We start from the raw sequence: 1,153,433 nt of genomic DNA, 5'->3' as shown, positions 1-1,153,433 counted from the left end.
TAAAATGGCTGGCCATCATTAAGTAGGACCAATTATACAGACTAGGGTATTTAGGAAGTACTGGGGCATGATTATGTTATGCCCCTTTTGAAAAAACAGAGGGGAAACGGCGTCGTAGGGGTGGTAGCCCAGGCAGCTACAGGTCTGCAATACCAGTCTAAAATCTTCACTATTCACTATATCTAACACTCTGATCTGACTTGGTGTTCCATTTTGTAATTCTATGATATAAAATATGCAACAAAACTAGCACATGTGAATGACACAGTATATATAAGTTGACATTTGAAATACTTATCAATCATAAGCACTTGCACTTTATATACGATTATAGTAAACTATGTTTGATCCCTGGTATCAGCACTGTGCACTTTAACATTCTATTTATATATTATTTTGGTGCTCCTAAATTACTGAACTCTTATCAAGAAACTACAGGGAGCTATACTTATAAATCTATCAGACCTGTACCACTACCTGTTTGCTTTAAAAAAAAGATACCTTATGCTTTTGTATTTTAATGAAGTTTTTATACTTATTATATTACTAAAAATTCTATATTTTAGCAACTTTATTTCCTTGCCTTCTTATACAGGATTGTATGATTCTCTGTTAGTGTTGTTTTAGAGATTATTAAATGTAGAAAAGGACAAACAAAATCATTTTTCATATATTTCTTACAGATTCGTAACTTGACATCAAAGGGAGTCAAAGGGTCAACGGGTGATCAAAGGAGATTATTATGGAAATAATGGCTGGTAATATGAACACTTAAATTATGTATCTGATAACAAATTTGTTGATTGTTACAATTATAAGAAATAGAACTTTGACCTAAGGCCAAATTAGACAGGCAAATAATCAGGACTAAGGATTCCATGAAATGCTAGTCTCCTGATTATTGGTCCATCTAAACAGCCTGGCGATCACCTGTTGAATAAGAAAAATTCGTAATAAAATTTGTTCTGTTTGCATACAAGTGTAGAAGGCCTATTTTGGATGTAGCTACCCAACAGCTGGGCACTGCATTCACTTCATGCAGTTTTTTGAGGCAAAGCCAGGAGTTTATACAAAGGCCACATTCACACGTTCAGTATTTGGTCAGTATTTTACATCAGTATGTTTAAGGCAAAATCAGCAGAGGAACAATCAGAGGAAAAGTATAATAGAAACACGTCACCACATCGGCATTTTTAACCCACTTCTGGTTTGACTTACAAATACCGAGGTAAAAAACTCTCCAAAAGGAAAGAAACTGACAAATGAAACATTGATACTAGAGATGACTGACTATATTCGAGTGGAATTGAACTCTACTCCAATATTATTAAAAAATCCACATTCACCAAAATGGAAGTCAGCAAAATAGTCGCCACTGACTGTCATTTTTCTGAACCGTAATGGGCCATCAAAGGTTAGAAAATAAAAAAAAATGACATTTACCCTACTGGCCACCTCTCCACTCCTCACCGTCACCCGTCCAGTCCTCGTTCCACCTTTTTATCATCACCACGAACGCTGTTCTACGCATACGCTTGAAGGGTCACGGCGCACGTCATGATGGCATGACATCAAGATTTTATGCGCACTTGCACAGGTCCCTCCCAGGCCTCATTCTAGCAGAACATCCTGCCCTAATGTGAAGGGGTCTGGGAATTCAATACTCGCTGCGATGATTAGAAGGTGCAGCAAGTACCAGACAGGTGACGGTAAGGAGCTGAGGGGCTGGGGAGGTGAGTGGTGTCTATAAGTATTTTTTTTTTATTCTTTACATCTTATATTTATTATGCTCTGGTGTCTGAAGAGACCCCAGAACATAATAAGGGACATTAAATTCATGGAGAATAATTTATCTGACAAAACAAATTTCCTGGGAAAAATACATGTGAACAGGTGAATTTTGCCTGAATCGCTCATCTTAGTACTTCTCTTATCCTTTCCTTAAATCCACTCATGGTTTTGAATAAAGAAAACTGCATCAAAACTAAATGTGTGACGCCACCCTAAAATACAGAAAAAATGTGTCTCACTTTGCCATATTCTACTGAAAAATGGCCAAAGTAGTGTTTCAGATGGAGCAATATAGTGGCTTACATATAAACTGGTGAAAGGGTAGAACTAATAGGAAATATGTTAGAACTTAGAACTTGTGTAAAACTATTGGATATGCCATAATATTTTTCCGCAACTTCTAGTTATGCAAATTTTTGCTACTTTTGGTATTTGTAAGCTAGCCCTGGACAGTTCCAGCCTCTTTTTTAAAAGCCAATGGAGCATCGCTGTAAGGTGTCATGGGTGGCGTACCGTCAATGGCGGCAGGCCACGCGACTGCTATGGAGCCTATGAGCCAGGGGGGCATGGTGTCAGTGCCCACATTGGGCGCCCTCCCCCCGTATCTGGTCCCCCCCTGCACCGCCAGTGCAGCCACCCCGACCCGCAATCAACTGTATCGGCAGCTGTCGATACAGTTGAAAGCAATGATGGAGGAGGGAGCGTCATGTGACACTCCCTCTCCCATCATTCTCCCTCTGCGTCTGTCGCAGCAGCGCTGATGACGTCACTTCATCGCACCAAGCTGGGTCAGGCAGTGGAGCTGATGAGATACGCTGCAGAGACCGAAGCAGTAGGGGAACGTGGAGCAGGCAAAATTCAGCCACAGTCCTCCATATTACTGGAGGACTGTGGCTGCATTTTGCGCTATGGGGGCCGCACTGTGCTCTATGGGGACTGCACTATGCCCTATGGGGGCTGCACTATGTCCTATGGAGGATGCATTATACTCGCATGGAGGATTATGGGGGCTGCATTATATTGTGTGGAGAACCATGGGGGTGCATTATATGGCATGGAGGACCATGGGGTTGAATTATATTGCGTGGAGGACCATGCGAGGTGCATTATATTGCATGGAGGACCATGGAGGTGCATTATATTGCGTGGAGGACCATGGGAGCTGCATTTTATTGCATGGAGGACCAGGCGTGGTGCATTATATTGCATAGAGGACCATGGGGGTGCATTATATTGCATGGAGGACCATGGGGGTGCATTATATTGCTTAGAGGATGATGGGGGTGCATTATATTGCATAGAGGACCATGGCGGTGCATTATAGTGTGTGGAGGACCATGGGGGTGCATTGTATTGTATGGAGGACCATGGGGGTGCATTGTATTGTATGGAGGACCATGGGGGTGCATTATATTGTGTGGAGGACCATGGGGGTGCATTATATTGTATGGGAGACCATGGGGGTGCGTTATATTGCATGGAGACCCATGTGGGTGCATTATATTGTATGGAAGACCATGGGGTGCATTATATTGCATGGAGGACAATGGGGGTGCATTATATTGCATGGAGGACAATGGGGGTGCATTATATTGTATGGAAGACCATGGGGGGCGCATTACACTATATGGAAGGCTATGTGGGGCCATAATAATATTTGGAGGGTTATGTGGGGCCATTATAATATTTGGAGGGTTATGTGGGGTCATTATATTGTGTGCAAGCAATTATACAGTGTGAAGGTTTGTGTGGGGTCCATCTTACTGTTTGGAGGGCTAGTGTGGGCTATTATACTGTATGTAGGCCCATTATACTGCATGGAGGGCTGTGTGGGGGTCACAGTTGGGGGATTATACTGGGTTGGGGTCACAATACTTGCATCGGGAGTTGACGTGGGGTACAGTAGGATCATTGTACTGCGCATGTGGAGGCTAATGGGGAGGAATTCACCATGGGGGTATCATACTGTGTTTGGGGGCATTTTTGTTGGCATCATTCTTTATGGGGGCAATGAAAGAGGAATTTTAGGACTTCAGCAGGAGGAAAACTACTATGCAAAGGCTGGAAAGTTGTGAGATATGCTCTTCTGTGACCCCAACCATTATTTAATTTTTGTTTTTCTTTTTTTTTTGGTGGGGGGGGAGCCCAATTAGAACTTATGCTATGGGGTCCCATGATTTCTATGTATGCCCCTGGTCATGGCAGAGCACAGTTGATAAATACATCATAATTTACACCACGAAGGTGGCATACATTACGATAAAATGTACTTCAGTTTCTGGCTTAAATATATTTCTTGCGGTGGAGCACAAAAGAGAAAAGTAGCACCAAAATTCATAAGGAACTGCTCCATGCCTCTTAATAAATTTGGTGCTTTTTACTCCCAACGTACCCTTCATCCCGACTGTGGTGCAAAGCTACACACGGGGTGACTACAATACTATTCTGTAAACTTATTCTAAAGTAAAAATATATTTTTGGTGCCCTTGTACAATTCATTATTTATTTTTTAGTTTAAAAATAAAAGCTCAAATCATGCAGGGTTAAAAGCAGCTTTTGAAGCCTTAAGCAGTTGGAAGTTGTTCTAAAGATAAAACATATGTACAGCAAGTGGTTTTGACATTGCTGTGCATATGTTCATTGATTGAGCGCTTTTTCATGCGGGTTCTAGGCAAAATCCTCCTGAAAAAGACGTTGTGTGCACATATCCTAAAATTGCAGAGTAAGGGGTCTTTTATAAAGATGGCCTTATTAAAAGACTAGTACACAAAATGCTTAAGGGTTATATTATTGACCTCCTTAGTGCATCCTTACTGTTAAGTGATGACCAATACAATTTGGCATTTTTTACTGTCATTACAAATCATTTAGTTGAACCAGTCAAACTACTCCGCATCAGTTAATATCTTTAGATCTCACTAGTGTTTCTTTCCCTAGGCAATATTTTGTCATCTTCAGTCAGACTTGGGATTGTACCAATACATGTGTTCCATGTTAATAATGTAGCGCCCCGAGGGTTCGGCCGCTACAGGGGTATTGCACCTCTACCAGAGGTGTGATATTCCACTCCCAGGTAAGGATGGAGTATGGACCAGGGCTCAGTTAGCTGCATACAGCACACACACCCCATTTCCAAGGGACAGCTCAACGGTGCTCCCACTAGACAGAAGTGCAGGCACGACCGACTATGTCCCTGCCTGGAGTGGGGAGGGGGGTGGAACACCCAGTGCTGTAGGGGCAGATAGGGGTTGGTTCCTGAGCGTAGCAAGGAGCTCATTAGTTGCTGGTCACCTGGGCTCATGGTCAGAGGGAGGTATAAAAGGTGGGCACCATCTTAGCTCTAGGAGAAGTTCAGTCTGTCCAGAGAGGAGAAGACAGGGAGTAGAGGCTCTGTAGGAGCTCTACTCCAGGAGGGCCTAGTGAGAGGCCGAGGAGGAGGTGAAGGGGAGCTGAGATTTTGGCTCATCTCAGCTCCAAGAGAACGGAACAGAAAGGAACAGGAAGGGACGGAAAGGGAGCAGAAGAGACAGAGAAACAGAAGGGCTCAGGAACAAGAAGGTGGAAGGGACCCTAAGAACCCACGAGAATCCAGGGTGAAGGGTCAGGCAGATTAAGGGTACCGGATCCCAAGTTGGTGGAGGAGAAACTACCCTCAGCCAAAGACCGGTCGTCGTGATCATTTATTGGTGCGACACCTCATCAAACCTACTAGGAAGGCACCATATAGGACAGCGGAGGACGGGGCCCACGTTTAACCGCACAAGTCCGCGGCAGCTGGACAAAAGTGTGTCACTGGTGAGGCAGGCCAGAGAAAGGACAAAAGGGGGTCCTGAGCCATACTCCTGAACTGCCTGGGAGTTGACCGAGCCCCACACCTGGTGGACGCAGCACGGCTCGGGCAGTCACTACCTGTACAGAAGTGACCTGGAGTACCTGAACTGTGAGTAAAAGACGTTGGACTGCAGTATGTTGTCTTTGTGCTTTTTCGCTCCTCCGGCACTACCGGTACTGGGACTCTCACCACCATCACTCCCAACATCTACTACACTGCCCTGGGGCCGCACTCTTCCCGTGGGGAGTCACACTACCCCAGCTGCACACCTCATCAGCCCCAGCGGTCTGCATGCAGCGGCGGTTCCTAATAACCGCAATCCACGGGTGGCGTAGTCGGACATTATCATCAATAGAGCATAGCAGACTACCATTGGTCTGACCACCCTGAGCCGCGGGACCGGGCCGCCACTACTACTCCCAGCATCTCCCTATCGCCCGGTTCCGCGTGCCCCACAGCCTAGGGGGCGAGTCAATAACATTGAACACTTTGAGCCATACTGAACAAGTTGTAATGTGCAATAAGGGAACAATAAGAAGTAATAAAGGAGGACATTTAGAAAGGTTACAATGGAAGTTATTTTTCTATATACGGTAGCTTTAATTGAGTAATTGAACTAAGACTATAAAAATCAAATAAACATCTTTATCCCAACATTTACTTGCATGATAGGTGTGTGTATATGGTTTTACATCAGTTTTTTCCTTGTATGCTACCTCTGATTTATAACATTGTGGCTCATAACTTCATTCCAAGAGTCGGAGCCCAGCCCTCTTTTCCACAGACCAGGGCGACACCTGCTGCTCGTCAATCACCGAAGATCCATGAGGAGACTTTGCCAGGAAGAGGACGCTTGCAGTGGCAGAAGGAAGACACGAGTGAGCTGGGCCGTCACTTCCAGCACTGACGTACGGTACAGGGGTCGGAATGGGCTAAGACAGCAGATAGGGTGGGGTTTGTTGGAGCGAAGGAAGCTCAACGTGCTTTGGTATACTTTTTCAAGAGGACTTTTGGCCTAGCGGGAAGACCCAGTGACCCCCGCTAGGGCCATTGCTTCAGGAGGAGCCAACGAAGTAGCTCCCACAGGACCGGGTATATCACCCTTGTCAGAGGGACACAAGTGTAATCCCTAAGAGACTTCTCTGTTGTTTAAACTGAACTCTAAGGTTCATTATATGTTCCGTATTGTATAATTTACTGGTGATTATTCAGTTTGATACTGTTTAACTGTTTGCAATAATATACTTTTTATTAAGGGCTTTTTTACAAAACAAGGGAAGAGGGAAATAAAATATGATAAAGATAGTATAGTAGTATTACAACAGTTATATCATCCTAACAAGAAAACTTTCAACTTGGAAGAAGAACCTGGGAAAGGATGCAGGAGAGAAAGGAAGGAAAGTAAGGAATGAAAGGGAGAAATTAATGCAATGGGAAAAAGGAAAACAAAAGGGAAGGATAAATGAGGAAAATAGGTAGGGGAAGGTGAAAACACAATAGATCATCTACAGTATAATCATTGTTATGGCCTCAAAGGATTTCAGTTTAATTATATTAAAATAATAAATGATCTATATACTTTATGGCTATGTTTTCAAACTATTGTAAGTTCCTGCCATATCGGAGGATATAAATAGTTCATTGACTGTTCCCGCCTTGTGTCCATCTGTGTGTTGCTTCTGGGAACCTGCTTTACATAAACATAACCTGGTCATTGACTGGCACCAATGTGATATTGTGTGCTGCAGCCCTGAACGTCAGAAGAGCAAAGTAAGAAAAATCTGAGGTCACTAATTATTAAATCTGGATCAACCAAATGCATACTTAAATGCCAACCATGCTAGAAAAAAAAGAAGTATGCAGAAATACTGGGATCACCAAATAAAAAGAAAATCTTTATTATAGTACACTTCTTGTCCTAACTTACAGGTTCCCATGTTCTCCCTTGTATGTACTTATTATTATTATTATTACTATTTAATATTATAGCGCCATTAATTCCATGGCGCTTTACATGTTTAAAAGGGGTATACATAGCAAACAACAAGTACAATAATTTGAACAAAAACAAGTCAGAAACTGGTACAGGAGGAGAGAAGACCGTGCCCACGAGGGCTCACAATCTACAAGGGATGGGTGAGGATACAATTGGTGAGGGTAGAGATGGTCGTGCAGTGGTATGGTGGAGCGAGGGTTACTGCAGATTGTACAACCCCTGGCAAAAATTATGGAATCACCGGGCTCGGAGGATGTTCATTCAGTTGTTTAATGTTGTTGAAAAAAAGCAGATCACTGACATGGCACAAAACTAAAGTCATTTCAAATGGCAATTTTAGGGCTTTAAGAAACACTAAAAGAAATCAAGATAAAAAATGTGGTACTCAGTAAGGGTAATTTTTTTCAGACCAAGCAGAGGGAAAAAGTTATGGAATCACTCAATTCTGAGGAGAAAAATATGGAATCATGTAAAACAAACACACAAAAGAACACTCCAATACATCACTAGTTTTTGTTGCACCACCTCTGGCTTTAATAACAGCTTGCAGTCTCTGAGGCATGGACTTAATCAGTGACAAACACTACTCTTCATAAATCTGGCTCCAACTTTCTCTGATTGCTGTTGCCAGATCAGCTTTGCAGATTGGAGCTGTAACGGGTCTGGGAGGCGGAACCTCTGAGCTACTATACAAGGGGGCGGTCCTTGTAAGGGAGCGGGTGGCGACCAGGGAAGACGGGCAGGCAGTCACAGCAGGTGACCGGGACAGTCTCTGGGTGAACGGACAGGAGGTCACGGCAAGTGACCGGGGCAGTCTCTGGATGAACGGGCAGAAGGTCACGGCAAGTGACCGGGGCAGTCTCTGGATGAACGGGCAGGAGGTCACGGCAAGTGACCGGGGCAGTCTCTGGGTAAATGGTTGGTACTACCTGTGACGGCTGAGCCTCCAGGTAGGCTAGCAGGCAGATGGTAGACGTGAGCTCCCAGGTGAGCAGGCGAGAGTCTCTGGATAAGCGGGTGGTCACAGCATGTGACGGCGGAGCCTCCAGGTAGACCAACAGACAAGCAGCAGATGAGCGCTCCCAGGTGAGCGGGCAGGAGTCTCTGGACAGGCGGGTGGTCACAGCACGTGACGGCGGAGGCTCCAGGTAGGCTAGCAGACAGGCAGCAGATGAGCGCTCCCAGGTGAGCGGCAGGAGTCTCTGGACAGGCGGGTGGTCACAGCACGTGACGGCGGAGCCTCCAGGTAGGCTAGCAGGCAGGTAGCAGATGTGCACTCCCAGGTGAGCGGGCAAGCTGGTCCATAGACAGACTGACAGGAGTTGGTAGGCAGACCGTCGGACCTCAGGCTAGCAGGGAGGTAAGCGGAATATCAGGCAGGAATCAGACAGCAAACTGGCAGGAATCTGGCAGGTAACTGGCAACGGGACCTGAGGGCTGAAGCAGAGTAGTGAACAGTGCAACAACATTGCTCGGGCACCTCCATTTTGGAGGCGGTGCCTTATATATGGTGAAGTCCTCCGGCCATTGGCCGGGGACTCCTTAGGACGACGCGCGCGGCCCCTTTAAGAGGGAGGGAGCGCGCGCGCGCCCTAAGCACAGTGGCCGGGAAGGAGCGCGCGCTGCCAGCAGAGCGGAAGGAGGACGCCGGACTCAGAGCAGATGGGTGAGGGGAACAGCGTCCCTGCCTAGCAGAGGGCAGGGACGCCGGCGCTACAGTACCCCCCCCTTTAGGCCCCCCCTTTTTTAGGCCAGAGAGAAATTTAGCTAGGATGAGAGGGGCATGGATGTTCTCCCGGGGCTCCCACGTTCTCTCTTCAGGACCAAACCCCTTCCAATCTACTAGAAAAAAGGTCTTCCCTCTTACCCTTTTGGTGGCCAGAATGTTCTCTACCTCAAATTCGTTTACAGCGGAAACCGGAGCAGGAGGCGTACCTGTAGACTTGGAGAAAGAGTTAAGTACCACAGGTTTGAGGAGAGATACATGGAAGGAGTTAGGGATCCGCAAGTTGGCCGGGAGTTTCAATTTATAGGCCACCGGGTTGATCTGACTGATGACCTCCAGAGGACCGATGAACCGAGGCCCTAACTTATAGGAAGGAATCTTGAGCCGGACATACTTGGACGAGAGCCAGACCTTATCCCCTGGACGGAATAGAGGAGGATCCAGACGTTTTTTGTCAGCATGTCTTTTCATACGCTCGGATGACAGAAGGAGTGCGGACCGGGTACTCTCCCATATGGAGGAAAATTTGTTAACAAGAGATTCCGCAGCCGGATTGTCCACCGAGGTGGAGACGGGAAATAGGATCCGAGGATGCTGACCGAAGACTACAAAAAACGGGGATTTGGAGGAAGATTCGCTCTCGTGATTGTTGTAAGAAAATTCGGCCCATGGCAGGAGATCCACCCAGTCAGAATGGTGGGCATTAACGAAGTGCCGGAGGTAACTGGTCAGGATCTGATTGATCCGCTCCACTTGACCATTGGACTGTGGGTGGTAAGCGGAGGAGAAGTCCAGGGTGACGTCTAGCAATTTACAAGTGGCTCTCCAGAAACGTGAGGTGAACTGTACCCCACGATCCGACACGATGTGACGGGGCAGGCCATGAAGATGGAAGATGTGGCGGATAAAGTCTTTAGCCAGCTCGGGTGCAGACGGGAAGCCTGGCAGGGGAATAAAGTGAGCCATCTTGGAAAAGCGGTCAGCGACCACCCAAATGACCGTACAACCGGCAGAGACGGGGAGATCAGTTATGAAGTCCATAGCTATATGCTGCCAGGGGGCAGCGGGTACAGGAAGCGGAAGGAGGCGACCGGCAGGCAGGTGTCTTGGAACTTTGTTGCGGGCACAGGAGACACAGGCAGAAACAAAGTCTATTACGTCCTTGTGCAGGGTAGGCCACCAGTAGTGCCGGGTAATAAGCTGGAGGGTCTTTTTCTGACCGGCGTGGCCAGCCAGTTTAGACGAATGACCCCAGTGTAGGATCCTCTCTCGATCAGGTACCGATACGAACGTCTTAACGGGAGGAAGACGATTTAGGCTCACGGGAGCCACCTGCATTACTCTGGCGGGATCGATGATATGTTTAGGTTCCTCCTCGAGATCGGACACCAGAAAGGATCGGGACAAGGCGTCCACTTTGATGTTCTTGTCAGCCGGGCGAAAATGTAGAACAAAATCAAAACGAGCAAAAAACAAGGACCACCGGGCTTGGCGCGGGTTAAGTCTCTGGGCATGCTGGAGGTAAGCCAAGTTCTTGTGGTCAGTGTAAATTATTACCGGATGAAGAGCCCCCTCGAGTAGGTAACGCCACTCCTCCAATGCCAGCTTGATGGCCAATAACTCTCGGTCTCCTATGGAATAATTGCGCTCAGAAGAGGAGAAGAGTTTGGAGAAGAAGCCGCAAGTTACCATCCTCCCGGAAGATGATTTTTGAGTAAGTACCGCTCCGGCTCCAGAGGAGGAGGCGTCAACCTCCAGGAAGAACTGCTTGTTGCCGTCGGGGCGATGCAGCACCGGGGCGGAAGAGAAAGCCTGTTTTAAGGAAAGAAAGGCCTCCTCTGCTTCGGGCGGCCACTCTTTGGGATTAGTGCCCTTACGGGTGAGCGCGGAAATTGGGGCAGTCTGGGAAGAGAAGTTCGGTATGAAGAGACGGTAGTAGTTGGCAAAGCCCAGGAACCGCTGAATGGCCTTCAACCCCTCCGGTCGGGGCCATTTCTCGATGGCAGACAGTTTCTCTGGATCCATTCGTAGGCCGGTCTGAGAAATAATGTAGCCCAAAAACGGAAGCGAGGTCTGCTCAAAGAGGCACTTCTCATATTTAGCGAAGAGGTGATTCTGCCTGAGCCTGAGCAGGACCTGACAAACGTCCCTCCGGTGAGTCTGGAGATCCGGAGAGAAGACCAAGATGTCGTCCAGGTACACCACTACGCAGGAGTAGAGAAGGTCCCGGAAGATGTCATTGACCAACTCTTGAAAGACGGCAGGAGCGTTACAGAGACCAAAGGGCATTACCAGACATTCATAGTGGCCGTCCCGGGTGTTGAATGCAGTCTTCCATTCATCCCCTTGACGGATACGGACCAGGTTGTACGCCCCACGGAGGTCCAGTTTGGTGAAGATTCTAGCCCCCCGCAGACGATCAAATAATTCTGGAATGAGCGGAAGGGGGTACTTATTCTTCACCGTGATCTGGTTAAGGCCTCTATAGTCTATACAGGGACGGAGAGAGCCGTCCTTCTTTTTTACGAAAAAGAAGCCTGCTCCCACCGGGGAGGTAGATTTCCGGATGAATCCCCTGGCCAAATTCTCCTCAATATATTCGGACATCGACCGGGTCTCAGCAGCGGACAATGGGTAAATACGCCCACGGGGAGGCGTAGTACCGGGTAACAGGTCGATAGGACAGTCGTAATGTCTATGAGGGGGTAATGTCTCTGCCTCCTTTTTATTAAAGACATCAGCAAATGACCAATAGGGAATCGGAAGTCCAGGTAGATTAGTTGGGGTAGGAGAAGGACGGACGGGATGAACAGGAACCAAACAAGTCTTATGACAGTCCTGTCCCCAGCGAAGGACCTCTCCGGTCTGCCAGTCAAGCACGGGTGCATGTCTCTGGAGCCAAGGTAGACCTAGTAAGAGGGCGTGAGAGAGTCCAGGCAGAACATGAAAAGAGATGCTCTCAGAATGCAGCATTCCCACCTGCAGAGTTATGGATTCAGTGATGAGTTGGATGGGACGTGGTAAGAGGCCCCCATCCACGGCAGTGACAGATAATGGTACAGCCAGAGGTTTGGTGGGGATGCGGTATTTTTCTACCAGGGACTGTGAAATAAGATTCCCGGCCGCTCCAGAGTCAAGTTGGGCAAGTTCGAAATAACGATTCTCCCCGCAGATAATTGAGACTGACAGCAGCAGAGATGGAGAGGATTTATTCTTGTCTAGGTCGACCTCTCTGAGCGAACCTAGACACAGGCGTTTCCCGACCTCTCCGGGCAGGTACGGATCCGGTGCTCCTTACTGCCACAGTAGAAGCAGCTCCCCTCGGCACGGCGTAAGTCCTGACGGGTTTTGACCAACTTGGTCTGGTCGACCTGCATAGGCTCAGGAGAGTGTACCTGGGGAGAAACGGAGGGAGTGACGGGTTTCTGAAAAGTAGGAGCTAGACGTGGAAACCTCCTCTCACGGGTGACCTCTTTGGCACGCTCCTGGAACCGTAGATCAATCCGGGTGGCAAGAGTTATTAGGTCATCGAGAGTGGAAGGAATGTCCCGACCGGCAAGTTCATCTTTAATACGGCCGGACAGACCCTCCCAGAAGACAGATACCAGGGCGTCGTTATCCCAGGCCAGCTCCGAGGCAAGGGTACGGAACCGTATGGCATATTGGCCCACGGTGAGACTTCCCTGATGGAGGCGTAGCAGAGATGGTGCGGATGAGGTCTTCCGTCCGGGTTCGTCGAAGACTTTCCGGAAAGCCATGAGAAAGGCAGGCAAGTCGGACACCAGGGGGTCTCCTCTCTCCCATAGAGGATTTAGCCAGGCCAGGGCCTCCCCGGTGAGATGGGACATGATGAAGGCAATTTTGGCCCGGTCGGAGTTAAACTGGTGGGACAGGAGTTCAAAGTGCAGGGTGCACTGATTTATGAAGCCCCGAGCCTGAGCGGAGTCGCCTCCGAAGCGAGGAGGTGCAGAAAACCGGGGTCCGGGGTAGGATACCATGGTATTGGTGGGCAGTGGAGCTGCCGGACTGCGAGTCATGGCACTGGCGGTGGTTGCTGGTGGAGCAGTCAGAGTGTCCAGGCGAGAATTGACATTCCGCAGGTGACCCAGGATGGACTCCTGTTGGGACCTCTGACGGGACAGTTCATGACACAGGTCCGAGAGCGAGGGAGCTTGGGTGCCACCGGGTTCCATGGCCCGAGCAAACTGTAACGGGTCTGGGAGGTGGAACCTCTGAGCTACTATACAAGGGGGCGGTCCTTGTAAGGGAGCGGGTGGCGACCAGGGAAGACGGGCAGGCAGTCACAGCAGGTGACCGGGACAGTCTCTGGGTGAACGGACAGGAGGTCACGGCAAGTGACCGGGGCAGTCTCTGGATGAACGGGCAGAAGGTCACGGCAAGTGACCGGGGCAGTCTCTGGATGAATGGGCAGGAGGTCACGGCAAGTGACCGGGGCAGTCTCTGGGTAAAGGGTTGGTACGACCTGTGACGGCTGAGCCTCCAGGTAGGCTAGCAGGCAGATGGTAGACGTGAGCTCCCAGGTGAGCAGGCGAGAGTCTCTGGATAAGCGGGTGGTCACAGCATGTGACGGCGGAGCCTCCAGGTAGACCAACAGACAAGCAGCAGATGAGCGCTCCCAGGTGAGCGGGCAGGAGTCTCTGGACAGGCGGGTGGTCACAGCACGTGACGGCGGAGCCTCCAGGTAGGCTAGCAGACAGGCAGCAGATGAGCGCTCCCAGGTGAGCGGGCAGGAGTCTCTGGACAGGCGGGTGGTCACAGCATGTGACGGCGGAGCCTCCAGGTAGGCTAGCAGGCAGGTAGCAGATGTGCGCTCCCAGGTGAGCGGGCAAGCTGGTCCATAGACAGACTGACAGGAGTTGGTAGGCAGACCGTCGGACCTCAGGCTAGCAGGCAGGTAAGCGGAATATCAGGCAGGAATCAGACAGCAAACTGGCAGGAATCTGGCAGGTAACTGGCAACGGGACCTGAGGGCTGAAGCAGAGTAGTGAACAGTGCAACAACATTGCTCGGGCACCTCCATTTTGGAGGAGGTGCCTTATATATGGTGAAGTCCTCCGGCCATTGGCCGGGGACTCCTTAGGACGACGCGCGCGGCCCCTTTAAGAGGAAGGGAGCGCGCGCGCGCGCGCCCTAACCACGGTGGCCGGGAAGGAGCGCGAGCTGCCAGCAGAGCGGGAGGAGGACGCCGGACTCAGAGCAGATGGGTGAGGGGAACAGCGTCCCTGCCTAGCAGAGGGCAGGGACGCCGGCACTACAGGAGCCTTGTCATGGACCATTTTCTTCAACTTCCACCAAAGATTTTCAATTGGATTGAGATCCGGACTATTTGCAGGCCATGACATTGACCTTATGTGTCTTCTTTTAAGGAATGTTTTCACAGTTTTTGCTCTATGGCAGGATGCATTATCATCTTGAAAAATGATGTCATCATCCCCAAACATCCTTTCAATTGATGGGATAAGAAAACTGTCCAAAATATCAATGTAAACTTGGGCATTTATTGAAGATGTAATGACAGCCATCTCCCCAGTGTCTTTACCTGACATGCAGCCCCATATCATCAATGACTGTGGAAATGTTCTCTTCATGCAGTCATCTTTATAAATCTCATTGGAACGGCACCAAACAAAAGTTCCAGCATCATCGCCTTGCCCAATGCAGATTTGCGATTCATCACTGAATATGACTTTCATCCAGTCATCCACAGTCCACGATTGCTTTTCCTTAGCCCATTGTAACCTTGTTTTTTTCTGTTTAGGTGTTAATGATGGCTTATGTTTAGCTTTTCTGTATGTAAATCCCATTTCCTTTAGGCGGTTTCTTACAGTTCGGTCACAGACATTGACTCCAGTTTCCTCCCATTCGTTCCTCATTTGTTTTGTTGTGCATTTCCTGTTTTGGAGACACATTGCTTTAAGTTTCCGGTCTTGACGCTTTGATGTCTTCCTTGGTCTACCAGTATGTTTGCCTTTAACAACCTTTAACAAATGTTGTTTGTATTTGGTCTAGATTTTAGACACAGCTGACTGTGAACAACCAACATTTTTTGCAACATTGCGTGATGATTTACCTTCTTTTAAGAGTTTGATAATCCTATCATTTGTTTCAATTGACATCTCTCGTGTTGGAGCAATGATTCATGTCAGTCCACTTTGTGCAACAGCTCTCCAAGGTGTGATCACTCCTTTTTAGATGCAGACTAACGAGCAGATCTAATTTGGTGCAGGTGTTAGTTTTGGAAATGAAAATTTACAGGGTGATTCCATAATTTTTTCCTCAGAATTGAGTGATTCCATAATTTTTTCCCTCTGCTTAGTCTGAAAAAAATTACCCTTACTGAGTACCACATTTTTAATCTTGATTTCTTTTAGCGTTTCTTAAAGCCCTAAAGTTGCCATTTGAAATGACTTTAGTTTTGTGCCATGTCTGTGATCTGCTTTTTTTCAACAACATTAAACAACTGAATGAACATCATCTGAGCCCGGTGATTCCATAATTTTTGCCAGGGGTTGTAGGCTTGTCAGAAGAGGTGGGTCTTCAGGTTCCTTTTGAAGGTTTCCACAATAGGCGAGAGTCTGATATGTTGGGGTAGAGAGTTGCAGAGTAGGGGGGATGCACGGGAGAAATCTTGTATGCGATTGTGGGAAGAGGAGATAAGAGGGGAGTAGAGAAGTAGATCTTGTGAGGATCGGAGGTTGCGTGCAGGTAAGTACCAGGAGACTAGGTCACAGATGTTTGGAGGAGACAGGTTGTGGATGGCTTTATATGCCATGGTTAGGGTTTTGAACTGGAGTCTCTGGGCAATGGGGAGCCAGTGAAGGGATTGACAGAGAGGAGAGGCCAGGGAATAGTGGGAGGACAGGTGGATTAGTCGGGCAGCAGAGTTTAGGATAGATTGGACGGGTGCGAGAGTGTTAGAAGGGAAGCCACAGAGCAGGAGGTTGCAGTAGTCAAGGCAAGAGATGATGAGGGCATGCACTAGGGTTTTTGCAGTTTGATGGTTGAGTAATGTGCGGATCCGGGAAATATTTTTGAGTTGGAGTCGGCAGGAAGTGGAAAGTGCTTGGATATGAGGTTTGAAGGAGAAATCAGAGTCAAGGGTTACTCCGAGGCAGCGAGCTTTACTTCTACTTTTTACTTCTGCCTTTTTGCTTTTAGTTACATGGCTATAAGGTAATATGTGACGTTTTATTTTGAGGTTTTGGTTCTGAACATGTGGATTTATATAGGTTTAGCTTAGGTTCTTATTGGTTGTCAGTTTTTGACTCATTATATAATTTATGGATCGACTCTCGCAAGCTATTTATTGATTTACGGATTTCCTGTATTATTTGCTGTGCATATATTAATCCACATACCGGTACTTATGTATAGTAATCAGTATAGACTCACATTAGTCTACTGTTATGTATTCTCTATTTTTTTTTATCTATTTTTAAGGATTTATTACAATCTCTATGTCACTACCATTAATATTAATTGTAGCATATTTTTATGTCAGGTGCACTATCAATTGTCACCATTTGGGCATATAAGGAGAGGTGTCATATTATGGGCACACCCAGTTTATTATTGTGAAGCCTTTTTGGCTTTTTAAATGTTTTTAACTTTGTGCTTTGATTTGTCCTTGTACTATAATAAAGATTATTTTTCATTTGGTGATCCCATTATTTCTGCATACGTCTTTCTTTTTTTTAGAATGGAGTCCTGAATGTCAGAACAAATGTATGCTTTTATCTGTGAATTTCTCTAAAGTCATACCCCTCATGAATTCAGAAATTTTACTGATGTATTTTCTGCGTCCGAATCTGAAAGATTACCACCACACAAAGATTATTATTGTCCCATTGATCTGGTACCTAACTCCCGTCTCCCCTAGAGAAAAATTCATAATCTATCTGGTTCAGAAAGGCAGACCATAAAAGATTATATAGCAGACAGTCTGCAAAAAGGGTTCATCAGACTATCCACGTCACCAGTAGGGGAAGGTTTATTTTTTGTTGATAAAAAAGATGGTGGTCTCAGACCATGTATTGACTATCGGGAACTTAACAAAATAACTGTGAAGAATCAGCATCCTCTGCCACTCTTTCTTGATTCTATAACCAGCTGTTGGGAGCCCATTGGTTCACCAAACTTGATCTCAGGGGTGCGTATAACCTGATCTGTCTTTTTCAACTATTGAAAAAAGCCTGGAATGGGCTGAAACGTCTAATTGGATTTTGCGTTGAACTGCATTAAACAGCCATAATTCAACAAGTGAGTGCCGGGATCCTTCTTGTCCTGATTTGTATTTCCTCCCCAAGCACCATGACGCAATACGGAGTGCCGACTATTTTACCTTTCTTTATAACCATTGTTAAAGACTGTAGGGAATACGTGCTTGCTTGTGAAACTTGTTCCCGAGCCAAGACGCCCCAAACCCGTCCTGCTAGTTTTCTCTAGCCCCTACCTGTTCCTAAGAGTCCTTGGATTCAGAAGGGAAGATTGTTATCTGTGTGGTGATTGACAGGTTCAGTAAACAGTGTAATTTATGTCTCTCTGTCTGGGTTGCCTAACTCTGAAACTTTAAAGGGGTTGTCAGGTAAAAGTCAATAAGTCTGCAGTCACACTGTGTGACTGCAGACTTATGAATCCCCCTTGTACACGTGACTCGCCCCCTGGGCCGTGGGGTACCCGGAACCGGGCCTTCCGGTGTACGGTGCTGATGGGGGTAGTAGTGGCAACCCGATCCCGTGGCTCAGGGTGGTCAGACCAAATTGTGGCAGTCTATTTATCAGTGTTTTGAATGTCCAACTACGCCACCCGTGGATTGCGGTCAGAGATAACCGCCGCTGCTAGGCAGACCACTGAGGCTGGTGTTGGTGTGCAGCACAGGGGTAGAACAACTCCCCACGGGAAGAGTGTAGCCTCAGGGCAGTGTAGGTGAATGCTGGGGGTGATAGTGCAGGCCGCAATAGTAAGAGTTCAGAGTCCGCTTCAAACAGTCGAAGGTCTTTATTGCAGATGTTATTACTGACCCCACAGGAGTACCGGTTAGGAATGGGCCTGGGTATCTGAGAGCATTCGGGTGAGCCCCACTGGTCAGGGTGAGTGTGTAGGCCTACCGTTCTCTCTCTATGCTCTTGCTGACTATCCCCCTTTTCGTGGTGTAATAGCCCACGTCCCTGAGCTGGCCGTGTACTTTGCCTATATGGCTTGCGACTCGGGCCTTGGGTATCTTTTGCTTCTCCTTGCTGTACTGGTCCCTCTGTGTGGCGGAGCCTCCAGGCTTCTTAGGCCAAGGGACCTGAAATCCCTTGCGGGTTGGTTCTCTGCTGCTGGGCTTGCAACCCTGACAGCCTCGGACCCCAATGTCCGGTAGATTGGTTCTCTCAGCCAGGACCGGCTCTCGTCGCCTCTGTCCCTGGCTTGCAGTCTCTCCTCTGCCTCACAGACTCCTCAGCTGCTGCTGACCTGTCCCTCTTCTCTGAGAACCCTTCTGGACACTTCAGAAGTGGGTTCTGGTCTCCCTAACCCTGCCCCAGTTCCAGCTTTTATAGGGGCAGCCTGCTCCCCCTACTGGCCTGGGACAGGAGGTGCTGCATGCTAATGGTCCCTGACTAGGGAACCTCCCTCCTGCTCTCAGACACAGCCTTTAATATTTGTGGCATCCAGGCCTGGGGTGACATACACGCACTGTGCACTGGTTTCTGAGCTGGGACTGAAGTGTATGTATGAGTTATACATACTCCCGGCCAGAGCCCATCCAGTGGGCACAGCCTCGCTGCATATACTTGTATTGAGCAAGGCTGCTCCCCGACTAGGGATGCGGCTGTCCAGTTGGCGTGGCCGACTAGAGGGAGCGGCCTCGCTCCATACAAGTGGATGGGCTCTGGCAGGGAGTATGTATAACGCATATATACCCTCCGGTCCCGGCTCAGAAACTGGCGAATCTCCACAGTGCACAGTGTGTAATCTGAGGGAATCACTCTGCCTTCCCGATGCCTGCGCACAAAGTTCCTGCTCCCCAAGGATACACAGACGGCACAAAGAAGAGCGCCTTCAATACAGTGTAAAATGTGCAGGCGCGGGATACGGCCAGGAACTGCACGTCACAGGGTCCAGTGCAGGGGAGGGGGGGAATATGGAAATGAAGCTAATAGGCGGGGATTTCTTTGCGTCCCCGGGACGCGAAGCTTGCCAACACTAATTTAATTAAAAGCTATTACAAAGCAACCAGACCTCTAATATGGGACATACAGGTAAGTATAGATTCACATTTCTATCACCTGTATGCCCATAGTAGAGGTCTGATAGGTCCCAGGGGGTGACAGATTCCCTTTAAAGAGGATCTATAAAAATCGAAAAAAAAAGGAAAGAAAATGTCATTATAAGTAAATTTCTGAATACCTTTACGTAGCAAATTACACTTGTTTTGTATAGGGATGTAATCACATAAACATAATTGGAATCACTGTTAAGAAAGATGAGACTACTATCTGCAGATTTTTATTCTTGCTTATATACGGTAATAGATTTTTACTAATATACCATGCCATAGGCCATGAAGCAATGGTCGCTGTCTTGTCACACTGACTGAAAGCTATCCTAAAGTAATAAGACCGGTGCCTCTAAGAATGTGCGTACTGAAGTAAGGACAAGTTGCTCACACTACAGTCCACCCTGTCTATCTGATCTATTACTGAAGATACCAAGGGTGGTTAAAATAAGAAGAAGCTGCTCACACTGCTGTCCACCTTATCTATCTGATCTGATACTGGAGATACCAGGGATGTTGAGGGAAGAAGAGGCCACTCACACTGCTGTCTACCCTGTCTATCTGATCTAATACTGAATATATCAGGGGTGCTGAAGTAAGAAGAGGCCACTCACACTGCTGTCTACCCTGTCTATCTGATCTAATACTGAATATATCAGGGGTGCTGAAGTAAGAAGAGGCCACTCACACTGCTGTCTACCCTGTCTATCTGATCTAATACTGAATATATCAGGGGTGCTGAAGTAAGAAGAGGCCACTCACACTGCTGTCTACCCTGTCTATCTGATCTAATACTGAATATATCAGGGGTGCTGAAGTAAGAAGAGGCCACTCACACTGCTGTCCACACTTTTTCTGATCTAGTACTGGAGATACCAAGAGTGCTGAGATAAGAAGATACATCTCACACTGCTGTCCATCCTGTCTTTCTGATCCTATACTGAAGATAACAGGAGTGGTGATCTAAGAGGACACTGACACTGTTGCCTATCCTGTTTTTCATCTTTCTTTCATCTTTCTGATGTAATAATGGAGATACCAGGGACAGAAGAATATAGGAGGTTCCTACTGCATATGTTCACAAGCATCTGTTCTATCAGTCAAGGACAGGTTTTTGTCAGTGTAACATGACGGCGGCCATGTACTATAGTGAAATAGTGTTATAGTACTTTGTGCTTTGCAAATTAGGGAATTTAGGAATATAATAACATTTTCTTTCTTTATTTCTTTTTTATTTTGCAAGAGGTCCTTTTAATTTATAGCAGGGGTGTTCTGGTTTCATGCAAATAACTATTCATCAGCCAGTCTATGGGTATGCTGAAGTGGATGGCATGAGACTTGTAATTCTTGTATTAGACTGAATAAAAGCTGTTGCATTGGCAGTATTTGATATACTCTCTGTCTTTAATGCTAAACTTTGTTAAAAAAAGAAAGGTACCTCTTTTACATCTTGGGTACTGCCTCTAGCAAAAGCATTCTTCACTTCTGTGGAAACTCAATGCCAGTATTTTCATACTCATTTCTTCAAAGGTTGGGTATCTCTTTTATAGGTTCTGCAACTACACTGCAAAAAGCACAAAGTAACTAATTATTTTTAACATGAGAGTCATTTATTTAAACTCTTTCATTACTAATTCGTCATTCCATATGAAACAGGTTAGTATTATTCTGAACTTTAGCACAAACAACTATTTCTTAATTGTCCTCAATTATACTCTTTGTAAAGGGGGTAGCAATTAGACTGGGGTTGGAGAAGAATTCATTCTAGTTCTTGTTTATTTTGTTTGTTGATGTCCGTTGTCATCTCTAACCCCTTAGTGATAGGACCAATTTTGGCCTTCTTAACCATGGCCCATTTTTCAACTCTGACATGTCATTTTATGTGCTAGTATCTTTAACCCCTTCACTTCCAGCCTGTTTTCACCTTCCTCACCAGGCCAATTTTTTCAATTCTGACAGTGTCACTTTATGAGGTTATAGCTTTGTAAAACTTCAATGTATCCCAGTGATTCTGAGCAGGGCCGCCATCAGGGCATTACTGCCCTTACTGGCGTATGGGGACCGGTGAGGAGGGGGACCGGTAGGAGGGGGCCCCTTCTCACCGGGCCCCAGCCAATAAAAAACATCGTCCATCATTTTTTAAAATGTTCTCACAGTTTGTGCTGTGCATGGGCTAAAGAAGCTGCCATGCGCAGTACAAACATCAGATACTAGACTGTATGGGCTCCTGGTAGGTGAGACCTCACTTCCGATCCAGTGTGCAGTGCACCATTCATCTGACTGATCGACTCGGGAGAGATGTGAGTCTGTCACTGAGGCGCGCACTCCAGCGATTGCACCATTTTTCTCCTGCAGCTTCTCCTTGAGGCAGTGAACAACGAGGGCTAACAGTGGTGGGATTTGGGGGCTCTGTAATGCTGGGAGTGATGCTTGTGGTGGGATTTAGGGGATGTACAATGCTTAGTATTGCTTGGGGGGGATATTGAGGGGTGTACAATCCTGGGCGGATGCATGAGGGGGACTTAGGAAGGGGTACAATGCTGGGGGTATTTGGAGTGTGTACAATGCTGGGGGATGATGCCTGTGGGGGGATTTGGGAGGTGTACAATGTTGGGGGGGATGTATGAAGGGTGATTGGGGGGTGTACAAAGCTGGGGGGATTGGAGGGGGTGTACAATGCTGGGGGATGCCTGTTGGGGGATTTGGGGGCGTGTTCAATGCTGGGTGGATGCATGAGGGGGGATTTTGGTGTGTGTGCAATGCTTAGGGATGTCTGTGGCGGGATTTGGGATGTGTGCAATGCTGGGGGCACCCCTGTGGTGTCAGATTTTGGGGTGTGTGTGTGATGCTGGTGGCACCCCTGTGATGAGGTTTAGGGGGTGCAATGCTGGGGTGATGCCTGTAGTGGCATTTTAGGGTGGGGGGCACGATGCTGGGGCTATGTATGCATCTTGAGATTTGAGGGATGTACAATTCTGGGGGATGCCTGTGGTGGGATTTGGGGGGAACTGTAATGCTGGGGGATGCTTGTGCTGGAATTTGCTGAGTGTTTAGATTTGAGTTCTTTGTAAATGTTTAGGAAGGGTTTGGGGAGTGTATAAAGAGGGCTTTCTTCTGAAGGTTTTCTGTAGTAAGAAGGGACTGTGATAAGGTAGACCTCTGTTCTGTTATGGGGTCCTGAATAATGCATGTCTAAAGTTCTGTATTTATGAGTTTTGTCCCTGTGGTCCATTAAGGTGGGCTTTGAAATCTTTATTATTTAGCGGGTTCGTTCTCTAATTTACTAAGGCAAGGCAATGAGGACATGGACGCCGAGTCTCGCCGGTGATGTCACGTGTCATTTCCACGATCAGGAATAGCAGCACATCGAAAGCAGCGTATTTTCGATGTGTTCAAAATGCTGAGCTCTAATTGCCGCACTTGTTTGTCAGTACATGTGGATCCACCGCATGTAATGACATTCAATTGGTCAAAATCTGCAGCGGAGACCAACGTCTCAGCTACAGAAATTGACATGCTGCGGCTCATAAACCCGTACCGCAGGTGAGATTACGCAGCTTTAAACAGAAACACAGTGGGCATGGGATTTGTATAAATCCCATCCACTGTGCTTGTAATGTAGAATGAAAATACGCTGTTTCCAAAACCCTGCTCTTCCTGATCATGAGTACATAGCCTTAGGCTTCTTCGCTATTGTTCTTGGGATGGTTCCGCTTCTGGTTTGTATTTTACTCTATACTTGCCCTAAGAATTAAAGTGAACCTGTCTTGTAAAAAAAATGCTATTAACCTGGACATAGGCGATTAATCTGCAAGTTAATAGCATTCTGAAGCTGACTGGCCCCTATACTGAATGCCTGGCTCAGGGAGGAAATTAACTTTATTAATAGAGATGCGGCTGGTATGGCTTCAGTCACTGCTCAGTGCATAGAGAACTGTCAGTGCCGGGGTGCAATTGAATCCACCGCTTACAATGTACTGAGCGGTGCTCTAGATAACTCTGTTATTTCCTGCAGAGACGAGTCCTAGCTTGAAGAAGTGATGGCTTCAAGAGATGTCATTGGTGAGACAGTGTGTTACTTGTACACTTACACTAGTATATACGGAGCTCCTGTGTATAATGTCACTTGTGATCCCTGCATTACCTGTACACTGACACTATATACAGAGCTTCTGTGTATAATATGGTGATCCCTGTATTACCTTTATACTGACACTATACACTGTATACTATATAGAGAGCTCTTGAGTATTATGACACTTATGGTAATATTAGTATTGTGTTTTTTTAATAATGATCAGTGTAGCGTCGGCGTCCCTGCCTCCTGCTAGGCAGGGACGCCGTTCCCCTCACCTCTCCGCTCCGTGCCCGGCGTCTTCCTCCCGCTCTGCTGGCAGCGCGCGCTGCTTCCCGGCCACTGTGCTTAGGGCGCGCGCGCTCCCCCTCTCTTAAAGGGGCTGCGCGCGCCGTCCTAAGGAGTCCCCGGCCAATGGCCGGAGGATCTCACCATATATAAGGCACCTCCTCCAAAATGGAGGTGCCCGAGCAATGTTGTTGCAAAGCCTATCAACTCTGCTTCAGCCCTCAGGTCCCGTTACCAGATACCTGCCAGTTACCTGCCAGATTCCTGCTTGATACCTGCTTGATACCTGTCTATCTGCTTGCATTCCTGCGGTCCGACAGTCTGCCTACCAGCACCTGCCAGTCTGTCTATGGATCAGTCTGCCCGCTCACCTGGGAGCGCCCACCTGCTACCTGCCTGCTAGCCTACCTGGAGGCTCTGCCGTCACTTGCTGTGACCACCTGCCAGCCAGCCTTGAGACTCTTACCCGCTCACCTGGGAGCGCTCACCTGCTACCCGCCTGCTTGCCTACCTGGAGGCTTAGCCGTCATTTGCTGTGACCACCTGCCTGTCCAGAGACTCTTGCCCGCTCACCTGGGAGCGCTCACCTGCTACCCATATGTTAGCCTACATGGAGGCTTAGCCGTCACTTGCTGTGACCACCTGCCTGTGCAGAGACTCTTGCCCGCTCACCTGGGAGCGCCCACCTGCTACCTGCCTGCTAGCCTACCTGGAGGCTCTGCCGTCACTTGCTGTGACCACCTGCCTGTCCAGAGACTCTTGCCCGCTCACCTGGGAGCGCTCACCTGTTACCTGCCTGCTAGCCTACCTGGAGGCTCTGCTGTCACTTGCCGTGACCACCCGCCTGTCAAGAGACTGTTCCCGTCACTTGCCGTGTCCGTTCTGTCTTTCTACCCTGAGACTGTTCTTGTCACCTGCCGTGTCTACCTTCCCTGGGAGCCACCTGCCTCCTTACAAAGACTGCCCCTTTGTATAATAGCTCAGAGGTTCCACCTCCCAGACTCGTTACAGTTTGCTCGGGCCATGGAACCCGGTGGCACCCAAGCTCCCTCGCTCTCGGACCTATGTCATGAACTCTCCCGTCAGAGGTCCCAACAGGAGTCTATCCTGAGTCACCTGCGTAGTGTTAACTCCCGCCTGGACACATTGACTGCCTCATCGGGAGCTGCCTCCACTCGCACACTTACTACCCCGGCACAGCCGCTGCCCATCAATACCATGGCATCTCTTCCCGGTCCCCGCCTCGCCTCGTTTTGGCGGAGATCCCGGCCAGGCACGGGGCTTCATTAACCAGTGCACTCTGCACTTCGAACTGTTGGCACACCAGTTTTCCACCGACCGAGCCAAAGTAGCCTTCATCATGTCCCATCTCACGGGGGAGGCGCTGACTTGGCTAAATCCTCTATGGGAGAGAGGAGACCCCCTGGTGTCCAACCTGCCAGCCTTTCTCACGGCTTTCTGGAAAGTCTTCGACGAACCAGGACGGAGGACCTCATCCGCCTCATCTCTGCAACGCCTCCGCCAAGGAAGTCTCACCGTGGGCCAATATGCCATACGGTTCCGTACCCTTGCTTCGGAGCTTGCCTGGGATAACGACACCCTGGTGTCCGTCTTCTGGGAAGGTCTGTCCGGCCGTATTAAAGATGAACTCGCCGGTAGGGACATTCCTACCACTCTCGACGACTTAATAACACTTGCCACCCCGATTGACATCCGGTTCCAGGAGCGCACCAAAGAGGTCGCCCGTGAGAGGAGGTTTCCACGCCTTGCCCCTACCTTCCAGAGACCCGTCACTTCCTCCATTATTCCCCAGGCGCACTCACCCGAGCCTATGCAGGTCGACCAGACCAAGATGGTCAAAACCCGTCAAGAATTACGCCGTGCCGAAGGGAGCTGCTTCTACTGTGGCAGTAAGGAGCACCGGATCCGTTCCTGCCCGGAGAGGTCGGGAAACGCCTGTGTATAGGATCGCTCAGAGAGGTCGCCCTAGACAAAAGTAAACCCTCTCCATCTCTGATGCTGTCGGTCTCTATCATCTGCGGGGAGAACCGTTATTTTGAACTGGCTCAACTTGACTCTGGAGCTGCCGGAAATCTCATTTCTCAGTCCCTAGTAGAGAAATACCGCATTCCCACCAAACCTCTGGCTGTACCCTTATCTGTCGCCGCCGTGGATGGGGGTCTCTTACCACATCCCATCCAACTCATCACTGAATCCATAACTCTGCAGGTGGGAATGCTGCACTCTGAGAGCATCTTCTTCCATGTTCTGCCTGGACTCTCTCACGCCCTCTTGCTAGGCCTACCTTGGCTCCAGAGACATGCACCCGTGCTTGATTGGCAGACCGGAGAAGTCCTTCGCTGGGGACAGGACTGCCATAAGACTTGTTTAGTTCCCGTTCATCCTGCTCGTCCTTCTCCTACCCCAGCCAATCTACCCGGCCTACCGGTTCCCTATTGGTCTTATGCGGACGTCTTTAATAAAAGAGAAGCAGAGACATTACCCCCTCATAGACCATACGACTGCCCAATCGACCTGATGCCCGGCGCTACTCCTCCCCGTGGGCGTATTTACCCTTTGTCCGCTGCTGAGACCCGGTCCATGTCTGAATATATTGAGGAGAATTTGGCCCGGGGATTTATCCGGAAATCTACCTCCCCGGCGGGAGCAGGCTTCTTCTTCGTCAAAAAGAAGGATGGCTCACTCCGTCCCTGTATAGACTATAGAGGCCTTAACCAGACCACGGTGAAGAACAAATACCCCCTTCCGCTCATTCCAGAATTATTTGACCGTCTGAGGGGGGCTAGAATCTTCACCAAGCTGGACTTCCGTGGGGCGTATAACCTGGTCCGTATCCGTCAGGGGGATGAATGGAAGACGGCATTCAACACCCGGGACGGCCACTATGAATACCTTGTAATGCCCTTCGGTCTCTGTAACGCTCCCGCCGTCTTTCAAGAGTTGGTCAATGACATCTTCCGTGACCTTCTCTACTCCTGCGTGGTGGTGTACCTGGACGACATCTTGGTCTTCTCTCCGGATCTTCTCACTCACCGGAGGGACGTTCGTCAGGTCCTGCTCAGGCTCAGGCAGAATCACCTCTACGCTAAATATGAGAAGTGCCTCTTTGAGCAGACCTCGCTTCCGTTTCTGGGCTACATAATCTCTCAGACCGGCCTACGAATGGATCCTGAGAAACTGTCTGCCATCCAGAAGTGGCCCCGACCAGAGGGGTTGAAGGCTATTCAGCGGTTCCTGGGCTTCGCCAACTACTACCGCCTCTTCATTCCGCACATCTCTTCCCGGACTGCCCCTATCTCTGCGCTCACCCGTAAGGGCGCTAATCCCAGAGAATGGCCGCCCGAAGCAGAGGAGGCCTTCCTTTCCTTAAAACAAGCTTTCTCCTCCGCTTCTGTGCTGCATCGTCCGGACGGCAACAAACAATTCTTCCTAGAGGTTGACGCTTCCTCCTCCGGAGCGGTACTTACCCAAAAGTCGTCTTCCGGAAGAATGGTAACCTGCGGCTTCTTCTCCAAACTCTTCTCCTCTTCTGAGCGCAATTATTCTATAGGAGACCGAGAATTATTGGCCATTAAGTTGGCACTGGAGGAGTGGCGTTACCTGCTCGAGGGGGCTCTTCACCCGGTAATAATTTACACAGACCACAAGAACTTGGCTTACCTCCAGAGCACCCAGAGACTTAACTCGCGCCAAGCCCGGTGGTCCTTGTTCTTCGCCCGCTTTGATTTCATTCTTCATTTTCGCCCGGCAGACAAAAACATCAAAGCTGATGCCTTGTCCCGATCCTTTTTGGTCTCTGATCTTGAGGAGGAGCCTAAGCACATCATCGACCCCGCCAGAGTAATGCAGGTGGCCCCCGTGAATCTAAATCATCTTTCACCCAGAAAGACGTTCGTAACAGTACCTGATCGGGAGAAGGTCCTACACTGGAGACACTCGACTAAGCTAGCTGGCCACGCTGGTCAGAAGAAGACCCTCCAGCTTATTACCCGGCATTACTGGTGGCCTACCCTGCACAAGGACGTAATAGATTTTGTTTCAGCCTGTGTGTCCTGCGCCCGCAACAAGGTTCTGAGACACCTGCCAGCCGGCCGCCTCCTTCCTCTTCCTGTATCTGCTGCCCCGTGGCAGCATATAGCTATGGACTTTATAACGGACCTCCCTGTCTCTGCCGGTTGTACGGTCATTTGGGTGGTCGCTGACCGCTTTTCCAAGATGGCTCACTTCATTCCCCTGCCGGGTCTCCCGTCTGCATCTGAGTTAGCTAAAGACTTTATCCATCATGTTTTCCGTCTTCAAGGTCTTCCTCTCCACATTGTATCTGACCGAGGGGTTCAGTTCACCTCTCGCTTTTGGCGAGCTATGTGTAAATTGCTCGGGGTCACCTTGGACTTTTCTTCTGCTTATCACCCACAGTCCAATGGCCAAGTAGAGCGGATCAACCAAATTTTAACCAGTTTCCTCCGGCACTTTGTTAATGCTCACCATTCCGATTGGGTGGATCTTTTACCGTGGGCCGAATTTTCCTACAATAATCACGAGAGCGAATCTTCCACCAAATCCCCGTTTTTTGTAGTCTTCGGTCAGCATCCTCGGATCCCGTTTCCCGTCTCCACCTCGGTGGACAATCCGGCTGCGGAATCTCTCGTTAGTGAATTTTCCTCCATTTGGGAGAGTACCCGATCCGCACTTCTTCGGTCATCCGAGCGGATGAAAAAACAGGCTGACAAAAGACATCTGGATCCACCACAATTCCGTCCTGGAGATAAAGTCTGGCTCTCGTCCAAATATGTCCGGCTCAAGATTCCTTCCTACAAGTTAGGGCCTCGGTTCATCGGCCCACTGGAAGTTATCAAACAAATCAACCCGGTGGCCTATAAATTGAAACTCCCGGCCAACTTGTGGATTCCTAACTCCTTCCATGTATCTCTACTCAAACCCGTGGTACTTAACTCTTTTTCCAAGTCTACAGGTACGCCTCCTGCTCTGGTTTCCGCTGAAAATGAGTTTGAGGTAGAGAACATTCTGGCCACCAAAAGGGTAAGAGGAAAGTCCTTTTTTCTAGTGGATTGGAAGGGGTTTGGTCCCGAGGAGAGAACGTGGGAGCCCCGGGAGAACATCCATGCCCCTCTCATCCTTGATAAATTTCTCTCTGGCCTAAAAAAGGGGGGGCCTAAAGGGGGGGGTACTGTAGCGTCGGCGTCCCTGCCTCCTGCTAGGCAGGGACGCCGTTCCCCTCACCTCTCCGCTCTGTGCCCGGCGTCTTCCTCCCGCTCTGCTGGCAGCGCGCGCTGCTTCCCGGCCACTGCGCTTAGGGTGCGCGCGCTCCCCCTCTCTTGAAGGGGCTGCGCGCGCCGTCCTAAGGAGTCCCCGGCCAGTGGCCGGAGGATCTCACCATATATAAGGCACCTCCTCCAAAATGGAGGTGCCCGAGCAATGTTGTTGCAAAGCCTATTAACTCTGCTTCAGCCCTCAGGTCCCGTTACCAGATACCTGCCAGTTACCTGCCAGATTCCTGCTTGATACCTGCCTGATACCTGTCTATCTGCTTGCATTCCTGCGGTCCGACAGTCTGCCTACCAGCACCTGCCAGTCTGTCTATGGATCAGTCTGCCCGCTCACCTGGGAGCGCCCACCTGCTACCTGCCTGCTAGCCTACCTGGAGGCTCTGCCATCACTTGCTGTGACCACCTGCCAGCCAGCCATGAGACTCTTACCCGCTCACCTGGGAGCGCTCACCTGCTACCCGCCTGCTAGCCTACCTGGAGGCTTAGCCGCCATTTGCTGTGACCACCTGCCTGTCCAGAGACTCTTGCCCGCTCACCTGGGAGCACTCACCTGCTACCCGCCTGCTAGCCTACCTGGAGGCTTAGCCGTCACTTGCTGTGACCACCTGCCTGTCCAGAGACTCTTGCCCGCTCACCTGGGAGCGCCCACCTGCAACCTGCCTGCTAGCCTACCTGGAGGCTCTGCTGTCACTTGCCGTGACCACCCGCCTGTCAAGAGACTGTTCCCGTCACTTGCCGTGTCCGTTCTGTCCTTCTACCCTGAGACTGTTCTTGTCACCTGCCGTGTCTACCTTCCCGCCTTCCCTGGGAGCCACCTGCCTCCTTACAAAGACTGCCCCTTTGTATAATAGCTCAGAGGTTCCACCTCCCAGACCCGTTACAATCAGTATTGTAGTATTCAGTCACTATGTGGTGGTAATATATGATCTGGTCATGGTGTGACAGTATTTGTCCCTGTATGTGGTATTATTCGGTCACTATGTGGTCTGGTTGTGATGCGACAGTATTTCTTCCTTGTACATGGTATTATTCAGTCACTATGAATCCCTATGCTATACAAGCAATCAACATGTAAAAAATGAAAGTCCCATAGTGGGACAAATTGTAAAAGTGGCAGAAAGTGAAAAAAAAAAATTGTAAAAATATTGAAAAAAAATGAAAAAATAATCCTAAAAAATAAAAATATACTGTTCTTTGTAAGGCAGCGCTAGTCATCATGTTGTCAGACACTCGCTGCACCGGGTCAATTAAAGCACACCAGCCACATTTTCCAGTATTTCACAATCCAGCAGTTTATTACACTTCATAACCACTTATAACCGAGTCCAACTCAGTGGCTCGCCGACATATTACACATATAATGTCCAAGAGCCTTTCCAGTGACAGATATGTCCACTTGGCTCCAGATACAGCCTTCAGCAAGGTAACAATATAATGTCTACATCAATCAGTGTTTTTACCTTTGCCGGGTTTTAGCTGCTTCAGGTTTGTTCTGCCACAGCTGTGGCTTTACGGCTTCCCAGATGGGGTTCTCCAGCCCTCGTACCTTCAAAGGCTACTGGTATGTTTACACACCTAACATCGAGCCTCTGCCTTCCAGGACTCTTGTCTTCCAAGCCTCTTGCCTTCCAAGGCTACTGGCATCGCTTACACATAAGGATCCAGCCTCTGCCTTTCAGGCTTCACCAGGCTTCACCAGGCCTCTCTAGGCCTTACTAAGCCTCTCCAGGCTAACGGTGTCCCACACACGGGAACAGGCCTCACGCCTTTCACACCTGTTTCAAAACTACCAGGGTTTATATATCTTCCAGTGCACACAGGACCTGTGCTGATGTCACAGTCATGTGATCAGACCTTCTGTGTGCACAGGACCTGTGCTGATGTCACAGTCATGTGATCAGTCACCTGAGGGGGAGGTACATGGTCAGCCAAAACACACATTGGACCATTACAGTAATGCCGCAAGCCGCTGCATTACATCTTATAAATATGATTATGAAGAAAAAAAATAAACAATAAAAGTACACATATTTGGTATCGCCGCGTCTAGAGCGACGTGACCTACAAAACTGTCCTACTAGTTAACCTCTTTAGTGAACACGGTAAAAAAATAAATAAAAAAACAAGCAAAAAACGATGCTTTATCATCATACCGTCGAACAAAAAATAAAACGTGATCAAAAAGACAAATGTAAAAAAAAACGCTGAAAACACCATCTTCTCCAACAAAAAACAAGTCGCCATATGGCTCCATCAGTCGAAAAATTAAATAATTTATAGCTCTCAGAATAAAGCGATGCAAAAAATATTTTTTCTATAAAATAGTTTTTATTGTGTAAAAGGGCGAAAACATAAAAAAATTATATAAATGTAGTATCGCTGTAAACGTACTGACCCAAATAATAAAGCTGCCTTATCAATTTTACCACATGCAGAACGGCATAAAAAAAAATCCTGAATTGTTTTTTGTTTATTCTGGCTCCCAAAAATCGGAATACAAAGCGATCAAAAAATGTCACGTGCCTGATAATCATACCAATAAAAAAGTCAACTTGTCCCTCAAAAACAAGCCCTTACATGACTCAGTCAGCGAAATATGGAAAAATTATTGCAAAAACTATACTTTGCAAAAAAAAAAAGCATATTTTAGTGTGTGACAGCTGCCAAACATAAAAACCCAACATAAATCTGGTATCTCTGTAATCGCACCGACCCAAAAAATAAAGTCGTCTAATCACTTATACTGCATGAGGAACGGCGTAAAAAATAAACTCTAGGATTAGAGTTACGGTTAGGATTAGGGCTGTGTTAGGGTTAGGGTTGTGTTAGGGTTAGGGTTGTGTCAGGGTTAGGGTTGTGTAAGGGTTATGGTTGTGTTAGGGTTGTGTTAGGGTTTGGGTTGTGTTAGGGTTGTGTTACGGTTATGGTTGTGTTAGGGTTGTGTTAGGGTTATGGTTGTGTTAGGGTTAGAATTAGGGTTACGGTTAGGATTAGGGTTAATGTTAGGGTTGTATTAGGGTTGGGGTTTGGGTTTTGTTAGGGTAGTATTAGGGTTGGGGTTAGGGTTGTGTTAGTGTTGTTTTGGGGTTGGGACTAGTGTTGAGCGCAGTGCTCGTTACTTGAGTTTGCATCGGGTGCTCGGGTATGCACTGGATATCGCGGGTGCTCGAGTGACATGCTCGAGTCTCCACCCCACATGTTTCGCGGCTGTTATACAGCCAAAAAAACATGCGGGGATTGCCTGTCATGCACGGGCAATCCCTGCATGTTTTTTTGGGGGTGTTTAACAACCGTGAAACATGCGGGGCGGGGACTCATGCATGGATGCTAAATTTGATTTAGGTACACTGTGAGGCACAGGACAGAAGGTGGCCATTTGGATTTGGGAGCGCAGAATTTGCTGCATTTCTTTTGGGATGGCGAGGAGCCAAAGCACCTTTCCAGAGTCTTTGTGCTATCAGTAACATGGAAGCCACCTATATTTCCATTGAAAGATGATGGTCCTGAGTGAGGGCTTTTTTTGTGGATTGATATGAAAATTTTATTGGGAACATTTTACATATAGATTGGGGTTTCCATCTAAATCACCGAATGACGTGATTCAGATGAAACCCCCGAGGAATCTATTCACTATAATGAGGCAGTACAGTTACTCTGGACTCCGTCTGGCCTCTGTTCAGCGGTGTCCTTTTTTTCAGACGTACACAAAACTGTGGCCAGCCTGCACTTTTGTGCATGCTTAAAAAGACGTACACAGCCGGATCACAGGTCAGATGGCATCCACAGTGCCTCCATCTGCCTCATTGTAGGGAATGTTCTGCTGGAGGTTCTGTCTGAATCACGTATTTCAGAGATTTACACGGAAACTGCGGAGTAAACGTTCGTGCAGAGCGCAGGATAAATGTGAGCCAGGGTTTACTGCGATTTTTGGAAGGCAGAATAAACAAATCAACAGCAGGTCAAGAATTGGTTTAATTTACAGTACAGACCAAAAGTTTGGACACACCTTCTTATTTAAAGATTTTTCTGTATTTTCATGACTATGAAAATTGTACATTCACACTGAAGGCATCAAAACTATGAATTAACACATGTGGAATTACATACTTAACAAAAAAGTGTGAAACAACTGAAAATATGTCTTATATTCTAGGTTCTTCAAAGTAGCCACCTTTTGCCTTGATGACTACTTTGAACACTCTTGGCATTCTCTTGATGAGCTTCAAGAGGTAGTCACCGGAAATGGTCTTCCAACAATCTTGAAGGAGTTCCCAGAGATGCTTAGCACTAGTTGGCCCTTTTGCCTTCACTCTGCGGTCCAGCTCACCCCAAACCATCTCGATTGGGTTCAGGTCTGGTGACTGTGGAGGCCAGGTCATCTGGCGTAGCACCCCATCACTCTCCCTCTTGGTCAAATAGCCCTTACACAGCCTGGAGGTGTGTTTGGGGTCATTGTCCTGTTGAAAAATAAATGATGGTCCAACTAACCGGATAGAATAGCATGCCGCTGCAAGATGCTGTGGTAGCCATGCTGGTTCAGTATGCCTTCAATTTTGAATAAATCCCCAACAGTGTCACCAGCAAAGCACCCCCACACCATCACACCTCCTCCTCCATGCTTCACGGTGGGAACCAGGCATGTAGAGTCCATCCGTTCACCTTTTCTGTGTCGCACAAAGACACGGTGGTTGGAACCAAAGATCTCAAATTTGGACTCATCAGACCAAAGCACAGATTTCCACTGGTCTAATGTCCATTCCTTGTGTTCTTTAGCCCAAACAAGTCTCTTCTGCTTGTTGCCTGTCCTTAGCAGTGGTTTACTAGCAGCTATTTTACCATGAAGGCCTGCTGCACAAAGTCTCCTCTTAACAGTTGTTGAAGAGATGTGTCTGCTGCTAGAACTCTGTGTGGCATTGACCTGGTCTCTAATCTGAGCTGCTGTTAACCTGCGATTTCTGAGGCTGGTGACTCGGATAAACTTATCCTCAGAAGCAGAGGTGACTCTTGGTCTTCCTTTCCTGGGGCGGTCCTCATGTGAGCCAGTTTCTTTGTAGCGCTTGATGGTTTTTGCAACTGCACTTGGAGACACTTTCAAAGTTTTCCCAATTTTTCGCACTGACTGACCTTCATTTCTTAAAGTAATGATGGCCACTCGTTTTTCTTTACTTTGCTGCTTTTTTCTTGCCATAATACAAATTCTAACAGTCTATTCAGTAGGACTATCAGCTGTGTATCCACCAGACTTCTGCACAACACAACTGATGGTCCCAACCCAATTTATAAGGCAAGAAATCCCACTTATTAAACCTGACAGGGCACACCTGTGAAGTGAAAACCATTTCCGGTGACTATCTCTTGAAGCTCATCAAGAGAATGCCAAGAGTGTGCAAAGCAGTCATCAAAGCAAAAGGCGGCTACTTTGAAGAACCTAGAATATAAGACATATTTTCAGTTGTTTCACACTTTTTTGTTAAGTATATAATTCCACATGTGTTAATTCATTGTTTTGATGCCTTCAGTGTGAATGTACAATTTTCATAGTCATGAAAATACAGAAAAATCTTTAAATGAGAAGGTGTGTCCAAACTTTTGGTCTGTACTGTATATATATATATATATATATATATATATATATATATATATATATCCATCTGAGCTAACTGTCCTTCTGAGGACTAATCCAGCTGCATATATTCAGTGGTGATAGCAGGAGTTAGGCAGGCAGGCAGGGTATGTGGCAAACTGCAGTGCATGATACAGCACAAGAGGGTCCATTGAACGTCCTGTTAGTATAGGTATTCCACAACATAAATAAATATATATATATATATATACAGTACAGACCAAAAGTTTGGACACACCTTCTCATTTAAAGATTTTTCTGTATTTTCATGACTATGAAAATTGTACATTCACACTGAAGACATCAAAACTATGAATTAACACATGTGGAATTATATACTTAAAAAAAAGTGTGAAACTACTGAAAATATGTCTTATATTCTAGGATCTTCAAAGTAGCGACCTTTTGCTTTGATGACTGCTTTCCACACTCTTGGCATTCTCTTGATGAGCTTCAAGTGGTAGTCACCGGAAATGGTTTTCACTTCAAAGGTGTGCCCTGTCAGGTTTAATAAGTGGGATTTCTTGCCTTATAAATGGGGTTGGGAACATTAGTTGAGTTGTACAGAAGTCAGGTGGATACACAGCTGATAGTCCTACTGAATAGACTGTTAGAATTTGTATTATGGCAAGAAAAAAGCAGCAAAGTAAAGAAAAACGAGTGGCCATCATTACTTTAAGAAATGAAGGTCAGTCAGTGTGAAAAATTGGGAAAACTTTGAAAGTGTCCCCAAGTGCAGTTGCAAAAACCATCAATCGCTACAAAGAAACTGGCTCACATGAGGACCACCCCAGGAAAGGAAGACCAAGAGTCACCTCTGCTTCTGAGGATAAGTTTATCCGAGTCACCAGCCTCAGAAATCGCAGGTTAACAGCAGCTCAGATTAGAGACCAGGTCAATGTCACACAGAGTTCTAGCAGCAGACACATCTCTATAACAACTGTTAAGAGGAGACTTTGTGCAGCAGGCCTTCATGGTAAAATAGCTGCTAGGAAACCACTGCTAAGGACAGGCAACAAGCAGAAGAGACTTGTTTGGGCTAAAGAACACAAGGAATGGACATTAGACCAGTGGAAATCTGTGCTTTGGTCTGATGAGTCCAAATTTGAGATCTTTGGTTCCAACCATTGTGTCTTTGTGCGACGCAGAAAAGGTGAACAGATGGACTCTACATGCCTGGTTCCCACCGTGAAGCATGGAGGAGGAGGTGTGATGGTGTGGGGGTGCTTTGCTGGTGACACTGTTGGGGATTTATTCAAAACTGAAGGCATACTGAACCAGCATGGCTACCACAGCATCTTGCAGCGGCATGCTATTCCATCCGGTTTGCGTTTAGTTGGACCATCATTTATTTTTCAACAGGACAATGACCCCAAACACACCTCCAGGCTGTGTAAAGGCTATTTGACCAAGAGGGAGAGTGATGGGGTGCTACGCCAGATGACCTGGCCTCCACAGTCACCAGACCTGAACCCAATCGAGATGGTTTGGGGTGAGCTGGACCGCAGAGTGAAGGCAAAAGGGCCAACAAGCGCTAAGCATCTCTGGGAACTCCTTCAAGATTATTGGAAGACCATTTCCGGTGACTACCTCTTGAAGCTCATCAAGAGAATGCCAAGAGTGTGCAAAGCAGTCATCAAAGCAAAAGGTGGCTACTTTGAAGATCCTAGAATATAAGACATATTTTCAGTAGTTTCACACTTTTTTGTTAAGTATATAATTCCACATGTGTTAATTCATAGTTTTGATGCCTTCAGTGTGAATGTACAATTTTCATAGTCATGAAAATACAGAAAAATCTTTAAATGAGAAGGTGTGTCCAAACTTTTCGTCTGTACTGTATATATATATATATATATATATATATATATATATATATATATCTCCATCTGAACTAACAGTCCTTCTGAGGACTAAACCAGCTGCATATAATCAGTGCTAGGCAGGCAGGCATTGTATGTGGCAGACTGCAGTGTATGATACAGAACAAGAGGGTCCATTGAACGTCCTGTCTGCTGCTGCTGTAATAATTGCAGATATTTGTAGACATAACCCCAGATATCAGGGGCAAGGGAAAATTTTTTTTTATCTTAATCCTGGTTATTTGTTTAAAAAGCAATCCAGAGTACACCAATTTTCTGCTCCATTTGCTTGTTCTCACTGCAGAATAAAGCCAGATCTGTTCCATATTTCAGAGATAAAAATCCAGAAATTTAAACTGAACGTGGAAAATATTGGCCTCCTTTTCCATTCTGTTGCAGTGTGTCGGTCAAGCTATTCACACTATGTGTCTGTAAAGAATAGTATTAGTAAATTACAGGCCTGCTATTTAAAACCATGGTTCTCTGTCAGACATAACACCTATAAGACTGTTCCAAAATCAGACATTTTTTCCATTTTCATTTCATTGCAGTGTGTCGGTCAAGCTATTCACTCTAGGTGTCTGTGAAGAATAGTATTAGTAAATTACAGGCCTGCTATTTAAAACCATGGTTCTCTGTCAGACATAACACCTATAAGAGTGCAACAAAATGAAAATGGAAGAAATTACTGATTTTGGAACAGTGTATCGGTCAAGCTCCCTAACACATTTAGCTACTCTATTACAAATTTACTTAAACAATCTCAGAACTGGTTAATTAATAATTTAAATAATAGTTGGGTGGGTATTGAAACCTCTCTTAATAATAACACATCTCTTAAATTATTATTGATAAAATACATAAAAAATCCTTGTTTGAAAATCCCAGTATACCCAACTATTAAATCAACTCTGATGGCATGGACAAATTTAGCTAATTTACATAAGAAACTGAAACCAAACAAATATGACCTTTTGAAAAACACTAACCTTTCTATTTTAGAACTTTTTAATAACTTTTCCATTCCCCACATTTGGAACGATCCCACATAATAGTATAGACTTCATCCCTTTCCAACAAATGAAAACTAAATTTAATCTTTCCAAAGAAAAACATTCCATGCTATTACATATAAGAAAAGGGATTGTGGACATGTGCAACACTGAAAACATAATCACAGAGGCAATTTGTATTTTACTCACCAACTTAAACAACAAAGGGATTTGGTCAACACAACATTTATGAGCTCTTTAATGAGGATATAGTTATGGTCAAAACAAACAACATAAATAACTTACAACTACGATTGAACAATGGAAATAAAGTCTTAGTCTTACCTATTCATTTAATCTTTGTTCAAACTTACATGAATGCCATTTTAAAATCATTACAAGATGGTGTCTAACTCTCAATAAATTATCCAAAGCCTATAAAGATCAATCCCCTATGTGTTGGCGCGGTTGCGGGCTTAAAGGGGATGTGTTTCACATTTTTTGGAACTGTCCAATTCTAGATAATATGTGGAAAGATATCTCCTTATTGATTTATAGAGTCACTCACCAAAAAATGATAATCACCCCAAAATTCGCACTTCTATCTTTAGGCACAGAGTTCATTCTTAAAAATTGGAGACATCTAATCATACACATTTTCTTAGTTGTCAAAAATTTAATCGCATCTAATTGGAAAACTTCGATCTCCGAAATTATAGATAAAGTATCCCTACACAATTTATACGAATATATTAATACCAAAATAAACAACTCTTTACACAAATATTATTTTAAATGGAACTTTTGGAATGAACAATTTCCCCTCCAATAGGAATTCTGACAGAACTGTTATATATATATTGTTTGAATATATTAACTTTGTTAATTATACTACTAGAAAGTGTTAATTTATTTTTTTCTCTCTATATTTTGAATAAACAATTATCTTAATATGTTACTTTAATTGTTTTTTACTCAGCTTTCTTTTAAAGTTAGTACTGTCAGACAATGTTAAGTAATTAAACTAATGTACTGGATTACTTTGTTTTAAATGCATAAGCTAGATTTCCTCCTTTCCCATGTTCCTTTCTTTTCTGTATCACTGTAGTAAATAGTAGTTATGTTTATGTTTTGTTCACTTTGAAAAATTCAATAAAGATATTAATAAAAAAAACAAAACAGCCAATTCTTCCACTTTCATTTCATTGCAGTGTGTCGGTGAAGATATTCACACTAGGTGTATGTGAAGAATAATATTAGTAAATTACAGGCCTGCTATTTAAAATTGTGGTTCTCTGTCAGACTTATCACATATAACTGCGTTCCAAAATCAGCCATTTCTCGTGAACGTGGAAAATATTGTCCTCCATTAAAAATGGGCAAGGTGCGTGACAAGGGACGGGGAAGTGGACGTGATGGTGCATGAAGAGGCTGAGGACGTGGCCGTGGGCAAGCTGAAACTGTGCCACAAAAAACACCCACATCTTGTCACTCGACCTTCCTGTCCCAATTACTGGGGGATCGCAGAACACCACTATTGAACACAGGGCAGTGTCAAAAGGTTGTTGGTTGGATAGAAGATAATGCTTCCAGTCACTTTGCCACCACCACCACCACCCTGTCTTCTACACGGTCAAGTCTCAGTAGTATTGAGTCTGGACCGCATATTCCTCACCCTGATCCTCCTTCCTCCCACCATGCCGAGTGCCCGGAGCCAACTGATCCCACACTTGCACACTCAGAAGAGCTGTTCACTTTTCCATTTGTAGATTCGGACCTCTCGCCCGGCCAGCTTCAAGCGAGTCAAGAGGAGAACGCGTGCAGCGATGCTCAAATATTGGAGCAACCACGGTCACATGAAGGCGACAGTGGGAAAGTGCAATTACTGTCGCAAGAGGTGGATGAGGATGATGAGGCACAATTGCCAGAAAGTCAGGAGGAGGATAAGGGTGGGGAAGTGGAAGACGAGGTGGTGGATGATATAGTAACTGACCCAACCTGGCAGGGGGACATACAGAGTGAGGACAGCAGCACACAGGGGGATGGAGGTGTAGCACCACAACAGGCAGGAAGAAGCAGTGTGGTGGCCGCAGACACAAGGCGGGAAAGCGTTCCTCGTAAAGTCAACACGACGGCAGTTGCCAGTCTCAGTATTCCCGAGTCTGGATATTTTTTAAAGACTCTGCAGATAACCCCAAAAAGGCCATTTGCACCACCTGCCAGGCCAGCATCAGCAGGAGTAGCAAAACTAGCAGCCTGACTACCACCAGCATGATCAGGCACATGGCAGCAAAGCACCCGACTAAGTGGGCCGAACCCCAGGGTCTAGCAACAGTGTCTGCGGATGACACCACTGCTTGTTCCGCTGTTGTGCATGCATGCCAATCCCCTGTCCATGGCACATGCCAAGATGCCTCCCGCCCTGCACCTGTCATTGAACACTCTCAACTAGCACCATCAGCAAGCACGTCCACGTCCTTGTCCCAGAGAAGCGTTCAGTTGTCCCTACCCCAGTCCTTGGAATGCAAGCACAAATATGCAGCCAACGCCCCACAGGCCACACTACTAAATTCACACATTTCACGAAGGCTTGCGCTCGAAATGTTGCCTTTTAGACTTGTGGAGACGGAAGCTTTCTGCAACCTGATGGCAGCGGCTGTCCCTCAGTACTCAGTAATGAGTTCAAGAGAGGCCTGGACGCCTTTCTTGAGAACAATAAAATTACGTCTTATGCTTAGTTAATTAATCCAGGGATTTAATCTGACTGCCAGATTGGTGTTGGGAAGTGAATTTTTCCTCAATGATGTAAATTGGCCTATACCGCATGGTTTTTTGTTGCCTTCCCCTGGATCAACGCTGCGTAATAGCTGCAGTGCACAAGAAATAGGCTGAACTGGATGGACGCTTGTCTTTTTTCGGCCTTATAAACTATGTAACTATGTAACTATGTAACTACTCGGTCCCCAGCCGCCACTATTTCTTCCGGTGTGCTATCCCCGCATTACACGAGCACGTGTCCCACAACATTAGACGTGACCTCAACAACGCAGTTACTAGGAAAGTCCACCTAACCACGGACACGTGGACAAGTGCTTGTGGGCAGGGACGGTACATCTCGCTGACGGCACACTGGGTTAATATAGTGGAAGCCCTGACCCAGTCGGACCTTGGGACGGAAAACGTCCTCCTGACGCCGAGGATTGCGGGCCCTGGGTCAATCAGGGTTGCCCCCACATTCTACAGCTCCTTCACCTCCACTTCCTCTTCAGCCTCCATCTCCGAAATAACCTGTCGCAAGCTGGAAGCACTGCCTCGGCCAAGAGGTAACAGGCTGTGCTGAAGCTAATATGCTTAGGTGACAAACCGCACAATGCTGAAGAGTTGTGGACAGCTCTGAAAGAGCAGGCTGATCTGTGGCTGACACCGCTGACACTACAGCCAGGCATGGTCGTGTGTGACAATGGCCGGAACCTGGTGGCAGCTCCAAGGCGAGCTCACACACGTACTATGCATGGCCCATGTGCTTAACCTCGTGGTTCAGTGGTTTCTCAAACCCTACCCGGATCTCCAAGATCTGCTTGTCAAAGTACGCCGCCTGTGTGCCCATTTTAGAAAGCCAGCTACAGCTTCCGCTGCCCTTGCCGTGCTTCAGCAGCGTTTGCAGCTTCCAGCTCACCGACTGATCTGCGATGTCGGCACGTGTTGGAATTCTACATTGCAGATGTTGGGAAGGATTTGCGAGCAGTAGAGGGCAGTTGTTGACTACCAGCATCAACAAGGCCATCGGAATTGAGGTCAGATGCCACACATAAAACCTCAGGAGTGGACATGGATGTCAGACACATGTACCATCCTTCAAAACTTTGAGGAAGCCACTAAGATGATGAGCGGAGATGACGCCATAATTAGCATCACAATCCCGCTTCTCTGTCTTCTGAAATGCTCACTGCTCGCAATTAAAGAGGATGCATTGCAGGCAGAGCATGATGAGATAGAGCAAGGAACCATACAGGGTGATTCCACACAGCCCAGCCTCATCTCATCCCAATGTGGATTGGGTGACAATGAGGAAGAGGAGGAGGAGGAACAGGAGCTAATTTCCTGCACTATAGATGGTACTACCTGCACAAATGTCATACCGTTTGTTCAGCGCGGATGGCCTGAGGACAGGAAGGAGGAGGAGGATGAGAGCATGGTCAGTCGTCCTCTTGGTGAGGACATGGAAATCTTGCCTCTTTGCAGTCTGGCACACATGGCTGAGTTTATGTTACGCTGCCTATCCCGTGACCCTCGCATTGTCCAAATTTTGGGTGACAGTCATTATTGGTTGGTGACACTTCTAGACCCACGTGACAAGGAGAACTTTCTGTCTCTTATTCCCGTGCAGGACAGGCCTAATAAAATAGGGCAGTACAAGAAGGCCCTTGTTGCGGAATTTTTTTAAAAAAATTCCCATCTAAAAATGCAGGCGGCAGAGGTCACAGTTCGTTGGACAACCATGCTGAGGGAGTACCTTGCCGACCGTGCCAACATCCTCCGTGATTCCTCTGTGCCTTATAATTATTTGGTATCCAAGCTGGACACGTGGCATGAACTGGCTCTCTACCCCTTGGAGGTTCTTGCCTGCCGCTAGCGTTTTGTCAGAGCGGGTTTTTAGTGCCGCTGGTGGAATTATAACCGATAGGCGCATCCACTTGTCAACTGAAAATGCTGACAGGCTGACTCTTAGAAAAATGAACAAGGGCTGGATTGGGCCAGACTTCTCAACACCACCGAATGATAGCAGTGTAACATAAACTCAAATACAGTGTCTTTTTTTGGGGAGGTCTAACTCTATTCCCATGCACCTCTGTCTTCACACCCAGACATGGGTATACGCTTCCTGATTTTGTCTATTTGCTCTTGTTCTCCTCCTTCTCCGCATCTTCCACCACCATATCACCACCATATGTACCATATCAACATAGCCACGTCTCTTGTAAGGGACATTGGAGTTCCTCCAAATTTTTGGCAGCCGTTGCTTCATTGCATAAGCAAACAGTATGGGAGACTCACTTCCTAATAATAGAAACATTGTTTTCAGAAGGCCCTCCGACCTCTACGTCTTTTGCAAGGGGCACTGGAGTTCCCCCAAAATTTTGGCAGCCGTTGCTTCACTGCATAGGCAAACAGTATGGGAAACCCACTTCCTAATTATGGGAACATTGTTTTCAGGAGTCCCTTCGACCTCTATGTCTCTTGTAAGGGGCATTGGAGTTTATCCAAATTTTTGGCAGCCGTTGCTTCACTGCATAGGCAAACAGTATGGGAGACCCACTTCCTAATAATGGGAACATTGTTTTCAGGAGGCCCTCTGACCTCTACGTCTCTTGCAAGGGGCATTAGAGTGCCTCCAAATTTTTGACAGCCATTGCAGTCACTGCATAGGCAAACAGTATGGGAGACCCTCTCCTTTCTAATGGGAATATGTCGTTACTGAGGCCCACCTCCATGTGTCTTTAAATTGTTAGTGGGGGTTTTTCCTAAATTTTGGCAGCCGTTGGACTCACTACATACCCTATAACTGAATAGCAGACCCTCTCCTTTCTTATGGGAACATGTCGTACTCATTACTGTGGCCCAGCTCTATGTGTCTTTAAATTGTTAGTGGGGTTTTTCCTAAATTTTGGCAGCCGTTGGACCCACTGCATACCCTATAACTGAATAGCAGACCCTCTCCTTTCTAATGGGAACATGTCGTTACTGTGGCCAAGCTCTATGTGTCTTTAAATTGTTAGTAGGGTTTTTCCTAAATTTTGGCAGCCTTTGCACTCACTGCATACCCTATAACTGAATAGCAGACCCTCTCCTTTCTAATGGGAACATGTCGTTACTGTGGCCCAGCTCTATGTGTCTTTAAATTGTTAGTGGGGTTTTTCCTAAATTTTGGCAGCCCTTGAAGTCACAGCATGGGCATTACCACTATAGGAGACCCGCTCCTTTTTAATGGGAACATTGTTTTACTGAGACCCTCCTCTATGTCTCTTCAAAGGGGTATTGGGTTGCGCCCAAATTTTTGGCAGCCCTTGCAGTCACTGCATACGCAATAACAGTATAGGAGACCCACTCGTTAATAATGGGAACAACAAAGCATAGCCGGCTGATGACTCTCTAACAATAGCGAGAGCCGACTGCTGGCCCTTTAAGAATAGTAAGGGCTGCCTGATCGCCCTATAAAAATAGGCTTTGTGACTTTGAGTCCCTCCATCGTAAATGAAACAGGATGTGTCTGATGATGTGTCACACACCACATGGCCAGATATGGTTGTAAAATGTTAAAAAGACATTTCCTGGTGAATGCATTTGTCTTGGTTGAAAGCAATGCAAAAGTGCAAAAACGCATCAAAAACGCTACGTGTGAACATAGCCCAAGGTGTGGAGGCGCATTTTTGTTTTTGTATATTTATTTTGCCTTATATACAAGTCATTACCGTGGAAAGGATTTTCCTTAACATATTTCCCAGGAAAATCCATTTTGGTTTCGTTTTTGTATATTTTATTGTAAGTCCGTAAAAGTGGCGTAATACCTCTGACAACGTTGTTGACAGCACTGATCTGGGAATCAGAAATGCTTCCAGGGGTCTTCCCCTTGCTGTTCCCATGTCATTTGAGCACTGTTCCCATCAATTTGGGCAATTTTTAGGCCCTCTGCAGAACCGAGCACTCGAGCATTCCAATTTGCTCGACTCGAACAACGATTACCTGAGCATTTTAGTGCTCGCTCATCACTAGTTTTAACCTAAAAACATACAGTACATAAAAAAAAAATTAAGGCAAAATTCGACTGCCCATAACAAAATATGCCAAATATTTGGCTCAGCAGATGTTGAAAATTAACACATAAAAGGATATGGCATCTTATCAAAAGTAAGGTTAATGTCATCTGGACTATCTATGATATTCCCACACTGTGTATATGTATTTATGTACAAACTTACTCCCTGGTTGTTTAATCATGTTTTTTATCTCATCTTTCCCTTCTACCCTGTGAAAACCCGGGGTCTTCCATGGGCGTGACACTACTCAGACAACACAGGGTGGTGGTGAAACAGCGTGGCTGGCAGACTGACAAGTGGACACGGCTGGTAGACAGACTGGCGGGCACGGCTGATGGACAGGCTGGTGGGCACGGCTAATAGACAGGCTGGCGGGCACAGCCGATAGACAGGCTGGTGGGCAGCACTGGAACCTGAGGGCTGGAGAAGTGTTAGAACACAAAACTACAACTTTGCACAGGCACCTCCTCTTAAAGGGGCCGCGTGCGCTGTCCTAAAAAGTCCCCAGCCAATGGCCGGAGGACTGCCCCTATATAAGGCACCTCCTCCAAAATGGAGGTGCCTGTGCAAAGTTGTAGTTTTGTGTTCTAACACTTCTCCAACCCTCAGGTTCCAGTGCTGCCTACCATCCTGTCTATCAGCCGTGCCCGGCAGCCTGTCTATCAGCCGTGCCCTCCAGCCTGTCCATCAGCCGTGCCCGCCAGTCTGTCTACCAGCCGTGTCCACTTGTCAGTCTGCCAGCCAAGCCTGCCTGCCTACCTGCATCACCTGTCTGACTACCTGCCGTGCTCATCTGCCGTGCCTGTCAGTTTCGGCCATCAGTCCCGAGGGAGTCGCCTGCTCCAGGTTCCACCACCGGGACCCGCAACAGTTAGCACAGGCCATGGAATCCGGTGGCTCTCAGGCTCCTTCGCTCTCAGACCTGTACCAAGAGGTTTCCCACCAGAGATCTCAACAGGATACGATCCTGTCCTATGTGTGGACTGACAACTCCCGCTTGGACGCGCTGTCCACCCCGACTGTGTCCGCCTCTAACCAAGCGGCATCCGCTTCGGTGGCGCCTCAACCCAGTAGCACTGTGACACCCAGCTTAGGACCCCGGCTATCTGCTCCACCACGTTTTGGCAGTGATCCCGCTCTATGTCGGTGCTTCCTCAACCAGTGCGCGCTGCACTTCGAGCTCTTGGCTCATCATTTCGCTTCTGACCGGGCTAAAGTGGCATTTATCATGTCTCATCTCACCGGAGAGGCGTTGGCATGGCTCAACCAACTATGGGAGAGAGGGGATCCCCTGGTGTCGAATCTTCAGGCTTTCCTTGCGGCCTTCCGCAGGATTTTTGATGAACCCGGCCGCACATCCTCGACTACCTCCTCTCTTCTTCGTCTACGTCAAGGGAGCCTCAGTGTGGGCCAGTACGCAGTGCGGTTTCAGACCCTAATGTCTGAACTAGTCTGGAATAACAAGGCCCTGGTGTCTACCTTTTGGGAGGGCCTTTCCGGACAGATCAAAGACGAACTAGCCGGTCGTGACATACCCTCTTCCCTGGACGACCTGGTGTCTTTGGCCACACAGATCGACATCCAGTTCCAGGAGCGTTCTAAGGAGGTGACCCGCGAGAAGAAATCTCCGCGCCTTGCACCAATCTTCCAAAGGCCAGTCTCCCTACAGGCCTCTATCTCGGTATCTACTCTTGAAGCTATGCAGGTAGACCAGGTTAAGACGGGCAAGTCTCGCCAGGAGGTCCGCCGCACTGAGGGCAGATGTTTCTACTGTGGCAGTTCAGAACACCTAATCCGCTCTTGTCCAGAGAGACCGGGAAACTCGAGTGCCTAGGATTGCTTGGAGAGGTCGTCCTGGGCAAAAATTCTTCCTCTCCATCCCTGACTTCTTCGAGACTGCCTATCTGGATTTTGGGGTCGCTGGGAATCTCATCCAACAAGCCCTTGTGGAACGGTTTCAGATCCCTACTCAACTTCTTTCAGATCCGTTAGCAGTTTCCTCCGTGAATGGGAAGCTTCTTTCAGAGTCCATCTTGTTCATCACCGAGCCTGTAGATCTTTGGGTGGGAATGCTTCACTTTGAGAAAATCTCCTTCTACATGCTGTCTGGCCTCTCTCATCCTTTGCTGCTAGGACTGCCTTGGCTACAGAGACATGAGCCAGTCTTGAATTGGAGCTCGGGTGAGGTGCTCCCCTGGAGACAGGAGTGTCATAAAACCTGCTTGGTTCCTATCCGTCCTGCTCGACCTCCGTCCACTCCAGCTAACCTACCTGGCTTGCTGACACCTTACTGGTCATATGTGGATGTTTGTGACAAGAAGGAGGCTGAGACACTACTTCCTCATAGGCCGTATGACTGTCCCATCGACTTCATCCCTGGTGCTTCACCTCCTCATGGTCGAATCTACCGTCTGTCACTGGCTGAGACCCGTGCCATGTCTGAGTACATTGAAGAGAATCTTGCTAGGGAATTTATCCAGAAATCCACCTCTCTGGCTGGAGCAGGATTTTTCTTCGTCAAGAAGAAGGACGGCTCTCTTGTATCGACTATAGGGGTCTAAATCAGATTACGATCAAAAATAAGTATCCATTGCCTCTCATATAGGAGTTGGTTGACTGCCTAAAAGGAGTGAAGATCTTCACTAAACTCGATCTTCTGATCCGGATTCGCCAGGGAGACGAGAGGAAGACGGCATTCAACACTTGAGATGGCCACTACGAGTACCGCGTGATGCCTTTCGGACTCTGCAATGCGCCAGCTGTCTTCCAGGAGCTGGTGAACAACATCTTCCAAGATCTCCTATACTCATGCGTGGTAGTGTATCTGGACGATATCCTGGTGTTCTCCCCTGATTTGCCTTCTCATCGGAGAGACGTTTGACAGGTATTGCAGAGGCTCAGGAAGAATCGTCTGTATGCCAAGTTCGAGAAATGCGTCTTTGAACAGACTTCTCTTCCATTTCTGGGATACATAATCTCGGAGACCGGATTTAGGATGGATCCTGAAAAAGTGTCTGCTGTTTTAAAATGGCCCCGGCCTCAGGGGCTGAAGGCTATTCAGCGGCTTCTGGGATTCGCTAATTATTACTGCCTCTTCATTCCTCTTTTCTCCTCCCGGACTTCTCTCATCTCTGCCCTGACCCGCAAAGGGGCCAATCCCAAGGAATGGACTCCCGAGGCGGAAAGTGCCTTTGTGTCCTTAAAGCAAGCTTTCTCTTCTGCTCCGGTGCTACATCGTCCTGACTGTATCAAACTGTTTTTCCTGGAGGTTGATGTCTCTTCCTCAGGGGCCGGAGCAGTACTCACTCAGAAATCCTCATCCGGGCAAATGGTGACCTGCTGCTTCTTTCCTAAGCTCTTCTCCCTTCCGAGAGCAATTACTCCATTGGAGATAGGGAACTGCTTGCCATCAAATTAGAACTGGAGGAGTGGCGGTTCTTACTAGAAGGGGCTTTGCATTCAGTGGTCATTTACATGGACCATAAAAATCTCGCCTACTTGCAGTCTGCTCAAAGACTAAATCCTCGTCATGCCAGATGGTCTCTGTAACGGGTCTGGGAAGCGGAACCTCTGAGCAACTATACAAGGGGGCAGTCCTTGTAAGGAAGCGGGTGGCTCCCAGGGAAGACGGGCAGGTACTCACGGCAAGTGACAGGGACAGTCTCTGGGTAAAAGGGCAGGTAGTCACGGCAAGTGACAGGGACAGTCTCTGGGTAGAAGGGCAGGTAGTCACGGCAAGTGACAGGGACAGTCTCTGGGTAGAAGGACAGCAGGCAGGTGACTGGTGAGCGCTCCCAGGTGAGCGGGCGAGAGTCTCTGGACAGGCAGGTGATCACGGCAGGTGACGGCAGAGCCTCCAGGTAGGCTAGCAGGCAGGTAGCAGGTGAGCGCTCCCAGGTGAGCAGGCAAGAGTCTCTGGACAGGCAGGTGGTCACGGCAAGTGACGGCGGAGCCTCCAGGCAGGCTAGCAGGCAGGTAGCAGATGAGCGCTCCCAGGTGAGCGGGTAAAAGTCTCTGGACAGGCAGGTGGTCACGGCAAGTGACGGCGGAGCCTCCAGGCAGGCTAGCAGGCAGGTAGCAGATGAGCGCTCCCAGGTGAGCGGGCAGGCTGGTCCATAGACAGACTGACAGGTGTCGGAAGGCAGACCGTCGGACCGCAGGCTTGCAAGCAGGTAAACGGATATCAGGCAGGTATCAAGCTGGAATCTGACAGGTGACTGGCAGGTAACTGGTAACGGGACCTGAGGGCTGAAGCAGAGTGAAGGCTTTGCAACAACATTGCTCGGGCACCTCCATTTTGGAGGAGGTGCCTTAAATATGGTGAGGTCCTCCGGCCATTGGCGGGGGACTCCTTAGGACGGCGTGCGCGGCCCCTTTAAGAGAGGGGGAGCGTGCGCGCCCTAAGCACAGTGGCCAGGAAGCAGCGCGCGCTGCCAGCAGAGCGGGAGGAGGACGCCGGGCACGGAGTGGAGAGGTGAGGGGAACAGCGTTCCTGCCTAGCAGGAGGCAGGGACGCCGACGCTACAGTACCCCCCCCTTTAGGCCCCCCTTTTTTTAGGCCAGACAGAAATTTATCAAGGATGAGAGGGGCATGGATGTTCTCCCGGGGCTCCCACGTTCTCTCCTCAGGACCAAACCCCTTCCAATTTACCAGAAAAAAGGTTTTTCCTCTTACCCTTTTGGTGGCCAGAATGTTCTCTACCTCAAACTCGTTTTCAGCGGAAACCGGAGCAGGAGGCGTACCTGTAGACTTGGAAAAAGAGTTAAGTACCACGGGTTTGAGGAGAGATACATGGAAGGAGTTAGGGATCCGCAAGTTGGCCGGGAGTTTCAATTTATAGGCCACTGGGTTGATTTGTTTGATAACTTCTAGTGGGCCGATGAACCGAGGCACTAACTTGTAGGAAGGAATCTTGAGCCGGACATACTTGGACGAGAGCCAGACTTTATCTCCAGGACGGAATTGTGGAGGATCCAGGCGTTTTTTGTCAGCGTGTTTCTTCATCCGCTCGGACGACTGAAGGAGTGCAGATCGGGTACTCTCCCAAATGGAGGAAAATTTGCTAACGAGAGATTCCGCAGCCGGATTGTCCACCGAGGTGGAGACGGGAAATGGGATCCGAGGATGCTGACCGAAGACTACAAAAAACGGGGATCTGGACGAAGATTCGCTCTCGTGATTATTGTAAGAGAATTCGGCCCATGGCAGGAGATCCACCCAGTCTGAATGGTGGGCATTAACGAAGTGCCGGAGGAAACTGGTCAGGATCTGATTGATCCGCTCCACCTGACCATTGGACTGTGGGTGGTATGCGGAGGAGAAGTCCAGGGTGACGTCTAGCAGCTTACATGTGGCTCTCCAGAAGCGTGAGGTGAACTGAACCCCACGATCCGACATGATGTGGAGGGGCAGGCCATGGAGACGGAAGATGTGGCGGATAAAGTCTTTAGCCAGCTCGGGTGCAGACGGGAGGCCTGGCAGGGGAATGAAATAAGCCATTTTGGAAAAGCGGTCAGCGACCACCCAAATGACCGTACAACCGGCAGAGACAGGGAGATCTGTTAAGAAGTCCATAGCTATATGCTGCCAGGGGGCAGCAGGTACTGGAAGAGGAAGGAGGCGACCGGCTGGCAGGTGTCTCGGAACCTTGTTGCGGGCGCAGGACACACAGGCAGAAACAAAGTCTATTACGTCCTTGTGCAGGGTAGGCCACCAGTAGTGCCGGGTGATAAGCTGGAGGGTCTTTTCCTGACCGGCATGGCCAGCAAGCTTAGACGAGAGACCCCAGTGTAGGATCTTCTCCCGATCAGGTACCGTTACGAACGTCTTACCGGGAGGGAGACGATGTAGACTCACGGGGGCCACCTGCATTACTCTGGCAGGATCGATGATGTGTTTAGGTTCCTCCTCAAGATCAGACACCAGGAAGGATCGGGACAAGGCGTCAGCTTTGATGTTTTTGTCAGCCGGGCGAAAATGAAGAACAAAATCAAAGCGAGCAAAAAACAAGGACCACCGGGCTTGGCGCGGGTTAAGTCTCTGGGCACTCTGGAGGTAAGCCAAGTTCTTGTGGTCCGTGTAAATTATTACCGGGTGAAGAGCCCCCTCGAGCAGGTAACGCCACTCCTCCAATGCCAGCTTAATGGCCAATAATTCTCGGTCTCCTATAGAATAGTTGCGCTCGGAAGAGGAGAAGAGTTTGGAGAAGAAGCCGCAAGTTACCATTCTCCCGGAAGACGAATTTTGGGTAAGTACCGCTCCGGCTCCAGAGGAGGAGGCGTCAACTTCCAGGAAGAATTGCTTGTTGCCGTCCGGGCGATGCAGCACCGGGGCGGAAGAGAAAGCCTGTTTTAAGGAAAGAAAGGCTTCCTCAGCTTCAGGCGGCCATTCTCTGGGATTAGTGCCCTTACGGGTGAGCGCCGAGATTGGGGCAGTCCGGGAAGAGAAGTGCGGTATGAAGAGGCGGTAGTAGTTGGCGAAGCCCAGGAACCGCTGAATAGCCTTCAACCCCTCTGGTCGAGGCCACTTCTCGATGGCAGACAGTTTCTCAGGATCCATTCGTAGGCCGGTCTGAGAAATGATGTAGCCCAAAAACGGAAGCGAGGTCTGCTCAAAGAGGCACTTCTCATATTTAGCATAGAGGTGGTTCTGCCTGAGCCTGAGCAGAACCTGACGAACATCCCTCCGGTGTGTGGGGAGATCCGGAGAGAAGACCAAGATGTCGTCCAGGTACACCACTACGCAGGAGTAGAGAAGGTCCCGGAAGATGTCATTGACCAACTCTTGAAAGACGGCGGGAGCGTTACAGAGACCGAAGGGCATTACCTGGTATTCATAGTGGCCGTCCCGGGTGTTGAATGCCGTCTTCCATTCATCCCCCTGACGGATACGAACCAGGTTATACGCCCCACGGAGGTCCAGCTTGGTGAAGATTCTAGCCCCCCTCAGACGGTCAAATAATTCCGGAATGAGCGGAAGGGGATATTTATTCTTCACCGTGATCTGGTTAAGGCCTCTATAGTCTATACAGGGACGGAGTGAGCCATCCTTCTTTTTGACGAAGAAGAAGCCTGCTCCCGCCGGGGAAGTAGATTTCCGGATGAATCCCCGGGCCAGATTCTCCTCAATATATTCTGACATGGATCGGGTCTCAGCAGCGGACAAAGGGTAAATGCGCCCACGGGGAGGAGTAGCGCCGGGCATCAGGTCGATTGGGCAGTCGTATGGTCTATGAGGGGGTAATGTCTCTGCCTCCTTTTTATTAAAGACGTCCGCATACGACCAATAAGGAGCCGGAAGACCATGTAGATTGGCTGGAGTAGGAGAAGGACGGACAGGATGGACGGGAACTAAACAAGTCTTATGGCAGTCCTGTCCCCAGCGAAGGACTTCTCCGGTCTGCCAATCAAGCACAGGTGCATGTTTCTGAAGTCAAGGTAGGCCTAGCAATAGAGCGTGAGAGAGTCTAGGCAGAACATGGAAGAAGATGCTCTCAGAGTGCAGCATTCCCACCTGCAGGGTTATGGATTTGGTGATGAGTTGGATGGGATGTGGTAAGAGGCCCCCATCCACGGCAGCGACAGATAAGGGTACGGCCAGAGGTTTGGTGGGAATGCAGTATTTCTCTACCAGAGACTGAGAAATGAGATTTCCGGCAGCTCCAGAGTCAAGTTGGGCTAGTTCAAAATAACGGTTCTCCCCGCAGATGATAGAGACCGACAGCAACAAGGATGGAGAGGGTTTACTCTTGTCTAGGACGACCTCTCTGAGCGATCCTAGACACAGGCGTTTCCCGACCTCTCTGGGCAGGAACGGATCCGGTGCTCCTTACTGCCACAGTAGAAGCAGCTCCCCTCGGCACGGCGTAACTCTTGACGGGTTTTGACCATCTTGGTCTGGTCGACCTGCATAGGCTCGGGTGAGTGCGCCTGTGGAGTAGCAGGAGAAGGGACAGGTTTCTGAAAGGTAGGGGCTAGACGTGGAAACCTCCTCTCACGGGTGACCTCTTTGGCGCGCTCCTGGAACCGGATGTCAATCCGGGTGGCAAGAGTTATTAAGTCGTCGAGAGTGGTAGGTATGTCCCGACCGGCGAGTTCATCTTTAATACGGCCGGACAGACCCTCCCAAAAGACAGACACCAGGGCGTCGTTATCCCAGGCCAGCTCCGAAGCAAGGGTATGGAACCGTATGGCATATTGGCCCACGGTGAGATTTCCTTGATGGAGACGTAGCAGAGATGATGCGGATGAGGTCTTCCGTCCGGGTTCGTCGAAGACTTTCCGGAAAGCCGTGAGAAAGGCTGGCAGGTTGGACACCAGGGGGTCTCCTCTCTCCCATAGAGGATTTAGCCAAGCCAGTGCCTCCCCCGTGAGATGGGACATGATGAAGGCTACTTTGGCCCGGTCGGAGATAAACTGGTGGGACAGGAGTTCAAAATCCAGGGTGCATTGGTTTATGAAGCCCCGAGCTTGAGCGGGGTCGCCTCCGAAGCGAGGAGGTGCAGAAAGCCGGGGTCCGGGGCAGGATGCCATGGTATTGGTGGGCAGCGGCGCTGCCGGGCTGCGAGTCATGACACTAGCGGTGGTTGCTGGTGGAGCAGTCAGAGTGTCCAGGCGAGAGTTGACATTCCGCAGATGACTCAGGATGGACTCCTGTTGGGACCTCTGACGGGACAGTTAATGACATAGGTCCGAGAGCGAGGGAGCTTGGGTGCCACCGGGTTCCATGGCCCGAGCAAACTGTAACGGGTCTGGGAGGCGGAACCTCTGAGCAACTATACAAGGGGGCGGTCATTGTAAGGAAGCGGGTGGCTCCCAGGGAAGACGGGCAGGTAGTCACGGCAATTTACAGGGACAGTCTCTGGGTAAAATGGCAGCTAGTCACGGCAAGTGACAGGGACAGTCTCTGGGTAGAAGGGCAGGTAGTCACGGCAAGTGACAGGGACAGTCTCTGGGTAGAAGGACGGGTACTCACGGCAAGTGACAGGGAGGAGGACGCCGGGCACGGAGTGGAGAGGTGAGGGGAACAGCGTCTCTGCCTAGCAGGAGGCAGGGACGCCGACGCTACAGTCTCTATTCTTTGCTCACTTCAACTTCACTCTCCATTATCGCCCAGCAGAGAAGAATATTAAGGCTGACGCGCTCTCCCGCTCATTCCTGTCTGCCGATCAAGAGGTGGAGCCTCTACACATCATTGACCCCTCCAGAATAATGACTGTTGCCCCGTTGGACCTGTCTCATCTTCCTCCTGGTGGTGGCTCCGGATAGGAGGAGGGTCTTACTCTGGGGTCATTCGCCCAAGCTGGCTGGACATGCCGGTCAAAGTAAGGCGCTACTGTTAATTTTTCCCGACATTATTGGTGGCCGACTCTGCGCAAGAATGTTGCGGATTTTGTCTCCGCTTGCTCTTCCTGTGCCCATAATAAGAAATCTAGGCAACTTCTGACTGGTCTACTTCTTCCTCTACCCGTGCCTTCTGCTCCCTGGCAACAAATCGCTATGGATTTAATCACGGATCTTCCTGTATCGGTCGGCTGTACTGTCATATGGGTGGTCGCTGACCGCTTCTCCAAGATGGCTCACTTCATTTCCCTGCTAGGTCTTCCCTCTGCGCCTGCGCTGGCTAAAAACTTCATCCGTCACATCTTCCGTCTCCACGGCCTACCTATTCATATTGTCTCGGGTAGAGGAGCTCAGTTTATTTCACGCTTTTGGAGAGCCACGTGCAAGCTGCTAGATGTCGCATTGGATTTCTCTTCAGCCTATCATCCTCTGTCCAATGGCGAGGTGAAACGTATAAATCAGATCCTCACTAGTTTCCTTCAGCACTTTGTCAACGCTCATCATAGCGATTGGGTAGAACTTCTGCCTAGGGCCGAGTTTTCTTACAACAACCATGTGAGTGAGTCTTCAGCCAAGTCTCCGTTCTTTGTGGTGAACGGTCAGCAACCCAATATTCAGTTTCCTGTTTCTACTTCTGTGGACAATCTGGCTGCGGAGTCTCTCGTCAGAGACTAAATCTGTACTGCTACAGTCCTCAGAGCGGGTGAAGAAACATGCTGATAAGAGACGTCTGGATCCGCCTCTATTTCGTCCGGGAGACAAGGTCTGGCTTTCCTCCAAATATGTCCATCTCAAGATACCATCATACAAGTTGGGCCCGCGGTTCATCGGTCCTTTCGAGATTCTGAGCCAAATAAATCCAGTGGCGTACAAGCTGAAACTCCCTGCCTCCTTAAGGATCCCCATGTGTCTCTCCTCAAGCCTGTTGTCCTTAATCCTTTCTCTGACGAACCAGGTATCACTCCAGCTCCAGTCTCCGCTTAGGACGTCTTTGAGGTAGAGAACATTTTGGCCATCAAGAGGGTAAGAGGAAAGACTTTCTTTCTTGTGGATTGGAAGGGTTTTGCTCCTGAGGAGAGGTCAAGGGAGTCCAGGGAGAACATTAATGCTCCTCTTCTTCTGGAAAAATTTCTTGTGGGCTTGAAGAAGAGGGGGCGTAAAGGAGGGGTACTGTAGCATTGGCATCTCTGCCTCCTGCCCGGCAGAGACGCCAATCCCCTCCCCGCCGGGGTCCCGGTCCAGCATCCTCCGGCTCCCTCACTGCATCTGCCCGGGCGCGCAGATCCCCGGGCACTGTACTTAGGGCGCACGCGCTCCCTCCCTCTTGAAGGGGCTGCGCGGCCGTCCTAAAAAGTCCCCGGCAAATGGCTGGAGGACTGCCCCTATATAAGGTACCTCCTCCAAAATGGAGGTGCCTGTGCAAAGTTGTAGTTTTGTGTTCTAACACTTCTCCAACTCTCAGGTTCCAGTGCTGCCCGCCAGCCTGTCTATTAGCCATGCCCGCCAGCCTGTCCATCAGCCGTACCCGCCAGCCTGTCCATCAGCCGTGCCCGCCAGTCTGTCTACCAGCCGTGCCCGCCAGTCTGTCTACCAGCCGTATCCACTTATCAGTCTGCCAGCCAAGCCTGCCTGCCTACCTGCATCACCTGTCTGCCTACCTGCCGTGCTCATCTGCCGTGCCTGTCGGTTTCGGCCATCAGTCCCATGGAAGTCGCCTGCTCTCACATGAGGTAGGTCCCAGAGTGGCCTCTGGTCCACCTTCCCGGTCCCTCCTTGGTTCGCAGAGTCGATTAAGCCGCCTTGTAGCCAGGGTCGGTCCGGGTAGGCACTTAGTTACTCCCTTCTGGTTCCTCCTTGTATCACAGCACAGAGGTTCCACCACCCCGACCCTTAGACCCTTAACATAAAGTCTTTCTGATGCTCCTTGATTCTCTGTCCCAAGTCTGATTGCTACAAAAACACATGTCCCTTCTGCTTCTCTGGGCTCAGCTTCCTGAATGGCAGAACGGCTCTCACCCTCCTCCCCCAAAAGCTAAGAGTGCATTAGCGGAGGTATCTTTCTCAGGTCAACCACATCACCTAGGTCTACATGTGAGACTCCCTGTGGTGAAGGCTCTGCTGGATCTTCTTTCAACACTTACACAATTGGCCAAGATGATTTTTGAACAATGGTTAGAGGCTCCTGAGATACTAATGAGATTAGTGGAATGCTGGACACTTTAAAAGTTAAATTAGTGTACATAAACTGACGAGCAAGCAGAACATTAATAAAACACAGCCAGCAATCTCTAATAAAACACAATAGTGTATTTCTCTTGGACTAACAAATCGTCTACCTAATCAAGATTTTATAGTAGAGTTAATACATCGCACTCTCGTATAGATGCAAAGTGTGGTTTATTAAAACAGCATAATTAGAAATACTTAAACCAGACCAGTGGTAGAAGGCGACAATACAAAGAATATAGCGAACAGTGAAGACGTTTCGGCCCACTCAGCCTTATTCAATTCAGTCGCTACTAAAAGACAAAAAAGGGTGCATCAATATAGGTTGGTATATAGAAGTATATTCATGGAATGGTGCATACAGAATATATACGGAAATTATATACAAATATACAAAGAAAAAATTCCATATTAAAAGGGGGGGAAGGAGAGCAATGAATTCCAGGAACAAGAAGAAGGAAAGAAGGGTAGGGGATGGTATGGGGGAGAAGGGAAGAGGAGAGGTTTAAGGAAGGTGGGAGACATAGGTTGGTAATCATCAATTCACAATATAGACTTGGTATAAGTCACATTTCTGGTAGCAATGAGGAGACAGAAAAAAGCAGAGACTTACTTTCTACTGGTTAGTATATGTATAGAATTTATAGCTGTGTATTCAGGTAGGTAAGGTTCTTTAGAAGCTAGACTGTGGAGTAGAGATATTGTAATAATCAGTAGTCTGTTATTCAATATATGCAGGGGAAAGAGAGAGAGGGAAGGTCCAGGTACCTCTTAGTCCAGGTAATAATCAAGATTTTAGGCTGTATCGTTACATCCCCCTCTTCCCTCCCCCCTTTTTCCCCCTTTTCCCTAATTTTTCCTATTTTGGTCTTTTTCTACTAGCCTACCCTATATGGAAATATATGTACTCCTGTATTTTATTGTGTTATATTCTGATATTCTCTTTTTACAGTAGCGACCTAATGAATAAGGCCTATGTTGTGGCCGAAACGTCTACTGTCGCCTTCACGTATTGTCGCCTTCACGCCTATGGTTTGGTTTAAATTTTGCCTGTTAATAAATATACACTGCAACTATTCCATGAGCGTGCGATGAATTAATCTTCTGCCCTCATTGATAGGGATGTCAATAGTCTGTTACATCAACGGCGCCTAGGCTTCTTCCCTACCCACCAAAACCTTACTAGTGAAGAGAAACGGGCCCTCAAAAGCTTACAAAACAACAAACAGATAGTGATTAAACCAGCTGACAAAGGGGGTGCTACGGTTGTCATGGACCAGACATTCTACATTGAAGAAATTCACTGCCAACTAGCAGACTCAGATACATGTAGGCAATAACTATGATCCCATCAGCACGATCTGTTCCAAAATCCAATCGGTCCTTTACAGATACCTTAACCTCAAGATTATTGATTCCAAAACAGCTACATTCCTGACAAACCCCGATCCAATAACTCCCGCTTTCTACATTCTACCTAAGATTCACAAATCGTTTACCTGGAGAAAATACTAACACCGCTGGTTAAAAAAACACGCACCTTTCTTCTCGATACAAGCACCTTCCTGGAAATTATTAAAAACATCCCCAATATTCCATCTGAGAGCCTATTGGTTACTATGGATTTCAACAGCCTTTACACGTCCATAACTCATAAAAAGGATCCAGAGGCCACCGCACATCTTCTTTCACAATCCGATCTATCACCCCCATCTATCCAATTCTGACTGGAACTACTCTCCTTTGTTCTACATGAAAAATGTTTTCTGTTTAGGGACGAGTTCTTCATGCAAGAACGTGGGACAGCAATGGGCTCTAACGTAGCGCCTGCGTATGCTAATGCCTATATGCATAAGTTTGAGGAGGAGTTTGTCTACACAGATAATCTCTTTAGGTCACATTGCACTACCTACCATCGATACATCGATGATATCTTCTTCATTTGGCAGGGACCAATTGGGACACTCACCACCTTCTTCACTCACCTAAACTCTATCAGACCTGAACTTCAATTCACCCTCAGTTATGACACAAAACAGATTCCCTTTTTGGATACCATGGTAATTCATGACGACAACGGCAACCTCACAACGGATCTATTCACCAAATCTACAGACTGTAACAGTCTGTTACACTACTCCAGTTGCCATGCTAAGGCTACCAAAAATAGTCTCCCCCGCTCCCAGTTCCATAGGGTCACCTGGATCACCTCTAATCCCAATGTCCTTCCCCAACGCCTTCAAGACATGTCACAAAAATTTTGAGAACGCCACTACCCTATCCAACTTCTTGAACAAGAAAGAACCAGAACACTGGACCCTAAACCACCACTTCTTCCTACCATTAAAAACGAACGTATATCTTTCGTCCACACCTATCACCCCCTGGTGCATAAAATTCATGCCACCATCATGAAACATTGGCCCCTTCTGTCCAAAGCATACCCTGAGATCCTGGCTTTTACAACCCCTGCCCTAATGTGCACAAGGAGAGCACCTAATATTAAAGACAAAACTGTGCGAGCAGACTTAGGGAGCTCATGCACAACCCCCGTACAGCGTCTACTTGGTACCCATCGCCACGGGACCTTCCCATGTCTGAACTGCGCAGCTTGCACAAATATCATTAAGTCAGACACTCTCACACACCCCAGGACATGAAAAAGCTACCCCATCAAGGCATTTTTTAAATGCGACTCCAACTTTGTGGTTTACGTGAAGTGTCCTTGTGGCCTCCTCTATGTAGGGGAGACCACGCAGCACATACGTGATTGTATCGCAAGTCCTATATCAACTATCCGCTGCAGCAAAAATTGGCTTCCATTGCCTAATCACTTCTCCCAAGCGAGACACACAGTGGCCCAACTCCGCTTTCAAATCATTGAACATGTAGCAAGACCCAGGTGGGGGGGGCCATATCAAATTACTGAAACAGCGTGAGTCCTATTGGATGTATACTCTCCAGACTTTGTCCCCTAAAGGACTTAATAGGGAAATAGACTGGATCTATTAACTGCTTTCTTCTCTTTACAGACCCATTGACCCCTTGGGTGAGTGACAACTACCCTATCCCCTGCGTGTTCTGGTTCCACTACATTGCAACTGCCACTATCCCCATAATTTGGGTCCCTCTGTGGGCTTCACCCTTATGTGCCCATACACAGATAAATTATTAGACTAATATCTACAATACTATCACCTCTACATCACTGTACTGTAGCCTCCCTTAATATATGTATATACCAAAACATAAGGGCCCTTCTCCTTCTATATATACCTAACCCCTAAAGTGCACCATTGTCCCTCCATGTAACTAGCTCTGTACACATGCACAGCTTCATACTCATTCCCCCATCAGCCATCCATATCTGCTGCCTGCGCATATGCCAATGTTTGACTGCGCTTTGTTTACCACATCACCCTGGCAACCCAAGGTCGTATTGTAACGTGTCCCCGGCGCATGCGCAATGCTTGTACCGCACTTTGCTTACTACACTCCTTTGGCAACCCATGACCGCATCCCCTACTCTGGCGCGTCACTTCCAGTGCCACGCCCCTCACCCATGACACACTTCCGGCCTGGCGCACGGTGCCAGATGTTAAATAGTGCTCCAACAGCGCTTAGCCACACCTCCTGGCAGCAGCAAGGCGTGGCAACGCCACTCCATCACACCAGCACATGGGCCTCTATTCCAGCCCTGTAACACTAGCACATGGACTGTTTTCATTGAATTGCAGGTACTTACCTTCTGACCATGTTCCCTACGTCCTCATACCACTACATGTTCCTCTAATCTTTGCCACATATGTTCTAGATCCCCTCAGGCTGACAAACTACGGAACCATAGTTAAAAGGTACCATTCACCTGTATGATTTTTTCCCTCTCTCTTATTACAGCTTTCCTACTGGATTTTTTCCCATACCTTGGCACCTACCTAAATCCATGGCATAAGTCCATATCTTATCAAAAGTAAGGTTAATACCATCTGAACTATCTATGATACTCGCAAACTGTATATATGTATTTATGTACAAACTTACTCCCTGGTTGTTATCTCCTCTTTCCCCTTCTCCCCCCTCTTCCCTCCCCTTTTTTTTCTCCTTTTCCCTATTTTTTCCTATTTTGGTCTTTTTTTTACTACCCTACCCTATTTGGAAATACATGTACTCCTGTATTTTATTGTGTTATATTCTGACATCTTGTCTCTTTTTACAGTAGCGACTGTAACGGGTCTGGGAGGCGGAACCTCTGAGCAACTATACAAGGGGGCGGTCCTTGTAAGGAAGCGGGTGGCTCTCGGGGAAGACGGGCAGATAGTCACGGCAAGTGACAGGGACAGTCTCTGGGTAGAAGGGCAAGTAGTCACGGCAAGTGACAGGGACAGTCTCTGGGTAGAAGGGCAGGTAGTCACGGCAAGTGACAGGGACAGTCTCTGAGTAGAAGGACGGGTACTCACGGCAAGTGACAGGGACAGTCTCTGGGTAGAAGGACAGCAGGCAGGTGGCTGGTGAGCGCTCCCAGGTGAGCGGGCGAGAGTCTTTGGACAGGCAGGTGGTCACGGCAAGTGACAGCAGAGCCTCCAGGTAGGCTAGCAGACAGGTAGCAGGTGAGCGCTCCCAGGTGAGCAGGCAAGAGTCTCTGGACAGGCAGGTGGTCACGGCAAGTGACAGCGGGGCCTCCAGGTAGGCTAGCAGACAGGTAGCAGGTGAGCGCTCCCAGGTGAGCAGGCAAGAGTCTCTGGACAGGCAGGTGGTCACGGCAAGTGACAGCGGAGCCTCCAGGTAGGCTAGCAGGCAGGTAGCAGGTGAGCGCTCCCAGGTGAGCGGGCAGGCTGGTCCATAGACAGACTGACAGGTGTCGGAAGGTAGACCGTCGGACCGCAGGCTTGCTAGCAGGTAAACGGATATCAGGCAGGTATCAAGCAGGAATCTGGCAGGTGACTGGCAGGTAACTGGTAACGGGACCTGAGGGCTGAAGCAGAGTGAAGGCTTTGCAACAACATTGCTCGGGCACCTCCATTTTGGAGGAGGTGCCTTATATATGGTGAGGTCCTCCGGCCATAGGCCGGGGACTCCTTAGGACGGCGCGCGCGGCCCCTGCTGCCAGCAGAGCGGGAGGAGGACGCCGGGCACGGAGTGGAGAGGTGAGGGGAACAGCGTCCCTGCCTAGCAGGAGGCAGGGACGTCGACGCTACAGTACACCCCCCTTTAGGCCCCCCCTTTTTTAGGCCAGACAGAAATTTATCATGGATGAGAGGGGCATGGATGTTCTCCCGGGGCTCCCACGTTCTCTCCTCAGGACCAAACCCCTTCCAATCTACCAGAAAAAAGGTTTTTCCTCTTACCCTTTTGGTGGCCAGAATGTTCTCTACCTCAAACTCGTTTTCATCGGAAACCGGAGCAGGAGGCGTACCTGTAGACTTGGAAAAAGAGTTAAGTACCACGGGTTTGAGGAGAGATACATGGAAGGAGTTAGGGATCCGCAAGTTGGCCGGGAGTTTCAATTTATAGGCCACTGGGTTGATTTGTTTGATAACTTCTAGTGGGCCGATGAACCGAGGCCCTAACTTGTAGGAAGGAATCTTGAGCCGGACATACTTGGACGAGAGCCAGACTTTATCTCCAGGACGGAATTGTGGAGGATCCAGGCGTTTTTTGTCATCGTGTTTTTTCATCCGCTCGGACGACTGAAGGAGTGCGGATCTTGTACTCTCCCAAATGGAGGAAAATTTGCTAACGAGAGATTCCGCAGCCGGATTGTCCACCGAGGTGGAGACGGGAAATGGGATCCAAGGATGCTGACCGAAGACTACAAAAAACGGGGATCTGGAGGAAGATTCGCTCTCGTGATTATTGTAAGAGAATTCGGCCCATGGCAGGAGATCCACCCAGTCTGAATGGTGGGCATTAACGAAGTGCCAGAGGTAACTGGTCAGGATCTGATTGATCCGCTCCACTTGACCATTGGACTGTGGGTGGTATGCGGAGGAGAAGTCCAGAGTGACGTCTAGCAGCTTAGATGTGGCTCTCCAGAAGCGTGAGGTGAACTGAACCCCACGATCCGACACGATGTGGAGGGGCAGGCCATGGAGACGGAAGATGTGGCGGATAAAGTCTTTAGCCAGCTCGGGTGCAGACGGGAGGCCTGGCAGGGGAATGAAATGAGCCATTTTGGAAAAGCGGTCAGCGACCACCCAAATGACCGTACAACCGGCAGAGACAGGGAGATCTGTTACGAAGTCCATAGCTATATGCTGCCAGGGGGCAGCAGGTACTGGAAGAGGAAGGAGGCGACCGGCTGGCAGGTGTCTCGGAACCTTGTTGCGGGCACAGGACACACAGGCAGAAACAAAGTCTATTACGTCCTTGTGCAGGGTAGGCCACCAGTAGTGCCGGGTGATAAGCTGGAGGGTCTTTTTCTGACCGGCATGGCCAGCAAGCTTAGACGAGTGACCCCAGTGTAGGATCTTCTCCCGATCAGGTACCGTTACGAACGTCTTACCGGGAGGAAGACGATTTAGACTCACGGGGGCCACCTGCATTACTCTGGCGGGATCGATGATGTGTTTAGGTTCCTCCTCAAGATCAGGCACCAGGAAGGATCGGGACAAGGCGTCAGCTTTGATGTTTTTATCAGCCGGGCGAAAATGAAGAACAAAATCAAAGCGAGCAAAAAACAAGGACCACCGGGCTTGGCGCGGGTTAAGTCTCTGGGCACTCTGGAGGTAAGCCAAGTTCTTGTGGTCCGTGTAAATTATTACCGGGTGAAGAGCCCCCTCGAGCAGGTAACGCCACTCCTCCAATGCCAGCTTAATGGCCAATAATTCTCGGTCTCCTATAGAATAGTTGCGCTCGGAAGAGGAGAAGAGTTTGGAGAAGAAGCCGCAAGTTACCATTCTCCCGGAAGACGATTTTTGGGTAAGTACCGCTCCGGCTCCAGAGGAGGAGGCGTCAACTTCCAGGAAGAATTGCTTGTTGCCGTCCGGGCGATGCAGCACCGGGGCGGAAGAGAAAGCCTGTTTTAAGGAAAGAAAGGCTTCCTCAGCTTCGGGCGGCCATTCTCTGGGATTAGTGCCCTTACAGGTGAGCGCAGAGATTGGGGCAGTCCGGGAAGAGAAGTGCGGTATGAAGAGGCGGCAGTAGTTGGCGAAACCCAGGAACCGCTGAATAGCCTTCAACCCCTCTGGTCGAGGCCACTTCTCGATGGCAGACAGTTTCTCAGGATCCATTCGTAGGCCGGTCTGAGAAATTATGTAGCCCAAAAACGGAAGCGAGGTCTGCTCAAAGAGGCACTTCTCATATTTAGCGTAGAGGTGGTTCTGCCTGAGCCTGAGCAGGACCTGACGAACATCCCTCCGGTGTGTGGGGAGATCCGGAGAGAAGACCAAGATGTCGTCTAGGTACACCACTACGAAGGAGTAGAGAAGGTCCCGGAAGATGTCATTGACCAACTCTTGAAAGACGGCGGGAGCGTTACAGAGACCGAAGGACATTACCAGGTATTCATAGTGGCCGTCCCGGGTGTTGAATGCCGTCTTCCATTCATCCCCCTGACGGATACGGACCAGGTTATACGCCCCACGGAGGTCCAGCTTGGTGAAGATTCTAGCCCCCCTCAGACGGTCAAATAATTCCGGAATGAGCGGAAGGGGGTATTTATTCTTCGCCGTGATCTGGTTAAGGCCTCTATAGTCTATACAGGGACGGAGTGAGCCATCCTTCTTTTTGACGAAGAAGAAGCCTGCTCCCGCCGGGGAAGTAGATTTCCGGATGAATCCCCGGGCCAGATTCTCCTCAATATATTCTGACATGGATCGGGTCTCAGCAGCGGACAAAGGGTAAATGCGCCCACGGGGAGGAGTAGCGCCGGGCATCAGGTTGATTGGGCAGTCGTATGGTCTATGAGGGGGTAATGTCTCTGCCTCCTTTTTATTAAAGACGTCCGCATACGACCAATAAGGAGCCGGAAGACCAGGTAGATTGGCTGGAGTAGGAGAAGGACGGACAGGATGGACGGGAACTAAACAAGTCTTATGGCAGTCCTGTCCCCAGCGAAGGACTTCTCCGGTCTGCCAATCAAGCACGGGTGCATGTTTCTGAAGCCAAGGTAGGCCTAGCAATATAGCGTGAGAGAGTCCAGGCAGAACATGAAAGAAGATGCTCTCAGAGTGCAGCATTCCCACCTGCAGGGTTATGGATTCCGTGATGAGTTGGATGGGATGTGGTAAGAGGCCCCCATCCACGGCAGCGACAGATAAGGGTACAGCTAGAGGTTTGGTGGGAATGCGGTATTTCTCTACCAGAGACTGAGAAATGAGATTTCCGGCAGCTCCAGAGTCAAGTTGGGCAAGTTCAAAATAACGGTTCTCCCCGCAGATGATAGAGACCGACAGCAACAGAGATGGAGAGGGTTTACTCTTGTCTAGGACGACCTCTCTGAGCGATCCTAGACACAGGCGTTTCCCGACCTCTCCGGGCAGGAACGGATCCGGTGCTCCTTACTGCCACAGTAGAAGCAGCTCCCCTCGGCACGGCGTAACTCTAGACGGGTTTTGACCATCTTGGTCTGGTCGACCTGCATAGGCTCGGGTGAGTGCGCCTGGGGAGTAGCAGGAGAAGGGACAGGTTTCTGAAAGGTAGGGGCTAGACGTGGAAACCTCCTCTCACGGGTGACCTCTTTGGCGCGGTCCTGGAACCGGATGTCAATCCGGGTGGCAAGAGTTATTAAGTCATCGAGAGTGGTAGGTATGTCCCGACCGGCGAGTTCATCTTTAATACGGCCGGACAGACCCTCCCAAAAGACAGACACCAGGGCGTCGTTATCCCAGGCCAGCTCCGAAGCAAGGGTACGGAACCGTATGGCATATTGGCCCATGGTGAGATTTCCTTGATGGAGACATAGCAGAGATGATGCGGATGAGGTCTTCCGTCCGGGTTCGTCGAAGACTTTCCGGAAAGCCGTGAGAAAGGCTGGCAGGTTGGACACCAGGGGGTCTCCTCTCTCCCATAGAGGATTTAGCCAAGCCAGTGCCTCCCCCGTGAGATGGGACATGATGAAAGCTACTTTGGCCCGGTCGGAGATAAACTGGTGGGACAGGAGTTCAAAATGCAGGGTGCACTGGTTTATGAAGCCCCGAGCTTGAGCGGGGTCGCCTCCGAAGCGAGGAGGTGCAGAAAGCCGGGGTTCGGGGCAGGATGCCATGGTATTGGTGGGCAGCGGTGCTGCCGGGCTGCGAGTCATGACACTAGCGGTGGTTGCTGGTGGAGCAGTCAGAGTGTCCAGGCGAGAGTTGACATTCCGCAGATGACTCAGGATGGAGTCCTGTTGGGACCTCTGACGGGACAATTCATGACATAGGTAAGAGAGCGAGGGAGCTTGGGTGCCACCGGGTTCCATGGCCCGAGCAAACTGTAACGGGTCTGGGAGGCGGAACCTCTGAGCAACTATACAAGGGGGCGGTCCTTGTAAGGAAGCGGGTGGCTCCCGGGGAAGACGGGCAGATAGTCACGGCAAGTGACAGGGACAGTCTCTGGGTAGAAGGGCAGGTAGTCACGGTAAGTGACAGGGACAGTCTCTGGGTAGAAGGGCAGGTAGTCACGGCAAGTGACAGGGACAGTCTCTGAGTAGAAGGACGGGTACTCACGGCAAGTGACAGGGACAGTCTCTGGGTAGAAGGACAGCAGGCAGGTGGCTGGTGAGCGCTCCCAGGTGAGCGGGCGAGAGTCTTTGGACAGGCAGGTGGTCACGGCAAGTGACGGCAGAGCCTCCAGGTAGGCTAGCAGACAGGTAGCAGGTGAGCGCTCCCAGGTGAGCAGGCAAGAGTCTCTGGACAGGCAGGTGGTCACGGCAAGTGACAGCAGAGCCTCCATGTAGGCTAGCAGACAGGTAGCAGGTGAGCGCTCCCAGGTGAGCAGGCAAGAGTCTCTGGACAGGCAGGTGGTCACGGCAAGTGACAGCGGGGCCTCCAGGTAGGCTAGCAGACAGGTAGCAGGTGAGCGCTCCCAGGTGAGCAGGCAAGAGTCTCTGGACAGGCAGGTGGTCACGGCAAGTGACAGCGGAGCCTCCAGGTAGGCTAGCAGGCAGGTAGCAGGTGAGCGCTCCCAGGTGAGCGGGCAGGCTGGTCCATAGACAGATTGACAGGTGTCGGAAGGCAGACCGTCGGACCGCAGGCTTGCTAGCAGGTAAACGGATATCAGGCAGGTATCAAGCAGGAATCTGGCAGGTGACTGGCAGGTAACTGGTAACGGGACCTGAGGGCTGAAGCAGAGTGAAGGCTTTGCAACAACATTGCTCGGGCACCTCCATTTTGGAGGAGGTGCCTTATATATGGTGAGGTCCTCCGGCCATTGGCCGGGGACTCCTTAGGACGGCGCGCGCGGCCCCTTTAAGAGAGGGGGAGCGCGCGCGCGCCCTAAGCACAGTGGCCTGGAAGCAGCGCGCGCTGCCAGCAGAGCGGGAGGAGGACGCCGGGCACGGAGTGGAGAGGTGAGGGGAACAGCGTCCCTGCCTAGCAGGAGGCAGGGACGCCGACGCTACAGCGACCTAATGAATAAGGGCAATGTTGTGGCCGAAACGTCTACTGTCGCCTTCACGCCTATGGTTTGGTTTAATTTTGCCTGTTAATAAATATACACTACAACTATTCCATGAGTGTGCGATGAATTAATCTTCTACATAAAGGGATAATACAATGTCAAACACAATTTTCGTCCTTATAGCTGACAACCATTTGCTTCCGATTTACTAAAATCACCAGAAAAATGGCATCACAGCAACCAGACAGAACACTTTTAAAGAAAATGCAAAACTTTTGGTCACTACTGTATGCAATTCTATGTAAAAACTATTTGCTGTTTATATGTTCAGACCTTTGACCATCTTCTATCTGCTTCAGGTTTCTAAAACCACCAAGTGGTTAAAAGAAGTGATAACTTCATTCCTCTATAAAAAAAACATAATGAGCTGGCAGTGTATGTATGTATTATATACTGCCAGCTCATTATATTTTTTTAATTCATTATTTGTTTTTAGATTATATTTAAAAAAAAAAAATGTATACATAAAGCTATTATGATAACACTATTTATAAATCTGTCTCCAAAAATAATACAATTAGCATGTCTAACACAATAAATATAAAAAAGGCTGAATATGCATTTTTCTGAAACATTGCATTTTTTACATAATTTCTAACTTGGTTTAGGCTAGCCAGGGGCATCCTTTACGTCTAGCGGAAAGAAGGTTTAATCATAATTACAGATGCAGATTCTTTACTGTAAGAGCATTGAGACTATGGAACTCTCCGCAACATGATGTTGTAATGAGTGATTCACCACTAGACTTCAAGAAGGGTTTGGATGTCTTTCTAGATAAATGTAATGGGCATTAGATTCTGTGAAGAAGCGTTGATCCAGAGAACTAGTCTGAATGATGTGTGTGGAGCCAGGAAGGAATTTTTCCCTTAATATGGAGCTATTAGTGTTTGCCCCATGGGGTTTTTGCCTTCCTCTGGATCAATATGTTAGGCTATAGGTTGAACTTGATGGACTTAAGTCTATCTTCAATTTTAAAACTATGAAACTATGAATTCCTGTTGCTATTTCATTTTGTTATTTTTTGCTGCCACCTCGTGGTAGAGCTTTATATTACAGGTGAAGTGCAAAAACTGTTCAAAAGAAATATTCAAATTAGAGTCAGTAAAACTAAATATGTATTACTGTATAGAACAATTACATTTTTTAGCATTGAATTCAAATGTTGCTTACAAACCCTTCTTATCAATGGATAGGTGAAAATAATTTCATTGATAAATCTAAAATAAGAGGGGCTAATTGTGTTAGGCACTATTGGGCATAGAGGAAACTGAACATAAGAAATCAAAATCAAATATATATTTCTTATGACCACCCTTTGCCTTCAAAACAGCATCAATTCTTTTAGGTACACTTTCACAAAGGCAGATATTTGTAGGATTATATTCAGGTGTATAAGTAACCAATGGCACTAAACAGGTGATAATAATCATTGTTTTTATATGCAGCTTGAAATACATCAACTGAAACAAAAATAGATGTGAAAGAGGGCTTAAAACTGGTTGAGGAACAGTCAAACTCTGCTCTAAAGGTGAGGTGGTGAGGTTGTGGAAAGCAGTTTCATATCACAGGTCATACACCGTGGCAAGACTGAGCACAGCAACAAAACACAAGGTAGTTCAATTGCATTAGCGAGTCTCTGCCAGGCAAAAATTCAAAGCAAACTGACATTTCAAGATGAGCTGTTCAAGTTCTTTTAAAAAAAGCGCCAAAAAGTGGGCAACATTGAGGACCGTAGACACAATGTTGGCCATGGAAAGTGCCGAAGCTAAAGTACGTATCATACTTACTAACCTCAAAATTAGACAATGTCCAGCAGTGTTATCAGCACAGACCTGGCAGCAACCAGTGGAACCCAGCTAAACCTATCAACTTTTTGTAGAAGTCTGGCTAGAAATGGTCTTCATGTAAGGATTGAGGCCAAAACACCATACCTTTGGCAAGGCCAATAGCAGTGTTCTCAGAGACACATGTCCTTTTTACTGTTCTTTTATAAGTCTGTGCCTTAGTTTTCTAGAAATCCATTGGCAAATGTTTAATGCAAATAAGCTTGCAAGTGCAGAGTTCTATTCATGCACAGATGGTGATTCTTGTGCTGCATGCATGTACTGATGATGGTTCTGGTGCTGTATTCATGTACTGATTGCTCTGGTGTTTTTCATACTGATGGTGGTTCAGGTGCTGTGTTTATGAATGGTGGTTCTGTATTCATGTACTCATGATGGTCACACTGGTGCTCTATACAGGTACTGATCATGGTTCTGATGCTTTATTCATGTAGTAATGATGGGTTTGGTGTTGTATTCCTGTGCTGATGGTGGTTCTGGTGCTGTATTCCTTTATTGATGGTGGTTCTCATGTTTTCATGTAATGATGATTCCGGTGCTTTATCCGGGCACTGAAGGTGGTTTTGGTTGTTCAATTATGGATGGTGGTTCTGGTGATGTATGCATGTACTGATGATGGATCTGTTGCTGTATTCCTGTACTAATGATGGTCCTGGTGATGTTGTATTCATATACGGAAGGTGGTTCTGATGATGCATTCATGTAGCGCTACTGGTGCTTGATTCCTGAAAATGTTGATAGTTCTGGTGATGAAATCATGTACAACCCCTGGCAAAAATTATGGAATCACCGGGCTCGGAGGATGTTCATTCAGTTGTTTAATGTTGTTGAAAAAAAGCAGATCACAGACATGGCACAAAACTAAAGTCATTTCAAATGGCAACTTTAGGGCTTTAAGAAACACTAAAAAAAAATCAAGATTAAAAATGTGGTACTCATTAAGGGTAATTTCTGTCACGCTGTCTCAGCGAACAGGAGGTCAGGGGCCTGAGCTGTCCCTAAACGGGGTCCCTGACTAATCCCTCAACCTGGAGGTACTGTTAATGGTACAGAGGTCCAGGCCGCCAGCGTAACCCTAAACTCCTGAATATCCCTGTACCACAGTAATCTAGTCCTGAGAAGGACCCCGATCACAACAATGGGGAACAGGATAGAAAATGCCCAAAACACAGTACTAGACAAACGAGACAGTACAAGGGGAAAACCAAAAACCACCTTGCATACAAAAACTCACACCACAATTACAGAGGGAACAACAACAGGTTAGGAGATAAATGATAAAGGGAGGAAGGGAAGAAACCACACCGTATACTCTTGGCTCCGAACTCCACCAAACAATGATCCGCTCTGAAGGTCTGCAAGAAATGCTTTCACCGACAACTTCCCTATCAGACCAGCAGGTATTTGAAGGAATCCCAATACTGCAGCATTAACTGCAGCTGGGCGGGGCTGAGCCTCGTCAAGCACAGAGAGAGAGAATTAACTCCCACACAACTAAAAAACACAAAGCACCAAAAACTCAGCTGCGAGAAGTCAGGCTGTGTAGTCGCGACGATCTTCGTGGCGACACACCCATGACAGTACCCCCCCTTCTACGAGGGGCCTCCGGACCCTCAGGGCCAGGTTTATCCGGGTGAGTCGTGTGGAAGGCCCGAATTAACCGGTCTGCGTTAATATCTGACGCAGGAACCCACATTCTCTCCTCAGGACCATACCCTTTCCAATGAACCAGGTACTGAAGGGACCGGCGACTAAAATGTGAATCGATGACTTTCGATACCTGAAACTCCAAATTTCCATTGACCACCACTGGAGGAGGAGGTAAAGGTGACGGTATCATTGGCGCCACATACCTCTTAAGCAAAGATCTGTGGAACACGTTATGAATTTTAAACGTAGGGGGGAGGTCAAGACGGAATGCCACCGGATTAATTATAGAACTGATCCTGTACGGCCCGATGAACCTGGGACCCAGTTTCCAGGAGGGAACCTTGAGTTTTATATTCTTGGTAGACAACCATACCCGATCGTTCACACTTAGGTCCGGACCAGACACTCTCCTCCTATCAGCCATACGTTTGTATCGGTTCCCCATAGTACTCAGATTATTCAGTACCCCTCTCCATACTGAAGCGAGTGATGACGAAAATCGTTCCTCCTCAGGAACCCCCGAAGAGCCCCCTCTACTGAAAGTACAAAACTGGGGGTGAAAACCATATGCCCCAAAAAACGGGGACTTACCAGTGGATTCGCTCCGCCTATTATTAAGAGCAAACTCCGCCAGAGGTAAGAAAGAAGCCCAGTCCTCCTGGTTCTCTGACACAAAACACCGGAGATATGTCTCCAAACTCTGGTTCAGACGTTCCGTCTGACCATTGGTCTGAGGATGAAAAGCCGATGAGAACGATAAATGCATCCCCCACCGAGTACAAAAAGCCTTCCAGAATTTGGACACAAACTGAGACCCCCGATCTGACACCACATCGGAGGGTACCCCGTGAAGCCTCACAATCTCTCCAATGAACACCTGCGCAAGAGTTTTAGCATTAGGAAGAGCAGGAAGAGCGATAAAATGTGCCATTTTGCTGAACCTGTCTACTACAACGAGTATGACCGTTTTACCCGAGGACGGCGGGAGGTCCGCAATAAAGTCCATAGACAGATGAGTCCAAGGACGCTCCGGGATCTTCAAAGGTAAGAGGGCCCCAGACGGACGGGTATGTGGGGTCTTAGAGCGCGCACAAACCCCACAGGACGCAACAAAAGTTACCACCTCCTTATGTAAGTTAGGCCACCAAAACCGACGCGAGAGGAGATCCACAGTTGCTTTACTCCCTGGGTGTCCTGCCAAAGCTAAGTTATGGTGTGCCTCGATCACCTTTTGTCGTAGCTGATCTGGAACAAACAGTCTCCAACAGGGGCGTCCCCCTGAGCCTCCAATACCTCCTCCTCAAGCTCAGAGCATACTGCCGACACCACCACCCCCTCTTGAAGGATAGGAACCGGATCATCCGTATTCCCGGCCCCAGGGAAACTACGAGATAAGGCATCCGCCTTCACATTTTTTGACCCAGGACGATATGTAACGACAAAATTAAACCTGGTAAAAAACAACGACCACCTGGCTTGTCTGGGATTCAGACGTTTTGCGGACTCCAGATAAAGCAGGTTCTTGTGATCAGTGATGACGGTGACCGGATGGACTGCCCCCTCCAAAAAATGGCGCCACTCCTCAAAAGCTAACTTAATAGCCAAGAGTTCCCTATTGCCGACATCGTAATTCCTCTCAGCGGACGACAATTTTTTTTGAGAAAAAAGCGCACGGACGCCACTTACCAGGGGACGAACCTTGTGACAAAACTGCTCCTACCCCTACCTCAGAAGCGTCTACCTCTACAATGAATGGCTGTGACGCATCAGGTTGAATGAGTATGGGTGCTGAGGCAAAACATTTTTTCAAGGAGGAGAATGCTTGACAAGCCTTGTCAGACCACCTAGAAAAATCCGTCCCCTTTTTTGTCATGTCTGTGAGAGGTTTAACCATGGATGAGAAATTACGAATGAATTTCCGGTAATAATTAGCAAACCCCAGGAAACGTTGTAGTGCCTTAAGATTCTCTGGCAGATCCCACTAAAGAACTGCCCGCACTTTCCCTGAGTCCATACGAAAACCGGACGCTGACACCAGGAAACCTAAAAACTGGAGTTCCTGTACGGCGAACACACACTTCTCCCATTTGGCGTACAGTTTATTATCCCGCAAGATCTGTAACACCTGCCTAACATGCTCCTGATGAGACACAAGATCAGGCGAGTAAATTAAGATGTCATCCAGATATATGACCACAAACTGACCCACTAGGCGGCGAAAAATGTCATTAACAAAGTGTTGGAACACCGCCGGGGCATTAGTCAGACCGAATGGCATGACAAGGTTCTCATAATGCCCCTCCGAACTGTTAAACGCCGTCTTCCACTCATCCCCCTCCTTTATCCTAATCAGATTGTACGCCCCCCTGAGATCCAACTTAGAGAACCATTTGGCGCCCACGATCTGATTAAAGAGATCGGGGATAAGTGGGAGTGGATACGGATCTCGGACCGTAATCCGATTAAGTTCACGGAAATCCAGGCAAGGGCGTAGGCCTCCATCTTTCTTCTTCACAAAGAAGAACCCCGCGGCCACTGGGGAAGATGAAGGTCTAATATGCCCCTTAGCCAGACTCTCAGAAATATAATCCTTCATGGCCTGCCTCTCCGGACCAGATAGGTTATACAACCTAGATTTAGGTAACTTGGCCCCAGGGAGCAATTTTACAGAACAGTCATACACGCGATGAGGAGGTAGTTCCTGACACCCTTTCTCCGAGAATACATCCTCAAAGTCCGCCAGAAATGGAGGTAAGACCCTAGGAGTGACAGCACCGATGACCGTATTCATGCAGTTTTTATTACAGAATTCACTCCATTGGCTTATCTCCCTGGATTGCCAATTAATAACCGGATTATGCTTAGTTAACCAAGGAAGGCCCAACACAATAGGAGTGGGAAGACCCTCCAACACGTAACAAGACAACAGTTCTTTATGTATCGCCCCCACTTGAAGATTTACGTTATGCACCACTTGCAAAAAACTTCCCTGACCGAGAGGCCTGGCGTCGATCGAAAATAAGGGGATGGGTTTAGCCAACATATTCAATAGCATATCTTGAACCCGGGCAAACCGAGCGTCCACCAGATTAGCCCCGGCCCCACTATCTAGAAGAACAGATATCCTCTCAGGTCTCGTACCCACCACCACCTCCGCCGGTACGAGAAACTGAGACGAACCTAGGGACGAAATACCTACTCCCAGATTGCCGTCCACCACACAACCTGGGATCAATAGTTTTCCGACGACTCTTTACTCTGCAAAGGACGGGATGGACACCCCCCAATAAAATGTCCCTTTCTCCCGCAGAAGAAGCACCTTCCAGTCTTGTGGTGCACCACCGGTCCCCTCCCCCGGAAAGATGTCCCTCCTAACTGCATAGGCTCCTCTGGACTGACCAGGGGAACCTCCATATGAGGGGACCTTGTAGGAGGTGGAGTCATCCCAGGGGGCGGAGTTATCCTGCACCTCTCCCGAAGCCGTCTGTCAGTGCGAATAGCAAGGGCCATAGCGGCTTCCAGTGAGGCGGGAGGGTCATACTGTGCCAACACATCCTTTAATTTGTCAGATAACCCTTGACAAAACTGGCTCCTAAGAGCCGGGTTATTCCACTGGGTGTCCGTGGCCCACCTACGGAACTCCGAACAGAATTCCTCCGCCGGACGATCTCCCTGGTGGATCCTACGTAACTTAGATTCAGCAAGGGAGATCCGATCTGGGTCATCATATACGAGTCCCAGAGCAGCGAAAAACCTATCCACTGACTGGAGAGCCGGGGAGCCCGGGGGAAGAGAGAACGCCCAAGATTGTGGGTCCCCTTGTAGGAGCGAGATGACAATTCCCACCCTTTGCTCCTCACTCCCCGATGACCGAGGCCTCAGCTGAAAGTACAACTTGCATGCCTCCCGGAAAACAAAAAACTTGTCCCGCCCCCCAGTGAACCTGTCAGGGAGAGCTACTTTAGGTTCTGGTCCGGCTTGCTCCAGAGGACACAAAACCTTGGACTTAACGTCCGCCAACTCCATGGACAAACTCTGCAACTGCCGAGCTAGACTGGCTACTGGATCCATGGTGGTTGGCAAAAATTTTTTTTATTTTTTTTATTTGTTTTTGTCGGTCGGTGAAAATGTCACGCTGTCTCAGCGAACAGGAGGTCAGGGGCCTGAGCTGTCCCTAAACGGGGGCCCTGACTAATCCCTCAACCTGGAGGTACTGTTAATGGTACAGAGGTCCAGGCTGCCAGCGTAACCCTAAACTCCTGAATATCCCTGTACCACAGTAATCTAGTCCTGAGAAGGACCCCGATCACAACAATGGGGAACAGGATAGAAAATGCCCAAAACACAGTACTAGACAAACGAGACAGTACAAGGGGAAAACCAAAAACCACCTTGCATACAAAAACTCACACCACAATTACAGAGGGAACAACAACAGGTTAGGAGATAAATGATAAAGGGAGGAAGGGAAGAAACCACACCGTATACTCTTTGCTCCGAACTCCACCAAACAACGATCCGCTCTGAAGGTCTGCAAGAAATGCTTTCACCGACAACTTTCCTATCAGACCAGCAGGTATTTGAAGGAATCCTAATACTGAAGCATTAACTGCAGCTGGGCGAGGCTGAGCCTCGTCAAGCACAGAGAGAGAGAATTAACTCCCACACAACCAAAAAACACAAAGCACCAAAAACTCAGCTGCGAGAAGTCAGGCTGTGTAGTCGCGACGATCTTCGTGGCGACACACCCATGACAATTTCTTTCAGACCAAGCAGAAGGAAAAAATTATGGAATCACTCAATTCTGAGGAAAAAATTATGGAATCATGAAAAACAAACACACAAAAGAACACTCCAATACATCACTAGTATTTTGTTGCACCACCTCTGACTTTAATAACAGCTTGCAGTCTCTGAGGCATGAACTTAATGAGTGACAAACAGTACTCTTCATCAATCTGGCTCCAACTTTCTCTGATTGCTGTTGCCAGATCAGCTTTGCAGGTTGGAGCCTTGCCATGGACCATTTTCTTCAACTTCCACCAAAGATTTTCAATTGGATTGAAATCTGGACTTTTTGCAGGCCATGACATTGACCTTATGTGTCTTCTTTCAAGGAATGTTTTCACAGTTTTTGCTCTATGGCAGGATGCATTATCATCTTGAAAAATGATGTCATCATCCCCAAACATCCTTTCAATTGATGGGATAAGAAAACTGTCCAAAATATCAATGTAAACTTGGGCATTTACTGAAGATGTAATGACAGCCATCTCCCCAGTGCCTTTACCTGACATGCAGCCCCATATCATCAATGACTGTGGAAATTTGCATGTTCTCTTCATGCAGTCATCTTTATAAATCTCATTGGAACGGCACCAAACAAAAGTTCCAGCATCATCACCTTGCCCAATGCAAATTCGCGATTCATCACTGAATATGACTTTCATCTAGTCATCCACAGTCCACGATTGCTTTTCCTTAGCCCATTGTAACCTTGTTTTTTTCTGCTTAGGTGTTAATGATGGCTTATGTTTAGCTTTTCTGTATGTAAATCCCATTTCCTTTAGGCGGTTTCTTATACTTCGATCACAGACATTGACTCCAGTTTCCTCCCATTCGTTCATTTGTTTTGTTGTGCATTTCTTGTTTTGGAGAAATATTGCTTTAAGTTTCCGGTCTTGACTCTTTGATGTCTTCCTTGGTCTACCAGTATGTTTGCCTTTAACAACCTTCGAAGTAAAACCAGAAAAATATTCACCAAACTAAATTGGTAATAGGGTATATATATTTACCAGAGAACCATAGACAGAAAAAATACCCAATAAAAATTAACTTTTAATAATTATCCTTAAAAGTGTACTCTATAGTACAAGTGAGAAAAAACTACACATATATCTCAAAAACAGGATACCATGTAAGGAGAATATAATATGAAATTAGCAATTAATTCAGACAAACTTACCCTGGATAGCACCTAATAAGATTGCTCTCCCTACCTAACAGCGGAGTGTTTTTCACCCTAAGGTTCAGATGGTGTCCCCGCTCCTCGGAGGCTGTCTCTCTCCTTTCCCTAGGTATCCCCACACAGTCAAAAGATGCCACACACATACATATAAATGGACCAATTGTAGACTATTCATGTCATAATTGACATGCTCAATATAAAAAATTACAACAATACCATATCAGTGGGGAGTGGGCAAAAATAGATATAGTTGCACAAATAGAAGGTTTTTGATTTACAGTAGCCCACTAATATAAATAGATAGAAATGTGTACCAGTCAGAGCGTGTCCGAAAAAAATATTAAGAATATTTTCATCCCCAATCAAACTAAGATTCAAGCGATGCCATAAATGATATCAATTAGTTGGCCTTTAGTACAATAACTAAATGTAGTCAATCCACAATACAAAATTTCCCAAAGCTGTAATAGCAATATTCCAGACATCAATATTATAAGATTCCTCAGACTGGTGTAAAGTCATCCGCAAATAAGGTTATAATTAATCCCTTCGTCCCAACCCACTGGAATAGGTAGAAATGTGTACTAGTCAGACCAAATAAGAAATAGTAATAAACTTATTTTAATCTCTAGTCCATCTGAGATTCACACAGTGCCTTGAGTGGTGTCCGTTTGATGTCCTTTTTGTACATAACTGAATATAGTCAATCCACAATTCAGAACTCCCCAAAATAGTAACAGCACTCCAGGCATCAATTTTCAAGGTCCCTCAGACTGGTGTAAAATCATCAGCAGTAAAGTTATTCCTTAGGATTAGTCCCTTCGTCCCTATGCGTTTCACCCCCTCCTCAATGTGGGGCTCATCAGGGGACAAGAAATATTAGAGGAGATGAGCCATAATAGATGCCCGCATAATAGCTCCTTGTATACCGGAGTCCAACCGCATGTTCAATGGTGGGATTCATCCCTATATATCTGTGGAATGCCATGTGCCACGAGATTAATTTCACCTGTGATCAGGGTAACGCCGGGATTGATCACAGGTGAAATTAATCTCGTGGCACATGGCATTCCACAGATATATAGGGATGAATCCCACCATTGAACATGCGGTTGGACTCCGGTATACAAGGAGCTATTATGCGGGCATCTATTATGGCTCATCTCCTCTAATATTTCTTGTGCCCTGATGAGCCCCACATTGAGGAGGGGGTGAAACGCGTAGGGACGAAGGGACTAATCCTAAGGAATAACTTTACTGCTGATGATTTTACACCAGTCTGAGGGACCTTGAAAATTGATGCCTGGAGTGCTGTTACTATTTTGGGGAGTTCTGAATTGTGGATTGACTATATTCAGTTATGTACAAAAAGGACATCAAATGGACACCACTCAAGGCACTGTGTGAATCTCAGATGGACTAGAGATTAAGATAAGTTTATTACTATTTCTTATTTGGTCTGACTAGTACACATTTCTACCTATTCCAGTGGGCTGGGACAAAGGGATTAATTATAACCTTATTTGCGGATGACTTTACACCAGTCTGAGGAATCTTATAATATTTATGTCTGGAATATTGCTATTACAGCTTTGGGAAATTTTGTATTGTGGATTGACTACATTTAGTTATTGTACTAAAGGCCAACTAATTGATATCATTTATGGCATCGCTTGAATCTTAGTTTGATTGGGGATGAAAATATTCTTAATATTTTTTTCGGACTCGCTCTGACTGGTACACATTTCTATCTATTTATATTAGTGGGCTACTGTAAATCAAAAACCTTCTATTTGTGCAACTATATCTATTTTTGCCCACTCCCCACTGATATGGTATTGTTGTAATTTTTTATATTGAGCATGTCAATTATGACATGAATAGTCTACAATTGGTCCATTTATATGTATGTGTGTGGCATCTTTTGACTGTGTAGGGATACCTAGGGAAAGGAGAGGGACAGCCTCCGAGGAGTGGGGACACCATCTGAACCTTAGGGTGAAAAACGCTCCGCTGTTAGGTAGGGAGAGCAATCTTATTAGGTGCTATCCAGGGTAAGTTTGTCTGAATTAATTGCTAATTTCATATTATATTCTCCTTACATGGTATCCTGTTTTTGAGATATATGTGTAGTTTTTTCTCACTTGTACTATAGAGTACACTTTTAAGGATAATTATTAAAAGTTAATTTTTATTGGGTATTTTTTCTGTCTATGGTTCTCCTTTAACAACCTTCCCATGTTGTTTGTATTTGGTCCAGATTGTAGACATAGCTGACTGTGAAAAACCAACATCTTTTGCAACATTGTGTGATGATTTACCTTCTTTTAAGAGTTTGATAATCCTCTCCTTTGTTTTAATTGACATCTCTCGTGTTGGAGCCATGATTCATGTCAGTCCACTTGGTGCAACAACTCTCCAAGGTGTGATCACTCTTTTTTAGATGCAGACTAACGAGCAGATCTAATTTGATGCAGGTGCTAGTTTTGAAAATGAAAATTTACAGGGCGATTCCATAATTTTTTCCTCAGAATTGAGTGATTCCATAATTTTTCCCTCTGCTTGATCTGAAAATTACCCTTACAGAGTACCACATTTTTAATCTTGATTTCTTTTAGTGTTTCTTAAAGCCCTAAAGTTGCCATTTGAATTGACTTTAGTTTTGTGCCACGTCTGTGATCTGCTTTTTTCAATAACATTAAACAACTGAATGAACATCCTCCGAGCCCGGTGATTTCATAATTTTTGCCAGGGGTTGTATAAATGGTGGTTCTAGTGCTGTATTTCTGTGCTGATGGTGGTTCTGATGTTATTCTGATTGCTGTACTACTGGTATCATGCAAGGTGAGGGATAGACTAAGTCCACAATGACGGTAAGAGGGGAAGGGAGCCCAACAACTAGGGAAAGGGGGAGTGGAGACCCCTAGACAGATGTAATCTCACCCTGTCTACCCTATCATCCCTATATAGGTTTCACACCTATCACCGAGCAGGAACCTAATCCCTGAATGTCCCTAGAGCTAGGCCCTAGATAGGGAGGGGATGGGGTGAGCACTAGTCAAACCCCACTACAAACTAAAGACAATAGGGTAAACAAACAAAGGGGGATACACTTAGCCTGAGCAGACCCCAGAGATAACGTCAACTGTCCTCCAAGGGCACCAAAGAAGAAATTAGCCAACTGCTAGTGCTCCAAGCCTGCACAGAGGTACATAGAACTATCACCGGCGACTCTATGGAGAAACTGAAAAATTTTAACTACCAAGCAAGGGTGTGTCAATCAGAAGCAGAAGGTGGAGGTTGCTGCTGGGTCCTAAAGGAAGATAGATATAACTACATGACAGAGATGAGAGGATCAAGAAGACGTCTGCAATGTCAAGTGCAGTGACCTTTTACAGCCGGATCCAGAGCGACTGTCACACCTGACACACCCGTGACAGGTAGTTTTGGTGCTGTATTCATGTGATGCTGGTGGTTCAGGTAATGTATTCATGTAAATAGATAGAGTGCTGCTGGATTTAATTATAAAAATATAAATCCCTTATTTAATCTTCATTAAAATTCCATGTGCATGTAAGGGAAAAGCGATAAAAAATGATGCGTTTCGACAGTTAAATGGTTGTATTCACATCATAAACAATACAAACAGGAAATCCTTTTAAAAGCAAAGACCATATTCCCCCCACATTGTGTGATGTCACACAAATATTTACATATGAATAAACAAAGTAAAATTTCATATAACATTGAATGATTATGGATCAAATATATGGGAAAGGCTGTGCTACACCTAATTAATAAATATATGATAAGTAATTGAGAAATTTATGCCATTAGGAGAGCGAGTATTGAGCTGCAATATCCAAAAAGCCTCCCTACAAAGAAGGATTTTACGCCAGTCACCACACCGTTTGGGTTCATTAACCTTTTCAATCCCCCCCCCCAAAAAAAAAATTGTAAGCTGCCATTCTGTTTGTCCAAAAAATGCTTAGTAGCACCTAATATATTTAATTTTTTTTAATTTATATCAGGTATATGTTCACAATTCTTGATTTAAATGTCATATTGTGCAACCAATATATTTAAAGCTGCAACAGGTTCAATCCACAATGTAAGCTGCATGTGTGGTGTCACAGTTTATTAAGGGTCGAATTTTATTTGTGACTCTTTGTGGAAAAGGTGTTTGTTTTGTTTGCAAATTGACAAATTGGCAAACTTAATGCTCTTATACAATTAAAAAATAACAAAGAGATCACAGTTCGGGTTTCCAATGAAGGGGGCTCAATTGATGTATTGCATGCTGACTTATACAAAAAATGATGTTGGATGTATTAGATGATAATAGTGTATGTTGTAACCTTACTTCAGATGCCACTGTACCATTTAAATTGGGATTCGAAAAATGACTCAATGAAGCTTTAGGTATGGATGTTATTTTTACCAAACAATTTAATTTTTTATTAACCAAATATCCCATCACAGCCATTTTTTATCCCAGTAGTATCGTCACAATTCTACCATTCACTGTGTCACAGGGACGCAGTGAGAGACAGCTCAGCCGCCCTATAGAATCAGTAGCGTGCCGGACTGTCAGTATTGTGAGTGACAACCCAGCCACCTAATCTGGCTGGGCTTGCTGGGTTTTCTCTAGGTGTCAAAGTTGTAGCTTTGCTTGGTGGTGTGTGGGACTTGTGCTCTGTGTTCAGCTATATAGATCTTTGTTGCCTGACCTCTGTGTAACATCCCTGGTGGCGTGCTTGCATAGTGCACCACCTCCCACTATGCAAGACCGCAATCTTACCTGTCAGTCCAGCCTACAAACCTTGCTCCAGTTCATGCTGTCTCTTGACTAACTGCTTAGGGCGGCGGCCCGGTTACTTCCTGATTCTTATAGCAGCTGTAGGCGCACCCCTAATGTGTCTCCAGCCTATTGCTGTGAGTCACTGGATATTTAAACCTCCTCCACCCAGAAGGAGGTGAGGTGTCTGAGCAACACCTTCACTCAGTTAGTCTTTGCTACTGAATTGCCAGGTCCTGTCCTGTTTCTAGTCTGTTTCCGCCACTCTGGGGGCTGCATACCCAGACCTGTTATCTCTGACTTCTAGTCTGTTTCCGCCACTCTGGGGGCTGTATACCCAGGCTCGTTCTTGTATCTCGTTGCAGTAGCAGTTCCTGTCTGAACTGTATCCTAGCCTGTTACCTGTTTGTCTATATGGCCGTACCTTCCCTATTCCTGCAGTGTCTGAACCTGCACCTAACTCCAACTCGTTGTCCCTGTACTTCTGTTTGTGAGTTTTGTGTCCACTCGCTACTTCATAGTAAGTACCTTGTGTGTATCTGGTTCTGCTTGTCCCTTTTCCCTTCCTCCGAGTCTACCTCCTGTGTTCTAGCCATCTTCCTGCATTTTCCAGTCTGTTCCATGTGAACAGAGCCCTGTCCTCTCTGCCTGCACCTTCAGCCCTGCTCTGCCTTGTCCACCGTACCTGCGGTTTCGCTCCGCTCTGCTTGCTCACCGCGTCAGCGGTTTCCCTCTGCTCTGTCTTGCCCACCACTCGGGTGGTTCCTCTCTGCTCTGCCTTGTCCACCGCACCTGCGGTTTCGCTCCGCTCTGCTTGCTCACCGCGTCAGCGGTTTCCCTCTGCCCTGTCTTGCCCACCGCTCCGACGGTTCCTCTCTGCTCTGCCTTGTCCACCGCACCTGCGGTTTCGCTCCGCTCTGCTTGCTCACCACGTCAGCGGTTTCCCTCTGCTCTGTCTTGCCCACCGCTCCAGCGGTTCCTCTCTGCTCTGCCTTGTCCACCGCACCTGCGGTTTCGCTCCCCTCTGCTTGCTCACCACGTCAGCGGTTTCCCTCTGCTCTGTCTTGCTCACCACACCAGTGGTTCCTCTCGGCTCCGCCTTGTTCACCGCTCCGGCGGTTTCGCTCTGCTCTGCCTTGTCCACCGCACCTGCGGTTTCGCTCTGCTCTGCTTGCTCACTGCACCGGCGGTTCCTCTCTGCTCTGCCTTGTCCACCGCTCCGGCGGTTCTGCTCTGCTCTGCCTTGTCCTCCGCTCCGGAGGTTTCACTTTACTCTGCTTGTCTACCGCATCTGCGACTCTGTTCCTGTCTCCCAGTCTGTACTGGACCCTATCCAGCCTACGCTCCAACCTGCTAGTACCTCCCTGTCTGCTCCCCAGATGTGCTTGCCAGTTTCTCCCTGTCTGCATACCAGCCGTGCTTGTCAGTGCCCACCTGTCTGCATACCAGCCGTGCTTGTCAGTGCCCACCTGTCTGCATACCAGCCGTGCTTACCAGTATCCACCTGTCTGCATACCAGCCGTGCCTGCCAATACCCACCTGTCTGTATGCCAGTCTAATCTGCCTGTTCCTGCATTCCCCGGTGTGGCTCAACAGCTGTGACCGGGGTCTGACCTTGAGTAGCACCTGGTCCCTCTGCTCGGTTCCTCCATGGTTCACGGAGTCGACTGAGCCGCCGTGCGACCTTGGTCAGATCGGGTTGATACTTAGTTACGCCCCTCCAGGCACTCCTCGGTGCATGGTACAGTGGGATCACTAATCACGCTAACGCCAGTCAGTCCGGGCGTGAGCGTAACACTCTGACTTGCCTTGTGACCATTCTTTTGCCGTACCCTTTTGTCTTTGGTGTGCTTTCCTGGTATCTGACCCCTGACTCCTTGACTTCCTTGTCTCACAGCTAGCTTGTCCATGAGAAGTGACTCAACGTCACATTATGACTGGCTGTATACAATTCTTTTTTTGCCAGTATGAATCCTGTTCATATGCTTTTTGGTCTGGTGGCGAATTTGAACTAAATGATTCAGGATCTGGCTAAAGAGGCAATCATTATCAGCAATAGACAAATGGATATTCCCTTAGGTGTAGATACTGCTCAAAGCGGGGAATAATTAAAACCTAACTTTTAATAAATATATTACAAATATTAAATGACATAAAGTGCTCAGTGCTCATGTGACCAAAGTAAACACACAAAAAGATATATACTGGGAGATGCCTATTCATAGATGAACGCACAACCATATAACGATGTGATATTTCAGTTTTTCTTTTTTAATAAATTTGCAAAAATTTCTACATTTCTGTTTTTTTCAGTCAGAGTGTACTTTAATGGGAAAATTTAACTTTATAGAATTTACCAAATGGCTGCAATGAAAAAAAGAGTGAAAAATTTTAAAAGGGGTCGGAATACTTTCCGTATCCACTGTAAAAGAGAATTGTAGAGGTAGGCCTCATAAACATCCTGTAGAAATTATGAATGATAGCACCATACACACCGTGGAAAAATTAAAAGTGAGGATTGCATGATGACCCTCTAAAATTATGAGTGAGGGCTGCCTGTTTACCCTCTAAAAAATTTGAGTCAGGGCTGCCTGATAATTCTCTAAAAATTTTGAGGGATAGCTGCCTAATGACTCTCTAAAAATTTTGAGGACAGCCTGATGACCCTTTAAAAATTATGAGTGAGGGCTGCCTAATGATCCTCTAAAAATTGAGTGAGGGCCCCCTGATGACCCTCCAAAAATTATGAAGTAGGGCCGCCTGATGACCCTCTAAAAATTGAGGGAGAGCCGCCTGACCCAACCTGGGAAGGTGCCATGCAGAGCAAGGACAGCAGCACAGAAGAGGAGGGATCCGCAGTACCGAAATAGGTAAGAAGAGACAGTAAGGTGGCCAGAGGGAGAAGGCGGGCAACTGTTACCCAGAGCACCCGCACGCGGCAAGTTCCTAGGCCAAGGGTTAGGTGTTCCCCAGTCTGGCGCTTTTTTAAAGAACATTCGGACGATAAAAGAACAGTAATTTGCAGCCTGTGCTATACCAAGATCATCAGGGGCCTGACCACTCTCAGCCTGACCACTACCAGCATGCTCAGGTACATGTCATCAAAGCACCCGACTAGGTGCGCCGAACACCTGGGTTCACAATCAGTGTCTGCGGGTGACACCACTGCCTCTTCCCCTGTGCTACATGCTTGCCAATTCCCTGTCCAGGACGCAGGCGCAGATGCCTCCCGCCCTGCACCTGTCGTTGCACATTCGCAAGGACCATCAGCAACCACATCCAATTCTTTGTCCCATCACAGCTTTCAGCTGTCACTACCCCAGGCCTTGGAATGCAAACGTAAATACTCAGCCACCCACTCACAGACCTAAACACTAAATGTGCACATTTCCAGACTGCTTGCTGTGGAAATGGCAGCAGTCATTCGTCAGTACTTGGTACCCAGCCGCCACTATTTTTCCCAGTGTGCCGACCCTGCCCTACATCAGCACGTGTCCCATAACATCACTCGTGCCCTGACCAATGCAGTTACTGGGAAGGTGTCAAACAGAACACCACTGTAGGGTTGTGGAAAGGTATAACCGACCAGACAGATCTGTGGCTCTCAATGCTGAACTTACAACCAGACATGGTCATGTGTAATAATGGCCACAACATGTTGGCGACTCTGAAGCTTGGCAAGCTCACACATGTACCATGCCTTGCCCACATGCTCAACTTAATGGTTCAGCAGTTTCTACCCAGATTTGCCTGGGCTACTTGTGGAGGTACCCTGCATGTGCGCTCATTTCTGCAAGTCGGCTACAGCTGCCGCCAGTCTTGGAGTGCGGCAACAGTGCTTGCAAGTGCTAGCTCACCAACTGGTGTGCGACATGATCACGCGCTGAAACTCCACATTACATTTGTTGGCAAGGCTTTGTGAGCAGCAGAGGGCAGTAATTGAATACCAGCTTTAATATGCCCATTGGTATTCCGGTCAGCCTCCGCACATAATAACCAACGAGTGTGCATGGATGTCTGACATCTGTCAGGTTCTACTAAACTTTGAGGAATCAACCAAGATGGTGAGCAGCGATGACGCATAATCATCGTAACCATCCCGCTTCTGTGTCTACTTATCTTTGGTCTTTGTGCTACCTCTGTGATTAATTCCCTCCTTGCCCAGAAGTTTTAGTGGGCGGCCCTCTCTTGGCAGGTTTGTTGTGGTATCATGTTCTTTCCATTTGATGATAATGGATTTGATGGTGCTCTGGGGGATCATTAGAGATTGGGAATATTTTTTTTTTAAACCCAAGTCTGACTAGTACTTCTCAACAACTTTGTCCCTGACTTGTTTGGAGATCTCCTTGGTCTTCATGGTGTTGTTTGGTTACTGGTGCCTCTTGCTTAATGGTGTTGCAGCCTCTGTGGCCTTTCAGAAAAGGTGTGTATATACTGACAGACCATGTGACACTTAGATTTCACACAGGTGGACTTTCTTTCACTAAGTATGTGACCTATGGAAGTAATTGTTTGCACCAGAATTTTGGGGGGGGGCTTCATAGCAAAAGGGATGAATACATATGCACATGCCAATTTTAGTTATTTGATCCCATAAATGTAATTTATGCTTAAATTTTTCTCCCTTCACTTCACCAACTTAAGACTATTTAGTGCTGATGCATCACATACCAATCAGATTACAAAAATATTTAAACACAGGTTGTAATGTAACACAATAGGTAAAAAAGAAAGTGGGGTGAATTCTTTCACAATCCACTGTATGTCAAAACAGCAAGTGAGAATGACAGAAAAGAAAGAAGTGTCTTCTAAAAACTGGCAGTAGGTTTGGGAGATGAATTTAAGTCCACCTTCAACTTGAAAAAGTCCAACTAGCTTATCTTTAATAATACCAACCCAAAGCAGCAGTTCCCAACCTTGAATTATTGGAGTCTGAATCGAAGTGGATGCCTGTGCCCGTTACTTATCCAGCCAGTCACTGTACTGTTTCCCCAAAGATAATTACTATTCAGCTGTTTGGTTTGCAATTCTTAGGAAAATAAGGTCTGCATTTGTTTGTTACCTGCTAAATGTATCATCTTGCTATGTCGCCATCTGCTGGCCAGTGTTTGTTTACTGCTCGCTCTTGTTCTTTCCAGTTAAGTTGGTTCAAACTGGGCATGGCTTCGCATGGCAGTTGGTTGGTCAGTTGCTGCCATTTTATAGCCAGAGTTGCTGTGAGACAGGAACTACTTGTGCTGGGCTTGTTATCAATTTCTGGCCAGCAGCAACCGACATCAGCAGCTTCAGAAAAAGTTACAGTATTGTACCGAATTATTACTTCTGTATCGGGGTTTAACTAAACCAAGTCTTGAATTGTACCCATGCTGTGGTTCTACATTTGAGTCTACGTACGCTCTGAAATTGTCCAGTTATCGTGTCTGCCTTATGCCTGCACACCAGCACAGCTGCATCTTAGACAGGAATCTCCCTAGCAACAGGTAAGTCAGAGAGAGGCGCAGAGCGTTAGCAATAATCTACACTTACCTAGAAGTCTTCTACAAACTTGAGCAAGCCGTTTTTACATTTAAATCAACCCTTTGCCTGCACAATTAAAGAACAATTTATGTATGTGAAGTTTCTCCTCTGACCACACTTTCTAAAAAAGAGACTTTCTGCGTATTTTACTGTACCTCAGATTGTTATAACAATTTTCCATGTAGAAATGGTCACCCAGACTGGAAATCCCGCAATTCACTCAAAATATTTTGGAAATCTTATTAGAGTGATCCATAGGAGATGTGCAGTAATTTTTGGCACCCAAAATAAAATGGCCGAAAAATGTCCCGAGCAATCTCCTGGTGCTAAAAAACAGCAAGTGCAGTCTGATCCTGAATACTATGAAGAACAGGAAGCAGAGCCCACACTTGCAGCAGACAAAATCGCATGACCAATACGCTGTCTCAAACCGACGCTAAAAGTAATTAAAAACTACCATACTACAAAAGATGGGCTCTGAGATAACCTGCAATGTCTATGGGAACGAGTCACTTCCCTCATGTCGGGTTTTCAACACTACAAAAGTGATGCAGTGAGTTTACTAGACGCTCTTAGATGGCTGAACACAGCTCACGAAAGATACAAGAGACTGTCTGCAAGGTATGTGACCTTTCTAAAAGACTCAATATCAATGAAGACTTTTTGAAGCTAAGCAATGTAACATCAATAGAAAGAGAAAGAGACGCCGTGCAGGGTTTTAAGGATAAAGCAGAACTCAATATCACTCATTTGCAAGAAACCAGATCACATATATCAAATTCATCTAAACATTCTGCTCAGTCATACAGCTTGTCTTGCTGAAGAAGTTCAGTCCTGAGTGACAGAATACTAGAGGCCCATATAAGCGCAGAGTAAGACAATCCTTCACAAAAAAGAAAACAGACGCAGAAGCTCAAGCCAAGAAAGCAGAGGCTCAGGCAAAAAGAGAGAGAGCAGAAGCAGAGGCTCGGACAAAGATTCTTCAAACAGAGATGGAAGAAGTAATCGCACTAGCCAAGGTAAAAGTTCTTGAACAAGCATTGAGGCAAAGTCTTAATCCAGTTTGCCTACCACCACAGGAAGAAGATGACTCCGTTGATCGTACCAGTGACTATATGCTGAAACAGTCATCTGCAGCACCCCCTTATTTTCAGCACTGTTCAAGCTGACAACGCTAAAACTTCCAAGTCAGCTCTACATGCGGTGCCGGTGTCCCGTACAGTACCCACACAAACCCAAAACAAACACCCCGATGTGTCCTCTCAAGTAAAGTTAATATAGCAAGATGATCACAATGTGCTTTCTGGCCTATTTCCACAGCTCAATCAGCAGTCATCAGAACCTCCAGAGGCTAAATCACAGTTCAACCCTGCAGCAACATCATTCTACCGGGGAACATCTCACCCCTTCACGCCAGACTGTTTATATGCCCAAGGGGTACCACAAGTTGACACGGCAACAAGTAGTGAAAATTCAGACATGTCTGAGTTTGCCAAGTTCATGGTGAGCAGAGAGCTAATTGACACCAGTCTCTCGAAATTTGACAACCGTGCTGAGAACTACAGAGCCTGGAAAGCAACCTTCAAGGCTGCCATTGCTGACCTCAACTCATCTGTGGAGCTGGAACTCGATCTCATGATCAAATGGTTGGGTCCAGGCTCTACAAATCATATCAAGAGCCTTAGGACTGTCTATGTGAGATAACCAACAGCAGGTCTCGCTGCTGCCTGGCAGAGACTTGAACGAACCTTTGGCAGTGCTGAAGCCATTGAAAGGGCCCTATTCAAGAGACTGCAGAACAACCCAAGAATCAATCTTAAGGAAGTCCACAAGCTTCTGGACTTAAGTGATTTGCTCATGGAATTGGAACTTGCAAAAAGAGACCCTCGTTTGTAGCGACTGTGCTATCTGGACACTGCCCATGGAGTGAACCCAATTGTCAAAAAACTGCCACACAGTTTGCAAGAAAAGTGGGCAGTGTGGGTCTCAAGATAGAAAAGAGCACACAATGTCACTTTTCCCCCATTTATTCATTTCTGCAGGTTCATCGATAAACAGGCCCAGATGAGGAATGACCCTAGACTTGATTTCCTGGAGTTTAACACTGCAGCTCCAGCAGCAGCATCAACAAGGCATGAAAGCGTCACACATGAACACAGAGACTTTAAGAACAGTGTGAGGGTTAGAAAGACTAACCTGCCACCACCTGCAGCAACTACTGGTAAACATTATGTAGCGTCGGCGTCCCTGCCCTCTGCTAGGCAGGGACGCTGTTCCCCTCACCTCTCTGCTCTGAGCCCGGCGTCCCTCTCCCGCTCTGCTGGCAGCGCGCGCTTCTTCCCGGCCACTGTGCTTGGGGCGCGCGCGCGCGCGCTCCCTCCCTCTTAGGGGGGCCGCGCGCGCCGTCCTGGGGAGTCCCCGGCCAATGGCCGGAGGACTTCACCATGTATGGGGCACCTCCTCCGGAATGGAGGTGCCCGAGCAATGTTGTTGCACTGTTCACTACTCTGCTTCAGCCCTCAGGTCCCGTTGCCAGTTACCTGCCTGATTCCTGCCAGAGTCCTGCCAGTTTGCTGTCTGTTTCCTGCCTGATATTCCTGCTACCTGCTTGCTAGCCTGAGGTCCGACGGTCTGCCTTCCTACTCCTGTCAGTCTGTCTATGGACCAGCTTGCCCGCTCACCTGGGAGCGCTCCTCTGCTACTTGCCTGCTAGCCTGCCTGGAGGCTCCGCCGTCACGTGCTGTGACCACCTGCTATTCCAGAGACTCTTGCCCGCTCACCTGGGAGCGCTCCTCCGCTACCTGCCTGCTTGCCTACCTGGAGGCTCCGCCGTCACATGCTGTGACCACCTGCTATTCCAGAGACTCTCGCCCGCTCACCTGGGAGCGCTCATCTGCTACCTGCCTGCTAGCCTGCCTGGAGGCTCCGCCGTCACGTGCTGTGACCACCTGCTATTCCAGAGACTCTTGCCCGCTCACCTGGGAGCGCTCCCCCGCTACCTGCCTGCCTGCCTACCTGGAGGCTCTGCCGTCACGTGCTGTGACCACCTGCTCTTCCAGAGACTCTCGCCTGCTCACCTGGGAGCACTCATCTGTCATCCGCCTGCTAGCCTACCTGGAGGCTCAGCCGTCACAGGTCGTACCTACCCTATACTCAGAGACTGTCCCGGTCACTTGCTGTGACCTCCTGCCCGTTTACCCAGAGACTGCCCCAGTCACTTGCTGTGACCTCCTGCCCGTTTACCCAGAGACTGTCCCGGTCACTTGCCGTGACCTCCTGCCCGTTCACCCAGAGACTGTCCCGGTCACCTGCTGTGACTGCCTACCCGTCTTCCCTGGTCGCCACCCGCTCCCTTACAAGGACCGCCCCCTTGTATAGTAGCTCAGAGGTTCCGCCTACCAGACCCGTTACAGTTTACTCGGGCCATGGAACCCGGTGGCACCCAAGCTCCCTCGCTCTCGGACCTCTGTCATGAACTGTCCCATCAGAGGTCCCAACAGGAGTCCATCCTGGGTCACCTGCGGAATGTCAATTCTCGCCTGGACACTCTGACTGCTCCACCAGCAACCACCGCCAGTGCCATGACTCGCAACCCGGCAGCTCCGCTGCCCACCAATACCATAGTATCCTACCCCGGACCCCGGCTTTCTGCACCTCCTCGCTTCGGAGGCGACTCCGCCCTGGCTCGGGGCTTCATAAATCAGTGCACCCTGCACTTTGAACTCCTGTCCCACCAGTTTAACTCCGACCGGGCCAAAATTGCCTTCATCATGTCCCATCTCACCGGGGAGGCCCTGGCCTGGCTAAATCCTCTATGGGAGAGAGGAGACCCCCTGGTGTCCGACTTGCCTGCCTTTCTCATGGCTTTCCGGAAAGTCTTCGACGAACCCGGACGGAAGACCTCATCCGCATCATCTCTGCTACGCCTCCGTCAGGGAAGTCTCACCGTGGGCCAATATGCCATACGGTTCCGTACCCTTGCCTCGGAGCTGGCCTGGGATAACGACGCTCTGGTATCCGTCTTCTGGGAGGGTCTGTCCGGCCGTATTAAAGATGAACTTGCCGGTCGGGACATTCCTACCACTCTCGATGACCTAATAACTCTTGCCACCCGGATTGACCTACGGTTCCAGGAGCGTGCCAAAGAGGTCACCCGTGAGAGAAGGTTTCCACGTCTAGCTCCTACTTTTCAGAGATCCGTCTCTCCCCAGGTACACTCTCCTGAGCCTGTGCAGGTCGACCAGACCAAGATGGTCAAAACCCGTCAGGACTTACGCCGTGCCGAAGGGAGCTGCTTCTACTGTGGCAGTAAGGAGCACCAGATCCGTACCTGCCCAGAGAGGTCGGGAAACGCCTGTGTCTAGGTTCGCTCAGAGAGGTCAACCTAGACAAGAATAAATCCTCTCCATCTCTGCTACTGTCAGTCTCTATTATCTGCGGGGAGAATCGTTATTTCGAACTAGCCCAACTTGACTCTGGAGCGGCCGGGAATCTTATCTCACAGTCCCTGGTAGAAAAATACCGCATTCTGACCAAACCTCTGGCTGTACCATTATCTGTCGCTGCTGTGGATGGGGGCCTCTTACCACGTCCCATCCAACTCATCACCGAACCCGTAACTCTGCAGGTGGGAATGCTGCATTCTGAGAGCATCTCTTTTCATGTTCTGCCTGGACTCTCTCACGCCCTCTTATTAGGTCTACCTTGGCTCCAGAGACATGCACCCGTGCTTGACTGGCAGACCGGAGAAGTCCTTCGCTGGGGACAGGACTGTCATAAGACTTGTTTGGTTCCTGTTCATCCCGTCCGTCCTTCTCCTACCCCAACTAATCTACCTGGACTTCCGATTCCCTATTGGTCATTTGCTGATGTCTTTAATAAAAGGGAGGCAGAGACATTACCCCCTCATAGACCATACGACTGTCCTATCGACCTGTTACCCGGTACTACTCCTCCCCGTGGGCGTATTTACCCGTTGTCCGCTGCTGAGACCCGGTCGATGTCCGAATATATTGAGGAGAATTTGGCCAGGGGATTCATCCGGAAATCTACCTCCCCGGCGGGAGCAGGCTTCTTCTTCGTAAAAAAGAAGGACGGCTCTCTCCGTCCCTGTATAGACTATAGAGGCCTTAACCAGATCACGGTGAAGAATAAGTACCCCCTTCCGCTCATTCCAGAATTATTTGATCGCCTGAGGGGGGCTAGAGTCTTCACCAAACTGGACCTCCGTGGGGCGTACAACCTGGTCCGTATCCGTCAAGGGGATGAATGGAAGACTGAATTCAACACCCGGGACGGCCACTATGAATATCTGGTAATGCGCTTTGGTCTCTGTAACGCTCCTGCCGTCTTTCAAGAGTTGGTCAATGACATCTTACGGGACCTTCTCTACTCCTGCGTTGTGGTGTACCTGGACGACATCTTGGTCTTCTCTCCGGATCTCCAGACTCACCGGAGGGACGTTCGTCAGGTCCTGCTCAGGCTCAAGCAGAACCACCTCTTCGCTAAATATGAGAAGTGCCTCTTTGAGCAGACCTCGCTTCCGTTTTTGGGCTACATTATTTCTCAGACCGGCCTACGAATCGATCCAGAGAAACTGTCTGCCATCGAGAAATGGCCCCGACCGGAGGGGTTGAAGGCCATTCAGCGATTCCTGGGCTTCGCCAACTACTACCGCCTCTTCATACCGCACTTCTCTTCCCGGACTGCCCCAATTTCCGCGCTCACCCGTAAGGGTACTAATCCCAAAGAGTGGCCGCCCGAAGCAGAGGAGGCTTTTCTTTCCTTAAAACAGGCCTTCTCTTCCGCCCCGGTGCTGCATCGTCCGGACGGCAACAAGCAGTTCTTTCTGGAGGTTGACGCCTCCTCCTCTGGAGCCGGAGCTGTACTTACTCAAAAATCTTCTTCCGGGAGGATGGTAACTTGCGGCTTCTTCTCCAAACTCTTCTCCTCTTCTGAACGCAATTACTCCATAGGAGACCGAGAGTTATTGGCCATCAAGCTGGCATTGGAGGAGTGGCGTTACCTACTCGAGGGGGCTCTTCATCCGGTAATAATTTACACTGACCACAAGAACTTGGCTTATCTCCAGCATGCCCAGAGACTTAATCCGCGCCAAGCCCGGTGGTCCTTGTTTTTTGCTCGCTTTGATTTTGTTCTACATTTTCGCCCGGCTGACAAGAACATCAAAGCAGACGCCTTGTCCCGATCCTTTCTGGTATCTGATCTCGAGGAAGAACCTAAACATATCATCGATCCCGCCAGAGTAATGCAGGTGGCTCCCGTGAGTCTAAATCGTCTCCCTCCCGGTAAGACGTTCGTATCGGTACCTGATCGGGAGAAGATCCTACACTGGGGTCATTCGTCTAAACTAGCTGGCCACGCCGGTCAGAAAAAGACCCTCCAGCTTATTTCCCGGCACTACTGGTGGCCTAACCTGCGCAAGGATGTAATAGACTTTGTTTCTGCCTGTGTGTCCTGTGCCCGCAACAAAGTTCCGAGACACCTGCCAGCCGGTCGCCTCCTTCCTCTGCCAGTACCTGCTGCCCCCTGGCAGCATATAGCGATGGACTTCATAACTGATCTTCCCGTCTCTGCCGGTTGTACGGTCATTTGGTTGGTCGCTGACCGCTTTTCCAAGATGGCTCACTTCATTCCCCTGCCAGGCCTCCCGTCTGCACCCGAGCTGGCTAAAGACTTTATCCGCCACATCTTCCGTCTTCATGGCCTGCCCCGTCACATCGTGTCGGATCGTGGAGTACAGTTCACTTCTCGTTTCTGGAGAGCCACTTGTAAATTGCTAGACGTCACCCTGGACTTCTCCTCCGCTTACCACCCACAGTCTAATGGTCAAGTGGAGCGGATCAATCAGATCCTGACCAGTTACCTCCGGCACTTCGTTAATGCCCACCATTCTGACTGGGTGGATCTCCTGCCATGGGCCGAATTCTCGTACAACAATCACGAGAGCGAATCTTCCTCCAAATCCCCGTTTTTTTGTAGTCTTCGGTCAGCATCCTCGGATCCCGTTTCCCGTCTCCACCTCGGTGGACAATCCGGCTGCGGAATCTCTTGTTAACAAATTTTCCTCCACATGGGAGAGTACCCGGTCCGCACTCCTGCTGTCATCCGAGCGGATGAAAAGACATGCTGACAAAAAACGTCTGGATCCTCCTCAATTCCGTCCAGGGGATAAGGTCTGGCTCTCGTCCAAGTATGTCCGGCTCAAGATTCCTTCCTATAAGTTAGGGCCTCGGTTCATCGGTCCTCTGGAAGTCATCAGTCAGATCAACCCGGTGGCCTATAAATTGAAACTCCCGGCCAACTTGCGGATCCCTAACTCCTTCCATGTATCTCTCCTCAAACCCGTGGTACTTAACTCTTTTTCCAAGTCTACAGGTACGCCTCCTGCTCCGGTTTCCGCTGAAAACGAGTTTGAGGTAGAGAACATTCTGGCCACCAAAAGGGTAAGAGGAAAAACCTTTTTTCTGGTAGATTGGAAGGGGTTTGGTCCTGAGGAGAGAACGTGGGAGCCCCGGGAGAACATCCATGCCCCTCTCATCCTTGCTAAATTTCTGTCTGGCCTAAAAAAGGGGGGGCCTAAAGGGGGGGGTACTGTAGCATCGGCGTCCCTGCCCTCTGCTAGGCAGGGACGCTGTTCCCCTCACCTCTCTGCTCCGAGCCCGGCGTCCCTCTCCCGCTCTGCTGGCAGCGCGCGCTCCTTCCCGGCCACCGTGCTCGGGGCGCGCGCGCGCTCCCTCCCTCCCTCTTAGGGGGGCCGCGCGCGCCGTCCTGGGGAGTCCCCGGCCAATGGCCGGAGGACTTCACCATGTATGGGGCACCTCCTCCGGAATGGAGGTGCCCGAGCAATGTTGTTGCACTGTTCACTACTCTGCTTCAGCCCTCAGGTCCCGTTGCCAGTTACCTGCCAGTTACCTGCCTGATTCCTGCCAGAGTCCTGCCAGTTTGCTGTCTGTTTCCTGCCTGATATTCCTGCTACCTGCTTGCTAGCCTGAGGTCCGACGGTCTGCCTTCCTACTCCTGTCAGTCTGTCTATGGACCAGCTTGCCCGCTCACCTGGGAGCGCTCCTCTGCTACTTGCCTGCTAGCCTGCCTGGAGGCTCCGCCGTCACGTGCTGTGACCACCTGCTATTCCAGAGACTCTTGCCCGCTCACCTGGGAGCGCTCCTCCGCTACCTGCCTGCTTGCCTACCTGGAGGCTCCGCCGTCACATGCTGTGACCACCTGCTATTCCAGAGACTCTCGCCCGCTCACCTGGGAGCGCTCATCTGCTACCTGCCTGCTAGCCTGCCTGGAGGCTCCGCCGTCACGTGCTGTGACCACCTGCTATTCCAGAGACTCTTGCCCGCTCACCTGGGAGCGCTCCTCCGCTACCTGCCTGCCTGCTTACCTGGAGGCTCTGCCGTCACGTGCTGTGACCACCTGCTCTTCCAGAGACTCTCGCCTGCTCACCTGGGAGCACTCATCTGTCATCTGCCTGCTAGCCTACCTGGAGGCTCAGCCGTCACAGATCGTACCTACCCTATACTCAGAGACTGTCCCGGTCACTTGCTGTGACCTCCTGCCCGTTTACCCAGAGACTGCCCAAGTCACTTGCTGTGACCTCCTGCCCGTTTACCCAGAGACTGTCCCGGTCACTTGCCGTGACCTCCTGCCCGTTCACCCAGAGACTGTCCCGGTCACCTGCTGTGACTGCCTACCCGTCTTCCCTGGTCGCCACCCGCTCCCTTACAAGGACCGCCCCCTTGTATAGTAGCTCAGAGGTTCCGCCTACCAGACCCGTTACACATTACACTACGTTGTTAGGAGACAAGTCTTTCAATCATGAATGTCCCATTCATAAAAAAACACACTCACTGAACAAGTGCAGAGGATTTAGGTCCAAGACCATACAGGAACGCAAGAAGATCCTCAGTGAACTTGGTTTATGTTTCAGATGCTGCGCCTCATAGGAACATATGGCCAAGGACTGTAAATCTGCCATTAAGTGTGAGGAGTGTGATAGCAACAGACAAGCCTCAGCTATACATCCAACGCCACTTACCAGCAATTCACAGGCCACAGTCACCACTAGTCCTGTTCCAAGCCATGACGGGGAGCCACAGAATCACACAAACTCTACCACAGCTGTTTCCTGCTCACGCTTGGAGGTATGTGGGGAGGGTCAGAGTGTCACATGCTGCACCAAAATATGACTAATCAGGGTTTACCTAGAAGGACAACCAGAAAAGGCAACAAAATGCATGTTCTCATTGATGATCAGAGCAACCGATCCCTAGCTGGACTTAAGTTCTTTGAAGCCTTTGAAATCAAGGGACCAGCAAAACCCTAAACTCTGAACACTTGCTCGGGTAGCATAGAGAATTGTGGCAGAAGGATTCATTGCTTCTCCTATCAATGGAGCCAAGGAAATACCCTTACCAATGCTGATAGAATGTGATCAAATACCTGACCATAGGGATGAGATCCCTACCCCGGAAGCTGCATTTCACCAACCACACTTAAGGCATCAATTGTCACAAATAATTTGGGGATTTGTGGCAGCTCTGGTTATGCTGCAATTTAAATGTAGTTTTTTTCCTTTTGGTCTAGCAAGGGGTAATCTTAGTCTCTTGCTGGCAGCCTTTTGTGGATGGTCAGTTGATGTTGGTTGGTGCCACTCCCACCTCCCTTTAAATAGCCACATGATCCATCAGCTGACCACTGGTTATAGTTCATTCTATGCTGACTAGAGATGAGCGGTGTTCGACTCGAACTGTTCGCCAATCTCAAATTCCAGCTGTTTTGGGCGGTGTTCGAGCCGTTCGGCGAACCCGAACGATTTTAAAAAAATTTGGCTGTTCGAGGTTATGTTCGATTACTGTTCGTGCACCAAAATCATAACTGGATTTTTTCTCAGTAATGCTGAAAATTAATGTTAATACGCAGTTTGAGTGCACAGCGGGGCGGAGGGAGGGGCAGGGGATGGATCTCTGCAGAAATAATGAAGATCTCCATTTTTTTTTCTCTTTCCCGCATTTACAGTGGGGAGGTGCAATCTGTCAGCCTATCAGCAGCGCACACACGGAGCGAACTGCTTTTTTTCACACAAGCAAGGGCATGTGTCATTGCCAGTGTATGTCACATGTCCTTGCCCTATAAGACCCAGCCATTTTCCCCGTCGCCACCATTTTCTCACTGCTGCAGCTGCGTGTTAGATGGCACCGCTGTTGCTGTGCGCGCTATACTTTGTTAATTTGAAGCCAATTTTCGCACAAATCTACAGATAGCTTGGGAGTAGGGAATAGTTGTGATTGCAGTCCTTTTAAGGACTAGGTTACATCATTTCCTACGACTTTTATCAGGCAGGTCTGTGCTCTTAAATAGATAGGTTGGGAGTAAAGACTAATTGTAATTGCAGTCCTTTTCAGGGCTAGGCTACATCAGTTCCTATCACTTTTATCAGGCAGGTCTGTGCTCTTAAATAGATAGGTTGGGAGTAAAGACTAATTGTAATTGCAGTCCTTTTCAGGGCTAGGTTACATCAGTTCCTATCACTTTTTGCCAGGCAGGTCTGTGCCAGTGCTGTGCACGTTTTTTTCACAGCATTTGGCTAAATCTAGCAAAACAAATCCTTTTTGTCCTCTTGCAGTGTGTGTTAGTCAGTGGAGAAGCCTATCTGTGTTGCAAGCTACACCACCTGTGTATAGAATACAAATTTTTTTACTGCACCTAGTGAAGTAAAACCTTTTGGGCATAGCATCATTCTATTAGTCCATCTATACTAACCTCCACCAGGTTGCAAATTCAAAATAATTTTTATCTGCATCTAGCTCTGAAAAAATATTTGGGCTTTGGCTTGTAGCAGTGTGTGGGACTTGTTCTATTAGTCCATCTATACTAACCTCCAGCAGGTTGCAAATTCAATATAATTTTTTTCTGCATCTAGCTCTAAAAAAATATTTCGGCTTGTAGCAGTGTGTGGGACTTGTTCTATTAGTCCATCTATACTAACCTCCAGCAGGTTGCAAATTCAAAATAATTTTTATCTGCATCTAGCTCTGAAAAAATATTTGGGCTTCGACTTGTAGCAGTGTGTGGGACTTGTCCTATTAGTCCATCTATACTAACCTCCAGCAGGTTGCAAATTCAAAATAATTTTTATCTGCATCTAGCTCTGAAAAAATATTTGGGCTTCGGCTTGTAGCAGTGTGTGGGACTTGTTCTATTAGTCCATCTATACTAACCTCCAGCAGGTTGCAAATTCAATATAATTTTTTTCTGCATCTAGCTCTGAAAAAATATTTCGGCATGTAGCAGTGTGTGGGACTTGTTCTATTAGTCCATCTATACTAACCTCCAGCAGGTTGCAAATTCAAAATAATTTTGATCTGCATCTAGCTCTGAAAAAATATTTCGGCTTCGGCTTGTAGCAGTGTGTGGGACTTGTTCTATTAGTCCATCTATACTAACCTCCAGCAGGTTGCAAATTCAATATAATTTTTTTCTGCATCTAGCTCTGAAAAATTTTTCGGCTTGTAGCAGTGTGTGGGACTTGTTCTATTAGTCCATCTATACTAACCTCCAGCAGGTTGCAAATTCAAAATAATTTTTATCTGCATCTAGCTCTGAAAAAATATTTGGGCTTCGGCTTGTAGCAGTGTGTGGGACTTGTTCTATTAGTCCATCTATACTAACCTCCAGCAGGTTGCAAATTCAAAATAATTTTTATCTACATCTAGCTCTGAAAAAATATTTGGGCTTCGGCTTGTAGCAGTGTGTGGGACTTGTTCTATTAGTCCATCTATACTAACATCCAGCAGGTTGCAAATTCAAAATAATTTTTATCTGCATCTAGCTCTGAAAAAATATTTGGGCTTCGGCTTGTAGCAGTGTGTGGGACTTGTTCTATTAGTCTATCTATACTAACCTCCAGCAGGTTGCAAATTCAATATAATTTTTTTCTGCATCTAGCTCTGAAAAAATATTTCGGCTTGTAGCAGTGTGTGGGACTTGTTCTATTAGTCCATCTATACTAACCTCCAGCAGGTTGCAAATTCAAAATAATTTTGATCTGCATCTAGCTCTGAAAAAATATTTGGGCTTCGGCTTGTAGCAGTGTGTGGGACTTGTTCTATTAGTCCATCTATACTAACCTCCAGCAGGTTGCAAATTCAAAATAATTTTTATCTGCATCTAGCTCTGAAAAAATATTTGGGCTTCGGCTTGTAGCAGTGTGTGGGACTTGTTCTATTAGTCAATCTATACTAACCTCCAGCAGGTTGCAAATTCAAAATAATTTTTATCTGCATCTAACGCTGAAAAAATATTTGGGCTTCGGCTTGTAGCAGTGTGTGGGACTTGTTCTATTAGTCCATCTATACTAACCTCCAGCAGGTTGCAAATTCAATATAATTTTTTTCTGCATTTAGCTCTGAAAAAATATTTCGGCTTGTAGCAGTGTGTGGGACTTGTTCTATTAGTCCATCTGTACTAACCTCCAGCAGGTTGCAAATTCAAAATAATTTTTATCTGCATCTAGCTCTGAAAAAATATTTGGGCTTCGGCTTGTAGCAGTGTGTGGGACTTGTTCTATTAGTCCATCTACGTATACTAACCTCCAGCAGGTTGCAAATTCAATATAATTTTTTTGTGCATCTAGCTCTGAAAAAATATTTCGGCTTGTAGCAGTGTGTGATACTCATTGTATTAGGCCATCTATACCAAGCTCCACCAGCTTTGAAATTAATAATAATTTTTAGCTGCATCTAGCTCTGAAAATAATTTTTCTTCCCAATAGTGGTAGCAATAGAAATATGGGGCGCGCGCCTGGCTAACAAAAATATACGCTTCATAACAAAAAACACCAGCCTAGCGCACTGCATTAATAAGATGGCATCATCGTCTCTCCCAGTGCTAGGCCTACTACGCCGGCTAGCATTCCTGTGCCTAAAACACAATGTATGGGTCCGCGCTAGCCACGATGCTGAGGGGTCTAAAGCTGCTGCTAACGCTTTATCACAATTCAATTGGCAGATTTTCACAGAGCTCTTCCGCAACGCCCACCCATCGGGCAACAGTTGCCCCCCCTCCCTATGGGATCTAGTGGCGAATAGTTGATGCCATTACTCAGAGCATCAGTTGCCCCGTCAATGTGGCAAGCATACGGTAAGGCATGGGAAGAGTGGACTCGACTAGTAGCACGCAGACGGGTTGACCAATGTGAACAAGCCAGATCACAGGTCACCATAGAATTTCTCCACCAGCTAATGATGAGGGGCATATCAGGGGCATCAGCGCAGCGGTGTCTTACCAGAGTAGCATTTCACTTCCAACTACTGAATTGGGGAGATGTGACAAAGATTCATCATCAGACAATCCATAAAAGGGTGGAAAAGGGGTCAGCCAAGTCAGGAGTGTAGACGTCCCGTCCCGTGTCACTAAAACTGATTTCTCACATCATATCCCTAACACCATTAGCATGACACTCACAATTTGAAGCAACACTACTGTCTACTGCATTTGCGATCGCCTTCTTCGGGGCGCTATGCATAAGCGAATTAGTCCCTCAATCCAAAATTACCACCAGTGGAGGCTTATTACACCAGGACGTAGTCATAGCCAATAATGCAATACGTCTACGCATACGCCAATCGAAAACGGTTCCAGCGGGCAGGGGCACTTGGGTACTTCTACAACCCACAAACGGTACACTGAGTCGGGTAACAATAGTAAAAACATATATAACCATCAGATCACAAAGTAATTTCTTCCTATCACACATTGATGGAACGCCATTATCAAGATACCAGTTCCAAGCTATATTTAATAAATGCATAACATCGGCAGGGAACCGCCCCAAAGATTACGGGACACACTCATTCCGCATAGGTGCGTCCACGGAAGCAGCAAGAGCAGGAAGGTCAGAAACGGAAGTTCAGAGGATAGGGAGATGGCGATCCACGTGTTTGGCGAGATACATAAGACCGGACTTGTTATCCTAACGTGGTTTGTTTCTTTTACAGGTGACGCTAAGCCAACAGTGTGGGTGATAGACCACTCGTATATATATTGAGCAGAAAAAAGGGCGAAAGTCCGCCCAGGCGGGGGGAAATTAGAGTTTCATAACACATATTTCAACTGGAGAGGTATTAGAGGCCTGCTATGGCCACAGGTACTAATGGAGGTAATCAAGGTAGGGAGAGAGGCAAGAGGTCTGGTCATCTTAGTTATACAGGCCGGGGGAAACAAACTAGGTCATCACAAGAGCCCATAACTAATGGCAATAATGAAACTAGACACTGAGCGCTTCAGAGAATTTTTCACAAAACTAACTATAGTATGGTCAGAGATTGTGCCGATAGCGGTATGGCAAGGTGCGCGAGACATCACGGCCATCGAACGGACAAGGCGGGTAATAAATATTCGGATGGCAAAATTTAGAAGAGACAGAGGCGGTGTAGGGATACGACACCGACAACTGGAAGGAGATAAAGCAGGCCTCATACGGCCCGACGGTGTTCACTTAATGGATATTGGACTGGACATATTCCTGTCAGGACTCCAGGACGGAGTGGAACAAGCGTTAAGAGTGATGGGTGGGAGTCAGAGTCCTGCATACCAGTACGCTGGATCCTCCGTGGCCTGGAAATAGAAAGGACATGTTGGAGAGTTACACTTGTTGGCCAACTTGCCGGAGTGGAGACCCAGGGCATGCTGCAACAAGCTGAATTATTTTAGAAATAAAATGCCTTTCTAATGGAATGAGTATAAAGAGTTAATAAAGCTGTGACCGAGTAAGAGTTACATTATTGTATTGTCAAGGAAAGGGGGGCAGTAGGGGGGCTGAGCGTCTGGGTTTGGTTGCAGATCCCCACAGTCTGCCTAGGCTAGATGCATTTAAAAATTCTTATTAGATACACAAGCAGTGCAGCTTGCTTCGCAGCAGGGCTACTACGCCCAAAGTATTGCCTAGGCTAGATGCAGTTAAAAATTCTACGCTGACTAGCAGACACTGAAGCTTTGGAGCAGACCTCTGAGTAAACAGCTCTTCAGACTCAACCATCTGTGTTACCCAAAGCCATAGTGTATGTAGTTTCTTACAGTTAAAAAGGGGGGGAGCGACCCAACCCACCTGAAATTGACGATGCCAACGTCACGTAAGACACAGCAAGGGGACTCCAAAAAGAGTCTCCATTTTTTCCCAAAATTGTGGCACAGACACCACTTGACCCTAGAACGCATACCTGGGGCCTCGCAGGGCCGCCCTGTTAATTGTTTTCTATTTTCTGCAAGATTACTTTAGTTAGAATTTTGAAACTCTAGGTATTCTTCATGTATATAGTTGTTTGTCACTTGAGTTTGAGTTATTCCATGTTATTTGCACACGGGCCTAAAAGGCCCCAGGTATTTGAAAGTGTAGATTTTTATGGTCATGCATTCTAGGGTTAAGTGGCATCAATTGCCCCACAGCTGCTTAAAATGGTTGGTGAGGTGACTTTACCAAATCCTCAAGCTTTTAGTCTCCCCAGGATGACACAGGGGTAGAAAAGTCCTTGCGAATCCATGATTTGTTCATCTTTATGAACGTGAGTCTGTCTATATTCTCAGTGGAGAGCCGCGTGCGCTTATCTGTCAGCACACCACCAGCAGCGCTGAACACACGTTCAGAGAGAACGCTGGCTGCAGGGCATGACAAGATCTCCAAGGTGTGAGTGGCGACCTCCGGCCATTTTTCCAGATTGGAATCCCAAATTGAGCAAGGGTCCAGTGACACAGTCATGGCTTCGATGTTCACTTGGAGATACTCCTGTACCATCCTCTCTAGGCGTTGACTATGTGTCAGACTTCTTGTCTCCTGTGGCCTTGCAAAGGATGGTCTAAAAAAGTGGTGAAACGATTCCACAAAATTGCTGTTACCAGCAGATACTGTGTTACTGTTAAGGTTTGAGTGATGAAGACTCGACAGTCACACGGTTTGCAAGTTAGAACTGTGAGATTCACTACGTGCACCACTGGTGTTTTGTGGAAAAGCACATGTAAGATTCTGCAACAGCGTCTGCAGATACTCCTGCATGCGTGAATCCCTTTCTATGGCAGGAATTATTTCGGCAAATTTACTTTTGCACCGGGGATCTAAGAGTGTGGCAACCCAGTAGTCGGGATTACTTCGAATTCTGACAATCCGAGGGTCATGTTGCAGGTAGTGCAGCAAGAAGGCACTCATGTGTCTTGCGCATCCAGGAGGACCAAGTCCTTGTTGTGTTGGTAGCGAGGTAAGAATCATGCTTCCTTTCTCTGTCCTCTCCCCCAACCTCACACAACAGAAATGTGATCAAGGTCTCCCTCATCTGATGAGTCTTACATGCCCATCGCCAGTTCGTCCTCCACTTCTTCCTCGGCTCTTGCACCTTCCTCAACAGTTTGACTGCTACCATGCGCCCTGGTTAATCCCTCTCCCCCACCCTCCCATGCCTGCCGCCTTGGTGCTGCCGACCGTCTGGACCTTGGAGATGTTATCCCTTCCGCATACGACTCCTCCTCTACTTCCTCCACCTCCTCTTGTCCCACCACCTGACTCTGAATTCTGTTTAATGTGTGCTCCAGCATGTAAATCACCGGAATAGTCATGCTGATAATGGCATCGTCGTCAGCACTAAACATCTTCGTCTCCATTTCAAAACTGTGCAGAAGGGTGTGTGGCGCCCCTGAGGGTTCAGTCGCCACAGAGTTACTGCATCTCACCCAGAGGTGTGGTATCTCACCCTCAGGTAAGGAAGGAGTATGGCTCGGGACCCTAACACCTGCATCCAACACATACCCGCAATGGGGGTAGGGCGAGATTGCTCCTAAGGGAGAACACAGTCCCAGGTCCCTAGTTGGTGGGAGGGTCCTATGTAGTGGGTGCTTAGGGGAGCAGCTTAGGGGAGCACATGACAGGGAGAGTATAAATAGGAAGCCATCTTAGAAAGAGCAAGCCAGTCAGAGGAGGAGAAGTGACAGGAGCAGAGGCTCTGCATGAGCTCTGCTCCGGAGGCGGGCCTAGCCTGGGAGGCCCAGGACTGAAGGAGAGAAGAGAGGAGTGGGAGCAGGAAGGCTCCAGGAACCAAAGGGACCCTAGGGGTACGGGCCGTGCAGAAGGCCACCCGTACGCCCGCTGCTACCAGGAGGTAGAGGGGTCAGGCCAGATAAGGGGAACCAGTCCCTCAACTAGCGGAGAAACAGCAAGGCTCAACTAGAAACCGGAGGTTGCAGCATTTCATGTACTGCAGGCCAAAGTCCACACCAGTCTCACTAAGAAGGTAGCCACATAGGACCCAGGGGACGGAACACACGTCGCCCGCCAAGGCCCGAGGATACCGGATAGAAGTGTCACTGGGTGTGAGGTGCAGGGAGAAGGCCAGAGAAAGGACACACAGAAGGGGGTCCTGCTAAGTACTCCGGAGCTATCTGGGGGAGGACTGAGCCCCTCACTGAGTACGCACAGCACGACGGGGGAGATTGCTCTGGTACCTGTAATCTGGACTGCAACAACTGTGAGTAAAGATCTTGGGACTGCATCACACGGACTCTGTGTTCATTACTGACTCCCTGCACTACAACCACCATCATCCACCCACACTGCCCTGAAGCTACACTCTTCCTGTGGGGAGTAATAATACCATTGCTGCAAAACCACCAGCTTCAGAGGACTGTTCCGCAGCGGCGGCCCCTTTGGCCGCACTCCACAGGTGGCGTAGTCGGACATTATAAAACCCATATATACAAATTACCCTTGGATTGACCGCCCTGGGTCACGGACCGGGTCACCGCCACAGTGACTACAACCCCCAGCGTCTACCGGCCCGGCTCCGGGTACCCCATGGCCCAGGGGGCGCGTCAACTTCATAGGTCCCTGATCTGAGACCACTCCTGCAGCGTGATTTGCCCCACCTCTGGATCTCGTTGGCCCAGGCTATACGTCAGAACGTATTGCACCAGGGCTTGTCGGTGCTGCCACAGTCGCTGCAACATGTGCAGAGTTGAATTCCACCGTGTCGGCACATCGCATTTCAGCCGGTGAACTGGCAGGCCCAACGACTTCTGTAGAGATGTAAGTCATTAAGCTGCGGGATGCGAACGGCGGAAGTGAGCACACAGCGACCGTGCCCTCTGCAGAAGGCCATCTAGTCCGGGATAGTGGGCTAAAAATTGCTGGACGACCAGGTTCAACACGTGAGCCATACAAGGCACGTGTGTGACATTGCCCCGGCGAAGGGCCGCACCCAGGTTTGCAGCATTGTCGCACACGGCCTTCCCTGGTTGCAGGTCCAGTGGAGACAACCATTCATGAAACTGGGTCTCCAGAGCTGACCACAACTCCTCAGCTGTGTGACTCACATTTCCCAGACATTTCAAAGTAAACACTGATGCCGTTGAGCCCTGCTGCCAGCATAGTAAGGAGGTGTGCAGGATTCCTTCTGTGCAGTTAGAAAGCAGGTGGCATTACCAGACAGGCTTTGGGTGCAGGTGGAGGACCGAGAGGAGGTTGAGGAGGCAGAAGCAGTGGAGGAACTTCGAGATAAAGAGGATTGACGCACAACTCGTGGGGACGGTAAGACTTGGACAGCAGCCCCTTGTCCTGCTGTCACCATAGTTACCCAGTGCCCAGTCAGCGACATGTAACGCCCCTGTCCATACCTACTCGTCCAAGTGTCTGTGGTGAAATGCACCCTGTCACACACAGAGTTTCTCAAAGAAGCGGTGATGTTGTGTGCGACATGCTGGTGGAGCGCAGGCACACCTTTCTTTGAGAAGTAGTGCCGAATGGGCATCTGGTACTGGGGCACTGCGACGGACATAAGGTCTCGAAAATCCTCTGTGTCCACCAGGCGGAAAGGCAGCATTTCTGTAGCCAACAGCCTGCAGATGGTGAAATTCAACCTCTTAGCTTTGTCATGGCTAGGAGGAAATGGTCTTTTACTTGTCCACATCTGAGGGACCGAGGGCTGGCTGTTGTGCTTAGACGGGGTTGAGTAGGGTGTCCCCAGCAAACTGCCGGTCTGTGAGGAAGATGCAGGTGGACATGTTACGTTGCCTTGATCCAAAGGTGGTGCTCTCGATGTCAGAGAGCGCTCAACACCAGCAGGTGTTTCCACTTCCAAATGAACTGACGACCTGCCAATCAAACTGGCTGTTGCGGGTAAAGAGGTGGCAGGTCTGCGTCCAAAAACATGTCACAGAGGATGAAGAGGCCGAGGATGCACAAGATGGGGCAGATGGTGGTTGGCCCGGCCCGCTAGGCCGCATTGTAGCACAGTGAGCTTCCCACTGCAACTTATGCTTCATATTCATGTGACGGTTCATGCATGAAGTACTCAAACTATGCATTTTTTGGCCTCTACTTAGCTTTTGGTGACAAATAGTACAGATAACACGAGTTGGGTCATCCTTATCGATCTGAAAAAATGCCCAGGCTATGCAAGGCTTAGAGCCCATGCGACCTGAAGAGCCACTACGACTTGTGGTCAGAGGCAGAGTTGTGGTTGAGGATGCAGATGTTGACGTGCTTCCAGTACTCCGTCTCTGTCCAGGAAGGTTCAACCTAACCTCGTCGTCAATAGCATCTGTGATGTCCCGCTGCGCTTGGTATCACAGATCCTAGAAGAGTGCATTGATGGAATCCTCCACAAGAGGCCCCCATAAACATTCACACATCTCCACCTTCCACCTCAGACCAGCAGAGGGAGCCCGTTAGGGATATAAATAGGGAAGGTGGAGCTAGGCAGTTCAGTTCCTCTGAAGAGTTCCTGCAGTAGAGAAGCCAAAGAGAGGTCAGTCTGCAGTGGAGCTCAGTCTAGTCTAGAGAACTCAGTTAATAGTTCAGCAGTGGAGCACGAGGCTCCTGCTAGCTAGATTCAGGGAGCCCAGTTAGAGCTTAAGGTGTGCCGGCGCCATAAGATCGGTGAAGCACGGCAAGCTGCCGTTAGTGTGTATAGCCTAGTGAGGGCCCGAGTAGGCTGAAGGCGAGTGGCGAGTTAGTACATAAGGGGCAGAGGAGCTTAACCAGCTCACCCCGAAGCATTTACCGGACACCGGATCCGAGCTTACCGGGATCTCTATGACCCAGTAAGGCATAACCGGAATCCCTGGAGAACTACAAGTCCCAGGATCGCTAAGGTGCTGATACGTAACAGAGCCAGGAGACGCTTAGGCCCCGCATACTGGGAGCGTGAACTCCAAGACAAGGCCCTACCATAAGGTCAGCCAGCGCAGGACAGAGACAAAGTTAGGCCTAGCTCCAGGCAGGTCAGAAACTTACTACGCAGAGGCAAGAAACAGGAGGTCCTACACCCGCTCATTGGGGAGGATCCTGATATGCAATCTTCACCCTACAGTGCTCCGGGATGTGCCTGTCACGCTGTCTCTGTATACTGGAGGTAGGGGGCCTAAGCTGACCCTAAGCTGGGGCCCTGACTAATCCCTCAACCTGGAGGTACTGTTAAAGGTACAGAGGTCCAGGCCGCCAGCGTAACCCCTACCTCCTGAGGATCCCTGCACCTAAGTAATCTAGTCCTGAGAAGGACCCCGATCACAACAAAAGAGGACAAGTAATAATATGCCCACACACAGTACTTAGACGAACGAGACAGTACAAGGGAAAAACCAAAACCACCTTGCATACAAAAACTACACAACTACAACAGAGGGAACACTAACGGGAAAGGAGATAAATGATAAAGCGAGGAAGGGAAAAAACACTCCAAAAACACTTATCTCAGAAACTCCAAATACCACGATCCGCTCTGTAAGTCTGTATGAAATGCTTTCACCGACACTTCCCAAACAGACCAGCAGGCATTTGAAGGAGACTCACTACAGCAGCATTGATTGCAGCTGGGCGAGGCTGGACCTCGTCTAGCACAGAGAGAGAGAGAATTAACTCCCTCACTGCCGAAAACACAAAGCACCAAAAAGTCAGCTGCGAGAAGTCAGGCTGTGTAATCGTGACGATCTTCGTGGCGACACACCCGTGACAGTACCCCCCCTTCTACGAGGGGCCTCCGGACCCTCAGGGCCAGGTTTATCCGGGTGAGTCGTGTGGAAGGCCCGAACTAATCGGTCTGCGTTAATATCCGACGCAGGAACCCACATCCTCTCCTCAGGACCATACCCTTTCCAATGAACCAGGTACTGAAGGGACCGGCGATTAAAACGTGAATCGATGACCCTTGATACCTGGAACTCCAAGTTACCATTGACCACCACTGGAGGGGGAGGTAAAGGTGACGGTACCACCGGCGCCACATACCTCTTAAGCAACGATCTGTGGAACACGTTGTGAATTTTAAACGTAGGGGGAGGTCAAGACGGAATGCCACCGGATTAATAATAGAACTGATTCTGTACGGCCCGATGAACCTGGGACCCAGTTTCCAGGAGGGAACCTTAAGTTTAATATTCCTGGTAGACAACCATACCCGATCGTTCACACTTAGGTCCGGACCAGACACTCTCCTCCTATCAGCCATACGTTTGTATCGGTTCCCCATAGTATTCAGATTCTTCAGCACCCCTCTCCATACTGAAGCGAGTGATGAGGAAAATCGTTCCTCCTCAGGAACCCCCGAAGAGCCCCCCCTACTGAAAGTACAAAACTGGGGGTGAAAACCATATGCCCCAAAAAACGGGGACTTACCAGTGGACTCGCTCCGCCTATTATTAAGAGCAAACTCTGCCAGAGGTAAGAAAGAAGCCCAGTCCTCCTGGTTCTCTGACACAAAACACCGGAGATATGTCTACAAGCTCTGGTTCATACGTTCCGTCTGACCATTGGTCTGAGGGTGAAAAGCCGATGAGAATGACAAATGCATCCCCCGCCGTGCACAAAACGCCTTCCAGAACTTGGACACAAACTGAGACCCCCGATCAGACACTACATCGGAGGGTACCCCGTGAAGCCTCACAATCTCCCCAATGAACACCTGCGCAAGAGTTTTAGCATTAGGGAGAGCCGGAAGAGCGATAAAATGTGCCATCTTGCTGAACCTGTCCACTACAACGAGTATGACCGTTTTACCCGAAGACGGAGGGAGGTCCGTAATAAAGTCCATAGACAGATGAGTCCAAGGACGCTCCGGGATCTTCAAAGGTAAGAGGGCCCCAGACGGACGGGTATGTGAGGTCTTAGAGCGCGCACAAACCCCACAGGACGCGACAAAAGTTACCACCTCCTTATGTAAGTTAGGCCACCAAAACCGACGCGAGAGGAGATCCACAGTTGCTTTACTCCCCGGGTGTCCTGCCAAAACTGAGTTATGGTGTGCCTCGATCACCTTTTGTCGCAACTGATCTGGAACAAACAGTCTCCCCGGAGGTCCAACAGGGGCGTCCCCCTGAGCCTCCAATACCTCCTCCTCCAGCTCAGAGCATACTGCCGAAACCACCACCCCCTCCTGAAGGATAGGAATCGGGTCGTCCGTATTCCCGGCCCCAGGGAAACTGCGAGATAAGGCATCCGCCTTTACATTTTTTGACCCAGGACGATATGTAACGACAAAATTAAACCTGGTAAAAAACAATGACCACCTAGCTTGTCTGGGATTCAGACGTTTCGCGGACTCCAGATATAGCAGGTTCTTGTGATCGGTGATGACGGTGACCGGATGGACTGCCCCCTCCAAAAAATGGCGCCACTCCTCAAAAGCTAACTTAATGGCCAAGAGTTCCCTATTGCCGACATCGTAATTCCTCTCAGCGGACGACAATTTTTTAGAGAAAAAGGCGCACGGATGCCACTTACCAGGGGACGAACCTTGTGACAATACTGCTCCCACCCCTACCTCGGAAGCGTCTACCTCTACAATGAATGGCTGTGACGCATCAGGTTGAATGAGTATGGGTGCCGAGAAAAAACATTTTTTCAAGCAGGAGAATGCTTGACAAGCCTTGTCAGACCACCTAGAAAAATCCGTCCCCTTTTTAGTCATGTCTGTGAGAGGCTTAACCATGGACGAGAAATTACGAATGAACTTCCGGTAATAATTAGCAAACCCCAGGAAACGTTGTAGTGCCTTAAGATTCTCTGGCCGATCCCACTCAAGAACTGCCCGCACTTTCCCAGGATCCATACGAAAACCGGACGCTGAAACCAGGAAGCCTAAAAACTGGAGTTCCTGTACGGCGAACACACACTTTTCCCATTTGGCATACAGTTTATTATCCCGCAAGATCTGTAACACCTGCCTAACGTGCTCCTGATGAGACACCAGATCCGGCGAGTAAATTAAGATATCATCCAGATATATGACAACAAACTGTCCCACCAGGCGGCGAAAAATGTCATTAACAAAGTGTTGGAACACCGCCGGGGCATTAGTCAGACCGAATGGCATGACAAGGTTCTCATAATGCCCCTCCGGAGTGTTAAACGCCGTCTTCCACTCATCCCCCTCCTTCATCCTAATCAGATTGTACGCCCCCCTGAGATCCAACTTAGAAAACCATTTGGCGCCCACGATCTGATTAAAGAGATCGGGAATAAGGGGGAGTGGATACGGATCTCGGACCGTAATCCGATTAAGTTCACGGAAATCCAGGCAAGGGCGTAGGCCTCCATCTTTCTTCTTAACAAAGAAGAACCCCGCAGCCACCGGTGAAGATGAAGGTCTAATATGCCCCTTAGCCAGACTTTCTGAAATATAATCCTTCATGGCCTGCCTCTCAGGACCAGAAAGGTTATACAACCTAGCTTTAGGTAACTTGGCCTCAGGGAGCAGTTTTACAGAACAATCATACTCGCGATGAGGAGGTAGTTCCTGACACCCTTTCTCCGAGAATACATCCTCAAAGTCCGCCAGAAATGGAGGTAAGACCCAAGGAGTAACCGCACCGATGACCGTGTTCATGCAGTTTTTATTACAGAATTTACTCCATTGGCTTATCTCTCTGGTTTGCCAATTAATAACCGGGTTATGCTTAGTTAACCAAGGAAGGCCCAACACTATAGGAGTGGGAAGACCCTCCAACACGTAGCAAGACAACAGTTCTTTATGTATCGCCCCCACTTGAAGTTTTACGTCATGCACAGCTTGCAAAAAACTTCCCTGACCGAGAGGCCTGGCATCGATCGAGAATATGGGGATGGGTTTAGCCAACTCACTCAATCGCATACCTTGAACCCGGGCAAACCGAGCATCAACCAGATTAGCCCCGGCCCCACTATCCAGAAGAACAGATATCCTCTCAGTTCTCGTACCCACCACCACCTCCGCCGGTACGAGAAACTGAGACGAACCTAGGGACGAAATACCTACTCCCAGATTGCCGTCCACCACACAACCTGGGATCAACAGTTTTCCGATGACTCTTCACTCTGCAAGGGACGGGATGGACACCCCCCAATAAAATGTCCCTTTCTCCCGCAGAAGAAACACCTTCCTGTCTTATGGCGCACCACCGGTCCCCTCCCCCGAAATGATGTCCCTCCTAATTGCATAGGCTCCTCTGGACTGACCAGGGGAACCACCATATGAGGGGACCTTGTAGGAGGTGGAGTCATCACAGGGGGTCGAGTTATCCCGCACCTCTCCCGAAGCCGTCTGTCAACGCGAATAGCCAGGGCCATAGCGGCTTCCAGTGACGCGGGAGAGTCATACTGTGCCAACACATCCTGTAATTTGTCGGATAAACCTTGACAAAACTGGCTCCTAAGAGCCGGGTCATTCCACTGGGTGTCCGTGGCCCACCTACGGAACTCCGAACAGAATTCCTCCGCCGGACGATCTCCCTGCTGGATCCTACGTAACTTAGACTCAGCAAGGGAGATCCGATCTGGGTCATCATATACGAGTCCCAGAGCAGCGAAAAACCTATCCACTGACTGGAGAGCCGGGGAGCCCGGGGGAAGAGAGAACGCCCAAGATTGTGGGTCCCCTTGTAGGAGCGAGATGACAATTCCCACCCTTTGTTCTTCACTCCCCGATGACCGAGGCCGCAGCCTAAAGTACAATTTGCATGCCTCCCGGAAAACAAAAAACTTGTCCCGCCCCCCAGTGAACCTGTCAGGGAGAGCTACTTTAGGTTCTGGTCCGGCTTGCTCCTGAGGATGCAAAACCTTGGACCTAACGTCCGCCAGCTCCATGGACAAACTCTGCAACTGCCGAGCTAGACCGGCTACTGGATCCATGGTAGCTGGAGAAAAACTAAGTGGGTCGGTGAAAATGTCACGCTGTCTCTGTATACTGGAGGTAGGGGGCCTAAGCTGACCCTAAGCTGGGGCCCTGACTAATCCCTCAACCTGGAGGTACTGTTAAAGGTACAGAGGTCCAGGCCGCCAGCGTAACCCCTACCTCCTGAGGATCCCTGCACCTAAGTAATCTAGTCCTGAGAAGGACCCCGATCACAACAAAAGAGGACAAGTAATAATATGCCCACACACAGTACTTAGACGAACGAGACAGTACAAGGGAAAAACCAAAACCACCTTGCATACAAAAACTACACAACTACAACAGAGGGAACACTAACGGGAAAGGAGATAAATGATAAAGCGAGGAAGGGAAAAAACACTCCAAAAACACTTATCTCAGAAACTCCAAATACCACGATCCGCTCTGTAAGTCTGTATGAAATGCTTTCACCGACACTTCCCAAACAGACCAGCAGGCATTTGAAGGAGACTCACTACAGCAGCATTGATTGCAGCTGGGCGAGGCTGGACCTCGTCTAGCACAGAGAGAGAGAGAATTAACTCCCTCACTGCCGAAAACACAAAGCACCAAAAAGTCAGCTGCGAGAAGTCAGGCTGTGTAATCGTGACGATCTTCGTGGCGAAACACCCGTGACAGTGCCTGAATTTCCACCAGTAAAAGGTACTGAAGTGACTACCGTGTCCGTTCCCGTTCTTGCTCTGACCCAGCTGGGTCTCGCCTGTCCTGCATTCCCCCTGCATACGCTTTTCTGAGGCCTAGCTCCACTTGTGGGGAGCTATACCATCGAGCTGCCTTAACACCGGCCTCAGTGGACTGCTGCAGCGCTGGTGCTTCTCACCAGATACCACAGGTGGCGTCACGAACTCTTATAAAATTAACAATTATCCACCCTTTTAAAGAGTGACCCCAGGGTACGGGCCCAGGAGCCGACCACCGCGACATCCCCAAGGCCAGGCAAAGGCCCGGGTACCGAGTCATCCCCATCCCCTGGGCTAGTCACATCCTCCTCCACCTCCTCTTCTGACCTCATCGACTGGCTGACTGTGGGTTGACAGTAAGTGGGATCTCCAACCTCGTCATCATCACCCTGTGTGTTCTCACACCCGTCGTCCTCAGAGCCAACCTCTTCCTGCCCTGACCGAAAGGTCAAGTTGTCGCTCCAATCAGGTATTTGAGTCTCATCATCGTCTTCATCATTGTCTCCACCAACAGGAGTTACAGTTTGGGAATGAGGGTCTACATTATGCTCAGAACATTCTTCATCTGGTCCTGGATCCGACTTATAAAGATTCTGGGCATCAGTGCAGATCATTTCCTCGTCTGGATTAACAGAAGCTCTGGAGCAGACCTCCGTTTCCCAGGCTATAGTATGAGTAAACAGCTGTGCAGACTCAACCATCTGTGTTACCCCATACTCAGATGGGCAGCTGGAGACTTGGGAGCTGTGAGGAAGCAAGTGCGATTGGGGTGACACCTCTGAGGACTGGAGTATTTGTGATGTTGAAGTTGAGGTGGAGGAGAGCCCACTTGAAGGAGCACTTTATATCCGTTGAAGTACCTGCTGTTTTTGTGCCTCATCTGGAATTTGTAGCGATGGGCATGTCCGTAAGAAAGGGATCGTATCACATTGTCCACGAAAAGAAGTAGACATCTTAGTTTGGCTGGAAGATGGTCTTTCTTCTGCAGATGTTACTCCCCCCCCACCGCGGGGGGGCTCGACCCACTAGCGGACAGGCACCAGTATTGGGAGAGGGGGGCTGGCCGTCAGGGTCCACCGCGGCTCTGGCACAAACCCGGCGACACGGAGGTGGCACGGGCAGGAACGGACTGGCCGTGTCGGCTTCGCACTTTTTTGGTTTTAGAAGGGCATGACATGCCTATATCTGTGTCTCCCCCTCCTTTTACTCCTCCACCTCTTTTCTTTTCGCATGACTATATGTACTTGTCACTTTTCCATGTGTTAGTTGTGTCTTCTGAGCAGTTTGTCAGCTTTTGGACACCTTTGAAGGTGTTTTCTATGTGCTTCTATGTGTTTTTGTTTGCCTGCCATTGGTTTTAATGGTGTTCGAAGGTGTTTGACGAACAGTTCGGCGAACATACGGGTGTTCGACGAACCGAACCGAACTCGAACACTACGGGGGTGGCTCAACACTAATGCTGACCTCTTTGAAGGAGTCTGTCTCTGAACAAGCTGTGGTGTTCATTGCAGTTGCAGCGGTGAAGTTTCCTGTTGGAAAGCTAAGTGTATTTTGTGTTGTTAGCTTCCCATTTTTTGTCTTACCTTCCTCGTGTTGTCCTATTGTAGTGGTGAGACTACTGTCTTGCTGGCCTGCTCACTAGCCAGGTTAAGTTCAGGGCCAGCAAGGACGTAGGCACTTGATGGCGCACGGGGGAAAGGACCCGTCTGGGTATGATAGGGGAGCTTAGGAACAGACACAGGCTGGTGTCAGGAGGTGTCCCTTCCCTCGTTACCTACTGCTAGGGCACTTCTTCCCTCTATATCTTCCCGTTGCATCCATGTGTTGTGCTCCTTGTTGTTCCATGACAATATAACCAGCTGTGAAGGTATTGAAGGTAATCCCCTGTCAACCACTGGGCACTACGTTAAGGTGATTACAGAGATCTCCATGTACAATGTAATTCGACACTGCAGCTTGCAAAGGAGGGGGCAGATAAGTGTGAGTGCCAAACCCTCAGCAGCTGCAAGCAGCTGCACAGGGTTTGTCCCTTCCCATCCCCCACGCCATATGCTTCTATTGTTCAAGAAACTATAATTCAACATTGAATTATGGGAACACAATGCATCCGAGGGATACACAAAATAGATTTTCGGAAACCTAAAAGAATAGAGAATCTTACCACTCCTTTCTTCACCGCCCAGCAAGCAAGGATAGGGAGATATGCAGCACAGCCTTTCAGAAGCCCCTAGGTCCACTGTTTGGTCTCCACGCGTAGCAGGGGCCCGGCTGGGTATGTTGACACCAGAACTGGCTCCCTGGGACCATCCAGTAAGGAGGTATAGCCCATTTTAGTTTTGGGAGTCTCTTAACCCCTTTCCGACCTGGTCAGTAATAGTACGCACCAGGTCGGGAAGGCCGGTTCAGCGGGGGCTCCGGCGGTGAGCCCGCACTGAACCGAGCACATGTCAGCTGATTATTACAGCTGACATGTGGCCGCAACAGCCGCGGGTGGAATCGCGATCCACCCGCGGCTGTTAACATGTTAAATGCTGCTGTCAATCTCTGACAGCAGCATTTAATTCGCGCTTCCGGGAAGCGCGTCCTAAGCCCCGCCCATCGGTGACCCTGTCACGTGATCGCGGGTCACCAATGGGTGGGCATGACAACCCAGGGTCTGCAGCAGACGCCTGTGGTTGTCATGTCTCAATTGCTATGAGCGCCACCTAGTGGTCAGTGCTCATAGCAAGTGAGCATTTCTCCTGCATACAAGCGATCTGCTTATCGCTTGTATGCAGTAGAAGCAATCAGACAACTGCTGCTTCTAGTCTCCTATGGAGACTATAGAAGCAAGCAGAAAGTGTAAAAAAAAAAAAACCTTTTAAAAATATTAAAAAAATAAAAAAATATAAAAGTTTAAATCACCCCCCTTTTGCCCAATTCAAAATAAAATATATATATATTAAAAAAAAAAAAAACACATACACATATTTGGTATCGCCGCGTTCAGAATCGCCCGATCTATCAATATAAAAAAAGAATTAATCCGATCAGTAAACGGCGTAACGAGAAAAAAATTCTAAACGCCAGAATTACGTTTTTTTGGTCGCTGCAACATTGCAATAAAATGCAATAACGGGCGATCACAACATCGGATCTACCCCAAAATGGTATCAATAAAAACGTCAGCCCAGTGCGCAAAATATAAGCCCTCACCCAGCCACAGATCCCAAAAAATGGAGACGCTACGGGTCTCGGAAAATGGTGTAATATGGCCATATTGAACGAAAATTAAAAAAGTTCTGGCTCTGGGAAGAAGGGGAGCAAAAAATGAAAACACAAACAGAAAGACCCAAGGTCGTTAAGGGGTTAACTAAGAGAGACCAGGGATGGAGATTTGGGTGTAGCCATGAGGCCGGATTGGGAGTGATCCAGAGGGTTTAAGTACTCCAGGAACCCTGACATCATCGTCTTTTTCCTGGGAGGTCGTGACATAAAGACGTGTGGGAAAAGTCCATCCACCAAGTGAGGGCCAACAGCCTCCCATGTGGCAGCCCTCCCCCACAAGCCAGGCCTTTCCATCCAAACTGGTAAGTGACACTTAAGTTCTGCTTATACTTGTTGTACCATACTTTTGTATTTGTAACTCTGACCATTGCGTATGTATAACCTTTATGTATATAGTATATTGTTTAGTGTGCACTTACGGCGATTAAATATATAATTTAACCTTGGGCTGTTCTTTTATCTCGATCCACGAACCTTATGTCTGTTGTTTGGTCCAACTAACAGGCTACCGGGCTGGTTTCTAGCCCGATATAAGTCTTTTGTATCAAATAGAAACTGGTGGCAGCTCTATCAGGCCAACAAGGCTCTGCTTCACTGGAGCCAGTGAAGGGAGCCTCTCAGCCTGTCAGGGAGTGTGAGCGAGTGTGGTGCTACGTCAGTGACTGAGTGGACCACCTTTGCTCACTCCCTGGTGCCTCTCTGTACCCATGTGGACATGGGGTGACTGTGTAGAACTGTACCTATCTGACCTTACGCGTCCTTGAGGGGTTTGCGGAACGTCATGTTGGTGCAAAGAGTAGATCCGTATCACGTGCTCCTTCTGGCATAGTGTGACGTCAGGCGGGTGGCGGGGTGTGGATCCATCGCAAGAGGCGGCAACAGCAAGATTCTGCGAGGTCTCCCTGCTGCCGTCTCTTCACACCAGCCATCACCGTTTTTTTTCCCTAGTTCAGGCTTTTGCACAGCACAGCTGCTTCAGACCCAGATGAGGTCACTCAGTTGTGGTCACAGGTGGTGCAGCAGTTTCAGCAATTGTCTGGGTATTGGGTCTCAGCTCATGCCCAGCCTGAACCCAAAATATCTCTCCCTGACAAGTTCCGTAGAGGGAGAGATGCATTTATTGTTTTTAGGGAAGCATGCAAACTATATTTCAGGCCCCGCCCTCGTTCTTCAGGGAGTGAGAAACAACGTGTGGGGATTGTGGTCTCCCTTCTTGTGGGTGATCCCAGTCCTGGGCCTTTTCCCTACCGACTGACCCTCAATCTTTGCGGTCGGTGGACAATATTTTTGCGGCTTTGGCCCTAGTATATGGTGATCTTGATGGCGTCTCCCTGGCTGAGTCTAAACTCCGTAGGATCAAGCAAGGGGCCTGGCCGGCTGAGGAGTACTGCTCGGAGGTCCGGAGGTGGGCCACTGACAGTGAAATGATCTGGCCCTTAGAAGTCATTTTTGTGAGGGTCTGTCAGTTAGGCTGCAGGATTCTCTGGCCCAATACACTACTCAAAGGTCATTGGAGGCCCCCATGGCCCTTGTTATCAGAGTGGATAGACGCCTCAGGGAGCGATCTACACCAATTCTGCCCCCTGTTGTGTTCCTAGGGAGGAGGCCATGCAGGTACTGTCGGAGGAACCCATGCAGTTGGGGGGTACATCCGTTCACACTGGGTTGCCTGCGGTTCACTGTGGGAAGGGGGCATGTTTTTACTGTGGTCTTATGGATCACTACATCAAGGTCTGTCTATCTCGTGCCAAACTTGCTGTTCCATCACATAAGCAGCGTCCCCCTGGTCATGTGGAGGGAGACGACCAGGGTGTGTACATTCCCTCCATTAATATGTCTTTGTTTTCCATTTCCCCTAACATAGTAGGGGGGGAACTGAGACTATTCCGGTTTTGGTGGATAGTGGAGCTGGAGTCAGTTTGGTGGATGCTCGCTTTGCTCAGTCCTATGGTCTTATTTGTAGGGCTCGAGCGAGATCTATTCCTATTTTTGCCATTAATTCCGCTCCCTTTGGCCAGAGGAATATGACCCAAGTCTTACATAATCTGAACTTGCACATAGTGACTCTAGTGAGTTCCTGTGGTGCTGCGTCTTGGAGGGTCTGCATACACCCATTGTCTTAGGCCTTCCCTGGCTGAAGAAACACAATCCAGTCTTAGATTGGCAGTCCAGAAAAGTAATCAGTTGTGACAAATTTTGTGAGAACAGTTGCTTGGATGCAGTCTTGGTGAAACCTACCCCTCCTTCTCTGGTGGAGGTAGCTAAGGTGCTACCAGGGATTAGGGGTGAGACTCTATCCATACCTCAGGTTAACTCTAGACCTCAGTGTCCTCCCAGGAGGATTGGTCGGGGGGAGGTGCTTGTCACCACTGAATCTTCTAAGGATAGGAGTTTTGTGACACGGGGGAACACCTCCGTTGTCGGTCCTGCAAGGAGAATACCATCTGGTTCCAAACGTACGTGTGGTAATAAATGTTCAGGTCCGGACCTGTGTGTGAATGAGTACGTGTGGGTGTCCACTAATAACATCAGGTGGAAGTACGCTTTGGGGACTCTGGGTTCTAGGATGATCGGTCCATATAGGGTTAAGGCCATCTCTAGCCCTATGTCCTTCCAGTTGAAGTTACTCCCAGTGATGCGTTTCCTTAACGTATTCCACAGGTCGTCGCTTAGGAGATTTGTCGTGCCTACATCATTACCATCACCGTCGGTCTGCATTGGCCGAAACCTTGAGGACCATGGGTCTACGAAGGTGAATACTGGTGTTTTGTGGTGTTCCTGCCGTGTAATTTCCAGACAAGTCTGGTCTTAAGGGCCCGGAGGCCTCTCGCATAAAGGGGGGTACTGTCATAAATTATTTGGGGATTCGTGGCAGCTCTGGGTATGCTGTAATTTAAATGTAGTTTTTGTTTCCTTTTGGTCCAGCAAGGGTTAATCTTAAGTCTCTTGCTGAGAGTCTTTTCAGGACAGTGTTCTGTGGTGTTGTTGCAGTAGCAGTAGTGAAGCTTCCTGTTGGAAAGCTAAGTGTATTTTGTGTTATCTTCCCATTGTTTGTCGTAACCTTTCTCGCGTTGTCCTATTGTAGTGGTGAGACTAGTGTCTTGCTGGCCTCCTCACTAGCCAGGTTAAGTCCAGGGCCAGCGAGGGCTTAGGCACGTGATCACGCATGGGGGGAAGGACCCATCTAGGGACGATAGGGGAGCTTAGAGACAGACACAGGTCGGTGTCAGGAGGTGTTTCTTCCCTCGTTTCCTACAGCTAGGGCCCTCTTTCCTCCTTTATCTTCCCTTTGCTTCCATGTGTTGTGCAGTCCGCTGAACATATCCTTGTCGTTCCGTTACACCTAGTGTTATCCCACCTATGTATATGGACGTCGAGATTCTTCTCCTGCTTGCCAGAGACAATTTAAGGGTACACAAGGTATGTCAACAGTGTAATGGTCCTCACTACACCCCATACGCTCAGACTGGACTTGGGGTGGATAGTCATTGAAAATGTATGCTTGGATCGACCAGGAGTTGACTCCTTTAAGATTTACGTTTGAGGGGACAAACGCACAACCTCTTGCATGCCATGTGTCAGGGATTCCAGACAGTGACGACACCAGGGGGATCACGCAATATCTCACCATGCCGTCACACTGTCAGTATTTCGTCCGGAATCGTGAGCACGTGATCCAGACTACTCGCTACGTGGATATCGGCAAGCGACCAGTGAGAGTATGGCGTCACACCTCTGGGTTCCAAAGCCTGGAATTCATGTTTACGCCCTCCGTACCGTCACTGTCAGCTTCACGATAGCCCAATTATTATTATTACTCACTGTCACCACCTGCCGAGTTTGAAATATAATACAAACCTGGCCGGACGCCTGCGTTTTGGTAGCGTATATGGCTTCGGGGAAGGGAACGATTACAGGACAAAAGAAACAGAACTATTACACTTTATATTTAATCCAAAAGGGAGGCAGTGTTTAGGAAAAATATATACAAGGATGTTACAAATGAGACATTAAAAATACATAAGCAGTTACATAAAATAAACAGGATAAAAGAAGACAACTTACACTATATAGTTCGCAGGGACGAATCATCATAGGTGAAGGAGGGGCTCTCCAGTTGATTTGAGCGTTATCAAACTCGACCCATTGCTTATAATCCTTATACCCCCTGGCAACGAGTGAGTCTGTAATGTCCATGGGTTCTCTTATACCTAAGGGGAGATTTACCCACATGCCCCTTGTGGTGACATCATGTGGGCTGGTCTCCAGCCTGTACATTTTTATTAAAAACGCTAACTTCTGCGATAACTCATCGCTCGATGATCGCAGAAGCTTGCAAACTACAACATTTTTTCCCTTATGATTTTATCTTCAGTTAGAGACCACATATCGCATAGCTACAGTCTGCTATTCTGGTGTTTTTGCGCTACAGCTCTCTGATTTGGCTTGCAACAATGAAAAACGATGTATGCATTCCTCGGCTGTTTCTGTCACTAGAAATATGGGTCCCATTATTGTCAGACACATGGAACTTACAATATTTCATATTTTGTTTCGTAGTTGGATTGTCTGGAGATTTCTTTGTTAAGCTCGGGAAAGCAACTTTCCCAGTTACAAGCAAATTAGTGCAATCCTGCCAGTAATTACCCCCCTGTGTGTGCCAGGGACAAAAGGCTCGCATTTGTTTGTGTAAGGCCTTTTGGCTGTGGGTGATAACTTGCAGGAAGATACTGTATATTTTCATGGAGACAGCTCTCAAAAGATGGATAAGGGAGGGGGTGAAGAAAAGGCCTGAGAGAAATGGCCAATATCTATGTCAGACTTTCAATATTCCTCAATATCTCCCTGACTCCCCCCCCCTTTGAGGTGGCATAATGGGTGATTTACCGATCACCCCTTTAAGCCCACCTCCTGATCCCCGTGCTTCTCATGATCCCTGGGCAGCTACCATTAACCATGCCACTATCTGGCGTGACACTGGTCATCTGCACAGGAGACCTGCTTCCTGGTGCCCGTGCCTGCTCCCCTTGCCCCTAGCACTTACGCTGGCTCGCTTTAGGGGATTCTCAGCAGCATCACCCCTTTACCACAACACACTTTTATTATTCATCACATAGACATTTTTGACAGCGGCATTACATGACATACCAGATCTGGGAGGGTTGTCAGGAATGTATAGGGCAACCAACCGTCCCAGAACAGTTCCCAAGCACATTAACGAGGAGATTCTCCGAGACCCCCACTTCCCTTAACCCACACCCCAGTCCAGGAAAACTCAGGCCATCGGTGTGGGACCGCGAACACCCCCAAACCACGGGGACAGTCAGGGTCTTCCCAGGAATGAGTTCCCCTGGCAACACAAACTCAGGGCGGATCAGGGTGCGTTCTGCGCCAGTGTCCTTAAGGCAGACAGTGACAGTGTTGCCCACGGTAACGGGTTGTAAGTTCTCCGGGGCCCGGGCCAACCACCCCATCCACAAAAAGAATGGCTGCAGTAGGCCCTGGGGCCTCAGGTGTGGTGTTCATCTTCTGCCTCTCCGGGCAGACAAGGCTGATGTGACCCGTTTGGTCACAAGTATAGCACTTACGGGAGTCAAATGCAGTCCAGGTGCTGGAAGAAAGGGCAGAACCCGCTGAGGGTTGGCTGGCTGGAACACTGGGGATAGTTGTAGACTTACCCCACTTCCAGCTGCTGGTGGCTGACCTCCGCACCTCTAGTGTGCGGTTGGCCTCATAGGCATCTGCGATCTGGGCTGCTTTGGCAGCTTCCTTTGGCTCCCGGTCCAGCACAAACTGTCGCACTTCCACTGGGCAAAGATGAAGAAACTGGTCCTTCACCATCAGATCCTTCAGGTCCTCAAAGGTGGTAACTGACAGTCCTTGGACCCACTGCTCAAAGTTGGTTCTGAGCCCATCCACCAAATCACTGTAGCTGTCATGTGGTCCACGTTGGAGGGCTCTGAACTTTTTCCGGTAAACCTCCGGAGTCAACTGGTACTCTCTTATCAGGGCCTGCTTGACGGCCTCATAGTCTTCATCTTGTTCTCGAGGGAGGGAGGCAAACACCTCCAGAGTTTTTTCTCGGAGCCCTGGAGTTAAGTACCTTGCCCACTGGTCCGTGGGCAGCTGATACTGCCTGCAGGCCTTTTCAAAGCCTCGCAGAAATGTGTCCAAGTCCCCATCCTTTTCCATCACAGGGAAATGCTCAGGACGGGGTTTAAAGCAGTTGGCACTGTTGGACTCACGGGTCTGCATGGTGGAGGTCTGCAGCTGGATCCGGGCTAACTCCAGCTGGTGCCGCTGCTCATCTTGCCACTTTCGCTCAGCAGCCTCTCGGTCAGCTTGGGCCTGGCGCTCAGCAGCCCCTTGGTCAGCTTTGGCTTGTCGCTCTGCTTACTCCTGAAATTTTAGGATCAGCTGCAGTCGTGACGATACAGCAGAGAAGTGGTAAAAAAAAGTTAAAATATAACCTTTATTATTTCAGCTAAAATAACTCAGACATAATAAAAAGGTCACAAGGACCATGAGTGCAAGAAATAATTACCAACCTGTTATGGGACGTACACCTCCCTAAGTGTTGGGAGTGTTAAGTGACACAGGTGAATACTAAATGTGCAACTCACCCACCAAATTAGCTGATAGATGGGTGGTCAAAATTATATTAATATATTGGTTAATTTAGAGAGTCACTATAGTAATGGAACAGTCTCACCACTTTGATGTCAATAATCTCCAGTGTTCTCATCAGCTCACAGACCAGGGCTCCTTAAAAACTCAGCCTCCAGCCGTGCAATAGACACACTCCCGACGCGTTTCCTCACATTGGTGGATCATAAGGGGAGTTACTGTAAGTGTTGGTGTGTCAAGGTCTGTCGCAGATTCTGGTGTCCATCACGATCATCTGCGGCAAGCAGCTCCAAGGCCATCTACAGGTGGGGGTCCACACTACCCTAGCTACGGGTATGGCTGGCAATCACAGGTGGGATCCCTGCAGCAGTACCGTCCGGGCCTTGGCTGGCCGCCCCATCATCAGGGCTCTGCTGTCGGACAGGCTCTGCAGCACCTTGCAATGGTTCAGAAATCATTTGGGCCTTGGTTTTGCCTGTGGGGTTAATCTGTCTCAGCTCAGAGAGGGCAGTGATAGTGGTCTTCGCCTGCTGGTGATACGATTCAATATAGGTGGAGGAAGGGGCTCCCCAGTTTGATTATGCTGTTATCGAACAGGACCCATTGCTTATAATCCTTATACCCCCCTGTCAATGAGTGAGTCTGTAATGTCCATGGGTTCTCTTATACCTAAGGGGAGATTTACTCACATGCCCCTTGTGGTGACATCATGTGGGCTGGTCTCCAGCCTGAACATTTTTATTAAAAACGTTAACTTCTGCGATAACTCATCGCTTGTTGATCGCAGAAGCTTGCAAACGATGACTTTTTTTCCTTATGATTTTATCTTCAGTTAAAGACCACATATCGCATAGCTACAGTCTGCTATTCTGGTGTTTCTGCGCTACAGCTCTCTGATTTGACTTGCAACAATGAAAAACTATGTATGCATTCCTTGGCTGTTTCCGTCACTAGAAATATGGGTCCCATTATTGTCAGACACATGGAACTTACAATATTTCATATTTTGTTTCGTAGTGGGATTGTCTGGAGATTTCTTTGTTAAGCTCGGGAAAGCAACTTTCCCAGTTACAAGCAAATTAGTGCAATCCTGCCAGTAATTACCCCCCTGTGTGTGCCAGGGACAAGAGGCTCGCATTTGTTTGTGTAAGGCCTTTTGGCTGTGGGTGATAACTTGCAGGAAGATACTGTATATTTTCATGGAGACAGCTCTCAAAAGATGGATAAGGGAGGGGGAGAAGAAAAGGCCTGAGAGAAATGGCCAATATCTATGTCAGACTTTCAATATTCCTCAGTATCTCCCTGAAACCGTGCCCTTATCGCTATGTGGTGAAAGAGAAGTCTCCAAACCTCATACCGCTACTTGACACCATTTCTTGTCGACTTGGAAAGATTGGTGTTTCACACATCTACGGATGACAATAAAGTAGCCTTGTCAGTAGAAGACAGAGAAGTTGTCAAGCTAATGGACAGTAAGGTCTTTGGTTTCATTTTTAATCACTGGGTTTCTCTCTTAACCTTCTGAGCTATCAGGGTAAGGCTCTTACACAATCGAGAACAAACTTTGTTCAGATTCAACTCTTTCCAGTGTACGCTAAGCAGCAAGCGCTGTAAGTGGAGCCGGCCAAGCGCAGACATGCCAGAGAGCTTTGTTGGGCCAATCATCTCTGGATCTGTTGGTTCCCATCGATCGAAGGCCTGAAAATACTGCACCAAGGCACTGAGCTCAGAGATAAAAGAGAGTCTGTTTGGAGGGAAGCAACAAGTAAGAAATTAGGCTGATTGCAAAAAAAGGCGACACCGGATGTCGTAAATCAGCGCCATCACGGGGTCACAAGCCTGAGACCATCCAGGTAATCCCCAGGAGCTGATCTGGGACCTTATCGTGCCCTCCGAGGTCCCCTCCGGCCTGTCCCTGATCATGACCAACTAGGACTTCCGTCATATTTAGGACTGGGCGCAAGTCCTGACCAAGGCGGAGGAGAAGGCAATGCAGGCTGTGAAAGAAGAAAATGAGACAGCCATTGATGCCGCTAATGAGCAGAGGAACTTCATGAAACAGGAGATGCTCCGCAAGAAGAACGAGAAGCGGAATAGGAAAAAAATGGAAAATAAGATCTGTTTAAGTGTTTATTGTTGCATGCTAACATGGCTTTATCGTTATAGGTTTTTAGACTATATTCAAAGGACATTAGTTGAATAGTGAAATCCCTAATGGAATTTCAGACTGGGAGTGTGCTGTTCCCCCAGAGATAATTATTATTCAGCTGTTTGGTTTGCATATCTTAGGAAACTAGGTTCTGCATTTGTTAGTTACCTGCTAAATGTATTATCTTGCTACGTCACCATCTGCTGGCCAGTATTTGTTTACCACTTGCTCTTGTTCGTTCCAATTAAGTTGGTTCAAACTGAGCTAGGTTTCACATGGCAGTTGGTGGGTCACTTACGCTAGGCATCCATTTTATAGCCAGAGTTGCTCTGAGACAGGGACCACTTGCTGAGCTTGTGAAGTTATCAACTTCTGACCAGCAGCAACCGAAGTCAGCGGCTTCAGAGAAAGTTACAGTATTGTACCAACAATTAGGCTATGTGTCCACAATGCAGAAATGCTCCGGATTTTTCCTGAGCGTTTCTGCATCTCCCCTGGCAGAAAAAACGCATGCGGATTGTACATGCGTTTATCCTGCCAGGGACAAGCGGATGTGAAACGTTCTTCACATGCATTTCAGCATGCGGGTTGACAAGCGCATTCCAAGCGATTTTAGCATCACTTGGAAAGTGCTTGTCAACTTGGTCACACTATATAAATCCATGCAAAAGGCATGGATTTATATAGTGTGACCCCAAAGAATGGTTAAAAATAAAAAAATAAATCTATACTTACCTTCCAATGGCCCCCGCAGTCTTGCTTCACTCTGTCCTGGCTGCCGGCAGATCGCGGTACACTGAAGGACCTGCCGACGTCAGCATCGCGTGACCCGTCACATGACTATGACGTCAGCGCTGGTCCTTCAGTCCATCGCGATTTGCCGGCATGGGAGGACGAGCACAGCGGGGGCCGCCAGAAGGTAAATATAACATATATTTTTTATTTTATTCTTTTTTTTACAGGTTCTATGGTACCTGGGTCTGGGTGAGAGTCTCCTCTCCTCCACACCCGGGTACCATCCGCACATTGAAACGCATGGAATGAGCATTTACATATACAGTGATGCGGAATCCATGCGTTCCAATGCAAGTCAATGGCGGCGAAAACGCAGCGCTTCCGCAAAATAATTGGTAGTGCTGCGTTTTTTTCCGCAATGATAATCCGCAGCGGAAATTTCCGCAGCATGTGCACAACACATGCGGATTATCATTGGGGAACATGGCAGGCCTTCTACCATGCGTTTTTTAAGCGTTTCTGCCGCGTTCTTGCTGCTGCGGAAACGCTTAAAAAACGCATCATGGGGACACAGCCTTATTATTTCTGTATCCGGGTTTAAATAAACCAAGTCTTGAATTGTACCCTCGCTGTGGTTCTCCATTCAAGTCTTTGGATGCTGAGTCTGTGCTGGTCGTGTCTGCTCCTCATCTTGGATACAGAGGTAGGGAAAAAAATCTCACAGCAGCTTATCAATCAGCTACACCTCCATTGACCTTATGTAGAGACAGAACAGTCACTCTCATCTGATCAGTCCATAAAACCTTTGAAAAATCTGTCTTTAAATATTTTAATTTATGTTTCTTGTTCAGTGGTGGTAGGTTTTCAGCCTCCCTACCTCGGCCATGTCTCTGAGCACTGAACACCTTTTACTACTGGGCACTCCAGGGAAGTTGTAGCTCTGGAATATGACAGCACTGGAGGATAAAGGGTTCCTGGTCACTATACATTTGATTCTTCTTGATGGGCAGCATGGTGGCTCAGTGGTTAGCACTGCAGCCTTGAAGCGCTGGGGTCCTGGATTCAAATCCCATCAGGACAACATCTGCAAGGAGTTTGTATGCTCTCCTGCGTTTGTGTGGGTTTCCTCTAGGTTCTCTAGTTTCCTCCCACACTCCAAAGACATACTGAAAGGGAATATAGATTGTGAGCCCTAATGGGGACAGTGATGATAATGTCTGTAAAGTGCTGTGGAAATAATGGTGCTATATAAGTGAGTAAAATAAATAAATAAAAAATCTTTTAATGTGCGTCTTTTTTTCTTAACACATTTTTTGTGTTCCTGTTGACTATTTGCAACAAAATTTTTGATGATTCTGTGATCGCCCCAATGAACGCAGGTAATTCACTTGCAACAGGCTTCAGTTACAGATTTGTCTGCAACTTGGCTATTTTATATACAGCAAAATCACTGCTGTAAAACAATCACACGACAGCGAGCTGCACAGATGTTTTGTCATGGGACTTCTCTGAAAACTGTTGCAATATTTATTTTACTCCCTTACATAGCACCATTAATTCCACAGCGCTTTACAGATATTATCAGCACTGTCCCCATTGGGGCTCACAATCCACATTCCCTATCAGTATGTCTGTAGTGTGGGAGGAAACCAGAGAACCTGGGGGAAACCCACACAAACACGGGAAGAACATACAAACTCCTTGCAGATGTTGTCCTTGGTGGGATTTGAACCCAGGACCCCAGCGCTGCAAGGCTGCATTGCTAACCACTGAGCCACCGTGCCATAGCCCAACGATGTGTTTGACTATGGATGAACACTAGTGATGAGCGAGCATGCTCGCCACTGCTCGGTACTCGCCCGAGCATCTCAGTACTCGAGATACTTGGAGCTCGCCGAGTACTTGCGCGATGCTCGGGCGGGAGCTCGGGTCCCCATCCTGCATGTTTGGCGCTATTTAAAGCACCAATCATGCAGGGATTGTCTGCCACTCACTGTAATGTCACAGCCATGGTGGTTGTGGCATTACAGTGATTGCCCAAATCGATGGGAACAGTGCTCACAGTGAAACATGAAAATCCGGCAATTCATCAGCAGCATACACTGGTACCCGACAATTTAGAACAGAAAGAATAGAGCATCACACATAGATTAGATAGATAGAAACATGTCAGTCACATATATAATAAGTACAATGACAGTGTTGGTTACTGTACTTGTTATTTAGTGTTAAAATAAAGGATTTATTAAAAAATAAATAATAGTGTTTTTGTCTCTTTAAAAAAGCCGGCTGGCAATTCATCAGCGGCATACACCGGTACCAGACAATTTAGAACAGAAAGAATAGAGCATCACACATAGATTAGATAGATAGAAACATGTCAGTCACATATATAATAAGTACAGTGATAGTGTTGATTACTGTACTTGTCATTAAGTGTTAAAATAAAGGATTTATTAAAAAAAAATTGGCGTGGGGTCAGGGCTGTGGAGTCGGAGTCAGAGTTAGTTTTGGTTGGAGTCGGAGTCGGTAGAAATTTACCGACTCCAGCTTTAAAAAAATTTATTAATATTTATATAATTGAACTTTCATATGAATTTTATAAATGTTACTCAAATATATATGTTCTATCAAACTATGAACAACAGTGATAAGCAGTTCTGCTGGAGATAGAGACATTTCTTACTTCTTGTGTGTCACTGTTCTCCACTCACTGCCCTTATCTAATCTTATACTTGGTTAACCTCATGCTGCCCCAACCCCCCTACTTACAATGTATGAAACTGAAAGTGAAAATGTGTTGCAAATTCTTAGTAGTAAAGCTCCTCCTCTAGACTAGATGTTTACTAGGTGTGCGTCTTCCAAGCATCTCACAGCTGCTACTCAGAAGAGGAAGACTGTAAGAAGTATTATCCTTTCAACAAAATTTGCATCAGTTAACTGTGAGTACATGAGGAATAACAGTTTTACTGACCACTATATCAGTTGCACGACCTGGCAATAATTTGGTACAATTGTTTTTAGGAAAAACAATTGTCATTTGGATTGTGAATGCAGAATTAAAAACCTGAGAATGTCAAAGAAGCGTCACATTAAATCAGCTGTATTTGAACATTTCACCATCACTCAAGATAGAAAACATTATGTCTGTCAGTGTATGACAAATGATCCAGACGAAAACAAATGCTGTGAAGCCAAGATCAGTGCATATTCAGGCAAAGATAAAAATGCTCCTACCAGAGCTTCTAATCTAAAGAGACATTTACAGCGATTTCATCCAGAAGTACTGAAAGCAGTGGATGAGAAAGACTGCATCCAAACCAATGAACCAGTGCCCAGCTCTTCCAGCCAAACAAAGGAGCAGAGAACTTTGCAGCCATCAGTTGCAAGATATTTTGTCAGTGACAAAGTTACTGTGACAATGACAGTAGATACATTTAAAAAACAGATCATAGAGCTTGTTGTAAAGGATAGTGTGCCTATTTCATTATTTTCACGACCAGCTTTTATGTGTCTGAATGGGGAAATGGCCCGCAAGCTTGGTGTTTCTCTGGAGAGAGAGAGTATTAGAAAATTAGTAATCGAAGAAGCTTTTAAACAAAAGGAAGAACTTAAAAAAACTCTCAAGGGACGCTTTCTGTTTCTTAAAATGGATGCCTGCACACGTCACAGAGTGAACTATTTTGCCATCAATGTCCGATTTGTTTGTGACAAAAATGAAATAGTTACCAAGACATTGGCAGTAAAAGACACCAAAGCTCATCACACCAGTGAGTTTCTCCAGGTCTTGGTGGAAAAGGTTCTGCAAGACTATGAACTTAAAAAAGAGCAAGTTCTTTCTGTCGTAACTGACAATGCTTCAAATATGATAAGTACTATTAAGCTAATGAATGAGAGTAATGATGGTCACCAGCAGCTAGAATAACATTCTGGGTCCACAGACACAGAAATGTTTGAAATAGAGGAACACAGTATTGTAACTGAGGAGCAAACTGAAGTTGCTTCAGATGAACAACAACATGATAGTCTAGATAATCTTGTTGAAACTGTGTCAATACGTTCTTTCATTCATCACATGCGCTGTGTTGTGCATACGCTACAGCTGGCTATAAGAGACAGTCTGCAAGAAGGACATGCTGCTGCACTGATTGGCAAGGTGAGAAAATTGGCTACTGTTGCCAGAACCCCTAAAGTTGACTCAATTTTGAAGAGACGTGCTGGAAAAGGGGCAATTATTGATCAAGCCACACGATGGGGCAGTACTTACTTAATGATTCAGCGCTTGGTTGAACTGAAAACCTTTCTTGTAGACATGGCTAACCCTCAACTGACGCTAAATGAAAGTCAGTGGAATCAGTGACTAAAAAATGACAAGCAGAGGACTTAACTCCAGGTATTTTCTTAAAGGAGTGGAAGAACCTGATGTTTCGCCTGTCCCAAAGAGGAGGGTTAATTGCAAGTGGCATTGCTACATCAATGAAAGGAGAGAGGAGCTACTATTACAAAATAACATTCTTTGGCAGCTGTTTATGTAGACCCAATGCATCGGATTCTTCTAGATGATCAACAGCTAACTAAAGGAAAAGAAGCTCTGTTTGAAATAGCAGTAAGGATGAAAGGGTTGCAGAACAGCCAGGAGGAACAAGAAGAATTTGGTCGTCCTGCCATTTGACCGTTCATCAAAAATAACAGTGCAACAAGCGATTCCTCTGTATCCTGACATTGTCAGAGATGTTGCCCGAGTGGTTACTGCTTTGCCACCAACCCAAGTTAGTGTAGAGAGGTTGTTCTCTGCTCTCAAAATAATTAGATCAGATTTGAGGGCATCCATGAAGGAGGATCTGACAGAGGCAATACTTTTTCTGAGGACAAATTTATAGATTTCTTCTTATTAACTGCATAACAGTGTTTATTGCATATTTACTTACAAGAGTTTAGAAAAGTTTATAAAAGTTATTTGCTATATTCTAATTGTATTCTAATAAATATAGTTTTTGCTCTAAGTGGTCTGATTACTTATATGATGGTGAGAAACTGAATAAGCACAATGTTAATATTTTACAACAGTAAATTTATTGTTACGAATTGGCCATTTATGAAGGAGTCGGAGTCAGAAGCTGATAAAATCCAGGAGTCGGAGTCGCAACTGTGGCTTACCGACTCCACAGCCCTGCGTGGGGTTCCCCGTAATTTTATACTAGCTATTAAAATGGGGGACCCCCAAAATAATGACGTGGGGTCCCCCCTATTTTAATAGCTAGCAAAGGCTAGGCAGACAGCTGGGGGCTGATATTAATAGCCCAGGAAGGGTGCCATGAATATTGGCCCCCTCCCAGGCTAGAAACACCAGCCGTCAGCCGCCCCAGAAATGGCGCATCCATAGGATGTGCCAATTCTGGCACTTAGCCTCACTCTTCCCACTGCCCTGTAGCGGTGGCAGTGGGGTAATAGGGTTGGGGTTGATGTCAGCTTATAATGCCAGCTGACATCAAGCCCAGGTTAGTAATGGAGAGGCGTCTATAAGACACCCCCATTACTAATCCCATAGTCAAAGTTAAAAAAAAACACAAACACCCAGAATAAAGTCCTTTAATTGAAATAAACACACAATTCTTTAATGTTCTAAATTAAACCATACTTACCATCACGCCCATTCCAGCTGAAGCCAACGATCTCTTGCAATAAAAATAAAATAATAAACCAACCTCATCCTTACCTTTCCATGGTTCCCAGGACGGCTCCAGCTCTGCTACATTCACATGACAGGCTGGATCGCAGCCGAAAGCTGCCATGCCGCAGACACTGAGAAGCGCAGGCATGCTTGCGCTCCTCAGTGTCTCGCTGTGACGGCATCCAGATGAGCCGAGTTCATGTCCAATGAACTCAGCTCACCTCATGCACGTCACTGACAGCGTGGGAGAAATCTCCTGCGCTCAGCGCTTCAGCAGGAGAATTCTCCCACGCTGGGATGGCATTGAGATGACAGGCTGGATCGCAGCTGAGCGCTGCCATCCAGCTTGTCATCCTTCAGAGACACTGCAGAGCGCAAGCATGCCTGCGCTTCTCAGTGTCTGCGGCATAGCAAGCTGGATGGCAGCGTTCTGCTGCGATCCAGCCTGTCATGTGAATATAGCAGAGCTGGAGCCGTCCTGGGAACCATGGAAAGGTAAGGATGAGGTTGCTTTATTATTTTATTTTTATTGCAGGAGATCGTTGGCTTCAGCTGGAATGGGCGTGATGGTAAGTATAGTTTAATTTAGAACATTAAAGAATTGTGTGTTTATTTCAATTAAAGGACTTTATTCTGGGTGTTTGTGTTTTTTTTTAACTTTGACTATGGGGTTAGTAATGGGGGTGTCTTATAGACTGTTACGGATCCGGGTGGTGGAACCTCTGTGCCGTGGTGCAAGGAGGGACCCAGAGGGGCGTAACTAAGTATCAACTCAGACCGACCCTGGTCGTACGGCGGCTAACGACTCCGTGACCAGGGAGGGACCGAGCAGAGGGACCAGGTGCTACTCTGGGGACGACCTTGTAAGACAGCAGGTGGCTCCCACGGGTCAGATGACTGGGACTGACCGGTATAGCGGATGGGCACAGCAAGCAGGCAGAAGTCTCTGGGTTAGCTGACCGGTGGTCACAGCACGTGACGGCAGAGCAGGCTGAAGTCTCTAGGTTAGCAGACAGGTGGTCACGGCAAGTGACGGCAGGAGCCTCCAGGTAGGCTATCAGGTGGTCACGGCAAGTGACGACAGGAGCCTCCAGGTAGGCTATCAGGTGGTCACGGCAAGTGACGGCCAAGCAGGCTGAAGTCTCTTGGTTAGCAGGCAGGTGATCACGTCAAGTGACGGCAGAGCCTCCAGGTAGGCTAGCAGGTAACAGGCGAGTGCTCCCAGGTGAGCAGACTAGCAGGCACGGCAGGTAGCAGGCAGGTAACTGGCAGGTGCTTCCTGGTAAGCAGGCGGGCTTGCCCATAGACAGACTGGCGGGTTGAACGGAAGACAGACTGTCGGGCTGGAGAGTAGTCAGGCTGGCAACTGGACCTGAGGGCTGAAGCAGAGGTAAGAATACTTGTGCAACAACTATTGCTCGGGCACCTCCATTTTGGAGGTGCCTTATATATGGGAGGTCCTCCGGCTATTGGCCGGGGACTCCTTAGGACGGCGCGTGCGGCCCCTTTAAGAGAGAGGGAGAGCGCGCGCGCCCTAAGCACAGTGCCTGGGAAGGTGCGCGCGCCGGCAGCAGCAGGAAGAGGAGCGCGGGAGGACGCCACGCGGGGAGGTGAGAGGGACGGCGTCTCTGCTTGGCAGGGGGCAGAGACGCCGATGCTACATAGACGCCTCTCCATTACTAACCTGGGCTTGATGTCAGCTGGAATTATAAGCTGACATCAACCCCAACCCTATTACCCCACTGCCACCGCTACAGGGCAGTGGGAAGAGAGAGGCTAAGTGCCAGAATTTCTGGGGCGGCTGACGGCTGGTGTTTCTAGCCTGAGAGGGGGCCAATATTCATGGCACCCTTCCTGGGCTATTAATATCAGGACCAGCTGTCTGCCTAGCCTTTGCTAGCTATTAAAATAGGGGGGACCCCACATTTTAATAGCTAGTAAAGGCTAGGCATTCAGCTGGGGGCTGATATTAGTAGCCTGGGGAGCTCCGTGGGTATTACCCCCTTCCCAGGCTTCAAACATCTGCCCCAGCCGTCTGCTTAACCTCCGCTAGAGACTAAAATTACGGGGAACCCCACGCCAATTTTTTTTTATAATAAATCCTTTATTTTAACACTAAATGACAAGTACAGTAATCAACACTATCACTGTACTTATATATGTGACTGACATGTTTCTATCTATTTAATCTATGTGTGATGCTCTATTCTTTCTGTTCTAAACTGTCGGGTACCGGTGTATGCCACTGATGAATTGCCGGCCGGCTTTTTTAAAGAGACAAAAACACTATTTTTTTTTTAATAAATCCATTATTTTAACACTAAATAACAAGTACAGTAACCAACACTGTCACTGTACGTATTATATATGTGACTGACATGTTTCTATCTATCTAATCTATGTGTGATGCTCTATTCTTTCTGTTCTAAACTGTCGGGTACCGGTGTATGCCGCAGATGAATTAAGAGACGGGTGCATGAAAGTCGGAGGGCACTAGTGTGTTCCAAGTGCCCTGCTATGTTTTTCATGCACCCTCCTATATACCCTGCCTGCCTGTCTGCCTATATATTCTGCCTGCCTGACGTTTAGTTGAGCACTGTTCCCATCGATTTGGGCAATTTTTGACCTTCTGCAGACCGCCGGGGGGGGTAACCGCCAGAAAAATGCTTGAGTTTCCCATAGACTTACATTGGTCTCGTTGCTCGGGTCGAGCACCCGAGTATTCCAATGTGCTCGACCCGAGCTTCGAGCACCCGAGCATTTTAGTGCTCGTCCATCACTAATGAACACACATTTAATAGAGTTCCGTTTAAGATCAAAAAGAGCCGGTTCTGCTTGATGAGCAAATAATCCAGATCACCAATAATTAGGACTGCCCTTCACTACTCCAAACTCCTGCAGGGTGCAGAACCTTTGGTCACATGACTATGATGTCATCAAAGGTCCCTCTATAGATGTAAGCTTAGAACCTGCACTGACACTACAGGCGGTGTACTAGCAGTGCAGTATCTGTGTGGGCTCAGGGCCCTGGGTAATTCCCATGCTTCTCACCACACATACCCTCTGCCCCAGACACATCACGTCAAAAGGCTGCAAAAAATGTAACGTAAGTAAAATTCCAAAAAATAAAACCTTAATAAACTCCCTAAAGAGGGCGGTAGTCAGAGACGGCTCCTGGTGGAATGCCCGGGCCAGGCTTATCACACCATGAGGGCGCTGTACGACCATTGGGCCGGAGGCACGTGACCCCGTCCGCCCGAGCTCCGGCCCTAACTGATCCCAGCAACCGGAAGTTTCGAAAACGTTCTACTGGAACACGACCGGTGACGTCACCGCGACCCAGAATGCAGCCGCGGAGAGATGACCACGTGAGTAGAGGCTAGTAAGTCACCAGTCACGGTGAGAGCAGCAGAGCTGGGTCTGTGACGGGAAGGCTCCGCCCCCGTAGTGCTGACGTCTGATCTGCGGATCACTGCACTAGAAGTGACGCGGGGGGAGTCAGGACTCTGCTGACAGCGTCTTCGCCTCCTTCAGGACGTCTTCTGTGTGTGAACACCCCCGTCCTGGGCTAAGCCTTGAGATGTCCCAGCCCCTTGCGTGTAGCAGCCGGCTCGGCTCCGGCACTAGCTCTTCTGCAGATGCTGCCGCCGCCGCCTTAGCGCTTCCGTTACCTTCTCCGGACGGTCTCCGCGTGTTATCCGCTCACCCTGCAGAGCCGCCGCTAAGCACGGGGAGGAAGAGAGCGGCCAGGGGCTGTGTCATGAGCCAGCTGCCCTACTACTGCTGCGGGGAGGTGGTCAGAGGCTTAGGCAGGGGATCCAAGGAGCTGGGGATCCCGACAGGTGAGCGACCGCTGTGGGACCACAAGGCTCAGCATACACAGCCTCCCTCCGGCGTCAGTGTGCGTGACCTGATGACAAAGGCACACACCGGCTGTGCGCTAATACTACACATAAGATCAGGGCTGGGGGTGACCTGTGCCCTGACCTTTCTCCTCTCACCCTACATAGAGCAGCCTAGCCTGTGTACCGCACTACGGTGGGTGTCAGTGTCATACTGGGATGTGTGATCACTGGTGTAGGGGTGACCTGTGCCCTGACCTTTCTCCTCTCACCCTACATAGAGCAGCCTAGCCTGTGTACCGCACTACGGTGGGTGTCAGTGTCATACTGGGATGTGTGATCACTGGTGTAGGGGTGACCTGTGCCCTGACCTTTCTCCTCTCACCCTACATATAGCAGCCTAGCCTGTGTACCGCACTACGGTGGGTGTCAGTGTCATACTGGGATGTGTGATCACTAATGTACAGCTTTCCAATATGCCTGGGGTGTAATTCTCCATCTTCTAAGATCACTGCTTGTGTCAGAAAGGAAACAGTCAGTTTTACATGGGTGTGTTGGGGGTCGGATGGGTAATTCCAGCTCCCCCTTGTCTGATCAGAACAGGTCTCCAGTAAGTTGGTGCCAATTGATTTGCAAGACCTGATCCAGTGGCCATGTCAGTAATCTGAAGTCACTGGACTAGAGGCTGGAGATCCTACTCTTACTTGATGGCATCCGCGGCTCTGCTTTTGATTAGCTGACCTGACACGACCTCATGTTATGGCGCCTATCCACATTAGATGGCTGAACACCTTGGCCGGCACTCACATACAAACACTTGTTTGGCCTGAGTGCCTGTGTTCTCTGAGAAAGCCGCCGGCTGACCCGTCGTATCTCCAGGAGATCAGTGTGCTCAGCTGTTGGAAATCGGACATGCTTGATTGACATCTCCCCGACCGTCAGTCTGCTGGCGCTCCATACAAATCAAATTGTCTGCAGAACCTGTCAATGTTGTGGGGGGTGTTCTGCTGATAATAGTCTTGTGTGGTGGCCTTGGGTCGCGTCAGGCTGGCTAATCAAGAGAAGAACCACAAGTCTCGTGAGGTATGGGGCAGTACTTCCTCTCCCATCTACTGCAGATTACTACCGAGTCCTGAGGATCAATTCACACCAGTTCGAGTCTTCGCCCTTCTATTGCCCGTGGTTACTCACTGACAGCAACAAGAGGTTCTGAAGATTCCCCCTCTGGTGTGCAGTGCTATGCTAGGCCTGGGTGTCCTCTTCACCAGCTTTGCTCCTTTCTTGCAGCTAATTTCCCAGAACATGTTGTGGACAGCCTTCCAGGTGACCTCACCACTGGCATCTACTACGGCTGGGGCTGTGTCGGCACTGGGGACATTTACAAAATGGTTATGAGTATTGGCTGGAATCCCTTCTACAAGAACACCAAGAAATCTGTGGTAAGCCACGTATTGTTGTGATCCTCACCTCTACCACAACATGCAGGACACATGGGGGACTCTCTAGCCTAAATCTGATATGTATGACCCCACAGGGATCGGCTCTGCGGCCGTTGTGCCCTGGGCGCTAACCTGTCAGAGCCATGCAATGTGCCATCATCAGTGGGTCTGCTTGGAGCAAGCACTTATCCATTGTCTTAAACTTTAAAAGGGGTTTTCCAGTGTCAGAAATTCCCCGTTCCCAGGTTTAGTTTGATTTAAACAAAATCAAATTGCTCTACTCACCCTGCTCAGGTCCAGCACTGAGTCTCAGCTGCTGTCCCTGGTGCTTGGTATTGCCTGCATCATTCACGTCGCCAGCGCTGCAGCCAGTCAGTAAGCTCAGCCAATCTGCCAGTTTAGAAGGCACGAGCCCTTCAGAAGCACTGAGCTCAGATGTACACCAGCGGCAGAGACCGGAGGTTTTTTTTTTTTTTTTTTTCTTTTTAAAGCAAAGTGCTCCTGGAGATGGGAGTTTCTGCTGAAACTGGAAAACCCCTTTAAAGGTATGTGCACACAATGTCTTTCACCAGAAAAAGCACTGCCAAAAATGAATATAATTGAAAGTGAAAATGGCATTGCTGTGACCATGCTCAGTTTTGTGTTACCTCTTTCAACGGCTTCCAAATATCGAAGCAGTAAAGTGGCAAGCTCATTGTTCAGCAGGCTTTGTTTGGAAGCCGCTCACCTTTTGTGGTTGAAACAAAAGGAAAAAGATGCCGTTGGCCATGTCACCCCAAAAAGAGATGACAAGACTGCCTGCTTGTTCTTCGATCTGCTTTGCCTATGAAAACCTCCGCTATTGTCTTAAAGACACGGTATGCTCATACCTTTTAAGATGCATGGAAATATTAACCTATGTCAGTTGTGCTCAAAAGTTTACATACCCCGGCAGAATTTTTCCTTTCTTGGCCTTGTTTCAGAGAATATGAATGATAACAAAAAAAAAACAAAACTTTTTCTCCACTCATGGTTATTGGTTGGGTGAAGCCATTTATTGTCAAACTACTGTGTTTTCTCTTTTTAAATCTTAATGACAGCCAAAAACATCCAAATGACCCTGATCAAAAGTTCACATACCCCAGTTCTTAGTACCGTGTATTGCCCCCTCTAACATCAATGACAGCTTGAAGTCTTTTGTGGTAGTTGTGGATGAGGTTCTTTATTTTCTCAGATGGTAAAGCTGCCCATTCTTCTTGGCACAAAGCCTCCAGTTCCTGTAAATTCTTGGGCTGTCTAGCATGAACTGCGCGCTTGAGATCTCCCCAGAGTGGCTCAATGATATTAAGGTCAGGAGACTGAGATGGCCACTCCAAAACCTTCACTTTGTCCTGCTGTAGCCAATGACAGGTCGACTTGGCCTTGTGTTTTGGATCTTTGTCATGTCGGAATGTCCAAGTACATCCCATGCGCAGCTTCTGGTCTGATGAGTGCAAATTTGCCTCCAGTTCAACTTTTACCAAGTTTCCTGTGCGTTTTGTAGCTCACACATTCCCAAAACATCAGTGATCCACCTCCGTGCTTTACTGTAGGAATGGTGTTCCTTTCATCATAGGCCTTGTTGACCTCTCTCCAAGTGTAATGTTTATGGTTGTGGCCAAAAAGTTACATTTTTGGTCTCATCATTCCAAATTACCTTGTTCCAGAAGTTTTGAGGCTTCTCTCTGTGCTGTTTGGCGTATTGTAGGCGAGATACTTTGCGCAGTAATGGCTTTCTTCTGGCGACTCGACCATGCAGCCCATTTTTCTTCAAGTGCCTCCTTATTGTGCATTTTGAAACAACCACACCGCTAGTTTTCAGAGAGTCCTGAATTTCAGCTGATGTTGTTTGTGGGTTTTTCTTTGCATCCCAAATAATTTTCCTGGCAGTTGTGGCTGAAATTTTTGTTCTACCTGACCGTGGTTTTTTTTTTTTTTAGAGCCCCTGATTTTCCATGTGTTAATCACAGTTTGAACGCTGCTGACTGGCATTATCAATTCCTTGGATATCTTTTTGTATCCCTTTCCTGTGTTAGGCTGAGTTCACACGATGCGTTTTTAATGCGTTTCCGCGGCGTTTTTGCAGCTGCGTAAACGCCGCAGAAACGCATTAAAAACGCATGGAAGAAGGGCAGCAATGTTCCCCCAATTGAAATCCGCATGTGCTGTGCCCATGATGCGGATTTTTCCGCAGCGTAAACTGCCCCCGGTCTCCTTCCCTCTGCTCGCGTGCAAGACTGAAGGACCTTCGGTGACGTCGCAGTCATGTGACCGCAGGCCCTTCAGCGCAGTGTCTCGCTATATCCCGGCAGCCAGGAACAAGCCAGGAACGAATGCGGCAGCACACACCGGGGCATCGGAGGGTAAGTATAGATTTATTTTTTTATTTTTAAACATACTTATACGGTCACACTATATAAATCTATGCCGGTTGCATGGATTTATAAAATCACCAGGGTATGTGAACTTTTGATCAGGGTCATCTGGATGTTTTTGGTTGTCATTAAGATTTGAAAAGAGAAAACACAGTAGTTTGACAATAAATGGCTTCACCCGACCAATAACCATGAGTGCAGAAAAAGTTTTTTTGTTGTTGTTCATATTCTCTGAAACAAGTCCAAGAAAGGAAAAATTCTGCCAGGGTATGTAAACTTTTGAGCACAACTGTATATTAAGGTGCTTTTACTCATTAGATAACTGACCTCTGAACCCTCCAATTTCTGTGGGCCTGGCTGGATTGGGCATGTTGGATTTTAACATGCCCAATCCTCTGTTCTCATGGAAGGTGACATGTCATAGTGGTGCTGGGCAGGTTCTGGGAACCGAGCATGTACGTCTAGGACTATCTTCATGTAAAATGTCTGGCCTCCCTCAAGATGCCATTGATATCAGACTCGCTGTCCTGTCCTTGTTCACTCAGTATGACTTGCCTGCACGTTATTATTTGTTCAGTCCCGTATGGTATATTTAATGGTCTATAGCAATAAACACTTGACTTTTTGCACACACTTCTTTTATCACCTTTTTTTTTTTTCCATCAGGAAACCCATATTATTCATCAATTTACAGACGACTTCTATGGAGAAATGCTGAGGATTGTTATAGTGGGCTATATTAGACCAGAAAAATGCTTTGACTCTTTGGGTAAGTGTTTGGCAATTATCTGGCTTAGTTTGTGATTGGCCACACAGATTTGTGGGTGAGATAGTGGTTTCCTTGCATGATTACTACTGATGAGCACATGTCACCCGAGCAACGAGTACATGTTGGAGTCCCCGCGGCAGTATGTCTCGCAGCTGTTAGACGTTCACAAAACATGCGGGGAGTGCCTGACAAACATGGGCAATCCCTGCAATGTTTTGTGACTAACAGCGGCCGTGGGGACTGTATTGTCACATGAGTCTTTTGCACTCATCACTAAGTAATGGTTTAAGGAGCAATCAAAATACATCGGCGGCTTGGTTCTGCTGCGCTTTTTGTGCATGTCCCAACTGCAGAGTGTGAACACAGACCTAACACCCTTTTCGCCGCACCTCTATATATTCCTTATTTGGCACCTACTTCTGGGGGAAGTTAATGCTGGTAGCGGAGACAGGATGGCGTCATTTCTCCGCCACTGCAAGTAGTCTGGGTAAAGGCGTTGCTGGGTGGAATTAATCATTAATGATCAGATGGCATCACATGGTGGAGGTCACAAGGTGGGACATGGTCTGCTGTCTCAGTGTCTTGAATTGTCAGTCTTCACATTATTTCCTGGAGTAGCCACATGACCTATGGTAGGGAGTGATAGACTGACAGCATCTCACAGGTAGTGCGTCTTTTAGCCAAACATTAAGTGTCAAACACACTTTGCGGCCCTTTTAGTGTTTGCTGTGGGCAGCCATGTGCCCCAAGACCTCACACATCGAAGTGCTCCAAAAAATATCTCAGTAATGGTCTAATCTTGTTTGATCTTAGTTGGCCTTATATTGCAAATAAAACGAAGAAATATGTAATAAATCTGTGTCTCAGAAGCTCAGCCATGTTCCACCACCACCCACCTCCTCTCAGATTTTCTGCATGCAATTGTCATTCCTGTGAGTAATCATAGGATGTTAAGAGTTGGAGGGACCTCCAGGGTCATCGTGTCCAACCCCCTGCTCTGTGCAGGAGTCACTAAACCATCTCAGACAGATGTCTGTCCAGCCTCTGTTTGAAGACTTCCCTTGAAGGAGAACTCGCCACCTCTCATGGCTGCCTGCTCCACTCATTAATCATCCTCACTGTCAAAAAGTTTCTAATCGGTATCTTCTCCCTTTCAGTTTCATCCCATTGCTTCTAGTCTTTCTTTGTGCAAATGAGAATAAAGCTGATCCCTCTACAGTGTGACAGCCCTTGAGATATTTGTAGACAGCTATTAAGTCTCCTCTCAGTCTTCTCTTTTGCAAACATTCCCAAATCCTCAAACCGTTCCTTATAGGACATTGTTTGCAGACCGGTCACCATTCTGGTCACTCTTCTCTTAACTTGCTCCAGTTTCAACTTTTTTTTAAGTTGCTAACCAACCCGTCCTTTTCTGCCCACAGATGCCCTGATTGCTGAAATTCACAGTGACATCGAGGAAGCAAAGAAGCAGCTGGACCTACCAGAGCGAAAGAAGCTCAAGGAGCGCTACTTCAGCAATTCCCATAAAATTCTGAACGGTCATTGACTTCTGCCCCCTAATGGAATGCTTTCACATTGCACTGGCCTCTTAATGTCAGGCCATCGTTCAAGAAAAAAGAAAATTAAAAAAACTCTTATGTGAATTCGGGACTCGGGAAATGGGGCCTTAAACCTCAGTGGACATCAGACCATCTCATATTTAATATTTAAAATGTTCATGGCCTGGATGTGACTGGTCATCAGTGCTAATGCTTTCCACACAAATGTTTTAGGTTTCGCACATATACAGATTGGGTTACAGCTGAGCTGCTACATTGTCCTATTTGACAGGGTGCCGTATAGCTTACAGACGTTACATGACATAAAACCGCAGTGACGTTCCACTAATATCTTCTGCATGTAATTCTGTCATTCCCATGGCTTTACTATAGCTGTACCATGTGTATCTTCTGATCTGTAGCATCTTCCAGCAACTTTACAGGGGATTTCTGGCTCAGAAAACTTCTGTCCCCCATGCCAGTTTATTTTAAAAACAAGCTGTCCTTTCCTCACCCTCCCCTGGTCCAGTGTGGTGACTTCCACTGCTCCTGGTGTTTATTGGCTGCAGCACTGATGTCATGTCAACAATGCTGCAGCCAATCGCGCAGCTCTGCACAAGCTGCTGAGATTACTGATCGGCTGCAGTGCTTTCAGCATGTCAGTGCTGCTGACAGTATCAGACACCAGGAACAACAGTGGTGACTCAACACTAGACTTGGGGAGGGTATGTAAAGCACAGCTTTGTTTAAGAAAATTCCCTGGGGCAAAGGTTTTTTTAAGCAAATAAAAAAAATAAAAAATAATCTTCCCATGGCCACCAGTACAGCTAAAATAAGTAAAACTACTTGTCCATTTATTGCCTGTGGGCTCAGTACTGTGCCCCCTATCTTCGTGGCTGGTCCTCTGTGTAGTTTGGCACCAGTGGTCGCTTCCCATATACCCTTCGTGACTGCTGCAACTAATCGCTGGTCATTGCGCTCCCAAGCCGTATACCCTTGAGGACGATGATTGGGCTATACGGGAGGTCAGTGCTGCAGCCACAAGGTAATCAGAAGAGCAGCGGAGGATCGGGGCACTGCTCTGGAATTGTGGGTTTTGGCCTTGGTTTATCTATATTGGTGGCTATGGGCAGCTTTTTGAACATCTCGTGTAGAACTCCTTTAAACCAATAAGTTTTGGCGTGATGCTGCCAAGAATTTCTAAATCTTGTCTAGTTGCCTGTTCTAGAAAAGTTTATATTTATTATATTTTTCTGAATGCATTATTGGCCTATCTATGTTTTGTTATTTTATGAGGGTACACGTCCATTCCTGTGGATAATGGAAGAACACTTAGTTTTCTGTTATTGTCTGCTGCAGTTTCTTCACGTTTATGTCACGGTTATATACAAAGAGTGACTGATTCATCCTTGGCTTTGTGTCTGACTCCTTATGCTACAGAAATAAGTGCCTGTTATGGCTAAAATGTTCTAAAACGGTCCATCGTGTGCCAAACTCTTATCCCATGTACGTCTGTGTCCGACTGCTTGATGCTCTGCAATCATTCTGCCTCTGTGTCACAGTTTACGTGTCTTTAACCCTTTAAATTGTAGAAGGCCGTTTTAATATTAAAGGTCTTTTATTTGGCTTTACAACAGCGTTTATTTTTCTTCCTCTCGCCAAAGATGGCTTTTTAGTTACCATGAATTACTTTATTCTGTAAATCTGTGGGTCAGGTGCCTCTTGTGCTGAGCATGGAAAGGAAGTGTCTGTATATGAAGCACGTGCCACATGATGCAGGTTATGTGCCCACTAGATTGGTGGTACTGGCATATTCAGCATTGTTACTTGGGGGGGGGGGGGGTTGAAAGGCAAGAACTTGAGATGGATGCCTGCTATGTTGGGGGGATGGTATTGCTCAGTTTTCATAGGAAAACTTGTGATCACATATACAGCTTTTTCCATAAAGTATGAACAGGATCATGTTTTTCTAAGGCAGTCGGAACTTAACCAAATCTTATGGTTTAAGCAGTATATCATATTTTAAAAGATTTCTCCAGCTTTTGTAAATCATTGTCCTCCAGCAGGTGGTTATACTACTAAAGGACTTCATATCCAGGAGTACACCGCTGTAAAGCCTCCTGATTGCCGTGGGTAATGAGGGACGGCACGGCTGATTGCTGGTGACAATTAGAGGGTGGCATGGTTGTTTGCTAGGGTAACTGCAGGGTGTGGGTGATGGTGAGGGGTTAGAGACTCCTGATTGTGGTTAATGGGGTGGGTGGATGGCACGCTTGATTGCTGGGGGTAATGGGGGCACGGCGTGTGTGTGGGGTGGGGGGGTGACACGCCTGATTGACAATTTGGGTCAGCAACCTGGTTGCGCTGCTAGCCCGGAATGTGCACTCCCAAGGCTACTATATGAAGCCACTTACACCGCAGCAGTCAGATTGAAGCTGGTTGGGATCAATGGTGAACGGTGCCCTCCAGTGAATCTATCCAGCTTTAGCAGCAGTGCTTACAAGCTCAATATAAAAGAGCATGTAAGCACTGGTCATGTTAAGACACTGCTGCTAGACAGTATTTGTGCCTGGCCCCCTTGGCAAGAAGCTGTAGAAACAAAAAAAAATCATCTTATCAAAACACAAAGGATTTTTTAAAGATTAATTATAAAGTTGGTTGTTTCTATGAAGATGGGACTAATACTTTAAATAAATGTTTGTCTTGTTAAAGTGAACCTGGGCAGCATGTATCAGACTCCAGCTGTATGTTTGATTCTGAAAAGCAGCAACATTTGAGAGAGAAATCTACTTTAAAAGCCTCTGGAGGCCAAGACCGTGCTGAAGACTAGTCAGGTGGGTTCCTGACTGCTTCTTCCCGCCCACTGTCCTAGATTGACAGGTCTCTCCCTATACGCACACAGCTTTTGAAGTGTGGTATTCTCTGAAATGCTGCAGTGACCTGGCTGAGATCATACAGCCAGTGTTTGATATATACTTCCCAATCAGTGTACAGTATATATCAGCTGACAGGTCCACTTTAGATATCGTTCCAACTGTATGCACTTCTCAGACAATGCTGTGTCATTGGTTTGCTGAAACAGTCATTTTCTCTAAACCAGTGTTCGCCAGGTGAGATGTTTGAAATCATCAATTTTAATCAACATTTGTCTGTCTATTGGCACATTTTTAGACATGCTCTGTAACCTGGACAGTGAAGAAGAGATGATCAGGCCCAATAATCAATTGGAAGTGGAAAAACCTTGTATCCATCTCCAAATATAGTATAGGTGTTACCCTTCATTGTAATCCTGCCTGTGATGATGGTGAGAAAATAACTTTATTTCTACAAAATAGAAGTGTCAGCCTATTATGAGGCTCAGTGGTTGGTGTGAAAAATGCCAAGATTTCAGGATTTATTTATGTAGCTAGTGATGTTAATCAACCTCTAAAAGAGCCAAAACCTTTTTGTGCTAAGTGTAAAACAACCAGATCATTAAGGTGTGGTCACTTGTGTCCAAGTAGGTAATTTTCATATATGTGGCCACATGCCAACTAGATGGGTGCAGCCTCACTTAATGCTGGTGTATTGAGTGAGTCCTGATAGTCTAGTTGGAATGTGGCCAGATGTATGCAGATCACATACTTGCAGTCACATGACCACCCTCTCTCAGCACCAGAAAATCCTCACTGTTAACCAGATTTCTAGTTTACCAGACAAAACCCAAGATACAAACAAAATGAGCATTTACCCTTTGGTAAGTAAATAGTAACAGTCCATGTAAATAACATAGGGTACTTGGTTAACATTATTTTGATCAAAAAAGCGTAAAAGCCATCCCACCGACCCTGTGTACCCAATCGGGACAGTACCACACTAGTATTAAAACCTCAATTTGTGTCAGCCGACCACCAATATAGATGGGGCAGAGCAGGTCGGCTGACACAAGGTGAGGTTTTACTACTAGAAGATAGGACTGTCCCAATTGGGTACACCTTCATAGAATCATAGAATGGTAGAGTTGGAAGGGACCTCCTGGGTCATCTGGTCCAACCCCCTGCTCAAAGCAGGATTCACTAGATCATCTCCGACAGATGTCTGTCCAGCCTCTGTTTGAAGACGTCCATTGAAGGGGAACTCACCACCTCTCGTGGCAGTCTGTTCCACTCATTAATCACCCTAACTGTCAAAAAGTTTTTTCTAATATCTAATCTGTGTCTCCTCCCATTTAGTTTCATCCCATTGCTTCTAGTCTTTCCTTGTGCAAATGAGAATAAAGATGATCCTTCTACAATGTGACAGCCCTTGACATATTTGTAGACAGCTATTAAGTCTCCTCTCAGTCTTCTTTTTTGCAAGCTAAACATTCCCAAATCCTGCAACCGTTCCTCATAGGACATGGTTTGCAGACCAGTCACCATTCTGGTCGCTCTTCTCTGAACTTGCTCCAGTTTGTCTATGTCTTTTTTAAAATGTGGTGCCCAAAACTGTACACAGTATTCCAGATGAGGTCTGACCAAAGAGGAGTAAAGACCGATAATGACTTCACGTGATCTAGACTGTATGCTTCTGTTAATACATCCCAGAATTGTATTTGCCTTTTTTGCTGCTGCATCACACTGTTGACTCATGTTCAGTCTATTATCTATTAGTATACCTAAGTCTTTTTCACATGTACTGTTGCTTAGCTCTATTCCTCCCATTCTGTATATGCTTTTTTCATTTTTATTGCCCAGATGTAGTACTTTGCATTTTTCCCTGTTAAAAACCATTCTGTTGGTTGCTGCCCACTGCTCCAGTTTATTTAGGTCTTTTTGAATCCTCTCTCTCTTCTCTAGTATTAGCTATCCCTCCTAGCTTTGTGTCATCAGCAAATTTAATCAGTTTACCCTCAATTCCTTCATCTAAATCATTGATAAAGATGTTGAACAATACAGGTCCCAGGACGGAGCCCTGTGGTACCCCACTTGAGACATTCATCCAGCTGGATGTGAAGCCATTTACAACCACCCTTTGAGTCCGATCACTAAGCCAGTTATGAATCCACCTAACAGTTGCCTGGTCCATTGCATACTTGGTCATTTTTTCAATAAGGATGGTGTGAGATACTTTGTCAAATGCTTTGCTGAAGTCAAGATATACTATATCTACAGCATTTCCCTGATCCACCCATTCAGTGATTCTGTCATAGAAGGAAATTAAGTTAGTCTGACATGACTTTGACTTTGGTTAATCACTTCATTCTTATCCAGGTACTTACATACATGTTGTTTAATAATTTGTTCAAAGATCTTTCCTGGTATAGAAGTCAGACTCACCGGCCTATAGTTCCCTGGGTCCACCTTCTTCCCCTTTTTGAAGATAGGAACAACATTTGCTCTTCTCCAGTCTTCTGGGACTTCTCCTGTTCTCCAAGAATTTTCAAAGATTATGGAGAGTGGTTCTAAAATTTCTTCTACGATCTCCTTCAGTACTCTGGGGTGTAATTCATCTGGACCTGGAGACTTGAACTCATTTATGTTAGCTAAATATTCCCTCACAATCTTTCTGTTTACAGATAACTTGGATTCCTCTATTCCTTTAAAAGGACAGTGAAGATCAGTTGATGTTACATTTTCTTTCTGAGAGAAAACAGATGCAAAATAGGAATTAAAAAGTTCGGCCTTCTCAACATCCTCTCTTACCATTTCTCCATTTTCATCCTGTAAAAATCCTATAGCATCTTTGACTTTTCTTTTACTTTTGACATACCCCCAAAATCCTTTTTTATTGCTTTTGACATCTCTTGCAAGCCTTAATTCATTGTCAGCTTTAGCTAACCTGATATGTGCCCTACAGGATCTGCAGACTGCATTATAATCTTCTTTAGATATGCCTCCCTCTTTCCATTTAATAAACATTTCTTTCTTTCTTTTTAGCATGTGTTTAAGTTCTGTGTTCATCCATTCTGGTTTCCTTAAATGCTTCCCATTCTTCCTACTTTTCGGGATTGTTAACGATTGTGCTTTGAGAATCTCATTTTTAAAAATTTCCCATCCTTCCTGGACATTTTTGTCCTTAAGGACATCCAGCCATTGGATCCCTCCTATTCTGTTTCTGAGTCTCTTAAAATCTGCCTTTCTAAAATCTAACCTTGAAGTTTGAGTCTTCACATGTCTTCCTCCTCTAGTTATCCAAAATTCTATAATAGCATGATCGCTGCCTCCTAGGGTCCCAGCCACCTTTACCTCCTCAACCATTTCCTCCCTGTTTATAAGGATTAGATCCAAAGTAGCAGATCCCCTTGTTTTCTCCCCTACCTTTTGGAAGATAAAGTTGTCAGCAAGAGAGGATAAGAATTTGCTTGACCGGTTAGTTTTACTTGAGAGAGATTCCCAACAAATGTCTGGATAGTTGAAATCTCCTATGACCACTACGTCATATTTTTTGGAGAACTTGGTCATTTGATACATAAAGAGTTCATCCATATCTTCAGCTTGCCCAGGTGGCCTGTAGTAAATGCCTACAATGGTGTCCTTTCCGTTGTTCTCTCCTTGTATTCTTACCCAAACAGTTTCCACAGAACTCCCAGTCTCTGAAGCTTCAATCACTGTGCAGATATACGCTTTTCTAACATACAATGCAACACCTCCTCCTCGTTTATCAAGTCTGTTTCTTGCAAATAAGTTGTATCCTTTTAGCCTTTTATTCCAATCATGTGTATCGTCCCACCAAGTTTCAGTGATTCCAATGACATCATATTCCTTTTCCGGCATTAGTAGTTCCAATTCTCCTTGTTTGTTGCCCATGCTTTGTGCATTTGTATAAAAACATTTTAGTTTGTGATTGGTTTCTCTTCCTCCCATATTTTTATTATTTAAATTGTTTTGTCTTTGTTCTTCCTTTCCACTTCCAGTAGCAGAGATCTCAATAGTATTTGTCAGCTGTATGGCTTTTTCTGGCCTTTTGCTTCCCTTCCCACATTGTTCTAGTTTAAAGCTCTTCTGATGAGTGTAGCAAGGCGACTTCCAAATACATGTTTTCCAGTCTTCGTAAGGTGCACCCCATCTCTAGCAAGTAGTCCATCGTATAGGTAATTCATTCCGTGATCCAGAAATCCAAATCCTTGTTGACGGCACCATCGACGTAGCCAGTTGTTCACCTGTAGAATCTTATTCCACCTCATTGTTCCATGGCCATCCACTGGGAGGATGGATGAGAAGACCACCTGCGCTCCCAATTCTTTTACTTTCTTGCCTAAGTCTTCAAAGTCACTGCAGATGGTTTCCAGGTCCTTTCTTGCGGTGTCATTTGTCCCCACATGTATTAGCAGGAATGGATAGTGATCTGTAGGTCTGAAGAGTCTTGATATCCTGTCAGACACATCTTTAATTTTTGCTCCTGGAAGACAGCACATTTCTCTTGAGGTTATGTCTGGTCTGCAGATAGCGGCCTCTGTTCCTCTTAACAGGGAATCCCCCATGACCACCACTCTCTGTTTGTTCTTCACAACATTCTTCTTTCTCCATCCAGGAGGATTCTGAGGGCTTACAAGGTTATTCATTGCTGGCAAAGTCTTATTTTGCTGTATTTCTTCATGGTTCTCCTGCGTGAGAGCCTGGTACTGGTTCCTGAGCAGTATGGGTGCTGACTGCCTCTCGATCCTCCTGCTTCTGTGGGTCACATGCTTCCATTCCTCTGTTTCGTCAGGTGCAGTTCGAATTTCTTCTCTTTCTGAATCATGAAGAGATAATTCTGCTCTGTCTAAGAACTCTTCACCTTCCTTAATGATTTTCAAGGTAGTTAACCTCTCTTCTAGATTTTGCAACTTTTCCTCCAACAGGGACACAAGCTTGCATTTCTGGCATGTGAAGTTTGGCTTTTCCACTGGCAAGTCTGTGAACATGTAGCAGGATATGCAGCTCACCAAATGGCTCCTGGACTCTTCCATGTTCTTATTGTTAATGTTCTGAAAACAGTGAAAAAAGCTTAAAAAAAAAGCTTCAAAATGGTTTACCGATGTCCTTTTTTTTAGCTCCAACAGCCAAAATCCAGTGTTCTTTGAGCTCGCGGAGACTCTTCACTTACCCCAAAATGCAGTGGGAATATGCAAATTATCTCCTCAGGACTCCTCCCCTTGTCGTGGTGGGATTGCTTTTACACTTTTTTGATCAAAATAATGTTAACTATTACTATTTTCTTATTTACTCACCACAAGGTATATGCTCATTTTTTGTTTTTATCTTGGGTTTTCTCTGTTAAATGGCCACAGTGTGAACTTGCTCCTACACATTGCATGTACAGTATACCAACTTCTGTTCCGGCTCATTTCTTTGGATTTCTTTTAGCTTTACCAGGCCTTAGACGACGTGCATCATAACGTACAGGGAAGTCAGGCCTAGTGATGCCTGAAGTCCTGGAGTGAAGAGGCCAAAGAGAATCCATGCAATGGGGGAATTGGTAAAGAGGTGTGGAGGATCAGATGGCGGTAGTGTGGCGTCCCTTGTCTGTATGCTCTTTAGCACTGCTTTGGTACGTTATGCTTGCAGCAACTCAATATATGGATTGAATTTACCTTTTCCCCTCACCCATGACAGCACAACTGGAGAGAGATCCGCCCCACCAAGGACAGGAAACCGTCTGAAATAAAAGGGCGGTACCTCTCCCTCGCTTCAGTTGGTTTCCTGTCCTTGATGGGGAACCTGTCTGGAAGAAAGAAGACTTACCTGGGGCTGTCCCGGTGTGGAAGAGCGGGCACTGGCCTGTGCACCGAGTTCAGTATCCCAGAAGAGCCGGCCGCAGCTTCCCCTGGGGTTTCTGCGCCGAGCGGGCGCACGCGGTGAGGCAGGCTCCGTCCTCCCGTAGACCGCTGCGCCGCCCTCCCCCTGCCGCTTCTGCTGGCCACACAGTGACTTCCGGGTAGGACGCGTCTGACGTCACAGCGCGGGGCACTCTGGGGAGGTGTGTCAGGAGGCGGCACCCGATCCAAGATGGCGGCGCTCTGTGAAGCGTTCCAGGCCGTTTTTTTCGATGGAGCTCCGGCCTGGGAAGGGGGGAGGGCCCCATGAACCGGAGGAGGTGCTGGATGGCCCTATTTTAGGAGGAGGGGGTTATCCTGAAAGCGTGGTACGCTTCTGAAGCATGACTGACCAGGATAGCCAAGAGCAGCAGCTAACCCCCCCCCCCACACCCCCTCCCTCAGCAACGGAAGAAGCAGAGGGATGCCTCACACCGACAGCCGCTCGAGCAATCGCAGTGGCAGCCGCAGGAGCAAGGTGTCAAGCGCCTCTGGTCCATCCAGAAAGGAATCATCGGTTCCGCTACAGCCTCCGAATCCGATACCCGTTTGTGACTTCCAGGGGTGAGTGATCTTCGTGAATGTCACCTTTTAGTAATAGGAAGTCTCATGTGCTTCCTTTTATAGGAGCCTAAGAAGAGTAGCGCCAAGCAAAAGCACAGAATGTGTGCCCTATGCCAAACTTCCCTCACCATAGATTGGCAAAAGCCTCTTTGCCTGAATTTGCTAAAACTATAGCGGAAAATTCCCTGGATTTCGCATCTAATTTAAAGTCTATAGTCCACGCAGAGGTTCAGGGGTCCCTGAAGGGGTTTCTTAGAGGGAAGAAAAGATCCCATAGAGATGTCTCCTCCAACTCTTGATTCCTCCCAGTCCGAGGATCTGTGGCTGAGTGATTCATCATCCTCTTCCTCATCGGATAACGGTAGACCCTGTTTTCCAAATGAGAGTACGAACAGACTGGTTAGAGCAGTCAGATCAACCATGGGTCTGGGGGAGGAGAAAGCATCCAAATCCCGGGAAGACATTATGTTTGCGGGCCTGGGAGAAAGAAAGAGGCGCTCCTTTCCGGTAAACACTAAAATTCAGGGCCTCATTGACAGAGCGTGGAAGAGACCAGAAAGATCAGGGACCTTACCCTCCTTCTCTAAAAGAAGGTACCCCTTCGAAGAGAAGGACTCTGAGCCTTGGGATAAGATCCCCAAAGTTGACGGGACTGTAGCCAGGTCGTCCAAAAAATCTTCCCTGCCCTTGGAGAACTCAGACGTCCTAAAAGATGCCCTTGATAAAAAGGCTGACTCCTTTCTCCGTCATACTTGGGGAGCTGCAGCAGGAGGCCTGAAGCCAGCTGTAGCAGGCACCTGTGTGGCAAGATCCCTAATGGTGTGGCTCCAACAGTTGGAGGACCAGCTTAAGGATAAAAAGGTCTCTAGGGATAGAATCCTTTCAAATCTACCCCTAATGCAGGCTGCATCGGCCTTCCTGGCGGACTCTTCAGCAGATTCTGTCAGGCTTTCGGCTAGAGCAGCAGGTCTATCTAATGCTGCCAGACGGGCCTTGTGGCTCAAAGGTTGCCCAGGCGACCTACAGTCGAAGCATAAATTGTGTTCCCTCCCGTGTGATGGTAGACTCCAGTTTGGCCAAAAGTTGGAAGACCTTTTAGCAAAGGCGGGCGATAAAAACAAAGGGTTACCAGGATTTTCAGGGGACTCAAAAAGGTTTGGTTTTCGGAGGAGGAAATTTAATCGGGGTCGCCCTCCAGGAGACAGGAGAAGATGGGAGACCAAGTCCAAAAAGGAGTCGGGCTATATGTTTGGGGGACCGTCCTCAAATACAAAGAGATCCTCCCAATGACGCCATGCCGACGGTTGGGGGGAGGCTTTTCCACTTTTTTCCAGCTTGGAAAGCAATTACAGCAAACCCCTGCATTTTGAACATTGTAAGTGGTGGCCTGAAGATACGGTTCAGCCAGATCCCTTGTCGGACCTTTGTGGTTACCCCCAAAAGGAAGATCCAGGAAGAACAGATAACACTGGAAGCAGAGATATTAGAGCTAGTAGGGCGAGTCCTTCTCGAAGGGCCGATACCACAAAGAGGGAAGGGATTCTATTCCCCTCTGTTCATGATAAAAAAAAAAAAAAAACAACGGGTCCCTAAGGACCATCATCAACCTCAGGAGTCTGAACCAGTTAATAGAAAATCAGACCTTCAAGATGGAATCAGTGGGCTCGGCAGTGAAGCTCTTACACCACAATTTGCTTTAAGGCAGTAATAGACTTGAAGGACACATATTATCACGTCCCAATTCATCCAGACTACCAGAAGTATCTGAGAGTAGCCCTGTTCATTCAGGAAGAGCTGAGGCATTTTCAGTTTGCTGCCCTACCCATTCGGCCTCTCCATAGCCCCAAGAATATTTACAAAATTAATATCGGAAGTAACAGCCTTTCTACGAATCAAGAACGTAGTAATCGTGCCCTATTTAGACGATTTCTTAATAGTAGGGAAATCAGAAGCCCACTGCTCCAGTCAACTTCTAGAAGTCGCGACAGTGTTGCATCAGCTAGGGTGGTTGGTAAATTCCCAAAAGTCAAAACTAACCCCCTCAAGGACTCAGACCTTCCTAGGTCTAATCCTAGACTCTCCTCTCCAAGCCTGCTTCCTCCCAGAAGACCAGGTCTGCAATTTGCTCTTTTTAGTCTTGAAAGCCATGCGATCTCCAGTGATGTCTCTAAGAGAGGCAATGCCCCTCCTGGGCTCTATGACGGCCTGTCTCCCAGCAGTCAAATGGGCTCAGGGGCATATGAGACTTCTTCAGTGGGAGGTCCTGTCAGCGCAGAGGACCTTCAATGGGCATTTAGAAAGCAAGTTCTCTCTCTCCCCAGAAGCTGTAGATTCCCTTTCGTGGTGGACAGACAGGGGAAATCTGACCTCAGGCGTACAGTGGTCCAGGCCAGTCGATCGGGTGATTACGACCGATGCGAGCAGTTCCGGATGGGGGAGGGGGGTCATCTGGCAGAGCTCTCAATACAGGGTCACTGGACATACCACGAGATGGGGGCATCCTCAAACATAAAGGAGCTTTGGGCAGTAGAGAGATCCCTCATAGGCAGGTCCGACAACCGAACATCAGTAGCCTATGTGAATCATCAGGGGGGAACAAGATCACGCTCTCTGATGGCTGTGGCAGACAGAATCCTTCATCTGGCAGAGCGACACCTCCCATCCCTCAGTGCCCTTCACATAAAGGGGGTAGAAAACGTAAAAGCAGACTTTCAGGGGGAATGGAGTTTGAACCCGGAGGTCTTCCAACAGATTGTCCAGTTATGGGGGCAGCCAGACATAGACCTGTTCGCCACAGGAGCAAACGGGAAGGTAGACAGATTCTGTTCCTTAAATCCAGCAGAAAGTCCCCATGCCGTGGATGCCCTACAGATCCCTTGGAAGTTCAGGAAGGCCTATGCCTTTCCTCCGTTAGTAATGGTTCCAGTAGTGGTGAGGAAGATTCGGGAGGAAGGTGCAAGGGTAATTCTTATAGCCCCTTTTTGGCCCAAGAGGCCTTGGTTCTCCCTGCTCCGACTAATGTCGGTTTCAGATCCCTGGGTTCTACCAGAGAGGCCGGACCTTTTCATTCAGGGACCAGTATTCCACGCCCAAGCCTGAGGTTTCCATCTTGCGGCGTGGAATTTGAGAGGTCACTACTAAGTAGCAAGGGGTTTTCACCAGGGTTAGTCTCTACCTTGCTGGGTAATAGGAAACCAATGACGACAAAAACTTATAAGAGTCTGGAGTAAATTCCTAGAATTTATAGATACCCCATTATCAGACAAGCCTCCAATCAGGGGAATCCTGGAGTTTCTGCAAAACGGGCGCGACCTAGGTCTAGCCATAGGGACTCTTAAAGTTCAGGTGTCGGCATTGGGGGCACTCTATAATTGTAACTTGGCGGGGAACAGATGGGTCTCGAGGTTTATCAACTCCTGTGCCAGAGCCAGACCGGTTCGGTCCCTAAGAGCTCCTTCCTGGGACCTGAATTTGGTCTTGAATGCACTTACCAGTGATCCGTTCGAACCCCTACAGGATGTCTCTCCTAAGATCCTCACCCTTAAAACCATCCTCTTAGTGGCCTTAACGTCTGCTCGTAGGGTGGGTGACCTGCAGGCCCTTTCGGTTAATCCTCCCCACACACAAATTTATGATGATAGTCACCTTGCGTCCAGATCCAGCATACCTTCCCAAAGTGGTATCTAGAGTTCACTGTAACCAGGAGATTGTGCTTCTCTTGTTTTGCAGCAATCCTAAAAACCCAGGGGAAGTTAGATTCCATAACCTAGATGTTAGAAGATCACTACTACAGTACATTAACATGACTAGTGTATGGGGGAAGGACCATTCCTTGTCCCTGGCCTTTCAGGGGAATAGGAAGGGTCACGGGGTGTCCAAGGGTACCATTTCTAGGTGGCTTAGGGAGGCCATTTGTCTAGCATATACGTCCACAGGAGTTCCGGCCCCAGACAATGTCAGGGCTCATTCCACCAGAGCCGTCGCAACCTCCTGGGCGGAAAGGGCAGACGTCTCAATCGATCAGATATGTAGAGCTGCTACTTGGTCTACACCATCCACCTTCTTTAAACACTATCTGTTGGATCTGTCCTCCTCTGACCTTACCTTTGGGAGAAGGGTACTTCAGGCGGTGGTCCCTCCCTAGGGTGCTCATAATTCTCCAAAATTCTCTCCAGGTGTGCTGTCATGGGTGAGGGGAAAACACCACGGTTACTTACCGGTAGCCGGTTTTTCCTGAGCCCATGACAGCACCCGTAGTTTTCCCTCGCTATTTTTTTCTGTTTCTCACACCCTGGTGTGCACTGTTTTGGGTGTTATATATATGTATATATATTGTAGGTGTTGGTTATATGCCTAACCTCTTTGGGAGGTCCTCTCAATGCTCTGTAAATGGTTTCCTGTCCTTGGTGGGGCGGATCTCTCTCCAGGTGTGCTGTCATGGGCTCAGGAAAAACCGGCTACCGGTAAGTAACCGTGGTGTTTTTATCTTATTTGCACTTGTGCTTTTATGAACCACAGGCATTTTTAAGTACGTTTTATATGTTTGATTATTTCTACAATGTGACCACAGATTGCTGCATGGCTAGTTAGTAACCTTCTAAATTTATTTTTTATTTTAATGAATGTTTGAATATTAAAACCTTATTTTCTTTAATTATGAGTGGAATCCAAATCCATGATTCCTTACAGGTAGTATATTAGATAGAGGTATTGAAAATGAAAAAAATAAATAAATTTTTTATATTATACTTCAAAATGTGATTTCTAACTAGGTTTTTTTTCTCCCCTAGTGTCCATTATATGGGACTTTTTGCTCTGCTTTTGAATGCAATTTTTGTCACAATTTAAATATCTTTTGGGCTGACCATGTAATGGGATTATTGGCAGGAATTGTAGTAAAGGTCTGATCGCATTAACATATGTTTTCAGCACTGAAGATCATAATCTTATGTGATTATTGATACGTTTTTTTTTCTTATAACTTTGTAAGTGACTTTTGGCTTTTTTTTTTTTTTTGTTAAAACACCTCATAAGCTACATGCTGTAGGTTTAGCTGCCTTGTTAGTGAAACCAATTTGAAGAAACTTTGTTCATAGTTTTAAACTTCTTAATAGTTTAAATTTAAACTTTAATTATTTCTTTGTGCTATCCCTAATCTACAAACTGTAAACCAGTACACAATGATTATATAACGAGTCAGAGAGAAGGTAAGAAAACACCCAGCGTTACTTGGCAGCATGCCATCATCCTCTTCCTCTTGAGGACTGCAGATTTATTTCAGGGAAAGGAAATTCCCCGTCCAGAATGCAGGAAAATGCAGCTAAAAGTCATCTCAATTTCTTACATAGATTTATGAACTTTTTGGGATCAAGTGACCATCTTTGGTGTAAATAGATTTTTTTTTAATTGCATATATAACATGCCAGAAGAGTGGTCAGGTACGGTAACTTTTTTTTAGTTGCTTCATGACTTTTGAAACTGTTAAAAGAAGTTACAAAAGACAGAAAATATGCACAGCAAATCGCTTTGACATTGCTGTGCATTATGTTCATTCTTTGTGATGTTTTCCTTAGTGCTGTTCAAGGCAGATTACACTTGAAAAAGACATTTGGCCCCGATTCATCAAAGCAATTTTTCAAGATTTCTGGCGTAAATTGTTCTGAAAAGTCGCAAAATTTGAGATTTTTGCCATTTTCGTGCCAGTTTGTCCCATTTGCCAAAATAGATGGAGTTGAGGTGGGAAGAGGGCGTGACGCCACGCTAAGGGTATGTGCACACTATCAGTAAACGCTGTGGATTGGGTGCAGTGCACTTGCACTGCGTGTAAACCGCAGCGTTCTACATTACACGCAAAGTGGATGGGTTTTCAAGAAATGCCATAGCCACTATGTGTCTCCGTGCACCTGCGGATCACCCATGGACATGCAGCGTGTCTTTCCAGACCGCAGCATGTCAATTTCTCTTGCGGAGTCGCTCGTCTCCGCAAGAGAAATTGTATCACTACAATGTATTGAATGCGGTGAATCCGCATGGTTCAATGAACACATGCGGCTTCACCTGCGTGCAGTGCTTTGGACACAGCATAAAGTATACTGCTTTCAAAGCGCTGACAGTACGGATCGTGTGCACATATCCTAATTCATGACAAGCTTTGGCGATCCCTATGCCAGAAATCTGGAGCTGGTGTGGCATATGGAGGTGTAAGCCACCCAGCAGAAGCTTTTAATTCATTAAGAGGTGTGCCCCCCTTAAAGGGGTCGTCTGGTCTTGAACTATAAGTCTGCAGTCACTCTTATGTGACGGCAAGGTTGTGAATCCTCACCTCTCGCACTCTTTGAGGTTTCTCTGGCATCGGGAGCAGGCAGTCATGTGACTGCAAGTAGACGATAGTCATACTCCTGGCCACATTTCGACTAGATTGGCGCGGCCTTGCTCAGTGCAATGTGTTTCTTACAGCCGTCACTTTTAGTGCTGTGAGCGGTGACTGTAATAGCTCTAGGCACGTCCACGTAACTGAAAGCCGACGGCTCTTGGGGAAAAAATTACATATTTCTCCTGGGTGCCGCACTGTTAGTAATGCAGCCAGGCACCTTTTATAATGCTACTAACCTGCAGGTTAATAGTGTTAACGGGTTCCCTTTAATATACAATAAGTCTATTCCCTCTGACAGGTCGCTCTTGTGATGCATGTGATAACCTCTTTTTATTCATAGTAGATTGACCGTCTGCAGGATATTCCGTCATGTAGGACCATATTTTAGCTATCGATTTTCTGTCCTGTTAGAAACCATGTATGATTAAATGGTGGTTTCCATGTTTCTACAATATGAATTCCCAAGGGAAGAAGTTGTATCCATTTAAAGAAGCACTCTCATCAGTTTTTATCCTCTTAATACATTACATAGTTTATAAGGCCGAAAAAAGACAAGCGTCCATCCAGTTCAACCTATTTCTTGTGCACTGCAGCTATTCCGCAGCGTTGATCCAGGGGAAGGCAAAAAAAAAAAACATGCGGTATAGGCCAATTTACATCATTGAGGAAAAATTCACTTCCCGACACCAATCTGGCAGTCAGATTAAATCCCTGGATTAATTAACTAAGCATAAGATGTAATTTTATTGTTCTCAAGAAAGGCGTCCAGGCCTCTCTTGAACTCATTAAGTGAGTTGGACATCACCACTTCCTCTCCCAGAGAGTTCCAGAGTCTCACGGCTCTGACCGTAAAGAATCCCCTTCTATGCTGGTGCAGGAACCTCCTTTCCTCCAGACGAATAGTGTGCCCCCTCGTCTTTGTCACCATCCTTGGTATAAACAGGTCATGGGAGAGATCTCTGTACTGCCCCCTGATGTATTTATACATGTTTATGACGTCTCCCCTAAGCCTTCTCTTTTCCAACGTAAATAGGCCTAATTTTGACAACTTCTCTGGGTATTCTAGTCCCTCCATTCCCTTTATTACCTTAGTCACCCTCCTTTGTACCCTCTCTAGCTCCAATATGTCTTTCCTGAGCACCGGAGCCCAGAACTGTGCACAATATTCTAAGTGCGGCCTTACCAGCGCTTTATACAGAGGAAGAACAATGTTCTCATCATATGCCCCTATTCCTCTTCTGATGCATGCCATGACTCTATTTGCCTTCGCAGCTGCTGCCTGACACTGGGCACTCCAATTTAATTTGCTATTAACTAAGACGCCCAGGTCCTTCTCCATGTCAGATTTCCCCAACGGTTTCCCATTTAATATGTATGGGTGACTGCTGTTTTTCTTTCCCATGTGCATGACCTTACATTTATTGGCATTGAACCCCATTTGCCATTTTTTGGCCCAACTCCCCAATTTATCTAAATCCTCCTGTAGCTGTGCCCTATCCTCATCTGTATTAACTACTTTACAAAGTTTAGTATCGTCTGCAAATATTGCTATTTTACTATGCAACCCTTCCACTAGATCATTAATAAATATATTAAATAATATAGGGCCCAAGACAGACCCTTGACCCTTCATTGCAGTGATCATATTACATAGCACTATGTACTTACAATTGCTCATTTTGCCCTTCTATCCAGCTAATTCTTCTCTTTTCTCTATGTAGAAACAGGAAGTTTCACTGCATTTATCATTCCTCTCTTTAACTCCTAACCCAGTTGCTCTCCCCCCCCCCCACTGTCGGTGACTTTTGCAGTGACTGATGACTCATACAGGGAACAATAACCTCCTGTTTCTACATAGAGCTTAGAAGAATTCAGCTAGTCAGTTTTTCATCACGTGATTTCATAGACCTAATGGAAAAAGAAGAATTAGCTGGCTAGAACGGCAAGATGAGCAATTGTAAGTACATAGTGCTATGATATGATTGCAATATACAGGGTGGTCCAAAAGTAGGTGGCCAGAAAATAACATTTATTTTGATTTATATATCAAATTATATTTACTAACACAGGCATAACATTGACAATTAAATTTTATTCTGAACAATAATACAAAAGCCCTTAAATTTTATCAACGCAGGTGCTCAAACTGTTTTCCATTACAATTTGCACAGCTTTGAAGTCGCCTCTTACGCTTCGACAAACTTTTTTGCACAAGTCTCTTTGGGTATTAATTTCTTGAAATGCATCTCTTATGTAATTTTTCAAATCACTGACACTTTGGTTTTCGACTATAAACTTTTGTCCTTGAGTACTCCCCAAAAGAAAAAATCCATTGGGGTCAAGTGTGGTGAACGCGCCGGCCAATCAAGTGGGCCTCTTCGGCCAATCCATTTATTAGGAAATGTTTCATCAAGTAGTCCGCGAGTATCTCTTGAATAATGTGGAGGGGCCCCATCTTGTTGGAAATAAATAAAGGTCATTTGAATTAGGCTGTTGCTGTAACTGGGGAACAACTTGATTCATTAGAATTTCGAGATACTTATCTCCGGTGACTGTTTCATCAAAAAATATTGGTCCTAAAACACCAAAACTTGAAATAGCACCCCAAACATTGACACCAGGCTCATTTAGTTGCTGCTCTAATGTTAAATACTTGGATAATGAGAACATGCAAATACAATTATGTCTGTTAATATGGCTGGAGAATTTGAAAGAAGCTTCATCACTCCACATAATGTTATCTAAAATTACTGGATTTTCTTCAATTTCTTTAAGCATAATCTCACTAAATTGCAGCCACCTGTCTGGATCATCCTCCAATAAACCATGAATTAGACGTGGATGATAAGCTTTCCACCCAATAGATTTCAGGATTCGCATGATAGAAGCTCATGAAATTCCCAATTCCAAAGAGGCTCTTCTGGTGGACTTGTGAGGAATGAAAAGTGGAATCTGATTGGTTGCTAAGGGCAACTGAGCCAGTTTCATTTTACGCCATGTTTGATAAATCTCCCCTTTCATAACCTTATTACACTTTCTGTCCACCTACTTTTGGACCACCCTGTATTTACAGGATAAAACAATTTTGATGGGAGTGCTCCTTTAACCATTCTTCTCTGGGATCTGTACATAGTCACTTGGAGAACACAGGGTTTGAATTCAGCGTTATTATATTAGGAGCTTAAACCCACCAATGTGTTGTTGAATGTGAATAGGTATTTAAATTGTTTAAAAATAATTTTTCAAAAATTTTCATTTTAATTACATCTGAGGTGTGTTTTTGTTTTAAAGATGTTTTTCAAGATATTAATAATTTTATTCTTAAAGGGGTATTCCCATCTCCAAGATCCTATCCTAATATTGTAGTAGGAATAATAATAATAATAATAAATTACCTCCAATTAGCGAATCAGGAAAACTATACTACATTTCTATGTCTCTTTCCTCATGTGTAGGGCATTCCAGGGCCTTAGGTATCCATGGTTACGTCCACTGATATAGTGACAGTTAGTTATCTAGCTGCCAGTGGTTGTAACCATGGATACCTAAGGTCCTGCAATGCCTGCACATGAGGAAAGAGAAATAGCGAATCAAAAATACTATACTACATTTCTAATTGGAGGCATTTGCTATTATTATTATTATTAATAATTATTATTTCTTCAATATTAGATCAATGGTGGTCTGACACTTGGCACTCCCTCTAATCAGCTGCTACTAGATCTAGCAAAGGTCATTTATAATCAGTGTATGTTGTGGGACACCACTGCGCTGTCAGTTTAGTGGCCGCCTCATTTTTCACTTTTTTTTTTTATTTTTTTATTTAAACGGCATACCTCCTTCAATTGCTGCTGTTTTCTGACTCTGAAACAGTTTTTCATTTTGTTTTTTTGTGCCCCTCTATTCCAAAGTTCCATCCCCCAGTATTAAAGAAGCTAATTTTTTCTTCAACCAGCTGGGTGTGTACCACAGAACTTCTCTGTGGGTGTGGCTGTGTTTTGATTGGCCAGCATCAGGGGAGGTAAAGCAAATGTCCACAGAGTTCAGTGGTACACGCCCAGTTGTTAAAGGGAAAATTTATAAAGGTACAAACAGGAGGCATAACTTTAGAACAGAATGGAACCGAAAAAAAAAAAAAAATTATTCCAGAATTGTCAGGTTTCTTTAAATGTTTGCTGAGAGTTAAATATTAAAGTCCTATCTGAGATTCCACCACAGATCGGTGAATATGCCAAGCTACAGTACCAGGTACTATTGGCCCACACTGAATGACATGGTGATAGTAATTGTAACCATGCTACATTAAAGCAGGGATGTCAAACTCCTACACAGAGGGTCAAAATTAAAAACTTGGACAAAGTCGCGGGCCAACTTTGATATTTATTAAAAACCTGTCTACAATTGAGGACATTTTTCCTTATCATTCCTTACAGAATAATGGGTCATACATCGTCCTTCATATAGAATAATGTATCCTACATAGTGCTCCAATCAACTTTTTTTTGTATAAAAAATAATTAAAGTTGATATTTTCCACTTTTAAACACTAGGGGGAGCAGCTGCTGAAATTTGCCATGAAAACCTAATTTACTGCAAGCTTGCATCACGACTGCTGTAAATATGGGCGGGATCTGCCCACGTTTCTGCTGTCACTGGCTCTCCCTTTGTGGGATAAATTAGGATTACAAGGAGAAGACATTTAGCTGGTGACTACAAAGTGATACTGAGATGTGGACAATGTCACCGATTCTGTTATTGGATGCTCTCTATCCCTATCTGGTCCCCATCCTGGTTTGCATGGCATCCCCATCACGCTCCACACGTAATAAAATAAAGGATTCTACTCACTTCTCCTCTGCTCCAGCACTGCATCCTGTTCTGATGCCAGCAGCTGATCTCAGTGTGTGAGCAGCGCATGACATCACTGCCATGCGCCCTCAGACGCCATGATCAGCTGCTGGAATATTCACTACTCCCCACGCCTGGACTATGGGCTGGGGGAGTTGTGAATATTCATTCTCCTTATTAGCGCGCAGTGGCAGCCGCAGCCGCCGGCTCCTGCTAGACGATCACGGGTGCCCGATTTATTAAAGGGCATGAATATTCACTGCTCTCCACTCTCATAGTCTGGTCATAGGGAGCAGTGAATATTCATTTTCTTTAATAGTGAGCACACATGATCGACCAGATGCTGCGGCTGACATTGCTCTCTATTAAGGAAATTTAATACAGTGGGTACGGAAAGTATTCAGACCCCTTTTAAATTTTTCACTCTGGTTCATTGCAGCCATTTGGTAAATTCTGAAAAGTTCATTTGTTTTTTTTCAGTCAAGATGGGGTACATAGTGTACTTTAATGAGAAAAAAAATGAACTTTTTAGAATATACCAAATGACTGCAATGAAACAAAGCGTGAAAAATTTAAACGGGTCTGAATACTTTCCATACCCACTGTATTCACTGCTCACCATGCCTATGGGCATGGGGAGCAGTGAATATTAATTTTCCTTAACAGCAAGCACGGTGGGTGGCGTGTCTAGGCACTGAAGGAGCAAGACACACATCTGTGAGCTCTCTGCCTTGCTGCTTAAAATCCCTCCAAATCACGGGTTTTACTCACCATCCATCATCCTATATCCTTTTAAAAGGATCTTCTAGACTGTATGAACCTGAGACTTTCTCCCCTGGAGCCAATTTTTTCTAATCTGAGCTCAAGGCCTAATTGGGGCTTACATGTAGGCCCGAAGCCTCTGCGTAGTTTTTTTCGCCACCGCACACCCGGCCCTTCCCGTTGCAGGGATCCTGCCACGGAGACCACCCGGGCCCTGAGAACGTACCCGGAGCAGCTCGGTCTTGAAAATCCTGCAGATCGGAACACCGGACCCACGCCACACAGCGCTTACCTGATCTGGAGCCTGGACCTCAAGACCCGCCCGCCGGAGCAGCTGAATCGCTTGTCCCGGCTCACCGGAGAGGAGAAAACAGCGAGGTGAGGTCCGGTTCCTGCTGTCTGCTCCCTCACGCGCCGGCTGGTGCTGGTGTTCTGGAGACGGCGAGAGAAAGGTGAGTCCAGAGCCTGTCCTGCCCTGGAGACGTGGTGTGACCGCAGACCCTCAGGGACCACGGTAAGTGGCGGTGGACCCTGGCGCTGCAAGGCAGGGGGATTGGGTCTGTGGACGCTTCGGCCATTTTTTGGATGCTCCCGGGGCCCTCCACGCGTGGTTGCGGAGCTGGGACTGGGGTGTGACGGCGGGACACCCGAAGAGACCTGGTGTGTACCCCGACCCCATTCCATCATAGTGAAAGACTTGCTCCTCACTCCAGTTCCTTACAGCTACAACCTTCCCCCACCCCCCTACAAACCCTCCTATTCTTTGTAAAGAGAATCCATAGAGACATTTAAGCCACCCAGACCCTTGAGACTGTGGGATGAGGAGGGTGCTCAACATTTGATACCAGTATCACTTTATTTTTGATACAATTCTCAAAGCAAGGTGATAACTAACATCAGCACCTAACCCCCACACCCCTCATCCCAATAGCGTTGATACCAGTGTAAAACTAGACACTGATCACTACTACAAGTTAAAGTAAAAAAGCAAACAGAGCTAAATCTCATAACTAGGCTGTGGCTGCCATCTAGTGGATAAAGGAAAGAACTGTATTTCATGACCACTCAATAGTTTCTTCATACTAACAATTTTCTCCTGATGTAATTGAGTGGCAATACAAATCTTGAACATGTATTAATCCTCTACCACCTCTAGCATGTTTTGGGGAATGTGACAGGTGCTACTTCAATATACTCTAGGCAATTCTAATTTTTTTTCTTCACAATGGTCAAAATCGTCAACAAAGAATCGGGGGGCCACTTCTAAATCGTCTACATCTCTCACACAAATAGACATGGGCAAATTTCTTAAAAAACTGAATAAAACCTCTACATCAAAGTCTTCACCCACAGACCACTTCTCAACACATGACTCAGACTCTGAAGTGGAAAGTGATTTAGAAGACTGTCTCTCATCAAATGAACATCCAGTATCCCGCTCCTTCATTAAAAGGATTTTAGCCAAATCACTAGAACCTGTTGTAAAGGATCTTTCTGATATTAAACAAGAAATATCACAAATAGGACAAAGAGTTGACTCTCTAGAATCCACACAGTCCTCTATGATCCAACAGATCCAACAAACTAATGCCATGGTAACCTGTGCTCAGTCTCAAGAAAGCCAAATCAACCAAATATATTCCATCCTGGAGGACCATGAAAACCGAGAAAGACAGAACAATCTGCGCATAAAGGGCCTCCCGGAGAGTGTAGCATCAGAAATAATCACTCCAACTTTCTCCAAAATCCAGAATTCAGAAGCTGCCCCACAAATTGAAATAGTGAGAGCCCATAGAGCACTAAGACCCAGACCTAAAACGAATGACCCCCCCCACCACGTGATGTCATTTGCCGTTTCTTGGATTTTCGCACCAAAGACTTAATTTTAAAAAGAGCAAGAGAAGCAACTGATATATCTTTCGAAGACTCATCAATTTCGATTTTTCAGGACTTGGCCTCCTCAACTTTAAATAAGAGGCGATTGTTGAAACTCTTCACTGAAGCCCTACGCCAAAACCAATACGAATACCGCTGGTTGTATCCTTTTGGCATAGCAATTACCACTAAAGACAAACGTATCCAAGCCAAATCTTCAACAGAAATCAAGGAAGCCTGCAACGAACTGGGAATCACTCTGGAAAAATATCCAGATTTAGAAGCATCCCAATATACAGCTCCTCTAAAGCACATTTCCCCTCCTCCACCAAGGAGTGCCGTTCCAACTTCTAAATCACAGCGCCAGAGGTGCAAATCAGCTACACATCTGTCTGCTCCTAAAGATGGTGAATATGGCTGATCCAAGGTTTTCAAGATCTGGTCTTTTCCTATCATTTAAAATACCTTTAGTATTACAACCTTTTTTCAATAAATTGTTGGTATTAACCTAAAAATTTGTTGTCTGTTCTTTTTCTCTTATGCATTCAAACAGAAAGGGTTTCTGAGACTGTACTTTGATACAAATATTGAATTATAATTTATTGAATTATTTGTAATATTGTAACGGGTCTGGGAGGCGGAACCTCTGAGCTACTATACAAGGGGGCAGCCCTTGTAAGGTAGCGGGCGGCAGTCTCTGGATGAACGGACAGGGAGATACGGCAAGTGATCAGGGCAGTCTCTGGGTAAAGGGTAGGTACGACCTGTGATGGCAGAGCCTCCGGGTAGGCTAGCAGGCAGATGGTAGATGTGTGCTCCCAGGTGAGCAAGCGAGAGTCTCTGGAATAACAGGTGGTCACAGCACGTGACGGCGGAACCTCCGGGCTGGCAAGCAGGCAGGTAACGGAGAAGCGCTCCCAGGTGAGCGGGCAAGAGTCTCTGAAGTAGCTGATGGTCACAGCACGTGACAACGGAGCCTCCGGGCTGGCAAGCAGGCAGGTAACGGAGAAGCGCTCCCAGGTGAGCGGACAAGAGTCTGAAGTAGCTGATGGTCACAGCACGTGACAACGGAGCCTCCGGGCTGGCAAGCAGGCAGGTAACGGAGAAGCGCTCCCAGGTGAGCGGACAAGAGTCTGAAGTAGCTGATGGTCACAGCACGTGACAACGGAGCCTCCGGGCTGGCAAGCAGGCAGGTAACGGAGAAGCGCTCCCAGGTGAGCGGGCAAGCTGGTCCATAGACAGACTGACCGGAGTTGTAAGGCAGACCGTCGGACCTCAGGAAAGTAGGCAGGTAGCTGATGTGCGCTCCCAGGTGAGCGGGCAGGCTGGTCCTTTAGACAGACTGACAGGAGTAGTAAGGCAGACCGTCGGACCTCAGACTGGCAGACAGGTAACAAGTATTCAGGCAGGAATCAGGCAGGTAACTGGCAGGAAACTGGCAGGTAACTGGCAGGAAACTGGCAACGGGACCTGAGGGCTGAAGCACAGGTGAGACACAGGTGCAAACAACATTGCTCGGGCACCTCCATTTTGGAGGAGGTGCCTTATATATGATGAAGTCCTCCGGCCATTGGCCGGGGACTCCTTAGGACGGCGCGCGCGGCCCCTTTAAGAGGAGGGGAGCGCGCGCGCGCGCGCCCTAAGCACAGGGGCCGGGAAGGAGCGCGCGCTGAGAGCAGAGCGGGAGGAGGACGCCGGGAAGGAGCGCGCGCTGACAGCAGAGCGGGGAGAGGACGCCGGGCACGGAGCAGAGCGGTGAGGGGAGCAGCGTCCCTGCCTAGCAGAGGGCAGGGACGCCAGCGCTACAGTACCCCCCCCTTTAGGCCCCCCCTTTTTTAGGCCAGACAGAAATTTAGCTAGGATGAGAGGGGCATGGATGTTCTCCCGGGGCTCCCACGTTCTCTCCTCAGGACCAAACCCCTTCCAATCTACCAGAAAAAAGGTCTTTCCTCTTACCCTTTTGGTAGCAAGAATGTTCTCTACCTCAAACTCGTCCTCAGCAGAAACCGGAGCAGGAGGCGTACCTGTAGACTTGGAAAAAGAGTTAAGTACCACAGGTTTGAGGAGAGATACATGGAAGGAGTTAGGGATCCGTAAGTTGACCGGGAGTTTCAATTTATAGGCCACCGGGTTGATCTGACTGATGACCTCCAGTGGGCCGATGAACCGAGGCCCTAACTTATAGGAAGGGATCTTGAGCCGGACATATTTGGACGAGAGCCAGACTTTATCCCCAGGACGGAATTGAGGAGGGTCCAGACGTTTTTTGTCAGCGTGTCTTTTCATACGCTCGGAAGACTGAAGGAGTGCGGATCGGGTATTCTCCCAAATGGAGGAAAATTTGCTAACGAGAGATTCCGCAGCCGGGTTGTCCACCGAGGTGGAGACAGGAAAAGGAATCCGAGGATGCTGACCAAAGACTACAAAAAACGGGGATTTGGAGGAGGATTCGCTCTCGTGATTATTGTAAGAGAACTCGGCCCATGGTAGGAGATCCACCCAGTCAGAATGGTGGGCATTAACGAAGTGCCGGAGGTAACTGGTCAGGTTCTGATTGATCCGCTCCACTTGACCATTGGACTGTGGGTGGTAAGCGGAAGAGAAGTCCAGGGAGACGTCTAGTAGTTTACAAGTGGCTCTCCAGAAGCGTGAGGTGAACTGTACCCCACGATCCGACACGATGTGGAGGGGCAGGCCATGAAAACGGAAGATGTGACGAATAAAGTCTCTAGCTAGCTCGGGTGCAGACGGGAGGCCTGGCAGGGGAATGAAATGAGCCATCTTGGAGAAGCGGTCAGCGACCACCCAAATGACCGTACAACCGGCAGAGAGTGGGAGGTCAGTTATGAAGTCCATTGCAATATGCTGCCAGGGGGCAGCAGGTACTGGGAGCGGAAGGAGGCGACCGGCTGGCAGATGTCTCGGAACCTTGTTGCGGGCGCAGGACACACAGGCAGAAACAAAGTCTATTACATCCTTGTGCAGGGTAGGCCACCAGTAGTGCCGGGAAATAAGCTGGAGGGTCTTCTTCTGACCAGCGTGGCCAGCCAGTTTAGACGAGTGACCCCAGTGAAGGATCTTCTCCCGATCAGGTACTGATACGAACGTCTTTCCGGTAGGAAGACTATTTAGACTCACGGGAGCCACCTGCATTACTCTGGCGGGATCGATGATGTGTTTCGGATCTTCCTCGAGGTCAGATACCAGAAAGGATCGAGACAAGGCGTCCGCCTTGACGTTTTTGTCAGCCGGGCGAAAATGAAGGACAAAATCAAAACGAGCAAAAAACAAGGACCACCGGGCTTGGCGCGGGTTAAGTCTCTGGGCATGCTGGAGATAAGCCAAGTTCTTGTGGTCAGTGTAAATTATTACCGGGTGAAGAGCCCCCTCAAGCAGGTAACGCCACTCCTCCAATGCCAGTTTGATGGCCAATAACTCTCGATCTCCTATGGAATAATTGCGCTCTGAGGAGGAGAAGAGTTTAGAGAAGAAGCCGCAAGTTACCATCCTCCCGGAAGAAGATTTTTGAGTAAGTACCGCTCCAGCTCCAGAGGAGGAGGCGTCCACTTCCAGGAAGAACTGCTTGTTGCCGTCCGGGCGATGCAGCACCGGGGCGGAAGAGAAGGCCTGTTTTAAGGAAAGAAAGGCTTCTTCTGCTTCGGGCGGCCACTCTTTGGGATTAGTACCCTTACGGGTGAGCGCGGAAATTGGGGCAGTCCGGGAAGAGAAGTGTGGTATGAAGAGGCGGTAGTAGTTGGCGAAGCCCAGGAACCGCTGAATGGCCTTCAGCCCCTCCGGTCGAGGCCATTTCTCGATGGCAGACAGTTTCTCTGGATCCATTCGTAGGCCGGTCTGAGAAATAATGTAGCCCAAAAACGGAAGCGAGGTCTGCTCAAAGAGGCACTTCTCGTATTTAGCGAAGAGGTGATTCTGCCTGAGCCTGAGCAGGACCTGACGAACGTCCCTCCGGTGAGTCTGGAGATCCGGAGAGAAGACCAAGATGTCGTCCAGGTACACCACTACGCAGGAGTAGAGAAGGTCCCGGAAGATGTCATTGACCAACTCTTGAAAGACGGCAGGAGCGTTACAGAGACCAAAGGGCATTACCAGGTATTCATAGTGGCCGTCCCGGGTGTTGAATGCCGTCTTCCATTCATCCCCTTGACGGATACGAACCAGGTTGTACGCCCCACGGAGGTCTAGTTTGGTGAAGATTCTAGCCCCCCTCAGACGATCAAATAATTCTGGAATGAGCGGAAGGGGGTACTTATTCTTCACCGTGATCTGGTTTAGGCCTCTATAGTCTATACAGGGACGGAGAGAGCCGTCCTTCTTTTTAACGAAAAAGAAGCCTGCTCCCGCCGGGGAGGTAGATTTCCGGATGAATCCCCTGGCCAGATTCTCCTCAATATATTCGGACATCAACCGGGTCTCAGCAGCGGATAAAGGATAAATACGCCCACGGGGAGGAGTAGTACCGGGTAACAGGTCGATGGGACAGTCATATGGTCTATGAGGGGGTAATGTCTCTGCCTCCTTTTTATTAAAGACATCAGCATAAGACCAATAAGGAATTGGAAGTCCAGGTAGATTAGCTGGGGTAGGAGAGGGACGGACGGGATGGACGGGAACCAGGCAGGTCTTATGACAGTCTTGACCCCAGCGAAGGACCTCTCCGGTTTGCCAGTCAAGCACGGGTGCATGTCTCTGGAGCCAAGGCAGACCTAGCAAGAGGGCGTGAGAGAGTCCAGGCAGAACATGAAAGGAGATACTCTCAGAATGCAGCATTCCCACCTGCAGAGTAATGGATTCGGTGATGAGTTGGATGGGGCGTGGTAAGAGCCCCCCATCCACGGCAGCCACAGACAAGGGTACAGCCAGAGGTTTGGTGGGGATGCGGTATTTCTCTACCAGGGACTGTGAAATAAGATTCCCGGCTGCTCCAGAGTCCAGTTGGGCTAGTTCGAAATAACGGTTCTCCCCGTAGACGATTGAAACTGACAACAGCAGGGATGGAGAGGATTTATTCTTGTCTAGGTGGACCTCTCTGAGCGAACCTAGACACAGGCGTTTCCCGACCTTTCCGGGCAGGCACGGATCTGGTGCTCCTTACTGCCACAGTAGAAGCAGGTCCCCTCGAACCGGCGTAAGTCCTGACGGGTCTTGACCATCTTGGTCTGGTCGACCTGCATAGGCTCAGGAGGGTGTACCTGGTTAGAGACAGAAGGAGTGACGGGTTTCTGAAAAGTAGGAGCTAGACGTGGTAACCTCCTCTCACGGGTGACCTCTCTGGCACGCTCCTGGAACCGTAGGTCAATCCGGGTGGCAAGAGTTATTAAGTCATCGAGAGTGGTAGGAGTGTCCCGACCGGCAAGTTCATCTTTAATACGGCCGGACAGACCCTCCCAGAAGACGGAAACCAGAGCGTCGTTATCCCAGGTCAGCTCCGAGGCAAGGGTATGGAACCGTATGGCATATTGGCCCACGGTGAGACTCCCCTGACGGAGGCGTAGCAACGATGATGCAGATGAGGTCTTCCGTCCGGGTTCGTCGAAGACTTTCCGGAAAGCCGTGAGAAAAGCAGGCAAGTTGGACACCAGGGGGTCTCCTCTCTCCCATAGAGGATTTAGCCAGGCCAGGGCCTCCCCGGTGAGATGGGACATGATGAAGGCAATTTTGGCCCGGTCGGAGTTAAACTGGTAGGACAAAAGTTCAAAATGCAGGGTGCACTGATTTAAGAAGCCCCGAGCCTGGACGGAGTCGCCTCCGAAGCGAGGAGGTGCAGAAAGCCGGGGTCCGGGGTAGGATACCATGGTATTAGTGGGCAGCGGAGCTGCCGGATTGCAAGATATGGCACTGGCGGAGGTTGTTGGTGGATCAGACAGAGTGTTCAGGCGAGTATTAACATTCCGCAGGTGACCCAGGATGGACTCCTGTTGGGACCTCTGACGGGACAGTTCAAGACAGAGGTCCGAGAGCGAGGGAGCTTGGGTGCCACCGGGTTCCATGGCCCGAGCAAACTGTAACGGGTCTGCGAGGCGGAACCTCTGAGCTACTATACAAGGGGGCAGCCCTTGTAAGGTAGCGGGCGGCAGTCTCTGGATGAACGGACAGGGAGATACGGCAAGTGATCAGGGCAGTCTCTGGGTAAAGGGTAGGTACGACCTGTGATGGCAGAGCCTCCGGGTAGGCTAGCAGGCAGATGGTAGATGTGTGCTCCCAGGTGAGCAAGCGAGAGTCTCTGGAATAACAGGTGGTCACGGCACGTGACGGCGGAACCTCCGGGCTGGCAAGCAGGCAGGTAACGGAGAAGCGCTCCCAGGTGAGCGGGCAAGAGTCTCTGAAGTAGCTGATGGTCACAGCACGTGACAACGGAGCCTCCGGGCTGGCAAGCAGGCAGGTAACGGAGAAGCGCTCCCAGGTGAGCGGACAAGAGTCTGAAGTAGCTGATGGTCACAGCACGTGACAACGGAGCCTCCGGGCTGGCAAGCAGGCAGGTAACGGAGAAGCGCTCTCAGGTGAGCGGACAAGAGTCTGAAGTAGCTGATGGTCACAGCACGTGACAACGGAGCCTCCGGGCTGGCAAGCAGGCAGGTAACGGAGAAGCGCTCCCAGGTGAGCGGGCAAGCTGGTCCATAGACAGACTGACCGGAGTTGTAAGGCAGACCGTCGGACCTCAGGAAAGTAGGCAGGTAGCTGATGTGCGCTCCCAGGTGAGCGGGCAGGCTGGTCCTTTAGACAGACTGACAGGAGTAGTAAGGCAGACCGTTGGACCTCAGACTGGCAGACAGGTAACAAGTATTCAGGCAGGAATCAGGCAGGTAACTGGCAGGAAACTGGCAGGTAACTGGCAGGAAACTGGCAACGGGACCTGAGGGCTGAAGCACAGGTGAGACACAGGTGCAAACAACATTGCTCGGGCACCTCCATTTTGGAGGAGGTGCCTTATATATGATGAAGTCCTCCGGCCATTGGCCGAGGACTCCTTAGGACGGCGCGCGCGGCCCCTTTAAGAGGAGGGGAGCGCGCGCGCGCCCTAAGCACAGGGGCCGGGAAGGAGCGCGCGCTGAGAGCAGAGCGGGAGGAGGACGCCGGGAAGGAGCGCGCGCTGACAGCAGAGCGGGGAGAGGACGCCGGGCACGGAGCAGAGCGGTGAGGGGAGCAGCGTCCCTGCCTAGCAGAGGGCAGGGACGCCAGCGCTACAAAAATGCCTAGTTTGATTCCTAATTCTGTATTTCAGCATACTAATTAGACCTCTCTCACCTGTGGGACTCTTTTTGTTACCACCCTCGTTACCTTCACATTGAAGAGATGTGGTGCGGTTAGTCCCATAGGAGACTCGGATTTTTCCTAAGATCTACAGAGCATACCTCTGTGGTACCATCATGTTCCTGTTTATGCTTAAAACCTCCTTTTTCTCCCTCTAGCTTTACTGGTTAACGCTGCTGTTATGCGTAACTACAGCTGTTTTTTGTTCTATCACTAATTCCATTTTTCTAATGACTGTCTTTTTTCCCCTCTTTTTTTTTCCCAATGACTCAACCCACTCCTTGGTTCAACTCAACTGACAATAAGTATATTTGTTCTCCACCATATCCCCTTTAATCCCAAACATTAGCTAGGTTCAGAAAAGAAAATTTTGACATACTTCTTCTTCAAGAAACCCATTTCCAAACAGGGAAACTACACTCCTTTGAAAAAGCTCATTTCAACCAATGGCACCATGCTACTTCACCCCAGAAAGGTTCTAGAGGTGTTTCGATAGCTTTTGCTAAAGATACGCCTTTTCTACTAAGCGAATCTTTAACTGACCCTGAGGGACGCTTTATATTTGTGAAGGGCCTCTTAGCAGGATCCTTAGTTACAATTGGTAATTTATACGCCCCTAACAAGAAGCAGATCAGATGGATATTAAACAAATTTCGGGCCATCATTGAAGGCACTCCAATTATTAGAGGGGACCTTAACACTCCTCTGTAGCCTTCTCTGGACTTTTCAAAAAAAAAGTCATATCTCCCTCAGGGACCTAGCTAAGATAAAAAAATCACTACATACAGTCTCACTCATTGACATGGAGATTTTGTCATCCCACTGAGCTAGACTATACTTTTTTTCCTCTCACGCGCATAATTCCTATCATAGGATAGACTATGTTTTCCTACCCAAGTCTCTCCTTTCACCAACCGTTAAATCAGAAATGCTTCCTTCGGTTCATTCTGACCATTCAGTAGTCTCTGTTTGCTTCTCTCTCTCTAAACCCCATTCTATCCACCGCACATGGAGACTGAACGAATCAATCTTAATGTCTGACGTCAATAAAAAGCGCATCCTAACCACCCTAACCAATTTCTTCGAAATCAACGCAACACCAAATTCTCAACCCTATGGGAAGCTCACAAATCAGTGATCAGAGGAAAACTGATTTCCATTGCGTCCTACATAAACAAACAATGCAAAAAACATACACAAAACCTTTACAAGGAAATAGCAGATCTAGAAACACAACACAAAAGAACTCTGCTACATCAAACTTTGGAAGCACTTACAGCTAAACGCCAACAGCTAAAACACTTATTAAATAAGCAATCTGCTAATCAATACCTTAATTGGAAAAATCGCATGTTTGTACATGGTGATAAGGCTTCCAAATTGATGATGTCCTTAATTAAAATTAGGCAAGCCCAAACCTATATTCATACTCTGAAAACCTCCAGCGGCCACCGTACAACAGATCACAACATTATTACATCAGAATTCTTAAAATATTATTCAAATCTATATAACCTTTTTCCTGACGAATCTGGTCAAGAAAAAACTAGGAAACGTTTAGACATACAATCCTTCTTAACAAAACTTAGACTACCAAAACTTACTAAGGACTAACAAGCAGCACTTTCTAGGCCATTTGATATAAAGGAGGTTAGGTCTATCCTGTCAAATAGCCCCAAAGGGAAGGCATCGGGCCCTGATGGTCTCCCTATTACATATTATAACACCTTCTCCTCGATACTTGAACCCCACCTTCTCAATATGTGCAATGGAGTACTCCAGGGTGAATCCTTTCCTCCCCAAACGCTTGAAGCCCACATCTCTCTCATACATAAAGAAGGTAAAGATCCGGAATGTTGTAGTAACTTCAGACCGATTTCTTTATTAAACGTAGATCTCAAAACTTATGCTAGCATGCTGGCAAAACGTATAGTGGAATTTTTGCCAAAATTGATATCACCAGATCAAACTGGTTTTATAAGGGAAGGGAGGGTAAGGACAATGCCTGGCGAGTTCTCCACTTTCTGCAGTACTCTATCCACCATAAACTTCCACTGGTGCTCTTAGGCACCGATGCGGAGAAAGATTTTGACAGGGTAGACTGGACATTCTTACAAGAGACACTTAATAGCTTTAATTTTCCTCCTGTTGTGACATCGGCAATACTCCAGATGTACTTATTTTACTTATTATGGTGATGGAACCCTTGATTAAATCCATTAATTTATGTGAGGACATAGTGGGGGTCAATATCAATGACATCCACCATAAAACCATGGCCTTCGCTGATGACCTTCTCATCTCAATGACACAACCCCACAAAGGGATCCCGGCCCTTATGCAGATTCTAGACAAATATGGTTCCTTGTCCAACTTCAAAATAAATCTTTCCAAATCTGAAGCACTGGGAAAGAAACATACCAATACACACCACAAACCGCTTTAAAATCCAATTCCCGTTCAGATGGCCAGAAAGTCACATCACTTATTTGGGCATCAAGATTAGTGCATCTTATAAAGACTAATTTAAACGTAACTATAAACCTCTTCTTGTTACAGACCTAGACTACATCAAGAAATGGAGGGCTCCTTATCTCTCTTGGTTTGGTAGAAAAAACCTAATTAAAAGCGTTCTTTTACCCAAATTCATGCACCTTTTTCAAATGCTTCCCATTTCTCTGTCTAAAACATACTTATCGAAAACTAACTCATTTTTTTTAATTACATTTGGAACAAACACCGACCAAGATTGAACTCTCTAACTTTATCGCTCCCCAAGAGATCGGGCGGTATGGGAGTACCCAATATCCATAAATACTACCAAGCCGCCATACTCTCCAGAACTACGGATTGGATCAGAAAACCGGGGGAGAAGCTATGGCTCTCCATAGAAGAACATATGTCACCTATACCACTGTGTTCAATAATACTGTCTAACCTCATTTTAACACATAAAATTACATTTCACAACCAACTAACCCACATGACGGTCAAATGTTGGTTAACATTAGCTCCCCTCCTATCTCCATTATCTCGAGCATTGGACTTCCTCACCCCAAGCTTAGGAAAACCCAAATCACTTAATGCAGAAAGACATATAGAAACCTCCCCCTTAATAGATCAATTACTGAAGGATGGCTCCTTCATCACCTTCCAAGAAATGAAAACCTTGCCTACAATGTCCAACTTTAATTTTCTCCATTACGAATCCTTAAAAAAGGCAATTCATCAAGCCTTGATAAAGGATCCCTCTAGACCACTCACTGCTTATGAATCTCTATGCGCACAAACAAACCTAATAAACCCGCCAAAGAAAATCCTCTATTCTCTCTATAACATCTTACTCTTGAAGGATATTTCTCTGAAGAGAGCATTCTTGTTAAAATGGGAAAAAGAGTTAGGTATTAGTGTTGAGCGAGTATGTTCTGTCCGAGTATGCTCGGGCCGAGCTCCGAGTAGTTACTGCTGCTCAGTGATAAGGTTGAATCGCTCCCGTGTGCATGATTTGAAACTGTTTGACAGTTTTATTACATGTGAGGAATGTGTAAGAAATAAACATTCCTCCCATGTAATAAAACTGTCAAACAGTCGCAAATCATGCACACGGGAGCGATTCAACCATATCACCGAGCAGCTATAAATACTCGGAGCTCGGCCCGAGCATACTCGGCGAAAGGGTTAATAGAACATACTCAACACTATTAGGTATCTCTTTTACTGATTCCCAAATCAAACAAATATACAATTTCTCACATGGTCCTTCACAATGTGTCAGGGTTCAAGAGAATTCCGATAAAATAATCTCTCAATGGTACACAACACCCATCCAGACTCATAAATGGTTTTCTACTACCCCAGACCTTTGTTGGAGGTGTGAAAAAGATAAAGGATCAAACTTACACATATGGTGGAATTGCCCGGTTATTCAAAGATTCTGGAAAAGGATACTCAAACCCTATTTGAATTACTACACATACGCCTGATCTTAACCCCTGAACACATATTCTTAAACCTCCCAATTAAATCGGACAAAAAGTTTCCATCTAAATTAGTCTCTTTTGTTCTATCGGCGGGTAAGCTGCTCATACCACCTCTTTGGCGTACACCAGATTTACCAAGCAAGAAGCAATTGCTTCTAAAAATCGACCAATTATTCCAAACTGAACAACTGGCAGCCTTGTCAATGCAAATCTCACCTCCTTTCATCGGGTTTGGACTCCTTGGCAGAAATTTAGAAACTCCGCCTCCTACCTATCCTCTATCACATAAACCGTCTCAACATTTTAATATATGCTATTTTTATTTTTAACCTCTTCATACAGTGACTAGACCTTCCCCTCCACCCCTCCCCCCTCTTCACTTTCCCCTCTCATTCTCTTCCTCTTACCTTGTCTGTCCCCCCTTTTATATCCAAGTTTTCTCTCTCCTCATTACCCAGTTGATTTTTTTTTATTCTTATTTATTTTTTACGTATTCTTATCCTTGTTTCTTATTTTGTCATTACTTATATATAGAGACAATTACGTCTCTTTTATGTTATACATTGATCATATATTCAAATTGCATCATCTGTATTACTATGTTTTGCTGCAATCTTCATGACAAATCCGTGTACATACATTTCAAATATTTAAAATTTGTTGTACACTTTTCTTTGTATGATTTAATTCTGATTGAAAAATGTGTGTATGTTATTTATCTGTTATGTCTATTTCTTCAATAAATAAAACATTGAAAACAAAACAGCAGGCACCATGTTAGGTTTTGCAGGTGGCTACTGCTTCTGTGACCTGCTACTGCTTCTGTGACCCGCTCCCCCCACACCTCCCACCATCCACAGCTGAACCGTACATCCTGACTATAACACCACCCCCTCCTTTTTCCCAAAAAATTTTGGAGGAAAAAAGTGCGTCTTATAGTCTGAAAAATACTGTAGATACATGGCTTTGTGGGCTGTATCACACATGATAGGATTAGATGCATGGCTTTGTAGGCTTTATCACAGATTAAGGGGATTAGCTATGTGGCTCTATGGGCTTTATCACACATGACCATATTATATATTTGGCTCTGGGGCTGTATCACACATGATAGGATTAGATACTCTGCGTGTTGTTTCACATGATGGAGATTAGATACGCGTCTCTGCCAGCTGTATTACATATGATAGGTTTAGATACATGGCTTTGTGGGCTGTATCACACATGATGGGGATTAGCTATGCAGCTCTGTGGGCCATATCACATATGATGGGATTAGATACGTGGCTCTGCAGGCTGTATCACTCAAAATGGGATTAGATATGTGGCTCTGTGATCGTTTGTTTCTATCTCACTTTTGGGCCATAAGAATCTAAATCTAGGCATCTTACCTAAAAATTATTAAGTATAGAAATAATGTTTTCCCAAAAATAAGAAGTACATGGAAAATAAGCCCTTGCATGATTTTACAAGATTTTTGGAGTATGCTTGAAATATAAACCCTATTCCAAAAATAAGCCTAAGTTACAGTCAGGGTCAGAGTTAGGTGGGGTCAAACTGGGCAGTTGCCCAGGGTCCCCACTCTCTTAGGGGCTTCCAGTGTTTCTATTCTGAGGTTAAGAATGCTTAAGGACCTTTGGTAATAATCATGGTCATGTGACCATGATGTCACGAAAAGTCTCTTAACTGCAGGAGTCTAGAGCTGAAGAGACAGGCTGGTATGTAACATTTTCTGCCCACCCCCCTGCCTGTCCGCCCCTCTGATGATGAGGATAGGCTTTGCCCCCGGTAGTCACCAGGTGCCATTCCAGAGCAGTCCTTGGGTCAGCAGCAGCTGACCGGAAGGTTAGAGGCGCGGGTACGAGGTACAGAGGTGTGAGAAAGAGGTATAGTCAGACGGTCCGAGGTTGGGGCAGGCAGCCCAGGATCAGTAAACATAACCGAAGTCAGGAGCAGAGAGGTCAGACAGGACGGGTAAACAAGCCGGGTCGTTGACAGAAAATACATAAACAGGTGCTATCACCATAGGAACCAACTTTCGAGCGAGAAGTGGTAGGAGGAGTTGCCTAATAAAGGCCTTCTAGCATGGGATAGGCCAAGGTACCTAATCTCTGCAGGACACAGCAGGGTTAAATTTCTGCAGAGACAAGCCACGCCCCCTAAGGCTAAATCAATGCCATATGCAGAAGCAGCAGTGATGCAAGAATCCGACTCAGCGGAACGGCCAACGCGGGGAAAAACTGCACAGTGTGTAGAGGAGCGCTAAGGAGGCATGCAAGTTACCGCCGTGACAGTGTGTATATGTACATTTATGCCAGAGGCGCACAGCAATTGTCAGATTCCTAATTTATTTCGTGATGTGCTCCTTTTCATGAATTTGGTGCATCTTACTCCAGCAGTCCCATTTATTAAGACTGGCCTGCACAATGCCAGTCTTAATGAATCAGGGCCATTGTTCTCATTAGCATATCGCCCCGTGTTAGCTATTTTTTCTATGTGAGATTCCCTGACATGACATAAATTTTTTTTTAACTGCGTGGATTTATTTCAATAAATTTTGCTATTTTTGGAAGCTGTTTTTTCTTCTCTTCTCTTTTCCTTTCAAGAGTTATGTTGATGTTCCAGAATGTGCTGATGTGTAACTCCTAGTCACCGCTTACAGACAACCCATGAGGCAGGGTAGTCAAAAGTCAGATATCAAGAGAGCTCATACTAAACAAAAGGGAAAAGACAAAGGCAACGTCAGATCACGGTCCGAGGTCAGAATACCAGGAAAATAGTGGATCAGAGCAAAGTGGTTGAGCAATCGGATGTTCAGAATGAGGTCCAAAGTCAAGCAGCAATAAATCAATAAACACAGAATTACCAGGCAAACAGCACCATCAAGCGGATGCCACAATTAGCAGAGATCTGGGGCTGAGATCTCAGCTAAGAAATGGAGAACCTGCAAGAGGCTCAGCACCTCCCAGTCTCAGATTGGACGTCTGCGCTGTCAATCAAAGTACAGCTCAGCATGCCCTTGCATTGGATTGGACATCTGAGCTGTCAATCAACACACTGACAGCTCAGCATACCCCTGCCCCCGATTGAGTGACTGAGCTGTCACTCACTGCACCCGTGATACACTGAGGGGAGGAATCATGACAACATGATTATATTTGAATAAATTTTGATTTATTTTTTTTTTAGTTCAAGAATAAATGTGAGTTGTTTATCATGGGGGGGGAATAAGACATCCCCTGAAAATAAGCCCTAACTCATCTTTTCTGGAGCAAAAAAACAATATAATTACCTGCTTTATTTTCGGAGCAACACAGTATTTGCTATAATATTTGCAGTACGTTGATGGTTGCAAAATCCAAAATATATTTACTTGAACTCTTTACAGTGGACCATGTTATTCCATTTATAGTGTAAAGTTGTCCAAAATGTTCCAATGAACTTTGTGTATTAGTTGACTATGGATTGGGGGATTAAAAATGGGGGATAGGTGATAAAAATGTGTCCTGGGCATACAGGTGCAAAACTTCAGGTTACTGTACGGTAACAAGGAAACGTCTTTGTATCAAGCCCATGACAGGAACTGATATCAGTTTTTTTTCAATGACAGCAGGCATAGATCTCGCAATCTCTTAGAAATGGATTTAGAAAAGATATAGGTGAATTTTAGAACTTGTTATACAAAGCAAAAGTAATTTGCTTAGATTGGAATACTCCTTTAAAGTAGAATCCCTAGCCTCCAAGCAAGTTTACATTAAGTATTGTAGTAGGACTTGAAAAACAAGTTGGCGTATTATATTTCCCTCATTAGAATCTTTAACTTGAAAATGTGAACCTGTATACATGAGGAACAGCAATTCTTGCCAGTGCTAGAAGAAGCCCCTGTGCGGCTGGATTTTGGTCTGGGGAAAACAGGCATGAATTGGAAAGGCTGGCACTAGTCTAGTCTCACTGTGTCTCCTAACAATGGTGCTGTTCCGGTGAGTATATGGTTTTGCTTTCTTTATTTTTTAATGTCCACCATACGGTTCCAGAGATATCAGCCTTTTTATTTAGAGCTAATTTTTATGTTCGTTTACCAATTGGGTAATAATGCAGAGCAGCCTTAAGACACAACCCCAGAGAATCCTGTACGTCCCACACAATTGATAAAAACCATAAAAATTGCAAAAAGGTCCACATTTCTGCAACCATATAGCGGATTTAAAAAAAACAAAAAAAAAAACGAATAGTCGGGAGCAGCAAGAGTAAAATAAGAGCAAAAACTGTCTACTTTGACCTAATGACAGGTCCTCTTATGGGGTTTGTCAGTGTTGTGTGACCTTTTTTGTGGACGTTAAAAAGACCAATGTTTTATACTACCATACACTCTAACGTGGAAATGTGTTATATGCAATTAACTAGTTCAACAAAACCAACAGTTACTTTTTTTCTTTTTTTTAGAGATGATTTTTTTCCCATAATATATAAGGATTGTTCAAAGAAAATACCACGTTTGAAGTAAGGGGGTTACAGAACTTGTTCCATTCTAATAAACGTGTTACCATAGTTGCATATAAAGTAGCTGTATTTTGCAGAATTCTCCAGTCTGAAGAATAAATCTCATTACACAAAGGATTTTACTGACAAAAAAACCAAAACCTAGGACATTTCACATGAGCATACCACAGGGCCAACCATGGGTCTGATGACTCCAACTACCCATATCATGGGGATCTATAATGGTGTTAGTTTAGGACATAGGACCTATGGCCAGGAATGTGCAGCCATTAGTTTAAGACATAGGACCTTTGGCCAGGAATGTGCAGCCATTACTTTAGGACATAGGACTTATGGCTAGGAATCTGCAGCCATATTAGCTTGGCCTATACGATCCATGGTCAGACCAGGATTTGTGGTTGTACCACGATCACACAAAATGTGCTTGTGCTGCGCTCCTGTGAAAGCAGCAGTACTTTAAGGCTATGTGCCCACGTTGCAGAAATGAAGCAGCGTTTATCGCGCGTTTTCGACATGCGGAATTGCCTTGCGTTTTTTCATGCATTGTATAAGGCAATTCCGCTTGCGGAAGCGCAAAATTAATGAACATGCTGCGGATTTTTGAACGCAGCATAAACGCTGGGGAAAAATCCGCAGCATGGGCATAGGACTTGCGGATTCTCATTGGGGACCATGGGGTGCGGATTACCAAGCGTTTTACAAGCGTTTCCGCTGCGGAAATTCCACATCAAAAACGCTTGTAATCCGCAACGTGGGCACGCAGCCTTAGGGTATGTTTACACAGAGTTTTTTTGGTGGGGGCAAAATCCTCTGTGGTTTTCAGGAGAAATCCAACTCAATGCAATTTTTTTTTACACTCTTATAAGCTTTTAAATTTTTTGCAAGAATTTTTTTTTACACTTTTTATTGTCGTCTTTTGACTTCAATGTCAAGTTTGGTGTAGATTCCATGAGTAATCCAAATCAATGAAGTGACATGTCTCCTTTTTTTTTTTTTCCTGTTGCGAAGTTTCAAAACCTCATTGGAAAAAAACTTGCTGTTTGAACAGCAAGATGAATTTCCCATTGTAAGGGGAAATATATTCAAAGAGAATTTAAAGGAGTTTATAATGTGGATTTTGAAGTAGATCCTCTTTAAAATTGGCATAAAAAAACCTCTGTGTGAACATGTCTTAAGGGAGAAACAAATATGAATATAGTTTAATTTGTAGTCCAAAGGTATTTTATATACCACAATGGAAAATGACTATAATCCCAATTAGTCTTTAGCCCTTACCATTATTTCAATGCTGATATATTCATTAATTATCTAAAAGAATAACTTTCATCATCATATTCTAAATCCTCCTCATCATCATCCTCTAGTAGTCCGTATTTAAATTTCCTGTACACTGTCCCATCCTGACCCATGTAAACAATATCCTCATCATCATCTTCATCTTCTTCCTCTTCACGATCATGATATTCAACCACGTGGTCATGCTGGAAGCTGGAGGTGCTTTCTCTAGTACTCTTGAAAGACTGGAAGGATTTTGTTTGGTCTGGCAGCTTTTCATACCCGCCTTTATTGACAGGCGAAGCTTTTGCACGGGCCCGTCTCCAAAGGAAAATGACTGCTACGGTAGTAAGCACCAGCAGAATAGATATCGCCACAGCCAATGCTGCCTTTTTATGTCCAGGTTTTTCTTCCAAAAGCCCTGTTATCAGGATACATTCTTCTACAATATGAACAAATGAGAGCAGAATCAAATGACATGAGTATTAGGATACGGCTTCTGTTATGTAAATTATTGTACAATTAATGTTCTTTATTTTTTGCATTTTCTGTATTTACAGCTCACATTGTTCCTGAAATACAACATGTATCATATTCCTAAACTGCATTCACAAATCTGGAAGCTTCAGAGCTGAAATCTCCTAGGATTACTTGTCTTCTCAATGCTGTAAAGTGATTACTCTTGCAACATGTATTTTGAAAAGTGTAACATTTACAACAGGCACAGTAAAGTAACTTGTTGGGATGAGCTAGCACCATCCTAGTGGGTTTTTACTATGGGTATGTACTGCTAAAGGGATTGTACACTACATGGACAACCCCCTCTGAATGCCACCATCTTTTCTTGTGGGACTCATGATTGTTATTATTTTTCAGGATTTTGTATGACTTAGTAAATATGAATATAGTCTTTATTATCCCAATTCAGACTGAATTCTAGCATGTATACCATGTGTTGCATTTATTAAATATTTCAGACAGGTTTAGGATGGCCGTATTGAGCCAAAACTAGCCAACCAAGAATTGGTATAAGGTTGGAATTTACATATTATAGCGCAGGGTTTGAATGGATTGTGTCTTTATTAAATATTTGTGTCACAGATGTCAGTTTTTCTGATTTGATATGTTTAGTTTTTTTATATTTTTGGACTATTTCTTTTCAATACATACAGAAAAAATAGCTATGGATAAAAAATGTATCGTAAAGGGGATTTTCAAAGAATTTTAATGTGTTGAAAATACCAAACTCGGCTACTCAATACCAAACTATCTCTCTGCTACATTACCGCTGATCCCAGTGATTGGCAGCAGCATTCACGCACACTATGCTTGTGATGTCATCCATGCAGCCTGTCAACAAAGAGTGTAGCAGCAGCCGAGAGGCTGGACTGGAGTAGGGGAAGTGGAGTTTGTAATTTTCAAACCAAAATATGTATTCAGAGGAAAGCCCTTTAAATAAGCAAACAAGAATGTATGTAGATTTCATTTTTATTTTGAGGAGTTCTCACCCAGCATTTCAGTGCAGTCACAGCATTCCCCTGCACCCTCTGGTTTGGCACTGCAGCAATGCACACACCTTCCTTCATCTACATAAAGTGAGAAGCTTGCTTGACACACAGTACAATTGTGAGGTCCGGGCCCCTTACATTCTATACAGCTTTCATGGCATTTCTCACATTGTGCATCGGGATCCTTCAAGAGACCAAGCAGAATAAAAATGCATACATTTAATTAATGGGAAATGTAATGGGACATAATATGACATATTTCCTAAAACAAGTGTACTAATAGTTGAGTTGTATGCTAGTATGTATCTTTAGGCCTCATTCAGACATTTTTTTCACGTACAGTTTTTCTCGCTGTTTTTCATGGATAAAGCATGTACCCAACATCTGTTTCTTTTTGCAGTGTTTGCAGAAAAAATTCAACCAACTGAGACATGTTCGTTTTTGATTCCTATCATAGATCAAACTTGCCAACCGTTTGTGAAAATTTCGGACAGGACTCTGATTGCATCCCAGTTGCATTCTAGTGCTGTCTGTTTTTTAACAATTGCTTGAGAAACTTAGTTTATTCTTAAAAAGGCACTCCCGTCAACGATTTTATCCTCTTAGGCTGTGTGCCCACGAAGCATTTTCCAAGCGTTTATGCTGCAGAATTTCCGCAGCATAAACGCTTGGGAAGCGCTTGGTCATCCGTCCCCCATGGTCCCCAATGACAAGCCGCAATGTCAATGCCCATGCTGCGGATTTTTCCGCAGCGTTTATGCTGCGCTCAAAAATCCGCAGCATGTCCATTAATTTTGCGGACACGCAGCGTGATCGCCGCCATTGACTTGCATTGGACCGCGTGACATCCACATCACTACATGTGGATAAGCGGATATCACACGGTTCAATGTGCGGATGGTACTCAGGCCTGGAGGAGAGGAGACTCGCATCCAGACCCAGGTACCATAGAAACTGTAAAAAAAAAAAGAATTTCAAATAAAAAATAAAGATTATACTCACCTTCCAATGTCCTCCCGGTGTTTTGTCCGCTCCGTCCGGTCTCTTGCATTGCTCGCGCTGTTGTGAAGGACCTGCCATGACGTCAATGAGTCATGTGACCAGACACATGACTGAATGACGTCACAGCAGGTCCTTCACACCACCGCGAGCAGTGCAAGTCACCGGACGCGGCGGAGAAAGCACCGGGAGGACATTGGAAGGTGAGTATAATCTTTATTTTTTATTTTTTACCATTTTTATTCTTTTTTTTTTTAACTAACTTGGTCACACTACTATAAATCCATGTCGGTTGCATGGATTTATATAGTGTGAACAAGTTGTCAAGCACTTTTCCAAGTGATGCTAAAATCGCATGGAAAAGCGCTTGATAACCCGCATGCAGAAATGCATTCAAAAACGCTTGACAAACGCCTCTACCTGGTGGGAAAAACGCATGTAAAAACCACATGCGTTTTTCCTGCCAGGGAGAAGCGTAAAAAATATGCAGCATTTCTGCATCGTGGGCACATAGCCTTAATATATTGCAGTCATCATATTACATTGCATTGTGTACTTACAATTGCTCATTTTGCTCTTCTACCCAGCTAATTCTTCTGTTTTTCCATTAGGTCTATGATATCACTTGATTAAAAACTAACTAGCTGATCCTTCTAAGCTTTATGTAGAAACAGGAGGTACATTTTCCCTGTAGTCACTGCAAAAGTCAATGGCAGCGGGACGAGCAGAGCAGCTGTGTCAGGAGTTGAAGAGAGGGATGATAAATGCAGGGACAAGAGACTTCCTGTTTCTTCATAGAGAAAAAGAGAATAATTAGCTGGATAGAGGGGCAAAATGAGCAATTGGAAGTACACAGTGTTATATAATATGATGACTACAATATATTAACAGGATAAAAGCTTTAATGGGAGTGCTTCTTTAATATGAGAAAAACTGATGAAACTGATGGTAAAAACAGACTGATGAAAATCTGATTCAGTAGACTGATGGATAGCTGTCTGTTTTTTCTACACATATGAGAAAAATCACTTATTGGGTTTTAGTGTAGTGTTTGCCTAATTCTGTAATACATCACTTGCTGTCCTATGAACATGTCTCTGTAATAGAGTTTGGTTAATCGATTCGCAGAATTCTAGTCCATCTACCAGGTCACTCGTTTCTGGCTGCTGGATAGGAGGCTCATGATTCTCTTACTTACCGGGATCCTCAGCCCGGCTTTCGATTAACTGGGCTGGGGAGAAATTATCATTGCAGTGTTGCACACATATATTGCTGTGCCAGTCCGGCTAAACAAAAGCCACGCAAGGGATCCTGAAATGTAAGAGAGTCGGAGACCTCCCATCTAGCGGTCACATAGAACTGATATAGACAATAGACTGGAGTCCCGTGAATCGACCCACCCAACTCTACTCAGCAACTTTGCGAAGGAGTGGATGTTTTCTCAAAAATGTGTCAGAAAATTTTGGTGAAAATCCTAGACACCATTCTTTATCCATCACATCATGTATCAAAATACATCACACCTGAAATGAAATATTCTAAACAATTTTTAATAATTAAAGAGGTTGTCCACTACTTTTGCATTGATAGCCTTAGGATAGGTCATCAATGTCTGTATAACCAGGGTCTGACACCTGGCACCCCCACCGATCAGCTGTTGTCGGTGGTGGCGGCAGTACTTACTTGCTGAGCTGGCCGCGGCTTGTTACTGCACATCCGCCTCCTATTGATTTGAATAGGAGGCGAATGTGCAGTACCCTGCGGCGGCCACTACAAGTAGATGGCCAGCTCCGCAAGTAAGTACTTCCGGCCTCCGCCACCGATATTAGCTGATCGGCGGGAGTGCCGGGGGTCGGACCCCAGCCGATCAGACATTGATGACCTATCCTAAGGATAGGCCATCAGTGTAAAAGTAATGGACAACCTCTTTAATAACAGCAGCCCCTGGAGTCTGTAGTAAGAGGGAATGGTCCACTGTGTCGAAGGTAGATGACAGGTCCAGGAGTAGGAGGACGGAGTAGTGTCGCTTGGATTTGGCGGTCAGTAGGTCGTTGGTGACTTTAGTCAGGGCAATTTCAGTGGAGTGAAGCCAGATTGTAAGCGGTCAAAGAGGGAGCATGAGGAGAGATGGGAGGACAGTTCAAGGTGGACATGTTGTTTCAGTAGTTTTGAGGCATAGGGGAGAAGTGATATGGGGCGATAGCTAGTCAGAGAGGATGGGTCAAGGGAGGGCTTTTTGAGGATGGGTGTAATTGAGACATGTTTGAAACATGAAGGGAAGACGCTGGTTGTTAGTGACAGGTTGAAGAGGTGGGTTAGGGTTGGGATAAAGACTGTGGTAAGGTTAGAGATGAGATGAGATGGGACGGGATTGGGTCAAGTTCGCAGGTGGTGAGATGTGATTTGGAGAGTAAAGAGGAAACTTGATCTTCTGTAATGGTGGAGAATTTATTTTTGGAGGAGGAAGGTTGAGTAGATATGAGGAGAGGCTTTGGGGACTTTAGGCAAAAGCCTTGTCTGATGGTGTCTATCTTCTGCTTGAAGAAGGAGGCAAACTCTTCAGCTGAGAGGAGAGGGAGGAGGCGCTGGGGGATGGAGGAGAGAATTGAAAGTGTTGAATAGCTGTTTTGGGTTGTGAGACAGAGAGGATATGAGAGATGAGAAGTATGTTCTTGCTGTGAGTGTGGACTTGAAAATAGTGAGGGATTGTGTGAATGCGATGAAGTGCTTGTTGGAGTGGGATCTTTTCCATCTCACCCTGGAGACCCTTCGCAGTTCTTTAGTCAGGTTGGTGTGCCAGGATTGCCTATTGAGTGTGCGAGCTTTGGTATGTGTCAGAGGGGAGACCGAATCGAGAGCTGCAGCTGTTGTGGTGTTATATAATGCAGCAGCAAAATCTGTAAGGAATTTATGCCTGTAAGAGGGAGAAGGGATTCAGAGAGTGAGTGTGAGTCAAAGTGTTTGAGATTTCTGCGAGGGTGTGTAAGTTTTTGAAGTGGGGATTGTGGACCTGGAGAGGAGAAGGCAGAGAATGAAAGTAGATTGTGGTCAGAAAGAGGGAGAGGTGAGTTAGAGAGGTTAGATAGGGAACAGGCGGGTGAAGATGAGGTCTAGTATGTGGCCATCTTTGTGAGTAGCTGCCGCAGACCATTGAGCAAGGCCGAAGGAGGAAGTGAGGGATAGGAGCTTAGAGACAGATGAGTGGGAAGTGTCAATGGGGATGTTGAAGTCACCCATGATGATAGTGGGGATGTCAGTGGAGAGGAAGTGAAGCAGCCAGATGGTGAAGTGGTCAAAGAAAGTGGTGGCTGGCCCTCGGGGGCGGTAAATGATAGCCAGCTGGAGGTTGGAGGGGGAGTAGATGCGCACACAGTGCACCTCAAAAAAAGTAACGGAGGGCGGTAGTGGGATTTGGGTGAAGGCGCAGGTGTCTGACAGGAGAAAACCTATGCCTCCACCATGTTTACAGGGGTGTGGGAAAGGTGGAATCTGCCATACGAAAGTGCGGCTAGAGAGGCCATGTCAGAGGGGGTGAGCCTGGTTTCGGTGATGGCAAGGAAGGAAAGTTTGTCAGTAATGAAAGATCATGAATGTAGGAAAGTTTGTTGCAGACGGAGAGAGCACTCCATAGAGCACCTGTTACTGCAACTGGGAAAGCGGGGACTGGGTAGATGGGTATGAGGTTAGAAAGGTTGCGAGAGTTTGTAGTAGATCGTGGATAGGAGGTAGAAGTGACTGTGGTGAGGAGGACCAGGATTTGGAGAGATGTCACTGGCAGTGAGGAGGAGCAGGTGGGAGCAGGAGAGGGCATAGGGTGGTTGTCTGTGTTTGGAGACACAGGATTGAATGTTGAGGAATAGTTCCGAGGAGGAGGTGAGATGGATGGGGAGGATGGAGGGAGAGATGAAGAGTTCATTACTAGGTGTGCGGATTAAGGGGGTTAGTAGAAAGTGGAGGAATATAGGGGAAAAAGTAAAAACTAACAAAAACATAGTTAAAAGAGAGTAAGCAGTCAAAGTGTGGGTCACCTGACTCCTGCCCTGACATAACTGCCACTTAGCTCCGAAGACACTTTGCACAAGAAGACGCATGCAACCACCCCACATGCGTGCACCCCTCAGGCTGCGTGCCCACTATGCGCTTTTCAAGCATTTTTGATGTGGAATTTCTGCAGCGGAAATGCTTTAAAAATGCTTGGTAATACGTGCCCCATGGTCTCCAATGAAAATCCGCATGTTCTGTGCACATGCTGCGGAATTTTCCGCAGCGGATTTTCCTTGCGGAAAAATCTGCAACATGTCCATTATTTGTGCGTTTCCGCATGCGGATTTGAGGTCACAAAAGATATTACATTTATTGATGCCAACGCCGTGTTCCAAATTATGCAAATTGTATTTAAGTGTCATGAAGATGTAACTTTTTGTTTTTCAAATAAACTCATGGATAGTATTGTGTCTTGGGGCTCTTTGGATGTCTGAAATCAATCTTAAACGCCTGTGTTTGCCAGGTGAGCTCAGTTAAAAGAAAGTTACTTACATTTTTTTTTGTTTCTTGAAGTGGTTTTGAAGAGATTTTTTTTTTCCTCTGGGCTCTAAGGGGTATCATTTCTCCTTGTGGAGAAAGACAAGCCATGCCTGGCATGGCAATGTAAGGAGGTTTAAACGTCATGTTAAAGGGGCAATATTGACTTTTACAATTGCTACTTCCAATAGGTGGCATTAGAGTTCTAGTCCTCTTCCTCTCTGAAGAGGCAATTTTTAATTTCCCAGAGGAGCATGCAAGGTGTTTAAGTCTCCTCACACTGACATGCCGGGGCTGGCTTGTCACTCTCCACAAGGAGAAACATTACCCCTTAGATCCCAGAGGAAAAAAAAATCTCTTCAAATCCACTTCAGGAAACAATCATTCAAAAACTCCCCAAATAAAGGATTATTTTCTGACATTGCTTCAGCTAGACAATTCGTTGTTTTTGTCTGCCTAAAAAAAAGTGTGCGCATACCTTAAGGCAGGGATGTCAAACTCAAAAAACTTGGACAAAGTTGCGGGCCAACCTTGATACCTATTAACAGCCCTCCATACAGTATAATGGGCAACACATAGTGCTCCCTACAGTATAATGGGCCCTGCATAGTCCTCCACACAGTATAATGGGCCCTGTATAGGCCTCCATACAGTATGATATGGGGGCGGTGTCGACATCGCGGGCCAAATATAATCACCCTGCGGGCCAGATTTGGCCCATGGGCCAGAGGTAGACATGTGTGCCTTTAGGGTATGTGCACATGGTCTCTTTTAGACTACGGCGTACTCTGAGCTTTTCCATCAATTCTAGCCCTCTTCCTCTGTGAAGAGGCAATTTACATAATTTTTTTTTCTCTGAAACATTTTTGCAATCTTTTGAATGGACAGTGTCTAGTTTAGAGCTGTTTCCATCAGGCTCCTGCTGCAAGTGCTAAGACCGGACATATTGCTGATCTCAGCACTTTAACTCCTCATATTGCTGTTGAAAGTACTGACAGCGGCATGTGAGGAATCTGATATAAGGAGATCACTCCCTTTGTCAGCCCACTGGCACCCTACAACACGATTGCAAGGTGCCAATGGTTGATATGGCAACAGTGGGGTCTGACAAAGGCTTGCTTCCCTGTCTGCCATATCTTTCAGCTAATCAGATCCTGCTGGGAGCGGGACTGTCAATCAAAGACTGACAGGGAAGATAATGTTTTGTAGTACAATGTAGTGTATCAATTCGATCAAAGGATCGCAGGTCACAGTCCTCTTATGGGACTCGCAAGTATTGTAAAAAGAAAAAAAAATGTTTTTAAGTGCTGTTCCAAAAAATATAAAAAAAAATAAAATCACAGTTTTAATAATAAATATAGCATATCTGTAAAACAAAACTCAACTCTCCAACCAGCCCACAGATAAATATCATATATTTGGTGTCACAAATTTCGTAAAAACTGTACTAAAAAACTGTATCAATGAAATACAATATACAGTACAGTAACAATATAATAACTAAAAAAGCCTTTTTTTTGTGAAAAAGTAGTAAAACATAAAAAAAATTACAAATTGGATATCAACACAATCATATTGACCAGCAGAATATCATTAGTATGTCAGTCAAATATTAAAAACAAATCCAGATTTTATGTTTTTTTGTAATGCCTACGACAAAAAAAAAGATAAACAGTGATTAAAAAGTAATATGTACAAAAAAATGGTATCAGTACAAACTACAGCTTGTCCCGCAAAAGAACAAGCCCTCATACAGCCCCATCTATAGAAAAATAAGAAAGTTATGGGTATCAGCATATAGTGACCAGAAAAAAATATTTGTTATTAAGTAATTTCGCATGCAAGAGTAGCAAAGCATAAAAAAAATCCTATATAAAATTTGTTATTTCCGTGATCGTATCAAACTGCAGAATAAAGATAACATGACAATTATACCAATGGTGTTTAAAAAACTAAAATCTAAAATAGCAATTTTTTTGTTCTTTTTGCTTGCCAAAGAGTTAATAAAAAGTGATCAAAAAGTCACATGTACCTCAAAATTCCACCAACGAAAACTACATATCCCGTAAAAAATAAGACTTCATATATTTCTGCTGATGGAAAATTGTGAAACTTGTGGTTCTCAGAATATGGCAACCCGAAAACAAATTATTTTTTTCAAACAGTATATTCATACATATTCATACTGACCAACAGAATAAAGATAATACTTTATTTATTGCAATCTAGTTTAGAGCAGATTCCATCAGGCTCCTGCTGCAAGTGCTAAGACCAGACATACTGCTGATCTCAGCGCTTTAACTCCTCATATTGCTGCTGTAAGTAGTGACAGTGGCATGTGAGGAATCCCCGATAAAAGGAGATCGCGAGATCAGCCCGTTGGCACCCCACAACACGATAGATAACACAACCGAAGCCCATGTATCGAGCAGCAATAGTCCTTAAGAAAGTTAATCAAATCCAGATATGGCAACAGGGGGACCTGACAAAGGCCAATTCATGCATACCCTGCAGCCAACTGTAATATCTGCTGGTTGACCACAATCAAACGGAACCAAGATGCCTTAGGAATGTTGAAGGGGGAACAGATTTGAACATGAGACTCAGTCAGGTGATGTCCAGTGAGGAGTTTTTAAATATAACGGTCGAGCGCACCAAACCTGAGGTGATTTCGGCGCCAAGCTGCAGAGAGAAGGAGATGCGCGCTGGATGCGCTAAGGCAACCAGCCTGACAGGTCGGAGTCATAGACCTACGAGAAAGGACAGGCGGACGCCGGTGAACAAATGCTGGATTCACCGCAGAGGTCCCCCAAGTGCCGCGACAGCTGAGGAGAGCCGGGTTCTGCTTGTGGTACTGAGTGACTTCACAGTACCCAACATTGCCAGTCAACCGACAAGGTCTGGACCCCGCTATCCAAGGCGTGAGAGACCCCCTCCAACGGCCGAGCAAAGAGGAGCTAAGAGAAAACTGCATCAGAGGAGTCACGCCAGCAGAAACAGAGGGACCGCATCGCTGAATAGGGCCGTCACTTCAAACGATCATTCACTATATCGGGGACAGTGAGGTTTAGGATGTCAGGTTGGGAGGGGGACGGGCGAAGTGGAAAAAGCCAAACTGGATTTAATTGACTTTGTTAGAAAAAGACTTGCGGCCTAGCAGGAACAACCGATGACCCCTGATACGGCCATTCACAGAGTTAAAGAACTGCTGTGGTGACTCCCACGCCAGGGCGCATCACATTATTTTGGGAGATTGTTCGTTGCTATTGTAAATTACCTGTTCATTCTTGTTACTAATCCCTTGTTTAAATCCTGGTTATACAGGGTGGTCCAAAAGTACATGGACAGAAAGTGTAATAAGGTTATGAAGGGGGAGATTTATCAAACAAAACCCAGTAATTTTAGATAACATTATGTGGAGTGATGAAGCTTCTTTCAAATTATCCGGCCATATTAACAGACATAATTGTATTTACTGGGATAATGAGAACATGCATTTAACATTAGAGCAACAACTAAATGAGCCTGGTGTCAATGTTTGGGGTGGTATTTCAAGTTTTGGTGTTTTAGGACCAATATTTTTTGATGGAACAGTTACAGGTAGTGTTGAGCATTCCGATACTGAAATATCGGGTATCGGCCGATATTCGCGGTATCGGAATTCCGATACTTAATTCCGATACTTTTAGAATATCGAATACCGGAATCGGAAGTTCCCATAATGCCTGCGCTCTGCAGTGTCTCTGAAGGATGACAAGCTGGATGGCAGCGCTCAGCTGCGATCCAGCCTGTCATCAGAATGCCATCCCAGCGTGAGAGAATTCTCCTGATTGCTTAAAAGCCGGCGGGCGGTAAAAAGCCGACGGCTTTTAAACAATCACACAGCCCCATACTGCTTCCCCGCAGCCTCCCACCCCGATCCTCCGCTCCCCCCATCCTGATCGTAAGTTAGGACCGGGCGGGGAGCGCAGCACCAAGGAGCGGGGAGCGAAGGACCCGGGCGGGGAAGCCGGCGGTGAAAAGACTTCACCGCCGGCTTTCCCGTTCTGTGCTGCGCTTTCCCGCCGGTTATTTCAAATGAACGGCTGAGGTATCAGGTGATGCCGATCAGCTGTTCATTTGAAGTAGCCGCGGTGCCCTCAGAGGGTTCATGTGAGTTCATGCTTGACTGCATGAACTCACATGAACTTTCCCACGGCCACACAGGTCAGCCTCACCTCCCAGACCCGTCATGATTAGTGTGTGCGCGGTGTCTGTGCGATGTCTGCGAGTGTGTGCGGGGTGTCTGTGCGATGTCTGCGGGTGTGTGCGGTGTCTGTGCGATGTCTGCGGGTGTGCGCGGTATCTGTGCGGTGTCTGTGCGATGTCTGCGGGTGTGCGCGGTGTCTGTGCGATGTCTGCGGGTGTGCGCGGTGTCTGTGGGATGTCTGCGGGTGTGTGCGTGCAGGCAGACATAGGCCGATGTGACACTACTACTCCCATCGGCCTATGTCTGTCCCCCGTCCACTCGTGTCAGCAGGATCAGCTTGATGGGAGCAGTATTTCCTATCAGCCTGATCCTGCTATTTAAACTGCCCCATATGTTATTTTTGCCCCTATACATCTTTTATTCTTTTAGGCCCCCATATATATTTGTTTTTGGTCCCCAATAAATTTTAAATACATTTCATTGGTGGCTAGTGGTTACCTAAAATAAATTAGTTTATACATTACCTGTCCCCGCCGATCGCCACCTAAAATAAAGTAAAAAATAAAAAACTACACCTATACTCACCTAGACACCTAATTCCCTGAAGCCATCGATCTCCTGTAATAAAATATAAAATAATAAACCACAACCTTATCCTTACCCCTCCGTAGTAGTCCACGAGTGTCCCACGATGTGACCGCTCTGAACCGCTGCCGACGCTAGAATGCCGGGGCCGTAAAGCAGCCCCGTCATTGCATAAGCGGGTTCGCCGGAGTTCAGGCAGCGCTGCTCCGGTTAGCTCCTTTACGGCCCTGCTGTACCGTGAGAAATTCCCACGGTACAGCAGTGCCGTAAAGGAGGTCTCCGGAGCTGCGCTGACTGAATGCACTCCGGTGACCTCAGTCTGGGGCTCACGCTGCCGGGAGCGGACGTGTTCCCGGCAGTGTGAGCTTACAGCAGCCATGCACAGCTGTCACCATCTCCAGATGTGACAGCTGTGCATGGGAGATCAGCGCAGGAACGTGGACAGGTAACTATTTTTTTTTTAGTAAACTAAGAATTAAATAAAATGGTGTGTTTTATTTAAAATAAATTATTTTTTTCTGGGAGTAGTGTGTGTTTTTTCTTTTTAACACTTTGTAGGTTAGTAATGGGGGTGTCTTATAGATGCCCATCATTACTAACCTGGGATTCATGGCAGCTGGCGCTGACATGAACCCCACCACTATTACCCCCTGCCACCGCACCAGGGCAGCGTGGAAGAGCGAGGCTAAGTGCCAGAATTGGCGCATCCTATGGATGCACCATTTCTGGGGCGGCTGACGGCTGGTGTTTCTAGCCTGAGAGGGGGCCAATATTCATGGCACCCTTCCTGGGCTATTAATATCACCCCCCAGCTGTCTGCCTAGCCTTTGCTAGCTATTAAAATAGGGGGGACCCCCACGTCATTTTTTTGGGGGGTCTCCCATTTTAATAGCTAGCAAAGGCTAGGTATTCAGCTGGGGGCTGATATTAGTAGCCTGGGAAGCTCTGTGGGTATTACCCCCTTCCCAGGCTTCAAACATCTGCCCCAGCCATCTGCTTAACCTCCGCTAGAGACTAAAATTATGGGGGATCCCACGCCAATTTTTTTTTTAATAAATCCTTTATTTTAACACTAAATGACACTTGAGGGGTTAATAAAGATGCAGTCACTAAATTATTATTTATTTTTTAATTAATTTTTCCCCAAAATTTTGACGTGGGCTTTGCCATATTTTTGTATGCCAGCCAGGTACAGCATCCAGGAACGGGCTGCCCCCAACTCCCAGCTGCCTATTTGTACCTGGCCGGACACATGAATATAGGGAAGCCCTTTTTTTTATTATTATTTCATGAATTTCATGAAATAAGTAAAAAAAAAAAATACATGGGTCTTCGCCCTATTTTTGTGTCCAGCCAGGTACAACTGAGCAGCTGGGGGCTGGAATCCACAGCGCAGGGTGGCCCAAGCTTTGTGGGCCCCCCCCGCTGCGAACTGCAGTCCGCAGCCACCCCGGAAAATGGCGCGTTCATAGAAGCGCCATCTGCTGGCACTGTATCCAGCTCATCCAGGGCCCTGGTGCGGTGGCTCACTGGGTAATAAAGGGGTTAGGGCCAGCTTTGTATTATCAGCCATGAATTTCTAGTAAAGTATTTAAAAAAAACACAACACCCAGACTAAAGTCCTTTAATTGAAATAAACACACAATTCTTTATTGTTCTAAATTAAACCATACTTACCATCACGCCCATTCCAGCTGAAGCCAACGATCTCCTGCAATAAAAGTAAAATAATAAAGCAACATCATCCTTACCTTTCCATGGTTCCCAGGACAGCTCCAGCTCTGCTACATCGAGATGACAGGCTGGATCGCAGCAGAAAGCTGCCATCCAGCCTGTCATCCCGCAGACACTGAGAAGCGCAGGCATGCTTGCGCTCCTCAGTGTCTGGCTGTGACAGCATCCAGGAACGGGCTGCCCCCAACCACCAGCTGCCTATTTGTACCTGGTTGGACACAACAATATAGGGAAGCTCTTTTTTTCTTAATTATTTCATGAATTTCATGAAATAATTAAAAAAAAAAAATACGTGGGGCTTCGCCCTATTTTTGTGTCCAGCCAGGTACAACTAGGCAGCTGGGGGCTGGAATCTGCAGCGTAGGGAGGCCCAAGCTTTCTGGGCCCCACCCGCTGCAAATTGAAGTCTGCAGCAACCCCGGAAAATGGCGCGTTCATAGAAGCGCCATCTTCTGGCGCTGTACCCAACTCATCCAGTGCCCTGGTGTGGTGGCTCACTGGGTAATAAAGGGGTTAGGGCCAGCTTGGCATTATCAGCTGGCCCTAAGCCCGAAATTCATGGGGTCACGCCAATATTAGACATGACCGCCATGAATTTCTAGTAAAGTATTTAAAAAAAACACAACACGCAGAATAAAGTCCTTTAATTGAAATAAACACACAATTCTTTAATGTTCTAAATTAAACCATACTTACCGTCACGCCCATTCCAGCTGAAGCCAACGATCTCCTGCAATAAAAGTAAAATAATAAAGCAACATCATCCTTACCTTTCCATGGTTCCCAGGACAGCTTCAACTCTGCTACATCGAGATGACAGGCTGGATCGCAGCAGAAAGCTGCCATCCAGCCTGTCATCCCGCAGACACTGAGAAGCGCAGGCATGCTTGCGCTCCACAGTGTCAGGCCCGATCCAATCCGATCCGATATTTCCTGATATCGGAAGGTATCGCTCAACACTAGTCACAGGAGATAAGTATCTCAAAATTCTAATGAATCAAGTTGTTCCCCAGTTACAGCAACAGCCAAATTCAAATTACCTTTATTTCCAACAAGATGGGGCTCCTCCACATTATTCAAGAGTAGTCCGCAAGTATCTTGATGAAACATTTCCTAATAAATGGATTGGCCGAAGAGGCCCACTTGATTGGCCGGCACGTTCACCAGACTTGACCCCAATGGGTTTTTTCTTTTGGGGAGTACTCAAGGACAAAGTTTATAGTCGAAAACCAAAAAGTGTCAGTGATTTGAAAAATTACATAAGAGATGCATTTCAAGAAAGTAATACCCAAAGAGACTTGTGCAAAAAAGTTTGTCGAAGCGTAAGAGGCAGACTTCAAAGCTGTGCAAATTGTAATGGAAAACAGTTTGAGCACCTGCATTGATAAAATTTAAGGGCTTTTGTATTATTGTTCAGAATAAAATTTAATTGTCAATGTAATGCTTGTGTTAGTAAATATAATTTTATATATAAATCAAAATAAATGTTATTATTTTCTGTCCACCTACTTTTGGACCACCCTGTATATATATATATATATACACTGCTCAAAAAAATAAAGGTAACACTCAAATAACACATCCTAGATCTGAATAAATGAAATATTCTCATTGAATACTTTGTTCTGTACAAAGTTGAATGTGCTGACAAAATCACACAAAAATCTTCAATGGAAATCAAATTTATTAACCAATGGAGGCCTGGATTTGGAGTCACCCCCAAAATTAAAGTGGAAAAACACACTACAGGCTGATCCAACTTTGATGTAATGTTCTTAAAACAAGCCAAAATGAGGCTCAGTATTGTGTGTGGCCTCCACATGCCTGTATGACCTCCCTACTACGCCTGGGCATGCTTGTGATGATGTTGCGGATGGTCTCCTGTGGGATCTCCTCCCAGACCTGGACTAAAGAATCCGCCAATTCCTGGACGGTCTGTGGTGCAACGTGACGTTGGTGGATGGAGCGAGACATGATGTCCCAGATGTGCTCAATCGGATTCAGGTCTGGGGAACGGGCGGGCGAGTCCATAGCTTCAATTCCACTGCTGACACACTCCAGCCACATGAGGTCTGGCATTGTCCTGCATTAGGAGGAACTTAGGGCCAACCGCACCAGCATATGGTCTCACAAAGGGTCTGAGGATCTCATCTCAGTACCTAATGACAGTCAGGCTACCTCTGGCGAGCACATGGAGGGCTGTGCGGCCCTCCAAAGAAATGCCACCCCACACCATTACTGATCCACTGCCAAACCGGTCATGCTGAAGGATGTTGCAGGCAGCAGATCGCTCTCCACGGCGTCTCCAGACTCTGTCACGTCTGTCACATGTGCTCAGTGTGAACCTGCTTTCATCTGTGAAGAGCACAGGGCGCCAGTGGCGACTTTGCCAATCCTGGTGTTCTGTGGCAAATGCCAAGCGTCCTGCATGGTGTTGGGCTGTGAGCACAACCCCCATCTGTGGACGTTGGGCCCTCATACCACCCTCATGGAGTCGGTTTCTAACCGTTTGTGCAGACACATGCACATTTGTGGCCTGCTGGAGGTCATTTTGCAGGGCTCTGGCAGTGCTCCTCCTGTTCCTCCTTGCACAAAGGCAGAGGTAGCGGTCCTGCTGCTGGGTTGTTGCCCTCCTATGGCCCCCTCCACGTCTCCTGGTGTACTGGCCTGTCTCCTGGTAGCGCTTCCAGCCTCTGGACACTACGCTAACAGACACAGCAAACCTTCTTGCCACAGCTCACATTGATGTGCCATCCTGGATGAGCTGCACTACCTGAGCAACTTCTGTGGGTTGTACAGTCCGTCTCATGCTACCACGAATGTGAAAGCACAACCAACATTCAAAAGTGACCAAAACATCAGCCAGAAAGCATTGGTACTGAGATGTGGTCTGTGGTCCCCACCTGCAGAACCACTCCTTTATTGAGTGTGTCTTGATAATTGCCAATAATTTCCATCTATTGTCTATTCCATTTGCACAACAGCATGTGAAATTGATTAGTTACATAGTTACATAGTTTATAAGGCCGAAAAAAGACAAGCGTCCATCCAGTTCAGCCTATTTCTTGTGCACTGCAGCTATTCCGCAGCGTTGATCCAGGGGAAGGCAAAAAAAAAAACATACGGTATAGGCCAATTTACATCATTGAGGGAAAATTCACTTCCCGACTCCAATCTGGCAGTCAGATTAAATCCCTGGATTAATTAACTATCACTAAGCATAAGATGTAATTTTATTGTTCTCAAGAAAGGCGTCCAGGCCTCTCTTGAACTCATTAAGTGAGTTGGACATCACCACTTCCTCTCCCAGAGAGTTCCAGAGTCTCATGGCTCTGACCGTAAAGAATCCCCTTCTATGCTGGTGCAGGAACCTCCTTTCCTCCAGACGCATAGTGTGCCCCCTCGTCTTTGTCACCATCCTTGGTATAAACAGGTCATGGGAGAGATCTCTGTACTGCCCCCTGATGTATTTATACATGTTTATGAGGTCTCCCCTAAGCCTTCTCTTTTCCAACGTAAATAAGCCTAATTTTGACAACCTCTCTGGGTATTCTAGTCCCTCCATTCCCTTTATTACCTTAGTCGCCCTTCTTTATACCCTCTCTAGCTCCAATATGTCTTTCCTGAGCACCGGAGCCCAGAACTGTGCACAATATTCTAAGTGCGGCCTTACCAGCACTTTATACAGAGGAAGAACAATGTTCTCATCATATGCCCCTATTCCTCTTCTGATGCATGCCATGACTCTATTTGCCTTCGCAGCTGCTGCCTGACACTGGGCACTCCAATTTAATTTGCTGTTAACCAAGACGCCCAGGTCCTTCTCCATGTCAGATTTCCCCAACGGTTTCCCATTTAATATGTATGGGTGACTGCTGTTTTTCTTTCCCATGTGCATGACCTTACATTTATCGGCATTGAACCCCATTTGCCATTTTTTGGCCCAACTCCCCAATTTATCTAAATCCTCCTGTAGCTGTGCCCTATCCTCATCTGTATTAACTACTTTACAAAGTTTAGTATCATCTGCAAATATTGCTATTTTACTATGCAACCCTTCCACTAGATCATTAATAAATATATTAAATAATATAGGGCCCAAGACAGACCCTTGAGGCACCCCGCTAGTAACCCTGACACACCCTGAGCTTACTCCATTGTCAATCAGTGTTGCTTCCTAAGTGGACAGTTTGATTTCACAGAAGTTTGATTTACTTGGAGTTATATTCTGTTATTTAAGTGTTCCCTTTATTTTTTTGAGCAGTGTATATAAATTGTTTTTACACATCTCTGACTGCCCTCATTTCCTGTCTCTGTGCGTTGCATTTCTGACATCTGCATTACATTTGGCGTAGTCGGCAGGATGCAACATTCAGACGCCGAGATGGGGGATCAGTCTATGACCGGGTCTGTCAGTGGACATACTGTATACCCTTGGGGGCTATGCTCAGCCACCTTCCCAAGTTCACGGGGGATGGCACATCACTGTGGGACTGGGTAGAAAGACTGAGAAGTATGTTACGCATGTATCCCCTCAATCCCCTAGCTCAGGCTGAGTTGGCTCTCCTAACCCTTGATGGAGAAGCCTGGCAAACTGTAATGTATTGTCCACCTGGGGACCGTGACACCGTGGACAAAGTAATAAAAATTCTGGAGGACATGCACGGTGATATCACGGATCTGGGGCATTTACGCCTGTGGTTATTTCAGAGGGTTCAAGGTGAAAATGAAACCATAAATCAATACATTAATGAATTATAGGAAGTGATGGTCCATATCATCAAGAAGGCTCAAGATGGGAACCAAGGACTGGGATCACGGGATGAAGTGTTGCATGACCAATTGATTGCTGGCTTGAAGGACCCCTCCCTGAGGCAGATCTTAAAGGAGCGGCTGCATTTGAGGCCTGGTCTGGGTTTCCCGGAGGTTGGGGCTGAAGCTAGATTTTAGAGGAGGAAGTTCCTGTTCTCAAAGCCTGGCTCCTCAGGGTTTAAATGGTGAACTGTTATTTACAGACTTCTATAAACAGCTATGAGATGGGTCTATTTACATCTTCTTTACTCTGTCCTTGTTTCTTTGCCTCCTCTCTCAAGGTATGTCTGTTGAGAAGCACGGGTTGATGCCAAGAAGATCAAAAACCACATCTACCTCATAGTACCTATGTGCTTCACAAGAACATACTATTAAATGAATTGGAAGAGGTTGATCAATTTAGGGCATATGGCCTTGGTATGGCCTAAGAAAAGGGGTGGAGAAAAGTGCCCAAGAGAGAACGGTATCATGGACTAAGTCTGAAATAATGAACTAAAGATTGCTGACACCCCATGAATTGTGTCCTGGATCTGAGACATAATGGAAGATAGACAATAAAGAGGAACAATATGATGGACTTTAGGACCACATAGAAAATCATTTATGGGATTACCCATTTTTGTTCTAGCTCCTCTTTTTTTATCAATTAGGAAATCCAGTACGGATCTTGTATCTTGATGAAACATTTCCTAATAAATGGATTGGCCGAAGAGGCCCACTTGATTGGCCGGCACGTTCACCAGACTTGACCCCAATGGATTTTTTCTTTTGGGGAGTACTCAAGGACAAAGTTTATAGTCGAAAACCAAAAAGTGTCAGTGATTTGAAAAATTACATAAGAGATGCATTTCAAGAAAGTAATACCCAAAGAGACTTGTGCAAAAAAGTTTGTCGAAGCGTAAGAGGCAGACTTCAAAGCTGTGCAAATTGTAATGGAAAACAGTTTGAGCACCTGCATTGATAAAATTTAAGGGCTTTTGTATTATTGTTCAGAATAAAATTTAATTGTCAATGTAATGCTTGTGTTAGTAAATATAATTTTATATATAAATCAAAATAAATGTTATTATTTTCTGTCCACCTACTTTTGGACCACCCTGTATATATATATATATATACACTGCTCAAAAAAATAAAGGTAACACTCAAATAACACATCCTAGATCTGAATAAATGAAATATTCTCATTGAATACTTTGTTCTGTACAAAGTTGAATGTGCTGACAAAATCACACAAAAATCTTCAATGGAAATCAAATTTATTAACCAATGGAGGCCTGGATTTGGAGTCACCCCCAAAATTAAAGTGGAAAAACACACTACAGGCTGATCCAACTTTGATGTAATGTTCTTAAAACAAGCCAAAATGAGGCTCAGTATTGTGTGTGGCCTCCACATGCCTGTATGACCTCCCTACTACGCCTGGGCATGCTTGTGATGATGTTGCGGATGGTCTCCTGTGGGATAACCTCCCAGACCTGGACTAAAGAATCCGCCAATTCCTGGACGGTCTGTGGTGCAACGTGACGTTGGTGGATGGAGCGAGACATGATGTCCCAGATGTGCTCAATCGGATTCAGGTCTGGGGAACGGGCGGGCGAGTCCATAGCTTCAATTCCACTGCTGACACACTCCAGCCACATGAGGTCTGGCATTGTCCTGCATTAGGAGGAACTTAGGGCCAACCGCACCAGCATATGGTCTCACAAAGGGTCTGAGGATCTCATCTCAGTACCTAATGACAGTCAGGCTACCTCTGGCGAGCACATGGAGGGCTGTGCGGCCCTCCAAAGAAATGCCACCCCACACCATTACTGATCCACTGCCAAACCGGTCATGCTGAAGGATGTTGCAGGCAGCAGATCGCTCTCCACGGCGTCTCCAGACTCTGTCACGTCTGTCACATGTGCTCAGTGTGAACCTGCTTTCATCTGTGAAGAGCACAGGGCGCCAGTGGCGACTTTGCCAATCCTGGTGTTCTGTGGCAAATGCCAAGCGTCCTGCATGGTGTTGGGCTGTGAGCACAACCCCCATCTGTGGACGTTGGGCCCTCATACCACCCTCATGGAGTCGGTTTCTAACCGTTTGTGCAGACACATGCACATTTGTGGCCTGCTGGAGGTCATTTTGCAGGGCTCTGGCAGTGCTCCTCCTGTTCCTCCTTGCACAAAGGCAGAGGTAGCGGTCCTGCTGCTGGGTTGTTGCCCTCCTATGGCCCCCTCCACGTCTCCTGGTGTACTGGCCTGTCTCCTGGTAGCGCTTCCAGCCTCTGGACACTACGCTAACAGACACAGCAAACCTTCTTGCCACAGCTCACATTGATGTGCCATCCTGGATGAGCTGCACTACCTGAGCAACTTCTGTGGGTTGTACAGTCCGTCTCATGCTACCACGAATGTGAAAGCACAACCAACATTCAAAAGTGACCAAAACATCAGCCAGAAAGCATTGGTACTGAGATGTGGTCTGTGGTCCCCACCTGCAGAACCACTCCTTTATTGAGTGTGTCTTGATAATTGCCAATAATTTCCATCTATTGTCTATTCCATTTGCACAACAGCATGTGAAATTGATTAGTTACATAGTTACATAGTTTATAAGGCCGAAAAAAGACAAGCGTCCATCCAGTTCAGCCTATTTCTTGTGCACTGCAGCTATTCCGCAGCATTGATCCAGGGGAAGGCAAAAAAAAAAACATACGGTATAGGCCAATTTACATCATTGAGGGAAAATTCACTTCCCGACTCCAATCTGGCAGTCAGATTAAATCCCTGGATTAATTAACTATCACTAAGCATAAGATGTAATTTTATTGTTCTCAAGAAAGGCGTCCAGGCCTCTCTTGAACTCATTAAGTGAGTTGGACATCACCACTTCCTCTCCCAGAGAGTTCCAGAGTCTCATGGCTCTGACCGTAAAGAATCCCCTTCTATGCTGGTGCAGGAACCTCCTTTCCTCCAGACGCATAGTGTGCCCCCTCGTCTTTGTCACCATCCTTGGTATAAACAGGTCATGGGAGAGATCTCTGTACTGCCCCCTGATGTATTTATACATGTTTATGAGGTCTCCCCTAAGCCTTCTCTTTTCCAACGTAAATAAGCCTAATTTTGACAACCTCTCTGGGTATTCTAGTCCCTCCATTCCCTTTATTACCTTAGTCGCCCTTCTTTATACCCTCTCTAGCTCCAATATGTCTTTCCTGAGCACCGGAGCCCAGAACTGTGCACAATATTCTAAGTGCGGCCTTACCAGCACTTTATACAGAGGAAGAACAATGTTCTCATCATATGCCCCTATTCCTCTTCTGATGCATGCCATGACTCTATTTGCCTTCGCAGCTGCTGCCTGACACTGGGCACTCCAATTTAATTTGCTGTTAACCAAGACGCCCAGGTCCTTCTCCATGTCAGATTTCCCCAACGGTTTCCCATTTAATATGTATGGGTGACTGCTGTTTTTCTTTCCCATGTGCATGACCTTACATTTATCGGCATTGAACCCCATTTGCCATTTTTTGGCCCAACTCCCCAATTTATCTAAATCCTCCTGTAGCTGTGCCCTATCCTCATCTGTATTAACTACTTTACAAAGTTTAGTATCATCTGCAAATATTGCTATTTTACTATGCAACCCTTCCACTAGATCATTAATAAATATATTAAATAATATAGGGCCCAAGACAGACCCTTGAGGCACCCCACTAGTAACCCTGACACACCCTGAGCTTACTACATTGTCAATCAGTGTTGCTTCCTAAGTGGACAGTTTGATTTCACAGAAGTTTGATTTACTTGGAGTTATATTCTGTTATTTAAGTGTTCCCTTTATTTTTTTGAGCAGTGTATATAAATTGTTTTTACACATCTCTGACTGCCCTCATTTCCTGTCTCTGTGCGTTGCATTTCTGACATCTGCATTACATTTGGCGTAGTCGGCAGGATGCAACATTCAGACGCCGAGATGGGGGATCAGTCTATGACCGGGTCTGTCAGTGGACATACTGTATACCCTTGGGGGCTATGCTCAGCCACCTTCCCAAGTTCACGGGGGATGGCACATCACTGTGGGACTGGGTAGAAAGACTGAGAAGTATGTTACGCATGTATCCCCTCAATCCCCTAGCTCAGGCTGAGTTGGCTCTCCTAACCCTTGATGGAGAAGCCTGGCAAACTGTAATGTATTGTCCACCTGGGGACCGTGACACCGTGGACAAAGTAATAAAAATTCTGGAGGACATGCACGGTGATATCACGGATCTGGGGCATTTACGCCTGTGGTTATTTCAGAGGGTTCAAGGTGAAAATGAAACCATAAATCAATACATTAATGAATTATAGGAAGTGATGGTCCATATCATCAAGAAGGCTCAAGATGGGAACCAAGGACTGGGATCACGGGATGAAGTGTTGCATGACCAATTGATTGCTGGCTTGAAGGACCCCTCCCTGAGGCAGATCTTAAAGGAGCGGCTGCATTTGAGGCCTGGTCTGGGTTTCCCGGAGGTTGGGGCTGAAGCTAGATTTTAGAGGAGGAAGTTCCTGTTCTCAAAGCCTGGCTCCTCAGGGTTTAAATGGTGAACTGTTATTTACAGACTTCTATAAACAGCTATGAGATGGGTCTATTTACATCTTCTTTACTCTGTCCTTGTTTCTTTGCCTCCTCTCTCAAGGTATGTCTGTTGAGAAGCACGGGTTGATGCCAAGAAGATCAAAAACCACATCTACCTCATAGTACCTATGTGCTTCACAAGAACATACTATTAAATGAATTGGAAGAGGTTGATCAATTTAGGGCATATGGCCTTGGTATAGCCTAAGAAAAGGGGTGGAGAAAAGTGCCCAAGAGAGAACGGTATCATGGACTAAGTCTGAAATAATGAACTAAAGATTGCTGACACCCCATGAATTGTGTCCTGGATCTGAGACATAATGGAAGATAGACAATAAAGAGGAACAATATGATGGACTTTAGGACCACATAGAAAATCATTTATGGGATTACCCATTTTTGTTCTAGCTCCTCTTTTTTTATCAATTAGGAAATCCAGTGCGGGTTATGTCCTTAGGTCTCTGGATATGTCTGTGGAGCCAATATACGGTGAGATGGTCTAGCACAACCATGTCACTTAACAACATCTGTTATTCTCCGCCACATAGGTTTCATTGGTGCTTACCCTGCCACCTTCTGTGTATGCTGGTGCACTGTAATGATGTTCAATAAAGTTATTGTGTTTATTTACAGCCATTATATGCCTAGGAAATGCACCTCATGGGGGGGCTTGTTGAGGTGGGGGGAGTTATGAGCCCAACTTATCCCTCATAGAGGGTTTATGGTGTCATCTGAGGGATACATAGACATAATTTCCTGCCCCAGAGTTCTGATGAAGGACTTGGGTGCTTGATAACTGCACTTGATTAAATCTTGTATACTATATGTACATCTTGTGTTTGTAGGCCACGGGATCGTTCAATATCCCTTTGGTAGCCCAGGATCCACATTTTTTAGGACATGGGGGTTATATATGTGTATATGTAATCCTGTGAGCAATAAGCACCCTGGACCATATTACAGCATAGTATATCATACTCTATTATATCTTGTTATATGGGGATACTATAGTGTTCAGTTGACCTATTACCTATATATACTGACCACTAATCAGAGTGGGTCTACTTATGTGTATGCTTGTGGTGCTCAACCTGTCCCTCATGAAGGGTGCACGGTACCAACTGAGGGATATACAGACACAATTCCCTGCCCTAGAGTTCTGGTGCAGGACTTGGGTGCTTTATAATTGCATTTGATAAAATCGTATATACTGTATGTATATCTTGTGTATGTAAGCCATGGGATTGCACAGTGTCCCTTAGGTGGCCTGGGGTGCACATCTTTTCAGGACATGTGGGTGTTGTATATGTATATGTCATTCTGGACCACATTATAACATAGTATTGTGCATTCTATTATACCTTAATATGGCACATACATGTTGGGTTGCGCACTCCCATAAGTTTACCCTCCATTAGAGTCTTGGGAATACGGAGCTCCTGTAGGAGTTTTGAATTCTCCGCCTGATAGGTACAGCTCTACAGGCACGGAATAACTGGTGGGGATATTGACACTAACCGCGCATGCGTCGGCACATGTGGGTAAGGTTGACTTGAGGGCATTGGTTTCCATAGCCACGAGAGCCGCTCACGTGGTGCAGGGGGCACGTTGTGCGCCTGCTCCGCTGTGACGACTTCCGGCTCTGTGGACCGCGCTTCCGCCTTTGCACGCACGCAGCTCCGGCGTCTCCCGGAACACAGCTGATTGTCCGGTAATTCTCATTCTTGGCTATATATATAGCGACACAGGGACATGTACCCTTGAGGCCCCTGATGAAGCCACCGTGTGTGGCGACACACGTTGGGCATTAAGGTCCCATCTACACCTTTCTATTAACAGGCTGCGTTTATTTATTATTTGCTGGTCAGAGTGCAAGTTTGGTCTGTATTCTGTTGGGGGAGTATTGTCTGCCCAAACTGGATGAATCTAGTGGGGTCATTATCCTTTGGCTGGGGTGAAAGGGTTTACTTTAAACTGCTAAGGACATATGAAGTGGCGATTCCATACTGTTCAGTCGACCCATCACCTTGTATATTGACCACGAGTGGGTTTATTTATGTGTATGCTTATATGGTTATTTAATTCTATTGAGCTGTCATCTTTGGCTCTAGGTGATAGGGTTCATCCTGAATCATCAAGGACATATGAGCTGGAGATATCATTCTGATTTAGCTGTACTATACACATTTTTTTGCCTCCACTGATATATGAACATCCTGGGTTTGTGCAATATTGACCACCATAGACATTCCATATAGCTTGTATAGACTTATTGTGCAATATTGACCACCATAGACATTCTATATAGCCTGTATAGATTTATTTATTCATGTATCTATAACTATGACAATCATGAAAGGATTCTAAAGTAGGGGGATCCTTAAGGAGTGGATGGTTCCACTTGATTTTTAATGGTGTTTTAACAATTTTTTTTGGTATGTCCATTATTTTGTATATGTGTCTAGAGATATTGTAATAAATTGTTGTACTTTGAATTATCATCTTATGTATTTCTGGTTATTGGTTCAGGTGATCACTACTCAGATGCATGTCTTCTCTTCTCTTTAAATTGCACTCGTTCTCAAAGCCACCGTCAGAAGTCATGAAGCAACGACTCCTTCTCCACTCGCTTCCCAGCATGCCGTTTTTCGCCAACTGCCCGACTGGGCACCAGAGATACGTCAGGAAATTCTTGATCTTCGAGATGAGCTGAGCACTATTAGGGAGACCCCTGCGGCCCCCTTGCTAATGGACCGCTCCGCCCCACGTGGACGGAGACCGGAGCGAGAAAGACGTTCCTATCGGGCTCCAACGAGTCATGCACTCAGCCCATCGGTGGAGCGAGGACCAGAGTGTTTGATCTGCGGCGGTAGGGGGCATATCTCTAAAGACTGTCTAAATCGAGAAAAGAGAAAGCGGGGGCAGCCGTTAAACTAAGACGCCCAACGGTTGTGGAGCATACCGTGGGGTTTCAAACTTCAGGGCGTGGAAGAAGGAGCTCTGAAGACATTGTCTCCGAGAGGCCTATTATTTGGGCTGAATTTAATGGACAGCGGATTCATTGTTTAATGGACACTGGGTCTCAGGTGACTACTATGCCTGAGGTGTATTTTCAAAGTTACTTTCCAGAAGTTGCTCGTTCATGGAAGGAACCTGCTGTCAAGTTGGTAGCGGCTAATCAATTACCTATCCCAGTAGTGGGAGTGGTATGGATGTCGGTTCAGGCATGCGGAAAGAACCTTGGTCGAAAAGGGATAGTACTGACCACAGGACCTGGAGGCGATGGGCCCATTGTAATCCTGGGCATGAATGTGCTTAAAGAGGTTGGACAGTTCCTGGCTGAGGGTTCTGACAGAAACAACTGGACTCACGCCATTCGTGACCCAGCCAGCAAGAGGGTGTTTCAGCACCTCATGCGAGTCAGTCAAATTCAAAAATTCCCTGCTACCTCTCAGTATCTGGGTAAAGTGTCAATGCCCCTTGAAGCTACAGTGACCCTGCCAGTGGGACAGACTGTACTCACTTTGCCAGTACCGGCACATGTGTCCTTAGAGGGTATGGACATTCAGATTAAACCAATAGAGGGAGAGGAAGCGCCCTCTGGGCTTCTGGTGGCACGCACACTGGCCACCGTGTGACAGGGTAGGGTACCCGTGCATTGCATTAATCTAAGTGGTGCAAGTTTGCAGTTATTGCCCCGCCAAGAGATGGCGCGAGTTTGCGTAATGCCAGAGGATCTCACCAGAGCTGATGGTAAAGGGTTGGCACCCGTAGAAGGGGAACCATGGACCCTGGAAGTGTCCCTCAAGAGACAAGAAACGGAAAGAGAACTCTTAACTGGGCGTCACCTCTTAGAGAAAATGGAGACTAATCTTACTGAGTTCTCTGCTGGGCAAGTTAGACAGATTGAACAGCTTCTACAGCGTTATCAAAGGGTGTTTGCACAACATGAAGAAGATTTCGGCTTCACTCGGGACATTCAACATGAAATACCCACAGGAAATATGGCTCCCATTCGAGAGAAGTATCGCCAGATTCCACCTCAAATGTACCAGGAGGTGAAAGAACTCTTGGCTCATATGTTGCGGAACGGCGTGATCCGCGAAAGTCAGAGTCCCTGGGCAGCTCCTATTGTACTGGTTTGAAAAAAAGATGGTACCCTGAGATTCTGTGTAGACTATCGGAAGTTGAATGCATGTACAGTACGGGACTCTTATCCATTACCCCGAATTGAAGAGTCTCTATCTGCGTTAGGAAGTGCTAAATTCTTCTCTTCTCTTGACCTGGCCAGTGGCTACTGGCCAGTGGCTGAGAAGGATTGTCCAAAAACTGCCTTTGTTATTCCTATGGGTTTGCTTGAGTTTAACCGGATGCCTCTTGGACTGACAAATGCACCAGGGACCTTTCAAAGATTGATGGAGAGATGCTTGGGGGACCTCAACTCCGAGGCTACTTTAATATATCTAGACGACATAATCATCTATTCTGCCACATTTGAAGATCATCTCCGCTGAGTGGAACAAGTGTTGGAATGACTTCAGAGGCATGGATTGAAAATCAAGCCCCGCAAATGTCATCTCTTCAAGCGAGAGATTGAATATTTGGGGCACACTGTGTCTAGTGCGGGAGTGTACCCCACCGCGGAGAAAGTAGCGGCAGTGCAGAAGTGGCTCACACCAGTCAACCTAAGGGAGCTGAGGGCGTTTCTAGGACTCTCTGGATATTATCGCAGATTCATAAAAGAATTTGCTAAGATTGCAGTCCCGCTTAATGAATTGCTGAGAGGAACGGCTAAGGAAGCCGTGGGGTCCACAGGAAGAAGCATTTCGAGCATTGAAAATGGTGCTAACGAATGCCCCAATTCTGGCCTACACTGATTTTTCACAGCCTTTTGTGTTGTACACTGATGGAAGCTTACATGGACTGGGAGCAGTGTTGGTTCAAGTGCAGGAAGGAAAAGAGCGGGTGATTGCGTATGCCAGTCGGTCGCTCCGGGATACTGAGAAGAATCCAGACAACTACAGTTCGTTCAAGTTGGAGTTACTGGCACTGGTGTGGGCCATGACTGAGAAGTTTACAGAGTACCTGTCAGGTTCAGAAGTACAAGTGCGGACAGCAATAACCCTTTGGCTCATTTGGAGAAAGCAAAGCTGGGCGCATTGGAGCAACGGTGGGTCGCAAGGATGTCCAAATATCAGTACAAAATCGCTTATCGGTCCAAGGCCCTGAACACTCAGGCAGATGCCCTGTCCTGGGTCACTCAGATGGGGTCAAAGAGAGATATAGATGAATAACTGGAAGGTGACGAGATTACGGATTTTCATCAATTCGCTGCAGCTGTAGTCGATGCTCAGGAGTCCAAAGAAAACGCAAGGCCCACTCAAATCCTGGGCCGCTGAAGAGACGAGTGGATGGAGTTGCAACAGTCCGACCCAGAGTTGGCAAAGCTTAGGGAATGGGTCGCTCTAGGTCAGAGACCCGACCAGGAGGCCAGAGCTGCTTCACTCCCAACTACCTTACAAATCTTAGACCAGTGGGAAAAGCTCTTCTTGAAGGATGGCTTGCTATGCCGGAAAGTCTTTGACGTGACCTGGCAGGTATTAGTCCCAGGAACATTAGCAACACAGGAGATCGTGTGTTAGTGAGGGCGAAACCGGTTGGGAGTAAGCTAGACCATCGTTGGGAGGCGGTACCATATCAAGTGGTGAAGTAGATCCACCCAAAGAATTCAGTCTATGAGGTTAGGCCTGAAGGGGGTGATGCCACAACATCTAGGGTGTTGCACCGTAAAATGCTACGGCCTTGTTCGTCCGAAGTAGAGGACTGTAACAGAGTTGAGCCTGCGGAAAAATTAACTGAAGTGCCACACATAGTGACTCTGGAAGACGAAGAAGGATGGGCTACAATGCAATTGAGCCTTTCAGTCCCGAGTGGGATACAAAATGGATCAGGAGACGATTTACAATCTCAACTGGTTGATTCATCAGATACCCCAGAATCACCTTCGTGGGAGGAACCCCGCAGAACTGAATAGGCTAATGCCGGAATCCCTCCTAACTGGTATGCTCAAGAGGAGTTTATCCAGTCTCAGATTCAACAGAAAACAGAGGAGTGTGCTCAACTCTTGTCTGAACTTACGCTGCCTCGAAGGAGGCATCAATCTCGCAAAGAATCCACTTGCCCGAGGACTGGCGAGCAAAAAGAAGGGAGGAATGTAATAGAAGTCAAAAAGCCTTATTGTCATCTGCTGGTTGACCACAATCAAACGGAACCAAGATGCCTTAGGAATGTTAAAGGGGGAACAGATTTGAACGTGAGACTCGGTCAGGTGATGTCCAGTGAGGAGTTTTTAAATATAACGGTCGAGCGCGCCAAACCTGGGGTGATTTCGGCGCCAAACTGCAGAGAGAAGGAGACGCTCGCTGGATGCACTGAGGAAACCAGCCTGACAGGTCGGAGTCAGAGACCTAAGAGGCAGGACAGGTGGACGCCGGTGAACAAATGCCGCATTCACCGCTGAGTGCCGCGGCCGCTGAGGAGAGCCGGGATCTGCTTGTGGTACTGAGTGACTTCACAGTACCGAACATTGCCCGTCGACTGACAAGGTCTGGACCCCGCTATCCAAGGCACGAGAGACCGCCTCCAATGGCCGAGCAAAGAGGAGATAAGAGATAACTGTGTCAGAGGAGTCATGCCAGCAGAAACAGAGGAACTGCATCGCTGAATAGGGCCATCACTTCAAATGATGATCCACGGTACCGGGGACAGTGAGTTTTAGGATGTCAGGTTGGGAGGGGGATAGGCGAAGTGGAAAAAGGCAAACTGGATTTAATTGACTTTGTTAGAAAAATACTTGCGGCCTAGAGGGAATAACCGTTGACCCCTGCTAGGGCCATTCACAGAGTTAAAGAACTGCCATGGTGACTCCCACGCCACGGCGCATCACATTATTTTGGGAGATTGTTCATTGTTATTGTAAATTACCTGTTCATTCTTGTTACTAACCCCTTGTTTAAAGCCTGGTTATACAGAGTGGTCCAAAAGTAGGTGGCCAGAAAATAATAACATTTATTTTGATTTATATATAAAATTATATTTACTAACACAAGCATAACATTGACAATTACATTTTTTTCTGAACAATAATACAAAAGCCCTTAAATTTTATCAACGCAGGTGCTCAAACTGTTTTCCATTACAATTTGCACAGCTTTGAAGTCTGCCTCTTACGCTTCAACAAACATTTTTGCACAAGTCTCTTTGGGTATTAATTTCTTGAAATGCATCTCTTATGTAATTTTTCAAATCACTGACACTTTTTGGTTTTCGACTATAAACTTTGTCCTTGAGTACTCCCCAAAAGAAAAAATCCATTGGGATCAAGTCTGGTGAACGTGCTGGCCAATCAAGTGGGCCTCTTCGGCCAATCCATTTATTAGGAAATGTTTCATCAAGATACTCGCGGACTACTCTTGAATAATGTGGAGGGGCCCCATCTTGTTGGAAATAAAGGTCATTTGAATTAGGCTGTTGCTGTAACTGGGGAACAACTTGATTCATTAGAATTTCGAGATACTTATCTCCTGTGACTGTTTCATCAAAAAATATTGGTCCTAAAACACCAAAACTTGAAATACCACCCCAAACATTGACCCCAGGCTCATTTAGTTGTTGCTATAATGTTAAATGCATGTTCTCATTATCCCAGTAAATACAATTATGTCTGTTAATATGGCCAAATAATTTGAAAGAAGCTTCATCACTCTACTTAATGTTATCTAAAATTACTGTATTTTCTTCAATTTCGTTAAGCATAATCTCGCTAAATTGCAGCCACCTGTCTGGATCATCCTCCAATAAACCATGAATTAGACGTGGATGATAAGCTTTCCACCCAATAGATTTCGGGATTCGCATGATAGAAGCTCATGAAATTCCCAATTCCAAAGAGACTCTTCTGGTGAACTTTTTTGGACTCTAAACAAATATTTCAGCAACAAGTTGTTTATTATCTTTTGTACAGACTGTTTTGGGTCGAGCAGTGTTTGGAGCATTAAGGATTGAGCCAGTGGCATTGAATTTGTCACGAATGCGGTAAATGCTTTGTCTCTTTGGGGCTTGAGTACCAAATGTTTCAATCCAATTTGCTCTAACGGTTTCAGCATTTTGAGATTTCCAATACTCTGTTAAAATCCATTTTCTTTGATCTGTATTTAAATTATTTGCCATTATGTGTTATCTGAATTATCTGAAAAGAAAACAGATTTGGGGGAGATCTATGTGTGAAAACTAGATCTGTGAAACTGGCTCGGTTGCCCTTAGCAACCAATCAGATTCTACCTTTAATTTTCCAAAGAGTCTGTGAGGAATGAAAAGTGGAATCTGATTGGTTGCTAAGGGCTACTGAGCCAGTTTCATTTTACACCATGTTTGATAAATCTCCCCTTCATAACCTTATTACACTTTCTGTCCACCTACTTTTGGACCTATTTATATATAAATTGTTTTTACACATCTCTGACTGCCCTCATTTCGTGTCTCTGCGCGTTGCATTTCAGACACCTGCATTACACAACGACAAGGTGTCCTCCTGATGCAAAGGACCTATCCTAACGTGAATCCTCTCCTAGGCTGAAACATATATTTATATAGGTAGAAAGGACCCTGCTGCAATTAAAACTGCCATGGGCTGATGGGTGGAGTGCTCAGTCAGAGAGCCTATGTATAAATAACAAAAGACTGACTGCCCAAATTATGTGCTAAGTGTCTCCATTTTTTCCTTTTATCTACAGCAGTAATGCAATTCATATTTCATATATTTCATGTTCACACATTATAGCACTACAGAATGCAACTTTATTTGTTACTTATTGTGAAGATCTGAGGTTGTAGGTTGTAATAATCACCTAGGGAGGTTCACGATGCAACAATATTTTATTCCTTACATCCATGGTTCCACAACAATTCCAGGTAAAATGGCTGAAATACAATGCTCTCAGTCCACAAGTTCCCAACCTGGGATCGGTAGTTCCACTGCCTCTGCACCAAGCGATACTCACTGTCTCCCAATTTTTGGTTGGCCCACAGATTTTGTAGGTCCCACCTGTATAGTCTGTAGCCACAGTCCATGCTCCTCTAAACGATAGATAACACGACCGAAGCCCATGTATCGAGCAGCAATAGTCCTTAAGAAAGTTCATCAAATCTAGACGACGATAACACGACCGAAGCCCATGTATCGAGCAGCAATAGTTCTTAAGAAAGTTCATCAAATCCAGACGACAGATCCCACAATTGTAGCACATGTGTCTAGCCCAGCCGGCAACTGATCTCCAAATTCAATAAGCCATTCATCCATGGCTCCAGGACCTCAGCGTAGATCCTCCCCCTTTCGACGTCACTCTCTCAACTCTAGGACTAAAACATGTGGCTTCTTCCTCCCTCCCTGGGATTAGCCCCCTGAATGGTCAGAAGTGTTCACACCCTCCGTCTTAAACATTTGCTTTTAGCTCAAAGAATGAAGAATATTCCAGAAGCCTATCACTTGCGATTGCATGTGAGACTCCCTGTGGTGAAGGCTATCCTGGGTCTACTATCCCCATCTACACAATGGGCCTAGTGGCTGGGACAACAATATCTTGAGGCCCCTGAGATACTGATGAGATTAATGAAATGATTGCTTTACATTTACCTTTATTAATCTGTACAGTGGGTGCGAAAAGTATTCAGACCCCTTTAATTTTTTCACTCTTTGTTTCATTGCAGCCATTTGGTAAATTCTAAAAAGGTTAATTTTTTCTCATTAAAGTACACTCTGCACCCCATCTTGACTGAAAAAAAACAGAAATGTAGAAATTTTTGCAAATTTATTAAAAAAGAAAAGCTGAAATATCACATGGTCATAAGAATTCAGACCCTTTGCTCAGTATTGAGTAGAAGCACCCTTTTGAGCTAGTACAACCATGAGTCTTCTTGGGAATGGTGCAACAAGTTTTTCACACCTGGATTTGGGGATTCCCTGCCATTCTTCCTTGCAGATCCTCTCCAGTTCCATCAGGTTGGATGGTGAACGTTGGTGGACAGCCATTTTCAGGTCTCTCCAGAGATGCTCAATTGGGTTTAGGTCAGGGCTTTGGCTGGGCCAGTCAAGAATGGTCACAGAGTTGTTCTGAAGCCACTCCTTTGTTATTTTAACTGTGTGCTTAGGGTCATTGTCCTGGTGGAAGGTGAACCTTCGGCCAAGTCTGGGGTCCAGAGCACTCTGGAAGAGGTTTTCATCCAGGATATCTCTGTACTTGGCCGCATTCATGTCTCCTTCAATTGCAACCAGTCGTCCTGTCCCTGCAGCTGAAAAACACCCCCACAGCATGATGCTGCCACCACCATGTTTCACTCTTGGGATTGTATTGGGCAGGTGATGAGCAGTGCCTGGTTTTCTCCACACATACCACTTAGAATTATCACCAAAAAGTTCTATCTTCATCTCATCAGACCAGATCTTAAAAAAAAGAATCTTATTTCTCATAGTCTGGGAGTCCTTCATGTGTTTTTGAACCAACTCTATGCAGGCTTTCATATGTCTTGCACTGAGGAGAGGCTTCCTTTGGGCCACTCTGCCATAAACAATATAAATGGAAGAAAAAATCGGCTTCCGGGAAATAGAAGTTTCCAAAATGATTATTTATTCATAGAAAAATGGTTCAAAAACAGTACAGGAAATGAAATAAGATTCGATGGGAAAATCACATCATAAGAACCAGCTACGCGTTTCGAGCATGTTGCTATGCTCTTTGTCAAACCAGCTTTTACAAAGAGCATAGCAACATGCTCAAAACGCGTAGCTGGTTCTTATGATGTGATTTTCCCATCAAATCTTATTTCATTGCCTGTACTGTTTTTGAACCATTTTTCTATGAATAAATAATCATTTTGGAAACTTCTATTTCCCGGAAGCCGATTTTTTCTTCCATTTATATTGTTGCTTTTATGTGAGACCACACGTTATCGGGCTTCCCTGCACCAGGAGCATGTGAAAACCAGGTGAGCTGAATTATTTTTACTTTTTACTCTGCCATAAAGGCCCGACTGGTGGAGGGCTGCAGTGATAGTTGACTTTGTGGAACTTTCTCCCATCTCCCTACTGCATCTCTGGAGCTCAGCCACAGTGATCTTGGGGTTCTTCTTTACCTCTCTTACCAAGGCTCTTCTCCCATGATTGCTCAGTTTGGCTAAACGGCCAGGTCTAGGAAGACTTCTGGTGTTCTCAAACTTCTTCCATTTAAGGATTATGGAGGCCACTGTGCTCTTAGGAACCTTGAGTAAAGCAGAAATTCTTTTGTAACCTAGGCCAGATCTGTGCTTTGCCACAATTCTGTCTCTGAGCTCCTTGGGCAGTTCCTTTGAGCTCATGATTCTCATTTAGTCTGACATGCACTGTGAGCTGTGAGGTCTTATATAGACAGGTGTGTGCCTTTCCAAATCAAGTGCTATCAGTTTAATTAAACACATATGGTCTCCAATGAAGGAGTAGAACCATCTCAAGGAGGATCACAAGGAAATGAACAGCATATGACTTAAATATGAGTGTCTGAGCAAAGGGTCTGAATACTTATGACCATGTGATGTTTCAGTTTTTCTTTTTTAATAAATTTGCAAAAATTTCTACATTTCTGTTTTTTTCAGTCAAGATGGGGTGCAGAGTGTACTTTAATGAGAAAAAAAATAAACTTTTTAGAATTTACCAAATGGCTGCAAGATCCAGCCTGCATGTCTTCCTCTGCTTACTGTCACTGAATGGAAACATTGATTCCTGAGGCTAAACTGACAATCAAGTGAATGTCTAATACAAGAGCAATATGATTGACGTAAACGGTGTATTCCGTGCTGGAAAAAGTCTGCATCCCTTAGAGCCATGGATTCCGCTCTACGTTCATTGGTCCAATAGTCTTTCGAACAAGGCGAGCTCCTCACAATTATGTATAGAGATGGTTAGTCTTAGTTTGCACCTGTACACACCAGTTTTCTGTTTGGAAGTGGCAGTCAGTCTTTTGTTAGTTATTTATATGTAGGTGTGGACTACTCGAGTCTAAGGAGCTAGACAATCTGTGCCTACAGTTACGATGTTTTTTTTCGCAACTGTTTCGGAACAAAGAGGGATGGGAGCTGGCACCCTAGGGAAATTTGCAGTTTCTGAATAGCTCTGAGGGTAAAATGATGGCATTCGGCTGCCGATATGACTGTATTAGACAGCAGTGAATTTACCTTAAATATGTGATCACTTGCGTGTTAACACTTATTTAATAGGGATCTGTTTGGTGTGCAGAGCCAAATGATTCAGGTCACCCAAAATAGCCGGACTGCCCATCACTAACCAACAACCTTCTGAAATGTGAAATCAGCACCGACAGCATTAATAGAAATTTCTTATCATCTTACCTGTGTGCGTTTGAACTCTCCAGCAAAACACTCTGAGTGACAGATGCTCCCTGAGAGCTGGTAACTGGCTACACAGGATGTGCAGAAGAGAGCTCCCGAACCTTAATGCAAGTATCAAATATATAGATTTAAAATTTCTGACAAACAAATACCGATATTGCTTTGACTGTATCATTATTTTCTATAAGAATAATAGAAATAAGAAAATATACAGGCATTAAACATATGTATGAAAGATTAACTAAACTTTCTTCCTGCTTTTTCATATTTAATGTCACTTGAACTGCTTGAGGTCTCGATCCTCAGACCTCCACCAATCATGCAATAGACTCCCAAGAAGCGAGCAGCTCAGCAGACAGGAGCTCCTGCACTGCTCCTGTCCGAGCACACATACAGACCAGAGTATGTTTTCAATAAAAAACTTAGTCTAAAAGGAAGGTGCATTCTATTGAATCTCTAATAAGATCTGTGTGCTCGCTCTGACAGGAGCTGTGCTTTTCTGTCTGCAGAGCTGTGTCCTTCTCGGGTATCTATGGCGCGATTGGTGGGGGTCTGGGTGCTGAGATCTCCAGGCAATTCAAGTACCTGCTAAATAGGAAAAATCATGAAGACACTTTCATACTTTTTAAGCATTTTTATGATTTATTTTTCAATGGTTATAAAGAAGTAAAACATGTGATACATAAATTTAAAGGGGTTGTTCAGCCTTAGGGTACAAGTCTACACTCTATGTGACTGCAGACTTGTGAATCCTCACAGCGCGCACACTGCTCGCTGTGAGGATTCTCCCTGCACCGGGAACGTGACCGCAAGTATGTGGTTTGCATACATGCGGTCATGTGCCAACTTGATGTGCGCAGCCTTGCTCAATGCAAGTATATTGAATGTGGCCGACACATCTAGTTGGAATGTGGCCGGAAGTATGCAAACTGCATGCTTCTGGCGCAGGAGAATTCTCACAGTGCATAGTGAGTGCGCTGTGAGGATCCACAAGTCTACAGGCACATAGAGTGACTGCAGACTTGTACTGACTGCAGACTTGTATCCTAAGGCTGGATAACCCCATTAAGCAAAAAGATTCATGCTGCTCTGGCCCAGCATTCAGTCTGGATCAATGATGAGGGTGGTCATGGGGGAACGGAATGGGTGCCAGACCAGTACAGATTACATTTTTTAACTTAACCCTAGTAATAAACAGCACATGGAAAATGTTAAAGGAGTTTGTCCTGTGCTAAACAATTGATGACCTAACCATAGCATTGCTAACATGTGCAGTTTTATTATGCGCCAGATTTATTATGCAGATCTGCATTTTTTTCTTCTCATACAGATTCAGCATGAAAAAACAATTCCAGCATTCTGCAAATGGCTCCGCAAATTGGACCTCGCGAACCCATACAAGTCTATGGCTGCGTCTAAAACATTGGACTGCACTCAGATGTCATCTGAGTGCAGTCTGATTTATGCGGACACAGACAATGGTGAAGATGTAGACATTAAATGAAATCTGTCATCAGGTTTTTGCTACCTCATCTGAGAGCAGCATGATGTAGGCAAAGAGACCCTGAATCCAACAATGTATCAGTTAGTTTACTGAGGGCAGCAGTTCTGACAGAATCAAAGTTTTTAGATTAGCATGAAGCACAGCTGAGGAAGCTAACCCCACCCACACCAGGCTCTGTATGTACAATGTCCATAGACATTGAGCTGCCTATCACAGGATGGGGCAGAGTTGGACCAGGTGGCAAGTAAGTCTTCTGTGTCCCAGCAATGATAAGCTACTGGTGCTAAAACAATCATTGCAAGTAACAACACTATGGAGCTTGATAAGAGAGGCATAGCGGAAATCTGTGTTTTAACCCCTTGTGGCAAGACGACTCGCTCGACTACTTTCAGAAATTGACTCAGGAAACGGTTTTCTCTGCAGGTTTATTGTAACAGCATAAAGCACTGCAGGTTCAGCAAAATAAACATGGCCTTTCTGGCATAACGACAAAACAAAATATAAACGATAGCACAGTCCATATGTGTGTGTGGGGTTCGCCTATATGTGTTATATCACACCCCTCAACTCCTCCTGAGCTGAAGCTTTCCAGTCTGGAGACTTGCCTCTCCAGACACAAAACCACAGAAAAGAAAATAGTGACTGAGCAGTTAACCTTGCTCAGCCACACCCTGAGGTGGAGTTAGGGTGAATGACTTCCCTCCCATCTCTATGTCATTCTCACAAAAACACTCCCTTTAGATTATTTAACCCCCCCAACATATAACATGCTGAAGAAAAGTTGTAGGTTCAGTTTGCTAAGGCGAGCATCCGTAGCGAAAACATACCTCCCCTCACATATAACACCAGTGACTGTGTCACACCCTACAGCATGCTGTCTTCAGATTACATAGCAAAAACCTGCTGACAGATTCCCTTTAAGTTCTCTATCTTCTCCGCACTTGTGATACAATTCTTCATGCAAGAAAATCGGATCACAGTAAACTGAGTTGAGAGAATCAACACTTGTGTGACCCTGGCCTTTGTGGAAGAGTGGTGAAGCAGTAAATGAGCTCCACCATTGATAGCTTCAGGCGGCTTACTGTACAGGAGCCTGCCTCTTGTATTCTCAGCTGCTGGGCAATACATTTTCCAATTTCCATTTTCCCATGCCATATCTGTGAATGGGTTTATTGTTATTACGTACGACTGCAGGTTCTGCAGGTTGGATGACATCTTTCGCATTCTCTTTGTGCATGGTCCTCATAGTAGAATTCGGGACAGGAGCTGTAACACTGTTTTTTAGATCTCATGAGGAAAAAGTTGTTGTGGCAGGAGAGACAATCAGACAAGTCTGGACCTTCGCATTCCCTGCACGTCTTGTGACATTTCTGACATGATGCAGTGGAGTTATCAGCAAAATATCTGGAAGCCAAACAAGAAATAGAAAAAGTTATTCCAAGTGGCCACAGAAATTAGGTATACGATGGCAAAGCTATTCAATTATGTTGAGATCTGCTACAAATGTAGATAGATGGTGTATAGTGTATGTGTGATTGGTCTTACATCACATTGGGTGGACAACAACCACAACTGTCCATCAAAGCTTAACAATCAGACTCAAAATATGACATATACAGAAAAAAAACTTAAATATTAGTAAATGATTTGCCATAATTGGCCAAACGCTACAATACTGTACAGCAGCAAACCCAACTAGAAAGAAGAAAAATATTAACCCCCTAAGTGACCACCACCATACATGTCACTATGTGGAGCAGGATTAGAACCTGAAGCCGTTACATGCAGCATAACTAGCAATTTTGTTACATAGCCAACACCTGACAGTAAGTGATGCAATTGGAGCTAGCCACTTAAATGCCACTGTTAAATGTGACAGTGGCATTTAAAGTCTTCAACATAGCAGAATGCATTTCTGAGAGTTATCAGCTAGTTATATTGCCATGGTATTACTACTAGAAAGCCTTGCCTGTGGCTGGGATATGAGCACCATATCTCCAGCACAGCAGTGCATATCTTCAGCGCCGTTCTAGGCTTTTTAAGAAGGTTCCCCTGTTTTGATGAACGCCATATTATTGGCCGAAACGTCAAATATTGCTTATACAGTGGATCAATCTGTATTAATAAAATACACATTATGTTCTTTGCATCAATCTTGGAGTGCCGAATCAATGTTTACATTATTCGTAGAGTGGAATGCTATATGTGCACCCTCTTATAGAGGATTCCCGCGCAGCCTGTTTTCATCACATAGTATAAACTGAGACTCTGGTGTATAAATCACACAGAATAAACTGAAACTGCTATATACATCACACAGGATATACTGAAACTCTGCTATATACATCACATGAAATACAGTGAGACTCTACTGTATACATCACATAGGACACACTGAGACTCTGTTGTATGCATGACAGAGGATACAGTGAGACTGCTGCATACATCATATAGGATACAATGAGCTGCTGTATATATCACACAGAATATATTGAGACTCTACTGTGTAAATCACACAGGATACACTGAGACTCTGCTGTATACATCACGCGATGCAATGAGGCTGTGCTATATAACTCATATGAAATATACTGAAACTCTGCTGTATGTGCTGCATGCATCCTGTGGGATATACTGGGTTACTGCTATATACATCACATAGGATACACTGAGACTCTGCTGTATGTGCTGCATGCATCCTGTGGGATATACTGGGTCACTGCTGTACTGTATATATCACATAGGATACACTGAGACTCTGCTGTATGCACCCTGTGGGATATACTGAGTCACTGCTGTATACATCACATAGGATACACTGAGACTCTGCTGTATGTGCTGCATGCATCATGTAGGATATACTGGGTCACTGCTGTATACATCACATAGGATACACTGAGACTCTGCTGTATGTGCTGCATGCATCCTGTGGGATATACTGGGTCACTGCTGTACTGTATATATCACATAGGATACACTGAGACTCTGCTGTATGTGCTGTATGCATCCTGTGGGATATACTGGGTCACTGCTGTATATATCACATAGGATACATTGAGACTCTGCTGTATGTGCTGTATGCATCCTGTGGGATATACTGGGTCACTGCTGTATATATCACATAGGATACATTGAGACTCTGCTGTATGTGCTGTATGCACCCTGTGGGATATACAGGGTCACTGCTGTATACATCACATAGGATACACTGAGACTCTGCTGTATGTGCTGCATGCATCCTGTGGGATATACTGGGTCACTGCTGTATACATCACATAGGATACACTGAGACTCTGTTGTATGTGCTGTATGCATCCTGTGGGATATACTGGGTTACTGCTATATACATCACATAGGATACACTGAGACTCTGCTGTATGCACCCTGTGGGATATATTGGGTCACTGCTGGATACATCACATAGAATACATATAGATTCTTCTCTATACATCATTTAGGATACACTGAGACCCAGGTTAGGTCATCAATATCAGATTGGTATGGGTCTGACATCCAGCAGCTCCACCAGCCAGCTGTTATAAGCTTCAGTGGAGGCTTGATGTGAATATGACGCACCCCTGGGCCTGTGTCGCGCAGCGTTGCGCACGCGGGAGCTTACCCGGAGCCGGATCTGTTGAGGGTTGTAGTCTCGTGGCGGTGACCCGGTCCGTGCCCAGGGAGTCAGACTAAGTGGCGCTGTATTAGTGGTAGATGTTGTACGACTACGCCACCCGTTGAATGCAGCGAAGGAGCTGCCGCTGCAGGGCAGACCGCTGAGGCCGGTGGTAGGATTGTGCAGCGTGATAGTATCACCCCCAACGGGAAGGGTATGGCCTCAGGGCAGCCGACGTGGATGATGGGGGTAGCAGGAACCACTCGGAGACGGTACGGTGTAGTTCAGGGTCTTTACTGGTGACAAAGATAGACCCTCCCGGAGTACTGGCTAGCGATTGGGGCCTGGTCAGTCCTTGAGCAGATGGGATCTCCCCTAGCCAGGCGGAGTTGTAGGCCTCCCAAACTAACTGTACTCTTCTGGCTACCTTGCTAGAGGCGGGTATAAGTAGCCCACGTCCCTGAGTGTACCGTGTGGTGCTCACCCGTATGGCCGGTGACTCGGGGCCTTCTAGTAGCTTCCGCTCCACGACGGCGGTGCTGGTCCCACGCGTGCAACCGTGCCTTCGGGTTTCTTGGCCAGAGGACCTGAAATCCCCTGCCGGTCGGTTTCTGCTGCTGGATAGGAGTTAGTCCCCACAGCCTCGGACTCCGGGTCCGGTGATAGCTTCTCAGTCAGGGCGAGCTCTGCAGCTGCCAGCCCCTGACTCTTTGTAGTACTGCTCCCACAGAGCTCCTGTTGTTTCTTTCTATGCTGCTTCTCTTCTCTGTCTCTACTTCTTCTCTACTCCTGGCATGGCCCAGGAGCTGGGCCCAGCCGGAGCCACAGCTTCCTGTCAGCCCTCCTGGCTGAACTCTCCCTCTGAACTCTCTAACCCTGCCTCAGCCCCAGGTTTATATAGGGGAAGTCCTTCCCCTCCCAGGACTGGGCAGGAGGTGTGGCATGCATAGGATTCCTGACCAAGAGACCTCCCACCTGCTCTCAGACATAACATTGCATTACTGTGGAAACCAGACCCCTGGGGTGCCACATTCCCCCCTAGTGAAATTTAGTACTCCGGGACTAAACATATTTTTAGAAAAACATAACAAGGTATAAACAATAATAATACAATAAGAAAAACACATAAAGATGGTTACGGCGTGTCCGCAACCGGGTGCAGTCTTTGAAGAAAAGCAAGGTGTCCATTTCACCAAAACAGGGAGACGTAACCAGGTAGGGGTCTGTCCTGCCCCGAGTCCTTAACAGTCTTTTAGTCCATCCTGGGTTACGCTCCACTAACTGTACAAAGGATTCCCGGTAAATCCACCAAGGACTCCTATAAATTACTAGAAACACATAATTATTTACAGGATATGGCCGCTCTCAGTCCTCGGCCAGTGGGGATAAGGATTGGCTGCTCACAGTCCTCAGCCTGGTAAGGGATAGGGGATGGCTGCTCACAGTCCTCAGCCTGGTAAGGGATAGGGACACACGGGGAACAATTCACTAATCCCAACGGGGACCATATTTTAATTAGCAGCAGTCCTTGTACCCTAACGGGTAACTATGTACAGCTCTTTATTCACGCTACTTCCCTTCAGTAGCTATGTCCTCTTTGTGCTCCCTCCTGAGGGTAGTCCTCAGACCCGTCCGGGTCCTCTTGGCTTTCCTCGTATTGGTAGTACTGCAGCTCCTCCTCGGTTAGCTGGGTTAGTATCTCTGCGACAGTCCTCCTCCCAGGTGGCCAGAACTTTACCTCCCTTTGGGCTGCCCCGGTTAATTGGGCCACCAGGATGCTCACTTTTTGCTCCTCTGTGAGGGGGTACACCTGGAAGAGGCTATCCAGCTTTTCTCTAAAGTCATGCAGGGTATGTGACTCCCCTGAGTACTGGGGTAGCCAGGCTGCCCCCGGGATATAGGGCATGGTGAAAGGCATGACCGCAACAGCGGTGGCGCTGGCGGGGGTTGAAGCGGTGAAGCTCTCCTCCGTATCCGGCATCCTTCTCCCCCCTAGTGGACCGTGGCCTACCTTGCGATGATCCTCTTCCGTAGGCCGCGGCTCCGCAGTGGATCGTCAGGGTTGAGGACCTTCCATCGCGCTCCTGTGACGTCGGCGTCTGCTGGGCTCCTTCCAGGACCTTACGCAACGTCCGGACGTGAGGCGGGGCTTCAGTTCTCGCGTGCTTTCGGAGTCCACGCCCCTCTTCTTCCCGCGCGGCGTCCTCAAGATGGCGTCCAATGGCGGGAAAACTCCACGTGTTGCGGGAAGAAGGCTGAAGATGGCGCCGGATGGCGGGAAAACTCCACCGATGGCGGGAAGGAAGCGGAAGATGGCGCCGGATGGCGGGAATCTTCACCACAGGTAAGTTTGAACAGTCTTTTTCAGGCACGCAGTACCCGGTGGTTGTGGGCACGAGATCCTGCCGACTACGCCAAAAGTTGATGCACCCCTGGGCCTGTGTCGCGCAGCGTTGCGCACGCGGGAGCTTACCCGGAGCCGGATCTGTTGAGGGTTGTAGTCTCGTGGCGGTGACCCGGTCCGTGCCCAGGGAGTCAGACTAAGTGGCGCTGTATTAGTGGTAGATGTTGTACGACTACGCCACCCGTTGAATGCAGCGAAGGAGCTGCCGCTGCAGGGCAGACCGCTGAGGCCGGTGGTAGGATTGTGCAGCGTGATAGTATCACCCCCAACGGGAAGGGTATGGCCTCAGGGCAGCCGACGTGGATGATGGGGGTAGCAGGAACCACTCGGAGACGGTACGGTGTAGTTCAGGGTCTTTACTGGTGACAAAGATAGACCCTCCCGGAGTACTGGCTAGCGATTGGGGCCTGGTCAGTCCTTGAGCAGATGGGATCTCCCCTAGCCAGGCGGAGTTGTAGGCCTCCCAAACTAACTGTACTCTTCTGGCTACCTTGCTAGAGGCGGGTATAAGTAGCCCACGTCCCTGAGTGTACCATGTGGTGCTCACCCATATGGCCGGGGACTCGGGGCCTTCTAGTAGCTTCCGCTCCACGACGGCGGTGCTGGTCCCACGCGTGCAACCGTGCCTTCGGGTTTCTTGGCCAGAGGACCTGAAATCCCCTGCCGGTCGGTTTCTGCTGCTGGATAGGAGTTAGTCCCCACAGCCTCGGACTCCGGGTCCGGTGATAGCTTCTCAGTCAGGGCGAGCTCTGCAGCTGCCAGCCCCTGACTCTTTGTAGTACTGCTCCCACAGAGCTCCTGTTGTTTCTTCCTATGCTGCTTCTCTTCTCTGTCTCTACTTCTTCTCTACTCCTGGCATGGCCCAGGAGCTGGGCCCAGCCGGAGCCACAGCTCCCTGTCAGCCCTCCTGGCTGAACTCTCCCTCTGAACTCTCTAACCCTGCCTCAGCCCCAGGTTTATATAGGGGAAGTCCTTCCCCTCCCAGGACTGGGCAGGAGGTGTGGCATGCATAGGATTCCTGACCAAGAGACCTCCCACCTGCTCTCAGACATAACATTGCATTACTGTGGAAACCAGACCCCTGGGGTGCCACAAATACACGTAGAACACAATTGCAGTGCACAGCTTCATTCATTGTGTACTGAAGAACAGTTCCTATTCAATAGAAAAGGAGTTGTTTTGAAGCAAACGCTACTTACTGAATGGAGTTATGAAGTTCTACTCTGTTCAATTTGTCTGCATCTGGCTGCTGCCGGATCTTATAACAGCTGATTGGTGGGGCGGCCGGATGTCAGACCCCCATAGAATTGATATTAATAACTTATTTTCTTGTGGCTGGACAACCCTTTTAAATAAGGCCTTTCACCAGTTTTAGTATGTTAAACTGGCCATATCATGGAATAGTGGCTTTGGATCTGAATAAAACATTGTTTTTGTTTATTTCCCATCTCTTCTGTGGAGATATTAGCTCATAAAGTTGAGATTTTAATTTCCCCTTAAACCAAGGGGGCATTAGCAGAGATTTATCCCTGGTGGTGTTGATTATTTCCAATGCATGACATTGAACAATCATAAAGAGGAGGCATCATGCAGGGGGGAAAATGACACGCTCCCAGAGAAGCTTTAGGCTATGTGCCCACGATGCAGAATTGCTCTGGATTTTTTTCCTGAGTGTTTCTGCATCTCCCTGGCAGAAAAAACGCATGCGGATTGTACATGCGGATTGTACATGCGGATTGTACATGCGTTTCTTTTGCCAGGTAGAAGCGTTTGTGACGCGTTTTGAACATACGATTTTGCATGCGGGTTATCAAGCGCTTTTCCAAGCGATTTTAGCATCACTTGGAAAAGTGCTTGACAACTTGGTCACACTATATAAATCCATGCAACCGGCATGGAATTATGTTGTTAGACCAAGTTACGGATTTGCAGCATCAATAATAAAAAAAAAGAATACAAATGTTGAAAAATAAAATAAAACATTATACTCACCTTCCGATGGCCCCCGGTCTCCTTCTCCGGTGCGTCCGGTGTCTTCGGCTGCTCGTGGTGCTCTAAAAAGGACCTTCCATGACGTCATTTAGTCATGCGACGCTGACGTCGGCGGTCACGTGACCTGTCACAAGGCTAAATTACATCATGGAAGGTCCTTTTACCACCGCAAGCAGCCGAAGAGCCAGCAGCACCGCCGGGAGCAGACATGGAGCCATCAGAAGGTAAGTATATGGTTTTTTTATTTTAATTCTTTTTTAACTACAGGTACTATGGTACCCGGGTCTGGAGGAGAGTCTCCTCTTCTCCAGACCCGGGTACCATCCGCGCATTGAAACACATAATATTCGCATGTGTACTTGTAGTCATGCGGATGTTATGCGGTCCAATGTAAGTCAATGGCGGCGATTTTGCCGCGATTCCACAAAATTAATGGCCGTGCTGCGGATTTTTCTGCAATGATAATCTGCAGTGGAAATTTCCGCAGCATGTGCACAGCACATTCGGATTATCATTGGGAAACATGGCAGACAACTTAACATGCGTTTTTAATGCGTTTTCGCGGCGGAAATGCAGCCGTGGAAACGCATTAAATCCACATCGTGGGCACGCAGCCTTAAATTGTCTTTCTCTGTGTGAGACGTAATGATAAATATCCCTGCTCTTCTCACTGATCTCATTGCCTGCATCTACTGTGATTACAAGGGGGAATGGGAGTAGAGCTGTGTTCTCTGTTATTATAACACCTTCTGCATCTGCAGCTCTCATCCCACAACACTGTTAGCACTACTCTACTGCTAATACCTCCACACTGGCAATGCCATGCGATAAGTGCTGCAGATGCAGAAAGTGTATGTAATGACGCACAGTTCAGCTCCACTCCCCTACCCTGCTTGAAATCACAGTAAATTACAGCTGTGAGATCAGCGTGGAGAGCAAGGCTGAGTGTCAAGGCACAGTCGGATGGTCGTATAACATGGAAAATGAATGCACCTCAATGCACGGACTGGCTGGCAGCTCTCTGACCTGAGCGTGAAAGCTGCAGAAATACATATTAAAAAAACTTGGCACTCATATGACTCAATAAATTCTTTTTCAAATTTTAATAGGGGGAGATGAAGTACAAAAAACATACGTTTCGGTCACAATTGACCTTCATCACTGTACAGTAATATGCAACAAGTTAGCTTGTAATGGACAGGTGCAAATAAGTGAGGTCACTGGAGCTCTCAGCTGATTATCTGCTGATTGAACTCCAGTGATCTCCGTCCCGGCAGCTCAACGATATACAATACCGAGAGTGATCGCGCTCACTTTAGTGTATAGAGTGCTGCTGGGTGATCGGATCGCCGTGGGACACTCGTGGTGACTGCAGTAGGTGAGTATGAAGTGTTTTTTATTTTAATAGAAAATTATTTTAACTTTTTTTTTTTTTTACATGGAGCACAGGCGCTGGCTGAGGAGACTACTTCTCCCCTCAACGACACCTGCTCCCGCTGTTATCAGCGGGAGCAGCCGTAGGACGATGGGAGGAGTAGTCTCCTGCGGACAATTCTTTGTGCGTTTTTTGACTCATTGACTTGAATTGAGTCAGTCAAATATACAGCAAAAATCCACAGCAAATCCGCAAATATTTTTAGAGTTTTTTCTGCGGATTTGACTGACTCAATTAAAGTCAATGGGTGAAAAACGCTGTAAAAACCCCAAAAATTTAACATGCTGCAGATTTAAATGCAATGACAATCCTGGCAGGAAAATAATAATTAGCTAGCATAAGGATTCCCTAGCGTTTTTTGCACATTTCCACGTGCAAAAACACGTCGCGAAAACACACCAAAAACGCACAGTGTGCACATAGCCTTACAGGAGAAAGCCAGGTCTGATATTCTCTGGGGGCATGTTCTTTTTTTTTTCACTGCATGATGCCTCCTGCTTATGATTCGTCAACATCATGAAGGGGAAAAAGTAACCGCCCATAGACACAAATCTCTGATAGCGCCCCCTTAGTTAAAAGGTAAATTAGAGTCTAAACTTTACAAGCTAATATCTCTGCAACGGAGAAGAGAAATAAAAAATAAAAATGTTTACATTTTATTCAACTCTGAAGCCAATATTCCATAATGTGGCCAGATTAACATGCTAAAATTGATGAAAGCTCATCTTTAAGTTTAAGTGGTGAAGAACTGTTCTTTAATTGCTTTGATAAAGGTCTTCTACCTAAAATGCATAGCTGCCAAGGCTATGGACTCTGCGTATGAGCTTTTTAACATATCGTGAATTAGTTTGGATTATTTTATGGACTCTGGGGTTCTGAATATTTCTCTTTTTTTAGCTCTGTATTGCAAGTATTGGCAGTGTACATACTTTGCATAAAAAAGATTTGGATCGTCAGGAGGAAATACCAGAGAGAGGTAGTGTAGCACCCTGAGGATTCGGCTGCTACAGGGGTATTGCACCTCAACCCAGAGGTGTGATATTCCACTCCCGGGTAAGGAAGGAGTGTGGAACTGAGCTCGGTAGGCTGCATGCACTACACACATCCCATTTCCGGGGAACAGGCCGACGGTACTCCCACTTAGAAATGTGCAGGTACGACCGAGTCTGTTCCTGGCTGGAGTGGGAGGGGGGTGGTACATCCCAAGTAGTGTAGGGGCAGATAGGGGGAGCAGCCTGGGTAAAGATAGGAGCTCATTGGGTGCTGGTCACCTGAGCTCACACATAGAGGGTGTATATAAGGTGGGCACCATCAAAGAACAGGGTCAGATGCAGAGAACAAGTCAGCAAGCAGAGGAAGAGGAGAAGAGAGAGACCCAGAGTGAGAGAGGAGAAGAGAGAGAGAGACCCAGAGGGGGAAACAGCAGAAAAGGACTCCAAGATCCCAACTTAAATCCCCGGGTGAAGAGTCGGCACAGGGTACCGGATCCCAAACTGGCGGGGGCAGAAAACACACCCTAGCCAGAGACCGGAGGCCGTGGGCAGCATCTGCCACGGCCACCCATCACATCCACCCCGAAGGCACACCACATGAAGGGTCAGGGAACCCAAGGCCAAGGGTGTCCCAACAGAAGGCCCGAGGGAGCTGGACCTAGGTGGATCACTGGTGGGGACGGCCAGAGAACGGGACAGAAGGAGAGCTCAGGGCCACGCTCCGGACTTGTTTGGGGGTTGGCTGGATCCAGGACCTGGTGGACGCAGCACGGCTCGGGTGGTCACTCGAAGCTGGAGTGACCAGTACAACATCTGCAGTAAGTAAACACCCTTAACTGCACAACCCGACTCTGTCTTCATTGCCGTCTGCACTGCACCACCACAACCCCCATCCTCTGCACCTGTCCCCCCTGAGGCTATACCCCTCCCGTTGGGGGTTATCCCACCAAGCTGCGCACCCACCATCAGCCTCAGCGGACCCTGCTGCAGCGGCGGCCACAGTGACCGCATCTCAACGGGTGGCGTAGTCGACACAAAAGAACTCTTAATAACATCTGTAGGACTGCCACATAACACTGAGCTTGACGCCCTGGGCACGGGCCGGGTCACAGCCGCTCGGAGACTACAACCCCCCATCTGATCCGGTGCCGGGTATTCCCCTCAAAAAGGAATATGTCCCAGGGGGCGCGTCAACTTTGGCGTAGTCGGCAGGATTACGTGCCCACAACAACCGGGTACTGCGTGCCTGAAGAAAAGTGCAAGTTTACCTCAGAAAGAAGTCTCCCGCCGGTTCCGGAGGGTCCACGCCATCGGACCCCATCACAGGTCGTTTCCCGCCGATTGTCCGCCATTTCCAGCTTGTTCCCGCCATCTGCAGAGTTTCCCGCCACTGGGCGACGCTTCCCGCCAAATCCGAAGATTTCCCGCCTTGGAAGAGCAGCGGACGCCATTATGGGCGTGCCAAAGGAGGGCAAGAGGCCGCCTCCCATCGTGGGCCAGGAAAGAAAATGGCGCCAAAAGTGGAAACCGCCCCACCAACAGAGACTGTGATGCTGGAGGTGTCTGTCAGCGTGAAAGAACTACCCCTGGAGCTGACGGTCACCGAGTTGCCCCGGGACCGCCCTCGAAGTGGGAGGAGACGAAAGAAAAGAACGAAGATGGGTGCCGCCTGGAGCAGTCTAGAGCGAGCGCACCCGGAGGCAAGAAGTCTAACGAGGAGTAGCGGAGGAGCTTACCCGGATATGGAGAGAAAGCAGAACAGCACCGGCCCGCTGGCCAGGAGTCTGCTAGAGACCGAGGAAGGAGAGCAGAGCAGCACCGGCCCGCTGGCCAGGAGCCTGCTGGAAGAAGAGCAGAGCAGCACCGACCCGTTGGTCAGGAGCCTGCTAGACACCACGACCCCACTAGGCCTAGTGGAGGTCCTAGCACAGCTCCCCCGAGACCGGGAGTGTGCACAGACCGCTCTGGAGGGCCTCGCACGGAGGATGGCCCGGGTACAGCGAGAGACATTGGCGGAGTGGAGCCGAGAGATGGCCCAGCAAACCAAGACCCGGAGCACGCCAGCCAAGATGAGGAGACAGACCGCCTCTGAGGATGGCGCGGGAGGACCAAAGGCCGGAGACGGCGCCGAGAAGAGAGCCGGACGCAAGGAGGCAGGTAAAGGGGACGCCTATACCCCAAGCCGGGAAACCGCCCACCTGCCCCAGCTCCCCGTCGCAGAGCCCGAAAGTCCCCCTGCTGTGCCCGTAGCCGCCATGTCACCGCTATGGACTAAGCCCCGACCGGAAGCCGCCGCAGTGACCCCTGTGACGTCACGCGCCTCGACCCGGAGCGTGACAAAGCAGGAAATACCACCAGCCTGGTCGCAAGGCCTAGTACCCCCGGGCGCCGCATCACCAACAGCGCCCCCTACCTCCGCGGAGCCTCCGGCCTGGCCGCAAGGCCAGGTAGCCCAGGGCGCCGCCGTCCTAACGGTGCCCTTCACCTTCCAGGTGCCCCAGGCCTGGCCGCAAGGCCTGGGCAACCCGGGCGCCACCACCACCGCGCCCGCGCCCGTAAAACCAAGGGTGCCACACCTGGGGGAGGACTTGTTCAGCCAGCTCACATGGCCGGACGGGCGGCCCTTCATCTGGCCCGAAGAATTCCATGAGCTGGAACGGCAGCAGAGACTAGGGCCCTTGTGTGAGCCCCTGATTCCGGCTCCGACGCCCGTGGCACGGATCTCGCCCCCGCTTGAAGAGGCCCAATTTGAGTGGGACCCCACCGGAGAAGACCTAATGGGGTTCACTCAGGAAACCAGGGCAGCTGCAGCGGAGCGTGCTGAGTGTTGCCGACAGCAGCTCGAAGAGTTTGCGAGGGAGCGGAGAGAGAGGCGGGTCCGGGAACAGCAGGCCCAAGTACGGAGTGCCGAGCAGAAGAGCCGGACCAGGAGGGACCCCCGTGCAGCGCATTGTCCCCGCACCATCGGGACAGTGATCAAGTTCAACCAGCAGCATGGGTGGGGCTTCATCCGAGACAACAACACCCCCGGCGACGTCTTTGTCACGCGCAGAGACGTGGAGTCCCATCTGCCGGAGGGGCACAGAGGTCGTGACCTCTACATCGGAGACGAGGTCACCTTTACCCGGCACAAGTGTGCCAAAGGACCTTACGCCCTCCACGTACACCGCCTGACGGAGGAGGAGTTGCGGTGCGAGGAGGAGGAGCAAGAGGACCCGGACGGGTCTGAAGTTACAACCAGCTACAAGCAAAGAGCAGGAGGAAGACGCCGTTGAGTGCGGCAGAGCAGTAGATGTAAATAGTTACCCGACCGGGTACCAAAGAAACTGTTGCTACATATATATAGTCCCCGTTGGGACCAGCATGAGTGAACTGTTTACCCGTTATTCCGTATCCATACCAGGCTGAGGACTGTGAGCAGCCATTCCCTTCCCTTTACCTGGCCGAGGACTGAGAGCGGCCAACTTCCCCTGTATATAGTTGCGCTTCCTAAAGCGCCTCCTACCGGTTTTATAGGAAAAAACAGTTTTCCAGAGAGACTGTCGCACTTTACCCGGTCACACGTTGCACAGTGACCGGAGGAGGAGCCAGAGGCGACGAGAATGTTTTATTTGCTAATATATGTTGTTTTATATGTTTATGAAAAAAAAAAAAAAAATGTATGTTTTGGTGTTGTTTATGTCTTACAGCCCGAGGACGTGCTGTGATTTACCAGGGGGGAATGTAGCACCCTGAGGATTCGGCTGCTACAGGGGTATTGCACCTCAACCCAGAGGTGTGATATTCCACTCCCGGGTAAGGAAGGAGTGTGGAACTGAGCTCGGTAGGCTGCATGCACTACACACATCCCATTTCCGGGGAACAGGCCGACGGTACTCCCACTTAGAAATGTGCAGGTACGACCGAGTCTGTTCCTGGCTGGAGTGGGAGGGGGGTGGTACATCCCAAGTAGTGTAGGGGCAGATAGGGGGAGCAGCCTGGGTAAAGATAGGAGCTCATTGGGTGCTGGTCACCTGAGCTCACACATAGAGGGTGTATATAAGGTGGGCACCATCAAAGAACAGGGTCAGATGCAGAGAACAAGTCAGCAAGCAGAGGAAGAGGAGAAGAGAGAGACCCAGAGTGAGAGAGGAGAAGAGAGAGAGAGACCCAGAGGGGGAAACAGCAGAAAAGGACTCCAAGATCCCAACTTAAATCCCCGGGTGAAGAGTCGGCACAGGGTACCGGATCCCAAACTGGCGGGGGCAGAAAACACACCCTAGCCAGAGACCGGAGGCCGTGGGCAGCATCTGCCACGGCCACCCATCACATCCACCCCGAAGGCACACCACATGAAGGGTCAGGGAACCCAAGGCCAAGGGTGTCCCAACAGAAGGCCCGAGGGAGCTGGACCTAGGTGGATCACTGGTGGGGACGGCCAGAGAACGGGACAGAAGGAGAGCTCAGGGCCACGCTCCGGACTTGTTTGGGGGTTGGCTGGATCCAGGACCTGGTGGACGCAGCACGGCTCGGGTGGTCACTCGAAGCTGGAGTGACCAGTACAACATCTGCAGTAAGTAAACACCCTTAACTGCACAACCCGACTCTGTCTTCATTGCCGTCTGCACTGCACCACCACAACCCCCATCCTCTGCACCTGTCCCCCCTGAGGCTATACCCCTCCCGTTGGGGGTTATCCCACCAAGCTGCGCACCCACCATCAGCCTCAGCGGACCCTGCTGCAGCGGCGGCCACAGTGACCGCATCTCAACGGGTGGCGTAGTCGACACAAAAGAACTCTTAATAACATCTGTAGGACTGCCACATAACACTGAGCTTGACGCCCTGGGCACGGGCCGGGTCACAGCCGCTCGGAGACTACAACCCCCCATCTGATCCGGTGCCGGGTATTCCCCTCAAAAAGGAATATGTCCCAGGGGGCGCGTCAGGTAGTTGCACAATGACTCTTGAAAGTGCCAAGGCAATTAAAATCTTACTCCAGTGCTTTGAAAAATTCTTCATACCCCGTGAACTTTTCCACATTTTTCACGTTACACCCACAAACTTAAATGTTTTTTATTGGAATTGTATGTGATATTCCAAAGCAAAGTAGCAAGTATTTGTGAAGCGTAAAGGAAATGATACATGTTTTTTAATGATACACGGTTTCCTAACTATTTAAAAAATATAAATCTCAAAATTGTGATGAGCATTTGTATTCAGCCCTCTGTAGTGTCATACACCTACATAAAATCTTGAATGACCAATTGCCCGTAGAAGTAACTGAATTATTAAATTGAGTCCACCTGCGTGTAATTTATTCTCAGTATAACTACAGCTGTTCTGTGAAGGACACAGAGGTCTGTTTTAGAACATTAGGGATCAAACAGTATCATGAATACCAAGAAAAACATCAAACAGGGCAGAGATAAAGTTGTGGAAAAGAGTAAAGCAGGGTTAGATTATAAAAAATAGCCCAGGCTCTGAACATCTCATAGAGCACTGTTCAGTCCGTCATCCAAAAATGGAAGGATTATGGCACAACTGCAAATCTAGTAAGACATGGCCGTCCACCTAAACTGACATCTCAAGCAAGAAGAGCACTAATTAGAGAAGCATCCAAGAGGCCAATGGTCACACTGAGGAGCTGCAGAGATCTACAGTTCAGGTGGGAGAATCTGTCCAACTATAGTCGTATACTCCACAAATCTGGCCTTTATGGAAGAGTGGCAAAAAGAAAGACATTGTTGAAAACAAGCCATAAGAAATCCTGTCTGCAGTTTTCATAAAGCCATGTAGGGGACAAAGCTAGAATATAGAAGAAGGTGCTCTGGTCAGATGAAACCTAAGTACAACATTTTGGGCTAAATGCAAAACAATATGTCTGGCAGAATACTAATGACGCGCCCCTGGGCCTATGTCGCGCTGCGTTGCGCACGCGGGAGCCTACCCGGAGCCGGATCAGTGGAGGGTTGTAGTCTCGTGGCGGTGACCCGGTCCGTGCCCAGGGAGTCAAACTAGACGGCAGTCTATTAGTAGTAAATAGTTGAGGACTACGCCACCCGTTGAGTGCAGCCAGGGAGCTGCTGCTGCAGGGCAGACCGCTGAGGCCGGTGGTAGGATTGTGCAGCGTGATAGTATAACCCCCAACGGGAGGGGTATGGCCTCAGGGCAGCCGACGTGGATGATGGGGGTAGCAGGAACCACTCAGAGACGGTACGGTGTAGTTCAAGGTCTTTACTGGTAACAACGACAGACCCTCCCGGAGTACTTGCTAGCAAACGGGGCCTGGTCAGTCTTTGAGCAGATGGGATCTCCCCTGGCCAGGCGTAGTTGTAGGCCTCCCAAACTGACTGTACTCTTCTGGCTACCTTGCTAGAAGCTGATGTAAGTAGCCCACGTCCCTGAGTGTACCGTGTGGTGCTCACCCGTATGGCCGGTGACTCGGGGCCTTCTAATGGCTTCCGCTCCACAATGGCGGTGCTGGTCCCACGCGTGTGACCGTGCCTTCGGGCTTCTGGGCCAGAGGACCTGAAATCCCCTGCCTGACGGATTCTGCTGCTGGGTAGGAGTTAGTCCCCACAGCCTCGGACTCCGGGTCCGGTAAAGAATCTTCTTAGTCAGGGCGAACTCTGCAGCTGCCAGCCCCTGACTCCTTGTAACTCTGCTGTTTCCTATGCTGCTTCTTGTCTCCACTCTCCTTGTCTGACTCACCCTGCCTCAGCCCCGGGTTTATACAGGGGAAGTTCTTCCCCTCCCAAGACTGGGCAGGAGGTGTGGCATGCACAGGATCCCTGACCAAAGGACCTCCCACCTGCTCTCAGACATAACATTACATTACTGTGGAAAACCAGACCCCTGGGGTGCCACATTCCCCCCTAGTGAAATTTAGTACTCCGGGACTAAACACATTTAGAAAAACATAACAAGGCAAAAAACATTAATAATACAATAAGAAAACATATAAAGATGGTTACGGCGTGTCCGCAACCGGGTGCAGTCTCTGAAAGAAGCAAGGTGTCCATTTCACCAACACAGGGAGACGTAACCAGGTAGGGGTCTGTCCTACCCCGAGTCCTTAATAGTCTCTAGTCCATCCTGGGTTACGCTCCAACTATGTACAAGGATTCCCGGTAAATCCACCAAGGTTTCCTAAAAACAACTGGAAACACAAAATTATACACAAGCAACAATACACAGATAAACATAAATAAAACTATTTTTACACTTCAAATTCTCCAGCGTGCGGGTAACTGGCCTCTAGTGGCCCTAGTGGACCTACGGAGCTGACTGTCTGGCCCTGAACTACAGGGTGTAGGAGCTGTCAAGGGTAAACTGGGCAGCTGTCTACCGGCTCTTTGTCTCACTAGGGGTACGGCAGGCTCACTATAAGCAGAGGGTTGATTCTCCTGTTCTACTCGTGTGGAGTCTTCTGCCTCCTGGACCGGCTGTTCTTCCAGCTCTACCCGTTGCTCCGTTGGTTCTTGGGATGATGGTTGGAGGAAGGTGAGTACGGGTACCACAACTGCACCATTGACTTGAGTCCAAGACCGAGGGAAGTCCCCGAGCACGGTACTAACCATATCTTCCCTTTCTCCCACGGGTCGATGGTCTTCTTGTTCCTCTTCAGGGTTCCTCAGTTGTTCGGGACACTTCTTCAGGTGGTCCCGGGACACAATGGCTGTGGTTTCCCCTCCGTCTTTACTGATGGTACAGACCTTCGGGTTCTCGTGGCTTGAGGGCAGTACGGTGTACGGGTCCTTCTCCCACTGGTCATCCAACTTGTGGAGCCGTCTTTTCCTCTTCAAGACCTGCTCTCCGGGTACCAGGGGAACAGCGGGAGCATACTGGTTGTAAGTCTTCTCTTGTCTTTCCCTAGCCTGACAGAGACTTCGCTCCACGCTCTCTTGTACTCTCCGGTACTGCTGCTGCCTCTCTGTGTCCCAGTCTGTTTCTGGTGAAGTGTCCTCAGGTGTCAGGACTCCCATTTCCAGGTCAACAGGTAACTTACCAGGTCTCGCCCTCATTAGGTAAGCCGGGGTACAGTTTTACATGATCCAAGGCTACCAGTTCCAACGGTTGCCGGGTGACGATGGACTGCAGGGGAGTCTTCTGGCTGGCCCGGTCCTTCCTTCTCAGATTGCACGGGCCACAGTCTCTGCACCACTTCTCGATGGTTCCCCTCATGCCTACCCAGTGGAACCGCTCGCGCAGCAGGAACTCCAGCTTTTTCCACCCGAAGTGTCCAGCTCCGTCGTGGTATGCCTCCATCACCATGGCTGCGTCTCTTCGTGGCACCACTACTTGCCAGAGTAGTTCATGCGTCCGGGAGTTGACCATTCTGCGGCACAACTTCCCCTTGTAAAGGAATAGTCGACTCTTCTCCGCCCATAGTTGTTTGGCTTCCTCCGGAGCGTCTGGTTCAAGGCGAGCCTCCGGCCGAGTCAGCATCTCCTTCACTAGTCGGACGGCAGGGTCGCTGTCTTGCGTTTCCGCCCAGTTGTAGTGGGGTAAGGGATTCAACGTAGCAGCCTGCTTACCCCTTACCCGGTGGGAATACTGGATAGTCCCATGACGGTGGAACGCAGGGAGTTCAACTTCTTCCAGTCCCTCCGGATCTTCTCCTTCGTCCGGCAGGTTGGGCATCCTGGACAGGGCATCCGCGTTAGTATTGGAGCGTCCTGCCCGGTATTTGATTGTGAACTCGTAGTTGGACAGACGGGCCATCCACCTCTGCTCCAGGGCACCGAGTCTTGCCGTGTCCAGGTGTATCAACGGGTTGTTATCCGTGTATACGATGAACCGGGAAGAAGCGAGGTAATGCCTAAAGCGCTCGGTGACTGCCCATACCACGGCCAGGAACTCTAACTTAAATGAGCTGTAATTCTCGGGGTTCCTTTCGGTGGGTCGCAGTTTTCGGCTGGCATAGGAGATTACTCGTTCTCTCCCCTGCTGAATCTGGGACAGTACGGCTCCTAGCCCGATGTTACTGGCGTCGGTGTAGAGGATGAAGGGCTGGCTATAGTCCGGGTACGCCAAGATTTCATCCCCCGTGAGGGCCATCTTCAGCTGGCGGAAGGACTCCTCTTCTAGCTCCTCCCATTTGAAGGGCGGCTTCTGGTTCTTGGCCTTCCGGGACTGGCCTATCAGGAGGTCCTGCAAAGGCGCTGCCTTTTTGGTGAAACCGGGAATAAACCTTCGGTAGTAGCCTACCAACCCTAGGAACTGCCGCACTTCTTTTACGCTGGAGGGGCTTGGCCATCCCTTAATTGCGGTGATCTTATCGGGGTCGGGAGCCACTCCGTCAGCGCTCACCACGTGTCCCAGGTATTGCACCTTTGGTTTCAGGAGGTGACACTTGGAGGGTTTCACCTTTAGGCCGTAACTCGCCAGAGCTTCGAACACCTCCGCCAGGTGTTTCAGGTGGTCCTCATAAGTTTTGGAGTATACGATGACATCGTCCAGGTACAACAGGACCGTCTCAAAGTTTCTGTGGCCCAGACAGCACTCCATTAATCGTTGGAAGGTTCCTGGGGCGTTGCAGAGTCCGAACGGCATGCAGGTGAACTCGCTAAGTCCCATCGGGGTGGTGAATGCGGTCTTCTCCCGGTCCGCCTCTGCTACAGGAACCTGCCAGTACCCGCTAGTGAGATCCAAGGTAGAGAAGAAGTTAGCAGATCTTAAAGCAGCCAATGACTCCTCTATCCTTGGTAAGGGGTACGCATCCTTGTGTGTGATACGGTTGATTTTCCGGTAATCTACACACATCCTCATGGTGTTGTCTTTCTTTTTGACTAAAACTAGTGGGGCTGCCCAGGGGCTACAGCTATCCCGGATTACCCCAGCCTCCTTCATGTCTCGAAGCATCCCCTTGGCGTGTTGGTAGTGTGCAGGGGGTACGGGCCGATACCTCTCTTTTATGGGAGGATGATCTCCCGTGGGGATGCGGTGTTCTACCCCCTTGACCCGCCCAAAGTCTAACGGGTGTTTACTAAACACTCTCTCATACTCTTGAACCACCCGATAGACTCCTTGTTTCTGATGTGAGGGAGTGGAGTCAGTACCCAAATGTAGTTGCTGACACCAGTCCTCCATGTCTTTCTTAGAGCCGTTACCTTCCTCCGGGTGAGATGGAGGCAAGGGTTCCACAGATTGTATAGAATTTTGATTAGTGGTATATAATTTGGCTAGCGTGGCATACCGGGGCAGGTACACTTCCCTCTCCCCGATATTTATTATGCGAATGGACACCCTCCCATGGCGTACATTGACCACCCCCCGTGCTGTCAAAATGGTGGGCCTACTGTCTGAGTAAACTGGTTCCACCATTGCCTGGTAATCTCTTCCTCTCAGACCAATAGCTGCCCGGCACCAAATCATCATTTCACTTTTTGGGGGCATGGCAATAGGAAAAGGGTCACACATTCTTACGCTACCAATCTCACCGCCGGAGAGTTCCACTTGTTGCCGTTGCATCAGTGCCCGGATCTCTTTCTGGAGCACCCGCTGCTCGCCGGAGCTGGCGTTCTTGGCAACCTGCTGTAAAAGGAAAATCACCTCTGCAAGACAATTTTCAATTACGTTAGTTCCCAGAGTTATTTTTGGGTGACTCTCATGTTTATCAATATCTACAATGATCAGTCCCTGTGCGGCCAGTTCGACTCTACCGATTTTGAGGGCCACCTCTTTAAATCCGATCTGTGGCACGGGCTGGCCATTGCTGGCGATGATACTCAAGTCGTCGTCAGGGTAGTGGGTAATATCCGAGTCATTCCAGTACTGCTTGAAGAGCACGTACGGGATGGTGGTGACCTGTGACCCGGTATCCAGTAGGGCACTCATGGGAATGCCATCCAGTACCACAGGCAAGACTGGACGTCCTCCCACATATCTGTCGCGCCAGTTCGATGGGCCTGGTGATCTTTTTCCTGGGGGTTGGCCCTCTACCCCAGGTTGTGCCCGTTTAAAGAACAGTACCTTTCCATATGTCCGGATTGATTGCAGCGGCGGCAGATGGGTCGTCCGTCCTCGCTGTATCGGTCACTGGGTCTTCCTCTGGCCGGTGGGGTCCTCCTTGGTCGACGCCACGGGATGTCCTCCGGTCCGGATGCCAGCTGGATCTTCCCTGGGGTGGAAACCTGTAAAGACTGCACAGTTCGGGTTAGCGCAGCAACGCTCTTAGCTAGCTCTTGGACCTGATGGTGTAGGTCTGGAGCCGGGTCATTGTCCAAAGCCTGCGCATCAGCTCCCACAGGCCCTGCTGACAAGGGCGCCGCCTCCTGGTAGTAAGTGGTAGTGGGGCGTCTGTGGGTCACAACGCCACCTGGTGCCGGTTCTCGGAGCACCCGGATGGCTCTGTCCTTGAACTGTGCAAAGTCCAGATGGGGATCCTGTAAGGCCATTGCCCGCAACTGGGTTCGGTGGGCATTGCAATATAAACCCTCTATAAATTGTTCAGTCAACAGCCTGTCCTCGTTTCCCACCCCATCAGGGTCGGTCTGCTTTATGGCCCTCAGGGCCTCTTGTAGGTTTAGTGCATAGTCCCTTATACTCTCATGCGCTCGCTGCTTGCACCCGTAGAATCTAAGCTTAATCTCGGCTGAGGTGCGGGTATCAAAGGTGTCCTTCAGCCGGGTTAGTATCCCTGCGACAGTCTTCCTCCCAGGTGGCCAGGATTTTACTTCCCTTTTGGCTGCCCCGGTTAGTTGGGCCACCAGGATGCTCACTTTTTGCTCTTCTGTGAGGGGGTACACCTGGAAGAGGCTATCCAGCTTTTCTCTAAAGTCATGCAGGGTATGTGACTCCCCTGAGTACTGGGGTAGCCAGGCTGCTCCCGGGATATAGGGCATGGTGAAGGGCATAACTGCAGCAGCGGTAGCGCTGGCGGGGGTTGGGGCAGTGAAGCTCTCCTCCGTATCCGACATCTTCCTCCCCCCTAGTGGACCGTGGCCTACCTTGCGATGATCCTCTTCCGTAGGCCGCGGCTCCGCAGTGGATCGTCAGGGTTGAGGACCTTCCGTCGCGCTCCTGTGACGTCGGCGTCTGCTGGGCTCCTTCCAGGACCTTACGCAACGTCCGGACGTGAGGCGGGGCTTCAGTTCTCGCGCGCTTTCAGAGTCCACGCCCCTCTTCTTCCCGCGCGGCGTCCCCAAGATGGCGTCCAACGGCGGGAAAACTCCACGGATGGCGGGAAGAAGGCCGAAGATGGCGCCGGATGGCGGGAAACTTCACCGATGGCGGGAAGAAGGTAGAAGATGGCGCCGGATGGCGGGAAACCTCCACGGATAGCGGGAATCTTCACCACTGGTAAGTTTGAACAGTCTTTGCTTTTCAGGCACGCAGTACCCGGTGGTTGCGGGCACGAGATCCTGCCGACTACGCCAAAGTTGACGCGCCCCTGGGCCTATGTCGCGCTGCGTTGCGCACGCGGGAGCCTACCCGGAGCCGGATCAGTGGAGGGATGTAGTCTCGTGGCGGTGACCCGGTCCGTGCCCAGGGAGTCAAACTAGACGGCAGTCTATTAGTAGTAAATAGTTGAGGACTACGCCACCCGTTGAGTGCAGCCAGGGAGCTGCTGCTGCAGGGCAGACCGCTGAGGCCGGTGGTAGGATTGTGCAGCGTGATAGTATAACCCCCAACGGGAGGGGTATGGCCTCAGGGCAGCCGACGTGGATGATGGGGGTAGCAGGAACCACTCAGAGACGGTACGGTGTAGTTCAGGGTCTTTACTGGTAACAACGACAGACCCTCCCGGAGTACTTGCTAGCAAACGGGGCCTGGTCAGTCTTTGAGCAGATGGGATCTCCCCTGGCCAGGCGTAGTTGTAGGCCTCCCAAACTGACTGTACTCTTCTGGCTACCTTGCTAGAAGCTGATGTAAGTAGCCCACGTCCCTGAGTGTACCGTGTGGTGCTCACCCGTATGGCTGGTGACTCGGGGCCTTCTAATGGCTTCCGCTCCACGATGGCGGTGCTGGTCCCACGCGTGTGACCGTGCCTTCGGGCTTCTGGGCCAGAGGACCTGAAATCCCCTGCCTGACGGATTCTGCTGCTGGGTAGGAGTTAGTCCCCACAGCCTCGGACTCCGGGTCCGGTAAAGAATCTTCTTAGTCAGGGCGAACTCTGCAGCTGCCAGCCCCTGACTCCTTGTAACTCTGCTGTTTCCTATGCTGCTTCTTGTCTCCACTCTCCTTGTCTGACTCACCCTGCCTCAGCCCCGGGTTTATACAGGGGAAGTTCTTCCCCTCCCAAGACTGGGCAGGAGGTGTGGCATGCACAGGATCCCTGACCAAAGGACCTCCCACCTGCTCTCAGACATAACATTACATTACTGTGGAAAACCAGACCCCTGGGGTGCCACACTAATACGGCACATCACCCTGAAAACACCATCCCCACTATCAAACATGGTGGTGGCAGAATCATGATGTGGGGATGCTTTTTTCAAGCAAGGACAGGGAAATTGGTCAGAGTTGAAGGGAAGATGGATGGTGCTAAACACAGGGCAATCCTGGAAGAAAACCTGTTAGAGGCTGAAAAAGATTTTAGACTGGGGTGTAGGTTCACCTTCCAGCACTACAATGACCCTAAACATACTGCCAGAGCTGCAATGGAATGGTTTAGATCAGAGAATATTCATGAGTTTGAATGGCCCCATCACAGCCCAGGCCTAAATTCCATTGAGAATCTGTGGCAAGACTTGGAAATTGCTGTTCACAGACGCCTCCATCCAACCTCACTGAGCTAGAGCTAATTTGCAAAGAAGAATGGGCAAAAATTTCAGCCTCTAGGTGTGCAAAGCTGATAAAGAAATACCTTAACAGACTTGCAGCATTAATTGCAGCAAAAGGTGGTCCTACAAAGTATTGACTCAGTGGGGCTGAATACAAATGCACGCCACAATTTTCAGTCTTATATTATTTAAATATTTAGAAAACCATTTCTTTTACAATTCACAAATACTTGCTACTTTGTGTTGGTACTAGTGATGATCGACCATGTATTGTTAACTCGAGCGTGCTCGCCGAAAGAGTTAACAATACACGCTCAATCATCACTAGTTGGTACATCACATAAAATTCAAATAAAAAACATTTAAGTTTGTCGGTGTAACGTGGTAAAATTCATGGGGTATGAAAACTTTTTCAAGGCATTGTATATTGTTCAATTACGAAATACAGTCCCACCATTTCAATTCCCTATTAATATACTAACTGTCAGGCTGTAGTGCTAAATGCAACAGAATCCGCCAGTTACAATTAGTGTTGAGCCACCCCCGTAGTGTTCGGGTTCGGTTCGGTTCGTCGAACACCGGGATGTTCGAGGAACTGTTCGTCGAACTGTTCGTCGAACACCTTAGAACACCGTCGAACACCGTTAAAACCAATGGCAGGCAAACAAAAACACATAGAAACACATAGAAAACACCTGCAAAGGTGTCCAAAAGCTGACAAACTGCTCAGAAGACACTCTCTTTAAAAAAGCCGGCCGGCAAATTCAGCAGCGGCATACACCGGTACCCGACAATTTAGACAAGAAGGAATAGAGCATCACACATAGATTAGATAGATAGAAACATGTCAGTCACACATATAAGAAGCACAGTGACAGTGTTGGTTACTGCACTTGTCATTTAGTGTAAAGGATTTATTAAAAAAAATATTAGTGTTTTCATGCACCGTCTCTTTAAAAAAGCCGGCCGGCAATTCAGCATCTGTACCCGACAATTTAGAACAGAAAGAATAGAGCTTCACACATAGATTAGATAGATAGAAACATGTCAGTCACATATATAATAAGTACAGTGATAGTGTTGCTTACTGTACTTGTCATTTAGTGTAAAGGATTTATTTAAAAAAATAATAGTGTTTTCATGCACTGTCTCTTTAAAAAAGCCGGCCGGCAATTCAGCAGCGGTACCCGACAATTTAGAACAGAAAGATAGAGCATCACACATAGATTAGATAGATAGAAACATGTCAGTCACATATATATGAAGTACAGTGATAGTGTTGGTTACTGTACTTGTCATTTAGTATTAAAATAAAGGATTTATTATTAAAAAAATTGGCGTGGAGTTCCCCTTAATTTTAGGCTCTAGCGGAGGTTAAGCAGACGGCTGGGGCAGATGTTTGAAGCCTGGGAAGGGGGTAATACCCACGGAGCTTCCCAGGCTGCTAATATCAGCCCCCAGCTGAATACATAGCCTTTACTAGCTATTAAAATGGGGGACCCCCCAAAAAAAATGACGTGGGGTCCCCCCTAATTTAATAGCTAGCAAAGGCTAGGCAGACAGCTGGGGGCTGATATTAATAGCCCAGGAAGGGAGCCATGAATATTGGCCCCCTCCCAGGCTAGAAACACCAGCCGTCAGCCGCCCCAGAAATGGCGCATTCATAGGATGCACCAATTCTTGCACTTAGCCTCGCTCTTCCACGCTGCCCTGGTGCGGTGGCAGGGGGTAATAGGGTTGGGGTTGATGTCAGCTTATAATGCCAGCTGACATCAAGCCCAGGTTAGTAATGGAGAGGCGTCTATAAGACACCCCCATTACTAACCCCATAGTCAAAGTTAAAAAAAACACAAACACCCAGAATAAAGTCCTTTAATTGAAATAAAGACACAATCCTTTATTGTTCTAAATTAAACCATACTTACCATCACGCCCATTCCAGCTGAAGCCAACGATCTCCTGCAATAAAAGAAAAATAATAAAGCAACCTCATCCTTACCTTTCCATGGTTCCCACGACAGCTTCAGCTCTGCTACATCGAGATGACAGGCTGGACCGCAGCAGAACGCTGCCATCCAGCCTGTCATCCCGCAGACACTGAGAAGCGCAGGCTTGCTTGCGCTGCTCAGCGTCTCTCTGTGACGACATACAGATGAGCCGAGTTCATGTCCAATGAACTCGGCTCACCTCATGCACGTCACTGACAGCGTGAGAAAATTCTCACGCTGAAGCGCTGATTGCAGGAGAATTTTCCCACGCTGTCAGTGACGTGCAGGAGGTGAGCTGAGTTCATTGGACATGAGCTCACCTCATGCACATCACTGACAGCGTGGGAGAATTCTCCTGCACTCAGCACTTCAGCGTGAGAATTTTCCCACGCTGTCAGTGACGTGCATGAGGTGAGCCGAGTTCATTGGACATGACCTCGGCTCATCTGGATGCCGTCACAGCGAGACAGTGAGGAGCGCAAGCCTGCCTGCTCTTCTCAGTGTCTGCGGCATGACAGGCTGGATGGCAGCGTTCTGCTGCGGTCCAGCCAGTCATCTCGATGTAGCAGAGCTGAAGCTGTCGTGGGAACCATGGAAAGGTAAGGATGAGGTTGGTTTATTATTTTTCTTTTATTGCAGGAGATCGTTGGCTTCAGCTGGAATGGGTGTGATGGTAAGTATGGTTTAATTTAGAACAATAAAGAATTGTGTCTTTATTTCAATTAAAGGACTTTATTCTGGGTGTTGTGTTTTTTTTAAATACTTTACTAGAAATTCATGGCGGTCATGTCTAATACTGGCGTGACCCCATGAATTTTGGGCTTGGGGCCAGCTGATAATACCAAGCTGGCCCTAACCCCTTTATTACCCAGTGAGCCACCGCACCAGGGCCCTGGATGAGTTGGGTACAGCGCCAGAAGATGGCGCTTCTATGAACGCGCCATTTTCCGGGGTGGCTGCGGACTGCAATTTGTAGCGGGGGGGGGCCCAGAAAGCTTGGGCCTCCCTGCGCTGCAGATTCCAGCCCCCAGCTGCCTAGTTGTACCTGGCTGGACACAAAAATAGGGCGAAGCCCCACGTACTTTTTTTTTAATTATTTCATGAAATTCATGAAATAATTAAGAAAAAAAGGCCTTCCCTATATTGTTGTGTCCGGCCAGGTACAAATAGGCAGCTGGTGGTTGGGGGCAGCCCGTTCCTGCCTGCTGTACCTGGCTGGACACAAATATAGTGCGAAGCCCCACTTTAATTTTTTTTAATTATTTCATGAAATTCATGAAATAATTAAGAAAAAAAGGGCTTCCCTATATTGTTGTGTCCGGCCAGGTACAAATAGGCAGCTGGTGGATGGGGGCAGCCCGTTCCTGCCTGCTGTACCTGGCTGGACACAAATATAGTGCGAAGCCCCACTTCAATTTTTTTAAATTATATCAGGAAATTCATGAAATAATTTAAAAAAAATTGACGTGGGGCTTCGCACTATATTTGTGTCCAGCCAGGTACAGCAGGCAGGAACGGGCTGCCCCCAACCACCAGCTGCCTATTTGTACCTGGCCGGACACAACAATATAGGGAAGCCCTTTTTTTCTTAATTATTTCATGAAATAATTTAAAGAAAATTGACGTGGGGCTTCGCCCTGTTTTTGTGTCCAGCCAGGTACAACTAGGCAGCTGGGGGCTGGAATCCGCAGCGCAGGGAGGCCCAAGCTTTCTGGGCCACCCCCGCTGCAAATTGCAGTCCGCAGCCACCCCGGAAAATGGCGCGTTCATAGAAGCGCCATCTTCTGGCGCTGTACCCAACTCATCCAGGGCCCTGATGCGGTGGCTCACTGGGTAATAAAGGGGTTAGGGCCAGCTTGGCATTATCAGCTGGCCCTAAGCCCGAAATTCATGGGGTCACGCCAATATTAGACATGACCACCATGAATTTCTAGTAAAGTATTTAAAAAAAACACAACACCCAGAAAAAAGTCCTTTAATTGAAATAAACACACAATTCTTTATTGTTCTAAATTAAACCATACTTACCATCACGCCCATTCCAGCTGAAGCCAACGATCTCCTGAAATAAAAGAAAAATAATAAAGCAACATCATCCTTACCTTTCCATGGTTCCCATGACAGCTTCAGCTCTGCTACATCGAGATGACAGGCTGGACCGCAGCAGAACGCTGCCATCCAGCCTGTCATCCCGCAGACACTGAGAAGCGCAGGCTTGCTTGCGCTCCACAGTGTCTCTCTGTGAGGGCATCCAGATGAGCCGAGTTAATGTCCAATGAACTCGGCTCACCTCATGCACGTCACTGACAGCGTGGGAAAATTCTCCTGCACTCAGCGCTTCAGCGTGGGAGAATTCTCACACTGAAGCGCTGAGTGCAGGAGAATTCTCCCACGCTGTCAGTGACGTGCAGGAGGTGAGCTGAGTTCATTGGACATGAGCTCACCTTATGCACGTCACTGACAGCGTGGGAGAATTCTCCTGCACTCACCGCTTCAGCGTGAGAATTTTCCCACGCTGTCAGTGACGTGCATGAGGTGAGCCGAGTTCATTGGACATGAACTCGGCTCATCTGGATGTCGTCACAGAGAGACGCTGAGCAGCGCAAGCAAGCCTGCGCTTCTCAGTGTCTGCGGGATGAGAGGCTGGATGGCAGCGTTCTGCTGCGGTCCAGCCTGTCATCTCGATGTAGCAGAGCTGAAGCTGTCGTGGGAACCATGGAAAGGTAAGGATGAGGTTGCTTTATTATTTTTCTTTTATTGCAGGAGATCGTTGGCTTCAGCTGGAATGGGCGTGACGGTAAGTATGGTTTAATTTAGAACAATAAAGGATTGTGTCTTTATTTCAATTAAAGGACTTTATTCTGGGTGTTTGTGTTTTTTTTAACTTTGACTATGGGGTTAGTAATGGGGGTGTCTTATAGACGCCTCTCCATTACTAACCTGGGCTTGATGTCAGCTGGCATTATAAGCTGACATCAACCCCAACCCTATTACCCCCTGCCACCGCACCAGGGCAGCGTGGAAGAGCGAGGCTAAGTGCCAGAATTGGCGCATCCTATGAATGCGCCATTTCTGGGGCGGCTGACGGCTGGTGTTTCTAGCCTGGGAGGGGGCCAATATTCATGGCTCCCTTCCTGGGCTATTAATATCAGCCCCCAGCTGTCTGCCTAGCCTTTGCTAGCTATTAAATTAGGGGGGACCCCACGTCATTTTTTTTGGGGGGTCCCCCATTTTAATAGCTAGTAAAGGCTATGTATTCAGCTGGGGGCTGATATTAGTAGCCTGGGAAGCTCCGTGGGTATTACCCCCTTCCCAGGCTTCAAACATCTGCCCCAGCCGTCTGCTTAACCTCCGCTAGAGCCTAAAATTAAGGGGAACCCCACGCCAATTTTTTTAATAATAAATCCTTTATTTTAATACTAAATGACAAGTACAGTAACCAACACTATCACTGTACTTCATATATATGTGACTGACATGTTTCTATCTATCTAATCTATGTGTGAAGCTCTATTCTGTCTGTTATAAATTGTCGGGTACCGCTGCTGAATTGCCGGCCGGCTTTTTTAAAGAGACGGTGCATGAAAACACTATTATTTTTTTTGATAAATCCTTTACGCTAAATGACAAGTACAGTAAGCAGCACTTTCACTGTACTTCGTATATATGTGGCTGACATGTTTATATCTATCTAATCTATGTGTGAAGCTCTATTCTTTCGGTTCTAAATTGTCGGGTACCGATGTATGCCGCTGCTGAATTGCCGGCTTTTCATGTTTCACTGTTGGCACTGTTCCCATCGATTTGGGCAATCACTGTAATGCCACAACCACCATGGCTGTGGCATTACAGTGAGTGGCAGACAATCCCTGCATGATTGGTGCTCTAAATAGCGCCAGACATGCAGGACACGCTTTTGGTGCACGAACAGTTATCGAACATAACCTCGAACAGCCGAATTTTTTGCAAATCGTTCGGGTTCGTCGAACAACTCGAACACCGCCCAAAACAGCTCGAATTTGAGATTGGCGAACAGTTCTAGTCAAACACCGCTCATCTCTAGTTACAATACTAATCTATGCATGCTAAATATTACATAAGAAAAATGTAATATAATTGTGTTCACTTAAAGGCAGTTGTCCAGTACTTTATATTGCAGGCCTATCATTAGGAAAGGTCATCAATATCAGTGAGAAATCCAGTATTGCCATCAACTACAGTAGCTGTACTTGATGCAAGCGGCAAATGAGTGCTCTGTTGCGGAGTGGAACTACACTGTATAGTGGCTGCAGCAGGGAACTGTAGATCCATGTCCATTTATTTGAATAGTCCTGGATTTGCAGTACCCCGCCATGGTCATTATACAGTTAACAGAGTTATGTAGTTCTGCATCACAACTGAGCACATCCGTGTCGCCGCCAGCACCAAGAACAGCTGATCAGTGGGGTGCCAGGTTAAGCACCATGACCAATCTGATATCAATGGCATATTCTAAAGATAGGTCATCAATATAAAGTATAGGACAATTCCTTTAATTAATTCTATTGATGTGTTTTCCTTAATACATCTTGCTGACAAAGATGTTTAGCCAAGATACAACATATAAATGAAAATACATCTTGACCCACGCGACGATCAACCTTACTGGATCTTATGGGACTGGTGTTGCATACTGTACACATGGATACTTTTGTATGTCTGGTGGCACTGTTTGCCTGTTTACAATTTTTTATATTATTGATTATTCCATGTTGTGCATTGCTATATTGTAACTAAGAAGTACTGTGTCTCCTATATTCTGCTCTGATCCTCGTTTATCTCCCGTGGGTTGACTGCTTTTCGTCAGTGGCTATTCTTTGTTTTGGTGATCGGTTCGCGGTGCGCATGCGCTGGAGGTGCGCTGTTCTCGGCCCGGGCACGGCCGTCTCTCTCCTAGCCGCACACTTCCGGGGCACACATCACGTGCTTCCGCTATGTGCGTTGCCGGGTGACGGACGCTGCCCGTACCGACAGTATTCGGCGTCCAGCGCATGCGCCGCTTTGCACTGATCACTTCTCTATTTCCGATCACGTGACCTATGGTGCGGTCATGTGACCATGAATAAGACTTTAAAAAGGTCCTGGTCTCTTACATACTCATGCCTCTTGAGAAAGCCCTCAGTTAAGGGGCGAAACGCACGTCGAGGCTCTATTTGGGCCACCTGGTACCTTTAGTTCTCCTGTTCCTTGGTCTGTCTATTATCTTCATTTATATTTGTGACTGGTAAGCAATATCTGTGTCTGTATTGACATTTTATACACACCTGCACACTTGTGCGGACTTGTGCATATGTATGGTATATGTCATTTGCACTTTTCGTGCTTACCTCTCCTCCCTCTTCCTCTTTGGGGAAAATTTTTTTTCTGTTATATATACTCTGTATACACATTACTATGTGCTGCACTTTGTAACCTGTTATCTATTCTATGTCGCCATTTGTTGTGGCTGTTTTTATATTTGGTATCTAATAAAGCTATATTGATTTTATGCCTATATGTACTCTGCTTCTCCTGTTATATTTATATCTAATGTTGAGTAGGCTTGTGGTAACTATAAGCCATGCACTTTTTAGTTGGCTTTTTGCCACGATTATATATAAAAAATGAAGGCCCTTCTGTGTATATTATCTTGCTGACAAAGTTCAATGTATAATAGGGCAGGTTGACCAGTAAAATACACAATACTCAACTTCCATCTAATAATGGAGTATGGTTTTATGTTGGGATGACATGTCTGCTATAAGCACTCTTCAGTGAAATAGTATGTGCTGTTCTAGAATAATTGAACACACAAGACATATAGACATATATGAACCATAAAGTTTTGGAAGACATTCCAGACACATCTTAAAGATGTTTTGTAACACTTTCAATAATATTTTCTCCCTTAGAACAGGGTGACCTTGTGCAAAAGCAGCAGGAATAATTAGAATTTCCCGTCTGTTGTAGCAATCTCATTACAAAATAAGTGAACTGCTCTTCAAGACATCTGTTTTGCAAGGAAAGAGACTTGTTATGTGAGAGACAAATGAAATCCCCATATACAGATACCACGTTACGTTGCTATTGTCTGACAACCCGGAACCAGGCGCTCCTACCCTGTCCCTAACACTAGGGGTGCCCTATCTATCCCTGTTCCCCAGGTTACTTCAGATTGCAAAGATGTAGTGGCCACGTACCTTGCTGTTCTCCTGAATCAGCCCTTATCTGTCCCCTCCCCCACTCAGGGAAGTGGGGAGGAATAGTGTATATAAATGTACCGACCAGACAAATAAGGAAGGACAAACAGAGACAAATGAAAATACCAAACACACAAAATATGCACTCACAGACAACAGCGGGAAAGGGATTAGGAAGGTAAAAAAAATAGAAGTGGATGGGACTATGCACACATCCAAAACTCCAAGCAACAGTCACAGAACTACTCTTCTTAAACGTCTCAACCAAACACGAAATCCTCCACTCCTCACCAGGCAGTTCAAGACTTAACACTGGCAATCCAGATTGCCAGAGCAGAGACTATATAGGAGAGGGGAGTGGCTGATACTGCACAACTGAGAACCTCCAAGAAGGAAGCTATAGAGACACAAAGCTGAGCAGTTTAACTAATGCACTGCTGAAAGAAACTAGCACCATTTAATAAGAAGGAGAAGTGCTTCTACTCAATGCAGTAGTACGTGAACTCAGAGTCTTCTGACTCCTCTCTGTCTCGGTAAACCCGTGACACCAATCTTGGAGACATTAATCTGACACCTAATGTAAGATGCAAATCTAAATGACATGGGCGTGGACAAGGGTGAATATGCATTCTCTTTAATATCAGCCATGGAGGATAACTGAGCCGCAGCTCGAGCTGCGGCGCTGCTGACACTGTGTGCACGCTATTAAACAACAGGGATATTCACTCCTCTCCACTACCATAGTCCCGGCGTGGAGAGGAGTGACTATCCCAGCAGCTCACCTCGGCGTCTGAGGGCACATGGCAGTGATCTCATGCACTGTTCAGATGAGGAGGTGAGCTGCTGGCAGAACAGGAGCAGCGCTGGAGTAGAGGGAAGGAAGGTGAGTAGAAGTGTTTATTTTTTTAACGTGTGCAGTGATGGGGGGCCATGCATACCAGGATTTTGATGAGGGGTGCCATGCATACCAGGATTGGGATGAAGGGTGCCATGCATACCAGGATTGGGGATGATGGGTGCCATGCATACCAGGATTGGGGACGATAGGGTCATGTATACCAGGATTGGGGATGAGGTGGCCATGTGTACCTGGATTGCGGATGAGGTGGCCATGCATACCAGGATTGGGATGAGGGGTGCCATGCATACCAGGATTGGGGATGAGGGGTGCCATGCATACTACGATTGGGGATGAGGGGGCCATGCATACCAGGATTGGGGATGAGGGGGCCATGCATACCAGGATTGGTGATGAGTGGGCAATACTTACCAGGATGGGGAAATTTACCAGTAGCTACTGCATTTCCCACCCTACGATTATACTCGAGTCAATAAGTTTTCCCAGTTTTTTGTGATAAAATTAGGTGCCTCGGCTTATATTCAGGTCGGCTTATACTCAAGTATATACGGTATATTATTCTGGCTGTAAAATGAGGGGTGCAACACTCACTTGAATTAGAGCACAAGGACACCATACAGATTAAACTTTGTCTATATGTTTTGCAAATGAGCATTTATTGTAGCATGCACTAGTCTTGTCTGTTTTATGGCCCTGGTTCTACAACATGGTAGCTTTCACTTATAGCTGATAAACCACTTCACTACGCTCCACAGTCAACATAATACTTTGTCAGCATGCATGGAGGTGATTTATTGGATTGCAGAGTGGAATGAATCAAATTGCTGATTATCCGAAAACTATAGTTACTGGATAACCATATAATTGAAACGCTAAAGAGTGACTAGTAGAGTACTCAAACCAAGCATTGATTTACATTTTCCTCTTTAACCTTATGAACTAGGGACTACATTCTCTGGAGAAAGGTGGGGGACAAAATTTAGCCTAGATATGGCTTTGGTTTAGGGATACAAATGCCTATTTGTTAATGCATTCATAAAAATATAGGAGGGGTGACAAAAAAATGGAACACAGAATTATTATTTTATTGGGAATATATTTATTTACTAAAATTGACATGTCAAGAGTGCTAATAGGTCCATCTATCATAACTATCAAATTTGAAAGTTGTGCCAAGTCCTCTATATGTGGCCACACAGAAATATTGCTCCTAGAGTCTCACTCACACAGAATGATACCCGCAATGTAGATTCACCCCCGCACAGTATAATGCCCCCACAATACATTTCCCCAATGCAGTATAAAGCCCTCCAGGACATCCGCACAGTATGCCCCCACAGCACCCTTAGCCCCCAACACAGAATGATGTCCCCAGAGCTCCCACACAGCATGATGCTCACATAGCCCCCTGCTTTCAAAATGATGACTCCACAGCCTCCAACACAATTGGGGCTGTGGCCACTTCCCTAACCTCATTAATTTCTTTACATGTGCCTACAAAGAAATATTGCTCCTACTATAGCCCATTAGAGTTCCCACACAGTACAATACCCTATCCATGGCCCCCACAGTGTACAACACAGAGATTATGATGCCCGACAGTGCCCCCTCGCACAGTATAATGCCCCAACAGTGCACACCCCACACTCTTTGATGCCCCCACAGTGCCCATCAAATAAAATATGATGTCTGCTCAGTCACCCCCACACAGCATGTTGTCCCCAGAGATCTGCACACAGTATGATGCCCCTGCAGCCCCTTAAGTACAGTATACTCCCCTCACAGCATCCCTACACAGTATGATGTCCCCTGCAGACCGATCCCATGCAGTATGATACCAAAACAGTTTTCCCCACACAGTATAATGCCCCCACAGCCTCCTGAACCCTCACACTATGATGCTTCCTGAGCCCCCAATACAGTATGATACCCTCACAGCCATCCACACTATGATTCCTCCACAGCTCCCCATACAGTATGATGCCCCACTGTTCCCCTACATACAGCATAGTGTCTGCAAAGCCTCGCACATAATCTGATGCCACCCACAGCTTCCCACACACAGTATGATGCACCTACAGCCCCCACACAGTTTGATTTTGCCCACAGCTTTCTACACACAGTATGGTGCCCCATAACACACTCACACCATTTAGTGACCCTGGTGTCCCCCATACACAATATAATTCCTTCACACATTATGATGCCCCCAAACACAGTATGATGCCTCTACGGTCTTAATAGTGACCCTCACACAAGCATCACACTTGCCTACATACCTGCTCTTCAGCGACAGAGCTGCTCTTTGCTGACCAGTCGTCTTACCTGAGACTGCTACCTGATGTGAAGGTCCTTCAGTCTCTACATGGATGAAATGGTGTAGCAGGAATCTGACGGCTCTCTGATCAACACCTGTGTTCAACTGTGTCTGTACATTTGAAATAGAGACATATCCCTTACCTACCAGAGCAGTTTTCCAAATTTGGGACTGTCTGGCTGAATCTGAGATGGTTGGTAGGTATGGTAGGTATAATATATGCTTCTTGGCTTTCTACCCCCTCTCTCTCTTCATTTGAGATAGACTTGAATATATATTTCTTAGCCTCCTCTATCTGGATTATGATGAAAGGGGAATTACTCCAAATACTGATAACAAAAGTCCCATGTTGGGCAGCACAATGGCTCAATGGTTAACACTCTAGCCCTGCAGCACTGGGGTCCTGGGTTCAAATCCCACCAAGGACAACATCTACAAGGAGTTTGTATGTTCTCAGTGTGTTTGTGTGGGTTTCCTCTGGGTACTCTGGTTTCCTCCCACACTCCAAAGACATACTGATGGGGAATCTACATTGTGAGCCCCAATGGGGACAGTGATGTGAATATATGTAAAGCGCTGTGGAATTAATGGCGCTATAAAGTGAGAAAAATAAACAAATAACAGACCAGACATTCTGGCAGCTAAGAATGCTGATTTATGGCAACTCATGTAATAATCTGGTAATTCCTTTTAAAAAATATAGCAGTTTAATAGTGGCTCCTGAATCCGATTGAGATTTTTTTTTTTTTACAAATTATTTGAAATCATTTATTTTATTCTAGGGCTAAGAATAGTTCTTAGACAAGTTGCCTGACTAAAAACCTTTGTATGACTTCTCTGTAACTTGCTGCATGTCAATGTGTTAGACTTTAGATCTGGCTGTAAAAATCAGTCAAAATCAAGCAGTGTTGGATTTTTCAAAATGGTAGTGTTAGGTTTAGGATTGCAACACAACTCCATCAACAATCATTAAATGTGATGTAACATTGTGTAACCAACATCTTTATGTTGCGAAGTGGTGGTCCTCGCTTAATTCTTGATTTCTTACCCAGTCATGCAATGTTCTACACAGCTGTGATGCTGCACATATGATCCCTCTTTACAAGTCAGGCAGTCCATGCTATGCCTCCCTGTGCAAGTCATACAGCTTCTATGGCAGAGTTCACAACGCCTTTCATCTTCTTCTGCATAGTATCCATCAGGACAGGTGTTCACACATGTGGTATCTGAGGAAATTTAAAAAAATCTAGACATCAGAACTGGTTTCCAGCATATGCTATCCTATCTAGCTTTAAGCCAGAGGCCATCAAAATAAACCATTATCAATCTTTTATATACTTTTGAAAATATTTTCATTGAGATAGAGATTTTTCACGTGATTTTGTGATCATCGTTACATCACTTGTTATATAATTCATATACAGTTAGGTCCATATATATTTGGACAGAGACAACATTTTTCTAATTTTGGTTCTAGACATTACCACAGTGAATTTTAAACAAAACAATTCAGATGCAGTTGAAGTTCAGACTTTCAGCTTTCATTTGAGGGTATCCACATTAAAATTGGATGAAGGGTTTAGGAGTTTCAGCTCCTTAACTTGTGCCACCCTGTTTTTAAGGACCAAAAGTAATTGGACAATTGACTCCAAGGCTATTTCATGGACAGGGCAATCCCTTTCGTATGTCATTCTCAATTAAGCAGATAAAGGCCCTGGAGTTGATTTGAGGTGTGGTGCTTGCATTTGGAAGGTTTTGCTGTGAAGTAAACATGCGGTCAAAGGAGCTCTCCATGCAGGTGAAACAAGCCATCCTTAAGCTGCAAAAACAAAAAAAAAACATCCGAAAAATTGCTACAATATTAGGAGTGGCAAAATCTACAGTTTGGTACATCCTGAGAAAGAAAGAAAGCACTGGTGAACTCATCAATGCAAAAAGACCTGGGCGCCCACGGAAGACAACAGTGGTGGATGATCGCAGAATTATCTCCATGGTGAAGAGAAACCCCTTCACAACAGCCAACCAAGTGAACAACACTCTCCAGGAGGTAAGCGTGTCAATATCCAAATCTACCATAAAGAGAAAACTGCATGAAAGTAAATACAGAGGGTTCATTGCACGGTGCAAGTCACTCATAAGCATCAAGAATAAAAAGGCTAGACTGGACTTTGCTAAAAAACATCTAAAAAAGCCAGCACAGTTCTGGAAGAACATTCTTTGGACAGATGAAACCAAGATCAACCTCTACCAGAATGATGGAAAGAGAAAAGTATTGTGAAGGCGTGGTACAGCTCATGAGCCAAAGCATACCACATCATCTGTAAAACACGGTGGAGGCAGTGTGATGGCTTGGGCATGCATGGCTGCCAGTGGCACTGGGCCACTAGTATTTATTGATGATGTGACACAGGACAGAAGCAGCCGAATGAATTCTGATGTATTCAGAGCCATACTGTGTGCTCAGATCCAGCCAAATGCAGCCAAACTGATTGGTCGTCGTTTCATACTACAGATGGACAATGACCCAAAACATAAAGCCAAAGTAACCTAGGAGTTTATTAAAGCAAAGAAGTGGAATATTCTTAAATAGCCAAGTCAGTCACCTGATCTCAACCCAATTGAGCATGCATTTCACTTGTTAAAGACTAAACTTCAGACAGAAAGGCCCACAAACAAACAGCAACTGAAAACCACCGCAGTGAAGGCCTGGCAGAGCATCAAAAAGGAAGAAACACAGCGTCTGGTGATGTCCATGAGTTCAAGACTTCAGGCAGTCATTGCCAACAAAGGGTTTTCAACCAAATACTAGAAATGAACATTTTATTTACAATTATTTAATCTGTCCAATTACTTTTGGTCCCTTTTAAAACAGGGTGGCACATGTTAAGTGTTACATACCTGGTGGCGTCCTTGCATAGTGGTCCATCTCCCACTGTGCAAGAGCGCGCACTTGATCTCCAGTCCAGACTACCACTTTGGCTTCTTTCAATGTTGTCTGCTCTGTCTGTTTAGGGCGACGCCCGCCGAACTTCCTGCTTCTTGTAGCTGCTGCAGACACATCCCTGATGCGTCTTCAGCCTATTGCTGTCTGTCACCTGGTATTTAACCCAGCTCTTCCCTGGAATTCTTGCCTGAGCATTGTGTTCTGTCAGTTGGCTTCTGTCGCTGACGTGCCAGGTCCTGTCTATGTTTCCTGCCTTGCGGTATCAGTTCCCGTGTCTGAACTGAGTCCTGTCTGTGTTCTCTTGCCAGCTGCCTTTCCTGGAGGCTGTATTTCCAGGCCCGTGTGAACACGCTCCTTGCCTGTTCATCTCGCCCTCTGGGGGCCGCATACCCAGACTCGCTCCTGTATCTCGCTTCAGTAACAGTTCCTGTCTGAACTGTCTCCTAACCTGCTTCCTGTTTTTCTCTGTGTCCGTACCTTCCCTTTCTTCTGCTTTGTCTGAACCAGCACTTGGCTTTACCTTGGCTCGTTCCTGTATTTGTCGCAGCAACAGTTCCTGTCTGAACTGTCTCCTAACCTGTCTCCTGTTTTTCTCTATGTCCGTACCTTCCCTTTTTCTGCAGAGTCTGAACCTGCACCTAACTCCTTCTCGTTGTCGCTGTACTTCTGTTTGTGAGTTTAGAGTTCACTCGCTACTTCATTGCAAGTATCGATTGTGTATCTGGTTCTGCCTTTCCCTTCCTGTCTGTTCCGTCTGAACAGAGCCCTGTCCCTTCTGCTGTACCTTGCTCACTGCTCCGGCGGTTCTAGCCTGCTCTGCCTTGCTCACCGCTCCGGCGGTTCTAGCCTGCTCTGCCTTGCTCACCGCTCCGGCGGTTCTAGCCTGCTCTGCCTTGTTCACCGCTCCAGCGGTTCTAGCCTGCTCTGCCTTGTTCACCGCTCCGGCGGTTCTAGCCTGCTCTGCCTTGCTCACCGCTCCGGCGGTTCTAGCCTGCTCTGCCTTGCTCACCGCTCCGGCGGTTCTAGCCTGTGCTGCTTTGCTCACCGCTCTTGCGGTTTCCGCTCTGCTCTGCCTTGCTCACCGCTCTTGCGGTTTCCTCTCTGCTCTGCCTTGCTCACCGCTCTTGCGGTTTCCGCTCTGCTCTGCCTTGCTCACCGCTCTTGCGGTTTCCGCTCTGCTCTGCCTTGCTCACCGCTCTTGCGGTTTCTGCTCTGCTCTGCCTTGCTCACCGCTCTTGCGGTTTCCGCTCTGCTCTGCCTTGCTCACCGCTCTTGCGGTTTCCGCTCTGCTCTGCCTTACTCACCGCTCTTGCGGTTTCCGCTCTGCTCCGCCTTGCTCACCGCTCCTGCGGTTTCCGCTCTGCTCCTCCTTGCTCACCGCTCCTGCGGTTTCCGCTCTGCTCCGCCTTGCTCACCGCTCCTGCGGTTTCCGCTCTGCTCCTCCTTGCTCACCGCTCCTGCGGTTTCCGCTCTGCTCCGCCTTGCTCACCGCTCCGGCAGTCTCGCTCTGCTCTGACCCTTTGCTCGCTGCTCCGGCAGTCTCGCTCTGCTCTGACCCTTTGCTCGCTGCTCCGGCAGTCTCGCTCTGTTCTGACCCTTTGCTCGCTGCTCCGGCAGTCTCGCTCTGCTCTGACCCTTTGCTCGCTGCTCCGGCAGCCTCGCTCTGCTCTGACCCTTTGCACGCTGCTCCGGCAGTCTTGCTCTGCTCTTGCCCGCCGCTCCGGGCGGTCTCACCCTTCCGTGTTTGTCCACCGCATCTGCGGTTCTGTTCTGGAAGTCCCAGTCTGTACTGGGTCCTATTCCACTCTGTGCTCCAACCTGTCGTGTCTGCCTATACCCCCAGTCTGTGTGCCAGCCTAACCTTCCAGTTCCTGTATTCCCCAGTTCTGGGCCAACAGCCGTGTCTGGAGTCTGACCTGGAGTAGACCCTGGTCCCTCTGCTCGGTTCCTCCCTGGTGCACTGGCGTTGTATGCCGTCGTGCGACCTTGGTCGGATCGGGCAGATACTTAATTACGCCCCTCCAGGCACTCTCCGGTTCATGGCCCAGTGGAACTACTAAACACGCACACGCCAGTCAGTCCGGGCGTGTGCATTACATTAAGGAGCTGAAACTCCTAAACCCTTCATCCAATTTTAATGTGGATAACCTCAAATGAAAGCTGAAAGTCTGAACTTCAACTGCATCTGAATTGTTTTGTTTAAAATACATTGTGGCAATGTCTAGAACCAAAATTAGAAAAATGTAGTCTCTGTCCAAATATATATGGACCAAACTGTAAATGTTCACAGTGCTGTATCATTCATAAAAAGCTGACATGTAATTGTTAAGGGGCCCCCAGTAAGGGTTTCTTCACACATTCAGTATTTGGTCAGTATTTTGCATCAGTATTTGGAAGCCAAAATCAGGAGGGGAACAATGAGAGGAAATCTATAATTGAAAGATTGACTCCTGTTCTATGTTTTGAACACTCCTGGTTTTGGCAAACAAATACTGATTATATACTGGTGAAAAATACTAATGTGAGAATAAAATCTAAGGCCTCTTTCACACGTCCTGATATTTCCGGTACTGGAAAAAACAGTACTGGAGATATGTGTCCATGTGTCCGTGTGGCAACCGTGTGAGGCATCAGTCTCACACGTACCGGCGCCTGGGAAACAGCGGTACAGTTTGCTCTGTTCCCAGGCATTGGGTGCAGGAGGCAAGTCTCATCATTGTCCCCTGCTCACTCTGAGATCAGTGCAAGCAGGGGACAATGTTGAGGGTTGTAAGCAGGGGACAATGTTGAGGGTTGTATTCAGCTCCCGTGTCTCCAAGTGTAAAAATAAGAATAAAATAAAAACAATAATATCCCTCACCTGTCAGAAGCTGAAAGAATACATAGTGTCCATCTGAGTAACATTTGCTCATCACCTTGAGCAGTGGCTTAAAGCGACCGCTCATGTTGAAGAGCAAAGGAGAATGACTCGATGCAGCGAGAGTGGGTCCCTGAATTGCTATGACTTCAGTGAGTTCAGTGCAGTTCAAGGGCCCGCTCACTGCAGTGAGTCATTTTCCTTTGCTCTTCAACATGAATGGTCACCTCAAGCCACCGCTCATGGTGATGAGCAAATGTTACACAGATGGATTATGGCGTGGGACACTATGGATTCTTTCAACTTCTGACTGGTGAGGGATATTATTGTTTTTATTTTATTCTTATTTTAACACTTGAAGACAGAGGGGCTGAATACAAATCTCAACATTGTCCCCTTCTTGCACTGATCTCAGCACGAGCAGGGGACAATGATGAGACTTACCTCCAGCACCTGGCATCGGGGAACAGCGTAAACTGTGCTGCTGTTTCCCAGGTGCCAGTATGTGTCACACTGATGACATACGGATGTCATACATGTGTCATCAGTGTGCACATGTGTGAGACGTTTTGCGGCCCGTGAGGCATGCAAAAAACAGACATGTCAGCGTGTTTTGACCATGGACACATGGACTTGGAAGCAAGACTGATTTGAATGGGTCTATGTGTGTAAGTGTCTCCAGTATGTGTGAAAACGGACACCACACATGCTGGAGACACTGACATGTGAAAGAGGCCTAAGACAGAGACCCTGCATTAAACTGTCCTGCAGTGCCGTAACTATAAACTTCGGGGCCCCGGGGCAAAACTTCATAGTGGGGCCCCTCAACATTTCAATCACTAGAGGTTGTGCGGAACGTGGTGAAGCCTGCTATGCATTGTTGTATACAACACACAGGCTTCACCACGTTCCGCAAGACCTTTAATAGATTTTGTTGTTTATGATGCAAGTTTTAGAAGTTAAATATTCAGTGAATATGTTTGGAAAATTAATAAGGTGAATAATTCCAAATATTGCACAATTTTCAAATAACTGTATATGTTTATTAAATAGCAGGGCTTCTCACAGTTTGTCACAGAGATATTTGTGTCTGCTGAGACTGTCTCCTCTCAATGATGCTGAGAGTTTGTTACAGTCAGTGTGCACTGTGCCTGCCTTGCCAACTCTCTGTGATCTCCAGACTAACATATTGTTACAAATCTTGTGCTATGAGACTCTCCAGGCCAGTGCAGGTTTCCATTCATTGACAGCTGGCAGAGCTCCTGGAAATTATTGAAATGATAGTCTCTCCTGTCCTCCGGGTGACATTTGGCCTGACAGGAATATAGGAGCTGGGTATTTTATGAGAAATTAAAGTATTAAAATACAATTTTTTACCATCAGTTTGGGGCCCCTTGGGTGGTTGGGGCACCGGGGCAGTGCCCTGGTTGTAGTTACGGCCCTGCTGTCCTGCATTTCTCTACACCCATTACTAGTGGGAAATCAGTAGTAGCTTATTACATTCATATATAGTGGTGAGTTTTTTAGTAAATACTTATATTCCTCATAAAATAACGATTCTGTAGCACATTTTTAGAATTGTGAAAAGTGTTCCTCTGTTATTCCTCCTAAAAATGTATTCATTACATAAATTGGAATTGACCATGGAAGTTTATACCTATAGAGTTATAAAAGTGCAATCAGTGTGGCCAGTGCCTGTGTAGGAGGTCTGTGTAGAGACACACACTTTGGGTAAAGCCACGTTCACACAGTATTTTGTCAGTATTTTATATCAGTATTTGTAAGCCAAAATCCTGAATTTTTTGGGAGTGTGCCAAATATTATACTCCATTTAAAGTCTGGCAGGTGTGTGTTGTTCAAAACTATTCACACTTGGTCGCTGACCAATAGCATATCTGTGAACAATGTTGTCAGAATACTTTGTCACTTTTACAGACTGACAATAAAACATACAAAAACGAAGCTAAATGGATTTTCCTGGAAGAAATGTTAAGAAACATTCTTTGCAAGGTCACGACTTGTATATATGGCCAAATAAATAACAAAAATAAAAAAAAGCTTCTCCACACCTTGGGCTATATTCACATGTAGTGTTTTTGATGCGTTTTTGCACTTTCGCATTGCTTTCTACGGTGCAAAATACATTCACCAGTAAATGTAATTTTAACATTTAACTATCTTATCTGACCATGTGGTGTGTGAGACATGATCAAACACATCCTGCTTCATTTATGAAGGAGGGATTCTGAAAGTCACAAAGCCTATTTTTACAGGGCCATCAGGCGATCCTTACTATTGTTAAAGGGCCAACAGTCGGCCCTTAATATTGTTAGAGAGTCATCAACCAGCTATGCTTTTCATAGCCGCACAGTGCTACTGCAATATAACGTATCCATGTGAGATGGTCATATTTTCTTTTTCGTGTATATTCTGCCAAGTTTTAAATTTTGATATCAATCAGGCAGCCCTCACAATTTATGGATGTTCAGCAGGCCTCCCTCACAATCTATAGAGTGCCAGCAGGCGGTCACCACTATTTTTAGAGGGCCAGCAGGCAATTTGGGGACAGATGAGACCAAGATAGGGCTTTTTGGTATGAGACCTACAAATAAAAGAACACAGTACTTACAGCCAAATATGGTGGAGATTCAAAGATATTTAGGGGTTGTTTTGCTGCCTCTGGCACAGGGTACCTTGACTATGTGCAAGGCATCATGAAATGTGAAGATTCCCAATGGATTTTGGGTCGCAATGTAGTGCCCAATATCATAAAGCTGAGTTTGCACCCTAGGTCATGTGTCTTCCAGCAGGACAATGACCCCAAACATACTTCAAGAAGCACCCAGAAATGGATGGAAACAAAGAACTGGAGAGTTCTGAAGTAGTAATTCCAGCTCCAGTAGCATCAAGTCTGCCACCACTACCTCTTACATTTAGAAGCTGTAGAGAAACTGACAATGACACATAAAGTCATTCAATTTTGTTAACTTTGATTAATTTCTGTCAAATATGAAAAATGTCGGCCAACTTCAATTAATTTCTGTCAACTATGATAAATTTCTGTCAACCTTGATTAATTTCTGAGTACAGATCACTGTAAAAATTATGAATCGGTCAATGAGTGCATGGAAAAAAAAAAGTTATGGATTGTGGAAGAGATTTATGTAAACAGAATGAACACTCATCTCGAGTTGATATACCACCTAGCAGCACCTGTCCCTATTGTAAATGCATCTAACAGCGATATCAATAGGGAATAGAATAGATTTGTATTTTTTTCTGCAGCACCAGCAGCACGCAGTATAAGGCAATCATACCTGGCTGTATCGGTGTAATATGCTATCCATACTGCGTTAGCTCACCCGTAAACAATTGTCAGATAAGACAAGTAATATTGTAGAATATAGAATCTATTTGAATTGTCCTTCCCATTATTAAGGAGTGGGTCTCCTATACTGTTATTGCGTATATAGCAAGTTCAAGGGCTGCCAAAAATTAGGATGCACTCCAATACACATTTGAAGAGACGTAGTGGAGGAACACATTTAAAATTAATTTTCTATAATTAAGGAGTGGGTCTCCCTAGACTGGTAATGGCCAAGAACTAAGTGCATGGGCTGAAAAACATTGACACCTGGGGGGTATACATATATGTTATATATGAAGTTAGAGGTAGGCCTCTAAAAATAGTTCCTACGTACGTCATAAACACTCTTAAAAAAATTATGTGGGCATTGTATGATGGTCTCCCTGGTGATATAGTGGTGGAAGATGAGGAGAAGGAAGAGGGTGACATAAAATAGAAGAAATCCTAAGGCGTATAACCAGGGCCGGCTCCAGGTTTTTGTGGGCCCTGGGCGAAAGAGTCTCAGTGGGCCCTTTTAACACATACACGATTCATGATGCACAGATACCGCAGAGAAATATATATATAGTACACAGGGCCCAGCCTGCGACCTCATCCTTCACATATGCAGACATGCGCAGGCACACACGGTACGCAGACATGCGCATGCACACACGGTACGCAGACACGCGCACGCACACACGGTACGCAGACACGCGCACGCACACACGGTACGCAGACATGCGCACGCACACACGGTACGCAGACATGCGCACGCACACACGGTACGCAGACATATGCACGCACACACGGTATGCAGACATATGCACGCACACACGGTATGCAGACACACGCACGCACACATGGTACACAGATATGTACACATACAGACATACACACATTTTTACACAAATTCTTAAAAACATATATAAAACAGACAAATATATATACACACTCATACACACTGACATTCACATACATGCACTCACACAGACTCATTACAAATATTTTTAATGGGGATTGGGGAAGCCTCACTCACCTGTCCCTGGTCCAGTGTCCTGTCCAGCAGCTCCTCAGGTATGGGGCAGTGCAGGGCCCCTGGTGTGTCACAGACATCATGGCCCTGGACCATCAGAGGGGCCCACTTGCGGTCGGGTCCGGGCCGCTCCCCCCCATCTGTGCAGGACCTCCGACAATGTTTGATTGCCGGCACTCCCCCAGACAAGGCCGCGTGCTGTGCGGCTGTGTCTGCTAGTAATGACGCGGCAAGGGCGACACACAAGCACAATTAATGGTGCAGTGCCGTCGACCCTGCCGTGTCATTACTAGCAGACACAGCCGCACAGCGCGCGGCCATGTCTGGGGGAGTGCCGGCAATCAAGCAGCGCCTGCGTCACTGAACAGGTGCCGAGGAAGCGGCCAGGGCCCCGACAGTGAGTGGGTGGTGGGCCCCTCTGATTTTCCAGGGCCCCGACACTTGCCCGGGTACGCCGGGTGCTGACGCCGGCCCTGCGTATAACCATGTCTGGGTGTGAAGGGGTGCATGGGAATACACTCCCAAAAACATAAACACTAGATTTGAGTTTATGTTCCGCTGCTATCAACTGGTAGTGTTGAGAAGTCTGGCTCAATCTAGCCCTTGTTCATTTTGATAAGAGTCAGCCTGTCAGCATTTTCAGTTGACAGGCAGATACGGCTATGAGTTATATCAGTTATAATGCCCCCGGAGGCACTAAAAAACATCTATGACAAAACATTAGCAGCGAGGACCTCTAAGGAGAGACAGTTCATGCCACGCGTACCCCATGTATCAGGGGCTGGGCGCTGGGAGGGTCTGAGAAAACTGTCCCAGACCTTTGACAGTGTTCCCCTGCCTCTGCCACATCTGGTTTGTGTCTCCCTCGCCTGGTTGTCCAATGAATTGTGACCTCTTCCGCCAGCTTTGTCAGATGGGAATTTTTTTAATAATTCTTCAACAAGGGCCTGAAACAGAATCTCTCCAAAGCTGAATTCCTTGTGTTTCCTCCCTCTACTAACCTACCTATACCCGACTTTGCAATTTCCTTAGGTGGTGCCACCATAACTCCCAAGCAGCACGCCTGCTGTCTTGGAGTCATAGTTGACACACAACTTTCCTTTATTCCCCATGTACAATCACTCACTTGCTCATGTCACCTGCACCTTAAAAACATCTCTAGACTCCGACCTTTTCTCACCTTTGATACTGCAAAAACTCTTACTGTCGCTCTTATTCACTACTGCAGCTCTCTTCTAATCGATCTCCCTCTAAACAAACTCTCTCCTCTCCAATCCATTCTGAATGCAGCAGCCAGGGTCATATTTCTATTAAGCCGCTTCACCGACGCCTCTACCCTGTGCCATTCATTGCACTGGTTACCCATTCACTACAGAATACAATACAAACTCATCTCTCTCACCCACAAAGCTCTCTACAGTTCTGCACCACCCTTTATCTCATACCTCATTTCTGTCTATCATGCCTCTCGTGCACTCCGTTCTGCAACTGATCTAAGAATAACATCCTCCTTATCCGTACCTCACACCTTCACCTTCAAGACTTCTCTTGTGCCCCACCAGTTTTTTGGAATGCATTACCCCAAATGATGCGACTTATATCTATCCCTTATGTTTCAACAAGGAAACATGAAACACAAGATTAATCTTCCAGGAAGTAGGAACATCCAACCTAACCGCAGACGGGTTAACAATGTGAAGCACTTTAAATGGACCCACAAACTTAGGACCCAGTTTTTTAGAGGGAATCCTCAACCGCACGTTCTTTGAGAACAACCAAACCATGTCACCCACAGTAAACAAAACCTCCTTACGTTTCCTGTCAAAATACTTCTTGGACTTCTTGTTAGCCTCTTGAAGGTTGCAACGTACATTAGTCCAAACTCTCTCCAAATCACCGGAAAAATTCTCCTCCTCCGGCACCACCGACCCCAATTTGGAGAACGAACCAAAAGACGGATGTCTCCCAGTACAACAAAGAAAAGGAGAACACCTAGCAGAGGAGGATGTATGATTGTTAAGAGCAAATTCTGCAAGAGGCAGAAACTCAGACCACACCTCTTGATTGTCCGCCACAAAGCAACGCAAAAACTGTTCAACATCCTGTTTCTTTCTTTCAGTCTGTCCATTAGACTCAGGATGATACCCAGACGAAAATCACAAATGGACTCCCAACCTGTCACAAAAAGCACACCAAAAGCGAGCCACAAACTGATGTCTTCTATCAGAAACAATATCTGTGGGAACGCCATGAAGCTTGACAATCTCCTTAACAAACGCCTTAGCGTTGCCTTAGGGCAACTTAATGAATGGAACCAAATCCAAATGACACATCTGACTAAAACGGTCCACGACCACCCAGATGACAGTAAAACCTTCAGACACAGAAAGATCAGTAATAAAATCTATTTTGAGATGCGTCCTAGGCGCACTAGGAACCTCCAGAGGGCAAAGCAACCCCGCAGCAGAAGTATGTGAAGCCTTTGACCTAGCACACACCGTACATTGACGCACCCACTTGATGACTTCCTTCTGCCATCCAGGCCACCAAAAACTGCGACTGATAAGTATCTTAGTCTCCGAAATTCCTGGATGACCTGCCAACCGAGACTCATGACACTCCACAAACAAATCTCTCCTAAAGGTTCTAGGCACGAACAACCTCCCATGGGGAGTGTTAGATGGAGCCTCATCTTGAGATTTCAGAATCCCATTCTCCAAAACGGAGTCCAATGACGCCACCACAACTCCTTTCTGTAAAATGCTCTCCTCCTCCTCCTCGGCACCGACCGTAGGAGAGAAGCTGCGAGATGAAGCATCGGCTTTAACATTCTTAGTACCAGAGATATAGGTAACAGAAAAATGAAACCGAGAAAAAAAAAGTGCCCACCTAGCTTGACGGGCATTCAAACGCATGGCAGCATCCAGATAGATCAAATTCTTATGATCTGTGAACACCGGAATAGGAAATCTAGCGCCTTCCAAAAATGACGCCAATGTTCAAACGCGAGTTTAATAGCCAGCAACTCCCGATTTCCAACATCATAATTTAGTTCGGTTTCCGAAAATTTTTTCGAAAAGAAGGCACAAAGATGTACTCCATCCCTGTTCTCCTGAGACAAAACTGCTCCGACCCCCACCAATGAAGCATCGACCTCGACCAAAAATGGCTTGGTCTCATCAGGCTGCATAAGCATAGGGGCTGAAGTGAACCTCTCTTTGAGATACTTAAACGCCTCAATGGCCTCAGTAGTCCATTGGACCGTATTCGCACCTTTCCTTTTGAGATCGGTTAGAGGCTTAACAATTACAGAAAAATTCTTAATGAATTTCCTGTAATAATTGGCAAAACCTAAAAATCTCTGTATAGATTTCAAACCAATAGGCCTAGGACATTCCTGCACAGCCTGAACCTTCACTGGGTCCATCTCAAATCCCTCGCTGGAGACAATGTAGCCCAAAAAACTGATTTTCTGCACAGCGAACTCACATTTCTCCAGCTTAGCAAAGAGTGAATTATCACTCAATAACTGCAAAACTTCACGTACACTCTGCCAATGGGACTCTAGATCTGGTGAATAAATCAAAATGTCATCCAAATACACAACCACATTCTTACCAATCAAAGGTCTCAGGATGTCATTAATAAGGTTCTGAAAAAATGGAGGTGCATTGGTAAGACCAAAAGGCATCACCAGATTCTCAAAATGACCTACCGGAGTGTTAAAAGCAGTTTTCCATTCATCACCCTCCTTCACTCGTAACAAATTGTATGCCCCCGGGAGATCAATTTTAGAGAACCACTTGGCCCCCACCAACTGGTTAAACAAGTCAGGAATTAAGGGCAATGGGTAGGAATTGCGTACGGTAATCTTATTAATTTCACGAAAATCCAGACATGGATGTAAGCCCCCGTCCTTATTTTAAACAAAGAAAAATCCAACTACCACAGGCGACTTAGAAGGTCTAATGTGACCAGCAGACAGGATAGTCTGTATGTACTCCTCCAAGGCCTGTCTTTCAGGGATAGTCAGATTAAACATGCAACTCTTGGGAAGAGTAGCTCCCGGAACAAACTCAATGGCACAATCATAATCCCTATGAGAAGGCAAAACTTGCGACTCCTCCTCTGAAAAAACCCTCCAAAAATCTTGAATAGGTGCCGGTAATTCCCCTTTTTCCACAGCTGTAATGCGACTATTACAACATTTATCATAGCACTTCGGACTCCAAGACTTAATCACATTAGTAGACCAGTCCAGTAAAGGATTGTGCAGTTTTAACCAAGGCAAACCTAGAACGACTGGAGAGGATAAATTATCTAATACAACCAAGTCCAAAATTTCTTGGTGAACTCCATTGATAGTGAGGGGAAATGCAGCAACCTTGTGAGTAATACATTTCAAGGGAGTGTTATCAATTGCAATCACAGAAATAGGTGATGACAAAAGTTTGGATCTCAATTTAAGTTTTTCCAAAAACCCTTTATCAACCACAATCCACAAATACCTGAAATTCAATCAAATTTTCCTGCAAAGTAGTACTCCCTGAAAGAAATACTCCTGCAGAGCGTAAACAAGCTATACAGGCGTACCTGACCTCTTTTTTTTCTTTACTTAAACGAAGCTCACAATTCTTAATCAAATGTTCAGCTTTACCACAATAAAGACACAATCCTTCGGCGAACCTCCGGTCTCTTTCCTGACAGGGGAGCGACTTCACCCCAACCTGCATCGGTTCTCCGCCATCAGAGCAGATTTTCTGGAGACAAGGACCTGGCATTACACGAGTCTTTACCTCATTCTGTCTAAATCTCAGCCTCCTGTCCACAAGAACAGCTAATTGCATGGCATCCTGCAGAGTCTCAGGTGCGGGGAATGCAATTAGCAAATCCTTAACCCTTTCACTCAGACCAGCAAGAAATAGACATTTCAGAGCAGGATCATTCCATTTGACTTCTGAAGCCCATCTTCTAAAGTGTGTGCAATAATTTTCAACATCACCTGACCCCTGATTCAAACGCCTGAGTTCTGCCTCAGCAGATGAGATTCGATCAGGACGATCAGGATCGGCATATAATAGACCCATAGCCGAAAAAAATTCTTCTACAGACCTTAAGCATGGATCATTAGGTTAGAGAGAAAAGGCCCACCCCAGTAGTTCTTTGCGCAAAAGTGACATAATAAAACCAATGCGCTGTGATTCATTCCCAGAGGACCTTGGTCTCAAACAAAAATGTAGCAAACAAGCATTTTTAAAGGAAAAAAAATCTTGCTGTTTACCATAAAAACATCAGACAAAATGCGCTCCGGAACAGCTACTCACGTGTTGCTGGAGCTTGGACACCTCCAGAGACAATCCCTGCAAGCGTTGAGCCAAATCCTGGATGGAAACCAAACAGATCCCCAAATTTCTTTCCTTTTAGCATATTTGGCTGGACTTACTGTTATGATCTGCAACATGTACTAAGGAACGATCGGGGAAAACTGTCCCTACAGTAAGACTAAGCTGAATCCCTACGATGTAGAGGGCTGCCTGTTCCTAGCGAACAGACCCGCCTTAGTCCTCGGCTATTCTGAACGAAGACCTATAGAATAAGGGAAGGGGTCCCTAAAAAAACTAAGGACTGGAGCAAAAAAGGGACACCTCCTAAACAGAGAAGTTGTTGCAGAACACAAAAAGACAAACAGACAAAAAGATACTAGAGGTCCCAGAAGGACCAAGCAAACTGACAGAGATAGGCACCGAAGCACCTGGCTAGAAAAACAGTCAATCACTGAAGTCCAGCACAGCCAGAAGGGCGGAGCTGGAATATAAAAGCAGGTGGTCACGTGACCGCAAAACACAAGATGGGAAAAACAAACAGGAGGGTTCTAACAGTAGCATCACCCTGTATAGTTTGCCTCCCTCCCCCTCTGCGCTGCAGTCCTCACTATGCATGTCACCTTACCAGGTTGGGTCAGTGACTTCATCGTCCATCACCTTGTCTTATACTTCCACACCCTGGTCCTCCTCCTGACTTTCTGTCCATTGTGTTTTCTCATCATCTACCTCTTGCGACAGTAATTGCACTTTCCTACCGTCACCTTTGTGTGACTATGGCTGCTCAAATATTTGGGTATCGCTACATGCGATCTCTTGTTGCCCCGGTTGAAGCGGACCGAGCGAGACGCCAGAATCTATAAATGGAAAGATGAACAAAACAGCTCTTCGGATTGTCCAAGTGTGGGATCAGTTGTCTCCGCCAGGCACTCGGCATGGTGGGAGGAAGGAGGATCAGGGTGAGGAATATGCTGACTCCAAGTAAAAAAAATATCCTGGATCCCCACATTCCTCAAACAAGAATCTTTATAAACAATTGTGCATGCCCTCACCATCTCCCACCTCGACTACTGCAACCTCTTGCTCTGTGGCCTCTCTTCTAACACTCTCGCACCCCTCTAATCTATCCTAAACTCTGCTGCCCGACTAATCCACCTGTCCCCACACTATTCCCCGGCCTCTCCTCTCTGTCAATCCCTTCACAGGCTCCCCATTGCCCAGAGACTCCAGTTCAAAACCCTAACCTTGGCATTCAAAGCCATCCACAACCTGTCTCCTCTATACATCTGTGACATAGTCTCCCGGTACTTACCTCTGATCCTCACAAGATCTCCTTCTCTACTCCCCTCTTATCTCCTCTTCCCACAATTGCATACACGATATCTCGCATGCATCCCTCCTACTCTGGAACTCTGTACCCCAACATATCAGACTGCCACCTACTGTTGAAACCTTCAAAAGGAACAAGAAGACCCACCTCTTCTGACAAGCGTACAACCTGCAGTAACCCTCGCTGCATGACCAGCTCTACCCTCACCTACTGTATCCTCACCCAATCCTTGTAGACTGTGAGCTCTTGCAAGCAGGGTCCTCTGTCCTCCTGTACCAGTCACCGTCATGTTTTTGTTCAAGATTATTGTAATTGTTTTTGCCATGCATACCCCTTTTTCACATGTAAAGCGCCATGGAATAAATGGCGCTATAATAATAATAATAATAATAATGTGGTCCAGACTCACGGCTACTGAGACTGGACCATGTGGAAGGCAGAGTGGTGGTGGTGGTTGCAAACTAATTGGAAGCATTATCTATTTATCTGCTATCCAACCAGCAACCTTTTCACACTGGTCTGTCTTCAAGAGTGGTATTCCGCGGCCCCCTAGAAAGTGGGACAGGAAGCTAGGTCGACATGTTGTGGGTGCTTGTTGTGCTCCCTCAGCAGGCACAGCTTCATCTTACCCACAGCCTCGGTCTTTGCGTGCACCATCACCATCACCATTACGTCCACTTCCCTGTCCCTTGCCACGCGCCTTGCCCATTTTAAATGGAATTTAATATTTGTCACGTTGCCAAAAATGTCTGTATTATTACCTCAGTAATATAGGATCACGTCTGATGACCACGGTTTTAGGCAGTGACCTGGGATGCAGAGATGCTTCCAGGGGTCTTTCCCATGCTGTTTCCATATCATTTCAGCACTGTATAGATTTGTCTGATCATGTCTCATATACCACATAGCAAGATAAGGTAGTAAAATGTTAAAATTACTTTTACTGGTGAACGTGTTTTTCACTGTTGAAAGCAATGCGAAAGTGCAAAAACGCATTAAAAACACTATGTGTGAACATAGCCCAAGGTATGGAGGAGCATTTTTGTTTTTCGTTATTTATTTTGCCTTATATACAAGTCATTATCCTGGAAAGGATGTTCCTTAACATATTTCCCAGGAAAATCCATTTTGGTTTCGTTTTTGTATGTTTTATTGTGAATCTGTAAAAGTGGTGTAATACCAGGGGTCTTCTGCATGCTCTTCCCATGTCATTTGAGCACTGTTTCCATCGATTTGGCCAATTTTTAGGCCCCCTCCAGACCTCCGGAGTGGGTCACCGGAAAAATGCTCAAGTTTCCCATTGACTTACATTGGGCTCGTTGCTCGGGTCAAGAACCCAAGCATTACGTTTTGCTCGACCCGAGCAACGAGCATCCAAGGATTTTAGTGCTCGCTCATCACTAATCTTTACTAAAACACACATGTCAAGAGGTTTGAGAAAAATGTTCAATTCTATTCTATTAAAAATGTTAAATGTTATCCCCGTTCGTGACAGAAATTGTAAAATAAAAAGAATGCAAGAAACTGGGCAGGACCCATCCCCCACCACTGATTCATGACACTTTTCTTACTGTCTTCTGACTTACTCAGAAGGAAGGAGTTCTCTTTGCAGCTCAGACAGTGATGCTCTGTGGCCCCCGTGCACCCCGAGCACTTCTTATGACATGGTACACAGTCCCCGTATTCATCAGGATATTCATGAAGAGTGCACACCAGATATGGAACACAGTTGCCTTGTCTGTTTTTAGAAAAACCTTCTTTACATTCATCGCAAATGTCCGAGGAATGACAAGTCTTACAATAGTTGTCACAGTCTGAAAATATTAAAAGGAGGAAAGGATAAGAAATCAATAACCTAAAAACACGCTAAAGTTAAACACTTGAGATAGAATACATCTTCTGTACCTTGACAATGTCCTTCCCCTGTTGCACTGAAGGTTCCTTGTGGGCATCTACCCAGACATTCACCTTTATAAAGGAAAAACTTAGGACTGGCACATTTCTCACAGTCATCTCTATCAGGTCCGCTGCATTTTGCACACATGGAATGACAGGACACACAGCTGTCATCTTCCTCATAATATCCATCAGGACATGAGCTCAGACATTTGTCTTCATGGAGGAAATAATAAGGCAAGCATGCTGATAAGAGACATAAGCCATGTGTATTGTTAATAATTAGTGTTCTCTTGCCATGTTAAAATTTATATTATTATTTTACTCTTTACAGTCATGAAAACAATTATAACTATATATGTTTAGGTGTAAGGGACATCAATTAAAATCAATTGGAGCTGTATACAAATGTATACAGAAAAGCCCCCTAGTGGTGGTAACATTCAGTTGAGATTTTTACAGATCGGTGTGTGGGGAATAGAAGAACAATATAATGTACTGAAATAAGAAGAGCTCAGTGATTGCACTGGTTAATTAGAGCTATATACAGACTCCTCCATTAGATTGCAAGCTTGCTTTGTCAGGGTGCTGTTACCAGTAAATTCAGGTATTAGCAGAAAGGAAGTAATGCGGTAATCTAATACAGTTTCCCCTTACAATTGAGGAAGGGTCCCTGGGCAATAAATAGTGTTTCCCTAAGTGTATCCCCAGCGTTCAGCTTTAATCTGCGGGAAAGACTGCCTGGGAGTCCTTCTACTCTGCTTTTCGCTTGGAGATTTTACAGCAGCAGACCTCTTAGCTGTGGTTACAAGGGGCAGTGTATTGTACTTGTACTGCACTCCCAAAGCTGCAAATACAAGTTTATATAGCTGCATATGGATTGTGCCCCTATCTCATGATGCAAGAGGACGTACACCGTTTAGGTATCTTCGTAAGCCGAGGAACAAGAACAAAAGCGAAAAAAGACAGCAGAGAATAAAATCCTCCTAGTAGAAAGAACAAAGGGAAACAAGACTGGAGAGAATGAAATCCTCCTAGTAGCAAAAACAAAGCAAAAAAAGACAACAGAGGATAAAATCCTCCTAGTAGAAAGAACAAAGCAAAAAAAAAAAGACATTAGAGAATAAAATCCTCCTAGTAGGAAGAACAAAGTGAAAAAAGACAGGAGAGAATAAAATCCTCCTAGTAGGAAGAACAAAGCAAAAAAAAAGACACGAGAGAATAAAATCCTCCTAGTAGGAAGAACAAAGTGAAAAAAGACAGCAGAGAATAAAATCCTCCTAGTAGGAAGAACAAAGTGAAACAAGACTGGAGAGAATGAAATCCTCCTAGTAGCAAAAACAAAGCGAAAAAAGACAACAGAGGATAAAATCCTCCTAGTAGAAAGAACAAAGCAAAAAAAAAAGACATTAGAGAATAAAATCCTCCTAGTTTGAAGAACAAAGCAAAAAAAAAGACACGAGAGAATAAAATCCTCCTAGTAGGAAGAACAAAGTGAAAAAAGACAGCAGAGAATAAAATCCTCCTAGTAGGAAGAACAAAGTGAAACAAGACTGGAGAGAATGAAATCCTCCTAGTAGCAAAAACAAAGCGAAAAAAGACAACAGAGGATAAAATCCTCCTAGTAGAAAGAACAAAGCAAAAAAAAAAGACATTAGAGAATAAAATCCTCCTAGTTTGAAGAACAAAGCAAAAAAAAAAGACAGGAGAGAATAAAATCCTCCTAGTAGGAAGAACAAAGTGAAAAAAGACAGGAGAGAATAAAATCCTACTTGTAGGAAGATCAAAGCAAAAAAAAAAAAGAAGAATTGGCTGGGTCGAAAGGCAAAACGAGCAATTGTAAGTACACAATGTTATATAATACTAGATGGTGGCCCGATTCTAATGCATCGGGTATTCTAGAATAAACATGCGGCTGACCGGGCGCCACTAAGCAGCGAAGCAGTGTTTAAATGGGTTGTGCACTACTTTTAATTAACTTCACAATGTATCCCCTCGGTGCCCCTAATGAATTTAGTCATTATGTTATGTTGTCAATCTTGCTTGTGACAACATCGCTGACGACGCACAGCCAGCACGTAATTCCCCCGGCTGCAGCCAGCTGTTGCTTCTGCTTACATCACGACTATTTGTGGCTGCAGCCAGGAGTCTGCTGTTCCGCGCACCACAGTGAATGACGGGCTGTGGCCGGGGTTATCCCCCATCGTGTCACATCCAGCATCCACAGTGCGGTCTGTCAATGTGGTTTGTATAGCTGCGTCATTCATCTAATCCTGGTTTGTATGGCTGACTTATTTTGGATTGTACGCCTTCCTCATCTTAGCTTGTATGGCCTGCTTATCCTGGTTTTGTATGACCTACTCATTCCCCCATCTCCACAGCACATTTCAAAAACTAAACCCTAATCCTCACCTTGTTTCCTTTTCTCTGCTCCAGCGCTGTCTGTCCTGTTTTCAGCAGCTCCTCGCAGGATCGGAGGCGCAGCACGCGCTCTCAGATACTGCTGTGATTAGCTGCTGTCTGTAGATTCGCTGCTTTCCACGCCGGGACTAAGTGCATGGAGAGGCACAAATCTGCATTCACTTTAGTAGCAGATGCTGCAGATGCGGCTATGAAGATTTAACAATAATACAATGAATACAGAAAATAATACTTTATTAACTATTATTGGTTATAGAACTTAATACAACTGAACAAAATTATTAAACAGATAATCAAAATATATAAACTATTCCATGAATATGTAGAATGGGAGGAAGAAGGCGCTATTAGGCCGCTCACTATGGTGGCTGCAAATTTGTAGACAGGGAACCGATACCTGTCCGTATGGATGTATATAATATAGATATAAAGTTTAAAATTGCGCCAGCGATAGTGGAATAGATTGGGGAGACAGGCTAATTAGTTAAAATTCCTTTATTGGGTTACAATTTGTTATAAAAATGTGTAAAATTGGAATAGAGTAGGATGAAAGGTAGTCCGTAAAAAGTACACTGGGTCCGGGTGTGTACGGTAAATATTCAATAGATAAAATAAAGAAAATAGAGTGCATAAAATTCAATACATGAGTATCAATCAATAGGCCAGCAGGTAGTTCAATTGGACTGGGTCAGTGCTGGCATATGGTTCCGGTTTTCCTTGATGGAGGTATTGGTGCGGAGACCTGGTCAGATGTGGTGATTGTTCCTCAGCGTGGAGGGGTAAGTTGCTCCTTTTGGATTAAGCTAGCGAGGAGGAGGAGGGAAAGAAAATTTTAGTATAGAGTTGTGTATGCAGTTGGGTGATCAGGAATGTGATCACGTACCTTCTGCTGGATGTGATTGGCCCACTTTTATCGTTGATCCTGTCTGTGGGATCTGTAGGGCCTGTAGACTTCACAGTGTATTAGTCATATTCAATCGCTGGATCAGATTCAAACATGGTCAATGTCCTGAGGAGGAAGAAGCGGGGTAAGTAGGATCCTGCCTGGGGACCCTGTTTAAGTGGGGTCTGACCTAGGTGGGGTACCCGTCCTTTTGGACGTGCTTTAGTGTGCAAGTTCACTGACCTGTGATGGGTCCAGTGGGTGGGTGTCCTTACTGGAAGTCACCTGGGTTTGAGCGTGGTGGGTGCAGCAGGAGGCTCTGGCTGAGCTGTCCGTGGCGGCTGCGATGGAGGTTAGCGTCCTGAGGGGCTGAGCAAAAGTGAGCAATGAGGGTGGTCCCAGAGTGATGCAAAGCAAACACAGAGGGGTTTCTGTAGTGCAAGGAGTACTTACACCGAGTGGTTGTGCCTTTTGTAAGCCAAGGGGCTTAGTGGTGGTCCAGAGAGGTGGTAGTAGAATATTATGGAGAAGCGCTCGGTGTCATACAGTCAGGTACGGCAGAAGATGCACTGGGTTTCCCAGGGTCACATGTAGCAGGAGGCTCTGGCTGCCCTATAGGGGAACAATGGTAGGCAGTCAGCAGGAGCCTCCTGCTGCATCTGACCGCACGAGACCAGGTGGCTTTCCTAACCGTATGAGACCCAGTGTCCTTGCACTGAACTCTGACACTCCTCTGGACCACCAATACGCCTTGCAGCTCATATAAGGTACTTCCTGCACTATATTAACCACTCCACATAAGCCTACATCACCCTGTGGCAACCTCCTGACTGCCTACCATTGTTCCCCTATAGGGCAGCCAGAGCCTCCTGCTACATGTGACCCTGGGAAACCCAGTGCATCTTCTGCCGTACCTGACTGTATGACACCGAGCGCTTCTCCATAATATTCTACTACCACCTCTCTGGACCACCACTAAGCCCCTTGGCTTACAAAAGGCACAACCACTCGGTGTAAGTACTCCTTGCACTACAGAAACCCCTCTGTGTTTGCTTTGCATCACTCTGGGACCACCCTCATTGCTCACTTTTGCTCAGCCCCTCAGGACGCTAACCTCCATTGCAGCCGCCACGGACAGCTCAGCCAGAGCCTCCTGCTGCACCCACCACGCTCAAACCCAGGTGACTTCCAGTAAGGACACCCACCCACTGGACCCATCACAGGTCAGTGAACTTGCACACTAAAGCACGTCCAAAAGGACGGGTACCCCACCTAGGTCAGACCCCACTTAAACAGGGTCCCCAGGCAGGATCCTACTTACCCCGCTTCTTCCTCCTCAGGACATTGACCATGTTTGAATCTGATCCAGCGATTGAATATGACTAATACACTGTGAAGTGTACAGGCCCTACAGATCCCACAGACAGGATCAACGATAAAAGTGGGCCAATCACATCCAGCAGAAGGTACGTGATCACATTCCTGATCACCCAACTGCATACACAACTCTATACTAAAATTTCTTTCCCTCCTCCTCCTTGCTAGCTTAATCCAAAAGGAGCAACTAACCCCTCCACACTGAGGAACAATCACCACGTCTGACCAGGTCTCCGCACCAATACCTCCATCAAGGAAAACCGGAACCATATGCCAGCACTGACCCAGTCCAATTGAACTACCTGCTGGCCTATTGATTGATACTCATGTATTGAATTTTATGCACTCTATTTACTTTATTTTATCTATTGAATATTTACCGTACACACCCGGACCCAGTGTACTTTTTACGGACTACCTTTTATCCTACTCTATTCCAATTTTACACATTTTTATAACAAATTGTAACCCAATAAAGGAATTTTAACTAATTAGCCTGTCTCCCCAATCTATTCCACTATCGCTGGCGCAATTTTAAACTTTATATCTATTCCATGAATATGTAACAATATTTTACAATAAATCATTGGACAAAAGAAGTACGACTTTAGAATATATTTCTTAACAATATCAACCTAAAATATTTTTGTACACGACATTTTTGGTGAATACTTTTGGACTATCTGTAAGCAACTTTCCTTGTAAATGGGTATCCAAAACTTGCACCTTGACATTGGATCTCATTTTAACTCTTGAAAATGCAACATACAGTTGTCCATGTCCAAAAACGGGCTCTGGTAAATATATGCCAACACGGTGTAGAGTTTGACCTTGTGACTTGTTTATTGTCATGGCAAATGCTGGTTTTACTGGAAACTGTCGACGTCTAAGCCTAAATGGAAGACCGGTGTCTGAAGGACATAAATCAATGCATGGAATGAACACTTTGTCTCCTTTTTCAGATCCAGTGATCACTGTTGCTTGAATTATGTGGGAATGGAGTCCAGTAACAATAAGGCGAGTTCCATTACATAGACCATTTCTTGTAATTAGATTCCGCAGCAACATGACGATTGCTCCAACTTTAAGTTGTAGTCTGTGGGATGGCATTCCTGATGGCATAACACTATTTAAAAATTCAACTGGATAATGCTCTCGTTCATCTTCATTGTCGACATCCACCGAATTATCACTTTTGTATAATTTATACTCTCCAGGCATTCTATCCATCACACGGGAATTTAGCAGAGCTACGTCATCGTTCTTGGGACAGAGAATAGCATAGGAAGAGGCTCTCTCAACACTGCTTTGGTCGTTCACATCTATTTCAACGCGTTGTCCAAAAACATCACTTACGATGCAGTCAGTGCACAACATGTCTTCTGGTATTTCAATAATGTCTTCTCCAAGGTTATATAAATTGCTAAGTTCACCATTCCCAAGTTTAAAAAGCCAGTTGCTGTACTCTGGGTCAGAAGATCGCATGTTGTTAATTAGTTGTAGTTTATTAAACTCTTTCCAAAGGTCTGACATTTTTAGGGTTGACTCGATAATATTTGTTTTTGTTCCATTCGGTACAACTGGAAGGCATTGCCTAAAATCTCCGCCAAGGACAAAAACTTTACCTCCAAAAGGAATTTCATTTTTTTCAGCAATATTTGTAGTCATAACTTCACGCAGAAGTCTGTCAATTAAGCTCAAAGCATATTTAGGCGCCATGGTGCACTCATCAAGTATCAAAAGATTTGCACTGTTCAACTGTTTTCCTGCAAATGTGTCTTGTTTGATTCTGGAAACGGAGATTTCATTGACCGGAACCGGTATCCCAAAGAGTGAATGCATAGTGCGATCTCCTCTTAAAAGGTTTGCTGCAATACCTGTTGTAGCCGATGGCAATACGACTTTTCCTAACCCTCTAACGTGATGCAAAGAGGTATGTTTTACCGCTGCCTCCAGGACCGTCAATAAAGAAACATTTTGGCGTTGGATCGGCTTGGTTTTCTACAGCGCTCACAATAGTGTCATATGCAATTCGTTGTTCTTGATTTAAGGAGTTTTTCTTCTCTGTTGCCAACAATAATTCATAAGCTTCGTCATACTCTTGAATTTGTGCAACTTGACTTGTAAGCTGTGGCAAATTAAAGTCTGAAAATGTTTTTCCATGCAGTAGTAGGATATTTTGGATATCTTGCATGGCATAAGATTCGCAGTTGTGACAATTTCCACTTTTGTTGTGAAGACGTAAGCAGTAATCTTCAATTCTATGTTCTTTGAAATTTGTCCAAAGTTGATCCGGATTTGTAGGCGGTCCAAAGACACAAATGTAGGCAAACAATTCACGAAGTTTCTTAGGCATATGTAGGGTAACTGCGTCTTCTAAAGTAAGTGTCCACATAGTATCATCCAATAGAAGTCCTAAAGCCAAAGTTGAAGCTTTAAATGTATCGTGCACTACTCCATTAACTGTTTTCAAATCTTCGTAACTTCTAGCTCCTTTGACATGCAGTAGTAACAGCCGAAGGCAATATCTTTCTTGATCCTTGACACTAACAGTATACATGCGTCCAATTATTCTGCTACGTCCTCGTTGTCTTGGCTTCCAAGTTTTATTCCAAACGTAATGCTCTGGAATCTCTCGATACAAATACTGCCTTGCGTTTTCGTGACGTTGGTTCAGCAAAGACCATTCCATTAATGTTGACGTTGTGCTTAAATTTTTGGAGACATCTTCGACTTGAGCATTTTCAAAGAAATAAAGCTGTTGTTGATTTGGTAAATGAATAGCTAAACGTATAATGGCATGGGACTGTGAATGCATTGGAAATGCAAATATTCTCCAAGCAGCTTCTGGAGCACTGACATATCTTGAGTCAACAAACCGTGATGATTCATCGTGATTGACTGTTTTTTGTTGGATTTCGACGTTAGCTTTGTCATGTCCCTTGTAGATATACTTGAAAAGATATTTAACACTTTTTATTGAAGCACAGATTTCAACGTTGATGTGACAGTTGTAGCTTTTTAATAAGTACGGGTTGTATGGAACTATCCATGAGTTATTTATAATCTTTTTGTTGTGTACAATGTTATCAATAGTGTTGAGCCACCCCCGTAGTGTTCGAGTTCGGTTCGGTTCGTCGAACACCCGTGTGTTCGCCGAACTGTTCGTCGAACTGTTCGTCGAACACCTTCGAACACCGTTAAAACCAATGGCAGGCAAACAAAAACACATAGAAACACATAGAAAACACCTTCAAAGGTGTCCAAAAGCTGACAAACTGCTCAGAAGACATAACTAACACATGGAAAAGTGACAAGTGCATATAGTCATGCGAAAATAAAAGAGGTGGAGGAGTAAAAGGAGGGGGAGACACAGATATAGGCATGTCATGCCCTTCTAAAATCCAAAAAGTGAGAAGCCGACACGGCCAGTCCGCTCCTGCCTGTGCCACCTCCGTGTCGCCGGGTTTGTGCCAGAGCCGCGGTGAACCCTGACGGCCAGCCCCCCTCTCCCAATACTGGTGCCTGTCCGCTGGTGGGTCGAGCGAGCCCCCCTGTGGTGGAGGCAGCTCTAAGCTTTTTAATTTAAATTGTCTCTCTAATTTGAATGAATACACTTTAAATCCATTTACAAGGATCTATTGGAGGGCAAGTCTCATGCCAGCAGCCGCGGTAATTCCAGCTCCAGTAGCGTCCACTAAAGCTGCTGCAGTTAAAAAGCTTTTATAAGGATCGAGCTCGGCTGTCCACCGCAAGGCATCCTACTGCCAGTCCCAGCCCCTATGCCTTGGGGTGCCTCCTGATGCTCTTCACTAAGTATCCCATGGTCCCGAAGCATTTCCTTTGAAAAAATTAAGTGTCTAAACTACAGGTGGTGCAGCTTGCTTAACAGCCGGGATAATCCGCTTACTAGCAGACACTGCTACTAGGCACAAAGTATTTCCTGGGCTAGATGCAGTTAAAAATTTGTAATTAGATACTCTCGTTGGATGCTGAGAAAGCATTCCATAGAGTCTCCTGGCACGCCATATATGATTCTCTTAAAAAGCTTGGGGTAGGGGTCTAGGGGACCCTTTTATAGCCAAAATCACGGCCCTGTATCGCAATACGTCACCTAGGCTGAAGATAAATGGAACTGTAGCACCCTGAGGGCTCGGTTGCTAAAGACGTATTGCACCTCACCCAGAGGTGTGATATCTCACTCTCAGGTAAGGATGGAGTGTGGATCAGGACCCGACACCTGCATGCATTACACCACATTGCCGTGGGGCAGGGCGACCAATATGCCCCTGAGATGGGCACGACAGTCCCTGTCCCTGGCTGGAGTGGGGGGAGGGAACACTGAGGAAGGGGAACCCTGTAGTGCAGGAGCAGGGAGGAAGCAGTTCCTGGGTGCATTGAGAAGGGAGTATAAAAGGTGGGCACCATCTTAGTTCAGTGCAGAGAAGTCTGAGCAGAAGTGGCAGGGAGCAGGGGCTCTGCATGAGCTCTGCTCCGGAGGCGGGCCTAGTAACAGAGGCCCAGGCCTGGAAGAGGGAGAAGGAAGGAAGAGGAGTGGAGAAGGCTCCAGGAACGAGGAATGAAGGGATCCCAGGGGTGCGGACGGGCGAGTCGCCACCGCACGCCCGAATCCACCTGCGTGGAGGGGTCAGGCCAAAGGGGGAGACCGGTCCCCGAACTAGTGGAGGCAGGAAACGACCCTCAGCTAGAAACCGGAGGCTCTGACATTTTATGTGGCGCAGCCCCTCGCTACACCCGCTAGGAAGGCACCACATAGGGTCAGGGAAACTGGCGCCAAGTTTACCAAGAGGAGGCCCAAGGCAGCCGGACAGAAGTGTTGGTAAGAAAGGCCAGACAAAGGACACACAAAGGGGGTCCTGTGAAGTGCTCCAAAGTTATCTGGGAGTTGTCTGAGCCCCTCACCTGGTAATAAGAACTGTGAGTAAAGGCCCTGAACTGCATCACTGACTCCGTGTCGTTACTGCTGCTGCCCTGCACCATCACCCCCATCCTCCGCATACACTGCCCTGAGGCTATACTCCTCCCGTGGGGAGTTATGCTACGCTCTGCTGCACCCACAACACCAGCCTCAGTGGTCTGCCCTGTAGCGGCGGTTCACTCTGACCGCAATCCACGGGTGGCGTAGTCGGACATTTAAACATGAAAACCACATAAATAGTTCCGCCACTGGTTTGACCGCCCTGAGCCACGGAACTGGGTCGCCGCCACGAAGACTACAACCACCAGCATCCACCAAAAAGGGTCCGGCTCCGGGTGTCCCAAGGCCCAGGGGGTGCGTCAGAACATTTTCATCACCTTTCACAATCACCAATGGGACAAGGCAGTGATGTCCTCTGTCCCCTCTCTTATACATCCTAGTGACGGAGCACCTGCTCTCATCAATTCGCCATAACCCCAATATTAGGTGGATTGAGGTGGGAGGCACCGAGTACAAGTGCTCTCTATTTGCTGATGATGTCCTAGTATATATCACTCAATCACATATATCCATCCATGCTGTTATGGCTGAAATAGATCACTTTGTTACATGGTAAAATTTTAAAATCAATGCAGCGAAGTCTGAGGCCCTCGATGTCTCCCTCCCCAAATCCATATAGGATTCCATCCAGTCCAACTTTCCCTTTGCCTGGCCCTCACAGGGTATCAAATACTTAGGAATTCCTATTCATAGAGACCTCTCCCATCTATGTTATCTTAATTTTGGGCCCTTTATTGAACAACTCCATACAGACCACGGTTGGCAAGTTAGAACTGTAAGATTCACTACGTGAACCACTGGTGTTTTGTGGAAAAGCACATGTACACTGCGTTCCAAATTATTATACAAAAAGTGTTTAGGAGTGATAAGGGAAGAATTTGTTTGTTTGTCAGTTAAACTCATTGATGGTGATGTGTGTCAGGGCTCTTTATATCACTGTAAGCAATTGCAGACACCTGTGCTAATTAGTTTGGCAGGTGTGTCCAATGAAAGGCAAGACTACTTAAGAAGGCTCTCTCACATTATTAAGCAGCCTACATTTTCTGCCAAAATGGGAAAGAAAAAGGATGTGTCGGCTGCTGAGAAGCAACAAATTGTGGAGTGTTTAGGTCAAGGCATGACTACAATCAACATTGTGCGATGATCAGGATGAAGTGTCCTGGCAATCAAGAAGTATGTAGCTGATTCACAGTACACACGTGTGCGTGCTGATAAGGGCAAATTGAGGACTCTTTCCTACAGGCAATTACGTCAGGTTGAAAGAGCAGCGGCAAAAAAGCCTTGTCATAGCAGCAGACAAGTTTTTGAAGCTGCTTGTGCCTCCAACGTCCCCCGAACAACAAGATGCAGGGTCCTTCAGAGGTTTGCAGCTGTGCATGCGCCATCCTGTCGACCTCCTCTATCCACTTCACACAAGCAGAAACGGCTCCAGTGGGCCAAACATTACATGAAGACTGATTTCAAAACTGTTTTGTTCACGGATGAGTGCCGTGCAGCGCTCGATGGTCCAGATGGATGGAGTGGAGGATGGCTGGTTGATGGACACCCCACGCAAACACGGCTACAGCGCCAACAAGGAGGAGGTGGAGTAATGTTTTGGGCTGGAATCATGGGGAGAGAGATTGTCGGCCCCTTTAGGATCCCTGAAGGCGCTAAAGATGAACTCCATAATGTATGTGGATTTTCTCAAACAGCACTTCCTGCCATGGTTCAAGAAGAAGAACCGTGTATTTCACAGCAAGATCATTTTTCTGCATGATAATGCACCATCTCATGCTGCACATAAAACATCTGCATCTCTGGCTGATATGGGCATAAAAGGGGACAAACTTATGGTGTGACCCCCATGCTCCCCTGACCTCTACCCCATTCAAAACCTTTGGAGCATCATTAAAAGGAGTGTCTATGATGGCGGGAGGCAGTTCACATCTAAGCAACAGCTCTGGGAGGGTATTCTGTCCTCATGCAAAACAATTGAAGCAGAAACCATCCAAAACCTGACAAATTCAATGGACGAGAGAGTTCAGAAGCTCCTTTCGAACAAGGGGTCCTATGTGAAAATGTAACATCACCTAGAATAAAGTTTTGAGTTGAAAACTGTTTGATTTCAGTTTCTAACAACCTGCTAATGCTTATAATTTCAAAAATGACCATTTTTTTGGTCTTTATTAAAATGAAAAGGTTGATCGAAAAGTTTGGGGGATCTAAGAGTGTGGCAACCCAGTAGTCATGATTACTTCGAATTCTGACAATATGAGGGTCATGCTGCAGGTAGTGCAGCAAGAAGGCACTTATGTGCCTTGCGCATCTCGGAGCCCCAAAATTATTTTCCGGGCTAGATGCAGCTAAAAATTATTTTTAATTTTAAATCTGGTGAAGCTTTAGTATAGATGGCCTAATAGGATCAGTGCTGCACACTGCTACAAAGCCCAAATTATTTTCCAGTCAAGATACAGATAAACATGATTAGTAATTTGAAAGCTTAAAACGGTTGGTAGGGTGATTTTAACCAATCATCAAGCTTTTACTCTCCCCAGGATGACACAGGGGTAGAAAAGTCGTTTCGGATCCATGATTTGTTCATCTTTATGAACGTGAGTCTGTCTACATTATCAGTGGAGAGCCGCGTGCGCTTATCTGTCAGCACACCACCAGCAGCGCTGAACACACGTTCAGACAGAACGCTGGCTGCGGGGCATGACAAGATCTCCAAGGCGTAAGTGGCTAGCTCCGGCCATTTATCCAGATTGGAAGCCCAAAAAGAGCAAGGGTCCAGTGACACAGTCGTGGCTTCAATGTTTACTTGGAGATACTCCTGTACCATCGTCTCTAGGCGTTGACTATGTGTCAGACTTCTTGTCTCCTGTGGCCTTGCAAAGGATGGGCTAAAAAAGTGGTGAAATGATTCCGCAAAATTGATGTTACCAGCAGATACTGTGGTTCTGTTACGGTTTGAGTGCTGAACACTTGACGGTCCCACGGTTGGCAAGTTGGAACTGTGAGATTCACTACGTGCACCACTGGTATTTTGTGGAAAAGCACATGTAAGATTCTGCAACAGTCTCTGCTGATACTCCTGCATGCGTGCATCCCTTTCTATGGCAGGAATAATTTCTGCAAATTTACTTTTGTACCGGGGATCTAACAGTGTGGCAACCCAGTAGTCAGGATTATTTCTAATTCTCACAATTCGAGGGTCATGTTGCAGGTAGTGCAGCAAGAAGGCACTCATGTGTGTTGCGCATCCAGGAGCACCAAGTCCCTGTTGTGTTGGTGGCGAGGTAACAATCATGCTTCCTTCCTCTGTCCTCTCCCCCCAACCTCGCACAACAGAAATGTGATCAAGGTCTCCCTCATCTGATGAGTCTTCCATCAGTTCGTCCTCCACTTCTTCCTGGGCTCCTGCACCTTCCTCACTAGTTTGGCTGCTACCATGCGCCCTGGTAAAACCATCTCCCCCACCCTCACATGCCTGCCGCCTTGGTGCTGCCGACCGTCTGGACCTTGCAGATGTTAGCCCTTCCGCATACAACTCCTCCTCCTCTACTTCCTCCACCTCCTCTTGTGCCACCACCTGACTCCGAATTCTGTTTAGCATGTGCTCCAGCATGTAAATCACCGGAATAGTCATGCTGATAATGGCATCGTCAGCACTAAACATCTTCGTCGCCATTTCAAAACTGTGCAGAAGGGTGCATAGGTCCCTGATCTGAGACCACTCCTCCAGCGTGATTTGCCCCACCTCTGAATCTCGTTGGCCCAGGCTATACGTCAGAACGTATTGCACCAGGGCTTGTCGGTGCTGCCACAGTCGCTGCAACATGTGCAGAGTTGAATTGCACCGGGTAGGCACATCGCATTTTAGCCGGTGAAGTGGCAGGCCCAACGACTTCTGTAGAGATGTAAGTCGCTGAGCTGCGGGATGCGAACGGCGGAAGTGAGCACACAGCGACCGTGCCCTCTGCAGAAGGCCATCTAGTCTGGGATAGTGGGCTAAAAATTGCTGGACAACCAGGTTCAACACGTGAGCCATACAAGGCACGTGTGTGACATTGCCCCGGCGAAGGGCCGCACCCAGGTTTGCAGCATTGTCGCACACGGCCTTCCCTGGTTTCAGGTCCAGTGGAGACAACCATTCATGAAATTGGTTCTCCAGAGCTGACCACAACTCCTCAGCTGTGTGACTCACATTTCCCAGACATTTCAATGTAAAAACCGCCTGATGACGTTGAGCCCTACTGCCAGCATAGTAAGGAGGTGTGCAGGATCCCTTCTGCGCAGTTAGAAAGCTTGTGGCATGACCAGACAGGCTTTGGGTGCAGGTGGAAGACCGAGAGGAGGTTGAGGAGGCAGAAGCAGTGGAGGAACTTTGACATAAAGAGGATTGACGCACAACTCGTGGGGACGGCAAGACTTGGACAGCAGCCCCTTGTCCTGCTGTCACCATAGTTACCCAGTGCCCAGTCAGCGACATGTAACGCCCCTGTCCATGCCTACTCGTCCAAGTGTCTGTGGTGAAATGCACCCTGTCACACACAGAGTTTCTCAAAGAAGCGGTGATGTTGTGTGCGACATGCTGGTGGAGCGCAGGCACACCTTTCTTTGAGAAGTAGTGCCGACTGGGCATCTGGTACTGGGGCACTGCGACGGACATAAGGTCTCGAAAATCCTCTGTGTCCACCAGGCGGAAAGGCAGCATTTCTGTAGCCAAGAGCTTGCAGATGGTGAAATTCAACCTCTTAGCTTTCTCATGGCTAGGAGGAAATGGTCTTTTACTTGTCCACATCTGAGGGACCGAGGGCTGGCTATTGTGCTTAGACGGGGTTGATAAGGGTGTCCCCGGCAAACTGCCGGTCTGTGAGGAAGATGCAGGAGGACATGTTAGGTTGCCTTGATCCAAAGGTGGTGCTATCGATGTCGGACAGCGCTCAACACCAGCTGGTGTTACCACCTCCAAAGAAAATGATGACCTGCCAATCACGCTGGCTGTTGCGGGTAAAGAGGTGGCAGGTCTGCGCCCCAAAACAGGTGTGACTGCTGTCCCCCCAGTCACAGAGGATGAAGAGGCCGCGGATGCACAAGATATGGCAGACGGTGATTGGCCCGGCTGGCTAGGCCGCATTGTAGCACACTGAGCTTCCCACTGCAACTTATGCTTCATGTCCATGTGCCGATTCATGCATGAAGTACTCAAACTATGTATTTTTTGGCCTCTACTTAGCTTTTGCTGACAAATGTTACAGATAACACGAGTTGGGTCATCTTTATCGATCTAAAAAAATGCCCAGGCTATGCAAGGCTTAGCACCCATGCGACCTGAAGAGCCACCACGACTTGTGGTGAGAGGCAGAGTTGTGTTTGAGGATGCAGTTGTTGACGTGCTTCCAGTACTACGTCTCTGTCCAGGAAGGCGCAACCTGACCTCGTCGTCACTAGCATCTTCCTCCACCTCCTCTGCTGACCTCATCTCTTGGCTGACTGTGGGTTGACAGTAAGTGGGATCTCCGACCTCATCATCATCACCCTGTGCGTTATCACACCCGTCGTCCTCAGAGCCAACCTGTTCCTGCCCTGACAAAAAACTAAAGTTGTCGCTCCAATCAGGTATTTGAGTCTTATCATCGTCTTCCTCATTGTCTCCACCAACAGGAGTTACAGTTTGGGAATGAGGGTCTACATTATGGTCAGAACCTTCTGCGTCTGGTCCTGGATCCGACTCATAAAGATTCTGGGCATCAGTGCAGATCATTTCCTCGTCTGGATTCACAGAAGCGCTGGAGTCGACCTCTGATTCCCAGGCTATAGTATGAGTAAACAGCTCTGCAGACTCAACCATCTGTTCTACCTCACACTCAGACGGGCAGCTGGAGATTTGGGAGCTGTGAGGAAGCAAGTGCGATTTGGGTGACACCTTTGAGGACTGGAGTATTTGTGATGTTGAAGTTGATGTGGAGGAGAGCCCACTTAAAGGAGCACTTGATATCCGTTGAAGCACCTGCTGTTTTTGTGCCTCATCTGGAATTTGTAGCGATTGGCGTGGCCGTAAGAAAGGGATCTTATCACATTGTCCGCTAAAAGAAGTAGACATTTTAGTTTGGCTGGAAGATGGTCTTTCTTCTGCACCTACCCCACGGACACAACCTTTTTTCCCCTTCCCAACACGCCTATTCCCCTTTCCACCAGCAGCAGGCCTTTTTCCACTCATTTTGGTGGTTAACTAATTCACAACTCTGGAGTTGTTTGCACAAAAATACAATGGATGGTAACCGAGCAGAGCTGAGTGGCCAAACTGTGGTATTAGGCCAAAACTATTGGCTGGGTTAGATGCAGAAAAAAATTATTTTGAATTTGCAACCTGATGGAGGTCAGTATAGATGGACTAATAGACCAAGTCCCACACACCGCTAGAAGCCCAAATATTTTTTCAGAGCTAGATGCAGAAAATTTTTTTATTCAATTTGCAACCTGATGGAGGTCAGTATAGATGGACTAATAGACCAAGTCCCACACACTGCTAGAAGCCCAAATATTTTTTCAGAGCTAGATGCAGAAAAAAATTATTTTTAATTTGCAACCTGATGGAGGTCAGTATAGATGGACTAATAGACCAAGTCCCACACACTGCTAGAAGCCCAAATATTTTTTCAGAGCTAGATGCAGAAAAAAATTATTTTTAATTTGCAACCTGATGGAGGTCAGTATAGATGGACTAATAGACCAAGTCCCACACACCGCTAGAAGCCCAAATATTTTTTCAGAGCTAGATGCAGAAAAAAATTATTTTTAATTTGCAACCTGATGTAGGTCAGTATAGATGGACTAATAGACCAAGTCCCACACACTGCTAGAAGCCCAAATATTTTTTCAGAGCTAGATGCAGAAAAAAATTATTTTTAATTTGCAACCTGATGGAGGTCAGTATAGATGGACTAATAGACCAAGTCCCACACACCGCTAGAAGCCCAAATATTTTTTCAGAGCTAGATGCAGAAAAAAATTATTTTTAATTTGCAACCTGATGTAGGTCAGTATAGATGGACTAATAGACCAAGTCCCACACACTGCTAGAAGCCCAAATATTTTTTCAGAGCTAGATGCAGAAAAAGATTATTTTTAATTTGCAACCTGATGGAGGTCAGTATAGATGGACTAATAGACCAAGTCCCACACACCGCTAGAAGCCCAAATATTTTTTCAGAGCTAGATGCAGAAAAAAATTATTTTTAATTTGCAACCTGATGTAGGTCAGTATAGATGGACTAATAGACCAAGTCCCACACACTGCTAGAAGCCCAAATATTTTTTCAGAGCTAGATGCAGAAAAAAATTATTTTTAATTTGCAACCTGATGGAGGTCAGTATAGATGGACTAATAGACCAAGTCCCACACACCGCTAGAAGCCCAAATATTTTTTCAGAGCTAGATGCAGAAAAAAATTATTTTTAATTTGCAACCTGATATAGGTCAGTATAGATGGACTAATAGACCAAGTCCCACACACTGCTAGAAGCCCAAATATTTTTTCAGAGCTAGATGCAGAAAAAAATTATTTTTAATTTGCAACCTGATGGAGGTCAGTATAGATGGACTAATAGACCAAGTCCCACACACCGCTAGAAGCCCAAATATTTTTTCAGAGCTAGATGCAGAAAAAAATTATTTTTAATTTGCAACCTGATGGAGGTCAGTATAGATGGACTAATAGACCAAGTCCCACACACTGCTAGAAGCCCAAATATTTTTTCAGAGCTAGATGCAGAAAAAAATTATTTTTAATTTGCAACCTGATGGAGGTCAGTATAGATGGACTAATAGACCAAGTCCCACACACCGCTAGAAGCCCAAATATTTTTTCAGAGCTAGATGCAGAAAAAAATTATTTTTAATTTGCAACCTGATGTAGGTCAGTATAGATGGACTAATAGACCAAGTCCCACACACTGCTAGAAGCCCAAATATTTTTTCAGAGCTAGATGCAGAAAAAAATTATTTTTAATTTGCAACCTGATGGAGGTCAGTATAGATGGACTAATAGACCAAGTCCCACACACCGCTAGAAGCCCAAATATTTTTTCAGAGCTAGATGCAGAAAAAAATTATTTTTAATTTGCAACCTGATGTAGGTCAGTATAGATGGACTAATAGACCAAGTCCCACACACTGCTAGAAGCCCAAATATTTTTTCAGAGCTAGATGCAGAAAAAAATTATTTTTAATTTGCAACCTGATGGAGGTCAGTATAGATGGACTAATAGACCAAGTCCCACACACCGCTAGAAGCCCAAATATTTTTTCAGAGCTAGATGCAGAAAAAAATTATTTTTAATTTGCAACCTGATGTAGGTCAGTATAGATGGACTAATAGACCAAGTCCCACACACTGCTAGAAGCCCAAATATTTTTTCAGAGCTAGATGCAGAAAAAAATTATTTTTAATTTGCAACCTGATGGAGGTCAGTATAGATGGACTAATAGACCAAGTCCCACACACCGCTAGAAGCCCAAATATTTTTTCAGAGCTAGATGCAGAAAAAAATTATTTTTAATTTGCAACCTGATGGAGGTCAGTATAGATGGACTAATAGACCAAGTCCCACACACTGCTAGAAGCCCAAATATTTTTTCAGAGCTAGATGCAGAAAAAAATTATTTTTAATTTGCAACCTGATGGAGGTCAGTATAGATGGACTAATAGACCAAGTCCCACACACTGCTAGAAGCCCAAATATTTTTTCAGAGCTAGATGCAGAAAAAAATTATTTTTAATTTGCAACCTGATGGAGGTCAGTATAGATGGACTAATAGACCAAGTCCCACACACCGCTAGAAGCCCAAATATTTTTTCAGAGCTAGATGCAGAAAAAAATTATTTTTAATTTGCAACCTGATGGAGGTCAGTATAGATGGACTAATAGACCAAGTCCCACACACCGCTAGAAGCCCAAATATTTTTTCAGAGCTAGATGCAGAAAAAAATTATTTTTAATTTGCAACCTGATGTAGGTCAGTATAGATGGACTAATAGACCAAGTCCCACACACTGCTAGAAGCCCAAATATTTTTTCAGAGGTAGATGCAGAAAAAAATTATTTTTAATTTGCAACCTGATGGAGGTCAGTATAGATGGACTAATAGACCAAGTCCCACACACCGCTAGAAGCCCAAATATTTTTTCAGAGCTAGATGCAGAAAAAAATTATATTCAGTTTGCAACCTGATGGAGGTCAGTATAGATGGACTAATAGAATGATGCTATGCCCAAAAGATTTTACTTCACTAGGTGCAGTAAAAAAATTGGTATTCTATACACAGGTGTTATATCTTGCAACACAGATAGGCTACTCCACTGACTAACACACTCTGCAATAGGCCAAAAAGGATTAGCTTTGCTAGATTCAGCCAAATGCTGTGAAAAAAACTTGCACAGCACTGGCACAGACCTGCCTGGCAAAAACTGATAGGAACTCATGTAACCTAGTCCTGAAAAGGACTCCAATTACAATTAGTCTTTACTCCCACAACCTATCTATTTAAGAGCACAGACCTCCCTGATAAAAGTCGTAGGAAATGCTGTAACCTAGTCCTTAAAAGGACTGCAATCACAACTATTCCCTACTCCCAAGCTATCTGTATATTTGTGCGAAAATTGGCTTGAAATTAACAAGGTATAGCACACACAGCAACAGCGGTGCCGTCTAACACGCAGCTGCAGCAGTGAGAAAATGGTGGCGACGGGGAAAATGGCTTGGTCTTATAGGGCAAGGACATGTGACATACACTGCCAATCACACATGCCCTTGCTTGTGTGAAAAAAAGCACTTCGCTCCGTGTGTGCGCTGCTGATAGGCTGACAGATTGCACCTCCCCACTGCAAATGCGGGAAAGAGAAAAAAAAATGGAGATCTTCATTGTTCCTGCAGAGATCCATTCCCTGCCCCTCCCCCCGCCCCGCTGTACACTCAAACTGCGTATTAACATTAATTTTCATCATTACTGAGAAAAAATCCAGTTATGATTTTGGTGCACGAACAGTTATCGAACATAACCTCGAACAGCCGAATTTTTCTCAAATTGTTCGTGTTCGCCGACCAGCTCGAACACCGCCCAAAACAGCTCGAATTTGAGATTGGCGAACAGTTCGAGTAGAACAACGCTCATCTCTAGTTATCAATCAGTTGTCTCCGGTAGGATGGGTAGCCGTCCAAATCTTTAACAGTGTGCTGTCTCAACTGCTTTGGAAACCCTTTTGTACACTTTCCGTTTTCCATGCATGGACTTTTTGGATTTGCTACACCGCAAGGGCCATGAACCATATTACAGATTACAATATTATACAATTCAGGATACTTTTCTTGGTTAGGAATTTCAGCCCACACTATGTTGTCAATTTCGTCCTCCGTGCGAAACTTGGAATCCGCGTCTAAAATAATTAGTATATGCGCATGTGGGAGACCTCGTTTCTGAAACTCTATGACGTGTACCATTGCTACGACTGTTCAAAAAAGGCCTTTTTTGATGTCTTCTAAAAGGCTGCTGAGTTTTAGTCGAAATACGCGTGCAACTAAGTCCGGCCTGTGTTCAACTTGCTGCCAGGGTTGTAGATATTCTGTGATTTCCGGCCATTTAGGATTACAGGTCATTGTTAAAAAAATGTCAGGTCTTCCATACTTTGTTACTATTGCCATTGCATCTTGATAACGCTGTTGCATGTTGCGGGGGCTACCTTCAAAGGACGACGGGAGAATTACTGTTTTTCCTATTGGAATTCCTTTTTGAATGGATTGTTTTTGCAAATGTTCTTGAAGAACACAGTAGTCTTCAACTTTAAGTTGTTTTTGGTTCCTTCGTATGAAATTGAGCCGATTTGCTTCAATTTTTACGTATGCGTCTACTAAGTACTGTTGTGTCAGTTTCCCACCGTTTAAAATAGGATTGAACTAATTTCGCACAGACAGAAGAAAACTGTAGTACTGTAGTTGTGTAATTCTTCTTGAAGTTCCTTGCTGGTGTAGGTTTTCATGCCAGCCTTGATCACCGCTTGGAAAGAATAGCGGATACAGAAGAGCATCAAGGTTGCTGTGCAAAATGCTAATCCGTTGTGTTTTAGGAACGAAAGGGTTGTTTTTGTCTGGCTTAAGATGGACTAATATATCTCTTTGAAAAGGAGGCTCTCCATCATCGTTTTGAAAAACAACTGCGACCTCACTTACACGTGGTTTGTTGTAACATCGGGGATCTTGTTGACGTTCTTGTTTAATGGCCATGATAATAGAAGGCATTTCCGTCCCATTTTGTATAGCTCTCTGTTCCTCTTCAGCTTCAACGTCTTTTAGCATGCGATAGGCGGCAGCAAATGGGCTGATTGTTTGTAAATGTACGGCAATTAGGTTCATCAGTTCTGCATTACACTTTTCATTTTCTTTTCGGTTCATCCTTTGTTCTGTAGCCTCATTTGGATCAAAGATGTATAATTGTGCAATTGTTGGTGGTTGTCCTAGTTCTGGGTGAAGTGTTCCAGTACGGTGGTAGATCTGGCCATGAATTTTAAAACAATACGGTCCGAATCCAGGGGGCGGTGCAATGTTGGCACCAAATGAAGCAAAGGCATGAGAACTGTTGATACTTCTGATATTTTCCATAAAATTTCTACTGTGTTCATGCGTTCCTTTCATCAACTGCTCAAACAGATCTGAGTAGTGACATCTGGGTAGCATTACTTTTCCTTTTTGGCAGCATTGAGTAAACTGATTGTCAGATGGTTTTTCCTCGATAAAATTCATAGATTCGCATTTTGAACAAACTACATTCATCTTCCCACAGTAGTATTGAATAATGTTAGTTTCATTGTCTGTTACGTAACGTGCAAGTTGTTGAATGTTCTGCTGGGTTTGCCTTAGTTGGTAGAGCATTCGTTTTTGATAAATTTGTCGATCGTGTTGTTCTCGGTTTGTCCTGGATTCTAGAGATTCATTGAGACGACATTGTCTATGGGATTCCGCATCGTGTTCCTGTCTAGCCGCAGTGTGTTGCGGTGTTTCCCGTTCCCGACGTTGTCTGTGAGATTCCGCATCCTGTGCTTGTCTGGCGGCAGTGTCTTGTGGTGTCTCTTGTTTCCGACGTTGTCTGTGAGATTCCGCATCCTGGGCTTGTCTGGCGACAGTGTGTTGTGGTGTGTCTTGTTCCCGGCATTTTTGTTGAGATTCCGCATCCTGGGTTTGTCTGGCGGCAGTGTGTTGTGGTGTCTCTTGTTCCCGACGTTGTCTGTGACATTTGCCATCCTGGGCTTGTCTGGCGGCAGTGTGTTGCGGTGTCTCCTGTTCCCGGCGTTTTTTGTGAGCTTCTGCATCCTGGGCTTGTCTGGCGGCAGTGTGTTGTTGTGTCTGTTGCTCTCGACGTTGTCTTTTTCTTGCTGCTTCTGCTGCTTTTCTGTCTTCCTCCGTGGCGTATTTTCGCTTACGACCCATTATAAAACAGGAAACGTAAATAAGTATCTGTTCAGCGCGCTGTCACTGGCAAAACGTGTTCAGTAAACCTGACTGAAGTCCCTCGCACAGTGTGACAGAAGTCCCTCGCACAGTGTGACTGAAGTCCCTCGCACAGTGTGACTGAAGTCCCTCGCACAGTGTGACAGAAGTCCCTCGCACAGTCTGACTGAAATCCCTCGCACAGTGTGACAAAGAAAACCTGCTCAGTACGTTATGAGCATTTTGTGAGTCACATGACAAATGGGCGGAGTTAGCCGTGCTATCTCCCGAAGGTGGCGTAGATATTTCAAATGTTGCGGTAATTGGCCGGAGAGCGTGTTTAAATTTGGAGCGGAAATCTGTGATTGGTCGCGGGCGGCGTCCGCGACCAATCATAAAAGCAGGTTTTAAATCTCGCGCGCCGTGTTACTAAGCAGCGGACAGTATGTTTGAATTCAGCGTTAAAATCTCTGATTGGTCGCGTCAGGAGAGCGCGACCAATCAGCGTATCGTATTGGTGAGGACCGGGGAGCGGCTGCCTGTGCGGCTACTTCCACTCCGAGAACCCAGGACATGAGCAGGCGCTGGCAGCAGAAGTATCCGGACTCGCAGCGCCGCTCCCCGGTCCTCCCTTCAGCATGGATGTCAGCGGCGCTGCTGGGCGGATACTTCCGCTGCGAGAACCCGGGACATGAGCGAGCGCTCGCAGCAGAAGTATCCCGACCCGCAGCGCCGCTCCCCGGTCCTCCCTTCACACCTTAGCCGCTGATGTCCCCACAATAGTGTTCCAAAGGTCCTGACATTTTTATTCAAAATCGCTGATTGGTCGCTGGCGCTGCCCGCGACCAATCACCGATTTTGGCGCCACGTTTAAATAGCGTCCGCGACCAATCAGCACAGTGGAGTTTAAATGTGGAGCCAAGATCGGTAATTGGTCGCGGCCGATATTTGAATGTGGCGACCAAATCGGTGATTGGTCGCGGGCAGCGTACGCGACCAATCAGCACAGTAGTGTTTATCTTTTGCAGCAAGATCAGTGATTGGTCGGGGGCCAAGACCGCGACCAATCACCGATTTGTGCGGCACTTTTAAATAGCGGCCGCGACCAATTGTATGTCAGCGCCGCTCCCCGGTCCTCCCTTCACACCCTAGCTGCTGATGTCCCCACAGTATCAGCATAGTGTTAGAAAGGTCCGGACATTTGTGTTAAAAATCGCTGATTGGTCGCTGGCGCTGGCCGCGACCAATCACCGATCTTGGCGGCAAATTCAAATACCGCTGTGCTGATTGGTCGCCGACACTGTGCGCGACCAATCACCGATTTTGGCGGCACATTTAAATAGCGTCCGCGACCAATCAGTACAGCGGTGTTTAAATGTGGAGCCAAGATCGGTGATTGGTCGCGGCCGATATTTAAATTTGGCGCCAAAATCGGTGATTGGTCGCGGGCAGCGCCAGCGACCAATCAGCGATTTTTAACACAAATGTCCGGACCTTTGTAACACCATGCTGATACTGTGGGGACATCAGTGGCTAGGGTGTGAAGGGAGGATCGGGGAGCGGCGCTGCGGGTCGGGATACTTCTGCTGCGAGCGCCCGCTCATGTCCCGGGTTCTCGCAGCGGAAGTATCCAGCTGCATCGCCGCTAAGCTCCGTCCCGCAGTTGAGCCGCTAACGGCCGCCATCTTTTTTCAGAAATCCCGCGGCGCTGATTGGCCGCTGCCGGACCAATGAGCGACGCGGGATTTCCTGGACAGACAGACACACAGACACACAGACAGACAGACAGACGGGATAAGACGATTATATATATAGATGATGATTGCAATATATTAAGAGGATACATATTTTGATGGGAGTGCTTTTTAATTTAGAAAGAACAAGGTGTCCTTGGTCTCTAACAACATATTTTTCATAAAACAGAAGAAAAGGAATTCATCTGGAGTACCTGTACACGTTTCTTCATCCACGCATGACATACAGTCAAAAGGACAGTGTTTACAGATGCCATTAATGTCTGTGAACTTAGCAGGGCAGGTAATCATACATGTGGCTTGTTGGAGTACTTTAGGAGCGTGGCATGACAAGCAATAATCTGTTGTCTTTTCACACGTTCTGCAGTCCTCATCACATTCTGTGCATCCCTGTCCCTGGCCAAAGAAACCTCTGAGTCAAGCATGAAATAAAAGAAAATTAAAATCATAGATAAAAACAGTAATACAAATATTTTTTTATGTAGTTTACAAAGAAATAACAAAGAATGGCATGCAGGGTGTAGGCAGCAGGAAGATGCTAATGTCTGCTTGGAGATTAAAACTTTGAATTGCTTAAAATGGAAGTCAATATAGCAGCCTGCTGTGATATTGACCTGTTAGAAAATTAGGCTACTGCAACATGGGGATTTTGGTTGTGTGACATAAAGATCACAATGTTGCACTGCAATATAACAATTAATAATTGACACTGATTTTGCACAAGCAAGCACGTGTCCATAACCTGTGACCTAGAGAGAATTGAAAACTGTTGTTTTTTTGGTGGCATTTTGCAAGTCACATGTGACCTGTTTGCAGTTAGGCTACTCCTTTACAGCCAAATCGCAGCTCTAAAAGTAGCCTCAGAACATCAAATTGCAAAAATGTTTTTGGCTATGTGACTTGTCTGAGAGTTGCTATCGTATGAAGCTCTCCATAGACCTGTCAAATAGTCATCCAGTAGACCTTCTGTGCTACTACTGTTAAGCTATAAACATCTGGGCAGTCCACACTTTACTCTGCAGTGACAGTCTAAAATATCAATGCATACTAAGTAGCTAGCAATAGTGAGAGGCATGAGCTGCCAGACACAGCCGGACTCCTCACAGAGATGGTAAACATGATTTATTATCATGTTTTATTTTCTGTTTGCTTTATATACAACAGCACTGTATATACAGATTAGAAAGCACTGACAGTGCTTCCTCCTCCAAACCCATTGATCATGTGATCGCTGAGTGTAGGGAGAGAGCAGGAGTTGCAGCCTGGAAGCTGAATTTTGCAGCCTGGAAGCTGAATTTTCCTGTAGCTGAATAAACCAGCCCTAGTTCCAGGGGAAATAAGCAATATAATAATGTATTAATATTTTCAAATGTTCCCCAAAGGATTTCAGTGTGTAAAATAAATGAATAGAAAAAATATATAAAGAACACAGAAGCAAACAAAATCAAGCTAGAAAAACCCCTGAAACACTGTCAGTCCAAATATCAGTTTATAGTCCACCCCGTCAAAAATTAATTAATTTCTATGAAAAACAGAACACAATTTGTTGTCATAAAAAATGTGAAAAATAGACATTGCAGCTTGAAATATGTAAGCAATGCCTGGCTTATATTTTTCCTTGCACTCTTAATGTGTCTTCAATAAATGTTTATATTTTATTCCGTTGCTGGACTCAACTTTACTATAGCTTTCAAGTGATTACATGGACAGTGGCCATGTCTGAGACCGAGCAGGGAATGCTAAAGTTTTGGCTTGGTGAGTTTCTTGTATTATTACTTTTATCTACTACAGTGCATAATGGCCCGGTCCTGAGCTGGTTAATATCAGATAATAGTGAATGTACAGATTTGAGCAAAACCATTTACAGGACCCTGGTCCAGCTGCCTCATCAATACTCCGTAGCAGCTGGACCAGAGCACTTTGAACTTCTTACTACCTGCCAGCATCCTCTGCGGCTTTTCTAACTAGCAGTTCCTGTGATGTCATGATGCCACAGCTTGAACCACTTCATGACATCATGATGCGGGAGAAAATTGCCCGGCTGCCATGGAGTAATGATGTGGCCACTGGACCAGAGTCCTGTGAATCGATTTGCTCAACTCTTAATTTTTTCCCTGTAATTATGTTACTGTTACTTTTTTTTCTAGAAAGATTAAAAAGGTTTATCCATTATCCAACAATGTCCCAATACGTTGTGATCCAATAGATCTGCAAATTAGTTTTTTATATATAAATTATATCTAGATATAAACTGATATACTGAAAATGGTGCATGTATCTTATCAATTATCTATGATTATACAGCCTAATTTAAGACAGTTGTGAATGAGGTTAAATGCTAATTTCATCACTATACTGTAATTACCAGACTTCTCCATTGCTCTTTAAGGCTATATTCACACATTTTGTGTTTTTTTCTGCCGCAAATCTGCTGCTAACTTTTCTCTGGCAGGAAAACAGCTGCGTTAAAAATGCAGGTTTTGGGTCGTTTTTTGTTGCGTTTTTTGCTGCGTTTTTGCTGCGAATAAATTTCTTTTCCTCCCGATAGCCAGGTTTTCAGTACGGTGGCTGCACGGCTTTAGATAGTTATTACTCTGCATATTAATACCATATCTGCAGGTTAATAGCATTTTTTTCACATGCCAGGTTCCCTTTAAAAGTAAATAATCAACAGACAACTTCCTGCTGGCTATATTCCATAGGCTAGCGTGATAAATTGGGAACAGTAAATATTCCTATGTTTGAATCCATAATCATATTTATTGCATACAACATATTGCGCTTTTATAATATATCCTTCATCAGAACATTGTAAAAGTCGAAACGTGTTGTATACTATGATTATGTACGTGAATAACCCGAGGACCCTATTGGATGTTTTTTTTTTGTATGTAAAACAGCAGTTTGAGACTTTAATTTGTTCACGAGGTTCACAGTGGCGTTGTGCCCACTCCATGCACAACTTTTCAAGGTGAGAGCAATATCTCATTATTTACATCCATTATACTTACTTCAGCATACTACACCCAGATACCACCTTTTTTTCCTTTTTAGTACATTTGACTCTAAGAGCAAATGTTTCCATCAGTGAACTCATTCTGCCGGAAAAGTCTCTGATTCTTAGGGCCTGATTCATCAACGCTTTCATGCCAGGAGTCTGGCGTAAAAGTTTGGAAAAGTAGCAAAATTTAGGAGCAACTCGGAGTTGTGACAAACTTTTGTGACTTTTGGCATTTTCACTCCTGTTTCTCTCAGTTACACCAAAATGGGTGGAGCTGGGATGGGGCGCGGCGTGGGCAGGACTCCACAGCTAGTCTAATTCATGACACACTGTGGCATTCCCTACGCCAGAAATAGTACGATTTCTGGCTTAGCGAATAGATTCGCACACCACTCATCAGACGCTCCAGATTCATGAAGAGGCGTTCATCTTTTCGTGAGTCAAGAGTGTCTGACTCCAACATATCCTTACCAAGACCAGCGGGAACAATGCCAGTCTTAATGAATCAGGCCCTTTTTATCTTTCTTCTGAGTTCCTTTCAACTGATTTATGACCATTTAAAGGTTGAGTTGAACATTAAGGCCACATTTACACGTTGAGTATTTGGTCAGTATTTTACATCAGTATTTGTAAGTCAAAACCAGGAGTGGAACAATCAGAGGAAAAGTATAATAGAAACACGTCGCCACTTCTGTATTTATCACCCACTCCTGGTTTTGGCTTACAAATACTGATGTAAAAAAACTCAGCAAATACTTAACATGTGCACATGGCTTAACGTAACATAAGTCACCTACGAGGAGTTTAAAAAAGGGTAATGGATTCTCATTCTGCAACCAGTATTAGCCAGTGCAACAGAGGCTTGCATTATTAGTGACGGGCATATGCTACTTCTAAAGAGGGTAAATGGTTGATGTTCCCCAGTCCTGGCACAGGGGGCATTCAATTTTTTCCAAAGGGAACTGATAAGGAACATAATATTGGAGGGTTATGTAGTCCAGGAAGAGTGACTAGCAAAAGAAATGATCTTACTCTGGGCACTTCTTGTAGCATCTCCCATTATGTAGGTAGTCACGTGCACACATCAGACATTCATTGTTTTCAGTGCACATTTCACAATCTTCTGTACACTTTTCACATCTCTTATCCCTGGCATTGCTGAACGTTCCCGTAGGACATGAAGGTATGCAATCTTCTTCATGAAGAAATGTGCCTGAATGAACAGGAAAGTGTTACAGCAGCAACAAAAAATGACATATTAGTGTTTTAGTCTAGAAAAAGAAGCAGAAATTGATATCCCTTATCCTTAGATATGTATATATACACTGCTCAAAAAAATAAAGGGAACACTCAAATAACACATCCTAGATCTGAATGAATGAAATATTCTCATTGAATACTTTGTTCTGTACAAAGTTGAATGTGCTGACAACAAAATCACAGAAAAATCATCAATTCAAAATCAAATTTATTAACCAATGGAGGCCTGGATTTGGAGTCACCCCCAAAATTAAAGTGGAAAAACACACTACAGGCTGATCCAACTTTGATGTAATGTCCTTAAAACAAGTCAAAATGAAGCTCAGTATTGTGTGTGGCCTCCACGTGCCTGTATGACCTCCCTACAACGCCTGGGCATGCTCCTGATGAGGTTGTGGATGGTCTCCTGTGGGATCTCCTCCCAGACCTGGACTAAAGCATCCGCCAACTCCTGGACAGTCTGTGGTGCAACTTGATATTGGTGGATGGAGCGAGACATGATGTCCCAGATGTGCTCAATCGGATTCAGGTCTGGGGAACGGGCGGGCCAGTCCATAGCCTCATTGCCTTCATCTTGCAGGAACTGCTGACACACTCCAGCCACATGAGGTCTGGCATTGTCCTGCATTAGGAGGAACCCAGGGCCAACCACACCAGCATATGGTCTCACAAGGGGTCTAAGGATCTCATCTCGGTACCTAATGGCAGTCAGGCTACCTCTGGTGAGCACATGGAGGGCTGTGCGGCCCCCCAAAGAAATGCCACTCCACACCATTACTGACCCACTGCCAAACCGGTCATGCTGAAGGATGTTGCAGGCAGCAGATCGCTCTCCATGGCGTCTCCAGACTCTGTCACGTCTGTCACGTGTGTTCAGTGTGAACCTGCTTTCATCTGTGAAGAGCATAAGGCGCCAGTGGCGACTTTGCCAATCCTGGTATTCTGTGGCAAATGAAAAGCGTCCCTCATGGTGTTGGGCTGTGAGCACAACCCCCATCTGTGGACGTCGGGCCCTCATACCACCCTCTTGGAGTCGGTTTCTAACCATTTGTGCACACACATGCACATTTGTGGCCTGCTGGAGGTCATTTTACAGGGCTCTGGCAGTGCTCCTCCTGTTCATCCCTGCACAAAGGTGGGATTAGCGGTCCTGCTGCTGGGTTGTTGCCCTCCTACGGCCCCCTCCACGTCTCCTGGTGTACTGGCCTGTCTCCTGGTAGCGCCTCCAGCCTCTGGACACTACGCTGACAGACACAGCAAACCTTCTTGCCACAGCTCGCATTGATGTGCCATCCTGGATGAGCTGCACTACCTGAGCAACTTCTGTGGGTTGTAGAGTCCGTTTCATGCTACTACGAGTGTGAAAGCACAACCAACATTCAAAAGTGACCAAAACATCAGCCAGAAAGCTTTGGTACTGAGATGTGGTCTGTGGTCCCCACCTGCAGAACCACTCCTTTATTGAGTGTGTCTTGATAATTGCCAATAATTTCCATCTATTGTCTATTCCATTTGCACAACAGCATGTGAAATTGATTGTCAATCAGTGTTGCTTCTTAAGTAGACAGTTTGATTTACTTAGAGTTATATTCTGTTGTTTAAGTGTTCCCTTTATTTTTTTGAGCAGTGTATGTATATATATATATATATACTGTATATATATATATATATATATATATATATATATATAAATATATAATATGTCTGAGGTCACTGCAATCTATATGTTTGTTTACAACGTTCAACATACTGTACTACCTTTCCATAGCAGCTATATTGTGTTACTGAAAATGTTCTGCAGTCCCTGCTATATACCTAAATCCAGCAAATATATACTAAGGACAGTAGAGACCATGTATGACTAGTGCCATTTGTACAATGTGTTATACACCAGACTTGATCCAAGGTCCGCTGGAGTAAGAAGTTCCAAAATCTTTAAAGGGAATATGTCAGCAGGTTTTTGTTATGTAATATGAAGACAGCAGGAAATGAAGGCTGAAACACAGATTCAGGGATGTGTCACTTGTCAAAGTGCGTGCTGTAGTTTACTAACTGGCAACTAAGCAGCTCACTGTCTATGGACTTTGTACACAGAAAGCTGGTGTGGGCGGAGTTAGCTTCCTCAGCTCTGCTTCATGCTAAATCTAAAAGCTCTGATTGTGTAAGAACCGCTGCTCCCAGTAATCTAAGTGATACCTCATTGTATTCAGCTTCTCTTTACCAACATTATGCTTCTCTCAGCTTAGGAACCAAAAACCTGCTGACAGATTCCCTTTAAGAGGTTGACACCTCTTAATGAGTTTGGTGCATCCTTCCGCTCTCCGTGCGCCAGCGTCATAAAATGTACTCCTGCCATGCACTGGAGTACTGAACATTTCTGTTACAAGTTACTCCACTTTTGTGGCAGACTGCTGCAGACCATGTGTCTCCTGCTAAGCTCCATCCACTATTCAAACATTTTGCGAAGCTGACGTAAAAATTCCAAAAGTCGCAAAAATTTGCTACTTTTCAATGCCAGGGTGCTTGATGAATTCCCTCCAAATATTGTTTCTTTGTTCCTGTGTAAAGTATGTGCCCACGTAGCGTTTTTCAAGCGTATATGCTGCGGAATTTCCGCAGCATAAACGCTTGTGAAACGCTAGGTAATCCGCACCCCATGGTCCCCAAGGGGATTCCACAAGTTCAATGCCCATGCTGCGGATTTTTCAGCAGCGTTTTTGATGCGTGGAAAAATCCGCAGCATGTCAATTAATTTTGCGTTTCCGCAAGCGGAATTGCCTTTGCAATGCAATAAAAAACGCAAGCCAAATCCGCATGTGGAAATCGCGCGATAAACGCACGATAGACGCGTGCGGAATTCCGCATGCGTTTATCCGGGAGAGGACATGCAGAAATGAAGCAGAAATTTTCTGCTTCATTTCTGCAACGAGGGCACATAGCCTAAAACTGAATTCACCCTGAAATTACATGTATCCAATGAAGGACAAATGTGTCCTTTTGGCCTCTATACTGTATATCGGTAAACCTTTTTTCAACTGTATGAAATTCAATTGACTACTATGCTATTCCATGGAATAAAAAAAAGTTTATCATATGGGTTATACATTTTTTTTTTCAATGGATCCTAATGAGTAATGTGACTATATGCCAGTACAGTGGCTTACTTTGGGGGTCTTTTTGTGGAAAGTGTGTAGAAACCCTAAAAATTATATATATAAGAAAACTTCTAGGAATTCTTTAAGATTCTGTAAGACCTTACCTGAACGACATGAAGTGCAGGTAATAGATGATGTATTGCAGGTCTGACAAGTGTCATCACAGGGCTCATATTGTTTATTATATTCTGTAAAAAAAAAAAATATATATATTTTATATAGAGTAACAGATATGGATATCACTAAGCAGGGCCGGCTCTAGGTTTTTCTGGGCCCCGGGCGAAAGAGTCTCAGTGGGCCCCTTTAATACATACCACGATTCATGATCCACAGATACCGCAGAGAAATATATATATATATAGTGCAATGCAAAGATTTCACTTCTTACATTATATGAGTGATATCTATTGTAAATTCCACAATAGCTCAGAAACCGGCGAATCACTCCACACAGAATACTGGCCTCCATATAACGCCCCATACGGAATACTGGCCCCCATATAAGGCCCCATACGGAATACTGGCCCCCATTTAAGGCCCCATACGGAATACTGGCCCCCATATAAGGCCCCATACGGAATACTGGCCCCCATATAAGGCCCCATATGGAATACTGGCCCCCATATAAGGCCCCATACGGAATACTGGCCCCCATATAAGGCTCCATACGGAATACTGGCCCCCATATAAGGCTCCATACGGAATACTGGCCCCCATATAAGGCTCCATACGGAATACTGGCCCCCATATAAGGCTCCATACGGAATACTGGCCCCCATATAAGGCACCATACGGAATACTGGCCTCCATATAAGGCTCCATACGGAATACTGGCCCCCATATAAGGCTCCATACAGAATACTGGCCCCCATATAACGCTCCATACAGGATACTGGTCCCCTTATAAAGCTCCATACAGGATACTGGCCCCCATATAACGCTCCATACAGGATACTGGTCCCCTTATAAAGCTCCATACAGGATACTGGCCCCCATATAACGCTCCATACAGGATACTGGTCCCCTTATAACGCTCCATACAGGATACTGGCCCCCATATAATGCTCCATACAGGCTGTTACCCCCCACATAATGCCCCATACAGGCTGTCTCCCCCCTTATAATGCTCCATGCAGGCTGTTACCCCCCACATAATGCCCCATACAGGCTGTCCCCCCCCCCCTTATAATGCTCCATGCAGGCTGTTCCCCCCACATAATGCACTATGCAGGCTGTTCCCCCCCTTATAATGCCCCATGCAGGCTGTCACCCCTCCTCTTTATAATGCCCCATGCAGGATGTACCCCCCTCTTTATAAGGCCCCATGCAGGATGTCACCCCCCTCTTTATAATGCCCCATGCAGGATATCACCCCCTCTCTTTATAATGCCCCATGCAGGATGTCACCCCCCTCTCTTTATAATGCCCCATGCAGGATGTCACCCCCCCTCTCTTTATAATGCCCCATGCAGGATGTCACCCCCACTCTCTTTATAATGCCCCATGCAGGATGTCACCCCCCCCTCTCTTTATAATGCCCCATGCAGGATGTCACCCCCCCTCTCTTTATAATGCCCCATGCAGGATGTCCCCCCCCCCTCTCTTTATAATGCCCCATGCAGGATGTTACCCCCCCTCTCTCTATAATGCCCCATGCAGGATGTCACCCCCCCTCTCTTTATAATGCCCCATGCAGGATGTCACTCCCCCATATTATGCCCCATGCCTCCATACATTAAAAAAATAAAATAAAATCAAATACTCACCTCACTCCTCCTCATCTGCTGCCGCTACTCAGGTCTGGACTCCATCGTCGCTGGCGTCGTCCCGCTCTGCGCTCCCTGTGACGGCTCAGGGGAGGGCGGGGTGTAAAGACGTCACCGCACCCTCTGACCTGAGACGTCACAGGGAGCGCAGAGCAGGAAGACAGCGGATCTGAGGAGGCAAGGGGAGAGGTAAGTATCCGGCTGCCGGGGCCCTGAGCAAGAGGGGGAGAAGGGCGGGCGCTGACACCACTCTCCTCCGCCCATAGCCCAGCGGGGTGCGCGACTGCCAGTGGGCCCCCCTGCCTGCTCAGGGCCCCGGCACTTGCCCGGCTGCGCCAGATGCTGACGCCGGCCCTGTCACTAAGGCTAAGGTGGCCCCACCGTATTTTCTCTCATCCAAGAGAATCGGGCCGATTATGATGATCACAATCTGATCAGTGTGAGATCAAAGTGTGACTAATTTTCTCGGATGAGGAGAAGTTTGGAAAAAAATGTCTCCATCTTCTTCGTTCTATCAGTCCGTGAAAATCGGTCTGATGTTTCCCACAGACTCATTGACTTGCATGACCGAGTGTGTTCCAAACATTGGATGCAAATTGTGCATGCTGCAATTTTGTTCCTCTGACAGACTCTGTCCAAGGAAAAAAATTGAGAGATGAGCACAGCCTCAAAGAATAAGACTGGTCCGGGTGCAATCCGATGTTTTGTTGTTTCGCACTCGGAGCGAAAATACGGTCGTCTGCACGAACCCTAATACAGAGGAAACAGAACGTGTAGCATTCCTTATCACAATTTAAAAATATTCATTAATATTTTTGAAAATTTTTATACTGCTGAAAGAAAAAAAAAGGGAAATTACACCAAGATAGGAAGCTAAAAATTCACACCGTCTCTGCCAGGCACGGAAGAACTAGCTGTGTCCATGGTGACTTTATTATAGGGGGCAGCATAAAAGCAGCCTTATTACTTAGACATTGTAGTCTATGAAATGACAGAATTGGACTCATCCTTGACACTAATATTACAGCGCCACTCTAATTCTGCGCAGTTTTTGGTGAGTTTTTTACACTGCCTATTTTCGAAAAATGCAAGTAACCTATTTTATTTAATTGGTGCAGAAAATCTGCAACATTGAAAACTCACCAAAAGATCATAGTGGGAACATAGCCTGAGGCCACGTGCACACATTGAGCATTTGGTCAGTATTTTACCTCAGTATTTGTAGGCGAAAACCAGGAGTGGGTGATAAATACAGAAGTGGTGACGAGTTTCTATTATACTTTTCCTCTGATTGTTCCACTCCTGGTTTTGGCTTACAAATACTGATGTAAAAAACTCACCAAATGCTCAATGTGTGCATGTGGCCTTAGGCTTGAGCTTTTGGTGAGATATTTGATGTTGCTGATTTTCTGCACTATTTCAGCACCCATTAAATAAAACAAGTTATTTGTATTTTTTCAAAAATACGCAGCAAAAAAAACTCACTAAAAACGCATTGTGGGAACATAGCCTTAGCGTTCCAGAATATCGGCACCATTTCTGCACGTATTAGTTAAATTAGGTTACTTGCTTATTTTAATGTATGTTTATTGCGTTTTTATCGCGTTTTTGATACTGCGTTTTTGGTCTCTTCTTAGTCTGTCATGCTTTAAATAAAGTTGGTTTGGTTTTGATACTTCCTGGCATTTGACTTTGACAAATTGATACATTCATGTGCAGATTAGATGCGGTTTTGATGCATTTCCGCTAAAGAAACGCACTAAAACCGCATGTGCATATTTTATACCTGTGGATTTTCTGCATCTAATGGAAACAAAACTCAGCGTACTCACAAGGGAAAATGTCATGTTTCCTTTTTAATGTGCAGATTTTTCCGCAACGGAAACACATCAAAGACGTATGTATCCCGTGCATGACTGACTATATCAATACATTTTTGTCAAAGCCAAATACCAGCAAACACCAAAAACAAATCAGCTTTATTTAAAATATGACACATCAACAAGAGACAAAATAGGCAACATCAAAAACACAATAAAAACGCATGTAAAAAAAAGCACTCAAAAATGTAATAAAAAACACAAGTAACCTATTTTACTTAATAGGTGCAGAAATGGTGCAAAAAATCTGCAAAATCAAAAACTCACCAAATACTCATGGTGGGAACGTAGCCTAATGGTCCTGTGCGTACAATTAGGGTGGAGCAGTAATATTGGTGTCAAGGATGAATCCAAACCTGTCACTGTGGACTTTACACCTCATTCATTTCATGGACTACAATGTCTAAGTAGTAAGTAAATGCAGTTTTTATGCTGCCTCCTATAATAATAAGGGAATTTTGTTTTTTTCATTGCGTTTTTGAGTGCTTTTTTTTACCTGCTTTTTTAGCCCGTTTTTGATGCTGCGGTCTCTTCTTGGTACGTCATGCTTTAAATAAAGCTGCTTTGGTTTTGATACTTCCTGGTATTTCGCTTTGACATAACTTTATTGACATGGTTATGTGTGGATTACATGAGTGTTTAGTGCGTTTTGGAAGCTTTGTTTTTTACCTGTGCATTTTCTGCATCCAATGGAAGATATAGCAAATATTAGGGTATATTAAAAAATAACTTTTACTATTTTGATAATTAAAATATCCCAAAGTGCAGTATAGTGTCAATTAAAACAAACAACAGCAAAGACAAATATGAAATCTCTCTATCTCAGACGATATTGCTAAGGACACAGTAGTCAAGTCTTTCCTATCAGGTATAGGTCAGCCAAGATTGTGTAGCGAATCTTAAAGCGGTTTATTTGTCCACCACTGTCTATATTCCGTCAGTACAGGCCTTTTCGCTTCAATAGACTTTGTAGCAATGCTGTGTACATTATACCTTATATCCTGATGTCACCGTATAAATTCTATGCTATTGTTCAGTTACTTTACTTTGAACAGCATACTAGTGGACCCCAGGTATTATGTACACATTTAAATGGAAGAACCAGCAGAGGTAGTAATCATACGTGAGCATACAGACTGTAAGTATTTGCAAAGAAACAACTAGCCTTAGCACGCTAGATTACATGATATAAACCTCCCATGTTCAACTTAGGGAATGCAGCATCATCAGAAAGGCATTAATGCTACTGTAGTCCTGTGTCACAGAGCTTGTACTGAAGCAAAGTAGGACGTCTTGCTAAATCTATGCATGAATATCCTGAAAAAGGATTGATCTCACCCAGTAATCCTTTTAGAATCTTCCCAAACAGCTTTGATTCATCAGGGGAGCTTATTGAATAATAGTCCATCAACAGGGACCAAAAAAGTGCACCAATGGTTTACATCTCATGTTTTCTGCCTAAAATCCGCACATAAAGCTCAGCGTACCCGCAAGAGAAATTGACTTGTTGTGGATTTGAAACGCGCACCGCAGGTCAGTTTACGCTTTGTAAAAAAAAAAGCGCAGTGGGCAGGAGATTTCTATAAATCCCATCCAGTTTGCTAGAACTATAAGATACTGCGTTTCCGATGCTGTGAAAACATGCAGCGTCGAAAACTCACCAAAAACTCATTGTGGGCACGCAGCCTTACAGTCGGTGAAAGTGCAGTTACAGTAACATGTAGCAATAACAGACAACTCTGAATATTGCAAAAAGTCTAAATAATTTTTTAGAGCCCTCTCCATTCTGTAAATCAGAATTTATCTACTTTTTTTTAAATCATTAAATAGCAAATGATACAAAATATATTTAAGCAGCAAACATTTCACTTTCGTAAGCCATTTTAGAACTTAATAAATAAGCCATTTCTTTATACTAATGAACTGATTTTACTCCTCCCGAAAGATCATCATTTAATGTTTTTTTATTTTATTTTTTACCGTGCACAAACCCAAGAAATAAAAACATCATAAACACAAAAACTGTCAGCGCAATTACTTGTCTGGACACTAGATGGCAGCACAAGAACATATAAAATAAAAATTCCATACTTGATATCTAGTGTATTTGGTTTAGGTTTTTTTTTAATGCTGATACCAGAAATCTAATTTGTTTCATTATGAAGATTTATGAATATGCAAATAAATAAATAAAATAAAATGAAAACAATAATTAATGGCAGGAGTTTGAATACTTGAGCCTGGAATTGATGATAGTATTAACTGTGTGTTGCAGCTTTATCTTTAGTGTTAAGTGGCTGTCAAATTCATTTGTATTTACAGTGATTTATGAGTCGCATAAGTTCCCACCGCTATATCAATGGCAAATTTTTGCATCTTTGGCATGATTTACAATAGTATTGCAAAAGTCACTTTCCTATAACTGAATGTGGATCAAGACAATCTTGCCACATTTACTTCCACCAAGTGTGACTCGAGCAGTATTACTCATTTTGGGATGTATGACATGTTTTAACCCAAGATCATACAATTCTCATTGTTAAGAAGCCCTGTCTTTAAAGGAGTGTCCTAATACAAGCAATATGATAAAATAAACAAAATAATCATAACTGAATATTAAATCCCTGCTGGTCCTTGTTCACATGTCCTGCAGTGATGATGTAGTGCACATCCAATATCCCTTGCTTCAGCGGCCTCGTACAGGACATATAGAAATCACTACTGAGGCTGGTAGATGTTCAGCAAGTCATCACTGAAGCAAAGTAAGCAACGACCTTCAAGAACTCCCAAAGTGGTGGTGCTAGGGTGGCAGGGGATTTAAAAGGTGAGTTGCTATTATTATTGTCATTGTTGTCTTCATATCACATTTTCTTCTCCTATAGAAAATTTTAATTCCAGACAAGCACTTTAACTTTATACCCTCAATAAATATATAAGATAAAATAGTGATTTTATTAAAATTACCTCATCGGGACTTTAGTATACTAAGCACCTGACTAGGTGGACTGAACGCCTGGGTTCACAATCAGTGTCTGTGGGAGACACTACTGCCTGCACCGCTATTGTGCGTGCACACCAATCCCCTGTCCATGGCGCAGGCGAAGATGCCTCCCGCCGTGCACCTGTTGTTGCACACTCACAACCACCACCATTAGCAACCACGTCCATGTCCTTGTCCTGGTTCAGTTGCCCTACCCCAGTCCTTTGAACGCAAGTGCAAGTATGCAGCCAACCACCCACAGTTCACAGTGCTAAACTGCCACATTTCTAGACTGCTTGCACTTGAAATGTTGCCTTTTAGGCTCGTGGAGACGGAATCTTTCCGCAACCTTATGGCGGTGGCCGTCCCTCGGCAATCAGTCCCCAGCCGCCACTATTTCTCCCGGTGTGCCGTCCCCGCCTTACACAAGCACTTGTCCCAGAACATTACCCGTGCCCTCAACAAAGCAGTTACTGGAAAGGTCCATCTAACCATGGACACATGGACAAGTGCTTTTGGAAAGGGACAGTACATCTCGCTGACGGCACACTTGGTTAATATAGTGGAAGCCGGGACCCAGTCTGACCCTGGGACGGAACACCTCCTCCCGACGCCGAGGATTGCGGGCCCTGGGTCAATCAGAGTTGCCCCCACTTTCTAAGGGTCCTGCACCTCCTCCTCCTCAGCCTCCATCTTCAAAATGACCACATCAGTTGGAAGCTGAAAGCACTGCCTTGGCCAAGCGGCAACAGGCTGTGCTGAAGCTAATATGCTTAGGTGACAAACCGCACACAGCTGCAGAGTTGTTGACAGCTGTAAAATATCAGGCAGATCTGTGGCTGTCACTGAACCTACAGCCAGGCATGGTCATGTGTGACCAGGGCCGAAACCTGGTGGCAGCTCTGAAGCTAGACAAGCTTGCACATGTACCATGCCTAGCTCATGTGCTCAACCTAGTGGTTCAGCGGTTTCACAAAACCTACCCGGATCTGCCTGAGCTGCTTGTCAAAGTACACCGCATGTGTGCCCATTTTAGAAAGTCACCTACAGCTTCCACCGCCCTCGCCGTGCTTCAGCAACGTTTGCAGCTTCTAGCTCACCGACTGGTGTGCGATGTCATCATACGTTGGAATTCAACGTTGCAGATGTTGGGAAGGATTTGTGAACAGCAGAGGGCAGTTGTTGAGTACCAGCTTCAACACACCCGTTGGTATTCCGGTCAGCCTCCCCACATAAGAGCTGATGAGTGGGCATGGATGTCAGAGATCTGTGCTGTCCTCCAAAACTTTGAGAACTCCACCAAGATGGTGAGCGTCGATGATGCCATAATTAGCGTCACCATCCCACTTCTCTGTCTACTGAAAAACACGCTGCTCACAATTAAGGAGGAGGCATTGCAGGCATAGCATGATGAGATGGAGCAAGGAACCATACAGGGTGATGCCACAAAGTCGAGCCTCATCTCATCCCAACACGGATTGGGTGATAATGAGGAGGAAGAGGAGGAGGAACAGGATCTGGTTTCCTGCACTACAGACGGTACTACCCACACAACTGTCATACCGTCTGTTCAGTGTGGATGGCCTGAGGAGGAGGAGGATGATGAGGAGATCATGGACTGTTGTCTTCTTTTTCAGGACAGGGAAGTCTTGCCTGTTGGCAGTCTGGCACACATTGCTGAGTTTATGTTCTGCTGCCTTTCCCGTGACCCTCGCGTTGTAGACATTTTGGGTGACAGTAATTACTGGTTGGTCACACTTCTAGACCCATGCTGCAAGGAGAACTTTCTATCTCTCCTTCCTGTGGCAAAGAGGTCTAATAAAATGTTGCAGTACCAGAAGGCTCTCGTCAAATTATTTAAAAAATTCTCATCTGAAAATGCTGGCGGCAGAGGTCACAGTTCGTTGGACAACCAAGGAGTACAGGTGAGGGAGACACAAATACAATGCAGCAGAGGTAAGGGAACACTGTCAAAGGTCTAGGACAGTTTTCTCAGCCCCTAACATCGCCCTGATGCACGGGGTACTCTCGCAAGGAGGGATAATTTTACGATGATGCTGAAGGAGTACCTTGCCGACCGTACCAACGTCCTCCGTGATTCCTCTGTGCCTTACAACTATTGGGTATCCAAGCTGGACATGTGGCAAGAACTGGCTTTCTACGGGAGGTACTGGCCTGCCCTGCCGCTAGCGTTTTGTCAGAGCATGTTTTTAGCACCGCCGGGGTAATTATAACTGATAGGTAGAGTTGAGCCACCCCCGTAGTGTTCGAGTTCGGTTCGGTTCGTCGAACACCCATATGTTCGCCGAACTGTTCGTCGAACTGTTCGTCGAACACCGTCGAACACCGTTAAAACCAATGGCAGGCAAACAAAAACACATAGAAACACATAGAAAACACCTTCAAAGGTGTCCAAAACCTGACAAACTGCTCAGAAGACACAACTAACACATGGAAAAGTGACAAGTACATATACTGTAGTCATGCGAAAAGAAAAGAGGTGGAGGAGTAAAAGGAGGGGGAGACACAGATATAGGCATGTCATGCCCTTCTAAAACCAAAAAAGTGCGAAGCTGACACGGCCAGTCCGTTCCTGCCCGTGCGACCTCCGTGTCGCCGGGTTTGTGCCAGAGCTGCGGTGGACCCTGACGGCCAGCCCCCCTCTCCCAATACTGGTGCCTGTCCGCTGGTGGGTCGAGCGAGCCCCCCTGCGGTGGAGGCAGGTCTAAGCTTTTTAATTTAAATTGTCTCTGTAATTTGAATGAGTACACTTTAAATCCTTTTACAAGGATCTATTGGAGGGCAAGTCTGATGCCAGCAGCCGCGGGAATTTCAGCTCCAGTAGCGTCCACTAAAGCTGCTGCAGTTAAAAAGCTTTTATAAGGATCGAGCTTGGCGGTCCACCGCAAGGCGTCCTACCGCCAGTCCCAGCCCCTGTTCCTTGGGGTGCCTCCCCGATGCTCTTCACTGAGTGTCTCGGGGGCCCGAAGCATTTCCTTTGAAAAAATTAAGTGTCCAAACTACAGGTGGTGTAGCTTGCTTAACAGGTGGGATAATCCGCTGACTAGCAGACACTGCTACTAGGTCCAAAGTATTTCCTGGGCTAGATGCAGTTAAAAATTTGTAATTAGATCTACAGGCGGTGGCTACTACGCTGACTAGCAGACACTGCTACTAGGCCCAAAGTATTGCCTGGGCTAGATGCAGTTAAAAATTTGTAATTAGATACTCTCGTTGGATGCTGAGAAAGCATTCCATAGAGTCTCCTGGCACGCCATATATTATTCTCTTAAAAAGCTTGGGGTAGGGGTCTAGGGGACCCTTTTGTAGCCAAAATCATGGCCCTGTATCGCAATCCATCAGCTAGGCTGAAGATAAATGGAACATTTTCATCACCTTTCATAATCACCAATGGGACAAGGCAGGGATGTCCCCTGTCCCCTCTCTTATACATCCTAGTGATGAAGCACCTGCTCTCATCAATTCGTGATAACCCCAATATTAGGTGGATTGAGGTGGGAGGCACCGAATACAAGTGCTCTGCATTTGCTGATGATGTCCTAGTATATATCACTCAATCACATATATCCATCCCTGCTGTTATGGCTGAAATAGATCACTTTGTTACATGGTCAAATTTTAAAATCAATGCAGCGAAGTCTGAGGCCCTCGATGTCTCCCTCCCCAAATCCATACAGGATTCCATCCAGTCCAACTTTCCCTTTGCCTGGCCCTCACAGGGTATCAAATACTTAGGAATTCGTATTCATAGAGACCTCTCCCGTCTATTTTATCTTAATTTTGGGCCCTTTATTGAACAACTCCATAAAGATCTTACTTCTTGGACGGTGAAGGATTTTTCCTGGTTCGGCAGAATAAGTATACTAAAAATGAACGTCCTACCTAAACTCTTATACCTCTTCCAAACCATTCCCGTGGTAATTCCCTCAAATTTTTGGAAAAGACTACGCAGTAGCTTTTAGTCTCCTCAGGATGACACAGGTGGGGCAGATGGTGGTTGTCCCGGCCCGCTAGGCCGCATTGTAGCACAGTGAGCTTCGCACTGCAACTTATGCGTCATATCCATGTGACGGTTCATGCATGAAGTACTCAAACTATGGATTTTTTGGCCTCTACTTAGCTTTTGGTGACAAATGTTACAGATAACACGAGTTGGGTCATCCTTAGCGATCTGAAAAAATGCCCAGGCTATGCAAGGTTTAGAGCCCATGCGACTCTGCTACTAGCAATACTATCAAATGATTGGCTGGGTTAGATGCAGAGCGTCTGGGTTTGGTTGGGGGTCCCCACAGTCTGCCTAGGCTAGATGCAGTTAAAAATTCTCATTAGATACACAGGCGGTGCAGCTTGCTTCGCAGCTGGGCTAATACGCCCAAAGAATTGGTAGACTCTATACTAAATAAGGAAGGATTCACAGACTGTGGTGGCCCCTCCGTGGGCCGTGGCGATTGGTGGAGATTTGGTGGATGATTATAGGAGAAAGCTCCTTAATAGAGAAAGTTGGTGGATTTATACTTTAAATACACGTGTACCAGCGGGTTTAAACATCAGACATGATTTGATGTATCATTATGAGTGATCATTTATAGATTATTATTATATATATGTTTCTTTTTTCTTCTTTTCTTTTTCTTTTTAATTATTTACATTTATATGCATTGTTTCTATGCTATACGATTTTAACATGGTATGTGTGTTTAAATTTCTGATTAACTCAGCCTTGAACAGGTGCATAGCAGGACATGACATATAAATACCACTTCCTTGCTGTTTTTTTGCTATGCAATGATTAAGAACTCGTATATATATTGTGCAGAAAGAAGGGTGAAAGTCCGCCCAGGCGGGACGAAATTGGAGTTTCATAACATATATTTGAACTGGAGAGGTATTAGAGGCCTGCAATGGCCACAGGTACTAATGGAGGTAATCAAGGTAGGGATTATGCCCAAAATTATTTTTCAGACAAGATGCAGCTAAAAATTATTAGTAATTTGCAAGCTGGTGGAGCTTAGTATAGATGGCATAATAGAATGAGTACCGCACACTGCTACAGACCGAAAATTATTTTCCAGACAAGATGCAGCTAAAAATTATTAGTAATTTGCAAGCTGGTGGAGCTTAGTATAGATGGCATAATAGAATGAGTACCGCACACTGCTACAGGCCCAAAATTATTTTCCAGACAAGATGCAGCTAAAAATTATTAGTAATTTGCAAGCTGGTGGAGCTTAGTATAGATGGCATAATAGAATGAGTACTGCACACTGCTACAGGCCCAAAATTATTTTCCAGACAAGATGCAGCTAAAAATTATTAGTAATTTGCAAGCTGGTGGAGCTTAGTATAGATGGCATAATAGAATGAGTACCGCACACTGCTACAGGCCCAAAATTATTTTCCAGACAAGATGCAGCTAAAAATTATTAGTAATTTGAAGGCTTAAAACGGTTGGTGAGGTGATTTTACGAAATCCTCAAGCTTTTCCTCTCCCCAGGATGACACAGGGGTAGAAAAGTCCTTGCGGATCCATGATTTGTTCATCTTTATGAACGTGAGTCTGTCTACATTCTCAGTGGACAGCCGCGTGCGCTTATCTGTCAGCACACCACCAGCAGCGCTGAACACACGTTCAGACAGAACGCTGGCTGCAGGGCATGACAAGATCTCCAAGGCGTAAGTGGCGAGCTCCGGCCATTTATCCAGAATGGAAGCCCAAAAAGAGCAAGGGTCCAGTGACACAGTCATGGCTTCGATGTTTACTTGGAGATACTCCTGTACCATCGTCTCTAGGCGTTGACTATGTGTCAGACTTCTTGTCTCATGTGGCCTTGCAAAGGATGGGCTAAAAAAGCAGTGAAATGATTCCGCAAAATTGCTGTTAACAGCAGATACTGTGTTTCTGTTACGGTTTGAGTGCTGAACACTCGACAGTCCCACGGTTGGCAAGTTAGAACTGTGAGATTCACTACGTGCACCACTGGTGCTTTGTGGAAAAGCACATGTAAGATTCTGCAACAGTCTCTGCTGATACTCCTGCATGCGTAAATCCCTTTCTATGGCAGGAATTATTTCGGCAAATTTACTTTTGTACCGGGGATCTAAGAGTGTGGCAACCCAGTAGTCAGGATTATTTTGAATTCTGACAATTCGAGGGTCATGTTGCAGGTAGTGCAGCAAGAAGGCACTCATGTGTCTTGCGCATCCAGGAGCACCAAGTCCCTGTTGTGTTGGTGGCGAGGTAACAATCATGCTACCTTCCTCTGCCCTCTCCCCCCAACCTCACACAACAGAAATGTGATCAAGGTCTCCCTCATCTGATGAGTCTTCCATCAGTTCGTCCTCCACTTCTTCCTGGGCTCCTGCACCTTCCTCACTAGTTTGGCTGCTACCATGCGCCCTGGTAAATCCATCTCCCTCACCCTCACATGCCTGCCGCCTTGGTGCTGCCGACCGTCTGGGCCTTGCAGATGTTAGCCCTTCCACATACAACTCCTCCTCCTCTACTTCCTCCACCTCCTCTTGTCGCACCACCTGACTCCGAATTATGTTTAACATGTGCTCCAGCATGTAAATCACCGGAATAGTCATGCTGATAATGGCATCGTCAGCACTAAACATCTTCGTCGCCATTTCAAAACTGTGCAGAAGGGTGCATAGGTCCCTGATCTGAGACCACTCCTCCAGCGTGATTTGCCCCACCTGTGGATCCCGTTGGCCCAGGCTATACGTCAGAACGTATTGCACCAGGGCTTGTCGGTGCTGCCACAGTCGCTGCAACATGTGCAGAGTTGAATTCCACCGGGTAGGCACATCGCATTTTAGCCGGTGAAGTGGCAGGCCCAACGACTTCTGTAGAGATGTAAGTCGCTGAGCTGCGGGATGCAAACGGCGGAAGTGAACACACAGCGACCGTGCCCTCTGCAGAAGGCCATCTAGTTCGGGATAGTGGCCTAAAAATTGCTGGACAACCAGGTTCAACACGTGAGCCATACAAGGCACGTGTGTGACATTGCCCCGGCGAAGGGCCGCACCAAGGTTTGCAGCATTGTCGCACACGGCCTTCCCTGGTTTCAGGTCCAGTGGAGACAACCATTCATGAAACTGGTTCTCCAGAGCTGACCACAACTCCTCAGCTGTGTGACTCACATTTCCCAGACATTTCAAAGTAAAAACCGCCTGATGACGTTGAGCCCTGCTGCCAGCATAGTAAGGAGGTGTGCAGGATCCCTTCTGCGCAGTTAGAAAGCGTGTGGCATGACCAGACAGGCTTTGGGTGTAGGTGGAGGACCGAGAGGAGGTTGAGGAGGTAGAAGCAGTGGAGGAACTTCGAGATAAAGAGGATTGACGCACAACTCGTGGGGATGGCAAGACTTGGACAGCAGCCCCTTGTCCTGCTGTCACCATAGTTACCCAGTGCCCAGTCAGCGACATGTAACGCCCCTGTCCATGCCTACTCGTCCAAGTGTCTGTAGTGAAATGCACCCTGTCACACACAGAGTTTCTCAAAGAAGCGGTGATGTTGTGTGCGACATGCTGGTGGAGCGCAGGCACACCTTTCTTTGAGAAGTAGTGCCGACTGGGCATCTGGTACTGGGGCACTGCGACGGACATAAGGTCTCGAAAATCCTCTGTGTCCACCAGGCGGAAAGGCAGCATTTCTGTAGCCAAGAGCTTGCAGATGGTGAAATTCAACCTCTTAGCTTTCTCATGGCTAGGAGGAAATGGTCTTTTACTTGTCCACATCTGAGGGACCGAGGGCTGGCTGTTGTGCTTAGACGGGGTTGAGAAGGGTGTCCCCGGCAAACTGCCGGTCTATGAGGAAGATGCAGGTGGACATGTTAGGTTGCCTTGAACCAAAGGTGGCGCTCTCGATGTCGGAGAGCGCTCAAAACCAGTTGGTGTTTCCACCTCCAAAGAAAATGATGACCTGCCAATCACGCTGACTGTTGCGGGTAAAGAGGAGGCAGGTCTGCATCCCAAAACAGGTGTGACTGCTGTCCCCCCAGTCACAGAGGATGAAGAGGCCGCGGATGCACAAGAGGAACAGACGGTGGTTGGACCGGCCCGCTAGGCCGCATTGTAGCACAGTGAGCTTCCCACTGCAACTTATGCTTCATATCCATGTGACGGTTCATGCATGAAGTACTCAAACTATGGATTTTTTGGCCTCTACTTAGCTTTTGGTGACAAATGTTACAGATAGCATGAGTTGGGTCATCCTTATCGATCTGAAAAAATGCCCAGGCTATGCAAGGCTTAGTACCCATGCGACCTGAAGAGCCACCACGACTTGTGGTCAGAGGCAGAGTTGTGTTTGAGGATGCAGTTGTTGACGTGCTTCCAGTACTACGTCTCTGTCCAGGAAGGCGCAACCTGACCTCGTCGTCACTAGCATCCTCCTCCACCTCCTCTGCTGACCTCATCGACTGGCTGACTGTGGGTTGACAGTAAGTGGGATCTGCAACCTCGTCATCATCACCCTGTGTGTTCTCACACCCGTCGTCCTCAGAGCCAACCTCTTCCTGCCCGGACAAAAAACTCAAGTTGTCGCTCCAATCAGGTATTTGAGTCTCATCATCGTCTTCCTCATTGCCTCCACCAACAGGAGTTACAGTTTGGGAACGAGGGTCTACATTATGGTCAGAACCTTCTGCGTCTGGTCCTGGATCCGACTCATAAAGATTCTGGGCATCAGTGCAGATCATTTCCTCATCTGGATTCACAGAAGCTCTGGAGCCGACCTCTTATTCCCAGGCTATAGTATGAGTAAACAGCTCTGCAGACTCAACCATCTGTTCTACCCCATACTCAGACGGGCAGCTGGAGACTTGGGAGCTGTGAGGAAGCAAGTGCGATTGGGGTGACACCTCTGAGGACGGGAGTATTTGTGATGTTGAAGTTGAGGTGGAGGAGAGCCCACTTAAAGGAGCACTTGATATCCGTTGAAGCACCTGCTGTTTTTGTGCCTCATCTGGAATTTGTAACGATTGGCGTGTCCGTAAGAAAGGGATCGTATCACATTGTCCACTAAAAGAAGTAGACATCTTAGTTTGGCTGGAAGATGGTCTTTCTTCTGCAGATGTTACTGTTGCTTTAACACCTACCCCACGGACACAACCTTTTTTTCCCTCCCCAACACGCCTATTCCCCTTTCCACCAGCAGCAGGCCTTTTTCCACTCATTTTGGTGGTTAACTAATTGACATCTCTGGAGTTGTTTGCACAAAAAACGATGGATGGGAACCGAGCAGAGCTGAGTGGCCAAACTGTGGTATTAGCCCAAAAGGATTGGCTGGGTTAGATGCAGTAAAACAATTTTATTACATACACAGGTGGTGGAGCTTAGTATAGATGGACTAATAGAATGAGTCCCACACACTGCTACAAGCCCAAAATTATTTTCCGAGCTAGATGCAGATAAAAATTATTTGTAATTTGCAAGCTGGTGGAGCTTAGTATAGATGGACTAATAGAATAAGTCCCACACACTGCTACAAGCCCAAAATTATTTTCCGAGCTAGATGCAGCTAAAAATTATTTATAATTTGCAAGCTGGTGGAGCTTAGTATAGATGGCCTAATAGAATGAGTACCACACACTGCTACTATGCCCAAAATTATTTTCCAGACAAGATGCAGCTAAAAATTATTTGTAATTTGCAAGCTGGTGGAGCTTATTATAGATGGCCTAATAGAATGAGTCCCACACACTGCTACAAGCCCAAAATTATTTTCCGAGCTAGATGCAGCTAAAAATTATTTGTAATTTGCTAGCTGGTGGAGCTTAGTATAGATGGCCTAATAGAATGAGTACCACACACTGCTACTACGCCCAAAACTATTTTCCAGACAAGATGCAGCTAAAAATTATTTGTAATTTGCAAGCTGGTGGAGCTTAGTATAGATGGCCTAATAGAATGAGTCCCACACACTGCTACAAGCCCAAAATTATTTTCTGAGCTAGATACAGCTAAAAATTATTTGTAATTTGCAAGCTGGTGGAGCTTAGTATAGATGGCCTAATAAAATGAGTACCACACACTGCTACTATGCCCAAAATTATTTTCCAGATAAGATGCAGCTAAAAATTATTTGTAATTTGCAAACTGGTGGAGCTTAGTATAGATGGACTAATAGAATAAGTCCCACACACTGCTACAAGCCCAAAATTATTTTCCGAGCTAGATGCAGATAAAAATTATTAGTAATTTGCAAGCTGGTGGAGCTTTGTATAGATGGCCTAATAGAATGATGCTATGCCCAAAAGGTTTTACTTGGCTAGGTGCAGTAAAAAAATTGTATTCTATACATAGGTGGTGTAGCTTGCAACACAGATACGCTACTCCACTGACTAACACACACTGCAAGAGGCCAAAAAGGATTTGCTTAGCTAGATTTAGCCAAATGCTGTGAAAAACACTTGCACAGCACTGGCACAGACCTGCCTGGCAAAAAGTCCTAGGAAATGCTGTAACCTAGTCCTCAAACGGACTGCAATTACAACTAGTCCCTACTCCCAAGCTATCTGTATATTTCAGAGAAAATTGGCTTGAAATTAACACTGAAAGTATAGCGCACACAGCAACAGCGGTGCCGTCTAACACGCAGCTGCAGCAGTGAGAAAATGGTGGCGACGAGGAAAATGGCTGGGTCTTATAGGGCAAGGACATGTGACATACACTGCCAATGACACATGCCCTTGCTTGTGAAAAAAAGCAGTTCGCTCCGTGTGTGCGCTGCTGATAGGCTGACAGATTGCACCTCCCCACTGTAAATGCGGGAAAGAGAAAAAAAAATGGAGATCTTCATTATTTATGCAGAGATCCATCCCCTGTCCCTCCCCCCACCCCGCTGTACACTCAAACTGCGTATTAACATTGATTATCAGCATTACTGTGAAAAAATCCAGTTATGATTTTGGTGCACGAACAGTTATCGAACATAACCTCGAACAGCCGGATTTTTTTCAAATCGTTCGTGTTCGCCGAACAGCTCGAACACCGCTCAAAACAGCTCGAATTTGAGATTGGCGAACAGTTCGAGTCGAACACCGCTCATCATCTACTGATAGGCACATCCGCCTGTCAAATGAAAATGCTGACAGGCTGACTTTTATAAAAATTGACAGGGGCTGGATTGAGCCAGACTTCTCAACACCACCGGATGATAGCAGCGGAACATAAAGTCAAATCCAGTGGCCTCTTCACACCCAGACATGGGTATACGCTTCCTTATTTTGTCTATTTTCTGTTGTCCTCCTCCTTCTCCTCATCCTCCACGACCATATCACCAGGGTGACCGTGATGCAACACCCACATAATTTTTTTAAGGGTGTTTTTGAAATTTTTTAGAGGCCTACCTCTAACATTCTGTATGTTATACAGTATGTTCATGTATACCCCCCAGGGGTAAATGTTTTTTAGCCCATGCACTCCTTAACAATGGTAACAATTTTTTTAATGATGCCCTCCTCTACATCTCTTCAAAGGGGTATTGGAGTGCGTCCACATTTTTGGCAGCCCTTGCAGTCACTGCATGCGCAATAACAGTATAGGAGACCTACTCCTTAACAATGGGAAATTTTTTTTTTAATGAAGACCTCCTCTACATCTCTTCAAACTGGTATTGGAGTGCGTCCAAATTTTTGGCAGCCCTTGCAGTCACTGCATGGGCATTACCACTATAGGAGAACCACTCCTTAATAATGGGAACATTTTTTTTAATGAGGCCCTTCTCTTCGTTTCTTCAAAGGGGTATAGGAGTGTGTCCAATTTTTTGGCAGCCCTTGTAGTCACTGCATGTGGAATAACAGTATAGGAGACCCACTCCTTTATAATGGGAAAATTTTTTTTACTGAGACCCTCCTCTATGTCTCTTCAAAGGGGTATTGGGGTGCGTCCAAATTTTTGGCAGCCCTTGCAGTCACAGCATATGCAATAACAGTATAGGAGACCCACGCTTTAATAATGGGAACAACAAAGCATAGCCGGCTGATGGCCCTCTAACAATAGTTTTTTATTGACTTACATTGGGCTCGTTGCTCGGGTCGAGCATCTGAGCATTACGATTAGCTCGACCCGAGCAACGAGCACCCGAGCATTTTAGTGCTCGCTCATCACTAATGATGACCTGTACATGGGTAGAACAGAAGACAAGACAGAGCTCTGTGTACAATTTGTATCCGTTTTAAAAATCGACACATTGAAGCATATACATAGTCACACAATTTTATGGTAGCACAATCTAACAGGGACAATTCTCCAACTCATACTCTTGAAGGTCTTTGTTTTACATTTCTGATATTATGAAATGCACTAAAATTATACTTTCCTATTTTAAATATTGCAAGAGCGGTCCTCTCTGTCAAGAGCACCAGCACAATCCCTACATAATCAGTGCTTGTGTGCTCGACCCCTACATAAACAACACCAGCATAAAGTTCCACAAACAATACTGCCAGCAGAGTGCCTCCAACAGCAGCGTCCTCAATCACACACAGCCCAGCCATATCATTTAGTACCATTCTGGCATTGAAGTCAATGAGAGACCTGTAAACACATATGCCGAAAGCTCTTCCTATTCAGACATATACTCTCTATACAGAGAAAAAAATATGTGCATTATATGGTCCGATAAATAGAGAGCATAATGCAAGATGGAAAAGCCTAAATATAGAATTCTTTCTCTACTTCAGTTGAATTGTAGGTAAAGTGCCAGGTTAGAACATAAAACACACTACATTAAGATCAATTTATCACAACCAGACAAGAGAGGGTTAAACACATTTACTTTTCATAGAAACCAGGCTTCTAACAAATGGCAAAATGTCATCCGAAGAGTTGGCAATTCAGCTAGGAATGATAATTGTACTGGAAAATAAGTTTTATAGATATAGGACTTGTATCTAGGCTTTTAAGACCTTACAGAGAACTCTGGGATCTGAAGCTTTCTGAAATATAGTTTTGTGAGCTGTATCTCAACAGGTGGATACTTTTTATGATCTTTATGGTGACTTTTTTTCTTTTTTTCTTCCATGATACTTAAGGAAACAGTGATATAAATGTTTGGGTCTCCTGGACCATGTCAGGGACTATTCTGTTTGGGATTATTAAGAATGATCTGTTGCTTAGTAATCTAGCATCGCAGAATATGCTGACTGTACATAAGCCTTATTGATTATATATATACAGTTATATGAAAAAGTTTGGGCACCCCTATTAATCTTAAGCTTAATGTTTTATAAAAATTGGTGTTTTTGCAACAGCTATTTCAGTTTGATATATGTAATAACTGTTGGACACAGTAATGTTTCTGCCTTGAAATGAGGTTTATTGTACTAACAGAAAATGTGCAATCTGCATTCAAGCAAAATTTGACAGGTGCATAAGTATGGGCACCCTTATCATTTTCTTGTTTTAAATACTCCTACCTACTTTTTACTGACTTACTAAAGCACTTTTTTTGGGTTTTGTAACCTCATTGAGCTTTGAACTTCATAGCCAGGTGTATGCAATCATGAGAAAAGCTACTTAAAGTGGCCACTTGCAAGTTGTTCTCCTGTTTGAATCTCCTCTGAAGAGTGGCATCATGGGCTCCTCAAAACAACTGTCAAATGATCTGAAAACAAAGATTATTCAACATAGTTGTTCAGGGGAAGGATACAAAAAGCTGTCTCAGAGATTTAACCTGTCAGTTTCCACTGTGAGGAACATAGTAAGGAAATGGAAGAACACAGGGACAGTTCTTGTTAAGGCCAGAAGTGGCAGGCCAAGAAAAACATCAGAAAGGCAGAGAAGAAGAATGGTGAGATCAGTCAAGGACAATCCTCAGACCACCTCCAGAGAGCTGCAGCATCAACTTGCTGCAGATGGTGTCACTGTGCATCGGTCAACTATACAACGCACTTTGCACAAGGAGAAGCTGTATGGGAGAGTGATGCGAAAGAAGCCGTTTCTGCAAGCACGCCACAAACAGAGTAGGCTGAGGTATGCAAAAGCACATTTGGAGAAGCCAATTTCTTTTTGGAAGAAGGTCCTGTGGACTGATGAAACCAAGATTGAGTTGTTTGGTCACACAAAAAGGCGTTATGCATGGCGGCAAAAAAACACAGCATTCCAAGAAAAACACTTGCTACCCACAGTAAAATTTGGTGGAGGTTCCATCATGCTTTGGGGGTGTGTGGCCAATGCCGGCACCGGGAATCTTGTTAAAGTTGAGGGACGCATGGATTCCACTCAGTATCAGCAGATTCATGACAATAATGTTCAAGAATCAGTGATAAAGTTGAAGTTGCGCAGGGGATGGACCTTTCAGCAAGACAATGATCCAAAACACCGCTCCAAATCTACTCAGGCATTCATGCAGAGGAACAATTACAATGTTCTGGAATGGCCATCCCAGTCCCCAGACCTGAATATCATTGAACATCTGTGGGATCATTTGAAGAGGGCTGTCCTTGCTCGGCGACCGTCAAACTTAATTGAACTGGAATTGTTTTGTAAAGAGGAATGGTCAAAAATACCTTCATCCAGGATCTAGGAACTCATTAAAAGCTACAGGAAGCGACTAGAGGCTGTTATTTTTGCAAAAGGAGGATCTACTAAATATTAATGTCAGTTTTCTGGTGAGGTGCCCATACTTATGCACCTGTCAAATTTTGTTTGAATGCAGATTGCACATTTTCTGTTAGTACAATAAACCTCATTTCAAGGCAGAAACATTACTGTGTCCAACAGTTATTACATATATCAAACTGAAATAGCTGTTGCAAAAACACCAATTTTTATAAAACAATAAGCTTAAGATTAATAGGGGTGCCCAAACTTTTTCATATAACTGTATATATCTATAATATAACACTGCAAGCGTCCCTCTGTCTGGAGCCTCTATAGACTGCACATGCGTGACGCGTAGTCTGGCTTCAGACAGAAGAACGCATGGAGCTGTTACAGGTAAGAGGAGTGACCATCAACAACGGTAAATGGAATAAAAACATTTAAAAGTAGGCAAAGCATTGCACTACACAATATCAGGAGGCATGATTATTCAGGGAGACCTGGTTCATCACTCACATTTGTGCATGTCATGTTACTCATAATTCAGATGATATGGTATGTTTGACAACTATGTCGTGTATTGTGGGATATGACAAATGATGCTCAGTATACCTGCGGCTTTAAGGGGATTTATTGTTTTGGGTTACCATATTGATACCCCCCTTCTGATATTGTGTAGTGCAATGCTTTGCCTACTTTTTAATGTTTTTATTCCATTTACCGTTGTTGATGGTCATTTGTAAAATTGTAATAAAGATTTTGTTATATTCTCTTTATATTTTTGTGGGTGTGCACAGTTCTTATATTCTGAGTCTTGTTCTTCTACTATTGTGCCTTAGTTATACCAGGTTACTGTAGCACCCCGCCATGCTTATTCATAGCAGTGCCCACCTTCCCTTCTCATTTTGGACAGCACGGTATGGGCACGCGCGTACTTCGGCGCCACACTCCTTCCCCGGCCTCCGGCAGAACAGGACTCAGCAGCGCTGGAGCACAGGGAAGAAAGGTGAGTATAAGTGGGGTTTTTTTGTATTGTGCAGCGTGAAAGGGATGAGGGGTACCATACATACCAGCATTGGGGGGTGAGGGGGCCACACATACCAGGATTGGGGGATGAGGGGGCCACACATACCAAGATTGGGGGGTGAGGGGGCCAGACATACCAGGATTGGGGGATGAGGGGGCCACACATACCAGGATTGGGGGATGAGGGGCCGTGCATACCAGGATTGGGGGATGAGGGGACCATGCATACCAGAATCGAGGGGTGAGGGGACCATGCATACCAGGATTGGGGATGGGGGGTGCTGTAACGGGTCTGGGAGGTGGAACCTCTGTGCAACTATACAAGGGGGCAGTCCATGTAAGGAAGCGGGTGGCTCCCAGGGAAGACGGGCAGGTAGTCACGGCAAGTGACAGGGGCAGTCTTTGGGTAGAGGGGCAGGTAGTCACGGCAAGTGACAGGGACAGTCTCTGGGTAGAAGGACAGCAGGCAGGTGGCTGGTGAGCGCTCCCAGGTGAGCGGGCGAGAGTCTCTGGACGGGCAGGTGGTCACGGCAAGTGACGGCAGAGCCTCCAGGTAGGCTAGCAGACAGGTAGCAGGTGAGCGCTCCCAGGTGAGCAGACAAGAGTCTCTGGACAGGCAGGTGGTCACGGCAAGTGACGGCAGAGCCTCCAGGTAGGCTAGCAGACAGGTAGCAGGTGAGCGCTCCCAGGTGAGCAGGTGAGAGTCTCTGGACAGGCAGGTGGTCACGGCAAGTGACGGCGGAGCCTCCAGGTAGGCTAGCTGGCAGGTAGCAGATGAGCGCTCCCAGGTGAGCGAGCAGGCTGGTCCATAGACAGACTGACAGGTGTAGGAAAGCAGACCGTCGGACCGCAGGCTTGCAAGCAGGTAAATGGATATCAGACAGTTATCAAGCAGGAATCAGGCAGGTAACTGGCAGGTAACAGGCAGGAATCCGGCAGGTGACTGGCAGGTAACAAGCAGGAATCTGGCAGGTGACTGGCTGGTAACTGGTAACGGGACCTGAGGGCTGAAGCAGAGTGAAGGCTTTGCAACAACATTGCTCGGGCACCTCCATTTTGGAGGAGGTGCCTTAAATATGGGAGGTCCTCCGGCAATTGGCCGGGGACTCCTTAGGATGGCGCGCGCTGTCCCTTTAAGAGAGGGGGAGCGCGCGCGCGCCCTAAGCACACTGCCGGGGAAGGAGCGCGTGCCGGAAGCAGCGGGGAGAGAAGCGCTGGAGGACGCCGCGCCAGGAGCGGGGAGGTGAGAGGGACGGCGTCTCTGCCTAGTACGGGGCAGAGACGCCGATGCTACAGGTGCCATGCATACCAGGATTCGGATGAGGGGCCATGTATACCAGGATAGGGATGAGGGGTACCATGTATATCAGGATGAGGGATGGGGTGCCATGCATACCAGGATAGGGATGAGGGGTACTATGCATACCAGGATAGGGATGAGGGATGGGGTACCATGCTTACCAGGATTGGGTATGAGGGAGCCATGCATAACAGGATTGGGGATGAGGGGTGCCATGCATACGAGGATTGGGGATGAGGGGTGCCGTGCATACCAGGATTGTGGATGAGGGGTGCTATGCATACCAGGATTGAGGATGAGGGGTGCCATGCATACCAGGATTGGGAGTGAGGGGTGCCTTGCATACCAGGATAGGGATGAGGGCAGCACATAACAGGATGGAGGAACAGGATTGGGGAGCACAAATACCAGGATGGGGGCAACACAAATACCTGGATGGGGACAGCACAAATACCAGGATGGGGGCAGCACATACCAGCATGGGAAACCATATAGCAATAAAAATGCTCACCACCCGGGCGTAGAACGGGCTCAATAGCTAGTATATATATACAGTACAGACCAAAAGTTTGGACACACCTTCTCATTTAAAGATTTTTCTGTATTTTCATGACTATGAAAATTGTACATTCACACTGAAGGCATCAAAACTATGAATTAACACATGTGGAATTATATACTTAACAAAAAAGTGTGAAACAACCGAAAATATATCTTATATTCTAGGTTCTTCAAAGTAGCCACCTTTTGCTTTGATGACTGCTTTGCACACTCTTGGCATTCTCTTGATGAGCTTCAAGAGGTAGTCACCAGAAATGGTTTTCACTTCTTGCCTTATAAGTGCAGTTGCAAAAACCATCAAGCGCTACAAAGAAACTGGCTCACATGAGGACCGCCCCAGGAAAGGAAGTCACCTCTGCTTCTGAGGATAAGTTTATCTGAGTCACCAGCCTCAGAAATCGCAGGTTAACAGCAGCTCAGATTAGAGACCAGGTCTGTACTGTATGTGATCCGTGTGATGGAAGAAAACAGAGTTTTAAATACCTGGCCTGTAGGTAACTAGTTTGAACAGCAAACTGCTGTGAATTGCTTCACTGACACGGTGAAGGAAATTTTTAATGGAGGCCAGAAATGGCAGTATTTTCTGACAAAGTATATGTGATCCGTGTGACGGAAAACACAGAGTGTTAAATACCTGGCCTGTAGGTAACTAGTTTGAACAGCAAACCGGTGTCAAAAACTTCGCTGACACAGTGAAAAAAAATTGGAATGGAGGCCAAAAATGGCAGTATTTTCTGAAAACGTATATGTGATCTGTGTGACGGAGAAAAAACAGTTTTAAATAGCTGGATTTCTAGCGCTGTAATATGGAAAGGACCTGGCTGTATTCTGCAGTGCCAACAAGCAAATGGCGCAGAAAACGGTGTTCTCTGGATTGCTTTTTAAGCAAATAATGAGGATTATGATCCCAAAAAAAAGTATTCCTGGCCCCTGAGACCTGGGCCTTTGTATAGAAATATCTAACAGCAGCAGACAGAACTGGAATGGAGCCTCTTGTGCTATATGCACTGCAGTCTGCTATATACCCTGCCTGCCTGCCTATATACACTGCCTGCCTGATATATCTGCAGATGGATTAGTCCTCAGAAGGACTGTTTGTTAAGATGGATATGTGTAATGTACGGTTTTTCTCCCTACACTACCTAACACACAAGCAAATCTCTCTCTAGCTCAGCAGCACCTCTCCCTACTCTGCCTGATTCCAGAGTGACTGTGACGAGCATGGCGGCGCTAGGTCTGATATAGACCTGATGACGCTCTGCGGCCAGCCAATCACTGTAATGCCACAACCACCATGGTTGTGGCATTACAATGAGTGGCAGGCAATACCTGCATGTTGATTGGCGCTCTAAAGAGCGCCAAACATGCAGGGAGGGGACCCGAGCTCCCGCCGAGCAACCCGGAAATACTTGGCAAGCTCCGAGCATCTCGAGCAGTGAAATGCTCTGGCGAGCACCGAGCAGTAGCGAACATGCTCGCTCATCACTAATAAGGACAGGCATTAACAGCCCAATTGCAGAGTGGACCGGGCAATACGGCATGTTGTTGTTGTATCTTCATTTTTGGACTCCTAAACCTGGCAAAGATTTGACTAATCCAGACATAAGGCTGCGTTCATTTTGTGTACATACTGCTATGTATCCTGCTCAATAATGAGCCCCTATATACATGCATTAGATATAGACATCACAGACTCAGCTGCTGTACATAATACCCCCTCACAGCTCAATGCACTCATATTAGCATACAGTGAAGGTGGCAATATTTCATTTTCTAAAAAGAACATTGTATTGGGTTTTTTTTTGTCATGGAGGGGACAATGGGTGCATGCATTATTTTCTGGCCTTACCATTCCAGTATGTTCCTGGAAGCCTTTCTTCTTTCTGTCCTGATGGATTCACACATTTTCCACTCTGAAATTGTAGTTTTGGTTTGCAGGTTGTACATTCATCATAGTCTGGACCAGTACATGTATCACATGTTCTATAACAGGCATCACATTCTCTATCTACATCATCTGAATAGAATCCAAGACCACAGTCACTGACACATGCCCCATCTGTGAAAATAGAGAAGAAATAAAACATATAGCCCCCCCTCTTTCACATACAGGGTTATCTCATGGCTGCATTTATACAATTCATCTGTTAGCAGGCATAGATTTAATTACTTTAAGAGGGTGTAAGGTCAGCACAGATCCGAGGGTATCGTTATGACCCTAACACAAGTGAAACTGATCCCCAAGTGTTCTAGGTGCCTTTAGACTATCTCCATTCTGGCCATAAGTGGGTAGATGGTATTTTGACCTTGACAATATGCAAGGAATCAGACAGACCAGAATCAAATGTAAAAAAAGTGTAAACATTTTTACTGGAATTCTTTAAATAAACTTGTAATAATTGATAGCAGGCTCTTCCAATATCTCTTCTGCATCATACATAGGCGCTTTTCTTATGTATATAATTTACGGCATTGCTATGGTACTGGATCATTATGTGGGTAACGGAGTACTTTCCCAGCTATCCTGCTCTGGCCTTGACTTCCTTCATCCACTGCTGTAACAGTCCCTTGTGTCCCCTCCTGGTCAGAATAGGATTACTCTAATCTTCCAGGGCCGGATAACACTGTGCCTTGTTACCCACTCCTTACTAGCTGCCTTGGGTCCTCTCTTCCTACAGCTTTATTTGCTCCTGTCCGTACTCACTGGACCTGGCAGATCCCTTCTTAGTATTCATTCAATCTCCGCACTCCGGACGTATGAGAGACAGTTGCTGGAAGATTACTTTGGTCTCAAACTTGTTATCTTTAATTTCTCTGGAATATTCACACTCTCTACTTGTGGCCTTTTCCTCAACAGCAATATTTCCTACTCCTTCAGTAACTTCTCTGCAACGCATAGAAAAACAGGAACTGTGTTCCTAATGCCCAATTAACTCCTCCAACCATTGGCTTTCCCTATAATTAACACTGTTCACAGGCTAACTAGCTGCTGCAGGCCCCAAAGTAGATCAAACAACATATACAAACAAGTCAATGTATCACAACAATACAAAGGTTGTCAGAAGGGGTGCCAACAGCTCTTCCACTCCTTTACAAGGGTATTGGGGTAATTTTATATTGTCTCAAAATTGAAAATCAGGCCATGCTCTGCTTGGTGGCTAAAGGATTAACACTTTTACCTTGCAGTCCAGCCTAAGGCAGCATCTGCATGGAGTTTATATGTTGTCCATATGTTTGTGTGGGCCTCCTATAGTGTGTTTTCCTTAGAGAAGTTTTATCATGAGCCCCATCGGGGATTGGTGACAATCTCTGTAAAGAACTGAATATGTAGATTGTGGTAAATGGTGATGGTGCTCAAGTTACCTGTCAGATAGAAACCTTCCTCACAATATATGCACTCATTTTCAGTACAAGTGAAACATGACAGTTCACATGGGAAGCATCTCATTATTGAGTCGTTGCTGTATGTGCTATCTGGACAGACCGTGTAGCAGAAATTCTCAAACCTGTGAAGAAACATAATGTGGTTATCCATAAAAGAGGGATACAACAATACTACTCAAGTGCCGTTAAAAAGATGAAACATCTGACAATTTTGTCTGGAAATGTGCTGATAATACCAAGTGCAAAAATAGGAGTTGTCAGCACAAAATGACTTCAAACCAAGCACAGGTGCTCTGTGCATGCTTAGCATTGCAGAGCAGTTCAGTACACCTTTCCTCCATCTCATTCTCCAACCACTTCTACTTTCACTTGGCTACTATAAGACCAGAGCTGTCAATCAAGGAAGATGGGGGCAAAGATAGATACAAAACAAGTTTTCCGACTATAAGACGCACCGGACCATAAAATTTACCGAGGTTTTAGAGGGGTAAATAGGAAAATAAATTTTGAAGCAAAAAAATGTAGTAAAATATTTAATAACATGTCTGCTGACACTGTTATGGGGGAGATCTGCTGCTGATGCACTGTTATGGGGTTGTCTGCTGACACTGTTATGGCGGAGATATGCTGCTGGAGGGTCATAGGTTGTGCAACACTCTTGTATGGGGACAGCAGTTTTGCACAACCTGTGTGGCTTTGCAGCTGTTGCCAAATTACAGCTCCCATCATCCTAACTTGTCCAGGCATGATGGGAGCTGTACTTTTCAACAGCTGCAGGGGAAAGACTGTTGGTAGGATCTTCAGCTCTGCTGTGGTCCCTGAACATTTGTATGAGCCTCCTTTTTTAAATTTCACTGTGGGCTGTGCTTGCACATATTCATGTCCCGGCGTTCTCAAGCAAAATGGGGCCGGTGTGGCACATGCTCAGATTAACCTCTGCCGTTCTCCAGCAAAATGGCACGGTGACTGTCCATGCACAGATTGGGATCTCAGCTCAATGACGAGCCCAGATCTCGATCTGCACATGCACCGCCATCAACGCCATTTTGCTGGAGACCACCGGAGGAGGAACCCTGCTCCTGCCTTCTATGACCCCACTCCATTGCCGCCACCTCCTCCACAGCGAGCCAGGTAAGCTACATTCGAACTATAAGACGCACCCCCATTTTCCTCCCAAATATTTTGGGAAAAAAGTGCGTCTTATAGCCCGAAAACAATACGGTAGGTGGGGAGGTGACTGAACTGTTTAGCGACTTAATATGCATTGAGCGCCTATGCGTTTGAACTGCAATTTTGTGCTGACAGAGTCCCTATATAAATGAAAATAAGTGTATCAGCTTATTCACAGATTAGAAAAGTTCTATAATTGGTAAAAAAATTAAATACGGTAGGGGGAAATTATCATAACTGAAAAGAAAAAGTATAGCAGTCGTCCTAAGTGACCAATCAGGTTGAAGCTTACATTTTAAAAACGGCTTGTAAATAGTGAGAACATGAAGCTGATTGGTTGCTAAGGACAGCTCCTTCAATTGTTTATTGCATAGGTCCTGATGAAAGTAGACGGCCCACTTATGAAGTGATTTAAAGCTGTAAACATTAGAGAATCTAACACAAATTCCCCAATTCACACGGAGTTAAAGAAGTTGTTCAGGTTAAGAAAAACATGGCTGACTGCTTGTAAAACTATTATATGTATATTGAAGAAAAAGGAGTCCTCGATGCTTCCCACCCATCTGAAGCTTCCAAGCTTGGATATGTCATCCGGATAATGTATTTTAAAAGTTACAGTTAGAACAGAATTCACAAGTTAATTAGCAATCACAATAGGGATAACTGTACTGACGGTTTAAAAATGGGAAAAAGTGCTCAATCTAAACCAGTAGACAGGTCAATGGTGTTGCTGTGGATATATGTAATATAGTAAGTGAACACATAAAAATAATAATTCCATGTTACAACATCCATGAAGACATATTACATATACAATAGAAATAATGAAATGAAATAAAATAAAAACCTGATGTAGTTTGTTGATGAGATAGTTATGTGAGATTATAGCTGAATGAGCAGCATTTATTCTCCAGGAATTGGAAAGTAGAAACCGAAATAATCTACATCTATTTAGGTGAAATATAGGGAATATTCAGCATGTATACATGTAGTTATATAGATCCCCCTTGACTTTTCCTTTGCATAAAATCTGAATTCTTTCTGTTAGGGAGGCCCTGCGGTGCTAGTGGATATGAAGGTAAGTGTGGCATATAAAGTATTACATATTATTATAACAAGCTAAAAATCTATTGAGTGCTACATACACTTCCTTTTATTACACATTTCTCGCTATAGATAAAGAGGTTTTGTAATATTTTTGGAAATACAGTGGTGCGATTCCTTTTTTCTATGGCATCCTATAAGGGTCATGCTATTTAGATTTATAGAGGTCCTGCAGATTGAGGGGCCCGCCATATTAAAATGGGGGATACATGGTCGCACAGACCCTATAAAGAGAGTATTTTATTATAGCTCATTTATAAGGTTATATATTATTAACAGCTGTGTTCAGTTTATTCTTGTAGGTGAATATAAATGTGAGTCAGCTGTGCTGAGGCTCGAGCAGGTGTGAACTGGTTCTTGGCAGTTATGCTGCACGGTCTTTTTGAAGAGTTATGATTGGTTGATGAAAAAGAGCAGGAGTTTGCTCTTATATTTAAATAACAGTTCCAGTCAGCTGCTGGCATTCGCCATCAGATCAAGAAAGAAGACAGATGGAGAGCCTTATTGAACAGCTGCTGAGGAGAGCGGGGGAAGCCGGCGGGGAAGATTGGCTGAAGAGATGCCTTAAGGAGCAACATCTTCAATCAATTGCTGAAGAAGAGAGAAGACCAAGTGGGTTTCAGCAAGAAGTAAGTCCTGAAGAGGATTCTGCAGCGGCGGTTGAGGACGAGCATCACAGCTATCTAAACTTGAAAAGGAAACGGAGGCGCCGTAATGCGTGCTCACCACCGCTGCTGACCGCCAGGAAAAAGACCGGATCCAGAAGAAAGTCACCGCCTATCGTAAGTTCGAAGGCCGAGACGCGTCATCGCGAACATCATAAGGCAGCGTCCGTTACCTCAGCAAAGATCGTCTGTGAACTGGCGGTGATCCTTGAGAGACCGGAAGCATCAGAGCAAGTTGCGGTAAGCGCTATTTTGTCAGTGCAGGCCGCTAGGGGACGCGCAAGAAGAGTAAGTGCATCAGTGTCCAGTGCGACGCCAGCGATATATCATCTGAGGAAGAAGCAGCAGCAAGATCTAAAGAAGATTAGCGGCATCAGTGCTCACCACTACAAGAGGTTATGAGCGGTGAAGAAGACATCACAGGTACCCCAGGACCAGATAGATGCCGTGAAGCAGAAAGGAGGGGTGAGAGATTTCATGTGCCATTGTCTGTCCCTCCTTCTAATATTAATGTAGACTTTTTTAAAGAGACAGTTAAAGAAATGTTTTTTGACATGTTTAAAGAGCCTGAGTTTTTATCTAACATTAGGTCTGATGTTTCTTGGGATAGGTCTAGCAAATCAGTTCCTAAAAGATCTGGTGTGTCTGAGACTTGTCTCAAAGAAGGATTAGTTTGTGAAATCTCTCCTTTAGGGTTTAATTTAAGTTAAGGAGCGTATTTGGAATTTAAAATGCATACACATTTTTTCATTGCTCCCTTTAAGAGATTCTTTTCCTAAGCAGGATAAAGGGATGGAAAAATCTGAAAGTGATAAGAAAAAAGGGGTTATTAAATCTTTCAACAATTGGGTTCAAGTTTTTTTCATTTACGCTTCTGTTTTTAGGTGAAAAGAAATCTCATTTGTGTTAGGGCTTATCCCAACGTATGTATATTGTATTGGAGGCATACCGCAATTTTGACGGTATGTCCTGGTACAATTATCACGACATGTTTAGACACAAACTTTCAGTTCATAATTCACTAAAATGGGGTGTAGACGTAGGGCTGTGGATTAACACTGTTACTACAGAGGAACAGTTTTTCCAGGACAGCAGTTCCTGTAATGACTAAAAGAGGTTTTGCTTCGTTTACAATGAGTCGGCTTGCAAATGGCAAACCAACTGTAGATTTTGGAATGAGTGCTCCTTCAGGGGGGGTATGCACCCCATGCTGAAATGTTTCAAAAAGAATGCACAATCCAATCAGCAGCAACCAGGATCAAAAGAACTTTTTAAAAGAGTGCAAGCCAGTGATGCTGGAAAGAATGTGTCCATGGCTCGAGCTGTTCCCAAACCAGGACAGGTTGATTTGTTTTTTGAAGGATTCAAGAACGGGTTTTATGTACCTGAGTTTTTTGGTAAAGGGTGCTGCTGGGTGGAAAATTTGTCTTCCGTAAAAAATGTTTGAAAATGTGGTTGAAGAAAAGATAAGGAAAGAAATAGAGATGGGGATAATAGCAGGTTTTGTTTTTTTTTCTTTTCCTCCATTAGAAAATTTTAGGTTATCTCCTCTTGGAGTAGTACCTTAAAAGGACGTGGGATCTTTTAGTTTGATCCACCATCTCTTTTCCTGTTGGTGCTTCATTGAATGACGAGATAAGTAAATCAGAGTCGTCAGTCAAATATGCATCATTTGATCAAGCAGTTGATCTGTTGAAATCGTTCGGTAAAGGAGCTTTGATGGCAAAAACTGACATTAAATCTGCATTTAGATTGTTACCAATTAATATTAAAGGTTTTAATTCACTTGGTTTTCAGCTGTCTTATTTTGACAGGAGTTTACCTATGGGTTTTTCTTCATCATGTTTTTATTTTGAAGCTTTTTGTTCTTTTTTACATTGGGTTTTGCAGTTTCAGGTAAAGGAGGGAGGGGTTTTTACCTTATTTAGACGACTTTTTGTTTATAGGAAATTATGGCTCTGATAGTTGTTTGAAGTTGTTATTAAAATTTAAAGAATTGTCTGAGTGGTTTGGTGTACCTTTAGCTGAAGAAAAGACGGTTTCTCCTTGTAATTGCTTGGAATTTTTGGGTATCACAATTGGAATGTAGATTACCTTTAGTTAAAGTAAGTAGATTGCTTGGCTTATTGAAAGTATGTTGCAAAAAGATAAAGACGTTTAAAGAGCTTCAATCTGTTTTAAGATTGTTGAATTTTTCTCTGCGTATCATCCCTATGGGTATGGTTTTTAGAAGAAGGATGTATGATGCCACAAAAAGCATTTAGTCTCCAAAATGTCATGTTCATTCAACAAAAAGCCATAAAAGAAGATATGGCTGTTTGGAACAAATTTTTGGAAGTTTTTAATGGACGTAGTTGTTGGCAGTTTGATTTTGCTTCTTCAGATGGGCTGAATTTATAGAGTGTTTTTTGATGGTCAATTGATCAATGGCTGAATGGCCTTTCTCTTTAGTGTAATCAAAGGTGGTTAAAAGCTTGGTAACATTAAAGCATTTAGCTATTTTAGTGGCATTGGTTATTTTGGGTACTAAGCTGCAGAATAGGAGAATTATATTTCTTTCGGATGATCAAGGTGTTGATTTAGCACTGAATACTCTTACTTCAAAATGTTTTTGCTCAGCAAAACTAATTAGACATTTAGTTGTTTTTTTTTTTGTCTTAAACAGAACATATAGGTAAAAGCTCGTTGATAGAGAATGGCAATAAATTAATAGCTAATGCCCTTTCTCGCCACCAGTGGGAAGCATTTTGTTTACTATTTCCAGAAGTGGATCAAGAAGGGATCCCTTTCCCAACTCACCTATCATACTAGAATCTGTTTTATTATTTTTTAATTATTTGTTCTCTAAAAAATAATCTTTTTCCTTTTATATGTATTTTTTCCTGTAAAGCAAGCTTTAAAAGGTTTTAGGAGAGTGTTTGCAACGCCGGATGATAGGCGACCAATTTCTATTGTTTTGCTGCAAAAGCTTTCTTTAGTTTTAGCTGAAGTTTGTTTTAATAATTTTGAAGCCTGCTTATTTAGAGCAATTTTTCTATAAGCTTTTTTCGCTGCGTTAAGAATTGGTGAGCTGCTTTTGAGAGTAAGAAGAGATTTTTTGGTTTAATGTTTGAAGAGGTTATTTAAAAAAATAAAAAAAAATATGCTAGTGTATATAAAAAGATCAAAAACAGATCGGAAGGGGGAAAGGAAGCTGGATTAGGGTACATAGTTTGAAGAATGTTAATTTATGCCCGGTTTTTAACCTCATAAAATGGTTACGCATTAGACCAGTTCATAAAGGTTCTTTATTTATACAAGTTGATCTTATTCCGATTATGAAATTTCAATTCAATGCAGTGCTTAAGAAACGTTTATTGAAACTAGGTTTGGAAAAAATGAAGATATCATCTCAGGTTTGAATGAAAGCACAATTAAAAAGATAGGTAGATGGGAATCTAACTGGTACAAGATTTATGCAAGACCAGAATTAATTGTTAAACTTTAATATTCATCTCTCAGGTACAATGGTTATCTGGATCTTGTATATTCATTGGGCCCAGAAGAGGGCAAACAAGAGGTCTTATTCTGAAAACTTATCTTTTGATCTTGTAAAATTTCAATGTTTTCTGGTATGGTGTTAGAGGTCTAAGGTGGGAAAATGTTCCTAATGAACTTAAAAAAGTATCTTTGTTATGGCCAAATCCACATTTAATTATAATTCATGCAGGTGGAAATGACACAGGTAAGCTAAAAACTTTGCACCTTCTTTGGTTAATACGTAGAGATGTTTCTTTAATTAAATGTTGGTTTCCCAATGCTTGTTTAGTTTATTCAGAAATAGTCCCAAGATTAGTTTGGTAAGGTTTAGATTGCAAGTTTTTCGAGACAATGAGGAAAAGACTGAGTAGATTGATGGAAAAATTTACGAATTTGCTAGGAGGTTTTTCTTACAGGCATTCTGATTTAGAGGGATTTGTGCCAGGTTTATTTAGGAGAGATTTAGTACATTTGTCAGACATAGATCTGGATATTTTTAATTCGGGTTAGCAAAATGCTATGGAGAAATGGCTGTGATGTTTTTGTTGGGGGGTCCTGGCTGGTGGATAATCGCCCAGCTTTTGCTGTGTGGAGTTGGTCTTTGTTTATGGTTGTTATATGGTTTTATGAGAATTTTATAATATTAAAATTTATGGATGATAATATTAAAACTATTTATGGTATTTACCTATTCATATTAATTTAAAGTAACTCTTAATAAAAACATCACGGCTTATTTATTCCACAAATTTAGTGTGTCACGTGTTTTTATTATATTGGTTAAGAATTTCCGGGAAAATCAATGGGTCTTGTGCTACCATGTAATTCCTATGGGATTCACATAGATGATCTTGTTTGCTGTTATACTCTCCAGGATCAGATTTTTTAATGGGTATAACTTCACATCATGATCATCTATGGGAGATCCATACCAGGTCTGACATACACGGCCTGGAGACAGGTCCGAATACAATTCAATGAGTTCTGTTGCACACTCGCACACATGTAGCATAGTTTTGTGGGTTTTATTGTGAAAAGGAAATCACAAAGCATGTTAACTGAGTCTCAATGGGTTTGCACAAAATTAGAAAAACATGGATTTTGACTCTAGAAACAGCACCACACTATCCTTTGTGTTGTGTCTGCTCTTGCAACTTAGCTATATTGATGGAAACCTGTCACCTGATTATCCTACCCAGACTGAGGACAGCATGAATCAGGGCATATCAGGGCCTGGTGGCACGAATGCAGCCAGGTATATTTTTCTCTAAAATGCTCTGGCATTTAAAGATCCCGGCGCTGCTGCAGGTCATTGACTGGACTGTCCAATCGTGTGTACATAGGGAGAGACCTGCTGAAGTGACAAGTCAGATCGTCAGACTATAGCCTCGATTAATCAAAGATTTTATGCCAGAAAACTTTTGCGTGATGCTGAGCAAAAGTTTTGCCATTTTTACAACATTTTCACTAATCCCTAAGTGGATGGAGCTGGGTCTTGACGTTGTGGTGACTCCTGCCTGTAAAATTAAAGAAGTTGTCCACTACTGATACATTGATGCCCTTAGGATAGGGTATCAATGTCTGATCGGCACAGGTCCAGCATTTGGCATTGTTATTGGTGTCGGCTGCAGTGGCCACCGGCTGGAAGTACTTACTTGCTGAGCTTGGCCGTCTAGGTATGGTGGCCGCCGCCGGCTACTACACATCCGCCTCCTATTCAATTTAATGGGAGGCGGATGTGCGGTACCTTGTGGCAGCCACTACAACAAGATGACCAAACTCAGCAAGTAAGTTCTTCCGGCCGGTGGCCGCCACCTCCGACACCGATTACAGCTGATCGGCGGGGGTTCCTACAAATAGAGCATCAATGTATAAGTAGTGGTTCCAGAGAAATCCACATTTTTCTTAATATGTAAATTAGCTGATAAGATCTATGGGCCAGACACTGATCTTCATGAGAATCTGCCTCCAGAGCTTATTTTAAATTAAAGGGGGTTTTACCAGTGTGAGACATGTACTGACTGTCAATCTGCTCTCCTGATCTACATGTCTCACACTGGTAACTCCAACTTTCATTTAAAATAAGCTCAGGAGACAGATTCTCAGGGAGATCTGTGTCCTGCCCATAGATCTTAACAGCTCATTTGTATATAAGAATAATGTGGATTTCTCAGGAATAAGACACTGAATTGCAGATATCAAGGTATCATTACATTCAATTCTTTGTTGACCAGCATAACCATAGATGGCTTTGGAGGATTGATCATACTGACAGATTGCTTTTAAAGTGAATGAGGTAGAGCTGCAATTCTAGACACAATATGTGAACAAGTGTGACACTGTTTCTTAAAGAAGCCCTCCCATGAAGATTTTTTTAAAATAAATCTGTGTATATGTGTATGTAGTGTACTGTCAGCGTGTTAAGATACCCACCTACCACCGCCTTCTCCATGATCCAGCGCCATTCCGCTCCTCTTGACAGTGATGTCACTGTTGTTTAGACTTTCTGGGTTACACTGCGCTCTGTGTGACCCGGAAGTGAATTTTACAATGTAAGCCTATGGAGCATCAGAACAAGACTCCACAGACCTACACTGTATATTATCTTATAATTAAATAAAAAAGCTGGGCGCTCCATAGTGCAGAAATCCTTAATAAATTGGAGATGGTGAGAGCTGACAGAAGGGCATATGGTAGTGCGCTCACCTTGGAGGGATGTGCAGATACTACCAGGCACAACCCTGCTTCACAGTCAAAGATGGAAGAAATCAGCTGCAGCTGCCCCAGATGATGGTCCAGGCCAAGAACCACCATGTATCAGAAAAAAAATGTTAAAAACGGAGATAAAAAAAGTGGTTGATAAAAGTGCTGCTGAGTGCGACAAAAAGGCAGGTAATATCTACACAAGAATTTGTTAAAAAAAATGGGGCTACGCATGTCAATATCAGACAGACATCTTTCCAAAGTTGAAACGCGTAGCCCCACTTATTTCAATAAATTCTTAGGTAGATATTACCTGCCTTTGTGTCGCACTCACCACGCTTTTATCACCCCCTTTTTTATCTAAATTTTTGTATGTTTTTTTTTCTACATTGTATATGTGACTTCAGGCTCCCGCATAAAGCATAGAGAGAGCCGGCTAATCTGAAGAGCGGTGATGTCAGTCAGAAGAGAACCGGGACGGCACTGGATCCCAGAAAAGGCAGCGGTAGGTGAGCATATTAACACTCTCACTGGAGTACATACACATATACACAGGTTTAGTAAAAAAAATCTTTGTGGGAGGGCTTCTCTAAGAAAAAACAGTCTTTCTAATCCTGTACAACTCCTTTTAAATCTATGCACTTGTGTGAGGTGGTATAATGTGCAGCCGTAATTTATGTCATACATACAGTATATTTTTGCATTTACTTAACCCACCCCAATGCATCCTGTAAATAAATGAATGTGCACTTTAATAATTAAAGGGTAAACTTACATATAATAACTGGCAAAGCAGGAAGAACACAGATCAGGATCATCTAGAATAAAGAGATACATTATTATAACATTTCTGAAGATTTGTTACCTAATAGCATTTAATGTGAAGAGTCTTAGGAAATGCCAGATTATGAATTGAGATTAATGTCGGTGCGTTATTATTCCATTTTAGCACACTAATAGTAGTTAAAGAAAAGACATAAACTGGAAGTGTAGGACAGGTGAAGGCCAATGTCCACTGCATGCTGTGTAAAATAAATGATCATAGCAGTCTATCCACTCTCCTCTGTGGTGTTCCAGACATGGACCAAATTAAAATGATTTATCCATGATTGTTGTGGCACAAAGTCCTACCTATAAATGCCATATTATCAATCAAATGGGATTAATGCACAAAGCTTAAAGGGAAGGTATCATCAGAAAGTTACCTACTGTTTAATCCGATTTTGTGTATTTTTAAATAATTTTTGTCATTTTTTTTCATATTACGATCTTCATTAAAATAATAAAAATAATAAATGAAATTAATAATCTTGCATTTTTCACACTAGCTATTGTTTTTTTAGCATCATACTTCATATCCTTTCAAAAAGAGTTTACAAGAATTTTCTTATCAGAGGCAGGATCACAATGATTGGTAACACCTCAACACAGCTGATAACAAATTATCCACCAATCACCACACTTGGATTTTTTTCTCCCAGTTTCATTCCATTATTTTGTAAAATGAATGATGTAATTCATATAACTCATCCTGCAATAAACATGCCTTCATTATAGCTATGTCAATGAAAAAAATGAAAGAAAAGTGAGGAAAACACGTAAGCGCAAAAATGGAAAAGTGTCCATTGCAGGAAGGGGTTAACTATCTTGTGTCTCTAACATTTGCATCTGACCTACCAGTAACCTGTAGAATGTTTCTATCATTATAGTCTTAGTGGCTTTTGGCTTCATAGTTTGGTTTCTCAGAAGCATTTTCCTGTTATTACATGTATTTGACTGGGATTAACAAGGGCATTTGTTTAATGAAGACCCCTGTGACATAATGACACTTGTGGTCTAGCGTTAAAGTGTTGTACATGCCTGGAATTTTAGAATCAAATAAGCTGAATACAGTTGGTGTTATCCTGTTTACTACTTTCCATAAATTGAAGATTTCCCCAGAAAATGGCCTATTCATTGAATTAAGTTTTTGCATTAAATGTATTTTTTTTTGCTATTTTTTAATTTATATTTACATAGCACAATCTGTAATAAAATACAAATTTTTAGACTAACTTCCTATTGTTTCAGGAAACAACACATGTACATAGAATGGTCAGACCCTAACCCTATCTTATATGTTGAAGTGAGCCTGTGCAAAGGTCATTGTGAAGAAAGGAGTAGCAGGGTCACCCCCTACTGAATTTAATGACAATCTGTCAGCTCTCCTGATGAGTCTATTTTAGTAAATACTTTTATTTCTCCTGAAGTAACTATTCTCAAGGATCTTTTCTTAGTCCTCTATTTTTTGACATTCGTTTGTTATTCTTCCTGGGAATTAACAACAAATTGTCAACTGGGTATTAAGATTCTCTTTTTTAAAGAACGGTGTCCCTACACAGCCAGGCACTGATTGGATAATGGCAGACCACCAACTTTCGAAGACCCAGATCTCAATTTTTGCATATTTTAGGAGGTAAAAATAGAGAAACAAACAATGTAAAGTTCTAAGAAAAGATGCTTCAGAATTGTTATTTTATAAGAATAAGGAATAAACATAATTACTAAAACTGACGTCAGGAAAGCTGACCAATTCTCTTTGGGTATCCTGTTTACGTTTCTCCAGGATTGTAGATCAGTACTGGTGTTGAGCGATCCTAGTATGTAGACATGATTTGTGCTTTCATCATAGACAAGCAGAAGTAAATCAGAAGATGATTGCTTACTCTAGCTTCAATCAATTACAAATCTTCATAGTTCTGCAGCAAAATCGGAGTGAAAAGTGTATTACTGTCTGACCAGGCAGTAGAGTTATGTAGTCTGTACTGGGCAAAAGCTGGGTTATCTTTCAACCCATAGGAGCTGGAATAGTAGTCAATTAAGGCCACAGCGTGCTACTGTAACTGTTCACTGAATGCCCATTTATCTCAATGAGAAAAGAGGAATATTTCACTACCATACACAACTGGCAGCAGTCTATCTTCTGAAGAAACCAAGGATATTGAAACTCAGTGTGATTGATCCTTCTTTTCCCTGACATCTGCCATTGAAGAACTGCCAGTGGATTTTGATCTAATGTGCAGTGGTGACCAAAAGTTTTGCTTCTTTTTTAAAGTGTGATTACTTCTGTCTGGTTGTTGTGATGCCATTACCCTGGTGATGAACTGAAAGTGCATGAAGCTGTCACCAGCAGGACCTTAATTTTAACCAAAATGCTTTTGAATATTAGATATGGTCATTTAAAGAAAACTCACTGCCAAAAGTTTTGCATATACTATTTATTGATCACAACATAGAGAGTAATTCATTGTTTACAATGCCATAATTTAGTATTTTGTAGCATAACCTCTTGCTTTAATTACTGCACTACACCGATGGGGCATTGAAGCCACTAGGGTATTCAAGACATTTTGAGGGTTCTTGCTTCATTCCATTTGCAAATCTGCACACAATTCATCTTTATTGCTATGGGTACGGGCCCAAACTCGTCACCCTAACTCATCCCAAAGGTGCTCTATAGGGTTAAAATCAGGTGATTGGCAAACAAATTTTTTTATTAAATTGGATGTGTTCTTAGGATCATAGTCTTGATTCTCCAGCATATCATTGTACATGATGGCATTCATATTTCCATCAATTCTACATGATTGTTACCTCGCCACCATCACCATTGTGTTGGTGGCGAGGTAACAATCATGCTTCCTTCCCCTGTCCTCTCTCCCCAACCTCGCACAACAGAAATGTGATCAAGGTCTCCCTCATCTGATGAGTCTTCCATCAGTTCGTCCTCCACTTCTTCCTGGGCTCCTGCACCTTCCTCACTAGTTTGGCTGCTTCCATGCGCCCTGGTAAAACCATCTCCCCCACCCTCACATGCCTGCCGCCTTGGTGCTGCCGACCGTCTGGACCTTGCAGATGTTAGCCCTTCCGCATACAACTCCTCCTCCTCTACTTCCTCCACCTCCTCTTGTGCCACCACCTGACTCCGAATTCTGTTTAACATGTGCTCCAGCATGTAAATCACCGGAATAGTCATGCTGATAATGGCATCGTCAGCACTAAACATCTTCGTCGCCATTTCAAAACTGTGCAGAAGGGTGCATAGGTCCCTGATCTGAGACCACTCCTCCAGCGTGATTTGCCCCACCTCTGGATCTCGTTGGCCCAGGCTATACGTCAGAACGTATTGCACCAGGGCTTGTCGGTGCTGCCACAGTCGCTGCAACATGTGCAGAGTTGAATTCCACCGGGTAGGCACATCGCATTTTAGCCGGTGAAGTGGCAGGCCCAACGACTTCTGTAGAGATGTAAGTCGCTGAGCTGCGGGATGCGAACGGCGGAAGTGAGCACACAGCGACCGTGCCCTCTGCAGAAGGCCATCTAGTCTGGGATAGTGGGCTAAAAATTGCTGGACAACCAGATTCAACACGTGAGCCATACAAAGCACGTGTGTGACATTGCCCCGGCGAAGGGCCGCACCCAGGTTTGCAGCATTGTCGCACACGGCCTTCCCTGGTTTCAGGTCCAGTGGAGACAACCATTCATGAAAATGGTTCTCCAGAGCTGACCACAACTCCTCAGCTGTGTGACTCACATTTCCCAGACATTTCAAAGTAAAAACCGCCTGATGACGTTGAGCCCTACTGCCAGCATAGTAAGGAGGTGTGCAGGATCCCTTCTGCGCAGTTAGAAAGCTTGTGGCATGACCAGACAGGCTTTGGGTGCAGGTGGAAGACCGAGAGGAGGTTGAGGAGGCAGAAGCAGTGGAGGAACTTTGACATAAAGAGGATTGACGCACAACTCGTGGGGACGGCAAGACTTGGACAGCAGCCCCTTGTCCTGCTGTCACCATAGTTACACAGTGCCCAGTCAGCGACATGTAACGCCCCTGTCCATGCCTACTCGTCCAAATGTCTGTGGTGAAATGCACCCTGTCACACACAGAGTTTCTCAAAGAAGCGGTGATGTTGTGTGCGACATGCTGGTGGAGCGCAGGCACACCTTTCTTTGAGAAGTAGTGCCGACTGGGCATCTGGTACTGGGGCACTGCGACGGACATAAGGTCTCGAAAATCCTCTGTGTCCACCAGGCGGAAAGGCAGCATTTCTGTAGCCAAGAGCTTGCAGATGGTGAAATTCAACCTCTTAGCTTTCTCATGGCTAGGAGGAAATGGTCTTTTACTTGTCCACATCTGAGGGACCGAGGGCTGGCTATTGTGCTTAGACGGGGTTGATAAGGGTGTTCCCGGCAAACTGCCGGTCTGTGAGGAAGATGCAGGCGGACATGTTCGGTTGCCTTGATCCAAAGGTGGTGCTATCGATGTCGGACAGCACTCAACACCAGCTAGTGTTACCACCTCCAAAGAAAATGATGACCTGCCAATCACGCTGGCTGTTGCGGGTAAAGAGGTGGCAGGTCTGCGCCCCAAAACAGGTGTGACTGCTGTCCCCCCAGTCACAGAGGATGAAGAGGCCGCGGATGCACAAGATATGGCAGACGGTGGTTGGCCCGGCCGGCTAGGCCGCATTGTAGCACACTGAGCTTCCCACTGCAACTTATGCTTCATGTCCATGTGCCGGTTCATGCATGAAGTACTCAAACTATGTATTTTTTGGCCTCTACTTAGCTTTTGCTGACAAATGTTACAGATAACACGAGTTGGGTCATCTTTATCGATCTGAAAAAATGCCCAGGCTATGCAAGGCTTAGCACCCATGCGACCTGAAGAGCCACCACGACTTGTGGTGAGAGGCAGAGTTGTGTTTGAGGATGCAGTTGTTGACGTGCTTCCAGTACTACGTCTCTGTCCAGGAAGGCGCAACCTGACCTCGTCGTCACTAGCATCTTCCTCCATCTCCTCTGCTGACCTCATCTCTTGGCTGACTGTGGGTTGACAGTAAGTGGGATCTCCAACCTCATCATCATCACCCTGTGCGTTATCACACCCGTCGTCCTCAGAGCCAACCTGTTCCTGCCCTGACAAAAAACTAAAGTTGTCGCTCCAATCAGGTATTTGAGTCTCATCATCGTCTTCCTCATTGTCTCCACCAACAGGAGTTACAGTTTGGGAATGAGGGTCTACATTATGGTCAGAACCTTCTGCGTCTGGTCCTGGATCCGACTCATAAAGATTCTGGGCATCAGTGCAGATCATTTCCTCGTCTGGATTCACAGAAGCGCTGGAGTCGACCTCTGATTCCCAGGCTATAGTATGAGTAAACAGCTCTGCAGACTCAACCATCTGTTCTACCTCATACTCAGACGGGCAGCTGGAGATTTGGGAGCTGTGAGGAAGCAAGTGCGATTGGGGTGACACCTTTGAGGACTGGAGTATTTGTGATGTTGAAGTTGATGTGGAGGAGAGCCCACTTAAAGGAGCACTTGATATCCGTTGAAGCACCTGCTGTTTTTGTGCCTCATCTGGAATTTGTAGCGATTGGCGAGGCCGTAAGAAAGGGATCTTATCACATTGTCCGCTAAAAGAAGTAGACATTTTAGTTTGGCTGGAAGATGGTCTTTCTTCTGCAGATGTTACTGTTGCTTTAACACCTACCCCACGGACACAACCTTTTTTCCCCTTCCCAACACGCCTATTCCCCTTTCCACCAGCAGCAGGCCTTTTTCCACTAATTTTGGTGGTTAACTAATTCACAACTCTGGAGTTGTTTGCACAAAAAAACAATGGATGGGAACCGAGCAGAGCTGAGTGGCCAAACTGTGGTATTAGGCCAAAACTATTGGCTGGGTTAGATGCAGAAAAAAATTATATTCAATTTGCAACCTGATGGAGGTCAGTATAGATGGACTAATAGAACAAGTCCCACACACAGCTAGAAGCCCAAATATTTTTTCAGAGGTAGATGCAGAAAAAAAATATATTCAGTTTGCAACCTGATGGAGGTCAGTATAGATGGACTAATAGAGAAAGTCCCACACACTGCTAGAAGGCCAAATATTTTTTCAGAGCTAGATACAGACAAAAAATTATTTTGAATTTGCAACCTGATGGAGGTCAGTATAGGTGGACTAATAGAACAAGTCCCACACACTGCTAGAAGGCCAAATATTTTTTCAGAGCTAGATGCAGAAAAAAATTATATTCAGTTTGCAACCTGATGGAGGTCAGTATAGATGGACTAATAGAACAAGTCCCACACACAGCTAAAAGCCCAAATATTTTTTCAGAGGTAGATGCAGAAAAAAATTATATTCAGTTTGCAACCTGATGGAGGTCTGTATAGATGGATTAATAGAACAAGTCCCACACACTGCTAGAAGGCCAAATATTTTTTCAGAGCTAGATACAGACAAAAAATTATTTTGAATTTGCAACCTGATGGAGGTCAGTATAGATGGACTAATAGAGAAAGTCCCACACACTGCTAGAAGGCCAAATATTTTTTCAGAGCTAGATGCAGACAAAAAATGATTTTTAATTTGCAACCTGATGGAGGTCAGTATAGATGGACTAATAGAACAAGTCCCACACACAGCTAGAAGGCCAAATATTTTTTCAGAGGTAGATGCAGATAAAAATTATTTTTAATTTGCAGCCTGATGGAGGTCAGTATAGATGGACTAATAGAGAAAGTCCCACACACTGCTAGAAGGCCAAATATTTTTTCAGAGCTAGATGCAGGCAAAAAATTATTTTTAATTTGTAACCTGATGGAGGTCAGTATAGATGGACTAATAGAGAAAGTCCCACACACTGCTAGAAGGCCAAATATTTTTTCAGAGCTAGATGCAGAAAAAAATTATATTCAGTTTGCAACCTGATGGAGGTCAGTATAGATGGACTAATAGAACAAGTCCCACACACAGCTAGAAGGCCAAATATTTTTTCAGAGGTAGATGCAGATAAAAATTATTTTTAATTTGCAGCCTGATGGAGGTCAGTATAGATGGACTAATAGAGAAAGTCCCACACACTGCTAGAAGGCCAAATATTTTTTCAGAGCTAGATGCAGATAAAAAATTATTTTGAATTTGCAACCTGATGGAGGTCAGTATAGATGGACTAATAGAGAAAGTCCCACACACTGCTAGAAGGCCAAATATTTTTTCGAGCTAGATGCAGACAAAAAATTATTTTAAATTTGCAACCTGATGGAGGTCAGTATAGATGGACTAATAGAGAAAGTCCCACACACTGCTAGAAGGCCAAATATTTTTTCAGAGCTAGATGCAGATAAAAATTATTTTTAATTTGCAACCTGATGGTGGTCAGTATAGATGGACTAATAGAGAAAGTCCCACACACTGCTAGAAGGCCAAATATTTTTTCAGAGCTAGATGCAGAAAAAAATTATATTCAGTTTGCAACCTGATGGAGGTCAGTATAGATGGACTAATAGAACAAGTCCCACACACAGCTAGAAGGCCAAATATTTTTTCAGAGGTAGATGCAGATAAAAATTATTTTTAATTTGCAACCTGATGGAGGTCAGTATAGATGGACTAATAGAGAAAGTCCCACACACTGCTAGAAGGCCAAATATTTTTTCAGAGCTAGATGCAGAAAAAAATTATATTCAGTTTGCAACCTGATGGAGGTCAGTATAGATGGACTAATAGAACAAGTCCCACACACAGCTAGAAGGCCAAATATTTTTTCAGAGGTAGATGCAGATAAAAATTATTTTTAATTTGCAGCCTGATGGAGGTCAGTATAGATGGACTAATAGAGAAAGTCCCACACACTGCTAGAAGGCCAAATATTTTTTCAGAGCTAGATGCAGATAAAAATTATTTTTAATTTGCAACCTGATGGAGGTCAGCATAGATGGACTAATAGAGAACGTCCCACACACTGCTAGAAGGCCAAATATTTTTTCAGAGCTAGATGCAGACAAAAAATGATTTTTAATTTGCAACCTGATGGAGGTCAGTATAGATGGACTAATAGAACAAGTCCCACACACAGCTAGAAGGCCAAATATTTTTTCAGAGGTAGATGCAGATAAAAATTATTTTTAATTTGCAGCCTGATGGAGGTCAGTATAGATGGACTAATAGAGAAAGTCCCACACACTGCTAGAAGGCCAAACATTTTTTCAGAGCTAGATGCAGACAAAAAATTATTTTGAATTTGCAACCTGATGGAGGTCAGTATAGATGGACTAATAGAGAAAGTCCCACACACTGCTAGAAGGCCAAATATTTTTTCAGAGCTAGATGCAGACAAAAAATTATTTTTAATTTGCAACCTGATGGAGGTCAGTATAGATGGACTAATAGAGAAAGTCCCACACACTGCTAGAAGGCCAAATATTTTTTCAGAGCTAGATGCAGATAAAAATTATTTAAAATTTGCAACCTGATGGTGGTCAGTATAGATGGACTAATAGAGAAAGTCCCACACACTGCTAGAAGGCCAAATATTTTTTCAGAGCTAGATGCAGAAAAAAATTATATTCAGTTTGCAACCTGATGGAGGTCAGTATAGATGGACTAATAGAACAAGTCCCACACACAGCTAGAAGGCCAAATATTTTTTCAGAGGTAGATGCAGATAAAAATTATTTTTAATTTGCAACCTGATGGAGGTCAGTATAGATGGACTAATAGAGAAAGTCCCACACACTGCTAGAAGGCCAAATATTTTTTCAGAGCTAGATGCAGAAAAAAATTATATTCAGTTTGCAACCTGATGGAGGTCAGTATAGATGGACTAATAGAACAAGTCCCACACACAGCTAGAAGGCCAAATATTTTTTCAGAGGTAGATGCAGATAAAAATTATTTTTAATTTGCAGCCTGATGGAGGTCAGTATAGATGGACTAATAGAGAAAGTCCCACACACTGCTAGAAGGCCAAATATTTTTTCAGAGCTAGATGCAGACAAAAAATTATTTTGAATTTGCAACCTGATGGAGGTCAGTATAGATGGACTAATAGAGAAAGTCCCACACACTGCTAGAAGGCCAAATATTTTTTCAGAGCTAGATGCAGACAAAAAATTATTTTTAATTTGCAACCTGATGGAGGTCAGTATAGATGGACTAATAGAGAAAGTCCCACACACTGCTAGAAGGCCAAATATTTTTTCAGAGCTAGATGCAGATAAAAATTATTTTTAATTTGCAACCTGATGGTGGTCAGTATAGATGGACTAATAGAGAAAGTCCCACACACTGCTAGAAGGCGAAATATTTTTTCAGAGCTAGATGCAGAAAAAAATTATATTCAGTTTGCAACCTGATGGAGGTCAGTATAGATGGACTAATAGAACAAGTCCCACACACAGCTAGAAGCCCAAATATTTTTTCAGAGGTAGATGCAGATAAAAATTATTTTTAATTTGCAACCTGATGGAGGTCAGTATAGATGGACTAATAGAGAAAGTCCCACACACTGCTAGAAGGCCAAATATTTTTTCAGAGCTAGATGCAGACAAAAAATTATTTTGAATTTGCAGCGTGATGGAGGTCAGTATAGATGGACTAATAGAACAAGTCCCACACACTGCTAGAAGGCCAAATATTTTTTCAGAGCTAGATGCAGAAAAAAATTATATTCAGTTTGCAACCTGATGGAGGTCAGTATAGATGGACTAATAGAACAAGTCCCACACACTGCTAGAAGCCCAAATATTTTTTCAGAGCTAGATGCAGAAAAAAATTATATTCAATTTGCAACCTGATGGAGGTCAGTATAGATGGACTAATAGAATGATGCTATGCCCAAAAGATTTTACTTCACTAGGTGCAGTAAAAAAATTGGTATTCTATACACAGGTGGTATATCTTGCAACACAGATAGGCTACTCCACTGACTAACACACTCTGCAATAGGCCAAAAAGGATTAGCTTTGCTAGATTCAGCCAAATGCTGTGAAAAAAACTTGCACAGCACTGGCACAGACCTGCCTGGCAAAAACTGATAGGAACTGATGTAACCTAGTCCTGAAAAGGACTGCAATTACAATTAGTCTTTATTCCCACAATCTATCTATTTAAGAGCACAGACCTGCCTGATAAAAGTCGTAGGAAATGCTGTAACCTAGTCCTTAAAAGGACTGCAATCACAACTATTCCCTACTCCCAAGCTATCTGTAGATTTGTGCGAAAATTGGCTTGAAATTAACAAGGTATAGCGCACACAGCAACAGCGGTGCCGTCTAACACGCAGCTGCAGCAGTGAGAAAATGGTGGCGATGGGGAAAATGGCTTGGTCTTATAGGGCAAGGACATGTGACATACACTGCCAATGACACATGCCCTTGCTTGTGTGAAAAAAAGCACTTCGCTCTGTGTGTGCGCTGCTGATAGGCTGACAGATTGCACCTCCCCACTGTAAATGCGGGAAAGAGAAAAAAAAATGGAGATCTTCATTATTCCTGCAGAGATCCATCCCCTGCCCCTCCCCCCACCCCGCTGTACACTCAAACTGCGTATTAACATTAATTTTCATCATTACTGAGAAAAAATCCAGTTATGATTTTGGTGCACGAACAGTTATCGAACATAACCTCGAACAGCCGAATTTTTCTCAAATCGTTCGTGTTCGCCGAACGGCTCGAACACCGCCCAAAACAGCTCGAATTTGAGATTGGCGAACAGTTCGAGTCGAACAACGCTCATCTCTAATCTGGAGTCCCATTGGCAGAGTGTACGTGAAGTTTTGCAGTTATTGAGTGATAATTCACTCTTTGCTAAGCTGGAGAAATGTGAGTTCGCTGTGCAGAAAATTAGTTTTTTGGGCTACATTGTCTCCAGCGAGGGCTTTGAGATGGACCCGGTGAAGGTTCAGGCTGTGCAGGAATGGCCTAGGCCTATTGGTTTAAAATCTATACAGAGATTTTGGGGTTTTGCCAGTTATTACAGGAAATTCATTAAGAATTTTTCTACAATTGTTAAGCCTCTAACCGATCTCACCAGGAAAGGTGTTGCAGATCATAACAGAGGGCCAATAGAGATGCAGAAAAGCAACCCCAAACCATGACATTACCCCCACCATGTTTCATTGTAGGTGTTTGGTACCTTACATCATTACATTTTCAAATTGGGTGGTATAAATAGTGCTTGCCCTCACTACCAAACAGATTGAACTTTGATTTATGCAACAACACCTTAGACCAATCTGTATCTTTCCATTGGCTGTGTTCTTTGGCAAACTCAAGTCGGACCTTCCGATTCTTTGCAGAGATGAAAGGCTTCTTGACTGGAACTTGTGCATTCAACCCTACCGCTCTTAGCCATCGCACCACAGTTTGGTGACTCACTTTGACCCCATATTCTTCATTCATTTTGTGCAAAATCTGTACAGCACTTTTATGGACATCAGATACTGACTTTTTTTTAATATTATGATCAACTCTGGATGAAGTTTTCCTTGGGCGTCCACTTCTAGGTTTGTCAGCTGTACCATATCCTTCGTTTTCTTTCATTAATATACATGACACTTGACTCTGAGAACAGTTGAACAGTTGAATTCCATAGCTACCTCTTTTTGCCTTTTACCTGACTTCACTCTTAGAATAATAAGCTTCCTGACATTTGGTGATACATTTAGCTTTGCCTTTGCCATGTTTTAACCTAAAAACACACATATAAAAAAAAACAAGAGAGGAAGAGAAGAGAAAATGGAACCGACAATTTATTGTGCAATTGTCCCCTGGTCCTGGTGCGGCCAGTAATGTCCCCGAAGTCCCCTGGTCTCGGTGCGGCCAGTATCAGAACGTTTCCCTATCTGAATCTCCGTGTCAGTAACCATTCTGCAGTGATTCCGAACTGAACCTATTAGTCTCAATGGAGCCCTAGTCTGTGTCAGCTAATCTGACCCCTGGGGTCAGCTGCTGCAGTACCAGCATCTGCTTAAGAGTGGTACCCGGTGGTACCCGGCGGCTACCTGCAGCCCAGCCTGTCTCCACCATCTGGAGCTGTGGTGAATACAAGGTAACTGCTTAGCTATGCCGATACCTAGGCAGACCCGGCCTTGTGACACAGTGGGTCCACTAATCCAAATGCACCACTGGTGGGCAAAACACATCACATGTGGGGTATCGGTGTACTCAGGGGAAATTGCACAACATATTTTGGGGTCCATTTTCTCCTGTTACCCTTGTGAACATAAAAAAATTGGGGCTAAAAAACATTTTTGTGGGAAAAATTTGATTTTTTATTTTCACGGCTCTACATTATAAACTTCTGTGAAGCACCTGTGGGTTCAAGGTGCTCACTACACATATAGATACAATCCTTGATGGGTCTGGTTTCCAAAATGGGGTCATTTGTGGGGGGTTTCCACTGTTTAGGCACATCAGGGGCTCCCCAAACGCGACATATTGTCCAGTAATGATTCCAGCCAATTTTGCGCTCCAAAAGTCCAATGACACTATGAGCCCTGACTTGTGCCCAAACAGTGATTTTCCCCCACATATGGGGCATCGACATACTCAGGAGAAATTGTACAACATAATTTATGGTTCATTTTCTTCTGTTACCCTTGTGAAAATAAAAAAAATGGGTCTAAAGTAAAAGGTTTGTGAAAAAAAGTTAAATGTTAATTTCTTCCTTCCACATTCCATGAATTCCTGTGAAACACCTGAAGGATTAATAAACTTCTTGAATGTGGTTTTGAGCACTGTGAAGGGTGCAGTTTTTAAAATGGTGTCACTTTTGGGTATTTTCTGTCATGTAGGCTCCTCAAAGTCGCTTTAAATATGATATGATCCCTTAAAAAATGGTTTTGTAAATTTTGTTGTAAAAATGAGAAATCGCTGGTCACTTTTTAACCCTTCTAACTTCCTAACAAAAAAAATTACGTTTCAAAAATTGTGCTGATGTAAAGTAGACATGTGGGAAATGTTATTTATTAACTATTTTGTGTGACATTACTTTCTGGTTTAAAGGCATAAAAATTAAAAGTTTAAAAATTGCAAAATTTTTGACATGTTTCAGATTTTTTCACAAATAAACCCAAGTCATACTAAAGAATTTTACCACTATCATGAAGTACAATATGTCTTGAAAAAAATAATCTCCGAATTGGTGGGATCCGTTGAAGCGTTCTAGAGTTATTACCACATTAAGTGACACTGGTCAGAATTGTAAAATTTGGACTGGTAATGAAGGTGAACAGAGGCTTGGGGGTGGAGGGGTTAATGAGAAGTTATTACTTAAATGGACCCTTCATTTACCTTTGAATTTTGACATTTTATCTACATTTGAATTTGTCAACTGTGTATAACAAATGCTAAATGTATAATATTGCTTAATTACTTATAGGAACCTACCTGCGGAGCATTCCTTGCATCCGTCTGCACAAGACACACATTCTTCACTGTCTGGTTCTTCAACTTCTCCTGCACAGGCAAAATGTTTAAGATATATTGTGAGATGTAGGAGCTTGATAACACTAGGTTTACTTGAGTGAACAGTATGTAGCATTAACTATTTAGTGTACTTACAGTTGAAACCAAAAGTCTACATACACTATATAAAAAGACACATATGCATGTTTTTCTCAATATCTGACATGAAATCAGAATAAACCTTTCCCATTTTAGGTCAATTAGGATTACCATAATTTTAAATATTTGCCAAATGCCAGAATAATGAGAGAGAGAGAATGTTTTAAGGTATTTTTATTACTTACTGCAAAGTCAAAATTTTACATACACTAAGATTACTATGCCTTTAAACAATTCTGCACTGCCCATATGATGATGTCATGTGTGAAGTTTCTGATAGTTTTTTTGGCAACATCTGAGTTAATTAGAGACACAACTGTGGATGTATTTTAATGCACACCTGAGACACACTGTTTCTTTGTGTAGCATCATGAGAAAGTCTAAAGAAATCAGCCAAGATATCAGGAAGAGAATTGTGGACTTGCACAAGTCTGGCTCATCCTTTGGTACAATTTCAAGATACCTGAAGGTGCCTCGTTCATCTGTACACACAATTATAAGCAAGTACAAACAAGATGGGAATGTCCAGCCATCATACCGCTCAGGAAGGAGATGGGTTCTGTGTCCCAGAGATGAAAGTGCTTTGGTCCGACATGTGCATATCAACCCAAGGACAAAAGCAAAATACCCTGTGCAGATGATGGCGGAAGCTGGTAAGATTGTGTCAATAACCATAGTGAAACGAGTACTGTATCAACATGGGCTGAAAGGCCACTCTGCCATGAAGAAGCCATTACTCCAAAAGAAACATAAAAAAGCCAGATTAATGTTTGCAAATGCACACAGGAACAAAGACCTTAATTTTTGGAGACGTGTCCTGTGGTCTGATGAAACTAAAAGGGAACTTTTTGGGCATGATAACCATCGTTACGTTTGGAGGAAAAAGGGAGAAGCTTGGAAGCCTAAGAACACCATCCCAACTGTGAAACACGGGGGTGGCAGCATCATATTGTGGGGTTGTTTTGCTGCCAGAGGGACTGGTGCACTTCACAAAATAGATGGCATCATGACTAAAGAAGATTATGTTGCAATACTGAAGCAACATCTCAAGACATCAGCCAGGAAGTTAAAGCTTGGGCGGAAATGGGTCTTCCAAATGGACAATGACCCGAAGCATACTGCCAAAATGGTAACAAAGTGGCTTAACGATAACAAAGTCAATGTATTGGAGTGGGCATCACAAAGCCCTGATCTCAATCCTATTGAAAATTTATGGGCAAAGCTGAAAAAGCAGGTGCAAGCAAGGCGACCTACAAGCCTGGATCAGTTACACCAGTTTTGACAGGAGGAATGGCCCTAAATTCCGACCAACTATTTTGAGAAGCTTGTGGAAGGATATCCCAAACGTTTGACCCAAGTCATTCAGTTTAAGGGCAATGGTACCAAATACTGATGAAATGTATGTAAACTTTTGACTTTGCAGTAAGTAATAAAAATGCCTTAAAACATTCTCTCTCTCTCTCATTATTCTGGCATTTGGCAAAAATTAAAAATTATGGTAATCCTAATTGACCTAAAATGGGAAAGGTTTATTCTGATTTCATGTCAGATATTGAGAAAAACATGCATATGTGTCTTTTTATATAGTGTATGTAAACTTCTGGTTTCAACTGTATACATGGCTGTCACCTACGCAGTTAATGGAGTTTGTGGCAAGTTTTATGAACCCTATAAATATGTGTCCCCTATTAATTTAGTTTCATATTTGCTTCTTCAGTATGAAGAAATTTCTTGTTTCTGAAGGAATACATGCTTTCATAATCAAGGTGACTTGATCAGATATACAATATTTACAATAATATTCTATATTTATTTTACATATTCTTCATAACTTCTTGGATTAAGAATAATCTTAATCGTGTTTGCGTGGGTTTCCTCCGGGTTCTCCGGTTTCCTCCCACACTCCAAAGACATACTGATAGGGAATGTAGATAATGAGCCCCAATGGGGACAGTGCCGATAATGTCTGTATATTGTCTGAATTGTAAAGCGCTGCAGAATATGTTGGTGCTATATAAATAAAAAGATTATTATTACATTTATTCTACATATTCTTCATAACTGTTTCTTCTTGGATTAAGAATAATCTCAATCCTTGGATTTTTGACTGTTAAATACTAAAGTGTTTTTTCGTACTATTTTGTGTTGTGCCATTCCTTGATAATTCCTCCTGGAAATATATGAATAAATTTACAACTGGGTGTTACCGGTTTAGGCGGGACAAGCAATGTCAGGAAAGACCACGATCAGGCATGTTGAATTTCAATACCACTTCCTTTTGTTCTCCTAGGAAGAAGACACCACCAGTGGTGTGTGGCAGCAGCTTTAAGACCACATAGACATTAATTGAAATTCATCTGAATTGATTTCAGTGGCTCACACTGATTATTTCATTTTTATGGTGGCCCCCCCAAATCTCTCTTGACAGATAATTTCAAAGGCCAATCCTTTTATAATGGGAAAATAGACTTCGGCCAGAAATGTACGGCAGCAACTTTCTCCTCTCTACCTGTTGAAAACATGAGCGCTCAGCTGATTCGAGTGCTCATGTTTATGGGGCAATCGAGAGATAGCTATCTCATATGTACTGCCAGCTTTACTCTATGGGAGAGATAGCTGTTGGCAAATAAGTGTTCAACCAACAGCTATCTAAGGCATATGGGCGGCTTAAAAAAAAGTCAAGAGATCCGACTATCCTTTTTTTTTGCAGGTTTTTATTTTTTTTTATGCATACTTTAAGACTAGGTTTAACAAGTATGATCCTCCTACAGCTGATTTGCTCTATGGATACTTGTAACACATAAATAGTTGAATCCCTTTTTTAGATGGAGGGGCTGAATTGTACTTTCCAGATCTAGAGGATTAATACATAACCCATAGAGAATCATATGGACAGATGAAAACTATACAGGAAACAAGGTTGGCTGAAATGGAAACCATGTAACATAGTAGGTGCCAGTGTAGGAACGAGCACAGAGGAACAGCTCAATCTTATATCTTCAGAGAAATAAAAATATTGAGTGAAGAAAGTGTAAGGGCGCAAACCCTTCTACAAACCTTCGGGACATGTGAGCTCCTGGCAGACACCATCCACAGAAGAGTAACCTTCCAAACATTTGACACATTGCTTGCTGCCTTTGCACGACTGACAGTTTTCAGGGCATGGTGCACATCTGTTGTCTTCAATGTAATATGCCTCCGGGCAGCTTTCCTTGCATTCCCCTTTATACAAATAGCGCGTTCTTCCAGTTATATCTTTTAAAGGAAAATGAATGATAAAAATGTGCTGTTATCATATGACCAAGGCACTTTTTATGTTTCTTTATATATATATATATATATATATATATATATATATATATATATACAGTACAGACAAAAAGTTTGGACACACCTTCTCATTTAAAGATTTTTTTTGTATTTTCATGACTATGAAAATTGTACATTCACACTGAAGGCATCAAAACTATGAATTAACACATGTGGAATTATATACTTAACAAAAAAGTGTGAAACAACTGAAAATATGTCTTATATTCTAGGTTCTTCAAAGTAGCCACCTTTTGCTTTGATGACTGCTTTGCACACTCTTTGCATTCTCTTGATGAGCTTCAAGAGGTAGTCACCGGAAATGGTCTTCCAACAATCTTGAAGGAGTTCCCAGAGATGCTTAGCACTTGTTGGCCCTTTTGCCTTCACTCTGCGGTCCAGCTCACCCCAAACCATCTTGATTGGGTTCAGGTCTGGTGACTGTGGAAGCCAGGTCATCTGGCTTAGCACCCCATCACTCTCCTTCTTGGTCAAATAGCCCTTACACAGCCTGGAGGTGTGTTTGGGGTCATTGTCCTGTAGAAAAATAAATGATGGTCTAACTAAACGCAAACTGGATGGAATAGCATGCCGATGCAAGATGCTGTGGTAGCCATGCTGGTTCAGTATGCCTTCAATTTTGAATAAATCCCCAACAGTGTCACCAGCAAAGCACCCCCACACCATCACACCTCCTCCTTCATGCTTCACAGTGGGAACCAGGCATGTAGACTCCATCCTTTCACCTTTTCTGTGTCGCACAAAGACATGGTGGTTGGAACCAAAGATCTCAAATTTGGACTCATCAGACCAAAGCACAGATTTCCACTGGTCTAATGTCCATTCCTTGTGTTCTTTAGCCCATACTTGTCTCTTCTGCTTGTTGCCTGTCCTTAGCAGTGGTTTCCTAACAGCTAATTTACCATGAAGGCCTGCTGCACAAAGTCTCCTCTTAACAGTTGTTGAAGAGATGTGTCTGCTGCTAGAACCCTGTGTGGCATTGACCTGGTCTCTAATCTGAGCTGCTGTTAACCTGCGATTTCTGAGGCTGGTGACTCGGATAAACTTATCCTCAGAAGCAGAGGTGACTCTTGGTCTTCCTTTCCTGGGGCGGTCCTCATGTGAGCTGTAACGGGTCTGGGAGGCGGAACCTCTGAGCTACTATACAAGGGGGCGGTCCTTGTAAGGGAGCGGGTGGCGACCAGGGTAGACGGGCAGGCAGTCACAGCAGGTGACCGGGACAGTCTCTGAATGAACGGACAGGAGGTCACAGCAAGTGACCGGGGCAGTCTCTGGATGAACGGGCAGGAGGTCACGGCAAGTGACCGGGGCAGTCTCTGGATGAACGGGCAGGAGGTCACGGCAAGTGACCGGGGCAGTCTCTGGGTAAAGGATTGGTACGACCTGTGGCGGCAGATGATAGACTTGAGCTCCCAGGTGAGCAGGCGAGAGTCTCTGGATAAACGGGTGGTCACAGCATGTGACGGCGGAGCCTCCAGGAAGACCAACAGACAGGTAGCAGATGAGCGCTCCCAGGTGAGCGGGCAGGAGTCTCTGGACAGGCGGGTGGTCACAGCACGTGACGGCAGAGCCTCCTGGTAGGCTAGCAGACAGGCAGCAGATGAGCGCTCCCAGGTGAGCGGGCAAGCTGGTCCTTAGACAGACTGACAGGAGTTGGAAGGCAGACCGTCGGACCTCAGGCAAGCAGGCAGGTAGAAGATGTGCGCTCCCAGGTGAGCGGGCAAGCTGGTCCTTAGACAGACTGACAGGAGTTGGAAGGCAGACCGTCGGACCTCAGGCTAGCAGGCAGGTAGCAGGATATCAGGCAGGAATAAGACAGCAGACTGGCAGGAATCTGGCAGGTATCTGGCAGGTAACTGACAACGGGACCTGAGGGCTGAAGCAGAGTAGTGAACAGTGCTACAACATTGCTCGGGCACCTCCATTTTGGAGGAGGTGCCTTTTATATGGGAGGTCCTCCGGCAATTGGCCGGGGACTCCTTAGGACGGCGCGCGCGGTCCCTTTAAGAGAGGGGGAGCGCACGCGCGCGCGCCCTAAGCACACTGCCGGGGAAGGAGCGCGTGCCGGAAGCAGCGGGGAGAGAAGCGCTGGAGGACGCCGCGCCAGGAGCGGGGAGGTGAGAGGGACGGCGTCTCTGCCTAGAACGGGGCAGAGACGCCGATGCTACAGTACCCCCCCCTTTAGGCCCCCTCTTTTTTTGGCCAGAAAGAAACATCTCAAGGAGAAGCGGGGCATTGATGTTCTCCCTGGGTTCCCAAGTTCTCTCCTCAGGACCAAACCCCTTCCAATCTACCAGAAAAAAGGTTTTTCCTCTTACCCTCTTGGAGGCCAGAATACTCTCTACCTCAAAGATGTCATCAGCGGAAACCGGAGCAGGAGGGGCACCTGGATTTTTGGAAAAAAAGTTAAAGACAACGGGTTTGAGGAGAGATACGTGGAAGGAGTTGGGGATCCGAAGGGTGGCCGGGAGTTTTAATTTGTAGGCCACAGGGTTAATTTGCCTGAGGACTTCGAAGGGGCCGATGAATCGAGGACCCAACTTGTAGGAGGGTACTTTGAGCCGCACATGTTTGGATGAGAGCCAAACCTTGTCTCCCGGACGGAATTGGGGCGGATCCAGACGTCTCTTATCAGCATATCTCTTCATCCGCTCAGAGGAGAGAAGAAGAGCGGACCTGGTGCTCTCCCAAATAGTAGAAAATTCGCTGACAAGAGACTCCGCAGCAGGGTTGTCCACAGAAACGGAGACAGGAAGTGGAATCCGGGGATGTTGGCCACCGACTATAAAGAACGGGGATTTGGAAGAGGACTCGCTCTCATGGTTGTTATAAGAGAACTCGGCCCATGGTAGGAGATCCACCCAGTCCGAGTGGTGAGCATCAACGAAGTGCCGGAGGTAGCTGGTCAAGATCTGATTGATCCGCTCCACTTGACCATTGGACTGAGGGTGGTAAGCGGAGGAGAAATCCAGGGTAATGTCCAGCAGCTTACATGTGGCTCTCCAGAAGCGAGAGGTGAACTGAACCCCACGATCCGACACGATGTGGAGGGGCAGACCATGGAGACGGAAGATGTGGCGGATAAAGTCTTTAGCCAGCTCGGGTGCAGACGGAAGACCAGGCAGGGGAATGAAGTGGGCCATCTTAGAAAAACGGTCAGCGACAACCCAAATGACAGTACAACCGGCAGAAACTGGAAGGTCGGTGATAAAGTCCACAGCGATCTGTTGCCAAGGAGCAGCAGGTACGGGAAGGGGCAGGAGATGGCCGGCAGGTAGATGTCGGGGAACTTTGTTACGGGCACAGGATGAACAGGCCGCGACGAAGTCTACCACGTCCTTAAGCAGGGTAGGCCACCAGTAATGCCGGGTAATGAGTTGGAAGGTCTTCTTTTGGCCAGCATGGCCAGCTAGTTTAGAAGAATGTCCCCAGCGAAGAACCCTCTCCCGATCTGGCACAGCTACGAACGTCTTACCGGGTGGAAGACGAGTCAGATCCAAGGGGGCCACATTCATCACCTTGGAGGAGTCGATGATGTGCGTAGGTTCCTCCTCTTGATCGGAGGACAGGAAGGACCGGGACAAGGCATCAGCTTTGACGTTCTTGTCCGCCGGACGGAAATGAAGAATGAAGTCGAAGCGGGCAAAAAACAACGACCACCGGGCCTGGCGAGGATTGAGTCTCTGGGCATTTTGGAGATATGCCAGGTTTTTGTGATCCGTGTAGATAATTACCGGGTAGAGAGCCCCTTCAAGCAGATAGCGCCACTCTCCCAGTGCCAATTTGATGGCTAGCAATTCACGGTCTCCTATGGAGTAGTTGCGCTCCGACGAGGAGAAGATTTTGGAGAAGAAGCCGCACGTTACCATTCTCCCGGTAGAAGACTTCTGGGTGAGCACCGCTCCGGCTCCGGAGGAGGAGGCATCAACCTCCAGGTAGAATTGTTTATTACAGTCCGGACGGTGCAGGACGGGAGCAGAGGCGAAGGCTTTCTTTAGGGAAAGGAAGGCCTCCTCGGCTTCAGGCGACCATGTCCTGGGGTTAGCCCCCTTACGGGTAAGTGCAGATATGGGAGCAGTCCGAGACGAGAAGTGTGGGATGAAAAGACGATAGTAATTAGCGAAGCCCAGGAATCGCTGTATCGCCTTCAAACCTTCAGGACGAGGCCATTTTAGAACGGAAGAGAGCTTCTCGGGATCCATTTGCAGACCTGTTTGGGAGATGACATAGCCCAAGAACGGAAGGGAGGTCTGATCGAAGAGGCACTTCTCGTATTTGGCATAAAGGTGGTTCTGCCGAAGCCTAAGCAGGACCTGACGAACATCCCTCCGGTGTGTGGGGAGATCCGGAGAGAAGACCAAGATATCGTCCAGGTATACCACTACGCAGGAGTACAGGAGGTCACGGAAGATGTCGTTGACTAGTTCCTGAAAGACCGCGGGAGCATTACAGAGACCGAAGGGCATCACAAGGTACTCGTAGTGACCGTCCCGGGTATTGAATGCCGTCTTCCACTCGTCTCCTTGACGGATACGGACCAGATTATACGCTCCTCGTAGATCCAGCTTGGAGAAGATCCTGGCGCCCTTGAGACGGTCAAACAATTCGGAGATGAGTGGCAGGGGATATTTGTTTTTTACCGTGATGAGATTGAGTCCTCTGTAGTCAATACAGGGACGTAGCGAGCCGTCTTTCTTTTTGACAAAGAAGAATCCGGCTCCAGCCGGGGAGGTAGATTTTCGGATAAATCCCCTAGCCAGATTCTCTTCAATGTACTCAGACATGGCTCGGGTCTCGGCTGCAGACAACGGGTAGATACGCCCACGGGGAGGAGTGGTGCCAGGTACCAGGTCGATCGGGCAATCGTATGGCCTATGGGGTGGCAACGTCTCAGCTTCCTTCTTACCGAAGACGTCCGCATAGGGCCAGTAGGGAGCCGGGAGACCAGGTAAGTTAGCTGGAGTAGGCTGAGGGCGAAGTGGACGGACCGGGACCAGGCAGGTCCTATGGCAGTCAGGACCCCATCGGAGTACTTCACCGGACCGCCAGTTCAATACGGGTTCATGTGTCTGGAGCCAAGGTAGACCTAGCAACAGGGAGTGAGAAAGTCTGGACAGCACATGGAATGAGATCTCCTCAGAGTGCAGCATTCCCACCTGCAGGGTTATGGGTTCAGTGAAGAGCAGGATGGTCTCCGAGAGAAGTCTTCCATCCACGGAGGCGACTGACAATGGTTCAGCCAGGGACTTGGTGGGAATATGGTATCTCTCTACCAGAGACTGGGAGATGAGGTTTCCAGCAGCTCCAGAATCCAGATGGGCGAGTTCAAAGAGACGGTTCTCTCCCCAAGCAATAGAGACCGGTAAGGTCAGAGACGGAGAGGGCTTACTTTTGTCTAGGACGACCTCTCCGAGTGGTCCTAGACACTGGCGTTTCCCGGGCAGGAATGGATGAAGTGCTTCATACTGCCACAATAGAAACAGCTTCCCTCGGCTCGGCGAGATTCTCGGCGAGAACCGACCATCTTGGTCTGGTCGACCTGCATAGGCTCAGGAGAGTGTACCTGAGGAGAGACGGAGGGAGTGACGGGTTTCTGAAAAGTAGGAGCTAGACGTGGAAACCTCCTCTCACGGGTGACCTCTTTGGCACGCTCCTGGAACCGCAGGTCAATCCGGGTGGCAAGAGTTATTAGGTCATCGAGAGTGGTAGGAATGTCCCGACCGGCAAGTTCATCTTTAATACGGCCGGACAGACCCTCCCAGAAGACTGAAACCAGAGCGTCATTATCCCAGGCCAGCTCCGAGGCAAGGGTACGGAACCGTATGGCATATTGGCCCACGGTGAGACTTCCCTGACGGAGGCGTAGCAGAGATGATGCGGATGAGGTCTTCCGTCCGGGTTCGTCGAAGACTTTCCGTAAAGCCGTGAGAAAGGCAGGCAAGTCGGACACCAGGGGGTCTACTCTCTCCCATAGAGGATTTAGCCAGGCCAGGGCCTCCCCGGTGAGATGGGACATGATGAAGGCAATTTTGGCCCGGTCGGAGTTAAACTGGTGAGACAGGAGTTCAAAGTGCAGGGTGCACTGATTTATGAAGCCCCGAGCCTGGGCGGAGTCGCCTCCGAAACGAGGAGGTGCAGAAAGCCGGGGTCCGGGGTAGGATACCATGTTATTAGTGGGCAGTGGAGCTGCCGGATTGTGAGTCATGGCACTGGCGGTGGTTGCAGGCAGAGCAGTCAGAGTGTCCAGGCGAGAATTGACATTCCGCAGGTGACCCAGGATGGACTCCTGTTGGGACCTCTGACGGGACAGTTCATGACACAGGTCCGAGAGCGAGGGAGCTTGGGTGCCACCGGGTTCCATGGCCCGAGCAAACTGTAACGGGTCTGGGAGGCGGAACCTCTGAGCTACTATACAAGGGGGCGGTCCTTGTAAGGGAGCGGGTGGCGACCAGGGTAGACGGGCAGGCAGTCACAGCAGGTGACCGGGACAGTCTCTGAATGAACGGACAGGAGGTCACAGCAAGTGACCGGGGCAGTCTCTGGATGAACGGGCAGGAGGTCACGGCAAGTGACCGGGTCAGTCTCTGGATGAACGGGCAGGAGGTCACGGCAAGTGACCGGGGCAGTCTCTGGGTAAAGGATTGGTACGACCTGTGGCGGCAGATGATAGACTTGAGCTCCCAGGTGAGCAGGCGAGAGTCTCTGGATAAACGGGTGGTCACAGCATGTGACGGCGGAGCCTCCAGGAAGACCAACAGACAGGTAGCAGATGAGCGCTCCCAGGAGAGCGGGCAGGAGTCTCTGGACAGGCGGGTGGTCACAGCACGTGACGGCAGAGACTCCTGGTAGGCTAGCAGACAGGCAGCAGATGAGCGCTCCCAGGTGAGCGGGCAAGCTGGTCCTTAGACAGACTGACAGGAGTTGGAAGGCAGACCGTCGGACCTCAGGCAAGCAGGCAGGTAGAAGATGTGCGCTCCCAGGTGAGCAGGCAAGCTGGTCCTTAGACAGACTGACAGGAGTTGGAAGGCAGACCGTCGGACCTCAGGCTAGCAGGCAGGTAGCAGGATATCAGGCAGGAATAAGACAGCAGACTGGCAGGAATCTGGCAGGTATCTGGCAGGTAACTGACAACGGGACCTGAGGGCTGAAGCAGAGTAGTGAACAGTGCTACAACATTGCTCGGGCACCTCCATTTTGGAGGAGGTGCCTTTTATATGGGAGGTCCTCCGGCAATTGGCCGGGGACTCCTTAGGACGGCGCGCGCGGTCCCTTTAAGAGAGGGGGAGCGCGCGCGCGCCCTAAGCACACTGCCGGGGAAGGAGCGCGTGCCGGAAGCATCGGGGAGAGAAGCGCTGGAGGACGCCGCGCCAGGAGCGGGGAGGTGAGAGGGACGGCGTCTCTGCCTAGAACGGGGCAGAGACGCCGATGCTACATGAGCCAGTTTCTTTGTAGCGCTTGATGGTTTTTTCAACTGCCCTTGGGGACACTTTCAAAGTTTGCCCAATTTTTCGGACTGACTGACCTTCATTTCTTAAAGTAATGATGGCCACTCATTTTTCTTTACTTAGCTGCTTTTTTCTTGCCATAATAAAAATTCTAACAGTCTATTCAGTAGGACTATCAGCTGTGTATCCACCAGACCAACTGATGGTCCCAGCCCCATTTATAAGGCAAGAAATCCCACTTATTGAACCTGACAGGGCACACCTGTGAAGTGAAAACCATTTCCGGTGACTACCTCTTGAAGCTCATCAAGAGAATGCCAAGAGTGTGCAAAGCAGTCATCAAAGCAAAAGGTGGCTACTTTGAAGAACCAAGAATATAAGACATATTTTCAGTTGTTTCACACTTTTTTGTTAAGTATATAATTCCACATGTGTTAATTCATAATTTTGATGCCTTCAGTGTCAATGCACAATTTTCAAAGTCATGAAAATACAGAAAAATCTTTAAATGAGAAGGTGTGTCCAAACTTTTGGTCTGTACTGTATATTATTATTTTTGGGGGTATATTAAGTCACGTATGGTAAATATCACTGCTTTGATATAACAATAATAATGAGGTCAATAATTTTACATGTCTTCATTATTATCATCATCTTCATCATCAAAGATCTGCCTTACCAGTAAAGGCAAAATGGCTCATCTATCTAACAACGGTAAGTAGTTGAATCAGTTCCCCAAAGAACTTATTTCATACCTGTCAGATTGGCAGCAGGATGGCTGACCACCCACTGTAGAAGGAACATTGTAGATGTTCTGTACTTGGAAAGAATTTTGTTTCTTTAATTACGTGTCTATGTGGTCTGTTCATTCCTTATGTAAGATTTTAGGGGTCACATATGGCACTATCTTAAACTATCTTAAACTATCTTAAAACCAGACTACATGTATTATATTGTGAATTTCTTTTGAACACTTATTTGATACCTGGAACCTTGCAAGATGTGTTCAGATGTCATGAATTGTCACTATTTTTAATGCAGATTCCACATTTAAAGTTTGTGACAATTTTCAGTAGAATATGTGTGAATGAGGTTTTCACAGCTGCTTTCACAAATAGTGGTAAAAAATCTATGCAGAATTAAGAGTAGTGCAGAAATCCATAATATGCATATCTAAAATCTACTAAAATCAGGAACATTATTTTCTAATCTGCTGTTCCATCACTGTCCAGATGATGGTGCTGTGGTAGCATTACTTACCCAGTAAGCTGCAGATCTGAAAATGCAGTGATAAACTCATTTCACCCTTGTTCCAGCATCCTGTAAAGGTGTACCAGACCGCCCGGCTCTATACCCAAATATCTACTGCATATACTTTATAATCAGAAGCTAATTTCTCCTTGTTAATTGTGTTGACAAACATCAAAATAATATTAAATAACTTTTTTTTACTGTTTCCTTTTCAGTTTACCAAATGAACCCGCAAGAATGAGAAAACTTTTTTTGCACAAGTGTTGCCAATTTCACTTTGGCAATAACAGAACATTTATCATCTAACTTGCCAGGTTTCTAAACACGAAAAAAAGACATGACAGGGATCCTGAGAACTATACTGGGAGATGGAAGACTTTTACATTCCATCTCGTCAATAGTAGTTTACAACGGCAAAGAGGAAAGATGTAGAGATCCATTATACAACATAATGATATGGTGAATGTTGGAAAATGTTTCTATTAATTACTATTTCACCTTTTCACGCGGTTATTATCGGTGCGGTCCACTATCCTGCATTATGAAGACATTACTACAAAATCAATTTTAATCGGAAGCATAGTTTTATAGTTATCTACTACTATGCTAATATCATGCATTTATAAGACAATTGGGCAGAACCTAGAAAGTGCATCTGAGAGGCCCATATAACCTCCCTGTGTGCCCTAATTGGTAATCAATACTTTAATGGAGTTGTCTCATCTTCTTAAATGGGTAACATTTCAAAGTGCTTGTAAAAGCAAGCAATTTTTAAATATACCCAATATTAAAAAAGGATAGGATATTTAATTTCATAGTTTACTGCTGATTAGTGTTGATTAGTGATTTACTGTCTAGCTTAGCGGCCATGCCTGCAGTCTATCTGTGGTTGCAGCCGGTTTCCTAAGGAAGACACACATGCTTACAAGTTCTTGGCTATAGAGATTGCAAGAGCTGCTCTAAACTGTCCGAATCGCTGGATCCAACCACCTTCAGTGCCCTTGCTCTACACTAAAGTAAAGCTGCCTCTGCTTGCAGCATCTGTCAGCACATAAAATGTCCGAATCGCTGGATCCAAACACCTTCAGTGCCCTTGATCTACGCTAAGGTAAAGCTGCCTCTGCTTGCAGCATCTGTCAGCACATAAAATGTTCGAATTGCTGGATCCAAACACCTTCATTGCCCTTGCTCTACGCTAAGGTAAAGCTGCCTCTGCTTGCAGCATCTGTCAGCACATAAAATGTCCGAATTGCTGGATCCAAACCCCTTCAGTGCCCTTGCTCTACGCTAAGGTAAAGCTGCCTCTGCTTGCAGCATCTGTCAGCACATAAAATATCCAAATCGCTGGATCCAAACACCTTCAGTGCCCTTGCTCTACGCTAAGGTAAAGCTGCCTCTGCTTGCAGCATCTGTCAGCACATAGCTTGGACCAACGGCTTTACAATGCCGCTAGCGTGAGCTGTCAGTCATCGGGAACACACTACCCTCAACTAGCAAAATACCAGGAGGCAGTGGAGCAATGTGCTCCTCAAGATAGAACCCCTTTAAGGGAGTCTGTCTCCCCAAAATCAATATTAAATGATCTATACAGTAATATAGGAGATTCAGCTCCTATAAAATTATACTAGCACTGTACTTGTTACTGGTACAGTGCATGAAAAAATGACTTAATTCACACCCAAATTAAGTGGCTTCAGTGGCTTCATCCTTGGCGCAGCCTTCTCATTTCACATGTTTAGGGCCCAAAGTGAGTACTGTCTGAACCCATCCACATGTGTGTGTTTGTACACTGACACTGTCTGAGCCAGGACTTGCTCATAGTTAGTACTGGCGTGCACACAGTGAGGGAGTGTTCTCCTCTCAGTCTTCTGAGGACCCTGCTCACTACACTAAGACATCTACAGTGTCCGAAGAAAGGAGCCAGGGAGGAGAACAGTGTCAGTGTGCATGAGTACACATGCGGGCTAAGTTCAAACAGTGCTCCCTCTGAGAAATGAGCACAGTTAATTGGGTGAAGGCCCTCAACATGAGTGGGCGTAATGGTGGACCAAACTCCTGGCCATGCCAATTGTTCACCATTCACCGGAGCCTGCTCATTTGCATGCAAATGAAATGTGTTTATCTCATTCTATACCACTAAGGGCTTGTTGATACGTGCATGAAAAAATGCACATAATATAAGTAATGTTTTTCTTGCGAACAGTCAGAGCATTTTTCATATGGAAAAAAAAGAAGCAGCACTGTGTGGACATCCCCTAACAAGTACAGTGCTGGTATGATTTTTATAGGGGCTAAGTCCCCAATATCACTGTATAAATCATTTCATTTTGAATTTGGGGGTGATAGGCTCCGTTTAAACTGTCATTTAAGCAGATCTCCATATAATTCTTGATAACATGTAGTAAATGATGATTAGCACAATTATGTCACTAGGGCCTAGGTCAGTCTCAGAGCACAAGTGACAGTACGAGAATTACATCTTCACAAAATAAGTAGGCCACATCTATAGTGACATATGGCGTCAAAATGACCATCTACTGACTGCTTGACGATTCTGTAATTCTAGGCTCATGAAATATACTGTACCCAGTCCAGCCTTTCACAATAACATGGGTTAGAACAATGGGCCTCAAGTCTAATTGAATAATGGAAGTTTTTTAATTAATTTCTAGTAAACATTTTCAAAGCAATAAGCTGCTTTGTAATCCTAGTTTGTATATTGTCCTTATTGTCGGAGATGATCTAACACCTTGCAGTGTTGAACAATAGGGAGGGTTTACATACATCCATTGCATCAGATTTACTTATTTGAGTGTGATGTAATTCAGTGGGTCAGAACTAATGCAAAAATACCATCAGGCTTTTTCACCATTTACTCGAGTCCCAGGTATCGATTTTGGGTCGGATCCCAATATGACATGAAATGTGATTAGGCCACTGGACCAGCGGCTGCACCTGTCCAGCATAAATCTGATTCGCTAGACAGGTGGTACGGATCTCATTGTTATCAATGGGATTAGTTCCTCCATCAGCTTCCATAAAGAGTCTTTTTGTCTTTGTTAAAAGCTGGATGGAAACAATGATGCAGCACCGCTCATATGCAAACTCAGCCTTAGTTCAAATTAACATAGTACATAGCAATTCACAGTGCTTATACTCCTACAATTAGACACACACAAGCAAACGCGTTTTCATCCTAATCAATGTTTGTTAGGATACAGTGGTATGTAAAAGTTTGGGCACCCCTGGTCAAAATTACTGTTATTGTGAACAGTTAAGCAAGTTGAAGATGAAATGTTCAAGTTAAAGATGACACATTTCCTTTGTATTTTAGGTAAAAAAAAAATATGCAGTTGAAGTTCAGACTTTCAGCTTTCATTTGAGGATATCCTCATTAAAATTGGATGAAGGGTTTAGGAGTTTCAGCTCCTTAACATGTGCCACCCTGTTTTTAAAGGGACCAAAGGTAATTGGATAATTGACTCCAAGGCTATTTCATGGACAGGTGTGGGCAATCCCTTCATCATTCTCAATTAAGCAGATAAAAGGCCTGGAGTTGATATGAGGTGTGGTGCTTGCATTGGAAGGTTTTGCTGTGAAGTAAACATGCGGTCAAAGGAGTTCTCCATGCAGGTGAAACAAGCCATCCTTAAGCTGCAAAAACAGAAAAAAACCATCCGAGAAATTGCTACAATATTAGGAGTGGCAAAATCTACAGTTTGGTACATCCTGAGAAAGAAAGAAAGCACTGGTGAACTCATCAATGCAAAAAGATCTGGGCGCCCACGGAAGACAACAGTGGTGGATGATCGCAGAATAATCTCCATGGTGAAGAGAAACCCCTTCACAACAGCCAACCAAGTGAACAACACTTTCCAGGAGGTAGGCGTATCAGTATCCAAATCTACCATAAAGAGAAGACTGCATGAAAGTAAATACAGAGGGTTCACTGCACGGTGCAAGCCACTCATAAGCATCAAGAATAAAAAGGCTAGACTGGACTTTGCTAAAAAACATCTAAAAAAGCCAGCACAGTTCTGGAAGAACATTCTTTGGACAGATGAAACCAAGATCTACCTCTACCAGAATGATGGAAAGAGAAAAGTATGGCGAAGGCGTGGTACAGCTCATGATTCAAAGCATACCACATCATCTGTAAAACACGGCGGAGGCAGTGTGATGGCTTGGGCATGCATGGCTGCCAGTGGCACTGGGTCACTAGTGTTTATTGATGATGTGACACAGGACAGAAGCAGCCGAATGAATTCTGATGTATTCAGAGCCATCCTGTGTGCTCAGATCCAGCCAAATGCAGCCAAACTGATTGGTCGTTGTTTCATTCTACAGATGGACAATGACCCAAAACATAAAGCCAAAGCAACCCAGGAGTTTTTAAAGCAAAGAAGTGGAATATTCTTGAATGGCGAAGTCAGTCACCTGATCTCAACCCAATTGAGCATGCATTTCACTTGTTAAAGACTAAACTTCAGACAGAAAGGCCCACAAACAAACAGCAACTGAAAACCACCGCAGTGAAGGCCTGGCAGAGCATCAAAAAGGAGGAAACACAGCGTCTGGTGATGTCCATGAGTTCAAGACTTCAGGCAGTCATTGCCAACAAAGGGTTTTCAACCAAGTACTTGAAATGAACATTTTATTTACAATTATTTAATCTGTCCAATTACTTTTGGTCCCTTTAAAAACACGGTGGCACATGTTAAGGAGCTGAAACTCCTAAACTCTTCATCCAATTTTAATGTGGATAGCCTGAAATGAAAGCTGAAAGTCTGAACTTCAACTGCATCTGAATTGTTTTGTTTAAAATTCATTTTGGTAATGTCTAGAACCAAAATTAGAAAAATGTTGTTTCTGTCCAAATATATATGGACCTAACTGTATATATATACACGCTACCGTTCAAAAGTTTGGGGTCACCCAGACAATTTTGTGTTTTCCATGAAAACTCATACTTTTATTTATCAAATGAGTTGCAAAATGATTAGAAAATATAGTCCAGACATTGACAAGGTTAGAAATAATGATTTTTATTTGAAAGAATAATTTTCTCCTTCAAACTTTGCTTTAGTCAAAGAATGCTCCCTTTGCAGCAATTACAGCATTGCAGACCTTTGGCATTCTAGCTGTTGATTTGCTAAGGTAATCTTGAGAAATTTCCCCCCATGCTTCCTGAAGCCCCTCCCACAAGTTGGATTGGCTTTATGGGCACTTTTTGCGTACCATACGGTGAACCTGCTCCCACAACAGCTCAATGGGGTTGAGATCTGGTGACTGCGCTGGCCACTCCATTACATATAGAATATCAGCTGTCTGCTTCTTCCCTAAATAGTTCATGCATAATTTGGAGGTGTGTTTTGGGCCATTGTCCTGTTGTAGGATGAAATTGGCTCCAATCAAGCGCTGTCCACAGGGTATGGCATGGAGTTGCAAAATGGAGTGATAGCCTTCCTTATTCAAAATCCCATTTACCTTGTACAAATCTCCCACTTTACCAGGACCAAAGCAACCCCAGACCATTACATTACCTCCACCATGCTTGACAGATGGCATCAGGCACTCTTCGAGCATCTTTTCAGTTGTTCCGCATCTCACAAATGTTCTTCTGTGTGATCCAAACACCTCAAACTTTGAGGACGTCTGTCCATAAAACTTTTTTCCAATCTTCCTCTGTCCAATGTCTGTGTTCTTTTACCCATATTAATCTTTTCCTTTTATAAGCCAGTCTCAGATATGGCTTTTTCTTTGCCACTTTGCCCTGAAGGCCAGCATTTCGGAGTCGCCTCTTCACTGTAGACGTTGAAACTGGCGTTTTGCGTGTACTATTTAATGAAGCTGCCAGTTGAGGAGCTGTGAGGCATCAATTTCTCAAACTAGAGACTCTAATGTACTTGTCTTGTTGCTCAGTTGTGCAGCGGGGCCTCCCACTTCTCTTTCTACTCTGGTTAGAGCCTGTTTGTGCTCTCCTCTGAAGGGAGTAGTACACACTGTTGTAGGAAGTCTTCAGTTTCTTGGCAATTTCTCGCATGGAATAGCCTTCATTTCTAAGAACAAGAATAGACTGTCGAGTTTCACATGAAATTTCTCCTTTTCTGGCCATTTTGAGAGTTTCATAGAACAAACAAATGTATTGCTCCAGATTCTCAACTAGCTCAAAGGAAGGTCAATTTTATAGCTTCTCAAATCAGTCAAACCATTTTCAGCTGGGCTAACATACTTGTGCAAGGGGTTTCTAGGGTTTTCTAAACATCCATTAGCCTTCTTACACAGTTAGCAAACACAATGTACCATTAAAACACTGGAGTGGTGGTTGTTGGAAATGGGCCTCTATACACCTATGTAGATATTGCAATAAAAACAAGACGTTTGCAGCTAGAATAGTCATTTACCACATTAACAATGTATAGAGTGTCTTTCTGATTCATTTAATGTTAGCTTCATTTTCTTTCAAAAATAATGAATGGTAGTGTATATATATATATATATAGTCATTCTTTACATTTCAGAAATTAGAAAAAAAGAAAATGGGCGATGCAAAAGTGTGGGCACCCTGCATGGTTAGTACTTTTTGTAGCCAGCCAAGAGTCTTTCAATTCTTCTTTGAAGGATTTACATCCATTCTTCCAGTTCTGTGAGATTCCTGGGTCGTCTTGCATGCACTGCTATTTTGAGGTCTAGCCACAGATTTTTAATGATGTTCAGATATGGGGACTGTGAGGGCCATTGCACCTTTTGAGATAGTCTATTGTGGATCTTGACTAGTGTTTAGAATCATTATCCATTTGTAGAAGCTATCCTCTTTTCAACTTCAGCTTTTTTACAGTTGGTGTTATGTTTGCATCAAGAATTTGTTGAAATTTCATTGAATACACTCTTCCCTCTACCCTTGAAATGTTCCCCGTGCCACTGGCTGCAACACAACCCCAAAGCATGATTGATCCACCTCCATGCGAGATGTTCTTTTCCTGAAATTCTGTGCCCTTTTTTCTCCACACATACCTTTTGATCATTGTGGCCAAAGAGTTCTATTTTAACCTCATTGGTCTACAGGACTTGTTTCTAAAATGCATCAGGCTTGTTTAGATGTTCTTTTGTATACTTCTGATGCTAAATTTTATGATGAGGACGCAGAAGAGGTTTTCTTTTGATGATTCTTCCATGAAGGCCATATTTGTGCACGTGTCTCTGAACAGTAGAACAATGCACCACAACTCCAGAGTCTGCTAAATCTTTCTGAAAGTCTTTTGCAATCAAGCGGGGGTTCTGATTTGCGCAGCTCTCACTGAAATTTTTCAAACCTTATCTTGACCTCCACTGTTCCTGTTAACTGTAATTTCTTAAGTACATTTCAAACTTAGGAATATGCAGCTTGAAACCGCTTTTCTATGTTCTTATAGCCTTCCCCTGCCTTCTGGGTCTTCACCATTTTCATTTTCAGAGTGCTAGACAGCTACTTAGAAGAACCCATGGCTGCTGTTTTTTGGCACAAGGTTAGAGGGGCTGGGTTTTTATAAATCTGGGATATTTGCATCACCTGGCCTTTGGTAACGATGATAGTGAACAAGCCTTAACCCTAACAGGCTAATTATGGTCTGAAACCTTGGTCAAAGTTATCTGAGTACACAAATCTACATGGGATGCATAAACGTTTGCATCGGCTCATTTTCTTTGTTTTTATTTTTAAAATGACAATATACTTTTTATTTTTTGCCTAAAATATCGTGGAAATGTGTCATTTTTAACTTTAGCCCTTTTAGAGATCATTTCATCTTCAACTTGCTTAACTGTTCACAATAACAGTAATTTTGACCAGGGGTGCCCAAACTTTTACATGCTACTGTAAGCATTAATTGAATATTGCCTTCTAGCCCTATCATTTTCAATAATCAGGCCACTGGGTGGGTCAGTTTGGCATGCACTTCACATATTTCATGTAAGCGCTCATGCTCATGACATTAATCATCATGAAAGTACATTAATACTTATATTGAATTTGCCAGTGTGTCCTGGAGCTATCAGGATATTATGGCAATTATCCAATAAGGTGTGCTCTTCAATGCAAAAACCAAGTAAAAGTGCAGCAAAAAAAAGGATTTCGGGGTACAGATCTGTATATATAAAGATGTTTCACTTTATTGGTATTTTCTATCTGTCATTCAGACATTTCAGAAGGTCATATTAGTGCAAGTTCAGGAGCTGGCCCTCCACCAATGTCCTTATGAAAGGGGTCCTTTTACTTTTCTAAAGCATCATTAACATCTGTCAGAAAGAATGTCACTTTGATTGGGGTCTGGGAACTAGTCTGGGAACGGGCATTCCCATCTCCAAGATCCTATCCCAATATGTAGTAGGTGTAATAATAATATTAGCAAATACCTTCAATTAGAAATGTAGTATAGTTTTTATGATTTGCTATGTCTCTTTCCTCATGTGCAGGCATTGCAGGACCTTAGGTATCCATGGTTACGACCACTAGCAACTAGTTAATTAACTGTCATTATATCAGTGGTCATAACCATGGATACCTAGCGAATCAGTAAAACTATACTACATTTTTAATTGGAGGTATTTGCTAATATTATTATTATATCTACTACATATTGGGATAGGATCTTGGAAATGGAAATACCCCTTTAAAGAAAAGGTCTCTGGACTTTTGTAATTGTCTTGACTTGTTAGAGGGATACATTGGTGTAGGTAGGAGCTGGCATATCCACAAAATCTTCAAAACAAAGATTTGGGCACTTTTGTAAGGCAGCATTAAGACCTGAAGCTGACATTGTCAGAAGCACTACTTGCAGATTTTGCATCTTGGACCTCCACTTTAAATGAAGAGGTCCACTCCTGACACTTTTCTAATGTGAGAAACAAGTTAGCAGAGTCAAAAATAGTAGGGGAAAATTGGACAATTGTCAAGGGTCCTGTCAGGATCCCAAGTGCTGTACTTTTGGCCTTTTGCCCCAGAAATAGGATAGTGCCACCTTTAACTGTTTCCGCTGTTAAGGTTTCTATCCAGCTATTCTCTTGTCTAAAGGCTGCAGTGGGCCTGTGACCTTTAATCACTACGCGCCAGAGCCTATTTTTGCCTTCGTGACCAGGCCAATTTTTTCAATTCTGACCACTGTCGCTTTTTGAAGTAATTACTCTGGAATGCTTCAACGGATTCCCCTGATTCTGAGATTGTTTTTTCGTGACATATTGTACTTCATGATAGTGGTAAAATTTCTTTGATATCACTTGCGATTATTTGTGAAAAAATCGGAAATTTGGCGAAAATTTTGAAAATTTTGCAATTTTCAAAATTTGAATTTTCATGCCCTTAAATCAGAGAGATATGTCACACAAAATAGTTAATAAATAACATTTCCCACATGTCTACTTTACATCAGCACAATTTTGGAACCAAAATTTTTTTTTGTTAGGAAGCTATAAGGGTTAAAAGTTGACCATGTTGCATTTGGAGAGCTCCTGATGTGCCTAAACAGTGGAAACCCCCCACAAGTGGCACCATTTTGGAAACTAGACCCCTTAGGGAACTTATCTAGATGTGTGGTGAGCACCTTGAACCCCAAGGTGCTTCACAGAAGTTTATAATATGGAGCTGTAAAAATAAAATTTTCACATTTTTCCCACAAAAACGTTTTTCATCCCCTAATTTTGCATTATCATAAGGGTAACAGGAGAAATTGCACCATGAAATTTGCTGTTCAATTTCTCCGGAGTATGCTGATACCCCATATGTGGGGGAAAACCACTATTTGGGTACACTGCAGGGTTGGGAAGGGAAGGAGCGCCATTTGACTTTTTGAATGTAAAATTTGTTTGAATAATTAGCGGACGCCATGTCGCATTTGGGGAGCCCCTAATGTACCTAAACAGTGGAAATCCCCCACAAGTGACACCATTTTGGAAACTAAAACCCTTTAGGGAACTTATCTAGATGTGTGGTGAGCATCCTGCTCCCTCAGGTGCTTCACAGAAGCTTATAATATTGAGCCATAAAAATAAAATTTTCACATTTTTCCCACAAAAAATGTTTTTCATCCCCTAATTTTGCATTATCATGAGGATAACAGGAGAAATTGCACCATGAAATTTGTTGTGCAATTTCTCCTGAGTACGCTGATACCCCATATGTGGGGGAAAACCACTGCTTTGGTGTACGGCAGGGTTCGGAAGTGAAAGGAGCGCTATGTTGGCTGGGATAGGTTGCAGACACCATGTCACATTTGAAGAGTCACTGACATGCCGAAATAGCAGAAACCCCCACAAGTGACCCCATTTTGTAAACTACACCTCTCAAGGAATTCATCTAGGGAAGTAGTGAGCATTTTTTCATTTTTAAATTTATACCATTGGGCAGTGAAGAAAACATAATTATAGTTTTACCACAAAAAAATATTTTACCCTCAGATTTTACATTTTCACACAGGGCAATGGGTAAAAATGGTGCCGAAATGTGTCACACAATTTCTTCTAAAAGTGGCAATACCCCGTATGTGGCTGTATCGTACCGCTTAGCCATACGGCGATATCTGGGAGGGACGGAGCGCTATTTGACAATTGGAGAACAAATTATTGTAGGCATTTGGATTTGGGAGCACAAAGTTTTCTGAATTTCTTTTGGGGGGCAAGGGTCATTTCGCTTTTCCAGAGCCTTTCTGCTACCAGTAACTTGGAAGTCCCTTATATTTTTAACAGATAACGGACCTGAGTGGGGACTAGCTTTTTTTGAGGACTGAGTTGAAGCTTTTATTTGGAACATTTTACGTAACATTTATCCGGCGCTCGAGGCTGAGCACTTACATCGGGGTTTCCATCTAAATTTACAAGTGATGTAATTCAGATGAAACCCCTGCGGGATCCATTCACTGTAATGAGGCAGCAGAGTTACTCTGGACTCCGTCTGGCCTCTGTTTAGCGGTGTCCATTTTTTCAGAAGTGCACAAAACTGTGGTCAACCGCACTTTCATGCACGCCTAAAAAAACTGACTCCGTGGGATCACAGGCCAGACGGCATCCACAGTGGCCTATATCTACCTCATTACAGGGAATCTTCCGTCATGGGTTCTGTCTGAATCACGTATTTCAGAGATTTACACGGAAACTCTGGTGCAAGTGCTAAGCGCAGAGCGCAGGATAAATGTGAGCAGAGCCTTACTGCGATCTTTGGGAAACATAATAAACAAAACAGTAGCAGGTGAAGAATTGGTTTTATTTATTTTTTACGCCATTCCGCATGCGGTATAAGTGATGAGATTACTTTATTCTTCGGGTCGGTGCGATTACAGAGATACCAGATTTATATCGGGTTTTTATGACTGACAGCTGTCACACACTAAAAGACGCTTTTTTTGCAAAATCTAGTTTTTGCATCGCCATATTTTGAGAGCTATAATTTTTCTATATTTCGGCCAACAGAGTCATGCGAGGGCTTGTTTTTTGCGGGACGAGTTGACGTTTTTATTGGTACCATTTTTGGGTACGTGACATTTTTTGATCGCTTTATATTCCGTTTTTTGGGAAGTAAAATTAACAAAAGCCAATAATTCAGGAATTGTTTTTTGAGTTTTTTTTTATGTCGTTCTGCGTGTGGTAAAAGTGATAAGGCAGCATTATTCTTCCGGTCAGTACGTTTACAGCGATACTACACTTACTGTATTTTTTTTATGTTTTGGCGCTTTTACACAATAAAACAATTTTATAGAAAAAATATTTTTTTTTGCATTGCTTTATTCTGACAGCTATAACTTTTTTATTTTTCGGCTGATGGAGCTGTATGGCGGCTTTTTTATTGCGGAACAAGATGACGTTTTCATTTTTATTTCTATTTTGCTTTTTGATCGCATTTTTTTCCACTTTTTGTTTGGTGATATGATGAAAAAGCATATTTTTTTGCTCCTTTTTTTATTTATTTTTATTACGGTGTGCACAGAAGGAGTTAATTAGTGTGACAGTTTTATAGATCGGGTTGTTTCAGACGCGGCGATACCAAATATGTGTACTTTTTTTGTTTTTGCATAAATATACGCATTTATTGGTTTAATATTTTATTTATTTATTTTTATTTATTTTGTGATTTTTTTTTTAACAGTTTGAAAACATTTTTTAGACTTTTTTTTACATTTTTACTTAGTCCTGTATGGGACATTAATTTTTATTTTTCTAATCACTGTTCTCATGCAATGCAATAGACATGTATTGCATTGCATGAGAACTTTGCTGACAGTTTCACAGTCAGTATCTCCTGCTAGACTTCAGCTGCAGGCTGATTCTAGCAGGACGCCATACATGGCAGATCCGGAGGCGGTCATGTGACCTCCGGCTGCCATGACAACGGCAGGTCCTGTCAGATATCAGGGGGCCGTCGGAGAGGTAAGTGGACGACCCCTTCTCCTCTCACTATCTTCTAAATGCTGCGATCACTATAGATAGCGGCATATAGAAGATAGCAAAGGGTTAACATCATTGGGACCTGATCCAATCAGGTCCCGATGATGTCCCCTGTCAGAGCTGTCGCTCTGCACTGCACCCGCAGAGCTTGCAGGACCCTGGGGGTCCTGAGGGCTGCGGGACCACCAACCGTTCATAAACGTCGGCGCTGCACAGAACCCAGGCAGCGCCGACGTTTATGTACAGTGGGCGGTCTGGAAGCGGTTAAGATGTTAGGATCTCACAAGAGCAATTAGGAACAACTATTCTCTATTCGGAGGCCAAGAGGGGGGAATTTTTAAAGTGTGGGGGCACAAAGTATTTAGTTTTTTTTTTGTTTGTTTTTTTGGGGGTAAGAAACATTTTTCTCTTTTAAACAATAATATCCCCTTTCTGCCTGTAAACTGTGCTAACAGCCCCACACAATGAAAATGCCCACCTCTATTATTTTTAAGGACACAATGGGATAATTATTACTTTGTTGGGTTCCCCAAAGGGTATTTTAGCTGTTTAAGTGCACAAATATATTCATTGTTACTGTGTGGAGCACTAAAAGGAGTACTAATACTGTGTGGGGCCTAGAAGGAACACTATTCCTGTTTTGGTCAATTGATGAGCTTAATGTTACAGTTTGTGGGTATTGTTATGCTGTGGGGTGCATATAGTAACATTATTACTTTCTTGGGCATAAAAGGGGCACCTTTACTTTACGGTTTACTCTTACCAACTGGGACACCATATGGTCACTATATGTTTGGCACTATTGTGTTGCAAAATTGAGGAAGCAAAGACATCTAGCTAGAGAAATCTTCATGACAGTCTTGGCCAAACGAAAAGATGGTAAAAACGGAACAACTCAAATCAGAGAATATGTGATCTGTCAGTCATAGTATTTACCTTTACTATATTCACTTATATCGGCTGCATGGTACCAGCGTTGAATTCATATATACCACTTTAATATTGGCCTTGGTGTAGTGACTTATATTCAGCACAGTAGGACAGTATTATTCAGTACAGTGGTAATGGTAGAGTTCATGGTGTGGGACTTGTATTATTGGTAATATTGGTCTTTGTGTAGGGATGTTACAATAGTATACACGTGTTTCTCACTAAATTAGAATATCATCAAAAAGTTAATTTATTTCAGTTCTTCAATACAAAAAGTGAAACTCATTTATTATATAGAGTTATTACAAACAGAGTGATCTATTTCAAGTGTTTATTTCTGTTAATGTTGATGATTATGGCTTACAGCCAATAAAACACAAAAGTCATTATCTCAGTAAATTAGAATACTTTATAACAACAGCTGGAAAAATGTTTTTAAAATCCAAAATGTTGACCTACTGAAATGTATGTTCAGTAAATGCACTCAATACTTGGTCGGGGCTCTTCTTGCATCAATTACTACATCAATGCAGAGTGGCATGGAGGCGATCAGCCTGTGGCACTGCTGAGGTGTTATGGAAGCCCAGGTTGCTTTGATAGCAGCCTTCAGCTCATCTGCATTGTTGGGTCTGGTGTCTTTCATCTTCCCCTTCACAATACCCCATAGATTCTCTACGGGGTTAAGGTCAGGCGAGTTTGCTGACCAATCAAGCACAGTGATACTGTTGTTTTCAAACCAGGTATTGGTACTTTTGGCAATGTGAACAGGTGTCAAGTCCTGCTGGAGAATGAAATTTCCATCTCCAAAATGCTTGTCAACAGAGGGAAGCATGAAGTGCTCTAGAATTTCCTGGTAGATGGCTGTGCTGACTTTGGTCTTGATAAAACACAGTGGACCTACACCAGCAGATGACATGGCTCCCCAAACCATCACCGATTGTGAAAACTTCACACTAGACCTCAAGCAGCTTGGATTGTGTGCCTCTCCACTCTTCCTCCAGACTCTGGGATCTTGATTTCCAAATGAAATGCAAAATTTACTTCCATCTGAAAACAAACACACCACTGGGCAACAGTCCAGGTCTTTTTCTCCTTGGCTCAGGTAAGATGTTTCTGGTGTTGTCTATTGGTCATGAGTGGCTTGACACAAGGAATGCGACACTTGTGGCTCATGTCCGGGATACGTCTGTGTGTGTTGGCTCTTGAAGCAATGACTCCAGCAGCAGTCCACTCCTTGTGAATCTCCCCCAAATTTTTGAATGGCCTTTTCTTAACAATCCTTTCAAGGCTGCGGTTATCCCGGTTGCTTGTGCACCTTTCTCTACCACACTTTTTCCTTCCACTCAACTTTTCATTAATATGCTGGGATACAGCACTCTGTGAGCAGCCAGCTTCTTTAGCAATGACCTTTTGTGGCTTACCCTCCTTGTGGAGTGCGTCAATGACTGCCTTCTGGGCATCTGTCAAGTTAGCAGTCTTCCCCATGATTGTGGAGCCTTCTGAAACATACTACGGGATCTTTTTAAATGCATCGGAAGCCTTTGCAGGTGTTTTTTGTTAATTATTCTAATTTACTGATGTGACATGCAGAAGTAGTGCTGTTGCTTCAAAAGCATCCAGCAACTAGAGAGGTTAACACAGTTACAGGAGACAGGGAGTGTTATAGCAGAGCCCCAGAGGGATTGTGGGGAACTTGTTGTTGTAGTCTGGCTGAAGCCGAAGAGAGTAGTGTGTTATCTGTATCTGACAGAAGGCAACTGAACAGGATTCAGATCAGGAGAGAAACTAAACACAGGTCAGAGTTTTAACAGTGCAGAGTATTATCGGGCAGGAAGATAAGGACTGGAAGGAATTGTGAAACAGGTATCATCTCCCTCATCAAACTCTCCCCCTCTCCATTTCCATGCAGGATAAAGAATGCTGTGTACAATTGAGTCCTTGTGAAGGAAAAGCCTGTGGTTGTGTATGCATTGAAACTGTGCTGTACTGTGCTACAGTGTAATAGACTGTTTACTGCTGTGCTGCAAAGGAGATTGTACTGTTATTACTGGAGCCTGTTGCTCAAAGAGACATTTACATTGCACTGGCCGTGCCTCATTAAATGTTACTGTTCTACCGTTTATGAGGACTCTTGTCAAATGTGTCTGGTCAGCAACTGAATCTGTCCTGTGCCTGAGAGAAGCTGCAGCCTATGATCGCCCGGAATAATGGTTCCCCCAGGATTCCAACAAATTCATGTAACCGGTCTCGCCCCTATCTGAACTTAGGCGGCGTGCGTGTAACACTGAGATAATGACTTTTGTGTTTTCATTGGCTGTAAGCCATAGTCATCAACATTAACAGAAATAAACACTTGAAATAGATCACTCTGTTTGTAATGACTATATAATATATGAGTTTCACTTTTTGTATTGAAGAACTAAAATAAATTAACTTTTTGATGATATTCTAATATTGTGAGAAGCACTTGTATATTATATATCATCTTCTGTAGCCCCACTTTCAATGGGTTTAATTGGTAAAGTATGTATTGTAGCTGGTAGATCAACACATTTCTTAGACAATGAGGTAGCAGCAATCTTTTAACTCATCAAAACACATCTGGAGATTTTAAGATCTTGAAAGGCCATTAAAACTCTCATAGAGGTCCTTGAGCCATCACTTGAACCATTGTCTCAAAGCAAGAGGTTGTGGCACTTATGTCAATAGAAAGATGGATGCATTGACGGTTCCTCTCATTGTATTGTTACAATATCCACTGCAACATGTTCTAACAATATATTACTACTCTAACACGTCAGCCCCATTGGGAAGGTCTGAGTAACGGCCTGTATTTCACACTGAGAATTCTATTTCATGTGGTTTTAAAGCGGAAAATCAATACTCCGATTTTACTTCACCAGTCAAGCAGCGCATTGGTGACTTTTTATGTCAACAGCAAAATCTCCCTCTCTGTAGTTTTGTGCTGTTTATTTCACTAGCATAATCCCATTGCCCTATAGAGCTTGTAATTCTCCACTGAAGCCAAGACTCAAAAAGCTGATATAATTTGTCTGGCGTCACGAAAGGCTGACATGAAAATTGAATTTCATATTTGTCCCATTTTATACTGAACCCTCTCTGTTGAGCCTTAATTGTTTGTGAAGACATTTACAATCCTGCTGTGTCCTAGATGCCTTACCAATGCCACAGGATATACAGGTGTCAGGCTCGCTTCCATCGCACTCTAGACACGTATGGTGACACATATGACATTGTCTGTTGAATTCATATTTGCCGACGGGGCAGGTTAATACACACTCTCCATCATCCAAGAACCTGGGACAAACAAAAGAAAGTGAAAGAAGTTAATGATACCCTTCCTAGAAAAATGTCTTGTAGTGAAGCTTGTATCTATCTATCTATCTATCTATCTATCTATCTATCTATCTATCTATCTATCTATCTATTGGAACTAGAAATCATAAGGTAGCACAGCAAAATCAGGAAGGAACCCACTACATTAAAGGAGATTTCCCCTTCTACCCTTTTTCTTGGCATTGAAAGTCTGAGTGTTAAAATGACATTTCTCCTTTTGTAGCCCAGTTGCCCTGATACTACCTTGTGACCAGCGATTCTGTGACTTCTCCTTGTTTATCTCCTGCCACTCCTACCGAGAGGGTGGGGGAGGGGGGCATGTCCTTAATTTCAGCTTCATGTTGAAAATGACTCCTTTCCAGTGATACTCTTCCTAGAGCTGAGGAGCCACCATCTCCATTCAGGTCCTGCTCTCTTCTATTCTCTGTGAACCTCCTCCAAGCTAAAAACGTTGGAGTACAATGTCATTCATGCCAAGGAGAGGCACATCAATGCTGACATTTCATTAGCAGGGTAGTGCCTTGGAGGGGCATTGTACTATGTGACCTGTCAATGTGACATCAGCAAATTGGGCTTGGGAATCATTTGACTACCAGTCACAATAGGGGAAACCAGATAATGCCATTTCTAAAGATGCCTGGCCTGCTGATTACAAGGCAGTGAGAGACTTAAAAAGGGGAAAGGGGACAACCCCTTTAAAGAAGACCTGAACCTGGCATTGTTTATTTTTTGTTCCTGCAGCTCCCATTCCTGAGATATGATCTATTCTTCCCTGTATATAACTCATCTTTTTAGCCAACTGGACATAGTCCTCAAGAAGACTCACATAGAGAAGGGTTGAGGACCACTTGACTAAGAACAGTGGATTTATATTCAGAAAATAGGGGGCCATATCTCAGGAACCAAGAAGTGCAGGTGCAAACGAAAAACTATGCCAAATTCAGGAGAACAGCAACATTTACACCAGTTAAAATGACACATTTTCACCAGTTAAAATGACACATTTTGTTAGATCCCTCCTGTTTGTTTTTTCCATGTGGTATTTTGCGGTCACCTGACCATCTGCCTTTATATTCCAGCTCCGCCCTTTTGGCTGTGCTGGACTACAGTGTTTGACTGTTTCTCTAGCCAGGTGCTTCTGCGCCTTTCTCTGTCAGTTCGTTTGGTCCTTCTGGGACCTCTAGTACTTTTTTGTCTGTTTGTCTTTTTGTGTTCTGCAACAACTTCTCTGTTTAGGAGGTGTCCCATTTTTGTCCCAGTCCTTAGTTCTTTTAGGGACCCCTCCCCTTATGCTATAGGTCTTCGTTCAGAGTAGCCGAGGACTAAGGCGGGTCTGTTCGCTAGGAACAGGCAGCCCGCTACATCGTAGGGATTCAGCTTAGTTTTACTGTAGGGACAGTTTTCCCTTATCTTTCCTTAGTGCTTGTTGTAGATCATAACAGTAAGTCCAGCCCCAAAAAAAAACTAAAAGGAAAGAAATTCGGGATCAGTATGGTTTCCGTCCAGGATTTGGCTCAATGCCTGCAGGGATTGTCTCTGGAGGTGGCCGAGCTCCAGCAACACGTGAGTAGCTGTTCTGAAGCGCATTTTATGGAACCCAAGGTACGACTGCCTGATGTTTTTTATGGTAAACAGCAAGATTGTTTTTCCTTTAAAAATGCTTGTTTGTTATATTTTCATTTGAGACCAAGGTCCTCTGGGAATGAATCACAGCGCATTGGTTTTATTATGTCACTTTTGCGCAAAGAACTACTGGGGTGGGCCTTTTCTCTCCAACCTAATGATCCATGTTTAAGGTCTGTAGAAGAATTTTTTTCTGCTATGGGGCTATTATATGACGATCCTGACCGAATCTCATCTGCTGAGGCAGAACTCAGGCGTTTGAATCAGGGGTCAGGTGATGTTGAAAATTATTGCACACACTTCAGAAGATGGGCCTCAGAAGTTAAATGGAATGATCCAGCTCTGAAATGTCTATTTCTTGATGGTCTGAGTGAAAGGGTTAAGGATTTGCTAATTGCATTCCCCGCACCTGAGACTCTGCAGGATGCCATGCAATTAGCTGTTCGTGTGGATAGGAGAATGAGATTTAGACAGAATGAGGTAAAGACTCCTGTAATGCCAGGTCCTAGTCCCCAGAAAATCTGCTCTGACGACGGAGAACCGATGGAGGTTGGGGCGAAGTCTCTCCCCTCTCAGGAAAGAGGTTCGCCGAGGGATTGTGTCTTTATTGTGGTAAAGCTGACCATTTGATTAAGTATTGTGAGCTTCGTTTAAGTAAAGAAAAAAAAAAGGTTAGTTACGCCCGTATAGCTTGTTTACGCTCTGCAGGAGTATTTCTTTCTGGGAGTACTACTTTGCAGGAAAATTTGATTGAATTTCAGGTATTTGTGGATTGTGGTTCAACCCTTAATGTTATTGATAAAGGGTTTTTGGAAAACCTTAAATTGAAATCCAAACCTTTGTCATCACCTATTTCTGTGATTGCAATTGATAACACTCCCTTGAAATGTATTACTCACAAGGTTGCTGCATTTCCCCTCACTATCAATGGAGTTCACCAAGAAATTTTGGACTTGGTTGTATTAGATAATTTACCTTCTCCGGTCGTTCCAGGATTGCCTTGGTTAAAAATGCACAATCCTTTGCTGGACTGGTCTACTAATGTGATTAAGTCTTGGAGTCCGAAGTGCTATGATAAATGTTGTAATGGTCGCATTGCGGCTGTGGAAAAAGGGGAATTACCTGTACCTAGTCAAGATTTTTGGAGGGTTTTTTCAGAGGAGGAGTCGCAAGTTTTACCTCCTCTTAGGGATTATGATTGCGCCATAGAGTCGCTTGTTTAATCTGACTATCCCTGAAAGAAAGGCCTTGGAGGAGTACATACAGACTAGCCTGGCTGCTGGTCACATTAGACCTTCTAAGTCGCCTGTGGCAGTTGGATTTTTCTTTGTTAAAAAAAAAGGACGGGGATTTACGTCCATGTCTGGATTTTCGTGAAATTAATAAGATTACCGTACGCAATTCCTACCCATTGCCGTTATTTCCTGACTTGTTTAACCAGTTAGTGAGGGCCAAGTGGTTCTCTAAAATTGATCTCCGGGGGGCATACAATTTGTTACAAGTGAAGCAAGGTGATGAATGGAAAACTGCCTTTAACACTCCGGTAGGTCATTTTGAGAATCTAGTGATGCCTTTTGGTCTTACCAATGCACCTGCATTTTTTCAGAACCTTATTAATGACATCCTGAGACCTTTGATTGGTAAGAATGTGGTTGTGTATTTGGATGACATTTTGATTTATTCACCAGATCTAGAGTCCCATTGGCAGAGTGTACGTGAAGTTTTGCAGTTATTGAGTGATAATTCACTCTTTGCTAAGCTGGAGAAATGTGAGTTCGCTGTGCATAAAATTTGTTTTTTGGGCTACATTGTCTCCAGCGAGGGCTTTGAGATGGACCCGTTGAAGGTTCAGGCTGTGCAGGAATGGCCTAGGCCTATTGGTTTGAAATCTATACAGAGATTTTTGGGTTTTGCCAATTATTACAGGAAATTCATTAAGAATTTTTCTGTAATTGTTAAGCCTCTGACTGATCTCACCAGGAAAGGTGCGAATACGGTCCAGTGGACTACTAAGGGACAGTTTTCCCTTATCTTTCCTTAGTACTTGTTGCAGATTATAACACATTTATGGCAATTGATAGGTCCTCCTTAAAATGAACTTGTCAGGTAAATTATCATGTTTGTAGCCCTACACTATTACTGTTTTCCTTCTGAAACTGGGGGTCCTTTCATCAAGGAAATCTGCAGGAGACAACACGAGCTGGCCCGAGGAAAATAACGCTGCATGCGCAAATCGGCCATGCAAGTCAAAGGGTGTATGGGAAACATACTTGACATCTGAGTGCAGTCTCATTTCCACAGACTGACAGAATTGAGAATATTGGAGAATTTTTTTTTCTCCATCTTCTGCTAATCCGAGAGAATCGGAGCACACCATGCTCACACTCTGATCAAACTCTGATCACAGTGTGAATTGCAAGATCGACCCGATTCCCTTGTATGAAAGTTTACATGGTCGCCAGCAATTAGCCTTAGATAAATCAATTTATGGAAAGCTCAGAATCTCTGAAAATCCAAAAAAGAGATGCAAAAATGTACAGTAGCATCACTGTGTTCCTCATGTCCTCTTCCACAGTCCTCTTGGTGATCATCTAATTCAAGCTCCACAAAAATTGCATCCCATGCCGAAAAAGCTAATACTCTTGCTCTATAGTAAATCTGCATAACATGATGTGAATTAATCCATTCATTAATATTTTATCAGTCAGCAGTAGAATAGAGGAATTTTTAGAAAAACTTTTTTTTTTCTATTCTCAGTACAGAGTTAATTCATCTCGATTACATTAGTAGCCTGAGAACAAGGTGTTTCAGCAGTCCAGGACGTGAGCGCTCGGTCGTACACCCTATTTCTTTACCCAGGCAACTCTTGTAAAATAAAAACAAAAAACAAAGTGTAACGGAAAAGAATGTGAAATTGATTCTTCCTAGCTCCTGGTAGCTACTGTTTTTTTGTGGTTGATCTGTATTCCTAGCAGACTCTTGAAGTGTTTGTAGAAGCCAGGTTATATATGGGCACATACATTAACAAGGAAAAAAATGTCATGTAGGTACAGTACGTTTGTTTGTTTTGTTCTCCTAGTGGCTGGGAAACCTGGGCCCAGGGATTCTGTGGTTAGGAAACAGCTTTGATCATGTTGACTGGCACCTTTCTGTAAAGGCACGAGTCTGGAGGCAAGAACAAGGGCTCTTGTGCTCATGGTTTAGGCAATGTTATTGAATCTGAGTGGAAGAAAATCCCAGCTAATGAAGAGACACATTTTTTTACATATTGATGGAGCAATGATTAATTAACCAAAGGTTAAAAAGCAACAACATAGAGTTAGTCATTTCCGGATATATTTAGCAATTTATATGTTTTACTCTTGCAGTAAATTTGGATTTTTTTAATAATTTTTGAGACCTATGCAATTATTTGGTAAAATCATGTTTAATTCTTTGTAAAGCATAAATAACTAAATTACTTAAAATAAAACAAAAAAAGCAGTTTTTGTAATTCACTTAAACTGTAATGTTCTTTTACGACTTGTATTAAAAAGATGGCTTTGCCCCATATGAAAAGACTATTACTATCAAAGGCTTATGCTAATTGGGGGTTCTCCTGGAGATTTTGCATTGGGGCCCACAAGCTTCAAGTTACAAGATTAATTTTGGCATATTCTTCATATCTACAACTTTTTGCTTAAATGTTGAGTCAATGCATTTATTCTGCCTTATAAACTAGAATGATGCAGGGGCATTTCATGCATTTATGGGTCACACCTTCACTATTCTATGTGTAATATTGACCTGAAGTTAAAAGAAAACAAGAGAAAGAAGCAGTCCATATTTCAACCCCTTAGCAAATTTTTAGGGGTCATTCTTATCTCAGACTTTTTTGTTATTCATCGGACTCATCCCTCTTGAGAGAAAGGGGCCTTGTCTTGCATGGCTGTGAATGGGGTGTAGGCTGCGCATGTGATGCGCCCCCTGGGCCAGTGTTGTTGGGGATACCCGGAGCCGGATCAGATGGGGGTTGTAGTCTCCGAGTGGCTGTGACCCGGTCCGTGCCCAGGGTGTCAAGCTCAGTGTGTGGCAGTCCTTATGATGTTACTAGATGTTCTTTTGTGTCGACTACGCCACCCGTTGATTTGCGGTCAATACGGCCGCCGCTGCAGCAGGGTCCACTGAGGCCGGTGATGTGTGTGCAGCTTAGGTAGTATAACCCCCAACGGGAGGGGTATAGCCTCAGGGGGTCAGTTGCAGAGGATGGGGGTTGTGGTGGTGCAGCGGGGATGGAAATGAGACTCGGAGTCGGGCTGTGCAGTTCAGGGTTTGTTTACTTACTGCAGTTGTTCTGGTCACTCCGGCCTTAAGTGACCACCCGAGCCGTGCTGCGTCCACCAGGTCCTAGACTCAGCCAACCCCCAGGTGATTCTGGAGCGTGGTCCTGAGCTCCCTTTCTGTCCTGTCCTCTTCTCTGGCCTTCCCCACCAGGGATCCACCTATGTCCGGCTCCCTCGGGCCTCTTGGTGGTAAACCCTTGTCTCTGGGTTCCCTGACCCTATTCCTGGTCTGCCTTCCGGGTGGATTTGGTGGGTGATCGTGGCAGATCGATCCTGCCCACGACCTCCGGTTCCTGGCTAAGGTGTGCTGTAGCCTCTGCCAGCTTGGGATCCGGTACCCTGTTGCCAACTCTTCACCCTCTGGTCTAATTTGGGCTCTTGGAGTTCCTTCTTTCTCCCCCTCTGGGTCTTTCTTTCTCCTCTCTCTCTCTCTTGGCCTTGGAGCTGCTCTTCTCCTCTGCTCTCTTCCTCTACAAAAGACTGACCCTGATCTAAGATGGTGCCCACCTTATATACTCCCTCTATGTGTGAGCTCAGGTGACCAGCACCCAATGAGCTCCTAGCATTACCCAGACTGCTCCCCCTATCTGCCCCTACACTACTGGGATGTTCCACCCCCCTCCCACTCCAGCCAGGAACAGACACTGTTGTACCTGCACATTTCTCTAGTGGGAGTACCATCGGTCTGTTCCCCGGAAATGGGATGTGTGTAGTGCATGCAGCTAACTGAGCTCAGTTCCACACTCCATCCTTACCCGGGAGTGGAATATCACACCTCTGGGTTGAGGTGCAATACCCCTGTAGCAGCCGAATCCTCAGGGTGCTACATTCCCCCCTGGTAAATCACAGCACGTCCTCGGGCTGTAAGATATAAACATCCACAAACATACATTTTTTTTTCATAAAACATAAACATATAAAACATCATCAGCAGCAATAAACTTTTCATATAAACATTCTTGTTTCTGGTTCCTCCGGTCACGGTGCAACTTGTGACCGGGTAAAGTGCGACAGTCTAATAAAACAGTTTCCTATAAAACCGGTAGGGGGCGCTTTAGGAAGCGCAACTATATACAAGGGGATATGGCCGCTCTCAGTCCTCGGCCAGGTATTAGGAAAGGAATGACCGCTCTCAGTCCTCGGTCAGTGGGAATAGGGACACACGGGATTAACAGTTCACTCTTGGCTGGTCCCAACGGGGACTATATTTTAACTAGAACAGTTCTTATACCCTGACGGGTAACTATGTACAGTCTCTTCTCTACCGTACTCAACGACGGCGTCCTCCTGCTCCTTCTTTAGATTCTTCAGACCCGTCCGGGTCCTCTTGCTCCTCCTCACACCGCAGCTCCTCCTCCGTCAGGCGATGCACATGGAGGGCGTAGGGTCCTTTGGCACACTTGTGCCGGGTGAAGGTGACCTCGTCCCCTAAATACAGGTCACGACCTCTGTGTCCCTCCGGTAGGTGGGACTCAACGTCTCTCCTGGTCACGAAGACGTCGCCTGGGGTGCGGTGATCCCTGATGAAACCCCACCCATGCTGCAGATTGAACTTTATCACAGTCCCGATGGTACGGGGACCATGCGCTGCACGGGGGTTTCTCCTGGTCCGGCTCTTCTGCTCCGCGCTCCTTATTTGGGCTTGTTGTTCCCGGACCCGCCTCTCTCTCCGCTCCCTCTCAAAGACCTCGAGCTGCTGGCGGCAGCACTCTGCACGCTCCGCTGCGGCTGCCCGAGTCTCCTGAGTGAACCCCATGAGGTCTTCTCCGGTGGGATCCCACTCAAATTGGGTCTCTTCTAGCGGGGGCGAGATCCTCTTCATGGGCTTTGGAGCCGGGATCAGGGGTTCGCACATGGCCCTTGCTTTTTGCAGCTCCAGCTGGATGTATTCCTGGGGCCATACGAAGGGCTGCCCATCCGGGCACGTATGCTGGGCGAACAGGTCCTCACCCAGGTGCGGTACTTTAGGTGTTATGGGCGCCGTGGTGGTAGCGGCGCCCGGGTTAACCAGGCCTTGCGACCAGGCCTGGGGCACCTTGAAAGTAAAGGGCACCGTAAGAACGGCGGCGCCCTGTGTTACTTGGCCCTGCGACCAGGCCGGGGGCTCCGCGGAGGTAGGGGGCGCTGTTGGTATTGCGGCGCCCGGGGGTACTAGGCCTTGCGACCAGGCCGATGGTACTTCCTGCTTGGCCACGCTCGGGGTCGAGGCGTGTGACGTCACAGGGGTCGCGGCTTCCGTTTGAGGCCTAGTCTGCGGCGGTGACGTTGCAGCGACGGGCACGGCAGGGGGTACTTCGGGCTCTGCGACGGGGAGCTGGGGCAGGCACGCGGTTTCCCGGCTCGGGGTAGAGACGTCCCCTTTACCTGCCTCCATTCGTTCGGCTCCCTTCTCGGCGCCGTCTCCGGCCTTCAGTCCTCCTGCGCCATCCTCAGAGGCGGTCTGTCTCCTCGTCTCGGGTGGCGTGCTCCGCTGACGAGTCTCGGTCTGCTGGGCCATCTCTCGGCTCCACTCCGCCAACGTCTCTCGTTGCACCCGGGCCATCCTCCGTGCGAGGCCCTCCAACGCGGTCTGTGCACACTCCCGGTCTCGGGGGAGCTGTGTTAGGATCTCCAGCAGGCCTTCTGGAGTGGCGACCTGCAACAGGCTCCTGACCACTGGGTCGGTGCTGCCTGGAGTGGCGGCCCGCATCAGGCTCCTGACCGCTGGGTCGGTGCTGCCTGGCTCTCCCTCCATCTCCGGGTAGGCTCTCTCTGGACTCTCTTCCAGACGTCTTGTCTCCGGGTGCGCTCTCTCCAGACTGCTCCAGGCGACACCCATCTTTGTTCTCTTCTTCTGTCTCCGCCCACATCGAGGGTGGTCCCGGGGCAACTTCAGTTCCAGGGGCAGTTCTCTTACGCTGATGGACACTTCCAGCATCACAGTCTCTGTTGGTGGGCGCGGTTTCCGCTTTTGGCGCCATTCTTCGACCTGGCCCACGATGGGAGGTGGCCTCTTGCCACCCTCTGGCACGCCCATAATGGCGTCCGCTCCCCCAAGGCGGGATATCTTCAGAAATGGCGGGAATCGTCTCCCAGTGGCGGGAAACTCCATGGATGGCGGGAAAAAGCTGCAAATGGCGGACAACCGGCGGGAAACGACCTGTGATGGGGCCCGATGGCGGGGACCCTCCGGAACCGGCAGGAGACTTCTCTTTGAGGTATCGGTGTACTTTTCTTCAGGCACGCAGTACCCGGTTGTTGCGGGCACGTTATCCTGCCGACTACGCCAAAGTTGACGCGCCCCCTGGGCCAGTGTTGTTGGGGATACCCGGAGCCGGATCAGATGGGGGTTGTAGTCTCCGAGTGGCTGTGACCCGGTCCGTGCCCAGGGTGTCAAGCTCAGTGTGTGGCAGTCCTTATGATGTTACTAGATGTTCTTTTGTGTCGACTACGCCACCCGTTGATTTGCGGTCAATACGGCCGCCGCTGCAGCAGGGTCCACTGAGGCCGGTGATGTGTGTGCAGCTTAGGTAGTATAACCCCCAACGGGAGGGGTATAGCCTCAGGGGGTCAGTTGCAGAGGATGGGGGTTGTGGTGGTGCAGCGGGGATGGAAATGAGACTCGGAGTCGGGCTGTGCAGTTCAGGGTTTGTTTACTTACTGCAGTTGTTCTGGTCACTCCGGCCTTAAGTGACCACCCGAGCCGTGCTGCGTCCACCAGGTCCTAGACTCAGCCAACCCCCAGGTGATTCTGGAGCGTGGTCCTGAGCTCCCTTTCTGTCCTGTCCTCTTCTCTGGCCTTCCCCACCAGGGATCCACCTATGTCCGGCTCCCTCGGGCCTCTTGGTGGTAAACCCTTGTCTCTGGGTTCCCTGACCCTATTCCTGGTCTGCCTTCCGGGTGGATTTGGTGGGTGATCGTGGCAGATCGATCCTGCGCACGACCTCCGGTTCCTGGCTAAGGTGTGCTGTAGCCTCTGCCAGCTTGGGATCCGGTACCCTGTTGCCAACTCTTCACCCTCTGGTCTAATTTGGGCTCTTGGAGTTCCTTCTTTCTCCCCCTCTGGGTCTTTCTTTCTCCTCTCTCTCTCTCTTGGCCTTGGAGCTGCTCTTCTCCTCTGCTCTCTTCCTCTACAAAAGACTGACCCTGATCTAAGATGGTGCCCACCTTATATACTCCCTCTATGTGTGAGCTCAGGTGACCAGCACCCAATGAGCTCCTAGCATTACCCAGACTGCTCCCCCTATCTGCCCCTACACTACTGGGATGTTCCACCCCCCTCCCACTCCAGCCAGGAACAGACACTGTTGTACCTGCACATTTCTCTAGTGGGAGTACCATCGGTCTGTTCCCCGGAAATGGGATGTGTGTAGTGCATGCAGCTAACTGAGCTCAGTTCCACACTCCATCCTTACCCGGGAGTGGAATATCACACCTCTGGGTTGAGGTGCAATACCCCTGTAGCAGCCGAATCCTCAGGGTGCTACACATGCACGGCTCTTTTTGTTGATATTTTTGGGGAATTTTGTTTATAGCTGATCCTGCATTGCTAAGCTATTTTCCCATAAACGTGAACAAAGAGAACAAAGGGAGTCGTACATGCGTTCCACTCCTTTCACAGCCACACAAGACAGGCCTTCAAGATGGTGTGGATCCAAGAGGTAGAACATCTGTTATCCACAGAATATGCCATAAATATATGAGATGGGAATATCCCTTTAAGGGAATTATAATTTGAAATCTGACCAAATGGCCAAAATTGTATTTAAACGTTTAAGTTAAGTCATGGTCAGGCGATGATATGAAAAACCATCTGATTTCCATCCAGAAAGCTCGGCCGATTTCCATCCACATTGTCATCTGTGTGTCTGTATTTTAAGTCTGTGTGACATCCATGTGGCATCCGTATTTATAAATAAACATGTTAAAATGTAATGATTAAATACAGAACCTTGGTTAATAATGGAAATGCATCCATGAAAATTGAATGCAATTCAGATATTCTGTATGGGATCAGATTTGTTTTGCAAGCCCGTAGACTTGAATCTGCGAGTCTCATCCAGAAAAAAATGTCATCTGAACAGCCCTATTAAATTACATTGGTCATTATTACCGATTTATATTTGGACAGCACATCCAGTGACGGACAAATCACTAGTGCAACCTGTACAGCCCAAGAGGCAAGGGGGCACCTTCTTACATTCAAAGCTGTTGTAATTGTATATTATGAAGACCTATTGGACTGCAAAGGGCCCATATACTGTTCTTGCACATGGGTCCTCTTTTGTCTGTGTCTGTCAGTGAGAACATCCATATATTACAATTGTCTTAAAGTATAAATTGCATGTTATTCTAGGCAGTCATGGGTGTAGCTGCAATAGTAGCTCTCGAGCTCAGCTGACAAGGGACTAACCTCCATTCCAAATTACAGATAGTGATTACTGTGGATAATGGAAGATGAAAGGGAAAAAGTGAATACGTAAATTAATTAGGAGACCTAGGAAAGGAGGTAAAGACACAGATAGTTGTCCTAATGTCACTTTTAGGCCATGGCCGCACTATAAGTATTTGGTCAGTATTCTTTCTCAGGAGTGGGACCCAAAACCAGGAGTGGGTGATAAATGCAGAATTGGTGACTTGTTTCTATTCTACCTTTTCTCTGATTGTTCCTCACTTGGTTTTGGCTCCCACTCCTGAGAAAAAAAACTGTCCGAATACTGACCGAATACTGAACAAATACTGATAGTGGGGTGGGGCTGTGGCCTTACTACATGTTTTTCTGTACAGCCCTATCACTACTTGCTGTGATATCCAGTATTTATCATGCATAAGAGGATTAAAGTTATACGAGTTCTTGTTTTTACTGTTGTGATTCTATGATCATATTACACACCATCCCGCAGTCCTGTGATGACACATGCACATGATACTAATACTAAAGACAGTGAATTGTATTTTATTATATAATTGTAGAAGTTAATGACTCGTAACTTTCCTGTTAATTCTTTTTTTTTTAACTAACGTCCCTCCTGTACTGTACATTTGCTGTTGTCTATTTGCAACTTTCACTGTCTGGCAACATGTATTCTGTAGTGTTCTCCTTTTGATGACTGATAGCTGTGGACTTTAGGCTTAGTGCTCCATTGGTGATATCTCATCTAGGCCCTTCATCTCTTGAGCTGCGCTGTTCCAGCTCTACTTACTCTATAAATCACCTTACCTATCTCAGCTGGCCTTTTCTGTACTTATTAATATTACATTGTGAGTACTCCTAAGAACAGAAAGTTCTGTGTGTTAGGAAAAATATTTTACCAACCATTTCGATGTAATGAAAGGTAGAAATGTTTAACGTCTAGGTACAGAATTTGAGGTTCCTTAAAAAAATAAAGTATTGAGTATGCTAAGCATCTTAAAGGGAATCTGTCACTACGATCAACCCTCCTAAGCCGTCTATATGGGCACGCAGGTTATAGGAATCTGAACCAAATGATTCCTTATTATCTGCGATCCAATGTCTAATTCCATAGAAATCCATGTTTTTCTTATATGTAAATGAGCTGTTCCAGGCTATGGGCCGGACACTAATCTGCATTAAAATCTGCCTCCAGGGGTTATTTTAAATAAAAGGGGATTTTACCAGTGTGATGTGTATCTAACGCAGGACAGCAGAACTGAACTTTGCTTCCTTACAAACACATTTGCTGCAGCTCTCATAGCTCTGCTGTATTGTAACCCTGTCTGCTTGTGAGAAGGAAGCTGAAGCTCAGAGAAATCTGCAGATGTGTCAGATATAATCACACACAGCTCTGCAGTGAGATCAGGAGAGCAGAGATCGGCCATCACATATCACACTGGTAACTCCACCTTTCATTTAAAAGAAACTCTGGAGGCAGATACCCATGCAGATCAGTGTCTGGCCCGTAGTCCTGAACAGCTCATTTACATATATGAAAAAATATGGATCTCTCAGGAATAAGACATTGGATCACAGCTATGAAGGTATCGTTTTATTCAGCTACATTATGCAGATGTTTTGAAGCTAAGCATAGATCATTTTTGCAAGAGAACCGATAGAAATATGTTATATTCCACATATTACAAATCTTAAAGATATAGAGAACAGGATGCTGTATGCTGAATATTTATAAAGCTAGGGGCCGATTTACTGTTCTGGCACAGGGCTCTCTGCTGTCTGTATCCACCACATTTTTGAATGTTTATAAGATGCCATATATAATGTAGTTGGTATTCTCCAGAGTTTCCTTTTTGACTCATCTTTTTAGAACACTCAACCTAATTGATTCACAATCATACAGTTGTTGGATAGTAATAGTTACTACTTTTATACTTGTCCTATAAATGCTACTGTTAGTCCCTTCATGTAAGAACAAGAACAATGATCTGTTGGCTCTAAATATACAAGGATCAAGGGTGAGAAATGTCAGGTTTTGCAAAAAAAGTTGTCGGGCTTTGTTTGTAATATGTGTCTGTGTGAGACTGAGAAATTGCTGTCGTTAATTGTCTCCACTTTTGTTGTACAATCTTTTTCCAGATTGATATATTTTCTCTTGTCCCCCACAATATCCCCTTTTAGCAGGTTATAATTCTTGAAGATAATTTTGTTTGTGGTAGAGGTGAGGGTGGAATACGACGATGTTCAGTATAATGAAGTTTGGATTCTACTGGAATGTGAAAGAGTTACAACACATTTCATAAGCTTTGGTCGGGACAGAAGCGCACATTAGGGCAACACCACAAGAGAAATAAGAGAGGGTGACACAACACTTATTAGAGCCTTACAATCCGCAGCTGCAGCCCCCTGGTTGGAAGAAAAATTCTTTCAAATGGCAATTCACTTTGGTGGAAATATCACAGTAACTGACTGCACTTGCGGGACCAAAGAATCCTGGTATAAAATTAAAGTTTTTATTACACCAACGCATTTCAGAGTCAGAATGGCACCTTTTTGAAAGTAAAAAAAACATAACCACTCTGGCTCTGAAACACATTGGTTTAATAAAAAACTTCATTTTATACCATCAAGGATTATTCATTTCTACAAGAGCAGCCCAGGTACTGTGATATCTCCACTAAAGTGAACACATTACAGGAGGCATAGTTTTATTATTACATGTTAATTTGTTATAACTTTTGCTACTACTTAAACATCATTATGTTCAATGAGACTTTTTTACTTGGTTTATTTGAAAAAGAATAAAAATAAAATTAGTTACACTCATTGATCTGCTCCCTAAAATCTTATACTCACCTGCAGCGCTCTACAATGCTTGCTTGGTCACCACTGGTCTCTACTTCCTAGTTCTGTCTTGACACATGCAGAAATGCCTGCTCAGCCAATCACTGGCTGCAGCTGCGACCCGCCTTAGGCAGTGATTGGCTAATCTTGCATTTTCAGCCCTTTTCTGATGCGTTGAGATGAGACAGGAAGTGGAGACTACTGGGCTCGGAAAAGCATTGAAACTGGAGCTGTAGGTGATCAGTGAGGGTAAGAATTGCCTCTTTGAATTTTTCAACTAGTCTAAAATCTTTTATAAATAACTTTTATCTCCTGGAAAATCCCTTTAATTCTGTTGTTAACTAACTATTGTTAAATATATTGTAATTTTCACCAGTGTAAGTGGTCATATACACAAGCAGCTAATCATTTAATGATCCCATCTGATCCAAAAAGTAATACTATTTATTTTGAATACATGAATTCTTAAAGTATTGTACAAACATTTACACTGATACAGTACAAAAAAAATCGATGGGTTGTTAGTGCTAGAATCTGACGGATTATCCCCCAGTGTAAATGGGCCTCCAATTGATTAAGCGGGTTAAAATATATAAGAAGAGCTATCTGGAAGGAGATTGTATATACTCTTTAGAAGGTCTCGTTACAATCCTCATTACAGCTTTATCTCCATGGCTGGTGATATATTATGTATGCATGTACACAGATATAGTTAGAAAATAGAGCATACATGTCAAGCTAAGTATGTAAGACAGAAGCCGTGCTATTACAATGTATATGCTTTAGTCTTTTGTAATCTGTTCTATAAAATCTCAGCTTTAAAGGAAATTGTGACTTTGTGATGTACGTACTGTTATAAAAGTAACAGGTCTCCCAGCAAACTATAGAATTTCTAGAAAAAGACATCTGAAAGCAGGCTGAGTGCCTCTGAAGCACTGTCACTCTAGTGAATAGACTGTATATTTGTGATGGTGATGGAGTGGGATGAACTTCTCCATACTTACAAAGGGACAAAGACCACCAGCTTGTTTCACGATACTCTTTCAATGGCTTTGAGATAACATCATCTTTTAGTCAATACAGGGTTCAGTGTGAGGAAGGGACCCTTGGCCAGAGACTCCTACAGCACTATGGCTGTTCAATGAGCCATGACATTTAGAGCAAAAGGGGGCACATTGGAGAGAAAGGAATAGAAAGCAATACAATGGGGAAGAATTGGCGTAATGAACGGACAGGAACTGAAAATGTGGCAAAAACAATAATGTCATTTGACCTTTTACCTGTTGATATACAATCTTATTACCAGCATTAGTGAATAAAAATATATCTACAATGTATAATTGTTTATTTTTAAGTAGTCCTTCTAAGTATAAAGGGGCGACATATATGAAAACGCAAAAATATGATGTGTGATATATACAGTTTGATATATACAGTACAGACCAAAAGTTTGGACACACCTTCTCATTTAAAGATTTTTCTGTATTTTCATGACTTTGAAAATTGTACATTCACACTGAAGGCATCAAAACTATGAATTAACACATGTGGAATTATATACTTAACAAAAAAGTGTGAAACAACTGAAAATATGTCTTATATTCTAGGTTCTTCAAAGTAGCCACCTTTTGCTTTGATGACTCCTTTGCACACTCTTGGCATTCTCTTGATGAGCTTCAAGAGGTAGTCACCGGAAATGGTTTTCACTTAACAGGTGTGCCCTGTCAGGTTTAATAAGTGGGATTTCTTGCCTTATAAATGGGGTTGGGACTATCAGTTGTGTTGTGCAGAAGTCAGGTGGATACACAGCTGATAGTCCTACTGAATAGACTGTTAGAATTTGTATTATGGCAAGAAAAAAGCAGCTAAGTAAAGAAAAACGAGTGGCCATCATTACTTTAAGAAATGAAGGTCAGTCAGTCCGAAAAATTAGGCAAACTTTGAATGTGTCCCCAAGTGCAGTTGCAAAAACCATCAAGCGCTACAAAGAAACTGGCTCACATGAGGACCGCCCCAAGAAAGGAAGACCAAGAGTCACCTCTGATTCTGAGGATAAGTTTATCCGAGTCACCAGCCTCAGAAATCGCAGGTTAACAGGAGCTCAGATTAGAGACCAGGTCAATACCACACAGAGTTCTAGCAGCAGACACACCTCTACAACAACTGTTAAGAGGAGACTTTGTGCAGCAGGCCTTCATGGTAAAATAGCTGCTAAGAAACCACTGCTAAGGACAGGCAACAAGCAGAAGAGACTTGTTTTGGCTAAAGAACACAAGGAATGGACATTAGACCAGTGGAAATCTGTGCTTTGGTCTGATGAGTCCAAATTTGAGATCTTTGGTTCCAACCACCGTGTCTTTGTGCGACGCAGAAAAGGTGAACGGATGGACTCTACATGTCTGGTTCCCACTGTGAAGCATGGAGGAGGAGGTGTGATGGTGTGGGGGTGCTTTGCTGGTGACAGTGTTGGGGATTTATTCAAAATTGAAGGCATACTGAACCAGCATGGCTACCACAGCATCTTGCAGCGGCATGCTATTCCATCCAGTTTGCGTTTAGTTTGACAGTCATTTATTTTTCAACAGGACAATGACCCCAAACACACCTCCTGGCTGTGTAAGGGCTATTTGACCAAGATGGAGAGTGATGGGGTGCTACAGTCACCAGACCTGAACCCAATCGAGATGGTTTGGGGTGAGCTGGACCGCAGAGTGAAGGCAAAAGGGCCAACAAGTGCTAAGCATCTCTGGGAACTCCTTCAAGATTGTTGGAAGACCATTTCCGGTGACTACCTCTTGAAGCTCATCAAGAGAATGCCAAGAGTGTGCAAAGCAGTCATCAAAGCAAAAGGTGGCTACTTTGAAGAACCTAGAATATAAGACATATTTTCAGTTGTTTCACACTTTTTTGTTAAGTATATAATTCCACATGTGTTAATTCATAGTTCTGATGCCTTCAGTGTGAATGTACAATTTTCAGTCATGAAAATACAGAAAAATCTTTAAATGAGAAGGTGTGTCCAAACTTTTGGTCTGTACTGTACATATATACCATATATATCATACATCATTCATTACCACAGTGAGTTCTCAGTATTATGCTAGTGTAATTCTATACTGATTCTTGTCAATGGACAAGGCTAGGGCTGCACATTTGAAATGCAATGTGGGATGTCACCTATAGTAAATAAAAATATTCAGAAATGTGTTTTTATCCACCTTTGTTGCACAATTTGCAAACATATATTAATCCATTCTGAAATGAATATATGAAATATGTTAATTAAAAAGTTTCAGAAATGTTATTTAAATGCAAATTTAGCTAAAGATGGTTTTCCGTTAAACTTACTGTAATTGGCACATTTAAACCTTTCATGAGCGCCTACATTAAATGAAACATTCAAAGGCAGGAACTAAAGTGATATTCTGACAATTCTAAATTCTCAGGTCTTTGTGATATTTAAAGACTCGTGGTCATTGCTAGGCTAAACATTCATTGACAAGTGTCACTTTGATGTTTGTTGAGGGTAAAGGTGAATCATTTGGGAAGAAATAAGGTGATATGTTGGCTATAATTGGATATATAAAATTGGTCTCTTTTTTATTTTGCTTCAGATTATGAGAAGACAGTCTTAAAGTTTAAGTTGGTGAAGAAAATCACATTGAACTGTGTTAAAATTATGGAAGAACTATTTTTCCATGGGTCCCCTTAACCTTAAATCTACTCTAGACTCTGCTGCCTCTATCTCCAAAGTCTAAATTGAAAAACGTCCTAAATGTGTAAAGTCACTCAATGAAGGGATTATTTCACCAAACAAATCAAATACGCATACAGTATTCATGTGTGTTACCTCTACAAATAGAGGTTTTGATCTATGAGGGCTGACAGAATATGAAACATCACTGTGACATACATACATAGTTCCAGAGCCTGGAAAATTTCAAAGGTCCTTCAATGGGTTTTCTGATTATTTTTTGACATTTCATATAAAAAAAATATTACATTTTTTCATGTTTTTTTGACATGTCAGAATGGTTCATGAATATAGATGAGCGAACCCAAACTTTTAAGTTTGAGGTTCGCACCGGACAGTTAGTGTTTAGTGCTAAAAGCCGAACACGGACTTCTCCTGGAAGCCCGTTGCGCTGTTCAGAGTACTGGGGGAAATCAGAGAGAGAGAAAAATTTTCATCTCAAAAGTTTGGTCCCCATTCTTTTCAATGGATTTTGGGTTCAGGTTCAAGTCCAGTGGCTATTTCATCTGGAACTGTATCAGAGCATGCACATTCAGCTGAAATAAAATGCGATGCAGAGAGCACTGCAATATACACTGCTGGCCAATGAGAGGCCGTCAGCTGACGTTGGCATGCTCGACATGGGCGCCACATGACAGTGACGTCATGCGCTGCCCGTTGCTTACACGTTGAAGTCATTCTGCGCTGGCTATAGAAGAGGACGTAGAAGAAGTAAGAGGATGCAGAGGAGAGAAGGGGACACTGAGGAGCAGATTAAGGTAAGAAGAATAATTTATTTTCTTACATCTGTTGAAGAACAGACACAGAACAGGGACATTATTACTGGAAAGCTGGAGGACATTATACCAGAAAGGGGGATATTATACCAGGAAGAGGGCCAAGAAGGAGAAGATTATACCAGAATGGGAGACTTTATTACTGGAAGGGGCCCAGGATGGGGGACATCATTACAGGAAGGTGCCAGGATCAAGCACATCATTACAGGATGGGAAACATTATTACAAGGGGGGGTGAACACTGTCACAGTGGTAACTTGCATCCGTTCCCGCCTTCATGCTTCTTACTGCATTTGCTGCTCTGCCTGGCCGCTGCACTGTATCCATGCAGCACTCCCAACTCTGCTGCATATCCCTGATGTCTCCACATGGCTATAGGAGGGAGCAGCCAGATTCATCAGGAATTTAATCCTGCTGTGTCCTGCAGAGTTTGGATTCCCCAGCCAGTCATCATCCAGCAGGTGCTATATTAGGCAGCGCCACCCTCCTGACTTTTGCCTGAGCTTAGGTTCCAGTTTGCTGTTTGCATCTAGTTCTTGTCAAGGTATTCTGTTGTTTATATCTTCCGTTAAAGACCCAGCTTCTGTTCTCATCCTGTCTGTTTTCTCTGCTCCTGACCTCGGCTTTGTATCCTGAACCTGTGCTGCCTGCCCCGACCCCGGACCATATGACTACGCTTCTGTCTCGCCCCGCTGTACCTTGCATACCTGCTCTGATCTGTGGGTCAGCTGCTACAAGCCTGGACACTGCTCTGGATGGCACCTGGTGGCTATCCTGCAGACCAAGCCTCTGCTCATCATCAGAGGCACAAGTTAAGACCAAGTAGCCACTTAGTCACACCCCTCCAGGGTAAGTCCGACCAGTGGCACAGTGGATCCACACCCACCAGCATTACAAACACGTATGTCTTCACAGGATATGAAACGCTACAAGTGCCCATACATCTGATGAACATACGGGTGGGAGCCTAGGTGCAAATTTTGCAGTTCGGTCCATTGTACTCTAGTTACACCACTGGAATTGTGGTTGTACATAGCCAAAAGCTCTCCATGAAAGTTGTTGGTAAAAAGAATCCATTGATGTCATTTGCAGTAGTCCAGGCTGCTGGACGTCATCTGATCTAACTCATATGACATTCCTAATTGAAATATTATAAAGGTCTTAGGTCCTATTCAGATGACTGTAATACATCTCCATATGAGAGATGATATGTAGTGCCAAGAACAGGATTGTACCTTGTAAGGATAAAGCAATGAAACCTTTTTTCGAATAAAAGCTCATGAAAAGGCCTTACCTGGTAATAGAGCAGCCAATGCATTTATGCCTACCAGGACCAATGCACCTATCGCAAGAGGCATCACAAGGCATGCAGTGTCCAGCTTTTTCAATGTATTCAACTAAAAAGAAGAAGACAGGTTAAAGTGACATAAAGAATTTCAGCAACAGATATTTAGTGAATGCTTAATAGATATCAATAGTGTTAGTGGCAAACAGAAGCTGTCAAAGGAAAAGGTGTGACAAATCAAGCAAATATTTTACATCGCTATTCCTTAAAGGGTTATCCCCATGTTCACCTTTAATTCTTTGGAATGCTGTAGGTTCACACTGGTGGTCTGAGCCTGGACAGAGTCATGAAAGACTGAAATTGGAATAACCCTTTAATTACTTTTTTTTTTATTCTTGATCAATCTGGGGTCATATCTACCATTGCTCCAGTCCTGTCTTGCTGATAGTTGGTTGCATTTATCAGCTGTCTTTGGTACAAAAGTTAGCATAATTCTCCTACATCCCCTCTGAATGTCTCGATTTCTTGGCATGTGCAAGATTGATATTAACTCCTTCATGAAATATAATGTACATTTATGTCATATGTCGTGTCCCTGCTTCCGATCCAGCATCTTTCCTGGCAGATGATGGCTGATTTAACAACCGCTGATGAAGCATAGCTCCACCCGCAGCTGTTAACCTGTTAAATGCCACTGGCAATCTCTGACAGCGGCATTTAATATGCTCCGGCAGGGGGGCATGTCATTCCACGAGCCTTTAGCTGGCATTAATAGGAGATTGTGATTTTAGCTATGCATAGTAGTGCTGTAGAACTGCTACAGTGGCAAGTAAAAGTTTGTGCACCCCTGGTCAAAATGACTGTTATTGTGAACAGCTAAGCAAGTTGAAGATAAAACGATCTCTAAAAGGGCTAAAGTTAAAAATTAGTATTGAGCGAGTATGTTTCATTAACCCTTTCCGAAGAGCACACTTGAGTGCTCGTCGAGTATTTTAGCGTGCTCGCCGTTTCTTTTACTGTCGTCGCAACTGCAAGTGTCATGGCTGTTAGACAGCTGTGACACATGCAGGGATCGAGGTGAGGTTAAAATAGAACTCGTTGGCCACAATGATCAAAGATATGTGTTTAGAAAAAAGGGCACAGAATTTCAGGAAAAAAAGGTAGAGGGATTCAATGAAATTTTAACAAATCCTTGATGCAAACATAACACCAACTGTAAAAAAGCAAAGTTGAAAAGAGGATGGCTTCTACAAATGGATAATGATCCTAAACACACGTCAAAATCCACAATAGACTACCTTAAAAGGCGCAATCTGAAGGTTTTACACTGGCCCTCACAGTCCCCTGATCTGAACATCATTGAAAATCTGTGGCTAGACCTCACAATACCAGTGCATGCAAGATGACACAGGAATCTCACAGAACTGGAAGAATTTTCATAGGAAGAATGGATGAAAATCCCTCAAACAGGAATTGAAAGACTCTTAGCTGGCTACAAAAAGTGTTTACAAGCTGTGATACTTGCAAAAGGGAGTGCTACTAGGTATTAACCTTGCAGGGTGCCCAAACTTTTGCACTGCTCATTTTCCTTTTTGCAATTTATGAAATGTAAATAATGACTATATATTTTTTTTGCCTAAAATTCAATGGAAATGTGTCATCTTTAACTTAAGGCCTTTTAGAGATAATTTCATCTTCAAATTGCTTAACCGTTCCCAATAACAGTAATTTTGACCAGGGGTGCCCAAACTTTTACATGCCATTGTATGCATAGTACAAGCGATCATGTGATCACAGCTTCAAGTCTCCTGATCCCAATACACACAGACAAGATGCTGGCTGTGTTGTATAGTCAGCAGCTGCCTCTATCTACAAGATAGTTGATAACTTGTTTTAACCAAACAACCCTAAAGGGTTAAGCTTTGACAGAGACATTTAATGTTCTTTTGATCAAAATGATGTGAAATAATTACCCTATGTTCATTATACAGTATGTATTACTACTAGTGATGAGCGAGTATGTGCTGTTAACCCTTTCGGCAAGCATGCCCGGGTGTTTTCCGAGTATCTTCAGCGTACTCGGTGATATGTTTGAGTCACTCCATGCTCATGATTTGCGACTGTTTGACAGCTTTAATACATGTGAGGAATACCTAAGAAACAGGCATTCCTCACATGTATTAAAGCTGTCAAACAATCGCACATCATGAGCACTGAGTGACAGAAACATAACACCCGAGCACGCTGAAGATACTCGGAAAACATCCGGGCATACTCGTTAATCTCGAGTAATGAGCATGCTCCCGCATCACTACAAGGTATGTATACATTTATTACAAGATATGTATACATTGCATTTATTCTAGTTTTTTTTCTGCTAATGACTGCAGTGTGAACGTGCACTTACACACACTTATACCAACAGGAATGCTGGCCCATGGCTTTGGTTTTGCTCTAGTTTCTTGTAATCTGTACATACAGGGGCGAGGCTCCCATTGTTTGGGCTGTGCATCTTGTCTATAGCTTTCCACAGTCAGGTGTGCAACAGTCAGGTCTGGGTTCTGCTCTTCCCCCATTTATTTTGAGACCTGTTGGCATATAGCGAGGTGAACTACAAAAGTTAGGGACCACCCTGATTGGGTGCACCTATTCTGATTGGGATGGCTTTTACGTTCTTTTGATCAAAATAGTGTTAACTAGCTACCCTATGTTATTTACATGCATTACTATTTATTTACATACGGCAGGGTATATACAGTATAGACCAAAAGTTTGGACACACCTTCTCATTTAAAGATTTTTCTGTATTTTCATGACTATGAAAATTGTACATTCATACTGAAGGCATCAAAACTATGAATTAACACATGTGGCATTATATACTTAACAAAAAAGTGTGAAACAACTGAAAATATGTCTTATATTCTAGGTGCTTTGCACACTCTTGGCATTGTATTGATGAGCTTCAAGAGGTAGTCACCGGAAATGGTCTTCCAACAATCTTGAAGGCGTTCCCAGAGATGCTTAGCACTTGTTGGCCCTTTTGCCTTCACTCTGCGGTCCAGCTCACCCCAAACCATCTCGATTGGGTTCAGGTCTGGTGACTGTAGAGGCCAGGTCATCTGGCGTAGTACCCCATCACTCTCCTTCTTGGTCAAATAGCCCTTACACAGCCTGGAGGTGTGTTTGGGGTCATTGTCCTGTTGAAAAATAAATGATGGTCCAACTAAACGCAAACCGGGTGGAATAGCATGCCGCTGCAAGATGCTGTGGTAGCCATGCTGGTTCAGTATGCCTTCAATTTTGAATAAATCCCCAACACTGTCACCAGCAAAGCACCCCCACACCATCACACCTCCTCCTACATGCTTCACAGTGGGAACCAGGCATGTAGAGTCCATCCGTTCACCTTTTCTGCGTCGCACAAAGACACGGTGGTTGGAACCAAAGATCTCAAATTTGGACTCATCAGACCAAAGCACAGATTTCCACTGGTCTAATGTCCATTCCTTGTGTTCTTTAGCCCAAACAAGTCTCTTCTGCTTGTTGCCTGTCCTTAGCAGTGGTTTCCTAGCAGCTATTTTACCATGAAGGCCTGCTGCACAAAGTCTCCTCTTAACAGTTGATGAAGAGATGTGTATGCTGCTAGAACTGTGTGTGGCATTGACCTGGTCTCTAATCTGAGCTGCTGTTAACCTGCGATTTCTGAGGCTAGTGACTCGGATAAACTTATCCTCAGAAGCAGAGGTGACTCTTGGCCTTCCTTTTCTGGGGCGGTCCTCATGTGAGCCAGTTTCTTTGCAGCACTTGATGGTTTTTGCAACTGTACTTGGGGACAATATCAAAGTTTTCCCAATTTTTCGCACTGACTGACCTTCATTTCTTAAAATAATGATGGCCACTCATTTTTCTTTACTTAGCTGATTTTTTCTTGCCATAATACAAATTCTAACAGTCTATTCAGTAGGACTATCAGCTGTGTATCCACCAGATTTCTGCACAACACAACTGATGGTCCCAACCCCATTTATAAGGCAAGAAATCCCACTTATTAAACCTGACAGGGCACACCTGTGAAGTGAAAACCATTTCCAGTGACTACCTCTTGAAGCTCATCAAGAGAATGCCAAGAGTGTGCAAAGCAGTCATCAAAGCAAAAGGTGGCTACTTTGAAGAACCTAGAATATAAGACATATTTTCAGTTGCTTCACACTTTTTTGTTAAGTATATAATTCCACATGTGTTAATTCATAGCTTTGATGCCTTCAATGTGAATGTACAATTTTCATAGTCATGAAAATACAGAAAAATCTTTAAATGAGGTGTGTCCAAACTTTTGGTCTGTACACATTGTTTTTATTCTATGTTTTATCTGTTAATGGCCGCAATGTGAATGTGTACCTACTCATTGCACTTATACTAACAGGAATGGTGGCCCATTGCTTCGGTTATACTTTAGAGACATGTGAATGTGCAATGTAATAATAGGTCTTTCATGATTAGAATAATATAACGCTAATAATTCAGTATTATGATTCAATTTCTTAGGAAACACGACTCTTAGAAAAATATGTATTCTCATGTATAATAGATGCAAACAACTGTATTAACAAAATAGCTGGAACCCCACTTTGCAAATAAACTGTACAGCTCAGGTTAATCTATTCCTCCTGTTTATCACCAAAATGTGTCTAATTTTACTGGTAAAATCGTTTACAACATAATGAGATTCAAGTTACAATGGAAACAAGAACACCAAGTATTTCATTTTTGAGCTGTAATAAAAACACAAAATCAATGTCATTAAATCATGTTCGAGATACTGAGCTCCAAGCAACCTTTGTGGGATTAGTAAGTGTTTCAATGGTTTTCTTATCAGAAAGACACAGAGTTGGCAAATTACAATTGATTGTTCTTAAATGAAGTCAAACCGACCCACACATCGAACAGTAGAGAAGGAGAGAAGAGTGTGACCTGGACACAATCAGATGAATATGGGCGTCATAAATTATTTCTCACTTTATATTTCCCTGCCACGATTTGGTCAAAGGTTTTTTTCCTTCACTGAGTGTGTATTATAAATTACTTAATATATTTGATGGGGTTATTTATGACTGGCAGTGCAACGAGATTCAGAAATGAAGATCAGCCAATGTTTTATTTCCATGGAAATTGAAGAGTTATTGATTTTATTGCACCATTAAATAAACTTTGTGACAATTAAGCTTTGAGTTGTGTCAGCTTAGGGCCCAAAGTGTTATTCATCAAAGTAAAAGGTCTTAGCTTAGTTAGAGTAGTTCCTTTTTATGTCTATGTAAAGAATTATGCTGTTTAAATGTTTCAATTTATATGTGTATCTTCTCAAATACTGTATTTGCTCTAGAGTTACAATATGTTGTCTTCTCCGTTAACAGCCAAAGCGAAATTCAGACTTCTGCAGCTAACACTGCATCCATATACAGTGTGCAGGTTCCTAACTTTTGACCTCTCAGCTGTAATCTTCAAGGGCAATATGCAATACCAGTGCTGGTTTTGGGGGTTGCAAAATGGGCAATTACCCAAGGCCCCTGTTTTCTAAGGATCTGCCTGGAAATAGGAATGCCAAGAGCAACCTCCCAGTAGTATTTACCAGTGTAAGATAGTAATATTTGGGACTGTTGGGGTGTACAACAGCTTCAGGCTTATGCTGTATAGCCATTGTGTTGAGCAAACAGTAGAAGGCACTATGCTGTTAAGAGTTTGTTCATACAATATTGTCTGATCTCTTTGTTTTGTTTTGTGTTCAGTTTCCTCCTGTAATCCTCCATGTTGTGAGGTTGAAGATAGTGGCTACTGTATGTTACCAGTAAAACAGTTCATTTTCCCACTATTTTCGTGCTGGTATAATGTGGACTGTATACGGCAGGAACATCTTCTATGGGTTAATATCATAAGAAAATCTGCCTAAAATTGCAAATTAGGTCAAGGAGACTAGAATGCTTATTGCTTAGGTCCCTGTTCCTCTAAAACCAGCCCCACAATACAAATACTGTATTTTTTGGACCATAAGACGCACTTTTTTCCTCCAAAATTTTTGAGGAAAGTGGGGGGTGCGTCTTATAGTCCGAATATATATAATATATATATGCTGTGGGTGGTGTGGGGGGAGCGGCAGCGGCGGAGTAGCGGGGCACAGGAGACAGTAGCCAGCTGCTGCATTCTACACTTTGCCCGCTGCTAAAGAAAATTAATATTCACTGCTCTCCATGCCCATGGGCGTGGAGAGCAGTGAATATTCATTTTCCTTAATAGCGCGCACACTGTACCTGCAGTGCAGCTCCTGCAGCGTCTCGGCAGTCATGTGTGCCCGCTATTAAAGACCATGAATATTCACTACATCCCACTCCCATAGGCGTGGGGAGTAGTGAATATTCATGCTTTATGTGGTCATCAGACGAGATCCTATATCACTGCGGTAATTATGCAGGCATTTTTGGCAATGTGAAAAATATTAAACTTCATTTAAAATGGGCAAGGTGTGTGGCAAGGGATGGGGAAGTGGATGTTATGGTGATGGTGATAGTGCACGCAGAGGCCGAAGTCATGGGCAAGATGAAACTGTGCCTGCTGAGGGAGCACAACAAACAACCACATCATGTCGAACTACCTTCCTGTCTCAATTTGTAGGGGGCCGCGGAACACCACTATTGAAGCCAGAACAGTTTGAAAAGGTAGTTGGTTGGATAGCAGATAATGCCTCCAGTCAGTTTGCCACCACCACCAACCTGTCTTCCACATGGTCCAGTCTCAGTAGCCGTGAGTCTGGATCACATTATTATTATTACTTTAGCGCCATTTATTCCACGTTGCTTTACATGTTAAAAAGGGGTATACATCACAAAAATAATTACAATAATCTTGAACAAAAATGTGACAGTGACTGGTACAGGAGAGAGGACCCTGCTCGCAAGGGCTAACTGTTTACAAGGGATGGGTGAGGATATAGTAGGTGAGGATAGAGCTGGTCATGCAGTGATATCGTGAAGCGAGGGTTACTGCAGGTTGTACGCTTGTCAGAAGAGGTGGGTCTTCAGGTGCCTTTTGAAGGTTTCAACAGTAGACGAGAGTCAAAAATGTTGGAGTAGAGAGTTCCAGAGAAAGGGGGATGCACGAGAAAAATCTTGTATGTGATTGTGGGAAGAAGAGATAAGAGGGGAGTAGAGAAGGAGATCTTGTGAGGATCGGAGGTTGCGTGCATGTAAGTACCGGGAGACTAACTAGGTCACAAATGTATGGAGGAGACAGGTTGTGGGTGACTTTGCATGTCATGGTTAGGGTTTTGAACTGGAGTCTCTGGGCAATGGGGAGCCAGTGAAGGGATTGACGGAGAGGAGAGGCCAGGGAATAGCGAGGGGACAGGTTGATTAGTCGGGCAACAGAGTTTAGGATAGATTGGAGGAATGTGAGAGTGTTAGAAGGGAGACCACAGAGCTTGAGGTTGCAGTTGTCGAGACAGGAGATGATGAGGGCATGCACTAGTGCTTTTGTAGATTCTTGGTTGAAGAATGCGCGGATTCGGTAGATTTTTTTTATTTGGATTCGGCATCTTCGTCACCCTGATCCTCCTTCCTCCCACCATTCCGAGTGCCCTGAGACAACTGATCCCACACTTGGACACTCCAAAGAGCTGTTTTGTTCATCTTTACATTTATAGATTCTGGCCTCTCGCTCGGTCCGCTCGGAAATGGAAAGAGCTTGGATATGTGGTTTGAAGGAGAGATTAGAGTCCAGGGTTACCCCAAGAGCTGTTCACTTTTCCATCAATAGATTCGAGCCTCTCGGCCGGCCAGTTTCAAGCAGGGCAACAGAAGATCGCATGTAGCGATTTGAGCAGCCATGGTCACCCGAAGGTGACGGTGGGGAAGTGCAATTACTGTTGCAAGAGGTGGATAATGATGAGACGCAATGGACAGAAAGTCAGCAGGAGGACCTGGGTGCAGAAATGTGGAAGGCGAAGCAGCGGACGATGAAGTCACTGACACAACCTGGCAGGGGGACATGCATAGCAAGGACAGCATCACACAGGGGGAGGGAGGCATAGCACCGCAACAGGCAGGAGCAAGCAGTGTGGTGGCCACAGACACAAGGCGGGCAACTGTTCCCGGGAACACCAACACGACGGAGGTTGCCAGTACAACTGTTAGGTCTTCCCGAGTCTGGTTCTTTTTTAAAGACTGTTTAGATAACCCCAAAAAGGCCTTTTGCAACATCTGCCAGACCAGCATCATCAAGAGCACCAAAACTACCAGCCTGACCACCACAAGCATGCTCAGGCACATGACAGCAAAGCACCCGACTAGCTGGGCCAAACGCCAAGGTCCAGAAACAGTGTCTGCGGGTGACACCACTGCCTCTTCCGCTTTTGTGTGTGCACGCCAATCCCCTGTCAATGGTGCATGCAAAGATGCCTCCCACCCTGCACCTGTCGTTGCAGACTTGCAACCATCACCGTCCACGTCCTTGTCCCTTAGCGTTCAGTTGTCCCTACCCCATTCCTTGGAATGCAATCGCAAGTATGCATCCAATCACCCACCCACAGGCCGCAATAGTAAACTGCCACATTTCTAGACTGCTTGCTTGCACTTGAAATGTTGCCTTTTAGGCTCGTGGAGGCAGAAGCTTTCCACAACCTCATGGCGGCAGCCGGGTATCCATATTCGGTCCCCAGCCACACCTGTTTCACCCGGTGTCATCTCCGCCATCTACAAGCATGGGTCCCAAAACATTACCCATGTCCTCACCAGTGCACTTAAGTGGGAAAGACTGCCTAAACACAAACATTTGGACAAGTGAATGTGGCCAGGGACGGTTCATCTCACTGATGCATCACTGGGTTAATATTGTGGAATCCGGGACCCAGTGGGACCCTGGGACAGAATACATCTTCCTGACGCAGAGGATTGTGGGCCATGGATCAATCAAGCTTGAAGACAACAATGTTCACAAGGTAGACAGCAGCAGTGATCGGTCTCCAACTCAACGAGCAAATTATTCATGATGGATCATGTATCTCCTTAGCTTTGTGTTACTTGGAATGCAAGCGCAAGTATGCAGCCACCCACCCACCCACAGGCCGCAATAGTAAACTGCCACATTTCTGGACTACTGCTTGCACTTGAAATGTTGCCTTTTAGGTGACAAAAGGTCGAATTCTGGAGATGTTTTTAAGGTGCAGGTGTAGTGAGAGAGTGAGCGATTTTCCATGATGAATAAAGGAAAGTTGTGTGTCAAATATGACTCCAAGACAGCAGGTGTGCCGAGTCAGAGTTATGGTGGCACCACCTAAAAGTTATTGCAAAGTCAGGTATAGGTAAGTTAGTAAAAGTCAGGTAAAGGAAAGGTAGGTTAGTAATAGTCAGATATAGGTAGGTTAGTAAAAGTCAGGTATAGGTACGGAGGTAGAGGGAGGAAACAGATGGAGTTCATTTTTGGAGATATTAAGTTCAGGATCTTGTTGAAGAATTCTAACAAAAAAAAAATTCCCAGCTGACAATGCTGGTGGCAGAGGTCACAGATAGTTCATTGGACAACCAAGGAATACAAGCGAGGGAGACAAAAAATCAGATGCGGCACAGGCAGGGGAACGCTTCCAAAGGTCTGTGACAGTTTTCTCAGACCTTCCCAGTGCCGAGGCCCTGATACACGGGGTACTCTGACAATGAGGGAAAAGTTTTGGACGATGCTGAAGGATTACCTTGGCGACTGTACCAGAGTCCTCCATGATTCCTCTCTGTGCCTTACAACTGTTGGGTATCCAAGCTGTTTACGTGGCATGAACTGTCTCTCTATGCCTTGGAGGTCCTGGCCGCGAGCGTTTTGTTAGAGATGGTTTTTAGTGCCGCCGGGGGCATTATAGCTGATATAACTGATAGGCGCATCCGCCTGTCAACTGAAAATGCTGACAGGCTAACTTATCAGAATGAACAAGGGCCAACACCACCAGATGATAGCATCAGACATAAACTCAAATTCAGTGGTTATTTTTTGGGGGGTCTATTCCCATGCACCTCTTTACACCCAGACATGGGTATACGCTTCAGGAATTGTTATATTTTATGTCACTCTCCTCCTTCTACGCATCCTCCACTACCATATCACCAGGATGACCATCATGCCATGCTCACATATTTTTTAAAGGGTGTTTATGATTACAGACGAGCGAATATTTCAATATTAGTTTCAGATTACGATCGCCGTATTTGCAATATTCGCCGAACATTGCCGAACGCCATTGAATTCAATGGGGGCCAAAACCAAACGCATACACAACACCTTCACACGGGACCAAAAGCTGCCAAAACACATCAATTTAGGGGCAGACACCAGGAAAGTGCCATAAATTGACCCAAAGTACAAGTAGTATAATTAGTATTATTTATTATTATTGTACCATTTATTCCATTGCGCTTTAGATGTGAAAAGAGGTCACCGACTGGTACAAGAGGAGAGAGGACCCTGCCCGTGAGGGCGCACAAACAGTCTATAAGGGATGGGTGAGGAATGAGGATACAGTAGGTGAGGGTACAGCTGGTCGAGCAGCAATATGGTAGAGCAAGAGTTACTGCAGGTTGTAGGCTTGTCGGAAGAGGTGGGTCTTCAGCTTCCTTTTAAAGGTTTCAACAGTAGGCGAGAGTCTGATATGTTGGGGTACAGAGTTCAAGAGTAGGGGGGATGCATGAGAGAAATCTTGTATGCAATTGTGGGAAGAGGAGATAAGATGGGAATAGAGAAGGAGATCTTTTATGAGGATCAGTGGTTGCGTGCAGGTATGTACCGGGAGACTATATCACAGATATATGGAGGAGACTGGTTGTGGATGGCTTTGCATGTCATGGTTAGGGTTTTGAACTGAAGTCTCTGGGCAATGAGGAGCCAGTGAAGGGATCTTATAGATTGCAATCTTATAGATTGCTGGAACCAGTCCACAGTAAATGTTACACGCACGCCACAAGGTTCAGATAGGGGCGAGACAGGCTACATGAATTCTTTGGAATCCTGGGGGAACCGTTACTCAGGGCGACCATAGACCATGTGCTGCAGCTTCTCTCAGGCACACAGGGGTATTGACCCTCCGGCACAGACAAGTAGGTTGTTTCACTTGTTGATCAGACACACTTGACAAGAGTCCTCATAAACGGTAGAACAGTAGCATTTAATAAGAAGCCGCATAGCCAGTGCAAGTTAAGTCTTATGAGCAACAGGCTCCAGTGACCAACTGTACAGTTTCCTTAGCAGCACAGCAGTTCACAGTCTTCCCAGTAGTACAGGACAGCACAGTTCTAATGCAAAGGCACATTAATGAACACAGCATTCTTTACAGCACAGTGAGATGGAGGGGGGGGGGTTTGCTGAGGGAAATGATCAATGTGACACCATTTCTTCCAGTCCTTATCTTTCTGCCTGACAATACTCTGCACTGTTAGTTCAGGAACTCTACTTGACCTGTGCTTAGCTTCACTCCTGACTTGAATTCTTTTCACTTGCAGGGGCACTTCTGTGAGATACAGAACACACACACCACCTTTCCCTTCAGCTCCAGTCAGACAGTAAACAACTTCCCCACAATCCCCTGGGGTTCTGCTAAAACACTCCCCTTCTCCTGTGGCTGTGTTAACCCCTCTAGTTGCTGGATGCTTCTGGAGCACTAAACTCCTTGTCTCATGTGCTTGTGTTAACTCATATAGTTGCTGGATGCTTTTGATGAAACAGCACTACTTCTGCATGTCACACTCTTCCCTCCTTTTTGAATGTCTTCCTCGAGATTCGACTTAATTGGTCGATCTGACCAATTCTAAGACAGTGGTGAAGGTTGAGTAACTTTATATACAAATTGGCATTGTCAAATTGGTATAACATTCATTAACATTGATAACAACCTATTCTTATGACTTTTTTCTTGTAGGATGCCTGTAAGAAATAAACAATTAACACAATTAAAACAATCAGCATCTCTTCAGCTGGAGCTTTTCATATGTCTTCAACCAGCTCGCTCTCGGTGGTGAATACAACTCAAGTGGGCTTATCTGGTCCGCAGACAGAGATACCTGTTTCCAGTCAACAGTCCTTAGCACTTGACTCGGTTCACCAAGTGTCTCATAAATCAGCATCATGGGCCTCCTCACTTCTCGAGTTGACATCCTCCTGGTGGGTTGTTCCTCAGAGACCACGGGTTCTTCGGTCACAGAAGTTTCTTCCGCCACACTCATTTTCCATGCTTCCTTAGATGCTCTTGGAGCTGCCTATGTAAGTTCCTGTGCTTCTCCTGAGTCACTTGTTTCCACACGGACTGGTAATTCCGCTCCTCCTGAGTGTCGATCAGTCTCTTCAGTGGCTAGTGTTTGATCATCAGATCTGAATTGGACTTCATCTTGGTATGAACTCTGGAGGCTCAGGACTTAGTTCACTCTCCTGAGGATGGTACATCCCTCTCCTTGTTGGTCCGAAAAATACAGCGCTGTGTTCTTCTCCATCGGAAATTTCAAGGTCACTATCCACCTCCGGAGCTTCAGTCTGTGGTGGTCCCTTAGTTGATCTCTCACAATGTCGGTCCACTTCTGGGATGTCTTTTTGTGGTGGGAGATAATCACAGGGTAGCAGTAAATTCCGATGGACTATTCTGGTTTTCTTGTCTCCCGTTTCCAATCGGATTTCATACACTGGGCTGTCATCAGCTTTCCTCCTTAAGACCACATACACCTTGTCTTCCCAGTACGAACGAAGTTTTCCTGGACCGCCTTTCTCACATACGTTCTTGACTAGCACCCGGCTTCCCTGTGCCAATTCTGCTCCATAACATTTTCGATCATATTACTCCTTACTCTTGCTCTGTCCTTGCGTAACCACTTTGGATGCTATGTTGTATGCCTCTGCCATCCGTTCCTTCCATTTCCGAACATACTCTGGATACGTTCTGTAAATCTCTGACACCGGAGTATCGAACATGATGTCGATTGACAGTCTTGGCGATCGTCCATACAATAGAAAAAAGGGTGAGTAACCCGTTGCATCGCTCTTTGTATAGTTATAGGCATGTACCACTCTAGACAGAGAACTTTTCCAGTCTTTTTTCTCATCAGCTGTTAAAGTGCGCAACATCGACAATAATGTCCAGTTAAAACGTTCCACTTGTCCATTACCCTCTGGGTGATAGGGTGTTGTTTGGGATCTCTGAATTCTACAGTACTTTCCTAGCTTGGCTAAGAGCTGGTTCTCAAATTCTCTTCCTTGGTTGCTGTGTAACCTCGTAGGGAACCCAAACCTCAAGGCAAAATCATTGAAGATCTTCTCTGCTGCTGTTCGACCCGATTTATTGGTGGTGGCATATGCTTGAGCAAATCAAGTGAAATGGTCCATCACCAACAAGATGTATTCGTAACCACACTTGCACGTCTTGAGATGTAGAAAGTCTATTGAGACCATCTCATACGGATAAGTAATTTGGATGTTGCCCATAGGTGCCCCGGTTGATGTGTTGGTACGTTTATCTTTCAGACACCCACACTCCCTGGTCACGTACCTCTCAATATCTCTCTTCATGTACAGCCAGAAGAAACGTTCACGGATCATGTTTGTTGTCCTTTCCACTCCCAGGTGTCACATGTTTTCATGGAGTTCTTTCAAGACCAACCAACAGAATATTCTTGGTAGTACCAACTGCCGGTTTTGTCCCCCTTTATGATACAGGATACCGTCTTCACTGAGGTAGAGCTTCGTCCATTCTTTAACTAAAACAGATACTGCTGGTGACTCGTTGTCTCTCTCCCGTTTACTTGGAAACCGATTTTGGTCCCCATAAAGTAGTATTCTACCAATTATCGGATCTTCCCGTTGTGCGCTATGGATTTTCCCTTTTGGTAGTTGTTGAATAGACCGGGGGTGATCTTGTTCTCTCGCTTTTATGGTGGTTTCCACCGTTAATGGATACCACAATGGTGTGTCTTCCTCCTGATAAGCTTGTACTGCTTGGGCTGTGTTCTCAATTGCTTCCAGACTGACTTCCTCCAAGCATTCTTGCATGAACTCCTCAGGCTCCAGTGGCATTCTTGATAATCCATCAGCATCCACATTGCATTTTCCTGGCCTGTACTTGATGCTGAAATTGAAGTCAGCTAGTTCAGCGACCCATCTCTGACCCGTTGTATTCAGTTTGGCTGTAGTAAGGACATAGGTCAAAGGGCTGTTGTCAGTGTATACCTCAAACTCTTTGCTGTAGTAGAGATAATCTCTAAATCGTCCACAGAAAGCCAATTTCAATGCCAGGAATTCCAATTTTCCGGAATGTAGATTGTAAATCTTCTCAGCGTCTGTCAACGTTCTAGAACCGTAACCAATGACTCTCATTTTTCCATCTTGATGCTGATACAGTGCAGCTCCCAGTCCAACTTGAGAAGCGTCACAATGAAGACCAAATGGTAAACTGAAATCAGGATATCTCAAGATGGGTGGTTTTACCAGGTAGTCTACTAGTTCTTCCAATGCCTACTGGTGGTCTGCTGTCCAGAGAATGGGCTGTTGGGACGAAACGGCATAGTTTCTTTTAAGCCCGGTCCTACCCGCGTTCTTTTTTTTCTCCGTGGGTGTTGTCTCTGTCGTCCCCCCCAAGGGGGAGTATAGTGGGGCGGCAATCCTGGAGAAGTTCCGAACATAAGTACGATAGTAGGAGAGGAATCCTAATATCTGCCTCAACTCCCCGATGGTAGAGGGCCGCTTGTCTTTTAAGGCCAGTACCGGAGCGATTTCTGCTGGGTCCATGGTATATCCTTCTCCGGACACAATTTTCCTTAGAATTCGGACTTGTCTTTTGAACAGTTCACATTTCTTTGGGGTCAACTTAACTCCGTGTTGTTGATACCATTGTAATACGGTCCTCACGTGTTCAACATGCTCTTGGAAGGTTTTGCTGTGTACCACATTGTCATCCAAGTACGGCTGGCAGATATCGTCCCTCAATCCTTCTAAACATGTCTCCATGCTCCTCTGAAATTCTACTGGAGCTGAACTGAGCCCAAACGGTATGTGGATCCACTCATATAATCCCCACGGTGTGATGAATGTTGTCAAGGGTCTACTGGACTCTTCGACAAACCCTTGGTGGTATGCCTTATGCTGATCGAGGACAGAGAACCAGGTGCTTCCTGATAGGCTATCCAGCATATCTTGGATCTTTGGTATCAGGTGTCGATCAGGTACTGACTTTCGGTTTAGTTCCCGGTAATCACAACAGAGTCTCAATGTACCATCCTTCTTCCTAACACAGACAATAGGAGAGGAATAAGATAACTTCGACTTTTGGACCCAACCTCTATTGATGAGATCTTGTAAATATTCTTTCACTTCACGATGTAATGGTTTTGGCACAGACATGTAACTTCTGGTTACTGGGGTCGTGTCTTTCAAATTGATTTTCAAATGCAACGATGGGATACAGCCTATATCAGATTCAGCATTGGAGAACGCATGACACGCTTCTCTCAGCATCTGTTTTGCTACCGCTAGATCTTCAGCACACAAGTGTTCCAGGGGTACTGGGGAATCCCAGTACCCCGAGGTGGGTTGCGCAATTTCCTCCCCTGGGCAACTTCTGTTCCTTGGTGGGGAGACTGAATTCACTGTAGACCACTGGGCTGGTCTCACACTGGCTGGATATACCGTTTTAATGGTTTCGATGTGACCTAACACAGTCTTTGGATCCAGTATAATTTCGTATTTCGTAGTATTCATCACCGGTACTGTCACTCGAGCAAACCCACCAGTAGGAATCGTAAGCACAGTCTCACCTTGAACTAGGCCTTCCGGAAGTTCTGAGGAGTCTTTTGGCACGAACAGTCTTTTCTGGACTTTTCTTCCCAGTTCTACCCGGACTCCACACCTTACCCCCACCATTTGGTTTGCAGGGATGATGGTTGAGCGCAAGCCTACCTTGACTTCTTTTAGGTCCATTGTATTCTGTGATTTCTTTACTCTATGAATCACGTTTTCTGCCACGGCGTTGGGTATGGCGAGCGATGTGGCGGTTGCATCCATCACCATCGCCCCTGTCTTGTGTTTCGTGATGACCTCACTGATTACATTATAACCTAGGATAGGATCCTCTGCCATGTTCTGATCACTGGTCACGAGAAAAAGTACCAAAAGCTCGATGGTGTTGCTGTTCTTTGTGGCCCTGAGTTGGAAAGTCACAACCCAGCCTATGAAATGGATTTCGGTCTGGTTGATGGCTGTGATGAACCTGTAGCCGCCATCTTGGTAATGATAAATCATATCCAGGGATGGCCACACTTCAGCAGCCCCCACCCTTGGGACCTTCTGTTAAAACGTCAACTAGATAGTTTCCCCCCATCCAGGCTCCTGTAAGATAAGAAGCCTACTTAACACTTGACTGCTAGGAGCTTCAAAGACTTCGAGAGGAAACACAGCCAGCAGGGGGGGGTGCTTCGTCTATCTGTACCTGACCATTTGTCCCATAGGACTAGTTTCTTTGTCTGTCACAAGCATGGAGGCATAAGATATAGAAACATGAATAGTACACGCATGTTGCGTGGGATGGGCCAATAAAAAAATATCACGGCGTCCCGGAGCCATTGCGCACACAAGCCTCCGCGGTAGACGTTTGTACGTGCTCTGGAAGCCAAGATATAGCGCGGAGCCATTCCTGAGGACCGTATGGTATCATAATTGATATCAAAAGGTCGGTTACGGCGGCCCGAATCCATGGGAACCCCTGGGGGTATCATGAGACCATCCCAGAAGAAGTTATTGGGTTCCATAGAATTTGGGCTTCTGATCGAAGTTAGACCTGAGGGTGGAGACTGAGCCAGCTGACCTCACCAGCAGTGGGCGGGACGGGGCAGGTAAGATAGCAGGACAGACAAGAGACAAGTCAGTCTTGACCCAAGAGTGGTGTGCTGAACATCTGAGCACCAGCTGAGGCCACCAAGGGGAGGAGCAGTTTGACCATGCGGTGGTAGGCCTCAGCCTGTAACAAAGAACCGTGCCTGCGACCGCAGTATCCTCTCCCTGCGTCACAAGAAAATCAAGAAACCGGTAACTGATATGCTGTGGTGATTCTGTGTGTTGTATTCCATTGTTGTATAGTTTAGCCTGACCTTATACCTGTGTATATTTAGTTGTATATCGTGTATCTAGTGTATTATTATAATCAATTACCTCAAGTAATTGTGGGCCTGCCTTTTATTCTGCATAACGAACGCACGTCCGTGCGAGCTCGGCTCAAGCCAAAAACGCTACCCAGGGTTGGTTCCTGACCCGATATAGGCCCATTCACGGACTGGGCGTATATCTAAAATAGGGACTGGTGGCAGCATACCAACTGGGGATTGGGGAAGGCTGGTAGTGACGGTCGGAGGTTCAGATATATATATTCCTGGCGCGGCCAAGGAAGATATATATACCGCCCTCACTACAGAGGGCCCCGATACCCAGTAGGTTACAGGACAGTCTCCCTGGCGACCGCTTATCCTAGGTGCAGTTCCTTGACTGACCTGAGGCTAAGAGGGCGCTAGCGAGTTGTGCTGTGTAGTGACGTTACGGTTTAGTGACGTTGAAGGGATAACACACTACCGTGTTCCCTGCGCTGGTTGCAGCTTCCTGGCACTACTTTCTCTAGGTGCAGTACCTTGACTGACCTGAGAGGTAAGGGGGCGCCAGAGAGCTGCACCCACCGGCCGGCTTTCATCACATTGGTGGCAGAGCGGTGGGATTGCAGAATAATAGTGTTGTGGGACCCCTACTCCCAGGCACTAAAGACTGCCAGTGGTAACTTCCACTGCTGGAGTCTTAAGGTCAGCCCAACGTTAGACGGTCAGGCTAAAAGTATAACAAGGTGTGTGCAAACTCAGGGTTGCAGCGGTGTCGGTTACCAAGATGGCAGACGGCACCAGGAGCAAGACCCTGCAAGAGGCTAATGCTACGGTCCGTGTGGCAGGAGGGGAGGACATTGTTACTCATGGCGAGGAGGAGTCCAGCCCGGGCACCTCAGGGAGCCAGTCCCCAGTATACGGTCCCGCAGTGGGCTGCCCACCACCTACCCAGCCCAGCCTGTCCAGATCACAAGCCCTTTTACAAGCGGCTATGGCAAGTCTCCAGTCTCATGGCGATGCCGTCTACAAAACCCTCCTGGCAGCATCAGAGAAGGCAGCGGAGGAGGAGCGTGCAGAGCGGGCTGCGGAGCGGGCTGCGGAGCGGGCTGCGGAGCGTGAAGCTGCAGAGCGCCGGGAGGTTGCGGAGCGTGCAGAGCGAGCTGCGGAGCGCCAGCACCAACTGGACCTGGCCCAGCGGGGGCTTCCGCTAGAGCAACCAACCCATCAGGAGACCAAGTCGTCCAAAGTCCGAGCTGAGGACTTCCCTCTACTGGAGAAGGATGGGGACCTGGACTCCTTTCTGGTGGCATTTGAACGGACCTGTCTTCAGCACCATCTGGCCCGGGATCAGTGGGCCAGATACCTGACCCCCCGTTTGAGGGGTAAGTCCCTGGATGCCTTGGGGGACTTACCTGCCAGGGAGGTACAGAACTACGACTGCATCAAGCGGGCCCTGATCCGGCAGTACAACCTCACTCCCGAGTCGTACCGCCAGAAGTTCCGGAGCCTGCTGCGTGGCCCCAAGGACACCTGGACCGATCATATGCGGGCGCTGTTGAGAGCCGCAGAGCACTGGACCTCGGGTCTAGCGCTTACTACCCGCCAGGAGGTCCAGGAACTGTTCGTCACGGAGCAGTTCTTGTGGAACTGCCCAGAGGACCTCCGACAGTTCCTCCGTGACCGAAAACCAACAGGGGCTTCTGCTACAGCCGCCCTGGCAGACGAGTATGCCAATAACAGGGCGCCTGAGCTGAAGAAGTCTGCCAGCAGCACCTGGAGAGGGGGTAAGCCCAGTCATGCCCCTGTTTCCCCGGCCCCTAGAACACAAGGGGTGTATCCCCCTGTTGCCCTCTCCAGGCAAGGACCAGACGTAAGACGTTGTCATCTATGCAACAAACCAGGACACTTTAGGGCTGAGTGTCCCCAGCGCCAAAAGACCCCATCCCAGTCCCAGAGAGCGCCCAATGTTTTGTGTGTGGGAGGGGGTGGTGGTAGGTCCCTGGACAACATCCAACCCGTCACCATAGGCCGTTCTGCGGTCATGGGACTGCGGGACACTGGCGCTGAACGAACACTGGTACGGCCTGAGGTGGTGTCCCCCCAGGACTTGGTACCAGGAAAGACTCTTTCCGTCTCCGGGGTTGGAGGCGTGGAGCCGGCACTTCCCGTTGCCATGGTGTATTTGGACTGGGGTGCCGGAAGGGGGATGCGGGAGGTGGGAGTAACGCCAAATATTCCCGCAAATGTTTTATTAGGGACCGACTTGGGGCGTCTAGTATCGCAGTATGTACCCTCTGAACCCCCAAGTTCGGCCCCCCAAGAGTGTATTGATTTGTCAGCTGCTAATGCCAACCATGTTGTATGTAGTGTGCGTCCTGCTGAGGAGGAGGGAGTGAAACCTGAGGGTAACACCTGCACAGACACAACACAAACAGGGTTAGTGAAAGCAGGTGGGGAGTGTGGGGATGCCCGCAGAGGTGCTCAGCCGGCGTGCCGTGACCTCTTGTCCTCCGGTGAGGGAGGGGGTGGGCAGGATTCTGTAGAGGGAAGCTCAGGGATGGAGAGGGGGGCAGCTACCGGCAGTGTAGGGCTCCCAGGGGTATCCAGGCTGCTGAGTATAGGCCCACTGCAGGGGGAGGAACAGGCCATGGGGGGTGGGGGTGTCCCAAGAGAGGAGCCGCCAGGTAAGACCCCAGGGCAGGAGTTCCCCACATCCGAGATGTCCAAAGGCCTAGGAAGCCTGCCTGATCGGGCGGCTTGGTCAGAAACAGAGGGGAAGCGGGCACTACCCACGGTCACAGCGGTCATAGCCGCTGTCACCAGGAGTGGGAGCGCCGGAGCCCAAGGAGCCTTGCAGAGGTCCGACGGCTTCCCCACTTCTGACCAAGTGTCTGCCGGGTCAGACAGCGGCCAGGTGACATGCCCGGAGGGGCTGACAGAGGATGTGGCAGTTTCGTCGATTCTGGCCACATCAAGTCAGGAATTTCAGGCTGCGTTGGAAGCAGACGACAGCCTGAAAGCTCTCAAGGAACAGGCGGCACAGCCTCCCATGGAGTCAGACTGCGAGCGTGTGGTCTGGGACCAGGGACGGCTGTACCGGGTAACGGTCCAGCAGGGTTCACCGGAGGCGTGGCCCAGGGACCGACAGTTAGTGGTACCCTATCCGTTCAGGGCGGAATTGTTGCGGATCGCACACGAGATTCCGATGGCCGGACACCTAGGGATCGCTAAAACCAAGGCCAGGATAGCTCAGCATTTCTACTGGCCTGGGATGGGAGCCGCGGTGGGTGCCTACTGCCGTTCGTGTGACACCTGTCAGAGGGTGGGGAAGGCGGGGCCGCGCCCCAAAGCCCCACTGGTAACTCTGCCAATCATCGAAGAGCCTTTCTCGAGGGTTGCTGTGGATCTTATTGGACCTCTGTCCACTCCCAGCCACTCCGGGAAATGCTTCATACTCACGGTAGTGGACTATGCCACCCGGTACCCGGAAGCGGTAGCTTTGTCGTCCATTCGGGCCGACAAGGTGGCTACCGCCTTACTGGAGATCTTCTCCAGAGTGGGTTTCCCCCAAGAAATGCTCACCGACCGAGGGACCCAGTTCATGTCGCGGCTGATGGAGTCCCTCTGTAAGCAAATGCAGGTGCAACATCTGGTGGCCAGCCCGTATCACCCACAGACTAATGGCCTGTGTGAGCGGTTCAATGGCACCTTAAAGCAGATGCTTAAGATGTTGGTCGACTCCCACGGGAGAGACTGGGAGCGTTACCTCCCACACCTCCTATTTGCTTACCGGGAGGTTCCGCAGGCCTCAACGGGGTTCTCCCCCTTTGAGCTCCTGTACGGGCGATGGGTACGGGGCCCCCTGGCTCTGGTGAAGGAAGCATGGGAAGGGGATTTGGCCACCCCCGAGGTGTCGGTCATCGAGTATGTCGTGCGCCACCGGGACAGGATGATGGCCTTGGCAAAGCTGGTGCAGGACAATATGGCCCAGGCCCAGGCCGACCAGAAGCGGTGGTACGACCAGAATGCTTGTGAGAGGACCTACCAGGTGGGTCAAAAGGTGTGGGTACTGGTCCCCGTACCACAGAACAAGCTTCAGGCAGCCTGGGAAGGTCCCTACTTCGTGCACCAGAAACTCAATGCCGTCACCTATCTGGTCACCCTGGATCACGCCCGTGGAAGGAGGAAGGCCTTCCACGTGAACATGATGAAGGCTCATCATGAGCGGGAAGCGACTGCCCACCCAGTGTGCAACCTTCCCGAGGAAGGAGAGGTAGAAACCCTCCTGGATCTGCTCACCCAAGCCAAGGCGGGTGGGTCCATCGAGGATGTGGGGGTTGGCCACCAGCTCACGGAGGACCAACGGTCCCAGCTGGGGACCACCCTGCACCCCTTCCGGGGGCTGTTCAGCAGCCTGCCCGGAAGGACTGAGATGGCTGTCCACGACGTGGACACTGGCGATCACCCGCCGATCCGGCGTTCAGCATATCGGGTCTCTTTCGAGGTGCAGGGAAACATGCGCCAAGAGATAGACGAGATGCTGAAGCTGGGGGTGATCCAGGCATCCAGCAGCGCGTGGGCCTCGCCTGTAGTCCTCGTACCAAAGAAGGACCGAACTACACGGTTCTGCGTGGACTACCGGGGGCTCAACGCTGTAACGGCCACCGATGCGTTCCCCATACCACGCATCGATGACCTGCTCGATCGGATGGCCGGGGCTAAGTACCTGACCATCATGGATCTGAGCCGGGGGTACTGGCAGATTCCTCTGACCCCCGCGGCAAGGGAACGCTCTGCCATTATCACCCCTTTTGGACTGTACGAGTCCACAGTGATGCCATTCGGCATGAAGAATGCCCCTGCCACTTTTCAGCGGATGGTCAATACGCTGCTTGAGGGACTTGAAGGGTACGCGGCTGCGTACTTGGACGATATTGCAGTCTTCAGTCCCACTTGGGAGGATCACCTAGAGCACCTGCGGCAGGTGCTCGGTCGGATCCACCGGGCAGGCTTGACCATCAAGCCGGAAAAGTGCCAGCTGGGCATGAGTGAGGTCCTCTACCTGGGTCACCGGGTAGGCGGGGGGGTTCTGAAGCCAGAACCGGGGAAAGTGGATGCCATCGCATCCTGGCCCACTCCTAGGACCAAAAAGCAGGTGATGTCCTTCTTGGGGACCGCCGGGTACTATAGGAGGTTCGTCCCACACTATAGCACCCTGGCCAAGCCCCTGACGGACCTCACCAAGAAGAAGCTGCCCGTCGCAGTCGACTGGACAGTCGCCTGCGAGACAGCTTTCGGGGCACTCAAGGCCGCCCTAAGTAGCTCCCCTGTACTGCAAGCTGCCGACTTCGACCGGCCGTTTGTGGTACAGACCGACGCCAGTGACTTTGGCCTCGGTGCTGTGCTAAGTCAGGTCAACACGACAGGCCAGGAACATCCTGTCTTGTACCTGAGCAGGAAGCTACTGCCCCGGGAGGTGGCTTACTCCACGGTGGAAAAAGAATGCCTGGCAATTGTATGGGCCCTGCAGCGTCTGCAGCCCTACTTGTACGGGAGCCATTTCACCGTGGAGACGGACCACAACCCCCTCAGCTGGTTACACACGGTCTCTGGGTCGAATGGCAGGTTGCTACGCTGGAGCCTCGCTCTCCAGCAGTACCACTTCTCCATTCGCCACAGAAGAGGCCGTGACCACGGTAACGCTGACGGGTTATCCCGGCAAGGGGAGGGTGCAGAAGGACGCACGGGGGAACACAGGAATGTGCTACCCCCTCGCGCCCTCGTATAGGGGGAGGTGTGATGAACCTGTAGCCGCCATCTTGGTAATGATAAATCATATCCAGGGATGGCCACACTTCAGCAGCCCCCACCCTTGGGACCTTCTGTTAAAACGTCAACTAGATAGTTTCCCCCCATCCAGGCTCCTGTAAGATAAGAAGCCTACTTAACACTTGACTGCTAGGAGCTTCAAAGACTTCGAGAGGAAACACAGCCAGCAGGGGGGGGTGCTTCGTCTATCTGTACCTGACCATTTGTCCCATAGGACTAGTTTCTTTGTCTGTCACAAGCATGGAGGCATAAGATATAGAAACATGAATAGTACACGCATGTTGCGTGGGATGGGCCAATAAAAAAATATCACGGCGTCCCGGAGCCATTGCGCACACAAGCCTCCGCGGTAGACGTTTGTACGTGCTCTGGAAGCCAAGATATAGCGCGGAGCCATTCCTGAGGACCGTATGGTATCATAATTGATATCAAAAGGTCGGTTACGGCGGCCCGAATCCATGGGAACCCCTGGGGGTATCATGAGACCATCCCAGAAGAAGTTATTGGGTTCCATAGAATTTGGGCTTCTGATCGAAGTTAGACCTGAGGGTGGAGACTGAGCCAGCTGACCTCACCAGCAGTGGGCGGGACGGGGCAGGTAAGATAGCAGGACAGACAAGAGACAAGTCAGTCTTGACCCAAGAGTGGTGTGCTGAACATCTGAGCACCAGCTGAGGCCACCAAGGGGAGGAGCAGTTTGACCATGCGGTGGTAGGCCTCAGCCTGTAACAAAGAACCGTGCCTGCGACCGCAGAATCCTCTCCCTGCGTCACAAGAAAATCAAGAAACCGGTAACTGATATGCTGTGGTGATTCTGTGTGTTGTATTCCATTGTTGTATAGTTTAGCCTGACCTTATACCTGTGTATATTTAGTTGTATATCGTGTATCTAGTGTATTATTATAATCAATTACCTCAAGTAATTGTGGGCCTGCCTTTTATTCTGCATAACGAACGCACGTCCGTGCGAGCTCGGCTCAAGCCAAAAACGCTACCCAGGGTTGGTTCCTGACCCGATATAGGCCCATTCACGGACTCGGCGTATATCTAAAATAGGGACTGGTGGCAGCATACCAACTGGGGATTGGGGAAGGCTGGTAGTGACGGTCGGAGGTTCAGATATATATATTCCTGGCGCGGCCAAGGAAGATATATATACCGCCCTCACTACAGAGGGCCCCGATACCCAGTAGGTTACAGGACAGTCTCCCTGGCGACCGCTTATCCTAGGTGCAGTTCCTTGACTGACCTGAGGCTAAGAGGGCGCTAGCGAGTTGTGCTGTGTAGTGACGTTACGGTTTAGTGACGTTGAAGGGATAACACACTACCGTGTTCCCTGCGCTGGTTGCAGCTTCCTGGCACTACTTTCTCTAGGTGCAGTACCTTGACTGACCTGAGAGGTAAGGGGGCGCCAGAGAGCTGCACCCACCGGCCGGCTTTCATCACAATGGCTTTGCCGTAAAATTAAACTGGTCCCAAGACTTCTTTTAGTGACCGAAGGCAAGTGTGAGGTAGGTAGCGCCTTCTCCATTCTTAATTTAAAAGGCTCGCTTGGGCTCCTGTGTCCCAGAGTGCTTTTACTAGGAGTCCATCTAGCTGGCACTGTATAAAACACCTTTCACCGATTAGGCTGATGAGGCTATCTTTACTGACTGAGGAATCCTCCTCCCAGGAGTACATCGTTTGACCTCCGCACTGGGCATTGAGTAACTAATTCCCCTGCATCCCTTGCAGCTGTTGTAGACAGGAACACACTTGGAGATAGTACTGACGCAGCCGTTTTACCTCTTGCGCCGTTCTGGTGATTGGTGAGACTTGGATTTGCTTCTAGGCCTCCTCCTTGTCGCGGTTGTCAGTCACCCCGCACTGGTAACTTCCTATGTTTTAACCCAAACGACTGTGACCATTGGCATTCCATAGCATAATGTCCTTCCTCACCACATCTTAGATAGTGGACACACACCGTACTCTGATTTGATGAACAACACGCTTCACAAGCCGGGTATCTTCTGTTTTGGAACCCACTCCTGGGTCTGAAGTATAATGGTTCTAGCCTGGAACGAATCAACTTTTTCACCTCAATTAACTCAGCTCGCAGTTCTCTTATTACTTCTTCCCAGTCAGCACTGGCGGTCCTCTCTTTTGTTGGTGCTTTAAGGTTCCCTCTCGGAGGTGGCACTGGAGGGTCTCTATGATGATCTTCGGACTGGCCACCGGGGGCCTCCAACTTCAGCTGACTCATTTTGGTGATTTTAGGAGCAGAGCCTTTCTTTAACTTCTGTTCGCTCTCTGACTCCAAACTAGCGGCCTCATTCACTTTTTCAATTAGGACTTCGTCCAAAATGCCAGGATCTTCTAGGTACTGTTTCAGTTACAACTTGATATCTTTGCTGATTAATCCCGTTTCCAAAGATATCAAGAACTTCTTCTGGACTTGTCCAGCATCAAACTTATCTTCCGCTTCTACATCTCTGGATGCAAACAACAATCTATCCTTCAGTTCAATTGCTCTGAACAAGAAATTTTGGGGTGATTCATTATTTTTCTGTGAGAGGTTAATGAGTCGGTGGAACAATTCTGAAGTACTCTCTTCTTTATAGTACCCTTTTAAAATCATCTTCAGCTGTTGCAAGGTCAATTGACTTTTCATTTCTAGCATACTATGGAGGTTCAGTCCTGGGCTTCACCACCCCCTCTACTATCTCATCTGGCTAGTAGCTTTTCTGTAAGCCTGCATCGATCTGGTGCAACAAGTTCCTACAAGACAGTCTCTCTTTCTGTTCACACTCTCCAATCTGTCCCCGGATCTTGAATTCTTTCCTTATGGTGATTTGTGGTGTTAGAGAGGACTGTCTCCCTGATTTATCTAACCTGAGCAGGTTAAAGGTCCAGTCTGAGTCAATCACCCGTTCAGAGGTTTTGGTCGATTCCTGCAGGGCTGTTGTTAGGGCTTTGAATTGTTCTTTCAATTCCTGTAGTTCAGTCTGTAGATGGAGATTCCTGCTTTTGGTAATTCGTGCCGCCCCTACAACTTCACCCTGGTTAGAAACTGTGTTAGTTCCTGGAGGAATGTCCCCATGATGTCTTCAGCTTCTTTCTCCCCCAGCTCATCCATTTTTGCATTAATGGCAGCTAACAGTTGCCTGCGGTTTTGTGCTTTGGAAATCTGTTCTACTGACATCTTTATGTTCAGCTACTGTTCTCAATTCTTCACAGGTTAACTGAAGAAGCAGCTCACTAATTCTGTCCATTTGTATTTCCACATCCATTGCTGCTAGTGAGTTTTTCTTTAGGGCTGGTCCCCTTTAACTGGTGTAGGAGAGTTGAGTTGAGGTACTGTGCTGCTGTGTTTTTCCAGACACTTTTCCTCTTCTCCCTCTACACGCTAATTCCCGCTCAGGATTCCCCGTACGGGCCACCAATGTTACACGCACGCCGCGAGGTTCAGATAGGGGCGAGACAGGTTACATGAATTCTTTGGAATCGTGGGGAAACCGTTACTCTGGGCGACCATAGACCATGTGCTGCAGCTTCTCTCAGGCACACAGGGGTATTGACCCTCAGGCACAGACATGTAGGTTGTTTCACTTGCTGACCAAACACACTTGACAAGAGTCCTCATAAATGGTAGAACAATAGCATTTAATAAGAAGCCTCGCAGTCAGTGCAAGTTAAGTCTTATGAGCAACAGGCTCCAGTGACAAACAGTGCAGTTTCCTTAGGAGCACAGCAGTTCACAGTCTTCCCAGTAGTACAGGACAGCACAGTTCTAATGCAAAGGCACATTAATGAACACAGCATTCTTTACAGCACAGTGAGATGGAGTAGGGGGGGGGTTTGCTGAGGGAAATGATCCCTGTGACACCATTTCTTCCAGTCCTTATCTTTCTGCCTGACAATACTCTGCACTGTTAGTTCAGGAACTTTACCTGACCTGTGCTTAGCTTCACTCCTCACTTGAAACCTTTTCACTTGCAGGGGCGTTTCTGTGAGATACAGAACACACACCACCTTTCTCTTCTTCTGGGGGGGGTTTGCTGAGGGAAATGATCCCTGTGACACCATTTCTTCCAGTCCTTATCTTTCTGCCTGACAATACTCTGCACTGTTAGTTCAGGAACTTTACCTGACCTGTGCTTAGCTTCACTCCTCATTTGAAACCTTTTCACTTGCAGGGGCGTTTCTGTGAGATACAGAACACACACCACCTTTCTCTTCTGCTCCAGCCAGACAGTAAACAACTTCCCCACAATCTCCCTGCGGCTCTGCTAAAATATCCCCCTTCTCCTGTGACTGTGTTAACCCCTCTAGTTGCTGGATACTTCTGGAGCACAACACTCCCTGTCTCATGTGCTTGTGCAAACTCTTATAGTTGCGACATGCTTTTGAAGCAACAGCACTACTTCTGCATGTCACATGAAAAAAGCAGCCATAGAGAGTCTGGGAACATTCACACAGACTTTTCTTAGCCAGGGCTGCTTCTCAGAGAGAGTTGTATTTCACCACAGCCATATAATTTAGGTTGCATGAAAGGACTAGCATAGAGGGAAACCGTATCTACTTCTGCTGTCATTTCTTTGCCACTAGGTTCCCGCCACTGTCACTTACGAACATGCCTGGCTGTATGTTCAGCAGTGAGAGTAACAGATCTGCCTGTTGTGTAACAGCTTTCAACAACTCTGCAGCAGTGGATGGTTTGTCACCTAAGCATTAAGCATATTATCTTCAGCACAGCCTGTTGCCGCTTGGCCAAGGCAGTGCTGCAGTTGTTCCAGCTTGTGAATGATGTGGTCATTTCGGAGATGGAGGCCGAACAGGAGGAGGAGGTGCAGGAGTAGAAAAATGTGATTACATTGAGGTTACATTGGCGAGTCTGGTTTTTATACTAAAGAAAGATCCTACTGTTCTTTTTTTTTTTTTTACGTCTCTTCAAATGTGTATTGGAGTGTGTCCTAATTTTTGGCAGCCTTTGAAATTGCTGCTTATGCAATAACAGTATAAGAGACCCACTCCTTAATAATGGGAAGGACAATTCAAATAGATTCTACACTGCTCAAAAAAATAAAGGGAACACTTAAAGAACAGAATATAACTCCAAGTAAATGAAACTTTTGTGAAATCAAACTGTCCACTTAGGAAGCAACACTGATTGACAATCAATTTCACATGCTGCTGTGCAAATGGAATAGACAATAGATGGAAATTATTGGCAATTATCAAGACACACTCAATAAAGGAGTGGTTCTGCAGGTGGGGACCACAGACCACATCTCAGTACCAATGCTTTCTGGCTGATGTTTTGGTCACTTTTGAATGTTAGTTGTGCTTTCACACTCGTGATAGCATGAGACGGACTCTACAACCCACAGAAGTTTCTCAGGTAGTGCAGCTCATCCAGGATGGCACATCAATGTGAGCTGTGGCAAGAAGGTTTGCTGTGTCTGTCAGCGTAGTGTTCAGAGGCTGGAGGCGCTACCAGGAGACAGGCCTGTACACCAGGAGACGTAGAGGGGGCCGTAGGAGGGCAGCAACCCAGCAGCAGGACCGCTACCTCCACCTTTGTGCAAGGAGGAACAGGAGGAGCACTGCCAGAGCCCTGCAAAATGACCTCCAGCAGGCCACAAATGTGCATGTGTCTGCACAAACGGTTAGAAACCGACTCCATGAGGGTGGTATGAGGGCCCGACATCCACAGATGGGGGTTGTGCTCACAGCCCAACACTCTGCCGGATGCATTGCATTTGCCACAGAACACCAGGATTTGCAAAGTCGCCACTGGTGCCCTTTCTCTTCACAGATGAAAGCAGGTTCATACTGAGCACATGTGACCGACGTGACAGAGTCTGGAGACACCGTGGAGAGCGATCTGCTGCCTGTGACATCCTTCAGCATGACCGGTTTGGCAGTGGGTCAGTAATGGTGTGGGGTGGCATTTCTTTGGAGGGCCGCACACTACTCCATGTGCTCGCCAGAGGTAGCCTGACTGCCAATAGGTACTGAGATGAGATCCTCAGACCCCTTGTGAGACCATATGCTGGTGCGGTTGGTCCTGGGTTCTTCCTAATGCAGGACAATGCCAGACCTCATGTGGCTGGAGTGTGTCAGCAGTTCCTGCAAGATGAAGGCTTTGAAGCTATGGACTGGTCCGCCCGTTCCGCAGACCTGAATCCGATTGAGCACATCAGGGACATTATGTCTCGCTCCATCCACCAACGTCACGTTGCACCACAGACTGTCCAGGAATTGGCAGATGCTTTAGTCCAGGTCTGGGAGGAGATCCCACAGGAGACCATCCGCAACCTCATCAGGAGCATGCCCAGGAGTTGTAGAGAGGTCATACAGGCATGTGGAGGCCACACACAATACTGAGCCTCATTTTGACTTGTTTTAAGGACATTACATCAAAGTTGAATCAGCCTGTAGTGTGTTTTTCCACTTTAATTTTGGGGGTGACTCCAAATCCAGGCCTCCATTGGTTAATAAATTTGATTTCCATTGATGATTTTTGTGTGATTTTGTTGTCAGCACATTCAACTTTGTACAGAACAAAGTATTCAATGAGAATATTTCATTCATTCAGTTCTAGGTTATTTGAGTGTTCCCTTTATTTTTTTGAGCAGTGTATATTCTAGAATATTAACTATCTTATCTGAAATTTGTTTACAGGTGAGGTATCGCAGTATGGATAGTGTATTACACCAATCCAGCCAGGTATTATTGCCTTATACTGTGTGCTGCCCAAATTTTTTTTAAATCTGTTCTATTCCTTAACGATAACGCTGTTAGATCCATTTACAATAGGGACAGGTGCTGCTAGGTGGTATCATCAGCTCCAGATGAGTGTTCATTCTGGTCCCATAAATGTCTACCGCAGTCCATATTTTTTTTTTATTTCTTTGGCTTTATATACAAGTCATTACCCTGAAAAGAATGTTTCTTAACATTTTTCCCATTTTAGCTTGTTTTTTGTATGTTTTTTTTTTTGTCAGTCCACAAAAGTGGCGTAATACTCTGACAACTTTGTTCACAGATATGCTATTTGTCATTGACCAACTGTGAATAGGTTTGAACCCACAACTGCAATACTTTAAATGGAGTGTAATGTTTGAGACACTCACAAAAATTGCTGGATTATTAGGACAGTCATATGAGATAACATCTGATGGCCACGGTTTCAGGCAGTCACCTAATAGTATAGTATTTGTCAATGACCAAGTGTCAATTGGTTTAAAAAAACACAGCTGGCTGACTTTAAATGGAGTGGAATATTTGGCATGCTCCACAAAATTTCTGTATTATTATGGCAGTCTTATGGATCACGTGCATCTGATCATTGAAAAAAGTTTCTCTGCTTCCACAATACAGTAATGTGAATAAAATTAAAAAAATCTGGCTGTATTCTGCGAACAAGCAAATGGAGCAGTAAAAAGGTGTACACTGACATACTGCTACAAACTGTAAATGGAGGACAATATTTTCCACATTCAATATTTTCCACATTCACTACAAATGGCTGGATTTGTACTTCAGTTATATGTTATACATCTGACGGACACCCACGGTTTTAAATAGCAGACCTGTAGTTTACTATTCCTCACAGCGACCAGATGTGAATAGCTTCACTGACACACTGCTTCAAACTCTAAATGGAGGACAGAAATGGCTGGATTTGTACCACAGTTAGTGGTACAAGTCCGCTAATTATTCAAGCAAATTTTACATTCAAAAAGTCAAATGGCGCTCCTTCCCTTCCGAACCCCGCCGTGTGCCCAAACAGTGGTTTTCCTCCACATATGGGGTATCAGCTAAATTGCACAACAAATTTCATGGTGCAATTTCTCCTGTTACCCTTATGATAATGCAAAATTAAGTGATGAAAAACGTTTTTGTGGGAAAAATGTGAAAATTTTACTTTTAAGGCTCAATATTATAAACTTCTGTGAAGCACCCGGAGTTGCAAGGTGCTCACCACACATCTAGATAAGTTTCCTAAGGGGTCTAGTTTCCAAAATGGTGTCACTTGTGGGGGGTTTCCACTGTTTAGGCACATCAGGAGCTCTCCAAACGCAACATGGCGTCTGCTAATTATTCAAACAAATTTTACATTCAAAAAGTCTAATGGCACTCCTTCCCTTCCGAACCCTGCAGAACGCCCAAACAGTGGTTTTCCCTCACATATGGGGTATCAGCGCGCTTATGAGAAATTGCACTACAAATTGTGTAGTCCATTTTTTCCTGTTACTCTTGTGAAAATAAAAAAAATGGGTCTAAAGTAACATTTTTGTGAAAAAAAGTTAAATATTCATTGCTTTCTTCCACATTCCAAAAATTCCCGTAAAACACCAGAAGGGTTAATAAACTTCTTGAATGTGGGTTTGAGCACCTTGAGGGATGCAGTTTTTAGAATGGTGTCACTTTTGGGTATTTTCTGTCATAAAGGCCCCTCAAAGTCACTTCAAATAAGATTTGGTCCCTAAAAAAAAATGGTTTTGTCAATTTTGTTGGAAAAATTAGAAATCGCTGGTCAACTTTTAACCCTTATAGCTTCCTAACAAAAAAAATTTTGGCTCCAAAATTGTGCTGATGTAAAGTAGACATGTGGTAAATGTTATTTATTAACTATTTTGTGTGACATATCTCTCTGATTTAAGGGCATAAAAATTCAAAGTTTGAAAATTGCAAAATGTTCAAAATTTTCGCCAAATTTCTGACTTTTTCACAAATAAACGCAAGTGATATCAAAGAAATTTTACCATTATCATGAAGTACAATATGTCACAAAAAAACAATCTCAGAATCAGGGGAATCCGTTGAAGTGTTCCAGAGTAATTACCTCATAAAGTGACAGTGGTCAGAATGGAAAAAATTGGCCTGGTCACAAAGGCAAAAACAGGCTCTGGCGTGAAGTGGTTAAGCTTTGCTTGTTCCAGATTCAATGTTCAACCAAAAGTTTCTTTCCATATGAAAAGGTTCATCATTATATTTGATGAGAAGGAAAAACTTCCTCAGTTGTAGACTTTTGTTCATCAAGGTTGGCTCGCGACTTTATCCAAATTTTTAATTTTGGCCTCCTGTATATTTTAGTTTGACATCCCTGCCTGAGAGTGACAAATATATATAATTTTTTGAGGAGTCACAAGCCAGCTGGTCATCCCTGCAGTGTAAAAGCACCAACCTGAATTATTTTGCTTATTGTATATTTTTACTGGACTCATCTGACTGACATGAAACACGTGGCATCTTCATATCTGAGAACTTCGTAATGTGAAATATAATCCAAACAAATCTTTAACATTTTAAAATTTAAAAAAAACCTATCCTATAATGTAAATCAGATTTTTGTACAGTGACCCTTATGAACCGTCATTGTGCTTTAATCAAATAGTTTTGGCATTTATCATTTCTTCTCTGTATACCAAAAAAAAATAGGAGCACTTGTAATGAGCAAAAAAAATCGGAATAATTAAAACAATGTTTTTGGAAGCTCTTCTTAAGAAATGATGTTATCAATCAAAACCCAAGCAAAGAGAGGGCAAGATATAATAACAGAATAATGGTACATATGGGTTGTAAAACCTTCCAGATTGTGATTTATGGGAGACTTTGTAAGCAAACCCAAAGCTTCTTTGACTTACAGAGTGGTCTTCAAGCAAGCATGTTGTTGTAGACATTTCTCATGTTCATTATTGTTTTAACATTGTATGAGCAAGAAAATAAGCAAAATAAGACATAAGAAGGAAACAATGTACTCACAAACATTGAAACAGATATGCGTAAAGATCCATATTTACGTTGCATGGTGGATAGGTTAATGGGAATCTGAGAGCAGCATTAAAACAAAGTAGTCAACATTAGTACAGAGGTGTACAGAAATGCAAAGAGGGTCGAAAACAAGGCTAAGCCAACTGAAATCCCAATCAATCAATGTAATCATTCATTCCAGGTTTAAACTGAAAAAAATCTTAATAGGTGTGCAAACTAATGGCTCATGTCGATGTCTGTGCATCTCAGTTCAATCTCAGACAGCAATGCACGGACGAAATGGCAGCAGCTCTCCCCACTCAAGCTTGACAGCTTCATGTATTTCTATGAGGCTGTTATGCTATGGCCGAGAGATGCGCGGCCAGTCCATGCATTAATGGTCTGTGTTTGAACCGACTTAAATGGCCATCTGCATGAGCCCTAAGAACAAAGTAGAGGGTATAAATACTAGAATAGCTGGAAACTAGAAAAAAACTTTCTATGATTGCCAAAAACTCTACTCATTGGCGTGGAAAGAAGGACATCACTGGAGCATAATAAGATAAGTTCATTAAAAATGTGATGATTTTTTTATTAATTGTTGTACTCTTATTGATGCAAATTATTATCAATATTACTGTTATACATAGTTTATGAGATTTTTGTGTGAGGTTTTTATTTTTACGACATCATACCAGGATTTTGCTCGGGAACTGATTAGGCACTTTTCTGAGCTTGAGTAGGTAGAGATGTAAATGTAGGCACAGTATGTGATTGAGGAGACCTTTCTTGATTATGTGTATAGTATGTTCATATAAAACTATATAAGCAATGAATGTGTGAGGAGCTGGCCTCGGTTTAAAGACTATTGGACCAATAAACATAGAGTGGAATCCATGGCTCTATGGAATGCGGACTAGTGTTGAGTCAACGTGCTCAGATAACAAGCTTTTTCCAGCACGGATCACCAGTTACATCAATCTTATTGTTGCGTTCTATTAGAGATTTCCTTGCTGTGTTTTATTAGAGATTTGCTTGCTCATCAGTTCAGCCTCAGGAATCAATGTTTCCATTCAGTGACAGTAAGCAAAGGAAAATGTGCAGGCTGGATCTTATCCATACATAAGGCCAGACCCAAGATTTGTAATCAAGTAAAGCAATCATTCCTTTGTTCTCCCAGTCACTAGTCCCATTGTGTGGATGGGGATAGTAGACCCAGAGAAGCCATCACCATAGGGGGTCTCACATGCAGTCCCAGGTGATGGGTTTGGCCTGAGGAATATACCTCCACCAATGCACACTTAGCTTTGAGGGGGGGTGCAAACACTTCTGCCTATTCAGGGGGCTGATCCCAGAGAGAGAGGAGAATAAGCCACGTGTTTAGTGAGGAGTTGGTGGAGTGATTTTAAGGGGCAAGGATCGATTGTTGAGGTCCTGGAGCCCATGGATATATGGCCTATGGAGTTTGGAGATCAGTTGCCGTTTGGGCTGGACACATGTGCTACGGTTGAGGGATCTGTCATCTGGATTTGAGCAACTTTCTTAAGGACTCTTGCTGCTAGATACATGTGCTTCGGTCGTGTTATCTGTCGTCTGGAGGAATGTCTACTGTCACTACAGACTATACTGGCTGGGGATACCACATCTGTGGGCCAACCAAAAGTTGGTAGACAGTGAGAATCGCCTGGTAAGGGAGCAGTGGGACTACCGGCCCCGGTTAGGGGATCTTGTGTTCTGAAGGCAATGCATTTTGGCCATCTACCCGGAGTTGTTGTAAAACCATGAATGTAAGGAATAAAAAATAGTTGTATCATTAACCTGCCTAGGTGATTATTACAACCCACAACCTCAGATTTTCACAGTATGTATGCTTGTAACCTATAGCAGTATCATATCTTTGTGCTGCATTACTGGTATTATGTTTTTGTGCTATACAGCGACACTTTGAATGTGTGTGTTATAGCGATTCTACTCATGTGTGCAATACAATATATATATAATTTGTCATTTGTAGGGGCTCTTTCACAGTTGTGTGAATTTATTCCAATTGTCTTTTTATTTTCTGAAAAACTAGTGGAGATAATGTGCTAAAAATATTTTATGCATAACAGAAAGAAACAGAAGCAAAGAAGTCCCATTGATTATTAGGGGGTCCATCTGGGTTCCATTATGAGTCTGTAATTAAAAGGGTGAAAAAGTTTTGAGTACAGGATTTTTTTTCTCTGTTCTAAAAACAGACATATAATGGAAAACAGATAGACCTCATAATGATAAATGGGATCTTCATGCTTCTGTTTGTTTCTGTTATGCAATAGATTAATATTATTTATTATAGTACCATTTATTCCATGGCACTTTACATGTGAAAAGGGATATACATAATAAAAAGCAAGTACAATAATTATGAACAACACACATCACCGACTGGTACAGGAGGAGAGATGACCCTGCCCCTGAGGGCTCATGGTCTACAAGGGATGGGTGAGGATACAGTAGGTGAGAGTAGAGTTGGCTGTGCAGCCATATAGTGGTGCGAGGGTTACTGCAGGTTTTAGGCTTGTTGGAAGAGGTAGGTCTTCATGTTTTCCACGGTAGGTGAGAGTCTGATATGTTGGTGTAGAGAGTTCCAGAAGGTGGATGCACGGGAGAAATCTTGTATTCAATTGTGGGAAAAGGAGATAATAGAGTAGTAGAGAAGGAGATCTTGTGAGGATCGGAGGTTGCGTGCAGGTAAGTACCGGGAGACAGGGTCGGACTGGGACTTAAATTCAGCCCTGGCATTTGAGAGCACACAGGCCCACTTGCTTTGAAGTGAATGTGATATATGTTTGCTGATTTTTGTGCATCGCTCAAGATACAGATCACATTTACAGAATACAAACTGCTATGAAGCCAGAATAACACTATGTGCAATTTAAAGAGAACCTGTCAGGTCAGATTACTCTATTTACATGCAGATATAGGGTTAATCTGTAGGTTAATAGCATTATGAAGGTGCCCAGTTATTCTACTGAAAGTGTGGCACCTGGGACAAAATACATTTTATTTCTCCCAGGAGCCACCGTCTTTCAGTCATGTAGGTGTGCCCGGAGCAATAACAGTCACCACTCACAGCAGTGAGAGCAGCAGCTGTAAGCACGCCCCGCCACTGACTGACAGCCGGCTGTTAGTCAAGGAAAGAATGCAGCAAGCAAGGGCCAGACCGACCCACAAAAGGAACTTCACTATCGGGGGGAATGGCTGGTCTCTGCTCTCCCCGTTCACTCCTTACAATTCACACTAACAGTGTGCTCTCTTTCTGGCTCGTCACTTCTCATTAGAGCTCATGAGATTGTGAGCTGTCACTGTGCACTGAGAAGAATATTGCACAGTGACAAGATCCTACTGAGCATACGTCAGAATTGACAACTAACATGTGCTCAGTAAAGCAGGGACTAGCCCAGTCTCTGAAATGGACATCATTGATAATGCAATTTGGTGGACACCGACAGAAAAGGGCCCCTGTGCAAGAACAATATATGGGCCCTTTGCAGTCCAATAGCTCATCATAATGCACAATTCTACTTGTTTTGGATGTGGAAATGGGCCCCCTTACCTCCTGGGCCTCTGTGCGGCACAAAAGGTTACATCAATGATATGTCCGCCCCTGGATGACACTTCATTTTAGGGTTGGGACAGAGGCACTGACCGCAGCCTCTGCCTCTTGATGATGACTCATTTGAGTATCCCACCATGCAATGGAGATTTTCAAATGGAACATCATCAAAAAGGAAATAGATAAAAAAAATAACTAGAGCAGTTAGATTAGGGAGGGAATGATAAGGCGTTTTTAATTAAAGCATATTAGAAATTCTATTAGATTATTACAATAAAGAGTCATTTAGGATAAAAATCATTATTAGCTTCGGATCACCCATTCAAGGTGCATTGACTGCATCTAAATGTACCATTAAAGGGAGCCTGTCAGCTGCCCTAACCCCCTAAACTGCCACCATGACTGTATTGCACCCTTCTTCTACATTTTAATTAGCCCCTTTTTGTTGCTTAGTGATTGATGATAAATGTAAAACCCCTTCTCAATCACAATTATTTTATTCCTCTCAGTAAAAAAATAAATAACACTTATACTCATCTCTGGTGCAGACGCCATTCCAGGTGATCCCTGTAGCAATTCAGTGGCATCTTCACTTCTCCTTTGGACTTAACTGACATCCGAAGGAGTAGAGAAAGCAGCTCTCACTTTCTCTGCATGTGTGGAGGTGCCAAAAGTGAAGAAAGTTTTCACTTTAGACTGGACAACCACTTTAAGCTGACTGGCTGCATTGGTGTCATCCCCTCCTTCATGTACTGAATGCGGATAGGAAGAAGCAGGTCACCACTGGAGATAATCCCTGCACAGCGCAGGAATCTAAACAGAACAAGTGGGGCACCAGAGGGAAGGTTTGCATGTGCATCCCTGGAGTAAAGAAGAGGCCCACAGCTGGCACCAGTCCATCTGGCATTTGTCAAAATTGCTAGATGACCAGTCCGGCCCTGCTGGGAGACTAGGTCACAGATTTATGGAGGAGACAGGTTGCAGATGGCTTTGTATGCCATGGTTAGGGTTTTGAACTGGAGTCTCTGGGCAAGGGGGAGCTAGTAAAGGGATTGGCAGAGAGGAGAGGCTGGGGAATAGCAGGGGGGACAGGTGGTTTAATTGGGCAGCAGAAGTTAGGATAGATTGGAGGGGTGTGAGAGTATTAGCAGGGAGGCCACAGAGCAGGAGGTTGCAGTAGTCAAGACGGGAGATGATGAGGGCATGCACTAGTGTTTTTGTAGATTCTTGGTTAAGGAATGTATGGATCCGGAAAATATTTTTGAGTTGGAGTTGGCAGGAGGTGGAAAGGGATTAATATATGGTTTAAAGGAGAGAGCAAAGTCAAGGGTTTCCCTGAGGCAGCGAGCTTGTGGGACTGGGGAGAGTGAGCAGTCATTGACTTTGATGGATAAGTCTGTTGGGGGCCTTGAGTGAGGTGAGGGAAAGATGATGAATTCTGTTTTATCCATGGTAAGTTTTAGAAATCGAGTAGAGAAGAAGGATGAAATAGCTGACAGACATTGTGAGACTCTAGTTAGTAAGGGGGTGATATCAGATCCAGAGAGGTAGATCTCTGTGTAATCAGCATAGAGTTGATATTGAAAGCCATGGGACTCTATGAGCTGTCCCAGGCTGAAGGTGTAGATGGAGAAGAGGGGTCCTAGAATTGAACCTTGAGATAAGGAGGTGGTGTGTGAGTGGGAGATGCTGAATGTCCAGTCTGTTAGATATGAAGAGATCCAAGATAGGGCCAAGTCTGTGATGCCAAGAGATGAGAGAATCTGTAGTGAGAGAGAATGGTCCACTGTGTCAAAGGCAGAGGACAGGTCGAGGAGGAGGACAGAGTAGTGTTGCTTGACTTTGGCAGTTAGTAAGTCATTGGGGACTTTACTTAGGACAGTTTCGGTTGAATGATGCGGTCGGGAGCCAGATTGAAACAGGTCGAAGAGGGAGAAGGAGGAGAGATGCGAAGACAGTTCAAGATGGACATGTTGTTTCAGTAGTTTTGTGGCATAGGGGAGAAGTGATATGGGGCGATAGCTAGACACTGAGGATGGGTCAAGGGAGAACTTTTTGAGGATGGGTGTGATCAAGGCATGTTTAAAGCATAAGGGGAAGACACTACTTGTTACTGATAGGTTGAAGAGCTGGATTAGGGTTGGGATGAAAACTGTGGTGAATTTTGGGATGAGGTGGGAAGAGATTGGGTCAAGTGCACAGAGGGTGAGATGTGCACAGGTGGTGAGATGTGCTCTGGAGAGTAGAGAGGAAAATGTATCTTCTGTAATTGTGGAGAAGCTGGTTTTGGAGGAAGAGGGCTGAGTAGTTATGAGGAAGGGCTGTGGGGACTGTAAACCAAAGCTTTCTCTGATCTTGTAACTCTTCTGCTTGAAGAATGACGTAAAGTCTTCAGATGAACTGAGAGGAGAGGGAGGAGGTGCTAGGGGACAGAGGAGGGAATTGAAAGAGTTGACTAGCTGTTTAGGACTTTGAGACAGGGAGGATATGAGACATGAAAAGTGGGTTTGTTTTGCAACAATCAGTGTGGACTTGAAATAGGTGAGGGACTGTTTGTATGTGATAAAGTGCTCACTGGAGTGGGATATTTTCCATCTCTGCTCTGAAACCCTGGAAGCCCGCCTCAGTTCTTTGGTCAGGGTGGTGTGCCAAGGTTGCCTGTTGATTGTGCGAGTTTTGTTATGTGTGAGGGGGGGGTGACAGATTCGAGAGCTGCAGCTGTTATGGTGTTATATAAAGCTGCAGCAGCATCTGCATTGAGTAAGGAACTTATGTCTGCAAGAGGGAGAAGGGACTCAGAATGTGAGTGTAAATCAAGGTGTTTGAGATTTCTGTGCGAATATGCAAGTTTGTGGAGTGGGGATTGTGCACTTGGAAAGAAGAAGGAAGAGAATGTTAGTAGGTTGCGGTCAGACAAGGGGAGAGGTGAGTTAGAGAGGTTAGATAGGGAACAGAGATGGGTGAAGTTGAGGTCCAGTGTGTGGCCATCTTTATTAGTGGCTGCAGAGGACCATTGAGCAAGGTCGAAGGAGGAAGTGAGTATTAGAAGCTTGGAGACAGCTGAGTGGTAAGTGTCAATGAGGATGTTGAAGTCACCCATGATGATAGTGGGGATATGAAAGGAAAGTAAATGAAGTAGCCAGCTGGTGAAGTTGTCAAAAAAGGTCGTGGCTGACCCTGGGGAGTGATAAATGACAGCCAGTTGGAGGTTGGAGGGGGAGTAGATGTGGAAAGAGTGCACCTCAAAAGAAGGGAGAGTAATGGAGGGTGGCAGAGGAATTGGGGTAAAGGAGCAGTTATCTGACAGGAGAAAAGCAACTGCTCCACTATGCTTGTTGCTGGGTTGGAGGGTGTGGGAAAGATGGAATTCACCATAAGAAAGTGCAGCTGGAGAGGCTGTGTCAGAGGGGTTGAGCCAGGTTTTGGTGATGGACAGGAAGGAAAGTTTGTTAGTTATGAAAAGATCTTAGATCTATGAAAGTTTGTTGCAGACAGAGCGAGCGTCCATAGAGCTCCTGTGAGAGGGACTGGGGCAGCGGTGGCTGGGTGAATGGGTATAAGGTTAGAAAGTTTGCCGAAATTCATGATAGATTGTGGGTGGGAGGTAGAAGTGACTGTGGGGATGTGGTGCGGAGGGCCAGGATTTGGAGAGATATTACCAGCAGTGAGGAGGAGTAGAGGGTGTGTTAGTAGGTGGGAGCATGAGAGGGCATGAGGTGACTGTCTGTGTTTGGAGACAAAGGATTTAAGGTTGAAGAGCATATCTGAGGAGGAGGTGAGATGGATGGGGAGGATGGAGGGAGAGATGGCCAGTTCATTAGTAGGTGTAGGGATTAGGGGGGTTAGTAGCCTTCTGGTTCAATTCTGGTCTAATTTATTATAGTACACTTGTCACTTATATGATGCACTTAGATAATGCACAAGCAGACTAAAGTCTATGCAGACTTGTTGCTTACAATAAATATGTTTAGAAATGCATCCAGGTGTCATAAAGAGGGGGGGGGGGGCTGTAGTCATCTTATTCAGTTAATCAAAACCCCTATGGAGAATTCTGAAGAGACATGTTGAGCATTACTCTCCATCCAGCATACAGGCTCTAAAAGAGGTTGTTCGTGAAGAATATAAAAAAGATAGATGTTGAAATATGTCACCAACTTGTTTATTCCATGCCTAGAAGTCTTGGTACTGTCCTTAAAAATCATGGAAGTCATACAAAATACTAGTGGTAGTGTTTGATGTGTGGTGTATTCATTTTTTGCATCAGCTAGTTTGAGTAAAACTGAAAAATTTGTAATGAAAGTTATGTTATTATGGGTTATAAAATGTTCTATGAAACTCTGGTCAAAATTTGGAACTTGTTCTTGTGGTCGGTGACATATTGATATAAATCTTATTCTCATTTATTCTGAGCACTCTATGTTTTGGAAATCTTATTAATTTGAGGTTGTATGGGGTTTAACACCTGACACCCCCAGCGATCAGCTGAAAACAGCTCAGGCAGCCAGTGGATGTAAGTACAGTACAGTGAACATGGCTACTCTGGACAACTCTACTGTGTAGAGGCTGTTGCCGAGTATTGCAGATTAGCTCCTATCCCTTTATACAGGAGCAGTGCTGCAGGGCCTTGCAGAGGTCGCTATACTTTGGAGATGCGCTCACAATCTCTGCTCAATGCGTTTTGATCACAATCAAAGTCGCCATGTAACACCAGCCTAAATTTAGCAATGTGACCCACACCCTAACAGTATTTTTCTGGGTGGTCTTGCTCTCCATTTTAGTTTGGGACCCCTGCTCTAGATCTTAAATCCTCCTTAAATTCCTGAAACAAAAATTAAATAAAACATTATACAATGTCTGGGTGTGTGTTTGTGCTCTAAATAATATTTGCTCAGATTACAAAAACTAAATTTTTCCTAATAAACGTGTCAGTCAAAAGGCCAGTAGCAATTTAGGCATTTAGCAAAAGTTTAAAGCTTCAAAGTCCATGCAGGATCTATTTCTACAGAAGCTTTTCATTGTAATTAGAACAATTTTCTATGACAAGCAGGGTCTTCTGACACCACGGGTAATAAAATATTTTCTGTAATTGTAATGAAAGCCAAAGATGAATACACAAACATGACACCAAAGCATAATTAATTTGTACTTTGAAGAAGATTGGAAGTATTGAACTCATTTATAGTTTAGCATTAAGAAGAAATGTAACTCAGCAAACTGGAGATTCAGCGATATCAATGTAAAGAAGCCTCCATTTTTCTTCCTGATCTGCTTCATTTGCATCTTTGCTAATGGAACATTAAGCCTATTTTCTAAAAGAAACATTTTATTTTTAATAATTAAAAGGCTATGTCATCCTTTACACATTCTGTGCTTAGAGGTGAATTCCAGTCGCTTAACCTTTCAACCTCTTCCCAACGTACACTTTGTGATAAAAATGATCTCGTAATATGATTCTGCTCATCAGTACGGCGATACCAATCATCTGCAGTTATTAATTATTTAGTGATGAAAAAAAAACTAGAAATTTGCAAAAAAATATTTTGGGGATTGTGTCTCTATTTTCCGAGACCCGTAACGTTTTTAGTTTTCAGTAGACGGAGCTATGTGATAGCTTATTTTTTGCAGGGTGAGACAAAGTTTTTATTGACACCATTTTGGGATTGATGTGACTTTTTGATTGCTTGTTGAAGCATTTTTTGTGGAACGGCGCATGTCGTGAAGGGGTTAAGGACTGGCCCATTTTTGGATTTTAGGGTAAATTATCTTGTTTTTTCATATTCCAGGAGCCATCATTTTTTTTTCTATTTATATAGCTGTTAGAAGATTTGTTTTTCCGTGTGATCAGATGTATCTGTCATTTTGGGATATTAATAACTTATTATCTAACATTTATTAACTCTTTATGGAGAAAAAAACAGCAATTCTGCTGTTGTTTTTTACATTTTGAATTTCATTAGATTTGCATGCTGCACAAATAAAGTGTTAACCTTATTATTATTTAATTTCGATTATTTATTCCATGGCGCTTTACATGTGAAAGGGATATACATAGCACAAACAATTACAATAAATTTTGAACAATACAAGTCGGCGACAGGTACAGGAGGAGAGAGGACCCTGCCCGTGAGGGGATGGGGGAGGATACAGTAGGTGAGGGTAGAGCTTGTCGTGCAGCGTTATGGTGGAGCGAGGGCTACTGCAGGTTGTAGGCTTGTTGGAAGAACTGGGTTTTCAGATTCCTTTTGAAGGTTTCCACGGTAGGCGAGAGTCTGATATGTTGGGGTAGAGAGTTCCAGAGTAGGGGGGGTGCACAGGAGAAATCTTGTATACGATTGTGGAAAGAGGAGATAAGAGGGGAGTAGAGAAGGAGATCTTGTGAGGATCAGAGGTTGCGTGCAGATAAGTATCGGGAGACTAGGTCACAGATGTATGGAGGAGACAGATTGTGGATGGCTTTGTATACCGTGGTTAGGGTTTTGAACGGGAGTCTCTGGGTAATGGGGAGCCAGTGAAGGGATTGAAAGAGAGGAGAGGCTGGGGAATAGCGGGGGGACAGGTGGATTAGTCGGGCAGCAGAGTTTAGGATAGATTGGAGGGGTGCGAGAGTGTTAGAAGGGAGGTCACAGAGCAGGAGGTTGCAGTAGTCAATGTGGGAGATGATGGCATGCATTAGTATTTTTGCAGATTCGTGGTTGAGGAATGTGCGGATCCGGGAGATGTTTTTGAGTTGGAGTCAGCTATAAGTGGAAAGGGCTTGGACATGTGGTTTGAAGGAAAGATTAGAGTCCAGGATTACCCCAAGGCAGTGAGCTTGCGGGACTGTGGAGAGTGGACAGCCATTAGCTATGATTGATAAGTCAGATGGGGGGGTTGAGTGAGACGGTGGAAAGATGATGAATTCAGTTTTATCCATGTTAAGTTTTAGAAATCTGTCAGAGAAGAAGGATGAAATAGCGGACAGACATTGTGGGATTCTGGTTAGTAAGGAGGAGATATTGGGTCCAGAGAGGTAGATCTGTGTGTCATTAGCATAGAGGTGATACTGGAAGCCGTGAGACTCTATGAGCTGTCCCAGGCCGAAAGTGTAGATGGAGAAGAGCAGGGGCCCTAGAACTAAGCCTTGGGGGACACCGACAGATAGGGGGAGAGATGAGGAGGTGGTGTGTGGGTGGGAGACACTGAATGTCCTGTCTGTTAAATATGAGGAGATCTTTATTCTGTGTTTCAGTATGATTATAGACATACCAAATTTATATAGTTTCATTTATGTTTTATGACTTTTGTACAATAAATAATAACTTTGTTTTTGTGTCGTCACATTGTAAAAGCCATAAGTTTTACAAATTTTCAACAATAGAGTTGTATGAGGGCTTATTTTTGCATAACATGTTGTGATTTTCGTAGTACTATTTTCTGGTAGATATGACTTATTGATCACATTTTATTATATTTTTTAAGAGGTGGAATGTGCAAAAGAAACAGCAATTCTGGAACATTTTTTTAAACACTGTTGACTATTTGGTTTAATTGACATTAACTTTATTCTGCAGGACGATATAACAATGACTAAACACAAAATTATTTAGTTGAGGGGTGCCGATGGGCTGGCAGAAGGAGAGCTCTCCCTCTGTCAAAGTCGTCATGTGTCACTGATACTATTAACAACAGCATTTAAGTGGTTAAGCTGCTGAGATTGGTAAGAACACCAATCCTAACAGCTACATCAGAAGCCCTGCTGAGAATATCAGTCAGGCTCCAGCAACTGATCACACTGGTACAGATGCTGTACTGTGAAATCAATATGATGCTATCTGTCATGGAGCACAAAGTGACTCGCTTAGGAAGGAAATGTATACATAATATGGCATTAAGGGGAAAAGGTGCCTATATACACTGCTCAAAAAACTAAAGGGAACACTTAAACAACAGAATATAACTCTAAGTAAATCAAACTTCTGTGAAATCAAACTGTCCACTTACGAAGCAACACTGATTGACAATCAATTTCACATGCTGTTGTGCAAATGGAATAGACAATAGATGGAAATTATTGTCAATTATCAAGACACACTCAATAAAGGAGTGGTTCTGCAGGTGGGGACCACAGACCACATCTCAGTACCAATGCTTTCTGGCTGATGTTTCGGTCACTTTTGAATGTTGGTTGTTGTGCTTTCACACTCATGGTAGCATGAGATGGACTATACAACCCACAGAAGTTGCTCAGGTAGTGCAGCTCATCCAGGATGGCACATCAATGCAAGCTGTGGCAAGAAGGTTTGCTGTGTCTGTCAGCGTAGCGTCCAGAGGCTGGAGGCGCTACCAGGAGACAGGCCTGTACACCAGGAGAAGTGGAGGGGGCCGTAGGAGGGCAACAACCCAGCAGCAGGACCGCTACTTCTGCCTTTGTGCAAGAAGGAACAGGAGGAGCACTGCCAGAGCCCTGCAAAATGACCTCCAGCAGGCCACAAATGTGCATGTGTCTGCACAAACAATTAGAAACCGACTCCATGAGGGTGGTATGAGGGCCAGACGACCACAGATGGGGGTTGTGCTCACAGCCCAACACCATGCAGGACGCTTGGCATTTGCCACAGAACACCAGGATTGGCAAAGTCGCCACTGAGCACATGTGACAGACGTGACAGCGTCTGGAGACGCCGTGGAGAGCGATCTGCTGCCTGCAACATCCTTCAGCATGACCGGTTTGGCAGTGGGTCAGTAATGGTGTGGGGTGGCATTTCTTTGGAGGGCCGCACAGCCCTCCATGTGCTCGCCAGAGGTAGACTGACTGCCATTAGGTACCGAGATGAGATCCTCAGACCCCTTGTGAGACCATATGCTGGTGCGGTTGGTCCTGGGTTCCTCCTAATGCAGGACAATGCCAGACCTCATGTGGCTGGAGTGTGTCAGCAGTTCCTGCAAGATGAAGGCATTGAAGCTATGGACTGGCCCGCTCGTTCCCCAGACCTGAATCCGATTGAGCACATCTGGGACATCATGTCTCGCTCCATCCACCAACGTCACGTTGCACCGCAGACTGTCCAGGAATTTGCAGATGCTTTAATTCAGGTCTGGGAGGAGATCCCACAGGAGACCATCCGCAACCTCATCAGGAGCATGCCCAAGCGTTGTAGGAAGGTCATACAGGCACATGGAGGCCACACGCAATACTGAGCCTCATTTTGACTTGCTTTAAGGACATTACATCAAAGTTGGATCAGCCTGTAGTGTGTTTTTCCACTTTAATTTTGGGGGTGACTCCAAATCCAGGCCCCAAATAAATTTGATTTCCATTGATGATTTTTGTGTGACTTTGTTGTCAGCACATTCAACTTTGTACAGAACAAAGTATTCAATAAGAATATTTCATTCATTCAGATCTAGGATGTGTTATTTGAGTGTTTCCTTTATTTTTTTGAGCAGTGTACATTAGACAGCCATCTTCTTTATTATCATAATGCCTAGCGGAGAATCATCTTTCCAGATACCTAAGCAGTGGCTTACATCCAATGGGAACAAAAATTTCTCTGGTTGAAATACAACATGCGTTATCCTACTTTTGTCTAATATGACTTGTTGTGGAAGAGTTTTTATGTCCCTATGCACATGAAAACCATGAGTGATTTGGCCCCTTTTGACATTGTTCAATCACTTAACCGCTTCTTTCATCCCTTTGGCACAGTAACAAACTAGTTATCAGAGAGCTACAATTAACCACTTCGCGCCAGAGCCTGTTTTTGCCTTCGTGACCAGGCCAATTTTTTCAATTCTGACCACTGTCAGTTTATGAAGTAATTACTCTGGAACGCTTCAACGTATTCCCCTGATTCTGAGACTGTTTTTTCATAACATATTGTACTTCATGATAGTGGTAAAATTTCTTCGATATAACTTGCGTTTATTTGTGAAAAAATCGGAAATTTGGCGAAAATTTTGAAAATTTTGCAATTTTCAAACTTTGAATTTTCATGCCCTTAAATCAGAGAGATATGTCACACAAAATAGTTAATAAATAACATTTTCCACATGTCTACTTTACATCAGCACAATTTTGGAACCAACATTTTTTTTTGTTAGGAAGCTATAAGGGTTAAAAGTTGACCAGCGATTTCTCATTTTTCCAACAAAATTTACAAAAACATTTTTTTAGGGACCACATCATATTTGAAGTCACTTTGAGGGGTCTTTATGACAGAAAATACCCAAAAGTGACACCATTCTAAAAACTGCACCCCTCAAGGTGCTCAAACCCACATTCAAGAACTTTATTAACCCTTCAGGTGCTTCACAGGAATTTTTGGAATGTGGAAGAAAAAAATTAACATTTAACTTTTTTCACAAAATTTTTTTTTATTTTCACAGGGGTAACAGGAAAAAATGGACCCCAAATTTTTTTGTGCATTTTCTCTTGAGCGTGCTGATACCCCATATGTGAGGGAAAACCACTGTTTGGGCGCACTGCAGGGTTCGGAAGGGAAGGAGCGCCATTAGACTTTTTGAATGTAAAATTTGTCTGAATAATTAGCAGACGCCATGTTGCGTTTGGAGAGCTCCTGATGTGCCTAAACAGTGGAAACCCCCTACAAGTGACACCGTTTTGGAAACTAGACCCCTTAGGGAACTTATCTAGATGTGTGGTGAGCACCTTGAACCCCAAGGTGCTTCACAGAAGTTTATAATATTGAACTGTAAAAATAAAATTTTCACATTTTTCCCACAAAACCGTTTTTCATCCCTTAATTTTGCATTATCATAAGGGTAATAGGATAAATTGCACCATGAAATTTGTTGTTCAATTTCTCCTGAACACGCTGATACCCCATATGTGGAGGCAAATTACTGTTTGGGCACATGGCAGGGTTTGAAAGGGAAGGAGCGCCATTTGACTTTTTGAATGTAAAATTTGCTTGAATAATTAGCGGACGCCATGTCACATTTGGGGAGCCCCTAATGTGCCTAAACAGTGGAAACCCCCAACAAGTGCCACCATTTTGGAAATTAGACCCCTTAGGGAACTTATCTAGATGTGTGGTGAGCACCTTGCACCCCCAGCTGCTTCACAGAAGTTTATAATATTGAGCCGTAAAAATAAAATTTTCACATTTTTCCCACAAAACCGTTTTTCATCCCTTAATTTTGCATTATCATAAGGGTAATAGGATAAATTGCACCATGAAATTTGTTGTGCAATTTCTCCTGAACACGCCGATACCCCATATGTGGAGGCAAATTACTGTTTGGGCACATGGCAGGGTTTGAAAGGGAAGGAGCGCCATTTGACTTTTTGAATGTAAAATTTGTTTGAATAATTAGCGGACGCCATGTCACATTTGGGGAGCCCCTAATGTGCCTAAACAGTGGAAACCCCCCACAAGTGCCACCATTTTGGAAACTAGAACCCTTAGGGAACTTATCTAGATGTGTGGTGAGCACCTTGCACCCCCAGCTGCTTCACAGAAGTTTATAATATTGAGCCGTAAAAATAAAATTTTCACATTTTTCCCACAAAAACGTTTTTCATCCCTTAATTTTGCATTATCATAAGGGTAATAGGATAAATTGCACCTTGAAATTTGTTGTTCAATTTCTCCTGAACACGCTGATACCCCATATGTGGAGGCAAATTACTGTTTGGGCGCATGGCAGGGTTTGAAAGGGAAGGAGCGCCATTTGACTTTTTGAATGTAAAATTTTTTGAATAATTAGCAGACGCCATGTCGCATTTGGGGAGCCCCTAATGTGCCTAAACAGTGGAAACCCCCCACAAGTGCCACCATTTTGGAAACTAGACCCCTTAGGGAACTTATCTAGATGTGTGGTGAGCACCTTGCACCCCCAGCTGCTTCACAGAAGTTTATAATATTGAGCCGTAAAAATAAAATTTTCACATTTTTCCCATAAAAAATGTTTTTCATTCCCTAATTTTGCATTATCATAAGGGTAACAGGATAAATTGCACCATGAAATTTGTTGTACAATTTCTCCTGAGTACGCCGATACCCCATATGTGGGGGAAAACCACTGCTTTGGTGTACGGCAGGGTTCGGAAGAGAAAGGAGCGCTATGTTGGCTGGGATAGGCAGCAGACGCCATGTCACATTTGAAGAGTCGCTGACATGCCAAAACAGCAGAAACCCCCACAAGTGACCCCATTTTGTAAACTACACCTCTCAAGGAATTCATCTAGGGAAGTAGTGAGCATTTTTTCATTTTTAAATTTATACCATTGGGCAGTGAAGAAAACATAATTATAGTTTTACCACAAAAAAATGTTTTACCCTCAGATTTTACATTTTCACACAGGGCAATGGGTAAAAATGGTGCCGAAATGTGTCACACAATTTCTTCTAAAAGTGGCAATACCCCATATGTGGCTGTATCGTACCGCTCAGCCGTACGGCGAGATCTGGGGGGGACGGAGCGCTATTTGACAATTGGAGAACAAATTATTGTAGAATAGGCATTTGGATTTGGGAGCACAAAATTTTCTGAATTTCTTTTGGGGGGCAAGGGTCATTTTGCTTTTCCAGAGCCTTTCTGCTACCAGTAACTTGGAAGTCCCTTATATTTTTAACAGATGACGGACCTGAGTGGGGACTAGCTTTTTTTGAGGACTGAGTTGAAGCTTTTATTGGGAACATTTTACGTAACATTTATCTGGCGCTCTAGGCTGAGCACTTACATCGGGGTTTCCATCTAAATTTCCAAGTGATGTAATTCAGATGAAACCCCTGCAGGATCCATTCACTATAATGAGGCAGCAGAGTTACTCTGGACTCCGTCTGGCCTCTGTTTAGCGGTGTCCTTTTTTTCAGAAGTGCACAAAACTGTGGCCAACCGCACTTTTATGTACGCCTAAAACAAATGACACCGTGGGATCCCAGGCTAGACGGCGTCCACAGTGGCCTATATCTGCCTCATTACAGGGAATCTCCCATCATGGGTTCCGGCTGAATCACGTATTTAAGAGATTTACACGGAAACTCTGGTGTAAGTGCTCAGCGCAGAGCACAGGATAAATGTGAGCAGAGCCTTACTGGGATCTTTGGGAGACATAATAAACAAATCAGTAGCAGGTGAAGAATTGGTTTTATTTATTTTTTACGCCGTTCCTAGTGTGATATAACTGATTAGATTACTTTATTCTTCGGGTCGGTGCGATTACAGAGATACCAGATTTATATCGGGTTTTTATGACTGACAGCTGTCACACACTAAAATACGCTTTTTTTGCAAAATCTAGTTTTTGCATCACCATATTTTGAGAGCTATAATTTTTCCATATTTCGGCCGACAGAGTAATGTGATGGCTTGTTTTTTGCGGGACGAGTTGACATTTTTATTGGTACCATTTTTGGGAACGTGACATTTTTTGATCGCTTTCTATTCCGTTTTTTGGGAGGTAAAATTAACAAAAACAAACAATTCAGGAATTGTTTTTTGAAGTTTTTTTTTATGCCGTTCTGCGTGTGGTAAAAGTGATCAGGCAGCGTTATTCTTGGGGTCAGTACGTTTACAGCGATACTACACTTACTGTATTTTTTTTATGTTTTGGTGCTTTTACACAATAAAACTATTTTATAGAAAAAAATATTTTTTTTGCATTGCTTTATTCTGAGCGCTATAACTTTTTTTTATTTTTCAGCTGATGGAGCTGTATGGCAGCTTTTTTTTTGCGGAACAAGATGACGCTTTCAGCGGTACCATTTTTATTTCTATTTTGTTTTTTGATCGCATTTTTTTCCACTTTTTGTTTGGCGATATGATGAAAAAGCATATTTTTTTGCTCAGTTTTTTATTTATTTTTATTACGGTGTGCACAGAAGGAGTTAATTAGTGTGACAGTTTTATAGCTCGGGTTGTTTCGGACGCGGCGATACCAAATATGTGTACTTTTTTTGGTTTTGTAAAAATATACGGATTTATTGGTTTAATATTTTATTTATTTATTTTTATTTATTTTGTGATTTTTTTTTTTAATAGTTTAAAAACTTTTTTTTTACTTTTTTTTACATTTTTACTTAGTCCCTGTATGGGACATTAATTTTTATTTTTCTGATCACTGATCTCATGTAATGTAATAGACATATATTACATTACATGAGATCTTCCCTGACTGTTTCAGTCAGTCTCCTGTCTGGCTCAGCTTGCAGGCTGAGCCAGACAGGACACCATATATGGCAGAGCTGGAGGCGGTCATGTGACCTCCAGCTGCCATAGCAACCCCAGGTCCTGGAAGGAAACGGAGGCCTTCGGAGAGGTAAGACGACCCCCTCTCCTCCTGCTGTCTCCTATATGCCGCGATCACTATAGATCGCAGCATATAGAAGACAGCAAGGGGTTAACATCACTGGGACCTGATGTAATCAGGTCCCGATGATGTTCCCTGTCAGAGCTAACGCTCTGCACCGGAATCGCAGCGCTTGCAGGACCCTGGGGGTCCTGAGCGCTGCGAGACCACCCACCGTTTTTAAACGTCGGCGCTGCACAGAGCCCGGCAAGCGCCGACGTTTATCTACAGTGGGCGGTCGGGAACCGGTTAAATAGACAAAACAACAATCTGCTTTATCTGTACCTTAGATGAATGAATGACAGTGGGAAAATTGTGACTATCCTACACTCCCAAATATTAAAGGGTATCTTACAGCAGGATTTACAACTTGGTGGTATTAGGAGCACTCTATCAGCCTCCTAATACATTTTTTAATGATACGTATATAATACCAAAAAGCTGCACCGGGCAGCACGGTGGCTCAGTGCTTAGCACTGTTGCTTTGTAGTACTGTGGTCCTGGGTTCAACATATGTAAGGAGCTTGTATGTTCTCCCTGTGTTTGCATGGGTTTCCTCCTGGTTCTCCGATTTCCTCCCACACTCCAAACACATACTGATAGGCAATTTAGATTGTGAGTCCCAATTGGGACAGTGATGAAAATGTCTGTAAAGCGCTGTAGAATTAATGGCACTATATACAGCAGGTAAAAAAAAAAGTATTGAACGCATCACCAATTTTCTAAGGAAATATATTTCTAAAGGTGTTATGGACATGAAGTTTTCACCAGACATCAGCAACAACCCATCCAATCCACGCAGGCAAAGAAATCAAACCATAAATGTCCATAAATTAAGTTATGTGTAATAATGAGAAATGACACAGGAAAAAAGTATTGAACACATGATGAAAGACAGGTGCAAAAAGCCATGGAAAATCATGACAACAGCTGAAATCTATCAGTAACTAGAAAGCAATCCTACCACTCAGTGAAAAATAATATCTCCTGGTTCAACTGATGGCCTATCAAAAGGTGTCTCATTACCAAGATGCCACACAAAAAACATCTCATGATGAGTAAAACCAGTGAGCTGTCTCAAGACCTTTGCAACCTTATTGTTGCAAATCATACTGATGGCATTGGTTACAGAATTGGTTAGAAGAATTTCTAAACTACTGAAGGTTCCAGTGAGCATTGTTGGGGAAAAGACATTATTGATAAAAATCTGCTGCCATCTACCAGGATGATGAATATGAAAAGGAGAGTGGACATTTCAGCAAGACAATGATCCAAAACACACAACCAAGAAAACTCTCAATTGGTTTCAGAGAAAGAAAAGAAAGCTGCTAGAATGACCCAGCCAATTACCTGGCCTGAATCTAATAGAAAATTTATGGAAGGAACTAAAGCTCAGAATTCATAGAAGGAGCCCACGGAACATTCAAGATTTGAAGATTGTTTGTGGAAGAATGGGCCAAAATCACACCCGAGAAATGCATGCAACTAGTTTCTCCATGCAGGAGGCTTCTTGAAGCTGTCATCACCAACAAATGGCTTTTGTACGAAGTATTAAATATATTTCAGTAAGCGTGTTCAATACTTTTTTCCTGTGTCATTTCTCATTATTACTAGTGTTGATCGAGTGCTAAAATGCTTGGGTGCTCGAAGCTCGGGCCGAGCTCACCGTGATACTCGGATGCTCGACCCGAGCAACGAGCCCAATGTTAGCCTATGGGAGACCCGAGCATTTTTGCGGTGGCACCCCCGGCAGTCTTTTAAAAGCCTAACAAGTGCCCAAAACGATAGTGACAGTGCTCAAATGACATGGGGACAGCATGTGGATCGCCCCAGGAAGCATTTCTGACCCCCAGGTCAACTGCTGTCAACAACGTGGTCAGAGGTATTAAGCCACTTTTACGGGCTCACAATAAAAAGTTCAAAAACTAAACTGAAACTTTTTTCCTGTGAAATATGTTAAGGAATTTATTTTCCAGGGTAAAGACTTGTGTATAAGGTAAAATAAATAACCAAAAACAAAAATACTCCTCCACACCTTGGGCTATGCTCACAAGTAGCTTTTTTTATGCGTTTTTGCACTTTTGTATTGCTTTCAACTGTGACAAATGCATTCACCGGGAAATGTCATTTTAACATTTTACAACCTTATCTGGCCATGTGCTGTGTGACACATGCATAAAGTGCTAAAAAGACATGGGAACAGCATGGGGAAGACCCCTGGAAGAATCTCTGACACCCAGGTCACTGTCTAAAAGTGTGCCCATCATAAGTGATCCTTGCTGCATCAGAAGATGCAGACTTGCAACTATCCCCATGCAAGTTGTAGTCCCAGGGCAGTGTTCAATTGTACCTCCCCCATTCTTTGCAAAACAAGCACAAGTATGCAGCCTGCCACCCACCCACCCCCAGGCTGCAATACTATACTGCTTGCTTGTTTGCACTTGAAATTGGGCCTTTTAGGCATGTGGAGGCGGAATCTGGCCACCACGTCATGGCTGCGTTGGCGGCCTGGAATCCATACTCAGTCCCCAGCCGCCCGGCGGCCGGGTGTCCATGCTCGGTCCCCAGCCGCCCCGCGGCCGGGTGTCGACACACGGTTCCCAGCCGCCTGGGGGCAGCCGGGTGTCCATAAACGGTCCCCAGCCGCCTCTATTTCTCCTTGGAACATCCCCCCACACACTTTTCTTAGCCCGGCCTGCTTTAGGGCAGCATTGTACGAGCCCACCAGAGAACCAGACTCCTCTGGTGGGCCCTGGCTTCTCCATCAGGGGAGTTGAGAGTGCCAAGGTGAGGAGCATGATAATGATGACAGAAGATAGCATCTGCTTTGTTTTCTTTTAATGCAAGTGTAAGTGTGCAGCCTGCCACCCACCCACCCCCAGACTGCAATGGCATACTGCTAGCTTGCACTTGAAATGGGGCCTTTTAGTTTGGAGGAGGCCGAATCTGGCCACTACCTCATGGCTGCTTCGGCAGCGAGGTATCCATACTCAGTCCCCAGCCGCCCCTATTTGTCCTGGTGTGCCTTATACATAAGATTAAGCGCGTATACCAAAACATTACCTGTGCCCTCCCCAGTGCATTTAGTGGGAAGGAGAGACTATTCCGCTGTAGTGTGTGCATACCAAACCCCTGTTCATGGTACATGCGAAGATGCCTCCCACCCTGCACCTGTCGTTGCAGACTTGCAACTATCCCCGTTCAAGTCCTTGTTCCAGGGCAGTGTTCAATTGTACCTCTCCCATTCCTTGCAATGCAAGCGCAAGTATGCAGCCTGCCACCCACCCACCCCCAGGCTGTAATACCATACTGCTTGCTTGCTTGCACTTGAAATTGGGCCTTTTAGGCATGTGGAGGCGGAATCTGGCCACCATGCCATGGCTGCGTCGGCTGACTGGTATCCATACTCTGTCCTCAGCAGCCTGGTGGCCGGATGTCCCCGCTTGCTCCCCAGCCTCCAGGGGGCGGCCGGGTGTCCATACTCGGTCCCCAGCCACCCTATTTGTCCCGGTAACCTCTCCCACACTTTTCTTAGCCTGGCCTGCTTTAGGGCAGCATTGGCCGAGCTCACCAGACAACCAAACTCCTCCGGTGGGCCCTGGCTTTTCCATCAGGGTAGTTGAGAGTGCCAAGGTGAGGAGCATGATGAGGATGATAGAAGTTAGCATCTGCTTTGTTTTGTTGTAATGCAAGCGCATGTATGTAGTAGCGGCTAGGCCTGAGGTGGTCAGCGTTTTGGCGCATATCCTACCTCCTCCAAGGATTGCTGGATGTTTTCCTGCTACTATCCAAGTTCTATGACTCCCGTTAAAACAAAGCTTCAGGTGATAAATGATGGATGAGGTGGTGGCAAAGGAGAAAGAGCAGGAGGAACAGGGACCATTCACATCAATATCAGGCCAGTCAACCAGATATGTCTTGTAGGATATGTTTCTGTAACAACAGGAGCGGTTCGGCTACACAGTTATAGGGCATACAGTGAGTGCAATGCCTACCAAAAATTTCGAGGCACTCCAATGCCCCTTGGAAATGACATGGAGGTGAGAGGGCCTTAACTAAACCTTTTTTTCCATTTATAGCAACTGGGTCTACTGTGCACTGTTGGCCTAAGCAGTGAATGGAAGGCTTTCCAAAAATTATGAGGAACTGCAATGCCCCTTACAAGAACCATGCAGTACAGCATATTACAAACATAAGTCCCATTATTGGGGAGTGGGTCTCCCATAGTATTTGCTTATGCCTTCCAAGCAAAAGCTTCCAAAAATTAGGACGGAGCAACTTGCAATGCCCCTTACAAGAACCATGCAGTACAGCATATTACAAACATAAGTCCCATTATTGGGGAGTGGGTCTCCCATAGTATTTGCTTATGCCTTCCAAGCAAAAGCTTCCAAAAATTAGGACGGAGCAACTTGCAATGCCCCTTACAAAAACCATGCAGTACAGCATATTACAAACATAAGTCCCATTATTGCGGAGTGGGTCTCCCATAGGATTTGCTTATGCCTTCCAAGCAAAAGCTTCCAAAAATTAGGACGGAGCAACTTGCAATGCCCCTTGCAAGAACCATGCAGTACAGCATATTACAAACATAAGTCCCATTATTGGGGAGTGGGTCTCCCATAGTATTTGCTTATGCCTTCCAAGCAAAAGCTTCCAAAAATTAGGATGGAGCAACTTGCAATGCCCCTTACAAGAACCATGCAGTACAGCATATTACAAACATAAGTCCCATTATTGCGGAGTGGGTCTCCCATAGGATTTGCTTATGCCTTCCAAGCAAAAGCTTCCAAAAATTAGGACGGAGCAACTTGCAATGCCCCTTACAAGAACCATGCAGTACAGCATATTACAAACATAAGCCCCATTATTGCGGAGTGGGTCTCCCATAGGATTTGCTTATGCCTTCCAAGCAAAAGCTTCCAAAAATTAGGACGGAGCAACTTGCAATGCCCCTTACAAGAACCATGCAGTACAGCATATTACAAACATAAGTCCCATTATTGCGGAGTGGGTCCCCACAGGATTTGCTTATGCCTTCCAAGCAAAAGCTTCCAAAAATTAGGACGGAGCAACTTGCAATGCCCCTTACAAGAACCATGCAGTACAGCATATTACAAACATAAGTCCCATTATTGCGGAGTGGGTCTCACATAGGATTTGCTTATGCCTTCCAAGCAAAAGCTTCCAAAAATTAGGACGGAGCAACTTGCAATACCCCTTACAAAAACCATGCAGTACAGCATATTACAAACATAAGTCCCATTATTGGGGAGTGGGTCTCCCATAGTATTTGCTTATGCCTTCCAAGCAAAAGCTTCCAAAAATTAGGACGGAGCAACTTGCAATGCCCCTTACAAGAACCATGCAGTACAGCATATTACAAACATAAGTCCCATTATTGGGGAGTGGGTCTCCCATAGTATTTGCTTATGCCTTCCAAGCAAAAGCTTCCAAAAATTAGGACGGAGCAACTTGCAATGCCCCTTACAAGAACCATGCAGTACAGCATATTACAAACATAAGTCCCATTATTGCGGAGTGGGTCTCCCATAGGATTTGCTTATGTCTTCCAAGCAAAAGCTTCCAAAAATTAGGATGGAGCAACTTGCAATGCCCCTTACAAGAACCATGCAGTACAGCATATTACAAACATAAGTCCCATTATTGCGGAGTGGGTTTCCCATAGGATTTGCTTATGCCTTCCAAGCAAAAGCTTCCAAAAATTAGGACGGAGCAACTTGCAATGCCCCTTACAAGAACCATGCAGTACAGCATATTACAAACATAAATCCCATTATTGCGGAGTGGGTCTCCCATAGGATTTGCTTATGCCTTCCAAGCAAAAGCTGCCAAAAATTAGGACGGAGCAACTTGCAATGCCCCTTACAAGAACCATGCAGTACAGCATATTACAAACATAAGTCCCATTATTGCGGAGTGGGTCTCCCATAGGATTTGCTTATGCCTTCCAAGCAAAAGCTGACAAAAATAAGGACGGAGGAGCTTGCAATGCTGGCACCCTGGTGGTATAGTGGTGGTGGAGGCTGAGGATAAGGAGAAGAACATAAAACAGCCGAAATGAGGAAGCGTATACCCATGTGTGGATGTGAAGCGGTGCATGTGAATACACCTCCCGAAATAACACAGTGGATTTGACTTTATGTTACTCTGCTGTCATTTGGTGGTGATGAGAAGTCTGGCCCAATCCAGCCCTTGTTCATTTTGATAAGGGTCAGCTTGTCAGCATTGTCAGTTGACAGGCGAGTGCGCTTATCAGTTATAATTCCCCCAGCGGCACTAAAAACACGCTCCGATAACACGCTAGCGGCAGGGCAGGCCAGGACCTCCAAGGCGTACAGAGCGAGTTCAATCCAAGTGTCCAGCTTGGATACCCAATAATTAAAAGGCACAGAGGAATCACGGAGGACGCTGGTACGGTCAGCAAGGTACTCCCTCACCATCTTTTGAAACTTTCCACTCCTTGTGAGAGTACCCCGCGCCTCAGGGCCTGTAAGCTGGGCGGGTGTCAGAAATCGGTCCCAGAACGTTGACAGTGTTCCCCTGCCTCTGCTGGATTGGAGTTGCATCTCTCTCGCCTGTACACCTTGGTTGGGCAACGAACTGTGACCTCTGCCGCTAGCGTGTTCAGATGGGAATTTTTTTAAGAGTTCTGCAGCAAGGGCCTTCTGGTACTGCCCCATTTTTGTAGACCTCTCCACCTCAGGAATAAGAGAGTGAAAGTTCTCCTTGTAGCGGGGGTCTAAAAGTGTCACCAACCAGTAATGACTGTCACCCAACATTTTGATAACGTGAGGGTCACGGTTAAGGCAGCGTAACATAAAGTCAGCCATGCTTGCCAGACTGGTAACGGGCAAGATTTCCGTGTCCTCACCAAGATGATGACTGACCATGCTCTCCTCCTCCTCCTCCTCCTCCCCCCTGTCCTCAGGCCACCCACGCTGAACCAACGGTACGACACTTGTACAGGTACTACCGTCTACAGCGCATGATAGCAGCTCCTGTTCTTCCTCCTCCTCCTCCTCCTCCTCTCCCTCATTGTCCCCCAATGCACATTGCGATGAGATGAGGCTGGGCTGTGTGTAATCCCCCACTATGGCTTCTTGATCCATCTCATCATACTCTGGCTGCAATGCCTCCTCTTTAATTTTCTGCAGAGAGCGTTGCAAAAGACAGACAAGTGGGATGCTGACACTAATGATGGCGTCATTGCCACTCACCATCTTGGTGGCCTCCTCAAAGTTTGTCAGGATGGTACATATGTCAGACATCCAGGTCCACTCCTGAGGTCTTATGTGTGGAGTCTGACCTGAATATCGACGGCCTTGTTGCATCTGGTACTCCACAACTGCTCTCTTCTGCTCACGAATCCTTTGCAACATGTGGAGGGTAGAGTTCCAACGTGTGGGGACATCACACACCAGTCGGTGTGCCGGAAGCTGCAAACGCTGCTGCAACACAGCAAGGGCGGCGGAAGCAGTAGCCGACTTGCGAAAATGTACTGACAGGCGGCGTACTTTCACGAGCAGATCTGGCAACTCGGGATACGATTTAAGAAACAGCTGAACCACGAGGTTAAGCACATGAGCCAGGCATGGTACGTGTGTGATCTCACCTCACCTCAGAGCCGCCACCAGGTTACGGCCATTGTCACTCACGACCATGCCGGGATGTAGGTTCAGCGATCTCAGCCACAGATCTGCCTGCTCTTTCACAGCTGTCCACAACTCACAAGCAGTGTGAGGTTTATCACCTAAGCTTATGAGTTTCAGCAAAGCCTGTTGCCACTTGGCGGAGGCAGTACTGCAGTGCTTCCAGCTTGTAACTGATGTGGTGATATCTGAGATGGAGGCTGAACATGAGGAGGAGGAGGAGGAGGATGCGCAGGAGCTATACACTATGGGGGCAACTATGACTGACATAGGGCCCGCAATCCTCGGTGTGGGGAGGACGTGTTCCGTCCCAAGGTCCGATTGGGTCCCGGCTTCCACTATGTTTACCCAGTGTGCCGTCAGAGAGATGTACCGTCCCTGGCCACAAGCACTTGTCCACGTGTCCGTTGTCAGGTGGACTCTCCCAGTAACTGCGTTGTTGAGGGCACGGCAGATGCTTTGGGACACGTGCTTGTGTAGTGCGGGGATGGCACACGGGGCAAAATAGTGTCGGCTGGGGACCGAGTACCGAGGGACGGCCACCGCCATAAGATTGCGAAAGGATTCCGTCTCCACCAGCCTAAAAGGCAGCATTTCCAACGCAAGCAGTCGTGAAATGTGCGAATTTAGGACTGTGGCCTGTGGGGCGTTAGCTGCGAATTTCCGCTTTCGTTCAAAGGTCTGGGATATGGACAATTGAACGCTGCGGTGGGATGTGGACGTGGACGTTGATGCTGTTTCTTGAGAAACTGCCATAACAAGTGAAGACTGAGAGGAGGGGGCATCTTTACATGCAGTATGGACAGGGGATTGCCTTGCACACACAACAGGGGGTTCTATTGCACGCACAACAGTGGAAGAAGCAGTGTTGACACCCGCTGACACTAGTCGTGGACCCTGGGTTTTGCCCCACAATGTCGGGTGCTTTGCTGCCATGTGCCTGATCATGCTGGTGGTGGTCAGGCTGGTAGTTTTGTCACCCCTGCTGATGCTGGCATGGCAGGTGGAACATATGGCCTTTTTGGGGTTATCAGCAGAGTCTTTAAAAAAATTCCAGACTCTGGAAGACCTACCGCTTGTACTGGCAACGTCCCTCGTGTTGGTGTTACGGGGAACGGTTGCCCGCCTTCTGTCTGCGGCCACCACACTGCTTCTTCCTGCCTGTTGGGATACTCTGCCTCCCTCCCCCTGTGTGCTGCTGGCCTCACTCTGCATGTCCTCCTGCCATGTTGGGTCAGTTACTAGCTCATCCACCACCTCCTCCTCTTCCACTTGCGCACCACGATGCTCCTCCTCACTTGCTGGCAATTGTGTCTCGTCATCGTCCACCTCTTGTGACAAATTGCCAGCGTCGACTTCCTGTGGCCGTGGCTGTTCAAATATTTGGGCATCGCTACATGGGATCTCCTCTTCCACCACTTCAAGCGTATCAGGCGAGGGGCACAATTCTGGAAATGGACCAGTGAACAGCTCTTCAGAGTGTCCAAGTGTGGGATCAATTGCTGTCTGACGCCACTCGGCATGGTGGGAGGAAGGAGCATCAGGGTGAGGAGGAGTATGCGGTCGAGACTCACGGCTACTAAGAGTTGACCGTGTGGAAGACAGACCGGAGGTGGTGGTGCCCAGGTAACTGGAAGTATTATCTGCTATCCAATTAATAACCTGTTCACACTGATCAGTTCTCAATACTGGTGTTGTTCTGTGCTTCCCTAGTAATTCGGTCAAGAAGTGGGAGAGAGAAGATGTGGCTGTTGGTTGTGGCACATTTTCACCTTGGCCACGGCCCCGTCCTCTGCACGAACTATCACCAGAACATCCACTTCCACTCCCTTGCCACGCGCCTTGCCCATAGTAAAGGAAGTAAAATAGCTTACACTTGCACTATCAATGGAAAAAGGGTAATAAAAAGTAGATTAGAACCGTGGAAGAGGAAAACCACAGTTCTATTTCTCTGGCCTACACCCGACTCTTTTAAACAATCTGAACAATCAGGGAGAAACTATTACTGTTTTTCTTTACGTAAAAAATACCAAAACCTGAATAATAGAGATTTTTTACCGTGGGATGGCAAAACCACAGTTATTGTTTACTGGGGTATACCAGACTTTTTTAAATAGATCTAATTGCGGCTGAACAGTGAGCGACACACTCAAACTGTGTTTTTTTAGATACCAAAGGCCCAAAACTGGATATAGTTAGTAAAGCCGAATAAAGACTTGCGTCCATCAAGTTCGACCTGTTAGTTCTGTAATTGCTAAAGTTGATCCAGAGGAGGGCAAAAACCCCAAATGATTTGGCCAATCTTCACCTGAGGAAAAATTCCCTCCCGACTCTGAAACCAGCAGTCAGAATAAATCCCTGTATCAACCTACTATTTTATTTTATTTTTAAGTATACGCTGAAATCTGCCTAGTATCTAGAAATGCATCCAGTCCCCGCTTGAACTGGTGTAGTGAATCCGACATTACCGTCTCCTCACTCAGTGAATTCCATATTCTCACTGCTCTTACCGTAAAGAACCCCTTCCTATGCTGGTGCTGAAACCTTTTCTCTTCCAGTCTTAGTGAATGCCCTCTTGTTACCGTAATATTCCTCCTTTTGAACAAATCCCGGGCAAGGTCTCTATACTGTCCCCTAACATATTTGTACACATTTATTATGTCCCCCCTCAACCTTCTCTTTTCCAGGCTGAATATTCCTAGTTTTGCCAACCTCTCTGGGTATTGCAGTCCCTCCATTCCCTTTATTAATTTTGTTGCCCTCCTTTGTACCTTTTCAAGCTCATTTATATCCTTTCTATATATTGGGGCCCATAACTGAGCACAGTATTCCAAGTGTGGTCTGACCAGAGCTTTGTACAGTGGAAGAACAATGTTCTCATCCTTTGCAGCTATACCTCTTCTGATACATCCCATTACCCTGTTTGCCCTTACAGCAGCCGCCTGACTTTGGGCACTCCAATTTAGTTTGCTATCAATAAAGATGCCCAAGTCCTTCTCCATCTCTGAATTCCCCAATGATTTCCCATTCAGTGAGTACTGGTGACTTCCATTTTTCCTTCCCATATGTATGACCTTACATTTCTCCTCATTAAACCTCATTTGCCATTTAATGCTCCACCTACCCAGCTTATCCAAATCCCTCTGTAGGTCTGCACTGTCCTCTTTTGTATTAATTGTTTTACATAACTTTGTGTCATCTGCAAATATTGATATTTTACTATTTATCCCGTTGACTATGTCGTTAATAAAGATATTAAATAACATTGGGCCTAATACAGACCCCTGTGGTACCCCACTAGTGACGCTTACCCAATCTGAGTATATTCCATTTATAACCACCCTCTGCCTTCTATCCTTTAGCCAGTTAGCTACCCACTTGCAGACATTTTCCCCCAGCCCCATCATTCTCATTTTGTATACCAACCTATTATGTGGCACGCTATCGAACGCTTTTGAGAAGTCGAGATACACGACATCCACTGGTTCCCCCTGATCTACTCGAGAGCTAACCTCCTCGTAGAAGTCAATCAGGTTAGTTTGGCAGGAGCGATTCCTCATGAATCCATGTTGGTTCGGGGTTAATAGATTATTAGCATCAAGATGCTCCATGATTGCCTCATTAATAAAGCCTTCAAAAATTTTGCCCACAACGGACGTCAGACTCACCGGCCGATAGTTTCCGGCGTCACTTTTCGCTCCCTTTTTGAATATTGGCACTACATTCGCCTGTCGCCAATCAAGTGGCACAGACCCAGTCTCAACAGAGTCCTTAAATATAAGATATAACGGTCTGTCTATCACATTACTTAGTTCCCTTAGTACCCGTGGGTGTATGCCATCAGGTCCTGGTGATTTGTTTATTTTAATGTTACTGAGGCGTTTCTGTACCCCAGCTTGGGTTAGATTTGTCATACTTAGTGGAGGATTAAGCTTGTCACTTCTCATTTCTCCTGTTAGTTCGATTTCCTTTGTGAAAGTTGACGAAAAAAATTTATTTAATAGATTAGCTTTATCCTCATCTTTCTCTATGATTTTGCCTTCATCACTTTTTATCGGTCCAATATTATCCAATTTAATCCTTTTACTATTTATATACGTAAAGAACAGTTTGGGATTTGATCTACTTTCCCTAGCAATACGTCTAGTATAGTACAGAGATTTGACCCATTGAACTGCAAAACCACACTGGGATTTGTCGGGCCTACACCAGACTATTTTCAACAGATATATTTTTGTGTCGCAACAGTCAGGAGACACTACTGTTTTTCTTTATGGAAAATATACCAAAACCTGAATAATAGAGATTTTTTACCGTGGGATGGCAAAACCACAGTTATTGTTTACTGGGGTATACCAGACTTTTTAAAATAGATCTAATTGCGGCTGAACAGTGAGCGACACACTCAAATTGTGTTTTTTTAGATACCAAAGGCCCAAAACTGGATAGTACAGAGATTTGACCCGTTGAACTGCAAAACCACACTGGGATTTGTCGGGCCTACACCAGACTATTTTCAACAGATATATTTTTGTGTCACAACAGTCAGGAGACACTACTGTTTTTCTTTACGGAAAATATACCAAAACCTGAATAATAGAGATTTTTTACCGTGGGATGGCAAAACCACAGTTATTGTTTACTGGGGTATACCACACTTTTTTAAATAGAGATATTTGCGGCTGAACAGTGAGCGACACACTCAAACTGTGGTTTTTTTAGATACCAAAGGCCCAAAACTGGATAGTACAGAGATTTGACCCGTTGAACTGCAAAACCACACTGGGATTTGTCCGGCCTACACCAGACTATTTTCAACAGATATATTTTTGTGTCACAACAGTCAGGAGACACTACTGTTTTTCTTTACGGAAAATATACCAAAACCTGAATAATAGAGATTTTTTACCGTGGGATGGCAAAACCACAGTTATTGTTTACTGTGGTATACCAGACTTTTTTAAATAGATCTAATTGCAGCTGAACAGTGAGCGACACACTCAAACTGTGTTTTTTTAGATATCAAATGGCCCAAAAGTGGATAATACATAGGTTTGAACCGTGGAAGTGCAAAACAACGCTTCTGTTTCTCTAGCCTACACCAGACTATTTTCAACAGATATATTTGTGTCTGAAAAATCAGAGACATGCTTTTTTTTGGGGGGGGGGGCACCAAAAGGTTAATAAGACGGGTATTTGTACAGTGTGAAGGAGGAAAAAAAAAAGAGGATTTAGATGAAAAAAAAAAGGATTTCTCCTGTCCCCTGAGACCTGGAGCTAAGTCCAGCAATTTCAGCAACAGGAGCAGCACACAGGACTGTAATGCAGCGTTTGCTGGTATAACCACTGCGTCTCCTATACAGCCTGCCTGCCTGGTATCTGGGATGGATATTAGTCCTGAAAAGGACTGTTTGTTTGATCTGGCAGCCTTTACAGACCCTACACTAACTATTTCGCAGTTTAGATCTCTCCCTAAATCAGCAGCGCTGTCCCTACACTGTCTAATCCGGAGCGACTGTGTCCAAGATGGCGGCGCCCGGTTTTAAATACTCGAGGTGACGCTGTGCGGCCAGTCAATCACTGTAATGCCCCACAACCAACATGGCTGCGGCATTACAGTGACTGGCTGGCAATCCCTGCATGTTCATTGGCTCTGTAAAGACCGCCAAACATGCAGGGCGGAGACCCGAGCTCCCGCCCGAGTAACCCGGAAATGCTCGGTGCTCGCCGAACATCCCGAGTAGCGTGATGCTCGGGCGAGTACCGAGCAGTGTCGAGCATGTTCGCTCAACACTAATTATTACACATAACTTCATTTATGAACATCTATGGTTTGATTTATGTACCTGTATGGATTGGATGGGTTGTTATCGACATCTGGTGAGAATTTCATGTCAATAGCATCTTTATAAATATATTTATTTAGAAAATTAGTGACGTGTTCAATACTTATTTCACCAGCTGTAAGTGAGCAAAATAATTAAATAAATAGTACATAAAATAAATAATAAATGCTACATGTGAGTTTGGGTTTTAAAACAATGTTATATCTTTCCTGCTCTCCCTACCTGTGGAAAGTGGACTAGTCAGGGACCAGTGTCAATCATTCCTACACAGATCTGGAGTCAGGCCCAGAGTTTCTGACTGACATCCCAGCAGGTACAATGAGGAGGAAATGAGGGACTTCTCCTCTTCCCTGGGTGCCCTCCACACACTGGGATGCCAGTCATGCCATTTTAGACGTGATCCCAGAGCTCTGTAGCAATGGTTGACAGCAGGCGCAGACTAGTCTCCTATGCACAGGAAGGGAGAGCAAGGAGGATTCAACAGGACCTCAGAGTACACAGCTCAGCATTAGTGATAGGGAGAGAAAGGGCTAAAACAGTGGACAGCTACTCCAGATATAGTGTGCTGTACAACTACAACGTTGGGGATAGAACATAGGAGTAGTAGCTTGTGAATAATTAGTAGATTGAGTCCGTTGATTAGGGGAAATAGTTTTGAGACGTGCCAGCAGCAGACTCAGTGTGATTGATCAGTGATATACTCAAGAATGCCTTAGACCTTGTCATGCTGCCTGTGAATTATACATTTTTTTTCTTTACTTTTTGAGCACAAGAAATAAAAGAAGCCAGATGAAGACCAGTACTAGTCAGAAAGTGTATATGCTTGTGACAAGCAATGAGCGACTGTTTGGGTATTTGCATTTCTTGTGAAAATTCACAAGAATAGAGACATTTAAATACGACTGTCTACTGCACAAAGTAAGCATGTTACACAAGTTCATTGGATTTTTGCACACTTGTTTTACCAGTCAATTTTGACAGCCGCACACGCCACACTTATACAGTACAGTGTTGCAGGTGCTAATATTTTGGTCAAGTATCTATTCAGCATTTCTTGCAATGTTCTTTTGGAGAAAGAGAGGTTGACTTTAGTTAAAAAAAATGTAGAAAAAATATAGTATCTAACATTTTGCTTACCTGTTTTACTGGTCCACTGTGCTAAACATTAGTGTTGAGCGAACATGCTCGACACTGCTCAGTACTCGCCCGAGCATCACGCTACTCGGGATGTTCGGCGAGCACCGAGCATTTCCGGGTTACTCGGGCGGGAGCTCGGGTCTCCGCCCTGCATGTTTGGCGCTCTTTACAGAGCCAATGAACATGCAGGGATTGCCAGCCAGTCACTGTAATGCCGCAGCCATGTTGGTTGTGGGCATTACAGTGATTGGCTGGCCGCACAGCGTCACCTCGAGTATTTAAAACCGGGCGCCGCCATCTTGGACACAGTCGCTCCGGATTAGACACTGTAGGGACAGCGCTGCTGATTTAGGGAGAGATATAAACTGCGAAATAGTTAGTGTAGGGTCTGTAAAGGCTGCCAGAACAAACAAACAGTCCTTTTCAGGACTAATATCCATCCCAGATACCAGGCAGGCAGGCTGTATAGGAGACACAGTAGTTATACCAGTAAACGCTGCATTACAGTCCTGTGTGCTCCTGTTGCTGAAATTGCAGGACTTAGCACCAGGTGTCGGGGGCCAGGAAAAATCCTTTTTTTTTTCATCTAAATCCTCCTTTTTTTTTTCCTCCTTCACACTGTACAAATACTTGTCTTGTTAACCTTTTGGTGTCCCCCCCCCCCCCCCCAAAAAAAAGCGTGTCTCTGATTTTTCAGACACAAATATAACTGTTGAAAATAGTCTGGTGTAGGCTAGAGAAACAGAAGTGTTGTTTTGCACTTCCACGGTTCAAACCTCTGTATTATCCATTTTGGGCCATTTGTATCTAAAAAAAAAACAGTTTGAGTGTGTCGCTCACTGTTCAGCCGCAAATATCTCTATTTAAAAAAGTGTGGTATACCCCAGTAAACAATAACTGTGGTTTTGCCATCCCACGGTAAAAAATCTCTATTATTCAGCTTTTGGTCGTTTTTTCCGTAAAGAAAAACAGTAGTGTCTCCTGACTGTTGTGACACAAAAATATATCTGTTGAAAATAGTCTTGTGTAGGCCCGACATCCCAGTGTGGTTTCACAGTTCCACGGGTCAAATCTCTGTACTATCCAGTTTTGGGCCTTTGGTATCTAAAAAAAAAGCAGTTTGAGTGTGTCGCTCACTGTTCAGCCGCAAATATCTCTATTTAAAAAAGTGTGGTATACCCCAGTAAACAATAACTGTGGTTTTGCCATCCCACGGTAAAAAATCTCTATTATTCAGCTTTTGGTAGTTTTTTCCGTAAAGAAAAACAGTAGTGTCTCCTGACTGTTGTGACACAAAAATATATCTGTTGAAAATAGTCTTGTGTAGGCCCGACATCCCAGTGTGGTTTCGCAGTTCCACGGGTCAAATCGCTGTACTATCCAGTTTTGGGCCTTTGGTATCTAAAAAAAAAAGCAGTTTGAGTGTGTCGCTCACTGTTCAGCGGCAAATATCTCTATTTAAAAAAGTGTGGTATACCCCAGTAAACAATAACTGTGGTTTTCCTCTTCCACGGTTCTAATCTACTCTTTATTACCCCTTTTCCATTGATAGTGCAAGTGTAAGCTATTTTACTTCATTTACAATGGGCAAGGCGCATGGCAAGGGACGTGGAACTGGACGTTCTGGTGATGGTTCGTGCAGAGGACGGGGCCGTGGCCAAGGTGAAAATGTGCCACAACCAACAGCCACATCGTCTCGCTCCCACTTCTTGACCGAATTACTAGGGAAGCACAGAACAACACCAGTATTGAGAACTGATCAGTGTGAACAGGTTATTAATTGGATAGCAGATAATACTTCCAGTTACCTGGACACCACCACCTCCGGTCTGTCTTCCACACGGTCAACTCTTAGTAGCCTTGAGTCTCGACCGCATACTCCTCCTCACCCTGATGCTCCTTCCTCCCACCATGCCGAGTGTCGTCAGACAGCAAGTGATCCCACACTTGGACACTCTGAAGAGCTGTTCACTGGTCCATTTCCATATTTGGGCCCCTCGCCTGATACGCTTGAAGTGGTGGAAGAGGAGATCCCATGCTGCGATGCCCAAATATTTGAACAGCCACGGCCACAGGAAGTCGACGTTGGCAATCTGTCACAAGAGGTGGACGATGACGAGACACAATTGCCAGGAAGTGAGGAGGAGGATCGTGGTGCGCAAGTGGAAGAGGAGGAGGTGGTGGATGATCTAGTAACTGACCCAACGTGGAAGGAGGACATGCAGAGTGAGGCCAGCAGCACACAGGGGGAGGGAGGCAGAGTACCCCAACAGGCAGGAAGAAGCAGTGTGGTGGCCGCAGACAGAAGGCAGGCAACCGTTCCCCGTAACACCAACACAAGGGACGTTGCCAGTACAAGCGGTAGGTCTTCCAGAGTCTGGAATTTTTTTAAAGACTCTGCTGATAACCCCAAAAAGGTCATATGTTCCACCTGCCATGCCAGCATCAGCAGGGGTGACAAAACTACCAGCCTGACCACCACCAGCATGATCAGGCACATGGCAGCAAAGCACCCGACTTTGTGGGGCGAAACCCAGGGTCCACGACCAGTGTCAGCGGGTGTCACCACTGCTTCTTCCACTGTTGTGCGTGCAATAGAACCCCCTGTTGTGTGTGCAAGGCAATCCCCTGTCCACACTGCATGTAAAGATGCCCCCTCCTCTCAGTCTTCACTTGTTATGGCAGTTTTTCAAGAAACAGCATCAACGTCCACGTCCACGTCCCACCGCAGCGTTCAATTGTCCATATCCCACACCTTTGAACGAAAGCGGAAATTCGCAGCTAACGCCCCACAGGCCACAGTCCTAGATTCGCACATTTCACGACTGCTTGCGTTGGAAATGCTGCCTTTTAGGCTGGTGGAGACGGAATCCTTCCGCAATCTTATGGCGGTGGCCGTCCCTCGGTACTCGGTCCCCAGCCGACACTATTTTGCCCGGTGTGCCATCCCTGCACTACACAAGCACGTGTCCCAAAGCATCTGCCGTGCCCTCAACAACGCAGTTACTGGGAGAGTCCACCTGACAACGGACAAGTGGACAAGTGCTTGTGGCCAGGGACGGTACATCTCTCTGACGGCACACTGGGTAAACATAGTGGAAACCGGGACCCAGTCGGACCTTGGGACGGAACACATCCTCCCCACACCGAGGATTGCGGGCCCTATGTCAGTCAGAGTTGCCCCCACAGTGTACAGCTCCTGCGCATCCTCCTCCTCCTCCTCATGTTCAGCCTCCATCTCAGATATCACCACATCAGTTACAAGCAGGAAGCATTGCAGTACTGCCTCCGCCAAGCGGCAACAGGCTGTGCTGAAACTCATAAGCTTAGGTGATAAACCTCACACTGCTTGTGAGTTGTGGACAGCTGTGAAAGAGCAGGCAGATCTGTGGCTGAGACCGCTGAACCTACATCCCGGCATGGGCGTGTGTGACAATGGCCGTAACCTGGTGGCGGCTCTGAGGCGAGATGAGATCACACACGTACCATGCCTGGCTCATGTGCTTAACCTCATGGTTCAGCGGTTTCGTAAATCGTACCCCGAGTTGCCAGATCTGCTTGTGAAAGTACGCCGCCTGTCAGCTAATTTTCGCAAGTCGGCTAAAGCTTCCGCCGCCCTTGCTGTGTTGCAGCAGCGTTTGCAGCTTCCGGCACACCGACTGGTGTGTGATGTCCCCACACGTTGGAACTCTACCCTCCACATGTTGCAAAGGATTTGTGAGCAGAAGAGAGCAGTTGTGGAGTACCAGCTGCAACAAGGCCGTCAATATTCAGGTCAGACTCCACACATAAGACCTCAGGAGTGGACCTGGATGTCGGACATATGTACCATCCTGACAAACTTTGAGGAGGCCACCAAGATGGTGAGTGGCGATGACGCCATCATTAGTGTCAACATCCCACTTGTCTGTCGTTTGCAACGCTCTCTGCAGAGAATTAAAGAGGAGACATTGCAGCCAGAGTATGATGAGATGGATCAAGAAGCCGTAGCGGGCGATTACACACAGCCCAGCCTCATCTCATCCCAACGTGCATTGGGGGACAATGAGGGAGAGGAGGAGGAGGAGGAGGAAGAATAGGAGCTGCTATCATGCGTTGTAGACGGTAGTACCTGTACAAGTGTCATACCGTCGGTTCAGCGTGGGTGGCCTGAGGACAGGGGGGAGGAGGAAGAGGAGGAGGAGGAGGCGGAGGAGAGCATGGTCAGTCGTCATCTTGGTGAGGACATGGAAATCTTGCCCATTACCAGTCTGGCACGCATGGCTGACTTTATGTTACACGACCTTAACCGTGACCCTCGCGTTGTCAAAATGTTGGGTGACAGTCATTACTGGTTGGTGACACTTGTAGACCCCCGCTACAAGGAGAACTTTCACTCTCTTATTCCTGAGGTGGAGAGGTCTACAAAAATGGGGCAGTACCAGAAGGCCCTTGCTGCAGAACTCTTAAAAAAATTCCCATCTGAACACGCTAGCGGCAGAGGTCACAGTTCGTTGCCCAACCAAGGCGTACAGGCGAGAGAGATGCAACTCCAATCCAGCAGAGGCAGGGGAACACTGTCAACGTTCTGGGACAGTTTTCTGACACCCGCCCAGCTTACAGGCCCTGAGGCGCGGGGTACTCTCACAAGGAGTGGAAAGTTTCAAAAGATGGTGAGGGAGTACCTTGCCGACCGTACCAGCGTCCTCCGTGATTCCTCTGTGCCTTTTAATTATTGGGTATCCAAGCTGGACACTTGGAATAAACTCGCTCTGTACGCCTTGGAGGTCCTGGCCTGCTCTGCCGCTAGCGTGTTATCGGAGCGTGTTTTTAGTGCCGCTGGGGGAATTATAACTGATAAGCGCACTCGCCTGTCAACTGACAATGCTGACAAGCTGACCCTTATCAAAATGAACAAGGGCTGGATTGGGCCAGACTTCTCATCACCACCAAATGACAGCAGAGTAACATAAAGTCAAATCCACTGTGTTATTTCGGGAGATGTATTCACATGCACCACTTCACACCCACACATGGGTATACGCTTCCTCATTTCGGCTGTTTTATCTTCTTCTCCTTATCCTCAGCCTCCACCACCACTATACCACCAGGGTGCCAGCATTGCAAGTTCCTCCGTCCTTATTTTTGGCAGCTTTTGCTTGCAAGGCATAAGCAAATACTATGGGACACCCACTCCCCAATAATGGGACTTATGTTTGTAATATGCTGTACTGCATGGCTCTTGTAAGGGGCATTGCAAGTTGCTCCGTCCTAATTTTTGGCAGCTTTTGCTTGGAAAGCATAAGCAAATACTATGGGAGACCCACTCCCCAATAATGGGACTTATGTTTGTAATATGCTGTACTGCATGGCTCTTGTAAGGGGCATTGCAAGTTGCTTCGTCCTAATTTTTGGCAGCTTTTGCTTGCAAGGCATAAGCAAATACTATGGGAGACCCACTCCCCAATAATGGGACTTATGTTTGTAATATGCTGTACTGCATGGCTCTTGTAAGGGGCATTGCAAGTTGCTCCGTCCTAATTTTTGGCAGCTTTTGCTTGCAAGACATAAGCAAATACTATGGGAGACCCACTCCCCAATAATGGGACTTATGTTTGTAATATGCTGTACTGCATGGCTCTTGTAAGGGGCATTGCAAGTTGCTCCGTCCTAATTTTTGGCAGCTTTTGCTTGCAAGGCATAAGCAAATACTATGGGAGACCCACTCCCCAATAATGGGACTTATGTTTGTAATATGCTGTACTGCATGTGACGCGCCCCCTGGGCCGTGTGTACACGTGTGTGGGATACCCAGTGCCGGGTCTCTGGGGTCTGTAGTCTCCGTGGCGGTGACCCGGTCCCGTGGCTCAGGCTGGTCAAACCAGTGGCAGTCTTTCTTAGGTTTTGAGGTTAATTGTCCGACTGCGCCACCCGTGGATTGCGGTCAGGGAGTACCACCGCTGCGAGGCAGAAAGCTGAGGCTGGTGTTGTGTGCGCAGCCGAGAATGGGAAAACTCCCCACGGGAGGAGTATAGCCTCAGGGCAGTGAGTGTGGATGATGGGGGTGATGGTGCACGAGCGCAGCAGTAACGACTCAGAGTCTTTGCAGTGCAGTTCAGGGTCTTTACTGATGATTATAAGGTAGACCCTCCCGGGAGTACTGGCTAGCATAAGAGGCCTGGTCAGTCTGTGAGCAAGCAGGAGTTCCACTGGCCAGGTGGAGTTGTAGGCCTCCCCATCTGTCTGCACTCTTCCTGGCTACCTTGCTGTAAGCGGGTAGAAGTAGCCCATGTCCCTGAGTGTACCGTGTAGTGCTCACCCGTATGGCTGGTGACTTGGGGCCTTCTGTTAGCCTCTGCTCCACAACGGCGGTGCTGGTCCCTTGCTTGTGACTGAGCCTCCGGGCTTCTATGGCCAGAGGACCTGAAATCTCCTGCTGGCTGGTTTCTGCTGCTGGATATATAAGTCCTCACAGCCTCGGACTCCTGTGTCCGGTTCCTATTGTCTTCTGCCAGGGCGAGCTCTGCTCAGCTTCCAGCCTCTGGTCTTTAGCTCCTAGCTCCTACAGAGCTCCTTGCTGTTACTTTCCCTTGCTCTCACTCTGACTCTGACTGTTCTCTGTTCTCTGACTCACTCAACCCCGCCCCAGATCCAGTTTATAAGGGCAGAATTCTCCCCTCCCAGGACAGGGGCAGGAGGATGTTGCATGTTTAAGGGATCCTGACCAGGAAACCTCACACTTGCTCTCCGACGTAATATCTCTATTACTGTGGTGACCAGACCCCTGGGGTGCCACACATGGCTCTTGTAAGGGGCATTGCAGCTCCTCATAATTTTTGGAAAGCCTTCCATTCACTGCTTAGGCCAACAGTGCACAGGAGACCCAGTTGCTATAAATGGAAAAAAAGGTTTAGTTAAGGCCCTCTCACCTCCATGTCATTTCCAAGGGGCATTGGAGTGCCTCGAAATTTTTGGTAGGCATTGCACTCACTGTATGCCCTATAACTGTGTAGCCGAGCCGCTCCTTTTGTTACAGAAACATATCCTACAAGACATATCTGGTTGACTGGCCTGATATTGATGTGAATGGTCCCTGTTCCTCCTGCTCTTTCTCCTTTGCCACCACCTCATCCATCATTTATCACCTGAAGCTTTGTTTTAACGGGAGTCATAGAACTTGGATAGTAGCAGGAAAACATCCAGCAATCCTCGGAGGAGGTAGGATATGCGCCAAAACGCTGACCACCTCAGGCCTAGCCGCTACTACATACATGCGCTTGCATTACAACAAAACAAAGCAGATGCTAACTTCTATCATCCTCATCATGCTCCTCACCTTGGCACTCTCAACTCCCCTTATGGAGAAGCCAGGGCCCACCGGAGGAGTCTGATAGTCCGGTGGGCTCGGCCAATGCTGCCCTAAAGCAGGCCAGGCTAAGAAAAGTGTGGGAAAGGTTACCGGGACAAATAGGGGTGGCTGGGGACCGAGTATGGACACCCGGCCACCCCCTGGAGGCTGGAGAGCAAGCGGGGACACCCGGCCACCAGGCGGCTGGGGACTGAGTATGGATACCAGGCCGCCGACACAGCCATGGCGTGGTGGCCAGATTCCGCCTCCACATGCCTAAAAGGCCAAATTTAATGTGCAAGCAAGCAAGCAGTATGGTATTGCAGCCTGGGGGTGGGTGGGTGGCAGGCTGCATACTTGCGCTTGCATTGCAAGGAATGGGAGAGGTACAATTGAACACTGCCCTGGGACAAGGACTTGCATGGGGATAGTTGCAAGTCTGCATCTTCTGATGCGGCAAGGATCACTTATGATGGGCACACTTTTAGACAGTGACCTGGGAGTCAGAGATGCTTCCAGGGGTCTTCCCCATGCTGTTCCCATGTCTTTTCAGCACTTTATGCATGTGTTACTCAGCACATGGCCAGATAAGGTTGTAAAATGTTAAAATGACATTTCCCGGTGAATGCATTTGTCATAGTTGAAAGCAATACAAAAGTGCAAAAACGCATAAAAAATGCTACTTGTGAACATAGCCAAAGGTGTGGAGGAGTATTTTTGCTTTTGGTCATTTATTTTAACTTATACACAAGTCTTTTCCCTGGAAAGGATGTTCCTTAACATATTTCACAGGAAAAAGTTTCACTTTAGTTTTTGAACGTTTTATTTTGAGCCTGTAAAAGTGGCTTAATACCTCTGACCACGTTGTTGACAGCAGTGACCTGGGGGTCAGAAATGCTTCCTGGGGCGATCCCCATGCTGTCCCCATGTCATTTGAGCACTGTCACTATCGTTTTGGGCACTTGTTAGGCTTTTAAAAGACTGCCGGAGGTGCCACCGCAAAAATGCTCGAGTCTCCCATAGACTAACATTGGGCTCGTTGCTCGGGTCGAGCACCCGAGTATCACGGCGCGCTCGGCCCAAGCTTCGAGCACCCGAGCATTTTAGTGCTCGCTCAACACTACTAAACATACATACCACAACAATATGGTGGGCTGTGGTTGCATTAGGCTTTTTGGATGTCACATGTATCTAACTAGCACCTCTTGTTCCACCCTTTTTTATCAATAACTGTAGTCGAACATTTTGTAAACAATAATTATACTTGTGTACAAAATGTATGGTAAAAGAAAAAGTGGCTATGGCAATGGATGGGGTAGTGTGAAAGGGAATAAACTGTACCACTGCTAAGAATGTGGGAGCTTCTGGCAGCAACACCACTTCCACCACTGGTATCAGCTCTCCTGGCAGTAGTACTACCAAATTCAATCAGAATTGGCCTGCTTTACCTCTATTAGTAGAGAGAAAACAGAGGGTGTAATGGACTATATGGCATATCACTCGTCTTAGTCACAGCAGAATGATGTTACCTCTGACAGCAACACCATCAATTTAAATTATTGCTCTGCACATTCCAACTTTTCTTCCATTGTAACAGTTAATATTTTACATTGGAGACTTTCAATTCCTTCAATGACACTCGTATCGGTTCTACCTCTTAGTTCTCTAAGGTACAGAACTCTGGAGACTAAGGCTGTGTGCCCACGATGCGTTTTTTAAGCGTTTCTGCAGGGGCAAAAAACGCTGCAGAAACGCTTACAAAACGCTTGGTAGAAGGCCTGCCATGTCCCTCAATGATAATCCGCATGTGCTGTGCACATGCTGCGGAGATTTCTGCTGCGGATTATCATTGCGGAAAAAAACGCAGCACTACCAATTATTTTGCGGAAGCGCTGTGTTTTCGCCGCCATTGACTTGCATTGAAACGCATGGATTACGCATCACTGCATCTGTAGATGCGCATTCCACGCATTTCAATGTGCGGATGGTACCTGGGTCTGGAGGAGAGGAGACTCTCCTCCGGACCCAGGTACAATAGTGTAGCACGGTTGCTACAGGGCTCGGTTGCTACAGAGGTATTGCATCTCAACCAGATGTGGGATAACTCACTTCCAGGTAAGGATGGAGTGTGGATCAGGACCCTGATACCTGCATGCATTACACCACATTTCCGGGGGGCAGGGCGACCGATATGCTCCAAGTAGAGCACGACAGTCCATGTCCCTGGCTGGAGTGGGGGGAGGGAACACCGAGGAAGGGGGAACCCTGTAGTGCATAGGTGGGGAGAGTGCAGTTCCTGGGTGCACTGATGAGAGAGGTATAAAAGGTGGGAGCCATCTTAGGAACAGAGTTCAGTCAGAGAGAGGAAGTGACAGAGCAGGGCCTCTGTGGAGCTCTGCTCCGGAGGCGGGCCTAGCCTGTGAGGCCCTGCCAGGACTGAGAGAGAGAGAGAAGGAGGCTGGGAGCAGAGGCTCTGCATGGGCGCTGGTCCGCAGGCAGGCCGGAGAGAGCTGTCGCAGCCTGTAGGAAGGAGAAGGAAGGAAGAGCAGAGGAGGAGGCTCCAGGAACAAGGAACGAAGGGACCCCAGGGGTGTGGACCGGCGAGTCGCCACCGCACGCCCGAATCTACCTGCGTAGAAGGGTCAGGCCAAAGGGGGAGACCGCTCCCCGAAACTAGTGGAGGCGGGGAACTACCCTCAGCTAGAAACCGGAGGCTGTGACATTTCACGCGGCGCAGCCCCTCGCTACACCCGCTAGGAAGGCACCATATAGGATCAGGGAAACTTGCTCCAAGGTTTACCAGAGAAGGCCCGAGGCAGCCGGACAGAAGCGAGGTCACTGGCGGGGTACGACAGGCCAGAGAAAGGACACACAAAGGGGGTCCTGTGAAATGCTCCAAAGTTATCTGGGAGTTGGCCGAGCCCCTCACCTGGTGAACACGGTGCGACGCGGGAAGTTACAGCCGGCCGGAGTAACGAACTGTGAGTAAAGATCCTGGACTGCATTACAGAGACTCTGAGTCATTATTCCCGCGCACCATCACCCCCATCATCCACACTATCTGCCCTGAGGCTATACTCCTCCTGTGGGGAGTTATACTATCCTCTGCTGCACCCACAACACCAGCCTCATTGGTCTGCCCTGCAGCGGCGGTTCACTCTGACCGCAATCCACGGGTGGCGTAGTCGGACATTTAATCGTAAAAACCATATAAATAGACTGCCACTGGTTTGACCACCCTGAGCCACGGGACCAGGTCGCCGCCAAGGAGACTACAACCCCCAGCATCTACAAAAAGGCCCGGTTCCGGGTTCCCCACGCAGCCCAGGGGGCGCGTCAATAGAACCTGTAAAAAAAAGAAAAGAAAAAATAAATGTTATATTTACCTTCTGATGGCCCGCGGTGTGCTCGTCCTCCCTTGCCGGCAGATCGCAGTGGACTGAAGGACCTGCGCTGAAGTCATAGTCATGTGACGGCAGGTCCTTCAGTGCAGTGTACCGCCATCTGCCGGCAAGCCAGGACGGAACGAAGCAAGACACCGGGGGCCATCAGAAGGTAAGTATAGATTTTTTTTTTTCATTTTTTACCATTCTTTCAGTCACACTATATAAATCCATGCCGTTTGCATGGATTTATATAGTGTGACCAAGTTGTCAAGCACTTTCCAAGTGATGCTAAAATCGCTTGGAAAGCGCTTGTCAACCCGCATGCAGAAATGCATGTGAAGAGCGCTTCACTTCCGCATGTCCCTGGCAGGAAAAACGCATGTACAATCCGCATGTACAATCCACATGTACAATCCGCATGCGTTTTTTTCTGCCAGTGAGATGCAGAAACGCTCAGGAAAAATCCGGAGCATTTCTGCATCGTGGGCGCGTTCCATTTAATTTATTGAATGAGATGAACAGTCAGCCTTTGTACATGGATGACATGAGGACAAAGAAAATGGAAGGCACAATTCAAATGCCTTGCTGCGTTGCTGACTCTGTAAGTCTTGGTGTTAGTGGCTCCGGCAGTGGTGGTCAAGGCTGTAGTGGCACTCTTAGTCACAGCAAATCTAGAGGTTGGAATCAGTTGGAGTGGCAAGGAGTTTAGGACATTTTCCACACTGAGAAAACTGTTCAACTAGTCAGAGATGATGGTGATGATTGTGTTGTGGGAAGACATGGGAACCAAATCAGGGTGCTGAGGAGGAGGGTAAAAGTGCATCAGAGGAGGAGGGTAAAAGTGCAAAGTTGATATCTGTTCAAGACATCATCTGGAGGCAGATCTGTTTCTTCTGGGGTCAGCTCAGGAACCGGTGAAGCTGTGAGTGCTGTTGGTGGAAGAGACATAACAGCGCCTAAAAGAACTAGTCGTGGTCATGGTGGTGGCTAATCCTATGTGCAGGTTTCCCAGATGTGGGAATTCTTTTCCATGTTGCCAACTGATAAAACTTTTGCAGCATTCACACTCTGCAGGAGGAGAATAGGTCATTGACATCCAGGTAATAAAGAGCGAAACAGATGTCCTTCCAAGAGATCTTCCTGCAGCTTATCTGTACATTCTCTGGTCAGCTCAGGAGCCACAAACGCTGTTGGTGGAGAAGGCACAACAGCGCCTGAAAGCTCTGGTCATGTTAATGCTGGTGGTTAGTCAGTAACTGCAAGCATCTTGGGATATCTATCCACCATAAATTCTTGAAGAAAGCCATCTCAGATTTCTACTGTCACATGGCAGAGACCATGGGTTGCTCCTTGGAATTGACATTGTGCTGCAAGGTGCACTCCATTGTCCAATTATTATGACTAGACTTTACATGTCTTTCATGGCCTATTGATTCAATGATTTGAATGACGACAATGTACTACTGGTGTACATATGCACCTCCTCTACATCCTTCTAAATGCACATCTCCCTGTACCTAACACCAATTGGGCAGAACATTGTTTCAAATGTCACACAGGATGACTCCTTGTCAAATACAATTGGGCCACTTAGCAAATGACAATGCTAGAATCACCATACCAGGATGGTGGGAAAGTAGTATCCGCAGACTGTCAGGGTGAGGGGAAAGGAATACTCACAGCATGTCAGGCTGGTGGGAAAGTGTTGTGATTCCCCGGGGAGACAGCCGCTGTAGCCTATGTAGTCACCCACAGTCAGAATGCCCAGAATGCAGGTAACGCTCTGCCTTCTGGACTCACATCATCCAGCCGGATAACACGACTAGTTACTGGCTCAGAGCAGGTCCCAGAGGGTTACTGTGAGGTTGGGACCATAATGTTGCTTCTGGTTACCTCTAGCCAGAAGTTTCAGACTGCACCACCTCTAAAAGGGGGAGGCGTCGAAGAGGAAAAATGATGTAATCCATACAGATGTCTCCGGAGAGCGGACAAATCACCCTCACATTGAACATATGGGAATAATTATAACTGGGGAAGTGAAAAAGAGTTGACACTTCAACCTCCATTGAAGTAGGACATCACATTGAACATATTGGTTTAATTATAACAGGGGAAGTGAGAAAGAGCTGACACTTCAACTTCAACTGAAGAAAGGACTTCCTGCAGTGACTAGATCATTATAACAGGAGATCTGCTCTGAGAGCCAGACACTAAGCCCGGGATTCGTGTATTCAGAGGCAGAGAAGTACACTTCCAAGGCAAGATCTTCCTCTGTTCAAAGCACTGATCACAGACCTTTTGGAGCAAGTGATCAGTGATGAATATTGGGAGTTACATCAATCTGATATTTATGGAAGATATATTTTTGACATCATAGTGAAGGGACAAACATAATGCATTTACTCACATCACCGTAGGGCCATTCTAACCCCTCCAACTTAATATCCACCTTATGAATGATGCTATCCATGCCATGTTTCAGCTCTATAAAAAGGTAAAATCGCAGTAGGAAACATGATGACAATATCTACCGCCTGGGACTTCCAGGGGCAAACATATCCTGAAAGTTGGGGATCTCATAAACTCCTAAAAGACTATCAGAACCCACAACCAGCCTCCATATGAGTTCACCAAGGGGTGGTATATAAGTGTAACCTTGATTTAATAAAAATCAGAATTTGGATTCTTGTATTTTGTAAGTCCTGGAAGGTACAGCTTGCTGTGGGTTATGTCCGTTTTTCTAAGGAGCACCTCACTCCGCTAAGCTCTGACCCATTTCTGTGACACAGGTTTAGTACTTTTTTTTTTTTCCTTTTTATGTTACGGGATTGTATATACCGTATTATTTGTTTCACATTTTGTAACATCTTTTTATATTTTTTATAAACACTTCCTACCTTTCCGGAAGAAATATATAAAATTGAATAGCTCTGTTCCTCTTGCTCTGTAAACCGCACCCCTGAAGACATACGCTACCTGTAATCGGTGTCCAATTGGCCTGTATAAATGATTAGGGGTGGCAGCAGTAGTTACTTTTCTTGTTGTGGAGTTGGCAGTGATTGTACCAGGATATATATATATATATATATATATATATATATATATATATATATATATATATATATATATATATATATATATATACTTTATGCGTTGGAATCGGAGGTGTATATACACCATACGCTCACTGTGAGTTCCCCAATAACCGGCCTAGTAGTGGAAGGAGCCGCGACCTTGTCCATCACTCGTCAGTCAATTGCATAATTGTCCTGACTATTGGAGGCAGCAGAATTACATCCCCCTGATAATGGTGTATTTTGCTTGGTGGAAAATCACCTGTTTGAACCCTGTACAGGATTGGGCCCCTGCATTGGTCTGGGTGGTAACATAAATGCTGTTGTAGTGTTATTTTTCATCAGTAACTCACATGGTTGGAGAGGGTAATCAAACCACGAATTGAACCCCCATCTCTAGATTTCCTGTGGTTTGGTTACCATGTTAGGCACAGAAAGACATACCAAGTTCATAGGACACACAGTGTCAGTGACACAGGAATCATTGATTATCATAAAGTCCAGGGATCTTGTGTGCATCATTTACACAATGAAAAATCAATCAGGTTTGGCACAGACCAAATACCTAGGCAGTTCATTAGTTCTCCTAGACTTAGAGGCAGCACCAGAATGGTGTGGCTGATCACAAAAGACTAAGGAGGCAACTTTTTTTTGTGCAACCTAGAAGTTGGGCAATATTATTGCACTGTTTGGCATTTACAGAGCAGTCCCGGCCAGCTACCCAATGTAACTGTAGCATAGGCGGTATTGAGTGTGGCTACATCCGCCCATCAAATTTATAATAAGTTTAGTAGTGTAACTTACTCCAGAAATGTAATTATGTGCATCGTACTCCAGCAAGCCTTTTCATTAGGTGTGGCGTGCTCAATGCCCATCATAAGAAACTGGCCTCTAGTAGGGATCATTTTTGGTCTGTTTATTAATTTTAAAATTAACAAAAAGTCTCTCTTTTCATGCTTTGGAATACAATAGGCTGTTGATTACCCTTTATTGATATGGTGAGGTCAACTTAATATTAATAAAGCTATGTTTGCATTAAGAAAAAGCTTGGACACAGTGCTTTCATGGGCCCCAGGTGAAAAAGTCTCAGTGGATCCCTTTAACACATACCACGATTCATGATGCACAGATACGGCAGAGAAATATAGATATAGTACAATGCCAAAGATTTCACTTACTTCTTACATTACATGAGTGATATCTATTGTAAATTATCCAATTGCTCAGAAACCGGCGAACCCTCGCAGCGCACAGTGCGGATCGGACAGTATAGTCCTCCATACAGTATTAGGGGCACCACATAGTCCTCCATACAGTATAATGAGCCCCATATATTGCTCAATAGAGTATAATGAAGCCCATATAATGATCCATACAGAATAAAAAAAAACATATAATGCTTCATACAGAATAATGGTTCCCATATAATGCTCCATACAGAATAATGGGCCCCATATAATGCTCCATACAGAATAATGGACCCCATAAATTGCTACATATAGAATAATGGGCCTCATATAATGCGCTATACAGAATTATTATTATTTATTATTTATTTATATAGCGCCATTGATTCCATGGTGCTGTACATGAGGAGGGGTTACATACAAAATACAGATATCACTTACAGTAAACAAACTAACTATGATAGATTGGTACAGAGAGAAGAGTACCATGCCCTTGCGGGCTTACATTCTCCAGGAATGGGGGAAGGAGGCGGTAGGTTGGGGGGATTGCAGTAGCTCCGGTGTTGTTGAGGTGGCAGCAAGCAAGGTCATGGCAGGCTGTAAGCTTGTTTGAAGAGATGGGTTTTCAGGTTCCGTCTGAAGGATCCAAGTGTGGCGGATAATCGGATGTGTTGAGGCACAGAATTCCATAGGATTTGGGATATTTGGGAGAAATCTTGGAGGCGATTGGGTGAGTAATGAATAAGTGTGGAGGAGAGAAGGTGGTCTTGGGAGGACCGGAGATTACGTAAGGGAATATATCGGGAGATTAGTTCAGAGATGTACGGAGGAGAAAGGTTGTGGATGACTTTGTAGGTCAGTGTTAATAGTTTGAACTGGATACGCTGGGCAATTGGGAGCCAGATGATGAGGGCATGCACAAGCAGTTTAGTATATTGAGGGTTGAGGAAAGGACGGATTCTGGAAATATTTTTGAGCTGGAGGCGACAGGAGGTGGAGAGAGCTTGGACGTGGGGTTTGAAGGACAGGGCAGAGTCAAGGGTTACTCCGTGGCAGCGGATTGCCGGTACAGGGGAAAGTGTGATGTCATTTATTGTGATAGAAAGATCAGGTGGGGAAGATATGCAAGATGGGGGAAAGATGATGAGTTCAGTTTTGTCCACATTGAGCTTGAGGAAGCGGGAGGAAAAGAACGAGGATATGGCTGCTAGACATGCTGGGATTCTCGACAGCAGAGAGATGACGTCTGGGCCAGAGAGGTAGATCTGGGTGTCATCAGCATACAGATGGTACTGGAAACCATGGGATTTTATGAGCTGTCCTAATACAGAATAATGGGCCCCATATAATGCTTCATACAGATTGATGAGCCCCATACATTGCTCCATTAAGAATAATGGGCCTCACATAATGCTCAACACAGAATAATGAGCCCCATATAATGCTCCATACAGAATATTGGGCCCCATATAATGCTCCATACAGAATGATAGATCCCATATAATGCTCCATAGAGAATAATGGACCCCATATAATACTCCATAGAGAATAATGGGCCCCATATAATGCTCCATAGAGAATAATGGGCCCCATATAATGCTCCATAGAGAATAATGGGCCCCATAAAATGCTCCATGCAGAATGATGGACCCCATACATTGCTCCATGCAGAATAATGGACCCTATATAAAGCTCCATACAGAATAATGGGCCCATATAGTGCTCCATACATAATGGACCCCATATAATGCTCCATACATAATGGGCCCCATATATTGCTCCATACAGAATAGGTCCCTAAAAAACAGGGGAAGTCCACTCATGGGCTCTGGCACCGCCGACTCACGGGCCCCATAGCGCGCCAGTGACCCCGATGGTGAATGGGCCAGGTGCTGACGTTGACCTTACGCAGAGAGGAATACGGACTCACAGACTTAAGAGAGTTCACATCTCTGTGATTGCGCTCGCGGCGCACTGTAGAACAGGACCTGAAACCCCATGTACCTATTATTTTTTTAAATACAACCCCTGGCAAAAATTATGGAATCACAGGACTGTTCATTCAGTTGTTTAATGTTGTTGAAAAAAAGCAGATCACAGACATGGCACAAAACTAAAGACATTTCAAATGGCAACTTTAGGGCTTTAAGAAACATTAAAATAAATCAAGATTAAAAATGTGGTACTCAGTAAGGGTAATTTTTTCAGACGAAGCAGAGGAAAAAAATTATGGAATCACACAATTCTGAGGAAAAAATTATGGAATCATGAAAAACAAACACACAAAAGAACACTCAAATACATCACTAGTATTTTGTTGCACCACCTCTGGCTTTAATAACAGCTTGCAGTCTCTGAGGCATGGACTTAATGAGTGACAAACAGTATTCTTCATCAATCTGGCTCCAACTTTCTCTGATTGCTGTTGCCAGATCAGCTTTGCAGGTTGGAGCCTTGTCATGGACCATTTTCTTCAAGTTCCACCAAAGATTTTCAATTGGATTGAGATCCGGACTATTTGCAGGCCATGACATTGACCCTATGTGTCTTCTTTAAAGGAATGTTTTCACAGTTTTTGCTCTATGGCAGGATGCATTATCATCTTGGAAAATGATGTCATCATCCCCAAACATCCTTTCAATTGATGGGATAAGAAAACTGTCCAAAATATCAATGTAAACTTGGGCATTTATTAAAGATGTAATGACAGCCATCTCCCCAGTGCCTTTACCTGACATGCAGCCCCATATCATCAATGACTGTGGAAATTTGCATGTTCTCTTCATGCAGTCATCTTTATAAATCTCTTTCGAACGTCACCAAACAAAAGTTCCAGCATCATCACCTTGCCCAATGCAGATTCGCGATTCATCACGGAATATGACTTTCATCCAGTCATCCACAGTCCACGATTGCTTTTCTTCAGCTCATTGTAACCTTGTTTTTTTCTGTTTAGGTGTTAATGATGGCTTATGTTTAGCTTTTTTGTATGTAAATCCCATTTCCTTTAGGCAGTTTCTTACAGTTCGGTCACAGACATTGACTCCAGTTTCCTCCCATTCGTTCCTCATTTGTTTTGTTGTGTATTTCCTGTTTTGGAGACATATTGCTTTAAGTTTCCGGTCTTGATGCTTTGATGTCTTCCTTGGTCTATCAGTATGTTTGCCTTTAACAACCTTCCTATGTTGTTTGTATTTGGTCCAGATTTTAGACACAGCTGACTGTGAACAACCAACATCTTTTGCAACATTGCGTGATGATTTACCTTCTTTTAAGAGTTTGATAATCCTCTCCTTTGTTTCAATTGACATCTCTCGTGTTGGAGCCATGATTCATGTCAGTCCACTTGGTGCAACAGCTCTCTGAGGTGTGATCACTCCTTTTTAGATGCAGACTAACGAGCAGATCTAATTTGATGCAGATGTTAGTTTTGGAAATGAAAATTTACAGAGTGATTCCATAATTCTTTCCTCAGAATTGACTGATTCCATAATTTTTTCCCTCTGCTTGGTCTGAAAAAAATTACCCTTACTGAGTACCACATTTTTAATCTTGATTTCTTTTAGTGTTTCTTAAAGCCCTAAAGTTGCCATTTGAAATGACTTTAGTTTTGTGCCATGTCTGTGATCTGCTTTTTTTCAACAACATTAAACAACTGAATGAACATCCTCCGAGCCCGGTGATTCCATAATTTTTGCCAGGGGTTGTAATAGGTACTTTTAAACTTTAACACCTGTCAAGAGAGTTTCCTGCTATGATAGTAAGCACTTTGGAGTAGTAAAAGTGACACCTCTTAATCACTACCAAAAAGATTTTCATGAGAGTGTTGTAAATCTCTTTATATTATACTATAGTTTTTGAGTAAGTATCAATGCTAATGCTTGCAGGCACTCTTCAGTTACTTCTACTCTCTTCACCTGCAAAACAGTATTGCAACCTTTGTTCTTAGTGGCATAGTGATCGCAAGCGAGCTATGAACACAACCAGGCTCCAGTAAAAGAGGGCTTGTCAATATCCCAAGACAAACACCACTTTCAACAAGATCTGTGGCGGTGCATGTGCAGATTGAGATCTTGTCATCTTAAGATGAGGTTCTTAAGAGATTTATTTGAGCCGAGATCTCAATCTATGCATGAGTGATCACCATTTTATTGAAGATCTGTGCATGCGCTACCCATAACAAGGATGGCACCGCCACAAAATTTCAAACAGGAGGCAGGCCACTCATAAAGCTGTGAACTGTCATACAGATACCAAAGGCAGGCGGAGGAGCCGAAGACTCTACCCACAGTTCTGCACCGAAAACTAATTACCCAAAAGCTTCAAATGGCAATTAAATAACAACCACAAAGTGGATTTCTTCACTAAAGGTAACAATTTAATCAGTATCACAGTGCCTTCTAAATCATGCTGACATGTTCTAGTTACTATTGCACATCACACAGTGTAAATGCGCCATTACTCTTTTCTTATGTCCTCACTTCTCATAATTCCCTGTACTATTTCTGTCCTTCCAATCTCATTTTTCACCATTTGAATGTATCCTCATCCAATTCACCAACTTCCAATGTCTAAGTGTGTTTTTCAGTTAACTTTTTATTGTCTTACTTTTACAATATTTTATACCTTGTTATGTGAAGTTCATTATGCTGCAGGAAGGTGGTTTTATACTGAGATCACAGGTCTTCTACTTACCTCCCTTTTCCACCTTGTCTCATTTATAAGTCTAGGTGTTGGAGTTGTTTATTGTGTGATAAGCCCCATGCTAGCAATTGACATTCTCACAATATGCAAATCTTCTTTTGCATAAAAACGAGGAAAGAATATGGAGAACTCAAGAGGACAATGCACACAAAACTGTTTTAATTACAAACAGTAATAATAAAAATGTGACTTTAGGGCTGCTTAGAAATTCATGAATAGAATTCATGAATAGAGACCAAAAAGATGTTATCCACTGCTCTCTATGCCAGAAACAATCACAACACGTTCATCGATATTTCATATACTTTCACTCAACGGAAGTGGAGATGAATAGAAAAAGCGTAACGCAGCGTCCATCACTGTTATCTGGTGCCTGCATACATGACAACTTTGTGATTGATATTATGATGGAGATTCTCTTTGTAGTCATTGATGTCTCTGTATTATTTCACATATTTAAATAATGCATTCAAATGTTGATATCTATTTTCTCATATTCTTTTTTTTTTTAATTACCCTAGTAAAAAATGTACAAAATATAGATTTTTTTTCTTGTTCTGTTTGTACTCTAATGCAGTTGGTCAAACCAAGCGTAATCAAAACTCATTTTCCTGTCCTAAAAAGTGACCACAAATATGTGCACTTTACCCAACGTGTAAAATAACTATAGTGCCTAGAAGCAAAAACGGACATTTATAAAGACTGGCGTTTCATATGTCAGTCGTGAAGCTGTAGCCTACAGGAGTATGGTGCACCAAATTTATTAAAAGCTGCATGCGTTTTAATAGAGATAATGAATAAAAATGAGCTGGTGTAGATTTCAGCTGCAATGTAAATTTGTTTGAAAGACCCCTTTTGTTATGCACCACACTCTTTAAAAAAGTGTCAGGTCCAACGAAAAAGGATGAAAAGTTGCAAATTTTGACGGAAATACTACACGTGCCAAATTTTGTGTCTTGTTGACTCAAGAAAACTGGCATAAAAGGGGGTGACATATTTTCACCAAATTCTCCCAGTTTATAAGGTTTTGTCTGCTTAAGTTGGCCTGAGAACTTGGGTGCAAATCATATGTGTACAAAAAGTGTTTTAGAGAATAGATAGGAACAGGGTTGGAGAGGTTAAAACTGGAGACAGGGAGGGTAACTCACATTATTTGTGATAAAGACATATATTGTACATGCGTGGCACACATTAATATTGGTTGACAGTAGGTGCAGGCATGTGTGAAGTGTTTAAGATATTTCATTCATTTAATTATTTTTACATACAGTACTTGTCTATACAGAGGCTCTTCAAGGAGTTGTCCCATTTCAATAAATTTTAGCCCATAGGCTCAGTGATGCATAAAATAAGACAATGATCTTTACTCACCATACCATGGTCCAGCACGGTCTCTCTAACACTGCCCCAGTCTTTGTTAATCAGCTGCAGCGCTGATATGTCAACATGGCTGCAGCCAATCACTGAGTTCTGAAGCTCTGTAGATCTAGACAGCACAAAATGATGAGTCCATTGATTAGTGGCAGTGCTGAAGACATGACATCATCACTGCAGCCGATCAACAAAGACAGGAGCAGTGGTGGAGAAGCAGCACTGGACCCGGGGAGGGTGAGTAAAGTTTAATTTGTTATTGTATACCTCAACGATCCCATGGACTAAAGATAATTAAAAGGAGCAATTCCTTTAATAGTTTAGTACTGTTAATAAAATTACCTCATTACTTTAGCTTCCTAATAGGATTGGACTGTTACTGTGAAGGAACACGCCTTGTACTGGCAGCGGAGTAGACATCTCAACCTGTTAAAGTAAAGACAAGATCTCCTCTTTATGGGTCACAATAGAGATCAGCTCTGTATGACTATTTCATGCTTTAGTGGACTTTAGCCGTCCTTGTATTATTAGGATGGCAATTCATAGTATAGGGTTCAAGAGTTTAACTCTGCAGAAGTGTTGATTATAAAGTTATTCCTACACCACCATTAGAATCCCTCACATGCCGAAGAATGGGGCTTTGAAGTGCGCCTTTCGAATAGAGTGAAGACCGCCAAGGCTCATAAGTCACCGGTAGCTCTGAGACTTCCTGGACATGAACCAGGGTCCCAAAGTACCAGGTGACATCTAGAATTTTGGTCTCTTCTGACTGTACGTGATAATGTGTCCTTTGGCCCATTTAGGCACCAACGTCTTGGTATAACTGCTACTTCCTATATCTATGCCACTATTGATATGAATCAGAACACATAGGACTAGAAATGAAAGACCCTCAATGACACTTAAGTGGAACTTTCACCTTAAACATGCAGTCTGATCTGGCAACATGTATAGAATAGGAGGAGCTGAACAGACTGATATACTGTATAGGCTTGTGGTAAACATATTCCGTATACAGTAACTTGTATTTTATTCATTGAAATCCATGTTTATTCAGGGATTAGCAGCCAAGGGGGCGGTGCTACCCAAGCCACTACTGATACTGAAGATACAGCGGAATATCCTCTTGTGAGGAAAATAAGTGATGTTTGAAATCACAGATACCTTTATCTTCTGATGTATATGCACAGTATATCTTCAAATTAGAAGATCATTGCCAATGGATTAAAGGGAATCTTTAACCAGGGTTGTGCTTCCCTATATGAGAACAGCATGATGTAGGGGCAGAGACCCTGATTCCAGCAATGTGTCACTTACTGGGCTGTTTGCTGTCATTTAGATAAAATCACTCTTCTCTGCTGCGGATCCACCAGTTATCTGAATACTTAGTTCGGTATAACCCCATCCACACCACTGATTGACAGCTTTCTGCCCATGTACAGTGTACACAGAAAGCTGCCAATCAGTGGTGGGGGCGGGGTTATACAGAGCTCAGGAATATGCTTGACTACCTGTCAGCAGGTTTACTAGTCCTCTAATGATAATCTCCTGCTGATAAAACACTGATTTTATCAAAACTACTCCAAGAAGCCCAGTAAGTGATACGTCAGTGGAATCAGGGTCTCTGTCTACATTATGCAGCTCTTAGTTTAGGTGGCAAAAAGTGGTAAAAAATTCCCTTTAAAGCGTAACCGTTGTTTTAATCTCTATTACATGAATAAATAGAAAATAAATAGTAAATATAAAAATAAGCAACTTTGTAATATATCTCATCAGAGAAATCTGCTTCTTCCTCCTGGACTGATCATTCATTCTCACTTCAGAAGTAAAATCTGTATTTAGTGAAGACAGACTTTCCCATTACTGAGATAGGAGATGGCAGTCGCTACTGATAAGATTCTATGTAGACGGGAGAAGGGAGGAGCTAGAGACAGAGCTCCGCCCTCCTCTTATCTAGATAGAATCTTCTTAGTAGCAACTGCCATCTCCTATCTCAGTAATGGGAAAGTCTGTCTTCACTGAATACAGATTTTACCTCTGAATTGAGAATTTTGAGAATGAATGATCAGTCCTGGTGGAGAAAGAAGCAGATTTCTCTGATAAGATATATTACAAAGCTACTTATTTTCATGTGTACTATTGATTTATGAAATAAAAATTAAAATGACGATTACTCTTTAAGTATACATTCCTTTTCCAGCACCATGAGGCTCTATTCAAACTATATTTGTGGTGAACATTCTGTGTGTATGAAGGGAAAATCTCTTACAAAAGTATCCTTGTGCATGCATATACAGGATTATTACTGGGCGTATATGATAAATATATACCACAGATGTAGTATGAACATAACCTTAAAAGTTCATAACATTCCTACAATTGTGATCATAGATTCTTTTATGCCGCTGCACACAAGGGCAGACATTTCCTGGAAAAACAGTATCTGTGGTACTAACTAAAATAGAATAAATGTGACACTAGTTCATACTGATCGGTGATAAATCAAAACGTGTTAATGCATGCACTGATAGCATGATACCTGCTCTAAACAGAGGGTTATAGTCTTCTTTATAGTGTACAAAGCAAAGCAACTACCTGTTGTACAGAAACAATATTACATACTCAATTACTTAATATCTACCCACAACCTGTTTCCTTAATAACTACAGTCATGACCGAAAGTGTTGTTACCCTTGAAATTGTTCCAGAAAATGAAGTATTTCTCCCCAAAAATTATTGAAATTACAGTTTTTGTTATACATTTTTATTTCCTTTGTGTGTTTTGGAACAATACAAAAAACAGAGGAAAAAAAGGCAAGTTGGACATAATTTCACACAAAACCCCCAAAATGGGCAGGACAAAATTGTTGGTACCCTCAGCTTAATATTTGGTTGCACACCCTTTGGAATAAATAACTTCAATCAATCGCTTCCTATAGCCATCAACAAGCTTCTTACACCTCTCAACTGGAATTTTGGACCACCCTTCTTTAGCAAACTGCTCCAGGTCTCTCATATTTGAAGGGTGCCTTCTCCCAACAGCAATTTTACGATCTCTCCACGGGTATTCAATTGGAATTAGATCAGGACTCATTACAGGCCACTTCAGAACTCTCCAGCGCTTTGTGTCCATCCATTTCTGGGTGCTTCTTGAAGTATGTTTGGGGTCATTGTCCTGCTGGAAGACCCATGACCTAGGACGGAAACCCAGCTTTCTGACACTGGGCACTACATTGAAACCCAAATCCTTTGGTAATCTTCAGATCTCATGATGCCTTGCACACAGTCAAGGCATCCAGTGCCAAAGGCAGCAAAGCAATCCCCAAAACATCTTTGAACCGCCACCATATTTGACTGTAGGTACTGTGGTCTTATAGTGAAGAGCAAAAGGCTGCATGCCCACTATGAGTTTTTCAAGCGTTTTTGCCGTGGAATTTCTGCAGCGAAAACGCTTAAAAAACGCTTGGTAATACGTGCCCCATGGTCCCCAATGATAATCCGCATGTGCTGTCCATTAATTTTGCGGACACGCAGCCATTGACTTGCATAGGACCGTGTGAGATCCGCATGACTACATGTGAACATGCGGATATCACACGGTTCAATGTGCGGATGGGTACCCGGGTCTGGAGAAGATGAGACTCTCCTCCAGACCTGGGTACCATAGAACCTGTAAAAAAAGAATTTAAAATAAAAAATAAAGATTATACTTACCTTCTGATGTCCTCCCGGTGTTTTCTCCGCTCCGTCTCGTCTGCTGTATGGGTCGCGGTGTTGTGAAGGACCTGCCATGACGTCATTGAGTCATGTGACCTGACACATGACTCAGTGACGTCACCACAGGTCCTTCACACCACCACGAGCCGCCCAAGACACCAGACGGAGCGGAGAAAACACCAGGTGGACATCGGAAGGTAAGTATAATCTTTTTTATATATTTTTTACCATTCTTATTCTTTTTTTTTTAACTAACTTGGTCACACTATATAAATCCATGCCGGCTGCATGGATTTATATAGTGTGAACAAGTTGTCAAGCACTTTCCAAGTGATGCTAAAATCGCTTGGAAAAGCGCTTGATAACCCGCATGCAGAAATGCATGCAAAAACGCTTGACAAACGCTTCTACCTGGCGGGAAAAACGCATGTAAAATCCGCATGCGTTTTTCCTGCCAGGGAGAAGCGGAAAAAATATGCAGCATTTCTGCATCGTGGGCACATAGCCAAAGGGTAACAATGTTTTGAACTTTAGACTTTCATGCTTCATATCTCATCATCCACTGCTGCTTTGGATGTGAGACTACAATCATTTTATAGACAATCATCTTGACTATCTCCTACATAAATTTGACTTGCAACTATTTAGCATATGATTAGTTATGCAGATGCTTGTCATGTCACTGCATTGTTAGTTTTGCTCCTAAAAATCTAAATTGAATTTTTTATTATTTTGTTAGTATTTTGTAAATCCACCTTTGGCTTTCAACACTGCCTGAATCCTTCTGGGCATGCTCTCGATCAGATTCAAACATGTCTCGACCGACATCTGATCCCAGGTCTCTTTTACATGTTTACAGTTGGTGCATACTGGTCGACTCACTTTGGTATGTATACAGCTTTTTCTTCAATTCTACCTACAAGTGTTCAATTGGGTTGGGATCTGGGGACTGTGGGGGGTTGGGATCTGGGGACTGTGGGGGCCAATCCAGCACCTCTACTTCATTATCATTGAACCATTTCTTCGCCAATCTCAACATATGCTTTGTGTCGTTGTCCTGCTGGAACAGTATTTCGTCCTTTTCATACCCACAGTACTCGAGTGTACAAAGTAATTTGTTTTGTAGGATACTCACATATAGCTTAGCATTGAGACCACCATCGATCCTGGTCAAGTATCCAACACCTTTGGCTGTGAAACAACCCCATATCATCAGGTTTCCTTCACCGAACTTGACAGTTCCTTCAATTTCTCCATCTGTTAGCCTCAATTTACCTTGTTTCTTCCAGACCCATTTGCACTCATTAGAGCCTAGTCTATTGACTTTTGTCTCATTGCTCCAAATCAGCCATTTCCAATCTTCACTTTTTGTACAAACTTGCGCCGCTTCTTTTGACAATATTGAAGTCGAGGTTTCTTCACCTTTTTTTGAGCCACCATTCAAGACTTGTGTAACATCCGTTGCATGGTGCTTGCATAGACGTCTGTGATCTCACTATTACGAAGCTTATGAGTCATCTCCACTGCTGTGTTTGTCGCACCAGAACTAATAGACCTTGTTGACTCCAATATTTTGCCTGGACGTCCACCTCTTTGCTTTTGAATGGATGGACGGACTTCATTTTGTATTCTTCCAATTGTTATGGCACTCACATGATGCAGTTTGGCAATTTTCTTGACCGAGAGACCGCTATCGATGAGCTGGATGATGCTGTTTCTCTTTTCTTGGTAAATCTTCTGCATAGCTGCTCCTTGATTCAAACCAGTGACCTTTCCCTTGGGAATCAACGTAATAACACACTGAGCTATTAGGGAATGTGAAAGAACAGGTTGTATTTTGTGGTATACAGGAAGAAACATTTTTTTCCACCACCAGGAGCAAAACAATAACAATGCAGTGACATGAGGAGAATCTGCATAACTAATCATATGCTAAATAGTTGTAAGTCAAATTTATGTATGAGATAGCCAAGATGAAGGTCTATAAAATGAGGGTAGTCTAACGTTAAAAGAAGTAGTGGATGGTGAGATATGGAGCCTGAAAGTCAAAAGTTCAAAACATTGTTACCCTTTTGCTCTTCACTGTATCTTTGTAGGCCTCATTCCATTTTCGGTAAACAGTATAATGATGTGCTTTACTAAAAAGCTCTAACTTGGTCTCATCTGTCCAAAAGATGATTTCCCAGAAGGATTTTGGCTTACTCACATACATTTTGGCAAACTGCAGTCTAGCTTTTTTATGTCTCTGTGTCAGCAGTGAGGTCCTCCTGGGTCTCCTGTCATAGCGTTTCATTTCATTCAAATGCCGACGAATAGTTTGTGCTGACACTGAAGCACCCTGAGCCAGCAGGACAGGTTGAATTTTTTTGGAACTTGATTGGGGCTGCTTATCCACCATCTAGAATATCCTGCATTGCAACCTTTCATCTGTTTTTCTCTGCCGTCCACATCCAGGGAAATTAGCTACAATGCAATGGGTTGTAAACTTCTTCATTATGTTGTGCACCGTGGACAAAGGAATATTGGGATGTTTGGAGATGGGCTCATAACCTTAAGATTGTTAATATTTTTTAACAATTTTAGTTCTCAAGTCCTCAGACAGTTCTCTTCTCCTCTTTCTGTTCTACATGCTTAATGTGGCACACACAGACACACAATGCAAAGATTGAGTCAACTTCTCCCATTTTTATCTGGTTTCAGGTGTGATTTTCATATTGTCCACACCTGATACTTGCCACAGGTGAGTTTGAATGAGCATCACATGCTTGAAACAAAGTAGTTTACCCATAATTTTGGAAAGGTGCCAAAAGTTTTGTCCGGCCCATTTTTGGGATTTCGTGTGAAATTATGTCTAATTTGCCTTTTTTCTGTATTTTGTGTGTTGTTCCAATACGCACTAATGAAATAAACGTGTAATTCCAATAATTTTCTGGGAGAAATACTTAATTTTCTGGAACAATTTCAAGGGTGCCAATACTTTTGGCCATGACTATATATAACATCAAATCAATCTCTCTCTCTTCCTCTCTCTTCTCTTTCCTCACTCTCTCCTCTCTCGTATAAATATATGTATATAATGTTATTTTAGGTAAATATATTTCCTGATGATGTACAGTTGAAATCAGGATTATTCAACCCTCATTTGCAAAACAAATGAGAGAGGCCATACAGTTTGCTAGTCCATCCACATAAGGCTGCAGTTATTGTATACTCCACTAAACACAACTAATGTAACTAGTGGTTTCTCCAAACTTAACACAAAATGTTACTTTTAATCTGTTTACTACAGACTCAGTATTGTTTTACTCCTGTTTGACAAGTATCTTTAATACTTAGAACATACTTTGGCTGATATGACTTACTGCAAATGTGATGCATAGCCAGACACCCGCATTTGGTTGTGTTCCTGAGGAATCTAAGCCAATTCTTAATGGGCAATAGCCTCCAGTTCACTAACAACCAAGTCATGTGACTGTGAAGGCCACTCCAGAATGTTCTAGAACCTCATCTGAAACCAATCCTTGGTGGATGTGTAGCACCCTGAGGACTCGGCTGCTACAGGGGTATTGCACCTCACGCCAGAGGTGTGGTATTCCACTCCCGGGTAAGGATGGAGTGTGGAACTGAGCTCAGTAGGCTGCATGCACTACATACATCCAATTTCCGGGGGACAGAACTACGGTACTCCCACCAGTTTATGTGCAGGTACGACAGCGTCTGTCCCTGGCTGGAGTGGGAGGGGGGTGGAACATCCCAGTAGTGTAGGGGCAGATAGGGGGAGTAGTCTGGGTAAATGTAGGAGCTCATTGGGTGCTGGTCACCTGAGCTCACACATAGAGGGAGTATATAAGGTGGGCACCATCTTAGGACAGGGTCAGTCAGTCAGTCAGTGAGTCAGCAGTAACTCCAGGAGAGGAGAAGGAAGAGGGACCCAGAGGCGCAGGACAAGAGGGGACCCCAAGATCCCAGAATAAGGACAAAAGGGTGAAGGGTCGGCAAAAGGGTACCGGATCCCAAGCTGGCGGAGGCCAAAGCAAACCTTAGCCAGGAACCGGAGGTCGTGGGCAAGATTTGCCACGACCCTCACCAAATCCACCAGAATGGTACACCGAGCATAGGGTCAGGGAAGCCAGAGAAGGTTCAACCACCAAGAGACCCGAGGGAGCCGGACATAGGTGGATCCCTGGTGAGAACGGCCAGAGAGAGAGAAGAAGGGAGCTCAGGACCATACTCAGGAATTGCCCGGGAGTTGACCGAGTCCCGCACCTGGTGGACGCAGCACGGCTTGGGTGGTCACTGCTGTACAGAGTGACCCGAGCAACACCAGTGAGTAAAAACCCTGAAACTGCATTTCATGCCTCTGAGTCTCCTTGCTGCACCTTCACAACCACCATCCTCCACGTCTGACCCCTTGAGGCTATACCCCTCCCGTTGGGGGTTATACTACCACAGCTGCACACACACCACCAGCCTCAGCGGACCATCCTGCAGCGGCGGCCTTTTGACCGCAAATCAACGGGTGGCGTAGTCGACACTAAGAACATCTGCAAGGACTGCCGCACCCTGAGTTTGACATCCTGGGCACGGACCGGGTCACAGCCACTCGGAGACTACAACCCCCATCTGATCCAGCTCCGGGTATCCCTAACAACATGGCCCAGGGGGCGCGTCAACTTTGGCGTAGTCGGCAGGATTCCGTGCCCGCAACCACCGGGTACTGCGTGCCTGAAGAAAAATTCGCATTTACCTCAAAACGAAGTCTCCCGCCAATTCCAGAGGGTCCCCGCCATCGGACGCCATCTCGGATCAGTTCCCGCCATTTGCCCGTCATCTGCAGTCTTTTCCCGCCATCTGCAGTGTTTCCCGCCACTGGGAAGCGGTTCCCGCCATCTGAGAAGATTTCCCGCCTTGGCAGAGCGGACGCCATTATGGGCGTGCCAGAGGATGGCAAGAGGCCACCTCCCATTGTGGGCCAGGATCGGAAATGGCGCCAAAAGTGGAAACCGCCCCCACTAACAGAGACTGTGATGATAGAAGTGTCCATCAGCGTGAGGGAACTGCCCCTGGAACTGACAATCACAAAGTTGCCCCGGGACCACCCTCAATGTGGGCGGAGACAGAACAAAACAGAGAAGATGGGAGCAGCTTGGAGGAGTCTGGAGGAGCCGTACCCGGAGATGGAGGGAGAGGCAGGCAGCACCGACCCAGTGGTCAGGAGCCTGTTGCAAGCGACAACCCCAGAAGGCCTGGTGGAGATCTTGGCACAGCTCCCCCGAGATCGGGAGCGTGCACAGACCGCGCTGGAGGGCCTCGCATGAAGGATGGCCCGGGTGCAGCAGGAAACACTGGCGGAGTGGACCCGAGAGATGGCCCTGCAGGCTGGAGCTTGCCAGCGAAGCACGCCACCCGCAGCGAGGAGCAAGTCCACCTCTGAGGACGGCGAAGGAGGGACGACGGCCGGAGACGACGCCGCGGAGGGAGCCGAAGAGATGAAGGCAGGTAATGGGGACGACAATATCCCGTGCCCAGAAGCCGTAAACCTGCCCCAGCTCTCCGTCGCAGAGCCTGAAGCCCCACTCACCGTTCCCGTAGCCGCTGCGTCATCGCTCCAAGCTAGGCCTCAAGCGGCCGGAGCCGCGGCCACGCCCCCTGTGACGTCACGCGCCTCGATCCAGAGCACGGCCAAGCAGGAGACGCCACCGGCCTGGTCGCAAGGCCGAGTGCCCCCGGGCGCCGCAGTGCCAACAGCGCCCTCTACCTCCACTGAGCCACCGGCCTGGTCACTGGGCCAAGTAACCCCGGGCGCCGCCGTCTTCACGGTGCCCTTTACATTCAGGGTGCCCCAAGCCTGGTCGCAAGGCCTGGTGAACCCGGGCGCCGCCACCAAAACAGCGCCCTCAACGTCCACAGCGCCACACCTGGGTGAAGACCTATTTGCCCAGCACACATGCCCGGATGGGCAGCCCTTTGTGTGGCCACCGGAGTTCCACCATCCCCGACTCCGGAAGGAAAGACCCCTGGATGAGCCCCTGATCCCGGCTCCGGCGCCCGCCAAGACCACCCCACTCTCGTTGGAGGAAGCACAGTTTGCGTGGGACCCCACCGGAGAAGACCTCATCGGGTTCACCGAGGAGACCCGGGCAGCCGCAGCCCAGCGTGCGGAGTGCTGCCAGCAACAATTGGAGGTTTTTGCTAGAGAGCGACGAGAGAGGCGGGTCCGCGAGGAGCGGCTCCAAGTGAAGAGCGCCGAGCAGAAGAGCCGAGCCCGCAGAAACCCCCGTGCTGCCCACGGTCCCCGTGCCAGCGGGACTGTAATAAAATTCCAGTTGGAGCACGGGTGGGGTTTCATCCGGGACCACAAGACCCCCGGCGATGTCTTTGTCACCCGCAGAGACGTTGAAAGTCATCTGCCGGAGGGACACAGAGGTCGTGACCTATACCTGGGTGATGAGGTCACCTTCACCCGGCATCAGTGCGCCAAGGGCCCGTATGCCCTGCACGTGCATAGACTTACTGAGAAGGAGCTACGGGGTGAGGAGGATCAAGAGGACCCGGACGGGTCTAAAGATTTCCCTCAGCCAAGAGCACACCGCCACTGATGAACTGTAAATAGAATATGTAAATAGTTACCCGTGTGGGTACAAAAACTGTTGCTACCAAAGTGTAGTCCCCGTCGGGACCAGCAAGTGAATACCCATGTGTCCCTATCCCTTAACAGGCTGAGGACTGTGAGCAGCCATCCCTAATCCCACTGGCCGAGGACTGAGAGCGGCCATATTCCCCTTTGTACATAGTTGCGCTTCTTAAAGCGCCCCCTACCGGTTTTATAGGAAACTGTGTTTTTTCTACAAGAGACTGTTGCACTTTACCCGGTCACAAGTTGCACCGTGGCCGGAGGAACAAGAATGTTTATATGAAAAAGTTTTATGCTGATATATATATAGTGTTTTATATGTTTATGATGTTTTTGAAAGAAAATTTGTATGTTTGTGGATGTTTTTATTCTTTTACAGCCCGAGGACGTGCTGTGATTTACCAGGGGGGAATGTAGCACCCTGAGGACTCGGCTGCTACAGGGGTATTGCACCTCACGCCAGAGGTGTGGTATTCCACTCCCGGGTAAGGAAGGAGTGTGGAACTGAGCTCAGTAGGCTGCATGCACTACATACATCCCATTTCCGGGGGACAGAACTACGGTACTCCCACCAGTTTATGTGCAGGTACGACAGCGTCTGTCCCTGGCTGGAGTGGGAGGGGGGTGGAACATCCCAGTAGTGTAGGGGCAGATAGGGGGAGTAGTCTGGGTAAATGTAGGAGCTCATTGGGTGCTGGTCACCTGAGCTCACACATAGAGGGAGTATATAAGGTGGGCACCATCTTAGGACAGGGTCAGTCAGTCAGTCAGTGAGTCAGCAGTAACTCCAGGAGAGGAGAAGGAAGAGGGACCCAGAGGCGCAGGACAAGAGGGGACCCCAAGATCCCAGAATAAGGACAAAAGGGTGAAGGGTCGGCAAAAGGGTACCGGATCCCAAGCTGGCGGAGGCCAAAGCAAACCTTAACCAGGAACCGGAGGTCGTGGGCAAGATTTGCCACGACCCTCACCAAATCCACCAGAATGGTACACCGAGCATAGGGTCAGGGAAGCCAGAGAAGGTTCAACCACCAAGAGACCCGAGGGAGCCGGACATAGGTGGATCCCTGGTGAGAACGGCCAGAGAGAGAGAAGAAGGGAGCTCAGGACCATACTCAGGAATTGCCCGGGAGTTGACCGAGTCCCGCACCTGGTGGACGCAGCACGGCTTGGGTGGTCACTGCTGTACAGAGTGACCCGAGCAACACCAGTGAGTAAAAACCCTGAAACTGCATTTCATGCCTCTGAGTCTCCTTGCTGCACCTTCACAACCACCATCCTCCACGTCTGACCCCCTGAGGCTATACCCCTCCCGTTGGGGGTTATACTACCACAGCTGCACACACACCACCAGCCTCAGCGGACCATCCTGCAGCGGCGGCCTTTTGACCGCAAATCAACGGGTGGCGTAGTCGACACTAAGAACATCTGCAAGGACTGCCGCACACTGAGTTTGACACCCTGGGCACGGACCGGGTCACAGCCACTCGGAGACTACAACCCCCATCTGATCCGGCTCCGGGTATCCCTAACAACATGGCCCAGGGGGCGCGTCAGATGTTAAGGTATACTTTTGATTATTGTCTTATTATAAGTTTCCATGATACCCAATCTTCAGCTTCCTCTTAAATGTCATGACGTATTCTCCAAGGATTTCCTGATACTTAATTGAATCCATCTTGCCCTCTACACTTCAGGTTTCTGGTGCCAGAGAAAACAAAGCAGCCCCATATCATTAGTGAGCCACTGCCATGCTTCACTGTAGGCAGGATATTCTTTTCAGCGTTTGCTTCATTGTTTCATTGTTCCTCCTCAAGACATACCCTGATCCAGAGGCCCCAAAAGTTACAATTTTGTCTCACTCCACAGAACAGAATCCCCAAACTTCTATGGGTTATTTATATGGTATTGAGCAAATTGAAACAGACTTTTCTTGTGGCCTTGGGTCAGTAGAGATGTACATCTTAGAGATCAAGCATGGAAACATTCAGCATTTATCATGCACTTAACTGTGCAAACTAAAACCTGAATGCCTGCTGACACCAAATCTTGCTACAGTCACTCGAGAGCTTTTGACCACCTCCTCAGGAACCTAGTGGCAGACGTTGATAGCTTTCTCTTTCTGCCACTTCCAGGTAATGTTGCCAGTGTTAATTTAAGGCCACGTTCACACGTTTAGTATTTGGCCAGTATTTTACATCAGTATATGTAAGCCAAAATCAGGAGTGGAACAATCAGAGGAAAGAGTAACACATGCACCACTTCTGCATTTTTAACCCTCTCTTGATTTTGGCTTACAAATACTGATGTAAAATACTGACCAGATACTGAATACGTGAACATGGCCTAACTTTAAACTTATGAACTATACTTTCAAGTGTATCGCCAGGAATATTCAATGCATTTTGCTAATTAACCTAATTTGAAATGGTGGTTTAAAAAATATGATTGCAACTGTACCTTGTCATCTACTATTAAAACAATATTTTACTTGCTCTATACTCAGACCGCTAAAGTAGAAACAGCTTAAATCGATATTGACCTTTAATAAATGTATACAAATAGTAAAATTGCTAAAAAACACATTTTCAGAATTAGTGGCATACAAGCTATAGAGATACATATGGTCCATGAGGTCCATGTGTAGAGGTGGCCTGCAACCAAACTGCTCCCGTTACGATACCTTCACTTTAAATTGTTACTGTACAGCATATCGAAATGTAGTTTTATTGAGATTTGATTTTCAAGCAGATCTGTTATGAGAATATTCTGCAGTATTTTCAGGCAGCATGTTATCAAGACAGGTGTCAAGAGCTATTACACTAACATTTTAATCATACACGCCAACTCTTCCAGTAGTATCAGGAGAAAGGAGATTGCCTGGAAAAACAAGCTAATACCCACCATACTGAATGGACAGTACTCATTTCTCTCAGTCAATGTATTTCTCTTCATTCCTGGGCACGATTGCAGACAATGTCCTGTCTCAGAGTCTGGACTTTGTGGCAGCCATCTCAGTACAAGAACAGGGAAACATAAGTATCTACACGTCTGATCAGGGGTCTGCATTTTGGGGTTAGTCTGGTCTAGGGTCTGTATTAAAGGGGTTGTCCACTACTATTTAAAATATGCCAAAGCGTTTTTATTTGTAATTACCTCCCTCTGCCTTTTCTGCCTGTGAGCGGCGCTATCACTGGCCGCTCACAGGCATCACATGACCCCCGGCTGCAGCCGGCTCTGACATCCGCTGACGTCACGACAAGTCCAGGCTGCAGCCAGGGGTCTCTATCTTCCACGTTCCATGGTGGCTGCTGGGTTGTGGCCGGGGTTATCCCTGCGCATCATACCCAGCATCCACCGTGCGCTCTCCCTCTCCTCATTCATTGGGAAAGCGCGCAGTGGATGCTGGGTGTGATGCAGTGGGGTAACCCCGCTCACAACCCAGCAGCCACCATGGGGACCCCCAGCACTGAGTCATGCCTCAATAGACAGGATGTCAGCGGGGGGTCACGTGCTGCCTGTGAGTGGCCACCGATAGCACCGCTCACAGGCAGAAAAGGCAGAGGGAGGTAATTATAAAGAAGTTGCTTTTCATCATAAAAACGCTTTGGCATATTTTAAATAGTAGTGTACAACCACTTTAAGAGAGAGTCTGACCTAAGATTTCTATTATGAGGTCTGGGGTCTGTACAGTGGGTACGGAAAGTATTCAGATGCCTTTAAATTTTCACTCTTTGTTTCATTGCAGCCATTTGGTAAATTCTAAAAAGTTCATTTTTTTCTCATTAAAGTACACTCTGCACCCCATCTTGACTGGAAAAAAGCATAAATGTAGAAATTTTTGCAAATTTATTAAACAAGAAAAACTGAAATATCACATGGTCATAAGTATTCAGACCCTTTGCTCAGACACTCATATTTAAGTCACATGCTGTCCATTTCCTTGTGATCCTCCTTGAGATGGTTCTACTCCTTCATTGGAGTCCCGCTGTGTTTAATTAAACTGATAGGACTTCATTTGGAAAGACACACACCTGTCTATATAAGACCTCACAGCTCACAGTGCATGTCAGACCAAATGAGAATCATGAGCTCAAAGGAACTGCCCAAGGAGCTCAGAGACAGAATTGTGGCAAGGCAAAGATCTGGCGAAGGTTACAAAAGAATTTCTGCATTACTCAAGGTTCCTAAGAGCACAGTGGCCTCCATAATCCTTAAATGGAAGAAGTTTAGGACCACCAGAAGTCTTCCTAGACCTGGCCATCCATCCAAACTGAGCAATCGTGGGGGAAGAGCCTTGGTGAGAGAGGTAAAGAAGAACCCCAAGATCACTGTGGCTGAGCTCCAGAGATGCAGTAGGGAGATGGGAGGAAGTTCCACAAAGTCAACTATCACTGCAGCCCTCCACCAGTTGGGCCTTTATGGCAGAGTGGCCCAACGGAAGCCTCTCCTCAGTACAAGACATATGAAAGCCTGCATAGAGTTTGCTCAAAAACACATGTAGGACCCCCAGACTATTAGAAATAAGATTCTCTGGTCTGATGAGACGAAGATAGAACGTTTTGATAATTCTAAGCGGTATGTGTGGAGAAAACCAGGCACTGCTCATCACCTGCCCAATACAATCCCGACAGTGAAACATGATGGTGGCAGCATCATGTTATGGGGGTGTTTTTCAGCTGCAGGAACAGGACGACTGGTTGCAATTGAAGGAAACATGAATGCGGCCAAGTACAGAGATATCCTGGATGAAAACCTCTTCCAGAGTGCTCTTGACCTCAGACTTGGCCGAAGGTTCACCTTCCAACAAGACAATGACCCTAAGCACACAGCTAAAATAACAAAGGAGTGGCTTCAGAACAACTCTGTGACTATTCTTGACTGGCCCAGCCAGAGCCCTGTCCTAAACCCAATTGAGCATCTCTGGAGAGACCTGAAAATGGCTGTCCACCAACATTCACCATCCAACCTGACGGAACTGGAGAGGATCTGCAAGGAAGAATGGCAGAGGATCCCCAAATCCAGGTGTGAACAACTTATTGCATCATTCCCAAGAAGACTCATGGCTGTACTAGCTCAAAAGGGTGCTTCTACTCAATACTGAGCAAAGGGTCTGAATACTTATGACCATTTGATATTTCAGTTTTTCTTTTTTAATAAATTTGCTAAAATTTCTGTATTTCTGTTTTTTTTCCCAGGCAAGATGGGGTGCAGAGTTTTAGAATTTACCAAATGGCTGTGATGAAACAAAGAGTGAAAAATTTAAAGGGGTCTGAATACTTTCTGTACCCACTGCATGTGTTTAGTGAGTCGCTTAATATGTTCTCTTTTAAAATCTTCCCATATTGTCTCAAAAATTAGTAAGTATGATACACAGTTCCATTGAACTGAATTAGATTACCTAATATGCCTGCAAGAGTCCCGAGGCTCTTCATAGTTCTAATAGGGGTCCCTGGGCCAGAATCAAACTTGTTTGTCCTGTCCTAAATGTTTAGGTCCCAAAGACCTCTTTTAAACCATTCCTGCAAATGGATATACCATAGCGTCTTAAAGGGTTATGTTATCAGAATATTTGACCTCTAGTTAAAGGAATGTGTGTAAAGACCCTTTAGTGCTGATTAGTTGATTAAATTCATATCTTAATTGTAGCATTTTGTTTGGAAATTGTAGAGAAATCCAGCCTTGAAATTTTAATTGCAAGTATAGGGGGCGACTCTACAGTTCCAGCTCTCCTGCCTCTTTCCCTATCTGTTGGCAGCCTTTGGTCTCTAATAGATTTGTCACTCATCTATAAGTGACTTGCCTTCCCTACCCCTCCATTTCCATTTATTTGTGGTGCCAGGCAAAAGTGCTACTTGTATTTTGCCTTAGATTCTGCACAGGCTCCATGATTGTCCAGGGTTGTCTCATCAGAGGGGCCAGTGCCTTTTCAGTATGCTCCTAATGACATTGCAGCAGATGGACTATCAATCTTAGCATGCGCTTACCTCCTCTGATGAGATGAGCCCGGGCAATGATGGTACCTGCACAGAATCTTGGTTAGGGGAGGCAGGTCACTGAAAAAAGAGTGAACTGTCCGAGACCAAAGGCCGGCAGAAGGTAAGGAAATAGGGAGAGAGGAAGAAGAGCTGGAAGTTCAGGGTCCACCCCTTGGACTTGCCATTAAAACTTCAAGACCAGATTTCTCTACAATTTCCAAATGGGGTACTACAAACAAGGCATGGATTTAATAAGTATTAAAGGGCCTTTACACACATGCCTTTAATTAGCGGTCTAATATCTTGGTAACAGGACAACATATTGAGGTGCCACATACGATTTAGGGAACTGAGAGATGCAAAGATGGCTCTTGTGAGGTTTCTTCTCTGTCTCATTAACTTTTCTACTGATTAAATGATTGGAAAAGATGCTGATTAATGACACAAAAACTGCAATCCATAAAAATAAAATAACATACCGAAGAAGTTATAAAAAGCATCTTCTGAGTCTATGAAACTCTTCAAAATGCGGGTTTCAGACACACAGAAAATCCTTGAATCATAGACGTAGAATCCACAGCGTAGCTCTGACCAGGAGCCACATCAGAGTCATGAAGCCAGAGTTTTATTAAATGAAATAACCTAAATCAGCCACTATTCTTTCCTAACTTAGTCACATTTATGTAAACCTCTTTTCATGTTATTCAATGACTATAGTCCTGAAATTCCATAATTTCCTGGGCACATGTTTAACTATTCAATGTAAGTTGTAAATTGTAGACCTCTTATAAACTGACAGACTGTTATGGATCGAGGTATAATTTGAAGCTCATGGTCCTCAATGTTAAACGTGTATATCTAAACTCTAACTGGTTACAGCTTTCCCTTCAATTGTATGTTATTACAATGTACTGAATACAAATGATATATCATATTAAAATCCAATAACTGTTTGCATAATGAGTTTTCTTGAGTTGTCACTGAGTAGGGTCAAAATAGCAAATAGTATCACTGCATTCACTATACAGTGCTGCTCACCATTATTGGCATCCCTTCATTTTTTTCATAGACTGTACAATATCTTCAGAAATAAATGTAAGTGTACCAAAGTTATATCCTCAGGATTTTTTAATTAGTGGTCCAAAGTGATACAACAATAAAAATTGTTTTTCAACTTCCATGTTGTAATTTCAAAGAAAAAACAGAATAAACAGCATGCGCAGCAATAAAGGCACCCCTACTTAATACTTGGTTGCACACATTTTGGCATTGCTGACAGTCTCCACACGTTTCTTGTAGCATCTATAAGCTTCTTGCACTTCGCTGGAATTTTCTCCCACTCTTGCTTTGCAGTTTGTTCAAGCTCTTGAATGTGTGCAGGGTTCTTTTTCCCAATGGCTGATTTCAGCTCACCCCAAAGATTTTCAGTGGGATTGAGGTCAGGACTAGTGATGAGCGAGTGTGCTCGTTTAACCCTTTCATTGAGCATGCTCAGTGCTTGCCGAGTAGCTTCGGTGTGCTCTTATATTATGTTCGAATCCCAGTGTCTGCATAATTTATGGCTGTTACACAGCCTCGACACACGCAGGGATTGCCTGTTTGTTAGGGAATCCTCACATGTGTTCAAGCTGTCTAACAGCCAAAAATCATGCAGATACAGGGACTCAAACCTAATATATGAGCACGCTCGCTCATCACTGGTCAGGACTCATTGCTGACCATTTTAAAACAGTCCATTTTTTCTTTTTCAACCATTCTTGTGTACTTTTGGATGTGTGCCTTGGGTCATTGTCTTGCAGGAGGACCCATGATCTTTGACTGAAACCAAGTTTTCTTACATTGGGTACGACATTTCGCTCTAATATCTCTTGATAATTCTCTGATTTCATTATTCCTGTGACATAGTCAAGGCCTCCAGTACCAGATGCAGCAAAGCAACCCTACAGCATTATGGATCCTCCACCATGCTTAACTGTTGGTAAGGTGTTCTTTTCCTTATAAGCTTCATTGCACCGTCTGTAAACAAACTGTTGCTTTGCTTTTTCAAAAAGCTATATTTTAGTTTCATCTGTCCACAGAACATTTTCCCAGAAGGATTGTGGTTTATCAAGTTACTCTTTTGCAAAGATCAGTCATTACTTTTTATGTCTTTTCTTCAGCAATAGTTTATTCCTTGGCCTTCGCCCATAAAGGTCTGCTTGGTTTAGTGTGTGGCGTATGTTACTTGTTGAAACCATGACCCCAGACTGTTCCAGGTTGGCCTTCAGGTCTTTGGATGTTTGACATGGTGTTTTTTCCACCGTTCGCACCAACCTTCGAAGACATCTCGTCAATTTTCCTCTTTCTCCCACGTCCAGGGAGGTTCTTGACAGTCCCATGCTTGGCAAACCTCTTAATAATATTGCACACTGTTGAAACTGGGATACCAAGGTCTTTGGAGATGGCCTTATCCCTCTGGAAGTCTTGTGTTTGCTAATAATAGCAGTTCTGATGTCCTAAGACAGCTCCTTTTTCTTCACCATTGTGACAAAGGAACAGGGCCTACCATGTGGCTTTTTAAAACACTGAAGTCATCATTCATTGGCTAATTCATGGCACATAGGAACCGACAATTAATCACAGGTGAATCTCTTTTGTGATTTACCACAGGCAACTCAAAATGTGTTTTCATACTCAATTAATGTAAAGGGTGCCAATACCAGTGACACAGCAAGCTTTAGATTTTTTTTATTTTTCCATCCCATTTTTCTTTGTTTTAAATTGTTTTTTATCATTTGCTCTTTTGTATTTAACACGAGTGCTCTATACAAAAATACTGTTTCACTTGATTCCTTTTTTTCAGGAGATATTCTACATTATCTACTTAAACTTCATGGGTGCCAATAATGATGAGCATGACTGTAGCTATGGCACTGGCTATGATCATGGCACAAATGTGACACCAAGAACGTGAAACGTTTATACTTTTTTGAGCTGACTATTCCTTCTGTAATATAACAGTAGGTTTCAAACACATTGTTCACGCTGTACAGCACAGAAGGTTACATAGTATTGCAGATAACACCATGGAAAAAAAACGTATTTTGTAGCAGATGTGTGCCACATGTTCTTCTCTCACATCTAATACATTATTTATGCCACTTTCAGCTTAACAGCTATTTATCAAATACCAAAGGGGAAAGTTGCCAGAAAGCAGAATGTGCAACATACTTTTTACACTACGTAACTCTATGATAGCTCTTATGGATGTCTATTAAAGCTACATCTGTTGCTGAACAATTACATTAGTCTATCCGCATTGTATAAAATCTAGTGGAGTACTATATGGAAACAGAAAGTCTAATCTACAGACTGATATCTAAGCCTAATCATAAAGAAAATGTGGAAAAAATATATTACACAAATATGGGTAAAAAGTAAAAAATGTTAGAAGAAAACTAATACATTTCTTCAATGAGAGGTATTTGTCAGCAAAGGACATGCATACCATATAGACAACCCATACAAATGCTGTGGAGTCCTTTATGAGAGGGCGCTCAGACCTGGTTGGTCAGATCCCTTAAGCAAGACTCCCTTCTTTAGGTGCTATATACAAATGGGTGAAAAAAATATCTGAGTCATGCGAGTGAATGAATGGGGGGCCAACAACAGACCCTTCTGTTCCAGGTCACAAAACTGGGCACCACAATGGGAGACATTTTTATTCCTTGCTACATAACTGCACCTCTTTGAAATATGTCCTTGTGTTCAGTTTAAGAAAATGTACCTACTTTTATATTTTCGGATATATTTTGCACAATATAGCACCAAATATAGTTGAAAGTCTTCATCCAAACCATCATAAAGAGGTAAGGCACAGCCTTTTATTTAAATTATTTAGTGTACAAAGTATTTCTGGGTTACGATCATACGCTATATAAATATACTAGCATTGTGTCCTGAAGGGAATTTGTCAGCAGGGATTCACACCCAAAAATGTTTAAGTGCATGCAGCTCTTTCAAAGACAAGTCCTGCAATATGTTTACAAGGCCAGTGCATTCCTCAGTTACTGAAAAATCAGCGTTTAACTAACATGCAAATGAGGTTGAAGAAGCATTTATAGATTTATAGCCTCTTTCACTCCAGCTCTATTCCCGCCCAGAGCCGCCTCCTCCTGCTTGACTTCACAGCTTCTTTGCCTAAAGTCACCCAGCATAAAGGCTGTCAGTCAAGCAGAAGGAAGTGGAGCTGTGTGAGGAATAGAGCTGGAGTGACAGAGGTTTCAGATCTACAAATAGTTCTTCAGCCTCATTTGCCCATAATTTCTTAGTAATAGAGGAACTGACTGGTCATGTGGTGCCCAGTTTTGTTACCTGGGACAGAAGGGTCTGTTGTTGGCCCCCCATTCATTCACTTGCCTGACTCAGATATTGCTGGATTTGTCTTTGAAAGACAACCGTATTTTATTTATTATTATTTATTTTATACCGTATTTTCCGGCGTATAAGACGACTTTTTAACCCCTGAAAATCTTCTCAAAAGTCAGGAGTCGTCTTATACGCCGGGTGTCATCTTATAGGGCCTATATTTTTGGTAATTTATAGGCCCTCCCTGTCTCCAAGACTATCAAAGCAGTAGCACATCTCTCTGGCCCACCCTTGTATCCTATTACTGGTACCTCCTTCTCTGCCTCTCTGATCTCGCTCCTGAGGACAGCAGTGAAGCGGCACAGGCGCGCATGTGCGAGATCTGAGAGGCAGAGAAGGAGGTAATACAAGGGCAGGCCAGACGAGTGAAAGAGGCGTGTTTTTCTGGGCACAGCACCATTCTTTCTCTTTTTTCCACACCCCGGGCGTCCCGGACGCCTACAGCTTGCTTCACTTACACCTTCTCGGTGAGGCGCCCCCTAACCTCGTCACTGCAGTCCTCAGGAGCGAGATCAGAGAGGCAGAGGAGGTAATACAAGGGCAGGCCAGAAGAGTGAAAGAGGCATTTTTTCTGGGCACAGCACAGCTCTTTCTCTTTTTTCCATACCCCGGGCGTCCTGGACGCCTGCAGCTTGCTTCACTTACACTTTCCCTGTGAGGCGCCCCCTCACCTCGTCACTGCAGTCCTCAGGAGCGAGATCAGAGAGGCAGAGGAGGTAATACAAGGGCAGGTCAGACGCGTGAAAAAGGTGTGTTTTTCTGGGCACAGCACCGCTCTTTTTCTTTTTTCCATACCCCGGGCATCCCGGACCCCTACAGCTTGCTTCACTTACACCTGCCCGGTGAGGCGCCCCCTCACCTCGTCACTGCAGTCCTCAGGAGTGAGATCAGAGAGGCAGAGAAGAAGGTACCGGTAATAGGATACAAGGGCGGGCCAGAGGGATGTGCTACCGCTCTGATAGTCTTGTAGACAGGGAGAGCTGGGTAGGCAGGGAGAGCTGGCCAATCCAAGCAGGATTTGTATACAACAACCAGCCAATTGCCGGTAAGGTTCATCACTTTAAAATTACCATATTGAAATCAAATCTGATTTTTTTTAATTTTTACTGTATGTGCATTAGAAGAGGGGTAGTCTTATATGCCGAGTATATCCCAAACTCTATATTTTAACTGGAAAAGTTGGGGGTCGTCTTATACACCCTGTAACATACCTGGTGGCGGGCTTGCATGGTGCACCATCTCTCACTATGCAAGATCGCAAACTTGATCTTCAGTCCAGTCTGCTAGCCTGGCTTCTATCCATGCTGTCTGTTTGTCTCTGTTGTGACTTCTTAGGGCGGCGGCCCGGTTACTTCCTGTTTCTTGTAGCTGCTGTGGGCACTCCCCTAATGCGTCCTCAGCCTATTGCTGTCTGTCAATGGATATTTAAACCAGCTCCACCTGGAAGCTGGTGCCTGAGCAACTCTAACATTCAGTGTGCTCCTTGACTCTGAATGTGCCAGGTCCTGTTCTGTTCTTGCCTGTCCGCCAACCTGGGGGCTGCATTCCCAGGCCTGTCTGAACTATCTCCTAGCCTGTTGTCTGTAATCCTTCCTGGAGGCTGTATTTCCAGGCCAGTCTGAACACGCTCCTAGCCTGTTCGTCCTGCCTTCTGGGGGTCGCATACCCAGACTCGCTCCTGTATCTCGCTGCAGTGTCAGTTCCTGTCTGAACACTCAGTTCCTGTCTGAACACTCTCCTAGCCTGTTACTTGTTTTTCTCTATGTCCGTACCTTCCCTTTTTCTGCAGAGTCTGAACCTGCACCTAACTCCTACTTGTTGTCGCTGTACTTCCGTTTGTGAGAGTCCACTCGCTACTTCATTGAAAGTATCTTGTGTGTATCTGGCTCTGCCTTTCCCTTCCAGTCTGTTCCGTGTGAACAGAGCCCTGTCCCCTCTGCTCTTCCTTGCTCACCGCTCCGGCGGTTTCTGCCCGCTCTGCCTTGCTCAGCGCTCCGGCGGTTTCTGCCCGCTCTGCCTTGCTCACCGCTCTGGCGGTTTCTCTCTGCTCTGCCTTGCTCACCGCTCCAGCGGTTTCTGCCTGCTCTGCCTTGCTCACCGCTCCAGCGGTTTCTGCCCGCTCTGCCTTGCTCACCGCTCTGGCGGTTTCTGCCCGCTCTGCCTTGCTCACCGCTCCGGCGGTTTCTCTCTGCTCTGCCTCGCTCACCGCTCCGGCGGTTTCTCTCTGCTCTGCCTCGCTCACCGCTCCGGCGGTTCCTGCCTGCTCTGCCTTGCTCACCGCTCCCGCGGTTCCTTCCTGCTCTGCCTTGCTGACCGCTCCGGCGGTTCCTGCCTGCTCTGCCTTGCTGACCGCTCTGGCGGTTCCTGCCTGCTCTGCCTTGCTCACCGCTCCGGCGGTTCCTGCCTACTCTGCCTTGCTCACCGCTCCGGCGGTTCCTGCCTGCTCTGCCTTGCTCACCGCTCCGGCGGTTCCTGCCTGCTCTGCCTTGCTCACCGCTCCGGCGGTTCCTGCCTGCTCTGCCTTGCTCACCGCTCCGGCGGTTCCTGCCTGCTCTGCCTTGCTCACCGCTCCGGCGATTCCTGCCTGCTCTACCTTGCTCACCGCTCCAGAGGTTCCTGCCTGCTCTGCCTTGCTGACCGCTCCGGCGGTTTCTCTCTGCTCTGCCTTGCTCACCACTCCGGCGGTTCCTGCCTGCTCTGCCTTGCTCACCGCTCCGGCGGTTCCTGCCTGCTCTGCCTTGCTGACCGCTCTGGCGGTTTCTCTCTGCTCTGCCTTGCTCACCGCTCCGGCGGTTCCTGCCTGCTCTGCCTTGCTCACCGCTCCGGCGGTTCCTGCCTGCTCTGCCTTGATCACCGCTCTGGCGGTTCCTGCCTGCTCTGCCTTGATCACCGCTCTGGCGGTTCCTGCCTGCTCTGCCTTGCTCACCGCTCTGGTGGTTCCTGCCTGCTCTGCCTTGCAGACCGCTCTGGCGGTTTCTCTCTGCTCTGCCTCGCTCACCGCTCCGGCGCTTCCTGCCTGCTCTGCCTTGCTCACCGCTCCGGCGGTTCCTGCCTGCTCTACCTTGCTCACCGCTCCGGCGGTTCCTGCCTGTTCTGCCTTGCTCACCGCTCCAGCAGTTCCTGCCTGCTCTGCTTGCTCACCACTCCGGTGGTTTCTCCCTGCTCTGCTTGCTCACCGCTCCGGCGGTACCTCTCTGCTCCGCCTTGCCCACCGCTCTGGCGGTTCCTCTCTGCTCTGTTTGTCTACCGCATCTGCGGTTCTGTTCCTGAATCCCAGTCTGTACTGGACCCTATCCAGCCTGTGCTCCAACCTGCTAGCACCTCTCCGTCTGCACGCCAGCCGTACTTGTCAGTACCCTCCTGTCTGCATACCAGCCGTGCCTGCCAGTATCCTCCTGTCCGCACTCCAGCCGTGCCTGCCATTGCCCACCTGTCTGCATGCCAGCCGTGCCTTCCAATACCCACCTGTCTGTGTGCCAGCCTAACCTGCCTGTTCCTGTATTCCCCGGTGTGGGTCAACAGCCGTGTCCGGGGTCTGGCCTGGAGTAGCACCTGGTCCCTCTGCTCGGTTCCTCCCTGGTGCATGGCGTCGTTAGCCGTCGTGCGACCTTGGTCGGATCAGGTAGATACTTAGTTACGCCCCTCCAGGCACTCTCCGGTTCATGGCACAGTGGAATCACTAAATCACGCACATGCCAGTCAGCCCGGGCGTGTGCATAACACACCCAGTCGTTATACTCCGGAAAATACGGTATATATGCATATAAACAGTTTAGGCGGTGAAATCCTGCTGACAGGTTCCCTTTAAGACATTGAATGTGTCTAACAAAAGACAGTGCACAATGCACTCTATGGGAAATATTCATGTTGACAACTCATATATTTGTGATCATCCAAATAATCAGTATAATGTATCAGTAGGTGAGTTCAGGATCTGCAAATGTTTTACATTTCAGTGTTGAAGATATTCCATATCATTAAGAAAAAAAAATTCTACAGTGCAAGGGCAAAATGTTAAACCAGACACACATAATAATAATAATAATAATAATAAATATTACTGTATATAGAGTGAAAGCAGCAAACAGCATACATGGAACATATAAAAAAGAAAAGACATGGTTTTAACTCTTTTTTTGTTTCTATAACATCCAGCACCCAAGCATTTTTGTCCACATTTTCTACTGGCCTGTTCCGGAGTAATGACTGTACATCTTGTTCATAACTTTACTAGTAACTGGTAATGTCGCTTTGCTGATAAAATGAATGTGTTCGTAAAACACATAGACCTAAGTTGCACCATATGTAGTTAGATTCTTGGTAGGACCAGCAAATGCAAAAGGACTGGAGAAACGGCTATGATGGCTTCACCAACAGGAACACTCAGATACAGTCCCCAAAACAGGAACCAACCTCAGACCAGGCAATGAACTTTCCTACAGAAACCTCTGAAAATGAAATTATAAATGGATCTCCTTAACCAGGATGAAAACATAAATAGTTAGAACTTAAAAAGTTAATGCATTACTTTCGTTTTCTTGAACTAATAGCTCGGAGCTGCATTCACAATTCTGCTATATGTCATTGGAAATAGTTGACGAGTCTGTTACAAGACACATTTCATATAACGTGTACATCAGATTATAACAGGGCATACTATAATGTTAATATTAACCTGAATGTAATTCACCATGGGAGGAAGTGATCAGGTAAGAATCCTGGGAGATTTCAGCTCTGCAGATTGCAGAATTGTTGGTGAAAACAATTTTTTCACAAAGTTGCATACTTTTTCACATAAATTATTTTTGTTCACTGTATAATGTGCTCAAAGATGAACATAAGTGTTAAACTGAGCATGGACGTAACATAGCAGTCAACTCAACAGGCACTCTGCTGACAGTTTCCTTTTTTGACATCCTAAGCCGGCATGTTATTGTCATGGAGGAAAGGCAGGGACAGAAAGGACTTGAACAGGTAAAATCGCCCAATGATTCATTAAGTGACCATTGCCTGAGCTTATAGACTGAAAGTAGATCCACCCACAACTATATCATTTCTACGGATGGCATGAACTGAACATTTGCGCTATGTAAATTATACATTGCATCCCTTCTGAAATATATTTATTTATGTACCAAATCAGTAAAGCTAACATAAAAGTAGTGAGTTCATGAGAAGACACACATATACATCTTGAAATATATTGCCTGCAGTAAACAGGCACCACCTTTGCTTTGTGTAAGCAACGAGCAGAGTTTTAAAAAATAAAATAAAAAAGAAACAATACATTTTACACAGTCAAATAGAACACACTCCTGAAATAACTTTTACAATAATTAAATTATCAGATTTTTTTTAATAACAGTAATTTGAATGTGGATATATATACATATATATATATATATATATATATATATATATATATAAATATACAGTACAGACCAAAAGTTTGGACACACCTTCTCATTTAAAGATTTTTCTGTATTTTCATGACTTTAAAAATTGTATATTCACACTGAAGGCATCAAAACTATGAATTAACACATGTGGAATTATATACTTAACAAAAAAAAGTGTGAAACAACTGAAAATATGTCTTATATTCTAGGTTCTTCAAAGTAGCCACCTTTTGCTTTGATGACTGATTTGCACACTCTTGGTATTCTCTTGATGAGCTTCAAGAGGTAGTCACCGGAAATGGTCTTCCAACAATCTTGAAGGTGTTCCCAGAGATGCTTAGCACTTGTTGGCCCTTTTGCCTTCACTCTGCGGTCCAGCTCACACCAAACCATCTCGATTGGGTTCAGGTCTGGTGACTGTGGAGGCCAAGTCATCTGGCGTAGCACCCCATCACTCTCCTTCTTGGTCAAATAGCCCTTACACAGCCTGGAGGTGTGTTTGGGGTCATTGTCCTGTTGAAAAATAAATGATGGTCCAACTAAACGCAAACTGGATGGAATAGCATGCCGCTGCAAGATGCTGTGGTAGCCATGCTGGTTTTGTATGCCTTCAATTTTGAATAAATCCCCAACAGTGTCACCAGCAAAGCACCCCCACACCATCACACCTCCTCCATGCTTCACGGTGGGAACCAGGCATGTAGAGTCCATCCGTTCACCTTTTCTGCGTCACACAAAGACACGGTGGTTGGAACCAAAGATCTCAAATTTGGACTCATCAGACCAAAGCACAGATTTCCACTGGTCTAATGTCCATTCCTTGTGTTCTTTAGCCCAAACAAGTCTATTCTGCTTGTTGCCTGTTCTTAGCAGTGGTTTCCTAGCAGTTATTTTACCATGAAGGCCTGCTGCACAAAGTCTCCTCTTAACAGTTGTTGTAGAGATGTGTCTGCTGCTAGAACTCTGTGTGGCATTGACCTGGTCTCTAATCCGAGCTGCTGTTAACCTGTGATTTCTGAGGCTGGTGACTCGGATAAACTTATCCTCAGAAGCAGAGGTGACTCTTGGTCTTCCTTTCCTGGGGTGGTCCTCATGTGAGCCAGTTTGTTTGTAGCACTTGATGGTTTTTGCAACTGCACTTGGGGACGTTTTTCTTTACATAGCTGCTTTTTTCTTGCCATAATACAAATTCTAACAGTCTATTCAGCAGAACTATCAGATGGTCCCAACCCCATTTATAAGGCAAGAAATCCCACTTATTAAACCTGACAGGGCACACCTGTGAAGTGAAAACAATTTCCGGTGACTACCTCTTGAAGTTCATCAAGAGAATGCCAAGAGTGTGCAAAGCAGTCATCAAAGCCAAAGGTGGCTACTTTGAAGAACCTAGAATATAAGACATATTTTCAGTTGTTTTACACTTTTTTGTTAAGTATATAATTCCACATGTGTTAATTAATAGTTTTGATGCCTTCAGTGTGAATGTACAATTTTCAAAGTCATGAAAATACAGAAAAATCTTTAAATGAGAATGTGTGTCCAAACTTTTGGTCTGTACTGTATGTTCTCTGAAATAAGTATTGCTAAAAATAATATACAAAGCGCTTTTCCTTTCATAATAACTTACAGTAGTTTTCATCGTTTTAAAGACGCTAATTCACAATATTAATATATTTATGCGGAAAGTTAGGTATTTGAAGCTATTCTGACCCTTTTAAATTGTACACAGCATGAAAAGAGCTAGGTATTTCAAGCACCTAAGGTCTAATCTGGATTTTATATATCACTGTCTGAGACCTGATCAGGTATGAAAATCTGAGAACCCATACAAGTACCGTCCTTGACACCGCAGCTTCATTTCATTTACGTTGAAGGCTCCCTAAGTGTCCTTCACAATCGAGCCTTGAGTTCTTATTTTCATTGTAATTTCTTTCCATCCATTGGTTGAATACATGAATGTTTTACCTCTAGATAAACCCTGAGAATTTTTCTTGCAGATCTCTACAACCATACAACACATGAACAACACTTATAGTAAATGTGCCCTGGTGTCATAATGTCATCAGATTCGTTCTTTCAGAAGAGATATCCAAGCGAATTTATCAAAACAAATAAACAAATGAAATTAAAAATGTGGATAAATATTTTTATATTTCACAGAAAAACAAGACATAAATCACTGTATCCCTTCATTAAATGGCAGGTCATCTCAATACTAAATGAGTTAAAACGCGTTGTAGCCCATCCTGCCTTGGGGAGGCCAAACAATAAACAAGAAAAAGCAATACCTTGAAGCTGACATCACATCATTAGCTGACTCTTTATTTTGGCATCAATGCTTTGGTCACACAATACTGACTGTGGATCCAGGTGCTTGAAAGTAAACACCAGGTGATACAAGGTAGGTCTGTTGTAGTTTGTTTGTTTCTTTGAAGTTCCAACAAAACAGTTCACCGATCCCCCCCACCAAAAGGGGGATGAGGGCAATAGAGAGTGAGAGAAAGAGGTGGCTTTTTATTATTAATATGAAAAATCTAGAAGTCTAATAAGTGGAAGCTTCTGCAGCAGTTCAATCACACCTTGAGTGTACATGTTCTGCAGCAGAGTTGCTGAAGTACTTTCCTTATGCACAGGTTGTTCTTTTTAACTAGCATACAGAAGCCACCCTCAGCCCACGCTTCTTCCGTTGCTTTCCCGAGGTTGACAGTAGGAAGGAGCAGAAATGTCAAGATTTTCAAGACGGACATGGAAGAAGGTTTGATTGGTAAGAACAGGAAGATTGGATGGGAGAAACCATTCAGCAGCAGGAAAACATGGCAATTTGGTCCATCAGAGTTAAAATTTCATTCAACATGGTTTCAACAGGTAGGAATATAGTAGTCCGTGGATAGTGAGTGATTGACATCCATTGATAAGAGAAAGAAAAATAGAAAAAAAACAGTAGAAAATTAGAATTTAACATCAAGAAATTGTGGTAAATACAGCAAAGAATGTCATATTCAATAAAATCAGAGAAGAAATCAAATAGTAGGAAACATAATGTTTATACAAAATGTATTTAAAGAGGACTTTTCACCAGTTTGAGTAGGGGCAGACAGAACATTGGTGAAACCTGAGCGGCCGCATAGGCACTTAAGAGGTAAGGGGGCCCATTTCTACCTCCAATGCAATTTTGCATTTTTAGGATCTCTTGGACTGCAAAGGGCCCATATATTGTTTTTGCACAGGGGCCCTTTTGAGCATGTTAAACTGTCCACATCATAGAATAGTGGCTGCAAAGCTGAATAAAATATAGCTTTTATTCTTTAAGTTTCAATCTCTATTGTGGAGATAATTAGATAATAATTTATAATTTTATCCTGATTCTTCTCTGGGGGTGTGTACTTTGTCTTTGGTATGAAGCTGTCCTATCGAGGTGTTATGCAGGATAAAAGAACACGCCCTGTTCCCAGACCTGATCTCTGCAGCTACTATTTAGCATATATTAAAGTTGAGTGTGATTACAAATATTACCAGATCTCCTCCCAAGGAAGTCAGTGTGGTGTGGAAGGAGAATACAGTACAGCTGAGTGTCATTACAAACAGTCTGCAATTGGAGCTGTCGCTCACAGCTCTTCCGCTTCCCCCTCACTGATATTGTCCTGAGATTGAGATTCGGAAATGTTTGGAATCACACTCAGCTCTGCTATATTCTCCCTCCCCCCACACTGTCTTTGTTGAGTTGAAAGCTGGAAAAGTGTGTAACCAAACTCAACTCTGCTCTATACTACATAGTAGCTGAAGAGATAAGGGCTGAGAGAAGGGCTGTTAGTAAGTACATCTCACAGGAGAAAGCATGTTCTTCTGACCTTCTGAGGGTGTGTTCTTTTTTTTCCCCTGCAAGATGCCTCCTGCTTATGATTGGCTAATGTGAAGCAGGAGACAAAGTACATGCCCCCAAGAGAAGAATTTCTGGTAATGCCCAGTTGGGCTTATAATAAATTAGAACCAAAACTTTACAAGGTAATATCTCCATAATGGAGGTGAGAAATTAAAAAATAAAATGTTCTAACTGGTGAAAGGCCCTCTTTAAAGCATTATCCAAATTTTGAGTTTACCTGGAATGTAAGAGATAGTCAACATGAAAATTGCTACCAACAAGAAAATTGCTAAAAACAAGAAAATAATATGTAATTGGAAAACCATGGATATTCTTGACATGCAGCATGATTGATAACTCTAGGTAAACAAGCAATTATTTTTATGTGACATATTCCATTATTATTTAAATGATCTCCAAATGTCACTAACAAACAATGGGAATTTTGCCTTTAAGGACCACATGCAATCTGAACTAGTAAGAGGGATGTAGGAGCTTACCTGTAATATTACTCACACTGCAACATTCAGTAATAAAACTCATTACTGGAGAGACTTGGAGATCTAAACTGGAGATCCTACCTTCTAAATAGTATAAAGAGATGATTTTCCACAGAATCCCAAAGTGGCGGTCTATTTTAGAAAACTAATTTTTATATATTCCATTTGACTTGGGAGAGGAGGGTGTCTGTTTTTAATCCCTATAAAGGCTAATCTTTTGGCCAGAGTGGGCAGCCGCTTTTAAAGGGAATTTGGAAATTTGCATGCCCCATACATAAAGGGGTTGTCCAGGCTTGGGACAAAAGTCTGTTTTTTGCGCTCTGTGCAAATAAGGTTGTGGCCTTCCTTTTCCTTGAGCTGGACATTACATTCAGATAGTTCCCCATGGCTGGTAGTCCATTAGACGGGTCTCAGTCCTTCTCAGCCCTTATTCACATTATGTCATTTGACATACATGTGCTTCTCACAAAATTAGAATATCATAAAAAGTTAATTTATTTCAGTTCTTCAATTCAAAAAGTGAAACTCATATTATATAGAGTAATTACAAACAGAGTGATCTATTTCAAGTGTTTATTTCTGTTAATGTTGATGATTATGGCTTACAGCCAATGAAAATGCAAAAGTCATTATCTCATTAAATTAAAATACTTAACAAAAAACACCTGCAAAGGCTTCCTAAGCATTTAAAAAGGTCCCTTAGTCTGTTTCAGTAGGCTCCACAATCACGGGGAAGATTGCTGACTTGACAGATGTCCAGAAGGCAGTCATTGACACACTCCACAAGGGTAAGCCACAAAAGGCTAAAGAAGCTGGCTTATCACAGAGTGCTGCATCCAAGCATATTAATGGAAAGTTGAGTGGAAGGAAAAAGTGTGGTAGAAAAAGGAGCACAAGCAACCGGGATAACCGCAGCCTTAAAAGGTTTGTTAAGAAAAGGCCATTCAAAAATTTGGGGGAGATTCACAAAGAGTGAACTGCTGCTGGAGTCATTGTTTCAAGAGCCACCACACACAGACGTATCCAGGACATGGGCTACAAGTGTCACATTCCTTGTGTCAAGCCACTCATGACCAATAGACAACGCCAGAAGCATCTTACCTGGGCCAAGGAGCAAAAGACCTGGACTGTTGCTCAGTGGTCCAAGGTGTTATTTTCCGATGAAAGTAAATTTTGCATTTCATTTGGAAATCAAGGTCCCAGAGTCTGGAGGAAGAGGGGAGAGGTCACAATCCAAGCTGCTTAAGGTCTAGTGTGAACTTTCCACAATTAGTGATGGTTTGGGGAGCCATGTCATCTGCTGGTGTAGGCCCACTGTGTTTTATCAAGACCAAAGTCAGCGCAGCCGTCTACCAGAAAATTTTAGAGCACTTCATGCTTCCCTCTGCAGACAAGCTTTTTGGAGATGGAAATTTTATTCTCCAGCAGGACTTGGCATCTGTCCACACTGCCAAAAGTACCAATACCTGGTTTAAAGACAACAGTATCACTGTGCTTGATTGGCCAGCAAACTCGCCTGACCTTAACCCCATAGATAATTTATGGGGTATTGTCAAGAGGAAGATGAGAGATACCAGACCCAACAATGCAGATGAGCTGAAGGCTGCTATCAAAGCAACCTGGGCTTCTATAACAACTCAGCAGTGCCACAGGCTGATCACCTCCATGCCATGCCGAATTGATGCAGTAATTGATGTAAAAGGAGCCCCGACCAAGTATTGAGTGCATTTACTGAACATACATTTCATTAGGCCAACATTTCGGATTTTAAAAACATTTTTCAAGCTGTTGTTATAAAGTATTCTAATTTACTGAGATAATGACTTTTGTGTTTTCATTGGCTGTAAGCCATAATCATCAACGTTAACAGAAATAAACACTTGAAATAGATCACTCTGTTTGTAAGGACTCTATATAATATGAGTTTCACTTTTTGTATTGAAGAATACAAAGAAGCAACTGATTTTGTGAGAAGCACCTGTATGGTAAGGTTTTAATACTAGAGGTTAGGCCCGTCCCAAATAGGGTCACCTTGACATGGTGGGATAGTGTTTACGTTTTTTTGATCAAAATTATGTTAACTAAGTACCCTATATTATTTTCATACACTATTGCCATTTACTTTTTTACAGCAGGGTATTTGCTTATTTTGGGTTTTGTCTGTTTAGTGGCCAGTGTGAATATGCGCCTACACACTGCTTGCACACCAACTTATATTCCATTTCATCTCTAGGTTTTTGTGTTGGACACAAGTCTGCAGTTGTGCTATGTGACTGCAGACTGCCGAATCGTAACAGCGTATGTTGTCATGACTCCCTGGTATTTCCGGTGAAAGGGTGTTCACGTGAATGTATGTGTGTGATTTGCATACATGAGGACCTTGCCAACTAGTCTCATCTGGCTTATTTCAATTTTTTTCAATAGAGAGAAGCCGGCACAAGTCCGCAAATCACATACATGTGGCCATTTACGGTCCACTTGCTGGGAATAATGGGGAATTGTGACTGAGTGCAAACCAAACACCATCACATACAGTGACTACAGACTTTTGTCCCAAGCCCGGATTTTATTTGTAGAAATGGTAATTTACTCATTTAAATCCTTTCTGATTTTGAGCTTAGGACTATAGTGAGCAGTGCTACTGATGATTAACTGCTATCCATGTACTCACATAGGGAAGACTGTCAATTATTGAATAAGACAACCCACTGGAGTCCTAAGCCCAGAATTAGCAGGAATTTCAGTTAATATAATTCAGAATATACTGAATTTTTTTCCAAAAATATGTACAGTACAGACCAAAAGTTTGGACACACCTTCTCATTTAAAGATTTTTCTGTATTTTCATGACTTTGAAAATTGTACATTCACACTGAAGGCATAAAAACTATGAATTAACACATGCGGAATTATATACTTAACAAAAAAGTGTGAAACAACTGAAAATATGTCTTATATTCTAGGTTCTTCAAAGTAGCCACCTTTTGCTTTGATGACTGCTTTGCACACTCTTGGCATTCTCTTGATGAGCTTCAAGAGGTAGTCACCGGAATTGGTTTTCACTTCACAGGTGTGCCCTGTCAGGTTTAATAAGTGGGATTTCTTGCCTTATAAATGGGGTTGGGACCATCAGTTGTGTTGTGCAGAAGTCAGGTGGATACACAGCTGATAGTCCTACTGAATAGACTGTTAGAATTTGTATTATGGCAAGAAAAAAGCAGCTAAGTAAAGAAAAACGAGTGGCCATCATTACTTTAAGAAATGAAGGTCAGTCAGTCCGAAAAATTGGGCAAACTTTGAATGTGTCCCCAAGTGCAGTTGCAAAAACCATCAAGCGCTACAAAGAAACTGGCTCACATGAGGACCGCCCCAGGAAAGGAAGACCAAGAGTCACCTCTGCTTCTGAGGATAAGTTTATCCGAGTCATCAGCCTTTGAAATCGCAGGTTAACAACAGCTCAGATTAGAGACCAGGTCAATGCCACACAGAGTTCTAGCAGCAGACAGATCTGTTAAAAGGAGACTTTGTGCAGCAGGCCTTCATGGTAAAATAGCTGTTAGGAAACCACTGCTAAGAACAAGCAACAAGCAGAAGAGACTTGTTTGGGCTAAAGAACACAAGGAATGGACATTAGACTAGTGGAAATCTGTGCTTTGGTCTGATGAGTCCAAATTTGAGATCTTTGGTTCCAACCACCGTGTCTTTGTGCGACGCAGAAAAGGTGAACGGATGGACTCTACATGCCTGGTTCCCACCGTGAAGCATGGAGGAGGAGGTGTGATGGTGTGGGGGTGCTTTGCTGGTGACACTGTTGGGGATGTATTCAAAATTGAAGGCATACTGAACCAGCATGGCTACCACAGCATCTTGCAGCGGCATGCTATTCCATCCGGTTTGCGTTTAGTTGGACCATCATTTATTTTTCAACAGTACAATGACTCCAAACACACCTCCAGGCTGTGTAAGGGCTATTTGACCAAGAAGGAGAGTGATGGGGTGCTACGCCAGATGACCTGGCCTCCACAGTCACCAGACCTGAACCCAATCGAGATGGTTTGGGGTGAGCTGGACTGCAGAGTGAAGGCAAAAGGGCCAACAAGTGCTTAGCATCTCTGGGAATTCCTTCAAGATTGTTGGAAGACCATTTCCGGTGACTACCTCTTGAAGCTCATCAAGAGAATGCCAAGAGTGTGCAAGCAGTCATCAAAGCAAAAGGTGGCTGCTTTGAAGAACCTAGAATATAAGACATATTTTCAGTTGTTTCACACTTTTTTGTTAAGTATATAATTCCACATGTGTTAATTCATAGTTTTGATGCCTTCAGTGTGAATGTACAATTTTCAAAGTCATGAAAATACAGAAAAATCTTTAAATGAGAAGGTGTGTCCAAACTTTTGGTCTGTACTGTATATCGATCCAGTCAGCTCCTCCTGCTATATACTCGGTATTGCACAAAATGTTTGTAACTTTTCAAAGTAAATTAAGCCAGAATTCTGGCATATTTGCTTTAATGAATCTGGGCCTTAGTGCCAGGTGTTCCGCAAATTACAACAGGTGCCCTTTTCTGATCAGCTTATGGATTAAGGAGGCTGTTTATATGAACCAGACAACCACTTTAATCACTGTACAATGAAAAGTAATGTAGCTTTCTAATACCCTTGTCATTTTGTATTACTATATTTGAGATCCCTACTTGCTGTCATTAAGTGGAAATGTTTGTGTTAGCTTCCAAAAGTTATTAGAAGCTCATGTATGCTGAATACTTCTCATATTTTAACCCTTTCATGACATATGATGTACATTTACGTCATATGTCGTGTCTCTTTCTTTGATGAGGGCTTGCACGCCGAGCCGGCATCTTTTCCTGCACATGGTGATTGATTTAATCCGCTATCATTTGCCTTTAACATCTGCGGGTGGAGCCGAGTTCATCCCGCGGCTGTTAACCTGGTAAATGCCGCTGTCAATCTCTGACAGAAGCATTTAACATGCGCCGGCATGAGGTGTGTCATTCCACATACCCATCAACGCGCCAGTGATGTGATCGCGGGGCCCCGATGGGTTGCCATGATAACCGAGGGTCTGCTGAAGACCCCCGTGCTTGTCATGACTATTTTCCTGTGAAAGCCAGCCTGTGGCTGGTGTTCATTCATGACTTTCATTATACTCTACATAGCAGTGCTGATACACTGCTATGTATAGTACAAGTGATCAGACGATACAGTAAAAAATGTTTTTAAAAACATGAAAAAATGTTTTAAAAAACCTCCAAAAGTTCAAGTCACCCCCCCTTTTGCCCCAATAAGTTGGGGACAGAAAGAGAATTGAAACTTCAGAATTACGTTTCTTTAGCTGCCACAATATTGCAATAAAATGAAATAACAGGAGATCAAAACATCATACACACCCCAAAATAGTATCAATAAAAATGTCAGCTCGGGGCGCAAAATAAGCCTTTACATAACCCCATATCGCCAAAATTGAAAGCATTATGGGTCTCAGAAAATGGCAACATAAGCAAAATGTATATATATTTTTTACGAATTTTAGTTTATCACTTAAATTTTAAAAAAAAACTGTGCGCGTTTGGTATCTATGAAATCGTACTCACTGTGAAGGTCAGTTTTACCGTATAGTGAACATGGTGAATAAAAAAAAAAAAAAAAACACAATTGTGAAATTGCACTTTTTTACAATTTCAACGCACTTTGGAATTTTTTTTCCCACTTTCCAGTGCATCACATGATAAAATGAGAAAATGAATGGCGTCATTCAAAGTACAACTCTTCCCGCAAAAAACAAGGTTATGTGGACGGAAAAATAAGAAATTTACGGCTATTGGAAGAAGGGGAGAAAAAAAAAATTGGAACATGCCCGCGGCGTGAAGGCGTTAATATAACTGCAGAAAAAAAACATTGTTCTTCCCTGGACACCTGCCGCCTGCCTTGGTCTCATCACATGCCACAAGCGGGAATTACAAGAGTTAAAGTGTTTAAACTGTGTCTAGGAAAATTTGAGCATCAACATAAATGACTGTGACAATTATATCTAGCACTATAAAGAAAGACAAATGTGACTTTTACACTCTATAAATAAGGCTGGTGTGAAGAGGTTTATGCTGTGAGATGTCTTTCTCCACTAGCTGTCAATAGACTGAAAACATTTCAAGGAAATTCTGTCATTGGGATAAAAAGGAGAGGAAATCAAATGTGAACTAGAGATGTGAAATGATGGCTCGCTGGGAAAAAACATCTAAACCGAACAATCAAGAAGTATTTCTGAAGATAAGAATAAAAAGATATTGATGTGAGTCAAACGCAAGCATTAATCTCCAAGCATATGAATCTTGTATTCTGCACCACACACACTGCAAACAGACACACATAACCTTGGTCAACAGATCTGCACAGAGCTCAAGAAAACATTATGTAGCTGCCCCCGACTTCATAATGTCTTCAGAACAACACTTCACTTACAGCCCCCCAAAGCAATATGTTAGCAGCAGAAACTGAAAAGAATCATGACAAGCTATAGTGTTTTTTTCTATAGCATGCTACAGAGTCATTTCTATGACAAGCTACAGAGTCATTTCTATGACAAGCTACAGTGTCCTTTCTATGAGGAGCTACAGTGTCCTTTCTATGACAAGCTACAGAGTCATTTCTATGACAAGCTACAGTGTCCTTTCTATGACAAGCTACAGTGTCCTTTCTATGACGAGCTACAGTGTCCTTTCTATGACAAGCTACAGAGTCATTTCTATGACAAGCTACAGAGTCATTTCTATGACAAGCTACAGTGTCCTTTCTATGACAAGCTACAGTGTCCTTTCTATGACGAGCTACAGTGTCCTTTCTATGACAAGCTACAGAGTCATTTCTATGACAAGCTACAGTGTCCTTTCTATGACGAGCTACAGTGTCCTTTCTATGACGAGCTACAGTGTCCTTTCTATGACAAGCTACAGTGTCCTTTCTATGACGAGCTACAGTGTCCTTTCTATGACAAGCTACAGTGTCCTTTCTATGACGAGCTACAGTGTCCTTTCTATGACAAGCTACAGTGTCCTTTCTATGACGAGCTACAGTGTCCTTTCTATGACAAGCTACAGTGTCCTTTCTATGACGAGCTACAGAGTCATTTCTATGACAAGCTACAGTGTCCTTTCTATGACAAGCTACAGTGTCCTTTCTATGACAAGCTACAGTGTCCTTTCTATGACGAGCTACAGTGTCCTTTCTATGACAAGCTACAGAGTCATTTCTATGACAAGCTACAGTGTCCTTTCTATGACAAGCTACAGTGTCCTTTCTATGACAAGCTACAGTGTCCTTTCTATGACGAGCTACAGTGTCCTTTCTATGACAAGCTACAGAGTCATTTCTATGACAAGCTACAGAGTCATTTCTATGACAAGCTACAGTGTCCTTTCTATGACAAGCTACAGTGTCCTTTCTATGACGAGCTACAGTGTCCTTTCTATGACAAGCTACAGAGTCATTTCTATGACAAGCTACAGAGTCATTTCTATGACAAGCTACAGTGTCCTTTCTATGACAAGCTACAGTGTCCTTTCTATGACGAGCTACAGTGTCCTTTCTATGACAAGCTACAGAGTCATTTCTATGACAAGCTACAGTGTCCTTTCTATGACGAGCTACAGTGTCCTTTCTATGACGAGCTACAGTGTCCTTTCTATGACAAGCTACAGTGTCCTTTCTATGACGAGCTACAGTGTCCTTTCTATGACAAGCTACAGTGTCCTTTCTATGACGAGCTACAGTGTCCTTTCTATGACAAGCTACAGTGTCCTTTCTATGACGAGCTACAGTGTCCTTTCTATGACAAGCTACAGTGTCCTTTCTATGACGAGCTACAGAGTCATTTCTATGACAAGCTACAGTGTCCTTTCTATGACAAGCTACAGTGTCCTTTCTATGACAAGCTACAGTGTCCTTTCTATGACAAGCTACAGTATCCTTTCTATGACAAGCTACAGTGTCCTTTCTATGACGAGCTACAATGTCCTTTCTATGACGAGCTACAGAGTCATTTCTATGACAAGCTACAGTGTCCTTTCTATGACGAGCTACAGTGTCCTTTCTATGACAAGCTACAGAGTCATTTCTATGACAAGCTACAGTGTCCTTTCTATGACAAGCTACAGTGTCCTTTCTATGACGAGCTACAGTGTCCTTTCTATGACGAGCTACAGAGTCATTTCTATGACAAGCTACAGTGTCCTTTCTATGACAAGCTACAGTGTCCTTTCTATGACAAGCTACAGTGTCCTTTCTATGACGAGCTACAGTGTCCTTTCTATGACGAGCTACAGAGTCATTTCTATGACAAGCTACAGTGTCCTTTCTATGACGAGCTACAGTGTCCTTTCTATGACAAGCTACAGAGTCATTTCTATGACAAGCTACAGTGTCCTTTCTATGACAAGCTACAGTGTCCTTTCTATGACAAGCTACAGTATCCTTTCTATGACAAGCTACAGTGTCCTTTCTATGACGAGCTACAATGTCCTTTCTATGACGAGCTACAGAGTCATTTCTATGACAAGCTACAGTGTCCTTTCTATGACGAGCTACAGTGTCCTTTCTATGACAAGCTACAGAGTCATTTCTATGACAAGCTACAGTGTCCTTTCTATGACAAGCTACAGTGTCCTTTCTATGACGAGCTACAGTGTCCTTTCTATGACGAGCTACAGAGTCATTTCTATGACAAGCTACAGTGTCCTTTCTATGACAAGCTACAGTGTCCTTTCTATGACAAGTTACAGTGTCCTTTCTATGACGAGCTACAGTGTCCTTTCTATGACGAGCTACAGAGTCATTTCTATGACAAGCTACAGTGTCCTTTCTATGACAAGCTACAGTGTCCTTTCTATGACAAGCTACAGTGTCCTTTCTATGACGAGCTACAGTGTCCTTTCTATGACGAGCTACAGAGTCATTTCTATGACAAGCTACAGTGTCCTTTCTATGACGAGCTACAGTGTCCTTTCTATGACAAGCTACAGAGTCATTTCTATGACAAGCTACAGTGTCCTTTCTATGACAAGCTACAGTGTCCTTTCTATGACGAGCTACAGTGTCCTTTCTATGACAAGCTACAGAGTCATTTCTATGACAAGCTACAGTATCCTTTCTATGACGAGCTACAGTATCCTTTCTATGACAAGCTACAGTGTCCTTTCTATGACGAGCTACAGAGTCATTTCTATGACAAGCTACAGTGTCCTTTCTATGACGAGCTACAGTGTCATTTCTATGACAAGCTACAGTGTCCTTTCTATGACGAGCTACAGTGTCCTTTCTATGACAAGCTACAGTGTCCTTTCTATGACGAGCTACAGAGTCATTTCTATGACAAGCTACAGTGTCCTTTCTATGACGAGCTACAGTGTCCTTTCTATGACGAGCTACAGTGTCCTTTCTATGACAAGCTACATTATCCTTTCTATGACGAGCTACAGTGTCCTTTCTATGACGAGCTACAGTGTCCTTTCTATGACAAGCTACAGTGTCCTTTCTATGACGAGCTACAGTGTCCTTTCTATGACGAGCTACAGTGTCCTTTCTATGACGAGCTACAGTATCCTTTCTATGACAAGCTACAGTATCCTTTCTATGACGAGCTACAGTGTCCTTTCTATGACGAGCTACAGTGTCCTTTCTATGACAAGCTACATTATCCTTTCTATGACGAGCTACAGTGTCCTTTCTATGACGAGCTACAGTGTCCTTTCTATGACAAGCTACATTATCCTTTCTATGACGAGCTACAGTGTCCTTTCTATGACGAGCTACAGTGTCCTTTCTATGACGAGCTACAGTATCCTTTCTATGACAAGCTACAGTGTCCTTTCTATGACGAGCTACAGTATCCTTTCTATGACAAGCTACAGTGTCCTTTCTATGACAAGGTACAGTATCCTTTCTATGACAAGCTACAGTGTCCTTTCTATGACGAGCTACAGTGTCCTTTTTATGACAAGCTACAGTGTCCTTTCTATGACGAGCTACAGTGTCCTTTCTATGACAAGCTACATTATCCTTTCTATGACGAGCTACAGTGTCCTTTCTATGACGAGCTACAGTGTCCTTTCTATGACAAGCTACAGTGTCCTTTCTATGACGAGCTACAGTGTCCTTTCTATGACAAGCTACATTATCCTTTCTATGACGAGCTACAGTGTCCTTTCTATGACGAGCTACAGTGTCCTTTCTATGACGAGCTACAGTGTCCTTTCTATGACAAGCTACAGTGTCCTTTCTATGACGAGCTACAGAGTCATTTCTATGACAAGCTACAGTGTCCTTTCTATGACGAGCTACAGAGTCATTTCTATGACAAGCTACAGTATCCTTTCTATGACGAGCTACAGTGTCCTTTCTATGACGAGCTACAGTATCCTTTCTATGACAAGCTACAGTATCCTTTCTATGACGAGCTACAGAGTCATTTCTATGACAAGCTACAGTATCCTTTCTATGACAAGCTACAGTGTCCTTTCTATGACGAGCTACAGTGTTCTTTCTATGACAAGCTACATTATCCTTTCTATGACGAGCTACAGAGTCATTTCTATGACGAGCTACAGTGTCCTTTCTATGACGAGCTACAGTGTCCTTTCTATGACGAGCTACAGAGTCATTTCTATGACAAGCTACAGTGTCCTTTCTATGACAAGCTACAGTGTCCTTTCTATGACAAGCTACAGTGTCCTTTCTATGACAAGCTACAGTGTCCTTTCTATGACGAGCTACAGAGTCATTTCTATGACAAGCTACAGTGTCCTTTCTATGACAAGCTACAGTATCCTTTCTATGACGAGCTACAGAGTCATTTCTATGACAAGCTACAGTGTCCTTTCTATGAGGAGCTACAGTGTCCTTTCTATGACGAGCTACAGAGTCATTTCTATGACAAGCTACAGTATCCTTTCTATGACGAGCTACAGAGTCATTTCTATGACAAGCTACAGTGTCCTTTCTATGACAAGCTACAGTATCCTTTCTATGACGAGCTACAGAGTCATTTCTATGACAAGCTACAGTGTCCTTTCTATGAGGAGCTACAGTGTCCTTTCTATGACAAGCTACAGTGTCCTTTCTATGACGAGCTACAGTGTCCTTTCTATGACAAGCTACAGTGTCCTTTCTATGAGGAGCTACAGTGTCCTTTCTATGACAAGCTACAGTGTCCTTTCTATGACGAGCTACAGTGTCCTTTCTATGACAAGCTACAGTTTCCTTTCTATGACAAGCTACAGTATCCTTTCTATGACGAGCTACAGTGTCCTTTCTATGACAAGCTACAGTATCCTTTCTATGACAAGCTACAGTGTCCTTTCTATGACGAGCTACAGTGTCCTTTCAATGACGAGCTACAGTGTCCTTTCTATGACAAGCTACAGTATCCTTTCTATGACGAGCTACAGTATCCTTTCTATGACGAGCTACAGAGTCATTTCTATGACAAGCTACAGTATCCTTTCTATGACAAGCTACAGTGTCCTTTCTATGATGAGCTTCAGTGTCCTTTCTATGACGAGCTACAGAGTCATTTCTATGACAAGCTACAGTGTCCTTTCTATGATGAGCTACAGTATCCTTTCTATGACGAGCTACAGTGTCCTTTCTATGATGAGCTACAGTGTCCTTTCTATGACAAGCTACAGTATCTTTTCTATGGCAAGCTACAGTGTCCTTTCTATGACAAGCTACAGTATCCTTTCTATGACAAGCTACAGTATCCTTTCTATGACAAGCTACAGTGTCCTTTCTATGACAAGCTACAGTATCCTTTCTATGACGAGCTACAGAGTCATTTCTATGACAAGCTACAGTGTCCTTTCTATGAGGAGCTACAGTGTCCTTTCTATGACAAGCTACAGTGTCCTTTCTATGACGAGCTACAGTGTCCTTTCTATGACAAGCTACAGTGTCCTTTCTATGAGGAGCTACAGTGTCCTTTCTATGACAAGCTACAGTGTCCTTTCTATGACGAGCTACAGTGTCCTTTCTATGACAAGCTACAGTTTCCTTTCTATGACAAGCTACAGTATCCTTTCTATGACGAGCTACAGTGTCCTTTCTATGACAAGCTACAGTATCCTTTCTATGACAAGCTACAGTGTCCTTTCTATGACGAGCTACAGTGTCCTTTCAATGACGAGCTACAGTGTCCTTTCTATGACAAGCTACAGTATCCTTTCTATGACGAGCTACAGTATCCTTTCTATGACGAGCTACAGAGTCATTTCTATGACAAGCTACAGTATCCTTTCTATGACAAGCTACAGTGTCCTTTCTATGATGAGCTTCAGTGTCCTTTCTATGACGAGCTACAGAGTCATTTCTATGACAAGCTACAGTGTCCTTTCTATGATGAGCTACAGTATCCTTTCTATGACAAGCTACAGTGTCCTTTCTATGACAAGCTACAGTGTCCTTTCTATGACGAGCTACAGTGTCCTTTCTATGACAAGCTACAGTGTCCTTTCTATGACAAGCTACAGTGTCCTTTCTATGACAAGCTACAGTGTCCTTTCTATGACGAGCTACAGAGTCATTTCTATGACAAGCTACAGTGTCCTTTCTATGACAAGCTACAGTATCCTTTCTATGACGAGCTACAGAGTCATTTCTATGACAAGCTACAGTATCCTTTCTATGACGAGCTACAGAGTCATTTCTATGACAAGCTACAGTGTCCTTTCTATGACAAGCTACAGTATCCTTTCTATGACGAGCTACAGAGTCATTTCTATGACAAGCTACAGTGTCCTTTCTATGAGGAGCTACAGTGTCCTTTCTATGACAAGCTACAGTGTCCTTTCTATGACGAGCTACAGTGTCCTTTCTATGACAAGCTACAGTGTCCTTTCTATGACAAGCTACAGTATCCTTTCTATGAGGAGCTACAGTGTCCTTTCTATGAGGAGCTACAGTGTCCATTCTATGACGAGCTACAGTGTCCTTTCTATGACAAGCTACAGTATCCTTTCTATGAGGAGCTACAGTGTCCTTTCTATGACAAGCTACAGTATCCTTTCTATGACAAGCTACAGTATCCTTTCTATGACGAGCTACAGTGTCCTTTCTATGACAAGCTACAGTATCCTTTCTATGACGAGCTACAGAGTCATTTCTATGACAAGCTACAGTGTCCTTTCTATGACAAGCTACAGTATCCTTTCTATGACGAGCTACAGTGTCCTTTCTATGACGAGCTACAGTGTCCTTTCTATGACAAGCTACAGTATCCTTTCTATGAGGAGCTACAGTGTCCTTTCTATGACAAGCTACAGTATCCTTTCTATGACAAGCTACAGTATCCTTTCTATGACGAGCTACAGTGTCCTTTCTATGACAAGCTACAGTATCCTTTCTATGACGAGCTACAGAGTCATTTCTATGACAAGCTACAGTGTCCTTTCTATGACAAGCTACAGTATCCTTTGTATGACGAGCTACAGAGTCATTTCTATGACAAGCTACAGTGTCCTTTCTATGACGAGCTACAGTGTCCTTTCTATGACGAGCTACAGAGTCATTTCTATGACAAGCTACAGTGTCCTTTCTATGACGAGCTACAGTGTCCTTTCTATGACAAGCTACAGTGTCCTTTCTATGACGAGCTACAGAGTCATTTCTATGACAAGCTACAGTGTCCTTTCTATGACGAGCTACAGTGTCCTTTCTATGACGAGCTACAGTGTCCTTTCTATGACAAGCTACATTATCCTTTCTATGACAAGCTACAGTATCCTTTCTATGACGAGCTACAGTGTCCTTTCTATGACGAGCTACAGTGTCCTTTCTATGACGAGCTACAGTATCCTTTCTATGACAAGCTACAGTATCCTTTCTATGACGAGCTACAGTGTCCTTTCTATGACGAGCTACAGTGTCCTTTCTATGACAAGCTACATTATCCTTTCTATGACGAGCTACAGTGTCCTTTCTATGACGAGCTACAGTGTCCTTTCTATGACAAGCTACATTATCCTTTCTATGACGAGCTACAGTGTCCTTTCTATGACGAGCTACAGTGTCCTTTCTATGACGAGCTACAGTATCCTTTCTATGACAAGCTACAGTGTCCTTTCTATGACGAGCTACAGTATCCTTTCTATGACAAGCTACAGTGTCCTTTCTATGACAAGGTACAGTATCCTTTCTATGACAAGCTACAGTGTCCTTTCTATGACGAGCTACAGTGTCCTTTCTATGACAAGCTACAGTGTCCTTTCTATGACGAGCTACAGTGTCCTTTCTATGACAAGCTACATTATCCTTTCTATGACGAGCTACAGTGTCCTTTCTATGACGAGCTACAGTGTCCTTTCTATGACAAGCTACAGTGTCCTTTCTATGACGAGCTACAGTGTCCTTTCTATGACAAGCTACATTATCCTTTCTATGACGAGCTACAGTGTCCTTTCTATGACGAGCTACAGTGTCCTTTCTATGAAGAGCTACAGTGTCCTTTCTATGACGAGCTACAGTGTCCTTTCTATGACAAGCTACAGTGTCCTTTCTATGACGAGCTACAGAGTCATTTCTATGACAAGCTACAGTGTCCTTTCTATGACGAGCTACAGAGTCATTTCTATGACAAGCTACAGTATCCTTTCTATGACGAGCTACAGTGTCCTTTCTATGACGAGCTACAGTATCCTTTCTATGACAAGCTACAGTATCCTTTCTATGACGAGCTACAGAGTCATTTCTATGACAAGCTACAGTATCCTTTCTATGACAAGCTACAGTGTCCTTTCTATGACGAGCTACAGTGTTCTTTCTATGACAAGCTACATTATCCTTTCTATGACGAGCTACAGAGTCATTTCTATGACGAGCTACAGTGTCCTTTCTATGACGAGCTACAGTATCCTTTCTATGACAAGCTACAGTATCCTTTCTATGACGAGCTACAGAGTCATTTCTATGACAAGCTACAGTGTCCTTTCTATGACAAGCTACAGTATCCTTTCTATGACGAGCTACAGAGTCATTTCTATGACAAGCTACAGTATCCTTTCTATGACAAGCTACAGTGTCCTTTCTATCACGAGCTACAGAGTCATTTCTATGACAAGCTACAGTGTCCTTTCTATGACAAGCTACAGTATCCTTTCTATGACGAGCTACAGTATCCTTTCTATGACGAGCTACAGTATCATTTCTATGACGAGCTACAGTATCCTTTCTATGACGAGCTACAGTATCCTTTCTATGACAAGCTACAGTATCCTTTCTATGACAAGCTACAGTGTCCTTTCTATGACAAGCTACAGTATCCTTTCTATGACGAGCTACAGAGTCATTTCTATGACAAGCTACAGTATCCTTTCTATGACAAGCTACAGTGTCCTTTCTATGACGAGCTACAGTATCCTTTCTATGACGAGCTACAGTGTCCTTTCTATGACGAGCTACAGTGTCCTTTCTATGACGAGCTACAGTGTCCTTTCTATGACAAGCTACATTATCCTTTCTATGACGAGCTACAGTGTCCTTTCTATGACGAGCTACAGTGTCCTTTCTATGACAAGCTACATTATCCTTTCTATGACGAGCTACAGTGTCCTTTCTATGACGAGCTACAGTGTCCTTTCTATGACGAGCTACAGTATCCTTTCTATGACAAGCTACAGTGTCCTTTCTATGACGAGCTACAGTATCCTTTCTATGACAAGCTACAGTGTCCTTTCTATGACAAGGTACAGTATCCTTTCTATGACAAGCTACAGTGTCCTTTCTATGACGAGCTACAGTGTCCTTTCTATGACAAGCTACAGTGTCCTTTCTATGACGAGCTACAGTGTCCTTTCTATGACAAGCTACATTATCCTTTCTATGACGAGCTACAGTGTCCTTTCTATGACGAGCTACAGTGTCCTTTCTATGACAAGCTACAGTGTCCTTTCTATGACGAGCTACAGTGTCCTTTCTATGACAAGCTACATTATCCTTTCTATGACGAGCTACAGTGTCCTTTCTATGACGAGCTACAGTGTCCTTTCTATGACGAGCTACAGTGTCCTTTCTATGACGAGCTACAGTGTCCTTTCTATGACAAGCTACAGTGTCCTTTCTATGACGAGCTACAGAGTCATTTCTATGACAAGCTACAGTGTCCTTTCTATGACGAGCTACAGAGTCATTTCTATGACAAGCTACAGTATCCTTTCTATGACGAGCTACAGTGTCCTTTCTATGACGAGCTACAGTATCCTTTCTATGACAAGCTACAGTATCCTTTCTATGACGAGCTACAGAGTCATTTCTATGACAAGCTACAGTATCCTTTCTATGACAAGCTACAGTGTCCTTTCTATGACGAGCTACAGTGTTCTTTCTATGACAAGCTACAATATCCTTTCTATGACGAGCTACAGAGTCATTTCTATGACGAGCTACAGTGTCCTTTCTATGACGAGCTACAGTATCCTTTCTATGACAAGCTACAGTATCCTTTCTATGACGAGCTACAGAGTCATTTCTATGACAAGCTACAGTGTCCTTTCTATGACAAGCTACAGTATCCTTTCTATGACGAGCTACAGAGTCATTTCTATGACAAGCTACAGTATCCTTTCTATGACAAGCTACAGTGTCCTTTCTATGACGAGCTACAGAGTCATTTCTATGACAAGCTACAGTGTCCTTTCTATGACAAGCTACAGTATCCTTTCTATGACGAGCTACAGTATCCTTTCTATGACGAGCTACAGTATCCTTTCTATGACGAGCTACAGTATCCTTTCTATGACGAGCTACAGTATCCTTTCTATGACAAGCTACAGTATCATTTCTATGACAAGCTACAGTGTCCTTTCTATGACAAGCTACAGTATCCTTTCTATGACGAGCTACAGAGTCATTTCTATGACAAGCTACAGTATCCTTTCTATGACAAGCTACAGTGTCCTTTCCATGACGAGCTACAGTATCCTTTCTATGACGAGCTACAGTGTCCTTTCTATGACGAGCTACAGTGTCCTTTCTATGACGAGCTACAGAGTCATTTCTATGACAAGCTACAGTGTCCTTTCTATGACAAGCTACAGTGTCCTTTCTATGACAAGCTACAGTGTCCTTTCTATGACGAGCTACAGTGTCCTTTCTATGACGAGCTACAGAGTCATTTCTATGACAAGCTACAGTGTCCTTTCTATGACGAGCTACAGTGTCCTTTCTATGACAAGCTACAGAGTCATTTCTATGACAAGCTACAGTGTCCTTTCTATGACAAGCTACAGTGTCCTTTCTATGACGAGCTACAGTGTCCTTCTATGACAAGCTACAGAGTCATTTCTATGACAAGCTACAGTATCCTTTCTATGACGAGCTACAGTATCCTTTCTATGACAAGCTACAGTGTCCTTTCTATGACGAGCTACAGAGTCATTTCTATGACAAGCTACAGTGTCCTTTCTATGACGAGCTACAGTGTCATTTCTATGACAAGCTACAGTGTCCTTTCTATGACGAGCTACAGTGTCCTTTCTATGACAAGCTACAGTGTCCTTTCTATGACGAGCTACAGAGTCATTTCTATGACAAGCTACAGTGTCCTTTCTATGACGAGCTACAGTGTCCTTTCTATGACGAGCTACAGTGTCCTTTCTATGACAAGCTACATTATCCTTTCTATGACGAGCTACAGTGTCCTTTCTATGACGAGCTACAGTGTCCTTTCTATGACGAGCTACAGTGTCCTTTCTATGACGAGCTACAGTATCCTTTCTATGACAAGCTACAGTATCCTTTCTATGACGAGCTACAGTGTCCTTTCTATGACGAGCTACAGTGTCCTTTCTATGACAAGCTACATTATCCTTTCTATGACGAGCTACAGTGTGCTTTCTATGACGAGCTACAGTGTCCTTTCTATGACAAGCTACATTATCCTTTCTATGACGAGCTACAGTGTCCTTTCTATGACGAGCTACAGTGTCCTTTCTATGACGAGCTACAGTATCCTTTCTATGACAAGCTACAGTGTCCTTTCTATGACGAGCTACAGTATCCTTTCTATGACAAGCTACAGTGTCCTTTCTATGACAAGGTACAGTATCCTTTCTATGACAAGCTACAGTGTCCTTTCTATGACGAGCTACAGTGTCCTTTTTATGACAAGCTACAGTGTCCTTTCTATGACGAGCTACAGTGTCCTTTCTATGACAAGCTACATTATCCTTTCTATGACGAGCTACAGTGTCCTTTCTATGACGAGCTACAGTGTCCTTTCTATGACAAGCTACAGTGTCCTTTCTATGACGAGCTACAGTGTCCTTTCTATGACAAGCTACATTATCCTTTCTATGACGAGCTACAGTGTCCTTTCTATGACGAGCTACAGTGTCCTTTCTATGACGAGCTACAGTGTCCTTTCTATGACAAGCTACAGTGTCCTTTCTATGACGAGCTACAGAGTCATTTCTATGACAAGCTACAGTGTCCTTTCTATGACGAGCTACAGAGTCATTTCTATGACAAGCTACAGTATCCTTTCTATGACGAGCTACAGTGTCCTTTCTATGACGAGCTACAGTATCCTTTCTATGACAAGCTACAGTATCCTTTCTATGACGAGCTACAGAGTCATTTCTATGACAAGCTACAGTATCCTTTCTATGACAAGCTACAGTGTCCTTTCTATGACGAGCTACAGTGTTCTTTCTATGACAAGCTACATTATCCTTTCTATGACGAGCTACAGAGTCATTTCTATGACGAGCTACAGTGTCCTTTCTATGACGAGCTACAGTGTCCTTTCTATGACGAGCTACAGAGTCATTTCTATGACAAGCTACAGTGTCCTTTCTATGACAAGCTACAGTGTCATTTCTATGACAAGCTACAGTGTCCTTTCTATGACAAGCTACAGTGTCCTTTCTATGACGAGCTACAGAGTCATTTCTATGACAAGCTACAGTGTCCTTTCTATGACAAGCTACAGTATCCTTTCTATGACGAGCTACAGAGTCATTTCTATGACAAGCTACAGTATCCTTTCTATGACGAGCTACAGAGTCATTTCTATGACAAGCTACAGTGTCCTTTCTATGACAAGCTACAGTATCCTTTCTATGACGAGCTACAGAGTCATTTCTATGACAAGCTACAGTGTCCTTTCTATGAGGAGCTACAGTGTCCTTTCTATGACAAGCTACAGTGTCCTTTCTATGACGAGCTACAGTGTCCTTTCTATGACAAGCTACAGTGTCCTTTCTATGAGGAGCTACAGTGTCCTTTCTATGACAAGCTACAGTGTCCTTTCTATGACGAGCTAAATGTCCTTTCTATGACAAGCTACAGTTTCCTTTCTATGACAAGCTACAGTATCCTTTCTATGACAAGCTACAGTGTCCTTTCTATGACGAGCTACAGTGTCCTTTCTATGACAAGCTACAGTATCCTTTCTATGACAAGCTACAGTGTCCTTTCTATGACGAGCTACAGTGTCCTTTCAATGACGAGCTACAGTGTCCTTTCTATGACAAGCTACAGTATCCTTTCTATGACGAGCTACAGTATCCTTTCTATGACGAGCTACAGAGTCATTTCTATGACAAGCTACAGTATCCTTTCTATGACAAGCTACAGTGTCCTTTCTATGATGAGCTTCAGTGTCCTTTCTATGACGAGCTACAGAGTCATTTCTATGACAAGCTACAGTGTCCTTTCTATGATGAGCTACAGTATCCTTTCTATGACAAGCTACAGTGTCCTTTCTATGACAAGCTACAGTGTCCTTTCTATGACGAGCTACAGTGTCCTTTCTATGACAAGCTACAGTGTCCTTTCTATGACAAGCTATAGTGTCCTTTCTATGACAAGCTACAGTGTCCTTTCTATGACGAGCTACAGAGTCATTTCTATGACAAGCTACAGTGTCCTTTCTATGACAAGCTACAGTATCCTTTCTATGACGAGCTACAGAGTCATTTCTATGACAAGCTACAGTATCCTTTCTATGACGAGCTACAGAGTCATTTCTATGACAAGCTACAGTGTCCTTTCTATGACAAGCTACAGTATCCTTTCTATGACGAGCTACAGAGTCATTTCTATGACAAGCTACAGTGTCCTTTCTATGAGGAGCTACAGTGTCCTTTCTATGACAAGCTACAGTGTCCTTTCTATGACGAGCTACAGTGTCCTTTCTATGACAAGCTACAGTGTCCTTTCTATGAGGAGCTACAGTGTCCTTTCTATGACAAGCTACAGTGTCCTTTCTATGAGGAGCTGCAGTGTCCTTTCTATGACGAGCTACAGTGTCCTTTCTATGAGGAGCTACAGTGTCCTTTCTATGACAAGCTACAGTATCCTTTCTATGAGGAGCTACAGTGTCCTTTCTATGAGGAGCTACAGTTTCCTTTCTATGACGAGCTACAGTGTCCTTTCTATGACAAGCTACAGTATCCTTTCTATGAGGAGCTACAGTGTCCTTTCTATGACAAGCTACAGTATCCTTTCTATGACAAGCTACAGTATCCTTTCTATGACGAGCTACAGTGTCCTTTCCATGACAAGCTACAGTATCCTTTCTATGACGAGCTACAGAGTCATTTCTATGACAAGCTACAGTGTCCTTTCTATGACAAGCTACAGTATCCTTTCTATGACGAGCTACAGTGTCCTTTCTATGACGAGCTACAGTGTCCTTTCTATGACAAGCTACAGTATCCTTTCTATGAGGAGCTACAGTGTCCTTTCTATGACAAGCTACAGTATCCTTTCTATGACAAGCTACAGTATCCTTTCTATGACGAGCTACAGTGTCCTTTCTATGACAAGCTACAGTATCCTTTCTATGACGAGCTACAGAGTCATTTCTATGACAAGCTACAGTATCCTTTCTATGACGAGCTACAGAGTCATTTCTATGACAAGCTACAGTGTCCTTTCTATGACGAGCTACAGTGTCCTTTCTATGACGAGCTACAGAGTCATTTCTATGACAAGCTACAGTGTCCTTTCTATGACGAGCTACAGTGTCCTTTCTATGACAAGCTACAGTGTCCTTTCTATGACGAGCTACAGAGTCATTTCTATGACAAGCTACAGTGTCCTTTCTATGACGAGCTACAGTGTCCTTTCTATGACGAGCTACAGTGTCCTTTCTATGACAAGCTACATTATCCTTTCTATGACAAGCTACAGTATCCTTTCTATGACGAGCTACAGTGTCCTTTCTATGACGAGCTACAGTGTCCTTTCTATGACGAGCTACAGTATCCTTTCTATGACAAGCTACAGTATCCTTTCTATGACGAGCTACAGTGTCCTTTCTATGACGAGCTACAGTGTCCTTTCTATGACAAGCTACATTATCCTTTCTATGACGAGCTACAGTGTCCTTTCTATGACGAGCTACAGTGTCCTTTCTATGACAAGCTACAGTGTCCTTTCTATGACGAGCTACAGTGTCCTTTCTATGACGAGCTACAGTGTCCTTTCTATGACAAGCTACATTATCCTTTCTATGACATGCTACAGTATCCTTTCTATGACGAGCTACAGTGTCCTTTCTATGACGAGCTACAGTGTCCTTTCTATGACGAGCTACAGTATCCTTTCTATGACAAGCTACAGTATCCTTTCTATGACGAGCTACAGTGTCCTTTCTATGACGAGCTACAGTGTCCTTTCTATGACAAGCTACATTATCCTTTCTATGACGAGCTACAGTGTCCTTTCTATGACGAGCTACAGTGTCCTTTCTATGACAAGCTACATTATCCTTTCTATGACGAGCTACAGTGTCCTTTCTATGACGAGCTACAGTGTCCTTTCTATGACGAGCTACAGTATCCTTTCTATGACAAGCTACAGTGTCCTTTCTATGACGAGCTACAGTATCCTTTCTATGACAAGCTACAGTGTCCTTTCTATGACAAGGTACAGTATCCTTTCTATGACAAGCTACAGTGTCCTTTCTATGACGAGCTACAGTGTCCTTTCTATGACAAGCTACAGTGTCCTTTCTATGACGAGCTACAGTGTCCTTTCTATGACAAGCTACATTATCCTTTCTATGACGAGCTACAGTGTCCTTTCTATGACGAGCTACAGTGTCCTTTCTATGACAAGCTACAGTGTCATTTCTATGACGAGCTACAGTGTCCTTTCTATGACAAGCTACATTATCCTTTCTATGACGAGCTACAGTGTCCTTTCTATGACGAGCTACAGTGTCCTTTCTATGACGAGCTACAGTGTCCTTTCTATGACGAGCTACAGTGTCCTTTCTATGACAAGCTACAGTGTCCTTTCTATGACGAGCTACAGAGTCATTTCTATGACAAGCTACAGTGTCCTTTCTATGACGAGCTACAGAGTCATTTCTATGACAAGCTACAGTATCCTTTCTATGACGAGCTACAGTGTCCTTTCTATGACGAGCTACAGTATCCTTTCTATGACAAGCTACAGTATCCTTTCTATGACGAGCTACAGAGTCATTTCTATGACAAGCTACAGTATCCTTTCTATGACAAGCTACAGTGTCCTTTCTATGACGAGCTACAGAGTCATTTCTATGACGAGCTACAGTATCCTTTCTATGACGAGCTACAGAGTCATTTCTATGACAAGCTACAGTATCCTTTCTATGACAAGCTACATTATCCTTTCTATGACGAGCTACAGAGTCATTTCTATGACGAGCTACAGTGTCCTTTCTATGACGAGCTACAGTATCCTTTCTATGACAAGCTACAGTATCCTTTCTATGACGAGCTACAGAGTCATTTCTATGACAAGCTACAGTATCCTTTCTATGACAAGCTACAGTGTCCTTTCTATGACGAGCTACAGAGTCATTTCTATGACGAGCTACAGTATCCTTTCTATGACGAGCTACAGAGTCATTTCTATGACAAGCTACAGTATCCTTTCTATGACAAGCTACATTATCCTTTCTATGACAAGCTACAGTATCCTTTCTATGACGAGCTACAGAGTCATTTCTATGACAAGCTACAGTATCCTTTCTATGACGAGCTACAGTGTCCTTTCTATGACAAGCTACAGTATCCTTTCTATGACGAGCTACAGAGTCATTTCTATGACAAGCTACAGTATCCTTTCTATGACGAGCTACAGAGTCATTTCTATGACAAGCTACAGTGTCCTTTCTATGACGAGCTACAGTGTCCTTTCTATGACGAGCTACAGAGTCATTTCTATGACAAGCTACAGTGTCCTTTCTATGACGAGCTACAGTGTCCTTTCTATGACAAGCTACAGTGTCCTTTCTATGACGAGCTACAGAGTCATTTCTATGACAAGCTACAGTGTCCTTTCTATGACGAGCTACAGTGTCCTTTCTATGACGAGCTACAGTGTCCTTTCTATGACAAGCTACATTATCCTTTCTATGACAAGCTACAGTATCCTTTCTATGACGAGCTACAGTGTCCTTTCTATGACGAGCTACAGTGTCCTTTCTATGACGAGCTACAGTATCCTTTCTATGACAAGCTACAGTATCCTTTCTATGACGAGCTACAGTGTCCTTTCTATGACGAGCTACAGTGTCCTTTCTATGACAAGCTACATTATCCTTTCTATGACGAGCTACAGTGTCCTTTCTATGACGAGCTACAGTGTCCTTTCTATGACAAGCTACAGTGTCCTTTCTATGACGAGCTACAGTGTCCTTTCTATGACGAGCTACAGTGTCCTTTCTATGACAAGCTACATTATCCTTTCTATGACATGCTACAGTATCCTTTCTATGACGAGCTACAGTGTCCTTTCTATGACGAGCTACAGTGTCCTTTCTATGACGAGCTACAGTATCCTTTCTATGACAAGCTACAGTATCCTTTCTATGACGAGCTACAGTGTCCTTTCTATGACGAGCTACAGTGTCCTTTCTATGACAAGCTACATTATCCTTTCTATGACGAGCTACAGTGTCCTTTCTATGACGAGCTACAGTGTCCTTTCTATGACAAGCTACATTATCCTTTCTATGACGAGCTACAGTGTCCTTTCTATGACGAGCTACAGTGTCCTTTCTATGACGAGCTACAGTATCCTTTCTATGACAAGCTACAGTGTCCTTTCTATGACGAGCTACAGTATCCTTTCTATGACAAGCTACAGTGTCCTTTCTATGACAAGGTACAGTATCCTTTCTATGACAAGCTACAGTGTCCTTTCTATGACGAGCTACAGTGTCCTTTCTATGACAAGCTACAGTGTCCTTTCTATGACGAGCTACAGTGTCCTTTCTATGACAAGCTACATTATCCTTTCTATGACGAGCTACAGTGTCCTTTCTATGACGAGCTACAGTGTCCTTTCTATGACAAGCTACAGTGTCATTTCTATGACGAGCTACAGTGTCCTTTCTATGACAAGCTACATTATCCTTTCTATGACGAGCTACAGTGTCCTTTCTATGACGAGCTACAGTGTCCTTTCTATGACGAGCTACAGTGTCCTTTCTATGACGAGCTACAGTGTCCTTTCTATGACAAGCTACAGTGTCCTTTCTATGACGAGCTACAGAGTCATTTCTATGACAAGCTACAGTGTCCTTTCTATGACGAGCTACAGAGTCATTTCTATGACAAGCTACAGTATCCTTTCTATGACGAGCTACAGTGTCCTTTCTATGACGAGCTACAGTATCCTTTCTATGACAAGCTACAGTATCCTTTCTATGACGAGCTACAGAGTCATTTCTATGACAAGCTACAGTATCCTTTCTATGACAAGCTACAGTGTCCTTTCTATGACGAGCTACAGAGTCATTTCTATGACGAGCTACAGTATCCTTTCTATGACGAGCTACAGAGTCATTTCTATGACAAGCTACAGTATCCTTTCTATGACAAGCTACATTATCCTTTCTATGACGAGCTACAGAGTCATTTCTATGACGAGCTACAGTGTCCTTTCTATGACGAGCTACAGTATCCTTTCTATGACAAGCTACAGTATCCTTTCTATGACGAGCTACAGAGTCATTTCTATGACAAGCTACAGTATCCTTTCTATGACAAGCTACAGTGTCCTTTCTATGACGAGCTACAGAGTCATTTCTATGACGAGCTACAGTATCCTTTCTATGACGAGCTACAGAGTCATTTCTATGACAAGCTACAGTATCCTTTCTATGACAAGCTACATTATCCTTTCTATGACGAGCTACAGAGTCATTTCTATGACGAGCTACAGTGTCCTTTCTATGACGAGCTACAGTATCCTTTCTATGACAAGCTACAGTATCCTTTCTATGACGAGCTACAGAGTCATTTCTATGACAAGCTACAGTGTCCTTTCTATGACAAGCTACAGTATCCTTTCTATGACGAGCTACAGAGTCATTTCTATGACAAGCTACAGTATCCTTTCTATGACAAGCTACAGTGTCCTTTCTATGACGAGCTACAGAGTCATTTCTATGACAAGCTACAGTGTCCTTTCTATGACAAGCTACAGTATCCTTTCTATGACGAGCTACAGTATCCTTTCTATGACGAGCTACAGTATCCTTTCTATGACGAGCTACAGTATCCTTTCTATGACGAGCTACAGTATCCTTTCTATGACAAGCTACAGTATCCTTTCTATGACAAGCTACAGTGTCCTTTCTATGACAAGCTACAGTATCCTTTCTATGACGAGCTACAGAGTCATTTCTATGACAAGCTACAGTATCCTTTCTATGACAAGCTACAGTGTCCTTTCTATGACGAGCTACAGTATCCTTTCTATGACGAGCTACAGTGTCCTTTCTATGACGAGCTACAGTGTCCTTTCTATGACAAGCTACAGTATCCTTTCTATGACGAGCTACAGAGTCATTTCTATGACAAGCTACAGTATCCTTTCTATGACAAGCTACAGTGTCCTTTCTATGACGAGCTACAGTGTCCTTTCTATGACGAGCTACAGAGTCATTTCTATGACAAGATACAATGTCCTTTCTATGACAAGCTACAGTATCCTTTCTATGACGAGCTACAGTATCCTTTCTATGACGAGCTACAGTATCCTTTCTATGACAAGCTACAGTATCCTTTCTATGACGAGCTACAGAGTCATTTCTATGACAAGCTACAGTATCCTTTCTATGACAAGCTACAGTGTCCTTTCTATGACGAGCTACAGTATCCTTTCTATGACGAGCTACAGTGTCCTTTCTATGACGAGCTACAGTGTCCTTTCTATGACAAGCTACAGTATCCTTTCTATGACGAGCTACAGAGTCATTTCTATGACAAGCTACAGTATCCTTTCTATGACAAGCTACAGTGTCCTTTCTATGACGAGCTACAGTGTCCTTTCTATGACGAGCTACAGAGTCATTTCTATGACAAGCTACAGTGTCCTTTCTATGACAAGCTACAGTGTCCTTTCTATGACAAGCTACAGTGTTCTTTCTATGACAAGCTACAGTGTCCTTTCTATGACGAGCTACAGAGTCATTTCTATGACAAGCTACAGTGTCCTTTCTATGACAAGCTACAGTATCCTTTCTATGACAAGCTACAGAGTCATTTCTATGACAAGCTACAGTATCCTTTCTATGACGAGCTACAGAGTCATTTCTATGACAAGCTACAGTGTCCTTTCTATGACAAGCTACAGTATCCTTTCTATGACGAGCTACAGATTCATTTCTATGACAAGCTACAGTGTCCTTTCTATGAGGAGCTACAGTGTCCTTTCTATGACAAGCTACAGTGTCCTTTCTATGACGAGCTACAGTGTCCTTTCTATGACAAGCTACAGTGTCCTTTCTATGAGGAGCTACAGTGTCCTTTCTATGACAAGCTACAGTATCCTTTCTATGACAAGCTACAGTGTCCTTTCTATGACGAGCTACAGTGTCCTTTCTATGACAAGCTACAGTTTCCTTTCTATGACAAGCTACAGTATCCTTTCTATGACAAGCTACAGTGTCCTTTCTATGACGAGCTACAGTGTCCTTTCTATGACAAGCTACAGTATCCTATCTATGACAAGCTACAGTGTCCTTTCTATGACGAGCTACAGTGTCCTTTCAATGACGAGCTACAGTGTCCTTTCTATGACAAGCTACAGTATCCTTTCTATGACGAGCTACAGAGTCATTTCTATGACAAGCTACAGTATCCTTTCTATGACAAGCTACAGTGTCCTTTCTATGATGAGCTTCAGTGTCCTTTCTATGACGAGCTACAGAGTCATTTCTATGACAAGCTACAGTGTCCTTTCTATGATGAGCTACAGTATCCTTTCTATGACAAGCTACAGTGTCCTTTCTATGACAAGCTACAGTGTCCTTTCTATGACGAGCTACAGTGTCCTTTCTATGACAAGCTACAGTGTCCTTTCTATGACAAGCTACAGTGTCCTTTCTATGACGAGCTACAGAGTCATTTTTATGACAAGCTACAGTGTCCTTTCTATGACAAGCTACAGTATCCTTTCTATGACGAGCTACAGAGTCATTTCTATGACAAGCTACAGTATCCTTTCTATGACGAGCTACAGAGTCATTTCTATGACAAGCTACAGTGTCCTTTCTATGAGGAGCTACAGTGTCCTTTCTATGACAAGCTACAGTGTCCTTTCTATGACGAGCTACAGAGTCATTTCTATGACAAGCTACAGTATCCTTTCTATGACAAGCTACATTATCCTTTCTATGACGAGCTACAGAGTCATTTCTATGACGAGCTACAGTGTCCTTTCTATGACGAGCTACAGTATCCTTTCTATGACAAGCTACAGTATCCTTTCTATGACGAGCTACAGAGTCATTTCTATGACAAGCTACAGTGTCCTTTCTATGACAAGCTACAGTATCCTTTCTATGACGAGCTACAGAGTCATTTCTATGACAAGCTACAGTATCCTTTCTATGACAAGCTACAGTGTCCTTTCTATGACGAGCTACAGAGTCATTTCTATGACAAGCTACAGTGTCCTTTCTATGACAAGCTACAGTATCCTTTCTATGACGAGCTACAGTATCCTTTCTATGACGAGCTACAGTATCCTTTCTATGACGAGCTACAGTATCCTTTCTATGACGAGCTACAGTATCCTTTCTATGACAAGCTACAGTATCCTTTCTATGACAAGCTACAGTGTCCTTTCTATGACAAGCTACAGTATCCTTTCTATGACGAGCTACAGAGTCATTTCTATGACAAGCTACAGTATCCTTTCTATGACAAGCTACAGTGTCCTTTCTATGACGAGCTACAGTATCCTTTCTATGACGAGCTACAGTGTCCTTTCTATGACGAGCTACAGTGTCCTTTCTATGACAAGCTACAGTATCCTTTCTATGACGAGCTACAGAGTCATTTCTATGACAAGCTACAGTATCCTTTCTATGACAAGCTACAGTGTCCTTTCTATGACGAGCTACAGTGTCCTTTCTATGACGAGCTACAGAGTCATTTCTATGACAAGATACAATGTCCTTTCTATGACAAGCTACAGTATCCTTTCTATGACGAGCTACAGTATCCTTTCTATGACGAGCTACAGTATCCTTTCTATGACAAGCTACAGTATCCTTTCTATGACGAGCTACAGAGTCATTTCTATGACAAGCTACAGTATCCTTTCTATGACAAGCTACAGTGTCCTTTCTATGACGAGCTACAGTATCCTTTCTATGACGAGCTACAGTGTCCTTTCTATGACGAGCTACAGTGTCCTTTCTATGACAAGCTACAGTATCCTTTCTATGACGAGCTACAGAGTCATTTCTATGACAAGCTACAGTATCCTTTCTATGACAAGCTACAGTGTCCTTTCTATGACGAGCTACAGTGTCCTTTCTATGACGAGCTACAGAGTCATTTCTATGACAAGCTACAGTGTCCTTTCTATGACAAGCTACAGTGTCCTTTCTATGACAAGCTACAGTGTTCTTTCTATGACAAGCTACAGTGTCCTTTCTATGACGAGCTACAGAGTCATTTCTATGACAAGCTACAGTGTCCTTTCTATGACAAGCTACAGTATCCTTTCTATGACAAGCTACAGAGTCATTTCTATGACAAGCTACAGTATCCTTTCTATGACGAGCTACAGAGTCATTTCTATGACAAGCTACAGTGTCCTTTCTATGACAAGCTACAGTATCCTTTCTATGACGAGCTACAGATTCATTTCTATGACAAGCTACAGTGTCCTTTCTATGAGGAGCTACAGTGTCCTTTCTATGACAAGCTACAGTGTCCTTTCTATGACGAGCTACAGTGTCCTTTCTATGACAAGCTACAGTGTCCTTTCTATGAGGAGCTACAGTGTCCTTTCTATGACAAGCTACAGTATCCTTTCTATGACAAGCTACAGTGTCCTTTCTATGACGAGCTACAGTGTCCTTTCTATGACAAGCTACAGTTTCCTTTCTATGACAAGCTACAGTATCCTTTCTATGACAAGCTACAGTGTCCTTTCTATGACGAGCTACAGTGTCCTTTCTATGACAAGCTACAGTATCCTTTCTATGACAAGCTACAGTGTCCTTTCTATGACGAGCTACAGTGTCCTTTCAATGACGAGCTACAGTGTCCTTTCTATGACAAGCTACAGTATCCTTTCTATGACGAGCTACAGAGTCATTTCTATGACAAGCTACAGTATCCTTTCTATGACAAGCTACAGTGTCCTTTCTATGATGAGCTTCAGTGTCCTTTCTATGACGAGCTACAGAGTCATTTCTATGACAAGCTACAGTGTCCTTTCTATGATGAGCTACAGTATCCTTTCTATGACAAGCTACAGTGTCCTTTCTATGATAAGCTACAGTGTCCTTTCTATGACGAGCTACAGTGTCCTTTCTATGACAAGCTACAGTGTCCTTTCTATGACAAGCTACAGTGTCCTTTCTATGACGAGCTACAGAGTCATTTTTATGACAAGCTACAGTGTCCTTTCTATGACAAGCTACAGTATCCTTTCTATGACGAGCTACAGAGTCATTTCTATGACAAGCTACAGTATCCTTTCTATGACGAGCTACAGAGTCATTTCTATGACAAGCTACAGTGTCCTTTCTATGAGGAGCTACAGTGTCCTTTCTATGACAAGCTACAGTGTCCTTTCTATGACGAGCTACAGTGTCCTTTCTATGACAAGCTACAGTGTCCTTTCTATGAGGAGCTACAGTGTCCTTTCTATGACAAGCTACAGTGTCCTTTCTATGAGGAGCTACAGTGTCCTTTCTATGAGGAGCTACAGTGTCCTTTCTATGACAAGCTACAGTATCCTTTCTATGAGGAGCTACAGTGTCCTTTTTATGACAAGCTACAGTATCCTTTCTATGACAAGCTACAGTATCCTTTCTATGACGAGCTACAGTGTAGTTTCTATGACAAGCTACAGTATCCTTTCTATGACGAGCTACAGTATCCTTTCTATGAGGAGCTACAGTGTCCTTTCTATGACAAGCTACAGTATCCTTTCTATGACAAGCTACAGTATCCTTTCTATGACAAGCTACAGTATCCTTTCTATGACGAGCTACAGTGTCCTTTCTATGACGAGCTACAGTGTCCTTTCTATGACGAGCTACAGTCATGGCCAAAAGTATTGAGAATGAGACAAATAGTAATTTTTCCAAAGTTTACTGCTTCATTTTTTGTAATGGCAATTTGCATATACTCCTGAATGTCAAAGAGTGATCAGCTTAACAGCAATTACTGTACTTGCAAAGTCAATATTTGCCCAGAAAATGAACTTTAACTGCCAAAACACATTTCAACATCATTGCAGTCCTGCCTTAAAAGGAGCAGCTAACATCGTTTTAGTGATTGATCCATTAACACAGGTGTGGGTGTTGATGAGGACAGGGCTGGCGATCATTCAGTCATGATTAAGTAAGAATGACATCACTGGACACTTTAAAAGGAGGCTGGTTCTTGGTATCATTGTTTCTCTTAAGTTAACCATGGTTATCTCTAAACAAATACGTGCAGCCATCATTGCACTGCACAAAAATGGCCTAACAGGGAAGAGTATCGCAGCTACAAAGATTGCACCTCAGTCAACAATCTATCGCATCATCAAGACCTTCAAGGAGAGAGCTTCCATTGTTGTCAAAAAGACTCCAGAGCGCCCAAGAAAGACCAGCAAGCGCCAGGACCGTATCTTAAAACTGTTTCAGCTGCGGGATCGGACTACCAGCAGTGCCGAGCTTGCTCAGGAATGGCAGCAGGCTGGTGTGAGTGCTTCTGCACGCACTGTGAGGCGGAGACTCTTTGAGCAAGGGCTGGTTTCAAGGAGGGCAGCAAAGAAGCCACTTCTCTCCAGAAAAAACATCAGGGACCGACTGATATTCTGCAAAAGGTACAGGGAGTGGACTGCTGAGGACTGGGGCAAAGTCATTTTCTCTGATGAATCCCCTTTTCGATTGTTTGGGACATCTGGAAAACAGCTTATTCGGAGAAGAAGAGGTGAGCGCTACCACCAGTCTTGTCTCATGCCAACTATAAAGCATCCTGAAACCATTCGTGTGTGGGGTTGCTTCTCAGCCAAGGGAATCGGCTCACTCACAGTCTTGCCTAAAAACACAGCCATGAATAAACAATGGTAACAGAATGTCCTCCAAGAGCAACTTCTCCCAACCGTCCAAGAGCAGTTTGGCGCCCAACAATGCCTTTTCCAGCATGATGGAGCACCTTGCCATAAAGCAAAGGTGATAACTAAATGGCTCATGGAACAAAACATAGAGATTTTGGGTCCATGGCCTGGAAGCTCCCCAGATCTTAACCCCATTGAGAACTTGTGGTCAATCATCAAGAGACGGGTGGACAAACAAAAACCAGCAAATTCTGGCAAAATGCAAGCATTGATTATGCAAGAATGGACTGCTATCAGTCAGGATTTGGTCCAAAAGTTGATTGAGAGCATGCCAGGGAGAATTACAGAGGTCTTGAAGAAGAAGGGGCAACACTGCAAATATTGACTTGCTGCATTAACTCATTCTAACTGTCAATATAACCTATTAGTACTCATAATATGATTGCAATTATATTTCTGTATGTGATATAAACATCAGACAAACACTAATAAAAACCAGAGGCCAGCAGATCATGTGAAAATATAATTTTGGTGTCATTCTCAAAACTTTTGGCCATGACTGTACAGTGTCCTTTCTATGACAAGCTACAGTATCCTTTCTATGACGAGCTACAGAGTCATTTCTATGACGAGCTACAGTGTCCTTTCTATGACAAGCTACAGTATCCTTTCTATGACGAGCTACAGAGTCATTTCTATGACAAGCTACAGTGTCCTTTCTATGACAAGCTACAGTATCCTTTCTATGAGGAGCTACAGAGTCCTTTCTATGACAAGCTACAGTGTCCTTTCTATGACAAGCTACAGTGACCTTTCTATGAGGAGCTACAGTGTCCTTTCTATGACAAGCTACAGTGTCCTTTCTATGACGAGCTACAGTGTCCTTTCTATGACAAGCTACAGTATCCTTTCTATGACGAGCTACAGAGTCATTCCTATGACAAGCTACAGTGTCCTTTCTATGACAAGCTACAGTGTCCTTTCTATGAGGAGCTACAGTGTCCTTTCTATGACAAGCTACAGTGTCCTTTCTATGACGAGCTACAGTGTCCTTTCTATGACAAGCTACAGTGTCCTTTCTATGACAAGCTACAGTGTGCTTTCTATGACAAGCTACAGTATACTTTCTATGACGAGCTACAGAGTCATTTCTATGACAAGCTACAGTGTCCTTTCTATGACAAGCTACAGTATCCTTTCTATGACAAGCTACAGTGTCCTTTCTATGACAAGCTACAGAGTCATTTCTATGACGAGCTGCAGTATCCTTTCTATGACGAGCTACAGTGTCCTTTCTATGACAAGCTAGAGTATCCTTTCTATGACGATCTACAGTGTCCTTTCTATGACGATCTACAGTGTCCTTTCTATGACGAGCTACAGTGTCCTTTCTATGACGAGCTACAGTGTCCTTTCTATGACAAGCTACAGTATCCTTTCTATGAGGAGCTACAGTGTCCTTTCTATGACAAGCTACAGTATCCTTTCTATGACAAGCTACAGTATCCTTTCTATGACGAGCTACAGTGTCCTTTCTATGACAAGCTACAGTATCCTTTCTATGACGAGCTACAGAGTCATTTCTATGACAAGCTACAGTGTCCTTTCTATGACAAGCTACAGTATCCTTTCTATGACGAGCTACAGTGTCCTTTCTATGACGAGCTACAGTGTCCTTTCTATGACAAGCTACAGTATCCTTTCTATGAGGAGCTACAGTGCCCTTTCTATGACAAGCTACAGTATCCTTTCTATGACAAGCTACAGTATCCTTTCTATGACGAGCTACAGTGTCCTTTCTATGACAAGCTACAGTATCCTTTCTATGACGAGCTACAGAGTCATTTCTATGACAAGCTACAGTGTCCTTTCTATGACAAGCTACAGTATCCTTTCTATGACGAGCTACAGAGTCATTTCTATGACAAGCTACAGTGTCCTTTCTATGACGAGCTACAGTGTCCTTTCTATGACGAGCTACAGAGTCATTTCTATGACAAGCTACAGTGTCCTTTCTATGACGAGCTACAGTGTCCTTTCTATGACAAGCTACAGTGTCCTTTCTATGACGAGCTACAGAGTCATTTCTATGACAAGCTACAGTGTCCTTTCTATGACGAGCTACAGTGTCCTTTCTATGACGAGCTACAGTGTCCTTTCTATGACAAGCTACATTATCCTTTCTATGACGAGCTACAGTGTCCTTTCTATGACGAGCTACAGTGTCCTTTCTATGACAAGCTACAGTGTCCTTTCTATGACGAGCTACAGTGTCCTTTCTATGACGAGCTACAGTGTCCTTTCTATGACGAGCTACAGTATCCTTTCTATGACAAGCTACAGTATCCTTTCTATGACGAGCTACAGTGTCCTTTCTATGACGAGCTACAGTGTCCTTTCTATGACAAGCTACATTATCCTTTCTATGACGAGCTACAGTGTCCTTTCTATGACGAGCTACAGTGTCCTTTCTATGACAAGCTACATTATCCTTTCTATGACGAGCTACAGTGTCCTTTCTATGACGAGCTACAGTGTCCTTTCTATGACGAGCTACAGTATCCTTTCTATGACAAGCTACAGTGTCCTTTCTATGACGAGCTACAGTATCCTTTCTATGACAAGCTACAGTGTCCTTTCTATGACAAGGTACAGTATCCTTTCTATGACAAGCTACAGTGTCCTTTCTATGACGAGCTACAGTGTCCTTTCTATGACAAGCTACAGTGTCCTTTCTATGACGAGCTACAGTGTCCTTTCTATGACAAGCTACATTATCCTTTCTATGACGAGCTACAGTGTCCTTTCTATGACGAGCTACAGTGTCCTTTCTATGACAAGCTACAGTGTCCTTTCTATGACGAGCTACAGTGTCCTTTCTATGACAAGCTACATTATCCTTTCTATGACGAGCTACAGTGTCCTTTCTATGACGAGCTACAGTGTCCTTTCTATGACGAGCTACAGTGTCCTTTCTGTGACGAGCTACAGTGTCCTTTCTATGACAAGCTACAGTGTCCTTTCTATGACGAGCTACAGAGTCATTTCTATGACAAGCTACAGTGTCCTTTCTATGACGAGCTACAGAGTCATTTCTATGACAAGCTACAGTATCCTTTCTATGACGAGCTACAGTGTCCTTTCTATGACGAGCTACAGTATCCTTTCTATGACAAGCTACAGTATCCTTTCTATGACGAGCTACAGAGTCATTTCTATGACAAGCTACAGTATCCTTTCTATGACAAGCTACAGTGTCCTTTCTATGATGAGCTACAGTGTTCTTTCTATGACAAGCTACATTATCCTTTCTATGACGAGCTACAGAGTCATTTCTATGACGAGCTACAGTGTCCTTTCTATGACGAGCTACAGTATCCTTTCTATGACAAGCTACAGTATCCTTTCTATGACGAGCTACAGAGTCATTTCTATGACAAGCTACAGTGTCCTTTCTATGACAAACTACAGTATCCTTTCTATGACGAGCTACAGAGTCATTTCTATGACAAGCTACAGTATCCTTTCTATGACAAGCTACAGTGTCCTTTCTATGACGAGCTACAGAGTCATTTCTATGACAAGCTACAGTGTCCTTTCTATGACAAGCTACAGTATCCTTTCTATGACGAGCTACAGTATCCTTTCTATGACGAGCTACAGTATCCTTTCTATGACGAGCTACAGTATCCTTTCTATGACGAGCTACAGTATCCTTTCTATGACAAGCTACAGTGTCCTTTCTATGACGAGCTACAGAGTCATTTCTATGACAAGCTACAGTATCCTTTCTATGACAAGCTACAGTGTCCTTTCTATGACGAGCTACAGTATCCTTTCTATGACGAGCTACAGTGTCCTTTCTATGACGAGCTACAGTGTCCTTTCTATGACAAGCTACAGTATCCTTTCTATGACGAGCTACAGAGTCATTTCTATGACAAGCTACAGTATCCTTTCTATGACAAGCTACAGTGTCCTTTCTATGACGAGCTACAGTGTCCTTTCTATGACGAGCTACAGAGTCATTTCTATGACAAGATACAGTATCCTTTCTATGACGAGCTACAGAGTCATTTCTATGACAAGCTACAGTATCCTTTCTATGACAAGCTACAGTGTCCTTTCTATGACGAGCTACAGTATCCTTTCTATGACGAGCTACAGTGTCCTTTCTATGACAAGCTACAGTATCCTTTCTATGACGAGCTACAGAGTCATTTCTATGACAAGCTACAGTATCCTTTCTATGACAAGCTACAGTGTCCTTTCTATGACGAGCTACAGTGTCCTTTCTATGACGAGCTACAGAGTCATTTCTATGACAAGCTACAGTGTCCTTTCTATGACAAGCTACAGTGTTCTTTCTATGACAAGCTACAGTGTCCTTTCTATGACGAGCTATAGAGTCATTTCTATGACAAGCTACAGTGTCCTTTCCATGACAAGCTACAGTATCCTTTCTATGACAAGCTACAGAGTCATTTCTATGACAAGCTACAGTATCCTTTCTATGACGAGCTACAGAGTCATTTCTATGACAAGCTACAGTGTCCTTTCTATGACAAGCTACAGTATGCTTTCTATGACGAGCTACAGAGTCATTTCTATGACAAGCTACAGTGTCCTTTCTATGAGGAGCTACAGTGTCCTTTCTATGACAAGCTACAGTGTCCTTTCTATGACGAGCTACAGTGTCCTTTCTATGACAAGCTACAGTGTCCTTTCTATGAGGAGCTACAGTGTCCTTTCTATGACAAGCTACAGTATCCTTTCTATGACAAGCTACAGTGTCCTTTCTATGACGAGCTACAGTGTCCTTTCTATGACAAGCTACAGTTTCCTTTCTATGACAAGCTACAGTATCCTTTCTATGACAAGCTACAGTGTCCTTTCTATGACGAGCTACAGTGTCCTTTCAATGACGAGCTACAGTGTCCTTTCTATGACAAGCTACAGTATCCTTTCTATGACGAGCTACAGAGTCATTTCTATGACAAGCTACAGTATCCTTTCTATGACAAGCTACAGTGTCCTTTCTATGATGAGCTTCAGTGTCCTTTCTATGACGAGCTACAGAGTCATTTCTATGACAAGCTACAGTGTCCTTTCTATGATGAGCTACAGTATCCTTTCTATGACAAGCTACAGTGTCCTTTCTATGACAAGCTACAGTGTCCTTTCTATGACGAGCTACAGTGTCCTTTCTATGACAAGCTACAGTGTCCTTTCTATGACAAGCTACAGTGTCCTTTCTATGACAAGCTACAGTGTCCTTTCTATGACGAGCTACAGAGTCATTTTTATGACAAGCTACAGTGTCCTTTCTATGACAAGCTACAGTGTCCTTTCTATGACAAGCTACAGTATCCTTTCTATGACGAGCTACAGAGTCATTTCTATGACAAGCTACAGTATCCTTTCTATGACGAGCTACAGAGTCATTTCTATGACAAGCTACAGTGTCCTTTCTATGACAAGCTACAGTATCCTTTCTATGACGAGCTACAGAGTCATTTCTATGACAAGCTACAGTGTCCTTTCTATGAGGAGCTACAGTGTCCTTTCTATGACAAGCTACAGTGTCCTTTCTATGACGAGCTACAGTGTCCTTTCTATGACAAGCTACAGTGTCCTTTCTATGAGGAGCTACAGTGTCCTTTCTATGACAAGCTACAGTGTCCTTTCTATGAGGAGCTACAGTGTCCTTTCTATGACAAGCTACAGTGTCCTTTCTATGACGAGCTACAGTGTCCTTTCTATGACAAGCTACAGTGTCCTTTCTATGAGGAGCTACAGTGTCCTTTCTATGACAAGCTACAGTGTCCTTTCTATGAGGAGCTACAGTGTCCTTTCTATGACGAGCTACAGTGTCCTTTCTATGAGGAGCTACAGTGTCCTTTCTATGACAAGCTACAGTATCCTTTCTATGAGGAGCTACAGTGTCCTTTTTATGACAAGCTACAGTATCCTTTCTATGACAAGCTACAGTATCCTTTCTATGACGAGCTACAGTGTAGTTTCTATGACAAGCTACAGTATCCTTTCTATGACGAGCTACAGTATCCTTTCTATGAGGAGCTACAGTGTCCTTTCTATGACAAGCTACAGTATCCTTTCTATGACAAGCTACAGTATCCTTTCTATGACAAGCTACAGTATCCTTTCTATGACTAGCTACAGTGTCCTTTCTATGACGAGCTACAGTGTCCTTTCTATGACGAGCTACAGTGTCCTTTCTATGACAAGCTACAGTATCCTTTCTATGACGAGCTACAGAGTCATTTCTATGACGAGCTACAGTGTCCTTTCTATGACAAGCTACAGTATCCTTTCTATGACGAGCTACAGAGTCATTTCTATGACAAGCTACAGTGTCCTTTCTATGACAAGCTACAGTATCCTTTCTATGACGAGCTACAGAGTCATTTCTATGACAAGCTACAGTGTCCTTTCTATGAGGAGCTACAGTGTCCTTTCTATGACAAGCTACAGTGTCCTTTCTATGACGAGCTACAGTGTCCTTTCTATGACAAGCTACAGTGTCCTTTCTATGACAAGCTACAGTGTGCTTTCTATGACAAGCTACAGTATCCTTTCTATGACGAGCTACAGAGTCATTTCTATGACAAGCTACAGTGTCCTTTCTATGACAAGCTACAGTATCCTTTCTATGACAAGCTACAGTGTCCTTTCTATGACAAGCTACAGAGTCATTTCTATGACGAGCTGCAGTATCCTTTCTATGACGAGCTACAGTGTCCTTTCTATGACAAGCTAGAGTATCCTTTCTATGACGATCTACAGTGTCCTTTCTATGACGATCTACAGTGTCCTTTCTATGACGAGCTACAGTGTCCTTTCTATGACGAGCTACAGTGTCCTTTCTATGACAAGCTACAGTATCCTTTCTATGACGAGCTACAGTGTCCTTTCTATGACAAGCTACAGTATCCTTTCTATGACAAGCTACAGTATCCTTTCTATGACAAGCTACAGTGTCCTTTCTATGACGAGCTACAGTGTCCTTTCTATGACAAGCTACAGTATCCTTTCTATGACGAGCTACAGTGTCCTTTCTATGACAAGCTACAGTGTCCTTTCTATGACAAGCTACAGAGTCATTTCTATGACGAGCTACAGTGTCCTTTCTATGACGAGCTACAGAGTCATTTCTATGACGAGCTACAGTGTCCTTTCTATGACGAGCTACAGTGTCCTTTCTATGATGAGCTACAGTGTCCTTTCTATGACAAGCTACAGAGTCATTTCTATGACAAGCTACAGTGTCCTTTCTATGACAAGCTACAGAGTCATTTCTATGACAAGCTACAGTGTCCTTTCTATGACAAGCTACAGTATCCTTTCTATGACAAGCTACAGTGTCCTTTCTATGACGAGCTACAGTGTCCTTTCTATGACAAGCTACAGTATCCTTTCTATGACGAGCTACAGTATACTTTCTATGACGAGCTACAGTGTCTTTTCTATGTCAAGCTACAGTATACTTTCTATGATGAGCTACAGTGTCCTTTCTATGACAAGCTACAGTATCTTTTCTATGATGAGCTACAGTGTCCTTTCTATGACGAGCTACAGTGTCCTTTCTATGACGAGCTACATTATCCTTTCTATGACAAGCTACATTATCCTTTCTATGACGAGCTACAGTGTCCTTTCTATGACGAGCTACAGTATCCTTTCTATGACAAGCTACAGTATCCTTTCTATGACGAGCTACAGTATCCTTTCTATGATGAGCTACAGTATCTTTTCTATGAAGAGCTACAGTATCCTTTCTATGACAAGCTACAGTGTCCTTTCTATGACGAGCTACAGTGTCCTTTCTATGACGAGCTACAGTGTCATTTCTATGACAAGCTACAGTGTCCTTTCTATGACAAGCTACAGAGTCATTTCTATGACAAGCTACAGTGTCCTTTCTATGACAAGCTACAGTGTCCTTTCTATGACAAGCTACAGTATCCTTTCTATGACGAGCTACAGTGTCCTTTCTATGACAAGCTACAGTATCCTTTCTATGACGAGCTACAGTGTCCTTTCTATGACAAGCTACAGTATCCTATGACGAGCTACAGTGTCCTTTCTATGACGAGCTACAGTGTCCTTTCTATGACGAGCTACAGTGTCCTTTCTATGACAAGCTACACTGTCCTTTCTATGACGAGCTACAGTGTCCTTTCTATGACAATCTACAGTATCCTTTCTATGACGAGCTACAGTGTCCTTTCTATGACGAGCTACAGTGTTCTTTCTATGACGAGCTACAGTGTCCTTTCTATGACAAGCTACAGTGTCCTTTCTATGACGAGCTACAGTGTCCTTTCTATGACGAGCTACAGTGTCCTTTCTATGACAAGCTACGGTATCCTTTCTATGACAAGCTACAGTGTCCTTTCTATGACAAGCTACAGTGTCCTTTCTATTACGAGCTACAGTGTCCTTTCTATGACGAGCTACAGTATCCTTTCTATGACGAGCTACAGTGTCCTTTCTATGACAAGCTACAGTATCCTTTCTATGACAAGCTACAGTGTCCTTTCTATGACGAGCTACAGTGTCCTTTCTATGACAAGCTACAGTATCCTTTCTATGACAAGCTACAGTGTCCTTTCTATGACGAGCTACAGTGTCCTTTCTATGACAAGCTACAGTTTCCTTTCTATGACAAGCTACAGTATCCTTTCCATGACAAGCTACAGTGTCCTTTCTATGACGAGCTACAGTGTCCTTTCTATGACAAGCTACAGTATCCATTCTATGACAAGCTACAGTGTCCTTTCTATGATGAGCTACAGTGTCCTTTCTATGACGAGCTACAGTATCCTTTCTATGACGAGCTACAGTGTCCTTTCTATGACAAGCTACAGTATCCTTTCTATGACAAGCTACAGTGTCCTTTCTATGACGAGCTACAGTGTCCTTGCTATGACAAGCTACAGTGTCCTTTCTATGACGAGCTACAGTGTCCTTTCTATGACGAGCTACAGTGTCCTTTCTATGACAAGCTACAGTGTCCTTTCTATGACAAGCTACAGTGTCCTTTCTATGACGAGCTACAGTGTCCTTTCTATGACAAGCTGCAGTATCCTTTCTATAACGAGCTACAGTGTCCTTTCTATGATGAGCTACAGTGTCCTTTCTATGACGAGCTACAGTATCCTTTCTATGACGAGCTACAGTGTCCTTTCTATGACAAGCTACAGTATCCTTTCTATGACAAGCTACAGTGTCCTTTCTATGATGAGCTACAGTTTCCTTTCTATGACAAGCTACAGTATCCTTTCTATGAGTAGCTACAGTGTTCTTTCTATGACGAGCTACAGTGTCCTTTCTATGACAAGCTACAGTATCCTTTCTATGAGGAGCTACAATGTTCTTTCTATGTCAAGCTACAGAGTCCTTTCTATGACAAGCTACAGTGTCCTTTCTATGAGGAGCTACAGTGTTCTTTCTATGACGAGCTACAGTGTCCTTTCTATGACAAGCTACAGTATCCTTTCTATGAGGAGCTACAGTGTCCTTTCTATGACAAGCTACAGTATCCTTTCTATGACAAGCTACAGTATCCTTTCTATGACGAGCTACAGTGTCCTTTCTATGACAAGCTACAGTATCCTTTCTATGACAAGCTACAGTGTCCTTTCTATGATGAGCTACAGTTTCCTTTCTATGACAAGCTACAGTATCCTTTCTATGAGTAGCTACAGTGTCCTTTCTATGACGAGCTACAGTGTCCTTTCTATGACGAGCTACAGTGTCCTTTCTATGACGAGCTACAGTGTCCTTTCTATGACGAGCTACAGTATCCTTTCTATGATGAGCTACAGTGTCCTTTCTATGACGAGCTACAGTGTCCTTTCTATGACAAGCTACAGTGTCCTTTCTATGACAAGCTACAGTGTCCTTTCTATGACAAGCTACAGTATCCTTTCTATGACAAGCTACAGTGTCCTTTCTATGATGAGCTACAGTGTCCTTTCTATGACGAGCTACAGTATCCTTTCTATGACGAGCTACAGTGTCCTTTCTATGACAAGCTACAGTATCCTTTCTATGACAAGCTACAGTGTCCTTTCTATGACGAGCTACAGTGTCCTTTCTATGACAAGCTACAGTATCCTTTCTATGACAAGCTACAGTGTCCTTTCTATGACGAGCTACAGTGTCCTTTCTATGACAAGCTACAGTATCCTTTCTATGACAAGCTACAGTGTCCTTTCTATGACGAGCTACAGTGTACTTTCTATGACAAGCTACAGTTTCCTTTCTATGACAAGCTACAGTATCCTTTCTATGAGGAGCTACAGTGTTCTTTCTATGACGAGCTACAGTGTCCTTTCTATGACGAGCTACAGTATCCTTTCTATGACAAGCTACAGTGTCCTTTCTATGACAAGCTACAGTATCCTTTCTATGAGGAGCTACAGTGTTCTTTCTATGTCAAGCTACAGTGTCCTTTCTATGACAAGCTACAGTATCCTTTCTATGAGGAGCTACAGTGTTCTTTCTATGACGAGCTACAGTGTCCTTTCTATGACAAGCTACAGTATCCTTTCTATGACAAGCTACAGTGTCCTTTCTATGACGAGCTTCAGTGTCCTTTCTATGACAAGCTACAGTATCCTTTCTATGACGAGCTAGTGTCCTTTCTATGACAAGCTACAGTATCCTTTCTATGATGAGCTACAGTGTCCTTTCTATGACGAGCTACAGTGTCCTTTCTATGACAAGCTACAGTGTCCTTTCTATGACAAGCTACAGTGTCCTTTCTATGACAAGCTACAGTATCCTTTCTATGACAAGCTACAGTGTCCTTTCTATGATGAGCTACAGTGTCCTTTCTATGACGAGCTACAGTATCCTTTCTATGACGAGCTACAGTGTCCTTTCTATGACAAGCTGCAGTATCCTTTCTATGACAAGCTACAGTGTCCTTTCTATGACGAGCTTCAGTGTCCTTTCTATGACAAGCTACAGTATCCTTTCTATGACGAGCTAGTGTCCTTTCTATGACAAGCTACAGTATCCTTTCTATGATGAGCTACAGTGTCCTTTCTATGACGAGCTACAGTGTCCTTTCTATGACAAGCTACAGTGTCCTTTCTATGACAAGCTACAGTGTCCTTTCTATGACAAGCTACAGTATCCTTTCTATGACAAGCTACAGTGTCCTTTCTATGACAAGCTACAGTATCCTTTCTATGAGGAGCTACAGTGTCCTTTCTATGACAAGCTACAGTATCCTTTCTATGACAAGCTACAGTATCCTTTCTATGACGAGCTACAGTGTCCTTTCTATGACAAGCTACAGTATCCTTTCTATGACAAGCTACAGTGTCCTTTCTATGATGAGCTACAGTTTCCTTTCTATGACAAGCTACAGTATCCTTTCTATGAGTAGCTACAGTGTTCTTTCTATGACGAGCTACAGTGTCCTTTCTATGACAAGCTACAGTATCCTTTCTATGACAAGCTACAGTGTCCTTTCTATGACAAGCTACAGTATCCTTTCTATGAGGAGCTACAATGTTCTTTCTATGTCAAGCTACAGAGTCCTTTCTATGACAAGCTACAGTGTCCTTTCTATGATGAGCTACAGTTTCCTTTCTATGACAAGCTACAGTATCCTTTCTATGAGTAGCTACAGTGTTCTTTCTATGACGAGCTACAGTGTCCTTTCTATGACAAGCTACAGTATCCTTTCTATGACAAGCAACAGTATCCTTTCTATGAGGAGCTACAATGTTCTTTCTATGTCAAGCTACAGAGTCCTTTCTATGACAAGCTACAGTGTCCTTTCTATGAGGAGCTACAGTGTTCTTTCTATGACGAGCTACAGTGTCCTTTCTATGACAAGCTACAGTATCCTTTCTATGAGGAGCTACAGTGTCCTTTCTATGACAAGCTACAGTATCCTTTCTATGACAAGCTACAGTATCCTTTCTATGACGAGCTACAGTGTCCTTTCTATGACAAGCTACAGTATCCTTTCTATGACAAGCTACAGTGTCCTTTCTATGATGAGCTACAGTTTCCTTTCTATGACAAGCTACAGTATCCTTTCTATGAGTAGCTACAGTGTTCTTTCTATGACGAGCTACAGTGTCCTTTCTATGACAAGCTACAGTATCCTTTCTATGACAAGCTACAGTGTCCTTTCTATGACAAGCTACAGTATCCTTTCTATGAGGAGCTACAATGTTCTTTCTATGTCAAGCTACAGAGTCCTTTCTATGACAAGCTACAGTGTCCTTTCTATGAGGAGCTACAGTGTTCTTTCTATGACGAGCTACAGTGTCCTTTCTATGGCAAGCTACAGTATCCTTTCTATGAGGAGCTACAGTGTTCTTTCTATGACGAGCTACAGTGTCCTTTCTATGACAAGCTACAGTGTCCTTTCTATGACGAGCTTCAGTGTCCTTTCTATGACAAGCTACAGTGTCCTTTCTATGACAAGCTACAGTATCCTTTCTATGACGAGCTACAGTACCTTTTCTATGACAAGCCACAGTGTCCTTTCTATGACAAGCTACAGTATCCTTTCTATGACGAGCTACAGTGTCCTTTCTATGACAAGCTACAGTATCCTTTCTATGACAAGCTACAGTACCTTTTCTATGACAAGCTACAGTGTCCTTTCTATGACAAGCTACAGCATCCTTTCTATGACAAGCTACAGTGTCCTTTCTATGACAAGCTACATTATCCTTTCTATGACAAGCTACAGTATCCTTTCTATGACAAGCTACAGTGTCCTTTCTATGACGAGCTACAGTGTCCTTTCTATGACGAGCTACAGTGTCCTTTCTATGACGAGCTACAGAGTCCTTTCTATGACAAGCTACAGTATCCTTTCTATGACAAGTTACAGTGTCCTTTCTATGACAAGCTACAGTATCCTTTCTATGACAAGCTACAGTATCCTTTCTATGACGAGCTACAGTGTCCTTTCTATGACAAGCTACAGTGTCCTTTCTATGACAAGCTACAGTATCCTTTCTATGACGAGCTACAGTGTCCTTTCTATGACAAGCTACAGTGTCTTTTCTATGACAAGCTACAGTATCCTTTCTATGACGAGCTACATTGTCCTTTCTATGACAAGCTACAGTGTCCTTTCTATGACGAGCTACAGTATCCTTTCTCTGACGAGCTACATTGTCCTTTCTATGACGAGCTACAGTGTCCTTTCTATGATGAGCTACAGTGTCCTTTCTATGACGAGCTACAGTGTCCTTTCTATGACAAGCTACAGTGTCATTTCTATGACGAGCTACAGAATCCTTTCTATGACGAGCTACAATGTCCTTTCTATGACAAGCTACAGTGTCCTTTCTATGACGAGCTACAGAGTCCTTTCTATGACGAGCTACAGTGTCCTTTCTATGACGAGCTACAGTATCCTTTCTATGACAAGCTACAGTGTCCTTTCTATGACAAGCTACAGTATCCTTTCTATGATGAGCTACAGTGTCCTTTCTATGACAAACTACAGAATCCTTTCTATGACGAGCTACAGTGCCCATTCTATGACAAACTACAGAATTCTTTCTATGACGAGCTACAGTATCCTTTCTATGACGAGCTACAGTGTCCTTTCTATGACGAGCTACAGTGTCCTTTCTATGACGAGCTACAGTATACTTTCTATGACAAGCTACAGTGTCCTTTCTATGACAAGCTACAGTGTCCTTTCTATGACAAGCTACAGTGTCCTTTCTATGACAAGCTACAGTATCCTTTCTATGAGGAGCTACAGTGTCCTTTCTATGACAAGCTACAGTATCCTTTCTATGACAAGCTACAGTATCCTTTCTATGACGAGCTACAGTGTCCTTTCTATGACAAGCTACAGTATCCTTTCTATGACAAGCTACAGTGTCCTTTCTATGATGAGCTACAGTTTCCTTTCTATGACAAGCTACAGTATCCTTTCTATGAGTAGCTACAGTGTTCTTTCTATGACGAGCTACAGTGTCCTTTCTATGACAAGCTACAGTATCCTTTCTATGACAAGCTACAGTGTCCTTTCTATGACAAGCTACAGTATCCTTTCTATGAGGAGCTACAATGTTCTTTCTATGTCAAGCTACAGAGTCCTTTCTATGACAAGCTACAGTATCCTTTCTATGATGAGCTACAGTTTCCTTTCTATGACAAGCTACAGTATCCTTTCTATGAGTAGCTACAGTGTTCTTTCTATGACGAGCTACAGTGTCCTTTCTATGACAAGCTACAGTATCCTTTCTATGACAAGCAACAGTATCCTTTCTATGAGGAGCTACAATGTTCTTTCTATGTCAAGCTACAGAGTCCTTTCTATGACAAGCTACAGTGTCCTTTCTATGAGGAGCTACAGTGTTCTTTCTATGACGAGCTACAGTGTCCTTTCTATGACAAGCTACAGTATCCTTTCTATGAGGAGCTACAGTGTCCTTTCTATGACAAGCTACAGTATCCTTTCTATGACAAGCTACAGTATCCTTTCTATGACGAGCTACAGTGTCCTTTCTATGACAAGCTACAGTATCCTTTCTATGACAAGCTACAGTGTCCTTTCTATGATGAGCTACAGTTTCCTTTCTATGACAAGCTACAGTATCCTTTCTAGGAGTAGCTACAGTGTTCTTTCTATGACGACCTACAGTGTCCTTTCTATGACAAGCTACAGTATCCTTTCTATGACAAGCTACAGTGTCCTTTCTATGACAAGCTACAGTATCCTTTCTATGAGGAGCTACAATGTTCTTTCTATGACGAGCTACAGTGTCCTTTCTATGACAAGCTACAGTGTCCTTTCTATGAGGAGCTACAGTGTTCTTTCTATGACGAGCTACAGTGTCCTTTCTATGGCAAGCTACAGTATCCTTTCTATGAGGAGCTACAGTGTTCTTTCTATGACGAGCTACAGTGTCCTTTCTATGACAAGCTACAGTGTCCTTTCTATGACGAGCTTCAGTGTCCTTTCTATGACAAGCTACAGTGTCCTTTCTATGACAAGCTACAGTATCCTTTCTATGACGAGCTACAGTACCTTTTCTATGACAAGCCACAGTGTCCTTTCTATGACAAGCTACAGTATCCTTTCTATGACGAGCTACAGTGTCCTTTCTATGACAAGCTACAGTATCCTTTCTATGACAAGCTACAGTACCTTTTCTATGACAAGCTACAGTGTCCTTTCTATGACAAGCTACAGCATCCTTTCTATGACAAGCTACAGTGTCCTTTCTATGACAAGCTACATTATCCTTTCTATGACAAGCTACAGTATCCTTTCTATGACAAGCTACAGTGTCCTTTCTATGACGAGCTACAGTGTCCTTTCTATGACGAGCTACAGTGTCCTTTCTATGACGAGCTACAGAGTCCTTTCTATGACAAGCTACAGTATCCTTTCTATGACAAGTTACAGTGTCCTTTCTATGACAAGCTACAGTATCCTTTCTATGACAAACTACAGAATCCTTTCTATGACGAGCTACAGTGTCCTTTCTATGACAAACTACAGAATCCTTTCTATGACAAGCTACAGTATCCTTTCTATGACGAGCTACAGTGCCTTTTGTATGACAAGCTACAGTGTCCTTTCTATGACAAGCTACAGTACCTTTTCTATGACAAGCTACAGTGTCCTTTCTATGATAAGCTACAGTAAACTTTCTATGACGAGCTACAGTGTCCTTTCTATGATGAGCTACAGTGTCCTTTCTATGACAAGCTACAGTATCCTTTCTATGACAAGCTACAGTGTCCTTTCTATGACAAGCTACAGTGTCCTTTCTATGACAAGCTACAGTATCCTTTCTATGACAAGCTACAGTGTCCTTTCTATGACAAGCTACAGTGTCTTTTCTATGACAAGCTACAGTATCCTTTCTATGACGAGCTACATTGTCCTTTCTATGACGAGCTACAGTGTCCTTTCTATGACAAGCTACAGTGTCCTTTCTATGACGAGCTACAGTGTCCTTTCTATGACGAGCTACAGTATCCTTTCTATGACGAGCTACATTGTCCTTTCTATGACGAGCTACAGTGTTCTTTCTATGACAAGCTACAATGTCCTTTCTATGACGAGCTACAGTGTCCTTTCTATGACAAGCTACAGTATCCTTTCTATGACAAGCTACAGTGTCCTTTCTATGACAAGGTACAGTATCCTTTCTATGACAAGCTACAGTGTCCTTTCTATGACAAGCTACAGTATCCTTTCTATGACGAGCTACAGTGTCCTTTCTATGACAAGCTACAGTATCTTTTCTATGACGAGCTACAGTGTCCTTTCTATGACAAACTACAGAATCCTTTCTATGACGAGCTACAGTGTCCTTTCTATGACGAGCTACAGTGTCCTTTCTATGACGAGCTACAGTGTCCTTTCTATGACAAGCTACAGTATCCTTTCTATGACGAGCTACAGTGTCCTTTCTATGACAAGCTACAGTACCTTTTCTATGAAAAGCTACAGTGTCCTTTCCATGATAAGCTACACTAAACTTTCTATGACGAGCTACAGTGTCCTTTCTATGATGAGCTACAGTGTCCTTTCTATGACAAGCTACAGTATCCTTTCTATGGCAAGCTACAGTATCCTTTCTATGACAAGCTACAGTATCCTTTCTATGACAAGCTACAGTGTCCTTTCTATGACAAGCTACAGTGTCCTTTCTATGACAAGCTACAGTATCCTTTCTATGACGAGCTACAGTGTCCTTTCTATGACAAGCTACAGTGTCCTTTGTATGACGAGCTACAGTGTCCTTTCTATGACAAGCTACAGTGTCCTTTCTATGACAAGCTATAGTGTCCTTTCTATGACGAGCTACAGTATCCTTTCTATGACAAGCTACAGTGTCCTTTCTATGACAAGCTACAGTATCTTTTCTATGACGAGCTACAGTGTCCTTTCTATGACAAACTACAGAATCCTTTCTATGACGAGCTACAGTGTCCTTTCTATGACAAGCTACAGTACCTTTTCTATGACAAGCTACAGTGTCCTTTCTATGATGAGCTACAGTGTCCTTTCTATGACGAGCTACAGTGTCCTTTCTATGACAAGCTACAGTATCCTTTCTATGACGAGCTACAGTGTCATTTCTATGACAAGCTACAGTACCTTTTCTGTGACAAGCTACAGTGTCCTTTCTATGATAAGCTACAGTAAACTTTCTATGACGAGCTACAGTGTCCTTTCTATGACGAGCTACAGTGTCCTTTCTATGACGAGCTACAGTGTCCTTTCTATGACGAGCTACAGTGTCCTTTCTATGACAAGCTACAGTGTCCTTTCTATGACAAGCTACAGTATCCTTTCTATGACGAGCTACAGTGTCCTTTCTATGACAAGCTACAGTGTCCTTTCTATGACGAGCTACAGTGTCCTTTCTATGACAAGCTACAGTATCCTATGACGAGCTACAGTGTCCTTCCTATGACAAGCTACAGAGTCATTTCTATGACAAGCTACAGTGTCCTTTCTATGACAAGCTACAGAGTCATTTCTATGACAAGCTACAGTGTCCTTCCTATGACAAGCTACAGTGTCCTTTCTATGACAATCTACAGTATCCTTTCTATGACGAGCTACAGTGTCCTTTCTATGACGAGCTACAGTGTTCTTTCTATGACGAGCTACAGTGTCCTTTCTATGACAAGCTACAGTGTCCTTTCTATGACAAGCTACAGTGTCCTTTCTATGACGAGCTACAGTGTCCTTTCTATGACGAGCTACAGTGTCCTTTCTATGACAAGCTACGGTATCCTTTCTATGACAAGCTACAGTGTCCTTTCTATGACAAGCTACAGTGTCCTTTCTATGACGAGCTACAGTGTCCTTTCTATGACGAGCTACAGTATCTTTTCTATGACGAGCTACAGTGTCCTTTCTATGACAAGCTACAGTATCCTTTCTATGACAAGCTACAGTGTCCTTTCTATAACAAGCTACAGTATCCTTTCTATGACGAGCTACAGTGTCCTTTCTATGACAAGCTACAGTACCTTTTCTATGCCAAGCTACAGTGTCCTTTCCATGATAAGCTACAGTAAACTTTCTATGACGAGCTACAGTGTCCTTTCTATGATGAGCTACAGTGTCCTTTCTATGACAAGCTACAGTATCCTTTCTATGGCAAGCTACAGTATCCTTTCTATGACAAGCTACAGTATCCTTTCTATGACAAGCTACAGTGTCCTTTCTATGACAAGCTACAGTGTCCTTTCTATGACAAGCTACAGTACCTTTTCTATGACAAGCTACAGTGTCCTTTCTATGATGATCTACAGTGTCCTTTCTGTGACGAGCTACAGTGTCCTTTCTATGACAAGCTACAGTATCCTTTCTATGACGAGCTACAGTGTCCTTTCTATGACAAGCTACAGTACCTTTTCTATGACAAGCTACAGTGTCCTTTCTATGATAAGCTACAGTAAACTTTCTATGACGAGCTACAGTGTCCTTTCTATGATGAGCTACAGCGTCCTTTCTATGACGAGCTACAGTGTCCTTTCTATGACGAGCTACAGTGTCCTTTCTATGACGAGCTACAGTATCCTTTCTCTGACGAGCTACATTGTCCTTTCTATGACGAGCTACAGTGTCCTTTCTATGACGAGCTACAGTGTCCTTTCTATGACGAGCTACAGTGTCCTTTCTATGACAAGCTACAGTGTCCTTTCTATGACGAGCTACAGAATCCTTTCTATGACGAGCTACAATGTCCTTTCTATGACAAGCTACAGTGTCCTTTCTATGACGAGCTAGAGTCCTTTCTATGACGAGCTACAGTGTCCTTTCTATGACGAGCTACAGTATCCTTTCTATGACAAGCTACAGTGTCCTTTCTATGACAAGCTACAGTATCCTTTCTATGACGAGCTACAGTGTCCTTTCTATGACAAACTACAGAATCCTTTCTATGACGAGCTACAGTGTCCTTTCTATGACGAGCTACAGTGTCCTTTCTATGACGAGCTACAGTATCCTTTCTATGACAAGCTACAGTGTCCTTTCTATGACAAGCTACAGTGTCCTTTCTATGACAAGCTACAGTGTCCTTTCTATGACAAGCTACAGTATCCTTTCTATGACAAGCTACAGTGTCCTTTCTATGACGAGCTACAGAGTCCTTTCTATTACGAGCTACAGTGTCCTTTCTATGACAAGCTACAGTATCCTTTCTATGACAAGCTACAGTGTCCTTTCTATGACGAGCTACAGAGTCCTTTCTATGACGAGCTATAGTATCCTTTCTATGACAAGCTACAGTGTCCTTTCTATGACAAGCTAGAGTGTCCTTTCTATGACAAGCTACAGTGTCCTTTGTATGACAAGCTACAGTATCCTTTCTATGACAAGCTACAGTGTCCTTTCTATGACGAGCTACAGAGTCCTTTCTATTATGAGCTACAGTGTCCTTTCTATGACAAGCTACAGTATCCTTTCTATGACAAGCTACAGTGTCCTTTCTATGACAAGCTACAGTGTCCTTTCTATGACAAGCTACAGTGTCCTTTCTATGACAAGCTACAGTATCCTTTCTATGACAAGCTACAGTGTCCTTTCTATGACGAGGTACAGAGTCCTTTCTATTATGAGCTACAGTGTCCTTTCTATGACAAGCTACAGTATCCTTTCTATGACAAGCTACAGTGTCCTTTCTATGACAAGCTACAGTGTCCTTTCTATGACGAGCTACAGTGTCCTTTCTATGACAAACTACAGAATCCTTTTTATGACGAGCTACATTGTCCTTTCTATGACGAGCTACAGTATCCTATCTATGACAAACTACAGAATCCTTTCTATGACAAGCTACAGTATCCTTTCTATGACGAGCTACAGTGCCTTTTCTATGACAAGCTACAGTGTCCTTTCTATGACAAGCTACAGTACCTTTTCTATGGCAAGCTACAGTGTCCTTTCTATGATAAGCTACAGTAAACTTTCTATGACGAGCTACAGTGTCCTTTCTATGATGAGCTACAGTGTCCTTTCTATGACAAGCTACAGTATCCTTTCTATGACAAGCTACAGTATCCTTTCTATGACAAGCTACAGTGTCCTTTCTATGACAAGCTACAGTGTCCTTTCTATGACGAGCTACAGTATCCTTTCTATGACAAGCTACAGTATCCTTTCTATGACAAGCTACAGTGTCCTTTCTATGACAAGCTACAGTGTCCTTTCTATGACAAGCTACAGTATCCTTTCTATGACAAGCTACAGTGTCCTTTCTATGACAAGCTACAGTGTCTTTTCTATGACAAGCTACAGTATCCTTTCTATGACGAGCTACATTGTCCTTTCTATGACGAGCTACAGTGTCCTTTCTATGACAAGCTACAGTATCCTTTCTATGACGAGCTACATTGTCCTTTCTATGACGCGCTACAGTGTTCTTTCTATGACAAGCTACAGTGTCCTTTCTATGACGAGCTACAGTGTCCTTTCTATGACAAGCTACAGTATCCTTTCTATGACAAGCTACAGTGTCCTTTCTATGACAAGGTACAGTATCCTTTCTATGACAAGCTACAGTGTCCTTTCTATGACAAGCTACAGTATCCTTTCTATGACGAGCTACAGTGTCCTTTCTATGACAAGCTACAGTATCTTTTCTATGACGAGCTACAGTGTCCTTTCTATGACAAACTACAGAATCCTTTCTATGACGAGCTACAGTGTCCTTTCTATGACGAGCTACAGTGTCCTTTCTATGACAAGCTGCAGTATCCTTTCTATGACAAGCTACAGTGTCCTTTCTATGACAAGCTACAGTATCTTTTCTATGACGAGCTACAGTGTCCTTTCTATGACAAACTACAGAATCCTTTCTATGACGAGCTACAGTGTCCTTTCTATGACAAGCTACAGTACCCTTTCTATGACAAGCTACAGTATCCTTTCTATGGCAAGCTACAGTATCCTTTCTATGACAAGCTACAGTATCCTTTCTATGACAAGCTACAGTGTCCTTTCTATGACAAGCTACAGTGTCCTTTCTATGACAAGCTACAGTATCCTTTCTATGACGAGCTACAGTGTCCTTTCTATGACAAGCTACAGTGTCCTTTGTATGACAAGCTACAGTGTCCTTTCTATGACAAGCTATAGTGTCCTTTCTATGACGAGCTACAGTATCCTTTCTATGACAAGCTACAGTGTCCTTTCTATGACAAGCTACAGTATCTTTTCTATGACGAGCTACAGTGTCCTTTCTATGACAAACTTCAGAATCCTTTCTATGACGAGCTACAGTGTCCTTTCTATGACAAGCTACAGTACCTTTTCTATGACAAGCTAGAGTGTCATTTCTATGATGAGCTACAGTGTCCTTTCTATGACGAGCTACAGTGTCCTTTCTATGACAAGCTACAGTATCCTTTCTATGACGAGCTACATTATCCTTTCTATGACGAGCTACAGTGTTCTTTCTATGACAAGCTACAGTGTCCTTTCTATGACGAGCTACAGTGTCCTTTTTATGACAAGCTACAGTATCCTTTCTATGACAAGCTACAGTGTCCTTTCTGTGACAAGGTACAGTATCCTTTCTATGACAAGCTACAGTGTCCTTTCTATGACAAGCTACAGTATCCTTTCTATGACGAGCTACACTGTCCTTTCTATGACAAGCTACAGTATCTTTTCTATGACGAGCTACAGTGTCCTTTCTATGACAAACTACAGAATCCTTTCTATGACGAGCTACAGTGTCCTTTCTATGACGAGCTACAGTGTCCTTTCTATAACAAGCTACAGTATCCTTTCTATGACGAGCTACAGTGTCCTTTCTATGACAAGCTACAGTACCTTTTCTATGCCAAGCTACAGTGTCCTTTCCATGATAAGCTACAGTAAACTTTCTATGACGAGCTACAGTGTCCTTTCTATGATGAGCTACAGTGTCCTTTCTATGACAAGCTACAGTATCCTTTCTATGGCAAGCTACAGTATCCTTTCTATGACAAGCTACAGTATCCTTTCTATGACAAGCTACAGTGTCCTTTCTATGACAAGCTACAGTATCCGTTCTATGACGAGCTACAGTGTCCTTTCTATGATAAGCTACAGTGTCCTTTGTATGACGAGCTACAGTGTCCTTTCTATGACGAGCTACAGTGTCCTTTCTATGACAAGCTATAGTGTCCTTTCTATGACGAGCTACAGTATCCTTTCTATGACAAGCTACAGTGTCCTTTCTATGACAAGCTACAGTATCTTTTCTATGACGAGCTACAGTGTCCTTTCTATGACAAACTACAGAATCCTTTCTATGACGAGCTACAGTGTCCTTTCTATGACAAGCTACAGTACCTTTTCTATGACAAGCTACAGTGTCCTTTCTATGATGAGCTACAGTGTCCTTTCTATGACGAGCTACAGTGTCCTTTCTATGACAAGCTACAGTATCCTTTCTATGACGAGCTACAGTGTCCTTTCTATGACAAGCTACAGTACCTTTTCTATGACAAGCTACAGTGTCCTTTCTATGATAAGCTACAGTAAACTTTCTATGACGAGCTACAGTGTCCTTTCTATGATGAGCTACAGTGTCCTTTCTATGACGAGCTACAGTGTCCTTTCTATGACGAGCTACAGTGTCCTTTCTATGACGAGCTACAGTATCCTTTCTCTGACGAGCTACATTGTCCTTTCTATGACGAGCTACAGTGTCCTTTCTATGACGAGCTACAGTGTCCTTTCTATGACGAGCTACAGTGTCCTTTCTATGACAAGCTACAGTGTCCTTTCTATGACGAGCTACAGAATCCTTTCTATGACGAGCTACAATGTCCTTTCTATTACAAGCTACAGTGTCCTTTCTATGACGAGCTACAGAGTCCTTTCTATGACGAGCTACAGTGTCCTTTCTATGACGAGCTACAGTATCCTTTCTATGACAAGCTACAGTGTCCTTTCTATGACAAGCTACAGTATCCTTTCTATGACGAGCTACAGTGTCCTTTCTATGACAAACTACAGAATCCTTTCTATGACGAGCTACAGTGTCCTTTCTATGACAAACTACAGAATTCTTTCTATGACGAGCTACAGTATCCTTTCTATGACGAGCTACAGTGTCCTTTCTATGACGAGCTACAGTATCCTTTCTATGACAAGCTACAGTGTCCTTTCTATGACAAGCTACAGTGTCCTTTCTATGACAAGCTACAGTGTCCTTTCTATGACAAGCTACAGTATCCTTTCTATGACAAGCTACAGTGTCCTTTCTATGACGAGCTACAGAGTCCTTTCTATTACGAGCTACAGTGTCTTTTCTATGACAAGCTACAGTATCCTTTCTATGACAAGCTACAGTGTCCTTTCTATGACGAGCTACAGAGTCCTTTCTATGACGAGCTACAGTATCCTTTCTATGACAAGCTACAGTGTCCTTTCTATGACAAGCTAGAGTGTCCTTTCTATGACAAGCTACAGTGTCCTTTCTATGACAAGCTACAGTATCCTTTCTATGACAAGCTACAGTGTCCTTTCTATGACGAGCTACAGATTCCTTTCTATTATGAGCTATAGTGTCCTTTCTATGACAAGCTACAGTGTCCTTTCTATGACAAGCTACAGTATCCTTTCTATGACAAGCTACAGTGTCCTTTCTATGACGAGCTACAGAGTCCTTTCTATGACGAGCTACAGTGTCCTTTCTATGACAAGCTACAGTGTCCTTTCTATGACAAGCTACAGTGTCCTTTCTATGACAAGCTACAGTGTCCTTTCTATGACAAGCTACAGTGTCCTTTCTATGACAAGCTACAGTATCCTTTCTATGACAAGCTACAGTGTCCTTTCTATGACGAGCTACAGTGTCCTTTCTATGACAAGCTACAGTATCCTTTCTATGACAAGCTACAGTGTCCTTTCTATGACGAGCTACAGATTCCTTTCTATTATGAGCTATAGTGTCCTTTCTATGACAAGCTACAGTGTCCTTTCTATGACAAGCTACAGTATCCTTTCTATGACAAGCTACAGTGTCCTTTCTATGACGAGCTACAGAGTCCTTTCTATGACGAGCTACAGTGTCCTTTCTATGACAAGCTACAGTGTCCTTTCTATGACAAGCTACAGTGTCCTTTCTATGACGAGCTACAGTATCCTTTCTATGACAAGCTACAGTGTCCTTTCTATGACGAGCTACAGTGTCCTTTCTATGACAAGCTACAGTATCCTTTCTATGACAAGCTACAGTGTCCTTTCTATGACGAGCTACAGAGTCCTTTCTATTATGAGCTACAGTGTCCTTTCTATGTCAAGCTACAGTATCCTTTCTATGACAAGCTACAGTGTCCTTTCTATGACAAGCTACAGTATCCTTTCTATGACGAGCTACAGTGTCCTTTCTATGACAAACTACAGAATCCTTTCTATGACGAGCTACAGTGTCCTTTCTATGACGAGCTACAGTATCCTTTCTATGACAAACTACAGAATCCTTTCTATGACAAGCTACAGTATCCTTTCTATGACGAGCTACAGTGCTTTTTCTATGACAAGCTACAGTGTCCTTTCTATGACAAGCTACAGTGTCCTTTCTATGATGAGCTACAGTATCCTTTCTATGACAAGCTACAGTATCCTTTCTATGACAAGCTACAGTGTCCTTTCTATGACAAGCTATGTCCTTTCTATGACAAGCTACAGTATACTTTCTATGACAAGCTACAGTGTCCTTTCTATGACAAGTTACAGTGTCTTTTCTATGACAAGCTACAGTATCCTTTCTATGACGAGCCACATTGTCCTTTCTATGACGAGCTACAGTGTCCTTTCTATGACAAGCTACAGTATCCTTTCTATGACGAGCTACATTGTCCTTTCTATGACGAGCTACAGTGTTCTTTCTATGACAAGCTACAGTGTCCTTTCTATGACGAGCTACAGTGTCCTTTCTATGACAAGCTACAGTATCCTTTCTATGACAAGCTACAGTGTCCTTTCTATGACAAGCTACAGTGTCCTTTCTATGATAAGCTACAGTAAACTTTCTATGACGAGCTACAGTGTCCTTTCTATGATGAGATACAGTGTGCTTTCTATGACAAGCTACAGTATCCTTTCTATGACAAGCTACAGTATCCTTTCTATGACAAGCTACAGTGTCCTTTCTATGACAAGCTACAGTGTCCTTTCTATGATGAGCTACAGTATCCTTTCTATGACAAGCTACAGTATCCTTTCTATGACAAGCTACAGTGTCCTTTCTATGACAAGCTACAGTGTCCTTTCTATGACAAGCTACAGTATACTTTCTATGACAAGCTACAGTGTCCTTTCTATGACAAGCTACAGTGTCTTTTCTATGACAAGCTACAGTATCCTTTCTATGACGAGCCACATTGTCCTTTCTATGACGAGCTACAGTGTCCTTTCTATGACAAGCTACAGTATCCTTTCTATGACGAGCTACATTGTCCTTTCTATGACGAGCTACAGTGTTCTTTCTATGACAAGCTACAGTGTCCTTTCTATGACGAGCTACAGTGTCCTTTCTATGACAAGCTACAGTATCCTTTCTATGACAAGCTACAGTGTCCTTTCTATGACAAGGTACAGTATCCTTTCTATGACAAGCTACAGTGTCCTTTCTATGACAAGCTACAGTATCCTTTCTATGACGAGCTACAGTGTCCTTTCTATGACAAGCTACAGTATCTTTTCTATGACGAGCTACAGTGTCCTTTCTATGACAAACTACAGAATCCTTTCTATGACGAACCACAGTGTCCTTTCTATGACGAGCTACAGTGTCCTTTCTATGACAAACTACAGAATCCTTTCTATGACGAGCTACAGTGTCCTTTCTATGACAAGCTACAGTACCTTTTCTATGACAAGCTACAGTGTCCTTTCCATGATAAGCTACAGTAAACTTTCTATGACGAGCTACAGTGTCCTTTCTATGATGAGCTACAGTGTCCTTTCTATGACAAGCTACAGTATCCTTTCTATGGCAAGCTACAGTATCCTTTCTATGACAAGCTACAGTATCCTTTCTATGACAAGCTACAGTGTCCTTTCTATGATAAGCTACAGTGTCCTTTCTATGACAAGCTACAGTATCCTTTCTATGACGAGCTACAGTGTCCTTTCTATGACAAGCTACAGTGTCCTTTGTATGACAAGCTACAGTGTCCTTTCTATGACAAGCTATAGTGTCCTTTCTATGACGAGCTACAGTATCCTTTCTATGACAAGCTACAGTGTCCTTTCTATGACAAGCTACAGTATCTTTTCTATGACGAGCTACAGTGTCCTTTCTATGACAAACTTCAGAATCCTTTCTATGACGAGCTACAGTGTCCTTTCTATGACAAGCTACAGTACCTTTTCTATGACAAGCTACAGTGTCCTTTCTATGATGAGCTACAGTGTCCTTTCTATGACGAGCTACAGTGTCCTTTCTATGACAAGCTACAGTATCCTTTCTATGACGAGCTACAGTGTCCTTTCTATGACAAGCTACAGTACCTTTTCTATGACAAGCTACAGTGTCCTTTCTATGATAAGCTACAGTAAACTTTCTATGACGAGCTACAGTGTCCTTTCTATGATGAGCTACAGTGTCCTTTCTATGACAAGCTACAGTATCTTTTCTATGGCAAGCTACAGTGTCCTTTCTATGACAAGCTACAGTATCCTTTCTATGACAAGCTACAGTATCCTTTCTATGACAAGCTACAGTGTCCTTTCTATGACAAGCTACAGTGTCCTTTCTATGACGAGCTACAGTGTCCTTTCTATGACAAGCTACAGTGTCCTTTCTATGATAAGCTACAGTAAACTTTCTATGACGAGCTACAGTGTCCTTTCTATGATGAGCTACAGTGTCCTTTCTATGACAAGCTACAGTATCCTTTCTATGACAAGCTACAGTATCCTTTCTATGACAAGCTACAGTGTCCTTTCTATGACAAGCTACAGTGTCCTTTCTATGACGAGCTACAGTATCCTTTCTATGACAAGCTACAGTATCCTTTCTATGACAAGCTACAGTGTCTTTTCTATGACAAGCTACAGTGTCCTTTCTATGACAAGCTACAGTATCCTTTCTATGACAAGCTACAGTGTCCTTTCTATGACAAGCTACAGTGTCTTTTCTATGACAAGCTACAGTATCCTTTCTATGACAAGCTACATTGTCCTTTCTATGACGAGCTACAGTGTGCTTTCTATGACAAGCTACAGTATCCTTTCTATGACGAGCTACATTGTCCTTTCTATGACGAGCTACAGTGTTCTTTCTATGACAAGCTACAGTGTCCTTTCTATGACAAGCTACAGTATCCTTTCTATGACGAGCTACAGTGTCCTTTCTATGACAAGCTACAGTACCTTTTCTATGACAAGCTACAGTGTCCTTTCTATGATAAGCTACAGTAAACTTTCTATGACGAGCTACAGTGTCCTTTCTATGATGAGCTACAGTGTCCTTTCTATGACAAGCTACAGTATCTTTTCTATGGCAAGCTACAGTGTCCTTTCTATGACAAGCTACAGTATCCTTTCTATGACAAGCTACAGTATCCTTTCTATGACAAGCTACAGTGTCCTTTCTATGACAAGCTACAGTGTCCTTTCTATGACGAGCTACAGTGTCCTTTCTATGACAAGCTACAGTGTCCTTTATATGATAAGCTACAGTAAACTTTCTATGACGAGCTACAGTGTCCTTTCTATGATGAGCTACAGTGTCCTTTCTATGACAAGCTACAGTATCCTTTCTATGACAAGCTACAGTGTCCTTTCTATGACAAGCTACAGTGTCCTTTCTATGACGAGCTACAGTATCCTTTCTATGACAAGCTACAGTATCCTTTCTATGACAAGCTACAGTGTCCTTTCTATGACAAGCTACAGTGTCCTTTCTATGACAAGCTACAGTATCCTTTCTATGACAAGCTACAGTGTCCTTTCTATGACAAGCTACAGTGTCTTTTCTATGACAAGCTACAGTATCCTTTCTATGACGAGCTACATTGTCCTTTCTATGACGAGCTACAGTGTCCTTTCTATGACAAGCTACAGTATCCTTTCTATGACGAGCTACATTGTCCTTTCTATGACAAGCTACAGTGTCCTTTCTATGACGAGCTACAGTGTCCTTTCTATGACAAGCTACAGTATCCTTTCTATGACAAGCTACAGTGTCCTTTCTATGACAAGGTACAGTATCCTTTCTATGACAAGCTACAGTGTCCTTTCTATGACAAGCTACAGTATCCTTTCTATGACGAGCTACAGTGTCCTTTCTATGACAAGCTACAGTATCTTTTCTATGACGAGCTACAGTGTCCTTTCTATGACAAACTACAGAATCCTTTCTATGACGAGCTACAGTGTCCTTTCTATGACGAGCTACAGTGTCCTTTCTATGACAAACTACAGAATCCTTTCTATGACGAGCTACAGTGTCCTTTCTATGACAAGCTACAGTGTAGTTTCTATGACAAGCTACAGTATCCTTTCTATGACGAGCTACAGTGCCTTTTCTATGACAAGCTACAGTGTCCTTTCTATGACAAGCTACAGTGTCCTTTCTATGATGAGCTACAGTATCATTTCTATGACAAGCTACAGTATCCTTTCTATGACAAGCTACAGTGTCCTTTCTATGACAAGCTACAGTGTCCTTTCTATGATAAGCTACAGTAAACTTTCTATGACGAGCTACAGTGTCCTTTCTATGATGAGATACAGTGTCCTTTCTACGACAAGCTACAGTATCCTTTCTATGACAAGCTACAGTATCCTTTCTATGACAAGCTACAGTATCCTTTCTATGACAAGCTACAGTGTCCTTTCTATGACAAGCTACAGTGTCCTTTCTATGATTAGCTACAGTATCCTTTCTATGACAAGCTACAGTATCCTTTCTATGACAAGCTACAGTGTCCTTTCTATGACAAGCTACAGTGTCCTTTCTATGACAAGCTACAGTATACTTTCTATGACAAGCTACAGTGTCCTTTCTATGACAAGCTACAGTGTCTTTTCTATGACAAGCTACAGTGTCCTTTCTATGACGAGCTACAGTGTCCTTTCTATGACAAGCTACAGTATCCTTTCTATGACGAGCTACATTGTCCTTTCTATGACGAGCTACAGTGTTCTTTCTATGACAAGCTACAGTGTCCTTTCTATGACGAGCTACAGTGTCCTTTCTATGACAAGCTACAGTATCCTTTCTATGACAAGCTACAGTGTCCTTTCTATGACAAGGTACAGTATCCTTTCTATGACAAGCTACAGTGTCCTTTCTATGACAAGCTACAGTATCCTTTCTATGACGAGCTACAGTGTCCTTTCTATGACAAGCTACAGTATCTTTTCTATGACGAGCTACAGTGTCCTTTCTATGACAAACTACAGAATCCTTTCTATGACGAACTACAGTGTCCTTTCTATGACGAGCTACAGTGTCCTTTCTATGACAAACTACAGAATCCTTTCTATGACGAGCTACAGTGTCCTTTCTATGACAAGCTACAGTACCTTTTCTATGACAAGCTACAGTGTCCTTTCCATGATAAGCTACAGTAAACTTTCTATGACGAGCTACAGTGTCCTTTCTATGATGAGCTACAGTGTCCTTTCTATGACAAGCTACAGTATCCTTTCTATGGCAAGCTACAGTATCCTTTCTATGACAAGCTACAGTATCCTTTCTATGACAAGCTACAGTGTCCTTTCTATGATAAGCTACAGTGTCCTTTCTATGACAAGCTACAGTATCCTTTCTATGACGAGCTACAGTGTCCTTTCTATGACAAGCTACAGTGTCCTTTGTATGACAAGCTACAGTGTCCTTTCTATGACAAGCTATAGTGTCCTTTCTATGACGAGCTACAGTATCCTTTCTATGACAAGCTACAGTATCCTTTCTATGACAAGCTACAGTATCTTTTCTATGACGAGCTACAGTGTCCTTTCTATGACAAACTTCAGAATCCTTTCTATGACGAGCTACAGTGTCCTTTCTATGACAAGCTACAGTACCTTTTCTATGACAAGCTACAGTGTCCTTTCTATGATAAGCTACAGTAAACTTTCTATGACGAGCTACAGTGTCCTTTTTATGATGAGCTACAGTGTCCTTTCTATGACAAGCTACAGTGTCCTTTCTATGACAAGCTACAGTGTCCTTTCTATGACAAGCTACAGTATCCTTTCTATGACAAGCTACAGTGTCCTTTCTATGACAAGCTACAGTGTCCTTTCTATGACGAGCTACAGTATCCTTTCTATGACAAGCTACAGTATCCTTTCTATGACAAGCTACAGTGTCCTTTCTATGACAAGCTACAGTGTCCTTTCTATGACAAGCTACAGTATCCTTTCTATGACAAGCTACAGTGTCCTTTCTATGACAAGCTACAGTGTCTTTTCTATGACAAGCTACAGTATCCTTTCTATGACGAGCTACATTGTCCTTTCTATGACGAGCTACAGTGTCCTTTCTATGACAAGCTACAGTATCCTTTCTATGACGAGCTACATTGTCCTTTCTATGACAAGCTACAGTGTCCTTTCTATGACGAGCTACAGTGTCCTTTCTATGACAAGCTACAGTATCCTTTCTATGACAAGCTACAGTGTCCTTTCTATGACAAGGTACAGTATCCTTTCTATGACAAGCTACAGTGTCCTTTCTATGACAAGCTACAGTATCCTTTCTATGACGAGCTACAGTGTCCTTTCTATGACAAGCTACAGTATCTTTTCTATGACGAGCTACAGTGTCCTTTCTATGACAAACTACAGAATCCTTTCTATGACGAGCTACAGTGTCCTTTCTATGACGAGCTACAGTGTCCTTTCTATGACAAACTACAGAATCCTTTCTATGACGAGCTACAGTGTCCTTTCTATGACAAGCTACAGTGTAGTTTCTATGACAAGCTACAGTATCCTTTCTATGACGAGCTACAGTGCCTTTTCTATGACAAGCTACAGTGTCCTTTCTATGACAAGCTACAGTGTCCTTTCTATGATGAGCTACAGTATCATTTCTATGACAAGCTACAGTATCCTTTCTATGACAAGCTACAGTGTCCTTTCTATGACAAGCTACAGTGTCCTTTCTATGATAAGCTACAGTAAACTTTCTATGACGAGCTACAGTGTCCTTTCTATGATGAGATACAGTGTCCTTTCTACGACAAGCTACAGTATCCTTTCTATGACAAGCTACAGTATCCTTTCTATGACAAGCTACAGTATCCTTTCTATGACAAGCTACAGTGTCCTTTCTATGACAAGCTACAGTGTCCTTTCTATGATTAGCTACAGTATCCTTTCTATGACAAGCTACAGTATCCTTTCTATGACAAGCTACAGTGTCCTTTCTATGACAAGCTACAGTGTCCTTTCTATGACAAGCTACAGTATACTTTCTATGACAAGCTACAGTGTCCTTTCTATGACAAGCTACAGTGTCTTTTCTATGACAAGCTACAGTATCCTTTCTATGACTAGCCACATTGTCCTTTCTATGACGAGCTACAGTGTCCTTTCTATGACAAGCTACAGTATCCTTTCTATGACGAGCTACATTGTCCTTTCTATGACGAGCTACAGTGTTCTTTCTATGACAAGCTACAGTGTCCTTTCTATGACGAGCTACAGTGTCCTTTCTATGACAAGCTACAGTATCCTTTCTATGACAAGCTACAGTGTCCTTTCTATGACAAGGTACAGTATCCTTTCTATGACAAGCTACAGTGTCCTTTCTATGACAAGCTACAGTATCCTTTCTATGACGAGCTACAGTGTCCTTTCTATGACAAGCTACAGTATCTTTTCTATGACGAGCTACAGTGTCCTTTCTATGACAAACTACAGAATCCTTTCTATGACGAACTACAGTGTCCTTTCTATGACGAGCTACAGTGTCCTTTCTATGACAAACTACAGAATCCTTTCTATGACGAGCTACAGTGTCCTTTCTATGACAAGCTACAGTACCTTTTCTATGACAAGCTACAGTGTCCTTTCCATGATAAGCTACAGTAAACTTTCTATGACGAGCTACAGTGTCCTTTCTATGATGAGCTACAGTGTCCTTTCTATGACAAGCTACAGTATCCTTTCTATGGCAAGCTACAGTATCCTTTCTATGACAAGCTACAGTATCCTTTCTATGACAAGCTACAGTGTCCTTTCTATGATAAGCTACAGTGTCCTTTCTATGACAAGCTACAGTATCCTTTCTATGACGAGCTACAGTGTCCTTTCTATGACAAGCTACAGTGTCCTTTGTATGACAAGCTACAGTGTCCTTTCTATGACAAGCTATAGTGTCCTTTCTATGACGAGCTACAGTATCCTTTCTATGACAAGCTACAGTATCCTTTCTATGACAAGCTACAGTATCTTTTCTATGACGAGCTACAGTGTCCTTTCTATGACAAACTTCAGAATCCTTTCTATGACGAGCTACAGTGTCCTTTCTATGACAAGCTACAGTACCTTTTCTATGACAAGCTACAGTGTCCTTTCTATGATAAGCTACAGTAAACTTTCTATGACGAGCTACAGTGTCCTTTTTATGATGAGCTACAGTGTCCTTTCTATGACAAGCTACAGTGTCCTTTCTATTATGAGCTACAGTGTCCTTTCTATGATGAGCTACAGTATCCTTTCTATGACAAGCTACAGTGTCCTTTCTATGACAAGCTACAGTGTCCTTTCTATGACGAGCTACAGTATCCTTTCTATGACAAGCTACAGTATCCTTTCTATGACAAGCTACAGTGTCCTTTCTATGACAAGCTACAGTGTCCTTTCTATGACAAGCTACAGTATCCTTTCTATGACAAGCTACAGTGTCCTTTCTATGACAAGCTACAGTGTCTTTTCTATGACAAGCTACAGTATCCTTTCTATGACGAGCTACATTGTCCTTTCTATGACGAGCTACAGTGTCCTTTCTATGACAAGCTACAGTATCCTTTCTATGACGAGCTACATTGTCCTTTCTATGACAAGCTACAGTGTCCTTTCTATGACGAGCTACAGTGTCCTTTCTATGACAAGCTACAGTATCCTTTCTATGACAAGCTACAGTGTCCTTTCTATGACAAGGTACAGTATCCTTTCTATGACAAGCTACAGTGTCCTTTCTATGACAAGCTACAGTATCCTTTCTATGACGAGCTACAGTGTCCTTTCTATGACAAGCTACAGTATCTTTTCTATGACGAGCTACAGTGTCCTTTCTATGACAAACTACAGAATCCTTTCTATGATGAGCTACAGTGTCCTTTCTATGACGAGCTACAGTGTCCTTTCTATGACAAACTACAGAATCCTTTCTATGACGAGCTACAGTGTCCTTTCTATGACAAGCTACAGTGTAGTTTCTATGACAAGCTACAGTATCCTTTCTATGACAAGCTACAGTGTCCTTTCTATGACAAGGTACAGTATCCTTTCTATGACAAGCTACAGTGTCCTTTCTATGACAAGCTACAGTGTCCTTTCTATGACAAGCTACAGTGTCCTTTCTATGATGAGCTACAGTATCATTTCTATGACAAGCTACAGTATCCTTTCTATGTCAAGCTACAGTGTCCTTTCTATGACAAGCTACAGTGTCCTTTCTATGATAAGCTACAGTAAACTTTCTATGACGAGCTACAGTGTCCTTTCTATGATGAGATACAGTGTCCTTTCTATGACAAGCTACAGTATCCTTTCTATGACAAGCTACAGTATCCTTTCTATGACAAGCTACAGTATCCTTTCTATGACAAGCTACAGTGTCCTTTCTATGACAAGCTACAGTGTCCTTTCTATGACAAGCTACAGTATCCTTTCTATGACAAGCTACAGTGTCCTTTCTATGACGAGCTACAGTGTCCTTTCTATGATGAGCTACAGTATCCTTTCTATGACAATCTACAGTATCCTTTCTATGACAAGCTACAGTGTCCTTTCTATGACAAGCTACAGTGTCCTTTCTATGACAAGCTACAGTATACTTTCTATGACAAGCTACAGTGTCCTTTCTATGACAAGCTACAGTGTCTTTTCTATGACAAGCTACAGTATCCTTTCTATGACTAGCCACATTGTCCTTTCTATGACGAGCTACAGTGTCCTTTCTATGACAAGCTACAGTATCCTTTCTATGACGAGCTACATTGTCCTTTCTATGACGAGCTACAGTGTTCTTTCTATGACAAGCTACAGTGTCCTTTCTATGACGAGCTACAGTGTCGTTTCTATGACAAGCTACAGTATCCTTTCTATGACAAGCTACAGTGTCCTTTCTATGACAAGGTACAGTATCCTTTCTATGACAAGCTACAGTGTCCTTTCTATGACAAGCTACAGTATCCTTTCTATGACGAGCTACAGTGTCCTTTCTATGACAAGCTACAGTATCTTTTCTATGACGAGCTACAGTGTCCTTTCTATGACAAACTACAGAATCCTTTCTATGACGAACTACAGTGTCCTTTCTATGACGAGCTACAGTGTCCTTTCTATGACAAACTACAGAATCCTTTCTATGACGAGCTACAGTGTCCTTCCTATGACAAGCTACAGTACCTTTTCTATGACAAGCTACAGTGTCCTTTCCATGATAAGCTACAGTAAACTTTCTATGACGAGCTACAGTGTCCTTTCTATGATGAGCTACAGTGTCCTTTCTATGACAAGCTACAGTATCCTTTCTATGGCAAGCTACAGTATCCTTTCTATGACAAGCTACAGTATCCTTTCTATGACAAGCTACAGTGTCCTTTCTATGATAAGCTACAGTGTCCTTTCTATGACAAGCTACAGTATCCTTTCTATGACGAGCTACAGTGTCCTTTCTATGACAAGCTACAGTGTCCTTTGTATGACAAGCTACAGTGTCCTTTCTATGACAAGCTATAGTGTCCTTTCTATGACGAGCTACAGTATCCTTTCTATGACAAGCTACAGTATCCTTTCTATGACAAGCTACAGTATCTTTTCTATGACGAGCTACAGTGTCCTTTCTATGACAAACTTCAGAATCCTTTCTATGACGAGCTACAGTGTCCTTTCTATGACAAGCTACAGTACCTTTTCTATGACAAGCTACAGTGTCCTTTCTATGATAAGCTACAGTAAACTTTCTATGACGAGCTACAGTGTCCTTTCTATGATGAGCTACAGTGTCCTTTCTATTATGAGCTACAGTGTCCTTTCTATGATGAGCTACAGTGTCCTTTCTATGACGAGCTACAGTGTCCTTTCTATGACAAGCTACAGTATCCTTTCTATGACGAGCTACAGTGTCCTTTCTATGACAAGCTACAGTAACTTTTCTATGACAAGCTACAGTGTCCTTTCTATGATAAGCTACAGTAAACTTTCTATGACGAGCTACAGTGTCCTTTCTATGATGAGCTACAGTGTCCTTTCTATGACAAGCTACAGTATCTTTTCTATGGCAAGCTACAGTGTCCTTTCTATGACAAGCTACAGTATCCTTTCTATGACAAGCTACAGTATCCTTTCTATGACAAGCTACAGTGTCCTTTCTATGACAAGCTACAGTGTCCTTTCTATGACGAGCTACAGTGTCCTTTCTATGACAAGCTACAGTGTCCTTTCTATGATAAGCTACAGTAAACTTTCTATGACGAGCTACAGTGTCCTTTCTATGATGAGCTACAGTGTCCTTTCTATGACAAGCTACAGTATCCTTTCTATGACAAGCTACAGTATCCTTTCTATGACAAGCTACAGTGTCCTTTCTATGACAAGCTACAGTGTCCTTTCTATGACGAGCTACAGTATCCTTTCTATGACAAGCTACAGTATCCTTTCTATGACAAGCTACAGTGTCCTTTCTATGACAAGCTACAGTGTCCTTTCTATGACAAGCTACAGTATCCTTTCTATGACAAGCTACAGTGTCCTTTCTATGACAAGCTACAGTGTCTTTTCTATGACAAGCTACAGTATCCTTTCTATGACGAGCTACATTGTCCTTTCTATGACGAGCTACAGAGTCATTTCTATGACAAGCTACAGTGTCCTTTCTATGACGAGCTACAGTGTCCTTTCTATGACGAGCTACAGTGTCCTTTCTATGACAAGCTACAGTACCTTTTCTATGACAAGCTACAGTGTCCTTTCTATGATGAGCTACAGTGTCCTTTCTATGACGAGCTACAGTGTCCTTTCTATGACAAGCTACAGTATCCTTTCTATGACGAGCTACAGTGTCCTTTCTATGACAAGCTACAGTACCTTTTCTATGACAAGCTACAGTGTCCTTTCTATGATAAGCTACAGTAAACTTTCTATGACGAGCTACAGTGTCCTTTCTATGATGAGCTACAGTGTCCTTTCTATGACGAGCTACAGTGTCCTTTCTATGACGAGCTACAGTGTCCTTTCTATGAGGAGCTACAGTATCCTTTCTCTGACGAGCTACATTGTCCTTTCTATGAGGAGCTACAGTATCCTTTCTCTGACGAGCTACATTGTCCTTTCTATGACGAGCTACAGTGTCCTTTCTATGACGAGCTACAGTGTCCTTTCTATGACGAGCTACAGTGTCCTTTCTATGACGAGCTACAGAATCCTTTCTATGACGAGCTACAATGTCCTTTCTATGACAAGCTACAGTGTCCTTTCTATGACGAGCTACAGAGTCCTTTCTATGACGAGCTACAGTGTCCTTTCTATGACGAGCTACAGTATCCTTTCTATGACAAGCTACAGTGTCCTTTCTATGACAAGCTACAGTATCCTTTCTATGACGAGCTACAGTGTCCTTTCTATGACAAACTACAGAATCCTTTCTATGACGAGCTACAGTGTCCTTTCTATGACAAACTACAGAATTCTTTCTATGACGAGCTACAGTATCCTTTCTATGACGAGCTACAGTGTCCTTTCTATGACGAGCTACAGTGTCCTTTCTATGACGAGCTACAGTATCCTTTCTATGACAAGCTACAGTGTCCTTTCTATGACAAGCTACAGTGTCCTTTCTATGACAAGCTACAGTGTCCTTTCTATGACAAGCTACAGTGTCCTTTCTATGACGAGCTACAGAGTCCTTTCTATTACGAGCTACAGTGTCTTTTCTATGACAAGCTACAGTATCCTTTCTATGACAAGCTACAGTGTCCTTTCTATGACGAGCTACAGAGTCCTTTCTATGACGAGCTACAGTATCCTTTCTATGACAAGCTACAGTGTCCTTTCTATGACAAGCTAGAGTGTCCTTTCTATGACAAGCTACAGTGTCCTTTCTATGACAAGCTACAGTATCCTTTCTATGACAAGCTACAGTGTCCTTTCTATGACGAGCTACAGAGTCCTTTCTATTATGAGCTATAGTGTCCTTTCTATGACAAGCTACAGTGTCCTTTCTATGACAAGCTACAGTATCCTTTCTATGACAAGCTACAGTGTCCTTTCTATGACGAGCTACAGAGTCCTTTCTATGACGAGCTACAGTGTCCTTTCTATGACAAGCTACAGTGTCCTTTCTATGACAAGCTACAGTGTCCTTTCTATGACAAGCTACAGTATCCTTTCTATGACAAGCTACAGTGTCCTTTCTATGACGAGCTACAGAGTCCTTTCTATTATAAGCTACAGTGTCCTTTCTATGTCAAGCTACAGTATCCTTTCTATGACAAGCTACAGTGTCCTTTCTATGACAAGCTACAGTATCCTTTCTATGACGAGCTACAGTGTCCTTTCTATGACGAGCTACAGTATCCTTTCTATGACAAACTACAGAATCCTTTCTATGACAAGCTACAGTATCCTTTCTATGACGAGCTACAGTGCCTTTTCTATGACAAGCTACAGTGTCCTTTCTATGACAAGCTACAGTGTCCTTTCTATGATGAGCTACAGTATCCTTTCTATGACAAGCTACAGTATCCTTTCTATGACAAGCTACAGTGTCCTTTCTATGACAAGCTACAGTGTCCTTTCTATGATAAGCTACAGTAAACTTTCTATGACGAGCTACAGTGTCCTTTCTATGATGAGATACAGTGTCCTTTCTATGACAAGCTACAGTATCCTTTCTATGACAAGCTACAGTATCCTTTCTATGACAAGCTACAGTGTCCTTTCTATGACAAGCTACAGTGTCCTTTCTATGACAAGCTACAGTATACTTTCTATGACAAGCTACAGTGTCCTTTCTATGACAAGCTACAGTGTCTTTTCTATGACAAGCTACAGTATCCTTTCTATGACGAGCCACATTGTCCTTTCTATGACGAGCTACAGTGTCCTTTCTATGACAAGCTACAGTATCCTTTCTATGACAAGCTACAGTGTCCTTTCTATGACAAGGTACAGTATCCTTTCTATGACAAGCTACAGTGTCCTTTCTATGACAAGCTACAGTATCCTTTCTATGACGAGCTACAGTGTCCTTTCTATGACAAGCTACAGTATCTTTTCTATGACGAGCTACAGTGTCCTTTCTATGACAAACTACAGAATCCTTTCTATGACGAACTACAGTGTCCTTTCTATGACGAGCTACAGTGTCCTTTCTATGACAAACTACAGAATCCTTTCTATGACGAGCTACAGTGTCCTTTCTATGACAAGCTACAGTACCTTTTCTATGACAAGCTACAGTGTCCTTTCCATGATAAGCTACAGTAAACTTTCTATGACGAGCTACAGTGTCCTTTCTATGATGAGCTACAGTGTCCTTTCTATGACAAGCTACAGTATCCTTTCTATGGCAAGCTACAGTATCCTTTCTATGACAAGCTACAGTGTCCTTTCTATGACGAGCTACAGAGTCCTTTCTATTATGAGCTATAGTGTCCTTTCTATGACAAGCTACAGTGTCCTTTCTATGACAAGCTACAGTATCCTTTCTATGACAAGCTACAGTGTCCTTTCTATGACGAGCTACAGAGTCCTTTCTATGACGAGCTACAGTGTCCTTTCTATGACAAGCTACAGTGTCCTTTCTATGACAAGCTACAGTGTCCTTTCTATGACAAGCTACAGTATCCTTTCTATGACAAGCTACAGTGTCCTTTCTATGACGAGCTACAGAGTCCTTTCTATTATGAGCTACAGTGTCCTTTCTATGTCAAGCTACAGTATCCTTTCTATGACAAGCTACAGTGTCCTTTCTATGACAAGCTACAGTATCCTTTCTATGACGAGCTACAGTGTCCTTTCTATGACAAACTACAGAATCCTTTCTATGACGAGCTACAGTGTCCTTTCTATGACGAGCTACAGTGTCCTTTCTATGATGAGATACAGTGTCCTTTCTATGACAAGCTACAGTATCCTTTCTATGACGAGCTACAGTGCCTTTTCTATGACAAGCTACAGTGTCCTTTCTATGACAAGCTACAGTGTCCTTTCTATGATGAGCTACAGTATCCTTTCTATGACAAGCTACAGTATCCTTTCTATGACAAGCTACAGTGTCCTTTCTATGACAAGCTACAGTGTCCTTTCTATGATAAGCTACAGTAAACTTTCTATGACGAGCTACAGTGTCCTTTCTATGATGAGATACAGTGTCCTTTCTATGACAAGCTACAGTGTCCTTTGTATGACGAGCTACAGTGTCCTTTCTATGACAAGCTACAGTGTCCTTTCTATGACAAGCTACAGTGTCCTTTCTATGACAAGCTACAGTATACTTTCTATGACAAGCTACAGTGTCCTTTCTATGACAAGCTACAGTGTCTTTTCTATGACAAGCTACAGTATCCTTTCTATGACGAGCCACATTGTCCTTTCTATGACGAGCTACAGTGTCCTTTCTATGACAAGCTACAGTATCCTTTCTATGACGAGCTACATTGTCCTTTCTATGACGAGCTACAGTGTTCTTTCTATGACAAGCTACAGTGTCCTTTCTATGACGAGCTACAGTGTCCTTTCTATGACAAGCTACAGTATCCTTTCTATGACAAGCTACAGTGTCCTTTCTATGACAAGGTACAGTATCCTTTCTATGACAAGCTACAGTGTCCTTTCTATGACAAGCTACAGTATCCTTTCTATGACGAACTACAGTGTCCTTTCTATGACAAGCTACAGTATCTTTTCTATGACGAGCTACAGTGTCCTTTCTATGACAAACTACAGAATCCTTTCTATGACGAACTACAGTGTCCTTTCTATGACGAGCTACAGTGTCCTTTCTATGACAAACTACAGAATCCTTTCTATGACGAGCTACAGTGTCCTTTCTATGACAAGCTACAGTACCTTTTCTATGACAAGCTACAGTGTCCTTTCCATGATAAGCTACAGTAAACTTTCTATGACGAGCTACAGTGTCCTTTCTATGATGAGCTACAGTGTCCTTTCTATGACAAGCTACAGTATCCTTTCTATGGCAAGCTACAGTATCCTTTCTATGACAAGCTACAGTATGCTTTCTATGACAAGCTACAGTGTCCTTTCTATGATAAGCTACAGTGTCCTTTCTATGACAAGCTACAGTATCCTTTCTATGACGAGCTACAGTGTCCTTTCTATGACAAGCTACAGTGTCCTTTGTATGACAAGCTACAGTGTCCTTTCTATGACAAGCTATAGTGTCCTTTCTATGACGAGCTACAGTATCCTTTCTATGACAAGCTACAGTGTCCTTTCTATGACAAGCTACAGTATCTTTTCTATGACGAGCTACAGTGTCCTTTCTATGACAAACTTCAGAATCCTTTCTATGACGAGCTACAGTGTCCTTTCTATGACAAGCTACAGTACCTTTTCTATGACAAGCTACAGTGTCCTTTCTATGATGAGCTACAGTGTCCTTTCTATGACGAGCTACAGTGTCCTTTCTATGACAAGCTACAGTATCCTTTCTATGACGAGCTACAGTGTCCTTTCTATGACAAGCTACAGTACCTTTTCTATGACAAGCTACAGTGTCCTTTCTATGATAAGCTACAGTAAACTTTCTATGACGAGCTACAGTGTCCTTTCTATGATGAGCTACAGTGTCCTTTCTATGACAAGCTACAGTATCTTTTCTATGGCAAGCTACAGTGTCCTTTCTATGACAAGCTACAGTATCCTTTCTATGACAAGCTACAGTATCCTTTCTATGACAAGCTACAGTGTCCTTTCTATGACAAGCTACAGTGTCCTTTCTATGACGAGCTACAGTGTCCTTTCTATGACAAGCTACAGTGTCCTTTCTATGATAAGCTACAGTAAACTTTCTATGACGAGCTACAGTGTCCTTTCTATGATGAGCTACAGTGTCCTTTCTATGACAAGCTACAGTATCCTTTCTATGACAAGCTACAGTATCCTTTCTATGACAAGCTACAGTGTCCTTTCTATGACAAGCTACAGTGTCCTTTCTATGACGAGCTACAGTATCCTTTCTATGACAAGCTACAGTATCCTTTCTATGACAAGCTACAGTGTCCTTTCTATGACAAGCTACAGTGTCCTTTCTATGACAAGCTACAGTATCCTTTCTATGACAAGCTACAGTGTCTTTTCTATGACAAGCTACAGTATCCTTTCTATGACGAGCTACATTGTCCTTTCTATGACGAGCTACAGTGTGCTTTCTATGACAAGCTACAGTATCCTTTCTATGACGAGCTACATTGTCCTTTCTATGACGAGCTACAGTGTTCTTTCTATGACAAGCTACAGTGTCCTTTCTATGACAAGCTACAGTATCCTTTCTATGACGAGCTACAGTGTCCTTTCTATGACAAGCTACAGTACCTTTTCTATGACAAGCTACAGTGTCCTTTCTATGATAAGCTACAGTAAACTTTCTATGACGAGCTACAGTGTCCTTTCTATGATGAGCTACAGTGTCCTTTCTATGACAAGCTACAGTATCTTTTCTATGGCAAGCTACAGTGTCCTTTCTATGACAAGCTACAGTATCCTTTCTATGACAAGCTACAGTATCCTTTCTATGACAAGCTACAGTGTCCTTTCTATGACAAGCTACAGTGTCCTTTCTATGACGAGCTACAGTGTCCTTTCTATGACAAGCTACAGTGTCCTTTCTATGATAAGCTACAGTAAACTTTCTATGACGAGCTACAGTGTCCTTTCTATGATGAGCTACAGTGTCCTTTCTATGACAAGCTACAGTATCCTTTCTATGACAAGCTACAGTGTCCTTTCTATGACAAGCTACAGTGTCCTTTCTATGACGAGCTACAGTATCCTTTCTATGACAAGCTACAGTATCCTTTCTATGACAAGCTACAGTGTCCTTTCTATGACAAGCTACAGTGTCCTTTCTATGACAAGCTACAGTATCCTTTCTATGACAAGCTACAGTGTCCTTTCTATGACAAGCTACAGTGTCTTTTCTATGACAAGCTACAGTATCCTTTCTATGACGAGCTACATTGTCCTTTCTATGACGAGCTACAGTGTCCTTTCTATGACAAGCTACAGTATCCTTTCTATGACGAGCTACATTGTCCTTTCTATGACAAGCTACAGTGTCCTTTCTATGACGAGCTACAGTGTCCTTTCTATGACAAGCTACAGTATCCTTTCTATGACAAGCTACAGTGTCCTTTCTATGACAAGGTACAGTATCCTTTCTATGACAAGCTACAGTGTCCTTTCTATGACAAGCTACAGTATCCTTTCTATGACGAGCTACAGTGTCCTTTCTATGACAAGCTACAGTATCTTTTCTATGACGAGCTACAGTGTCCTTTCTATGACAAACTACAGAATCCTTTCTATGACGAGCTACAGTGTCCTTTCTATGACGAGCTACAGTGTCCTTTCTATGACAAACTACAGAATCCTTTCTATGACGAGCTACAGTGTCCTTTCTATGACAAGCTACAGTGTAGTTTCTATGACAAGCTACAGTATCCTTTCTATGACGAGCTACAGTGCCTTTTCTATGACAAGCTACAGTGTCCTTTCTATGACAAGCTACAGTGTCCTTTCTATGATGAGCTACAGTATCATTTCTATGACAAGCTACAGTATCCTTTCTATGACAAGCTACAGTGTCCTTTCTATGACAAGCTACAGTGTCCTTTCTATGATAAGCTACAGTAAACTTTCTATGACGAGCTACAGTGTCCTTTGTATGATGAGATACAGTGTCCTTTCTATGACAAGCTACAGTATCCTTTCTATGACAAGCTACAGTATCCTTTCTATGACAAGCTACAGTATCCTTTCTATGACAAGCTACAGTGTCCTTTCTATGACAAGCTACAGTGTCCTTTCTATGATGAGCTACAGTATCCTTTCTATGACAAGCTACAGTATCCTTTCTATGACAAGCTACAGTGTCCTTTCTATGACAAGCTACAGTGTCCTTTCTATGACAAGCTACAGTATACTTTCTATGACAAGCTACAGTGTCCTTTCTATGACAAGCTACAGTGTCTTTTCTATGACAAGCTACAGTATCCTTTCTATGACTAGCCACATTGTCCTTTCTATGACAAGCTACAGTGTCCTTTCTATGACAAGCTACAGTATCCTTTCTATGACGAGCTACATTGTCCTTTCTATGACGAGCTACAGTGTTCTTTCTATGACAAGCTACAGTGTCCTTTCTATGACGAGCTACAGTGTCCTTTCTATGACAAGCTACAGTATCCTTTCTATGACAAGCTACAGTGTCCTTTCTATGACAAGGTACAGTATCCTTTCTATGACAAGCTACAGTGTCCTTTCTATGACAAGCTACAGTATCCTTTCTATGACGAGCTACAGTGTCCTTTCTATGACAAGCTACAGTATCTTTTCTATGACGAGCTACAGTGTCCTTTCTATGACAAACTACAGAATCCTTTCTATGACGAACTACAGTGTCCTTTCTATGACGAGCTACAGTGTCCTTTCTATGACAAACTACAGAATCCTTTCTATGACGAGCTACAGTGTCCTTTCTATGACAAGCTACAGTACCTTTTCTATGACAAGCTACAGTGTCCTTTCCATGATAAGCTACAGTAAACTTTCTATGACGAGCTACAGTGTCCTTTCTATGATGAGCTACAGTGTCCTTTCTATGACAAGCTACAGTATCCTTTCTATGGCAAGCTACAGTATCCTTTCTATGACAAGCTACAGTATCCTTTCTATGACAAGCTACAGTGTCCTTTCTATGATAAGCTACAGTGTCCTTTCTATGACAAGCTACAGTATCCTTTCTATGACGAGCTACAGTGTCCTTTCTATGACAAGCTACAGTGTCCTTTGTATGACAAGCTACAGTGTCCTTTCTATGACAAGCTATAGTGTCCTTTCTATGACGAGCTACAGTATCCTTTCTATGACAAGCTACAGTATCCTTTCTATGACAAGCTACAGTATCATTTCTATGACGAGCTACAGTGTCCTTTCTATGACAAACTTCAGAATCCTTTCTATGACGAGCTACAGTGTCCTTTCTATGACAAGCTACAGTACCTTTTCTATGACAAGCTACAGTGTCCTTTCTATGATGAGCTACAGTGTCCTTTCTATGACGAGCTACAGTGTCCTTTCTATGACAAGCTACAGTATCCTTTCTATGACGAGCTACAGTGTCCTTTCTATGACAAGCTACAGTACCTTTTCTATGACAAGCTACAGTGTCCTTTCTATGATAAGCTACAGTAAACTTTCTATGACGAGCTACAGTGTCCTTTCTATGATGAGCTACAGTGTCCTTTCTATGACAAGCTACAGTATCTTTTCTATGGCAAGCTACAGTGTCCTTTCTATGACAAGCTACAGTATCCTTTCTATGACAAGCTACAGTATCCTTTCTATGACAAGCTACAGTGTCCTTTCTATGACAAGCTACAGTGTCCTTTCTATGACGAGCTACAGTGTCCTTTCTATGACAAGCTACAGTGTCCTTTCTATGATAAGCTAAAGTAAACTTTCTATGACGAGCTACAGTGTCCTTTCTATGATGAGCTACAGTGTCCTTTCTATGACAAGCTACAGTATCCTTTCTATGACAAGCTACAGTATCCTTTCTATGACAAGCTACAGTGTCCTTTCTATGACAAGCTACAGTGTCCTTTCTATGACGAGCTACAGTATCCTTTCTATGACAAGCTACAGTATCCTTTCTATGACAAGCTACAGTGTCCTTTCTATGACAAGCTACAGTGTCCTTTCTATGACAAGCTACAGTATCCTTTCTATGACAAGCTACAGTGTCCTTTCTATGACAAGCTACAGTGTCTTTTCTATGACAAGCTACAGTATCCTTTCTATGACGAGCTACATTGTCCTTTCTATGACGAGCTACAGTGTGCTTTCTATGACAAGCTACAGTATCCTTTCTATGACGAGCTACATTGTCCTTTCTATGACGAGCTACAGTGTTCTTTCTATGACAAGCTACAGTGTCCTTTCTATGACAAGCTACAGTATCCTTTCTATGACGAGCTACAGTGTCCTTTCTATGACAAGCTACAGTACCTTTTCTATGACAAGCTACAGTGTCCTTTCTATGATAAGCTACAGTAAACTTTCTATGACGAGCTACAGTGTCCTTTCTATGATGAGCTACAGTGTCCTTTCTATGACAAGCTACAGTATCTTTTCTATGGCAAGCTACAGTGTCCTTTCTATGACAAGCTACAGTATCCTTTCTATGACAAGCTACAGTATCCTTTCTATGACAAGCTACAGTGTCCTTTCTATGACAAGCTACAGTGTCCTTTCTATGACGAGCTACAGTGTCCTTTCTATGACAAGCTACAGTGTCCTTTCTATGATAAGCTACAGTAAACTTTCTATGACGAGCTACAGTGTCCTTTCTATGATGAGCTACAGTGTCCTTTCTATGACAAGCTACAGTATCCTTTCTATGACAAGCTACAGTACCTTTTCTATGACAAGCTACAGTGTCCTTTCTATGATAAGCTACAGTAAACTTTCTATGACGAGCTACAGTGTCCTTTCTATGATGAGCTACAGTGTCCTTTCTATGACAAGCTACAGTATCTTTTCTATGGCAAGCTACAGTGTCCTTTCTATGACAAGCTACAGTATCCTTTCTATGACAAGCTACAGTATCCTTTCTATGACAAGCTACAGTGTCCTTTCTATGACAAGCTACAGTGTCCTTTCTATGACGAGCTACAGTGTCCTTTCTATGACAAGCTACAGTGTCCTTTCTATGATAAGCTACAGTAAACTTTCTATGACGAGCTACAGTGTCCTTTCTATGATGAGCTACAGTGTCCTTTCTATGACAAGCTACAGTGTCCTTTCTATGACGAGCTACAGTGTTCTTTCTATGACAAGCTACAGTGTCCTTTCTATGACAAGCTACAGTGTCCTTTCTATGACGAGCTACAGTATCCTTTCTATGACAAGCTACAGTATCCTTTCTATGACAAGCTACAGTGTCCTTTCTATGACAAGCTACAGTGTCCTTTCTATGACAAGCTACAGTATCCTTTCTATGACAAGCTACAGTGTCCTTTCTATGACAAGCTACAGTGTCTTTTCTATGACAAGCTACAGTATCCTTTCTATGACGAGCTACATTGTCCTTTCTATGACGAGCTACAGTGTCCTTTCTATGACAAGCTACAGTATCCTTTCTATGACGAGCTACATTGTCCTTTCTATGACGAGCTACAGTGTTCTTTCTATGACAAGCTACAGTGTCCTTTCTATGACGAGCTACAGTGTCCTTTCTATGACAAGCTACAGTATCCTTTCTATGACAAGCTACAGTGTCCTTTCTATGACAAGGTACAGTATCCTTTCTATGACGAGCTACAGTGTCCTTTCTATGACAAGCTACAGTATCTTTTCTATGATGAGCTACAGTGTCCTTTCTATGACAAACTACAGAATCCTTTCTATGACGAGCTACAGTGTCCTTTCTATGACGAGCTACAGTGTCCTTTCTATGACAAACTACAGAATCCTTTCTATGACGAGCTACAGTGTCCTTTCTATGACAAGCTACAGTACCTTTTCTATGACAAGCTACAGTGTCCTTTCCATGATAAGCTACAGTAAACTTTCTATGACGAGCTACAGTGTCCTTTCTATGATGAGCTACAGTGTCCTTTCTATGACAAGCTACAGTATCCTTTCTATGGCAAGCTACAGTATCCTTTCTATGACAAGCTATAGTATCCTTTCTATGACAAGCTACAGTGTCCTTTCTATGATGAGCTACAGTGTCCTTTCTATGACAAGCTACAGTGTCCTTTCTATGATAAGCTACAGTATCCTTTCTATGACGAGCTACAGTGTCCTTTCTATGACAAGCTACAGTGTCCTTTGTATGACGAACTACAGTGTCCTTTCTATGACAAGCTACAGTGTCCTTTCTATGACAAGCTATAGTGTCCTTTCTATGACGAGCTACAGTATCCTTTCTATGACAAGCTACAGTGTCCTTTCTATGACAAGCTACAGTATCTTTTCTATGACGAGCTACAGTGTCCTTTCTATGACAAACTTCAGAATCCTTTCTATGACGAGCTACAGTGTCCTTTCTATGACAAGCTACAGTGTCCTTTCTATGACAAGCTACAGTATCCTTTCTATGACAAGCTACAGTGTCCTTTCTATGACAAGCTACAGTGTCTTTTCTATGACAAGCTACAGTATCCTTTCTATGACGAGCTACATTGTCCTTTCTATGACGAGCTACAGTGTCCTTTCTATGACAAGCTACAGTATCCTTTCTATGACGAGCTACATTGTCCTTTCTATGACGAGCTACAGTGTTCTTTCTATGACAAGCTACAGTGTCCTTTCTATGACGAGCTACAGTGTCCTTTCTATGACAAGCTACAGTGTTCTTTCTATGACAAGCTACAGTATCTTTTCTATGACGAGCTACAGTGTCCTTTCTATGACAAACTTCAGAATCCTTTCTATGACAAGCTACAGTGTCCTTTCTATGACAAGCTACAGTGTCCTTTCTATGACAAGCTACAGTATCCTTTCTATGACAAGCTACAGTGTCCTTTCTATGACAAGCTACAGTGTCTTTTCTATGACAAGCTACAGTATCCTTTCTATGACGAGCTACATTGTCCTTTCTATGACGAGCTACAGTGTCCTTTCTATGACAAGCTACAGTATCCTTTCTATGACGAGCTACATTGTCCTTTCTATGACGAGCTACAGTGTTCTTTCTATGACAAGCTACAGTGTCCTTTCTATGACGAGCTACAGTGTCCTTTCTATGACAAGCTACAGTATCCTTTCTATGACAAGCTACAGTGTCCTTTCTATGACAAGGTACAGTATCCTTTCTATGACGAGCTACAGTGTCCTTTCTATGACAAGCTACAGTATCTTTTCTATGATGAGCTACAGTGTCCTTTCTATGACAAACTACAGAATCCTTTCTATGACGAGCTACAGTGTCCTTTCTATGACGAGCTACAGTGTCCTTTCTATGACAAACTACAGAATCCTTTCTATGACGAGCTACAGTGTCCTTTCTATGACAAGCTACAGTACCTTTTCTATGACAAGCTACAGTGTCCTTTCCATGATAAGCTACAGTAAACTTTCTATGACGAGCTACAGTGTCCTTTCTATGATGAGCTACAGTGTCCTTTCTATGACAAGCTACAGTATCCTTTCTATGACAAGCTATAGTATCCTTTCTATGACAAGCTACAGTGTCCTTTCTATGATGAGCTACAGTGTCCTTTCTATGACAAGCTACAGTGTCCTTTCTATGATAAGCTACAGTATCCTTTATATGACGAGCTACAGTGTCCTTTCTATGACAAGCTACAGTGTCCTTTGTATGACGAACTACAGTGTCCTTTCTATGACAAGCTACAGTGTCCTTTCTATGACAAGCTATAGTGTCCTTTCTATGACGAGCTACAGTATCCTTTCTATGACAAGCTACAGTGTCCTTTCTATGACAAGCTACAGTATCTTTTCTATGACGAGCTACAGTGTCCTTTCTATGACAAACTTCAGAATCCTTTCTATGACGAGCTACAGTGTCCTTTCTATGACAAGCTACAGTACCTTTTCTATGACAAGCTACAGTGTCCTTTCTATGATGAGCTACAGTGTCCTTTCTATGACGAGCTACAGTGTCCTTTCTATGACAAGCTACAGTATCCTTTCTATGACAAGCTACAGTGTCCTTTCTATGATAAGCTACAGTAAACTTTCTATGACGAGCTACAGTGTCCTTTCTATGACAAGCTACAGTGTCCTTTCTATGACAAGCTACAGTATCCTTTCTATGACAAGCTACAGTATCCTTTCTATGACAAGCTACAGTGTCCTTTCTATGACAAGCTACAGTGTCCTTTCTATGATGAGCTACAGTGTCCTTTCTATGACAAGCTACAGTGTCCTTTCTATGACAAGCTACAGTATCCTTTCTATGACAAGCTACAGTGTCCTTTCTATGACAAGCTACAGTATCCTTTCTATGACAAGCTACAGTATCCTTTCTATGATGAGCTACAGTGTCCTTTCTATGACAAGCTACAGTATCCTTTCTATGACGAGCTACAGTGTCCTTTCTATGACAAGCTACAGTGTCCTTTCTATGACAAGCTACAGTATCCTTTCTATGATGAGCTACAGTGTCCTTTCTATGATGAGCTACAGTGTCCTTTCTATGATGAGCTACAGTGTCCTTTCTATGATGAGCTACAGTATCCTTTCTATGATGAGCTACAGTATTCTTTCTATGACAAGCTACAGTATCCTTTCTATAGAGACCACAATATTCCTATGACTAATCGTCATATAAGGATCAAGATGTGTTATACATCAATATTGTTTAAAACAAATTCTTTATCGTTTACAAAAGATAATACTAAACATATACATGATCCTTATATGATGATTAGCCATAGGGATTATTTTGGTCTCTACTAGTGTGGAGTGTTGCCTTCTCTATCTATGAGAGATGGTTTTTGGGTACTATGTTCATAGTGCACTTTCTATGACAAACTACAGTATCAGATCTTAAGTCCTTGCTGTAGAACTGTGTATTCCTATTATGATAGATTCTATTTATTTTGTTAGGAATCAGTTTAGTCTTTTTCAGAGATTTAACTGAATCCATTAAGACATTTTTGAGTTACAAGACTGATAAACTAATGCATGCCAGAATCAATTTGTCATGTTAGAATTGCAGAAAGTTATGTCCATGACATATGCTACCATTGTGGTCATGGAACCAGAGTTGCTGAATCTTTTTGCTCAACTATAGTTAATATACAGTACATGGCTATTATACACAGTGCTAAAACTCAACATTTACTATATAGTATATAAGGCACATGAACAGCCACCAAGCATGCAAGAAATATGGAGCTAGAGAAGCGGACAAATGATTAGCCGGCTGAATTCAGTAATGACTGCACAAGGGGAAACCCATAGGACATCTCTGTTAAGAGGAAAATACACTTGAATGATACAGCTTACCCATAAGGATGTTAGCAAGCTTCAAAGCAAAAGTAGTTGGTAAGGTTCATAACAACAGCCATTAATAAGCACCATAGCAACAGCCAATAATAAGCCCCATAATAACAGCTATTAAGTAAGCTTGAAAGCAACAGTGGTTGGTAAGGTCCACAGCAACAGCCATTTGGTATGCTTTGTAGCAACAGAGATGAACAGCTGACATTGATAGCTGCTTTGGCATTGGAAGCTAATCAGAAGCTCATCATGACCAGGCAATGAAACAGTTTTCATGCAAATGTTAAGAACTAAAGAAAAGTCTAACCTTGTCTGAACATACATTTTCCCATAATAGCTGACCATGTAAAACATGAATGGCTCAGGTCTACCAGAGAAAAACATCCTTATTGTGAGTGGTTATCCACTCCAAGAATAGAAGTGGGTCTCAAGCAGAAGACCCACCTATTACACAGCTAAATGCCCTTATAGGGTTTTCGAATGAAGCTGCCTTAATGAGACAACTCATTTAACCTTAGTTGTCCAAAGTGGAATAGGCCATTCATTAACCTCCTTAATATGTAAATTATATAGTATATGAAATCAAGTTCCCTGGTCTTTACAAGGCCGGGGAGGATTCATATGCCCATGTAAGAGCTGGTCAATCTCCTTAATTTGAATTTAGAAAGTGAGGCAGACATTCAGTCTAACTTTTAGATAATAATACAGTTGCATTTGCTGTGTATTCCCTGATTCCGGCCATAAGTTGCCAGTGATGCGCTATTTGTGGATTTCCCTAATGACCATGGACTGCCAGACGGCATCCATATATTCGTCTGATGTTTGAGAAACTATCATGACACATAGAAGGGCAATGATTAAAGAAAGACATTTTACCTTAATGGGTTTTTCATCAAAACACAATAATGCAATGTTATTGGTTATGCTATATCACTGGATATCATTCAATGATCTGCTTAGAGCTCCTTCATTATATTCTACTCTGTTGCAGATGACACTAGATGCGAATGCGGGAAGCCTATGCTCGGCTTGAGACAGTACAGCGAGTAGTAAATGGAGAAGATGAATTCATCACTATCAGTGTTACGATAACTAGATGTAGGCTTTGGCATTAACCTAGAAGAAGCCAATCCTTGATATTATACATGCCAGTTCTGCGTGCTCGTTGATAAATGGGTGATTTAGACTTCACATAAGCGTGACACCACTCATCTCATTTCTGATATGCGCTCTATAGTACGAGCTCAGTGGCTTCTGTTGTGGTTGAGTCTATGAAATTGCTGGGTGCACTGAGCAAGGACATCAGTCCCAATGTTTGCTACGCTGCCTGCCTGCCTTCACAATGGAAGTTCAGTGCTTGTCTATACAAAATAACAACCGGCTGCTTGAAATGAAAACATTCACAGCGCCATGTCCCAGCGCTATGTGCTCAACCTACATTAACATTGCCGTTCTTCATAAGGTTGGCGTGAGTGGCAGTAAAAATAAATTGATGTAGGACACTGCAATTTATCTGAAGGGCACAGTGGTTATAAAGGTTGGGTATTCACAGATAAATATATATACACTGCAGACTACAATCCACGTCTGAGCAATCCTTCACTCATCCTCCCGTTAGACATGCATTCAGCCCGTTATCAAAGTGCTTATCATAATACAGCTCCACAACCGGAATAGCTAATAGAAACACATTTCTCTAGTAAATATTGCATTTTTTTCTTACCAGTGTAAATTTCACATCCGGTTAAGCCAATAACCTTCACACGTTCTTACCTCTGGTGCTATATAAAAAACTGAATGTATGTATCACACTGACGCATCGACTCACCATCTTTACAGACCGTTCCAACCAAACAGGTGCTGCCTTCTAGTAGATACCCATCCGGACAACTAGTACAGTTCCTGTCTCCGGGCCCAGAACATGACAAACAGCTGCCATCACATCTGTAAAACATCAGTAACATGTTCCATGTAATCTACAGCAGTCATTAAAAATGCCTGTATATGACAAGCTGCCGCTGAAAAAGAATTCTTAAAGGGAACCTGTCATGTTGAAAATGGTGTCTGATCTGCAGGCAGGATATAATAGACCAGGAAAGAGCTACTTAGAAACGTTTCAGTAAAACTTGTATGTTATTCATTGAAATCTCTGGTGTTTTTTATGCCTATGAGTCCAGTGGGCAGTCCTTTTCAGTAACTGAATGACTGTACATGTAGAGATAGCTGTCAATCACTGAGTAGGACCACCCACTGGACTCATCGGCATACAAACACCTGAGATTAAAAGGAATAAAATAGAAGTTATACTGAATCCTTTCCTAAAAACTACAGTATATATCATTCTGATTAGCTTCTCCTTCTCGATACCACTACTGTTCACAGATCGGACAGCATGTACAATGTGACTGGTACCCTTTAAGGGCGAATATAGTGGAGGGAAGAAGATGACAAGTACAATTGTTTATAACCTAGATGGATAAGTAAGGCTTGGTTTTGGATCTAGCTATTTTAAAGAAATTGAATGCGAGTAGAAAAATATGACCGCCTCCTTCAAGGAACAGCGCCATTTATGACTTTGGGCTGCGTAAGGTACAGCAACTCAGCCCTGTTTAAATGAATGCGGCTAAGCTGCAATTCCAAACACAGCCTAAGGACAAGAGTGGCACTGTTTCTGTAAAAGAAAGCAGCCATGTTTTCTAATTTCGTACAGCTGTGTGCTTACAGAATGGTATAGATCTAAAGGGTGAAGATATCTAGAGTACTGCACTTACATGCCTGCACAGCAATATAAGCCATTTTTAGAATGCATTGGCATTTTCTTTACTATTCATATCATTTCCAGATAGTTTTAAAATAGATTAGTATAGTATATGAAGGAATCAGATACTGATGACAAGCATGTATTTCTAAAATTGTAAGGAATTTTTATGTTGAAAAATAAATCATAGGATATTCAGTAACTACGTATACAAGTACATTTCTGGACCGAGATACATTTCTTCATTGGTATGCTGCTGATAGCGGCCAGTGACTGACACAGAGGGCGGCAGATTAGGATTTTTCTGCTTCAGGTTAGTATTGAGGACTTCTGATGGAGCAGATAGTATATTTTCGAGTCGGAAGCTGAATGTGTTGACACTTTTTACACCTTGTCAAGAATGATTTCATTCTAATAACACGTATTGCATCTCCATTAATCCCATTTGGAATGAGAACGCATTCACTGGCCACATATCCTTCCACTACGAGGAGCACAGCTGGTCTCATTTTACGCTATAAAATCATGCGTCCGTCCTGACTATAGGCACTGAAGCCTTCTGACGCTGTGTAATGGGCATTAATGTGCGGAATTGAAAGCAGAATTCCCTGCTTGCACTTGATGTAATTAGCTGTGACAGCCTCTCGCTGTTTTAATCTGATGTGTACGGGGGGCTGAAGGGTTTCATTAGATTGGGAAATTTACATTAATCGCCACATTTTTCGTTCATACATTAAGAAAATCCCCTGCCATAGCTGTCACTTCCAAACATCGAGCCTTGGGTCTGCTGCTTATTATTCTGCAGCACAAACACTACAACTCGCTGCTACTTTAACCAGTCACATCACAAGTATGCTTATTTATTTTCTTCATTTCATAGAGAATATATGTGCGTATCCTCTCCCAGGAGATACAACTAAAAGAAGCTACGCACCCTTCCCCCCCACCCATCGTAGTCCTTTACTTCAGTGAATAATGACATCTTCATTCTAACACAGCAGTTCTCCAAATGATCCATTTATGTTCTTTTACAGCAGGAGAATCCAATATGCTGCATGCGTCCATGTGTTGGAAAATAGTAATAAGGATTACAGTTTTTACATACTGCTAGTCTTAGCATCCATTTCAGAGGTTTTCTGGTTTAAATAAAGGAATGAAATGAAAAGTGGCACAACTTTCTAATTTACTTTTGTGTTTCAATTCCGCACCATTCCAAGGTTTAAAGCAACGTTGAATTGAGGTAGGTTCAATTGAGAATGAAAATCGATCACATAAGTGACACCTACAATGCCTGACAAGCCCCACTGGCTTATAATGGGGTCCATCAAGTTCCAACATGGTGTCCACAGAAAAAGTAGCACTGCATACTGTGCTGTGCTCTTCTTACAGCTTATGAGATGGAATTGGCAACAGTCGCTCCAAGCGCCCAACGCAGATGTGAATAGGACCCTTTATGGCTGTCAGTGGATCATTCATCCAACAGCCATCTCAGCTGACTCTCCCATGCACAGGAGTGCTAGTTTGGCCAAGCGCTCGGGTGTCATTGTTCTCCTGGCAGCTTATATCCAGGAGAACAATGCGATTAGCAGTCCGAAATCAGACATGCACGATAGACATCCCTCCTGCCCATAAATCGGCAAGCGTCCCTCTACATATTAGATCAACGGCTGAACCCATCGATATCAGCAGGGTCGGCCGACATTAGTCTAACGTGTATGGGGCCTTTAGTCCTCCTCCTCTCAGCTGTATCCTAATAATACATTTAGACATTCCAATTTTGGTCCATTAATTAGCAATGACCAACCATATAATAAGTCGATCGGCGCTCATTTACTGGCCTGTTTTTACATGGATGATGAATAATCGCAGCAATAGGATGATCCCTGATAGAAACGTTCTGTCCCTGTACAGCAGCATGTTATCAGCAGCAGATCGCAAAATCTGTATGCGGACAGAACAATAGTATTAGGGATCAATCAGTCACTATCATTGTTCACCGTCTGTGTAAAAGACCATAGATTTGTTTTATAGTCGATCTGTGGTTGTTACGATGCTTTGATGAGGCACATCTAACTGCAGCATTAATTTGCTACCATGTACGAGTCTGCAGTCCAGACTGTTTAGATAATTTTTTTTTGCCAACATAAATGATCAGATGGACCAATGAATGAGCGATTGGCTTGTTCGTTGGGTGATCGGTGGCATATTTACATGGGCAAATACTCGCAAATGAGAATTAGCTCATCCAAAAGGACTCTGTTCAGATCTCCTTTTTTGCTCCTATCGGAGAAACACTTTAGTAGTGTTCCCAATGCATACCTCCAATCGAAATTGAAAACGGCCATTGACTCACTTTGTAAAAAAAATATTGCCCCTCGTGTTTTATGCATCATATGTGCAGTTTTGCTAGTATGTGGGAAATTACTAAATAAATTGTTACAAAAAAAAGACAGTGACAATTCACTAGATGAGCATGTATTCTGATTGTATCACATTATAGATATTCTGCAGCTGCATATTCTGTGATATTTCAGGAATGTTTTTCCTTCTGGACTATTTATAGTGGTATATGTTCACTACGCCTTCTGTATCATGTCCTATACATTATTAATGTCACACTTCTAGTTATTAGATCATTATTGCCTGAGGCCGTACACTAATGCCGCAATCTAATATTGATGTATTGCATTCTAACATCTCACCCTCCAACACAGATTTTCATCTTCTTAAAGGCACATTCCTGTACATCAGTACTGCTTACCTTTTACAGGTTTTAAACCCATTTGCTTTGGGGGGTGCCATGTAATACTGGGAGCCACATGATAGGGCACAACGTCCATCTTCAAAGAACATTTCTTTTGCGCAATTTAAACAATTATCTATTCCAGGACCTAATAAGATAAATAAGATATAATCAAAATATGTACATTTACATACAATAGTCTTACCTATTTACCTACATATGAAAGGTTTAGAATTGACTAGTACACGATATGATATAGGCAATAATCAGGTCTGCTGAACCAATAATCAACCGGAACTCCGAGTCCTGACCCATGGGTCTCCTGACCTAAACTCCACAAGACCCATTGTTGGACTGGATATATCTGTCCGTATTCGAGAAGTGAACGTTGGATATGTGAAAGGTTATGACATTCCAAATCTAGACTAATTCCTAGTCTAAATAAAGAGTGTACGTTAGTGTAACTAGAAGGATGGGGGAGTTAAAGGGAATCTGTAAGTAGGATCAACCCTCCTAAGCAATCTATTTTGGCATGAAGGTCATATCAAGCTGAATAAAATGATTCCTTAATATCTGTGATCTAATATATTATTCCAGAGAAATCCACATTTATCTTATAAGCAAATGAGCTGGTAAGAACTATGGGCCGGACACAGAGAAGAATAATCTCTGGAGGCAGATTCTCATACAGATCAGTGTCCGGCCCATAGATCCTGAACAGCTCATTTACATATAAGAAAAACGTGGATTTATGTGGATAAGACACCGGATCGCAGATATCAAGGTATCATTTTATTCAACTTCTTATGACCTGCATGTCCATAGATATGGCTTAGGATGGTAGATCCAACTGACAGATTCATTTTAATTATGGGATATTTATGAGCGCATCAACAGTATGAGGATATTTTTCAGGGTAGGAGAGGCAAAACTTGACATGCTGAATTCATATAATGTAAGCATGCTATACAGAGATTTTTTTGGCTTATAAAAAGACACCAAGAATTGAATTTCTTTTTTTTTTTCATGCATTTCCCTGTCCTATATGGAAAACAAAACAAGCCCTGCAATACCAGAAAGTGCTACTTTTTTAAAGAAAAAAAAAGCCTAAAAAATGCACAAAAATTGTCAAAAAACAACCTTTGAAATCTCCCTTACATATATTAAATAGAATAAAAGGGATATTACAATCAAAATGTTCTTGGGATATACAAGGTAAATTTAGGCTCTTGTTTTAAGTAGATCAGGAAAAGCAGTAGTTTATTCATGTGAAGAATGTTCCATATCCAGTGACACATAAATCCGGTGTAAGGCTTAGTGCCCATGATGCAGAAATGAAGCAGAAATTTTCCTGAGCATTTCTGCATCTCCTTGGCAGAAAAACGCATGCGGTTTTTCAATGCGTTTTTGATGCATATTTGACGCGTATTTGACGCGTTTTGCATGCGTATTAGCCATGCGTTTTTCCAATGCATTGTATAGGCAAATACGCATGCAGAAAAGCACAAGAATTGGTCATGTCTGTATTTTTTCTGCGAGTAAAATCTGCGCAGAAAAAATCCTGACCATGTGCACAGAACTTGCAGAATGTCATAGGAAGTCATGGGATAAGGTGTGCAATGCGTTTCTGGAGCGTTTACGCGCTGCAAATACGCACCAAAAAACGAACCCAAAAACGCATCGTGGGCACACAGCTTAATAAGGCGTACTTTACCTGAGCATGTGGCACAGGATCTGTGACACGGGTCACACTCCTTCTTCACGATGCTGTAGTATTTTCCATCATCACAACTGATGAGACACCGGGATCCCTGCAAACTAAAGAACAAACAGCTCTCAAGGACAGATAAATCAGCACAGTAAGCTGTTTTTTTCTTGAAGTCTTAAACCAGTTTCTTTGGTTTATGATCTCATTTACTTCACATGGTTTGTGGCATGTCTTCGATTCTGACCATCTAAATCATACATCATCTTATATTTAAACCAGAAGAGAATATATTTCAATGAGAGCCTCAATGCATAGAAAAACTGACTTCCAGTCCACAGAGAAGACACTGTATGATTCTGAACGTTAAGGCTCGCTCTCACTTGCGATTAAATTGTACAAATGCAATCTGATAAAAAATCGGATTGCATTTAGTCCAAAGTTTATCAATGATTCTGTGCTCATATGCGTTTTTTTTTACAGCTCCGATCTGATCACGATGGGACTTCAAAAAAATCACAGCATGCTGCGACTGCATGCTGAATTCGGATCACACGCACCCATATAGGTCTATGGGTGCATGTGAAACATCGTACTGCACTCGATATCACCCAAGTGCAATGCAATTCCTGCCGACGCCAGCAACAGAGGAGATGGTGATGGAGAAATGAATTTCCCTGTCTCCTCCGCAGCTGTGCTGTGATTCTCTCATGCGAGAGGACTGGAGCACTGACACTCGGCTCTCGCTCGCAGCAGAGCAGGAGCAGAGTGTCATTAGAATAATTCATTGGATACCATACGCTAGGGGTACCTCAGCCTTAGAGTGGGTCATTGAATGAAAATAGAGCAGATAATCATGGGCTTGTGCACGTTTAGGCACAATCTATTTTCTTACTTAAAGGGGTTGTCTGGTCAAAAGTTATACGTCTGCAGTCACTCTGTGTGACTGCAGACTCATGAATCCCCCAGTGCAGGCACTGTGCGCTGCGGGGATTCGCCGGTTTCAGACCCGGTAACGGAGGGTATGTATAAGTTACACATACCTTCAGCCAGTCGGCGCCGCCTCACTCCATACACTTGGATAGACCGGGTCTGAAACAGGAGAATCTCCACAGTGCACAGTGTAAGCGCTGGGGGGGATTCATAAGTCTGCAGACATACAGAGTGGCAGCAGACATCACTTTTGACTGGACAACCCCTTTAAATGCATGTAATTGGGGCTAAAACTAATTTTTCGAATTTTTGCGGCCTTTACTATTTCATCCACACTGGTTAACTGCAGAGGTCACGTGACGTAACAATGATATCCAGTGACAAAATTGCTGGAATGACGCTGGAGGTGAGTATTGTCTTGGCTTGACTCCGGGACTCGATCCGGTGACCTCTGGCTGTGGGTCAGTTTTGCTCTCTGTTGGACCATAGTCTGTGTTGTCTCTGTCTAACTGCTGATAATGCTCTTGTCTTTAGCTGTGTTGATTCTAGGTGTTTTCATTTCCTCATTTTGGTTTGTCCTATCACATCTTAGGATGGGCGCTGCGTCGCATGTGAATAGGGGTCACTTTACTTCTATTCACAGTCGCTGGAGCCAGATTCAGGAAACGTGGACTACATCGGAGCTTCGTGGGAACATTTTTGGTAATAAATTGGTGAAGGAGGGACTGTCCCTTATTTTTATTTCTGTCTTTTTATGTTTTTTCAGGTATACTTTTCTGGACTACATCGGATTTGTTGGATTACAGCGGACCTGCATGGGCTTTTTTTTTTAAAAAAAAAAATTGGTGAATGAGGGATAGTGTTGGGGAGTCTTTATTTAAATATATTTTTTTATGTGTGTGGTTTTATTTTTTGATTACTGGATTAGTAAGTATTATTATTATTATTATTATTTACTTATATAGCACCACTAATTCTATGGTGTTGTACATGAGAAAGGGTTACATACAAAATACAGATATCACTTACAGTAAACAAACTAACAATGATAGACTGGTACAGAGGGAAGAGGACCCTGCCCTTGTGGGCTTACATTCTACAGGATGATGGGGAAGGAGACAGTAGGTTGGCGGGGAGGGGTTGCAGTAGCTCTAGTGGTGTTGAGGTGGCAGTGTGGTCATTGCAGGTTGTAAGCTTTCTTGAAGAGATGGGTTTTCAGGTTAAGTCTTAAGGATCCGAATGTGGTGGATAATCGGACGTGTTAGGGCATAGAATTCCAGAGGATGGGGGATATTCAGGAGAAGTCTTGGAGGTGATTGGGTGAGTAATGAATAAATGTGGAGGAGAGAAGGAGCTCCTGGGAGGACTGGAGAGTACGTGAGGAAAGATATCGGGAGATTAGTTCGGAGATGTAAGAAGGAGAAAGGTTTTGGATGGCTTTGTAGGTCAGTAATAATAGTTTGAACTGGATACGCTGGGGAATTGGGAGCCAATGAAGGGATTTGCAGAGGGGGTAAGCAGAGGAGTAGCGAGGAGAGAGATGAACTAGTTGGGCAGCAGAGTTAAGGATGGACTGGAGATGTGCGAGAGTGTTAGCAGGTAGGCCACAGAGGAAGATGTTGCAGTAGTCGAGGTGGGAGATGATGAGGGCATGCACAAGCATTTTAGTAGATTGATGGTTGAGGAAAGGGCGGATTCCGGAAATATTTTTGAGCTGGAGGTGACAGTAGGTGGCGAGAGCTTGGATGTGTGGTTTGAAGGACAGTGCAGAGTCAAGGGTTACTCTGAGGCAGCGGATTTCTGGTACAGGGGAAAGTGTGATGTCATTTATTGTGATAGACAGATTAGGTAGGGAAGACAAGTGAGATGGAGGAAAGATAATGAGTTCAGATTGGTCCATGTTGAGCTTGAGGAAGTGAGAGGAGAAGAACAAGGATATGGCTGATAGACACCCCAGGATTCTGGACAGCAGAGAGGTGACATCTGAACCAGAGAGGTAGATCTGAGTTTCATTAGCATACTGGAAGCCATGGGACTTTATGAGTTGTCTCAGGCCAAGAATATAGATGGAGAAGAGTAGGGGTCCTAGGACAGAGCCATGAGGGACTCCCAACAAAGAGAAAGCGAGTTGAGGAGGTAGTGTGGGAGTTGAAGACACTAAATGTGCGGTTGGAAAGGTATGAGGTATGATAGACACCTCTCCATTACTATCCTCAGAGCTTGATGGCAGCTGTGATTTTTGACAAATCACAGCTATCATCCTATCATCAACCCAAACTACCATTAACCTGATTGTCACCTCAGTAGGGCAATCAGGAAGAGCCAGGCCAAGCGCCAGAATTGGTGCATCTAATGTGATGCACCAATTCTAGGGTGGCTGCAGACTGGTATTTTTAGGCTGTGAAGGACCCAATAACCAGGGAATTTCCCACCCTAATAATATAAGCCCACAACTGACTGCTTTACATTTGGTCAGCAAAAATAGGGGGGACCCCAGGTCATTTTCATAAAATTATTTATTGATTTAATAGGTTAAATAAGGCAAAACACCTTTTAGTGCCACATGAAAGGCACTAAAGGGTGCAAGTTTACTATATGTGGGAGGCTTGTGACTATATATCTACAGGACATACAGTGCCTACAAGTAGTATTCAACCCCCTGCAGATTTAGCTGGTTTGATAAGATGCAAATAAGTTAGAGCCTTCAAACTGCAAACGAGAGTAGGTTTTATGAACAGAAGCATAAATCTTACAAACCAAAAAGTTATGTTGCTCAGTTGAATTTTATTAAATTTTAAACATAAAAGTGTGGGTCAATTATTATACAACCCCTATGTTTAATATTTTGTGGAATAACCCTTGTTTGCAATTACAGCTAACAATCGTCTTTTATTTGACCTGATCAGGCCGGCACAGGTCTGTGGAGTTATCTTGGCCCACTCCTCCATGCAGATCTTCTCCAAGTTATCTAGGTTCTTTGGGTGTCTCATGTGGACTTTATTCTTGAGCTCCTTCCACAAGTTTTCAATTGGGTTAAGGTCAGGAGACTGACTAGGCCACTCCAACACCTTGACTTTTTCCCTTGGTTTTCTTGGCTGTGTGCTTTGGGTCGTTGTCTTGTTGGAAGATGAAATTACGACCCATCTTAAGATCCTTGATGGAGGAGCGGAGGTTCTTGGCCAAAATCTCCAGGTAGGCCGTGATATCCATCTTCCCATGGATGCGGACCAGATGGCCAGGCCCCTTGGCTGAGAAACAGTCCCACAGCATGATGCTGCTACCACCATGCTTGACTGTAGGGATGGTATTCTTGGGGTCGTATGCAGTGCCATCCAGTCTCCAAACGTCACGTGTGTGGTTGGCACCAAAGATCTCGATCTTGGTCTCATCAGACCATAGAACCTTGAACCAGTCTGTCTCAGAGTCCTCCAAGTGATCATGAGCAAACTGTAGACGAGCCTTGACATGACGCTTTGAAAGTAAAGGTTCCTTACGGGCTCGTCTGGAACGGAGACCATTGCGGTGGAGTACGTTACTTATGGTATTGACTGAAACCAATGTCCCCACTGCCATGAGATCTTCCCGGAGCTCCTTCCTTGTTGTCCTTGGGTTAGCCTTGACTCTTCGGACAAGCCTGGCCTCGGCACGGGAGGACACTTTCAAAGGCTGTCCAGGCCGTGGAAGGCTAACAGTAGTTCCATAAGCCTTCCACTTACGGATGATGCTCCCAACAGTGGAGACAGGTAGGCCCAACTCCTTGGAAAGGGTTTTGTACCCCTTGCCAGCCTTGTGACCCTCCACGATCTTGTCTCTGATGGCCTTGGAATGCTCCTTTGTCTTTCCCATGTTGACCATGTCTGAGTGCTGTTCACAAGTTTGGGGAGGGTCTTAAATAGTCAGAAAAGGCTGGCAAAAGAGATCTTTAATCCACACATGTGAAGCTCATTATTCTTGGTGCCTGAACTACTTCTTAATACTTTAGGGGGACCAAACAGAATTCTTGTGGTTTGAGGGGTTGAATAATAAATGACACTCTGAATTAACTTTTAACGTTTTAAAAAAACAAAAAAAAAAAACAACAATATTTGCTGCAGTGCATTTCCCACTTCCAGGCTGATCTACAGTACAAATGTCACAATGCCAAGTTAATTCCTCATGTGTCAACCAGCTAAATCTGCAGGGGGTTGAATACTACATGTAGGCACTGTAGATAGATATTCTATCTACTTTATCTATCTATCTATCTATCTATCTATCAATCATCTATCTATTCTGAGGATTCTTGCTATGAATTTACTGTACTTGGCTGATAAAATATTTGGTTTCATTTGACATGGGTAAAAATCGGGTGGCATACACATGGTCCGTGTGCCGTCTGAATTGTTTCTTGCACCCACTGACTTGCATTGCCGAGTCTCGTCCAATATACGTAGTCAATAGCAGCAAGCTGTGATTTTTTTCCTCAGTCCGATTAGAGCTGGGAAAAAACTTGCAGATTAGCATTGACTCGTTTAATAAGATTGGCCAGAGTGCAATATGAAGTTTTCTCGCATTGCACTCGTCTGATTTATATACTCATGTAAGCGAGTCCTAAGGTTACGTTCCCACGATGAGCTTCACCATTAGGTGAATTAGGTCATGTGCGGTTTTTTTCATTCTGTTTTTGAATGCGTTTTTTTACATGCGTGTTTATCGTGTTTGTCTCTTATTGATATGTCATGTATTAAATAAAGCTGCTTTGTTTTTAATAGTTCCTGGTTTTTGGCTTTGACAAAACTTCATGTGCGGATTACATGCGTTTTAAGTGCAGTGCGGAAACGCTCTAAAAATGCATATGCAATTTTTACTTGCAGATTTTCCGCATCTATTGAAAGTCTATTGGGAAAACTTGCATTCAAGACTCAATTCTATGGGGAAAATTGAGAAACTGACATGTTGGAGACTTGAAACACACACCGCAGGTCAGTTTACATGGAGTAAAAAAAGCACAGTAGGCATGATATTTCTTTAAATCCCAACTCACCAAAAACTCATTGTGGGCACACAGCCTAAAGAAGCAGTCAGACGCCCATAAAAATCAGACAGAGATCGGACCGCAACACTCGGCCTGGCCATGGCTCTCCCTACCTGAGCGTGACAGCTGCATAGAAATACATGAAGCTGTCAAGCTCGGGTTGGGAGAGCCGCTGCTGGCCAGTCAGTGCATTGTGGTCCGATATCCGTCCGATTTATACGCCGTCTGACTGCGCCCTTATACAGCACCGTTATGTCCACTGATGCCTGTTACACCCTAGAGAGCAAATACCCTGGTAAAATATCTGCTCCCTTCCTGTTTGATCAGTACAAATATCTGTGAGTAAAGAGGTAAAACCTAGTATTTATGAGACGTTTCTGTTTTATTGACAGAATCTATATGGCATTTAATGTAACAGCCTGAGCTAAAAGATCTTACGAGTCATCTGAGGTTGGGAAGCTTGTACTCAGCGGCACATCGCATTAGGATTTCATCACCAACCAGAGTCTCTTTAAGCATTTACGTTACTATAGAAATTTCACACCTCCTGCTTCACTGAGCTCTTTCATTCACTGCAAAATTTTACGACACAAAGAGTCGGACCCACTCAGGACCTCCAACAGCACTGCTTGGTAATATGACTTTGATGTGTGGTCATGTGGTTAGCTACAGTAATTCAATGATTTCATACCTCAGGCCATGTCTGCATTCCGTACAATTGTCCGCAGAAGTGCACGTCTTACAGTTCTCGTGGCATTTTCGACAGAGGTTTTTATCTGTAAAGGATATTGTGCATTAAATATTTGGCATGTAACAACACAGCATCAATTAAAGGACTAGATCGGATTCTCATGTGAATGTTGGTCCAGTCCGATCACCACTTGGGCTCAGGAAGGAATTTTTCCATTTTAATGCAGAGGAGCCCATGCCTCTGGATCAATAAGGAGATGCACATTTCTAGAATTAACCCTCCCCCCTCCTTTATCCTTTCCCTTGTACATAAAAAATGCCAATACCACCCTTTACAGCAGGAGTCTCCAACCTGTAGCTTGAGAGCCACATGTGGCTCGTGGGCCCGTGATGTGTGGCTTGCCGCTGTCTGCCAGCTTGGTGCATTACTACCAGGTGTAGCAAACAGCTATTAAGAGTAAATCTCTAGATGGTGACTTTTGTGTGTAGTCTTGCACAGAAGAGCAGATCTAAATGAGGGTAAGTTAGGAAACACTGAAGCTTGGCATACTGCCTTGGTGTGATTTCAGTGGAAAAGCTTTGGCTGTCATTATACCGGTAATAGGGGGCTCTGGATGTCACTACTGTGAGTGAGGCAGGAGCTGGATGTGGGTAACGACCATCTCTCAAAGCTGAATGTGGCTTGCGACCCTCTATCATAGCTGAATGTGACTCTCAAGGTCAGAAAGGTTGGGGATCTCTGCTGTGCAGATTAATCAATACATACCAGAATTCTTAATGGGAACCTGACAGCTGATACATGCTGCCCAATCAATTCAGCCAGGTATATTTGTCTCTGAAATGTTGTGCTGCCGGGGGCTGGGCCACACAGAACACTAGTTCAACAGACAGGTCCTCAGCGGCTTCTCCCCGCCCGCTACCCTTGAGTGATGGGTTCCCTGCACGCATGTTCGGGAAGGGTCCTGTCATTCCTGGGGAGTGGGAGGGAAGAAGTCACCAGGGACCCACCTGTCCAACTAGCAAGGTTGATTACTTGACTTTTTTTTTCTGGACAGCTTTTACAAAAATCACGGACATACAATATATTTTTACGGACACATTGTAAAACCATTATAAATCATTATGATAAGTGATCCATGTCTACAGCTCATAGTTCTGATAAGAACACATTATCTGCATTCACTGTAAACTGTAAAATGATGATAATTGCAGTCAAAATAATCTGTGTAAGTTTATTCAACTTCACAAAAATCACAGACTTCACAGAATTTTTTTATGGACAGGGCAAAAAAGTGCCTTATTTTCACAGACTGTCCTGAAATTTCTGGATGGTTGGCAACCCTGTCAACTAGTCTCCTGTGTAGATCAGTCCTCGGTGGCTTTGAAAATATGTTTTTCTCTGAATGCCACAGCGTTTGGGAGTCAAACATACCTGGCTAAAATCATGCAGGTTGTGCCTGATACATTCTGCCTGTGTTTCGTGTAGCATGTATCAGCTGTCAGGTTTACTTTAACCAACACTAAAGTTTAAAGCTCTATAAAGGTTATACTTAGGCAGGATTCATGTGCAGTAATATGCCACACACCCAATTACTGTTTTTTTTTTTACAAATGAAACATTAAAATGTAGAAAAAGTGTCTTTGACCTGTAAAAATCAAGTGGCCAAAACCGTACTGCAAACTGCAGCGAATTACAGCAATGTACTCTATTGCCCTCATGAACCCAACTATCCTAAAAGTTTACATATTGGCATCGATGTAGAAGAGCACTGCCAGTTTTGAGATTTTGATCTCTCTTTTGCTAAGACATTTAACCCAACATAGCAATACAGATTTTTATGCTATACATAGCTTGTCGAAGATGTTCGACAACCCTTATGGCAACTTAGTTGTGTTTATTAGTGATGTGGTCACTCAGCTTTGGCTGTTCTTGCAGGGAACTGTCATTTAGCATTGGCTCAATAGCACATTAAAGAACTTTATGTGATTTTAAACTTAGGTTATAATTATACTGTAATGTTACTACAGCATTAAGTATCATTGCAGAGCTAAAATGCTATATCTAAGAGCAATGCAAGAGACTGATGGCAAACATTTCAATGTCATTCTTGATGTGGTTTTAGGGAATAAGCAAATTATCAAGGAACAACGTGTGATAAATGACTATTGGATGATTGATCAGAAGGCACCTGGCATTGCAGATTACTTTAGATAATTTGGTTTTAGGGTTTATTGTTGGCTTTTACATGACTTTTATTTATATCTTGGAAAATAAATAAAAAAGTAGCAGCAGTACACGATGGTTTGACATTAAATTTCAGCAAGTACCTTTCAGTGACATTTTCAAGTTATAAGTAACCTCATGACACCATATCAAAGAGTTGGACATTGACTTGAACGAACTAGACTCATGACTTTTGTTTTTACAGGATTTGTGACCGTTTGATTTTGCAATGGACTGAATTGACTCATAATGGGTCTGTCACGCTTCCACCTTGATTTTTATTTTTCAGCATAGTAGACTGCAAAATAGACTAATTCTGTAGTTTACTTTTAACAGAAAACAAGGAAATCACGATACTAGTGTGAATACAGACTTACCCCATGATTTGTATGGAACATATGTGATCCACAAGGAAAGTTTGTATACAAATTTGTATACAGTATTATGATCTCCTAAGTTACCAACCTCCAAATAAATTCTTTTCCTTAAAAGTATATATTTGGGGTTAAAAAAATCAGTTCTGCAATTGGTTTTCATTAAAAATGTTGCACCTTTTGCCTCTTAGGAGCTCTTTTGCTCGTCTGTACATTCAGCTTTGATGTGGTCTGTGGTTGTAAATCAGTTGAGAGCAGATCAGATTAAGACATTTAAGAAATTTACAAATGCTCCAATTAGACCATAAGAATGAGCTCACTGACAGATAATCACATAACTCAAATTAGCAGCCAGAAATAGTGCAATACAGGGGCTAAAAAACTGCAATATTTTTAATGAAACGCAATTGCAAAAAATATTTTTAGCCACAAATATACTCAGATAAGTAAAAAAAAATACAAAGACGTGAGCACACGGATGGTCGAGACACTCCACTAGCCAGGCACATGAATACTGTTCACAGAGGTGAGTCTAAAGACATCTCTTTTTGTGTTATTGAAGTAGTGAAACCAAAAATGTGAAAGTGGTAAATGCCTTGTGTGTAAAATATGACGGGTAGTGATGAGAGGAGAACATACTTTCATTCAAGTAGAAGCCATCTGGGCAGTTGCTGATGCAGCTGTTGGTCTCTTCATTTAAGTAGTAGCCGGGTTTACAAGCTGTGCACTGGTCGCTACGACTTCCGACACACGTATCACAGTTTGGGAAACATTTTTTACACCTCTTCTTTTCGGCAAAATAGTGGCCTGGGGGGCATTCCGATACACAAATCCTGTGAGCAAACAGAAATGCGTAAATGCTTGAAGGGCACCATTATACATGGCAATTATTACAGGATTTAAACCTGACAAGTAAATGTCTCTGAATTGGAAGTTTGCTAATCTCTAGCCAAATATCACCGGTGAACTGAACGTGAGAGACAAAAGGGATATATTAAAAGCTCTATTAGTTCCATGCCTTACATTATGCATTTACTTGCTGGAGAAAACATGCTTTTATATGGCTAAAGCACAATTTCTTATTTTGGTTAATGATCTAGAATAAGTCTTGGCTTTTATTTGTTCAGCCTTGCTTGAAGTCCTATGAATTACATATGTTCACTCTAATACATGAAGTAACATTTTGCATTCATTGTGGAGGAATTCTAGCCTCGGTTGCTTCTACCTTTAATTTGGAGCTTACAGTCATTGCCAGTTCTTTCTTTACGTATTTTCACAGAATTTTGTGATAATGCATTTTTCATTTACATGCAGCTATATGAGTGGCCTTAGATGAGCTACCCCTTTACCTCTCCTTTTTTTCCATTTTTTTTAAGATCTGTTCCCATCAAACATTTATGGAACAGTAGCAACTTAGAAAATTCTATACAATTAATAGCAAATAATACCAGCCACAGCAGGTGATAGAGTCCTTTGAAAATAAATGAAAGCAGTACTCTGTCAGCAGCGTTTATGAGGACAATAATAGGTAGTGATGTGATGTATAGGTCACTTTTCAACAATTAAAACTAAAAACCTATATTGTCCCAATCTATTGCTTTATTACAGAGAAATCTATATCTTTATCCATATGTAATTTACACTGCAAGTGCACTGGGTGTTGTAAGTGCACTTGCAGTTCATGGCTACTTTACAGATCTCTCAGCCTAGCACTGCCCCCCGATGCTTGACTGCTTGGGAGAGCGCTCTTGTCTGCTGATAATGTCACAGGCCACAGCCTCGGTTTCCATTGCCAATCAAGCAGCTGGGGGCACTGCCAGGAGGGGAGAACTGAAAAGGAGCCACGGCTAAAAGTGAAGGTTTCTCTGCAAAGAACCAATGGATATGAATAATACAGCCATCATTTTGTTTAACAATGACCTATACAAAACAACCTCTGGTTGTCCCGATAAAACGCTACTGACAGGTTCCCTTTAATATAACTGACACATGGACCAACCTCCCCTAATTACCAGATTCTGCTTAAGACTGTGCACAGTAACTATCAATGTAGCATATTAAGAGGATAGAACTATAGGGTACATGATAAAACAAGGTGAGGAAAATGAAGGACGGTTTAGGAAAAAAGTATGTTTTTTTTTTTTTGAGAGCGATGGAATTTAAAAGGGGAAGTTAAAGGGGTTTTCCCACGAACAAAAGTTGATTTTAATCAATAGATCTTGGAATAATAATAACTTCCACAATTGGATGTGTTTAAATAAAATGTTCCTGTGCTGAGATAATCTTATAAATGTGCCCCTGCTGTGTACTGTGTAATGGCCGTGTCTGACCGTACAGGAACATGGTCTGATCATACCACATCTCCTGGGCAGGGGAGAACGCAAAAGAGTATACAGACATTACAGCAGGGGATCACAAATGATTTTTTCTTTGAAGTAAAACATTTTTAAAAAACAGGCAGGGAAATGTTTTATGTCACAAACAGAATCACCTGTGATCCCCTGCTGTAATGTCTGTATACTCTATTGCTTCCTCCCCTGCCCAGGAGATGTGGTATGATCAGACCATGTTCCTGCACGGTTAGGCACAGACATTACACAGTACACAGCAGGGGCACATTTATATGATTATCTCAGCACAGGAACATTTTATTTAATCACATCCAATTGTGGAACTTATTATTATTCCAAGATCTATTGATTAAAATTAACTTTCGTTCGTGGGAAAACTCCTTTAAATCTTTGGGAGTTGAAAAGGGAAATTATATCTGACCATCCATGTTATCTTTATTTGTTCTAAATCCTCACACATTGCCACATGTCTTACCAACAGATAGTGACAAAAATGTTGCCAATGCAGACAATTGGTGGTGGATCGAGTTTGAAGTTTTGTTACAGTTTTTATAGAAAAACGTCTTGAATAAGAACTTTAATACTAACAGTCGCAGGGGCAAGTGATCTAGTAGTTTTAAAGGATATTTTATAAAAAAAAAGTATTGCATAGTTCTAACCTACACCATATAGAACTAGAGATAAGATGTACTTGGTTTACCTTGTGTTGTTTTTTGCCTTATAATAATAGTGGAGACAGTCAGTGCAGTGATGAGGTCCTGGACCATCACAGCCCACGTCACTGCATTCAGAATTACAAGGGCCTAGAGTCAAGATGAAGTTTATAAAGTTATTTATATATGTCATATAAAACATGATTACAAATGAAATTCGGCCCTGGAGCATTTTAAAAAGGATACAGCAGTGCCCTAATATAATGGTAGACAGAAGACAAGGAAGAATTTGTGGATACTCCCGCGGTGCTGTATATGGAAGACGTCAGTACTCACGAGTTTAATCAAACATTCGGTTTTCTATTTTCATTCAACGCGTTTCAAAGTGTCAAGCACTTCTTCAGGAAATGACCATATAAGTGTAAAAAAAACACATGTTTGAATAAACTCTGGAGTACTGACGTCTTCCATATATAGCAGCACAGGAGGTATCCACAAATTCTTCCTTGTCTTCTGTCTTCATCAGTTTGAGGACCTGTGGATCCGCAGCACATCCTCATCCATGGATCCACATCCATGATTTAAAATGCTTTAAATCATGGATCAGGTTAGCATAATCTGAATAATAACTCTAATTGTATGTCAGGTAAGACTCTATTTGCTCTACTTTTCTCCCTAGTGCTTTATCTAATATAACGGTGTCAATAGTATCACAAGTAATGGCAGTGGAGCAAACTGAAAAAGGAGCTGAGCAGCTATGAAATTTTCCAATTCGCCTCTGGCTTCATGTATGTAGTCTTCACATTAGTAACTTATCAATGGCTTTTTATTGCCTGACGGAATCCTTGGATAACCAATAGGGATCGGACATTCATAAATACAAGGGGACCCATGCAAATTATAAGTAATCATCAATGAAGCAGATTGTGGAATGCCCTACCACGAGAGGTAGTGATTGCAGACACTATAACAGCTTTTAAAAAAGGGCTGGCCGATTTCCTATGTACATATAGCATGATGGGTTATAGTTAAATTAGTGACAAAATGTACAATTGGGGGAGGAAGGTTGAACTTGATGGACCTAGGTCTTTTTTCAACGTATGAAACTATGTAAGATGTGTCCATCACTGCTATGCCTCACCTGTGTAGTCATCAATATTGTACTCCTCTGATGGCTCCTCAACAGGGCTGGAGCGTACCCTCTCCACTTTAGGAACATCATTTCTAGGGGAATATGGCTGAATAGAAGTACCGTATAATACCAAAGACCATTCCTTCAATTTTCCTTGGAGATACAAAGAACAACACATATTGACAAACAACATATTGTCTTGGTATTAAGAAATATAATTGTAAGTACAAGAAAAGAAAAGTAAAGAGAAAGGTCACACAACCTAACCAACTTCACTCTGTATGAGGAGTGTATATAAGAAAATAACAACAAGCTGTCGTATCCCAGAATTCTATATATGACCAAACAAATAACCCAGGGCGTAACTGCAGCTGCAATATATATGATTCATGAGACATACATTTTGGTTGTAAATGTACAAAACTGATCATTACAATTGTTTTTTTTTCAAGAAAATATACTTGAAAAGCCTAAAATACCTTTGGAAAATACCTTATGAGAATGAAATGTAAGTACTTGATCAAAGAAATTCAGATAACCCTCCCCTTAAACATCCCCCATTTTTAGTTTCTTATGTAAAGTTGCTTTCCCAATTTTAATTTTAGATTTTTTACAGTAATCTATACAATCCAATTCTATCCTACTTCAATATAATGCAATTCTGTTTCCAATCATATTCTAGCCCAAACTAATAAAAAATGGTTAAATAATTCAAGATTAAAGGTGTTGTCTAGTCCTAATCGATAAGTCTGCGGTCACTCTGTGAGACTGCAGACGTATGAATCCCCCCTGCGCGCGCACTGTGTGCTTCAGGGATTCGCCAGTTTCTGAGCTGGAACCGGAAGGTATGAATGTACCAATGTATCTACCTGAAAAATAGAGGAATTGTGCAATAGATCCTATCATTCGGTTTAATCATCTCATACACAAACCTACGAATCACTAAGGACATTGTAGGTTCGCAAGACCATATAAAAAAATTGTTAAGAGTTTCACCCAGAAAACTCTCACAAATTTTTTCTCCTCTGTCATCGGTGTGCAGTCCATATACAATCCTCAAGTAATCAGCAGCAATTATAAATAATTTACAAGACCATTTACAGTTTACAATGTTAAAGTATCCATAAAGTATCCATAAAAATCAGATGGCATATGTATGGTATCTTTTTTGTGCGCACCCATAGATTTGAATGGATGAGTCTCATTCGATTTATGGAAGAAACTAGTGCAGGCTGCAATTTTTTACGCACGTGTAGCACCCTGAGGATTCGGCTGCTACAGGGGTATTGCACCTCAACCCAGAGGTGTGATATTCCACTCCCGGGTAAGGATGGAGTGTGGGACTGAGTCCAGAAAGCTGCATGCACTACACACATCCCATTTCCGAGGAACAGACCAACGGTACTCCCACTTAGAAATGTGCAGGTACGACCGAGTCTGTTCCTGGCTGGAGTGGGAGGGGGGTGGTACATCCCAAGTAGTGTAGGGGCAGATAGGGGGAGCAGCCTGGGTAAAGATAGGAGCTCATTGGGTGCTGGTCACCTGAGCTCACACATAGCGGGAGTATTTAAGGTGGGCACCATCAAAGATCAGGGTCAGTCAGTCAGGCAGTCAGTCAGTCTTTGCAGAGAAGTCAGAGGAAGAGGAGCAGAGCAGCCCCAGGCCCAGAGAGAGTGAGAGAGGAGAGTCAGAAGGACCCAGAGAAAACAAGCAGGAACTCTGAGAACCCATATACGAACCTAGGGTGAAGAGTTGGCAAAAGGGTACCGGATCCCAAACTGGTGGGGGCTCAAGCACACCTCAGCCAGAGACCGGAGGCCGTGGGCAGGATCTGCCACGGCCACCCACCACATCCACCCTGAAGGCAAACCACGTGTAGGGTCAGGGAACCCAAGGCCAAGGGTTTCCCAACAGAAGGCCCGAGGGAGCTGGACCTAGGTGGATCCCTGGTGGGGACGGCCAGAAGACAGGACAGGAAGGAGGGCTCAGGGTCACGCTCCGGACTTGCTTGGGGGTTGGCTGAATCCAGGACCTGGTGGACGCAGCACGGCTCGGGTGGTCACTTGAAGCTGGAGTGACCGGAACATCAGCAGTAAGTAAATACCCTAAACTGCACAACCCGACTCTGTCTTTAATTACCATCTATGCTGCACCACCACAACCCCCATCCTCTGCACCTGACCCCCTGAGGCTATACCCCACCCGTTGGGGGTTATACTATCAAAAGCTGCACCAACACCATCAGCCTCAGTGGACCTTGCTGCAGCGGCGGCCGTAGTGACCGCAATACAACGGGTGGCGTAGTCGACATAAAGAACTTTATAACATCTGTAGGACTGCCACATACTCTGAGCTTGACACCCTGGGCACGGACCGGGTCACAGCCACTCGGAAGACTACAACCCCCATCTGATCCGGCTCCGGGTATTCCCCTAAAGAATATGGCCCAGGGGGCGCGTCAACTTTGGCGTAGTCGGCAGGATACCGTGCCCGCAACAACCGGGTACTGCGTGCCTGAAGAAAAGTACACCGATACCTTAAAAAGAAGTCTCCTGCCGGTTCCGGAGGGTCCCCGCCATCGGACTCCATCACAGATCGATTCCCGCCGGTTGTCCGCCATTAACAGCTTTTTCCCGCCATCTGCAGAGTTTCCCGCCACTGGGAGACGATTCCCGCCATTTCCAAAGATTTCCCGCCTTGGAAGAGCGGACGCCATTATGGGCGTGCCAGAGGATGGCAAGAGGCCACCTCCCATCGTGGGCCAGGACCGAAAATGGCGCCAAAAGTGGAAACCGCCCCCACCAACAGAGACTGTGATGCTAGAGGTGTCTGTCAGCGTAAAAGAACTGCCCCTGGAGCTGACAATCACCAAGTGGCCCCGGGACCGCCTTCGAAGTGGGAGGACTGAGAAGAAGAGAGCAAAGATGGGTGTCGCCTGGAGCAGTCTGGAGAGAGCGCACCCGGAGACAAGAAGCCTAGAGCTGAGTCCAGAAGAAGCTTACCCGGAGATGGGAGAAGAGCAGAGCAGCACCGGCCCGCTGGCCAGGAGCCTGCTGGAGACAACAGAAGGAGAGCAGAGCAGCACCGACCCGTTGGTCAGGAGCCTGCTAGAAGCAACGACCCCACTAGGCTTAGTGGAGGTCTTGGCACAGCTCCCCCGAGATCGGGAGTGTACGCAGACTGCGCTGGAGGGCCTCGCACGGGGGATGGCCCGGGTGCAACGAGAGACGTTGGCGGAGTGGAGCCGAGAGATGGCCCAGCAGACCGAGACTCGTCAGCGGAGCACGCCACCCGAGACGAGGAGACAGACCGCCTCTGAGGATGGCGCAGGAGGACTGAAGGCCGGAGACGGCGCCGAGAAGGGAGCCGAACGAAAGGAGGCAGGTAAAGGGGACGTCTCTACCCCAAACTGGGAAACCGCGTACCTGCCCCAGCTCCCCGTCGCAGAGCCCGAAGTACCCCCTGCCGTGCCCGTAACCGCAACGTCACCGCCACAGACTAGGCCTCAACCGGAAGCCGCAGCCGCGACCCCTGTGACGTCACACGCCTCGACCCCGAGCGTGACCAAGCAGGAAGTACCACCAGCCTGGTTGCAAGGCCTAGTACCCCCGGGCGCCGCAATACCAACAGCGCCCCCTACCTCCGCGGAGCCACCGGCCTGGTCGCAGGGCCAAGTAGCCCAGGGCGCCGCCGTCCTTACGGTGCCCTTCACTTTCCAGGTGCCCCAGGCCTGGCCGCAAGGCCTGGGCAACCCGGGCGCTACCACCACCGCGCCCATAAAACCAAGAGTGCCGCATCTGGGAGAAGATCTGTTTGCCCAACATACGTGCCCGGATGGGCAGCCCTTTATATGGCCACCGGAGTTTCACCATCCCCGACTCCGGAAAGAGAGACCCCTAGATGAACCCCTGATCCCGGCTCCAAAGCCCGTAAAGAGGATCTCGCCCCCGCTGGCAGAAGCGCAGTTTGAGTGGGACCCCACCGGAGAAGACCTCATGGGGTTCACTCAGGAGACCCGGGCAGCCGCAGCGGAGCGTGCAGAGTGCTGCCGCCAGCAGCTCGAGGTCTTTGAGAGGGAGCGGAGAGAGAGGCGGGTCCGAGAACAACAAGCGCAGATAAGGAGCGCGGAGCAGAAGAGCCGGGCCAGGAGGAATCCCCGTGCAGCACATGGTCCCCCTTCCACCGGGACTGTGATCAAGTTCAATATGCAGCACGGGTGGGGCTTCATCCGAGATCACCGCACCCCAGGCGACGTCTTCGTGACCAGGAGAGACGTTGAGTCCCACCTACCGGAGGGACACAGAGGTCGTGACCTGTATATAGGGGACGAGGTCACCTTCACCCGGCACAAGTGTGCCAAAGGACCCTACGCCCTCCATGTGCATCGCCTGACGGAGGAAGAGCTGCGGTGTGAGGAGGAAGAACAAGAGGACCCGGACGGGTCTGAAGTTAAAGGTAACCACAAAGAAAGAGCAGGAGGACGTCGTCGTTGAGTACAGCGGAGTAGAAGCTGTATATAGTTGCCCGTCGGGGCACAGTGAACTGTTGTTGCTAATATAGTCCCCGTTGGGACCAGCAAGTGTGAACTGTTTACCCGTTTATCCCTTAAATCCCACTGACCGAGGACTGAGAGCGGTCATTCCTCCCTAATACCTGGCCGAGGACTGAGAGCGGCCATATTCCATTGTAAATAGTTGCGCGTCCTAAAGCGCCCCTACTGGTTTTATAGGAAAGCCACGAGTTCCAAAGACTGTCGCACTTTACCCGGTCACACGTTGCACAGTGACCGGAGGAGGAGCCAGAGGCGACGAGAATGTTATTAATATGAAAAGTTTTATGATGATGCTGATATATATATGATATTTTATATGTTGTTATTATGTTGTTTATATGAAAAAAAAAAAAAATGTATGTTTGAGGATGTTTTATATCTTACAGCCCGAGGACGTGCTGTGATTTACCAGGGGGGAATGTAGCACCCTGAGGATTCGGCTGCTACAGGGGTATTGCACCTCAACCCAGAGGTGTGATATTCCACTCCCGGGTAAGGATGGAGTGTGGGACTGAGTCCAGAAAGCTGCATGCACTACACACATCCCATTTCCGAGGAACAGACCAACGGTACTCCCACTTAGAAATGTGCAGGTACGACCGAGTCTGTTCCTGGCTGGAGTGGGAGGGGGGTGGTACATCCCAAGTAGTGTAGGGGCAGATAGGGGGAGCAGCCTGGGTAAAGATAGGAGCTCATTGGGTGCTGGTCACCTGAGCTCACACATAGCGGGAGTATTTAAGGTGGGCACCATCAAAGATCAGGGTCAGTCAGTCAGGCAGTCAGTCAGTCTTTGCAGAGAAGTCAGAGGAAGAGGAGCAGAGCAGCCCCAGGCCCAGAGAGAGTGAGAGAGGAGAGTCAGAAGGACCCAGAGAAAACAAGCAGGAACTCTGAGAACCCATATACGAACCTAGGGTGAAGAGTTGGCAAAAGGGTACCGGATCCCAAACTGGTGGGGGCTCAAGCACACCTCAGCCAGAGACCGGAGGCCGTGGGCAGGATCTGCCACGGCCACCCACCACATCCACCCTGAAGGCAAACCACGTGTAGGGTCAGGGAACCCAAGGCCAAGGGTTTCCCAACAGAAGGCCCGAGGGAGCTGGACCTAGGTGGATCCCTGGTGGGGACGGCCAGAAGACAGGACAGGAAGGAGGGCTCAGGGTCACGCTCCGGACTTGCTTGGGGGTTGGCTGAATCCAGGACCTGGTGGACGCAGCACGGCTCGGGTGGTCACTTGAAGCTGGAGTGACCGGAACATCAGCAGTAAGTAAATACCCTAAACTGCACAACCCGACTCTGTCTTTAATTACCATCTATGCTGCACCACCACAACCCCCATCCTCTGCACCTGACCCCCTGAGGCTATACCCCACCCGTTGGGGGTTATACTATCAAAAGCTGCACCAACACCATCAGCCTCAGTGGACCTTGCTGCAGCGGCGGCCGTAGTGACCGCAATACAACGGGTGGCGTAGTCGACATAAAGAACTTTATAACATCTGTAGGACTGCCACATACTCTGAGCTTGACACCCTGGGCACGGACCGGGTCACAGCCACTCGGAAGACTACAACCCCCATCTGATCCGGCTCCGGGTATTCCCCTAAAGAATATGGCCCGGGGGGCGCGTCACACGCACATTCGGAAAAAAAAATCACTTGTCTGAACTGAACCATTGAATGAGATTGCTCTGTTTTTTTCTTTACAACACTGAAAATACGGTTGTGTGAATGAGCACTTAGAGGCAACAAATAACTCCTGTATATAGTCCAATTCTGCAGTCGTCCTTTCTTCCATTACCAACTACTTCTTGGGAAATACTGAATATATGTAGGCAATAACTTGGAACATATGGAAGGAAAAATGACTGCAGGTAAGTGTAGACAAACTTGCAGTTTTTCATTTGGCACTTCTTGGTCTATACAGAATGGACTTTCTTCTTGCTTCATTTGGGTTATTGTAAAACCAGTTAAACCTGATAATAATGGCCACACTGACTATGGGATACTGCGTACCTTGCCGGGCAAGGACCTATTATGGTGTGCCAGCATCACTTGGGACATCTGATTGGGCTATAGATACGTAGTACAACCACTCCCTTTAAAGAAAATGAAAGTGACACTACTAGGATCAACAGAGTAATCCCATTATTTCCTCATATTAAAACTGTGCTTTTCAACTTGACAATGAATCCACAGATAAATTCCATCAGGGATAAAAATATTAAAATGGGATCACTTCTGGGTGGGTTTCATTCCTTTGCTAGCTAAAATTATTCAAGCTGAATTTATGGCCTAAAAGCCACATAATTCTCCTTTCCTTTTGATCCCCACTGTTTGCTTAAGCTACAGATTAAGGAATAAATGGGGATATTTTTGAGGACAGGAGAAATAGCATTATAAATGTTGGGGTCGATTTCCTCACTTCTCAATATGTATGCAAAATTGTGTCCAAAAATTACACTTTTTGTGAAAAAATTTTTGCACATTAATTTTGATTTAAATCCTTTAGTAAAATGTGGGCACAAAAGACTCATAACACCCACAAATTAGTTCAGTGTGCATTTTTTTTAAACTGGGGTCACCTGTTGAGTATTACATTATTCTGAGAGCTCACATCCTTTGCAGAAGTGGAAGAGGGCCTATAAATCCTTCAAGGTAAATGAATGGCATGAGAAGCCAAAGGGTGCTCTTTTTCTTTTGGGACCCATTGTTTGGTCAAACTAAATGATGATGACCTAAACTGGGGTATTTCTGGCACAGGAGAAAAAGCGTTATAAATGTTGTGTAGTCTTACATTGATGTGTTGTGCATGAAAAATATGTCCAATGAATGAAATAATTTTGACAAAAAAAAAAATAAAAATTACATTTTTTGCACCAATTTTATATTAATTACTGCAAAAAAAAAGAAGAAAACTGTGGACCAAAAAGACTCACTATACCCGCTTTTTAATACATTGAGAGGTGTAGTTTTCAAAATGGGGTAATTTAAGGGAGATTTTACGTACTGTAACCTTTCAGCCTCTGCAAACCCTGCTTAGTACATAAAATCAGAATTTACTTAAAAAAACTTTTACAATTGCAAATACAATTGTAAGCTATGCAATATATATTTATAAATGTATTTTTTTTAACTTTGTTTCTGTGAAAATAAAGTAGACATGGAAATATAAATTTCAACACACATTAGTACAGTATTTAACTATATATACAGTTGAAACAAGAAATTTACATACACTATATCACTGGACATGTAATGTAACTTTTTGGGCATAATGACCATCATCACGTTTGGAGGAAAAAGGGAGAAGCTGGGAAGCCTAAGAACACCATCCCAACTGTGAAACACGGGGGTGGCAGCATCATGTTGTTGGGTTGTTTTGCTGCAGGAGAGACTGGCGCACTTCACAAAAATAGATGGCATCATGAGAAAAGAAGATAATGTGGCAATACTGAAGCAACATCTCAAGACATCAGCCAGGAAGTTAAAGCATGGGCAGAAATGGGTCTTCCAAATGAACAATGACCCAAAGCATGTTGCCCAAAATGGTAACAAGGTGGCTTAAGGATAACAAAGTCAATGTTTTGGAGTGGCCATCACAAAGCCTTGATCTCAATCCTATTGAAAATGTATGGGTAAACCTGAGAAGACAGATGCGAGCAAGGCGACCTACAAACCTGGATCAGTTACATCAGTTTTGTCAGGAGGAATGGGCCCAACTTCCGACCAACTATTGTGAGAAGCTTATGGAAGGATATCCCAAAGTTTGACCCAAGTCCTTCATTTTAAGGGCAATGGTACCAAATACTAATGAAATGTACAGTACAGACCAAAAGTTTGGACACACCTTCTCATTTAAAGATTTTGCTGTATTTTCATGACTATGAAAATTGTACATTCACACTGAAGGCATCAAGGCTTCAAGAGGTAGTCACCGGAAATGGTTTTCACTTCACAGGTGTGCCCTGTCAGGTTTAATAAGTGGGATTTCTTGCCTTATAAATTGGGTTGGGACCATCAGTTGTGTTGTGCAGAAGTCTGGTGGATACACAGCTGATAGTCCTACTGAATAGACTGTTAGAATTTGTATTATGGCAAGAAAAAAGCAGCTAAGTAAAGAAAAAAGAGTGACCATCATTACTTTAAGAAATGAAGGTCAGTCAGTCGGAAAAATTGGGAAAACTTTGAAAGTGTCCATCAAGCGCTACAAAGAAACTGGCTCACATGAGGACCGCCCCAGGAAAGGAAGACCAAGAGTCACCTCTGCTTCTGAGGATAAGTTTATCCGAGTCACTAGCCACAGAAATCGCAGGTTAACAACAGCTCAGATTAGAGACCAGGTCAATGCCACACAGAGTTCTAGCAGCAGACACATCTCTACAACAACTGTTAAGAGGAGACTTTGTGCAGCAGGCCTTCATGGTAAAATAGCTGCTAGGAAACCACTGCTAAGGACAGGCAACAAGCAGAAGAGACTTGTTTGGGCTAAAGAACACAAGGAATGGACATTAGACCATTGGAAATCTGTGCTTTGGTCTGATGAGTCCAAATTTGAGATCTTTGGTTCCAACCACCGTGTCTTTGTGCGATGCAAAAAAGGTGAACGGGTGGACTCTACATGCCTGGTTCCCACCGTGAAGCATGGAGGAGGAGGTGTGATGGTGTGGGGGTGCTTTGCTGGTGACACTGTTGGGGATTTACTCAAAACTGAAGGCATACTGAGCCAGCATGGCTACCGCAACATCTTGCAGAGGCATGCTATTCCATCCGGTTTGTGTTTAGTTGGACCATCATTTATTTTTTAACAGTATAATGACCCCAAACACACCTCCAGGCTGTGTAAGGGCTATATGATCAAGAAGGAGAGTGATGGGGTGCTATGCCAGATGACCTGGCCTCCACAGTCACCAGACCTGAACCCAATCGAGATGGTTTGGGGTGAGCTGAACTGCAAAGTGAAGGCAAAAGGGCCAAAAAGTGCTAAGCATCTCTGGGAACTCCTTCAAGATTGTTAGAAGACCATTTCCGGTGACTACCTCTTGAAGCTCATCAAGAGAATGCTAAGAGTGTGCAAAGCAGTCATCAAAGCAAAAGGTGGCTACTTTGAAGAACCGAGAATATAAGACATATTTTCAGTTGTTTCACACTTTTTTGTTATGTATATAATTCTACATGTGTTAATTCATAGTTTTGATGCCTTCAGTGTGAATGTACAATTTTCATAGTCAAGAAAATACAGAAAAATCTTTAAATGAGAAGGTGTGTCCAAACTTTTGGTCTGTACTGTATGTAAACTTTTGACTTTGCAGTAAGTAATAAAAATACCTTAAAACATTCTCTCTCATTATTCTGCCATTTGGCAAATATTAAAAATGATGGTAATCCTAATTGACCAAAAACGGGAAAGGTTTATTCTGATTTCATGTCAGATATTGAGAAAAACATGCATATGTGTCTTTTTATATAGTGTATGTAAACTTCTGGTTTCAACTGTATATATATATATATATAGTGTATTATTTATATATATATATATATATATATATATATATATATATATATATATATATATATTCAAGCTGAGATATGAAAAAAAATACCCCAAACAGGCCTGGTCTCTAAAGGGTTAAATAAGATGTTTTTTAAAAGTATTTGCTAATAAGGGCAGCGAAGATACACTAGGCTTTGCTGATACTTGAACCTCATCTCTACAGACATGGGCAAGTAAAGGCCAAATGATACATAATATTCATGTTCTTTCATTTCAGCTAGGGGCCATCTATTGGATAAACCATAATAATTTCTTATTTTCCTTATACAGTTACAGAATTAGCATAAAGTTGATGCTAGAGGTCTGTAACCCTACAGTAATGAGGGTAGAGGTTATCTCATGGAGTGGGGCTTAGGGGTCACCACTAGCACATTTCCGACAGGATAAGCCGGAAACCAACCTTCCTGTAGCAAGTGGTTTAATTAAAAGAGAAATTAAAATGTCAAAATGAATAATTTGCAAGGAAAGAGAATCTAGCTCAACAATGAGTTTACAAGCTAACTGCATTAGATTAATAAGGATCGGCACTAACTTTAATCTAATCAATGAAAAAAAGATTTTGCCTAAAGAAAATAGCTTTCCAAGTGGAGGTGAAATGTTCTTTCTAAAGTCAAGTGTGAAGTTATAATGTCACTAAAAGTATACTTGCAAGATAATAAATGCTACCCTCGATTGACTCTAGAGGAGAGTAAATGATCTCTTTCCAACTTTACCATTTCTTTGCCAGTTCTCATGGTAACCTCAGAAGTCTGAATATAAGTTTCATCACAATGAGTTATAATAATAAAGTGAAATTTTATACCAGTCGAAGGTCTGTTTGTTTTGTTATTATAATTATGTCAAATCTCACAATGAAATATTTATCTGTAAATGTTTGAAATTTTTACGATTTCTTATTTCTCTACATCTTATTTCATCGTTTTTAACTTAATGTGGCTCTGAACTTTCATTCAAAGGTAAACTTGGTTCACAAACTTTGGCTCTGTGATACAGGGTCTTATTTTGGGAGTCTGCTGCTTTTATATTGGGAATTGTTTCATTCTATTTCTATAGTGCTTTTATATATTCCTATGAATATAATGTAAATTGCGATAGTAATGATTGTCGTACTGACAAATTAACTCAATCTTTCGGTAGTGTTTTTTGCATAGTCAATAACATTCTGGTCCTCAGATTATGTGTTAAGTAAATGTACAATTATATGCCATCTCTCTGAATTGTTACATGGATTTTTTGTGACAGGTTTTTCACTTGGTGAAAAACAAGAGAGGGGCGCCATCAGTCATTTTTGCAGTTGGATCTATTCTTGCCTTTAACTCAATACACTGCCACAAAAAAAAATTGAACGTGTGATTGATTCCAGCTTTAGACTCAAATTGTTACATTTTGATTGGTATTTTGTATAAAAACTTGAAGATCCAAGAGAAATGAAGATATCAAGAACTTCTTCTTGTGTTATTGGCTATATCTGCTTCACTGCCTATTGTCTATACAGAGAAGTTAACATATCTAATTTATTTAACTTTTTGCTGATGACTCATGGAGAAGATATACACACTACTCCCCTAAACATCATTGTTCTGCACCCGTCCCAGGTATCCCAGGCTCCGCTTCTTTCCTCTGGGTTTGTTGCCTTCTGTTGTGCTCCACATCGAGTTTTGCAAGTTGTCTGATGTGGATAGATGACGTCCTCTGCCTAAGTTTATTTAAGGCCTTCTAAGATACACACCTGTGTTTTAGGATTAAAACTTATGTGTTCAGTTTGTTTGGTGTGCTCCACCTTCAGCTACTATTGAATTTACTTTGCTAGACCTTTGCGATCCTTCATTGCCTCTTCCTTGTTGGTTGATCCTCTGCCATACATTCCCTGGATTCGTCCCTTGGTTGCAGTAAGCTACTGTGCTGTTGTTGAACACTGTTCATATTGAACCTACGTTCCTGTGCTACATTTCTGATTCCTCTGTCTTCCTTGATAGCTGCTCCTGACTAGCCTGCATCCTCTCTGTACCTGTGGTCTCCAGTATGTCAGGTCCACAAGTGCCTTACTGCCTGCTGTACCAATGCCTGGTGCCCGTGTGCCCACCGGGACCTGAGACTTAGTGAATCCGCTAACATCAGCGGTCACATGACTCGTCACATGACTAAATGACATCATTGCAGGTCCTTTCAGACCACCGTGAGCCATAGAAGAGACCGGACGCAGCGGAGAAAAGACCGGGGGCCATCAGAAGGTGAGTATAATGAATTTTTTTTTTTAAATTATTTTTAGCTGGTACCTGGGTCTCCTCTTCTCCTGACCCGGGTACCATCCGCACATTGAATCACTTAGTATCCGCATGTGCACAAGTAGTCATGCAGATATTAAGCGATTCAATGCAAGTCAATGGCGGCGAAAACGCCGTGTTTACGCAAAATAATTGGTAGTGCTGCGGATTTTTCATTGGGGAACATGGCAGGCCTTCTACCAAGCGTTTTTTAAGCATTTCTGCAGCAGAATTGCCGCTGCAGAAACGCTTAAAAAACGCATAGTGGGCACACAGCCTAACAAGAGAAAAAATTTAACTTAGACATGTCTAACATGGTGAACATGAGATTACATTCTACACTAATGTGAATATATACAAATGTATAAGTTGTGGAATTAAGGAAATCACATGATCTATAGACATGATAATGATATGCAAATGATGAAAAAATAGAAATAACATGTTTAAAACATCTTGATTTATTCAGTATCAAGTATGAGCACCATGAAAACACCTTGTCTGCTGTCATTGAGGTTATTAATGGTTGTCTGAGAAATGTTCTCCCAAGTCAAATGCACATGGGCACTGAAATCATCAAGATCCACTGCTAGCAGCTTTCTTTGCAATCGCTGGCCAATGATGTCCCAGATGTGCTTGATGGGAGATAAGTCCAGAGATGCTGCCGGCGATGGCAGCACATTTGGGCCACACAAGCTGTTCACAATAGCAATGGCGTTGTTGTATTTAAAAATGGCTCCTGGGACACTTTGGAGAAATGTTCTTTTCACTTGTTCCAGGTTTGATCTATACAGTACCAAGACTAAGGCATCAAACAGTGTCTATGCACACCATCACGTATTCCATTGACTTCACGCCACTACTCTCAAAGGCTACTATGGTGTAGAGCAGGGTTCCCCAACTCCAGTCCTCAAGGCCCACCAACAGGTCATGTTTTCAGGATTTCCTTAGTATTGCACAGGTGATGGAATTATTGCCTGTGCAGGTGATGGAATTATCACCTGTGTAATACTAAGGAAATCCTGAAAACATGACCTGTTGGTGGGCCTTGAGGACTGGAGTTGGGGAACCCTGGTGTAGAGCAAGGCTGTAATGGAGGCTTTCAGTGATGAGCCCACTTTTGCCTTGAATTCAATGATAGCCAGACATTGGTCTGGTTAGCATGTGGGCAAAGCCACAAAGAGGCCTTTATGATGCAATATCACACTGCTCCTACTCCTGGCATTATGGTGCGGGATGGCATAATTTATGATAGCGGGATCCCTTTAGTCATCATTCCAGGTACACTAAAAGCTTGGCGTTAAATCGATCTGGTCACAACCCCAGTTGTTAGGCCATTTCTCCAAGGCGTTTCAGAAGTTTTTCAACAAGACAACATCAGGCCGCATCTTGCTCGTGCTGTTGTGAGCATCATCCATGACCTAAACATGCAACTATGGCCTGCAGCATTTCCGGACTTGTGTACCATTGTGCACATCTGGGATGTCTTTGTCAGCAATTGCCAGCAATGGATCTTGATGATTTGTGTGCCCATGTGAGTATTTCTCAAGACAACCATTAATAACCTCACTGATAGCAGCCAAAGTGTGAAAGTGTGTATATTTCTGCACATGGCCCTCATAGTCATTACTGAATAAATCATAATATTTTGAAAAATCAATTTCCATTTTTTCATAATTTGCATATCATTAACATGTCTATTGATCCTGCGATTTCCATAATTCAATGATGTTTCCTTCTTGGTATTGCAATTTCAATGCTGAGAAGTGTATATTAGGAAACACGCATGCCTGTCTATATTTTACAATTATATGTAGATGTTTCAACTACAATTACCAGAGGTTTATGTAGTCATGATCAGATCAGAGGACAGGATGTGGAGACTGCCAAATAAATACTGCAGCTTATTCAGATAATACTGACTTTCATAGCACCTGATTGTACCAGGCTAAAGGTTATCCAAACGGCACATATACAAATGTGACCTCTCCTCTGGAGACACAAATGGCTGTAAAAATATTTTATTTTCAGATAACATCAGCCCCAGCTGAATTAGAGTTTGTGTATGTAACAATAAAGTATACCAGAAATAAGTAATGTGGCTGCAGGTGCCAGCGGCTCAGTGGGTATTATAATACAGTTCATGTTCAAAATTTACTAGAATAATATCTACGAACTTTCTGACGCCAAACTGTACATTTTAATAGGACTTTATAGGATTAGATGAGCTTGGCTGCAACAGAATAAAGTATGTGCATCATATGTAAATAACATGAAATTCCTTGAATCATGACGGAAAATAGCTATTAAAGGGAACTTAATAGCTGATACATGCCTGATCCACATGATACATGCCCGATCCACATGATACATGCCCGATCCACATGATACATGCCCGATCCACATGATACATGCCTGATCCACATGATACATGCCCGATCCACATGATACATGCCCGATCCACATGATACATGCCTGATCCACATGATACATGCCCGATCCACATGATACATGCCCGATCCACATGATACATGCCTGATCCACATGATACATGCCCGATCCACATGATACATGCCTGATCCACATGATACATACCTGATCCACATGATACATGCCTGATCCATGGGCAGTATGTACCAGGCATTGACTGTATGATCTCAGTCAGGTAGGTTTAACTATGAAACGATGCAGCATTTCAGAGAAAATCATACTTTGAAAGGGGACTGAGCCATGCCGGAGACTAGTCGGCCAGTTGGGTTCTTCCCGCCTTTTGCCCTGGAGTGACAGGTCTCTCCCTATATGCGCACATAGGGAATGACCTGTCAATCCAGTGCAGTGGACAGGAAGAAGCCGCCGGGCACCCGCCTGTATGACTAGTCCCCAGCGCGACGACTCTCTTCCCAACGACTTTTAAAGTATGTTTTTCTTTGAAACGCCACAGTGATTCAGAATCAAAAATACCTGGCTGAGAACATACAGTCAGTGCCTGATACATGATGCCCGTGGATCAAGCAGCATGTATCAGCTGCCAGGTTCCCTTTAATAGCTATTTTCCATCATGATTCAAGTAATTTCATGTTATTTACATATAATTATAATTTTAAATGCTATAAGGTGTGCAATTTTTAAAATGAGGTGCTTTGTCTTGTATTTCTAATATATCAGGCCCCTAAAGGCATGGCTCAGTGGTTAGCACTGCAGCTTTGCAGCACTGTAGTCCTGGGTTCAAATCCCACCAAGGACAACATCTGCAAGGGGTTTGCATCTTCTCCCTGTGTTTGCATGGGTTTCCTCCCACACTCCAAAGACATAATTGTAGGGAATTTAGATTGTGAGCCCTGATGGGGACAGTGATGATAATGTTTGTAAAGCACTACAAAATATGATAGCATTATATAAGCAACACATAATAAATAAATAACTGAATCAAAAAATAAATTTCTGAAAAATTTTTTTTAAATTTTAAAAATTCCTGATGAACTTTTAAGTCTATTATGCCCAAAAAATAAATGGACATATTAAAAAAATGATGCCAATGTAAAATAGACATATGGTAAAGTTTAATTATGAACTATAGTCTGCGGTAAGACTGTTTTAATGGCAAATACAGTAAGCAATGGCAGGCACAGACAGAAGAGGCCCCTGTGCAAGAACAATATATGGGCCCTTTGCAACCCAATAGCTCAGCATAATGCACAATTCCACCAGTTTTGGAGTTAGAAATGGACCCCCTTATCTCTTGAGCCCCTGTGTGGCCGCACAGGTTGAACCAATGGTATGTCAGCCCTTGCATTAAGGTGGATTATGTGCATTCTTTATCCGTTTCCGCAGCGGAAACACACTAAAAATGCATGGGCGTAATCTACACATAAAACGCAGTATACCTGCAAGATAGATTGACATGTTGCGGATATGAAACACGCACCGCAGGTCAGTTTACTCTGAGAAAAAAATTAGCACAGTGGACATGAGATTTTTATAAATTCAATTCACTTTGCTGGAACTGAAAAATGCTGCGCTTTTGATGTAGTAAAATAAGCAGCATTAAAAACCTCACCAAAAACTCATCGGCCTTAGCCCAAATAGTTTTTATTTTAATAAGAAAAGGTGAAAAAAAAACCCAGAAAGCCGCAATTCACTGTCATCTGAGTACCATTGCGTGGCCACATTCACACGTTCAGTATTTGGTCAGTATTTTACATCAGTATTTGTAAGCCAAAACCAGGAGTGGAACAATCAGAGGAAAAGTATAATAGAAACTCGTCACCACTTCTGTATTTATCACCCACTCCTGGTTTTGGCTTACAAATACTGATGTAAAATACTGACCAAATACTGAATGTGTGAACATGGCCTTAGAGACAGGTTCCGGCTATGTAACAGAGCCGGTTTTATTTTTACACATAATAAATATTGAATAGGAAATAATTTTTAAGGCTAATTTAATTTTGGTGATGTAAAATTCAAAAGTCTGAGTACATGTAGTGAGAAAAAAATTGAAATGTATGAAAGTAATCCAGAAGTGGAACTTAGAACAGGTGTAATGCCTGACCATAAGCAGACATCTTAAAAAGAATAAGGAGCTGAAAAAACGCAAAATACCAGAAATATGCATAATTTTTAATTATACAGTGATTAGGCTTTAGTTTCTTAAACATAAAAACTGATGTAGTCAAATGGTTTATCTACTGTGTAGTACAATGTTGGGGATGAAAACTGAATAAGAGATGATTTTTCTTTCCCTATATTTCACACTATAAATGAGGACAAGAGAAAGTGAGAAGGAATCACTCAACAATCAAGTCTAAAAGCCTAAAATAATCCGAAGCTTAACCTGTAAAATTCTAGGGCATAATACCAATTTATTGCTAAATATAAAACTGTACAAAATGCTGCAAACCTCTAGTTTTGAGACACGCTGAGATGACATGGCGCCTGGCTGATATTTTCATATTTTATAGTAAAATATTAAGTCAGATCTTTACCTGGTGTCTTGAAGTTTCTCAGTTGGGATGGGGTATCATAGATCTCCAGTATCCAATCTCCAGAAGCTTTTTCACCCCAACAGTGTGTTGTCATAAACTCCCAGGTCTTAAATCCTTCCATGGAATGGTCAAATAGCCTAAGGATTATTACAAGAAAATAGTCACTACGGTACATGTGAAAGTGATGATGTGCAGCACGAGTCAAGAGACAAGCTCCATTATTTCAAATATTAGTGTGTGTACAGGGAGAGACTTGGCAGTCAAGCAGTGCTGAGCATGGAGAGCCCAGGTAACTCCACCAGTAACTAGTCCGCGTAGACACCTCGCTCTCGGCCCTCATGTTTACTCTGAAATGCTAATAATTTCAGAGCAAAACATGGATATTTGCAATGATGGAGCCGGTTCCTGAATCGTAGTACTTTGACAGTATGAAACACCCAACCTTTAAGTCCACGTTCACACGTTCAGTATTTGGTCAGTTTTTTACCTCAGTATTTGTAAGCCAAAAGCAGGAGAGGAATAATCAGAGGAAAAGTATAATAGAAACACGTCACCACTTCTGTGTTTATCACCCACTTCTGGATTTCGACTACAAATACTGATGAATGTGACATAAATTTGTAGATTTCTTCTGATAACCTTATTTCCCAAATGATAAAACCTTACTTATCAATGATCACTATATATTTATGTTGTACTATCTAACACACGGGGAGATCTATCAGGCTTTTTTACAACAGATTTCCCTGTTCTGCACAACATATTTTTACTTTCATTGATGTTACGCCTTTCCAAACAACCACAGCCCAACCATTTTACTATAACGTACACCAGAAATTTGTATACAATATAGTTGAAATCTAAATTTTGCATGTGGCAGAGGCCTGTATGCGCACTTAGGCACCAGGACCCCAATGCAACTTAGGCTTGATGGTTCATTTTTAAGTGAAAACTAAATTTAAATTTTTTGCTGGGAGCCTCAATTAAACTATAAACTAGGTTTCAGAAACTACTTAAATATCAAATAATTCAATTTGCAATTCCATTTAGCAATAATACATTTGTTTTTCCAGATATTTGCTCCCCGGTCTCAATTAAAATTGAGTTTTATATCTACACTCAGCAGGAGTTTTACTCAAAAGAACAGTGTATGAAAAGCAGGATAAATGGCAGAATGCACAATAGATTAACAAAAATTAAATGAATACTCATTTTGTATAAATTACAATGAAGTTTAAGAAAAATTCTAAAACAGCATAAATACTAAAATAGTGTGCTTGCTACACAATAATGGACATGGGCACTAGGTTCCTGCTACTGTTAATAACATGTCTTATTTTTTTCCATGTAGTAGATCTGGACTCAATGTAGACCCTTTGTATGTAGCTTCCTATTAGTTGACAACTGCAGATACCAAATTCTATTGTCACCGGAGTGTCACTGCATTACTAAACCTTGGCAACAGGGTTAGCATCATTTAAGACATGAGACAAATGTGGGCTGACAAACGACCATTCGTTGGTTGGATGATTAGTTGTTTGACGGCAGGATAAAACATTTGCAGGTCGGTCAATGGTCAAAATGAACATTTTTTAGTTTCGTTGAGGCAGCCAATGGGCATTCAATATGGTTGAAATTGGCTGTTTCAGCCAAATTTTAACTGATGAGTATGGGGGACTTCACTACTGTTGTTGCTGAGTAACAATCATATATGTGGAAAAAAAAGAGTAGAACCGGCACATCCAACCAGAATATGTAGAAGGAAAAATTTTATTTAAGAGAAAAAAGTCAAAACATGGAGAAAAAATCAGAAACCTCAGGGAAACTTGAAATGTTTCAGGTGCAGAACTTTAGTGCCTTAGTCATAGGATGTCGACATCAAGTTTCCCTGAGGTTTCTGATTTAATCTCCATGTTTTAACTTTTTTCTCTAAATAAAATTTTTCCTTTTATATGTCCCAGTTGGATGTGCCGGTTCTACTCTTTTTTTTACCTCATTCATGGTCTGTGATCACCGACGGGTGCGACACCCACAGGATTTCTCCAGCTGAAGTCATTCCTTCTTACAAAGTGGTAAGCCTCCAACCCTCCTCCCCATCTACTCACAATTATATAATAGGTACTTTGGGACTACAGCTCAAAATCACCCTTACTTGTTTTCCACGCTGAAGTTTTCTGTTTCAGCTTCATTTTTTTTTTTGTATTTCCAAACTAGCTTAAAGTATTAAGCTACGTTCCCATTGAGAGTTTTTGGTGAGTTTTTTAAGCTGAGTATTTTTGAAAAAGAAAAGCAAGTAACCTATTTTACTTAATGAGTGCAAAAATGGTGTAGAAAATCTTCAATATCAAAAACTTAAGAACCCAAAACAAACAACAGAGGTGCTACAGAACATATCACATTGTCTCCGTATGGAAAAAAAATGTTATTAAATATTTATGTATATGAGTAAACTATTTTCAATGTGAGATATTCTGTAGCACCTCTTTTGTTTGTTTTGGGTCATTGTGGGAATTTAGCTCATCGTGGGAATTTAGCCTAAGCGGTTGTAGCATTTTTGTGTGATTTTGCCCATATTTCTGATGGGTTTGTTAGGCAGCTTGTTGTATGTGAATGTGACTCTTGGTCTAAAAAGGTTATGGTCCTTTGAATGATGATATAATAGCTATGTAAAAAATATGATTAATGTAAAAAAATTGTTTTACTAATATATTTATTACCTAATTTGCCAGTTTATATGGCAAATGGCAAAGCTCCAAGGGAATGAATGTAAAATCCACAGCTGCTCATAGTATATGTACCTTATAAAGACCTTACTGTTACAGTTACATTTTAGAGAATCTAAAATGCAAGTTTTGGTAGATGTGTTAATGTAAATAGCAAACATCCCACAGACGGTACAAGTCATCTTTTCCTTAATTGATGAGAAGGTAAATTACACTGGGCACTAGGCTATAAAGATTGACTACAAGTTTAAGACTCTAGCAGAGTCTTCTGAATTCAGCACATGTTCTTAATCTTCGCCTCAAACATTATGGGTGTACAGATGACTATAATGTGCCTTCGATGGTTCAGTGTGTCAGTGCAGAATAAATTTCAACTTTTAAATCTGAATAATTCCTTTTGATTAGATATACCAAATAGTACAGAAGTGAACATACTTGGACTAGAACTGATGGTTGATACCTTTTGGGACAATGTTCTCATTCCTGTCTCCCACAACTAGTGTCTATGAATCCCAATTTTCATTTGGACCCTCATAACAACAAGGAGTCTATTCTTGCATCAATGATGGCATGAAGGAATTAAAAACTGAGACCATAACTGTTTGAAAAACCATTAATTGGCTCCAAAGCTTCCAAAATGTCACAAGAAGTGAAAAAAATGCAATTAAAGGGAAAATAACAGATCCAAGGGCAGTATGTATCAGACACTGCCCGTGCACGACTTCAGCCAGGTATGTTTAACTCTGAAACGCTGTGACTTTTCAGAGAAAAGCATAGTTTAATAGACACTGGGGACTGAGCCGCACATTCCCTGGAGTGACAGTTCTCTCCTTGCATGCGTGCATAGAGAGAAACCTGTCACTATTAAGCTATGTTTTCCCTAAATTGCCACAGTGTTTCATAGTTAAACATACAGTACAGACCAAAAGTTTGGACACACCTTCTCATTTAAAGATTTTTCTGTATTTTCATGACTATGAAAATTGTACATTCACACTGAAGGAATCAAAACTATGAATTAACACATGTGGAATTATATACTTAACAAAAAAGTGTGAAACAACTGAAAATATGTCTTATATTCTAGGTTCTTCAAAGTAGCCACCTTTTGCTTTGATGACTGCTTTGCACACTCTTGGCATTCTCTTGATGAGCTTCAAGAGGTAGACACCGGAAATGGTTTTCACTTTACAGGTGTGCCCTGTCAGGTTTAATAAGTGGGATTTCTTGCCTTATAAATGGGGTTGGGACCATCAGTTGTGTCGTGCAGAAGTCAGGTGGATACACAGCTGATAGTCCTACTGAATAGACTGTTAGAATTTGTATTATGGCAAGAAAAAAGCAGCTAAGTAAAGAAAAATGAGTGGCCATCATTACTTTAAGAAATGAAGATCAGTCAGTCCAAAAAATTGGGAAAACTTTGAAAGTGTTCCCAAGTGCAGTTGCAAAAACCATCAAGCGCTACAAAGAAACTGGCCCACATGAGGACTGCTCCAGGGAAGGAAGACCAAGAGTCACCTCTGCTTCTGAGGATAAGTTTATCCGAGTCACCAGCCTCAGAAATCGCAGGTTAACAGCAGCTCAGATTAGAGACCAGGTCAATGCCACACAGAGTTCCAGCAGCAGACACATCTCTACAACAACTGTTAAGAGGAGACTTTGTGCAGCAGGCCTTCATGGTAAAATAGCTGCTAGGAAACCACTGCTAAGGACAGGCAACAAGCAGAAGAGACTTGTTTGGGCTAAAGAACACAAGGAATGGACATTAGACCAGTGGAAATCTGTGCTTTGGTCTGATGAGTCCAAATTTGAGATCTTTGGTTCCAACCACTGTGTCTTTGTGCGACGCAGAAAAGGTGAACGGATGGACTCTACATGTCTGGTTCCCACCGTGAAGCATGGAGGAGGAGGTGTGATGGTGTGGGGGTGCTTTGCTGGTGACACTGTTGGGGATTTATTCAAAATTGAAGGCATACTGAACCAGCATGGCTACCACAGCATCTTGCAGCGGCATGCTATTCCATCCGGCTTGCGTTTAGTTGGACCATCATTTATTTTTCAACAGGACAATGACCCCAAACACACCTCCAGGCTGTGTAAGGGCTATTTGACCAAGAAGGAGAGTGATGGGGTGCTACGCCAGATGATCTGGCCGCCATAGTCACCAGACCTGAACCCAATCGAGATGGTTTGGGGTGAGCTGGACCGCAGAGTGAAGGCAAAAGGGCCAACAAGTGCTAAGCATCTCTGGGAACTCCTTCAAGATTGTTGGAAGACCATTTCCGGTGACTACCTCTTGAAGCTCATCAAGAGAATGCCAAGAGTGTGCATAGCAGTCATCAAAGCAAAAGGTGGCTACTTTGAAGAACCTAGAATATAAGACATATTTTCAGTTGTTTCACACTTTTTTGTTAAGTATATAATTCCACATGTGTTAATTAATAGTTTTGATGCCTTCAGTGTGAATGTACAATTTTCATAGTCATGAAAATACAGAAAAATCTTTAAATGAGAAGGTGTGTCCAAACTTTTGGTCTGTACTGTATATGTCTGAAATTTTGCAGCCAATGCCTGATAATTGCTGCCCATGGATCAGTCAGAATGTGTCAACTGCCAGGTTCCCTTTAAAGAAAGGTTATCCCCTATGTTACTCCCACCGATCCCAAGATTGGAAAGTTATCTGTGGATAGGGCATTACTTTCAAACTTGAGAATAACTGTTTATAGAAAAATAGACAGATAACTAATAAAAGATAGCTGCTGAATGCTGGAAATCACATTCTTTATTGAGCATAGGACCTTCTTTAGAGTCCTGTACAGTACACACTATGCACCAGAAATGTAAATTGTGCCGCCCTCAACTGATGTCCAAGGCAGCATCCTGGTGAGGAGCAGTATAGGACAAGCGTTACTGCACTGTACTGCAGAGAGATGACACTATCCAGCCAGGCAGTGCATACACTTTAGTGATAGCTGTGTTTTACCTGTGAATTATACCTCTTGGATGGATCTTCCACATCATCTCACATATGCTAAAGATTTCGATTTTCTGTGGCCTTGTGTGATGTTTATGGTTTTGCGATAAAGCCTTCAAACACATTAGTTGACCATACCCCCATTTCTTCACATTTTTTAATTATAGGTAATAAATAAATAAAACATTTTAAAACAATTTACTCAAAATATCCCCCTTTATGTGTACGCATTGAGGCCGATTTATAAAAACTGTCTTCCAGTAAAACTGATCTGATGCCTATAGCAACCAATCAGAACTTTCCCCTTTTTAATAGCCTTGGTAAAGCTGTCCTGAGATAAGCAACAAAGACAGTTCTTCTTTTAAACTGATTTGATACGTGAGGCCTAGTAAGTTAGTGTAGCAATTGTAGGCTTTATGGATTGTGCTACACCACAATTACGGGTTTCTTCAGGTTACATTCGAACAATCTTCATGTTACATGGTCTGACAGACGAGTTTGGAACATTATTTTTGTTCTTGAGCTGGTGCAAGAAGCATTATCAATTCACCTATAATCACTATATAAGATGAGTCTTTTTCTGCAAATATCATTAAGTAGCCTCCATGCAGCTAAATGGAAATTATTAGTGATGAGCAAATGTGTTCGGATAAGGTGTAATCCGAGCATGCTCATGTGTTATCTGAGTATCTTCGGTGAGCTCTGCTAATATGTTTGCTTCCTTGCGGCAGCATGCTTTGCGGCAGTAGACAGGCACAACACATGTGAGGATTGCCTAACAAACAGACAATCCCCACATGTGTTGCGTCTGTCTACCGCCGGAAAATATATCAGGTTGTTGTGTTACATGTATTTAAAAAAAAAGTTGGCAGCGTTTTCAGCAAGGCTTCTTATCATCAAAGACAGGATAACATTGGTAGGTAACACTTCTATACACAGCTGACAACACAGGATCCATCAATGACAATAGGTGATTTCACAGTGACCTGCTCCCCTTCCCTTCGCAATAAACTTGAGGGCTTGTGCAGAGGACAAAACATCAGATCGCACTCAAACCAATGTTAGACTATGGGGCCATACACATGTCCGATCTTTTCCTCGGACAGAGTCTGTTCAAGGAAAAAATTGAGGCATGTCCGAGTTTGATCTGATATTCTGAGCACACTTGACCATTCAAGTCAATGAGCCAGTGGAACACATCGGACTGCAATCGGATGTCATCGAGTGTAGTCTGATTTCCATGTACGGACAGAATGGAGAAAATGGAGAAATATTTTTCTCTATCTTCTCCTCATCTGAGAGAATTGGATCACACTATGATCACATTTTGATCAAGCTCTGAGCAGAGTGTGATTTGCATAATCGACCCGATTTTCTCGGATGAGAGAATATTTGGTCGTGTGATCAAAGCCTTATACACGATTATAACACAGTTCATAGAAATTTCCATACAAAAAATAGAATCTGGGTCTAACCATTATGGCTCTGTACATGTGTTGTTTCTTAAAACTAATGAATGTTAAAGTTAATAAGTGAGTGAAAAATATAAAAATTAATATTTTTAATTTTAATACAGATTGTGTTATGTAAACAATATGCCAAAAAAAACACAATAAGCTCAAAATTCTGATTTAAACACTATGTAGTTTTCTTATGATAGCTCCCAGATTGCCTTTAAATGAATATACAAGTGTTTACTTTGTTATAAAAATCAGTTTTTCTATTCTAATAAAATAATGTATCTGCTCTTTGTCCAGGTCATAAATAAGCCCCGGTGAGTATTGCATTCAGCACGCTCCTCACATGCATTGAATTTCAAGCTACTCTACAGGGCATTAGATGTCTGGAGGCAATGGGAGCCACAGTATCAGATCTGCATTTAGCCTGCGCTAGGAACGTGCTTTTGAAAGCACAACCCTGGGCACTACAGATATGGAGTTGCATAAAAAATGGTATCAAAAGGGAATAATTAACATGTGAAGCCCGCAGGCAGCTCGATGACGCTTTCATAGAACTACTAATAACACAGGCAAAAAATAATAGCTTCAGAAGAATAAACTTATTTAAGAAGTGCCAGAAAATAGGCACTTGCAAAGTGATTGATCTCCTTCTGCCAGAATACTTCTGTGCAAATAATGGTTTCCAGCTCATAAAATGAGTGCTCTGTTACATAAGCGGTCTATACACGGGGGTAATGAAAGGGGAGACTTGCACAGGTTATTAACACTACATTTTAGTTTGCATTTATAGTTATTGGCTAATCTTGTTTCAATTCCCTAAAACAGCTGTTTTCCTCTGGGCCTCTACTGTGATTCTCTTTAGCTGCTCCAGGTATGTAAGCTCTTTTATCATGCTTTATATGGTATTCTGGGGGATACTAGATTCATACTGATGAGCATATGGCTTAATTCAACACTTGTGCTAGAAAAATGCACACTATGGTGAGACTGGTAGCAAAAGAAGATGCAGATGTTGTTGGCGTGATAAATGTTCATCGGTTATTATTTCCCATATTATTATAATTTATTATTATAGCACCATTTATTCAATGGTGCTTTACATGTGAAAAGGGGCATATATAGCAAATACACTTACAATAATCTTGAACAAAACGAGTCAGCGACTAGTACAGGAGGAGCGAGGACCCTGCCTGCGAGGGCTCACAATCTACAAGGGAGGGGTGAGGATACAGTAGGTGAGGGTAGAGCTGGTCGTGCAGCGGTATGGTGGAGCGAAGGTTACTGCAGGTTGTAGGCTTGTCAGAAGAGGTGGGTCTTCAGGTTCCTTTTGAAGGTTTCCACGGTAGGCAAGAGTCTGATATGTTGGGATAGAGAGCTCCAGAGTAGGGGGGATGCACAGAAGAAATCTTGTATGTGATTGTGGGAGGAGGAGATAAGAGGGGAGTAGAGAAGGAGATCTTGTGAGGATCGGAGGTTGCGTGCAGGTAAGTACCGGGAGACTAGGTCACAGATGTATGGAGGAGACAGGTTGTGGATGGCTTTGTATGCCAAGGCTAGGGTTTTGAACTGGAGTCTCTGGGCAATGGGGAGCCAGTGAAGGAATTAACAGAGAGGAGAAGCCAGGGAATAGCGGGGGGACAGGTGGATTAGTCGGGCAGCAGAATTTAGTATAGATTGGAGGGGTGCGAGAGTGTAAGAAGGGAGGCCACAGAACAGGAGGTTGCAGTAGTCGAGGCGGAAGATGATGAGGGCATGCACTAGTGTTTTTGTAGAGTCTTTGCTGAGGAATGTGCGGATCCGGGAGATCTTTCTGAGTTGGAGTCGGCAGGAAGTGGAGAGGGTTTGGATATGTGGTTTGAAGGAGAGATCAGAGTCCAGGGTTACACCGAGGCAGCGAGCTTGTGTTACTGGGGAGAGTGAGCAGTCATTAACTTTGATGAATAGGTCAGATGGGGGGGTTGAGTGAGGTGGGGGAAAGATCATGAATTCAGTTTTGTCCATGCTAAGCTTTAGAAATCTGGCAGAGAAGAAGGATTAAATAGCGGACAGACATTGTGGGATTCTGGTTAGTAAGGAGGAGATATCGGGTCCAGAGAGGTAGATCTGTGTGTCATCAGCATAGAGGTGATACTGAAAGCCGTGAGACTCTATGAGCTGTCCCAGGCCAAAGGTGTAGCTAGAGAAGAGCAGGGGCCCTAGGACTGAGCCTTGGGGGACACCGACAGATAGGGGGCGAGATGAAGAGGTGGTGTGTGAGTGGGAGACGTAGAATGTCCAGTCTGTTAGGTATGAAGAGATCCAAGATAGGGCCAAGACAGAGCAGTGACTCTTGGATTTGGCGGTTAGTATGTCGTTGGTGACTTTAGTCAGGGCAGTTTCAGTGGAGTGGTGCAGTCGGAAACCTGATTGTAAGCAGTCAAAGAGAGAGCAGGAGGAGAGCTGGGAGGACAGTTCAAGGTGGACATGTTGTTCCAGTAGTTTTGAGGCATAGGGGAGGAGTGATATGGGGCAATAGCTAGACCGAGAGGATGGGTCAAGGGAGGGCTTTTTGAGGATGGGTGTGATTGAGGCATGTTTGAAACATGAGGGGAAGACACCAGTTGTTAGTGACTGGTTGAAGAGGTGGGTTAGGGTTGGGATGAAGACTGTGGAAATGTTAGGGATTAGGTGGGACGGAATTGGGTCGAGTTCACAGGTGGTGAGGTGTGATTTGGAGAGTAAAGAGGAAACTTGATCTTCTGTAATGGTGGAGAAGCTGGTTTTGGAGGAGGAAGGTTGGGTAGATATGAGGAGGGGCTGTGGGGACTTGAGGAAAACGCTTTGATGGGGTCAATCTTCTGCTTGAAGAATGAGGCAAAGTCTTCGGCTGAGAATAGAGGAGAGGGAGGAGGCACTGGGGGATGGAGGAGATAATTGAAAGTGTTGAATAGCTGTTTAGGGTTGTGAGACAAGGAGGATATGAGAGATAAGAAGTAAGTTTGTTTTGCTGCAGTGAGTGTGGACTTGAAAATGGTGAGGGATTGTTTAAATGCAATGAAGTGCTCATTGGAGTGGGACCTTTTCCATCTCCGCCCAGCAACCCGGGAGGCCCATCGCAGTTCTTTAGTCCGTTTGGTGTGCCAGTGTTGCCTATTGATTGTGCGAGCTTTGGCGTGTGTGAGAGGGGCGACCGAATCGAGAGCTGCAGCTGTTGTGGTGTTATATAAAGCAGTAGCAATGTCTGCAAAGAACTTATGTCTGCAAGAGGGAGGAGGGACTCAGGGAGTGAGTGTAGGTCAAGGTGTTCGAGATTTCTGCGAGGATGTGTAAGTTTGTGGAGTGGGGTTTGTGGACCTGGAGAAGAGAGGGAAGAGAATGTAAGTAGGTTATGGTCAGATAGAGGGAAAGGTGAGTTAGAGAGGTTAGATAAGGAACAGAGGAAGGTGAAGATGAGGTCCAGTGTGTGGCCATCTTTGTGAGTAGCTGTAGAAGACCACTGAGCAAGGCCAAGGGAAGAAGTGTGGGATAGAAGCTTAGAGACAGATGAGTGGGAAGTGTCAATGGGGATGTTGAAGTCGCCCATGATGATAGTGGGGATGTCAGTGGAAAGGAAGTGAAGTAGCCAAGTGGTGAAATGGTCGAGAAAGGTGTTGGCTGACCCTGGGGGACGGTAAATGACAGCCAGTTGGAAGTTGGAGGGGAAGTAGATGCGCACACAGTGCAACTCAAAAGAGGGGAGAGTAATGGAGGGCGGTAGTGGCATTTGGGTAAAGGCACAGGTATCAGACAGGAGAAAGCCTACTCCTCCACCATGTTTTCTGCTGGAGTGGGGGGGTGTGGGAAAGGTGGAATCCACCGTATGAGAGTGCAGCTGGAGAGTTATTATTATTATTATTATTATTATAAGAATTTAGTTCATTTTAACTCTTGGCAACCATATAAATTATATTTCAGACACTGTGATGTTTAGCTCATAAGAAATCTACACTCCACAACATTGAATTTGCAACACCAAGATGGAAATTCACGAAATTATGGAATTCACAGGATCAATCTATATATTAATGATATGCAAATGATGAAAAAAAATGGAAACAAAAATTTCAAAACATCTCAATGCAATCAGTATTGAGTATGAGCACCATGCACAGAAATACACGCTCTAACGCGCCTTCTCATGTTATCAATGAGTTTATTAATGTTTGTCTAAGGAATGTTCAGCCACACTGACTGCAACTAGACAAGCAAATCATCAAGATCTGTTGCTGGCAGCTCCTTTTGCAATTGCCGTCCAATGACATCCCAGATGTGCTTGATGGTAGACAAGTCTAGAAATAGTGGTAAAGCTACATTTAAGCCATGCAAACTGCTTACAGATGGATGAGCAACATGCAGCCTGACATTGTCATGTGGAAAAAACCGCTCCTGAGAAACACTGAAGAAATGGCTGTACAACTGGTTCCACCATGAAATAAATGTAATGCAGTGTACATGCAATGAAGCCTAGAGGGATCCGGCTACTATACATTATGCCACCCCACACCATATTCCTGGGAGTAGAATTGGTGTGACATTCCCTCGTGATGGCTTCTTCATGAGTACGTTGCACTCATACTCGATACTGAATAATTTGAGACGTTTAGAAAATTCTGTTTCTTTTTTTTATCATTTGTATGTCATTAACATTTCTATCGATCCTGTGATTTCCATAATTTCAAGACTTTTCCTTCTTGGTGTTGCAATTTCAAGGTTGAGGAGTCTATATAACATGTTCAAAGATCCACTTATTCTCCAATGTGTATGCTAACATCATTCAAGATATTTTCTACATGTTTTATCCTTTTTGGCATACTATATTGAATATTCTTGCTCATTCTCACATAATTCTGTACTCCATTTACATCTTGTGCTGATTTGAAATTTTAAGTATATTCATTCTGCCGAGTTCTCCAGACTTCAATTGGCATGCAAGCTCAGGTTGGTTCGATGGTGTTTTTTTCGGCAAGAAAAAGGAAATACGCCACTGCCAAACACCTTTATGCCTATTTTCCTCAAGAAGAAACAAATTTGGTATATTGAAATCTAAAATGCCTGAACCTACTTAACCAAGATATTGTCTCCATAGTAGAGTCAAGAGTTGTCTGGTATTGCAGAAAAATCAAGGTTTGGTCTACTTACATCTAATGTGTAAGGACCTCTTTAGGTATTATCTTTAAGGAAGCCCATATACCTTAGCCAGATCTCATGTGAGCACTTGATCGACCAACAACTATCTCCTGTGGTGTCTGGTGAGGATCACCAGCGCTGCGACAGTCCTCTGAGGCCGGTGTTTAGACAGCTTAGTTGGTGCGGCTCCCCACAGGTGGAGCGGGGCCTCAGGGCAGCGTAAGGAGGAGAGATGCAGGACAGAGAGGACCCAGCCGGGTCAGGAGAAGAACAGGCACACTCACAACAGTTCACTTCAGTACCTTTACTGGTGGTGTTTTCAGGCACGATCCAGGGCACTGTAGGGTGAAGGGTGCATTTCAGGACTCTCCCCAGTGAGCAGGTGTGGGGCCTCCTGTTTCTTGCCTTTTCCTGGTAAGTTTATGACCTGCCTGGAGCTGGGCCTAACTTGGTCTCTGTCTGGCACCTGCTGACCTGGTGGTAGGGCCTTCTGTTGGAGATCACACTCCCTGGTCTCTTGGGCCTCTGTGATTCCTGACCCTGGGATAACGGTCAGCTTCTGGTGTTCCTGGGACATGTAGTTCGCCAGGGGTTTCCGCTTGTTTCTGCTGGTCCTAGAGATCCTTGCAGACACGGACCCGGTGTCCGGTATATGGTCTTGGGTGAGCTGGCTAAGCTCCTCTGCCCCCTATGTAGCTCGCTTACTCCACTCGCCTTCGGCCACACTCGGGGCTCTCACTAGGCTTCACACTGGCAGTAGGCCTTGCTACTCTTCACCGCTCTTATGGCGTCGGCACGCCTTGGGCTCACTAACCTGAGCTCCCTGAGTCTGGGCTGAACTGGACTTTCTCACAGACGTAGACAGACTGACTGAAGACTCCAGACTGTAGCTCCCAGACTTCAGACTGACTGCCTAGCTCCACCTTCCCTTTTTATATCCCTAACGGGCTCCCTCTGGTGGTCTGAGGTGGAAGGTGGAGGTGTGTGAATGCTATGAGGGCCTCTTGTGGAGGAATCCGTCCATGCACCCCTCTAGGATCTGAGGCACCAATGCGCAGCAGGGCGCCACATATACAGTGGTGGCCAAAAGTATTAGCACCCCTGCAATTCTGTCAGATAATACTCAGTTTCTTCCTGAAAATGATTGCAATCACAAATTCTTTGGTCTTATTATCTTCATTTAATTTGCTTGCAAGGAAAAAACACAAAAGAGAATGAAGCAAAAATAAATCATTGATCATTTCACACAAAACTCCAAAAATGGGCCAGACAAAAGTATTGGCACCCTCAACCTAATACTTGGTTGCACAACCTTTAGCCAAAATAACTGCGAACAACCGCTTCCGGTAACCATCAATGAGTTTCTTACAATGCTCTACTGGAATTGTAGACCATTCTTCTTTGGCAAACTGCTCCAGGTCCCTGATATTTGAAGGGTGCCTTCTCCAAACTGCCATTTTGAGATCTCTCCACAGGTGTTCTATGGGATTCAGGTCTGGACTCATTGCTGGCCACCTTAGAAGTCTTCAGTGCTTTCTCTCAAACCATTTTATAGTGCTTTTGGAAGTGTGTTTTGGGTCATAGTCCTGCTGGAAGACCCATGACCTCTGAGGGAGACCCAGCTTTCTCACACTGGGCCCTACATTATGCTGCAAAATTTGTTGGTAGTCTTCAGACTACGGTCAAGCAGTCCAGTGCCAGAGGCAGCAAAGCAACCCCAAAACATCAGGGAACCTCCACCATGTTTGACTGTAGGGACCGTGTTCTTTTCTTTGAATGCCTCTTTTTTTTTCCTGTACACTCTATGTTGATGCTTTTTCCCAAAAAGCTCTACTTTTGTCTCATCTGACCAGAGAACATTCTTCCAAAACGTTTTAGGCTTTCTCAGGTAAGTTTTGGCAAACTCCAGCCTGGCTTTTTTATGTCTCGGGGTAAGAAGTGGGGTCTTCCTGGGTATCCTACCATACAGTCCCTTTTCATTCAGACGCCGACGGATAGTACGGGTTGACACTGCTGTACCCTCGGACTGCAGGGCAGCTTGAACTTGTTTGGATGTTAGTCAAGGTTCTTTATCCAACATCCGCACAATCTTGCGTTGAAATCTCTCGTCAATTTTTCTTTTCCGTCCACATCTAGGGAGGTTAGCCACAGTGCCATGGGCTTTAAACTTCTTGATGACACTGCGCACGGAAGACACAGGAACATTCAGGTCTTTGGATATGGACTTGTAGCCTTGAGATTGCTCATGCTTCCTCACAATTTGGTTTCTCAAGTCCTCAGACAATTCTTTGGTCTTCTTTCTTTTCTCCATGCTCAATGTGGTACACACAAGGACACAGGACAGAGGTTGAGTCAACTTTAATCCATGTTAACTGGCTGCAAGTGTGATTTAGTTATTGCCAACACCTGTTAGGTGCCACAGGTAAGTTACAGGTGCTGTTAATTACACAAATTAGAGAAGCATTACATGATTTTTCAAACAGTGCCAATACTTTTGTCCACCCCCTTTTTTAGGTTTGGTGTGGAATTATATCCAATTTGGCTTTAGGACAATTCTTTTTGTGTTTTTTCATTGAAGACAAATTAAATGAAGTTAATAATACCAAAGAATTTGTGATTGCAATCATTTTCAGGAAGAAACTGAGTATTATCTGACAGAATTGCAGGGGTGCCAATACTTTTGGCCACCACTGTACATTAGAAAGTTGGTGGTCCTTCTTCAATCGTCAGGTTCAGCAGACCTTAATCTATAATGAGCCTTAAGATTACAGTGGACCATAAATTTCCAGATTAATTTTGACAGTTGTCATTAATGGAAAAACTACATAAAAAATACAAATTTGGTACAACTAAAAAGACAAGAAAAGCATGTGCAAAGTTGCTTAATGCTTCATGGAGGTTTGAGCTGCGAAATATTTCTAAAATCAGAATTTTTATTTAATGGGAAAGGAAGGGTAAGTACAAAACAGAAACAGGCATTAGGTCCCGGCCCCACTATCAATATTTGGTCAGTATTCAGTCAGTATTTTTTCTCAGGAATGAGAGTCAAAACCAGGTGAGGAACAACCAGAGAAAAGGTATAATAGAAACAAGTCACCAATTCTGCATTTATCACCCACTCCTGGTCTTGGCTCCCACTCCTGAGAAAGAATACTGACCAAACACTGATAGTGGGGCCATGGCCTTAGAGGAAGTCCAAACTGAGCAGCTGTTACATGATCAATGTGACCAAAAGCTGCCAAAACTGCAATGTCTCAATCTCTTGTAGAAAAAAAAAAATCACTTGGTTGCTACAACAATCCACGCAGTTTTGTGGGTAAAACAGCTGTTCCCCAAGTTATAGTTAAACAATCGTCCATTTGGATTTTCGCTTGTTTATATGTTGTATTTTGGACACTTTTTTTTTCTGTACGTTTTTGACATGGAAAAAAAACAGCATTTTACAGCCCCAGCAAAGTGAATGAGACTTCTGAAATCTCATGCACATGCTGCTTATTTTTTCCTTGCATATTTGAACCTTCAAAGTGTTGGTTCTTACCTGCAATATGTCAATTCTTTCATTGTTTTTGCAGCGTTTTTCACCCAATTAAGTGAAATGCAAAAAAAAAAAATACACCAAAAAATGTGACAAAAACACGTGTATTTCACACAGCGTTTTTCCTGGTTTTTGTTAAAGAAAAATCAGCGTGTGCAATGTGTGCAAATACCCCTTCACCAAACATTATGTCAAATGCAATGTATAAATTAAGAGATCATTTAATTACAATTTGCCAAACTTTTAAATCATGTATTGCTCTCAGATTGTAGATTTATTTTTGATATTTAGTTTAGAGGAACACTTCTTATTTTACGTGGGAGATAATAAGGAATACAACACTAAAGCTGCACAAATAAAAGAGGATTTGTGATGTTAAATATAGCACCAAATCACATTTTATCTATGATTCAAGTTTAGTTGACAAAGCAGATGTTTCTTTTTGATGTAGATGGGATTGGGCAAAGACTGTGAAGATGTAATCCACTTGTGACCAGAAAAGACTCCGGTGAACTAATGACTCTTGTTTTCCCATTCATGAAAGCAATCCTGAGCTGCCAGGCCAGCGAGCTACGGCACACGCAACACAGAAAATATAGAATAGTAGAGCTTCCCTCAAAAATGAGTAGAAGAGCTATTGTGAGCGTTCTGTACAACAATGGCTATTACTGCCTCAGTAATGTCTTCATTGTCTGAAGTGCTCTTCATAGCATCTGATGGTGTTTGCATATTGCCCGTGGGTACATCTGACAGTCCCAGCGTAATGAAGAACATATCACAGCTTGCCATGACCTGTGGAAGAATCTTGTAAATGGAGTCCTATGTCACATGAAGAATCGTAAAGATTATACGGTAGTAGCTAATAATAGGGGCACTGGGGAATCCTCTCCAGGTAACACAGCTCCTGACTGTACAGGAACTCACATTTGTGGAAGGATAAGAGCAAGACTGTTCTTAGACAAACCATATTCTAAGACGTGGATTTTGGCAGAAATTCTTCACCAAAATCCCCATCAAAACCACTCAAAATATATTTAAGCACCAAATTAATTTCAATGGGAAATGTGGCTGTAGTGCGCATGGCACATTTATTCAAAGCTTTTTTGTGTGAAGAAAACAGATATCATGTTCATTTTTTTTCTGTATGGAAAATGCTCCGTGTATGGCCAATGAATCACAAGCAAAAAAAAAAGCCCTGTAGATAAAAACCAGTGTCTGATTTTTCTGCCAAGATATCCTCGATATAAAATTCTCTTTGTGAACACAGCCTTATAAAAAAGGAGCGTTAGAAAACCTCTTATTTAGTAACTTACTGGTCAAATGGACACTCAATTATGCCAATCAGTGTGTAAATGTGTGATTAGGAAAAAAAAGTCTGAAAACTGTTAGTAATGGTAAATTAACTTTCCAGTTATCTTGCTGTACAAAATGCACTTCACAAGTATAGTAAAGTACATGTTAGAGGGTTCAAAGAAGTCATCAAATTTAGATCTGTGGGAGTCAGACCGTTGAGACCCCCATGATTGCTGGACCTGGGAACCCATCTCTGTTAGGCTAGATTGCTAACTACAGAGCCACCATGCTGGCTTGCCTTTGACATGACATTTATACACGAAAATGGAGTAACATGTCATTTTATTATTTGTTAACCCAAGATGAAAGGCAGTAAGGTTTACATTCCCACATCCGTGTGAGCATTAACATCAGACATAGTTGCATCCTAATTGCTTCTGTTTTTATTCTCATCTGTTTTTTTCGCTGAGCAGTTACACATTCTAAACTTTTTTTTTATCTATTTTTTACCTATTAACTCCATTGACAATATAGGATCTGATTTTTTTTGCACACCCGTGGACTTTAATAGGCAAGTCTCATCCAAAATATAGAAAAGACCTATTGAATAATATTAGTATAAGTCTTTTTCACAGACAGCACTCAGACCACAAATACGGTAGTGTGAACGTAGTCTTTGGGTCAGTCTGCTGTTTGAGAAAGAAACGGACAACACTAGGACGTGTCACAAGGATGTGTGAATGTATCCTTACAGTTTTGTGGAAGAATTTTCCAAATTTCTACTACAAGTTGATTCCCCCTCCCTTTGCCGGCTTCATCTTAAACCTTACTACACAGCTGACTGACAAGAGCGAGCTAATTATTTCCAAGCAGATAACTTCTTGTATCTGTCCACCTTTCCTGAATACCAATCATTCGCAGAACTGAGCTGAATAAGACACATTTATTAATCCCAGAAAGCCTTTTACCAGAAACCATGTTTGGGAGTTTATTTTTTGTTCTGCTTGTTTTCAGTAGGATTGTTAGCGTCAAAGGTCCAGATCTCCGGCTTAATTTTTACAAGTAAAGGCACTCAGGTGGAAAGTTTTAGTTTTGAAGGTTGCATTATTAGTTTTGAAGGGAGTACAAAGGGGGCATATTAAGTATTGATGGGGCACTCAGGGGACATGGTAAGTTTTGAGTTTCATTTTTAGCTTTGAAGGGAGCATTTATGGGTTACATTCGAAGGGGGTATTAATAGTTTTGAAGAGAGTACTCAACGGGCATTAATACTTTGTGGGCACTCAAAGAACGTTATAGAATTTGAAGGGGACACTCTGTGTATTTTTAGTTTTGAAAGTGACACTCATGGTGCATTATTAATTGAAGGAGTTACTTGGGGAATTATAACCTTCAAAGGAGTACACGGGAGATTATTACTTTTAAGGTGTCATTATTACTGACTGAATGCAAAAAGGGGGACAGCATTACTTTCTTTGGGACATACAAGCATAATTAATACTGTTTAGGAGACACAAAGAGGGCACTAGTACTGTGTGGGTGCACAAAGGGGATACTATTACTGTGTGGGGCATGAAGATGAGCACTATTACCGTTTAGGGAGACCTGAAAAAAATCACTATTATTGTGTAGGGTGCAAAAGATGACACTTTTAATCATTAGAGTACAAAAGTTGGAACTTAATGTGTGGTGCACTATTACCGTCTGCTTGGCACTATTATTAATAGTAGTGCTATCTATCTAGCACTATTCTTTTCAGGTGCACTGTGTGGTATTTTATTGGGGAGAGAGAGTTTTGAGGTCACTGTGCCATGGAGTAGGTACAGGCACAGAACTGAGGGCAGCGGCAGGATGGAAAGTTTGGAATAAGTGGAGATTGTAATGGAAATGTGAAATGTCAAATATGTCTGTGTTGTATACTCTGCCGGAAAAGGTTTTCATGGTGGTCTGGATGAGATGGAAAAGACGTGAAAAACAAACAACCCCAGAAAGAACTGTAAGTTACTTCATATAAAGTAACTGTATTTTAATCACTTAAATGATTGACAGAACTGAAATTTATATGGTCACTGGATGGTGGTAATATTAGTCTTTTTAATAGTATTTTTTTTTTTATTTAACAACAGTTTTTGGTGGTGCAGTTCAGTTATTCAGTGGTAGGTGTATAGTGGCATTGTTGGTAATATTGGTCTTTGCACAGTGTGTTTTATTCTATAATGGTCATGGAGTGGCGGTGTTATTTGGGCTTTGCATGGTCACAGTTTTGGTCGTATTGGTCATTGTGTAGTGTGTTTTGTTACAGCATCTTTTAGTCTGTAGGTAACATTTAGTCCTTGCATAGCAAAAACAGTGTTATATGTTAAAATAAAATTAATCACAGTACATACACTGCTCCAAAAAATAAAGGGAACACTTAAACAACAGAATCTAACTCCAAGTAAATCAAACTTCTGTGAAATCAAACTGTTCACTTAGGAAGCAACACTGATTGACAATCAATTTCACATGCTGCTGTGCAAATGGAATAGAAAATAGATGGAAATTATTGGCAATTATCAAGACACCCTCAATAAAGGAGTGGTTCTGCAGGTGGGGACCACAGACCACATCTCAGTACCAATGTTTTCTGGCTGATGTTTTGGTCACTTTTGAATGTTGGTTATGCTTTCACACTCGTGGTAGCAAGAGACGGACTCTACAACCCACAGAAGTTGCTCAGGTAGTGCAGCACATTCAGGATGTCATATCAATGCGAGCTATGGCAAGACGGTTTGCTGTGTCTGTCAGCGTAGTGTCCAGAGGCTGGAGTCGCTACCAGGAGACAGGCCAGTACACCAGGAGACGTGGAGGGGGCCGTAGGAGGGCAACAACCCAGCAACAGGACTGCTACCTTTGCCTTTGTGCAAGGAGGAACAGGAGGAGCACTGCCAGAGCCCTGCAAAATGACCTCCAGCAGGCCACAAATGTGCATGTGTCTGCACAAACGGTTAGAAACTGACGCCATGAGGGTAGTATGAGGGCCCAACGTCCACAGATGAGGGTTGTGCTCACAGCCCAACACTGTGCAGGCTTTTGGCATTTGCCACAGAACACCAGGATTGGAAAAGTCACCACTGGCGCCCTGTGCTCTTCACACATGAAAGCAGGTTCACACTGAGCACATGTGACAGACGTGACAGAGTCTGGAGACGCCGTGGAGAGCGATCTGCTGCCTGTAACATCCTTCAGCATGACCGGTTTGGCAGTGGGTCAGTAATGGTGTGGGGTGGAATTTCTTTGGCGGGCCGCACAGCCCTCCATGTGCTTGCCAGAGGTAGCTTGACTGCCATTAGGTACCTAGATGAGATCCTCAGACCCCTTGTGAGACCATATGCTGGTGCGGTTGGCCCTGGATTCCTGCTAATGCAGGACAATGCCAGACCTCATGTGGCTGGAGTGTGTCAGCAGTTTCTGCAAGATGAAGGCATTGAAGCTATAGACTGGCCCGCCCGTTCCCCAGACCTGAATCCGATTGAGCACATCTGAGACATCATGTCTCGCTCCATCCACCAACGTCACGTTGCACCACAGACTGTCCAGGAGTTGGCGGATGCTTTAGTGCAGGTTTGGGAGGAGATCTCACAGGAGACCATCCGCAACCTCATCAGGAGCGTGCCCAGGCGTTGAAGAGAGGTCATACAGGCACATGGAGGCCACACACAATACTGAGCCTCATTTTGACTTGTTTTAAGGACATTACATCAAAGTTGGATCAGCCTGTAGTGTGTTTTTCCACTTTAATTTTGGGGGTGACTCCAAATCCAGGCCTCCATTGGTTAATACATTTGGTTTTCATTTTTGTGTGATTTTGTTGTCAGCACATTCAACTTTGTACAGAACAAAGTATTCAATGAGAATATTTCATTCTTTCAGATCTAGGATGTGTTATTTGAGTGTTCCCTTTATTTTTTTGAGCAGTGTATATAGCTAAAAGGGTTGTCCTTTGGTTAGGTCATCAATATCAGATCAGTGGGGGTGTGACACACCCATCAATCAGCTCTTCTTGGTGCCTGTGGTAGCTAAAAGTGATCTGTTGCATACCGGAACTACACAGCTCCATCAACTGTATAGTGGCTCTATCAGGGCACTGCATATCCATGCCCATTCATTTAAATAGGGGCAGATGTGCAGAAGCCAGCCATGACCACTATTCAGAGCTGTGTAGTTCAGCTTCACAACGGGTCACTTCTTTCTGCCGCCTTCTCTAAAAACAGCTGATCAGCAGAAGTGCCGGCTGTTAATGACATATCATAAGGAAAGGCCATCAATATAAAGTATTAGACAAACCCATTAGGTATTAAGCAAAGGTGTATGGAAAGACATTTATCTTGAGGCTTGGGACCCTTATCTTTGGGACTCAGAAAACACCCCGGCTTGTATTAGAAGAATTCTTTCAGTCTAATTATTTGAATCAGTCAGTAAGTTGCAGTTAGAATATTTGAGACTTAGGCTACATTCCTGATATAGTGCTGTGCATTATTTTGAGTCTTTATTCTACAGTAGAAAGCTAGGCATACATGAAGCAACACTGGGATAAGATATGGTTGAGTTGTCCTCACAAAAAGCAATGAATGTCATATACATCTGTGATAACATGCATGGGACTTTCTTTATGTCTTGTGTCAAAAACTGATAGGTAATATATGTCACACCCCTTCTGAATATATGTCACACCCCTTCTGAAGAAGACCGGATGAAACGCGCATCAAGGGGGTTACACTGACGTGACTTGTGTCTTGGGTAATCTATTATATTTATCCTAATACTGTGGTTTATGTGGCTATTTTTGCATGGTTGAAACATATAATGGATACCTGCATACAAAGTATTGATGGTCTTGATTTTAAAATTGATCTACACAGAATATTTTAATATAAATAATCTATGGGACATCAGCTCTCTATGCAGGCAATATCCATGAGGTATTCCAACATCATTTAGTACTTATTTTCTGATATTATTTTGAATTTATGGTATGACTCAACTATGGTATATGTGGGTATGGTTTGGCACTTTGCACTTTGTAACAACTTACCTCATCTTCTTTTACTGCCATATGAATTAGCTGATTAAAGCGGATTAGTGCAACATTTGGCCAGCACATTGAATGTATTTATTTTCCTTCGCTTGCAATTTTTGCACTTTGCTAAAAACTACCTCATTAAACTAATTTGTGCACCTTATAATCATCTACCTCATCTGACTAATTTTTGCACCTTATTGCGGTTGACTATTCCTATGATATTCTATTATCCCAACTCATTAACAACCAATTATTTATTTATTCATTAGTTATTTGATACATCATTGAAATTACATTATCAATTCAGAGGTGTTATTCTAGTACAAGGTGCAGAAGTGATTAATATCTATTATGGGGGATATAGTTATATTTTAAATCATTTCTACACTAACAACATTGTATCAGTCTAATTTAATTAGATACATATATGTTATGTAACATTTGATATCCTTAAGTGTATTTATTGTTGGTTGTTGGCCATACCAAATAACCCTGGACACATCTCTCTTCAGTTCTTCATTTTTGTCCACTGTATTCGCATTCCCTTGTTTCATGTGCTTTTATATTCTGCTTTAATAAAATTATTTATTTAACCTGAAAGGTTTCTGGAGGACCATTGCTTCTTTGTAGGTTGCTGTTTGGTATATGGGCCTCCATAATACTGCCTTGGGCTTTATAGGATTATTGTCTGTTGAGGTGGTTGTTTCTTTGGACAACCCTCTTTAATATGCTCTAAAATCAGAAATACAGTTAGGTCCATATATATTTGGACAGAGACAACATTTTCCTAATTTTGGTTCTAGACATTACCACAATGAATTTTAAACAAAACAATTCAGATGCAGTTGAAGTTCAGACTTTCAGCTTTCATTTGAGGGTATCCACTTTAAAATTGGATGAAGGGTTTAGGAGTTTCAGCCCTTAACATGTGCCACCCTGTTTTTAAAGGGGCCTAAAGTAATTGGACAATTGACTCCAAGGCTATTTCATGGACTGGTGTGGGCAATCCCTTCGTTATGTCATTCTCAATTAAGCAGATACAAGGCCTGGACTTGATATGAGGTGTGGTGCTTGCATTTGGAAGGTTGTGCTGTGAAGTAAACATGCGGTCAAAGGAGCTCTCCATGCAGGTGAAACAAGCCATCCTTAAGCAGCAAAAACAGAAAAAAACCATCCGAGAAATTGTTACAATATTAGGAGTGGCAAAATCTACAGTTTGGTACATCCTGAGAAAGAAAGAAAGCACTGGTGAACTCATCAATGCAAAAAGACCTGGGCGCCCACGGAAGACAACAGTGGTGGATGATTGCAGAATCATCTCCATGGTGAAGAGAAACCCCTTCACAACAGCCAACCAAGTGAACAACACTCTCCAGGAGGTAGGCATATCAATATCCAAATCTACCATAAAGAGAAGACTGCATGAAAGTAAATACAGAGGGTTCACTGCACGGTGCAAGCCACTGATAAGCATGAAGAATAAAAAGGCTAGACTGGACTTTGCTAAAAAAACATCTAAAAAAGCCAGCACAGTTCTGGAAGAACATTCTTTGGACAGATGAAACCAAGATCAACCTCTACCAGAATGATGGAAAGAGAAAAGTATGGCGAAGGCGTGGTACAGCTCATGATCCAAAGCATACCACATCATCAGTAAAACACGGCGGAGGCAGTGTGATGGCTTGGGCATGCATGGCTGCCAGTGGCACTGGGTCACTAGTGTTTATTGATGATGTGACATAGGACAGAAGCAGCCGAATGAATTCTGATGTATTCAGAGCCATACTGTGTGCTCAGATCCAGCCAAATGCAGCCAAACTGATTGGTCGTCGTTTCATACTACAGATGGACAATGACCCAAAACATAAAGCCAAAGCAACCCAGGAGTTTATTAAAGCAAAGAAGTGGAATATTCTTGAATGGCCAAGTCAGTCACCTGATCTCAACCCAACTGAACATGCATTTCACTTGTTAAAGACTAAACTTCAGACAGAAAGGCCCACAAACAAACAGCAACTGAAAACCACCAAAGTGAAGGCCTGGCAGAGCATCAAAAAGGAGGAAACACAGAGTCTGGTGAGGTCCATGAGTTGAAGACTTCAGGCAGTCATTGCCAACAAAGGGTTTTCAACCAAGTACTAGAAATGAACATTTTATTTACAATTATTTAATCTGTCCAATTACTTTTGGTCCCTTTAAAAACAGGGTGGCACATGTTAAGGAGCTGAAACTCCTAAACACTTCATCCAATTTTAATGTGGATAACCTCAAATGAAAGCTAAAAGTCTGAACTTCAACTGCATCTGAATTGTTTGTTTAAAATTCATTGTGGTAATGTCTAGAACCGAAATTAGAAAAATGCTGTCTCTGTCCAAATATATATGGACCTAACTGTATATGGATTCTGCTTGTTGACTGTTTCCATAAGCAACCACCAGAATTGTGAATGAAGCTCTACACTATAATACCGACTGTAAGTCAGGACAAGGTAAGTGATACAATACAGTTAGAACTAGATTCATGCAATACTTGAGATCTGCTTAATGCATGTATTTAGCTATGATGGTAAGTGCCTACCTGTTAGCTAACAGCTGGGATCTGGTGCCTGAAGGAGAAGTTAGATAGATAGCCAGGTCTCCTCTGCGTGGGTGTGTAATTGTGATTCGTACGACCACATGTTCCAGATAAATGACATGGTGGTTGACGTTGTCAGCACATCCTGTTGCTTTATACACGGAGCGTACAACATTATCTGGACGAATTGTCCTAAGTAAGATGAAGAATTACGGAAGAGCATGAATACATCACTCAGACAGCGGTCAAACATCACGTTTATTTAGTGCAGCTGTAAGGCTATGTTCCCACGATGAGTATTTGGTGAGTTTTTCATGTTGCACATTTTCTGCACCTATTAAGTAAATTAGGTTACGTTTTTTCATTGCGTCATCGAGTGCATTTTTGACACTGTGTTTTTTATACTTAGGCTATGTGCCCACGTTGCGGAAATGAAGCAGAAAATTTCTGCTTCACTTCTGCATGTCCTTTCCTGGAAAAACGCATGCGCAATTCCGCAAGCGTTTTTGACATGCGGAATTGCCTTGCGTTTTTTATTGCATTGCAAAGGAAATTCCGCATGCGGAAACGCAAAATTAATTAACATGCTGCGGATTTTTGTGCGCATCAAAAACGCTGCGGAAAAATCCGCAGCATGGGCATAGAACTTGCGGAAACTCATTGGGGACCATGGAGTGCGGATTACCAAGCGTTTTACAAGCGTTTCCGCTGCGAAAATTCCGCATCAAATATGCTTGTAAAACGCTACGTGGGCACATACCCTTACTGGTATTTGGCTTTGTCAAAACTTTATTGTTACGGTCATGTGCGGATTACTTGCATTTTGAATGCGTTTCTGACGTACTAAAAATTTTGTACCTGCAAATTTTCGCATCGAATGCAATTCTATGTGAAAAATCTGCACATAAAATTCATTGTACCTGTAAGAGAAATTGATATGTTGTGGATTTGAAACACGCACCGCAGGTCAGTTTACACTGGGTAAAATAAAAGCACAGTGAGCATGAGATTTCTATAAATCCTATCCACTTTACTTGGACTGTAAAATGCTGCGTTTTGGATGCAGCAAAAATACGCAGAGTCAATAACTCCCTCATCGTGGACACACAGCCTTGAGGTTTTTTTTCATGTTACGAAGCAATAGCACATTTTTAGAATTTACCATCAATGTATGATTGGTGGGGGTCCGACCTCTGAGAGGTAAACTGATCACAGTGCTACTTGCCCTTTACAGTTTCCCTGGTACAACTGCTCTCCCAGCTATCCATATATGAACTACGGTAGGTCCCATTTCCTTTAGTAGTGTGCTCTCTATATATGAAGCCTTTATGGTCTATTTAGGACATAACCAGTACAGAGAGCATTCTATATGTATGAAGAGAGATGAAGGAGCTTGATCACACTAGTTCAAATACAGATAGGAGAAACGGACCAAAGAGTGTCATGTCTCAGGCTGGTGCAGCGCAACAATGATGAACCAGGGGGGAGACGAAAGAGATGGCCCATCCAAGGTAAGTAAAAGTCAATAATTCTTTAAGTTGTATCCATTAAAACGACAAACAAGGGATTTAAAACAGACGTGTTTCTGGCGATTACCATGATTAAGGGGGAGTGACTCGCCAGAAACGTGTCGGTTTTAAATCCCTTGTTTGTCGTTTTAATGGATACAACTTAAAGAATTATTGACTTTTCTTTGCCTTGGATGTGTCGTCTCTTGTGTCTTCCCCCTCGTCATTCAGTATGTACATAAGTGATTAATGTACAGGGAACAGTGTAACCTTTACACAACAGAAAATGTATATACCATAACAAAGGTAATATAAAAAGATATAACATTACACTCATTGAGTAGTTGAGTAGCCATTGCCTACTATTACTACAAAATAATCGCTGCACTGCTGTATAATGGTGCTCAAGTAGGGGCCGAACCCACTGTCATACAAAAATAGCCTTGGCACTCAAATATTCAAAGCAGTGAAATTTTATTTGCAGTCCATTAGTGAACATAAAACGTTTCGGTCGCAGTGACCTTCATCAGTTAACGATATTGCAGTATAGTTTGGGGGTTTGGATGTTCAATAGGACATTCCTATGGGGAGCAACTGTTAAGGACCACCTTAATACATGGGACCTGACAGGCTTCACAACGCGGTGTCCACCGCTTGCCTAATATTACTGCCCATTCTCTGATCAGCATGTGTATTCACAGCTGTCATTTACTGAGCATTGGAGAGGACATGTCATTTACTGCCATCATACTCATCTAATTTACAGCACTTTCTTGAAAAAATGATGATAGCCTGGTCAAACATTTTATATCCAGCATGTATATATCTCTGTCACACATCTGACATGTTGATTGTACCATACATGGCGACAAGAGCCATAAACACAATCACCTTGTCAGTAATTGAATTATACATCTGTTGGTTGGGAAACTAAATGGTGGTCAGAATAAAATGTTTTGTATATTACAGAGGGTGTAGATGAAAGCTGTCATGTTCACTTTTTAGTAAAGGAATACATGAAATACGACATATTACTTGATCTGGCGGTCTGTGTTTTCAACGCAAATGTGTTGTGCAGGGACCGTCGTCCATTTCTCTGCTTCGATTACCATGGCTTCGGCATCCATCAAGCCAAATCCATATAGGTGGCTCACTATTGAGTAGAAAAAGAATATGGTATTAATTTGGATTCAAGTATTCCCCCCCAGATATTGTAATGTATTAATACATTAATATTTTGTAAGTGTTAATCGCAAAACAGTATAAACAAAGGTTGCAGTTTGCCTCATCTTAATGAGGCAGCCTCAAAGGGGTTTTCCAGTTTTGGAAAATCTTTGTACCCTAGATATATAGTTTGTTTTAAAGTTTGTTTCCCCGGGTCCAGAGCCGAGTCTCTGCCACTCCTCCCAGTGTCTGCTTTAGTCTGCAGTACTGACGTCACTTCAACAGCGCTGAAGACTCTGAGCAGCTTGTGCCGTCAACTTGGGCAGAGCAAGTTATTGGTTACATTACTATTGATGTGATGTCTGCATTGGAGAAATTAAGAGACATGAGTAGCAGCAGCGAAAATTCAGTGCTGGACTGGGGGCTGGTGAGAAAAAGGACTGTTTGTTAGTTTTAAAACAAACTACAGCTGAGTGACAACGTTTCCGAAACCAGAAAACCCTTTTAAGTTGGCCATGCACATTACACAGCCAATAGATGACTCATTGTTCAGCTGACACCTATCTCTTCCAACTTCCCTATACACAGCAATGCTTGACTTGGCTGAGCGTTCCTATGTTCTCTGTGAGAAATCCACTGCCAGAATAATCTAGCAGTGACTTAGCCCCACTCCGAACTTTATGTCCTCCAGCATAATCTGAGATAGTCAGGAGGCCACCAAACTTTGAACGGTCTTCTGATCCCACTGTCATTGGCCTTTAGGATAATCTATCAGTATTTAACAAGTGTGGGTCCACCCCCAAGTGGCGGAGAATCCTCAGGACAGGGGGCAGCAGCCTTATCTGGAGTACGGATTCCCTCAATATTTATCTGTGTGCACTGATTTGCCTGTATGTGTGGCTATGACTTATACTGCAAGTCAGGCTCATCCAAATAAATTCCTATTTATTTTACCGAGTTGAAGTGGTCCTAGGAAGAGGGGGGGGGTGAACCCTAAACATCTAACTAGATGAAGTATCCCAACCAACACATACAGAAGAGGGTCCCTGTGCAAGAACAATATTTGGGCCCTTTCCAGTCCAATAACTCATCGTAACGCACAATTCCTGCTTTGGAGGTGGTAATGGCCCCCTTACCTCTTGGGCTCCTGTGTGATATGTTTGCCCCTGTCAACCAATACTACCACATATAAGAGGAGTTTTCCAGGACTAAACAGATTATGAGATTTTCGTCAAATAAATCTGGATATAGGACACATTGGGCAAATTTAGACTAGAAAGGGCATCATTAGATTAGACAGTGTGAAATCTTGGACCTTAACTTATTTCTACAATGAACTTCTTTCATACAGCTCATAGATTTTTGTTACTGAATATATGACGCACCATCTAAGCAAAGGCCCAAATGTTTTTGCTTAAAGTGTTTTGTCAAATTTTTGATCAGTCAGTGGCGGTCCTACATCACAGAATTTCCCTTTGTGATGTACTCACAGGTATCTGTGACATAAGAAAGATCATTTTCACTGATACTCCCTTAACAGCCATTAAAATGAGCTGCCATCTGCACACGCTTTACTGCTACTCCTGAGAGGCCATGTTCTGCTTCATGATGTCAATCAAGTTACTAAACTACAAGACATGCACAGAGAGGATAATTCAGCTCACCTATACCAATGTCACAGATCAGACACTCTCACAAATACTGAAGAAAGCACAAATTATGATCCAGCATAAAAAGTCGTTAGTAGAAAACTTCTTTCTTTATTCGGAACTTCTACAAAATCCAAAAATGACACCAGCCACCATAAAATAGCATGACCTTGGGTCATGATTAAGGATTGTTATCTGATTTCGATACAGTAAGTTTTGAAGAACAAACTAATTTTTTAAATTGGGGCTGGATCACACTGTGTGTACTTGTTATTAAAACCTACTATCTCATTTGTATATCAAATCCTCATTGAATGCGTAAAAGGCAATAATGTATTTGTGTTTCTGGCCAAGATCAAGAAAAAATGACCATAATAATGAACCACCAGCTAAATTTTAGAATTAACAAGCTAAATGTGCAAGCTATTTCCAGTCCCAGTAATAACAATCACGCTATTGTAATCATTTATTCTTCTAGTAATAATAGCAATAATGAGAGTTCAAGATTTCCGATCATTCTAATTTCGCACTGTCAAAGAATGAATAGTCAAGAGAGCAATCTAAACCGCGAAGAAATCGTTTTCTTAAAAAATAGACAAAGAAGGTAAAGGACAATACTCAAGAACTATATAAGCAAAAAAAAAATCATAAAGGATGTCTAGACATGGGCCAACATTACTTCTTCAAAGCTCTGGCCTGCATGCTGAGGTGTGCAGCTGCAGGTATTTAAAGATTGGGACCACCTCGGAGAATAAGAATGTAATGTGTGCAGCGGTGGGAAGGTGAAAATGAACCTATGTGTCACATACTTTCATCACTATGTAGGTAAAACACTTCCGATACCTCGTGGTCTTAAAGAACTACACTCACACGGCACACATTCTGGACCAGAGCTGGACACATCATCAGCAGCTTTCACTGTCATCTTTCACAAGAACAGACAGAAAACCCAAACGCCAAGAGAAAAATGATCCTTAACAATATATTGTTTGTTTCATTATATATCAATTAAAAACCATGCTGAACACAAAATGGTCTCAAGAAGGATTCAGCAAATCCATATCGGTGGGGGCAAATCACATCCCTTCAAATATCACCAATCATTTAGAGTTTTAATCGGGTTAGAATAAGGTATGGACAGTACATGTAATCACAGTGGTACACTAATATAATAAAGCCCAGTCAACCCCAATATTGTCAGCTAAGAGTACCCAAACAGTCCGGTAAAATAGCATTTGGGTCCTGGGCTTTAGGAAGGCTCAAAAGGTCCATCTGGCCATATGAGAAGACCAGTACTTTTTAAGACCTGTGATAAATGGGGATCCTTGTGAAGATTTTGTATTGGGGCTGATGATCTTCAAGTTATGCCAATGGCTTTGCGCTCAATGGAGGTCTAGCTATACAGCAGGACTACCAAAGCATTTCAAGTAATTTGCTTCCTCTTAGAGTCTATTGTATAATTATCAGTAAGTTTACTAAGTAAATATAGACACAAATGAAATAATTCATATTCCTTGCCTAGTTCCTCGTTTTCTATCAAATATTGAGGGGGGTCCTTTGTGTGTGGCGCGCATTGGATCATCTGTTAATCTTGATATTCCTTGCCTAGTAACTCGTTTCCTATCAAATATTGAGGGGGGTCCTTTGTGTGTGGCGCGCATTGGGTCATCTGTTGTTCTTGATATTCCTTGCCTAGTAGCTCGTTTCCTATCGAATATTGAGGGGGGTCCTTTGTGTGTGGCGCGTATTGGATCATCTGTTGTTCTTGATATTCCTTGCCTAGTAGCTTGTTTCCTATTGAATATTGAGGGGGGTCCTTTGTGTGTGGCGCGCATTGGATCATCTGTTATTCTTGATATTCATTGCCTAGTAGCTCGTTTCCTATAGAATATTGAGGGGGGTCCTTTGTGTGTGGCGCGCATTGGATCATCTGTTGTTCTTGATATTCCTTGCCTAGTAGCTCGTTTCCTATCGAATATTGAGGGGGGTCCTTTGTGTGTGGCGCCCATTGGATCATCTTTTATTCTTGATATTCCTTGCCTAGTAGCTAGTTTCCTATTGAATATTGAAGGGGGTCCTTTGTGTGTGGCGCCCATTGGATCATCTGTTGTTCTTGATATTCCTTGCCTAGTAGCTAGTTTCCTATTGAATATTGAAGGGGGTCCTTTGTGTGTGGCGCCCATTGGATCATCTTTTATTCTTGATATTCCTTGTCTAGTAGCTTGTTTCCCATTGAATATTTAGGGGGGTCCTTTGAGTGGGGCGCGCATTGGGTTATCTGTTGTTCTTGATATTCCTTGCCTAGTAACTCGTTTCCTATCAAATATTGAGGGGGGTCCTTTGTGTGTGGCGCGCATTGGATCATCTGTTGTTCTTGATATTCCTTGCCTAGTAGCTTGTTTCCTATTGAATATTGAGGGGGGTCCTTTGTGTGTGGCGCGCATTGGATCATCTGTTATTCTTGATATTCATTGCCTAGTAGCTCGTTTCCTATCGAATATTGAGGGGGGTCCTTTGTGTGTGGCGCGCATTGGATCATCTGTTATTCTTGATATTCCTTGCCTTGTAGCTGGTTTTCTATCAATTATTGTGGGGAGTCCTTTGTCTTTCTCCGTTATTGCTTACCAAAGCATTACACAAATAAGTTTGATGGTGGGCCAGAGGGAAGCTGCTTTCAGGATCTGACAAGATACTATTGAGTACACATTATTGATGCCTTGCAATATGGCATTACAAATCCTTGCTTTGTACTCACCAATGAACAGGGGACATGCTCTATTTTAATCTTTTAGTTATACAATAATATAACATAAGAGTTCATACTTTCGACCATAAAGCCTGAAATTAAGGTTTAATGTAATTGTTCACTGACTCAATCAGTGTTACAAACCAATACAGAAAATTTTGTAAATTCTAAAATTTCTTGCTCTACTTTATCACAACCAGGTATTAAAAATAAACAAAGGTTTTGCATTAAAATCATTAACATTGTTCATTAAAAGGGTTATCCGCTATTAGAAAATAGAAAAACTGATGGCTTATCCTTTGGTGTGCCGCGGCCACTTTAAACAAGGTATCAGAAGGGGTGATGTAAATAGGACTCCCACCGATCCAGGCCTTTTTCAAGCCCCTCTTAAGCCCCCGTCACACTAAGCGAGATCGCTGCTGAGTCACAAGTTTTGTGACGCAACAGCGACCTCAGTAGCGATCTCACTACGTTTGACACTTAGCAGCGACCAGGCCCCTGCTGTGAGATCGCTGGTCGTGTCGGAATGGTCTGGACATTTCTTTGATCGTTGAGGTCACGCTGGGTAGCATGCATCGGTGTGTTTAACACCTTACCAACGACCTTGTTGACGACTCAGAAACAGAAACACATAGGCGTGCATCGTTATACAGATCGTTACGGGTCGCCGCATCGTTGCTGCGTCGTTGGGAAGATCTGACTGTTTGACATCTCACCAGTGACCACATAGCGACGCAGCAACGATCCCTGCCAGGTCGTATCGTTGTCGGGATCGTTGTAGCGTCGCTTAGTGTGACGGGGCCTTTACACATTAGATGGCTGTTGGCCGAACTTCCGTCTGGCCGATCGAATACTCACTTGGCCGAGTGCTCCCGTATTCTCTATGAGAGAGCCACTGCCAGACATGTCTGGCGGCAGCTTATGTCAGGAAGAACGAAAGGATCGCCAGTTCAAAATTAGACATGTTGGATACTTAACCCCTTAATGACTGGAGCATTTTCCGTTTTTACATTTTCGTTTTTTACTCCCCTTCTTCCCAGAGCCAGAACTTTTTTATTTTTCATTCAATATTGCCTTGTGAGGGCTTATTTTTTGCGGGACAAGTTGTATTTTTGAAAGACATTACTGTTTTTACCATATCATGTACTGGAAAACGGAAAAAAAATTCCAAGTGCGGAGAAATTGCGAAAAAAATGCAATTTCACAGTTGTTTTTCCTTTTTTTTTTTTTAACACGTTCACTGAATGCTAAAACTAACCTGCCACTATTATTCTCCAGGTCAGTAGGAGTTCGTAGCCACCAAACATGTATAGGTCCTTTTTTATTTAAGTGGTGAAAAAAAATCCAAAGTTTGCTTTAAAAAAAATGTCGTAATTTTCTGAGACCCGTAGCGTCTCCATTTTTCGTGATCTAGGGCTGGGTGACGGCTTATTTTTTGTGCGCCGAGCTGACGTTCTTGATATCATTTTGGGATAAATCCGATGTTTTGCTGCAATGCTGCGGCGACCAAAAAAACATAATTCTGGCGTTTGGAATTTTTTTCTCGCTACGCAGTTTACCAATCGGATTAATTCTTTTTTTATATTGATAGATAGGGCAATTCTGAATGCGGCAGTACCAAATATATGTATGTTTTTTTTTTTTTATTATTTTATTTTGAATGGGGCAAAAGGGGGGTGATTTAAAGTTTTACATTTTTTTTATTTTTTTAATATTTTTAAAAACTTTTTTTTACACTTTCTGCATGCTTCAATAGTCTCTATAGGAGATTAGAAGCAGCAGTTTTCTGATTGCTTCTACTGCATACAGGTGATGAGCAGATCGTCTGTATGCAGTAGAAATGCTCATGTGCTATGAGCGCCGACCACTAGGTAGCGCTCATAGCAATCTTTACATGACAACCACAGGGGTCTGCTGCAGACCCCAGGTTGCCATGCCCACCCAAGTGACGGGGTCACTGATGGGCGGGGTAAGTGACGCGCTTCCGGCGCGGAGCTGTTAAATGCCGCTGTCAAAGATTGACAGCAGCATTTAACTGGTTAACATCCGCGGGTGGATCGCGATTCCACTCGCGGCTGTTGCGGGCACATGTCAGCTGTATAAATCAGCTGACATGTGCCCGGTTCAGCGTGGGCTCAGTGCAGGAGACCCCACTGAACTGGCCTTTCCGACATGGTGCATACTATTACTGACCAGGTCGGAAAGGTGCTAAAGGGGTGGTCCGAAGTTCAAAATAATTTTCCACCTAAAATCCAATCTATTTAGTGCCATAACCTAAACTATTTTCTAATATACTTCAATTAAAAATCCCCTATCCTTCCCTAATTAAAATAACTTCTTTTCTATTTTTCTTTTTGACTTGCTTTTTGATGACTGTTTGAGAATCCCAGGGTATGCTGAAATACTCAAATGAAGCGTCATCAGTGGTCGTTGCTGCAGCCCTTGCCCCCTCCCTGAAACAAAGCGTTATCATCAGTGACGCTCATTTCAGGGATTGGGCCAATTTCAGCATGCTGTATGATATACACAAAGACAGCGTGCTCCCATGCCGGCTCAGATCAGCAGTAACGAGTCGGTAGCAGAAAGTGTTGTCAGAATACCAGGTGTGCAGAGATCAGCACAGCCCCTCAAGTGACATCACTGGTCTCTGCACGCCAGGTATTCTGACAACGTGCTCACTTGTCGGCTCGTTACTGCTGATCTGAGCCAGCGAGAGAGTACGCTGTCATTGTGCACATCACACAATGCACATCGCGCTGGAACTAGACCAGCCCCTGAAACAAGCGCCAATGATGATGCTTCATTTTAGGGAGGGGGCAGGGGCTGTGGCAGTGACCGCAGCCTCTGCACCCTGATGATGCTTCGTTTGAGTATCTCAGCATGCACAATGGATTCTCAAACAAAGCATAGTCAAAAAGGAAGTGGAAAAAAAATGCAAAAGCAGTTAGTGTAGTTAGGGAAGGATAGGGAATTTTTAATTCAAGTATACTAGAAAATAATGTATATTATGACACTAAATAGGGATTTAAGAGGAAAATTAATTTGGACTTCGGACCATCCCTTTAACTTACCGAACAAACAATTTTCTGTGGCTTCCATACACATTAGACTGTCGTCCGAACCCATTGTTATGGATGGGTTTGGCTGACATTGGTCTAATTCATATGGGAGGCTTGGGCTTCAGAATAGGATATCAAGTTTAAAGACCTAGAAAACCCTTTTTAATGATTGCAATATTAATAGTACCAGCCTCCCTTAGATCTATGGAAATTTGCTCCTTCAATGCCATTTGGTTTATCACATTTATTGAATATGCTCCAAAATGCTTCCTGGTAGGCACTTCTAGCATACATCCATGCTGCCATCTGGGCATCTACCACTGAAATACACATGTTATCTGACAGTTCTTGCTCTTGCATTTAGTAATAATGAGATATATATCGGTGTGCATGGATCGCCTTATAAACAAGCCAGCAAACGGATCTAAAACACAGTAAAATCAATGGGCAGAAGCAGGCAGGCTGAGAATAACTAGCTGATACTAACTCCACTAACAATGGTCCAGCCGGCATAAACCTCCAACCTTCAGAAACCTATTGATGTCATTTCCATCATGATGCCGTGTTCTGGCAGAGAAAGACAAGCCTGGAACCCTGTAGCCTCATCTTTAATCTTTGCAGTGTTCTTATGATGTACATGACATACGGCAAAACCTTTTTGATTTTTGAGATGTGAGTTTTCTGTTTCCCTGGCAACTGTGGACTTTAATGTTTTTTATCAATATGAAACTATTCATATTTCTTACAAAAGTCTTCTATTTGTAGAGGGCTAGGCATAAATCTCTGAATTAAACAGTGGTAATAGGCAGGTTCTGACCCATTAATGGGCTCCAGACAGCATTATAATAAAATACTATATGTAATTCATGTTAGCAGGAACGCAATAATGTGGTTACCATTATATTCACTAAAACTATGTTCACATCATGTCAGAGCCCTTGCTTTAGCTTAAAAAGTAGGAAAAAATCATAGTGTATGGTATGGGAGATCTCATTTATATGTATAAATACATGTGTGGTCAATACATGGGACTGGTACATGACTTATTCCTTCCAAAACTTTACAAAGGACCAGGGGACCTTCATTATGTGTGGAATAAAGGCGATTCCAGTAGCTAAATAGGAAAGGGTTCTTTACAGTCAGAGCAGTCAGACTGTGGAATGCTCTACCACAAGAGGTGGTAATGGCAGACACTATAACAGCTTTTAAAAAAGGGTTGGATGATTTTATCAAATCAAATGGTACTGGGGGTTATAAATAATTTAGTGATAGAGAATGTTTAACTGGTGGAGAAAGATTTAACTTCATGGACATATTTATTTTTTCAACCTATATAACTATATACACCAAACGTGTCCACCGACCTTATTTTGGCCTCAATCAGGATAGTATACATCAGTATACCCAACGGTGTAACTATTGTGGGTGCTGGGTTTGTAGATGCACCCAGACAACAGAATATAATGCCCAAAATTAGAGCTAATTATATCATTGTTTCTAAAGTTAAAAGATGAAAAACAGACATAACATTTTCTAATTTCGGCAAGCCTTCGTCAGGGGGCCTGCCGATACGCGCGTAGGGGTGACACCAACCCCCCCTTTTCCCTCTTGGAGATATCATCGGTACCTGTTACTTGGGTAACTATTGGTTATCTATATGCTCTCCCTATCCATCGGCTTACTGCCCTTTGACTTTTTCCTGTAGTCCCAATATAATTCTACCCTATTCAACACTAATTATTTTTTACTATATGCTTATAGTTAGCTATGGTCTATTCTGTTAACTACATATAATCAGGTACTTGGGAATTGTCCCTTTCGACGATGACACTTTGATATATGTGGTCTTGATGTCATTACTATACATCTCTAAATTGTTAACCATACAGGGTTATTGAGGGGTTTATGGTGTCCTGTTCTTTTATTCACACATATGGCACTTTGTGCCTTTAAGCTCTATGGTATTTATGTAACTTTATTATATGTGTACTTAATAAAAAAAAAAATTCTATGCTTATTTGGGGCTCTGTTGTCGCTCAGTTTTCTTCTCTAATTTTTCTATGTTCTATTGCGATGCCCTTTTTAGTTCCATTCCCATGTCTGCATACTAGCATTTTGTGATTGACACTATAATGCGGGCGTTTCTGTGGTATATCCTTTCTATAAAACTATGACAGTGGCAGCAATGTCATATGAAGGCAACGAAAGAGTGACTGGCAAATAAAACTGTAAATAGATATATGCAGAGATATGTACTGTTCAATCCACTTGTCTTTATCTCCCAAGTCTTTGCAAAATGATTCAGCAAGTGAAAAAAATGTTTTAAATGTGTTTAGGGACCTCATTTAGGAGGACCCTACCCTAGACCATGTCTACATGCATGAGGGACAGTACAGTCATGTAGTCCAAGCGTTGGCAAACTTATAGAGTAACCATTTTTTTTCTTTTTAATAAATCAATAGTACAGGTGGAAATAAGCAACTTTGTAATATATCCTGTTAGAGAATTCTGCTTTTTTCACCTCCTGGACTGAACTTTCATTTCCAAAATTCTCAATTCCCAGGTAAAATGTGTCTTCAGTGAATGCAGATTTTCTCTTTACGGAGATAGGAGATGAAGTTGGTGCTCATAAAGTTCTATGGAGAACTGTACCTGTCGTTGCAGGTGAACATGCAGGAGAATGTCCGTTCTTTCTCCAGCTCGTCCTCTTACCAAAACATTTTAAAAGCACCAACTGTCATCTCCTGTCTCAGTAATAGTAAAACCTGTCATCACGGAGTACATTTTACAGATTTACATGCACGATGCCGCTCTGTAGTCTACGGCAGTGCTTCTCAAACTGTGAGGCTGGCCTAGTCTGTGAGGTTCCCCCTAGTTGTTGGTGTGGTAAAGCTGAACAATCCTTTCTATGGCTGCAACAATTTCTTGTTTTACAACATAATCGATTTAGAATAATAATAAAAAATAGTCTATTATTATTTCATTGGGTTCAGGAGACAAAAGAAGTAACATAAGATATTTTTCATTTTAGTTTAGACTCTTACAACACATGGTGAGGCACACACCCTCTTTGTGTGTTATTTTATAGGAATTGCAAAAATAACTGAGTACACTTGGATAACACATAATTGTAATTAATTATGTATACTTATCAAATCCTTGTACTGTTTTCTAGATAGATGTATAGTCACCCTACTTAGTACCCTCTGTTTGCCTCCCGCTCTCTCCTCCACTCAATCGGCATTCCATTCCTCCTTCTTCAAGATGGTATTGGACGGGGATTGTAGTAGTAACTCTAAACTGCACCCCCCACCCGCCTTTACCAGGTGTGTTCTAGGCTTACCAATGCCACAGTGGTGGCCATCTTAAAAGCAGGAGGAATGAAACGCAAATCTGAGAGGTGGTGGCAGCGGGTGGCAATGGTGGGCATCAGGAATAATAAGTATACATGAGAAATGTTTGGGCATTTTTAAGTCCAATTGGGGAGAGTCAAGGACACTCATGTCGCCCTTAAGAGCCACTTTCTATAGATGCCCATCAGCCACCATCCATATGCAAATCATGGCTTAACAGTAATAAAATAAAAATATGCGTAATTAATTACCCAGTATCTCTCTGGCTGCATAGTTTATAGCTGGAGAAACAAGGGGATAATGTCTCCTTTATGTTTCAAGCATAGGCTTCAAAAACAATGCTGCTGGGTGAAGAAACCTAAGGCTGGGAGAGTTAAGATGTAGCCTGCATCACAGGGGGTATGATAGCGCCTCTTACTCAGCTCCTGTAGATATGCCTGCCAGGCACAATCTGATGGTATGATAGATACAAACTGCTCCTTTTATAGCTTCATACCTTTCGTGAATGTTATCAAGCAGAAATATTGCCTATGGCAGTCACTGCATGACATTACTTCACATGAGGAAGTCGTCCTAAATAATATCTTAATCATAAATACTTATTTTGCACCAGTTAAGAGAAAACCCCTCTGTGTAGGCATAAATCATGCAACAAATGTAAGTATTTTAGTTGCTTCATTTGGAAACTATGCAAGCATTTACTGAAAATACATTTTAGAGACTATTTGACCACAGTGCGAAATCCTAGCTGGGCTTCGAACTCCTTGTCTCGACCCCATACCAACACTGTACTCATACTGCTGTGTTCTTCCATTATCTAATCTGATCCTCAGCTGTTTCCCTCATTGTACTGTATATTTTCTATTATTTTTTTTCAGTTCTTTGGCTCTATATTTGTTCCCCTATGTACAATAATTTAGCATTAGCCCCTATATCAAGCAGCCGCACAGGAGCCCAAAAGATAATCAAGTGGAATTGTGCATTATAATGAGTTACAGTATATCTGCCTACATGGTTGATATGTTTTTTATTTTCCTTTTTTCCCTTCTTGGCTGGTAGTACAGTACCCAGTACCAATATATCATGTGTGACAGTGTATATATACAGTGGTGACCAAAAGTTTTGCATTTTTTTTTAAAGTGTGATTACTTCTGTCTGGTTGTTGTGATGCCATTTTCCTGGTGACTTTAGTAAACCGGAAGCAAATGGTTGTCAGGTATAAGGACAAAAATTGTGTTTGACATCGTTTTATTCCTTTATGTGTTAGTTTTCAACATTTGCTGGGCCAAATGTTTTGCATGTTTTGTCATGGGTAGTCGAATTTTGCCTACTTTTCTTTTCTTCGTTTTTTTGTGTGTTTTTAGGTTAAAACATGGCAAAGACAAAGCCAAATTTATCTCCAGATGTCAGGAAGCTTATTATTCTGAGAGTGAAGTCAGGCAAAAGCCAAAAAGAGGTAGCTATGGAATTCATCTGTACTCAGAGTCAAGTGTCACATATATTAATGAAAGAAAAAGAAGGTTATGGAACAGCTGACAAACCTAGAAGTGGACGACCACGGAAAACTTCCTCCAGAGTTGATCATATTATTAAGAAAAAGTCAGTATCTAATGTCCATAAAAGTGCTGTACAGATTTGGCACGAAATAAACGAAGAATATGGGGTCAAAGTGAGTCGCCAAACTGTGGTGCGACGGCTAAGAGCAGTAGAGTTGAATGCACGAGTTCCAGTCAAGATGTCTTTCATCTCTGCAAAGAACTGGAAGGTCCGACTTGAGTTTGCCAAAGAACATAGCCAATGGTAATAGACAGTTTGGTCTAAGGTGTTGTGGTCTGATGAATCCAAGTTCAATCTGTTTGATAGTGATGGCAAGCACTATATATAATGCTCAATTTGAAAACGTAATGATGTAAGGAACCAAACACCTACAGTGAAACCTGGTGGGGGTAATGTCATGGTTTGGGGCTGCTTTTCTGCATCTGCCATTGGCCCTCTGCAAAGAATTGATGGAAATATGAATGCTACCATGTACAAGGATATACTGGAGAATGTAGTGCTGCTGTGGCGCCCCTGCGGGTCCAGTTGCCACACAGGTATTGCATCTCAGCCAAAGGTGTGGTACCCCACTCTCAGGTAAGGAGGGAGCACTAGCCGGGACCCAACCACTCATATCCAACACTACACCACTCCTGAGGGAGGGTCCAGATAGCTCCTGAGGGAGAGCACAGACCCGGTCCCTGACTGGAGGGTGGAACAAAGTAGAGGAGGTGGGTGGAGGAAGTAGTTCAGGAGAGCACTGAAGGAAGAGTCGAAAAGAAGGGTAGAAACATCTAGAAGGGGCCATTCCTGGTTCCAGTCCTTGGAGCAGGAGTTCTGTCAGTTTTGACGGCGAAGGGGCCCAGACAAATGGGCCCAGGAGGAGAGTTAAGAGAGAAGACGGGAGCAGTGAGAGGGGCTCCAGAGAGAGAAGGGATCCTAGGGGAACGGCGAGTGTGGGAAGTCACCCGTGCGCCCGAGTTCACACTGACCGTGGAGGGAACAAGGCCGCAGGAGGGGATCAGCTCCAGACTAGTGGAGTACTTTAAGGCTCAGCTAGCAAACGGGAGGTTGTGGTATCTTCATGTGCCGTAGCCAAAATCCACACACATTCGCTGAAAAGGTGGCCTTATAGGACAAAGGGGACAGACAGGACGTCGCCCAACAAGGCCCGCGGCCACTGGCTCGGGACACTGTGTGAGGCGTAGGGCAGGAGGGCGAGAACCAGCGCAGAGAGACGACCTGGAAAGGTACTCAAAAGGGGGTCCCGTTCAAGTGCACCCAAGTTATCTGAGAGTTGGCTGGATCACTTCCCCGGAGGACAAAGGACGACGTGGGCGGTTACAGACCAGTAACTGTAACCTGGAGAACTTGACAACTGTGAGTAAATACCCGAAGACTGCACCCTCCTTGAATAATTGCTACGCCATCACCTGCCTTGCACTACACCAGCAACATCTACCTCTATAAAATCCACTATATACTGCCCTGGAGCTTAGCTCTACCCGTGGAGAGCTGAACCAACTCTGCTGCGTCACCATCAGCCCCAGTGGATCTGCACCGCAGCGGCGGCCCCATATAGCCACATACCGCGGGTGGCGTCACGAACATTATCCCCAAATCTTTATTTCCTCAAATTGACTTTTCACTTTATTTGAAGTGAAAAGTGGCCCTGGGCCACGGACCGGATCACTGCCACCGTGACTACCCCAGAAAGGACCGGCCTGGCCACCAAGTACCCCACGGCCCCAGGGGGTGCGTCACTGCCACATGGTAAAACCAAAGTAGGCAGGGGATGAAAATTCCAGCAAGACAATGATCCTAAGCACACATCTAATTTAGTCAAAAACTGGTTAGCAAAGAAAAATGTTCAGCTGTTGCAATGACCAAGCCAATCAAGCCAAGCCCTATAGAGCACCTTTGGGATGAGGTAGGGTGACGAGTTGGGGTCCATACCCATAGCAATAAAGATTAATTGTTTGCAGATTTGCAAATGGAATGGAGCAAGATCCCTCAAGATGTCTTGAATACCCTAGTGGCTCAATGCCCTGTCAGTGTGGTGTGATGCAGTAATTACAGCAAGAGGTTATGCTACAAAATACTAACTTATGGCATTGTAAACAATGAATTACTCTTCATGTTGTGATCAATAAATAGTATATGCAAAACTTTTTGCAGTCAGTTTTCTTTAATTAAATGGCCATACCTATATTCAAAAGCATTTTGGTTAAAAATAAGGTCTTGCATGATGACAACTTCATGCACTTTCAATTCAGCACCAGGAAAATGACATCACAACAACCAGACAGAAGTAATCACACTTTAAAAAAAATGCAAAACTTTTGGTTGCCACTATATATATGTATATATATACACAGTATGCACACACACATATATATATATGTATATATATATATATATATATATATATATATATATATATATATATAGTAGCCTATTAAAGTATTTTTAAAAGGGTGAAAGTGCATAGTAACTATTCTGTGTTAGATTACTCAAGCCTTTGTCAGAGTTCTTAGGGGACATTTATCATTTATCACATAACATATTAATTCTCTATGGGGCTGACAGACAGCGTTGAGCACTGAATTTGGCCATTTCTATTAGGGTGCATTTACTGCAGCTGATTATTGTGAAAACCCTCATTCAGCTGTCAAAATTATTTTTAAACTGCCTTAAAAATCATTATTCTCAGCAGCACATTGTTCTGTTTAAGAGGACATGTTATTCTGAAAACAATAAAAGCTTGTGAGCACGAGAACGATTATCGATTGTCTATGTGCATGGGAAATGCGGTCAGTCTACCTAAACAGGCTGATAAGCGACTGCCAATTGTCAAACACGTTGTTGTTTCCCGATATCTGGCCTTAGGGTGGGTTTACACTAGCCAATGATGACCGTAAATCAACCTTTTATCGTTTTATCTGGGACTTTAGGGTTTTTTTTTGCTATGGGGCTAAGAAATTACAGGCAGCTATTTGCTAACTAACTGCCTGATCTGCCCGGCACCGATCGATGCTGGCTCAGCGTGGTCACGGACCAATCCTTCTAGCAATTCTCTTGCTTGTGCTGTCAATTCGAAAGAGCAGCTGCTTCTCTTCCACTCTGCTTCGTCGATGGGGCATCACTGCCAATGTGATCCTGAGAGGCAGTTGGGCTCCCTGCTGTCTAACTAACAGCATGACTTGGATAGTGATGCCTCGTCGACAGAGCAGACCACAAGAGAAAGGGCTACTCTGTCAATGTGACAACAGCAGAGCCAAGAGAATTGCCAGGAGGCGCGGTCCGTGACCACTAGACAGAGCAGGCTGGAATAGAAGGTGCTGCTCTGTTGACCTGAGGTGAAATGAAGCAGGAGAATCACCGCCTGAGCAGGCAGAGATCATCATTGGGCAGAACAGGCTGGTAGTTAGACGTTCTTAGCCAAAAAGGAAAAATTAACCAGAGATAACTCCTTTAAATGTTTGCCTGTTGGCCATCATTAAATTTGTCAGTGTAAAATTAACCCTTAGTCGCATAGACCAGAGCTTCTCAAACTGTTTCTACTGGGAGGTGAGAGGTAGTCTGAAGAATAATACAAAAAAATAATAATAAAAAACAAAAACAAAACCTGTTTCTACTGGATCTCACCAGACAAACCTAGAGTCATGGCCAAAAGTTTTGAGAATGACACCAAAATTATATTTTCACATGATCTGCTGGCCTCTGGTTTTTATTAGTGTTTATCTGATGTTTATATCACATACAGAAATATAATTGCAATCATATTATGAGTATCAATAGGTTATATTGACAGTTAGAATGAGTTAATGCAGCAAGTCAATATTTGCAGTGTTGCCCCTTCTTCTTCAAGACCTCTGTAACTCTCCCTGGCATGCTCTCAACTTTTGGACCAAATCCTGACTGATAGCAGTCCATTCTTGCATAATCAATGCTTGCATTTTGCCAGAATTTGTTGGTTTTTGTTTGTCCACCCGTCTCTTGATGATTGACCACAAGTTCTCCATGGGATTAAGATCTGGGGAGTTTCCAGGCCATGGACCCAAAATCTCTATGTTTTGTTCCATGAGCCATTTAGTTATCACCTTTGCTTTATGGCAAGGTGCTCCATCATGCTGGAAAAGGCATTGTTGGGCGCCAAACTGCTCTTGGACGGTTGGGAGAAGTTGCTCTTGGAGGACATTCTGGTACCATTCTTTATTCATGGCTGTGTTTTTAGGCAAGACTGTGAGTGAGCCGATTCCCTTGGCTGAGAAGCAACCCCACACATGAATGGTTTCAGGATGCTTTACAGTTGGCATGAGACAAGACTGGTGGTAGCGCTCACCTCTTCTTCTCCGAATAAGCTGTTTTCCAGATGTCCCAAACAATCGCAAAGGGGATTCATCAGAGAAAATGACTTTGCCCCAGTCCTCAGCAATCCACTCCCTGTACCTTTTGCAGAATATCAGTCGGTCCCTGATGTTTTTTCTGGAGAGAAGTGGCTTCTTTGCTGCCCTCCTTGAAACCAGCCCTTGCTCAAAGAGTCTCCGCCTCACAGTGCGTGCAGAAGCACTCACACCAGCCTGCTGCCATTCCTGAGCAAGCTCGGCACTGCTGGTAGTCCGATCCCGCAGCTGAAACAGTTTTAAGATATGGTCCTGGTGCTTGCTGGTCTTTCTTGGGCGCCCTGGAGCCTTTTTAACAACAATGGAAGCTCTCTCCTTGAAGTTCTTGATGATGCGATAGATTGTTGACTGAGGTGCAATCTTTGTAGCTGCGATACTCTTCCCTGTTAGGCCATTTTTGTGCAGTGCAATGATGGCTGCACGTGTTTCTTTAGAGATAACCATGGTTAACTGAAGAGAAACAATGATACCAAGAACCAGCCTCCTTTTAAAGTGTCCAGCGATGTCATTCTTACTTAATCATGACTGATTGATCGCCAGCCCTGTCCTCATCAACACCCACACCTGTGTTAATGGATCAATCACTAAAACGATGTTAGCTGCTCCTTTTAAGGCAGGACTGCAATGATGTTGAAATGTGTTTTGGGGGTTAAAGTTCATTTTCTGGGCAAATATTGACTTTGCAAGTACAATAATTGCTGTTAAGCTGATCACTCTTTGACATTCAGGAGTATATGCAAATTGCCATTACAAAAAATGAAGCAGTAAACTTTGGAAAAATTACTATTTGTCTCATTCTCAATACTTTTGGCCATGACTGTACATAATACCCATATGTCACCTAACAGATCAAGCTAATGCACCTGTAGCGACGTTTCAGGGTCCTGATTGAGAAAGTGGGAGGACCCTCGAAACGTTGAAACAGGTGCAGACCTACTACACGTCAAGCAGCGTCTATGTCTCTATACTTGCTCATCAGAGTAAACAGATTGTCTACACCGGATTTTGTGGATTTATCACACTGTGGTGATTTACTGTCTATGAACTGACTCCATTTTTAAAATGTAATGATGGAAATATAAGCTATTTTTGGAAAAACAGATATATGGAAAAAGTTTGATGTGTTTTATGCAGTTTTTGTGCAATTGGTGACTTAAATGCATCCTACATTATTACTGATAAATCTCCAAATTGTACTTATAGGGCAGAACAAAACAATAGCAAAGTAGACCAGGACAACCAAGTTGCTGGGCTTCTTATGTCACCATCTTTATCCTATCAAAATGTTATCTACTGTGGGAAAATGCCTTCATATACATTAGACTAAAGTCGGCCAAACCTGCCAATATCGCTTCGATCTTGTGAATGTGTAATGTGTATGGGACCCTCCCAGCTCTCCCCTGACAGATAATGACATAAAGGCATGTCAGAGTTACAAGGGCTGATCCTTTAGTTCTCCGGGAGCTAAGCCACTGCCAGAGGAGTCTGGCAGCAGCCCTGTCATATAGAAATCAGGAACACTTTGTCGCGCTGAGCATTCCTGTTTATAGTTACATGGAGGATTTAGGAGAGATAGATGTCACCCAAGCGGTTGTTTGGCTGGCAGCTATCTAATGTTTATGGAGGACCAATGTCTTCACTCCTTTTGTGTGCCAATTTTTATTTTGTAAATTTCTAGATTTCTTTAGAAAACATATTGTCCCTATGTAGTTTAGGGTTGTTATTCTGATATAAATAATATTGACTAGTCACATATTCTCCAATAAATGTCATCCTGGAAAATACGAGCATGCGGTGCCAGCTGGTATCACTACAATGGACATGCCACTACCACGCCACAAGCTCGTTCTCACACAATATATATTCAGCAATTCAAGATGTTACATTTTATCTAATAAAAAAATCTTTAGAGCACAATAAACATAATATTGTTTTATATCTCCCCAGCTAAAATATTGAAGATGCAATAAAAAAACGTTGCTTTTATATGTGTGTGTAATCAAAGAAAACATAAAACTGCATGAGATTTATAATTATAATTAAAGAATTCATTTGCTTACTGTATTGTTGGGACATAAACTACTTTACTTAATGCAGTTTTATCCATTTTAGCAGAAAATCTGTTTAGTCATAAAATAAGCCATTACTACGTTCAGGGATATGTACTGTACATATCTGGAATATTTTTACTGTATGACATCGATAAGATTTTCTGAATGTATCTAACATACATACCACTATGCAAACAAATTCCATCAATGCACCCCAATGATCATGAATGCACACCAGTTGGTATGCATTCACACGATCAGTATTTGGTCAGTATTTTACATCAGTATTTGTAAGCCAAAACCAGGAGTGGGTGATAGATACAGAAGTGGTGACGTGTTTCTATTATACTTTTCCTCTGATTGTTCCACTCCTATAAATACTGATGTAAAAAACTCACCAAACACTGAATGTGTGAATGTGGCCTAAAACATATATTTTCTATTTCTTCTGATGCTCTTATTTCCCAAATCTTTCTTATCAGCGATCACTTTCTATCAAGGTTCTGCTATCTAACACACTGAACATGTGAACATGGCCTTACACTGCAAACAAATGTAAATCATGCTTTTTCCTCCTATGGTATCCTGTAAACAATGTATCCCCTCGTCTTCCATAACATGGCAACCATCATGGGTGACAGCTCGTTCCCCTTATTAATCTAAGGCCACGTTCACACGTTCAGTATTTTACATCTGGAGAGGAACAGTCAGAGGAAAAGTATAATAGAAACACGTCACCACTTCTGGATTTATCACCCACTACTGGTTTTGGCTTACAAATACTGATGTAAAAAACTGACCAAATACTGAACGTGTGAACGTGACCTTAGTGTGTGGCTGCCTAGAACCCATATCCCCATTTCCTCTTCTGTCACCTGCAGAGCAGAAGTTACAACTACCATTACATTATGCTAGCTGACTGGCTAGTGAGGGGTAAATGAATGCTAAGTTATGAGTGTCAATCTTGAAGACCAAGCGCCAATTATGAGCCCTGGCCATGCTTTTGCTGGTACCCATGTAAGGGGGGTGAGAAGAAGACGCCAAGTCAAGAAGAGTTAATTTGTATAGTAATGTGTATTAATGGCTTATTGTGATGTATTTTATATAAATCTGCATTTTTATCCTTACTTGAAGGCCATACCCAGGGAGTGGGGGAGGGCTGTCTATAGGTTAACCAGTGGAAGGTATAGGGATACATTTAGCAGCAGTCAGTGTAAGATATAATTAAGAGATGGGAATAGCCCTCATATTGGGATGGGTTAGATCAGATAAAAAGGGGAAGCACTTCCTGCTTCAGGAGGGAAGTTAGGAAGTCTCAAACAGTGACAGGTGTGACAGGTCCAAGTTCAGTGATTGCAGCAGCGGAAAAGGATCCTTTCAGTTACAAGTCTCCAAAGCAGTATAAGGACACATCCGAAGTTTTGCGCAGATCTCGGGCCAGTCTTGGGCCTAGGGCCCAGAAGAGGTATGGCATTTCATGGCTCTGTTCCCCCTGAGAGGAAGAGGCTGGCCGGGTCACAGTGAGAGGGAAAGATGGTGGGACTCAGGAAAGCTGTAATGCCGGATAGAAAGTCCCTGGTACCAACAGAAGCTGTTGAGGTGGGGGCAGGTAGGGCAGAACGGAGGCAAGGACTGATAGTGCACTGGGCGAAAGGAACATCAAAACCACAAAACAAAAACAGAATACTCATGGGAGCAGTGGGAATTAAATAAGAGCAAACACTAACCACTTATGACCTGGTGACAGGTCCACATTAAGTTCATAGTCAGTTAAGCTTATAGACATTGCAGTTCTGCAGAGGGATCTCCTAAATACAACAAGGGAATGATACAAGCTATTTACTTTATCTGAATATAACAGATTTTATTTCTTTAGATGTTGACAGATGTGTGTGATTTACCAGGAGAGCTGTAATAATCCTAGTAAAAGATCACTTACACTGATAGTATGAGGATATATAGTATCTGGTACCAATTAGTGAGAATTAAGCTTGTCAAATTGATCTGTGATTCTGCTTTAACGTGAATGTTGTCATATGGTTTGTCTTCTTAGGCAGTATATCTGGCTGATTCCAGGAGAAGTTCCGTATATTATGCTCCGCCATTTATTCTACCACCATGAATTGAATTACTTAAAGATGCACTGTGTATGCTTCTGCTACTTGCTTCTCATAATGATAACAGATGACACTGTCATTCAATAAATTCTTTTGAGATTTGTTGTATTCCCTCAAGATTTCAGTTCACTATATCCTTAAGACGCATATGTATGGAAATCATCTACACTGAAAGAGGGTCAGGTTTAGATGTGGGGCCTATGACCCCTACCTTGGTACCCCAATTGTTTATTTTACAGATACTGATTAACTGTATCAGGCATTTACTCAATATGAGGCAACTAAAGTATTGGTTCTCAATGTGAACACAATCCTGGCAGATAAACAACAGAAAAAAGGCACCTCGCCTCGGATGAGGCATAGAGCTTGGTGGTTGCACATCAAAGTTGAGGCACAACAGCAACAGAAACAGTCTTGGTGTGAAATGCAGTGGTCACTGTGCACTGATCATAAAGTGATTTTGACTCGCCCCCTGGGCCATGTTGTGCTGCGTTGCGCATGCGGGGGATACCCGGAGCCGGATCCGACGGGGGTTGCAGTCTCCGAGTGGCGGGGACCCGGTCCGTGCTCAGGGTGGTCAAACCGACGGCAATCTATTTGTAATGTTGTTATAGAGTTCGACTACGCCACCCGTTGATTTGCGGTCACAAGGCCGCCGCTGCAAAACAGTCCGCTGAGGCCGGTGGTATATATGTGCAGCTATGGTGGTATAACCCCCAACGGGAGAGGTATAGCCTCAGGGCAGCTGGTGCGGGAGAAGGGAGTGATAGTGAGAGCGTCCCGGTACCTATGGTGCTGGTGGTGCGATGGAACACAGAGACTGATTGCAGTTTTCAATGCTTTACTCACAGTTGTTATTAACGTCAGTCCTGCAGGTGATGACGACCCGAGCCGTGCTGCGTCCACCAGGTGCGGGACTCGGCCAACTCCCAGGCAGTTCCAGAGCGTGGTCCTGAGCTCCCCTCTCCTCCTTCCTACTGGCCGTCCCCACCAGGGATCCACCTTTGTCCGGCTCCCTCGGGCCTTCTGGTGGTGAAACCTTTCCCGGCTTCCCTGACCCTATACGTGGTTTGCCTTCCTGGTGGATGTGGCGAGGGGTCGCGCCAAAACTTGTCCACGACCTCCGGTTCCTGGCTGAGGATATTTGGCCTCCACCAGTTTGGGATCTGGTACCCTGTTCTGCCAACCCTTCACCCGTTAGCTCGTGGGATCTCAGGGTTCCCTCTTCTCTTGCGTCTCTGGGCCTCCTGGTGTTTCTGTTCTTTCTCCTTCCTCTGTCTCTCTGCTTCAGGCCTCCACTCCAGGCCTGACTCTGGAGCTGGGCCCGGACTGAGCCACAGCTCCCTGTCAGCCCTCTCTGGCTGAGCTCCTCTCTTCTTCTCCTCCTGCCTGAACTGACTGCTGTCCTAAGATGGTGCCCACCTTATATACTCCCTTCTGACACCCGAGCCCAGGTGACTAGCACCCAATGGGCTCCTACCTATGCCCAGAGTCCCTCCCCTCTCTGCTCCTACACCACTGGGATGTTCCTCCCCCTCCCCACTCCAGCCAGGGACAGAAGCTGTCGTACCTGCACATCTATCTGGTGGGAGTACCGTTGGTCTGTCCCCCGGAAATGGGGTGTATGTGGTGCATGCAGCTAACTGAGCCCAGTTCCACGCTCCATCCTTACCCGGGAGTGGAATACCACACCTCTGGTTCGAGGTGCAATACCCCTGTAGCAGCCGAGTCCTCGGGGTGCTATATTCCCCCCTGGTAAATCACAGCACGTCCTCGGGCTGGAAAAGAGCAAAACAATATAAAACATACAATAATTTTAAAGTGTACACTTGCATGTAAGATATATCAAGTATGAACTCATCCCTTTATGGGAGGTACTCTGTTCTTCTTAACGTTACAGGTATAAAACATTACGGAAACATTATCAGACTTTCTGCACACACTTATAAAATACCATTAACTCTTTTAGCATCATATAAAACTTTTTCATATAAAACATTCTTGACCAACACGTTCTTGATCTCTGGCCACCGTGCAACTTGTGACCAGGTAAAGTGCAGCAGTCACTAATTTCGTGATAGAAAAACAGTTCTTTATAAAACCAGTAGGGGGCGCTTTAGGAAGCGCAACTATTTACAGGGTGGCCGCTCTCAGTCCTCGGCCAGTGGGGAATAAGGAAACGGCTGCTCACAGTCCTCAGCCTGGTTAGGGATAGGGGCACACAGGAAACAGTTCCACGCTAGTCCCAACGGGGACCACACTCCAATTAGCAGCATGACAGGTACCCTTACGGGTAACTATATACAGTTTCAGTTACCGTTCATTAGTAACGATGTCCTCCTGCTCCTTCCTGAGGGTAGTCTTCAGACCCGTCCGGGTCCTCTTGGTCTTCCTCATCCTGCAACTCCTCCTCAGTCAGCCGGTATACGTGGAGGGCGTACGGTCCTTTAGCACACTGATGCCGGGTGAAGGTGACCACATCACCCGGGTAGAGGTCACGTCCACGGTGTCCCTCCGGCAGGTGGCTCTCGACATCCCTGTGGGTGACAAAGACGTCGCCGGGGGTTCGGTGGTCTCGGATAAAGCCCCAGCCGTGTTCCAGTTGAAACTTTATTACGGTCCCGTTGGCGCGGGGACCGTGGGCCGTACGGGGGTTTCGTCGGGCCCGGCGTTTCTGCTCCGCGCTTTGGACCTGCAGCTGTTCCTCGCGGATCCGCCTCTCTCGCCGTTCTCTCCCAAAGACCTCTAGATGTTGACGGCAGCACTCCTCACGCCGGGCTGCGGCCGCCCGGGTCTCCTTGGTGAACCCCATGAGGTCCTCACCGGTCGGGTCCCATGCAAATTGGGCGTCTCCAACGGGAGCGGGACAATTTTGGCGGGCGCCGGTGCCGGGATCAGAGGCTCACACAGGGGTCGTTCCCTCCGGAGTCGGGGGTTGATGTACTCCGGTGGCCACACAAAGGGCAGCCCGTCCGGGCTAGTATGCTGCGCGAAGAGATCTTCGCCCAGGGGCAGCACTGTGGAGGTCGAGGGCGCTGTGGGGGCAGCGGTGCCCGGAGGTACCCGGCCTTGCGTCCAGGCCGGAGGCATCCTCTTTGGGTCCAGGTATGGCACCTTTGGGGAGGAGGGCGCTGGAGGGGCAACGGCGCCCGGATGCACCAGGCCTTGCGACCAGGCCGGTGGCACAGTGGAGGTAGAGGGCGCTGTGGAGACCGCGGCGCCCGGGGGTATCGGCCTTGCGACCAGGCCGGTGGCACTTCCTGTTTTGCCGCGCTCAGAGACGAGGGGCGTGGCGTAACAGAGGGCGCGACCGCGGCTCCTGCCGCTTGAGGCCTAGTTGGGAGCAGCGGCGGTGCGGCAACGGGCGCGGTGAGTATGACTTCGGGCTCTGCGACGGGGAGCTGGGGCAGGCTTACGGCTACTGGGCACGGGGTGATGACGTCCCCATTACCTGCTTCCATCCCTGCGGCTCCCTCCGCAGCGTCGTCTCCGGCCTTCGTCCCTCCTGCACCATCCTCAGGGGCAGACATGCCCCTCGTTGCAGGCGGCGTCCTCTGCTGGCGGGTTCCAGCCTGTTGGGCCATCTCCCTCCTCCATTCGGCCAGTGCTTCCTGCTGTACTTGGGCCATCTTCCGGGCCAAGGCCTCCAGCGCGGTCTGTGCACGCTCCCGATCTCTGGGGAGTTGTGCCAGGATCTCCACCAGGCCTTCTGGGGTGGCGGCCTGCAACAGGCTCCGAACCACGGGGTCGGTGCTGCTCGACTCTCCCTCCATCTCCGGGTGCGATCTGTCCAGACTCCTTCAGGCCGCACCCATCTTCTCAGCTTTGTTCTCTATCCGCCCCCATTGGGAGTGGCCCCGGGGCAACTTGGCCACTGTCAGTTTCAGGGGCAGCCCCCCCACGCTGATGGACATTTCTATCATTGCAGTCTCTGCTGGTGGGGGCGGTCCCCGCTTTTGGCGCCCTTCTTGGACCATGCCCACGATGGGAGGTGGTCTCTTGCTACCCTCTGGCACGCCCACAATGGCGTCCGCTCTGCCAGGGCGGGAAATCGTCTCAGATGGCGGGAATCGTCTCCTAATGGCGGGAAACTCCGCGGATGGCGGGCAAAGGCTGCAGATGGCGGGCAAACGGCGGGAAACGACCCGAGATGGCGTCCGATGGCGGGGACCCTCTGGAATTGGCGGGAGACTTCTTCTTACGGTACATGTGAACTTTTCTTCAGGCACGCAGTACCCGGCAGTTGCAGGCACGAGATCCTGCCGACTACGCCAAAGTTGACTCGCCCCCTGGGCCATGTTGTGATGCGTTGCGCATGCGGGGGATACCCGGAGCCGGATCCGACGGGGGTTGTAGTCTCCGAGTGGCGGGGACCCGGTCCGTGCTCAGGGTGGTCAAACCGACGGCAATCTATTTGTAATGTTGTTATAGAGTTCGACTACGCCACCCGTTGATTTGCGGTCACAAGGCCGCCGCTGCAAAACAGTCCGCTGAGGCCGGTGGTATATATGTGCAGCTATGGTGGTATAACCCCCAACGGGAGAGGTATAGCCTCAGGGCAGCTGGTGCGGGAGAAGGGAGTGATAGTGAGAGCGTCCCGGTACCTATGGTGCTGGTGGTGCGATGGAACACAGAGACTGATTGCAGTTTTCAATGCTTTACTCACAGTTGTTATTAACGTCAGTCCTGCAGGTGATGACGACCCGAGCCGTGCTGCGTCCACCAGGTGCGGGACTCGGCCAACTCCCAGGCAGTTCCAGAGCGTGGTCCTGAGCTCCCCTCTCCTCCTTCCTACTGGCCGTCCCCACCAGGGATCCACCTTTGTCCGGCTCCCTCGGGCCTTCTGGTGGTGAAACCTTTCCCGGCTTCCCTGACCCTATACGTGGTTTGCCTTCCTGGTGGATGTGGCGAGGGGTCGCGCCAAAACTTGTCCACGACCTCCGGTTCCTGGCTGAGGATATTTGGCCTCCACCAGTTTGGGATCCGGTACCCTGTTCTGCCAACCCTTCACCCGTTAGCTCGTGGGATCTCAGGGTTCCCTCTTCTCTTGCGTCTCTGGGCCTCTCCTGGTGTTTCTGTTCTTTCTCCTTCCTCTGTCTCTCTGCTTCAGGCCTCCACTCCAGGCCTGACTCTGGAGCTGGGCCCGGACTGAGCCACAGCTCCCTGTCAGCCCTCTCTGGCTGAGCTCCTCTCTTCTTCTCCTCCTGCCTGAACTGACTGCTGTCCTAAGATGGTGCCCACCTTATATACTCCCTTCTGACACCCGAGCCCAGGTGACTAGCACCCAATGGGCTCCTACCTATGCCCAGAGTCCCTCCCCTCTCTGCTCCTACACCACTGGGATGTTCCTCCCCCCTCCCCACTCCAGCCAGGGACAGAAGCTGTCGTACCTGCACATCTATCTGGTGGGAGTACCGTTGGTCTGTCCCCCGGAAATGGGGTGTATGTGGTGCATGCAGCTAACTGAGCCCAGTTCCACGCTCCATCCTTACCCGGGAGTGGAATACCACACCTCTGGTTCGAGGTGCAATACCCCTGTAGCAGCCGAGTCCTCGGGGTGCTACAATTTCATGCTCATTTCATGTATGACATCACCCTATAAAATGGATATCTATTATTAGTTTCTCTAAATATTCATATACATAAAATAACTGAATCCGTTTACTACACCCTAGCCCCTTTTTTCTTATAAAACCTCCTATGTTCCTGTGTTTTATAATCTTATATTTATATACAATCATGATTCTTGGTAAGTATATTTATTGTTTTATTATTTTACTCACTTATATAGCGCCATTAATTCCACAGTGCTTTACAGACATTATCATCACTGTCCCCATTGGGGTTCACAATCTAAATTCCCTATCAGTATGTCTTTAGAGTGTGGGAGGCAGGGCCGGCGTCAGCACCCGGGCAAGTGTCGGGGCCCTGAGCAGGTGGGGGGGGGGGGCCCACTCGCGTTGGGCACCCCGCCGCGCTATGGGACCCTTGAGCGGAGGAGAGCGGTGCCAGTGCCCGCTCCTCCCCCCCGCTTGCTCAGGGCCCCGGCACCCGGCACAATACTTACCTCTCCCCATGCCTCCGCAGCAGCTCCGGTCTCTTCCGCGGCTGTTGCACAGTGACGTCTCAGGTCAGAGGGCGCGGTGACGTCTTTACACCGCGCTCTCTCCTGAGCCGTTATAGCGCAGAGCGGGAAGACGCTGGCGAAGCTGAGGAGTCCGGAGCAGCGGCAGCAGGTGAGAAGTGAGGTGAGTATTTGATTTTTTTTTTTTTATTGTATGGGGGCATGGGGTATTATAAGGGAGTGGGTGTGTGTGACATCCTGCATGGGGCATTATAAGGGAGAGGGTGTGTGACATCCTGCATGGGGCATTATAAGGGAGGGGGTGTGTTGTGTGTGACATCCTGCATGGGGCATTATAAGGGAGGGGGTGTGTGTGACATCCTGCATGGGGCATTATAAGGGAGGGGGTTTGTGACATCCTGCGTGGGGCATTATAAGGGAGGGGGTGTGTGTGACATCCTGCATGGGGCATTATAAGGGAGGGGGAGTGTGACATCCTGCATGGGGCATTATAAGGGAGGGGGGGTGACATCCTGCATGGGGCATTATAAGGGAGGGGGGTGTGACATCCTGCATGGGGCATTATAAGGGAGGGGGTGACATCCCGCATGGGGCATTATAAGGGAGGGGGGTGTGACATCCTGCATGGGGTATTATAAGGGGGGGTGACATCCTGCATGGGGCATTATAAGGGAGGGGGGGTGACATCCTGCATGGGGCATTATAAGGAGGGGTGACATCCTGCATGGGGCATTATAAGGGGGGGGTGACATCCTGCATGGGGCATTGTAAGGTGGGGGTGACATACTGCATGGGGCATTGTAAGGTGGGGGTGACATCCTGCATGGGGCATTATAAGGGAGGGGAGTGTGACATCCTGCATTGGGCATTATAAGGGAGGGTGTGTGTGTGACATCCTGCATGGGGCATTATAAGGGAGGGGGTGTGTGACATCCTGCATGGGGCATTATAAGGGAGGGGGTGCATGTGACATCCTGCATGGGCCTGCATGGAGCATTATAAGGGAGGGGGTGTGACATCCTGCATGGGGCATTGTAAGGGGGGGTGACATCCTGCATGGGGCATTAAAAGGGGGGGTGACATCCTGCATGGGGCATTATAAGGGGGTGTGTGACATCATGCATGGGGCATTATAAGGGGGGGTGACATCCTGCATGGGGCATTATAAGGGAGGGGGGGTGACATCCTGCATGGGGCATTATAAGGGAGGGGGTGACATCCTGCATGGGGCATTATAAGGGAGGGGGGTGTGACATCCTGCATGGGGTATTAAAAGGGGGGGTGACATCCTGCATGGGGCATTATAAGGGAGGGGGGGTGACATCCTGCATGGGGCATTATAAAGGGGGGTGACATCCTGCATGGGGCATTATAAGGGGGGGGTGACATCCTGCATGGGCATTGTAAGGTGGGGGTGACATCCTGCATGGGGCATTATAAGGGAGGGGGTGTGTGACATCCTGCATTGGGCATTATAAGGGAGGGTGTGTGTGTGACATCCTGCATGGGGCATTATAAGGGAGGGGGTGTGTGACATCCTGCATGGGGCATTATAAGGGAGGGGGTGCGTGTGACATCCTGCATGGGGCATTATAAGGAAGGGGGGTGACATCCTGCATTGGGCATTATAAGGGAGGGGGTGTGTGACATCCTGCATGGGGCATTATAAGGGAGGGGGTGTGTGTGACATCCTGCATGGGGCATTAAAAGGGAGGGGGGGTGACATCCTGCATGGGGCATTATAAGGGATGTGGGGTGTGTGACATCCTGCATGGAGCATTATAAGGGAGGGGGTGTGACATCCTGCATGGGGCATTGTAAGGGGGGGGTGACATCCTGCATGGGACATTAAAAGGGGGGGTGACATCCTGCATGGGGCATTATAAGGGGGGTGTGACATCATGCATGGGGCATTATAAGGGGGGGTGACATCCTGCATGGGGCATTATAAGGGAGGGGGAGTGTGACATCCTGCATGGGGCATTATAAGGGGGGACATCCTACATGGGGCATTATATGGGGGGAACAGCCTGCATGGGGCATTTTGTGGGGGGAACAGCCTGCGTGAGGCATTATGTGGGGGAACAGCCTGCGTGGGGCATTATGTGGGGGGAACAGCCTGTGTGGGGCATTATAAGTGGGGGGTGACATCCTGTATGGGCCATTGTAAGGGGGGGGTGTGATATCCTGCATGGGGCATTATAAGGGAGGGTGTGTATGTGACATCCTCCATGGGGCATTATAAGGGAGAGGGTGTGTGACATCCTGCATGGGGCATTATAAGAGAGGGGGTGTGTGTGACATCCTGCATGGGGCTTTATAAGGGAGGGGGGAGTGACATCCTGCATGGGGCATTATAAGGGAGGGTGTGTGTGTGACATCCTGCATGGGGCATTATAAGGGAGGGGGTGTGACATCCTGCATGGGGCATTATAAGGAAGGGTGTGTGTGTGACATCCTGCATGGGGCATTATAAGGGAGGGGGGGTGACATACTGCATGGGGCATTATAAGGGAGGGGGGGTGTGACATCCTGCATGGGGCATTATAAGGGAGGGGGGGGCTGTGACATCCTGCATGGGGCATTATAAGGGGGAGGGGTGACATCCTGCATGGGGCATTATAAGGGAGGGGGGGTGACATCCTGCATGGGGCATTATAAGGGGAGGGGGTGACATCCTGCATGGGGCATTATAAGGGGGGGTGACATCCTGCATGGGGCATTATAAGGGAGGGGGGGTGACATCCTGCATGGGGCATTATAAGGGGGGTGACATCCTACATGGGGCATTATAAGGGGGGGTGACATCCTGCATGGGGCATTATAATGGAGGAGGGGGTGACATCCTGCATTGGGGCATTATAAGGGGGGGACATCCTACATGGGGCATTATATGGGGGAACAGCCTGCATGGGGTATTATGTGGGGGGAAAAGCCTGTGTGGGGCATTATGTGGGGGGAACAGCCTGCGTGGGGCATTATGTGGGGGGGTGACATCCTGTATGGGCCATTGTAAGGGGGGGGGTGTGACATCCTGCATGGGGCATTATAAGGGAGGGTGTGTGTGTGACATCCTCCATGGGGCATTATAAGGGAGAGGGTGTGTGACATCCTGCATGGGGCATTATAAGAGAGGGGGTGTGTGTGACATCCTGCATGGGGCTTTATAAGGGAGGGGGTGAGTGACATCCTGCATGGGGCTTTATAAGGGAGGGGGTGAGTGACATCCTGCATGGGGCTTTATAAGGGAGGGGGGAGTGACATCCTGCATGGGGCATTATAAGGGAGGGTGTGTGTGTGACATCCTGCATGGGGCATTATAAGGGAGGGGGTGTGACATCCTGCATGGGGCATTATAAGGAAGGGTGTGTGTGTGACATCCTGCATGGGGCATTATAAGGGAGGGGGGGTGACATACTGCATGGGGCATTATAAGGAAGGGGGGGTGTGACATCCTGCATGGGGCATTATAAGGGAGGGGGGGGCTGTGACATCCTGCATGGGGCATTATAAGGGGGAGGGGTGACATCCTGCATGGGGCATTATATGGGAGGGGGGGTGACATCCTGCATGGGGCATTATAAGGGGAGGGGGTGACATCCTGCATGGGGCATTATAAGGGGGGGTGACATCCTGCATGGGGCATTATAAGGGAGTGGGGTGACGTCCTGCATGGGGCATTATAAGGGGGGGTGACATCCTACATGGGGCATTATAAGGGGGGGTGACATCCTGCATGGGGCATTATAATGGAGGAGGGGGTGACATCCTGCATTGGGGCATTATAAGGGGGGGACATCCTACATGGGGCATTATATGGGGGAACAGCCTGCATGGGGTATTATGTGGGGGGAAAAGCCTGTGTGGGGCATTATGTGGGGGGAACAGCCTGCGTGGGGCATTATGTGGGGGGGTGACATCCTGTATGGGCCATTGTAAGGGGGGGGTGTGACATCCTGCATGGGGCATTATAAGGGAGGGTGTGTGTGTGACATCCTCCATGGGGCATTATAAGGGAGAGGGTGTGTGACATCCTGCATGGGGCATTATAAGAGAGGGGGTGTGTGTGACATCCTGCATGGGGCTTTATAAGGGAGGGGGTGAGTGACATCCTGCATGGGGCATTATAAGGGAGGGGGTGTGTGTGACATCCTGCATGGGGCATTATAAGGGAGGGGGTGTGACATCCTGCATGGGGCATTATAAGGAAGGGTGTGTGTGTGACATCCTGCATGGGGCATTATAAGGGAGGGGGGTGACATCCTGAATGGGGCATTATAAGGAAGGGGGGGTGTGACATCCTGCATGGGGCATTATAAGGGAGGGGGGGGGTGACATCCTGCATGGGGCATTATAAGGGGGAGGGGTGACATCCTGCATGGGGCATTATAAGGGAGGGGGGGTGACATCCTGCATGGGGCATTATAAGGGGAGGGGGTGACATCCTGCATGGCGCATTATAAGGGGGGGTGACATCCTGCATGGGGCATTATAAGGGAGGGGGGGTGACGTCCTGCATGGGGCATTATAAGGGAGGGGGGGGGTGACGTCCTGCATGGGGCATTATAAGGTGGGGTGACATCCTACATGGGGCATTATAAGGGGGGGGTGACATCCTGCATGGGGCATTATAAGGGAGGAGGGGGTGACATCCTGCATTGGGGCATTATAAGGGGGGGACATCCTACATGGGGCATTATATGGGGGAACAGCCTGCGTGGGGTATTATGTGGGGGGAAAAGCCTGCGTGGGGCATTATGTGGGGGGAACAGCCTGCGTGGGGCATTATGTGGGGGGAATAGCCTGCATGAGGCATTGTGTGGGGGCACAGCCTGCATGAAGCATTATGTGGGGGCACAGCCTGCATGGAGCGTTATATGGGGGCCAGTATCCTGTATGGAGCGTTATATGGGGGCCAGTATTTCGTATGGAGCATTATATGGAGGCCAGTATACTGTGTGGAGCGATTCGCCAGTTTCTGAGCCATTGTAGAATTTACAATAGATATATCTCATGTAATGTAAGAAGTGAAATCGTCGGCATTGTACTATACCTATATTTCTCTGCGGTATCTGTACATCATGAATCGTGGTATGTGTTAAAGGGGCCCACTGAGACTCTTTCGCCCGGGGCCCAGAAAAACCTGGAGTCGGCCCTGGTGGGAGGAAACCGGAAAACCCGGAGGAAACCCACGCAAACTCGGGGAGAACATACTGCACATCCTTACAATTATTGTCCTTGGTGGGAGTTGATCCGGAGACCCCAGAGCTGCAAAGCAACAGTGCTAACCACTGAGCTCTGGTCACTGCTTTCAACCTTCCTTGTCTCATCAATTTGATGATGAGTAATCACAATTCTGATGATTTAATTCTGGATTTATGTGAAAGGTACAAAGTACAGCACTAATTGTGGCTTAATAACGCAGTACAATACAAATTATGATTGTAAAACTGGGTGGGTGGAGGTCTTGTGCACTGACCATAGGAATTTTTAATTGCTCAACCTTTATAGATTAATGTCTTTTCATGATTTTGATTTTATATGTAGAAATATTATTAGACGCAACATCTAGTAAATAATAATAGCAGAAATATGAATAACTTACCTTTGTGGCCTGCAGCATTTGTTTTCCAATCAGGTGCATTTAGGTGTCTTTGGCGAGACGTCCGGACAATTATATGCTGTACATCTCTCCAAGTTAAGAATGGGCTATAAGGAAAAATCACAGCAGATACCAATTAAGTAATATCCAAAACTACAGAAATACAGCTGATAGTGCTGAACCACATGAAAGGAGTTGTCTGAGATTAGAAACATAGGTTCCCACTGAGGCCAACTGATATGAGCTGCAATAAGCAACATGGATACATTATCTGGAAAATATTACACTTTATTCATCATAAACCCTTTTTGGTGCAAGGTTACAAATAAAAGCAACAAAGTTTTGAAAGTGTGAACCTACGTATATAAACAACTGGAGCAAAAGCCAAAATAATAATAAAATCCAAATTTTATTGAATACAATGTTTAAACCCTGATGGAGTTGGTACATAGGCCCAGATTAATCAAGACCGCCGTCAATAACATCGGTCTTGATGAGGAAGTGTCATATGCTCCTGACATAAGGGAACACACGTCAGTTAATGAATCAAGAGCTTTTGATGAGTTGTACATGCCTCCGTGTGCCTGGCCACAAATCTTACTCCAGTCAAGTACTAGAGTAGGATTTCTGGTGTATGGAATCCTATAGCTAATGATTAATTCGGCGACCTGTGGCATCATGCCCCCATTCTGGCAAAGCTGGGCAAACTGGAAAATGCAAAACGTTGCAACATTATTTGACTTTCCAAAGCAATTTACGCCAGAATACTGATCACTGTGATGAATCAGTGTCAGTATGGCAAATTGTTCATAGCTAGGTGACCACATAAAAAAAATTGTTGGATCAACATTGAACTCCCAAACCGCTGGTTGGAGAACAGTGCCCTAATATATCACTAAAGATAAACCTACAAGAACCACAATCTGGTGTCATACATGTGTAGCCGAGGTATACACTGCTAATAAGTAATGAGATACCACTCAGTCACATAACACATGCCATAATTAATCAGAGGCAGAGAGTGATTTATGTGTTCGTAGAAACAAACCACTGCTAAATAACCTGATCTATGGCCATGCAGGACTGTTAATGTTTCAAACTGAAATGATTAACTGGATTTTGATGGCTTCCTTATGAAACAGGAAAAGTTAAAAGTTTTGCTTAAAAAGATTAATAGATCGCTGCTCCATCAGCCAATTCATGTCATTAATCTACACTGGCCTGCACTTTTAATTCATAGTAAGACCTGTTCTGTATAAGTAAATCCACATGGAAACATAGGCGGTTCTCTGGTTAAAAATCCTAGGACAACATTAGCTTCTACCTGTTCTTAGAGTATATGTCTGATATAGTGCTTGTTGAAGAAGAAGCAAGTGTTAAAAATGGTAGTTACATGTGTAATGCAAACATAATAGTTCTATCAAACAAGAAGCATAAGACTGGCTAGGGATAGCCGACTAGGAGCTTTGTGTTAGCATTTTACTGCAGTCTGTTTTGCTATAAAAATGTTCATATTGTAGTGCAGTACCTATTATGTTTTATTAAAGCTAAGGTCCTTTTTTGTAGATATTCAAATAAAATATAACAACGATAATTCAAGAAGAACTTGGAGAATTATTAGCGATATATAAAGTGGCATGTAAAAGTTTGGGCACTCCTTGGTCAAAATTACTGTTATTATGCAAGCTGAAGATGAAATGATCTGTAAAAGGCCTAAAGTTAAAGATTACACATTTCTTTTGTATTTTAGGCAAAAAAAATGATTTATATAGTTTTATCTTTTACATTTTAAAAATTACAAAAAGGAAAATGGGCCGATGCAAAAGTTTGCGCACCCTGCATGATTAGTACCTAGTAGCACCCCCTTTGGAAGTATCACTGCTTGTAAAAGCTTTTTGAAGCCAGACGAGAGTCTTTCAATTCCTGTTTGAGGGATTTTCATCCATTCTTCCAGTTCTGTGAGATTCCTGGGTTTTTGCATACACTGCTATTTTGAGGTCTAGCCACAGATTTTGAATGATGTTCAGATCAGGGGACTGTGAGGGCCATTGTAAAACCTTCAGCTTGCGCCTTTTGAGGTAGTCTACTATGGATTTTGACATGTGTTTAGGATCATTTCCCTTTTGAAGAAGCCATCCTTTTTTCAACTTCAGCATTTTTATAGATGGTGTTATGTTTGGATCAAGATTTTGTTGCAATTTCATTGAATCCATTTTTCCTCTACCCGTGAAATGTTCCCTGTGCCATTGGCTGCAACACAACCCCCAAGCATGATTGATCTACCCCCATGCTTAATGGTTGGCGAGATGTTCTTTTCCTGAAATTCTGTGCCTTTTTTTCTTCACACTTACCTTTGATCATTGTGGCCAAAGAGTTCTATTTTAAGCTCATCAGTCCACAGGAATTGCTTCCAAAATGTATCAGGCTTGTTTAGATGCTCTTTTGCATACTTCTGACGCTGAATTATATGGTGAGGATGCAGGAGAGATTTTCTTCTGATATTTCTGCAGGTACAACAGTAGAACAATGTACCACAATTTCAGAGTCTGCTGTATCTTTCTGATGGTCTTTTGCAGTCAAGCGGGGGTTTTGATTTGCCTCTCTAGCAATCCTACGAGCAGCTCTCACTGAAATATTGCTTGGTCTTCCAGACATAATCTTGACCTCCACTGCTCCTGTTAATTGCCATTTCTTAGTTATATTTCGAACTGAAGAAAGGGAAACTTGAAAATGCTTTGCCATCTTCTTATAGCCTTCTCCTGCTTTGTGGGCTTTCACCATTTTCATTTTCAGAGTGCAAGGAAGCGTCTTAGAAGAACCCATGGCTGCTGTTTTTTTGCACAAGGTTAGAGGTGACTAGGTTTTTAGAAATCTGGGAAATTTGCATCACCTGGCCTTTCCTAACGATGATAGTGAACAAGCCATAACCCTAACAGGCTAATTAAGGTCTGAAACCTTGGTCAAAGTTATCTGAGCACACAAATCTCCAAGGGTGCCTAAACTTTTGCATCGGCCCATTTTCCTTTTTGTAATTTTTAAAATGAAAAAAAAAAAAGACTATATAAATATATATATATTTATTATAATATACATATATATATATATATATATATATACAGTACAGACCAAAAGTTTGGACACACCTTCTCATTTAAAGATTTTTCTGTATTTTCATGACTTTGAAAATTGTACATTCACAATGAAGGCATCAAAACTATGAATTAACACATGTGGAATTATATACTTAACAAAAAAGTGTGAAACAACTGAAAATATGTCTTATATTCTAGGTTCTTCAAAGTAGCCACCTTTTGCTTTGATGACTGCTTTGCACGCTCTTGGTATTCTCTTGATGAGCTTCAAGAGGTAGTCACCGGAAATGGTCTTCCAACAATCTTGAAGGAGTTCCCAGAGATGCTTAGCACTTGTTGGCCCTTTTGCCTTCACTCTGCGGTCCAGCTCACCCCAAACCATCTCGATTGGGTTCAGGTCTGGTGACTGTGGAGGCCAGGTCATCTGGCATAGCACCCCATCACTCTCCTTCTTGGTCAAATAGCCCTAACACAGCCTGGAGGTGTGTTTGGGGTCATTGTCCTGTTGAAAAATAAATGATGGTCCAACTAAACGCAAACCGGATGGAATAGCATGCCGCTGCAAGATGCTGTGGTAGCCATGCTGGTTCAGCATGCCTTCAATTTTGAATAAATCCCCAACAGTGTCACCAGCAAAGCACCCCCACACCATCACACCTCCTCCTCCATGCTTCACGGTGGGAACCAGGCATGTAGAGTCCATCCGTTCACCTTTTCTGCGTCGCACAAAGACACGGTGGTTGGAACCAAAGATCTCAAATTTGGATTCATCAGACCAAAGCACAGATTTCCACTGGTCTAATGTCCATTCCTTGTGCTCTTTAGCCCAAACAAGTCTCTTCTGCTTGTTGCCTGTCCTTAGCAGTGGTTTCCTAGCAGCTATTTTACCATGAAGGCGTGCTGCACAAAGTCTCCTCTTAACAGTTGTTGTAGAGATATGTCTGCTGCTAGAACTCTGTGTGGCATTGACCTGGTCTCTAATCTGACCTGCTGTTAACCTGCGATTTCTGAGGCTGGTGACTCGGATAAACTTATCCTCAGAAGCAGAGGTGACTCTTGGTCTTCCTTTCCTGGGGCGGTCCTCATGTGAGCCAGTTTCTTTGTAGCGCTTGATGGTTTTTGCAACTGCACTTGGGGACACTTTCAAAGTTTTCCCAATTTTTCAGACTGACTGACCTTCATTTCTTAAAGTAATGATGGCCACTCGTTTTTCTTTACTTAGCTGCTTTTTTCTTGACATAATACAAGTTCTAACAGTCTATTCAGTAGGACTATCAGCCGTGTATCCACCAGACTTCTGCACAACACAACTGATGGTCCCAACCCCATTTATAAGGCAAGAAATCCCACTTATTAAACCTGACAGGGCACACCTGTGAAGTGAAAACCATTTCCGGTGATTACCTCTTGAAGCTCATTAAGAGAATGCCAAGATTGTGCAAAGCAGTCATCAAAGCAAAAGGTGGCTACTTTGAAGAACCTAGAATATAAGACATATTTTCAGTTGTTTCACACTTTTTTGTTAAGTATATAATTCCACATGTGTTAATTCATAGTTTTGATGCCTTCAGTGTGAATGTACAATTTTCATAGTCATGAAAATACAGAAAAATCTTTAAATGAGAAGGTGTGTCCAAACTTTTGGTCTGTACTGTATATATATATATATATATACAGTATATATATATATATATATAAATACTGTATTTATTTTTTTTGCCTAAAATACAAAGGAAATGTGTCATCTTTAACTTTAGGCCTTTTAGAGATCATTTCATCTTCAACTTGCTTAACTGTTCACAATAACAGTAATTTTGAGCATGGGTGCCCAAACTTTTACATGTCACTGTATCACTTTCACAAGCATAAAACAGGATTATTTTCAAATGATCATCAGTATAGTACTATCACAGGTTCTACTTCCATAGAAAAACTCTATAAATAATACTTACTAACTGAAACAATCCCACCCCCATAATCTTTTGTCTCTTGCATTACGATATTCCATTACTACAGAGCATCACATAAAATTATCCATACCAGATATCAGAAAACTCACATCAATCTTAGCAATAAGGCTGAGTTCAGACAATGCGGATTTTTGAGCGCAGTTGGGGAACATTGCTGCCCTTCTACCATGCGTTTTTAATGCGTTTCCGCGGCGTTTACGCAACTGCAAAAACGCCGCGGAAACACATTAAAAACGCATCGTGTGAACTCAGCCTTAAGCTAGAAGATAAGGGAATTACGCAAACAAATTTCTTCTAGTAGAGACCACTCTGAAAGGGTTTAAAAATGTCCACGATCTTCTCTGATATCCTTTTCTGGGAGTTTCAAGCTAACACTTTTACACCCTTACAAAAAACCATCAACTGTTCAATGCCTTCAATGGCTACCCTTTGTCAATGAAGTACAATATCAATTCTGGCAATGATAAAGGAGGCAGCCCACAATCTTTTCCCCCTTATATTTGTGCTCCTATCTCATAAAACTTCAGATGCGCATACACTTTCAATAGCTATTGGCCAAATGTTCATTTAACCATGAGCAATTTCTCCCAACCCCACCTATACACAATTTGTTCAGCCAAATGTTCGTGATTTATAAATGGGGAGAGGGGAGTAAGCTGCTGCCAGACACCTCAGGCAGCAGTTTATCTAATCTTAGAACAAAAGATTCAACAGCCCTATCCTTCTTTCTCCAACATCATTTTTAAAGAGTCAGGAGGCCCCCATACACATCAGATAATCAGCTTTCCTCTACAAAACCAGCAGATTTTGCCAACTTTACATTGCAGTAATGTGTATGGGGTGATCCTTTCCATACACATAATTTCTAGTCTTTTTCTTCTTCTTCCAATCGTTGCTCAAGATTTCTTCCATACAACCCTACACTCCGGAGCTCATTAACCCAACACATCATTCTCTCTCTCCATCCAAACCTTTAAAAGTATCCTGAATACCTAGCTCTTATAAATAGTTTTCACCCCTAAAATATACCTGATCACTGCAGAACTACATAGGCGGCGTCTACCCTCATTTACTGCCTCTTCTGTCATAGATTGTAAACTTTCATGGGCAGAATCCTGTCCATCTATACCAGTCTAACACTCAGTGCTTAAGCCCTTTAGTGACCACCAATATGCGTTTTTGTTGACTTGAGGAATAAGAGAATAGTGCCCCTCGATGAGTGAAAGTGCAGAGGATGTCCGCTATATGCCATAGTTGATATCCTACTCCATTGGTCAGAATGAATTTTTGAATTGATCGTGGGTGTTTAACTCTTTTGATGCTGCTGTTAATAGAGACAGCGAGATCTAGATAATTAACAGAGGGAAGGGGCTCCCACTTTAACCCTGTAGCCACCGAACATGGTTGTGTGGGCCCCGTGGCAACCTGAGGCCAAGGAAAGGTCTGTTAGGATGTTAACAACATTTTAGTGGAGAAAATCTACGTTTTCATTCCATTTATTCCACATTAATTCCTGTAATGTGAAGGGTTAACGTACTTCTTGACATCAGATCTGAATTCCTTGATGGGTGTTGTTTTGAAATGATTTTGTTTTTTGGTGGAGTGAGTGGGGTGGATCTCCAGCATATAGGCCCTCTTAAAATCACTTCAAAACTCAATAGGCCTTCCAAAAAATAAGTTTTGTAAATTTCCTTGAAAAAAAAAAATGAAAAATTCTCGCTAAATTTTTAAGCCTTCTAACATCCTATCAAAACAAAAGGACATTTGAGAAATGAAGCTGATTGCTGATGTAAAGTAGACATGTGGTAAATGTTATAAAGTAACTATTTTCTGTGGTATAACTATCTGCTTTAATGGCATAAACATTCAAAATTTGAATATTGCAAATTTTTTCTAAATTTTTCACATTTCCGATATTTTTATAATTAAACCAAAAACATATTGACCTAAATTTACCATAAAGTACAATGTGTCATGAAAACCAAATCTCAATAACTGGGTTATGTTGAAACATTCCAGTGTTATTAACTCTTTTTCACTAAGCGGTTAAAATGTTTGCTTGTTTTTACTCTTTACTCCTTTGTTACTATGAATTATTATTATTAATACATTCAATACAAAATATCCAGCAAAAGGTAAGCACATCTGAGAGGAACTAAAGACCGGAAGTGCTCACAATCTACAATCACAATGTCATCCTCTTTAATTCGATGCCCCCTTGGTTGGATCAGAATCCCAGTAGACCCTCCGTATATATTATTTGAAGGATTCATAATGATTTTTTCTTTTTTCTCAAAGCTAGGAAGCTCTGCAAATATTCTTGTGAAACGCATGATATTATACTTCTATTTGAGCAGTAATATATATAAAATTTCCTAATTTACATATAAATACATGTTTTTGTAGTAATACTTTTGCTATAATAGAAACACAATACGCCTGAGAAGTAAGATCTATTCCCATTGTGACTTGCTCATGTAAATATTCATAGCAAATGGTGGATTAGCCAATAAAGCTTCAGATATTGTAATTATATCACCATCCCCGCATATGGCCCAATGTGGACCAGTCTGCAAATGGAAGATAATGGGCAGAGAGTTATTTATATTATTCACAGTTCTACAAAATCTATTAATCTCCATGCAGAATACTAAGATATGCAATGCAAGTCATGACTCGCTGTCCTAGTACACGGACACCCGTAGTCAGGAATGCCGCTCAGCCAGAGGGAATAAAAATGGGTTTTTATGTTCAGTTGCTTAAACCAGGCATTTTCCATTAGGAACAATTAGAAACGATAAGTCACATAAAAGCCTGTTTTATCCAGTAGTATTTTTCAGAACGTATAAGAGAAATAGTGAATGGTGTAGAGCTAATATATAAAACAACAGGAGCTAATGTGCAGAAAGATTAATCCTATTACCGAATGGAATAACTTTTGTAACTGGAAACATATTGCTTTACAATGATTTTTACACTTAAATTCTAGCTTGATTAAAGGGTTTGGTCACTCATTTTATTTACTGATGGCCTATCCTTAAAATAGCCCATCAGTATGTAATTGGTGGGGGTGCGACACCTGCCACCCTCACCGATCAGCTGCTCCTGCCACCGGCCAGAAGTTCTTTGATGCTTCCGGAGCACAACAGCTCCGTTATTTTTATAGTGGTCATTGCTGGGTACTGCAGATCCACTCACTATACAAATCAATAGAGAGTGGATCTGCAGTACCCGGCTTTGACCACTGTAGTTTTGACTGAGCTGCTCAGTGTTTTGGCACCGAGCAGATATTGATGCCCAATCCTAATGATAAGCCATGAATAAAAACGTAGTGGCCAAACACTAACATTTATAATCAGATGTGTACTCCTTCCACGTTACAAGACACATACCACATCCTTAAAGGGAATCTGTCACCAAGATTTTGCTACCCCGTCAGAGAGCAGCATAATGTAGGGGCAGAGACCCTGATTTCAGAGATGTGTAACTTACTGCGCTGTTTGCTGCAGTTTTGATAAAATCACTGTTTTATCTGCTGCAGATCTAGCAGTTTGCTGAATGCTGAGTTCTGTATAACCCCACCCCACACCACTGATTGGTAGCTCTCTTACCGTGCACAGCCAATCAGTAGTTGTAGGGGCGGGGTTATGCAGAGCTCATGAATATGGAGGACTACCTGACAGCAGGTTCACTAGTTCTTTAGTGATAATCTGTTGCTGATAAAACAGTGATTTTTTTCCACACTATACTAAGCAGTGCAGTAAGTGACACATCGCTGGAATCAGGGTATTTGTCTCTACATTATCCTGCTCTCAGATTAGGTTGCAAAAACCTGGTGACTGATTCTTAAATCAAGCTATACTAAATAATATCCATCCTAAAAACTAAAAGTGGGTAATGGTGAAAATCATGGATAATATATCATACCTTCGATCTGAAATACTAGTAGGATAAAAAAAGAGTAATGAGCAGCATAAGGAAACTACATCGTATTGTTAAGAGGTGTGCTAGCTTTTATTTCTATGCGAGCACAATAAAACATAACCCTTACTTATTCTTTTTTAAAGAAATCCAGTTGCTCGCCCAGTGTATTATTTAATTTACCTATTAAATTGAGAGGACACTATATCTGTACAGAAGAAAATTCAATTTCCAAGAGCAAAGTTGACAGTATTTAGCAATGTGTTTTGCAGTGTTTTTCCCAGATACTTTTTGGTTTAAAAGTCTATAATGAAATGATTACATGTCACAGCTTGGTTTGCGGCGCTTTGTAGCATTTTGGAGGTCAGCAGCATTCCATCAAAACACAGCATGCTCTAGGTGTTTCGTTTTTAGGTGTATTCTTATAAAGACTTCTATATAGTACACCACAAATCGCAGGAAAATGTATGTACCAAAAAGATATTAAAAAATACCATTAAAAAGTTCTGCTGCTGTTTTCTACATGCATTTACAAAGCAATGTGAAAAACAAGGATCAACCCCTCAACCACTTATATTGTCATGTAGCTCTTTGTAAAATAATCCAATCTGTACCTTTATTTGTAAAACCATAATCAAAAAAATCCATAAACATATAAGGCTAAAGTGCTCTGGTAGTGATTGGAGCACTTTCTGAGCCTTTGCTCTCCTGGCTGTATTCCCCGTCTAGCGCCATCTTCTTCTATTTGGTTGTTAGCTTAATGACTTGGCTACAGAGCCCAGGAATTTGTCCGTACAGCAGGAGTAGGTGGCGCTATATGAGCAATATAGTCATAGAGGCAGAGCTTTGGGATGTGCTTTGATTATGCCCAGAGCACTTCAGCCTCAATTGCGCATGAGTTAAAGCATGGATCTTTAAATTATGGAGCAGTAAAAATAAAAAAGGCAATCAAATGTAATATATTATATCTATGTGAAAGCTATGGGGTGGAAGCTCTAGTTCACAATTTATCAGCGTGCTGTGCAGGTGGAAAGTGGTTAAAGGGAACCTGACCTGTTGAAAATTCAGTCTAATCTGTGGGAAGCAGGTTATAGAGCAGGACCAGCTGGGTAGACATAATTGGATATACAGGTGCATCTCACTAAATTAGAATATCATCAAAAAGTTCATTTATTTCAGTTCTTCAAAACAAAAAGTGAAACTCATATATTGTATAGAGTCATTACAGACAGAGTGATCTATTTCAAGTGTTTATTTCTGTTAATGTTGATGATTATGGCTTACAGCCAATGAAAACACAAAAGTCATTATCTCAGTAAATTAGAATACTTTATAACAACAGCTTGAAAAACGTTTTTAAAATCCAAAATGTTGGCCTACTGAAATGTATGTTCAGTAAATGCACTCAATACTTGGTCGGGGCTCCTTTTGCATCAATTACTGCATCAATGCAGCGTGGCATGGAGGCGATCAGCCTGTGGCACTGCTGAGGTGTTATGGAAGCCCAGGTTGCTTTGATAGTAGCCTTCAGCTCATCTGCATTGTTGGGTCTGGTGTCTCTCATCTTCCTCTTGACAATACCCCATAGATTCTCTATGGGGTTAAGGTCAGGCGAGTTTGCTGACCAATCAAGCACAGTGATACTGTTGTCTTTAAACCAGGTATTGGTACTTTTGGCAATGTGGACAGGTGCCAAGCCCTGCTGGAGAATGAAATTTCCATCTCCAAAAATCTTGTTGGCAGAGGGAAGCATGAAGTGCTGTAAAATTTCCTGGTAGACGGCTGCGCTGACTTTGGTCTTGATAAAACACAGTGGACCTACACCAGCAGATGACATGGCTCCCCAAACCATCACTGATTGTGGAAGCTTCACACTAGACCTCAAGCAGCTTGGATTGTGGCCTCTCAACTCTCCCTCCAGACTCTGGGACATTGATTTCCAAATGAAAATTGGAACTCGGGGACCTTGTGAAGTGTGTTAATGACTGCCTTCTGGACATCTGTCAAGTCAGCAGTCTTCCCCATGATTGTGGAGCCTATTGAAACAGACTAAAGGAACTTTTTAAACGATTAGGAAGCCTTTGCAGGTGTTTTTTGTTAATTATTTTAATTTACTGAGATAATGACTTTTTGTGTTTTCATTGTCTGTAAGCCATAATCATCAACATTAACAGAAATAAACACTTGATATAGATCACTCTGTCTGTGATGACTCTATATAATATATGAGTTCACTTTTTGAATTGAAGAACTGAAATAAATCAACTTTTTGATGATATTCTAATTTAGTGAGATGCACCTGTACATATTTGTAGGGAAAGAATGTAGGTCACTAGATTTTTTATTTAAACTTTGCTCTTTCTATATTTGGGAGTCTAGTGGGTGGGCCCATTAAGAGATTGCCACCAGTCTGTGTATGTACGCTTATATATGGAGGGCTGTAATCACTATGTAAGATGGCCTCCTGCACTCATAAACTCAGAATGAGTGGAGGTTTAAATGAAATATCTACAAGCTTCCGTGCTTAATTTGAACAGTCATTTTCTTCTGATTTCCTTTAAAATCACTTGCAAGCGTAAATTCACATACATTTGGTATATGCAGTGTCGGACTGGACTACCTTGGGTCCACCAGAGAAAAATCATTCTTGGGACCCACTATGCAGTTATGTAAAAATACTACACAGCATAGATCCTATATACTACACCACACAGGAGAGCTGACAGATCCTCTATATACTACACCACACAGGAGAGCTGACAGATCCTCTATATACTACACCACACAGGAGAGCTGACAGCTCCTCTATGTACTACAACACACAGGAGAGCTGACAGATCCTCTATATACTACACCACACAGGAGAGCCGACACATCCTCTATATACTACACCACACAGGAGAGACGACAGATCCTCTATATACTACACCACACGGGAGAGCTGACAGATCCTCTATAAACTACACCACACAGGAGAGCTGACAGATCCTCTATATAGTGCACCACACAGGACAGATTCTCAATATACTACACCACACAGGAGAGCTGACAGATCCTCTATATACTACTCCACACAGGAGAGCTGACAGATCCTCTATATAGTACACCACACAGGAGAGCTGACAGATCCTCTATATACAACACCACACAGGAGAGCTGACAGATCCTCTAAATACTACACCACTCAGGAGAGCTGACAGGTCCTCTATATACAACACCACACAGGAGAGCTGACAGATCCTCTATATACTATACCACACAGGAGAGCCGACAGATGCTCTATATACTACACCACACAGGAGAGCTGACAGATCCTCTATATACTACACCACACAGGAGAGCTGACAGATCCTCTATATACTACACCAAACAGGAGAGCTGAAAGATCCTCTATATACTACACCACATAGTAAAGCTGACCGATCCTCTATACACTACACCACACAGGAGAGCTGACAGATCCTGTACATACTACACCACACAGGAGAGCTGACAGATACTCTACACACTACACCACACAGGAGGACTGACAGATCCTCTTCGTACTACACCACACAGGAGAGGTGACAGATCCTCTATATACTACACCACACAGGAGAGCTGACAGATCCTCAATATACTACACCACACAGGAGAGCTGACAGATCCTCTATATACTACACCACACAGGAGAGCTGACAGATCCTCTATATACTACACCACACAGGAGAGCTGACAGATCCTCAATATACTACGCCACACAGGAGAGCTGACAGATACTCTATATACTACATCACAGAGGAGAGCTGACAGAGCCTCTATATACTACACTGCACAAGAGAGCCGACACATCCTCTATATACTACACCACACAGGAGAGCCGACAGATCATGTATATACTACATCACACAGGAGAGCTGACAGATCTAGTATATACTACACCACACAGGAGAGCTGACAGATCTTGTATATACTACACCACACAGGAGAGCTGACAGATCCTTTATATACCACACCACACAGGAGAGCTGACAGATCCTCTATATAATACACCACACAGGAGAGCTGACAGATACTCTATATACTACACCACACAGTAGAGATGACAGATCCTCTATATACTACACCACACAGTAGAGCTGACAGATTCTCTATATACTACACCACACAGGAGAGCTGACAGATCCTCTATATAATACACCACACAGGAGAGCTGACAGATGCTCTATATACTACACCATACAGGAGAGCTGACAGATCCTCAATATACTACACCACACAGGAGAGCTGACAGATCCTCTATATACTACACCATACAGGAGAGCTGACAGATCCTCTATATACTACACCACACAGGAGAGCTGACAGATCCTCCATAAACTACAACACACAGGAGAGCTGACAGATTCTCTATATACTACACCACACAGGAGAGCTGACAGATCCTCTATACACTACACCAAACAGGAGAGCTGACAGATCCTCTATACACTACACCAGACAGGAGAGCTGACAGATCCTCTATATACTACACCACACAGGAGAACTGACAGATCCTCTATTTACTACACCACACAGGAGAGCTGACAGATCCTCTATACACTACACCACACAGGAGAGCTGACAGATCCTCTATACACTACACCACACAGGGGAGCTGACAGATCCTCCATATACTACAACACACAGGAGAGCTGACAGATCCTCTATATACAACACTATTCATGAGAGCTGACAGATCCTCTATATACTGCACCACACAGGAGAGCTGACAAATCCTCTATATACTACAACATACAGGGGAGCTGACAGATCCTCCATATACTACACCACACAGGGAGCTGACAGATCCTCTATATACTACACTATTCATGAGAACTGACAGATCCTCTATATACTACACCACACAGGAGAGCTGACAGATCCTCTATATACTACACGACACAGGAGAGCTGACAGATTCTCTATATACTATACCATACAGGAGAGCCGACAGATCCTCTATATACTGCACCACAGGAGAACTGACAGATCCTCTATATACTATACCACACAGGAGAGCTGACAGATCTTCTATATACTACACCACACAGGAGAGCTGACAGATCCTCTATATAATACACCACACAGGAGAGCTGACAGATCCTCTATATACTACACCACACAGGAGAACTGACAGATCCTCTATATACTACACCACACAGGAGAGCTTACAGATCCTCTATATACTACACCACACAGGAGAGCTGACAGATCCTCTATATAATACACCACACACCACACAGGAGAACTAAGAGATCCTCTATATACTACACCACACAGGAGAACTAAGAGATCCTCTATATACTACACCACACAGGAGAGCTGACAGATCCTCTATATACAATACCACACAGGAGAGCTGACAGATCTTCTATATACTACACCACACAGGACAGATCCTCTACATACTACACCACACAGGACAGATCCTCTATATACTACACCACACAGGAGATCCGACAGATCCTCTATATACTACACCACACAGGAGAGCCGACAGATCCTCTATATACTACACCACACAGGAGAGCTGCCAGATCCTATATATACTACACCACACAGGAGAGCTGACAGATCCTCTATATACTACACCACACAGGAGAGCAAACAGATCCTCTATATACTACACCACACAGGAGAGCTGACAGATCTTCTATAGACTACACCACACAGGAGAGCTGACAGATCCTCTACAGACTGCACCACACAGGAGAGCTGACAGATCCTCTATATACTACAACACATAGGAAAACTGACAGATCCTCTATATACTACACCACACAGGAGAGCTGACAGATCCTCTATATACTACACCACACAGGAGAGCCAACAGATCCTCTATATACTACACCACACAGGAGAGCCGACAGATCCTCTATATACTACACCCCACAGGAGAGCTGACAGATCCTATATACTACACCACACAGGAGCGCTGACAGATCCTCTATACTACACCACACAGGAGAGCCGACAGATCCTCTATATACTACACCACACAGGAGAGCTGACAGATCCTCTATATACTGTAACACATAGGAGGGCTGACAGATCCTATATACTACACCATACAGGAGAGCTGACAGATCCTCTATATACTACACCACACAGGAGAACTAAGAGATCCTCTATATACTACACCACACAGGAGAGCTGACAGATCCTCTATATATTACTCCACACAGGAGAACTAAGAGATCCTCTATATACTACACCACACAGGAGAGCTGACACATCCTCTATATACTACACCACACAGGAGAGCTGACAGATCCTCTATATACTTCACCACACAGGAGAGCAAACAGATCCTCTATATACTACACCACACAGGAGAGCTGACAGATCTTCTATAGACTACACCACACAGGAGAGCTGACAGATCCTCTACAGACTGCACCACACAGGAGAGCTGACAGATCCTCTATATACTACAACACATAGGAAAACTGACAGATCCTCTATATACTACACCACACAGGAGAGCTGACAGATCCTCTATATATTACACCACACAGGAGAGCCAACAGATCCTCTATATATTACACCACACAGGAGAGCCGACAGATCCTCTATATACTACACCCCACAGGAGAGCTGACAGATCCTATATACTACACCACACAGGAGCGCTGACAGATCCTCTATAGTACACCACACAGGAGAGCCGACAGATCCTCTATATACTACACCACACAGGAGAGCTGACAGATCCTCTATATACTGTACCACATAGGAGGGCTGACAGATCCTATATACTACACCATACAGGAGAGCTGACAGATCCTCTATATACTACACCACACAGGAAAACTGACAGATCCTCTATATACTACACCACACAGGAGAGCCAACAGATCCTCTATATACTACACCACACAAGAGAACTAAGAGATCCTCTATATACTACACCACACAGGAGAGCTGACAGATCCTCTATATACTACTCCACACAGGAGAACTAAGAGATCCTCTATATACTACACCACACAGGAGAGCTGACACATCCTCTATATACTACACCACACAGGAGAGCTGACAGATCCTCTATATACTTCACCACACAGGAGAGCTGACAGATCCTCTATATACTATACCACACAGGAGAGCTGACAGATACTCAATATACTACACCACACAGGAGAGCTGACAGATCCTCCATAAACTACAACACACAGGAGAGCTGACAGATTCTCTATATACTACACCACACAGGAGAGCTGACAGATCCTCTATACACTACACCAAACAGGAGAGCTGACAGATCCTCTATACACTACACCAGACACGAGAGCTGACAGATCCTCTATATACTACACCACACAGGAGAACTGACAGATCCTCTATTTACTACACCACACAGGAGAGCTGACAGATCCTCTATACACTACACCACACAGGAGAGCTGACAGATCCTCTATACACTACACCACACAGGGGAGCTGACAGATCCTCCATATACTACAACACACAGGAGAGCTGACAGATCCTCTATATACAACACTATTCATGAGAGCTGACAGATCCTCTATATACTGCACCACACAGGAGAGCTGACAAATCCTCTATATACTACAACATACAGGGGAGCTGACAGATCCTCCATATACTACACCACACAGGGAGCTGACAGATCCTCTATATACTACACTATTCATGAGAACTGACAGATCCTCTATATACTACACCACACAGGAGAGCTGACAGATCCTCTATATACTACACGACACAGGAGAGCTGACAGATCCTCTATATACTACACGACACAGGAGAGCTGACAGATTCTCTATATACTATACCATACAGGAGAGCCGACAGATCCTCTATATACTGCACCACAGGAGAACTGACAGATCCTCTATATACTATACCACACAGGAGAGCTGGCAGATCCTCTATATACTACACCACACAGGAGAGCTGACAGATCCTCTATATACTACACCACACAGGAGAGCTGACAGATCCTCTATATACTACACCACACAGGAGAACTGACAGATCCTCTATATACTACACCACACAGGAGAGCTTACAGATCCTCTATATACTACACCACACAGGAGAGCTGACAGATCCTCTATATACTACACCACACACCACACAGGAGAACTAAGAGATCCTCTATATACTACACCACACAGGAGAACTAAGAGATCCTATATATACTACACCACACAGGAGAGCTGACAGATCCTCCATAAACTACAACACACAGGAGAGCTGACAGATTCTCTATATACTACACCACACAGGAGAGCTGACAGATCCTCTATACACTACACCAAACAGGAGAGCTGACAGATCCTCTATACACTACACCAGACAGGAGAGCTGACAGATCCTCTATATACTACACCACACAGGAGAACTGACAGATCCTCTATTTACTACACCACACAGGAGAGCTGACAGATCCTCTATACACTACACCACACAGGAGAGCTGACAGATCCTCTATACACTACACCACACAGGGGAGCTGACAGATCCTCCATATACTACAACACACAGGAGAGCTGACAGATCCTCTATATACAACACTATTCATGAGAGCTGACAGATCCTCTATATACTGCACCACACAGGAGAGCTGACAAATCCTCTATATACTACAACATACAGGGGAGCTGACAGATCCTCCATATACTACACCACACAGGGAGCTGACAGATCCTCTATATACTACACTATTCATGAGAACTGACAGATCCTCTATATACTACACCACACAGGAGAGCTGACAGATCCTCTATATACTACACGACACAGGAGAGCTGACAGATTCTCTATATACTATACCATACAGGAGAGCCGACAGATCCTCTATATACTGCACCACAGGAGAACTGACAGATCCTCTATATACTATACCACACAGGAGAGCTGACAGATCTTCTATATACTACACCACACAGGAGAGCTGACATATCCTCTATATACTACACCACACAGGAGAGCTGACAGATCCTCTATATACTACACCACACAGGAGAACTGACAGATCCTCTATATACTACACCACACAGGAGAGCTTACAGATCCTCTATATACTACACCACACAGGAGAGCTGACAGATCCTCTATATAATACACCACACACCACACAGGAGAACTAAGAGATCCTCTATATACTACACCACACAGGAGAACTAAGAGATCCTCTATATACTACACCACACAGGAGAGCTGACAGATCCTCTATATACAATACCACACAGGAGAGCTGACAGATCTTCTATATACTACACCACACAGGACAGATCCTCTACATACTACACCACACAGGACAGATCCTCTATATACTACACCACACAGGAGATCCGACAGATCCTCTATATACTACACCACACAGGAGAGCCGACAGATCCTCTATATACTACACCACACAGGAGAGCTGCCAGATCCTATATATACTACACCACACAGGAGAGCTGACAGATCCTCTATATACTACACCACACAGGAGAGCAAACAGATCCTCTATATACTACACCACACAGGAGAGCTGACAGATCTTCTATAGACTACACCACACAGGAGAGCTGACAGATCCTCTACAGACTGCACCACACAGGAGAGCTGACAGATCCTCTATATACTACAACACATAGGAAAACTGACAGATCCTCTATATACTACACCACACAGGAGAGCTGACAGATCCTCTATATACTACACCACACAGGAGAGCCAACAGATCCTCTATATACTACACCACACAGGAGAGCCGACAGATCCTCTATATACTACACCCCACAGGAGAGCTGACAGATCCTATATACTACACCACACAGGAGCGCTGACAGATCCTCTATACTACACCACACAGGAGAGCCGACAGATCCTCTATATACTACACCACACAGGAGAGCTGACAGATCGTCTATATACTGTAACACATAGGAGAGCTGACAGATCCTCTATACACTACACCAGACACGAGAGCTGACAGATCCTCTATATACTACACCACACAGGAGAACTGACAGATCCTCTATTTACTACACCACACAGGAGAGCTGACAGATCCTCTATACACTACACCACACAGGAGAGCTGACAGATCCTCTATACACTACACCACACAGGGGAGCTGACAGATCCTCCATATACTACAACACACAGGAGAGCTGACAGATCCTCTATATACAACACTATTCATGAGAGCTGACAGATCCTCTATATACTGCACCACACAGGAGAGCTGACAAATCCTCTATATACTACAACATACAGGGGAGCTGACAGATCCTCCATATACTACACCACACAGGGAGCTGACAGATCCTCTATATACTACACTATTCATGAGAACTGACAGATCCTCTGTATACTACACCACACAGGAGAGCTGACAGATCCTCTATATACTACACGACACAGGAGAGCTGACAGATCCTCTATATACTACACGACACAGGAGAGCTGACAGATTCTCTATATACTATACCATACAGGAGAGCCGACAGATCCTCTATATACTGCACCACAGGAGAACTGACAGATCCTCTATATACTATACCACACAGGAGAGCTGACAGATCCTCTATATACTACACCACACAGGAGAGCTGACAGATCCTCTATATACTACACCACACAGGAGAGCTGACAGATCCTCTATATACTACACCACACAGGAGAACTGACAGATCCTCTATATACTACACCACACAGGAGAGCTTACAGATCCTCTATATACTACACCACACAGGAGAGCTGATAGATCCTCTATATACTACACCACACACCACACAGGAGAACTAAGAGATCCTCTATATACTACACCACACAGGAGAACTAAGAGATCCTCTATATACTACACCACACAGGAGAGCTGACAGATCCTCTATATACTATACCACACAGGAGAGCTGACAGATCTTCTATATACTACACCACACAGGACAGATCCTCTATATACTACACCACACAGGACAGATCCTCTATATACTACACCACACAGGAGATCCGACAGATCCTCTATATACTACACCACACAGGAGAGCAAACAGATCCTCTATATACTACACCACACAGGAGAGCTGACACATCCTCTATATACTACACCACACAGGAGAGCTGACAGATCCTCTATATACTTCACCACACAGGAGAGCAAACAGATCCTCTATATACTACACCACACAGGAGAGCTGACAGATCTTCTATAGACTACACCACACAGGAGAGCTGACAGATCCTCTACAGACTGCACCACACAGGAGAGCTGACAGATCCTCTACAGACTGCACCACACAGGAGAGCTGACAGATCCTCTATATACTACAACACATAGGAAAACTGACAGATCCTCTATATACTACACCACACAGGAGAGCTGACAGATCCTCTATATACTACACCACACAGGAGAGCCAACAGATCCTCTATATATTACACCACACAGGAGAGCCGACAGATCCTCTATATACTACACCACACAGGAGAGCTGACAGATCCTCTATATACTACACGACACAGGAGAGCTGACAGATTCTCTATATACTATACCATACAGGAGAGCCGACAGATCCTCTATATACTGCACCACAGGAGAACTGACAGATCCTCTATATACTATACCACACAGGAGAGCTGACAGATCTTCTATATACTACACCACACAGGAGAGCTGACAGATCCTCTATATACTACACCACACAGGAGAACTGACAGATCCTCTATATACTACACCACACAGGAGAGCTTACAGATCCTCTATATACTACACCACACAGGAGAGCTGACAGATCCTCTATATAATACACCACACACCACACAGGAGAACTAAGAGATCCTCTATATACTACACCACACAGGAGAACTAAGAGATCCTCTATATACTACACCACACAGGAGAGCTGACAGATCCTCTATATACTATACCACACAGGAGAGCTGACAGATCTTCTATATACTACACCACACAGGACAGATACTCTATATACTACACCACACAGGACAGATCCTCTATATACTACACCACACAGGAGATCCGACAGATCCTCTATATACTACACCACACAGGAGAACCGACAGATCCTCTATATACTACACCACACAGGAGAGCTGCCAGATCCTATATATACTACACCACACAGAAGAGCTGACAGATCCTCTATATACTACACCACACAGGAGAGCTGACAGATCTTCTATAGTCTACACCACACAGGAGAGCTGACAGATCCTCTACAGACTGCACCACACAGGAGAGCTGACAGATCCTCTATATACTACAACACATAGGAAAACTGACAGATCCTCTATATACTACACCACACAGGAGAGCTGACAGATCCTCTATATAATACAACACACAGGAGAGCCAACCGATCCTCTATATACTACACCACACAGGAGAGCCGACAGATCCTCTATATACTACACCCCACAGGAGAGCTGACAGATCCTATATACTACACCACACAGGAGCGCTGACAGATCCTCTATACTACACCACACAGGAGAGCCGACAGATCCTCTATATACTACACCACACAGGAGAGCTGACAGATCCTCTATATACTGTACCACATAGGAGGGCTGACAGATCCTATATACTACACCATACAGGAGAGCTGACAGATCCTCTATATACTACACCACACAGGAAAACTGACAGATCCTCTATATACTACACCACACAGGAGAGCCGACAGATCCTCTATATACTACACCACACAAGAGAACTAAGAGATCCTCTATATACTACACCACACAGGAGAGCTGACAGATCCTCTATATACTACTCCACACAGGAGAACTAAGAGATCCTCTATATACTTCACCACACAGGAGAGCTGACAGATCCTCTATATACTATACCACACAGAAGAGCTGACAGATACTCAATATACTACACCACACAGGAGAGCTGACAGATCCTCCATAAACTACAACACACAGGAGAGCTGACAGATTCTCTATATACTACACCACACAGGAGAGCTGACAGATCCTCTATACACTACACCAAACAGGAGAGCTGACAGATCCTCTATTCACTACACCAGACACGAGAGCTGACAGATCCTCTATATACTACACCACACAGGAGAACTGACAGATCCTCTATTTACTACACCACACAGGAGAGCTGACAGATCCTCTATACACTACACCACACAGGAGAGCTGACAGATCCTCTATACACTACACCACACAGGGGAGCTGACAGATCCTCCATATACTACAACACACAGGAGAGCTGACAGATCCTCTATATACAACACTATTCATGAGAGCTGACAGATCCTCTATATACTGCACCACACAGGAGAGCTGACAAATCCTCTATATACTACAACATGCAGGGGAGCTGACAGATCCTCCATATACTACACCACACAGGGAGCTGACAGATCCTCTATATACTACACTATTCATGAGAACTGACAGATCCTCTATATACTACACCACACAGGAGAGCTGACAGATCCTCTATATACTACATGACACAGGAGAGCTGACAGATCCTCTATATACTACACGACACAGGAGAGCTGACAGATTCTCTATATACTATACCATACAGGAGAGCCGACAGATCCTCTATATACTGCACCACAGGAGAACTGACAGATCCTCTATATACTATACCACACAGGAGAGCTGACAGATCCTCTATATACTACACCACACAGGAGAGCTGACAGATCCTATATACTACACCACACAGGAGCGCTGACAGATCCTCTATACTACACCACACAGGAGAGCCGACAGATCCTCTATATACTACACCACACAGGAGAGCTGACAGATCCTCTATATACTGTAACACATAGGAGGGCTGACAGATCCTATATACTACACCATACAGGAGAGCTGACAGATCCTCTATATACTACACCACACAGGAGAACTAAGAGATCCTCTATATACTACACCACACAGGAGAGCTGACAGATCCTCTATATATTACTCCACACAGGAGAACTAAGAGATCCTCTATATACTACACCACACAGGAGAGCTGACACATCCTCTATATACTACACCACACAGGAGAGCTGACAGATCCTCTATATACTTCACCACACAGGAGAGCAAACAGATCCTCTATATACTACACCACACAGGAGAGCTGACAGATCTTCTATAGACTACACCACACAGGAGAGCTGACAGATCCTCTACAGACTGCACCACACAGGAGAGCTGACAGATCCTCTATATACTACAACACATAGGAAAACTGACAGATCCTCTATATACTACACCACACAGGAGAGCTGACAGATCCTCTATATATTACACCACACAGGAGAGCCAACAGATCCTCTATATATTACACCACACAGGAGAGCTGACAGATCCTCTATAGTACACCACACAGGAGAGCCGACAGATCCTCTATATACTACACCACACAGGAGAGCTGACAGATCCTCTATATACTGTACCACATAGGAGGGCTGACAGATCCTATATACTACACCATACAGGAGAGCTGACAGATCCTCTATATACTACACCACACAGGAAAACTGACAGATCCTCTATATACTACACCACACAGGAGAGCCAACAGATCCTCTATATACTACACCACACAAGAGAACTAAGAGATCCTCTATATACTACACCACACAGGAGAGCTGACAGATCCTCTATATACTACTCCACACAGGAGAACTAAGAGATCCTCTATATACTACACCACACAGGAGAGCTGACACATCCTCTATATACTACACCACACAGGAGAGCTGACAGATCCTCTATATACTTCACCACACAGGAGAGCTGACAGATCCTCTATATACTATACCACACAGGAGAGCTGACAGATACTCAATATACTACACCACACAGGAGAGCTGACAGATCCTCCATAAACTACAACACACAGGAGAGCTGACAGATTCTCTATATACTACACCACACAGGAGAGCTGACAGATCCTCTAAACACTACACCAAACAGGAGAGCTGCCAGATCCTCTATACACTACACCAGACACGAGAGCTGACAGATCCTCTATATACTACACCACACAGGAGAACTGACAGATCCTCTATTTACTACACCACACAGGAGAGCTGACAGATCCTCTATACACTACACCACACAGGAGAGCTGACAGATCCTCTATACACTACACCACACAGGGGAGCTGACAGATCCTCCATATACTACAACACACAGGAGAGCTGACAGATCCTCTATATACAACACTATTCATGAGAGCTGACAGATCCTCTATATACTGCACCACACAGGAGAGCTGACAAATCCTCTATATACTACAACATACAGGGGAGCTGACAGATCCTCCATATACTACACCACACAGGGAGCTGACAGATCCTCTATATACTACACTATTCATGAGAACTGACAGATCCTCTATATACTACACCACACAGGAGAGCTGACAGATCCTCTATATACTACACGACACAGGAGAGCTGACAGATCCTCTATATACTACACGACACAGGAGAGCTGACAGATTCTCTATATACTATACCATACAGGAGAGCCGACAGATCCTCTATATACTGCACCACAGGAGAACTGACAGATCCTCTATATACTATACCACACAGGAGAGCTGACAGATCCTCTATATACTACACCACACAGGAGAGCTGACAGATCCTCTATATACTACACCACACAGGAGAGCTGACAGATCCTCTATATACTACACCACACAGGAGAACTGACAGATCCTCTATATACTACACCACACAGGAGAGCTTACAGATCCTCTATATACTACACCACACAGGAGAGCTGACAGATCCTCTATATACTACACCACACACCACACAGGAGAACTAAGAGATCCTCTATATACTACACCACACAGGAGAACTAAGAGATCCTCTATATACTACACCACACAGGAGAGCTGACAGATCCTCTATATACTATACCACACAGGAGAGCTGACAGATCTTCTATATACTACACCACACAGGACAGATCCTCTATATACTACACCACACAGGACAGATCCTCTATATACTACACCACACAGGAGATCCGACAGATCCTCTATATACTACACCACACAGGAGAGCAAACAGATCCTCTATATACTACACCACACAGGAGAGCTGACACATCCTCTATATACTACACCACACAGGAGAGCTGACAGATCCTCTATATACTTCACCACACAGGAGAGCAAACAGATCCTCTATATACTACACCACACAGGAGAGCTGACAGATCTTCTATAGACTACACCACACAGGAGAGCTGACAGATCCTCTACAGACTGCACCACACAGGAGAGCTGACAGATCCTCTACAGACTGCACCACACAGGAGAGCTGACAGATCCTCTATATACTACAACACATAGGAAAACTGACAGATCCTCTATATACTACACCACACAGGAGAGCTGACAGATCCTCTATATACTACACCACACAGGAGAGCCAACAGATCCTCTATATATTACACCACACAGGAGAGCCGACAGATCCTCTATATACTACACCACACAGGAGAGCTGACAGATCCTCTATATACTACACGACACAGGAGAGCTGACAGATTCTCTATATACTATACCATACAGGAGAGCCGACAGATCCTCTATATACTGCACCACAGGAGAACTGACAGATCCTCTATATACTATACCACACAGGAGAGCTGACAGATCTTCTATATACTACACCACACAGGAGAGCTGACAGATCCTCTATATACTACACCACACAGGAGAGCTGACAGATCCTCTATATACTACACCACACAGGAGAACTGACAGATCCTCTATATACTACACCACACAGGAGAGCTTACAGATCCTCTATATACTACACCACACAGGAGAGCTGACAGATCCTCTATATAATACACCACACACCACACAGGAGAACTAAGAGATCCTCTATATACTACACCACACAGGAGAACTAAGAGATCCTCTATATACTACACCACACAGGAGAGCTGACAGATCCTCTATATACTATACCACACAGGAGAGCTGACAGATCTTCTATATACTACACCACACAGGACAGATACTCTATATACTACACCACACAGGACAGATCCTCTATATACTACACCACACAGGAGATCCGACAGATCCTCTATATACTACACCACACAGGAGAACCGACAGATCCTCTATATACTACACCACACAGGAGAGCTGCCAGATCCTATATATACTACACCACACAGAAGAGCTGACAGATCCTCTATATACTACACCACACAGGAGAGCTGACAGATCTTCTATAGTCTACACCACACAGGAGAGCTGACAGATCCTCTACAGACTGCACCACACAGGAAAGCTGACAGATCCTCTATATACTACAACACATAGGAAAACTGACAGATCCTCTATATACTACACCACACAGGAGAGCTGACAGATCCTCTATATAATACAACACACAGGAGAGCCAACCGATCCTCTATATACTACACCACACAGGAGAGCCGACAGATCCTCTATATACTACACCCCACAGGAGAGCTGACAGATCCTATATACTACACCACACAGGAGCGCTGACAGATCCTCTATACTACACCACACAGGAGAGCCGACAGATCCTCTATATACTACACCACACAGGAGAGCTGACAGATCCTCTATATACTGTACCACATAGGAGGGCTGACAGATCCTATATACTACACCATACAGGAGAGCTGACAGATCCTCTATATACTACACCACACAGGAAAACTGACAGATCCTCTATATACTACACCACATAGGAGAGCCGACAGATCCTCTATATACTACACCACACAAGAGAACTAAGAGATCCTCTATATACTACACCACACAGGAGAGCTGACAGATCCTCTATATACTACTCCACACAGGAGAACTAAGAGATCCTCTATATACTTCACCACACAGGAGAGCTGACAGATCCTCTATATACTATACCACACAGGAGAGCTGACAGATACTCAATATACTACACCACACAGGAGAGCTGACAGATCCTCCATAAACTACAACACACAGGAGAGCTGACAGATTCTCTATATACTACACCACACAGGAGAGCTGACAGATCCTCTATACACTACACCAAACAGGAGAGCTGACAGATCCTCTATACACTACACCAGACACGAGAGCTGACAGATCCTCTATATACTACACCACACAGGAGAACTGACAGATCCTCTATTTACTACACCACACAGGAGAGCTGACAGATCCTCTATACACTACACCACACAGGAGAGCTGACAGATCCTCTATACACTACACCACACAGGGGAGCTGACAGATCCTCCATATACTACAACACACAGGAGAGCTGACAGATCCTCTATATACAACACTATTCATGAGAGCTGACAGATCCTCTATATACTGCACCACACAGGAGAGCTGACAAATCCTCTATATACTACAACATACAGGGGAGCTGACAGATCCTCCATATACTACACCACACAGGGAGCTGACAGATCCTCTATATACTACACTATTCATGAGAACTGACAGATCCTCTATATACTACACCACACAGGAGAGCTGACAGATCCTCTATATACTACATGACACAGGAGAGCTGACAGATCCTCTATATACTACACGACACAGGAGAGCTGACAGATTCTCTATATACTATACCATACAGGAGAGCCGACAGATCCTCTATATACTGCACCACAGGAGAACTGACAGATCCTCTATATACTATACCACACAGGAGAGCTGACAGATCCTCTATATACTACACCACACAGGAGAGCTGACAGATCCTCTATATACTACACCACACAGGAGAGCTGACAGATCCTCTATATACTACACCACACAGGAGAACTGACAGATCCTCTATATACTACACCACACAGGAGAGCTTACAGATCCTCTATATACTACACCACACAGGAGAGCTGACAGATCCTCTATATACTACACCACACACCACACAGGAGAACTAAGAGATCCTCTATATACTACACCACACAGGAGAACTAAGAGATCCTCTATATACTACACCACACAGGAGAGCTGACAGATCCTCTATATACTATACCACACAGGAGAGCTGACAGATCTTCTATATACTACACCACACAGGACAGATCCTCTATATACTACACCACACAGGACAGATCCTCTATATACTACACCACACAGGAGATCCGACAGATCCTCTATATACTACACCACACAGGAGAGCAAACAGATCCTCTATATACTACACCACACAGGAGAGCTGACACATCCTCTATATACTACACCACACAGGAGAGCTGACAGATCCTCTATATACTTCACCACACAGGAGAGCAAACAGATCCTCTATATACTACACCACATAGGAGAGCTGACAGATCTTCTATAGACTACACCACACAGGAGAGCTGACAGATCCTCTACAGACTGCACCACACAGGAGAGCTGACAGATCCTCTATATACTACAACACATAGGAAAACTGACAGATCCTCTATATACTACACCACACAGGAGAGCTGACAGATCCTCTATATACTACACCACACAGGAGAGCCAACAGATCCTCTATATACTACACCACACAGGAGAGCTGACAGATCCTCTATATACTACACCACACAGGAGAGCAAACAGATCCTCTATATACTACACCACACAGGAGAGCTGACACATCCTCTATATACTACACCACACAGGAGAGCTGACAGATCCTCTATATACTTCACCACACAGGAGAGCAAACAGATCCTCTATATACTACACCACACAGGAGAGCTGACAGATCTTCTATAGACTACACCACACAGGAGAGCTGACAGATCCTCTACAGACTGCACCACACAGGAGAGCTGACAGATCCTCTATATACTACAACACATAGGAAAACTGACAGATCCTCTATATACTACACCACACAGGAGAGCTGACAGATCCTCTATATACTACACCACACAGGAGAGCCAACAGATCCTCTATATACTACACCACACAGGAGAGCTGACAGATCCTATATATTGCACCACACAGGAGAGCTGACAAGTCCTCTATATACTAGACCACACAGGAGAGCTGACAGATCCTCTATATACTACACCACACAGGAGAGCTGACAGATCCTCTATATACTACACGACACAGGAGAGCTGACAGATTCTCTATATACTATACCATACAGGAGAGCCGACAGATCCTCTATATACTGCACCACAGGAGAACTGACAGATCCTCTATATACTATACCACACAGGAGAGCTGACAGATCTTCTATATACTACACCACACAGGAGAGCTGACAGATCCTCTATATACTACACCACACAGGAGAGCTGACAGATCCTCTATATACTACACCACACAGGAGAACTGACAGATCCTCTATATACTACACCACACAGGAGAGCTTACAGATCCTCTATATACTACACCACACAGGAGAGCTGACAGATCCTCTATATAATACACCACACACCACACAGGAGAACTAAGAGATCCTCTATATACTACACCACACAGGAGAACTAAGAGATCCTCTATATACTACAACACATAGGAAAACTGACAGATCCTCTATATACTACACCACACAGGAGAGCTGACAGATCCTCTATATACTACACCACACAGGAGAGCCAACAGATCCTCTATATACTACACCACACAGGAGAGCTGACAGATCCTCTATATACTACACCACACAGGAGAGCAAACAGATCCTCTATATACTACACCACACAGGAGAGCTGACACATCCTCTATATACTACACCACACAGGAGAGCTGACAGATCCTCTATATACTTCACCACACAGGAGAGCAAACAGATCCTCTATATACTACACCACACAGGAGAGCTGACAGATCTTCTATAGACTACACCACACAGGAGAGCTGACAGATCCTCTACAGACTGCACCACACAGGAGAGCTGACAGATCCTCTATATACTACAACACATAGGAAAACTGACAGATCCTCTATATACTACACCACACAGGAGAGCTGACAGATCCTCTATATACTACACCACACAGGAGAGCCAACAGATCCTCTATATACTACACCACACAGGAGAGCTGACAGATCCTATATATTGCACCACACAGGAGAGCTGACAAGTCCTCTATATACTAGACCACACAGGAGAGCTGACAGATCCTCTATATACTACACCACACAGGAGAGCTGACAGATCCTCTATATACTACACGACACAGGAGAGCTGACAGATTCTCTATATACTATACCATACAGGAGAGCCGACAGATCCTCTATATACTGCACCACAGGAGAACTGACAGATCCTCTATATACTATACCACACAGGAGAGCTGACAGATCTTCTATATACTACACCACACAGGAGAGCTGACAGATCCTCTATATACTACACCACACAGGAGAGCTGACAGATCCTCTATATACTACACCACACAGGAGAACTGACAGATCCTCTATATACTACACCACACAGGAGAGCTTACAGATCCTCTATATACTACACCACACAGGAGAGCTGACAGATCCTCTATATAATACACCACACACCACACAGGAGAACTAAGAGATCCTCTATACACTACACCACACAGGAGAGCTGACAGATCCTCTATATACTATACCACACAGGAGAGCTGACAGATCTTCTATATACTACACCACACAGGACAGATACTCTATATACTACACCACACAGGACAGATCCTCTATATACTACACCACACAGGAGATCCGACAGATCCTCTATATACTACACCACACAGGAGAACCGACAGATCCTCTATATACTACACCACACAGGAGAGCTAACAGATCCTATATATACTACACCACACAGGAGAGCTGACAGATCCTCTATATACTACACCACACAGGAGAGCTGACAGATCTTCTATAGTCTACACCACACAGGAGAGCTGACAGATCCTCTACAGACTGCACCACACAGGAGAGCTGACAGATCCTCTATATACTACAACACATAGGAAAACTGACAGATCCTCTATATACTACACCACACAGGAGAGCTGACAGATCCTCTATATAATACAACACACAGGAGAGCCAACCGATCCTCTATATACTACACCACACAGGAGAGCCGACAGATCCTCTATATACTACACCCCACAGGAGAGCTGACAGATCCTATATACTACACCACACAGGAGCGCTGACAGATCCTCTATACTACACCACACAAGAGAGCCGACAGATCCTCTATATACTACACCACACAGGAGAGCTGACAGATCCTCTATATACTGTACCACATAGGAGGGCTGACAGATCCTATATACTACACCATACAGGAGAGCTGACAGATCCTCTATATACTACACCACACAGGAGAACTAAGAGATCCTCTATATACTACACCACACAGGAGAGCTGACAGATCCTCTATATACTACTCCACACAGGAGAACTAAGAGATTCTCTATATACTACACCACACAGGAGAGCTGACACATCCTCTATATACTACACCACACAGGAGAGCTGACAGATCCTCTAAATACTTCACCACACAGGAGAGCAAACAGATCCTCTATATACTACACCACACAGGAGAGCTGACAGATCTTCTATAGACTACACCACACAGGAGAGCTGACAGATCCTCTACAGACTGCACCACACAGGAGAGCTGACAGATCCTCTATATACTACAACACATAGGAAAACTGACAGATCCTCTATATACTACACCACACAGGAGAGCTGACAGATCCTCTATATACTACACCACACAGGAGAGCCAACAGATCCTCTATATATTACACCACACAGGAGAGCCGACAGATCCTCTATATACTACACCCCACAGGAGAGCTGACAGATCCTATATACTACACCACACAGGAGCGCTGACAGATCCTCTATACTACACCACACAGGAGAGCCGACAGATCCTCTATATACTACACCACACAGGAGAGCTGACAGATCCTCTATATACTGTACCACATAGGAGGGCTGACAGATCCTATATACTACACCATACAGGAGAGCTGACAGATCCTCTATATACTACACCACACAGGAAAACTGACAGATCCTCTATATACTACACCACACAGGAGAGCCGACAGATCCTCTATATACTACACCACACAAGAGAACTAAGAGATCCTCTATATACTACACCACACAGGAGAGCTGACAGATCCTCTATATACTACTCCACACAGGAGAACTAAGAGATCCTCTATATACTTCACCACACAGGAGAGCTGACAGATCCTCTATATACTATACCACACAGGAGAGCTGACAGATACTCAATATACTACACCACACAGGAGAGCTGACAGATCCTCCATAAACTACAACACACAGGAGAGCTGACAGATTCTCTATATACTACACCACACAGGAGAGCTGACAGATCCTCTATACACTACACCAAACAGGAGAGCTGACAGATCCTCTATACACTACACCAGACAAGAGAGCTGACAGATCCTCTATATACTACACCACACAGGAGAACTGACAGATCCTCTATTTACTACACCACACAGGAGAGCTGACAGATCCTCTATACACTACACCACACAGGAGAGCTGACAGATCCTCTATACACTACACCACACAGGGGAGCTGACAGATCCTCCATATACTACAACACACAGGAGAGCTGACAGATCCTCTATATACAACACTATTCATGAGAGCTGACAGATCCTCTATATACTGCACCACACAGGAGAGCTGACAAATCCTCTATATACTACAACATACAGGGGAGCTGACAGATCCTCCATATACTACACCACACAGGGAGCTGACAGATCCTCTATATACTACACTATTCATGAGAACTGACAGATCCTCTATATACTACACCACACAGGAGAGCTGACAGATCCTCTATATACTACATGACACAGGAGAGCTGACAGATCCTCTATATACTACACCACACAGGAGAGCCGACAGATCCTCTATATACTGCACCACAGGAGAACTGACAGATCCTCTATATACTATACCACACAGGAGAGCTGACAGATCCTCTATATACTACACCACACAGGAGAGCTGACAGATCCTCTATATACTACACCACACAGGAGAGCTGACAGATCCTCTATATACTACACCACACAGGAGAACTGACAGATCCTCTATATACTACACCACACAGGAGATCTTACAGATCCTCTATATACTACACCACACAGGAGAGCTGACAGATCCTCTATATACTACACCACACACCACACAGGAGAACTAAGAGATCCTCTATATACTACACCACACAGGAGAACTAAGAGATCCTCTATATACTACACCACACAGGAGAGCTGACAGATCCTCTATATACTATACCACACAGGAGAGCTGACAGATCTTCTATATACTACACCACACAGGACAGATCCTCTATATACTACACCACACAGGACAGATCCTCTATATACTACACCACACAGGAGATCCGACAGATCCTCTATATACTACACCACACAGGAGAGCAAACAGATCCTCTATATACTACACCACACAGGAGAGCTGACACATCCTCTATATACTACACCACACAGGAGAGCTGACAGATCCTCTATATACTTCACCACACAGGAGAGCAAACAGATCCTCTATATACTACACCACACAGGAGAGCTGACAGATCTTCTATAGACTACACCACACAGGAGAGCTGACAGATCCTCTACAGACTGCACCACACAGGAGAGCTGAAAGATCCTCTATATACTACAACACATAGGAAAACTGACAGATCCTCTATATACTACACCACACAGGAGAGCTGACAGATCCTCTATATACTACACCACACAGGAGAGCCAACAGATCCTCTATATACTACACCACACAGGAGAGCCGACAGATCCTCTATATAATACACCCCACAGGAGAGCTGACAGATCCTATATACTACACCACACAGGAGCGCTGACAGATCCTCTATACTACACCACACAGGAGAGCCGACAGATCCTCTATATACTACACCACACAGGAGAGCTGACAGATCCTCTATATACTGTACCACATAGGAGGGCTGACAGATCCTATATACTACACCATACAGGAGAGCTGACAGATCCTCTATATACTACACCACACAGGAAAACTGATAGATCCTCTATATACTACACCACACAGGAGAGCCGACAGATCCTCTATATACTACACCACACAGGAGAACTAAGAGATCCTCTATATACTACACCACACAGGAGAGCTGACAGATCCTCTATATACTACTCCACACAGGAGAACTAAGAGATCCTCTATATACTACACCACACAGGAGAGCTGACACATCCTCTATATACTACACCACACAGGAGAGCTGACAGATCCTCTATATACTTCACCACACAGGAGAGCTGACAGATCCTCTATATACTATACCACACAGGAGAGCTGACAGATACTCTATATACTACACCACACAGGGGAGCTGACAGATTCTCTATATACTACACCACACAGGAGAGCTGACAGATCCTCTATATACTACACACAGGAGAGCTGACAGATCCTCTATAGACTGCACCACACAGGAGAGCTGACAGATCCTCTATATACTACACCACATAGGAAAACTGACAGATCCTCTATATACTACACCACACAGGAGAGCTGACAGATCCTATATATTGCACCACACAGGAGAGCTGACAAGTCCTCTATATACTAGACCACACAGGAGAGCTGACAGATCCTCTATATACTACACCACACAGGAGAGCTGACAGATCCTCTATATACTGCACCACACAGCACAGATCCTCTATATACTACACCACACAGGAGAGCTGACAGATACTCTATATACTACACCACACAGGGGAGCTGACAGATTATCTATATACTACACCACACAGGAGAGCTGACAGATCCTCTATATACTACACACAGGAGAGCTGACAGATCCTCTATAGACTGCACCACACAGGAGAGCTGACAGATCTTCTATATACTACACCACATAGGAAAACTGACAGATCCTCTATATACTACACCACACAGGAGAGCTGACAGATCCTATATATTGCACCACACAGGAGAGCTGACAAGTCCTCTATATACTAGACCACACAGGAGAGCTGACAGATCCTCTATATACTACACCACACAGGAGAGCTGACAGATCCTCTATATACTGCACCACACAGGACAGATCCTCTATATACTACACCACACAGGAGAGCTGACAGATACTCTATATACTACACCACACAGGGGAGCTGACAGATTATCTATATACTACACCACACAGGAGAGCTGACAGATCCTCTATATACTACACACAGGAGAGCTGACAGATCCTCTATAGACTGCACCACACAGGAGAGCTGACAGATCTTCTATATACTACACCACATAGGAAAACTGACAGATCCTCTATATACTACACCACACAGGAGAGCTGACAGATCCTATATATTGCACCACACAGGAGAGCTGACAAGTCCTCTATATATTAGACCACACAGGAGAGCTGACAGATCCTCTATATACTACACCACACAGGAGAGCTGACAGATCCTCTATATACTACACGACACAGGAGAGCTGACAGATTCTCTATATACTATACCATACAGGAGAGCCGACAGATCCTCTATATACTGCACCACAGGAGAACTGACAGATCCTCTATATACTATACCACACAGGAGAGCTGACAGATCTTCTATATACTACACCACACAGGAGAGCTGACAGATCCTCTATATACTACACCACACAGGAGAGCTGACAGATCCTCTATATACTACACCACACAGGAGAACTGACAGATCCTCTATATACTACACCACACAGGAGAGCTTACAGATCCTCTATATACTACACCACACAGGAGAGCTGACAGATCCTCTATATAATACACCACACACCACACAGGAGAACTAAGAGATCCTCTATATACTACACCACACAGGAGAACTAAGAGATCCTCTATATACTACACCACACAGGAGAGCTGACAGATCCTCTATATACTATACCACACAGGAGAGCTGACAGATCTTCTATATACTACACCACACAGGACAGATACTCTATATACTACACCACACAGGACAGATCCTCTATATACTACACCACACAGGAGATCCGACAGATCCTCTATATACTACACCACACAGGAGAACCGACAGATCCTCTATATACTACACCACACAGGAGAGCTGCCAGATCCTATATATACTACACCACACAGGAGAGCTGACAGATCCTCTATATACTACACCACACAGGAGAGCTGACAGATCTTCTATAGTCTACACCACACAGGAGAGCTGACAGATCCTCTATATACTACAACACATAGGAAAACTGACAGATCCTCTATATACTACACCACACAGGAGAGCTGACAGATCCTCTATATAATACAACACACAGGAGAGCCAACCGATCCTCTATATACTACACCACACAGGAGAGCCGACAGATCCTCTATATACTACACCCCACAGGAGAGCTGACAGATCCTATATACTACACCACACAGGAGCGCTGACAGATCCTCTATACTACACCACACAAGAGAGCCGACAGATCCTCTATATACTACACCACACAGGAGAGCTGACAGATCCTCTATATACTGTACCACATAGGAGGGCTGACAGATCCTATATACTACACCATACAGGAGAGCTGACAGATCCTCTATATACTACACCACACAGGAGAACTAAGAGATCTTCTATATACTACACCACACAGGAGAGCTGACAGATCCTCTATATACTACTCCACACAGGAGAACTAAGAGATTCTCTATATACTACACCACACAGGAGAGCTGACACATCCTCTATATACTACACCACACAGGAGAGCTGACAGATCCTCTAAATACTTCACCACACAGGAGAGCAAACAGATCCTCTATATACTACACCACACAGGAGAGCTGACAGATCTTCTATAGACTACACCACACAGGAGAGCTGACAGATCCTCTACAGACTGCACCACACAGGAGAGCTGACAGATCCTCTATATACTACAACACATAGGAAAACTGACAGATCCTCTATATACTACACCACACAGGAGAGCTGACAGATCCTCTATATACTACACCACACAGGAGAGCCAACAGATCCTCTATATATTACACCACACAGGAGAGCCGACAGATCCTCTATATACTACACCCCACAGGAGAGCTGACAGATCCTATATACTACACCACACAGGAGCGCTGACAGATCCTCTATACTACACCACACAGGAGAGCCGACAGATCCTCTATATACTACACCACACAGGAGAGCTGACAGATCCTCTATATACTGTACCACATAGGAGGGCTGACAGATCCTATATACTACACCATACAGGAGAGCTGACAGATCCTCTATATACTACACCACACAGGAAAACTGACAGATCCTCTATATACTACACCACACAGGAGAGCCGACAGATCCTCTATATACTACACCACACAAGAGAACTAAGAGATCCTCTATATACTACACCACACAGGAGAGCTGACAGATCCTCTATATACTACTCCACACAGGAGAACTAAGAGATCCTCTATATACTACACCACACAGGAGAGCTGACACATCCTCTATATACTACACCACACAGGAGAGCTGACAGATCCTCTATATACTTCACCACACAGGAGAGCTGACAGATCCTCTATATACTATAGCACACAGGAGAGCTGACAGATACTCAATATACTACACCACACAGGAGAGCTGACAGATCCTCCATAAACTACAACACACAGGAGAGCTGACAGATTCTCTATATACTACACCACACAGGAGAGCTGACAGATCCTCTATACACTACACCAAACAGGAGAGCTGACAGATCCTCTATACACTACACCAGACACGAGAGCTGACAGATCCTCTATATACTACACCACACAGGAGAACTGACAGATACTCTATTTACTACACCACACAGGAGAGCTGACAGATCCTCTATACACTACACCACACAGGAGAGCTGACAGATCCTCTATACACTACACCACACAGGGGAGCTGACAGATCCTCCATATACTACAACACACAGGAGAGCTGACAGATCCTCTATATACAACACTATTCATGAGAGCTGACAGATCCTCTATATACTGCACCACACAGGAGAGCTGACAAATCCTCTATATACTACAACATACAGGGGAGCTGACAGATCCTCCATATACTACACCACACAGGGAGCTGACAGATCCTCTATATACTACACTATTCATGAGAACTGACAGATCCTCTATATACTACACCACACAGGAGAGCTGACAGATCCTCTATATACTACACGACACAGGAGAGCTGACAGATTCTCTATATACTATACCATACAGGAGAGCCGACAGATCCTCTATATACTGCACCACAGGAGAACTGACAGATCCTCTATATACTATACCACACAGGAGAGCTGACAGATCCTCTATATACTACACCACACAGGAGAGCTGACAGATCCTCTATATACTACACCACACAGGAGAACTGACAGATCCTCTATATACTACACCACACAGGAGAGCTTACAGATCCTCTATATACTACACCACACAGGAGAGCTGACAGATCCTCTATATACTACACCACACACCACACAGGAGAACTAAGAGATCCTCTATATACTACACCACACAGGAGAACTAAGAGATCCTCTATATACTACACCACACAGGAGAGCTGACAGATCCTCTATATACTATACCACACAGGAGAGCTGACAGATCTTCTATATACTACACCACACAGGACAGATCCTCTATATACTACACCACACAGGACAGATCCTCTATATACTACACCACACAGGAGATCCGACAGATCCTCTATATACTACACCACACAGGAGAGCCGACAGATCCTCTATATACTACACCACACAGGAAAGCTGCCAGATCCTATATATACTACACCACACAGGAGAGCTGACAGATCCTCTATATACTACACCACACAGGAGAGCAAACAGATCCTCTATATACTACACCACACAGGAGAGCTGACAGATCTTCTATAGACTACACCACACAGGAAAGCTGACAGATCCTCTACAGACTGCACCACACAGGAGAGCTGACAGATCCTCTATATACTACAACACATAGGAAAACTGACAGATCCTCTATATACTACACCACACAGGAGAGCCAACAGATCCTCTATATACTACACCACACAGGAGAGCCGACAGATCCTCTATATACTACACCCCACAGGAAAGCTGACAGATCCTATATACTACACCACACAGGAACGCTGACAGATCCTCTATACTACACCACACAGGAGAGCCGACAGATCCTCTATATACTACACCACACAGGAGAGCTGACAGATCCTCTATATACTGTACCACATAGGAGGGCTGACAGATCCTATATACTACACCATACAGGAGAGCTGACAGATCCTCTATATACTACACCACACAGGAGAACTAAGAGATCCTCTATATACTACACCACACAGGAGAGCTGACAGATCCTCTATATACTACACCATACAGGAGAGCTGACAGATCCTCTATATACTACACCACACGGGAGAACTAAGAGATCCTCTATATACTACACCACACAGGAGAGCTGACACATCCTCTATATACTACACCACACAGGAGAGCTGACAGATCCTCTATATACTTCACCACACAGGAGAGCAAACAGATCCTCTATATACTACACCACACAGGAGAGTTGACAGATCTTCTATAGACTACACCACACAGGAGAGCTGACAGATCCTCTACAGACTGCACCACACAGGAGAGCTGACAGATCCTTTATATACTACAACACATAGGAAAACTGACAGATCCTCTATATACTACACCACACAGGAGAGCTGACAGATCCTCTATATACTACACCACACAGGAGAGCCAACAGATCCTCTATATACTACACCACACAGGAGAGCCGACAGATCCTCTATATACTACACCCCACAGGAGAGCTGACAGATCCTATATACTACACCACACAGGAGCGCTCACAGATCCTCTATACTACACCACACAGGAGAGCCGACAGATCCTCTATATACTACACCACACAGGAGAGCTGACAGATCCTCTATATACTGTACCACATAGGAGGGCTGACAGATCCTATATACTACACCATACAGGAGAGCTGACAGATCCTCTATATACTACACCACACAGGAAAACTGATAGATCTTCTATATACTACACCACACAGGAGAGCCGACAGATCCTCTATATACTACACCACACAGGAGAACTAAGAGATCCTCTATATACTACACCACACAGGAGAGCTGACAGATCCTCTATATACTACTCCACACAGGAGAACTAAGAGATCCTCTATATACTACACCACACAGGAGAGCTGACACATCCTCTATATACTACACCACACAGGAGAGCTGACAGATCCTCTATATACTTCACCACACAGGAGAGCTGACAGATCCTCTATATACTATACCACACAGGAGAGCTGACAGATACTCTATATACTACACCACACAGGGGAGCTGACAGATTCTCTATATACTACACCACACAGGAGAGCTGACAGATCCTCTATATACTACACACAGGAGAGCTGACAGATCCTCTATAGACTGCACCACACAGGAGAGCTGACAGATCCTCTATATACTACACCACATAGGAAAACTGACAGATCCTCTATATACTACACCACACAGGAGAGCTGACAGATCCTATATATTGCACCACACAGGAGAGCTGACAAGTCCTCTATATACTAGACCACACAGGAGAGCTGACAGATCCTCTATATACTACACCACACAGGAGAGCTGACAGATCCTCTATATACTGCACCACACAGGACAGATCCTCTATATACTACACCACACAGGAGAGCTGACAGATACTCTATATACTACACCACACAGGGGAGCTGACAGATTCTCTATATACTACACCACACAGGAGAGCTGACAGATCCTCTATATACTACACACAGGAGAGCTGACAGATCCTCTATAGACTGCACCACACAGAAGAGCTGACAGATCCTCTATATACTACACCACATAGGAAAACTGACAGATCCTCTATATACTACACCACACAGGAGAGCTGACAGATCCTATATATTGCACCACACAGGAGAGCTGACAAGTCCTCTATATACTAGACCACACAGGAGAGCTGACAGATCCTCTATTTACTACACCACACAGGAGAGCTGACAGATCCTCTATATACTGCACCACACAGGACAGATCCTCTATATACTACACCACACAGGAGAGCTGACAGATCCTCTATATACTACACCACACAGGAGAGCTGACAGATCCTCTATATACTGCACCACACAGGACAGATCCTCTATATACTACACCACACAGGAGAGCTGACAGATCCTCTATATACTACTCCACACGGGAGAGCGGACAGATCCTCCATATACTACACCACACAGGCGAGCTGACAGATCCTCTATATACTACACCACACAGGAGAGCTGACAGATCCTCTATATACTACACCACACAGGAGAGCTGACAGATCATCTATATATAACACCACACAGGAGAGCTGACCAATCCTCTATATACTGCACCACACAGGAGAGCTGACAGATCCTCTATATACTGCACCACACAGGAGAGCTGACATATCTTGTATATACTATACCACACAGGAGAGCTGACAGATCCTCTATATACTGCACCACACAGGAGAGCTGACATATCCTCTATATACTACACCACACAGGAGAGCTGACAGATCCTCTATATACTACACCACACAGGATAGCTCACAGATCCTCTATATACTACACCACACAGGAGAGCCGACACATCCTCTATATACTACACCACACAGGAGAGACGACAGATCCTCTATATACTACACCACACAGGAGAGCCGACAGATCCTCTATATACTACACCACACAGGAGAGCTGACAGATCCTATATATACTACACCACACAGGAGAGCTGACAGATCCTCTATACACTACACCACACAGGAGAGCTAACAGATCCTCTATATACTACACCACACAGGAGAGCTGACAGATCTTCTATAGACTACACCACACAGGAGAGCTGACAGATCCGCTATAGATTACACCACACAGGAGAGCTGACAGATCCTCTATATACTACACCACATAGGAAAACTGACAGATCATCTATATACTACACCACACAGGAGAGCTGACAGATCCTCTATATACTACACCACACAGGAGAGCCGACAGATCCTCTATATACTACACCCCACAGGAGAGCTGACAGAACCTCAGTATACTACACCACACAAGATAGCTGACAGATCCTATATACTACACCACACAGGAGAGCTGACAGATCCTCTATACTACACCACACAGGAGAGCTGACAGATCCTCTATATACTGTACCACATAGGAGGGCTGACAGATCCTATATACTACACCACACAGGAGAGCTGACAGATCCTCTATATACTACACCACATAGGAAAACTGACAGATCCTCTATATACTACACCACACAGGAGAGCTGACAGATTCTTTATATACTGTACCACATAGGAGTGCTGACAGATCCTATATACTACACCACGCAGGAGAGCTGACAGATCCTCTATATACTACACCACACAGGAGAGCTGACAGATCCTCTATATACTACACAACACAGCAGAGCTGACACATCCTTTATATACTACACCACACAGGAGAGCTGACAGATCCTCTATATACTGTACCACATAGGGGGCTCACAGATCCTATATACTACACCATACAGGAGAGCTGACAGATCCTCTATATACTACACCACACAGGAAAACTGACAGATCCTCTATATACTACACCACACAGGAAAGCTGACAGATCCTCTATATACTACACCACACAGGAGAGCCGACAGATCCTCTATATACTACATCACACAGGAGAACTAAGAGATCCTCTATATACTACACCACACAGGAGAGCTGACAGATCCTCTATATACTACTCCACACAGGAGAACTAAGAGATCCTCTATATACTACACCACACAGGAGAGCTGACAGATCCTCTATATACTTCACCACACAGGAGAGCCGACAGATCCTCTATATACTATACCACACAGGAGAGCTGACAGATACTCTATATACTACACCACACAGGGGAGCTGACAGATTCTCTAAATACTACACCACACAGGAGAGCTGACAGATCCTCTATATACTACACACAGGAGAGCTGACAGATCCTCTATAGACTGCACCACACAGGAGAGCTGACAGATCCTGTATATACTACACCACATAGGAAAACTGACAGATCCTCTATATACTACACCACACAGGAGAGCTGACAGATCCTATATATTGCACCACACAGGAGAGCTGACAAATCCTCCACATACTTCACCACACAGGAGAGCTGACAGATCATCTATATATAACACCACACAGGAGAGCTGACCAATCCTCTATATACTGCACCACACAGGAGAGCTGACAGATCCTCTATATACTACACCACACAGGAGAGCTGACAAATCCTCTATATACTACACCACACAGGATAGCTGACAGATCCTCTATATACTACACCACACAGGAGAGCCGACACATCCTCTATATACTACACCACACAGGAGAGACGACAGATCCTCAATATACTACACCACACAGGAGAGCTGACAGATCCTCTATATACTACACCACACAGGAGAGCAGACAGATCCTATATATACCACACCACACAGGAGAGCTGACAGATCCTCTATATACTACACCACACAGGAGAGCTAACAGATCCTCTATATACTACACCATACAGGAGAGCTGACAGATCTTCTATAGACTACACCACACAGGAGAGCTGACAGATCCGCTATAGATTACACCACACAGGAGAGCTGACAGATCCTCTATATACTACACCACATAGGAAAACTGACAGATCCTCTATATACTACACCACACAGGAGAGCTGACAGATCCTCTATATACTACACCACACAGGAGAGCTAACAGATCCTCTATATACTACACCACACAGGAGAGCCGACAGATCCTCTATATACTACACCCACAGGAGAGCTGACAGAACCTCAGTATACTACACCACACAAGAGAGCTGACAGATCCTATATACTACACCACACAGGAGAGCTGACAGATCCTCTATACTACACCACACAGGAGAGCCGACAGATCCTCTATATACTACACCACACAGGAGAGCTGACAGATCCTCTATATACTGTACCACATAGGAGGGCTGACAGATCCTATATACTACACCATACAGGAGAGCTGACAGATCCTCTATATACTACACCACACAGGAAAACTGATAGATCCTCTATATACTACGCCACACAGGAGAGCCGACAGATCCTCTATATACTACACCACACAGGAGAACTAAGAGATCCTCTATATACTACACCACACAGGAGAGCTGACAGATCCTCTATATACTACTCCACACAGGAGAACTAAGAGATCCTCTATATACTACACCACACAGTAGAGCTGACACATCCTCTATATACTACACCACACAGGAGAGCTGACAGATCCTCTATATACTTCACCACACAGGAGAGCTGACAGATCCTCTATATACTATACCACACAGGAGAGCTGACAGATACTCTATATACTACACCACACAGGGGAGCTGACAGATTCTCTATATACTACACCACACAGGAGAACTGACAGATCCTCTATATACTACACCACACAGGAGAGCTGACAGATTCTCTATAGACTGCACCACACAGGAGAGCTGACAGATCCTCTATATACTACACCACATAGGAAAACTGACAGATCCTCTATATACTACACCACACAGGAGAGCTGACAGATCCTATATATTGCACCACACAGGAGAGCTGACAAGTCCTCTATATACTAGACCACACAGGAGAGCTGACAGATCCTCTATATACTACACCACACAGGAGAGCTGACACATCCTCTATATACTACACCACACAGGAGAGCTGACAGATCTTGTATATACTACACCACACAGGAGAGCTGACAGATCCTCTATATACTGCACCACACAGGACAGATCCTCTATATACTACACCACACAGGAGAGCTGACAGATACTCTATATACTACACCACACAGGGGAGCTCACAGATTCTCTATATACTACACCAAACAGGAGAGCTGACAGATCCTCTATATACTACACACAGGAGAGCTGACAGATCCTCTATAGACTGCACCACACAGGAGAGCTGACAGATCCTCTATATACTACAACACATAGGAAAACTGACAGATCCTCTATATACTACACCACACAGGAGAGCTGACAGATCCTATATATTGCACCACACAGGAGAGCTGACAAGTCCTCTATATACTAGACCACACAGGAGAGCTGACAGATCCTCTATATACTACACCACACAGGAGAGCTGACAGATCCTCTATATACTGCACCACACAGGACAGATCCTCTATATACTACACCACACAGGAGAGCTGACAGATCCTCTATATACTACACCACACAGGAGAGCTGACAGATCCTCTATATACTGCACCACACAGGACAGATCCTCTATATACTACACCACACAGGAGAGCTGACAGATCCTCTATATACTACTCCACACGGGAGAGCGGACAGATCCTCCATATACTACACCACACAGGCGAGCTGACAGATCCTCTATATACTACACCACACAGGAGAGCTGACAGATCCTCTATATACTACACCACACAGGAGAGCTGACAGATCATCTATATATAACACCACACAGGAGAGCTGACCAATCCTCTATATACTGCACCACACAGGACAGCTGACAGATTCTCTATATACTGCACCACACAGGAGAGCTGACAGATCTTGTATATACTACACCACACAGGAGAGCTGACAGATCCTCTATATACTGCACCACACAGGAGAGCTGACATATCCTCTATATACTACACCACACAGGAGAGCTGACAGATCCTCTATATACTACACCACACAGGATAGCTCACAGATCCTCTATATACTACACCACACAGGAGAGCCGACACATCCTCTATATACTACACCACACAGGAGAGACGACAGATCCTCTATATACTAAACCACACAGGAGAGCCGACAGATCCTCTATATACTACACCACACAGGAGAGCTGACAGATCCTATATATACTACACCACACAGGAGAGCTGACAGATCCTCTATACACTACACCACACAGGAGAGCTAACAGATCCTCTATATACTACACCACACAGGAGAGCTGACAGATCTTCTATAGACTACACCACACAGGAGAGCTGACAGATCCGCTATAGATTACACCACACAGGAGAGCTGACAGATCCTCTATATACTACACCACATAGGAAAACTGACAGATCATCTATATACTACACCACACAGGAGAGCTGACAGATCCTCTATATACTACACCACACAGGAGAGCCGACAGATCCTCTATATACTACACCCCACAGGAGAGCTGACAGAACCTCAGTATACTACACCACACAAGATAGCTGACAGATCCTATATACTACACCACACAGGAGAGCTGACAGATTCTTTATATACTGTACCACATAGGAGTGCTGACAGATCCTATATACTACACCACGCAGGAGAGCTGACAGATCCTCTATATACTACACCACACAGGAGAGCTGACAGATCCTCTATATACTACACCACACAGCAGAGCTGACACATCCTCTATATACTACACCACACAGGAGAGCTGACAGATCCTCTATATACTGTACCACATAGGAGGGCTGACAGATCCTATATACTACACCATACAGGAGAGCTGACAGATCCTCTATATACTACACCACACAGGAAAACTGACAGATGCTCTATATACTACACCACACAGGAAAGCTGACAGATCCTCAATATACTACACCACACAGGAGAGCCGACAGATCCTCTATATACTACACCACACAGGAGAACTAAGAGATCCTCTATATACTACACCACACAGGAGAGCTGACAGATCCTCTATATACTACTCCACACAGGAGAACTAAGAGATCCTCTATATACTACACCACACAGGAGAGCTGACAGATCCTCTATATACTTCACCACACAGGAGAGCCGACAGATCCTCTATATACTATACCACACAGGAGAGCTGACAGATACTCTATATACTACACCACACAGGAGAGCTGACAGATCCTATATATACTACACCACACAGGAGAGCTGACAGATCTTCTATAGACTACACCACACAGGAGAGCTGACAGATCCTCTATAGATTACACCACACAGGAGAGCTGACAGATCCTCTATATACTACACCACATAGGAAAACTGACAGATCCTCTATATACTACACCACACAGGAGATCTGACAGATCCTCTATATACTACACCACACAGGAGAGCTAACAGATCCTCTATACACTACACCACACAGGAGAGCCGACAGATCCTCTATATACTACACCACACAGGAGAGCTGACAGATCCTCTATATACTGTACCACATAGGAGGGCTGACAGATCCTATATACTACACCACACAGGAGAGCTGACAGATCCTCTATATACTACACACAGGAGAGCTGACAGATCCTCTATATACTACTCCACACAGGAGAACTAAGAGATCCTCTATATACTACACCACACAGGAGAGCTGACAGATCCTCTATATACTTCACCACACAGGAGAGCCGACAGATCCTCTATATACTATACCACACAGGAGAGCTGACAGATACTCTATATACTACACCACACAGGGGAGCTGACAGATTCTCTATATACTACACCACACAGGAGAGCTGACAGATCCTCTATATACTACACACAGGAGAGCTGACAGATCCTCTATAGACTGCACCACACAGGAGAGCTGACAGATCCTGTATATACTACACCACATAGGAAAACTGACAGATCCTCTATATACTACACCACACAGGAGAGCTGACAGATCCTATATATTGCACCACACAGGAGAGCTGACAAATCCTCCACATACTTCACCACACAGGAGAGCTGACAGATCATCTATATATAACACCACACAGGAGAGCTGACCAATCCTCTATATACTGCACCACACAGGAGAGCTGACAGATCCTCTATATACTACACCACACAGGAGAGCTGACAGATCCTCTATATACTACACCACACAGGATAGCTGACAGATCCTCTATATACTACACCACACAGGAGAGCCGACACATCCTCTATATACTACACCACACAGGAGAGACGACAGATCCTCTATATACTACACCACACAGGAGAGCCGACAGATACTCTATATACTACACCACACAGGAGAGCTGACAGATCCTATATATACCACACCACACAGGAGAGCTGACAGATCCTCTATATACTACACCACACAGGAGAGCTAACACATCCTCTATATACTACACCATACAGGAGAGCTGACAGATCTTCTATAGACTACACCACACAGGAGAGCTGACAGATCCGCTATAGATTACACCACACAGGAGAGCTGACAGATCCTCTATATACTACACCACATAGGAAAACTGACAGATCCTCTATATACTACACCACACAGGAGAGCTGACAGATCCTCTATATACTACACAACACAGGAGAGCTAACAGATCCTCTACATACTACACCACACAGGAGAGCCGACAGATCCTCTATATACTACACCCACAGGAGAGCTGACAGAACCTCAGTATACTACACCACACAAGAGCTGACAGATCCTATATATTGCACCACACAGGAGAGCTGACAAATCCTCCATATACTTCACCACACAGGAGAGCTGACAGATCATCTATATATAACACCACACAGGAGAGCTGACCAATTCTCTATATACTGCACCACACAGGAGAGCTGACAGATCCTCTATATAATACACCACACAGGAGAGCTGACAGATCCTCCATATACTACACCACACAGGAGAGCTGACAGAACCTCAGTATACTACACCACACAGGATAGCTGACAGATCCTCTATATACTGCACCACACAGGAGAGCTGACAGATCCTATATATTGCACCACACAGGAGAGCTGACAAATCCTCCATATACTTCACCACACAGGAGAGCTGACAGATCATCTATATATAACACCACACAGGAGAGCTGACAGATCCTCTATATACTACACCACACAGGAGAGCTGACAGATCCTCTATATACTACACCACACAGGAGAGCTGACAGATCCTTTATATACTACACCACACAGGAGAGCCGACACATCCTCTATATACTACACCACACAGGAGAGACGACAGATCCTCTATATACTACACCACACAGCAGAGCCGACAGATCCTCTATATACTACACCACACAGGAGAGCTGACAGATCCTATATATACTACACCACACAGGAGAGCTGACAGATTCTCTATATACTACACCACACAGGATAGCTGACAGATCCTCTATATACTACACCACACAGGAGAGCCGACACATCCTCTATATACTACACCACAGAGGAGAGACGACAGATCCTCTATATACTACACCACACAGCAGAGTCGACAGATCCTCTATATACTACACCACACAGGAGAGCTGACAGATCCTATATATACTACACCACACAGGAGAGCTGACAGATCCTCTATATACTACACCACACAGGAGAGCTAACAGATCCTCTATATACTACACCACACAGGAGAGCTGACAGATCCTATATATACTACACCACACAGGAGAGCTGACAGATCTTCTATAGACTACACCACACAGGAGAGCTGACAGATCCTCTATAGATTACACCACACAGGAGAGCTGACAGATCCTCTATATACTACACCACATAGGAAAACTGACAGATCCTCTATATACTACACCACACAGGAGATCTGACAGATCCTCTATATACTACACCACACAGGAGAGCTAACAGATCCTCTATACACTACACCACACAGGAGAGCCGACAGATCCTCTATATACTACACCACACAGGAGAGCTGACAGATCCTCTATATACTGTACCACATAGGAGGGCTGACAGATCCTATATACTACACCACACAGGAGAGCTGACAGATCCTCTATATACTACACCACATAGGAAAACTGACAGATCCTCTATATACTACACCACACAGGAGAGCTGACAGATTCTTTATATACTGTACCACATAGGAGTGCTGACAGATCCTATATACTACACCACGCAGGAGAGCTGACAGATCCTCTATATACTACACCACACAGGAGAGCTGACAGATCCTCTATATACTACACCACACAGCAGAGCTGACACATCCTCTATATACTACACCACACAGGAGAGCTGACAGATCCTCTATATACTGTACCACATAGGAGGGCTGACAGATCCTATATACTACACCATACAGGAGAGCTGACAGATCCTCTATATACTACACCACACAGGAAAACTGACAGATCCTCTATATACTACACCACACAGGAGAGCTGACAGATCCTCTATATACTACACCACACAGGAGAGCCGACAGATCCTCTATATACTACACCACACAGGAGAGCTGACAGATCCTCTATATACTGTACCACATAGGAGGGCTGACAGATCCTATATACTACACCACACAGGAGAGCTGACAGATCCTCTATATACTACACCACATAGGAAAACTGACAGATCCTCTATATACTACACCACACAGGAGAGCTGACAGATTCTTTATATACTGTACCACATAGGAGTGCTGACAGATCCTATATACTACACCACGCAGGAGAGCTGACAGATCCTCTATATACTACACCACACAGGAGAGCTGACAGATCCTCTATATACTACACCACACAGCAGAGCTGACACATCCTCTATATACTACACCACACAGGAGAGCTGACAGATCCTCTATATACTGTACCACATAGGAGGGCTGACAGATCCTATATACTACACCATACAGGAGAGCTGACAGATCCTCTATATACTACACCACACAGGAAAACTGACAGATCCTCTATATACTACACCACACAGGAGAGCTGACAGATCCTCTATATACTACACCACACAGGAGAGCCGACAGATCCTCTATATACTACACCACACAGGAGAACTAAGAGATCCTCTGTATACTACACCACACAGGAGAGCTGACAGATCCTCTATATACTACTCCACACAGGAGAACTAAGAGATCCTCTATATACTACACCACACAGGAGAGCTGACAGATCCTCTATATACTTCACCACACAGGAGAGCTGACAGATCCTCTATATACTATACCACACAGGAGAGCTGACAGATACTCTATATACTACACCACACAGGGGAGCTGACAGATTCTCTATATACTACACCACACAGGAGAGCTGACAGATCCTCTATATACTACACACAGGAGAGCTGACAGATCCTCTATAGACTGCACCACACAGGAGAGCTGACAGATCCTCTATATACTACACCACACAGGTGAGCTGACAGATCCTATATATTGCACCACACAGGAGAGCTGACAAATCCTCCATATACTTCACCACACAGGAGAGCTGACAGATCATCTATATATAACACCACACAGGAGAACTGACCAATTCTCTATATACTGCACCACACAGGAGAGCTGACAGATCCTCTATATAATACACCACACAGGAGAGCTGACAGATCCTCCATATACTACACCACACAGGAGAGCTGACAGAACCTCAGTATACTACACCACACAGGATAGCTGAGAGATCCTCTATATACTGCACCACACAGGAGAGCTGACAGATCCTATATATTGCACCACACAGGAGAGCTGACAAATCCTCCATATACTTCACCACACAGGAGAGCTGACAGATCATCTATATATAACACCACACAGGAGAGCTGACAGATCCTCTATATACTACACCACACAGGAGAGCTGACAGATCCTATATATTGCACCACACAGGAGAGCTGACAAATCCTCCATATACTTCACCACACAGGAGAGCTGACAGATCATCTATATATAACACCACACAGGAGAGCTGACAGATCCTCTATATACTACACCACACAGGAGAGCTGACAGATCCTCTATATACTACACCACACAGGAGAGCTGACAGATCCTTTATATACTACACCACACAGGAGAGCCGACACATCCTCTATATACTACACCACACAGGAGAGACGACAGATCCTCTATATACTACACCACACAGCAGAGCCGACAGATCCTCTATATACTACACCACACAGGAGAGCTGACAGATCCTATATATACTACACCACACAGGAGAGCTGACAGATTCTCTATATACTACACCACACAGGATAGCTGACAGATCCTCTATATACTACACCACACAGGAGAGCCGACACATCCTCTATATACTACACCACACAGGAGAGACGACAGATCCTCTATATACTACACCACACAGCAGAGCCGACAGATCCTCTATATACTACACCACACAGGAGAGCTGACAGATCCTATATATACTACACCACACAGGAGAGCTGACAGATCCTCTATATACTACACCACACAGGAGAGCTAACAGATCCTCTATATACTACACCACACAGGAGAGCTGACAGATCCTATATATACTACACCACACAGGAGAGCTGACAGATCTTCTATAGACTACACCACACAGGAGAGCTGACAGATCCTCTATAGATTACACCACACAGGAGAGCTGACAGATCCTCTATATACTACACCACATAGGAAAACTGACAGATCCTCTATATACTACACCACACAGGAGAGCTAACAGATCCTCTATATACTACACCACACAGGAGAGCCGACAGATCCTCTATATACTACACCACACAGGAGAGCTGACAGATCCTCTATATACTGTACCACATAGGAGGGCTGACAGATCCTATATACTACACCACACAGGAGAGCTGACAGATCCTCTATATACTACACCACATAGGAAAACTGGCAGATCCTCTATATACTACACCACACAGGAGAGCTGACAGATTCTTTATATACTGTACCACATAGGAGTGCTGACAGATCCTATATACTACACCACGCAGGAGAGCTGACACATCCTCTATATACTACACCACACAGGAGAGCTGACAGATCCTCTATATATTACACCACACAGCAGAGCTGACACATCCTCTATACACTACACCACACAGGAGAACTAAGAGATCCTCTATATACTACACTACACAGGAGTGCTGACAGATCCTCTATATACTACAGCACACAGTAGAACTGACAGATCCAATATATACTACACCACACAGGAGAGCTGACAGATCCTCTATATACTACTCCATACAGGAGAACTAAGAGATCCTCTATATACTACACCACACAGGAGAGCTGACAGATCCTCTATAGACTGCACCACACAGGAGAGCTGACAGATCCTGTATATACTACACCACATAGGAAAACTGACAGATCCTCTATATACTACACCACACAGGAGAGCTGACAGATCCTATATATTGCACCACACAGGAGAGCTGACAAATCCTCCACATACTTCACCACACAGGAGAGCTGACAGATCATCTATATATAACACCACACAGGAGAGCTGACCAATCCTCTATATACTGCACCACACAGGAGAGCTGACAGATCCTCTATATACTACACCACACAGGAGAGCTGACAGATCCTCTATATACTACACCACACAGGATAGCTGACAGATCCTCTATATACTACACCACACAGGAGAGCCGACACATCCTCTATATACTACACCACACAGGAGAGACGACAGATCCTCTATATACTACACCACACAGGAGAGCCGACAGATACTCTATATACTACACCACACAGGAGAGCTGACAGATCCTATATATACCACACCACACAGGAGAGCTGACAGATCCTCTATATACTACACCACACAGGAGAGCTAACAGATCCTCTATATACTACACCATACAGGAGAGCTGACAGATCTTCTATAGACTACACCACACAGGAGAGCTGACAGATCCGCTATAGATTACACCACACAGGAGAGCTGACAGATCCTCTATATACTACACCACATAGGAAAACTGACAGATCTTCTATATACTACACCACACAGGAGAGCTGACAGATCCTCTATATACTACACCACACAGGAGAGCTAACAGATCCTCTATATACTACACCACACAGGAGAGCCGACAGATCCTCTATATACTACACCCACAGGAGAGCTGACAGAACCTCAGTATACTACACCACACAAGAGCTGACAGATCCTATATATTGCACCACACAGGAGAGCTGACAAATCCTCCATATACTTCACCACACAGGAGAGCTGACAGATCATCTATATATAACACCACACAGGAGAGCTGACCAATTCTCTATATACTGCACCACACAGGAGAGCTGACAGATCCTCTATATAATACACCACACAGGAGAGCTGACAGATCCTCCATATACTACACCACACAGGAGAGCTGACAGAACCTCAGTATACTACACCACACAGGATAGCTGACAGATCCTCTATATACTGCACCACACAGGAGAGCTGACAGATCCTATATATTGCACCACACAGGAGAGCTGACAAATCCTCCATATACTTCACCACACAGGAGAGCTGACAGATCATCTATATATAACACCACACAGGAGAGCTGACAGATCCTCTATATACTACACCACACAGGAGAGCTGACAGATCCTCTATATACTACACCACACAGGAGAGCTGACAGATCCTCTATATACTACACCACACAGGAGAGCTGACAGATCCTCTATATAATACACCACACACCACACAGGAGAGCTGACAGATCCTCTATATAATACACCACACACCACACAGGAGAGCTGACAAATCCTCCATATACTTCACCACACAGGAGAGCTGACAGATCATCTATATATAACACCACACAGGAGAGCTGACAGATCCTCTATATACTACACCACACAGGAGAGCTGACAGATCCTCTATATACTACACCACACAGGAGAGCTGACAGATCCTCTATATACTTCACCACACAGGAGAGCTGACAGATCCTCTATATACTACACCACACAGGAGAGCTGACAGATCCTCTATATACTACACCACACAGGAGAGCTGACAGATCCTTTATATACTACACCACACAGGAGAGCCGACACATCCTCTATATACTACACCACACAGGAGAGACGACAGATCCTCTATATACTACACCACACAGCAGAGCCGACAGATCCTCTATATACTACACCACACAGGAGAGCTGACAGATCCTATATATACTACACCACACAGGAGAGCTGACAGATTCTCTATATACTACACCACACAGGATAGCTGACAGATCCTCTATATACTACACCACACAGGAGAGCCGACACATCCTCTATATACTACACCACACAGGAGAGACGACAGATCCTCTATATACTACACCACACAGCAGAGTCGACAGATCCTCTATATACTACACCACACAGGAGAGCTGACAGATCCTATATATACTACACCACACAGGAGAGCTGACAGATCCTCTATATACTACACCACACAGGAGAGCTAACAGATCCTCTATATACTACACCACACAGGAGAGCTGACAGATCCTATATATACTACACCACACAGGAGAGCTGACAGATCTTCTATAGACTACACCACACAGGAGAGCTGACAGATCCTCTATAGATTACACCACACAGGAGAGCTGACAAATCCTCTATATACTACACCACATAGGAAAACTGACAGATCCTCTATATACTACACCACACAGGAGATCTGACAGATCCTCTATATACTACACCACACAGGAGAGCTAACAGATCCTCTATACACTACACCACACAGGAGAGCCGACAGATCCTCTATATACTACATCACACAGGAGAGCTGACAGATCCTCTATATACTGTACCACATAGGAGGGCTGACAGATCCTATATACTACACCACACAGGAGAGCTGACAGATCCTCTATATACTACACCGCATAGTAAAACTGACAGATCCTCTATATACTACACCACACAGGAGAGCTGACAGATTCTTTATATACTGTACCACATAGGAGTGCTGACAGATCCTATATACTACACCACGCAGGAGAGCTGACAGATCCTCTATATACTACACCACACAGGAGAGCTGACAGATCCTCTATATACTACACCACACAGCAGAGCTGACACATCCTCTATATACTACACCACACAGGAGAGCTGACAGATCCTCTATATACTGTACCACATAGGAGGGCTGACAGATCCTATATACTACACCATACAGGAGAGCTGACAGATCCTCTATATACTACACCACACAGGAAAACTGACAGATCCTCTATATACTACACCACACAGGAGAGCTGACAGATCCTCTATATACTACACCACACAGGAGAGCCAACAGATCCTCTATATACTACACCACACAGGAGAACTAAGAGATCCTCTGTATACTACACCACACAGGAGAGCTGACAGATCCTCTATATACTACTCCACACAGGAGAACTAAGAGATCCTCTATATACTACACCACACAGGAGAGCTGACAGATCCTCTATATACTTCACCACACAGGAGAGCTGACAGATCCTCTATATACTATACCACACAGGAGAGCTGACAGATACTCTATATACTACACCACACAGGGGAGCTGACAGATTCTCTATATACTACACCACACAGGAGAGCTGACAGATCCTCTATATACTACACACAGGAGAGCTGACAGATCCTCTATAGACTGCACCACACAGGAGAGCTGACAGATCCTCTATATACTACACCACACAGGTGAGCTGACAGATCCTATATATTGCACCACACAGGAGAGCTGACAAATCCTCCATATACTTCACCACACAGGAGAGCTGACAGATCATCTATATATAACACCACACAGGAGAGCTGACCAATTCTCTATATACTGCACCACACAGGAGAGCTGACAGATCCTCTATATAATACACCACACAGGATAGCTGACAGATCCTCCATATACTACACCACACAGGAGAGCTGACAGAACCTCAGTATACTACACCACACAGGATAGCTGACAGATCCTCTATATACTGCACCACACAGGAGAGCTGACAGATCCTATATATTGCACCACACAGGAGAGCTGACAAATCCTCCATATACTTCACCACACAGGAGAGCTGACAGATCATCTATATATAACACCACACAGGAGAGCTGACAGATCCTCTATATACTACACCACACAGGAGAGCTGACAGATCCTATATATTGCACCACACAGGAGAGCTGACAAATCCTCCATATACTTCACCACACAGGAGAGCTGACAGATCATCTATATATAACACCACACCGGAGAGCTGACAGATCCTCTATATACTACACCACACAGGAGAGCTGACAGATCCTCTATATACTACACCACACAGGAGAGCTGACATATCCTTTATATACTACACCACACAGGAGAGCCGACACATCCTCTATATACTACACCACACAGGAGAGACGACAGATCCTCTATATACTACACCACACAGGAGAGCTGACAGATCCTATATATACTACACCACACAGGAGAGCTGACAGATCCTCTATATACTACACCACACAGGAGAGCTAACAGATCCTCTATATACTACACCACACAGGAGAGCTGACAGATCCTATATATACTACACCACACAGGAGAGCTGACAGATCTTCTATAGACTACACCACACAGGAGAGCTGACAGATCCTCTATAGATTACACCACACAGGAGAGCTGACAGATCCTCTATATACTACACCACATAGGAAAACTGACAGATCCTCTATATACTACACCACACAGGAGAGCTAACAGATCCTCTATATACTACACCACACAGGAGAGCCGACAGATCCTCTATATACTACACCACACAGGAGAGCTGACAGATCCTCTATATACTGTACCACATAGGAGGGCTGACAGATCCTATATACTACACCACACAGGAGAGCTGACAGATCCTCTATATACTACACCACATAGGAAAACTGACAGATCCTCTATATACTACACCACACAGGAGAGCTGACAGATTCTTTATATACTGTACCACATAGGAGTGCTGAAAGATCCTATATACTACACCACGCAGGAGAGCTGACACATCCTCTATATACTACACCACACAGGAGAGCTGACAGATCCTCCATATACTACACCACACAGGAGAGCTGACAGAACCTCCGTATACTACACCACACAGGATAGCTGACAGATCCTCTATATACTGCACCACACAGGAGAGCTGACAGATCCTATATATTGCACCACACAGGAGAGCTGACAAATCCTCCATATACTTCACCACACAGGAGAGCTGACAGATCATCTATATATAACACCACACAGGAGAGCTGACAGATCCTCTATATACTACACCACACAGGAGAGCTGACAGATCCTCTATATACTACACCACACAGGAGAGCCGACAGATCCTTTATATACTACACCACACAGGAGAGCCGACACATCCTCTATATACTACACCACACAGGAGAGACGACTGATCCTCTATATACTACACCACACAGCAGAGCCGACAGATCCTCTATATACTACACCACACAGGAGAGCTGACAGATCCTATATATACTACACCACACAGGAGAGCTGACAGATTCTCTATATACTACACCACACAGGATAGCTGACAGATCCTCTATATACTACACCACACAGGAGAGCCGACACATCCTCTATATACTACACCACACAGGAGAGGCGACAGATCCTCTATATACTACACCACACAGCAGAGTCGACAGATCCTCTATATACTACACCACACAGGAGAGCTGACAGATCCTATATATACTACACCACACAGGAGAGCTGACAGATCCTCTATATACTACACCACACAGGAGAGCTAACAGATCCTCTATATACTACACCACACAGGAGAGCTGACAGATCCTATATATACTACACCACACAGGAGAGCTGACAGATCTTCTATAGACTACACCACACAGGAGAGCTGACAGATCCTCTATAGATTACACCACACAGGAGAGCTGACAGATCCTCTATATACTACACCACATAGGAAAACTGACAGATCCTCTATATACTACACCACATAGGAAAACTGACAGATCCTCTATATACTACACCACACAGGAGAGCTAACAGATCCTCTATACACTACACCACACAGGAGAGCCGACAGATCCTCTATATACTACACCACACAGGAGAGCTGACAGATCCTCTATATACTGTACCACATAGGAGGGCTGACAGATCCTCTATATACTACACCACACAGGAGAGCTGACAGATTCTTTATATACTGTACCACATAGGAGTGCTGACAGATCCTATATACTACACCACGCAGGAGAGCTGACAGATCCTCTATATACTACACCACACAGGAGAGCTGACAGATCCTCTATATACTACACCACACAGCAGAGCTGACACATCCTCTATATACTACACCACACAGGAGAGCTGACAGATCCTCTATATACTGTACCACATAGGAGGGCTGACAGATCCTATATACTACACCATACAGGAGAGCTGACAGATCCTCTATATACTACACCACACAGGAAAACTGACAGATCCTCTATATACTACACCACACAGGAGAGCTGACAGATCCTCTATATACTACACCACACAGGAGAGCCGACAGATCCTCTATATACTACACCACACAGGAGAACTAAGAGATCCTCTGTATACTACACCACACAGGAGAGCTGACAGATCCTCTATATACTACTCCACACAGGAGAACTAAGAGATCCTCTATATACTACACCACACAGGAGAGCTGACAGATCCTCTATATACTTCACCACACAGGAGAGCTGACAGATCCTCTATATACTATACCACACAGGAGAGCTGACAGATACTCTATATACTACACCACACAGGGGAGCTGACAGATTCTCTATATACTACACCACACAGGAGAGCTGACAGATCCTCTATATACTACACACAGGAGAGCTGACAGATCCTCTATAGACTGCACCACACAGGAGAGCTGACAGATCCTCTATATACTACACCACACAGGTGAGCTGACAGATCCTATATATTGCACCACACAGGAGAGCTGACAAATCCTCCATATACTTCACCACACAGGAGAGCTGACAGATCATCTATATATAACACCACACAGGAGAGCTGACCAATTCTCTATATACTGCACCACACAGGAGAGCTGACAGATCCTCTATATAATACACCACACAGGAGAGCTGACAGATCCTCCATATACTACACCACACAGGAGAGCTGACAGAACCTCAGTATACTACACCACACAGGATAGCTGACAGATCCTCTATATACTGCACCACACAGGAGAGCTGACAGATCCTATATATTGCACCACACAGGAGAGCTGACAAATCCTCCATATACTTCACCACACAGGAGAGCTGACAGATCATCTATATATAACACCACACAGGAGAGCTGACAGATCCTCTATATACTACACCACACAGGAGAGCTGACAGATCCTATATATTGCACCACACAGGAGAGCTGACAAATCCTCCATATACTTCACCACACAGGAGAGCTGACAGATCATCTATATATAACACCACACAGGAGAGCTGACAGATCCTCTATATACTACACCACACAGGAGAGCTGACAGATCCTCTATATACTACACCACACAGGAGAGCTGACAGATCCTTTATATACTACACCACACAGGAGAGCCGACACATCCTCTATATACTACACCACACAGGAGAGACGACAGATCCTCTATATACTACACCACACAGCAGAGCCGACAGATCCTCTATATACTACACCACACAGGAGAGCTGACAGATCCTATATATACTACACCACACAGGAGAGCTGACAGATTCTCTATATACTACACCACACAGGATAGCTGACAGATCCTCTATATACTACACCACACAGGAGAGCCGACACATCCTCTATATACTACACCACACAGGAGAGACGACAGATCCTCTATATACTACACCACACAGCAGAGCCGACAGATCCTCTATATACTACACCACACAGGAGAGCTGACAGATCCTATATATACTACACCACACAGGAGAGCTGACAGATCCTCTATATACTACACCACACAGGAGAGCTAACAGATCCTCTATATACTACACCACACAGGAGAGCTGACAGATCCTATATATACTACACCACACAGGAGAGCTGACAGATCTTCTATAGACTACACCACACAGGAGAGCTGACAGATCCTCTATAGATTACACCACACAGGAGAGCTGACAGATCCTCTATATACTACACCACATAGGAAAACTGACAGATCCTCTATATACTACACCACACAGGAGAGCTAACAGATCCTCTATATACTACACCACACAGGAGAGCCGACAGATCCTCTATATACTACACCACACAGGAGAGCTGACAGATCCTCTATATACTGTACCACATAGGAGGGCTGACAGATCCTATATACTACACCACACAGGAGAGCTGACAGATCCTCTATATACTACACCACATAGGAAAACTGACAGATCCTCTATATACTACACCACACAGGAGAGCTGACAGATTCTTTATATACTGTACCACATAGGAGTGCTGACAGATCCTATATACTACACCACGCAGGAGAGCTGACACATCCTCTATATACTACACCACACAGGAGAGCTGACAGATCCTCTATATATTACACCACACAGCAGAGCTGACACATCCTCTATACACTACACCACACAGGAGAACTAAGAGATCCTCTATATACTACACTACACAGGAGTGCTGACAGATCCTCTATATACTACAGCACACAGGAGAACTGACAGATCCAATATATACTACACCACACAGGAGAGCTGACAGATCCTCTATATACTACTCCATACAGGAGAACTAAGAGATCCTCTATATACTACACCACACAGGAGAGCTGACAGATCCTCTATATACTACTCCACACAGGAGAACTAAGAGATCCTCTATATACTACACCACACAGGAGAGCTGACAGATCCTCTATATACTACCCCACACAGGAGAGCTGACAGATCCTCTATAAACTATACCACACAGGAGAGCTGACAGATACTCTATATACTACACCACACAGGGGAGCTGACAGATTCTCTATATACTACACCACACAAGAGAGCTGACAGATCCTCTATATACTACACACAGGAGAGCTGACAGATCCTCTATAGACTGCACCACACAGGTGAGCTGACAGATCCTTTATATACTACACCACATAGGAAAACTGACAGATCCTCTATATACTACACCACACAGGAGAGCTGACAGATTCTCTATATACTGCACCACACAGGAGAGCTGACAGATCCTATATATTGCACCACACAGGAGAGCTGACAAATCCTCCATATACTGCACCACACAGGAGAGCTGACAGATCCTCTATATATAACACCACACAGGAGAGCTGACCAATCCTCTATATACTACACCACACAGGAGAGCTGACTGATCCTCTATATACTACACCACACAGGAGAGATGACAGATCCTCTATATACTACACCACACAGGATAGCTGACAGATCCTCTATATACTACACCACACAGGAGAGCCGACACATCCTCTATATACTACACCACACAGGAGAGACGACAGATCCTCTATATACTACACCACACAGGAGAGCCGACAGATCCTCTATATACTACACCACACAGGGGAGCTGACAGATCCTCTATATACTACACCACACAGGAGAGCCGACACATCCTCTATATACTACACCACACAGGAGAGCCGACAGATCCTCTATATACTACACCACACAGGGGAGCTGACAGATCCTCTATACACTACACCACACAGGAGAGCCGACAGATCCTCTATATACTACACCACACAGGAGAGCCGACAGATCCTCTATATACTACACCCCACAGGAGAGCTGTGCCTGTCATATTTTCAGTTGTTTCACACTTTTTTGTAAAGTATATAATTCCACATGTGTTAATTCATAGTTTTTATGCCTTCAGTGTGAAGGTACAATTTTCATAGTCATGAAAATACAGAAAAATCTTTAAATGAGAAGGTGTGTCCAATCTTTTGGTCTGTACTGTATATAATAAGTACAGTGACAGTGTTGGTTACTGTACTTGTCATTTAGTGTTAAAATAAAGTATTTATTAAAAAAAAAATTGGTGTGGGATTCCCCGTAATTTTAGTCTCTAGCGGAGGTTAAGCAGATGGCTGGGGCAGATGTTTGAAGCCTGGGAAGGGGGTAATACCCACGGAGCTTCCGAGGCTACTAATATCAGCCCCCAGCTGAATACCTAGCCTTTACCAGCTATTAAAATGGGGGACCCCCAAAAAAATAACGTGGGGTCCCCCCTATTTTAATAGCTAGCAAAGGCTAGGCAGACAGCTGGGGGCTGATATTAATAGCCCAGGAAGGGTGCCATGAATATTGGCCCCCTCCCAGGCTAGAAACACCAGCCGTCAGCCGCCCCAGAAATGGCGTATCCATAGGATGTGTCAATTCTGGCACTTAGCCTCGCTCTTCCCACTGCCCTGTAGCGGTGGCAGTGGGGTAATAGGGTTGGGGTTGATGTCAGCTTATAATGCCAGCTGACATCAAGCCCAGGTTAGTAATGGAGAGGCGTCTATAAGACACCCCCATTACTAATCCCATAGTCAAAGTTAAAAAAAAACACAAACACCCAGAATAAAGTCCTTTAATTGAAATAAAGACACAATTATTTATTGTTCTAAATTAAACCATACTTACCATCACGCCCATTCCAGCTGAAGCCACCGATCTCCTGCAATAAAAATAAAATAATAAAGCAACATCATCCTTACCTTTCCATGGTTCCCAGGACGGCTCCAGCTCTGCTACATCGAGATGACAGGCTGGACCGCAGCAGAACGCTGCCATGCCGCAGACACTGAGAAGCGCAGGCATGCTTGCGCTCCTCAGTGTCTGGCTGTGACGGCATCCAGATGAGCCGAGTTCATGTCCAATGAACTCAGCTCACCCCATGCACGTCACTGACAGCGTGCCAAAACTTTATATTTTGCAGTGTTAATTATTGAGGCAGAATATTAACCACTGTCAGATTTTATGAAGCATTGGAAATTGTTGTAAGAACAGTTGAAGCGTCACTGTTCACATTATACGTCATCATCTGTATTTTTGTGTTGAATAAATCTAACCTCTGTGTTTTTTGCCTGCTTGGTGCCAAAATCGTTTTTTTGGCAAGCTGGATGTACCTGTCACAGTTCTATCACACTGACTTGAAAGATGGTTCTATGAAGACCTCTTTTTTTCCCACAATTGAATCACCTTAAGAACTTGCATATATGGTGGAATCAATGCACCTATCTGTTATATTACCATCTTAAAGACTGAAGCTGACCTGCATATGTGTTTTTTCTTGTCTTTTAATAATATTTTGTGTTTAGGACTGAACATCTTTTTCTCTTCATGCCAGGTGTAGATCATGTTGTTCTCAATTACATCCCATTGTTTCTGGAATTGGCTCTATGGCTGAACGACTTTCTCGAGCCTTTGGTGTTTTGTACACCTAGTTATATTCGTGACACTAAACTGCTACTACAAATTATGGGTAACCTTACCTTATTTTGTATGGGTCACTAAAGGTGGTGTTTGGATATATTCATGCATCCTTCATAACAAGACTCTTATAGTTCTATTTTTTTCTCTAAAAAAGTATAGTGATAACTCTGTTACACTACAAAAGTATATTTTAACTATTATGGATTTTCAGTTGACTAACAACTTTTTGCCTTTTAGTAGTGATTTCTTTCTGCAGATACAGGGTTGCCCTATAGGGGCCTTAAAATGTCACTCTCAATGGAAAACCTGTATATGGCATGGTGGGAGGAAAAATTTTAAAAATAGGCAAGTATAACAGCAAGCCCAATTTGGTGTGTCAGAGCCATTTCATAATCACAATTATTATTTGAAAGTATCTGAAACATATAGTCCAGTGAAAAGATATATATGCAAAAGTCATTTCACATAGGTGCACACTGCAATGGTCAATTTTGAATAAATCATGCATACTGAGATACTGCAGTGATGGAATAAGATGATCATATGTATGCAATGTTTTGGGGGTAATCTCCTACTTCTTCAGCATTATTGAAATAAGGTAGCAGTCACTGGTCCAAAAGGGAATGTTCTCCATGTGCTGAATTGACACTTTTTCTATTATAAGGCAGCAGTGTTCACCTATATGAAATTACTTCTGCATATACAATATATATTTTCACTGGATTGTATGTTTGAGCTACATTTGAATAATAATGGTGGGAGGAATGTCATCTATATGCAACCATAAACCTTTTTCTCACTAACATCATATGGTACAGTCGTTACATAGATGACTTGCTCTTTATATCAGATCATAATTCTGAATTTTGTCACGGTTTTTGATTTTGTACTTTTTTGAATTCTAATGATATAAATCTTGTAAACTTTAGTTGATGTTCATCAAAATGAGACACCTTTTCTTGATGTCACTTTAAAAAGAAATATAATCAACAACAACATTACTACCAAACTCTACAGTAAACCAACAAGTGAATTAAATACAAACACATGGGCCATGCACACAGTGAACAAGTCTGTAGGACAGTGTTCACACCACCACAAGGCTGAAACACAGTAAACCAACAAGTGGTAAAATGCTTTGTTACATGCTTCTATTTGTTATCCGTGCCACATCGCAAATAACCCCTCCTTGTTGGGGAATCCATCAGAGTATGCCGAGCGTGTTATCATGAATCATCCTACAACAGTGAGTGTACCGTCTTTAAGAAAAGACTAAGATTGTAGGACTACAATGATGGTATTCTGAACACAGCACAATCTATTGTCTCAGCTCGGCCACATCAACACTAACTTTATCCCCCCCTCAAAAAAGTAAAAACAAACAACTTAAGCAAAACAAAGTAATAGTGATGCGATTATTACTTTAATAAAGAGGACCTTTCATTAATTTTTTTATGTTGAGCTGGACACAACTTTTAATAGTGGCTGCAGAAAGGAATAAAACATCTTTTTTTTTAATTTTGCTCCTCCATTACAGAAGTATTAGCAATCAAAGTATTTTTCACCTACCTAATAAGAGTGCCTGTTAGTAGTTACTAATCACTGGAGGGTGTACTTCTTCTCTCTGTATAAGTTGCTATTTGATAACATCCACTTAGCAAAAGTTTACTCATTAGATGACAAATACTTTGATTGCTAATATCTCCCTAACGGAGAAGTGAAATTAGAAACAAAACAAAAAACTTTTTATTCCGCTCTGCAGCCACTATTACATCGTGTGTCCAGTTCAACATGTCAAATTTGATGAAAGGTCCTCTTTAAATTAAAATTTGCCATTGCTACACCAAGATGAGGTTGTATCTGATATACTGCTGTGACCCTATGTAAACCTTTTGTCTCCCAGTTTATTCATTAGCAGCACTCATAAACCCTTTTCCACCATGGCTGTCTAAGAAAAGTTGTTTTAAATGCGGTACTTTTAAATGTAATTTGTATAAATACGTCTTTGTTTTCATCTTCAAATAAAAATTACTGTGATAAATCAATAATTTTAATTAAAGGGAATCTGTCATCTGCCACCACATTTGAGCTATCTAACCTATTACTATGGGCATACAGGTTATAGACTGCTGAAAAAATAAGCCTTGCTGTGTATAAATAATCTATTATCACATTATGTAAATTAATTCTTCCAGACTATGGGTGGACGTTGCCCAGAAGACAACTCTGCCTACGCACTTCATTATGCTATGTATCCCCTCCCACATCGTCACTCTGTTCCGGTGCATGTCTGGAAAACTCGCGCCTGCGCATTCCATCTTTAAACATAGGGAGCGGAAGTACCAGGGAGTCGCCGGCACGTGCATAGAAGCAACGTGAAGCCTATGCCCATTGGAGGGTGGAACACTGATGAGGAGATATGACGTTGTGGGGGTGCATTATTGGTAATTTATTCCAAATTTAAGGCACACTTAAATCCAGGATAATGACCACAGCATTCTGCAACGACATGCCATCCCTTCTGGTTTGCACTTAGTTGACCATCATTTGTGTTGAAACAGGACAATGGCACAAAACACACGTATGGGCTATGTGACCCAGAAAGAGGAATGAAGTGCTGCATCAGAGGACATGGCCTCCACAATTACCCAACCTCAAGCCAATAAAAAATGGTTTGGGATGATTTAGACTGCAGCATAAAGGCAAAGCAGCCATTGCTTAGCACCTCCGGGATCTCTTCAAGACTGCTGGAAAGCAATTTCAGATGATTACCTGATATAGCTGCTTAAGATAATGCCAAGGTTGTAATGCTGTCATCGGAGTAAAAGGTGTACTTTGAAAAATCTAAGGCTGATCACATATTGTGGTTTGTTGCACAAGTGTTTCTTTACTCATTGTTTCCATATATGCATCTTCATGGTTTTGCTGCCTTCAGTCTGAATCTAAAATGTGCACTTTCCAACAAGAACAAAGAAAACCACTGCATAAACAGCTGTGTCCAAACTTTTGACAGTTACTGTACCCCTCAGCTAATTGTGTATGGTGTTAAAAGAGTCAACCATCCTTTGAGGGGAGGTGACTGGGTCAAATTACGGTTAGCTCCAGAGTCTTATTGGATATTGTGTCTTGATACTCGCAGTCAAAAAGATCTGGATTTCAGAAACAATCTTAATTACATGTGTTTATGTTGACGTTAACTGCATACAGACCTTTTATAACTTGCGATATATATTTTTCATTGTTACTTTATTCATTTGTATAGTATCCTCAGCTCTAGTAAGTGGGCTTGGTCATTTATATTGCATTTCATAGGATGTTTGCTTTAAATTCTGACTTCTCACACTATCGATGTCATGATTAAGAACTCTGCATGGGTTCGAAATGCATAGACCTGGTGTCTGCTGTACAATTGCTATTTTTACTTCTACCCTCTTCTTGAGTATATTCTAATAAATGTAAAGTTTCCACTACTTAACTCACGGATGTTGGATTACCCTATATATAGTTTCCTATAGGTTCCCCCAGGAGCCGATCTGAAGTCTATCCATGCACCACATCCAAAACGATCATTGAACTATCCATGTAATTGGTGAATTGATGAAAAAACCCTTTCGCTAGGTAATATTGTAAATGCACACCTGAGTATACCCTAACAGGCTCAGTGGACCCTGCGCTGCTTACCTGTAGTGTAAAACACTTGTTCCATTGCTGGTCAAACTGTTTTGTTAGCACAGAGAGGTCCACTTATGGTTCTTATACACTATAGTTTGTGATGTAACAAGCGTTAAACATCAAATTCAAGGTTTCTCCGATCTCCACCATTTGAGTGAGAGAGTGGCTATAACTGACAGTTATACTCCCACTCCTGAACATGGGGACACAATTGCTGTGAACTTTCCTTCGGAACGTACCAGTCTCACTATACATTTTTATACCATCATAAAATGTTCTCATATATATATACTACATATTGTAACAGTTGTGTAACTGACCCCCAAATGTAGTAGCTTATACTTACTTTGCTTCTAGTGCAAGGGCTATGATTCCAGCAGCCATAGGTGCTGATGCTGAGGTTCCAGTGTGACTGTCTGTGCAACGCTGTCGTAGATCTGTAGTGATCTGAAACAAAATGGTACATCATTTACATTTCTTTACAAACAATTCACACTGGTGATGCTGACAATGGAGAAGAGAGCCTTCACAGTTTATAATGGACGTTTTGCTTGGGAATAAGTGCACTATTTATTATTTTATAGCCAATCTGAACATTATTTTAAGAATGTCATAATAAAGAAAATGTAAAAGAGATCTGTAAAAAAAAGCATTTAATTCAAAGAATGTTGAGACCCCAATATCTCCTTAAAGGGAATCTGTCTGTAGGTTTTTGCTATGTAATCTGAGAGCACCAAAAAGTAGGAGCAAAAAGCCTGATGACAGGGATGTGTCAGGTGTGCATTAAAATACATCCACAGGTGTGTCTCAAATTAACTTAAATGTTGCCAAAAAAACAGAAGCTTCCAAACACATGACATCATCAAATGGGCAGTCCAGAATTGTTTAAAGGCATAGTAATCTAAGTGTATGTAAACTTTTGACTTTGCAGTAAGTAATAAAAGTGCCTTAAAACATTCTCTGTCTCTCATTATTCTGGCATTTGGCAAATATTTAAAATTATGGTAATCCTAATTGACCTAAAACGAGAAAGGTTTATTCTGATTTCATGTCAGATATTGAGAAAAACATGCATATGTGTCTTTTTATATAGTGCATGTAAACTTCTGGTTTCAACTGTAAATGTATAACATTCTTTTTTTCAAATGTTGAATCAGTTAATCGGCAACCAGGATCAGGTAGGGAAACATTTGCTCTTTAAGGGAAAATTGGCTCATACACTAGGTATCTAGGTAATCTATTACAGAAAAATCCTTAGATTATAATTGGAAGTAACAGCATTATTATTTGAATTAGGAATAGTAGTAGTCAGGTCATTTTCGAGTACTGGAAACCATATCATTAGCAATTCTCCAATGTGTCACGTGTCCCTCCAACTTTACAGATAGAACAGTATACTCTTCTGATTGCCCTAGCATACAGCAATGGAAATAATGTGTCCTGTTGACATATTGTATTACTTCATTGTATATACTGACTACAGTGTCTTAGAGTACCTAAAGACAGTAAAATTGCCTCATTTACTGTCTAATTCCAGCAACATTCATTTAAGGTCACTATTAGTGATGAGCAAGCACTAAAATGCTCGGGTACTCTTTTCTCGGGTCGAGCACATTGGAATACTCGGGTGCTCGACCCGAGCAACGAGCCCAATGTAAGTCTATGGGAAACTCGAGCATTTTTCAGGTGGCTCCCCCCGGCGGTCTGCAGAGGGCCTAAAAATTGCCCAAATCGATAGGAACAGTGCTCAAATGACATGGAAACAGCATGGGGAAGACCCCTGGAAGCATCTCTGACTCCCAGATCACTGCAGTCAACAACGTTGTCAGAGTATTACGCCACTTTTACGGACTCACAATAAAACATACAAAAACGAAACCAAAATGTATTTTCCTGGGAAATATGTTAAGGAACATCTTTTCCAGGGTAATGACTTGTATATAAGGCAAAATAAATAACCAAAAACAAAAATACTCCTCCATACCTTGGGCTATGTTCACACGTAGCGTTTTTGATGCGTTTTTGCACTTTTGCATTGCTTTCAACCAAGACAAATGCATTCACTAGGAAATGTCATTTTAACACTTTACAACTTTATCTGGCCATGTGGTGTGTGACACATTATCAGACACATGCATACAGTGCTGAAAAGACATGGTAACAGCATGGGGAAGACCTCTGGAAGCATTTCTGACTCCCAGGTCACTGCCTAAAAGTGTGCCCATCATAAGTGATCCTTGGCGCATGCGAAGATGCCTCCCGCTATGCACTTGTCGTTGCAGACTTGCAACAATCACCGTCCACGTCCTTGTCCCAGTGCAGCGTTCAGTTGTCCCTACCCCATTCCTTGGAATGCAAGCACAAGTTTGCAGCCAGTCACCCACCAACCCACAGGCTGCAATACTATACTGCCAAATTTTTGACAGCTGCTTGCACTTGAAATGTGGCCTTTTAGGCTCGTGCAGGCGGAAGCTGTCCACAATCTTATGGCGGCGGGGACAGGGTATCCATACTCGGTCCCCAGCCGCCACTATTTGTCCCGGTGTCGCCTCCGCCTTCCACAAGCACGGGTCCCACAACATTACCCGTGCCCTCCCCAGTGCACTTACTGGGAAGGACCGCCTAACCACAAACACGTGGACAGGTGAATATGGCCAGGGATGGTACAGAGAAAGTCCACAGCTTTTTTTTGCTGAGTTACATTTCACCACGCCATATTCTTTAGCTTGGCGAAAGGACTTGGGAAACCATATCTACCCAGCTGTCATTTCTCCCAGGAAGTCCTCTAAAGCTGCTTTCACTTGAAATGTGGCCTTTTAGGCTCGTGGAGGCGGAAGCTTTTCATAACCTCATGCAGGCGGCGGCCGGGTGTCCATACTCGGTCCTCAGCCGCCACTGTTTCTCCCGGTATCATCTCCGCCTTCCACAAGCACGGGTCCCACAGCATAACCCGTGCCCTCCCCAGTGCATTTACTGGGAAGGACCGCTTAACCACAAACACATGGACAGGTGAATGTGGCAAGGGACGGTACGGAGCCAGTCCACAGCTTTTTTTTGCTGAGAGTTGTATTTCACCACAGCCATATTCTTTAGCTTGGTGAATGGACTGGCATAGAGGGAAACCGTATCTACTCTGGGTGTCATTTCTCCCAGGAAGTCCTCTAAAGCAGCTTGTTGCAGAAGCAATGGCAGCCCGTCCAACATAAACTCGCACTTCTGGTGCTTTGACACACAAACATCTTTCTTGCGCATTTAATTTCATGACTACAGAGTTGGGCCTGATCTGCAATCTGGTTTGAGAAATAACATGCACAAGCACGTCCGATCCACATTAAAAAAACAGCCATAGAGTGTCCGGGAACCTTCCCCCACACTTTTCTTAGCCAGGGCAGCTTCTCGGCAGGGTTGGACGGACCCACTAGAATACCGGAGACTCCTTCGGTGGGCCCTGGCTTCTCCTTCAGGAGAGTTCATAGTGCCGAGGTGAGGCCATGATGATGATAGAGGCCACCATCTACTTAGTTTTCTGTTACTTGGAATGCAAGCGCAAGTATGCAGCCAGCCACCCATCCACAGGCTGCAATACTAAACTGCCAGATTTCTGGGCAGCTGCTTGCAGTTGAAATGTGGCCTTATAGGCTCGTGGAGGCGGAAGATTTTCACAACCTTATGCCTCATGCCTCGTGTCCATATTCGGTCCCCATCCGTCACTATTTCTCCCGGTGTTGTCTCCGCCTTCTACAAGTGCGAGTCCCTGAACATTACTGCTGGTACTTTTCTGTGGGAATTTGCTTGCCTCCTACCAGCCTGGAATATTTCCAGTAAACTATGGTACGACGCCATGGTATTAGCACTGCCACCAGTAACAGCAGCGAAGCCATCTCCAATTTCCTTCTCAGGAATTTTATTTGGTCGACTGAGTGGCTGCCCAAATACATCAGTTTCTCACAAAGGAGCTGAAGATAGAGTGGCAGTAGGTGCAAGTTTCTCCAGCCTGTTAGATATTAGAGGGTGAACAGCAGCACATTGGATCAGTGGTTAGCAATGAAGACTTGCAGTGCTGGGATCCTGGGTTCAAATCCCAGCAAGGACAACATCTGCAAGGACTTTGTATGTTCTCCCCATGTTTGCGTGGGTTTCCACTTCAGTAAAAAAGCAGCCATAGAGTGTCCGGGAACCTTCCCACACACTTTTCTTAGCCAGAACTGCTTCTCGGCAGGGTTGGACAGTCCCACCAGAGAATCCTCTGGTGTGCCCTGGCTTCTACATGAGGAGAGTTCATGATAGCGCTAACTTTGCAGCTTCTATGGGGCTTTTGAGCGGGGGAGAAAGATGAGCCCCAGATTCAAATCCTCTGGTGGGCACAATGTTTTTTAATCTGAAACAGCTTCTCAGTGGGAGTTGTATTTCACCACAGCCATATTCTTTAGCTCGGTGAAAGGACTGGCATAGAGGGAAACCGTATCTACTCTGGCTCTGATTTCTCCGTCACCAGGTTCCACCCATTGTCACACACGACCATGCCTGGCTGTATGTTTAGCGGTGAGAGCCACAGATCAAGCAGCTGTGTTACAGCTTTCAACAACTCTGCAGCGCTGGGCGGTTTGTCACCTAAGCATTAAGCATGTTATCTTCAGGTTGTGACTGATGTGGTCATTTCGGAGATGAAGGAGTGTAATGCACACGCCCGGACTGACTGGCGTGTGCGTGTTTATGTAGTGATTCCACTGTGCCATGAACCGGAGAGTGCCTGAAGGGGAGTAACTAAGTATCTGCCCGATCCGACCAAGGTCACACGACGGCATACGACGCCAGTGCACCAGGGAGGAACCGAGCAGAGGAACCAGGGTCTACTCCAGGTCAGACTCCGGACAAGGCTGTTGACCCACACCGGGGAATACAGGAACAGGCAGACTAGAGCACAGGCTGGGTACGGTCCAGTACAGACTGGGAGACAAATTCGAAACCGCAGACGTGGTAGACAGAGCTGAGCAAAGCGAAAACCGCAGACGCGGTGGACAGAGCTGAGCAAAGCGAAAACCGCAGACGCGGTGGACAGAGCTGAGCAAAGCGAAAACCGCAGACGCGGTGGACAGAGCTGAGCAAAGCGAAAACCGCAGACGCGGTGGACAGAGCTGAGCAAAGCGAAAACCGCAGACGCGGTGGACAGAGCTGAGCAAAGCGAAAACCGCAGACGCGGTGGACAGAGCTGAGCAAAGCGAAAACCGCAGACGCGGTGGACAGAGCTGAGCAAAGCGAAAACCGCAGACGCGGTGGACAGAGCTGAGCAAAGCGAAAACCGCAGACGCGGTGGACAGAACTGAGCAAAGCGAAAACCGCAGACGCGGTGGACAGAGCTGAGCAAAGCGAAAACCGCAAACACGGTGGACAGAGATGAGCAAAGCGAAAACCGCAGACGCGGTGGACAGAGCTGAGCAAAGCGAAAACCGCAGACGCGGTGGACAGAGCTGAGCAAAGCGAAAACCGCAGACGCGGTGGACAGAGCTGAGCAAGGCGAAAACCGCAGACGCGGTGGACAGAGCTGAGCAAAGCGAAAACCGCAAACGCGGTGGACAGAGCTGAGCAAAGCGAAAACCGCAGACGCGGTGGACAGAGCTGAGCAAAGCGAAAACCGCAGACGCGGTGGACAGAGCTGAGCAAAGCGAAAACCGCAAACGCGGTGGACAGAGCTGAGCAAAGCGAAAACCGCAGACGCGGTGGACAGAGCTGAGCAAAGCGAAAACCGCAGACGCGGTGGACAGAGCTGAGCAAAGCGAAAACCGCAAACACGGTGGACAGAGCTGAGCAAAGCGAAAACCGCAGACACGGTGGACAGAGCTGAGCAAAGCGAAAACCGCAAACGCGGTGGACAAGGCTTTGTTCACACAGAACAGACTAGAGGGGAAAGGCAGAACCAGATACCCACAGGGTACTTGCAGAGAAGTAGCGAGTGGACCACAAACTCACAAACGGAAGTACAGTGACAACGAGCAGGAGTTAGGTACGAGTACAGACTCTGCAGAAAAAGGAAAGGAACGGACATAGAGAAAAAACAGGTAAAAGATAGGAGAGAGTTCAGACTGGAACTGAGTGTACGGAGGAGACAGACACTACAGCGGGATACAGGAGCGGGTCTGGGAATAAGGCCCCCAGAGAGGCGGGACGAACAGACAAGGAGCGTGTTCAGACTGGCCTGGAAATACAGCCTCCAGGAAGGCGGAACGAACAGGCAAGGAACGAGTACAGACTGCAGGTTAAGGTACACAGATAGGACACAGTACAGACATGGAAACAGATACTGCAAGACAGGTAACATAGACAGGACCTGGCATGTCAGAGACAAAAGCTAACTGACAGGGCAAGATGCTCAGGCATGGGTTAATTGGAGCAGCTGTTTTAAATACCAGGTGAGAGACAGCAATAGGCTGAGGACGCACAAGGGGTGTGCCTGCAGCAGGTACAAAAAGCAGGAAGTGATCGGGCGCCGCCCTTAAGCAGCAGACACAGAGGCAAACAGACAGCATGGAGGGAAGCCAGAGAGACACTCTGGAATGGAGATCAAGTGCGCGCTCTTGCACAGTGGGAGATGGACCACTATGCAAGGACGCCGCCAGGTATGTTACAAGGAGGAGGTGCAGGAGCTGAACAATTTGATTACATTGAGGTTACATAGGCAACTCTGTTTTTATACTAAAGAAAGATCCTACTGTTTGTTTTTTTTACGTTATTTTTTAAGGCAAATGCATTCACCAGGAAATGTCATTTTAACATTTTACAACCTTATCTGACAATGTGGTGTGTGACACATCATCAGACACATCCTGTTTCATTGATGATGGTGAGACTCTGAAAGACACGCACAGCAGGGCCACAGTAACGAGTACAACATGTTCCCATTAGGAAGGAGAGAGTCTGCTATACAGTTATAGGGTATGCAGTGAGTCCAACGGCTGACCAAATTTAGGAAAAACCCCACTAAGAAATTAAAGACACATAGAGCAGGGCCACAGTAGTGACAAATTCCCATTAGAAAGGAGAGAGTCTGCTATACAGTTATAGGGTATGGAGTGAGTCCAACGGCGGACCAAATTTCGGAAAACCCCACTAAAAAATTAAAGACACATAGAGCAGGGCCACAGTAACAACAAATTCCCATTAGAAAGGAGAGAGTCTGCTATACAGTTATAGGATATGCAGTGAGTCCAACGGCTGACCAAATTTAGGAAAAACCCCACTAAGAAATTAAAGACACATAGAGCAGGGCCACAGTAACGACAAATTCCCATTAGAAAAGAGAGAGTCTGCTATACAGTTATAGGGTATGCAGTGAGTCCAACTGCTGACCAAATCTAGGAAAAACCCCATTAAGAAATTAAAGACACATAGAAAGGAGCGGGCCTCCTAAACTTGTAATGCCCATGCACTAAGTGTATGGGCTGACAAACATTTACCCCTGGGGGGTATACATGAACATACTGTATACATTTTTTTTTACGAGCATCATAAACACCCTTTAAAAAAATTATGTGGGTGTTGCATCACGGACCACGGTCACCCTGGTGATATGGAGGTGGAGGATGAGGAGAAGGAGGAGGACAAGACCAAATAGCCAAAATCATATCTGGGTGTGAAAAGGTGCATGGGAATACACCTCCCAAGAAAAGACACTGGATTTGAGTTTATGTTACACTGCTATCATTCGGTGGTGTTGAGAAGTCTGGCCCAATCCAGTCCTTGTTCATTTTTATAAGAGTCAGCCTGTCAGCATTTTCAGTTGATAGGTGGATGCGCTTATCAGTTATAATTCCACCAGCGGCACTAAAAACCCGCTCTGATAAAACGCTGGCGGCAGGGCAGGCCAGGACCTCCAAGGCATAGAGAGCCAGTTCATTCCACGTATCCAGCTTGGATATCCAATAATTAGAAGGAACAGAGGAATCATGGAGGACGTTGGTACGGTCGGCAAGGCACTCCCTCCGGATCTTCCCAAACTTTGAACTCCTTGTGAGAGTACCCCGCGCCTCAGGGCCTGTGCTATGGGAGGGGCTGAGAAAACTCTCCCAGAACTTTGACAGTGTTCCCCTGCCTCTGCTGGATTGAAGTTGCGTCTCTCTCACCTGTACTCCTTGGTTGTCCAACAAAGTGTGCCCTCTGCCGCCAGCGTTTTCAGATGGGAATTTTATTTAATAGTTCCGCAACCAGGGCCTTCTGGTACAGACCCATTTTTGTAGACCTGTACGCCTCAGGAATAAGAGATATTAAGTTCTCCTTGTAGCATGGGTCTAGAAGTGTCACCAACCAGTAATGACTGCCACCCAAAATTTTGACAACGCGAGGGTCATGAGAAAGGCAGTGTAACATAAATTCAGCCATGCATGCCAGACTACTAACAGGCAAGACTTCCGTGTCCTCACCAAGAGGATGACTGACCATGCTCTCCTCATCCTCCTCTGTCCTCTGGCCATCCACACTGAACAGACGGTATGATAGCTGTGCAGGTAGTACCGTCTATAGCGCATGAAACTAGCTCCTGTCCTTCCTCCTCCTCCTCTTCCTCATTGTCACCCAATGCACGTTGGGATGAGATGAGGCTGGGCTGTGTGTAATCACCCTGTATGGTTCCTTGCTCCATCTCATCGTGCTCCACCTGCAATACATCCTCTTTGATTGTGAGCAGAGAGAGTTTCAGAAGACAGAGAAGCGGGATGGTGACGCTAATTATGGCGTCATCGCCGCTCACCATCTTGGTGGAGTCCTCAAAGTTTTGGAGGATGGTACATATGTCTGACATCCATGTCCACTCCTGAGGTCTTATGTATGGAGTCTGAACTGAATACCGACGGCCTTGTTGATGCTGGTACTCAACAACTGCCCTCTTCTGCTCACAAATCCTATCCCAAGATCAGCAGTGTAGAGTTCCAACGCGTGGGGACATCACACACCAGTTTGTGAGCCGAAAGCTGCAAACGCTGCTGAAACATGGCAAGGGCGGTGGAAGCTGTAGCTGACTTTCTAAAATGGGCACACAGGTGGCGAACTTTAACAAGCAGATCCGGCAGCTCCGGGTAGGATTTGAGAAACTGCTGAACCACGAGGTTAAGCACATGGGCCAGGAATGGTACGTGTGTGAGCTCGCCTCGCCTCAGAGCCACCACCAGGTTCCGGCCATTGTCACACACGACCATGCCTAATGTTTTGGGACACGTGCTTGTGTAATGTGGGGACGGCACACCGGGAGAAATAGTGGCTGCTGTTGACCGAGGGACGGCCGCCGCCATCAGGTTGCGGAATGCTTCGGTCTCCATGAGCCTAAAAGGCAACATTTCGAGTGCAAGCAGTCGTGAAATGTGAGAATTTAGTAGTGTGGCCTGTGTGGCGTTGGCTGCATATTTGCGCTTGCGTTCCAAGGTCTGGGGTATGGACAACTAAACACTGCGCTGGGACAAGGACATGGACATGCTTCCTGATGCTGCTACTTGAGAGTGCGCAACAACAGGTGCAGGGCAAGAGGCATCTTCGCATACACCATGGACAGGGGATTGGCTAGCATGCACAACAGTGGAAGAAGCAATGGTGCCACCTGCAGACACTGTTCCTGGACCCTGGGGTTCGGCCCACAAAGTCGGGTGCTTTGCTGTCATGTTCCTGATCATGCTGGTAGTGGTCAGGCTGGTCGTTTTGCCACCCCTGCTGATGCTGGCCTGGCAGGTGGTGCAAATGGCCTTTTTGGGGTTATCGGCAGAGTCTTTAAAAAACAACCAGACTCGGGAAGATCTAACAGTTGTACTGGCAACTTCCTTCATGTTGGTGTTACGGGGAGCGGTTGCCTGCCTTCTGTCTGCGGCCACCACACGCCTTCCTGCCTGTTGGGGTGCTCTGCCTCCCTCCCCCTGTGTGCTGCTGTCCTCGATCTGCATGTCCTCCTGCCAGGTTGGGTCAGTTACTATATCATCCACTACCTCGTCTTCCACTTCCGCACCCTGGTCCTCCTCCTGACTTTCTGGCAATTGTGTCTCATCATCGTCCACCTCTTGTGACACTTTCCCACCGTCGCCTTCGTGTGACCGTGGCTGATCAAATATTTGGGCATCGCTACATGCGATCTCCTCTTGCCCCGCTTCAAGTGGATCGGGTGAGAGGCCCGAATCTATAAATGGAAAAGTGAACAGCTCTTCAGAGTGTCCCAGCGTGGGATCAGTTGTCTCCGGGCACTCGGCATGGTGGGAGGAAGGAGGATCAGGGTGAGGAATATGCGGTCCAGACTCACGGCTACTGAGACTTGATTGTGTGGAAGACAGGGTGGTGGTGGTGGCTAAGTGACTGGAAGCATTATCCGCTATCCAACCAACAACCTTTTGACACTGCTCTGGGTTCAATAGTGGTGTGCTGCGGTCCCCTAGGAATTGGGACAGGAAGGTCAGGCGAGAAGATGTGGATGTTTGCTGTGGCACAATTTCAGCTTGCCCACGGCCTTGTCCTCGGCCTCTGCATGCACCATCACCATCACTTCCATTTCCCCGTCCCTTGCCACGTGCGTTGCCCATTTTAAATGGAGGACAGTATCTTCCACGCTCACTACAAAAGACTGAGTTTGGAGGGAACTTATATGTGATCCCTGTGACGGAGAAAACAGAGTTTTAAATACCTGTCCTGCTGGTAACTAGTTTGAACAGCAAACTGCTGTGAATTGCTTCACTGACACACTGAAAGAAATTTTTAATGGAGGCCAGAAATGGCAGTATTTTCTGACCACGTATATGTGATCCGTGTGACGGAAAAAACAGAGTTTTAAATACCTGGCCTGTAGGTAACTAGTTTGAACAGCAAACCGGTGTCAAAAACTTTGCTGACGCAGTGAAAAAAAATTGGAATGGAGGCCAAAAATGGCAGTATTTTCTGAAAACGTATATGTGATCCGTATGACGGAGAAAACACAGTTTTAAATAGCTGGATTTCTAGCACTGTAATATGGAAAGGACCTTGCTGTATTCTGCAGTGCCAAAAAGCAAATGGTGTAGAAAAACGGTGTCTCTGGATTGCTTTTTAAGCAAATAATGAGGATTAAGATCCGAAAAAAAGTATTCCTGTTCCCTGAGAACTGGGCCTTTGTATAGAAATATCTAACAGCAGCAGAAGGCAGAATTAGAATGGAGCCTCTTGTTCTATATGCACTGCAGTCTGCTATATACACTGCCTGCTTATATACCCTGCCTGCCTGATATCTCTGCAGATGGATTAGTTAGTCCTCAAAAGGACTGTTTGTTAAGATGGATATGTGTAATGTACGGTTTTTCTCATTACACTACCTAATACATAAGCAAATCTCTCCCTGACGCAGCAGCACCTCTCCCTACACTGTCTGATTCCGGAGTGACTGTGACGAGCATGGCGGCGCCAGGTCTGATATAGACCTGATGACGCTGTGCGGCCATCCAATCACTGTAATGCCACAACCACCATGGCTGCGGCATTACAATGAGTGGCAGGCAATCCAATGCAGGGAGGGGACCCAAACTCCCGCCGAGCAACCCAGGAAATACTCGGCGAGCGCCGAGCATCTCGAGCGGTGAGATGCTCGGGTGAGCACCGAGCAGTAGCGAGCATGCTCGCTCATCACTAGTCACTATCTATTTACGGAAGTTCTTTTTCTATTATTCCATTTATCATATATGATATATAGCACAACATTGCTATATAAAACAAAGTGATCAACTCCTCTTCCTTAGTGTAGTATCCTTGATTTAGAACCACCAAATCATTTTGAAAAATTACTGTATAGACTTCTTGAGGATTAAATGGTTTATTTTAAACATTTCATTCTGATATATTCAGCTTTCCTGTTAGTGCCAGAACATCTGTATTCAGATCACAGACAACTTAGTACAATCCAATACTATTGTTTGTGGAAAAACACTTCCATAAATTAATTTGAAACTGAATTTTATTTTTCTTCTGATAAACATGGAAAGATTGTCTCAACACCAGCTGGCGTCGTGTGGGGACAGAGTCTGTTTACAAAGCCCCTTTTTCATGGAATTGTGTAAGTTATTAACAATTTCAATTTTTTGTGATACAGCAGGTGTATGTATATATATATATACATATATATGCATACATAGATATGCACAGTATATACACCTACTGTATCACACCCCACATATGTATTCTTGTAGTTGAAAAATACAATATACAGTGGGGAAAATAAGTATTTGATACACTGCCGATTTTGCAAGTTTTCCCACCTACAAAGAATGGAGAGGTCTGTAATTTTTATCGCCGGTACACTTCACCTGTGAGAGACAGAATCTAAAAATAAAAAACAGAAAATCACATTGTATGATTTTTAAATTATTAAATTGCATTTTATTGTATGAAATAAGTATATAAGTAGAAGTTCTCAGACAACAATTAATAACTTAATTGTTAGCATGCCAAGGTGTGTTATATGCATGTATTTCTGCATGTGGTATTCATACTTGATACTGAATAAATCAAGATGTTTTGAAAATATTGTTTCCATTTGTTTGGTCATTTGCATATCATTAATATATCTATCTATTTATCCTGAGATTTCATAATTCTACCACTTTTCCTTTTTGGTATTACAATTTCAATGTTGATGAGTGTTATATGGGATCATGTATTGCATCCAGAATAATTTTATCCAAACAATAGCATTTACTTTTCTTCAGAGGATACACTCCTTAACCTCAAGTACAAACATATTGGAAATCCAGACACACTCTGTTTTATTTCATCACTACTAATAAACCATTGACTGTATTATATATTTCTTTACTCACTGTATTAGCCTTCTTACAAAATTAGATTTATGATTAGTCATTAAAATTACAGTATATAGTGAAACTTCCTAACATTCACCCAAATCTAAATTGAAAAATCTGAAAAAATATGCCAAGTATGAATGTTATAAGCTGAAACTGAAAATCTATTTGGATAAGGTCATAGTCTTCTTAAAGAGGTGGAGAAGTTTCACTGTATCTCCACAGCACAATTCTGTAGAAATTAGCTAAACTTTTGAAATTCAAATTCAGCAGCTTAGCAGAATTTTCCAAATAATTTGAATTGTGGAGAATTATTATGATCAAATCGCAAGCACTGAAAGGACTGCAATTGCCCTGAATATAGGTGTATAAGACTCTAAGGTCTCCTAGGACTGTATTCAGCCCTTTTTCAAGCTTATTAATGCAATTACAGCCTAAGGAAAAACGGACGGTAATAGGTGGTAACCATAAGTCTGTTTAATAAAACTGACTGACTTTTTATGCTTTTTAAAATGTAACATTTTTCCTTTTTTGGGGTAGATGCGTGTAATGCCAGGGTTTATACAGGGCGGTGTACACAGAAGAAGCTGAGGCCTTTTGTTAAGTAGTGGTGAAAAAATTATGACTTGGGAAGTAGCAACAGTTCTGTTGGTTTGGAATGAAAAACAATTTATTTAACAAGTCTTACAAATATGATGCCTTTTTAGGAGCAACAACAGGTTTCCTGTTTGAAAAGTGAAGAATCAATGGCTTTATAACAAGCTGTCCAAAAATTATCCTTTTTTTTTTTGGATCAGCAACAGGTTTGTTATTTTTGAAAAAGGAACAAAAAGTAGCTTTTTAACAAGCTGTGCAAAAAAAAAATTCCTTCATTTTGGAGCAGCAACATGTTTGCTGTAGAGTAAAGAAGCAATGGATTTTTAAAAAGCTGTCTAAAAATTATTTCTTTTTTGGAAACAGCAACAGGTTCCCTGTTTATAAAAATAAAAAGCAATGGCTTCTTAATAAGCCATCTAACAGTTATCCCAATTTTGGGAACAGCAACAGTGTGGCTGTTTGGTAAATAAAGAAGCAATGTCTTTTGTACCAAGCAAAAATGATCATTTTTGTGAAAGCAGTTTCAGGTTTATTTACCCTATGCAAGATAGAGTTTGTAGGATCAGTACATCACAGTGTGGCTGTGTAAGGCCAGCCCTGTAGCAGCAAAAAGAATATATTTTACATGATATAAAATGATGAACAAGCAGGAAATGTGGCTATGTGGAGCTATCATCACTAGTGGCAGAGAACACAATAGACAAGCAGGCTGATGCTACATTCATTCTAATCATTGGCATCAGCCATAGTTGAATGAAAATCAAGACTGATATATGTCTTATTCAGTTTGACAACTATAGGTTCACTTTGTTATCACAAAGTCATTTGACATGCTGAATACCCTGTCTGACTGAAAAACAGAGTATGCACCTGGAAAACTGGGCCAGTTCTTGCAACTGGTCCACTCTGTGCACCAGAAGTCTATTGGGTCAGGACTCAAGGCATCTGCCTGAAAAATCACACAGTCCAGGTACAAATGAACCCGAATAGTTAGGCAGTGCATCTCTGTTTGTTTATTAGCATTTGGATGGTGCAGTAATTGATAAAACATTTAGTCTATCATTTAATATATACTTTAATTGCTGCTACTCCTTCCTTGGCTACTAGTTGGAAATATAGTGTTGGCAAATGTGTGGTAACATAGAGGAGTATAATGATCAGACATTCAGTTGACAATTGTCTGGTCAGTGAAAGCTTTGTTGAGCAAGGAACATAGCTTATTCTCATAATTTGGCAATTTTGACTCCCTTTCGCAAGCCGGAAAAAATTCCCACATTTTGCTTTTATTGCCTTGGTCTTAAAGCATGGCTATCCAAAAAGTATCCCTTTGCTTGATGGTTATATTATGATTATCAGCCCATAAGCAATTGATTATGCAGCTTGCTAACACAAACAAGGTCCCAATTGGTTCACTCTCTGTCCCAAGCTGTGACGTTTCGTTGTCGACAACTAGGGTTGTCATAGTAAATTTCATACAACAGTCAACCTTATTCCATGCCTGTGCCTGGGATATTTCAATGTCTCCTTTCACAACTACCTGTTGCGCTGCTCTTCCTTTGATTCCTACCCATCCTCCACATCCTGCTGAACATGACATTGTCCCTGAGATTCCTCAACAACTCCAAGGCTGTGTTGAACATGTAGAAGTTGATGTCCTTCCTTCACTTTGTTACATCCTTGTGAATGTTAATTCTAAAATAAATATGAGGGTGATGACATCGTTGATGCCACAGTTGTCCCGAAATTTAGTAGCCTCTTTGAAGAGCTTCAGTAGGTGACAGGGTGCACTTTGAGTCTATTGTGAGAAAATATTAATTTAGCTACTACATTATATAATCCGTCACCGCTTTACGTTGCATGTGCAGATACTACAACATATGCAGCATTGAATTTTATAGTGTTGTGATGTCACAAATCAGGCAGTGCTCATGGAGCCAAATGTAGTGCAGCCACAATGTTCCCGGCAGTATCACAATCACACGAAGATTGTAAATGACCTTAATCAGATCTACTATATTTAATAGATCAAAGGCAACGCATGCTTTATCTTTAGACAATCTTTAAACACACTGCTCAACTGACTAGAGTGGCAAAATAATTGAGTATTGGGTAATAATATCCTTTCAAAGCAGAGGCTAACTAATCCCAATTGAAGGCATCTGCTATTAGAAAAACCCCTTTAATGTGTTGGTAATCTCTGTACACCACTGCAAAATATGAGCTACAGAAATACATAAATTATGATTACATTTTTTACTAACCACTAAAAGTGTAATGAGCAGTGTAGATACAATGATTCTGCCTTTTTTTCCTATAAATATTGTAACGACTTGATATAGGAAATTGGGAGAATGCCTCGGCCAGACTGACTGACGTGAGAGATAATCATTTATTAGACTTTGGAGCAGACCAGTAAAACATCTGTGCTGAGCTTTATACTCTTTCTTTCTTGGCTACTGGAGATCAAGTGGATAATACCTAGAGAAAGCTCCCTGACTGGAGAATCCATCAGGACTCTTTCAAAGGAAAGCTGTTGACAGGAATTGGGGTGTTTAAGCATAATTACCAGAGAGATCTAAAACAAGGCTTTTAGCTATAAAGCATTCACTTTCGCAGAGGTCTTCCATCTATCTTAAGAAGCAAATAAGAAGGGCATAAGACCACCAACAGGCAGGAAAACGTCAATAGCTGACATGATGTTCCAAACTCAATACCATGCTGGGACAAGCTCATTAATCACAACATGCTAGAAGGATTGTCGGTATTAGCTAACATGTGCAGGGCAAGTAATATGCATTACGGCTTGTCAAACACTGGTATTTACTTTCAGCTCATAAATACAAATCCGACATATATACTCAAGTGATACTTTAAGCTTGCCCCTAGAAAAATATAAACAGCCCACATTACTAGACCCCTACTGGGATATGTTACATTTCATGACATAAACATGACCTTAGAAACTCGGATATTTTTGTTAAGCCTCATTTATAAAACAAGTTGGGTATGTTTCTACATGAGGAAAGCCTGTTGTCTGATGCTTTGTCATACACTTTGTCAAAAATTCTCCAGACTGTTTGCTATAATAATAAACTCACTATGAAGTTTTCCCTTTAACCATTCATCACTTATCCTTCTACGGGAGTCAGGCTAACATCCAAGTGAGTATGTTTTCTGTTGGCATAACTTGCATAAAATTGTATCACTTGACTGCCGCTCCATATACCTTCCTCCTCGCTGCAGTCATCTGCAGGAAAGTGCAAATTGCCTCTTCAGAGAGAAAGAGAACTTGAACTCTAAAGCGCCACCTATTGGAATCAGCAGTCCTACAAGTCACAATCGACCATTTAAATTACTTAGGATAATAGCCAAATCAGAATCTCAATTTGCAGACATGGTGTTTTGGGCTATTGGCCCTCGTCAGTGCAAAGGTGATTTGGCTAGGTGAGAGGCTCTGGACTGAGGTCTGGGGAGGAATGGGAACTCAGTGATCAAGGTTGGTCCCAGGGATGGAGCTTAATCACATATCCGGGATATTTAATAACTTTTATTATTAGACTCCGTGTTAAAGCTTATTCTGATACTGTTCACTTCTGCATTCGGAAGTGAGTGGTATTGATGATGACACATGTACAGGTAGTTGCCAGAAGGTGTGCACAAATATCGCACATGTGTCTTATTCTAAAGGATAGGTGTGTGAAACCTGCTGGCTGTGTACACTTCCCTACATGCATCTGTAGGTGTGATGTCACTGATGCCATGCACCTCCCAAGGCAGAAGTAAGCAGTGCTTGAGTAAACCTTAAAGAGGTTGTCCACTACTTTTACATTGATGGCCTATCCTAATCAGCTGCTATCGGTGCCGGCGGCGGACGTACAGTACAGACCAAAAGTTTGGACACACCTTCTCATTTAAAGATTTTTCTGTATTTTCATGACTTTTAAAATTGTACATTCACACTGAAGGCATCAAAACTATGAATTAACACATGTGGAATTATATACTTAACAAAAAAGTGTGAAACAACTGAAAATATGTCTTATATTCTAGGTTCTTCAAAGTAGCCACCTTTTGCTTTGAGCTTCAAGAGGTAGTCACCGGAAATGGTTTTCACTTCACAGGTGTGCCCTGTCAGGTTTAATAAGTGGGATTTCTTGCCTTATAAATGGGGTTGGGACCATCAGTTGTGTTGTGCAGAAGTCAGGTGGATACACAGCTGATAGTCCTACTGAATAGACTGTTAGAATTTGTGCTTCTTGCCAGCGGCCGCTGCCGCTAATACGGATAGCAGCTGATCGGCGAGAATGCCGAGTGTTAGACTAAAAGTAGTGGACAACATTTTTAAGGATACACAAAAAGAACATAAAGAGACTTAATGGGGTTGTAGAAGCAAAATTAAAATGGATGATCCAGCTCCAAGAAAGTAGAAACATAGATAAAAATAAATAACTTTATTTCATCTTTGGTTAAAATCACATAGGTGAATCAACAATGTTAAATGCTTAATGTTTATTGATTCACCTATGTGATTGCAATCGAAGATGAAATAAAGTTATACATTTTTATCTATTGTTCTGCTTCCTTGGAGCTGGATCTTACATTTCAATTTTGTTTGTGGGACCAGACCCACAGACCTGTGCACCAAGTATATTGGATATTGCATGACCGCCAATTTACTATTGGAATGGTAAACTGTTTTTTTTCTTTTTTTGTTAAAGGAGTTGTACATCATCTTTTTGTTTCACCCGTAGGATGTGAAGTGTGGAGAGATACTGCTGTACGTTTGCAGAGGCAACTGTTAAAAGCCTAGCAAGAATCCTGTATGTGCCTTATTAATTATAAGTGTACAAGTCTTGCTGGATGTCAGACCGCCATGGACACATAGCAGTATCTTCCTATGGCCAATGACGTTGGCATGGCAGTGAAGCACTAAACATCTCCTTGAAGACAAGACTCCATATAAAAAATAGCTAGAAACAGTGTAAGCTCTTCGAGACAATGATCCAAAATTGTATTGAAAAGTGATACAACTGAAAACCTGGCAGGAAAATCTGGTCTTTTTTATGGAGGCTTCACTTTGTACTGTTTACTGATGATAATGGCCAATCGGCAAAAATAAATCTTGTATGCATTGGTTATTAGAGATGAGCGTTGTTCTACTAGAACTGTTCGCCAATCTCAAATTCGAGCTGTTTTGGGCGGTGTTCGAGCCGTTCGGCGAACACGAACAATTTGAGAAAAATTCGGCTGTTCGAGGTTATGTTCGATAACTGTTCGTGCACCAAAATCATAACTGGATTTTTTCTCAGTAATGATGAAAATTAATGTTAATACGCAGTTTGCGTGTACAGCGGGGTGGGGGGAGGGGCAGGGGATGGATCTCTGCAGGAACAATGAAGATCTCCATTTTTTTTTCTCTTTCCCGCATTTGCAGTGGGGAGGTGCAATCTGTCAGCCTATCAGCAGAGCACACACGGAGCGAAGTGCTTTTTTTCACACAAGCAAGGGCATGTGTCATTGGCAGTGTATGTCACATGTCCTTGCCCTATAAGACCAAGCCATTTTCCCCGTCGCCACCATTTTCTCACTGCTGCAGCTGCGTGTTAGACGGCACCGCTGTTGCTGTGTGCGCTATACCTTGTTAATTTCAAGCCAATTTTCGCACAAATATACAGATAGCTTGGGAGTAGGGAATAGTTGTGATTGCAGTCCTTTTAAGGACTAGGTTACAGCATTTCCTACGACTTTTATCAGGCAGGTCTGTGCTCTTAAATAGATAGGTTGTGGGAGTAAAGACTAATTGTAATTGGAGTCCTTTTCAGGACTAGGTTACATCAGTTCCTATCAGTTTTTGCCAGGCAGGTCTGTGCCAGTGCTGTGCAAGTTTTTTTCACAGCATTTGGCTGAATCTAGCAAAGCTAATACTTTTTGGCCTATTGCAGAGTGTGTTAGTCAGTGGAGTAGCCTATCTGTGTTGCAAGATATACCACCTGTGTATAGAATACCAATTTTTTTACTGCACCTAGTGAAGTAAAATCTTTTGGGCATAGCATCATTCTATTAGTCCATCTATACTGACCTCCATCAGTTGCAAACTGAATCTAAATTTTTTCTGCATCTAGCTCTGAAAAAATATTTGGCCTTCTAGTAGTGTGTCGGACTTTCTCTATTAGTCCATCTATACAGACCTCCATCAGGTTGCAAATTAAAAATAATTTTTATCTGCATCTACAGTACCTCTGAAAAAATATTTGGCCTTCTAGCAGTGTGTCGGACTTTCTCTATTAGTCCATCTATACTGACCTCCATCAGGTTGCAAATTCAAAATAATTTTTATCTGCATCTACAGTACCTCTGAAAAAATATTTGGGCTTCTAGCTGTGTGTGGGACTTGTTGTATTAGTCCATCTATACTGACCTCCATCAGGTTGCAAACTGAATATATTTTTTTCTGCATCTACCTCTGAAAAAATATTGGGCTTCTAGCTGTGTGTGGGACTTGTTGTATTAGTCCATCTATACTGACCTCCATCAGGTTGCAAACTGAATATATTTTTTTCTGCATCTACCTCTGAAAAAATATTGGGCTTCTAGCTGTGTGTGGGACTTGTTGTATTAGTCCATCTATACTGACCTCCATCAGGTTGCAAACTGAATATATTTTTTTCTGCATCTACCTCTGAAAAAATATTGGGCTTCTAGCTGTGTGTGGGACTTGTTGTATTAGTCCATCTATACTGACCTCCATCAGGTTGCAAACTGAATATAATTTTTTTCTGCATCTAGCTCTGAAAAAATATTTGGCCTTCTAGCAGTGTGTCGGACTTTCTCTATTAGTCCATCTATACTGACCTCCATCAGGTTGCAAATTCAAAATAATTTTTATCTGCATCTACAGTACCTCTGAAAAAATATTTGGGCTTCTAGCTGTGTGTGGGACTTGTTGTATTAGTCCATCTATACTGACCTCCATCAGGTTGCAAACTGAATATATTTTTTTCTGCATCTACCTCTGAAAAAATATTGGGCTTCTAGCTGTGTGTGGGACTTGTTGTATTAGTCCATCTATACTGACCTCCATCAGGTTGCAAACTGAATATATTTTTTTCTGCATCTACCTCTGAAAAAATATTGGGCTTCTAGCTGTGTGTGGGACTTGTTGTATTAGTCCATCTATACTGACCTCCATCAGGTTGCAAACTGAATATATTTTTTTCTGCATCTACCTCTGAAAAAATATTGGGCTTCTAGCTGTGTGTGGGACTTGTTGTATTAGTCCATCTATACTGACCTCCATCAGGTTGCAAACTGAATATAATTTTTTTCTGCATCTAGCTCTGAAAAAATATTTGGCCTTCTAGCAGTGTGTCGGACTTTCTCTATTAGTCCATCTATACTGACCTCCATCAGGTTGCAAATTCAAAATAATTTTTATCTGCATCTACAGTACCTCTGAAAAAATATTTGGGCTTCTAGCTGTGTGTGGGACTTGTTGTATTAGTCCATCTATACTGACCTCCATCAGGTTGCAAACTGAATATATTTTTTTCTGCATCTACCTCTGAAAAAATATTGGGCTTCTAGCTGTGTGTGGGACTTGTTGTATTAGTCCATCTATACTGACCTCCATCAGGTTGCAAACTGAATATATTTTTTTCTGCATCTACCTCTGAAAAAATATTGGGCTTCTAGCTGTGTGTGGGACTTGTTGTATTAGTCCATCTATACTGACCTCCATCAGGTTGCAAACTGAATATATTTTTTTCTGCATCTACCTCTGAAAAAATATTGGGCTTCTAGCTGTGTGTGGGACTTGTTGTATTAGTCCATCTATACTGACCTCCATCAGGTTGCAAACTGAATATAATTTTTTTCTGCATCTAGCTCTGAAAAAATATTTGGCCTTCTAGTAGTGTGTCGGACTTTCTCTATTAGTCCATCTATACTGACCTCCATCAGGTTGCAAATTCAAAATAATTTTTATCTGCATCTACAGTACATCTGAAAAAATATTTGGGCTTCTAGCTGTGTGTGGGACTTGTTGTATTAGTCCATCTATACTGACCTCCATCAGGTTGCAAACTGAATATATTTTTTTCTGCATCTACCTCTGAAAAAATATTGGGCTTCTAGCTGTGTGTGGGACTTGTTGTATTAGTCCATCTATACTGACCTCCATCAGGTTGCAAACTGAATATATTTTTTTCTGCATCTACCTCTGAAAAAATATTTGGCCTTCTAGCTGTGTGTGGGACTTGTTGTATTAGTCCATCTATACTGACCTCCATCAGGTTGCAAATTGAATATAATTTTTTTCTGCATCTAACCCAGCCAATAGTTTTGGCCTAATACCACAGTTTGGCCACTCAGCTCTGCTCGGTTACCATCCATTGTTTTTTTGTGCAAACAACTCCAGAGTTGTGAACTAGTTAACCACCAAAATGAGTGGAAAAAGGCCTGCTGCTGGTGGAAAGGGGAATAGGCGTGTTGGGAAGGGGAAAAAAGGTTGTGTCCGTGGGGTAGGTGTTAAAGCAACAGTAACATCTGCAGAAGAAAGACCATCTTCCAGCCAAACTAAAATGTCTACTTCTTTTAGCGGACAATGTGATAAGATCCCTTTCTTACGGCCACGCCAATCGCTACAAATTCCAGATGAGGCACAAAAACAGCAGGTGCTTCAACGGATATCAAGTGCTCCTTTAAGTGGGCTCTCCTCCACATCAACTTCAACATCACAAATACTCCAGTCCTCAAAGGTGTCACCCAAATCGCACTTGCTTCCTCACAGCTCCCAAATCTCCAGCTGCCCGTCTGAGTATGAGGTAGAACAGATGGTTGAGTCTGCAGAGCTGTTTACTCATACTATAGCCTGGGAATCAGAGGTCGACTCCAGCGCTTCTGTGAATCCAGACGAGGAAATGATCTGCACTGATGCCCAGAATCTTTATGAGTCGGATCCAGGACCAGACGCAGAAGGTTCTGACCATAATGTAGACCCTCATTCCCAAACTGTAACTCCTGTTGGTGGAGACAATGAGGAAGACGATGATAAGACTCAAATACCTGATTGGAGCGACAACTTTAGTTTTTTGTCAGGGCAGGAAAAGGTTGGCTCTGAGGACGACGGGTGTGATAACACACAGGGTGATGATGATGAGGTTGGAGATCCCACTTACTGTCAACCCACAGTCAGCCAAGAGATGAGGTCAGCAGAGGAGGTGGAGGAAGATGCTAGTGACGACGAGGTCAGGTTACGCCTTCCTGGACAGAGACGTAGTACTGGAAGCACGTCAACAACTGCATCCTCAAACACAACTCTGCCTCTCACCACAAGTCGTGGTGGCTCTTCAGGTCGCATGGGTGCTAAGCCTTGCATAGCCTGGGCATTTTTTCAGATCGATAAAGATGACCCAACTCGTGTTATCTGTAACATTTGTCAGCAAAAGCTAAGTAGAGGCCAAAAAATACATAGTTTGAGTACTTCATGCATGAACCGGCACATGGACATGAAGCATAAGTTGCAGTGGGAAGCTCAGTGTGCTACAATGCGGCCTAGCCGGCCGGGCCAACCACCGTCTGCCATATCTTGTGCATCCGCGGCCTCTTCATCCTCTGTGACTGGGGGGACAGCAGTCACACCTGTTTTGGGGCGCAGACCTGCCACCTCTTTACCCGCAACAGCCAGCGTGATTGGCAGGTCATCATTTTCTTTGGAGGTGGTAACACCAGCTGGTGTTGAGCGCTGTCCGACATCGATAGCACCACCTTTGGATCAAGGCAACCTAACATGTCCGCCTGCATCTTCCTCACAGACCGGCAGTTTGCCGGGGACACCCTTATCAACCCCGTCTAAGCACAATAGCCAGCCCTCGGTCCCTCAGATGTGGACAAGTAAAAGACCATTTCCTCCTAGCCATGAGAAAGCTAAGAGGTTGAATTTCACCATCTGCAAGCTCTTGGCTACAGAAATGCTGCCTTTCCGCCTGGTGGACACAGAGGATTTTCGAGACCTTATGTCCGTCGCAGTGCCCCAGTACCAGATGCCCAGTCGGCACTACTTCTCAAAGAAAGGTGTGCCTGCGCTCCACCAGCATGTCGCACACAACATCACCGCTTCTTTGAGAAACTCTGTGTGTGACAGGGTGCATTTCACCACAGACACTTGGACGAGTAGGCATGGACAGGGGCGTTACATGTCGCTGACTGGGCACTGGGTAACTATGGTGACAGCAGGACAAGGGGCTGCTGTCCAAGTCTTGCCGTCCCCACGAGTTGTGCGTCAATCCTCTTTATGTCAAAGTTCCTCCACCGCTTCTGCCTCCTCAACCTCCTCTTGGTCTTCCACCTGCACCCAAAGCCTGTCTGGTCATGCCACAAGCTTTCTAACTGCGCAGAAGGGATCCTGCACACCTCCTTACTATGCTGGCAGTAGGGCTCAACGTCATCAGGCGGTTTTTACTTTGAAATGTCTGGGAAATGTGAGTCACACAGCTGAGGAGTTGTGGTCAGCTCTGGAGAACCAATTTCATGAATGGTTGTCTCCACTGGACCTGAAACCAGGGAAGGCCGTGTGCGACAATGCTGCAAACCTGGGTGCGGCCCTTCGCCGGGGCAATGTCACACACGTGCCTTGTATGGCTCACGTGTTGAACCTGGTTGTCCAGCAATTTTTAGCCCACTATCCCAGACTAGATGGCCTTCTGCAGAGGGCACGGTCGCTGTGTGCTCACTTCCGCCGTTCGCATCCCGCAGCTCAGCGACTTACATCTCTACAGAAGTCGTTGGGCCTGCCACTTCACCGGCTAAAATGCGATGTGCCTACCCGGTGGAATTCAACTCTGCACATGTTGCAGCGACTGTGGCAGCACCGACAAGCCCTGGTGCAATACGTTCTGACGTATAGCCTGGGCCAACGAGATTCAGAGGTGGGGCAAATCACGCTGGAGGAGTGGTCTCAGATCAGGGACCTATGCACCCTTCTGCACAGTTTTGAAATGGCGACGAAGATGTTTAGTGCTGACGATGCCATTATCAGCATGACTATTCCGGTGATTTACATGCTGGAGCACATGTTAAACAGAATTCGGAGTCAGGTGGTGGCACAAGAGGAGGTGGAGGAAGTAGAGGAGGAGGAGTTGTATGCGGAAGGGCTAACATCTGCAAGGTCCAGACGGTTGGCAGTACCAAGGCGGCAGGCATGTGAGGGTGGGGGAGATGGTTTTACCAGGGCGCATGGTAGCAGCCAAACTAGTGAGGAAGGTGCAGGAGCCCAGGAAGAAGTGGAGGACGAACTGATGGAAGACTCATCAGATGAGGGAGACCTTGATCACATTTCTGTTGTGCGAGGTTGGGGGGAGAGGACAGAGGAAGGAAGCATGATTGTTACCTCGCCACCAACACAACAGGGACTTGGTGCTCCTGGATGCGCAACACACATGAGTGCCTTCTTGCTGCACTACCTGCAACATGACCCTCGAATTGTGAGAATTAGAAATAATCCTGACTACTGGGTTGCCACACTGTTAGATCCCCGGTACAAAAGTAAATTTGCAGAAATTATTCCTGCCATAGAAAGGGATGCACGCATGCAGGAGTATCAGCAGAGACTGTTGCAGAATCTTACATGTGCTTTTCCACAAAATACCAGTGGTGCACGTAGTGAATCTCACAGTTCCAACTTGCCAACCGTGGGACCGTCAAGTGTTCAGCACTCAAACCGTAACAGAACCACAGTATCTGCTGGTAACATCAATTTTGCAGAATCATTTCACCACTTTTTTAGCCCATCCTTTGCAAGGCCACAGGAGACAAGAAGTCTGACACATAGTCAACGCCTAGAGACGATGGTACAGGAGTATCTCCAAGTAAACATTGAAGCCACGACTGTGTCACTGGACCCTTGCTCTTTTTGGGCTTCCAATCTGGATAAATGGCCGGAGCTAGCCACTTACGCCTTGGAGATCTTGTCATGCCCCGCAGCCAGCGTTCTGTCTGAACGTGTGTTCAGCGCTGCTGGTGGTGTGCTGACAGATAAGCGCACGCGGCTCTCCACTGATAATGTAGACAGACTCACGTTCATAAAGATGAACAAATCATGGATCCGAAACGACTTTTCTACCCCTGTGTCATCCTGGGGAGAGTAAAAGCTTGATGATTGGTTAAAATCACCCTACCAACCGTTTTAAGCTTTCAAATTACTAATCATGTTTATCTGTATCTTGACTGGAAAATAATTTGGGCTTTGTAGCAGTGTGCAGCACTGATCCTATTAGGCCATCTATAATAAGCTCCACCAGATTTAAAATTAAAATAATTTTTAGCTGCATCTAGCCCGGAAAACAATTTTGGGGCTCCGAGATGCGCAAGACACATAAGTGCCTTCTTGCTGCACTACCTGCAGCATGACCCTCATATTGTCAGAATTCGAAGTAATCATGACTACTGGGTTGCCACACTCTTAGATCCCCCAAACTTTTCGATCAACCTTTTCATTTTAATAAAGACCAAAAAAATGGTCATTTTTGAAATTATAAGCATTAGCAGGTTGTTAGAAACTGAAATCAAACAGTTTTCAACTCAAAACTTTATTGTAGGTGATGTTACATTTTCACATAGGACCCCTTGTTCGAAAGGAGCTTCTGAACTCTCTCGTCCATTGAATTTGTCAGGTTTTGGATGGTTTCTGCTTCAATTGTTTTGCATGAGGACAGAATACCCTCCCAGAGCTGTTGCTTAGATGTGAACTGCCTCCCGCCATCATAGACACTCCTTTTAATGATGCTCCAAAGGTTCTGAATGGGGTAGAGGTCAGGGGAGCATGGGGGTCACACCATAAGTTTGTCCCCTTTTATGCCCATATCAGCCAGAGATGCAGATGTTTTATGTGCAGCATGAGATGGTGCATTATCATGCAGAAAAATGATCTTGCTGTGAAATACACGGTTCTTCTTCTTGAACCATGGCAGGAAGTGCTGTTTGAGAAAATCCACATACATTATGGAGTTCATCTTTAGCGCCTTCAGGGATCCTAAAGGGGCCGACAATCTCTCTCCCCATGATTCCAGCCCAAAACATTACTCCACCTCCTCCTTGTTGGCGCTGTAGCCGTGTTTGCGTGGGGTGTCCATCAACCAGCCATCCTCCACTCCATCCATCTGGACCATCGAGCGCTGCACGGCACTCATCCGTGAACAAAACAGTTTTGAAATCAGTCTTCATGTAATGTTTGGCCCACTGGAGCCGTTTCTGCTTGTGTGAAGTGGATAGAGGAGGTCGACAGGATGGCGTATGCACAGCTGCAAACCTCTGAAGGACCCTGCATCTTGTTGTTCGGGGGACGTTGGAGGCACCAGCAGCTTCAAAAACTTGTCTGCTGCTATGACAAGGCTTTCTTGCCGCTGCTCTTTTAACCTGACGTAATTGCCTGTAGGAAAGAGTCCTCAATTTGCCCTTATCAGCACGCACACGTGTGTACTGTGAATCAGCTACATACTTCTTGATTGCCAAGACACTTCATCCTGATCATCGCACAATGTTGATTGTAGTCATGCCTTGACCTAAACACTCCACAATTTGTTGCTTCTCAGCAGCCGACACATCCTTTTTCTTTCCCATTTTGGCAGAAAATGTAGGCTGCTTAATAATGTGAGAGAGCCTTCTTAAGTAGTCTTGCCTTTCATTGGACACACCTGCCAAACTAATTAGCACAGGTGTCTGTAATTGCTTACAGTGATATAAAGAGCCCTGACACACATCACCATCAATGAGTTTAACTGACAAACAAACAAATTCTTCCCTTATCACTCCTAAACACTTTTTGCATAATAATTTGGAACGCAGTGTACATGTGCTTTTCCACAAAACACCAGTGGTTCACGTAGTGAATCCTACAGTTCTAACTTGCCAACCGTGGTCTGTATGGAATTGTTCAATAAAGGGCCCAAAATTAAGATAACATAGATGGGAGAGGTCTCTATGAATAGGAATTCCTAAGTATTTGATACCCTGTGAGGGCCAGGCAAAGGGAAAGTTGGACTGGATGGAATCCTATATGGATTTGGGGAGGGAGACATCGAGGGCCTCAGACTTCGCTGCATTGATTTTAAAATTTGACCATGTAACAAAGTGATCTATTTCAGCCATAACAGCAGGGATGGATATATGTGATTGAGTGATATATACTAGGACATCATCAGCAAATAGAGAGCACTTGTACTCGGTGCCTCCCACCTCAATCCACCTAATATTGGGGTTATGGCGAATTGATGAGAGCAGGTGCTCCGTCACTAGGATGTATAAGAGAGGGGACAGAGGACATCCCTGCCTTGTCCCATTGGTGATTGTGAAAGGTGATGAAAATGTTCTGACGCACCCCCTGGGCCTTGGGACACCCGGAGCCGGACCCTTTTTGGTGGATGCTGGTGGTTGTAGTCTTCGTGGCGGCGACCCGGTTCCGTGGCTCAGGGCGGTCAAACCAGTGGCGGAACTATTTATGTGGTTTTGATGTTTAAATGTCCGACTACGCCACCCGTGGATTGCGGTCAGAGTGAACCGCCGCTACAGGGCAGACCGCTGAGGCTGGTGTTGTGGGTGCAGCAGAGCGTAGCATAACTCCCCACGGGAGGAGTATAGCCTCAGGGCAGTGTATGCGGAGGATGGGGGTGATGGTGCAGGGCAGCAGCAGTAACGACATGGAGTCAGTGATGCAGTCCAGGGCCTTTACTCACAGTTCTTATTATCCAGACCACGTCTGCAGGTAACGGCTGCCCACGTCGTACTGGGCTCACCAGGTGAGGGGCTCAGACAACTCCCAGATAACTTTGGAGCACTTCACAGGACCCCCTTTGTGTGTCCTTTGTCTGGCCTTTCTTACCAACACTTCTGTCCGGCTGCCTCGGGCCTCCTCTTGGTAAACTTGGCGCCAGTTTCCCTGACCCTATGTGGTGCCTTCCTAGCGGGTGTAGCGAGGGGCTGCGCCACATAAAATGTCAGAGCCTCCGGTTTCTAGCTGAGGGTCGTTTCCTGCCTCCACTAGTTCGGGGACCGGTCTCCCCCTTTGGCCTGACCCCTCCACGCAGGTGGATTCGGGCGTGCGGTGGCGACTCGCCCGTCCGCACCCCTGGGATCCCTTCATTCCTCGTTCCTGGAGCCTTCTCCGCTCCTCTTCCTTCCTTCTCCCTCTTCCAGGCCTGGGCCTCTGTTACTAGGCCCGCCTCCGGAGCAGAGCTCATGCAGAGCCCCTGCTCCCTGCCACTTCTGCTCAGACTTCTCTGCACTGAACTAAGATGGTGCCCACCTTTTATACTCCCTTCTCAATGCACCCAGGAACTGCTTCCTCCCTGCTCCTGCACTACAGGGTTCCCCTTCCTCAGTGTTCCCTCCCCCCACTCCAGCCAGGGACAGGGACTGTCGTGCCCATCTCAGGGGCATATTGGTCGCCCTGCCCCACGGCAATGTGGTGTAATGCATGCAGGTGTCGGGTCCTGATCCACACTCCATCCTTACCTGAGAGTGAGATATCACACCTCTGGGTGAGGTGCAATACGTCTGTAGCAACCGAGCCCTCAGGGTGCTACAGTTCCATTTATCTTCAGCCTAGGTGACGTATTGCGATACAGGGCCGTGATTTTGGCTATAAAAGGGTCCCCTAGACCCCTACCCCAAGCTTTTTAAGAGAATCATATATGGCGTGCCAGGAGACTCTATGGAATGCTTTCTCAGCATCCAACGAGAGTATCTAATTACAAATTTTTAACTGCATCTAGCCCAGGAAATACTTTGTGCCTAGTAGCAGTGTCTGCTAGTCAGCGGATTATCCCAGCTGTTAAGCAAGCTACACCACCTGTAGTTTAGACACTTAATTTTTTCAAAGGAAATGCTTCGGGACCATGGGATACTTAGTGAAGAGCATCAGGAGGCACCCCAAGGCATAGGGGCTGGGACTGGCAGTAGGATGCCTTGCGGTGGACAGCCGAGCTCGATCCTTATAAAAGCTTTTTAACTGCAGCAGCTTTAGTGGACGCTACTGGAGCTGGAATTACCGCGGCTGCTGGCATGAGACTTGCCCTCCAATAGATCCTTGTAAATGGATTTAAAGTGTATTCATTGAAATTAGAGAGACAATTTAAATTAAAAAGCTTAGAGCTGCCTCCACCACAGGGGGGCTCGCTCGACCCACCAGCGGACAGGCACCAGTATTGGGAGAGGGGGGCTGGCCGTCAGGGTTCACCGCGGCTCTGGCACAAACCCAGCGACACGGAGGTGGCACGGGCAGGAGCGGACTGGCCGTGTCGGCTTCTCACTTTTTGGATTTTAGAAGGGCATGACATGCCTATATCTGTGTCTCCCCCTCCTTTTACTCCTCCACCTCTTTTCTTTTCGCATGACTATATGTACTTGTCACTTTTCCATGTGTTAGTTGTGTCTTCTGAGCAGTTTGTCAGCTTTTGGACACCTTTGAAGGTGTTTTCTATGTGTTTCTATGTGTTTTTGTTTGCCTGCCATTGGTTTTAACGGTGTTCGAAGGTGTTCGACGAACAGTTCGACGAACAGTTCGGCGAACACACGGGTGTTCGACGAACCGAACCGAACTCGAACACTACGGGGGTGGCTCAACACTATTGGTTATTTCTTAAAACTCCTTCTGAGGTATATTGATTGCCTAAAATTAACCTTACAAAAGAATACTCTTCTTCTGGATGAATTTAATGTGTGTATATTAAACTGAAATATAACCACATCATTTAAAGTAATTATAAATTGAGGTAGATAAATGTATTATTATTTAATGCTAAAAATCTATTAAATGTTGACATATTCGGAGAATTTGAGACTGCAGTGGGTAACACAATTAGACTAGAATTATGCCTGCAGATTTTCAATGAGTTTTCAAGCCATACACATGAGCAGATCAACAATCATGCCCCCCCACCCTTCCTGCCAAAAAAAAGCCCTTCATGCCTAAAAATGGCTCTAAAAACTGCATGTGTGTAGAAACTTAGACATTTTGTGAAATAGTAAGCGAAACTACAAATGTAAATCTAGAAACTAAATTAGATTAATTTCTTTGAAGTAATATTATGTCAGTTGTTTAACTATTTTGATTCATTTTCTGGTGAAATAAATGTATTTAAAAATAACTGTGGCAAATAATAGGATGAATGTAGAAGAAATAACATTAAGCTGTGGTAATTCCAAATACAATTCATCAAAGTTCAATAAAGTTTAATATTATTAATATTATAAATACTCTTAAAATAGGAAAGAATAGGAATCCGTTCTAGAAAGAACTTGCATTTTCTATTTCATAACAATTGTGAATCCTGTTGTTGTAAACTCTGTGTTTTACCATTCTTCTGTTATTTCTCCTAGAAATGTATGATTATATTGACAACTTTCCATTCCTCTTGTCAAAGGGGTGTGTCCCTCAAATTCTGACACTGCCAGTGCTGATTGGACAATGTCAGACTGTACAGGGAAACACCCCCAAAATGGAAAGCCCATTCTCTAGTAATAATAACAGAAGAACAGCACATCCTTAAAAACGCCGACACGTCAGGGGGGTGACAAGCCCTTTTCAAAGTGCTTGATGACACCATTTCTTAGTATATGCCACACTGCTTTGTGAATTAGTCAACAAAGTCCTTATGACTAGTTACATTTCCACTTATAAAACAAAAATGTGATTCACAATAATATGACTGTGCCAAAGGAGTACATAGAAATCATGGGGCCCCATAGAAGAAGTGCTGATTGGGCCCCTCCATATGGTATGGTGGCCCTCACCGCCCTCCACACTGTACAATGGCATGCATTCATTATAATGACACTCACTAGCCCTCTAAACAGTATAACAGCCACCCACACTGCCCTCCAAACAATATGGCCGCCGCACCACCCTGCACACCTTATAAAGGCCCCCACAAAGACTACAAACAGTATAATGGCTCCATACAGCCCTCCAAACAGTATAACTGACCCAAATACAGCCCTCCAAACAGTATAACTGGCCCCCACATAGACCTCCACACAGTATAATAGCTCCACTCACAACCCACCATACTGTATAAAGGCCCTCACAAGGACTCCAAACAGTATAATGGCCCCCACATAGCTCTTCAAAAAGTATAATGGCACCCCACACAGCCCTCCAAACAGTATTATAAACTGGCCCCCACACAGCGCTCCAAACAATATAATGGCCCGCACATATCCCTCCAAACAGTATATAATCCCCTATATAGCCCTGCAAACAGTATAATGGCCCCAACACAACCCTCCAAACAGTATAACTGGCCCCCACAGAGCCCTTCAAACAGTATAACTGACCCCCACACAGTCCTTCAATCAGTGTAACTGGTTCTCATACAGCTCTCCAAACAGTATAATTGGTCCCTACACAGCCTTCCAAATAGTATGATGGCCTCCAAATAGTATGATGAACCCCCAAATAGCCCTTCAAATAGTATGATGACCCTCAAATAGCATTCCAAATAATGATAGTCCCCCACATAGACCTCGATATAGTATGCTGGCCCCCACATAGTCTTCCAAATAATATAACGGCCACTAAATAGCCCTACAAATAGTATTATTGTTCAGTGTGTGGTCTGATCCTCTGCACTGCTCGCCACAGTGGGAGCGATGTAGTACCATCAACCTTGGATATAGTTGAAAGTGCAAGTTCTGGGTGGGGCCCCCAGCTCTGGGCCTCCTGACTCATGGGACCCATAGAAGCCATGTGGTGTGCCACTATTAGCGGTATGCCACTGGACTGTGCTTTAAAATAAAACTTCTGCTTTTATATGAAGGAGTGACCGTCAATCCCAAAGCTGTACAAAAGGACAGTACTGGTCACATAAGTCTTGCCAATTATCAAAGCTGTACAGAGAATAACAAGACTCCCCTTAGTCACATCGGAAGCCATAAAGAAGAAATGACATACCACTTTTCGGTCATATGATTCTCCGCTGCTATATGTTGTAGCCAATGTTGAGGCACATTCTTCTAGATACCATGGCTTCTTGCCACTCTCCGTCGTACTGCTGATTGAGATCGTATAGATGCTATTAGTATATCCGTCGCATGAACAGTGATCTCGACTTCTACCACCGTTGCCAGAAGCCCAGACAAAAATCGAGCCATAACCTCTCCTTCCCTAAAAAAGAGAAATGCAGCAAAAATGAAAGAAGAAATTTTAAAAACATAAAGTCATATATTTATGTATGTATCTACATGTTTCTTTATATTTTGCATCACTTATAACACGTATTTTATTTATTTTTAGAAATGTTAAAGGTAGAATGAAGCAGTCAGCTATTAATATGAGATGACATTCAAATACTGTACATCAGAGTTTGGTTTGACAGAGATTCCATTATGGGTGTGGTACAAATATAATATTTACTGTATATTTGAACTTTTTATGGGTATTGAACTGTATTCTTTTATACCATCTTTAGCTCACAACAAACAATAAAGGGTACATCAATGATTTGTGAATTGTTAATGCTCAGCTATTTATCTGAAGCCAGCTGCTGAAATCTACTGATGTACATAAAACAGAAGAGATCATCTAAACAGGATACTGAGATCTGAAAATGAATGAAAGAGAAAGGCGCCAAAAGCAAAATTGGAGGTTTTAATAGCTCAGTGATTAACTCTTTCATTAACTACAACATAATGGAATTTTCTACCATTAATACAACTGCGTTAAAGGGAATCTCTCAGCATAATCCACCCAATACCCCAAAAGTGCCCATATGGGCATGTACAGTGGGTATGGAAAGTATTCAGACCCCTTTAAATTTTTCACTCTTTGTTTCATTGCAGCCATTTGGTAAATTCTAAAAAGTTCATTGTTTTTTCTCATTAAAGTACACTCTGCACCCCATCTTGACTGAAAAAAAACAGAAATGTAGACATTTTTGCAAATTTATAGAAAAAGAAAAACTGAAATATCACATGGTCATAAGTATTCAGACCCTTTGCTCAATATTGAGTAGAAGCATCCTTTTGAGCTAGTACAGGCATGAGTCTACTCGGGAATGATGCAACAAGTTTTTCACACCTGGATTTGGGGATCCTCTGCCATTCTTCCCTGCAGATCCTCTCCAGTTCCGTCAGGTTGGATGGTGAACGTTGGTAGACAGCCATTTTCAGGTCTCTCCAGAGATGCTCAATTGGGTTTAGGTCAGGACTCTGGGTGGGCCAGTCAAGAATGGTCACAGAGTTGTTCTGAAGCCGCTCCTTTGTTATTTTAGCTGTGTGCTTTGGGTTATTGTCTTGTTGGAAGGTGAACCTTCGGCCAAGTCTGAGGTCTAGAACACTCTGGAAGAGGTTTTCATCCAGGATATCGCTGTACTTGGCCGCATTCATGTGTCCTTCAATTGCAACCAGTCGTCCTGTCCCTGCAGCTGAAAAACACCCCCATAGCATGATGCTGCCACCACCATGTTTCACTGTCGGGATTGTATTGGGCAGGTGATGAGCAGTGCCTGGTTTTCTCCACACATACCGCTTAGAATTATCACCAAAAAGTTCTATCTTTGTCTCATCAGACCAGAGAATCTTATTTCTCATAGTCTGGGAGTCCTTCATGTGTTTTTGAGTAAACTCTGCGGGTTTTTAAATGTCTTGCACTGAGGAGAGGCTTCCGTCGGGCCACTCTGCCATAAAGGCCCGACTGGTGGAGGGCTGCAGTGATAGTTGACTTTGTGGAACTTTCTCCCATCTCCCTACTGCATCTCTGGAGCTCAACCACAGTGATCTTGGAGTTCTTCTTTACCTCTCTCACAAAGGCTCTTCTCCCACGATTGCTCAATTTGGCAGGACGGCCAGGTCTAGGAAGACTTCGGGTTATCCTAAACTTCTTCCATTTAAGGATTATGGAGGCCACTGTGCTCTTAGGAACCTTGAGTAATGCAGAAATTCTTTTATAACCTTGGCCAGATCTGTGCCTTGCCACAATTCTGTCTCTGAGCTCCTTGAGCAGTTCCTTTGAGCTCATGATTCTCATTTGGTCTGACATGCACTGTGAGCTGTGAGGTCTTATATAGACAGGTGTGTGCCTTTCCAAATCAAGTCCTATCAGTTTAATTAAACACAGATAGACTCCAATGAAGGAGTAGAACCATCTCAAGGAGGATCACAAGGAAATGGACAGCATGTGACTTAAATATGAGTGTCTGAGCAAAGGGTCTGAATACTTATGACCATGTGATATTTCAGTTTTTCTTTTTAATTTGCAAAAATTTCTACATTTCTGTTTTTTTTCAGTCAAGATGGGGTGCAGAGTGTACTTTAATGAGAAAAAAAATTACTTTTTAGAATTTACCAAATGGCTGCAATGAAACAAAGAGTGAAAAATTTATAGGGGTCTGAATACTTTCCGTACCCACTGTATATCTATGAAAAATAAGGCAATCTGAACTTAGGCATTTCATTACTGAAAAAAGGATGTTTTACTCCATATGCAAATGAGGCTAAAGTTCTCTGGACGTGACTTGTTTTTTTTAAGATTTTTTGTTCAGGCAAAAAGCCTGTAGAATTGGCATGTTACTTCATTTATCAGGCTAAAAATAACTAAAACACAGAATATCTGAAGCATTTCTTTATGTTGAATTTGGAAAAGAATCAACTCCAAATTCTACATCAAAACACAATCAGTGTGAACATATATTAAAGACAATGGAGGAAATCTTAAGTGGTAAACTTTGCACAAGTGACACATGGGGCAATAAATATAAATATATATATATATATATATATATATATATATATATATATATATATACACACACACACACACATACACATATAGACATACACATACTAAAAGTAAACAGTAAAATATAAAAAATTGAGAGTCCTCAGTGGTTGACATCTTTTAATGGCCAACTGAAAAGATGGTTCTAAGTAGCACGCTTTCAAAACTACTCAGGTCTCTTCACCAACAGTTGTATATTTATGCTTGATGAAGAGACCTGAGTAGTCTTGAAAACTTGCTACTTGTTACCATCTTTTCAGTTAGCCATTAAAAGGTGTCACCGAGGACTCAATTTTTAATAGTTTTCTATCACAGTACATACAGTGGGGAAAAAGTATTTAGTCAGCCACCAATTGTGCAAGTTCTCCCACTTAAAAAGATGAGAGAGGCCTCTAATTGACATCATAGGTAGACCTCAACTATGAGAGCCAAAATGAGAAAACAAATCCTGAAAATCACATTGTCTGATTTGGAAAGAATTTTTTTCAATTTTTTGTGGAAAATAAGTATTTGGTCAATTACAAAAGTTCATCTCAATACTTTGTTATATATCCTTTGTTGGTAATGATAGAGGACAAACGTTTTCGGTAAGTCTTCACAAGGTTGGCACACACTGTTGCTCGTATGTTGGCCCATTCCTCCATGCAGATCTCCTCTAGAGCAGTGATGTTTTGGGGCTGTCGCTGGGCAACACGAACTTTCAACTCCCTCCAAAGGTTTTCTATAGGGTTTAGATCTGGAGACTGGCTAGGCCACTCCAGGACCTTGAAATGCTTCTTACGAAGTCACTTCTTCGTTGCCCTTGTGGTGTGCTTGGGATCATTGTCATGCTAAAAGACCCAGCCACGTTTCATCTTTAATGCCCTTACTGATGGAAGGAGGTTTGCACTCAAAATCTCACGATACATGGCCCCATTCATTTTTCATGTACACGGATCAGTCGTCCTGGTCCCTTGTCAGAGAAACAGCCCAGCCCCAAAGTATGATGTTGCCACCCCCATGCTACACAGTAGGTATGGTGTTCGGCTGTTCTTTGGATGCAACTCAGCATTCTTTCTCCTCCAAACACGACAAGTTGTGTTTCTACCAAACAGTTCTACTTTGGTTTCATCTGACCATATGACATTCTCCCAATACTCTTCTGGATCATCCAAATGCTCTCTAGCAAACTTCAGACGGGCCCGGACATGTAATGGCTTAAGCAGGGGGCTACGTCTGGCACTGCAGGATCTGAGTCCCTGGCGGTGTAGTGTGTTACTAATGGTAGCCTGTGTAACGTTGGTTCCAGCTCTCTGCAGGTCATTCACTAGGTCCCCCGTGTGGTTCTGGGATTTTTGCTCACCATTCTTGAGATCATTTTGACCCCACGGGGTGAGATCTTGTGTGGAGCCCCAGATCGAGGGAGATTATCAGTGGTCTTGTATGTCTTCCATTTTCTAATTATTGCTCCCACAGTTGATTTTTTCACACCAAGCTGCTTGCCTATTGCAGATTCAGTCTTTCCAGCCTGGTGCAGGGCTACAATTTTGTTTCTGGTGTCCTTCGACAGTTCTTTGGTCTTCACCATAGTGGAGTTTGGAGTGTGACTGTTTGAGGTTGCGGACAAGTGTCTTTTATACTGATAACTGTTATGATTTGCAACAAGAACTAAGGAAAGAAGGGGAAAGCTCTCCCTACAGTAAGACTAAGCTGAATCCCTACGATGTAGCGGGCTGCCTGTTCCTAGCGAAAAGACCCGCCTTAGTCCTAGGCTAGTCTGAACGAAGACCTATAGAATAAAGGGAAGGGGTCCCTAAAAGAACTAAGGACTGGAACAAAAAGAGACACCTCTTGAACAGAGAAAGTTGTTGCAGAAAACAAAAGATAAACTGACAAAAAGGTACTAGAGGTCCCAAAGGACCAAGCTGAGAGATAAGCATCGAAGCACCTGGCTAGCAAAACAGTCAAACAAAACTGAAGTCCAGCACAGCCAAAAAGGCGGAGCTGGAATATAAAGGCAGATGGTCACGTGACCGCAAAACACAAGATGGAAAAAACAAACAGGAGGGTTCTAACAATAACAAGTTCAAACAGGTGCCAGTACTACAGGTAATGAGTGGAGGACAGAGTAGCCTCTAAAAAAAGAAGTTACAGGTCTGTGAGAGCCAGAAATCTTGCTTGTTTGTAATTGACCAAATACTTATTTTCCACCAAAATGTGAAAAAAATTTCATTCCAAATCAGACAATGTGATTTTCAGGATTTGTTTTCTCATTTTGTCTCTCATAGTTGCGGTCTACCTATGATGTCAATTACAAGCCTCTCTTATCTTTTTAAGTGGGAGAACTTGCACAATTGGTGGCTGACTAAATACTTCTTTCCCCCACTGTAGATATACTTTTCTTGAAACATATATATATATATATGTATATATATAAAAATATATACATATATATATATATACATATATATATATATATATATATATATATATATATATATATATAATATTTCCTATATCAAGCACCTAATTGTTCTTGATGGAATTGCGTGTGCAGCAGCACATCTCTATCACCAGGTCAGGAATAGATCTTTAAGGAATCTCTTTTTTTGTATGAAATCATTGTCTTCTCTAATATTGGAAATGTTTCAGCAAAAGAATAATTCAATATCCTCTCTGTCATGGAAAATCCAACATCAAATAACACTTCTAATCAATTCAATTGGACGGACAGAGCTGTGAACTATGCTGGAATTTGGCGGCATTGGTTGTACTGTACATTCCCTTTTTGGAGAACCCCAACTGCTAACAGCAATCTACAGTTTTACTGAAATACAGCATTCTTTGGTAGATCCAAGAACGTTTTCAACTTTCAATTTTTCAGAATTAGCAAATCATTCTGCAATTAAGGGCTCATTAGGTGAATTAATCTGGTTTTGAACATTTTAGAGAATAATATTCAAATTAATTCTTCCATAGCATCATATGGACTCCAAATGCATCCATCTCCAGGCTTTAGTAAAGAATTACTCAGTTCTACTAGGCTGCATTGACAAAAAAGTGTTGTTCTAACTTTGCTTATGGCTAAATTATTATTAACTTAATTAAATGTTTTATGTCAAAAGATGAATAACCAGAAATGGAGAATATGTAGGGTCAATAAATAAAACGTTGAGTCAATATTGGGTCAAACACAAAGCATTTGGCACACCATAGCTTGGTATAGTCCAAGGAAGTGACAAGGAATCTATACATTAGTTTTTCTTTATCTAGAAGAAATCTTTTCACTAACTTATGTAATCGACTGTATGTGTCAAATGTATTAATTGAATGAATTCTAGGAAATGTTAAATCTGCTGATAAATATATTTATTGGAATGTCAGATTGAGACCATAGTCCGTATTAGGAGAGAACACTGGTGATCCAGGTGCACGTTCCTGTGACAGTCTAAATATTTATATAGGGTTATAGTAGTTAATCAATGTTGTGTTTGTCTTACTATTACTGCACAAAACTGGATGATCAAAGGCATTGAACATGATTTATTGTGCCTATTACCACTAGATGTTTGTGCAATTTTGCCATTTTTCAATAGGTCATTATACAAAATTGAAATTATTAAAAAGATATGGCACGCAAGCCATTCTGTATCACAGAGGATATGTTTTGTGTTTTTTTAAAAAATATATATTTTTTTGTTTTGAATGAACAAATGAGGCAGGTCATGTATCAGATGTTTTAAGTTTTGTTATTTGGATATAAAATATCAATATAAATTTACTTTTCATAACAATTTACTTTTTAACCTTAGCACAGGTATTATAAAACTGTTTTAATTTTTTCATGTTGGGGTTAAAAGCAAAAAGCAAAGCAAATTATTTTTTTAATATTGGTTTTTCAACATTGGTTGATTGGCCTTAAAGACTGAAGCCATTATGACAATGAGGTGATAACTGTGCTTCTGGTTGTTCTAAAGCTGGACATACATGAGATAGCTGTTGGGTAAACATTCATTCAGCAGACAGCTATCCCTCCTATTCCCCAAATACTAGGCTCAGTCTAGAATTAATGTGTTTTCAAGGGCTAAAGTAGAGAAAAGAGTGGCCAAAGTGTCTGGCAATGGCCATTCTCCCTTGAAAACAAAATGATCAGGCATTGAAATTCCAATTGCCCTTTCCTTCTCTCCTCCGACATCATCTGTCTGGTAAGTCAGGAGGCCTCCAAACACATCAGATGGTCAACAAACCCCTGCAAAATCGGCAGGTTTGGACAACCATCATCAAATTAGTAAGGGGGTCTTAACTCCTAGTGATCCACTATTGTCACCAAGGAATTACCTACGGTATATACAACTGCTCATTATTGCATCGAGTCTTCCATATTGAGAGCTGCTCTTAAAATCAACCATCTGTTCTACTTCATAGATGGTGATCTCCTCCTCCCTAAAGTATATTCAGAAAATATTGAGAGCAGTACTGCTAAAACAGTATAAACTGTAAGCATATATTTTCCAGGGCATCTGAGTTTATATAAATCATCATGACTAAATTTATACAACAAAGAATATGACAGGTCACATGGTCAGTTTTAGCCAATTGGCAAAGAAACAAGTGAAAATAAATAGATCTGTTGTCTGCACCTTTAATGTTGCATGGATAACATTTTCAAGAAACAATGCATTTTTAGATTGGCTCATTCAGTCAATGCCAACACAATTTATAAGGAAAACAAAAATATTAAATTCATGTGTTCAAGAAAAGCAAGAGCTGAATTTTAAGCAGACTAGAAAAGAGCTGAAACAGATATTATACTGTCAGTAGTACTATTCTAAAATCTGTGTCCACTGGGAATTCAACAAGTCGCTTTAGGACAAATAAACCGGTAGTTTTAGTCCATTGCTAAAAAGTGATTTCAGGTCTTCAAGGACTATCTCAGTTTTTTGGAAGGGTTACTGGAACAGATTTCATATTGCAATTGTGCCAGCATTCTGTGCCAAATTTATTAATAATCTGCCTAAAATAATTATTTATTTTACTCACTTATATAGAGCCATTCATTTCCACAACGCTTTACAGATATCATCAAAATATTGCTCTACAGTAAGCCAACCAATGGCATAAGTTACAGAAAAAACTCTAACATGTCTTTAAGCTAAATTTATGACACAGGATGAGCAGCCACTGTGACAAAGTTCTTCCTCCTGCCGGCTCTAGTATTTCAAAGGTAATGATACCTCTTTTTTTTCTAAAGTACATGCCTTTGGACTAAAAATCTGAATTACAATTGGATTTCTCCAACAGTATTTGTGTATGAAAGGAGATAGCAGACTGCAGAATAAATTAACAGTGAACCTGTCAGTGAGTGCAGAGTTTGTAGCCCTTTCTCTTCTCATAAGCAATCTTCAAACATACATTTTTACCAAAGGAAAGTTCAGCTTTCATCTTGTCATAAATCAGGTTAGAATATTGTCCAGGAGAAGAGAGGTGAGAGCCTCAGACCCTGTTATCAGTCAAACTCATTCACAGAATCCGCTGTTAAGGGGGTTGTCCACTACTAGGACAACCCCTTCAGAATCTCTATGTTTCCCCCCAGTAAAATAATAACATTGAAACTCACCTCCGGTGTGGGCGCCATTCCAGCGATGTCTGCACTGGCTCTCCCAGGGCTCTTGTGACATTGTTATAGTCAGGCGATCCCTATGGCGAATCAGTGCTGGCTTCACTCTCCTCTCCTACAGCAGCTTTCTCTATTCCTCTGGATGTCTTTATTTGTCTGCAGGAGGGGAGAGTGAAGTCACCACTGATAGGCCACAGTGATCATGTGACATATAAATGTGATGCGAGCCCTGGGAGAGCCCGTGCCGACACCACTGGAACGGTACCTCATCGGAGTTGAGTGTAAGTGTTATTATTTTACTGGGGCGGAAACATAAAGATTGAAAAGGGGTTGCCTCATCGGAGTTGAGTGTAAGTGTTATTATTTTACTGGGGCGGAAACATAAGGATGAAAAGGGGTTGCCCGAGTAGTGGACAACCCCGTTAAGTGTAACTGTCTACAGTGATAGAAAAAGGCTGCAGAAGCAAAACTGTCCAAAATATTTGATGGAACCTTATTGAAAAAATGCTTTTTAGCCCAAGTTTCACTTAGGTAAAAAAATGCTCCTAAAAGTACCTATACCCTTGAAACTGTGATATTTTCCCTTAGAGCACACTACTGTATGTACACTGTATTTTACTGCTATGTCCATGAAGCCGTACACTGATTCCTCTAATAATGCTCTGCTCTAATATGGAATCGTAATGAAGTCCAGTAATTCCAGGGTGAAGCAAAAGAGCATAGTGTAATTATTCTGGACATAAACAGTGATATACACGTGTGGACTGGTCTCATCCTAATACACAAATTAATGTAGATAAGAAAATAATTGATTTTTTATTACTCCTCAAGGTATTATATGCAGCCTCTAGCTCAGACACACGAAATTCCAGCGTATGACTAGATCAATAAAGGAAAATTGCAAAACTACAGATTTTTAATAACTCTGCCAAAGAAAAATACTTGGCACCTGCAATGAAGAACGGGTTACAACTGTGATACTATGAGTCACATTAATGAAATTGAGAAACACAGCTTAGCCTTCAGTATACTTGTGCCAATTATTATCATTACTGCCAGCCCATGCTACTACTGTAAGTTGACATCAGCATGTTAAAAAAATTGTTCGATTTTCATCCAGAAAAAAACGGATGTTTTTCATGTGTATTGTCATCCATATGCAATCCGTATGGCATCTGTTTGTATACATCAGCAGTTATTAAAGTTTGCAAGCCCAAAAACCCTTTCTTAAAAAATTGTAATGTATCTGTAAAAATCGCATGTTATACAATTGATCCGTGTGGCATCCTTTTTTTTCTTAAACATCCATAGACGTGAATAGGTGAGTCTCATCCAAAATACAGAAGACTAAGGTAAGCTGGGATTTTTTTTCACAAAGACATTTGGTCATTGAAAAAAAAGAAAAGGGTCATCTAAACAGCCCTATTGAAAAACATTGGTCTGAGTGCTGAGTTTTTTGACGGATAGCATTGGGGACAGAAAATACGCTCATGTGAACTTTTCCTAAGGCCTCATTCACATGTAGGTGTTTAATCACGTACTTGAGAAAATGGTACCGGTGTGAATAAGTGTTGTGCATCTGTGTGCCATCCGTGTGCCCATTTTTACAATAACTGTGTCATCAGTGTTTTTCATGGATGGATAAAAAGATAAATACATGACAAAGTTTTGCCTATCTTTTCCATTGTTAAACACATACAGCACACGGTTGACGCAGAAGCCATGTTTGTGCTGTACGTGTTTTTCAATGACCCATAGACTTGTATTGGTGCTTGTCATGGACAAATGGACATATCTGTGTTTTTTTATGGACACAGTATCTGAGAAAAAACAAGGGCATGTGAATAGCACCATAAATTATAATGGGTACCTGCTGAAAAAACGGATACAAAATGTACCTGCAACACGGACATCTGAATGAGGCCTAAAGTGGTTCTCCTCAATTTGATTTTGCAATTTAAATTTTAATTCTAAATACTTGACTATAACAATACCCAAGATACAGTATATTAATCACACGAGAAGGACACATTTATATCTCTTGGAAGTAAACAATGAAGGGTTCTATTGAATGACAGCAGAGATCCCGAATGCAGATGAGCGAACCCAAACTTAAAAGTCTGGGATTCGTGCAGGACACGCCGAACAAGGACTTCTTCTGGAAGTCCATTGCAATGTTCGGCGTTCCGGGAAAAGTCCGTTGCCGAGAGAGGTCAAAAGTTCGGCTCTCCATTGTTTTCAATAGGGTTCAGGTACAATTCTGGTACCCTGACCGAACTTTGGAATAAAGTGTGGGTCGAGTACCAGAACCCGAACTTCCATGGGTCCGCTCATCCCTAATCCTGAAAACTGAGAGGAATTAATGCAAAAGTATATTAGAAAGTTGGATAATTTTTCATTACATAAAGAATTTTACTGAAATAGCTCATCTTCTTACATGGGTAAAATTGCAAAGTGCTTGTAAATACAAGCTATTTATCTGTCGTATCCATTCTTAGTAACGAAAGGAATTGTTTCATTTATAGTTTACTGCTTATTGCCTAGGTCACTGGCCACCTGTGCAGTCTCTCAGCAGTGGCTGAACTCCTAGGCAGAGAAAGCAGCGCTTGCAAGCTCTTTGCCATCAAGCTTGTAAGCACTGCTGTGCTCCTCTGATGCTGCAGGGGCAAAGTTGCCTGTGCTTGCAGCATCAAAGAATACACTGTGATTCTGCTGGTCTGAACTATCAATCATCAGGAGTGCACTACCAGCCAGTAACTGGAATTTGGGAGGTTGGGGAGTGGTGCGCTTCTGAAGATACAAAATGCGGCAATCCCTTTAACTCTTAACAAGCTTCCCTCCCTAGTCTCTGTCTTCATTTAATGAGGTTTAATTTATATAAAGTGTATTCATCCTATGGCTAAATAATATACGGTACTTGGGGCATATTTGCTAATGCTTCTGTACTGCTGAGAGATATATGGCTATGGAACAGAGCTACACTAGGCTGTATCTAATGTATCTCACTGCCACCTTGATAAGCAGCAGTGTTCTTACACATCATGGGACTTAATACTACATAGTCATTTTGTAAGTTTTCCTCATTGTTTGCAAGTACTTCACAGAGTTTCATTCTGTATTTGTCTTTGTAGTATAGGATCTAAGGGGTAAGGTTTCTCCTTGTGGAGAGTGACATGCCAAGCCTGGCATACCAGTATGAGGAGACTTAAACGCCTTGCATGCTTCTCTGGGAAATAAAATAGCCAAAATCTTCAGAGAGGAAGGGAACTTGAACTCTAGGGCCACCTAAGGGAAGTAGCAATCCTACAAGTCATTATCGACCCTTTAATGAGCCTTGCAATATGATTTATAGAAATATGTGCACACAGATATGAAGGTAGACCTTGAGTTAGAATAAATGAAGAGAGAATAGTAGGAAAAAACTTATAAAATGGTCGAGTAATGACAGGTGAAAAAAAAGAAACAAAATAATAATGAATATAAATAATAAAAATAATAGTAAAATGTAAATTTACAACAACACAAGTCAAGTGCTCCGTCTAAGTAGTACCTCTCTTTTTCCTGACAGAGGAAGTCCTGACATATTTTAATAATTGGTTAATAACCATCATAGATTTCCATAGTAACCTCTTTATTGTAAAGTATTAAAGTGAAGCTATAATTTAATTGAATATAATATAATTTAATAGATATCCAACATAATGCATTTCCCTTTGCAAGAAGAAGCTATTCATATAATACACCTTCAGGGCTGTAAGTAATTGGGTAAAATACCATAATAATATTATATTAAGAAATGTATCACAAAACAATTCCCTCAAATGTAAAGTATACTTTCTATGCAGTGTTCCTCTTCTGCGTTTTCCTTGTATAAATGTTTGTAAGTAAATCTGAATCTTTGTGTTGTTCCCTGTGAGTAGTGAATTATTTTGGTGCTAAACCCCAATGAATAGCAATATGACAGTCCGAGTTACTTTAGAAAGAGAAGAAAAGGGGCTGCAGCGATGGGAGGGGAAGATTCCAGCCGAGTTTGCCCAAAAGGCCTAGCAGCATCACATCTCATCATTAACGTCCATCAAATGCATTGGGCAGTCATCCAATCCTCTACACACAATAGTGTAATGGGAACATGATGAAGTCCACCAAGTAGTGTAGAAAGATGTGTTGGCACAGGGCGGCCACATCTGAAGAATTCGATTTCACTATTTGTCCTGTCCTGATGAAGAAAACATGCTGTGATATTATAAGTCGCTATAGACATGGTGCAGGCCAAGCTGCTAGCACAAGCCAAGGCTTCTACCATTCATTTTATTTTATTTTTTTTAACAAAATCATAAGGCGCGAAAATGTGTAAATGTTCCTGTGACGTTACAAGTCTGATACTACACTGTAGATAAAAAGTTACCAGGCTTCTCTCTAGCAAACACTGCATAAGGAGTGAGCGGCACAAGACTGCAGACTCTCCATTCCAAGCCATCAGCGAGGGGACCCTAGAACTGTAACATCAGCCATGTCGTGGGAAGTAGTGGACCATTGAACTTCCTGGCAGACACATCGCCTTAAAGGGGCTTTGTCCTTTCAGAAAAATATTGGCCATAATCAGCAGTATTTATAACAACACAAAACTGAGCATCACTTAGTCTCACCATTGCTCTCTGCCTCTGCCCTTTTCTCTATTAACATCACATCGACAGCGCTGCAGCCAATCACTGAATTCAGCTGTTCTGCCCATGGAGACAGCACAAGGTGCTGAATTCACTAATTAGCTGCGGCGCTATCCATGTGACGCAATTGGTGCAGACGATGATCAGATACTAGGTGGAGAAGCGGAAGGCCGGCAGATTATATTTTATAGTTTTCTGAAAGGAGACAACCCTTTTAATCAAATTTTTAATATGTGGCAGATATTGAAAACTCATACACATAGAAGTAATATGCACTGATTATTGTTACTTTATGCATTTTTTTTTGCAGGGGGCGGGGGGGAAACTGGAAGAATGCACCCAGTGTATGTATATATATATATATATATATCTACTATATAATTGTATGTCTGTCTGTCTGTCTGTCTGTCTGTCTGTCCAGGAAATCCAGCGTCGCTCATTGGTCCGGCAGCGGCCAATCAGCGCCGCGGGATTTCAGAAAAAAGATGGCGGCCGTTAGCGGCTCATCTGCGGGACGGAGCTCAGCGGCGCTGCAGCAGGGAGATGAGCGCCGCGAGGCGCTCATCTCCCGGCCGGTACCAGCAGAAGGACCCCGACCGCCGGACCCATCTGCGGGACGGAGATGCAGCCGGGAGATGAGCGGCGCTCGGCGCTCATGTCCCGGCCGGTAGCAGCGGAAGGACCGCCGGCGTCGCTGACATCCATGCGGAAGGGAGGTCCGGGGAGCGGCGCACAGGCAGCGCCGCTCCCCGGTCCTCACCAAGACGATTCGATGATTGGTCGTGGTCTTCGGACCCGACCAATCACTGATCTTAGTGCAAAAGTTAAATACCGCTGTGCTGATTGGTCGCGGACGCTGCCCGCGACCAATCACCGATTTGGGCGCCAAATTTAAATATCGGCCGCGACCAATCAGCACAGTAGTGGTTAATTTTAGCCGCAAGATCAGTGATTGGTCGCGGGCCAAGACCGCGACCAATCACCGATTTGTGCGGCACATTTAAATAGCGGCCGCGATCAATTGGATGGTCCTCCCTTCACACCCTAGCCACTGATGTCCCCACAGTATCAGCATGGTGTTACAAAGGTCCGGACATTTGTGTTAAAAATCGCTGATTGGTCGCTGGCGGTGCCCGCGACCAATCACCGATTTGGGCGCCAAATTTAAATATCGACCGCGACCAATCACCGATCTTGGCTCCACATTTAAACACCGCTGTACTGATTGGTCGCGGCCGCTATTTAAATGTGGCGCCCAAATCGGTGATTGGTCGCGGGCAGCGGCCGCGACCAATCAGCAGAGCGGTGTTTAACTTTAGCGCCAAGATCACTGATTGGTCGCGCTCTCCGCACGCGACCAATCAGCGAATCGTATTGGTGAGGAGCGGGGAGCGGAATCGTATTAGTGAGGACCGGGGAGCGGCGCTGCCTGTGCGGATACTTGCGCTGCGAGAACCAGGGACATGAGCGGGCGCTCGCAGCAGAAGTATCCCGACCCGCAGCGCCGCTCCCCGGTCCTCCCTTCACACCCTAGCCACTGATGTCCCCACAGTATCAGCATCGTGTTACAAAGGTCCGGACATTTGTGTTAAAAATCGCTGATTGGTCGCTGGCGCTGCCCACGACCAATCACCGATTTGGGCGCCAAATTTAAATATCGGCCGCGACAAATCACCGATCTTGGCTCCACATTTAAACACCGCTGTACTGATTAGTCGCGGACGCTATTTAAATGTGGCGCCAAAATCGGTGATTGGTCGTGCCCAGCGTCGGCGACCAATCAGCACAGCGGTGTTTAAATGTGGAGCCAAGATCGGTGATTGGTCGCGGCCGATATTTAAATTTGGCGCCCAAATCGGTGATTGGTCGCGGGCAGCGTCAGCGACCAATCAGCGATTTTAACACAAATGTCCGGACCTTTGTAACACCATGCGGATACTGTGGGGAGATCAGCGGCTAGGGTGTGAAGGGAAGACCGGGGAGCGGCGCTGCGGGTCGGGATACTTCTGCTGCGAGCAGTCGCTCATGTCCCGGGTTCTTGCAGCGGAAGTAGCCGCACAGGCAGCGGCGCTCCCCGGTCCTCACTAATACGATTCCGCTCCCTGCTCCTCACCAATACGATTCGCTGATTGGTCGCGCTCTCCGCACGCGACCAATCAGTGATCTTGGCGCTAAAGTTAAACACCGCTCTGCTGATTGGTCGCGGCCGCTGCCCGCGACCAATCACCGATTTGGGCGCCACATTTAAATAGAGGCCGCGACCAATCACCGATCTTGCCGCCACATTTAAACACTGCTGTGCTAATTGGTCGCGGACGCCAGCCGCGACCAATCAGCGAGATTGGCGCCAAATTTAAACAGCGCTCTGCTGATTGATCGCGGTCGCTGGCCGAGATCAATCAGCAGTATTGGCGCAAAATTTAAACGCGACCAATCAGCAGAGCGATGCAGAGCGGGGTTTAAATTTGGCCCCAAAGTCGCTGATTAGTCGCGTCTGACGGCCGCGACCAATCAGCAGAGCGTTGTTTAAAATTTGCGCCAAAATCGCTGATTGGTCGCGGCCGGCGGCCTCGACCAATCAGCGATTTTGGCGCCAAATTTAAACACCGCTCTACTGATTGGTCGCGGCCGGCGACCAATCAGCGATTTTGGCGCCAAATTTAAACACCGCTCTGTATCGCTCTGCTGATTGGTCACGGTCGCGACCAATCAGCGATTTAGGCGCCAAATGTAAACGCCGCTCTGCTAATTGCATCCCGTCGGCCGCATACCTATTCTAGAATACCCGATGCGTTCGAATCGGGCCACCATCTAGTATATATATATATATATATATATTTATATATGAATGTGTGTGTGTTTATGTGTATATGTATGTGTGTGTATGTGTATATGTATGTGTGTGTATGTGTATATGTATGTATATGTATGTATGTGTGTGTGTGTGTGTGTGTGTATACATATATACCCACCAAAGAATATATATTTACTTACTTTTTAAGAATCGGGGTTTACAAAGTTCTGAATAGATGTTTAATTACAATATTACAATATAAGGTGTTAATTCAACACGTCGCGGCTTGTTGGCGGATTTTTTCCAGTGGCCCCATTATTAGATTTCACTGCAAATTTGCAACAAATCTTCTTAAAGTTCCCCTTCTTCCATTTAGCTTTGCTCTGTGTTTGCTATGGATGACACCCAATGCACTGCAGCTGGCATGCTGCGGATATAGAATCTGCGACACATCTTGAGTTTTGCACAGACTCTTTTCCGCATTGTGTGAATAAGACTTGTTAAAGTCTCATCTGCTTTGCTGCTACTGTATCAGACACGGATTTTCTGTGAGAAAATCCTGATGGAAAGTCTACAATATATTGGCCAAGTGTGAACATGTAAAAATATGGTATCTTAAAAAGAACCCAGAGCAGAGAGCTTGGACCATTACACCTAACGTCCCTTTATTCTCTCTAACAAAAGTCTATGATTGCAAACACATAGGAAGCATTAGGGGTCACTTCCTTCTGCGTGCACCACAGGCCAAAATCTTCAAGCACCTCAGAATAAAGGACATTCATGGTATTTTGACCTTTAGCATCAAGATGACCATAATCTGTCACTATCAATTCTGCATCATCAGACCTTAATGAGGGATAATACCAGTGCCACTAACACTGGGTAATCTCCCATAGAGAGACCTATCTGTTCCCACACACTCCTGGCAGATGGGATTTCTGTTGTCTTTGGTCATTATGGACAATATAGGAACTTCCCCGCTGTGTCAGAGCACAGTGAGCTGTCAATGGATCTTACTTTTTTATGTGTTTTTTTTTCGATTCAGTCAACCTTTGACACATACCATACATATCACAAAATTATAAATGTTACCAACTACTTAAAAAAATAGCATCCATGTAACATTAAGAAATCTCTGCTATATCATGTAAAATAGTAAAATAATGTAACAAAACATTGTGGATACATATAGCACAATATGCTGTGTGGTCAGTGTTAGCAGTGTTACAGGTCGTGTACATGATACTTTGTAACACAACACTACACTGTAAATTATTCACGCCTCTCAACACACGTGTATACAAACCATTCATTCATTCCCATTATTAACAACTGATGAAGGGACATATGGAAAGCAGAGCAGTGTATTGTACTCATGCTATCAGCTCCATTCCAACGACACAAAGGGGCATCAGATTTCATACAACTACTCAGAAATATGGTCTGCGGCGCTATCTACCAATATCTAGAAAACATAGCCTTAGGGTCCTACCTCTATGCACACTTACTGTTCTGATGCCATTCTCAAAGGCATCGCGGGCAAGAGGTGCTGGTCCATCCACTGTTTTGCCGTCATCATCTGGACCCCAGCTTGCACTGTAGATATGTACATGCTGTGGGTTTAGACTGAGGGATTTGGCTTCAACCATATCTGTTACATCTCCATCCAACATGCGCACACCTGCAGAAAAGCAAATAAAACTGTTTAATGTCTCTGATATTAGGTAACGAAAATCTATAGTATTAAAGGGAACCTGCCACCAGAAAAAACGCTATTAACCTGTAGATATGGGGTTAATCTGCAGGTTAATAGTGTCAATAACTTGCCCTGCGCCAACACTTACCTGAACGCTGTGGGGAGAAAATTAACTTTATTACCCCAGCAGAGTTCCGGTATCAATCACAGGGGCTGCAGATTAGCCCCATATATGCAGGTTAATAGCGTTTTTTATGGTGACAGGTCCCCTTTAATTGAAAATATATTACCGACTTAATGTTGGGAATTCAGGGAATGCTGGCAAAAAACACAAATCCTGATAGTTTATATTCTATACAGTCACTTATAGAGAAATCCCAATGTACTATGTACAGTGCCTACAAGTAGTATTCAACCCCCTTCAGATTTAGCTGGTTTGATAAGATGCAAATAAGTTAGAGCCTTCAAACTGCAAACGAGAGTAGGTTTTATGAACAGAAGCATAAATCTTACAAACCAAAAAGTTATGTTGCTCAGTTGAATTTTATTAAATTTTAAACATAAAAGTGTGGGTCAATTATTATACAACCCCTATGTTTAATATTTTGTGGAATAACCCTTGTTTGCAATTACAGCTAATAATCGTCTTTTATAAGACCTGATCAGGCCGGCACAGGTCTGTGGAGTTATCTTGGCCCACTCCTCCATGCAGATCTTCTCCAAGTTATCTAGGTTCTTTGGGTGTCTCATATGGACTTTATTCTTGAGCTCCTTCCACAAGTTTTCAATTGGGTTAAGGTCAGGAGACTGACTAGGCCACTCCAACACCTTGACTTTTTCCCTCTTGAACCAGGCCTTGGTTTTCTTGGCTGTGTGCTTTGGGTCGTTGTCTTGTTGGAAGATGAAATTACGACCCATCTTAAGATCCTTGATGGAGGAGCGGAGGTTCTTGGCCAAAATCTCCAGGTAGGCCGTGCTATCCATCTTCCCATGGATGCGGACCAGATAGCCAGGCCCCTTGGCAGAGAAACAGCCCCACAGCATGATGCTGCCACCACCATGCTTGACTGTAGGGATGGTATTCTTGGGGTCGTATGCAGTGCCATCCAGTTTCCAAACGTCACGTGTGTGGTTGGCACCAAAGATCTCGATCTTGGTCTCATCAGACCATAGAACCTTGAACCAGTCTGTCTCAGAGTCCTCCAAGTGATCATGAGCAAACTGTAGACAAGCCTTGACATGACGCTTTGAAAGTAAAGGTACCTTACGGGCTCGTCTGGAACGGAGACCATTGCGGTGGAGTACGTTACTTATGATATTGACTGAAACCAATGTCCCCACTGCCATGAGATCTTCCCGGAGCTCCTTCCTTGTTGTCCTTGGGTTAGCCTTGACTTTTCGGACAAGCCTGGCCTCGGCACGGGAGGACACTTTCAAAGGCTGTCCTGGCCGTGGAAGGCTAACAGTAGTTCCATAAGCCTTCCACTTACGGATGATGCTCCCAACAGTGGAGACAGGTAGGCCCAACTCCTTGGAAAGGGTTTTGTACCCCTTGCCAGCCTTGTGACCCTCCACGATCTTGTCTCTGATGGCCTTGGAATGCTCCTTTGTCTTTCCCATGTTGACCATGTCTGAGTGCTGTTCACAAGTTTGGGGAGGGTCTTAAATAGTCAGAAAAGGCTGGCAAAAGAGATCTTTAATCCACACATGTGAAGCTCATTATTCTTGGTGCCTGAACTACTTCTTAATACTTTTGGGGGACCAAACAGAATTCTTGTGGTTTAAGGGGTTGAATAATAAATGACACTCTGAATTAACTTTTAACGTTTTTATAAAAAAAAAAAAACAAATACAAAAACAAATTTGCTGCAGTGCATTTCCCACTTCCAGGCTGATCTACAGTACAAATGTCACAATGCCAAGTTAATTCCGCATGTGTCAACCAGCTAAATCTGCAGGGGGTTGAATACTACTTGTAGGCACTGTATATGTGAAAAAAATTAAATACATCTATCACCTCATCAATAATTAGAAATACCTTAAAAGATTCAGATTTTACTAAATCTAAGTGAACACCTAACTTTAACTTGTTTTCCTTATATATTACAAAACAATTTCAACACATATCAACTTCATGTGTAATCTTCCTACAACACAAAACATGCATTGATATCATTACTATTGTAAATTTTATATATATATATATATATATATATATATATATATATATATATATATATATATATAGTAGCAAGTCAGGTAGGCTAGGGTTAAATCCTAGAACTGCAGGTCTTTTTTTTTAAACAATGTGTTTATTGAATTTTGCACAAAAATCAGAACATACAATCTATAGGGCCAACAGATGCCCAAAACTGTGCCCCAACCTCTGGGCTTACAAAATGTACAAAATGAACAGTATAAAAATAAAATAAAAGGAAAATACATATACATAAAAGAAAACAAAAGAAAAAAGAATGGATTAATTACATTAAATTCCCCATATATTAGATTGTTGTGAGAAATAATTTATATCCGTAAGTGCTGTGAATGTCGCATGGCTCATATTTACACTATTGCAAGATCGGAGGTGCAAGGTAGAGAGAGGGGCCCAGAATCGTCCCGCACGTCACCCAAACTCAGAACGGCACACAAAATATCCCGCTTCCTCAACGTTCCCCATGTATAGACAATGGGCTGTTTAACCAAGGTTCCCATAATTTATCAGTTTTCTTCTTTGCCTTGAGTGTGTGCCAGAGCCCTTTCATATTGACAATTCGTGTTCAGTCTGGTCACTATCTCCCCCACCGTAGGGATGCCCACTCCTTTCCATTTAGCCGCGATAGCTGATCTAACTGCGATCAGAATATATGACAAAATTCCTCTAATTTCTCAGGGGACATCCATTAATCCTATATGAAGTATTCCCATACTAGGTGTTATCTCCAAGTGAGTCCCCAGTACATCCCATATCAAACTATCCAATGCCCCCCATAGTGATTGAAGTTTTGGACAAAACCACCATATGTGGCCCAACGAGCCTTCCCCATTGCATCCTCTCCAACATAAAGATGATGATTCAGACCCGAAATGTACCATCTGTGCCAGGTAGTAGTACCATCTTATGTGCGTCTTTTTAAGCTACTCTAGGTGGTTTAAACATGACAAAACTCGCTGGACCTCATCCAAACCATCCCGCCAGTCCTGAGGGTCCGTTGAAATTCTTAGATCCCGTTCCCAACGAGTCATATACGTCAATTTATCATCCAGATCTGGGTCGTTTCGAGCCCTATAAAGTATAGAAACCCCCTTAGAACCGGTCTTAGAGTGGAGAAAATAACCATAGCTCTTTTATCCTTAGGTAGAATAAAAAAGGGGGATGTCTGTGTAGAGTGGAGTAAATGCCTTATTTGCAAATACTGGTAAAACAAGGGCCGCAGGTCCGGGAATCTCATAACTAGCTTATCAAAAGGAATTATTACATTGTCCTCCAACAGGTCTGCTAGCGATTGAACTCCAGCTGTCACCCAACGTTGAAGGTTAATATATGGAATATGATATTCTAGAGCTCGTAAAGAGATCTCAGTCCTGGGGAGTAACAGCAGTTTGGATGCCAAATTCCTCCAACAATGCATAGTAGCCTCCGGTGTTGGTAACACGGCGACCATAGGGCTTCGCTTCACTACTTCTGTCTCCAATATCAATCTGGTAGAATGGTTTCGGGCAAGTAAGGACTCTATTTGCAACCATTTGTGGCCGCTGTCCATGTTCCCGTCAAGACCGCCGCTCTATAGTAGGCTATGAGATTGGGCATGCCCATCCCTCCCATGTCATATGGATAATACAGAAGTCTACCAGACACCCTCGGTCTCCTATTGTCCCAAAAGTAATTATTAGCCAGTTTTTGAAGGGTATTTATGATTTTAGAAGGGATTTTAATTGGGATACACCTAAAATAGTATAACATTTTTGGAAGGACCTTAATTTTAAAAATATTTATCCTGGCAATCCACGATGCAACAACTTTTTGGAATATCGCCACCTCCTCCCGCACCGTATTTATCAGTCTAGTAAAATTTACTTCCACCAATTGTTTTGAAAGGGTTAAGGTGATACCCAAATACGTCATTCCTTCCTGCGCCCACTGAAAAGGGTATGCCCCTTCCAGTCTTTGCCTAAGTGACAACGGAACAAGAATCGGCAGGACAACCGTCTTAACTGCATTCAGTTTATAATACGAGATGTTTGTAAACGTTTTGAGATTGGACATAATAGCAGAGAAGGACCTGTCCAGATCAGTGCACGGGATAACCACATCGTCTGCATATAGACCGATTTTGTGGGAGGGCCCCCCACTGAGATGCCCGAAATCTCTGAGTTATTTCTAATCTTTTCAGCCAAGGGCTTCATACATAAAGCAAATATGACTGGAGTTAAGGGGCAGCCCTGCCGTGTCCCGTTTGTTATGGGGAAGGATTCAGAGAGGAAACCAGACATCAAAACCTTAGCGGAAGGAGTGGAGTACAATGCGTTAATCGCAGACAGAATAGGTCCTTTTAGTCCAAATTTAAGCAAAACACTTTTAAGGTATCCCTATCAAACGCTTTCTCAGCATCTAGCGACAGGAGTGCACTGGGGAGGCCGCACAACTCTGCCACTTTAATCAGATCCAACATCCTCCTCGTACCATCTTTAGCTTCCCTACCAGCTACAAAACCAACTTGATCCGAGGATATCAGGGAAGGAACGACACGATTTAGTCTAACAGCCAAGAGCTTGGTAAAGATCTTTACATCACTAGTCAAAAGTGCTATTGGTCTAAAATTACCTGGAGAATCAGGGGTCTTTCCAGGCTTAGGCAATGTGACGATCGTAGCCTCCAAATTAGGTACTGCTACCTTTCCCGAGTCTCTCCAGGTACTGTATAACCTGATAAGGTATGGGGTAAGAATTTTTTGGAAACCACGATAGTACTCGTTAGCTATGCAGTCTGGGCCAGGGGTCTTATGACATTTGGATGAATCAATAACATCTTTCAGTTCTACTTCTGCGAAGGGGGCATTCAAGAATTGTAACTGTTCCCGAGAAACCTTCGGGAGCTTCAAATCACTCAAATATTGATCAATATCTGACTGTTGTGGCTGTAGGGTATCAACATCATCTTTTAGGTTATATAAAGATTTATAGTATGCAGCAAAGACTGCAGCTATGTCCTTCGGACTTCTGGCTAGCAAGCACTGCAGGTCTTGATTAGATGCACCTTACTTGCTTTGATTAAGAGCCAGGGCTTGTGTTCACTAGGTGTGTGTCAGTCAGCTGGATGGAGCAGAGCCGAGTGTGCTGCTGGTGAGTGACCAGCAAAAATGTGAGCTAGAGCTGGGAGAGAGACATGGCAGGGTCTCTCTCTGAGTGGTGACTGCAGGGGTAAGCTAAGAAAGCTGAGCAGTCTGCATGTTGGAGCTGCATAGAACAGTGTGGAAGCTGCAGCCTGTTCAGTGTGAACTGTGGCCGGAGTTGAACATTTCTGTTTGGCACTGAAAGCTGCTGGTGCTTAGGCTGAAAGGGATACCGAGACTGGTGGGATTGTGCCTCTTCTGTGTATGAAGTTTTCTCTGGGAGAAAAAACTGTAATCTGAGACATGTACCCTGCTAAATGAGCTGTTTTATGCAGAGATAACTTTGAGCCCAGAGGATACTATTTTTGGTTTTGAATCCCTAGATGTTTATGGAAGCAATATATATACATATATACAGTTATATGAAAAAGTTTGGGCACCCCTATTAATCTTAAGCTTAATGTTTTATAAAAATTGGTGTTTTTGCAACAGCTATTTCAGTTTGATATATGTAATAACTGTTGGACACAGTAATGTTTCTGCCTTGAAATGAGGTTTATTGTACTAACAGAAAATGTGCAATCTGCATTCAAACAAAATTTGACAGGTGCATAAGTATGGGCACCTCACCAGAAAAGTGACATTAATATTTAGTAGATCCTCCTTTTGCAAAAATAACAGCCTCTAGTCGCTTCCTGTAGCTTTTAATGAGTTCCTGGATCCTGGATGAAGGTATTTTTGACCATTCCTCTTTACAAAACAATTCCAGTTCAGTAAAGTTTGATGGTCGCCGAGCATGGACAGCCCTCTTCAAATGATCCCACAGATGTTCAATGATATTCAGGTCTGGGGACTGGGATGGCCATTCCAGAACATTGTAATTGTTCCTCTGCATGAATGCCTGGGCAGATTTGGAGCGGTGTTTTGGATCATTGTCTTGCTGAAAGATCCATCCCCTGCGTAACTTCAACTTTATCACTGATTCTTGAACATTATTGTCAAAAATCTGCTGATACTGAGTGGAATCCATGCGTTCCTCAACTTTAACAAGATTCCCGGTGCCGGCATTGGCCACACAGCCCCAAAGCATGATGGAATCTCCACCAAATTTTACTGTGGGTAGCAAGTGTTTTTCTTGGAATGCTGTGTTTTTTTGCCGCCATGCATAACGCCTTTTTGTATGACCAAACAACTCAATCTTGGTTTCATCAGTCCACAGGACCTTCTTCCAAAAAGAAATTGGCTTCTCCAAATGTGCTTTTGCATACCTCAGCCGACTCTGTTTGTGGCGTGCTTGCAGAAACGGCTTCTTTCGCATCACTCTCCCATACAGCTTCTCCTTGTGCAAAGTGCGTTGTATAGTTGACTGATGCACAGTGACACCATCTGCAGCAAGTTGATGCTGCAGCTCTCTGGAGGTGGTCTGAGGATTGTCCTTGACTGATCTCACCATTCTTCTTCTCTGCCTTTCTGATATTTTTCTTGGCCTGCCACTTCTGGCCTTAACAAGAACTGTCCCTGTGTTCTTCCATTTCCTTACTATGTTCCTCACAGTGGAAACTGACAGGTTAAATCTCTGAGACAGCTTTTTATATCCTTCCCCTGAACAACTATGTTGAATAATCTTTGTTTTCAGATCATTTGACAGTTGTTTTGAGGAGCCCATGATGCCACTCTTCAGAGGAGATTCAAACAGGAGAACAACTTGCAAGTGGCCACTTTAAGTAGCTTTCCTCATGATTGCATACACCTGGCTATGAAGTTCAAAGCTCAATGAGGTTATAAAACCAAAAAAAGTGCTTTAGTAAGTCAGTAAAAAGTAGGTAGGAGTATTTAAAACAAGAAAATGATAAGGGTGCCCATACTTATGCACCTGACAAATTTTGCTTGAATGCAGATTGCACATTTTCTGTTAGTACAATAAACCTCATTTCAAGGCAGAAACATTACTGTGTCCAACAGTTATTACATATATCAAACTGAAATAGCTGTTGCAAAAACACCAATTTTTATAAAACATTAAGCTTAAGATAAATAGGGGTGCCCAAACTTTTTCATATAACTGTACATACATATATATATTGCATATTATATACAGTTGTGCTCAAAAGTTTACATACCCCGGCAGAATTTTTCCTTTCTTGACCTTGTTTCAGAGAATATGAATGATAACTAAAATACTTTTTCTCCACTCATGGTTATTGGTTGGGTGAAGCCATTTATAGTCAAACTACTGTGTTTTCTCTTTTTAAATCTTAATGACAGCCAAAAACATCCAGATGACCCTGATCAAAAGTTCACATACCCCAGTTCTTAATACCGTGTATTGCCCCCTCTAACATCAATGACAGCTTGAAGTCTTTTGTGGTAGTTGTGGATGAGGTTCTTTAATTTCTCAGATGGTAAAGCTGCCCATTCTTTTTGGCAAGAAGCCTCCAGTTCCTGTAAATTCCTGGGCTGTCTATTATGAACTGCGCGCTTGAGATCTCCCCAGAGTGGCTCAATGATATTGAGGTCAGGAAACTGAGATGGCCACTCCAGAACCTTCACTTTGTTCTGCTATAGTCAATGTCAGGTTGACTTGGCCTTGAGTTTTGGATCGTTGACATGTTGGAATGTCCAATTATGTCCCATGCACAGCTTCCAGGCTGATGAGTGTAAATTTGCCTCCAATATTTGCTGATAATGTGCTGCATTCATCTTTCCTTCAACTTTTACCAAGTTTCCTGTGCCTTTGTAGCTCACACATCCCCAAAACATCAGCGATCCACCTCCGTGCTTTACTGTAGGAATGGTGTTCCTTTCATCATAGGCCTTGTTGACCTCTCTCCAAATGTAACGTTTATGGTTGTGGCCAAAAAGTTACATTTTGGTCTCATCACTCCAAATCACCTTGTACCAGAAGTTTTGAGGCTTGTCTCTGTGCTGTTTGGCGTTTTGCAGGCAAGATACTTTGTGCAGTAATGGCTTTCTTCTGGCAACTCGACCATGCAGCCCATTTTTCTTCAAGTGCCTCGTTATTGAGCATCTTGAAACAGCCACACCGCAAGTTTTCAGAGAGTTCTGAATTTCAGCTGATGTTATTTGTGGGTTTTTCTTCGCATCCCAAATAATTTTCCTGGCAGTTGTGGCCGAAATTTCTGTTGGTCTACCTGACTGTGGTTTTGTTTTTACAGAGCCCCTGATTTTCCATTTGTTAATCACAGTTTGAATGCTGCTGATTGGCATTCAATCAATTCCTTGGATATTTTTTTGTATCCCTTTCCTGTGTTATACAGTTGAACTATCCTTTCCCGTCGATCCCTTGACAATTCTTTTGCTTTCCCCATGACTCACAATCCAGAAACGTCAGTGGCTGGATGAAAGATGCAAGAGTCTGTCTGGATCCCAGAAACTCATTCAGCTTGTATGCACACACACTGATTACAAGCAAACAGGTCACAGGTGAGGATGTTACCTTTAGTAGCCATTCAAACCCATTTGTGTCAAATTCTGTGCATGTTATCAGGCCAAAATCACCAGGGTATGTTAACTTTTGATCAGTGTCATTTGGATGTTTTTGGTTGCCATTAAGATTTAAAAAGAGAAAACACAGTAATTGGACAATAAATGGCTTCACCTAACCAATAACCATGAGTGGAGAAAACGATTTTTTGTTATCATTCATATTCTCTGAAACAAGGCCAAGAAAGGAAAAATTCTGCCGGGGTATGTAAACTTTTGAGCACAACTGTATATACACTGCTCAAAAAAATAAAGGGAACACTCAAATAACACATCCTAGATCTGAATGAATGAAATATTCTCATTGAATACTTTGTTCTGTACAAAGTTGAATGTGCTGACAACAAAATCACACAAAAATCATCAATGGAAATCAAATTTGTTAACCAATGGAGGCCTGGATTTGGAGTCACCCCCAAAATTAAAGTGGAAAAACACACTACAGGCTGATCCAACTTTGATGTAATATCCTTAAAACAAGTCAAAATGAGGTTCAGTATTGTGTGTGGCCTCCACATGCCTGTATGACGTCCCTACAATGCCTAGACATGCTCCTGATCAGGTTGCAGATGGTCTCCTGTGGGATCTCCTCCCAGACCTGGACTAAAGCATCCGCCAACTCCTGGACAGTCTGTGGTGCAACGTGACATTGGTGGTTGGAGCAAGACATGATGTCCCAGATGTGCTCAATCGGATTCAGGTCTCGGGAATGGGCGGGCCAGTCCATAGCTTCAATGCCTTCATCTTGCAGGAACTGCTGACACACTGCAGCCACATGAGGTCTGGCATTGTCCTGCATTAGGAGGAACCCAGGGCCAACGGCACCAGCATATGGTCTCACAAGGGGTCTGAGGATCTCATCTTGGTAACTAATGGCAGTCAGGCTACCTCTCGCGAGCACATGGAGGGCTGTGCGGCCCTCCAAAGAAATGCCACCCCACACCATTACTGACCCACTGCCAAACCGGTCATGCTGAAGGATGTTGCAGGCAGCAGATCGCTCTCCACGGCGTCTCCAGACTCTGTCACATCTGTCACATGTGCTCAGTGGGAACCTGCTTTCATCTGTGAAGAGCACAGGGCGCCAGTGGCGACTTTGCCAATCCTGGTGTTCTGTGGCAAATGCCAAGCGTCCAGCACGGTGTTGGGCTGTAAGCACAACCCCCATCTGTGGATGTGGGGCCCTCATACCACCCTCATGGAGTCGGTTTCTAACCGTTTGTGCAGACACATGCACATTTGTGGCCTGCTGGAGGTCATTTTGCAGGTCTCTGGTAGTGCTCCTCCTGTTCCTCCTTGCACAAAGGCAGAGGTAGCGGTCCTGCTGCTGGGTTATCACTCTACTACGGCCCCCTGCAGGTCTCCTGGTGTACTGGCCTGTCTCCTGGTAGCGCCTCCAGCCTCTGGACACTACGCTGACAGACACAGCAAACCTTCTTGCCACAGCTAGGATTGATGTGCCATCCTGGATGAGCTGCACTACCTGTGCAACTTCTGTGGGTTGTAGAGTCCGTCTCATGCTACCACGAGTGTGAAAGCACAACCAACATTCAAAAGTGACCAAAACATCAGCCAGAAAGCATTGGTACTGAGGTGTGGTCTGTGGTCCCGCCCTGCAGAAAAGCTCCTTTATTGAGGGTGTCTTGATAATTGCCAATAATTTCCATCTATTGTCTATTCCATTTCCACAACAGCATGTGAAATTGATTGTCAATCAGTGTTGCTTCCTAAGTGGACAGTTTGATTTCACAGAAGTTTGATTTACTTGGAGTTATATTCTGTTGTTTAAGTGCTGCCTTTATTTTTTTGAGCAGTGTATATATATAGCACTCCAAAAGAAAAGAAATGTGGGTGCTGGAGCAAGGGTTCCGCCCCGTTCAATAAGAAATATAGTGGGATACTTGGCACTTCAAAAGATGTGATGTATATTTTATTAAGCTATCCAAAAAAGGGATCAGTAAAGTGATATTTCGGCCCAAAACACGGGCCTTTATCAAACATGGATTGCTGATGAAATCTAATAGTCTTTTGGATAACAGAGCTATAGAAAACCAAAACAAGGTTTTGCCCAGCACCGCGCAACCTTGCTTTGCCTTTCTATAGCGCTGTTATCCAAGAGACTATTAGTCTTGTGGGCCTTGCTGATGAAAGTGACCCCTTTTTGGATTGCTTAACAAAATATACATCACATATTTTGGAGTGCCGAGTATCTCACTATGTTTCTTATATATATATATATATTATACATTATAAAAACAATGATGATAAGAAGTAAAGACATATACCTCCAATCCTGGCGTTGAAGGCTATTCCAACAGTACAGTGAGAATTATTTGCAGTAGCAGCAACTTCTCCAGCACAGCGAGTTCCATGTCTGAAGAAGGTAAGAAAACAAACTTTCATTTACAAAGGAAAGAGAAGGACAAAAAAGAGAAAAATATAACACAATTCTAAGAAATTATTATTACCCTATTATTATTACCCTGTTGTCTTGTTGCATACATTTTTTCACTATATAGTACCCTTCATCAGGCCCGGCGTCAGCACCCGGCGCACCTGGGCAAGTGCTGGGGCCCTGAGCAGGCGTGGGGGGCCGACTCACCGTCGGGCACCCGGCGCGCTATGGCAGCGATGAGAGCAGCGGCAGCAGGTGAGGTGAGTATTTGATTTCTTTATTTTTTTTTTATGTATATAGGCATGAGGCATTATATGGGGCACCTGCATGGGGCATTATATGGGGACCTGCATGGGGCATTATATGAGGGCCCAGGAGACATGGGGTATTATATGGGGGCCCAGGAGGCATGGGGCATTTTATGGGGGTCCAGGAGGCATGGTGCATTATATGGGGGCCGAGGAGGCATGGGTCATTATATGTGGGCCCAGCCTGCATGGGGCATTATATGGGGGCCCGGCCTGCATGGGGCATTATATGGGGGCCCAGGAGGCATGGGGCATTATATGGGGGTCCAACCTGCATGGGGAATTATAGGGGGGCACAGGAGGCATGGAGCATTATATTGGGGCCAGTATTCTGTATGGAGCATAAGGGAGCCAGTATTCTGTATGGAGCATTATAAGGGGGCCAGTATTCCGTATGGAGCATTATATGGGGGCCAGTATTCTGTATGGAGCATTATATGGGGGACAGTATTCTGCATGGAGCATTTTATGGGGGCCAGTATCCTGTATGGAACATTATATGGGGTTGATTATTTTGTATGGAGCATTATATGGAGTCCATTATTCTGTATGAAGCAGTATATGGGGCCATTATACTGTATGGAGGACTATGTGGTGCCCATAATACTGTATGGAGGACTATGTGGTGCCCATAATACTGTATGGAGGACTATGTGGTGCCCATAATACCGTATGGAGCCCTATGTGGGGCCCATAATACTGTATGGAGGACTATGTGGTGCCCATAATACTGTATGGAGGACTATGTGGTGCCCATAATACTGTATGGAGGACTAGGTGGGGCCCATAATACTGTATGGAGGACTATACTGTCCGGTCTGTACTGTGCGCTGTGAGGATTCGCTGGTTTCTAAGCCATTGTAGAATTTACAATAGATATCGCTCATGTATTGTAAGAAGTGAAATCTTTGCATTGTACTATATATATATATTTCTCTTCGGTATCTGTGCATCATGAATTGTGGTATGTGTTAAAGGGGCCACTGAGACTCTTTCACCCCGGGCCCATGAAATCCTGGAGCCAGCCCTGCCCTTCATGCACACTTTCAGGATTTTTATTGCTTTGAAAAAAAGCCATAAATATCAAGCAGTTTTTGTTTTACAAGCGTTTATGATTGGTCTTTTTTAAATCTTGTTACAACTGTAACATGCATTTTTTCTGGTGTATTTTTTCCAAGTCCTTTAGGAAAGTTTTTGGGTAAAATTTGAAATAAAAATGTGACTAACCCTAAAATCATGGAAAGGTGAATGGATCCTTGGAAGATATGGGCGGATATGGTGGAAGGTTGAACGGATCGTGCAGAGGAGCATAGAGGAAGGTGGAGACTGCAGTGACTGACGGATAGACGGGGCCGGACAGCTACAGCGCAGTGCTGCTATAGAACGCGGGGGGCGCTGCAGCTACATGTGCGTCCGGACCACTGTGCCAGCGCTGGAGACCTGAGCAGGAGGGCACACAGCATCGCCATGGCTGCCGGCGACAGGGCAGGGGCTCTCCCAGGCTGGAAGCTTCACATCTCCCGGGAGCTGCGGAGAAGAGACCGGGAGCAGAGGCAAGCCTTCGAGGAGCTCATCCTGCAGTATAACAGGTTGCTTGAAAAGTCTGACCTTCAGTCTGTGCTGGCTGAAAAGCTGCAGGCGGAGAAGTATGAGCAGAGCCGCCATGACATCAGCCCAGGCCCGGATGGGATGCGACATGAGGCTGTACTACAGGACATAAAGCACCAGGAGGATCTGTCTGAGCTTCATAGAAAGCGAGGAGAGCTCGCCCAGACCGTGATCGAACTAAACAATCAGATGCAGCAGAAGGACAGAGAAATCCAGGCCAACAAGGAATCGCTGGAGGAATATCAGCGCACCATTGGTGAACTCCAGACAGAGTGTCAGGACTTAGGGAATAACCTGCAGGAACTGGAGCGCATCACCCAAACCCTGAAGGACGAGTGCGACGCTCTGCAGATCACCTCTAACGGCCTGGAAGAGAAGCTGCGGAAGACTACAGAGGACAACCAAGAGCTGGTGACTCGCTGGATGGCGGAGAAAGCCCAGGAAGCCAGGCTCAATGCTGGAAAGGAGAAGGACTCCGAGAGGAGGCAGGCCCGACTACAGGAAGAGGAGCCTGTGTCAGTGGAGCAAGATATTTAACCCTAAAGGCACATTGCATACACCAAAAAACATCAAAATGCTGAAGAAACAAACAGAAAAGGCCTTAAAAAATGTAGCCTTTTTCAAATAAATGTGTGTGAGAACAGCCTACGTCTCATGAGGCTTTTATGCTGTAAAAGAAAAAGTACTGAATGATAGGAAACCCCAGACAATATACATTTGGTTAACAAGTAAAAAAAAATGTGATGTCACAGTGTCACATCACTAGTTGGTTATGTAAGCTTAGTAATGCAAGTGAAAAGATGACATTACAACAAATGCACAGATAGCTGTGGGAAATCAGGATCCATTTTGTCTTTTCAGTCCCCATTTTAAGCTCTAAGGCAGGGGTCCTCAAAGTTTTTAAACAGGGGGCCAGTTCACGGTCCCTCAGACCATTGGAGGGCCGGAATATAGTTTTTAAAAAAAAACTATGAACAAATTCCTATGCACACTGCACATATCTTATTTTGTAGTAAAAAAAACAATACAGGAACCAATACAATATTTAAAATGAAGAACAAGTAAAGTTAAATCAACCGGTATTTCAATAGGCAGCATAGGTCCCCAATAGGCAGGTAAATATCCCCAATAGGCAGCATAGGTCCCAAATAGGCAGCATAGGTCCCCAATAGGCAGGTAAATGTCCCCAAAAAGGCAGGTAAATGTCCCCAATAGGCAGCATAGCTCCGCAATAGGCAGGTAAATGTCCCCAATAGGCAGCATAGGTCCCCAATAAGCAGGTAAATTTCCCCAATAGGCAGCATAGGTCCCCAATAGGCAGGTAAATATCCCCAATAGGCAGGTAAATGTCCCCAATAGGCAGCATAGGTCCCCAATAGGTAGGTAAATATCCCCAATAGGCAGCATAGGTCCCCAAGAGGCAGCATAGGTCCTCAATGGGCAGGTAATTGCTCCCAATAGGCAGCATAGGTCCCCAATAGGCAGGTAAATGTCCCCAATAGGCAGCATAGGTCCTCAATAGACAGGCTGTTTCCCCCTTATAATGCCATATGCAGGCTGTTCCCCCCCTTATAATGCCCTATGCAGGATGTCCCTTTCTCACACCATATAATGCCCCATGCAAGATATCACTCCCCTGTCTTTATAATGCCCCATGCAGGATGTCCCTTTCCCCCCATATAATGCCCCATGCAGGATGTCACCCCCCATATAATGCCCCATGCCGGATTTCACCCCCCCATATAATGCCCCATGCAGGATATCACTCCCCTGTCTTTATAATGCCCCATGCAGCAAGTCACCCCCCCATATAATGCAGCATGTCACGCCCCCATATAATGCCCCATGCAGCATGTCACGCCCCCATATAATGCTACATGCATCATGTCACCCCCCCATATAATGCCACATGCATCATGTCACCCTCCCCATATAATGCCCCATGCAGCATGTCACCCCCGATATCATGCCCCATGCAGGATGTCACCCCCCCATATAATGACCTATGCCTCCATACATTAAAAAAAAAAAAAATCCAATACTCACCTCACTTCTCACTTGCTGCCGCTGCTCTATTCTGATCCGGACTCCAGCGTCGCGGCGGCGTTGTCCCGCTCTGCGCTGCCTGTGATGGCACCGCGCCCTCTGACCTGAGACGTCACAGGAAGCGCAGAGCAGGAAGACAGCGGATCTGCGGAGGCACGGGGAGAGGTAAGTATCCGCCTGCCGGGGCCCTGAGCAAGCGGGGGAGAAGGGCGGGCAATGGGCACCGCTCTCCTCTCCTCCGCCCATAGCCCGGCAGGCCGGATAAAAGTCCTCCGTTTACCGCATGTGGCCCGCAGGCCGTAGTTTGAGGACCCCTGCTCTAAGGCTATGTGCCCACGCTGAGGAAATGAAGCAGAATTTTTCTGCTTCATTTCTGCATGTCCTCTGCCGGATAAACGCATGCGGAATTCCGCACGCGTTTATCGTGCGTCTATCGCGCGATTTCCACATGCGGAATTGCCTTGCGTTTTTTATTGCATTGCAAAGGCAATTCCGCTTGCGGAAACGCAAAATTAATGAACATGCTGCGGATTTTTCCCCGCATCAAAAACACTGCGGAAGAATCCGCAGCATGGGCATTGAACCTGCGGAATCCTCTTGGGGACCATGGGGGCGGATTACATAGCGTTTCACAAGTGTTTACGCTGCGGAAATTCCGCAGCATATCCGCTTGAAGTTCGCTACGTGGGCACATAGCCTAAATCTACCACACAGCACTTTAACACAGAAACCTTCCCTACATATTCCAAGTCCCTGAGATTCTGGATCGAACCAAACGCTTAGGCTGTGTGCCCACGATGCGTTTTTAATGCGTTTCCGCAGCGTTTTTGCAGCTGCAGAAACGCTGCAGAAACGCATGGTAGAAGGGCTGCAATGTTCCCCAACGATAATCCGCATGTGCTGCAGAAATTTCCACTGCGGATTATCATTGCGGAAAAAAACGCAGCACTACCAATTATTTTGCGGAAGCGCTGCGTTTTCGCCGCCATTGACTTGCATTAGAACGCGCCAATTCCGCAAGACAGCATCTGTACTTGCGTAATTGGCGCGTTCTAATGTGCGGATGGTACCCGGGTGTAGAGGAGAGCAGAGTCTCATCCACACCCAGGTACCATTAAAAAAGCTGTAAAAAAAGAATAAAATAAAAAATAAATATATACTTACCTTCTGCGCTCCTCCTTGCTTCCCGGCACTCCGCGATGGAATGAAGGACCTGCGCTGACGTCAGAGTCATGTGACGGGTCACACGACGCTGACGTCGGCAGGTCCTTCACTCTACCACTGCCGGGACAGAGCGAAGCAAGACAGCGCGGGCCATCGGAGGGCAAGTATATATTTATTTTTTGACATTCTCTCGGTCACACTATATAAATCCATGCCGATTGCATGGATTTATAAAGTGTGACCTACAAGCACTTTCCAAGTGATGCTAATCGCTTGGAAAGCGCTTGTCAATCCGCATGCAGAAATGTCAGTGAATTAACGCTTCATTTCCGCATGTCCCTGGCAGGAAAAACGCATGTACAATCCGCATGCGTTTTTAATGCCAAGGAGATGCATAAACGCTCAGGAAAAAATCCGGAGCATTTCTGCATCATGGGCACATAGTCTTAGACAAAACTATCTCTGAATCCCACAAAACAGTTGCTTGTTGGCATAAAGCCTTTTTTAGGCAGGAGTATATAAACTCCACCCACATTTCATTAAAGCGCAATCTCTGCTGGACACTACATGTGTGTGCTTGTACTGTACTGATTCTCCAAGCTCGTTTATCACAACGCCTCTAATCTGGCCTTGCACATACAGTTGTATGAAAAAGTTTGGGCACCCCTATTAATCTTAAGCTTAATGTTTTATAAAAAATTGGTGTTTTTGCAACAGCTATTTCAGTTTGATATATGTAATAACTGTTGGACACAGTAATGTTTCTGCCTTGAAATGAGGTCTATTGTACTAACAGAAAATGTGCACTCTGCATTCAAACAAATTTGACAGGTGCATAAGTATGGGCACCCTTATCATTTTCTTGTTTTAAATACTCCTACCTACTTTTTACTGACTTACTAAAGCACTTTTTTGGGTTTTGTAACCTCATTGAGCTTTGAACTTCATAGCCAGGTGTATGCAATCATGAGAAAAGCTACTTAAAGTGGCCACTTGCAAGTTGTTCTCCTGTTTGAATCTCCTCTGAAGAGTGGCATCATGAAACAAAACAACTGTCAAATGATCTGAAAACAAAGATTATTCAACATAGTTGTTCAGGGGAAGGATACAAAAAGCTCTCTCAGAGATTTAACCTGTCAGTTTCCACTGTGAGAAACATAGTAAGGAAATGGAAGAACACACGGACAGTTCTTGTTAAGGCCAGAAGTGGCAGGCCAAGAAAAACATCAGAAAGGCAGAGAAGAAGAATGGTGAGATCAGTCAAGGACAATCCTCAGACCACCTCCAGAGAGCTGCAGCATCAACTTGCTGCAGATGGTGTCACTGTGCATCGGTCAACTATACAACGCACTTTGCACAAGGAGAAGCTGTATGGGAGAGTGATGCGAAAGAAGCCGTTTCTGCAAGCACACCACAAACAGAGTCGGCTGAGGTATGCAAAAGCACATTTGGAGAAGCCAATTTCTTTTTGGAAGAAGGTCCTGTGGACTGATGAAACCAAGATTGAGTTGTTTGGTCATACAAAAAGGCGTTATGCATGGCGGCAAAAAAACACAGCATTCCAAGAAAAACACTTGCTACCCACAGTAAAATTTGGTGGAGGTTCCATCATGCTTTGGGGCTGTGTGGCCAATGCCGGCACCGGGAATCTTTCAGCAAGACTATGATCCAAAACACTGCTCCAAATCTACTCAGGCATTCATGCAGAGGAACAATTACAATGTTCTGGAATGGCCATCCTAGTCCCCAGACCTGAATATCATTGAACATCTGTGGGATCATTTGAAGAGGGCTGTCCATGCTCGGCGACCATCAAACTTAACTGAACTGGAATTGTTTTGTAAAGAGGAATGGTCAAAAATACCTTCATCCAGGATCCAGGAACTCATTAAAAGCTACAGGAAGCGACTAGAGGCTGTTATTTTTGCAAAAGGAGGATCTACTAAATATTAATGTCACTTTTCTGGTGAGTTGCCCATACTTATGCACCTGTCAGATTTTGTTTGAATGCAGATTGCACATTTTCTGTTAGTACAATGAACCTCATTTCAAGGCAGAAACATTACTGTGTCCAACAGTTATTACATATATCAAACTGAAATAGCTGTTGCAAAAACACCAATTTTTATAAAACAATAAGCTTAAGATTAATAGGGGTGCCCAAACTTTTTCATATAACTGTACACTCTAGTGGGCCTGTTGTGCCCAGATTGCCAATATAGTAGGCAGTTCAGGAGGAGAGTAGGAGATTGCAGCTTTGTGTGGCTGGTACACTCAGTTCACATATCAAACACCCTAAGAATGGCATTACTATGTGAAAGAACTGAATAATGTCATGCATGACCTGATTTAGGGTGTCTGCCAATCAATACCGCACCCAAAAAGTTTTATCTTCGTCTCATCAGATCAGAGAATCTTATTTCTCATAGTCTGGGAGTCCTTCATGTGTTTGTGAGTGTGGCGCCCCTGCGGGTTCAGTCGCCACAGACGTACTGCATCTCACCCAGAGGTGTGGTATCTCACTCTCAGGTAAGGAGGGAGTACGGCCGGGACCCACCCACCAGCATCCAACACTACACCATTCTAGACCAGCAGCCAGGGGCAAGATGCACGTGTACAATGCTGAGCCCTGCCCCCTGGTTGGAAGAGGGGGAACCAAGAGAAGGGGAACCATGTAGTGGGTGTGGGTGGAGGAAGCAGTTCAGGGGAGCACCGTCAGGAAGAGTATAAAAAGAAGGTAGAAGGTTCTAAAACAAGCCAGTCTCATGCTCCAGTGCTGGGAGCAGGAGTGCAGTGTGAGGAGAGAGAGCTGGAGTGGGAGCTCATAAGGAGCTCTGCTCAGGAGAGAGGAGAGCGGGCCTAGTCTGAGAGGCCCAGGAAAGACTGAGAGAAGAGAACGGGAGCAGAGGGAAGGCTCCAGAGACAGAGGGGATCCCAGGGGCACGGTGAGTGCAGGAAGCTACCCGTGCGCCCGAATCTACACGGATGTGGAGGGATCAGGTCGCAGAGGGGACCGGCCCCTAAACTAGTGGAGAAGAATCAGGCTCAGCTAGATAACCGGAGGCTACTGTACTTTCAAGGTGCAGCTGCCCACTACCACAATATATTGCCGAAAAGGTGGCCGCATAGGGTCCAGGGGACTGCAGGTCGCCCGACAAGATTCGAGGCTACCGGCTTGGGACACTGATTGTGAGGCGCAGGGCAGGAGGGTGAGAGCCAGCGCAGGAAGACGACCGAGGAAGGAACATAGAAGGGGTCCCGTTTAAGTACTCCTGAAATACCTGAGAGCTGCTGAACCACTTCCTTGGTGAACGCAGGACGACGTGGGTGGTTATAAGCTGGCAGTTGTAACCTGGAGCAACGTGATAACTGTGAGTAAACCTTGAAGACTGCACCCCACTGTGTCCTGGAATTATTGCTGTGCCATCACCAGCCCTGCACTACACAGCATAGCAACATCTACCTCATAACATCAGTATCCTGCCCTGGAGCTAAGCTCTGCCTGTGGAGAGCTGAACCAACTCTGCTGCGTCACCATCCACAGGTGACGTCACGAACATTATCTATAAAAACTTTATTCCCCTTTTACTTTTTCCCCTTTTATTGACCGCCCTGGGTCACGGACCGGGTCACTGCCACTGTGACATCCCCCAGCACCGACCGGCCCGGCTACCGAGTACCCCACGGCCCAGGGGGCGCGTCATGAGCAAACTCTATGCAGGCTTTCATATGTCTTGCACTGAGGAGAGGCTTCCGTCGGGCCACTCTGCCATAAAGGCCCGACTGGTGGAGGGCTGCAGTGATAGTTGACTTTGTAGAACCTTCTCCCATTTCCCTACTGAATCTCTGGAGCTCAGCCACAGTGATCTTGGGGTTCTTCTTTACCTCTCTCACCAAGGCTTTTCTCCCACGATTGCTCAGTTTGGCGGGAAGACTTCTGGTGGTCCCAAACTTCTTCCATTTAAGGATTATGGAGGCCACTGTGCTCTTAGGAACCTTGAGTAATGCAGACATTCTTTTGTAACCTTGGCCAGATCTGTGCCTTGCCACAATTCTGTCTCTGAGCTCCTTGGGCAGTTTCTTTGAGCTCATGATTCTCATTTGGTCTGACATGCGCTGTGAGGTCTTATATAGACAGGTTTGTGCCTTTCCTAATCAAGTCCTATCAGTTTAATTAAACACAGCTGGACTCCAATGAAGGAGTAGAAGCATTTCTGTTTTTTTTTCAGTCAAGATGGGGTGCAAAGTGTACTTTAATGAGCAAAAAATGAACTTTTTAGAATTAACCAAATGGCTGCAATGAAACACAGAGTGAAAAATTTAAAGGGGTCTGAATACTTTCCGTACCCACTGTAATTTTTTTTTTACATTCTACTTTATTGTGCAATGATGTTTCCAGTACACAATGAAGAACATTTAAGTTGCAGAGAATAACTTTGCTGCAAATCAAATTTCCCTGTAAAATCCACATGATTTGCTCAATTTGAATCTTTACAGATTCAATCATCTTTATTCATGGCTAATTTGAATAAAATGCGGTAAGTGCTGTCCACATACAATTTTCATTTAAGTTAGTCATACTGGATCAGACCATACAACTGTATGTGTATAACAAGAGTAACACGTTGAAGTTTCTCCATGTCTGGAAGTTCTTCATCACTTTATCGGCTTAGTAATTAGTAATTGCCAATTGTTCTGATCTTTCTTCAGTTGGCCCACGTGTGTACATAGAACAATGTCTTCATGTTTTCCTGCCTGCACATCTGTGTATAATGTGCTCATAAAACATGAAAAAGCAAAGTGCTTTTACCACAAGCACTAAAACCTCATAAAAATATCAGCTGTGCTCTGTAAAAGTACAGCTAAAAGATGTCCAAATGTCACCAGTGTCTGATACTATCCATGAGATGAACATACCCATCACAATGGTGTCCATCACACAATGGGGGTCAAACACAAACATGGGAAATGGGGCAAAATGTATCTAAAGAAATGTCACACGGCTAAAAAAAAAAGCAGCTTCTCATCTGACATTTGTACCAATACATTGTATTAGTCAAAAGGGTTGTCCATTATTTGGACAGCCCATATTAATGTGCCCAGAGTGATGAAAGAAAGAAATAAAGTTTATACTCATCTACTGGAGTGGTGCAACTCCTCCATACTCAGCACTTGTCCCTGTGGTCTACTGGCATCAACATCTGTATGGTTTACCCTGTAAGCGCTGCAGCTAATCAAAGGTCAGTGATTGGCTGCAGTCAGCAGGAAGAACATATTTTTCACATGTGTTTTTCACAAGAACATGCATTGTTTATCTAATAGCTATGAGAATAATTTTTCATAGAATTTATAGAAGTCCCTTCCAAAAAATCCGAAGGGTATTGCTGGGGCTACACTGGGATTTTGGCCAAAACATAGGTCATGTGGCCTAAAACTGCTATGTGCTGCTGCTACATCACAGCGTAAAATAAACCCTTATGGTACCACAACTGCAATAACCAAACTGCAAAATATCGAACCGGGTACAACGTTTTGCAACATTTTGCAACTTGCTTGTTACAGCCCTCGAGGAGTCGCAATGCCAACCCCATTCTGTTGTAATGTAGCAGCATCACCCAGTGATCTTTGGCCACGCGACCTGTTTGGCGGCCAAAGTCACTGTGTAGCCATAGCCTTATAGAAAGCCATTTCACATGTTCTTGAAAGTAAAACAGATGAGACCACTGATTTACAGAATTATATGCCTTTCAGTAGTGGCGCCTACAGACGATTTTATAATAAACTCTATGTGCAGGATACCCCTAGCTCTGCTTTATGATGTTTCTGAACGGGTGAACATACACATGAAAAATTTTCAGCAGTAAAAGAAGATATCACTGAAAGGTAATTGACTTCCCAACTCCACTCAGAATTCCAGCAGCGTTTAACTCTGCGTGAGCTGTGACATTTGGAGTAGACTGTTGTTCTTAAATGTCACAGGTCCCCAGAGATGTTTGAAAAGTGTCCAGCATACCACTTTCTGATGGGGAGATGCATTTTAACATCGCCTTTTATCCTCCATGGCTAAATCCCTTTGCAGATAGATAATGATCACAGCAACTTTGCTTTTATGTCCGCAAGCGACGAGAGTTAGCGATAGGTGGCTATCTAAAATGATCACGATATGGCAGGGTACAATGTTATCGTTTTCAGAAAATCTGTAGTGTTGAACTCAATAGAAAAAAACAATAATTTCATGAGAAAAGTTAGGGCTCATCAACAAGACAGTACTTTTACTATACGACAAAAACGGACTGAATTTTATCAATGATTTTCATTCGTTTTTTTTTTTTTTTTGTGGATGAGAAAAAAAAATTCTCCACTTTCTCCTATCAATTAGTAAGTGAAAACCGCACAGCACAGAGATGGCATCTGAATGCTGGCAGATTTTTCATGGATCCATAGACTTGCACTACACATTCTGATCCGACACTCGGGTCAATATCGGACGTCTGCGCGATTTTGCACAGACCACATGGTCCGAGGAAAAAATCGGACAAGGGAACAGCCCCTTAGAGTATTATAGGAACAAGTGGTATCTGTGAAATACTGACGTATGTATAAGCCCTAGCACTTGGCATATTCAGATCATTATTGTTAAGACAACAGACTTAGGATATTTTACTGCTTGTCAATGGAAGATGGCATATCAGACGCTTAATAATAAGTCCGTACAGGTGGAAATGAGCACTCATGTATACCTGGCCAGTAATATGCCTGAGAAGGCTTATAGGCTATCTTCTTTATATAGTGCACTCACTCTTTCCACCTTAGCAAAAAAATGTGATAAATTCATTAGAATAAAGACCTGTCATTGACGAGGTCCAGCAAATAATCACCAAAGCTTTTATTTAATAAATCACTACTATTCTTTTATCTTCCTTCCAAAGCTTTAGCATCAATTCATTACAACTATAAATGTAGTATTATAATGGCCTTATTGTCTGATTGACAGCGAGGGCCAGAATTGCTAAGAGGAAGAAATGAATTCCTGCAGGAAAGGCCATGTTCACACGTTCAGTATTTGGTCAGTATTTTACATCAGTATTTATAAGCCAAAGTCAGGAGTGGAACAATCAGAGGAAAAGTATAATAGAAAACGTCACCACTTCTGCATTTATCACCCACTCCTGGTTTTGGCTTACAAATACTGAGGTAAAAAACTCTCCAAATACGAATGTGGCCAAAGGCCTCAATCACAAAATGATGGTGAAAACAGATACTGATGACACACTGATGGTAAAAACAGACACACGGACCACACACTGATGACACACTGATGGTAAAAACAGACACACGGACCATACACTGATAACACACTGATGGTAAAAACAGACACACGGACCAAACACTGATGACACACTGATGGTAAAAACAGACACACGGACCAAACACTGATGACACACTGATGGTAAAAACAGACACACAGACCAAACACTGATGATACACTGATGGTAAAAACAGACACACGGACCAAACACTGATGACACACTGATGGTAAAAACAGACACATGGACCATACACTGATGACACACTGATGGTAAAAACAGACACACGGACCATACACTGATGACACACTGATGGTAAAAACAGACACACGGACCAAACACTGATGACACACTGATGGTAAAAACAGACACATGGACCATACACTGATGACACACTGATGGTAAAAACAGACACACGGACCATACACTGATAACACACTGATGGTAAAAACAGACACACGGACCATACACTGATGACACACTGATGGTAAAAACAGACACATGGACCACACACTGATAACACACTGATGATAAAAACAGACACATGGACCATACAATGATGACACACTGATGGTAAAAACAGACACATGGACCAAACGCTGATGACACACTGATGGTAAAAACAGACACATGGACCAAACACTGATAACACACTGATGGTAAAAACAGACACACAGACCAAACACTGATGACACACTGATGGGAAAAACAGACACACGGACAACACACTGATGACACACTGATGGTAAAAACAGACACATGGACCATACATTGATGACACACTGATGGTAAAAACAGACACACGGACCATACACTGATAACACACTGATGATAAAAACAGACACATGGACCATACAATGATGACACACTGATGGTAAAAACAGACACATGGACCACACACTGATGACACACTGATGGGAAAAACAGACACACGGACCACACACTGATGACACACTGATGGTAAAAACAGACACATGGACCATACATTGATGACACACTGATGGTAAAAACAGACACACGGACCATACACTGATGACACACTGATGGTAAAAACAGACACACAGACCAAACACTGAAGATACACTGATGGTAAAAACAGACACACAGACCAAACACTGATGACACACTTATGGTAAAAACAGACACATGGACCATATACTGATGACACACCGATGATAAAAACAGACACACAGACCATACACTGATGACACACCGATGATAAAAACAGACACACAGACCATACACTGATGACACACTGATGGTAAAAACAGACACACAGACCATACACTGATGACACACTGATGGTAAAAACAGACACACGGACCACACACTGATGACACACCGATGATAAAAACAGACACACAGACCATACACTGATGACACACTGATGGTAAAAACAGACACACGGACCACACACTGATGACACACTGATGGTAAAAACAGACACACGGAGCATACACTGATGACACACTGATGGTAAAAACAGACACACGGACCAAACACTGATGACACACTGATGGTAAAAACAGACACACGGACCAAACACTGATGACACACTGATGGTAAAAACAGACACATGGACCATACACTGATGACACACTGATGGTAAAAACAGACACATGGACCATACACTGATGACACACTGATGGTAAAAACAGACACATGGACCACACACTGATGACACACTGATGGTAAAAACAGACACACGGACCACACACTGATGACACACCGATGATAAAAACAGACACACGGACCATTCACTGATGACTAGTATTGAGCATTCCGATACTGAAATATCGGGTATCGGCCGATATTCGCGGTATCGGAATTCCGATACTTAATTCCGATACTTTTGCAATATCGTATACCGGAATCGGAAGTTCCCATAATGCAATGAGCCATTTTCATTTTATTCAGCCAATGAGGATCCTAAGAAGTGTGGGCACATCCTGTTAGGCATGTAGGCATCTTAACTAATGGCATGGCTGTGATTGGCTGCTGAAATGATGTCATGATGCACTATAAAAGCCGCCGCCGCCATTTTGAGCTCACTCTGCTGTGAATTCAGTTAGGGATAGGACGCTGTTGTTCTGAGGGACAGTTTTAGCTACCTATTTGGTCTATTCTGCTTTACCCAAGCTACTTTATAAATCGCTGTGCCTTGCAGCGCTAGTGCACAGTTCTCTGTGCTGTTCACTGCTTTCTGCAAGGTCTGGTGTGTGAGTGCAGCTCACCCTGTAGTGTGTGCTTCAACCACGTCTGGTTGTAGTGCACTCAATGTGTGTCACTGCCTCATACATTGTCCTTTTTTGCCAATTCATAATTTTTCCTGATATCTCCTATTAGTGTGGTGGTTCCATTCGTATTCAGCTAAATTGGTTCCAAACACACTATATAGGAGTAGATAGAGAAATTTTTTTGGTCTTGCAGCGCTAGTGCACAGTGCTCTGCATCTGTACTGTTCACCGCTGTCTGCAAGGTCTGGTGTGTGAGTGCAGCTCATGCTGTAGTGTGTGCTTCAACCCCGTCTGGTTGTAGTGCACTCAGTGTGTGTCACTGCCTCATACATTGTCCTTTTTTGCCAATTCATAATTTTTCCTGATATCTCCTATTAGTGTGGTGGTTCCATCCGTATTCAGCTAAATTGGTTCCAAACACACTATATAGGAGTAGATAGAGAATTTTTTTTGGTCTTGCAGCGCTAGTGCACAGTGCTCTGCATCTGTACTGTTCACCGCTGTCTGCAAGGTCTGGTGTGAGTGCAGCTCACCCTGTAGTGTGTGCTTCCACCACGTCTGGTTGTAGTGCACTCAGTGTGTGTCACTGCCTCATACATTGTACTTTTTTGCCAATTCATAATTTTTCCTGATTTCTCCTATTAGTGTGGTGGTTCCATCCGTATTCAGCTAAATTGGTTCCAAACACACTATATAGGAGTAGTTAAAGGAGCCTTTCTGCAGCATTGGGCCCTGCAGCCCCAGCCAGATTAGTATTAGCCTATTTTTTGCAGCCTCATCTATTGCATTGTAGGTTACCTTCCTACATTGTAATAGCTACAAAAAGTTTGTGATACTATCGTTATTACATCTTTAGGCACATCCAGTGTCTTTTTGTGACAAAAAAAACCTAAATAAAGTTCACCAAACACTCCACTTTACAGTTGTGTAGGCCACATTAGCTCATATTAAAGTCTAGTCCACACTTTATAAAATTAGTGTTTCTTATACCTGTTAGCAGCTGTTCAGGAATAAGCACACTAAGCCCTTAGTACTTTTCTGCCTATCTTTATCAGTCTACCAAGATGAAGAAGGCAGGGAGTAAGGCATGTGGTCGTGGGCGTGGGCGTGGAGTTTCTGCAGGGAGAGGACGTGAGGATTCTGTGCCTGCAGGGAGAGGATGTGGGGATTCTGTGCCTGCTGCGGGCACCAGTGACTCCGCATCCCCCAGTATTACCAGGGAACAGTCCTTTATGCGCAGCTTTGTAGGAGCTAGCCGTACCCCACTGCTGCGCGAGGACCAAATTGAAGCCGTTGTCGGATGGATGGCAGCTAACGCATCGACTTCAATTAGTTCCAGATCCTCTCAGGTCCTGAGCACTGAAGAGCACCCATCTGTCTCTTCACCACCTGCCAAATTGCCCAGGCAGTCAGAGAGCCCTGGACAGGAGCCATCTCTACTTCTGTTCTCTGAATCTCTTGGCTTGGAAAGAGGGGGCCAGCCAAGCAGAATTCGAGAATTTGAAGAAGAGGTAGTATGCAGTGATGCGCAACCGTTTTGTCTCTCTGAATCTGAAGAGGCGGGTGGGCCAGTGCCTATGGTCAGCAGCACACCTCAGTACGCATCTGATGATGAGACTCAGGTGCCACTTTCTGGTGCGTACTGTGCTGTCGAGACTACCCAGGAGAAGCAGTTGTTTGAAGAGGGTGGTGTAGATGATGAGGTCCTTGACCCATCATGGCGTGAGGGACAGGAAGGTGGTGGGAGCAGCTCTGAGGAAGAGATTCCCCGAACAGCCCAAAAAGGAGGGAGAGGGAGGGGGCAGACTTGGTTGCCTGTAGCCTCCACTTCGGCACCCATTAGGAGCATGGCTGTTCCAAAATCCAAAGCGGGCGCTCCCAAGACTTGCAGTGCCTGGTCCTTTTTTGACACAGTTGCAGATGACATTTGCTTTGTCAAATGCAAGCTGTGTAATCAGAAGGTGAAAAGGGGGAAAAGTGTCAGCAACCTCAATACCACAAATATGTGGAAACATGTGCGGACCAAGCACGTGGTGGAGTTACAAAAACACACTGAAGACCTAGGCCAACCTACAGCGCCACCTACCACCTCTTCAGCTCGTGTTGTAGCCTCTTCCTCCAGCTCACACACAGCTGGTTCGGCTTCCTCACAGGATCGCCATGGAAGAATCTCTGGCACTGTTGTACAGAGACACAGTGTAATTCCACCCACAGCACCACTTTCCCAGTCATCCTCACACTCCCAGGCCAGTCTACAGCCATCGTTAGCACAGGCATGGGAGAAAAGGCGCCCATGCTCGGCAAACCACCCCCGAGCACAGGCTCTGAATGCTTGCATTGCTAAACTACTGGCCCTTGAAATGCTATCATTCAGGCTGGTGGAGATTGACACATTCCGTAACTTTATGGCATTGACAGTCCCACAATACAACGTGCCCAGCCGATTTTATTTCAGCAGGCAAGCCGTCCCTGCCCTGCAACATCATGTGGAGGGAAAAATTAAACATGCGCTACAAAACGCCGTCAGTAGCAAGGTCCACCTGACCACCAATGCGTGGACCAGTAAGCATGGACAGGGACGATACCTTTCCCTCACTGCCCATTGGGTAAATGTTGTGGAGCCGGGTACAGATCTTGAGAGTGGCGCTGTACGTGTTCTGCCAACTCCAAGGATTGCAGGAATCCAGTCTGTACACATTGACTCCTCCTCATACTCCAGTTCCTCTGAATCAGCGCTGCAGGAGCCGTCACGGTCTACCTCCACATCGACCCGTGAACGGTTACCTGTTATGATGACCGATATGAGCACAGCCGTGGCCAAACGTCAACAGGCCGTATTAAAATTAATTTCTTTGGGGAATCGAAGCCACACAGCGCAGGAGCTCTGGAATGCCATCAAGCAGCAGAGCGACGTGTGGTTTGTGCCAGCGAATCTCCAGCCAGGCATGGTAGTGTGTGACAATGGCCGAAATCTGGTGGCAGCTCTGGGCCTAGGCAACCTCACTCACATCCCATGTCTGGCACATGTGCTCAACTTGGTCGTGCAGAGTTTTTTGAGGGACTATCCGGATCTTGATGCACTGCTTCACAAGGTCCGCATAGAGTGCGCTCACTTGCGGCGTTTCAGCAATGCAAGATCACGCATTGCAGCTCTGCAGCGCCGATTACGTCTTCCGGAACATCGCATCATATGTGACCTACCCACCAGGTGGAATTCAACGTTACATATGTTGGAGAGGTTGTGTGAGCAGCAGGCAGCAGTAATGGAGTACCAGCTGCAGCAGGCGCAAACAAGTCGCAGTGCGCGCCGTTCACACTTCACCACCACTGAGTGGGCCTCTATGAAGGACATTTGCCACGTTTTGCGTACCTTCGATTATTCCACGCGGATGGCGAGTGCAGATGATGCACTAGTCAGCATGACTAACCCCCTTATCTGCCTGCTTGAAAAAACACTGCAAGCACTAAGGGACGAGGTTTTGGAAGAGGTGGAGGATGAGGAGTCACAAATGCCACCTGCTTCTCTACAGTCTGCGCAACGTGGTTCCTCACAAAGGCCTAGGCAGGGGACACTTTGTGAGGAGGATGAGGAGGAGTCAATGGATGAGGAAGACATCTGTCCAGAGGAGGGAGGTACACAATGCTCTAGTAGTCAGTATCTAGAGCGAGGGTGGGGTGATGCAGAGCAGGCAGAGATCACGCCTCAAGCAGGGGACAGCGTTTCTTGGCCAGTTGGCAGTCTGCAGCACATGGTTGATTTCATGCTGCAGTGCCTGAGAAACGACCGCCGCATCGCCCACATTCTCAACACGGCTGATTATTGGGTGTCCACCCTCCTAGATCCTCGCTACCGGGACAACTTACAAAGCCTCATAACACCGTTGAACCGGGAGCGTAAAATGCGGGAGTACCAAGACGCACTGGTGCATTCCATCATGTTCTCCATTCCAACCGAGAGCAGTGCTGCTAGTGCTTTACAAAGCAGCTCAGTGCGTCGAGGCAGTGGAGGAAGCTCTGCACAAAGAGGGAGCAGAAGCAGCGCCTCAGCACAAGGCAAGACCAGTATGGCCGAAATGTGGCAAAGTTTTGTGTCCCCGCCGCCACAAATGTCTACACCATCACAGACGGCTCCAGTCAGCAGGAGGCAACGTTTCCGTCAGATGGTGACAGACTACATGTCTTGCCCTCTTAGTGTACTCCCAGACGGCTCTTCTCCCTTCAAGTTTTGGGTCTGTAAGCTGGATACATGGCCAGAGCTTAGTCAGTATGCATTGGAGGTGCTAGCTTGCCCTGCTGCTAGTGTATTATCGGAACGCGTCTTTAGTGCCGCAGGTGGTGTACTAACAGACTATCCTCCGATAACGTTGACCGGCTTACTTTTCTCAAAATGAACAAGGCCTGGATCTCTCATGAATTTGCCAGTCCTCTTCCAGAATAAATAATTGGTTGGCAACAGTATCCAGGTCTCCTGTTGTGTTCATGTTTCTACCACCTGAACTGTAATCCCTGAGCTCCAACACCGCCAGTTGGCGCTTGGAAGTGCCGTCTGCACAGTCAACACTTGCTGCCATGTTATTGGGGTTCAGTAACGTCAGCTGTTCCCCTGCTGTGCGGACGGCAATTTCTCCTGCTCTGTCCACATTCTCACTACTACAGATTTTAAAGTTGCTTCAATTACACCTCTGGCTCCTCTGTTTTCAGTATTATCCCTGAGCTCCAACACCGCCAGTTGGCGCTCGGAAGTGCCGTCTGCACAGTCAACACTTGCTGCCGTGTTATTGGGGTTCAGTAACGTCAGCTGTTCCCCTGCTGTGCGGACGGCAATTTCTCCTGCTCTGTCCACATTCTCACTACTACAGATTTTAAAGTTGCTCCAATTACACCTCTGGCTCCTCTGTTTTCAGTATTATCCCTGAGCTCCAACACCGCCAGTTGGCGCTCGGAAGTGCCGTCTGCACAGTCAACACTTGCTGCCGTGTTATTGGGGTTCAGTAACGTCAGCTGTTCCCCTGCTGTGCGGACGGCAATTTCTCCTGCTCTGTCCACATTCTCACTACTACAGATTTTAAAGTTGCTCCAATTACACCTCTGGCTCCTCTGTTTTCAGTATTATCCCTGAGCTCCAACACCGCCAGTTGGCGCTCGGAAGTGCCGTCTGCACAGTCAACACTTGCTGCCGTGTTATTGGGGTTCAGTAACGTCAGCTGTTCCCCTGCTGTGCGGACGGCAATTTCTCCTGCTCTGTCCACATTCTCACTACTACAGATTTTAAAGTTGCTCCAATTACACCTCTGGCTCCTCTGTTTTCAGTATTATCCCTGAGCTCCAACACCGCCAGTTGGCGCTCGGAAGTGCCGTCTGCACAGTCAACACTTGCTGCCGTGTTATTGGGGTTCAGTAACGTCAGCTGTTCCCCTGCTGTGCGGACGGCAATTTCTCCTGCTCTGTCCACATTCTCACTATTACAGATTTTAAAGTTGCTCCAATTACACCTTTGGCTCCTCTGTTTTCAGTATTATCCCTGAGCTCCAACACCGCCAGTTGGCGCTCGGAAGTGCCGTCTGCACAGTCAACACTTGCTGCCGTGTTATTGGGGTTCAGTAACGTCAGCTGTTCCCCTGCTGTGCGGACGGCAATTTCTCCTGCTCTGTCCACATTCTCACTACTACAGATTTTAAAGTTGCTCCAATTACACCTCTGGCTCCTCTGTTTTCAGTATTATCCCTGAGCTCCAACACCGCCAGTTGGCGCTCGGAAGTGCCGTCTGCACAGTCAACACTTGCTGCCGTGTTATTGGGGTTCAGTAACGTCAGCTGTTCCCCTGCTGTGCGGACGGCAATTTCTCCTGCTCTGTCCACATTCTCACTACTACAGATTTTAAAGTTGCTCCAATTACACCTCTGGCTCCTCTGTTTTCAGTATTATCCCTGAGCTCCAACACCGCCAGTTGGCGCTCGGAAGTGCCGTCTGCACAGTCAACACTTGCTGCCGTGTTATTGGGGTTCAGTAACGTCAGCTGTTCCCCTGCTGTGCGGACGGCAATTTCTCCTGCTCTGTCCACATTCTCACTACTACAGATTTTAAAGTTGCTCCAATTACACCTCTGGCTCCTCTGTTTTCAGTATTATCCCTGAGCTCCAACACCGCCAGTTGGCGCTCGGAAGTGCCGCCTGCACAGTCAACACTTGCTGCCGTGTTATTGGGGTTCAGTAACGTCAGCTGTTCCCCTGCTGTGCGGACGGCAATTTCTCCTGCTCTGTCCACATTCTCACTACTATAGATTTTAAAGTTGCTCCAATTACACCTCTGGCTCCTCTGTTTTCAGTATTATCCCTGAGCTCCAACACCGCCAGTTGGCGCTCGGAAGTGCCGTCTGCACAGTCAACACTTGCTGCCGTGTTATTGGGGTTCAGTAACGTCAGCTGATCCCCAGCTGTGTGTTCGGCAAATTCTCCTGCTTTGTCCACATCCACTGTACTACGGATTTAAAACCTCCTCCAAATACACCTCTGGCTCCTCTGTTTTTAGTATTTACCCTGGGCTCCAATACTGCTAGTTGCTGCTCAGAAGTGCCGTCTGCACAGTCAACGCTTGCTCCAGTGTTATTGGGGTTCAGTAACGTCAGCTGATCCCCAGCTGTGTGTCCGGCAAATTCTCCTGCTTTGTCCACATCCACTGTACTACGGATTTAAAACCTCCTCCAAATACACCTCTGGCTCCTCTGTTTTTAGTATTTACCCTGGGCTCCAATACCGCTAGTTGCTGCTCAGAAGTGCCGTCTGCACAGTCAACGCTTGCTCCAGTGTTATTGGGGTTCAGTAACGTCAGCTGATCCCCAGCTGTGTGTCCGGCAAATTCTCCTGCTTTGTCCACATCCACTGTACTACGGATTTAAAACCTCCTCCAAATACACCTCTGGCTCCTCTGTTTTTAGTATTTACCCTGGGCTCCAATACCGCTAGTTGCTGCTCAGAAGTGCCGTCTGCACAGTCAACACTTGCTCCAGTGTTATTGGGGTTCAGTAACGTCAGCTGATCCCCAGCTGTGTGTCCGGCAAATTCTCCTGCTTTGTCCACATCCACTGTACTACGGATTTAAAACTTGCTCCAATTACACCTCTGGCTCCACTCTGTTTTTAGTATTCACCCTGGGTTCCAGCACCGCCAGCTGGTTCTCGGTAGTTCCATTTGCTCTTGTACCTTCTACTACCCATCCGGGTTCCAGTACCGTCAGCTGGTTCTCGGCAGTGACTTTGGCACGGGTACTCCCTCCTGCCCAGCCTGGTTCCAGCACGCCAGCTGTTTCCGGGTAGTGTCAACGTCACTTTGCCTCCAATGCGTTGTCCTGTCGTGTTGCGGTCGGGTTATCCGACTCTATGGTGCCTGCAGTTTAGGTGACTCCTATGTGGGCTGCGGAATCTGGCAATGAAGGCTGGTTCCATAGTGCCAATAGGACAAGCACCCCCTGTAGGACTGTGGGTTTTGGTAACTGCGGCCGGCTCGCGGCCTTGAACTTTTTTTTACATGGGTACCTTCTGCTACCCATCCGGGTTCCAGTACCATCAGCTGGTTCTCGGCAGTGCCTTTGGATTAGGTGCCTCCTTCTCGGTATCCAAGTTCCACCAACGTCTGCTGGTCCTTGGTAGTGCTTTCTGGCACAGGTACCTCCTGCTTAGTAACCGAGTTCCAGTACCGTCAGCTGGTCTTCGGCAGTTCCATTGGCTCTTGTACCTTCTGCTACCCATCCGGGTTCCAGTACCGTCAGCTGGTCCTCGGTAGTTCCATTTGCTCTTGTACCTTCTACTACCCATCCGGGTTCCAGTACCGTCAGCTGGTTCTCGGCAGTGACTTTGGCACGGTACTCCCTCCTGCCCAGCCTGGTTCCAGCACGCCAGCTGTTTCCGGGTAGTGTCAACGTCACTTTGCCTCCAATGCGTTGTCCTGTCGTGTTGCGGTCGGGTTAGCCGACTCTATGGTGCCTGCAGTTTAGTTGACTCCTATGTGGGCTGCGGGATCTGGCAATGAAGGCTGGTTCCATAGTGCCAATAGGACAAGCACCCCCTGTAGGACTGTGGGTTTTGGTAACTGCGGCCGGCTCGCGGCCTTGAACTTTTTTTTACATGGGTACCTTCTGCTACCCATCCGGGTTCCAGTACCGTCAGCTGGTTCTCGGCAGTGCCTTTGGATTAGGTGCCTCCTTCTCGGTATCCAAGTTGCACCAACGTCTGCTGGTCCTTGGTAGTGCTTTCTGGCACAGGTACCTCCTGCTTAGTAACCGAGTTCCAGTACCGTCAGCTGGTCTTCGGCAGTTCCATTGGCTCTTGTACCTTCTGCTACCCATCCGGGTTCCAGTACCGTCAGCTGGTCCTCGGTAGTTCCATTTGCTCTTGTACCTTCTACTACCCATCCGGGTTCCAGTACCGTCAGCTGGTTCTCGGCAGTGACTTTGGCACGGGTACTCCCTCCTGCCCAGCCTGGTTCCAGCACGCCAGCTGTTTCCGGGTAGTGTCAACGTCACTTTGCCTCCAATGCGTTGTCCTGTCGTGTTGCGGTCGGGTTAGCCGACTCTATGGTGCCTGCAGTTTAGGTGACTCCTATGTGGGCTGCGGGATCTGGCAATGAAGGCTGGTTCCATAGTGCCAATAGGACAAGCACCCCCTGTAGGACTGTGGGTTTTGGTCACTGCGGCCGGCTCGCGGCCTTGAACTTTTTTTTACATGGGTACCTTCTGCTACCCATCCGGGTTCCAGTACCGTCAGCTGGTTCTCGGCAGTGCCTTTGGATTAGGTGCCTCCTTCTCGGTATCCAAGTTCCACCAACGTCTGCTGGTCCTTGGTAGTGCTTTCTGGCACAGGTACCTCCTGCTTAGTAACCGAGTTCCAGTACCGTCAGCTGGTCTTCGGCAGTTCCATTGGCTCTTGTACCTTCTGCTACCCATCCGGGTTCCAGTACCGTCAGCTGGTCCTCGGTAGTTCCATTTGCTCTTGTACCTTCTACTACCCATCCGGGTTCCAGTACCGTCAGCTGGTTCTCGGCAGTGACTTTGGCACGGGTACTCCCTCCTGCCCAGCCTGGTTCCAGCACGCCAGCTGTTTCCGGGTAGTGTGAACGTCACTTTGCCTCCAATGCGTTGTCCTGTCGTGTTGCGGTCGGGTTAGCCGACTCTATGGTGCCTGCAGTTTAGGTGACTCCTATGTGGGCTGCGGGATCTGGCAATGAAGGCTGGTTCCATAGTGCCAATAGGACAAGCACCCCCTGTAGGACTGTGGGTTTTGGTAACTGCGGCCGGCTCGCGGCCTTGAACTTTTTTTTACATGGGTACCTTCTGCTACCCATCCGGGTTCCAGTACCGTCAGCTGGTTCTCGGCAGTGCCTTTGGATTAGGTGCCTCCTTCTCGGTATCCAAGTTCCACCAACGTCTGCTGGTCCTTGGTAGTGCTTTCTGGCACAGGTACCTCCTGCTTAGTAACCGAGTTCCAGTACCGTCAGCTGGTCTTCGGCAGTTCCATTGGCTCTTGTACCTTCTGCTACCCATCCGGGTTCCAGTACCGTCAGCTGGTCCTCGGAAGTTCCTCAGCTTTCTTGTACCTTCTGCTACATTTCCAAGTTCAAGCTTTTTGAAATGGTTCTTGGTAATCACTCTAGATCTCCCTGACGAGGACCCTGAAGACGAGGACCCTGAAGACCAACCTTAAGAAGACGAGGACCCCGAAGACGACGACCCTGAAGACGAGGACCCTGAAGACCACCCCGAAGAAGACGAGGACCCTGAAGACCACCCCGAAGAAGACGAGGACCCCGAAGACGAGGACCCAGAAGACCAACCCGAAGAAGACGAGGACCCCGAAGACGAGGACCCCCGAAGACGACGACCCTGAAGACCACCCCGAAGAAGACCAAGAAGATGACCCTGAAGAAGTTGACCAAGAAGACAAAGAAGAGAAGACAAGCACCAAGATACAGAAGAACAAGAGACAGAAAACCAAGAAGCAGAAATACAAGAAGCTGCAGAACAAAAAGCGGAAGAACATTAAGCATAAGACTAAAAATCAGAGCAAAAGATAATATCTAAATTATAAGCAGAAGATGACTAAGCAGTGTATGGGGGTGAGTCCGTTCCTCCTCGTGGTGCCCCTGGAAAAGACCTGCTGCTGCAGGCCAAACTGAACGCGGACAAATCCTGTTGTAAATCTTTTGTGACGGGCAGAACGAAAGGTGTAATGTCCAACCTTTTATAGATAACAACTACAGGAATGCCTGCCACAAATAAGAATATGATGAAGAAGAAGAAGATGAAGAAGATGAAGAAGTAGAATATGAAGAATGTAAAAAAAAAGAATAATACGAAGAAGGTGAAGAAGAAGAAGATGAAGAAGGTGAAGAAGAAGTGGATGAAAAAGATGCTGAGGATGATGAAGGAGAAAGTGTGGGAGAAGTAAAAAAGAAGGTGAAGAGCATGGAAGTAGTGAAACATAAATATCTGACAAAATATAAAAATACTTAACATAGTCAATATTTCCGTAACTCAGAACGTCTTAAAAAAAAATATTAATTCCTGCTATTCCATTTGATTGGGCTAAACCTCTATGCCTTTATTGTCTCCCCCACCTCCCCCAATACATTCTACATTATTCTTAGTTGTTTTCCTTCATGTAGAATTAACCTTCAAGGAAAGAAAGGGTTTATTTTCATTCCGATATTTCTGTCCCATTGACTTGCATTGGTTTCCGGTATCGGAATCGGCGATATCCGATACTTTTTCGGTATCGGTCCGATCCAATCCGATCCGATATTTCCCGATATCGGAAGGTATCGCTCAACACTACTGATGACACACTGATGATAAAAACAGACACAGGGACCACACAGTGATGACACACTGATGATAGAAACAGACACACGGACCATTCACTGAAGACACACTGATGATAAAAACAGACACAGGGACCACACAGTGATGACACACCGATGATAAAAACAGACACACGGACCATTCACTGATGACACACTGATGATAAAAACAGACACACGGACCATTCACTGATGACACACTGATGGTAAAAACAGACACACGGACCACACAGTGATGACACACTGATGATAAAAACAGACACACGGACCATTCACTGATGACACACTGATGATAAAAACAGACACACGGACCACACAGTGATGAAACACTGATGATAAAAACAGACACATGGACCATTCACTTATGACACACTGATGGTAAAAACAGACACACGGACCATTCACTGATGACACACTGATGATAAAAACAAACACAAGGACCATACACTGATGACACACTGATGGTAAAAACGGACACACTGATGGTAAAAACAGAAACACGTACCATACACTGATGGTAAAAACGGACACACTGATGACACACTGGTGGTAAAAGCGGACACACGGACCATACACTGATAACACACTGATGGTAAAAACGGACACACTGATGACACACTGATGGTAAAAACAGACACACGGGTGACACACTGATGGTAAAAACGGACACACTGATGACACACTGATGGTAAAAACAGACACACGGGTGACACACTGATGGTAAAAACGGACACACTGATGACACTGATGACACACTGATGGTAAAAATGGATACACTGATCACACACTGATGGTAAAAACGGATACACGGATGGTAAAAACAGACACACAGATGACACACTGATGGTAAAAACAGACACACGGATGACACACTGATGGTAAAACCGGATACACTGATGACACACTGATGGTAAAAACAGACAGACGGATGACACACTGATGGTAAAAACAGACACACGGATGACAGACTGATGGTAAAACCGGATACACTGATGACACACTGATGGTAAAAACAGACAGACGGATGACACACTGATGGTAAAAACAGACACACGGATGACAGACTGATGGTAAAAACAGACACACGGATGACACACTGATGGTAAAAACAGACACACGGATGACACACTGATGGTAAAAACAGACACACGGATGACACACTGATGGTAAAAACAGACACACGGATGACACACTGATGGTAAAACCGGATACACTGATGACACACTGATGGTAAAAACAGACACACGGATGACACACTGATGGTAAAAACAGACACACGGATGACAGACTGATGGTAAAAACAGACACACGGATGACACACTGATGGTAAAAACAGACACACGGAAGACACACTGATGGTAAAACCGGATACACTGATGACACACTGATGGTAAAAAAGGATACACGGATGATACACTGATGGTAAAAACGGACACACGGACCATACACTGATGGTAAAAACGGACACACGGACCATACACTGATGACACACTAATACAAAACACTGATGACATTGGTACCATTTTTTAATGTACCTATTTAAACACAGATGTGTGAATGAGGCCTTAGACTGGGTTCACATCTGTATTTCAAAAAAATGAGATAGCTAGAACCATTGCATAAATAACGCCAATGTCATGCAAAGAACTACAGGTATATTGACTATAATGGGGTTGGTCAGGTTCCATCATGGTCTGATTTTATGAGAATGAATAGCGTTGCATGTTGTGCTGCTATTTTTTTCTGACAAAAATGATGATCACCAGCAGCTGGCATAAATTATACTTTTGCAAGATGGCTAGTCCAATAAATGGCTAGTCATGTAATACATGGGCAACTGAGATCCTCCAGAGCTGCTGTCAGCAAGTCACTCAACATTTTGAACATGAAAAAAAAATCTATGACCTGCAGATGTCATAATAGGGTCTTACTAGAATGGGGTGTCCTATTGAGACATGGCTTTATTATTTCAATAGGAGGGTGAGGATTACCAGCTACCACACATCTTTGGTGCTGCTTATCTTTGGGGTAACTGAAGGATTTGACAAGTAAAAGACCCAACCTGTCAATTTCTTCTTTCCTCTGATGACATACAGTACAGACCAAAAGTTTGGACACACCTTCTCATTTAAAGATTTTTCTGTATTTTCATGACTATGAAAATTGTACATTCACACTGAAGGCATCAAAACTATGAATTAACACATGTGGAATTATATACTTATCAAAAAAGTGTGAAACAACTGAAAATATGTCTTATATTCTAGGTTCTTCAAAGTAGCCACCTTTTGCTTTGATGACTGCTTTGCACACTCTTGGCATTCTCTTGATGAGCTTCAAGAGGTAGTCACCGGAAATGGTCTTCCAACAATCTTGAAGGAGTTCCCAGAGATGCTTAGCACTTGTTGGCCATTTTGCCTTCACTCTGCGGTCCAGCTCACCCCAAACCATCTCGATTGGGTTCAGGTCTGGTGACTGTGGAGGCCAGGTCATCTGGCGTAGCACCCCATCACTCTTCTTCTTGGTCAAATAGCCCTTACACAGCCTGGAGGTGTGTTTGGGGTCATTGTCCTGTTGAAAAATAAATGATGGTCCAACTAAACGCAAACCGGATGGAATAGCATGCCGCTGCAAGATGCTGTGGTAGCCATGCTGGTTCAGTATGCCTTCAATTTTGAATAAATCCCGAACAGTGTCACCAGCAAAGCACCCCCACACCATCACACCTCCTCCTCCATGCTTCACGGTGGGAACCAGGCATGTAGAGTCCATCCGTTCACCTTTTCTGCGTCGCACAAAGACACGGTGGTTGGAACCAAAGATCTCAAATTTGGACTCATCAGACCAAAGCACAGATTTCCACTGGTCTAATGTCCATTCCTTGTGTTCTTTAGCCCAAACAAGTCTCTTCTGCTTGTTGCCTGTCCTTAGTAGTGGTTTCCTAGCAGCTATTTTACCATAAAGGGCTGCTGTTAAGTCTCCTCTTAACAGTTGTTGAAGAGATGTGTCTGCTGCTAGAACTCTGTGTGGCATTGACCTGGTCTCTAATCTGAGCTGCTATTAACCTGAGATTTCTGAGGCTGGTGACTCGGATAAACTTATCCTCAGAAGCAGAGGCAACTCTTGGTCTACCTTTCCTGGGCGTTCCTCATGTGAGCCAATTTCTTTGTAGCGCTTGATGGTTTTTGCAACTGCACTTAGCGACACTTTCAAAGTTTTCCCAATTTTTCACACTGACTGACCTTCATTTCTTAAAGTAATGATGGCCACTCGTTTTTCTTTACTTAGAATTTGTATTATGGCAAGAAAAAAGCAGCTAACAGTCTATTCAGTAGGACTATCAGCTGTATATCCACTAGACTTCTGCACAACACAACTGATGGTCCCAACCCCATTTATAAGGCAAGAAATCCCAATTATTAAACCGGACAGGGAACACCTGTGAAGTGAAAACCATTTCCGGTGACTACTTCTTGGGGTTTTTGCCCTCCTCTGGATCAACTTTAGCAATTGCAGAACTAACAGGTCGAACTTGATGGACGCAAGTCTTTATTCGGCTTTACAAACCATGTTACTATGTTACTATTAGTGTTGAGCATTCCGATACTGAAATATCGGGTATCGGCCGATATTCACTGTATCGGAATTCCGATACTTAATTCCGATACTTTTATAATATCGAATACCGGAATCGGAAGTTCCCATAATGCCTGCGCTCTGCAGTGTCTCTGAAGGATGACAAGCTGGATGGCAGCGCTCAGCTGCGATCCAGCTTGTCATCAGAATGCCATCCCAGCGTGGGAGAATTCTCCTGATTGTTTAAAAGCCGGCGCGCGGTAAAAAGCCGCCGGCTTTTAAACAATCACGCAGCCCCATACTGCTTCCCCGCAGCCTCCCACCCCGATCCTCCGCTCCCCTCGCCACCTCCCATCCCGATCGTAAATTAGGACCGGGCGGGGAGCGCAGCACCAAGGAGCGAAGGACCCGGGCGGGGAAGCCGGCAGTGAAAAGACTTCACCGCCGGCTTTCCCGTTCTGTGCTGCGCTTTCCCGCCGGTTATTTCAAATGAACAGCTGAGGTATCAGGTGATGCCGATCAGCTGTTCATTTGAAGTAGCCGCGGTGCCCTCAGAGGGTTCATGTGAGTTCATGCTTGACTGCATTGCATGAACTCACATGAACTTTCCCACGGTCGCACAGGTCAGCCTCACCTCCCGGACCCGTCATGATTAGTGTGTGCGGGGTGTGTGTGTGTGCGGGGTGTGTGTGCGGGTGTGTGTGCGGGGTGTGTGTGTGCGGGTGTGTGTGCGGGTGTGTGTGCGGGCAGACATAGGCCGATGTGACACTACTACTCCCATCGGCCTATGTCTGTCCCCCGTCCACTCCTGCCAGCAGGATCAGCTCGATGGGAGCAGTAGTTCCCATCAGCCTGATCCTGCTATTTAAATTGCCCTACTGTGTCCCCAATAAATGTTAGATACATGTCATTGGTGGCCAGTGGTTACCTAAAAGAAATTAGTTCATACATTACCTGTCCCCCCGATCGCCACCTAAAATAAAGTAAAAAATAAAAAACTACACCTATACTCACCAAGACACCTAATTCCCCGAAGCCATCGATCTCCTGTAATAAAATATAAAATAATAAACCACAACCTTATCCTTACCCCTCCGTAGTAGTCCACGAGTGTCCCACGAAGATCTCCAGTTCAGAGCAGCCACATAGAATGTGACCGCTCTGAACCGCTGCCGCCGCTAGAATGACGGGGCCGTAAGGGTTCACCGGAGTTCAGGCAGCGCTGCTCCGGTTAGCTCCTTTACGGCACTGCTGTATCGTGAGAAATTCCCACGGTACAGCAGTGCCGTAAAGGAGGTCTCCGGAGCTGCGCTGCCTGAATGCACTCCGGTGACCTCAGTCAGTGGCTCCCGCTGCCGGGAGCGGACGTGTTCCCGGCAGCGTGAGCTTACAGCAGCCATGCACAGCTGTCACCATCTCCAGATGTGACAGCTGTGCATGGGAGATCAGCGCAGGAACGTGGACAGGTAACTATTTTTTTTTTAGTAAACTAAGAATTAAATAAAATGGTGTTTTATTTCAAATAAATTATTTTTTTCTGGGTGTAGTGTGTTTTTTCTTTTTAACACTTTGTAGGTTAGTAATGGGGGTGTCATATAGACGGCCATCATTACTAACCTGGGCTTCATGGCAGCTGGCGCTGACATGAACCCCACCACTATTACCCCCTGCCACCGCACCAGGGCAGCGTGGAAGAGCGAGGCTAAGTGCCAGAATTGGCGCATCCTATGGATGCGCCATTTCTGGGGCGGCTGACGGCTGGTGTTTCTAGCCTGGGAGGGGGCCAATATTCATGGCACCCTTCCTGAGCTATTAATATCAGCCCCCAGCTGTCTGCCTAGCCTTTGCTAGCTATTAAAATAGAGGGGACCCCACGTCATTTTTTTTTGGGGGGTCCCCCATTTTAATAGCTAGTAAAGGCTAGGTATTCAGCTGGGGGCTGATATTAGTAGCCTGGGAAGCTCCGTGGGTTTTACCCCCTTCCCAGGCTTCAAACATCTGCCCCAGCCGTCTGCTTAACCTCCGCTAGAGACTAAAATTATGGGGGATCCCACGCCATTTTTTTTTTAAATAAATCCTTTATTTTAACACTAAATGACATTTGAGGACTTAATAAAGATGCAGTCCCTAAATTATTATTTATTTTTTAATAAATTTTTCCCAAAACTTTTGACGTGGGCTTCGCCATATTTTTGTATGCCAGCCAGGTACAGCATCCAGCTTCTATGAACGCGCCATTTTCCGGGGCGGCCGCGGACTGCAATTTTCAGCGGGGGGGGGGAGGGCAAAAAGCTTGGGCCTCCCTGCGCTGCAGATTCCATCCCCCAGCTGCCTAGTTGTACCTGGCTGGACACAAAAATAGGGAGAAGCTCCACGTTTTTTTTTAATTATTTCATGAAATTCATGGAATAATTAAGAAAAAAAGGGCTTCCCTATATTGTTGTGTCCGGCTAGGTACAAATAGGCAGCTGGTGGTTGGGGGCAGCCCGTTCCTGCCTGCTGTACCTGGCTGGACACAAATATAGTGTGAAGCCCCACGTCAATTTTTTTTTAATTATTTCAGGAAATTCATGAAATAATTAAAAAAAAATTATGTGGGGCTTCGCCCTATAATTGTGTCCAGCCAGGTACAGCAGGCAGGAACGGGCTGCCCCCAACCACCAGCTGCCTATTTGTACCTAGCCGGACACAACAATATAGGGAAGCCCTTTTTTTCTTAATTATTCCATGAATTTCATGAAATAATTAAAAAAAAAAATGTGTGGCGCTTCGCCCTATTTTTGTGTCCAGCCAGGTACAACTAGGCAGCTGGGGGCTGGAATCTGCAGCGCAGGGAGACCCAAGCTTTCTGGGTCCCACCCGCTGAAAATTGCAGTCCGCAGCCGCCCCGGAAAATGGCGCGTTCATAGAAGCGCCATCTTCTGGCGCTGTACCCAACTCATCCAGGGCCCTGGTGCGGTGGCTCACTGGGTAATAAAGGGGTTAAGGCCAGCTTGGCATTATCAGCTGGCCCTAAGCCCGAAATTCATGGGGTCACGCCAATATTAGACATGACCGCCATGAATTTCTAGTAAAGTATTTAAAAAAAACACAAACACCCAGAAAAAAGTCCTTTAATTGAAATAAAGACACAATTCTTTATTGTTCTAAATTAAACCATACTTACCGCCACACCCATTCCAGCTGAAGCCAACGATCTCCTGCAATAAAAGTAAAATAATAAAGCAACCTCATCCTTACCTTTCCATGGTTCCCAGGACAGCTTCAGCTCTGCTACATCGAGATGACAGGCTGGACCGCAGCAGAACGCTGCCATCCAGCCTGTCATCCCGCGGACACTGAGAAGCGCAGGCATGCTTGCGCTCCTCAGTGTCTTTCTGTGACGTCATCCAGATGAGCCGAGGTCATGTCCAATGAACTCAGCTCACCTCATGCACGTCACTGACAGCGTGGGAAAATTCTCCTGCACTCAGCGCTTCAGCGTGAGAATTCTCCCACGCTGTCAGTGACGTGCATGAGGTGCGCCGAGTTCATGGGACATGACCTCACCTCATGCACGTCACTGACAGCGTGGGAAAATTCTCACGCTGAAGCGCTGAGTGCAGGAGAATTCTCCCACGCTGTCAGTGACGTACATGAGGTGAGCCGAGTTCATTGTCGGCTCATCTGGATGCCGTCACAGCCAGACACTGAGGAGTGGAAGTATGCCTGCGCTTCTCAGTGTCTGCGGGATGACAGGCTGGATGGCAGCGTTCTGCTGCGGTCCAGCCTGTCATCTCGATGTAGCAGAGCTGGAGCCGTCGTGGGAGCCATGGAAAGGTAAGGATGAGGTTGCTTTATTATTTTTCTTTTATTGCAGGAGATCGTTGGCTTCAGCTGGAATGGGCGTGATGGTAAGTATGGTTTAATTTAGAACAATAAAGAATTGTGTGTTTATTTCAATTAAAGGACTTTTTTCTGGGTGTTTGTGTTTTTTTTAAATACTTTACTAGAAATTCATGGTGGTCATGTCTAATATTGGCGTGACCCCATGAATTTCGGGCTTAGGGCCAGCTGATAATGCCAAGCTGGCCTTAACCCCTTTATTACCCAGTGAGCCACCGCATCAGGGCCCTGGATGAGTTGGGTACAGCGCCAGAAGATGGCGCTTCTATGAACGCGCCATTTTCCGGGGCGGCTGCGGACTGCAATTTGCAGCGGGTGGGGCCCAGAAAGCTTGGGCCTCCCTGCGCTGCAGATTCCAGCCCCCAGCTGCCTAGTTGTACCTGGCTGGACACAAAAATAGGGCGAAGCTCCACGTTTTTTTTTTTTTAAATTCATGAAATTCATGGAATAATTCAGAAAAAAAGGGCTTCCCTATATTGTTGTGTCCGGCTAGGTACAAATAGGCTGCTGGTGGTTGGGGGCAGCCCGTTCCTGCCTGCTGTACCTGACTGGACACAAATATAGGGCGAAGCCCCACATCAATTTTTTTAAATTATTTCATGAATTTCCTGAAATGATTTAAAAAAAATTGACGTGGGGCTTCGCACTATATTTGTGTCCAGCCAGGTACAGCAGGCAGGAACGGGCTGCCCCCAACCACCAGCTGCCTATTTGTACCTGGTTGGACACAACAATATAGGGAAGCCCTTTTTTTCTTAATTATTTCATGAATTTCATGAAATAATTAAAAAAAAAAAATACGTGAAGCTTCTCCCTATTTTTGTGTCCAGCCAGGTACAACTAGGCAGCTGGGGGATGGAATCTGCAGCGCAGGGAGGCCCAAGCTTTCTGCCCCCCCCCCTCCCCCCGCTGAAAATTGCAGTGCGCAGCCACCCCGGAAAATGGCGCGTTCATAGAAGCTGGATGCTGTACCTGGCTGGCATACAAAAATATGGCGAAGCCCACGTCAAAAGTTTTGGGAAAAATTAATTAAAAAATAAATAATAATTTAGGGACTGCATCTTTATTAACTCCTCAAATGTCATTTAGTGTTAAAATAAAGGACTTATTTTAAAAAAAATTGACGTGGGGCTTCGCCCTATATTTGTGTCCAGCCAGGTACAGCAGGCAGGAACAGGCTGCCCCCAACCACCAGCTGCCTATTTGTACCTGGCCGGACACAACAATATAGGGAAGCCCTTTTTTAAAAAAATTATTTCATGAAATAATTAAAAAAAAATTGACGTGGGGCTTCGCACTATATTTGTGTCCAGCCAGGTACAGCAGGCAGGAACAGGCTGCCCCCAACCACCAGCTGCCTATTTGTACCTGGTTGGACACAACAATATAGGGAAGCCCTTTTTTTCTTAATTATTCCATGAATTTCATGAAATAATTTAAAAAAAAAATGCGTGGGGCTTCGCCCTATTTTTGTGCCCAGCCAGATACAACTAGGCAGCTGGGGGCTGGAATCCGCAGCGCAGGGAGACCCAAGCTTTCTGGGCCACCCCCGCTGCAAATTGCAGTCCGCAGCCGCCCCAGAAAATGGCGCGTTCATAGAAGCGCCATCTTCTGGCGCTGTACCCAACTCATCCAGGGCCCTGGTGCGGTGGCTCACTGGGTAATAAAGGGGTTAAGGCCAGCTTGGCATTATCAGCTGGCCCTAAGCCCAAAATTCATGGGGTCACGCCAATATTAGACATGACCACCATGAATTTCTAGTAAAGTATTTAAAAAAACACAACACCCAGAAAAAAGTCCTTTAATTGAAATAAACACACAATTCTTTATTGTTCTAAATTAAACCATACTTACCACCACGCCCATTCCAGCTGAAGCCAACGATCTCCTGCAATAAAAGTAAAATAATAAAGCAACCTCATCCTTACCTTTCCATGGCTCCCACGACAGCTTCAGCTCTGCTACATCGAGATGACAGGCTGGACCGCAGCAGAACGCTGCCATCCATCCTGTCATCCCGCAGACACTGAGAAGCGCAGGCATACTTCCACTCCTCAGTGTCTGGCTGTGACGGCATCCAGATGAGCCGAGGTCATGTCCAATGAACTCCGCTCACTTCATGTACGTCACTGACAGCGTGGGAAAATTCTCCTGCACTCAGCACTTCAGCGTGAGAATTTTCCCACGCTGTCAGTGACGTGCATGAGGTGAGCTGAGTTCATTGGACATGACCTCACCTCATGTATGTCACTGACAGCGTGGGAGAATTCTCACGCTGAAGCGCTGAGTGCAGGAGAATTTTCCCACGCTGTCAGTGACGTGCATGAGGTGAGCTGAGTTCATTGGACATGAACTCGGCTCATCTGGATGACGTCACAGAGAGACACTGAGGAGCGCAAGCATGCCTGCGCTTCTCAGTGTCTGCGGGATGACAGGCTGGATGGCAGCTTTCTGCTGCGGTCCAGCCTGTCATCTCGATGTAGCAGAGCTGGAGCTGTCCTGGGAACCATCGAAAGGTAAGGATGAGGTTGCTTTATTATTTTTCTTTTATTGCAGGAGATCGTTGGCTTCAGCTGGAATGGGCGTGATGGTAAGTATGGTTTAATTTAGAACAATAAAGAATTGTGTCTTTATTTCAATTAAAGGACTTTACTCTGGGTGTTTGTGTTTTCTTTTAACTTTGACTATGGGGTTAGTAATGGGGGTGTCTTATAGACGCCTCTCCATTACTAACCTGGGCTTGATGTCAGCTGGCATTATAAGCTGACATCAACCCCAACCCTATTACCCCCTGCCACCGCACCAGGGCAGCGTGGAAGAGCGAGGCTAAGTGCCAGAATTGGCGCATCCTATGGATGCGCCATTTCTGGGGCGGCTGACGGCTGGTGTTTCTAGCCTGGGAGGGGGCCAATATTCATGGCACCCTTCCTGGGCTATTAATATCAGCCCCCAGCTGTCTGCCTAGCCTGTGCTAGCTATTAAATTAGGGGGGACCCCACGTCATTTTTTTGGGGGGGTCCCCCATTTTAATAGCTAGTAAAGGCTAGGTATTCAGCTGGGGGCTGATATTAGTAGCCTGGGAAGCTCCGTGGGTATTACCCCCTTCCCAGGCTTCAAACATTTGCCCCAGCTGTCTGCTTAACCTCCGCTAGAGCCTAAAATTAAGGGGAACCCCACGCCAATTTTTTTTTAAATAAATCCTTTATTTTAACACTAAATGACAAGTACAGTAATCAACACTGTCACTGTACTTCATATATATGTGACTGACATGTTTCTATCTATCTAATCTATGTGTGATTCTCTATTCTTTCTGTTCTAAATTGTCGGGTACAGATGCTGAATTGCCGGCCGGCTTTCTTAAAGAGACGGTGCATGAAAACACTATTATTTTTTTAAATAAATCCTTTACACTAAATGACAAGTTCTGTAAGCAACACTGTCACTGTACTTCTTATATATGTGACTGACATGTTTCTATCTATCTAATCTATGTGTGAAGCTCTATTCTGTCTGTTATAAATTGTCGGGTACAGATGCTGAATTGCCGGCCGGCTTTTTTAAAGAGACGGTGCACGAAAACACTAATATTTTTTTTAATAAATCCTTTACACTAAATGACAAGTACAGTAAGCAACACTGTCACTGTACTTCATATATATGTGACTGACATGTTTCTATCTATCTAATCTATGTGTGAAGCTCTATTCTTTCTGTTGTAAATTGTCGGGTACCGGTGTATGCCGCTGATGAATTGCCGGCTTTTCATGTCATTCTACATTATTCTTAGTTGTTTTACTTCATGTAGAATTAACCTACAAGGAAAGAAAGGGTTTATTTTCATTCCGATATTTGTGTCCCATTGACTTGCATTGGTTTCCGGTATCGGAATCGGTGATATCCGATACTTTTTGGGTATCGGCCCGATCCAATCCGATACGATATTTCCTGATATCGGAAGGTATCGCTCAACACTAGTTACTATGTTTCTTGAAGCTCATCAAGAGAATGCCAAGAGTGTGCAAAGCAGTCATCAAAGCAAAAGGCTACTTTGAAGAACCTAGAATATAAGACATATTTTCAGTTGTTTCACACTTTTTTGTTAAGTATAAAATTCCACATGTGTTAATTCATAGTTCTGATGCCTTCAGTGTGAATGTACAATTTTCATAGTTATGAAAATACAAAAAAATCTTGAAATCAGAAGATGTGTCCAAACTTTTGGTCTGTACTGTACATCAGTGGATTGCATGAAGATCCACATTGTCAGTTTGTTGTCAGATCTAGTATTTATGGTCAACTATATTCTTCAGCAAAATCTTATGTGTTACCAGCAACAAATCTTACAACTGTGGATTAAGACATAGCGGAAAGCCATAAAATAGTGAAAAATCAAGAAGAGGTTGTCACGTTAACCTTAAAATATGTCAGGTGCTGAGGTGCGTGTGTGAGGGGAGCAGCCTCAACACCCGTCACGAACGTTATATCTCAGCATCTTTTCTTCTTTATGGGCCAATTCAATGTACAAAGGGAAGTTATAAATAAATCAAAAAGCTACTGCAAGGTGGTCGAACCTCGAGAGGAAACATGTTTAAACAACATAAAGAGACTTTGCCTGAGAAACTCCAAATCGGAGAGCGCGTGCTTGATTTCACTGAAGTTCTTTTATTGTTTATAATGGAGAGGAACAAGTTCCCAGGCTTTTTAAATTACAGTCTAAAGAGACACAGGGCTAAAAGGTTGTGCATTTGTTCTTTGTGTTACTGTCAGGATGATAAAGTAGGCTGAAAGACTGCAGGAAACCTTGGTTACACAAAATGGTGCATTATTAAGAATAGCTTGATGGGCATGCTTCTACCTGGGGGAAAACTTATTTTTCGTAGTATTGGAAAATCCCAATAGATTTATTCACAAGTGATGCTAAAATCGCTTGGAAAAGCGCTTGACAACTCGCATGCGAAATCGCATGTTAAAAACACTTCACAAACGCTTCTACCTGGCAGAAGAAACACATGTAAAATCCGCATGTAAAATCCGCATGCGTTTTTTCTGCCAGGGAGATGCAGAAACGCTCAGGAAAAAATCCGCAGCATTTCTCCATTGTGGGCACATAGCCTAACACTTCTCCTGCCTTTACTGAAGCAGGTAGTTGCCATGGGGTAAATGTCAGTCAGCCAAGCCAAAAGCTGTGTTCCTTATCATTCTTGGTCTGTCTTGTCAGAATTCCCTTGCTAAGGCCACGTTCACACGTTTGGTTTTTGGTGAGTATTTTACATCAGTATTTGTAAGCTAAAACCAAGAGTGAAGCAATCAGAGGAAAAGTATAATAGAAACTCGTCACCACTTCTGCATTTATCCCTCATTCCTGGTTTTGGCTACAAATACTGATGTAAAATTTTACTGATCAATGATATCTTTGTACTGTGTTATACAGTAGATAGAAAAATAGTATATTTACATACTGTATACAGTTGAAACCAGAAGTTTACATACACTATATAAAAAGACACATATGCATGTTTTTCTCAATATCTGTCATGAAATCAAAATAAATCTTTCCTGTTTTAGGTCAATTAGGATTACCATAATTTTTAATATTTGCCAAATGGCAGACTAATGAGAGAGAGAGAGAATGTTTTAAGGCATTTTTATTACTTACTGCAATGTCAAACGTGTATATACACTAAGATTACTATGCCTTTAAACAATTCTGGACTGCCCATATGATGATGTCATGTGTTTGGAAGTTCTGATAGGTTTTTTTGGCAACATCTGAGTTATTTAGAGACACACCTGTGGATGTATTTTAATGCACACCTGAAACACACTGCTTTTTTGTGTAGCATCATGAGAAACTCTAAAGAAGTCAGCCAAGATATCAGGAAGAGAATTCTGGACTTGCACAAGTCTGGCTCATCCTTGGGTACAATTTCAAGATACCTGAAGGTGCCTTGTTCATCTGTACAAACAATTATACGCAAGTACAAACAAGATGGGAATGTCCAGCCATCATACCGCTCAGGAAGGAATGGGGTTCTTTGTCCCAGGGATGAAAGTGCTTTGGTCTAACATGTGCATATCAACCCAAGTACAAAAGCAAAAGACCCTGTGACGATGATGGCGGAAGCTGGTAAGATTGTGTCTATAACCACAGTGAAACGAGTACTGTATCAACATGAATTAAAAGGCCACTCTGTCAGGAAGAAGCCACTACTCCAAAAGAAACATAAAAAAGCCAGATTAATGTTTGCAAATGCACACAGGAACAAAGAACTTAATTTTTGGAGACGTCCTGCGGTCTGATGAAACTAAAAGGGAACTTTTTGGTCATGATGACCATTGTTACGTTTAGAGGCAAAAGGAAGAAGCTTGGAAGCCTAAGAACACCATCCCAGATGTGAAACACGGGGGTGGCAGCATCATGTTATGGGGTTGTTTTGCTGCAGGAGAGACTGGTGTACTTCACAAAATAGATGGCATCATGATAAAAGAAGATTATGTGGCAATACTGAAGCAAAATCTCAAGACATCGGCCAGTAAGTTAAAGCTTGAGTGGAAATGGGTCTTCCAAATGACCAATGACCCGAAGCATACTGCCAAAATGGTAACAAAGTGGCTTAAGGATAACAAATTCAATGTTTTGCAGTGGCTATCACAAAGCTCTGATCTCAATCCTATTGAAAATTTATGGGCAAAGCTGAAAAGGCATATGTGAGCAAGGTGACCTACAAACCTGGATCAGTTACACCAGTTTTGTCAGGAGGAATGGGCCCAAATTCCGACCAACTATTGTGAGAAGCTTGTGGAAGTATATCCCAAATGTTTGACCCAAGTCATTCAGTTTAAGGGCAATGGTACCAAATACTAATGAAATTTATGTAAACCTTTGACTTTGCAGTAAGTAATAAAAATGCCTTAAAACATTCTCTCTCTCTTATTATTCTGGCATTATGGTAATCCTAATTGACCTAAAATGGGAAAGGTTTATTCTGATTTCATGTCAGATATTGAGAAAAACATGCATATGTGTCTTTTTATATAGTGCATGTAAACTTCTGGTTTCAATTGTATGTACTGTGGTAAATCGGCTCACTCGGCTGTTTAACAAGATAGTCACAAGAATGCTTCTTGTTTAAATTTTAAACTGGTTTATCAAAACAGGCTTCATAAACCAGTTCAAACTAAAGAAATAGACACATTCAGTCTTGTTGACATAAACCAAACAGAATTCACTAAAATCCTTATAACTGAGGGGTTCGGCCTCATAGGAAACAGGATTCAGCTCTGTTTACCAAGAGTGCAGCTCTGAAAGTCAGCTCCCCTCCAGAGTGCACACAACCATCAATAAGTCCAAAGGTTTCAATTTTATCTCCTGGACCACACGCTTGGGTGGAGATATGGTGAACAGCCATCCCGCCCAACTCTTCAGCTGTTCACAATAAACCTGGCCCTGTCATGGCTGATTAACTCCTCTCAGCACATAACATACTGGAGTAAAACTTCCAGGTTCATATCACTGAAGATAATAAACTCAGTGAAACATATCTCCCCGCCTGTACATTACCAGTGACCCTCTTACAGTATGTACACACTTTATGCATATTTTAATATTAAAATATTGATCACTTAAGTTACATTTTTCATTCAGTCCTATTAATACAGATGTATAAAATGCAGTCCCTAGACATGTAGTCTGCCTGTACAATCATTTGTGAAAGAATGGCATTGCCACAATGAGAAAAAGTATTGAACAGATAGAAGGCAGCCCGGGATAGCACTGTGTAATGCTTGGCACATCATACCATAGTGTAATTGACTTTAAGATTGTCATTGAAAATGTCAGTTTGAGTGAATTTCTTCTTTAGCATTTTCCAGTAGCAAACTTATGCAAAATTATCCGTGATATTCTAGAGATTCTGGATATTAAACAAGTGTACACAGTTAGATTCCTGGATTCCCAGCAGAAACACATCTATGTTGGATACAATTAATTTTGACACAAGGTGAATCAGGCAGTGAACAAATAAAATCAATGTGTGGCTGATGCAAGGTAAGACTATAGTAAACGACAGGACATTTCTTACAGCCATTGAGAGTATATTCTGCCGTTCCCTATTAAGATTACACATTCATTGTGATGTGCAATGTCCGGGCGCTGAACAGCAGAGCAGAGCTTATGTCACTTCTCCATGGCTTTTGGATCAATCTAGCCTGACGCACGGCTCATTCTATAATCAGATCCCTGTGTTTAAGTGGGATACAAGAAAAACATGTTGAAAGCAGAAAAGAAACCTAATAATAATGTCTATAAAAATATTCTAACCCTAAAGGTACTTTCACAAGTGACGTTTGTGATTTGGCATGGTGTTCCATGCTGGTATTGCATAAAAAATCTTCATCAAACATTGACAATCTACAATTCAATTGGGGTATCTTCAAACACAATACAATAAAAACTTTCTGGTCAGATTTTTGGCATAGCCACAGAAAAAGATGAAGTTTTGCCAAAAAGAATCATGCTACTTTTTTGTGAAGAGAAGCCAATTTAATAATAATAGGGCTAATATACAGTATATACGGATCTGCTGCACAATGCAATGTGGTAGGCTCGCATTTCTGCTGTGCATGCTAGATTAATTAGCAGTGTGCAAGTCCAATATGTGCTATTGTGCCCTAAAATTATGGGGAAGATAAAGAACAATTCTATAACAAAACTTGAATTAATTTTAAGTTGGCACTATACTATCTATGCAACAGTAGACTGTACTGGCCATTAATGAGGTAGATCAGTTCTGATCTAAAATGCCGAATAAAAGTAATTTTTTTTTCAGAGCAATATTATTATTATTTTACTCATTTATATAGCGCCATTTATTCCGCAATACTTTACAGACATCACTGTTCCCATTGGGGCTCACCTATCAATATATCTTTGGAGTGTGGGAAGAAACTAGAGAACCTGGAGGAAACCCACGCAAACATGGGGAGAACATACAAACTCCTTGCAGATGTTGGTGGGATTTTAATCCAGGACCCCAGCACTGCAAGGTTACAGTGGTAACCACTGAGTCACAATAATAATTTTTCCAGAGGGCAATGGCCCCCTGTACCTGGGTATGCTTCATATGTAAGCACAGGGAGAGTTTTTTAGGTTAAATTCCACACTAAATGCTATATATACTAAATGCTATATAAACACAAGAATTATTTCCTTTATGTCTAAAGAGGAGTTGCATGAATGGCCCAGCAGAGGAATAAAGGACCAAGAGAATCAAGAAAATCTCAACATTTTAACCCAGCTATGACAGCAGTTAAAAGATAACTTACTGACTGCCTGCTGCCACCACTAGATGGAGCATGGGAGCTCTCTGCATACTGTTATATTATTACCTGCTTCCCGTCATAGAACCACTGCCTTTTCATCTCCTATTGAAACATGCCAGTTTCCATTAGTGCATTAAAAGGCAACGCATCTTCATATTCTGCTCTCTGACCCTCCTTATTCCACAATTCTAGCTGTGGAATGTTAATGCCTTATATGATTTGGTCAATAATGACCGCTGCATCTAAGGAGTTTGACAGAAAGGGATCACACCTTCTTTCACTCCATTGACTACCCGTGATTGTGAGGAGTCAATGGATCATATGGCAACTGTAGGTTAACAATGCCCTAAGTCTCCATAGATCAAAACCTATTAGATCATGCTAGATACACAATCTATTGAGCTGCCTGTCAGTACAAGGGGCAGACGCCACACCAGCAGAAGGAGACTTCAAAGGTATCTATACTGTACGCTGTTTTTCTATACCTATGGAGTATCACATGTTATATATTTTGCTACAAATCACATTTGGCTTCATATACCTTTTGCACTGGCTTTAACTTAAAGAGTAACCATCATTTTAACTTTAATTCTATAATTTTTTTCACACAGTAAGTTTATTGTGCAAAAGAAATAAACAAATAAAGATACATACATTTCTTATCTTCATAATTGTGCTGACAAATGTAAAAAAAAAAACATTTAAAATTTCAAAAACAGCAGAATTGAGGTGTTTATTTTTTTTAAATTTCTTCCCATAAAGAGTTTATAAAAGTTAGATTGTATGTACTCCAAAATGGTACTACTGACAGATACAACTCATCCAGCAAAAATAAAGAAAAATAAAGCTCTCACACAGTTATAAGGTGGTGTGGGGCGTCAGCCGTAGGCGAGGCACTCGTCTGTGGAGCCCCCGCAAATTACATGAAAATGGAGGTCCAGGCTGGGTGTGTGGACTTGTGCTGTGAGGGCGCTACGTCCGTGCAGGCAGCATGTAACCGATGTTGCTGGTTTGCCAGAATCAGATGTTTCACTGTTCAATGAGGGAGATCACCATTCAAAAATAAACTTTTTATTGAATTGCAATTTGATATGGGCTATATACAAGAGATAGTGAGTACACAGCCTAAGGCTGTGTGCCCACTATGCATTTTTTAAGCGTTTCCACAGCGGCAATTCCACTGCAGAAACGCTTAAAAACGCTTGGTAGAAGGCCTGCCATGTCCTCCAATGATAATCCGCATGTGCTGTGCACATGCTGCGGAAATTTCCACTGCGGATTATCATTGCGGAAAAAAACGCAGCACTACCAATTATTTTGCGGAAGCGCTGCGTTTTCGCCGCCATTGACTTGTATTGGAATGCATGGATTCCGCATCACTTCATCTGCAGATGCGGAATCCAAGCGTTTCAATGTGCAGATGGTACCCGGGTGTGGAGGAGAGGAGGCTCTCCTCCGGACCCGGGTACCATAGAACCTGTAAAAAAAGAATAAAATAAAAAATAAATATACATATACTTACCTTCTGGTGGCCCCCGGTGTGCTTGTCTCTTCTTGCCGGCAGCTCGCGGTGGACTCAAGGACCTGCGGTGACGTCATTTATTCATGTGACGGGTCACGCGACTGCTGACATCAGCACAGGTCCTTAAATCTACCTTGAGCTGCCGGCAAGAAGAGACAAGCACACCGGGGGCCATCAGAAGGTAAATATATATTTATTTTTTAACATGCTTTACGGACACAGTATATAAATCCATGCCAGCTGCATGGATTTATATATAGTGTGACCAAGTTGTCAAGCACTTTCCAAGTGATGCTAAAATCGCTTGGAAAGTGCTTGTCAACCCGCATGCGGAAACACATGTGACGAACGCTACACTTCCGCATGTCCCTGGCAGGAAAAACGCATGTACAATCCGCATGTACAATCCGCATGTACAATCCGCATGCGTTTTTACTGCCAGGGAGATGCAGAAACGCTCAGGAAAAATCCGGAGCATTTCTGCATCATAGGCACATAGCCTTATAAACGTTTCATTTACAACTTAAAGCATTTTCCACACTGTTTCCTTCCTTAGTATACTCCAGGGTTCTCTGTGTCCACTGTTTCTCCCTACTTCACCACAACCCAGCTTTGACACAACAGTCCTGATCAACAAGTGTCATCTACTTGCTCTGCAGTTCCACGTCCTCTCTTCCCTTCAGCTTGTCAGAATGGCCGGTGAAGCTGATGCTCTGGAACTGCTTCCCGTGACACTCTACTTGTCCAATGTACTCAGTCCAGTTTTCTTAGTCATTTGTAATCTGGATCTCGCTATCCCTTCTTTTCGTTCTCCTTTCACTTAGGGTCACCCCAGAATGGGGCACTGCTCACCTTGGACCTTGCGGTCCACTTACTACACACTCCAGGCCCCATCTCCCCTCCCACTCGGAGCTAGTCCCAAACATTAACTCTAATGGTTCATACAGCCAAACTACACAAATCAGTAACACATAACACTATACACATTACACAACACAGTTCACATTACATCACAACATCGCATCATATATTACATTTCACATCACACCACATAACATAATGACAATAAAACTTGTTTCTTCAAGAGGGAAATATGGACAGCATGTCCATACCGTAGCACAGTTACGACAATGAAAAAATAAAAAATGATGGTTTCTGTAAGTCAATGATGAAAAAAAATGTATGTAATTGAAATCTGTCACCAGGGTTTTGACACCTAATCTGAGAGCAGCAAAATGTAGGTTTAGTGACTCTCATTCTAGCGATGTATCACTTACTGAGCTGCTTAGTGTAGTTTTAATAAAATCAGTGTTTTATCAGCAGAACATCATCATTAGAGGATTAGTAAGGCTGCTGCCATATAGTCCTTCATATTCATGAGTTCTGTATAACCCTGCCCCCACCACTGACAGCTTTCTGGCTATGCACAGTGTTCACAGAAAGCTGCCAATCAGTTGGGTGGACAGGGTTATAGAGAGCTCAGCATTCAGGTAACTACTACATCTGCAGCAGCCAAAAAAAAGTGATTTTATCAAAAGGACAGCAAGCAGCCCAGTAAGTGACACATTGCTGGAGTCAGGGTCTCAGTTTCTACATCATGCTGCTCTCAAATGGGGTAGCAAAGTCTGGTGGCAGAGTCCCTTTAAAGGACAAATTAGGCCCAGTCCTTTAGGGGTTAAAGAGACTTTCATCAGGTTTTAAAGTACAAACAGCAAGTTACTTATTTTTACCGACTGTTCAGGAATTTACAGAGGTAATGAAAATAGTAAATGTGCAACATGTGAATGTAAACTGTTTCTGTGCAGCTGGAAGGTGAGTTTACACCATAGTTTTTTTATGGTCGGCCCATGGTACCCCTGATGGTATCCAATAATGCCATCGCAGTAAGCACACTTTCCCAGCTATGTCTGCCTAAGCCAATGCAAATATTTTAGAATTTCTAGTAAAAACTGTCAACACGACAATCCAAAGAATTATAATTGAGATTTAGTTTAATCTTAACACAAACTACTGAAGTGTGCCCCATTTATCCTTTTACACGGCTAAAACGTCTGCTGAAGCTGTCTTCATTCTATTCACGTTGATAAAATGCCAAAACCATTAGCTAGGGATGACAAGCAAAGGATAGAGGAATGAAACGGTCAGCATAAATACATAGGCAGATGATACCCTCTGTTGAAGGAATATATTGGAATTCCTGGTGGCAGCTCGGAATTAGTAAGAGGCATGTGCGCTCACTTGGGTTGATATCATTTAGAGCTATACATGATAATTGAGGAGAATGAATGTTAATATTGCAATGTACATTCCAGATAAAAGACAAAAGTAATGAGGCCCCACCATTAAGCACTAATTATGTCAGAAGAACATTGGAATTAAGCAATTTAAAACCATACATTCAAATCAGCACAAGTTCACTTTTGTTGCAAAAACCCCATTACTTTTCATTAGCCCTCCTTTATATAGCCACATGATGGTTCCATACCACCTCAGCTACATATAGTGGCCCCACTTCCACATGCCTCCGATTTCATAGAGACATACAATCTATTTCAATCGGACTTTGTTGTATGGAATAGTATATACAGATTCTTTCCTAAAAGCATTGCTGAAGGGGGAATAACCCCATAATAAGCTGCCACATGGAGGCATCATACTGTGGCATACATAGTAAGGAACAGCAAGGATTCCATGTTCTTCCTAGAAGACTACTCAAGGGCTTGTTCAGATGCTACCTTTTGGCCGCATTTTTTTTCCGCCTAATTTTCAAGGTTAAAAACGCTGCACTTTACAGCACCAGCAAAGTGAATGAGATTTCTGAACTCTCATGCACATGCTGCTTATTCTTTTCAATGCGTATTTTACCCATTAAACCTTTTTTGAAAATCTGCAGCGTATCAATTCTTTCAGAGCTTAGTCTTTTTCACCCATTCAAATGAATGGGAGAAAAAGGCAAATAAATGCATCAAAACACACATAAAAACATGTTTAATGCAGCGTTTTCCTTACAACATTCTGGGTTTTGGAGCAGAAAAATCTGCTGTAAATACTCAATGTGTGCACATAGCCTATTTCCTGTGTAGTGTATACTATATACAGTGGTGTGAATAAGTGTTTGCCCCCTTTCTAATTTCTTATTCTTTTGCATGTTTGTCACACTTAAATGTTTCAGATCACAAAACAAATTTAAATATTAGACAAAGATAACATGTGGCACCCCAGGAGTCCGGTTGCCACAGTGGCATTGCCTCCCTCACAAGGGGTTGATGCCATGCCTGGAAGCAAGGAGGGGTCCCCTAATCAGGTATACCAGCATACAACACTTTCCTGGCTCCAGACCAGCAAGGGGAGCTCCTCCCCTTTACCCTGGGATCTGGAGGCGGGGTTAGTTAGTGTGAGGAGAGCAGAGAGGAGTTGAAGTCAGGACGTCGACGAGGAAAGACCCAGGGAGTGGAGCTGCACGGCAGTTTACCCCAGAGGAGAGAAGCGCAGAAGAACCGGACACCGGAGTCCGAGTTTGTGGGGCACTGAAGGTCCAGCAGCAAAAACCGGACGGCAGCAGCCTGGCCCCATCAGACGCCCGGAGGCTCAGCAGCACATAGGGCCCAGCACCGCCACGTGGGAGCGACACTCCAGGAAAGCTCGAGGTGCCTGCCATATGGGTGAGCACAAAGACATTTTACTCAGGGACGAGGGCCACAGCACAGCTATAAGCAGCAGGGCCAAAGAGATTAGCGCAAAGGGAAGGCCTACAACTTCACCTGGCGAGGTGGATTCCCAGCTTGCATCCAGGCCACCCGGACCTCTACTACCAGCTAGTACACGTACCCCGGTCTGCCTAACCACCGCAAGTAAAGATAAGTTGTGGACTGATTATTAACTGCGCCATCCTCTGCACTACACTGCACTACACTGCACAGCAACATCTATAAAATCACTACTTCCAGCCCTGAAGCTAAGCTCTGCCTGTGGAGAGCTGAACCAACTCGGCTGCGTCATCATTGGCTCCAGAGGTTCTGCACCGCAGCGGTGGCTCCATATAGCCGCATGCCACAGGTGGCGTCACGAACATTATATAAAAATTATAATCCCCTTTCCCAAATTCCACTTTTATTGACCGCCCTGGGTCACGGACCGGGTCACCGCCTCTGTGACATCTCCCCTAGCAACGACCGGCCCGGCTACCGAGTACCCACGGCCCAGGGGGCGCGTCAAACACAAGTAACCACAAAATGCAGTTTTTAAATAAAGGTCTTTATTATTAAGGGAAAAAGAAATCCAAACCTACAGGGCCCTGTGTGAAAAAGTGATTGCCCCTATACCTAATAACTGGCTGGGCCACCCTTAGGAGCAACAACTGCAATCAAGCATTTGCAATAACTAGCAATGAGTCTTTTACAATGCTCTGGAGGAATTTTAGCTCACTCATCTTTGCAAAATTGTTTACTTTTACACATTAGTGGGCCATTGAGTTGCTCAGGTATTGTTCAATTTCACACATTGGTCTGACAATGTTTACTTTTACACATTTGTCGGCGATTTAATTGCTCAGGCAATTGTTTACTTTAATACATAACACAAATGTAATTAAACTGTACTAATCTTAACTGCCATTCTCAGGTGAGGAGACCAAGACATTTTGAGAAAATCACAAAAATAAATGTGTTTCACATCCTGCTGTACCTGCTTTTTTTTCACTAAAAAAAGCAGTAAAAAGTGATGGCAACATTTTTGCTGCTTTTTTTGCACTTACTCATTGCTTTCTATGGGTGAAAAAACACTGCAAAAAAGAATTGACATGCTGCAGTTTTCAAAAAAGCAACAGTTTTCCAATTCAGTCTGAAAAAAAAACAATGTGTGTGCATGAGATTTCTGAAATGGTATAGCTTTTGCTGGGACTGTAAAAAGCAGCTTTTAATTTGCATAAAAAAATGCAGCAAAAACGCAACGTGTGAACACAGCCTAAGTCCCACGAAACTCCTTTAAACGTTTTCTACTCTGCCTAACAGATGGGAGTACGGAGCATGGTACTCTTTTCTAAAAAGTCTACATAACCCTAATATGACATTGATAAATGAGCTGTTATAGAGGGAACCCCCCCAAACTTAACAAGCTTTTACCTTTCATGATGCTAACAGATTTATACGTTCTGAATGTAGACAATAATTTTTCCATTCAGTAACTGGAAGGAAAGATCTTAAAATATTGAATTTAAAAACATTATAAAAATTACATAATTTGTTGAATATATTAAGCATTAAATTAATATTGAACTAGGAAACCTTTTAAATCAATGAATGTATTAATATTATAGCCTAGATTCTTTGCTCTATGTCCTACAATACATATATACAGATGATATGTAAGTTTCTTGCCCTGGTAGCAATGGAAAAGCAAAGTTTATAACCACCTCAACCTATAATTTAGGATTACACTAAGTATAAGTTGGTTGAGTCGCTCACCACTGATTATAATATATGGAGATGGTTCTAGTGCATATGGTAGTGCTTACTGCTGGGTATGATAAATGCTTAATCATGGCCCACAATTAACGTGCTTCCTATTATTGGATGCCTTATATCTTTTTTTCATTTTACCTTCAGAGAATGTATTTTTAAGAGTTTGGTTCTGTTCAAGGAAATTCACTTAAACTGAAAACTTATTCTAATACCATTATGATTGCAGAGTTTCTCAGCGAGCGCTCACTGCTCTCACATTTTATAATGGAAAACTCCGATACTGGAGGGTAAATCTGAACAGTTGTTAAATTCATAGATGATAAGACATGAGAAATGATCCCATCTAGAGGATCACATCAATGTGACATGTTATCACATAACGTAGATAAATACAGGAAGAATCTAAGAATGATGTGCAGACAATCTTCCAAGATTTCAGATATTGCAAGTGCTTCCCTGCCCTGAAGTGTTATGGAGCTAACTGCTTTATGTAGATAATTGAATTTGGAAAAGGATCTGCTATTTTTTCCAGAAACTGACCCTCTGGCTCTGTCAGCAGTATGGGAGAGTGCACAGTTCGGGACAGTGACTCAGCCATGCACAATCCGCCAATATTCAGGAGCGAACAGCTACCTGCCAAGCAGGAAGCCAGGAGATAGGGGAGCAGAGCGCTCCTGAAGATAGGAGCCTTAGACAACCTTTTTACAGCATCATGGAATCAATGGTGTGCTAAAAAGAAATAATAATAAGTATGTAATATTTAGTCGTGTGAAGTGGATGAAGGACAATGATTTCTAGACAATCTCTAATTAATACGTACATAAACCAACTCCATAAATACTCTAGTAATTGACAAATATAATGGGTCACACTTGACAGCATTTCTATTAAATAGAGCAAGAAGAAAAAAAAAGAAAAGAAAAAACCTGCCGACTAGCCATAAGTTCTTCAAACCAAATCAGCCATTTCCTTTACACAGCAGATTACGGTCTACACTCCACAGACAGGGAAGCTGGGGGCTACGGGAAGCCACTAAATTGTCCTGCTGTAACTTCTGATCTCTTACCCTACCGACGGGAACAAATCTGCTAATTCAGCCCGTTGTGTTCTGTGTGTCTGCTTATATTGTGTAGGGAATTGTTGCATATGTAGTGTTATGCACATGCCCGGACTGACTGGCGTGTGCATGTTTAGTGATCCCACTGGACCATGAACCGGAGAGTGCCTGGAGGGGCGTAACTAAGTATCTACCCGATCCGACCAAGGTCGCACGACGGCTAACGACGCCTGTGCACCAGGGAGGAATCGAGCAGAGGGACCAGGTGCTACTCCAGGTCAGACCCCGGACACGGCTGTTGACCCACACCGGAGAATACAGGAACAGGCAGGTTAGGCTGGCACACTGACTGGTGGGTATAGGCAGGCACGGCAGGTATCCAGACAGGCGGGCACTGGTAAGCACGGCTGGTATGCAGGCAGGCAGTACTGGCAAGCACGGCTGGAGTGCCGACAGGGAGGCACTAGCAGGTTGGAGCACAGACTGGATAAGGTCCAGTACAGACTGGGACTCAGGAATAGAACCGCAGATGCGGTAGACAAGCAGAGCAGAGCAAGACCGCCAGAGCGGTGAACAAGAGCAGAGCAGGGCGAGGCCGCCGGAGCGGTGAGCAAAGGCAGAGCAAAGCGAGGCCGTCTGGAGCGGTGAGCAAAGGTAGAGCAGAGCGAGACCGCCTGGAGCGGCGAGCAAAGACAGAGCAGAGCGAGACTCCAGGAAGGCGGACAGGCAGGAGAAACAGAACAGGACCTGGCACATTCAGAGTCAAGGAGCACACTGAATGATAGAGTTGCTCAGGCACCAGCTTGTATGTGGAGCTGGTTTAAATATCCAATGACTGACAGCAATAGGCTGAGGACGCATTAGGGGTGTGCCCACAGCAGCTACAAGAAACAGGAAGTGACTGGGCCGCCGCCTTAAGCAGCCAGAACAGAGGTAAGCAGACAGCATGGAAAGAAGCCAGGCTAGCAGACTGGACTGATGATCAAGTTTGCGATCTTGCATAGTGGGAGATGGTGCCCTATGCAAGAACGCCGCCAGGTATGTTACATGTAGTTTCTTTATAATTCATGTATAAGTCATATAAACTGTGATAAGGATGAATTTATTTAAGCCTGTACATAAATACTGTCTACCACTTCATGATGTAAGTATGTACCCCAGGAATCACTGCGTGTAGCTCTGTAAAATTTGTTCAGTTTTACAACATGCTTTTGCCTGAATAATTAAAAATATAATACGACCGGCAGAAAATGTATGGCATATAGCTAGGCTATGTCATCACTTTATTAGTGAGATCTTCATCAATTCTGAGGAAGAAAATGCTATCATAGAATCATAGAATGTTAAGAGTTGGAGGGGGCCTCCAGGGTCATCGTGTCCAACCCCCTGCTCCGCGCAGGAGTCACTAAGCCATCTCAGACAGATGTCTGTCCAGCCACTGTCTGAAGACTTCCGTTGAAGGAGAACTCACCACTAGTGTTGAGAGAGTATGAATTGCTAACCAGTTCGGCGAACACGCTCGGGTACTCGCCGAGTATTTGCGGCATGCTCGGCATCGATGAAAGTGTCGCCGCGGCTGCATGTGTCATACACCTGTGACACATGCAGGGATTGCCTGACAAATACTTCTTTATAGAAGTTGCCCCAAAAATATTAACCTGCACAGGGTGCACCAATGACACGTCCGCCTCTGGCACTAGGAGTACTGTATATATAAACTCTGTATATTTTTCTTCTTTGACCACTAATTTACATTGTGTGATCTCTTGGGTCAGCCATGTGTGTCTCACTCAGAACACAAAATCCCAGCGCAGTAATGCAGCAGTTATATTTCATGCAGCCAACTAATTGGATGCATCATCATGTCTCCCTATGTGATGAGTGGTGAGACCCCCTATTACCATCTACACACTGAAAAAGTCAACAAGAGATATTATTTCTATTCTCAGATATGTCACTGCTTTGTGTTTGATAGAAAACCGAGCTTCAAATTTTCAATAAAAACATTACAGGACGCAAAAACTGAATGTTTTGCGTTGTCGGCCTGTATTCTGCCATAGCATTTTACTACATTACTACTTACAACCTCTCAGTCATTTCTATAGAATGAAATATTCGTTTAATGGCCCAGATGATGTTACAGATCGTGCAGGCCCTTCTCCTTCACCATGCCAAGATATAATGTGTATTCTTGCCATCTGTGCATTCCACACATCTATAGCTAATGTGATGAAAACACTTTGCAAGAAAGAAAAAATAAAGACAAAACAAAGAGCGATCTAAACATTACACCACAATAGATAACAGTTGTTGTGAAATACAAGAGGGAATGATTTGTGCTTGAAAGCAGATAAAAAAAAAGAAGCCACATGAAGGAAACACAGCTAGGGTCAATTCCAGAAAACTCTGCCTTCCATATGTGATGTGAAATACTAGAGTTAATGAGAACCAGATGTTTCACAAAAAGCGCACTTTACTGGCCCTGCCAAATCCACATATAAGGGATTACTAGCGCTGGTCAGCATTACATACAGCGCAGCACAAAGGCTAAATGCTTCACATAGCAGAGATGACTTCATCCACAGCTGACTGCTGTCTCCAGTTGAGGAGAGTAAAATTCCAGTATTTGCCTGTACCACTGACAAGGGCTGTGCATCTGCCAAGTTGTAGGAAATTAGAGTAAACTTTTGGCATTGCCGTGAAATACCGTAGTAGGAATCATTGTCACACCCAGGATTATAGCACATGTCCCAGAGTGACTTACTGGTAGTGAACACTAATTTTACGCTTTACTAGCAACACTTTTATCCAACAGATCACGTTTACTTACATCAATAGGCAACAGTATATTTACATTCCCAGTAATAACAGTAGCAATCAATTAATTACCAGTGATCAATTCAAAGGGTATGGGTATATTTTTATTCACATCCTTCTACAGAAAGGTCTGTGCTACTTGGGCCTCGAATAACTGCCAGAATTAAAGGTCTCTTCCATGTGCCATGATCCTTCTGCACAAAGCTTGGAAAGTTCTATATCACACAGCTAGCTTGGGCTCTCTATAAAGTTTAAAGGGAATCTGTCAGTAGGATCAACCATCCTAAGCTGCCCATCCATACAGGCATGTACGGCATAAAAAGCTGAATGAAGTGATACCTTGATATCTGTAATCCGATGTCTCATTCCAGAGATATTCATGTTTTTCTTAATATGTAAATGAGCTGTTAAGATCTACAGGCTGGACAAAGATCTGCAATAGAATCTGTCTCCAGAGCTTATTTTACAAATAAGGGAGCATTACGAGTTTGAGATTGACACTCAAACAAATATTCAAATTGCATATATAATTCATATTGGCTGGAGACATATAATGTTCGGTCCCCCCATTCACAATATCAGAGTAAAATGCAGTGGGTTATATCGTATACTGACCTACATTTGGATACTTGGTATACAAAAAAAAAAAAACACTAACAAGAACACTAACAAGAAATATAAAATCAATCAAATTTTATTATATAAAATATAAAAATATATTTTACCATACAATGTTAAAAAAGAAAACATCTGCATGAAGGTGGGAGTAAGAAGATTTGTTCAAGTAAAGATAGGTGATGGAACTGAGGGTAAGACTATAATGCAAACATCAAATCACATCTGCTTCCTGCAATACACTACCCTTGACAAAGCAGTGAGTGCGAAACGCGCGCCGGGGTGTTGGTGGTGGCCCTCACTATTTGGTACTAAGGCTATGTGCTCACGATGCAGAAATGCTCAGGATTTTTTCCTGAGCGTTTCTGCATCTCCCTGGCAGAAAAGAACGCATGCGGATTGTACATGCGGATTGTACATGCGTTTTGCTGCCAGGGACATGCGGATGTGAAGCGTTCTTAACTTGCATTTCCGCATGCGGGTGTCAAGCGCTTTCCAAGCGATTTTAGCATCAATTGAAAGTGCTTGACAACTAGGTCACACTATATTAATCCATGGAAACGGCATGGATTTATATAGTGTGACCCGAGAGAATGGTTAAAAATAAAAAAATAAACCTATACTTACCTTCCGATGGCCCCCTGAGTCTTGCTGCGCTCCTGTGCTGGCTGCCGGCAGATTGCGGTACGCTGTACTGAAAGACCTGCCGTCACATGACTGTGACGTCAGCGCAGGTCCTTTAGTCCTGCGCGATCTATCGGCAAGCACAGGGAAGGAGTCCGGGGGCTGTCGGAAGGTGAATATAATCGTTATTTTTTATTTTATTCTTTTTTTTACAGCTTTTAATGGTACCTGGGTGTGGAGGAGAGTCTTCTGTCCTCCACACCTGGGTACCATCCGCACATTAGAACGCGCCAACTACGCAAGTACAGATGCAGTCTTGCGGAATTGGCGCGTTCTAATGCAAGTCAATGGCGGCGAAAACGCAGTGCTTCCGCAAAATTAATGGACCTGCTGCGGATTTTTGAGCGCAGCATAAACGCTGCGGAAAAATACACTGCATAGGCATTGAAAGTGCGGAATTGCATTGGAGACCATGGGGGAAGGTTTACCAAGCGCTTCCCAAGCGTTTACGCTGCGGAAATTCCGCAGCATAAACGCTTGAAAAATGCATCGTGGGCACACAGCCTAATATGGGCAAGTTATCACTTGATGCTTTTCTTGCTTCATAGGGATTTTTTCCTGACTGCTAGAAGTCTTTTGAGACTAATTTACATTATACTCTGTGGATGGCTATCCATGTATTTTAGGAAGCAGATGTGATTTGATGTTTGCATTATAGTCTTACCCTGGGTTCCATTACCTATCTTTACTTGAACAAATCCTCTTTGTCCCACCGCCATGGAGATGGTTTTTTTTCTAAATTTGATTGATTTTATATTTCTTGTTAGTGTTTTATTTTTTGGAAACCTAGTATCCAAATGTAGGTCAGTATGTAATGACTGACAGTCTGGTCTCCTGATTCACTTTACAATTACACGGGACATCTCTGATGTGCAAGGAACAGTAAATTTATCTATGGGAAAATAGTGTCATAAAGCCATACATTGTAGCCTTGCAATGCAAATGGTGAACTCCACAGCAACATCAGCAGAAAAATTTGACATGCTGCACGTTTTACATCTATAAAACAGCTCAATGTTCTCTGCAGCATGAGCATGAGATTGTCTAAAACGCCAAAACACGTAGACATGTTTTTGATCTGAGCCATGTATCAAACCCGCCAATGTACTTGGATGCCATCTGCGTGCTGTCCGTTTTTCACGGTTTGTTTGATAGAAGCTTGAGAAATTTCCATCAAATCATTCATACAAGAAAATTCAGTGAAACTGTGATGGTAAAAATTGACCAAATCTGATAAACTTCTGATCCAAAATGCTGATAAAAATCGATCAGAATTTTTGCGTAGTAGAGAAATTACTGAGAGCACCACTCCAGTGTGTTTTTTTAATTTTACCATTAGAGTGGGGCTATTAATGTAAGGTCCCTACCCCTAGTCTTACTGTATACTTACCATCCACTGTCTTCTGATGTTACCTGTGCTGCTCCGGTCGGTCTTCAGCAGTTTGTGACCGGCCAAATCACTCCATTGCTTGCTGAAGCGAGCCGGAGGTCATTTTTCAGTACAAGTCTATGAGAGGTTTGTACTGGCTCCATAGACTTACACTGAGAGCTTGTGACCATTACTTCTGAGTTCCAGTCAGTCAGGAGTTGCGGTCACAAGATGACTGCTCAGGACCGGAGCAACCCTGGGAAGAACTGAAGACGGCTGATGGTGAGTAAAGTATTAGGTGCAGGGATCTTATGTTAGTGGCACCACTCCAGCGCTGCAATAAAAAAAAAATTGGATTGGTCTGAGTGAGCACAAGGCCAAGCAAAGGCATGTTGTAGCTAGCGTCTTTTAGCCAGAGCAAATGTTCAATATGCTGCCCCTAGCCCTGTATCTAAACACCCTGACCAAGGCAAAGTGCTTTGTTGGAGCCACCCCAGTACGAAGCATTTGGGTCACATGCCTCAGGAGCCCCCTATTCTCCCCAGCTACACCCTTGGATTTACTTGACTAGACTCGTAACTGAATTTTGGAATGAAGACAAGTGACATATTGGTTGTGCAGCTAATTTCGACCAGCTTTATTGCCCAGATGTTCTGGGAACACATCACTAATGTCCCACATCATTAGGCAAACACGACATTCAATATATAAGCTAACTTTACATTAGCAGGTGGCCAGTTCCTAAATAATAAGGACGACAGTGATGCATAATAGAGCGTTTATAGGTCACATGAGGCTGAGGACATTTATATGTGGATTAATGTTATAGAGCAAGAGACATGCCATAATGGACACAGCCTCTTACAAAATTCACAAATGTGTTTAGAATAAATGGATAGATTTAAAGAAACCAAAAAGCATAAAACATATCATAAAAACCTTATGCAATGCAATACTTTAATATCTATCTGCCCTCACACTACCTTGATCACAATGACAGAAAAATACAACGTATATCTCAATATTTGAGATTGAGAGCTGCGGCTGGCCGTTCACTTCCTCTTCATTACTTATAAGTCCGAAAGCGGGGACAGTGACGCCAGCGCTAATTGGGCGCCAAACTCACATGTCGTAACAACCGCACTTGAGCCCACTGGAACGGTGCCGGCAAGGGAGGTGAGTATAGGTGTTTTTATTTTTACGGAGGCAAATATTCACATTGAGAAGTGGTTGTCCTAGTAGTGGACAACCCCTTTAATTTCCATAAATGTGTATAACACAGAAACAAAATATCAAAAAGCAAATATTTGACTGGTGGTTTATGCTGTGGTTATACAATTTTATAAATGTCATATTAACATTATAGAAAGAATCCACAAATGTGAACATGACCTAACGGTGCTGGGCACATCCTCGCACAATACATAGAAGACCATTAACTATATTCTAAAATATCACCTCTCCACTTCTTAGGAGGAGGGATTGACCTGTGCAAGGGAATGGATCAATTCACTGTAGCCTAAATTACTAGTTTGATACGGTCTTAGTTCTAAAACCTAAAACCCTTGAGGATTTATGAAGAACACATTTCCAGAACTGTATTGACTTTGCTGGTTAAAAACATACCGTATATTCCGGCGTATAAGACGACTTTTAAAGACTGAAAAATCTTCTGTCTAGTCTGGGGTCGTCTTATACGCCGGTAATGCTTTTGAACTTTCAGAAATTGACATGCGGGGATACTCTGGGGGTGTTAATAAGCTGCCGTGGCCGTATCCCTGCCATGTCGGAGTTAATATAAGGTGGAGGGAGTTAAAATACGGCGGCGGTAGGTCCAGACAGTCAGCGCTTCTGTGCTGAAACTGACACATCGCTGCGTATTCCCAGCTCCGGACACAGCGCAGGGCTTCTGTGCCGACAGCTTTCACTTGTCACAGAAGCGCTGCGCTGTGTCCGGAGCAGGGAAGTTCGCATCGCTTCTGTGACAATATATGAAAAGCCGGCAATTCAGCAGCGGCATAAGCCGGCACCCGACAATTTAGAATAGAAAGAATAGAGAATCACACATAGATTAGATAGATAGAAACATGTCAGTCACATATATATGAAGTACAGTGACAGTATTGCTTACTGTACTTGTCATTTAGTGCAAAGGATTTATTAAAACAAATATTAGTGTTTTCATGCACCGTCTCTTTAAAAAAGCCGGCCGGCAATTCAGCATCTGTACCCGACAATTTATAACAGACAGAATAGAGCTTCACACATAGATTAGATAGATAGAAACATGTCAGTCACATATATATGAAGTACAGTGACGGTGTTGGTTACTGTACTTGTCATTTAGTGTTAAAATAACGGATTTATTTAAAAAAAAATTGGCGTGGGGGTCCCCTTAATTTTAGTCTCTTGCGGAGGTTAAGCAGACAGCTGGGGTAAATGTTTGAAGCCTGGGAAGGGGGTAATACCCACGGAGCTCCCCAGGCTACTAATATCAGCCCCCAGCTGAATACCTAGCCTTTACTAGCTATTAAAATGGGGGATCCCAAAAAAATGACGTGGGGTCCCCCCTATTTTAATAGCTAGCAAAGGCTAGGCAGCCAGCTGGAGGCTGATATTAATAGCCCAGGAAGGGTGCCATGAATATTGGCCCCCTCCCAGGCTAGAAACACCAGCCGTCAGCCGCCCCAGAAATGGCGTATCCATAGGATGTGTCAATTCTGGCACTTAGCCTCGCTCTTCCCACTGCCCTGTAGCGGTGGCAGTGGGGTAATAGGGCTGGGGTTGATGTCAGCTTATAATGCCAGCTGACATCAAGCCCAGGTTAGTAATGGAGAGGCGTCTATAAGATGCCCCCATTACTAACCCCATAGTCAAAGTTAAAAGAAAACACAAACACCCAGAATAAAGTCCTTTAATTGAAATAAACACACAATTCTTTATTGTTCTAAATTAAACCATACTTACCATCACGCCCATTCCAGCTGAAGCCAACGATCTCCTGCAATAAAAGTAAAATAATAAAGCAACCTCATCCTTACCTTTCCATGGTTCCCAGGACGGCTCCAGCTCTGCTACATCGAGATGACAAGCGGGACCGCAGCAGAACGCTGCCATCCAGCCTGTCATCCCGCAGACACTGAGAAGCGCAGGTATGCTTGCGCTCCTCAGTGTCTCGCTGTGAGGGCATCCAGATGAGCCGACAATGAACTCAGCTCACCTCCTGGACGTCCGTCACTGACAGCGTAGGAAACTTCTACTGCGCATGCGGGGAGCAGGAGAATTTTCCCACGCTGTCAGTGACGTGCATGAGGTGAGCCGAGTTCATTGGACATGATCTCGGCTCATCTGGATGCCGTCACAGTCAGACACTGAGGAGCACAAGCATGCCTGCGCTTCTCAGTGTCTGCGGGATGACAGGCTGGATGGCAGTGTTCTGCTGCGGTCCAGCCTGTCATCTCGATGTAGCAGAGCTGAAGCTGTCGTGGGAACCATGGAAAGGTAAGGATGAGGTTGCTTTATTATTTTACTTTTATTGCAGGAGATCGTTGGCTTCAGCTGGAATGGGCGTGATGGTAAGTATGGTTTAATTTAGAACATTAAAAAATTGTGTATTTATTTAAATTAAAGGACTTTATTCTGGGTGTTTGTGTTTTTTTTAAATACTTTACTAGAAATTCATGGCGGTCATGTCTAATATTGGCGTGACCCCATGAATTTCGGGCTTAGGGCCAGCTGATAATGCCAAGCTGGCCCTAACCCCTTTATTACCCAGTGAGCCACCGCACCAGGGCCCTGGATGAGTTGGGTACAGCGCCAGAAGATGGCGCTTCTATGAACGCGCCATTTTCTGGGGTGGCTGCGGACTGCAATTTGCAGCGGGGGGGGGGACCCAGAAAGCTTGGGCCTCCCTGCGCTGCAGATTCCAGCCCCCAGCTGCCTAGTTGTACCTGGCTGGACACAAAAATAGGGCGAAGCCCCACGTCTTTTTTTTTTAAATTATTTCATGAAATAATTTAAAAAAAAAGGGCTTCCCTATATTGTTGTGTCCGGCCAGGTACAAATAGGCAGCTGGTGGTTGGGGGCAGCCCGTTCCTGCCTGCTGTACCTGGCTGGACACAAAAATATGGCGAAGCCCACGTCAACATTTTTGGGAAAAATTAATTACAAAATTAATAATAATTTAGGGACTGCATCTTTATTAACCCCTCAATTGTCATTTAGTGTTAAAATAAAGGATTTTTTAAAAAGAAAATTGGCGTGGGATCCCCCATCATTATAGTTTCTAGCGGAGGTTAAGCAGACGGCTGGGGCAGATGTTTGAAGTCTGGGAAGAGGGTAATACCCACGGAGCTTCCCAGGCTACTAATATCAGCCCCCAGCTGAATACCTAGCCTTTACTAGCTATTAGAATGGGGGACCCCCCCAAAAAATGACGTGGGGTCCCCCCTATTTTAATATGTTTATGAGTGACAGTTTTCCTGCTATATACCTGCATGTCATAAGAATTTAAATTAAAAAAGGACCATGTTAAATTCAAATCTGTTTTTTTTTAATTTTTACCGGTGTTTGGTATGCGTTGGAAAAGGGGTAGTCTTATACGGTGAATATATCCTAAACTCTATATTTTAACAGGAAAGTAGGGGGGTCGTCTTATACACCAGGTCGTCTTATACGCCGGAATATACGGTATTTCAAATACATTTTGCAGGGTGTTCATCACATAGAGGCATTAGAGACTTGTGATCAAACCCAGACAGATTGTTTTGATTTTGCTGATAATAACATAGGGAGGCAACATGAATCATTATGAGAAAGACCACATTTGACACTTCAAAGCTCCTGGAAATTAACATTGTCTAACAGGCACACAGCCATAAGGACAATTAAAAGACTCGCGCTGTCTGATGTTCAAATAAAAAATAAACTTGATGAATACATTTAAAGGTCTGCACAACAGAATTAAAACCCAATTCTAAACATTAACACTTGGCTCACAATTACTTGCCAAAAAGGGTGAATTTGGTATTGGAGAGAATTTATTACCACTTACATAAGTAACCTGTAAATCACAAGGCCTTCCACTGTCCTCTCATAAAAGTAGTTTACTGCTGTGTTCACGACACGTGCCATTTTTTAGTGCGTTTTTTTAAGCTGTGAATTGATGACTCAGTAACTCATATCTGTTTGTTACAAGCATCAATGCCATCATTAAAGCTTCTATTTGGGTTGTCACACAATAGTTTTAAAAACTTCTGAATAAAAAATTATCTGTTTAGTAATGCAGCAATGAAGAAACTGCAAATAGCTTCTTTACAGAGAAATAGTGCCACCTTTTTATTTAGTTTCCCATGATCGCCTCTAAAGGTACTGGCATAGAGTGCACAGGAATATTGGAGCCGGTCAGCTTCAAAAATCGCCTGAAAATAGCGATTGAAAGACTTTTCCGATTAATTTTGATTGAAAAATCACTTTGTTCTTGTGTTTTGAGCATTTTTAAAAAATCACCTGGGTGGAAAAACGGGGCAGCACGGTGTATCAGTAGTTAGCACTGCAGCCTTGCAACGCTGGGGTCCTGGATTCAAATCCCACCAAGGATAACATATGTAAGGAGTTTGTATGTTCTCCTGTGTTTGCGTGCGTTTCCTCCGGGTTCTCTGGTTTCCTCCCACACTCCAAAGACATACTGATAGGGAATTTAGCTTGTGAGCCCCAATGGGGACAGTGATGATAATGTCTGTAAAGCACAGTGGAATTCATGACACTATATAAGTAAGTAAAATAACAGAAAGTGCATTACTTCTTTGAAGAAGCTCCTGATGAAATCCACTCCAAATAAGGCACTGTCCAATGAGAAAGAAGCAAACAACTCTTAAAAACCGCTTCAGAAAATAAAAACCTCTGTCAAAAAGTGGTTTCCACAAGAAAACTCATTGTTTTTGAACTTTCAGAAACAAAAAAGGATTTTAGAGTGTCCACTTCGTTTCCATTCCAAACACTCAATGTGAACACACCATGAGAGTATTTTCACAACGTCATTTCCCATCATTTTTTGAGTGGTTCTGCTCTAAAAAAAAACACCACAAAAAGTGCTCACAAAATGCTCAAAACAACCTTCTTAATCATTTCTATGAAAAAAACTACTTATATTCAGGCTTTTCAGTATCCTTTTTTTTTAAGGTCTTTCAAGCGGTTTCCGAGGCAAGATCCTTCTGATAAAGATGTGCCCACATAGCCATCAAAACCAAAATTGAAGGCCGATAAAAAACATTCAAAAGAATGAACATATGCATCTATATGTAAAAACGACTTGCTGTGTAGATTTTCAGGCCTTTGAACGTCTTCTAGCCACATCAGGTTTAAAGGAGTTAAAAGAACTGACATGTCCTTTCTTCTGGTGTTTTTTGCTTGGAAGATGTTCCGTACTTTACAATATAAGTCAATGGGAAAGCTCAAAAGATGCCAGAAAGAAGGCTGCATGTTTTAGAGCGTTTTGCCATTGTTTTTGATTAAAAAAATGCTAGCGATTTCTTCATTATTCAATCGAGTGAAAAAAAAATGACTGGAAAACGACAGTTAAAAAAGACAATGGGAAAGCCCTCCTAAAAAACGTTGGCTTGGAAGCCACTCACTAGATTGTAAAAGTAAAAGAAAAAAGTAATCTCAGTGGCTAAAGACGTCACAAAGTGCACTAAGGAAACAACCGAAAAGGTGCAAAAAAAAGACGTTTCAGGAAAAAAACGTTGGTGTGTCCTGAAGCGTCTTCCTCCTGAAAACTCACCGAGTTCACATACATCTAAATGACATTGTGTACACTTGACCTCAGGAAAAAGCTCTTCCAAAACTCCTCAAAATAGCTTCAGAAAAATAAAAACGACTCCAAAACTTAGGACATGTGCTCATGATGACTATTAGATCTTGGTGTGTCCAGCTAGTTCTTCATGCAGAAGATGCATCAAGAAGTTGCAGACAGTTTTTTCTTGAAGCATCTTTTTGGTGCCTCTACTAGTGTTCTTGTTAAATTAATGAGTGGTTTCCAAGCCGCCTGGAAGCTTCCTGGAAATTTTTCAGGTCACGTCTTTTAACCACTTTGTGTCTTACAAATGTGTAAGACCATGTTGAGGCCAATGCTTGACAGTTGTCACGTGGGTACTCGAAAAACATCATTGTGGCAACACTGCATACAAATGTCAGCAGCAATGGAATAGTGGAATGCGGGGATTTATCAGATGAATGATGGGTCTTTTATTATTTCATGCCATTTCCCACCTTGGACTATTTTTTTCTCATCTTTAAGGATATAAAAATAAATTTTCTGAAAATAGTGTTGATTATTTCATACTATTCTAGGTATTTTTGACTGGAGATAATTTACCTTAATGCCTATGCCAGATGGTTGTAATATGGCTGACCTTTAGTGTCTGTATTGTGGATACAACTCCAAGACCCCTCTTGATCTTGCTAAATTTAGTGTCCTATGGTAATCTTCTGTTCAGTAAATCTGTGGGTGATGGTGGTGGGGGGCATTGTGGCTCATCACAGCCATCTGAAACTGTCTTAAAGGAGTTGTCCACTACTTTCACATTGATGCCCTTTCCGTAGGATAGGGCATCAATGTATGATCGCGGTACTCGGCAACCCCGTCGATCAGCTGTTATCGGTGCCGTCAAGTTGTAGTGGCCAGCGCTTGTTACTGCACATCCGTCTACTATTCAATTGAATGGGAGACGGATGTGTAGTACCCCACTGCGGCCACTACAGATGGACGGCAAAGCACCGCAGGTAAGGGCTTCTGGCCTGCGGCCGCCACCACCAGCGCTGATAACAGCTGACAGGCGGGGGTACCGCGAGTGGGACCCCGGCCGATCATACATTGATGGGCATCAAGGTGAAATTAGTGGACAACTCCTTTAATGCAATTTTAGTAAACTGTTGTGACAGAAATGAATGGGATTAATATAGATTTGATACCAAGTAACAATATTTTTCTCCACTACACATATGATTCCAGAGGATAAGGCAAAAGATAGACTTAGTGATGGTTGTCTTTTCTTACTTGTTTTCATTGCTTGCATCATAGCGAGGCATAGGATCATAGTCATTGCCATTGATATCAGTGCTGGCCAAAGGATCCTACATCCAAAAAAAGAAAAAAAGTATGAATAAGTCATGGGATCATTAATAAGCTGTCATCTCACGTGGCTCATACATATATAATAAGGCTCCACTGGGCATGTAATTAGGTTAGCGACTGTCCCTGTGCAGTAATGACAATTCCATGTCTTGGCTTGTAGGTGATTATGTACAGAAGATAAGGATGATATACCGTAGTTAGTTCCTGTGAAATGTAATCTATGAAAGAAATATGCGAACATGATTCTAATTCAGTTTCTGCATCATTCTGCAGAATTCAACTAAAATCTATCCTTTGTATTACTGCCCTGTGTGCATCGTGCTTCACCTCTGCAGTTAATCAAAAGACTAGGATAACAGACGTACTATAATTGTTCTTCATGTATATTACATGGCAAAGCCGCTGATTAGCCCCATTGAATGACAATGGGCTTTATGCTCATATGGTTAGCATCAGATAGCTGCTGGGGATTACCTGACAGATACATGTCAGATCTGCCGTGTGAACAGAGCCTGACTCTGCCCACAGATATGAGGATCTTACAAATGTTCATGTCAATCTAATGGGGGAAACCGCTGATGACAGGGAAAAAAAGAACGGTTCTGTACTTGTATGTCCAATAGAGAATGCATAACCTGCATTTTCAGCCAAGCTAAGCCCTTATGTTAATAGCAGAAGCAGAGTGATAGCCATCTCAAGTCTATAGGCAGCTTATCACTGTGATATATTCCTGGCATCATATCGATCCATTCAGACTTATCAGACTGACCAGACGTGGAGTTTCACTTCCAGTCTTCAGCATATTTTACTACATATTTTCGAGTCCTAGTTACAAAGTCACCATACCTATTCTAGATTTAGCTAATGACTTCTGTATGAGGCTTTTATCATCCTGTGACATGAGCAGCTTGTGAAAATACTTCATAGCAATAAAAGAAGAATACATTTTATAAGATTTAGAACAGTTCCAGAGCTGGTGGCACTGGGTACCGGTCAATGCTGCACCATCCCTGATATGTTTTTAGTGGATGTACTAATTTATGGCACAAGACAAAAGTCTTAGGGCCCCAAACTAAGGGTGTCTGAAAGATCTAGTAACAAGCCAGTGGATACTCCTGCACCTTGTGATCAAGTCCTCCTGAAGTCTTAGGCTATGTTCACATGTTGCGTTTTTGATGCGTTTTTTTTCCACAGGCAAAACCTGCTCGCTTGGCAGTAAAGAAGCTGCTTCAAAAAAGCATTTTTTTCTGAGATTTCGCTGCGTTTTTTGCTGCGTTTTTGTCACTGTACATTTGTCTCTTGCACATGCTGCTAAAGTTTAGTGCAGAAAAAATTAACCTGATTCAACTTCCTCAGGTTTTGTCACCAAAAACATAGAAAAACCGGATACCTAAGTTTTTGCACTGGTGAAAAACGCTGCTAAAATGCTGAAAAACGCTGAAAAAAGTGACATGCTGCATTTTACAAAAACCAAGGTATTTGACAAAATACAGAGGACAAAAAACCAAGGTGTGTGCATGAGATTTCTGAATTCTCATAGACTGGTACTGAAAAACGCAGCTGAAAATTAGTATAAAAAAACGCATTAAAAAAAACACTGAAAAAACGCAACGCGTGAACATAGCCCAAGGCTGACCATTTTTGTCTTATTCGAGAAAATCGGGCCAATTATGCTAATCATACTCTAATCAGAGTTTGATCAGAGGGAAATCGGATTTTCTTGGAGGTGGAGAAAAAAAAAGTTTCTCCACCTGCTGCAATCAGTCTACCTGTGAAAATTGCACTCGGAGACCCTATAATGAAAAAATAGTATGGTCCTTGTTTTTCTAACACGTTTGCTTAGAGGTCCAGTCCATTTATAGATTTATATAGCTACTGAAAACACCTGAACAGAAGCCATAATTAACTGGACCTCAATTGTTGGTCTGACAACTGAATCCACCATATACAGGAACACTCGGCATGGTCGAACAAAATCATCACCTGCTGATGTCCAACAGTCCAGATCCAACATCATCTGTCAGGAGACAAGTCAGGAAGCCTGAATTCTGCTGAAATGGGTGGGTTTAGATGACTTTTATTTAATGCTTTAATGGGGCCTTAGGACTTTTATAGGTATGTTTCTGAAGGAACTGATGAATAGAGCTACACAATGAAGAAAGAAATGTTACCAGGATAAAGAGGTAGAAAGCACAAGGAGCCAGATTCAGTCTTGCATTCGTGCCTATTTTGTTAAGTTTTTAGTGTTTTGTGCCTTTTTCTGTTTGCACCATATTCATCTTTCCATTTGCACCTTTTTTGAAGTCCATTTTATATGGGTTTTTTTTTTAGCTTGCCACACACAGTAGGTGGAGTTTTGGGTTTCCAGATTTTGGAACCTGATTCATCATTTTCGACTTTTCAAAAAGTGACAAAAGTTGTCACAAAAGAACTCCAGTGATTTCATGTACGCCAGATATTTCTGCCCAATTTTTGCACCCTTTTGTGAAACATGCAACATTTTGGGCTAAAGAGTTGCAAAAAGAGTTAAAGATAAAAATAAAGAGCGTTATTTTTACCTTGCACAAAAATTGATCAACCAAATGCACCATTTTGAAGAATTTGGCACAAAAAAGTCAACGAATGCCACAGGACAAAAAAAAGTGACTAAAAAAAAGAACGCAAATGATGAATCAGGTGCAATATACAAGTATCAGTACGGTTTCTCTCTCTCAGTAAGATATATCATTAAATCCAGCATATAGCTTTCCTTTTATCCATATGGAAATATAAATACCGTACATACTGAACAGTTCAGAAATATGAAAAATGCCCTTTAATACATTTTAAGTGGATCACCCAAATACAACAAATTAGATATGTCTGTATACATTCATAGAACTTAACAGCTTCCAAAATCTGTGAATTATTCTAATCCTGCATTCATATTTCCACAGTGTTTTGTTACCCGGAGTTGACACAGTTCATTTGCAAGTCAAGCCAAAATTGTTCCATAATTGCTCACAATTTTCACTTCCCCGCTCTATTCCCATATGGATCTGAGCTCAAATGAAATAATTCTCCCTCATGTTAAAGCAGCATTCTCAATTACAAGGCAACTTTCCGGAGCAGTGCGTAGAAAATAGCTGACACATTTACTGCGGCCAACAGCTGCAGAACTTCATAGGAAACCTCACAAGGGCAATCCATCCCAGGTTCTCTGAAGTGGAGGCATCTCTCATCAGGAATGATACCTGAGATTTGTTTTATTTTTTAACCTGTTGTGATTGTGGTTGTATCGTTAACTGTAGTCGTCGGCAATAGACCAAACATTCTACATGCTTAGATATAGCAAAAATAAAGAATTTTCTTCAGTCATAGTAAGATTCTGTAATAATAAATGATTACACAGATGGGAAAATTACACCATCCCTGTCAAATTTTACAACTATTAGATAAAAACTCTTTGTACCTAATGCCCAATACTATCATTCTCTACGTCTATTGAGGGCACTTATGAATCTGATCCCATTATGGCATTTTGGTCTCAGATTATTCTTTAAAATATCAACTATTTTCCCCTCCTATTTTTTTATAGCCCTCATACACATTTGACTAATGTTGGCCGAACCCTCTGATATCTCCAGGTTCAGCCGACAGTCTATAGTGTATGGGAGCCCTGTACAACTTATTGTCAAGGAAAATATAGATCTAGCATATCCAATTTGGGACTGCTTATCATATTGTCTCCCGGAGACATGCCACCGCCAGACATGTTCTTTCATAGAGAACGCAGAGGCGCTTAGCCAAACAAGAGCTCTTGTGTACGGGAAAGTCAGGTGAGATGGCTGCCGGTTGAATGATAGACTGAAACGTTTCGGCCCGCTCCTTGGTCTTGCTCACATAGTCGCTCTGGGGAAGGCTGTGATGGTCCAAACCATATGAGAGAAATCCCTGTGAGGATGCATATAGAGTTGAGTCCTTATGAGTAATGGCAGTAAGGGTGCTCCTGCACCTCCTGTGTGAAAGCCTTGTGTATGGGAGAGCCAGGTGAGATGGCTGCGGGTTGAATGATAGACTGAACCATCATTGGTCCAACAGCCATCTAATGTCTTTGACGGCATTATGACTGAAGATGGAAGACCTCAGGAGAGTAGATCTAAAGGGTAATAAGCCAGAGGTTATGTTATGCTCCTAACTCCTGGATTGGATTTCATTTGATGAAACTGGAAGTCATATTGAATAAATAGTACGATAATCATCTTATGTTGCATACCATGTTGGAGTATAGAGATTTTCACCGCACACTCAGGAGATTCAATGCAAAAGTTTTAATGATATATGGAAAAAGGTGCAAGTGGCGGACAACATAGCTGATCCAACTTTGATGTAATGTCCTTAAAACACGTCAAAATGAGGCTCAGTACTGTGTGTGGCCTCCACGTGCCTGTATGACCTCCCTACAACGCCTGGGCATGCTCCTGATGAGGTTGAGGATGGTCTCCTGTGGGATCTTCTCCCAGACCTGGACTAAAGCATCCGCCAACTCCTGGACAGTCTGTCGTGCAACGTGACATTGGTGGATGGAGCAAGACATGATGTCCCAGATGTGCTCAATCGGATTCAGGTCTGGGGAACGGGCGGGCCAGTCAATAGCTTCAATGACTTCATCTTGCAGGAACAGCTGACACACTCCAGCCACATGAGGTCTGGCATTGTCCTGCATTAGGAGGAACCCAGGGCCAACCGCACCAGCATATGGTTTCACAAGGGTCTGAGGATCTCATCTCGGTACCTAATGGCAGTCAGGCTACCTCTGGCGAGCACATGGAGTGTTGTGCGGCCCTTCAAAGAAATGCCACCCCACACCATTACTGACCCACTGCCAAATTGGTCATGCTGAAGGATGTTGCAGGCAGCAGATCGCTCTCCACGGCGTCTCCAGACTCTGTCACATCTGTCACATGTGCTCAGTGTGAACCTGCTTTCATCTGTGAAGAGCCCAGGGCACCAGTGGCGACTTTGCCTATCCTGGTGTTCTGTGGCAAATGCAAAGCGTCCTGCACGGTGTTGGGCTGTGAGCACAACCCCCATCTGTGGACGTTGGGCCCTCATGGAGTCGGTTTCTAACCGTTTGTGCAGAAACATGCACATTTGTGGCCTGCTGGAGGTCATTTTGCAGGGCTCTGGCAGTGCTCCTCCTGTTCCTCCTTGCACAAAGGCGGAGGTAGCGGTCCTGCTGCTGGGTTGTTGTCCTCCTACGGCCCCCTCCACGTCTCCTGGTGTACTGGCCTGTCTCCTGGTAGCGCCTTCAGCCTCTGGACACTACGCTGACAGAAACAGCAAACCTTCTTGCCACAGCTCGCATTGATGTGCCATCCTGGATGAGCTGCACTACCTGTGCAACTTCTGTGGGTTGTAGAGTCCGTCTCATGCTACCATCAGTGTGAAAGCACAACCAACATTCAAAAGTAACCAAAACATCAGCCAGAAAGCATTGGTACTGAGATGTGGTCTGTGGTCCCCACCTGCAGAACCACTCCTTTATTGAGGGTGTTTTGATAATTGCCAATAATTTCCATCGATTGTCTATTCCATCTACACAACAGCATGTGAAATTGATTGTCAATCAATATTGCTTCCTAAGTGGACAGTTTGATTTCACAGAAGTTTGATTTACTTGGAGTTATATTCTGTTGTTTAAGTGTTCCCTTTATTTTTTTGAGCAGTGTAGTTCTTTTGTTTAGAGGCGACCTTTACGTTTCAGCCCGCTCCTGCCTTGCTCACATAGTCGCTCTGGGGAAGGCAGTGATGGTCCAAACCATATGAGAGAAATTCCTGTGGGGATGCATATAGAGTTGAGTCCTTATGGGTAATGGCAGTAAGGGTGCTCCTGCACCTCCTGTGTGAAAGCCTTGTGTATGGGAGAGGCAGGTGAGATGGCTGCCGGTTGAATGATAGACTGAACCATCATTCGTCCAACAGCCATCTAATGTCTTTGGCGGCATTATGACTGAAGATGGAAGATCTCAGGAGGGTAGATCTAAAGGGTAATAAGCCAGAGGTTATGTTATGCTCCTAACTCCTGGATTCGATTTCATTTGATGAAACTAGAAGTGAGATTGAATAAATAGTCCGATAATCATCTTATGTTAAGAGAGAGGGGGGATTATGAGCTCACCACGCTATGTCTTCTAATGCTGAAGTTGAAAAACAGCTTGTCGGGTGTCGGTCCTGCTGGTGAAGTTCAGCCAAAGATAAGAGGAAAGGACAATAAGCGGCACATCTGTCCAACAATGAATGAAAATTATTTCATGCTTTATTCAAGATTCATAAATGCATATTGAATAAAGCATGAAATAATCTTGAATAAAGCATGAAATAATTTTTATTCGTTGTTGGACGGATGTGCCGCTTATTTTCCTTTCCTCAAATCATCGTATGTTGTATACCATGGTGGGACTGGCTCACCAGAAGACCAAGGTATTCTTTGGAGGTCTGAGATGACAGTGTGATTTGACACTAGTAGAGATTTGGTCCTTTTTTATAGCCAGACTTCACTGCTGTCACTGGCATCCTTGGTCCAGCGTCTTCGAGGCGTTTCTGTAGCTTCTTAAGACTTGCACCATCATGATGTGAGGTCTAGTCATAGGTTTAGGAAGCGAAAAAGGAGCCCAAGGAGAAGCCAGCCACAGAAGTGAACTCCAGCTGCAACAGAGGACCGGACCATAGTTTGGAACTGGGTAGTGTGAATCTTTTTGCTCATCTATAACCCCCTACCAATATGTTTGTCACCTTTGGAGATTAATGTGATAGGGCATGTGTAAGGTGACAAAAGCATAGTATAGTACATGATTATAAAACAAAATGCACCTGTTCTGTATAGTTGGGCCATGGATATTCAGAATAGCTTCCTCTTGTGGGCATGATACTGTTCAAGGCCAAATTGTGTTTATATTCAATTGGCTGGAGATGATATAGACATGAAACTTCATGTGCTAATGTATACAGAAGAGGTCTTCTTCGTGATAATACCACTTCTGATAACTTTGGAGATTTTCCTGGGAACTGTTCCAGTATATGGACCTGAATGTGTAAATTCACACACCACAACTGTAGCCTCTATGATATAATATCAAAGTAGCATTGAACATAGACATTATTATGGTAAGATAAACACCTTCTTCATCCACAACACTGCTTATGACAAGTGGACGGCACAGATTTTTCTTACAATTCATTTTCTGCCATATGTTTTCTATCATATTTATGAACTTACATAATTCTGCATCAGGTCAGGATGATTTCTTTCAATGCCGTCATCTAGAATAGTCACTACAACATTTTTTCCAGTGTATCCTCGTTTCCAGGCTCCTACGATATTCATGTCTGATTGACAGTGGTGGGCATTCTCGCTGCAGTGCTGCGGGGAAAACATGAACAGCTTGTCACAATATTATTACCAGCTACATGTAAGACTGCAAACATATTATTTCAGTCTACAATGAAATCTATTCATAGGTAGAGCATAACAGATATATGTTACACAGAAAATTAGAAATTGCAGAATGGGATGGTAATTACACAGATAAAAAATGAGAAGCTGTATCTTTTGTGTCATGAAATCTCCTAGCTATATCCAAAAACATAGAAGCTTTGGTACATGTCTTTGCTTTTATGCAAGCACACAATGCACAAGCACAATGGATGAAGACAAACAGTAATGTATTACTAGAGTCCAGTTATGAAAAAAAAAAAAAAAAAATATATATATATATATATATATATACGCATATACACAGTGCTGCTCACCATTATTGGCACCCCTTCATTTTTTTCACAGACTGTACAATATCTCCAGAAATAAATGGAAATGTACCAAAGTTATATCCTCAGGATTTTTTAATTAGTGGTCCAAAAGTAATACAACAATAAAACATTGTTTTTCAACTTCCATGTTGCAATTTCAAAGAAAAAACAGAATAAACAGCATGTGCAGCAATAAAGGCACCCCTAATTAATATTTGGCTGCACACCCTTTGGCATTGCTGACAGCCTCCAAATATTTCTTGTAGCCATCTATAAGCTTCTTGCACTTCTCAGCTGGAATTTCTTCCCACTCTTTCTGTGCAGTTTGTTCAAACTCTTGAATGTTTGCAGGGACCTTTTTCCCAATGGCAGATTTCAGCTCACCCCAAACATTTTCAATGGGATTGAGGTCAGGACTCATTACTGGCCATTATAAAACAGTAATTTTTTTCTTTTTCAACCATTTCTGTGTACTTTTGAATGTGCGCTTTGGGTCATTGTGTTGCTGGAGGACCCATGATCTTCGACTCAAACCAAGTTTGCTTACACTGGGTAGGACATTTTGCTCTAAAATCTCGTGATAATTCTCTGATTTCATTATTCCTGTGATACGGTCAAGGCCTTCAGTACCAAACGCAGCAAAGCCACCTCCCAGCATTATGGATCCTCCACCATGTTTAACTGTTGGTAAGGTGTTCTTTTACTTATAAGCTTCATTGTGCCGTCTGTAAACAAACTGTTATAATAATAATTTTTTTATTTATATAGTGCCAACGAATTCCGCAGCACTTTACAATTAAGTGGGGACATGTACAGACAAATTCAATATAATTTAAGGACAGTTTAAACAGTTACATTAGGAGTGAGGTCCATGCTCGCAAGCTTACATTCTACAAGGAAATGGGGGGACACAATAGGTGAAAAGTGCTTGTTATTTCAGGTCTGGCAATTATAATAAATAGGGATTTTCATATAAAGCTGTATGATCCGGTCATCAGCCTGTATGTTTAAGTGCAATACTCGAGTACCGAGTGCAGTTATCTTGTGCATGGAGGGTGTGGAGACAGATGAAGAGTAGGGAACAGATTCTGAATGATATTTAGAAGGAGGGAACAGGGGAAAGTTAATTTACTGAGTAGTTAAGGTGGTAGGCTTGTTTAAAGAGATGGGTTTTTAAAGCGCGCTTGAAGATATGGGGGCTAGGCATCAGTCGAATCGCCTGGGGTAGTGCATTCCAGAGAACTGGCGCAGCACGAGAGAAGTCTTGGAGACGGAGGTGCGAGGTTCGGATTATAGGGGATGTTAGTCTTAGTTCAATTGTAGAACGGAGGGCACGTGTAGGGCGATAGACAGAGATGAGAGAGGAGATATAAGGCGGTGCAGAACTGTGGAGAGCTTTGTGGGTGAGAGTGATGAGTTTATATTGGACCCTGAGACGGACCGGCAACCAGTGTAAAGGCTGGCACAAGATGGAGGCATCGGTGAAGCGGCTGGACAGAAATACGACCCTGGCTGCCGCATTCAGGATGGATTGGAGAGGAGAAAGTTTGGTAAGAGGGAGACCGATCAGAAGAGAGTTGCAGTAGTCCAGACGAGAGTGAATAAGAGCAACAGTAAGAGTTTTAGCAGTTTCAAAGGTGAGAAAAGGCCGGATTATGGAGATGTTTTTAAGATGCAGGTGACAGGAGCGAGTGAGTGCTCGGATATGGGGGGTAAAGGAAAGGTTAGTGTTGAATATGACCCCCAGGCAGCGGGCTTGCTGCTTGGAAGTTATGGTTGAACCCTCCAAGTTAATTTCGATGTTAGGTAGAGTTGGGTTAGTTGAGGGGAGAAACACAAGAAGTTCAGTTTTAGAGAGATTCAGTTTAAGATATAGGGAGGACATGATGTTAGAGACAGCAGACAGACAATCCTTGGTATTTTGTATTAGGGTAGGGGTGATGTCAGGTGAAGAGGTGTATAGTTGGGTGTCGTCAGCATAGAGATGATACTAGAACCCAAATCTGCTGATTGTTTGTCCAATAGGGGCAGTGTATAGAGAGAAGAGGAGGGGGCCTAGGACTGAGCCCTGCGGATCTCCGATAGTAAGGGGACGAGGAGAGGAAGAGGAGCCGGCAAAAGATACAGTGAAGGAGCGGTCAGAGAGGTAGGAGGAGAACCAGGAGAGAACGGCTTCCTTGAGGCCTATAGAGTGGAGCATAGTGAGGAGGAGCTGGTGATCCACAGGTCAAATGCGACGGAGAGATCCAGGAGAATCAGCAGGGAGTAGTGACCTTTGGATTTGGCTGTTAGTAGATCATTAGAGACTTTAGTGAGGGCAGTTTCAGTGGAGTGTAAGGAGTGGAAACCAGATTGTAGAGGGTCGAGGAGAGAGTTATCTGAGAGATAGCGGATTAGACGGGAGTGGACCAAGCGTTCCAGGAGTTTAGAGATGAAAGGAAGGTTAGAGACAAGTGTGTAGTTAGCAGTGTAGTTCTGGTCCAGGGATGGCTTTTTAAGTAAAGGGGTTATGATGGCATGTTTAAATGAGGAGGGAAAGATACCTGAAGAAAGAGAGAGGTTAAATATTTTAGTCAGGTGAGTGGTGACCACCGGTGAGAGAGACTGCAGGAGATGTGACGGAATGGGGTCACTGTTGCAGGTTGTAAGTCGAGAAGAAATGAGGAGCTGGGTAACATCTTCTTCTGTAACAGGCTCAAAGATGGCTAGTGAGCTTGAAGTGCGGCAGGGACGGGGATCCAGGCACTGAGGAGATTGGGCTGAGATGTCTTGATGGATGTGGTTGATTTTTTCTAGGAAATAAGTGGCCAGATCCTCCCCGCTGAGGTTGGTGGTGGGGGTCTGTGCTTTAGGGCTCAGGAGGGAGTTTAAGGTTTCAAAAAGTCGTTTTGGATTGTTGGACAGTGAAGTGATGAGAGTGGTGAAGTAGGATTGTTTGGCCAGATGAAGGGCAGAGTTATAGGTTTTGAGCATGAATTTATAGTGGATGAAGTCCTCTGCTAAAAGATATTTTCTCCACTGCCGCTCAGCACACCTAGAGCAGCGCTGAAGAAAGCGTGTTTGCATTGTGTGCCAGGGCTGCCGTTGTCTGTGTCGGGTCTTTCTGCATGTAGAAGGTGCGGCTTCATCTAGGGCACTCTTCAGTGTATTGTTGTAGAGTGACAATGCTAAGTCTGGACAGGAACGGGAGGAGATGGGGGCTAAAGATGTGTGGAGATTGCCCATAAGCTGCTGGGTATTAATGGTACGTGTGTTCCTATAAGTGTGGTAAGTGGGGATGTTCCGGGTGAGGAGACGGTTCTTGACAGAGAAGGAAAGAAGGTTGTGGTCAGAGCGCGGGAGAGGGGAGTTAGTAAAGTCATGCAGCGAGCAGAGACGGGAGAAAACCAGGTCCAGAGTATTCCCGTCTTCATGCGTAGGAGAATTAGTAAATTCTGAGAGGCCGAATGAGGAGGTTAGAGAAAGTAGATGAGAGGCAGATTGGGAGAGGGGATCATTGATGGGGATATTAAACTGTTGCTTTGCATTGCCAAAAAGCTGTATTTTTGTTTCATCTGTCCATAGAACATTTTCCCAGAAGGATTGTGGTTTGTCAAGGTACTCTTTGGCAAAGATCAGTCATTCCTTATTATGTCTTTTCTTTAGCAATAATTCCTTCCTTGGCCTTTCGCCCATAAAGCTCTGCTTGGTTTAGTGTGCGGCGTATGGTACTTGTTGAAACCATGACCCCAGACTGTTCTAGGTTGGCCTTCAGATCTTTGGATGTTGGCGTGGTGTTTTTTCCACCATTCACATCAACCTTTGAAGATATCTCTTGTCAATTTTCCTCTTTCCCCCACGTCCAGGGAGGTTCTTGATGGTTTCATGCTTGGCAAACTTCTTAATAACATTGCACACTGTTGAAACTGGGATAACAAGGTCTTTGGAGGTGGCCTTATACCCTTTGGAAGTCTTGTGTTTGCTAATAATAGCAGTTCTGATGTCCTCAGACAGCTCCTTTGTCTTCACCATTGTTACAAAGGAGCAGGTGCCATGTGGCTTTTTAAAACGCTGAAGTCATCATTCATTGGATAATTCATGTCACATGGGCACCAACAATTAATCACAGGTGAATCTCTTTTGTGATTTACCACAGGTGAGTCAAAATGTGTTTCCATACTAAATTAATGTAAAGGGTGCCAATACCAGTGACACAGCAAGCTTTAGGTTTTTCTATTTCTCCCTCCCATTGTTTTTTGTTTTAAATTATTGTTTATCATTTGCTCATTGGTATTTAACATGAGTGCTCTATACAAAAATACTGTTACACTTGATTCATTTTTTTCAGGAGATATTCCACATTATGTACTTAAACTTCATGGGTGCCAATAACGATGAGCAGGACTGTGTGTATGTATGTATGTGTGTGTGTGTGTGTATGTATGTATGTATGTATATATATATATATATATATATATATATATATATATATAGTACAGAACAAAAGTTTGGACACATTCTCATTTAAAGATTTTTCTGTATTTTCATGACTTTGAAAATTGTACATTCACACTGAAGGCATCAAAACTATGAATTAACACATGTGGAATTATATAGTTAACAAAAAAGTGTGAAACAACTGAAAATATGTCTTATATTCTAGGTTCTTCAAAGTAGCCACCTTTTGCTTTGATGACTGCTTTGCACACTCTTGGCATTCTCTTGATGAGCTTCAAGAGGTAGTCACCGGAAATGGTCTTCTAACAATCTTGAAGGAGTTCCCAGAGATGCTTAGCACTTTTGGCCCTTTTGCCTTCACTTTGCAGTCCAGCTCACCCCAAACCATCTCGATTGGGTTCAGGTCTGGTGACTGTGGAGGCCAGGTCAAATTGTACATTCACACTGAAGGCATCAAGGCTTCAAGAGGTAGTCACCGGAAATGGTTTTCACTTCACAGGTGTGCCCTGTCAGGTTCAATAAGTGGGATTTCTTGCCTTATAAATGGGGTTGGGACCATCAGTTGTGTTGTGCAGAAGTCAGGTGGATACACAGCTGATAGTCCTACTGAATAGACTGTTAGCTGCTTTTTTCTTGCCATAATACTTATTCTAAGTAAAGAAAAACGAGTGGCCATCATTATTTTAAGAAATGAAGGTCAGTCAGTCCAAAAAATTGGGCAAACTTTGAATGTGTCCCCAAGTGCAGCGGCAAAAACCATCAAGCGCTACAAAGAAACTGGCTCACATGAGGACCGCCCCAGTAAGGGAAGACCAAGAGTCACCTCTGCTTCTGAGGATAAGTTTATCCGAGTCACTAGCCTCAGAAATCGCAGGTTTTGTTTGAATGCAGATTGCACATTTTCTGTTAGTACAATAAACCTCATTTCAAGGCAGACACATTACTGTGTCCAACAGTTATTATATATATCAAACTGAAATAGCTGTTGCAAAAACACCAATTTTTATAAAACATTAAGCTTAAGATTAATAGGGGTGCCCAAACTTTTTCATATAACTGTATTAGCAGAATGAGGCCCTTTTTGTCCACATTAGAGTGACAGTTCACATGCTCAATCATTGCTCCATTCACTATGGGGCTGACAAGCACTGGACTTTTTTCAGTGAATGAATGGAGGGTGGTCGGGCATCCAATCTGCCGCTCCATTGCAATTGAGTTAAAGGTGCCCCATCGGGAATAAAAATTCCCTATCCTGCCAATCAGTGTGGGTCCCATCAATCAATGAGGTATCACCTATCTGGGGATAATTGTTTTAATGGACAACCCCTTTAACCCCTTTAGTCAGCTTGTTCTAACAAAGAGTTTGCAACTCTTCTTTTTTTTACTGAGCTTCTATCAGCTGATATATGATCAGATAAAAGTTCAGGTCTTTTTTAAGGTAGTTTGTGGCCATTGATCAGCTGAGAGGAGATAAAAGAGTTACAGTACATACTCCTCATCAAAAGGAGCAAGCTTAAGGGTTCTTAGTTAAAGGGGTTGTTTGGGCTTTGGACAAATGTCTGTAGTCATTCTATGTGACTGAAGACTGCCATATCACATGCCATCACGATTCCTTGGTATTCACAGTGCAAACAAGTGGTCAGTCAGTCTGACAGCTTGTATGTGATTTGCTACCTGCAGACACATCCAAGTAGAGTCGTTCAACTTCTGTCTATAGAAGAAAATTAATTAATCGTGACTGCAAGCATGCAAATCACATATGCGGTCACATGAGTGCCCCGTCATACCATGAATACTGGGAATAGTGAAAGCATGCACATTGCATGTTGCCACGATTCATCAGTCTATAGTCACAAGGAATAAACAGCCTAAACAGCAAAATGATGCAAATTTTTTAATGGCACCCAATAGCAAAAAATATTTTTAGCCCAAAATACTTGCATTTAAGAAAAAAAAATTGCCCCAAAGGTGTCCATATCTTTCAAATTTGTGCCATATTCACCAAAACAGCATGTGCCTTTTCTCAGAACCATACAAAATCTCATCCATACTGCTACAGTAGTACGTTGTGGATTATCAGTCTGAAAAGATTCAGTTTTGCAGAAACAAAAAATAAACAACAATTTTCACCATTGTCTTTCCTTTCTGAATAGAATTTACAAATGAATGTACTTGAGATATTTTTACTCTAGAAATAATCTTATAAAGAGGCTTACTACATCCCATGGCCATAATTCACCCCTGTTCTTGTTCAGGCGAGATTTTATGCTTCTGCATTATGTATTCCTCATGCCAGCAATGTGATGTGTCCAGCATTGGGTAAGCATCATTGTGCTCAGTGCAATAAAAGCCCATCAGAATACCAGAGCATGTGGATGGACCTGATGGGTTCATGAAAAGGTACTACTCTACCTACTATTTACACCTGTCGACTGTAGCGTTAAATATCAGCCGATCCGCTACATACAAGCTGCTTTGCGGTCGTTTAAAGGTCTTTTTAGATTTGTCGACTATGTTCTATGCATACAGCACAATTGCTAATATGATTATCAGCAGCACATGGCAGTGTACTGCTGGTAATGATCATTTTATTGGTGGGATGAAAGATACACTTTCATGATGATCTTGCATTTTGCTCTTTTATCGGATGAATACTGGTGTGTTTACCCAAGCTGATAATCGGCTCGCCTAATTGGGCTATAAAACTGGCTATGGTAAATCTGAAGCAGGCCATGATCTGCCGTTGCCTGTGCTTTTATTACATAATCTACATCCTATTAGACTCTAATGATGACATGACCTCTGCGTGCTGTAGCAGAATTATTCATCCTATTGATGCACATATTATCTATTGTTGTAGGATGAGATAAATTTTTCTGGCAACTTTAGATGTCCAGAAACCGTCAATGGAGTTCTTCCCACAGCTATTTCTCCTGATCCCACTATACACATGCATGCTTGCTTTGGCTCACAGCTACTTTTCCTAACCTACCCATACACACTCAATTCACCGGATTGTGCTTGTCATTTCAGTGGAGAATGGGAAGTAAGTCATGGCCAAACACCTGTATGGTGGCTTATCGCCACCTGAGAACAAGTCACTATCTAAAGGCCCCATTCACATTATCAGCAGGAAACTGTCCGACTGACTGACTGTCAAATGTGTATTGTGGCTTCCCAACTGTCCCCAGAAGATGATATCGGGGGAGATAAGGATCCTGCGTGTCTGACTGCCGATCCTTTTGCTCTTCTAGAGATAACCCGCCATCATAGGGATCTAGCAGCTACTCTTTGATAGACACTCATCTGAGTGCTACTATCCATGGAAGGCTCAGGAGACATAGCTGTCAGCCCACCGAAATAGGGGTCTTTAGGCCAAAGGATATTTGCTTAAGATAGCCAGCTAAACTCTCTGCAGGGAAAAGATGCAGAATAAATACCGGCTTGTTTTATCTGTAACATGCAGCAGCTATTCTTGAACAAACCAACTAAACATTACTCAAAGTACGTTGTATAGACTTTTCCGGTAATAATTGTTTTCACTTACTAAACTGCTCCATAAATTTATTAGGCATTGCTGTGTGCTAAACCATCACTTCATTAGGTTGTCTCTTTATTCCCTGTACATATAAAATATGAGACTTTATATAAAGGCAAGCGTCTCATTATCACATAAACAGATGATAAAACTTGTGCACTAAGCTCAACTTCTCCGCCATGCTCTTATGTGGAGACAAATACATTCAATTTAGCTCATTTTCTTCAGATGGTTTGTGTCGGAGACGCAATTTAAACCGATGCAAACAAAGTGCTTGGATTTTATCTAGGTATATTTATTTCTTCTACTTTGTGCTTGCCAATTGTATCCCAGGCAGAAACATGTTGGTTGCTTCATTTCTCTTGTCAGTGTAAAAAAGTAACCATAAAGAATTCGCCTTAGAGATCTACATGAGCATAAATATGTGCACCGCTTTTATTTGTGTCTCCAAAACGGACTCTTCATAAAACTAAATGGACAGATCTGTAAATCTATAGCTATGGTAGGAATTGTCTGCTTCTTTCTGTACAATTTCAGGAGTCACAAAGTTTACTTTCAATGGGAAACTGTTACAGAAATGAAATAAAATGAAATCTGTCCACAGATTGTTACAATATCTATTGTTACGGTGTTCTTCCATAATTCAGACATATAGTTGAGTGGAGTGTATGGAACTTTATAACCTATCTTATTGCTGAATTAGGGCACCTTCCTTTCATTGCACCAGCCGGATTCACCCCTTTCCCTGAAGGCAGGCTCTTTAGAAAAGTTCAGATAACTTCTTAGTGAATATATAACAGAAAACACAGGGAACAGGGATAGATTAAGCAGCAGTTTCTCAGTGATTCTGGCAGATAGCACGAGGAGTGTGAGAGAGGCAGCAAAAGAAGGGCGATAGCTGATCGATTATAGGATTATATAGCTCAACTCTTAAAGGGAACCTGTCATGTCAGTTGGAGTGTGTAAACTGCCCCCAGGTTGTTGTTAGTGATGCAATACGTATCGCTAACACGCTTTTTGCATTAAAATCGGTGCTGTAATCTTTTGTAAATAAATATATATACTTATATCTTACTTGCTCGTTTAGTCATGGGGGTGTTCCTTTCCTTATTCAGTCTGGTTTTCTTCACTTTATTCAGTCCGACTTGTTACCGCCCACTCAATTTGAATTGCCCCGGGTGTGTGCCGACATCACATGAATATTCTTGTTGTGGTCACGCTGATGCTGTGACCCACGCTTGCACAATGTGTATTGAACGGCCGCGCGTCGCCGCGATGATCAGCTCCCGCGCGTGACCAGTAACAAGCGGCTCCCTTGCATGCGCTGGGGCCGATCATCACTGCGCATGCGCGGTGACGCGCGGCCATTCAATACGCATTGTGCAAGCGTGGGTCACAGCATCAGCGTGACCACAACAAACCTATTCATGTGATGTCGGCACACACCGGGGGCTATTCAAATTGAGTGGGCGGTAACAAGTCGGACTGAATAAAGTGAAGAACACCCATATGACTAAACGAGCAAGTAAGATATAAGTATATAAAGTGGATTTTACAAAAGATTACAGCACCGATTTTAATGCAAAAAGCGTGTTAGTGATGCATATTGCATCACTAACAACAACCTGGGGGCAGTTTACATGCTCCAACTGATATGACAGGTTCCCTTTAACGTGAACCTGTCAGTTGGTATATGCTGCCCGATCCACAGGTCGCATGTATCGGGCACTGGCTGTATGATCTCAGCCAAGTATGTCTGACTTTGAACATACCTTAACCCCTTTAAAGCCTGGGGCGTATTAGTACGCCCCAGGCCATCACCCCCGGGTTCAGTGAGTGCTCCGGTGCTGAGCCCGCATTGAACCGGGCACATGTCAATCTCTGACAGCGGTATTTAACAGCGCCACGCCGGAAGCGCGTCACTTACCCCGCCCATCAGTAACCCCGTTACGTGAACGCGGGTCGCTGATGGGTGGGCATGACAACCCTGGGTCTGCAGCAGAACCCAGTGGTTGTCATGTAATCGCACAGGAGCATTTCTGCTACATAGAGGTGATCTGCTCATCACCTCTATGTAGCAGAGGTGATCGGACAGTTGCTGTTTCTAGACTCCTATGGAGACTATAGAAGCAAGCAAAAAGTGTAAAAAAATGTTTTTAAAAATATAAAAAAATATAAAAGTTTAAATCACCCTTTCGCCCGATTCAAAATAAAAGAATTAAAAAAAACAACCCACATACACATATTTCATATCGCCTCGCTCAGAATCGCCCGATCTATCAATATAAAAAAAGAATTAATCCGATTGGTAAACGGCGTACCGAGAAATTCTAAACGCTTGAATTACGTTTTTGGGTCGCAATAAAATGCAATAACGGGCGATCAAAACATCGGATCTACCCCAAAATGGTATCAACAAAAATGTCAGCTCGGCACGCAAAAAAAGCCCTCACCCGGCCCCAGATCCCGAAAAATGGAGACGCTACGGGTCTCGGAACATGGCACCATTTTTTTTTTTTTTTTAGCAAACTTTGGATTTTTTTTTCACCACTTAAATAAAAAAGAACCTATACATGTTTTGTATCTATGAACTCGTAATGACCTGGAGAATGAGAATGACAGGTTAGTTTTAGCATTCAGTGAACGTGGTAAAAAAAAAAAAAAAAAACGTGTGGTATTGCACTTTTTTGCAATTTCACCGCACTTGGATTTTTTTTCCCGTACACGATATGGTAAAACCAATAATGTCGTTCAAAAGTACAACTCGTCCCGCAAAAAAAAGCCCTAACACGGCCATATTGACCAAAAAATAAAAGGACAATGGCTCTGGCAACAAGGGGAGCAAAAAACAAAAATGCAAAAAACAGAAAATCCCAGGGTCCTTAAGGGGTTAATAGTTGCCAGGGACTGAGACCGCGCTATAAGCTAGTTGGATAGATGCGTCTCCGGAGGATTCTCCCACTCCGCTGCACTGGATTGACAGGTCTCTGCCTACATGCACATTTTTGCAATTGTTTTTTTTCACTTGAAAAAGAGGCTAGTCCAGCGTTGAAACGTGTTGTGGAAATAAAACACGTTCAACACATCTTGGTCCTAAGGATTCTCCATTATAGCATTACAGCCTGATATCTTGTTATTGTCCAAATTAATCAACTATTCTGGGGGAGATCATCCCTCAGCCATGAGGCAGCAGCTGCTAATATTTTCAGGTGTTCATAGGAGTTGTGCCTGCACACAACCTTCTCAGGTGAGCACCTTCCTTTTACTTTCCTTGTACCCAAAAGGGTTTCACCCAATGGTCTTGTGCGCTTTTGTTCCCCTACAGTTTTTCTACGTGCACATATAGGCAAAGACCAGTCAACCCAGGGCAGCAGATGGAGATAAGCCGCTGGGAATCCGCTTGTCCAACAAGTCTACAGCGCCGTTTCGGTCCCCAGGGGCTTTTAAAGTATGTTTAGCTCTGCAACACCGTAGCATTCCAGAGTCAATTATACTTGGCTGATATCATATAGCCAGTGCCTGATACATGCTGTCCACAGACTGAGCAGCATGTAGCAGCTGACAGGTTCACTTTAAGGCACCATACACATTCGACTAAAGTAGACCAAACCTGCTGATATCAGCAGAATTGTCCGACAGTCTAATGTGTATGACGCCCTCCCAACTCTCCCTGACACATGATGCCTGAGGAGAAAAAGAACCGACAGTTGGAGTTCCAACCTTTTATGCTGCTCCAGGAAAAGTTGTTGCCAGAAGAGTGATGGATCAGCTCTCCCAAAGAAAGCAAAGAACTGCCCAGCTAAGCCTAACATTTTTGTATATATGACGCGCCCCCTGGGCCGTGGGGTACTCGGCAGCCAGGCCGGTCGAGGCTGGGGGATGTCACAGTGGCAGTGACCGGGTCCGTGACCCAGGGCGGTCAATAAAAGGGGAAACTGAAAAGGGAATATACACTGTGTTCCAAATTATTATGCAAATAATATTTTCTCAGATTTTCCCAAATTACCTATATGAATTGCAGTCATTGTAATTTTGCAGTCAAATAACTATTAGAGTACAATTGAAAGGTTTTTGTACAAACTGCCTATGATAACAGTATATTTTTAAAAAAATAAAAAACTCAAACTGCACTCAAAATGCATGTTCCAAATTATTATGCACAGCAGAGTTTTCAACCTTTTCATTTTAATAAAGAACAAAAAAATGGTCATTTTTGAAATTATAAGCATTAGCAGGTTATTACAAACTGAAATCAAACAGTTTTCAACTCAAAACTTTATTCTAGGTGATGTTGCACATAGGACCCCTTGTTCGAAAGGAGCTTCTGAACTCTCTCGTCCATTGAATTTGTCAGGTTTTGGATGGTTTCTGCTTTAATTGTTTTGCATGAAGACAGAATACCCTCCCAGAGCTGTTGCTTAGATGTGAACTGCCTCCCGCCATCATAGACACTCCTTTTGATGATGCTCCAGAGGTTCTCAATGGGGTTGAGGTCAGGGGAGCATGGGGGCCACACCATAAGTTTGTCCCCTTTTATGCCCATAGCAGCCAGAGATGCAGATGTGTTATGTGCAGCATGAGACAGGGCATTATCATGCAATGGCCCTCTTAAACAATTGCCATGGTTGCATGCCATAGATCTATGTGAAAGGGGGACTTCAGAGCCCCAATATCAGGATCAATGGGGACCCCTGTATTGGGAAGTTAACAACTCATCAACAAGTAAGTTACAAAGTTAGAAGAACCCATCAGTCATAGTTTTTCTGGTCATTTAAAGGGTATCTGTCACCAGGTTTTTGTCACCTAATATGAATGCAGCATCATCAAAAGACAAGAGACCTTGATTCCAACAATGTGTCACTTACTGGGCTGCTTGCTGTAGTTTTGATAATCATTGTTTTATCAGCAGGAGATTTTCACTAGAGGACTAGTAAACCTGCTGCCAGGTAACTCAGGCATATTCATGACCTCTGTATATCCCCACCCCCACCACTGATTGGCAGCTTTTTGCCTATGCACAGTGTACACAGGCAGCTGCCAATCAGTGATGGATACGGGGATATACAGAGCTCAGCATTTAGAGAACTGCTAAATCAGCATCAGATAAAAAAGTGATTTTACCAAAACTGAAGCAAGCAGCCCAGAAAGTGATACATCAGTGAAATCAGGGCACTGCACCATATCATGCTCTCAGATTAGGTAGCAAAAATCTGGTGCCAGATTTCCATCTCTTGAGTTCCCTGTTATTGTAGTATAACAATAAATTAGTAACATTTCTTAAATGTCCTTGTTTTATGTTAATATAATTTAATCATGGTATAAAGACATTTTTTTTTACAAATGAAATTGTGTTTCCATTCCTCTGCAATCTGCAAATGGAAATTCATGTTTACATCTGGTGGTTATTTTTCTCACAGCTCAGGGTTGAATAATCTAGGCAATCCTCTGTGTGCTAAACAGCCAGGACTCAAGGCTTATACAATTTGTTTTCACTGATACATTGTTACAGACAATCCTAAAAGATGAGTGAGAAAACGATTAAATATTCAACATTAGAAGCATTATTATGCTTTATTTAGATTAAATTATATACCTTTAATATTTCCTATATAGTTAGTTTTGGTATAACTAAGCATCATAGTAATCTTATGATAAGAATTAGAATCTCAAAGTCCAACAAACAGGGTGTGGGCAAGATGTATATATACACAAGACTATTCATTAAGGAATAAAAAGCAAATTCTTCAGAGAGATGGAAGGGAAGTGTGAAAGGCTAGCGTGAAGGCATGTGGACAAAGTACTGCTGTGAGATGTTTCAATAAGGCAAAATAATTCCTAATTTACTATTATAAGGCTGAGGTACAGAGCCTGTAGCATTCAGGAGCCCATTAGGAAGTAACAGGCAATGCTTTGTTTTGTCTCTATTTACAGGCCACTTACATATCGGGCTAGACTTTCTTTCTGAGCAGCACAAAAAGCCTGTATAGTCATTTCAAAGCATCCAAGTTAACAATGTGGCAATGTTGAATAAGCAGCGTACGGTTGTGCAAACACTCTATTAGACATGGGGCATAAAAATGTAGAGACAGTAACGCTACATGGAGTGTAGCAAAGTCTTGTTACCAATGTCATTTGGGGCGTATTGCGGGCAAACAAACATTTTTAAGATACGTTGAAAGAATCCGGATTTTTTTAATAAAATAGAAGATAAAACCACTTTCTGTAGTATACTGTATTAGAAATACTACGAGAGTGTGGTCTGATGTATTCAAAAAAGCTTGGGATGCTAGCTAACTACTCTAAGGCTATGTGCCCACGATGCAGAAATGCTCCGGATTTTTCCTGAGCGTTTCTGCATCTCCCTGGCAGAAAAAACACATGTGGATTGTGCATGCGGATTGTACATGTGGATTGTACATGCGGATTGTACATGCGTTTTTCCTGCCAGGGACATGCGGATGTGAAGAGTTCTTCACTTGCATTTCCGCATGTGGGTTGACAAGCGCTTTCCAAGCGATTTTAGCATCACTTGGAAAGTGCTTAACTACTTGGTCACACTATATAAATCCATGCAAACGGCATGGATTTATATAGTGTGACCGAAAGAATAGTAAAAAATAAATATCATACTTACATTCTGATGGCCCCCGGTGTGCTTGTCTTGGCTTGCCAGCAGCTCGCGGTACACTGAAGGACCTGCCGACGTCAGCGGTCGCTTGACCCATCACATGACTAAATGACGTCGGCAGGTCCTTGAGTCCACCGCGATCTGCCGGCAAGCCAAGACAAGCACACCGGGGGCCATCAGATGGTAAGTATCATATTTATTTTTTATTTTATTCTTTTTTTTACAGGTTCTATGGTACCCGGGTCCGGAGGAGAGTCTCCTCTTCTCCAAACCCGGGTACCATCCGCACATTGAAACGCATGGATTCTGCATGTACAGATGAAGTGATGCGGATTCCATGCGTTCCAATGCAAGTCAATGGTGGCGAAAATGCAGCGCTTCCGCCAAATAATTGGTAGTGCTGCGGATTTTTCCGCAATGATAATCTGCGGCGGAAATTTCCGCAGCATGTGCACAGCACATGCAGATTATCATTGGGGAACATGGCAGGCCTTCTACCATGCGTTTTTTAAGCGCTTCTGCAGCGGAATTGCCACTGCGGAAACGCTTAAAGAACGCATCGTGGGCACACAGCCAAAAGCAGATGAGAGAATGTAGATCCTGGCTCCTGAATTCTGTGCTTTACACTTTATGTAATTACATGGACTGAAATGTTGTTATTTTCTCCTTTCAAAAGGTCCAATGTTGATTCCTCACTTACACAACCATAGGGTTAAAGGAGAATTGCCATCTTGCTCATTAATGGAATATCTAGAGCCGTGTTCTGCAACTCTGGTCTTCAAGAGCCACCAACAGGCCATGTTTTCAGGATTTTCTTAGTATTGCACAGGTGATGGAATTCTTGCCTGTCCTTGTAATGCAATTATCACCTGTGCAATACTAAGGAAATCCTGAAAATATGACCTGTTGGTGGCTCTTGAGGACCGGAGTTGGGGAACATGGAGTTAGAGGACAGATGCGGGTCCCACTGCTGGCACCCACATTCTGAATCCATCTTGAAAGCGAGATCCCATTCGCCCCTGTCATTTGAGAGGTGGCTCATGACACAGGCCGGTGGCCACTGCACGGGAGCTAAGGTACCATTTCTTAACTGCCAGCATCCGCGTCTCTTTTGATTAGCTGGCCTGGCTTGACAACATCGTTGCAGGGTGACGCACATGTGATGTGGCACCAGGCCAGCTAATCAAAAGAAGAGCCATGGATGCTGGCAGGTGAAGGCTGTACCTTAATTCCCACAGTTGTGACCAATAGAGAGGGATGTGAGCATTGATTCACACCAACACTAGTAGATATGCCCTATATGTACAAAATGGAAATAACTCTAAACTGTGCATTCACTTTCAGAATACTTCTGATGTGGCTTGGAGAAATATCAGAAGTTTTATTGGTTAGGGGGGGAATCTGGGTCCCCCATTAAAACTAAAACACATTTTCCTGCTTGGCTAGGAAGAGTCAAAGTTAGACAATAGACTATAATGCAAATGTAATGGAGGATTTCTGCTTTCTTCAGTATAGCAAGTAGAATCTTACAGGGGTCAAAGGTACAATGCGCTCTAAGGGAGCGTTCATATGAGCATATCATCAGTCACACGGACCCAGTATAGCCAGTGGGACCATGCACTTGGTTGATTTTACACATGGACCAATGGTCAACATGGAAAAAGATCACAGCATGCAATACTCTGGCTTCTTTATTGGACCAGAATAATGCCTGCAATGTAAAGGCAGCTCAGAAATGTGATTCTATATGAATAACAAACAAAACAAAATGTCTATCGGTTATGCCCAAATGCTGCACGTACAAGTTTGTGCCTTATATATATAAATTAAAACTCATTTGTCCCAGGAAGGAGATCTCGGCGAATCATATCAATTCAGAAAATGTTCTACTCAGCTGAACTAACTTTATTCAGAGATAAAAAAAAACACTTTAAATAGGGTTAGACTTTCCTAATAGTGTTGAGCGAGTATATTCTATTAACCCTTTCGCCAAGTATGCTCGGGCCGAGCTCTGAGTATTTATAGCTGCTCGGTGATATCATTGAATCGCTCTCGTGTGCATGATTTGCAACTGTTTGACAGCTTTATTACATGGGAGGAATGTCTATTTCTTACACATTCCTCACATGTAATAAAACTGTCAAACAGTCACAAATCATGCACACGGGAGCGATTCAAACACATCACCGAGCAGCTATAAATACTCGGTGCTCAGCCCGAGCATACTCGGACAGAACATACTCGCTCAACACTATTTCCTAAGCATTAGGCCACATTCACACTATCAGTATTTGGTCAGTATTTTACCTCAGTATTTGTAAGCCAAAACCAGGAGTGGATGAAAAATGGAGAAGCTCACATGAGCCTATAACACGGCCAAGTGCTCTCTGATGTTTTATCGGATAGCACTCGGACTAATGTTATATTATGGGGCAGTGCAGATTTGTGTTTTTTTTTCTCATGCTGTTTCGGTCAGTAGAAAAAAATTGCAACACGCTGCGTGTGGCTCCTCAAATCGGATCACTTGCAACCATTGAAGTCTATGGGTGAGTGTAAATCATTGGACTGTCATCCAAGTGCAGTGCGATTACCACGGACACAGACAATGGAGAACTTGATGGAGAAATTAAGTTCTCCATCTTCTCCGCACCCGTGATATGATTCTCTCATCTGGCGCCAAGTGTTAATACCATAATTTATCTGATTCTTGCTCGTGTGACCGTAGCCTAATGCATAAAATGGCCACCGTCTTGTTACACTAATAGAAACCTGTACAACAATTGTACTAGGACAGGTGCCTGTGAGCATGTGCAGTAGGATGCTCTGCTGCTGTGACCTAGAGATTGCTTTACAGTACGTGGTATAAGTTCTCTCCGGGTCACAGGAATGGAGCTTCCTACTGATCAAAAAATAGAGAATCCTCGTCGGCATTGCTGAGTCTATATAGCGGCTTTTTAGTATATTTCCAAAGTCTACACTCACTCTTAGGCCTTATTCACACATCTGTGTTTAAACACTGACATGAAAACATGGTATCGGTATCATCAGTGTTTAGGATCAGTGTATGGTCCTTGTGTCTGTTTTTACCATCAATGTGTGATCAGTGTTGGGTCAGTGTGTTCATCTTTACCATCAGTGTTTTTCATGGATGGATCAATAAACATATCACAAAGCCTCTCCTATCCTTTGCAATGTTAAATACTGACAGTAAACGGATGGCACACGGATGGCACCTGTGTGCTGTGTTTTTAACGGAACCATAGACTTGCATTGGCGCCACAAAAATAGAAATGTCTCTGTGATTTTTGCATGAACACACAATCTGTGAAAGAACACAGACATGTAAATAGCACCATAGATTATAATGGGAATGTGCTGTATCCGTGAGAAAAGCAGATGGAACACGTACATACAACACGTCTGAATGAAAGTGTCTTTTCTGATGTCTTTTTAGAAAATCTCCTGCGGCGGCTCTCCCGCTAGTGTCCGTTATTTTTTACATTCTATAAAGAGGATAGTGGTGACTACTAAGCGGAAGCTGGCATTAGAATTGACTGGTCGCTTCTTTTAGCTGCTTCACAGTTTTCAAAGTCTGAAGTGGTTAAAAAGAAGTTACAAAAGGTGGAACATATGCACAGCAAGTTGTTTTGACATTTGAAGACTTTTTCCAGGTGGAATCTGCCTGTAGGCATATCCATAGGGTGCTTTCATATGCAGTCTACTACGTTTGAGTGTCTGCTTCCAGTAGGTGTACAGGCCCAAAAAATTATGCGCAAGAGAGCGCACGTTGACTCAGACGGCACCATTATAGCCAATGGCCCTGTTGGCGCATACACCCGAATCCCATTTTGTGGGGGGGAATTTGAATGTAAGCCCTGGCGGGACCACTCAGTGTGCAGAACGCAATGTGAAAGGACCCTTAGGGTCAAACATGCACTTGGTAGCGGTGATCAGCAAAAATAATAGATTAATCCATTACATGAAGAATAAACTTGCATCACTCTTTCCTTTTTAATTGCATTTTATTCTGAGTTACATGCAGATAACGCCAGAAGATAGAAGACCCTCCCATAGGTCCAACGCCATTCTCAAAACCATATGCTTTTATTACGGCATTGAATAAGAATGTACAGATGCATCTCACTAAATTAAATGAGGTGCATGTTTGCATCTCATATGCAAACATGCACACACACAGTAGACATCTCAGTAAATTAAAATAATTAACAAAAAACACCTGCAAAGGCTTCCTAAGCGCTTAAAAAGGTCCCTTAGTCTGTTTCAGTAGGCTCCACAATCATGGGGAAGACTGCTGACTTGACAGATGTCCAGAAGGCAGCCATTGACACACTCCACAAGGTCCCAGGGTTACAATTTTCATTTGGAAATCAAGGTCCCAGAGTCTGGAGGAAGAGTGGAGATGCACACAATCCAAGCTGCCTGAGGTCTAGTGAAGTTTCCACAATCAGTGATGGTTTGGGGAGCCATGTCATCTGCTGGTGTAGGTCCACTGTGTTTTATCAAGACCAAAGTCAGCGCAGCCGTCTGCCAGGAAATTTTAGAGCACTTCATGCTTCCCTCTGCCGACAAGCATTTTGGAGATGGAAATTTCATTCTCCAGCAGGACTTGGTACCTGTCCACACTGCCAAAAGTATCAATACCTGGTTTAAAAACAACAGCATCACTGTGCTTGATTGGCCAGCAAACTCGCCTGACTTTAACCTCTATGGGGTATTGTGAAGAGGAAGATGAGAGACACCAGACCCAACAATGCAGACGAGCTGAAGGCTGCTATCAAAACAACCTGGGCTTCCATAACACCTCAGCAGTGCCACAGGCTGATCGCCTCCATGCCACGCTGCATTGATGCAGTAATTGATGCAAAAGGAGCCCCGACCAAGTATTGAGTGCATTTACTGAACATACATTTCAGTAGGCCAACATTTTGGATTTTAAAAACATTTTTCAAGCTGTTGTTATAAAGTATTCTAATTTACTGAGATAATGACTTTTGTGTTTTCATTGGCTGTAAGCCATAATTATCAACATTAACAGAAATAAACACTTGAAATAGATCACTCTGTCTGTAATGACTCTATAGAATATATGAGTTTCACTTTCTGTATTGAAGAACTGAAATAAATTAACTTTTTGATGATATTCTAATTTAGTGAGATGCACCTGTATTATCTGCATGTAACTTGAAATAAAGCGCAATGAAATAAGGACCACAAGCCACCAGTTCATTCTTCATGTAATGGAGCTTCCGGCTGCGCTCGCTCACAGGCACCTGCTGCTCTACTGACAGCCTAGGACATGTGTCTGTCAGTGTAACAAGATGGCAGCCATATACATTTACTATAGTGATTAAAGGAGTGTGATTTGCTAATCACAGGTGTTTACTTTAGTAATTAATTCCTAATGTAATTTTTTTATTTCTTTATGTTTTTATAAATCTGGAGAACCCCATTAGGCAATGTTCACACATTGCATTCTTGCTGTGTTCTTTTTCTGTAGGCAAAATTTATTCTTTTGACAGTAAATGAGCTGCTTAAAAAAAGCAGGTTTTGCTATGTTTTTGTGGCTTTTTCGAGGGGCCTTTTTTCTGCTTTTTTTGGGGTCGATTATGTGTCATTTGCCTACAGTACATGTTTAGTAAAGTTAGCTTCATTCACCAAAAAAGCAGCAAGACTGCATCGTTGCATTTTTTCAGTGTCTTTTCACTTTCTCATTGCTTTCTATGGTGGAAAAAATGCAGCAAAAATGCTGAAAGAATGGACATTTTTCAAAAATGCAGAAGTTTTCCAATTCAGTCAGGAACAAGAAAACAAGCATGTGCATAAGATTTCTGAACATAGCCTTAGAACAGGGATGTCAAACTCAAACACACCGAGGGCCAAAATGAAAAACTTGGACAAAGTCACGGGCCAACCAGTTTACAGTATAATGGGCCCCACAGCCAGGGCCAGCTCCAGGTTTTTGTGGGCCCCGGGCGAAAGAGTCTCAGTGGGCCCCTTTTGCACATACCACGATTCTTGATGCACAGATACCGCAGGGAAATATAGGTATACAACACAGGGCCCAGCCTGTCCCCTCATCCTTCACATATGCAAACATGCACACACACAGTACGCAGACATGCGCACACACACAGTACGCAGACATGCGCACACACAATACGCAGACACGCACACACACAATACGCAGACATGCACACACACACAGTACGTACGCAAACACACACAATACACAGACACGCACACACATGCAATACGCAGACACGCACACACACACAATACGCAGACACGCACACACACACACAATACGCAGACACGCACACACACACACACACAATACGCAGACACGCACACACACAATACGCAGACACGCACACACACAATACGCAGACACGCACACACACAATACGCAGACACGCAGACACACAATACGCAGACACGCACACACAATATACGCAGACACGCAAACACACAATATGCAGACACGCACACACACAATATGCAGACACGCACACACAATATGCAGACATGCACACACACACAATACGCAGACACGCACACACACAATACGCAGACACGCACACGCACACACACACAATACGCAGACACGCACACACACAATACGCAGACACGCACACACACAATACGCAGACACGCGCACACACAATACGCAGACACGCGCACACACACAATATGCAGACACGCACACACAATATACGCAGACACGCACACACACAATATGCAGACACGCACACACACAATACGCAGACACGCACAATACGCAGACACGCACACACACAATACGCAGACACGCACACACAATACGCAGACACGCACACACATGCACACAATACGCAGACACGCACACACAGTGCACAGACATGCGCATGCTCACGGTATGCAGGTATGCACATACATGCACACGTGAACATGGTACACAGATATACACACACAATACACAGACACACACAGATACATACACATACATATTTGAACACATTCTTAAAAACACATATAAAACAGACATAAATATATATATACACAGTCATACACACTGACATACACAGACATTCACATCATACATGCACACACACATAAGAAATATTTTTTATATGGGGATTGGGGAATCTCGCTCACCTGCCCCCTGGCCTGTGTCCCGTCCAGCTCCTCAGTCATGTGGCAGTGCAGGGCCTCAGGCGTGTCACATGGCCCTGGACCATCAGGGGGGCCCACTCGCCATCAGGGCCCGGGCCGCTTCCCCGGCATCTGTGCAGGACCGCCGGTGCTGTTCAAGCCCTGCTCTGCTACATGCAGCAGCAGCAGTGTGTGGTCACCCAGTGCTGTCACTTTCCAGACATGGCAGCGCACTGTGCGCTGTGCGGCTGTGTCTGGTAGTAATGACGTGGCAGGTGCGACACACAAGCACAATTAAAGGCGCAGTGTTGCCCCTGCGTGTCATTACTACCAGACACAGCCGCACTGCGCACAGCGCACGGCCATGTCTTGAAAGTGACAGCACCAGGCCTGATTGGTGGAGCAGCAGCACACTGACCGCACACTGCTGCTGCTGCATGAAGCAGAGCAGGGCTTGAACAGCACCGGCGGCCCTGCGCAGATGCCGGGGAAGTGTGCCCGGGCCCCGATAACGAGTGGGCCCCCCTGATGGTCCAGGGCCCCGGCACTTGCCCGGGTACGCCGGGTGCTGACGCCGGCCCTGCCCACAAAGCTCTCCATACAGAATAATTGGCCCCACATGGTCCTCCATACAGAATAATGGGCCTCACATAGCCCTACATACAGAATAATGGGCCCCACATAGTTCTCTATACATAATAATGGCCCCATATAGTTCTCCATACAGAATAATGGGCACAGCATAGTCCTCCATACAGAATAATGGGTACAACATAGTCCTCCATACAGAATAATGGCCCCACATAGTGTTCCATACAGAATAATGGCCCCACATAGTGTTCCAAACAGAATAATGGGCACAGCATAGTCCTCCATACAGAATAATGGCCCCACATAGTGCTCCATACAGTATAATGGCCCCGCATAGTCCTCCATACAGAATAATGGGTACCACACAGTTCTCCATACAGTATAATGGGTACAGAATAGTTTTCCATACAGAATGTGCCCCACATAGTGCTCCATACAGTATAATGGCCCCACATAGTCCTCCATACAGTATAATGGGCTCCCATAGTCCTCCATACAGTATAATGGGCCCCCATAGTCCTCCATACAGAATAATGGCCCCACATAGTCCCCAATACAGAATAATGGCCCCACATAGGGTTAATGGTTCTGGTGTCGTGGGCCATATAAAACCACCCTGCGGGCCAGAGTTTGAAATGTATGCCTTAGAAGTATTGTCTGTCTTTACATATCCCTGATAATGCTCCCTATGACTCACGAAGGATAAGTGTAAGGCTAAGTACCCACAATGCAGAAATGCTGCAGTGCGTTTCTGCATCTCCCTGGCAGAAAAAATGCATGCGGATTTTACATGTGTTTTTTCTGCCAGGTAGAAGCGTTTGTGAAGTGTTTTTAACATGCGATTTCGCATGCGGGTTGTCAAGCGCTTTTCCAAGCGATTTTAGCATCACTTGGAAAAGTGCTTGACAACTTGGTCACACTATATAAATCCATGCAACCGGCATGGATTTATGTTGTGTGACCAAGTTAAAATCAATAGTAAAAAAAAGAATATAAATGTTGAAAAATAAAAAAAATTATACTCACCTTCCGATGGCCCCAGGTCTCCTTCTCCGGTGCGTCCGGTGTCTTCGGCTGCTCATGGTGGTGTAAAAAGACCTTCCATGACGTCATTTAGTCATGTGACAGGTCACGCGACCCCGGGTACCATCCGCGCATTGAATCGCGGCTGCATTTCCGTCGCAAAAACGCATTAAAAACACATGTTAAGTTGTCTGCCATGTTTCCCAATTATATCATTGCGGAAAAATCCGCAGCACTACTATTAATTTTGCAGAATCGCGGTGAAATCGCTGCCATTGACTTGCACTGAACCGCATAATATCCGCATGCATACAAGTATGCATGCGGATGTTATGCGATTCAATGCGCGGATGGTACCCGGGTCTGGAGAAGAGGAGACTCTCCTCCAGACCCGGGTACCATAGAACCTGTAAAAAAAAAGAATAAAATAAAAAAATATATACTTACCTTCTGATGGCTCCCTGTCTGCTCCCTGCGGCGCTGCTGTCTCTTCGGCTGCTTGCGGGTGTGTAAAAGGACCTTCCATTACGTCATTTAGCCATGTGACAGATCATGCGACCGCCGACGTCAGCGGTTGCGTGACCTGTCACATGACTAAATGACGTCATGGAATGTCCTTTTTAGAGCACCGCAAGCCGCCGAAGACACCGGACGCATCGGAGAAAGAAACTGGGGGCCATCGGAAGGTGAGTATAATGTTTTTCTTTTTCAACATTTTTATTCTTTTTTTACTATTGATGCTGCATTTGCAGCATCATAACTTGGTCACACAACATAAATCCATGCCGGTTGCATGGATTTATATAGTGTGACCAAGTTGTCAAGCACTTTTCCAAGTGATGCTAAAATTGCTTGGAAAAGCGCTTTACAACCCGCATGCGAAATTGCATGTTCAAAACGCGTCACAAACGCTTCTACCTGGCAGAAGAAACGCATGTACAATCCGCATGCGTTTTTTCTGCCAGGGAGATGCAGAAACGCTCCGCAGCATTTCTGTATCGTGGGCACTTAGCCTTACACTGGAAAGCGTTTGCTATAAAGCTAATGGTGGTGTTACAATACGGATTTTGCATTATTCCACAATCACAATAGTGATTAGAGAAAGTTAGAACTGGCTCAGGTAGTTGTGGATATTGTAATATGTAGTTGGCTTACTCATCTGTGTATGAGATGATAATAAATGGATATAAAATGGAGTTCCCCAGTTTGTGACCAGTCATGTATAGACCACCCAGGGGTCGGGGTAGTTACTATTTACTGCTGGTAAACCTACATTTTTTTCCAGCACATAAGATGTAATCACTGGCGGTAAAACTGCCTTGTTATTAAGTAGCTGTTGTCCATAGAAAGGTCAATCTGGAGAGGAGATGGAGATAAGCTTTCAGCACATACTGCTGTATGAAGGATGGGGATGAGAGGAGAAGAAATAAGCAGCAATCAGCGTCAGATCCAATCAGACATTTATTTGTGTACATATACACAAGACTCCATCTGCATGAAAACAGCTCATCCCCGGTATGACAAACACTTCACAGTATGGGGAGGTCCTGTGCCACTGCCAGGGCCAGTGTTTGCTCCTGATTATCTCCCTTCCACATAGATACAATCCAAGCGGGGCCTCCTGTAGTTTCTATTTTCTATTAATGTTATTTGCATCTTAAAATGAAATCTTAAAACTAGAAATGTCTGTGATTTCTTTTATGTGTTTCACCATGGTTTGTGAGCAGAGAGACTAAAGAAAAAAAATCTTTTGACATGTAATAGTGAAGTCAGATGTTTTGATTGGTGGGTTCCTTATGCGCAGTACCCCAACGATTACTAAACGGGGGAGCTGAGCGACGCTGTTCTCCAACACTGAGGACAAACTCCTTTGACTTTGTATAGAACCAGTGTTTAACGTCGGAGGAGGACAACATGGAAAGCTGTAGCTCCTTCATTTTAGTGATCTTGGGGGTCTCATGAGCCGCAACAAACTTCTAACATGACAGTATGACATATCAAAAAATGTTTTCTTAAAGAACTGTTACAGTTTAAATCATATTTTTATGTTTCTATTATTTAACCTCTTCATGCCCTGGGGCTATTTTCCTTTTTTTTTTATTTTGTTTTTTCCTCCTTCTTCCAAGAGCCATAACGTTTTTTTATTTTTCCATCCACATAACAGTATGAGGGGTTGTCTTTTTGCGGGACGAGTTGTACTTTTGAATGACACTATTGCTTTTACCATATTGTGTATTTGAAAACTGGAAAAAAAAATTCCAAGTGCGGTGAAACTGCAAAAATAGTGCAGTTCCACAATTGTTTTTTTCTTATTTACCATGTTCACTATACGGTAAAATTACCTGGCAATATGATTCTCCAGGTCAGTACGAGTACGCAGATACCAAACATATATAGTTTGTTTTTTATTTAAATTCCACAATTTGCATGAAAAAAACGTTTTTGCATTTGTCGCCATTTTCTGAGACCCATAACGTTCTCATTGTTTCTGGGATCTGGGGCTGTGTGATGGCTTCATTTTTGCACGCTGAGCTTGAGATTTTACTGATACTATTTTGGGGTAGGAACAATGTTTTTTTCGCTTTTTATTGCATTTTACTGCAATGTTACGGCTGCCAAAAAACGTAATTATGACATTTTTATTTTTTTCTCGATACGCTGTTTACCAATCGTATGAATTGTTGTCGCATTGTGATAAATCGGACATTTCAGATTTTCTTTTATTGTTTTATTTTAAATGGGGCAAAAGGAGGGTGATTTGAACTTGTGGTTGCTTTTTTTTAATGGTTTTAAAAACTTTTTTTTTTCACTCTTGACTGTATTTAATAATCCTCTTAAGTGGCTTGAAGCTACGATCGTCCGATCGCCTGCACTATACATAGATGTGTAGAGTAGAAATCACAATTTCCTATGAAAGCGGGCCATGAGCCCGCGTTCACAGGAGTATCGTAATGACAGGCAATAGGGTCTTCTGCAGGCCCCTGGGTGTCATGACAACCCATTGGCGCCCCGCGAAAGATTTATTTCTCATTATTACATGTAACTTAATTTATGGACATCTATGGTTTGATTTCTTTGCCTGTGTGGATTGGATGGGCTGCTACTGACATCTGGAGAATAATTTCATGTCAATAGCACCTTTAGAAATATATGTACTTAAAATATTGGTTACGTGTTCAATACTTATTTCACCCGCTGTATGAGCACTTTGCATTTCTATCTTCCAGGGAGCATGTGGGCTGTAACATGAGTGCAAAGGGGTTGTCTCATGAAGATACAGAGTATACTAGGGCATATAGATATCATAGAGGAGGGTCCTATGCTTTGAACCCTCCTCTATGAGCCAGAACATCGAGTCTCTATGCGATTCTCTTTCTGTTGAAGTCAAGTTGTTCTTCATTCACCTGAATGGAAGCCATCTACATATTCCTTGCAAAAACTTCTGAATGGGAAATGACTGGTTGGCTAAGGCATCCCCTGGCGAAATTAGGCAGGAGTGCAATGTGATGCGATCAGCTGATGGCTCTGGGGGTCCCTTATAAAAGGGACAAATCCATTTACACACACAATTCAATTGTGAGTCAAACATTTGGAAGCCAAGATGGCTGGTGACTGCTGGTTCATGTGACTCCACCATGGGCTGTTGATGGGAGTTTCACCCGACATTTCACAAGCCTCAAATGGCATCTAAATCTACACTGCTATATTCTCATCAGCTTCCTTTGAAAATGCCATATGTGCCAGTTCTAAAACAGCTATTTATTTAGGCTGTACAATGTCATAGATCCGGTCAAAAGAGAAAACATTTAATTTGGTGCAGCTAAGCATGGAAATGCTGGACGCATTTAAATGGCAAAGTATATATATATATGTAATATGATGTTCAATTTCAATCAGTAGGAAATGTCACAATGGCTGTAATCCGGAGGGCATTCCAGTGTTTTGCAATGTCACGTTTACTCCGATTATCAATATCAACTACATCAGCATTTGTGGAATTGGGGTCATATACATCCTATGCATTTAAAGGTGCTTTCCATTTTGAGTCAATATACACAATGGTACAATCAGATCTTTGGCTACTGCATGCAGTATATGTTGTCAGGAAATTAAACGATGACGCAAATTTGTGTTTGCCATGGAATTGGGGGAGCAATGAGGCCAATCTCTAGCCAATCAAGTGATGTATAAAAAAAGAATAAACATCAGCTCTCCTGATTATTTCTATTTTAGTATATATTTGTATTGCCTGTGAGATAGTACTTTTTTAGAGCTCCTTATAGCACTAATCCTCTATTATTCTTCCTGGAAGTCTTTGAAGAAATGATAGCCAAAATATTAATCTACATCATGATAAATGCACTGGTTATTGATATTAACTCTAGCTAGAGATCACAGAATTTTCTGGATGTCAATGGGTTGCTTAGTGTACAGTCTATTTCCCGGTTGCTCATGTAGTTATCATAAAACATACAGTTTGTCGTGAAGAATATTCCCATTAGTGCTAAAAATATAATTGCAAAGTTTATTCCTCTGTTTTTGTTTAAGTCACTCCAGACTAAAATATTTCTGCTGTAAACTTCCTAACATGCTCAGGCTTAGTGTTCACATCCAAACAGTAGCATCAACTTGCCTGAACGCAAAACAAAAGTTGGAATAAAAGTCTTAAGATTTGGAATGTATTTTCAACAAATCATCCTACGAGATAAATTCCATTTTATATTCCAGATTTGGGCATAAAAGGAGGTGGGATAGAAGAAACAGAAATGCTGTCATATAAAATCTACCAGCTAACTAAAGCGTCAATACTATTTTAACATTTTAGCATGTAAGGAATTCTTAGTTTAGGACATCCAACTACAACTACAGGGTATTTTGTGTGCATAACTCCAACCACCACTTAGGCTTAATTAAAGAGTAACTGTCGCATTGGCTTTCAATTTTTTTTATATACAGTTGGGAAAATAGTATTTGATACACTGCCAAGTACACTGCCTGTACAAGGTACGCTTCAACTGTGAAAGACAGAATCTAAAAAAAAATCCAGAAAATCACATTGTATGATTTTTAAATAATTAAATTGCATTTTATTGTATTTGATCATCTACCAACCTGCAAGAATTCTGGCTCTCACAGACTTGTTAATTTTTCTTTAATAAGCCCTCCTACTCTGCACTCATTACCTGTATTAATTGCACCTGTTTGAACTCATTACCTGTATAAAAGACACCTGTCCACACACTCAATCAATAACATGCCAACCTCTCCACCATGGCTAAGATTAAAGAGCTGTCTAAGGACACCTGGGACAAAATTGTAGACCTGCACAATTCAGGGATGGGCTACAAGACAATAGGCAAGCACCTTGGTGAGAAGGCAACAACTTTTGGCACAAATATTATAAAATGGCAGAAACACAAGATAACTGTCAATCTTCCTCAGTCTGGGGCACCATGCAAAATCTCGCCTCGTGGAGTAAGGATGATTCTGAGAAAGGTCAGGAATCAGCCCAAAAATACATGGGAGGACCTGGTCAATGACCCGATGAGAGCTCGGACTACAGTCTCAAATATTATCGTTAGTAACACTATGCCATCATGGATTAAAATCCTGCAGGACACACAGTCATCCAGCTCATGCCAGCACATGTCTAAGCCCGTCTGAAGTTCTTCAGTGACCATCTGGATGATCCAGAGGAGGCATGGGAGAAGGTCATGTGGTCAAATGAGACCAAAATAGAACTTTTTGGTGTCAACTCCACTCGCGGTGTTTGGAGGAAGAAGTATGAGTACACTGGCAACAACACGGTCCCAACCATGAAGCATGGTGGGAGAAACATCATATTTTGGGGGTGCTTTTCTGCAAAGGGATATAGACGACTGCACCGTACTGAAGCGAGGATGGATGGGGTCATGTATCGCAAGATTTTTGCCAACTATCTCCTTCCCTCTGTAAGAGCATTGAAGATGGATCATGACTGGGTCTTCCAGCATGACAATGATCCAAAACACACTGCCAGAGCAACTAAGGAGTGGCTCGGTAGGAAACATTTCAAGGTCCTGGAGTGGCCAAGCCAGTCTGCAGACCTGAACCCAATAGAAAATTTTTGGAGGGAGCTGAAACTCAATCTTGCCCAGCAACAGCCCCAAAACCTGAAAGATCTGGAGAAAATCTGTATGGAGGAGGGGGCCAAAATCCCTGCTGCAGTGTATGCAAACTTGGTCAAGAACTACAGGAAATTTCTGACCTCTGTAATTGCACACAAAAGTTTCTGTACCAAATGTTAAAAAAGTTGTCCACTACTTTTTCATTGATGCCCTATACGTAGGATAGGGCATCAATGTTTAATCGGCCGGGGTCCCGCACCCAGCACCCCTGCCGATCAGTTGTGAATGGTGCCGGTGCCGGCCGAAGGTGCTTACCTGCAGAGCTTGGCCATCTAGCTGTAGTGGCCGCCGCAGTGTACTACACATCCTCCTCCTATTCAATTCAATGGGAGACGGATATGTAGTACAGTGCGGTGGCCAATACAGCTAGACGGCCAAGCTCTACAGGGAAGCACTTCTGGCCTTAGGCCGCCGCCGCTGGCACTGATCAGAGCTGATCGGCGGGGTGCCAGGTGCGGGACCCCAGCCGATCAGACATTGATGCCTACAGATAGGGCATGATTGAAAAAGTAGTGGACAACTTCTTTAAGTTCTGTTTTTCTATTGTATCAAATACTTATTTCATGCAATTAAATGCAAATTAATTATGTCAAAATCATACAATATGATTTTCTGGATTTTTTTTAGATTCTGTATCTCACAGTTGAAGTATCTCACAGTTGAAGTGTACCTACGATAAAAATTACAGACCTCTGCATTCTTTGTAGGTGGGAAAACTTGCAAAATCGGCAGTGTACCAAATATTTATTTTCCCCACTGTATATATTATTCTACACCTTAGTTGATGATTGATTTTCTTTGATATTCTGGTGTTACCAGGTTATATTATCTAGGAATTTAGATGTGGATTCTATTATACAACATGCAGTCCTTCTTTTTTATCATACTATGTTTTAAATGTATTCACACCCTTGTTTTATCTGGATGTGCGCCTGCTTTTCATCTCGTATGATTACCACACACCAACTGCTTGATTAATAAAGTTTATATAATTTTTCACTACACGCTATGATGACCTATTTTTTTTGGTTTCCTTTCTCTGTTGGCTCTCAACTCACGAGTAAAATTCGTATTTGGTGAAGACAGATTTTCTCATTACTTATATAGGAGATGGCATTTGGTGCTCATAAAGTTGTATGGAACTTGCAGCAGAATGTCAGTGTCTACCTCTAGCCCTTCTCCCTCCCTGCTCCATAGAATTTTAAAGCACAAACTGTCATTTCTTATGTCAGGTGAATATCTGTCTTCACTGAATACAGATTTTACTTATTGCATATTGTGACATTTCTTACTGATTAAAATTGCACAATTTAAAAAATAAATATATTTTTCCAATTAAATTCTTCCAGTTGCTAACTACTTGCCTGTTCTGCCTGGCGACGATCTCTGCCGGCTCAGAGGGGTCATAGACTGCTCTAACCGATGATTCTGTGGCTTTCTTTGGCCTCACATCAACAGAGCAGCTCTTCCTCTTCCGGTCCGCTCTGTAAATGGGGTGTCACTGCCGATGTCATGCTGATTGAAAGCCAACTCCCCGTAGTTAGACAGCAAGGAGCCGGCCGTCAATCAGCATGACATCAGCAGTGACGCCACCGTCAACAGGGCAAAGTGGAAGAGAAGAAGCTGCCGTGTAGATGTGATGTCACAGCAAGCTGCAAAATCGCCGACAGAAGCAGTCCGTCCGTAGAGATAAGCAAAGTCTCAGAGAACCCTTTAAATTATTAATTGAGAGTGAAAGGTCAATCTAGAAAGAGAGAGAAGTATAGTTCTTTTAGAATATATATTATAAACTTGCTCATTTTCATGTGTACTATTGATTTATGAAATAAAACTTAAAATGACAGGCACTCTTATGTTATCCTTCTGCTGCTTTGGTCTTTTATAAACTGGAATGCCTTTTAACATTTCTATGCAAACATTTTGTGCAGTAATGGATGGAGTATTTTCTTCTCTTTAAAGGGTTATTTTGTGTTTCAAAGTAGATGGGATAGCCATTAGTATGAGATTGGTTAGGGTCTAACTCTAGGCATTCCCACAGTCAGCTATTTGGAGGGGCACCACTTTACTTTAAGTAGTGATGGCGCACATTTTTGCAGTGCTGTCCCATTCACTTGAATACCTTATATACAGTCATCTTAAGTGGGGACAGCATGTACAGTCTATAGCACAAACCTCAGAAATATGATGTCACAATGGAAAAAGTTGCATTTAAAGCCCAGCTGTTACATACCTTCCCAGGAACGCTGTACTATATTGTCACTGGCTTCAGGCAGGGCCAAATGGATTGAAATCAGCCTTTTACAACTTGTCATAAGTCATAGAGTAAACTTGAAATAGTGCTGCTGGGGGTCAAATATAAAACCATGGCACATGGAAATGGTAATGAGGTAATTTCTTTCCATGCATATTTATTAACAGAGCAAAGTTATACATGGGATTATATCATTTATATAGATAACAGTATTCTTATATTGGCAGCTATTGCCAGGGCAGGCTTTATGTACAGCTGTGCTCAAAAGTTTACATACCCCGGCAGAATTTTTGCTTTCTTTGCCTTGTTTCAGAGAATATAAATGATAACAAAAAAACTTTTTCTCCACTCGTGGTTATTGGTTGGGTGGAGCCATTTATTGTCAAACTACTGTGTTTTCTCTGTGTTTTAAATCTTAATGACAACCAAAAACATCTAAATGATCCTGATCAAAAGTTCACATACCCCAATTCTTAATACCGTGTATTGCCCCCTCTAACATCTATGACAGCATGAAGTCTTTTGTGGTAGTTGTGGATGAGGTACTTTATTTTCTCAGATGGTAAAGCTGCCCATTCTTATTGGCAAAAAGCCTCCAGTTCCTGTAAATTCCTGGGCTGTCTAGCATGAACTGCGCGCTTGAGATCTCCTCAGAGAGGCTTAATAATATGGAGGTCAGGATACTCAGATGGCCACTCCAGAACCTTCACTTTGTTCTGCTGTAGCCAATGACTGGTCGACTTGGCCTTGTGTTTTGGATCGTTGTCATGTTGGAACGTCCACATACGTCCCATGCGCAGCTTCCGGGCTGATGAGTGCAAATTTGCATCCAGCACTTGCTGATAACATGCTGCATTCATCTTTCCTTCAACTTTTACCAAGTTTTCTGTGCCTTTGTACTTCACACATCCCCAAAACATCAGCAATCCACCTCCGTGCTTTACTGTAGGAATGGCCTTGTTGAACTCTCTCCAAATGTAATGTTTATGGTTGTGGCCAAAAAGTTTAATTTTTGTCTCATCACTCCAAATTACCTTGTTCCAAAAGTTTTGAGGCTTGTCTCTGATGTTTGGCGTATTGTAGGAGAGATACTTTGTGGCATTTGCGCAGTAATGGCTTTCTTCTGGCGACTCGACCATGCAGCCCATTTTTCTAAAAGTGCCTCCTTATTGAGCATCTTGAAACAGCCACACCGCTAGTTTTCAGAGAGTCCTGAATTTCAGCTGATGCTGTTTGTGGGTTTTTCTTTGCATCCCGAACAATTTTCCTGGCAGTTGTGGCTGAAATTTTTGTTGGTCTACCTGACCGTGGTTTGGTTTTTACAGAGCCCCTGATTTTCCATTTGTTAATCACACTTTGAACGCTGCGGAATGGCATTATCAATTCCTTGGATATCTTTTTGTACCCTTTCCTGTGTTATACAGTTCAACTACCTTTTGCCGTAGATCCGTTGACAATTCTTTTGCTTTCCCCATGACTCACAATCCAGAAATGTCAATGGCTGGATGAAAGATGCAAGAGTCTGTCTGGATCCCAGAAACTCACTCAGCTTTTATGCACACACACTGATTACAAGCAAACAGGTCACAGGTGAGGATGTTACCTTTAGTAGCCATTCAAACCCATTTGTGTCAGATTCTTTGCATGTTATCAGGCCAAAATCGCCAGGGTATGTGAACTTTTGATCAGGGTCATCTGGATGTTTTTGGTTGTCATTAAGATTTAAAAAGAGAAAACACAGTAGTTTGACAATAAATGGCTTCACCCAACCAATAACCATGAGTGGAGAAAAAGTTTTTTTGTTATCAATCATATTCTCTGAAACAAGGCCAAGAAAGGAAAAATTCTGCCGGGGTATGTAAACTCTTGAGCACAACTGTATAGGCATTTTAAAAGTTGTGTGTCGCCTCAAAAACACTAATTAAACTAACTACATGGTCTAATAGTGGACTTAGTTGGTATAAAAAGCATCCTTTTGGTGTAGTAAACATTGCCTTTGATGTGCATGAAAAGCTCTTTGTCTCATATGCAAATGAGGGTATTTGGTGCACCCATGGTGTGGCCACAAGCACTCAGTGCGTTACTGCGCCTCTAAATTACCATGCCTTTCACGTCCTCTGGTGTAGACTGACAGTGCTCACTTGAAAAGAGTGAGAGTTCTCTGAAAAGAAAACAGTGTTACTGGAGCAGCGAGTGCAACACTCTCTTATCTGTCATGGCAGCTTGCTACACTGACTAGTGTATCAGAAGCAGAAGTGAAAAAGTGCTGCACTCGCTTCTGCATCAACACTTTTTTTGTAGGCAGCGCTCACTCTGCACAAGTGAGCGCTGTCATTCTACATAGCAGGAGGCGGTGGAATACGGTTTAGGGGCAGAACTTGCACTGAGCGCTTTTGGCCACACCGAACACCCTCTTTTCCATAGCAGACAGACAGCTTTTTATGCACATCAAAGGCCATGTTTATTACACCAAAGCCATGATTTTTGTAGGGGCTAAGTCCCCTATTTGACCGTGTAGTTAGTTTAAAAAGTCATTTTGGGGTGACACTCCATTTAAGGATAGTAACAGCCTAATCTCCAGACTGTACCTTTTCCAATGCTTGATAGAACAAAGATAACTGTGATCATGCCTTCCCTTGTCTATTAATATTCACTTGCTCTCGGGATAATAGAATTATACATTAATTACAAAAGATCCTGGTAAGTTTACTGAGGTATTTTACCAGCATAAATTGGGTCCAGTACAGCTATAAACACAACAGTACTCCTAATAGATACAGGCAGATCTGTCCCCAGGTCTCTTGGCACCATAGATATCCAGGCTACTGAGGAAAAATGGACATCTGCTCATAAATATATGTGAAAATGGAAGAGTTGTCATTCAGAGGCTTAAAATATGTATACTGTGTGTAGACTGTCAGTAATTTTCCTTTCAGCACTGGACAGTGCTTATGGGTATTCCGTTCTGCACTTTACAATGTTCTTTTCTCTAAGGTGCTGGAAGTTCTGACTTCTCCTGAAGTTGTAAGATGGGTAATGAGAAACTGGTCAGGACCACTGACACAGGAATTCAATGCTCGAAACGAGTCTTTTTTTCTCACAAGAATATATGACTCTTTATTGTTATGGCTCATTACGAAGGGCCAAATTTAGTGATCATACTCAGGGCATACATGTCTATCTTGTAGGCCTGTAGGTTGTTCAGGTGGGGGACAGCTGCAGCCCTTCTCAGGGGTCCTCTAAGGCTTAAAAATATGGTAGCAACCCACCACCAACACAATATCTAGCAAAACTCCTCTGTCACACCTCTGCCATCCTTAATAGACCGCTTTACCTTGCACCGGAGAGAGGCTTTTGGACCATGGCAAAAAGCCACACCACAGTGTCTCTACATGAGTCATTTTCTGCTCCCTCCTCCGGTCATCATCTCTGAAGCCTGGAGAGTCACTTCGTCACGTGTTTGACAGTCCGCACCCTTTCCATTAGATACTCTTTCTCTAGCTACATCACCCAAGCATTTTATGCTGGACACAGATGGGTTCGATACTTGGGCAAATTCCTTCTGGCCTAGTTTTAGTAGCAATCGGCCGCTTATACAGTGTTTACTGCACCTCACCCAGCTAACTTTACACAGCAATGGTTATGTGACTGCATTTTGGGGTCATTACCCATGGTGTCCGTTCAAAGTGACCCTAAATACAACCCAGTTTGACCTATGTCCTCGGGTCAAATAACACCACTTTCTATTACTTAATAAAATTTAATTTGCCACAATATACCAAATCAAACATTCCTGAAAATTCTAAGCATAATGTGGAAAAAAAAGCAATAAATAAAATTGCTCAATACACACACAACATACACAGGTAGAATAATTAGTCATTATCATGTCCCTTGGATCACATTCACAAACCAACAAATCTTTTACAAGTCTTTGCCAATCTGCCACTGTTTTAATGCATCAATAGATTCATCAATTGGGTGCCCAACCAAAGAGAGCAGTGCCATGTTTTTTTCATGCCTTGGTATTGATAAATCTTCCCTATTCAGAAAGAAGTTCTGTCTCGGAGAGCTTTCGGGTCGAAAGGAAAACAGAGAGGGATCTGTATAGTAGCTACATAATCAACATCCCACGGGGCTACTAACCCATATGTTTATCACCAAACCACTGGTGATCGGAGCTCATTCAGTAGACCCATGAAAGGGTGCTCAGTGTCTTATGTCCCTAATACAAAATCTATGCAGCCACCTGAAATTAACTTAAAGCTGACATGAAGTTTTCACTATGAAAAATAAGATTTCATTTGATTACCACTGATGGCACATGCAGAACTTGCCTGGAAATTCCCTAAATTTACTTGCCCCTGATAAGTGGGATTATATACCTATGTATATATGGTACACCAGTGTTATCCTGTACTCAGGGCTCATTCAGACTTTTGTTTCTTTCACGTCCGAGAAAAACTATCCTAGTTTCATCAGTGATTTTGTTCAGATTTTCATCAGATTAATCCGAGTTTCATCTGAGCTTGGGCCAAGTTTTATCAGTTTTTCTCAGATGAGAAAAAAAGCCGTTTTTCTTCATTCTCTTATCTAGCAGTCCTTGAAAAACAGACAGCAGTTGGATGGCATTCGAGTGCTGCCCGATTTTTTTCACAGACCCATAAACTTACATTCCATTTTTGATCTGACACTCAGATCAATATCGGACATGTTGCAATAATTTTGCGAAGAGTGATCCGTACTCAAAAAAAATGGACATGTCAATAGCCCCATATACCATACTAGGTACAAGTGCCATCTGTGAACAACACCGAGAACTTGTATGAGAAAAACTGACGTCTGAATGAGCCTTAAGGCGAATGAAATCTACACGTTCAACGCTTCAAGTTGGTAATAGCTGGAATATGTTTACATAATTATTGTTATTTTTTAGCACAGAGATTTCCTTCTAGAATTTCTCCCATGATGCTATGGTAAAATAAATTAGCCACTTTAGTAAAGATGAAGCATTTAGCAGGAGGAACAACTTTATATCCATAATTCGAATGTTCAGCAAAGTGAAAAAAATCATGAAGGAATATTTTTAGAAGAACAACAAACATCCATCCATCCACCTAAATATGGTTTGAAATGAAGCTGGTTTCACATAAAGCCCCTAATAGGATAGAAACTACTCTTTTATGTGACATGATCAAAAAATCATTTGATGTGAAGCTCCAAATTAAAGAGAGAGATTTGCAAATCTTTAATTGGCTGAGAAAACGCTGATTTTGAGTATTATCACCGTAAATTGTGCTATGTGTACATATCAACCATAGTATAAGAATTACATCACATTGGGCTCCAAAGATAAAATGCACCATTTATCAGCTGGAGGGGAGAGCGGCAACATACAGTACAGACCAAAAGTTTGGACACGCCTTCTCATTTAAAGATTTTTCTGTATTTTCATGACTATGAAAATTGTACATTCACACTGAAGGCATCAAAACTATGAAATAACACATGTGGAATTATATACTTAACAAAAAAGTGTGAAACAACTGAAAATAAGTCTTATATTCTAGGTTCTTCACAGTAGCCACCTTTTGCTTTGATGACTGCTTTGCACGCTCTTGGTATTCTCTTGATGAGCTTCAAGAGGTAGTCACCGGAAATGGTCTTCCAACAATCTTGAAGGAGTTCCCAGAGATGCTTAGCACTTGTTGGCCCTTTTGCCTTCACTCTGCGGTCCAGCTCACCCCAAACCATCTCGATTGGGTTCAGGTCTGGTGACTGTGGAGGCCAGGTCATCTGGCGTAGCACCCCATCACTCTCACTCTTGGTCAAATAGCCCTTACAAAGCCTGGAGGTGTGTTTGGGGTCATTGTCCTGTTGAAAAATAAATGATGCTCCAACTAAACGCAAACCGGATGGAATAGCATGCCGCTGCAAGATGCTGTGGTAGCCATGCTGGTTCAGTATGCCTTCAATTTTGAATAAATCCCCAACAGTGTTACCAGCAAAGCACCCCCACACCATCACACCTCCTCCTCCATGCTTCACAGTGGGAACCAGGCATGTAAAGTCCATCCGTTCATCTTTTCTGCGTCGCACAAAGACACGGTGGTTGGAACCAAAGATCTCAAATTTGGACTCATCAGACCAAAGCACAGATTTCCACTGCTCTAATGTCCATTCCTTGTGTTCTTTAGCCCAAACAAGTCTCTTCTGCTTGTTGCCTGTCCTTAGTAGTGGTTTCCTAGCAGCTATTTTACCATGAAGGCCTGCTGCACAAAGTCTCCTCTTAACAGTTGTTGAAGAGATGTGTCTGCTGCTAGAACTCTGTGTGACATTGACCTGTTCTCTAATCTGAGGTACTGTTAACCTGCGATTTCTGAGGCTGGTGACTCGGATAAACTTATCCTCAGAAGCAGAGGTGACTCTTGGTCTTCCTTTCCTGGGGCGGTCCTCATGTGAGCCAACTCATTGACCTTCATTTCTTAAAGTAATGATGGGCACTCGTTTTTCTTTACTTGGCTGCTTTTTTCTTGCCATAATACAAATTCTAACAGTCTATTCAGTAGAACTATCAGCTGTGTATCCACCAGACTTCTGCACAACACAACTGATGGTCTCAACCCCATTTATAAGGCAAGAAATCCCACTTATTAAACCTGACACCTGTGAAGTGAAAACCATTTCCGGTGACTACCTCTTGAAGCTCATCAAGAGAACGCCAAGAGTGTGCAAAGCAGTCATCAAAGCAAAAGGTGGCTACTTTGAAGAACCTAGAATATAAGACATATTTTCAGTTGTTTCACACTTTTTTGTTAAGTATATAATTCCACATGTGTTAATTCATAGTTTTGATGCCTTCAGTGTGAATGTACAATTTTCATAGTCATGAAAATACAGAAAAATCTTTAAATGAGAAGGTGTGTTCAAACTTTTGGTCTGTACTGTAGATCCTCTCTCTGGAGGTCCCAGTATTCCAATGCTTACGAAATAGCTGACTCCAATGAATATTATCTGATGCTACATTTTCCCCATGTTGATACTACCGGAGAACAGCATACTTGCTGCCTGTTTTCCTGATGTAACAGTTCGAGAGGGGGTGCCTGCTCTGGCACAACCTATGATCGGATTATAGTCAAGGAACACTTCTGGTAAAAAGTTCAAGTAAAGGGGACAATACCCTTTAAGCTGGTCTATTAATGGGGTTTTCCACTACTAGGACAGCCGGCGCCGTTCCATCGGTGTCAGCACTCATGGTCCCGGAGCTGCCGTGCGGTTGTTGTGACACGTAACCCCGAGGCCCAATCAGTGCTGGCGTCACTGGCTCCACCTTTGAACAAATTGAACATGAAAAGGAAGTTTGGGCTGCAGCTGATCTCTGACTTCCTCTTCATGTTCTATTCATACAAAGGCAGAGACAGTGACGCCAGCGCTGATTGGGTGCCATCGTCACGTGTCACAACAGCATGAGAGCCCCGGGGAAGCGAGTGCCGACACCGCGGTAACGGTGCCGTCACAGGAGGAGAGTATAGGCTTTTTTATTTTATCGAGGCCAAGCGTGGGGGATGATAAGGAGTTGTCCAAGTAGTGGACAACTTCTTTAATTCTGTCAACAATCGCAATCCAATCTTATTTTTTCCATATGGCAAATGGCGCCACAGCTAGCTATTAAAAAATAGATTAAGAACTGGAAAAATAAATAGTCAAAACTTCTGATATAATTCCTATTGCAATTCTATTCAATTTCCCCAATACTGGCCTGCTGGATCCCCTATCACTCTTCTACGGCATGATGACATCACATTCATGGTGACATCACATTGGAGTAGCACTACAACAGGATATGGATGTTGTGAGACAAGACACTAATATGATGGAATCATTGTTATAACAGGTAGCTAATAGTCACTTACAGGTCATCCCTCCAGAACCTACAGTGGCTTGCAAAAGTATTTACCCCCCCTTTGGCTTTTTACCTATTTCTTATATTACAACTTGTATTTAAATATTTTTGTAATCTGATACAGTGGGGGAAAAAAAATTTAGTCAGCCACCAATTGTGCAAGTTCTCCCACTTAAAAAGATGAGAGAGGCCTGTATTTGACATCATAGGTAGACCTCAACTATGAGAGACAAAATGAGAAAACAAATCCTGAAAATAACATTGTCTGATTTGGAAAGAATTTAGTTTCAAATTTTGGTGGAAAATAAGTATTTGGTCAATTACAAAAGTTCATCTCCATACTTTGTTATATATCCTTTGCTGGCAATGACAGAGGTCAAACGTTTTCTGTAAGTCTTCACAAGGTTGGCAAACACTGTTGCTGGTATGTTGGCCCATTCCTCCATGCAGATCTCCTCTAGAGCAGTGATGTTTTGGGGCTGTCGCTGGGCAACATGGACTTTCAACTCCCTCCAAAGGTTTTCTATAGGTTTAGATCTGGAAACTGACTAGGCCACTCCAGGACCTTGAAATGCTTCTTACGAAGCCACTCCTTTGTTGCCCTGGTGGTGTGCTTGGGATCATTGTCATGCTGAAAGACCCAGCCACGTTTCATCTTCAATGCCGTTGCTGATGCAAGGAGGTTTGCACTCAAAATCTCACGATATACGGCCCCATTCATTCTTTCATGGACACGGATCAGTCGTCCTGGTCCCTTGGCAGAGAAACAGCCCCAAAGCACGATGTTGCCACCCCCATGCTTCACAGTAGGTATGGTGTTCTTTGGATGCAACTCAGCATTCTTTCTCCTCCAAACACGCAGATGTCTTTTACACTGATAAAAAGTTCAAACAGGTGTCAGTACTACAGGTAATGAGTGGAGGACAGAGGAGCCTCTTAAAGAATAAGTAACAGGTATGTGAGAGCCTGAAATCTTGCTTGTTTGTAATTGACCAAATACTTATTTTCCACCAAAATTTTTAAAAAATGTCTTCTCAAATCAAACAATGTGATTTTCAGGATTTGTTTTCTCATTTTGTATCTCATAGTTGAGGTCTACCTATGATGTCAATTACAGGCCTCTTTCATCTTTTTAAGTGGGAGAACTTTCACAATTGGTGGCTGACTAAATACTTTTTTCCCCACTGTATGTGTGTGATGCATCAGCACTAAAATAGTCTAGGTTGGTTAAGTAAAGTGAGAAACATATAGGCATAAATAAAATTTATGGGATCAAATAACTAAAAATTGGCATGTGGATATGTATTCACCCCTTTTGCTATAAAGCCCCTAAAAATTTCTGGTGCAAGCGATTACCTTCATATGTCACATGCTTAGTGAACGGAAGTTCAACTTTGTGCAATCTACGTGTCACATGGTCTGTCAGTATATATACACCTTTTCTGAAAGGACACAGAGGCTCCAATACCATTAAGCAGGAGGCACAACTTGCCAAACAACACCATGAAGACCAATAAGATCTCCAAACCAGTCAGGGACAAAGTTGTTGAATAGTACAAGTCAGGGTGGGGTTATAAAAAAAAAATAAAAATCCTAATCTCTGAAAATGCCCGGAGCACTGTCAAATCCATTATCATCCGATGGAAAAAACATGGTACCACGACAAACCTGCCATGAGAAGGCCACCCACCAAAACTTTAAGCCCGGGCAAGGAGGGCATTAATCAGAAAGACAGCAAAGAGACCAAAGGTAATCCTGAGAAAGCTGCAGAGTTCCCAAGCAGAGACTAGCTTATTTGTCCATACAACAACAATAAGCCGTAGACTCCATAGAGGTGGTCTTTATGAAAGAGTGGGCAGAAAAAAAGCCTTTACTTGCACATAAAAATTGTAAGTCTCATTTTGAGTTTGCCAAGACATGTGGGAGACGTTCCAAATGTATGCAGGAAAATGCTGTGGTCAGATGAGACCAAAATTGAACTTTTTGGCCACTAACGTAAACGCTTTGTCTGGCGCCAAACTAACACAGCTCATCACACCAAGAACACCATCCCCACACTGAAACATGGTGGTGGCAGTATCATGCTGTGGGGATGTTTTTTCGCAGCAAAGACAGGAAAATGGTTCAAGTCAAGGGGAAGATGTTGTGAAATATTGGGATATTCTTGAGCAAAACCTGTTTCAGTGTGTCAGTGATTTTAGACTGGGATGGAGATTCATCTTCAACAAGACAATGAGTTAAAGCATACTGCTAAAGCAACACTCGAGTGGTTTAAGGGGAAACGTGTAAATGTTTCGGAGTGGCCCAGTCAAAGCTCAGACCTTAATCCAATTGAGAATCTGTGGTTAGACTTGAAGATTGCTGTTCACCAGAAAAAAGAACATCTAACTTAAAGTAGCTGGAGCAGTTTTGCCTTGAGTAATGGGCAAAAATTCCAGTGACAATATGTGGAAATCTCATAGAGACTTGCAGCTGTAATTGCCACAAAAGGAGGTTATACAAAGTACTGAGTTTAGGAGGGGTGAATAGTTATACACACTGTAGTTTTCAGTTATTTTGTCTTATTTGTTGTTTGCTTCACAATAAAAAGAAAACCAAATGTTCACAGTTGTAGGTGTGTTCTTTACATGAACTCATGCAAACCCTCAAAAAAAACAAACTGAAATTCCAGGTTGTGAGGTAGCAAAACCTGAAAAAATGCAAGGGGGTGAATACTTTCGCAAGCCACTGTAAATACCAATTCCACGGGGGATCAAAAAAGAATCACAACCAGAAACAAAAGTAGAATTTCAAAGATAGGTGTACACAGGTTGTGTTTTATTGGTGATCTAAATATTGTCAGTGACTCTAAAATTGTCACACGTGTTCTCTGTATAAGACACTTAAATCATGACCTGTTGGGGGTTCTCAAGGGCTGGCGCTAGGAAACATTGTATTAGAAAATACCTTTAAAGAGATATTTGTCATACCATTATTATTTGCAGGATTTCAAACTATGTGATGTATGTATATCAGGAGAAAATAGGAATTGAGGTCTGTTAAGCAGATTTCATAGATAGTGCCACTCCAGTCTACTTGGTGTGTAGAAAATTGCAATACAGCCCCATTCAAGTTCAAGTGGGGCTATTTTGTAGAGGGTAACTTGTCAAGAAGATATCACCAGAGCCTCCTCCCTCTCCTCTCATCTCAGCTGAAGACTTTGCCTCATTCTTCAAGCAGAAGATTGACACCATCAGGCAAAGAAATACTGGAACAACACGTTCATCTTGAACTGTACTCCCATCTCTCCTCCTGCTCCTTATTTGACCGCTTACACTAAAACTGCCCTGACTAAAGTCACCACTGACCTACTAACTGTCTAATCCATGCGACACTATTCTGTCCTCCTTCTCTTGGACCCATCATCTGCCTTCGACACAGTGGACCATTCCCTCTTACTACAAATTCTCTCATCTCTTGGCATCACAGACCTGGCACTATCTTGGATCTCCTCATACCTAACAGACCGGATATTCCGCATCTCCCACTCCCACACCACTTCCTCATCTAGCCCCCTATCTGTCGGTATCCCCCAAGGCTCAGTTCTAGGATCCCTGCTCTTCTCCATCTACACCTTCAGCCTGGGACAGCTCATAGAGTCTAATGGCTTTCAGTATCACCTCTATGCTGATTACACACAGATCTACCTCTCTGGACCTGATATCACCACCTTACTAAGCAGAATCCCACAGTGTCTCTCTGCTATTTCATCCTTCTTCTCAACTACATTTCTAAAACTGAATTCATCATCTTTCCACCATCTCACTCAACTCCCCCACCCCCATCTGACCTATCCATCAAAGTCAATGGCTGCCCACTCTCCCCAGTACTGCAAGCTCGCTGCCTCGGTGTAACCCTGGATTCTAATCTCTCCTTCAAACCACATATCCAAGCCCTTTCCACTTTCTGCTGACTCCAACTCAAAAATATCTCCTGGATCCGCACATTCCTCAACCATAAATCTGCAAAAACACTAGTGCATGCCCTCATTATCTCCCGCTTCGACTACTGCAACCTCCTGCTTTGTGTCCTCCCCTCTAACACTCTCGCACCCCTCCAATTTATTCTAAACTCTGCTGCCCGACTAATCCACTTATCCCCATGCTATTCTCTGGCCTCTCAAGATCTCCTTCTCTACTCCCCTCTTATCTCCTCTTCCCACAAAAGCGTACAAGATTTCTCCTGTGCATCCCCCTACTCTGGAACTCTCTACTTCAACATATCACACTCTCGTCTCGCCGTGGAAACCTTCAAAAGGAACCTGAAGATCTACCTCTTCCGACAAGCCTACAACCTGCAGTAACCCTCATTCCGGCATACCGCTGCTCGACCAGCTGTACCCCGACCTCTCTCCTCCTGTACCAGTCGCTGACTCGTTTTTGTTCAAAATTACTGTAATTATTTTTGCTATGTATACCCCTTTTCACATGTAAAGCGCCATGGAATAAATGGAGCTATAATAAATAATTAATAAAGGATTAGCAACTCTTAAAAAGGGCTATCCAAGAAAAAAAATATATATATTTTTTGTAGGCATAAGATGTTATAAAATAACAAACGGAGGCATACCCGTCACACTTCTGTAACCAGCACAGGTTTCTACAGTGGTTGACTTTGGAAAACTACGCCTTTGGATGCCACAGGGCTGCTGAAGCCTGTGAGTGGCTGCAGCGGTAAAGTGACAGCATGTAATTGGAAGTTTCTCTGAAGATGTGCTGTTCAAGTCATTTGACAGCAGTAGCCAATCACAGTGGTCCTGTGACATATCGTGACACACAGTCATCAATCTGCAGCTGATATGACCTCCAGAGTGGCTTGTGCTAGACAGGGGATGAGTACGCCTCTGTTTGGTATTTTCTAACAACCTTGGCCTTAAAAACAATTGATTTATTTTTTTTAACTATGAACAACCCCGTTAAGTAGCAATGAGGCTACTTTTTACAAAGATCTATTACAGATGGCAGTAGTCAGACACCAGCAGTCAGTCAGAGTGATTCCATTGGTAACAAAGTGGTAACATGCTAGCTTTACTATATCTACATACTGTAATTTGGGCAGTTATCTTTCTCGCAATTTGTCCACTATATATAACATTTCAGCATACGCTTTATGTGATATGTCTTCCCTTTGTATGTATGTTACACCAGGATCTTTACAGAAAATATATAAAAAACATGACATTGTGACAATTCCAGTGTTGGTTGCTGTGTCAGTTCTTGAGATGCATCCAGCTTTGCATTCCAGATGGAGACAGCTGATGATTTATGTGTGCGTGGCGCTCAATCCAAACAGTATTTACACGTTTCTGCCATAGGGTATTTTTCAACTAGACATTTTACTGAAAACTTGAATGTCCCATTAATCATAAGGAACCCCTACCAATATTAGGTTAATCACTACAGCATTTGATAAATATATCAATGTTAGGACTGTAATTGCTGGTAACTGCACATTTTCTTACCACAGCAGACTGACGTTGCATGCTTGTTTATTGCACAAAGATCAGATTAAGCAATCGCTTATTCCCAACTGGATCGGTAAACCACAATACTGGTACTTAAAGGGACTTATCTGACAAGGTAATAAAAATTATTTTCTCTGAAGAAATTGTTTTAATTATTCTACATATTAAAAACAGTTGATGAAATGGTATAACAATTAGTACATATTACTCTCTCTTACTGGGGGCACATGGCAATGACATGATGTGCTCCTGTCGCTTGCACACTGAATCCAGCTGCTGGCTTCAGAAGAGTACGCTGCGCGGCGTGTAAGTGGAGAAAAGGTGACTATAATTGTTTATTTTTTTTCTATGCATTTAAGAACAGCGGCAGAACGAGGGACATATACCAGGATGGGGGATATGAATATAAGGAAAGGGCCCAGGATAAGGGACATATATACCAGCATGGGGGATATATATACCAGGATGGGGCCCAGGATAAGGGACATATATACCAGGATGGGGTCCAGATAAGGGATATATATACCAGGTTTGGAGATATATATACTAGAAGGGGCCAAGGATAAGGAACATATAAACCAGGATGAGGGATATATACAGTTATATGAAAAAGTTTGGGCACCCCTATTAATCTTAAGCTTAATGTTTTATAAAAATTGGTGTTTTTGCAACAGCTATTTCAGTTTGATATATGTAATAACTGTTGGACACAGTAATGTTTCTGCCTTGAAATGAGGTTTATTGTACTAACAGAAAATGTGCAATCTGCATTCAAAGAAAATTTGACAGGTGCATAAGTATGGGCACCTCACCAGAAAAGTGACATTAATATTTAGTAGATCCTCCTTTTGCAAAAATAACAGCCTCTAGTCGCTTCCTGTAGCTTTTAATGAGTTCCTGGATCCTGGAGGAAGGTATTTTTGACCATTCCTCTTTACAAAACAATTCCAGTTCAGTTAAGTTTGATGGTCGCCGAGCATGGACAGCCCTCTTCAAATGATCCCACAGATGTTCAATGATATTCAGGTCTGGGGACTGGGATGGCCATTCCAGAACATTGTAATTGTTCCTCTGCATGAATGCCTGAGTAGATTTGGAGCGGTGTTTTGGATCATTGTCTTGCTGAAACATCCATCCCCTGCGTAACTTCAACTTTGTCACTGATTCTTGAACATTATTGGCAAGAATCTGCTGATACTGAGTGGAATCCATGCGTCCCTCAACTTTAACAAGATTCCCGGTGCCGGCATTGGCCACACAGCCCCAAAGCATGATGGAACCTCCACCAAATTTTACTGTGGGTAGCATGTGTTTTTCTTGGAATGCTGTGTTTTTTTGCCGCCATGCATAACGCCTTTTTGTATGACCAAACAATTCAATCTTGGTTTCATCAGTCCACAGGACCTTCTTCCAAAAAGAAATTGGCTTCTCCAAATGTGCTTTTGCATACCTCAGCCGACTCTGTTTGTGGCGTGCTTGCAGAATCGGCTTCTTTCGCATCACTCTCCCATACAGCTTCTCCTTGTGCAAAGTGCGTTGTATAGTTGACCGATGCACAGTGACACCATCTGCAGCAAGTTGATGCTGCAGCTCTCTGGAGGTGGTCTGAGGATTGTTCTTGACTGATCTCACCATTCTTCTTCTCTGCCTTTCTGATGTTTTTCTTGGCCTGCCACTTCTGGCCTTAACAAGAACTGTCCCTGTGTTCTTCCATTTCCTTACTATGTTCCTCACAGTGGAAACTGACAGGTTAAATCTCTGAGACAGCTTTTTGTATCCTTCCCCTGAACAACTATGTTGAATAATCTTTGTTTTCAGATCATTTGACAGTTGTTTTGAGGAGCCCATGATGCCACTCTTCAGAGGAGATTCAAACAGGAGAACAACTTGCAAGTGGCCACTTTAAGTAGCTTTTCTCATGATTGCATACACCTGGCTATGAAGTTCAAAGCTTAATGAGGTTACAAAACCAAAAAAAGTGCTTTAGTAAGTCAGTAAAAAGTAGGTAGGAGTATTTAAAACAAGAAAATGATAAGGGTGCCCATACTTATGCACCTGTCAAATTTTGTTTGAATGCTGATTGCACATTTTCTGTTAGTACAATAAACCTCATTTCAAGGCAGAAACATTACTGTGTCCAACAGTTATTACATATATCAAACTGAAATAGCTGTTGCAAAAACACCAATTTTTATAAAACATTAAGCTTAACATTAATAGGGGTGCCCAAACTTTTTCATATAACTGTATATACAGTGTATATATATATATATATATACTATATAATTGTCTTATCCCGTCTGTCTGTCTGTTTGTCTGTCTGTCTGTCTGTCCTGGAAATCCCGCGTCGCTCATTGGTCCGGCAGCGGCAAATCAGCGCCGCGGGATTTCTGAAAAAAGATGGCGGCCGTTAGCGGCTCATTTGGCGGCCTCCATGCGGCTAACGTCGGAAGATCAGCGACTTGGTCCGCTGAACTCCCGACAGCAAGTGTGAACGGAGGACCGGGGAGCGGCGCCGCCGGTCGGGATGTTTCTGCTGCGAGCAGCCGCTCATCTCCCGGCTTCTCGCAGCAGAAGGAGCCGCACAGGCAGCGCCGCTCCCCGGTCCTCGCTAATACGGAGCCGCACAAGCAGCGCCGCTCCCGGGCCCACACTAATACGACGCTGATTGGTCGCGGTGGCCGGCCGGGACCAATCAGCGAGATGGGCGGCAAATTTAAACGCTGCTCTGCTGATTGGTCGCGGTGGCCGGCCGCGACCAATCAGCGAGATGGGCGGCAAATGTAAACGCCGCTGTGCTGATTGGTCGCGGTGGCTGGCCGTGACCAATCAGCGAGATGGGAGGCAAATTTAAACGCCGCTCTGCTGATTGGTCGCAGTGGCCGGCCGCGACCAATCAGCGAGATGGGCGGCAAATCTAAACGCCGCTCTGCTGACTGGTCGCGGCCGCCGGCCGACCGCGACCAATCAGCGAGATTGGCGCCAAATGTAAACACCGCTGTGCTGATTTGTCGCGGCAGCCAGCCGCGACCAATCAGCGAGATTGGCGCCAAACTTAAACAACGCTCTGCTGATTGGTCGCGGACGGCAGACGCGACCAATCAGCGAGATTGGCGCCAAATTTAAAGAATGCTCTGCTGATTGGTCGCTGATGCCAGACGCGACCAATCAGCGAGATTGGCGCCAAATTTAAACAACGCTCTGCTGATTGGTTGCAGTGGCCGGCCACGACCAATCAGCGATTTTGGTGCCAATTTGAAACACCGCTCTGCTGATTGGTCGCGGTCGCCGGCCGCGACCAATAAGCAGTATTGGCGCCAAATTTAAACCCCGCTCTGCTGATTAGTCGCAGTCTCCGGCCGTGACCAATCAGTGATATAGGCACCAAATTTTAACACCGCTTTGCTAATTGGTCGCGGTTGCCGGCCTCGACCAATCAGCGATTTTGGCGCCAAATTTAAATACCGCTCTGCTGATTGCGCCCGGTCGGCCGCATACCTATTCTAGAATACCCGATGCGTTAGAATCGGGCCACCATCTAGTATATATATATGACCTATTATTTAAATTCAGGTTTTGAGTTAAATATATTTTTAACCAATCCAAGACTAAGCCATTTACCCCCGTTCCTGACCAGACAAATATTTGTGTTTTTTTCATATACAGAACAGACCAAAAGTTTGGACACACCTTCTCATTTAAATATTTTACTGTATTTTCATGACTTTGAAAATTGTACCTTCACACTGAAGGCATCAAAACTATGAATTAACACATGTGGAATTATATACTTAGCAAAAAAGTGTGAAACAACTGAAAATATGTCTTCTATTCTAGGTTCTTCAAAGTAGCCACCTTTTGCTTTGATGACTGCTTTGCACACTCTTGGCATTCTCTTGAAACAACGGAAACTGGAAGCCTGTGCTAGCATTTCTTCTGCAGTGTTGCTATCAGTGTGTCAAGAGTGGGAGAAGAGGGTTGCATTGACAATCCAACACAATGGGCAGCACTTTGAACACATTTTATAAGTGGTCATAAACTGGTAAAAAACTCATGAAAGAATAAAGTTACGTTAAAACCAAGTACACCATTGATTTTCTTATGAAATTCTCAATAAGTTTGATGTGTCACATGACCCTCTTCCCATTGAAACAAATAAAGTTGGATCCAAAATGGCCGACTTCAAAATGGCCACCATGGTCACCACCCATCTGGAAAAGTTTTCCCTCCTCCCATATACTAATGTGCCACAAACAGGAAAAACAGGAAGTTGATATCACCAACCATTCCTATTTAATGTAGGTGTATCCATATGAATGGCCCACCCTGTGTATATGTATATGTATATATATATATATATATATATATATATATATATATATACATATACATATACATACATCAGGATGGGGCAAGCATGACAGACATATATATACAGTAGCTTTTATAGCCAAATAACACCATAAAGACCAAGGATATCTCCAAACAAGTCAGGGACAAAGTTGTTGGGAAGTACAAGTCAGGGTTGGGTTATAAAAAAATATCCCAATCTCTGATGATCCCCTGGGGCCCCATTAAATCCATTATCATCAAATGTAGAGAACATGGTATCACAACAAACCTGCCAAGAGAGGGCCGCCCGCCAAAACTCTCAGCCTGGACAAGGAGGGTATTAATCAGAGAGGCAGCACAGAGACCAAAAGGTAACCCTGAAGGTTCCCAAGCAGAGACAGGAGTATCTGTCCATATGACCACAATAAGCCGTACACTCCATAGAAGTGGCCTTTATGTAAGAGTGGGCAGAAAAAAAGCATTTACTTGCACATAAAAATTGTAAGGCTCATTTTGAGTTTGCCAAAAGACATGTGGGAGACTCCTCAAATGTATGGAGGAAGGTGCTGTGGTCAGATGAGACCAAAATTTAACTTTTTGGTCACCAAGGTAAACACTATGTCTGGCGCCAAACTAACATATTTCATCACCCCAAGAATACCATCCCCACAGTGAAACATGGTGGTGGTAGCATCATGCTGTTTGGATGTTTTTTGGCAGCAGGGATAGAGAAAATTGTCTGAATCGAAGGGAAGATGGATGGTGCGAAATATAGGGATATTCTTGAGCAAAACCTGTTTTGGTGTGTCAGTGATTTGAGACTGGGACAGAGGTTCACCTTCCAACAAGACAATGACCCAATGCATACTGCTAAAGCAACACTTGAGTGGTTTAAGGGCAAATGCGTAAATGTTTTAGAGGGGCTTAGTCAAAGCCTTAATCCAATTGAGATTCTGTGGTTAGACTTACACCAGAGGACACAATCTAACTTGAAGGAGCTGGAGCAGTTTTGCCTTCAGGAATGGGCAAAAATCCCAGAGGCAAAATGTGGAAAGCTCATAGAGACTTATCCAAAGCTACTTGCAGCTGTAATTGCTGCAAAAGGCGGCTCTACAAAGTACTGGCTTTAGGGTGGTGAATAGTTATGCACACTAAATATTTGGTATTGTGTCCAGAAAAGTCCGATCTACGAAAATTAATTAAGCCGATTGGTAAACGGTAAAAAAAAGTATTAAAGAAAAAATAAAATTGTTTGGTATCTCCATAATTTCACTGAACTGGAGAATAATGTTTCCAGGTCATTTATACACTGCTCAAAAAAATAAAGGGAACACTCAAATAACACATCCTAGATCTGAATGAATGAAATATTCTCATTGAATACTTTGTTCTGTACAAAGTTGAATATGCTGACAACAAAATCACACAAAAATCATCAAAGGAAATCAAATTTATTAACCAATGGAGGCCTGGATTTGGAGTCACCCCCAAAATTAAAGTGGAAATAAACACTACAGGCTGATCCAACTTTGATGTAATGTCCTTAAAACAAGTCAAAATGAGGCTCAGTATTGTGTGTGGCCTCCACATGCCTGTATGACCTCTCTACAATGCCTGGGCATGCTCCTGATCAGGTTGCGGATGGTCTCCTGTGGGATCTCCTCCCAGACCTGGAATAAAACATCCGCCAACTCCTGGACAGTCTGTGGTGCAACATGATGTTGGTGGATGGAGCGAGACATGATGTCCCAGATGTGCTCAACTGGATTCAGGTCTGGGGAACGGGCGGGCCAGTCCAATACTTCAATGCATTCATCTTGCAGGAACTGCTGACATACTCCAGCCACATGAGGTGTGGCACTGTCCTGCATTAGGAGGAACCCAGGGCCAACCGCACCAGCATATGGTCTCACAAGGGGTCTGAGGATCCCATCTCGGTACCTAATGGCAGTCAGGCTACCTCTGGCGAGCACATGGAGGGCTGTACGGCCCTCCAAAGAAATGCCACCCCACACCATTACTGACCCACTGCCAAACCGGTCATGCTGAAGGATGTTGTAGGCAGCAGATCGCTCTCCATGGCGTCTCCAGACTCTGTCACGTCTGTCACATGTGCTCAGTGTGAACCTGCTTTCATCTTTGAAGAGCACAGGGCGCCAGTGGTGACTTTGCCAATCCTGGTGTTCTGTGGCAAATGCCAAGCATCCTGCACGGTGTTGGGCTGTGAGCACAATCCCCATCTGTGGACGTCGGGCCCTCATACCACCCTCATGGAGTCGGTTTCTAACCGTTTGTGCAGACACATGCACATTTGTGGCCTGCTGGAGGTCATTTTGCAGGGCTTTGGCGTGCTCCTCCTGTTCCTCCTTGCACAAAGGCGGAGGTAGCGGTCCTGCTGCTGGGTTGTTGCCCTCCTACGGCCCCCTCCACGTCTCCTGGTGTACTGGCCTGTCTCCTGGTAGCGCCTCCAGCCTCTGGACACTACGCTGACAGACACAGCAAACCTTCTTGCCACAGCTCGCATTGATGTGCCATCCTGGATGAGCTACACTTCCTGAGCAACTTCTGTGGGTTGTAGAGTCCGTCTCATGCTACCATGAGTGCGAAAGCACAACCAACATTCAAAAGTGACCAAAACATCAGCCAGAAAGCATTGGTACTGAGATGTGGTCTGTGGTCCCCACCTACAGAACCACTCCTTTATTGAGTGTGTCTTGATAATTGCCAATAATTTCCATCTATTGTCTATTCCATTTGCACAACAGCATGTGAAATTGATTGTCAATCAGTGTTGCTTCCTAAGTGGACAGTTTGATTTCACAGAAGTTTGATTTACTTGGAGTTATATTCTGTTGTTTAATTGTTCCCTTTTATTTTTTTGAGCAGTGTACTACAAAATTAACGTAAAAAATAAAACCCAAAATACCCACTTGGAATTTTATTGTCATTTTCCCTTAAACTATATGCTAGTATGAATGGTGTCATCCAAAAGTACAACCCATTTAGCAAAAAAAGCAAAGCCCTCGTATGTCTATGTCAGTGCAAAAATAAAAAAATTATGGCTATTTAAAAAGGGAGAGGAAAAAATGAAAAAGCATAAATGAAAATTGGCTGAGGAAGGAAATAGTTAAACCTAAGATTTCATCCTAATTTCACATCATGGATAGAATTCTCTTAATCAGAGAACCTATTGCACTGGCTATAACTACTGAAGTGGAGTGTGGCTTCACAATAAAAAATATTCCTGTCCTATGAAGTTCCTATTTTACAGCAATGAATAAAAGATTTTTTTTTTACTGGTTAAAATGCCAGAAAAGTTAATAAGTGAATGCAGTGCTGAATGACTGAAGAAATAGTATTTCCCAAACTATACGTTGTGGACGTGTGAGAATGATAAATGATGGCACAATATAGAAGTTGTAACATGCTCTATAGTATTTAATTGTGGACTACCCGTCCACCTGTGAAAACCTATCAAGGTAACAGTATGAAACCCCGAATGAAGGATGAAAGAATCCACTGAAGGGGAAAGATTCTTCTTCCTACACGCAGCAAAAATCATTTAAAGAACCAATGCTTTACAATGGATTCACAAAGTCCTTCCTCTCACCATCCAATGTGACTCCACTGTATTACATTAGAGACTGTCACTAGCCATAAGATGCTAGACACTAGTCAAAAGCAATCCCAACACACTGACTCTAAGGCATACATTCCACTAATTGCCCATAAGGCTGCATTGCACAGTGATCACTCAATTGTCTGTAAAAATATGATGGCGCAATATAAAGATTATTATATGCTAGTGACATATTGAAGATTACTAACATCTATCAGGGGCGTACATAGAAGTCATGGGGCCCCATAGCAGAAGCTCTAATTGCCCCCCCCCCCCCCTACAAAAAAATAAATATTTGTCAGTGTCACAGAAGAGCAGATCTCATAACTTTCCAGCCTTTACATAGTAATTTACCTCCTTCTGAAGTCGTAGATTCCTCCTTCATTGCCCCCATAAAGTATGATGCCAACAAAAGTGCACCCCAAACAGTATGATACCCCTATGGTGCATTCCTCTACATGCACAGTATAATGACACTATTGTACCCCACTTCAACTCCCATGGCAAAGTATGGTGACCCTAACAGTATAATCCCCCAAACTGTGAACCCCACAGAGCCCTCCATACACTCTCATGGCCCCACACAGCCCTCCAAACAGTATAATGGCCCCCACACAGCCCTCCAAACAGTATAATGACCCCACACAAACATTCACACTGCATAATTGCTTTCATACAGTATAATGGCCCCCCACATAGCCCTCAAAATATTATAATGGCCCCACATAGCCTTCCATATAGTATAATGCACCACCAATAATCTTCCATATAGTATAATGCGCCCCATAATCCTCCATATAGTATAATGCTCCCCCCATAAACCTCCATATAGTATAATGCGCCCCCCATAATCCTCCATATAGTATAATGAACTTCCCATGGTCCTCCATAGAATATAATGCACTCCCCATAGTCCTCCATACAGTATATTACACACCCCATAGGGTAAAATGCAGCCCCCATATAGTATAATGCACGCCACAGTCCTGCAGTATTATGGGCACCACGTACTCACTGATTTAAAAATACCGTATATTTTAAATAAGCTGACCCGAATATAAGCCGAGGCCCCTAATTTTACCACATAAAAATGGGAAAACCTATTGACTTGAGTATAAGCCTAGGGTGGGAAATGCAGCAGTTACTGGTAAATTTCCCCATCCTCGTATGTGTGGCCCCCTCAATCCCACAATCCCTGGTATGTGTGGCCCCCACAATACCTGGTATGTGTGGCCTCCACAATCCCCCAATTCTGGTATGTGTGGCCCCCACAATCCCCCCATTCCTGGTATGTGTGGCCCCCACAATCCCTGGTATGTGTGGCCCCCACAATCCCTGGTATGTGTGGCCCCCACAATCCCTGGTATGTGTGGCCCCCACAATCCCTGGTATGTGTGGCCCCCACAATCCCTGGGATGTGTGGCCCCCACAATCCCTGGGATGTGTGGCCCCCACAATCCCCCAATTCTGGTATGTGTGGCCTCCTCAATCCCCCAATTCTGGTATGTGTGGCCTCCTCAATCCCCCATTCCTGGTATGTGTGGCCTCCTCAATCCCCCAATTCTGGTATGTGTGGCCTCCTCAATCCCCCAATCCTGGTATGTGCGGCCTCCTCAATCCCCCAATCCTGGTATGTGAGGCCTCCTTAATCCCCCAATCCTGGTATGTGTGGCCTCCTCAATCCCCTAATCCCTGGTATGTGTGTCCTCCTCAATCCCCTAATCCCTGGTATGTGTGGCCTCCTCAATCCCCAAATCCCTGGTATGTGTGGCCTCCTCAATCCCCAAATCCTGGTATGTGTGGCCTCCTCAATCCCCTAATGCCTGGTATGTGTGGCCTCCTCAATCCCCTAATCCCTGGTATGTGTGGCCTCCTCAATCCCCCAATCCTGGTATGTGTAGCCTCCTCAATCCCCCAATCCTGGTATGTGTGGTCTCCTCAATCCCCCAATCCTGTTATGTGTGGCCTCCTCAATCCCCCAATCCTGGTATGTGTGGCCTCCTCAATCCCCCATTCCTGGTATGTGTGGCCTCCTCAATCCCCCATTCCTGGTATGTGTGGCCTCCTCAATCCCCCAATCCTGGTATGTGTGGCCTCCTCAATCCCCCAATCCTGGTATGTGTGGCCTCCTCAATCCCCCATTCCTGGTATGTGTGGCCTCCTCAATCCCCCATTCCTGGTATGTGTGGCCTCCTCAATCCCCCATTCCTGGTATGTGTGGCCTCCTCAATCCCCCATTCCTGGCATGTGTGGCCTCCTCAATCCCCCATTCCTGGTATGTGTGGCCTCCTCAATCTAAGTATCCTGATATGTGTGGCCTCCTCAATCCCCTAATCCCTGGTATGTGTGGCCTCCTCAATCCCCTAATCCCTGGTATGTGTGGCCTCCTCAATCCCCAAATCCCTGGTATGTGTGGCCTCCTCAATCCCCAAATCCTGGTAAGTGTGGCCTCCTCAACCCCCCAATCACTGCACACAAAACAATAAACACTTATACTCACCTTCCTTCCTCACCTCTGCTCCAGCGCTGCGTCCTGTCTGCTGCAGCTCATGTCGGCATCTGAGCAGCGCGCGCTCTCAGACACAGAGGTGAGCTGCTGCTGCCGGCACATTCACTCCTCTCTGCACTGATAGCAGGAGCCGCGGCTCAGCGCTCCTCCGTGCCCGCTACTAAAGAGAATGAATATTCCGTCTTCTCCACGCCCATGGGAGTTGAGAAGAGGGAATATTCATGTCCCTTTAGCAGCGGGGACACGTGGTAGCTGCAGCAGCGGCTACTGCATGTGCCCCGCTCCTCCACTGCTGCAACCCGCTCCTCTGCAGCCGCAACCTCCTACTCACCTATCCTCCTCGTTCCCACGCTGCTTGGGGCCCCCTCTGGCCACGGGCCCCATAGCAGTGGCGTGGTCTGCCGCCATTGGCGGTACGCCACTGACTTCTATCAGGGTAGTAACATTGGAGATCTGTCAGACTGCTCTATCAGAGTTGTGTAAAATAGATGGGGCGCCACATACGTTCACACTTATTAATATGTTAAAGGGAACCTATCATGTCCCGACACGCTATTAACCTGCCGATATGGGGTTAATCTCCAGGTTAAAAGCATTCTAATGGTGTGTAGATTCAGCTCTGAAAGCCTTGGGCTTTCAGTTATAGAGGCACGGCTTCAGTCACCGCTCATACATAGTGAGTGTTGGCTGTAACCACGCCCCGACACTGACTGACAGCCGCCTCTGCAGTGCATCAGTACAGTTGTATGTGTTGTATCAGTTGTTGCGATTACAATGATACCAAATAGCTTGTTGCTATTTGCTGATTTTTGATGTTTTTTTTTAGAAAGTGTATTATGTGGATTTTTTAGGCTTTTGACAAATTTATACAGTCACTCTGTGTATATATACTCTTACGATTCCCCTGTATTCTCAGCATGAGTGGGTAATCACATGACCTTAAGTAGGCAATTTGTATAACTGCGGTGACATGCCGACTAGATTCTCATCCATTTCACTCAACAGAACATTGAGAAAAGTGGATGAGAATCTAGTCGGGACTTGATCACAAATATTCAAATCACATACTTGCAGTCACATGACCGCCTACTCGACAGGGTAGACAATGACGAGTGCACATAGAGTGACTGCAAAAATTTGACTAAAGCCTAAAAAATCCTTTTAAAATGTGATTATTGTAATTGCTTTTCATTATTCTTTTTTAGAGGAAAATGGCATTTCTGACTATTATTTTACTCCTAATATACAAGTATATAGGGATGTGCCAGTATATAGAGATACATCTCTGTATATTAATACATTATGCCTATAATGTAGAAGAATACTAGCTAGAGCTTTATACAAAGAAAATCCTCCTTTACTTAGTAGTGCTACTTATGGCTCACTTCTAAATCTGCTGCCTGCCATGCTAGAGGCTCCTTTTTGGTTTCCACGGAAGACCACACTTCAAGAAAAGCAAATACCTTATTAACTAGTTAAAAAGGCATCTAATAAGCAGAGACATATTCTGGTGACCCTTTCCCTAATGTCATGAGATGTCAGTGGAGAGGGGGCCCATCCACCAATATCCTGAGTTGAAGAAGGAGAGAAGAGAAATAACACATGAGCAACAGTGAGACTGGACCCCTCTCCCCCATGGGTCTCTATGAATTCAGCTAAACAGGTGGCACATGCTATATGTCCACCCCTGCTCTGGACAGTACCCTTCCTCCTTTGGAAACTTGGACAGTATACAGTAGGGAAAATAAGTATTTGATACACTGCCGATTTTGCAAGTTTTCCCACCTACAAAGAATGGAGAGGTCTGTAATTTTTATCGCCGGTACACTTCACCTGTGAGAGACAGAATCTAAAAATAAAAAACAGAAAATCACATTGTATGATTTTTAAATTATTAAATTGCATTTCATTGCGTGAAATAAGTATTTGATCATCTACCAACCAGCAAGAATTCTGGTTCTCACAGACTTGTTAGTTTTTATTTAAGAAGCTCTCCTACTCTGCACTCATTACCTGTATTAATTTCACTTGTTTGAATGCGTTACCTGTATAAAAGACACCTGTCCACACACTCAATCAATCACACTCCAACCTCTCCACCATGGATAGGATTAAAGAGCTCTCTAAGGACACCAGGGACAAAATTATAGACCTGCACAAGGCAGGACAATAGGCAAGCAGCTTGGTGAGAAGCAACAACTGTTGGGTTGGCACAATAATTAGAAAATGGAAGAAAGACAAGATGACCATCAATGACCATTTGGATGATCCAGAGGAGACATGGGAGAAGGTCATGTGGTCAGATGAGACCAAAATAGAACTTTTTGGTATAAACTCCACTCGCCGTGTTTGGAGGAAGAAGAAGGATGAGCACAACCCCAATAACACCGTTCCAACCAAAAAACATGGTGGGAAAAATGTTATACTTTGGGGGTGCTTTTCTGAAAAGGGGACTGGATGACTGCACCGTATTGAAGGCAGGATGGATACATTGCGAGATTTTGGCCAACAACCTCCTTCCCTCAGGACGAGCATTGAAGATGGGTCATGGCTGGTCTTCCAGCATGACAATGACCTGAAACATACAGCCAGGGCAACTAAGGAGTGGCTCCGTAAGAAGAATTTCAAGGTCCTGGAGTGGCCTAGCCAGTCTCCGGACCTGAACCCAATAGAAAATCTATGGAGGGAGCTGAAACTCAATGTTGCTCAGCGACAGCCACAAAACCTGAAAGATCTCGAGAATATCTGTATGGAGGAGTGGGCCAAAATCCTTGCTGCAGTATGTGCAAACTACAAGGAAACTACAGGAAAAGTCTGACCTTTGTAATTGAAAACAAAGGTTTCTGTACCAAATATTAAGTTCTGTATTTCTACTGTATCAAATACTTATTTCATGCAATAAAATGCAAATTAATTATGTAAAAATCATACAATGTGATTTTCTGGATTTTTCTTTTAGATTCTGTCTCTCACAGTTAAAGTGTACCAACCATAAAAATGACAGACCTTTCCATTCTTTGTAGGTGGGAAAACTTGCAAAATCGTCAGTGTATCAATTACTTATTTTCTCCACTGTACATGCTCATTCAAAGGAATGTGTCAATAATTGTGTGTTGTCAGGGTGTAGCATCGGCGTCTCTGCCCCGTTCTAGGCAGAGACGCCGTCCCTCTCACCTCCCCGCTCCTGGCGCGGCGTCCTCCAGCGCTTCTCTCCCCGCTGCTTCCGGAATGCGCTCCTTCCCCGGCAGTGTGCTTAGGGCGCGCGCGCTCCCCCTCTCTTAAAGGGACCGCGCGCGCCGTCCTAAGGAGTCCCCGGCCAATTGCCGGAGGACCTCCCATATAAAAGGCACCTCCTCCAAAATGGAGGTGCCCGAGCAATGTTGTAGCACTGTTCACTACTCTGCTTCAGCCCTCAGGTCCCGTTGCCAGTTACCTGCCAGATACCTGCCAGTCTGCTGTCTAATTCCTACCTGATATCCTGCTACCTGCCTGCTAGCCTGAGGTCCGACGGTCTGCCTTCCAACTCCTGTCAGTCTGTCTAAGGACCAGCTTGCCCGCTCACCTGGGAGCGCACATCTTCTACCTGCCTGCTTGCCTGAGGTCCGACGGTCTGCCTTCCAACTCCTGTCAGTCTGTCTAAGGACCAGCTTGCCCGCTCACCTGGGAGCGCACATCTGCTACCTGCCTGCTAGCCTACCTGGAGGCTCCGCCGTCACGTGCTGTGACCACCCGCCTGTCCAGAGACTCCTGCCCGCTCACCTGGGAGCGCTCATCTGCTACCTGTCTGTTGGTCTTCCTGGAGGCTCCGCCGTCACATGCTGTGACCACCCGTTTGTCCAGAGACTCTCGCCTGCTCACCTGGGAGCTCAAGTCTATCATCTGCCGCCACAGGTCGTACCAATCCTTTACCCAGAGACTGCCCCGGTCACTTGCCGTGACCTCCTGCCCGCTCATCCAGAGACTGCCCCGGTCACTTGCCGTGACCTCCTGCCCGCTCATCCAGAGACTGCCCCGGTCACTTGCCGTGACCTCCTGCCCGTTCATCCAGAGACTGCCCCGGTCACTTGCCGTGACCTCCTGCCCGTTCATCCAGAGACTGTCCCGGTCACTTGCTGTGACCTCCTGTCCGTTCATTCAGAGACTGTCCCGGTCACCTGCTGTGACTGCCTGCCCGTCTACCCTGGTCGCCACCCGCTCCCTTACAAGGACCGCCCCCTTGTATAGTAGCTCAGAGGTTCCGCCTCCCAGACCCGTTACAGTTTGCTCGGGCCATGGAACCCGGTGGCACCCAAGCTCCCTCGCTCTCGGACCTGTGTCATGAACTGTCCCGTCAGAGGTCCCAACAAGAGTCCATCCTGGGTCACCTGCGGAATGTCAATTCTCGCCTGGACACTCTGACTGCTGTGCCTGCAACCACCGCCAGTGCCATGACTCGCAATCCGGCAGCTCCACTGCCCACTAATAACATGGTATCCTACCCCGGACCCCGGCTTTCTGCACCTCCTCGTTTCGGAGGCGACTCCGCCCAGGCTCGGGGCTTCATAAATCTGTGCACCCTGCACTTTGAACTCCTGTCTCACCAGTTTAACTCCGACCGGGCCAAAATTGCCTTCATCATGTCCCATCTCACCGGGGAGGCCCTGGCCTGGCTAAATCCTCTATGGGAGAGAGGAGACCCCCTGGTGTCCGACTTGCCTGCCTTTCTCACGGCTTTCCGGAAAGTCTTCGACGAACCCGGACGGAAGACCTCATCCGCATCATCTCTGCTACGCCTCCGTCAGGGAAGTCTCACCGTGGGCCAATATGCCATACGGTTCCGTACCCTTGCCTCGGAGCTGGCCTGGGATAATGACGCTCTGGTTTCCGTCTTCTGGGAAGGTCTGTCCGGCCGTATTAAAGATGAACTTGCCGGTCGGGACATTCCTACCACTCTCGATGACCTAATAACTCTTGCCACCCGGATTGACCTGCGGTTCCAGGAGCGTGCCAAAGAGGTCACCCGTGAGAGGAGGTTTCCACGTCTAGCTCCTACTTTTCAGAAACCCGTCACTCCCTCCGTCTCTCCTCAGGTACACTCTCCTGAGCCTATGCAGGTCGACCAGACCAAGATGGTCGGTTCTCGCTGAGAATCTCGCCGAGCCGAGGGAAGCTGTTTCTATTGTGGCAGTATGAAGCACTTCATCCGTTCCTGCCCGGAAAAGCCGGGAAACGCCAGTGTCTAGGACCACTCGGAGAGGTCGTCCTAGACAAAAGTAAGCCCTCTCCGTCTCTGACCTTACCGGTCTCTATTGCTTGGGGAGAGAACCGTCTCTTTGAACTCGCCCATCTGGATTCTGGAGCTGCTGGAAACCTCATCTCCCAGTCTCTGGTAGAGAGATACCATATTCCCACCAAGTCCCTGGCTGAACCATTGTCAGTCGCCTCCGTGGATGGAAGACTTCTCTCGGAGACCATCCTGCTCGTCACTGAACCCATAACCCTGCAGGTGGGAATGCTGCACTCTGAGGAGATCTCATTCCATGTGCTGTCCGGACTTTCTCACTCCCTGTTGCTAGGTCTACCTTGGCTCCAGACACATGAACCCGTATTGAACTGGCGGTCCGGTGAAGTACTCCGATGGGGTCCTGACTGTCATAGGACCTGCCTGGTCCCGGTCCGTCCACTTCGCCCTCAGCCTACTCCAGCTAACTTACCTGGTCTCCTGGCTCCCTACTGGCCCTATGCGGATGTCTTCGGTAAGAAGGAAGCTGAGACGTTGCCACCCCATAGGCCATACGATTGCCCGATCGACCTGGTACCTGGTACCACTCCTCCCCGTGGGCGTATCTACCCGTTGTCTGCAGCCGAGACCCGAGCCATGTCTGAGTACATTGAAGAGAATCTGGCTAGGGGATTTATCCGAAAATCTACCTCCCCGGCTGGAGCCGGATTCTTCTTTGTCAAAAAGAAAGACGGCTCGCTACGTCCCTGTATTGACTACAGAGGACTCAATCTCATCACGGTAAAAAACAAATATCCCCTGCCACTCATCTCCGAATTGTTTGACCGTCTCAAGGGCGCCAGGATCTTCTCCAAGCTGGATCTACGAGGAGCGTATAATCTGGTCCGTATCCGTCAAGGAGACGAGTGGAAGACGGCATTCAATACCCGGGACGGTCACTACGAGTACCTTGTGATGCCCTTCGGTCTCTGTAATGCTCCCGCGGTCTTTCAGGAACTAGTCAACGACATCTTCCGTGACCTCCTGTACTCCTGCGTAGTGGTATACCTGGACGATATCTTGGTCTTCTCTCCGGATCTCCCCACACACCGGAGGGATGTTCGTCAGGTCCTGCTTAGGCTTCGGCAGAACCACCTTTATGCCAAATACGAGAAGTGCCTCTTCGATCAGACCTCCCTTCCGTTCTTGGGCTATGTCATCTCCCAAACAGGTCTGCAAATGGATCCCGAGAAGCTCTCTTCCGTTCTAAAATGGCCTCGTCCTGAAGGTTTGAAGGCGATACAGCGATTCCTGGGCTTCGCTAATTATTATCGTCTTTTCATCCCACACTTCTCGTCTCGGACTGCTCCCATATCTGCACTTACCCGTAAGGGGGCTAACCCCAGGACATGGTCGCCTGAAGCCGAGGAGGCCTTCCTTTCCCTAAAGAAAGCCTTCGCCTCTGCTCCCGTCCTGCACCGTCCGGACTGTAATAAACAATTCTACCTGGAGGTTGATGCCTCCTCCTCCGGAGCCGGAGCGGTGCTCACCCAGAAGTCTTCTACCGGGAGAATGGTAACGTGCGGCTTCTTCTCCAAAATCTTCTCCTCGTCGGAGCGCAACTACTCCATAGGAGACCGTAAATTGCTAGCCATCAAATTGGCACTGGGAGAGTGGCGCTATCTGCTTGAAGGGGCGCTCTACCCGGTAATTATCTACACGGATCACAAAAACCTGGCATATCTCCAAAATGCCCAGAGACTCAATCCTCGCCAGGCCCGGTGGTCGTTGTTTTTTGCCCGCTTCGACTTCATTCTTCATTTCCGTCCGGCGGACAAGAACGTCAAAGCTGATGCCTTGTCCCGGTCCTTCCTGTCCTCCGATCAAGAGGAGGAACCTACGCACATCATCGACTCCTCCAAGGTGATGAATGTGGCCCCCTTGGATCTGACTCGTCTTCCACCCGGTAAGACGTTCGTAGCTTTGCCAGATCGGGAGAGGGTTCTTCGCTGGGGACATTCTTCTAAACTAGCTGGCCATGCTGGCCAAAAGAAGACCTTCCAACTCATTACTCGGCATTACTGGTGGCCTACCCTGCGTAAGGACGTGGTAGACTTCGTCGCGGCCTGTTCATCCTGTGCCCGTAACAAAGTTCCCCGACATCTACCTGCCGGCCATCTCCTGCCCCTTCCCATACCTGCTGCTCCTTGGCAACACATCGCTATGGACTTTATCACCGACCTTCCAGTTTCTGCCGGTTGTACTGTCATTTGGGTTGTCGCTGACCGTTTTTCTAAGATGGCCCACTTCATTCCCCTGCCTGGTCTTCCGTCTGCACCCGAGCTGGCTAAAGACTTTATCCGCCACATCTTCCGTCTCCATGGTCTGCCCCTCCACATCGTGTCGGATCGTGGGGTTCAGTTCACTTCTCGCTTCTGGAGAGCCACATGTAAGCTGCTGGACATTACCCTGGATTTCTCCTCCGCTTACCACCCTCAGTCCAATGGTCAAGTGGAGCGGATCAATCAGATCTTGACCAGCTACCTCCGGCACTTCGTTGATGCTCACCACTCGGACTGGGTGGATCTCCTACCATGGGCCGAGTTCTCTTAGAACAACCATGAGAGCGAGTCCTCTTCCAAATCCCCGTTCTTTATAGTCGGTGGCCAACATCCCCGGATTCCACTTCCTGTCTCCGTTTCTGTGGACAACCCTGCTGCGGAGTCTCTTGTCAGCGAATTTTCTACTATTTGGGAGAGCACCAGGTCCGCTCTTCTTCTCTCCTCTGAGCGGATGAAGAGATATGCTGATAAGAGACGTCTGGATCCGCCCCAATTCCGTCCGGGAGACAAGGTTTGGCTCTCATCCAAACATGTGCGGCTCAAAGTTCCCTCCTACAAGTTGGGTCCTCGATTCATCGGCCCCTTCGAAGTCCTCAGGCAAATTAACCCTGTGGCCTACAAATTAAAACTCCCGGCCACCCTACGGATCCCCAACTCCTTCCACGTATCTCTCCTCAAACCCGTTGTCTTTAACTTTTTTTCCCAAAATCCAGGTGCCCCTCCTGCTCCGGTTTCCGCTGATGACATCTTTGAGGTAGAGAGTATTCTGGCCTCCAAGAGGGTAAGAGGAAAAACCTTTTTTCTGGTAGATTGGAAGGGGTTTGGTCCTGAGGAGAGAACTTGGGAACCCAGGGAGAACATCAACGCCCCGCTTCTCCTTGAGAAATTTCTTTCTGGCCAAAAGAAGAGGGGGCCTAAAGGGGGGGTACTGTAGCATCGGCGTCTCTGCCCCGTTCTAGGCAGAGACGCCGTCCCTCTCACCTCCCCGCTCCTGGCGCGGCGTCCTCCAGCGCTTCTCTCCCCGCTGCTTCCGGCACGCGCTCCTTCCCCGGTAGTGTGCTTAGGGCGCGCGCGCGCGCGCTCCCCCTCTCTTAAAGGGACCGCGCGCGCCGTCCTAAGGAGTCCCCGGCCAATTGCCGGAGGACCTCCCATATAAAAGGCACCTCCTCCAAAATGGAGGTGCCCGAGCAATGTTGTAGCACTGTTCACTACTCTGCTTCAGCCCTCAGGTCCCGTTGCCAGTTACCTGCCAGATACCTGCCAGTCTGCTGTCTAATTCCTGCCTGATATCCTGCTACCTGCCTGCTAGCCTGAGGTCCGACGGTCTGCCTTCCAACTCCTGTCAGTCTGTCTAAGGACCAGCTTGCCCGCTCACCTGGGAGCGCACATCTTCTACCTGCCTGCTTGCCTGAGGTCCGACGGTCTGCCTTCCAACTCCTGCCAGTCTGTCTAAGGACCAGCTTGCCCGCTCACCTGGGAGCGCACATCTGCTACCTGCCTGCTAGCCTACCTGGAGGCTCCGCCGTCACGTGCTGTGACCACCCGCCTGTCCAGAGACTCCTGCCCGCTCACCTGGGAGCGCTCATCTGCTACCTGTCTGTTGGTCTTCCTGGAGGCTCCGCCGTCACATGCTGTGACCACCCGTTTATCCAGAGACTCTCGCCTGCTCACCTGGGAGCTCAAGTCTATCATCTGCCGCCACAGGTCGTACCAATCCTTTACCCAGAGACTGCCCCGGTCACTTGCCGTGACCTCCTGCCCGCTCATCCAGAGACTGCCCCGGTCACTTGCCGTGACCTCCTGCCCGCTCATCCAGAGACTGCCCCGGTCACTTGCCGTGACCTCCTGCCCGTTCATCCAGAGACTGCCCCGGTCACTTGCCGTGACCTCCTGCCCGTTCATCCAGAGACTGTCCCGGTCACTTGCTGTGACCTCCTGTCCGTTCATTCAGAGACTGTCCCGGTCACCTGCTGTGACTGCCTGCCCGTCTACCCTGGTCGCCACCCGCTCCCTTACAAGGACCGCCCCCTTGTATGATAGCTCAGAGGTTCCGCCTCCCAGACCCGTTACACAGGGAAAGTCAAACTCCATTCTCATTATAACTGAAAATATAGCAAAGTTTCCCATAAGTAATGACACAATTTTACTGCATGCTTTTGTAGAAGACTATAAATATATATTTTTTCATATCTATCACATGCAAAACCTTTTCTGAGCTCCTTCACAGATTTCAGAATCCAACTTGTCTTAGAACCAAACTTTTACAACTCTATAAAACTTTTACATAATGGGAGAATGCTAATGTAAGACAATGCACACAGTGAAATGTGCTGGAAGAAGAAATCATTTAACACCTGCTGATCCTCCTGACATTTGTCATACGCTACGCTAAACGATATGTCTAACTTTTCTTCAATAGCATTACATCTGTATTTATTCATTCCAAAGCAGTGAACTGCATAGTCCTGTGATAGTCTGGCTGAGATACAAAGCACAGTATTTCTATTGTCACTGAAATGTCTCTCCTCTCAGACTAGATTGCACCTGCATTAGGAGGAACCCAGGGCCAACCGCACCAGCATATGGTCTCACAAGGGGTCTGAGGATCCCATCTTGGTACCTAATGGCAGTCAGGCTACCTCTGGCGTGCACATGGAGGGCTGTGTGGCCCTTCAAAGAAATGGCACTCCATATCATTACTGACCCACTGCCAAACCGGTCATGCTGAAGGATGTTGCAGGCAGCAGATCGCTCTCCACGGCGTCTCCAGACTCTTGTCACGTCTGTCACATGTGCTCAGTGTGAACCTGCTTTCATCTTTGAAGAGCACAGGGCGCCAGTGGCGACTTTGCCAATCCTGGTGTTCTGTGGCAAATGCCAAGCGTCTTGCACGGTGTTGAGCTGTGAGCACAACCCCCATCTGTGCGACGTCGGGCCCTCATACCACCCTCATGGAGTCGGTTTCTAACCGTTTGTGCAGACACATGCACATTTGTGGCCTGCTGGAGGTCATTTTGCAGGGCTTTGGCAGTGCTCCTCCTGTTCCTCCTTGCACAAAGGCGGAGGTAGCGGTCCTGCTGCTGGGTTGTTGCCCTCCTACGGCCCCCTCCACGTCTCTTGGTGTACTGGCCTGTCTCCTGGTAGCGCCTCCAGCCTCTGGACACTACGCTGACAGACACAGCAAACCTTCTTGCCACAGCTCGCATTGATATGCCATCCTGGATGAGCTGCACTACCTGAGCACCTTCTGTGGGTTGTAGAGTCCGTCTCATGCTACCACGAGTGTGAAGGCACAACTAACATTCAAAAGTGACCAAAACATCAGCCAGAAAGCATTGGTACTGAGATGTCGTCTGTGGTCCCCACCTGCAGAACCACTCCTTTATTGAGGGTGTCTTGATAATTGCCAATTAATTGTCAGTGTTGCTTCCTAAGTGGACAGTTTGATTTCACAGAAGTTTGATTTACTTGGAGTTATATTCTGTTGTTTAAGTGTTCCCTTTATTTTTTTGAGCAGTGTACTACAAAATTAACGTAAAAAATAAAACCCAAAATACCCACTTGGAATTTTATTGTCATTTTCCCTTAAACTATATGCTAGTATGAATGGTGTCATCCAAAACTACAACCCGATTTGCAAAAAAAGCAAAGCCCTCGTATGTCTATGTCAGTGCAAAAATAAAAAAGTTATGGCTATTTAAAAAGGGAGAGGAAAAAATGAAAAAGCATAAATGAAAATTGGCTGAGGAAGGAAATAGTTAAACCTAAAATTTCATCCTAATTTCACATCATGGATAGAATTCTCTTAATCAGAGAACCTATTGCACTGGCTATAACTACTGAAGTGGAGTGTGGCTTCACAATAAAAAATATTCCTGTCCTATGAAGTTCCTATTTTACAGCAATGAATAAAAGATTTTTTTTTTACTGGTTAAAATGCCAGAAAAGTTAATAAGTGAATGCAGTGCTGAATGACTGAAGAAATAGTATTTCCCAAACTATACGTTGTGGACGTGTGAGAATGATAAATGATGGCACAATATAGAAGTTGTAACATGCTCTATAGTATTTAATTGTGGACTACCCGTCCACCTGTGAAAACCTATCAAGGTAACAGTATGAAACCCCGAATGAAGGATGAAAGAATCCACTGAAGGGGAAAGATTCTTCTTCCTACACGCTGCAAAAATCATTTAAAGAACCAATGCTTTACAATGGATTCAAGAAACATGGTGGGAAAAATGTTCTACTTTGGGGGTGCTTTTCTGAAAAGGGGACTGGATGACTGCACCATATTGAAGGCAGGATGGATATATTGCAAAATTTTGGCCAACAACCTCCTTCCCTCAGGACGAGCATTGAAGATGGGTCATGGCTGGTCTTCCATCATGACAATGACCTGAAACATACAGCCAGGGCAACTAAGGAGTGGCTCCGTAAGAAGAATTTCAAGGTCCTGGAGTGGCCTAGCCAGTCTCCGGACCTGAACCCAATAGAAAATCTATGGAGGGAGCTGAAACTCAATGTTGCTCAGCAACAGCCCCAAAACCTGAAAGATCTCGAGAAGATCTGTATGGAGGAGTGGGCCAAAATTCTTGCTGCAGTATGTGCAAACTTGCTCAAGAACTACAGGAAAAATCTGACCTTTGTAATTGAAAACAAAGGTTTATGTACCAAATATTAAGTTCTGTATTTCTATTGAATCAAATACTTATTTCATGCAATAAAATGCAAATTAATTATGTAAAAAATATATAATGTGATTTTCTGGATTTTTCTTTTAGATTCTGTCTCTCACAGTTGAAGTGTACCAACCATAAAAAATTACAGAACTTTCCATTCTTTGTAGGTGGGAAAACTTGCAAAATCGTCAGTGTATCAAATTCTTATTTTCTCCACTGTACATGCTCATTCAAAGGAATGTGTCAATAATTGTGTGTTGTCAGGGAAAGTTAAACTCCATTCTCATTATAACTGAAAATATAGCATAGTTTCCCATAAGTAATGACACAATTTTACTGCATGCTTTTGTAGAATACTAGAAATATATATTTTTTCATATCTATCACATGCAAAACCTTTTCTGAGCTCCTTCACAGATTTCAGAATACAACTTGTCATAGAACCAAACTTTTACAACTCTATAAAACTTTTACATAATGGGAGAATGCTAATGTAAGACAATGCACACAGTGAAATGTGCTGGATGAAGAAATCATTTAACGCCTGCTGATCCTCCTGACATTTGTCATACGCTACGCTAAACGATATGTCTAACTTTTCTTCAATAGCATTACATCTGTATTTATTCATTCCAAAGCAGTCGACTGCCATAGTCCTGTGATAGTCTGGCTGAGATACAAAGCACAGTATTTCTATTGTCACTGAAATGTCTCTCCTCTCAGACTAGATTGCACCGTCCTGACATCTCTGATAGAATTCATCAAGGTTAGTAAAAAACTAGAATTGTGAAACCGATGGGTGACAGCATAACACCAAGTGATCACTTTCTAATACATGCAGACGTGCCATTTATATGAAAATGGAAAATACACTTTTGTGTCGGCTTCAGTTCTACTTGCTGAATCAAAACTGTGATAGTAATATGACAAGGACACCGCAGTCTTTCTACCTTCCAGAGACGACTGAAACCATGATGTTCTGGCTGCTTACAGATTATATGCGCCAATCACTTTTTATCTTCTATGAGCCCCCAATGGCTCCAAGCTTAACTTAATGAATTCATATAGATTCACAATGTCAACCATTTCTATCAAGGAAGCTTTTACAGATATCTTACTATAACTTACAATTTCACACTTTTCAACAAGTCAATGAAATTTAAATTAAATATTGCTTTACAAAGTATTTAACTAATTTTCATTTCATTATTGTTGTTTTTTTTTTTTACCAGAGTAGAAATGAGCAGATACTAATATATGATAAGAATGCATTCAGAATCAACGCTACTGCTAAAAAATTCTACACACCATGCAATGTTCCTAAGGAATTTATTATGCTTCTTGTGATAAGTGAGAAGGTTCCTGTACTCCATAGTCACAATTAAGCAAAGAACTTTTGAAAGAGCACTAAAGTTTAACTGTAAAGACTTATTAATCATAGTTCCCAATTATGAATGACGGATTCATTTGTAATTGATTCTGGGGACTGCATGTACAGTGAAAAATAGGGGCTGTAGTAGCCAAATAGTTCCAACTTTTAATGAAACTCAATGGTAAATAGCTAAATAAATAACTAAACAAATTGACAGTAAAGGTGTTCCTATCCTTTACATCGAAGCTATCAACAGAAAATTACCTATTGTTTAAATCAAGTTTTTATCTTACACATTTTTAAATAATTTTTGTAATTTTTTTCCAGAACATCATATTTCTGAAAAAAAAAAAATAGTATTCTTGCAATTTTCACACTGGCCACAGGGCCTTTTTTTAGACTCAGAATTTCTGTGGTTTCTGAAAGAATTTTCAGCAAGGATCCATAACATCGAAGATAATATTATAATGACAGATAACACCTCTATACACTGATTATAACATATGATCCACCTATCACAATAGGTGATTTTGGAGTTGACCCTGCTCCCCTCCCTTTATAATGACCTTTGCAAGGGCTTATAAGACGCTTAAATACAAAAGATAGGGTTGACCATTGGGATGAATGTACACGTGTTGTTTCTTGAAACAACAGGAATTTAGAGTTAAAAAAAAACAGAGGCCAATGTGTAAACTGCAAGATTTCTATTTTTCATTTTTAATACAGATTGTGATGTAAAAAAAAAGGCAAATATTTTTAACAACTTGCGGACTTCCCATAGACTTTAAACTTCCTCAACTCGGCAGTGACATTCTAAAATGGCACTGCATAGTAGAGCAGGTATACATCTTGCAGCTGGGGGGGGGTGTACAGTCAGCTGTCAAACACAACCAAGCAGGGAGAAGGAAGGGACTGCATATTAGTGTCTTTTCCTTCAGAATTGCTGCATACACAGTGAGGAACGAGCGCTTTTAATACTCTAATAGGAAGTACTAATCACACTTCATTTTCCTGACCCAGAGGTCATCTGATCGCTGGGTCTAGGGAGGTAGCAGGAGCTGCTGGGTCCTTGGAAAAAAATTAAATTAACAAAAAGTATATAAAAAAAGCGACTGCCAATCCAAATCATTGTTAATAGCCGCATCCCCATAAAAAAAATGGGCTGATATATATAAATGATTACAGACACGTATTTCTTTTATTTTCCCACTGATAATGTCAAAAAAAGTAAAAAACAGTATATTAAGCCAGATGCATCATGAAAAAAGATGCAAAAATTATTTGAATATCTGAGAGACAAAAAAAATGTACAGCTCTTTAAACTGTACAGTATATACAGTACTAACCAAAAGTTTGGACACACCTTCTCATTTAAAGATTTTTCTGTATTTTCATGACTATGAAAATTGTACATTCACACTGAAGGCATCAAAACAATGAATTAACACATGTGGAATTATATACTTAACAAAAAAGTGTGAAACTACTGAAAATATGTCTTATATTCTAGGTTCTTCAAAGTAGCCACCTTTTGCTTTGATGACTGCTTTGCACACTCTTGGCATTCTCTTGATGAGCTTCAAGAGGTAGTCACCGGAAATGGTTTTCACTTCACAGGTGTGCACTGTCAGGTTTAATAAGTGGGATTTCTTGCCTTACAAATGGGGTTGGGACCATCAGTTGTGTTGTGCAGAAGTCAGGTGGATACACAGCTGATAGTCCTACTGAATAGACTGTTAGAATTTGTATTATGGCAAGAAAAAAGCAGCTAAGTAAAGAAAAACGAGTGGCCATCATTACTTTAAGAAATTAAGGTCAGTCAGTCCGAAAAATTGGGCAAACTTTGAAAGTGTCCCCAAGTGCAGTTGCAAAAACCATCAAGCGCTACAAAGAAACTGGCTCACATGAGGACTGCCCCAGGAAAGGAAGACCATGAGTCACCTCTGCATCTGAGGATAAGTTTATCCGAGTCACCAGCCTCACAAATAGCTGGTTAATAGCAGCGCAGATTAGAGACCAGGTCAATGCCACACAGAGTTCTAGCAGCAGACACATCTCTTCAACAACTGTTAAGAGGAGACTTTGTGCAGCAGGCCTTCATGGTAAAATATCTGCTAGGAAACCACTGCTAAGGACAGGCAACAAGCAGAAGAGACTTGTTTGGGCTAAAGAACACAAGGAATGGACATTAGACCAGTGGAAATCTGTGCTTTGGTCTGATGAGTCCAAATTTGAGATCTTTGGTTCCAACCACCGTGTCTTTGTGCGATGCAGAAAAGGTGAATGGATGGACTCTACATGCCTGGTTCCCACCGTGAAGCATGGAGGAGGAGGTGTGATGGTGTGGGGGTGCTTTGCTGGTGACACTGTTGGGGATTTATTCAAAATTGAAGGCCTACTGAACCAGCATGGCTACCACAGCATCTTGCAGCGGCATACTATTCCATCCGGTTTGCGTTTAGTTGGACCATCATTTATTTTTCAACAGGACAATGACCCCAAACACACCTCCAAGCTGTGTAAGGGCTATTTGACCAAGAAGGATAGTGATGGGGTGCTACGCCAGATGACCTGGCCTCCACAGTCACCAGACCTGAACCCAATCGAGATCGTCTGGGGTGAGCTGGACCGCAGAGTGAAGGCAAAAGGGCCAACAAGTGCTAAGCATCTCTGGGAGCGCCTTCAAGATTGTTGGAAGACCATTTCCGGTGACTACCTCTTGGTCCCAACCCCATTTGTAAGGCAAGAAATCCCACTTATTAAACCTGACAGGGCACACCTGTGAAGTGAAAACCATTTCCGGTGACTACCTCTTGAAGCTCATCAAGAGAATGCCAAGAGTGTGCAAAGCAGTCATCAAAGCAAAAGGTGGCTACTTTGAAGAACCTAGAATATAAGACATATTTTCAGTTGTTTCACACTTTTTTGTTAAGTATATAATTCCACATGTGTTAATTCATAGTTTTGATGCCTTCAGTGTGAATGTACAATTTTCATAGTCAAGAAAATACAGAAAAATCTTTAAATGAGAAGGTGTGTCCAAACTTTTGGTCAGTACTGTATATGAAAAAACACAAATATTTGTCTGGTCAGGAACGGGGGTAAATGGCTTAGTCTTGAATTGGTTAAAAATATATTTAACTCAAAACCTGAATTTAAATAATAGGTCATTTTCTGATGATAGTGTAGTGAGAACTATTTATCAGTGTAATACAGACACTTTTTTTTTTTATTTAAGTCACATTTTTTGCATGAGGAAAGATACTACAGGAGAAAAGGCAAAGAATGAAACATGTATTGAAACATTTTATTAATCTTTTTTTTTTAATTAAGACACAAATATTGCAGTTTAGCACTTTTTTTACAGCTCCGTCATGGTGTTGCTTTTTCAATGTATTATCGTACTTTAGCCTGAGAGACATTTAACTTCAGGCATTTCCAAGAGATATATTTTCAGGCCAAAAATCCATTTTTATGTGTAGCAGCAGATTAATAAAACATAATATTACTATATAAAATATGTGTTTCTGTAAATTCTCACAGCAATACTTAGCAGCGTCATACATATTGCCATCAAGAAAGGTAAATTTTTCCCAAGAAATACTTACAATGTACCACATGCTTGGCCACTTGGGATCGTTGAAATAGGCAGAATGAATATTACTAACTTTATAATCCCTTTTCGTCCTTCGTTTAACAATCTGCTGTTCTATCCACTCCACCTGCCAAGAAAAGAGAACCATCAATTTAATCTAAAGAAATTCTGCGTAAAATGTTTCAGTACATATTACATTTCATGTTGGATTCATTCAGTGTATTTAGTTAATTATAGTACTTTCAGCTACATATAACATTACTAAGTTGACTCTTCTTGGCAAGGTCCCAACATGGATCCTACAAGCCCTCTGATGGAGTCCTGTGGTATCTTAGCACTGCAGTAGATCCTTTAAATTCTATAAGTTGTGAAATAGGGCTTCCACAGCTCAGACATATTTTAGCAGCACCTTTTAGAGGGGCTTGTTTAAATTCAGATCTGGGGAATTTGGAATTGAAGGTCAACACCTTGAACTCTTTGTAACGTTCTTCAAACCATTCTTGAACAATTTGTGCAGTGCTGGGTTGCATTATCCTATTGAAAAATGCCACTGCCAATAGGAGATAAGATTGTCAAGAAATGAGTGGTAAAATTGATCTCATGCTATCTTTAGGTAGGTGGTACCTGAAAGTATCATCCAAATAAAAGCCAGGACAAATGGTTTCGCAGGATAACATTGCCTACAGTATCATCATGTCTCTGACACTACATCACTGGTGAGCTGATGCTAGCAGTAAATCAACTAGTTTATCAGATGGCCAATTAACATAGAATAGCAAAAGAGAGAATCTAAAAAAAAAACAAGCGCATCCTGATCCCCTCAATTAACTCAGAATTCATTAACAGGTAACAACCCCTTTAAAGCTTTTGAGACAAGATACTGCATTGAGCCCTTTGTAGTAGTGATGCGGGGTGATGTGAAGGAGCAAATAAATATACTTAGGGCCTAATTCAATGGTTTTACGTCAGAATTCAGGCATAAAAAGCTTAAAAAAGTCACAAAATTTTGCCACAATTCGGAGTTGTACAAATATGTTGAGACTTCTGAAGTTTTCACACCAGTTTCTCCCACCTCCAATAAAATGGGAGGGGACAAGGGTGCGACTCCACAGCTCGCTTAATTCACGATGAATTGTGTGACATTCCATACACCAGAACTCTTATTCCAGTAAAGGACTGAAATCAGTCAGAGGGTGTGTTTACTTTTTGTAAAGGCTAGACTATATATTTTTTTAGGTACAAAAGAAAATTTCTCAAAATCCAGACATTTATATGTGACTGTCTAACTCACAGTGTGCGTGTCAAACAATTTATTTTGCACATTTGTTTTACTAGTCATATTTGTAAATGCCACAGCAATACAGCGTGTATATACCCAGCATTTAATTATTCGGAAGCAAAAGACTCAGGATATATAACCATGCACACCCAATGTTGGAAAAGTGAAAAAAATCTTTATTACATGATTACATTTAAACAACAAAAGAAAAATTTTTTAAAAGCATTTAAAACAGACAAAAACATGTGCAATCTTCATATGGGGGAATTCATGATAATAATATGCATAAAAATAGCAATAAACCCCACTATGTTATGTGCCACAGGTATATTTTACATCACTTATATAACATTCGATTAATGTAGACCAACTAAGCAACCCTGGTATAAATAGCACAGCACAACCAGTCAAAATATGTGTTTATGACAAAGCAAACCCCCCTAAATAATATAAGTGAATCAAGGAATGAGCAGGAGAGATGGCCCATATTTTAGAGGTATTGGCCAGATTGTGTCACCAAAGTCGTATATGACGTGGCACAGTTGATCCACATATAAATAACAAGCCAGGCATTCCTGAGTGGTCAAGTCAAGAAAATAAGTAAATAAAAAATCTATGGAAGAATAATTACCTGCTGGCACCAGAGACCCTACGCGTTACGCTGCTCAGACGCAGCTTCGTCAGGGGTATGTTGTCTAAGAGCACATGTGTGTGTTATATAGTTGATCCCAAATGGTGTGACTAGTTTCAGGTGAGTGTTTGTCTCCCTATGGTGTGTAGACAGGCCTGTTCTCATCAGAATGTGTTCCACCCAGTCCACGTGGAACGCAAACGGAAATGGGTTAAACGTCATATCCGGTCCAAAGCAGAGGGCGCCAAATACAGCCCTGAAGCTATTATTGTCAAAGGTGCGTCCCACCCGTACCATACGGTGGAACGGGGGTGGAAGTAAAGTAAACGTCATATCCAGTCAGAAGGGTAAACACGCAGAGCAATGAACTATGCACGTAGTCATAATAAAGGAGAGGCTTGCGTTCCACGATGGAACGCAAAAACCCCAGGAGCAGCGCGTCCGCTGCAGAGAATAATAGTGATCACACAAGAAAGTGCTAGCATTAATCAAAAAAAAAAAAAAAAGAAAGAAAGAATTGCAGTCCAAACCAGGAATACTAAGAAGTCAGTATATGATCTGAGGACAATCACCAAACATGCATAGATACAAAGATAGATACAAAGATGCATCACATAACAGAATACAGACCTGGACATATAAGACTCACTAACCAGACAGACATAAAACAACAACAAAAAAAAAAAAAAAAATCCCATTTAAAATAAAACTCTCTCCTTTCCCTCTTTTTCCTTTTTTCTCTTCCTTTCTTTCTCCCTTCCCTTCCTTCTCCTTTCCCTTCCCCTTCTTTTCCTTCCCCTTTCCATCCTCCCCTTCCTTTATTAAGATAAAAGACAAGACATATAAATGCATATGAGACTGTGTGCAAGTATGTGAAAAGATGCACACAGCTAAACAATCACAAATACAAGAAATAAGCAATAAACTAATGGAACTGCACAAGTTGGCCCCATGGGAGGGGAAAAAAAAAAAAAAGAAAAAAAAAGGTGAATCAAAACCCCAATAGTGGGCAAGATTCCACATATAAGAACACCATGGAAGAGCTGACATGGAAGACACACAGATCAGATTTATTACTAGGTTTAACAATCAATGGAATAAAGTAGGTGGTCTATTCCGCAAACATTGGAATATACTGAAGTCTCATATGCATTTATATGTCTTGTCTTTTATCTTAATAAAGGAAGGGGAGGGAAGGAGAGGGGAGGATGGAAAGGGGAAGGAAAAGAAGGGGAAGGGAAAGGAGAAGGAAGGGAAGGGAGAAAGAAAGGAAGAGAAAAAAGGAAAAAGAGGGAAAGGAGAGAGTTTTATTTTAAATGGGATTTTTTTTTTTTTTTGTTGTTGTTTTATGTCTGTCTGGTTAGTGAGTCTTATATGTCCAGGTCTGTATTCTGTTATGTGATGCATCTTTGTATCTATCTTTGTATCTATGCATGTTTGGTGATTGTCCTCAGATCATATACTGACTTCTTAGTATTCCTGGTTTGGACTGCAATTCTTTCTTTCTTTTTTTTTTTTTTTTTTGATTAATGCTAGCACTTTCTTGTGTGATCACTATTATTCTCTTCAGCTGACGCGCTGCTCCTGGGGTTTTTGCGTTCCATCGTGGAACGCAAGCCTCTCCTTTATTATGACTACGTGCATAGTTCATTGCTCTGCGTGTTTACCCTTCTGACTGGATGTGACGTTTACTTTACTTCCACCCCCGTTCCACCGTATGGTACGGGTGGGACGCACCTTTGACAATAATAGCTTCAGGGCTGTATTTGGCGCCCTCTGCTTTGGACCGGATATGACGTTTAACCCATTTCCGTTTGCGTTCCACGTGGACTGGGTGGAACACATTCTGATGAGAACAGGCCTGTCTACACACCATAGGGAGACAAACACTCACCTGAAACTAGTCACACCATTTGGGATCAACTACATAACACACACATGTGCTCTTAGACAACATACCCCTGACGAAGCTGCGTCTGAGCAGCGTAACGCGTAGGGTCTCTGGTGCCAGCAGGTAATTATTCTTCCATAGATTTTTTATTTACTTATTTTCTTGACTTGACCACTCAGGAATGCCTGGCTTGTTATTTATATGTGGATCAACTGTGCCACGTCATATACGACTTTGGTGACACAATCTGGCCAATACCTCTAAAATATGGGCCCCCATTGCCAATAGACCATCTCTCCTACTCATTCCTTGATTCACTTATATTATTTAGGGGGGTTTGCTTTGTCATAAACACATATTTTGACTGGTTATGCTGTGCTATTTATAGCCAGGGTTGCTTAGTAGGTCTACATTAATCGAATGTTATATAAGTGATGTAAAATATACCTGTGGCACATAACATAGTGGGGTTTATTGCTATTTTTATGCATATTATTATCATGAATTCCCCCATATGAAGATTGCACAAGTTTTTGTCTGTTTTAAATGCTTTTAAAAAATTTTTCTTTTGTTGTCTAAATGTAATCATGTAATAAAGATTTTTTTCACTTTTCCAACATTGGGTGTGCATGGTTATATATCCTGAGTCTTTTTCTTCCGAATAATTTTGTGTCTTTACATCAGGTTACTGTAGCACCCCTTTCTATTTGTGATTATTATTCCCCAGCAGTGCCCACTTTTTCTTTTTGTGTACTTATATACCCAGCATTTCTTATGTCATTTTCAGGAAGGACATTGAATTTTGTTAACAAAATAGAATTAAAATGTTTAAAAAATGTAGACATTTAACTCTACATATCTGTTTTTTCACATCCATTTTACTAGTCCAATTTCACAAGCGTACAAATCACACCTATACTGTGGCCTGCTGACACATTTTGCTTTCTTTACGTGTACCTACTTAGCGTTTGCTACATACTATTTGGCAAGAGTTGAATAATTGGGTATGAAAAGCGTGTTAAAAAGTAAATTATAGTTTTGTATAAATTGTCTAATAAAAGAAAATGTGTCAATGACAATGGACAGGGTAGAGTAGAAGAAAGAAAATACCCTTATACCCTGGCTAAAAATTTGGGAGCCACTAGCAGCAATAAAAGCCCCACTGGCCCCAGGTGTCTGGTCAGTGATACTGCTAAAAAAGCAGACCACATATTGCCTCCATTGCCTCTGGCAAGTGTATTAGGGAGAGTGAGCAGAGGGCGTTATGTAAAATATGGCACATTATTCATCTTAGCAGTATACTGTTACCTCTGACAGCGACACTATATGTTTGAGTAATTGTTCAGTAAAGAACAGTCTGTCTGATTGCAAATGACTAACAGGGATCTATTTTTTATTATTTAAAAAAAACGCGAAAAGTCTGTCAATGCACGTGTTATTAAGTGGACTGTTGGTTACTACCAGTCACCGTCCGTTTCTATGGTGGATCACTTTGATATTACGAAGGGTGTGTTTTGTTTTAAAGAGTTGGAAAGTGCCAGAAGACCTCAGAGTTTTACAAATGTATTCTCAGGGCAATTGGAGGCTATGTAGTATTGCGATTCAATTAGCTGCTATTCAATTTTAAAAAAAATGGATGAACTTAGCGGATTTTAATTTCTACTGATAACATCGGCTTTTCATCATTCATAATACAGCTCTCTGCTCCCCTTTCCTTCACAATGACCTTTGCACTTACTCATTCAATGCTTCCATACAAAAGATATTGTCTGAGTTAGTCTATTGCTGCTAATGTTTATGTAGATTACCTAAAAGAACAGGAATCTAAAAAAACATTGCCAAAATAAAGAAAGAAAGGAATAATCACTAAAACTTTGATTTAAACAATAGGTCATTATTTAAGACACATTCCCTTAAGAGTTCTTAAGTCTAAATATTGCATTGAGCACTTTGTACTGGTGATAGTGGGGAGGAAGGGGCAAATAAATAGACTTAGACTTTCAAGATGAGAACACAGATTAAAAGGGGTTTTCTTGCGTAATCTGTTTTATAGTTTTGTGATAAATGAGTAATACCTGGGGATCTGACCACTAGGCCCCCACTACCCTGAAGAATGGGGGTTGCCTCTCCACTACTCCTCCATACACTTCTAAGGGACTAATGAAGCTAGCGAAATTGTTGCTCCCGTAGAAGTGAATGGAGAAGTAGCTACTCTATTCACACAGGAAACTTTGGAGCAATGGATTTCTTCAGGATTAGTAGGGTCAAATCCCCAGTGATCGTATATATATATTACCAATTCTGTTGATGATAATTATATGTAATAGGAAAACCCCTTCAATATAATAAAGCAGTTCTACAATAATTCAAAAAAAATAGCAAATATGTATTCATCTGTAGAAAAACTGGTAGCTGTTATCTCAGGGAAACAGTTAACTCTCTATCACAGCCTGAAACTAATTTCAAAGAGCAAATTCACAGAGGACAGACCAAAAGGAAACATAATAATTCAAAGCCGTGTGATTATTTGTCATGATTCACTCAATTAAGCTTTCAGACGCAGTATTGTCAGAATGGAAGTATTTTTCAGAGCATAAAGACCATGCACACCAGGGTACAGAACTCCAAGCTAATTTCTTTAAAGAAGTCTACAATAATGGAAACACTAAATCTATAGGTCAAACGCACTTCTGAAAACGTGTTTCTGCTCAAGGACTCAATTAGCAATGTGTACAGGCAAAGAAAAATACAAGCTTCAACCCCAGTTCACGTGACCTCTCTCCTTCATAAAATATATCATTATTCTATTCAGGAGGCTTTGTTGCAGTCACTTATTTAGTCACTTTTTGTAAAGAGACCAACAGCAAATTACATACAGGCCCATGGAAATAAATTTAGAATGTTGTAACCTTATGTTCAGTTAACAGATTATTTTAGGGACTATTTTCCTAACCTAATTGTTAGTGCTCCCCAGCAGCGACTGCGGACTTCATGTACCCTCACAACTAAAGAAATGTAATGAGCCATGTGTCACATTTCGAAAGTGTGTGGCTTGACTCTTTTGGATCTACTGCACTAGTGTATAAAAAGGTTATTTTTAATTAAATATATATTAAACTGGCTATCAATGACAGAAATTAACGCTAAAAAAAAATCTTTATACTGTGATTGAAAGAGCTCTTTTCCCAACTTCGAGGAAAAAGTCCCAGCAGGATCTAAGGCGCCAATGAGAATCAAGTTTGTATCTAGCCAATCAGCTTCCTGTAAAGAAAGCCTTCCTTATATCAGTCTACCGGTACAGAGTTTTATATCATAGCTGATGGACACAAACATTATCATTATCCATTTATAGCACCTACTGTTATTATAGCAGGTTTTGGAAATCTACAGTGTTGATTGAAAAGTTTGTCAACCCTTCACATATTTCTATATGTCTGCAAATATTTGACCAAAAACTACATGAGATTCCCACACAAGTCCTACAAGTACACTGTGTGCAGAATTATTAGGCAAGTTGTATTTTAGAGGATTATTTTTATTATTGATCAACAACTATGTTCTCAATCAACCCAAAAGACTCATAAATATCCAAGCTTAATATTTTTGGAAGTTGGAGTGTTTTTTTTTAGATTTGGCTATCTTAGGAGGATATCTGTTTGTGCAGGTAACTATTACTGTGCCGAATTATTAGGCAACTTAATAAAAACCAAATATAATCCCATCTCACTTGTTTATTTTCACCAGGTAAACCAATATCAGTGCACAAAATTTAGAAATAAACATTTGTGACAGGCAAAAACAAAAACAAAAAAATTAGTGATGAATATAGCCACCTTTCTTTACGATGACACTCAACAGCCTTCCATCCATAGATTCTGTCAGTTGCTTGATCTGTTTTCAATCAACATTGCGTGCAGCAGCCACCACAGCCTCCCAGACACTGTTCCGAGAGGTGTACTGTTTTCCCTCCCTGTAGATCTCACATTTTATGATGGACCACAGGTTCTCTATGGGGTTCAGATCAGATGAACAAGGGGGCAATGTCATTATTTTTTCTTCTTTTAGACCTTTACTGGCCAGCCACGCTGTGGAGTAGTTGGACGCATGTGATGGAGCATTGTCCTGCATGAAAATCATGTTTTTCTTGAACGATACCGACTTCTTCCTGTACCACTGCTTGAAGAAGTTGTCTTCCAGAAACTGGCAGTAGGTCTGGGAGTTGAGCTTCACTCCATCCTCAACCCGAAAAGGTCCCACAAGTTCATCTTTGATGATACCAGCCCATACCAGTACCCCACCTCCACCTTGCTGGTGTCTGAGTCGGAGTGGAGCTCTCTGCCCTTTACTGATCCAGCCTCTGGCCAACCATCTGGCCCATCAAGAGTCACTCTCATTTCATAAGTCCATAAAACCTTTGAAAAATCAGTCTTAAGATATTTCTTGTCCCATTCTTGACGTTTTATCTTATGTTTCTTATTCAAAGGTGGTCGTTTTTCAGCCTTCCTTACCTTGGCCATGTCCCTGAGTATCGCACACCTTGTGCTTTTTGATACTCCAGTAACATTGCAGCTCTGAAATATGGCAAAACTGGTGGCAAATGGTATCTTGGCAGCTTCACGCTTGATTTTCCTCAATTCATGGGCAGTTATTTTGCGCCTTTTTTGGCCAACACGCTTCTTGCGACCCTGTTGTCTATTTGCATGAAACGCTTCATTGTTCGGTGATCACGCTTCAAAAGTTTGGAAATTTCAAGACTGCTGCATCTCTCTGCAAGACATCTCACAATTTTGGACTTTTCAGAGCCCGTCAAATCTCTCTTCTGACCCATTTTGCCAAAGGAAAGGAAGTTGCCTAATAATTAAGCACACCTTATATAGGGTGTTGATGTCATTAGTCAACACCCCTCCTCATTACAGAGATGCACATCACCAGATTTACTTAATTGGTAGTTGGTTCTCAAGCCTATGCAGCTGGGAGTAGGACAACATGTATAAAAAATATCATGTGATCAAAATACTCATTTGCCTAATAATTCTGCACACGGTGTATCTGATTTAAGGACATAAAAATGAAAAGTTTGAAAATTGCAAAATTTTCAATTTTTTTCTCAAATTTTCAATTTTTTTTCTCAAATTTTCAATATTTTCATAAATAAACGCAAATCATAATGACCAAAATTTACCACTAAAATGAAGTACAACATGTCTTGAAAAAACAATCGCTGGGATCCGTTGAACTGTTCCAGAGTTATTACGACATAAAATGATGCATTTCAGATTTTAAAAAAGAGGCTTGGTCATTAACGTACAAAGTGGCTCGTTCCTTAAGGCGTGAAGGTCAAGACTTCCACTTGGCCATTTCAGAACTTTAACTTTATTTTTCTTAACCATTCTTTATTAGAATGACTCTTGTGATTTGGGTCATTGTAAGACTGCATGACCCATGTTCTCTTGAGCTCATGGACAGATGTCCTGACATTTTCTTTTAGAATTTGCTGGTATCATTCACAACTAACTGTTCTATTAGTGATGGTAAGGTATCCTAGCCGAGATGCAGCAAAACAGGCCCAAACCACCCAAACTATAATACCACTACTGCTGGAAGCTGCCATATATAGCTTGGTGTTTCCCTGGCTTGGTGTGCTTCTTCAGTTCCTATTTGGTTTAGTAGGAACTTATTTCTGGAGCTTATTTTTGACTATTCTTACAGATCCTGCCGGAATAGTCACTTCTCCCCACACCGGGACTGTGTGCGTGGGGAGCAGTGACCATTCGCTCGCCTTAAAAGTGCACACTGTACCTGCAGCGCGGCTGCTGCTGCACTCTGCGGTCTGTGTGCCCACTATTAAAGACCTTGAATATTCACTACAATTCACTACAACCCATGGGAGTGGATTGTAGTGAATATTCATGGTCTGTAATAGCGGGCACACTGACCGCAGATCAGCAGCAGGAGCCGCGCTGCGGGTACTGTGTTTACGCTATTAAGGAGAGTGAATGGTCACTGCTCCCCACGCACACAGTCCCGGTGCGGGGAGCAGTGACTATTCTGGCACAGCATCTCACAGTGTGAGGGCGCATGGCAGTTACCCCTTGCGCGGCTCACGCAGTGAGATCGGTGTCTGCAGCAGAGCAGGACGCAGCGCTGGAGGTGAGTGGTGGTGAGCATAATTGTTTATTTTTTGTGTGCAGCGTGATGGGGATAAGGGGGTGCCAAGCATACCAGGAAGAGGGATGAGGGGTGCCATACATACCAGGATGAGGAATGAAGGGTGCCATGCATACCAGGATGAGGAATGAACGGTGCCATACATACCAGGAAGAGGAATGAGGGGTGCTATACATACCAGGAAGAGGGATGAGGGGTGCCATACATACCAGGATGAGGGATGAAGGGTGCCATACAGACCATGCCACCTGAGACCCCACTCCACCAATGCCTCAGCCCCCCAGTTAAGCTGATTATAACACGTATTGGTTCATAAAAAAAACATTTTTTAATTCTTCTCCCTAAAATTTGGGGTGCGTCTTATAAACCAGTGTGTCTTATAATCCGAAAAATACAGTAATTTGTTTGATTTGGTTATTTTAATCTACACCGCGTGCAGAATTATTAGGCAAATGAGTATTTTGATCACATATTTTTTATACATGTTGTCCTACTCCATGCTGCATAGGCTTGAGAACCAACTACCAATTAAGTAAATCTGGTGATGTGCATCTCTGTAATGAGGAGGGGTGTTGACTAATGACATCAACACCCTATATAAGGTGTGCTTAATTATTAGGCAACTTCCTTTCCTTTGGCAAAATGGGTCAGAAGAGAGATTTGACGGGCTCTGAAAAGTCCAAAATTGTGAGATGTCTTGCAGAGGGATGCAGCAGTCTTGAAATTTCCAAACTTTTGAAGCGTGATTACCGAACAATCAAGCGTTTCATGCACATTTGAAGTGACTTTGAGGGGCTATATGACAGAAAATATCCAAAAGTGACACCATTTATTTAAAAACTGCACCCCTCAAGGTGCTCAAAACCACATTCAAGAAGTATATTACCCCTTTAGATGCATCACAGGAATTAAAACAATGTGGAAAGAAAAAATGAACATTTTACTTTTTCCAACAAAAATGTTGCTTTAGCCTCTTATTTTTAATTTTCACAAGGGTAATAGGAGAAAATGAACAATACAGTTTGTTGTCCAATTTCTCCTGAGTACATCGATACCCAATATGTGGTGGAAAACTACTGTTTGAGCGCATGGCAGGGGTTGGAAGGGAAGGAGAGCCATTTGACTGGAGTACAAAATTAATGGAATAGATAGTGGACACCATGTCGCGTTTGGAGAGCACCTGATGTGCCTAAACAGTGGAAACCCCCAACAAGTGACTCCATTTTGAAAACTACCCTCCTCAAGAAATTTATCTAGAGGTGTGGTAAGTAACTTGAACCCACAAATATGGTGGAGGTTCAAAAATGTTTTGGGGTTGTTTTGCTACCTCAGGGTGCCATGTCTGTGTGCAAGGCATAATAAAATCTGAAGATTACCAAAGGACTTTGGGTTTCAATGTAGTGCCCAGTGTCAGAAAGCTGGGTTTCCGTCCTAGGTCATGGGTCTTCCAGCAGGAGTATGACACCAAAGATACTTCAAGAAGCACCCAGAAATGGATGGACAGAAAGCGCTGGAGAGTTCTGAAGTGACCAGCAATGAGTCCGGATCTAATTCCCATTGATCACCTGTGGAGAGATCTTAAAATTGCTGTTGGGAGAAGGCACCCTTCAAATATGAGAGACCTGCAGCAGTTTGCAAAAGAAAAGTGATAGAAAATTTCAGTTGAGAGGTGTAAGAATCTTGTTGATGGTTATAGGAAGCGATTGACTGCAGTTATTTATTCCAAAGGGTATGCAAATATTAAGTTGAGGGTGCCAACAATTTTGTCCGGCCCATTTTTGGAGTTTTGTGTGAAATTATGTTCAATTTTCCTTCAACCTCAGGGTTGAATATTTTCGATTGCAGGGTCAGAATGTCCTTCTTGATGAGCCCATCCAGTGCTATTATACATTAATTTTTAGGATTTCTATACACTGGGAAATCATTTTCATATATTATAAGATAGTTCTGTCTTATGTAACCACAGCATTGTGAAATTAGCAGGAAAAATCATTAGATCTCTATACGGGCCTTATATTATACTGTTCTTATGTAAGAGGGAGTCTGTGGGTCACTAGGATGTATGGGTGTTCTGTGCATGCTAATGTAGCTGTCAATTATGTATTTGTATGTGCTGGATAATATTTTCAGTGTCCATACATAAATGTGAAAGGTATTAATAGTTGCCTGGCACTTCAAAACGGTTTTGGACTTGGGAAGATGCCATTGTAACTTTCCATCGACTATTATAATTCAGATTAATAAGGTTTAGTTTGCAATTTCACTAGATAATTCCAAATTGAAGCCTGGCATTCAAACCCACCGGACCAGAAGAAATAAATTAAAGATTTAAATGCAATGTTAATTATTTCATGCCACTGGGAGGTCCAGATTTGTTCAGCTGGGAAATGTCCATAAACTGTTGTCCATTACACTTTTATTTTTGATAAAGGGCCTCTGGAAACACAATGCTGGTAGAGGATAATGCTCTGAAGAGCATCAGTAAGAATTTTATATGAAGTTGCAGAAAAAATGACCTGATTGCGCTGTTAGGAAAAGCAGATGATTCAAATGTATGACGGAGAGAGAAAAACCGCATTGTCGTATTTGATGTCATTAGTAACCTCTTTACTAGAAATATGCTTCTACATAGAGACAGATCAGAGTTAACAAATATGGAAATATACAATCATCTCTAATAAGAATAAGTGTCTCAGTCACACACTCGCTCAGGAAAGGAAAGGACACATTTACTTCTGCTACAGAACTATGAACTATGACCGCTATTGAAAAATGCATTACGGACTATAATGTGTCAGGGTAAATACGTCAATTAGTATCATTGGACAGGCTAATGGTGTGTTTACTAGGAAACATATTACCCTGAACTAACTGACGCTATCTATCTGCATTATCAACACACTCCAATAGAAGATAAATGAGCTCCAGGGCATTTGGGACTCACTGATACATAAATGATTAAATGAATTGTGTTAAATGACCAAATCCCTTTCCTAGTAATGAAAAATGACAAATGTGCTATAAATGCCATTAACACCATAAACACAACTGCCTGCTGACAGAGTCAGGAATTCATAGACCTTCCTTTCTGCCAGGTCCCAATAATACAAGGCGTAGGCAGAGGCACTGGAGTGAAAAATGATTTATTGATGGATGTTAAGGCTGTGTGCCCACGTAGCGTTTTTCAAGCGTATATGCTGCGGAATTTCCGCAGCGTAAACGCTTGTAAAACGCATGTATATCCACACCCCATGGTCCCCAATGGCATTCCGCAATGTCAATGCCCATGCTGCGGATTTTTCCGCAGCGTATATGCTGCGGTCAAAAATCCGCAGCATGTTCATTAATTTTGCGGAAGCGCAGCGGAATCAATGTGCGGATGGTACCCAAGTCTGGATGAGAGGAGACTCTCATCCAGACCTGGGTACCAAAGAACCTGTAAAAAAAAGAATAAAATAAAGTTTATACTTATCTTCTGATGTTTTCCCTCCGTCGCGCTGTTGTCTGAAGGACCTGCCACGTCATTGAGTCATGTGACCCACCACATGACTCAATGACGTCACCGCAGGTCCTGCACACAACAGCGTGAGCCGCTCAAGCCTCCGGACGGGGCAGAGGATGCATCAGAAGGTGAGTATAAAGTTTATTTTTTTATTTTTTACCATTTTGAACAAGTTGTCAAGCACTTTTCCAAGTGATGCTTGGAGAAGTGCTTGATAACCCGCATGCGGAAATGCATGCAAAGACGCCTCACAAACGCTTCTACCTGGCGGGAAAACCGCATGTAATATCCGCATGCGATTTTCCCGCCAGGGAGAAGCGTAAAAAATATGCTTCAGGTCCGCAACGTGGGCACATAGCCTAAGAGCTATTTAAATGCTACAGTAAAAATAACACTGACTCAAAGCATAGTTTTTGTTTAAAGGGAATCTGTCACCAGGTTTTTGCTATGTAATCTGAGAGCAGCATGGTGTTAGGGCACAGACCCTGATTCCAGCGATATGTCACTTACTGGGCTGCTTGTCATTTTCATAAAATCACTATTTTTATCTGCTGCAGATCTAGCAGTTCTCTGAATGCTGAGCCCTGTATAACCCCGCCCACATCACTGATTGGCAGCTTTCTGTGTACACTGTACAGTGACAGAAAGCTGCCAATTCCTGGTGGAGGCAGGGTTACACAGAGCAGGAAGACTACATGGCATGAGACTTCTAGTCCTTCTGTGATAATCCCAGGCTGATAAAACAAAGATTTTATTGAAACTGCAGCACTCAGCAACGTAAGAGATACATTACTGGAATCAGGGTATCTGGCCCTATATCTTGCTGCTCTCAGATTAAGTAGCAAAAACCTGCTAACAGGTTCCCTTTAACCCCAACAAGTGCTATCATCTTAGCTTGGTCACAAATATTCCAGACATGGAAATACCTGTTCCTCTGCTCACCACATTGGCAATATCAATAGATATACTGCAATTTGTAAGCATTAGGATATTACTGAGGCAGTCACAAAATATGTTCAGAAATGGGTAGAAAAGATCAAATGAACCTGTATAGCACCTGCAGGGGCCCACTTTCTTTAGATAAATAGATTGTGTTATTCTTATGTAATCAGCAGTGACCAGGAGTTTTATGGACTTCATGAACCAGAGTGATGCAAAGTTCAAAAACACTTATTTCCGAAGCAAATCATTCTTGTCTGTTACTAAAAAAAGAAGTCCCAACAAAATAAATACTTTCTCTCATATTTTTTTAATGTCTTCTTAAAAAGACACAACTTTATTTTTCCATCAACATAGCCATAATGACAGAATCAGGGATCGCTTTTTGCAGGATGAGATGTACAGTTGTTTACAAAAGTATTCACCCTCCTTGGCATTTTTCATGTTTTGCTACCTCACAACCTGGAATGACACTTTTTTTTAGGTTTTGCATCAGTTCATGTAAAGAACATGCCTACAACTGTGAACATTTGGTTTTCTTTTTATTGTGAAGCAACCAAATAGGACAAAATAACTGAAAACTTCAGTGTACATAACTATTCACCTCCCTAAAGTCAGTACTTTGTAGAGCCTCCTTTTGCAGCAATTACAGCTGCAAATCACTTTCGATAAGTCTTTATGAGATTTGCCACATCTTGCCACTGGGAATTTCGCCCATTCCTCAAGTAAAAACTGCTCCAGCTCCTTCAAGTTAGATGGTTTCCTCTGGTGAACACCAATCCTCAAGTCTGACCACAGATTCCCAAATGGATTAAGATCTGTGCTTTGACTAGGCCACACCAAAACATTATATGTTTCCATTAAACCACTCAAGTGTTGCTTTAGCAGTATGTTTTGGGTCATTGTCTTGTTGGAGGGTGAACCTCCGTCCCAGTCTCAAATCACTGACAGACTGAAGCAGGTTTGCTCAAGAATATCCCTGTATTTCGCACCATCCATCTTCCCTTCAACTCAGACTTTTCCCTGTCCCTGCTGCCAAAAAACATCCCACAGCATGATGCTGCTACCACCATGTTTTACTGTGGAGATGGTGCTGTTGGGGTGATGAGCTGTTTTGGTTTGGTGCCAAACATAGAGTTTACCTTAGTGGCCAAAAAGTTCCATTTTGGGAAGTCTCCCACATGTCTTTTAGCAAATTCAAAACGAGCTTTACAATTTTTTTGTGCAAGTAAAGCCTTTTTTTTCTGCCCACTCTTCCATGAAGACCACCTCTATGGAGTGTACCGCTTATTGTGGTCTTATGAATAGATTCTCCAGTCTCTGCTTGGGAACTCTAAGGCTGTGTGCCCACGATGTGTTTTTTAAGCGTTTCCGCAGCGGCAGAAATTCTGCAGGAACGCATGGTAGAAGGCCTGCCATGTTCCTCAAAGATAATCCGCATGTGCTGTGTGCACATGCTGCGGAAATTTCCGCTGCGGGTTATCATTGCGGAAAAAAACGCAGCACTACCAATTATTTTGCAGAAGCGCTGCGTTTTCGCCGCTATTGACTTGCACTGGAACGCATCGATTTACAGGTACTATGGTACCCGGGTCCGGAGACTCTCCTCCGGACCCGGGTACCATAGTACCTGTAAAAAAAAGAATAAAATAAAAAATAAATATCATATTTACCTTCTGATGGACCCCGGTCTCCTACTCTTAACTTGCCGGCAGCTCGCGGTGGACTGAAGGACCTGCGCTGACATCATAGTCATGTGACGGCAGGTCCTTCAGTGTAGTGTACCACGAGCTGCAGGCAAGCCAGGACGGAGCGAAGCAAGACTGCGGGGGCCATCAGAAGGTAAGTATAGATTTATTTTTTTTATTTTTTACCATTCTTTAAGGTCACAGTATATAAATCCATGCCGTTTGCATGGATTTATATAGTGTGACCAAGTTGACAAGCACTTTCCAAGTGATGCTAAAATCGCTTGGAAAGCGCTTGTCAACCCGAATGCAGAAATGCATGTGAAGAACGCTTCACATCCGCTTGTCCCTGGCAGGAAAAACGCATGTACAATCCGCATGCATTTTTTCTGCCAGGGAGATGCAGAAACACTCAGGAAAAATCCGGAGCATTTCTGCATCGTGGGCACATAGCCTCAAGCCCCTGCAGGGTTACCTTTTGTCTCTGTGCTGCCTCTCTTACTAATGCCCTGGGCTGAGAGTTTTGGGGAGTGGACCTCTCTTGGCAGGTTTGTTGTGGTACCATGTTTTTTCCAATTGATGACAATGGATTTGATGGTGCTCCGGGGGATAATCAGAGATTGGTATATTGTTTTAGAACCCAACCCTGACTTGTACTTCTCAACAACTTTGTCCCTGACTTGTTTGGAGATCTCCTTGGTCTTTATGGTGTTTGGTTAGCTGTGCCTCTTGCTTAATGGTGAGCAGCCTCTGTGGCCTTTCAGAAAAGCTGTGTATATACTGACAGACCATGTGACACTTAGATTGCACACAGGTGGACTTCCTTTCACTAATTATGTGACTTATGAAGGTAATTGCTTGCATCAGATTTTTTTAGGGGCTTCATAGCAAAAGAGGTGAATACATATGCACATGCAAATTTTTAGTTATTTGATCCTATAAATTTAATTTATGCCTATGTTTTTCTCACTTCACCAACTTAGACTATTTAGTGCTGATGCATCACACACAAATCGGATTACAAAAATATTTAAACACAGGTTATAATGTAACAAAAGGGATAAAAAGCCAAGGTGGATGAATACTTTCATAAGCCACTGTAGATTTGATTGAAACAATTCACTTTACTATATGTCAGAATTTATCATTTATCAAAATTCTGAGTTAAATCTGTATTCAGTGAAGACTGACTTTCCCACTACTGAGATAGGAAATGTTTTGGCATTTGAGATAGGAGATGGCAGCTGTCACTGATACAATTCTATGTATACGGGAAGAGGGAGGAGCTAGAGACAGAGATACTCCCCCCCTCATATCTACATAGTATGGTACCAGTAACAACTTCCATCTCCTATCTCAGTAATGGGAAAGTCTGTCTTCACTGAATTCAGACTTTACCTCAGAATTGATAATTTGGTAATGACTGATCAATTCTGGCAGAGAAAGAAGCAGATTTCTCTGAGAAGATATATTAAAAAGTTGCTTATTTTCATGTGTACTATTGATTTATGAAAATAAAAATTAAAACAACGGTTACGATTTAAAACGGTAGAAAAAAAATCCAAATGGGATGATATAGAGAAAAATGTCATTGTTTTCTGTTTCATTTTTTAGCATACATTGTGCAGTAAAAATTGCCTGGTAACATGATTCTTCAGCTCATTATGATTTCAACTATAGCAAATTTTTGCGTTGCCATGCGTATCTTTTTATGTTCCCATGGATGGACATGTATGAGAGATTGTATTTCGCGTGCCAAACTGATATTTTAATTTATACAATTTTGGGGTATATAGAATAGTGTGATTAGTTTTTATTGCATTTTTGGGGAGATGCACCAACCAAAAAATTTAAATTCTAGTGTTTTAATTTTTTAACTCCTTAAGGTGTTTAAATATTTTTATAGATTGGAACTTACCGGTATATAGTGTACAGCTGGTTTCCATGGAGCTCAGTCGTAGTGCCTGGAGCTGAGTGTTCACAGTGCATGGCAGGAGATAATTTAACTCCTAAAATCTCAGCTTTTTGCTTTTGATTTCTTTATTTTTGAACTGGGAAAAACTGGGCGATTCAGGCTAATTTTTTTAAAACATATTTTTACATTTTCACTATATTTTTGAGTAAGTCTCTTAGGGGACTTGAACCTTTGATCGTTTGATGGCTTGTTCTATTTACTGCAATACAACAGTTATGCAGAATATAGTGAATATCATGATCATCTATGAAGCTCAGCCTGTGATGGCAACAAGAACAATGTGTAGGCACTTGGCTGCCACGACAACCCATTGGCACCCCCTGATCACATTGCACAAAGGGCAAGTGGGAGATGTAATCGTCCCATAATTTCATAACTCTACAGAAATGCTGTTGTCACAAATTGATAACAGCACTTAAGGGGTTATTCTCTCAATGTCTGTTGAGCAGCTCACAAAGCTGCAATCTCGTTACTTCCTGGTTTTAGTGGGGCAGGAACTCCTCTTTGAGTGATAGCCCTCGTGCGTAGCAGAACTGTAATATTAACAGAACTATACAGTAAAGCTTAGCACAAGTTCTGCTGTAACACATTCAGCTATCAATGGTTTGTTCTGAGGCTACACTGTTATTACTAATTAACATATAGAATTATCAGGGCATTTTACAAGCACACAGCTTGGAACAGTGATGCTAGAGGTCTGGGATTGTGATTACACAGGACTGATAAGGGCAGCTTGTCAGGAGCTGAGAGTTAGGGGAAGGGAGGTGAGCAGCTAACTGCTGTATATAAATCAATGACCTGGGGAAAGCTGACTGGGATTTTAGGAGCTAACCCATCTACTGCAGTGTAACTACTGGGCACAAATCGGCCAGGCACTATGGCCGAGCTTCATGGAAACCAGCTGTACACTATATAAAATAAAAGTCAATAGCAAACCTGCTTATTTTTATGCTATCCAACTAATTAAAGCAAATTTAATAACTTGAGAATACCTCTTTGAGTGAATAGGCAGCAGCGATAACAGCTACTATAACTCAGATCACTGCTATTAGACGCAGATGCCGACTATATAACACAGTCGGCACCCACCCTGTATGTAAGGCTCAACCCCTAAGTTAGCTCCATACAAAAACACCTGACATTTCATGTACATGTATTTTACACGTTGAGAAGAGATTAATGTTTGTAAAGAAACAAAATGGACTTAATGTATTAGCCCCTTTGGGACACAGCTATTGTGGGCCTTGAGAACACATCAACTACTTTTTTTTTTCATTATTGTATTCCTAGACACAAAACAATTTACTTTTATACCTTGTAAACTTGATCTGTAGGTCTTTTTACAAATAGATCCTTTTGTATTAGTATGATTAACCAAATAGGTTACAAATGACGAATAAAAGATTATTTCTAGTGCTCATGAGCTCTTCTAAACATGTTTAAGGAGTTAATGGAAATGTTAGCAAGCAAACCTGCAATGCAGTGTCCCATCTACAGAACTTTCTCAGATGGGAGCCTTTTTAAACACTGTGGTCCATATGTAATTTGGTGTACATGTACCGTTGGTGCCTTAGTACAGGCTGGGGATCTATTGACTCTAACACTTTGGGTATACACTGTCAGCAACATAAAGATATATGGAAGGAATATATACACTGCTCAAAAAAATAAAGGGAACACAAACAACAGAATATATCTCCAAGTAAATCAAACTTCTGTGAAATCAAACTGTCCACTTAGGAAGCAACACTGATTGACAATCAATTTCACATGATGTTGTGCAAATGGAATAGACAATAGATGGAAATTATTGGCAATTATCAAGACACCCTCAATAAAGGAGTGGTTCTGCAGGTGGGGACCACAGACCACATCTCAGTACCAATGATTTCTGGTTGATGTTTTGGTGACTTTTGAATGTTGGTTGTGCTTTCACACTCGTGGTAGTGACGCGCCCCCTGGGCCATGTTCAAGGGATTACCCGGAGCCGGATCTGGATAGGGGTAGTAGTCCTTGTGGCGGTGACCCGGTCCGTGCCCAGGGTGTCAAACTAAGCGGCAGTCTATGGCAGTAGATGTTAGAATATGTGTCGACTACGCCACCCGTTGAGTGCGGCTTTGAAGCCGCCGCTGCAGAACAGTCCGCTGAGGCCGGTGGTATGGGTGCAGCGATGATGTGATAACCCCCAACGGGAGGGGTATGGCCTCAGGGCAGCAGGTGTGGATGATGGGTGTAGTTATGTTGTAGAAAGGAGAGTCAGAGACTTGAGGTGCAGTTTCAGGGTTTTTACTCACGGTTGTTCTCTCAGTCACTCTGGCCTTGAGTGACCACCCGAGCCGTGCTGCATCCACCAGGTCCTGGACTCAGCTAACCCCCAGGCAGTTCTGGAGCGTGGTCCTGAGCTCCCTTCTCTCTCTCTGTCTCTGGCCGTTCCCACCAGGGATGCACCTTTGGCCGGCTCCCTCGGGTCTCTTGGTGGTCAAACCTCCTCTCTGGGTTCCCTGACCCTATGCTTGGTGTGCCTTTCTGGTGGATTTGGTGAGGGTCGTGGCAAATCTTGACCACGACCTCCGGTTACTGGCTGAGGATAAGTGGCCTCCACCAGTTCGGGTTCCGGTACCCGTGTCCGCCAACCCTTCACCCTTTCTGGTCTGTTTCTGGGTTCTTAGGGTTCCTTCTGACTCTGCTTCTCTGGGCCTTTCTTCCTCCTCTCTCTCTTCAATGCAGGCTTGGCCCTGGAGCTGGGCCCAGCCGGAGCCACAGCTCCCTGTCAGCCCTCCTGGCTGAGCTCCTCTGCTAAAAAGACCCTGTCCTAAGATGGTGCCCACCTTATATACTCCCTCTATGTGTGAGCCCAGGTGACTAGCACCCAATGAGCTCCTAGCTTTACCCAGAGTACTCCCCCTATCTGCCCCTACACTACTGGGATGTTCCACCCCCCTCCCACTCCAGCCAGGGACAGACGCTGTCGTACCTGCACATATACTGGTGGGAGTACCGTTGTTCTGTCCCCCGGAAATGGGATGTATGTAGTGCATGCAGCCTACTAAGCTCAGTTCCACACTCCATCCTTACCCGGGAGTGGAATACCACACCTCTGGCTTGAGGTGTAATACCCCTGTAGCAGCCGAATCCTCAGGGTGCTACATTCCCCCCTGGTAAACCACAGCACGTCCTCGGGCTGTAAAAGAATAAAATATCCAATAACATACAATTTTTTTTTTTTTTAAAACATCATAAACATATAAAACACTATATATATATCAGCAGCATAATACTCTTCATATAAAACTTTTCATTATAAACATTCTTGTTCCTCCGGCCACGGTGCAACTTGTGACCGGATAAAGTGCAACAGTCTCTTCTGGAAAAACACAGTTCCTTATAAAACCAGTAGGGGGCGCCTTAGAAAGCGCAACTATATACAAGGGGAGGTGGCCGCTCTCAGTCCTCGGCCAGTGGGATTAGGGAAGAATGACCGCTCTCAGTCCTCGGCCAGTGGGATTAAGGGACATACGGGTAACAGTTTAATTTGCTGGTCCCAACGGGGACTATAATGGTAACAGTTCCTGTACCCTAACGGGTAACTATTTTACAGTTCCATTTACCGTACTTTAGTAGCGGCGTCCTCCTGCTCCTTCCTCCGTGTACCCTTCAGACCCGTCCGGGTCCTCTTGCTCCTCCTGACACCTCAGCTCTTTCTCTGTCAGTCGGTGTACATGAAGGGCATAGGGTCCTTTGGCACATTGGTGCCGGGTGAAGGTGACCTCATCACCCAGGTAAAGGTCACGACCTCTGTGTCCCTCCGGCAGGTGGGACTCGACATCTCTGCGGGTCACGAAGACGTCGCCTGGCGTGTGGTGATCCCGGATGAAGCCCCAACCGTGCTGCAGTTGGAATTTGATTACAGTCCCGGTGGCACGGGGACCGTGAGCTGCACGGGGGTTCCGTCGGGTCCGGCTCTTCTGCTCTGCACTCTTCACTTGCAGCCGCTCCTCGCGGACCCGCCTCTCTCGCCGTTCCCGGTCGAAAACCTCTAATTGCTGCCGGCAGCACTCCGCACGCTCAGCTGCAGCCGCCCGGGTCTCTTGAGTGAACCCGATGAGGTCTCCTCCAGTGGGGTCCCACGCAAACTGCGCTTCCTCCAGCGAGAGTGGGGTGATCTTGGCGGGCGCCGGAGCCGGGATCAGGGGCTCATCCAGGGGCCTTTCCTTCCGGAGTCGGGGATGGTAGTACTCCGGTGGCCACTCAAAAGGCTGCCCATCCGGGCAAATATGCTGGGTTAACAAGTCTTCACCCAGGTGCGGCACTGTGGAGGTTGAGGGCGCGGTGGTGGCAGCGGCACCCGGGATCACTAGGCCTTGCGACCAGGCTTGGGGTACCCTGAAGGTAAAGGGCACCGTGAAGACGGCGGCGCCCGGGGGTACTTGACTTTGCGACCAGGCCGGTGGCTCAGTAGAGGGCGCTGTTGGTACTGCGGCGCCCGGGGGCACTCGGCCCTGCGACCAGGCCGGTGGCGTCTCCTGCTTGGCCGCGCTCAGGGTTGAGGCGCGTGACGTCACAAGGGGCGTGGTCGCGGCTCCTGCTTGGGGCCTAGTCTGGAGCGGTAGCGGTGCGGCAACGGGCACGATCGGTGGGATTTCGGGCTCTGCGACGGGGAGCGGGGGTAGGCTTACGGTGGCTGGGCTTGGGGTAGTGACGTTCCCTTTACTTGCCTCCGTCTCTTCAGCTCCCTCTGCGGCGTCGTCTCCGGCCTCCGTCCCTTCTGCATCCTCTTCAGGGGCAGGCGTGCTCCTCGTTGCGGGTGGTGTGCTCCGCTGGCGGGTTCCAGCCTGCTGGGCCATCTCCCTGCTCCATTCCGTCAGCGTTTCTCGCTGCACCTGAGCCATCCTCCGTGCGAGGCCCTCCAGCGCGGTCTGTGCACGCTCCCGGTCTCGGGGGAGCTGTGCCAGGATCTCCACCAGGTCTTGTGGGGTGGTTGCTTGCATCAGGCTCCTGACCACAGGGTCGGTGCTGCCTGCCTCTCCCTCCATCTCCGGGTACGGCTCCTCCAGACTCCTGCAGGCTGCACCCATCTTCGCTCTTTTGTTCTGTATCCGCCCCCATTGAGGGCGGTCCTGGGGCAACTTGGTGATTGTCAGTTCCAGGGGCAGACCCCCCACGCTGATGGACATCTCAATCATTGCAGTCTCTGCTGGTGGGGGCGGTCTTCGTTTTTGGCGCCATTCTTGGTCCTGGCCCACGATGGGAGGTGGCCTCTTGCCACCCTCTGGCACGCCCATAATGGCGTCCGCTCTGCCAGGGCGGGAAATCTTCTCAGATGGCGGGAATCGTCTCCCAGTGGCGGGAAACTCCGTGGATGGCGGGAAAAAGCTGCAGATGGCGGGCAACCGGCGGGAAACGACCCGTGATGGCGTCCAATGGCGGGGACCCTCCGGAATTGGCGGGAGACTTCTTTTTACGGTACAGATAAACTTTTCTTCAGGCACGCAGTACCCGGTGGTTGCGGGCACGTTATCCTGCCGACTACGCCAAAGTTGACGCGCCCCCTGGGCCATGTTCAAGGGATTACCCGGAGCCGGATCTGGATAGGGGTAGTAGTCCTTGTGGCGGTGACCCGGTCCGTGCCCAGGGTGTCAAACTAAGCGGCAGTCTATGGCAGTAGATGTTAGAATATGTGTCGACTACGCCACCCGTTGAGTGCGGCTTTGAAGCCGCCGCTGCAGAACAGTCCGCTGAGGCCGGTGGTATGGGTGCAGCGATGATGTGATAACCCCCAACGGGAGGGGTATGGCCTCAGGGCAGCAGGTGTGGATGATGGGTGTAGTTATGTTGTAGAAAGGAGAGTCAGAGACTTGAGGTGCAGTTTCAGGGTTTTTACTCACGGTTGTTCTCTCAGTCACTCTGGCCTTGAGTGACCACCCGAGCCGTGCTGCATCCACCAGGTCCTGGACTCAGCTAACCCCCAGGCAGTTCTGGAGCGTGGTCCTGAGCTCCCTTTCTCTCTCTCTGTCTCTGGCCGTTCCCACCAGGGATCCACCTTTGGCCGGCTCCCTCGGGTCTCTTGGTGGTCAAACCTCCTCTCTGGGTTCCCTGACCCTATGCTTGGTGTGCCTTTCTGGTGGATTTGGTGAGGGTCGTGGCAAATCTTGACCACGACCTCCGGTTCCTGGCTGAGGATAAGTGGCCTCCACCAGTTCGGGTTCCGGTACCCGTGTCCGCCAACCCTTCACCCTTTCTGGTCTGTTTCTTGGTTCTTAGGGTTCCTTCTGACTCTGCTTCTCTGGGCCTTTCTTCCTCCTCTCTCTCTTCAATGCAGGCTTGGCCCTGGAGCTGGGCCCAGCCGGAGCCACAGCTCCCTGTCAGCCCTCCTGGCTGAGCTCCTCTGCTAAAAAGACCCTGTCCTAAGATGGTGCCCACCTTATATACTCCCTCTATGTGTGAGCCCAGGTGACTAGCACCCAATGAGCTCCTAGCTTTACCCAGAGTACTCCCCCTATCTGCCCCTACACTACTGGGATGTTCCACCCCCCTCCCACTCCAGCCAGGGACAGACGCTGTCGTACCTGCACATATACTGGTGGGAGTACCGTTGTTCTGTCCCCCGGAAATGGGATGTATGTAGTGCATGCAGCCTACTAAGCTCAGTTCCACACTCCATCCTTACCCGGGAGTGGAATACCACACCTCTGGCTTGAGGTGTAATATCCCTGTAGCAGCCGAATCCTCAGGGTGCTACAGTAGCATGAGACGGACTCTACAACCCACAGAAGTTGCTCAGGTACTGCAGCTCATCCAGGATGGCACATCAATGCGAGCTGTGGCAAGAAGGTTTGCTGTGTCTGTCAGCATAGTGTCCAGAGGCTGAAGGCGCTACCAGGAGACAGGGCAGTACACCAGGAGACGTGGAGGGGGCCGTAGGAGGACAACAACCCAGCAGCAGGACCGCTACCTCCGCCTTTGTGCAAGGAGAAACAGGAGGAGCACTGCCAGAGCCCCGCAAAATGACCTCCAGCAGGCCACAAATGTGCATGTGTCTGCACAAACGGTTAGAAACCGACTCCATGAGGGTGGTATGAGGGCCCGACGTCAGCACATTCAACTTTGTACAGAACAAAGTATTCAATGAGAATATTTCATTCATTCAGATCTAGGATGTGTTATTTGAGTGTTCCCTTTATTTTTTTGAGCAGTGTATATTGTATTCATCTGAGGCAAGTAAGATATAACCCAGACGGTGTTTTACTGGTATTACTGAGCTTATGTTTTACTGTAAGGTAAATGGGTTGTGCAGAACAAAAAAAAATTAAATGTGCATAAAAAAAGTTCTACAACTTCCTAATATGGTTTAGTTAAAAAGATGTCCAGATCTAAAAATATTATCTTTAGTTCTGGTGAGTCCGTTTCCAGTTTCTACTTGATATAGAAGAGTTCCTATTTCAGCACCTCATGAGTCTTAAAGGGTACTGGGCAGAGCAAATGGAATCTGAGTAGTTGCTATGGTCAACTTTTCTATTTGTGTCACCAATTAGATTTGATAAATACCCCATAGAATATCTATATATTTAGATGGACAACTAGATGACTTAAATATTACTACTTTTATAATAGGTTTTCTGCCCAGTATCTTCAAAACAGAGTCCAGATTCTTTTTCACAAAAGCAGTGTTGTTCATGCAAATACTTCTATAAGCAAAATGGTAATGTTTGTCAAGTGAATTTGAGACGGAAAGAAATATGGTGTCCCCAGTCTGCAGTAAAAAAGTGCAGTAATATGATTCAGTTCTACTTTGCTGTGAAAATGTAACTGCACCTTACACGGAGATCTTATTGTAGTAAGATGAATAGGTAAACCAATTGTGGGTTTTCTTTGTACAGTTAGGGTCCATTTACACCTGCCAACCTGGCGGTATGAAACGACTACCGATCAGCCACTTGTTTGCTGACAGATAGTTTATAGCCTGTTTACAAGGCAGACTGCTCTTCTGAAAGATCCATAGTAGATTACTCAGTGCGCTCAGGCTACCACTATTCTCACCAGTAGTGTTGAGAGAATTTGTTCCGCATTTGAAATTCGGGTTCGTGTTCGGCGTTCCGACTTGTTCGCACCAAAAAAATCGGCTCCGCCCACGAACATCCCTGATTTGCCACGCTGTCACGCAGATGTGCAGTCTTTCTTTACAAATCTTTATGAAAGATAATTTTAAGGAGCTCACAAATTCGAGCGCGCTTCTGTAATAGGATGACACTATCGAAAGAAGTCAGTTTGGGAAATGACTTCCTTCCTAAATTTTCCATGACCAACTGTGATTTGGTATTATTGAAAAGGGAACCAACCATAGCAACTCATCCACAAAGTGGTGGACCACATACACATATAGTCGCAATTCTGAGGTGCAAAACGCATAAATGTCACCAATGTTCTGCTGACTCAATAAGTCCAAATCTCCTCTGTCAAACATAAGCACAAACAATGTATGCCGGGGAGCTTCATGTCATGACTGAGCAGCTACATGCAAGCTTTTTCTCACCCAGCACAAAGCCAAGCGTCAGATGGAGTGGTATAAAGCACTTTAAAAATGGACTCTGAAACAGTGGAAATGTGTTCTGTGGAGTGACGAATCACACTTCTCTATCTGGCAGTCTGATGGACGAGTTTGGGTTTGGCGAGTGCAAGGAGAATGTTACCTGCCTGAGTGCATTGTGCCAACTATACAGTTCGTGGAGAAAAGATAATGCTATGTTATTTATTAGGGGTTAGGATAAGTCCGTTAGTTCCAGTGAAGGGAAATCGGAATACTTCAACATACCAAGATTATTAGGATAATTGTAGGCTTTAAACTTTGTGTGAACAGTTTGGGAAAGGCCCTCTTCTGCCTTTGCATGACTGTGCCCCAGTGCACAATGAAAGATCCATAAAGGCACGGTTGCGTGAATTTGGTATGGAAGAGCTTCAATGGCTCACGCAGAGCCTCATCGAACACCTTTGCAATGATCTAGAACTAAGATTGCGAACCAGGTCCCATAGTCTGACCAAAGTCATACTAGACCTTCATCTATTTGCCCACTGATGGACCTGCAAATGGATGAATTAGGAGAAAAGATAAATTAGAACTTTGTTAATAAACATTTATGTTACTTTTAATTTTTCAATGGATTTATATTATCTTAGAAAATTGGAAGTGCCTCACTTTTGATATTTATTTTATTATATACATCAACCAAATCAAGCAGTGGAATTTGATGGTTTCCATGAATGAAAAGCTTGCGGCTGAGATTTATTCTTTGCATTTCCTATTTCATTTTTTTTTATCTCCATAATCTAAATGACCAATAAACAAATGTCGAACAGATTGGGACTCGGATTCAATGACAATGAATGTCTGGCTTCATATAATGTCTCTGCCATCGCTAGTTGCTTTCTTGAATTCTTGTAACACATTTGACCTCGGTAAAAGGTACGATAATGACCAAATGTATTTACATTTATGCAAAAGGCTTAATCTGTGACTTCACTGCAACGTTACTTGATTCGCTGATTACAATTTATGATAAAGTGTGACTCTGTGAAGTCAGCTAACAGTCTGTAATGAAAAACATGAAAACATATTTGCCGAAATATTGTGTTTGATGGACGCAAATTAAAAGTGAATGATAAGGTGTCCTTTAAAATCCTCTAAAATTAGCATGGTGAAAGTTGGGTGCTGCAATGGCTATAGCATTAATATATTCAAAATTGTTCTCGCACACCCCACAATACAGAAAATATAACTGACAGGTATATAATCTACTCACACATGACAGCCCACATTCAGCCTCAGAGCCAGTAATACAGACTCTACCTACGACTTACATTTGTTTCAATTTGTGTCAAAAAACAGCTGATGTATAATGACACAGCAAGAAACCCAATTCTTAAAAAAAAGTGTCAAAAAATAATTGGAAGTGCTTTTTTGTAATATTGGCTAAAAAAGTGAAGTAATGGAAAAATGAGCCTACATAAATCTAGGAAAATGTAAGTGTATACCTTTAATATAGATAGATAGAATATAAACATAAGCACACAATTTACACAATTTATACAACTTAAAGAGTAATTTTTAATTTTTACATAATTTTGCCCAGCATTAAAAAAATATGAAGCTTTTCAAATCAGATTATTAGGATATTAATCTTTATTACTGTAAAATGAATTGCCAGTAAGTGGCTTTAAACTCTGCTTTTCCACAGTATGCTTACCTGCCTTCAGCTGCCTTTATATCAAAATGTACTCATATGGAGTACAAATGATGGCAATGAAAAAGGGTCAGCACTAGTGTTGAGCGAATATGTTTCATTAACTCTTATAAATAATATAAACTCGGTTAAATAAGTATTTTGGCGTGCTCGGCTTTTTTTTTTACTGTCGCCGCGGCTGCAAGTGTCACGGCTGTTAGGCACCTGTGACACATGCAGAGATTGCCTGTTTGACAGGCAACCTCTGCATGTGTCACAGCTGTCTAAGAGCCGTGACACATGCACCCAAGCATGGTCGCCGAAAGAGTTAATGAAACATACTCACTCAACACTAGTCAGCACCTGTGTTTCACTATGGGGATAAGCTGCCGCAGGAGATTGTTCTGATAAGCAGAATACTCAGAAGAGGAGACTCTTTCACTGCTATCATCGGTACTCCAAATAAATGCGTTAAGATATCAATGCAGCTAAATGCAGGCGAATAGACTGGGGGAACAGCAGGATTTGGAAACCAATCACATTGCAGAGTTTCAGAACTTCCCATGCTGGACAAATATTACTGAAAAAAATAAATGAAGTTTAGTTACTCTGTAATCACTTTGGTTTGTCTACTTTGGAAAATCCCTTTAAGACTAGTCCTCCTTTGCCAAACTGATTATCCAGTGTCTTGCTGCTAGGACTTACACAAATCAGAGGTAAATTGCAGAGAAGCCAAGCAATTATTTTATTTCACCACAGGGTCACCAGTAAGAGAAACATTATACAATTTCGCAAGAAAATGAATGCACAGTAAACAAGGTTTTCTTCCATGTGAGACGCACTTTGTCTCTCCTTTTCATACTGTTTAATAAATGAGGCTCCTAAAGGGTACACCCACCTCTGTTAATTCAGATTATCTTTGGTATTTGGGTTTTCTAAACCAGACAGCATCTTTACATCAGTTCTCTGGGACTTGTCTATATACATAAGATACAGTAAGTCCATCTAGTTTGTATGGGGTTGTTTTGACTCTTCCCTTATGGCAGGCGGTGGGGGGGGGGAATTGGACATATCGAATTTTACCATGCACTATCCTTAGTATCTATGGGAGACAAGCTGCTTGCAGATTGATTTATTCTCTGTCCCCATTGAAGTAAACATGCATGCTCAGTCAAGCTTGCATGTTTTTGGTGTCAGAAGAGTGTGGAGAAACAGCTGTTGGCCTTCAGTTATGTCATGCATATGACCGCTTTAGATTTCCTTGAAATAGGGGATTAATGTTTGATTGACATGTGATTTAGACAGTGCTATGTATAAAACAAGGTAACTATGCCTTATTAAGTGTGACATATACAATAAATATAATTCTTGTGATCCCATTGCACCATTAATATTTAATGCGGCTCACACCCTGCCGCATCTCCTGGTTCCCGGCTCTTGTTATACACAGACGCCCTTGACAAAGTCCGCTCTCGGTCGAAACGTTGGATCATATCGGTTTTTGACTCCTTGCTGGATCAAATAAATTAACACTGTAGCAAGACCTAGTGTCTCATTTTCTTTTGTGGTGCTGAGCTTCCCACTTCAATTAATCTGGACCACAAGTCCCTTCCTCGAACACGCTAAATTTTTTAAAAAATAAAGCAGTGTTGCTGGTTTTTCTCCTTCAACCATTAATATTTACCTACTTCTTGTTCACATCACAAATGTTTCCTTAAATAATACATCCACTATTTTGACAATTGAGATTAGAGCTCATATAAGTCATAGTAGACTAAGTCATCCATGAAATTTGGTATGGAGGATAAATCTAATATATGCATGGATTCCTGTCCAGATTCATATTGTATTCAGATTTCATTTATCTTCTGTGTTTCATTCTTGCACAAGGTACTGCATGATAGAGCATCCAGTGAGTTTGGTGGCATGGCACATGGCTTTCATTAATTTAGAAGATATCAATATTCTCCAACAAAGCAAGCATGTTTTCATCCAAAAGAAAATATTTTTTCATCTCTCAAGATCTTTGCAGATAGTTACTTTCATGCTTATATAAGTGTTTTAATAATCATTTACCTTATTTCTCTCTGCCATTTTGCTGCATGTTCACTGCGTTCCAAATTATTATGCAAATTGGATTTAAGTGTCATAAAGATGTAATTTTTTGCTTTCAAATAAACTCTTATGGTATTCGAGGGAGCTTTGGATCAATAAAATCAATCTCAAGCACCTGTGATAATTAGTTTTCTAGGTGAGCCCAATTAAAGGAAAACTACTTAAGGATTAAGTAGGCCACATTATTAAGCAGGCCACAGGTTTCAAGCAATATGGGAAAGAAAAAGTATCTCTGCTGCTGAAAAGTGTCATACAGTGCAATGCCTTAAACAAGGTATTAAAACATTAAATATTTTACGAAGAGATTTGTGACTGATACAGAGCACAGAAGGGTTTGTGAAGACAAAGGCAGAATGAGGAACGTTTCTGCTAGACAAATTCATCGGAAAAATAAGCAGCTGCTAAAATACCATCACAAGGCAGCAAACAGGTATTTGAAGCAGCTGGTGCCTCTGGAGTCCCACGAACCTCAAGGTTTAGGATCCTCCAGAGGCGTTGTGTATAAACCTACTATTTGGCCGCCCCTAGTCAGTGCTCACAAGGAGAAACAGTTGCAGTTGGCCCAGACATACATGAAGAGTAATTTTAAACCAGTCTTGTTGACTGATGAGTGCAGTGCAACCCTGGATGATCCTGATGGATGGAGTAGTGGATGGTTGGTGGATGGCCACCATGTCCCAACAAAGTTATGACGTCAGCAAGGAGGTCACAGAGTCATGTTTTGGGCCGAAATCATGGGGAGAGAGCTGGTAGACCCTTTTAGGGTCCCTGAAGGTGTGAAAATGACCTCGATAAAGTATATAGAGTTTCAGACTGACCTCTTTTTTCCATGGTGCTATCCGTAGCAAAAATATTTTTTATGCATGCCAATGCCCTATCTCATGCTGCATAGAATACTTCTGAGTCATTGGCTGCTATGGACATAAAGGAAGAAAAACTCATGGGGTGGTCACCATCCTCCTATGACCTCAACCCTATTGAGAACCTTTGGAGTATCCTCAAACAAAATATCTATGAGGGTGGGAAGCAGTTCACATCAAAACAGCAGCTCTGGGAGGTTATTCTGACATCCTGTAAAGAAATTCAAGCAGAAACTATCCAAAAACTCACAAGTTCAATGGATGCAAGAATTGTGAAAGTGGTATCAATGAAGGGGTCCTATGTTAACATGTAACTTGGCCTGTTAAGATGTTTTTGATTGAAAAAGCTTTTGATTTCAGTAAATGTGACCTCTTATTGCTGCAAATTCAACAAATTACCATTTTCAGTTGTTTAGAACCTATATAATGTTTGGAAACTGTTGTGCATAATCATTTGGAACACTGCAGTCTGAGGTTTTTTTTAGTTTTGAAAAAAATTATTGGAGGTTTGTCCAATAAAATGTGATTTCTACTCTAACAGTTGACGATTTGAACATTATACTGACTTATTTGCATCGACCACTTGGGAAAATCAGAGAAAAATGGCATTTGCACAATAATTTGGAACATGCTGTATATTTGCATTTTCAGATTTTGCAAAGGTGCATGTGCATATTCAGTATTTCTACATCCATATATGAAAATACATGAAATGTAGAACCAATTTCACCAGTGCAGCAGTTCTGAGATTATAATTTGGCACAACCAATGTGTTATTAGAACCTTTGCCATAGGAGTGCCAGTACCTCAGCTCATTGAGTTACCTACTAAACTCTACTTAATTTGTACCTGGGCATGAACATTTACAATATATTTCGATAACCTATGAAGATTAAGTTCTGGTGTATTTGCCACTACTTTTTCAGCAATTCTCCATTCCACATTGTGTTTGTCTGGCGGTAGTCATAATTTCCAGTCTACCGCCTCCCTCCGGTGGCAACATGGGAAAGTGGTAGTACAATACTTTTAGGACTCCTTCACAGAGGCTTTTTTCCAAATTTTTTTTTTACTTTAAAAACACCATAAGTGGCAGGCATTTTTCATTGCGTTTTTACAAGTGTTTTGATTGTAGTTTTTGAATTTATCATATTTGTTACTTGCCATTTTTTTTTCTGGCGTTATGTCCCGTAAAGATGCATATTGAAAAAAATTGCAGGTAAAAATGCCATACTGATAGAATATACTGTGGTGTAAAAAAAAGCACCGATGAAAGAAAAAAGTAGGGAATAAAAAAATGAGGCAATTTCCCCCCACAAAAAAAATCATTGTGCCTCATTTAACAAAAGTGTCTAAAAGAAAACATATTCTTACTCCCATAGCAAACAGTACAAGCGCAGCTTTATTTTTGTATCAATTTTGGAAAACTACAACCTCTGCTGCGCTTAGTTGCCAAGATTAACAAAGGCAGTTTTCCTTTTAATTTCCCTTTAGATTTTTAAAAGTCTGCCCCAACTTTTAAAAAAAAAGCTTGGTATGGATTCACATGTAGCAGATTTGTTGCAGAAATTTCTGTGACAATCGGTCTCATTCATTCTCAGGAAGGCTTGCATATGCCTGCCGCGAGAACTCTTGGGCCTTGATTCATCTGTGTAAATTGTTTTCAAAAGTCGCTACATTTTTGCACAACATGACATTTTTTACTTTTGTCTTAAGACCAGTTTTGCTCAGCTCTAGCAAAACTGTAGGGATGGGGCGTGCTGGGGTGTGATGCCACAGTTTGTCTAATTCATGATGATCTGGCATTCCCTTTGCCAGAAATCTTACTCCAGTCACTGAGTGAAGTAGGATTTGTCAGGCGGAGCTTGGAGGAGCTTGCCACTTGTCAGACACTTCTGATTCATTAGGAGGACTGCACCACTTAATGTATCAGGAGCATTTGACTCCAACACACCCCTTCATCAAGACCGGTGGGAACACAACAGCTGCAGACTTATGCTCTGTGGAGGACTATTTTAAGCAGACTGCAGATGGTGCTGTATTAACTGATAGGCCACGGCCCCACTATCAGTATTTGGTCAGTATTTGGTCAGTATTTTTTCTCAGGAGTGGGAGCCAAAACCAGGTGAGGAACAATCAGAGAAAAGGTATAATAGAAACAACTGCACCAATTCTGCATTTATCACCCACTCCTGGTTTTGGCTCCCACTCCTGAGAAAAAATACTGACCGTATAGGGATAGTGGGGTCGTGGCCTTAAAAGAAATCTGTCAGCAGGTTTTTGCTTTTTAAGCTAACAGCAGCATGATGTAGGGACAGAGACCCTGATTCCAGCTATGATCACTTAGTTTATTGGGTGCAGCAGTTATGATAGAATTATTTTTCTTTGCTATAGATTAAGCAGAGTTGGGATGTTGTGTCCTGTATAATCCCACCTACACCACTGATTAGCAGCTTTTTGTATATACTGTAAAGAAAGCTGCTAATCAGCGCTGGAGGTGTATGAAGCCAGTTGTCCTGTAGTGATAATCTCTTGCTGATAAAACTCAGATTGTATTGATCAGCAAAACATAGCCCAGTAAGTGACACATCACTGTAATCAGGCTCTCTGTTCCTACATTATGGTGCTCTCAGATTATATAGTAATAACCTGGTGACAAGATTCCCTTTAAGATAAACCCCTTATAGATGATGGGAACGGATTTTCCGATGTGGAATAAATGTGAATTGTGAATATGCCCTCTAAGGCAGTGATCCCCAGCTCCGGAGCCACAACCCGATCATATTTTCAGGATTTCCCTAGTATTGCACATATGATGGAATTATCACCTTGTGCAATACTAAGGAAATCTTGAAAACATGACCTGTTGGTGAGCCTTGAGGACTGGAGTTGGGGAACACTGTTCTAATAAATGTTCCTGGTATTAAATATATTGTTCTATGAATCTAAATAATGATAAAATGTTTATTATAATCAACTTTAATAGCTATTTTGAGTCAATCTGATTTTAGTGCAACAGAATAGAAGGAAGAGCCATAATCTTAATGACTTTATATCGAGGAAGTTACTGACTCACATACAGTACGCACCGTTATAAGCATAGAGCTGTGTGCCTGCAGGACTTTACTTGTGCCCTGAATACAGTCTTGTCGTGTGACTGCGACAGACAATCATCAATTACTTTTATGTTCTATTTAATAGACATGAACATAATAAAACAGCCTGCGTTTTGTCTATTTCTTCCCTTATGCTACTTATATCAGCCAAGGTTACAATGGTCGCTTACTTTAGGAGACATTCATTGCACATTCCCTCTTTGGCTGGCTTTTGACAGGCATTGATGGGGGTGATGTTTCAGTTCCATAGTACTCAAATGGCTTGTGAGCATCTTTTTCTGGTGTGACATTACCAATTAATAATGCAAGACCCTTGGCTGTAGACATGGAGGGGATCTGCTTACCTTTGGTTCCATTGAGATGAAATTGTGCGCTCCTCGGCTTGATAAAACCGACCTCTTGATAGTTTTACTGTGATAAAAGTGATAGTAATCCAGGAGTGACCCAATCTGCAGTGGAGAAAAAAATAGAATTTTTTTTTACGTTACGATGAAAAAAATTCTATAATGTATTTTTTTTTTTTGTTTCGACACATATAAATTATGCAAGCTGCCGCTGTGCTAAAACGTTACTTGAGCCCAATGATCATCTTTCAAAAGAAGGACACGCGATACGAAATGGATGTAGGTGTCCTTCAGGCACTAACTGCATAAGCAAAGATTATAATTGAGCTTCTAAGACGGACCGTGTCTACCTTTTAATGTTTAATTTATATGCAGCGTTTTATATCAATGCACGTCCACACTGACACATAGCAAACTGCTTAACAAAAATATGGGTTAAATGACTGGCACCATTAAAGAGCATTTTGTTGAGTTTGCTACACGAAGCACAGTTTATAATGGGCAATGATTCTTTTTGAACTGTTAGAAGTTCATAACCCTGCGTTACCCACCATCCCTGGGTCCAGTTCTGAGACCTCGCCATTGATCCTGGTGTCTGTTATTGTCAGCAGCCCTGATGTCACATGGAGCTAAGGAGATGATAGGTTGCCAAAGTGATGCCAGTGTTGTAGACAATGACAGACACCGGGACACGACGGAGACTGAGAAATGGACCCAGAGAGGATGAGAAAAGCGCAGTTTGTTTAAAGGGGTTGTCAGGTCCCCATCGATAAGTCTGCAGTCACTCTGTGTGACTGCAGACTTATGAAACCCTCTAGAGCACGCAGTGTGCGGGTATTCGCTGGTTTCAGAGCCGGGACCTGAGGTTATGTATCTGTTATACATACTCCCAGGCAGAAGCTGTCTAGAGGCCGCGGCATTGCTACATACACTTGTTTGGAGCGAGGCCACTCTCTCTAGTCGGCCACGCCCACTGCATGGCTGCATCACTAGACGGGGCGTGGCTTCACTCAATACAAGTGTATGGAGCAAGGCCGCACCCACTGGACAGACTCTGGTCAGGAGTATGTATAACACATACATAACCTCCGGTTCTGGGTCAGCAACCGGTGAATCCCTGCAGCACACAGTGCATGCGCTGGGGGGATTCATAAGTCTGCAGTCACACAGAGTGACCGCAGACTTATCGATGTGGACTGGACAACCCCTTTAAGTTAATGACACCCTGTACAGAACTATATACACTGTAACATTGGAAATCTGGAAAGGCTTTTTGAATAGTAAAGACCTTGCACTTGGAAAGTTTACTAGATACTGTGTCTGTAAGGCCCCATTCAGATGACCGTTTTTCACATACATCATCGATCCATCTTTTCTTATTCAGATAGAATATGAACCTATTACAGTCTATGGATATGTTCACATGTACATGTTTTTTTGGTGGACCCTGAATTTGTGATCTGAGTAATGATACAATCTCGCCAATGTAAGTCAATAAATCTGAGTTCTGTCCATTTTTTACTATTTAATAGGTAAAAGAAGCTTGGGATTTTTTTCTTTTTTTTTTGCATAAGAGCAAAACAGATGTCACACTGATGGTTAAAATGAACACGGGCCAAAAATGGATGAAAATCAGATCCAGCACACTGATAAAAAAACACCTTTTTTCTCTCACATGCAAAAAACAAACAACAGAGTTACCGTAAGCCTTCTTATCTTATACAGTTATATGAAAAAGTTTGGGCACCCCTATTAATCTTAAGCTTAATGTTTTCTAAAAATTGGTGTTTTAGCAACAGCTATTTCAGTTTGATATATGTAATAACTGTTGGACACAGTAATGTTTCTGCCTTGAAATGAGGTTTATTGTACTAACAGAAAATGTGCAATCTGCATTCAAGCAAAATTTGACAGGTGCATAAGTATGGGCACCCTTATCATTTTCTTGTTTTAAATACTCCTACCTACTTTTTACTGACTTACTAAAGCACTTTTTTTGGCTTTGTAACCTCATTGAGCTTTGAACTTCATAGCCAGGTGTATGCAATCATGAGAAAAGCTACTTAAAGTGGCCACTTGCAAGTTGTTCTCCTGTTTGAATCTCCTCTGAAGAGTGGCATCATGGGCTCCTCAAAACAACTGTCAAATGATCTGAAAATAAAGATTATTCAACATAGTTGTTCAGGGGAAGGAAACAAAAAGCTGTCTCAGAGATTTAACCTGTCAGTTTCCACTGTGAGGAACATAGTAAGGAAATGGAAGAACACAGGGACAGTTCTTGTTAAGGCCAGAAGTGGCAGGCCAAGAAAAATATCAGAAAGGCAGAGAAGAAGAATGGTGAGATCAGTCAAGGACAATCCTCAGACCACCTCCAGAGAGCTGCAGCATCAACTTGCTGCAGATGGTGTCACTGTGCATCGGTCAACTGTACAACGCACTTTGCACAATGAGAAGCTGTATGGGAGAGTGATGCGAAAGAAGCCATTTCTGCAAGCACGCCACAAACAGAGTCGACTGAGGTATGCAAAAGCACATTTGGAGAAGCCAATTTCTTTTTGGAAGAAGGTCCTGTGGACTGATGAAACCAAGATTGAGTTGTTTGGTCATACAAAAAGGCGTTATGCATGGCGGCAAAAAAAACACAGCATTCCAAGAAAGACACTTGCTACCCACAGTAAAATTTGGTGGAGGTTCCATCATGCTTTGGGGCTGTGTGGCCAATGCCGGCACCGGGAATCTTGTTAAAGATGAGGAACGCATGGATTCCACTCAGTATCAGCAGATTCTTGACAATAATGTTCAAGAATCAGTGACAAAGTTGAAGTTAGGCAGGGGATGGATCTTTCAGCAAGACAATGATCCAAAACACCGCTCCAAATCTACTCAGGCATTCATGCAGAGGAACAATTACAATGTTCTGGAATGGCCATCCCAGTCCCCAGACCTGAATATCATTGAACATCTGTGGGATCATTTGAAGAGGGCTGTCCATGCTCGGCGACCATCAAACTTAACTGAACTGGAATTGTTTTGTAAAGAGGAATGGTCAAAAATACCTTCATCCAGGATCCAGGAACTCATTAAAAGCTACAGGAAGCGACTAGAGGCTGTTATTTTTGCAAAAGGAGGATCTACTAAATATTAATGTCACTTTTCTGGTGAGGTGCCCATACTTATGCACCTGTCAAATTTTGTTTGAATGCAGATTGCACATTTTCTGTTAGTACAATAAACCTCATTTCAAGGCAGAAACATTACTGTGTCCAACAGTTATTACATATATCAAACTGAAATAGCTGTTGCAAAAACACCAATTTTTATAAAACATTAAGCTTAAGATTAATAGGGGTGCCCAAACTTTTTCATATAACTGTAAGAGGAGGGGTTTCCAATCTGGTCAAATTAGGGAACCATTTCTTAGATCTTAATACGCTCAAATGAGGATATAACAATTCATTGCTGCAAGCAGAAGACCCCTTCATCTTTGTTACCTTCATTTACTTTTCTTTTCCCTCTGATGGGAAAAGTTTTTATATACCCTTTATGGATTGTCAATTAGTTGAATGGATGATGCAAAACTGCAGAAAAGCAGCAACCCAAAAGAAGTACAAAATAAGGTGCAAAATCCTCCTGAAGAAGTGGGTAAAACGAGGAGCTTCTTAGCTAGCTTCTACACATACATTACAGTGAGCATCCAGTTGGCAAGCTTGCATTTACAATGGCATAAATGGGTAAATGGTTTCTAAACTGACCAACTCAGTGGTCTGAGAGGATTTACTGATACCCTAAACCAGTGTCGGACTGGGGAGCCAAGGGCCCACCAGTAACCAACTCCAGGGCCCCACTTTTCAGCTAAATGCAAATGTGACATTATCCTCAATCACAAATTTATATAACAATGAACTGGGTAGATTGATAAATGAATAAGATGCTTCCTCTGTCTGTACATAATGATTCAAGTATATAGTGCCAAGTACTGATCATATAAGAGGGTGGTGGCCCGTCCTGCATGGGGGCCCACCAGAGGATCCTCCTGTTCCAATCCTGCCCTAGACACTGATGCATGTAATATGCAGGACATTAGTAAAAAATAAATTTTGAAACATGTACGTTCAATGCTGCATAGAAAACTGTATCTTTTAAGAGGGAAAAGTAACTTTTATAGAGACACTGACAGCTCCGAGAGCACAGTAGAGCTGTGAGGACACCGTGACTGACACTTATGATATTACAATGGTTGTGCAATTATTGAGGCAGCGTCACTGTCAGAACGACACTATTATAAGTGTATGCTCACTGTCACCTTGACTTTTGCAATACGGTGACTATCTCTTTTTTTGTTATAGTAGCTGTCTTTGTTTTTAGCATTATTATGGGCTGACACTTTTGTAAATATATCGTACAACTTTGTCCCAATAATCTAATAATTGCAGGTTCAAATCCCCTAATGGGACAAAATACACCGCTCAAAAAAATAAAGGGAACACTTAAACAACAGAATATAACTCCAAGTAAATCAAACTTCTGTGAAATCAAACTGTCCACTTAGGAAGCAACACCGATTGACAATCAATTTCACATGATGTTGTGCAAATGGAATAGACCATAGATGGAAATTATTGGCAATTATCAAGACACCCTCAATAAAGGAGTGGTTCTGCAGGTGGGGACCACAGACCACATCTCAGTACCAATGCTTTCTGGCTGATGTTTTGGTCACTTTTGAATGTTGGTTGTGCTTTCACACTCGTGGTAGCATGAGACAGACTCTACAACCCACAGAAGTTGCTCAGGTAGTGCAGCTCATCCAGGATGGCATATCAATGCGAGCTGTGGCAAGAAGGATTGCTGTGTCTGTCAGCGTAGTGTCAAGAGGCTGAAGGCGCTACCAGGAGACAGGCCAGTACACCAGGAGACGTGGAGTGGGCCGTAGGAGGGCAACAACCCAGCAGCAGGACCGCTACCTCCACCTTTCTGCAAGGAGGATCAGGAGGAGCACTGCCAGAGCCCTGCAAAATGACCTCCAGCAGGCCACAAATGTGCATGTGTCTGCACAAACGGTTAGAAACCGACTCCATGACGGTGGTATGAGGGTATTTCCATTGATGATTTTTATGTGATTTTGCTGTCAGCACATTCAACTTTGTACAGAACAAAGTATTCAATGAGAATATTTCATTCAGATCTAGGATGTGTTATTTGAGTGTTCCCTTTATTTTTTTGAGCAGTGTAAAAAGCTAAAAATTATTATTATTTTATTCACTTATATAGCGCCATTAATTCAACAGCGCTTTACAGACATTATGGGCACTTTCCCCATTGGGGCTCACAATGTAAATTCCCTATCAGTATGTCTTTGGAGTGTGGGAGAAAACCGGAGAACCCAGAGGAAACCCACGCAAACACGGGGAGAACATACAAGCTCCTTGCAGATGTTGTCCTAGGTGGGATTTTAACCCGAAGACCCCAGCGCAGCAAAGCAACAGCGTTAACCACTGAGCCACCATGCTGCCCATATAATGTAATACAAACATTTTCAAAATATTAATAAGACCACATAGCATAAAAATGTAAAGGTTTTACCATTTGTCGCATATATCCAACCAATAAAAAATTAACAGAATTGGTTTCACCAAATTGACAAACTTCTGAACTATTAAATGCATGATAAATGTCTTATAACAATAAAAATGACAGAATGACAGATTTTTGGTCATCTTGATTCCCAAAACTGGAATAAAAAGTGATCCAAAAACTCGAAAGTATGCCAAAATGGAGGGATTCAAACCTACAGTTTGTCCTTCAAAAACAAGCCTTCATGCCGGCCCATGAGGTAAGTATGTAGTGTTCTGATTTTATGATGGGCAGTGGATATATTAAGAAGAGTGTTGCCAGTACCCAAAAACTGAACCTGATTTACTAAACATACTACTGTATGTCTTTTAAAAAACAATATTTTGTGTCTTAAAGTAAAGTCTTGGTCAGTGAATAAGAAAATAAAGCCCCTGCACTTACAGAAGACTGCACACATATCTGCTGTCATCTTCTCCGAGCATGCTTTACTCCAACCAATAGAATACATGACGGAAATGTGAGAGCAGCAGTAATCATCAGAACGATTTGTTATCCACTGTCAACTTCAATAAAGTCAAGGAAAATAATATAGCTTTTGTCCATATTTGTCATCTTTATCTCCTCTCTGATGTGTCGCTGTTTTATTGCATTTCTCAAGCGTTTTCCAGAACCTGGCAATTCCAGCCTATGCTACGGACACGAAGCGTGCACAATGCACTACACTGCAATATATTCTAGTACCATAATACAAGTTCATTCACATTTGGAGATCATATCATTTTGATAAAAAAAAAAAATCAAATCCATTTGCCATAAGTTTCTAACCACTGCAATCTACTGTTTATTTTAATATATAAAATGTCCATGTTTGTATTTTGGGGTTAATTTTATTTTTACTTTACACATTTTTCAGCCTGTTGGGTATTGAATCTGTGTATATAACTACCCTACAGTGTGACACCTGATAGGCACGGTTGCCCTGTGTCTTCTTAAGACCCCCATAGACATCAGAGTAACCTGCTAATTCCACCTTTAACCCAGTAACTCTTCATTCTTAATGGAATCCCAATCATTATGGGCAAAAAGATCAGAAAAATAATACAGGAAGCCACAACTTAGGCTATATTATCTGGCTATTTGATAGAGGAGATAACAATGTATGTATATATGTATGTTCATAGGTTTCATGTTATCTTCTGTGTAATAAAAAAACGGATAACAGGAACAGCCACAATTTCCCAATAGTCAATATAATAATCTCTTTACTAATGACTACGGGGAAATCCTGGCTGTTTCCTAGGGTGGATTTTCATGTACTTTGTGCCTCGATCATCAATCAGCATTTTAGTTTTTATATGACTATGTAAAATCATATTGAAAAATTCAATGGGGGCCACATACAGTAAATTGTCTTCTGGGTGTCAATTTTCTAAGAAAATTTGGCAAATTTGTTTAGCTGTGTAATCGTTTAGCTTTTTAGCTTTACAACCATTGCATTTATGGTTACAATATCAGATTGTGTGTGGTAAAATGGTGTCGTGTATTTCCCAGTGACGATTCATCTATAGTGGCATGTCACTAGCTGGTTGTTTGAAGTAATCAATGCCTTGGATGCCAGGGCCACGTTCAGTATTTGGTCAGTATTTTACCTCAGTATTTATAGGAGTGGAACAATCAGAGGAAAAGTATAATAGAAACACATCACCACTTCTGTATCTATCACCCACTCCTGGTTTTGGCTTACAAATACTGATCTAAAATACTGACCAAATACTAAACATGTGAACGTGGCCTAAGGGGGAAAAATCTGCATGTAAAAAAACACAAATAACCTAATTTACTTAATAGGTGCAAAAATGGGGCCAAAAATCTTCAACACCAAAAGCTCATCGTGGGAATGTAGGCTAAAAAGACAGCAGTAATATTAATGGCACCAGATAATTGTGGGCCCTGTACATGAGGGCTCGGAAGGCTTCAGCCGATACATCTAATGGATGGAAACCTTAGATATCAGTTATTTCCATGGAGTACAAGCTAATGCAACAATGCGCAAGTGTACAACATTTTGTATTAAATCTGTTAACATCCAACAAATCTGTCTTAGAGTACTAAAAATACAATATAGACCAAAAAGCAAAAAGTGGTATAAGAAGTCATCACTTTATATATTAGTTAGCCTATCGTGTTTGGATCTCTTGAGCAAAAAATAGAAAAATCATACAGGAAAAATGAGTCCAAACTTAACTTCTGGATACCGGAGAGGTAGCACTTCTGAAATAATGCTGACAAAGGAGAGTTGCGTGCTACAAATCAAATACTATTCCAGAAGGAAAGTATCTAATTTTTCAGACTACATTTTCTAGGTTACATGTCCTATTTGTACAGCTATACAGTGTGTTAAAGGAAATGTTCGGCTTTGCAGAACATCACTTCATTATGTCAGTCAGGTTCTGATGCAGTTCATGGCCATTTTGTAATCAGCTGCTGAGTTTTCCCATATGACGCTGAGAGTGCTGCAAACATGCATCATTTCTGAAAAACTAGACAAAACAGCCATTTCAAGGTTGTAGAGGAAAACCTGCCAAACCTATTGTGGTAAAAATTGGCTGAGACGGAAATGTGGGCTGGCATCTGTCCCGCTAGGCTTCTGTGCATACAGTGGAGAATCTTGTGAACGTATACAGTGAATATTCTCTATTGTACAGTAACTGATATTTTTACTAATTCTGTGTATAGTGCCTAAGGGGACAAGGAAACATTCCACGTTACACACAGGACTGAATTCTTCCACACAACTGCACAGACTGTGTCCAAAAAAGTTTTCACTTGTAAAATGGATTTATGAATATCAGCCAAATTTCGCCTATTAATTCTAAATTGCATCCTGAAAAACTCCATGGTAATTATCAATTTAAGTCGGTAAAGTGACACCCTTCCTACACCATCGCCTTAGCAGAGATGAGGGGGAACAAACATATTAACACTGGCCATTTTTGCCAAGAACTGTAAGGCTCTGTTCACACTGGCACGATTCATATATTATAATCAAACAATGAATATGTTATAATCTATATTGTAATGGATCCATACCAATTACTGTAGGGGCTATCTTTCCTTACAGCAAAGATCAGTAAAGCAAGCAGTAGTCGCAGACAGGAGTGAAGGATGAGAGCACGCCAGAGCCCACACTGTGTGCATGCCTGCACTGACACTGAGCAGGCATGCACACAGGGAGGCCTGTCAATCAAGATCAGAGACAGTATTCAGACTGCAAACTGAGGGGGCCTGCCTGCACCAGGATGGTCAAGTGAAAAGCGCACTGTCAATCAAGATCAGAGACAGTGCTCAGAGTGCATATTGAGGGTGCATAAGGGAGCAATGAGTCTTTGGGAGCACCAAGGAAGCACTGAAAACCCCTCATTTGCATATGAGATTAAAGTCGTTTTCTCAAGCAATAAAAAAGTAACATGTATACTGTTGCTTTGATTTTATATGGGATAGTCCCCTACATACCCACACTGTGTACGTGACTGCACCGGCATGGTCAAGTGAAAAGAGCACTGTCAATCAAGATAAGGGACAGTGCTCAGAGTGCAAATTGAGGGTGCATAAGAGTGCAATGAGTATTTGGCAACAACAAGGGTGCACTGAAGGCCCCTCATTTGCATATTAAATTGAAGTAGTTTTCTTAAGCAATAAAAAAGTAACACGTATACTGCTGGTTTGATTCTTATAGGCGAAAGTCCCCTATATATTAGCTTAAGAAGTTTTATATGTGGTTTTGAGTTGACAAATTAAATCAAATCATTGAATTCAGGTTTTTCATTCAGTCCCATTGCCGCAGATGTATAAAGTCCAGCACCTAGCCATGCAGTCTGCCGTCCAAGCATAGGGAGAAAGAATGGGTTATTCTAAAGAGATCACTGAATTTGAGCACGGTCCTGTAATAAGGTGTTGTAATAAGTCAGTTTATTACATTTTTCTCCTATTACATATTCTACAAATAATTGTGAGGGGAATTATTAAAATTAAAAGCACTGTGCCAACTATTAATTCTAGTGGAGAAGGAAAAATATTACGGGGTCGATTTTCAGAGGTTGGCTTTTGCCACTTAGATCCAGTAAAGAAAAATCAAGACATTTTGGACAATTGTACGCTTCTGATCCGGTCCGGCTCCGGGTAAGCTCCCGCGTGCGCAACGCAGGGCGACACAGGCCCAGGGGCGCGTCAACTTTTGGCGTAGTCGGCAGGATGTTGGACGACTACGCCACCCGTTGAGTACAGCTAAGGAGCTGCTGCTGCAGGGCAGACCGCTGAGGCCGGTGGTAGGATTGTGCAGCGTGATAGTATAACCCCCAACGGGAGGGGTATGGCCTCAGGGCAGCCGACGTGGATGATGGGGGTAGCAGGAACCACTCGGAGACAGTACGGTGTAGTTCAGGGTCTTTACTGGTGACAAAGATAGACACTCCCGGAGTACTGGCTAGCGATTGGGGCCTGGTCAGTCCTTGAGCAGATGGGATCTCCCCTGGCCAGGCGGAGTTGTAGGCCTCCCAAACTAACGATACTCTTCCGGCTACCTTGCTAGAGGCGGGTATAAGTAGCCCACGTCCCTGAGTGTACCGTGTGGTGCTCACCCGTATGGCCGGTGACTCGGGGCCTTCTAGTAGCTTCCGCTCCACGACGGCGGTGCTGGTCCCACGCGTGTGACCGTGCCTTCGGGTTTCTGGGCCAGAGGACCTGCAATCCCCTGCCGGTCGGTTTCTGCTGCTGGATAGGAGTTAGTCCCCACAGCCTCGGACTCCGGGTCCGGTGATAACTTCTCAGTCAGGGCGAGCTCTGCAGCTGCCAGCCCCTGACTCCTTGTAGCACTGCTCCCACAGAGCTCCTGATGTTCTTTTCCTATATCTGCTTCTCTGTCTCTACTTCTTCTCTACTCCCTAACCCTGCCTCAGCCCTAGGTTTATATAGGGGAAGTTCTTCCCCTCCCAGGACTGGGCAGGAGGTGTGGCATGCATAGGATCCCTGACCAAGAGACCTCCCACCTGCTCTCAGACATAACATTGCTGTTACTGTAGAAACCAGACCCCTGGGGTGCCACACTTCCAGTTTTGTGGGCACCGTCTGGGGATTGCTCTTTTCTTGATTTGGAAGAGCCTCGATTCTTATAAAAAAAAGTACAGCAGGTACAGCAGGCTGTGGAATATTTTGATATTTACTATGACAGAAATACATGAAACTCATTACAGTCAATGGGGTTCGTCAATATCAGAAAAAAACAAGTTTCCTTATGTGAATAGAGTCTTATATAGTCAACCTATATTTTCATGTTGACCTGTTGACCGATCCATCAACATACAGTTTATGTATAAAATTATACAGATCAAAAAAACAACTTATCCTTGCAATAGTTTTTTTTCAATCTGCTAGTACTGTATTTTGTGAGATTTTTGTTTCATGAATGTATTGTCTCATTTTCAACTATTCCCAGTTCATCAACACAGTAATAATTACACCAAGAAAATGGACAGCTCTTAGTACAGACATTCAATTTTCGCAATCAGCTCTGTCATGATTTTCCTGGTGATGTATGATTAGTTGAGGGACATGGATGATAAACTAGGGCTTCAGTTGTAAAAGCGATTCCTAATGACGTCTTCAATCTAATTATCATTTCAAAATTGCTGTACAGATATGTTTGTATTTTGCCTGTTGTGGCCATGAAAATAGCACACTTCCATTATGATTCCTCATCAAATAAAACACAATAAGTACATGTCACTTGCACAAATTAGTGTACTAAAATTGTTACTAAAAGGGGAAAAAACTGTAGAAAATAGCTTTTATTTAAACTTAATGGGGTACTTCTCAAAGGGAATCTGTCAATAGGATCAACCCTCCTAAGTCATCTATATGGGCATAGCAAGCTGAATAAAGTGATACCTTGATACCTAAGATCCAATGTCGCATTCCAGAGAAAGCTATGTTTTTCTTATATGTAAATGAGCTGCTAAGAATCATGGGTCGGACTTTGATCTGCATAAGAATCTGTCTCCAGAGCTTATTTTAAATGAAAGAGGACATTAACAGTGTGAGACAAGTTAGTAACACAGAACAGTAGAACTGAACTTTGTCTTCTTACAAACATTTGCTGCAGCTCTCACAGCTCTGCAGTATTGCAACACAGACTGACTCCCTCTAACAACTCCAGCTTCCGAAGCAGGCACATAAAAGCCACTTAAAAACTGAATTTGTGAACACAAAATTACACAGAATTGCATATATTCATTCTTTTGAGTGTTTAGTTGAGCTTTTTCAGGTGGATTTCAGATCTGGAATACTCCTGAAAAAAAAGTCATGTGCACATACCCAAATTACGGAGACTGTAGGGAGTAGTTGAGGTTTGCTGTTTCTGAAACTCCCATAAAAATGAATCGAAGTTCTGGAAACACCATAGTTCACTGTGATGTACTGTTTCTGTGATGCCTATTCATTTCTTTGTTATAGAAACATTTCTGGGCAGGTTTCATAGCTAAACCTATAGTATTTAGAGCATGGACAGGCAAATTACTATTTCAGCCACATAAGGCTGATATTTAGGCTTTAAGGAATAAATACTAAAGTAATAGTTATGCCATCATGTCAAGATCAGTGAGGAGCTTAGTCCTGGAAAGAAAGAATGCTAAGAACAGTGCAAGAACAAATCTGAACTCTCATCAGGGTGGGTTTGGGATTCTTGTAAAAATGTTAGGTGCAGGTAGTAGTTTTGTTGGCTACTTCTGTTATATATTTTGGCATTTTTTTTATTATCCTAGTCATCATGAGTTCCTACTCCCAATGAACATTCCTTGCTAGTAGTCATCACAAATTATACTATCTAACACGACCAAAATTCAAAAGATTTACAGAGAATACAAAGTGGATACATGAACTCCCAGTGGCTTAAAGCGGTTGTCAACTGCTCAGACAACTGCTTCTTAATTGCTATATACCCCCTTATAAAATAACAACAACCTCTACTCACCACCATTGCTGGTGCCATTACAGCAATGAGGGTACTGGCACTCCCGGGGCTCACATGACGTTGTTATGTCAGACGAGCCCTGCACGCAATCGTTGGCAGCTTCACTCTCACCCAGCTGCTGCTGTTCTCTGACTTCCTCCAAATGTCAGCAACGGTTGAATAAAGTGAGAATGAAGGGGCCGCTGATTGGCTGCAGGGTTTCTCGTGACATAGCAAGGTCATGCTTGCCCCTGGAAAACCAATGAATGCCCTCACCGATAGAAAGGCATCAGCACTGGAAGTGAGTACAGGATGTTGTCCTTTTATTAGGGGGAATATAGCAATTGAGAAGGGGTTGTCCAAGTAGTGGACAACCCCTTTAAGCTTGCAATACACTAGTGATTCTAGATGACCACATGCTTACAGACATCCCAAATTAGTTAATAAAGGTGCATATATAACAAACATTAGATTTAAGTCTTCCGACATTGACAATTTTGGCAGGAGAGGACATATTTGGGAGCCATAACAAGACTGACACTTTTTTTTGTTCCCCCCAGTAAAAACACTTGCTCTTGTCTTATACTGGCCTCCGCTATCTAAGCAGTATAGCCATCTCATATTGGATGACAGCTCTAAAAATTCTAATGATGAAACACCTCAGACGGGCAAAACAATATCTGCTTTGTGACTTTTGTTCATAAAGTATTTAATTCAGGCCATTTTTCCCATTGCTTGATGATCAGACCTCCCTCAGCCATGACACAGCCAGTGTTGTTATGAACATCTATGGGTTATCAGAAACAACTCATCTATTATGCCAATAACTGCTAAGTAAATCACTGGTCTTTAGGACATCCAAAAATCACTTGAATGGACAACTTTAGGTTAGTGTTCTACAAAAAATGTTTTTTTGTATATATTGTAGTCAGAATCATGATGTATAATAAAAGCTTTGGACATTATATATAATAATTTGACCTGAATACAACCCATATTATTTTCTCAATAACATGAAAATGTTGACACTCAAAAAAAAAAAACATTTGGGGAAAAGTGGGGCTTATTTTAGTACAAGAGTAACATTTATTCATCTAAAATTATTCCCAATCTAAAAAACTAATGTCTTCAAGTAATAACAAATCGGGATAATGGTTTGAGTGTGGTCAAAATTCTAAAAGCATACAGGTCTACTCTACATTAGGACGGGATTAATACAAAGCATCTAAACAACAGGATAAAATTTCTTGTTTCATATTTTCTGAACACTTGGGTGAACTGGCTCTAAACTGCCGTGGTTATTTCATCAACTGAAAGGTCAAGAGCCCACAGTACATGACTTGAAATGCTACGCTTAGAGAAAAATATTTACCCGTGTCTAGGTGTTACATTAAATGTACAATACTTTGGACTTTTCCAGAACATACGTCATTACCACCACATTATGATGTATATGATTCCACATTCAGAGAAACTGAAGAAAGTAGCTCTTAAATTCAAACAATAATCTTTATATGATGTGTTAGAAGCTAAATCATATGAAAATGGTTATTAAATGATGCAGAGAGACGATGGACATACGTAGATCTAAAGGATATAGGGTAAATAACCATAGAGTGCTCAATGTTGCGTTTTCAATATATCCTGCATCATATCAGAGCATAAGAACATTAGGAAAGAAAAACAAAAAGTTAAACCATAACCTTATTTTAGACACTTTTGACCGTGGAAGTATTTAAAGGGAACCTGTCACCAGAAATAATGCTATTAACCTGCAGATATGCGGTTAATCTAGAGATTAACAGAGTTATTATGCTACCCGGCGCCTGCACGCAGCCGAATGCAGTGGGGAGAAAATTAACTTTATTTTCCCCGCCTGCATTCGGTTTCAGCCATGGGGGAGGGGGTGCCGGGGGTTCAGTCATTGCTCTGAGAATACAGAGCTGCTGCTGTAAACCAGGGCTGTGGAGTCGGTAAGCCACAGTTGCGACTCCGACTCCTGGATTTTATCAGGTTCCGACTCCGGCTCCGACTCCTTCATAAATGGCCAATTCGTAACAATAAATTTACTGTTGTAAAATATTAACATCGTGCTTATTCAGTTTCTCACCATCATATAAGTAATCAGACCACTTAGAGCAAAAACTATATTTATTAGAATACAATTAGAATATAGCAAATAACTTTTATAAACTTTTCTAAACTCTTGTAAGTAAATATGCAATAAACACTGTTATGCAGTTAATAAGAAGAAATCTATAAATTTGTCCTCAGAAAAAGTATTGCCTCTGTCAGATCCTCCTTCATGGATGCCCTCAAATCTGATCTAATTATTTTTACACTAACTTGGGTTGGTGGCAAAGCAGTAACCACTCGGGCAACATCTCTGACAATGTCAGGATACAGAGGAATCGCTTGTTGCACTGTTATTTTTGATGAACGGTCAAATTTCTCAATTTCTTTTAGTGCACATGAAAAATTCTGCTGAAATGTACTGGCTGTGTTCTTTGATGGGGATGACTCTTCTTCTATGCGGGAACGCTTAGCACGGTCCTTGTGATCCAAATATTTTTCGAAATTAAATTCTTCATCAGTTGATGATGAGGGTGAAGATGTGGCAGGACGACCAAATTCTTCTTCTTCCTCCTGACTGTTCTGCAACCCTTTCATCCTTACTGCTATTTCAAACAGAGCTTCTTTTCCTTTAGTTAGCTGTTGATCATCTAGAAGAATCCAATGCATTGGGTCTACATAAACAGCTGCCAAAGAATGTTATTTTGTAATAGTAGCTCCTCTCTCCTTTTCATTGATGTAGCAATGCAACTTGCAATTAACCCTCCTCTTTGGGACAGGCGAAACATCAGGTTCTTCCACTCCTTTAAGAAAATACCTGGAGTTAAGTCCTCTGCTTGTAATTTTTTAGTCACTGATTCCACTGACTTTCATTTAGCGTCAGTTGAGGGTTAGCCATGTCTACAAGAAAGGTTTTCAGTTCAACCAAGCGCTGAATCATTAAGTAAGTACTGCCCCATCGTGTGGCTTGATCAATAATTGCCCCTTTTCCAGCACGTCTCTTCAAAATTGAGTCAACTTTAGGGGTTCTGGCAACAGTAGCCAATTTTCTCACCTTGCCAATCAGTGCAGCAGCATGTCCTTCTTGCAGACTGTCTCTTATAGCCAGCTGTAGCGTATGCACAACACAGCGCATGTGATGAATGAAAGAACTTATTGACACAGTTTCAACAAGATCATCTAAACTATCATGTTGCTGTTCATCTGAAGCAACTTCAGTTTGCTCCTCAGTTACAATACTGTGTTCCTCTATTTCAAACATTTCTGTTCTGTGGACCCAGAATGTTCTTCTAGCTGCTGGTCACCATCATTACTCTCATTCATTAGCTTAATAGTACTTATCATATTTGAAGCATTGTCAGTTACGACAGAAAGAACTTGCTCTTTTTTTAAGTTCATAGTCTTGCAGAACCTTTTCCACCAAGACCTGGAGAAACTTACTGGTGTGATGAGCTTTGGTGTCTTTTACTGCCAATGTCTTGGTAACTATTTCATTTTTGTCACAAACAAATCGGACATTGATGGCAAAATAGTTCACTCTGTGACGTGTGCAGGCATCCATTTTAAGAAACAGAAAGCGTCCCTTGAGAGTTTTTTTAAGTTCTTCCTTTTGTTTAAAAGCTTCTTCGATTACTAATTTTCTAATACTCTCTCTCTCCAAAGAAACACCAAGCTTGCGGGCCATTTCCCCATTCAGACACATAAAAGCTGGTCGTGAAAATAATGAAATAGGCACACTATCCTTTACAACAAGCTCTATGATCTGTTTTTTAAATGTATCTACTGTCATTGTCACAGAAACTTTGTCACTGACAAAATATCTTGCAACTGATGGCTGCAAAGTTCTCTGCTCCTTTGTTTGGCTGGAAGAGCTGGGCACTGGTTCATTGGTTTGGATGCAGTCTTTCTCATCCACTGCTTTCAGTACTTCTGGATGAAAGCGCTGTAAATGTCTCTTTAGATTAGAAGCTCTGGTAGGAGCACTTTTATCTTTGCCTGAATATGCACTGATCTTGGCTTCACAGCATTTGTTTTCGTCTGGATCATTTGTCATACACTGACAGACATAATGTTTTCTATCTTGAGTGATGGTGAAATGTTCAAATACAGCTGATTTAATGTGACGCTTCTTTGACATTCTCAGGTTTTTAATTCTGCATTCACAATCCAAATGACAATTGTTTTTCCTAAAAACAATTGTAAAAAATTATTGCCAGGTCGTACAACTGATATAGCGGTCAGTAAAACTGTTATTCCTCATGTACTCACAGTTAACTGATGCAAATTTTGTTGAAAGGATAATACTTCTTACAGTCTTCCTCTTCTGAGTAGCAGCTGTGAGATGCTTGGAAGACGCACACCTAGTAAACATCTAGTCTAGAGGAGGAGCTTTACTACTAAGAATTTGCAACACATTTTCACTTTCAGTTTCATACATTGTAAGTAGGGGGGTTGGGGCAGCATGAGGTTAACCAAGTATAAGATTAGATAAGGGCAGTGGAGAACAGTGACACACAAGAAGTAAGAAATGTCTCTATCTCCAGCAGAACTGCTTATCACTGTTGTTCATAGTTTGATAGAACATATATATTTGAGTAACATTTATAAAATTCATATGAAGGTTCAATTATGAAATATTAATAAAAAATGTTTAAAGCTGGAGTCGGAGTCGGTACATTTCTACCGACAACGACTCCAACCAAAACTAACTCCAACTCCGACTCCACGACTCCGGCCTGCGACTCCACAGCCCTGGCTGTAACCGCGCCCCCGGCCCTGACAGCCGGCCTCAATGTAGAGCGAGTGTCAGTCAGGGCCGGGGGCGCGGTTACAGTGGCTGCTCTTTATTCTCAGAGCGATGACTGAGACGGCACCACCTCCATGGTGGCAGGTTAATAGGGTTATTTCTGGTGACAGGTTCCCTTTAACTATTACCATGCCTATTGAATTATGAAGAAAACAAAAATATACTGTCAACATGAGCGCTGCCATGTGGTCTATAGAGGTTGGTATTCATATGTATATTGTCCAGTGCATCTAAATTGGAGTTTTATTTAAATTGCTATTTTTTGGGATCAAATAAATACCTTCTTGGGATGTTGAAAACTACAGTGCAAAAATGGACTGACAGCCACAATGCAGTAAGCAGTCAATGCTTACAGATGGCGGTACAATAAATCTGAAAGCAAATAATGTTATTTAATGTAATTTTTTACTGAAAAAAAACCTCCTACTTTAACACAATCACTTGGTTTCCAGAATAGCTCTAAGCAGTGGCGGACTGGGGTGTCTGGGGTCCACAGGAGGAATTGATCCTCGGGACCCACCCTACAGCTATATGCAAATACCTGTTAGCCATTAACCCTGTTAGTGGAGCGTCGACTGTAAATCACAGGCGGCTCCTGCACATCTACTGTGCACACATCATAACTGGGAGGTACAATTACGGTAGTTCGCATTAAAGGGGTTCTTTGGTTAAAACAAGTTATCACCGATCCATGGGCTCCACAAAATAGGTGATAACTTATTGATCATTTGGGTCCAAACATTGGAAAATGCACCTATAGGAAGAATGGGGAAGTTTTATCCCTGTCAGGACACTTATCCCCATTTTAAAATGCAGCAGCAGGTGGGACATCTGACCGCAGCTCCATTCATTCTCTTTGGGGCTTCCAGAAAAAACAAGAACAGCCACTGAGGGAATGAATGGATCAGTGGTCAAGTCGCACATGAGCTCCAGTCTAATGGTGATAAAAACTCCACATTCTATTAATCAGTGCAGGTCCCAGCATTCACATCCCCACTAATCAATAATTTATCACTTATCCTGTGGAGAGGTGTTTACTTGTTTTTCCCGGAGAACCCCTGTAAGTGCATCTTGTTCCAAGTATTTAATCACTAATAGTGTTGAGCATTCCGATACTGTAATATCGGGTATCGGCCGATATTCGCGGTATCGGAATTCCGATACTTAATTCCGATACTTTTACAATATCGGATACCGGAATCGGAAGTTCCCATAATGCCTGCGCTCTGCAGTGTCTGTGAAGGATGACAAGTTGGATGGCAGCGCGATCCAGCCTGTCATCAGAATGCCATCCCAGCGGGGGAGAATTCTCCTGATTGTTTAAAAGCCGGTGGGCGGTATAAAGCCGCCGGCTTTTAAACAATCACACAGCCCCATACTGCTTCCCCGCAGCCTCCCACCCCGATCCTCCGCTCCCCTCGCCACCTCCCATCCCGATCGTAAGTTAGGACCGGGCGGGGAGCTGTTATGTTCTGCTACCAAAGCTAAGGAAAGAGAGGAGATCTGTCCCTACTATAGGACTCAGCTGAATCCCTACGATGTAACAGGGAACCTGATCCTGCGATCAGACCTGCTAAAGTCCTAATCTAGTCTGTACGGAGACCTATAGATGTGGGGAGGGAATCCCTACAAGTACTAAGGACTGGGAGGAATATGGGACACCTCCTAACAGAAATAGTAGCAGACAGACGAACAAACAAAATAGATAGAACATAGAGGTCCGTAGACCAAGCAAACTAACAGAGATAGATACAGAGCACAGGCTAGCTAGAAAGTAGATATACAATGAAGTCCAGCAAAGCCAGAAGGGCGGAGCAGGACTAAATAGGCCAACAAGGTCATGTGACCAGCAAAGGAAAAAAAACCTAACAGCAAGGTTCTAACAGTACCCCCCCTTCTAAGAGGATCCTCCGGATCCCCTAGGACCAGGCTTATCAGGAAATCTCCTGTGAAACGCTCTGATAAGTCTGGACGCGGAAACATCATCTGACCTCACCCAAGAGTTATCCTCGGGTCCGAAACCTTTCCAGGCCACAAGATACTGCAAACTACCTCTATACCGTCTAGAGTCAAGGATGCGAGAAATTTCATATTCCCCGTCCTCCACCACCGGAGGAACAGAGGCAGAGGCGTCACCATCCGACACAACAGCTTTTTTTAACAGAGAGACATGAAAGACCGGATTAATTCTCCAGGAGGTAGGAACCTCCAACCTAACAGCAGATTGGTTGACAACCTGAAGCACCTTAAAGGGCCCTACAAACTTGGGACCCAATTTCTTAGAAGGAATCCTCAACCGCAGATTCCTAGAGGACAACCAAACCATGTCACCAACAGCGAACAAAACCTCCTGTCGTTTCCTATCAAAGTAGTCTTTAGATTTTCTGTTGGCCTCCTGAAGATTACCACGCACATCCGTCCAAACTCTTTCCAAATCACCGGAAAAATTCTCCTCCTCAGGCACGGCAGATCCCAACTTGGAGAACGACCCAAACGACGGATGTCTCCCAGAACAACAAAAAAAAGGCGAACAACCAGCAGAAGAAGATGTATGATTGTTCAGAGCAAATTCGGCAAGTGGCAGAAACTCAGACCACCCCTCTTGATTGTCTGCCACAAAACAACGCAAGAACTGCTCAACATCCTGGTTTTTCCTTTCTGTCTGGCCATTAGATTCAGGATGATATCCGGACGAAAACGACAAATGAATTCCCAACCTGTCACAAAAGGCACGCCAAAAACGAGCCACGAACTGAGGACCCCTATCAGAAACAATGTCAGTAGGAACGCCATGAAGTCTGACAATTTCCTTGACAAAGGCCTTAGCGAGAGTTTTAGCGCAGGGCAGTTTGACGAAGGGAACCAAGTGACACATCTTGCTAAAACGGTCCACGACCACCCAGATGACAGTAAAACCCTCAGAGGGGGCAAGGTCAGTTATAAAGTCCATAGCCAAATGTGTCCAAGGAGCACTGGGGACCTCCAAAGGACAAAGCAACCCCGCAGCAGGAGTATGTGAGGACTTAGATCTAGCACATATAGTACATTGGCGCACCCACTTAATGACTTCCTTCTGCCATCCAGGCCACCAAAAACTGCGACCCACCAGTCTCTTGGTCTCAGAGATTCCGGGATGACCTGCCAACCGAGATTCGTGACACTCAACAAACAAATCTCTCCTAAAGGTCCCAGGCACAAACAACCTCCCATGAGGAGTGTTAGATGGGGCATTCTCCTGAGCTTTAAGAATCTCATCTTCCAAAACGGAGTCTAAAGCAGCTATCACAACACCTTCTTGTAAAATGTTTTCCTCTTTCTCAGCACCGACTATGGGAGAAAAACTGCGAGACAAGGCATCCGCCTTAAACATTCTTAGTACCAGGGATGTAAGTAACGGAGAAATTAAACCGCGAGAAAAACAGTGCCCACCTAGCCTGACGGGCATTCAGGCGCTTGGCAGCATCAAGATATATCAGATTTTTATGATCCGTAAGAACCTGAACGGGAAATTCCACACCTTCCAAGAAGTGGCGCCAGTGTTCAAATGCGAGTTTAATAGCCAATAATTCCCGATTACCAATATCGTAATTCAATTCAGTCTCCGAAAATTTTTTTGAAAAAAAGGCACAGGGATGTAATCCATCCCCGTTATCCTGAGACAATACTGCGCCAACCCCCACAGAGGAAGCATCAACCTCAACCAAAAACGGCCTAGTAACATCAGGCTGCATAAGGATGGGAGCAGAGGTGAACCTCTCCTTGAGATACACAAAAGCTTCAATGGCCTCAGAAGACCACTGAACCGCATCAGCACCTTTCCTGGTGAGATCAGTCAGAGGTTTGACAATACTAGAAAATTTTTTTATGAACTTTCTATAGTAATTGGCGAAACCCAAAAACCTCTGTATCGATTTCAAACCAATAGGCCTAGGCCATTCCTGCACAGCCTGAACCTTAACCGGATCCATCTCAAAACCTTTGCTGGAGATAATGTAGCCCAAAAAACTAATTCTCTGTACAGCGAACTCACATTTCTCCAGCTTAGCAAAAAGCGAATTGTCCATTAATAACTGTAATACCTCACGCACGCTCCGCCAATGAGACTCCAGATCTGGCGAATAAATCAAAATGTCATCCAAATACACAACCACATTTTTACCGATCAAAGGTCTAAGGATGTCATTAATCAGATTCTGAAAAAATGCAGGAGCATTAGTAAGACCAAAAGGCATAACCAGCTTCTCAAAATGACCCACAGGAGTGTTAAAAGCAGTCTTCCATTCATCACCCTCCTTCATGCGCAACAGATTGTATGCCCCCTTAAGGTCAATTTTAGAGAACCACTTGGCCCCCAATAACTGGTTAAACAGATCAGGAATCAATGGCAGTGGGTAAGGATTGCGTACCGTAATTTTGTTAATCTCACGAAAATCCAGACAAGGACGTAAACCGCCGTCCTTTTTTTTTACAAAAAAAAATCCAACCGCCACAGGAGACTTAGAGGGCCTAATGTGACCGGCGGCCAAGCTTGTCTGTATGTATTCCTCCAAAGCCTTCCTCTCAGGAATAGTAAGGTTAAATAAACGACTCTTAGGAAGAGTCGCTCCAGGGACAAATTCAATAGAACAATCATAGTCTCTATGGGGAGGCAAAACCTGCGATTCTTTCTCAGAAAAAACTCTCCAAAAATCCTGAATAGGAACAGGCAATTCTCCCCTATCCAAAGCTGCAATACGCCCGTTACAACACTTGTCATAACATTTATGGCTCCAGGATTTAATTTCACTGGTAGACCAATCCAGTACAGGATTGTGAAATTTTAACCAGGGCAAACCCAATATTACTGGAGAAGGCAAGTTATTCAACACTACCAAATCCAATTTCTCATGGTGAACACCATTAATAGTGAGAGGAAATTCACTGACCTTGAGAGTAATATTCTTCAAAGGGGAGCCATCAACAGAAACCACAGCAATGGGGGATGATAAAGGTTCAGGTTTTAAATTGAGTTTTTCCACGAATCCCCCATCAATTACATTCAGTGTAGACCCGCAATCAACAAACACCCGAAATTCCATCAATTTTTTCTGAGCAATCGTGGAAGCAGCTAAAAATACACCCTTGGAATTTAAACAGGCAATACGGGCGTGACTGACCATTTTTTTTTCTTTCTTCATACGAAGCTCACAGCCTTTAATCAAATGACCAGATTTTCCGCAATAGAAACACAAGCCTTCCGAAAAACGACGGTCTTTTTCTTGAGAGCGAGGTGCCACCGATCCAATCTCCATCGGTTCACCACTGTTAATACACACATTATCATAGCCAGAAACTGACATAGCAGAGGATTTGCTCTCATTAACCCTAGCACGCAGTCTTCTATCCACCCGTATAGCTAATTGCATAGCCTGTTGCAAATCCTCAGGTGTAGGATAAGCAATTAGCAGGTCTTTAACCCTTTCACTGAGCCCAGCAAGAAATAGACTTTTCAGAGCAGAATCGTTCCACCCTGTTTGAGTGGACCAACGACGAAAATGTGTACAATATTTTTCCACATTACCCGATCCTTGTTTTAAACGTCTCAACTCAGTCTCAGCTGATGCGACACGGTCAGGATCATCATATAATAGTCCCAAAGCAGAAAAAAAACTATCCACTGATCTGAAGCATGAATCACTAGGTTGCAAAGAAAAGGCCCACTCCTGAGGCTCTTTGCGCAAAAGTGACATTATGAACCCTACGCGCTGGGATTCATCCCCAGAGGACTTAGGTCTCAAACGAAAATACAATAAGCAAGCATTTTTAAATGAAAAAAATTCTCGGTGTTCACCAAAAAATAAATCCGGCAAACATACCTTAGGCTCCAAGAAATGTGCTCCAGGACAGTTACTCACGTGCTGACGGAGCTCGGCCACCTCCAGAGAGAGTCCCTGCAGGCGATGAGCCAAATCCTGAACCGACACCATGATGGAACAGAAAAATCTTTCCTAAGAGAATTTGCTGGCTGGACTTACTGTTATGTTCTGCTACCAAAGCTAAGGAAAGAGAGGAGATCTGTCCCTACTATAGGACTCAGCTGAATCCCTACGATGTAACAGGGAACCTGATCCTGCGATCAGACCTGCTAAAGTCCTAATCTAGTCTGTACGGAGACCTATAGATGTGGGGAGGGAATCCCTACAAGTACTAAGGACTGGGAGGAATATGGGACACCTCCTAACAGAAATAGTAGCAGACAGACGAACAAACAAAATAGATAGAACATAGAGGTCCGTAGACCAAGCAAACTAACAGAGATAGATACAGAGCACAGGCTAGCTAGAAAGTAGATATACAATGAAGTCCAGCAAAGCCAGAAGGGCGGAGCAGGACTAAATAGGCCAACAAGGTCATGTGACCAGCAAAGGAAAAAAAACCTAACAGCAAGGTTCTAACAGGAGCGCAGCTCCAAGGAGCGGTGAGCGAAGGACCCGGGCGGGGAAGCCGGCAATGAAAAGACTTCACCGCCGGCTTTCCCGTTCTGTGCTGCGCTTTCCCGCCGGTTATTTCAAATGAACAGCTGAGGTATCAGCTGATGCCGATCAGCTGTTCATTTGAAGTCGCCGCGTTGCCCTCAGAGGGTTCATGTGAGTTCATGCTTGACTGCATGAACTCACATGAACTTTCCCACGGCCGCACAGGTCAGCCTCACCTCCCGGACCATCAGCCCGTCATGATTAGTGTGTGTGCGGGGTGTGTGTGCGGGGTGTGTGCGCGATGTTTGTGCGGGTGTGCGCGGTGTCTGTGCGATGTGTGCGGGTGTGTGCGTGCAGGCAGACATAGGCCGATGTGACACTACTACTCCCATCGGCCTATGTCTGTCCCCCGTCCACTCGTGCCAGCAGGATCAGCTCGATGGGAGCAGTAGTTCCCATCAGCCTGATCCTGCTATTTAAATTGCCCTACTGTGTCCCCAATAAATGTTAAATACATGTCATTGGTGGCCAGTGGTTACCTAAAAGAAATTAGTTCATACATTACCTGTCCCCGCCGATCGCCACCTAAAATAAAGTAAAAAATAAAAAACTACACCTATACTCACCTAGACACCTAATTCCCCGAAGCCATCGATCTCCTGTAATAAAATATAAAATAATAAACCACAACCTTATACTTACCCCTCCGCAGCAGTCCACGACTGTCCCACGAAGATCTCCAGTTCAGAGCAGCCACATAGAATGTGACCGCTCTGAACCGCTGCCGCCGCTAGAATGACGGGGCCGTAAGGGTTCACCGGAGTTCAGGCAGCGCTGCTCCGGTTAGCTCCTTTACGGCCCTGCTGTATCGTGAGAAATTCCCACGGTACAGCAGTGCCGTAAAGGAGGTCTCCGGAGCTGCGCTGCCTGAATGCACTCCGGTGACCTCAGTCAGTGGCTCCCGCTGCCGGGAGCGGACGTGTTCCCGGCAGCGTGAGCTTACAGCAGCCATGCACAGCTGTCACCATCTCCAGATGTGACAGCTGTGCATGGGAGATCAGCGCAGGAACGTGGACAGGTAACTATTATTTTTAGTAAACTAAGAATTAAATAAAATTGTGTGTTTTATTTCAAATAAATTATTTTTTTCTGGGTGTAGTGTGTTTTTTCTTTTTAACACTTTGTAGGTTAGTAATGGGGGTGTCTTATAGACGCCCATCATTACTAACCTGGGCTTCATGAACCCCACCACTATTACCCCCTGCCACCGCACCAGGGCAGCGTGGAAGAGCGAGGCTAAGTGCCAGAGTTGGCGCATCCTATGGATGCGCCATTTCTGGGGCGGCTGACGACTGGTGTTTCTAGCCTGGGAGGGGGCCAATATTCATGGCACCCTTCCTGGGCTATTAATATCAGCCCCCAGCTGTCTGCCTAGCCTTTGCTAGCTATTAAAATAGGGGGGACCCCACGTCATTTTTTTGGGGGGGGTCCCCCATTTTAATAGCTAGTAAAGGCTAGGTATTCAGCTGGGGGCTGATATTAGTAGCCTGGGAAGCTCCGTGGGTTTTACCCCCTTCCCAGGCTTCAAACATCTGCCCCAGCCGTCTGCTTAACCTCCGCTAGAGACTAAAATTATGGGGGATCCCACGCTATTTTTTTTTTAAATAAATCCATTATTTTAACACTAAATGACATTTGAGGAGTTAATAAAGATGCAGTCCCTAAATTATTATTTATTTTTTAATTAATTTTTCCCAAAACTTTTGACGTGGGCTTCGCCATATTTTTGTATGCCAGCCAGGTACAGCATCCAGCTTCTATGAACGCGCCATTTTCCGGGGCGGCTGCGGACTGCAATTTTCAGCGGGGGGCAGAAAGCTTGGGCCTACCTGCGCTGCAGATTCCATCCCCCAGCTGCCTAGTTGTACCTGGCTGGACACAAAAATAGGGAGAAGCTCCACGTTTTTTTTTTTTTAATTATTTCATGAAATTCATGGAATAATTAAGAAAAAAAGGGTTTCCCTATATTGTTGTGTCCAACCAGGTACAAATAGGCAGCTGGTGGTTGGGGGCAGCCCGTTCCTGCCTGCTGTACCTGGCTGGACCCAAATATAGTGCAAAGCCCCACGTCAATTTTTTTTTAATTATTTCAGGAAATTCATGAAATAATTAAAAAAAAATTATGTGGGGCTTCGCCCTATATTTGTGTCCAGTCAGGTACAGCAGGCAGGAACGGGCTGCCCCCAACCACCAGCTGCCTATTTGTACATAGCCGGACACAACAATATAGGGAAGCCCTTTTTTTCTTAATTATTCCATGAATTTCATGAAATAATTAAAAAAAAAAATACGTGGGGCTTCGCCCTATTTTTGTGTCCAGCCAGGTACAACAAGGCAGCTGGGGGCTGGAATCCACAGCGCAGGGAGGCCCAAGCTTTCTGGGCCCCACCCGCTGCAAATTGCAGTCCGCAGCCGCCCCGGAAAATGGCGCGTTCATAGAAGCGCCATCTTCTGGCGCTGTACCCAACTCATCCAGGGCCCTGGTGCGGTGGCTCACTGGGTAATAAAGGGGTTAAGGCCAGCTTGGCATTATCAGCTGGCCCTAAGCCCAAAATTCATGGGGTCACGCCAATATTAGACATGACCACCATGAATTTCTAGTAAAGTATTTAAAAAAAACACAAACACCCAGAAAAAAGTCCTTTAATTGAAATAAAGACACAATTCTTTATTGTTCTAAATTAAACCATACTTACAGTCGCGCCCATTCCAGCTGAAGCCAACGATCTCCTGCAATAAAAGTAAAATAATAAAGCAACCTCATCCTTACCTTTCCATGGTTCCCAGGACAGCTTCAGCTCTGCTACATCGAGATGACAGGCTGGACCGCAGCAGAACGCTGCCATCCAGCCTGTCATCCCGCAGACACTGAGAAGCGCAGGCATGCTTGCGCTCCTCAGTGTCTCGCTGTGACGGCATCCAGATGAGCCGAGGTCATGTCCAATGAACTCAGCTCACCTCATGCACGTCACTGACAGCGTGGGAAAATTCTCCTGCACTCAGCGCTTCAGCGTGAGAATTTTCCCACGCTGTCAGTGACGTGCATGAGGTGCGCCGAGTTCATTGGACATGACCTCACCTCATGCACGTCACTGACAGCGTGGGAAAATTCTCACGCTGAAGCGCTGAGTGCAGGAGAATTCTCCCACGCTGTCAGTGACGTACATGAGGTGAGCCGAGTTCATTGTCGGCTCATCTGGATGCCGTCACAGCCAGACACTGAGGAGTGGAAGTATGCCTGCGCTTCTCAGTGTCTGCGGGATGACAGGCTGGATGGCAGCGTTCTGCTGCGGTCCAGCCTGTCATCTCGATGTAGCAGAGCTGGAGCCGTCGTGGGAGCCATGGAAAGGTAAGGATGAGGTTGCTTTATTATTTTTCTTTTATTGCAGGAGATCGTTGGCTTCAGCTGGAATGGGCGTGATGGTAAGTATGGTTTAATTTAGAACAATAAAGAATTGTGTGTTTATTTCAATTAAAGGACTTTTTTCTGGGTGTTTGTGTTTTTTTTAAATACTTTACTAGAAATTCATGGTGGTCATGTCTAATATTGGCGTGACCCCATGAATTTCGGGCTTAGGGCCAGCTGATAATGCCAAGCTGGCCTTAACCCCTTTATTACCCAGTGAGCCACCGCACCAGGGCCCTGGATGAGTTGGGTACAGCGCCAGAAGATGGCGCTTCTATGAACGCGCCATTTTCCGGGGCGGCTGCGGACTGCAATTTGCAGCGGGTGGGGCCCAGAAAGCTTGGGCCTCCCTGCGCTGCAGATTCCAGCCCCCAGCTGCCTAGTTGTACCTGGCTGGACACAAAAATAGGGCGAAGCTCCACGTTTTTTTTTTTTAAATTCATGAAATTCATGGAATAATTAAGAAAAAAAGGGCTTCCCTATATTGTTGTGTCCGGCTAGGTACAAATAGGCAGCTGGTGGTTGGGGGCAGCCCGTTCCTGCCTGCTGTACCTGACTGGACACAAATATAGGGCGAAGCCCCACATCAATTTTTTTTAATTATTTCATGAATTTCCTGAAATGATTTAAAAAAAATTGACGTGGGGCTTCGCACTATATTTGTGTCCAGCCAGGTACAGCAGGCAGGAACGGGCTGCCCCCAACCACCAGCTGCCTATTTGTACCTGGTTGGACACAACAATATAGGGAAGCCCTTTTTTTCTTAATTATTTCATGAATTTCATGAAATAATTTAAAAAAAAAAATACGTGAAGCTTCTCCCTATTTTTGTGTCCAGCCAGGTACAACTAGGCAGCTGGGGGATGGAATCTGCAGCGCAGGGAGGCCTAAGCTTTCTGCCCCCCCCCCCCCCCCCGCTGAAAATTGCAGTCCGCAGCCACCCTGGAAAATGGCGCGTTCATAGAAGCTGGATGCTGTACCTGGCTGGCATACAAAAATATGGCGAAGCCCACGTCAAAAGTTTTGGGAAAAATTAATTAAAAAATAAATAATAATTTAGGGACTGCATCTTTATTAACTCCTCAAATGTCATTTAGTGTTAAAATAAAGGATTTATTTTAAAAAGAATTGACGTGGGGCTTCGCCCTATATTTGTGTCCAGCCAGGTACAGCAGGCAGGAACAGGCTGCCCCCAACCACCAGCTGCCTATTTGTACCTGGCCGGACACAACAATATAGGGAAGCCCTTTTTTAAAAAAATTATTTTATGAAATAATTAAAAAAAAATTGACGTGGGGCTTCGCACTATATTTGTGTCCAGCCAGGTACAGCAGGCAGGAATGGGCTGCCCCCAACCACCAGCTGCCTATTTGTACCTGGTTGGACACAACAATATAGGGAAGCCCTTTTTTTCTTAATTATTCCAGGAATTTCATGAAATAATTTAAAAAAAAAATGCGTGGGGCTTCGCCCTATTTTTGTGCCCAGCCAGCTACAACTAGGCAACTGGGGGCTGGAATCCGCAGCGCAGGGAGACCCAATGTTAGAACCTTGCTGTTAGGTTTTTTTTCCTTTGCTGGTCACATGACCTTGTTGGCCTATTTAATCCTGCTCCGCCCTTCTGGCTTTGCTGGACTTCATTGTATATCTACTTTCTAGCTAGCCTGTGCTCTGTATCTAACTCTGTTAGTTTGCTTGATCTACGGACCTCTATGTTCTATCTATTTTGTTTGTTCGTCTGTCTGCTACTATTTCTGTTAGGAGGTGTCCCATATTCCTCCCAGTCCTTAGTACTTGTAGGGATTCCCTCCCCACATCTATAGGTCTCCGTACAGACTAGATTAGGACTTTAGCAGGTCTGATCGCAGGATCAGGTTCCCTGTTACATCGTAGGGATTCAGCTGAGTCCTATAGTAGGGACAGATCTCCTCTCTTTCCTTAGCTTTGGTAGCAGAACATAACAGTAAGTCCAGCCTGCAAATTCTCTAAGGAAAGATTTTTTTTTTTTTTGTTCCATCATGGTGTCGGTTCAGGATTTGGCTAAACACCTGCAGGGACTCTCTCTGGAAGTGGCCGAGCTCCGTCAGCACGTGAGTAACTGTCCTGGAGCATATTTCTTGGAGCCTAAGGTATGTTTGCCGGATTTATTTTTTGGTGAACATCGAGAATTTTTTTCATTTAAAAATGCTTGCTTATTGTATTTTCGTTTGAGACCCAAGTCCTCTGGGGATGAATCCCAGCGCGTAGGGTTCATAATGTCACTTTTGCGCAAAGAGCCTCAGGAGTGGGCCTTTTCTTTGCAACCTAGTGATACATGCTTCAGATCAGTGGATAGTTTTTTTTCTGCTTTAGGACTATTATATGATGATCCTGACCGTGTGGCATCAGCTGAGACTGAGTTGAGACGTTTAAAACAAGGATCAGGTAATGTCGAAAAATATTGTACTCATTTTCGTCGTTCGTCCACTCAAACAGGGTGGAACGATTCTGCTCTGAAAAGTCTATTTCTTGCTGGGCTCAGTGAAAGGGTTAAAGACCTGCTAATTGCTTATCCTACACCTGAGGATTTGCAACAGGCTATGCAATTAGCTATACGGGTGGATAGAAGACTGCGTGCTAGGGTTAATGAGAGCAAATCCTCTGCTATGTCAGTTTCTGGTTATGATAATGTGTGTACTAACAGTGGTGAACCGATGGAGATTGGATCGGTGGCACCTCGCTCTCAAGAAAAAGACCGTCGTTTTTCGGAAGGCTTGTGTTTCTATTGCGGAAAATCTGGTCATTTGATTAAAGGCTGTGAGCTTCGTATGAAGAAAGAAAAAAAAATGGTCAGTCACGCCCGTATTGCCTGTTTAAATTCCAAGGGTATATTTTTAGCTGCTTCCACGATTGCTCAGGAAAAATTAATGGAATTTCGGGTGTTTGTTGATTGCGGGTCTACACTGAATGTAATTGATGGGGGATTCGTGGAAAAACTCAATTTAAAACCTGAACCTTTATCATCCCCCATTGCTGTGGTTTCTGTGGATGGCTCCCCTTTGAAGAATATTACTCTCAAGGTCAGTGAATTTCCTCTCACTATTAATGGTGTTCACCATGAGAAATTGGATTTGGTAGTGTTGAATAACTTGCCTTCTCCAGTAATATTGGGTTTGCCCTGGTTAAAATTTCACAATCCTGTACTGGATTGGTCTACCAGTGAAATTAAATCCTGGAGCCATAAATGTTATGACAAGTGTTGTAACGGGCGTATTGCAGCTTTGGATAGGGGAGAATTGCCTGTTCCTATTCAGGATTTTTGGAGAGTTTTTTCTGAGAAGGAATCGCAGGTTTTGCCTCCCCATAGAGACTATGATTGTTCTATTGAATTTGTCCCTGGAGCGACTCTTCCTAAAAGTCGTTTATTTAACCTTACTATTCCTGAGAGGAAGGCTTTGGAGGAATACATACAGACAAGTTTGGCCGCCGGTCACATTAGGCCCTCTAAGTCTCCTGTGGCGGTTGGATTTTTTTTTGTAAAAAAAAAGGACGGCGGTTTACGTCCTTGTCTGGATTTTCGTGAGATTAACAAAATTACGGTACGTAATCCTTACCCACTGCCATTGATTCCTGATCTGTTTAACCAGTTATTGGGGGCCAAGTGGTTCTCTAAAATTGACCTTAAGGGGGCATACAATCTGTTGCGCATGAAGGAGGGTGATGAATGGAAGACTGCTTTTAACACTCCTGTGGGTCATTTTGAGAATCTGGTTATGCCTTTTGGTCTTACTAATGCTCCTGCATTTTTTCAGAATCTGATTAATGACATCCTTAGACCTTTGATCGGTAAAAATGTGGTTGTGTATTTGGATGACATTTTGATTTATTCGCCAGATCTGGAGTCTCATTGGCGGAGCGTACGTGAGGTATTACAGTTATTAATGGACAATTCGCTTTTTGCTAAGCTGGAGAAATGTGAGTTCGCTGTACAGAGAATTAGTTTTTTGGGCTACATTATCTCCAGCAAAGGTTTTGAGATGGATCCGGTTAAGGTTCAGGCTGTGCAGGAATGGCCTAGGCCTATTGGTTTGAAATCGATACAGAGGTTTTTGGGTTTCGCCAATTACTACAGAAAATTCATAAAAAATTTTTCTAGTATTGTCAAACCTCTGACTGATCTCACCAGGAAAGGTGCTGATGCGGTTCAGTGGTCTTCTGAGGCCATTGAAGCTTTTGTGTATCTCAAGGAGAGGTTCACCTCTGCTCCCATCCTTATGCAGCCTGATGTTACTAGGCCGTTTTTGGTTGAGGTTGATGCTTCCTCTGTGGGGGTTGGCGCAGTATTGTCTCAGGATAACGGGGATGGATTACATCCCTGTGCCTTTTTTTCAAAAAAATTTTCGGAGACTGAACTGAATTACGATATTGGTAATCGGGAATTATTGGCTATTAAACTCGCATTTGAACACTGGCGCCACTTCTTGGAAGGTGCGGAATTTCCCGTTCAGGTTCTTACGGATCATAAAAATCTGATATATCTTGATGCTGCCAAGCGCCTGAATGCCCGTCAGGCTAGGTGGGCACTGTTTTTCTCGCGGTTTAATTTCTCCGTTACTTACATCCCTGGTACTAAGAATGTTAAGGCGGATGCCTTGTCTCGCAGTTTTTCTCCCATAGTCGGTGCTGAGAAAGAGGAAAACATTTTACAAGAAGGTGTTGTGATAGCTGCTTTAGACTCCGTTTTGGAAGATGAGATTCTTAAAGCTCAGGAGAATGCCCCATCTAACACTCCTCATGGGAGGTTGTTTGTGCCTGGGACCTTTAGGAGAGATTTGTTTGTTGAGTGTCACGAATCTCGGTTGGCAGGTCATCCCGGAATCTCTGAGACCAAGAGACTGGTGGGTCGCAGTTTTTGGTGGCCTGGATGGCAGAAGGAAGTCATTAAGTGGGTGCGCCAATGTACTATATGTGCTAGATCTAAGTCCTCACATACTCCTGCTGCGGGGTTGCTTTGTCCTTTGGAGGTCCCCAGTGCTCCTTGGACACATTTGGCTATGGACTTTATAACTGACCTTCCCCCCTCTGAGGGTTTTACTGTCATCTGGGTGGTCGTGGACCGTTTTAGCAAGATGTGTCACTTGGTTCCCTTCGTCAAACTGCCCTGCGCTAAAACTCTCGCTAAGGCCTTTGTCAAGGAAATTGTCAGACTTCATGGCGTTCCTACTGACATTGTTTCTGATAGGGGTCCTCAGTTCGTGGCTCGTTTTTGGCGTGCCTTTTGTGACAGGTTGGGAATTCATTTGTCGTTTTCGTCCGGATATCATCCTGAATCTAATGGCCAGACAGAAAGGAAAAACCAGGATGTTGAGCAGTTCTTGCGTTGTTTTGTGGCAGACAATCAAGAGGGGTGGTCTGAGTTTCTGCCACTTGCCGAATTTGCTCTGAACAATCATACATCTTCTTCTGCTGGTTGTTCGCCTTTTTTTTGTTGTTCTGGGAGACATCCGTCGTTTGGGTCGTTCTCCAAGTTGGGATCTGCCGTGCCTGAGGAGGAGAATTTTTCCGGTGATTTGGAAAGAGTTTGGACGGATGTGCGTGGTAATCTTCAGGAGGCCAACAGAAAATCTAAAGACTACTTTGATAGGAAACGACAGGAGGTTTTGTTCGCTGTTGGTGACATGGTTTGGTTGTCCTCTAGGAATCTGCGGTTGAGGATTCCTTCTAAGAAATTGGGTCCCAAGTTTGTAGGGCCCTTTAAGGTGCTTCAGGTTGTCAACCAATCTGCTGTTAGGTTGGAGGTTCCTACCTCCTGGAGAATTAATCCGGTCTTTCATGTCTCTCTGTTAAAAAAAGCTGTTGTGTCGGATGGTGACGCCTCTGCCTCTGTTCCTCCGGTGGTGGAGGACGGGGAATATGAAATTTCTCGCATCCTTGACTCTAGACGGTATAGAGGTAGTTTGCAGTATCTTGTGGCCTGGAAAGGTTTCGGACCCGAGGATAACTCTTGGGTGAGGTCAGATGATGTTTCCGCGTCCAGACTTATCAGAGCGTTTCACAGGAGATTTCCTGATAAGCCTGGTCCTAGGGGATCCGGAGGATCCTCTTAGAAGGGGGGGTACTGTTAGAACCTTGCTGTTAGGTTTTTTTTCCTTTGCTGGTCACATGACCTTGTTGGCCTATTTAATCCTGCTCCGCCCTTCTGGCTTTGCTGGACTTCATTGTATATCTACTTTCTAGCTAGCCTGTGCTCTGTATCTAACTCTGTTAGTTTGCTTGATCTACGGACCTCTATGTTCTATCTATTTTGTTTGTTCGTCTGTCTGCTACTATTTCTGTTAGGAGGTGTCCCATATTCCTCCCAGTCCTTAGTACTTGTAGGGATTCCCTCCCCACATCTATAGGTCTCCGTACAGACTAGATTAGGACTTTAGCAGGTCTGATCGCAGGATCAGGTTCCCTGTTACATCGTAGGGATTCAGCTGAGTCCTATAGTAGGGACAGATCTCCTCTCTTTCCTTAGCTTTAGTAGCAGAACATAACACCCAAGCTTTCTGGGCCCCACCCGCTGCAAATTGCAGTCCGCAGCCGCCCCGGAAAATGGCGCGTTCATAGAAGCGCCATCTTCTGGCGCTGTACCCAACTCATCCAGGGCCCTGGTGCGGTGGCTCACTGGGTAATAAAGGGGTTAAGGCCAGCTTGGCATTATCAGCTGGCCCTAAGCCCGAAATTCATGGGGTCACGCCAATATTAGACATGACCACCATGAATTTCTAGTAAAGTATTTAAAAAAGCACAACACCCAGAAAAAAGTCCTTTAATTGAAATAAACACACAATTCTTTATTGTTCTAAATTAAACCATACTTACCATCACGCCCATTCCAGCTGAAGCCAACGATCTCCTGCAATAAAAGTAAAATAATAAAGCAACATCATCCTTACCTTTCCATGGCTCCCACGACAGCTTCAGCTCTGCTACATCGAGATGACAGGCTGGACCGCAGCAGAACGCTGCCATCCATCCTGTCATCCCGCAGACACTGAGAAGCGCAGGCATACTTCCACTCCTCAGTGTCTGGCTGTGACGGCATCCAGATGAGCCGAGGTCATGTCCAATGAACTCAGCTCACCTCATGTACGTCACTGACAGCGTGGGAAAATTCTCCTGCACTCAGCACTTCAGCGTGAGAAATTTCCCACGCTGTCAGTGACGTGCATGAGGTGAGCTGAGTTCATTGGACATGACCTCACCTCATGTATGTCACTGACAGCGTGGGAGAATTCGATACGATATTTCCTGATATCGGAAGGTATCGCTCAACACTAATCACTAATGAAAATAAAGAATGTTCTCCTAATTAATATCAGAGAGAACAAATAACCAAATAACCACCATACACAACACAATCCACTATACCAACACCAATAGTACCACATACAAGGGTGAAATACTACCACACCATGACCAGACCACATGTTAGCACCACATAGTGACCGAATAATACTACATACAAGGAACAAATACCACCACACTATGAGCAGATCACATATTACCACCACATAGTGACCGTATAATACTACATACAAGGGAGAAATACAGTGACACCCGTGACCAGACCAGATATTACCACCACATAATGACCGAATAATACCATATACAAGGGAGAAATACCACCACACCATGACCAGACCACATATTACCACCACATAGTGACCGAATAATACCGCATACAAGGGAAAAATACCACCACACTGTGACCAGACATTAACAGCATATAGCATCCAAATATTCCCCATCATTGCTCTCTCCCACTTCCATCATTGCTGTCCCCCATCCTCATCATTGTTCTCTCCCCCACCTCCTCCATCATTGCATTTCCTCATCCTCATCATTGGATGCTCCCACCTTCTTCATAATTGCTCTCCCCCACCTTCTACATCATTGTCATTTCTCCCCCACCTTCTCCATCATCATTGGCATATCTCCCCCCACTTCCTCCATCATCATTGCCATATCTCCCCCCACCTTCTCCATCATCATTGCCATATCTCCCCCCACCTCCTACATCATTGCCATATCTCCCCCCACCTCCTCCATCATCATTGCCATAACATATCTCCCCCCACCTCCTCCATCATCATTGCTCTCCCTCATCCCCAGTGTATGAGTTAAAAAAAAAAACACTTACCTCTCTGCTTGTTCCCCCGCAGCATCCTCGTTGCTGGCAACTTTCTCCCTGACACAGGCCCGCGCTGCATGATGATGTCATCAAGCCGCGCGAGCCTGTGTCAGGGAAAAAGCACCGGGCAGGAAGCAGAGGATAGATCCCTCAGCTCCACTGCCATCTTCCTGCTGTCAGCAGTTATCGCTCCCTGCCCGCCGCACACGATGAGGGCAATCTGGTCATGGGCCCACCGCAGCCTGGGGGTCCGAGAAGCAGACCAGATTGCCCTCATTATCAGCCACACTGCAAGGGCCCCCCTGCACCTCTGGGCCCCAGTGCAGATGCACCGGCGGCCATGTTAACCAGCGGACCCCCGTGCGTCCTGCTCGGGGGCCCACCGAGGACCTGGGCCCACCGGAGAATTCTCCGGTGTCCCTGTGCCCCAGTCCAACCCTGGCTCTAAGTATTGTATGTTTAAATTATTTTTTCAGACTAGGCTGCCCTGTGTGTACATGAGGAAAAAGACTATTTCTGGCTTTGTCATGACTTTCACTGCCTTTTAACCAGTTTCCTTCTGTGCCAGCTTTATCTCTAATTTACAATCCATTGGGAGCTGGGAGACTACAGTGATGTCTCCTACACACAGCACAGCACACAGAGCCAAGGACTACTGTTTTTTTCATTTGTTAGCATACAGAGTTGAGTTGCAGCCACATGAAGGATATTATATAGCAGAGCTGAGCTACCTTGATCTGAATCAAGTATTGATGAGAGGTAACACGCTTAATACAGAGCTCTGCACCATGTTTCTGTCTCCCTCCACCTGTTTACTACTCACTCCATCTCTCATCCCCTCACCATAGAGTATAATCAGCTCTGATGACATGACTGTGAGCATTCAGTACATCTTGGCTGAGCAAAGCTGATTTGAGTTAGTTTTTCAGAGTGGATGACAAGTTGAGGCAGGGAAGAGGGGAGAGTAAGAAGTGTCTGATAAGTGGGTAAAGAAGCTGAATTCTATGATGAGATATATTACAAAGTTTCTTCTAATCGATTGTACTATTGATTTATGCAAAGGTTGTTGAAAGCACAGTTACGTTTTAAGGCTTGCCATAGACTTTATGTCTTTGATATCTATGAAAGAATCATTACATTTAAATTAAAGAAGTTTTCTAGGACTATTTTATTTTTTTACTAAGAGCCTAAGAACTAACAAGCAGTTAGTTGGTAACTACCTGCCTTTTCTGCCTGGTGCAGGCTCAGAGCAGTCACTGATTCTGCTGGCAATTCTGCTGCTCACATCAACAAAGCTGCTCTTCCTCTTCCGGACTGCTCTGCCGATGGGTCGCGATTGCCAGTGTCATACTGACTGACAGCCAGCTTCCCGCAGTTAGACAATGGGGAGCCGGCTGTCAATCAGCATGACATCAGCAGTTTCGCTCCGTTAACAGAGCAGAGCGGAAGAGAAGCAGTTGCTCTGTCAACTTGACGTCAAATCGTCGGCAGGAGCAGTGTGCGACCGCTCTGAGCTGGCAGTAGCAACCTGTCAGTTAGTTCTTAGGCCCACAGTAAAAAATAAAATAGTCCTAAATAAGCCCTTTAAAGTTTATGCTATTTGTCGATTGGCTGCTATGCAAACTAGCTTTCTGAAATCTCATGGCTCATATCAGCCAAAATGAAAACCCATCTGTAGATAGTTATTGAATAGTTCTTGCCTAACAGCACAGGCTACTGATTGTTTGGATGAGATCCATCAGCCTTAGCATGGGAAGGGAACTTAAGTACTGGGGTGTGAAGCCTAACATACCATTCAGGGCGTTATAGTCTATTTACAGTAATTTTATAGGAGATCAAGCTTGCACCTTATGAACTGCATTAGGGACTACAGACTATTTCAAGGAAAACTTGTGCCTTATGAACTGTAGAAGCGATGCTTTCTGACTTGCCAGGAAATAGCTGGTCATGAACTGAGAGAGGAAACCCAGCCTGCTCCGAATATATTCTACCATGGACCATTCTCTCCTTTCCCCTCTCCCCTTGGTGTGTCAATTTTTCATGTTGTTCAATAAAGCTTTGCATTTGTATTCACCTCCATATCCCTTTTTCCCAATCCCTCATCTCCAATGACTAACTTGTTACTCCTAATTTAAAGAAGTACTCCTCCCATCAAAGTTTTTATTCTTTTAATATATTGCAATCATCATATTATATAGCACTGTGTACTTACAATTGCTCATTTTGCCTTTCTACCCAGATAATTATTCTCTTTTTCTCTGCTCTGTGCAGCAACAAGAAGTACTATGTCCCTGCATGTATCATCCTCCTCTTCAACTCCTGACCCAGCTATTCCTCCCTCCCCCTGCCTGGGACTTTTGCAGTGACTGATGAGTTATACAGGAAAAATTGACCTCCTGTTTCTACATAGAGTTTAGAAGAATTCAGCTAGTCAGTTTTTAATCACATGATGTCATAGCCCTAATGGAAAAGAGAATAATTTGCTGGGTAGAATGGCAAAATAACCAATTGTAAGTACATAGCGTTAAATATTAAGATGAATGCAATATATTAAGAAGATGAAAATTTGGATGGGAGTGCTTCTTTAACATGTGTAGCTTTTCCAGTATGTTGTGATGAACACTATGGATTTATTCATTTAGTATGGTATCCTCTTGTGCTATCAGGTACACTACTGTTCAAAACTTTGGGGTCATTTAGAAATTTCATTATTTTTGAAAGAAAAGCACTTTTTTTTTTCAATGAAGCTAACATTAAATGAATCAGAAATACACTCTATACATTGTTAATGTAGTAAATGACTATTCTAGCTGCAAACGTCTTGTTTTTATTGCAATGTCTACATAGGTGTATAGAGGCCCATTTCAAACAACCAACAACCACTCCAGTGTTTTAATGGTACATTGTGCTTGCTAACTGTGTAAGAAGGCTAATGGATGTTTAGAAAACCCTAGAAAACCCTTGCACAAGTATGTTAGCCCAGCTGAAAATGGTTTGGCTGATTTGAGAAGCTATAAAATTGACCTTCCTTTGAGCTAGTTGAAAATCTGGAGCATTACATTTGTTTGTTCTATGAATCTCTCAAAATGGCCAGAAAAAGAGAACTTTCATGTGAAACTTGACAGTATATTCTTGTTCTTAGAAATGAAGGCTATTCCATGCGAGAGATTGCCTAGAAACTGAAGATTTCCTACAACGGTGTGTACTACTCCCTTCAGAGGAGAGCACAAACAGGCTCTAACCAGAGTAGAAAGAGAAGTGGGAGGCCCCGCTGCCCAACTGAGCAACAAGACAAGTACATTAGAGTCTCTAGTTTGAGAAATCAATGCCTCACAGCTCCTCAACTGGCAGCTTCATTAAATAGTACACACAACGCCAGTGTCAAAGTCTACAGTGAAGAGGTGACTCCGGGACGCTGGCCTTCAGGGTAAAGTGGCAAAGAAAAAGCCATATCTGAGACTGGCTAATAAAAGGAAAAGATTAATATGGGCAAAAGAACACAGACATTGGACAGAGGAAAATTTGAAAAAAATTTTATGGACAGAAGAATCAAAGTTTGAGGTGTTTGGATCACACAGAAGAACATTTGTGAGACGCAGAACAACTGAAAAGATGCTGCAAGAGTGCCTGATGCCATCTGTCAAGCATGGTGGAGGCAATGTGATGGTCTGGGGTTGCTTTGGTGCTGGTAAAGTGGGAGATTTGTACAAGGTAAATGGGATTTTGAATAAGGAAGGCTATCACTTCATTTTGCAACGCCATGCCATACCCTGTGGACAGCGCTTGATTGGAGCCAATTTCATCCTAAAGCAGGACAATGACCCAAAGCACACCTCCAAATTATGAATGAACTATTTAGGGAAGAAGCAGGCAGCTGGTATTCTATCTGTAATGGAGTGGCCAGCGCAGTCACCAGATCTCAACCCCATTGAGCTGTTGTGGGAGCAGCTTGACCGTATGGTACACAAAAAGTGCCCATCAAGCCAATCCAACTTGTGGGAGGGTCTTCAGGAAGCATGGGGGGAAATTTCTCAAGATTACCTCAGCAAATTAAAAGCTAGAATGCCAAAGGTCTGCAATGCTGGAATTGCTGTAAAGGGAGCATTCTTTGACTAAAGCAAAGTTTGAAGGAGAAAATTATTCTTTCAAATAAAAATCATTATTTCTAACCTTGTCAATGTCTGGACTGTATTTTCGATTCATTTTGCAACTCATTTGATAAATAAAAGTATGAGTTTTCATGGAAAACACAAAAATTGTCTGGGTGATCCCAAACTTTTGAACGGTAGTGTATGTTATACTAATAGTACAGTTTTCCAACTTGCACTGTATTGCAGTATTTTGTATGCCTGTAATTGACAAATGGTTGTAAATAAAGCTATTCTGATTGAAAGAGATGCAGCTGTTTGCAGTAGAGTCACTATTAGAGATGGGAGAATCGATTTCAGTGCAGGAGCCAGGTCAATTCTCTTTGACTGCTGGACACCAGGCCTGCTTATCTCCCTATATCCCGCCATTTCTGGCTTCTTTTTTGTTTAGACGGGCTGTTGCGGCATGATGCACACATAACGTCATGCCAGCCTGACGAATCAAAAGAGAAGCCAGAAATGCCAGGAGATAGGGAGATAAGCAGGCCTGGTGTCCAGCAGTCAAAGAGAATTGACCTGGCTCCTGCACTGAAATCGATTCTCCCATCTCTAGTCACTGTTACTTTAGGAGGAATATTTGCTTTGGCTGATGTGAGATTTTTTCTTTTTAGAGATGAGCAAATTTGCATACTTTATCCCATGAAGCACTGCCTTTAAACAAGTCTCTATGTATCAGCTGGTTGTTTAGATTGCTAAAAGTAATATGGTGTTTGTAACTGTGATTGATCCTTATGTTAAAAAACTTCTTCAATTGAATTTCTTATAAGTAGATATACTTCTAAGGCTATGTGCCCACGATGCAGAAATGCTCCGGATTTTTCCTGAACGTTTTTGCATCTCCCCTGGCAGAAAAAACGCATGCGGATTGTACATGCGGATTGTACATGCGGATTGTACATGCGGATTTTACATGCGTTTTTCCTGCCAGGGACATGCGGATGTGAAGCGTTCTTCACATGCATTTCTGCATGCGGGTTGACAAGCGCTTTCCAAGCGATTTTAGCATCACTTGGAAAGTGCTTGACAACTTGGTCACACTATATAAATCCATGCAGCTCGCGGTAGACTAAAGCAGGGTTCCCCAACTCCAGTCCTCAAGGCCCACCAACAGGTCATGTTTTCAGGATTTCCTTAGTATTACACAGGTGATAATTGCATCACCTGCACAGGCAATAATTCCATCACCTGTGCAATACTAAGGAAATCCTGAAAACATGACCTGTTGGTGGGCCTTGAGGACTGAAGTTGGGGAACCCTGGACTAAAGGACCTGCCGATGTCAGCAGTCGCGTGACCCGTCACATGACTAAATGACGTCAGCGCAGGTCCTTCAGTCCACCGCGATCTGCCGGCAAGCAAAGACAAGGACTCCGGGGTCCATCAGAAGGCAAGTATAATATTTATTTTTTTATTCTTTGTTTTACAGTTTCTATGGTACCCGGTTCCGGAGGAGAGTCTCCTCTTCTCCAGACCCGGGTACCATCCGCACATTGAAACGCATGGAATCCGCATGTACAGATGCAGTGATGCGGATTCCAAGTGTTCTAATGCAAGTCAATGGCAGTGAAAACGCCGCACTTCCGCAAAATAATTGGTAGTGCTGCGGATTTTTCTGCAATTTCAGCAGCATGTGCACAGCACATGCGGATTATCATTGGGGAACATGGCAGGCCTTCTACCAAGCGTTTTTTAAGCGTTTCTGCAGCGGAATTGCTGCTGCGGATACGCTTAAAAAAACGCATAGTGGGCACAAAGCCTAAGGCTGCATACATATTAGACATATTAGACAAAAGTTGGCCAAACCTGCCGGCAGGATCGGCTGACAGTCAAATGTGTATGGGAGCCTCCTGACTCTTTCTTGACTATTAGATATACACAGTGCTATATAATATGATGACTACAATATATTAAGAGGGTAAAAACTTTGATGAGAGGGCTTTTTTAAGTATTTGCTGAAGACATTTCTGCTGTAAATATGATGAAAGTGTGCACATACCCTAAGACTGGCTTTGTACATGTGCATCTTAATGAAGGAACATGGTGAAGTAAGAGGTGCCCGATTCATTAGGTGAGCACGCCGCTTAATCAGGCGTGTCTTACAAGTAGTTTGCACCTCAGCACAAATCTTATTCCAGTCAGTGACTGGAGTTAGATTTCTGGCATTAGGTATGCCATAATTTTTATAGGTGGGCATTGCCACGTTTCTGTCCTGCTCCAGCTCCGCCAATTTTGCCTGAGCAGGTCAGGACTGGCATGAAAACAACAAAAGTCACCAAATTTTGGTGCAAATTCACATTGTGCAAAAATTTTTCAAAGTCTGCTGCAAACACTTTTGGCCCCTTGGTGTCTAACTGAGAATTGCATGACGATCATGAATATAAGCCCCAGAAACAGCTACCATTTTCTTATATAAAAGTCTTCCAAAGAGCAGTAATGGATCCCCACATAGGTAACATCAAACAAATAAATAAAAAATGTGAAACTATAAGTCCAGGTGTCATAGGCTGAAGCCTTTTTTCCAACAGACCTATACTTTACGGTACACGCTATATTTTTCTTTTACTTGGGTAATAGATGCAGCGTGACAACTACTAGTAGAAGTCATTTTGACCAGAAAGAACAATCAATAAAAAAGCAGAATGCTGTGCTATTTCTCTCCAGTTTTCTAATTCCTCCAGCTCAGAAAAAATGTTCGACCATTTGAAACTATAGCTAGATGTGGAGCTTTTCCTAACTCATTTTGCCCCATTACAGTCACTGTAGGAAACATTGCACACAAGAGTTAAAGTAGATCTACCACCAGATTTCACATTATTAAATAGATCTTTACGACCCGATAAAGCTGGTGTTATTACTTTTTAAAATCCATGTCAGAGTTGCTGTGTAATTTTGGTATTAAGATGACCATTGTAATCTTAAGTAAAAAATCTTCCAAAAAGGATTTTACATCCATGCAAGCATGTATTATTATAGTAATTACACCAGTCTCATCAGGTCTAAACATATTTTTTTTTTTATAATATATGCAGTTTATATTTTTTTAATTTGGTGACAGATTTTCTTTAATCAATCCTTTAGTATTATCGCATAGATGTTTTTTTTTGACCACATAAATAAATTGCCAACACTGTCAAAACACAATAGATCCACTGGGTGCAGATTATCATTAGGCCAGGTCCACATGACTATATAAAAATTTGTGTGAGTTTCATCCAGAAAACTCGGAAATGATTCTGACTTCTCATCCGTGTGCAGTTTGTATACAATCTGTTTTTACAGATTAGAAATAATTTATAAGACTATATACAGTTTCCTATGTTATAGAATTGCAATGCATCCGTAAAAACAGATGCTATACTTATGGCATCCAATTTCTTTTAGCGCACCCATAGACTGGAGATCATATGAAGAAAACGTTCTCATTCTGACATGTAGCTGCCATAGCTCTCTTCATTGTACGTATGGAATCTATAAGACCTGCACAACATTCCCAGTGGCTTCTATATAGAAGACGTTGAGGCCGTATATTAAAACCATCTAAGCCGTGTGTTGATTAAGTGCATTCTTTGATCTTCAAACACATAACATACTATGACCATGTGCTTTTCAAAGATAACCATGACTATGTTTCCAAGTGTTTCATTATAAGCTGGCCACTCATTCAAAGGAATTGTGTGGGCTATCATCAGATGTTTGACTAAGCCTGCAGTGTTTGTTCCGAAATGAGGTAATAAGGGAGCAGGCATTCACTCTGTGTCCACTCAAGGTAATAGAAGGCACACGGAGCGAATGACGGCAGTAGTATGTCTTGCAATTATTTCTTCTCCCAAGTGTGTTTATTCAGGTAGTGCAGGTGTCCCGATGCACACGCCAATATTACATTGTGTCTCTCAACACCAGACAGATTTCATTATACTGTACAACAAAGACAGATACATGAGATGTTCCTCACTAGAAAAACAAAAGTAGGTTATGAAACAACCAACTATGTTGTCAAAGAAATGAAGGATCAAAAGGAATATTCAGCCTTCCATGCATGTGGAGACGGAGAAGAATTACATCGGGCATACTCCAATCTTGGTAGCAATTTATTTTTTTCCAAAATAATTGTGACATTTCAAAGTCGACTTTTTGCAGCTCGGATATACTTGATACACAATGCTGTATAATGGACTTTTATAAAAAAAAAAACATAATTATTATCAGTGGATGCTGATATATTACCTTCAGACTTAAAGGGGTTGTTCGGTCCAAACCGATAAGTCTGCAGTCACTCTGTGTGACTGCAGACTTATGAATCCTCCCAGTGCAGGGACTGCACACTGCGGTGATTCGCCGGTTTCTGACCCGGGACCGGAGGGTATGTATGCGTTATACATATTCCCGGCCAGTGGGTGCGGCCACGCTTCCATACACTTGTATGGAGTGAGGCTGCGCCCACTGGACAGGCTGTGGCCGGGAGTATGTATAACACACACATACCCTCCAGTCACGGCTCACAATCAATCTAATTCCCGCAGCGCATAGTGCGTGCTCTCGGGGAATTCATAAGTCTGCTGTTACACAGAGTGACCGCAAACTTATTGATTTGGACCTGACAACCCCTTTAAAGTTACTGTACATTAAAGGGTTTGTCTTATATGGAGGAAAGACCTAAACAATCACCTTTTTGAGATATTTGGATGTCAAATATGGGGGCTAATTTGAGCTAACTTAAAGGGGCTTAAGCAATGCCCAGTCATATTAGATTAATGCCTATGCAGAGTATAAGGGATCAATATCATGGGCAGCACAGTCGCTGAGTGGTTAGCACAGGTGCTTTACAGCAGGGTCCTGGGCGCAAATTCTATTGAGGACAACATCTGCAAAGAGTTTGTATGTTCTCCCCGTCTTTGCGTGGGTTTCTTGTGGGTACTTTGGTTTTCTCCCACACCCCAAAAACATACTGGGGAACATAGGGAATTTCGATTGTGAGCCATAATGGGGACAGGGATAATGTCTTTAAAGTGCTGTGAAATATGTTGGCTCTATATGAGCAAGCATAATAAATATCAGATCGGTGTGGGTCTTTCACCCTGCAGCTTTGATAAGTTCTGGCAGCGGAGGGATGTAAACATTTTGAACAGGGCCGCACTGCGTAGCTCCATTTCATGTGTGACGGCCTCTCCCACAGACTGCAGCACAGCTCATATTTGAATATATAATGACCAGACAACCCCTTAAAAAGCTCTGTGCTTAAAGGGGTTGTCCGATTAAAACTGATAAGTCTGCAGTCACTCTGTGTGACTGCAGACTTATGAATCCCCCCCAGCACACGCACTGTGCACTGCGGGGATTTGCCAGTTTCAGACTCGGTAATGGAGGGTATGAATGAATTATACGTATCCCGGCCAGTGGGCGTGACCTTGCTCTCCATACACTAGTATTGAGCAGATTACGCGCCCTGTCTAGTGACGCGCCAAGCCCTTGGGCGTGACCGACTAGAGGGAGCGGCCTCATTCCATACAAGTGGCTGGGATATGTATAACTCATTCATACCCTCCATTACCGAGTCTGAGGCCTGCGCTGGGGGGATTCATAAGTCTGCAGTCACACAGAGTGACTGCAGACTTGTCAGTTTTGAACAGACAACCCCTTTAAATACAGAGAAGAGTGAGCAGGACCACAGGCTTGCTAGAAGTTAGTGCATATATTTTTAATCAGCACATGGGGTTTTACATAAAGTGCTACATGAGGCTAGCAATGTTTTAGTGTTTTCATCAGGCTTAGGCTAACTTAAAGGAGTGTGGTACCCCACAAAGTGTCCATTTCCATGGGATACCGGATGTATAGTGTGCTCCATACAAATGCTGTGATTTGTGTATAAACTGTACAGTGTAAACACATTGTGAGACTTGCTGACAGGCAGCACAAAAAGGGTTCATCTTCCCCTCATGGACTTGATCATGGGACTATGGTTTAGCAAGTATGTTCTGTCCGAGTATGCTCGAGCCGAGCTCCGAGTAGTTACAGCTGCTCGGTGATATGGTTGAATCGCTCCCGTGTGCATGATTTGCGACTGTTTGACAGCTTTATTACATGTGAATATCTATTTCTTACACATTCCTCACATGTAATAAAACTGTCAAACAGTCGCAAATCATGCACACGGGAGTGATTTAACCATATCACCGAGCAGCTATAAATACTCAGAGCTCGGCCTGAGCGTGCTCGCTGAAAGGGTTAACAGAACATACTCGTGCAGCACCCTGAGGATTCGGCTGCTGCAGGGGTATTGCACCTCAACCCAGAGGTGTGATATTCCACTCCCGGGTGAGGAAGGAGTGTGGAACTGAGCTCAGATAGACTGCATGCACTACATACATCCCATTCCAGAGGAGCAGGCCGACGGCACTCCCACTTAGAAATGTGCAGGTGCGACCGAGCCTGTTCCTGGCTGGAGTGGGAGGGGGGAGGAACATCCCATGTAGTGTAGGGGCAGATAGGGGGAGCAGTCTGGGTAGTGGTAGGAGCTCATTGGGTGCTGGTCACCTGAGCTCACACATAGAGGGATATATAAGGAGGGCACCAACTTAGAATCAGGGTCAGTCAGTAAGCTGCAGAGGACAAGTCAGATGCAGAGAGCAGGAAACAGCAGCCCTGGAGAGAGAGAGAGTGGAGAGAAGAAAGACCCAGAGGGGGACAAAGAAGGGACCCAAGAACCCAAATAAGAACACCGGGTGAGGAGTCAGCAAGAGGGTACCGGAACCCAAGCTGGTGGGGGCAAAGACATTCCCCAGCCAGAGACCGGAGACCGTGGGCAGTGTCTGTCACGGTCACCCACTACATTCACCCTGAAGGCACACCACAGGAAGGGTCAGGGAACCTAAGGCCAAAGGTTGCCCAACAGAAGGCCCGAGGGAGCTGGACTTAGGTGAATCACTGGTGGGGACGGCTGAAGTAAGGACAGAGGGAGAGCTCAGGGCCACGCTCCGGACTTGTTTGGGGGTTGGCCGGATCCAGGACCTGGTGGACGCAGCACGGCTCGGGAGGTCACTTGGAGCTAGAGTGACCAGGAACATCTGCAGTAAGTAAAGACCCTTAACTGCACTACCCGAGTCTGTCATCATTACCGGCTGCACCGCACCACCACAACCCCCATCCTCTGCGCCTGTCCCCTCTGAGGCTATACCCCTCCCGTTGGGGGTTATCCCACCAAGCTGCGCATCCACCATCAGCCTCAGCGGACCCTGCTGCAGCGGCGGCCACAGTGACCGCATCACAACGGGTGGCGTAGTCGACACAACGAACTTTAATAACATCAGTAAAGACTGCCACATAACCCTGAGCTTGACGCCCTGGGCACGGGACCGGGTCACAGCCGCTCGGAGACTACAACCCCCCATCTGATCCGGTGCCGGGTATTCCCCTCAAAAAGGAATATGTCCCAGGGGGCGCGTCAACTTTGGCGTAGTCGGCAGGATTACGTGCCCGCAACACCCGGGTACTGCGTGCCTGAAGAAAAGTGCAAGTTTACCTCAGAAAGAAGACTCCTGCCGGTTCCGGAGGGTCCACGCCATCGGACTCCATCACCAGTCGTTTCCCGCCGATTGTCCGCCATTTCCAGCTTGTTCCCGCCATCTGCAGAGTTTCCCGCCACTGGGCGACGCTTCCCGCCAAAACCGCAGATTTCCCGCCTTGGAAGAGCAGCGGACGCCATTATGGGCGTGCCAAAGGAGGGCGAGAGGCCACCTCCCATCGTGGGCCAGGACAGAAAATGGCGCCAAAAGTGGAAACCGCCCCCACCAACAGAGACTGTGATGCTGGAGGTGTCTGTCAGCGTGAAAGAACTACCCCTGGAGCTGACAGTCACCGAGTTGCCCCGGGACCGCCCTCGGAGGGGGAGGAGACGAAAGAGAAGAAAAAAGATGGGTGTCGCTTGGAGCAGTCTAGAACGAGCGCACCCGGAGGCGAGGTGTCCAGAGCAAGAGCACCCGGAGTCGAGAAGAGGAAGAGTAGACCCGGGAATGGAGCGGCAGCAGTGCAGCACCGGCCCGCTGGCCAGGAGCCTGCAAAAGGAAGAAAGAGGAGAGCAGAGCAGCACCGGCCCGCTGGCCAGGAGCCTGCCGGAAGCAGAGCAGAGCAGCACCGACCCGATGGTCAGGAGCCTGCTGGAGTCAACAACCCCGCTAGGCTTAGCGGAGATCCTGGCGCAGCTTCCCCGAGATCGGGAGTGCGCGCGGAGTGCCCTGGAGGGCCTCGCGGGAAGGATGGCCCGAGTGCAGAGGGAGATCCTGGCGGAGTGGGGCCGGGAGATGGCCCAGCAAGCTGGAATCCGTCCACGGAACCCGCTCCCTTGGAAGAAGACACCGACTACCTCTGCGGATGACGCGGGAGGACCCAAGGCCGGAGACGGCGCAGAAGAGGGAGCGAGACGTATGGCAGCAGGTAAGGGGGACGCCTATACCCCATACCGGAAGACCACCCACCTGCCCCAGCTCCCCGTCGCAGAGCCCGAAAGTCCCCCTGCCGTACCCGAGACCGCCATGACACCGCCACCGACTAGGCCCCGACCGGAAGCCGCCGTCGCGACCCCAGTGACGTCACGCGTCGTGACCCGGAGCGTGGCGAAGGAAGGGAAGCCTCCGGCCTGGTCGCAAGGCCTAGCGTTTCCGGGCGCCGCATCCCCAGCAGAGCCATCTACCTCCGCGGAGCCTCCGGCCTGGTCGCAAGGCCAGGTGGCCCAGGGTGCCGCCGTGTTAACAGTTCCATTTACCTTCCAGATGCCCCAGGCCTGGCCGCAAGGCCTGGGCAACCTGGGCGCCCCCACCATCGCGCCCGCACCCGTAACATCAAGGGTGCCAAATCTGGGAGAGGACCCCTTCAGCCAGCTAGCGTGGCCGGACGGGCGGCCTTTCATCTGGCCCAAAGAATTCTTGGAACTGGAGCGACAAAAGAAGTTAGGTCCCCTGTGTGAGCCCCTGATCCCGGCTCCAAAGCCCGTGACTCGGGTCTCGCCTCCACTAGAAGAAGCCCAATTCGTGTGGGACCCCACGGGAGAAGATTTGATGGGGTTCACCGGAGAGACTCGGGCAGCTGCAGCAGAGCGTACCGAGTGTTGCCGTCAACAGCTGGCAGAGTTCAAGAGAGAGCGGGAGGAGAGGCGGGCCAGAGAGCAATGGGCCCGGACCCGCAGCGCGGAGCAAAAGAGTCGGACCAGAAGGGACCCCTATGCAGCAGATCGTCCCCGTACCATCGGGACGGTAATAAAGTTTAATGCGCAGCATGGGTGGGGCTTCATAAAGGACCGGAACACCATGGGTGACGTCTTCGTTACCCGACGGGATGTCGAGTCTCACCTGCCAGAGGGTCACAAAGGCCGTGACCTCTACGTCGGTGACGAGGTAACGTTCACCCGGCACAAGTGTGCCAAGGGACCTTACGCCCTCCACGTGCATCGCCTGACAGAGGAGGAGTTGCGGTGTAGGGAGGAGGAGCCAGAAGACCCGGACGGGTTCAAGGCTAAAAGGTACTATGACTGAAATAGTACAAAGGAGGTGTAAATAGTTACCCGTCGGGGTACCCAAGTAACCGTGGCTGCTTTAAAGTTTAGTCCCCGTTGGGACCAGTGAACAGTTTAACCCGTGTGTCCCCTACCCAAACCAGGCTGAGGACAGTGAGCAGCCATCCCATTCCCTTTACTTGGCCGGGGACTGAGAACGGCCAAAACTTCCCTGTACATAGTTGCGCTTCCTAAGGCGCCCCCTACTGGTTTTATGAGAAACTGCTTATCAAAAGACTGTCGCACTTTACCTGGTCACGAGTTGCACGGTGACCAGAGGAGGAAGAAAGAAAGAGACGACGAGAATGTTATAATGATGTCTATATGAAAGTTTTATATGATGTTTTATATGTTTATGTTTATAAAAATTTTGTATGTTTTGGTGTTTTGTCTTTGCAGCCCGAGGACGTGCTGTGGTTTACCAGGGGGGAATGCAGCACCCTGAGGATTCGGCTGCTGCAGGGGTATTGCACCTCAACCCAGAGGTGTGATATTCCACTCCCGGGTGAGGAAGGAGTGTGGAACTGAGCTCAGATAGACTGCATGCACTACATACATCCCATTCCAGAGGAGCAGGCCGACGGCACTCCCACTTAGAAATGTGCAGGTGCGACCGAGCCTGTTCCTGGCTGGAGTGGGAGGGGGGAGGAACATCCCATGTAGTGTAGGGGCAGATAGGGGGAGCAGTCTGGGTAGTGGTAGGAGCTCATTGGGTGCTGGTCACCTGAGCTCACACATAGAGGGATATATAAGGAGGGCACCAACTTAGAATCAGGGTCAGTCAGTAAGCTGCAGAGGACAAGTCAGATGCAGAGAGCAGGAAACAGCAGCCCTGGAGAGAGAGAGAGTGGAGAGAAGAAAGACCCAGAGGGGGACAAAGAAGGGACCCAAGAACCCAAATAAGAACACCGGGTGAGGAGTCAGCAAGAGGGTACCGGAACCCAAGCTGGTGGGGGCAAAGACATTCCCCAGCCAGAGACCGGAGACCGTGGGCAGTGTCTGTCACGGTCACCCACTACATTCACCCTGAAGGCACACCACAGGAAGGGTCAGGGAACCTAAGGCCAAAGGTTGCCCAACAGAAGGCCCGAGGGAGCTGGACTTAGGTGAATCACTGGTGGGGACGGCTGAAGTAAGGACAGAGGGAGAGCTCAGGGCCACGCTCCGGACTTGTTTGGGGGTTGGCCGGATCCAGGACCTGGTGGACGCAGCACGGCTCGGGAGGTCACTTGGAGCTAGAGTGACCAGGAACATCTGCAGTAAGTAAAGACCCTTAACTGCACTACCCGAGTCTGTCATCATTACCGGCTGCACCGCACCACCACAACCCCCATCCTCTGCGCCTGTCCCCTCTGAGGCTATACCCCTCCCGTTGGGGGTTATCCCACCAAGCTGCGCATCCACCATCAGCCTCAGCGGACCCTGCTGCAGCGGCGGCCACAGTGACCGCATCACAACGGGTGGCGTAGTCGACACAACGAACTTTAATAACATCAGTAAAGACTGCCACATAACCCTGAGCTTGACGCCCTGGGCACGGGACCGGGTCACAGCCGCTCGGAGACTACAACCCCCCATCTGATCCGGTGCCGGGTATTCCCCTCAAAAAGGAATATGTCCCAGGGGGCGCGTCAACTTTGGCGTAGTCGGCAGGATTACGTGCCCGCAACACCCGGGTACTGCGTGCCTGAAGAAAAGTGCAAGTTTACCTCAGAAAGAAGACTCCTGCCGGTTCCGGAGGGTCCACGCCATCGGACTCCATCACCAGTCGTTTCCCGCCGATTGTCCGCCATTTCCAGCTTGTTCCCGCCATCTGCAGAGTTTCCCGCCACTGGGCGACGCTTCCCGCCAAAACCGCAGATTTCCCGCCTTGGAAGAGCAGCGGACGCCATTATGGGCGTGCCAAAGGAGGGCGAGAGGCCACCTCCCATCGTGGGCCAGGACAGAAAATGGCGCCAAAAGTGGAAACCGCCCCCACCAACAGAGACTGTGATGCTGGAGGTGTCTGTCAGCGTGAAAGAACTACCCCTGGAGCTGACAGTCACCGAGTTGCCCCGGGACCGCCCTCGGAGGGGGAGGAGACGAAAGAGAAGAAAAAAGATGGGTGTCGCTTGGAGCAGTCTAGAACGAGCGCACCCGGAGGCGAGGTGTCCAGAGCAAGAGCACCCGGAGTCGAGAAGAGGAAGAGTAGACCCGGGAATGGAGCGGCAGCAGTGCAGCACCGGCCCGCTGGCCAGGAGCCTGCAAAAGGAAGAAAGAGGAGAGCAGAGCAGCACCGGCCCGCTGGCCAGGAGCCTGCCGGAAGCAGAGCAGAGCAGCACCGACCCGATGGTCAGGAGCCTGCTGGAGTCAACAACCCCGCTAGGCTTAGCGGAGATCCTGGCGCAGCTTCCCCGAGATCGGGAGTGCGCGCGGAGTGCCCTGGAGGGCCTCGCGGGAAGGATGGCCCGAGTGCAGAGGGAGATCCTGGCGGAGTGGGGCCGGGAGATGGCCCAGCAAGCTGGAATCCGTCCACGGAACCCGCTCCCTTGGAAGAAGACACCGACTACCTCTGCGGATGACGCGGGAGGACCCAAGGCCGGAGACGGCGCAGAAGAGGGAGCGAGACGTATGGCAGCAGGTAAGGGGGACGCCTATACCCCATACCGGAAGACCACCCACCTGCCCCAGCTCCCCGTCGCAGAGCCCGAAAGTCCCCCTGCCGTACCCGAGACCGCCATGACACCGCCACCGACTAGGCCCCGACCGGAAGCCGCCGTCGCGACCCCAGTGACGTCACGCGTCGTGACCCGGAGCGTGGCGAAGGAAGGGAAGCCTCCGGCCTGGTCGCAAGGCCTAGCGTTTCCGGGCGCCGCATCCCCAGCAGAGCCATCTACCTCCGCGGAGCCTCCGGCCTGGTCGCAAGGCCAGGTGGCCCAGGGTGCCGCCGTGTTAACAGTTCCATTTACCTTCCAGATGCCCCAGGCCTGGCCGCAAGGCCTGGGCAACCTGGGCGCCCCCACCATCGCGCCCGCACCCGTAACATCAAGGGTGCCAAATCTGGGAGAGGACCCCTTCAGCCAGCTAGCGTGGCCGGACGGGCGGCCTTTCATCTGGCCCAAAGAATTCTTGGAACTGGAGCGACAAAAGAAGTTAGGTCCCCTGTGTGAGCCCCTGATCCCGGCTCCAAAGCCCGTGACTCGGGTCTCGCCTCCACTAGAAGAAGCCCAATTCGTGTGGGACCCCACGGGAGAAGATTTGATGGGGTTCACCGGAGAGACTCGGGCAGCTGCAGCAGAGCGTACCGAGTGTTGCCGTCAACAGCTGGCAGAGTTCAAGAGAGAGCGGGAGGAGAGGCGGGCCAGAGAGCAATGGGCCCGGACCCGCAGCGCGGAGCAAAAGAGTCGGACCAGAAGGGACCCCTATGCAGCAGATCGTCCCCGTACCATCGGGACGGTAATAAAGTTTAATGCGCAGCATGGGTGGGGCTTCATAAAGGACCGGAACACCATGGGTGACGTCTTCGTTACCCGACGGGATGTCGAGTCTCACCTGCCAGAGGGTCACAAAGGCCGTGACCTCTACGTCGGTGACGAGGTAACGTTCACCCGGCACAAGTGTGCCAAGGGACCTTACGCCCTCCACGTGCATCGCCTGACAGAGGAGGAGTTGCGGTGTAGGGAGGAGGAGCCAGAAGACCCGGACGGGTTCAAGGCTAAAAGGTACTATGACTGAAATAGTACAAAGGAGGTGTAAATAGTTACCCGTCGGGGTACCCAAGTAACCGTGGCTGCTTTAAAGTTTAGTCCCCGTTGGGACCAGTGAACAGTTTAACCCGTGTGTCCCCTACCCAAACCAGGCTGAGGACAGTGAGCAGCCATCCCATTCCCTTTACTTGGCCGGGGACTGAGAACGGCCAAAACTTCCCTGTACATAGTTGCGCTTCCTAAGGCGCCCCCTACTGGTTTTATGAGAAACTGCTTATCAAAAGACTGTCGCACTTTACCTGGTCACGAGTTGCACGGTGACCAGAGGAGGAAGAAAGAAAGAGACGACGAGAATGTTATAATGATGTCTATATGAAAGTTTTATATGATGTTTTATATGTTTATGTTTATAAAAATTTTGTATGTTTTGGTGTTTTGTCTTTGCAGCCCGAGGACGTGCTGTGGTTTACCAGGGGGGAATGCAGCACCCTGAGGATTCGGCTGCTGCAGGGGTATTGCACCTCAACCCAGAGGTGTGATATTCCACTCCCGGGTGAGGAAGGAGTGTGGAACTGAGCTCAGATAGACTGCATGCACTACATACATCCCATTCCAGAGGAGCAGGCCGACGGCACTCCCACTTAGAAATGTGCAGGTGCGACCGAGCCTGTTCCTGGCTGGAGTGGGAGGGGGGAGGAACATCCCATGTAGTGTAGGGGCAGATAGGGGGAGCAGTCTGGGTAGTGGTAGGAGCTCATTGGGTGCTGGTCACCTGAGCTCACACATAGAGGGATATATAAGGAGGGCACCAACTTAGAATCAGGGTCAGTCAGTAAGCTGCAGAGGACAAGTCAGATGCAGAGAGCAGGAAACAGCAGCCCTGGAGAGAGAGAGAGTGGAGTGAAGAAAGACCCAGAGGGGGACAAAGAAGGGACCCAAGAACCCAAATAAGAACACCGGGTGAGGAGTCAGCAAGAGGGTACCGGAACCCAAGCTGGTGGGGGCAAAGACATTCCCCAGCCAGAGACCGGAGACCGTGGGCAGTGTCTGTCACGGTCACCCACTACATTCACCCTGAAGGCACACCACAGGAAGGGTCAGGGAACCTAAGGCCAAAGGTTGCCCAACAGAAGGCCCGAGGGAGCTGGACTTAGGTGAATCACTGGTGGGGACGGCTGAAGTAAGGACAGAGGGAGAGCTCAGGGCCACGCTCCGGACTTGTTTGGGGGTTGGCCGGATCCAGGACCTGGTGGACGCAGCACGGCTCGGGAGGTCACTTGGAGCTAGAGTGACCAGGAACATCTGCAGTAAGTAAAGACCCTTAACTGCACTACCCGAGTCTGTCATCATTACCGGCTGCACCGCACCACCACAACCCCCATCCTCTGCGCCTGTCCCCTCTGAGGCTATACCCCTCCCGTTGGGGGTTATCCCACCAAGCTGCGCATCCACCATCAGCCTCAGCGGACCCTGCTGCAGCGGCGGCCACAGTGACCGCATCACAACGGGTGGCGTAGTCGACACAACGAACTTTAATAACATCAGTAAAGACTGCCACATAACCCTGAGCTTGACGCCCTGGGCACGGGACCGGGTCACAGCCGCTCGGAGACTACAACCCCCCATCTGATCCGGTGCCGGGTATTCCCCTCAAAAAGGAATATGTCCCAGGGGGCGCGTCACTCGCTCAACACTACATGGGACCCATCTCTGCTTAGTATGAAGAAGTTTCTGGAACAAACACCTGTGAGGCAATGTCAACAGCTGTAAGAGTCACATGAGCATGGGAGGAGCTAAATCCTGTGAATTAGTAGTTAAGAATTGAGGTGGCAGTTGAAGGTCAGACATTTTGTGAGAGGAGTGAGAAGAGGAAGCCATTTTGTAGAAGGAGTTTCCTCCCCATGACTGCTGGGTCTAGAAGGGACTAATAAAACAAGGGAAACTAACAGCCTTCATATTAGGAAGATTCCTATTGCACCTCTAGGAGGAAAATCTACCTCAGGGCAGAAGCATAGCTCATCTCTAAGGAAGAAATATTCTGATTTGATGAAACAAGTGTCCCACAGAGATCTGCCTGTCTGCAGGTACAAAGCAATCTTCAACTGTGGGTGTAAACCTGAACACCATCCCCTACTGTTTATATATAATTACTTGCCCCCTTTATCATTAATAAAGAGACTTCTGTTGAAGTTCATATAGCTTCTTCATGACTGGAGCTTGGTTGCACAAACTACCATCTCCATCATCATCCTCTACTTAAAGAGGCAGCTACTGTGCAAATATTATATTGTGGAACTTTGTGTGCGTGTAATCTGAGAGGGAAAGAGGCTCATCGTGACAGAAAGCTCGGCCACCGTGAGGCACATTATACACTACCGGGAGCACAACCATCTGCCATACATCACATGAAGTTACCACAGGATCACATGGTGAAACTATACATGGTTCCTTGAGCAGTACGGGGAAGAACACTAAGTAATTATTCATGAGCATTTGAATGACACATATGTGAATAATAATAGAAACACTTCATTAAATATCACAATAGTGACACAGGTCTATGCAAATGAAGGGGTTCATTGTACCAAATGGGAGGAGATCCTGAACGCCTGCTCATGAATAGAGAAGAGTGATGGATCTTCAGTTAAATACAAGTTTCTTTTGGATTGAGGCTGTGTGCCCACGTTGCGTATTACAAGCGTATATGCTGCGGAATTTCCGCAGCGTAAACGCTTGTAAAACGCATGTATATCCGCACCCCATGGTCCCCAATGGCATTCCGCAATGTCAATGCCCATGCTGCGGATTTTTCCGCAGCGTATATGCTGCGGTCAAAAATCCGCAGCATGTTCATTAATTTTGCGTTTCCGCATGCGGATGGTACCCAAGTCTGTAGGAGAGGAGACTCTCATCCAGACCTGGGTACCAAAGAACCTGTAAAAAAAAGAATAAAATAAAGTTTATACTTATCTTCTGATGTCTTCCCGGTGTTTTCCCGCCGTCGCGAGGTGTGTGAAGGACCTGCCACGTCATTGAGTCATGTGACCCGTCACATGACTCAATGACGTCACCGAAGGTCCTGCACACAACAGCGTGAGCCGCTCAAGACTCCGGACGGGGCAGAGAATGCATCGGAAAGTGAGTATAAACTTTATTTTTTTATTTTTTACCATTCTGATTTTTTTTTTTAACTATTACTTGGTCACACTATATAAATCCATGCCGGTTGCATGGATTTATATAGTGTGAACAAGTGGTCAAGCACTTTTCCAAGTGATGCTTAAATCACTTGGAGAAGTGCTTGAAAACCCGCATGCGGAAATGCATGCAAAGACGCCTCACATACGCTTCTACCTGGCGGGAAAAACGCATGTAAAATCCGCATGCGATTTTCCCGCCAGGGAGAAGCGTAAAAAATATGCTTCATTTCCGCAACGTGGGCACATAGCCTAAATCTCCATAGAGCGATGAGGCTGCACCACTAGATTCAATCATTCACAATTCATTTTAACACCTGATGTTTTCTCTCAGTGTTTATTCTTACTATCATAAAAGGTTTCTGTACAACATTTATTCAAACTTCATGTTTTGCATGGATAATTAAGGGGATCGATACACTGATACGCTCACCTGGAACCAAAGGTATTTAAGATGCACTTATCATTACGCCATGAGCAAGGGTGCTTGACACACCAGAAAAGCGTTGGTGGTTCTTATGAACAATTTGTGGATGTGATATTCTGGCTATGACTTGTTTTTTAATGGTTTTCAAATAAAAACTGAAGATTTTACTTCCGTGTGAGCTGGATATACTCTTTTGGATTTCTTAAGTTTCAGCAATGGTATTGGTGAGTTGGCTTCTCTTCTACAGGGTGATTCACTTGCTACTTTACCCGGAAAATTTTCTGTAGCTTCTAAAAGAGACGTTTGACCGTACTGAAATATGGGCTGTACATACTTTGATTCATGAGAAGTAATAGTGCAATGAACCTCAGCAACAGCGACGAAAAACATAATCGCACCGAGTGGTCTCTCCTACTTGTCGCCCCGCTGGTTGTCTCCAATAAGAGATAGGCTTTCTGTACGCCATTCTGTGCATCGGTAGTTTATGTGTGGTGCTTACATTTCACTCCTACCGAATTACTTCTTCATTTGTTAACAATGTACAGATACAGTTTAGAAGAACGTGTTTTCATTGTGAAAACCTATTGGAAATCTATGTCCTTAAAGAGTGAGTATCTAAAGAAGATTGGAGATCAAAATCCGCCATCCCCTTACCTCTTGGGCCCCTGTGGGACGGCACAGCTTGCACCAATGATATGTCCGCTCCTGGGTAGGGTGTACAGTAACAAGCCACATACATTACAGGCACTCCAAGAGAACATACAGTGAGAAATTCAGGCTATTACCCCAGACATACTGCAAAATACATGGATGCAAATGGTGGACGTTTTCAATGCCTACTTTAAAACATCAGTTTCTCATGAACCAATGTATGCACAGTCCAAATTTCAGTACAATCGTCTCTTTTAGAAGTTACAGCAATCATTTTTCCAGGTAAAGTAGCGAGTGAATCACCCTTGAACTAACAGCACACAGCACTTCATTATGGAACTCACCCTTCAACCAACAGAGTGTATCCATGCCCTAGGCTTGATTTCTGATGTCCCCTCTTACAGTATGACCATACATTCAGTATTTGGAGCAGAAAAGCCTGTTGCTAATCTGCTGCAAATACTGGAAAGTTGGCCGTTTTGCGTGCTTTTGATGCATTTTTTTCCCCATTCATTAGAATTGGAGAAAAACACTGAAAGAATTGACATGCTACAAATTTGATACTGCTTCAAATCTGAATGGAAAAAATAAGCAGGATGTGCATGAGATTTTAGAAATCATATTCACTTTGGTGGGACAGTAAAACACTGTTTTTTCGTAGCAAAAATGTGTGGGGGAAAAATGCGGGGAAATACGGTGAAAAAATGCAACATGTGAATGACGCGCCCCCTGGGACATATTCCTTTTTGAGGGGAATACCCGGCACCGGATCAGATGGGGGGGGGTTGTAGTCTCCGAGCGGCTGTGACCCGGTCCCGTGCCCAGGGCGTCAAGCTCAGTGTTATGTGGCAGCTTTACAGATGTTACTAAAGTTCTTTTGTGTCGACTACGCCACCCGTTGTGATGCGGTCACTGTGGCCGCCGCTGCAGCAGGGTCCGCTGAGGCTGATGGTGGATGCGCAGCTTGGTGGGATAACCCCCAACGGGAGGGGTATAGCCTCAGAGGGGACAGGCGCAGAGGATGGGGGTTGTGGTGGTGCGGTGCAGCCGGCAATGAAGACAGACTCGGGTTGTGCAGTTAAGGGTGTTTACTTACTGCAGATGTTGTACTGGTCACTCCAGCTGCTAGTGACCACCCGAGCCGTGCTGCGTCCACCAGGTCCTGGATCCAGCCAACCCCCAAACAAGTCCGGAGCGTGGCCCTGAGCTCTCCCTCTGTCCTTTCTTCAGCCGTCCCCACCAGTGATTCACCTAGGTCCAGCTCCCTCGGGCCTTCTGTTGGGACACCCTTGGCCCTGGGTTCCCTGACCCTTCATGTGGTGTGCCTTCGGGGTGAATATGGTGGGTGACCGTGGCAAACGCTGCCCACGATCTCCGGTCTCTGGCTGGGGATTGTTTTTACCCCCACCAGCTTGGGTTCCGGTACCCTGATGCTGACTCCTCACCCGGTGCTCTAATTTGGGTTCTTGGGTCCCTTCAGTCTTCCCCCTCTGGGTCTTTCTCTTTCTTTCTCCTCTCTCTCTCTCCAGGGCTGCTGTTTCCTTCTCTCTCCTCTCCAACTCACTTTCTGCGTCTGAACTTGTCCTCTGCAGCTGACTGACCCTGATCTAAGTTGGTGCCCTCCTTATATATCCCTCTATGTGTGAGCTCAGGTGACCAGCACCCAATGAGCTCCTATCACTACCCAGACTGCTCCCCCTATCTGCCCCTACACTACATGGGATGTACCACCCCCCTCCCACTCCAGCCAGGAACAGGCTCGGTTGTACCTGCACATTTCTAAGTGGGAGTACCGTCGGCCTGCTCCTCTGAAATGGGATGTATGTAGTGCATGCAGTCTATCTGAGCTCAGTTCCACACTCCATCCTTACCCGGGAGTGGAATATCACACCTCTGGGTTGAGGTGCAATACCCCTGTAGCAGCCGAATCCTCAGGGTGCTACATTCCCCCCTGGTAAATCACAGCACGTCCTCGGGCTGTAAAGACATAAAACACCAAAACATACAATTTTTTTTTTTTTTTTCATATAAACATATAAAACATATAAAACATTATATATATAAAACTTTTCATATAACATTCTCGTAGACTTCTCTTGTCTCTGGTTCCTCCTCCGGACACTGTGCAACGTGTGTCCGGGAAAAGTGCGACAGTCTCTTAGAAAATCTGGTTTTCTATAAAACCGGTAGGGGGCGCTTTAGGACGCGCAACTATATACAGGGAGAAGTTGGAAGTTGGCCGCTCTCAGTCCTCGGCCAGGTAGAGGGAAGGGAATGGCTGCTCACAGTCCTCAGCCTGTAGGATGAAGGGGTTAACGGGTAAACAGTTCACTGGTCCCAACGGGGACTATTTTAGCAGCAACGGTTCACTGTGCCCCGACGGGCAACTATATACAGTCCCTGCTCTGCCGCACTCAACGGCGTCTTCCTCCTGCTCTTTGCTTGTAGCTGTTGGTAACTTCAGACCCGTCCGGCCATGTGAGCTGGCTGAACAAGTCCTTCCCCAGGTGTGGCACCCTTGGTTTTACGGGTGCGGGCGCGGTGGTGGTGGCGCCCGGGTTGCCCAGGCCTTGCGGCCAGGCCTGGGGCACCTGGAAGGTGAAGGGCACCGTTAATACGGCGGCGCCCTGGGCTACCTGGCCTTGCGGCCAGGCCGGAGGCTCCGCGGAGGTAGGGGGCGCTGTTGGTGATGCGGCGCCCGGGAATTCTAGGCCCTGCGACCAGGCTGGTGGTACTTCCTGCTTGGTCACGCTCGGGGTCGAGGCGTGTGACGTCACAGGGGTCGCGGCGGCGGCTTCCGGTTGGGGCCTAGTCTGCGTCGGTGACATGGCGTTTTCGGGCACAGCAGGGGGACTTTCGGGCTCTGCGACGGGGAGCTGGGGCAGGTAAGCGGTGTCGCGGCTTGGGGTATAGGCGTCCCCTTTACCTGCCTCCATGCGTTCGGCTCCCTTCTCGGCGCCGTCTCCGGCCTTGGGTCCTCCCGCGCCATCCTCAGAGGCGGTCTGCTTCCTCTTCCAGGGTAGCGTGCTCCGTTGACTGGTCTCAGCTTGCTGGGTCATCTCCCGGCTCCACTCCGCCAGTATCTCGCGCTGTACCCGGGCCATCCTCCGTGCGAGGCCCTCCAGGGCAGTCTGTGCACACTCCCGGTCTCGGGGGAGCTGCGCTAAGATCTCCGCTAGACCTAGCGGGGTTGTGGACTCTAGCAGGCTCCTGACCATCGGGTCGGTGCTGCTCTGCTCTGCTTCCGGCAGGCTCCTGGCCAGCGGGCCGGTGCTGCTCTGCCCTCCTTCCTCGGTCTCTAGCAGACTCCTGGCCAGCGGGCCGGTGCTGTTCTGCTTTCTCTCCATCTCCGGGTGAGCTTCTCCGCTACTCCTCATTAGACCTCTTGCCTCCGGGTGCGCTCGCTCCAGACTCCTCCAAGCGACACCCATCTTTTCTCTTCTCTTTCGTCTCCTCCCACTTCGAGGGCGGTCCCGGGGCCACTTGGTGATTGTCAGCTCCAGGGGCGGTTCTTTCACGCTGACAGACACCTCTAGCATCACAGTCTCTGTTGGTGGGGGCGGTTTCCACTTTTGGCGCCATTTTCGGTCCTGGCCCACGATGGGAGGTGGCCTCTCACCACCCTCTGGCACGCCCATAATGGCGTCCGCTCTTCCAAGGCGGGAAACCTTTGGAAATGGCGGGAATCGCTTCCCAGTGGCGGGAAACTCTGCAGATGGCGGGAAAACGCTGTTAATGGCGGACAACCGGCTGGAATCGACTGGTGATGGGGTCCGATGGCGGGGACCCTCCGGAACCGGCAGGAGACTTCTTTTTGAGGTAAACTTGCACTTTTCTTCAGGCACGCAGTACCCGGGTGTTGCGGGCACGTAATCCTGCCGACTACGCCAAAGTTGACGCGCCCCCTGGGACATATTCCTTTTTGAGGGGAATACCCGGCACCGGATCAGATGGGGGGGGGTTGTAGTCTCCGAGCGGCTGTGACCCGGTCCCGTGCCCAGGGCGTCAAGCTCAGTGTTATGTGGCAGCTTTACAGATGTTACTAAAGTTCTTTTGTGTCGACTACGCCACCCGTTGTGATGCGGTCACTGTGGCCGCCGCTGCAGCAGGGTCCGCTGAGGCTGATGGTGGATGCGCAGCTTGGTGGGATAACCCCCAACGGGAGGGGTATAGCCTCAGAGGGGACAGGCGCAGAGGATGGGGGTTGTGGTGGTGCGGTGCAGCCGGCAATGAAGACAGACTCGGGTTGTGCAGTTAAGGGTGTTTACTTACTGCAGATGTTGTACTGGTCACTCCAGCTGCTAGTGACCACCCGAGCCGTGCTGCGTCCACCAGGTCCTGGATCCAGCCAACCCCCAAACAAGTCCGGAGCGTGGCCCTGAGCTCTCCCTCTGTCCTTTCTTCAGCCGTCCCCACCAGTGATTCACCTAGGTCCAGCTCCCTCGGGCCTTCTGTTGGGACACCCTTGGCCCTGGGTTCCCTGACCCTTCATGTGGTGTGCCTTCGGGGTGAATATGGTGGGTGACCGTGGCAAACGCTGCCCACGATCTCCGGTCTCTGGCTGGGGATTGTTTTTACCCCCACCAGCTTGGGTTCCGGTACCCTGATGCTGACTCCTCACCCGGTGCTCTAATTTGGGTTCTTGGGTCCCTTCAGTCTTCCCCCTCTGGGTCTTTCTCTTTCTTTCTCCTCTCTCTCTCTCCAGGGCTGCTGTTTCCTTCTCTCTCCTCTCCAACTCACTTTCTGCGTCTGAACTTGTCCTCTGCAGCTGACTGACCCTGATCTAAGTTGGTGCCCTCCTTATATATCCCTCTATGTGTGAGCTCAGGTGACCAGCACCCAATGAGCTCCTATCACTACCCAGACTGCTCCCCCTATCTGCCCCTACACTACATGGGATGTACCACCCCCCTCCCACTCCAGCCAGGAACAGGCTCGGTTGTACCTGCACATTTCTAAGTGGGAGTACCGTCGGCCTGCTCCTCTGAAATGGGATGTATGTAGTGCATGCAGTCTATCTGAGCTCAGTTCCACACTCCATCCTTACCCGGGAGTGGAATATCACACCTCTGGGTTGAGGTGCAATACCCCTGTAGCAGCCGAATCCTCAGGGTGCTACATGAACATACTCTTAGACTCCTTCCTAGATGCTTCTAAATCTGCTGCACACAAATAAGCCAACTTGAGGGGTTTCATGGTCAGCCAAGTTGGATTTTTTACATAATGGCCATATCCTCATTGCCCTTCATTCCAAACTTGCAAGAATGCCAGCTCACTCAATAGAAGTTTTCAAAAGAACAGTGTTTTGCTAATTCTGCAAAGTTTAATAAACATTTATTGAGAAAATAAGATTATAATTTCATTATCCAAAAAAACTTGTTGACCGTACCGTTTCCAGAGCTAATGTGATTGTATTAAGACTCTACTGTAAAGCAACAAGAAGCAGCTGTATAATTTGCTGTTTGTGCCCTTTCTACCCATTGACTGAATATATATCAGGGGATACCCACTCTTCTGTCTATATCAGTTTACTTTATAGATACATACGTTACCTTGTACCATGGTATTAGCCACATAAGTTCAAATCAAACACCTGGACTTCAGTTATTCAGGTTCCTTTCTGAAGTCATACAATATATCTACAAATTAAATGTTTCTTATTTCTCCTAAAACAAATCCTCATTTTTGTGGATAACGGAGGCCATACTTATTCAGGGTTACAGCATAGAACAGGCTGGAATAAACTCCAGAAGGCAGACAATATTCCTTTTAACCCCTTCACGACCTTGGAAGTACAGGTACGTCCAAGGTCGGGTCCCTGCCTTTCATGCGGGCTAAGGCACTGAGCCTGCATCTCTCCCTGCACATGACAGCTAATCTGATCAGCTGCCAGAGCAAAAAACAAAACCGCAAAACAGAAAATCACAAGGTGGTGAAGGAGTCAAAACTGCTGTTGGTTCATTAATTTTTGGAATGGTGTGCCTGCCAAATTTAGAATAATTTCCCTGGTACAGGAAAATATTATGAGCTACCAAGTTTAGAATATACAGTACAGGGTGGGCCATTTATATGGATACACCTAAATTAAATGGGAATGGTTGGTGATATCAACCTCCTGTTTGTGGCACATTAGTATATGGGAGGGGGAAAACTTTTCCAGATGGGTGGTGACCATGGCGGCCATTTTGAAGTCAGCCATTTTTGATCCAACTTTATTTTTTTCAATGGGAAGAGGGTCATGTGACACATCAAACTTATGTTGTGCAGATGTGCAGCACCTGAAACAACGGATACAGGAAGCCTGTGCTAGCATTTCTTCTGCGGTGTTGCCATCAGTGTGTCAAGAGTGGGAGAAGAGGGTTGTATTGACAATCCAACACAATGGGCAGCACTTTGAACACATTTTATAAGTGGTCAGAAACTTGTAAAAAACTCATCAAAGAATAAAGTTACATTAAAAACACATTAAAAACACCATTGTTTATCTTATGAAATTCTGAATAAGTTTGATGTGTCACATGACCCTCTTCCCATTGAAAAAAATAAAGTTGGATCCAAAATGGCTGACTTCAAAATGGCCACCATGGTCACCACCCATCTGGAAAAGTTTTCCCCCTCCCATATACTAATCTACCACAAACAAGAAGATGATATCACCAACCATTCCCATTTAATTTAGGTGTATCCATATAAATGGCCCACCCTGTAGATTTATTCCACAGTGTCCATGAGCTATAGTATATACTAAGGCTAAGTAAGGACTCTGATCCTGTGAGACCCTCTACCAAAACCTTGGTGCTAAGAACCCGCCTGCAGCACCGAGACATAACATGCTTATCATTTCCATCATAAAAGCTATTTGGATTTGTCAATAACAAAAACTTTAAACTGGTATACTTCCGACAACAGATGACAGTGAGAGAAACGATTGTACAAAATCCCTATTTCCAGAAAGAAATATTGTACTTTGTATAGCAGAGAAGGGGTGCACAATTCACTGCATATTATACAAGCCTTGTACTCCAGAAGGAGCCATAATGGGCTTGACAGATCTGTTATCAACTATTATAAAGGTAATTCATGTTTCCATTTCTTCTGCTGCGTAAAGTGCACAGCATGTCACGTCATTTGATGGGTATTAGCGTATGCTGTAAATTGCGGTTAATGCATGGAAATGTTTTTAAGGGGCAGAAAACCCAACCTCATCTGGTGCCAAACTATCTATGAGTAAGCGTAACTGGGTCAGGAGGGGTTTTGCAGCTTCTTAATGGAGTTATATATATACTAACTATTGAACCCATTCTACGCCCGGGTGGCGAGCATTTTTATTGGTATATGGTCTCCCATGTTGGTATGTGCTGCCCTCCGCCTGGTATTTGTGCTGCCCCCACCATCCTATCCCGGTATGCGTGGCACCCTTCATCCCCAATCCCGGTATGCGTGGCACCCCTCATCCCCAATCCGGGTATGCGTGTCTCCCCTCATCCCCATTCCCGGTATGCATGGCTCCCCTCACTTCCAATCCTGGTATGCGTGGCACCCCTCATCCCTATTCTGGTATGCATGGCACCCCTCATCCCCAATCCCGGTATGCATGGCACCCCTCATCCCCAATCCCGGTATGTGTGGCACCCCTCATCCCTATTCTGGTATGCATGGCACCCCTCATCCCTATTTTGGTATGCGTGGCACCCCTCATCCCTATTCTGGTATGCGTGGCACCCCTCATCCCCAATCCCGGTATGCGTGGCTCCCCTCATCCCCAATGCCATTATGCGTGGAACCTCTCATCCCCAATCCTGGTATGCGTGTCACCCCTCATCCCCAATCCTGGTATGCGTGGCACCCCTCATCCCCAATCCTGGTATGCGTGGCACCCCTCATCCCTATTCTGGTATGCGTGGCACCCCTCATCCCCAGTCCCGGTATGCGGTATTCTAACGCATCGGGTATTCTAGAATATGTATGCAGCCAACTGGGTGCAATCAGCAGAGCGGTGTTTAAATTTGGCGCCAATATCGCTGATTGGTCGCGGCCGCAACCAATCAGCAAACCGTGTTAGTGAGGACCGGAGAGCGTGTTTAAATTAGGCGCCAAAATAGCTGATTGGTCGCGGTCGGCGGCCGCGACTAATCAGCAGCGCGGTGTTTAAATTTGGCGCCAATATCACGACCAATTAGCGAACCGTATTAGTGAGGACTGGGGAGCGGCGCTGCCTGTGCGAGTACTTCCACAGCGAGCAGCCGGTCATCTCCCGGCTGCTCGCAGCGGAATTACCCGCACAAGCAGCAGAAGTATCCCGACCGGCTGCGCCGCTCCCCGGTCCTCCCTTCACACTTGCCATCAGGAGATCAGCGGTCCTAGCCGCTGATCTCCCGACGGTAGCCGCATGGAGGTCAGCGGCGCCGCCGGTCGGGGTACTTCTCCTGCAAGCAGCCGGGAGATGACCGGCTAGCGCCGGTCATCTCCTAGCTGCATCGCCGCTGAACTCTGTGCAGAGCGGTGTTTAAATTTGGCGCCAAAATCGCTGATTGGTCGCGACCGTATTAGTGAGGACCGGGGAGCGGCGCTGCCTGTGCGGGTACTTCCGCTGCAAGCAGCCGGGAGATGACCGGCTGCTCGCAGCAGAAGTATCCTGACCGGTGGCGCCACTCCCCAGTACTCCATTCACGCTTGCCGTTGGGAGATCAGCGGCCCTAGCCACTGATCTCCGGACGGTAGCCGCATGGAGGCCAGCGGCGTCGCCGGTCGGGGTACTTCTGCTGCGAGCAGCCGGGAGATGACCGCCGCTGCATCGCCACCGCTGACCTCCATGCGGCAGATGAGCCGCTAACGGCCGCCATCTTCCTCGGAAATCCCGCGTCGCTGATTGGCCGCGGCCGGACCAATCAGCGACGCGGGATTTCCTGGACAGAAGGACAGACAGACGGGATAAGCCGATTATATACAGTAGTAGATAACTTACTGTCTCACTGTTTCTTCCTCTTTCTCCTATCAGAAGAAATGGCAGAAGCATTTCTCGGCCACCCGCCTCCCTTTTTCTTTGTTTTACTGTGCAATTGTATATTTGATATCCTACTTGACTGCTTACCCTGTTTAGGTTAACTTTATGTATTATTGCATCCTTTATCTGTAACCTTCCTTTGTATATGTAATCATATAATAAAAAAAAACATGTTTAATTGGCATTTTTGGCATCAACCTTCTAAGCCCAAGGGAGGGCAATCCTTTAGTCAGGGTTCACTAGAGGTTTCCTCCACAGGGGTTTTTTCCTGTCTTGAGTGCTGAACGATAGTTCTTCATGAGTTGGGGGTTTAGTATCTTTTTATAGATTTTAGTCTGGTTTTATTTAAAAAATAAATAAATTGAAAGTCAGAATGAAAGGTGATTTAAAAGGAACCTTTCACCCGAAAAAACGCTGTGGGGAGAAAATTACGTGTATTCTCCCCGCAGTGTTCCAGTTTCAGTCATGGGTCTGAGAATACAGAGAGGTGGTTGTAACCACGCCCCAGGCCCTGACAGGCAGCCAGGCCCAATGCAGAGCCAGTGTCAGTCAGGGCCGTGGGCGCGGCTACAGATTCCTCTCTGTATACTCAGAGGTGACTCAGAGCAGTGACTGAAACTGGTTAGTAATGCTATTAACCTGCAGACTAAGGCTGTGTGCCCACGATGCGTTTTTGGTGCGTATTTGGTGCGTATTTGCAGCGCGTAAATGCATCAGAAACGCATTGCATACCTAATCCCATGACTTCCTATGACATTCTGCAAGTTCTGTGCACATGGTCCGTATTTTTTCTGCATAGATTTTACTCGCAGAAAAAATACGGACATGACCAATTCTTGTGTGTTTCTGCATGCGTCTTTGCCTATACAATGCACTGGAAAAACGCATGGCAAATACGCATGCAAATACGCGTCAAATACGCGTCAAAAGCGCATGTAAAAACGCATGCATTTTTCTGCCAAGGAGATGCAGAAATGCTCAGGAAAATTTCTGATTCATTTCTGTATCGTGGGCACTAAGCCTAACCCTATATCTGCAGGTTAATATCGTTTTTTTATCGTGACAAGTTCCCTTTAAATCAAATCTGATATATTATTGTCACAGCTGTGATATTGCCTTTGGGGAGTCAAGTGGAAATTGGCGGCAAATTATGGTGGACTCATTTTAATTTAATAGAAGCTGTTACACAATGGTTGTTAATATGATGAGCTTTGGTGGCCAACCTGAAGGATGTGATAGTAGTAACGTCATTCAGGGGCGGCTTAGCTGTTAACCCCTTCCCGATATGCGCCGTACATGTACTACTCTGCGGGAGTTGTGTTCCCGCAAAGAGCAGTACATGTACGGCTCGGTGATTGGGCGGCCTCACGCTAAGCGCCGCCGCGATCACATGCGGGTGTCAGCTCTGTGTGAGAACTGACACCCCGCAGCACCGCCCACAATCGGTGCTAGCACATGTTTAAAATTTCTGTAGCGATGAGAGCCTGCCTAATTTATGGGTGCATGTCTCCAGAAGCATGAGCAGGGCATATTGTACTGGTAATCACAATGTACTGGTCAATACAACATACTGGTCACTACAACGGCAGTTCGCAATCTTCACTTAGCAACATCCACTGCTGCTTGTTTGCGGAAAACACCCATGGAGTCAAAATCGTCACTACACCTTTAGATAAATTCACAAAGGGATATAGTTTCCAAAATCAGGTCACTTGAGGGGGGATTCTTCTCTTCTAGAATGTAGGGGCTCTGTATATGGAGTCCGCAAACTATTCTAGGAAAATCTGCGCTCCAGGAGGCAAATAGCGCTCCGTCTCTCCCGAGTTTCGCCGTGTGGCTAAGCAGTACTGTACAGCCGCATATGAGGTATTTCTAAATTCAGCAGAAATTGTGGGACAAATTTTGCTGCCATTTTTACCCATTTCCCAGTGTGAAGATGTAAAATCTGGGGCTGAAACAAAATTTCCATGTTAAAAATTAAATTATTTTTTCTTCACTGCCCAATGGTATAAAATTACGTGACCCACCTGTTGTTTCAATATGATCACTGCACCCCTAGATTAATTCATTAAAAGGTGTAGTTTGTAAAATTGGGTCACTTATGGGGGGGTTCAGCTGCTCTGGCACCTCAGGGGCTCTACCAATGTGACATGGCACCCTCAAACCATTCCAGCAAAATCTGAACTCCAATATTCCCTTCTGAGCTTTCCACTATGCTTCAAAAGTAGTTTTCGACCTCATATGGGGTATCTGCATACTCAAGAGAAATTGCACAACAAATTTTGGGGTCCATTTTCTCCTGTTATCCTCGTGAAAATGCAAATTTTTTTGCTAAAAAACATTCTTGCGGGAATTTTTTTTCTTTATTATTTTCACTGTTCAATGTTGTAAACTTCTGTGAAGCAACTGGGGGTTCAAGGTGCTCACCACACATCTAGATAAGTTCCCTAAGGGGCCTAGTTTCCAAAATTGTGTAATTTGTGGGGGGTTTCCACTGTTTAGGCACATCAGGGGCTCTCCAAACGCAACATGGCATCCGCTAATTATGCAAGCAAATTTTACATTCAAAAAGTCAAATGGCGCTCCTTCCCTTCCGAACCCTACCGTGCGCCCAAACAGTGGTTTTCTGCCACATATGGGGTATCGGCTTACTCAGGAGAAATTGCACAACAAATTTTGGGGTCCATTTTTTCCTGTTACCCTTGCGAAAATAAAAAAATTGGTGTCTAAAGTAACATTTTTGTGAAAAAAGTTAAATGTTCATTTTTTTCTTCCACATTCCAAATATTCCTGTGAAGCACTTGAAGGGTTAATAAACTTCATGAATGTGGTTTTGAGCACCTTGAGGGGTGCAGTTTTTAGAATGGTGTCACTTTTGGGTATTTTCTGCCATAAAGGCCCCTCAAAGTCACTTCAAATGTGATGTGGTCCCTAAAAAAATGGTTTTGTAAATTCTGTTGTAAAAATGAGAAATCGCTGGTCAACTTTTAACCCTTTGGTTGTGTGCCCACTTTTTCAAGCGTTTTTGATGCTGATTTACATGCGTTTTTTTCTGCCAGAGAGAAGCGTTTTTTCAGCGTTTTTACATGCGTTTTTGCATGCGTTTTTTCAAGCACTTTTCCAAGCGATTTTGAGCATCACTTGGAAAAGTGCTTGACAAGTTGGTCACACAATATAAATCCATGCAACCGGCATGGATTTATAATGTGTGACCAACTTAGATGCTTTAAATGCAGCATCTATAGTAAAAAAAAAGAATTAAATAGTTAAAAATAAAAAAACCTGTATACTCACCTCTCCGGTCTCCTCCCGACGGCTCCCGGCGACAATCCTCTCTCGTCGGCGTCCCACAGTGTACTGGCAGGACCTGCGGTGACGTCATTTAGTCAGCTGATGGTCACACGACCATCACCTGACCGCTGACGTCAGCGGTCGTGTGACCATCAGCTGACTAAATGACGTCACTGAAGGTCCCGCAAGTACACCGCGGGACGCAGAGGAGAGAAGACGTGGCCGGGAGCAGACCGGAGAGGTGAGTATACAGGTTTTTTTTATTTTTAACTTGTTTATTTCTTTTTTTCACCGCGTGGTAGCCGGGATGAAGAGGAGTTGTAGTCTCCTCTTCATCCCGGGTACCACACGCACCGCGATTACGCAGCAAATTCTCGGCCACTGAATTTACTTGAAACGCAGCAAATCCACATATACCTGCGGGTTTGCTGCGTTTCAATGTTCCTCAATGGCCGCAAATTTGCAGCTTAATCGCGGTAGAAATGGTCATGCTGCGTTTTGCAATGCAATGCGAATTCGGCGCGCTAATTACCGCATCATGTGCACAGCACATCCGAATTCACATTGCTTTGCATGGCAGACTGTTTTACAAGCTTTTTCGCGGCCGTAAAAACGCAAAAACGCTACAAAAACGCTATGTGGGCACATGGCCTCACACTCACTTTCATGCACACATTCTCAACCTTGGAAGTAACATGAGTCTGGATATGGGGAGAACTATCAATTGTGGATACTTGAACAGGATGACCAAGAGTTGCAACTGAGTACCCACACTTGACAGCAAAATCACTGTCAATGAGATCTAAGGCGGAACCTGGGTCAACAAATGCAGAGGTAACCATGACTCCAGATTTGGTAGCCAACGACACTTGTAAAAAACAACCAGTAGTCTGCATGTGAGATAACCTCAAACCTGTAGAAACAGTGTCCTTACATATTAGTGACTCTTCTTTCCTTCTCCTTAGATTTAAGAAATTCATTATTGTATTGGAAACACTGAATCATTAAATTACCTGTATGACCGCAGTGTAGACAGAAACAAGCCAATGTTTCAGGTTAGTTTCCACCTTGGACTCTGCAGGCCCCAATTTGCATTGGTTCTCCTAGCTCAATAGGATGAGACATCCTCGAACATTTTCTTATCCCTAACACATCTGTCCAAACGCACTGCCAGTGACATGGCTTCATCCAGGGACAATGGGGAGGGACTATAATCCATCATATCTCTTATCTGATTAGTAAGACCCTGGCAGAATTGACTGCAGAGAGCTTGGTCATTCCAGGAGGTCTCCACTGTTCAGCCTCTGAACTGAGAGCAGTACTCCTCCACACTATGTTTTCCCTGAACCAACCTGTGGATCATTGATTCAGCAACAGCAACTTTATCGGGGTCATCATAAATGAGCCCCAACGCAGAGAAAAAAGCATCTACTGAGGAAAGCACTGGAGAATCCTCAAGCAGAGAAAATGGCCAAGCCTGAGGATCTCCATGGAGCAACAAGAGAACAATACCCACACGTTGACTCTCATGTCCGGATGAAACAGGACAGAGACGACAAAACAACTTATATTAAGAAAGAAAAATGGAAAAATTACTTCAGTCCCAGTCTAAACAATCCAGCAAATTTACCTTAGGCTCAGAAGGTGGTTCTAGGTGTAGTATAACCAGCGGTTAACACATGCTGATATTGCTGCTTGATATCTGCCACCTCCAACGACAAGGATCACAATTGTGCAGTCAAGATGTCCACAGCGTTCATGATGGCTACTCAGCACAAAATATAGAGTGGGCTGGTGATAATGTTAGCAACTTACTCGGAAAAATAGGTTTTACACTAAAAACAGCAACTGACATTGTCGGTTCCTGTACAGACTAGATATCCTGACACTGCAGACCCTAGTGGTGCCTGCGGGTGCAGAGATAGCTCTGACCACAGAAGATGGCAACTCGGACCTAACTCCCTAAAAGGCCATCAAGTTGTTTCACAGTCCTCCTAAAGAACAGGAGGGCATAGCAGAGTGTGAATTACCTACAAGACAAGAAGTATGCTGAACAGAGGAAAGATTCCAGAATGAGTAAAGTAAATAACGAAATACAAAATAAAGTATAAAGTAAGTACTGTTAGATAATAGGCCACCTAAATCCTAGTAAGCAACAGAAGATAGGTGCAGAGTAAATTACAGAAACAGTAAGGAGAAAACCCCTAGCTGGAATTTCCCTGACTGGCTTTAACAACAACAGAATGTCTGAACATTCATATAAAAAACTATCACCAGCAGAGAACACAAGCAGAAAAAGGGATGTCTATATAGAAGAACCTGCAGTGTGATAGTACAGTCTAGATAGCAAATGGAAAACACCTGCTGTCCAAAAGAAATGTACAAAAGGCAAAAGGTGATTAGCACCCAGACAGCAACAGAATCTGCTGTGGCTCAGCAGACAGAGACGTTGACAGAACAGCACAGGACTGCCAGATTGAATCCTGAGGTATAGCAGTACCCCCCTTCTACAAGGGGCCAATGAACCTGAAGAGATCCCCAAAAGCTGACGCCGCTGACAGTAATTGGAAAACACCTGCTGTCCGAAAGAAAAGGACAAAAGGCAAAAGGTAATCAGCACCCAGACAGCAACAGAATTTGCTGTGGCTAAGCATACAGAGACGCCGACAGAAGAGCACAGGACTGCCAGATCGAATCCCGAGCCATGACTGCACAAAAGATCATCATTCATGGCTGCAAAATGTCCTGTGTAATCAGCACCTGTGCTGCCTAGAACAGTGGAAGCTTATGCGCATGAAACGATCTTTAAAAGATTGTTCTGTGTGCATTCTAAGTGGGAATGGCCTGTGTAAACAGGCTATTAAACAACCGCTGACTAGCCAGCATGATGTCAGTCCATGGTTGTTTAATAACCTGTTTAATAATGAGCATTATGCAGTGTAAATGAACGCTACATCTAGGTAACTCCTCTGATAAGTCTGAGGTTAGGCAGTGTAGGGTTTCAGCTCCCTGGTAGCTGCCTGGATACGCACAGTCACTGGGCTTTTAGAAGAGCATAAACTTTATTGTCCATGATAAACTTTACAGCTCTAAAACGAAAACAGTCTTTCACTAGTACAAGTGAATAACATAAACAGTCCTTACTTCAGGCACAATGAAACAAAATAGATATAGCAGCCTCACCAATCTTGGTATTTTAGACAGTAGCAGCTACAGCCCAAACTCCACACTGATTAGCTAACCCAGCTGCTGTTATTGGGCCTGTAAGCCTTGGGCTGGATTCTGGTAACGACCTTTTTCCCCCATACTCTTTTGGTAGCTCCTAAATTTTGGACCCAAAATCCAGGACCCAAAATAAAGTCAAAATAAAACTCTCTCCGTAATCTAATGTTACTGGTACAGACTTTACCTTACAGAGGTCAACCACCTCGGTGACACATATCTGTCATCAAGCACCTTACCTCCTGCTTTCTTATGGCAGCTGTATCAGTGGCAACATATTCCAGTACAGGACCCATTTATTTTAATAGGAACATAAGATTCATTAAATATCTTCAATTTGCTTTGTTTTCAGCTGTTATCCATTTTTTGGCAGAATCCAAAATGTGGTCCTTACAATATTTCTTGTGCTGCCAAAACATGGATAGCAGTTGGACATATTTAGTTTTTTTTAAACATTGAAATCTATGGGAAAATGATTATAACGGAAGGTCCATCCATTATGTCATCTGTTAATGGATCAGTTTTTTAGCAATGCACATGACCAGAACGCTAGTCATATTCAGAGATACCTCTAGTAAAAACGGATCATTTGAAAATGGAGAAAAAATAGATGCAAAATGGAGACCAAAATGTCAATATAAAAGAATCCCTTTTTCTTTTTACAGACAGTTTCCATTTTGCAGCAGTTTTTGCTTCATTTGTAACAGACCCAGTTAATTTTTAATACTGAGTCCGTTACAAACGGATGGCAACTGGGCATGTGAACAGAGCCTAAATCTGGTGAACGAAACTCAAAAGACATCCTACTAACCACCAATCTTGATAATGAAAGAAGGTTTTTTTTGGGTTCCTATTTCTTTCCTATAGCACATACTTATTACTGCTGGTAATGAACACACACTGACATGTTGTCTCTATAATATAAATGACGGGTTATGGATCTCTTACTTTTTCAGCTCATTCCCGTGTTACATTGCTAAGGAAACTGAAATTTGGTGTCATGCTGTGTTGGTAATTGCTGAAAGGCACTTGCATTATTTTGTTCCCTACAGAAATATTGCATTTATGAATAATGAAATTGAGTCCTGGTAATATTTAATTAAAACCAATGCTTAGCTGTGTGGCTAAAGTGTTGTGGATAAAACGTTAGTGTGAAGCTTTACTATTCCGCATAAGAAATTTATAAAAATAATATATACATGAAGAGATCGTTCAGCTTTCATATAGAAAATGTGGAGCCGCAACATTTCCTCTTATAGGATTCCATACAATTTATCAAACTCATGAATGAATACAGTTTGTGATGATTTGTAATGGTTTGCATAGCTGGAAAAGGGAAGCTCTCTACTTACATAAATCAGGGGGCTATCAAGAGCCTGTATAGAAGTCTCTAACCCTACTTTAGGCCAGTTTCACACATCCGGATAATTCTGGTAGTGGAAAAACCAGTACCGGAGATATCCGTATCCGTGTGCAGCTGTGTTGCACACGTGTGGCAACCGCGTGCCGCCCGTTTGCTGGATCAGGATCACACTCACCGGAGCTTGGGAATCAGCTGTACAGTTAGCGCTGTTCCCAAGCGCCGGGTGCTGAATGCTGCCCTCCTCATTGTCCCCTGCTGGGCTGTGATCATCACCAGCAGAGGACAATGTTGAGAGTAGTAGTCTGCTCCCACTGTCTCCAACTGTAAAAATAAGAATAAAATTAAAAAAAACTTATACTCACCTGTCCTAAGTGTCCCCCACTGTAATCCATCTGACCGCTCACGCCGAGGGGCCAGGGAGAATGACTCACTGCAGAGAGCGCTGTCCTGTCACTCAATGAGCCCAGTGCAGCTCCGGGGCCCGCGCACTGGATTGAGTCACTCACCCCGGCTCCTCGGCGTGAGCGGTCAGATGGATTACAGCGAGGGACACTTAGGACAGGTGAGTATAAGGATTTTTTTATTTTATTCTTATTTTTAACAGTTGGAGACAGCAGGAGCAGACTACTACAGTCATGGCCAAAAGTATTGAGAATGAGACAAATAGTAATTTTTCCAAAGTTTACTGCTTCATTTTTTGTAATGGCAATTTGCATATACTCCTGAATGTCAAAGAGTGATCAGCTTAACAGCAATTACTGTACTTGCAAAGTCAATATTTGCCCAGAAAATGAACTTTAACCCCCAAAACACATTTCAACATCATTGCAGTCCTGCCTTAAAAGGAGCAGCTAACATCGTTTTAGTGATTGATCCATTAACACAGGTGTGGGTGTTGATGAGGACAGGGCTGGCGATCAATCAGTCATGATTAAGTAAGAATGACATCACTGGACACTTTAAAAGGAGGCTGGTTCTTGGTATCATTGTTTCTCTTCAGTTAACCATGGTTATCTCTAAAGAAACACGTGCAGCTATCATTGCACTGCACAAAAATGGCCTAACAGGGAAGAGTATCGCAGCTACAAAGATTGCACCTCAGTCAACAATCTATCGCATCATCAAGAACTTCAAGGAGAGAGCTTCCATTGTTGTCAAAAAGGCTCCAGGGCGCCCAAGAAAGACCAGCAAGCGCCAGGACCGTATCTTAAAACTGTTTCAGCTGCGGGATCGGACTACCAGCAGTGCCGAGCTTGCTCAAGAATGGCAGCAGGCTGGTGTGAGTGCTTCTGCACGCACTGTGAGGCGGAGACTCTTTGAGCAAGGGCTGGTTTCAAGGAGGGCAGCAAAGAAGCCACTTCTCTCCAGAAAAAACATCAGGGACCGACTAATATTCTGCAAAAGGTACAGGGAGTGGACTGCTGAGGACTGGGGCAAAGTCATTTTCTCTGATGAATCCCCTTTTCGATTGTTTGGGAAATCTGGAAAACAGCTTATTCGGAGAAGAAGAGGTGAGCGCTACCACCAGTCTTGTCTCATGCCAACTGTAAAGCATCCTGAAACCATTCATGTGTGGGGTTGCTTCTCAGCCAAGGGAATCGGCTCACTCACAGTCTTGCCTAAAAACACAGCCATGAATAAAGAATGGTACCAGAATGTCCTCCAAGAGCAACTTCTCCCAACCGTCCAAGAGCAGTTTGGCGCCCAACAATGCCTTTTCCAGCATGATGGAGCACCTTGCCATAAAGCAAAGGTGATAACTAAATGGCTCATGGAACAAAACATAGAGATTTTGGGTCCATGGCCTGGAAGCTCCCCAGATCTTAATCCCATTGAGAACTTGTGGTCAATCATCAAGAGACGGGTGGACAAACAAAAACCAACAAATTCTGGCAAAATGCAAGCATTGATTATGCAAGAATGGACTGCTATCAGTCAGGATTTGGTCCAAAAGTTGATTGAGAGCATGCCAGGGAGACTTACAGAGGTCTTGAAGAAGAAGGGGCAACACTGCAAATATTCACTTGCTGCATTAACTCATTCTAACTGTCAAAATAACCTATTGGTCCTCATAATATGATTGCAATTATATTTCTGTATGTGATATAAACATCAGACAAACACTAATAAAAACCAGAGGCCAGCAGATCATGTGAAAATATAATTTTGGTGTCATTCTCAAAACTTTTGGCCATGACTGTACTCTCAACATTGTCTCCTGCTGGTGCTGATCGCAGTGCAAGCAGGGGACAATGATGAGGTCAGCATTCAGCAGCCGACTCTTGGGTACAGCGCTAACTGTACCGCTGATTCCCAGGCGCCGATGTCATCCATGTGTCATCAGTGTGGGATGTTTTGCGGCCTGTGCAGCGGGTAAAAAACACACAGTTTGTGGAAACACGCTGGCATGTGCACAGACCCATTCATTTGAGTAGGTCTTTGTGTGTCAGTGACTCCAGTACATGTGGAAACTGTCACCATATGCACTGGAGACACTGACGTGCGAAAGAGCCCTTAGTCGTACTACTCACATTCACATCTACTCAATTCCTGGGATATTGCATGACTTCAGACATCACACTGCATCCTTGGGCTAAAATAATGCTTTAGGGTGTGTTCACATGTAGCATAAATGCTGCTTTTTTCTGCCGCTTTTTAACTGCATGTTTTCTGCAGGTGTCCACACCAAAATACGCAATAACAATCTTCTTTGATTATTGCTTCATTTTTTTGCTGCATCTTCCCATTTATTTATTTATTTATTTATTTATTTTTGTTAAAGATTGAAGTATAAAGCACTTTTTTATTACAGAACATCCTTCCATTGGAAGCCTATAGTGAAAAATATGCATCAAAATCGCAGTTCAAAAGAATCATTAGACGCACAATAGGCATGAGTTTTCATGAAATTACATCCACTTTGCTTGGACAGTTAACCCCTTAAGGACTAAGCCACTTTGTAGGTTAAAGACCAGGCCTCATTTTTTAAATCTGACCAATGTCAATTTATGAGGTAATAACTCTGGAACGCCTCAACTGATCATGCTGATTCTGAGGCTGTGCGCCCACGATGCGTTTTTTAAGCGTTTCCGCAGCGGCAAAAACGCTGCAGAAACGCTTAAAAAACACTTGGTAGAAGGCCTGCCATGTCCCTCAATGATAATCCGCATGTGCTGTGCACATGCTGCGGAAATTTCCACTGCGGATTATCATTGCGGAAAAAAACGCAGCACTACCAATTATTTTGTGGAAGTGCTGCGTCTTCGCCGCCATTGACTTGCATTAGAAAGCATGGATTATGCATCACTGTATATGTAGATGCGCATTCCATGCGTTCTAATGTGCGGATGGTACCCAGGTCTAGAGGAGAGGAGACTCTCCTCCGGACCTGGGTACCATAGAAAACTGTAAAAAAAGAATAAAATAAAAAATAAATATATACTTACCTTCTGGCGGCCCGCGGTGCGCTCCTCCTTGCTTGGCGGCAGTTCGCGATGGAATGAAGGACCTGCGCTGACGTCAGAGTCATGTGACGGGTCACGCGACGCTGACGTCGGCAGGTCCTTCAGTGTACTGCTGCCGGCAGCCGGGAAGGTGAAGCAAGACAGCGCGGGCCATCATAGGGTAAGTATATATTTATTTTTTTATTTTTTGACATTCTCTCGGTCACACTATATAAATCCATGCCGTTTGCATGGATTTATATAGTGTGACCAAGTTGTCAAGCACTTTCCAAGTGATGCTAAAATCGCTTGGAAAGCGCTGGTCAACCTGCATGCGGAAATGCAAGTGAAGAACGTTTCACATCCGCATGTCCCTGGCAGGAAAACGCATGTACAATCCGCATGTACAATCCGCATATACAATCCGCATGCGTTTTTTTCTGCCAGGGAGATGCAGAAACGCTCAGGAAAAAATGAGAGTGTTTTTTCATAACATATTGTACTTCAAGGTAGTGGTAAAATTTCTTTGATATGACTTGCGTTTATTTGTAAAAAAAATCTGAAATTTGGCAAAAATTAAAAAAAGTCACAATTTTCAAACTTTGAATTTTTATGCCCTTAACCCCTTTACAACCCAAGGTGGTTTGCACGTTAATGACCAGGCCAATTTTTACAATTCTGACCACTGTCACTTTATGAGGTAATTACTTTGGAACGCTTCAACGGATCCCCCTGATTCTGAGATTGTTTTTTCGTGACATATTGTACTTCATGATAGTGGTAAAATTTCTTCTATATCACTTGCGTTTATTTATGAAAAAAATGGAAATTTGGAGAAAATTTGGAAAATTTTGCAATTTTCAAAATTTGAATTTTTATGCCCTTAAATCAGAGAGATATGTCACACAAAATAGTTAATAAATAACATTTCCCACATGTCTACTTTATATCAGCACAATTTTGGAACCAAAATTTTCTTTTTATTAGGGAACTATAAGGGTTGAAAGTTGACCAGCGATTTCTCATTTTTCCAAGAAAATTTACAAAACCATTTTTTTAGGGACCACATCACATTTGAAGTAACTTTGAGGGGTCTTTATGACAGAAAATACCCAAAAGTGACACCATTCTAAAAACTGCACCCCTCAAGGTGCTCAAAACCACATTCAAGAACTTTATTAACCCTTCAGATGCTTCACAGGAATTTTTGGAATTTGGAAGAAAAAAATTAACATTTAACTTTTTTCACAAAAATGTTACTTTAGACACAATTTTTTTCATTTTCACAGGGGTAACAGGAAAAAATGGACCCCAAAATTTGTTGTGCAATTTCCTCTGGGCACGCAGATACCCCATATGTGGGGAAAAAACACTGTTTGGGAGCACGGCAGGGTTCGGAAAGGAACGAGCGCCATTTGACTTTTTGATTGTAAAATTTGCTTGAATAATTAGCGGATGTCATGTTGCATTTGGGGAGCCCCTGATGTGCCTAAACAGTGGAAACCACCCACAAGTGACACCATTCTGGAAACTAGACCCCTTAGGGAACTTATATAGATGTGTGGTGAGCACCTTGAACCCCCAGGTGCTTCACAGAAGTTTATAACATTGAGCCGTAAAAATAAAATTTTCACATTTTTCCCACAAAAATGTTTTTCAGCCCCCACTTTTACATTTTCATAAGGGTAACAGGAGAAATTGCACCATGCAGTTTGTTGTGCAATTTCTCCTGAGTAAGCAGATACCCCATATGTGGGGGAAAACCACTGCTTGGGCGCACGGCAGGGTTCGGAAGGGAAGGAGCGCCATTTGACTTTTTGAATGTAAAATTTGCTTGAATAATTAGCGGATGTGCCCCTGATGTGCCTAAACAGTGAAAAACCCCCACAAGTGACACCATTTTGGAAACTAGACCCCTCAGGGAACTTATCTAGATGTCTGGTGAGCACCCTGAACCCCCAAGTCCTTTACAGAAGATAATAACATGGAGCCGTGAAAATAAAAAAATCTAACTTTTTCCACAAAAATGATGTTTTAGTCCCAATTTTTTTATTTTCATAAGGGTAAGAGGAGAAAATAGACCCCAAAAACTTTTGTTCAATTTCTCCTGAGTACGCCAGTACCCTATATGTGGGGAAAATACAGTGTTTGGGCGCACGGCAAAGTTCAGAAGGGAAGGAGCACTGTGTGACTTTTTGAACGCAAAATCGTCTGGAATCGAGAGCGGATGCCATGTCGCATTTGGAGAGCCCCTGATGTGCCTAAATAGTAGAAACCTCCCACAAGTGACCTCATTTTGGAAACTATTTTATCAAGGGGTATAGTGAACATTTTGAACCCAGAGGTACGACACAGAATTTGATAACATTAGGTCATCATATTGAATAAGTTGTCATTAGTCTTGAGCGCAAGTGCTCGCTACTTGAGTTTGGATCGGGTACACGGGTATGCACCATGTATCGCGGGTGCTTGAGTGACATGCTCGAGTCCAAAAAAATGCAGGGATCGCTCGTGCATGGCAGGCAATCCCCGCAAGGTTTTTTTGGCCGCGAAGCATATGGGGTGGAGACTCAATCATGTCACTCGAGCAACCGCGATACTCAATGCATACCCGAGCACCCGATGCAAACTCAAGTAGCGAACACTTGCGCTCAACACTTGTTGCTATATCGTCTTTTTTTTTTTTTTACTTTAGAAAAAAATCCCAACCCTAATCCTAGCCCAACCCTAACCCCAACCCCAACCCTAACCCCAACCCCAACCCTAGCCCAATCCTAGCCCAACCCTAACCCTAACCCCAACCCTAGCCCAACCCTAGCCCTAACTCCAACTCTAACCCCAACCCCATCCCCAATCCTAACCCTAACCCTAGCACAACCCTAGCCCAACCCTAACCCCAACCCTAACCCTAGCACAACCCTAACCCCAACCCCAACCTTAACCCTAGTACAACCCTAACCCGAGAGTTTATTTTTTACACGGTTCCTCGTGTGGTATAAGTGATTAGACTACTTTATTCTTTGGGTCGGTACGACTACAGAGATACCAGAATCATATCGGGTTTTTATGATTGACAGCTGTCACACACTAAAAGACGCATTTTTTGTAAAATCTAGTTTTTGCATCGCCATATTTTGAGAGCTATAATTTTTCCATATTTTGGCCGAGAGAGTTATGTGACGGCTTGTTTTTTGCGGGATGAGTTGACGTTTTTATTGGTGCCATTTTCAGGCACGTGACACTTTTTGATCGCTTTCTATTCCGATTTTTGGGAGGCAGAATAAACAAAAACCAACAATTCAGGAATTGTTTTTTTTTTCTTTTTTTATTCTGCTCCGCGTGTGGTAAAATTGATAAGGTAGCTTTATTCTTCAGGTCAGTACGTTTACAGCGGTACCACCTTTATATTTCTTTTTCTATGTTTTGGCCCTTTTACATAATAAAAGCAATTTTATAGAAAAAAATATTTTTTTGCATCGCTTTATTCTCAGAGTTATAACTTTTTTATTTTTCGGCTGATGGAGCTGTATGGCAGCTTGTTTTTTGCGGGACAAGATGCCGTTTTCAGCGGTACCATTTTCATTTATATTCATCTTTTTGATTGCGTGTTATTCCATTTTTCCATTTTTTGTTTGGCGGCATTATGATAAAGCATTGTTTTTTGCTTCGTTTTTTTTTTTTTTTAACCGTGTTCACTGAAGGGTTAACTAGTGGGACAATTTGATAGGTCAGGCCGTTCCGGACGCGGCGATACTAAATATGTGTACTTTTATTGTTTGTTTTTGTTTTCATAATAACATTTATTGATGGGTACATTATATTTTTATTTTTGGATTTTTTTTTATTTTTTTTTTTATATTTTTACAAAAAAATGTTAATTTTTTTTTTACTTTCTGATATTTTTTTTACTTTTATACTTTGTTCCACTATGGGACTTTCACTTTTTTTATTCTGATCGCCTACATAGCACAGGAATGGAGCATCATACCTGTGCTATGCAGGCTGTCAGAGCTGCACAGGGAGAAGACAGTTTGGTCATCACTGCGCATGACCAAAAAATCTTCCTGCTGTCTGGTGACCCGGATGTTGTCATGACGACATCGTGACCCCATTTTGGAAACTAGACCCCTCAAGGAACTTATCTATATGTGTGGTGAGCTCCTTGAACCCTCAAATGTTTCACAGAAATTTATAACGTAGAGCCGTGAAAATAAAAAAATATAATTTTTCCCACAAAAATTATCTTTTGGCCCCAAATTTTTTATTTTAACAAGGGTAACATGAGAAAATGCACCGCAAAGGTTGTTGTGCAATTTCTCCTGAGTACGCTGATACCCGATATGTGGGGGAAAACCACTGATTAGGCACATGGCAGGGTTCAGAAGGAAAGGAGCACTGTTTCACTTTTTCAACGCAAAATTGACTGGAATCGAGAGCGGACGCTATGTTGCATTTTGTGAGCAGCGGATGTGCCTAAACAGTGGAAACCCCCACAAGTGACCCCATTTTGGAAACTAGACCTCTCAAGGAACTTATCTAGATGTGTGGTGAGCATCTTGAATCCCCAAATGCTTCACAGAAGTTTATAACATAGAGCCGTGAAAATAAAAAATCACATTTTTTCTCACAAAATTGATCTTTTAGCCTAAAATGTTTTATTTTCACAAGGGAATCAGGAGAAAGCATACCCCAAAAATTGTTGTGCAATTTCTCCTGAGTGCGGTGATATTCCCATATCTGGGGGAAAACCACTGTTTGGGCGTACGGCAGGGCTCAGAAGGTAAGGAGCACTGTTTGACTTTTTGAATGCAAAATTGTCTGGAATCGAGAGCGGGCGCCTTGTTTCGTTTGGAGAGCCCCTGATATGCCTAAACAGTACAAACCCCCCACAAGTGACTCCATTTTGGAATCCAGACCTTTCAAGGAATGTATCTAGATGTGTGGTGAGCACCTAGAACCCCCAGGTGCTTCACAGAAGTTTTTAACATAGAGCCGTTAAAATAAGAAAATCACATTTTACTCACAAAAATTTTTTTTTGACCCAAATTTTTTTTTTCACAAGGGTAACAGGAGAAAGTGAACCCCAAAATTTGTTGTGCAATTTCTCCTGTGTATACCACACCATGTGTGGGGGAAAACTACTTCTGAGGCGCAGTGAAAAGCTCAGAAGAGAAGAAGCGCCATATTGAAGTTCAGATTTTGCTGGACTGGTTTGAGGGTGCCATGTCACATTGGCAGAGCCCTTGAGGTGCCAGAACAGCAGAAAACCCCATAAGTGACCCCATTTTACAAACTACACCTCTCAATGAATTCATCTAGGGGTAAGTGATCATATTAATATCACAGGTGGGTCAAAGAATTTTATACCATTTTGCAGTGAAGAAAAAATAATTACATTTTTGCCACAAAAATTTTGTGTTAACCCCAGATTTTACATTTTCACATAGGGAAATCCCCAATATGTGGCAGTACAGCCCTGCTTAGCCACAAGACGAGACTCGAGAAGGATGGAGCGCTATTTGCCTACTGATGTGCAAATTTTCTCAGAATAGTTTGCAGATTCCATATACAGAGCCCCTAAGAGCTAGGAGAAACAGAGTTCCCCCTCAAGTGACATCATTTGGGAAATGATACCCTATATTTCTGCTGACAGATGACAGACCTCAATGGGGACTTTTTTTTGTGGATTGAGTTGAAGCTTTTATTGGGAACATTTTACATGATATTTTGGATCACATTTACCCTGCGCTATATGCAGAGCCCTTATATAGGGGTTTCCATCTAAATCTCTGAGTGACGTAATTCAGATGAAACCCCCGATGGATCTATTCACTATAATGAGGCAGCAGAGTTACTCTGGACGCAGTCAGGCCTTTGTTCAGCTTTGTCATTCTTTTCAGACGTGCACAAAACTGTGGCCGACGGCACTTTTATGCATGCCTAAAAAGACGGACACCATTGGATCAAAGGCTAGATGGCGTCCACAGTGCCTCCATCTGCCTCATTATAGGGAATCTTCCGCCAGGGGTTCCATCTGAATCACGTATTTCAGAGATTTACACGGAAACCCAAGTGTAAGCGCTCAGCATAGAGCGCAGAATAAATGTGAGCCAAGCCTTACTGCAATCTTTGGGAGGCAGAATGAACAAATCAACAGCAGGTGAAGAATTGGTTTTATTTATTTTTTATGCCGTTCACTGTTCCTCGTGCCGTATAAGTGATTAGACGACTTCATTCTTTGGGTTGGTGCAATTACAGCAATACCAGATTTATTTTTTGGTTTTTATGTTTGACTGCTGTCACACACTAAAAGACGCTTTTTATTGCAAAAACTAGGCATCACTATATTTTGAGAGCTATTATTTTTCCATATTTCTGCCGTCATATTCATATGAGGACTTGTTTTTGCAGGACGAGTTGACATTTTTATTGGTACCATTTTCAGGCACGTGACATTTTTTGATCGCTTTCTATTCCGATTTTTGGGGAGGCAGAATTAACAAAAACCAACAATTCTGGAATTGTGTTTTGTATTTTGTTTTTATGTCGTTCCGCGTGTGATAAAACAGCTTTATTCTTCAGGTCAGTAAGATTACAGTGATACCACATATATACAGTTTTTTATGTTTTGACGCTTCTACACAATACAAATTTTTAGAAAAAATAATTATTTTTGCATCGCTTAATTCTGAGAGCTTTAACTTTTTTATTTTTCAGCTGATGGAGCTGTATGGCGGTTTGTTTTTTAGAGGGACAAGATGACATTTTCAGCTATACCATTTTTATTCATATTTGTTTTTTTATTGCTTTTTATTCCACTTTCTTCCAGCAGTATGATGATAAAGCATAGATGTCATTGATGTTAGAGGGGGCAATACATGGTATTAAGAACCGGGGTATGTGAACTTTTGATCAGGGTCATTTGGATGTTTTTGGTTGTCATTAAGATTTAAAAAGAGAAAATACAGTAGTTTGACAATGGCTTCACCCAACCAATAACCATGAGTGGAGAAAAAGTTTTTTTGTTATCATTCATATTCTCTGAAACAAGGCCAAGAAAGTAAAAATTCTGCCGGGGATGAGCACAAATACATACATATATATATATATATATATATATATATATATATATAATTTTGGACTTCTGTAAGTCACAATTAGGTGACAGATGTACTCTGATCATTCATGTATGTGTCATTTCCATATAGTAAACAGCTACGTTCCAGCTGTGTCGGCACTCGTGGTCATGCGCTGAAGTGACGCTTGATGCCCGGTGACCAATTAGCACAGGCGTCACTGTCCCCGCCTACGGACAAACTGGACATGAAGATGAAGTCCGGGATCAGCTGTAGCCCTGGCTTCCCATTCATGTACAGTTCGTCTGAAGGTGGGGACAGTGACCCAAGCGCTGATTGGGCGCCGGTCATCACATCTCATTCCACTGCATCACAGCCCCGCAACAGCGAGTGCTGACACCACTGCAACAGAACCGGCATGAGTATAGACTTTATTATCTTATCGGGGCCGAATATTTAGCTTAAAAAGGGGGTGTCCTAGTTGTGGACAACCCCTTTAAGACTGTGGTCCCGATTCATAAAGACAGTCATTGTTCATGCTGGTCATGATAAGGAGGTATGCAGAAGTCAGACGCTCCTGATAAATGAAAAAGTGTCTGCCTCGTCATTAATTATGAATTAGATAAGCTGTGGCGTCCCAGCACTGCTACGTCCCGGTCTCGTCACAGCTCTAACCATTTTGTCAAAGCTAGGAAAAACTGGCATGAAAACACCAAAAGTAGTAACATTTTGGCGCAACTCCGAGTTGCGCCTAAATTGAGTTGCACCTAAATTTTGCGAATTCTCAAAGCTTTTACACAAGAATACTGGCACGAAAGCTTTGATAAATCGGGCCCTGTCTTCCAATTGTTTAGCTTCCTTTGAGCCACAATTTTGGCATATTTTTGGCGCATTTTGTTGCTCATCAATCAACTTCATTTTTCTGATAACACACCCCTGTTCAGCAAGGCCACACCCCTAATCTGACAAGTTGCAAAAAGTGACTAGAAGACATCAGAAATATGATAAGGAAAGACAGGTGTTGTTTTTTGCGCAAATTACACTAGCATTCTGATACATTTAGTTTGCTAAATATGCACCATTGAGTTTATTTTTAGGCACATCTTATATTGATATTACAATTACAATGTATATGTTGTTTTCAGTGGTGTAACGATAGTGGGTGCAGTGGTTGGAGTCCCAACCAGACTGGAATCTTAGTGAACTCAAAAGATCCTTCTGGCCCATATGAGAAGGCCAATACTATTAAAGACATGTTAGTTGGGGAGCTGTTGGAGGGAGATTTTGCACTGGGGCCCACGAGCTTCAAGTTATACTACTGATGGTTTTACATAGATCTTAAGACAAACTTACTGAATGATCATTATGAAGCAAACCGATGACAAATTCAGTTCTACTTGAAAAACAAACTTTCCCTGCTGATCAAGTGTTCATTCAGTATACCTCCAGTCTATATCATGAAATGATTGCAATTTACTGCCTATGTAATATGCAATCCACATTATACTTAGGGTACGTTCACACAGAGGGCCCCATTCATCAAACAATTTGAGACAGAATTTTGTCAGAAATGTTGCAAAAAATTTTTGTGCAACTTGTAGTTGCTCAAAAATGTCATTTTTACGACACCTCCAACCAACACCATCAACTTTTGGAAAAGTCGGCATAGCTTAGCAGACGATCGGGGTGTAAATCAGTAAGGTCGGCAAAAGTGGCATAAATGATGATCGAAAGGTACTGCATGTAGAAAATGACTGTAATACATTTTTTACGCTGGTGCATGACAGCTAAAATATGTGCCGAATTCATTAAGAGGCATGAGTTTGGTGCATATTTAGAGCGTACCCTTAATCAAGACTAAACTATTGATGAATCGGTCGGTCCCAGAGGTTTTATCACATGGATTTTGATGTGTTTTCTATGGCAAAATCATCAAAACCCACCAATAAACCACTTACATTGCTTTAAATGGAAAATCTGCATTGCTGCTGATTTTTCTGGAATGAATTGTCACTTATTGAAGTGTTTATAGCCTGGAAACCATGGAGGGTGTTGGTAGCCACACATAGATTAGTCTCATTGAACCAGAGACTAGTTACACGTGGAGTTAATAATGTGTTTTAGTTTTGTCTTTGGAGCTGCAATTCTTACGGTTATGTTATTCTTTTTTAGATTTTAAGTGTATTTTTAAAATAAGCATGGCAAATGAATGCAGCAAATGTCTGGAAAATATGAAGATTTATGGCATGTAAAGAATTTGTGTAATGACAATATAATAATAACAACACTGTGTATAGACAAGGTAAGCTGACAGTGCCATGTCCTCAGTAAACCTCAAATTGACACTGACCCCAACACACAGTCTCAGCATTTGTTTGGTGGCCAGAAAATATTTTTTCTATTATGTGCTTCAAAAGGCAAATGAATACTATGTGGGCACTACCGAGTGGTACACATTAAAGGTGTCACTTATTACTTCTCAGAACCATTATAATACATTACAGACTAGAAAGTATCGTTTTCTGGTAAAGTCTCAAATTCTAAAATAATATATTCAGTAGATTAAACTTTTTTTAAATCTTAATATACAGCCATGAACTGGATTGAACATCTATTATCATGACAATCTCATTATTAATAGATAGCTCCTAAATAAAAAGTCCTACAAATGGGACCCCCAGAGATCGCAAGATCGGGGTTCCGAAGTGCCCCGTCTTGAATGGAGTGGAGAAGTGCATGCTTGGCCTCTGCTCCATTCATTATCTCTTGGACTGCCAGAGAAAGCTGAGTACAGTGCTCACCATTTCCAGCAGTCCCACAGACAATTAATGGAGCAGAGATTGAGTATGCACACCTCTGCTCCATTCAAGATGTGGCTGAACAGCCTCCTTCACAAAATTTCAGAACCCAAATCTTAGAATTCCTGCGGGTCCCAATGGTCAAAGTCCCAGCAATCAGCAAGTTATTCCCTGTCCTATGGATAGGGGTTATCCTGTTATTTTGGGAACCCTAGTATAAAGGGGCCTAAGTGGTGTGCCTATTAGTATTTAGTCATAACAGTGTTTTACTTGCACTTTGCCCTTTATAATAGTACAGAAAAGTCTAGCATTGTCATCCTCAAGGTCGTAGCCAGCTTCCATTGAATACAATACATTGTATGCAGTTTAGTCAATTGCATTTAATCACCAGAGTATCCAATATAAATGTATGGACCTGTCAGAGGAGATAACTCCCCCAACACTTACAATTATCCATAATAATGAATGCCGACTATGGGCTAATGCCCACACATGACAGATGCTGTTAATTCTGAGTCTTCTTTCATTACTGTGTGTCACTAAGCAAGTCATTAACCCTGAATTTATTGTCCCATTGATTATCCAAGAAGGAGGTAATATATGAAGAAATGACAAATGAGGATCAATAATTCTATGAGCTGCCATAAAGAACGAGTTCTCAGGAGATGTCATAGATCACTTTCAATTACAATCATTTACAGATATCTGTCTTGCTTGGGCTATGAATGGGGTGCTAGATCTTCAAATCCTGTTGTATAAAAAGCACTTATGTATTTCTACATGTCTATCCGCCATAAGGTGTCTGGTATTATCCAAGAAACCCTTTTGTCATACGATTCACCTCTCGCCAGGTTCGACAACTTTAGAGGTCCATGTATGTGTATTATGTACCAGTGTCCTACAGACTGGTAAAATAACGCCCATTTCCGGGATCACTCACACGACCGTCGGTTCTCTCATGTGAGCCGAGTGTCATCTTACTGTGATCGGATACTCTTGCATGACAGAATCGTATCCCAGGTGTGGAGAAGATGGAAAACTTAATTTCTTCATCTTCTCCATTGTCTCTGAGCGCGTACATCCGAGCGCAGTCTGATGTGTCTCATAGACTTGAATGGGCGAGTGCAATTCTGATTATCGGATGCACTCGCAGCATGCTGCAATTGTTTTCTCATAACAAAACGGCATGAGAAAGAAAATGGCAGATCTGCACTACCCCATAGTATAACATTGGGCCGAGTTCTATCCGATAAATCATCAGAGAGCACTCGGCTGTGTTTACACGCTTGTGTGAGCGAACCCTACTACTAAGGCCCTGTACTGCACTCTGATATGAATTCAAATATACATGAATCAGGTAGAATCAACTGCGCCATGTTCTACTACATGCTGTACCACAGAGATAAAGAATTGCATCTAGGGAAGACATGCTGCCTCAAGGAAGCAACATATGGCATGACCATAGGCGGATTATAATGAGGGCAATCCGGGCGACCGCCCGGAGCCCCGAGCCTGCAGGGGGCCCGCGGCTCCAGGTGGGGTGTCTAATGCCGGATTGCCCTCATTATATGTGCGGGCCGCCGCGGCACATAGCGGTAGCAGTGGCGGGAGGGGGGGGCCCGGACCGTTCCCCCAGCAGCGGCCGCCGCTACTTCTTCATCGGCCGGGCCAGCACTGCAGCAGTTAACTTCCCTGTGCTGGCCCGGCCGCGTCACTGCTAGGAGACACGGCCCTTTGCGCGGCTGTGTCTCCTAGCTGTGACGTCACGCAGTGCACCCCGGCCTGCAGTGCTGCACTGGAAAAGAGAGAGAGTAGGCAGGAGGAATGGAGCCGGGGGATGGTGAGTGTGTGTGTGTGTGTGTGTGGGCAGGTGTTTGTGGGCAGGTGTCTGTGTGGGCAGGTGTGTGTGTGTATATGTGTGTGTGTGTGTATATATGTGTGTGTGTGTTTGTGGCCAGGTGTCTGTGTGGGCAGGTGTGTGTGTGTGTGTGTGGGCAGGTCTGTGTGTGTATATGTGTGTGTGTGTGTGTGTGTGGGCAGGTGTGTGTGTGTGTTTGTGGGCAGGTGTCTGTGTGGGCAGGTGTGTGTGTGTGTTTGTGGGCAGGTGTCTGTGTGGGCAGGTGTCTGTGTGGGCAGGTGTGTGTGTGTGTGTGTGTGGGCAGGTGTGTGTGTGTGTGGGCAGGTGTGTGTGTGTGAGCAGGTGTGTGTGTGTGGGCAGGTGTGTATGTGTGTGTGTGTGGGCAGGTGTGTGTGTGTGGGCAGGTGTGTGTGTGTGGGCAGGTGTGTGTGTGTGTGGGCAGGTGTGTGTGTGTGGGCAGGTGTGTGTGTCTGTGAGGGCAGGTGTGTGTGTCTGTGTGGGCAGGTGTGTGTGTGTGTGTGTCTGTGTGGGCAGGTGTGTGTCTGTGTGTGTGTGTGTGTGTGGGCAGGTTAGAAAGTCTTGCCCTGTTGAACACTACACCTGACTTGAGGCCACCACCTCTTGGTTGTCCAATGTTCTTGCTTCTCTAGGGCTCTTCTCAGATATTCATTATACCAGCTCCCCAGAATACCAAAGCTAGGGTGGGTGACCGCGAGCCCTGGTGGTGGTCATAACTGCGGCCACCCAGGGGCAATACTCCATAACAACAATCCCCTGAGGTGGTGTAGGATGTAAGGACCTATTCACACTACATTCAGCGCTGCATTCAGGTCTTTACACAAGGCTTACAACTGAATCCCTGAAATTCAGGATTGTGCTGTCTGAAATGAGACATCTGAAAGCAGAGCAAATGGAGCCTAAAGATTCAGACTTTAGCCTCGGTTTGCCTTTGTTCAAATCAATGGCTATGTCAAGGCCCATCTGAATGCCATTTTTCAGGGATTTAGATAGAAGCCTGGAAAGAGGAGATGAATGCATTGCAAAATTCAGTGTGAATAGGCCCTTATATCTGGAGTCTTGATATTGATGCCACATGCATTTTACTTGTTTTTAACTTTAAAAAAAATACACACACAAATTATACACACACACACACTATACATACACACACACTATACATACACACACATTATACACACACACGCACATACACACTATACATACACACACACAGATGTGTGTGTGGGCAGGTGTGTGTGTGTGTGTGGGCAGGTGTGTGTGTGTGTGATGTCTGTCTGTGTGTGTGTGTGTGGGCAGATGTCATTGTGTGATGTCTGTTTGTATGTATTTTTGTGTTTCAAATGTGTTTATGCGTGTCTGTATATGTTTGTGTGTGTGTGTATGACTGCATGCGGCCTCCTGCTGAGTATAGTTGGCGCCGTGCGGCCTCCTGATGTCTCTGGGGGGGGGCACCGTGCGGCCTCCCGCTGTGTATAAATGGCTATGTGCGGCCCCCCGCTGTGTATAGATGGCTACGTGCGGCCCCCCGCTGTGTATAGACGGCACCGTGCGGCCCCCCGCTGTGTATAGATGGCTACGTGCGCCCCCCGTTGTGTATAGATGGCTACGTGCGGCCCCCCGCTGAGTATAGATGTCGCCGTGCGGCCTCGTGCTGTGTATAGATGGCTACGTGCGGTCTCCCGCTGAGTATAGATGGCGCTGTGCAGCCTCCTGCTGTCTCTGGGGGGAGCGCCGTGCGGCATCTATACTCTGCAGGAGGCCGCACGTAGCCATCTATACGGCGCCATCTATACACAGCGGGAGGCCGCACGGCGCCATCTATACACAGCGGAAGTCTCAGTGCTTTGCAAGAGCAGTCAATAAATTCTGCTTGACTAATTCTGAGCACCATAAAGTCTGGTTCGCTTCTAACCTGCTGTCTTCATTTTCAGCTTGCTGAATTCTAACTCATTTACTGTCATTCGAGACGATGCCTTTGCTGGTCTCTTTCACCTTGAATACCTGTAAGTGCTCCACTTAATGTTATATTTTTGATTCTGTTCTTCTTCATCTTTTGGCATGTGCAATTGTATGAGCAAGTATTCATATGAATTTATGACCTACTTAAACCTTTGAGGACCTTAAATTTTATTCAATCAAATTTTTTTCCAGTTTAAAACTATGGGACATATATGTGCCTTGGTCCTCAAAGGGTTTTTAAAGGGGCTGCAAACATAAATCCGAAAAAAATAATTCAATTAGTGCTTTTTGTGTTCATTTAATTTTTATTTGAAGTCCATTTTTTTATATACCTTGAAATTAAGCCCTACCCCATGGAATGAAGCCCTACCTACATGACATCTGAGAGCTACATGGATCCCGCTTGTGAGGTGCCTGTCCATCACTACTATTCAGTTTTAGGGTCCACTCACTAAGCCATATATTCTCTCATGCAAGAGAATAGGGCCAATTATGCTAATGACACTCGGCTCAAACTCTGTCAGAGCTTCAACTGAGTGTGATCCGATTCTCTCGCAGCACAGATATGGAGAAGATGGAGAACTTAATTTCTCCATCTTCTCCATAGTCTCTGTGAGTGTTCATCGGACTGCACTTGGATGACATCCGAGTGCAGTCCAATGTTTTACGTGCACCCATAGACTTGTATGGGTGCACATGGTCCGAATATCGAATGAGATTATTTTCTCATGCCAATAATCGCAGATCTGCACTGTCCCATAGTATAACATAGGGCCGAGTCCTATCCGATAAAACATCACATAGCATTCGGCCGTGTTATACGATAGTGTGAGCGAGCCCTTAGAGTCAAGGAATATTTACATACAGATGATGATATTACTCTCCCAGTGTATATTTTTTTAGGCGAGTTCATAGTAAATGCTTTGCCTTTTTGACATGTGATCAACTAAAGAACAAGAAAGATTTAGGACCTCCCCTATAGAGAAACGGAAAATAGTTTGGAGGACTTGCATGTCCTTTTTTATTTATTATGCGAAAATCATAAAAGATCCCGTTTTTTAACCATGCTGTGACTTTCTGCTGAGGGAGAGGGAGAGAGCTGCCCTATTCAGAGTCTGTAATAAGACCTGCTGACAAAAGTGTTGAAGATACAGTCTAATGTGAATTAACAATGAAAAAAAGTTAATTTCACAAATGGCTTGTATTTCTTTTAATACAAACTTTTTTGTCTTTACAGCTCCTTTAAAGGGAATCTGTCATCAGGTTTTTGCCACCTAATCGGAGAGCAGCATAATGTAGGGTTAGAGGCACTGATTCCAGTAATGTGTCACTTACTGGGCTGCTTAGTGTTGTTTTGATAAAATCATTGATTTGTCAGAAGGTAATTGACTAGTAAGTTCTGTAGGACCCCTCCCCCATCACTGATCAGTAGATTTGTGTACACTGAGCATGGGCAGAAAGCTGCCAATCAGTGGTGTGGGCGGGGCTATACAGAGCGCAGCATTCAGAGAGCTGCTAGATCTGCAGCAGATAAAACGGTGATTTTCTCAAAATGACAACAAGCAGCTGAAAAAGTGACTCATCGCTGGAATCAGGGTATCTGCCCCAATATTGTGCTGCTCTCAGATGAGGCAGCACAATTAATATTGTGCCAAATTAATTTCCCGTGAACTATCACATGATCTATCACAGGGGATCATGTGACATGTCACGTGATAAATCAGGTGTGGGGGGGGGGTGGCCCGCGCCTTCTAAACTGCCTGGGGCCCTTGCTACTCTTAATCCACCCCTGGGCATGACTCTTTGTGCCATACAGGGTGAGTGCACATGACTTTGTTATCTGCATCACTGTAACCGTTTAAGAGTTATTCCCATCTTAAACATTTATGGTATATCCAAGACCTTCCATCAAATCTGGCAATGATGATGAATGCAAAAGTGGATATGTAGGCACGATGCTCCCTATTTACTTGAATGGGAGTTCCAAAAATGTCAAATGTGGTTGAATTTTGCAATTCCATGTTCACTAGAAGGTAACGTTTCTCCTTGTGGAGAGTTACATACCGGCACTGGCATGCCAAGCTAAGGAGTCTTATTCGCCGTGCAATGGTCTTCTGGGAAATTTAACTTAATATGCAAATTGCCTCTTCAGAGAGGAAGAGGACTTTAAGGCTATGTGCCCACGATGCAGAAATGCTCAGGATTTTTCCTGAGCGTTTCTGCATCTCCCTGGCAGAAAAAAACGCATGCGGATTGTACATGCGGATTGTACATGCGTTTTTCCTGCCAGGGACATGCGGAAATGGAGCGTTATTCACTGACATTTCCGCATGCAAACTGCATGGATTTATATAGTGTGACCCAAGAGAGTGGTTAAAAATAAAAAAATAAATATATACTTACCCTCCGATGGCCCGCGCTGGCTTGCTTCGCTCGGTGCCGGCAGCAGTGGATTGAAAGACCTGCTGACGTCAGCGTCGCGTGACCCGTCACATGACTCTGATGTCAGCGCAGGTCCTTCAATCCACTGCAAAGTGCCGGGAAGCAAGTAGGAGCGCAGCGCGGGCCGCCGGAAGGTAAATATACATTTGTATTTTATTTTACTCTTTTTTTACAGCTTTTTTAATGGTACCTGGGTGTGGATGAGACTCTCCTCTCCTCTACACCCGGGTACCATCCGCACATTAGAACGCTCCAATTACGCAAGTACAGATGCAGTCTTGCGGAATTGGCGCATTCTAATGCAAGTCAATGGCGGCGAAAACGCAGCGCTTCCGCAAAATAATTGGTAGTGCTGCGTTTTTTTTCGCAATGCGGATTATCATTGGGGAACATTGCTGCCCTTCTACCATGCATTTTTAATGCGTTTCCGCAGCTGAAAAAATGCTGCAGAAACGCATTAAAAACGCATCGTGGGCACACAGCCTAACTCTATTGCACCACCTGTTGGAAGCAACAATCCTACAAGTCATTATCGGCCTTTTAACGAGTCTTGCAATATGACTACTTGTAATATATCAGAATCTCAATTCGCAGACAGGGTGTTTCGGGGTATTGCTCCTCCTCAGTGCGTTCTGACTTGGCCTCATCTGATTTCACCTGATTTCACTTATCTCCATACATTTGGGGAGTTTTCCACATGTCTTTTGGCAAACTCAAAACAAGCCTTACAATTTTTGTATGTAAGTAAATGCTTTTTTCTGCCCACTTTTCCATAAAGGCCACCTCTATGGATTGTACGGCTTATTGTGGTCATATGGACAGATACTCCAGTTTCTGCTTGGAAACTCTCCAGCTCCTTCAGGGTTACCTTTGGTCTCTGTGCTGCCTCTCTGATTAAAGCCCTCCTTTCCCGGGCTGAGAGTTTTGGTGGGCGGCCCTCTCTTGGCAGGTTTGTTGTGGTACCATGTTCTTTCCATTTGATGAAAATGGATTTGATGGTGCTTCGGGGGATCATCAGAGATTGGGATATTTTTTTTTATAACCCAATCCTGACTTGTACTTCTCAACAACTTTGTCCCTGACTTGTTTGGAGATCTCCTTGGTCTTCATGGTGTTTTTTGGTTAGTGATGCCTCTTGCTTAATGATGTTGCAGCCTCTGTGGCCTTTCAGAAAAAGTGTGTATATACTGACAGACTATGTGACACTTAGATTTGCACACAGGTGGACTCTTTTCACTAAGCATGTGAGTTATGAAGGTGATTGCTTGCACCAGAAATTTTTAGGGGCTTTATAGTAAAATGGGTAAATACATATGAAAAATGCCAATTTTTAGTTATTTGATCACATAAATTAAATTTATGTAATTTATGCTTATATTTTTCTCACTTCACTTCACCAACTTAAACTATTTAGTTCTGATGCATCACATACCAATCAGATTACAAAAATATTTACACACAAGTTGTAACGTAACAAAATAGGTAATAAGCCAAGGGGGGAGAGGTGAATACTTTCGCCAGCTACTGGAAATAGCTGTAGATGAGGACACATAATTAGTACCCTCATGTGGTCATGAAATCAGCTGCATATCATGAAGTCAACAAGTAATGGGGAAAACATTTTACAGGGGAATAAAATATTTTGTGAATGCATGTATGTGTGATTAAAAAACATTATTACAGTGCGGTAGTAATGTCACACTAACACATTTTTCGCTAGTGTAGTATATTTCTTCCTAAAAGTATGGGAAATCTCAGTCCTCAGAGACTGCAGATCCAGACTGGGGCTACGGTTATTTAATCTCATCTAGAGAACAGTATCAATCAATGTGTTGTACATGCTCCCTATGTACAAAGTGTACCCATACACATTTACATACAGTATACCAGTGGACATAAGCACAAGACCTGACTGCAGTCACTATGGAAAAGCCCCCAAACATCAGATAGCTGTCGAAAGAATGATCGTTTAACCAGCAACTGTGTCTCCAGACTCCCCCATACAAAGGTACGCTCATCTCAACCGCATGCTCCAGTGTCCTCTATGAGAGAGAGACCCCTCTAGGCTCTTCTGGGAGCAGATTATCTCTGCATCGAAAAAAAGGAACAATTTTTGAAATTGTACAGACTGGATCCTTCTCTCCCATCACCTCATCTGTCGGAGGTGAGTGAGTCGGGAGACCTACAAACAGATTAGACTGGTACAATCTAGACAATATCTGCGGATTCAGTCATTAATGTGTTTGGGGTCTTCAACGCCCTCTTCATAGCATAGTAATGACCTCCATGATATAAGCCTACAACTTATAATACCATACAGACATTCAGTGGGATGTTACCCATAATACTCCATTGTAAAAAACATACACTACTCAGGAAACATGTTTAACTTGAAACTATTGGATGGAATACTACATTACACTACTCCATGCCTTTTTTTGTGGTATAGTGTCATATACCAACCTGACAGTGGACATAAGGACATTATTTTGGCCCATTTAGGTAAACAGTACACGATAAAAAAACTATGTCCATAGCTTTTCCCAACAAACACGCGAGGCCATTAACATAATGTGAACACTGCCTGATCTAGGAATTTGTTTCTTAATTTGTGGTATATATGGCTTACAAGCTACATACTACAGTCTAGGTGGTATATGTTATACCCCAAATCTATGCTTCTCTCAAAAATGTTTTTCTACTGCTGCAGAAAGGTTCTTGTATGGCGCATTGCCCAAGCATAGTACCTTATCTTGTAAGAAATTGGTTCAATTAGAGAGTACATGGCTCAGAAACACTGATATAGGCAATACTTGTGTATTATTAAATTATACTGTAAGGGCAGATTTTTCCTAAAGGTGGCCACCCAATTGGGTTGGCTTTGTTCACGTGACTTAAAACCTGTATATAATGCAAAAAAATAAATATGGGATTCTCGTCAACCTCTTCTGCTGCTGCTTCCGATCTGAGCAAAGAACACACATTAGTATAGGTGACCTGCTGACAGCAAATTTTTTATTAAAACTGTAGAGTCCCTTTAAGCAGACTAATACTGAGCAGTAGAAACCTACTGAGAAAAATGTCTTAAGCAAAACAAATACTCCTCTGCTCTTGGAAATCACAAGTCCTGATTTGCCTTTAGTAGAAGATAAGGTAAGGTGATCTCAGCATACATATTTCACAAGTGAGCTCCTTATCCATGAGCAATATACATGGATTGCTATCCGTCATAGTGGAATAGTGATAAGCAGATACTGAACTTATACGATGTTATGAAGCAAGGCTGTTTACAGACTTTGATCTAGGTTAAAGTCTGAGAGCGTCATTCGGAAATGTTTAATGGTGCCGCGTTGGCACTGGGCGATCAGGTTAACGTGCAATGTAGTTGTGCGGAGATACACGCTTAGTCATGTCTCCAAGCATGACTGGGACATTACAGCTCCTGAACATAATGTCCTAATGTAAGTCACACACAAACTCCTCAGAAATGTTGCAATCTGACCTGGCAAATGCTTCAAATCATCCCTCTATTGGTTTATTCTGTGATGATACTTAAATGGGTTGTCTAGGAACATCAAGATTTCTGGAGATATACTTGTAACCTTGAGATTGTTGATATTTTGGTTCTCAAGTCCTCAGACAGTTCTCTTCTCCTCTTTCCGTTCGCCATGCTTAGTGTGGCACATGCAAACATACAATGCAAAGATTGAGTTAACTTCTTCCCTTCTTCTGGTTCCAGGTGTGATTTTCATAGTGTCCACATCTGTTTCTTAACACGGGTGAGTTTTAACAAGCATCACATGCTTGAAACAAAGTTGTTTACCCACAATTTTGTCCGGCTCATTTTTGGGGTTTTATGTGAAATGATGTTCAATTTGCCTTTTTTTTACTCTGTTTTTTGTGTTGTTCAAATACACACAAAAATAATAAACATGTGTATAACAAAACATGTATAATTGCAATGGTTTTCTAGGAGACTTACTTAATTTTCTGGAACAATTTCAAGGGTGCCAACACTTTCGGCCATGGCTGTATATATCGATGGCCTATTTTCAGGATAGGTCATCAATATGAGATCAATGGGTCCGACACACAATATCTGCTCCAGTAGCGGCCGCATTTAAAAAATGTTAGGAAAGCACCAACACTGCTCTGTACTTTGTTAAGTGGCCACTGCCAAGTACTAAAATTTATGTGCAAAAGAAGAGAATGGAAGATAAATGGGAGTAATTGGCAGCGGACCCTTGAATGGAAGATAAAGTGTAGTATTCGGCAGCGGTCACTTGAATCTACTGATTTGCAGTGTCTTGGCTTTGTATATTGCTTACATCCAGCTGCTGTTAGAGCAGAAATCAAATGTTCAGTAGGGGTACCGGGTGAAGGATCCCCACAATCTCATATTGATGACATATCCTAATGGATAGTCATAACCTATCATACAGAGATTATATCAATATGTTAGTCCCGGACAATGGAAGTCTATATTTCAAAAGAAACATAGGGGATTAGTGTCTTACTTTAGTAGAAAGAATTCATAAAGAATCTGGCGCCTCTTCATATCAGCATGTTCCGCTCCAGAAATGCAACTGCAGTGTGACAAAGTATCTCACACCATCCTTATTGAAAAAATGACCAAGTATGCAATGGACCAGGCAACAGTTAGGTGGATTAATAACTGGCTTAGTGATCGGACTCAAAGGGTGGTTGTAAATGGCTTCACATCCAGCTGGATGAATGTCTCAAGTGGGGTACCACAGGGCTCCGTCCTGGGACCTGTATTGTTCAACATCTTTATCAATGATTTAGATGAAGGAATTGAGGGTAAACTGATTAAATTTGCTGATGACACAAAGCTAGGAGGGATAGCTAATACTAGAGAAGAGAGAGAGAGGATTCAAAAAGACCTAAATAAACTGGAGCAGTGGGCAGCAACCAACAGAATGGTTTTTAACAGGGAAAAATGCAAAGTACTACATCTGGGCAATAAAAATGAAAAAAGCATATACAGAATGGGAGGAATAGAGCTAAGCAACAGTACATGTGAAAAAGACTTAGGTATACTAATAGATCATAGACTGAACATGAGTCAACAGTGTGATGCAGCAGCAAAAAAGGCAAATACAATTCTGGGATGTATTAGGCTGTGTGCCCACGTAGCGTTTTTCAAGCTTTTATGCTGCGGAATTTCCGCAGCGGAAACGCTTGTAAAACGCTAGGTAATCCGCACCCCATGGTCCCCAAGGGGATTCCGCATGTTCTATGCACATGCTGCGGATTTTTCCGCAGCGTTTATGCTGCGTACAAAAATCCGCAGCATGTCATTTAATTTTGCGGAAGTGCAGCGGAACTCCCACCATTGACTTGCATTGAGACGCACAGAAACCGCGACTGTACATTTTTACAAGCGGCTTCTATGCGTCTCTATGTGCGGATGGTACCCAGTTCTGGAGGAGAGGAGACTCTCATCCAGACCTGGGTACCATTATATCTGTAAAAAAAGTATAAAATAACAAATAAAGTTTATACTCACTTGTCCGGCGTCTTCTCTCTGAATGCCAGCAGCGCTGAAGGACCTTCGGTGACTTCACAGTCATGTGACCGCAGGCCCTTCACCGCTCTGTCTCGCGATATGCCGGCAGCCGGGAACCAGCCAGGAAGCAGCGCTGCAGCCACGCTGGGGCCTCGGGGGTGAGTATAGCTTTATTTGTTTTAATTTTTACGGTTCACACTGTATAAATCCATGCTGTTTGCATGGATTTATACAGTGTGACCTAGTTGTCAAGCACTTTCCAAGTGATGCTATCGCCTGGAAAGTGCTTGTCAATCTGCATGCGGAAACGCATGTGAACCCGCATGTATTCTGCAGGAAAAACGCATGCACAATCTGCATGCGTTTTTTTCTGCCAGGGAGATGCAGAAATGCTGCAGAAATTTTCTGCTTCATTTCTGCATCGTGGGCACATAGCCTTAACAGAAGCATACAGTCTAGATCACGTGAAGTCATTATCGGTCTTTACTCCTCTTTGGTCAGACCTCATCTGGAATACTGTGTACAGTTTTGGGCACCACATTTTAAAAAAGACATAGACAAACTGGAGCAAGTTCAGAGAAGAGCGACCAGAATGGTGACTGGTCTGCAAACCATGTCCTATGAGGAACGGTTGCAGGATTTGGGAATGTTTAGCTTGCAAAAAAGAAGACTGAGAGGAGACTTAATAGCTGTCTACATATATGTCAAGGGCTGTCACATTGTAGAAGGATCATCTTTATTCTCATTTGCACAAGGAAAGACTAGAAGCAATGGGATGAAACTAAATGGGAGGAGACACAGATTAGATATTAGAAAAAACTTTTTGACAGTTAGGGTGATTAATGAGTGGAACAGGCTGCCACGAGAGGTGGTGAGTTCCCCTTCAATGGACGTCTTCAAACAGAGGCTGGACAGACATCTGTCTGAGATGATCTAGTGACTCCTGCACAGAGCAGGGGGTTGGACCAGATGACCCAGGAGGTCCCTTCCAACTCTACCATTCTATGATTCTATGATTCTATGATTCAATGACTGGAGTAGCATTTCTGGTAAACATAATGCCATCACTTTTGAAAAATTTGAAGGAAGAGTATGGCCATACCCTCATCCCACCTTGGGATGAGGCTGATTCAAACTGATGTGAAAAGCCAAAAGTTGCAAAATTTTCACGCAATTGCACGATGCGCAAAAAAATTGTGGCTTTTCAAAGATTTTATGACAGTTTTTTGGAGTAAAAGCTCTGATGAATCAGCCCCATTGGGTATATCTGTCATCTAGTCAGGTCAAATGGATCACAAAGCAGACCCTTGTGCATCTAACCATTTTAGCTTTTTGTTATCCCTAATTTTTAGAATATTAACCTGCCAACTAAATGAGACTGACACTTAAATTAAACGATTATTCTAAATAAAAAGAAGTTATTCCCTGTCCTTGAGGTACAATCAACCCCATTTTGATTGTTGATAATATCTCTACAAAGGTTCAGAGAATTATTTGGAGCCTGCTAACTTAGTATATGCTCTCTATTTACAATTTTTCAAAATTTTAGATTCGATAATTTGAATCTGTTTCAGATTTTTAACTCATTAATAATATTTTCCAGTAATCCAGTGTTTGCATTTGAGGAAATCTCACATTATATCCTACTCTATATTTCATATAAATACATTGGCATGTAAAAGTTTGGGCACCCCTGGTCAAAATTACTGTTATTGTGAACAGTTAAGCAAGTTGAAGATTAAATGATCTCTAAAAGGGCTAAAGTTAAAGATGACACATTTCGTATGTATTTTGGGCAAAAAAATTATACATTGTAATTTTTTACATTTTAATAATTACAATAAGGAAAATTAACGGACGCAAAGTTTTGGCACCCTAGGATATTTGTGTGCTCAGATAACTTTGAACAAGGCTTCATACCTTATTTAGCCTGTTAGGGTTATGGCTTGTTCACTATCATTGTTAGCAAAGCGCAGGTAATGCAAATTTCCCAGAATTATCAAAACCCAGCCTCCTCTAACTTGTGCCAAAAAAGGCAGCAATGGGTTCTTCTGAGCAAATACCTAGCACTCTGAAAATGAAAATGGTGGAGGCCCACAAAGCAGGAGAAGGCTATAAGAAAATAGCAATGCATTTTCAAGTTGCCTTTTCTTCAGTTCGAAATGTAATTAAGAAATGGCAGTAAAGGTCAAGATTAGGTCTGGAAGACCAAGCAAAATTTCAGTGAGAGCTGCTCGTATGACTGCTAGAGAGGCAAATCGGAACCCCCGCTTGATGCAAAAGACCTTCAGAAAGATTTAGCAGACTCTGAGGTTGTGGTAGACTGTTCTACTGTTCAGAGACACCTGCACAAATATGGCTTTCATGGAAGAGTCAGAGGAAAACCTCTTCTGCGTCCTCATTATAAAATTCAGCATCAGAAGTATACAAAGGAACATCTAAACAAGCCTTATGAATTTTGGAAACAAGCCCTGTGGACTGATGAGTTTAAAATAGAACTCTTTCGCCACAATGATCAAAGGTACAGTACAGACCAAAAGTTTGGACACACCTTCTCATTTAAAGATTTTTCTGTATTTTCATGACTATGAAAATTGTACATTCACACTGAAGGCATCAAAACTATGAATTAACACATGTGGAATTATATACTTAACAAAAAAGTGTGAAACAACTGAAAATATGTCTCATATTCTAGGTTCTTCAAAGTAGCCACCTTTTGCTTTGATGACTGCTTTGCACACTCTTGGCATTCCCTTGATGAGCTTCAAGAGGTAGTCACCAGAAATGGTCTTCCAACAATCTTGAAGGAGTTCCCAGAGATGCTTAGCACTTGTTGGCCCTTTTGCCTTCACTCTGCGGTCCAACTCACCCCAAACCATCTCGATTGGGTTCAGGTCTGGTGACTGTGGAGGCCAGGTCATCTGGCGTAGCACTCCATCACTCTCCTTCTTGGTCAAATAGCCCTTACACAGCCTGGAGGTGTGTTTGGGGTCATTGTCCTATTGAAAAATAAATGATGGTCCAACTAAACGCAAACCGGATGGAATAGCATGTCGCTGCAAGATGTTGTGGTAGTCATGCTGGTTCAGTATGCCTTCAATTTTGAAAAAATCCCCAACAGTGTCACCAGCAAAGCACCCCCACACCATCACACCTCCTCCTCCATGCTTCACGGTGGAAACCAGGCATGTAGAGTCCATCCATTCACCTTTTCTGCGGTGGTTGGAACCAAAGATCTCAAATTTGGACTCATCAGACCAAAGCACAGATTTCCACTGGTCTAATGTCCATTCCTTGTGTTCTTTAGCCCAAACAAGTCTCTTCTGCTTGTTGCCTGTCCTTAGCTGTGGTTTCCTAGCAGCTATTTTACCATGAAGGCGTGCTGCACAAAGTCTCCTCTTAACAGTTGTTGAAGATATGTGTCTGCTGCTAGAACTCTGTGTGGCATTGACCTGGTCTCTAATCTGAGCTGCTGTTAACCTGCAATTTTTGAGGCTGGTGACTCGGATAAACTTATCCTCAGAAGCAGAGGTGACTCTTGGTCTTCCTTTCCTGGAGCGGTCCTCATGTGAGCCAGTTTCTTTGTAGCGCTTGATGTTTTTTGCAACTGCACTTGGGGACACTTTCAAAGTTTTCCCAATTTTTCGGACTGACTGACCTTCGTTTCTTAAAGTAATGATGGCCACTCGTTTTTCTTTACTTAGCTACTTTTTTCTTGCCATAATACAAATTCTAACAGTCTATTCAGTAGGACTATCAGCTGTGTATCCACCAGACTTCTACACAACACAACTGATGGTCCCAACCCCATTTATAATGCAAGAAATCCCACTTATTAAACCTGACAGGGCACACCTGTGAAGTGAAAACCATTTCCGGTGACTACCTCTTGAAACTCATCAAGGGAATGCCAAGAGTGTGCAAAGCAGTCATCAAAGCAAAAGGTGGCTACTTTGAAGAACCTAGAATATAAGACATATTTTCAGTTGTTTCACACTTTTTTGTTAAGTATATAATTCCACATGTGTTAATTCATAGTTTTGATGCCTTCAGTGTGAATGTACAATTTTCATAGTCATGAAAATACAGAAAAATCTTTAAATGAGAAGGTGTGTCCAAACTTTTGGTCTGTACTGTATGTGTGGAGAAAAACGGGCACAGAATTTCAGGAAAAGAACATCTCGCCAACCATTAAGCATGGAGGTGGATCAGTCACGCTTTGGGGTTGTGTTGCAGCCAATGGCACAGGGAACATTTCACGGGTAGAGGGAATAATGTATTCAATTAAATTTCAACAATTTTTTGATGCAAACATAACACCATCTGTAAAAAAGCTGAAGTTATAAAGAGGATGGCTTCTACAAATGAATAATGATCCTAAACACACACATCAAAATCCACAATAGACTACCTCAAAAGGCACAAGCTGAAGGTTTTACAATGGCCCTCACAGTCCCCTGATCTGAACATCATTGAAAATCTGTGGTTATAACTCAAAATAGCAGTGCAAGCAAGACGATCTAGAAATCTCACAGAACTGGAAGTATTTTCCAAGGAGGAATTATTATTATTTATTATTATAGCGCCATTTATTCCAAGGAATAAGGAATTCCAAGGATGAACATCCCTCCAACAAGAATTGAAAGACTCTTGGTTGGCTACAAAAAGTGTTTACAAGCTGGGATACTTTTGAAAGAGGTGCTACTAGGTATTAACCATGCAGGGTGCCCAAACTTTTGCATTGGCCCATTTTCCTTTTTGTAATTTTTAAAATGTAAATGATGAAAAAAAAAAATAATATATATATATTATATAGTATATAGTATTTTGCCTAAAATACAAAGGAAAATGTGCCACCTTTAACTTTAGTCCTTTTAGAGATCCTTTAATCTTCAACTTGCTTAAAGGGGTTGTCCACTGCTTTATATGATCCCCCAATGTATTCCCCCAGGGCCCATAAGTGTTTCTCTAAATACCTTGTTGTGCCTTTTCTGTCTGTGAGTGGCGCTATCACTGGCCGCTCACAGGCATCATGTGACCCTCGGCTGCAGCCGGCTCTGATATCCGCTAATGTCACGTCAAGCTCCGTCTGCAGAAGGGGGTACTCACTTCTGTGTTCCACGGTGGACGCTGGGCTGTGGGCGGGGTTTCCCAGCACGTCACACCCGGCATCCACCCCGCGCTCTCCCTCTGCTCATTCACTGGGAGAGCGTGCGGTGGATGCTGGGTATAACGCACGGGGTAATCCCGACCGCAGCCCAGCATCCACCGGGGGAGCGCGTCACTGATGTCATGCCTCACTTGACGTGGCATCAGTGACGGGTCACGTGATGCCTCTGAGTGGCCAGCGATAGCGCTGCTCATAGGCAGAAAAGGCACCGCAAGGTATTTACAAAAACACTTCTGGGCCCTGGGGGGATACATTGGAGGGTTCATACAAAGTAGTGGACAACTTCTTTAACTGATCACAATAACAGTAATTTTGACCTGAGGTGCCCAAACTTTTACATGCCACTGTATATGTTAACGGTTTTACATCAAAATGAAGGACTGTGGAGGTACATTATACTATATGAAGGACTATGAGCTGTGCATTATATTATATGAAGGATATGGGCTGTGTATTATACTAATATGGATGACAATGGACTGCGCATTATATATAGAGGTGCATTATACTATATGGAGGAATATGGGCTGTGCATTATGCTATATGAAAAACTATGGGATGTGCATTATACTACATGGATGAGTATGGGCCATGCATCATATTATATGAAGGATATGGGCTCTGTATTATACTAATATGTATAATTATGGGCTGTGCATTATACAACCCCTGGCAAAAATTATGGAATCAGTTGGAATAAGATGTTCATTCAGTTGTTTAATGTTGTTGAAAAAAAGCAGATCACAGACATGGCACAAAACTAAAGTCATTTCAAATGGCAACTTTAGGGCTTTAAGAAACACTAAAAGAAATCAAGATTAAAAATGTGGTACTCAGTAAGGGTAATTTTTTTCAGACCAAGCAGAGGGAAAAAATTATAGAATCACTCAATTCTGAGGAAAAAAATATGGAATCACCCTGTAAATTTTCATTCCAAAACTAACACCTGCATCAAATTAGATCTGCTCGTTAGTCTGCATTTAAAAAGGAGTGATCACACCTTGGAGAGCTTTTGCACCAAGTGGACTGACATGAATCATGGCTCCAACACGAGAGATGTCAATTGAAACAAAGGAGAGGATTATCAAACTCTTGAAAGAAGGTAAATCATCACGCAATGTTGCAAAAGATGTTGGTTGTTCACAGTCAGCTGTGTCTAAAATCTGGACCAAATACAAACAACATGGGAAAGTTGTTAAAGGCAAACATACTGGTAGACCAAGGAAGACATCAAAGCGCCAAGACTGGAAACTTAAAGCAATATGTCTTCAAAACAGGAAATGCACAACAAAACAAATGAGGAACGAATGGGAGGAAACTGGAGTCAATGTCTGTGACCGGACTGTAAGAAATCGCCTAAAGGAAATGGGATTTACATACAGAAAAGCTAAACATAAGCCATCATTAACACCTTAACAGACAAAAACAAGGTTACAATGGGCTAAGGAAAAACAATCGTGGACTGTGGATGACTGGATGAAAGTCATATTCAGTGATGAATCGCGAATCTGCATTGGGCAAGGTGATGATGCTGGAACTTTTGTTTAGTGCCGTTCCAATGAGATTTATAAAGATGACTGCATGAAGAGAACATGCAGATTTCCACAGTCATTGATGATATGGGGCTGAATGTCAGGTAAAGGCACTGGGGAGATGGCTGTCATTACATCTTCAATAAATGCCCAAGTTTACATTGATATTTTGGACAGTTTTCTTATCCCATCAATTGAAAGGATGTTTGGGGATGATGACATAATTTTTCAAGATAATAATGCATCCTGCCATAGAGCAAAAACTGTGAAAACATTCCATGAAAGAAGACACATAGGGTCAATGTCATGGCCTGCAAATAGTCCGGATCTCAATCCAATTGAAAATCTTTGGTGGAAGTTGAAGAAAATGGTCCATGACAAGGCTCCAACCTGCAAAGCTAATCTGGAAACAGCAATCAGAGAAAGTTGGAGCCAGATTAATGAAGAGTACTGTTTGTCACTCATTAAGTCCATGCCTCAGTGACTGCAAGCTGTTATTAAAGCCAGAGGTGGTGCAACAAAATACTAGTGATGTATTGGAGTGTTCTTTTGTGTGTTTGTTTTTCATGATTCCATAATTTTTTCCTCAGAATTGAGTGATTCCATAATATTTTCCTTTCTGCTTGGTCTGAAAAAAATTACCCTGAGTACCACATTTTTAATCTTGATTTCTTTCAGTGTTTCTTAAAGCCCTAAAGTAGCCATTTGAAATGACTTTAGTTTTGTGCCATGTCTGTGATCTGCTTTTTTTCAACAACATTAAACAACTGAATGAACATCCTCCGAGCCCGGTGATTCCATAATTTTTGCCAGGGGTTGTATATGGAGGTGCATTATACTATATGGAGGACTATGGGGGGTGCATTATATTATGTGGAGAACTATGGACTGTACATTATATTATATGGAGGACTATGGGCTGTGCATTGTACTATGTGTGGGACTATGGGCTGTCCATTATACTATATGGAGGACTATGGGATGCATTATACTATATGTATGGCATTCTATCATTTACAATAGATATCGCTCATGTAATGTAAGAAGTGAAATCTTTGGCATTGTACTATATATATATTTCCCTGCAGTATCTGTGCATCATGAATCATCGTGGTATGTGTTAAAGGGGCCACTGAGACTCTTTCACTTGGGGCCCACAAAAACCTGGAGCTGGCTCTGCCTATTTGTACTGTCTTACCAGCAACCTGAATGGTGTGTGCTGGGCCTGAAATTGCTCCTTAAAGGGTTTTTTCCACGAACAAAAGTTGATTTTAATCAACAGATCTTGGAATAATAATAATAAGTTCCAAAATTGGATGTATTTAAATAAAATGTTCCTGTGCTGAGATAATCTTATAAATGTGCCCCTGCTGTGTACTGTGTAATGGCCGTGTCTGACAGTGCAGGAACATGGTCTGATCATACTACAGCTCCTGGGCAGGGGAGGAAGGAAGAGAGTATACAGATATTACAGCAGGGGATCACAGCAGATTCTTTTTGTGAGGTAAAACATTTCCTTGCCTGTTTTTAAATAATGTTTTACCTCGAAGAAAGAATCAGCTGTGATCCCATGCTGTAATGTCTGTATACTCTTTTGCTTGCTCCCGTATCCAGGAGATGTGGTATGATCAGACCATGTTCCTGCAGGGTCAGACACGGCCATTACACAGTACACAGCAGGGGCACATTTATAAGATTGTCTCAGCACAGGAACATTTTATTTAAACACATTAAAATGTTGAACTTATTATTATTCTAAGATCTATTGATTAAAATTAACTTTTGTTTGTGGTAAAACTCCATTAAAGGGAATCTGTCACCCCCTGGGAGATTTGAGACCTCTAATATGGCAATACAGGTTATAGAAAAGTAAATCTATACATACCTGTATGGCCCATAGTAGAGGTCTGCATGCAGTGAAATAGAGTTTTATAAAATCTGTTCTCACATGCTTGGTTCCCCCGGACACAAAGAAATCCTCACCTATCTCTTTAGTTAGCCCAGAAATCCCCGCCTACCTGAAAGATTCCCTTTAAGTGCTGAAGTACTGTCTGGGATAAGGGACTCACAACCCCTCCAGCCCTGTGCCCGCTAAAGTCAAGAAAATTGGGGAAGGGTTGTGGAAACCTTATTGAGAGAGCCAAAGTAATTAGGGACTGCCTTCAGAGCACTTGAGCTAATAAAACATGCCAAAAGAAGACTTCCATTTTGCACTTATGTTCCTGATAAAACAGTACAAACAGGAATGCTTAAATATCTCTACACCTCTCATATCTAGAGCTTTCTCATCTAATAGTTTTGCAAAAGTTGCATGAGAAAGAAGATGCAGTATGCCCTGGCAAATAGGAAGCACTCCATGCCCATGGTCCTTCTGCTGAAATAAGTACAAAGCCATTATGTAATTATCAGGGAACAAGGAGGATCTGCCAGAGTAAGAGTTGGCAAGGGGTAAGGAAGTGCATACAGTCCAGTTTTGCTGCCACTATATAAGCCAAAAAATTCATTCAGAAAGAGATGATTCCCTTTTCCAACACTTGAAAACTAAATAGCTAGATTATTGACTTATAGTTTGACCTGATGATGAGACGGATTTAACCTTCTGGTTTTTATATTCTCCCAGATTGATTCTCTCCATTAAATGTTGGAGGAAAGCCTGAAACTGTATCCCGGGAATCACCTCTGAACACACAGCTTTGTGCAGCATGTGTTTTGATGATATCACTCTGCCTGTTTTAAACCAAAACACACCAACGCTGCAGACGAAACGCCTATCAACATATTCTACCTAGACATGAGCTGTATAAAGATTTGGTTTTACTTCTAGAATATGCTATATCGTTGTCCTGGTATCTTTTCCCATTGTAATTGTTTTAAAGTCCATCAGAATCCTGTGATGGGTGACCTTACTAATCCAACTGTTTGGTATCAATACGCCACATGTAGCAAGAAATGCAGAAGTGCACTGATGATATTTGTGCATGTTTGTGAAATAAAGGAGAATGGACCAGCCCCTTTAATAACTAGCACGCCATACCTTTGAGGAGACCGTGTATTGTATAAAGTCAAGTATTTTTGCTGTGCGCATAGGCCCTGATTCATTAAAGAGATTACACCAGAATTCTGGCTTAAATTAAGTTGAGAAGTCACAAAATTTTTGCATAATGCAGAGCTGTGCAAAATTTTACGACTTTTGATGTTTTCATGTCAGTTTTATCCAGCCCCTCCAATATGGGCACAGTTCAGGCAGGACGGGGGCATGATGAAACAGCTAACCTCATTAATGACGAGCTGTGGCGTTCCTTGCTCCAGAAATCTTTTTCCAGTCCCTGACTGGAGTAAGATTTGTGGTGCACGAAGGCTTCCCAATGAATCAGGAGCATCTGATTCCAACATGCCCCTCATCAAGACCGGTATGAACATCTTTATTCTTGTTGAATTGGTGCCATAGAGTTTTAGCAAGTTGGTATCTCAATTGCTATATTCCCCCTTATGAAATAAAAACAGCCTATACTCAGCTCCAATCCCGGTGTCGTTCCAGCGATGTCTGCGCCTGGTCTCCTGGGGCTGGCATGATGTTGTTATGCCACATGAACCTGGCAGCCAAGCAGCAGCAAAAGAAGTGAGCAAGAAAAGGCTGCTGATTTGCTGCCGTGCTCATGTGGCATAACGTCATGTGAGCCCTGGAAGACCAGCCACCGTCATTGCTGGAACAGCACCGCTACTGGAGGTGCTTATAGGCTGTTTTTGATTTATAAGGGGGAACCTAGTGATTGAGAAAGAGTTGTCTAGAGTTGTGGACAACCCCTTTAACATTTGCAGTCAATTATAAATTGATAATTTTATGAAAGATTATCATAGATGAAAAGATATTGCATCTTTGAATATTCAGTAACGTTTTACCGCTGGAGTGGTATCACTAATGTTCCCCGCCTCTAGTATTATACTTACCAGCCACCGTCTTCTTCTGTTCTCGGTGCTGCTCCAGTCAGTCTTCTGGAGGTTGTGACCTGCTGGATTGCTCCGTTGTTTCCCAGAACGAGACTGTCATAGACTTACATTGAGAACTTGGGACCATTATCTGTGACTTTTGGTCAGTCAGAAGCCGCGGTCACAAGACTGCGGATCGGGACCGGAGTGGTGCTGGAAACAGTTCAAGATGGCGACCGGTAAGTATAAGACTAGGGTCAGGGAACATGGATTAGTGATACTACTCCAGCTCTGAAATAAAAAAAAACGCTGGAGTGGTGCTTTAAGCTTGCAAGTTATACAGTGTAAAAGCACCCTAATGTTTTGTTCAGACATTTATTTTTTTCACGTACCTGTAAAAAAAAGACAGATTTTCATCAGTGTTTTGGATGAGATTTTCATCAGTGTGTGGTCTGTGTCCAAGTTTTTACCATCAGTGTTTCATCAGCGCTTTTGCCATCTGTGTACTGTCCATGTCTTTTATGGACCCTCACATGTGTATGGGTGATTTTGATCCATGACCAAATTGGACAAAATAAACACAGACCTATAAACAGCCCCAACGATTATAATGGGTATGGGTACTAAATGTGAAAAAAGTGGATAGAACACATATGTGAAAAACTGACACCTGAATGAGGCCTCAGTCTCTTTCCTATAATTGAAATTGACCGAACAAAAGATGTCGGTCTAGCACACCAGCAGAAACTAATTTGGAGATCAAAGCTACAAAGCAATGCAGTGTGGTTTGATAAAATCTAAATTTCAAAACACATGTAAGGGGGAAGACCGGGGTGTAAGTACTTTCAGAACAAGGGATCCGGAACTGCCGGGGCCGTGCCTCTGGTTGCAGGGGGAAGACAGACTGCGAGCACAGGAGTCAGGTGACCGGGAAGCTGGGGGCATGTCCAGAGCGAGAGCTCAGGAGTCAGGTGACCGGGAGCTGGGAGCGTGTCTAGGAAGAGGGAGAAAAACGAGGTTTGCGTGGGAAAGTAGGCAGTTGACAGTTGGAGTCAAGCCCGACTAGAGGGAGAAGAGACGCAGGGTCCGTGGAGCCGAGCAAGTGAGGTGCAGTGTTATGAACTAGGGGCTCAGCGGGTCAAACCGGAGACCGCCCTCTGCCGCCAGAAGACGGAGCATTGTTTAGGCGGGGAAGCCAGAAGAAAACAACACCGGCATCAGCCGGCAACTGCCTTGTGGGGAACAAGAGTTAGCTAAGTGTAAAACTGCCGATTACAACAGTTTCGACTCTGCTACATCTAGCCAAACTGTGGATTGTCGGTTATAGCCTGTTACTTGCTACTTCCCTTGTTGTCCCCATATTTCCCCTGTTACTCCCTGCGTGGAGATTGACCCTGTTACATTAAATCCCCCCTGTTTATTAACCCTGTACTGGCTGCTCTGTGTTTCTGTGTCACTGCATCTAAAGTACCTGTGTCGCACATTGACAACACATCTAAACACTAGAGTGAGATTACTACACCTCTGGATTCAGATGTGTCTCCTACACTGGTTTACTTTTATAATAATAAAAAAAATGAAGAAGCAATAAGACAATGGACATCTACTTAGCCAAGAAAATATTTTGTAGCAAAGCAATAATGCCAGAAGTCAAGTATTCGAAGTAGAACTATCAAAAACAAGGGTATGTGCACACAACGTTTTTTTCAGGCAGATTCCACTCAGAATACGCCTGTTGAAGCACAGCAAAACTACCACAAAAAATAGACATAATGCACAGGAATGTCAAAATGACATTGCTGTGCACATCTTCCGTCACTTCTTTTAACCACTTCATGGTTCAGAAACCCTGGAGCTGGTAAAAGAAGTACCATATGCTCATTCTTTTCACAATTAGCGAAGATATAGGAAAAAGATGTCGGCTTTGAAGCCACCACGAAAACAACCCCAAAAGGCTTATTCCTGAATCATCTTTATGATAGAAAATTCCGGCAGCTCAACCATTGGATTACAAACATCCACATGCGCTCAAGTAGGTTATCTTGGACTTCAGATCAGCATTCCCATCTCAGTAAAGCCTCATTCAGGCATCAGTGATTTTTCTTATATGCAAAAAATTGTCTGAATTTCATCAGTGTGTTTGATCAGACTTTCATCAGAGTTTCAGCAGTTTTTCCCATCAATCAGTTCATGAAAAACGGATGGCATACAAATAGCATCAGAGTGCTGCCTGATTTTTTAAAGATCCGCAGACTTTCATTGACGACATTGAACCAAGACTCAGGTGGACATGACTCTCTGATTTTATGTGGGCCACTAGGTCTACAAAATTACACGGACATGTGAACAGCCCTATAGAATAGAATAGGTCTGTGTTCTGTTAATGAAAAACATGAATAGAACTCATACATGAAAAACTGAAGTCTGAAAGAGGCCTTAGTGATTCCCACTCACCATTCAGGTGAATTTGGCCGACTGCTGTGCAGTGAAAAAGGGAAAATAGCTTTGCTTCAGCACTGTGCCTCCATCATTCTCAGTATTGCTGGAGATTTTGGAGTTAGGACCTCCAATGATTATTAAAGAAGTTCTCCACTACTAGGACAACTCCTTGTCATATCCCAAGTTAGTTTGGCCCCGATAAAATAACAATGTTTATACTCACCTCTCGTGCTGGCGCCATTCCTGCGGTGTCAGCACTCGCTCTCCCCGGGGCTCCTGTGCTGTTGTTGTGACACGTGACCCCGGAACTCAATCAGCCCTGGCGTCACTGTCCCCGCCTTCTTACGGTTAAGCAATGAAGAGGAAGTGAGAGCTGCAACTGCCACTCACTTCCTCTTCATTATTTAACCGTATGAAGGCGTGGACAGTGACGCCAGGGCTGATTGAGTTCCGGGGTCACGTGTCACAACAACAGCATGGGAGCCCAGGGGAGAGTGAGTGCTGACACTGCGGGATCGGTGCAAGCACTGGAAGTGAGTGCAGGTTTTTTTATTTTATCGGGGCCAGACATTTAGATCAAGAAGGGGTTGTCCAAATAGTGGACACCCCCTTTTAGGCTATGTTCCCACAATGAGTATTTGGTGAGTTTTTGATGTTGCAGATTTTCTGCAGCATTTTTGCACCTATTAAATTAGGTTACTTGTGGTGGGGCTTTCAGTACGTTTTTGAGTGCGGGTTTTACATACGTTTTTATTGTGGATGAGTTGTTTTACCTGCAGATTTTCCGCATCTAATACAAGTTTATTGGAAACATCAGCTCCTAAAACTCAGCATACTCACAAGAGAAATTGACATGTTGCAGATTTTAAATGCTGAGTAAAAAAATGAACAGTGGACATGAGATTTCTATAAGTCCCATCCTTTCTGCTGGAACTGCATGAGATTTCTATAAGTCCCATCTATTCTGCTGGAACTGTAAGATGCTGGGTTTCTGATGCCGGAAATGTATCCAATGTCAAAACTCATCATGAGCACACAGCCTAAGGCTATGTACCCACGTTGCGGAAATGAAGCAGAAAATTTCTGCTTCATTTCGCATGTCCTCTCCCGGAAAAATGCATGCGGAATTCCGCACGTGTTTATTGCGCGTTTATCGCGTGTTTATCGTGCATTTTCCACATGCGGAATTGCCTCGCGTTTTTTCATGCATTAAATAAGGCAATTCCGCATGCGGAAACGCAAAATTAATGGACATGCTGTGGATTTTTGAACGCAGCATAAACGCTGCGGAAAAATCCGCAGCATGGGCATAGAGCTTGCGGATTCTCATTGGGGACCATGGGATGCGGATTACCAAGCGTTTTACAAGCGTTTCCGCTGCGGAAAATCTGCAGCAAAAACGCTTGGAATCCGCAACGTGGGCACGCAGCCTTAGTGTACGCTTAGCAAATTATGCTAATGTCACCTGTGTCATCTGAGTCTAATCCGATTTTCTCACTTGAGAGAATCGCATCACAGGTGCGGAGAAGATGGAAAACGTAATTTCTCCATCTTCTCCATTGTCTCTGTGTGTATACATCGGACTGCACTCGGAGGAGTCTGGCAGTGGTTTATCTCAGGGACAACATAAGGATCGTCAGTCCAAAATCAAACAGGTTGGATCTATAATTTCCCCAACAATCATCATCAGACTGTTGACTAAACCTGTAGATATTGATGGTTCAGTTGACATTAGTCTACAATATATGGGGGACCTTTAGTTATAGTGACATTTGCTTTGTGCTACTTAAAATGCTGTAAAAAGGTTCTTCCCATATTAGAATACTACAGATTGTCAGTGTTCAACCTTCCTAAGCCGTCTATATGGGTATGCAGGTCACAGAAAGTTGAATAAAATGACACCTTGATATCTGCGAGCTGGTGTCTTATTGCAGAGAAATCCACGTTATTCTTAATATGTAAATGAGCTGTTAAAATCTATGGGCAGGACATACTGTATATTTCCATGAGAATCTGCCTCCAGAACTATTATTAAAGGAAAGAGGCCTCTGCAGTGATATAAGGAGAGTGGACTGTCAGTCATTATATGTCTCACACTGGTGATGCCCCCTTTCATTTAAAATAAGCTCTGGAAGCAGATTCCCATGATTCCCATGTAGATCTGTGTCCTGCCCATAGAGCTTAACAGCTCATTTACATATTTAGAAAAATGATATTTTTGCTGTAATAAGGCATCGGAATACAAATCTCAAAACATCACGTTATTCAGCTTTCTGAGACATGCATGCTCATATAAATGGCTTAGGAAGGTTGATCTCACTGACAGATTCCCTTTAAATAGTGTTATAAGACTGAAGACTGATTCCATTGTTTGCAAAGACTGCATAGCCCAGCATTAGACAAAATGATGCCATGCACCATATGTTTTGGAACAAGTACCCTGGGCCTCCCAGGCTGCAGGATATCATAGCTGACTATTGTAACAATATGGCAGACAGAGCTCAGAGACTGAGGTTATAATGAGAGATGCAACATGACTGGAATGTTGGAGGGGAAGTTCTTGCTTCATACAACACTTACATCATTAGTGGAACAAAAGGTACTCTGGGCTTTGTATTGATTATTAAAAACATATTTTACTGGAGGATTCAGAAATGTTACTGATTTTCACATTATATCTCAGTATCTGAGTGCAAAACATTGTAAACATAATCAACTGCTACACATTAAGAGAACCAGAGCACAAGAAAACATACACAGGGAACACCCAGAACACCATTCCTACCTAATCTATCGGATACATTTTGAACCATCTCAGTACAAACATATGTAAATGACAATGATTTCTGCAGGCGAATTTTAGAAAGAATCTGAAACACTGGAAAAAGTAAGCTTCCTCAATAGGTATTACAGAAGTGTCCGCAGATCTGGAACTCTGGATTATTTAGATGATGACACACTGAAATATACTTATGAACTAAAGAAAAGTCCCAAAACATTTATCAATACCGTAAATTGCTGATAAATCAAAATATTCTAACTGCAATGTGACAGAATACAACCCAGGTATTAGAACATACACTGATAATAGCCCGGGTATTAGTACATACACTGATAATAACCCGGGTATTAGTACATACACTGATAATAGCCCGGGTATTAGTACATACACTGATAATAGCCCGGGTATTAGTACATACACTGATAATAGCCCGGGTATTAGTACATACACTGATAATAGCCCGGGTATTAGTACATACACTGATAATAACCCGGGTATTAGTACATACACTGATAATAACCCGGGTATTAGTACATACACTGATAATAGCCCGGGTATTAGTACATACACTGATAATAACCCGGGTATTAGTACATACACTGATAATAGCCCGGGTATTAGTACATACACTGATAATAACCCGGGTATTAGTACATACACTGATAATAACCCGGGTATTAGTACATACACTGATAATAGCCCGGGTATTAGTACATACACTGATAATAACCCGGGTATTAGTACATACACTGATAATAACCCGGGTATTAGTACATACACTGATAATAGCCCGGGTATTAGTACATACACTGATAATAGCCCGGGTATTAGTACATACACTGATAATAACCCGGGTATTAGTACATACACTGATAATAGCCCGGGTATTAGTACATACACTGATAATAGCCCGGGTATTAGTACATACACTGATAATAGCCCGGGTATTAGTACATACACTGATAATAGCCCGGGTATTAGTACATACACTGATAATAGCCCGGGTATTAGTACATACACTGATAATAACCTGGGTATTAGTACATACACTGATAATAACCCGGGTATTAGTACATACACTGATAATAGCCCAGGTATTAGCACATACACTGATAATAGCCCGGGTATTAGTACATACACTGATAATAACCCGGGTATTAGTACATACACTGATAATAGCCCGGGTATTAGTACATACACTGATAATAACCCGGGTATTAGTACATACACTGATAATAACCCGGGTATTAGTACATACACTGATAATAGCCCAGGTATTAGTACATACACTGATAATAACCCGGGTATTAGTACATACACTAATAATAACCCGGGTATTAGTACATACACTGATAATAGCCCAGGTATTAGTACATACACTGATAATAACCCGGGTATTAGTACATACAGTAATAATAACCCGGGTATTAGTACATACACTGATAATAACCCAGGTATTAGTACATACAGTAATAATAACCCGGGTATTAGTACATACACTGATAATAGCCCGGGTATTAGTACATACACTGATAATAGCCCGGGTATTAGTACATACACTGATAATAACCCGGGTATTAGTACATACACTGATAATAACCCGGGTATTAGTACATACACCGATAATAACCCGGGTATCAGTACATACACCGATAATAGCCCGGGTATTAGTACATACACTGATAATAACCTGGGTATTAGTACATACACTGATAATAACCTGGGTATCACTGTATGTAATAACAGTAACCAGGATAACACTGCATGTAATAATAGTAAACTAGAGATCAGCAGATACATTGATAAGAATCTGTAGATTGGTACATACACTAATAACCTGGATATCATTGCATGCGATAACAGTATCCTTGATATCATTAAATGCACTAATAATAACCTGGATATCCCTGCATGTAATAATAGTTACATGAAGACCATCACATACACTAATAATAACCTGGATATCAGCATATAAACTATGAATAACTTGGATATCAAGGCATTTAATAACAATGACCTGAGATCAATACATAACTTGTAATAACCTGTACATTAGCAAATACAATGAATAACCTGGATTTCGCTGCACGTAATAACAGTACCCTTGAGACTGGCACATACACTGATAATAACTTGTAATAATAGTGAGCTGGAGACCAGCAGATACACTGACAATAACCTGTATACTAGCACATATACTAATAATAGCCTGCCTGATGATCAGTACATACACTAATAATAACCTGGATAGCACTGTAATAACAGTAACTTGATTATCAACACATGCACTAATGATAACCTGGATATTACCACATAAATTAATAGTAATCTGGATATCACTGCATATAATAATTGTAATCAAGATATCACTTCATAATGTAATAACAACCTGGATATCACATACAGTGATGGTAACCTGAGCATCACTACACACAATAGTAGTATATCAAGTGAGTAGTCATGCATTAGTACATTAAATAAGAAGTCCCAAGTGGTTATATACCAGTTGTGCACAGAGAATATCTAAAAAGCCATATAACAAACTGCTAATACACAGGAAAATTGAAAGCCCAATCTTAGTAGGATAAGGAGAGGTAAGTATACTAATTAAAGATTCCTGAACAAGACATGTCAATGTGTGCTCCTCCTGAACCCCAGCGCATGTTTCACGTAAACTTCCTGGGCGGGGGTTCTAAATAAAAATAACCTAGGCATCACTACACACAATACCGTAGTAGTAGCCTGGATATCACTGCAGAGAATAATTGTAATCTAGATATCAATGCATATCGTAATATTAATTTGAACACTACCTCAGACAGTAATGGTAATCCGCGCATCATTGCATACAAAAATAATAATGTGGGCATCGCTACACACAATAATATTAACCTGGATATCACTGCATACAATAATAGTAACACGCATTGCAGCATACAATAATTATAATCTGGGTATCACAGTATATAATAATAATCTGGATATCACTGCATGCAATAATAGTAATCTGGATATCACAGCATATTATATTTATAATCTGGATATCACTGCATACAATAATTATAATCTGGATATTATTGCATACAATAATAGTAATCTGGATATCACTGCATATAACAATAATAATAACCTGGATATTACAGCATACAATAACAGTAATCTGGATATCACTGCATGTAATAATAGTAACTTGGATATAATTGCATACAGTAATAGTAACCTGGATATCACTGCATACAATAATAGTAACATGGATATCACTGCATATAATAATAGTGACCTAGATATCACTACACAGAATATTAATAACATGGATATCACTGTATACAGTAACAGTAAACTGGATATTACTGCATGCAATAATAGTGACATGGATATCACTGTATACAATAACAGTAAACTGGATATTACTGCATGCAATAATAGTGACATGGATATCACTGTATATAATAATAGTGACCTAGGTATCACTGCATACAATAAAAGTAATCTGGATATCACTGCATACAATAATAGTAACTTGGAAATCACAGCATACAATAATAGTAACCTGGATATCACTGCATGCAATAGTAGTAATCTGGATATCACAGCATATAATAATAGTAACCTGGATATCCCTGCATATAATAATAGTAATCTAGATATCACTGCATACAATAAAAGTAATCTGGATATCACTGCATGCAATAATAGTAACTTGGATATCACAGCATACAATAATAGTAACCTGGATATCACTGCATGCAATAATAGTAATCTGGATATCACAGCATATAATAATAGTAACCAGGATATCACTGCATATAATAATAGTAATCTAGATATTACTGCATACAATAACAGTAACCTGGATATCAATGCATATAATAATAGTAATCTAGATATCACTGGATACAATAAAAGTAATCTGGATATCACTGCATGCAATAATAGTAACTTGGATATCACAGCATACAATAATAGTAACCTGGATATCACTGCATGCAATAATAGTAATCTGGATATCACTGCATGCAATAATAGTAATCTGGATATCACAGCATATAATAATAGTAACCTGGATATCACTGCATACAATAACAGTAACCTGGATATCACTGCATGCAATAATAGTAACTTGGAAATCACAGCATACAATAATAGTAACCTGGAAATCACTGCATGCAATAATAGTAATCTGGATATCACAGCATATAATAATAGTAACCTGGATATCACTGCATATAATAATAGTAATCTAGATATCACTGCATACAATAAAAGTAATCTGGATATCACTGCATACAATAATAGTAACTTGGAAATCACAGCATACAATAATAGTAACCTGGATATCACTGCATGCAATAATAGTAATCTGGATATCACAGCATATAATAATAGTAACCTGGATATCACTGCATATAATAATAGTAATCTAGATATCACTGCATACAATAACAGTAACCTGGATATCAATGCATATAATAATAGTAATCTAGATATCACTGCATACAATAAAAGTAATCTGGATATCACTGCATGGAATAATAGTAACTTGGATATCACAGCATACAATAATAGTAACCTGGATATCACTGCATGCAATAATAGTAATCTGGATATCACTGCATGCAATAATACTAATCTGGATATCACAGCATATAATAATAGTAACCTGGATATCACTGCATATAATAATAGCAATCTAGATATCACTGCATACAATAACAGTAACCTGGATATCAATGCATATAATAATAGTAATCTAGATATCACTGCATACAATAAAAGTAATCTGGATATCACTGCATGCAATAATAGTAACTTGGATATCACAGCATACAATAATAGTAACCTGGATATCACTGCATGCAATAATAGTAATCTGGATATCACTGCATGCAATAATAGTAATCTGGATATCACAGCATATAATAATAGTAACCTGGATATCACTGCATACAATAACAGTAACCTGGATATCAATGCATATAATAATAGTAATCTAGATATCACTGCATACAATAAAAGTAATCTAGATATCACTGCATACAATAATAATAGTAACCTGGATATCACTGCATACAATAGTAACCTGGATATCACTGCATACAATAATAGTAACCTGGATATCACTGCATACAATAATAGTAACATGGATATCACTGCATATACTAATAGTGACCTAGATATCACTGCAAGCAATAATAGTAATCTGGATATCACTGCATGTAATAATAGTACCTTGGATATCACTGCATACAATAATAGTAATCTGGATATCACTACATATAATAATAGTAATCTGGATATCACTGCATACAATAACAGTAACATGGATATCACTGCATATAATAATAGTAATCTGGATATCACTGCATACAATAATAGTAACATGGATATCACTGCATATACTAATAGTGACCTAGATATCACTGCAAGCAATAATAGTAATCTGGATATCACTGCATGTAATAATAGTACCTTGGATATCACTGATTACAATAATAGTAATCTGGATATCACTGCATATAATAATAGTAATCTGCATATCACTGCATACAATAATAGTAGTAACCTGGATATCACTGCATACAATAGTAACATGGATATCACTGCATATACTAATAGTGACCTACATATCACTGCAAGCAATAATAGTAATCTGGATATCACTGCATATAATAATAGTAACCTGGATATCACTGCATACAATAATAGTAACCTGGATATCACTGCATACAATAACAGTAACATGGATATCACTGCATATACTAATAGTGACCTAGATATCACTGCAAGCAATAATAGTAATCTGGATATCACTGCATGTAATAATAGTAACCTGGATATCACTGCATACAATAATAGTAACCTGGATATCACTGCATACAATAACAGTAACATGGATATCACTGCATATACTAATAGTGACCTAGATATCACTGCAAGCAATAATAGTAATCTGGATATCACTGCATACAATAATAGTAACCTGGATATCACTGCATACAATAATAGTAATCTGGATATCACTGGATACAATAACAGTAACCTGGATATCAATGCATATAATAATAGTAATCTAGATAACAGTAACTTGGATATCACTGCATACAATAATAGTAGTAACCTGGATATCACTGCATACAATAGTAACATGGATATCACTGCATATAATAATAGTGACGTAGATATCACTGCAAGCAATATTAGTAATCTGGATATCACTGCATACAATAATAGTAATCTAGATATCACTGCATACAATAACAGTAACCTGGATATCACTGCATACAATAATAGTAACACGCATTGCTGCATACAATAATAATAACCTGAATATTACAGCATATAATAATAGTAACCTGGATATCACTGCATATAATAATAGTAACCTGGATATCACAGCATATAATAATAGTAACCTGAATATCACTGCATGCAATAATAATAACCTGGATATCACTGCATATAATAATGGTAATCTGGATATCACTGTATGCAATAATAGTAACTTGGATATCACTGCATATAATAATAGTAATCTGGATATCACTGCATATAATAATAGAAACCTGGATATCACTGTATGCAATAATAGTAACTTGGATATCACTGCATATAATAATAGTAATCTGGATATCACTGCATACAATAATAGTAATTTGGATATCACTGCATACAATAATAGTAACTTGGATATCACTGTATGCAATAATAGTAACTTGGATATCACTGCATACAATAATAGTGACCTAGATATCACAGCATATAATAATAGTGACCTAGATATCACAGCATATAATAATAGTAACTTGGATATCACTGCATGCAAAAATAGTAACTTGGATATCATTGCATACAATAATAGTGACCTAGATATCACTGCATACAATAATAGTAACCTGGATATCACAGCATATAATCGTAACTTGGATATCACTGCATACAATAATAGTGACCTACATATCACAGCATACAATAATAGTAACCTGAATATCACAGCATATAATAATAGTAACCTGGATATCACAGCATATAATAATAGTAACACGCATTGCTGCATACAATAATAGTAGTAACCTGGATATCACTGCATACAATAGTAACATGAATATCACTGCATATAATAATAGTAACCTGGATATCACTGCATACAATACTAATAACAAAAAATTCCAAAAACATATTGCTTTTGAACACATACACACATCCAAACCGGGTGTATGCCACTGCAAACAAACCACTCCAGAAAACATGGAAGAAGCAGAGCAAAAACACGGAGTTTTATAGGTTATGTATAAGGCTGTGTGCCCACTATGCGTTTTCCAAGCGTTTATGCTGCAGAATTTCCGCAGCATAAACGCTTGGGAAACGCTTGGTAATCCGCCCCCCATGGTCCCCAATGACAAGCTGCAATGTCAATGCCCATGCTGCGGATTTTTCCGCAGCGTTTATGCTGCGCTCAAAAAATCGCAGCATGTCCATTCATTTTACGGACACACAGCGTAATCGCCGCCATTGACTTGCATTGGAACGTTTGGATTCCGCATCACTACATGTACACAAGAGGAATCCAAACGTTTCAATGTGCGGATGGTACCCAGGTCTGGAGAAGAGTAGACTCTCATCCGGACCCGGGTACCATAGAAAACTGTAAAAAAAAAGAATAAAATAAAAAAATAAAGATTATACTCACCTTCCGACTCCTTCTCTGTGCTTGCCGGCAACTCGCGGTGGACTGTAGGACCTGCGCTGACGTCATAGTCATGTGACGGCAGGTCCTAGTACAGTGTACCGCGATCTGCCGGCAGCCTGGATGGAGCAAAGCAAGACTCCGTGGGCCATCGGAAGGCAAGTATACATTATTTTTTTATTTTTAACCATTCTTTACGGTCACACAATATAAATCCATGCCGTTTGCATGGATTTATATAGTGTGACCAAGTTGACAAGCACTTTCCAAGTGATGCTAAAATCACCTGGAAAGCGCTTGACACCCGCATGCGGAAATGCATGTGAAGAACGCTTCACATCCGCATGTCCCTGGCAGGAAAACGCATGTACAATCCGCATGTACAATCCGCATGTACAATCCGCATGTACAATCCGCATGTACAATCCGCATGCGTTTTTTCTGCCAGGGAGATGCAGAAACGCTCAGGAAAAAAGCATTTCTGCATCGTGGGCACATAGCCTAAAGATAAATATAACTTTATTAGCACATATAAATTAGTCAAATACATATGAATATAAAAAAGACATGTGTAGGAGGGATATAGGGGGTAGCAGCAGGGGCAGGGGCGTAAAACACACAGGGGACCGTACCAAATCACATAGTTTGAGGACTGGGGGGGGACACCAAACTCTGCATACAATAATAGTTACCTGAATATCACAGCATATAATAATAGTAACACGCATTGCTGCATACAACAATAGTAGTAACCTGGAGATAACTGCATACAGTAATAGTAATCTGGATACCACTGCATATAATGATAGTAACCTGGATATCACTGCATGCAATAATAATAATCTGGATACCACTGCATGTAATAACAGTAACCTGAATATCACAGCATGCAATAATAGTAACCTGGATATCACTGCATACAATAGTAGTAACTGGATATCACTGCATACAATAATAGTAACCTGGATATCACTGCATACAATAATAGTAATTGGATATCACTGCATACAATAATAGTAATCTGGTTACCACTGCATATAATAATAATAATAACATTGATATCACATGTAATAATAGTAATTTGATATAACTGCATACAATAATGACCTGGATATCAGTACATACAATAACAGTAATCTGGATATCACTGCATACAATAATAGTAACCTGGGTATAACTATATACAATAATAGTGACCGGGATATCAGTACATACAATAACAGTAATCTGGATATCACTGCATACAATAATAGTAACTTGGATATCACTGCATACAATAATAGTAATCTGAATATCACAGCATGTAATAATAGTAACCTCAATATCACTGCATACAATAATAGTAATTTTGAGATCATAGCATAAAATATAAATAACCTATATATCGCTGCATGCCATAATATTATTTTTGATAAAACTCCATAGAGTAATAGTAATGAAAATATCATTGCATACAATAGTATCAACCTGGGACATCACTACTTACAATGGTGGTAACATGGACATCACTTAACTAAATAATAATAAATTCTATATCGCTGCTAGACATTGCTGCATACAAATATAGTGACATTAGATGCAAAAGTAATATATTTGGAGACTACAGCACAGAAGCATAGCAGACTGGCCATGTAGTGTAGTGAGTATTATACCACCTACAGCCTTATAACAGAACATTCTACTACCAGCTAAACTATTCACACTAAACTTTATTTCTCTACTTTTACTGAAAAACCTAAATCAACAAATACAATTATTTTGATGGGAATTTTTGCTTTAATTAATCTGTTTTCCATTGTTTTTGGAGTATTGAATAATATAGTCTGCTATACAATACAGCCCTTTAAAAAAATAACAGATAAAAAAATGTAATCCAATTTATAGTCAATGAAATCCATTGGGCTTGGGCTCCATTATGATTCCAGTATACTGCCCGCTATAGGGGTTGTCCACTTCTGGACTATTATTTCTTTAATGATAAGGTGGCCCCTATAAAAATAAATTATACACTCATCTCCAAAACCGATGCTGTAACAGTGATGTTAATGCTGTTTCTACAGACAGTCATATGACATTGACATTATGTCAAGGGAGCACTGCAGCGAATCAGTGGCCGCTGGTTGTCTTAAGCCTTCACACTTTTGTCAGACAGAACTGTTCTGCTTGACGAAAGTGTGAAGGTTGCAGCTCATCAGTGCCCTCTGATAGGCTGCAGTGCTCACCTGACATAATATATCACGTAACTGTCAGGAGACACAGCGTCGATATCGTTAGAATGTCACCGGTTGAGAAGGTGAGTATATGCTTTTCTATTTTATTGGGGTCACTTTAGCACATAAAAGGGGTTATCCAGTAGGGCACAACAGCTCTAAGGCAGCCAGATTATTTCGTATAGAACAGCGGCTGAGATAAAATGACCCGATCTGCTTCCATGACGTATTTTTGGATTCCGCCAGTGTGACGCGCTTCTGATTCACTCCACAAGATCATTAGGGATTTGACGTTTATGCAGTTTCTTAAAATGAACTGTCAGCTTCTTCTACATTTTGAAATATTAACACTTCCTCCCCTATTTTCATGTATGAATCACAAAAGTTTATCACTTGGTGAAAGTTCGCTGGAATGAGATTTTTTTCTCCACATTCACTAACATCCCTCACCACAGAGTGTGACGAACTGAAACGTGACGGATTCAAGCCGGAAACTCTACAAAATAACCACAAAAATAACAATCAATTCGCCTATTGTGCAGGAATAGGTAATCTTGATTCATCATAAATCTATAAGGCTGTGTGCCCACGTAGCATTTTTCAAGCGTATATGCTGCGGAATTTCCGCAGCGTAAACGCTTGAAAAACGCATGTATATCCGCACCCCATGTTCCCCAATGGGATTCCGCAAGTTCTATGCACATGCTGCGGATTTTTCCGCAGCGTTTATGCCGCGTTCAAAAATCCGCAGCATGTCATTTAATTTTGCGTTTCCGCAAGCGGAATTGCCTTTGTCCAATGCATAAAAAACGCAAGGCAATTCCGCATGTGGAAAACGCGTGATAAACGCGCGAAAAAAGCGCGATAAACGCGTGCGGAATTCCGCATGCGTTTTTCCGGGAGAGGACTTGCATTTATGCAGCAGAATTTTTCTGCTTCATAAATGCAACGTGGGCACATAGCCTAATAGTGACATCTGACAAATCATCATCAATAATTGAATCTATTCCATACAGTACATCTTCAGTAAATGAAAATCCTGGTGTTTACGATACAACCAGAAATAAGGAAACATAGTACTGATTGTTTATCATTTGTAACAGCACTTGTGTTCAGGAGAATTTCTCAGATGACCCTCTTGTTTTCCCCTAAACGCCCACCCTCCCCCTTCAAGTACAAGGCTGAAAGGGTTAGCTTTTATCACAGAGGTATCAAAGTCCACATTGAGCTCTCTCATTGCCTGCACTGAAGCTAAGCAAACTTCCCAGAGAATGTCCACCTAGGGAATCTGTCATGTACTAGACACAATCCTGTACATTTCTCAGTGGTATGCTGCGCTCCATAATGAAAAGAAGCTCGGCTTTCAGCGCTTTGCAATAAATAAAGCCAAACTAGTATACTAGGACCTAATGTGGGAACCTGTCACAGACTTGGAAGCGAGCAAAGTGTCACCACCTGCTGCTGCTCTCCAGTCCATGCCCTCCTGGCTCTGGTACCAGGCACTGGCTCTCCCGCAGCCACTCCATTATCACTTACACTACTTAGGTCTACTTTATAGTGATGTACAATGTGGACGTTTCTTGTTCATACCCAAAATTTCTATACTATTATATATGGAACTCTCTACCCCAACATATCAGACTCTCGCCTACCGTGGAAACCATCAAAAGGAACCTAAGACCCACATCTTCCGACAAGCCTACAACCTGCAGTAACCCTCGCTCCACCATACCGCTGCACGACCAGCTCTACCCTCACCTACTGTATCCTCACCCATCCCTTGTAGACTGTGAGCCCTCGCGGGCAGGGTCCTTGCTCCTCCTGTACCAGTCGGTGACTTGTATTGTCTAAGATTATTATACTTGTTTTATTATGTATACTCCTTTTCACATGTAAAGGGAATAAAAGGCGCTATAATAATAATAATAATAATATGGACACAGAATTACCTGTCTGCAGCTATGGCAGCTGAAACATTGTACCCAAGACAGGTAATATTACAAGTTCCATCATCATTATGAATAATGTGAAATTCCCCTCCATTATACACAAACTTATCAACTAAGTTGTGCAAAGCCCCAGAAAGCAGAGAATTATTGCTCCAGGACAGATCACCCCAGAGACATTATAGTCCTACGGGTAAAGTTCAGCTTGCATGGTAATCTATATTGGGGTCCAGACAGGATCCCCTAGTACGCTTATGACTACTCATAGAAGGGATGCTGAGACTTCTAGTTCTGCAAGCATTGCCAGCCTTCTGTCTAACCTGTGGATTGCCCTCCTCAACACAGTAATCCCCCCATACAGCATATGCATCACAGCAGGGTCAGCCCCCCATAGAGGGGGTAGAAAAGTTGTGGGAATGCAGATGAGCATGAAACAAGCAGTGACATTACCTCTCCCATGTTGATGTAGCCATACTTGCTAGCTATCCTGTCGGCTTCCTGAGCTCCCCCTTTTATCCTCACAGCCCAGTGGTTGGTGTATATACGAGCCCAGCATGTAGGTACAAGAATCCCCAGCAGCACAGTCAGGACGAGGAGCAGCCATTGACAAGCCATGATCTGCCCTGCTGTCCCTGAGGAGAGGGGGCGAACACTCAGGACAGGTGAGGGCGCACTCCAGCACTGCACTGCTCCAGGATCAGCCCGGCAGATAGTGGAGGAAAGTTCCCAGGCACTTGGATGGCCCCCTGCTCGTCTCCTCACTTTGGGATTACCCTGCACTTTGACTCTAGGCTCCTGCTGCCAAGTGCTAATCTGGATGTCCTCCTTCTTGAGAGCTTCCTTTCCAGGGCTGGGGCTGCACTATGCCAGGTGCCAATTCAGTGCCCTCCTCACACGCGCCTGGCACCTTAGCTATGAATGTGGGCTATGAGTGTAGACAGCAGTTCTCTCCGTCTCCCTCACTGCATAAATGACTGCCCCCCTTCTGCTCTCCTCCCGTCCGAAACCAACAGTACCCAGATGGAAGGGAGAGGCGGAGGCTGCAGCTCAGTGTCCCTCCTACTGCACTATCCCACCCACCCTGCACGGAGATGCCCTCACCTAGCTGTACCGGGGTACAAGAGGGCAGTGTGGGAGGTCACCTCACAGGCTCCGCACCAGGGCATGACAGTCCTCCTGCCCCAGGGCCAAGACAGCGCAAGCCTGTGCCCTGCATGGGTATATGCACACAGAAATAGTATACACATGAGACCAGTGTCCTATCCATGTACCCAAAATATCCGTATACATAGCACTGTATACACATGAGAACAGTGTCCTATCCATGTACCCAAAATATCCGTATACATAGCATTGTATACACATGAGACCAGTGTCCTATCCATGTACCCAATATATCCATATACATAGCATTGTATACACATGAGACCAGTGTCCTATCCATGTACCCAAAATATCCATATACATAGCACTGTATACACATGAGACCGGTGTCCTATCCATGTACCCAATATATCCATATACATAGCATTGTATACACATGAGAACAGTGTCCTATCCATATATCCAATATATACGTATATATAGCATTGTATACACATGAGAACGGTGTCCTATCCATGTACCCAAAATATCCGTATACATAGCATTGTATACACATGAAACCGGTGTCCTATCCATGTACCCAAAATATCCATATACATAGCACTGTATACACATAAGACCGGTGTCCTATCCATGTACCCAAAATATCCATATACATAGCACTGTATACACATAAGACCGGTGTCCTATCCATGTACCCAATATATCCGTAGACATAGCATTGTATACACATGAGACCAGTGTCCTATCCATGTACCCAAAATCTCTGCATACATAGCAGTGTATACACATGGGAACAGTGTCCTATCCATGTACCCAATATATCCGTATACATAGCATTATATACACATGAGACCGGTGTCCTATCCATATATCCAATATATCCGCATACGCAGCACAGTATACACATGAGACCGGTGTCCTATCCATGTACCCAAAATCTCTGCATACATAGCATTGTATACACATGCGAACAGTGTCATATCCAAATCCCCAAAATATCTGCATACATAGCATTGTATACACATGAGAACAGTGTCCTATCCATGTACCCAAAATGTCCGTGTACATAGCATTGTATACACATGAGACCGGTGTCCTATCCATGTACCCAAAATATCCATATACATAGCACTGTATACACATGAGACCGGTGTCCTATCCATGTACCCAATATATCCATATACATAGCATTGTATACACATGAGAACAGTGTCCTATCCATATATCCAATATATACGTATATATAGCATTGTATACACATGAGAACGGTGTCCTATCCATGTACCCAAAATATCCGCACACATAGCATTGTATACACATGAGACCGGTGACCTATCCATGTACCCAAAATATCCGTATACATAGCATTGTATACACATGAGAACAGTGTCCTATCCATGTACCCAAAATATCCGTATACATAGCATTGTATACACATGAGACCAGTGTCCTATCCATGTACCCAAAATATCCGCATACATAGCATTGTATACACATGAGACCAGTGTCCTATCCATGTACCCAAAATATCCGCATACATAGCACTGTATACACATGAGACCGGTGTCCTATCCATGTACCCAAAATCTCTGCATACATAGCATTGTATACACATGGGAACAGTGACCTATCCATGTACCCAATATATCCGTATACATAGCATTATATACACATGAGACCGGTGTCCTATCCATATACCCAATATATCCGCATATGCAGCACTGTATACACATGAGACCGGTGTCTTATCCATGTACCCAAAATCTCTGCATACATAGCATTGTATACACATGCGAACAGTGTCATATCCATATCCCCAAAATATCTGCATACATAGCATTGTATACACATGAGAACAGTGTCCTATCCATGTACCCAAAATCTCTGCATACATAGCATTGTATACACATGAGAACAGTGTCATATCCATATCCCCAAAATCTCTGCATACATAGCATTGTATACACATGCGAACAGTGTCATATCCATATCCCCAAAATATCTGCATACATAGCATTGTATACACATGAGAACAGTGTCATATCCATGTACCCAATATATCCGCATACATAGCACTGTATACACATGAGAACAGTGTCCTATCCAAATATCCAATATATCCGCATACATAGCAATGTATACACATGAGACCGGTGTCCTATCCATGTACCAAAAATCTCCGCATACATAGCATTGTATACACATGAGAACAGAGTCCTATCCATGTACCCAAAATATCCGTATACATAGCATTGTATACACATGAGACCAGTGTTCTATCCATGTACCCAAAATATCCGCATACATAGCATTGTATACACGAGACCAGTGTCCTATCCATGTACCCAAAATATCTGCATACATAGCATTGTATACACATGAGACTGGTGTCCTATCCATGTACCCAAAATCTCTGCATACATAGCAGTGTATACACATGGGAACAGTGTCATATCCATGTACCCAATATATCCATATACATAGCATTATATACACATGAGACCGGTGTCCTATCCATATATCTAATATATCCGCATACGCAGCACTGTATACACATGAGACCGGTGTCCTATCCATGTACCCAAAATCTCTGCATACATAGCATTGTATACACATGCGAACAGTGTCATATCCATATCCCCAAAATATCTGCATACATAGCATTGTATACACATGAGAACAGTGTCCTATCCATGTACCCAAAATATCCGTATACATAGCATTGTATACACATGAGACCAGTGTCCTATCAATGTACCCAAAATATCCACATACATAGCATTGTATACACATGAGACCGGTGTTCTATCCATGTACCCAAAATCTCTGCATACATAGCAGTGTATACACATGGGAACAGTGTCCTATCCATGTACCCAATATATCCGTATACATAGCATTATATACACATGAGACCGGTGTCCTATCCATATACCCAATATATCTGCATATGCAGCACTGTATACACATGAGACCGGTGTCCTATCCATGTACCCAAAATCTCTGCATACATAGCATTGTATACACATGCGAACAGTGTCATATCCATATCCCCAAAATATCTGCATACATAGCATTGTATACACATGAGAACAGTGTCCTATCCATGTACCCAAAATCTCTGCATACATAGCATTGTATACACATGAGAACAGTGTCATATCCATGTACCCAATATATCCGCATACATAGCACTGTATACACATGAGAACAGTGTCCTATCCAAATATCCAATATATCCGCATACATAGCAATGTATACACATGAGACCGGTGTCCTATCCATGTACCAAAAATCTCCGCATACATACCACTGTATACACATGAGAACAGTGTCCTATCAATATATCCAATATATCCGCATACATAGCATTGTATACACATGAGACAGGTGTCCTATCCATGTACCCAAAATATCCGCATACATAGCACTGTATACACATGAGAACAGTGTCCTATCCATGTACCCAATATATCCGTATACATAGCATTGTATACACATGAGACCAGTGTCCTATCCATGTACCCAAAATATCCGGATACATAGCATTGTATACACATGAGACCAGTGTCCTATCCATGTACCCAAAATATCCGCATACATAGCATTGTATACACATGAGACTGGTGTCCTATCCATGTACCCAAAATCTCTGCATACATAGCAGTGTATACACATGGGAACAGTGTCATATCCATGTACCCAATATATCCATATACATAGCATTATATACACATGAGACCGGTGTCCTATCCATATATCTAATATATCCGCATACGCAGCACTGTATACACATGAGACCGGTGTCCTATCCATGTACCCAAAATCTCTGCATACATAGCATTGTATACACATGCGAACAGTGTCATATCCATATCCCCAAAATATCTGCATACATAGCATTGTATACACATGAGAACAGTGTCCTATCCATGTACCCAAAATATCCGTATACATAGCATTGTATACACATGAGACCAGTGTCCTATCCATGTACCCAAAATATCTGCACACATAGCATTGTATACACATGAGAACAGTGTCCTATCCATGTACCCAAAATATCCGTATACATAGCATTGTATACACATGAGACCAGTGTCCTATCAATGTACCCAAAATATCCACATACATAGCATTGTATACACATGCGACCGGTGTTCTATCCATGTACCCAAAATCTCTGCATACATAGCAGTGTATACACATGGGAACGGTGTCCTATCCATGTACCCAATATATCCGTATACATAGCATTATATACACATGAGACCGGTGTCCTATCCATATACCCAATATATCCGCATACGCAGCACTGTATACACATGAGACCGGTGTCCTATCCATGTACCCAAAATCTCTGCATACATAGCATTGTATACACATGCGAACAGTGTCATATCCAAATCCCCAAAATATCTGCATACATAGCATTGTATACACATGAGAACAGTGTCCTATCCATGTACCCAAAATATCCGCATACATAGCATTGTATACACATGACACCGGTGTCCTATCCATGTACCCAAAATCTCTGCATACATAGCAGTGTATACACATGGGAACAGTGACCTATCCATGTACCCAATATATCCGTATACATAGCATTATATACACATGAGACCGGTGTCCTATCCATATATCCAATATATCCGCATACGCAGCACTGTATACACATGAGACCGGTGTCCTATCCATGTACCCAAAATCTCTGCATACATAGCATTGTATACACATGCGAACAGTGTCATATCCATATCCCCAAAATATCTGCATACATAGCATTATATACACATGAGAACAGTGTCCTATCCATGTACCCAAAATATCCGTATACATAGCATTGTATACACATGAGACCAGTGTCCTATCCATGTACCCAAAATATCCGCATACATAGCATTGTATACACATGAGACCAGTGTCCTATCCATGTACCCAAAATATCTGCATACATAGCATTGTATACACATGAGACTGGTGTCCTATCCATGTACCCAAAATCTCTGCATACATAGCAGTGTATACACATGGGAACAGTGTCATATCCATGTACCCAATATATCCATATACATAGCATTATATACACATGAGACCGGTGTCCTATCCATATATCTAATATATCCGCATACGCAGCACTGTATACACATGAGACCGGTGTCCTATCCATGTACCCAAAATCTCTGCATACATAGCATTGTATACACATGCGAACAGTGTCATATCCATATCCCCAAAATATCTGCATACATAGCATTGTATACACATGAGAACAGTGTCCTATCCATGTACCCAAAATATCCGTATACATAGCATTGTATACACATGAGACCAGTGTCCTATCCATGTACCCAAAATATCTGCACACATAGCATTGTATACACATGAGAACAGTGTCCTATCCATGTACCCAAAATATCCGTATACATAGCATTGTATACACATGAGACCAGTGTCCTATCAATGTACCCAAAATATCCACATACCTAGCATTGTATACACATGCGACCGGTGTTCTATCCATGTACCCAAAATCTCTGCATACATAGCAGTGTATACACATGGGAACGGTGTCCTATCCATGTACCCAATATATCCGTATACATAGCATTATATACACATGAGACCGGTGTCCTATCCATATACCCAATATATCCGCATACGCAGCACTGTATACACATGAGACCGGTGTCCTATCCATGTACCCAAAATCTCTGCATACATAGCATTGTATACACATGCGAACAGTGTCATATCCATATCCCCAAAGTATCTGCATACATAGCATTGTATACACATGAGAACAGTGTCCTATCCATGTACCCAAAATCTCTGCATACATAGCATTGTATACACATGAGAACAGTGTCATATCCATGTACCCAATATATCCGCATACATAGCACTGTATACACATGAGAATAGTGTCCTATCCAAATATCCAATATATCCGTATACATAGCAATGTATACACATGAGACCGGTGTCCTATCCATGTACCAAAAATCTCCGCCTACATACCACTGTATACACATGAGAACAGTGTCCTATCAATATATCCAATATATCCGCATACATAGCATTGTATACACATGAGAACAGTGTCCTATCCATATGTACCCAATATATCCACATACATAGCATTGTATACACATGAGACCGGTGTCCTATCCATGTACCCAAAATATCCGCATACATAGCACTGTATACACATGAGAACAGTGTCCTATCCATATATCCAATATATCCGCATACATAGCATTGTATACACATGAGAACAGTGTCCTATCCATGTACCCAAAATATCCATTTACATAGCATTGTATACACATGAGACCAGTGTCCTATCCATGTACCCAAAATATCCGCATGCATAGCATTGTAAACACATGAGACCAGTGTCCTATCCATGTACCCAAAATATCCGCATACATAGCCTTGTATACACATGAGACCAGTGTCATAGAATCATAGAATCATAGAATCATAGAATGGTAGAGTTGGAAGGGACCTCCTGGGTCATCTGGTCCAACCCCCTGCTCAAAGCAGGATTCACTAAATCATCTCAGACAGATGTCTGTCCAGCCTCTGTTTGAAGACGTCCATTGAAGGGGAACTCACCACCTCTCGTGGCAGCCTGTTCCACTCATTAATCACCCTAACTGTCAAAAAGTTTTTTCTAATATCTAATCTGTGTCTCCTCCCATTTAGTTTCATCCCATTGCTTCTAGTCTTTCCTTGTGCAAATGAGAATAAAGATGATCCTTCTACAATGTGACAGCCCTTGACATATTTGTAGACAGCTATTAAGTCTCCTCTCAGTCTTCTTTTTTGCAAGCTAAACATTCCCAAATCCTGCAACCGTTCCTCATAGGACATGGTTTGCAGACCAGTCACCATTCTGGTCGCTCTTCTCTGAACTTGCTCCAGTTTGTCTATGTCTTTTTTAAAATTTGGTGCCCAAAACTGTACACAGTATTCCAGATGAGGTCTGACCAAACAGGAGTAAAGACAGATAATAACTTCACGTGATCTAGACTGTATGCTTCTGTTAATACATCCCAGAATTGTATTTGCCTTTTTTGCTGCTGCATCACACTGTTGACTCATGTTCAGTCTATGATCTATTAGTATACCTAAGTCTTTTTCACATGTACTGTTGCTTAGCTCTATTCCTCCCATTCTGTATATGCTTTTTTCATTTTTATTGCCCAGATGTAGTACTTTGCATTTTTCCCTGTTAAAAACCATTCTGTTGGTTGCTGCCCACTGCTCCAGTTTATTTAGGTCTTTTTGAATCCTCTCTCTCTCTTCTCTAGTATTAGCTATCCCTCCTAGCTTTGTGTCATCAGCAAATTTAATCAGTTTACCCTCAATTCCTTCATCTAAATCATTGATAAAGATGTTGAACAATACAGGTCCCAGGACGGAGCCCTGTGGTACCCCGCTTGAGACATTCATCCAGCTGGATGTGAAGCCATTTACAACCACCCTTTGAGTCCGATCACTAAGCCAGTTATGAATCCACCTAACAGTTGCCTGGTCCATTGCATACTTGGTCATTTTTTCAATAAGGATGGTGTGAGATACTTTGTCAAATGCTTTGCTGAAGTCAAGATATACTATATCTACAGCATTTCCCTGATCCACCCAGTCAGTGATTCTGTCATAGAAGGAAATTAAGTTAGTCTGACATGACTTGTTAGTTACAAACCCATGCTGACTCTGGTTAATCACTTCATTCTTATCCATGTACTTACATACATGTTGTTTAATAATTTGTTCAAAGATCTTTCCTGGTATAGAAGTCAGACTCACCGGCCTATAGTTCCCTGGGTCCACCTTCTTCCCCTTTTTGAAGATAGGAACAACATTTGCTCTTCTCCAGTCTTCTGGGACTTCTCCTGTTCTCCAAGAATTTTCAAAGATTATGGAGAGTGGTTCTAAAATTTCTTCTACGATCTCCTTCAGTACTCTGGGGTGTAATTCATCTGGACCTGGAGACTTGAACTCATTTATGTTAGCTAAATATTCCCTCACAATCTTTCTGTTTACAGATAACTTGGATTCCTCTATTCCTTTAAAAGGACAGTGAAGATCAGTTGATGTTACATTTTCTTTCTGAGAGAAAACAGATGCAAAATAGGAATTAAAAAGTTCGGCCTTCTCAACATCCTCTCTTACCATTTCTCCATTTTCATCCTGTAAAAATCCTATAGCATCTTTGACTTTTCTTTTACTTTTGACATACCCCCAAAATCCTTTTTTATTGCTTTTGACATCTCTTGCAAGCCTTAATTCATTGTCAGCTTTAGCTAACCTGATACGTGCCCTGCAGGATCTGCAGACTGCATTATAATCTTCTTTAGATATGCCTCCCTCTTTCCATTTAATAAACATTTCTTTCTTTCTTTTTAGCATGTGTTTAAGTTCTGTGTTCATCCATCCTGGTTTCCTTAAATGCTTCCCATTCTTCCTACTTTTCGGGATTGTTAACGATTGTGCTTTGAGAATCTCATTTTTAAAAATTTCCCATCCTTCCTGGACATTTTTGTCCTTAAGGACATCCAGCCATTGGATCCCTCCTATTCTCTTTCTGAGTCTCTTAAAATCTGCCTTTCTAAAATCTAACCTTGAAGTTTGAGTCTTCACATGTCTTCCTCCTCTAGTTATCCAAAATTCTATAATAGCATGATCGCTGCCTCCTAGCGTCCCAGCCACCTTTACCTCCTCAACCATTTCCTCCCTGTTTATAAGGATTAGATCCAAAGTAGCAGATCCCCTTGTTTTCTCCCCTACCTTTTGGAAGATAAAGTTGTCAGCAAGAGAGGATAAGAATTTGCTTGACCTGTTAGTTTTACTTGAGAGAGATTCCCAACAAATGTCTGGATAGTTGAAATCTCCCATGACCACTACGTCATATTTTTTGGAGAACTTGGTCATTTGATACATAAAGAGTTCATCCATATCTTCAGCTTGCCCAGGTGGCCTGTAGTAAATGCCTACAATGGTGTCCTTTCCGTGGTTCTCTCCTTGTATTCTTACCCAAACAGTTTCCACAGAACTCCCAGTCTCTGAAGCTTCAATCTCTGTGCAGATATACGCTTTTCTAACATACAATGCGACACCTCCTCCTCGTTTATCAAGTCTGTTTCTTGCAAATAAGTTGTATCCTTTTAGCCTTGTATTCCAATCATGTGTATCGTCCCACCAAGTTTCAGTGATTCCAATGACATCATATTCCTTTTCCTGCGTTAGTAGTTCCAATTCTCCTTGTTTGTTGCCCATGCTTTGTGCATTTGTATAAAAACATTTTAGTTTGTGATTGGTTTCTCTTCCTCCCATATTTTTATTATTTAAATTGTTTTGTCTTTGTTCTTCCTTTCCACTTCCAGTAGCAGAAATCTCAATAGTATTTGTCAGCTGTATGGCTTTTTCTGGCCTTTTGCTTCCCTTCCCACATTGTTCTAGTTTAAAGCTCTCCTGATGAGTTTAGCAAGGCGACTTCCAAATACATGTTTTCCAGTCTTCGTAAGGTGCACCCCATCTCTAGCAAGTAGTCCATCGTATAGGTAATTCATTCCGTGATCCAGAAATCCAAATCCTTGTTGACGGCACCATCGACGTAGCCAGTTGTTCACCTGTAGAATCTTATTCCACCTCATTGTTCCATGGCCATCCACTGGGATGATGGATGAGAAGACCACCTGCGCTCCCAATTCTTTCACTTTCTTGCCTAAGTCTTCAAAGTCACTGCAGATGGTTTCCAGGTCCTTTCTTGCGGTATCATTTGTCCCCACATGTATTAGCAGGAATGGGTAGTGATCTGTAGGTCTGAAGAGTCTTGATATCCTGTCAGACACATCTTTAATTTTTGCTCCTGGAAGACAGCACATTTCTCTTGAGGTTATGTCTGGTCTGCAGATAACGGCCTCTGTTCCTCTTAACAGGGAATCCCCCATGACCACCACTCTCCGTTTTTTCTTCACAACATTCTTCTTTCTCCATCCAGGAGGATTCTGAGGGCTTACAAGGTTATTCATTGCTGGCAAAGTCTTATTTTGCTGTATTTCTTCATGGTTCTCCTGCGTGAGAGCCTGGTACTGGTTCCTGAGCAGTATGGGTGCTGACTGCCTCTCGATCCTCCTGCTTCTCTGGGTCACATGCTTCCATTCCTCTGTTTCGTCAGGTGCAGTTCGAATTTCTTCTCTTTCTGAATCATGAAGAGATAATTCTGCTCTGTCTAAGAACTCTTCACCTTCCTTAATGATTTTCGAGGTAGTTAACCTCTCTTCTAGATTTCGCAACTTTTCCTCCAACAGGGACACAAGCTTGCATTTCTGGCATGTGAAGTTTGGCTTTTCCACTGGCAAGTCTGTGAACATGTAGCAGGATATGCAGCTCACCAAATGGCTCCTGGACTCTTCCATGTTCTTACTGTTAATGTTCTGAAAACAGTGAAAAAAGGTTAAAAAAAAAAAAAAAAGCTTCAAAATGCGCGCGGTTTACCGATGTCCTCTTTTCAGCTCCAACAGCCAAAATCCAGTGTTCTTTGAGCTCGCGGAGACTCTTCACTTACCCCAAAATGCAGTGGGAATATGCAAATTATCTCCTCAGGACTCCTCCTCTGGTTTACCGATGTCCTCTTTTCAGCTCCAACAGCCAAAATCCAGTGTTCTTTGAGCTCGCGGAGACTCTTCACTTACCCCAAAATGCAGTGGGAATATGCAAATTATCTCCTCAGGACTCCTCCCCTGGTTTACCGATGTCCTCTTTTCAGCTCCAACAGCCAAAATCCAGTGTTCTTTGAGCTCGCGGAGACTCTTCACTTACCCCAAAATGCAGTGGGAATATGCAAATTATCTCCTCAGGACTCCTCCCCTGGTTTACCGATGTCCTCTTTTCAGCTCCAACAGCCAAAATCCAGTGTTCTTTGAGCTCGCGGAGACTCTTCACTTACCCCAAAATGCAGTGGGAATATGCAAATTATCTCCTCAGGACTCCTCCCCTGGTGTCCTATCCATGTACCCAAAATATCCGCATACATAGCATTGTATACACATGAGACCGGTGTCCTATCCATGTACCCAAAATCTCTGCATACATAGCAGTGTATACACATGGGAACAGTGTCCTATCCATGTACCCAATATATCCGTATACATAGCATTATATACACATGAGACCGGTGTCCTATCCATACATCCAATATATCCGCATACGCAGCACTGTATACACATGAGACCGGTGTCCTATCCATGTACCCAATATATCCGTATACACAGAATTATATACACATGAGACCGGTGTCCTATCCATATATCCAATATATCCGCATACGCAGCACTGTATACACATGAGACCGGTGTCCTATCCATGTACCCAAAATCTCTGCATACATAGCATTGTATACACATGCAAACAGTGTCATATCCATATCCCCAAAATATCTGCATACATAGCATTGTATACACATGAGAACAGTGTCCTATCCATGTACCCAAAATATCCGTATACATAGCATTGTATACAAATGAGACCAGTGTCCTATCCATGTACCCAAAATAACTGCACACATAGCATTGTATACACATGAGAACAGTGTCCTATCCATGTACCCAAAATATCCGTATACATAGCATTGTATACACATGAGACCAGTGTCCTATCCATGTACCCAAAATATCCGCATACATAGCATTGTATACACATGAGACCGGTGTCCTATCCATGTGCCCAAAATATCTGCATACATAGCATTGTATACACATGAGACCGGTGTCCTATCCATGTACCCAAAATCTCTGCATACATAGCAGTGTATACACATGGGAACAGTGTCCTATCCATGTACCCAATATATCCGTATACATAGCATTATATACACATGAGACCGGTGTCCTATCCATATATCCAATATATCCGCATACGCAGCACTGTATACACATGAGACCGGTGTCCTATCCATGTACCCAATATATCCGTATACATAGCATTGTATACACATGCGAACAGTGTCCTATCCATGTACCCAATATATCCGTATACAAAGCATTGTATACACATGAGACCGGTGTCCTATCCATGTACCCAATATATCCGTATACATAGCATTGTATACACATGAGACCGGTGTCCTATCCATATGTACCCAATATATCCACATACATAGCATTGTATACACATGAGACCGGTGTCCTATCCATGTACCCAAAATCTCTGCATACATAGCAGTGTATACACATGGGAACAGTGTCCTATCCATGTACCCAATATATCCGTATACATAGCATTATATACACATGAGACCGGTGTCCTATCCATATATCCAATATATCCGCATACGCAGCACTGTATACACATGAGACCGGTGTCCTATCCATGTACCCAAAATCTCTGCATACATAGCATTGTATACATATGCGAACAGTGTCATATCCATATCCCAAAAATATCTGCATACATAGCATTGTATACACATGAGAACAGTGTCCTCTCCATGTACCCAAAATCTCTGCATACATAGCATTGTATACACATGAGAACAGTGTCATATCCATGTACCCAATATATCCGTATACAAAGCATTGTATACACATGAGACTGGTGTCCTATCCATGTACCCAATATATCTGTATACATAGCATTGTATACACATGAGACCGGTGTCCTATCCATATGTACCCAATATATCCGCATACATAGCATTGTATACACATGAGAACAGTGTCCTATCCATATATCCAATATATCCGCATACATAACATTGTATACACATGAGACCGGTGTCCTATCCATGTACCCAAAATATCCGCATACATAGCACTGTATACACATGAGAACAGTGTCCTATCCATGTACCCAATGTATCCGTATACAAAGCATTGTATACACATGAGAACAGTGTCCTATCCATGTACCCAATATATCCGCATACATAGCACTGTATACACATGAGACCGGTGTCCTATCCATGTACCCAATATATCCGTATACATAGCATTGTATACACATGAGACCGGTGTCCTATCCATGTACCCAATATATCCGTATACATAGCATTGTATACACATGAGACCGGTGTCCTATCCATGTACCCAATATATCCGTATACATAGCATTGTATACACATAGGACCGGTGTCCTATCCATGTACCCAATATATCCGCATACATAGCACTGTATACACATGAGACCGGTGTCCTATCCATGTACCCAATATATCCGTATACATAGCACTGTATACACATGGGAACTGTGTCCTATCCATGTCCCCAATATATCCATATACATAGCCGTGTATACACATGAGTCCAGTGTCCTAGCCATGTACCCAATATATCCGTATACATAGCAATGTATACACATGAGACCGATGTCCTATCTATGTACCCAATATATCCGTATACATAGCATTGTATACACATGAGAACAATGTTCTATCCATATGTCCCCCATATATCCGTATACATAGCAGTATATACACGTGGGAACAGTGTACTATCCATGTACCCAATATATTAGTATACATAGCATTGCATACACATGGGAACAGTGTCCTATCCATGTACCCAAAATATCTGCACACATAGCATTGTATACACATGAGAACAGTGTCCTATCCATGTACCCAAAATATCCACATACATAGCATTGTATACACATGAGACCGGTGTCCTATCCATGTACCCAATATATCCGTATACATAGCATTATATACACATGAGAAGAGTGTCATATCCATGTACCCAATATATCCGTATACATAGCAGTGTATACACATGGGAACAGTGTCATATCCATATCCCCAAAATATCTGCATACATAGCATTGTATACACAAGAGAACAGAGTCCTATCCATGTACCCAAAATATCCGTATACATAGCATTGTATACACATGAGACCAGTGTCCTATACATGTACCCAAAATAACTGCACACATAGCATTGTATACACATGAGAACAGTGTCCTATCCATGTACCCAAAATATCCGTATACATAGCATTGTATACACATGAGACCAGTGTCCTATCCATGTACCCAATATATCCGCATACATAGCATTGTATACACATGAGACCGGTGTCCTATCCATGTACCCAAAATATCTGCACACATAGCATTGTATACACATGAGACCATTGTCCTATCCATGTACCCAAAATATCCGCATACATAGCTTTGTATACACATGAGACCGGTGTCCTATCCATGTACCCAATATATCCGTATACATAGCATTATATACACATGAGAAGAGTGTCATATCCATGTACCCAATATATCCGTATACAAAGCATTGCATACACATGAGACTGGTGTCCTATCCATGTACCCAATATATCTGTATACATAGCATTGTATACACATGAGACCGGTGTCCTATCCATGTATCCAATATATCCGCATACATAGCACTGTATACACATGAGAACAGTGTCCTATCCATATGTACCCAATAAATCTGTATACATAGCACTGTATACACATGGGAACAATGTTCTATCCATATGTCCCCAATATATCCGTATACATAGCATTGTATACACATGGGAACAGTGTACTATCCATGTACCCAATATATTAGTATACATAGCATTGCATACACATGGGAACAGTGTCATATCCATATCCCCAAAATATCTGCATACATAGCATTGTATACACATGAGAACAGTGTCCTATCCATGTACCCAAAATATCCGTATACATAGCATTGTATACACATGAGACCAGTGTCCTATCCATGTACCCAAAATATCTGCACACATAGCATTGTATACACATGAGAACAGTGTCCTATCCATGTACCCAAAATATCCGTATACATAGCATTGTATACACATGAGACCAGTGTCCTATCCATGTACCCAAATATCCGCATACATAGCATTGTATACACATGAGACCGGTGTCCTATCCATGTACCCAAAATCTCTGCATACATAGCATTGTATACACATGCGAACAGTGTCATATCCATATCCCCAAAATATCTGCATACATAGCATTGTATACACATGAGAACAGTGTCCTATCCATGTACCCAAAATCTCTGCATACATAGCATTGTATACACATGAGAACAGTGTCATATCCATGTACCCAATATGTCTGTATACAAAGCATTGTATACACATGAGACTGGTGTCCTATCCATGTACCCAAAATATCCGCATACATAGCACTGTATACACATGGGAACAGTGTCCTACCCAAATATCCAATATATCCGCATACATAGCAATGTATACACATGAGACCTGTGTCCTATCCATGTGCCAAAAATCTCCGCATACTTAGCACTGTATACACATGAGAACAGTGTCCTATCAATATATCCAATATATCCGCATACATAGCATTGTATACACATGAGAACAGTGTCCTATCCATGTACCCAATATATCCGTATACAAAGCATTGTATACACATGAGACCGGTGTCCTATCCATGTACCCAATATATCCGTATACATATCATTGTATACACATGAGACCAGTGTCCTATCCATATGTACCCAATATATCCGCATACATAGCATTGTATACACATGAGAACAGTGTCCTATCCATATATCCAATATATCCGCATACATAGCATTGTATACACATGAGACCAGTGTCCTATCCATGTACTCAAAATATCCGCATACATAGCACTGTATACACATGAGAACAGTGTCCTATCCATATACCCAATATATCCGTATACATAGCATTGTATACACATAAGACCGGTGTCCTATCCATGTACCCAATATATCCGCATACATAGCACTGTATACACAGGAGACCGGTGTCCTATCCATGTACCCAATATATCCGTATACATAGCATTGTATACACATGAGACCGGTGTCCTATCCATATATCCAATATATCCGCATACGCAGCACTGTATACACATGAGGCCGGTGTCCTATCCATGTACCCAAAATCTCTGCATACATAGCATTGTATACACATGCGAACAGTGTCATATCCATATCGCCAAAATATCTGCATACATAGCATTGTATACACATGAGACCGGTGTCCTATCCATGTACCCAATATATCCATATACATAGCATTGTATACACATAAGACCGGTGTCCTATCCATGTACCCAATATATCCGCATACATAGCACTGTATACACATGAGACCGGTGTCCTATCCATGTACCCAATATATCCGTATACATAGCACTGTATACACATGGGAACTGTGTCCTATCCATGTCCTCAATATATCCGTATACATAGCCGTGTATACACATGAGTCCAGTGTCCTAGCCATGTACCCAATATATCCGTATACATAGCACTGTATACACATGAGACCGGTGTCCTATCTATGTACCCAATATATCCGTATACATAGCATTGTATACACATGAGAACAGTGTCCTATCCATATGTACCCAATAAATCTGTATACATAGCACTGTATACACATGGGAACAATGTTCTATCCATATGTCCCCAATATATCCGTATACATAGCATTGTATACACATGAGAACAGTGTCCTATCCATGTACCCAATATATACGTATACATAGCACTGTATACAAATGGGAACAGTGTCCTATCCATGTACCCAATATATCCTCATACATAGCACTATATACACATAGGAAGAGTGTCCTATCCATGCACCCAATATATCCGTATACATAGCATTGTATACACATGGGAACAGTGTACTATCCATGTACCCAATATATTAGTATACATAGCATTGCATACACATGGGAACAGTGTCCTATCCATGTACCCAATATATCCGTATACATAGCAGTGTATACACATGGGAACAGTGTCCTATCCATGTACCCAATATATCCGT

The 1,153,433-nt window shown here is 44.2% G+C and overlaps 2 protein-coding genes and 1 long non-coding RNA gene across 7 annotated transcripts; 2 read left to right on the top strand and 1 right to left on the bottom strand.

The window, feature by feature from the left end:
- Nucleotides 1-134,296: 134,296 nt before the first annotated feature.
- Nucleotides 134,297-142,484, top strand: RFK (riboflavin kinase). The gene is made up of 4 exons (XM_073670720.1): nucleotides 134,297-134,711; nucleotides 135,999-136,150; nucleotides 139,210-139,312; nucleotides 140,734-142,484. Exons 1-4 carry the CDS (start codon nucleotides 134,450-134,452, stop codon nucleotides 140,856-140,858), a joined length of 642 nt encoding a protein of 213 aa, XP_073526821.1. The 5' UTR covers nucleotides 134,297-134,449; the 3' UTR covers nucleotides 140,859-142,484.
- Nucleotides 142,485-180,947: 38,463 nt separating this feature from the next.
- PCSK5 (proprotein convertase subtilisin/kexin type 5) lies at nucleotides 180,948-1,136,549 on the bottom strand. Of its 4 annotated transcripts, none has more exons than XM_073670684.1 (37): nucleotides 1,135,936-1,136,549; nucleotides 1,008,602-1,008,706; nucleotides 973,896-974,009; nucleotides 900,509-900,652; nucleotides 893,173-893,249; nucleotides 829,179-829,267; nucleotides 817,869-818,041; nucleotides 800,484-800,696; nucleotides 768,505-768,605; nucleotides 700,040-700,143; nucleotides 667,304-667,421; nucleotides 664,764-664,952; nucleotides 639,995-640,131; nucleotides 622,653-622,796; nucleotides 621,559-621,661; nucleotides 619,147-619,340; nucleotides 615,911-615,995; nucleotides 609,282-609,385; nucleotides 607,586-607,715; nucleotides 603,895-604,010; nucleotides 403,273-403,375; nucleotides 383,092-383,228; nucleotides 357,604-357,801; nucleotides 354,370-354,438; nucleotides 340,926-340,968; nucleotides 330,969-331,111; nucleotides 329,455-329,664; nucleotides 303,623-303,706; nucleotides 300,136-300,316; nucleotides 296,297-296,514; nucleotides 272,213-272,449; nucleotides 271,894-272,121; nucleotides 254,522-254,699; nucleotides 219,133-219,350; nucleotides 216,443-216,543; nucleotides 182,560-182,743; nucleotides 180,948-181,493 (listed from the first exon to the last, which is right to left on the bottom strand). In XM_073670684.1, exons 1-37 carry the CDS (start codon nucleotides 1,136,098-1,136,100, stop codon nucleotides 181,081-181,083), a joined length of 5,550 nt encoding a protein of 1,849 aa, XP_073526785.1. In that variant the 5' UTR covers nucleotides 1,136,101-1,136,549; the 3' UTR covers nucleotides 180,948-181,080. The 4 variants fall into 4 exon arrangements, with proteins under 4 accessions (XP_073526785.1, XP_073526793.1, XP_073526798.1 ...); XM_073670692.1 differs by lacking the exon at nucleotides 1,135,936-1,136,549 and adding an exon at nucleotides 1,073,126-1,073,130 and having other exon boundaries at nucleotides 1,008,602-1,008,708; XM_073670697.1 differs by lacking the exons at nucleotides 180,948-181,493; nucleotides 182,560-182,743; nucleotides 216,443-216,543; ... (12 more) ...; nucleotides 383,092-383,228; nucleotides 403,273-403,375 and adding an exon at nucleotides 517,829-518,385 and having other exon boundaries at nucleotides 1,135,936-1,136,542.
- Nucleotides 1,105,326-1,117,989, top strand: LOC141252951 (uncharacterized). 2 transcript variants are annotated; one of them, XR_012314168.1, is made up of 3 exons: nucleotides 1,105,326-1,105,415; nucleotides 1,106,002-1,106,041; nucleotides 1,117,118-1,117,989. It is a non-coding gene; the product is annotated as an uncharacterized lncRNA (long non-coding RNA). The 2 variants fall into 2 exon arrangements; XR_012314170.1 differs by lacking the exon at nucleotides 1,105,326-1,105,415 and adding an exon at nucleotides 1,105,618-1,105,723.
- Nucleotides 1,136,550-1,153,433: the final 16,884 nt, after the last annotated feature.

The sequence above is a fragment of the Phyllobates terribilis genome, unplaced genomic scaffold (assembly GCF_046119375.1).
Source record: "Phyllobates terribilis strain yellow unplaced genomic scaffold, ASM4611937v1 Scaffold_1__5_contigs__length_1240528914, whole genome shotgun sequence".
NCBI lineage: Eukaryota > Metazoa > Chordata > Amphibia > Anura > Dendrobatidae > Phyllobates > Phyllobates terribilis.
The sequence above is the reverse complement of the archived record's forward strand: the minus strand, read 5'-3'. Positions and strand labels throughout refer to the sequence as shown.

What these genes read in the sequence shown, in the direction of transcription:
- PCSK5 (XM_073670684.1), bottom strand. Translation starts at nt 1,136,100, where the DNA reads ATGGCTTGTCAATGGCTGCTCCTCGTCCTGACTGTGCTGCTGGGGATT. An exon ending in GGCCAAGCATGTGGTACATT is followed by an intron (nt 900,653 to 973,895) that starts GTAAGTATTTCT and finishes TTTTCCCCGCAG; the next exon opens with CACTGCAGCGAGAATGCCCA. An exon ending in TTGAGAATGGCATCAGAACA is followed by an intron (nt 800,697 to 817,868) that starts GTAAGTGTGCAT and finishes TCTCTTTTTTAG; the next exon opens with GGAAGGAGAGGTTATGGCTC.
- RFK (XM_073670720.1), top strand. Translation starts at nt 134,450, where the DNA reads ATGTCCCAGCCCCTTGCGTGTAGCAGCCGGCTCGGCTCCGGCACTAGC. An exon ending in AGAACACCAAGAAATCTGTG is followed by an intron (nt 136,151 to 139,209) that starts GTAAGCCACGTA and finishes TTTTTCCATCAG; the next exon opens with GAAACCCATATTATTCATCA. An exon ending in AAAATGCTTTGACTCTTTGG is followed by an intron (nt 139,313 to 140,733) that starts GTAAGTGTTTGG and finishes TTCTGCCCACAG; the next exon opens with ATGCCCTGATTGCTGAAATT.